This window comes from Somniosus microcephalus, chromosome 11 (assembly GCF_052327205.1).
Source record: "Somniosus microcephalus isolate GS21.2 chromosome 11, FLI_Smic_1.0, whole genome shotgun sequence".
Taxonomy (NCBI): Eukaryota; Metazoa; Chordata; class Chondrichthyes; order Squaliformes; family Somniosidae; genus Somniosus; species Somniosus microcephalus.
In genome coordinates, this window is record NC_140997.1 from 19,420,374 (window position 1) to 20,573,806 (window position 1,153,433).

A 1,153,433-nucleotide genomic window follows, 5' to 3' on the forward strand; every position below is an offset into this window, starting at 1 on the left:
GGAGGTGGGCCGCCAGGTTGAAGGACTTGGAGGGGTCGAGATGTCGGTGTTCAGGTGAGTGATGTGTGCATGAGTGCAAAGGTAAGTGTGTTTGTTGTGTCTAAAGTGATTAAAGAAGTTTAAATGACCTTTTCTTACCTTTTCAGCCTTCCTTCCTTTAGGTCTCGGGAGTCCCTCATCTCACCGGCACAGAAAGCAGAATGGCTGCGAACTGTCAAAAGTGACAGCCTTCAGCTTTCTATGCAGGAGAGATTTCTAACTGAGTCTGTGGAGAAGGACTCAGGTTAGAAGTAAGACTGTCAGTGTTTGACAGCTTCAAACAGCTGTGAAACACTGATATTTCATCTGTCAAAACCTCTTGACAGATGAAATTTCAGTCTGCGTCGTCACCTGTTGCCGGGTGGCCCTTAATTGGCCTGCTGAGCCCGCTGGGTGGGCTCAACAAGGTCAATCAAGTTAAAATCGCGTGGATTGGCCGCATCTTGATGGAGGCGGGACGACAACCCCGAAAGTTGTAGTCCCGCCTCCAACCCGACTCCTGAATGAAAATTCTGCCCTAGGTTTCCAGAAACTGAGGGTATAGTCGCAAGATACGGGGTCGGCCGTTTAAGACTGAGATGAGGAGAAATTTTTTCACTCAGAGGGTTGTGAATCTTTGGAATTCTCTGCCCCAAAGGACTGCGGATGCTGAGTCATTGAGTATATTCAAGGCTGTGAGAGCGATAGACTTTTGGACTCTAGGGGAATCAAGGGATATGGAGATCGGGCAGGAAAGTGGAATTGAGGTCGAAGATCAGCCATGATCTTTTTGAATGGCCGAGCAGACTCGAGGGGCCGTCTGGCCTACTCCTGCTCCTAATTCTTATGTTCTTGTGCTTTTACGTTCTTATTTTAGAATCCTCGAGGTAACAGTTTGGCTGCTTTTCTAGTGCCTACTAATCCTTGCCACTTCTTCCATAGGTCCTGCAACTCATAGAAAATAACAGGAAAACTAATGAAGGACAACATCAGCTGAAACATAAGCGTGTACCTTCTGCTGCCATGGAAACGGGGCCAAATATTGAGCGGCGGATGCATGCAGCTGCAGCTCTGGAGGCTGACGTGGACAGAAGATGGCAGGCCCAGAGGAGTAGCATCTCCAAGAAAAAGAAGCTGCCGCAGATCCGTCAAGTTAAATTAGTTTTCAGGCACCGGCCTTGTGGGTTCAGTGTCTGAAACCGAGATAGCTCGGACTGGATATGGTCCTGCCTCAAAGGCCAATGAGGTTTGAGGAAGGGGTGGAACAATAAGAATCATCACAACAGTGCTAAATCTAGCCACACATGGGTATGTGGAGGAGAGCCTGAAGTTACACGCATTGAACAGTTGTGAAGCCTCACTCTAGCAGTCACCTGCAGAAGCTGAGATGAGATTAAATTTCTTCACTCAAAGGGTTGTGAATCTTTGGCATTCTCTACCCAGAGGGCTGTGGATGATCAGTCATTGAGTATATTCAAGACAGAGGTCAATATACTTTTGGATACTAAGGGAACCAAGGGCTATGGGGACCGGGTGGGAAAGTTGAGTTGAGGTAGGAGATCAGCCATGACCTTATTGAATGGCGGAGCAGGCTCGAAGGGCCGTATAGCCGACTCCTGCTCCTATTTAGAAACATAGAGATAGGAACAGGAGTAGGCCATTCGGCCCTTCGAGCCTGCTCCGCCATTCAATGAGATCATGGCTGATCTTCGTCTGAGATCTTAGCTGATCTTACCAGTTCAGTACCCCGTCCCCGCCTTTTCTCCGTAACCCTTAATCCCCTTAGCCTTCAGAAATATATCCAATTCTCTCTTGAAAATATTTATTGAATTAGCCTTCACAGCCCTCTGTGGCAGGGAATTCCACAGGCTCACCACTCTTTGAGTGAAGAAATTCTTCCTCATCTCTGTTTTAAATGATTTGCCTGCTATTTTTAGACTGTGGCCCCTGGTTCTGTGCTCCCCTGCCATTGGAAACATTCTCTCTGAATTCAGCCTGTCCAGGCCTGCCATAATTTTATATGTTTCGATGAGATCCCCTCTCAATCTTCTAAACTCCAGTGAGTACAAGCCCAAACTATTCAATCTCTCCTCGTAGGTCATTCCCGCCATTCCAGGTATCAGCCTGGTGAATCGCCGCTGCACTCTTTCCATGGCAAGAACATCCTTCCGCAGATGGGGCGACCAAAACTGTACACAATACTCCAGATGCGGTCTCACCAGCACCTTGTACAGCTGTAGTAAGGTATCCCTATTCCTATACTCGAACCCCCTTGATATGAAGGCCAACATACCATTTGCCTTCTTAATCGCCTGTTGCACCTGCATGCTCTCCTTCAGTGACTGGTGCACAAGAACACCCAGGTCCCTCTGCACTTCCCCATCTCCCAATCTATTGCCATTTAGATAATAATCCACCCTCCTGTTTTTACCCCCAAAGTGGATAACCTCGCATTTATCCACATTATAGTGCATCTGCCACGTATCCGCCCATTCCCCCAACCTGTCCAAATCGCACTGTAGCCTCCTGACATCCTCATCAGAGCCCACCCCTCCTCCTAGTTTAGTGTCGTCAGCGAATTTGGAAATATTGCATCCAATTCCCTGATCCAGATCATTTATATATATTGTGAACAGCTGGGGTCCCAGGACAGATCCTTGCGGCACCCCGCTGGTCACTGCCTGCCACTCCGAAAACGAGCCGTTTATTCCAACTCTCTGTTTTCTATCCGCCAGCCAGTTCTCTATCCACGTTAATACTTTGCCCCCAATCCCATGAGCCTTAATTTTGCATGATAATCTTTTGTGTGGAACCTTATCGAAGGCTTTCTGGAAGTCAAGGTACACCACATCCACTGGCTCTCCCCCATCTATTTTACCAGTTACTTCCTCAAAAAATTCCAGCAGATTAGTCAAACACGATTTACCCTTTGTAAATCCATGTTGACTCTGTCCGATCCTTTCCCCATTTGTCAAGTGCTCCGCTATTTTATCCTTAATAATGGACTCTAGCATTTTGCCCACAACCGATGTAAGGCTTACTGGTCTATAATTCCCTGCTTTCTCTCTACCCCCCTTTTTAAATATTGGGGTAACATTAGCTACCCTCCAATCCACGGGTACTGTTCCCGAGTCAATGGAGTTCCGGAAGATGATCCTTAGAGCATCTGCTATCTCCAGGGCCACCTCCTTAAGTACCCTAGGATGTAGTTTATCAGGCCCCGGGGATTTGTCGGCCTTCAGTCCCCTCAACTTACCCAACACCATATCCCTAGAGATACTAATTTCTGTCAGCTCCTCCCTCTCATTAGTCCCTATGTTTGCCGATATTCCTGGGAGGTTATTTGTGTCCTCCTTTGTGAATACAGAACCAAAGTATGAGTTTAATTGGTCTGCCATTTCCTTATTCTCCATTATATATTCTCCCGAATCGGACTGCAAGGGACCGACTTGGGATTTTACCAGTCTTTTCCTCCTGATATACCGATAAAAGCTTTTGCAGTCTGTCTTTATGTTTGCTGCAAGTTTACTTTCGTATTCTATTTTCCCCTTCCTGATTAATCCCTTTGTCCTCTTTTGCTGTATCCTGTACTGCCCCCAATCTTCCGGTCTGGTGCTTTTTTTTGCCAGTTGATATGCCCTTTTTTTTGATTTTATGCTGTCCCTAATTTCCCTCGTTATCCACGGTTGAGCCACCTTTTTAGGTTTATTTTTATGCCAAACCGGTATAAACATGTTCTGGAATTCTTCCATTCTATCTTTGAATGCTTGCCATTGTCTATCCACTGTCAATCCCCCCAGAAACACCACCCAATCAATCTTACCCAATTCCCGTCTCATACCCTCGTAATTCCCTTTATTTAAGTTCTGGACCTTAGTCTCTGATTCAATTTCCTCACTCTCCATCTCGACTGAGAGCTCGATCATATTATGATCGCTCTGACCCAAGGGGCCTCGTACAAGAAGATTGTTGATAAGTCCCTTATCTTATGTTATTATGTTCTTAGAACGAAAGAAAAGTAGGGAAAGAAAGCAGGACAGTTCCATAATACAGCATGTTGAATTCCACGCATTCCTGCTCTTATCTGGTTTGCCCGATGGAAAAGCAGAATAGAGACGAGATGGAGCCCCTGGAGAAAAACATTGGCAAGTGAATTAGCCTGAGTTGGCAACTGGTTCAAAAATGGCATGGGAAGAACCCTGGGAGCAGGTGACCTGTCCAACTTCTTAGTTGGAGAATTGTGGGCAGTATGGAGTAATTGAAATATAGGGTAAAACTAATAGGCCTGGAATTTCCTGGAAAGTTTCGTCGTAACTGCGGCGTAAGAGTGACACTGCGCTGTTTACTTTCGAGAAAATTCGCGCGCAACTGATTTACGCCGGTTATACGCTGAAACACGGCTAGCACGAAATTTATTGATCAGTTGCGCCACTTCTGAGATACCTCTGCCGAAACCCCTGTCGCTCATTTACATAGCTCTGCCCACCCGCCCCATGCAAAAGACCAGCTCACCTGAGTCTCCTGGATTATCGCAAATATTGGCCCAGAAATTTGGGTCCCAACACGTGAGTACGCACTGGATACTCACGCGTAGGCCCAACGAAAGTGCTGGTTTCGTGCATGCACTGCGCATGCTCGGGAAACCGGCACTTCCGTTCCCCTGAAAGAAGGGGTTGACAGGTGGAACGCGTGCGCCGGAGAGGCAGCGCGTGCGCATCGAACTTATGTTTTTTTGCAGGTTTCTCCGGGAGGGTAAGTCTCCAGCAGTTACACTTTTAAGGTAAGTGGTGAATTAATTAAAATTAAAGCATTTTTTCCACAGGTTTATTATTTTTAAATACTTTAAAGAAAGGTAAGTTTATTTTTAGCCCCATTAGAAAATGTAATTAATTTTTTCAAAAATTTACATTATTGTTTAAAATAGTTATTTCATGTAATTTACAGTTATTTTAAAAATGTGATTTTAAAACAAATTTATTTGAAGATTTAGTGATGTTTTGGGGCTTATAGTATTTATAAGTTTGACAGCCCTTCCTGTCAAACTTATGAATGAAGCATTCCCTGCTACCATTGGCTCTCCATGGCCCACGTGATCCCAGGGGACACATCGAACTAACTGCGCCCCTGTGATACGCAAGCACTGCGTGCCGGCAGTTGGAGGAGGCCCAGGATCGGAATCCCACGCGGGCCCACAGCTCAATGGCCGGCGCGCTAGGTAAGTGCAGGTCGGAGGCTTGCACCCGCGGGAAGCCCCCGACCTGAATTTCTGGGCCATTGTGTTGGCATAAATGTATGCCCAGAAATTTAAGGTGCAGGGTGGCTCGACATCACCTAATTACATAGAACCGATGGCACAGAAATAGGCCATTCGGCCCAACTGGTCTGTGCCAGTGTTTATACTCTACACACGAGCCTTCTCCCACCCTGCTCATCTAACCCTGTCACCATATCCTTCTTCGTGCAGTTTTGGTCGCCTTGTCTGAGGAAGGATGTTCTTGCCATGGAAGGAGTTCAGCGAAGATTCACCAGGCTAATACCTGGGATGGCAGGAATGACATATGAGGAGAGATTGGGTTGATTGGGCTTATATTCGCTGGAGTTTAGAAGAATGAGAGGGGATCTCATTGAAACTTATAAAATTCTGACAGGACTGGACAGACTAGATGCAGGAAGGATGTTCCCGATGGTCGGGGAGTCCAGAACCAGGGGTCACAGTCTAAGGATAAGGGGTAAGCCATTTAAGACAGAAATTAGGAGGAATTTCTTCACCCAGAAAGTGGTGAACCTGTGGAATTCTCTACCACAGAAGGCAGTAGAGGCCAATTCATTAAATATATTCAAGAAGGAGTTGGATATATTTCTTAAGGCTAAAGGGATCACGGGATATGGATACTGAATTTGAATGATCAGCCATGATCACATTGAATGGCGGAGCAGGCTCGAAGGGCTGAATGGCCTACTCCTGCTCCTATCTTCTATATTTCGTCTAGCAATTCCTATTAACCGTCTCACACACAGTATGGGGTGTCACTCGATCTTTCCCCATCCTAGCCAACAGGTACTGAGGATTATTATAGCACCCTGGCTGAGCTCAGCCCAGATCAAGGATGGAACCTGTGACCGTATCGGATGATGCTACAGCCTGCCTGGCATGGTAGTTAACATGAATTAAAATACAAGCTTTGGCATGTTGTCCTTGAGTAACGCCACTCCTGTACTCCTGTAGGTCCGATCCAGAAAATTCAGGGATAGCATTTCAGAACAAAAATAGCCTCTGGTACTCAACTTTATTGGCATCACAACTTTTGAAACACTTTCTTTAAAATGTGCAGAATTGATACAATTGATCACTCCTTGACTAAGCCAGAGGACTAAGTAATTGTTCACTACAAACTGGACGATATCTGCAGTCGTGTATATAAAAATAAACAACTTTCCACAATGTAAGCTGTGGCTCAGTGGGTAACACACTTGCCTTTGAGGCAGAACACATTAAAGTTAGGCTGACAATCGAGGGAGTGCTGTCGGAGGTGCAGTTTTTTGGATGAAACGTTAAACTGAGGCCACGTCTGCTCTCTCAGGTGAATGTAAAAGATCCCATGGCACTATTTTGAAGAAGAGCAGGGGAGCCAATATTTATCCCTCAACCAACATAACGAAAACAGACTATCTGGTCATTATCACATTGCTGTTTGTGGGAGCTTGCTGTGTGCAAATTGGCTGCCGCATTTCCTACATTACAACAGTGACTACACTTCAAAAAGAACTTCACTGATGGTCGTGAAAGGTGCCTTTCTTTTTCCAACATTTCAATTCATTCACTATGGGAATGCCCCTAAATAAACTGCTAGACTTCTCTCACAAATGAAACACATTTTTATTGCCTATTGACACACTACTTAAAACATATTGGCCCGTAATTTGTGGTCAGTGGTGAAGCAAAGCAGTTTGCCGCTGGCCCCGAAGTAAGCTTCGCACAAAGATCTCGCGTTCTCTGTGGCAAGAAGTTTGGTTTTTCCAACGTGTAATTGAAATCAACGGAAGTTAATGGGGATTCCCAGCGAAGAGCTGCTGTGACATTAACAAGCTGTCTAAGCAGCCAATCAAAACATAGAATTCTCACAGATAGCGAACCAGGAAGTAGGTGAGCTCCTTTGATTCTAACGTTTTAAAAATGTTAGAGAGGGCAAAACAAAGATTGGGGCTCTCACATGGGGAAAAGGCAAACCTGAAATAAAGATGAACAAACTTTTTTTTTAAATAAAATTTTTCTTTTAAAGTTTCTTAAAAATTTTAATTTTTATTCAAATGGATAAATTTGACTCTCCACAAAATTAAAACGAGATTTTCAGGGCCATAACCTTTGTTTAGCAGTCAATACGCTGTTAAAACCCTAGTTACACCTAATCCAAAAGGGTCTAACTTTTAATGGGGAATTTAACTGCGGTATTACCGCGGAAGAACCGAAGTTTTCGTCAGGTCCCCTGATTTGAGAGATTTGACAGATTGCCGGCTCTGAGGCAGATGCGGGAGTGGGGGGCACAACGCAGCCTGCGGAGGAGCAGTGAATGACAGGCCGCAACTTCAGGATCTCCGCCTTCGGCTGCGCATGCGCTAAAACCTAACGTCGCCGTTCATTTCAACGGCGAAATGACGGCGAACGCTGCCAGTTCGCTGTCATCAGGGCTGCAAATTCTGGGCCAATGTTAACTGCACTGGCTGAAATTTTTGGTGAGTCTAATGAACAATCAGGTTTCAAATGAACAGCCGCCTAAAAACCGATGTGGAAGAGACACAGGTTTTGGTGTTGGCCGCATTTATCAATTTAATAAAAACGCAATTGGACTGTTAAAATCGCACAACTTTTCAGCTTCCCGCCATCATTATTTATGTTTAAAGCAGAGGCTTTCAAACTTTCCTGTGTGAGGGGCCCCCTGCAAATATTGACACTCCCAGGAACGTCCTGTCTCACACAGAGGAAAACAATGCTATCATTGCAGATAAGATTTTTAGTATAATGACGGGAGTATGTGCTAACACGTCTACAAATACAGTTAGAAAAACACAGACTAACAAATTCTCAAGACACTGTGCTGGCGCCAGGCAGCTAGAAATCTGATGATCTCTGGGTCCCTGGGGTCTACAGATCCCAGTATGAAACACTGTCAAACCCCATAGAATTAACATAGGATAAGCTGACACCAAGTAAATCTGAAAGATAGAACTTGTCTATTTTGGCTACATTATAAATAGGCGAAGGGGAAGGTGCGAGAAAACGAAATGGCAGCTGCATGAAGAGAATTCATCCCTGTTAATCATGCTGAATCCTGACCTAATCAATAGCGCTGTTTAAAGTACTATGGGGTAGAATTCCCACAGGGGTTCTCCCGCTGTAGCTTCAACAACAGCAACTTGCATTTATATAGCGCCTTTAACGTAGTAAAACGTCCCAAGGTGCTTCACAGGAGCATTCTAAAACAAAATTTGACACCAAACCACATAAAGAGCTATGAGGACTGGTGACCATAAGCTTGGTCAAAGAAGTAGACTTTAAGGAGTGTCTTAAAAGAGGAGAGAGAGGTAGAGAGGCGGAGAGATTTAGGCAGGGAATTCAGAGCTTAGGACCGAGACAACAGAAGGCACGGCCACCAATGGTGGAGCAATTAAAATCGGGGATACGCAAGAGGCCAGAATTGGAGGAGCGCAGAGATCTCGGAGGGTTGTAGAGCAGTAGGAGGTTATAGTGATAGGGAGGGGTGAGGCCATAGAGGGATTATAAACAAGGATGAGAATTTTAAAATTGAGGTGGAAACCGCGGAGAAATTGCGTAAATGGCCATTTACTTCTTTTCTCCAGGGTTTCAGCCAATTTTCTGCCGAAGTTAGGAAATTCTACCTCCATAAGTCTGAACTGACCAGCCATGTTTCTGTTCTCAGGCTGTGAGCAACACTGGCAAGGGCCCCACTCTTGGCTCTTATTTTCCCTGAGAAGGCGGCGGTGAGCCTTCATCTAATAGCAATCGTTTTTACAAACGAGTGGCCACTTCAGAGGGTGTTAAGAGTCAACCATGTAGTTTGGAACTGGGGTCATGTGTAGACCAGGTCCTGGTACAACTTCCTTGAAGGACATTATTGAACCAGCTGGGATTATTGCACCACAGCAGCAGCTTCCGTGGCCATTTTTCCTGATGCTACCTCACAAATGACCAAATTTATTCAATTCAATTTCAAAGATTGCCATGGTGAAATTTGATACCTGAGAATAATGGCTACCTTATTACCATAACTACTACACTGCTATACCCACTTGTTATATATTAATCTGAGATGTCACGCAGAAAAAATTTAAACTGCGATTAAAGATAAAAGGGATACAAAACAAAGGCGCATGCATGTGTGGTAACTCCCCTGAAATTCTTGTGTTGATGCACGAGTGTCCACACCAGGTTTACTTGGTCACTGTCAGACACTAATCAGCAGAGGGTGCTGTATGACCTGAGTGATTACATTAGCACCGCTGTATAAAAATGCAATGTTATGATTTGTAATACGGCAATCAAAGACATTATAATATATTCATGAGCATACATTATGTAATGCAATTAATCCTCTTATTTTGCCTGTTAATTTATCCTTTCAGGTAAAAGTACAATCATTTCAGGCATCGAAACCCTACTTGTCTCTCGGATTATAATTGTTCCGCAATTTAACAACTGGAAGCATCGCACGAAATTATAAACTAACTTAATACTGCACAGACAACGATGTGACGGGTGAAAGGAATAAGGTCCCACAGTTGCAGAAGTTTTGACAATAAATTTATGTTACATTCTAAAGCTCCTAATAGTGGTGAGGGAGTTTGACAGAGCAGAAATCGCACTTACTAAAGGGAATAAACTTTCAGCCATTATTCTACCGCTAAACCAAGGCTGCACCAATGCCCTAAAGCACGCCTCGTTCTCATTCAACCATTCATTTCTTCAACCCTTTCCCTGAACATGTTGCTTCAGCACCTTCTGTAAGATGCATTAAGATCTCACTTGAATCTGTTCCAATCTTCTCACTCTCCACACTCTCACTAACCTGCACATCTTAATTTAATAATAGTATTGGTTTTATTCAATTATTTTGTGTCCATTTTTTTTTCATCTTACATAGCCCTTATTTGAAGTATTAGGTTTCTTGGTATAATCAGACAAACAAGCTGAGTCTTTTGTTTGCTACCTCAATGAATTATTTATTGGTATGTATTAATACTTATCTTGAATGTGTGAAATGTTTAAGTTGCTATCTACACCCTCCCCAGGTGATAATTCTGGAAGCCCATCGTTACTGATTTTTAACGACCACCCGGTTACTAGTATTTCATACAATCATTAAATAAATAAATAGTTTACCAAGCAATGAAGTACCCAGTGCACCACACCCAGACATTTAAGCTCAGACTTGTGAGAACTGTAACCAAGGCAGCAGGGTCAAATGCAGGCTGAACAAAATAATTTAAAATGCAAGGCTGTGAGATATGTTGGGGATGAATTTTGTTAGTGCTGCTAGGCCGCCACAAGCTGGGTGCAGGGAACAATCCCTGAAGGGTCGCGAAACAGCCATTCTGCCTCTCATTAACATATTCAAAGGTCCTTAAGCCTGTTTAAGGTGGCTGCCCAACGTGCCTGCAAAGCCGCCTTCACCAATATGACAGCACCCGTAACACAAGCGCAGATCGGGCGCAGGGCACTGAACCCTGAAACTGGTCCTTTTTGCCCCCATTTTCCGCTCAGATAACAGATTTACCGGAGGGGCCAATTTCTATCCCATTGTTCTTAAAAGTTATTGTACCATTGCATTGATCAATGGAATCATAAAAATGGTAGCACAGAAGCCGGCCATTTCTTTCACCTATTGCATCTTGCTCTTCGATTGGAGCTATCTAGTCTAGCCCTGTTTCACTGCTTGTTTCCCCATACGCTTTTTATATTCTTCCTTTTCAAATACTTATTCAATCCCCTTTTAAATGACGCTATAGTCTCTACCGCAATATCTACTTGTGGTAAAGCATTCCATATTCTAATAATCACCTATGTGAAAAATGTCCTTCTAATTTCACCCTTCATCCTTCCAGTGATAATCCAGAGCCTATGGTGACTTGTTACTGTTTTGCCAACCAATGTAAACAAACTTTCTCTATTTACCTTCTCAAAGTTTCTAATGATACAAGGAAAGAGGGGTTATAGTCATTAAGGGAGGCTTTTTTCAATGGAACAGAAAAGGCTCAGGGGATCTAAAACCTCTCATTAGATCCCCCTGAGCCTTTCCTGCTCCATTGAAAAAAGCTTCCCTTTATGACTATAACCCCTCTTTCCTTGTATCATTTTAATGAATCTTTGCTATATCCTATCCATGGCTCCGATACCCTTTCTTGGAACTGCATGCAACATTCCAACCGTGGCCTAACCAATATGTAATGTAGATTCATCATCAATTTCTTAAAGGGGAGAGGAATTGGCTAACCCCCGAAAATGGGCATGGGGATCACGGTGCGCAATTAACACACACCCGTTCATTGAGTTGCAGGCAGCATGGTAAATTCGTGCTGCCTGCTGTTTTATACGTTTGCTGTGTGCAGTCAGCACTACCCCCGCTGTACGTTGGCTGCTTGAATCAGCAGGGGGCCTGATATCGCAAGTGGCCAGCGTTACTTAAAGGTAGCCTGCACCTCTTAAAGGGGAGGTGCATTGTGGCTGCAAGAACTGGTGGGAGTCATTTGAAAATTGAATCTGAGCTCTGATACTTTGAGCAATGGCTGAACATACTAGAAAATGTGCACCAAGGTTTTCAGACACTGAACTGGAGGTCTTGGTGGAAGAGCCGGAGAGATGACTTTATCCACAGGAAGGCCCTCCAGGCAGTAGGAAGAAATAGCGGCAGAGGTCAATGCCAGGAGTGTTGCTCCAAGAACATGGACGCAGTGCAGGAAGAAATTTAACAATCTCACACGAGCTGTCAAGGTGAGTGAGTTCATCTTCAAATGGCATTTCCCAACAACTGCACCATGAGCCTCATCCACTGCTCAATTCACTGCACCCCCATCACCCACCTACCAATAATCCCTACCAATCAGTACTCAACCCTAAAATTTATACGTTTTATCTCACCCTCACACACTTAGCACTGTTGCAAGCCTTGCACCTGCAACTCACAGTTTGCACCACACTGGCAGCTATTCAACCATGACAGCCACATCACCCAAACATATTGCAGGACATTCACTGATACACTTCCTTCTTTCCTGCAGGAGAAGGTGGTGCATAGCAGCTGGCAGCAGGAAAGATCTGGAGGAGGACAAGCACGTCAGCATGTTTTAATCCCCATGGAGGGGGCACTGCTGGCCATCATGGGAAGGGGCACTGTTGAGGCTGTGGCCACTGGCGGGGCTGAAGCGATTGACGATGAGCGTATCTGCATACCTAATCCTCTTTCTCTCTTCCCACTTCTCCCTCATCCCTCAATCTCTCCTGACTTAGAAGCTGCAGATAGTGTAAGCATGCACTTCTTACTTTCTCCTCTCCCCTCACTGTCACAACCCAACCCTTGTCCCTTTTTCATTTCAGATACCCAAGAACTGGAGCCTTCCCAGTCAGTGGAGGAAGAGGAAGATGAAGAGACACCATCATTTGATCTTACACTCGCAGCCACCAGCTCAGAGACTGACACTGCGCGTATTTTAGGGGCTAGGATAGAGGAGGCATCTTCATGTGGTGAGACACTGGGCACGAGTGCGCAGGAGCCAGGGCGAGGGGGGGAAAGGATAACGCAGGTGCCAGCTCGCCAGAGGGCAAGGTTGCACACTAGTTCTGTTGCAGAGGACTCAGATGAGGATTTTGATGGGTCAGGCTACAGAAGAAGGCTGATGGGTGTACATAACCAAATGCTTAGTGCACTGGAAAGCCTGCCAGAAAGCCTGTGCTCAATGTCAAGGAGAATGGAGGAGTCCAGCACCAACTTGGCTCAGGGCTTTGCGCAGAGCTTGGAGCCCATCCTTTCCAACATGGAACAGGTGGTCACGTCTATCAGCACACCTGTGCAACCCACCATGATGCAGCGTCTGATGGCTGATGTCACAGCTTCCATTGCAGCTGCCTTGCATGCTCAGATTGCTGCCATTATGGCTCTGAAAACCATTGTTTAAAGGGGCTTCCAGGACGCTACAGCAGTCTATCAATCTGTTCTCCAACAGATTACTGGGATTGCTGAGGCACCGCCCCAGGGGAGTGGCAGTGGCTCCATGGAGCACAAACCTGTTGTCCTCGCTCCCAACCCTGCCACTCAGCCAGCCAGCCCAGACTGCAGCAGCCCAAGCTGAAATGGTGCTGCCTAAAGCCGGGCCTTCCAGGCCCAGAGCTACTCGAGGTCATCCTGCAAGGCCATCTGCAGTCTCCCCCACTGAAAGTCAGCAGCCTTCCGCTAGCCATGCTGCAGCCACTGGGGAAGCACCTCGTAGGAGCACTAGGACAGGCAAAGGCATGCAGAAGACAGGCACTAAGGGAATGCACAAGGGTGATTAGTTCATTTTTGTATGTATTATGTCATGATTGAATTTATAAATTTGGATTGGAATGTGCATTTTCTGGTGGTTTTTAATTTTGTGTTGTCGGAAAAAGGATGATGTGATGGTCAGTGATAGAGGGAAGGTAAGGAGTGTGTGACTGTTGGTGAATGGGGAGGTGTGATTGAGGTTACTGGTATCGCTCATTAATTGTTTCATCACATAGAGCCCGGGCAGAAAGGGTCTGTCTACATTGTAGTCTCCCTTCCTCTTCCTGTTCCTCCACTTCCTCATCCTCATACTCCTGCTCCTCAGCTTCTCGCCTGACAAGTGGTGTCAAGGGGCTGTTCCCTCAGAATGGCCAGGTTGTGCAGCATGCAGCATACTACCACAAATCTTGAGACCCACTCAGCTGAGTACTGCAGGGCTCCACCAGAGCGGTCCAGGCAGCGGAAGCGTTGCTTTAGGACACCAATGGTGAGCTCTATAATCTTCCTTGTGGCAGCATGGCTCTCATTGTAGGCCTGCTGTGCACATGTGCGTGGATTCCAGACCGAAGTCCTGAGCCATGTCATGAGTGGATAACCCTTGACTTGCTGTGGTGGGTCAAATACAGCTGGCACAGGGGACTGCCGCAGAATGAAGGAATCATGACTAGTGCCAGGATAACAGGCTTTCACCTGCATGATAGGAGTGGGCCTTTGGCATAGCGGTAGCATCGCCGCCGCTGGGCCAGAAGGCGTAGGGTTTCGAACCCCGCTCCAGACAGTTCCGGCAAGTGGAGTCGGAGCTCCGGCTCTAAATTCTGGGTTGACATCCAGTGGAATACTTGCATCCGTGGCTGTGGGTGGCCCCCCACCTCGTATGGGTTGTGGGAGCCCGTAAAACCCTCCCGCCATAGGACTAACCACCCTAATGGCTGGTATGAAGATGGTTACGGTCACGGAAGGAGCGTTAATCGCGGCCAGAAATCCTTCCACCACTTCATACAGTTCCCCAAAGGGAACAGTATGAAGACACGTACGACGACGACCTGCATGATGCGCTGCCTGTGGTCACACACCAGCTGCACATTGAGAGAGTTGAATTCCTTAGGGTTATGAAAATGGCTGAGTTCAGATGAGGCACACGCAAGGCAATGTGCTTGCAATCAGTGGCACCCTGCACCATGGGGAAGCCTGCAATCTGTGCAATGAGATGAAAGTGTTCCTCTTAGTATTGAGAGCATCAGTGACTACCCTTATACAGCAGTGCACTGCAAACTGCGAGATTTTGTTTACATCTCCAGCAAGAACTGGAAGGAACCAGACACATAAAAGTTAAGAGCCACAGTCATTTTGACAGCCACAGGCAGTGCGGTCCTTGCCCTGCTGTAAAGTTGCAGTTGTGGCTGCAGCAGTTGGCAGATTTCAGTCATGACCACTTTAGTGAAGCGAAGACGTCTCAAGCATCAGTCCTCATTGAAGTTGCTCTCTAAAGACCCTCTGCGCATACAGCCTTCCTGCTGACAGCCCTTCTCCTCCTCTCTTTTCTAGCAGCTGGTCCTGCTCTGCGTGGCCTCTCTTCATTCACCCAGTCATGCTCAATTCCAAGAGGAAGGCCTACCAGGCCACCCATGTCTGGAAGCAACTTGTTTCAGCACAAGCTTTTAAATGAACAAAAAAGTCATTCAGCACCAGCCAGGTCACTCACTATAGACTACTGAAACTTTAGGCAAGTATAGGAAAGCTCGAAAAATGCATACAATTACACCAGCAACCAGAAGAAATTATCCAGCAACTAACCTGTATGCAGTTCATGATCCTTTTAAGTAGTACAGTACTGGTAGGAGGTTCTCCATGTCATTTAATGTCGTGTTCAGCTATGCAAGGGCATAGGATGGAGTGTGGCCTTTGAAAATGGCAGCACTGACGTCAAATCAGCATTGCACACTAATTGACGTCATAATCTGCCTGCTCTGCACGCTGCTTGCAATCGTTAGGTGCGCGCATGCAAACTCCTTTACCAAGATGGGTTAGGAGGCCACATAGCGTTGAAAAACAGTGCTCTGTGACTAATTTCTTCCCCCTGGCGTCTGACCAACTAAATACATACTTTGGTTCTGTCTTCACAAAGGAGGACACAAATAACCTCCCAGAGATGCCGGGGAACATAGGGTCTGATGAAAGAGAGGAACTGAAAGAAATCAGTATTTGTAGGAAAATGGTGTTAGGAAAATTGATGGGACTGAAGGCCGATAAATCCCCAGGGCCTGATGGTCTACATCCCAGGGTACTTAAGGAAGTGGCCCTAGAGATAGTAGATGCATTACTGGTCATCTTCCAGAACTCGATAGACTCTGGAACGGTACCCATGAATTGGAGGGTAGCTAATGTTACCCCACTATTCAAAAAAGGTGGCAGAGAAAAAGCGGGGAATTATAGACCGGTAAGCCTGACATCGGTAGTGGGGAAAATGCTAGAGTCTATTATAAAAGATGTAATAGCAGAGCACTTGGAAAGCAGTGACAGGATCGGACAAAGTCAACATGGATTTACAAAAGGTAAATCATGCTTGACTAATCTACTGGAATTTTTTGAGGATGTAACTGGTAAAATAGATAAGGGAGAACCAGTGGATGTGGTGTATTTGGACTTTCAGAAGGCTTTCGATAAGGTCCCACACAAGAGATTAGCGTGCAAAATTAAGGCACATGGGATTGGGGGCAAGGTATTGACTTGGATAGAGAACTGGTTGGCGGACAGAAAGCAAAGAGTTGGAATAAACGGGTCGTTTTCCGAGTGGCAGGCAGTGACTAGTGGGGTACCGCAAGGATTGATCCTAGGACCCCAGCTGTTCACAATATATATTAATGATCTGGATGAGGGAATTGGATGTAATATCTCCAAATTTGCAGATGACACAAAGCTGGACGGGAGGGTAAGCTGCGAGGTGGATGTCGGGAAACTCCAGTACGATTTGGACAGGTTGGGTGATTGGGCAGAAGCATGGCAAATGCACTATAATGTGGATAAATGTGAGGTTATCCACTTTGGTGGCAAAAACAGGAAGGCAGGTTATTATTTGAATGGCAATAGATTGGGAGAAGGGGAAGTGCAAAGAGACCTGGGTGTCCTTGTGCACCAGTCGCTGAAGGTAAGCATGCAGGTGCAGCAGGCGGTTAAGAAGGCAAATGGTATGTTGGCCTTCGTAGCAAGAGGGTTCGAGTACAGGAACAAGGATTGTACAGGGCCTTGGTGAGACCGCACCTTGAGTATTGTGTGCAGTTTTGGTCACCTTACCTGAGGAAGGACATTCTTGCCATGGAGGGAGTGCAGCGAAGATTCACCAGGCTGATACCTGGGATGGCAGGAATGACGTATGAGGAGAGATTGTGTCGATTGGGCTTATACTCACTGGAGTTTAGAAGATTGAGAGGGGATCTCATCGAAACCTATAAAATTCTGTCAGGTCTGGACAGACTAGATGCAGGAAGGATGTTTCTGATGGCTGGGGAGTCCAGAACCAGGGGTCATAGTCTAAGGATAAGGGGTAAGCCATTTAGGACTGAAATGAGGAGGAATTTCTTCACCCAGAGAGTGGTGAACCTGTGGAATTCTCTGCCACAGAGGGCGGTGGAGGCTAGTTCATTAAATATATTCAAGAAAGAGTTGGCTATATTTCTTGAGGCTAAAAGGGATCAAGGGATATGGGGAAAAGGCAGGGACAGGGTACTGAATTTGGATGATCAGCCATGATCACATTGAATGGCGGAGCAGGCTCGAAGGGCCGAATGGCCTACTCCTGCTCCTATCTTCTATGTTTCTATGTTTCTATGTAATGACCATGACTGTAATTTCAGTCTCTGTTCTGCCAGTGTTAAAAAGTATTTCAGTGGTGTGTAGTGTACGTTAATGTCTATCATCTCTGTCACTTCTTCCAGGGCAATAATTCTCAATCACTGATCAGTGGGAATAAGAACAGTGAACTTTAAAAATTCTCAAGAAAAATCAATGTTTTAAAAAGTACATTTATGCTTGCTGAGTCCCTAGACAGGGTTGGCTTTAGGAATCAGCTCCAAAGTCCTATCCAAATCCGAATTGGGCCAATTCAGGGTTCCTTGGATTTTCTGAATTTGCCCGGTTCAGAATGAGTTCATTCTTCTAGTACCCATCTTATCCCATTTCAGGTACAGTATATCCCCCTACAACCACTGAGAAATCCTAACTGAGATTTCTGAATAATGGAACCTAAATTTGGACTCCAATTTAACCCCTAATCAAGCTCATAATGGTAGGTCTTGATTTAAAATGTTGAAAGTCATTACTACAGAATTCTAATGTCAAAACATCTATTTGAAAATTGTAAGGAAGGAATGATTTCCAATCAAATGCTGCTTTCAACGCATTGTGTTTTCCATGAGTTCACAATGAGCGATGTAGTTCATTCTCTGAATTACTGAAACTCTACTGAGTGAGTCGAATTTTCTTAAGCAGTATGATGACCTTACCCCATAAAGATTACACTGTGTTAATTGTACATATTATTAAATATTTGCTTCATTGACCTTTACATCTTAGTGCTTTGTTACAGGTTCTTTGAGTGACAATTTTGACAAAGAACATGTACAAAACTATTCAGCGATGTGCACAATAAGCTCATTTCAATTAATAACATATCACCATCCTTTTCACAGATTATTTCCATAACGTAGTCTCCATGTCTTTCCTAGTAATAGCCTAGTTGTGTTAACACGCATTGAAACAGAAAAATGTGTATGTTTAACCTGCTTTCAGGAAGGTTTCTTCCCTGATAGCTGTTGTCTCGAATCCCATTGACGTGGAAATTAGAATATTTTTTCCCGGTCATCTCAATCAAAGAGGGAATAACAACAGAAAATGCTGGAAGCACTCAGCAGGCCAGGCAGCATCCGTGGAGAGAGAAACTCTGTTTCAGATTTCCAGCATCTGCAGTATTTTGCTATTCAATCAAAGAGGGTCCTGACTTAAGGAACATGTTTCACTCAGTCTAACAAGGACGGTGGGATATACTTTTCAATGTATATTATTTCTGTTCTTGGAATGTATGTTAGTACGATAAGGCTGTTTATATTGTCACAGCCCAGCAACAGAGCATGGGATGAGCTTTTAATCCATGATGTCGACCTTACTAGAAAATTTGATTCTTATCTTGAAAGCTATGGAATTTTGACCATTTCTGTTGCTAGCTGTGAAAAAGCTTACAAGGGGAGATTGAAAATAGTAAAAAAAAAAAACTTTTTCTTCCAACATGGTAAACAACAGTTTACTGTTGCAAAGTCAGTTAACTTAAAACGATAAGTAATTTCTTTAAGCATTAGCACCCATACTTAACTCAAGGACAGTGAGATTTATACATGGATACTTTTCATGGAGTTTTTTTTCTTAAGGTAGCACTTAAACCCGGGGAAATGAGATACAATTTTTACAGTTCTAATAGGTGACTGGAATATTACAGACAGCTACTGGCTAATAAACGCCAGAATGTTTTCTTGTAACTATTAGCTGATAATCAAGCCCACTGTTTTGTTTAAATTGAGAAGTAGAAATTTCACATAAGGTCCTGCTTATTAAATCCAATCAAAATTATACCGATCTTGCAAAACCACCAGAGGCTCACTCAGCCCATCACTATTTTTACCATAAGTAACGGTGCTGCTATATCAGCAGCTAGGATTTGGACACAGCTGTATTTTTTGATCCATAGAGCCTCCAGGGGCTAAAACGGATGACTCAGAACCTTTATATTCTAAGCAGGAACCCTCGCTCCATGCATCTCAACCACGTTTGTCACTGTGTATCCCTTCCACTGGAAATGTTGAAGAGACCTCAGTGTGCAGGAAATGCTTACAATGAGAAATTAGCCAACCATTTGGATTTGATGGTGAGGAAAGGTGGACTCTTCCAGTCGAGTTTCCTTCTTTAAGATGTGGTTCCTTTCATATTTCTTTTTGTGGTCGCAGGTTTTGTTCAGTCTGTGGCCACATCCTTTGCTATTTTACTTTGTCCCATTACTGAATATTGCTGCTTTATTGTAACTCCACTTTCTTCATTTTACAGTCTACCACCCACATGTGAAGAAAGGCAAATATTTAATAACAGCACAGTACAGAGAAAGAAGGGAACTCTAATGGGAGAATAATATTGCTTCTGGCTTAGGGAAACAGCTGAAAAAAAATGTATAAGACATCCAAGTAACCACATTAAAAGACTTGTCCCTTTAAGGTTGATCATTGCTCTTTGATGTGCCCTTTTAAACGTTAATTGTTCTTTGATATAGCCCTTCAAGAATAATTTTGAATCCATTTGTTTTGTTGTCCTTACTTCAGTGTACCGAAACCTGACTCAACGTGTCCCAGCCAGTGCTAACTTTTTTTTATTCGTTCATGGGATGTGGGCGTCGCTGGCAAGGCCAGCATTTATTGCCCATCCCTAGTTGCCCTTGAGAAGGTGGTGGTGAGCTGCCTTCTTGAACCGCTGCAGTCCGTGTGGTGAAGGTACTCCCACAGTGCTGTTAGGGAGGGGGTTCCAGGATTTTGACCCAGCGACGATGAAGGATCGGTGAAATACTTCCAAGTCAGGATGGTGTGTGGCTTGGTGGGGAACTTGGGGGTGGTGGTGTTCCCATGCGTATGTTGCCCTTGTCCTTCTAGGTGGAAGAGGTCGCGGGTTTGGGAGGTGGTGCCGAATTACAATACTTAATTTAAGATCTTTGTTTATGTGAGGTTGATTCATTTTAATGTGAACAAACTGAACAGGTTTGCAGTGTTATAGAGCCACAATGCAGGGCTGCTTTAGGAAAAGTAACACTACTTGTGGTGTGGGTATGTGGAAAATCAATTAAACCTGATGGCGGTAAATGGGCCTTGAACGAGCTTGTCTGTTCCAAATTGTATCTCCAGCACTAAATGTAGTAAGAGCTTCTTGCTTCTAGTTGCATTCCCACTCTCATTATAAACACAGTCCAAGCGTGTTATGTCTTGTTATGAGGTCTGTGTTATGAGTGGATTTCTTTCTGTCAAACCAACATTGCCTATTTGTAGCTGACAGTAGAGTGAACCATGAAAACAGATAAACATTAACAACACAGAAATCTTTTTTTAGTTAATATTTAGTAATGCAAGAAAAAAAATCTTTAATTATATAGAAAAAGAAAGACTTGCATTTACATAGCGCCTTTCAGGACCTCAGGATGTCCCAAAGCGCTCTACAGCCAATCTAGTACTTTTGAAGTGTAGTCACTGTCGTAATGTAGGGAAACGTGGCAGCCAAATTGCGTGCAGCAAGTTCCCACAAGCAGCAATGTGATAATGATCAGATAATCTGTTTTAGTGATGTTGATTGAGGGATAAATATTGGCCAGGACACCGGGGATAACTCCCCTTGCTCTTCTTCAAAATAGTGCCACAGGCTCTTTTACACCCACCTGAGAGAGAGCATACAAGGCATAGGTTTAACGTCTCATCTGAAAGACGGCACCTCCGACAGTTCAGTACTAACTCAGTAGGAGCGTCAACCTAGATTTTGTGCTCAAGTCCCTGGAGTGGGACTTGAACTTGAACCTTCTGACTCAGAGGCGAGAGTGCTGCCCACTGAGCCACAGCTGACACATATAGCACCTCATCATATTTCTTGGAGGTATCTGTCCTTGACATACATTTAATTACGGTGAAGTGTAGTGACTATTAGCAGTCATTTTGCATGTAGCAATGAGATGAATGAGTATCAAATCTGCTTTTATTGGTGTTGCTAGAGGGAAGAATGGTGGCCAGGACGCTCCCATACTCTCAAATAGCACCATGGGATCTTTAATGTTCGCCTGAACAGGGTTTTCGTTTAACAGATCATCGGAAAACACCTTGAACTTAATACTAGATTATGTACCCAAGCCCTGGAGTAGGCCTTGAACCCACAACCTTGTGCCTCAGAGGACAGAGTGTTACCAACTGAGCCAAACTGACATCAGACTATTAAAGGGAATATGAAAAGCAAGGGTTCAGTAGCCCTATAAGACGGTGTGGTGCATGTTACAATATTATAAACTTCCAACACCGAATCTCACCCACACAATCTCTAAATCAAATCTCCCTCTCTTCTTGTGCTAAACTCACCATAACATCATTGCCTATGTTGTCCTCCTCAACAGCTCCCTTGGTTCTACCTTTGATGCCCTTGTCCTCATCAGGTTCTTCATGCTCCTCCACCTTGTCATTCCACCCAGTACCCTTCAAAACTGCCATCATCACTCCCTTCCTTAAAAAACTCACCTTTAAAGTTTCCATCATCTACAACTGCTGCCTCATCTCTAACCTCCCTTTCCTCTCTAAGCGCCTTCAGCTGTCTCAGCCCTAAACTCTGCAACTTTCTACTCAAACCTCCTCTGCCTTGTTATCTCTTTTCTTGCCTTCAAAAGCCTCCTCAAAACCTGTCTGTTCAATTATGCTTTTGGTCATCTCCATAACGCTTCTATCACTGCTGGGCATCAATTTCTCCTCTGTAAGTACCTTGGTTCACTCACTAAAGGAGCTGATAGGATGATCGTATCAGTACAGCAAAATACTACAGATGCTAGCAATCTGAAACAAAATCAGAAAATGCAGGAAACACTCAGCAGGTCAGGCAACATCTGTAGAGCGAACAGACAAATTGACATTTTGGGTATGAACTCATCATCACAACCCTGCAGAGGACATTTTGTTCTTCTGAATCCCCCACCACTATCAGTGCTGTTATATGATCAATCACTTGGAGATGCGCTTATCATAAGACAGCTCAGGTAACTTTTTGTATCCCCCCAGGTGAAACGTCTTATCGTAGTAAACTCCAGCCAACAACTGACAAAACTCAATGCAAATGTTTGCAAGTGTCTTGATTCTTGTGTGTTTGGGGCAAGTGTTCTACTGCCTGTACTACTAGGCCTTGCCCACATCTCCATGGATTGATGGCACACTGTGCTAGAACTCTTGAACAGTTAGAATCTCGTCCAGACGACTGAGTCAATGTAGCCCTCTCTCTCAGATGATTGTTATGGTTGCTAAATGAAATGAGTCTGGAAATTTCAACCTGGTTTGGACTGAACATGAATATACAGCACAAATGGCTTTAAAATTGATCTTGCATAAAAATGTATAGAGCAAATGGTATGAAGCAGCCAGATACAAACAAAACTAACCATACAGTAAGTGATTTTAAATCCTCTTGTCAGTCGTGGCTCAGTGGGTAGCACTCTCGCCTGAGTCAGAAGGTTGTGGGTTCATATTCCCACTCCAGAGACTTGAGCACAAAAATCTAGGCTGACACTCCCAGTGCAGTACTGAGGGAGTGCTGCACGGTTGGAGGTGCAGAAGAGCAGGGGAGTTATCCCTGGTGTCCTGGCCAATATTTATCCCTCAATCAACATCACTAAAACAGATTATCTGGTCATTATCACATTGCTGCTTGTGGGAGCTTGCTGTGCGCAAATTGGCTGCCGCGTTTCCTACATTACAACAGTGATTACACGTCAAAAAGTACTTCATTGGCTGTAAAGTGCTTTGGGACGTCCTGAGCTCATGAAAGGTATTATATAAATGCAAGTCTTTCTTTCTTTTCTCTTGTCCCTGCATTCATGCATTTATCCGCTATCATAGCTATTTTTTCAGTGGGTTCTCCAAATACTACCAAAATGAGAGCTCTAAGTGAGTAATACCTAACAGGTTTGGCACTGGCACCAGTTCAGGTGGTACATTACTGCTGGGAGACGCCACACCATGGAATGTTCAGGACAATTCCCATGATTCCACACAGTGACCTCACCAGGCTAAATGCATGAGTGTAGGTATTGCTCAATAGTCAGCCCCATAATTACAATCAGATGCCTATAAACGATTATACCATCACAAGCCATTTAATTGGCCATCTAGAATGACTGAATTTGGGGCTATAATTAACTGGAATATTCTGTAATTGAAGTATGTAGCTGAGCAGCTTATGCAAGAACGGCTATTAATATTTTTCACTGCCACAGTGAACAATGTGTCAAATGTGTAAATTATTCAACTGTATAGTGGTGCATTTTAATATTTCATCTATTCAATTACATACCTTGCTTTGTTTCTTCTGTCTGAGTGTTGTGTGACAGCTGTTGGTTAGTTTAGAAACAGTGAGCTTTTCTTTCCCCGCTGACTCCATGAGGATTACTTCCTTGTGGTAATGCTCACCCCATCAAAACCACAATTCAGGTGTATAACATTTGTGTTGGGGAATAGAAATTGCACTCCAGAGCAGCCCTTCCCATAGCAGCAGTCATTTTTTTTCTAATAGAACTGATAGTCATGACTGTACAGAAATCATATTGAAACTAGCACCAGCTAATGACAAGGACCTGAACATCTGTTTTTGTGTTTAAAGAGGCAATATATTTAATGAGCTGATTTATAATCCCTCAACATTATAAAAGGATAGATTTGCAAGCCCCCTTGTTACCGTGTTAAACCGATCATGAAAAACAGCCTCAGAGCAGCCTTTTTTGTGTGGAACTCTCATTTATGTGAATGGGGAGTCCAGCTCCTGGCACATTCTTCCCATTTGCAATGTCAATCATGGAAAACTGTATACAAAATAGCTGCTCTTAGACCCAATCTAACCAGCAGTGCTGAAGCATAAAGCAGATTAACAAGAACAGCTGAGAGATACCAGTATCAGTTCAGATATCTTGCCTTACAATATTTAGGTCTGTAAAGCAATATAATTCCCCTGAAGGATTTTATTTTTTTGCTGCAGAAACAGGAATCAGAAGAAGTCAATCTTATAACCAGATCCCTAGAGTTGCTAAGAGTTTTCTAGAGGACTAGATGATGGACGACAGCCAAACCCTGCAACAGCATTAAGCTGTTGCCCTGAAGAACGCTCTGCTCAAGGTTTGCTCAAAGCTTCACGCTGGTTACTGGAATGTGTGAACTATGCTTCAAGCTGGTAAATTGGAACAAGTTATTGACAGGATGAATAACTATTCTGTTGACATGCTGGGCGTTAGTGAATTTCATTGGCCAGGAGCTGACTCTATGAGGATTGGAAAGGAAAATAAATCCATACGATACTCAGGAATGCAAGAAGGTGTCAAGGAAGGTGATCACTAAAAAAATGATAAAGAGAGAGAAGATAGCTTATGAGAGTAAGCTAGCAAGAAATATAAAAACAGTAAGAGCTTCTACAGGTATATAAAAAGGAAGAGAGTAGCTAAAGTAAATGTTGGTCCCCTAGAGGATGAGTCTGGGGAATTAATAATGGGAAACAGGGAAATGGCGGAGACTTTGAACAAATATTTTGTATCGGTCTTCACGGTAGAAGACACTAAAAGCATCCCAATAATGGATAATCAAGGGGTTATTGGGGTGGGGGGTGGGACTTAAAACAATCACTATCACGAGAGAGAAAGTACGAGGCAAACTAATGGGACTAAAGGTGGACAAGTCCCCTGGACCTGATGGCCTGCAGCCTAGAGTCTTAAAAGAGGTGGCTGCAGAAATAGTGGATGCATTGGTTGCAATCTACCAAAATTCCCTGGATTCTGGAAAGGTCCCAGCGGACTGGAAAACCGCAAATGTAACGCCCCTATTTAAGAAAAGAGGGAGACAGAAAGCAGGCAACTATCGATCAGTTAGCCTAACATCTGTCATTGGGAAAATGCTGGAGTCCATCATTAAGGAAGTGGTAGCAGGACATTTAGAAAATCATAATATAGTCAAGGAGAGTCAGCATGGTTTTATGAAAGGGAAATCATGTTTGACAAATTTGCTGGAACTCTTTGAGGATGTAACGAGCAGGGTGGATAAAGGGGAACCAGTAGATGTTGTGTGTTTGGATTTCCAGAAGGCATTCGATAAGGTGCCACATAAAAAGTTACTACACAAGATAAGAGCTCACGGGGTTGGGGGTAATATATTGGCCTGGATAGAGGATTGGCTAACTAACAGAAAACAGAGAGTCGGGATAAATGGGTAATTTTCAGGTTGGCAAGCTGTAACTAGTGGGGTGCCGCAGGGATCAGTGCTGGGGCCTCAACTATTTACAATCTATATTAATGACTTGGATGAAGGGACTGAGTGTAATGTAGCCAAATTTGCTGATGATACAAAGATAGGTGGGAAAGTAAATTGTGTGGAGGACGCAAAGAATCTCCAAAGGGATATAGATAGACTAAGTGAGTGGGCAAAAATCTGGAGTTTAATGTGGGAAAATACAAGGTTATCCACTTTGTTAAGAAAAATAAAAAAGCAAATTATTATTTAAATAGGGAGAGATTACAAAATGCTGAGGGACATTAGGATCTGGGGGTCCTCATACATGAATCACAAAAAGTTAGCACGCATGTACAGCAAGTAATTAGGAAGGCAAATTGAATGTTGGCCTTTATTGTAAAGAGAATGGAGTATAAAAGTAGGGAAGTCCTGTTACAACTGTACAGGGTGTTGGTGAGACCACACCTTGAGTACTGCGTACAGCTTTGGTCTCCTTATTTAAGGAAGGATATACTTACATCGGAGGCATTTCAGAGAAGGTTCATGAGGTTGATTCTGGAAATGAAGGGGTTTTCTTTTGAAGAAAGGTTGAGCAGGTTGGGCCTATACTCATTGGAGTTTAGAAGAATGAGAGGGGATCTTATTGAAACATAGAAGATTCTGAAGGGGCTTGACAGGGTAGATGCAGAGAGGATGTTTCCCCTCGTGGGGGAATCTAGAACTAGGGGGCATAATTTCAGAATAAGGGGTCGCCCTTTTAAATCGTAAATGAGGAGGAATTTCTTCTCTGAGGGTCGTGAATCTTTGGAATTCTCTTCCCCAGAGCGCTGTGGAGGCTGGGTCATTGAATATATTTAAGGTGGAGATAGACAGATTTTTGAATGGTAAGGGAGTCAAGGGTTATGGGGAGCGGGCAGGGAAGTGGAGTTGAGGCCAAAATCAGATCAGCCATGATATTATTGAATGGCGGAGCAGGCTCAAGGGGCCAAATGACCTACTCCTGCTGCTATGTCTTATGTTCTTAAGGTATTGCACTTGTCTTTACTGAAGCAGCTCAACATATCCTTATGGATTGGAAGTCCATCAACAGCCGATGGCTACGTTCGAGGTTCCAGATGCATTTCATCAGAATGACTATCATGCAGTGCTATGTACCCACAAACAAATACAGCAGCGAAGTTAAAGATTCTCGAAAATGTACAGGTTACCCAGGAAAGTTCCTAGCATCATCCAGATTTTGTATCAAGAAGCATAATGTGCGATGAGAATAGGCAATGAGCTATCCGACTGGTTCTATTTCACAACTGGTGTCAGACAAGGCCTGAATCTTGTCCCCTATACTCTTTGACATTGTGATTCATTTTTTAATGAAACATTCACCTAGCTTCAAATCAGGCATCGCTTGGACCAGAAGAGAAGTTGAGGACCTAGACTTTGCAGACAACATCCACCTCATTAAAATATAAAAGACATGCAAAGAAAGTCAAACAATCTTGCAGATACAGCAGAAAAGTTGGGTTATACATCAATGGTGCAACAACCCAGGTCATGAAAGTTAACACTGACTGCAACAAATACACCTAGAACGTGAATGACTACAAACTGTGCATTCTTTCACTTACTTAGGCAGTGTGGTCCAAGACAATGGAAACTGCATGTCAGATGTCCAAGTTCACATTGGAAAACTAGTGGAACTTTTCAAATGCTTCACTCAATCTTGAAAACAAACGTGACTGGAGACAGAACAAATTTGAGAACGTATAAGAGCAATGTGCTGGCTATGCTCCTATATGGAACAGAAATGTGGTGATCCAACAAAGCCATTAAGAGAAGCCCAACCGGTTCCAATGAAGATGCCTGCAACAGCTCTTTAACATCAGATTGCTTAACAAAGTGACAAATGAAAGTGTCAGACAGCACAAATGCCATCACTGACTATAACAGTGCGGAGAGGAGATGGACCTTTTATTGGTCACATTCTGAGAAGCCATGATGTGGAGATGCCGGTGTTGGACTGGGGTGGACAAATGTAGGAAGTCACACAACACCAGGTTATAGTCCAACAGCTTTATTTGAAATCACAAGCGCTCCGAAAGCTTGTGATTTCAAATAAAGCTGTTGGACTATAACCTGGTGTTGTGTGACTTCCTACATTCTGAGAATGCCTGACACAAGCAGACATGGAATTGAAAGCCACGAGAGAAAAGAGCTAGAGGTCCACCAACACGGTAACAACGGATGCACCTGCAGTGCACTTGCAACTACGGGAGCTGGAGGCAAAAAACAGGCTAAGAATTCGATTGCCCCCGAAAACGGGCACGGGGGTCACGATGCGCGAGTAACTCGTGCCCGTTCAAAGTAATACAGGCAGCACACAAACTTCCCGCTGCCTGCTAATTTAAATGATAGTGGCGTGCAGCCCAGCGCTAAACGCGCTGCTAACTGGCTGAACACAGTTTGATGACACCAGGTGCAAGAAGTAAGTGCAGAAGGGAGTTTCACCTGGGAAACATACAGGAATGGTACAACAGGCCAGAGAAGGGGCTCCAAGGTTCTCACTGCTGGCCTTAATACAGGAGAAGGAGAGGAGGAGTGAGGTCCTGTTTCCACAGGGGGGCCAGGAGGCCCTCTAGACAGACACTGCGAAGGCAGTGGAAGCAGATAGCCACAGTGGTCAATGCCAATAGTGTTGCCCCGAGGACCTGGATGCAGTGCCGGAAGAAGTTCAAAGACCTCACACAAGTGCTCAAGGTCAGTGAATGCATCTTCAAATGCCATATCCCACAAATGGCATCACTAGCCTCACGCACTGCTCAATTCACCACACCCCCATCACTCACCTACCAGCAACCGCTATCAATCATGACTCATACCTCACACCCACATCTCACAGCTTGCACACACTGCCAACAATTCAAGCATGACAGCCACATCACCTAACCACAGTGCACCACATTCACTGACACACTACCCTCTCTCTTGCAGGACAAGGTGGCGTACAATCGTAGGCAGCGGCAGCTAACCGGAGGGGGACAGGTGCGCCTCCATATCCTGACCCCGCTCGAGGAGACGGTGCTCGGCATAATTGGAGTCACTGTGACTGAGGCCGTGGCCAGCGGCAGCGATGAAACCATTGAACATGATGGTATGCTCATATCTAATCCTCCTTCTCACATCCCACTTCCTCCTCAACTCACAATCTCTTTTGACTTTCTCATCCTTGTTTTCAAATCCCTCCATGGCCTCACCCCTCCCTATCTCTGTAATCTCCTTCAGCCCCACAACCCCCCGAGATATCTGTGCTCTTGTAATTCTGCACTCTTGAGCATCCCTGATAATAATCGCTCAACCTTTGGTGGCCGTGCTTTCTGTTGCCTAGGCCCTAAGCTCTGGAATTCCCTGCCTAAACCTCTCCGCCTCTCTACCTCTCTCTCCTCCTTTAAGACGCTCCGTAAAACCTACCTCTTTGACCAAGTTTTTGGTCACCTGCCCTAATTTCTACTTATGTGGCTCGGTGTCAAATTCTTTTGTCTTTTAATACTCCTGTGAAGCACCTTGGGACATTTTACTACGTTAAAGGCGCTATATAAATACAAGTTGTTGTTGCTGACTTACAAGCTGCAGATGGTGTAAGCATGTACCTCTTGATTCCCGCCCTCACCCCAACCCTACCCTTGTGCCTTTCTCATTTTAGAAATCTAACCTAGCCAGGCAGTGGTGCAAAGGAAGAGGGGAGTGATGATGAAGAAGAAACACCATCACTTGATCTGACAGTTGCAGCCACCAGCTCAGATACTGGCACTGCACGGACTTTAGAGGGTAGCTTAGAGATGGGATCTGCACATGGTGAGTCACCGGGGATGAATGGGCTGCAGTCAGGGCAGGGAGGAAGGGTGGCGCATGTGCCAGCTCCAAGAAGGGCGAGGTCGCACACGACTTCTGCTGTACAGGACTCAGATGAGGACGTCGATGGGGCAGCCGACAGAACAAAGCTGATGGGTATGCACAACGAAATGCTTGGTGCATTGGCAGTCCTGCCAGAAAGCCTGAATGCAATGTCAAGGAACATGGAGGAGTCGAGCTCCAACCTTACACAGGGCTTTGCGCAGAGCTTGGAGCCCACCCTTTCCAGAATGGAAGGGGTGGGCAGATCCATTAGCGCACTTGTGGACCCAACCATCACGCAACGTCTGATGGCTGATGTCTCAGCTTCCATTGCAGCACAAGCAGCAGCCACCCAACATCTGATTGCTGTAACGGGAGCTCAGACTGAAATCATACAGGCTCAGCTTGCTGCCACGCAAGCACAGACTGTTGCCATCATGGCTAAGTTTACCAGTGTTGAAAGGAGCTTGCAAGGTGTCACAGCAGTCCAGCAATCTGCCCTCCAGCAGATTACTAGGATTGCTAAGGCGCCGCCCCAGGGGAGTGGCAGTGGCTGTGTGGAGCACGAACCTGCTGTCCTCTCTGAGGATGACAGCATTTGTCCTCCCACCACTGCTTCTCCGCCAGGGGCCCCTGTTGTTGCCTGTCAGCCAGCCAGTCCAGACAGCTGTCACCCCTGCCGAGGTGGTACAGTCCAAAGCCAGGAGTACTAGGCCCAGAGCTGCTCGAGGCATCCTGCAAGGCCATCTGCAGTCTCCCCCGCTGAAAGGCAGCAGCCTTCTACCAGCCATGTTGCAGCCATTGGGGTAGTACTGCGTAGGAGCACTTGGACAGGCAAAGGCGCACTGATGTCAGGCATTAAGGGAATGCACAAGGGTGATTAGTTGACTTTTGAATGAAATAGTGTAATACTGTAGTGTGATTCATAAAATTGGTTTGGAGTGTTTGTGTTGTGGTGACCTTTATTGTAGCATTGTGGCAAGAGGACACTGTGATTGTCAGTAACAGAGGGAAGGTAAGGGATGGGACTGTTGGTGAATGTGGAATTGGGGTTGCATTCACTGGTACCACTGTCAGATAAGTCAATCACGGACAGCCCGAACAGAAAGGGGCTGTCGGGTTGCCTCCTCCCTTCTGCTTCATCTTCCTCCTCCTCCTCTTCCGCTTCCTCCTCCTCCTCCTCTTCCGCCTCCTCCTCCTCAGCTGGTCGCCGTATGCCATGTTGGCAAGGGCTGTGCCTGCATGATGGCGAGGTTGTGCAGAATGCAGCAGACCACGACGTATCTTGAGACACTCTCTGGTGAGTACTGCAGGGGTCCTCCAGCGCAGTCCAGGCAGCGGCAGCGTTGTTTAAAGACGCCAATGGTCTACTCTATCAGAGTCCATGTGGCAGCATGGCTTTCGTTATATGCATGCTGCACATGTGTGCGTGGGTTGTGCAGCAAGGTCATGAGGCAGGTGGTCAGCGGATAGCCCTTGTTGCCCAGTAGCCACCCTCTGGTTTGTCGTGGTGGCTCAAATGCTGATGGTACAGCGGACTGCCGCAGAATGAAGGCATCGTGGCTGCTGCCAGGATACTGAACATTGACTTGCATGATGCACTGAATATGGTCGCACACCAGCTAGACATTGAGAGAGTGGAATCCCTTCTGGTTGCAGTACACCTATGAAATGAGATGCGGAGCCCGCAAAGCGCTATGTGTGCAGTCAATGGCACCCTGCACCATGGGGAAGCCTGCTATCCTGGTGAAGCCACGTGCTCGTTCTGCCTGCTTCTCTCTGGCAAGAGAGAATGAAATGTATTCAGCTCTCCTTGCATACGGAGCCTCACTCACCTCCTTTATACAGGAATGGATGGCGAACTGGGAGATGTTACAGATGTTGCCTGCTCCAGCCTGGAAGGAGCCCGACGCAAAGAAGTTCAAGGCCACGATCACCTTTACAGCCACTGGCAATGCCCTCCTCGCCCTGGACTGAGGCTGCAGGTCTGCCTGCAGCAGGTGGCAGATCTCAGTAAGCACCTCCTTAGTAAAACGGAGACGTCGCATGCACCGTTCCTCGTTGAGGTAGAGGTAGGAGAATTGCTCCCTGAAGACCCTGGGTGGATATGGCATCCTGCTGCGAGCCCTTCTCCCCCTCCTCCTCCTGCCTCTTCTAGTAGCTTGTCCTGCTCTGTGTCGCCTCTGCTCATTCTCCCTGTCCTGCTGCAGGCCAAGGGGGATACAAACTACTGCACCCACGTCTGGGAGCAACTGGTCTGAGCAGACCCCTTGCAAGTCCTTGAGCACGTGTCACACTAATCCTTGTAGACTTTAGGCAACTTTAAAGAAGTTTAGAAAGCACCAAACACATCTACAAACTCAGTAGCAGCTTATGGAAATCAATCAGCAACTAACCTGTAAGTAGATGATGATCCCTTTAAATAGCGCTGGTGGGGGGTTCTTCTTGCTGCTGAACGCATGTTCAGCTGTGCGAGGTTAGGATACGGCGTTGGTTCAGCATTGAGGTCATAAATGGCAGCGCTGGCATCAAATCAGTGTTCCACGCTGATTGACGTCATGATCCGCATACTCTGCATACTTCTGTTGCACACTCCCAGCGCTGACGCTAACGCCCTCACCAAAATGGCGTCCGGTGCGGCCTGCACCAGAAGTGTGTGTGCGCTGCTCGGACGCCATTTTCGAGCCAAATCGGCACCCCTAAACAATGGGCACTACGCAACTGAATTTTTAGGTCAACCTGTATGATTTCTCAGTAGCTTGGCTCAGAGACCCTCAAACATAGTGATGTGTTTTTGCACAGGTCAAACACACAACCAACCAAAAAAAAAGTAAAAAATAAACAAACTGGAGGTTAATAAATACGCCGTCCTGTCATACTAATCACATTTCTCACAATTTTTTGGTCCATTGTATTATTTTAGCATCAATTCTCAACTTGTATTAGTGTAAATAGCCTTTTGGTCCATCTTATATAAGGAAAAGAATCAGAAACCTCAGTGGTGGGGTGGGTGATTCACCTCATTAACAGCTCGTCTCCTGCCAGCCTTGCATAGAATAAGCATTGGCTGGAAGCTTAAAACCCACGATGGTCTGCAGTGTACCTGCCACTCTCTCCTGTATACAGTCCGGAAATATATAGGCCTGGTGTAACAAGTGGACAATTGTGCCCAGTATTTCACTGCTAGCTCCCAGCAGCGTATTTGGCTCTAATAAAGATAGCAGTGGACAGATCACATCAATTACAATGTTGCAATACACCCAACTTTATTGATGTTTATTGTAAAATCATAGCTACTTGATGTGCCTGCCACTATTTTTACTACAATTAAACATGCTGCCAGGGCTTGAGACGTGAAGTATTTGCTGACATCTATTTTTCTACTTCGAAGTAGGTAAGCGGATGACATTGAGAGGCTTTGGGAAGTGCCTTTCGCTCAAAACAATATAGGCAGCTTAATTTAGCCAGTTTGAAAATACCTTTAACCGAATGAGTCATGTCCACTAATCAATAACTAACATGGTGACAAGTTCTCCACGGTCTTCTCAACAACATTAATTTGTCGATGTCAAGCAGTCTTCGTTATAAAGGGTGCTATTTAAACTCTTCCAAAATAGCAGCATAGATAAAGAAAATACAATAGATTTGCTGCCTTTTGAATATTGCTGTCACAACTGTTAACACCGTAGGCTGTTCTGAAAAGATATAATTGCTCACCCTTCCACTCTCCGATGAGGTCATCATAATGCCCTTTTAAACAACTCTGTACGACAGTGCTGTACTGCATTCAGCTACTCACTTTACAGAGGTGTGTGTGTGTAAGGCACTGAGCAACATTTCCAGATTAGTTCACTTTTTACACATTGCTCAATGTCTTCAAACACAAGGGGTTATTTCTGTTCAAGCAGGCTGCTTTCTCAAGAAGAATATTTTCTCACTTGCACCATAGGTGGCTCCTGGGATTACACGGAAGGCTTCTAGAAATTTGAAATATATTTAAACTAAATCATTGGGAGCGGCTGAGAAAATAGCTGGCAGATGCTGCAAGCGGCGCTAAGAGTTCTATTTAATCTGGAGCTCAAATTACTTTTTTTTGGTTGAATTTATAACAAACTATCGCAAAACCAGCCACAAGATTTTTAGCAGAAAAAATTATCAGAGTTATGGGTCACTGAATAAACAGAGCCTGCAACAAAGAAATGTAAGAACTTGAAGATAATATTCTCAGAATTGACATGGGAAGTCCCATTGTTCAACAAGTCGATGCACTATGCTTTGCCATAAACAGAATGCAGTATTGGGTTTCCCATCACAATTATAAAGAAAGAAAAGAAAGACTTGCATTTATATAGCGCCTTTCATGACCACCGGACGTCTCAAAGCGCTTTACAGCCAATGAAGTACTTTTGAAGTGGAGTCACTGTTGAATGTGGGAAACGCGGCAGCCAATTTGCGCACAGCAAGGTCCCACAAACAGCAATGTGATAATGACCAGATAATCTGTTTTTGTTATGTTAATTGAGGGATAAATATTGGCCAGGACACCGGGGAGAACTCCCCTGCTCTTCTTCAAAATTGTGCCATGGGATCTTTAACATCCACCTGAGAGGGCAGACGGGGCCTCGGTTTAACGTCTCATCTGAAAGACGGCACCTCCGACAGTGCAGCACTCCCTCAGCACTGCACCGGAGTGTCAGCCTAGCTTTTTTATGTGCTCAATGCAAAGCCCCTGGTTTCAGTCCAGATTTCAGGCAGACACAAAGAAAGAAAGAAAGAACTTGCATTTATATAGCCCCTTTCACTACCTCAGGACATCCCAAAGCACTTTATAGCCAATTAAGTACTTTTGAAGTTTGGTCACTATTGTAATGTAGGAAATGAAGCAAACCATTTTCCCACAGAGAAGGAGGAGAAGTTAGTGTCTGAGTCACCTCGGACTCCTCTCAAATATCTCCTGGCAGCTGGTTGTCTTGTGACATGGCCAGAGAACTGGAAACAAGGCTCGTTACTTACCCTTTTGGAGAGACAATGGTGCATGGGGCAGGGACCATCCAGGAAAAGAACAAAAATAACTAACAATAATAACTTACTGATCTTCTCAGGTCATTCATTATCTGCAGGAAGAAGGTAGGGCAGGCAAGTAGGCTGATGATCTGCTTCCAGGTCTCCATTGACTGAATAAACAGAGCCTGCAACAAAGAAATGTAAAAACTTGAAGATAATATTCTCAGAATTGACATGGGAAGTCCTGTTGTTCAACGAGTCAATGCACTATGCTTTGCCATACATAGAATGCAGTATTGGGTTTCCCATCACAATTATCCTCAATGCAAAGCACCAATGCAACCTCAGCAAGAGCTACTAAATGAAACAGAAGAAAAAAATTCTAATCATGTAAATAACTAGGAAAAAGAAGGAAGATTTTGAGGGAATAATAAACAGATAAAGCAATTCATGTTAGGAATATTGCTATAATCCATTGTGAGGGATAGAACAAAAAAAATTTACAATCTAGAACGAGGGGTCGCAGTCTCAGGATACGGGGTAGGACATTTAGGACTGAGATGAGGTGAAATTTCTTCACTCAGAGTGTGGTGAACCTGTGGAATTTTCTACCACAGAAGGCTGTGGAAGCCAAGTCACTGAATATATTTAAGAAGGAGACAGATAGATTTCGAGACACAAAAGGCATGAAGGGGTATGGGGAGAGAGCGGGAATATGGTATTGAGAGAGAGGATCAGCCATAATCACATTGAATGACGGAGCAGGCTCGAAGGGCCGAATGGCCTACTCCCGCTCCTATTTCTCTATGTTCTATGTATGTTTCTAAGAACAAAGCATCTTTGCATATTAAGAAAATGTTGTAAAGTGGTAGATAAATAGTATCAAAAATGTTGTATTTGTACAGCCTGTATCTGTCAGTATTAAAATATCCAATACATTTATCTTGTTGGTCATGTTATATCAGTCACTCAATGTTGCTGTATTACAGTCTTCTCTTAGGCAGTCCCTCGGAACCGAGGATGACTTGCTTCCACATTAAAAATGAGTTCGCAGGTAACTGATGAATCCAATGCGGGACCTACAGTCTCTGTCACAGGTGGGGCAGACGGTGGTTGAAGGGGTGGGTGGGTGGGGTGCTTGGGTTGACGTGCGCAGCCTGCGCTTGGCTTCCGCTTGCTCCCGGCGAAGAGACTCGAGGTATTCGGCGCCTTCCCGGATGCTTCTCCTCCACTTTGTGCAGTCTTGGGTCAGGGATTCCCAGGTGTCGGTGGGGATGTTACACTTTTTCAAGGAGGCTTTGAGGGTGGCCTTGAAGCATTTCCTCTGCCCACCTGGGGCTCTCTTGCCGTGCCGGAGCTCCGAGTAGAGCGCTTGTTTTGAGAGTGTCATGTCGGGCATGCGGACAATGTGACCCATCCATCGGAGCTGATTGAGCGTGGTCAGAGCTTTGATGCTGGGGATGTTGGCCTGAGCAAGAACACTGACGTTGGTGCGCCTATCCTGCCAATGGATTTGCAGGATCTTGCGGAGGCAGCGTTGGTGGTACCTCTCCAGTGCTTTGAGGTGCCTGCTGTACATGGTCCATGTCTCTGAAGCAGGGCAGGTATCACTGCTGCCCTGTAGACCATGAGCTTAGTGCCGGGTTTGAGGTCCTGGTCTTCAAACACTCTCTTCCTCAGGCGACCGAAGGCTGCACTGGCACACTGAAGGTGGTGTTGGACTTCGTCGTCGAGGTCTGTCCTTGTTGACAGTAGGCTCCCGAGGTATGGAAAGTGGTCCATGTTGTCCAAGGCCTTGTCATGGATTTTGATAATCGGGGGCAGGTTGGTAGAGGACCTTTGTCTTACGGATGTTTAGTGTAAGGCCCATGCTCTCGTACGCTTCCGTGAAGGTGTTGACGATGGTTTGGAGTTTGACCTCCGAGTGAGCGCAGACGCAAGCATTGTCTGCATACTGTAATTCGACGACAGAGGATGGGACGTCCTTGGATCTGGACTGGAGGCGACGGAGGTTGAACAGTTTCCCATTTGTTCTGTAAATTAGCTCCCCTCCAATGGGGAGCTTACTGAGGGTGAGATGGAGCATTGCAGCAAGGAAGATCGAAAAGAGCGTTGGTGCGATGACACAGCCTTGCTTGACCCCGGTTCGTACGTGAATTGGGTCTATGGTGGAACCTTTGGTCAGGATCACGGCTTGCATGTTGTCGTGGAGCAGGCGGAGGATAGTGACAAACTTTTGAGGGCAGCCGAATTTGAGGAGGACACTCCATAATCCCCCACATTGTGCCCCTTAGTGGGCGGACTACGCATTGCGACTCTGGGAGGAGCTCTTCGGCCACTGGGAGCAGGCGATTGAGGAGGATTCTTGTGATGACTTTCCCTGTGGCAGATAGCAGGGAAACTCCTCTGTAATTACCACAATTGGACTTGTCACCTTTCTTGAAGATGGTCACAATTACGGCATCTCTGAGATCCCCTGGCATGCTCTCCTCCTTCCAGATAAGAGAAATGAGTTCATGAATTCGCGCCAGTAGTGCTTCTCCACCATGCTTTAGTGACTCGGTGAGGATTCCATCTGCTCCTGAGGCTTTGTTGTTCTTCAGTTGTCGGATGACCTTTTCAACCTCATGCCAGGCTGGGGTTGTGCTGAGATGGTGATGGGTAGCATGCTGTGGGATGGAGTTGAGGACACTCGTGTCGAAGATAGAGTCGTGGTTAAGGAGATCTTCGAAGTGCTCCTTCCAGCGGGCACTGACTGCTTCCCTGTCCTTGATGAGTACCTCTCCGTTCTTGGCCCGCAGTGGGGAAGGGCCTTGGGTGCTTGGGCCGTAGATGGGCTTGACTGCGCTAAAGAATCCACGCACGTCGTGGTTGTCGGCTAGCTGCTGGATCTCCTGCGCTTTCTCCACCCACCATCTGTTCTTTAGGTTGCGAGTTTTTTGTTGGACTTCGGCCTTCAGGCGTCTGTAGAGCTGCTTTCTTGCTCTCGAGTTGTGTTGCTGTTTCCAGATCAGGAATGCCTTGCGCTTGCGGCTTATTAGCTCCTGGATCTCCTGGTCGTTCTCATCGAACCAGTCTTGGTGTTTCCTGGTCGAGTGACCGAGTGTCTCTTCACAGGTGCTGATTATGGAGGCCTTGAGTGCAGACCAGACGCTGTGGGCACTCTGTGTCTCTGCATCACTGGGAGTCGTCAGGTTGTTTGTGAGGTGCAGGCTGAATAGGGCTTTCTCAGCGGGGTCTTTGAGTGCTCCAGCGTTAATTTTCCTGCGGCATTACAGTGTATTACAGTGATGGGTGAATGACTGTCTCATTTAGGCTGCATTGGTACTGTGGTAAATTGCACTCCAGGTCTTGGAACTACCTGCAATATACAACTTTTTAAATTTTATTTCAAGAGTTGAATTTTACTACTGAGTATTTGTAAAACAGAATGTGAATGCCTGTCAGTTTTTAAATTCCAAGCAATTGTTCTATTCTTAGAAACCCGGACAATATTGGTACTCGTGTCACATTTTGAAACCAGCCGGTTCAGTTGAAGAATCACTCATCCTGAACATTAACCTTATAATTATAATTTTTAAAGATTATACTCATCAAGACTCTTCCCCTAACTAGTTATAGAAAGACATTGAATGAAATGCATGACTCAGAGATGATAAAACAAGTTGACATTTTGGGTTATCAAGGATCTTCATTGGATTAAGTCGCAAATAATGCAGACTAACCTGACTTGATGAAAAGTTGGTAATTAGTAATAACTCAGAATGTGTCATGTTATTTCATCATCACACATTCCACAGAATAACCTGTGAAAGATAAGAAAGTGAATAGTATAAAAGGTAATGAGAATAAATGAATCCCTAAAGCACTATTTACAGCATTTGTTGTTCTCACCATTGCACTTACCCAGCTGTTTCTACAGCAGGGTAAGTTGACAATGTGATTTCATCTGGGAAACAGGATTTCTGTGATTCTATTTTAATGCTTTACATGTGGAATTGGATAAATACTTGAAAGAGGGGGGGGGCGGTATTGCAGGGCTATGGTAAAAGAGCGGGGGAGTGGGAATAATTGGGTAGCTCTTTCAAAGAGCCGGCGTAGGTACGATGGGCCGAGTGGCCTCCTTCTGTGATGTATGATTCTGTACGTCTTTTACCTTTAAAATTGAGATCATAAAAGAGACTTCTAAATGAGGTAAAACCTCAGTTCATATCCACAGTTCACAGTTTTTGATTAGAACATCAAAGACAGCCCCAACAGAAGGCTGGAAAGGGGAAACATTGAACAGCTGGCTGAAGCTGGTGTGACTCCTAACTCTAATTACAGAGCAGAATTGGAAGTGATCCGGGAGCAGGTTTGCTGTTTCCCCTCTGTAGTGGGAAATGGGATGGTGCAAGGGACTACTGTGAGGAGAGGGTTAAGTAAAAATACAATTTTGCACTGTAACATTATTCTATAACAATTTGTTGCTTAACTAACCAATTCCTAGCTCTTCATGAAAACACTTGGGAAATATTGCAAATTGTAGTGCGCCCAGTTTAAATAAATTCAACCGGTCTTCACTGCTACCAATTCTATATCTGCCATTCATCTGTTTTGTAATTAAACTCACTGGACGATAACATCAGAATAATAACATGCAATGCCTGGCTTAGCATTTTCAAATATTAGTGCTGGTTGCTATATTTGAAACAGATGTTTATGAAGTATATCAGTTGCCTGTTATATGAGTTACATAGCAAAAACTATCTATTTGACATGTCACTTCAATAAAGATGTCAGGGTCAACTGTACCAATTTTCCTTTTTGTTTTGTCACTTTACTCCACCAAGTTTCTCATCTCCTCTCCTTTCTTGAAGGTGTTGTGTGACGAGCGTTCCATGACCACCAATCAATCTCTGTTATCTTTCATTATTCATACATGAAGCTTTACAGTAAGTATCAGCAGGCTATTCAGTTGGGGGGACGGGGTGGGGGGGCGCGGGGGGGACATCACAGCTGAGCTGGTCCAGTCCTTACTTGACAACATTGTTGCATTTTCCAGCAGGGTTTGCAATCAGGAGTAGGAATCCCAGCTGATTTTTCCCACCCCAGCCAGGCGCTGAGGTCAACTGTAGTGCCACAGTCGCTGGTCTGCCTGAGATCAGGAAATTCAGCACAGCGTGGGGATCAAAGCTAGTAGTTGTATGGCCTAGCTACTCACTAGCTGAGGTACCAAGGGAGCAGTGCACCATGTTTTAAAGGGGCATTGTCAGCTTCAAATAAAATTGGCAAGTCTATTTTTCATTTGTGTGCAAACATGTGGTGCAATTACATTGGGCACAATATCATAAAAACAACAATAACCTTCCTCTTCTCCCTTCTAGAACAAGAAAGATTTGTCACTTTTTCGTGAAGATTAAAGGGGTTACGCCCTAGTGGAAGAAAGTCTTATAATACAGAAATATAGATGGAGTATTCAGCAAAGAGGCAGTCATGATTTTTCCTGTAGATTTCACATTGTGTAACCTCATCTTGTCCCAGTTATATCAGTCAAACATCACGTTGAGGGAAGTCTGACACGGTGGGAGGTTTTTCCGGGGCTTCCGTGGCTCTTCTGCCGAAGTTACAGTGGGACGAGCGGGAAAACTCCTGCGGAAATTCACTCCCAATATGTTTAAAGTAACTTCTTAACATGCATGCCTGTGGAATGTACCTTTTGTGCTGCAGAAATAAATTATTTGTACTACTGTTTTTCAGTGAAAGCTTTTAGTAGCCATAGAAACGCAGTTCACTGGGGTCATGGTCTAAGAAGCAACACGAGTATTATTGTTTGTAAACATATTGGATTCTGCTGAAGGAACACATTCATGAGGTCTTACATGAGGTCACATTACCAATGGGTTTATTGGCACTTAGTGACCTGTGACTAAATATCTGCAAAACCTCTGGCAATCATAATTTCATTATCACCCATGCTATCCATTGGAACCCTATAAATATGCCAAGAGGAAACAACAGTGGATGAATCTTTTTGACTACAGCTGAAATACAGGAAAGATTCACGCTGAACAAAAGTAAAAAGGAAGAAATGGAGACCTTTTGTCAAAAATGTGATAAAGGGAAAGCTTGGGAAGGAGTCAGTTAACAACAGCTCTTCCATCTCAGCCTCATTTTTCAACAAATGGTAGTTCACTGATATATTTTGTATCAAACAGAATAAATGAAGGGTTTGTGACAGCCGAAGCCTTCTAAGGCCCGACATCAGCCCTCGAATCCCCAGCAAATTTCGTTACATCTCGGGCCTGCAGCACTTGGGCAAGTCTTTACCCTCAGAAAATTTTCCTCATGTTGAAAGGGTTCCAACGAATATGCTCAGAGAGGAAGATAAAACAATTTCAGTGCCAAAATTAATTTTCTTACTCAGCAGGGAAGGTAATTTTACAGGTAAGTACTACCACAGCTGGACTATAAACTATAATGTTCCTCTATAATTTCCGGTTTCTTCAAAAAAAATACTTTCTGCATAATCGTTATTTATAGGAAATCTTAAATATATCTATATTTTAAGTGCCTTGTAGAAGATGTGAAGGGATAATGGCAGGCAGGAGATCCTCTTTAGCATGTCCGCACTCTAAAATTACAATTTCTGTTAACTTCTAGGGGCTGATCAAACTAATTTTTGTGGGATTTTCAAACTTCTGCAGAGTATCGGCCAAGAAACTCCAAAAATGACACTACCAGAAATGACAAGAAATGCTCAGTCATTTTGAACCTAAATGGGTCTTTTACTTTTTAATCAAAAGCTGTACAACTTACCTCATGCCTTCTGTTTGGTCCATTCAGTAGCTCCATACAATTTATTTCTTCAATATCAGAATGAAGTATTAAAGAATCACATCCTCAAAATGCATTTCTCCGTAATCAGCTACAGAAATGCACAAATCTGTGAGACAACAGAGGATTGGGAAGATCCAGCCACAGTTTCCTGTGTTGGTCCTGATCAAAGATTGCAGGTCTGATATAGAACCAAGCAGCATTCACTTGCTGTATGAAATATTGTTTCTGTTTTCAAAACTACATAATTAAAAAGTGTTTGTATAGCTCATCTTTACAAATGTATTAGCAGTAGAATCGGAGGATGAATGATTATACCACCAACATATGGATCTTAGAGTAGTTCCTTTAAAATCAACAGCATGAAAACTGATTCTAAGACAGAGACTACAACTCCAACTTACATAATTCTGTCCAGCATTCCTATTAAATTTGCACATTTATTTGCCTCGGGGGAAGCAAATTACAACAGCAAAGTGAAAATTCTTAAAATGGATTCTAGTCTCTTGTTTAATTCCACCTTTAGGTCCCTTGGCAAAAAATGTTTCTTTAATAAAAAACTTACCACAGTAAAAGACAATTGTATTCTCTCCTGTTTAACTTAACAGTTTGCATTCTATATACAGTATTTATTATTTTTCAAGGTACAGGACAGTGCCATCTAGTGCATATACGAGGAAGAGAGCTTAGATTAAACAGAGAATTGAATTTTCAGTGACTAATTTTTATGTTTAAAAATATGGGCAGAGACGGAAACGATTTCTGGACCACGGTAGACAAGTACAGCATTTGTATAGGAGAGTAGTGGTAGATAATGGTGGCCTTCGGAAAGCTAGTGGTGCTGTCAGGGTGACTACATAAGTGACCTGGATACCAAAACCAACTGGAAGCTATTCAAACTTGCTAATGACACAAAAATAAGGGGTGTGGTGGAGACACAGGATGCAGCAAAATACTCGCAGAGGAATTTAGATTGATTATGCAGATGAAATTTAGACTGATAAATGAAAAGTATTACACATAGGTCAAAGAATGTGGGACACAGTGTACAATGAATGTAATTGAATCAGCACAGGGTGACACAGAAGGGGACCTGGGAGTAATAGTAGGCATGCCATTTTCAACATTCAGATAATGTAGTGAAGTAATTTAAAAGGCTGATAAATGCTAGGATGTATAAGCAAAGCAGTAGAATATGTCTCCAGAAGCTTTGCTAAGGTCCTACAATACATTGTTCAGACTTAGACTACTGTATTCAGTTTTGGTCACCATGCCACAACAATGATATACCTGTGTGTCAAAAAGGTGAAAGGAAGTCTTAGTAGGTTTCTAATTTTTGAAACCCAGGTTAAGGTGGATCCTTTCCTGAATTTAAAAAAAAGGTGGATAGAGATGAGGAATAAAGGAAGATTCTTTTGATCAAATTAATTAAGATAAAAACCATGGTCAAGGTGTGATTAGAGACAGTGAGCTTGAGTTGCAAATGAAGATTGCAAGGTGCCAACAGTTGAGCAAATATTCTAATAATTCTACTCTAAATTATATCTTCATATACTGTGTAGCAGGTGTTTACCACCATTATATTTTAAGAAGGTTCACATTAGCTATCTATCGCTGTTAGTTCCTGCAATACTGTATTTTAACCTTAGTGAGTAGATGCTTTTGGCACATGTGAAAGGAATATTATTGTTTAGATCATGATAAATTGACTGTCCAAAAAGTAAATTTGGCATTATGAGCTGGAAGCTATGAGCATCATAGACAGTGTTTTTAGAGCCTCTGGAAGATTCTAAGAAACTAAATTTCTGTTTAAAAGTACATTTGAGAGAAATCACTTTTAAAAAAAACTTTAAAGAACTAATTACTGCCAGAGCAGCCACTTGAACAAGGTGAAGTCAACCCTTTTGTGACCATTGTTGTTTTCTACAGAAGATAAGATAGAAAGGCAACTGACCCTTTGTGAATTTTCTAGATGCTCATGTATTTTTAAATATTGCCTTTTTCACTTTAGTATATTGCCAAGTATTGATGCTTCATTTTTAAATTTATAAATAAATGTATTAATTTTAGCATATCCAAGTCCAGCATGCTGTGTGATATCTGCAAGTTTAAGTCATTCGGAGACATCATTGGAACCCTATATAAATTCCACTGAGAAGTGTTGCTGCAAAATAGGGTAATTTTTAATTCTTAGCTACATAACCTAAGATAACCCCCCTGACCCTGAACATGGGGGCCCCACAAGGATGTGTGCTGAGCCCCCTCCTCTACTCCCTCTTCACCCACGACTGTGTGGCTGTTCATGGTTCCAACACCATCATCAAGTTTGCGGATGATACCACGGTAGTAGGCCAGATCACCGACAACGATGAGTCAGCCTACAGGGAGGAGGTCCAGCATCTCGTGAAGTGGTGCGCCGATAACAACCTGGCCCTTAACATCAAGAAAACCAAAGAAATCATTGTGGACTTCAGGAAGTCTAAAGGCGGAAGTCACACCCCCAACCACATCAATGGGGCTGTGGTGGAAAGGGTGGACAGCTTTAAGTTCCTCGGAGTCCACATCACGGAAGACCTCTCCTGGTCCCTCAATACCTCCTCTCTGGTGAAGAAGGCCCAGCAGCGCCTATATTTCCTAAGGAGGCTGAAGGGATGTAACCTGTCACCCCTGATCCTCTCTAACTTTTACCGCTGCACAATAGAGAGCACCCTGACAAACTGTATCACAGTATGGTATGGCAGCTGTAGCTACTATGACCGGAAAGCCCTGCAGCGGGTTGTCAAAACTGCCCAACGCATTATCGGCACCCGGCTACCGACCATAGAGCACATATACCAGATACGCTGTTTACGGAGGTCACGGTCCATCATCAAAGACCCTACCCACCCCAGCCACAGTCTGTTCGCCCTCCTGCCATCTGGGAGACGCTACAGATGCATTTGCACCCGTACGACCAGATTTAGGAACAGCTTCTTTCCCAGGGCTGTCATCCTACTGAACTCCACAAATAAACTCTAAAGCCTGCACATCTGCCAATGCACTTTATTATGGTTATGTTTATGTTGGTGTATTACAAGCCAAATGTATGTTGAATGTTTAAATGTCTTAATCTAAATGTACACTCTCGGGAGCCGCAAGCCTACATTTCGTTGTACTGCACTTGTGCACTAACAATGACAATAAAAGTTGATTTGATTTTGATTTGATGTACATTGCTGGATCAAGAGGGGCACAGCTTACTCATAGAAGGTCTAGTACACTATTGAAAGGGAAAAACATAGACCAAAACAGGGCTGCATTAGGCTGTGAACAGAAAAGGGTAACGTTTGATTCCAAGTGTAAAGAGGATGAGCTTTGAAGCAAGATTAGAGAAGTTTATCTTTTACAGTCTGAAAAAGCGTTTAAGTCAGAGGAACAGAGTGAAGATATGAAATATGCTATAGTTAAGATAAGCCAATATTATTGTTTTCAAAGTAAGCCAAGGAAGTAAGACCAGAGCATATATATGGAAATTAGTTATTTTAGAGCAGGTGCAAGGAAAAACTTCTTTATTCAAAAAAAGGTAGATGCTTGGAAACATTTATCGAAAAAGGTAATATGAGCAACAACATTAAAGTTATTAAAAGTACAATTATTTGTCATGATGGGAGAATTAGTGTGCCAGACGGATGAGTTTTGATGGCCTGAATTGCCATTTTTGGTCCCTGACACTTTTTCTGTTCTTATGTTCTAAATTACAAATGCCTTGCAATGTAGTGAAGGTTCCTACCATGGTGTCCTGGGAATTCACTAGTGCTCAGACCAAAGGACAGCAGTGGGTGGTTAGTCTGGTATCATTGGGGAAAATATTCACCCTAGATGGGAAATGGCGGTGGCCTCAAAAGGGAGAGAATTGGAGGGATTGGCTGCCTAGAGATAAGGCACATTGATTTTTTGGGGAAGATAGTGATGTGGCAGGGGATGAAGCTGCAGTGTGAGGACAGGGCTATCACGAAAGGGAATGCGTTGGAAGGTGGGACACAATGTGGTCAGATTGGCCCGGCTACTGCAACAAAAGATTTATTGGAAATCCCCCTGTCAAAAATTAATCTGAAGGACTCATTTAAAGTAATTACTGCCTATGCACTTTACTGAAGACCGTACGGGTGCCCCTGAGCTTCCGGTCGCCTGTCACTTTAATTCACCGCTTCACTCCCACTCTGATCTCTGTCCTCAGGCTATTGCATTGTTCCAATGAAGCTCAACGTAAGCTTGAGGAACAGCACCTCATCTTTCGATTGGGCACTTTGCAGCCTGCCGGACTCAACATTGAGTTCAACAATTTCAGATAATTATCCCTGCCCCCATTTTTCATGCAGTATGATTTTTGCCATTCCCATTTGCAACATTTTATCTTTCCTGCCTCTTACAAAAGTACAGGATGTTCTTTCTATTTCTTCCTCCCCTCCTAACCACCCCCCCCCCGTCTCTGCACCTGCTTAATATGTTACATCTCCAGCTTTTTCCAGTTCTGATGAAGGGTCCCAGACCTGAAACGTTAACTCTGTTTCTCTCTCCACGGATGCTGCCTGGCCTGCTGAGTATTTCCAGCATTTTCTGTTGTTGCTTCACTCATTTCATTGCTAAACACAATTTTTGGGTGTTTGTTTGTTTCCTTATTGCAACCAATCAACATTATCTCTCCCCTTAGGAGAGACTGGGCGATCGCTTTGCGGTACACCTCTGTTCAGTCCGCAAACGTGACTCTGAGCTTCCGGTTGCCTGTTATTTTAATTCTCCGCCACACTCCTACTCTGACCTCTCTGTTCTTGGCCCCATACACTGTTCTAATGAAGCTCAACACAAGCGCGATGAGGCACTTTACAGCCTTCTGGACTCAACATTGAGTTCTACAATTTCAGATCATAACCACTATTCCCATTTTCTCAGTTAGAAGGTGCTAGTAATGGTTCTGGTGTTACCTCTAGACACGTCTTTTATCTCTTAACTTGTCCCATTACCATCCCTTTTGTCATTTAAACACTCCTGCCTTCCACCCTTTCACAGATTTTCTCTTTTATATTTCCTCTTCTCCCGTCTTTCCCTGCCTCTTTATTTGCTTAAAACTTGTTGCAACTCTAACTTTTTCCAGCTCTGATGAAAGCTGAGCAACTTGAAATGTTAACTTTGTTTTTTCTCTCTTCAGAGATACTGCCTGACCTACTGAGTATTTTGCAGCATTTTCAGCTCGCCCACCCCATTTAATAGGGCGGGTCTATTTAATATGACCAATCACCGGCGAGGCAGTCTCTTCCCCATCACCAATAAAATGCCAGCGTCTTTCTGCAGGGCGATCAATCAGAATGAAGATCGCATTCCAACCAATCAGGGCGAACAGACACGGCCCCCCAATTCCAGCGAATCAGCGTGTGAGAAGGAAATCCGCTCAGGCAATCAGAAGTGAGAATTGCCCGCCCCCCGACGGATTATTAACCAATCCCGTTGCGAGTTGAGGTAGATGGCGTTGACCAATCGGAGGCGTGCTCGAGCTTCCTCCAGCTCGAGCCGAAGGAGTTTGTCCAGCGAGAGGAAAAGCGGCGGGCAAGGAGAGGAAAATTAAAAGCTCCCGTTACAAACCGCCTTAAAAACAACATGAAAACCTGGAGCAAAGTCATCCGACAAGAGGGGTTTACCTCGTAGAATTTCATTCTCAATCTTATCCAGGGGTTTAAAGTTTTTGAAGATTGATTTTATTTTTAAAGGCACGTTAAGATGTGCATGTCTGACTGAATCTGTAGCTGCGTGTGTGGCGAGAGCCTCCCCTGGCACCGTTCAGAGACTGACTGATCAAACTTCAAACTTTGTCAACTGCAGGCTTTCCAGTTGGGGGGATAGAAATTTAATTTTTTTTTAAAGTTTGAGAGTTACTCCAATGATGAGTTGAAACTTTAACGGCGAGACCTATAGGATTTGGGAATTTGACTCTCTGTTCCCACTCCTTATTTTGCAATAAGCTAACTTTCGTTGCAAAGGTGAACAAGTTGGAGTTAATTATCAACCAGGAATTAAAAGAGAGAGGGTGAAAGTTCGGAGTGATCCAATTATTGCTATCTGGAGTTCCCCGGGCCGCTGTGGATCGGAAAGTATCCGTGGAATTAATATATATATTAAAAAATACTGAGAATTGTGAAGAAAACGCGTCCATTTGCATCAACTTTCCTTTCATTTCCCCTTCCCGGGGGTGAAGGCGGCACATCCAGGAAATCAGGACTTTGGAGAGAGACCCCAACCCTGGTTAATCATTCTTTCTCAGAAGGCGGCAAGAGATTAAACCAAAGCCGAGCCTCCTCCCCCTCCAGACCCGGCAACCAGCCAAAAATTAAAATCAACTCAAGCCAAAGGCGGCGTTTAAAAATATTCTTATTCATTGAGGGGGAGTGGGAAGATTGAATCAGTAAAATACCAAAGCGTGATCGATTGTTAGGAGCGCGACCCGACTGCACTAATCGAGGCGATCAACAGATGGGAGACGCGAGTTGCGGGCTGATCGATGAGCAGGTCACCGCGGGGCGACTGGTGGACGCTGATCGGTACCCCGAGGTGATCGATACACCAGGGGCTGGGCACCCGGGCCCGGAGGCGATGGTCGGTAATTGGAGCAGGAGACCGCACTCTGGGGCTGCGAGCCACCAACTCATTCTCAGCCCGGCGACATCCGTGATCAATCGCCCCGAGGGTCGATGCCAGAAGATCAGCCCGCGGGGACCGAGCGGGACCCTTCGCCCGGGAGGAATGTGCGAGCAGCGGCGGCGGCAGCAGCAGCGCCCCAATCCAGTCCGTCGCCAGGGGATGGGAATTGCCAAAGAACACGGGAGCGGGGACTGTACAATCAATAACCAAAGGGAAATAAAGCAAGGGCCTTGTTGGAGGGGAGTGATCGATAAGCAGGTGATTGGAAACCCAAGTGGTGGTGGGATGGCTGCACCGATCTTGGGGCCGAAGTCGGGAGTATTCAAAAGAACCGTCGGATTTGCTGGTGCGAGAGGAAACTTTAATTTGTTTGGATGTTTTGGGGGATTGTGGACGTTTGTGCTGTTTCATATCCACGTGCTCCAGACCCTAGCTCAAGGTAAGATGAGAATGTAACATTCAATGAATCTAATGCCCTCCTCTCACCGCGGAGTGATTTTTGGGACTCGATTTTTATATATAAAAATTAAAAAAAAAAAAAAAAATCTTACAGGTGACGTCAGGGACAGTTCAGAGCACAGCACCTGTGTATTGTTTAGCACTTTAAATGTGGACATGGCAAACCGCTAACATTATTACAGTTTTCATTTTGGTGTCTTTGCCACGATGTTTGATAGTAAACAAAAAAGTGGCATTTTGAAAGCTGCCACCCAAAGGGTTAAACGTGAAACGTGGAATATTGTGCGCTGTCAGTTTTCACAGGAGGTTTATTCTCCTGGCTGACTTTGTCGCGTTTAGGAACAATTATCCACTCGTGAGTGAGTTAATGAGACTGCGTCCTTTTCAGGTTCTTGCCATGGAAGGAAAATAAAGAATTAAAATGTTAGGTACCAGCCAGTATAAATTAGCACTTCTACCGGTTCCACTTTTCATTGCGGAATTGCAATGCTAAGTAGCAGCATACAGGACTCATTTATCAATCCAGTGCAATCTCACAATTTCCTTGTTCTGGGGATTTCCATATTGCATTGTGGTTGATGTGCTGTTTTTGTTTTTATTTTAAACTCGCAATCTTGCTTTTTTCAGTATATAAGCAATCTCCGATACAACTAACCGGCAAAAAAAGTGTAAATAATGTTGCTGCTTCGTGATCGTATTCCCTGATCTATGGGATGCGTTCCAGAAAGTATTGGAAACCGAACTGTTGTCACTCGGTGAATAAACCGATATTGCACCATTTATGGTGTGTGTTACTGAAGTTCTTTTGCTTCAGGGAGACGCCATCATAATTTATACACATGCCAGCACCTCGTTTATTCAAGTGCCAGTGCTCTAGATTAAATTCGTATCCCTGTAAGAAGTGATTTAGCAGGAAAGGACTTTTGCAATGCACTGGTGTTAGTGGTGTTTAAACTCTTACAAACTGAACCTTATTTAAGATTGGAGTACCTGTACACTAACTTCAATCTTTAACTTTTTTCTCTGATTTTGTGTCATATCTGTATTCAGTTTCATACTCCAGTTTATAGTTAGTCCTGGCAACATCCGTGGAGAGAGAAATAGAGTCAACGTTTCAGGTCAAAACCCTTCGTCAGGACGAAGGGTTTCGACCTGAAACGTTGACTCTATTTCTCTCTCCACGGATGTTGCCTGGCCTGCTGAGTTTTCCCAGCGTTTTCTGTTGTTATTTCGGATTTCCAGCATCCGCAGTATTTTGCTATCGTTATAGTTAGTCCTGTTGTTTTTGTACCTTCACACTCTTCCCATGGAGAATAGTTTGAAGTAGTGGAAGGATTCACAGACTGATTAACAGTCTTTGACAGGCCGCAACGTGAACACACCTTCCATGGCCATAACCAGCTTTTTAAAGCAACAGAACCGATAGTGGGGTCAGTCATGTACGGCGGGAGGTTTTTATGGGCCACCATAACCCAAACGATGAGGAGGCAACCCACACCCACCAGACATGAGTATCCCACTGGATGTGAACCCAGAATTCAGAATCGGAGCTCCAATCTCCACTTGCCGGGACTATTTGGAGCAGTGTTCAAGCCCCACACCTTCTGACTTGGAGGCGGGAATGCTCCCACTAAACCAAAGGCTCGTTCCTTTAGTTCTGATAATATTAAAGGAAAGTCGATGACAGGAAAATGCAGATTCTCAGGAGTACATTATTCAAAGCACTCTGAAATTGAAATTTAAGATTATATTTTATTTTTGATTACAAATCCCAAGTGGGGCACATCTTTGTTTTTAACTAAAAATGTTCACATTAATCTGTACACTTCAGTATCCAGTGTAAAGAACCATAGGACATTACAGCAAAGAAATGGGACATTCGGCCCATCAAGTCAGTATCAGTGTTTTTTTCTCAAACTCTCAATCCCATGATTGGAAAATTGCCAATGTCACTCCATTATTTAAAAAGGGTAAGAGAGATGAACTAGGAAATGATAAGTCTATTAGTCTGATGTTTGTTGTGGGGAAGTTACTAGAATCTATTAATGGGGACAGAGTGACTGAGCACTTGAACAAACATGAACTGATCACAGAGCCTGCATGGATTTGTAAAGGGTACGTCATGTCCAACAAATCTATTTGAATTTTTTGAGACGGTAACTAATGTGGTAGATAAGGGAGTGTCTATGGATCTTGTTTATACAGACTTCCAGAAGGCATTTGATAAGGTTCCACAAAAGAGACTGCTAACAAAATTGAGAGCACATGGAACTGGAGGCAACCTATTGACATGGTTAGGGAATTGGTTAGGAGATAGGAGACAAGAGAGTAGGTATAATGGGTATGTATCCAATTGGCAGGGTGTGACGAGCAGTGTACCCCAGGGATCTGTAGTGGGGCCTCAGCTTTTCACTATATTTATAAATGACTTGGCTGAAGGAATATAGAGTCATACATCCAAGTTGGCTGACTACACCAAGTTAGGTGGTACAGTAAATACTGTAGTTGGGAGCAGAAATTTGCAAAAGGACTAAAAGCTAGTCGACATGTACAAAGAATAATTAAAAAGGCTAATAGAATGTTGGCTTTTATCTCAAGGAGGCTGGAATATAATGGGGTGAAAGTTATGTTACAGTTATATAAAGCTGTGATTAGACCCTATTTAGGGTTCAGTTATGGACACCAAAACCTCGGGAAGGATATACCGGCCTTGAAGGGGGTGCAACGCAGATTCACCAGATTGATACTGGGGCTAAAAGGGTTAAATTATGAGGACAGGTTATGTAGACTAGGGTTGTATAGTATTCCCTTGAGTCTAGAAAAATAAGAGAAGATCTAATTGAGGTGTTTAAGATGATTAAAGGAGTTGATAGGGTAGATGGAGAGAAACTATTTCCTCTGGTGGGGAGTCCAGAACAAGTGGGCATAATCTTATTAGAGCTAGGCCGTTCAAGCATGACAATAGGAAGCACTTCTTCACACAAAGGGTAGTGAAAATCTGGAACACTCTTTCCCCCATAAAGCTGTTGAGGCTAGGTCAATTGAAAATTTAAAAACGGAGATTGATAGCTTTTTGTTAGGCAAGGGTACTGAGGGCTATGGAACCACGGAGGGTAGATGGGGTTAAGGTACAGATAAGCCAAGTTTTTCTAACCACTCTTCAGTTCTTTTTTGTGATTATCTTAAACTTGTGTCTCATTACCATCACAACAATGGAAATAATATCATAACCCTTCATAATCTTGAATATTAAAGTACATTGAAAATATTGATTAATTTAGCTGGCTACACTGTTGTCAGAATTTAAACCAAAAATCAAAAATATGTTGGGCTAAAAATGTTTAAGCTAGTACATGTGTAATTAGAATGAGGAAAAAGCCATTCACCAATGTAAATCATTTTGTTTGGATACATGTTTCATTTATCTTCTGCTTTGGTGAAAAGCCAGTTTTCAAAATGGATGTAGATTATTGTGTTCTGGTGATGTAATCAAATTAATGTCCTGTGGTATGTGCCATCAATCTTACCTAAGAATATAATAAAGCTGTGAAGTTTTGAAGAATTGTTTGACCAGCATAGTGTAAATTACTCATGTGAAATTTGATGGCTTGTTAGCGGTTCCAGTAACGTTTCCTCTAAGGCTATGGTATTTTTAACCAAAGCCAATTTTTTTACTCCCTTGGGTTCCAAATGCATAAGCATGGAAAGGTTAACCAAAAAATTATGTCCAAAGCTTTGGAACTACAGCGAAAGACATATTATAAGTCTACTTCATGGCCACAAATCAAAATTGCCCCTCCTTCCAGTTCCTTTAACAAGTCTTGAAGATACAGCTGCAGTATTCACATCAGCAAGTTAGATTCAGTGCTTGATGTACTTGATTTTACTATTGAAAGAGGGTAAAAGAGCTACCTGATTGGAGAAAGGAGTAGAGCAGACAGGAAAAGCTTAGTATCACAAGGGGAAGCATAGTGAAAAGATTTAGGAAGCTGAAGGCAACCAAAGATGTAGGCTCTGACAGATTCCATTCAAAGATGCTGGTGGACTAAGCTGCCCCTCACTCGTATCTTTCAAAGCTCATTGGAATTGGGTAACATTCCAATGGATTGGAAAATAGAAAAGGTGACATCTCCCTTTTTTTTAAATGGAAAAGTAATGAATACTCAATTTACAGACCAGCAAGGCTTACCCAATTATGGGAAAAATGATCATGGCTTTGATGAGGGATAGGAAAAGGGATAGTCTGGAAGGACAGACTCTGATTAGATTGCACCAGCATGGGTTCAGAAGTGACAGGCTGTGTTTGAACAATTTACTGGATTTCTGAGGAGGTTACCAATCAGGAGGATAGAGATGAGGTAGTGGGTGTTGTCTCACTGGATTTCAGGAAAGAACAAACTTGCATTTATATACTACTTTACATGTTCTTTGGCTGTAAAGTACTTTGGAATAGCCAATTAATTACATTTTCAAATATAGTCACTCTTGTCATGTAAGCAAATGTGGCAGCCAAATTGCATACAGTTTTCTGTTGGTTGAGGAATAAATGTTGGCTAGGACACTAGGAGAACTCTCCTGCTCTTCAAATAGTGCTGTGGGATCTCTTCTGTCCACCTGAACAGGCAAATGGGGCTTCAGTTTGACAGCTCATCCAAAAGATGGCACCTCCTTAGTACTGTACTGAATTGCCAACCTAGATTATGTGCTCATGTCCTGCAGTGGGGCTTGACAGCTTTTGATTCAGAAATGAGAGTGATACCACGGAGCTAAACTAACATTTGACACTGTCTCACATAATAGACTGATTCACAAGGTGTGTGCCTATAGGATAGGTGGCAAAGTATTAGACAGGATTGACGTGATGCTGAAAGGTAAATAACAAAGGGTGGTGTAGTGTGAGGAGGTGTTGGAAACCGGTTGCCAGTGGAGTTGCATAGGGTTGATGTTCGCTCTGCTGTTGTTTATAACTTTTGTAAATGACATAGAGACAGAATATTGTAATCCCAACCAATGCAATAATTCAAAGACATTGGGATAGGTTAGGCCAGTGGGCAGAGAGATGGCAGATGGGAATTCAACATGGATAAGTATAAAGTCATGAGATTAGATAGAATAACTGCTAATGTAGATTACATTGTAAATAGCACCATGTTTGAGGTGGCAGAGTAGGCAATAGCTTTGTGGGTTTTGGTGGATAGGTTGTTGAAATTGTCAATTCAGCATTCATAGGTGGTGAAGAAAGCAATTAAAATGTTGTGAAGTATAGTTAAGGGTGTGACATGTGCTTAAGGAGGTGAAGTTTTATTTGGCCTTGGTGAGTGCATTGGGAATATTGTGTGCAGTTTTGGTAGTCTTATTGCAGGAAAGATGTAGAAATATTGGAGGGAGTCCAGAAGAGTTATGAAGCTGAGTTGTGAACTTAGAAGGCTTAGTTATGGGACAGGATTGGCTACAGAAAAATCAGGACTGGGAATTGCAGGGTATAACATATTTAGAAAAGATAGAGAGGGAAAAGGGGGAGGTGGAGTAGCTGTACTTATTAGGGATAACATAATGGCAGTAGAAATAAGTGACGCAGCTATCAGCAAGACAAAAATAAAATCCAAAATAACAACAGAAAATGCTGGAAAAACTCAGCAGGTCAGGCAACCTCCGTGGAGAGAAATTTGAGTTGACGTTTCGGGTCGAACCCTTCTTCAAAACTGGAAAGAAAAGAAACTAGATCGAAGGCAGGGCTGCGATCGGACAAAAGAATAAAAGAAACAAAAGAAGTAAAAGAGATTAGAAGCTAGACGAGATGGTAATAGGCTGAGATTCGGTGTAAAGTGTACTGGCAGGGCAAGAGATAGCTGCCAGGTGTGTGAGAGAAACAAAAGGAAAGGGGAGGGGGGGGGAAAGGAGTGGAAAAATATGGAAAAATAAAATCCATATGGATAGAGATAAAAGATAATAAAGGATCAATCACACTAATAGGCGCAGTCTACAGGCCACCTAATAGTGGAAGGGAGGTGGAGAAAGAAATATACAGACAAATTAGAGAAATGAGTAAAAAACGTAGAATAATAATCATGGGGGACTTTGACTACCTCCGATATTAATTGGACAGAAGAGGTAGGTAAAAGGGATAAGGGAATGGAGTTGCTACAATGTCTACAGGACTCCTTTCTAACCCAGTAGGTAAAACGCCCAACAAGGGAGGATTCGCTATTGGATCCAGTAATGGGGAATGAGCCAGAGCAGTTAAGGGAAGTAAAGGGGGAACATTTAGGCAATAGTGACCATAATATAATATGCTTTAAGATGATTATAGAGAAGGACATAAGTATGACAAAAAACAGATTAATAGATTGGAGAAAAGGTGATTTTTGAGGGGCTGAGAATAGAACTTGGGAAGATAAAATGGGCAACAATATTGGCAAACAATGGGAAACATTTAAAACGATGTTCAACAGAATGCAGGAAAAATATATTCAGCTGATAGGAAAGAACAAACTAAACAGTAATGAGACTCCATGGATGAATAAAGACATAAGGGAACAATTGAGGGTAAGAAAAGAGGCATACATTAAGTACATAGATAGCAGAGGAGTGCATGATAAGCGAGAATACAAAGGGATTAGGAGAGAAGTCAAAAAAACAATTAGGAAGTCAAAGAGGAACTATGAAGTTAATTATTAAGGAACACAAAACAAAATAGTAAAATATTTTACAGGCACATCAATAAAAAAAGGAAGGTTGGGAGAGGAATAGGGCCATTAAGGAATAGACAGTACATTACCACAGGTAACGATAGGGAGATGGCAGAAATATTAACTCATTATTTTGCTTCGGTATTTACTAGGGAGATAGAACAGGTGACATTGGATGATGAGTAATGAGATAAGTGCATTTAAAATAAAAATGGGGATATTAATAAATAAACTAATCAAATGCAAAGAGGATAAAACCCATGGTCCGGATGGATTGCATCCATGCATTTTAAAAGAATCTAGGGAAGAGATAGCAGAGGCATTACTACACATATTTAATAATCCGTTAGAAAAAGGTGTAGTGCCAGAAGACTGGCGGACAGCTAACGTAATACCTATATTTAAGGGGGATAGAACATATCCAGGGAATTATAGACCAGTCAGCTTAATATCGGTGGTAGGAAAAATAATGGAATCCCTACTAAAGGAGAGAATAGAAGAACATCTAGAAACGAAAAGTATAATAATGAATAGTCAGTATGGATTTCAAAAGTGAAAATCTTGCTTGACCAACCTTATTGAATTTTTTGAAGAGGTAACCGAGAAAGTAGACTGGCAATGCAGTAGATGTAATTTATCTAGATTTTCAAAAGGCCTTTGATAAGGTACCCCATAATAGACTAATGAATAAGGTCAGAGAACAAAGTCAGAGTCAGGGAACAAGTAGCAGAATGGATTGCTAAAAAAACAGAAAATGCTGGAAATACTCAGCAGGTCAAGCAGCATCTGTGGAGAAAGAAACAGTTAACGTTTCAGGTCGATGACCCCTCGTCGGAATGGATTGCTGGCTGGTTTTAAGACAGAAAGCAGGGAGTAGCGGTAAAGGGTAGCTATTCACAGTGGCAGAAGGTAGGTAGTGGTGTTCCACAAGGATCAGAGCTGGGACCACTGTTGTTTACAATTTACATTTAACGATTTAGACTTTGGAATTAAAAACACAATTTCTAAATTTGCAGATGATACCAAATTGTGGGGGATAGTCAATACAAATTACAGGAGGACATTAATAAACTTGCAAAATGGGCAAATAATTGGCAAATGAAGTTCAACACAGATAAATGTGAGGTATTACATTTTGGTAGGAAGAATAAGGAGGTCACTTATCACTTGGAGGGTGCGAGTATAGGTGGGGTAGAGGAACAAAGGAATCTCGGAGTACATGTACCCAAATCACTAAAAGTTATGCCACAGGTTAGCAAGCCATAAAAAAAAAAACAGGCACTAGGGTTTATTTCTAGAGGGATAGAATTGAAAAGTAGGGAAGTTATGCTAAACTGTATTGAACCTTGGTTTGACCACACATAAGAGTACTGCATGCAGTTCCGGTCGCCATATTATAAAAAGGATATAGAGGCACTGGAGAGAGTGCAGAGAAGATTTACAAGGATGATACCAGAAATGTGAGGGTATACATATCAGGAAAGGATGAACAGGCTGGGTCTCTTTTCTCTTGAAAATAGAAGGCTGAGGGGTGACCTAATAGAGGTCTTTAAAATTATGAAAGGTTTTGATAGAGTGGATACAGAGAGAATGTGAGAAGAGCATAACTAGAGACCATCAATATAAGATAGTCACCAAGAAATCCAATAGGGACTTCAGAAGAAACTTCTTTACCCAAAGAGTGGTGAGAATGTGGAACTTGCTACCACAGGGAGTGGTTGAAGTGAATAGTGTAGATGCATTTAAGGGGAGGCTGGACAAGCATATGAGGGAGAAGGGAATAGATGGTTACGCTGACAGATTTAGATAAGGAAAGACTGGAGGAGGCTCAAGTGGAGCATAAACATCGGCATGGACTAGTTGGGCCGAATGGCCTGTTTCTGTGTCGTATATCCTATGTAAACCCTGGGACTTTACTCTCTGGAGAAGAGGAGAATGAGCAGGAATTTGATAAAGGTCTTTAAGATTTTCACAGATATGATGGATTTTGACCCAGGACTAGCATACACTATTTAAACTTATGGGTGTGAAAATAGGAAATTTGGCAACAGTTTGTTTTAGTACAAGAGTGATAAAATTGTGAAAAACATTACCAGTGGTGGTAGAACAGAATTTCAATAACTTAAAAAAAAAAAAAAAAATAAGGACTGGATGAATTTCCATTAGGGAAGGGTATGCACGACTTTTAGTTCCAGAATCACGGTACGAAAATAGTGTGGTTTGGAAGAGGAGGCTGGATGGACTAATGGTTTTCTGTAAAATTACTATTTAAGAGGAAGTTGCCAGTTAAGAAATGAAAGTGAAGTTTAACTACACATCCCAGAGGGTTCAAATGATAAGATATTTTCCCCTTGTACCTTCATAATGATTTTCTCATCCCTGGTCTGTGCTAACTGTGCACCATACGTTGTTGACCTGTACCCAACCAGGCCTCTGCCAATGCTGGTTTGAACTGACCATTCGGAGGGGCACAACAGTGGCCCGGGATTTTTGTTTTTCTTCCTTCTGGCCCTGTGAAGAAGGAATTGGACTTTATGTAATGCTTACTCTTGGTGAAATTGATTAGAACAGGAATGTGGTGCAGAGGAGAATTGACCCTGTGCACCATCACGATGTGACCAAAACTATTTACTTCTCTTCACCCCCCACAGCAAAAACATGTATATGTATTGTATCTGCGTCCGGTAATTTCTTTCTTTTCACCGTCATGCCTTGCCACATTTCACTGAGGTATGAGTGAAAGTTAAAGACACCTACCATGGGGCAAGAAAATCATGGGAAAGGGGGAAACCTCAGACTGGTAAACCAAATAACAACTACCCATTATAAAAAAAAGTATCTGTATTAATCTGAATTTATAATGTGTTGTCTAATATATAGTTATATATTTAATCATATCGTAGCAATTTATTTTACATCCACATAACTGTCTGAGAGGATAAATGGCAAAGAAAATTGCTTGGCTGTGAAACAATTTTTATTTGGACAAGTGGATGTGGCTATTTCCTTGGCCCATTAAAATAGCTTTTTTTCATAGCCCTGAGTTGTCACAGAGAAGGTCAACTGCAGGAATAGATGGTTTGTGTACTTAACACACTGACCTCTGCTCTTTATCTTTGGACTTTGGATTCCTTCAAATCATAGTGCCAGAGGTGAAGATTGCTGAATCTTGACAGATATGAAAACTGACATTGTGAATGGATCCTTCCACTCATTCCATGCGGTTAGTTTGAAGGAAAACTGTTTCTGTGTCATTGTGTTTCGCACATAAAAGAAAATAATTCATGAGCTGTCTCTCTCTTCATATGATGCTGTCAGAGCTTTCTAGGCACTTCAGTACTAAAGAAATTCTCAGTATTAACTTAGAGTTACAAGTACAAGACCAGAACAAGATTATTGCTACAAGACCAGACAGGTCTGGGTTTTTTTTAAAGTTGTGGCTGAAGATTGGAGACCCCCCGCGGAAATTACTGGCATAAGTGCCAGCAGCTTACTCGACTGTAGCGAAGAACGACAAATGCGCTTTCCAGCAGGAGTTACTACATTGGAAACCGCAGGAATCTGGCTGCTTTGTTTTGCCCTTCAACCCCCTGCTCAAGAGTGCCGAGACCAATTCTAACACTGCAACTGGCTCCTGTGTTGAAACGAGCTAACTTAGTCCAATTCAAGGAGTGAACCGGGGACATTCAGTACCTGTGTATCTTAGTACTACGTTGTGCAGAGCATTTACCTACTAAGCCATTGGATGAGCTCCAATCTGATTTTTAATGATCAGTTTCTAAAAGAAATTGTAACATGATCTAATAGGTCCAAAACACTTAGTTGTAAAGATCTAAAGTAAAGTATTAGACCTGAAATACTCGGCAATGGCAGTCATTTCACACACTAATAAGTTCATAACAAAATAAAATCCTTTGCTGTAATTTCAGAATTTTGTTCCCCTTTTTATGACCATGTAATTGACAGTTGTCAGCAATAAAATGTTTTCATACCTTTCAGTTGCTGTCACGCCAGTGATGTATTATAGGTTGTAAGAGCTTTCTGGTCATTAATAAAGGTTTGCATATTATAAAACTAATTTTGCTTGAGGTTTTTTTTAAAGAGTAATTCAAATAATTACATCTGTAAAGGTCAACTGACATGGTGGAAGTTTCTGAATAATTATAAATGCAAATAACAGTAAGTTTTTTTTTGGTATAAGTTCATCCCTGTTTCTGTTCTAGTCTTTCTCCTTATTTAATCTTTTACCTTATTTAATATTTTAAAGACCAAATATGAAATTAATGAGTATTTTATCTATTGCTATCTAGACTTATTGAAAGCCTGCCATGTTTAATCTTTTGGTTTATATTTGTAGTGCTTGAAAGTGAACCCCAGTTTGCTGGACTAAATCAGTAATTTTAACAATGGGGCGATGAAAGGGGTAGAACTGCTATTTGTCTTATTCTCAAATGCCCCTTTAGCTTTCATTTCAAGCTCTACCTTTGCTATCCTTTTTAACCAGAATATGAAGTAGTGCTTCTTGCAATTGGGGGAGAGGAGGGGAACAAAAATATAAAAGTTACTGGGCGCCATGTTCACTTTCTCCCCTCCCATTTTATTTTGTACAGTACTTTTCATGTATCATAGTAATCATATTGGTATGAACAGGGAATGTAAGCGACTGGCAGTTTATACAGAACAAACCAGAGTGGTGCTAATCACATAACTCATTAGCACCACAAGAACAATGAGTTACGTGACCACTGCAGAACCCTGTTCCCTGATTGTAAATGAGATTTAAAAAAATATAATCTGTAAATATTGAGAATAATTGGTGAGTAATTTTTTCATAATTATAACAGATATGTTAATGTTGATGGGATAGTTCACAGATACTGCTATAGTTCATTTGGGGCAGTGACATTTGGATAGTAGTATTGTTCCTACAGTCCAAAGTGGAGAGTTGTAATAAAGAGGAAGGAGAATCGAGCTATAGAAACAGAATAATAAGCGGATAAATTTGAAGAAAAACAGATTAATGCAGTGGATGGTGGTGGTGGGGGAGAGCGGGAAAGGGGTTGCAAATAGAATGAGTTCAGAAATAGCTTTGAAGAAAGTGAGCAGGAACAGGTCTGGTCATGAACTACAACATATGGAATTTGTTTCTGTACTGCAAATAAAACCTGTGAACAATTTGCAAGGTCACATAAATGAGGTTAAAATATAGAATAATGGATGTTTGAGGATGCACTGCAAAGAAGTATGTAGTTTTGAGTAGGTTTGTGTTTGATGAAGAACATGTACAAATCACAACTCACACACTGAAAACTCAACCAATGACTTCAAGCTCTTCAGTACTCTGTGCTGACTATGCAATATTTTATACAATATTCATATTTATCTTTATACAGTAGTTTAATAGGAAAAGTAATTTCTTTCCTTTTGTTTTGTTCATAGATTTAAATGTGCAATATATAATATTTTAGCAAACATTAAAAATATTGTCTCATGCCACTACTAACAATACTTAGTTGTTGCATTTCATCTCTGTACATGATTGTAATATATTGTATATGAATATCATTGAATGCTTACAGTCCAACTGAAATAACCTGCTTGTTTCTGTATCATCCATTCCTCTCAACATTGTCAAAGCCTGGATTATGTATTCTCCTAATCTTTTTTGTAATGATAAGCAATGAATCTTCATAACTTAGAGTCCTTGTTAGTCTGAATCCTTTCTAGTGCATCGGTGTCCTTTTGAAGGTAGCGTGCCAAACAACAACAACTTGAATTTATATAGTTCCTTTAACGTGGTAAAGGTCCCAAGGCGCTTCACTGGAGCGTTATCAAACAAAATTTAATACTGAGCCACATAAGGAGATATTAGGACAGAGAGATAGGTTTTCAGGAGCGTCTTAAAGGAGGAGAGAGAGAGGTAGAGAGACGGAGAGGCTTGGGGAGGGAATTCCAGAGTTTAGGGCCCAGGCAGCTGAAGGCATGGCTGCCAATGGTTTAGACAGTGGCCAGGCAGAGGAATGGAGTCAGTGGTTAGGGAACTGAGTTTGTGGCAGGGACCGAAGACAGTTAATTGGAGGAAATTTTTCCCCATCAATACTGAATGTTGGACAAGCAGCGTGACAAGTCAGAGGCAGTGGAGGGATCGCGCGAGGTGCTGGTGAGATAGAGCTGAGCGTCGTCAGTGTACATGTGGAATGTACAATATTCCAAATATGGTCTTGTCAATGATCTGTACAGGATTAGAATAGTTGTCTTGACTTGTAGTTAAATGTCCTTGAGATGCATCCCAGCCTTGTTGGTATCAGCTTTGCATTGACTGGATGAGTACCATTACGTGGTGTTTTCCAGTTTAGTTGATCAGTGGCAGGCGTCACATATTTTGTTTTGTCTTATTTTACTTTTGAACTAATATTGTTGAAAGTTTCAGTTTGGAACCTCTCTTGTATGTTTGTGGTATCCTTCCTGTGAAGGGAGGTACATATTGATGTGTCTCTGTGGGATTGGCATCTCATGATTTACTAACCTGTTTCAAAACAGGATCCTCATCTTTCCTCAAACTTGCTTTTTACATAGCTAATTATAGTTAAATAGTATGTTTAGCAGTGATGTCTTTTACGAACCATTAACTATTCATTATCTCATGCTGTGCATGTGTTTGTATGTGTTTGCACATGCATGCTTCTCTCTACTTCCCCATGTTGAAAGGATGTGGTGCATATCCACTAGCCAGCTTCTTCATCTCTCTCTTCCCTGTTAAAATCTACTTAATACAGCAGTTTTTTATTTTCAAAATTTTTCTTAAGAAGTGACTTTTTATAATTAAAGGCTGGTTATAAATCTGATTTATGATTTTAGATGCTTGGTTTGTGGGTAAACTGCGAGTCCCCTTTTTTTGTTCTGCAAGGGGAACAACATAACATGGCGGTTTTCCAACTTCACGTCCTATGGGAGATGGCGATAGCGTAGGATGAAGAGACCCGTAAGCAGAAACCAAGTTGGTTGTCTGCTTGGGTGCTGCAGTAGATAACTTGCTTCAGAGTGAATTGCATTTTATGTATTTTTGTATTTCTAAAGGGTACTCTGATTGATGTGTGAAGTTGTGTATTGAATTGGAAGAAATATCTTGGGTCAAGAGAGAAAAAAACGGTTAGACATTAACAGCAGAAAAGCTGTGCTAAATAAATACAGCTACCATCTGTGCCTCTCTTAGCATTCTCCTTTTTAAAATACTCATTGTTTGCCATCCCCCTCAGGTTTATCCCTGAAAAATCTTCACTCCTTTCCTTCATTATACTCTGCACTGAACAACTCCAAATTCTCTCTCTCACAAAGACTCTACTTTCATCCCCATAACAGCGCCTGTCTCTGCTACTACCGCAGCCCATCTACCTCTGAAACTCTCATCTTTCGTCACCTTCAGACTCAACTATTCCAATGCTCTGATTGGCCTGCCATAGTTCACCGAATGTGAAATTTAATTCATTCAAATCTCTGCTGCCCTTATCCTATCCTATACCAAGTCCCGCCCGCTCGCACATCATCGCTTCTCTCGCGGAATTACTTTGGCTCCCAGCCCTCCAGTGCCTCAAATTTAAAATTCTCATCATTGTGTTCAAATCCCTTCATGACCTTATCCCTCCTTACCTCTGTAATTTCCTCCAGTACTATAGCCCCCCTGACATCTCTTCTGTATACTTAACCTCGAGTATATCCTCCTCTCCCTCTGTTCCATCATTGAGTGGCTGTGCCTTCAGTCTGTCTAAGCCCCAAGCTCTGGAATTCCCTATCTAAGCCCCTCTGCCTGTCCACCTTCCTCTCCTCCTTTAAGACCCTTTTTTAAACCTCTTTTAAACTAATGCTTTTAGTTACCTGCTCTTGTATCTGCTTTGACCCAGTGTCCATTTTTTTATTACACCTCTGTGAAGCCTTTTGGGATGTTTTTATATGTTGACGGTGCTATAGAGTTGATGTTGTATGTTCAATATTTTCAGGTACACTGAGGTGTATGACATACAGTTTTAGTTGAAATATAAAAACATAAAATTATATATTTTGGATTGCATATTTCAGAGAATAATTAAACAAAAGGAGTTTCTTCTTTCTTCCTGGTGACACTAGTGTACATGCCTGACTAGAACTTCTACAGGCCAGTCCATCCTTTGTTAGCAAAGTGTGTACAAGTATGTAATGTCTCAGTGAGGTATATAGAGCACTTCAATTTGCAAGTCACAGTTCAGTGATAACCAGTCTATCCTCACTATTACCCTAAGTCTGTCAACAACTCTTACACTCTACAGCAAGTTCCTATTCAGCAATTTAGCCCCTCAGCCAGATTCTCCACAACTGAGACATCAACAATAAATGGAGAGATGTGTTTTACAGAAGAACATAAGAAATAGGAGCAGGAGTAGGCCATTTGGCCCCTTGAGCCTGCTCCGGCATTCAATAAGATCATGGCTGATGTTCTACCTCAACTACATTTTCCTGCACTATTCCCCATATCCCTTGATTCCCTTAATATCCAAAAATCTATCGATCTCTGTCTTGAGTATACTCCATGACTGAGCCTCCACAGCCCTCTGGGGTAGAGAATTCCAAAGATTCACCACCCTCTGAGTGAAGAAATTTCTCCTCATCTCAGTCCTAAATGGCTGACCCTTTATTCTGAGACTGTGACCCCTGGCTCTAGACTCCCCAGCCAGGGGAAACATCCTCCCTGCATCTACCCTGTCAAGCCCTGTAAGAATTTTGTATGTTTCAATGAGATCACCTCTCATTCTTCTAAACTCCAGAGAATATAGGCCTAGTTTACTCAATCTCTCCTCATAGGACAATCCCCCCATCCCAGGAATCAGTCTGGTGAACCGTCGTTGTACTCCCTCTATGGCAAGTATATCCTTCCTTAGGTAAGGGGACCAAAACTGTACACAATGGCCCAGAAATTCCGTTCGCAGGCCTCCCGCGGGTGGAAGGCTGCAATCTGGAAAAATCTGCGCCTGGACCGGAGGGCTCCCGGGAGGCGCAGAGTTCCGTTGCTAGGCCTCTCCAAACTCCCGGTGTGCAGGGCCCACGTATCCCAGAGGCGCAGGCGGTTCGCAGCGTCCCTGGGATCCCGTGGGCCATGGGGAGCCAATCAGAGAAGGGAATCTCCATTCATACATTTGACAGGAAGACCTCTCAAATATATGGATAGAGATCACCCCCAAAAACATAGTAAAACTTTAAATAAATTTTTTTTAAATCACATTTTTAAAATGACTTTAAATTACATAAATTAAGGCCTAGAAATTCAGTTGCGTTCGCCAGCCGTTAGCGCCATAAGAGGGGTAGATTTCGAGCGCTAGGCCCTTAGCGCCCGGGCGCAGGCCGATCTGCGCCTACGCCCAACTTCAGTTGACATTTAGCGCCGGCGCAAAGTGTTTGCGCCCGCTCAGCTGCGCACGCAGCTTATGACGTCATTTCGTCGTGCAACGCTGTTTGTGCGCCCCAAACCGGAAATTCAGTGGCGCCCGCCCAATGTGGGCGTGGCGCTGTTAAGAACTGTGAAGTGGAACGCAGCAGAGGCCCTGCGGGCCTCGGGGAGCGCTAATTAAAGGGCACTTAGACTGAACTATAAAGGCCAGCCATTTTGCTGCAATGACTTTAGTGCTTTGGATTTCTGGACAGAGACCAAGGAACAGACCTTACTGATTTGGGACAACATAGGAGAGGTATTTTTGGCTTCTGGCCAGAGCTTGGAAATTTGACTCATTGTGATTTCACTGTTTGCAAGTTTATTATGGGGGCTGCATGGGGTTCCAACCCTCAGTTCCAGCATTATGTGCGAAGGGCTCGCAGACGCTGTGTGAGAGGGCCAGCCATGCCTAGACGCAGAGGGGCCATCAGGCGTCGGCAACGTAGGCCTTACCCACTCAGGGAATACCGGCAGCAGGTGTCCTATCTCACCATGACTGCCGCGCATTGTGTTAAGAGGCTGCGCTTCAGAAGGGAGGTGGTTGCAGAGATCTGCCAGCTGCTTCACAGAGATCTGCGTCCACAGCTGATGTGCAGGACGTCTCTGTCGGTGGAAGTGAAGGTCACGGTGGCTCTGAACTTTTATGCAAGCGGCTCCTTCCAAGCCGCTGCTGGGGACATAGCGAACTTCTCCCAGTTCGCCGTGCATCGCTGCATCCGGCAGGTCACCGATGCCCTTTTCGCAAGGAGACACCAATTCATCTCCTTCCCCATGACCCCAGAGAGGCAGGAGCAGTGTGCAGTCGGTTTTGCCAGGATCGCCGACTTCCCCATGGTGCAGGGCGCCATTGACTGCACGCATGTGGCTATGCGGGCACCTATCGACAATGCCGAGGATTACCGCAACCGGAAGGGCTACCATTCCCTCAATGTACAGCTGGTGTGTGACCACAGGCAGCGCATCCTAGCTGTCAATGCCCGCTTTCCAGGAAGCAGCCACGATGCATTTATCCTGCGCCAGACTACTGTGGCTGACATGTTCGAGGCACAGCCTCCACCAAGGGGATGGCTTATTGGGGACAAGGGCTACCCTTTGTGTACATGGCTCATGACCCCGCTCCGCGCGCCCAGGACCCCTGCTGAGGAGGCATACAATGAAAGCCATCAAACCACAAGGAACATCATAGAGCAAACGATTGGCGTCCTCAAGCAACGGTTCCGCTGCCTGGATCGTTCCGGCGGATCCCTACAGTATTCGCCGGATAGAGTCTCCCAGTTCGTCGTCGTTTGCTGCATGCTGCACAACCTGGCTATCCGCAGGACTCAGGCACTGCCACCTCACGTTGGACCACCACCTCAGGAGGACGAGCAGGAGGACCATGAGGAGGAGGAGGAGTACCAGCCCAGGAGGGAGCCACAAGGTCCAAGGGCTGTCCGCTGGCGGCTTATTGAACGACACTTCTAGGCCCCCTGTCAGGGAATGGCTTGTGGCAATGAACGCACCTGAATGCAGCCGCTCCGCAAGCCCTCAGCCGGTTAACACAACAACCACTTGAAACATGACACCTGGACAAGCTGAATAAATAAAAAGCTTTATTTAACAAACTCGGGGCCCTTCCCACATGAAACAGAAAAACAGATAAGACCCCCAAAAAACAGTCAAAAACATATCTCACTCCCAGAACCTGGGGAGGAATAACAAAACTTGTCCATCCAACTGGCCTTCATCTTCGGCCTTACCAAAATAAGCCCCCCCGCATACAGAACACAAACACCCCCATATAAAAAAACAGTTGGCAACACACTCTACTTGGTGTGCCGAGAGGGCGAGTCCTTGTGCAGGCTTCTCCGGCCCCTGCCCGACATGTTGCTCCGCCTCAACCTGGGCCCTGTGGGTGTTGCAAGGCTGGGGGAAGGCTCCTGAGGGGCTCAATGCGTGACGGCAGATGCCCTTGGGGGTCGGCCTAGACGAGGTCCGGCCCTGGAGGGGCCGGCTGCTGACTGCTGCAGCTGTGGCTGGGCAGCATCAGTCTCTGCAGCAGCTCGTCGCAGCTTGGCTGGGGGAGTGGCAGTGGCGGCTGCAGCAATGGGGGCAAGCTGGCTGATGCCAGGCGCTCGCTGGTCGCCAGAGACACTGGCACTCGGCCGGGCTGGCACTGCAGCAAGCGCAGCAATCTGGTGAAGGCCAGACCGCTGTGCTGCAGCAGGGCGGCGGGTGCCCTGGCGATGCCTCCGTGACACAGCGAGTGTGGCAGAAGTGAGTGCCCGAACTGCCCTGGTCTGTGCCCGCATCAGACCAGCCAGTGTCTGCACGGCACCACTCAGGAACTCTCACAGAACACACACACACAGAAACCCCACAGTGCAGATAGAGGCCATTTCGGCCCATCGAGCCTGCACCGACACATATCCCACCCGATCCCCATAACCCCTACACCAACACATATCCCACCCTATCCCTGTAACCCCACGTATTTAATCCCCCTAACACTAAGGGTCAATTTATCATAGCCAATCAACCTAACCCGCACATCTTTGGACTGTGGGAGGAAACCGGAGCACCCGGAGAAAACCCACGCAAACACGGGGAGAATGTGCAAACTCCACACAGACAGTCGCCCGAGGCCGGATTCGAACCCGGGTCTCTGGCGTTGTGAGGCAACAGTGCTAACCACTATGCCACCGTGCTCGACTCGTGTCCTGTGCTGCCGCGAGTTGGTCGACACCCCTGGCCTGTGAGTCCCCGAAATCGGCCACACTATGAGCCAGGGACTCAATGGCCTGAGGCAACTGTCCCACAACCCCCATGAACTCGGTGTGGCGCCGCTCCGAGTCCGCGGACATTTCATCAAGGAGGCGCACCTCCTGGGCGAGGACCGTCTCCGGACTGGAGGCCGGTCTCGCCCTCTGGGGAGAAGGCCGCCGAGCTGCCCGACCCTTCCCGCGTGCCTGGACGCCACTGGGCCCAGCAACTGCCCTCCCCTGCAACACTTCCCCCCTCTGGGGAGAAGGCCGCCGTGCTGCCCGACCCTTCCCGCGTGCCTGGACGCCACTGGGCCCAGGAGCTACACCCCCCTGCAACACTTCCCCCTGGCTCTCCTCCAGGCAAGACGTCTCCCCTCCATTGCCATCCCCTGGCGCGGATGAGGGTTCCCCCGATGTGCCGCCTTCCTCTTGGTCCTCGTCGTCCTCCTCTTCCGAGGGACTGGCACTCTCAGCTTCAGGGACCTCCTCCTCACCAGCTGAAAGCAGGAAGGCACAAGAGTAGCTTTAGAGTGAGGACAGGGCGTCAGCGAGGGAGGCATGAGTGGTGGCATTATGCGCATTGGTGGGACAGTGGCAAAGGATGTAGATCTGAAGCGCAAGGGGAACGAGAGAGGTGCAAACGGTCATGTCCTTGCCATTGGGGCCCAGCACAGGGTCGGCATCTCCAATAGCTACGGGGCCAACCACCCGGGCACGCATGAGTCGAGCCACGCGCTCCTCCAGGTCACTGAGCTCCTGGAACTGGACACGGCCTCCCCCGGTGACAGTCTGGCTCTTCAGATTCTGCGCCAGCTTGGCCTGCAAGAGAAAGGATGGCCTCTAAGTACAGTGTGGTGCCCTGTTGTTGTGTGCACTGCCTCCCATGGTCGAATAGCTTGGCCAGTGTGTAAAGTGCAGAAAGTGCTATTGATGATCATGCCAGTGCCATAGCTGCGGGAGGAGGGCTGGCCATTAGGCCTTTGAGGTCCCTTTGCCCATAATGTGAGGTGCACATGCAAGGATGAGGAGGACACTGGAAAGGGTACTCACCCTGACCAACCGAGTGAGGTCGTTGTACTTCTTGCGGCATTGGTCACCAGTCCTGGGGACATCGCTGTTGGCTGAGACCCTCTGGGCGATTTCCCTCCAGGCTCTCCTGTACTGCCTCCTGGGAGCCTTCTTGCCACTGTCCGGGCACAAGATCTCTCTTTTCTTTTCCAAACCCCTAAGCAGCACCCTCAAAGCATGCTCTGAGAAGCGCTGTGCTCGTTCACGGGCCTTCTGCATGGCTTCAGGCGCTATTTGGGTCCACCAGCAGTGTTCAGGCCTAGCTGCAGGGCTCCACTATCCAGGGCGTGGCAGCAGACAAAGTCGACCCTTCCCCCTTTAAGAGCTGGCCGGCGTCAGGGTGTCTGCTGTCAATCAAAACATGACCGCACCTGCGCTGCGCCCGGCCTCGGCGTTATCAGTCTGCACCGCCAGCTTAGCGCCTAAAGATAGGAGTGCAACGCCAGTTTCAGCGCTCGCCCAAACTCCTTGGCCAAAGCTACTGAATATCGGCGAAGTGGCCTCCACTTTCCGGCGGGCGCTAAATTTAGCGCCCGCCCGACTTTACCGCCCCAAAAGTGGCTATACTGAATTTCTAGGCCTAAGTATTTTAAACAAAATTTTATTTTTTGAAAAAATAAATTGAAGTTTTTAATAGGGCTAAAAATAAACTTACCTTTCTTTAAAGTATTTTTAAATGATAAATCAGTGGAAACATTTAAAAAAAAGTTTTTTCAACTCTTATCCTGGTAAAAGCAGGGCCTGGCGCAAGTATTGTAAATGTTTTCTGCGGGCGGAGGGTCTCCAAAAAATGGAACTCTCCACCCGCAGAGGCCCTTCTCCCGGCAGCCGGAGGATCTGTCAGCTTTCTTGACAGATCGGAAATGCCGGTTTCCAGCGCATGTGCAGTGCATGCCTAAAACCGGCATTTCCGTTGGCCCTACGGGTGAGTACACAGCGCGTACCCACCCGTAGGGACCGGAATTTCTGCCTCATTACTCCAGCTGTGGTCTCACCAGGGCCCTATATAATTGCATTAAGACGTCTTTACTCTTATACTCAAATCCTCTTGTAATAAAGGCCAACATACCATTTGCTTTCCTAATTGCTTGCTGTACCTGCATGTTAACTTTCAGTGATTAGTGCACAAGGACACCCAGGTCTTCTCTGAACACCAACATTTCCCAATCTCTCACCGTTTAAAAAATACTATGCTTTTCTATTTTTCCTACCAAAGTGGATAACTTCACATTTCTCCACATTATATTCCTATTGCCATGTTCTTGCCCACTCACTTAGCTTGTCTATATCCCCTTGAAGCCTCTTTGCGTCCTCCTCACAACTTACATTCCCACCCAGCTTTGTATCATCATCAAACTTGGATATATTACATTTGGTCCCCTCATTCCAAATCATTGATATAGATTGTGAATAGCTGAGGCCCAAGCACTGATCCTTGCGGTACCCCACTAGTTACAGCCTGTGAATAGTTGATGCCCAAGCACTGATCCTTGTGGTACCCCACTAGTTACAGCCTGCCAAACCAAAAATAACTTGTTTATTCCTGCTCTGTTTTCTGTCCATTAACCAATCCTCAGTCCATTCTAGTATATTACCCCCAATCCCATGAGCCCTAATTTTGTTTAATAACCTCTTGTGTGGCGCCTTATCGAATGCCTTCTGAAAATCCAAACATACCACATTCACTGGTTCCTTCTTGTCTATTCTGCTAGTTACAACCTCAAAAAACTCTAACAGATTTGTCAAACACGGTTTCCCTTTCATAAATCCGTGTTGACTCTGCCCAATCCTATTATTATTTTCTAAGTGCCCTGTTACCACATCCTTAATAATAGATTCTAACATTTTCCCTACTACTGATGTCAGGCTAACTGGTTTGTAGTTCTCCGTTTTCTCTCTCCCTCCTTTCTTAAATAGTGGGGTTACATTTGCTACCTTCCAATCCATGGGAACCATTCTAGAATCTATGGAATTTTCAAAAATGACAACCAATTTATCCACTATCTCTATAGCCACCTCTTTCAAAACTCTTGAATGTAGGCCATCAGGTCCAGGGGATTTATTGGCTCTCAGTCCCATTAATTTCTCCAGTACTTTTTTTTTACTAATACTAATTTCTTTCAGTTCCTCATTCTCGCTAGACCCTTGGTTCTCCACTATTTCTGGGAAGTTTTTCGTGTCTTCTGTGACAACAGACACAAAGTATTGGCTTAATTTCTCTGCCATTTCCTTATTCCCCATTGTAATTTCTCCTGTCTCAGCCTGTAAGGGACCGACACGTACTTTCACTAATCTTTTCCTTTTTACATACCTATAGAAGCTTTTACAGTTTGTTTTTATGTTTCTCGTAAGTTTACTCTTGTATTCTATTTTCCCTTTATCAATTTCTTGGTCCTCCTTTGCTGAATTCTAAAATCCTCCCAATCCTCAGGCTTACTACTCTTTTTGGCAACATTATAAGACTCTTCCTTTGATCTAATACTATCTTTAACTTCTCTTGTTAGCTGCGGTTGGACCACTTTTCCTGTGGGGTTTTTGTGACTTAAAGGAATATATATTTGTTGTAAATTATGTATTCTTTAAATGCTAGCCATTGCTTCTCTACCGTCCTACCGTTTACTGTAGTTTCCCAATCTACCTTAGCCAACTTGCCTCTCATACCTACGTAGTTTGCTTTGTTTAGATTTAAGACCCTAGTTTCAGATTTAACTAAACCATTTTCAAACTCGATATAAAATTCTATCATATTATAGTCACTCTTCCCTAAAGGCCCCTTTAGTACAAGGTTATTAATTAACCCTTTCTCATTGCACAATACTAGATCTAAAATAGCCTGTTCCCTAGTTGGTTCCTCAACATACTGATCTAGAAAACTATCTTGCATACATTCCATGAATTCGTCCTCCACACTATTACTGCAAATTTGGTTTGCCCAGTCTATATGTAGATTAAAGTCCCCCATGATTACTGTATTACCCTTGTTACATGCACCTCTAATTTCCTGATTTATACTCTGCCCTACATTACAACTACTGTTTGGCGGGAGTAGTTTATAGGTCCCCAATGTTTTCTGCCCCTTGCTGATACTTAGCTCCACCCAAACTGATTCTACTTCTTGATTTTTGGAGTTAAGATCCTTTCTCTCTATTATATCTTTATCCCATCCTTTATTATCAGGGCTACCCCTCCTCCTTTTCCATTTTGCCTATCCTAAAAGTTTAGTATCTTGGAATATTTAGCTCTTAACCTTGGCCACATTGCAACCACGTCTCCATAATGGCTATTGGATCAAACCTATTCATTTCTATCTGCGCTATTAATTCATCTATTTTGTTGTGAATGCTTCGTGCATTCAGATATAGTGCCTTGAGCTTTGACTTATTTCTATTTTTCCCTGATGTCACCTTAGTCACTGATGCCTTTGTTACTCTCTCTGTCCCTTCCTGGCTCAATCTGCTTATTTTTACCCAAAACTCTACTCCGCTCTAGAGCCTTGACATTTCTCTCGCTGCTTTTAAATTTACTCTTTCCTGAATCCTCCCCCCGCCCCCACCCCCTTCATTAGTTTAAAGTCTTGTCTACTGCCCTAGTTATTCGGTTTGCCAGGACACTGGTCCAGCCCGGTTTAAGTGGAGCCCGTCCCAACGGAACAGCTCCCTCTTTCCCCAGTACTGGTGCCAGTACCCCATGAACTGAAGCCTCTTCCTCCCACACCACTCTTTGAGTTGCGCAGTTAAACCTCTAGGGCTAGATTTTCAGTTGCTTGCGCCAGCAGTTAGCGCCTTAAGAGAAGTGATTTTCGGGCGCTATGCGTGTAGCGCCTGGGCGCAGCGCAGTTTGCGCCCCGCCCCAAATTAAGTTGCCCGTTAGCGCCGGCGCAAAGTTTAGCGGCCGCCCGGATACGCGCGCAGAAAATGACGTCACATCCTCGTGCAACGCCCTTTGGCCGCCCCGAATCCAAACTTCAGTCGGACCGCCCCATTGTGCGCCTGGCGTCCAGAGCGTTTGTAAAATGGAACGCAACACACCCTGGGGAGCGCAAATTAAAGGGCACTCGTACAAAAGGCACTCTGCATGTGTTGTGTGGAAGTAAGCTGTGTGTTGTTCTGAACGGTCTATTTATGTTTCCGGGCACCAATCATTCCTCCTCCTCCTCCTCCTCCTCATCCTCATCCTCATCCTCATCCTCATCCTCATCCTCATCCTCATCCTCCACTCCCTCCCTCCCTCCCTCCTCCTCCTTCTTCTTCCCCTTTAAGAGCTCACTGGCACCAGAGTGTCTGCCGTGCGCTACGCCCGAGCTCGGGTGTTGCGCTCTCCACCGCCGGCTTAGCGCCTAAAGATACTAGTGGAACGCCTCTTTTAGCGCTCCACCAACCTCTTAGGGCGAAGCCACTGAATTTCCGGCAACGGGGCGCTACTTTGGGGCGGGCGATAACTTCGGGCGGGCGCTAAGCTTAGCACCCCAAAACTGTCTATACTGAAAATCTAGCCCCTAATCTGTTTGTCTCTATGCCAATTTGCGCATGGCTCCGGTAACAATCCAGATATTATTACCTTTGAGGTTCTGCTTTTTAATTTGGATCCTAGCTCCTCAAACTTCCTCAGCAGAACCTCATTCCTAGTTCTACCTATGTCGTTGGTTCCTACCTGGACCACGACAAATGGATCCCCGCCCCTCCCACTCCAAGTTCTCCTCCAGCTGTGAGGAGATGTCTTTAACCCTGTCACTGGGCAGGCAACACAACCTTCAGAACTCTCGGTCGCGGCTGCAGAGAACAGTATTTATCCCCCTGACTATACTGTCCCCTATCACAACTACATTCCCTTTCACTCCCCACACTTGAATGGCCTCCTGCGCCATGGTCAGCTTGCTCATCTATTCTGCAGGCTTTCCCCTCAGCCACACAGGCAGCGAGAATAAAAGTTCTAAATTGGGGGAAGGCCAATTTTAATATGATAAGGCAGGATCTGGCCAAAGTGGACTGGGATCAGCTACTTGTAGGAAAATCCACATTAGAGCAGTGGGAGTCTTTCAGAAAGGAAATAGAGAGAGTACAACACCAACATGTTCCCGTATAGGTCAAGGGTGGGACCAACAAACCCAGGGAACCCTGGATGTCAAGGGATATACAAGAATGGATTAGGAAAAAAAGGGAGGCTTTTGGCAGATACAAAGGACTAAAAACAGTGGAAGCCCTGGAGGAGTATAGAAAGTGCAGGGGGGTACTTAAAAAAAGAAATTAGGACAGCGAAGAGGGGGCATGAAAAAACACTGGCGGGCAAAATAAAGGAAAATCCCAAGGTGTTTTATAAGTATATTAAGGGCAAGAGGATATCCAGGGACCAAAGTGGCAATCTGTGTGTAGAGCTGGAAGATGTAGGTGAGGTTTTTAATGAATATTTTGCATCTGTGTTCACTATGGAGAAGGACGATGTAGGCATAGAAATCAGGCAGGGGGATGGTGATATACCTGAACAAATTAGTATTGAGAGGGAGGAAGTACTAGCGGTTTTAGCAGGCTTAAAAGTGGATAAATCCCCAGGCCCTGACGAGATGTATCCCAGGCTACTATGTGAGGCATGGGAAGAGATGCAGGGGCTCTGACACAAATTTTCAGAACCTCTCTGGCCACAGGGGAGGTGCCAGAGGACTGGAGGACAGCTAACGTAGTACTGTTATTCAAGAAGGGTAGTAGGGATAAACCAGGGAATTACAGGCCACTGAGCCTAACATCAGTGGTAGGGAAATTATTGGAAAAAATTCTGAGTGACAGAATTAGTCTCTACTTGGAGAGGCAAGGATTAATCAGGGATAGTCAGCATGGCTTTGTCAGGGGGAGATCATGTCTGACCAATTTGATTGAATTTTTCGAGGGGTTGACTAGGTGTGTGGATGAGGGTAGTGCAGTTGATGTAGTCTACATGGACTTCAGAAAGGCTTTTGACAAAGTCCCACATGGGAGACTGGTCAAGAAGGTAAGAGCCCATGGGATCCAGGGCAATTTGGCACATTGGATCCAAAATTGGCTTCGTGGCAGGAGGCAGAGGGTGATGGTCGAAGGTTGTTTTTGTGACTGGAAGCCTGTGTCCAGTGCTGTACTGCAGGGATTGGTGCTGGGTCCCTTGCTGTTTGTAGTGTATATTAATGATTTAGATATGAATGTAGGAGGTATGATCAGTAAGTTCGCAGATGACATGAAAATTGGTGGAGGTAAATAGCGAGGAGGGAAGCCTCAGGCTACAAGACGATATAGATGGGTTGGTCAGATGGGCAGAACAGTGGCAAATGGAATTTAACCCTGAAAAGTGTGAGGTGATGCATTTTGGGAGGACTAACAAGGCAAGGGAATACACAATGAATGGTAGGACCCTAGGAAGGACAGGGGATCCCTGAAGGCAGCAGGGCAGGTAGATAAGGTGGTTAAAAAGGCATATGGGATACTTGCCTCCATTAGCTGAGGCATAGAATATAAGAGCAGGGAGGTTATGATGGAGCTGTACAAAACGCTAGTGTAACATTTGCATACTGAATTATCATTGGCCCACAGGCATCTGTAAGGAATACCTATTATTCACATGTGCTCACATGCTGAGTTGTCATTGGCCTGCAGGCATCTGTAAGGACTGCTATTGTTTAGAAGACCCAGGGGTCCTGACTCCATCTTGTCCACACGGTGCTGGATGATTGAGAAAGCTTACAGACCTGATGCTTCATTAAAAGAGTTTAAACTGTAATACTCCGTTGTCCTGCAATTTATTATTTTTGTACAAAGTGTGCAAAACAAGACATGGTGTCAGAACAGGGATTTGAAATGGACATCGTTGGAGCTCCCTTACCTCGAATGAATTGGGAATCTTTGAACTTACATAGAGAATGGTGCAAGTTCAAGCAACACGTGGAATTGATGTTCTCGGGTCCACTGAAAAGAAAAGGAGAGGAAGAAAAATGCAGCTACCTACTCTGGATCGAAGAAAAAGGGAGAGACATTTTTAACACATGGTCTCTCACCGCGGATGAAGCAAAGGTACTGAAAAGTTATTTTGACCGTTTTGAAGCATATGTGATGCCCAAGACAAATACGATATTCGATAGGTACAAGTTACAGGAGAAAGTACAAGGAGCTAGTGAGTCGTTTGAACAGTTCGTGACTGAGTTAAAACTGCTGGTAAAAGACTGTGTATATGCAGATAAAGATGAGATGGTCAGAGACCGCATCGTGTTTGGAATACATTCAGCTAAAGTGAGAGAGACACTTTTGAATGTTGGGTCCGGGCTAACGCTGGACCAAGCTATAGACATAGCTAGATCGCACGAGATAGCCCAAGCACAGTTGAAAACCATAACCGGCGCCACGAGCAGCTCGAGTGACCAGACAGTGCATGCAGTTAATAGATATACACCAAAGAACACTGCCCAGAGAGCGTGTTTCAGAACAGAAAGAACAGCGAGAGTTCTAAAAATGGGCGACACAGGCATAAAACGCTTCAAAAACTGTGGATATTGTGGAAACAACTGGCATGGAGAAAAGAAGTACTGCCCTGCCAAAGGAAGGCAATGTACTAAATGTGGTAAACGGAACCATTTTGCTAAAGTTTGCAAGACTGTTTTCGGAAAAGCAGTACACACAGTGAGTGACAGCCAAATGCCAGATAGAGAGCCAAATGCAGAGGAACTGTTTATTGATTCTGTGTCACAGAAAAAACAGATTTCAGAGACTGAGCAAGCCTATGCCGATATTGAGATAGGAAAACAGCGCACAGAGCTTAGGTTTAAACTAGACACTGGATCTCAGGTTAATGTAATTCCTCTGAGTGAGTATCACAGCTTGAAAGATGAGTGTGAGCTGCAGCCCGCCTCACGCAGACTGATCGGCTATGGAGGTGAGCAGCTCATTGTAAAAGGCACATGCGTGATGAAATGCAAGTACAAAGAAAGCGACATGATGTTGGATTTTTACATTGTTGACACTCAAGCACCTCCAGTGCTAGGTCTAAAGGCATGTTTAGACATGGACCTCGTCAAGCTAGTGCTATCATTGACAGCATCAGTTGATAAGCAGACAGTCATGGAGGAGTTTGCTGATGTTTTCAAAGGAATCGGACTATTCCCAGGTGAATGCACGATTCACCTTGACCCAGCAGCAACCCCTGTGGTTTTCCCACCAAGAAGGATACCCCTTGCTCTACGTACTCGCCTGAAGGAGGAGCTGCAGAGCATGGAGAATACAGAAATCATCGTTCGGGAAACAACCGACAGTGGGTCAACGCGTTAGTAGTGGTTGAGAAACCACATACGGGCAAGCTCAGAGTCTATCTCAACCCCAGAGATTTGAACAAGGCTATCAAGCGCCCTCACTACCGTCTACCAACGCTAGATGACATCACACCCAAGCTAGTGGGAGCACGTTACTTCAGTGTAATGGACGCACGATCAGGATGCTGGAATATCAAGCTCACGGAAGAGTCATCTAAGCTAACCACGTTCAACACACCATTTGGACGCTATCGATTTCTGCGTTTACCATTTGGTCTTATCTCCGCTCAGGATGAATTCCAGCGGAAGATTGACGAAACCTATGAAGGCCTCGACGGAGTAGTCGCAATTGTAGACGACATCCTCATCTATGGCAGGAATAGAGAGGAACATGACAGGAACCTCCGTGCGATGCTACAAAGATCACGGGAGAAAGGTATCCGGCTCAACCCCGAGAAAAGCATAATCGGATCCACCGAGATCAGTTATTTCGGGCATCGCCTCTCAACTGATGGCATTAAGCCGGATCCAGAGAAAATCTCCGCCATCAAGAAGATGGAGCCGCCGAGGAACCGCGCAGAGCTAGAGATAGTGCTAGGCATGGTTAACTACTTAGCCAAGTTTGCCCCGAGCCTCTCCGAAATCAACGCACCCATGCGTCAGTTGCTCAAACAATCCAATGAGTTCCTATGGGACAAACATGACACAGCATTTCAGAAAATGAAAGACCCAATCACCAGAGAACCAGGACCAGTTCTTGCCTACTTCGACGCCAACAAAGAGCTCAGACTACAAGTGGACGCGTCAAAGTACGGACTAGGCACAGTATTACTGCAAGAAGGAAAGCCCATCGGCTACGCTTCCAGATCTCTCACAGACCGTGAAATCAACTATGCTCAAATCGAGAAAGAGCTATATGCAATTCTGTTCGGATGTAAGCGTTTCCACCAGTATGTCTATGGCCGACAAGTCATTGTGGAATCCAACCACAAGCCCCTTGAGTCAATCATGAGGAAACCACTAGCCGCAGCCCCACCAAGGCTACAGAGAATGATCCTTCAGCTACAGAAGTATGACTTCACAATCATTCACCGTCCAGGCAAAGACATTCTTGTCGCAGACACGCTCTCCAGAAAGTCTCTTAGCTACCAGGACAGCAGCCTCAGTGAAGGCATGGATGTGCAGGTGCACATGGTGAATGACTCAAAACTGAAGGAGATCCGAGCAGGAACAGAGAAAGAGGCACAACTCACACTGCTGAGCAAAGTCATACATGAAGGATGGCCTGAGGAAAGGAGGAAATGCCCTCAGAGCATATCTGAATTCTGGAACCACAGAGACGAACTGTCACAAATCAACGGAATCATCTTCAAAGGGGAGAAAATCATCATTCCTACCAGTCTCAGAGAAGAGATGTTGACAAAAATTCATGCTGGACATATGGGCATGGAAAAATGCAAACAAAGAGCACGTGACATTATGTTTTGGCCCGGAATGTGCAAACACATTGAGGACATTGTCGGAAAATGTTCCATTTGTCTAGAACGCCGTCCATCAAATGTCAAAGAGCCCATGATACCTCACCGTATCCCAGACAGGCCCTGGCAGGTCGTCGGCTGCAAGCAAGTGCATGCAAAACATGTACAGAGACAACAACACCAAAAGAGATACTATGACAGGTCAGCTAGACTACTGCCGCCGCTGCACAATGGAGAATCCATCAGAATCCAGGAGCATGACTACTGGAAGCCAGCAGTCGTCATCCAGCCAGCTGACACTGAGCGATCGTATCACGTCCGCACCCCAGAAAGACAGGTGTACCGCCGCAATCGCAGGCACATCCTGAACACCAAGGAACAACACCGTCATTCCGACGAGAGGTCAAGCCTAGAGTTATCCTTGACTTGTGAACTGCCAAAGGGTGTAGGCGGATCGCTGCCCTAAAAAAACTGTACATTGTTATTGAAACGTTGAGATGTTTTCAGTGCTAGTTAAATGTTGAGTTTATTTACTTATATGTTGATGCTACTGAGAACATTATGTAGAAGGTTCAAAAGTAATGCATAACATTTTTCTTTTTAAAAGAAAGGGGATGTAACATTTGCATACTGAATTATCATTGGCCCGCAGGCATCTGTAAGGAATACCTATTATATTCACGTGATCACATGCTGAGTTGTCATTGGCCTGCAGGCATCTGTAAGGACTGCTATTGTTTAGAAGACCCAGGGGGTCCTGACTCCATCTTGTCCACACGGTGCTGGATGATTGAGAAAGCTTACAGACCTGATGCTTCATTAAAAGAGTTTAAACTGTAATACTCCGTTGTCCTGCAATTTATTATTTTTGTACAAAGTGTGCAAAACAAGACAGCTAGTTAGGCCACAGCTGGAATACTGTGTGCAGTTCTGGTCACCACACTATAGGAAGGATGTGATTGCATTGGAGAGGGTGCAGAGGAGATTCACCAGGATGTCACCTGGGCTGGAGCGCTTCAGCTATGAGGAGAGACTGGTCAGGCTGGGGTTGTTTTCCTTGGAGCAGAGAAGGTTGAGGGTGGACCTGATTGAGGTGTACAAAATTATGAGGGGCATAGATAGGATAGATAGAAAGGAACTTTTCCTCTTAGTAGAGGGGTCAATAACCAGGGGGCATAGTTTCAAGGTGAGGGGATTTGAGGAAAAACTTTTTCACCCAGAGGGTGGTTGGAATCTGGAACTCACTGCCTGAAAGGGTGGTAGAGGCAGGAACCCTCACTACATTCAAGAAGCATTTAGATGAGCACTTGAAACGCCATAGCATACAAGGCTAAGGACCAAGTGCTGGAAAATGGGATTAGAATAGACAGGGCTTGATGGCTGGCGCGGACACGATGGGCCGAAGGGCCTCTTTCTGTGCTGTATAACTCTTATGACATGAACCTCAAACCCGTTGAACAAGGGCAAAGGCTGAGGCTCTTCCAGCACTGTACCTGGGGTCCCCTTACCTGCCTGAGTTGCAGTCATACCCTCCTGTCCCTGACCACTAACCAGACCTGTACCACTACCTAACGTAAGGGGTGTGACTGCCTCATGGATCAACGTGTCCAGGTAACTCTCCTCATCCCTGATGCCCCGCAATGTCTGCACCTCAGACTCCAGCTCAAAATCGCTGAGCTGAAGTTCCTCAAGATGCAGGCACTTGCTGAAAACGTGGTTGTCCGGGATCACAATGCTCTCCACAAACTCCCACATGCTGCAGTTGTGGCACACCACCTGCACTGCCATCCCTATATGACCTTGTTTTATTTAATTAAATTTAATTAAATTTGTAATTAGGTAACTTAGTTTACAGTTTAGTTTCTTGACTACTTACTTGATTTAGATTAAGTTATGGGTTCTGAAATTAAATATTTACCTGTGACACACAGCACCACAAGTAGTGTAGGCAAAAAGCAGCAACTCTTTCCCCCTCTTCTCAGAATTCCCACTCTTTCCAAATTCCCAAATAAAACACTCTGTTTAAGTACACTCCGTTTTAATCTCTGTGCAGACCGTTTTCTAGGATGTAAACCAGTCTCCATGTTCAGACAATACTGCTTGAGTTTTACTGTCGTGTTTTATGAAGGAATGGATCCTTAATTGCATATGTTATTCAAAGGGAACTTTTTGATTATTTTTTCTTTGTTCTTTCATAACTGTTGATGTTTCATTACTTCAGGTCACTCTCCAGGGATATTTTTTCTTGTCCTTTTCTTGGTTCTTTTTGAAAATTGGACATATTTGGAAGGCATGTGCTGCAACATGGCACAGTACAAGTTCACACTTTTTGATCCTTCACATGCTGAATTATTGAATGCTGCTGTGGCACTGTTGAGGTGCCAACTAGAGGCCAAGTGTTTCCCCACAGCAAGCTTTGGGAGGACTGTTCGGCACCTTCTGTTAGCTATTTTCAGATTGACCATTGCAGGCCAGCTGAAATTTGGCCATAGTTGGTACTGAGCACAAGGAGACACATGGATAGAAAAATAGCTTGGAGAGTTTGTCTTTTTAGAAAAGTGGTTGGACTAGTAAGTGCATTGGGTACGTGTCTGGATTTGCTACAGTGGAACAATGTGATCGCTCTCCAAGATGCAAGTTTACACCTGTAGTTTGTGTACACAGTGGGCTCCTAGCCTACTGGAGAAGATGCTGGATTGGAGTAAAAATCGCATAAATGTTTTGGTTTGCTTCAGTACCTTGCCAGTTGCAGAGGGACTGAGGCTTTGGGAGTCAACAGCCTAACTACTGGCTGTGGAAAGGTAAATTGTGTAAGGAAGCAATGGGAGCAAATACAAAGTAACTTACAAAAAGTGCACTTGAAGATTGAGTTTTAAGGGGCCAGAATTTGCGGTGGATAATAACGGTGAACTAACAGCGTTCGCCGTTATTACACCTTTGAAACTGACTGCAAGTTCAGGATGTAGCGCACGCGCATCTAAACGCGGAAATCCCGAAGTTGCAGTCAGTCATTCACTGCCCCGACACTGGCTGCGCTGTGGCCCCCCGCCACCAATCAGCTTACTCAGTGAAATTAGTGAAACTGACAGAAAACTTTTCTGCGGTAATATCACTGTTCAGTATCCCATTAAATGTTAGGCCTTGTCAGATTAGATGTAACTACTAAACAAACGTTATGGCCCTGAAAAACTAATTTTAATTTTGTGGAGTGTCAAATTTCTCCATTATGACAAAAATTACAAATTTTAGTAAACTTTAAAGAACATTAAAAAAATATGTTCATGATATTTCAGGTTCTACCTTCTCCCCATGTGAGAGCCCCAATCTTTGTTTGCTCTCTAACATTTTTAAAAAGTCGGGATAAAAGCAGGTTCTCATTTCCTGCTTCCCTGTCTGTGAGAATTCTGCAATGTGATTGGCTGCTTTGACAGCTTGTTGACGTCACAACAGATCCTGCTAGGAAATCCCCACTATACTGCACTGAAATCATTTGCGCATCAAAAAAGACAAACTTCTCGCCGCAGAGATCGTGAGATCTCTGTGGGCAGCTTTCTTCGGGGCCAGTGGCGAATGCATTTACCATGGAAATTTGGATTACCCTTTGTGCTATTAATGACTTTTGTAGAAAGTGGGAAAGTTTTAATGGATAAAGAAAGAAACAGCCATGTGGTCTGAGTCACTGGCACTGACAGCCTCTCTGCACAGCCTGTTCCAGATGTTATGATGTGGTTTTGTAGTACAAAGTAAGATTTTTGGAAGCAAGGGTTATATTTGACCTTTTAGCTTGTAAGCTATAACTTCCTGTTTGCAAATGCTGGTATGGCTTAAATTAAGACCAGTCATAAGACAATGGGAATCTGACATTGAATTGACTAATTTTCTTTAAAAGAGGATTGTATTGGAGTTGTTTAAAAGCTGAACTTTATACAAGATATGTTTCTTTTAACGATTATGCTTTTAAGATCCTCCAAGAATATCTTCATTAGATTCTTGGAAAAAAAAGACTTCCTTAATTTCTATCTCTATTTTTGAGTGCCATCCATATAACAGTGGCTTAAACTGCATGAATCGATTTCCCTTAATAGCACGTTTTGCCAGCTACCTCAAAGAATGAAATAGTGCCTTGAAAATCTGGAAATAAAGCATACAGAGTACGGGAGATTATGTGGGCTAAATAATTAATGACAACAGGCAATCTATCTAATCTATATATATAAATCGGTACTTCTGTCATTCTGTCTTTCTGTCTATCTGTCTGTCATCGCGTGTGCGTTGCGGGTATGCACTCGAAAGTTACAGGGCGTACCTACGCGCGCGTTACCTCCAAAGAAAGCTTACGCTTCCGAGACGGTTTTAAGCGTATTTACGTTTCGGCCGGGCTAAAATTGCGCCCGCGGTATCCCAAAAACCTTCAACATTCCGCTCATTAGCATCTCATTATCCGCTCATTAGCGACAGAGTGACCTCGAGCTCGACCAATCGTACGCCGGGTTGCTGGCGTGTGCCGCCGGGCCAATCGGTGCGCGTGTGGCCGGGCTTTATCGTTCTGAACCGAGGTGAGTCGCCGCCATCTTGATTCCAAACTTTTCCTTTCTTTTTCCCGCTTTCTGCGTCTTAAAAAAAAACGTTGCTTTTAAAACACACATTGTTTTAAAAAAAAATGATTTAGAAAGTAATTAACTTATCTAATCTCATTAATTTTCTTACCTTTTCCCCGTTTTTCCAGGTAGGCCTAGAAGCCTCGGCGTCTCCTCCGCACCCACGCCCGAGCTAGGCACCTCCCGGCCCCACTCGAAGGCTGGAGGGCCGAGCCTCAGCCCAGCGCCGCTAGGGTGCGCGCGCAGCAGGAGCTGAGACGTCTCTCTCTGCCGGGGCTTGCTGAGCGTCCAGCGTTACCCTGGCAACGGGCACAATCGGCGGTCTTCACCTCGGGGGGGCGGCCGCGACCCTCGGGGGGAGGGGGGGCGGCCGCGACCCTCGGGGGGGGGGGGGCCGCGCGCGCAGCAGGAGCAGCTGAGACGCGGTGTCTCTCTCTCTGGCTTGGTTAGCGTCACGGTTGCCCTGGCAACCGGGCCCGCCGGCCGAGAGAGACGCCGCGTCTCAGCTCCTGCTGCGCGCGCAATCGGCGGTCTTCACCTCCGGGGGGGGGGGGGGGGGGCGCCCGCCGCCCTCCCTCCCCTCCCTCCTCCCCGCCCTCCATCCCCCCTCCCCTCCCCCGCCCTTCCCCCCTGCCCTCCCTCCCCCCCTGCCCTCCCTTCCCCCCCCCCTTCCTCCCCCCCGCCCTCCCTCCCCCTCCTCCCTCCCCCGCCCTCCCTTCCCCGCCCTCCCTTCCCCTTCCTCCCCTCCCCCCCGCCCTCCCTTCCCCTCCCCTGCCCTCCCTTCCCCCCCTCCCTCCCTTCCTTCCCCCTCCCCTCCCCCCGCCCTCCCTTCCCCGCCCTCCCCCTCCCTCCCTTCCCCGCCCCTCCCCTCCCCTCCCTCCCCCCTCCCCTCCCCTCCCTCTCTTCCCCCCAGTCGCTCTCTCTCTTCCCCCCAGTCGCTCTCTCTCTTCCCCCCAGTCGCTCTCTCTCTTCCCCCCCAGTCGCTCTCTCTCTCTCTTCCAACAACAACATGCCCTCGAAAAAGCCTCGGCACCGCCGGGCACTTCAGCTAGTGTTCTATAATCTAATCAAAACTGTAGTTGGATTGGACACACTAAAATTGTGATGCAGTTGAGACGGGATAGTTTCACAGCTTTAAGAGATCAATAGATGGTGGAGTGTGTTGATGTATTAAATCATGGAGCTGTGGCATAATAGAACACTGATTAGACGTGTTTATACTATGATTTTTCCAGTCTTACCTGATGAAGGAGCAGCGCTCCAAAAGCTTGTGATTTCAAATAAAGCTGTTGGACTATAACCTGGTGTTGTGTGACTTCTTACATTTACCTGGTGAAAGGTGGGGATGGAAAGTCTATCGTCAATCTGGCAAATCTGTAGTTGATTTAACATGCCTTGTAGCTGGGAGCGACTGGAATTTTGTTACTTCCTGGTACTTTGACAGTACCTGGGAGTAGGGGCCAAAAAGTAAGAAACAATTCAAAAAATAATCCAGGGTACATATTTTAGTCCCTGAGGAGAAAACTGCACAATCTGTGGCTTGACTTTGTCAAGTGGCTTGTATCGATTGAATCCTGAGTGGGATTTTTTTGTGTGCTATTCTCGGAGAAAACATGTGATCGGTAGGGCAGGAGAGGGCGGGGTGGGAAGGGAAATACTTTGCTGTGATGATCATACTTTATTACAGGGAAGTATTTTTTTCAGTGGCTGCTCTTGTTTAGTTAATATACATTTCCCTTGTGTGAGTTTTTTTTAAATTCATGCACAGGATGTGGGTGTTGCTGGCAAGGTCAGCATGTATTGCCAATCCCTAATTGCCCTTGAGAAAGTGGTGGAGAGCCACCTTCTTGAACCACTGCAGTCCGTGTGGTAAAGGTACTCCCACAGTGCTGTTAGGTAGGGAGTTCCAGCTTTTGACCCAGCGACGATGAAGGAACAGCGATATATTTCCAAGTCAGGATGGTGTGTGACTTTGGAGGGGAACTTGGAGGTGATAGTGTTCCCATGCACCTGCTGCCCTTGTCCTTCGAGGTGGTAGAGTTTGCGGGTTTGGGAGGTGTTGTTGAAGAAGCTTTGGCGAGTTGCTGCAGTGCATCTTGTAGATGGTACACACTGCAGCCACAGTGTGCCGGTGGTGGAGGGAGTGAATGTTTAAGGTGCTGGATGGGGTGTTGATCAAGCAGGCTGCATTGTCCTGGATGGTGTCGTGTTTTTTGAGTTTTGTTGGAACTGCACTCATCCAGGCAAGTGGAGAGTATTCCAGCACACTCCTGATTTGTGTTTTGTAGATGGTGGAAAGGCTTTGGGGAGTCAGGAGGCGAGTCACTTGCCACAGAATACCCAGCCTCTGACCTGCTGTTGCTGCCACAGTATTTATGTGTCCGGTCCAGTTAAGTTTCTGGTCAATGGTGACTCCCAGGATGTTGATGGTGGGGGATTCGACGATGATAATGCTGTTGAATGTCAAGGGGAGGTGGTTAGACTCTTGTTGGAGATGGTCATTGCCTGGCACCTGTGTGGTGCGAATGTTATTTGTCACTTATCAGCACAAGCCTGGATGTTGTCCAGGTCTTGCAGCATGTGGGCACGGACTGCTTCATTATCTGAGGAGTTGCGAATGGAACTGAACACTGCAATCATCAGCGAACATCCCCACTTCTGACCTTATGTTGGAGGGAAGGTCATTGATGAAGCAGCTGAAGATGGTTGGGCCTAGGACACGGCCCCGAGGAACTCCTGCAGCAATATCCTGGGGCTGAGATGATTGGCCTTCAACAAGCACAAACATCTTCTTTTGTGCTAGGTATGAATCCAGCTAGTGGCGAGTTTTTCCCCGATTCCCATTGACTTCAATTTTATTAGGGCTCCTTGATGCCGCACTCGGTCAAATGCTTCCTTGATATCAAGGGCAGTCACTCTCACCTCACTTCTGCAATTCAGCTTTTTTGTCCATGTTTGGGCCAAGGCTGTAATGAGGTCTGGAGCCGAGTGGTCCTGGCGGAGTGGTCATACTGGGTGTTCTGTGAACACTGTTGATTTAAGTGTAATGGCGATAATACTGGATCACTGAATTCTGATAACGGAAAGCTCAGTTTGTAGAACTGGTTAAGATTTCTGTTGCATTGTAATTGGCAGAAAATCGGAAAATTCCAAATCAGAAATGTAGCAGGCGTTGATGTTTAGTGTTTTCTGTTTTAAGATTTAAGGAAAAAAAGGATATGAACACTTTCTACTGTTACTGCACAGTGTAATAACACACAATCATATATTTAGGCTGAAAATAGTTAAAGTAAGGAAAGCAGTTGTAATTTTTCTGCACTCTACCCATTATCTACATTCTGCAACTTTACAGCAACCGAACATTTACTAACTTTTAGTTCGTAAAATTAACAGGTAAAATTATGTCATTGAAACAAAGGATTTTGCAGTTGATTGCAAAGCTTGGTACACGGTGCAATGAAGTAAGATTCATGCTTAAGTTAATTAGTAAATTGGAGCTTTATCTACCAGTTTGACACACAGTAGCCTCATGGTTCTTTTGTGTTTTCCCGTCTTCACTTGCTTCCTTCCTTTCCTGGTTTGTTTTCCACTGTTCCAGCCTTCCTGTGACATCCTTTACTTGATAGGATGTAGAGATCCTGATTGCACACTATTCCATGAATGCTGTCAATTCTACAGTGTAATCAGTTTACTAGGATAGGCTTGTAGCTTGGAGAGACTAGCTCACTATATATTTGTTTCAAATTTTCCCTCCCCGCCCCCTCTTCACTTAGTATGAAATACTCTATATTGTGCAATAACTTACCCGAGAACAGATGAAGCTGAATCCAAGTGTAGAAGATTAAGAGACTGCTAATCCTGACTCTGCATCCTTACTGTTATTTGCTTATTTTCTTCTCTGGCTGCTGGATTCTGTTCCACTTCGCCAGTTTGTCCTGTTTCAATTTGAGACCAGTCCTCCCCCTGCCCCGCCCCCAACCATCCCCTCCACCTTAAAGCCTCAGCTATTTGCACATTCCCTGTAACTTTTAACTGTCTTTAATTTCTATTCTATTCTTCTGTTTATATCACTACAGACATTTTATCATTTCCTGTTTTCCTTTTGATCACTTTGCATGTCATTCTGCTTCCTCTCTCGTGTGTGTTTTCCTCATCCTTCCCTTTTGTCTGTTTCTTTTTAAATGCTGTTCCTCTCATTTTTCCAGTTCTGATGAGGGATTACATCTGAAACAATAACTTGCCTGTTCTCTCTATAGATGCTAACTGAGTTGCTGAGCATTGGCAACATAGTCTGTTTTTGCTTCAGATTTCCAGCATTGGCATGCAGAAACAAATGATTGCATTGCTGGTGGTTCAGGGGCTGTTTAAGACACAACACACTTACAATGTCACAAATAGCAAGGAAAGATATTGGCTCTGATAATGTGGAATCTGTATGGGCAGAGCTGAGAAATACCATGGGGCAGAAAACGTTAGTGGGAGTTGTATACAGACCCCCAAACAGTAATGTTGGGGATGGCATTAAACGGGAAATTAGAGACGCATGCAATAAGGGCACAGCAGTTATCATGGGTGACTTTAATCTACATATAGATTGGGCTAACCAAATTAGTAACAATACTGTGGAGGTGGAATTCCTAGAGTGTATACGGGATGGTTTCCTGGACCAATATGTCGAGGAACCAACCAGAGATCAGGCCATCTTAGACTGGGTATTATGTAATGAGAGAGGATTAATTAGCAATCTTGTTGTGCGAGGCCCCTTGGGGAGGAGCGATCGTAATATTTTAGAATTCTTCATTAAAATGGAGAGTGAATTAGTTGACTCAGAGACTAGGGTCCTGAATTTAATTAAAGGAAACTACGATGGTATGAGGCGCGAGTTGGCTAGGATGGATTGGGGAACGTTACTTAAAAGGTTGACGGTGGATAGGCAATGGCAAACATTTAAAGATTGCATGGATGAACTACAGAATTTGTTCATCCCTGTTTGGCATAAAAATAAAACAAAAAAGGTGACTCAACCGTGGCTAACAAGGGAAATTAGGGATAGCATAAGATCCAAGAAGAGGACATATAATTTGGCCAGAAAAAGCAGCAAACCTGAGGATTGGGAGCTGTTTAGGATTCAGCAAAGGAGGACAAAGGGATTAATTAAGAGGGGGAAAATAGATTATGAGAGTAAGCTTGCAAGGAACATAAAAACTGACTGTAAAAGCTTCTATAGATATGTGAAGAGAAAAAGATTGGTGAAGTCAAGCGTAGGTCCCTTGCAGTCAGAATCAGGGGAATTTATAATGGGGAACAAATGGCAGACCAATTAAATACATGCTTTTGGTTCTGTCTTCACAAAGGAGGACACAAATAACCTCCCAGAGATGTCGGGGAACATAGGGTCTAATGAGAGGGAGGAATTGAAGAAATCTGTATTTGTCGGGAAATGGTGTTAGGGAAATTGATGGGATTGAAGGCCGATAAATCTCCAGGGCCTGATAATCTACATCCTAGGGTACTTAAGGAAGTGGCCCTAGAAATAGTAGATGCATTGCTGGTCATCTTCCAAAATTCTATAGACTCTGGAACAGTTCCCATGGATTGGAGGGTAGCTAATGTAACCCCACTTTACTCCCAGGCCATTGCATTCCATTCCAAGGTTGCAGCCATCATTAAATGAATGGAGCCCTCTGCAATGCAGGTGGCTTCTGCCTGTCATTGATAACAGAATAGCTCTAGAGATGAGACTCAAAATGGAGGGTCTCTTTTTGGTGGGAAATTTAGGGCCAAAATTCCTCGATGTTTCACTGGTCTCCTGCCACATAACAGTAAACCCACAGAATTGTCTGGAAAATGGCAGAAACTCTAAACGGGTTCTGCCATTTCTGGATGTTTCTATTGCGTTCCATGGGGGTGGAACATCCGCCTGCCCTATACAAAGCACATGTTACCAGGGGGCAGAGCTAGAGCCAGAGGCAGGGACTCGCTATGCCACAAGTACCCATCAGACTGGCTCAGTTAGGATCCGGCATACCTGTGGAGCCAGGTACAACTCGTGAGTTAAGCTGTAATGGGCTCTAGTTGGGTGAAAGTGGGCCTCAAGGGTTGGGTCCTGGCCTTTGGGGCAGCCTGTACAAAAAATTTCAATTTAAAAGAAAACAGGTCGGCTGCTTAAACAGCCAATGGTGGCGTGGCTGGGGTCGGGGAGGTAGGCCTGGGTTCGTATATTACTAGAATCTATATGGAGAATCATGAGCTAAATGGTACATTGTGCTTTACGAGCCTAATAGAATTCTTTGAAGAAATAACAGGATAGATGAAGTGCAACAGATATGGTTTATATCGATATTCAAAAAGCATCTAAAATAACAGAGACCTTGTTGAAGTCAATGGCAACGGAAATGTGACCACATGGATAGAGAGATGGTTGGAAAGCAGAAAGAAAGCAAACAAGTGTTCCATAGGGGTCTGTGTTGGGATCACTCGTATAAATGATTTGGACTTAGGAATTGAACAACAACAACAATTTGCATTTATATACTGCCTTTATTGTCAAAAAATATCTGAAGGTGCTTCGCACGGGTGCAAAATAGAAACAATATCAAAATTCGTGGATGATGCCAGTTGGGGTGCAGGGAAAATTCTGTTGAATTCTGTGATAGACTGCAGGAGGTGATAGATAGGCTAGCAGGATGGTCAGATAGGTGGCAGATGCAGCTCAACATAGAAAATAACGTGAAGTAATATATTTTGGAAGTAAAAGGATAAAGAAATATACCTTAAATAGTAAGGTTTTAATAAAGTAGAAGAGCAGAGGGACTTTGGTGTGGTGATACACAGGCCATTAAAGGTGGTAGCGCAAGTAGATACGACCATAAAAAACACATGGGCCCGTAATTTCCGATAGGAGGCTTCCTATCAGAAAAAAATCTACGCACTTACCTGAGTGCTCCTGAGGTCCGGACACTTCCGATGCTGGGCCTCTCCACAGTCGAAATGCACAGGGCCCACGTATCCCAGGGGCTCATGCGGTTCGCAAGCGTCCCTGGGATCACGTGGGCCAGGCGAGCCAATGGGAGAAGGGAATCCCTCTTCATACTTTAGACAGATAGACCTGTCAAAAGTATGAATGGGGATCACTGAAAAAAGACACTAAAACATTAAATACATTTTTTTTTAAACTGTCACTTTTTAAAATGAGTTAAAATTACATTAAAAAAAATTTTAAACGAAGATTTAATTTTTTGAAAAAAATAATTAAAGTTTTTTATGGGGCTAAAAATAAACTTACCTTTTTTAAAAGTATTTTTAAATGATAAATGAGTGGAAAAAAAAATGAGTAGTTTTACTTTTTTAAACTCTTATGCTGGTAAAAGCAGGCCTTACGTGGAGGTTCTGCAGAAAGCGGAACTCTCCACCACCCCCCCCCCCCCCCCCCCCACCCCAGCAGAGGCCCTTCTCCAGGGCAGGCGTCCGATCTAAGAACATAAGAAATAGGAGCAGGAGTAGGCCAATCGGCCCTTCGAGCCTGCTCCGCCATTCAATAAGATCATGGCTGATCTGATCCTAACCGCCAATCTACTATCACAGAACCATCTCCTGAATCTAACAGAATTAGACACATGAAATAGGAACAGGATCAGGCTACACGGCCCCTGGGCCCACTCCGCTACCCACAGGGCCATGTCCGATCCGAACCTAGACTCATGTCCAAATTCCTGCCCGCTCCCCGTAACCCTTAATTCCCTTTACTTCTAGGAAACTGTCTATTTCTGTTTTAAATTTATGTAATGATGTAGCTTCTACAGCTTTTTGGGGCAGCATATTCCATGGACCTACCACCCTCTGAGTGAAGTAGTTCCTCCTCATCTCAGTTTTGAAAGAGCAGCCCCTTATTCTAAGACTATGCCCCCTAGTTCTAGTTTCACCCATCATCGGGAACATCCTCCCCGCATCCACCCGATCCAACCCCTTCACAATCTTATATGTTTCAATAAGATCGCCTCTCATTCTTCTGAACTCCAATGAGTAGAGTCCCAATCTACTCAACCTCTCCTCATATGTCCATCCCCTCATCCCCGGGATTAACCGAGTGAACCTTCTTTGTACTGACTCGAGAGCAAGTATGTCTTTTCTTAAGTATGGACACCAAAACTGTATGCAGTATTCCAGGTGCGGTCTCACCAATACCTTGTACAACTGAAGCAATACCTCCCTATTTTTATATTCTATCCCCCTAGCAATGAAAGCCAACATTCCATTGGCCTTCTTAATCACTTGCTGCACCTGCATACTAACCTTTTGAGTTTCGTGCACCAGGACCCCCAGATCCCTTTGTACTTCAGTACTTTACAGTTTCCAGTTTCTTGCCATTAAGATAATAACTTGCTCTACGATTTTTCCTGCCAAAGTGCATAACCTCACACTTTCCAGTATTGTATTCCATCTGCCAAATCTCTGCCCCAAAAAGCTGTAGAAGCTACATCATTACATTGACAGATCGGAAATGCCGATTTTCAGCGCGTGCGCTTTGCATGCCTGAAACCGGCATTTCCGATGTCCCTAAGGGTGTGTACACAGCTCGTACACACCCATAGGAAAAGAAGAATAAGGAGATAATGTTGAACTTGTGCAAGACTTTAGTTAAGCTGCAGTTGGAGTATTGTGTACAGTTTTGGGCATCTTATTATAGGAACGATATAAAACAATGGAAAAGGTGTGGCATAGATTCACTAGAATTAGCAGACATGAAAGGTTACAGTTATGAACTTGAGCCTTGAGATGCTCATGTTTTTTCCTACAGCAGCTAAGAAGATTAATCAGTCTTTAAGACTTTGAAGGGTTATGAAAAGGTAGAATGTTTCCAGCGGTCAATGAAATGGTAACAACAGGGTGCAATATAATCACAGAATTAAAAGGACGGTTAAACAAAAATTCTTTGCAAGGGTTAGATAATGACATTCTCTGCCACAAGCCATTGTTGAAACAGAGTGCATAAATTCTTTTATAAGAGAATTCGAGGGTTGCTTCAAAAAGAATATAAAGGGGATGCGAAGTGAGCAGGAGAATGGGTTTAGAATAGGTGGCTCATGTGAAGAAAAACACTTGACTTGATGGGCTAGATGGTCTGTTTCAGTGCTGTAATATGTTATACCCACTATGCTTTCTTTCTTTACCCTTTGAAGAAGTAATGGTCGACGCATGAACAGGTGTTGAGGTTTGGGCAACTTTGCTTGTGTCAAAAAACAGCCTTTTTCTACCTCTTGTTGAAATTGGCTTGCAATATAAATGAGGGTTTTTTTTTTATATTGGGGGAAGAGAAGAACCAAGTGTAGAATTATCGGCAGCGTTGGTGATACCTCTCCAGTGCTTTCAGGTGCCTGTTGTACATGGTCCATGTCTCTGAAGCATACAGGAGGGCAGGTATCACTACTGCTCTGTAGACCATGAGCTTGGTGCTGGATTTGAGGTCCTGGTCTTCAAACACTGCCTCCGCAAGATCCTGCAAATCCATTGGCAGGATAGGCGCACCAACGTCAGTGTTCTCGCTCAGGCCAACATCCCCAGCATTGAAGCTTTAACCATGCTCGATCAGCTCTGATGGACGGGCCACATCGTCCGCATGCCCGATACGAGACTCCCAAAACAAGCGCTCTGCTGTAATCCCGCATTGGACTCCTCAGTCACCTGAGAACTCATTTTTAGTGTGGAAGCAAGCCATCCTCAGTTCCGAGGAACTGCCTAAGAAGAGAAGAAGTAGAATTATAGGGGTAGATTTTCATAAAGCTGTCGGGAAGGAGGCGGGACTACAACTTTCGGGTTTTAGTCCCGCCTACATTGACGTTCGGCCAATCCGCGCGATTTTCCCTTGATTGACCTTGTTGAGCCTGCCCAGCGGGCTCAGCAGGACAGTTAAGGGCCACCCGGCAACAGGTGACATCACAGACTGAAATTTCATCTGTCAAGAATTCTTGACAGATGAAATATCAGTGTTTCACAGCTGTTTGAAGCTGTCAAACACTGACAGTCTTACTTCTAACATGAGTCCTTCTACACAGACTCGGTTAGAACTGTCACCGGCAATGAAAGCTGAAGGCTGTCACTTTTGACAGCTCACAGCCATTTTGCTTTCAGTGCCGGCTGAGTGATGGACTCCCGAAGCCTCGAGGAAGAAAGGCTGTTAAGGTAAGTACAGGTAATTTAAACTTCTTTACACACTTTAGACACACCAAACACACTTACCTTTGCACTTATGCACCCATCACTCACCTGAACACTGACATCTCGACCCCTCCAAGTCCTTCAACCCGACGGCCCGACTGCTCTAACCTGGCGTGGTTTGGAGCCATTGGGAATCCCACACGACACCCCTCAAAATAGGGATTAGGCTAAAAACTGCCTGTTAACAGGCAGTTAATTGGCACTAATCCCTTCCCGCCGCAGGTCCCAGTGCGGGGCGGGTACCTGCTTCCTGTGAAACTTAGGTGGAGGCGGGTTTTGGGCGGGATGGTGTCGGGACCCCGATTTCGGAATTTCCCCTCCCCCCGACACGCCTGAAACCCCGCCTGACGGCTCCAGGAAAATCTACCCCATAGTGTTAGGATTAGCATACAACATGACATAATTTGGCAACAGTAGCGTACTACCTCCAAAGTAGTAAATCGTTTCTTTTAGTAAATTGTAACATATATTTTGAGTCCTGTTTTTAATTTGGAGGTGAATTGTTTAAAATGAATTGGTGCCAGATATTGGATGTATATTAAATGCAAGTTCTTTGTTGAGCCTAGAGTTTACCCTGTGACAGCTTTGCTCAGTTGGTAGCACTCTTGCTTCTGAGTCAGAATGTCGGGAGTTTAAGTTTTGCTCCGGGACTAGAGGACATAAACAAAGCTGACATTCCATTGCTGTACGAATATGCTTTTCTTGGAGTGATATGTTAAATTAATGTCCTGTCTGCTTGTTTCTGTGGTTCAAGCGGACATTAAAGAACCCAAGGCAATGGGCCAGAAATTCCAGGCCAGAAGCGTGAGTACGGTCGGCTTACTCACGCTTCTGGCCGTTGGAAATGCTGGCGTTCAGCATGAACAGCGCATGCGGGGAACGCCGGCATTTCCAGACCTCGAGCGCGTGCGACTGCACAGGCAGCGCTTGCGCAGTGAACTTCGTGGATTTCATTCATGAAATCCGTGAGGTTAAGTCCTTAGAAGTTACACTGAAAAAAAGCAAGTGTAAAGTGGTTCATTGGCTGCGGAGGAAGATATATTTTATCATGGAGCTTTTGAAATGCAATATTTTTGTTTGGGAAAGGGAGGGAAGTTATTTTAAGAAATTTTAAGTAAGTTTTAAAGTTAAAATTTTTTTTTTTTTTTAAAGGGTTTTCAGAACGGTAGGTAGAAGGAGCAATTGTGGCTGTGTGAATGGAATGTGAGAATGAGTTATGTATGTATGTCCACATATATTCCTTTACGTATATGTATGTATGTTTTATATTCCTTTACTATGAATGTATGTTTTTAATTATGATTTTCCAATAAGTTACTTTCTCTGAAAGTCATAATTAAATAATACATTCATACACATATAAAACCCTCCCGCCATAGGACTAACCGCCCTAATGGCTGGTTCAAAGATGGTTACGGTCACGGAATGAGCGTTAATCACGGCCATAAATCCTTCCACCACTTCATACAGTTCCCCAAAGGGAACAGTGTGAAGACACGTATGACGACGACATTGCTAAATAAATAAATGGAATTAAAAAAATTCTTTTAGGGCTTTTAAAAGTCTTTAAATTGCTTTAATTCTCTTTAAAACTACTTCAGATTACTCAAAATAATGTAAACATTTAAAAAAGTTTATAAAAGTTACCAAAATCTTAAAAAAACTTCCAAAAACCTATTTAAACTGCTGCTTTGCATGTAAAAAAGCAAAGCAGCTTGACAGAAACATTGGGGGCGTGTCCAGTGAAACTGAGACCTCCAGGGGCGTGTCTCACTTACACTGCACGCTCCTGGGTCCGCGCTGGCTGCACTCCTGGGCGGCGTGACGTCATACGCTGCCCGGGAATGTGCTTTCTATTTCTCCAAGTTCAGGCGTCCCAGAAGCTGATCGGCAGGAGCGCGGGGTAAGTGCAAATACGGGGCTTGCACGCGCTGCAAGCCCCGTTCTGGAATTTCTGGCCCAATATTTGAAGAAGAGCAGAGTTTTCTCTTTAGCCTGTTCAACATTCCTCAACCACCAGCAAAAGGCAAATGATTGATCATCTCACAAGATACATATGGATGAGGAAGGCCGTTCAGCCCATCTTAGTTCGAGTCCAGAAAGACCCCGTGTCCCCAGACTCCCCACCCCTTTTGCAGCATCCAGTTGTTTCTTGAATAATTTCATGATTTCTGCCTCCACTACTCGACCTCATAACTATCCTAATTATACTTTTCTTGGGTGCTCTCCTTTTACATATTACATAGAATTTACAGCACAGAAACATACCATTCGGCCCAACTGGTCTATGCTGGTGTTTATGCAACAAACTAGCCTCCTCCCACCCTACTTCATCTAATCCTATCAGCATAACCTTCTATTCTTTTCTCCCTCATATACTTATCTAGTTTCCCCTTAAATGTATTTATGCTGGACACCTCAACTACTCCTTGTGGTAGTGAGTTCCACATTCTTAGCACTCTCTGGATAAAGAAGTTTCTCCTGGATTCCTTATTGGATATATTAGTGACTATCTTATATTTATGATCCCTGGTTTTGATTTTACTTCTCTTGGGTGCTTCCCTTAACATTTACTCCTCTCAGTTGTTTCCATTTTAAAGTTACTTCTACCTAGGACTGTCCTCTATAGGGCTCCGATTTTAATTATTTCTCTCCTCTTTTAAGTTACCAGGTCTCCAATGCTACATCACACTGCTCCGAAGGTTCTGCAGACTGGAGCTGTCCCACTGTGAAGTGCTGCAATTGTTTTTCATTTTTGGTTACCATTGCCATCAAATATTGGCATCTCGTGATACAGTCTGTTTGCCTCTCTCCTTCCTTTACTCTTTTTTGCAATTTTTGTTTGTTCTTTGGTGTCTTTACATACTGATGTTGATATTTGCTTATTGTGGAATCTTGCAGTGTCCAAATTAAGTTCTGTGATTTACCAGTATAAGGAACACAATAGTCACCCCAATTCAAAATAATTCACTGTATGTGAAATGTTTCTAAAAGACATATTGGGACATAAATGTAAGGCAGTATTTATTTTTAGTAATCCATTGGGAGTATGTGTTGTAATACAATTACAGGAAGTTGCTCACGTTGCATCAGTAATGCAGAAATAGCACGGTTACCAAAACACAAAGCATGTAATTTTAAAATTTGGTTAGAACCTTATTTTGGATATTACAACTTTGTTACTAAGAAAAAAAAATGGAAAATGGCAGCTGAATTTTTGTTTTCAAAAAGCATTTTGAGTGATCCATTTTGTTCATAAACTGTTAAGGTGAAATGTTGAGATGATTGGATAGGTCTTTGCCGTTATTAATATTGACGTATAGATTTCCATTATAAATGTTGTCATGGGCAGTTTCTAGGTTAAATATTGAACTAACAAGTATGACTCAAAATCTTTTGTATACAGGGCAGACATGCCAGACACAAGATTTTCAATAATGTTCTATGTTATATATAACATTTTATGTAATCCAAAATTGATTTTAACTTGCAATTTTCCTTTTTTCCTAAACCCATACAGTTTAAAAAACCTTCTAATACACAATTTTATCTCAATTTCCAATCGCACAAATTTTTTAATATGTTTCTAAATAGAATGGCAATAATATGCTAGAAAATCCTTCCATCCTTACCAAACAACCCAGCCACCAACTTTCTCAGAGCAATGCCATGGGAGATCTACTATACATAAAATAAAGGTCACTCATGAATATAAGATTAATCAAGGTTACTGATTTATAGTTTTCACAGAAAAATGAACAATTGCAAAATTCAATCCCCAAAGCAGAACATCGCTGCTTAAAAAAACAGAATTTAACTTATTCAGTTACCGCAAAACAGTGATCCTGATAATACATTGTGTTATTGCTATAATACCCCAATTGTTGTTATAAATACCCCAATTGTTGTTATAAAACAGTTTATCCACAAACTCACTGAGAAACACCACAGGCAATCGTCTGAAAATAAACATCCAAAGACCAATCTCTGAGGTGCCCTGCTGATATTCGATCCAGCCTGTAAAATTCCTATTTGCACCTCTTTTTCATTATAAGGCAGTTATCTGTCCAACTTAATCTTCTATTCTTTGACTCATTACTATAGCCATTAATAATGGATATGGGCCCCCAAATTCTGAGTCCCTGCGATCTGCCAGTTAAATGGGCATTTTTTGGAGCATAAATGACATAATTTAGAGCGTATGATATCATCCTGGTCTAATCCCATTGTATGGCCACATTTTCTAGGGCGAGCGCATCGTATATCCGCCCTCACTTCGAGTGGAATGTAGGGTTTCACCTAAATGGAGCATAAACACGGCAGATCCAGTCTAAATCTTAAATTATGAACCCCGCCCCGTAGATCTGACTGGTTTATAGTTTACTAAACCATTGGAATTTGGAGCATTGAAATCTTGTTGATAGCTTTCTGAACAGCGTATAATATTATCCCCATTTCCCCTTCCACCAACTCAGTCATGCCTCTGAAAAAGATTTCACTTATTCAGCTGTGTTACTGTTCTTTAAGAACTAATGGTTTATCCACTAAATCTCATTTCAGAAATGAAGTTATGTGAGTCAGTTTCAAGTCATCTGGAAGCTCCTCTGAATTCAGCAAATTTACAAAATGTCAAATTATTGGCTTCAGTAAGTCACCTGTGCTGAGCTAGCTGATCCGTGCTGGAGCAGCAGCATGGGTGCTAAAATTAGTCTCGGCGCCTTACAACAGTGATTACACTTCAAAAATACTTCATTGGCTGTAAAGTGCTTTGGGATGTCCTGAGGTCGTGAAAAGGCACTATATAAGTGCAAGTTCTTTTCTTCCTTTCAAAATTGGTGAACAGGGAGTAAAGCTTCAATGATTTCAATCCTTTAAATAATTTAGTTAGTTGATTTGGAAAAATATAAAATTGTGAATCATTGTAAAGTTGATGTATTTATATTTCCCATGAGAACAAATGTGTGTGCGTCGATCTGTTTTTGTGCATTTTTTGCAGGTCAAGCTGACCTTGCTGTTCCAGCATGAGTAATAATCATTTATGGAGCAGGCGGTAAAGTGCAATTGAGCACATTCTGTTTGTAGATCTACATCTTACTTAAAGTAGGCGCAAAAAGGATTGCATTACCAACTTTTTAATCCTTAACTTTTAAAATATTGCATCCAGTAAGCCAATTGCAGGTTTAAATAACAAAATATGGTTTTATATTTGGTGGTGTTGATGGCCTGAGAAAAGGGATAACGTATGCTTATTTTTAATATACATAGTGTATAAGGAGACTTGCAGTTTTGTGGTTTGGGATTGAATGCTCTACTATTACAGCTGAAGAGTTACTGCTCATTTTTATTTCTCTTTCCTTCCTTCGTCATACTGCCAGAACTTAGTTCTGGAATTTGCCTTTTAGGTGTCCAGGGTGCTGCCTGAAATGGCTCTTTGCATTTGCAAACCAGGGTTCTATTGCTGGCTGTAGACCCAATTGAAATTTGTGTAAAAACGGGTGGATTTTACGCCACATAGGCTCCACCTAGTTGTGCCAGCTTGAGTGACCAGAGGGCACAGATTTAAGGTGATTGGCAAAAGGACCACAGGATTACATGGGATTACTTGGGCTATACAGCACAGAAACCGGTCATTTGGCCCAACCAGTCCACGCCGGCATTTATGCTCCACTTGAGCCTCCTCCCGTCTTTCCTCATCTAACTATCAGCATAACCCTCTGTTCCCTTCTTCCTCATGTGCTTATCTAGCCTCCCCTTAAATGTATCTATACATTTGCTTCAACCGCTACCTGTGGTAGCGAGTTCCACATTCGCTGGGTAAAGAAGTCTCTTCTGAATTCTCTACCAGAGGTGACGTGAGGAAAAACCTTTTTGCACAACGAGTGGTTAGGATTTGGAATGCACTTTGTGATAGGGTGGGGGATAAATACTTGAAGAAAAAATTGCTGGGATATGGGGAAAGAGCAGAGGAGTGGGACTAACTGTATTGCTCTTCAAAAGAGCTGTTGAAGACTTGATAGGCTGAATGGCCTCCTTCTGTTCTGGACTATTCTATGGTTCTAAGATTCTATGACCTAACCAGCGCTCCTCTAAAAGGGACTGCTAGAGACCGCTCAAGAAATGGCAGGAAAAGTTTTTAAAAGTTGCATTTCTCTGGAGCCAGGAGGAACAGGAGTGCTTCCAGGGCGGCTTACATAGAAACATAGAAGATAGGAGCAGGAGTAGGCCCCTCGGCCCCTCAAGCCTGCTCCGCCATTTAATGAGATCATGGCTGATCATCCAAATTCAGTACCCTGTCCCTGCTTTCTCCCCATATCCCTTGATCCCATTAGCCTTAAGAAATATATCTAACAACTCCTTGAATATATTTAATGAATTGGCCTCAACTGCCTTGTGTGGTAGAGAATTCCACAGGTTCACCACTCTCTGGGTGAAGAAATTCCTTCTCATCTCTGTCCTAAATGGCCTACCCCTTATCCTTAGACTGTGACCCGTGGTTCTGGACTCCCCCGCCACAGGGAACATTCTTTCTGCATCTAGTCTGTCTAGTCCTGTTAGAATTTTATAAGTTTCAATGAGATCCCCTCTCATTCATTCTTCTAAACTCCAGCGAATACAAGCCCAATCGACCCAATCTCTCCTCATAAGTCATTCCTGCCATCCCAGGTATCGGTCTGGTGAATCTTCGCTGCACTTCCTCCATGGCAAGAACAGCCTTCCTCAGATAAGGCGACCAAAACTGCACACAATACTCCAGATGTGGTCTCACCAAGGCCCTATACAACTGCAGCAAGACATCCTTGCTCCTGTACTCGAATCCTCTCGCTATGAAAGCCAACATACCATTTGCCTTCTTAACCGCCTGCTGCACCTGCATGCTTACGTTCAACGACTGGTGCACAAGGACACCCAGGTCTCGTTGCACTTCCCCTTTTCCCACTTTATTGCCTTTCAGATAATAATCTGCCTTCCTGTTTTTGCCACCAAAGTGGATAACCTCGCATTTATCCACATTATACTGCATCTGCCATGCATCTGCCCAATCACCCAACCTGTCCAAATCATACTGGAGTTTCTCGGCATCCTCCTCACAGCACACACGCCCACCCAGCTTTGTGTCGTCTGCAAACTTGGAGATATTACATCTAGTTCCCTCGTCTAGATCATTAATATATATTGTGAATAACTGGGGTTCTAGCACCGATCCCTGCGGTACCCCACTAGTCACTGCCTGCCATTCGGAAAAAGACCCGTTTATTCCAACTCTTTGCTTCCTGTCTGCCAACGAGTTCTCTATCCAAGTCAGTACCTTACCCTCAATCCCATGTGCTTTAACTTTGCATGCTAATCTCTTATGCAGGACCTTATCGAAAGCCTTCTGAAAGTCCAAATACACCACATTCACTGGTTCTCCCTTATCTATTCTACCAGTTGCATCCTCAAAAAATTCCAGTAGATTAGTCAAGCATGATTTACCTTTTGTAAATCCATGTTGACTTTGTCCGATCCTGTCACTGTTTTCCAAGTGCTTAGCTATTACATCTTTTATAATGGACTCGAGCATTTTCCCCACTACCGATGTCAGGCTTACCAGTCTATAATTCCCTGTTTTCTCTGAACCACCTTTTTTAAATAGTGGGGTTACATTAGCTACCCTCCAATCCATGGGGACTGTTCTAGAGTCTATAGAATTTTGGAAGATAACCAGCAATGCATCTACTATTTCTAGGGCCACTTCCTTAAGTACCCTAGGATGTAGATTATAGGTTTGGCACCAAACCTGCTGGAATTAGTCAGCCCTGACTGGCGAGCTGCATTGGGATTCCCAATTGGCATCTGTTGCTCGTCTGTTTAATTGAAATGAGGCTTGATACTGAATTTCGGTCGTGCCTCTGGCTGGCAGGGACTACACAAAATGATCACTTCGTCGATTTGCTGTCCGTTTTATGCGCAAGTCCAATTTCTCGGCCACTGTGTTAAAGTAGAAGCGATTTCCATATTTTCTCTCTGGTTCAGTATCCAATGCTTACAGGTGAGGTGTAGCACAAACCGGATGCAGGGAGAAGCTCTGCAAATCCAGCCTCCAATGAACGTGCCTTTAATTCTAACCTCAGAACAGCCATTTTTCCATTTCTCTCACCACCTATCTGTACGGAATTTCTGAGTGAGTGAGATATTTGTAGTAAAATTTGGGAAGTTTTGAGTTGTGACCTCACGCACACGAGGAGCTTACTTCATGAAAAATCTTGGCAGTTAGCAGAGAAGGGCTACCTTTATCACATCTGGATTTTAAAGGACTACATGCTAACCCACTGCACTAAAATGCTTGGAATATGATTAGTGTTTTGAACTAAGGATTCAGACTTTTTTTGTCTAAATGACATGGATAGTTGATCATCTTCCATCCTCATCGTTTGGTTCTCCATCCTTATACTACTTGGTTGTAAGGATTGCATACATATCATTTGCTCAGCTGATAAAAAACATTGAAATATCCTTTTAGAGTTAAGCTTATGTTTTTTTTTTGCTCCTGCAACAATGTTGCCAGTTTTGTGTGTAATTAGATCTGATAACCAAATTAAGTGTGTGTAGTGCACCATATCCAAAATGGATTGCATGAGACAAGCTGATTTAGTTTGTTAATTATTATTTATAATCAGTTAATTGATTTATTGGGACTCTAGAGTAAAACTTTATTGCGAATAATGCAGTGCTTACACATTTAAGAGGAAGATGTCTCTTTAGCTGTAGCTTAGGCAGTTGTTACTTTAATGTCATGGCAGTCTTATGCTTTTGCTTATGTGAGGAGTTTTGTATCATATTTACACCTGCAATACAGACCCAAGGCCATAATGCCAATATAGAGGGACACACCAAAGTGGTTCCAGCAAAACCAACTTCAATGAGTCCAGTCCAAGATTCTGGTCTAGCAGTGAAAAGCAATTCAGTGCATATTATGAGGTTACAATGAACAGTGCCATTTATACCTATCTACTGGTGGGAGTGTGACTCATTGCATCAGTAGACAAAGCACCTCGAAAGTAATAGTGCTCTAGTTCAGAGGGTCACTGGTGTCCACTCTGTGCAGCCAAGATAATCTGGCCGAATGGCTGAAGCAAAATAATTTGACATCCTTCACATACACGAGCAGGTTAAATATTATAAGCACATTAATAATTTCCCAAAGTTCAAACATCCCTAATCTCCTAAATCCTTAATCTTCTACTCATTAAGACCCTTACCGCTGCATAGATGGAACCATTCATGGCTCTGTGAGTTAATCCACTGAGTAGGTGAACAATATAGACCAGCAAAGCCTGAGATTTAATCCTCTGTTTAATCTGATCCTCATCTGGGGCAGCAGTAGAGAGAGGCTACAATTAACCTCGGGTTGTGTGGCCTAGATAGGGGGACATTGTTCAAGGTTCTGCTCCTGATTGCTTTCCAGCAACCATGTGTATATGTGAGTGACATCTGGTGACGACAGAATCAGGCTCAGCTGTGATCTAACCTCCTCCTTCCTCAAATAGATTACCAATACATATTACCATGGATCTCTCCTTGCCCTGCCCCCTTCCCTTCCTCATCGACATCCTTTGGTGACTCTACCTCGAGACATGGGTTAGTTTCCAAATGTACACTGACAACACTGTTACCTCTCCTCCAGCTGTCAGTTAACTTCGCTGTTTCCATGCTGTTAGACTGTTTGTCTGACATCCAGTCTTGGCTGAGCCACACTTTCCTCCAGCTAAACACTGGTAAGTCCGTAGCCATTGTCTTCAGCTCCCACCATAAGCTCTGTACTCTTGCCACCGAAGCCATCCCTCTTCAGAATCACTGTCTCAGCCTGACCCAAACTGTTGACAATCTCAGCATCCTATTCTCCATCACAGAGACCAGCTACTTCCACCTCCATAACATTGCCCACCTCTGCCCCTGCCTCAGTCGATATGCTGCTGAAACCTTCATGCATGCTTTTGTCACTTCCAGACTATTCCAATACTCCATTACAATAGTGACTATACTTCAGAAGTCCTTCATTGGCTGTAAAGCACTTTGGGACGTCCTGAGGTCATGAAAGGTGCTATATAAATGCAAGTCTTTCTTTCTTTCACTCTCCTGACTGGCAGATCCTCCCAAACTCTGCTATACTATCCTGCACTGAGTCCTGCTCACACATTACCCCTGCCCTCACTGACCTATGTTGGTTCCTGGTCCCCCAATGATTCCAAATGAAAATTCTCATCCTGGTGTTTAAATCCCTCCATGGTATCGCCCCTCCCTATCATTATAACCTCCTCTAGCCCACAACTGTGCCACCCCCCCAACTCTCTGTTCATCCGACTCTGGCCTCTTGTGCACTCCCCCTCCGTCTCACCATCATTTGTGACCATTGCATTGGTTGCCTGAGCCCTATTCATGGCATTCCCTCCCTAAACCTCTCCATCTTTAAGATTTTGCTTAAAACTCACCTCTTTGACCAACTTTTTGGTCTCCCTTCCTAATATCTCTTCCTTTGGCTTGGTATCCATTTTTTTAAATTATGCTTCTGTGAAGCATCTTAGGATGCTTTTCTACATTAAAGGTGCTATAAGTTGTTAGAATTACAGAAATTTACAGCACGGAAGGAGGCCATTTCAGCCCTTTGTTGTTGTAACTCTCTGGGTAAGTAGCACAACTGATTGGTACCTGTCTGTCCTCAAAGATAGCAGAATTTCTTTTTACTTTAGTTATGTTTAAATTATTTTCATTTATTGGGTTATTCTGAAGAATCAGATTTGCCGTAGCAGTTCCCTATATTATGACCTCTAATTAATTCTATCAAAATTCACAATCCAAGATTAATTTATTTCTTTGCACTCTGCTTTGTTGAATTTTAAGTGTTTATTTTCCTGTTACTGATTGATCAAGTTCCATTCATCAGGTATGTTTACCCTTTTGGACATTTACATTCCTGGGTTATTCTCTCCTAAGTAAAGTGCCAGATGCCTATAATTGGCTCCAATCTGTTTGGCAGCCTTTTTCCTGTCTTCAGATGTGGGGAGGGAATGCTTGTCACATTCGATCAAGGCATAGCCTCTTAATTGCTTGAACTAACTTGCCAATGCAGTGGAACCATAAACGTGTGGTAGCACTCGTCATCAGAAGTAGTGTTTCAGATGCTGCACTGATAAAAGCTCTGCTTATCGAATACAATAGAAACATAGATAGAAACATAGAAGATAGGAGCAGGAGTAGGCCATTTGGCCCTTCGAGCCTGCTCCGCCATTCAACGAGATCATGGCTGATCATCCAAACCCTAGCACCCGGTCCTGACACTGACAGCCATCCCACCCAAGCCCTATCCCCGTAACCCCACGTATTTAATCCCCCCTAACACTAAGGGCCAATTTTTATCATGGCCAATCAACCTAACCCGCACATCTTTGGACTGTGGAAGGAAACCGGAGCACCCGGAGAAAACCCACGCAGACATGGGGAGAATGTGCAAACTCCACACAGACAGTCGCCCGAGGCCAGATTTGAACCCGGGTCCCTGGCGCTGTGAGGCAACAGTGCTAACCACTATGCCACCGTGCTGCCCAATAAAATGACATAATTGGTTGCATTTGAATTTACTGCACAGTTAATAATTATCAAATTGTTTAAACAACAAAATGTACATACTCTTGGAGTTGTGGTATCAGATTAGTTATGCAAGGGAATAAAGTGGTACTGGACAGTAGGAATGAATGGGCCTTTCCTCTGTTTATGGAATGAAAGATTCTGGATCTGCTGTCAATAATATCCATGACCTGGCACAGCTGGTTAAGTGTCCTTACAAACAAAAGGAAGTTAGAAGTTGGTTTATCTTCTCTACTTCCTGTTCTTTCCCTTTTTGTGGGTTTAAATCTACTTTATATCTAATAACTGTCAAAACATCAGAGCTACTTGACACTGTAATTCTTTTCTTTACAATGTTTTTTTGAATTTTGAAACAAATCATAAGGTTACATCCTTTTTTGAGTCTATGTAGATTGCAGCTTGAAATTATATTCTAGGCATGTCTTTTTACCAATCATTAATCTTTGAAGGCTGTTTTTTTGGCAAGTTAATGTAATTCTAGCTTAAAGGAAAACAAGATTGAGATAATGGCGGGTAACTAAATTGGAATTCAGTTTGATCGGTCATATCTGTCTGAAGACATTCTATTAAAATTATAACAAGGTATCTTTTTGGTTTGCAAAGTTTGATCTGATCATCATCATTTTTCTGTATTCTGCTGAATTGTGTTTCTATTTAACTAATATCTTTTGAATGGCTTCTCAGTTTTCCTGTATACATGTGGATGTAAACCAAGAAAAGCAAAAAATAATGAAACTCCTAAAAAAGTTGTATTCAGCGTATGGTACTGGAAACATCCACAATGGTTGAGGAAAATATGTATGGATTACAGAAAATGTTACATGCACACAACATAAAGCACTAAAAAGTTGTGATTAATTTGAAAAGTGTCAGCCTTGGCTCATTGGTAGCACTCTTGCCTCTGAGTCAGAAGGTCAGAAAGTCACACCAGAGACTTCAGCACATAATCTAGCCTGACACTTCAGAGGTGAATAGTCGGAGATGCTGTCATTCTGATAAGATGTTAAACCAAGGCGCTGTCTGCCCCCTCAGGTGGATGTAAAAGATCCCATGACGCTGTTCAAACAAGAGCAAGGAGTACTCCTGGTGTCCTGGCCAACATTTATCAACCAATACCATGAAAAAAAAGATTATCTGGTCATTTATCTCATTGCTGATTGTGGGACCTTTCTGTGCACAAATTGCCAGCTCTGTTTCCCTGCATTACAACAGTGATTACACTTCAAAAGTACTTTATTGGCTGTGAAGTGCTTTGGGACATCCTGAGGGAATAGATTTGTCTCTCAATGTGCTTCTTGTTAAACAGGTTAGATTCTATAGTACAGCAGCCAGGACTTTCCAAGTAGAAACAATTCTCTGCAATATAAAGGGAACATCAGTGTGCTGGTATATCAGATGGTGCGGTCTCACTTCCCTGAACTGTCCTGCTGTGATTGTAATGTGGTTCTAAATTCATTCTAGGGAAACGCACTTCTAGTTTATGGATTTGGGTTCTGGCAGAACAGTGCTCAAACGGAGGCTCTGTACTCTGCTCTCCCAAATTACATTATGATTCGCTGTTGTCCATTTTAAATCCCTTGGAGGCGAGTTCAGAAAGAAGTTCAGAGTCATGATGAATGCGGAAAATAATTAATTAAAAAAAAAATCATGGTCTGTGTGCTTGCACCGTGATTCAAAATAGTGTCATGATGCAAGTATGCAAACGCCTGAAATTGGCTCTTTACTTTTAGCAGGCTGAAACAGAAGGTGTCCAATTCAATTGCAGAATGGAGACCTAAATTCCACAATGCCATTGAAATTCTGAAAATCGTCTTTCTTATTTGAGAGGCCTGTTGACGTTGAGATAAATGTGCGTCAGTGACTGATAGCCCTGTACTGAACAACCGCAATTAGGAGCAGGAGTAGGCCATTCGGCCCCTCGAGCCTGCTCCGCCATTTAATGAGATCATGGCTGATCTGACCTTGGCCTCAACTCCACTTTCCTGCCTGTTCCCCATAACCCTTGACTCCCCTGTAGATCAAAGATCTGTCTATCTCAGCCTTGAATATATTCAATGACCCAGCCTCCACAGCGCTCTGGGGTAAAGAATTCCAAATATTCACGACCCTCTGAGAGAAGAAATTCCTCCTCATCTCTGTCTTAAATGGGCGACCCCTTATTCTGAGACTATGCCCCCTCATTCTAGATTCCCCCACGAGGGGAAACATCCTCTCAACATCTACCCTGTCCAACCAGTGTTAAATACCGAACATCAAACTACTGTTTCCAAGACTGTCACTGACCTCATCTCCTCTGGAGATCTCTCCCCCCGCCCCCCCCCCCCGCCCCCCCCCTGCGGCCACCAACCTCATAGTTCCCCAACCCTGCACAGCCCGCTTCTACCTCCTTCCCAAGATCCACAAACAGGACTGCCCTGGTAGACCCATCGTTTCAGCCTGTTCTTGCCCCACGGAACTTATCTCTTCCTATCTCGACTCTATCTTTTCTCCCCTTGTCCAGTCTCTTCCCACCTACATCCGCGACTCTTCGGATGCCCTCCGCCACTTTAACAGTTTCCAGTTTCCTGGCCCCAACCGCTTGCTTTTCACCATGGATGTACAATCCCTCTACACCTCCATCCCCCACCAGGATGGCCTGAGGGCGCTCCGCTTCTTCCTTGAACAGAGGCCCGACTAGTCCCCATCCACCACTACCCTCCTCCGCCTGGCTGAACTTGTTCTCACATTGAACAACTTCTCCTTTAACTCCACTCATTTCCTCCAAATCAAAGGTGTTGCTATGGGTACCCGCATGGGTCCTAGCTATGCCTGCCTTTTCGTGGGATATGTGGAACACTCTTTGTTCCAGTCCTACTCAGGTCCCCTCCCTCACCTCTTTTTCTGATACATTGATAACTGTATCGGTGCCGTTTCCTGCTCTCGCCCTGAACTAGACAATTTCATTCACTTTGCCTCCAATTTCCACCCTTCCCTCACCTTCACATGGTCCACCTCTGACTCTTCTCTTCCTCGACTTCTCTGTCTCCATCTCTGGGGATAGGTTATTGACCAATATTCACTACAAGCCCACTGACTCCCACAGCTACCTGGACTGCACTTCCTCCCACCCCGCCTCCTGTAAGGACTCTATTCAATTCTCCCAGTTTCTCCGGCTCCGCCACATCTGCTCCGACGATGCCACCTTCCACACCAGTGCTTCCGACATGTCTTCCTTTTTCGTCAACCGAGGATTCCCCTCTACCGTGGTTGACACGGCCCTCGACCGTGTCCATTCTATCTCCCGCACCTCTGCCCTCACCCCTGCCCCTCCCTCCCGGAACCACGATAGGGTTCCCCTTGTCCTCACCTTTCACCCCACCAGCCTCCACATTCAACGGATCATCTTCCGCCGCCTCCAAAGTGATCCCACCACCAAACTCATCTTCCCCTCCCCTTTCAGCATTCCGTAGGGACCGCTCCCTCCGAGACACCCTAGACCACACCTCTATCACCCCCAGCACCCCTTCCCCTTCGCCTGGCCCCTTCCCGTGCAAGCGCAGGAGATGTAACATCTGCCCTTATACCTCCCCCCTTCCCACTGTCCAGGGCCCCAAACACCCCTTCCAGGTGAAACAGCGATTTACTTGTACTTCTTGCAATCTAGTATACTGTATTCGCTGCTCACGGTGCGGTCTCCTCTACATTGGGGAAGACCAAACGCAGATTGAGTGACCGCTTTGCGGAACACCTCCGTTCAGTCCGTAAGGGTGACCCCGAGCTTCCGGTCGCCTGTCATTTTAATTTACCGCCCCATTCCCACTTGGACCTCACCGTCCTTGGCCTCTTGCATTGTTCCACGGAAGCTCAACGTAAACTCGAGGAACAGCACCTCATCTTCCGATTAGGCACTTTACAGCCTTCCGGACTCAATATCGAGTTCAACAATTTCAGATCATAACCTCGGCCCCTATTACATTTTTACTTATATTTTTTATCCACACCTTTGTTTTGGTTTTTCCCTCCCCACCCCCCCCCCTTTCCTTTTTTTTCTCTCTCCCACATGACAGCTGTCTCCCATTCTGCCAGCGCATTTCACACCTAATCTAGAGCCGTCTTTTGTCTCCACTAGTCCTATCACTATCTCGTCTTGTTTTGTTCTCTCCCAGCCCGGCCTCTTAATCTATTTCATTCCCTGTGCCTCTTTAGTCTTGATAAAGGGTTTTGACCCGAAACGTTGACTCTAATTTCTCTCCATGGATGTTGCCTGGCCTGAGTTTTTCCAGCATTTTCTGTTGTTATTTTGGATTTCCAGCATCTGCAGTATTTTGCTATCTTAAATAGGTAAAACACTGATATTGATAGCGGTGTTTCAGATGAACAGCTGCAGAGGTATTCACGGCAGTGGAAAGCCAAAGTTTGATGAGGGAGGAAGATGGAGCAAGTGGATTTTTTTGCTCATGAGGCAGCAATGGGTGCCTCAATGGGCCCTTCAGGGAATGCCAAGAAAAGTACAGAGGGTACCTGTGGACTTATTCAATGGGCATTCAAGACAGCAGAGTAGGAAGGCTGAGGAGTCGCAATAGGTTGGGGTAGGAATTGGGGGGGGGTGACAACGTTTGTGGAGGGGAGAAATGAAAGGTGGCACGCTGGGTGCACGGAAGGAGAGGAGAAAGGGGCCGAAGAGAAAGAAAAACGGAGGTGGATGTAAGTACTTGGGTCTAGAGCGGCAGTCAAAATAGGTATACAAATGGAATTTGGGTTACATAGGTATGGCAGAGGTTAGGTGAGGCATGTTGTGGTCATAAACAGAAGACAATATGAAACAGTCCAAAGTTGAGGGCCTGTGATGGGATGAAGTCAACTTGTATACAGCATGGAGTTAGCTTGCAGCATTTTTATATTAATAAATAAATGTGTCTAGTGGTTTCTGGCCTGTGCTCAGAATGTAACTTCTGCCTACCAAAGTTGAGGAGAACATATGATGGCGCAGAATATGACTAAGTCTGCATACAGTGATAAAGGTTTTCAGTTCGACTACACTTGGTCTCACTACACTTGCCTAGATATTGGGCAGTTAAAGACACAATAATGGCCCTGAATTTGCAGTCGGTATGACGGCATCGTACCCCCTTTGAAATAAACCGTAAGTTTGGGATTTCCATGCATGCACTAAATCCTGAACTTGCAATCTGTCAAGTTCCGACTGCGCATCGGCTTTGCTGCACGTTTCACCTACCCATTCAAATCAACGTGCTGGCGAAGAGTTCGGCTAATTGCCTACCTACTGCGCATTAATTACCCTGAAAACTTTTACATCAAATCAAATCAACTTTTATTGTCATTGTTAGTGCACAAGTGCAGTACAACGAAATGTAGGCTTGCGGCTCCCGAGAGTGTACATTTGGATTAAGACATTTAAACATTCAACATACATTTGGCTTGTAGTATATTAACATAAACATAACCATAATAAAGTGCATTGGCAGATGTGCAGGCTTTAGAGTTTATTTGTGGAGTTCAGTAGGACGACAGCCCTGGGAAAGAAGCTGTTCCTAAATCTGGTCGTACGGGTGCGAATGCATCTGTAGCATCTCCCAGATGGCAGGAGGGCGAACAGACTGTGGCTGGGGTGGGTAGGGTCTTTGATGATGGACCGTGACCTCCGTAGACAGTGTTTCTGGTATATGTGCTCTATGGTCGGTAGCCGGGTGCTGGTAATGCGTTGGGCAGTTTTGACTACCCGCTGCAGGGCTTTCCGGTCATAGTAGCTACAGCTGCCATACCATACTGTGATACAGTTTGTCAGGATGCTCTCTATAGTGCAGCGGTAAAAGTTAGAGAGGATCAGGGGTGACAGATTACATCCCTTCAGCCTCCTTAGGAAATATAGGCGCTGCTGGGCCTTCTTCACCAGAGAGGAGCTGTTGAGGGACCAGGAGAGGTCTTCCGTGATGTGGACTCCGAGGAACATCTGGTGCAAACAGGCGCAGGAGCCTGTTGCACAGCGTAATGCGGGGGTGGGGGGGGGTGGGATGAGAAAAGTATATTCGTTTATGCTACAGCCCATAACAATGAGGCACTGGTTCGTATCTGAGTAAAAAGAAACTTTTAAAGTTTGTTCGAGTTTGAAAAGTGGACCTTTTTGTGTCAACGTCTTTGCTGCCCAAAAGCATTTTGTAGTTTCGGTTTAATTCCCAACTTCTATTTAGATAAGATTTAATTCACTTTCATGATTTCCTCATGTTATCAGATATTTAAATCTCAATTTTAAATTAATCAAAAATTAGTTAGTCTAATAGAGGAGAAACAAATTCGATAGGACTATAAGACTGTAATTATAGGTTTGTGTATTATAATCTTGGTTTGTGTATTAAATACTATTGCAATGATCGTAATTTTTTAATATAATAGCATTTCTGGCTGCTAAATTATTTAAAATGTGATGTGGGCAAATCCGCAATCTCCTCTGTTTCCTGATTGGCTAGAAGTCAGGAAGTGAAAGGAACACTGCCCCACGTGATCGCAAGTTCGCATACGTACAGCGGTGCACCCCTGGGATCCGTGGACCACTATGCTGTGTACAACTTTGCAGCGTTTGAAAGCAACTTTTCAAAGGGGGGTTCGCACGAGCTAAGTGCAGATTTCGTTCGGATGTTGGCAGTGTACTCCTTAACTATGTCGCCGACCATGAATTTAGGGCCAATATAAACAGAAAATACTGGAAATACTCAGCAGGTCAGGTAGCAGGTAAAGATGCACTCTGGTTCATAGGGTATGCAAAGCCCATTTATGGAAGTAGACAATAATGCTAAACCCAAGGAAAATATGCTTATTGAGGAATGGAAAAGGCCATCGGGCCCATAAATGTTGGTCCACATCTGATGGCTGATTTCATTTCCATGTACCAACTCCCTCTTTCCCCTCAAAACACTTCAGGAATCCTGTGTGACAAATTTCTCTTGAGCTTCTAAAGATGATCAGGCAGGCTCCAATAGATCCCAAACCCAGAAATTATTATTTGGAATGATTTACTCTTAACTTCCATATGCTGCGATCACCCTTTTTCCCCCAGAAGTCCATGTATCATCATCATGAATGATTGTAAAGAATCAGTCTTCGCTATCTCCTCTAGAATCTGTTCCATAGGTTGATCACCCTCTGGGTAAAATAAAACTTCCAGACTCCAACTTCGCTCTCTTTAGTTTACATGGTCATGTATCTTAAGATAAGAACCAAAAAACATAACACACATTATTGCTTCCCTCAATAGTTGTGCCTCTAAACTGACCGATTTAGATGCACAACTATTGAGGGAAGAATGAGGACCATTCATCTACTTATGTAAACATCATGTGTAACAGTTGCAAAACCATACACGAAGATTTTTTTAAAATTAAAGCCATTTATTAAGTAGGATTGTTTTGGATCAGTTTTATTATTAAGCACCAAACAATACAGACTTGCATACAAATTTGTCTTAAGGGGAAATGAATGATGGATTCTAGATTATTATTAAAATTTGTCTTAAACTCTTGGGCCTAGAAATTGGGTTTTGGCGCAGCGACGGCTTTAGCGCCGGAAGTTAGTGCCGGAGCGAAGTCGCGCTGGGCGGGCCAAAAATTCACTAGTTCTGCGCCCAAACAGCTGCCGGCGCTGCTGAAAGCTGTTTGCGCCTGAAAACTGGCGCTACGCGCTGAATTGCGGCGCTATTCCGGCGCTGCGGCGCCCGCTGCGGTGCGGCAGGTTCGGGAAGTGCAGGCCTCCTCCTTCCCTTAAGGAGGAGCTGCCTGCACCCGGCCGCGGCCCACGAAAATCATTGTAAAAATGAGCCCGGCACCTCGGACAAGTGCCGGGCTTGCATCTGTCCCGGGGGGGGGGGGGTGGGCGGGGAGAAGTCCGGGGAGGGAGCTGCGGCCAGGCGGCCGGCGGGAAAGCGGCCGGCCGCCGCGGGGCCTTTAATGCGCCGGCGCAAAGTCCAGTAAGGCACCTCTGCCAGAACGTTGCTTGCGGCTGCCACGGGCGAGGCGGCCGCAAGTCAATTTCGGAGTTCGGGCGGGTTACCATGGCAACCGGGACGCTGCGCACACCGATGACGTCATCGGTGCCGGCGCAGCGCTAACGGCCTAATGCCGATTTAGGGACCCACTCAATTTCCAAACTGGCCATAACTCCGGCACTAGGCCCTCTAGCGCCTCAACAGCGGCGCTAAGCCTACCGAATTTCTAGGCCTTGTATTTGCCATGATTTTTTTTTATATTGTACTTGGGTACATTTTTTTTTAGTGATATAAAATAATTGAAGTGCAAAGTAAATTCACTGAAAAGTGATTATGACAGCTGGAAGTGCATAAGCCAGTTGAGCTTTCGACTGCTCTTTGCACAATGTGTTGGACAATATAACTTCTGATGGCTGAAGAATTACTTGATGTATTGGAGCTTGTTGTCTTGATGGCAAGATAGGTTTGAAAGAAGAAAGTCCTTCAGCCCCATAATTTATATTCTACGTGATTAATGCTGGCACCACTAATTCCTGATGCAAGGGTCTTGTGCAGCAGACTGCAACCTAAAGATAAACCTCTGCCGTCGGCTGGGTAGGTTTGTGCTGGGTCTTTCTGGAGGGTCTTGCATAGTATGAAAGCACCGTTTAATCTTGCCCTTCGAGAATACCATCTCTGCGTGTCTTCCCATCTCAGCATCTGTCAGTTTCTTAAATTAGTCCAAAGTCCTGGCCTCAACACCCATACTGGTACTCTATTCTAGCTGTTGAGCACCCTTTGTGTAAAGAAATACTTCTTGATGTGTGTACTAAACTTGCCCCTCTCAACTCTGAATCAGTGCCCCATTTCCTCCTGCCCAGACACACCTAAAAGTATCATTCAGGGGTTGCTTTCACTATTGTACCTTTTTATGGGGTCTCCTGAGATTTCTCTCTTCAACACTGCAGAACCCTAGTTTATCAAGTTGTTTTTCACTGCTAATCTCTATAAAACCAGGGATCAGTCCAATTTCCTTCCTCACAACACCTCTGGATTGTCCACTTGCATAATGGTTACCAGAACTGCTTTTCATGCTTCAGGAGTGAATTGACCAGAGCGCCCTGTACAGCTTCAGCATGATTTTGGGGGATTTGAACTTGACTGATTTGGCAATATAACCCAGCATTCTGTTTGTTTTCATTATTGCTGCTTCACACTGTTTAGACATGGTGAGCGACAGGTCAACCAACACCCCCTGGTCTTTACAGCTTCCTTTTGGTGAGTTCTATTTCATCCCTTTGGTATAAGCACTGCATTTGTCTGTATTGAACTAGATTTGCCACTGATCAGTCCAGATGCATACCATAGTGAGCTCTCTTTGTAAGATCGTGGCTGTCTTTTTTGAGTCCACAATTTCCCTTAGTTTGGTGAATTTAACTACCTTGCATTGAGACTTTTTTTAAGCTCATTATATATCACTGTTCGCAACCTTGGTGTCATATTTGACCCTGAAATGAGCTTCCGACCACATATCCGTAGCATAACTAAGAACGCCTATTTCCACCTCCATTACATCGCCCATCTCCGCCCTTGCCTCAGCTCATCCGCTGCTGAAACCCTCATCCATGCCTTTGTTACCTCTAGACTTGACTATTCCAATGCACTCCTAGCTGGCCTCCCACATTCTACCCTACGTAAACTTGAGGTCATCCAAAACTCGGCTGCCCATGTCTTAACTCGCACCAAGTCCTGTTCACCCATCACCCCTGTGCTCGCTGATCTACATTGACTCCTGGTTAAACAATGCCTCGATTTCAAAATTCTTATCCTTGTTTTCAAATTCCTCCATGGCCTCACCCCTCCCTAGCTCTGTAATCTCCTTCAGCTCCACAACCCCCCGAGATATCTGCGCTCCTCTAATTCTGCCCTCTTGAGCATCCCTGATTATATTCGCTCAACTGTACCTTCTGTTGCCTAGGCCCTAAGCTCTGGAATTCCCTGCCTAAATCTCTCCGCCTCTCTACCTCTCTTTCCTCCTTTAAGACGCTCCTTAAAACCTACCTCTTTGACCAAGCTTTTGGTCACCTGCCCTAATTTATCCTTATGTGGCTCAGTGTCAAATTTTTTGTCATTTAATACTTCTGTGAAGCGCCTTGGGATGTTTTACTACGTTAAAGGCGCTATATAAATACAAGTTGTTGTTGTTGTTATAGTAAGAATAGGAGGGATTCCACTACAGACCTCTGAGGGATCTCACTCAGTACCTCCCTTTTTGACCTAGCCCCCGTTATATACCCTCTGCTTCCTTCTTTTTTTGCCAGTTTCTAATCCATGTTCATATCTTGCCCTCAATACCCACTGACCTTAGTTTGTATAGGATTTTCTCAAAGGACTTTGAAAGCCTAGGTTCACTGCATTTCAACATTACAATATATCCTACATTACAACAGTGACTGCACACTTTGAGATGTCATGAGTGTGGTAAACCACTTTTATCGTTACACTATAGTTATCACTGTTATATCGTTACTCTATGGTTGTCACTGTTCACACTGTTGTATCACTATACGAGGTCGCCTCTTGTCACGCTGCTATACCTGGGCTGACCACTGCTGACTCCGCCCATGACTCCACCTACCTGCCCAGGTATAAAGGTAGTCGACTGGCTGGCATTCCTCCTTGTTGTATCCGATCACCCACGAGGGTGGGCTCTGTTATTTAGCCAATAAAAACCTATAGTTACTTTCTTAACTCGTCGCTTTTCATTGGATGAATTGATAGGTATATCAATTTTATTGGCTAAATTTTAAAATGTCGACACCTGAGCAGTCAAACGACCAGCCAGACGCCCAACTACAACAGCCACAGCAGCCGGCCTGGCTGCGAGCCCTCAGACCACCGTACCTGGATCTAAACCCACAGGCAGCAAACTCAGCCCTCGACTTCGAACACTGGCTGAGCTGCTTCGAAGCCTACCTGGGAGAATCCGGCGTGCCTCAGAAATCCATGCTAAGAGTTCTGAACGCCCAAGTGAGCCCTAAAGTATTCGCACTCATCCGGGACCTTAAAACATACGAGGACGCCATCAACCGGCTGAAAAGACAGTACCAAACCCCGGTAAATTCCATGTATGCCAGACACCTCCTAAGATCCCGCCCGCAACAGCCAGGAGAGCCCGTGGAGGAATTTTTACCGGTGCTACAAGCACTCGGCAGAGACTGTAACTTTAAAGCGGTAACGGCGGCAGAAAATACTGAAGACAATGTCCGCGATGCCTTCGTGAAAGGCCTGCGGTCCGACTACTCACGGCAAAGACTACTGGAAGCAAGGGACCTCGACCTGGACAAAGCTGCAGCTCTCGCTCTCTCTCTAGAGGTGGCCCATCGGGACCTCGAGGCATACTCAAGGTACTGTAACTCGCGACCCTGGGACTTGGGACCGACCCCGACCGCGATACCCCCCGCAGCAACCCCCCTGGGACCTACCTCAGTGTCGGCGTCCCGGACCCGATCGAGACCGCCACCCCCGGTACCGGCTCCGACATCGGACCCCCGCGATCGGGCCGCCGGCTGCTTCTTCTGCGGCCAGGCGAAACACCCGAGGTCGCGCTGCCCAGCCAGGAACTCTACCTGCTCAAACTGCATGAAGAAAGGCCACTTCGCTAAGGCCTGCAGAGGTGGATCATCAGAGACCAGCAGTGCCTCATGCGAGCTGTGGGGGCGGCCATCTTCCTTCAAGGCAACAGAGGCCAGCATCCCCACATGTGAGTCATGGGGGTGGCCATCTTTGATACAGGCAACTGACACCAGCAGTGCCTCATGTGAGTTATGGGGGCAGCCATCTTCTCCGCCATTTTGTCCAACCTCATGGGAGACGCCATTTTACCCACCACGCCCGACCGCCACCGTGCCTCTAGACCCGACTACCGCCTCAACCGCAGACTACAACAACTCGCTCAGCTATACACTAGCCTCCGTCACACTGGACCAGGCCCGCCCGCATCACCTGTCCAAGTCGATGATGGACATCAAAGTAAACGGCCACGCCACGACCTGCCTGTTCGACAGCGGAAGCACGGAGAGCTTCATCCACCCAGACACGGTGAGCCACTACTCCCTCCCTGTCCTGCCAACGCGCAACCGGATCTCGATGGCATCGAGGTCACACGCCACAGACATCAGCGGCTACTGTGTTGTGATCCTGTCGGTTAAGGGTACGGAGTATAAAAATTTTAAACTCCTCGTCCTGCCCCAGCTATGCGCTGCCGTCCTACTAGGCCTAGACTTCCAATCCCACCTCCAAAGTGTCACGCTAGCATACGGCGGACCCCTCCCCCCACTCACAGTCGACAAGCAGCAGATTTTAAACCGCCCACCGCGTAACACCTGCGGCCTATCCACCCTCAAGGTCCCGCCACCTTCCCTGTTCGCTAACCTCACCCCCGACTGCAAACCCGTCACTACCAAGAGCAAGCGGTACAGCGCCGGGGACAGAGCTTTCATTAGCTCTGAGGTGCAGCGTCTCCTGAAGGAGGGCATCATCGAGGGGAGCACCAGCCCCTGGCGTGCCCAGGTTGTGGTCGTTAAGACCGGCAATAAAAACCACCTGGTCATCGACTACAGCCAGACCATAAACAGGTACACCCAGCTGGACGCATACCCCCTTCCCCGCATATCTGATATGGTCAATCAGATTGCGCAGTACCGGGTATTCTCCACCATCGACCTTAAGTCGGCCTATCACCAACTCCCTATCCGCCCTGAGGACCGCCAGTATACAGCCTTCGAGGCGAACGGCCGCCTCTACCACTTCCTTAGGGTTCCCTTCGGCGTCACCAACGGGGTTTCGGTCTTCCAAAGGGAGATGGACCGGATGGTTGACCAGAACGGGCTGCACGCCACGTTCCCCTATCTAGATAACGTCACCATCTGCGGCCGCGACCGGCAGGACCACGATGTTAATCTGGAGAGATTCCTCCGTACGGCCCAACGGCTGAACCTCACCTACAATAAGGATAAATGTGTGTTTAACACCTCGCGCCTTGCCATCCTCGGCTGTGTAGTAGAGAACGGAGTCATCGGCCCCGACCCCGAAAGAATGCGCCCCCTCATGGAGCTACCCCTCCCCCACTGTCCAAAGGCACTGAAGAGAACCCTGGGGCTCTTCGCCTACTATGCCCAATGGGTGCCCAATTATGCGGACAAAGCCAGACCCCTCATGAAGTCCACATCCTTCCCCCTTACGGAGGAAGCGTGCGCAGCCTTCTCCCTCATTAAGGGAGACATTGCCAAGGCCACTATGCACGCAGTGGATGAGTCCATCCCCTTCCAAGTCGAGAGCGATGCATCCGACTTTGCCCTAGCCGCCACCCTTAACCAGGAGGGGAGACCGGTGGCCTTCTTCTCAAGGACCCTACAGGGCCCTGAGATCCGACACTCGTCGGTCGAGAAGGAGGCCCAGGCGATTGTGGAGGCGGTACGACGCTGGAGGCACTACCTGGCAGGCAAACGATTTACCCTCCTTACTGACCAACGTTCGGTCGCTTTTATGTTTAATAACAAGCTGAGGGGCAAAATCAAGAATGACAAGATCTTGAGGTGGAGAATCGAGCTCTCCACCTACGATTATGATATCTTGTACCAGCCAGGTAAGCTGAACGAACCCCCCGATGCTCTGTCACGAATTACATGCGCCAGCGCGCAAAGTGATAGACTTCAGACCCTCCACAACGACCTCTGCCACCCCGGGGTCACCAGACTTTACCACTTCATTAAGGCCCGCAACCTGCCCTACTCCATCGAGGAGGTCAGGACCATGACCAGGAACTGCCAGACCTGTGCCGAGTGCAAACCGCACTTCTTTAGGCCGGACAGAGCAAGCCTGATCAAGGCCACCCGCCCCTTCGAGCGCCTGAGCATCGACTTTAAGGGGCCCCTCCCGTCCTCTGACCGTAATGTGTACTTCCTCAACATTGTTGACGAGTACTCCCGTTTCCCCTTTGCCTTCCCCTGCCCAGACATGACCAGTACCACGGTCATTAAATGCCTGAACGACCTCTTCGCCTTGTTCGGGTTCCCAAACTATATACATAGTGACCGGGGCTCCTCCTTCATGAGCGAGGAACTCCGTCAGTTCCTACTAGCGAGAGGTATTGCTGCAAGCAGGACCACCAGCTACAACCCCCGAGGGAACGGCCAGGTAGAAAGAGAGAACGCGACGGTATGGAAGGCCGTCCTCTTAGCCTTAAAGTCTAAGGGCCTCCCAACCTCCCGCTGGCAGGAAGTCCTCCCGGCAGCGCTGCATTCCACCCGGTCACTACTTTGCACTGCCATCAACACCACCCCCCATGAACGAATGTTTGCTTTCCCCAGGAAGTCGACTACGGGAACCACGCTACCAACCTGGCTGACCTCCCCGGGGCCTGTCTTGCTGCGAAAGCACGTGAGGGCCCATAAAACGGACCCCCTGGTCGAGAGGGTGGACCTCCTGCACGCCAACCCCCAATACGCCTATGTGGCATACCCAGACGGGCGGGAGGACACAGTCTCCTTACGAGACCTCGCACCCTCGGGCACTCCGGAGACACCACCTTCACCCCCCCCCCCCGCCACCCCCCCAATTCCAGACCAGGTAGATGGCATGCCGGAACCCCACGAGCCTTTGCCGACCACGCAGACACCAGCATTAACACCGGATAATGCAACACCGCCGCTGCGACGATCAGAAAGGCTTACGAGGCCTCCGGACAGACTGACATACCAGAACTGGTAGTACACTTCACCCCGCCGGACTCAAATCTAAACAAGGGGTGAATGTGGTAAACCACTTTTATCGTTCACTACCGTTACACTATAGTTATCACTGTTATATCGTTACTCTATGGTTATCACTGTTCACACTGTTGTATCACTATACGAGGTCGCCTCTTGTCACGCTGCTATATCTGGGCTGACCACTGCTGACTCCGCCCATGACTCCACCTACCTGCCCAGGTATAAAGGTAGTCGACTGGCTGGCATTCCTCCTTGTTGTATCCGATCACCCACGAGGGTGGGCTCTGTTATTTAGCCAATAAAAACCTATAGTTACTTTCTTAACTCGTCGCTTTTCATTGGATGAATTGATAGGTATATCAATGAGGTTGTGAATGGTGCTATATAAATTCAAGTTCTTTCTTCTTTACATCATATCCAACTGTAATTTTGCCTCCTCAACATACCAGAATATCGTAAGGCCATTTTTTTTGGATGAAGACTTTCGTTAAAGCCAAAGGGACTGAAATTCCAGAGCCTCACTCCACAGTTCAATGTGCGGTGGGATGGGACTTCTAGCTGCCATTGAACTCTGGTGTAGACCTTTTCATAGTTGTGTCCACCCTGATGAGCTGCTGGTAGTCGAAGTAGCACCCTGCAGGGAGAGTACCAAGGCCCAGGAAGAGCAGAAGAAAGAATGCCATAGCATTTTATTTGAATGCCCCATAACGAGCAAAGGAGCAGAATTTTACAGGTAATTCTGAGATCGACTAATTCCCAGGACAGCTTAGGCCACACTCCCAAATACTCAATGCATGTAACAGAGGTAGGCCTAAGAAAGGTTCTTGCCTTCCATTCCCAGAATGCAATTTAAGATGGAACTTACATGGAGCGAAAACCTGGGGGTTTTAACCCAAATTATTGCCTGGGTTGCACCCTACCCTACCACATAAATTTTGATCTGAATGTATATAATTAGCGAACATAAATGCTACTGGTGATGATTTTGTGTTTCTAAGACTTAGGATTTTCAAATAAATATAATTTCCATGAGGCTATAGCAATTTGAATAGTTGCTCTGACATCGTGGTTCTTTCTGAAAATGGGAATGTGCCGTAATCCTATTTGTACCCAAAATAACTGTAAAAGTATCTGCATTGTATTACTGTAGTCTCCTGTGAATCATTGATGCAAATAAGCATTTTGAAACCTTGTACTTTATTGAGCTCTTTGAGTCATGGAAAATTTTCAAATAAAGTCTCCCAAAGAGTATAGTAGGATCTGATGGTGCAAGAAAATAGCCCTTGAAAGCTGGAAAAGCCTAGAGGCCAAAAATGTAAAGATTTGGATCAATGTGATTAATAGTTTATAAAGTTTAGAAGGTCTTAATTTTTGTGGTTATCGTTTCTAAGGTCCCTGTTGTGTATCGGGGAGTGCTAGTAACCAAGGGCCCTTGAGTATATCATTTAATTGTAGTGTAATTAGTGATAATTGATTTGATTTAAATTAATTAAAGGGCAAGTCATGGCAGGACAGCTCAGCCCCGTGGCATGCTCCTCCTGCGCTATGTGGGAAATCAAGGACACTTCCTGTGTCCCTGATGACCATGTGTGCAGGAAGTGTATCCAGCTGCAGCTACTGACAGACCGCATTGCGGCGCTGGAGCTGCGAATGGATACATACTGGAGCATTCGCAATGCTGAGGACATCGTGGATAGCACGTTTAGAGAGTTGGTCACACCGCAGGTAAAGGCTGCACAGGCAGGAAGGGAATGGGTGACGACCAGGCAGAGTAGTAGGCGCAGGCAGGTAGTGCAGGGGTCCCCTGTGGCCATCCCCCTTTCAAACAGATATACCACTTTGGATATTGTTGAGGGAGATGGCTTATCAGGGGAAGGCAGCAGCAGCCAACTTCCTGGCACCGTGGGTGGTTCTGCTGCACAGGACGGGAGGAAAAAGAGTGGGAGAGCTATAGTGATAGGGGATTCTATTGTAAGGGGAATAGATAGGCATTTCTGTGGCCGCAAACGAGACTCCAAGATGGTATGTTGCCTCCCTGGTGCAAGGGTCAAGGATGTCGCGGAGCGGCTGCAGGGCATTCTGGAGGGGGAGGGGGAGCAGCCAGTTGTCGTGGTGCATATAGGTACCAACGATATAGGTAAAAACCAGGATGAGGTCCTAAAAGCTGAATATAGGGAGTTAGGAGGTAAATTAAAAAATAGGACCTCAAAAGGTAGTAATCTCAGGATTGCTACCAGTGCCACGTGTTAGTCAGAGTAGAAATAGAAGGATATTTCAGATGAATACATGGCTAGAGGAATGGTGCAAGGGGGAGGGATTCAAATTCCTGGGACATTGGAACCGGTTCTGGGGGAGGTGGGACCAGTACAAACTGGACGGTTTGCACCTGGGCAGGACCGGGACCGATGTCCTAGGGGGAGTGTTTGCTAGTGCTGTTGGGGAAGGTTTAAACTAAAATGGCAGGGGGTTGGGAACCTGTGCAGGGAGACAGACGAAAGGGAAGCAAGGATAGAAGCAAAAGACAGGAAGGAGAAAAGCAAAAGTGGCAGTCAGAGAAATCAAGGGTTTAAATCAAACATGGCCACAGTAAATAATAATTCTAAAAGGTCTAAGAGTGTTAAGAAAACAAGCCTGAAGGCTTTGTGTCTTAATGCGAAGAGCATTCGTAATAAGATGGATGAATTAGCTGTGCAAATAGATGTAAACGGATAAGATATAATTGGGATTACGGAGACATGGCTCCATGGTGACCAAGGCTGGGCATTCAACATCCAGGGGTATTAAATATTCAGGAAAGACAGGCAAAAAGGAAAAGGAGGTGGGGTAGCATTGCTGGTTAAAGAGGAGATTAACACAATAGTAAGGAAAGATATTGGTCTGATGATGTGGAATCTGTATGGGTAGAGCTGAGAAATACCAAGGGGCAGAAAACATTAGTGGGAGTTGTATACAGACCCCCAAACAGTAATGCTGAGGTTGGGGATGGCATTAAATGGGAAATTAGAGACGCATACAATAAGGGCACAGCAGTTATCATGGGTGACTTTAATCTACATATAGATTGGGCAAACCAAATTAGTAACAATACTGTGGAGGTGGGATTCCTGGAGTGTATACGGGATGGTTTCCTGGATCAATATGTTGAGGAACCAACTAGAGATCAGGTTATCTTAGACTGGGTATTATGTAATGAGAAAGAATTAATTAGCAATCCTGTTGTGCGAGGCCCCTTGGGGTGGAGCGATCATAATATGATAGAATTCTTCATTAAGATGGAGAGTGAAGTATTTGACTCAGAGACTAGGACCCTGAATTTAAATAAAGGAAACTACGATGGTATGAGGCGCGAGTTGGCTAGGATGGATTGGGGAATGTTACTTAAAGGGTTGACGGTGGATAGGCAATGGCAAACATTTAAAGATCGCATGGATGAACTACAGAATTTGTTCATCCCAGTTTGGCATAAAAATAAAACAAAGAAGGTGACTCAACCATGGCTAACAAGGGAAATTAGGGATAACATAAGATCCAAGGAGAGGACATATAAATTGGCCAGAAAAAGCAGCAAACCTGAGGATTGGGAGCAGTTTAGGATTCAGCAAAGGAGGACAAAGGGATCAATTAAGAGGGGGGAAATAGAGTACAAGAGTAATCTTGCAGGGAACATAAAAACTGACTGTAGATATGTGAAGAGAAAAAGATTGGTGAAGTCAAGTATAGGTCCCTTGCAGTCAGAATTAGGGGAATTTATAATGGGGAACAAAGAAATGGCAGACCAATTAAATACATATTTTGGTTCTGTCTTCACAAAGGAGGACACAAATAACCTCCCAGAGATGTCTGGGAACATAGGGTCTAATGACAGGGAGGAACTGAATGAAATCAGTATTTGTAGGGAAATGGTGTTCGGGAAATTGATGGGATTGAAGGCCGATAAATCCCCAGGGCCTGATAATCTACATGCTAGGGTACTTAAGGAAGTGGCCCTAGAAATAGTACATGCATTGCTGGTCATCTTCCAAAATTCTATAGACTCTGGCACAGTTCCCATGGATTGGAGGGTAGCTAATGTAACCCCACTATTCAAAAAAGGTGGTACAGAGAAAACGGGGAATTATAGACCGGTAAGCCTGACATCGGTAGTGGGGAAAATGCTAGAGTCCATTATAAAAGATGTAATAGCAGAGCACTTGGAAAGCAGTGACATAATCGGACAAAGTCAACCTGGATTTACAAAAGGTAAATCATGCTTGACTAATCTACTGGAATTTTTTGAGGATGTAACTTGTAGAATAGATAAGGGAGAACCAGTGGATGTGGTGTATTTGGACTTTCAGAAGGCTTTCGATAACGTCCCGCATAAGAGATTAGCGTGTAAAATTAAAGCATATGGGATTGGGGGTAAGGTACTGACTTGGATAGAGAACTGGTTGGCAGACGGGAAGCAAAGAGTTGGAATAAACGGGTCTTTTTCCGAATGGCAGGCAGTGACTAGTGGGGTACCGCAGGGATCGGTGCTAGGACCCCAGCTATTCACAATATATATTAATGATCTAGACGAGGGAACTAGATGTAATATCTCCAAGTTTGCAGATGACACAAAGCTGGGTGGGCGTGTGTGCTGTGAGGAGGATGCCGAGAAACTCCAGTATGATTTGGACAGGTTGGGTGATTGGGCAGATGCATGGCAGATGCAGTATAATGTGGATAAATGTGAAGTTATCCACTTTGGTGGCAAAAACAGGAAGGCAGATTATTATCTGAACGGCAATAGATTGGGAGAAGGGGACGTGCAACGAGACCTGGGTGTCCTTGTGCACCAGTCGCTGAAGGTAAGCATGCAGGTGCAGCAGGCGGATAAGAAGGCAAATGGTATGTTGGCCTTCATAGCGAGAGGATTCGAGTACAGGAGCAAGGATGCCTTACTGCAGTTGTACAGGGCCTTGGTGAGACCACACCTTGAGTATTGTGTGCAGTTTTGGTCGCCTTATCTGAGGAAGGATGTTCTTGCCATGGAGGGAGTGCAGCGAAGATTCACCAGACTGATACCTGGGATGGCAGGAATGACGTATGAGGAGAGATTAGGTCGATTGGGCTTATATTCGCTGGAGTTTAGAAGAATGAGAGGGGATCTCATTGAAACTTATAAAATTCTTACAGGACTAGACAGACTAGATGCAGGAAGGATATTCCCGATGGTCAGGGAGTCCAGAACCAAGGGTCACAGTCTAAGGATAAGGGGTAAGCCATTTAGGACTGAGATGAGGAGGAATTTCTTCACCCAGAGAGTGGCGAACCTGTGGAATTCTCTACCGCAGAAGGCAGTTGAGGCCAATTCATTAAATATATTCAAGAAGGAGTTAGATATATTTCTTAAGGCTAAAGAGATCAAGGGATATGGGGAGAAAGCAGGGACAGGGTACTGAATTTGGATGATCAGCCATGATCTCACTAAATGGCGGAGCAGGCTTGAGGGGCCGAATGGCCTACTCCTGCGCCTAACTTCCATGTTTCTATGTGATGTTGGATATTGCCAGAATTAAGTAACTAGCATTTGGGCATAAGAATTTAAATACAAGAAATCCTGGAAGTTTGTTTTCATGGCGATAGAAAAGGACCAGTGGTCATGCATAATCCTAGAGAAGAAACACTAGGAAATGTGATCTGTATAGATTTTCAATGCAGCAAATTCATCAGCTAGACTCTGCTGTGAAAATAAACTAATGGCTCATTATTGATCAATCTGCATAAGAGATCCTAAGGTTCAAAGTAGTCATGAGCTAGCTGGGTCAGAGCAGTACTGTGCCTTAGGCTGCTGCTTCTCTCATCCACCCCCTGCATAAAAATGTTTTAATTTTAAAATTTGCTCAATTTTTCCTAACTTATGGGCCTGACATATAAGTAGTGTCAGACCAAATTGGCCTGGCCTATTTATTAATTTGTGCTCATCGTAAAAATAAAATCTACCACTATAAGTGCTGGACACACTTCATTCTTAAAAAAATGCAACGAACTGGGTGATGTCATAAGTTGTAGGCGGTGGATTCAGTTATGTTCCTTGACAGTGAATTATTATCTTGGCTACACTTCAGTGATGCCCAGATACTTTCCTGAAAGGGGCAAAATGACTGGCCACAGTTGCGCAGCTCTGGCGCTGACAAAGGATGGGAGTAGGCTGCATGCTTGCTCTCTTAGCTGGGTCCAGTGCGTAGGGTGGAAGACTGGAGAGAAAGGGGAGAAACTGTCTTAAAAAGAGATAATCTTGCCTTTAAATAACTTGAACTCTTTCAGGTACAGTGCAGAAGGAGACTTGTTATATGAAACTGAACTGTGCAAGATTGCAGTACTGTATCGTGAAAAATTTAATGGGTGTTGACTTAGAACCACAGGAGTTAAAACACAGAAGGAGGCCATTCAGCTCAGTGTCCGTGTTCGCTCTTATAGAACAATTCAAAACCCTTCTTCAATCCGAGGAATACCCATTAACCCTAACCCTTTGTTTCCTGCCTGCCATTCAACTTTCTATCTGTACTGCTACATTTCATCTTGTATCATATGCCTGAAATTTGGTAATAAGCCTCCTGTGGAACACCATATCGAATGCCTTCTGAAAACCCATGTATACCACATCTATTGTATGCCCATTATCTATCCTGTTATCTATTTAACAGTTTGTTATTTTTTTGGTCCTTTTAATGAACTAATTATGTAGAACCACTTTGGCAGCATTTCCAAAACAATCTTGAACTGTACCCATTACGACCCCGATAAGTAATAATTGCACATAATTCACCGTGCTTGAAAGTGCACTTGCAATGTTTAATTTAAGTAATGGCAAAGCTGCAGGAGTGTGTGCTATTACAGTATAATTACAATGAAAACAGTGATCATTGAGGATTGGCAATGCAGTGTCAGCTTGTGAGTCTGAAAGACTGGGAACAAGAAACAAAATATCACTCTGAATTTAAGAGTGGCAATGAAGAATGTGTAGGGATTGTTATTAATCTAGCTTAAGTGCCTTTAAATTGTAAACTCATTTACATAAAGCAAAAAAAAATGGTGCAGCGTGGCTATGAGAGACAAAGTCTGTCGGTGTTTGAGTCCCAGTGCAGAATACTACACAAGCGGCTGAGTTTCCCATTTCAACAGTGCTACTATAAAAGGTGCCATCTTACTATTCAGTGAAGGCAAACACCTTGATTATTCTTGCTGACCTCTAGGCCATGTATCTTTATGCTGAACCTAGTTGCGCACCTTGAAGTGTACAAGAGCATCCCAATGGAGATGCTCTAAACATTCCCTACCCCACACAATTTGGATCTCGGTAGGATGGGGGCTTAATTTGCATTACGTGGCATTGGAATAGTAATGTGTGTAGTGCCACTATCCCCAGCTCAGTTTGGCATTCCTTTTGAAGAATGGCTCAGCATTGGCAGAAGTCTGGGTGCAGTTTGCCTATCTATCATCTCTATATCTCAACTATTTTGGTCAAGGGAAATTGGCGGGCACAAAAACCAGAGAGATTTTTTGCCATTGCAAAAATTAAAATTCTCCCAAGCAGTTTGCTAAATCTGAGCTGTGCTTTATTAGCCCATATAGGAATACGAGTAGGCCATTCAGTCCCTCGAGCCTGTTCCGCCATTCAGTGAGATCAAGGCTGATCTGTATCTTAACTCTATCCACCTGCCTTAGCTCCATATCCTTTTATATCCTTGGCTAGCAAAAATCTATCGAGTTCCGATTTAAACTTATTAATTGAGCTAACATCTACTGCTTTTTGTGGGAGAGTTCCACACATCTACCACTCTTTGCATGAAGATTAATTCTTTCATTATGTGTGCCTTATTCAAAAGCTCTTATAGGGAAGACTTTATGGAAAGATTTATTTGATTGATTGTAAAACTGCACACAAGAACTTCTGTCATGGGAAGATAAAAGGGCTGATTTTTGTCTTCAGATGTTCGTCAGTTCTAACTTTTCTTTATTCATTCGTGGGATGTGGGCGTCGCTGGCAAGGTCAGCATTTATTGCCCATCTCTAATTGCCCTTGTGAATTGCCTTCTTGAATCGCTGCAGTCCGTGTGGTGAAGGTACTCCCACAGTGCTCTTCGGGAGGGAGTTCTAGGATTTTTACCCAGTGACGATGAAGGAACGTCAATATATTTCCAAGTCAGGATGGTGTGTAACTTGGAGGGAACTTGCAGGTGCTGGTGTTCCCATGCGCCTGCTGCCCTTGTCCTTCTAGCTGGTAGAGGTCGTGGGTTTGGGAGATGCTTAGCACTGCTTTAATTTAATTTCCTGCATCTGGAATTTCCTCCCTAAACCCCTCCATTCCTCTTGCCACTTATTTAAAAAAAAACTTAAAACCCATCTTTTTGACTAAGCTTTTGCCCACCAATGGTGGTGTGCAAGAATTGGAGGAACGCAGAGACCTTGGAGGGCTGTGGGACTGTAGGAGGTTACGGAGATGGGAGAGACGATGCCATGGATGGGTTCAAAAACAAAGATGAGAATTTTTAAACCGAGCAGTTGCCGAACCAGGAACCAATGTAGGTCCAGATTAAATAGTGTTTGGCAAATGTGTTGTTGTTTGAATTTGAAATTTCCATTGTACTGTGAAGGGTTAGATAACTATTGGGAATGTTTCAAACAGTTAATCATAACTAAAATGAACACCCCGGTACAATATATAGGAAATACATAAGATTGTAGCAGCCATTAACATTTGCAAATTAGTCAGATCCCTTCAGGAATTTATTGCCATCTACAAAATGATATATGGTTTGTAATTATCTTTTAATCTTTGGATCATGTCTGTAGAGGTCATTCTGTAGCCTCATCAATATTGAGTGGTAATTGCTTGAACTTTAGACATGGTGACAGAAGAAATTAATTATCAGGTTACAAAATTGTTACCAACACCTGTCCCCTCACTCTTGACAAGCAGAGGTTCTGTTTGTAATGTTTCTCCTGGCGATTAGGATTCTTGTATGCATTGCAATGCTTCACGAGAATCCATCCTTCTCCTGCAAATCTCACATACAGGCCTTGGGGTGGAATTCAGAATTTGAAAGGAATGTTTGCATTCTTCTTTATTTCTCCATTTCATTGTTATCAATTAACTTTTATTCCTCCAGAAGCTGTGTTTTCAGATTTTTTTATGTAACTCATTGAAGGAATGCAAAAGAATGGATTGTATTTATTGTTACTAAATCCCCCCCACAAGAAATATCAAAACAGCCATGCTCACATGATTTCTTCTGTCCTCAAAATTCAGTGTGATTAAATTTGGTGTTGTTTCAGAAGTAGCCACTTGTGTACAGATTATACATTTACCAGATGGTTGGCATTTGTGTTCAGAACCAAGGGAATGGTAAATGTCACAAGCCCAAGGCTCACTAAAAGCTTCATGCCGGTTACCTAATTATCATATAGTACGCAGGAGTTTTTTTTAAAAAACACTTACTGCTGAAATCTTCACAGAATACACCTTTAACCATACACCAACATGTAATCCAGGAGATGTGAAAAATCTCTCCTCTAGTGACTTCAGACCTTCTGGTACACATAGTGTGCAGATGCAAATTTACTACAACAACGATGTGGGTAGAATTTTTTTTTCAAATACCAGTCGCAAGTATGCTTCCATTTATATGGCACCAAACTATAAATACAACTTTTTCCCCTAGACTTGAAACTGCACATCATTGTGTTAGTTTCAGCCAAGTGCCAGTTAGTAAACTGTTGCTGTACAGCCAGCAGCGCCCAAATGAGCAATAACTGGGGCTCTTGTGGTCAGGTTAGTCTGCAGAGAAATATGTTATTTGATGACAGACTTCTTGCCCAAGCTGTTTGTTGGCCTCATTTTGATCTTGCTTTGTGATGGAACTTGCTCTTGTTCTGTAACAGCTGTTATGCAAAGTTTATGTGATCACTTTTTGTTGTGTACCATGGGAGGAAAAATAATGATGGTGGAGAATTTTGCTGGCTGATCATAACAGAGGAGTTGAGTTTTTTTCCCTTCCCCTTTTTATTTTGTGCTTTGTTTAGATCTTTCTCCAGAGGCAATTTTCTTCTTGATAGATCTTTGGGAGATGTGGAGTGTTTCTTCCAGATTTAACCTAGCAGAGATGGGCTCTAATCGCAATTGTCTTAGACAGTTGTGTCTCGTTGAGTGTGATGTAAAGCATATGTGTCTCATTGAATACAATCTAAAACAAATGAACTTGCTTTTAGAGCAAGTTCTTTTGTTTTAAGAGAGGATACATTTAAAAGCAAAATGTGTTTATTTTAGATTTTAGCACAAATAACCCCAATTGTGTTTGTGTTGAGATTTTGGGACATAGAGAACATGATAAAACATTATATAAATGCCAGTTCTTTCTTTCAACATTCATCTCTTTAAAACCTGAGTTGCTTTTTTAAAAAAAACTTCCATTACTTTCAAGCTACAAATGGATTTTATCTAGTTTAAATTGTGTGTGTTTGTATTCTAGATTTAGCTGATAAACATTGGAGCTTGGAATCTTTGCATGTAAGAGTAAACATTCTGGTGTGAGTGATTGTATAACTAGGAGGTACAGTTTGTTTAAACAGGACAGAAATGCTGCTAATGATGTAATTACAGTTTGTTTTCCACAGATCATAGTGCATGAGACAGAAAGGTAATGAGAAATTAGCAGCATGGTCCCCTTCTGCTGGAAGTGCTAAACAACAGCTGTTAAACTGTCCAAAGTCTTTGTGGCTTGAACCGGTTTCATTTTGGATTGAAATTAGTGATGTTACTTTATGTATTTAATATATCTCTTTTTAATTGTTCTCACTCTCTTTTGTAATGCCCCTTTTATTTTTTTAAACATGTTTGTGGATGGATATATTTTTCAGATTGAAATAAATGAAAAATACTTCAATGTTAACTTAAAACTTTACAGACTTACTGCTTTTGATGTTCAGTGCGTGGTAAAATAACTGATGTTTAATTCACCGACTCTTCTGTCTACTGAATCTTCTGTTTTAATCATCTCTGCAGTGTTACTAAACAAAAATTAAATTCGTTTTAATTTTTCCCTTCTAATTGAAATTTGAGACACAGCTTGTTGTTTTTTTCCTTTTTCCCCTTTAAAGTACAGGGGTCGATTTCAGGTGGAGGGGGCGAGTGCAAAATGCACTTGTTGGCATAAGTTTCAGGCCCGGGGTATTTTAATTCTAGGCCTCATTCAAATGCCATTCTGGGTGGGAAGAGTGCTGAGCATTTGCCGGCAGGGGAAGATCGAGCAGTGAAGGGCCAGTCGCCGGCTTGCAAGTAAGTGGCGGGGCAGGGATTTCATGAGGCTGTTATGGGGGGGAAGGAGGAAGTTTAGGGTAGGGGAGGCCACAACTTTCCTTCTGGGGCCCGAAGGAATTCGTCTGCTCCTCCGGGCCCAACAAAGGAAAGCTTTACACGTCCCACCTCAGGCCCCTGTTAAATTAGCATTTATACATGAGGCTCCAACATGACTCCAACGAGCACCTCATCCACTGCCAAAACCAGCAGCATTAAAATCTGGGAATGGAGTGGGAAATGGAGCTGTTCCATTTTAACTGCTCTCCTGCTCTTTTCCTACCCAACAGTGAAAGTTAAAATTCCCTCCAAAAAGTGTTTGGAGAGGAGTTGTTACTGGAATCTACAAATAATAACTGAAACTGAAGTAGCTTCAGCAGCTTCTCCACTAGTAAATCTTGGTCTTTGTAAAATTGGAATTATGGTGGCAGTGACAATAAACAAAGGTTATTTGGATAAGACATTTGTTATTTTTGTTATTATACATATGGACTTCATTAATACCTAGAAACATAGAAGATAGGAGCAGGAGGAGGCCATTCGGCCCTTCGAGCCTGCTCCGTCATTCAATGAGATCATGGCTGATCATCCAATTTCAGTACCCTGTCCCTGCCTTCTCCCCATATCCCTTGATCCCTTTAGCCTCAAGAAATATATCCAACTCTTTCTTGAATATATTTAATGAACTGGCCTCCACCCCCCTCTGTGGCAGAGAATTCCACAGGTTCACCACTCTCTGGGTGAAGAAATTCCTCCTCATTTCAGTCCTAAATGGCTTCCCCCTTATCCTTAGACTATGACCCCTGGTTCTGGACTTCCCGGCCATCCGAAACATCCTTCCTGCATCTAGTCTGTCCAGACCTGCCAGAATTTTATAGGTTTCGATGAGATCCCCTCTCAATCTTCTAAACTCCAGTGAGTATAAGCCCAATCGACACAATCTCTCCTCATGCGTCATTCCTGCCATCCCAGGTATCAGCCTGGTGAATCTTCACTGCACTCCCTCCATGGCAAGAATGTCCTTCCTCAGGTAAGGTGACCAAAACTGCACACAATACTCAAGGTGCGGTCTCACCAAGGCCCTGTAGAACTGTAGCAAGACATCCTTGTTCCTGTACTCGAACCCTCTTGCTACGAAGGCCAACATACCATTTGCCTTCTTAACCGCCTGCTGCACCTGCATGCTTACCTTCAGCGACTGGTGCACAAGGACACCCAGGTCTCTTTGCACTTCCCCTTCTCTCAATCTATTGCCATTCAAATAATAATCTGCCTTCCTGTTTTTGCCACCAAAGTGGATAACCTCACATTTATCCACATTATAGTGCATTTGCCATGTTTCTGCCCAATCACCCAACCTGTCCAAATCGTACTGGAGTTTCACGACATCCTCCTCACAGCTTACCCTCCCACCCAGCTTTGTGTCGTCTGCAAACTTGGAGATATTACATCCAATTCCCTCGTCCAGATCATTAATATATATTGTGAACAGCTGGGGTCCTAGGACCGATCCTTGCGGTACCCCACTAGTCACTGCCTGCCACTCGGAAAACGACCCGTTTATTCCAACTCTTTGCTTTCTGTCCGCCAACCAGTTCTCTATCCAAGTCAGTACCTTGCCCCCAATCCCATGTGCCTTAATTTTGCACGCTAACCTCTTATGTGGGACCTTCTATACATGTGTATGATTAAGGAATGCTGAAACACAGAGTGAAAGAAACTGAACTGGCTGACAAAGATTTAGGGGGAGAAATTGGGTACCTTTGTGCCTCCCGTTAGCGCCTCCGGGAGGCCGCTACCGGGCACAATGATAGTACTGCCGCCCACGAAATTCACCCGGCGGTTTGTGGCAGAGGTAACCCCTAGCGCCACACTCTCCTACGCTTGAAGATCACGACGTCATTGCCATGCGCATCGCCCTGGTAGCGCCCCGCACCCGAACTTCGTTTCCAGCCCCCGCAGCATCACCGGGCGACAACACCGACAGCTGCAGGAGGCGTTGTTCGGGAGGCCGGGAGCTTCGGAAAAGCAAATTAAAGGTGATGGTGGCGCGGGTAGGATACAAATTTTAGCAATGTTGGAACTCATTTTTTTCGATTCCTCTGCTGGAGTGCTCGTGGCTGATCGGGCCGGATCGCAGCTGTCATCGGGGACCAGCTAACTGGTCCCAAAGCAGAGCCTGCAGCGACGGCCCTTCCCTTTTAAGGGAAGGAAGGAGCCTCAGATCTCGGCAGCGCAGCACCACTATCGCCCTGCCTGCGTCCTTTAGCGCTCCAGGAACGAAGTAGAGCGCTTGATTTAGCGCTCCACTTCCTTCCTGAAGCGCAAACAATTAATTTTGCAAAAGCTGGGAATCATTAGTGCCTGCGCTAAGTTTCCCAGCTTTCAAAAGTTAGCGCCCCAAATGGGGTGATAATGAATTCTCCCCCACAGTGCTTAAATATTTATTCATTTAAATTTTGTTTTATACCTGCGTCAAAAGTTATTACAGAAAGAGACTTTTAATTCCATTTAACTCCACTGTGTAGGAGATGATGTTTGAAACTTTAAAATCTGTTTTGCTGGTATTCAAGATTGTGAACCATAATTCCTATTTTTGATAAGTGAAACTGGTTTATCGTCACCATCTTTTGGACTGTCCTGTGATTTTGATGACATGACTCCAGTCAGAATTGGTATGAAACACACACAACTGTATATTATCCATCAGTAAAATGCACAGTAAGGTATTCTTTCCCCCATGAGTTGAGTGTCATGTGCAAAGACAGTGCTGTTTACATAGTGCATGTTTTTAAAAACCGGTTTCATGCTTTCTAAGATTGTTTTTGAATGTCGTAATCATGCAGTTGAAAGTTTTTTTTACTTACAAATCTGCACTCCTCAATGCTTCTGCTATAATTTCCTCTACTCAATGTTCCCAGCTTAGTTCTTTGCCATATTGTTACCACAAAAACCTGTTATTAATTGGTTGGAAAACTGGAAGTAAAGTGATTATAGATAATTGCACATACTTGTAGAAATAAAACTACTTTGCACCAGTTTGCAACCCCTCCAAGGAATGCCCGAATGATCATTTATTCAGCCTAGATTCTCACCTATGAATAGGTCTCGATGTGATAAATGGCCAAATATGGGTATTATTATTATGATTCTGCCATGATCCATGACTGTGTTCCATTCAAACATTGAAGTAAAATATACCATGGGAATGAAGGAAGAGGGTAAAATAAGATAGATATATTGGGGAAGTAACTTTCCGAATACACGCCAATGGTGATGATCATCGCCAATCACCAGCATGTATCGGAAGATTGTGGGTGGCATTACCAGAGATTTTCTGATCTGTACTGGTTTCTTGCTATGAGCTCATCAGAAAATTTAGGCAAATGTAAAAATTTGCTTCCCGTAAAGACTAACGAGCTTTTTTGCTGGGATTCTAGTTAGGTAATGGTGTAATAACACAGGTTCACTGTACTTGATGCAAATGTTTTCAGAAGGCCTGCTGAAGAATGCAAGATGCAGAAGTTGTGACACACGTATTATTATTTTTAAACTATTAAATAGAATCATGAGCAATGGGGAAATATCAGAAAGTTAAGCTCTACACTGATGAAAGAAGGCAGTTGAGGTGGGACCTCATCAAAGTATAGACAACAACAACAACAATAACTTGTATTTATAAAGCGCCTTTAACGTAGTAAAATGTCCCAAGGTGCTTCACAGGAGTATTTTAAGACAAAAAATTTGACACCAATCCACATAAGGAGAAATTAGGGCAGGTGATCAAAAGCTTGGTCAAAGAGGTAGGTTTTAAGGAGTGTGTTAAAGGAGGAAAGAGAGGTAGAGAGGCAAAGAGGTTTAGGCAGGGAATTCCAGAGCTTAGGGCCGAGGCAACTGAAGGCACGGCCACCAATGGTTGAGTGATTATAATCAGGGATGCTCAAGAGGGCAGAATTAGAGGAGCGCAGATATCTCAGGGTGGTTGTGGGGCTGAAGGAGATTACAGAGATAGGGAGGGGTGAGGCCATGGAGGGATTTGAAAACAAGGATGAGAATTTTGAAATCAAGGCATTGCTTAACCGGGAGCCAATGTAGGTCAGCGAGCACCGGGGTGATGGGTGAACGGGACTTGGTGTGAGTTAGGACATGGGCAGCCGAGTTTTGGATGACCTCAAGTTTATGTAGGGTAGAATGTGGGAGGCCAGCCAGGAGTGTGTTGGAATAGTCAAGTCCAGAGGTAACAAAGGCATGGATGAGGGTTTCAGCAGCGGATGCGCTGAGGCAAGGGTGGAGACGGGCGATGTTACAGAGGTGGAAATAGGCATTCTTAGATATGCTGCGGATATGTGGTCGGAAGCTCATTTCAGGGTCAAGCATGACACCAAGGTTGCGAACAGTGTGGTTCAACATCAGGCAGATGTTAGGGAGAGGGATGGAGGCAGTGGCTGGAGAAAAGTGTTTGTGGCAGGGACCAAGAACGATGGTTTCGGCCTTCCCAATATTTAATTGGCGAAAATTTCTGCACATCCAGAACTGGATGTTGGACAAGCAGCCTGATAATTTAGAGACCGTGGAGGGGTAGAGAGAAGTGGTAATGAGGTAGAGCTGGGTGTCATCAGCGTACATGTGGAAACTGATGCTGTGTTTTTGGATGATATCGCCAAGAGGCAGCATGTAGATGAGAAATAGGAGGGGGCCAAGGATAGATCCTTGGGGGAACACCAGAGGTAACGATGCGGGAGCGGGAACAGAAGCCGTTGCAGGCGATTCTCTGGCTACAATTAAAGATAAGAATGGAACCTGGCGATTGCAGTTCTACCCAGCTGGACGACAGTGGAATAGCATTGGAGAAAGATGGGAGTGGTCAACTGTGTCAAAGGCTGCAGACAAGTCGAGAAGGACGAGGAGATATAGTTTACCTTTGTCACAGTCACAAAGGATGTAATTTGTGACTTTGATGAGAGCCGTTTCAGTACTGTGGCATGGCTGGAAACCTGATCGGAGGGATTCAAACATGGAATTGCTGGAAAGATGGGCACGGATTTGGGAGGCGACAGCAAGTTCAAGGACTTTGGAGAGGAAAGGGAGGTTAGAGATGGGGTGGTAGTTTGCAAGGATGGAGGGGTCAAGGGTTGTTTTTTTGAGGAGAGGGGTGATGACGGCAGATTTGAGGGAGAGGGGGACAGTACCTGAGGAGAGAGAACTGTTAACAATGTCCGCTAACATGGGAGCCAGGAAACGAAGTTGGGTGGTCAGCAATTTGGTGGGAATAGGGTCGAGGGAGCAGGAAGTGGGTCTCGTGGACAAGATGGAGCGTGGACAGATCATGAGGGGAGATGGGAGAGAAACTGGAGAAAGATGAGAGTTCAGGGCTAGGGCAGGGGGGAACCTTAGAGGGAGTTTGGCCTGGTGGGCTAGGGGAAGGAAGGGAAGTGGCAGAGGCAGCTGAACGGATGGTCTCAATCTTAGCGACAAAGAAGTCCATGAGTTCCTCACACTTGTCGGGGGTGAGGGTGGAGGAGACGGGAGAGGGGTTTAAGAAGACGGATAGCAGTGGAGAATAGAAGCCGGGGTTTATCTTTGCATTCCAGAATGATTCTGGAATAGTGAGCAATTTTGGCAGATGAGAGCAGAACCAGTTTTCCAGTTTTGAAGAAGGGTTCGACCCGAAACGTCAACTCAAATTTCTCTCCACGGATGTTGCTTGACCTGCTGAGTTTTTCCAGCATTTTCTGTTGTTATTCCCAATAATGCTTTACAGTATTATGTCCAGCCAAATCTGGCGGTGAATGGCTAAACCAGTTGTCCACCATATCCGTTCAAGTCTGCGTCCCTTGGACTTAAGGGAGTGAAGATAAGGTAAATCCAAATAATTACTTCAAAGCACACGAAAAAGTAGCACCAGCGAACATAAAATAAATTACTGAACAGTACATTTAGAACAAATATCAAAAAACTAAAGCTTTATGATCTAGCCTACAAGGTTCTATTTTGATTTTTTGCCACTAGGACATTGGAGGTATTCAAAATAGAATTAGATGCTATGATGGGAGGGTTAATGGAAGTGAGGAGTAAGCTTTGATGGTCTGAATGTTTATTTTCCTAATTCCTGATTTCTCTTATGCTCTTTTCTATGATATTAAATAAACTTTAAAAACTAAAAGCCAAGCATTCAGTAGAATGCATGATCTCCAGCTGTTTAGGATTTTCTGTGTTGGATTCATCATTGTACAATGCAGTGCCATAAAAATTGGATCAACTTTTGTTTTCATACTGTACAAATCTAGTTGCTATAGTCTACGGCTTCTTGTACTCCTAAAATGTGATGCTATTTCTGACTGCAAGACTGATTAACTCAGTCCTTCAAATTATACTTGGCTGGAGGTTTGTGTTCAATTAATTGCTCCCTTTGGTTTGTATATCATGGCTGACTGTGAGACATCCTTTATTTAAATCCTTTTAATGAAAGCTGTTCAGACAAGCAACCCTGCGAAGTTTACATTGTTACACCATATGAAATAAAAATGATAATACATTAGTTGAAGAATAAAATGTCTCCACGATTGACAGATTTAAAGTGAAATATTATATGAAAGAAACTGAACTGTTTTATTACTTGTTGGATTCTTAGTTTTACTTTTGCTTTGACATCAGATATTTACCCTGATTAGTGTAATTACAAGTGATGTCATAGCAATTTCTAGTTTGTCAAAGCATTGAGCCTTAACGTGGTTCACTAAAAAGGAACTTGCATTCATGTAGTGCCGTTCACGTCCTCAGGATGTCCCAAAGATTTCACAGCTGATTAATTATGTGTAGTTAAATTTAAAAAAAATTGTGTGTTGTTACTGTTGTTTTATAAACAAATGCAGCAGCCAATTTGCATACAGCAAATTCCCTGTTACAATTTTGGACCATTCTTTCTTGTGAGTCTATTTGTTTAACCTGTCCTTACAAATGGGTGCACTTTCTTTTGTTCAACGATTAATCTAATCTGGTTTTGTGACTCCATGTCATTTTTAAGGAAAACAAAAGAACCATGATGAAGTAGACTTCAATAATTAATCAACTAATGACGATCCTTCTTAAGGGGTGGGGGGGGAAGTGAGAAGCAAGTTACAGGAAACTTTCTGGTATCCGGCACGGACGGGACCGACGTGTTGCCGGTTCATCAACAATTCCGGATAACCGAACGCCGTAGTAAAAGATACGGAGCTCAGAGCTCTGTATAAAGCAACAAACCCTAACAGCTTCAAAACAATCAGCACAAGTTGCAAGCGTCTCTGTAGCTTAGCAACAGCTTCAGCTACACCCTTGCACAGCAACAAATGGAGTAAAAAAAATAACTAAAAGTAAAAAAAGTTACCTGAACCGACTCCTGAATTTTGCCGGTGGATAGAGCGTTCCGGTTATTTAGGGGCCGGTTAATCGAAAGTTTCCTGTACTTTCGATAAAGTATCTGGCAATAGAACTTTGAAACCAAGTGGCTGTTCAAGAACCCCTTGCTTGGGCCAGCCCCACTCGAGGTTCTTCAGCAGCCGCCTGAAAGTTGAATTTCAGAATTAAAAAAAAAATCCTTCCTGTGGAGTCATGAGGAGCAGGAGTGCTCCCCGACTCCACAGAAGTCGTGATCACCCCCCCCCCCCGCCCTGCAGTAGCCTGCTCCAACCTCCCTCCTAGGACTTGCCTGAGAAGCCGCTGCCTGTGGAGGCATGACCAGTGCTGGCAGCTTGCCCCTGAATATGTTGGCGAGGCCCAGGACCAATTTCCATCGATCCTCGGACCTCTTGGTTTGGGCGCACGCTGCTCAGGCCCAGACAAATATTTATCCTTGTGTGTGGAGCTCTCAGTAGCTTGGTTTGGAGACTACTAAGCATGGTGCTGGTGTTCCATGTGTGTCAGACATTTAGCTAAGCAAAAAAAACCTATCATTTGAGAGAATTATGATATATATGTGCAGAGAACAGCAATAAAAGCTACCCTTTGTGACGCATCTTTTTATAGCTCTTCAGTCTTTGTGTCGAAAAGAGGAAGAAAATATTCTGCCATCAGTTCATTGACCACTTTCTTGTCAATTTCAAGACATTCCCCCACGCTCTCACCCCCCCCCCCCCACCCCCAATAATGAAATTGACATATATTGACCAGTGGACAGAGTCCATGTGCTTTGCAGCCAGTCCTTTGATCAAAGGAAGTAAACAGTGGGTTGGTCACCTCCATGTCAGTGGAGGAAGGAAAAAGAGGGAAGGAGTGGGGAAAGAGGGAGAAAGAACGGGAACAATAGAACAGGAGAGAGGAAAACAGAAATAAAGAGGCAGATCAAAGAATGGATTGGGAGTAATATACCTGCAGATAGAAGTTGAGGTTACTTTTCTTTCCTCTTTCACTCAGCACACTACTTTAAGACGGCTGATTCTGATGTTTGTAATTTATACAGCTATGACTGAATTGTCCCATCAATGAGTTCCTCTGATTAATTGACAAAAAAACTCCCTGAGGAATCCAGCAATACATCTCCCACACACTCTGTTCACCTACAGCAACAAACTGACTAGCAGCTGCTTGTGAAATTGAATATTACATTATAGTTCATAGGTTGATATTTAGGATGGAATGTTTAAAGTGGTCCAGGAGTGGAGGAACAGATATAAAGTCTCATATTGGGTTTAAACCCTGTCAAGAATAATTGCATAAAAATCCTTACACTGTATCATTTGCTTCTTAAAAGACTTGGATCATGTCCCCAATCTTTGCTCCAGTAAAAGTAAATTTAATCCTGTAAACCTGCCTTGATACTGTTTTAAATCAGAATAATTCTTGTTGCTGTTCTCTGAGTCAAAAGTGCACATAGTAAAATTACATTTGGATTATTATGAGTTATACATGGTTAAAATAATCAGTGTTGACCAATACCATTGATTAGCCTTATTGATAATCACTTAAAATTGACTAGAAACTTCCAATATATGATGAATTATTGTATCTGATGGCTTTTTCTTTGCTTTTTGATTTTTGATGTTGGACAGTGTTTTAGATTATCTGTACCATGTGGGTTACCTTATATTTATTCACATTAAATTACAGGAATGGTAGCATAGTGCTTATGTTACTGGACTAGTAATCCAGAGGCCTGGACTAATGATCCGGAGACGTGAATTAAAATCCCACCACGGCAGCTGGGGAATTTAAATTCAGTTAATTAAATAAATCTGGAATAAAAAGCTAGTATCAGTAATGGTGACCGTGAAACTATCGGATTGTGGTAAAAACCCATCTGGTTCACTAATGTTCTTTAGGGAAAGAAATCTACTATCCTTACCTGGTCTGGCCTATATGTGACTCCAGACCCACACAACTGCCCTCTGAAATGGCCTAGCAAGCCACTCAGTCCGGACCCCATGAAGTCTCATGGCTTCAGGTCAAGCATGGGCAAGGAAACCTCCTGCTGATTACTACCTACCGCTATCCCTCAGCTGATGAATCAGTACGCCTCCATATTGAACACCACTTGGAAGAAGCACCGAGAGTAGCAAGGGCACAGAATGTACTCTGGGTGGGGGACTTCAATGTCCATCACCAAGAGTGGCTCGGTAGCACCACTACTGACCGAGCTGGCTGAGTCCTGAAGGACATAGCTGCCAGTCTGGGCCTGCGACAGGTGGTGAGAGAACCAACACGAGGGAAAAACCTACTTGACCTCGTCCTCACCAATCTACCTGTCACAGATGCATCTGTCCATGACAGTATTGGTAGCAGTGACCACTGCACAGGATTTCCTCAGGCAGTGTCCTAGGTGCAACCATCTTCAGCTGCTTCATCAATGACCTTCCCTCCATCATAAGATCAAAAGTGGGGATGTTTGTTGATGACTGCACAGTGTTCAGTGCCATTCGCAACTCCTCATATAATGAAGCAGTCCATGCCCTCATGCAGCAAGACCTGGACGGCATTCAGGCTTGGGCTGATAAGTGGCAGGTAACATTCGTGCAACACAAGTGCCAGGCAATGACTATCTCCAACAAGCGAGAGTCTAACCACCGCCCTTTGACATTCAACATAGAAACATAGAACATAGAAAAATAGGAGCAGGAGTAGGCCATTCGGCCCTTCGAGCCTGCTCCGCCATTCAATATGATCATGGCTGGTCCTCTCTCTCAATACCATATTCCCGCTCTCTCCCCATACCCCTCGATGCCTTTTGTGTCTAGAAATCTATCTATCTCCTTCTTAAATATATTCAGTGACTTGGCCTCCACAACCTTCTGTGGTAAAGAATTGCACAGGTTCACCACCCTCTGAGTGAAGAAATTTCTCCTCATCTCAGTCCTAAATGTCCTACCCCGTATCCTGAGACTGTGACCTCTTGTTCTAGACCCCCCAGCCAGGGGAAACATCCTCCCTGCATCCAGTCTGTCCAGCCCTGTCAGAATTTTATATGTTTCAATGAGATCCCCGCTCATTCTTCTAAACTCTAGTGAATGCAGGCCTAGTTGACCCAATCTCTCCTCATACGACAGTCCTGCCATCCCAGTAATCAGTCTGGTGAACCTTCGCTGCACTCTCTCTATGGCAAGTATATCCTTTCTTAGGTAAGGAGACCAAAACTGCACACAGTACTCCAGGTGTGGTCTCACCAAGGCCCTGTATAACTGTAGTAAGACATCCTTGCTCCTGCACTCAAAACTTGTGTAAATTCCTTTTGCAGTTTACAAAATGCTACTGGTTGTAGCCTCTCTTCTGGATTCTAAGTAAGATCATAATAAGTGTTCTACTTGTTATATGACAAAGCAAAAGGGTTTATTTTGTCTCTGCACGTCTGTACTAATAATTGTGCTGTTGATTATATTGTGCCAAAAACAGATTTATATTCCAAATAATCCTACAGTATTTTAGCTCATAATTCTGACCGTTGGAAAGACCTGATAGTTTTGGTCAACTACTTTTAAAGAGGATTACAAATAATATAATGTTACAAATAATGTAACCAAAGAAAGAAGTTGTGGTGCTTATAAATATAATTATATAATTATTATATTTTTATATATAATTATATAGTTTAGATAAAAAATAATTGTGTTGGTGAGTGACCACTAGAAAATAGTGGCAGTTTAACATTACACTAATTATTATTTTTCATGGGAACTATTCAGTTTGTTCAATCAAATATTTTTTTTCTCATTAATAAATTGGCATAGGATGAAATTTAAGGGTGCGGTTATACTGCCACTTGTAGCATTGCTGTGAAAAAAGAATGACTTGCATTTATCTAGCACCATTCACGACCACCGGATGTCCCAAAGCGCTTTACAGCTAATTGAGTAGTTTTTGAAGTGTAGTCACTGCAATTTTTGCTGTTTTACTTTTCCTGCTATGCGTTCATGTGCTTTAGTTCTTTGGGTCTGAGCTGCAGCCAAATCAGAGTAGATTTTTGCCCAATAGCAGCATGATGTGAAATATTTGCTTTTTATTTTCCCTCAGAAAAGTGAACTGCATGTCTCACTTCTTTGTCTTGTATGCTGTGAATGCAAACTTAAATCATAAAAGGATGGAAAAAGAAAACAATGGCCAGTGAGCACAATTGAGTGGGCACTCGGTACTTTTGCTATGGAAAATGTTTGTAATCTTTGGCCCAAATCTCTCCCATTGTCTCTGCACATTATTGTGAGAATCCTGAGGCACCTCTGATGTCTTGAGTCCCTACTGCTGTCTGTGTCTGTTTCTGTGCAGGATAAAACTTCTTATCCTGTATTGGGGGACATTGGATTGGACAAATCCCTGAGAGAATTTAAATCCACCGCTTTCAACATTTATTTTTCTACTAATGCAGAAGAAAGAAAGATTTACATTTACATAGTGGCTTATTGCATCTCTCAAGAACAGATCAAAAGCGATTGACTTTGAAATGCAGTTACTGTTGTAACTAAGGCAAATTGGTTCAATCTGGGGAATAAAAAAAAGTTAACTTTGTGCTGGTGGGAGAATGGCAATGGGAGCGTCCTGGCTCTTGGAGGAGATCCAAGACTTGAATTGTTTCCCTATTAGTTGTTTTCTTTGTTTCCTTGCTGCTTTTCCTTTCTAGTATCCTGCAATGTTCTGCTGCTGCTATAGAATTCTTAACAATGGAGGCAGAATATAACTAAGATACATGAGCACTTTCACACCAAGAGTGAAAGTGCTCAATAACTTATAGGCCTAGAAATTCCATAGTCTTATATCAGTCCTGGAATTTACCAGTCTCAAGTAACTGATTTTATATCCTGCAGTGGTACAATTACAGAAGTTTTTGTTTCCAGTTGAACCATTTTAAATGAATAGGAGTGTTTTTTTGTTTTTAATACTGACAGAAAATGAAGCGTAAGTATCTTTTGTCATTTTGCCATTAATTTGGTTTAAGATGTATTATCTGCATGCTGAACATGCTGCCTTAACTGTAGTACTGATATGTTCACTGGTTGGAGCAAGCATTGTTCAATAAATGCTCGATTTTCTATGCTGATTTCCACCACAAATATATAATTAGTCTGGAACGCAGGGTGGTGCATCTGTTTGAACAGGAAGCCTTTGAAGGCTGCTCCCTGAGGATATATACAGCAATGGGTGTTGAAATAATATTGGTTAAACCATTATCATGCAGGATAATAGTCCTTTATCAAGTACCTAACTTTACAGTTTAGTTTATTAAACAAGGATTCTCTAACATGAGTTCCACCCTGAAAAGTAGAGCTAATTTTGAATGAAAATTAGAACGAAATTTATTTTCATGAGTGATCTACATGAGAATAATCTGTATGCAGTATGAGTACATAGCAAAAGTGAAGTTATTTTGCCACTTCTGTGTTACTGCAAAATGCAGGGTCTGGCCCAATCTGATCCTGGAGGGAAGAAGTGTGTGATACTTGGAGGAAGCAGTCTCTTACTACTGGGTTTGACACTGCATCAACACCATGGGTACTTTATAAACGTATATTTAAAATGTAACGTGAAATTGGAGCTCTGCACATGTGTATCAGCATGCGTGCATGTACAAAGCTCTCTGCTGGCTGTGTAAAATTCAATTCTGAGCCAGGTCCTGATTGCCTGGAACTGATTCTACAGCTACTGCTGCCAGGCGGTTGGATACAGATGAGTGTACAATTAGAACACAATTTTATTTTTTTCAAGTTAAAAGCTTATGCCTTCTGTGATTCATTCCTCGTGTGCATGTGTAGATCACTTAGTGTTTCTCATAGGGGTTCTTAACCAACAGATTTTATCAGTTGAACAAAAGCAAAATACTGCAGATGCTGGAAATCTGAAATAAAAACAGAAAATGCTGGAAACACTCAGCAGGTCAGGCAACATCTGTGGAGAGAAACACAGAGTTAACGTCTCGGGTCGATGACCTTTCGTCAGAACTGGAAGAAGTTAGCGATTTTACAGTTAAGCAAGTGCAGAGCTAGGGAAAGCGGGGGGAGGAGGAGCAAAGAACAAAGGGGAAAGGCCTCGGAAGGTATGGTGACATAGTGGTTATGTTACTGGATTAGTAATCTGGAGGCCTGAGCTAATGATCTGGTGAGACGTGAGTTCAAATCCCACCACGGCAGCTGGAGAATTTAAATTCAGTTAATTAAATAAATCTGCAATGAAAAGCTAGTGTCAATAATGGTGACCATGAAACTACTGGATTGTCGTTAAAAACCCATCTGGTTCACTGATTGGAGCGAGGCACCGGAGGTAAATAAAAGCGGCAGCGAGGCTCGAGAGGCCCCCTCGCGGACCTGATTGGAGCGAGGCACCGGAGGTAAACAAAAGCGGCAGCGAGGCTCGAGAGGCCCCCTCGCGGACCTGATTGGAGCGAGGCACCGGAGGTAAACAAAAGCGGCAGCGAGGCTCGAGAGGCCCCCTCGCGGACCTGATTGGAGCGAGGCACCGGAGGTAAACAAAAGCGGCAGCGAGGCTCGAGAGGCCCCCTCGCGGACCTGATTGGAGCGAGGCACCGGAGGTAAACAAAAGCGGCAGCGAGGCATACCAGTCTCCGAGCTCAGAGGGAGGAAGTAAATAGTAATCAAAGTGTGACGTCACCAGGAAGCAGGTAAGTAATTGGTTGGTGAGTATTTCTCTCTTTTTAAACTTTAACTCTGTGGTTTATAGTTTTTAAGGTCTCTGTGGTGTAGCGGGGACTGTTGGTAAACCAGGCCCCTTAAGTATACCATTTAACTGTAGTGTAATTGGTGGGATTGACCATAGAACATATATATCAGAAACGCTGCCTACGGAGGGCACGGACCATCATCAAAGACCCTACCCACCCCAGCCACAGTCTGTTCGCCCTCCTACCATCTGGAAGACGCTACAGATGCATTCGCACCCGTACGACCAGATTTAGGAACAGCTTCTTTCCCAGGGCTGTCATCCTACTGAACTCCACAAATAAACACTAAAGCCTGCACATCTGCCGATGCACTTTATTCACTTTATTATGGTCATATTTATGCTAATATATATGTACAAATGTATGTTGAAATGTTTAAGTGTCCTAATCCAAATTGTACACTCTCGGGAGCCGCAAGCCTACATTTCGTTGTACTGCACTTGTGCACTAACAATGACAATAAAAGTTGATTTGATGATTTGATTTGATTTAATCTAATTTCAATTAATTAAAGGGTAAGTCATGGCAGGAGAGCTCGGCCTCGTGGTATGCTCCTCCTGCGCTATGTGGGAACTCAAGGACACTTCCTGTGTCCCTGACAACCATGTGTGCGGGAAGTGTATCCAGCTGCAGCTACTGGCAGACCGCATTGCGGCGCTGGAGCTGTGATTGGATTCATACTGGACTATTCGCGATGCTGAGGAATTCGTGGATAACATATTTGAGTAGTTGGTCACACCGCAGGCAAAGGTTGGACAGGCAGAAAGGGAAGGGGTGACCAACAGACAGAGTAGTAGGCGCAGGCAGGTAGTGCAGGGGTCCCCTGTGGACATCCCCCTCTCAAACAGATATACCGCTTAGGATACTGAAAGGGGAAGGGTGGCTTATCAGAGGAAGGCAGCAGCAGCCAACTTCCTGGCACCAGGGGTGGCTCTGCTGCACAGGACGGGAGGAAAAAGAGCAGGAGAGCTATAGTAATAGGGGATTCTATTGTAAGGAGAATAGATAGGCATTTCTGCGGCCGCAAACGAGACTCCAGGATGGTGTGTTGCCTCCCTGGTGCAAGGGTCAAGAATGTCTCAGAGCGGCTGCAGAACATTTTAGAAGAGGAGGGTGAACAGCCAGTTGTCATGGTGCATATAGGCACTAACGATATAGGTGTACTGGTCTCGCTAGACGTGCTCCTATCTAGTTATCCAGCAAGTTAAACACTTATTCAAATAATCCCTCGAGAAGCCGGTTTGCTGTTTTGAAGCTTTACTTGAACAAATTTGTGAAACTGTAAACAAAGACAAAGTATGTTTTGTACATAGAACTGAGTACTGTACATTAGATGTTACATAAGATATAAACATATTTATAACAATAGAATAGACTAATTGTATAACTAACTAACATTTGAGCTAGACTTCTGTAAATACCAACTATTACTTCTTATAAACATAGTATTGTCAAATACTACACTGACAAAGTTGCTATCATGTTAACAAACAAGGATACTCACAGATATTGCATCTGGCCTAGCATATGAGATGAGATGGCATAAGATTGAGATTCTCACATGGAACTCTCCATTACTCAGTAAGTAGCTTCTTTCTGGCAAACTACTTCTGGGGTCAAACAGGAAGAAAGGTCAAATGACCTCTGCTGTATACTAACACTGCTATACAATAGCTACCACCAGAGGATGCTATACAATAGCTACCACCAGAGGGTGCTATCTGCATGTAATAAGTGCAGAACACTCCCCGTCTGGGGTCGTTAACGACTCCACATAGTCCTAACTTTACTTGTCACTGGAGTCCTCTGATGACAAAAGAAGAACCACCTCAGAGACAGTCTGTTGATGTCGACGATAGGATGCAGCTTCCGTAGACTGCTGTGAGGGAGTAGGTTGCGTTCTGCTGCTATGCACTTCAATTCTTCTGAGTAACACTCGTGTTGGACACTCTTCTTCACAAGGATTTTGCCTCTCTTGAGCTCCTCTTCAAAGGGATTCTTACGACAGATGTGCCACCCATGGCAGCTACTCTCTTGTGTAGACTGGGAGAAAGTACGAGCTGTGTGGGTTAGGCGTGCTACCGTCTTTATGAGAGTGTTCCATTTGGAGAAACGCTCGAAGCGTTTGGTGCTCATCGGGTCCTTAGAGATTTGAGTAACATTCGCTGTGACTTGTGGGCGTATCTCGGAGTCAGAAACAGGGTTGAGGAGGTCGAATGACTCATTGAGTTCAGAGGAGTGCGGGGACGGATCCTGAAGAAAAGCAGGTCCTGACAGCCAAGTCGTGCTGCTGAGAAGGGATGCTGTTACAGATCTACACCCATGGTCAGCTGGGTTCAGGTCTGTGGGGACGTACCTCCACTGGTCGGGGGATGTGGACTGTCGAATACGTTGGACCCTGTTGTTCACGTACACGTAGAACTGTCTACTTTGGTTATGAATGTATCCTAGCACCACTTTGCTGTCTGTATAATACGTGATGCTGTCAAACTTCAGATCAATCTCCTCTACTATGAACTCTGCGATCTCAACTGCTAATACTGCTGTGCACAGTTCCAATCTGGGTATGGTGAGGTCTGGCTGGGGTGCCAACTTGGCCTTACCAAAGACGAAGCCGACTTTGCTTTGTCCATCTTGAGTGGTGACCTTCAGATAAGCCACACCTGCAATGGCCTTAACGGATGCATCTGCAAAGACACAAAGCTCTTTGAATTGGGCATTTGAGGGAGAGAAGGAAATATAGGAGCGAGGTATTCGGATCTCCTGTAAGTTTTGGAGTGAGTCTCTCCATCTGCCCCACTCTGCTTCCATCTCTTCAGGGAGGGGTGAATCCCACTCTTCAGCGCGTGTAGAGAGTTCCCTGAGGAGCAGCCTGCCTTGTATGGTGACGGGCTAAGAAGCCGAGAGGGTCGTATAGGCTGTTGACTGTAGAAAGCACTCCTCCCCGTGTGAAGGGTTTCTTGTCGTCTAAGACTTGGAACGTGAACATGTCTGTTGCTATGTTCCAAGACACTCCTAGGCTACACTGTAGGGGGGGGTCATCAGTGAAGAGGTCTAGATCCTTTACGTCTTTAGCACGATCTTCAGGGGGGAATGCCTCCATCACTGCTGGTCTGTTAGAGGCTATCTTGTGTAGCCTGAGGTTGGATAGTGCAAGTAGTTCCTGAGCCCGTCCAAGGGTACTGATGGCCTTTGCTTCGGTCGGGAATGACTTCAGTGCATCGTCGATGTAGAACTCTCGTTCGATGAACCCTCTCACATCACTGCCAAAGTCGTCGTCTTCTTCCTTGGCAGCCCTCCTTAGTCCGTATATGGCGACAGCAAGGGACGGGCTATTCCCGAAGACATGGACACGCATTCTGTTGTCCACAATGTCTCTGTTGGGGTCGTTGTTGCGATACCACAGGAAGTGGAGGAAGTCTCTGTGGTCTTCTCTCACCACAAAGCAGTGCAACGTGCTGGATGTCGGCAGTGATGGCGACGAGCTCGTTCCTGAATCTCATGAGTACCCCCAAGAGGCTGTTGTTGAGATCAGGCCCTGTGAGGAGTACGTCGTTGAGAGAGACTCCCTGATACAGTGCACTGGAGTCAAACACCATGCGGATCTGTTCCGGCTTTTTGGGGTGATAAACTCCGAAGGAAGGGAGGTACCAACACTCTTGGCCTTCCTGGAGTGGAGGAGCTATCTCTGCATGATCGTTGACAAGCATTTTCTTGACAAATTCTAGTAAGTGTGCTTTCATCTTTGGCTTCTTTTCTAGTGTGCGACGGAGTGAGTTAAGACGATTATAGGCATACTCCCTGTTGTTCGGCAGCCGTCGTCTGGGGTTCTGGAAGGGTAAGGGTGCAACCCAGCTGTTAGAGCTGTCACGAGAGACCTCATTGTCCATAATCTGGAGGACTCTCATGTCGTCGATCGATGGAGCAAGTTTGTGATCATTGGCGTTGCGACAGAAGACTGACTGACCCGGGTTCTCTCCAGTGAGCATCATCTGTGTGCTGTCTGTGGAGATCAGCGCTGGGGGTTTCTGAGGCTAGGCTGTATGACTGAACCTCTGTCACTCGGATCTGACTACTGCATGGGGTAAGGTAGCTTGGACGACCATTCTTCAAGATGGAAGTCTTGAGCGTGCTCACCTGAGATGGCTTGTGAGCACCCTTGAGGCACACATCTCCAACAACGACCCAGCCGAGGTCTAGCCTTTGGGCGAAAGGGGCGTCATGTGGACTGTTGATCTGTTTCCTTATCTTATGTACCCTCAGGATGTCTCTTCCCAACAACAGAAGTATGCCTGCATCTGGATCAAGAGGTGGGATCTCGTCTGCAATGCGTCTCAGATGACGGTGGTGATGAGCTGCATTCGGAGTGGGAATCTCAGAACGGTTGTCAGGGACTTGATTACATTCGATCAGTGTAGGAAGTGGGAGACTAATCTTCCCGTCGGCTGACTCAACAACATAACCGCAGGCCCTCCTGCCGGCTGTGTCTCAAAGTCCAGCACACGTCTTCAACGTGTAAGGCGACGGACTTCCTTTGACCTTGAAGATGTCGAAGAACTCGGATCTTGTTAGAGAACGATTGCTTTGTTCGTCTAGTATGGCACACATCTTTTCAGATTCCTGGCGACGTCCTACAGGGTACACATTAACGAGGCATATCTTGGAGCATGCTCTTGCGCTCACTCCTTCTCCACACACCTTGGTGCACTTGGATGTAATCTCCGGACTGGCAGCTCCCTCTCTCCCCGCCGTGCTCTGAGGCAGGAGGAGGCAACTCTGACTTCCAAGGAGCTGGGCCTGGGTGGAGTGCTGAAATGTGCCGATCACTTTCACATTCCATGCATTTTGCATCTACCTTGCAGTTCTTGGCGAGATGGTTCGTGGAAGAGCAGCACTTGAAACATATAGAGTTCTCTTTGAGATACTGTTTGCGATCTTCCAGGGACATCTCCCTGAAGCCTCTGCACTTCCTTAATGGATGGGGCTTGTTGTGGATGGGGCATTGTTTGCTCATATCCTCAGATTTCTTCTGAGCCCTTGTGTTCTCAGTTGAAGACACTTGCATTTTGTGGACAGATATTGGTGTCTTTCCATGTCTGTCAAACTTGTCTCTTCTGGCAAGTGCTGTGTGGGAGGAGAAGAGGTTGAAGCTGGGGTCGTTCCTGGCTTTGGCTTCTTTACGGATGAATTCGGCAAACGCAGAGAATGGTGGGAAGGTAACGTTGTGCTTTAGCTTGAACTTTGACCCAAACGATATCCACTTCTCCTGCAGGTTAAATGGAAGCTTCTCGATGGGACTTACCCCTCTGGAAGTGTCTAAGTACGATAGGCCGGGTAGGTAGCCGTCCTGCTTTGCGGCTTCGAGTTCCGACAGCAGATCTCCAAGGTCACGGAGCTTCTGGGGTTCCTTATTTGTCAACTTCGGAAAGTTCTCCAACCTGTCAAAGAGAGCCCTTTCAATGGCTTCATGCGAGCCGTAGCTTTCTTCCAGCCTCGCCCAAGCCATCTTCAACCCCACTGGCAGATGTCCCACATTGACCGCTTTTATCCTGCGTGCCTGTCCGGCGGACTCTGGGCCGAGCCATTTGATAAGGAGGCCGAGCTCTTCTCCTGCCGACAGGTCTAAGCCCGATATGGCATCGTGGAAGGAGGACTTCCAAGCCCGATAATTCTCTGGCCTGTCATCAAACTTGGTTAACCCCGTAGTCACCAGCTGGCTGCGTGCAAGGTATTTGGCAAGGTCATAGGTGCTGGGACCTGTGCCAGGGTTGCCTTGAGTAGGGGCTCTGATGGGGGTCTCAAGGAAACGAAAGGGGGTTTGCTGCTGACTTTCTCTCTTCAGCGTTCTATTCCTCTGCACCGTGTCCTCTGTTTTGCAGGGGAGGATCCCGCGACTTGAGGCACGCTGTCTATGTTGACCTTGGCTGGTGGCTTGGGGCATGTCATGAAGTGATTGCGTCTGTAGAGATGTGCGGGACTTCATCCCTCTCTCGTAAACTGTATGTCGGCATGGTCGCTCACGTAATCTCTGGTGCACTGTCGTCGACTGCCGCGGAACGGAAATTGAAGGTTTGCTAGCTGTCTCGGGATCAGCTTCCACTAAAAGTGCCTCAAACACTTGTGCCTCGGCTAATGCAGCATCTATTTCTTTTCTTTGCTGCAGAGCGTCTAATGTGGCTTGGAGACGGGCCTGTTCAGCTTTTATTTCTATTTCTCTGTCGGCATGCGCAGCTCTGGCTTGCGCTGCTTCTAGCTTAGCCCGTGCTTTGGCGATGGCCATGCTTACCCTAGAACCAGCTGATGACCGTGAACCAGCTTGCAATCTAGAACCAGCCGATGACCGTGAACCAGCCGATGACCATGAACCAGCTTGCGATATGTAGTAACCAGAGCTCATAGACCGATTATCACATTCTACAGTTTCGTCTAACTGTTTAAGGTCTTCTACTCGCTGAGTAGCGTTTTCGGTATTATCTTCTGACATGTTGATGTGAGGTAAGTGTGGTGTACAAGGTGATGACTTAAGCTGGCTCTGTCGTGATGGCCTACTCTGAGTTCCTGCTGCTCCGCTCTTCACAGCTAGCCATATTGCTATCTTTTCACTGTACTGGTCTCGCTAGATGTGCTCCTATCTAGTTATCCAGCAAGTTAAACACTTATTCAAATAATTCCTCGAGAAGCCGGTTTGCTGTTTTGAAGCTTTACTTGAACAAGTTCCTGGGACATTTAAACTGGTTCTGGGGGAGGTGGGACCAGTTCAAACCGGACGGTTTGCACCTGGGCAGGACCAGGACCGATGTCCTAGGGGGAGTGTTTGCTAGTGCTCTGGGGGAGGGTTTAAACTAAAATGGAAGGGGGTTGGGGACCTGAACAAGGGGACAGAGGAAAGGGAAACAAGGATAAAAGCAAAAGATAGGAAGGAGAAAAACAAAAGTGGCAGTCAGAGAATTCAATGGTTTAAATCAAACCTGGCCACAGTAAATAATAATTCTAATAGGTGTAAGAGCGTTAAAAAAAACAAGCCTGAAGACTTCGTTTCTTAATGCAAGGAGCATTCGGAATAAGGTGGATGAATTAGCTGCACAAATAGAGGTAAACGAATATGATTTGATTGGGATTACGGAAACATGGCTCCAGGGTGACCAAGGCTGGGAACTTAACATCCAGGGGTATTCAATATTCAGGAAAGATAGGCAAAAAGGAAAGGGAGGTGGGGTAGCATTGCTGGTTAAAGAAGGGATTAACACAATTGTAAGGAAGGATTTTAGCTCTGATGATGTGGAATCTGTATGGGTAGAACTGAGAAATACCAAGGGGCAGAAAACGTTAGTGGGAGTGGTATATAGACCTCCAAACAGTAATGCGGAGGTTGGGGATGGCATTAAAAGGGAAATTAGAGAAGCGTGCAATAAGGGCACAGCAGTCATCATGGGTGACTTTAATCTACATATAGATTGGGCTAACCAAATTAGTAACAATACTGTGGAGGAGGAATTCCTGGAGTGTTTACGGGATGGTTTCCTGGACCAATATGCCGAGGAACCAACCAGAGATCAGGCCATCTTAGACTGGGTATTATGTAATGAGAAAGAATTAATTAGCGATCTTGTTGTACGAGGCCCCTTGAGTCGGAGCGATCATAATATGATCGAATTCTTCATTAAGATGGAGAATGAAGTCGTTGACTCAGAGACTAGGGTCCTGAATTTAAATAAAGGAAACTATGATGGTCTGAGGCGCGAGTTGGGTAGGATTGATTGGGGAATGTCACTCAAAGGGTTGACGGTGGATAGGCAATGGCAAGCATTCAAAGACTGCATGGATGAACTACAGAAATTGTTCATCCCAGTACGGCATAAAAATAAAACAAAAAAGGTGACTCAACCGTGGCTAACAAGGGAAATTAGGGATAGCATAAGATCCAAGGAGAGGTCATATAAATTGGCCAGAAAAATCAGTAAACCTGAGGATTGGGAGCAGTTTAGGATTCAACAAAGGAGGACAAAGGGATTAATTAAGAAGGGGAAAATAGAATATGAGAGTAAGCTTGCAGGGAACATAAAAACTGACTGTAAAAGCTTCTATAGATATGTGAAGAGAAAAAGATTGGTGAAGTCAAACGTAGGTCCCTTGCAGTCAGAATCAGGGGAATTTATAATGGGTAACAAAGAAATGGCAGACCAATTAAATACATATTTTGGTTCTGTCTTCACAAAGGAGGACACAAATAACCTCCTAGAGATGTCGGGGAACATAGGGTCTGATGAAGGGGAGGAACTGAAAGAAATCAGTATTTGTAAGGAAATGGTGTTAAGGAAATTGATGGGACTGAAGGCCGATAATCCCCAGGGCCTGATAATCTACATCCTAGGGTACTTAAGGAAGCGGCCCTAGAAATAGTCGATGCATTGCTGATCATCTTCCAACATTCGATGGAATCTGGAACAGGACCCATGGATTGGAGGGTAGCTAATGTTACCCCACTATTCAAAAAAGGTGGTAGGGAGAAAACGGGGAATTACAGACCGGTAAGCCTGACATCGGTAGTGGGGAAAATGCTAGAGCCCATTATAAAGGATGTAATAGCTGAGCACTTGGAAAACAGTGACAGGATCGGACAAAGTCAATCATGCTTGACTAATCTACTGGAATTTTTTGAGGATGTAACTGGTAAAATAGATAAGGGAGAACCAGTGGATGTGGTATATTTGGACTTTCAGAAGGCTTTCGATAAGGTCCCGCATAAGAGGTTAGCGTGTAAAGGTAAGGCACATGGGATTGCGGGCAAGGTATTGACTTGGATAGAAAACTGGTTGGCAGACAGAAAGCAAAGAGTTGGAATAAACAAGTCTTTTTCCGAGTGGCAGGCAGTGACTAGTGGGGTATCGCAGGGATCGGTCCTTGGACCCCAGTTATTCACAATATATATTAATGATCTAGACGAGGGAACTAGATGTAATATCTCCAAATTTGCAGACGACACAAAGCTAGGTGGGCGTGTGTGCTGTGAGGAGGATGCCGAGAAACTCCAGGATGATTTGGACAGGTTGGGTGATTGGGCAGAAGCATGGCAGATGCAATATAACGTGGATAAATGTGAGGTTATCCACTTTGGTGGCAAAAACAGGAAGGCAGATTATTATCTGAATGGCAATAGATTGGGCGAAGGGGGAAGTGCAATGAGACCTGGGTGTCCTTGTGCACCAGTCGCTGAAGGTAAGCATGCAGGTGCAGCAGGCAGTTAAGAAGGCAAATGGTATGTTGGCCTTCATAGCGAGGGGGTTTGAGTACAGGAACAAGGATGTCTTGCTGCAGTTGTACAGGGCCTTGGTGAGAACACATCTCGAGTATTGTGTGCAGTTTTGGTCGCCTTATCTGAGGAAGGATGTTCTTGCCATGGAAGGAGTTCAGCGAAGATTCACCAGGCTGATACCTGGGATGGCAGGAATGATGTATGAGGAGAGATTGGATCGATTGGGCTTGTACTCGCTGGAGTTTAGAAGAATGAGAGAGGACCTCATTGAAACTTATAAAATTCTGACAGGACTGGACAGACTAGATGCTGGAAGGATGTTCCCGATGGTCGGGGAGTCCAGAACCAGGGGTCACAGTCTAAGGATAAAGGGTAGGCCATTTAGGACAGAAATGAGGAGGAATTTCTTCACCCAGAGAGTGGTGAACCTGTGGAATTCTCTGCCACACAAGGCAGTTGAGGCCAATTCATTAAATATATTCAAGAAGGAGTTGGATATATTTCTTAAGGCTAAAGGGATCAAGGGGTGTGGGGAGAAAGCAGGGACTGGGTACTGAATTTGGATGATCAGCCATGATCGCATTGAATGGCGGAGCAGGCTCGAGGGGCCGAATGGCCTACTCCTGCTCCTATTTTCTATGTTTCTATGTTTACTAATGTCCTTTAGGGAAGGAAATCTGCTGCCCTTACTCGGTCTGGCCTATACGTGACTCCAGACCCACAGCAATGTGGTTGACTCTTAACTGCCCTCTGAACTGGCCGAGCAAGCCACTCAGTTGTATGAAAACCGCTACAAAAAGTCAGCACTGTGGGAGTACCTTCAGCACAGGGACTGCAGCGGTTCAAGAAGTGGCTCACTGCCACTTTCCCAAGGGAAATTAGGGACAGGCAATAAATGCTGGCCCTGCCAGCGATGCCCACATCCCGTGAACGAATTTAAAAAAAAGGATGGATTAAATGACACAGGGGATGATCGTGCCCACTTACAAAGGCATAAACAATTTGAATGACAAGCAGCTATATACAGTAGAAGAGAACTGAAAGCTGTTACTTTTGTTTTTTTTTAAACATTTGTAGCATCTTATCATGTAGTAGTCTCTAAAGACATTAAATTTGAGGAACTAAAATAAAAATATATAAAACTAAAATTAATTCTAAACATGGGGGCATTGCAGTAGTTCTGCAGCTCCAGAGAGAGGAAAGGAGGCAGACTTGATTTTCCCCATTCTACTTGAGCCATGTCGAGTCAAGAGGTGCTAGATGTAAAAGACTGTTCTTGGTGTTTGCTCCTCAAAAAAAAATGAATCAATTTTTGGCATTTGCCCTGACTTGCAAAACTCCTAATTGAGGTTCAGGGAATTAAGTGGCTGTCACTCCCATGCTTAATTGTTGAATTGTGGAACAGACTAGCAACTAATATAATGGATTCTGGCTCAGTTGTTGAAATATTCACACATAATATCGTCAGGATACAGTATAGAAGGATATAAATTAGGATTAGGGAAAGATGAAAATTGTTAGATTGGAAATTGAAACAGTACCAGGATGAGCAGAATGAACTGCTTTGAGTTGAATGGCCTTTCTCTTTTCTACACAATTCTATTTTTATTAATTGGAATTGTGGAGGCTTGCCTGATAGTTTTGGAAATCTTCCTCATAGCTGGGCTTTTCTGGCCCCAATTTTCAACTTGCTGATTCATGCCTTGGATTCTGACATGCATATTTCAATCCCCTTTCTCAGCTGATTTGTTCCACTTTCCTTTTCCCAAATCAACTATCTTTTCTGGGAGTCTGTTCTACATGTCTGTTATTCTGTGGGGGAAAACGCTTTTTCCAGCCTAACTTTGCTTATAAATTCTGTAGTCCTATGCTCACTGTCCAAGTTAAATAACTTACTTCACTCTTATTTGTACCCTTCTTTATGGTGAAGAAGAGGGGCAGACTAGATCTCTACGCAGGACCTGATAGCTCCTCCACAACTATCTCTTCTGCTGCACTTTCATCTGTGACCAATGCGCTGCCTCACCCACAACTAAATAATGGGCATAAGGTGTCTACAGAAGAGTTGCTGTTTAATATCAGTAAGGGTGATGACATTTGGTATTCTGGTAAATGGTGCTGTTCTAAGGATCACTACTTGGTTTGCGATCTTGTGAAGAGAGCAGGTGTGATGTTATTAATATTTACGCACATTTATCCATTTGGTTTTTTTCCTGTTTGAAGAACATAAGAAATAGAAGCAGGAGTAGGCCATTTGGCCCTTCGAGTCTGCTCCGCCATTCAATAAGATCATGGCTGATCATCTTCCTCAACTCCATTTTCCTGCACTATCCCCATATCCCTTGATTCCCTTAATATTCAAAAATTTATCGATCTCTGTCTTGAATATACTCAACGACTGAGCCTCCACAGCCCTCTGGGGTAGAGAATTCCAAAGATTCACCACCCTCTGAGTGAAGAAATTTCTCCTCATCTCAGTCTTAACTGGCCGACCCCTTATTCTGAGACATAACTGTGACATAACATTGAAATATTCAGGTAATGCATGGTACTGAATATGAGCAGAACTTTCCAAAGTCCAGCATTTCCAATAAGCTGCCTGCTGACAGTGAGGCCTTGTTAGTGCTGCAGGGCCTTGGAAATATCTGCCCTATACGTTTAATTATAGTGCATACCAAGTGATTTTGGCATCCTCAATCTCAGTGAATCAGTGTCTCTATGTCAGTGAACTGCAGCATTCTATTTTCATGTACAGTTACACCTTTTTGCATAAGGCCCTCCATCTGACCACCTTCCAGTCCTGTAGTTGCATGTATTTAGTTTTAAAACACAATAGAAATGTTAATAGGATGGACTGATTTGCCACCTGGCATGGTAATCATTCATTAGAATGCATACTTAACTTGCATTGATTTTTTTTTTACGTTTCGAACTATATCAGCCAAATACATCCTTGCTGTCCATATTAAGAGTACAACAATATTTCATTCAGAAACTGAAGATGTGCAACTTTATCTGCCATACATATCCTTCATATCCTTATTAAGAAAGGATGATATTTCACTTTCACAGATTTTTGTGTGTCGTTTTGCTTGTGTGGTCTCCATAATTTGCAATTCCACTAGTGGTAGCAGAAATGAACCAGCCAATGATGACTCCCCTATAATAGAACTGTGTAGACCTTATTCCAGGTCAACCTGGTGTCTGTGCAGTTGGCAATCTCCTGCCAAATATGTTCTCATGATTATCATGGTTCACCACCATGCAGATCTGGCAGATGGTTCACAGAAAGTTCCATTATCCTTCAAACTGCAGCACACCACTGGAGTGCACTGCCCATAGAACATCCAAGTCCCTGACAAAAAAAAACCTTGCTTTACATAATCAGCCATTCCCTTGAGAACACATCTAGATGAAAGAATACTTTGCCACTTATACTAATTAAATGCCAATTTACCTGCTTAACAAATGTGAAAACTGTAGTGTATGTACCCGTCTACCTTTAAGGGAACTATTGAATGTAACCGTTCACCTTTAAGAGAACTACTTTAGGTGTGGCACTATTTGTTTGGCTTCTGTATACTGTAATACCGATAGTGACCACACCAGTATATAAGTGTTGTGGCAGGATTGCTGGGGCAGATTCGCCCGGACCTTCGAATAGTAAAGACCTGTTTGTTTGTTACTTCTGAAGTCTGTGTATTTATTAACTGCACAACCCACAGACTTTACAGTGGCGACGAGTCCGATCGTACCCTGCGGCAAGATTACCAAAAGCAACGAAGAGCGTCGAAGAGAGACAACCGCCCTCGTCGTGCTACCAAAAGAAAACACGAGGCTGCAACAACAGAAAGCAGGAAGACTAACAACAAAAGCTGTATCAGCAACAGGCACTGACTACCCTTCTGCCACAGTGCGGAGTGAGCCGACCAGCAAGAAACAAGGCGGCCGAAGAGACTGTGAGTAGGGGAAGGTGTAGAAGTATCCGGAGGATAAGGGCAGAGCACTCGACCTCGGTCGAGGGGGTGCTGTGCCGGCCAAAAGTCGGGTCCAACGGCGTCGGGTGACAGCCGGACCGCGATCGGCGGGAAAAATCCGGGCAGCGACCGCAGCCACGAAGCGCTGAGCCTGCGAGTAGGCGCGGGAAGAGAAACCTAGCCGCAGCCGGGGAGGGAAACACTGGTCTGCGAGAGGGCTGGGGAGGCGAACGGGAACCGTGCGGGTGAGAGCCGGGTGCGGAGAGAGAGACTGCGAGGAGCCAGTCCAGCGGCTGAGCTGTTCTCCACCAACGGGGTACCCAGGGCCGGTAACACCGAACGTGCGGGTGAGAGAGCGACAGAGCCGGGTACGGAGAGAGAGACTGCGCGAGAGCCAGTCCAGCGGCTGAACTGTCCTCCGTTAACGGGGTGTACCCAGCGCCGGTAGAACCGTGCGGGCGGGAGGAAAAGACATAGCCGAGTAAGGGGAGCTGTGCGGTAGCCAGCCAGCGGCTGAACCTGTCCGCTGTGGGGGGAAGCGTACCCCTTCCACCGGGAAGAAACGCGGGAAGCCGCCATTAGGCGGAGAAGACGCCAGAAGCGGGAAACCGCCATTGAAGTGGGCGGGGCGAGAAAGGAAGAGCGGGAAACCGCCATTTTCGCGGGAAAACCGCCATCTTGATTGACATACCGCCATTGAAGTGGGCGGGGAGAGAAAGGAAGAGCGGGAAACTGCCATATTCGCGGGAAAACCGCCATCTTAGAAATAAACAAATAAATAAGAATACTTAAAGAAATACTGGTGCTGCTCCCAAGGGAAGAAAGATGCCTAAGCGAGGGAATATTAATGATTTTAATTCTGAGATAGAAGACTGGGCCACGTACGTGGAACGCATCGAGATCTATTGTGAAGCCAACAAAATAGAGGAAGACGACAAGGCGATAACATTGTTAAACTCGATGGGCGCAAAGACATACGGGCTCTTGAAGGATTTACTAGCACCAGCTAAACCGGCGGATCAGTCTTTCGAAGAGATTGTGGTTGTTCTGAAGGACCACTTGAACCCCACACCGTTGATGTTGGCTGAACGATTCAAATTCTATGCAAGAACGCAACGGAAAGACGAAAACAACGCAGAATACTTGGTCGAACTGCGTAGGCTAGCGAAATACTGCCAGTTCGGAGGGAATCTGACAGAGGCACTGCGAGACAAGTTCGTAGGCGGATTGTCCAAGGAAGGGACGCAAAAGCGCCTACTAGAAGAGAACGACCTTACACTTGACAGGGCTGTCCTTATAGCCGCATCACACGAAGCCGCAGTGAAAGGAACGGCGGAAATGCAACTAAAGGCGGCGGCGCTCGGGGTGGACCAAATTACCTCGAGTACAACAAAATGCTATCGTTGTGGGAAGACAACACACGACCAGAATCAATGCTGGTTTAAGAACCAAGAATGTAGGAAATGTGGCAAACTGGGTCACATCGCTAAGGTATGCCGGTCAGGGAAGAAGACCAACAACCAAAGGAAGCCATCACAAGAAAAGTACAACAAGGTATACAAGGGGGCTGAGAAGAGTTCAGACGAACAGAATCCAGACTCCGATCCAAACGGCCAGGAGCTGGGTAGTCTGAGTATCCACCATGTGAGTAAGGAAGCTGACCTACAAACTATCTGGGTCATGCTAAAAATAGCTGGAGTCCAAGTGAAAATGGAGTTGGACACTGGATCAGCTGTATCAGTCATAAATCGAGGGGATTACCACCGGCTATTCTCACACATACCCTTAAGAGATACCAAGTTCGTATTGCAGACATACACGGGGCATAAAGTATACCCCATGGGAAAAATAAGAGTCAAGGTGAGAGATAGGGGTAAAGAACACCCAAGAATGAACTTGTATGTACTACATGAGGGAGGACCACCACTTCTAGGACGGGAGTGGATCAAGAAAATAGACATGGAATGGCACTACCTACAAGCAATGACGAGTGAGGACTCGGTGCAGACAAGCAGCTCAGACTCTGAGCCGGAAGACGATAAGTCCAGCCCACGTATGAAAAACAAGGTTAACATGAACTCACTGACTAAGGTTGGAAAAACGATGATGTGCATAAAGACAGAGAATTCTGAGTCTGTTCAAGTCACAGACATATGCATTACGGAGGAACACCGAGCTCGAACTCAACGTTATTTCAAAGTACGACAACAATTCGAACAATTAAGTTACCGTCTCGTACAAGAGATAAAAACAATGAAAAAGTTCTATGACACCGAATGGGAGAGTCTGGAAAGACAACAGAACCTGCTGGCTCAAGCAGAGAGCGACCATAGAGCCATCGTGACCAATTACCGATCACACCTCCCTTATGATGTTCAGGAGTTAGAATATTTGCATGAGCTAGAGATACAGCATAAAGGCAAACCACGCTACACTGAGGATTTTGTTCTGCAATTGGAGACGGAGCTAGTGCAGGCAAGGTTAAGAGAAGCTGAATCGCAGTGTGCACTTAAAGAGATGCAGAAAAAAATCTTGGACATGGAAAAGAGAAACGCTTCTTTACCTGATGTGAATAATGTGGCCATGTTGCAAGAGGAGCTTATCACTCAGTTAAATGAAAATAAAGGGAAAATGACTGAGATAGACTGCAAGAATAAAGAGGATTTGATGGCAGTGAGACTTCAAGAGGCAGATAGCGTAGCAGCCTTGGCTGAACTCCAACAGGAAATTGCGAAAGAAGCAAATGAAGAGGAATCTTCAGGAAGCCGGGATTTTATTCCAGTTCTTCTCTACGACTCCTTACAAGCAGAGTGTGAGAAGTGGAAAGAACAGTATGAACAGGCCCAGGCTACAATTCTGGAGGGGATTAACTCGGCAACCTCCGAAAAGCTAGTTTCAGTAGAAGCATATGAACAACTAAAGGTTGAACATGAGCAAGAAGTCCAAAGGCTGCAGGAAATTCTTGATGAGCTCAAGGCCAAGACAGACTCATCGGTAGAAGTTCCATCCATAGATGAGAATTTAGCGGTGAAAGACATGGCAGAACATGAAAGACAAGATGTCCAAGAACTCATAAAAATATTGGAGGAAACCCAAGACAAATATGAGGCGGCAATGACCGAGGTTCAACGACTTGAAGAGCAGAGTCAACTGGGAATCCTTTCAGTGGAAGGGAAGGAAACTGTAAGAAACACAGAGACTGTAAGAATGGGCTCTGAACATGAGCTTGGGAGCATCAAGGCGCAACTTCTTCGAGCGCTTGAAACCAAAGTACAAGAGGAAAGGAAGGTGAAAGCATTGGAGGGAAAGGTGGATGAAATGGTGAAGACTCTGATCCACAGAGTCCCCGCGGAAGAGTTAACGGTCAGCCAACTCCTTCACATGCTGAGGGACATTGACTCCACCGAGATTATATCTGTAATTTGTTTATAGGAAGTTGAAGATATGTATGTTTAACGGAGACTCTGAGTAATAAGCTAAAAAGGGAGGATTGTAGTGTATGTACCCATCTACCTTTAAGGGAACTATTGAATGTAACCGTTCACCTTTAAGAGAACTACTTTAGGTGTGGCACTATTTGTTTGGCTTCTGTATACTGTAATACCGATAGTGACCACACCAGTATATAAGTGTTGTGGCAGGATTGCTGGGGCAGATTCGCCCGGACCTTCGAATAGTAAAGACCTGTTTGTTTGTTACTCCTGAAGTCTGTGTATTTATTAACTGCACAACCCACAGACTTTACAAAAACAGTTTTATTTTATGGGAGACATGGAATTGCAAGTTACAGAGACCACACAAGCAAAATGGCATACAACTGCCATTATAAAATTTCTCTTAAATTTTGCAAGATTCAGGAAGATTCAGGCTAGTAATCTGAAATACATTGAAAGGGGAAAATGTAGCCCCTATTCAGAAAGTGCTTGATAAGTTCAATCTGGATCCTAACTTTTCATTATTATTACTCAATAAACTAATGGTAAGTTTAAAATAAATTTTATCAAGGACTCTGTGCATTAAATTTCTAGTGACTAATATTTTGGCACTGATCATAAAGTATTGAAGCCAAAGCGCTTCACATTTTATCAACCACATGAAGCAGGTATTGATTATGCTGCGAAGGTTAAGGGGTTTAATACATGAAACATTTATCAGTGGAACAGTAATATATCACTATTTTCTGATTTTTTTTTTGCTGCTGAAATTGGTGTACTATAATTTTAGACCATTTCACAATTTAAGTGAGTTTGGGAAGTTAGAAGATTGAATATTGATACAAACATATCTAGGTTATTTGATTTTTTTTCTAAACTTTTTCAAATGAATGTTTTAAATATTGGTTATGTTACAGGTAGCTTAGTGACTATACAGTGACTAAAATTGTGTTTTCATCAATGAAAGAAAGAACGTGGATTGTATAGCACTTTTCAGAATCTCAGGATGTCCCAAAATACTTAATGGCCAATGAAGTATTTTTGAAGCAATGGCTTCTCTTCTCACTCCTGCAAAGTTACCTCAAGGATCTATCCTTGGCCTTCTCTTCCTCACCTACATGCTGATCTGTGGCAACATCATCCACAGCCGTTGGATTAGTTTCCACATGTACGTTGTCGACACTCGGCTCTACCTGGAGGGGAGAGATTAGGAGTGAGGTAGAAGAAATAGATTTTGAGAAGTTTAGGCAACAAAGTATTTTTCGAGGAGATTTAGAGAGGTGGACAGATTTAGGGAGAAAGTTCAGGAAAGTAGGACCAAGACAGCTAAAGGCTGTGCCACCAATAGTGGGGCTAATAACCTAGATATGTTTGTATCAATATACAATCTTCTAACTACCCAAACTCACTTAAACGGAGCATTCAGGAGAGAGTTTAAGTTTGGAGGGTTTAACAGAGATAGGGTGGGACATGGCCATGGAACAATTTATAGACATAGACAGGGATTATGAATGTAATGTGTTGCGGGGTTTAGGTAACCGAGGACGGGGGTGATGGATGAGTAGGATTAGTGTGGGACAGAATATGTGTGGCACAGTTTTGGACAAAATTAAGTTTATGGAGGTGAAGGATGGCACTGGGGCAAGAATATTAGAATAGTAGTCTGGAAGTGCCGCAAAGAAAGACTTGCGTTTATATAGCGGCATTCATGACCTCAGGATGTTCAAAAGCGCTTTATAGCCAGCGAAGTACTTTTGATGTGTAGTTACTGTTGTAATATAGGAAGCTTGGCAGCCTATTTGGACTCAGCAAGGTCCCACAAACAGCAATGTGATAATCTGTTTTTGTAGTGCTGTTGGTTGAGGGATAAACGTTTGCCATGAGAGAACTCCCCTGCTGCCATGGGATCTTTTACATCCACCTGAGAGGGCAGATGGAGCCTCGGTTTAATGTCTCATTCAAAATATGACACCTCTGACATGGCACGGACAAAGGCATGGAGATGGGTTTAAACGGAGAAGGGGCTTCAGTGTGGTCTTGAGATTAAATAGGGTGCGAGGGGTCAAACAGGACGTGAAAAAGGTGGTGAATAGTCTGGTTGAAACAAAGTGAGTGGCGGGGAGGAGGATGGAGTAGGTGGCGAGGGAGCCGAGTTTGTTCCAGATGCCGAAGACGATGCTTTTGGCCTTCCTAGTTTTGAACCAGAAAATGCATAGATCTGTTACACATGCAACTTAAACATACCTAGTGCAGGTGCAGTTTCTTTGGATAATGTCTCCTGTTTCTTTCCAAACCCCTTCCTCCTCCACCACCACCCAGAAATCAAAGTTCCCATCAATGAAACATGAGTCAATCTCCCATGGCATTGCATAAAGGGAGTCAAGACAAAGTGTAGTCTTCATGTGAACTGGGATTAAAGGGGAGGGAATAGTTGGATCAGGGCATGCAGACGTAAGTCAGTCATACATTCTGTCATTATAAGAACATAAGAAATAGGAGCAGGAGTAGGCCATACGGCCCCTTAAGCCTGCTCCGCCATTCAATAAGATAATGGCTGATCATCGACCTCAACTCCACTTTCCTGCCTGATCTCCATATCCCTTGATTCCCCTAGAGTCCAAAAATCTATCTATCTCAGCCTTGAATATACTCAAAGACTCAGCATTCACAGCCCTCTGGGGCAGAGAATTCCAAAGATTCACAACCCTCTGAGTGAAGAAATTCCTCCTCATCTCATCTCAGTCTTAAATGGCCTACCCCTTATCCTGAGACTGTGCCCCCTAATTCTAGACACTCCAGCCAGGGGAAACAACCTCTCCGCATCAACCCTGTCAATCCCCTTCAGAATCTTATATGTTTCAATGAGATCACCTCTCATTCTTCTAAACTCCAGAGAGTATAGGCCCATTCTACACATCATAGGACAGCCCTCTCATCCCAGGAATCAATCTAGTGAACCTTCGTTGCACTGCCTCCAAGGCAAGTATATCCTTCCTTAGATAAGGAGACCAAAACTGTGCACAGTACTCCAGGTGTGGTCTCGCCAAGGCCCTGTATAATTGTGGCAAGACTTCCTTACTCTTATACTCCAACCCCCTTGCGATAAAGGCCAACATGCCATTTGTCTTCCTTATTGCTTGCTGTACCTGCATGCTAGCTTTCTGTGTTTCTTGCACAAGGATACCCAAATCTCTCTGAACACCAACATTTGAAAGTTTCTCCCCATTTAGAAAATATTCTGTTTTTCTATTTTTATTTTTTATATACTTTAATTTTATATTATTTACAGGTAAAGAAAGAATTGCATTTATATAGTGCCTTTCATGACCTCAGAACATCCCAAAGCGCTTCAAAGCCAATTAAATATCTTTTAAAGTGCAACAGCAAAGCTCATTGCAATGTGGGAAGAGAGAAAATAATTGATTGGAGCATAGGGGTTCCTCCGCAGAACAAACGGAGAAGTGGGAGACGTAAACTGAGGTGCTACAATGCCAACAATGGGTGGGAAGGTGTAATTACAGTGTGATATACTTACATTGACCCAGAAATTCGAGTCTCCACGGGTGAGTACGCACAGGGTACTCACACGTAAGCCCAATGGAAGTGCCGGTTTCGTGCATGCATGCGCGGGAAACCGGCCCTTCCATTCCCCTGAAAGAAGGGGTTGAGAGGTGGAACGCGTGCGCCAGAGAGGCAGCGCGTGCGCATCGAACTTATGTTTTTTTTCCAGGTTTCTCCGGGAGGGTAAGTCTCCAGCAGTCACACTTTTAAAAAGCAGGTGTAAGACCTGCTTTTAACAAGGTAAGTGGTGAATTAATTAAAATTAAAACATTTTTTCCACAGGTTTATTATTTTTAAATACTTTAAAGAAAGGTAAGTTTATTTTTAGCCCCATTAGAAAATGTAATTAATTTTTTCAAAAATTTAAATTATTCTTTAAAATAGTTATTTCATGTAATTTATAGTTATTTTAAAAATGTGATGGCATTTAAAAAATTTATTTGAAGTTTTAGTGATGTTTTGGGGCTTATAGTATTTATAGGTTTGACAGGTCCTGTCAAACTTATGAATGAAGCATTCCCTGCTACCATTGGCTCTCCATGGCCCACGTGATCCCAGGGGACGCATCAAACTAACAGCGCCCCTGCAGTTGGAGGAGGCCCAGGATCGGAATCCCACGCGGGCCCACAGCTCAACGGCCGGTGTGCTAGGTAAGTGCAGGCTTGCACCCGCGGGAAGCCTCCGACCCGAATTTCTGGGCCAATATAAATGTGGACATGGGAATAAACAGAGTAAAATTTAATGCAGAAATGTGCCATAAACATGACAGGAAGAAGTAAGGCTAGGTGTACTTGCTGGGATTCAATGCTTTACGTTGAGGGTTTTTAAGCTGTTAAATCCTTCAAAGATGAAGTGTTGCTGAAGATGGTGATGGAAATGCTTCCAATAGAAACTGCTGATTTCATCTGAGAAATGGGCATGAAACACCAAGAGTCTCTAGACAACCACTTCAGGTCACTTCCCTAGTATTTGTGCCTGCTTGAGTGCTCTAGTATACATTGTGGAAATTTCAAAACATAATTAATTTGTTTTGTATCTTTCGAGAGACCTGTCAGCCAACCAAATATGTCATCATAGTGTAGACACAGAAGAACACTGCTTTCCCTCTCTGTGTTCGATAAGGTGTCATCTTCAAATATTTGTCTGCAGACCTGTCATTTCAAAATCCCATAGTGCAGAGATGGCTGTGTGTAAAGAAAAATTTGTGTCTTACAGAACATCATCACTCAAACCAGCTCAAAGGCTGCCTATCAGGTAGATCTTTCATAAAGGTTTTCAAAGAAGGATTTTCTTTTTAATGAAAATTAGTGCTGTTATACAGATTTTTTTTTTGTAAATGCCCTACTTTCTGAGCACTCAGTTCTGCTAGAAACAGAAAATTAAATGAGTATTCAAATTGTGTGTGGTGGTGGCGGGGCTTGTGGGGGGAGGAATGTAGAGAAACACATTTCCCGCACAAGTCCACCTCTAGCATTTATTGGATAAAACTAATTAGGTAGAACAGATGCAGATTTTACACATTATCCTAATGGAATTATGTTCTAGAAAACTAGCTTTGTGAAATTTGAAGTGGTTTGTTCAAAGTGGTGGAAGGTCGCACACTCAGCTTCCAAAAAGCTGTAATTAGAGAAGACGTATCAGTAGGCTGTGTCTTCCAGAGTTTTATTTAATGTAAATTGTTCACAATTGTACTTTTAGAAATATTTCTTTTATTTAAAATTAAAATGCGGATAGGTGTATTTAGGGCAGACAGCAGATATCTGCTGGATGCTTTCAGGGAGAAAATCTTGTCAATCGCTTCCAAATACAAATCACTACTTTAGATAACAAAATCAGATGTCCCTCCTCCCCAACACAAAAAAACCTGATACCCATGCAGGGAAAAGATGTAGATTAATGTATTTGCCTGTCTGTTCGTTCTTCAATCTATCGATGAAAAATTCATAATTGAGGTACATTTTAAGACCTGGTTATTCAAAGAAATTTGGTTTCTCCTCTCCTGGACACACTGATGCATGGTTCCATGGGTGGTGACCAGCCCTTTGATACCTTGGCGAGTGAGCCATTACAGCGAGTATTGGTGGGCTATTTTAAAAAGGAGTGCATCAGGCTGAGCCAGATCCTATCCTCATCTGATGTCCACGCGCATCCTTTACACTGAATCACTGGATAATAATAAGGAGCAGGGAATGCTGGCTAATTTTTTTGCCTCCCTCTATAGTCAAGGGACACTGATGTCAGTTGTAAGGCTCCAACTGCTGCTGAGGTCAGCAAAGTTAGCACAGGCTGAAATTGCGTCTGGGCCATCTGGTCTGTCGAGCACCTCATCTTCCGATTAGGCACTTTACAGCCTTCCGGACTCAATATCGAGTTCAACAATTTCAGATTATAACCTCGGCCCCTATTACATTTTTATATATTTTTTATCCACGCCTTTGGTTTGTGCCTTTTCCTTTTTTTCTCTCCCACATGGCAGCTGTCTCTCATTCTGCCAGCGTATTTCACACTTCATCTAGAGCCATCTTTTGTCTCTTCACCTGTCCTATTACCATCTCGTCTCGTCTTGAATACCTCTTAATGTCTCTTCACTTCCCTTTTGTTCTTTCACCCCCTCCCCCATTTCCCAGCCCCCAAACTGGCCTTTTAATCTGTTTCATTTCCTGCCTTTTTTTTCTCAGTTCTGAAGAAGGGTTTCGACCTGAAACGTTGACTCTATTTCTCTCTCCACGGATGTTGCCTGGCCTGCTGAAGTACTTCCCATTATTAGTGATAGGGCACTGGTCTATGTTTACAATCTCCTATAGTGTGAATTATTCTTTCTGTTTCAACTGGGATATTTGGAGAACTCATTGAGTTGAGGGAGAGAAAATAAAAGGGTGAATTAAATGAACGTGTATGTTTGATACCCCTCTTTATTGCCCGTTGTAGCTTGAATAGGATTCTTCTTTTAATCAGAATGGTACAAGAAAGATAACCCAAGAATGGGATTAAAGGTGACTTGAAAATTCTTTTCTGAAATCCTCTTCTTCAATTGGGTAAGATACTGGTAACAAAGTATAGGGTCCTGTAGTCATTTTCAGGGGTTTGCAATGGAGGAAACAATTGTTAAAATAAAAACTATTGGGAGTTTTTGTTACACACTAAAACAAGGGAGGCAGTATTTGACCGGATGCAATTATAATTCTTAAGATTCTGGAGAATGTAAAAGTGAGAAACCTACTCTGAATTATTCATAAATTCATTACCCTTAGACTTTGTTAATTATATAAGCGTATCTTTCAAAAGTTGTGAGGTGTGGGAAAAGTTAATTTTATAACAATCTATTTTTGTAGACATTATATAGGAAGTGTCAGCCTTAGCTGAGTCAGAAGGTTGTGGGTTCAAGTCCCTCTCCAGAGACTTGAATACAGGCCTGGATTTTGCTGTAATAATAACGGCGAGGCAACTGACAGAAGTTGCTGTCAGAGATACCCTGTTCCTTCACAGGTTGCGCTGTTGCAGTCCTCGCTGATAGACTCGGCATTGAAATCACTGTAATGCCATGAACTTGTGGTATTTGCTCACTAGTTTCGCACTAAAGATGGCTGAAAAAGTTAGGACCACTGCATTCAGGAGTAAGTGAGTTTTTAACGGCTTAATAAGTGATATTACTACTGATCAACCTCTCTGGCGCTGAAAAAATAATTTTACAAGTGTGGAGTCTCATTCCCTCAGAAGAAAATTAATGTTGCAGATTTTTAAAAAGTTTTTCTCTCTTATCCCTCTCCCATCTGTATGCCCCAATATTTATTTTGTTTCCTTTACATGATTTAAATGTAATTTATATTTCCTTTTTTTTTTAACTTCCTGGTTTGCAGTCTGCATATCTCAGTAATGATACTTGAATCTGATTGGTTGAAGAGCCTCATTGGTGCTTGCTTTGCTGTCAGACGCCAGGTTAGTGGAAATCGCCGCTGATGAGCCTGCGAAGAGTCTCTGGGTAACTGTATGTGAGATGAATGGTGAAAGCCGTTCCTTCGCTGCTGAGAGCAAAATCTGGGCCATTATGTAGGCTGACACTCCAGTGCATTGGGTGACTATTGTACAACAACAACTTGGATTTATAGAGCGCCTTTAATGTTGTAAAACGTCCCAAGTCGCTGCACAGGAGTATTTTAAGACAACAAATTTGACACCGATCCACATAAGGATAAATTTGGGCAGGTGACCAAAAGCTTGGTCAAAGAGGTAGATTTTAAGGAGCATCTTAAAGGAGGAAAGAGAGGTAGAGAGGCAGAGAGGTTTAGTGAGGGAATTCCAGAGCTTAGGACCTAGGCAACAGAAGGCATGACCACCAAAGGTTGAGCGATTATAATCAGGGATGCTCAAAAGGGCAGAATTAGAGGAGCGCAGATATCTCTGGGGTGGAGGCTTGTGGGGCTGAAGGAGATTACAGAGATAGGGAGGGGCGAGGCCATGGAGGGATTTGAAAACAGGGATGAGAATTTTGAAATCGAGGCGCTGCTTAACCGGGAGCCAATGTAGGTCAGTGAGCACAGGGGTGATGGGCGAACGGGACTTGGTGCGAGTTAGGACATGGGGCAGCCGAGTTTTGGATGACCTCAAGTTTACGTAGGGTGGAATGTGGGAGGCCAGCCAGGAGTGCGTTGGAATAGTCAAGTCTAGAGGTAACAAAGGCATAGATGAGGGTTTCAGCAGCAAATGAGCTGAGGCAGGGGCGGTGACGGGCGATGTTATGGAGGTGGAAGTAAGCGGTCTTTGTTATGCTACCAGAGGTACAGTCAGAGGTGTTGTCTTTTAGGTGAGACATTAAACTGAGGCCCCATCCATCCTCAGGTGGACGTAAAATATCCCATTGCACTATTTGAAGAAGAGCAGGGGAGTTCTCCCAGTGTCCTGGCCAATATTTATCCCTTAACTATCACTAAAAAACAGATTATCTGGTCATGACCTCATTGCTATTTGTAGGACCTTGATGTGTGCAAATTGTCTGCGCTTTAAAAGTACTTTATTTGCTGTAAAGTGCTTTGGGACATCCTGAAGTTGTGACAGCCACTATACAAATGGAAGTTCTTTTCTTTTTTTTTCTTCTTTCCTTTTTCCTCTGAACCTTCCACCTGTCCACCTCTCCTCCTTTAATTCACTTTGATAACAGTGCATTTAATTTGCACATGCATGAATTGCAGAAGAGATCTTGGAAAGCCCTTGAAATTTTTTAAACAGTTACTCTGTTGTGTGAGGAGATCAATATCACTTAATGAAGTTCACATGATTAGCCTCACCATCTATAACTTTTGGTCAAAATAGTTTCTCAATGGACCAAATTTTGCTGTAGCAGGGCATCTAACGGCATTTACCTTAGGTAGACTTTTTTATTTGTTTATGGGATGTGGGCGTCGCTGGCAAGGCCAGCATTTATTGCCCATCCCTAATTGCCCTTGAGAAGGTGGTGGTGAGCCGCCGCCTTAAACCGCTGCAGTCCGTGTGGTGATTGTGTTTCGTAGCGGTTTGTTACAACTGAGTGGCTTGCTAGTGGCCATTTCAGAGGGCAGTTAAGAGTCAACCACATTGCTGTGGGTCTGGAGTCACATATCGGCCAGACCGGGTAAGGGCGGCAGATTTCCTTCCCTAAAGGGACATTAGTGAACCAGATGGGTTTTTACGACAAACCGATAGTTTCATGGTTACCATTACTGATACTAGCTTTTTATTCCAGAATTATTTAATTAACTGAATTTAAATTCCCCAGCTGCCATGGTGAGATTTGAACTCACGTCTCTGGATTACTAGCACAGTGACATTACCACTATGCTACCTTGGACGCTTCAGAACTGCCTGCGTCCCTGGGATCAGTGGGCCTTTGCATAGGTGTACGCCTGCAGGCCCAGGACCCGAAGTCTCCAGGCTGGGAGCCTGAAGGTAAGTGCAAATATTTTTAGCGGGTTGGAGGCGTACTCCGGAGATATGCCTCTGATGCAAATTCCGGGCCAACATTTTTAAAATCTCCAACAACAATTAAAACCTGAAGTAATGGGACTCCACACTTATACTAGTTAATTTTCAGTGCCAGAGAGGTTGATTGACAGTAATTAACACTTACCATGTTGATAAATGTGTACTTAGACTTGAAATGACGACTTAATTTTCCGTGGCAAGCGAGTTTAGTTCGTATCTACCGCGCAAATACAGCAACTTCATGCCATTCAAGCATTTTAATGATGAGCTGGGCAGCGAGATGCTGTTTTTGTGAAGCCAACGGCTGAGTGGTGCAACTAGGACAGCAATTTTTGGATTTCCGCATTTAACTCTGCATCTGCCCCTTGCCTAAAGTTGTTGTGCAATTTGCGCATAAATAATGGTGAGCGCCATTAGCCTCAATGTTATTTTGAGAGCAAACTCTGGCTCGATATATTCTTCTACCGCCATCTCAGAATCAAACCTTAAGGATGAGCTTTATAATCTAATATTTGCTATCTTTTAAAACTATATTTCCATACCACAGGATAGAAAATGCAAGCAGAATAATGTGTAATTTTTATAATTGGATTTGGAATCTATAAAGCTGGACGGAGCAAGCTGTAGACGCACAGAAAGATCTTGAGGTTTCATTATTTCCTTTTAAGTCATTTCCTTTTAGTAACAAAAATTAATTTGGAGATGAAATAATATTTCAGGAATTGTTCAGCAAAATAGGCTGCAATCAAAATCTTGCTTTTGGTACACAAACTCAAAAATCAAGACAAGCTCATTTTAACATTACGTTTTTTGTATAAACTTCCTTAAAGTACCCCATCTTGCACATTAGGAATATGTGAAACGAAGGTACACGAGATTTATTTGTTGTTTTAGTTTTAAATCCAAAAAACGAATGCTGGTTTAAAGTGGTGATCTTGCTGATATGTTCTAGCTGAGTGCAGCTTACTGCCTCCCCCTGCCATGTGTTCTGTTTTGAACATTGTGCTACAGGAAACTCTTTGGTATCCGGCACCGACGGGACCGGGATGGTGCCGGTTGATAAAAAATTCCAGATAACGGAGAGGTATATCTACCGAGGCTATTTTTAACAACTGTGAAATGCTGAAATATGATGCAGCATACTTTGCTTGTTATATATCTATAAGACTTTGCAGCTTTATTTGGTTTTGGTGAGGTGCTTGTGATTTTGATGGTTGGTAAAGGTGTCATGGGTGGCAAACTCTGATCCAACTGGAATGGTTCGAACAGCAGTTACTGTTATTCTATGTGAGTGATACCAATTCATTTTGCTTCATCTTTCAGATAAGCAGCAAGTGCTGTAGATATAAACCAAATGCTTTGTAAAGAGATCTACGTGACTTCAGCACTTGCATATGGAAATAGAAACGATCATGAAGAACCTTAGATGGCCACTGGAGAGTTGTATCTCATTTGTAGAGATGAAACTCTTGTCACCCATTAGGTCAGGAAATTACGCCCCGGCAGTGCAGCAATATCTGGCTGTGAGGATAGAAACCAACATAACTGGGGTCAGGGATTCCTTTCAGTCAACGCCTAGTTACAAATAGCTGGAACAGGCACTGTGCACGCTCCGCTCATTTTGTGCCTGAAAATTCCAATTTGTGTATGTGATTATACTGTTCAAGTCAGCAATACCAATATTACTTTGTTGATCTGTACAGACTTGCTCATACCCCGAAGCAGAACCAAATGCTTTACTTTTGCTGCTGGCAGCACTTTGCCTTCAGAGACAATGCTGCTAAATAAACCTGATATGAAGGGGAGAGACACCAACTGGAAGAAGTAGAGAAAAGGTGTTGCAGCTTGGGCCAGTTGAGCTCAGCTGTTTAGTTCAATTATGATGTCTTATTCTATTTTGATGGAAAGTGACTACTTCATTCCTCAAATGGTTAACTGGACTTCTAAATCTTAAGCGCAACATGGTGCATGTGTACATCAGTTTAAGATTATTGCCTGTTCAAAGTCTTGTTTCAGACGTTATTGTATTGCTTTCTGTTCTTAATTGTTTCCTGATGCACATGGAGCTTTTAAGTCAATTGTGCTTCCTGTTAACTTCTAAGGCATACAATATGTGAGAAACAGGCAATAACTGAATGTAATTAAATCCCAAAATGCACTTTACATGCATCAGCAGCAGGATATTTATAATGAAGTGCTAATACATTGACGTAAAATGTTTAAAATAGTTTATTTCACTGTGATCTACTAGTGAAAATAAATGACTAAAATTGTGATATGATGCGTAACTTCAAACCCAATTTTAGCTCCAGGCGGGTGGGTGATGAGGCGAGTTGGAAACTCGCCCGCCGCTGCAGAAATCAAGCCCAGCTATTTTAACTCCTGGGCCTCATTAACACGCTGTTGGTCCATTTCCGGTCTGGAACGGGTGGAAAGCGGTTGTTGGCCTCCAGAAAAACGGATGGCCCATGGCCGCCTGCTAGCACGCCGATAATTGTAGGAAAGGGGATTCTGAGAGAGTCTCGTTTGTTGCGGCAGTCCAGAGCCAGAGGTGCCTAAACTGACATTGTGCGGACTGAATGAGCACTCCTACTCCAACTGGCTTCACAAAGGAAAGTTTGAAAAAAATCTTACTTGTTTAGGCCTCCATCTTCCTGCTGGGAAAGTCATAGCAATTTCCTTGCTGAAGCCCGAGTTAAAATTGCAGTTGGGACCTGATGACCTCATCGGACTCTGATCTGCATATTTAAAGAAGGGCCATGCCGGCTTTGGATGGGTGGCTTAGCTGCTCGTCCAGAAGCCTATGTAAAAATTATAGTTGGCAGGATCCGGGCGGCTTGAGGGCAGGAAAGTAATCTGGATGGTTTTAACTGCCCACCTGTCCAGTTTCTGCCAGGTGGGTAGGAATAAAATCACCCCCATAGTTTTTATTAGCCTTTCATCTCGGTCATGCTACCTCCACCATGCTAAACATGCTCACTGTATCTCTGTAACAGTTGAGTCCATGCACGGTTTCTCTGCCCATTTCCAGTCATCTGGTTTGTGCAAACCATGTGATTGGTGGATCTCACCTATGATTGGTCTCTGTATTGTTCAAGCTGTTAGAATTTTAGAATGCAGAAGGAGGCCGTTCAGCCCATCGCGCCTGTGCTAGCTCTCTGAAAGAGCTATTCACACAATCCTGCCCTTTCCCCATATCTTTTTTTTCTTTTAAAAATATTTATACACGTTTAAAAGCTATTCTGGATTCTCCTTCCACTACCTGTTTCTGTTAGGGTATTCCATGTCTTAACAATCCTCTGTGTAAAAAACAATCCTAACCTCTCCCTTTGTTCTTTTGATGGTCTTAAATTTTTGCCCTCCAGTTACTAACTCACCAACCAGTGAAAACGTGCATGATTTTGAACAGCTCCATTAGATCTCCCCTTAACCTTTGTTCGAATGAAAAGAGTGCAAGCTTCTCTGGTCACTCCACATAACTAAAACCTCTTATCCCTCTTATAGTTTTAGTAAAGCACTTTCTCAATTCTCTACATGACCTTGAAATCCTTTCTAAAGTAAGGCACCCAGCATTCTAACTGAACTACGGTTAATGAGGACCAATCATATGCAACACTCCGCACGCCAGCTCCATTTTCCCTTTGATGAAGGTGGTCACCTGAAACATTAATCCATCTTTCTGTGCCGATGAGATGTGTAATTCTAGCTTCTACTGCTTTATATTTCCAACATATTTCTTTTTAACTCAGTTTCTCCAGGATTTCCGCAGCTCTTCCCCCGCAGGAAATGGTGTTGGGGAAATTGACGGGATTGAAGGCTGATAAATCCCCAGGGCCTGATAATCTACATCCTAGGGTACTTAAGGAAGTGGCCCTAGAAATAGTAGATGCATTGCTGGTCATCTTCCAAAATTCTGTGGACTCTGGAACAGTTCCCATGGATTGGAGGGTAGCTAATGTAACCCCACTATTTAAAAAGGGTGGTAGAGAGAAAACGGGGAATTACAGACCGGTAAGCCTGACATCGGTAGTGGGGAAAATGCTAGAGTCCATTATAAAAGATGTAATAGCAGAGCACTTGGAAAACAGTGACAGGATCGGACAAAGTCAACATGGATTTACAAAAGGTAAATCATGCTTGACTAATCTACTGGAATTTTTTGAGGATGTAACTTGTAGAATAGATAAGGGAGAACCAGTGGATGTGGTGTATTTGGACTTTCAGAGGCTTTCGATAAGGTCCCGCATAAGAGATTAGCGTGTAAAGCTAAAGCACATGGGATTGGGGATAAGGTACTGTCTTGGATAGAGAACTGGTTGGCAGACAGGAAGCAAAGAGTTGGAATAAACGGGTCCTTTTCCGAGTGGCAGGCAGTGACTAGTGGGGTACCGCAGGGATCGGTGCTAGGACACCAGCTGTTCATAATATCTATAAATGATCTAGACGAGGGAACTAGATGTAATATCTCCAAGTTTACAGATGACACAAAGCTGGGTGGGCGTGTGTGCTGTGAGGAGGATGCAGAGAAACTCCAGTATGATTTGGACAGGTTGGGTGATTGGGCAGATGCATGGCAGATGCAGTATAATGTGGATAAATGTGAGGTTATCCACTTTGGTGGCAAAAACAGGAAGACATTATTATCTGAACGGCAATAGATTGGGAAAAGAGGAAGTGCAACGAGACCTGGGTGTCCTTGTGCACCAGTCACTGAAGGTAAGCATGCAGGTGCAGCAGGCGTTTAAGAAGGCAAATGGTATGTTGGCCTTCATAGCGAGAGGGTTTGAGTACAGGAGCAAGGATGCCTTGCTGCAGTTGTACAGGGCCTTGGTGAGACCACACCTTGAGTATTGTGTGCAGTTTTGGTCGCCTTATCTGAGGACGGATGTTCTTGCCATGGAGAGAGTGCAGTGAAGATTCACCAGACTGATACCTGGGATGGCAGGAATGACGTATGAGGAGTGATTGGGTCAATTAGGCTTATATTCGCGAGAGTTTAGAAGAATGAGAGGGGATCTCATTAAAACTTATAAAATTCTAACAGGACTAGACAGACTAGATGCAGGAAGGATGTTCCCGATGGCGGGGGAGTCCAGAACCAGGGGTCACAGTCTAAGGATAAGGGGTAAGCCATTTAGGACTGAGAATGAGGAGGAATTTCTTCACCCAGAGAGTGGTGAACCTGTGGAATTCTCTGCCACAGAGGGCAGTTGAGGCCAATTCATTAAATATATTCAAGAAAGAGTTGGATATATTTCTTAAGGCTAAAGGTATCAAGGGATATGGGGAGAAAGCAGGGACAGGGTACTGAATTTGGATGGTCAGCCATGATCTCATTGAATGGCGGAGCGGGCTCGAGGGGCTGAATGGCCTACTCCTGCTACAATCCTCTATGTTTCCGCAGTGGACGATGAGGAAATTCACCCTCTATAGTCTATTAATGTAATGTATGCTAACATGTAACCCAAGAACATTTATATAGTAGTATAAGTCCTTTCTTGATGAGTATTAAACTGGGATTTTTTGTTATTGATCTTAAATGTTCATCTCCCTTTTTAAAAAAAAACAAAAAAAAACCTACTTCCCTAACTCTAAGTTAAACAGCCTTTATATAACTAACGGCTACATTTAATTGGCATTTCTAAATCAATAAACTAAAGATTGAATGGAGTAAATCTCATTTTTCAAATGACTGACAAGCAAGTTTCAATTTTTGAATGTTAAATTATTTAAGGGCACTTTATCTACACTTGACAACTTTTATACTATATTAAATAAAATGTAACACAGTATAGTTGAACAAATTATATCCTACCAGTTATATAAACTGCATACAAAATGTAAGCTATATATGAAATGCACTTCGTATTTAATAAATGATATTGTTAAATGAGCTATATGTACTATTTTAATGCCTTGGCATTAACAACTGTGAAAGTTACAAATTGAGTAAATGAGTAAAGGAATATGCATAAGAGGCATACAAAGGGAGTGGTAAATATACAGCAAAGATAGGAGAACTTATAGAAGGAGAGGGAAGAAAAAGAGTAGACAGAAGAGTAGCAGAGATCACAAAGGAAAAAAGTGTCAGACCAAGACTGGAAGGTAGAGAGAGAGAAATAGTCAAGACTAGCAAAGAGACAGTTAAAAGACGAGTGAGGTATAATTACTTTCCTGTCCATGCAAAACCTCTCGAAGATCAACCAGTGATGCTTTATTTTGCAAAAGTCAATTGAACATTTTTTTTAATTGACAGCTTACGGCAGTGGTTTAGTATCTAAGTTTTGCTGTTCATAAACCATTGAAGCTCCACTCTCGCAGCTTATGACCACCTCCACATTGCTTGATGGAATTGTTGCTTTGTAACTCACTGCCAATTTACTATTGACTTGTGAGCTTCCCCTCTCCCTTGGCTGACTAAGACCTGTTGTACAACTATCTGGATATTAATGTATAGATTTGTTTTTAATACAATTACCCAATTTATTATATCAACAAGTAAAAGCAAGCTACAATATTCATGTTAAACTCTAGAGAGGCAACAAGAGTTAAAATCCAATTCTAAAATTACATTTGTGCTTTAAGAAACAAAGTTTGGTGGGGAACTGCTATCTCAAGAGCATACCTGTTGGACTGACTGAGGGGCGTTGACCACATCACTGGAGTTGTCACTGGGTTGGGACTGTCTTACTTCCCATCATGGTGTGGATACAGAGGTTTGCTTGGGGAAAGAGAGAAAATACTTTTCATGGTGTGGATACAGAGGTTTGCTTGGGGAAAGAGAGAAAATACTTTTTTTTTGGGTTGGGGCTGGGGGCAGTTAGAAATATAACATTGTCTACATTGGTATCCAATTTCCAAAAGGTTAGCTAATTGAGCAATCCTGACACTGATAAGTGAGGAGAGCACCCCTACTATTCCGGTATTTTTCCCCATTCCCAGTATTAGCCACCCTTATGGCCTCGGACTGAAAATAATGTGTGCCAAATTGTTGGCAGTTAAGTAATGTAAACTTGCACTCACTAGGCACTTGAAGGACACTGCCAAACATATTTCACACAAGACTTGTGCAGTCAACAGAGAAATTAAACTTTCATTTTGAGTTGGATTTGAACATTAGTCTCAGAAGTGACAGGCAGTGTGTTTAACTTTATCCCACTGCAACACCCAGAAAAATATTTTTTTTAAATATAAAATTATTGGTCATTATTTCAGGGTACTAGTTACTTTTTACTTCTTGCTTCTGGTGTTTATCATTGTCAGACCAGTGCATAAACAGTTCAGTCTTAAGTTTGTGAGACATGCAGTAAATCCAAATAAGAACATATTGCGATGCTGCTTGGCATTGGTCAAAACTCAAGAGTCTCTGGGAGAGAAATTTGGTAGCGCCCCGTTTGGGGCGCAATTATCGGCCTGGAGCAAAGTTTGTCGCCTGGCACTAATTATCGCCTCTGACTGCAAACTTGGCTTCTATCGCCCCTGGAGGTGATTGGAGTGCTAAATCAGGTACTACACACTTCTCAAGGCGCTAACACCGAGGAGCGAGGCGCTACCTCAGAGCGCTAGCGAAGCTCATGTGATGTCAGTCAGCAATGGAACACAGACACAATGGCGCCGGCCAGTTCTTAAAGGGGAGGGTCGATCTTGCTCTCCATCCACACCCTGCTCATTGCAGCCTTGAATCTCGGCCTGGAGAGACCTGTACATCAAATCTGCTGGAAAGAACAATGGAGAGGCCCAGGGAAAGAGCTCAGAGTGCAGCCCCCACAGTCTCTTCTTAAATCGATGCAAGAAAAGTCAAATCAAAACGAACCTGCAAAGTGCTGCTCAGTACCCAAAACTCCTTCACACAGCGTTGAATCTCTCCAGAAGTCTCTCTCTCTCTCAGAATGCGTGGTGCAAAAATGTTGGTGACAAAATAAGGCAGGAAGCGGTCGCCTTTAAATAGCGCTCCCCCAGTCCCTTCCCAACTGCAAAATACTCCCCTCAACCTGTCGTTGCTAGCAGCAGGCGGTAAGGCAGGGGGCGCCACTCAATATCCGGTCCGGGGCGTTGCATGCTCGACTGACGTCACGATCTGCGGACGCAGGAGATCGTGGTAGTAGTGTTTAGCGCCGCCGCAAAATGTCTGGTCAATTTCGCGAGCAGCACAAACATCGCTGCGCTCGGGCGCTAGTTGCTTTGCGCCCCATTAGCGCACTCTTAGGGTGCTAACGGGAGGTGCAAAGCAACTGAACTTCCCCCCCCTACCTTTACAAGTGCAAGCCATACCTTAAATTGAATCACAGGTTAAGAAAAGGTTATCCATTCCAGCAATACAATTTATACTTCTGTGTTAAACTTCTTTCAACAGTCAAAATTTGCATAGGGAATTGATTAAAAAATCTGGTTCCAAAAAATCACGTGATTTGATATTTACTTAGACAAGACCGTAAAATTGTCATTGGCCAGATTTTAAGCACTATAAAGAGTAAGGGGGCTAAATTCGGTTGATGTGCGCCTCCCGTTAGCGCTAACGGGGCGCAAATCAGCTAGCACCTGGGCGCGGTGCCACTAATACCTCCCACGAAATTCAGCAGGAGGTTAGCAGCGGCGCTAACGGTTAGCGCCGCCGGCGATGACATCATCACCGTGCGCAGCGCATTGCTCGCGCCCCGGCTGTAATATTGGGTGGCGCCCCCTGACTTACCGCCGGACACTATGACCGCCGGACACTATGTCCGCCGGGGTCAGGGGGGCCTACCTGCGGCTGGGGCGGCGCTAGTTAAAGGGGAGGTGGCGGGCGGCCATTTTTGTTGCTGGCTGCCTGCCAGCACCTGCCCCGTTGCCGTCCCCGGCCCCCGGGAAGCCCCCCACGGGGTGCCGGCTGCTCTCCATGAGCTCGCACTCCTCTCGAGTGCCGGGCTTGTTTGCCGGCACTTCTGATCCCTGGTGGCCCTCTTTAACGTAGCACTGCGATATTGGCTTGCAACGCCCCAAGAGGGACGCAGGGCGCTTCCAGTCGCGCCCCTCTTCCCTCTCGCTACCTGGGAAAATCGGTCGCGGGGGCGCTACCCATTTTTACCCCTGAATATTGGGTATGGAATTAGCGACGTCTGCTTTTATCTTAAGGCTGGAGACTTCTGCTTTACATCAAAATATTTGGAACACCGCATGTTTTCTTGTAAACCCGCTATTCACTTTGTTCATTTGTTATTTGGCTGAGGATTTATGTGGCTAATACTTTTATTCATTTACATTTAATAATAAAACAAATGGGAAATAGTGTTTCTTAGTCATCTGCATTATTTGACTATAGAAATGATTCTCTTATTTGCAGAATCGCAATAAAGAAGTATTTGAATCAGCAGTTTCAACAGTAGCATTTAAGTCGATAAGACATTTTCAAAACTGAAAAGGTTGAAGAGATGGTCAAGTAATCCAAATATATATAATATGTAGATATTTTTCAATAATGTTTTAAAACTTAAACAATTTGTATATGTTTTATTTTTAGCTCATTTATATAATAATGTATGAGGAAAAGGAAGAAAAGATTAAAGAAATAATCCATGCTGAAGTGCAGTTCATATGGACCCTTCCAAACATAATTTGATTGCATGTATTCTGTACGATTCTTTGTCTAAGAATTCTTTAGAGTTGCTTTATATGTAATAATAATTACTGTTTTCCATTGCTTCAGCCTGGTCACATGCTCTCTGTGCCACTGATACTTTCCACTAGTTGATGGATACAGGCATTTCCTGTGTATCATCTCATTATCAGCAATCCCTGTATTCAGTGATAGGTTTTTCAAATGCACATAAGGTTTTATGAAAGTACAGTAAGAAACCTGAGATTACAGCTTTGTTAGACATCTGTCCACTTGCTTGAAGGACATATACAATATTTATGCAATTATTACTGTGTCCTTTGGAACAGTGTAATACTTTTTTCTTACAAGACTGCTTTTAGTGGCCATGAACCAAACTGCTGCTGACACTCCAGTCACAGATGGATGAAGGCACAGCGTAGAAATAAGCGGCATATGACAGGCAGTTCCAAATTGTGGTTTGTGCTCTGTTAGTGGATCTCGGATTGCAGTGCAGTTTGTCAAAAAGTTTACTCTCATATTGGCCCAGAAATTCGTGTCGGGGGCTTCCCGCGGGTGCAAGCCCCCGACCTACACTTACATAGCGCGCCGACAGTTGAGGCCTGGGCCTGCGTGGATTTCCTGTCTGTGGCCCGTTCCAGCTCCCGGCGCGCTGTGCTTGCGTGACCCAGCGGCGTACTTAGTGCGATGCGTCGGCTGGGATCACGTGAGCACTGGGCAACCAATCGGAGGAGGGAAAAGTCCATTCATGAGTTTGACATAAGACCTGTCAAACTCGTGAAAACTCCAGGCGCCCAAAACAGTACATAACCTTAAAATAAATTTATTTTTAAATCACACTATTTAAATCAACTATAAATAACATTAAATAACCATTTTAAACAATAATTTAAATTTTTGAAAGAAGTAATTTTATAAAAAATCGGAGCTAAAAATACACTTACCTTACTGTAAAGTATTTAAAAATAATAAACCTGTGGAAAAAGTTCTAATTTTAATTAATTGACCACTTACCTTTTAAAATTAAGACCTTACGTCTGCTTTCTTAATGTGTAAAAAGTGGAGGCCTTCACGCATGGGCAAACCTGTCAAAAAAAAAAGGAAGTTCAACGCGCACGCGCTGCCTCATACGTCGCACGCGTTTCACCTCTTAACCCCTGCTTTCAGGGGACCGGAAGTGCCGTTTTCCCGCGCATGCGCTGTGCATGCAAGAAACCAGCACTTTCATCGGGTCCACGCGTGGGTACCCCGTGCGTACTCACGCGTTGGGACCCGAATTACTGGGCCATTCTCTTTTCCCCCTCTTATCAATTTCCTGTTTCTAAAACCCTCCCAATCCTCAGGCTTACTATTCTTTTTGGCAACATTGTAAGCTTCTTTTGATCTAATACTATCCTTAACTTTTCCAATGGAGTTTTTATTCCTGAAGGGAATCTATATTTGTTGAGAATTATACATTATTTCTTTAAATGTTTGCCATTGCTTATCTACCCCATATCTTTTAATTTAATTTCCCAGTCCACCTCAGCCAACTCACCCCTCATACCTCCATAATTGACTTTGTTTAAATTTAAGACCCTAGTTTCGGACTTAACCACGTCACTATCAAACTTAATATGAAATTCTATCATATTATGATCACTCTTCCCCAGTGGATTCTTCACTATAATATTACGCCTCATTACACAATACTAGCTTTAAAATGGCATGTTCCCTATTTGGTACCTCACCATATTGTTCTAGAAAACTGTCTCTAATACATTTCCATGAATTTGTCCTCCAAGCTACATTTGCCAAATTGGTTTGCCCAGTCTGTATGAAGTCCCCCATGATTATTGCATTACCCCTGTTACATGCTCCTCTAATTTCCTGATTTATACTCCGTCCAACACTATGATTACTGTTAGGGGACCTATAAACTATTCCCACCAGTGTTTTCTACCCGTTGTTATTTCTTATTGGCTCAAACCCATTTATCTCTATTTGTGCCATTAATTCATCTATCTTGTTATGAAGGCTTCATGCATTCAGATATAGCGCCTTTAATTTTAACTTTTTACTATTTTTCCCCTGATGTGGCCTTAGTCGCAAATGCCCTATTACTGTTGTTAAACACTGTGGGGGTGAAATTCGATTAAGCTCCAAAATGAGCGCAGGGATCGCGATTTGCTCGCGCCCGTTGAAAGGAATTCAGGCAGCACGTAAAATTCATGCTGCCTGCTACTTTGCATGATTGCAGTGCATAGCCCAGTGCTGAATGTGCTGCTGACAGGGTATGCACTCTGCAGGGGGCCAAAGTTTGTGAGGCTAGCTTTACTTAATGCTAGCCTGTGTCTCTTAAAGGCAGGCTGCACCTCTTAAAGGTGAGCTTCTGGTGATAACAAATTTTAAATCTGCTTCAGCATGAACCCAAATGGCTGAACAGCCCAGGGAAAGGGCACCCAGAGTCTCGGATGCAGCACTCAGTTCCTTTTGTGCAGCGTGTGAACACTGGAAGAGAGGTCCTCTACCTACAGGGGTCACAGGGGTCCCAGAGGCCCTCCAGAAAGAAGGATGTGGGACCAGATTGCTGAGGTGGTCACTGCCAGCAATGTCGCCCCCAGGACGTGGCTCCAGTGCCCAAAGAAGTTTCATGACCTCAAGCGAGTGATCAAGGTCAGTGAATGCATCTTCAAAAGTCGTCTGCTACTATCCGCACCACTAGCCTCACACACTGCTCAATGCATCACCCCCATCGCTCACCTACCAAACACGAGGCACACCTCCCGTTTCTAGCTTCACTTCACCCTCACACACAACAGTTTTGCAAGCCTCACACCTACATCTCACAATTTGAACACACTGTCAGTTATTCAACCGTGACAGCCATATCACGCAAACACATTACACCACACTCACTGACACACTTCCATTTCTCTTGCAGGAAAAAGTGGCGCATAACCGATGCCAGCAGACCTTAACTGGCGGGGGGGACAGGCTCGCCTGCATCGCCTCACCCCCTTGGAGGAGACGGTGCTGGCTATTCTTGGCAGGGGCATGGCTTTTTTTAAAATTCGTTTATGGGATGTGGGCGTCGCTGCCAAGGCCAGCATTTATTGCCCATCCCTAATTGCCCTCGAGAAGGTGGTGGTGAGCCGCCTTCTTGAAGCGCTGCAGTCCGTGTGGTGAAGGCACTCCCACAGTGCTGTTAGGGAGGGATTTCCAGGATTTTGACCCAGCGACGATGAAGGATCGGCGATATACTTCTAAGTCAGGATGGTGTGTGACTTGGAGGGAAACTTGGAGGTGGTGGTGTTCCCATGTACCTGCTGCCCTTGTCCTTCTAGGTGGAAGAGTTCGCGGGTTTGGGAGGTGCTGCCGAAGAGGCCTTGGCTAGTTGCTGCAGTACATCTTGTAGATGGTACACACTGCAGCCACAGTACGCCGCTGGTGGAGGGAGTGACTGTTTAAGGTGGTGGATGGGGTGCCAATCAAGTGGGCTGCTTTGTCCTGGATGGTGTTGAGCTTCTTGAGTGTTGTTGGAACTGCACTGATTCAGGCAATTGGAGTGTATTCCATCACACTCCTGACTTGTGCCTTGTAGATGGTGGAAAGGCTTTGGTGAGTCAGGAGGTGAGACACTCGCTGCAGAATACCTAGCCTCTGACCTGCTCTTGTTGCCACAGTATTTATGTGGCTGGTCCAGTTAAGTTTCTGGTCAATGATGACCCCCAGGATGTTGATGGTGGGGTATTCGGCGATGGTAATGCCATTGAATGTCAAGGGGCGGTGGTTAGACTCTCGCTTGTTGGAGATGGTCATTGCCTGGCACTTGTGTGGTGCGAATGTTACCTGCCACTTAGCAGCCCAAGCCTGAACGTCGTCCAGGTCTTGTTGCATGCGGGCATGGACTGCTTCATTATCTGAGGAGTTGTGAATGGCACTGAACACTGCAGTCATCAGTGAACATCCCCATTTCTGACCTTATGTTGGAGGGAAGGTCATTGTTGAAGCAGCTGAAGTTGGTTGGGCCTAGGACACTGCCCTGAGGAACTCCTGCAGCGATGTCCTCAGGCTGTGATTATTGACCTTCAATCACCACAACCATCTTCCTTTGTGCTAGGTATGACTCCAGCCAGTCGAGAGTTTCCCCCCCACAATTCCCATTGACTTCAGTTTTACTAGGGCTCCTTGATGCCACACTCGGTCAAATGCTTCCTTGATGTCAAGGGCAGTCACTCTCACCTCACCTCTGCAATTCAGCTCCTTTGTCCATGTTTGGACCAAGGCTGTAATGAGGTCGGGAGCTGAGTGGTTTTGGCGGAACCCAAACTGGGCATCAGTGAGCGGGTTATTGGTGAGTACTCACGTGCTGGGCTCCACCATCATTGAGGATGGGGATATTCATGGAGCCTCCTCCTCCCGTTAGTTGTTTAATGGTCCACCACCATTCACGACTGGATGTGGCAGGACTGCAAAGCTTTGATCTGATCCGTTAATTGTGGAATTGCTTAGTCCTGTTTATAGCATGCTGCTTCCGCTTTTTAACATGCATGTAGTCCTGTGTTGCAGCTTCCCCAGGTTGGCACCTCATTTTTAGGTATGCCTGGTGCTGCTCCTGGCATACTCTTCTACACTCCTTATTGAACCAGTGTTGGTCCCTTGGCTTGATGGTAATGGTAGAGTGAGGGATATGCCAGGCCATGAGGTTACAGATTGTGGTGGAATACAATTCTGCTGTTGCTGATGGCCCACAGCGCCTCTTGGATGCCCAGTTTTGAGCTGCTAGATCTGTTCTGAACCGATCCCATTTAGCACGGTGGTAGAGCCACACAACACAATGAAGGGTGTCCTCAGTGGGAAGACGGGACTTCGTCTCCACAATGACTGTGCGGTGGTCACTGCTACCAATACTGTCATGGATAGATGCATCTGCGACTGGTAGATTGATGAGGACGAGGTCAAGTTGGTTTTTCCATCGTGTTGGTTCTCTCACCACCTGTCACAGGCCCAGACTGGCAGCTATGTCCTTAAGGACTCGGCCAGCTTGGTCAGTAGTGGTGCTACCGAGCCACTCTTGGTGATGGACATTGAAGTCCCCCACCCAGAGTACATTCTGTGCCCTTGCTACTCTCCGTGCTTCTTCCAAGTGGTGTTCAACATGGTGGAGGGAGCTCGGTAAGGTGGTAATCAGCAGGAGGTTTCCTTGCCCATGCTTGACCTGAAGCCATGAGACTTCATGGGGTCCAGAGTCGATGTTGAGGACTCCCAGGGCCACTCCTTCCCGACTGTATACCACTGTGCCGCCACCCCTGGCGGGTCTGTCCTCCTGGTGGGACAGGACATACCCAGGGATGGTGATGGAGGAGTTTGGGACATTGGCTGAAAGGTATGATTGTGTGAGTATGACTAGTCTGTGGGACAGCTCTCCCAATTTTGGCACAAGTCCCCAGATGTTGGTGAGGAGGACTTTGCAGGGTCGACTGGGCTGGGTTTGCCGGTGCCGTGTCCGTAGCTGGTGCCGAGGTCGATGGCGGGTGGTCCGTCCGGTTTCATTTATATTATTGTGTTTCGTAGCGGTTTGTTACAACTGAGTGGCTTGCTCGGCCATTTCAGAGGGCAGTTAAGAGTCAACCACATTACTGTCGGTCTGGAGTCACATGTAGGCCAGACCGGGTAAGGAGAGCAGATTTCCTTCCCTAAAGAACCAGGTGGGTTTTTACGACAATCCGATAGTTTCATGGCTACCATTACCGATACCAGCTTTTTATTCCAGATTTAATTAATTAACTGAATTTAAATTCCCCAGCTGTAGTAGTGGGATTTGAACTCACGTCTTTGGATCATTAGTCCAGGCCCCTGGATTACTGGCCCAGTAACATTTCCACTGTGCTACCTTTCCTACAATGTGGTTTGCTGCGGGGCTGAAAGAATATAAGATGCCGGTATCCTCATACGTTATCCTCCTCATTGCATCCCACGTGCCCCTCATCCCACAATCTCCCCTGATTTACAAGGTGCACATGGTGTAAACATGCACCTCTTGCTTTCCCCACTCACTCCCGTCACCACAACCCTACCCTTGTGCCTTCCTCATTTCAGACAACCAAGAAATCCAGCTTGCCCAGCCAATAGTTGAACAAGAAGAGGGAGAAGAGATTGAAGAAGAAAAAACACTGTCACTTGATTTCACACTGTCAACCACCAGCTCCTCGAGAACATCCTGCAAAGCCATCTGCAGTGACCACCACTGAAAGTCAACAGCCTTCCACCAGCCCTGCTGCAGCCACTGGGGTAGCACTGCATAGGAGCACTAGCATAGGCAAAGGCGGACACAAGACAGTCACTAAGGGAATGCACAAGGGCGATTAGTTGATTTTTTGATGTAATATTGGATGCAAACATGGATAAAGCTGGATTGGAAAGTTTGCTTTGAGATGGCTTTTATTTCAACATTGTGGCAAAAAGGATGCTGTGATGGTCAGTAACAAAGGGAAGGTACGATGTGGGACAAATGTTGAAAGGGGAATTGGGGTTGTGTTCACTGCTACCACAGGCGGATGATTCGATCCTGGATATCCTGGCCAGCAAGGGGCTGTCTGAGTTGACTCCTCCTCACAGTGACTACACTCCAAAAGTACTTCATTAGCTGTAAAACGCTTTGAGATGTCCCGTGGTCGTGAAAGGCGCTATATAAATACAATTCTGTCTTTCTGGGGTCGATTTTCATTAAGCTGTCTGGAAGGAGGCGGGACAACAACTTTCGGGGTTTAGTCCCGCCTACATCGACGTCTGGCCAGTCCACGCAATTTTCCCTTGATTGACCTTGTTGAGCCCGCCCAGCGGGCTCAGCAGGACAATTAAGGACCACCCGGCAACAGGTGACTTCACAGACTGAAATTTCATCTGTCAAGAGGTCTTGACAGATGAAATATCAGTGTTTCACAGCTGTTTGAAGCTGTCAAACACTGACAGTCTGACTTCTAACCTGAGTCCTTCTACACAGACTCAGAACTCTCACCGGCAATGAAAGCTGAAGGCTGTCACTTTTGACAGCTTGCAGCCATTTTGCTTTCAGTGCCGGCTGAGTGATGGACTCCCGAAACCTAGAGGAAGAAAGGCTTTTAAGGTAAGTACAGGTAATTTAAACTTCTTTACACACTTTAGACACACCAAACACACTTACCTTTGCACTCATGCACCCATCACTCACCTGAACACCGACATCGCGACCCCTTGAAGTCCTTCAACCCGACGGCCCCCCTGCTCTAACCTGGCGTGGTTTGGAGCCGTCGGGAATCCCACACGACACCCTTCAAAATAGGGATTAGGCTAAAAACTGCCTGCTAACTATCTGTTAACAGGCAGTTAATTGGCACTAATCCCTTCCTGCCTCGGGTCGGCGGGTCCCAGTGCGGGGCGGGTACCCGCCTCCTCTGAAACTTACGTGGAGGCGGGTTTTGGGCGGGATGGTGTCAGGACCCCCGAATTTGGGATTTTTGACCCCCGCCCGCCTAAAAGCCCGCCTCACGACACACTGAAAATCTAGGCCTCTGTCTTTCTGTCTTTCTCTTCTGCTTCTTCCACTTTCTCTTCTGCTTCTTCCTCTTTCTCTTCTGCTTCTTCCTCTTTCTCTTCTGCTTCTTCCTCTTTCTCTTCTGCTTCTTCCACTTTCTCTTCTGCTTCTTCCTCTTTCTCTTCTGCTTCTTCCACTTTCTCTTCTGCTTCCTCTTTCTCTTCTGCTTCTTCCTCTTTCTCTTCTGCTTCTTCCTCTTTCTCTTCTGCTTCTTCCTCTTTCTCTTCTGCTTCTTCCTCTTTCTCTTCTGCTTCTTCCACTTTCTCTTCTTCCACTTTCTCTTCTGCTTCTTCCTCTTTCTCTTCTGCTTCTTCCTCTTTCTCTTCTGCTTCTTCCTCTTTCTCTTCTTCCACTTTCTCTTCTTCTTCCTCTTTCTCTTCTGCTTCCACTTTCTCTTCTGCTTCTTCCTCTTTCTCTTCTGCTTCCACTTTCTCTTCTGCTTCCTCTTCCTCCTCCCCATCCCCCTGTGAGCAGCTTGTCACTTTTGCTGCCTCTGCTTCATCTCCATGTTATGCTGCAGCCCAAGGGGAACTGCAACTAGAGCCCCCAGGACTTGGGAGCAAGTGGTGTTCTCGGAGGCCTCCCTTTAAGAGCCAAAGCCTTGTAAATGTCCAGCAGCACTCCCTGTGCGCTCTGTACACTTTAACAACATTTTAAATACCTTACACCAAGCCACTACTCAAATAAACTGTACAGGAACCAGTACAAAAGCAAAAATCAAAACTTGCCTCAAAGTGGCGCTGGTGGGGGGGTCCGTCGTGCAGCTGAACGCATGATCAGTTGTGCGTGCTTTGGAGAGGGCATACCTTCGAGCGGCGAGGTCCATAATAGCAGGTCATGCTTCAAATCATCATTGCACGCTGATTGACGTCACGATCTGCCTCATTACCATTTTTCTAGCCAACGCAGGCAACAGCTGCGTTGTCGACCTGCCCAAAGTGGCGGCCGCACCGGAAGTGGGCGAAAGCGAGGTGGCCTCCATTTTTTTTAATGAAACAGGCCTTAACAGCCAGTGCTAACGTGCCGAATTTCATGGCCAGAGACCCTGACACAATCTGCTTGATTTTACCCAAATTGCTAATCTGCTCTCCAGCCTTGACTTTTCTCTTTAGACTTATAAATTTACTCTTACCTGAACCTTCCCCTCCCTTATTAGTTTAAAGCCCTAAGGCTGGAAGGTGTGATGAATTTTACTTTTAAGTAGCATAGGTGTTACGGTGGCTGCACCTTGGAGAATTTTTTCTTAAATATGATTTAATGGAATGTGACTGGGGAGAAAACTGCAATTGGTTTGATAGGTTTTGCATAACATGATTGGCGAATAGCAAAAGTAGAAGATAACCTATTACTGTATAAAGTAAAATATCACAGAGGGCAGTGTTGCAAAATGCCCTTCATAACCTTGAAAGTGTGTTTCCTCATCCTGCTGCCCTGGTGTATCTGAAAGTATTAGCGTTCCAGGTTTACTTTCTTGATCACAAGATAATTGTAGCTGAGGAAGGCCATTCGGCCCATCTTAATTAAACCATTCAGAGAGATCCTAACCTCTCGCCGTTTTAGCACCAATTTCTTAAATAATTTCAGGGTTTTTGCTCCCACTGCACTTTCTAGAAATTAATTCCACACAATGATCACTCTTTGTGTGAAGAAGAATTTCTTCATACCAGTCCTAAAGTTATCATTTATCTTGTTAATAATCTTGGATAACCCTATAAGGCCCTTTCTGAGGCAGTTCTATTGATTGTATCCAAAATTGCCAAACTTCATGCATTTTAATACTTATTTGCAGCAAGGTTGTTATTGCATGAACTCATTATTTCCATATTTTGTCAATTTGCAACTTAGAACTGCTGAATGCAGCATTGTCTTCAAAATGTAAAAATAGTATATGTTCAAATCCTCGCTGCTTTTAAAAAGATACAGAAATGCAGCATTATTCATTCTCGATGGGTTTAATGGGACGTGAGTAAATTATCTCGTACGTTGCTTGTGGCTCTTGATATAATGAGACACGGAGAAAAGATACATTTTCAGCATTAGATTTTTATTACCTTCAGCAGATTCAATAGAATTCTTCCCCTACAGATCAAGAAAACATGCAAATTATGTGGAAATTTGTATATTTGGAATTGCTTTCCTTAAAAACCGCTGAGGATGAGGGCAAATATGATTTTACTGCATACTGATTATTGAAGCAACAAGCAGTCATTTCATGCAGAATACAAAATATGCATTAAATCCAATTTCTTTTGAATTTTATTTTATTTTTTAACCATTTGATTGAAATTATTTTTTGCTTTCATTTTAATAAAGTTTTTAAATGATATGCTCAAAAGACAATATAATGGAAAATGATGAAAACCCAGTTTTAGTTTCATGAACATGTATAATAACTGCATCATACCAAAGAATATAGAACATTCTAGTCTTGGAAAAGTTGTCAGATGTGGCAAAGCAACGCGATTGCTCCAAAGAGTTAAAATTGAATTTGAGCTAAACTTTCCGTGCGTGACAGAAAATGCCCTGCAGCTTCTCTCTGCAAAGTGGGGGGGGGGGAATCAGTAGACAGTAATTTTGAAATGAAAAAGGTGGCTTCCAACTGATGTCTATACTTAAACAGAACAGCTGTGTGATACTGAATGGCAATGGATGTATGCACTCACCAAGAATGCTGTACCTGTTGTCCACTTTAATGTAAGAGAGGGTAGGCCTCCTTAGAAAAGGATTGGTCTATTCTTGCACAACCACCAGTTAGACCCATCAGAGTGTGGGGTGAGGATCATTCATTTTGAAATATTACTCTTAAAAATAAAACATAATTCTACACATTTAACTGTCATTTCTAACATTTCTTCGACAATAGACAACTCTGCTAACACCATAGGAAATCCAAGACTGAAAGCACTTCTCTTTTTCATACCCAACTGTACAGTTATCCTGTCTTTAAGTCTCACTATACTAAATTCCACTAAAATAATCTTCCCTTCAGATGAATAGTTACTGTAAAAGGGTTAGTCCCTTTTGCCACCTGGAACACCAATCACTTGGGTGGTAGGAAGTTGAGCTTGAACAGGAATGGATTTGTATCCTTGCCTTACAGGATTTGCGTGCAACTGTTACCTAAGATTCTACAGTTAACAAGTTGTTGAAATACCTATGAACTCTGAAATAAATGGGGCCCAGAGTGCAGCTGTGATTCTTGACCAAGGGCCTGTCCCAGTGGAAGTTTTGTTATTCTTAGCTTGCCATGTCCGTGATTTGTGGGATCTTTGTGCATTTTTCAGAAGCTGCATGGTGCTGTGCACTGGAGGTGACTTGATTGTAGGCACATCTTTGGTTAGACTTGCAGAGCAGTATCTTGATTGTCCATTGTTCCTTCTGGGTGACTGGAATATCTCAGTTCTGGAGTTTCAATGGTGGTGCAAGTCCTTCCTGCAGTGATGGTTGTTGCTTTCTTTCTCAAGTGCACCAATTATATGGCATCAACATAGAGTTCAGAGCTGTACAACAATCGATCATATAGCTGTGAATAGCTTGGCATGCCATTTTGCTTTCCAATTGCAATGTTCTGAAAAACATTGAACCCATGGCTGGTTACTTTCTTTGGGATCAGTACGTTGTGTTTGCTGACAAAGGTGAAGAATCACACAAAAATGACCCTGAATTATTTTTCTGTTAACTAAAGTTTGTTATCAATCACCTTCAACAGGGTAATCCTGGACAAATGCCAATGAGTGACGAGTCTGGCGCTCTCTATCAAAGCCATGGGTGCATCCTTATGGACTGGCGAGTGTACTGTGCTGGATTTGTGTTTGACCTAACAGGTTGTAATCTGCATGGAATACGGAAAAGCTGGAGAGTGCATGACAAAGATAGACGTTTTAATAAACTAGTTTCATGGGAGTAAATGGATTCCATACTGCATTGCCTAGTTAATGGGAGGGCAGCACCAGGATGGTAGTCATACAAATTCACAAAAACTGCTGCACATGCGAGGTGGAGAATGAGAAAGAAAGCAGAAAGAAAGCCTTGCATTTATATTGCGCCTTTCACGACCACCGGACATCTCGAAGCACTTTACAACCAATGAAGTACTTTTTGGAGTGTAGTCACAATTGTAATGTGGAAAATGCAGCAGCCAATTTGTGCACAGCAAGATCCCACAAACAGCAATGTGATGATGATCAGAGAATCTGTTTTTGTTATGTTGATTGAAGGATAAATATTGGCCAGGACACCGGGAATAACTCCCCCACTCTTCTTCGAATTAGTGCCATGGGATCTTTTACATCCACCTGAGAGAGCACCAATTATATGGCATGGCATCGGTTTAACGTCTCATCCGAAAGACGGCACCTCCGACAGTGCAGCACTCCCTCAGCACTGCACTGGAGCGTCAGCCTAGATTTATGTCCCTGTAGCGGGACTTGAACCCACAACCTTCTGATTCAGAGGTGAGTGTGCTACCTACTGAGCCACAGCTGACACTACCTTTGAGAAACTAGAATCTCTGGGCACAGTACTGGGAAGCACAAACTCACCTCTGAGATTAATGAATAGGATTCTGTTTCAGCAAGCATATCTTTTGATATCCAGAGTGCTGTTGTGGTATCCTAGTGAACCTGAGAACTATGAGGCATCTCGCTGTTATCAATAGCCCTTAAGAAGGTTCTTTGAATTGTCAAATAATCAAAGAACAACAGGCTGTATGTTGTTTTCGTGTGGAATATATAGAAAAGGTAGCTGTACATGAGGTCGCAGAGCACCATAAGGCTCAAGGAAACCAATTTGATTTGCTTTCATCTATTGTTCTAAAGGCTTTCGATCTAGTGCCCGTGCCACCCTTAAGAAACTAGAATCTCGGAGCACGTAGCCAAATCTTGGCTTTTATATGCCATGTATACTTCAGTCCCAAGATGTATGTAAAGACCAATGAGAGACTCTTTGATTCTATCTCTTCTCTATCTCATTTAAAGGAGAAGTGAGGCAAGAACCTTCAACTACACATGAAGACTACTGACATGCAAATCACAGCTTCTGGCAATCATACGTTAATTAAAAAAATTACTGCTTTTCATCAGGAGGTGTCCAGATCAAAATCCTGTCCTAGTACCCGGGAATAAAATCAAATTCCTTCTGGCTCTCCATGTAGTTTTAATTATGCCTTGCCCTTTAATGGTGCTAATGCCGTTAAAGCCCAGGCAGCATCCAGACTTCCTCTTCTGTCTGGCCCTGCCTCCAAGAGTCTGCCTGCTGTGCACCTGCTTCATTATAATGAGGTCCCCGAGGAAGTTTGGGCGCTGACAGTGTTCGTCTAGCAGAGCCCAGTTTTGCACTAATTGCTCCTGAACAGTGATGGGAGAGGAGGATCTCCCCATATTTTCAGTTGTAAATGGCTCAGTGGAAATGACTGAAATCAGGACTTCTGGCCAGGAGCGACGTGCTTAGCTGACTTATTCATGTGCATCAACTGCCAGTGAAGCTGATTTGAAAAACATAACTAATGTAGTTGTGCCAAATTTGTGAACATTTCTGTGTTGTTAGTCGGGTTCATTTGAAATTAGCTTCAGCCGGTGTGTAGCTAATATTTATTCTTTGGGGAGATGTTAAACCTCTGTCTGGGCTTGACTGAAACTCCACTCCCAGAGGTGAAAGGATTGCATTTAAACCAATTTACACTTAGTTCCATCATTAGGTTTTTTTTAACCTTATTTTAGCCTTTATTGGGGCGAGTTTGATCTGGCTAGAGCCCAGTAATATTTTGCCATTAACTGTAGGCTATATAAAAATCCCATGCTTCAAACCTGACCAGTTATCAAAAGCAGAGGTGAAGTTAAAGCCTTAATTGCCAGAAACATGAAATAACGATAGAAAATGCTGGAAATTCACAGGCCAATCGACATCTGAAAGACAAAAATAAGTTATCATTTATGGATCAACCTTCATTAGAACTGGCACGAACAGGCTGGACAGATTTTACTCCTGCCACTGCTCTATTACATACAAATACCTTATTAACGATACAAAGAAGACATTACTTATCCAAATAAATTCAGTGGTCTTGTCCTATGTTATTTTCTAGAATCCGCCACAATTAGAATCATCTGTTGTCCAATGTTGTGAATCTAGCACCCACTTGTAAAAACCTTCATATGTCTCGGCTGACTGGAAACCATCTGAATCTTTTCTAGGTTTGTGATCCTGACCCATTCAGAGATCATTCAGATTGACACATAAAACATTTTGTCAGTTTTCCTTCTGCTGAGGATGGGGAGTTTTCTTGACACAACTTGACCTCTGAAGAAATCTAAAATAAAACCAATAAAAATATTGTGCAAATATAATATACACATATGAATGTGCAATGTTCCTGTGAATACATTTTTGTGTATATTTGGTTCTGTTAGTTTTCTTCTGCAAATACCTGGTCAAAGCAGGCTTGATTGTCCTTATCTGCAGAGTTGTGCTGTTTTCTGGATGTCCTTAGTGGAGGCCAGGCACATGGGAAAGAAGCCGTGAGAGTAAATGACCCCCAGGCCGTTGTTGCACTTCTTCCAGTGGCCAGCTCAAAATTGACATTGGCTGCAGATGATGGTTGTCTTAGGCAGAAAAGAAATTAGATTTATCCATATGCTCTCAAACAGGAAAACAACATTTGTAGACCTGCACTTTTTACACTTTCAGCCATAATTCCTTGCGCAGCAAGAAAATTAGGGGAAAGATGGCTGTACTTGGAAAAGTGATAAGTGGGAGGCTGTGGCCATATTTTCGCCTCCTTGCTAGCTTGGAAATCTGCCCCTTTATGAAATGAAGTACTTTTTAAAAACGGTTGGAACATGAGCATCAGATTTTCACAGAATCTGATACTTATTTAGATCCTAAATGTGGCATGGCAACAGCAAGTCATTTGTTTACTCTTTCTATTGAACTGTATATTTTAAGTCTTCCCAGTAAACTAGATTAACTGGAAGAAGAATGTTTGTCATAGTCTTATATTTATGTCCTGCTGAAATTTAGCCCTCTACAAACCAGGTTTGTTTGCATCTCAGTTTGTTGAGGCAGACACAATGGCTGCGATTTTGCTGACCTCGGTGGGTCCGCGGCGGGCGACGTTAGTGGCAGGTCACGGCCCCGCTGCTGGCTCCATCCCGGCCTCAAATGAATTTCCCTTCATGGGACTTGTTAAGCCTGCCCAGCGAATTTCCTGGCCAATTAGAGGAAGCGGGTCTGGTGATGTCATTTGATGATGCCTCATCAGCTGGTTTCCTTAAAGGGACCGTGCCCATATTTAGTTTGACATTTGTGCTGTCCGTGTTCTACAGCATTGAGGAGCTGCAAACACTGACCAGCACTGCACAGAGGTGCAGGACTGCACCCAGATTCTCCCATGACTCCCTCCATATGCTTATGGAGGGAGTCACAACACGCAGAGAGGTTCTCTTACCTTCCAAGGGCGGAAGAGACCTCCCCAGGACACCAATGCAGCCTGGTTGCACATTGCGCAGGAGGGCAAAAGCAGGGATGTCGCCGGGTGTCCCTGGCTGCAGTGGCGCCAACCTTTCAATGATCTCAGTAGATCATGAAACGTTACTGCAAGACCACACTCAAGCTCACCCTGCTGTGCCACTCAACACATCCCCATCACTCTGCGTTCCATAGCCTTCTCCTGCACATCCTTACTCACACCAACTTACTTTGGACCTCCACCCATCCCTCTCTATCTATATTATCACATCCCCATCTCACTAGCTACCCCTTACACTCACCCTCATCCTAGTGCAATCATACCAACATGGATTTACAAAAGGTAAATCATGCTTGACTAATCTACTGGAATTTTTTGAGGATGTAATTAGAATAGATAAGGGAGAACCAGTGGATGTGGTGTATTTGGATTTTCAAAAGGCTTTTGATAAGGTCCCGCATAAGAGACTAGCGTGCAAAGTTAAAGCACATGGGATTGGGGGTAAGGTACTGATATACCTATCAATTCGTCCAATAAAAGCGACGAGTTAGGAACGTAACTAAAGGTTTTTATTGACTAAATAACAGAGCCCACCCTCGTGGGTGATCGGGTCCAACAAGGAGGAATACCAGCCAGTCGACTACCTTTATACCTGGGCAGGTAGGTGGAGCCATGGGCGGAGTCGGAGGTGGTCAGCCCAGGCATAACAGCGCGACAAGAGGCGACCTCGTATCGTGATACAACAGTGATAACGGTGATAACAATACAACAGTGATAACTATAGTGTAACGATAAAAGTGGTTTACCACATTCACCCCTTGTTTAGATTTGAGTCCGGCGGGGTGAAGTGTACTACCAGTTCTGGTATGTCAGTCTGTCCGGAGGCCTCGTAAGCCTCTCCGATCGTCGCAGCGGCGGTGCTGCATTATCCGGTGTTAGTGCTGGTGTCTGCGTGGTCGGCGAAGGCTCGTGGGGTTCCGGCATGCCGTCTACCTGGGCTGGAATTGGGGGGGTGGTGGGGGGGGGTAAAGGTGGTGTCTCCGGAGTGCCCGAGGGTGCGAGGTCTCGTAAGGAGACAGTGTCCTCCCGCCCGTCTGGGTAAGCCACGTAGGCGTACTGGGGGTTGGCGTGCAGGAGGTTCACCCTTTCGACCAGGGGGTCTGTTTTATGGGCCCTCACGTGCTTTCGCAGCAAGACGGGCCCCGGAGAGGTCAGCCAGGTTGGTAGAGTGGTTCCCGTAGTCGACTTCCTGGGGAAAACAAACATTCGTTCATGGGGGGTGGCGTTAACGGCAGTGCAAAGTAGTGACCGGATGGAGTGCAGCGCTGTCGGGAGGACTTCCTGCCAGCGGGAGGTTGGGAGGCCCTTAGACTTTAAGGCTAAGAGGACGGCCTTCCATACCGTCGCGTTCTCTCTTTCCACCTGGCCGTTCCCTTGGGGGTTGTAGCTGGTGGTCCTACTTGCTGCAATACCTCTCGCTAGTAGGAACTGACGGAGTTCCTCGCTCATGAAAGAGGAGCCCCGGTCACTATGTATATAGTTTGGGAACCCGAACAAGGCGAAGAGGTCGTTCAGGCATTTAATGACCGTGGTACTGGTCATGTCTGGGCAGGGGAAGGCAAAGGGGAAACGGGAGTACTCATCAACAATGTTGAGGAAGTACACATTACGGTCAGAGGACGGGAGGGGCCCCTTAAAGTCGATGCTCAGGCGCTCGAAGGGGCGGGTGGCCTTGATCAGGCTTGCTCTGTCCGGCCTAAAGAAGTGCGGTTTGCACTCGGCGCAGGTCTGGCAGTTCCTGGTTATGGTCCTGACCTCCTCGATGGAGTAGGGCAGGTTGCGGGCCTTAATGAAGTGGTAAAGTCTGGTGACCCCGGGGTGGCAGAGGTCGTTGTGGAGGGTCTGAAGTCTATCACTTTGCGCGCTGGCGCATGTAATTCGTGACAGAGCATCGGGGGGTTCGTTCAGCTTACCTGGCCGGTACAAGATATCATAATCGTAGGTGGAGAGCTCGATTCTCCACCTCAAGATCTTGTCATTCTTGATTTTGCCCCTCAGCTTGTTATTAAACATAAAAGCGACCGAACGTTGGTCGGTAAGGAGGGTAAATCGTTTGCCTGCCAGGTAGTGCCTCCAGCGTCGTACCGCCTCCACAATCGCCTGGGCCTCCTTCTCGACCGACGAGTGTCGGATCTCAGGGCCCTGTAGGGTCCTTGAGAAGAAGGCCACCGGTCTCCCCTCCTGGTTAAGGGTGGCGGCTAGGGCGAAGTCGGATGCATCGCTCTCGACTTGGAAGGGGATGGACTCATCCACTGCGTGCATAGTGGCCTTGGCAATGTCTCCCTTAATGAGGGAGAAGGCTGCGCACGCTTCCTCCGTAAGGGGGAAGGATGTGGACTTCATGAGGGGTCTGGCTTTGTCCGCATAATTGGGCACCCATTGGGCATAGTAGGCGAAGAGCCCCAGGGTTCTCTTAAGTGCCTTAGGGCAGTGGGGGAGGGGTAGCTCCATGAGGGGGCGCATTCTTTCGGGGTCGGGGCCGATGAGTCCGTTCTCTACTACACAGCCAAGGATGGCAAGGCGCGAGGTGTTAAACACACATTTCTCCTTATTGTAGGTGAGGTTCAGCCGTTGGGCTGTACGGAGGAATTTCTCCAGATTCACGTCGTGGTCCTGCCGGTCGCGGCCGCAGATGGTGACGTTATCTAGGTAGGGGAATGTGGCCTGCAGTCCGTTCTGGTCAACCATCCGGTCCATCTCCCTTTGGAAGACCGAGACCCCGTTGGTGACACCGAAGGGGACCCTAAGGAAGTGGTATAGGCGCCCATTCGCCTCGAAGGCGGTGTACTGGCGGTCCTCGGGGTGGATAGGGAGTTGGTGGTAGGCCGACTTAAGGTCGATGGTCGAGAATACGCGGTATTGTGCAATCTGATTGACCATGTCAGATATGCGGGGAAGGGGGTATGCGTCCAGCTGGGTGTATCTGTTTATGGTCTGGCTGTAGTTGATGACCAGGCGATTTTTATCGCCGGTCTTAACGACCACGACCTGGGCACGCCAGGGGCTGTTGCTCCCCTCGATGATGCCCTCCTTCAGGAGACGCTGCACCTCAGAGCAAATGAAAGCTCTGTCCCCAGCGCTGTACCGCCTGCTCTTGGTAGCGACGGGTTTGCAGTCGGGGGTGAGGTTAGCGAACAGGGAAGGTGGCGGCACCTTGAGGGTGGATAGGCTGCAGGTGTTACGCGGTGGGCGGTTTAACCTTCGCTGGTTGTCGACTGTGAGTGGGGGGAGGGGTCCACCGTATGCTAGGGTTACACTTTGGAGGTGGGATTGGAAGTCCAGCCCTAGTAGGACGGCAGCGCAGAGCTGGGGGAGGACGAGGAGTTTAAAGTTTTTATACTCTGTACCCTTAACCGACAAGGTCACAGCACAGTAGCCGCTAATGTCCGTGGCGTGGGACCTCGATGCCATCGAGATTCGGTTGCGCGTTGGCAGGACAGGGAGGGAGTAGTGGCTCACCGTGTCTGGGTGGATGAAGCTCTCCGTGCTTCCGCTGTCGAACAGGCAGGTCGTGGCGTGGCCATTTACTTTGATGTCCATCATCGACTTGGACAGGTGGTGTGGGCGGGCTTGATCCAGAGTGACGGAGGCTAGCGTGTAGGTAAGCGAGTCGTTGTCGTCTGCGGGCGAGGCGGTCGTCGGGTCCGGGGGCCCGGTGGCAGTCGGGCGTGGTGGGTAAAATGGCGTCTCCCACGAGGTAGGACAAAATGGCGGAGAAGATGGCTGCCCCCATAACTCACATGAGGCACTATTGGGGTCGGTTGCCTTGATCAAAGATGGCCGCCCCCATGACTCACGTGTGGGGATACTGGCCTCAGTTGCCGTGAAAGAAGATGGCCGCCCCCACAGTTCGCATGAGGCACTGCTGGCCTCTGAAGATCCGCTCCTGCAGGCCTTAGAGAAATGGCCTTTCTTCCTGCAGGTTGTGCAGGTAGAGTTCCTGGCTGGGCAGCGCGACCTCGGGTGCTTCTCCTGGCCGCAAAAGAAGCAGCCGGCGGCCCGATCGCGGGTGCCCGATGTCGGAGCCGGTACCGGGGGTGGCGGGCCCGGTCGGGTCCGGGACGCCGACGCTGAGGTAGGTCCCGGGGGCGGCGCTGCGAAGGGTATTGCGGTAGGGGTCGGGCCCGAGTCCCAGGGTCGCGAGCAGTACCTGGAAAACGCCTCCTGGTCCTGATGGGCCACCTCCAGGGAGAGAGCGAGGGCTTCAGCTTTGTCCAGGTCGAGGTCTTTAGCTTCAAGCAGTCTTTGCCGTGAGTAGTCGGACCGTAGGCCTTTCACAAAGGCATCGCGGATATTATCTTCCGTATTTTCAACAGCCGTCACCGCTTTAAAGTCACAGTTCCTGCCGAGTGCTCTTAGCGCCCGTAAAAATTCAGCTACAGACTCTCCTGGCTGTTGCGGGCGGGATCTTAGGAGGTGCCTGGTGTACATGTAATTTACCGGGCTGCGGTACTGCTGTTTCAGTAGGTTGATAGCGGCCTCGTACGTAGTCGTGTCCTGTATGAGTGCGTATACTCTCGGGCTCGCTTGGGCGTTCAGAAGTCTTAGTTTGGATCTCTGCGGGGCGCCGGATTCTTCCAGGTAGGATTCGAAGCAGTCCAGCCAGTGTTTGAAGTTGAGGGCTGCGTTTGCTGCCTGTGGGTTTAGATCCAGGTACGGTGGTTTGAGGGCTTGCAGCCAAGCCGGCTGGTGTGGCTGTGCTTCTGGGAGGGCTTCTGGCTGGCCAGTAGTAGACATCTTTAAAATTTAGTCAATAAAATTGATATACCTATCAATTCGTCCAATAAAAGCGACGAGTTAGGAACGTAACTAAAGGTTTTTATTGACTAAATAACAGAGCCCACCCTCGTGGGTGATCGGGTCCAACAAGGAGGAATACCAGCCAGTCGACTACCTTTATACCTGGGCAGGTAGGTGGAGCCATGGGCGGAGTCGGAGGTGGTCAGCCCAGGTATAACAGCGCGACAAGAGGCGACCTCGTATCGTGATACAACAGTGATAACGGTGATAACAATACAACAGTGATAACTATAGTGTAACGATAAAAGTGGTTTACCACAGGTACTGACTTGGATAGAGAACTGGTTGGCAGACAGGAAGCGAAGAGTTGGAATAAACGGGTCTTTTTCCGAGTGGACGGCAGTGACTAGTGGGGTACCGCAGGGATCGGTGCTAGGACCCCAGTTATTCACAATATACAGGAAACTCTCGATTTACCGGCACCTAAATAACTGGAAATCTCTGTTAACCGGCAAAATTCAGGAGTAGGTTCAGGTAAGTTTTACTTCATATTAGTGGCCGTTCCTGGATCTGTGGCCGTGTAGCCGGGGTTCCTGCACCTGTTGCTATGCAACAGGGACGCTTGGTCTGTGGCCGGGGTTCCTGCACCTGTTGCTATGCAACAGGGATGCCTGGATCTGTAGCCGTGTACGGGGCTCTCGTACCTTTTACAATACCTCTCTGTAATCCGGACTTTTTGATAAACCGGCACCACGCCGGTCCCGTCGGTGCCGGATAAAAAAATAGTTTCCTGTATATTAATGATCTAGACGAGGGAACTAGATGTAATATCTCCAAGTTTGCAGACGACACAAAGCTGGGTGGGCATGTGTGCTGTGAGGAGGATGCAGAGAAACTCCAGTACGATTTGGACAGGTTGGGCGTTTGGGCAGATGCATGGCAGATGCAGTACAAGTAGACTATCCTTTATCCGAACTTCCGAAAACCTCTAAAAACCGAAGGTATTTTTGTTCAGCGTAAGTCGTGCACACGACATGACCAGAGTGGCGCACGACTTACGCTGAGCAGGGCAGAGGGTCACAGAGTTCCCTCCTGGGTAGGAGATTGCAGGCCGAGCCGGGCAGTGTGAAGGAGGTACCGGGAGAGTGAACCCAACAATACAGCGGCCCGTCCGATATTCTTTTCTCCCCCCGACCCGACCCAAACCGAACCACGGCCCGTCCGATATTCTTTTCTCCGCCCCCCACCCGACCCCCGACCTGATTTGCGGGCCAGCTTAGTAGGAGTCAGCCGATGTCCGGCTTTCCAGAGAAGCAGGACTGCCAAAAGGAAACAGACACTGCGGATAGAGGATCATTTCCACAACAACTCGGACCCCAGCGCATGTGGCAAGGCATCCAGTCCATCACTGACTACAAGAGTAAAAACACCAGCCCCCCGGTTAGCGATGCCTCCCTTCCGGAGGAGCTTAACAACTTCTACGCTCGCTTTGACAGGGACAACAGGGAGCCGGCTACCAAAGCCTTGCCACCCCCGGAAGACCAGGTGCTCACTCTGTCGACCTCCAACGCAAGGGGTGTTCTACGCGGAGTGAACACACGAAAGGCTGATGGACCGGATAGCATCCCTGGGCGGGTACTCAAGGAATGTGCTGATCAGCTGGCTGATGTCTTCACCGCCATCTTCAATCTGTCATTGGCCCAGGCAGTAGTCCCTACATGCTTCAAGACCGCTACCATTATTCCTGTGCCAAAGCAAACGGCTGTGACGTGCCTGAACGACTATCGACCTGTCGCACTCACACCCATCATAATGAAGTGTTTCGAGAGACTGGTCCTGGCTCACATCAAAGCCAGTGTTCCCGCCTCTCTTGACCAACACCAGTTTGCCTATCGTGCAAACAGATCAACGGAGGATGCAATCACAACTGCTCTACACTCTGCACTGAATCACTTAGATGGTAAAGAGACCTACATCAGAATGCTGTTCATAGACTACAGCTCAGCATTCAACACTATCGTCCCCAACAAGCTGGCCACCAAACTCCACACTCTTGGCCTGAACACTTCCCTCTGCAACTGGACCCTGGACTTCCTAACAAACAGACCCCAGTCTGTCAAATTAGGTAACCACACCTTCGCCCCCCCCCCCGACCCTGAACACGGGGGCCCCACAAGGATGTGTGCTGAGCCCCCTCCTCTACTCCCTCTTCACCCACGACTGTGTGGCTGTTCATGGTTCCAACACCATCATCAAGTTTGCGGATGATACCACGGTAGTAGGCCAGATCACCAACAACGATGAGTCAGCCTACAGGGAGGAGGTCCAGCATCTCGTGAAGTGGTGCGCCGATAACAACCTGGCCCTCAACATCAAGAAAACCGAAGAAATCATTGTGGACTTCAGGAAGTCTAAAGGCGGAAGTCACCCCCCCCATCCACATCAATGGGGCCGTGGTGGAAAGGGTGGACAGCTTTAAGTTCCTCGGAGTCCACATCACGGAAGACCTCTCCTGGTCCCTCAATACCTCCTCTCTGGTGAAGAAGGCCCAGCAGCGCCTATATTTCCTAAGGAGGCTGAAGGGATGTAACCTGTCACCCCTGATCCTCTCTAACTTTTACCGCTGCACAATAGAGAGCATCCTGACGAACTGTATCACAGTATGGTATGGCAGCTGTAGCTACTATGACCGGAAAGCCCTGCAGCGGGTAGTCAAAACTGCCCAACGCATTACCGGCACCCGGCTACCGACCATAGAGCACATATACCAGAAACGCTGTTTACGGAGGTCACGGACCATCATCAAAGACCCTACCCACCCCAGCCACAGTCTGTTCGCCCTCCTGCCATCTGGGAGACGCTACAGATGCATTCGCACCCGAACGACCAGATTTAGGAACAGCTTCTTTCCCAGGGCTGTCATCCTACTGAACTCCACAAATAAACTCTAAAGCCTGCACATCTGCCAATGCACTTTATTATGGTTATGTTTATGTTAATGTATTACAAGCCAAATGAATGTTGAATGTTTAAATGTCTTAATCTAAATGTACACTCTCGGGAGCCGCAAGCCTACATTTCGTTGTACTGCACTTGTGCACTAACAATGACAATAAAGTTGATTATGATTATGATTATGAATGAGACACGGAACAGTCGCAAGAGGTAGCTTGAACTTTTACAATTTATATTAAATACAAATTTCCCAGTCTTATAATAATACCTTCTGAAATCCGAAAAATTCCGAAAACCGAAATTCAGCTGGTCCCAAGGCTTTCGGATAAGGGATAGTGTACCTGTATAATGTGGATAAATGCGAGGTTATCCACTTTGGTGGCAAAAACAGGAAGGCAGATTATTACCTGAACAGCAATAGATTGGGAAAAGGGGAAGTGCAATGAGACCTGGGTGTCCTTGTGCACCAGTTGCTGAAGGTAAGCATGCAGGTGCAGCAGGTGGTTAAGAAGGCAGATGGTATGCTGGCCTTCATAGCGAGAGGATTCAAGTACAGGAGCAAGGATGTCTTGCTGCAGTTGTACAGGGCCTTGGTGAGACCACACCTTGAGTATTGTGTGCAGTTTTGGTCGCCTTATCTGAGGAAGGATGTTCTTGCCATGGAGGGAGTGCAGCGAAGATTCACCAGACTGATACCTGGGATGGCAGGAATGACGTATGAAGAGAGATTGGGTCGATTAGGCTTATATTTGCTGGAGTTTAGAAGAATGAGAGGGGATCTCATTGAAACTTATAAAATTCTAACGGGACTAGACAGACTAGATGCAGGAAGGCTGTTCCCGATGGCAGGGGAGTCCAGAACCAGGGGTCGCAGTCAAAGGATAAGGGGTAAGCCATTTAGGACAGAGATGAGAAGGAATTTCTTCACCCAGAGAGTGGTGAACCTGTGGAATTCTCTACCACAGAAGACAGTGGAGGCCAATTCATTAAATATATTCAAGAAGGAGTTCGATATATTTCTTAAGGCTAAGGGGATCAAGGGATATGGGGAGAAAGCAGGGACAGGGTACTGAATTTGGATGATCAGCCATGATCGCATTGAATGGCGGAGCAGGCTCAAGGGGCCGAATGGCCTACTCCTGCTCCTATCTTCTATATTTCTATGTTTCTAACAACACAAAGGGGTAGGCACTTGGGTGTTTTATGCAATGTCCATGTAAAGTTTCTGTTAATGGGGTGCCAAACATTGAAGTCTTTATATTCAACACTTTGCGTTCTTTGACAGATTTGTGTGCAACTTTGGAAGTGGCTTAGTGAGTTGCATTGAATAGTGAGACATAACGGTACCCCCCGCAATGGTGATGATTGTGAAAGGAATTCCTTGGGCATTGTAGGAATGCTTTATGGTGTTGTCGTGGAGTGGCGGCAGCCTGGCGCATCATGTGGCAGCCAGGGTGTACAGCGTTAAGTGAAGTAAATCTGGCCATGGTGAGGCCATCCCTGGTGTCCCGGGCAGCAATATGGTCGGGTGCTGATGCCCTCTGTCCTGTATAGCATCAGTTGATTGCGGCGAAGGTTGGTGTTGTTGGTGCTGCTGGCGTGCCTGGTGCTGCTAGTGTTGGGGCTGATCGTGGTGGGATTTTGAGGACCAAGGTGAGAGAGTATAAAGGGCATCCATGCTGATGTAATAGATGGCAGGTGAAGTGGAGATGAGACGTTAAACCGAGGCCCCATTTGCTCTCTCGGGTGGCGTAAAAGATCCCATGGCACTATTTCGAAGGCGAGCAGGAGAGTTATCCCCAGTGTCCTGGCCAATATTTATCCCTCAACCAACAAACCAAAAACAGATTATCTGGTCATTATCGCCAATGGTGAGAATGGTAATGAGGTCAGACTGGATGGAGACTTGTGTAAAGACTTGCAGCATGGTGAATCTGTTGTGGAAATGCAGTGAGGAAGAGCTTGTGGCTGAATAAGTAAGACTTGCAGCTGAGTAAGACTTGCATTTACAGGAAACTTTCGTTTAACTGGAGGTTAAATGTCCGGAAAGCTCTATCTACCGGCAACATTCAGGAGCCGTTTCCTATAAGTTTTTTAACTTCTCGTTGCTTTTTTTTCCAGTCAGGCTCTGCAAGGTCTAGCTGAAGCTGTTGCTTAGCTACAGAGACGCTTTTAAGCTGCGGCCGACTGTTTTGAAGCTGTTGCTAAGCAACAGGGTTTGTTGATTCACACGGAGCTCAAAAGCTCCGTATGTTTTAACAGCGCTGGTTTCTACAGCAGTTTTGATGGTACGGCACCAGCTCGGTCCCGTCAGTGCCGGATACCAGAAAGTTTCCTGTATATAGCACCTTTCATGACCACCGGACGTCTCAAAGTGCTTTACAGCCAATCAAGTACTTTTGATGTGGAGTCACTGTTGTAATGTGGGAAACGCGGCAGCCAATTTGCACACAGCAAGTCTCTCAAACAGCAACGTGACAATGACCAGATAATCTGTTTTTGTTATGTTGGTTGAGGGATAAATATTGGCCAGGACACTGAGGATAACTCTCCTGCTCTCCTTCGAAATAGTGCCATGGGATCTTTTACGCCACCTGAGAGAGCAAATGGGGCCTTGGTTTAATGTCTCATCCGAAAGATGGCATCTCCGACAGTGCAGCACTCCCTCAATACTGCACTGGAGTGTCAGCCTATCTTGATGTGCTCCAATCCCTAGAGTGGGACTTGAACCCAGAACCTACTGACTCAAGGTGAATGTGCTACCAACTGAGCCACAGCTGATAGGGAAGATATCTCTGTAAGGCGGGAGCTTATACTTGACATTTGAAGCTGTCATCTCATCAGCTGATTCAATGACCACTGACCTCCCGCCTCAGCTTCACAGATGTGGTCTAGCAACAGCGTGAAACCTGTGGGCGAGCTGTCAAATTCAAAAGGTCAGTTTAAAACTATTGTTAAGTGGCAGTAAAGAAGCCACTAATCATTTAAAATGGCTCCCCCGCCGCTGCGTGTCGGGTCTACTCAGTGCTCACAGACCCGACATTTAGTAAATGTGCGTGCCGGCGGGTTCACAGCAGGGTCCCGACCTGTTGGGGGAAAATAACCACTTTCCCACCCGACCCACCGCCAATTGCGCCCGCTGACCCCTTGGAAAATCTCGGCCAATATTTTTGTGATTTCTTAACCCAGTCACTTCTATTGACTCACCTTTTAATAAATGTACAAGTCAAATTTATAAAATGCATAGTTTTAAAATCTTACAGTTTGTGGATCAAGCCCATTACAAATCCCTATTCCATTTCCAGTAAAACTCTGTGGGGATAGGATTGACTGCACAGATTAATTCTGTAATTGGCTCTGCCTCAAACTGTCTAAATAAGATGGAATATTTGCTTTCTACTTTACAATAGTTTTATGTGGGGAAGAGTTAAAAACTTTGTAGGCAGAATTAGCCTTGTAAATTTTGAATAAATGAATGTGAGGTAATGGAGAAATGGTGACTTACAAACTCTTCTGAAAGGTAGGATGATGGTTATTAGTATTGGTTAAATATTATTTAAAATGTACTATTTCTTCAGGAAAATGCTAGTAACATAGAATTTCTACTAAATAAAGGATAAATGAATCCTCTGATGGTGAACTATTTGTTTTTAAAAGTAATCAATGGGTTATCTCAGGATAGCTTGTAACCCGAGATAAGTACAGAGAGTTTACTCATAATAAAATGTGACTGCAACTTCAAGCAAGCATTCCCCCTGATTGGATTTGGACCACTCGCATTCTTAACACTGTGTACTTTGAGGATCATATTTTTGGCCTCGACACTAAAGTTTCATTCTTTGAGGCAACTAATGCCCCCGATATTTACTGGGGCACGGTTTCAGAGCAGGGGGCGGGGATGGGAGGAGTTATGGTCAGGAGCTTTAACTCCATGGCGTGCGTATTTTTTTTTCAGATTCCCCACCCGGAAGCCAGCCTGTTTGACAGGCTTGGCTGAATGTCGGGTGGGGAACGCTCCAGAAAAGGCCACAGCCCAGGATCAGGCAAGTTTCATGGTTGTTGGGGGTAGAGATCGCAGGGATTGGGTGGGACGAGGGTGGAGGGGGTCGGGGGGGTGGAAGTTGGGAGGGTTGGGACTAATTGCAGGGGGGTCGAAGATCACGGGAGATTGGGGAGAGACCGTGGGGGGGAGGTTGAAGTTGTGGGGGTCAGTGATGGGGGTGGGGGTTGTCGGGAGAGCGTGGAGGTGGGGGGTTTACAGGTTTGCTTGTTGGGCCTGGAGGAAACACTCCTGCTCCTCCTGGCCCACAAGCCGTGCTGTAAAGCCACTTACCTGATGGATCTGAAAATTACATGGTCGGGTTAACATTTTAGGCCAATAATCTATCTTCAGAACCGGAAGATGTTGCAGATGAAATTAGGGTTGCAAAGGGGTGGAAGGTTTCCGGTAAATTTCCGGAAATTTTCCACGGGAAGTTTAGCTTGGGAATTTTGGGAATTTTGCCCAAAAAAGCACATGCTAGCATAATATTGTTTTTGTATTTCTTTTTTTTCCACAGGTCCTCTCTTAAAATTACTAACAGAGATGGAATCTTAATTATTAAGGAATTTCTTAATCAATATATGTTTATCTTACTTGGCTTGTTTTAATAATTACAAGTTTTGTGTGTGACTGTGAACAAATGTGTCCTGATTGGTTGGATGAGCGATTAGCTCCCTCTATTTGTAATATTTGCATATCGAATTGTGATTGGCCTGCAGGCATCTGTGAGACTGCTATAGTTTTTTTAAGATCCAGGTTAGGGGTCCTGAGGGAAGTCATTTTGTTTTCTGCTGATGTTGTGATGATGCAGTAAGTAAATCAGACTTTACACCAAATAAACCAGTTACTTGTTGAACTCTGTTATCCTTCAATTTAAAATATACAAAATAATACACTATTGGTGATGTAGCGTCGTGTGTGTACAGGTCATGCTTCCATCACATGGAGCATCAGCAAAAATGTACTCACCCTGTTGCAATCGTGCTGATCGACCGCAGTTCGACACAGAGATGGATGCCCTTTATTTCTCTGCATAGAACAATGCCACGTTTACCGTCGGATGTGTGGAAGCATTTTACCCCAGGCATTAAAGATGGAAAGACTGTGTACATGTGCAAACACTGTAGAAAGCCATATGTAAAGAATGCCACAAAGATGCAGCAGCATTTATCCAACGATCTTGGATCACAAAAGGTCTTTGCAGTAGTTACTGACAATGCTGCGAATATGAAGGCTGCTTGGGCTCAAGTGGAGGAGGCCTACCCTCATATTACGTCTATTGGGTGCGCCGCTCATGGGCTTAACCTGCTCCTCAAGGACATCATGGGTTTGAGAACCATGGAAGCACTGTACAAGAGAGCCAAGCAAGTTGTTAAGTATGTCAGGGGAAAACAGGTAGTTGCAGCAACCTACAACTCCAAGCAAATGACAAAGAACAAGAACACCACACTGAAGCTGCCCAACAACACTAGATGGGGTGGTGTTGTCATAATGTACAACAGCCTTCTGGAGGGTAAGGAGTCGCTGCAAGAAATGGCAATATCCCAGTCTGGGGATATGGAAACCACTATCAAGAAAATACTGCTGGATGATGTGTTTTGGGAGAGAGTGGTTAGCAGCCTTAAACTACTCTCACCAGTAGCATCTGCAATTGCTCAGATTGAAGGAGATGACGCTGTCTTGTCAGATGTTCTCAGGCTTTTTACTGATTTAAAAGAACAAATCAGCATTGCCCTACCCACATCCCTGCTGCTCAAAGCAGAGGAGAAGGCAGTTGTTCAATTCATACAGACACGTCAAGAATTTTGTGTCAAGCCGATTCATGCTGCAGCATACATGCTGGACCCAAAGCATGTTGGGAGACCAATACTTTCTGGAGAACAGATCAACAGCGCTTAGTGTGATTTCTACCCTCACACCATCTCAATCTGGATGTGGGCAAAGTTCTGGGAAGTCTGGCAAAGTTCTCTACCAAGCAAGGTCTTTGGAATGGGGATGGGATATGGGAATCATGCAAGCATATCAGTGCACATACCTGGTGGAAGGGACTTTGTGCATCTGAGGCCCTGTCACCTATTGCATCGGTGATACTCCAAATCCCACCTTCATCAGCGGCCTCTGAACGAAACTGGTCACTTTTTGGGAATACGCATACAAAGGTGCGCAACAGGCTGACTAACAAGAGAGTGGAGAAACTGGTGGCTATCCGGGCGAACCTACAACTTATTGAGCCAGATACAGAAGTGTCCACCACACAGCTAGACACTGACACAGAGGAGGAAATGGACACGTCAGAGCCAGAGTCAGAGAATCAGGAGGAGCAATGAGGAGTAGAAGACTCAGAAGACTCATGAGTGGAAGACTCAAAGGGACAAAATAAGGACAAATTACAGGCTAAATAAGCTGACGCTCTTTTTATTTTATTTTAGATGGGTCTTTTTTGTGGGGGTTCAATAAAGTTCAAAATTATAACCTAAATAAAGTTTTGAAAGCCTGTTTTTATTTGTATGGAACAGTATGTCTATTTTGACGACAAAGATAATATAAGGGTCAGGGACAAAAACCATCAGTGTGCAAAAAAACTCTAAATTCCCGAAAATTCCCATGGAAAGTTTCCTCTTTTAAAAATTCCCAGAATTTTGCAACCCTAGATGAAATGCTTGTAAGAAGGAACAGAGCCAGGGAAAAGGGAGTGGGAAGAAGAAAAATAAGGTCTATGATTAATCCTCCTTTCCTCTCGCCACAGATGTGACTGACCTGCAAAGTGTTTCCAGCATTTTCTGTTTTTATTTGGCATTTTGTAAATTTAATGTTGAGAGTAATCATTTTACCAGGCACAAGGGTAGATTCATCCCTCATTAAGCAGCAAAACTTGGACTACTTTGAGAAAAGTCCCATAGATTTTCTACTCATTTTTGTTCTGGAAGGTCTGATATCTTCCGTTTCATGAGAATAGATTAATAGGCGATCAAATCACTTTTTATATTCACTAACATTCTTTAGATGAATGCAGTTCTTGATAATTGATGTCATTCCTCTTTAACAAAGGTTACTGAAAAAAATTATAATTAAAGGTATCATCAATAATTCCTAATGATGACTCATTGCATTGAAGTTTTTTAAAATACTAATCAAAATTCATTTCTCGTTGGATAATTACAAATGCGGAAGGCCATTTAGCCCATCTTAATTCATCCAGCTGGAACGATCTGACAATACCCGCCACCATTGCAGCATCTGATTGTGTATTCATTGATTCCAGTATTGTTGCCTCCACTGCTCTAATCAAGTCTGTTCCATGTGTTCATCGCTCTTTGTGTGAAGAAGCACTTCCTGATAACTAATTTGAACCTGTGACCCTTGTCCTATGCAAACTAATCTAAAGTAAAATTTTGGATTTACCTTTTCCAATCTCTCGATTAATTTGGATTTATTTTTGTAGGAGGATTCCATAAAAACAGTGATAATTTTAAGTTCAGCTACTTCACTCGTCAGTACAATTTTATCCAATAGCAACAAAACATAATTTTCAAGAGTATACATTACATGTAATTATATCTTTTTTTATGTGGAGTTTACTGGTAAAAGGTTTGATGGCAGTACTTCATACTTTTTTTGTCTGGGTAGAGTACACCGGTCACATATAATCAGGGCTTCTGTTTGTTAGATGTCCTGGCCCCATTCTTTGTCACTAATTACTTTACAAATTGCTCAAGGACAAAATAAAAACAAAGGTAGTCTACCTTGTCTGCCATTCTTATTTTTTTGTCTTTCTATTTTACTTTTTCTTCTCTCTCGCTCTCTTGCCTCTTGAGACTTTATTTCACTCTTTCTGTAAGTCTGTCCTTCCCTCTCTTACTTGTATGCTCTGCATGTCCCGCAGTTTCTATCTCTGTTTTTTCCATTTGGCCTCCCATGGTCTGTCGCATTTAGATAATTAGGGCTGTTCTTTTCCTGTTATAATCTTAGCAAAAATAGAGAGCCCAGCTTGCCCACAATTAAAACAAGGTTTATTTCAGGTGTTACATTTCAAGCACTTCCCTGATACTTTTATTCTTATGCTTCATGCAAAAGTCAGCTTCCATTGACCAACCTTCATTCCATACGATCAGAAACGTGACCTTGTATGTAATGCATCTAGGATATAGCATGTAATGAACCCTTTTATCATTGGTATGTATATTGGAAACAGTATGGGTTCCCTCCATTCATCATGATCTCTCTGAAATTGGTGGAAAATAACATGTTAACAGACCATATAGTTCAGGCTGAAATTCGCAAATTACAGTTTTTAAGAGACAAATAATATGCAAACAAAATCGATTAATCAATAGAATGAGTTCAGTAATAGAATACATAATTTATCAACAACAACGACGAACATTTATATAGCATATTAACGTAGCAAAATGTCCCAAGATGCTTAACAAGAGTGATATCAATAAAAACATTTTTGACACCAAGCCACAGATAAAGAGGTAGGTTTTAAGGAGCATCTTAAAGGAGGAGAAAGAGGTAGCGAGGCGGAGAGGTTTAGGGAGGGAATTCCAGAGCTTAGGGCCAAATGGTGGAATGATTAAAATTAGGGATGTGCAAGAGGCCAGAATTGTAGGAGTGCAGAGATCTCAAAGGCTTGTAGCGCTGGAGGAGGTTATAGAGATTGGGAGGGGCGAGGCCATGGAAGGATTTGAAAACAAGGATGAGGATTTAAAAATTGAGGCATTGTCAGACTGGGAGCCAGTTTAGGTCAGCAAGCACAGGGGATGAGTTACGATACAGGCAGCAGAGTTTTGGATGAGCACAAGTTTATGCAGGGTGGAAGATGGGAGGCCAGCCAACAGAGCATTGAAATAGTCAAGTCTAGAGGTAAATAAGGCATGGATGAGGATATTGGCAGCAGATGAGCTGAGGCAGGGTTGGAGTCGGGCGATGTTAGAGGTGGAGGGTAGCCAGTCTTGGTGATGGAGTAGATATGTGGTCAGAAGCTCATCTCGGGGTCAAACACAACACCAAGGTTGCGAATGGTCTGGCTCAGCTTCAGACAGTTGCTACGGATGGAAATGGTGGCCAGGGAACAGAGTTTGTGGTGGGGACCAAAGACAATGGCTTCAGTCTTCCCAATATTTAGTTGGAAGAAATTTCTGCTCATCCAATATTGGATGTCAGACAAGTAGTATGACAAATCAAACAGTGGAGGGGTCCAGAGAGGTGGGGGTGAGGTAGAGCTGAGCGTCGTCAGTGTACATGTAGAACCTGATGTGTTTTCAAGTGATATCGCTGAGGGGCAGTATGTAGATGAGAAATAGAAGGGGTGAAGTATCACCGGTGCCGCTAACCAGTTTTAAAACAATAAAAGTCCCAAACGTATTGAAGTACTCTGTAGTAACAAACCATATTGAAAAGATTTTGCTCGAGAACGATGTAGTACTTTGTGGAGTCCCTTTAGCTTCCAGTCCTGATAGCAGTACAGTACAGAGAACTGAGGAATGTAAGGATGCCAGACTCAGTTACATCTTTGTCTTTTCTTTGATGTTCAAACTAGCATAAAGGAAGATAGACAGATATCATTCACAATGAATCAAAGCTAACCTACTATAAACCGGTGGCAAACCCATCAATCAAATCAGGCTTCAAAGGTATCGGGCAGCCTCACGGATACCTGACTCGGGCAATTCACCCTTCTTCAGGACAAATAGAATTGCAAATCTGGTAAGCATGACCCATTGTTCAACAGACATCGCAATCAACAGACATCGCAATCAACAGACATCGCAATCAACAGACATCGCAATCAACAGACATCGCAATCAACAGCCCTGCATTGGAAATAAACAGTAAGTACAGGCAGTTGACAGCACGGTGATCAATTATTTCTATCTATCACCAGGGTGGAGTGACATCTATTGCCATTTGTCAGGCAATTTGACTAGTTTGGCCCCAAATGATTGCTTAAACAATCAAACTATTTGGTGTTGACATAGGACTGCCCACAAGTGATCAACATGGACATGGATATGCTATTTTCTTTTGAAGCAAATACTTCTGTGTTCTGTTTACTCCACCTTCACCCTTACAGCGAACCAGACTCAAAAGACAATTTAAAGAGTTCAATAAAATATAAATTTCTAATGCAATGTAGAAACTCTTGTGATCTGAAACAGGACAACAAAGTCTAGGCCCAGTCAGGGAGCAAGGTCCTAAGTCATCTGGGCATGGAGTAACCAGAGAGGGGGAGTGGAGCCTGTAATGATATCAGCAAATAGTGATGGTATTTGCCTGTTTGATTATGATGCCGTACCAGCATAGTTGCCTGTTTGATTATTTATGCCTGACCAGCAGAGGGCATGTGAGAGACAAGCAGTTTAGTTTTAGTTTCGTTTTGTATGGATCTCTAAGATAGTGTCTCCTGTAATGCTGTTAACAGAGTTGAACAAACTTTAGATTAAAATACATTCTCTTTCATGAATGTGTCGTCATTGAACCCACATACAAATCGATACATGGTGTCAGAAGTGATTGAAAGAGATGAAGAGGAAAAATCTGAAGTTAAATCAGCTCTCCACATATTAGCAAGCCAAAAGAGAACATCGTTACTTACCATTGGAGAATAGCTAACGAAGTGAAAAAATGGTAGGATTACACCCACCGGCAAAGCTTCAGTTGACAGGTAATGTGGCTGAAAATTGGAGGAGATTCAAACAACGTTTGGAGTTGTATTTAGCGGCAATCGGAGCTGACGAGAAAAGTGATAAAATGAAAGCGTCAGTGTTCTTACATGTCGTGGGTGATGAAGCGCTGGAGGTGTATAATAACTTCACATTCGCTGCTGATGGAGACAAAATGAAGCTGGATAAAATAATGGAACAGTTTGAGGCCTACTGCATACCTAAACGTAACATGACGTTTGAGAGGCACAGATTTTTCACATGTGTACAGAAAACGGGAGAGACTATTGATCAGTATGTGACTGAACTGAGAAACCGAAGCAAAACATGTGAATTTGGGGGACTGACAGACTCGCTGATAAAAGACAGACTGGTGTGTGGTATTCCAGATAATGGTCTAAGGGAAAGACTGCTAAGAGAGCAAGATCTAGACCTGGGAAAAGCCATAGCACTGTGTAGGGCTACAGAGACTGTGAAGTCGCAGGCAAAGGAGCTGTTCAGTGACAGTAGCTGCAACGTGGATGCAGTGAGAAAGAATGGACACAAACCGTTTAACAAAAAGAGCGCCAATGTGAAAAAAGAGGCGTGGCCAGCGAACAAAAATGAAAGGGGCAATCAAAAGTCATGTAGTCGATGCGGTACACAGCATCCACCAAGAAAGTGTCCAGCATATGGTAAAAAATGCAATAGTTGCAACAAAAACAACCATTATGCCCGTTGCTGTAAGAACCAAGCGCAACAAAGCAAGGTCCATGCAGTAGATGAAAGCGAGATAGAGGAGTTCTATGTAGATGTTGTGTCTGAAAACAAAAAAGAAAAAAGAGACTGGATGTTGACACTAAAAGTGAATGACATACATATTCCATTTAAATTGGATACTGGAGCACAAGTTAATGTGATATCAGAGACTGATTTTAAGAAAATTAGACCCAGACCAAAGATACATGGAATAAAAGTGAAAGTGACAGGATACTCAGGTACTGATATACCAGTGAAAGGAAGATGCATTGTCAAAGTGACACACAAGGACCGAGAGCACACGCTAGCATTAATCGTGGTGCCAAAGGATGTGCAAGCCATACTAGGTTTAATAGCCTGTGAGAGACTGAACCTGGTAAAGAGAGTCCTTGTTGTGGAAAGCGAAGGAGAGACAGTCTATGATGAACTCATGAAAGAGTACAACGACCTATTTCAGGGTCTAGGCTGCCTTCCAGGAGAACACACGATCAGAGTAGATAAAAGTATGCCAACGGTCATACATCCATGCAGAAAAGTTCCGTTTGCTCTTCAAAAGCAACTGAAGGCAGAGTTGGACAGGATGGAAAGCCTGAATGTGATTCAGAAGATAGATGAGCCAACTGAGTGGGTGAGTTCCCTCGTCGTTGTGGACAAAAAGAATGGAAAGCTCAGAATTTGCCTGGACCCAAGAGATCTAAACAGAGCAATAAAGAGAGAGCACTTCAAGCTTCCTACACGTGAGGAAATCATGTCACAGTTTGCAAATGCAAAGTATTTCAGCAAGTTAGATGCATCATCAGGATTTTGGCAGATGAAACTGGACGAGGCAAGTTCAAGACTGTGCACGTTCAACAGTCCATTTGGCAGATACAGATTCCTAAGGTTACCATTTGGCATTGCCTCAGCTCCTGAAGTGTATCACAAAACTATCCATATGATCTATGAGCACCTGGAGGGAGTTGATACATCGATGGATGACATCATAGTATGGGGAACCACGAGAACTGAGCATGACGAGAGACTGAAAAAAGTGCTGGAAGCAACAAGGAAAACAAACCTGAAGCTGAATAGAGAGAAATGCCAGCTCGGGGTGACACAACTGACATTCGTGGGAGATATCCTTAGCAGTGAGGGCATCAGACCAGATCCCAGAAAGGTGTCCGCCATTGAGAATATGCCAAAGCCACAATGCAAAAAGGACGTGCAGAGGTTTAATGGAATGATCAACTACATGGGTAAATTCATATCCAACCTCTCAGAAAAGATGGCGCCACTGAGACGACTAACTGAAAAGAACATAGAATGGGAATGGAATCATGAGCATGAGAAGTCATGGAGTGATCTAAAGAAACTGCTCACAGAGGAACCAGTTCTGAGGTTTTATGACCCAGCGAGACCCATCAAGATATCATCAGATGCATCACAGAGTGGGCTCGGTGCCGTTCTTCTGCAACAATATGACTACTGGCAACCTATTGCATATGCATCGCGCTCAATGACAGACGCGGAGACGCGATATGCTCAAATAGAAAAGGAGCTGCTCAGCATCACATACGCCTGTGAAAGATTTCACCAGTTTGTGGCAGGACAAGCAATCAGTGTAGAGACTGACCATAAGCCCTTGATTGCATTGTTCCAAAAGCCACTAAATAGCTGTCCGCTTAGAATACAAAGAATGATGATCAGGCTGCAACGCTATACACTGAATGTTGCGTACACACCGGGTAAGTTGATGTATACAGCAGACACGTTGTCCAGAGCTGTAGACCCAAGAGAGCCCGCAAACACCAAAATGGATGAAAAAGTGAACGCCTACGTGGACATGATCACAAGTGCACTGCCCATAGCAGATGCAAAAATGGAGCTCATAAAGACTGAGACAAACAAAGATGAAACAATGAGATGACTGAGGAAAAGCATCTTGGATGGATGGCCCAACATGAAGCAAGACTGCTCACCTGACATGGCAGAGTACTGGAACTGCAGGGCGGAACTATCAGTGGTCAAAGACATCATCTACAAAGGAAGTAAAATAGTTATCCCAAAGAGTCTGAGAAGAGAGATGCTAAAAAGGATCCATGGAGGACATCTGGGAATCGAAAAGTGTAAGAAAAGAGCACGAGAGGTGATGTACTGGCCATGAATCAACCAAGATGTGACAAATGAAGTGTCAAACTGCACAATATGCCTGAAATATCAAGCAAGCAATCCGGTAGAACCACTAAAGCCACACCCAGCACCAGACAGACCTTACCAGAAGGTAGGCGCTGACCTATTCGTATGTCAAGGGAAGGACTATCTTGTAGTCACAGACTATTACTCCCTGTATCCAGAGGTGTGTAGACTGTACACCACCACTGCAGATGCTGTGATAACATGTATGAAAGCCATATTCTCCAGACATGGCGTGGCAAGCGAGGTCTTCACAGACAACGGACCCCAGTTTTACAATGCAAGTTTCCGACACTTTGCCAAAGAGTGGGACTTTGTCCACACAACGTCAAGTCCTCACTTTCCACAGTCCAATGGACTGGTGGAAAAATCGGTCCAGACAGTGAAAAGACTGATGTACAAGGCAAAAGACAGTGGAACTGACTTCTACCAGAGCATGCTTGTATACCGCACAACGCCGCTCGAGTGTGGTATGTCACCAGCCCAACTCCTTATGGGACGTCTGCTAAGGTCAAACCTACCCATCCCGGAGAACCTCCTGAAAACAAAAGAGGGGGAGAAAGTGAGGAAGTTCAAAGAACAACAGAAAGAAAAGCAAAAGTACTACTATGACAGAGGAACACAAAACCTACCTGAACTCCACACTGGTGACCAAGTAAGGTTCAAAGACAAAACAAACATATGGACTCAGAAGGGAACTGTCCTGAGTGAAGTTCAACCAAGATCATACACCATTCAGACAGATGAGGGTGCTGTTCTGAGAAGAAATCTTCGGGATCTTCTCATGGGACCAGCCACAGCAGGTCAAAAGACTGATACTGTTGAACAACTTGATCACACAGCAGGTCAAAAGACTGATACTGTTGAACAACCTGATCACACAGCTGAGAAATCATCATCTGAGGCAACAACTCAGATTCAAGGACAATCAATCAGAAAATCCTCAAGACGCGTGAAGCCTCCTGAGAGACTCATTGAGCAAGTTTAAGGACTCTTGTTATAGAAGGAAGTAATGTTATCTTATTCTCTCTTCAAGTTCTAGTGTATTTACATATTTCAGGTGAACACACAAAACAAGGTTAAAAAACCTTGATCATGATAATGATAATGTAAGTTCATTAAGTGTTACAGTTAAAATGCAGAGTAATACAAAGAAAACATGTTTAGATAAAAGTAAAATACTTTTGTTTTAAGAAAGGGAGATGTAATGATATCAGCAAATAGTGATGGTATTTGCCTGTTTGATTATGATGCCTTACCAGCATATTTGCCTGTTTGATTATTTATGCCTGACCAGCAGAGGGCATGTGAGAGACAAGCAGTTTAGTTTTAGTTTCGTTTTGTATGGATCTCTAAGATGGTGTCTCCTGTAATGCTGTTAACAGAGTTGAACAAACTTTAGATTAAAATACATTCTCTTTCATGAATGTGTCGTCATTGAACCCACATACAAATCGATACAGAGCCTAGTGTTAGTCGGCAGTACGAGAGCACTGTATCATCGCGTTACATGACCTCTTTCCACAATCTATATATGTACCATATACAACTAAATGTAGTGCCCTCTAGGCATCTGATCAATAGTTGAAGGAAACAACACCTAGGCAAACCTTCCCATTTCAGTAAGATAGTTGAGGACAAGCCCAACCCAGGAATAATCAGGATAATGTTCTCCCCTTAGCTTCACTGTGATCTTGAACATTGTCGGCAGCATAGTGCTTGATTTCATTTACTTTGACTTAAGACTGTTGATCAGGATGGTACATTTTTTCCCCTCGTTCCTTATACTCCCTCTGCTGGAAAATGATGTGGGGAGGAAGGCAAAAGGTAGATAATCTCTTTTTTATTTTCAGTAAATTTAAAATAGACATTAAAGTAATATTTTCCGCCCCTTAGGTTTTCTGTGGTTACAAGTAATTAACCAGGCAAAGTTGTTCCTGTACATTCAAGTCAATTCTAATACTGCCGCAGTGTTGGAAATCAGGCCATTTTGGTAGACGTGACCTGCAGTATTTTGTTTTTGTTCCCGTTCTGATTAACAAATGGAGCAGGAAACATGAAGCATGTGCTGGGCGTTGATAACATGATTCTTACTTTGAAGTAATGTAGGCAGCCACTGAACAATGGTTAAAAAGCTCTGTGAAGATTAATTTTAAAGCACGAAAAGAGCTCCCCGAACTGAGAATACGCCAACAAAAGCCAACTCCAGTAAATGGAAAGAAACAAACAAAATGTGAACGTAAAGCATTTTTGTAAAAAGGTGGATCCTGTAGATTTGCTGCTCTAAACAAAACAGCCAATGGGACTCACAATTATTGGTTAAAGAAGACCTCCAAGCATATTTTAAAGCTAAAGATTTGATTACAGTACAGACCATTAGTTTATTTTAAATATTACAAAAGCTAAAACTTTGCATTTGCCAACATTTTAAATGTCATGAGGCATGTAAAGAAAAAAGTGCTGGAATACATGAGGTTAACAAAAGATTTTCAACCCAAGATATTTTATATGTACTTCAGAAATGTTTAAATATATATTAAAGGTGACCCTCCCTCCAAGTTTATTAATTAGTAATGGGTTGTATTTTTTATTTGCATTCTCTGGAAAGAGCTGTCGTCAGTTCCTGAAGATTTCACCTGCTCCATTAGCATCAACTCTTGTTAATTTTGTTGTGCTCATTGACCATAACTCCATCTAACCTCTGTACATAGTTAAGTGCAGTGTTAAAGGACATTGTTAAATCATCAGAGCAGGGTGTTCTAAGAAGCAAGTTTGCTTGAAAGTTTTGTAGCTGCCATATTGCCACCAGATATGTTTGTACAGGCTGAGCGTCCCGAATCCAGCAACCTCGGGACCGAGGCTGAGCCGGTTTTCGGGTTTTTCCGGACTTCGGAACGTGTTTCTGATGTCCGGAAACGCCCGAGCCCAGGTTGCGATATTTCTGGACTTCGGACATCAGAAACACGTGCTGTGTCCGGAAATGCCTGGGCCCAGGTTGCGCTAGTTACGGTTTTTGGTAAGCCTCCCTCAGGGTTGTCCGGATTCCGGAACATTTTATGGATTCCGGACCCCTGCCACCAATCATCCTGGAGTCCGGATTCTGGAACAGTCTGGATTCCGGAACTCCGGATTTGGGACGCTCAACCTGTACCACAACAAATGCATTATCTTCTAAAGTGTGAACATTTGAGTTGTGGGGCTGCACTGAGGTCGAGACTTGCTTGGTGACCTGAATGATATAGATGCTGCAGATTTTTAAATTTGTAGCACATGCAGAAACACATCTGAAGAACTTGATAAGTTCTTTTCAGTGGTGACTGTTTTGCTGAAGGTGGGTAGAAGAAAATAGTGCTTAGCTAAGCTGAGGCTATATATAGAATTAATTTTGTTGAAATGGTTGCTAAAGTCCACGGTGGTATTATTATACCAACCACATATAGTACGAAAGGACAGGACTTGCATTTATATAGTGCCTTTCACGACCTCAGGACGTCCCAAAACGTTTTACAGCCAGTGAAGTACTTTTGAAGTATAGTCACTGTTGAGGGATAAATATTGCCCAGGACACTGGGAGAACTCCCCTGCTCTTTTTCAAACAATGCCATGGGATCTTTTATATCCACCTGAGAGGGCAGACGTTAAAATCTGGTTTAACGTCTCATCTGAAAGACGGCATCTCTGCCAGTGCAACACTTGCCCAGTACCAATGTTCCCTTTAAGCTGTTCAGCCCCGCAGCGCTCCAGGGAACCCACGCAGCCGGCTTGCCGGCTTTTCAATGTAAAAACCGCACATGCGCAGTATTTTGAATGGCTCACGCAGAGAACATTGCCCAGTACTGCACTGAAGTGTCAGCCTAGATTATGTACTCACGTCACTGGAGTGAGACTTGAACCCATTACCTTATGACACAGTGACGAGAGCGCTACCAATGAGCCATGGCTGTGATATCTTTATTGACATGTGGTTTTCAATTATCGTACCAACTATTTAATTCAACCGACTTTTCAGGTGCCCTTGATACCACAGTGTCCTGATGGTGAAACGTGCTGAAACTTCACCTAATTGTGTTCAGCTTAGCTCACTTTCACCTCTGAGTCAGTTGCAGGTTGTGATTTCAAGCCCCACTCATGCTGGAAATACTCAGCAGGTCAGGCAGCATCTGTGGAGAGAAAAGCACAGTTAATGTTTCAGGAAGATGACCTTTTGTCAGAACTTGATATAATCTAGGCTGATACTCCAGTGCAGAAGTGAGGGAGTGCTGCATTGTTGGAAGTGCTGTCCTTTATTGGAATTTATTTGAATGAAAGTAGGAAGAGTCATCTGCAGCAGTACTGATGTTAAATGGCCCCGATGGCAGTGACCAGAAAGTTAAAATTCATTCAAAGTTGGCATTTGTTTCATAATTTCTGAAAGCATTCCTTAATTTGATTTTGTATAAAAGAGAGAGAAAATTATAAAACAAGTTGTTCCATAGGCAATTTAACTGGGTGAAGAGTCATTCACAGTGGCTACACGTCCTCTCCCCTCTTTAGGAGCTCAAATTGGGCATTCCCCCTGCACCCCCCCATAATACTTCAGGTTCTGGTTTGGGTTATCCAGATGAGTTCTGGTGCCTAAATTTTTTTTAAAAAGACACGAGCATTGGAGCACAACTCAACTTTGCTTCTACCCCCTCATCACTCCAACCCTGAATTTCACAGCTTGACCTCATTTGCTCCAATATAGGTCGATGAGTTCCCATTCAATTCCATTCTCTTATGCTTCAGATTTTGTCCCTCAGTCTGTTCACTCCTGCTTTCAGCAGTCCGGGGCTGAAAGCAGAGGAAGATGGCAACTCCCATATGCAAGGTGTTTTATATAGGATTACATAGGATATACGGCACAAAAACAGGTCATTTGGCCTAACCAGTCCATGCCGGCGTTTATGCTGCACTCGAGCCTCCTCCCGTCTTTCCGCATCTAAATCTATCAGCGTAACCCTTTCGTTAGTCAGCCTGTTGCGCACCTTTGTATGCGTATTCCCAAAAAGTGACCAGTTTCGTTCAGAGGCCGCTGATGAAGGTGGGATTTGGAGTATCACTGATCCAATGGGTGACAGGGCCTCAGATACACAAAGCCCCTTCCACCAGGTTTGTGCACTGATATGCTTGCATGATTCCCATATCCCGTCCCCATTCCAAAGACCTTGCTTGGTAGAGAACTTTGCCAGACTTCCCAGAACTTTGCCCACGTCCAGATCTTCTTGAATGGAAGCAGAGGAACTCTGGGCTGACTGCTGTGAGCTTTGAGTGAAGTTGTTGCATTTAGATAAATGCTGCTGCATCTTTGTGGCATTCTTTACATATGGCTTTGTACAGTGTTATCACATGTACACAGTCTTTCCATCTTTAATGCCTGGGGTAAAATGCTTCCACACATCTGACGGTAAACGTGGCATTGTTCTATGCAGAGAAATAAAGGGCAATCGTCTCTGTGTCGAACTGCGGTCGATCACAATTGCAACAGGGTGAGTACATTTTTCCTGATGCTCCATGTGATGGAAGCACGACCTGTGCACGCACGACACTACATCACCAATAGAGGGAGCTAATCGCTCATCCACTCATCCAACCAATCAGGACACATTTGTTCACAGTCACACACAAAACTTGTAATTATTAAAACAAGCCAAGTAAGAAGATAAACATATATTGATTAAGAAATTCCTTAATAATTAAGATTCCATCTCTGTTAGTAATTTTAAGAGAGGACCTGTGGGGAAAAAATAAACAATATTATGCTAGCCTGTACTTTTTTGGGCAAAATTCCCAAGCTAAACTTCCCGTGGAAAATTTCTGGAAATTTACCGGAAACTTTCCACCCCTTCACAATCCAATCTATTCCCCCTTCTTAAATATAGGTATTACGTTAGCTATCCGCCAGTCCTCTGGCACTACACCTTTTTTTAACAAATTATGAAATATCTGCTATCTCTTCCCTAGATTCTTTTAAAATGCATGGATGCAATCCAACCAGACCAGGGGTTTATTCTCTTTGAGTTTGATTAGTTTATTTAATATATCTCCTTTTTTTATTTTAAATGCACTTATCTCATTACTCATCTCATCATCCATTGTCATGTCCAGCTGTTCTATCTCCCTGGTAAATACCGAAGCGAAATAATGATTTAATATTTCTGCTATCTCCCTATTGTTACCTGTGGTATTGTCTTGCCTATCCCTTAATGGCCCTATTCCTCTCCCAACCTTTCTTTTTTTATTGATGTGCCTGTAAAATATTTTACTATTTTGTTTTATGTTCCTTGATAATTTAATTTCATAGTTCCTCTTTGCCTTCCTAATTGTTTTTTTGACTTCTCTCCTAATCTCTTCATATTCTCTCATCATGCACTCCTCTGCTGTCTATGTACTTAATGTTATCCTCTTTCCTTGCCCTCAATTGTTCCCTTATGCCATGGAGTCTCATTAGTGTTTAATTTGTTCTTTCCTTTTAGTGGAATATATTTTTCCTGCACTCTGTTGAACACTGTTTTAAATGTTTTCCATTGTCATTCTACATCGTTGTTTGCCAATATTGTCGCCCAATTTTATCTTCCCAAGTTCTATTCTCAGCCCCTCAAAATCAGCTTTTCTCCAATCTATTAACCTGGTTTTTGTCATACTTATGTCCTTCTCTATTATCATCTTAAAGCGTATTATATTATGGTCACTATTGCCTATATGTTCCCCTACTTTTACTTCTCTTATCTGCTCTGGCTCATTCCCCATAACGAGATCAAATAGCGAATCCTCCCTTGTTGGGCTTATTACTTATTGGATTAGAAAGGAGTGCTGTTCAGATCCTGGTGTATGGTGCTGCCAGTTCCTGGGCATGTTTATTAATTATTTGATGGTAAGATGCCTGGGAGAGGTAGGAAATATGGGTCTGACTGGGGCTGCAGCCTCAATCCATCCTGATCTTTAAGGCAGAGTGGCAGCATCTTGGCGTGGGAGCCCCTGAGTATCTGAAACATCAGTTCCCATGTAGCTACTCCCCATTTCCAGTGTCACATGGAATACATTATTGCATACATTAAAAGATTAATATCTGTGGAGCAGTATTTGCAGTAGAAATACATAAACTAAATTATATTTATACTGCATATTAAATATGTAAAATAGTTGTCTTTCCTAATTGGAATGGTTATGCATGCAGCAAACTAATTATAAAAAGTAGTGATTGCAAAATGGAAAATCTCAATATACATTCTTATTCTGTTATAATTTAAACATTATAGAATTATTTAAAATCTATCTTCTAAATGGAATAAAATTACAGCTTATGTACAGAGCCCTAATTACATTTAAAATGCAAAATCTAAATGATTTATATTGTGCAGTAGATTAGATATTTGTTTCGAATATTACAATTTGTAAATGGAATACTTGTATAGTAATTATACTTGTATTATTATACTGCAGCAGTAATTGTAGCTAAGATGGAAAATATAATGGTGCTACATTCAGCCACAATCGGGCTGCCGATTCGCTACGAGCCTGTTTCACGCTATTGGCGTGGACCAATTCCATCCCCTGTGTGTCAGGAGCTTCTGGGTGCTGAGACATGTACAGACATTCCCGGAGCTACAACTCGCTCCAGGATACTGTGCAATGACAACGTGGGCCAGTTCCTGAATGGAATGCCTAATATTGAAAGCTTTTGAAATAGTGTTTTTTTCCCTTTTTTTTCCCCCTTCTGTCTCTCTCTTTCTGCAGCAGCTTTTTCTTTCCAGCATCTTTTTCTTTCCAGCATCTTTGTTGCTTTCGGCATTTGTGAAAATAAGAAGAATTAGAGAAATGTAATGTTTTCTGCTGTTTACTTTTTCTTTCCTGTTGGGCTCATTTAAAGGTCTCCTCAGCATGAGCCTTAACAAAGAAAAACTATTTCTTATGTTTGACCATCAGCACTTGGTCAGCACAAACTGGCTGTGAGTGCATGCCCTCCCACTTCTCCATTCCCGACAGCATTAGCTGAGTGAGTTCCCAGGATTTGCATTGCTTCCTCCTGTAGCCTGGCCTTGGGAATTGTGCATAATCTTTTTCTGCATTAGAAAAAATGCTAGTTATTGTCAGTCACAGACTGTTTAACTTGACAACTATTTGAGAATTTTCATCGCTTCTCTTATGGAATTCCCACAGAGATAGGGAGGCTTCAACGGGCATACATGGACTGTAGGATGCTATATCCATTTAATTGAAGTCGTCCATGTGCAGGTTTCAATACAGTTCATTTAGTGCACAGGGTGATATCCTTAGATTTATGAATGCACTTTTAGAGGAAGTATTGGTCTACTGTCTGAAATATAAAAAAAATACATTAACCAAAATGCTTACATTTGTTGCCTTTGTGTGGCCACTTGAGTTGGTCCTGCATTTGAGGGGGATTGTGAAGGTTAGAGACCTGCCCCTCATAATGTGGGCTATCTCCTTCCATGTGGTTCTAGCTGTTGTATTGGCAGATCCATATCACCCCCTCCCACTATTCCATTCTCCTCCCCATGCCTAATTTCAAAAAGATAGATATTTATATCATAGTCTGAGAAGTTTGCTGCTAGTTCCTGTAGATGCCATGTCTTCACTTTTCCACATGCTGATCGTGCTTTGAGCAGCACTCCTTTAAATGCTGCAGCTTCACCTAGTACATTATTTCTACTGAGCCCCCTCTGCCACATATTTTCCAGCCTCTCAGGCACCAAATGCTGTGTCCGAGCTTGTACCTTTGTCCAGCTCAGCAGTATGATAATGAGCTGGCTTCACAGTTTCTCTTGGTGTCAGTGGCTCAACTATTGGGCAGATAGAAGTCCTACTCCATCGCACTTCTGGCAGTAGGTCGCAGGACGTGGAATTTCAGGGCAACCATTTAAAAAAATAGTCTGAGCAACACTGCAGAAAACTGATCATCATAGCAAAAGAAACCTACAACAACAACTTGTATTTATATAGTGCCTTTTAATGTAATAAAACGTCCCAAGGCGCTTCACAGGAGCGTTATCAAACAAAATTTGACACCGAGCCATATATTATGGCAGAAAAGAGGTAAGTTTTAAGGAGTGTCTGAAAGGAGAAAAGAGAGTTAGAGAGGCGACAAGCTTTAGGGAGGAAATTCCAGAGCTTAGTGCCTTGGCAGCTGAACGCACGACCACCAGTGGTGGAACGATTAAAATTAGGGATGCTCAAATTACCAGAATTGGAGGAGCATAGATATCTTGGAGGGCTGTAGGACTAGAGGAGATTAGAGATAGGGAGGGGGTGAGGCCATGGAGGGATTTGAAAACAAGGATGAGAATTTTAAAATCAAGGCGTTGCTTAACCTGGAGGCAATGTAGGCCAGCGAGCACAGGGGTGATGGGTGAACGGGACTTGGTGCGAGTTAGGACACGGGCAGCAGAGTTTTGGATGACCTCAAGTTTACGGAGGGTAGAATGTGGGAGGCTGGCCAGGAGTACGTTGAAATAGTCAAGTCGAGAGGTAACAGAGGCATGGATGAGGGTTTCAGCAGCCGATCAGCTGAGGCAGGGGCGGAGTTGGAGGTGTAAATAAGCGGTCTTAATGATGGTGCGGATATGTGGTCGAAAGTTCATCTCGGGGTCAAACATGACACCAGGGTTGCGAACAGTCTGGTTCAGCCTCAGACAGTTGCCTTGGAGAGAGATGGAGTCAGTCGGTGGCTAGGGAACGAGTTTGTGGCGGGGACCGAACACAATGGCTTCGGTCTTCCAATATTTAGGTGGAGGAAATTTCTGGATGTCGGACAAGCAGTCTGACAATGTCTTGGTGATGGAGTGGACATGTGGTCGGAAGCTCATCTCTGGGTCAAACACAACACCAAGGTTGTGAATGGCCTGGCTCAGCTTCAGACAGTTGCCAGGGATGGAAACGGTGGCCAGGGAAAGGAATTTGTGGTGGGGACCAAAGACAATGGCTTCAGTCTTCCCAGTATTTAGTTGGAGGAAATCTCTGCTCATCCAATATTGGATGTCGGACAAGTAGTGTGACAAATCAGAGACAGTGGAGGGGTCGAGAGAGGTGGTGGTGAGGTAGAGCTGGGTGGCATCAGCGTACCTGTGGAAACTGACGGCGTGTTTTCGGATGATGCCACCGAGGGGCAGCATGTAGATGAGAAATAGGAGATGGCCAAGGATAGATCCTTGGGGGACACCAGAGGTAACGATGCAGGAGCGGGAAGAGAAGCCATTACAGGTGATTCTCTGGCTACGACTGGATAGATGAGAATGGAACCAGGCGAGTGCAGTACTACCCAGCTGGATGACGGTGGAGAGGTGTTGGAGGAGGATGGTGTGGTCAACCATGTCAAATACTACAGACAGGCCGAGAAGGATGAGGAGGGATAGTTTACCTTTGTCATAGTCACATAGGTTGTCATTTGTGACTTTAATAAGAGCCGTTTTGGTACTGTGGCAGAGGTGCAAACCTGATTGGAAGGATTTAAGCATGGTGTTCTGGGAAAGAATGGCATGGATTTGGGAGAGGGGTGATGACGGCAGATTTGGAGGTGAGGGAGACAGTATCTGAGGAGAGGGAACCATTCAATATCAGCTAACATGGGAGCCAGGAAGGGAAGTTGGGTTGTTCGCTTTGGTGGGAATAGGTTTGTAAGAAAGACGTGCATTTATATAGCGCCTTTCACGACCACTTTACAGCCAATGAAGTACTTTTGAAGTGGAGTCACTGTTGTAATGTGGGAAACGTGGCAGCCAATTTGTGCACAGCAAGGTCCCACAAATAGCCATGTGATAATGACCAGATAATCTGTTTTTGTTATGTTGATTGAGGTATAAATATTGGCCAGGACACTGGGGATAACTCCCCTGCTCTTCTTCAAAATAGTGCCATGGGATCTTTTACGTCCACCTGAGAGCAGACGAGGACCTAGGTTTAACGTCTCATCCGAATTGAGGGAGCAAGAAGTGGGTCTCATTGACAAGATGAGTTCGGAGAGGGCATGAGGGATGTTAGGAGAGAAACGAGAGAAAGATGTGTGCTCAGAACTAGGGCAGGGTGGAACCTTTGAGGAAGTTTGGCCCAGTGGGCTAGGGGGAGGGAGGGAAGCGGCAGAGGCAGCTGATCAGATGGTCTCAATCTTAGTGACAAAGAAGTCCATGAGCTCCTCGCACTTGTTGGTGGAGGAGACAGAGGAGAGGGGTTTAAAAAGACTGTTTGCAGTAGAGAAAAGAAGCCGGAGTTTCTTTGGATTCCAGGGTGATCCTGGATACCGAGCAGTTTTGGCAATCCTAAAAAGCAGTATTAGGTTTGATGCAGTTCGCCACTGATTGAATCTCAAGTTAAATTTCATACATTGTATGGACAAAAGAGATCAGTAGCTCCATGCGTTCTTCAGTAAAGCATCCAATCTATTTAATGAGCACAGTCTGGCCCAAGAATAACTAGCATAATGTTGTTCTATCGCTATATGTTTTAAATAAATTGCATGCCTTTTTTTGTGGGTTTATGAGCCAGTTTGTTATAAATCATTCACTACTTGTATTGAAATCCAAAAGAGCTCAAGCATTCTGCTGAAAATGCACATTAAAAAGAAATTATGTGCAAATTAGTAAAAATCAACTTACACCAAAATTTACAGCTCTCATAATATGTGCTGCAGAACTTATCGAATCCTGTAGATGGGTAGAGTAATTTATTGTGTGGAGCATCAAATTCTGTTTTATTAATTTTCCAGTCTACATTATTGCCTCTTGTTCCCTTTGGGAGATTACAATTGCTCTTAGCATTAAAGCGCTAGTTGGTCTTTTTGTGCGAAGAATATTGAGTTCCTGTTCAAGTAAAGCCAAGTATATCTGGTTTCCTGTCTTTGGCTGTTTCTTCTTGTACTGTAAATGGTTGCATTGAAGCAATTACAACTTTAACGACGAGCCATTACTTTTCCCTTTTTAACAACAGAATGAATCCTATTATTTTTGTGTTTTTATTAAAATATCAGACAGATAACTGCAGGGCAGTGGTTTTACAGGTTTAGGAACACTGCTTTTACTGCAAGTTACCTTGGATACAGTGGTGTGATATATTTGGTACTGATTTTGTTAATTTATCACTGAAAAATATAATTACATTTTGTCTAACAAGAAAAATAATTTAACTGCTCTGCTTTATAATGCGTGTGTTATATTTTATACAGGATATTGGATGAGTCTGTTGTACATTTGCAGAATTGTGCATCACTTTTTTAAAAACGCTTTTGTGTCATCTAAAATTCAAATAACCGTGTACTAATGTAGAACTACTGAATAATGTGGTTAGAGAGCTAGGCCGTGAAATTCAGCACCTTAACGTCGGCTGATTAGGCCTGTTTTGGGAAAAAAAATGGCGGCCGCCTCACTTCCGCCCACTTCTAGCGTGACCTGTGGCGGCTGCCATTTTGGTCAGGTCGGCAGCGCGGACACTGCCTGCGCTCGTTGCAAAAATTGTAATGAGGCAGATCATGACGTCAATGAGTGTGCAACGCTGATTTGATGCACGACCTGACGTTTTCGACATCACTGCTCCATTCGACCCCTCTCCAAAACGCGAACAGCTGAACTGGATCCTTTCAATCTGAGCAGGAGACATAGCTAAGATCTCCCAGTTCGTCCATTGCTGTATCTGGGGGGTCACAGAGGCTCTGTACGCCAGGAGAAGGGACTTCATTGTCTTCTCTCTGAACAGAGAGAAGCAAGAGGAACGCAGATATAGCTTTGCCAGGATATCGGGCTTCCCCATGGTACAGGGTGCCATTGACTGCACACAAATGGCTTTGTGGGCACCGCATATCAATCCTGAGATGTACTGCAACTGCAAAGGTTGCCACTCACTTAATGTGCAGTTGGTGTGCGACTGCGCCCAAAACATCATGATGGTGAATGCCCGGTATCCTGGCAGCAGTCATGATGCCTTCATCCTGCACCAGTCCAGTGTGCCAGCAATCTTCCAGCCACCACTTTGAACCTGAGGGTGGCTGCTTGGCGACGATGGCTATCCGCTCTACACTTGGCTGCTGATTGCCCTCCGCAATCCCACTACTCGTGGTCAGCAATCATATAATGAGAGCCATGCTGCCATGAGGAACCTCATTGAGCAAACAATTGGCAGGGGGGGGGGCTAAAGCTTGAGAGGAGCCCTCCAGTACACGCCGGAGCGGGTGTCCCATTTCATGGTGATCTGCGGCATCTTCCACAACTTGGCCTTCATGAGGGCGCAGTCCTTGCCATCATGGGTTCCACGACCACCTCAGGAGGAGGAGGAAGGGAGAGGCAGGCAGTAGATCCCCGTTCTGGACGGGCTGTCCATGAGCGCCTCATCAGAATCCGGTTCCCCTGAATGAAACCCCAGATCCCCGTTGCTCACCACTTCCCCACCTTACCACCCTTCTGTCACAGAACATCATAATGTCCTCTTGGGCACAAAGCTGAAATGAGAGCCACCACAAAACAAACATAATTTATAAACAACAACGTCAACTAATCACCCTTGTGCTTTCTCTTAGTGTCTGTCTTTCATCTTCCTTTTCCTACTCTAGTGCTCCTACGCAGTGCTACCCCAGTGGCTGCAGCATGGCTGATGAAAGGCTGCCGAGTTTCTGTGGGGGTGACTGCAGATGGCCCTGCAGGACGACTTAAGCAGCCCAGGGCCTCAAAGGCCTGGCTGTAGACTGCACCTCCTCGACATTGGTGGCATCAGTCTGGGCTGGTTGGCTGGCTGACAGTGCAGCAGCAAGGGCACTGGCGGAGTGGCAGGGGTGGGAGTAGGAATGCTGACATGAGAAAGGACAGTGGGCTCTTGGTCCATGGAGCCACTGCCGCTCCTCCAGGCCAGCGCCTCAGCATTCCTAGCCATCTGTTGGAGCACAAATTGCTGGACTGCTGTGAGACCCTGCAAGCCCCTTTTCACACTGGTAAACCCAGCCACGATGGCATCAGTCTAAGCTTGCGTGGCTTCCGCTTGTGCTGCAATGGAAGCTGCGACTTCGCCCATCACACCCAACAACAACAACATGGTTGGGTCCACAAGTGTCCTAATGGAGTTACCCATCATTTCCATCCTGGAAATTATGGGCTTCAAGCTCCGTGCAAAGCACCATGCAATGTTGGAGCCGGACTCCTGCATGCTCCTTGACACTGACGAGAGGCTCTCTCACAGGCTTGTCATTGCACCAAGCATTTTTGTGTGCAATGCCCATCACTCTTCTTCTGAAGGCTGTCCCATCGAAGTCATCATCTGAGTCCTGTGATAACCTTAATGTGGAAGGCTAAAGATATTTCAGTACAAACGAAGGCAAGAGTTTATGAAGCAATGGTTAACCTCATATTATTATACGAATCTGAGTGCAGGAACATGAAAAAAGTTGACAAGAAGCAGAGATGAGTTGGTTGAGAGAAATGCTGGGAGTATCCAGGGTGCAAAGAATCAAGAATTATACAATAAGAACATGGCTTGGACAAAAAACAACGATTATACAGAAAATCCAAGAAAAATGACTGCGATGGTTTGGGCACGTTTGAAGAATGGAAACGACTAGAATACGTTTCATGGCCCTGCACACGGAGGTACTTGGAACTAGAGGCTGAGGAAGACCAAGGATGCGCTGGATAGACAATATCAAGAGTGACTTGTCACAGAAAGGAATACAGATAATTGAGGTAGCCAGGCTAATTTAGAACCGACAACAATGGAGTGAATTAATTCAGCCCTATCATCACTGCTGAGCTGACGGATGGGAATTTAGTCGTATACAGAAATACCGTATTCTTGTAAGAGAAGCTGGTGTATTGGGATCACTTTTTTTGGAAGTAACTTCCAGTTGTATTTACTGTAAATTCCCCAATGCCATGATAAACAATGAAGAAGGTTTGTGAAAGTGCAGAGTGAACTGGAAAAAGTGCTTAAAATATCAGCACTAGGGGCCCACATAATTACTATCTAGATCTGTACACTGTCACGATTGAGGCTTGAAGTAGCACAGTGCAGATTCCTAATGGTTGTGATTTTTTTCTTTGTTACTAGCTCTCCCATCTTCAAAAGAAACCTTTATATTTTGCATTGAATATATTACAACTGAACTGTAATCTGCTGATTTGCATTATTTGCACAGTGACATTTAATTTGAATTGAGTGATTCATACTGAATGTAAATGAACCAGACCGAAGTACAAACTGAAAAGGTAAAATCATTCCAACGCTCGTGACAATTCAGGGTCAGGACAGTGCTATCACAAAAATATGTGAATTGCTACATAAGTTTAACAACGTTCAGTAAATAATGGAATGTAATTGACTGAGAGTGACAGAGATCGAAGCATTTGGCAAACAGTATATGGATAATGCCAACAGAGCTGGATTAGACATGTCACTGTACAGTCCCTTTTAAACTGAGCATGATGAATGAAGGAGAAGACGTAGTAGCACACATTAGTTGTGTTCAATCTTCAAGTGATGTGGTAAGCATGAATTGAAGGTGACCTGCAGCAGAAGTTGATGGGGGAAGTGTTTCTACCAGTAAACATATTAGAAGGCCATGCAGATAATTCACTGAACTGTCAGGACATCTGGAATTTGTCTCTGTGCCAGCTTTTGGAAAAGAGTCTGAATCTCTATCCAGGCTCAATCAAGGGTTTGTGTAACTAGTCATCTTCCTAGTCATAAATAAACTGTCAGTGACATAAAAACAGATCGAATTAGCCGTGGGCAGGAATGTATATTGGTCACCATAGACTTATTAATCTCCTTGACACTTGTTAAGGTTCAGTTATTACTCAGTAGGTTGGCTTCCATAGCAAGCTTGCTAAGTTTTCAATTTTTAAAAAAGGTATCTTTATCCCAAATCTTCATTATTCTAACCTCTTAAGTGTTTAAAGTTCAGAAGGATTAAACAGAAATAGTCCCCCCTGTTTTTAGCAGGCGCGTTGGTGCTAACGCAATTTGCCTGCAATACACATTGGAAGGTTTATATGAATCTATGATGTTTGTTTGTAATGCTGACCGAAGCATCTCTTCCTTACCAAGTATTAAAGTCAGTTAATCGCCCCCATCTCTGACTATACCTGAGCGTTGTTGGAACTCTGCACTATAATTCTGACCCGCACATACTTTTCTCTGGTGCAATGTACACCATAATTACTGTGTAATGCTCTGCATGATTCTCACGCTAACGTAATATGGCAAACTCCTCACTTTCGTTTCCATACTGATGCTGTCCGCAAAGATCAGTCAACTTCACCCAGCTTTTCTTCAGCTGAATTCCCCACGTGACTGTATAACCAAGAAGTATAATAGCTAATGGCACTGTAACGAGGTGAAAACTACTTGCTGGTTAACTATGTCTGCCTGAAATAGCCAGTGCGCTTGACACACTAAGTGGTGGCTTTGTAATTGACAATAATGGTGATGGCAAATGGTTTGCGCTATTTGCCTGATTTAAACGATTACCCGATTTAAACGTGAGCAGTTTAAGTGGTGGGGATTGTATGCTACTAATATTAGGGCAGATTTTCCAGCCGCCTCCTATTCCTCTACCCTGTGCTAGACAGGAGTAACTCACCCAAAGTGCACCGAGATATGGAGAAAAGGTGAGAAATTGAACCAGATTTCCCATCAAAAATGTGGTCAAATTTCTCACCTTTTCTCCATATCTCTCAGATTCTTACTTGGTTAGTATAGATGTTGGGGTAGATTTGAGTCCTCCCGCCTGGCGGTAACAGGGCAGTAAGTCATTCCACACCATTTGCGCCGATGCTGTGGCTGCTGCAAACTTCCTCTGGGCCTACTGCTAGATGGCAGGAGCGCGCCCTCCGCAACCCTGAGTCAGGCAGTAGACCCATTTAAAATTCAAATTGGTTTCTATGACGTACAGAAACTGCTCAATTGTTTTTGCGAGCTGACCTTGTAAATTGCTTCTCTGCTCATACTGTCCCCCTCCCTTTCGAAGCTGATAGCATCTCGCACTCCTTAAATACACACCCTTGACCGCTTTATCTTTTCAATCTACCCCACCACCCCATTTGAACCTCTTTTTACTTTCAAAGGTCCTTGAATGCATTCTCACCTCCCAAATCCATGCCCATTTTCTCTGCAACTCCTAGTTTGATTTCTACAATCAGGTAAACCCCTGCCACAGTACTAAAATAGTGCTAACCATAATCAGAAATAAAAAATTTTGTGACTGTGGTGCATTATCCTTCCTCATCCTCCTCAAAATCTCTGCAGCTGTCAACCACACCATCTTCCTCCAACGCCTCTCCTCCATTGCTTAGTTCCACTATCAGAACATCTCCAGCAATGGCTTATTTTCCCGTCCCCGTACCATTTCCTCCGGAGTCCCCCAAGGGTCTATCCTCAGTCCTCTCCTTCCTCGTCTGCTTCCCTTTGATGACATCATCTGCAGCCATGGGGTCAGTTTCCACATGGACACTGACAACACCAAGCTCTAACTCTGCACCACCTCCTTTGACCCCTATGATGTCAAACAGCGTAACTTAGACGATGGCATAGAAAGTCATATATCCAAATTTGCCGATGACACAAAGATTGGTGGCATTGTAGGCAGTGCAGATGAAAGCATAAAATTACAAAGGGATATTGATAGATTAAGTGAATGGGCAAAACTGTGCGAATGGATTTCAATGTAAGCAAATGTGAGGTCATCCACTTTGGACCTAAAAAGGAAAGAACAGGGTACTTTCTAAATGGTAAAAAGCTAGAAACTGTGGATGCCCAAAGAGACTTGGGGGTTCAGGTATATAGATCATTAAAATGTCATGAACAGGTGCAGAAAATAATCAAAAAGGCTAGTGGAATGCTGGCCTTGATACCTAGAGGACTGGAGTACAAGGGGTAGAAGTTATGCTGCAGCTGTACAAAGCCCTGGTTAGACCACACCTGGAGTACTGTGAGCAGTTCTGGGCACCACACCTTAGGAAGGATATATTGGCCTTGGAGGGAGTGCAGTGTAGGTTTACCAGAATGATACCCGGACTCCAAGGGTTACGTTACGGTGAGAGAGTAAACAAATTAGGGTTGTATTCCCTAGAATTTAGAAGGTAAGGGGTGATCTGATCGAAGTTTTCAGGATATTAAGAGGAACAGATAGGGTAGACAGAGAGAAACTATTTCTGCTGGTTGGGGATTCTAGGACAAGGGGTCATAGTCTAAAAATTAGAGCCAGACATTTCAGGAGTGAAATTATAAAACACTTCTACACACAAAGGGTGGTAGAAGTTTGGAAAACTCTACTGCAAATGGCAATTGATGCTATATCAATTGTTAATTTTAAATTGGAGATTGATAGCTTTTTGTTAACCAAGGGTATTAAGGGATATGGGGCAAACGCAGGTATACGGAGTTAGGTCACAGATCAGCCATGATATCATTGAATGGCCTACTCCTGTTCCTATGCTTACCCAGCATCCATTTCTGGAGGAACCACAATTTATTCCAGCTGAACATTTGAGAGTTTGAGTAATGTTTTCAGAGATGGTGAAGTAAGCGTTTTTTGAAAAGTTTTTGCAAAATAAAAGAATTGTCATTCTCTTGCCCACTGCAGGTATTTGTTCACCTCAATAATTATTGAAATGAAACAAGGGGGGAAAGCGTGACTCGAGACCGTATAGCAGCATAATTCTTTTCTCAAGTTGAGTGGGATTTTAGCAATGATCATGGAATGACACAACAGAGAGAGAGGCCATTTTGCCCATCGTGATGGCAGCTGATTTAAAAAAAATATTTGCAGTGATGTCTTTGGTTCCCTCTCTTTTTATTGTTCGCTTTTGGTGACTGCTCATTGCTTGGTTGTTTTCATACATCTTTAGTAATTTTTGAATGCAAGGTTCTGTGCCCATTTTGCTTGCTTTTGATTTGCACAGTTCCCGACCTGTTCAGTTTTGGTTTATGACTATGAACTATCAGCCAATTATGTGCAAGTATTACACAGAAATTTGCATGTGTTGTGGTTTGATGCCTGAAGTGGACAAACTGTGCGCAACATGCAGAACTCTTCCATATTATTATACACACACTAGTGGATCTCCTGCAGCTTGGCCAAATGTCAGGACAAAGCAAATTTCCCTCAGATGTTTTAGTGATGCTGTAGGTATAGGAATGAAGATCTGCAGCTTCAGGAGCTTATGAAGTGGCAGACGTGTGCAGCTGTAGGCATGACTGTGTGTGTCGCAGAATAGTGATGCCCAAATAAGAAGTGCATGACTTGCATAGCCGGTTTAATATATATCTCTATATATATATATATATATATATATCTTGGATTTGCTTTCTCCTGTTTACAATAGCTCATTTTTGGATGACTTCTACAACCTTTTTATTGTAAGGGTTGCTCACAATTCCAGTTACTTGTTCCAGTGAGATCTTTTTTTCCCCTGTAAAAAGGAGTGACTTCTAACTAAGAAATGAGTGTATTTCCTGCCAAATGGAACATCAAGTTTCAAATCCCACTGGCACAGTATTTTACTGGCAGCAATTTGTTTAAATGCTGCTGCTTAATGTAGTGAAGGCTTATTTGATTTTGGACATTTTTGGAATGCTGTGCAGCTACACTGATACAGATTTGGCACACTTTTTCTGGTGTATGGGGAGGGGTGGAAAGAGGAAGGGAAGGTTCTTATTTACAACAATGCTGCTAAGCTATTATGATTTGTTTAACAATTCAACATTAAAGCTGTATGACAACACAGAATTTAATTTGATTTCAGATGCAGTGATTTATTTATCCTGGCCAAATGGAAGAAAACTTAGTAGCTTAACATGCTTTCTCAGTCAGCTCCTCATCAGCAAGTTTGGATGTTGAAGTGGCATTCACAGCTCAAGATGGTGGCTGTTGAAAATCTATGGGGTAGCAGACAAATGCCTGCCCCTGTCCTGTGCTGCTGACCAACGTTCCCGCTGAGCTGCATGGCCACGTGGCTATGCAGTGGTTTGGAGGTCCCATGCAGGCCGCTCACTGGCTTTACAATGGAAATAACCACGCAAGCGCGAAAAATTGAATGGGCCACACAAAGGGCCCACGCACCCAAAAAAAATGACAGGGAACATTGCTGCTGACCCTGCGGGGGCAGGAGTGGTCCCACAATTTAGCTTTGGCAGGCTGCAGGAGCATCAAACTCAGCAACCCCCTCGCCCCAACACAAAAATGTTCGTAAAGTGTGGAGAAAGACTTCTGGGTGGTGGCTGCTAGGTCCCTCTTGAAAGAACACTTAAGCTGCCCTCGCAGCCCACATACAAAAAAAATTTGAAAATTGCTTGGCCCATTCTTTGGTGGTCAAAGCCATGATCTTGGTGTACCTGCATTGACCATGCAACAGGACCGTAAGAATACCCAGGGTGTGGCAACTCTGATGTTCGGACTCTCTCCTGGCCTTGCCCGCCCTTACGTTGATGGCATTGTAAAGGACAGACGGAGGTGCAATCCCGCATGGTCATACGGAAACTTCGGTGCTACGGCAGGACCGGACATGGGTTCTGGTAGTACCAGCGGACTCCCATTGAAGTTAGGCTGGAGTTCCCCGGAGCAGCTGCAGATGTCTGGGGCCAATGACTACTTCCGCCTCGCAGTGGACAATTTGACGGAGGCCATCTATTCCAGAGCAGCTACATTAGTGAATTGAATGTACATCTTCAGTAACATAGAGATAATCTTCTAACTTTTAACAGATGTAGCTGGGACTTCCCCACTGGCTCATAGAGTTTATCCATTGAATATATGCATCATGTTGATCAGAAATGTACCAAGTTTGATTCCCCTGTTGGTCCAGAGTTAGTTAATGTGGCACCAAGGTCATTGTAATTAGAATCATAGAATGGCTACAGCACAGAAGGAGACCATTCGGCCCGTCGAGTCCGTGTCGGCTCTCTGCAAGAGCACTTCAGCTAGTCCCACTCCCCCGCCCTTTCCCTGTAGCCATGCAATTTTTTTTCCTTCAGGTACTTATCCAATTCCCTTTTGAAAACCACGATTGAATCTGCCTCCACCACCCTTTCAGGCAGTGCATTCCAGATCCTAACCACTCGCTGCGTAAAAAGTTTTTCCTCATGTCGGCTTTGGCTCTTCTGCCAATCACCTCAAATCTGTGTCCTCTGGTTCTCGATCCTTCCGCCAATGGGAACAGTTTCTATCTACTCTGTCTAGACCTCTCATGATTTTGAACACCTCTATCAAATCTCCTGTCAACCTTCTCTACTCTAAGGAGAACAACCCCAGCTTCTCCAGTTTGTTCACGTAACTGAGGTCCCTCATCCCTGCAACCATTCTTGTAAATCTTTTCTGCACCCTCTCGTAAGGCCTTCACATCCTTCCTAAAGTACGGTGCCCAGAATTGGACATGTTACTCCAGTTGTGGCCGAACCAGTGTTTTATAAAGGTTCATCATAACTTCCTTGCTTTTGTACTCTGTGCCTCTATGAAGCCCAGGATCCCATATGCTTTTTTAACTGCTTTCTCAACCTGCCCTGCCACCTTTAATGATTTGTGCTCGCATAACCCCAGGTCTCCTTGTTCATGCATCCCCTTTAGAATTGTACCCTTTAGTTTATATTGCCTCTCCTCATTCTTCGTACCAAAATCTATCACTGCATTTTTCTGCATTAAATTTCATCTGCCACGTGGCCACCAGCCTGTCTATGTCTTCTTGAAGTCTTATCACTATCCTCCTCACTGTTCACTACACTTTCAAGTTTTGTGTCATCTACAAATTTTGAAATTGTACCCTGTACATCCAAGTCATTAATATATATCCCGAAAAGCAGTGGTCCTAGTACCGACCCCTGGGGAGCACCACTGTATACCTTCCTCCAGTCTGAAAAATAACCGTTCACCACTATTCTCTGTTTGCTGTCACTTAGCCAACTTCGCATTCATGCTGCCATTGTCTCTTTTATTCCATGGGCTTCAACTTTGCTGGCAGGCCTACTATGTGGCATTTTATCAAAAGCCTTTTGGAAGTCCATGTACACCACATCAACCGCATTGCCCTCATCAATCCCCTCTGTTACCTCATCAAAAAACTCAATCAAGTTAGTTAAACACGATTTGCCTTTAACAAATCCATGCTGGCTTTCCTTAATCAATCCACACTTGTCTTAAGTGACTGTTAATTTTGCCCCGGATTATCGTTTCTAAAAGCTTCCCCACTACCAAGGTTAAACTGACTGGCCTGTAGTTGCTGGGTTTATCCTTGCACCCTTTTTTGATCAAGGGTGTAACATTTGCAATTCTCCAGTCGTCTGGCACCACCCCAGTATCTAAGGAGGATTGGAAGATTATGGCCAGTACCTCCGCAATTTCCAACCTTACCTCCCTCAGCATCCTAGGATGCATCCCATCCGGTCCTGGTGACTTATCTACTTTAAGTACAGCCAGCCTTTCTAGTACCTCCTCCATATCAATTTTTATCCGATCCAGTATATCAACGACCTCCTCTTTCACTATGACTTTGGCAACATCTTCTTCCTTGGTAAAGACAGATGCAAAGTACTCATTTAGTACCTCAGCCATGCCCGCTGCCTCTATGCGTAGGTCTCCTTTTTGGTCCCTAATTGTCCTCACCCCTCCTCATACTACCCATTTATTATTTATATGCCTATAGAAGACTTTTGGATTCCCTTTTATGTTAGCTGCCAGTCTGTTCTCATACTCTCACTTTGCCCTTATTTCCTTTTTCACTTCCCCTCTGAACTTTATAGAAACATGGAAACATAGAAGATAGGAGCAGGAGTAAGCCATTCGGCCCCTTGAGCCTGTTCCGCCATTTAATGAGATCATGGCTGATCATCCAAATTCAGTACCCTGTCCCTGCTTTCTCCCCATATCCCTTTAGCCTTAAGAAATATATCTAACTCCTTTTTGAATATATTTAATGAATTGGCCTCAACTGCCTTGTGTGATAGAGAATTCCACAGGTTCACCACTCTCTGGGTGAAGAAATTCCTCCTCATCTCTGTCCTAAATGGCTTACCCCTTATCCTTAGACTGTGACCCCTGGTTCTGGACTCCCCCGCCATCGGGAACATCCTTCCTGCATCTAGTCTGTCTAATCCTGTTAGAATTTTATAAGTTTCAATGAGATCCCCACTCATTCTTCTAAACTCTAGCGAATATAAGCCTAATCGACCCAATCTCTCCTCAGACGTCATTCCTGCCATCCCATCTATATTAAGCCTGGTTCTCACTTGTATTCTCAACCTGACATCTGTCATACGCCCCCTTTTTCTGCTTCATCTTACTCTCTATCTCTTTTGTCAATCATTGGAGCTCTGGCTTTGGTTGCCCTACCTTTCCCCAAACCATCTCCTCGGGACTCCTGCACTACCTCCCTTTTCCTCCTTGTCTGTCTGGCGGTCACGCATTCCCTCTCTGCCTGCACACTCTTACGCTGCGGGGTGACCACCTCCCGAAACGTGCTATCCACGTAGCTCTCGGCCTCAAGGATGCACCGCAGTGACGCCAGCTGCTGCTCAAGCTCCAAAACCCGGAGCTTGAGCTCCTCCAGCTAATGACACTTCTTGCACACGTCGTCATCCAGGACACTGGAAGCATCCTAGAGTTCCCACATGGCACAAGATGTCTGAGGTGCCCTGCCATGCCTGTATTTAATAAACTATTAACTAACTTAACAGAAATAAACTCAAGACTTAAAAATAAATAATCAGCAGCGACTCACCAATTTTTTTTTTCTTTTCAGCTCCTCCCCTTGTGCTGACATCACTTACCTTGCTGCCTGATGCTCGCGTTCCCTCTGGGCTCCGGGCTCGCGAGCCTACCTTTATCTATGGCCGCTCATCTCGCTCTCTCCTCCTTCCCCCTCTGCTCCTCCTTCCCCCCCTCTCCAAATTGCCAACTTTAGCACTCTGTTTACAAGCACTCCCAGGTTAGTGAGTGGGGAAGAATTGGTAAGGGCTCTCTCTCTCTCATTTCTCTCTAGTCATTGCAGCTGGAAGTGTGAACGTGAGGATATTGGGTGAGGACAGGATCAGTCCTGGCTGTGATGCATCTGGCAGTCAAATAGTGTACAGGTGACCAATGGCCAATTTGCTGAGGCACTAGATCATATCTGACACTTGGAATTATACACCTAATGCCTTCAGGAGGAGAGGAAGGAAAAGCTGCTGGAAGAAAATTGGCAGGCAGCTTAAAAAAAAAATGCTTCCTATTCAAGATCAAACCAATTTTCATAGAAATGTAGATATACCTCACCAAGGGAAACATTATTAAGAGGCTACTGTTTTATTACCATCTGGTGCAGCTGAACTAGTTCCTCTGTGCTCAAGAGGTTTCCACTCAAAATACATTTGTAGTACGAAAGAGAACTGCACTGCATACTTGACCTAAAAAGTCTCATCAAATTAATCATGGAGAAAAAAAAATCACCTGTCGCACCTGACACCTAAACCATTCAACCATCTGTTAACCTTTTGAATAGGATGCCATTTATTTCCCCTCTCTACAGCACTGCATTTTTAAAAGCACTGATTATTTTAAATATTGTTTTCGGGATGTGGGCGATGCTGGCAAAGCCGCATTTATTGTGCATCCAGAGTTGTCCTGAGAAGTCATGGTGGGCCTTCTATTTGAACCGCTGCAGGTAATGTGATAATGGTGCTCCTACAATGGTATTACATAGAGAATTCCAGGATATTGACCCAAAGATGATGATGGAACAGTGATATGTCTACGTCAAGATGGTGTGCAACTTGGAGGAGAAATTGGAGGTGATGGCTTTCCCATGACATTTGTGCACTTTTTCCTGTCGCAGGCCAGGGAGGTGCTGTTGAAGTAGCTTTAGACAGTTGCTGCAGTGCATCCTGTAGATCGTACATACTACAGTCCATGCACTGGGGGTAGAGGGGTGAATATTGAATTCAATGGCAGGGCACCAATCAAACAGACTGCTCTGTCCTGGATGGTGTCAAGCTTCTTGGGCTTTGTTGTGGCTACACCCATTAGGTGTGTGATGGGTAGTCCATCACACTTCTGACTTGAGCTGTGTAGCTGGTGGAGAGGCTTTGAGGGTGAGCCACTCATCGCAGCGTACCCATCCTCTGTCCTACTCTTCCAACCATGGTGCACAATGCAGATTATGGTCTATGGTGCCTTCAAAATGTTGCTGGTGGGGAACTCGGTGATGGTGGTGCTGTTGGAAGATTGGAGGAGATGGCTGGGCTTACTCCAGTTTGAAATGCTCATTACTTGGCACTTATGTGACTCAACTGTTACCTGTCACTTGTCAGCCCAAGTCTGGATGCTATCCAGGTCTTGCTGTACGATGGCATGGGCTGTTTCATTATCGGAGGAGTTGTAAATAGAGCTGAACTCTGGAATTGTCAGCAAACAGCTCCACTCCTGACCATATGATGGAGGCAAGGTCATGATGAGGCAGCTGAAGATGGTTATGCTGAGGACACTTCCCTGAGGAACTCCAGCAGTGATGTCCTGGGGCTGAGATGACTGGTCTCCAACAACCGCAATCTTTGTCAGGTATGACTCCAGCCACTGGAGGATTTTCCCTTTGATCCCTATTGGCATTCAGCTTTTGAGTTCATGTCTGGATCAAGGCTATGTTGAGGCATGGAGCCGAGTGATGCACTAAAACCCTGTAAAACTAATGGATTCTGGAATTTTTCCCATACTTGCTTTGAGAATATCCATACAATTAGTTCTCGGCTTCGCCTGTACCAGGATAATCCCCCACGTCCCTTTGTCCTACTGTCCAGTTTAGTGTGAAGTGGTCTAGCACGACCTTTTTCTATACTGTTTTTTAATATACCTGTATAAGATTACCTCTCAGTTGCCTCATTTTAAGTGTGAAAAGCCCAAGTTTCACCTGTGTTTCCTCATAATGTAGTCCTCTAATGTGTGGGAGCGGGCTCATGGCTCTTCTCTGAACCGCCTCCAGATCTTAAATGTCTCCTTTGTCTTGGCAATCAGGTGTGGTCTGTACAGTTTAAGCATGACTTCCTATGCCTTTGCTGCACTGTTTTGGCTATATAATTCAGCATTCTATGGTTGATTGCCACTCCACAGTGATTGAACATGTTGAATGCTGAATCCACTAAAACCCATGGATCTCTTTTTGCTTTCACCTTCACTACTTCAATACCATTCATGATGTATTTGTGTCGCCCAATTTTCTTTGTTTTTTTATTCGTTCATGGGATGTGGACATCGCTGGCAAGGCAAGCATTTATTGCCCATCCCTAGTTGTCCTTGAGAAGGTGGTGGTGAGCCGGCTTCTTGAACCACTGCAGTCCGTGTGGTGAAGGTATTCCCACAGTGCTGTTAGGGAGGGAGTTCCAGGATTTTGACCCAGCAACGATGAAGGAACGGTGGTACACTTCTGAGTCAGGATGGTATGTGACTTGGAGGGGAACTTGGAGGTGGTGGTGTTCCCATGCGTCTGCTGCCCTTGTCCTTCTAGGTGGTAGAGGTTGCGAGTTTGGGTGTGGTGCCAAAGAAGCCTTGGCGAGTTGCTGCAGTGCATCTTGTAGATGATACACACTGCATTCATGGTATGCCGGTGGTGGAGGGAGTGACTGTTTAAGGTGGCGGATGGGGTGCCAATCAAGCGGGCTGCTTTGTCCTGAATGGTGTTGAGCTTCTTGAGTGTTGTTGGAGCTGCACTCATCCAGGCAAGTGGAGAGTATTCCATCACACTCCTGACTTGTGCCTTGTAGATGGTGGAAAGGCTTTGGTGAGTCGTCGTTGTACGTGTCTTCACACTGTTCCCTTTGGGGAACTGTATGAAGTGGTGGAAGGATTTCTGGCCGCGATTAACGCTCCTTCCGTGGCCGTAACCATCTTCGTACCAGCCGTTAGGGTGGTTAGTCCTATGGCGGGAGGGTTTTACGGGCTCCCACAACCCATACGAGGAGGGGGGGGTGCCACCCACACCCACGGACGCAAGTATCCCGCTGGATGTCAACCCAGAATTTAGAGCCGGAGCTCCGAGTCCACTTGCTGGGACTGTCTGGAGCGGGGTTCGAAACCCTACGCCTTCATGGCCCAGCGGCGGGGATGCTACCGCTACGCCAAAGGCCCACTCCGTTTGGTGAGTCAGGAGGTGAGACACTGGCCACAGAATACCCAGCCTCTGACCTGCTCTTGTTGCCACAGTATTTATGTGGTTGGTCCAGTTAAGTTTCTGGTCAATGGTGACCCCCAGGATATTGATGGTGGGGGATTCGGCAATGGTAATGCCGTTGAATGTCAAGGGACGGTGGTTAGACGCTCACTTGTTGGAGATAGTCATTGCCTGGCACTTGTGTGGTGCGAATGTTGCCTGCCACTTATCAGCCCAAGCCTGAATGTTGTCCAGGTCTTGCTGCATGCGGGCATGGACTGCTTCATTATCTGAGGAGTTGCGAATGGCACTGAACACTGTGCAGTCATCAGCGAACATCCCCACTTCTGACCTTATGATGGAGGGAAGATCATTAATGAAGCAGCTGAAGATAGTTGTGCCTAGGAGACTGCCCTGAGGAACTCCTGCAGAGATGTCCTAGGACTGTGATTATTGACCTTCAACCACCACAACCATCTTCCTTTGTGCTAGGTATGACTCCAGCCAGTGGAGAGTTTTCCCCCCGAATCCCATTGACTTCAGTTTTACTAGGGCTCCTTGATGCCACGCTCAGTCAAATGCTGCCTTGATGTTAATGGCAGTCACTCTCCCCTCTCCTCTGGAATTCAGTTCTTTTGTCCATGTTTGGACCAAGGCTGTAAGGAAGTCTGGCGGAACCCAAACTGGGCATCAGTGAGCAGGTTATTGGTCAATAAGTGCTGCTTGATAGCACTGTCGATGACCCCTTCCTCACTTTGCTGATGATTGAGAGTAGACTGATGGGGCGGTAATTGGCCGGATTGGATTTATCCTGCTTTTTGTGGACAGGACATACCCGGGCAGTTTTCCACATCGTCAGATAGATGCCAGTGTCGTAGCTGTACTGGAACAGCTTGGCTAGAGGCGCGGCTAGTTCTGGAGCACAAGTCTTCAGCACGACAGCCGGGATGTTGTCGTGGCCCACAGCTTTTGCTGTATCCAGTGCGTCAGCCGCTTCTTGATATCATGTGGAGTGAATTGAATTGGCTGAAGACTGGCTTCTCTGGCGGAGGCCGATATGGATCATCCACTCGGCACTTCTGGCTGAAGATCGTTGCAAACGCTTCAGCTTTGTCTTTTGCACTCACGTGCTGGGCTCCACCATCACTGAAGATGGGGATATTCACGGAGCCTCCTCCTCCCGTTAGTTATTTAATGGTCCACCACCATTCACGACTGGATGTGGCAGAACTGCAGAGGTTTGATCTGATCCGTTGATTGTGGGATCGCTTAGCCCTGTCTATAGCATGCTGCTTCCACTTTTTAGCATGCACGTAGTCCTGTTGCCGCTTCCCCAGGTTGGCAGCGCATTTTTAGGTACGCCTGGTGCTGCTCCTGGCATGCTCTTCTACACTCCTTATTGAACCAGGGTTGGTCCCCTGGTTTGATGGTAATGATAGAGTGAGGGATATGCTGGGCCATGAGGTTACAGATTGTGGTGGAATACAATTCTGCTGCTGCTGATGGCCCATACTGCCTCATGGATGCCCAGTTTTGAGCTGCTAGATCTGTTCTGAATCTATCCCATTTAGCACGGTGGTAGTACCACACAGCACAATGGAGGGTGTCCTCAGTGTGAAGACTTTGTCTCCATAATGACTGTGCGGTGGTCAATGCTGTCATGGACAGATGCATCTGTGACGGGCAAATTGGTGAAGATGAGGTCAAGTAGGTTTTTCCCTCATGTTGGCTCTCTCACCACCTGTCGCAGGCCCAGATTGGCAGCTATGCCCTTCAGGACTCGGCCAGCTCGGTAAGTAGTGGTGCTACCGAGCCACTCTTGGGTGATGGACATTGAAGTCCCCCACCCAGAGTACATTCTGTGCCCTTATACTACTCTCTCTGCTTCTTCCAAGTGGTGTTCACCGTGGAGGAGTACTGATTCCTCAGCTGAGGGAGGGCAGTAAGTGGTAATCAGCAGGAGGTTTCCTTGCCCATGCTTGACCTGAAGCCATGAGACTTCATGGGGTCCGGAGTCAATGTTGAGGACTCCTAGGGCCACTCCTTCCCGACTGTATACCACTGTGCTGCCACCCCTGGTGGGTCTGTCCTGCCAGTGGGACAGGACATACGCAGGGATGGTGATGGAGGAGTTCGGGGACATTGGCTCAAAGGTGTGATTCTGTGAGTATGACTATGTCAGGCTGTGTGTGTAGTATTTTACACTAGTCGATATTAATTTTCATTTATCATTGATCTGACCATTTACATTTATTGTCCAACTCATTTTAGAGGTCCTAAGCTGTCTCCTCAGATTCAGCTGCCACTCATCTGAAAATGTGGGCTGTTTGTATTGAGTTTCTGAATATAAGTTGTTGATTGGAACCAGTAGGAATATTGCTGTTTGTATGGCAGCTATAGTTCTCTCCGAGAGGGGCCTTTGACACGAAAACTTGAGATTATCCCTTCACATATCCAAAGTTAGAGCTCCTGGGCAGTCACTGAGTCCTCTTGTAAATATCATGCCCACATAATAGCTGATAACAGCAAGAATAGTGTTTTTTTTGAAACACAGAGTACTACAAGGATTCTATACTGAATTAAACAGTTAGATGTTTGGGAATTTTCAGATGTTTTCAGCCCGTCTTATTTTTGCCTTAGCTTAAATGGATGGTTATTAATTATTAAAAGTAGATAATATAGCAATAATAAAATATCCAGCTTCATCCATAGTGATGAAGCAGGCCTTTGTTATGAGGTTTCCCTCATTTATGTAATATGAAAACTTCTGCTCCTCCTGGCCCACGAGGAAACATTAAAATAAAGGATTTACCTTCCTGGGCCTCTTCTGGCTCCTATTCTCTTTGCCGCAGGGTTTCTCTGACACGTCTAGCACTGGTCGACACTCGCACAACTGCAAGTTAAAACCACACTGTAAGATACCCTATTCTTGGATACATATATACATAGGATTAGGATTTGGTTAATCAGTTATGATTAAGGATTTTGCTTTCTTATAACTTTTAAATATCTTGTAAACTTGTACTGTAGCTAGAAATAATAAAATGGTTAAGTTGCATATTCCTAAAATTGTTCAGGGTATGGATGACCTTTAGCAAGAAAAAGCTTTGTCAGCAAGGCAAGGTCTTGTGTTTGCAAGGAATTCTGAATAAGGGGTCGATAGTCTCCCAGATAAGAGGGTAGCCTATATCACAAACAAGCAAGACAATGATCAACAGATCTGTTAGGAAACTGAAAAACAATTCCTTTTAAGAGATGGCTGTGCATGACTAGAGCCCTATAAAGATCTTACACTTTCCTTCACAATTTGTTGAGAGAAACAAGAACAAAAGAATCGCCAAAGGTTACGTTCGCTATCCAGAGCGAAAGCGGGTAATATTGTTTATTTCTCTGTATGATTATTTCTTAAGACATCGAGTGTGTCAAGACTCAGTCGCGCTCAATAAAGATTATTTGCAACCAAAAGTTGGTGTCAAGTCCAAGAATTTTACAGTGCCGAGGTTCTTATTTGCCTCATAGAACCTCGATATCTGCATATTTATGAGACCCTTGTCTATCTGTGGCGCGCGCCTCTGATGCCCCCTGAAAACTGGGAGTTAATATCTATCCGAGACCCATGTGGCGCCGGGATGGGAGCTTGCTGCTCGCCTCAACCCCTGTGTGCCACTCTTGTGCCCTGCATTAAATCGGGGCTTATATAGATGAAATATGATTTACTATGCTTTGAACCTTATTTAAATTCCAACAAGTTTTTCCAACAAAATAAAATCCTGTTTTAAATTCCTGTCACTGTTGAAATGTACTGTAATGAGGCACATTAGGAAAACTGCATTTTATGAAATTAGAACTGGGAGAAGGCTTCCTTGTGAAGACCCTTCATGTTGTGCCCCACTGCGGAAGTGTGTTTCCCTTTTCTTAATGTAGTTTCTCTGATTCTGCAGAGATGGGGATAAATATCTTTACATACACCAGTATTTCCCTTCTATTTATTGATGTTCATTTTCCATCCAGGTATTCTGATTCAAGACTAAGGCCTAGAAATTCAGTTGTTTGCGCCAGCCGCTAGCGCCTTAGGAGGAGGAGATGTTGGGCGCTAGGCGGCTAGCGGCCGGGCGCAGCGCGATCTGTGCCTCCCCCCAACTTCAGTAAAGATTTAGCGGCGGCGCAAAGCCTTTGCGCGTGCTCAGATGCGCGCGCAGATCCTGACGTCATTTCATCGTGCAACGCCCTTTGTGCGCCCCAAACCGGAAATTCAGTGGCGCCGCCCTATTGTGCGCCTGGCGCCCCTAGCGACTGGTAGAGGGGAACGGTCCTCAGTCGATGCGGGGCGCGGGGGGCGCAAATTAAAGGGCACTCCTTCTGCAGTAGAAAAGGCAGCCTTTTTGCAACACTCCTTCTTTGTGAGAGACAGATCTTTGCAGAGAGACAAAGGTAGAGAGCTTTCTGGTTTGGCTCAACACTCGCACAGGTACTTGTGGCTTCAGGCCACAGCTTTGCACTTGTCTTTAACTTCAGAGCCATAGCATTGATTGGAAACATATAATGGGGGCTGCAATGGGTGCAAACGTTGGCCTTCTCCATAGTCCTGGGCGTTGTACAGATGAAGCAGAAGTGGTCAGGCCTTGCTTCAGGGCTGCAGTGTGCAGGGCATGGCAGGCAAACAAATCCACCCTCCCCCTTTAAGAGCTCACCGGTGCCAGAGTGTCTGCCGTCAATCAGCAACTCGCCGCACCTGCGCTGCGCCCGCCCTCGGGGGTATCGCCCCGGGCCGCCGACTTAGCGCCTAATGATAGTCGTGCATCGCCTGTTTTAGCGCAGCAGCAACCTCTTGGGGCGATGCGACTGAATATCGGCGAAGGTGGCGCGAACTTGCGCCGGGCGCAAACTTTAGCGGCCGCCCGACTGTAGCGCCCCAAACGTGGCTATACTGAATTTCTAGGCCTAAGAATTTAAACTGGGGAATGCAGCATATGGAGAAAAAATCCCAAATATATGCCATTTCTGTAGACAATTTGTGGAGGTGTGGAGATATTTCCACATGTACATGTACAGAATAGCAGCTGAAGTAGTAAGTACTGTGTTTAGGCCGTGGAAGTGAATTGTGGAAGTGAAATCTAACAAAATGTTAGTAATGCCACAAGTCTGTTCCTCCTGTAGTTAAAAAAGCAAGTCTACCACCTCTGGTAACTTGAAAATATTGAAAAAAGCCACTAAAATTAATTTACTCATTTAATGCACAACTTCTTTTAACTTAACATGAAACAGAAACTGTGTATGATGGAATAGTCTTTTTGCTAGTATAATTTGATAGAAAGTTAAAATAAATTTTGTGTAGCATGCTTTATTAATAACTTTTAAGGTATTAGGGTCAGAAGAAAAGATCAGATTATGTACATGCATCTGCAAAGCTACAGGGGTTTATTCATTGACATTTTATTGGTTTTATCTTTTTCAATCTGCTGCTTGATTGCTTCAGGAGTCACTGAGCAGTTCAGTGGAAGGTTATATTTTTCAGCCTGTGAACATCAAAAGCATTTGTTTGACTGAAGTTTGCAGGATACTGAGTGCAAGCAAACTGCTAAAGTAAGCTCCAGATTGTATTCAAGTGAAATCACATCTATGATTTCAGGTCAGAGTGTGTCAATTCCGCCATCGGGAACTAGGAAAAATTGACTTGTAGTTCATTGGAAATATTTGACATTTGAATCATGGCAAACTTTCTGAATAAACATTTTCTCTACTATTTTTAGGAATGTGTAGGCTGATTGATGTTTATTTTGAAGGTTTTGTTGCAAGTGAAGTACAAATTCAGCCAAGCATTCAAATAAGTTGGAAGATGATGGCAAAATTTTTTTACAATTGACTTCTTGAGCTGAATTTACTATGCTATCTTTTAACTTAATTTATCGATGTAAATATGTTAACAATAACTGATTTATTATGAATTGAATTATTAGATGCTAACTTTACTCGCTCTCTGACATTGTATTCTTGAAAACTGCAACTATGTACTAAATATAACGGAGAAGTGGATATTGGCCTCTTTCAGAGGCTGTACCCAGGCATCTCCAAAGTCACAATGAGGCGATGTGCCTTGTGGAACTGGATCTTGTGGGTTAATGATGCATTTCGGTCTCAGTTATAACTGTCGTATCTCGTTAATTGTTTACATTTTTTGTATATTTTTACCTGTTTAGTATTGCAGAGGGGAAAAAAAGGGATAACCATCAAAGAAATATAGAGGTAAAAATGTGGCATTTACAGACGAAGGCCTAGAAATTCATTAAGGCGCTGCCAGTTTTGCGCCCAGTTAACGCCTAAAGGGTGATTTTTCGCCAAAAATGAGTTTGTGCAGATATTCAGCGCAGCGGTATTGGCGGCGGTAGCCGTTAGCGCTGCGCCGGCACCGATGACGTCATCGGTGTGCGCAGTGCCCCGGTTCCACCCCGAAACCGCGCCGATCCCCATATTTAGTTGCGGCCGCAAACAGCGGCCAGAAAACGGGGCCGTCCTGCTGCCTTAGTGGGGCGCTTTAAAGCGGAGCGGCAGCTGCCTGCCCGCACCTCCTTCCCCGGCCTCCTCCACCCCCCCCCCCCCCCCCCGGCGGCATTGCCGGCTGCTTTCCGCGAGCCCGGCACTTCTCCGTGGTGCCGGGCTCATTTGCCGGCACTATCCAGTATCGATCTCCCCGTTGCAGGCAGCTCCCCCTTAAGAGAAGGAGGAGGCCTGCAGTACCGCAGCCTGCTGCTGCGCAGCGGCGCCAAGAGCGCTGATATTCAGTGTCAGCGCACCAAGCGGAGGCGGGCACACCCTGGTATAGCGCCCGCTTCCGAATTGGGGCGCTAACAATGAATATCTGATGATCGCTATAGGCTTCCCGCCCAGTGCTAACTTTTGGGCGCTAGGCAGCTGGCGGGGCCATAGTGAATTTCTAGGCCGAAGTCTGATAATGGTCAATGATACGTATTTTGGTGGTTGTCAGTCACATTGAATCGAATATTTGTAGCAATTATAACATATATTAGTGGTGAAAGCAACAGCTGTTGACATGATGCACCAACAGTGACTTAAATTAATGCACAAGATTGTGTTATGCACTGTGTTTAAGATCGACTGTTTGTGTTCATTTTTGGCACGTCTTGGTGAGAGTAAGTGATCCAAGTTGCATGTTACACAAAGGGAGTATACAACTGGAGTTATATGAAATCCACAGAGAGGTTATGTAAATAAATTCCCAGATAGAAGTCTCTATATGGACTGGCACTACTCCAGCTTGGTTTTTGTATTGATGTAATTGACCCTTGCAAATGCAGTTCATCAGAGATGAATGTCAATGTATGTATGTCAAGCTAATTGGATGTAATTGAAATATATTTATGATGAGCAACAATATAGACAAACTAACCATTCTAATCTGCAGCTTTCTAGCTTAGAACTACATAAGGGGCTGCAAGGCACATTGACAGCTAGAGAAGGGAGATTTTAAGATATGTTTGCATTGCAATAAATTGTATAAAAAAGCTGTAAGAACTGTCATTTGCAAATTTTCAATGATATCACCTCTACACAGTAAGGACTTGGGGCCAAGACACTTTCAATCTGTGGGGAGTCTTGGGCCAGTCCTGATGTGGTGAAGTAACTGTGATGTGGAAGACCTACAGAGAAATTAATTCCTAGTTCATTTAACCCATAGAATTAATTATTCATTTTGATCAAAACATGACTTCCGTATCTCTCTTAGGATGCATCTCTGGAAGTCTTTTTAATTTAAAAGCATGAGGTTATTAAAACAACCCAAAGCAAGTCATTGCTTTTAGTTGAGATACAAAATTTGCATCCCTGTCTTAAAATTCCCACAAGACAACAAACCTTGGGTCAATGGCACTTATCATAAGGTTTTGGGTAAATGAGAATAGTGAACAACCATTAAAAGATGTCAGGCAAAATGAACATAAATTAAACAAAGTGCTAACAAGAGAATAAATTGCTGTAACTAAACATATAAAAGTATCCAATCACATTATATTTTGGGTTTGTGGAAAATGAATGCAGCACATAATTATAAAGGAATAATGGAACAAACTAAAACCCAGAGGATATAGTATCATCAACTTGAGTAAATGGAAAGTAATTAAGTTATATTTGTAATGTGTTTAATTGCAAAACTAAACATAGAATTGATGGCATGTTCTCATCCCCTCGTTAGTATCAATGTTTTAATGTTGCATGCACCAAAGACATTCTATTCAGAGATGCCAGTGGATAATTATCCAATTGGTTATATTTTTCCTCTTATGCCATTGAGCAGATTCTTATATGGCTATATTTAAGTACAAGACTACTGTTAATGGATGTGGTGCAGCACTAGTGCCTGAGTAATGTTGAATTAGTCCCATTCATGCTGCATGTTGGGTGCAGCAACAATGGTGGGGAGGTGCTCATGCCCAGCTACTCGGGAGTCTTGGCTTTGATTTTAAAGCAATTGTGCATGCATGAACCTTGTGCAGTTGATTGGCCACATTTTTGTTCAGAAGCACCCAGCTTAAGATAGATTCTGCTGCATCTGATGCCAAAAAGCAGCAGGCCATTTTTACAGGATAGTCTTTAGCATTCTTGCAGTCTGAGGCATCTCTGTGGCTTAGGTGGGTAATTAAGGAACTGTACAAATGTAGTCAATGGCATTTGGTAAGAACCCTTCATTAGACCAGGAGAAGATCTATTTATATTCATTACTGTGTCTTTTCCTCCAGCAACTGCAGAATTGTGAATTGTCTTAGTGTGGCATGGGATTCCTTCCCACCCTCATGCCTAGCTGCTTTCCCACTGCTCCCTGCAGCAAACCCAATGGGAAACTAGTGAAGCAGACAGCCCAGTGTGATTATCAGCCTAGACTTTAATTGAAACTCCAGTTTCCCAGTCTGGCAATAGATGTCTTTTTGCATTACAGCTGCTATTCCATCTTGATTCAATTGAGATCTATATTTTTTGGCTATGTTTTGCTCAATCTAAAAATAAAAATGACCTATTCAGGCTTACGAATTTTTTGATTGGCAAAATATATCAAAGCTTCCACATCGCATACTCCTAGGGTCTAATACAAGCTGCTCAATCTTGTTTGTTGGGTTCGTACTGGTTCTGAAATAGAAACAGGAAATGCTAGAAATGCACAGCAGACCTATCACTATCTAAAGAAGATACTTCGTCCTGCATAGGAAGCCCTATGTAACTGCACATTATTATTGTTGTTGTGTTTTGGGTAGATCAAATCTAAAATGTCATCTTTTTTGGGTACTGATGGACTTGCTGTGCATTTTCAGCATTCTCTGTGTTTTTCTTTCCCAGAGTTTAAGCACTTGTAGCTTTTCTTATTTTGGGTACTGATTCTGTGTTCTACTTCTGCTATGCTTCAGTCGCAAGCTACAGAAATGTGATGACCCATTGTCTGAAAATCAATTACCGATACTGTTTTCAGTATCTTTGTTTTCGTATTATTTGTCTATTAATCACTTATTTGCAGATCATTAAATTTTAAAATAACATTTAACAGCATGCCATTTCAAATTATGAAATAAATGTGTAGTGTTTGCTAGAAACCGACTGGTTTAATATGGGCTTTCATTGATATTTCCTAAATTACAACAGTGACTACACTTCACTTAATTGGCTGTGAAGCACTTTGGGACATCCTGAGGTCGTGAAAGGTGCTTTATAAATGCAAGTTTTAAAAAATATTTTCTCTCAGCCAGACCACCTGCCTATACAGTGCCTAGACCCTAGACCAGTTGAAATCCTAAACCTTAATTATTTTATTTGCTGTCAAGAATTTTTTATATTTTTATACCACTAAATCACTGTGTTTAGTGCAATGCGATAGTTAACTTTTGAATTGTATACCAAAGGGAAAAACTGCTTTTAGATGTTCTGAACTAAGTTGAGCAGAAGTACACCACTTTGTTTAAAAGTGAATTGCAAACCTCCTCCCCAACCTCTGAAGAATGGCTTGGTGGTCATGGTCATGGTCATATGTGGTCTGTGCTGAGCCAGATAGACTAGGAAAGTCTTAACTTTCATCCCTGATCTGTGTTGATTTTTGCCAAATGCAGCCAAGGTGGCATGGAGCACTGCAACTGACATCAGCCTCTGCATTAGGGAGGAAAAAATCAATCCGAGCTGCTGATGACCCCTGTCCATTGATCCTGGTGCAAGTCTGCATGTATGGATATTGGGTGAGAATAGGATTGAGTTCAGCTGTAATTACTCTCTTGATCTAATAACCTAGCAATACTCACAACTGAGGCTCACACATAAAGAATTGTTTCTTGGGTAAGATACTGGAGGGTCGGTTTTGCTGTGGAAGTATACAGCATGAGTTGGTGCCTCTATGGAAGAAAGAGTGAGGGAGGGAAAGCATATTTGTACAGAATAATATTGAAAACAATGATCTGGGATAATAATGAAATAAATTTACAGAATTAGGTGTTTCTTCTGCCTTTTTAAAAAGTAAGGGCCTATTCATACAGAGCTTTTCAATAGACTATACTTGGATATGCATTTGGTAAATATTTAAAATATTTTCAAATGTTACAGAACATGATTTAAATAAATATTCTTCAGGCCGCAACTCCCATACTGCTGGAATAAGGCACAAATATGGCTTTGATTTACACCAAGCCTGCTTTACTGTAGTGGCATGTGGAATATGCATAATTGAAGAATGAAGAAGATCCCACAAGTAAAGACTTAATTATTTTTTGACTTGATCCTCCTCCATCAGAAAGGTACTGTAAACTGAAGTGCTGAGCCTCTTATGATCACAAGTAATTAGATACTTGTTCAAAGAGGTCCTGGTTCTTTTAACCAGATCGATTTGGTTTGTAATGTTTCCAGTGCTTAACACTGTTCTGCTTGACTGAGCACATTAAATGCAGCAATAGCCCACGATCGTTGAACGAATTCTAAGGCTAATGTATGCTTGTGATGTTGCTTCCATATTTAGGAAGCTTCCTATCTGTAAGTAAGCAGATTTTTTGTTTGTTTCTAAAATGCTGGAAGATATTTGTTAGTTGGTGATCCTGCTGCCTGATTGGCCCTGTGCTTTAAAAAGGGAATAATCAGTACACCAAGAGAGTTTACAAGGACATAACCTCAATTGATGGGTTCAGATAGTGTAATAAACCACAAAAGTGGAGCTGAAATAGTTTAAACCTGTCACCTAAACCTCTCTGTTAAATTACTGCCTTAAAATTATTCCCATGTTTCTGTGACCATTTTTTGAAATAATATATTGGAGAATTAAGGGCACTGTTCTGATTTTAGCCTTTTTTTCTGCTGGGAAGTTGTTGCCATGGACAGTTAAGCTGCTTCATGGAGTTAGCACCTGATATCCTCGCAGGAAGATTAATGATTGCGCTCTTTTTGGTGCGTACTGTATTTGCTACATGATAATCTGTAGCTATTACCAAGAAATAACAATATCAATTTAAAATCTATATATAAAAAAAATCACCTGTGTACAATCTGAAGTAGCTTGATCATGTTCTTCATCTTCCATTCTTTGGTCTCTGTGAGGACATGCTTTGTTTACCCAGGCCAACCGCAACACCTTCTGGCCCTGGTGGAGAGAGGGGAGAAACTATTTCAGCAATTGTTTTGTGAGCATGTGGTAGATTATAAACAACTCCTGTGCTGAGGCTGCAGGGCAAGCATTTAATCAAAGTGGTGGAGTCATTTATTGCCAAAGACACAACTGACAAAACTGAGGTTATCAGCACTATACTACACTTTAGGAATTTGATTTAACTTTTTTGTTATTAATGGTTTTTATTATACATTTAGATATCAGCACAATTACTCATCAAGATGACAGTATGATCCAGTACACAGGAGCAGAATACAAAGTGTAGGAAGTAGGTTTCCTGCCCTTTCCAAAAACCTAGAACCTGTTAACTGTATTTGTTGTGCTCTTAAAAGGCATAACACTTTAAAGAAGTCAAGATGGTTCATCGTCCTCCAAATCTTAAAAAATTGGAGCTTTTTCAAGGGCTCACTCAGTTAGTATTGTCAGAGATTACTCAGAAATACAGGTCTATTGTAGTGTATGTGCCTTTAAGAGCCCCCTGTGTACTGTAATGCCGGTAATGGCCACTCGGGCTATATAAGCCTGTATAGAAACATAGAAACATAGAGATAGGAACAGGAGTAGGCCATTCGGCCCTTCGAGCCTGCTCCGCCATTCAATGAGATCATGGCTGATCTTCGTCTGAGATCATAGCTGATCTTACCAGTTCAGTACCCCGTCCCCGCCTTTTCTCCGTAACCCTTAATCCCCTTAGCCTTCAGAAATATATCCAATTCTCTCTTGAAAATATTTATTGAATTAGCCTTCACAGCCCTCTGTGGCAGGGAATTCCACAGGCTCACCACTCTGAGTGAAGAAATTCTTCCTCATCTCTGTTTTAAATGATTTGCCCGCTATTTTTAGACTGTGGCCCCTGGTTCTGTGCTCCCCGGCCATTGGAAACATTCTCTCTGAATTCAGCCTGTCCAGGCCTGCCATAATTTTATATGTTTCGATGAGATCCCCTCTCAATCTTCTAAACTCCAGTGAGTACAAGCCCAAACTATTTAATCTCTCTTCGTAGGTCATTCCCGCCATTCCAGGTATCAGCCTGGTGAATCGCCGTTGCACTCTTTCCATGGCAAGAACATCCTTCCGCAGATGGGGCGACCAAAACTGTACACAATACTCCAGATGCGGTCTCACCAGCACCTTGTACAGCTGTAGTAAGGTATCCCTATTCCTATACTCGAACCCCCTTGATATGAAGGCCAACATACCATTTGCCCTCTTAATCGCCTGTTGCACCTGCATGCTCTCCTTCAGTGACTGGTGCACAAGAACACCCAGGTCCCTCTGCACTTCCCCATCTCCCAATCTATTGCCATTTAGATAATAATCTACCCTCCTGTTTTTACCCCCAAAGTGGATAACCTCGCATTTATCCACATTATAGTGCATCTGCCACGTATCCGCCCATTCCCCCAACCTGTCCAAATCGCACTGTAGCCTCCTGACATCCTCATCAGAGCCCACCCCTCCTCCTAGTTTAGTGTCGTCAGCGAATTTGGAAATATTGCATCCAATTCCCTGATCCAGATCATTTATATATATTGTGAACAGCTGGGGTCCCAGGACAGATCCTTGCGGCACCCCGCTGGTCACTGCCTGCCACTCCGAAAACGAGCCGTTTATTCCAACTCTCTGTTTTCTATCCGCCAGCCAGTTCTCTATCCACGTTAATACTTTGCCCCCAATTCCATGAGCCTTAATTTTGCATGATAATCTTTTGTGTGGAACCTTATATTGTGTTGTATCAATTAGTTCCCCTCCAGACTTTGTTCAGTAAACACCTGTGAAACCAACTCCTGTCTTCAGTGTCTCTATTAACACACGGATACAACAGAGATGACGGTCAGTCTTTCGCCCATTTTAAATGTTCAACTTTATAATATCCAAAACCTTCAGCAAGTTTAACTTTGAAGTCTATTGGCAAAGTTTAAATGTCATCAAATCAAATCAAATCAAATCAACTTTTATTGTCATTGTTAGTGCACAAGTGCAGTACAACGAAATGTAGGCTTGCGGCTCCCGAGAGTGTACATTTAAATTAAGACATTTAAACATTCAACATACATTTGGCTTGTAATACATTAACATAAACATAACCATAATAAAGTGCATTGGCAGATGTGCAGGCTTTAGAGTTTATTTGTGGAGTTCAGTAGGATGACAGCCCTGGGAAAGAAGCTGTTCCTAAATCTGGTCGTTCGGGTGCGAATGCATCTGTAGCGTCTCCCAGATGGCAGGAGGGCGAACAGACTGTGGCTGGGGTGGGTAGGGTCTTTGATGATGGTCCGTGACCTCCGTAAACAGCGTTTCTGGTATATGTGCTCTATGGTCGGTAGCCGGGTGCCGGTAATGCGTTGGGCAGTTTTGACTACCCGCTGCAGGGCTTTCCGGTCATAGTAGCTACAGCTGCCATACCATACTGTGATACAGTTCGTCAGGATGCTCTCTATTGTGCAGCGGTAAAAGTTAGAGAGGATCAGGGGTGACAGGTTACATCCCTTCAGCCTCCTTAGGAAATATAGGCGCTGCTGGGCCTTCTTCACCAGAGAGGAGGTATTGAGGGACCAGGAGAGGTCTTCTGTGATGTGGACTCCGAGGAACTTAAAGCTGTCCACCCTTTCCACCACAGCCCCATTGATGTGGATGGGGGTGTGACTTCCGCCTTTAGACTTCCTGAAGTCCACAATGATTTCTTTGGTTTTCTTGATGTTAAGGGCCAGGTTGTTATCGGCGCACCACTTCATGAGATGCTGGACCTCCTCATCTTGCATTACTGATGAATTATCTGATACAGTCCCACATTTACTGTTAGTAATCAGGGCAAATAATTTGTCAGGGTCTGACATTTGCAATAAATCCCATAAAGGTCTGCACTTATCGGGTGTAGCGCAGTTTGTTGTCCGAGTGCCACAATTTTGCACAAAAAATTCCAGAAGCAGTTAAAATTTCCACTTTGAGAAATCTGAACAATAACAAATTGTTTGCCACAACAAATGACTTGCCTTAGCAATAATTGCTGATAGAATAGTCCAATTCCTGGTGTGTAATTACATTATATAGCTTGGTATAATTAAGTGATATACGTTGAGTTATGGAGGTTATAAAACATTAGAAACCTTGTGAGTTCTGAATGAATGCTAATGTCCATAGGTGAGGTGTTAACGTGGGAACTGTTTTAATGCTAAGTAATGTCTCCAAATCTGAATTGTATTGCTATTTATACACACTGTGTTGTATTTAAAATATAGAACTTAGTCATGTAAATGCAATAACACCCAATGAACAATACTTTGTGGCAGTTTTCCTGGGAAGAACACAGACCTCCCCACCAAGGCCATGTCCTGATAACCAGCCAAACATACTGCTTCATTGCTTGTAATTGACTAAATGGTAAGTAATGTGAGCACTGCACTGCTCACAAAAAACCTTTGCATTCTAGATCAAAACTGCATTTTTGACACGCATACCATGCTGAAGTGGTAAACAAATGTATTTTTGTATCAGTTGACGGGTCCTCTGCCAGACTGACTGGTCTGTGTTTTAACTGTTGCATCTGCTTAGCACCGTTTGTAAACACTTCATTTTATTCTTTATTATGAGTAAATAGGAATTTAATCATAAATAATTGCTTTCTTTAATTGATCACTCAATTCTTCTACTTTTAATCCTTTTCTGTCTTGTCCTTACTGCTATTTGGCATCCCTTTTGTCTTTGTAACTGCTTCCTGATCCGTTTCTCCATCTGCCTACTCTGCTTTCAGACTTCTCGTGCTCCTCGCATTGATGCCATAGATCTTCAGTGGCTAAGCTGAATATCCTCATAAGCTTTACTAGAGTACTTCATATGCAGTTGGGGGGGAACAAAAAGTGTTGAGTAACTGTTAGAACATATCTATTTTATGTTTTTTCCTATGTGGTATTAGCTGAATACGTGTTGGGAAGCAGTAGGTATGAAAAACAGACACACACTTGTTTTGCTGGATAAATGTGAATGATGTGGCTTGTATCTCTCAATGTTTTTTCGTAGCCCTTCCATTCTTGATGTGCTTCCATTTTATGTCCAACTACCCTCTCTAACACAGTCCTAGATAAAGCAGTGGCTGGTTTCAAGCACTGCTGCTGTTTGGATTCCAATTTTTCTTTCAATTCCCCTTGGCCTCAGAGGAGCTAAAGAAAATTGCTTGTAGCTCTGTAAAGCAGGAGTTGTTCTATATCCATTACTTGATCTTGACATTAGTGTTAAAAGAAAAAACTATTGCGTTTGTTATCAAAGAGACCTCCTCTAGATGTCCAAGAGTATCTTTGTTTATACAGCGAAGTGACCTTTTTGACTGGTGTGAAACCATGACTTATGGTGACGAAAAGAACCATAACAATATACCATGGCAATCATGGACATTGGGCAACATTTCTGGACGGTGACTGACAGAACTCTACAACTGTGTAAGCAAGAACCTAAAATTTAAATCAATTTTTTTATATATGTCCATACGAAACATTTTATTATACAACAAACCTACTAACATTTCTTGTGCTGCTAGGCTGAATACATTCACTGTATAAAGATTTCAGCACCCTAGTAACTGTAGAAGTATCCTCAAGTTGTACAAATGAATCAGGATAGAGTGTTCATAATGTTGCTATTCAGTAGATTTTTTTTACAATAAAGGAGTTGGAAGGAAAAAATTACGTACATTAATAGTGCTGAATATTATTATGCTGGTGATGTAATGGATAGAATTTGTAGTGAGTTGCTACTCTGGATGTACAGTCAATAGATGCTACTGATTTTTAGGCATTAGAAAAAAAGGCAAAATAAATGTGTCAACGAAATCCATAACCATTGCAAAAGGAGACCACTTAACACAAATTTCATAAAATAAAAATGCATATTTCAGAGAGAGCCTGGAAGCTGCAGCTGGTTGAGTATTGGATTGACAGCTACAGGCCCTGATTTCGATTCCCTATCTAGGTTAAGATTTAAAATTCTGCCATCATTGGGCATACAGTATTTTGTCACTTCTCAGCCAAGCTGCTGGGAAGAGAACAGATTTGTAGCAGAATGTTTCAACACACGAAGGTGTAAAAAGGCCAGAACTAGTCCTGGCCTATTAAAGCACACACGTGATCATCAAGGAGCAGTGTTTGGGGACAGTTCTCGAGATTTTGGTGGCTCAGACTACTGCACATAATTCTGAAGGAGAATAGTAGTGGATGCCAAACTTCGGAACCTCATCTGGGGGCAGGGGAATGAAGGGAAGAGAGGAGAGGAGTAACTTATCCAGGATGATGAAAGGATTAGATTTGACCAATCAAAACTTTTCCATGGACTGTAATTTGTGTTTGAACAGTCACATCACAAGACTGAATAATGCAGTGCATTGTACAGTGGCAAGGTGTTGCTCAACTGCAAGCTTTGGTTTTCCATTATATGTGCTTTTATTTGGAATAAGTAACATCAGCCGATGTTTTTAATGTACCTGTAGATGGAAGAAATGTGAAGTAGACATGTCGGAGCAGTTCGACGTTTTCTGTTAATAGTATTACTATCAAAACTGTTGTGACTGCTTTAGATATTAGATTAAATATATTGGAATCAGCATAAAGAGGAAAGATATATTACAAGGTGAAGGGAAAAGAAACTCTGCTAGTTCAGGGCAGGTACAGATTTCTTCATGAATAAGTGATTTCCTCTGCTACTTATCCTCTTCGACAGGTGAAATTATAGAAATAAAGAATAGCTGCTATTGTATTGAATACAAATGTGCAATTTGTAATAAATTTCAGAACGAGATAAAGACAGTTTTTTTTGAAGAGACAAACACGGATTCTTCAGTTATCTGTCATACCTGAATTATGTTCTGTGCTATTCGCCATCCTTTTGCTGGAATTTCACTGAAAAGTATTCAAATAGTGAAGATTCCCTAACCCCTTTGGCCTTGCTCCTCCCTATCTCTGTAACCTCCTCCAGCCCTACAACCCTCCAAGAACTCTGCATTACTCTAACTCTGGCCTCTTGTACATCCTCGTGTTTAAATCCCATTATGGCCTCACTCCTCCCTTTCTCTGTAACCTCTTCCAACTCTACAACCTCCACCCACCCCCAACCTGTCCATTCCTCTGGCTCTGGCCCTTTGTGCATCCCCCCAACCCCACCTCGTTGCCCCACCATTGACTGTTGTGCCTTTAGCCGTCAAGGCCCTAAGCTCTGGAATTGCCTCCCTAAACCTCTCCACATCTCCACCACTCTCTCCTCTTTTAAGACCAACCTTTTGGTCACCTGTCCTAATGACTCCTTCTTTGGCTCAGTGTCAGTTTTTGGCTAATCATGCTTCTATGAAGTGCCTTGGAATGTTTTACTACATTAAAGGCGCTTATATAAATGCAAATTGCTGTTGTTTATTGTGTTGGTTTTATAGTAAATGTTCCCCAAATCTTGTCTTATGTACAATTATTGAAAAGAACACTACTGTAGGATGTAAATTGCACATAGATGGAGATAATTGGATTGCTACTGTTGCTGCAACTTAATAGTAAGAAAAAATCCATTATAGCCAGAGGATTGCTACTGTTGCTGCAACTTAATAGTAAGAAATTTAAATATTTTTTTTGAAAATCTCTTACATGAGATAATTACAGTATATTTGGGATAGTACGCATTGCTACCAGAGGCAGAAAACCATCACTCCCTGGGGCCTAGTGATAAGATATGGTAGGGCTTGTACTAGCTGTGTGTGATGGGATTGTTGCAGGAGTTATAGACTACTTATAGCACAGCAAAACCGAGAATGGCAGCTGAATTGTCTGCCTAATCTGATCTAAACATGATTCATAATGCATGAAAAAGCTCCTTGGGGAGCCAGCATTAGGTTTTAACGCCATTAAGTGGCCTGGCCTCTATTTAACAAAATATGTAATTTTTTTGGTTCAATTTACAAGTGATATTTTGAATGTAGTTAAATTTAAGATTGAGGCACAAGTTGACACTGAAATCTCATTGTGGTTGAGTAGTTCCCCAAGGTCCTGTTTGTTCTTTCAGTTAATCGTATCCTGTAAGGCAATGATAGTGGTACATTGTGATAAGCCTGAATAATTGCCTACTCTGGGTAAATTTAAATATTTTTTTGAAAATCTCCTTTTCATCAAAAGAAATTGTAATGATAGGTTAGCACTACAATATGTAAAGCTGCTTCAACTTCACTGCTTCTCAAGAAGAAACTTGGTGCTTCAAAAAAAAATCCTCTTTAATTTATGGCAGTGAACAGGATCTCCACAGTTTACTGGTTCATAACATAAGAATTAGGAGCAGGAGTAGGCCATACGGCCCCTCGAGCCTGCTCCGCCATTCAATAAGATCATGGCTGATCTTCAACCTCAACTCCACTTTCCTGCCCAATCTCCATATCCCTTGATTCCCCTAGAGTCCAAAAGTCGATCTATCTCAGCCTTGAATATACTCAACGATTCATCATCCACAATCCTTTGTGGTAGAGAATTCCAAAGATTCACAACCCTCTGAGTGAAGAAATGCCTCCTCATCTCAGTCTTAAATGGCCGATCCCTTATCGTGAAACTATGTTCCCTAGTTCTAGACTCTCCAGCCAGGGGAAACAACCTCTCAGCATCTACCCTGTCAATCCCCCTCAGAATCTTATATGTTTCAATGAGATCACACCTCATTCTTCTAAACTCCAGAGAGTCTACTCAATCTCTTCTCATAGGACAACCCTCTCATCCGAGGAATCAATCTAGTGAACTTTCGGTGCACCCCGCCTCCAAGGCAAGTATATCCTTCCTCAGATAAGGAGACCAAAACTGTGCACAGGACTCCAGGTGTGGTCTCACCAAAACCCTGTACAATTGTAGCACGACTTCCTTACTCTTGCACTCCAACCCCCTTGCAATAAAGGCCAACATGCCATTTGCCTTCATAATTGCTTGCTGTACCTGCATGCTAACACTGTGTTTACTTTTATGAGGACACCTAAATTTCTCTGAACATCAGCATTCATGCTACAGCATCTCTTCATAAAGCGCTCTACTTAGCTGAACCTTGCTGGGTTGTTCATGATTTGAATTGAAAAGGCACATGGAGTTGCCTTGCCAGTGCCTCCCACATCCCATGAAAGAATTAAAAAAACTCTGAACAGAGGAAGCAGGAATGCAGATTGAGGGTGGGGAGAAGAAATAACAGATTTTGTATGGATAGGATACAAGCTGCACAGTTCTGGAAGAATTAGTACTGTACTGATGTGTATCCTTACCTGTGTTTGAAGGCTCTTGATCTCAAAACAAGAAACCCGGTCCAGTAGTTTTAATTTTAATAAGACATTTTAAAAGTAGTATTTAGCATGGCTTACCTCTTAAATAATGGTATTAATGAGTCTGTCTTCATTCCTTCTACACGACTGTTTGGACTTAAGGGTTTATTTCCTACAATTCTAACATTTGTATGGTCCTCATACTGCTGGATGCAAATGTTGGATCTAGCAAGTTAGTAGGCTTATATTCATGATTTACTGTCAAATTATGCTGAATTGGTTAAAAGATTTTGCAATATCATGAGTGGCAGGTAATTATTTTTGTGGAAAGACTGCTTGAAATGTACGCTAGAACTATCCAGTACCAATAGTCTTTCAGGCAAAACTGTATATGGAGCATTAACTTTCAAAGAGTATTGTCAGCATGCTTGAAGATGTTGAATTAACATGCAATAGTCTCTTTATTACATGCTTTGTATTGGATTATAAAGTAATTTTCTTGGCCAGCACATTTGTACGTTCAATGTGCATTCTATGCAAATCTATAAAAGTACCATAATGTAGGATGCAAACCAGTAAACTGTGCAGGAAAAGATTATACTACAGTAGCAGTCACGTGATGATGATTATCCTGGACAAGTATCATCACACTTGATTATACCCTTGCTCCGAGTTCACTGTGCATTCCCATCCCTGGTGTTACCAGCAAAATTAAAGACAGCAGCAGAAAACACCAGGTAAATTTAGAAAGATATTTTCATCAAATTTAACAGACTCTTTGAATCCCTACCTCCTGAGTCTTGTTATGTAACGGTTACAAAGTAGACAGAAAAAATATATATTGCACCAGAGAAGCAGGAACATTCAGTTAAAGTGAGGTTCTCCTTGGGCAACTTGAGGTAAATGTATGAGACATTGATCCAAACACTTGACAACAGCCTTCCTTTATTTTTTCACTTTGCAAAATACAATTACGAGGCAGTTGAGCCTGACATTCGGTTATTTTAGGCACTGTGGACTGGTGTCTAAGAAGCCAGAGCTACGCTGATTTATTTTTCAGTGTAACAAAAACAACTTAAACAAAAAAAAAGGTCAAAGCTAAACATTGCCCTAGAAATTCCATTCCCTACGGGTGTGTACGCGCTGTGTACTCACCCATAGGGCCAACCGAAGTGCTGGTTTTACGCATGCACTGCGCATGCGCTGGAAACCGGAACTTCCGTTCTTCAAAGAAAGGGCTTCACAGGTCAAACGCCTGCGTCGGATAGGCAGCGCGTACGGCTGAAACTTCCGGTTTTTCAACAGTTGCTTCAGTCCAGGTAGGTCTGAAACAGCTGTGCCTGGAAAAGCAGGCGCAAGGCCTGCTTTTACCAGGCTAAGAGGTGAAGAAAGTAAAAGAATTTTTTTTTCCCCACTGCTTTATCATTTTAAAATACTTTAAAGAAAGGTAAGTTTATTTTTAGCCCTGTTAAAAACTTCAATTATTTTTTTCAAAAATGTAAATCTTTGTTTAAAATAGTTAATTTATGTAATTTATAGTCATTTTAAAAATGTGATTAAAAAAAATGTATTTGAAGTTTTACTTATGTTTTGGATCTGATCTCTATTCATAGAGATTCCCTGCTCTGATTGGCTCCCCATGGCCCACGAGATCCCAGGGACGCTGCGAACTACCTGCGCCCCTGGGATACGCACGCCCTGCACACCGGCAGTTTGAGGAGGCTCGTCAATGGAATTCTACGCCGGCTCAGAGCATTACGGTCGGCGCGGTTCGTTTGTGCAGGTCGGGGGCTTACGCCCGCGGGAAGCCTCCGACCGGAATTTCTGGGATCTAATTTCTTTGAAACTTGGAAAAAGAAAATACCAACACCGGGTTGATCCATTCCCTATCATAACAATAGAGAACTTAATCTTTGTCTAGAACTAGAAGGCTACATAGCCTTAAAGTATTGGTTCATGTTCTATTTTTAACTGTTGTCATTCATATGCTTGTGACAAAAGCAGAGCTCTGTGATGCCCCACATAACATTTCTATATTGTATCACTTTTTGTATATTTCTAAGATAAAAGTTTGGAACTCTCTTCTGCAAACGGCAATTGATGCTAGGTCAATGTTAATTCTAAATCTGAGATTGATAAATTTTTGTTAACCAAAGGTATTAAGGGATATGGGGCATATATGGAGTTAGGTCACAGATCAGCTATGATCTCCTTGAATGGTGGAACAGGCTGAAGGGGCTAAATGGCCTACTTCTGTTCCTATGTTCCTCTGTTCCTATATTTTAAAATCAACTGTAGATATCTGTCATCTTAAAATAATTCTTTTGTCCTTGTGTGCGGCAGTGAGGCAATTTACAAATCTGTTTAGCCGTTGGTTTCCAAAAGTCTGCTAATTGCCTATACTTCCAGAACTTGCAAATAATTGTGGGACACACAAGATTGTTCTTGGAGCCAGGCTATCTGATGTCAAAGTCAAATGCCAAAGTAAATGAAACCAGCAATTATCCAGGTTTCATGCTGTACTTTTTGATTCTGTGTAATTATGATTCTTTTAAATAAATTCAACTAACTTGGGAGGATTCTAACCCTACCCGGTTGGCAGAAACTGGATGGGTGGGCAGTTAAAATCGGCCAGGCTACTTACCCGCCAAAAAGCCACTAGGAACTCACCGTTCTGAATTTTAACCCGCTCTACTTATCAAGCTGCAAGGACGCCCACTCAAAGCTGGCGGGGTCCTTCTTTACATATGTATGTCTGGTCCTCAGGATGCCATTGGGACCTGACTCCAATTTTAACTGGTTGTTTGAGTGGGGAAGCTGTTGTAGCTTACCTGCCAGGTGAAGACCGTGAGAAAAGAAGTCGGGAGCAGAAGAGACCCAAACCGATTTTTAAAAAAATGTTTTTTTCCTTGTGGGGCCCGACGAGGCCTCTCCTGCTGTGGACTACCCCCCTTCGAGAACACGAGAGCCTCACGAGACGCAAATAGAGAGAGTTGGGACAGACCCCAACTTGTAACAATGCTCTAATGAGAAAGGAAACACTTTTTCCACCTGGATTTTTCTTGCTAAAATTGTACATTTTCAGAAGTGTCAAAATAAGAGAGCAGAGAGGCCTTGCGCCAAAACTCTGCTCCATAAATTACTAGCACAATTTCTTTCCCATGACCCTGCTGTAACTTTGATCCACCTGGCTGAAGCCTGTTCTGTCACATGCAGATTAAGTCAGAGGGTGTGGCTTAATCGTGCACGAGATTTCATTGATTTATCGCCCATTTACTGCCCTCTACAAATCACCTGCTTTATAGGGGGCGGTAAATGGTCCCTGCTCCACAAGAAATATTTAAAAAGTGAAAATAGAACCTTACCTGGGCCTCTTGTGCTGCCTACCGCCAGCTTTCACTAACGCGTAGGCGATTGTGTGGTTCTTAGTTGACCCACAGTTAAAATGGTGTGCATGTCTGAATTACGTCATCAGACCGCGACTTCACCATTTAACTTGCTTCTTTGGGCAGGCCGGCCTCCTGTGCTTGATCTAAAGTAAGTTAAGATGGTCGGGGGGAGGGGGGGGGTGGTGGTGCAACCCCTGCCATCTTAACCCTCTGAATGCACAGTTGCTGTGGGGTCGGGGGGGGGGGGGCGGGGAGCAGTGGTTAAAACTAGGGCTACAGTCTCTGCTTCAATCGTAACTCCAGTGGTGCATTTCACAGCCTCACAGTCCTCTGTGTAAAAAAAACTTTCTCCTGTTCTCTATCTTATATCTCTTAGATTTACTCTTGTATCGAGACTCCTCAATCACTGGAAAAAGTCTGTTTCTATCCCATCCTTCCATAATTTTAAACAGCTCTGTCAAGATCACCCTTTAATCTCTGCTCTGAGGGAAACAACCCCATTGTTTGGGAACTCTTCAAAAGGGCGGTTCATCCTACATTTAAAACACCCTCGACTGCCACTTGACTGATGACCCAGCATGGGACTGTCTGGAGCAGCTAACCACTTTAGGCAAACTCCTACTCAAAACTCATTTCATGTCTGGGTCCTAGTCATGGAAAACTAGCCACACAATCCAGAACTGTGACAGCATGCTTCCTCTTTGCAAAGAACACAAAGATTTAGACAGACTACAGACAACACACAATTTCATTTCACTCCGGTCTCTGCAAAAGTACGTCTTGATATCTATACATGGAATATAATTTCATAAATTACATTATAATCTCATGTAATTTCACATCTGAAGACTTTGGAACTTTTGAATATAATAACTATAAATAGAGAATTAAAATAAGAAGTAATTACAAAGCAGTAGTTTCACCAAGGAGTACGATGATGTTGATTTATATGGTCATCTTGAGATGCAGGGCGACCCTGTAATCACTCTGCTGTATTTTTGTGTTTTTTATAAGATACATCATTACTGTGGAGCTCACTTTTCCATTTTTGTCTCTTTTTTTCACTAGTTTTGAATGTCATGTTAGACATCTATGGCCTTGTAATTAATATAGACTGAAGTTCTTACTTAAAGATTAACAATTGTGTCATTATCACTCAATGCGCTCGATTTTGCCAGTGTGGGCGAGCTGGGGCGTGTCAGGTGGCATTCGTGTCAGGACCCCGATTCCGAAGTGAAGTGGGAAAAAAGTGCGATTTTCCCCTAATTGGGCAATTGATTTCCAGCGTGTGGGAACCCCTGGCCCAATGAGTCTTTTCATACAGAAAGTTGCCTCTGATGATGTCATCAATGCTGCTGGATTTAAGGCCTGCAAGCAGCCTTGCTTCTTCTGGAGACTGCAAACTTTATGGTGATTGTAGTAAGGAGTTCATTGATCGACTATGTCCACCAGCAGGCAAAAGTGTGCTCCACGCTTCGATGAGCCCTCCCTCCAAGCTCTGGTGGAGGGAGCAAGATCGAATAAGGAGGTGCTCTTCCCTTCCTCAGGGAGAAAAAAGCCACCCCAGCAGACTAAAGCTGTGTGGCTGCAAGTGGCCCAGGAGGTCAACTCCATCTTGATGAGCCGCAGAACCTGGCTGCAAATCAGGAAGAGGTTTCATGACCTTCTCGGCACAGGAATAGTGAGAGTGAATTTCCCATCTCCCTCAATCTGATCCCCATCGCCTCTCCTGACCAGCACTCTGCTTTGCTAACCTCTTCCTCCACATCCCACTTGACACTTGCATCCCTGCACCCTTACCCATTACTTCTCTCTCTATGGTCACATTCACTTAACTATTCGACCATGTAGCCCTCGCACTCCCTAGCACTGTGATGCAACAACAACAACTTACAACACGCAGGGAGGGCCCTTTGTCTCCTTCTAAGCATCTATGCTATGCATTCTCTACACTCAGTCCATCATTCTCACTCAACCTCCACTTGTGTCCCTCATTGCAGGAAAAGAGAACCCACATTAAGAGGGAAAGAGCCATGACAGGAGGAGGGCCACCTTCAGTAGCCCAGTTCACCGCTTGGGAGGAGGCGGCCTTGGAAATCGCCGGGATCGAGGAGGATTCCCAAGTGGGGGGACGGACAGATGGGCGCATCACAGCAAGCTGGTGACAGAATAGTTTGGCATCTCTCTCGTTGACATTGCATGAGTCACTGCTAATGAATCTGATGCTCTAACAGATTGATTTATGATCATCTGCACTATTCAATGTGCATGTAACCTTGACCTCACATCTCTAACTCTTTCCTTTACTCCCCCACAGGACCATCGAAAGCCCCTGTTCCCACTGTCCAGGAGGAAGAGCCTGAGCTTCCAGACTCCTCAGAGAAAGCTGCAACCTCTGAGGGCGCAGCGTCAGCAGAATTCAGCACACCCAGCACCAGCGCAGACACTCACACCTCGGTGGGACCTTCGCGAGATAGAGTAGTGTTGGCACCTGGTGTATCACAGCTCAAAAATTAGCATCAGCAGATGGTGGAGACGGGGACAGCAGTGGAGAGTCCTCGTCGGAGGGCACAGGACTCTCCCAGCTCGGCTCAGCTGCATGTTGACCCTCTGCCTCTGGGTCCATCCAGAAGGAGAGCGGTGCTGGAACTCCAGGAACAGGCGCAGGAGTCTCTGGCAGCTTTTGTCTCCAGTGTGCGAGTGTGGAGCGAATGGAGGAGTCCATTGCGAACATGAGCAGAGCCTTTGTGGAGGCATTGGCGCATGAACGCATCACCATGGAAAGGATGGCTAACTCTCTGGAAAGGATGGCTACCTCCGTGGTAAGGCTGGCTACCGTAGAGGAGAGGATGTCGCCAGGGTCTTGAAAACATGGTCATTGTTCAGAATAGAATGACATCTCTTGAGGAGCGATGGTCAGCTATTGAGCATAGAAACCAGACCTTCATGGAAGTACTCTGGAGTAGGACTTCCAGTGCAGAAATGGGTCCTTATGGCCCCCCTGAAGTGCAGCAAGGTGCTGTCAAGCCACTTGCTAGCTCTGAACTGGGGCTGACCCATGAGAGGGATGTTGGTGGCAGACAACAAGGAAGTGGGGGTTCCTCTCCAAACGCTCACACGACCATGCCACTGCAAAGCCCTCGGTCAGAGTCCTCACCCAACTGAGATGGGCATCACAGCCGCAGGAGCATCAGACTGTTGCCGAGCCCTCACAGATTCGCAACCCCAGAGGACGGCCGCCAAAGGCGTCGAGACAGGAGCAGCAAGAAAGTGAGCAAGGGGCCTCCACATCTGCTGAAGCCACAGGGGAAGCACCACGTAGGAGCGCGCGTAAGAGGAAGATAATGCACAAGTAGTCACAAGGGTTGTCACTTGGGTGCTGTGATGGTATCATAAACAGATTTGATGGCAAACTGTTGAAGTTGTGGCCTGTGTCATTTCGCAAATGGGACTTTCACATTGAGGGCTTAGGGCGACTTGCAATTGTCAGTATGGTGGTCAGAGTGATAGGAAGCCACAGGTTCTTGTCCATTGTCGATGCTCTGGTAAGAAGGTGCGAGGCAAAAGTGTTTGATTGTGCAGGATAAGCAAATCTGGCCAACATGAGTGCGTCCCTTGCATCCCGGGCAGCAATGTGGTCGCACTCTGGCGCCTTCTGGCCTGTGCAGTTTCAGGTGAGTGAGCAGCAGCTTGGCGCTCCTGTTGTTGCTCCTGATGTTGGTGCTGCTGTTGTTCAGGGTTCTGCTGCTGCCGCGGCTGGTCTTCATCCGAATCTGATGTCCAGGAGGAAAGGAAAGGAAATAAATGGTTCCCATGCTTCTGGTATATACCTCAGCTGAGGAAGCGCTCAGTCAAGGTGGGGAGAGGGGTTTCCCAGGAGGTCACACTGGAGATGGGTCTCAAGCTCCAAACTTCCACAACAATGAGTAGGCTGCTAAAGTTCCCCCAGGCCTGAGACAACAAAGTTCCGCCACCTGCAAATGATGATTGGCGAAAACTCCCTTTTAATGGTGGAGCTGCAGCTGTTCCTAAGCAATCCACTTGTGAGGCCGCCAGGATTACCTGGCGTGTTCCAGAGGAGGTGTGTAGGATGGGGGAAATGTCTAAAAATCAGAAAGGCCTCTCAAGATTGAATTATAGAGGCAATTAAGTGGTTATTAAGGGCCTTAAGGGCCTATCCCGCCTCTTGGAGGCGGGATGGAAACGGGGCCTGAAACCCCGATTCTGGGAAAATTGCTCGGAGGCGGGATCGGGCCCACACGCCATTTTTTGCGATTTTAACACCTCTCACGTCTCCAATCACGCCTCCTCGGGCTTGGCAAAATCGTGCCCAATATATTTTCAGCAATTATCAATAGTTGATTTTTGGGATGATGTGTGCCTTTAATAGAATCATACCAAGCTATGCTTGTTGTTCTTAGTTCTGCTTATACTGAAGTCAGACTGCAAGAAGAGGACTAGCATGATTGCTGCAAGCATTGAGGAAATTATGGATATCCAATTTTGAGCTCAGTGGAGACCTAACTCAAACCGACAACCGGTTGCACATTTCTGAATTGCTCCTCACTGAGCTGCAGTTCTCTGTAGGCTTTATGATGTAACACAAGTGACCATCCTGCTGCAGTTAATTTTTTTATGACTTCATGTCAGTGGATTTCTGGCCGTTATGGTCACAACAAAGGGCTGTTGTACCTGCAACAATAACCTCCGTGTGATTCAGGCTTGAGTAGTTTTAAACAACAAGCTTTAATATACATTGACTAATAACAGCATTGTTCTTGTATAACTGTTCTTCAGTATTACATTAAATGGCAAGCAATTAATTAATATTATCTCCCGCACTTCTGCCCTCACCTCTGCCCCTCCCTCCCGGAACCACGATAGAGTTTCCCTTTGTCCTCACCTTTCACCCCACCAGCCTCCACATTCAACGGATCATCCTCCACCATTTCCGCCACCTCCAGCGTGATTCCACCACCAAACACATTTTCCTCTCAACTCCCCTTTCAGCATTCCGAAGGGACCACTCCCTCCATGACACCCTAGTCCACTCCTCCTATCACCCCTTCCCCTTCACCCGGCACCTTCCCGTGCAAGCGCAGGAGATGCAACACATGCCCTTTTACCTCCCCCCTTCCCACTGTCCAGGGCCCCAAACACCCCTTCCAGGTGAAACAGCGATTTACTTGTACTTCTTGCAATTTAATATACTGTATTCGCTGCTCACGATGCGATCTCCTCTACATTGGGGAGACCAAACGCAGATTGGGTGACCGCTTTGCGGAACACCTCCGTTCAGTCCGTAAGGGGGACCCTGAGCTTCCGGTCGCCTGTCACTTTAATTCTCCGCTCCACTCCCACTCAGACCTCACCGTCCTCGGCCTCGTGCATTGTTCCATGGAAACTCAGCGGAAGCTCGAGGAGCAGCACCTCATCTTTCAATTAGGCACTTTACAGCCTTCTGGACTCAACATAGAGTTTAACAATTTCAGATAATAACTTCGGCCCCTATCATATATATATTTTTTATCCACACTTTTTGTCTGTCTTTTTTTCTTCTCTCCCACATGGCAGCTGTCTCTCATTCTGCCAGCGCATTTCACACTTCATCTAGAGCCATCCTTTGTTTCTTAACCTGTCCCATTATCATCTCTTTTTGCCTTAAATATCTCTCAATGTCTCTCAACCTCTCCTGCCTTCTATCCTATCACAGACCTTCCCTTTTGTTCTTTCATCCCCTCCCCCCTTTCCCAGCCCCTACACTTGCTTAAAAATCTGTTCCATTTCCTGCTTTTTTCCAGTCCTGACGAAAGGTCATCGACCTGAAACGTTAACTCTGTTTCTCTCTTCACAGATGCTGCCTGACCTGCTGAGTATCTCCAACATTTTCTGTTTTATTTCAGATTTCCAGCATCTGCAGTATTTTCTTTTTGTAATTAATTAATATTACCTGTTTCCTAGGCCCAGAGTGATCAGTTTCGCTCTCTAGACTACCTTAAGGCGAAAGAACTTGCGACTGTCCTGACAGCACTCTAACTTTTGGAGGGAACAGGTTTTACCCTTGTACTATTTGGCTACCTTGGGCTGCACGTACTCATAATGGCATCCCATGAAGCTGACACCACGCTTGAGGTGTTCACGCAATGTCCCAATCTCTTTGGCCTCCAACTCTGTCATACAAGCTTTTTTTTATTGTGCTCAGAAATGCGTAGGCCAGTGTTTATCTACTTCTGGCCTTATAGGCCTCTGTAGTTCTGACTGCCTTAGCAGTATGCTGTCAGTTACTGTGGTATCTTAGCAACTGCACCGATACCTCGGTGCCTGATTCTCATAGCTCAGTTAGTTTTGTCCACACCGAGACGAAAAGCTTCGCTCTCTGGCTAAAATGCTGAAGCAAAGCACACTGGGATACTTGACCATTTAAACCACTTTAGAATAGTCTAACACTTCATATCAGCGTAGAGGGCTCGACTTTACTTTTGGTAAACCATGACCTGAACTGTTGTGTTTCTCCAGGTTTGTTTTCAGTGTTTTATGCAGTCAATCTTGGTTATTTGTGTTGTATTGCTAGTTAACAATTGTTAATATCAGTTAAATGGGAAATAAGCACAGCTTATTGTTGAGGAATTCAATTTTGGTGATGTATTGGAGGTAGATTGTAGAAATTATTCTGTATACTTCTCCAAGTGAGATTAGACCTTATAACTAAGTGTTTGATCTATCAGATTTATTTCCTGAATTAGTTAGTTTTTGTAAATCAATCATCACACATCACAAGTATTATTCGTACTGACTCTCTTCACCCCAGTTTATAAACAAATTGGTAAAAGCAGGGAAAGGGAGGACACAGTGAGTTTCAGCTTCATGTGGAATATCAAAAGTATCGAACTGGGCATTGACTCAGTCACTATTTCTTCAAAGACACATGATTATTTACATAGTTAAAGAAACCTTTGTGTTTTCAGCATCCTGGGGCATGGCTTGGTGGACTTGTCCATGACTTGCATCTGCAACATAATGCAGGATATTTGTTGCAGAATACTCTGGAGAACAGTCCAAACAATATCTGCAACTACAAGGCGACGGAGGAGGTACTTTGGTGGCTTCTGGAGTGGCAGCTACCAATGCTCAATAGATGCCTTGAGGGTAAGCCGTAACGTGATACTTTCACTATTTGTTACGGTCGCACGCCAAACCAGTAGCACAGCTAATCAGCAGTGGGCTCCAAGGAGTGGTGACTGATGTTGTTGTCTCTCATGAGAGTCTCTTCCTGAATTGTGTTGGAAAATCATACACCCCCGGCTTTGCAAAGGAAAATCCAGACAATAGGGGTTAATATATCCTTTTTTAGAATTTATTTCTTCCAGAGTCTGATCAGAAATCCGGTTTGTCTTTGGCAATCCTCCCAGATGCATTGTGCATGGGTCACACACATTACAATTCATCCACAGAGTTATGACCTCCTGCCAGAGCTTAAACCTACAGGAGAATCCATTGGTGGGGGTCTCTGAAGAGAATGCTGTTAATGAAATACTCAATAAGTAGAGATTATTGAGTAGAATGTTAATGTACAACTTGTCACCCATTGTCGGAGTCTTCAATACCTGTCATGGCCTTGAGACGGCATAATTCAATGTGCACCTAGAACAAGGTCCATGTATCGTGATTAATTTCCCGATCAATGAACCTGGCCTGGTTCCAATTAGGATTGCTAACTCTGGTTGGACGAATTCCTGGAGGTTTATTCACATGACCTCCCACATCAAATCGCCCCACCCCCCACACTCCCACCATTTGTCGCCCGACATGTCCATCCTTGCATGCCTTCCCACACCGATTTGGAAAGCGAACAGACTCTTCATTACCCGATTGGATGAGTCTTGACTGTCAGTCAAATGGCCTTTTTTCACATCTCCAATAATTATGTAACTAGGAAATGAAAGTGTTCAAAGAAAATTTAAAAAACATTTAAAAATGTAATACCCCTATAATTTATCTTCCAGGTTGTTTGCACAATGTCTTCGAGATTAAGCTTTAGTTCCTGGAGACACCAGGACAATCCTGAAGGTTTGGCAACCCCTATCTCCCATCTTCCAGCTTGGCATTAGTGAGGGAACCCATTTTAACTGTTGTTCTTTGAAAACTTGGAAATGTCTCCATTCCTCAGATGGGAGAATACAACTATACCACAGGAAAACTCAGAAGTTATCCATGCAACCTTTCAACTATTACCTCAGGGCTACAGAATTATCAAAGACAAAATACAGTCAGAGCAAGAATAAAAAATACTTCAAATAACTAAGGAATTATGTACTAATAGTAGCTTAAATGGACTTGGAGACCTGATGCACTAACCCTTCAAGTGCATTGTGTATCAGAGTACTAACTCTTGGAATTAAAAAGAAACCTGAGCAGAAAACAAAACTAAGTATTCTTCCAGTTCCAGGCACATCCTCTGCTAAAACTTTAGATTCCAGAAGAGTGAATACAAGTTCTCATACGTTGAAGTTTAGTTTATTATGTGGTGTTTTTTATATATTGGTTCATGACTTGGAAATTCCTCAGGGGTCCTCCCGATTTCCTACCATAACTTTGGTTGGAGACCGGCAGAACGCCCAGAGAAGTACTGTAAATGTCTGTTTCCCACCTGTCCGTGGCAGAATAAGTCCACGGCAATTTTAACTGCTGGGCCTCATTAACATGATGCTGGCTAACATCGGAACATAAGAAATAGGAGCAGGAGTCGGCCATTTGGCCCTTCGAGCCTGCTCCGCCATTCAGTAAGATCATGGCTGATCTTCTACCTCATCTCCACTTTCCTGCACTATCCCCATATCCCTTGATTCCCTTAATATTCAAAAATCTATCGCTCTCTGTCTTGAATATACTCAATGACTGAGCCTCCTCAGCCCTCTGGGGTAGAGAATTCCAAAGATTCACCACCCTCTGAGTGAAGAAATTTCTCTTTGTCTCAGTCCTAAATGGCCGACCCCTTATTCTGAGACTGTGACCCCTGGTTCTACACTCCTCAGCAAGGGGAAACATCCTCCCTGCATCTACCCTGTCAAGCCCTGTAAAACATTTTGTATGTTTCAATGAGATCACCTCTCATTCTTCTAAACTCTAGAGAATATAGGCCTAGTCTACTCAATCTGTCCTCATAGGACAAATCCTCCCATCCCAGGAACCAGTCTGGTGAACCTTCGTTGCACTCCCTCTATGGCAAGTATATCCTTCCTTAGGTAAGGAACCAAAACTACACAATATTCCATGTGTGGTCTCACCAGGGCCCTATATAATTGCAGTAAGACGTCTTTATTCTTATACTCAAATCCTCTTGTAATAAAGGCCAACATATCATTTGCTTTCCTAATTGCTTGCTGTACCTACATGTTAACTTTCAGTGATTCGTGTACAAGGACACCCAGGTCCCTCTGAACACCAACATTTCCCAATCTCTCACCATTTAAAAAATACTCTGATTTTCTATTTTTCCTACCAAAGTGGATAACTTCACATTTCTCCACATTATATTCCATTTGTCATGTTGTTGCCTACTCACTTAGCTTGTCTATATCCCCTTGAAGCCTCCTGCATCCTCCTCACAATTTACATTCCCACCCAGCTTTGTATCATCAACAAACTTGGATATATTACATTTGGTCCCTTCATCCAAATCATTGATGTAGATTGTGACTAACTGATGCCCAAGCACTGATCAAATCAAAATCAAATCAAATCAACTTTTATTGTCATTGTTAGTGCACAAGTGCAGTACAACGAAATGTAGGCTTGCGGCTCCCGAGAGTGTACATTTAGATTAAGACATTTAAACATTCAACATACATTTGGCTTGTAATACATTAACATAAACATAACCATAATAAAGTGCATTGGCAGATGTGCAGGCTTTAGAGTTTATTTGTGGAGTTCAGTAGGATGACAGCCCTGGGAAAGAAGCTGTTCCTAAATCTGGTCGTACGGGTGCGAATGCATCTGTAGCGTCTCCCAGATGGCAGGAGGGCGAACAGACTGTGGCTGGGGTGGGTAGGGTCTTTGATGATGGACCGTGACCTCCGTAAACAGCGTTTCTGGTATATGTGCTCTATGGTCGGTAGCCGGGTGCCGGTAATGCGTTGGGCAGTTTTGACTACCCGCTGCAGGGCTTTCCGGTCATAGTAGCTACAGCTGCCATACCATACTGTGATACAGTTTGTCAGGATGCTCTCTATTGTGCAGCGGTAAAAGTTAGGATCAGGGGTGACAGGTTACATCCCTTCAGCCTCCTTAGGAAATATAGGCGCTGCTGGGCCTTCTTCACCAGAGAGGAGGGTATTGAGGGACCAGGAGAGGTCTTCCGTGATGTGGACTCCGAGGAACTTAAAGCTGTCCACCCTTTCCACCACAGCCCCATTGATGTGGTTGGGGGTGTGACTTCCGCCTTTAGACTTCCTGAAGTCCACAATGATTTCTTTGGTTTTCTTGATGTTAAGGGCCAGGTTGTTATCGGCGCACCACTTCATGAGATGCTGGACCTCCTCCCTGTAGGCTGACTCATCGTTGTCGGTGATCTGGCCTACTACCGTGGTATCATCCGCAAACTTGATGATGGTGTTGGAACCATGAACAGCCACACAGTCGTGGGTGAAGAGGGAGTAGAGGAGGGGGCTCAGCACACATCCTTGTGGGGCCCCTGCGTTCAGGGTCAGGGTCGGGGGGGGGAAGGTGTGGTTACCTAATTTGACAGACTGGGGTCTGTTTGTTAGGAAGTCTAGGGTCCAGTTGCAGAGGGAACGATAGATCCTTGTGGTGCCCCACTAGTTACAGCCTACCAACCTGAAAATGACCCGTTTATTCCTACTCACTGTAGGAACATCCCACTGGAATGGGTGGAAAGCAGCTTACTGGCCTATGAGAATTCAGCAGCTGTGGCCACCTGCAGGCACTCTATTTGTGGGGACTGAAGTTCTTGGTGGGGGGGGGGCGTTGGTACAGAAAGGGAAGGAGTCTAGGGCAGGGGAGACCTAAACACTCCTTATGCGGCTTCCTACTCTCCTGGCCCCACAAAGGAAAGTTTAAAAATAAATACTTAGAATGGCCTCTTCTGCTTTGATCCTCTTCTGAGTTGACTTCACTTGGTGGGAAAGCTGCAGTGGCTCCCTGCTCAGGTTGACGTTATACTCATGCTTGGGGCCTGATGAAGTCATCGGAACCCGATCCACATATCTGAACAAGGACCCCACTAGCTTCAGGCGGGTGCCTTTGCCACCTGCTCAGAAATGCAGATTAAAATGAAAGACAGTAGGATCCAGCGGGCAAGTCATCCGTTCAATCTTAACTGGGCGTGCAGAGTAAAATTGACCCCAGAGTTTGAAAGTGCTGTTTCTACCATGTGAAAGTTCCAGGTAAGCTCAGATTCTTGCGTGCTATTCCAGATTTCCCACATTGCTACCCATGTTCCTCGAATGTAATGGTGGCATGGTAGGTGGAGACCAGGCTGTCTCCAAACAACAGTTTTAAAATACAATCGCAACTAAATTACAGAGATAAGAAAGGTCTTTTGGCCTATCTTAGTTCATCTATCTAGAATGAACGTGAAAGCCCCACTAGAGCATCTAATTGATTCTTGAATAATTCTGGACTTTTCGCCTCCATTATTGAGTGTCCAAGAACAACAACTTGCATTTATATACTATCTTTAACGAAGTAAAACATCCCAATGCGCTTCACAGGAACGTTATCAAACAAAATTTGAGACTGAGCCACATAAAGAGATATTAGGGCTGATCGGTTTTAAGGAGCGGACTTAACGGAGGAAAGAGAGGTAGAGTGGCAGAGAGGTTTAGGGAGAGAATTCCAGAGCTTAGGGCCTTGTCATCTGATGGCACGGCCGCCAATGGTGGAGAGATTAAAATCGGGGATGCTCAAGAGGCCAGAATTGGATGAGCGCAGATATGTTGGAGGGTTGTGGGGCTGGAGGAGATTACAGAGATAGGGAGGGGCAAGGCCATGGAGGGATTTGAAAACAAGAATGAGAAGTTTAAAATCGAGGCCTTGCTTAACCAGGAGCCAATGTAAGTCAGCGAGCACAGGGGTGATGGGTGAACGGGACTATGGGTGCAAGTTAGGACACGGGCAGCAGAGGGTAGAACGTGGGAGGCCGGCCAGGAGTGTGTTGAAATAGTCAAGTCTAGAGGTAACAAAGGCCTCAGACAGTTGCCAATTCGTAACTTGACCACTATGTGTGAAGCTTTTACTAAAATCAGTCCTAAATTTGCCTTTAATTAGGTTTGAACCTGTGACCTCTTGTGCTACTCTTGCAATTTTATTTTTTGGATTTATATTTTCCATACCATTTACTGTCATGTCTAAAATCATTTGTCAGATGCCTTGTGCCAGGTTTGCAAGGACAGAGGGGTCAAGGGTGGGATTTTTGAGGAGAGGGGTGATGACATCAGATTTAGAGGGGAGGGGGACAGTACCTGAGGAGAGGGAACCGTTAACAATATCAACTAATATGGGGGCCAGGAATGGAAGTTGGGTGGTCAGCAGTTTGGTGGGAATAGGGTCGAGGGAGCAGGAAGTGAGTCTCGTGGATAAGTTAAGCTCGAGAGGGCATGAGGGGAGACAGGAGAGAAACTAGAGTAAGATGCAAATTTACGGCTAGGAGGGGCAGGGGGGGTGGGGGAGGGGGGAAATCTTAGGGGAAGTTTGACCTGGTGGGCTAGGGGAAGGTAGGGAAGCGGCAAAGGCGGCTGAACGTATGGTCTCAATCTTAGTGACAAAGAAGTCCATGAGCTCCTCGCACTTGTTGTTGGAGGTGAGGGTGGAGGAGGCAGGGGAGGGGGTTCCAGAAGACGACTTGTAATGGAGAAGAGAAGCCGGGCGTTATCTGTGCATTCCAGGATGATCCTGGAATAGTGATAAGTTTTGACAGAGGAGTGCAGGACCTGATAGTGATTTGTGTGATCCAGGCCGATCTGGCGATAAACAGTTAAACCAGTTGTCCGCCATAAGCATTCAAATCTGTGTCCCTTGGACTTAAGGGAGCGGAGATGAGGACCGCCCCAGGGGCAACGACTAGGGTGAGAGAGAGTAATGATTCTAAATGTGGACAAAGGCATCAAAGGTGGAAGTGAGGGTGTGATTGAGTAGATCGGTAGCTGCAGAAATGTTGTGGCGAATGAAGAGTCAAAGGCTAGATAGTTGGGAATTTGAAAGTGCAATTGTAAGTGAATTCGGGAAGATTTTTTTCTAGGGGCGGACACAGAAGGAAGTGGGGTTAGGAGGATGAAGGGGGATGTGGATGGAGAGCAATACGAGGAAGTGATCAGAGGTGACCTTAGCTGTGATTGACACAATGGAAGTAGAGAGACTACATGAGATGGCAAGCTTGAGGGGGTGGCTGTAAGTATGGGTAGGGGAGTTTATATTCAGGGCGAGATTAAGGGAGGATAGGAAGGCATTGAACTCCGAGGAGAGAGAGCACCATGCAGACGTGCCCAAATATAAATTTTAAATTGAACTTTGGTTTTCTTCAAACAGTTCCCATGAAGTGGCAAAGATTACAGAGAGACAAACCATCTGAGCTGTTCTTGTAAACCTTCGAGATGCCAATTAGAGAGTGAAAGTAGCAGACAGTTTGCTCATAATGAGGCAATGTTTCCTGTGGACAAGGAAGGGTGTAATCTATGACTATGTTTTTTTCCATTTCTCAAAACTATGGACAGTTTTCATTCTGAAACTTGAACGTTTTGTTTGTAATTAATTCTGGCAGGGGTGCAAGTTAAGTTTGGCCAGCCTTTAAGTTTTATGCACCACCAAAGCTTTGAAGCCCCACAGTATCACTTCAGTCCTAATTTAGTGTTGCTTGAAATTTAGCATTTTGAAGAAAAATACAATAGAAACTGTACATAATCTTTCAGTTGCTGTATACTTTTCTTCGGATGGAATGACTTGAATGTGCTCATCTCTGTGTAGACTCTGATACTGATATAGAATGTTGGGCCAGAATTTGCTGGCAAAATAACAATGAGTTTAATACGCATGCCGTTATTAGTGTGTAATTAGTCCAGCATTTTGTGGCGAGGAAGAGATACCCCATGAGTTCCAAACCACCACAAATTGCTGGACGATTTGCGCCGCTCCACCGTTACTCATGAAAACGGGAGCTCACCGTCAATTTCCCCGTGAGTTTCAAGAAATTGCTGCAGTTGCGCTGTTAAAGCAAATTAAACTTGCCTGAGGAAAAAAAATCTTAACAAACTGGGCACACTCCAGCAAGTTCTGGGCCATTAATGTTTCCTTTTATTATTAAATGAGGAGTTGATGAAGACCTGTTTGATTTGTGTTTGGGATGCATACCTGTGATATTGAGTTAAAGTACAGCAGTGCAAATGAGTCTGCAATACGGCAGTCCTAATGGGACGTGGGACTGACCAAGATGGAAAGCAGATGACTGCAACATGGCCTCAGTAGCTCAATGGCTAGATGGGAATGTGGTTAAAAATGATCAGAGTAGATTTGAAACTCCAATGCGCTGCTTGCTGGTTGACTGTTAACAAATTCTGCTTCATTTTACAACTGAAGCAGGGATGATGTGAATCCAGTTCTGCTAAATTAAAATACGATCCTGTCCTAGGTTTAAAAAACTGCTCTAACTGGAACACCAAGATACAGTGGAGTCCTGTGCCAGAGGTTGCATCAGACGGAAACACATTACATCTAATCAGACTTGCATACTATGGAATTGGAGCATTGGGGAAAACTTGTATGCAGTTGAGATTTGCGTACACATGGGCTTCTGCTGTGTTACCATCTATATTAGTGGTATTAAAAACTGCTGTATTATAGTTTTCATACAGGGTAAAAATAAATCTTGCCCTTTCCCATTCCTAAAAAAAGCTTCTGTGCTCTTTGTGTAAAAATGTTTGTGCAGGACTTTGCCACATCCACCATTCTTAATGTGGGCTTTTGGGTTGGATGTGCTGTTTACACTTACTCATCTGCACTCGGGCAGCAGAAAGTGCTGAAATGGAGACTCTTCTTTCTTTTACTTGAATGTTTTCATATGGAAAAAAAGGTTGCTGCCTGGTCCTTCTTGATACGCCCAGCATGGATTTTCAAATCAAATTGCATTGCCAACTTGAAATTATACATGGTTATGTTGCAAGAGTACAGAGCCATCAATCAAGTCCCACACAATCCATATTGTCAGCAAACACCATATAAGCAATCTAAAGTTTGTTTTTCTAGAAGCTAAGTTCACTTGAATAGTACCCAGAGATCTTTAACTACCACCTGAACGGGCAGGCTGGTTTTTGGTTTAATGCCTCATTCAAAGGATGACACCTATGACAATGCATCGCTTTTCAGTATGAGTTACATCAAGACCAGGAGCAAGGCTTGCAACTATGACTTTCTGACTCAGAGATGAGAATGCTACCAACTGAGATGAGCTATCAAGGCTCACACATGAATAATGGCCACTTGAGCAAGGTACATGAGGATGCTCAGTCCTGGCGAATCTGTACCCCATCTGCAGTCCATGGAGACATAAAATAAACAATATATCCCTGCATTATTTTTCTCTGAGCTTTGATGCACTTTAGATAGTTGAGTGTACTATAACATTGGCCAGAATATTTACCCGCCGACGCGCTGAGAGTGGGCGGGGGGGAAGGTGGGGGGGGTGTCCGGTAGCGCGCAGGAAACCCGGAAGTAGCTGCAGTGCGTCTGTCAGTGGCTTTTTAACCCAGCCACTGCATCTGCATCTGACTTCCAGGTTTCCCAACCAATTAGTGCGAGCAGGTGTGATGATGACACACATGGGTCTATTTCAGCTGAACTATTTAAAAGGACCCTGCGAAGATGAAAGTTGAAGATTGTCAAGGTGGGTGAATAGAGGAAGCAACCGCATTAATGGAGTCCCAATATGGCAAGGCTGCACCTCACTTAAATAATGCCTCCCTAGAGCTGATGCTGCATTCTGTAAAGGAGATTCTCTTCCCAAGCTGACTCCAGCACATCACTCCTCATACGTACTTATCTTGCAGGTGAACCCATTCCTACCTGTCCAGGCATCTAAAGTGCATTTTCAGCATTCCGATTGCTTGCTCGATGGCAGTTTTCGTGGTCATGTGGCTTTGATTGTATCTCTCCTGGGCCTCATTGTTTGGGCTCCTAACGGGTATCATCAGCCACATCTTCAGGGGGTAGTTCTTGTCTCCAAGGAGCCAGCCGCTAACTCTGCTTCGAGGTCCGAAGAGCTCTAGGAGGGTGGACTGGTGCAGGATGAAAGCATCATGGCAGCTGCCTGGGAATCTTGCACACACCTGCATGATGATCTTTTTGTGGTTGCATATGAGCTGAACATTGATGGAGTGGAAGCACTTGCCGTTGATGAAGACTCCAGGGTGATCTGGGGGGGTGCCTTGATTGCCACGTGTGCAGTTGATGAGTCCCTGAACCTGTGGGAAGCTAGCCAGAGCCACAAAGCCGAGCGCCTGCTCATTCTGACTGGCCTCATCAGTTGCAAAGTGCACATAATTACCGGCCTTGGCAAACATGCCATCGGTCACCGAAGTGATGCATTTGTGAGCAGCAGATTGTGATATTCGGCAGATATCTCCTGCAGGTCCCTGGAAGGAGCCAGAGGCAAAGAAATTGAGGGCGTTGGTGACTTTGACAGCCATTGGCAAAGCGTGCCCACCAGGTCCACTTGACAGGAGGTCTTCTTCCACGAGGCTGCAAATGTCTGCGACCACTTGACGCGATACCCTGAGCCTCCTGAGGCACTGGTGTTCCGACATGTCCAGGAAGCTGATCCTCTGCCTATATATCCTTTGTACGGGGTATTGCCTCCTGTGAGCTGCACCCCTCTTCATTCCCCTCCTGTGGAGAGGCTGGTTGGTGAGGAGAAGGCTGCTGGTGCTTCCCCTGGTGGTGTTGCTGCTGCTGTTCATCTTGGTCCTCAACTGAGGTCCAAGGTAAAGCTGCATAAGTGTCACCCATGCTGAACTGCTGCTGGAATATGTAGATTAGACTCTCAAAAATCCAAGGTAGCAGAAATGACCTCCAAAGTAGTGGAAATCACCTGCAAAGTGCTGAAAGCACTCTCGGGCAAGTCCTGAGAGCAAAAGCCTTTCACTTTGGCAAGGAAACACGTGTGAGGTCTGAGTACTTATATGATTCTTTGCCTGCCATTTGGTCAGTCCCCTCAATTCGCGCTGTCATCTCGCCTTGCTTTCACTGGTGAGTTCCAGGAAGCCCTGGAAACCTGTGCACTCAGACCTGCAGTTAAAACAGCTCCTAATTGCCTCTTGACATCTTTTAATTGCCAACTCGCCTCTCCCATGGAGGTTTCTCACACGGATCCGAACGCGGTCCAGTTAAATGTAAAGTCGGCGGGTTAGAGCCAGCTTCCCAACGCCCTGTCAATTTCAACGCATTTAACACCCACCCGCTCCCAAACTCGCTCACTCTTTGCTGTTAAAATTTCCCCCATTGTCTCTAAGCATTGTATAATTAATATAGTGGAGTTTGCAATGATAACATAAGGAATAGGAGCAGGAGTAGGCCCTTTGAGTATTCAGTAAGATCATGGCTGATCTTCTACCTCAACTCCACCTTCCCGCACTATCCCCATATTCCTTGATTCCCTTCATATCCAAAAATCTATCGCTCTCTGTCTTGAATATACTTAACGACTGAGCATCCACAGCTCTGTGGGGTAGAGAATTCCAAAGATTCACAACCCTTTGAGTGAAAAAATTTCTCCTCATCTCAGTCCTAAATGGCCAATCCCTTATTTTGAGACTGTGACCCATAGTTCTAGACTCCCCGGCCAGCGGAAACATCCTCCCAGCATCTACGCTGTTACGCCCCGTAAGAATCTTACATGTTTCAATGTGATCCCCTTTCATTCTTCTAAACTCTAGGGAATATAGGCCTAGTTTACTCAATCTCTCTCTCCTCATACGACAATCCCCCATCACAGGAATCAATCTAGTGAACCTTTCTTGCACTCCCTCTAAGGCAAGTATATCCTTCCTTAGGTAAGGCGACCATAACTGTATACAGTACTCCAGGTGTGGACTCATCAAGGCCCTATATAATTGTATAAGTCTTATTTACTCTTATAATCCAATAGCTTTGTAATACAGGCCAACATACCATTTGCTCTTCTAATTGCTTGCTGTCCCTGCATGTTATCTTTCTGTGTTTTGTGTACAAGGACACCCAGGTCCCTTTGAATACCAACATTTCCCAGTCTCTCACCATTTAAAAAAAATATTCTGCTTTTCTACTTTTCCTACTAAAGTAGATAACTTCACATTTCTCCACATTATATTCCATCTGCCATGTTTGTTCTTGCTCACTTACTTAACCTGTCTGTATCTCTTTGCAGCCTCTTTGCGTCCTCCTCACGGCTTACTTTCCCACCTAACTTTGTATCCACAGCAAACTTGGATACATTACACTCGGTCCCCTCAACTAAGTCATTGATATAGATTGTAAATAGCTGAGGCCCAAGCACTGATCCTTGCGGTACCCTACTAGTTACAGCCTGCCAACCTGAAAATAACCCGTTTATTAAGAACGTATATGAAGATGAACAAACTCCTAAACTAAACAAAATATTAAGCTGGTGTGATTTTTTTTTTTTCACTGCTTTGATGTAATTAATCATTGTATCTAACTGTTCTTTAAGGTTTTACTGAGGCTTTACATTTATAATGACTCTTGAGTTAAAATATAATGAAAGCCAAGTATTTATATTCATTCATATTCACTTGTTCTTAATCCCATTTGGAAGTTGCAAAGTTGTAAGCCATAAAGGAGATTATGAAGGTTACTGTGGTGTCTGTCAGTGATTTTAAATATCCCACTTATTGATTTAGTTATCATGAGTCTTGCATGTACGGTAAAATTACCATTTGGATATAAGGCCTGCCATTTTAGCGGAGCAGGCTCAAGGGGCTAAGTGGCCTATTCCTGCTCCTATTTCTTATGTTTCTTATGTTTAATCGGGTGTGGTACTACAAGAAACAGGCATTTAAAAATATATTGGGTTACAGTAGATTCTCTGTTAGGGATTTCACAGTATTGCAACATACTGATGTATACTAGTATGTCAAACATATGATATTCAGAGTGTCCGTCGCCTCCCTCCAATTATAATACACCATGTAGACTAGGATAATTATAATAGAAGAAATGGATAAAGTTGACCATATTATTGCCCTTTTTGGAGTATGACAGTTGCAACTGCAAGAAAAATTTCAGGATGAATGCTTTTGTTGGTTTTGTTCCATAATGTGTATGGGGCTTTCTTGTGTATATATAAGAGTCAGTAACTACTGGAAAATTTAGGTGCTCACTCCAAAATGTAGACTCATTGGTAACCAACGTAGTACCTGTACTGTACATTGATTGAGTTCTCCCTGGCCTGCTTATAATCCATGATTAATTTAACAATGTGCTTGATTTACTCAGAGCTGTGTGCCCACGCAACAACCGGCCTAACCTCACTAATGACTAGTTATTTGTGTGACAGTTCTCTTGAGTAGAGTTCAGCATTCTGTGCTGTTTTGCTGCTGGTTAGTTAAGAACACAACAAAGCATACTTGATATAAAAACAAAAAATGCTGGAAATACTCAGCAGGTTAGGCAGCATCTGTGGCGAGAGAAACAAAGGTCGATGAACTTCCATCAGAACTCATTGGCCTGAAACGTTAACTTTGTTTCTCTCTCCGCAGATGCTGCCTGACCTGCTGAGTATATCCAGCATTTTCTATTTTTTTATTTCAGATTTCCAGCATCTGCAGTATTTTGCTAAAGTTGTCTTGATGTAGCCTTCCAATAAGCATACAGAGCAATAATCTTGCAATAACCTATCATGATTAGTGGATGTACTGGATAAGGATCCTCCTGCCATGATGAGAAAGAAAAAGACTTGCATTTCTATAGCGCCTTTCATGTCAACCGAATGTTCCAAAGTGCTTTACAGCCAATGAAGTACTTTTTGAAGTGTAGTCACTGTTGTAATGTAGGAAATGAGTCCTTTTGCTTCAATAAAATGTTGGTTGGCAGCGATCCACAAAAAGAACGAGAATTATTCTGAAATGATTCCAGTCAGAAGTTTAAATAAAAAAGTTGCTTAGGTATACCTAAGGGATGAGTACTTTAAATTGTAAGTATTTTTCCCTATAGCTATCTTCTCTATTAGTACAATTATTGATCAAATGAAAAAACGTTGTGTTGCATTAGTAATGATTCTCATTTTAGTCTGTCATCTTGTTATATAACCTCTTTGGAAGTCTATTTCAGGTGTTGGTGTGTGAAGGGTTTTCATCAATTTTTCAGACTTTGATGACCCCAACTTGTTTTTTGCAAAGTTTGCTCCATTACACTTGAGTAATAAGACTTCCATCAGACTGCCTCAGCCAGAGCAAGGTTATATATTTCATAAATATAACATGGTATCTACTTTCATTTATCTCTGTGCAACTGCTAATTTAATATTTCTTGTGAAATTTTTGTAGTGACCTTTCCCCCCTCCCTTTCCTTTCTGCTTTATATCTTCTGCTCTATTCACTACTTTGTGCTGTGTATTTGAAATACTATCTGCACTGAGAAGCAACTGGACCCAAGGTCCTTAACTTTGTTCCCTGGGTTTTGAATATAGTTCATTGTGAAATCCCTCTGTCTTCTCTCAATTAAATTTTGAGTATATGGGGTGGTCCTGCTGAACAAATGCTGGGGATCTAATCTCCTAATTAAAGAGGTCATGAGCTGAGTTATGCAGCCCATTTCACTCTTACCACCTGTGTCATTGAACCTCTGGGGAACAACGTGGTAACACAATTACATTAGAAGCAGTGTTCTGACTTCAGTGAGAAAAGCCTTTATATAACTCACCAACACAATTGGTCATCAGGATGAAAACACAATTCAAGAGCTTCTAATACCAAAAACATTATAGAAAGTTAATTCAAATCAAGGTTTTCTGCCAATATCTGATCCACCCTTTCAAGTGGTTTCTTTTAAATCTTGTTGACATTTGAGGTCTCATTTCTTTTAAATCATGGTGAGCTAAATAATTGTCATAAAAAATAAATCACATTTGTGTAATGATGAAATATATAGCAATTTAAGTTATCTTGTCTTAAATGTTAGAACAAATATAGTGGACTCCCTCCTTGGGGAACATAAAGTTCTTTCTCTGACCCTTTTTTCCCATCTTTAACCTCACGAAAAAAAATGCTTTGCTGTATTTGGATCTGGCATATGACCATAAAGGATAAACGTTTTGGGAGCTAAATTCACTAGCTCCTCGATGATATCCTCATACCTAATCCTTCTTCTAACATCCCACTTCCCCCTCATCCCACAATCTCTTCTGATTTACAAACTGCTGATGGTGTAAGCATGCATCTCTTACTTTCCCTCCCCCCATCCCTCACCACAACCCTACCCTTGTGCCTTTCCCCTTTCAGATACCCAAGAACTGCAACCTGGTCAGGCTGTGGTGGGTGAGCAACAAGACACTGATGGTGAAGAAACACTGTCACTCGATTTCACACTCACAGCCACCAGCTCAGATACTGACACTGCATGTCATTTAGAGGATAGCACAGAGGCGGGATCTGCACATGGTGAGGCACGAGTGGCCTGCAGCCAAGGCAGGGGGCAAGGGTTGCACAGGTGCCAGCTCGTCTGAGGGTGAGGGCGCACAGGAGTTCTGCTGCAGAGGACTCAGATGAGCACTTTGATGGGGTGGGCTACAGAAGAAGGCTGATGGGTATGCACAATGAAATGCTTGGTGCATTGGCAGGCCTGCGTGCAATGTCAAGGAGCATGTCCTGCACCAACTTTGCATAGCTTGGAGCCCATCCTTTCCAGCATGGAAGTGGCGGCCAACTCCATTAGCACTTGTGGACCCAACCACGAAGCAGCATCTGATGGCCAATGTCTGAACTTCCATTGCAGCACAAGCAGAAGCCACCCACATCTGGGTGCTGCAGTGAAAGCTCTGACATCTGTCATGCAAAGTTAGCTTGTTGCCATACAAGCTCAGATTGTTCTCATGTACGCTCAACTTGCTGCCATGCAAGCTTAGACTGCTGCCATCATGGCTGAGTTTACCAGTGTTGACAGGGGCTTGCAAGGTGTCACAGCAGTCCAGCAATCTGTCCCCCAATAGGTTACTAGGATTGCTGAGGTGCTGCCCCGGGGTGTGGCAGTGACTCCGTGGAGCACGAACCTGCTGTCCTCTCTCAGGATGATGACATTCTTCCTCCCACCACTGCCACTCCGCCAGTGCCCTTGCTGTTGCCTGTCAGCCACCCAGCCCAAACTGGTGCCACCCATGCCAAGATGGTGCAGTCCGAAGCCGGGCCTTCTAGGCCCTGAGCTGCAAGAGGTCGTCCTCCAAGGCCATCTGTGGTCTTCTCCACTGAAAGTCAGCAGCCTTCCACCAGCCATGCTACAACCACTGGGGTGGCACTGCATAGGAGCACTAGGACAGGAAAAGGCACATGGAAGACAGGCACTAAGGGAATGCACAAGGGTGATTAGTTGATGTTTGTATGCAATATGGCATGCTTTGATTTATAAATTTGGTTTGGAATATTTATTTTGAGTTGGCTTTAATTTTTTGCATTGTGACCAATCATACGCTGTGATGGTCAGTAACAGAGGGAAGGTAAGGTGTGGGACTGTTGGTTAATAGGGAATTGGCAGTCGGATGAGTTGTTCATGGACAGCCAGATAGGGACTCTCTTCCTCCTCTCGTCCTCCTCCTCCTCTTGCTCCTCAGCTGCTCGCTGTATGGCTGGTGGCAAGGGCTGTGCCCATATGATGGCGAGGTTGTGCAGCATGCAGCAGATCACCACGAATCTTGACACGCACTCTGACGAGTACTGCAGTGCTCCTCCAGAGCGGTCCAGGCAGCGGAAGCGTTATTTCAGCATGCCAATGGTTTGCTCTATCATATCTGGCAGGCAAAATAAAGGAAAATCCCAAGGTGTTTTAGAAGTATATTAAGGGCAAGAGGATAACCAGGGAAAGAGTAGGGCCCATTAGGGACCAAAGTGGCAATTTGTGTGTAGAGCCGGAAGATGTGGGTGAGGTTTTAAATGAATATTTTGCATCTGTGTTCATTATGGAGAAGGACGATATAGGCATAGAAATCAGGCAGGGGGATTGTGATATACTTGAACAAATTAGTATTGAGAGGGAGGAGATACTAGCGGTTTTAGCGGGCTTAAAAGTGGATAAATCCCCAGGCCCAGACGAGATGTATCCCAGGCTACTATGTGAGGCATGGGAAGAGATGCAGGGGCTCTGACACAAATTTTCAGAACCTCTCTGGCCACAGGGGAGGTGCCAGAGGACTGGAGGACAGCTAACGTAGCACCATTATTCAAGAAGGGTAGTAGTGATAAACCAGGGAATTACAGGCCAGTGAGCCTAACATCAGTGGTAGGGAAATTATTGGAAAAAATTCTGAGGGACAGAATTAGTCTCCACTTGGAGAGGCAAGGATTAATCAAGGATAGTCAGCATGGTTTTGTCAGGGGAAGATCATGTCTAACCAATTTGATTGAATTTTTCGAGGGGGTGACTAGGTGTGTGGATGAGGGTAGTGCTGTTGATGTAGTCTACATGGACTTCAGTAAGGCTTTTGACAAAGTCCTGCATGGAAGACTGGTCAAGAAGGTAAGAGCCCATGGGATCCAGGGCAATTTGGCACATTGGATCCAAAATTGGCTTAGTGGCAGGAGGCAGAGGGTGATGGTCGAAGGTTGTTTTTGTGACTGGAAGCCTGTGTCCAGTGGTGTTCCGCAGGGATTGGTGCTGGGTCCTTTGTTGTTTGTAGTGTACATTAATGATTTAGATATGAATGTAGGAGGTATGATCAGTAAGTTCGCAGATGACACGAAAATTGGTGGCATGGTAAATAGCGAGGAGGGAAGCCTCAGGCTACAGGACAATATGGACGGGTTGGTCAGATGGGCAGAACAGTGGCAAATGGAATTTAACCCTGAAAAGTGCGAGGTGATGCATTTTGGGAGGACTAACAAGGCAAGGGAATACACAATGAATGGTAGGATCCTAGGAAGGACAGAGGATCAGAGGGACCTTGGTGTGCATGTACATAGATCCCTGAAGGCAGCAGGACAGGTAGATAAGGTGGTTAAAAAGGCATATGGGATACTTGCTGAGGCATAGAATATAAGAGCAGGGAGTTTATGATGGAGCTGTACAAAACGCTAGTTAGGCCACAGCTGGAATACTGTGTGCAGTTCTGGTCGCCACACTATAGGAAGGATGTGATTGCATTGGAGAGGGTGCAGAGGAGATTCACCAGGATGTTACCTGGGCTGGAGCGCTTCAGCTATGAGGAGAGACTGGACAGGCTGGGGTTGTTTTCCTTAGAGCAGAGAAGACTGAGGGGGGACCTGATTGAGGTGTACAAAATTATGAGGGGCATAGATAGGGTAGGTAGAAAGGAACTTTTCCCCTTAGTAGAGGGGTCAATAACCGTCCAGGAGGCATAGTTTCAAGGTGAGGGGATTTGAGGAAAAACAGTTTCACCCAGAGGGTGGTTGGAATCTGGAACTCACTGCCTGAAAGGGTGGTAGAGGCAGGAACCCTCACAACATTCAAGAAGCACTTAGATGAGCACTTGAAACGCCATAGCATACAAGGCTACGGACCAAGTGCTGGAAAATGGGATTAGAATAGACAGGGCTTGATGGCCGGCGCGGACACAATGGGCTGAAGGGCTTCTTTCTGTGCTGTATAATCAATGACTCTATGACTATATTTCATGTGGCAGCATGGCTTTCATTGTATGCATGCTGCCCACGTGTGCGTGAGCCATGTCATCAGTGGATAACCCTTGTTGCCCAGTAGCCGCACTTTGGTTTGGTGTGGTGGCTGAAAAGCAGTTGGCACATTGGACTGCCGCTGTATGACTGCTGCCAGGATACTGGGAATTTGCTGCCTATGGTCACACACCAGTTGGACGTTGAGGGAGTGAAATCCCTTTCGGTTGCGGTACATCCCCGAGTTGACATGCGTGCAGTCAATGGCACCCTGCACCATGGGGAAGCCTGCAATCCTCACAAAACCGTGTGCTCGCTCTGCCTGCTGCTCTCTGGCAAAAGAGAATGAAATGTAGTCTGCTCTTTTGAATAAACAGCCTCAGTAACCTCCCTTACACAACAGTGGACAGCAGACTGCGAGATGTTGCAAATATCTCCAGCTCCAGCCTGGAAGGAGCCCGACGCATAAAAGTTCATGGCCGCCATCACCTTCATAGCCGCTGGCAATGTGATCCTCGCCCTGCTCGGAGGTTGCAGTTGTGGCTGATTTCAGTGACGACGCCCTTACTGAAGCGCAGATGTCTCGCACACTGTTCCCTGCTGAGGTCCAGGTAAGAGAATTGCTCCCTGAACCCCCTGGGCAGATATGGCCTCCTGCTGAGAGCCCTTCCCCCCCCCCCCCCCCCTCCTCCTCCTCTGTCTTCTAGTAGCTTGACCTGCCCTGTGTCATCTCTGCTCATTCTCCCAGTCATGCTATATTCAAAGGGGAATGCACACTACTGCACCCATGTCTGGGAGCAAGTGGTTTGTGCAGAAGCCTTGAAGTCAGGACATAGTCCTTCAGGACTTGCCAATTAACCTGAAAGTAGTTGATAACCCATTTAAATATCGCAGGTGGGGGTTCCTTCTTGCTGCTGAATGCGTGTTCAGCTGTGTGAGCTTAAGAGCAGGCGTCAGCTGGAGCGCTGAGCTCCAAAAAGTCAGTGCTGGTGTCAAATCAGTGTTACACGGACGCGGACGCCATTTTGTACCTCTAAGGGCACTCGTAGCACCCGGGCGCTACGGATCTGAATTTTGCCCCTTTGAGTATAAAGGGTTCCTCACATGATTACCTTTAGAGTGTCTATGATGAATGTCATTAGCTGGATTCCAGTGATGGCCAATCATGAACTCATTCCAGTGTTGAGTTTAATGACACTGTTATTCATCTTTTCAAACATCAATCTGGAAAATACATAATCAGATTCAGATTTAGGGTTTGATGGTAAGCAACAGCAACCAAACCAGTAATATTATGTGGAATGTTGCAGGACATTGACTGCGTGTGTTTGGTTTGTTTTACATTCTTAAACATGCATGTTATTCCTAGAACTCAGTAACCCTAGAGGTTGAACCTCGTGATTTGAATTCAGTTGCTTTCATTAGCTTGCTAGTTTTGGCTGGCGTGTAAGATAAAGTATTCAATTGTAGTGGAGGGTTGTCCTCCTTGACAATGGGTTGGGAGGTAAATGGGATCTCTTTAGAGTTGAGTTAGCTCCAAGATGACATGCCTGGTGATGAGAGCTTGGAATCCAGTTAACCCTATGTGGAAGACTCAGTCATCCGAAATTTGAGCCAGGCAGGTGTACAATAATTGAGGGTGCTGTTGATGCTTTAGCAGTCAGCCGCACTGATTGATGGAACCTGGAAGGTAGGCCTGCCACTGGGGATTCTTTCCACTCTAGTCTAGATGAACCTGCAGGACACTGTTGTAACTCCTAGGTGTTCCTAGCTGGATAAGTACCAGCGAACTGTGCAGTCTTAGTTAGTTAAACAGAATTCCTCAATAGTTTGGTTTGCAGTCATTTGAACATGGCAATAGGTTTCTGCGTATCAGACACCCAGTTGACCAAAAATAATTGTAGTAAGAGATCTCTGGAAAATGTGAGTGGCAGGAGAGGGAGGGAGGGCGGAAGAGAAGCTAACAAGACTAGTCCTACTGCATAGAACAATGCTTCCGGTTGGTGTACTACTGAGCAACCATGGCAGAAATGCCACCTTAAGTGTGGCAGGACAGCAGGATGGGACTTCCGACAAATTTAGAATGATCATCTTTTTATTTCTATTAAATAGTTTGTGAGCTTCAGTGAAATAATGGCTTGAATACTTTTTTGGTGGAAGTTATGTAGATGATCCACTTTAGTAAAATATAAATCTGTATTCCAGTGAGGCCCACTACATGTTTTGGAGTGTATCTTAAACCTTTGAATTTGATTTAAAAAACGCTTTAACTGAATGCTTTGTAAAGAGGATGATGACTTTACTGCTCGTCTGTTGACTCAGTAGATGAATACAGTACGATAGCAAAATACTGCAGATGCTGGAAATCTGAAATAACAACAGAAAATGCTGGAAAAACTCAGCAGGTCAGGCAACATCCGTGGAGAGAAATTTGAGTTGACGTTTCGGGTCGAAACCCTTCTTCAAAACTGGAAAGAAAATAAAATAGATCGAAGGCCTTGCCTTGTTGTGTTTGCCTCTGAATAACAGTGACTGCACTTCAAAATTAATCCATTGGTTGTAAAGCACTGTGGGATGTCCAGAGAGCGTGAAGGATGCTATATAAATGCAAGTTGTTTCTTTTTACCTGATTTGATTCCTGGCCTGTACTGATGTCAAATGGGTAACAGTAGAAGGGCTGCAACTGACTTGGAAAGAGGTAAAATCAACGAGAGAGCCCACTCCTGATCACTGCCAATTGCCATCTGCTGTAAAATACAGTACATGGCTGTGGATTTTGGGTGGGGACAGGATTGGGTTTGTCTGTAATGCCTTTGGTTACATAACCTGCCAGTAGTTACCGTCTAGATTCAAATATTCAAACAGCTACCTAGGATAGCTACTGGAGGGATACACGTGCCGATGGAACAGGACCTCAGTATGAGTATTAATCCATGTTGTTTAGTCTGTGTTTTCATAGAAGGTGAAAATTGTGGAGAGGGGGAGGAGAAAAGAGACACAATTGTTCACACAACTTCATTAAAATAGTTAAGTAGTCAATTTCAGACTTTAATTCAGTGAAGGCCTTTCATCATAATAAATGTACTCCCCCCTCATTGCAAAGTATTGTAACATCTTATTTCAATTCAGGAGCGGAGACGGCAGTTTAAATTAGCGCTTGGTAGGTGGTGCTAAATCCATATGGAGAGGAAAGTAAAACACTGGCATCAGCTTGGAAGTGATGCTGAAAAGTGCTTTTCTGTTTATGTTTAGATATCTTTAACCGTCATAAAATTGATACATTTGCTGTGCCTCATGTTACACTGAAGACTTTTATACATCCTTTTTTGAAGCTGTAGCCATCATTGTGTAAGCTATTTCCCAAAACAAGCAGGTTTAGCAGAGGGAGGGTGTTTCCTTGTTCATTTTTCATGAATCTGGGGGTGGCCATGGCAAGCACAGACAATAATGCTGCTGATTTAGAAATTGGCAAATCTTGCATGAATAAGAAGACTTTATTCTGAAATTTCCAAGAAGCAGTAGAGAAGACTATAGGCCACTGGATCTGATTTGTTTACATAAGCATCTCTGAAAGCAATAATCAAATAAAAGTACAGTATTTTTCTCCGATTCAGTTTTTTTCTTTCCATTATTTTTGATTAAGCAGTTTGAATTGCAATGTAGGCAATATGTGCTCACCTCGAACAGTTCTCTTGGTAGTGTCAGCTTGCCTCTGTGGTACAACTCTGGTCTCTGAGTTATAAGGTTGTTGCTTCAAGCTCACTGCAGTACTTGAGCACAAAATCAAAACTGACTCAGTGCAGTGCAGAGTGAGTGTCTTTCAGGTGAGACGTTAAATTGAGGCCCTGTCCGCATGTTCAGGTGTACGTAAAAGATCCCATTACACTAGATATTTGTCTTTACCGCCTAAGCAGTAATCTGGTGGTGTGGATCAACTGCACTTTATAGAATCCATTCTGTAACATGGGGATGATCTCCTCTGCCAGCTTCCCACCTAGGCAATGAAGGTGAAAATCTACCCCAGTGTCGGACATCTGTTTGACAATGGGGTTTATCACAACCAAGCTTGATCTTGTTCACCACACATAAACAAATCCAGTAAGAGTCACTGGATAGAACATAAGAATTAGGAGCTGGAGTAGGTCATATGGCCCTTCGAGCCTGCTCTGCCATTCAATAAGATCATGGCTGATCTTTGACCTCAACCCCACTTTCCTGCCCGATCTCCTTATCCCTTGAATCCCCTAGAATCCAAAAATGTATCTATCTCAGCCTTAAATATTCTCAGTGATTCAGCATCCACAGCCCTTTGGAGTAGAGAATTCCAAAGATTCACAACCCTCTGAGTGAAGAAATTCCTCCTCTCAGTCTTAAATGGCCGACCCCTTATCCTGTGACTATGCCCCTAGTTCTAGACTCTCCAGCCAGAGGAAACAACCTCTCAGCATCTACCCTGTCAATCCCCCTCAGAATCTTGTATGTTTCAATGAGATCACCTCTCATTCTTCTAAACTCCAGAGAGTATAGGCTCAATCTCTCAGGGCAAAGCTTTCTGATGGCTAGTGCCATTGGCAGGGCCTTGCTTCACCTCCAGAAGTCTATGAATGATGATGATAATTGTAGCACTCCTGTGTTGAGATCATCCAGTATTAGAGTTTAGGAACTGAATCTGGGCCTCTGATGGTTCAGCTACCTACTGGACCATTGGGTAATGTAGAATTGGTGTGGTTAGTTGTAGGTGTTGTCAAATACAATGGAACCATCAGGTCCCTCCTGACTCTTTAACTGTAAGTACGTCGTCAGTATTATAGATACAGGTGCAAGACCAGATGGCATTGGCCAACTCGTGAGAATCAGCTATTGAATTTTTTACATGTCTTTTTCAAAATTTACAATGTGCTTGTAATTCCATGTTGAAATGTTATCTGACTATTTTTGTAGACTTGTAAAAGTAACAGTATGTAAAAATGGTACATCAGGTCTTGACACTAAGATTTGCGTACGTGTTGGAAGAATTTATTGCCTCCAGGTGAGTGATAAATGACTGTTCCACAGACTAAATTCAGTCTCCTGAATGATGGCACAATTGCATTTCTATTTACAAATCTGATGTATTTTCTCAGGCAGAACAAGTGAAAGTTTGAGGCTATTTAAACTGCATTTATAGCACAGTACTGAGGCTCTTTTTAAAAAAAAATCCTCTCTGCATTTGCAGTTTCCCCATTTCTTGTGATAAATTCCTCCTGTTTCTAGTACAGAGAAGATCTAACCAGCAGGAACGAGAAAGTGACATGTAAAAAAATAAGCAATTCAGATGTCTTCCATTCCTCCCTCTACTGCAGTTGAAAATGTTTTCACAATCTTTACTTGACACATGGCTCCTATACTTAACAATTTAAAACTGGACAAATATAACTCATAAAATAAATATTTTTGGGCTTAAAGAAAGATTTGCCTTTACGTAGTGCTTCTCACATCCTCAGGATGTCCCAAAGCACTTCAAAGCCAATGAATTACCGTTGAAATGTAATCATGTTATGTAGGCAAACATGGCAGATAATTTCTGCACAGCCAAGTTCCCAGAAACAACAAATGAGGTGACCAGGAGGCTGAAACATCCCCTTCTGTTGTTCAAATCATACTATGGGATCTTTTACATCTACCTGAATAGGTGGACATTGGACAAGGACTCAGTTTACTGACTCATCCGAAAGACACTCCCTCTACTGAGCTCAAATCCTGGAGTGGGGCTTGAACCTACAACCTTTTGACTCAGTTGTGTGACATAAAGTAGCAAGATAGTTTGAAGCAAATAGGAGAAGGAAAGATAGGTGGGCCATCTGTTTTTGACCACTGCTAACCAAAATGTCATTGCTGCTGCAGTTTATAATGCAGCAAAGTGAAGTCAAAGGTTACAGACTGTGCTGCCAACTTTTGAAAACCCATCCAAAAGCAGTTTTTTTTCATAGTCATTTTCAGTTATGTTGTTTATTATGGAAAAAAAGAAGCTTGATCATGTTCTGGTTTGCTACAGTAAAACAGGTATTACTTGGCAAATTCCTGAAAATTAAGTGAAGACTTAGTCAATTGTTGAATTGTACCTTCATGTCAGCCAGCTAGAGGTTCACCTGAGGAGAATGGGAGGGTAGGCCTTCCCATTTCCTAATAAGCTTGTGGAAGGAAAGCTAAATTGTAATTATTCAAGATTGCTATTCAAACTCTGGTCTTTCAACTTAAATTGCAGAGTTTGGTGGAATTGAACAATAAGCAAGTTTTAGTGGTTGATTTTGAATAGCGTCACTTTGATAGGTAGGTCTTTGGAAAGGAGGATTACTATGGTTATATGGAAGGTAAGGTCATATAGCGTCAAGGAGTCATAATGGCACAGAAGGAGGCCATTTGGCCCATTGAGTCCATGCCAGCTCTCTCTAGAGCAATCCAGTCAGTCCCATTCCCCCGCTCTATCCCCGTAGCCCTGCAAGTTTATTTCCCTCAAGTGCCTATCCAGTCTCCCCTTGAAAACATTGAGTGTCTCCGCTTCCACCACTTCTGTTGGCAGCAAGTTCCAGGTCCTCACCACTTGCTGCGTAAAAAAGTTTTCCCTCACATCCCCCCCGTATCTCTTGCCCAAAACCTTAAATCTGTGTCCCCTAGTCCATGTACCATCAACTAGTGGGAACAGCCTTTCCCCATCTAGCCTATCCAAACCCGTCATAATCTTGTACACCTCTATCAAATCACCCCTCAGCCTCCTTTGCTCTAATGAAAACAAATCCAGCTTCTCCAACCTATCCCTGTAGCTAAGATCCCCCATCCCCGGAACCATTCTGGTAAATCTCCTCTGCACCCTCTCAAGTGTCTTCACATCCTTCCTAAAGTGTGGTGACCAGAACTGGACGCAATATTCCAGTTGTGGCCTAACCAGCGCTTTATAAAGGTTCAGCATAACTTCTCTACTTTTGTACTCAATACCTCTATTTATGAAACCCAAGATCCCATATGCTTTGCTAACCACTCTTTCAATATGTCCTGCCACCCTCAGGGACCGATGCACATTAACTCCCAGGTCCCTCTGCCCCTGCGTACTCTTTAAAACTGTGCCATTAAATGTATATTGCCTCTCCCTGTTCCTTCTGCCGAAATGCATCACCTCACACTTCTCTGTATTAAATTCTATCTACCACTTCTCTGCCCATTCTGCTAGCCTTTCTATGCCCTGTTGCAGTCGATTGGTATCATCCTCACTGTTTGCCACACCCCCAAGTTTGGTGTCATCGGCAAATTTAGAAATTCTACTCTGTATTCCAATATCCAAGTCATTTATATATATATATATATAAAAAAAAAGCAGTGGCCCCAGCACTGACCCCTGGGGAACACCACTGTCTAGCATCCTCCAGTCTGAAAAACAGCCATTTACCACAACTCACTGCTTTCTGTCCTTAAGCCAATTCCTTATCCAAGCTGCCACTGACCCACCTATTCCATGAGCCTCAATTTTGTTAACCAGCCTCCCATGTGATACTTTGTCAAATGCCTTCTGAAAATCCATGTAGACAACATCCACTGCATTCCCTTCATCAATCCTCCCTTCATCAAAAAATTCAATTAGATTAGTCAAACACGATCTGCCATTTACAAATCCGTGTTGGCTCTCCTTAATTAGCTTAAACCTCTCTAAGTGCCCGTTAATTTTTTCTTTGATTATTGTTTCTAAAACTTTACCCACCACTGATATTAAAGTGACCGGCCTATAGTTACTAGGATTGTCCTTGCACCCTTTCTTGAATAATGGTGTCACATTTGCCACTTTCCAATCCTCAGGCACCTCCCCTGCATCTAGGGAAGATTGGAAAATTATGGCAAGTCCTTCTGCTATCTCCTCCCCCAATTCCCTTAGCAACCTGGGATGCAAGCCATCTGGACCGGGTGACTTAGCCACTCTAAGCATACCCAGCCTTTCTAGTACATCCTGTCTATCAATTTTCAACCCTTCCATTGTTTCTACCTTTTCCACTTCTACCGATATTTTGTCAGCATCCACCTCCTTAGTAAACACCGATACAAAGTACTCACTGAGTATTCTAGCTTTGCCCTACACCTTTAAGCATATATCACCTTCTTTGCCCCCAATAGGCCCCACCCCGCCTCTTACTACCCGCTCACTGTTTACATGCCTGTAGAAGATTTTGGGGTTCCCTTTTATTTTAACCGCCATTCTACTCTCATACGCTCTCTTTGCCAATCTTATTTTCATCTTCACTTCCCCTCTCAACTTATTGTATTTGGTCTGGTTCTCCCTTGAAGAATTCACCTGACATTCATCATACACCTTTTTTTTTCGTTTCATCATCTTCTCAATCTCCCTCGTTATCCAAGGAGCCCTTCCTTTGGTTCCCTTACTCTTCCGTCTTGTTGGAATGTACCTAGCCTGTACTTGGAACATCTTCTCCTTAAAGATCACCCATTGTTCTGTTACAGTTTTTCCTGTCAGTCTTTGGTTCCATTTAACCCTGGCTACATCTTTTCGCATCCCATTGTAGTTAGCCCTATTCCAGTTTAGAAGTTCCACTCTAGTTTGTTCCTTGCTCCTCTCCATTGCTGATCTAAATCTTATGATACGATGATCACTCGTACCCAAGTGTTCTCCCACAGACACTTGGTCGACCTGGCCCACCTCATTCCCCAGCACCAGATCCAGCAATGCCTCCTTCCTAGTTGGGCCAAGAACATATTGGTCAAGGAAATTCTCCTGAACACATTTCAGAAATTCCTCCCCCTCCTTTCCCTTTACCCTAGCATTATCCCATTTGATATTTGGGTAGTTAAAGTTCCCCAATACCACCACTCTATAGCTCTTGCATATCTCTGCGGTTACCCTGCAGATTTGCTCCTCTACTTCCCTCTCACTATTTGGAGGCCTGTAGAGTCATAGAGTTATACAGCACGGATAGAGGCCCTTCGGCCCATCGTGTCCGTGCCGGCCATCAAGCCCTGTCTAATCTAATCCCATATTCCAGCATTTGGTCCGTAGCCTTGTATGTTATGGCATTTCAAGTGCTCATCCAAATGCTTCTTGAATGTTGTGAGGGTTCCTGCCTCCACAACCCTTTCAGGCAGTGAGTTCCAGACTCCAACCACCCTCTGGGTGAAAAAGTTCTTTCTCAAATCCCCTCTAAACCTCCCGCCCTTTACCTTGAATCTATGCCCCCTAGTTATTGACCCTTCTACTAAGGGAAAAAGCTCCTCAGTATCCATCCTATCTATGCCCCTCATAATTTTGTACACCTCAATCATGTCCCCCCCTCAGCCTCCTCTGCTCCAAGGAAAACAAACCCAATCTGCCCAGTCTTTCTTCATAGCTGAAGCGCTCCAGCCCTGGTAACATCCTGGTGAATCTCCTCTGCACCCTCTCCAAAGCGATCACATCCTTCCTGTAGTGTGGCGACCAGAACTGCACACAGTATTCCAGCTGTGGCCTAACCAGTGTTTTATACAGCTCCATCATAACCTCCTTGCTCTTATATTCTATGCCTCGGCTAATGAAGGCAAGTATCCCATATGCCTTTTTTACCACCTTATCCACCTGTTCCGCCACCTTCAGGGATCTGTGTACTTGCACACCCAGATCCCTCTGACCCTCCGTCTTGCCTAGGGTCTTACCATTCATTGTGTATTCCCTTGCCTTGTTAGTCCCCCCCAAAGTGCATCACCTCGCACTTTTCCGAGTTAAATTCCATTTGCCACTGTTCCGCCCATCTGACCAACCCATCTATATCGTCCTGCAGACTGAGGCTACCCTCCTCGCTATTTACCACCCTACCAATTTTTGTATCATCCGCGAACTTACTGATCATACCTTTTACATTCATATCCAAGTCATTAATGTAGACCACAAACAGCAAGGGACCCAGCACCGATCCCTGTGGCACCCCACTGGCCACAGGCTTCCAGTCACAAAAACAACCTTCGACCATCACCCTCTGCCTTCTGCCACTAAGCCAGTTTTGTATCCAATGTGCCAAGGCACCCTGGATTCCATGGGCTCTTACCTTCTTGACCAGTCTCCTGTGCGGGACTTTATCGAAGGCCTTACTGAAATCCATGTATACCACATCCACTGCGTTACCCTCATCCACACACCTAGTCACCCCCTCAAAAAATTCAATCAAATTAGTCAGACATGATCTTCCCTTGACAAAGCCATGTTGACTATCCCTGATTAATCCTTGTCTCTCCAAGTGGAGACTAATTTTGTCCCTCAGAATTTTTTCCAATAATTTTCCTACCACTGATGTTAGGCTCACTGGCCTGTAGTTCCCCGGTTTTTCCCTACTTCCCTTCTTGAATAATGGTACTACCTTAGCGGTTCTCCAGTCCTCTGGCACATCCCCTGTGGCCAGAGAGGTCCTGAATATATGTGTTAGAGCCCCCGCAATCTCTTCCTTTGCCTCATACAGCAGCCTGGGATACATTTCATCCGGGCCTGGGGATTTATCCATTTTTAGGCCTGCTAAAACCGCCAATACCTCCTCCCTCTCGATGTTAATATGTTCGAGCATATCACAGTCCCCCCGCCCTATTTCTATGTCTACATCGTCCTCCTCCATAGTGCAAACAGATGCAAAAAATTCATTTAGAACCCCTCCTACATCTTCCGGCTCCACACACAGATTGCCACTTATGTCCCTAATGGGCCCTATTTTTTCCCTAGTTATCCTCTTACCCTTAATATACTTATAAAACATCTTAGGATTTTCCTTTATTTTGCTCGCCAGTGTTATTTCATGGCCCCTCCTTGATCTCCTAATTTCTTTTTTAAGTATCCCCCTGCACTTTTTGTACTCCTCTAGGGCTTCCTCCGTCTTTAGCCTTTTGTATCTGCCAAAAGCCCTCCTTTTTTCCCTAATCCATTCTCGTATATCCCCTGACATCCAAGGTTCCCTGTGGTTTTTGGAACCACCCTTGACCTTTACGGGAACATGTTGCCATTGTATGATCTCAATCTCCCTTCTGAAAGCCTCCCATTGCTCCGATGCGGATTTTCCTACAAGTAGCTGATCCCAGTCCATTTTGGCCAGATCCTGCCTTATCCTATTAAAATCGGCCTTCCCCCAATTTAGAACCTTTATTTCCGGCCCATCCCTGTCCTTTTCCATGACCACCTTAAATCTCACCATATTATGGTCACTGTCACCAAAGTGCTCACCTACTAGCACTTTTTCCACTTGGCCGGCCACATTCCCTAGAATTAGGTCCAGTACTGCCCCCTCTCTTGTAGGACTTTCTACATGCTGGCTCAAAAAGCTCTCCTGGATGCACTTTAAGAATTCTACACCCTCTGAGCCTTTCACACTTTGACTATCCCAGTTAATATTGGGGAAGTTGAAATCCCCCATTATTATTACCCTATTATTTGCACATTTCTCTGAGATTTGCCTACATATCTGTTCCTCTATCTCCCCCTGACTGTTTGGAGGCCTATAGTACACTCCCAGCAAAGTGCTTGCCCCCTTTTTGTTTTTAAGCTCCACCCATATGGCCTCATTAGAGGAACCTGCTAATATATCATCCCTCCTTACTGCAGTAATTGACTCCTTAATTAATATTGCGACACCCCCTCCTCTTTTACCTCCCCCTCTGTCTCGCCAGAAGATTCTGTACCCCGGAATATTGAGCTGCCAGTCTTGCCCCTCCCTCAACCATGTCTCCGTGATAGCAACAATATCATACTCCCATGTGTTTATCAACACCTTCAGTTCATCCACCTTATTTGCAAGACTCCTTGCATTAAAATGGATGCCATCCAGCCTTGCCCTTATATATTTGCCCTGTCTACCAAGCTGACTTTTTTTCTCTATAATTGGCAGCACATCACCCCCTATTTCAGCTCCCCTCTGTATCCCATCCCCCTGCCAAGTTAGTTTAAACCCCCCCCAACAGTGCTAGCAAACCTCCCCGCAAGGATATTTGTCCCACTCTGGTTCAGGTGCAACCCGTCCGACTTGTACAAGTCCCACCTTTCCCAGAAGCAGGCCCAGTGATCCAGGAAAATAAAACCCTCCCTCCTACACCAACTCTTTAGCCACGCATTCATCTGCACTATCCTCCTATTCCTATACTCACTAGCACGTGGCACTGGGAGTAATCCAGAGATTACAACCTTTGAGGTCCTGCCCTTTAATCTGTTACCTAGCTCCCTAAATTCTTGATGCAGGACCTCATCCCCCTTCCTACCTATGTCGTTGGTCCCAATGCGGACCACGACCTCTGCCTGCTTACCCTCCCCCTTAAGAATGCCCTGTAGCCGCTCAGTGACAGCCATGACCCTGGCCCCAGGGAGGCAACAAACCATCCTGGATTCACGTCTACGGCCACAGAAACGCCTATCTGTTCCCCTTACTATAGAATCCCCTACCACTATTGCTCTCCCACTCTTTTTCCTCCCTTCCTGAGCAGCAGAAGCATCCCTGGTGCCAGGAAGCTGGCTGCTGCTGCCTTCCCCTGGTGAGTCATCCCCCTCAACAGTATCCAACTTGGTATACCTGTTTGAAAGGGGGATGTCCGCAGGGGTTCCCTGCACTTCCTGCCTGCCTCTGTTGCTCCGCCTGATGGTCACCCCCTGTGCAGCCCTACCCTGAGGAGTGAACAACTCGCTAAATGTGCTATCCACGACCCTCTTAACATCGCGCATGACAGCGCATGACAGGGAATACCCCCAATAGCATGATCATACCCTTTTTGCTCCTCAACTCTAACCAAATGGATTCTGTCCTTGTCCGCTCAAGGACATCCTCCCTTTCCAACACTACAATGCCTCCCTTAATCAGCACTGCCACCCCACCTCCCTTTTTTCCTTCCCTATCTTTTCTGAACACCTTGTATCCTTGAATACTAAGTGCCCAGTCCTCACTGTTTTTAAGCCACATTTCCGTTATTGCCGCAACATCATATTGCCACACGGCTAATTGTGCTTGTAGCTCACCAACCTTATTCACCACACTTTGCATGTACATGCATTCTAAACCCATTTTTTGTATTTTTCGTAGTCTTTCTTAGTCTCCTCCTATCTAATATGGTACTACTTCTGCCTCTAGCACTACTTTCTTCTCTAGTACTATCCAACACACTCACTCTTTTATACACATTATTCCTCCTCTGGTGCCCATCCCCCTGCCAAGCTAGTTTAAACCCTCCCCAACAGCACTAGCAAACCTCCCCGCGAGAATATTGGTCCTGGTTCTGTCGAGGCGTAACCCATCCGGCTTGTACAGTTCCCACCTTCCCCAGTGCCTCAGGAATCTATAGCCCTCCCTCCTGCACCACCTCTCCAGCCAAGCATTCATCTGTTCTATCCTCCTATTCCTGTACTCATTAGCACGTGGCACCGGGAGTAATCCGGAGATTACTACCTTTGAGGTCCTGCTTTTAAATCTCTTTCCTAGCTCCCTATAGTCTGCTTGCAGGATCTCATCCCTCTTTCTGCCTATGTATATGGATAACGACCTCTGGCTGTTCACCAACCCCCCTCAGTGTCCTGCAGCCGCTCAGTGACATCCCTGACCCTGGCACCAGGGAGGCAACATACCATCCTGGAGTCACGTCTGCGTCCACAGAAACGCCTATCTGTTCCCCTAACCAATGAATCCCCTATCACTATTGCTCTTCCATTCTTCTTCTTCCTCCCCCCCTTTGCAGCTGAGACACTTGTGGTGCCGTGGCCTTGGCTCTGGCTGCTCTCCCCAGAGCAACTATCACCCCCACCAGTTTCCAGAACTGTGAACCGGTTAGCGAGCAAGATGCACTCTGGGGATTCCTGCCCAACTGCCTGGTCCCTCTTCTCTGTCTGGCGGTCACCCATTCCCTCTCTGCCTGCACATTCTGAGGCTGCGGGCTGACCACTTCTAGAAACGTGCTTCCCAAGTTTTTCTCAGCCTCACGGATGCACTGTCGTGACTCAAGCTCCGAAACCCAGAGCTTGAGTTGCTGCAGTTGGCGACACTTCCTGCACACGTGGTTGTCCAGGCCGCAAAAAGCATCCAGGATTTCCCACATGGCACAGGACGTGCAAATCACAGGACTGAGCTGCCCTGCCATGTCTGTATTTACCAGACTATGGAGGTAATTTAGCAGAAATAAACTTAAAACTTAACAAGAAACACTCAGCAGCTACCCACCAATCATATCTGAAAGCAACTGACCTTCAGACCTATTAAAGGTATCATTACGAAACCATTAATGTATATTTCTCATTCAACTGCCACGGTGTGGTGTGCATTTCCCACATTTTTCCCCCAAATGTTTAGCCTCGCTTCTTTTTCCCTGCATTAGTGGCGTTACTTCAGTTACACAGAATTCTTCGCTCAGTGGGGCAGTGCCTGCTCTGTTCTTTTTGTACCAATGGCCCAGAATTCCGGGCTGCGATTTGGAAAAATCTCCACCTGGACCGGAGGGCTCCTGGTAGGCGCAGAGTTCCGTTGCTGTGCCTCTTCAAACTGCCAGTGTGCCGGGCCTGCGTATCCCTGGGGCGCAGGTAGTTCGCAGCGTCCCTGGGATCACGTGGGCCATGGGGAGCCAGTCAGAGCAGGGAATCTCCATTCATAGATTTGACAGGAAGACCTGTCAAATATATGAATAGAGATCAACCCCAAAACATAAGTAAAACTTCAAATAAATAAAAAAAATAACATCACATTTTTAAAATGAGTATAAATTACATAACAACTATTTTAAACAAAAATTTAAATTTTTGAAAAAAATAATTAAAGTTTTTAACAGGGCTAAAAATAAACTTACCTTTCTTTAAAGTATTTTAAAATGATAAATCAGTGGGGAAAAAAGTTGTTTTTTACTTTCTTCACCTCTTAGCCTGGTAAAAGCAGGCCTTGCGCCTGCTTTTACAGGCGCAAGAATTGTAAGTGTTTTCTGCGGGTGGTGGGTCTCCAAAAAACGGAACTCTCCCCCCGCAGAGGCCCTGCTCCAGGGCAGGCGTCCAATCTGTCAAGAGCTTTTTGACAGATCAGAAATGCCGGTTTCCAGTGCATGCCTGAAACCGGCATTTCCGATGTCCCTACGGGTGAGTACACCGCGTGTTCTCACCCGTAGGGATCGGAATTTCTGCCTCAATATGTACACACAGTACATTTCTTAAGGCTAACAATTTTTTTGGCTCCCTTTCACCCTCATTAAATTTAAATTCAATTGACAACAAGTAGAACAGAATGATATGCCAGATTGTATGGGGCAGGCTGTGACCTGTAAAATCTGATGGGGAGAGGAAATCTGATAAATGCAGTGGATCAGTGGTCCTGCCAGGTTATATTGACTCATTCCAACATTCTGGTAGCACGAGGATCGCCCTTGAAGTTGGTCTGGTTTACACGGGCACCAATTTGGAGAGCACAGTTGTTTTGCATGCAGTGGGTTTTGGCTTATTCGAGATCTAGCTGGACATCTGAAATATAGTCCACAGCATAAGTTGGTTAATCTCATTCATAAAACACAAAAGGAAAACCTGTGCATGTCACAATGTAGAATCACACTGGAATATATACAAGGGTATTATTGACCAGTAAAACCACATGTATTCTTTATGAAAACTCATATTGTCAGTTCATTACATTGTAATCTGATTTAGCATTATGGAGTTGCAAGATGCTTCTTTATTCTGCCAACTACAAAATGTTTCTGTTCCATCAACCAGGATTCTTTTAAATATATAGCTCTTACACATGTATAGTGTTGGATCCGTGATTCAGAGGATATGCTGTTATAAAATAATCACACGGATGCTGTACATTAACAATAAACAGGTCTTTACTGGAGGAGGGTAGTCTCAAGACTGGGGGTACAGAGGCATGCACAAAGCTTATATACCGGTGTGGCCACTGCCGGTACTACAGTATACAGGAGCTGTAAAAGCAGTTCTGACTTAAAGGCACATACACTACAATTCCTCCCCTTTTAGATTAGTAATACCCCTAATATTCAAATAACAATTAACATTTCAACATGTACATTAAACAACAAAAGTCCATTTATAGATTCAGTCTTTGGGGCGGCTTCCTGACCCTTTCGGGATAGCGTCTTTCCGGAGGTTCTTGTTCTTGGTGCAGAGGCGATTCTGACTCCTTTTCAACGGGTAGTTCATCGGGTTCCACTGCTACTGGGTCTGAAGTAGATGCTACCGGTATGTCGGGTTCATCCCCAGGTACTCGAGACATGGGGTTGACGCGTTCCTGTGACACTAAGATCTGATCGACGTGGCGTCTCACAATGTTCTCCCCGACATCCACTGTGTACATTAATGGCCCCTGCCTTGTACATATCGTTCCGGGTTGCCATTTCTCTGTTCGATAGTCACGGGCCAAGACTGGTTGCCCTACATTGAAGCTCCTTGTCGGCTTCTCATTGATGTGCTGGAATTGTTTGTCCTCAACATTTCTTCGCACATTTGGTCTGAGCAAGTCCAGACGAGATCTCAACCTTCGGTTAAAGAACATCATGGCCGGGGTCTGGTTGGCAACTGCATGTGTCGCGTTTCGGTAGGCTAATAAGAAATTGTCCATCTTATGCTGTAGTGGAATTTCATCGTCGCACATGGCCTTTATCGCCTTCTTAAAGGTTTGTACGAACCTCTCAGCCAATCCATTTGTGGCTGGATGATACGGGGCGGATGTGTAATGCCTTACCCCATTCCTTCTCATAAATTTTTGGAACTCGTCGGACACAAACTGTGGTCCATTATCAGAGCAAATCTGCTCTGGCAAACCGTTTCTGGCAAATATGGTCCGTAGGACTGCAATCGTTTTCTCTGTAGTGGTTGAAGACATTTTTATCACCTCAGGCCACTTTGAATGAGCATCCACTGCTATTAAGAACATTGAGTCCATTCATGGACCAGCAAAATCAATATGCACCCGTTGCCATGGAGAGGAGGGCCACGCCCATGGGTGTAGAGGGGCATGTGGTGGTGCATTTTGGACCTTCTGGCATCCTAAGCAGCTCTTAGTTAGGTCTTCGATTTGTTGATCGATTCCCGGCCACCACACAAGCCCTAGCAAGGCTTTTCATTTTCACTCCCCCCAGGTGACCTTCATCTAGCTCATTTAGCACTCTCTCCCTTAACTTGGGTGGAATCACCACTCTGGATCCACACATCACTGTCCCCTGGCATACTGACAGCTGTTCTCTTCTGGATGAGAATGCTGGCAACAGTGAGTCGCCATGTGTTGGCCATCCCCTCACCGTCAATTCATATACCCGCGACAGCGTCGGATCATTTCGGGTCTCCTTCTCTATATCCACGTTTGTTACTGGCAATCGTTCAATTATTGACGAATTATATATTTCGATAGGCTCCACTGCTGGTGCTTCCGCCACAGTAGGCAGTGGCAAGCGCGATAGCCCATCAGCGTTCCCATGCTGTTTCGTGCCTTTATATTCTATTTCATATTGATTCGCCCCTAGAAACAGGGACCATCTTTGTAACTGCTGTGCAGTCATCACTGGAATGCCCTTCTTAGGATTAAAGATGGAGACAAGTGGTTGGTGGTCAGTCAGCAAGGTGAACTTCTGCCCATGCAGATAGTGGTTGAATTTTTTTACTCCCCATACTAGGCTGAGGGCCTCCCTGTCAATCTGGGCGTAGTTGCGCTCGGCTGAGGTTAGTGACCGAGACGCAAAGGCTACTGGCCTCTCCAACCCGTCTGGGAATTTGTGCGACAGCACCGCTCCAATACCATAGGGTGATGCATCACATGCCATCGAATTGGTAGTGCTGGGTTGAAATGGGCCAACACCTCTTTTGATGTGATCAATTCCTTACACTTCTGGAAAGCTCGTCTACGTTCTTCATCCCACTTCCATGGTGCCCCCGTTTGCAGTAGGGTGTTCAGTGGGTGTAATACCGTAGACAAATTTGGTAAGAACTTGTGGCAGTAGTTTACCAGCCCGAGGAACGACCTCAGTTGTGACACATTTTCCGGTGCTGGAGCCTTGACGACTGCCTCAATCTTGTCAGGGGACTTATGTAACCCCTCTTCATCGATGACGTGGCCACAATACGAGATCTGTTTCTGGAAAAACTCGCACTTGTGGCGATTAGCTTGTAGCCCATACTCCTTTAATCTGGTGAGCACCTTCTCCAAGTTGGCGAGGTGATCACTGTCATTTTTGCCCGTGACCAAGATGTCGTCCAAATAACACTGGGTCCCTGGAATCCCTTGCAGGACCTGATCCATCGCCCTTTGCCAGATAGCCGGAGCCGAGGCTACTCCAAACACCAGCCGGTTGTATTGGTAGAGACCTTTATGAATGTTGATCGTAAGGTATTGTTTCGAAGCTGCTTCTACCTCCATTTGCAAGTACGCCTGGGCTAGATCAATTTTGGTGAAGCGTTTACCCCCAGATAGCGAGGCGAAAATATCCTCAATTTGTGGAAGCGGATATTGTACCGTGTGAAGGACTGGGTTCACTGTCACCTTAAAATCCCCACAGATGCGGACCTTCTTTGGTTCCCCAGATGTATTACTCAACAACCTCTTCATTACAGGAACGATGGGTGTAGCCCACTCGCTCCAGTCCACTTTGGACAGTACTCCTGAACGTTCCAACCCTTCCAGCTCTGCTTCAACAGCTGGTCTGATCGCATAAGGCACTGGTCTGGCCTTCAGAAACTTTGGGCTTGCATTTTCCTCCATTTTAATCATTGCTGTTATTCCTTTTAGTGTTCCTAGTCCCTCCTGGAACACTTCTTTTGCGTCGGTTAGCATTTTTGACAGTCGTCCAGGTGTGACGTCGTCATCCTTTTTGGCCTCAACCTTCAGTGCCTGTATGGAATGCCAATCTAATTGTATCTTCCGGATCCATTCACGTCCTCCATCTGGCAATACATATATATCCATTTTAGGTATTTCCTGGCCTTTATATGTCACTTTCACCCTTATTTTTCCTTTGGGGTAGACTTTTTGCCCCGTATACGTCTTCAAGACAATCTCTGTAGCTTTCAAGGGTATGTGTGAAAATAGCCGCTTGTAGTCTCTGATTTATGACTGTTAGAGTTGACCCTGTGTCCAATTCCATTTTCACTTGGACTCCGTCTATCTTGAGTGTAACCCAGATAGTCTGGTGATCCTCCATTTTGGTTACCTTATGTAGTTTCAGACAACCCAGCTCCTTGCTTCCGGAGTCTGTGTCACTTTTCTGTTCGTCTGAACCACTGTCCATCACCTGGTGTACCTTTTTGTACTTCTCCTGTGGAGATTTCTTACTGTTGGTTTTCTTCCCAGACCTGCAGACTCTTGCTGTGTGTCCTGCTTTCCCACACTGTCTGCACACTTGGTCCTTGAACCAACAATCTTTCTGGTCATGTGTTGTTCTGCCGCAGCGATAGCACTTCCCTGTTCCATAGGACATTTCATTGGTGCCATATTCTTGCGGTCTCCGTTGTATCTCTGCAGCGCCCCTTGCAGCTGCTTCGTGTGATACTGCCATACTGAAAGCTTTGTCCAGCGTAAGATCCTTTTCTGATAGAAGCTGTTTCTGGGTTCCTTCACTTTGTAGCCCACACACAAACTTGTCCTTTAACGTATCTGCTAGTCCCGCTCCAAACTGGCAGTGTTTCAATAGCTTGCGCAGTTCCGTTAGGTACTCAGCATTGCTTTCGTCTTTGTGTTGGTTACTTTTATGGAACTTAAATCGTTCTGCTATCAGCAGTGGTGTGGGGTTTAAGTGGTCCTGTAGGATTTCTACTATGCTTTCAAAATTATTGTTTACCGGCTTCTCTGGGGTTATTAGATTTCGCAGTAACCCATAAGTTTTTGCACCCATGGAATTTAACAGAACCAGTGCTTTATTAGCATCTGGCACTTCATTCGCCCTGCAGTACACCTCAATACGTTCCACATATGTCGCCCAATCTTCGACTTCATTGTCGAACGTAGAGATACTGCCACTCTTCGGCATCCTTGGGTGTGAGTTAACTGTCAAAAATGGCACCTCCCGCGCTTCCCCTTCTTCTCCGCTGGCACAAAATGGCGTCTCCCGCACTTTCCTTCCTTCCCGCGCTCGCCCTTCTTCTCCGCTGTGGCTTCTAAAAATGGCGTCTCCCGCGCTCTTCCTTTTATTTTTTTCCGACGCCGCTCAGTCTAGAACCCGGCTGTTTCTTTACCCTCTCTCTCCGGTTTGTTTTCTTTTTCTCGACGCCGCTCGGTGTTCACCCTCCGGCTGCGCCCTGCGCTCTTCACCCTTTGTCTTACCCCGTCGACGCTGCTCGGCTTTCTCTCCGCCGTCGGTCGGCTCCAGCCGCCGCTGCTCGGGAAGGGTCTGCGCTGGACCTGTCGTCGGTCTCTTGCTGCTCGTCGTGGCTGGGGAACCAAGCCCGGCTCTCCACAGCCTCCCCTGCGAAGTTCAATCTCTGCCTGACGGCTGGGCGGTTGCTTGTGGTCGACGCCCGTGTTCCTGACCTCGACTATTTTTAAAAATTTTTTTTATGTTGCAGGTAGATTCGAATCGACACTCGTTGCCACTGTTGGATCCGTGATTCAGAGGATATGCTGTTATAAAATAATCACACGGATGCTGTACATTAACAATAAACAGGTCTTTACTGGAGGAGGGTAGTCTCAAGACTGGGGGTACAGAGGCATGCGCAAAGCTTATATACCGGTGTGGTCACTGCCGGTACTACAGTATACAGGAGCTGTAAAAGTAGTTCTGACTTAAAGGCACATACACTACATATCGAAGTAATTTTGTAAGGATTATGCTGTTTGGCTTGAAGGGTTTACCGAACTACTTGCTTGACTGTAGTGATTGCAAATATTAGTGTACAAGAGAAATAATTTATCTGATCACTTGTTTTTGGTTTAGGTGGACCCCTATATTGTCATCTGAGCTCTTATTTTTAACTGCTTTCTCTTACTTGGCCACATCCAATATGCCATCTGAACTCGGTACATGAAGGGGCTGGGAGTCGGTGGGTGGGTGGTGGCAACTGGTTCTTAGCCTTACAACACCTTCTGAATCAGACAGTGCATCTGGATTCCACATTACAGTACTTTTGGAGGTAGAATGTTTTGGGAGTGGTCTTAGAAATGGCACTTCCTGCTTCCCGTACAATATATAATTTCCGGGCACAAGTGAGTGCCTAGGGTTCTAGGATTATCTCCTGTAGTAGTTGTCGTTGCTATATGGGGAAACGCTTCTGCTCTGTGCCTTCCCTGCCATCCCAACAGAAATCGTCAACTCACCAAATGGAGAATAATAGATCAGCTGTGGGCTAGGATGCATTCTTCTTCAGAATTATAATTTTAGAGACCAGGAGCCAAAATAAATGCTCTATGTGAGGATGCTGAGAAATGAATTTCAAAATCTTGCGTATATATACATCAATGTATGAACTTACCATATTTACCGAGGAGCAGTCTTTCTGAAATTTGTTTCGGAGATCATTTAATTCATCCAGTGCCCAGATTTGGTTCCATATTAAGATTTCTGATATTTTGCTGTGTAATGAAAACAAAAATCACACTATTCAACATTTATTTTACAGGACAATTGCAGGCTTAATATATTTTTTCCCCAAAGTTGGAGTCTTGTTTTATTTTCTATTCATGAAAGCCTTGTGCCAGATCCCAGGAGCCAAACCCATGCACTCTTTTTTTAACCCAATTCCAAAGCTTCAAGATTTAATATGGAGTTCCATAAAGTAATTAATGCGAAGCTGCTAAATTACACATCTGTGTGTTATGGGTTCCTCTTTCAGTTTGCATCCTTGTCCCACACCAATAAAAATAATTCAATGAATAAATGGAAACTCAAAATGGTTGCAGATCACATTCCCCACTTGGTTACAACTTAACCGTATTTTGCTAAAGTAAAGCTGACTAAAGATTTTGCCAGTGCTGCTGAAATATTGTTCTGTTCATTTTACTCATTTCTTCATTGCCCAACTATCATTGCACATCTGTCAGGCTTAAGCAGCAACACAAATCACATTTGTTTGCACTATGCAGACCCATGTTTACTCTGGGAGATACTGATTTCTCCAGGTTTCCTTATAAGGAATCCCTAGTTGTTAATCATTTACATTGCATCAAAAATGAATGAGCAATGTTTGTGCTTTTGAACAGTTGGGGGCAGGGTGAAAGCTAAAAGAAATGAATTGTGCAGCGACAGTGTTTCTCATCTTCAGCTGAGCGACTCGTTTTTAAGAAAAAGGGGTGAGACTCTCAGATATTTTCTCTTCGCTTTCCAATTATCTTCGCCTCCTATGCCATACCTCATCTGGGGCCAACAGGATTGGTGGGTGAGCAGCCCTTTGGGCTATGGTGTGCCTTCATCAACAAATGTTTTCTGTTGTGATGAAAGCAGGCTTCCGCTAGATTTGAACTCGATAGAACTAGATTTGAAACAATTTCCAGGCTTACCCTACAGTTATGCTCACTCTGAAACTGCAAATATTGAAGGATTATTATCTAAACTGCACATGGAACTAGTGTCAGTTCCCAGGCCTGCCCTACTTGCATCATTTCACACTGACTCCCAGGCTCTCCCTGAAGTTTTACAAATTTCTTACAAGTTGGCCACCGATGGGTTTATAAGAAGAGCGATAGCAGATTACAATACAAATCAGAGACAGCGGTGTACAAAGGGCACCAGGTATACATTTTTAAAGAAGGATTTTGCCGGATTCAGGCAGCTGTCCTTGTCACATGCTTTGAAGAGTAGGTTCAAATTTAGCAAGATGTTGGTGGGTTAGTCTCCTGGCCAATTTTAACTGCCCGCCCATTTTCCGCTGGACCGCCAGGGTTAAAATTGTCCCTACAGTCTTGGATGAACTGCAATTTCCTCTACCTGAACATTGGGAAGATCAAATCCATTGCCTTCAGCTCCCATCACAAACTGACTACTTGCACCTCCATAACCCCTACCTCAGCCCATCTGCTGCTGAAACACTCATCCATGCCTTTGTCACCTCTGGACTCAAGTATTCCAAAGCTCTCCTGGTTGGCCTCAGTTTATCCAAAACTCTGTCCGTATCCTATCCCACACCAAGTCCCACTCATCCATCACATCGTCCTTGCTGACGTACATTAGCTCCAGGTCCCCCGTCAGCTCAATTTCTCATAGCCATGTTTAAATCCCTTCATGGCCTAGCCCCTCCATACCTTTGTAATCTCCTCCAGCCCAACTGTGCCCCCTCCCTTGCCCGCTCCAAACTTTCCATTCATCTGCCCCTTGCATATCCCTCCCACATAATTTGCTGTTTAAGGTGTTTCCAAAATCCAGTACATATTGGTTATGCTATGGTAAGTCGAACTGACCAGTTCACTGAGACCCAGGTTTGAATTCATCACAGGCTGCTAGAATGAAAGCCTGTTGTGGACTATGAGGGCCCTATGTTAATTGAATTGTGGATTAATTTAACCCAGTTCCTGCAGAGCAAAACCGTCCCCAATCAGTACTAGTGTGGGAAAAGACAAATGTTGCTCTGGTGCGGCAGGGGTTCGTCTTCTGAAGCTGGAGTAGAGTAGACGGAGCTTGCATCTGTGCGTAAAATGGTAAAATGTTCCATTTTGAAGTATTAGGATCCCTCATCTTGAGCATAAGAAATGACCAAAAATATTCTAAAATTAAGATAATTTTATTGCCTTTTTAATAAGTTAGTTTATTGGAATACCATAATGTCGTTTTGGGGAAGGGGCAAGCAACCTTGCAGAATATTAATGCCCAGGGTATTTTCGTGTGAGATTTTTCATTTGTGCAGTATTCACACATTTGCAATATTGACAGGTGCACAGCAAATTAACATTTTGTTCCTAATCCATCTCACTCTACCCTTGCAGATTTTAATGACTGTTGGTAAGGAATTAGACTGCAGTCTAAAAATAATTAAAGCTGTGGCCAGTGTGCTTTTTTTAAACAAAAAGCATATGAATGTGAATAAAATTACTAAATGGGAGACATAAAATCCCTCTTCTTAACCTCCCTCCAAAAAAACATCAAGCAAATCTAAATGTCTTGGCTTCATATTAAGTAACACCTTTAATGATTTACAGTCTAAATAATAATGATAGCCAATATTCTAAATTATTAGCCAAATGAATATAGCCTGTGGCGTTTTTGTTTTGTAGACTACTGTCGTCTATCACCCTGTGAATTACAATTTGGGATTGGATTTTAACGTAATCCTTTTCTGGATAGCCTTTAGTTTACACTATTGCTCCCATTTTGTGAGGCTTTGCTGCATTTCACAGCAAAGAAAAATACATGGAAATATGCTAATGAGAGAAGTTCAGTTTCATGCTGAATATTCGTATTCTTTGAGCAAGTTCTACCCCAGGGCTCACCTTACCCATATGAAAATGATGCAGACTAATCCACTGACCTAGCTTGCTGAAGCTTGGTTTTTGTTGGGAAGAATTGTTGCCAAACTTTTGAGCATTGATGATTTTTGCAGCATTTGATAGTGCTTGTGCTAGTTGGAATAGATAACATGGGCTGCTGTGAAGTCCTTGAAGTACTGGCTGCTGCCAGATGATGCTACCTCATCTTGGGAAGACCCAACAGAAATGGAATCAAGATGGAATGACTTCTAACAGAGCTAAGATGGCAATATTGTGAGTTTGATTCCGGAGATGAAGGGGTTGCATAGAAAGGTTGAGCAGGTTGGGCCTATACTCATTGGAGTTTAGAAGAATGAGAGGGGATCTTATTGAAACAGATAAGATTCTGAAGGGGCTTGACAGGGTAGATGCAGAGAGGATATTTCCCCTCGTAGGGGCATCTAGAACTAGGGGGCATAATTTCAGAATAAGGGGACACCCATTTAAATCAGAAATGAGGAGGAATTTCTTCTCTGAGGGTCGTGAATCTTTGGAATTCTCTTCCCCAGAGAGCTATGGAGGCTGGGTCATTGAATATATTTAAGGTGGAGATAGACAGATGTTTGAACGGTAAGGGACTCGAGGGTTATGGGGAGAGGGCAGGGAAGTGAAGTTGAGGCCAAGATCAGATCAGCCATGTTCTTATTGAATGGCAGAGCAGGCTCGAGGGGCCAAATGACCCACTCCTGCTCCTACGTCTTATGTTCTTATGTGAGCTGAAAATTACTTACATAAAGGTATTTAGTTATCTAATCAAGAATTAAATGTTCAAATGTCCGAGGTATGGAAAAGGTTTACCTCCTCAAATCCTACATTGGTAGAAAATGGGCCATTAGAAGCGATGGCGGAGCTTTCCGAGGCCTCGCACCACTGGTTGTGCCTTATATGCAGTGGGCATCTTATTGGAAAATCGTGGATTTATTGACCACAGTTTCCTGTCCATTAATGTCAATGGATGGAAAATTGCAGGCAAAGCACCCGTGGATTTCTGAGAAGTTGCCTGGTGCATGTGAGGAAAGTTCAGCCCATGGTTTCTGCAGTACTCTGTTTCTGCTACTTACTAGAGCATTTGTAAAGTTTACTACTTCTCTCTGGTGGTTTTGATGTAATATAACAAGAAGTAGTGAGTAGGCTTGTACAATTTGCCTCAGGATCTGACACCTGGATATGCTCAGATTCCATAGTAATTTACCAACTAAAGAACATTTCATTCTGTGATTATTAAAGTCAGCTTGAAATAGCTTGAGACTCGGTCTAAATGAATATTATTGGGACTTGCCAGTGGCAATGATACAACATTTATTGAAATTCATACATTTGATGTCTTTAGTGTTGGCCAACACCTTGGAGGCAGAAATGAGACCTCAGCAGCTGCTGAGGGCCCCATACATTACCAGGGATAACCATTATTCCAGGTACAGAGCTGAACAGATATGATCACTGGGATGTATTCAGATCTGTCAGAACTATTGCTGATTGAGTTGTCTATTGAAGTACAGCATGTCGAAGAAAGCATGCAGGTCAGCAGCAGACCCATGGCAAAATTGGTTTAGGAATTAGAGGCAAGTGGTAAGCTTCAAGCCTTATTGTATGTTCTTTTTTAATAGCATTTACCCAAGTGGTTAATAGATTTCAAACTTGGAATTTGTATCACTGTACAGTACAGTGGAGCCCAGCTAAAATAAACTCTGATAGGATTAAAAATCCTGCTTAATCTAAGACTATCGTGTCAATTTTACAAATTCAGCTGGCGAATGAGGCTCCCTTCCGTAACGTGCATTCATAAAATCGTCCTTTTTGTTCCTTGTTTAATCTACTGCATTCTTCACAATTTAAAATATCTTTGTTAAGACCAAATCCCCATTTAGGTGAAAGACGCTTAGGCTGAAAATTTTCGTTCATTGCTAAGGTAAAATTCCCTGCTCTCTAATCCCAATACCACAATAAATTCTGTTTTATATTGTAATTTGATTTAAGATTTTCATGACTGTAAACAAGTCTTTAACTTTTCTAATTATTGTAGATATTCTTTTAAAAATTGCACGCACATGTATTGAATTTAGGATGGAGATGTTCAATATTTGATATCTCAATGCCAATAATCAAACACAATGACTAAATCCAGTGAATGTGCTGTGCTATCATGCCATACCAGATGGTGTGATGATAGATGCTCGTGTCTAATTTTCTCTTGACTGAAATGCATTGATTTTAAAATGATTTAATTGGCATAGTCCTGTTGGTCACAATAGTAGTATGTTTTTTGGTTTTGAATGCTGTAACCTACAGTCTCCCTGAAACCTTGATTAACTGAAGATAGAGTAAGCTACCTTAAAAGGACCCCTTTTACTTGAACAAAGGTGGTGACACAACTGGATTATGATTACTGATATATATTTTTAAATTATTTATCCTCAAAAAGATCTAGCCCCAGATTACTGGAGTAAACTGATATTTACTTTCGAACATAAAGGACTATAACATTCCTATTAGAATTCAATGATTCCTCTTTCCACTTTTGGGAGCTACTTTTATCCTCTCTTCTTACACAAGTCCTCTGGTGCTATTGCTGTGCATCTGTTCTCTTCTTAGAGGATGGGCAGGTGACTTATTGTGATGCTTTAAACCAGCTACTAGGAGGTACACAGGAGTGGATCTGGTTTACTTACCTTTCCACTGTTTCTCTGCCTACCTTGAAAGAAACACTTTGCCTCTGCTTTGCACCACCACAATTGGTGCTGGCTGATATGAAACACTTGTGAGTAATCTTGAAGAGAGTCTCTAACCTACCACAATGACACAATGTGCCAGTTGACAGTGAAAAGAGAGAACTTAAAATGTGCTGTTTTATCCATATTCCACACTTCTTGTTTTACATCAGTATATTTAATGGCGCCTCCAAAACTAGTGGATAGAGAACTGTGCTGGCATGTCCTGTGAACAGTGCAGCTGTACTTGCAATCGCAGGATTAATTTAATTTGACTTATTGCCATGCAGTGCACCTGTCGATGAACTCAGCTAAGGGACCAACTAATCATAGACTAATCTTATGAGTGAGTTGTCTGTAAGATATGATTTAAGGTGTTTATCGAATAGAATGCTACATTCACTTCAGCAGTGTGATTGATGAAATTTGATTGTAATTTTATTCTGCAGGGTAAGGGTTGTGGGTTGTTTGTGATCTGCTCCATATTTTTAAGCTTTGGTGTGCTACGAATCTTAATGCCAATAAGAGTTTATAAGCAATTAGTTTAACAAAAGTAAAAGGTGTTGGTACTAAATATGAGTGGACCTGAGTAACTGCTAAATGTGAAGCTTGTGTTTGCAGAAGCTTGAGTCCAAGCTGTAGTTTAATGGTTTGTAGTGCAAATTACAAAGTAAATAAGGAATCTGAATCAGCTGTACCATGAAATAACAAATGATTTGACTTTGGTGACTTACAAAGAATCACTGCCTTGCAAAGGCAGTCTCAATTCCAAACTCTACAGAATAGTTTGTTTCCTTGTGCCTTATTCACCTCCATAATCTTAGAACATAAGAACATAAGAAATAAGAGCAGGAGTAGGCCAATCGGCCCCTCGAGCCTGCTCCACCATTCAATAAGATCATGGCTGATCTGATCCTAACCTCAAATCTTCTATCACTCTACATCCCTCCCGAACCCATGTGATCTCCTGGGAGAGGCGAAAAACGAGATAAAAAACCCAATGGCCAATTTGGGAGAAAAAAATCTGGGAAATTCCTCTCCGACCCATCTAGGCGATCGAAACTCGTCCAGGAGATCACTGTCCCTATATTTTCTACAGTACTTACCTTCTGTAAAAGGTGATCTCCACCCCAGCCAGGAATAGGAATAGAACCATCTCCTGAAATCTAACACATAATTAGAACACAAGAAGTAGGAGCAAAACCAGGCTACACGGCCCCTGGGCCCGCTCTATTACCCACAGGGCCATGACCGATCCGAACCTAGACTGATGTCCAATTTCCTGTCCGCTCCCCGTAACCCCTAATTCCCTTTACTTCTAAGAAACTGTCTATTTCTGTTTTAAATTTATTTAATGATGTAGCTTCCACAGCTTTCTGGGGCAGCAAATTCCACAGACCTACTACCCTCTGAGTGAAGAAGTTTCTCCTCATCTCAGTTTTGAAAGAGCAGCCCCTTATTCTAAGATTATGCCCCCTAGTTCTAGTTTCACCCATCATTGGGAACATCCTCACCACATCCACCCGATCAAGCCCCTTCACAATCTTATATGTTTCAATAGGATCACCTCTCATTCTTCTGAACTCCAATGAGTAGAGTCCCAATCTACTCAACCTCTCCTCATATGTCAACCCCCTCATCCCCGGGATTAACCGAGTGAACCTTCTTTGTACTGACTCGAGAGCAAGTATGTCTTTTAAGTATGGACACCAAAACTGTATGCAGTATTCCAGGTGCGGTCTCACCAATACCTTGTACAACTGCAACAATACCTCCCTATTTTTATATTCTATCCCCCTAGCAATAAAAGCCAACATTCCATTGGCCTTCTTGATCACTTGCTGCACCTGCATACTAACTTTTTGAGTTTCGTGCACCAGGACCCCAGATCCCTTTGTACTACAGTACTTTCCAGTTTCTTGCCATTAAGATAATAACTTGCTCTATGATTTTTCCTGCCAAAGTGCATAACCTCACACTTTCCAGTATTGTATTCCATCTGCCAAATCTCTGCCCACTTACTTAGCCTGTCTATGTCCCTTTGCAGGTTTTTTATGTCCTCCTCACTCACTACTTTCCTTCCCATCTTTGTATCATCTGCAAACTTTGATATGTTACACTCGGTCCCCTCCTCCAAATCGTTAATATAGATTGTAAAGAGTTGGGGACCCAGCACCGACCCCTGCGGAACACCACTAGTTACTGATTGCCAGTCTGAGAACGAACCATTTATCCCAACTCTCTGCTTTCTGTTAGATAGCCAATCCTCCACCCATGCCAGAATATTACCCCCAATCCCATGATTTTTTATCTTGAGCAATCTTGACCAAGTGTGAATTCTGCAGCCATTTCACACTGCTGATTTATTCTGTCCTTTCTATTTGACTAAAGATGGCTCGTGGTCAAATTAATACAACACCCCATAGATCTTCTGTTACTTTTACAATGCATATCCTTTTCTAACAAGCAGTAGTAATGATTTTACATACTAGTAAATGCCCAGTGATGTTGCTCATGGTGAGCCTTGTGCTCCCCTGATCTTTGTATTTTATCATTCTGTCTCTCCTTTTCTCGCCTACAAGTATGCCTTTCTCTTTGCAATGTCTCTGTCTGTGTATCGATTTTCTTCACAATGTCCCTGTCTGTGTATCGATTTGTTGGCTTAATATTTACCTCTATCCTATATCGCCTGTCGCTAATCTTTCTCATTTGTTGGGCTAATCTCTTTCTTTGCTTCTGTGTTTGTACACCAGCCTGTGATTTCTTCCGGAAATATGTTTTTTCCCATGATCTGTTTGTTTAGCTCTCCGGCTTCCTCATATATATGAATCTGCTCTGTGTAAGTTTCATGTCCCTCTTTGAAGTGATATCTGTTTGCTATGTTTGTCTCTCAGTGATGTATTATTCCTATCTCTTATCTGATTTATTATCTAAATATGTTGTTTTTTCCATTGTTTGCCCACATCCCCAATCTTTGTGTCTCTCTGTTCATTTGCGCACTCATTCTTGCCAATCTCTCCTTGCCCCTATATTTTTGTCCCCTTATCTTTGACCCTGTCTGTCTCTCCTCCCATCTGTACTCGTGTCTGTGTGTGCTGGATATTGTAGCCAAGTGGTTATGGTCCTAGGGTAGCAACGCAGAGGCCGTGAATTCAAACTGAAACAGAGCAAGTTGTGAAATTGAATTCAATAAATCTGGCCATTTGTGAGCTAGCACCAGAAAATGACCATAAAAGTTGCCAGATTCTTATGAAACCCCGCTGTTTCACTAATATCCTTCAGGGAAGAGAAATTACCTGGTCTAGCCTGCATGTGACTCCAATCTCACACTATGTGCTGACTCATAATGCCCTCAGAGCAACTATGAATAGGCAATAATTATTAGCTTGCCAGTGTCGTCCACATCCCAGGAACAAATAAAAAAACTTCATGCCCATTATTTTTCTACCCTTATCTTTTTTGTTTCTTCTCTGCATGCCCTCGTGCTTACCAGTCTGTCCTTGATGTGCGTCTCTCTGCAGCAATTGCCATATCTGTGTTTGAGTGGGAAGCAATAGGCATGTACAACTAAAGTGGGCTGCAGTAAGAAAAAATGAAATGCCCGATAGAGCTGAAGGAGTGGGGCACAATACCAGATGGCAGCAGCAAAGAATGGAAGAAGCCACTGGGAGCTGTGGGAGAAGTGGTTTATACATAACTGGGAAATGAAGTTGAAACACACTGGCCACGATTTTGCCGGCGCTCAGAGGGTGGGTTTGGAGGCGGGTCAGGAGTTAAATCCAAGATGATTGACGTTGGGTTGCGATTCCTGATCAGACCCGACACCAAGTGGCAGGAGATGCAGTTAAGGTAGTTAACAACTGCTATTTTGAGAGGGCTTTTCAATTTTGCAACATTTTTTGTGTGTTCCACGGCGTTCCAGAAACACGCAAGCTGATTGTGTTGGGTGTTCCAACAAGCTGAATAGTTCACCGCTGCAAGTGCAGCATTAAAGCTAACCTGCCACATCAGTTCAATTTCAAAAGCCAGAACTTTCTGATTGCAGGATTTTGAAGACATTTTTCAGGTGTTTTGAGGTTGTAAGTGTGTGTTGTGAGATCTATATACACTGTGACCTCCTTGAAATAACCTCTCTCCACTTTGACTGAGTGCTTATAACATTTCATCCTCGAGTGACATTTTACCAGCAGAATGGGAACCATTTATACTCTCTCATCATGGTCCTCAGATTTGGAGGATGAGCAGCCACGGCAGCAGCAGAACCAGGCACACCAGCAGCACCGACGACAAGAGCGCCAACCTTCTCCTGAGCCACCTGATGCTGCACAGGGCAGAGGCCGTCAGCGCAGGGCTGCACTGCGCTGCAGGAGATACCCCCAACACAGAGTTTACAGGCAGAGGATGAGCTTCCTCAACATGACTGAGCAGCAGTGCCAAAGGAGGCTGAGACTTTCGTGAGAGGTAGTCGCAGATATCTGCACAATGCTGCACCAAGACCTGCAGCCCAGAGGAGCAGGTGGTCACTCCTTACCAGTGGCTGTCAAAGTCACCACCGCCCTCAACTTCTTTGTGTCAGGGTCCTTCCAGGGATCATCTGCAGACATTAGTGGCATCTCCCAGTCGGCCGCACACAGATGTATAACGCATGTTACCGATGCCCTGTTTGGCAAGTCGGCCAATTACATCCACTTCTCAATGGATGAAGCAATTGTAACTGCGCGGGCGGTTGGGTTTGCCAATATGGCAGGCTTCCCAAGGGCGCAGGGCGTCATCGACTGCACACGTGGCCATCAGGGCACCCCATCACAACCCAGCTGAATTTGTCAACCGCAAGGGCTTCCACTCCCTTAACATACAGCTGGTGTGTAACCACAGGAAGAACATTATGCATGTGTGCACAAAGTTCCCTGGCGGCTGCCATGACTCGTACATCCTGCGGCAGTCCACTGTGCCTCAGCTCTTTAATCCACCAACCCAACTTTCCGGATGGCTACTTGGAGACAAGGGCTATCCCCAGAAGACGTGGCCAATGACACCGATGAGGAGGCCATCAAATGGAGCTGAGGAGTGTTACAATGAGAGCCACATTTCCAGCAGAAGCATCATACAGCAAACCACAGATCTGGTGGAGCCCTACAGTAGGCACCAGCCAGGGTGTCCAGAATCATCATGTTCTGCTGTGCCCTGCACAACATCGCACTGCAGCGTGGCTTACAGCTGCCTGAGGAACAAGTGGCACAGTGCACAACCCCCTCAGAGGAGGAGGAGGAGGAAGAGCCAAATGAGGCTGCAGATGAGGAACACCTGGCGGAGGTGGCTGTCCCACTGTTACCAGCATCCGACCTCATTGCTGGCTGTCAGGCAAGGGATGGACTAATCCATGCCAGATTCGCGTAACTTTACACTGTACATACATGTGGCTGGCACATGCACGAGGGTTGGCAGGACCTCCATTCCACACAATACAGCATCTGAACAATAAACTATGCATTCCTATCACTCTCCCCACCATCACTGCAGATGAAAGGCGCCCTCAGCCCTCACTGCGACACTTCCAATTTTGACCACACATAGGGCAACGCATTGAATCATTGACATCGCATAACTTTAATACACTAGAAATAAACATCACAAACGTAAATTGGTATACTATGAAATCACCCAAGTGACTACCCTTGTGATTTTTTGTGTTTTAGCTTTCTCTTACCCGTGCTTCTACGTGGTGCTTCCCCTGTGGCTTCAGCAAATGTAGAGGCAGCGTGCTCACTTCTCTGCTGTGCCTGCTTAGACGCCTTTGGTGGGCATCCTCTGGATTTAGAAGCCTTGGAGGGCTCCGCAACAGTTTGCTCCTCCTGCGGATGTGCAGGGGCAGAGACAGATATCTCAGTTGGGTGAGGCATCTGGGGCTCTGACTGAGGGCTCTGCAGTGGCATGGGAGTGTGAGCGCTTAGAGAGGAGCCCCCACTTCATTGTTGTCGACCACCACCATCCCTCTCATAGGTCACCCGCACTTCACTGCAAGCAAGTAGCTGGAGAGCACCTTGCTGCACATCAGTGGGGCCATGAGGACCCATTTCTGTGCTGACATTCCTCATAACAAGGACGTCCATGAACCTCTGATTTCGCTCCTCAATAGATGCCCACCTATCCTCCATAGATGACCATCTATTTAGAAGTGTTACCATGTTCTCCTGAGTCTAGCGATTTATGTCCTCCATGGAGGTTGCCATCCTTTCCATGGTGGTACCTACATTCGCCATTGCGTGCACCACGGCATTGCTCATGTTTGACATGGACTCCTCCATTCTCTGGACACTTGCAGTTACTGTGGTTGCAAACCCAGTCAGAGCCTCCTGCACTTGTTCCTGAAGCTCCAGCAATGCTCTCTTTCTGGATGGCCCGAGGCTCACCGTCTACATGCAGCTAAGCAGAGCTAGGAACACCCTGCGGCCTCTGACGAGGACGCTCCACTGCTGTCCCTGTCTCCACCATCTGCTTATGCTCACTTGTGAGCTGTGATACACCAGGTGACTACACTACTCTATCTCACAAACTACCCACCGAGGTGTGTGTCTCTGTGCTGGTGCTGGGTGCACTAATTTCTGCTGATGCTGCTCCCTCAGAGGCTGCAGGATCCTCTGAGGAGTTTCCGGCTCTTCCTCATGGACACTGGTCCTGTGGGGGAGTAAAGGCGTGAGTTAGACATGTGATATTTAGGTAGCAGACACATCCCATTGTGCAGATGATCATAACTCAATTTCTATGAGCATCAGATGCCATATCAGTCACTCATGAAAACAAAATGATAGGGTTGCAAATCAGTTCTGTCACCAGCTTGCGGCAGTGTGCCCGTCTCTCCGTCCCCCACTTCCAGCTCCTCTGCACCTCCGACGATCTCCAGAGCTGCCTCCTCAGCATTCGTTATATGCGCCAGGGATGGTGGGCCTCCTCCTGTCCTCCCTCTCTTCCACTTATTGTGGGCTCTCTTTTCCTGCAGTGAGGGACAGAAGTGGTGTTTCAGCGAGATTGATGGAGTGAGTGTAAAGAATGGATAACATAGCTGTTTAGAGGGAGACAAAGATGGTGTGAGGTGCCAATACCAAGGTCCCTCCCTGTGCGTTGTTAGTTGTTGTCATTGCATAACAGTGAGATGGCTGTAACATGAGAACAGTAACATGGCTGAATACCTGACCACGGTAAAAGATAGCAAATTGAGAAAAACCTTGATTATTTACAGACTTAGTGAGCATAGCCTGGCTATCGAAAAAGGCAGACACAGACAGACCTGGCTGACAAGAGAGGACAGGATATGCTCTCACTGCAGTCAGGGAGTGGTGGAGACAGAGATGCACTTCCTCACAGCTTGTGGAAAATATCAGGGCATAAGGGAGAATTTCTACCCAAAATTCACAAAAATATGCCCTGAATTCAGAAATTTGAATGACGACCAAAAACTCCCATACCTACTAGGGGAACAGAGAAATTGTGTAACTTTAGCGGCACACTATGTTACAGCTTGCCATAAACAGAGGGACAACCATTAAATCTAAGAAAAGAGTATGTACAAATTATATGAATGTATATTTATACACTCAGGGATATATCTGTTTATACACTGTATGGATAGATCTGCGTTTATGTGTTCAACCATAAATGTTTTTCGATGCTTTGGCAACATAAGATGTACCTTGTCATGCCAATAAAGCGATTTGAATTTAATTGAATTGAGATCGAATGTGAGGGGTGCATAGTAGGATGGTGAAGTGATTCTGTACATAGAGAGAGAGGGATGGGTGCAAGGGATGTTGGGGTCAATTGGGATGTGCAGGAGTAGGTTGCCAATGCAGAGTGATGGGGATGAGAAGAGATGGGAAGCAGACTGAAGGTAAGTGTGATGTTATACTTACTTTTGCTGAGCGCATAAGATCATTGAACCTTTTTCTGCACTGTACCCAGGTGCGTGTACACACAGACCTTGCACTTAACTCCTCAGCAATTTGCAACTAGGCTGCCTTTGTGTGCTGAGAAGACATCCTCCGTCTATCGGAAGGGAAGAGGACCTCCTTTCATCCTCTTAATCCCTCCACAAGAGCATGGAGGTGGGAGTCATCAAAGCGGGGAGCAGCATTGGACCGTTGAGCTGCCATGCCTGCAGCAACCAGCATTCGGAAGCAGCAGAAAGCAAGTGAAAATCAAAGGGAACATGGCCCCCTTAAATACCCAGGCTCCTAGTGCGTCATCAAGCACGAGCAGCTGACCCGCATCCACCGATTTGGCCGGCTAGCGCGCATGTCGTCCTTAATGAGGCCACTAGGAAAAATCCTTAATGGAGGGTGGCTGCAACCGGGAGCGGGACCAGAACCGCTGAAGAGTGAACCCGCCACCATCCCGCCTCCGGGCGGAAAATCCAGCCCAATGACGAGCAGAGCTGGATGACTCGTGGTGTACCACACCACCATCTAGTGGTGGGCCCTGTAACTACAGCATAGCAGGCAACTGTTTACATACAGGATTGCTGCTGTAAATATCTACAATTTCAATGTTAAATGTTGAAATAAAAACAGTCCCAAAAATTTGTGAAGTGCACACATATGCAAGATTTTGAATTTTAAATAGATTTGATATATTTACTTACAGGAAACTTTGTGCCATCCGGCACCGACGGGACCGAGCTGTTGCCGTCCCATCAAAACTGCCGGACAAATCAGCGCTAATGTTGAAACATACGGAGATTTTGAGCTCCGTATCTGGCAACAAACCCTGTTGCTTAGCAACAGCTTCTAAACAGTCGGCAGTACCTTGCAAGCGTCTCTGTAGCTCAGCAACAGCTTCAGCGAGACCTTGCAGAGCCTGACTGGTGAAAAAAAAAACCTAACGAAACGGCTCCTGGTTTTTGCCGGTGGCTCGAGCATTCCGGACAGTTAACCTCCGGATAATACAAAGTTTCCTGTAGTATTTGTTTGCAGGCGAAACTTAAAAAAAAACCTTTGTTTCTTTGTTTAGTTGACACTTATTTCTTCCTCCAGTCTTTTCTCTTTCTCCATGTTTGTTGCTCGACCTACTGCCCATTCAGTTTATCTATTTCAATTTATATACGCAACATTTTGTTGAGAACTCGCACTGTTGTCAAACTCCGAATAGGTGCAGGGCAATTAAGGTTCTTGTACAGATGGATTTCTTTGATATATGTCTCCTATTCCTCACCTACAGTGGTTATATTGATCACTAGCTGGAGTGCCCGGCAGTGCCGAGGCTTTTTTGAGGGCATGTTGTTGTTGGAAGAGAGAGAGAGAGCGACTGGGGGGAAGAGAGAGAGAGCGACTGGGGGGAAGAGAGAGAGCGACTGGGGGGAAGAGAGAGAGCGACTGGGGGGAAGAGAGAGAGCGACTGGGGGGGAAGAGAGAGAGCGACTGGGGGGCGAGAGAGAGGGGGAGGGGGGCAGATGGAGAGAGAGGGGGAGGGAGGGGGCAGATGGAGAGAGGGGGAGGGAGGGGGCAGAGAGAGAGAGGGGGAGAGAGAGGGGGCAGAGAGAGAGGGGGAGGGAGGGGGCAGAGAGGGGGAGGGAGGGGGCAGAGAGAGAGAGGGAGGGGGCAGAGAGGGGGGAGGGAGGGGGGGAGGGAGGGGGGCAGAGAGAGAGAGGGGGAGGGAGGGGGCAGAGAGAGAGAGGGGGAGGGAGGGGGCAGAGAGAGAGAGGGGGAGGGAGGGGGGCAGAGAGAGGGGGAGGGAGGGGGCAGAGAGAGAGAGGGGGGAGGGAGGGGACAGAGAGCGAGGGGGAGGGAGGGGGCAGAGAGAGGCGAGGGGGAGGGAGGGGGCAGAGAGAGCGAGGGGGAGGGGGGCAGAGAGAGCGAGGGGCAGGGAGGGGGCAGAGAGAGCGAGGGGCAGGGAGGGGGCAGAGAGAGCGAGGGGGGAGGGAGGGGGCAGAGAGAGCGAGGGGGGAGGGGGGAGGGGGCAGAGAGAGCGAGGGGGGGTGGGAGGGGGCAGAGAGAAGCGAGGGGGGAGGGAGGGGGCAGAGAGAGCGAGGGGGAGGGAGGGGGCAGAGAGAGAGGGGGGGGAGGGAGGGAGGGAGGAGAGAGAGGGGGAGGGAGGGAGAGGGGGCAGGAGAGGTCGAGAGGGAGGAGGGGGCGAGGGGGCGGAGGGGAGGGGGCAGAGAGAGAGGGAGGAGGGGGGAGGGGGGGAGAGGGATGGGGAGGAGGGGGGAGGAGGGGGAGAGGGAAGGGGGGGAGGGGGGGGAGAGGGTAGGGGGGGGAGGAGAGAGAGACAGAGGAAAGGAGAGAGAGAGGGCGAGTGGCCCGTGGCCGCAAATGGAGCCAAGCCCCGGGAACGGGTTTGAGGCTGTGAGAGATGGCCGGGCCTGGTTGCCGGGGTAACCCTTCCAGCCCCCCCCCGAGCCCCGGCCCCGCCCTCCCGAGCCCCGGCGCCCCTCCCTCCTCCCTCCCTCGCGCACACCCCGCCCTCCTGAGCACCGCACCCCCACCCCGAGTCGGCTTGAAGACCACCAATTGCGGCTGGGCCTGCGCTACCACGCTCTGTGTCTTGGGCTTGAGACGCCGCCCGGGACTGGAGGGAGCGAGTGAGTCGGAGCACGCCCAGTTACACCCTGAATGCGCGTGTGCAGCACGCACACAGCATGCTGGTAGTTGTAGTCGTTCCTTGTCACGTTGGACTGAGGCTTCCCTGGTTACTGTTGCTAGGTGACGTGAGGAGAAGGAGCCAAAATGTTTTTTTTTTTAAAAAGATAAAACCCCGAGGGAAATAAGGAGCTATGAACAGAGAGTTTATTTATATTTTTAGGAAAAAACTGAAGTAAAATTTTTAAAAGTCGGTAATTAAAGCGGGGAAAAATCCATTAAACGCCCCCCCCCCCCCCCCGTCTGCCTCCGAATGAAAACCGCAACGTCTTTGTCGGAAAGCGCTCCCTGGGTTTTTTAAAAAATTAAAAAAGTTGATTTCCAATGCAAGTGTGGAGGAAATGGCCGAAATGTTTGTATTTTTTTAAAAAAGATAAAACCCCGATGGGAAAAAGAAATGAATAGTTAAGAATCAAGATGGCTGACACTCACCTCAGTTCAGAATGATTAGGCCCGCCCACACACGCACCGATTGGTCAACCATCAGGTCACTGAAGTGTAGGATTGGTCAATCGTCACGTCACTCAACTCTAGGATGGCCCGCCCGCACACGCAATGAACCCGCCCCCGTGACGCAGCGACTGGTCGACCGTCGGGTCGCTCGACTGTACGATTGGTCAACCTTCATGTCACTCGATGCTAATGAGCGGAATTTTGAACGTTTTTTGTATACGGTCGGCACAATTTTTGTCCAACCAAAAAGTAAATACGCCTATGAGAGTCCCCGAATGATAAGCTTTCTTTTGATATAACGTGTAGGTACGCTCTATAACTTTTGATTGTATAGCCGGACAGATGGAAGACAGACAGAGAGACATACCACTTTATATATATAGAAGATTACTGTGCCACCTGCTATTACTACAGCCTGTAGGATTCGCAAAATCCAGAAAATACAGTCTAGATTGGTAAAACCCCTGAAATGGCCACATTGTGAGAACACAAGATGGAGTTGGCAGTTCTCATGGCTCAGTTCAAAAGGACACACCAGCAGTATCTTACAGCAGCCTGAGTCATCACCGATTAGAAGATTCCAGAACTTACTGCTATTGATATGATAATATGGTTACAGCAGTAACGAACTCGTAAACAAAAGTATTTGCATCTGGAGGTGCGCTAATTGCTAGCAAAACGCAAACCCATCTCTGAAATCGCTGAGCACAGGAAAAAAAAACATTATCTGTACCAAACTCAGAGGGACACAGGACAGATCCCATCAGTTTCATTTACAAGACATTAAAATAAAGTACTTGCTTTTGTCAAAGCAGCCTGCCCATTACCTTGACAAAAGAAAACCCCTGATTTGGCGCCGAGATAAGGGCAAGGAAACAGTATAACTGTTGAGGGAAAATTGACAGCAAGACATTCATTCAGTGAGATTCAGACAGATCCATCACAGATTCACACAGACACGAGGTCAAGGACAGAGCGAGGAGGACCCACAAGATTGTGCAGGAGAGGAGATTCAGCCAGACTCAGACAGATCCACAAGATTCACCAGAAGCAGTGAAGTCCAAGTCCAGATACCATCAGGAGTTCGAAGGCCGAGTGGAGAGGAGACGGTTCGAGGAGTTCGGAGGACTTTCAAGATTGTGCAGGAGAGCGGGTTCAGGAGCCGGTCCCATAAGGAAGATCGGAGATCCTGGACGTCACAGGAGTACCAAGATCAAGGACGGTTTTAAAACTCTGGTGAGCATAAAGGCCCAACTCTACCTAGCTGATCTAGTTGAGGTATATTTTAGCAACGGGAGGGTTTGTAACATTAAGGGTTTTGTAATTCAGGAGTGTGATTTATCCCTCGATGTGTCCGTGCGCTTTTCCCACCCCCGTTTTAGTATACCGCTGATTAAGAATTGTAGTATGATTTAAGATAGTCAAAGTTATTCCTTGTGTGTTAAATTTTAGTTCCCATTGGGAGACGTGCTAATGATTTTTGTCTAAATTGATTCTTGCATTCTCTGTGTTTATTCTCCTTGAAAATAAAGATATTTCTGATTTAAAACTCACCTTGTCTCACCTGATCCATTTGTCTTCCGAGTCACAAGTTGGGCCACACATCAAGGTTGTCTGGCAATAAGCCCAGTGTCTAGAACCGGTGAGGGGGGAGCGCTTCGGAACCGCTCACGAACAGTGTGAAATCAAAAACCGATCTCGCACACCACAAGCTCGTTAAAACGACCCCTTACAAGCCTATCAGTGTCCGTTGTAATTATCCATTCCTACTTCGGTGAGGGCAATGTGAAAGCTTTGTAAATCATTTGGCTGCAATAGTTAAGGGATAAAGAAGACCAGCATGACATTTTATGTGTCCCTATTTTTTTCATTAATTCACGACTTCGGTACATAGCTAGCAGTGATTTGATAACCAAAGATGTCATCAGAAAAGCATTTATGAATTACTGAAATATTAAACCCTATACATTTGAAGTCTCCCTTTTGGGATGCAGATTTTATCATAGCCAACCTGCCAGATTTTTGGAGGACAAAGTGTGCCCAGTTATAATTTATTTGCAAGAGTTAATGCACTTAATACACAAGAGTACTGAGTGAGTAACACAGCACCTCTGTTAACAGCATTGTGTATACAAAGCTATCAACATCAGACTAGTTTTAAGGCTGCTGTTTACATGATCAATAACAATGACATAGCCCGTTTAAACATGTGGAGTTGTAATTTAGGGACTTAACAAAACAGATCACAGTTTGAAAAGAAAATGAGTGATTGACCCCTCTAATGAGTTCCAGTTGGTAATTTTGGGACTGTATATACTTGCAGACAAAGCAAGCCACATAACGACTCCTCATCCCACTTTTCAGCCAAGTTGACAGTGATTTTGTTTTTAAGGCTCACAATGGCAGAAATATTTAGATAATAACTAAAGGCTCTACCTTCAAACAGCAAGAGATTCAAATTTCGTGTACTCAGGGAACCACCAAATTGCACCACACTCTCCCCAGCATGGTATATTTGATTTTGTGTAGTTCAGAGAAAGAACAAAGGAGCAAGGACGGCATTGTGGAAAGTGGAGCAGGACACTTCGAGTAAAACTATGGGGAAGTGCTTTGGACAGAAAGTATTCCCACATACCACCTTTTCTTCTTGTCAGTCATGCTTGCTTTAAAATAAAATTAAAAGATACGAAGGAGAATTATAAATGATCTTTGTAGCACTGGACACCGCAGTGTGGCTAGGTCTCGCTCTCTGACTTCCACTCTCTGTTCTTGCAGTGCTGCAACACTAACAGAGAGTTAGTGATTAATGGTGTGTACAGCAAATACTCTAGCAATGTCCTGCAGAAAGTAATAGGATGAACCACCGGTTAATGTTTTTGGTAGTATTGGTTGAGGGATGTGGGCGAACTGAGGCTTCACATATTTGCTGTATATTGGTGCTACCCCTTACAATTCTAAACTTGTTAGAAATTGAAAATGAGCCACATATTTGACCAGCAATTGTATTCCATCATTGTGACCAGTGATCACCTTGCAGTGTGAACTGGGAAGAAATGTTCAATTTGCTTTAATTGATCATTTACATTTGCAAAGGTTTTAGTGAAGTAACCAATACAAAATTCTGGCCCTTAGTTTCATTTTTGGTGTCTTTTAGAGAGAGATTTTAGCCTAAGATACTATTATTATTTCCATTTGTTCCCACTTCTCTGTGTCAAGGGTCAGGTTCAGCATTAAATGAGCTATTGCATTAGTTAATTTTCAGAAGATACAGCTCGGGGTCATGCCAAGGAATGTAACTAGAGGAGTTGTAATGGTGGTATTACTAGTAAAGGAGTAAGAATATTCGCAGGAGCCTTTCTTCGTGATGACATCCCATGCAAAAGATGCTTAACTTTTTCAGAATATATGAAAGATAAATTCTAGTGGTGTTCTTGTCAGCCTCAATGTAAAGGAGATGTAAACTGGCATGGTGGCATTGTTTATAATATTATACTGAAATGTTTCATTTTGCTGCAATTTGGGAAGCAATCTAACCACTGGATACCTTTTATACTTAGCTTCTCTCCATCCATTGTCCTGGTCTGTTTTATCCCTGTCATTTCCCGTTCTAGTATAGCTGACTTGGTCCTCGGTTGTTATTTTTGATTCCAACTTCAGTCTTCCATTGATGGACATATTTTTTCTGAACACTTACACATTCAGCATCCTTCCAGCCATCCCAATATGTGTGAAATCACCAGTACATCAGCCTTTATTTCCAAAAAGAAATGTGAATATGTTTTTAATTCAGTAAAAGGAATAAAATATCCAAAAAAATATATGTAGCTCTAAGACTGGCCAATGTGATTACTGTATTCCAGTAATGATATGGCCAGTCTGGAGGCTGTGTGCAATTTGTTCTGCAGATAACTAGCTGTGACAATACTACCTTTCATTTATCATGTACTTGTTCTTGGTAGCCAACTGTCCAAGTGATTATATACCCGCTGTGAGGTGCGTGTTGATGACTCCCTCGTGTTACTAATGCTGTCTATAAAAGTAAACATTTTTAAAGAGACGCTGGTTTTATTGCCTTTGAAAATTGCTTAAATTTTATTTTAAATCTGTAGACTTTACCCTAAGAAGTCACTGTACTGAATTGTCTTTGTCATTTTCAGAATTATGCCTTTCTGTTATGTTGGAGCTGTAAAAATGAACTTTAACTGTAAATGCTAAAATGAGAGAGCATAAGAAAGCATGCAATGAGGCAAGGTCATTCAGCCCACCTAGTGTTCCATTCACAGACTGATTATAATCTGTTCTCTCGTTGACTCAACCAACCCATTTACTCTGGTTAGGAGTCTACCAATTTGTGAAGAAAAGTTCAACAATTTTCTTTTTGCTTCCCAAAGGTAAATCGAACAAAGCTCCCCAAATAACTATCTATCCTTACATCCCACTCGTTGAAACTTATAAAATTCTGACAGGACTGGACAGACTAGATGCAGGAAGGATGTTCCCGATGGTCGGGGAGTCCAAAACCAGGGGTCACAGTCTAAGGATAAGGAGTAAGCCATTTAGGACAGAAATGAGGAGGAATTTCTTCACCCAGAGAGTGGTGAACCTGTGGAATTCTCTACCACAGAGGGCAATGGAGGCCAATTCTTTAAATATATTCAAGAAGGAGTTGGATATATTTCTTAAGGCTAAAGGGATCAAGGGATATGGGGAGAAAGCAGGGACAGGGATGATCAGCCATGATCGCATTGAATGGTGGAGCAGGCTCGAGGGGCCAAATGGCCTACTCTTGCTCCTATCTTCTATGTTTCTACATTGTACTGGTCCTTCGCATGATGTTTCAGCCTCCAGATAGATTTGGAGAAATACTTGGCTTGGGCACCCTATGATAGGAAGGATATAAAACCAATGGAAAAGTGCAGCGTGGGTTCACTAGGATGTCCCTCAGGATTCGAGATTACAGTTATGAGGAGAGACTTGAGAAGTGGGGCTCTGCTCACAAGAACCGAGAAAGTTAAGGGCAGATCTGCTAGAGATTTTGAAGAATGTGACTGGTCACAATAAAGTAGTGGTGACAAATTGTTTCCACCAGTCGGCTAGAGGGCACTTATTTCCGATAATCACAAAAATATTAAAGGGGAAGAAAGAAAAGGTTCCTTTATACATAGGTTGAGTGAAAATGTGGAATTCTGTGCCACAAGCAGAGATCATAAATTATTTTAAAAGGATATTGCTTGAAAACAAGAATGTTGGAAGGTATGGGAAGTGGACAGGAGCGTGAGATTAAACTAGGTGCTGATATACAGGGGTGCAGACTTGATGTGCCAAATGGCCTATTTCTGTGCTGTTAACTTTCAATGATCAAGGAGAAATACTTTTCTGAAACACAGATGGTTGGTGTATTTTATGTAATGCTATATAAAAGTTTTGAAACAATTTTTTTTTTTTTTTTTAAAGTGAACTTTTCAAGGTTTTCCACAGCAGTGGAATATTGTTAATTATAGTTCAATGATTTTCATATTGAAAAAAATCTAGGGCCCTGATTTTAACTCTGGGGTAGGTAGGTAGTGAGGTGAGTTGGAAACGCATCCACTGCTCCAGAAATGAGGTCTGGGCTATTTTAACTCCCGGGCCTCATTTAAGTGTTGCCAGCTGACTTTCCACCAGAACAGCTAAGAAGTTGGCAGAAAGCGGTGGAAAATAGCAGGGCTTGGATGCAGCCCGCCAGACATGAGGTAGGTGTCGGGATCGAATTCCAGGGGTATTTAGTGTGGATTTGGTGTTCGGCAAGAGGAGGCCTAAGCTTTCCTGGTGGGGCTTGGAGGAGCACTCCTGCTTCTCCTGGCCCCACAAAGTAAAAAAAGGAACTTGCCTTTTTCGGCCCCGTTTGGGGATGATCCTCTTTCGACCTGGTTCGGTTTGGAGCGAAAGGCGCATCGGCTTCCCCACTCATGCCTGCTTTAAAATTGCATTTGGGTCCCACTGACGTCATCAGGCCTCGACATGCATATGTAAACAAAGGCCCCACCAGCTTTGGGCAAGTGTCCTTACCGTCTACTCAATAAAGCAGACTAAAATTGTGGCTAGTGGAATCCTGGTAGCTTTTCAGAGGGTAAGTAACTCGGGTGATTTAAATTGCCCACTGTCGGGCGGTAGACTTACAATCGCTCCCTTGATATTTCCTCCACCCACAGAAAATGCCCTCTGTTTTGAATGGAATCTCTCAATAATATGACTTGTACACATTTCTGCTGTTAAGCTCATTGCTCTTCATTACATTACAATTATTTGGAGTCGGGGTCAAGAGAAATTAAATCACTGACACTGTGACTAAATTGAGGGTTATAGATTTCACTGTTTTATCTAGTTTATAAAATTTGATTTATTTAATCTGTTAGGTTGTGTACTTCTATTAAATATTTCATAGCCTAGGTTAAACCAATGTCTGTGGCACACTCACTGCTTATGTGATGAATTTTGTAGCTTCTCAGCCAAGCTGTTATTGTGATATGCACTCAATATCGTAGAACATTTCCCATTACCCACAGCCAGTGTTCCTGGTTGTAGAGATTACAGTATAGAAATCTGCAACATACTTGACAGCTCGCTGAAAAGAATATATGACTGAATCTTATTAGGGAGAAAAGAGAGACAGGTGGAAGGAGTGCAAGAAAACCTACTTATGTCTGTCTGTCTATTTATCTATCTATCTGTCTCTCTCTGTCTCTCTCTGTCTGTCTCTGTCTATCTCTCTATGTCTCTCTCTCTGTCTCTCTCTGTCTGTCTCTGTCTATCTCTCTATGTCTCTCTCTCTGTCTCTCTCTATCGTTATCTCTGTATCTCTATCTCTGTATCTCTATCTCATAGAAACATAGAAGATAGGAGCAGGAGTAGGCCATTCGGCCCCTCGAGCCTCCTTGTTCCAGACTCAGTACCCTGTCCCTGCTTTCTCCCCATATCCCTTGATCCCTATAGCCTTAAGAAATATACCTAACTCCTTCTTGAATATATTTAATGGGCCAGAAATTCCAGGCCAGAAGCGTGAGTACGGTCGGCTTACTCACGCTTCTGGCCGTTGGAAATGCCGGCGTTCAGCATGAACAGCGCATGCGGGGAACGCCGGCATTTCCAGACCTCGAGCGCGTGCGACTGCACAGGCAGCGCTTGCGCAGTGAACTTCGTGGATTTCATTCATGAAATCCGTGAGGTTAAGTCCTTAGAAGTTACACTGAAAAAAAGCAAGTGTAAAGTGGTTCATTGGCTGCGGAGGAAGATATATTTTATCGTGGAGCTTTTGAAATGCAATATTTTTGTTTGGGAAAGGGAGGGAAGTTATTTTAAGAAATTTTAAGTAAGTTTTAAAGTTAAAAATTTTTTTTTTTTTTTTTTTTTTAAAGGGTTTTCAGAACGGTAGGTAGAAGGAGCAATTGTGGCTGTGTGAATGGAATGTGAGAATGAGTTATGTATGTATGTCCACATATATTCCTTTACGTATATGTATGTATGTTTTATATTCCTTTACTATGAATGTATGTTTTTAATTATGATTTTCCAATAAGTTACTTTCTCTGAAAGTCATAATTAAATAATACATTCATACACATAAGTAAAGGAATATATACATAACACGCAAAGGAATATATACAGACATACATACTTTCAGAAGCTCCACGATAAGAAATATCTTCCTCCGCAGCCTCTGTAGCAACTGTACCCATGCTTTTTTCATGTGTAAGTTGTAATGACTGGACCTCACTGAAAGCATTAATGAAAGCGGCGAATTATACTGCGCACGCGCTGCATGTGCAGTCGCACGCGTTCTGCCTCTGAACCCCTTCGTTCAGAGGACAGGAAATGCCGGTTTTCCCCACATGCACTGCATGCTGAAAACCGGCATTTCATCCGGCCAGATGTGTAAGTACCCCGACCGTACTAGCGCATTTGGAAGGGAATTATTGGGCCAACATTTTACATGTCAATAAAATAAAATATTTAACACTTGCACGACTTGCCCCCTCGCATCTGCGACTGAGGGTCCAAGGAGGTGCATTGCGCAAGAGGTCATCATCGGACGTATCCTCACACTGTTCCCTTTGGGGAACCGTATGAAGTGGTGGAAGGATTTATGGCCGTGATTAACGCTCATTCCGTGACCGTAACCATCTTTGAACCAGCCATTAGGGTGGTTAGTCCTATGGCGGGAGGGTTTTACGGGCTCCCACAACCCATCTGAGGGGGGGGGGGGCGGCCACCAACACCCACGGACGCAACTATCCCGCTGGATGTCCACCCAGAATTTAAAGTTGGAGCTCCGACTCCACTTGCCGGGACTGTCTGGAGTGGGGTTCAAAACCCTACTCCTTCTGGCCCAGCGGAGGGGATGCTTACTGCTACGCAAAAGGCCCACTCCGCACAAAAGGTGACACCCATACGTTTCCTGCGCCTTTTCCCTCCCCGTGACTGGAGCCCTATGCTGCCATTTCACGTTGCTAATCGGATTGGGCGTTTGTCATAGCAGTAGGATCCCCGCCGCTGGGCCAGATCAGGGTAGGGTTTCGAACCCCGCTCCAGACAGTCCCGGCAAGTGGAGTCGGAGCTCCGGCTCTAAATTCTGGGTTGACATCCAGTGGGATATTTGCGTCCGTGGGTGTGGGTGGCCCCCCTCCTTGTATAGCTTGTGGGAGCCCGTAAAACCCTCCCGCCATAGGACTAACCGCCCTAATGGCTGGTTCAAAGATGGTTACGGTCACGGAATGAGCGTTAATCACGGCCATAAATCCTTCCACCACTTCATACAGTTCCCCAAAGGGAACAGTGTGAAGACACGTATGACGACGACATTGCTAAATAAATAAATGGAATTTAAAAAATTCTTTTAGGGCTTTTAAAAGTCTTTAAATTGCTTTAATTCTCTTTAAAACTACTTCAGATTACTCAAAATAATGTAAACATTTAAAATTTTTTATAAAAGTTACCAAAATCTTGAAAAAACTTCCAAAAACCTATTTAAACTGCTGCTTTGCATGTAAAAAAGCAAAGCAGCTTGACAGAAACATTGGGGGCGTGTCCAGTGAAACTGAGACCTCAAGGGGCGTGTCTCACTTACACTGCACGCTCCTGGGTCCGCGCTGGCTGCACTCCTGGGTGGCGTGACGTCATACGCTGCCCGGGATTCTTGTTTCAGTTTCTGGAAGTGCAGGCGTCCCTGGAGCTGATCGGCAGGAGCGCGGGGTAAGTGCAAATACGGGGCTTGCACGCGCTGCAAGCCCCGTTCTGGAATTTCTGGCCCAATGAATTGGCCTCAACTGCCTTCTGTGGTAGAGAATTCCACAGGTTCACCACTCTCTGGGTGAAGAAATTCCTCCTCATCTCTGTCTTAATTGGCTTACCCCTTAACCTTAGACTGTGACCCCTGGTTCAGGACTCCCCGACCATCGGGAACATCTTTCCTGCATCTAGTCTGTCTAGTCCTGTTAGAATTTTATAAGTTTCAATGAGATCCCCTCTCATTCTTCTAAACTCCAGCGAGTATAAGCCAAATCGACCCAATCTCTCCTCATATGTCATTCCTGCCATCCCAGGTATCAGTCTGGTGAATCTTCGCTGCACTCCCTCCATGGCAAGAACATCCTTCCTCAAATAGGGCGACCAAAACTGCACACAATACTCAAGGTGTGGTCTCACCAAGGCCCTGTACAACTGCAGCAAGACATCCTTGTTCCTGTACTCTAACCCTCTCGCTACGAAGGCCAACATACCATTTGCCTTCTTAACCGCCTGCTGCACCTACATACTTACCTTCAGCGACTGGTGCACAAGGACACCCAGGTCTCATTGCACTTCCCCTTCTCCCAATCTATTGCCGTTCAGTTAATAATCTGCCTTCCTGTTTTTGCCACCAAAGTGGATAACCTCGCATTTATCCACATTATACTGCATCTGCCATGCATCTGCCCAATCACCCAACCTGTCCAAATCATACTGGAGTTTCTCGACATCCTCCTCACAGCACACACGCCCACCCAGCTTTGTGTCGTCTGCAAACTTGGAGATATTACATCTAGTTCCCTCATCTGGATCATTTATATATATATTGTGAATAGCTGGGGTCCTAGCACCGATCCCTGCGGTACCCCACTAGTCATTGCCTGCCACTCGGAAAAAGTCCCGTTTATTCCAACTCTTTGCTTCCTGTCTGCCAACCAGTTCTCTATCCAAGTCAGTACCTTGCCCCCAATCCCTTGTGCTTTAACTTTACACGCTAATCTCTTATGCGGGACCTTATCGAAAGCCTTCTGAAAGTCCAAATACACCACATCCACTGGTTCTCCCTTATCTATTCTACCAGTTACATCCTCAAAAAGTTCCAGTAGATTAGTCAGGCACGATTTACCTTTTGTAAAACCATGTTGACTTTGTCCGATCCTGTCACTGTTTTCCAAGTGCTCTGCTATTGCATCTTTTATAATGGACTCTAGCATTTTCCCCACTACCGATGTCAGGCTTATCGGTCTATAATTCCCCGTTTTCTCTCTACCACCTTCTTTAAATAGTGGGATTACATTAGCTACCCTCCAATCCATGGGAATTGTGCCAGAGTCTATAGAATTTTGGAAGATGACCAGCAATGCATCTACTATTTCTAGGGCCACTTCCTTAAGTACCCTAGGATGTAGATTATCAGGCCCTGGGGATTTATCGGCCTTCAATACCGTCAATTTCCCTAACACCATTTCCCTACAAATACTGATTTCATTCAGTTTCTCCCTCTCATTAGACCCTATGTTCCCTGACATCTCTGGGAGGTTATTTGTGTCCTCCTTTGTGAAGACAGAACCAAAGTATGTATTTAATTGGTCAGCCATTTCTTTGTTCCCCATTATAAATTCCCCTGATTCTGACTGCAAGGGACAGCAAAGTTCCAGAGGCAGGAAATAAATGAATGCCTAAATAATTTATTTTTTGTGGTGTTGGTTGAAGGAGGAATATTGGCCAGGACACCAGGAGACCACCCTGCTCATCTTTGAATAGTGTCATTAGATCTTTTATGACTAACTGAGCAGGCAGACAGGAGACTCAGTTTAACATCTCATTCAAAAGACAGCACCTCTGACAATGCAGAGCTCCCTCAGTACTGCATTGGTGTCCTTGTAGATGTTGTGCTTAGTTTCATAACGGAGCTTGCAGAATTTGAAGGGGGAAGCCACTGTGTAGGAGGCATGAGCCCAGCTATCAGAACATCTGCCAAAAGCATTGTATAGCTATAGCTAAATCTATACAGGAAACACTCAGGACAGGCAGCATCTATGGAGAGAGTAAGATTGGGTTAACGTTCATCAACCTGAAAAGTTAATCCTACCTTCCTCTCTCCACAGATGCTGCTTGAACTGCTCAGTGTTTCCAGTATTTTCTGTTTTAACTTCAGATTTCCACCACCTACAGTATCTTGCTTTTGTTTAAATGTTTAATAAATGGGTAACGTCTGCTCCTTGCGACAGTTTCCCAAATGCTATCAATTGGAAGCAGAATAAAAGATCCCCAGTGAGCAACTGCATAATGAAATACCCTTTACCTACCCTTAAAATTCTTCCCTGCAAGGTGGTAGCAGTACAAGATCCACTCAACCATTCCTCTGGCTATCCTCTGCTAGGATTGCCCCACTATTGGCAGCCGTCCCTTCAGCCGTCTAGACCCTAAACTCTGAATTTCCCTCCCTAAATCTATTCGCCTCCTCTAAAACCCTCCTCAAAACCTGCTTCTTTAAGCCCCCTTTCCTAATATTGGCTTATGTCAATTTTTGTCCAATCACCCTTCTGTGAAGGCGCTATATAAATGCAAGTTGTTATTGTTAATTCTGAATCTGCACCATTGACCGTCATGACTTCCTAATTTTTCTGTGCAAGGGACACAATAACTTAGCACTCTGTGAGCATCTACATAGTAGAAACAACATTCTAGTTCTGAAATGCATGATTGAGGATAAAAACAACAGGACAATTTTTGACCCAAAAGAAAATGGGAAGAAAACGATGATTAAAACCCCCCCCAGCTGATTCTTCTAGATCATCCTGTCAGAATGCCAAAACAAATATGAATGATCTACAGTAAGGGCTAATGAGCTGAAACTAATGCTAACAGTGCAGTTTTCTAGGTAAGAAGCTTGAGTTCACACATTCAAAGAGGTTTGAGCGGTGAATTCTTACACTGAATAAAATTAAGGTATTAATTGAGAACGAGTGAGGGCTTAACCGAACAATATTTTTGAACAGCTTACGTAAAACGGGATACCAATGGGTGATGTCCTTGTGCAAATGGGTGACAAAAGATTCAAATAGCTGCAATATGAATCAAAATAAAACTAAGCTTTAAACCAATATTATGCAGATCATCACACAAAATAGAACTAACTTAGCAGAGCAACTGTTGTACAAACATTTCCTATTTTGCATTATAGGCCTACAGGGAATCCAGTAATAACCAAACTATCTACCAGCGGGGACATAACACCCTGATCCAACAGTCCGGCCTCAGCTCATCTGCTGTTGAAACCCTCCTCTGTGCCTTTGTTACCCCTAGACTAGACTATTTCAATGCTCTCCTGGCTGGCCTCCCACCCTGCATAAACAGAAGCTCACCCAAAACTTTGCTGCTCGTATCCTAACTCGCACCAAGCCCCGTTCAGCAAGTCCCATTCAGCCATCACCCCTGTGCTTGTTGATCTACAATGGCTCCTGGTCCGACAACGCCTTGCTATATACAGGAAACTTTCTGGTATCTGGCACCGACGGGACCGACGTATTGCCGGTTCATCAACAATTCCGGATAACCGAACGCTATAGTAAAAGATACGGAGCTCAGAGCTCCGTATAAAGCAACAAACCCTGTTGCTTAGCTTCAAAACAATCGGCACAAGTTGCAAGCGTCGCTGTAGCTTAGCAACAGCTTCAGCTACACCCTTGCACAGCAACAAATGGAGTAAAAAAAAGTAATAAAAGCTACCTGAACCGACTCCTGAATTTTGCTGGTGGATAGAGCGTTCCGGTTATTTAGGGGCCAGTTAATCGAAAGTTTCCTGTAAATGCAAGTTTGTTCTTTCTATGTTCGCTGGTCCTCCCTAACCTACCTAACTCAAATAGCCTTTCCACCTGGACCAAATCTAATCCTTTAATTATTTTTAAAACCTGAATGAAATCTCCTCAAAGCCTATGCTTTTCTAGAGTGAAACAATCCAGCTCTTTTAAGGGGCTTAAAACTAGGTACCAGATGTCTGAGCTGAGGGGTCTTTTGCTATTAGGCTGATAATTACTTTCTTGAATGGAACAGTTGTAAGATTACGTAGGAAGCAGTGCTGGTCAGTGCTGATTGAACCCTTAGCACCAAATGGTATTACCAAAAATTACCTAAAAACCATAGCTGTTCTTTTTTTTGTATGCTTCTCCTGAAATGCACAGCTTAGTGTGATATTTTCTGCTGATTTTTATCCAAAGGCCAACGTCTTTGACTCCTGAGAAGTCTGAAAAATAAAACAAAAATCGGGCCAGGCTGCTTTAGATAAGAGAATATTTGATGGCTGGTTTGTTTAATTTGTGTGCTCTAAAGTTTGGCGACAAGAGGTCTAATTTTTAAGGAGCAAAAAAAAAGCCTCAGCTGAAGAAAAATCAGCTTCGCAAAATGGCACAGACCTTGCGGCTTTCTATGACATGCGAGTAAGAGACTGTGTATGGCACCGCTGATCTGTAAAATCACCATGATGTTTTCATGCGTGGTTTTCCCAGAACTTATCAAGTTAGATTACACTGCTATATGTGGATTGAAGAAGGATCATTTATCCTGATATGAAGGACTCTTCAATATACTAACAGGGACATTTTACTGTTTGTTACTCCTGTCGATTATAGCATATACAAAGATGATGCATATATTTGAAGTATCAATGCTTCCCCTGGACTACTCTACAACAGGACTTTTTAAAGATTGAGATAGATAGAGCTAGAGACACAGAGCTAGAGACACTTCTCTCAAACAGATATACTGCTTTGGATATTGTTGGGGGTGATGGCTTATCGGAGGAAGACAGCAGCAGCCAACTTCCTGGCACCGTGGGTGGTTCTGCTGCACAGGACGGGAGGAAAAAGAGTGGGAGAGCTATAGTAATAGGGGATTCTATTGTAAGGGGAATAGATAGGTGTTTCTGCGGCCGAAAACGAGACTCCAGGATGGTATGTTGCCTCCCTGGTGCAAGGGTCAAGGATGTCTCGGAGCGGCTGCAGAGCATTTTGGAAGGGGAGGGTGAACAGCCAGTTGTCGTGGTGCATATAGGTACCAATGATATAGGTAAAAAAATCGTGATGAGGTCCTAAAAGCTGAATATAGGGAGTTAGGACCGGGACCGATGTCCTAGGGGGAGTGTTTGCTAGTGCTGTGGGGGAGGGTTTAAAATAAAATGGCAGGGGGTTGGGAACCTGTGCAGGGAGACAGAGGAAAGGGAAACAAGGATAGAAGCAAAAGACAGGAAGGAGAAAAGCAAAAGTGGCAGTCAGAGAAATCAAGGGTTTAAATCAAACAGGGCCACAGTAAATAATAATTCCAAAAGGTCTAAGAGTGTTAAAAAAACAAGCCCGACGGTTTTGTGTCTTAATGCGAGGAGCATTCGTAATAAGATGGATGAATTAGCTGCGCAAATAAATGTAAACGGATATGATATGATTGGGATTACGGAAACATGGCTCCCGGGTGACCAAGGCTGGGAACTCAACATCCAGGGGTATTCAATATTCAGGAAAGACAGGCAAAAAGGAAAAGGAGGTGGGGTAGCATTGCTGGTTAAAGAGGAGATTAACACAATTGTAAGGAAGGATATTAGCTCTGATGATGTGGAATCTGTATGGGTAGAGCTGAGAAATACCAAGGGGCAGAAAAAGTTAGTGGGAGTTGTATACAGACCCCCAAACAGTAATGCGGAGGTTGGGGATGGCATTAAATGGGAAATTAGAGACGCATGCAATAAGGGCACAACAGTTATCATGGGTGACTTTAATCTACATGTAGATTGGGCTAACCAAATTAGTAACAATACTGTGGAGGAGGAATTCCTGGAATGTATACAGGATGGTTTCCGAGGAACCAACTAGAGATCAGGCCATCTTAGATTGGGTATTATGTGATGAGAAAGGAATAATTAGCAGTCTTGTTGTGCAAGGCCCCTTGGGACTGTCCGTTCTATCTCCCGCACTTCTGCCCTCACCCCTGCCCCTCCCTCCCGGAACCACGATAGGGTTCCCCTTGTCCTCACCTTTCACCCCACCAGCCTCCACATTCAACGGATCATCTTCCGCCACCTCCAAAGTGATCCCACCACCAAACGCATCTTCCCCATCCCTCCCCTTTCAGCATTCCGTAGGGACCGCTCACTCTGAGACACCATAGTCCACTCCTCTATCACCCCCAGCACCCCTTCCCCTTCGCCCGGCACCTTCCCGTGCAAGCGCAGGAGATGCAACACATGCCTTTATACCTGTCCCCTTCCCACTGTCCAGGGCCCCAAACACCCCTTCCAGGTGAAACAGCGATTTACTTGTTGTACTTACAATCTAGTATACTGTATTCGCTGCTCACGATGTGGTCTCCTCTACATTGGGGAGACCAAACGCAGATTGGGTGACCGCTTTGTGGAACACCTCCGTTCAGTCCGTAAGGATGACCCCGAGCTTCCGGTCGCCTGTCATTTTAATTCACCGCCCCATTCCCACTCAGACCTCACTGTACTAGGGCTCTTGCATTGTTCCACGGAAGCTCAGCGTAAGCTCGAGGAACAGCACCTCATCTTCCGATTAGGCACTTTACAGCCTTCCGGACTCGATATCGAGTTCAACAATTTCAGATCATAACCTCGGCTCCCATTACATTTTTACTTATATTTTTTATCCACACCTTTGTTTTGGCCCTTTTCCCCCCCCATTTTTTTTTCTCTCCCACATGGCAGCTGTCTCCCATTCTGCCAGCGCATTTCACACCTAATCTAGAGCCGTCTTTTGTCTCCACTAGTCCTATCACCATCTCGTCTCGTTTTGAATACCTCTTCATGTCTCTTCACTTCTCTTTTGTTCTCTCCCAGCCTGGCCTTCAGTCTTGACAAAAGGTTTGACCCGAAACGTTGACTCTATTTTCTCTCCACGGATGTTGCCTGGCCTGCTGAGTTTTTCCAGCATTTTCTGTTGTTATTTCGGATTTCCAGCATCTGCAGTATTTTGCTATAGCACACAGATGAAGTCAGGAAGGGAATAATTGTCCTCCCAAGTTTGATCCGAAATGAAGAAAATTGTCCATCATCAGGCTGGTCAACACCCTGCTTAAACAATGCTGTGTTCAGGTGGCGTAAATCTGGAGATGACCTTGGTTGTTGTAGCAAAGAAGACATCTGGCTCCTTGCAGCTCATCAGCTCTGAGTTCTTGTGATTACATTCCTTTTTGACCCATTGAAGAATCCTTTATGTACCAACAACTCCAACCTTTTAGGACTTTGTATCACTTACACATCAAAATAAGAAATATACATCCAACAACGGAAGTCAGGGTTACAAGTCCAAGTTACAGGATATCCTCCTCCTTGTCATTCACATCCTTCCTCTTCTCCTTTTCCTCGCTTCTATATGAGAATAACTTGTAACATTGTTCCTGATTGCAAAACCTCGGCAATAAAAATTTGAGCATGAAAAATAACAAGAATAAATTGTTAAGTTTTAAAAAGCTAAGCAAGATGAAATTTGGGAATAAGAAACTGATACATGAACAGCTTCTCCAGCATATAACTCCATGGAAGTGCATCGATGCTGGGATTGTCTCCCTGCTGCCTCAGCCTTTGTTTCATGTAACATTTGCTGTTTCAAATGTACACTGTAGAACTTCTCTCTCAATATTTCCGATAAAAGAGAGGAAAATACAAAAAAAGACATTTTGCTAGCTCCAAAGAATCTGCTTTTTGGGTTTATCTGGAGAAGTCCTATTAAAATCAGGAAATAACACGAACTAATGAGTCAGAATGTTGAGTTCCAGCCCGAAACATGGTGCAAGTTTAAACTTTCAAATATTCTGAAATTTTCAAGTGTGAACCTCTCCTTCAAAACATTTAAGTTGTAAGCAATTCTAGTATTTGGCCATCCAATAGCCTTTTATAAACTGCAGACTGTAACTACCAAATTTACTTGATTCTTTTGCATTTACTGCCATGCTTTTCAAACTATATACTTTAATAAAACATGAAAGGTTTATTGGCTTTTTAAAAATTCCCTGCTGGAGTAAATGTAAGTTTCAACCTTTGCTTATTGAGCAGAAATGGACTCTGTCATGTTGAAAATGTCACCAGTCTGAGAGGAAACCAGAAATAGAATAACTTGGCGGTGCAGTCATAAAGCAGCCACTCTGTATCTCAACATTACAGGTTCAAATCATTGCACAAGATGGTGTCAGTCAGCAGTTATAAATTTATATGTTCCATCTATATTTCTGATCACTTTCTTCGATTTGAAATGGTTAGCTTTGTCTCAGTTCTTGTTATGAATTTTAGAGTGTACTCTACTGAAGAACCCAAGATCTTTAGTGAATGTTCGCAGTGCTATTGATATGGTTGTGAAGTGCTACAGTCTCTGGCCGACCCGAGCTACTTATCGTTCAGGGAGAAATGGGGCAATACTTTAATCTTGAATGTTCAGCTGCTCAGCATCATTGAAATTCTACACAGCTGTTTAAACTGTAAATTTCCATAATACAAATTCAGTATTTGTGTATGTGGATATATGGTGAGGACTGTGATATGCCCCACCCTCATGGCCAATTAGCCCACCAACATTCACTGCTTTGGCTCGCACAAAAAGAATGGTAACCTGTATGATGTATGGGAGGGTGAATGGTACCAGGGAATCAGCAGTAGTCAACTCCTTCAAGAAAGGGAGAAAATTGGTTTTAAAAATGAAAGAATTGCAGCATTTTGCATCATATTGTGTTTTTTTTAAATGTGAGAACCTTGAAGTGCAGATTTTTTTCAAGAAAGTAGTTTGATGTTTGAGGGAAAGAAATAACATAGATAGAGATGACCATTAATTTTAGGTGAGTCAGTGATTGTGTTAATTTTAGCAGGATTTATTTTTGTTATTTTAACTTTAACGGGAACAGTAACATAGTGGTAATGTCACTGGGCTAGTAATCCAGAGGCCTGGACTAATGATCCAGAGACGGGAGTTCAAATCCCACCACGGCAGCTGGGGAATTTAAATTCAGTTAATTCAGTTAATTAAGTAATCTGGAATAAAAAGCTAGTATCAGTAATGGTAACCATGAAACTATAGGATTGTCGTAAAAACCCATCTGGTTAACTAATGTCCTTTAGGGAAAGAAATCTGCCTCCTTATCTGGTCTGGCCTATATGTGACTCTTAACTGCCCTCTGAAATGGCCTAGCAAGCCAGTCAGTTGTAACAAACCGCTATGAAACACAGTAATAAGAATGAAACTGGACGGACCACCCGCCATCGACCTCAGCACCGGCTATGGACACGGCAATGGCACACCCAGCCCAGTTGACCCTGCAAAGTCCTCCTCACCAACATCTGAGGTCTTGTGCCAAAATTGGGAGAGCTGTCCCACAGACTTGTCAAGCAACAGCCTGACATAGTCATACTCACACAATCATACCTTTCAGCCAATGTCCCAAACTCCTCCATCACCACCCCTGGGTATGTCCTGGCCCACTGGCAGGACAGACCCACCAGGAGTGGCGGCACAGTGGTATATAGTCAGGAAGGAGTGGCCGTGGGAGTCCTCAACATTGACTCCGGACCCCATGAAGTCTCATGGCTTCAGGTCAAGCATGGGCAAGGAAACCTCCTGCTGATTACCACCTACCGCCCTCCCTCAGCTCCCTCCGCCAAGTTGAACACCACTTGGAAGAAGCACTGAGAGTAGCAAGGGCACAGAATGTACTCTGGGTGGGGAACTTCAATGTCCATCACCAAGAGTGGCTCGGTGGCACCACTACTGACCGAGCTGGCCGAGTCCTAAAGGACATAGCTGCCAGTCTGGGACTGCGACAGGTGGTGAGAGAACCAACATGAGAGAAAAACCTACTTGACCTCGTCCTCACCAATCTACCTGTCGCAGATGCATCTGTCGATTACAGTATTGGTAGCAGTGACCACCGCACAGTCATTGTGGAAATGAAGTCACATCTTCACACTGAGGACACCCTCCATTGTGTTGTGTGGCACTACCACCGTGCTAAATGGGATAGATTCAGAACAGATCTAGCAGCTCAAAACTGGCCATCAGCAGCAGCAGAATTGTATTCCACCACAATCTGTAACCTCATGGCCTGGCATATCCCTCACTCTACCATTACCATCAAGCCAGGGGACCAACCCTGGTTCAATAAGGAGTGTAGAAGAGCATGCCAGGAGCAACATCAGGCATACCTAAAAATGAGGTGCCAACCTGGGGAAGCTGCAACACAGGACTACCTGCGTGCAAAAAAAGTGGAAGCAGCATGCAATAGACAGGGCTAAGCGATCCCACAATCAACGGATCAGATCAAAGCTCTGCAGTCTTGCCACATCCAGTCGTGAATGGTGGTGGATCATTAAACAACTAACGGGAGGAGGAGGCTCCATGAATATCCCCATCCTCAATGATGGTGGAGCCCAGCACATGAGTACAAAAGAAAAGGCTGAAGCATTTGCAACCATCCTCAGCCAGAAGTGCCGAGTGGATGATCCATATCGGCCTACTCCTGAGGTCCCCGCCATCACAGAAGCCAGTCTTCAGCCAATTCGATTCACTCCACGTGATATCAAGAAATGGCTGAGCGCACTGGATACAGCAAAGGCTATGGGCCCCGACAACATCCCGGCTATTATGCTGAAGATTTGTGTTCCAGAACTAGCCGTGCCTCTAGCCAAGCTGTTCCAGTACAGCTACAACACTGGCATCTATCCGACAATGTGGAAAACTGCCCAGGTAGGTCCTGTCCACAAAAAGCAGGACAAATCCAATCCGGCCAATGACTGCCAAATCAGTCTACTCTCAATCATCAGCAAAATGATGGAAGGTGCAATCAAGCGGCACTTACTCACCAATAACCTGCTCACTGATGCCCAGTTTGGGTTCCGCCAAGACCACTCGGCTCCCGACCTCATTACAGCCTTGGTCGAAACATGGACAAAGGAGCTGAATTCCAGAGGTGAGGTGAGTGACTGCCCTTGACATCAAGGCAGCATTTGACCGAGTGTAGCATCAAGGAGCCCTAGTAAAACTGAAGTCAATGGGAATTGGGGGAAAACTCTCCACTGGCTGGAGTCATACCTAGCACAAAGGAAGATGGTTGTGGTGATTGAAGGTCAATCATCACAGCCCCAGGACATCGCTGCAGGAGTTCCTCAGGGCAGTGTCCTAGGCCCAACCATCTTCAGCTGCTTCATCAATGACCTTCTCTCCAACATAAGGTCAGAAATGGGGATGTTCGCTGATATCTGCACAGTGTTCAGCACCATCCACAACTCCTCAGATAATGAAGCAGTCCAAGCCCGCATGCAACAAGACCTGGACGACGTTCAGGCTTGGACTGATGGCAGTAACATTCGCACCACAGAAGTGCCAGGCAATGACTATCTCCAACAAGCGAGAGTCTAGCCACCGCCCCTTGACATTCAACGGTATTACCATCGCTGAATCCCCCACCATCAACATCCTGGGGGTCACCATTGACCAGAAACTTAACTGGACCAGCTAAATAAATACTGTGGCAACAAGAGCAGGTCAGAGGCTAGGTATTCTGCGGTGAGTGTCTCACCTCCTGACTCCCCAAAGCCTTTCCACCATCTACAATGCACAAGTCAGGAGTGTGATGGAATACTCTCCACTTGCCTGGATGAGTGCAGCTGCAACAACACTCAAGAAGCTCGACACCATCCAGGACAAAACAGCCCGCTTGATTAGCACCCCATCCACCACCTTAAACATTCACTCCCTCCACCACCGGCGTACCGTGGCTGCAGTGTGTACCATCTACAAGATGCACTGCAGCAACTCGCCTAGGCTTCTTCGGCAGCACCTCCCAAACCCAAGACCTCTACCACCTAGAAGGACAAGGGCAGCAGGCGCATGGGAACACCACCACCTCCAAGTTCCCCTCCAAGTCACACACCATCCTGACTTAGAAGTATATTGCTGATCCTTCATCATCGCTGGGTCAAAACCCTGGAACTCCCTACCTAACAGCACTGTGGGAGTACCTTCACCACACGGACTGCAGCAGTTCAAGGCGGCGGCTCCCCACCACCTTCTCAAGGGCAATTAGGGATGGGCAATAAATGCTGGTCTTGCCAGCGATGCCCACATCCCATAAACAAATTTTAAAAAGTCACACTGCCTGGCTGACATTCCTCCAAGCTCATTTCCCTAATGATGTGAAAGCACCAATTTTCTAGTTTGTTGTTCTAGAATGTTGTTATTCACATTATCTTTGTTTGGTATATGTCAATATTTCATCATGTAAATCTTGCCGAAAGGAAAAACAAAAAAGGTGAAAGTTAATTGCAGTTATTTTCTTAATTTAAAGGGTGGTCACAATTTAAGAAGTCCCTCCATCCTTGCAGCATGTACCATTTATGTACAATGTATTGAAAATCATTAATTAAAAAAGCTATTACATTTCTTAATCTTACTGAGTGCTGACTGCTGGGCATCCTCCTCCAAACAGAAGGGTAGGATGGCCTGAATCTTGGCCTAATTTGTGGCTTCTGCCAGAGATGCCATCTGATCAACTGGCAGGAAGAAAGATTCAAGTAAATCTAAAAGAATGCTCATTCCTTTCCCTGTAAGGCAGAACACTTCACTTGACTATTGGGCTCTCTTCTAATAATTCAGTTGAGATTGGACTATTCTTGATTGAAGAATAGTAAAAGTGATGGTCAGAGGATAGGCATAATCTTCTTTTAAGCCTGATTATTTTACCTTGTGCGTGGAGTTACTATGTATGTAAACAAGCAGGATTGGAGATCACAAGAAGAGAAACAAATGTCTGACAAAATTGACATTTTAGATCTAAGTCTGAGGTGTATAATCTGTTTTGTAGGGTTCCTGCGTTGTGTGCATATATATGAAAAGTTATCCGTTGTTCTGGTTGGGTGATGAAAGTGAGGAGCTTGAAAACAAAAGACCAGCACTGAAGTTGTGCAAGGCCAGGTGGGATGGGAGCCACTGCTTAATGCGCGAATGAAAAGTTTAATTGACGCGGATCAACTGCTCTGCTCTAGTTGATATCGTCTGTGCTCCCTCTACTTTTTTTCCCCTAAGTTAATCAGTGATATATTGGGGGGTGTAATGAGGCAGGCTTATCACTCAGCAACAAGCACACCCACACACCTGAAGACAACGCCACAACAGCAACTCCTCTTTGTCTGCAGCACTTTAAACTTCCTATTAGTGTTTAATGCACATGTGTTGGAAGAGATGTTTGATTCGCCACTCTCAACAAATGCCAGAGTGTGAAATAATTACCCTATGCAATGCAGTTATGAAACAACCAAAGTCCAGCTCCTCAATATGCTCAAACATATGACCAGTTTAAGTGCAGAACTTAATCCTCAAGTCACATCTACTGTGAAGTTTCCCTTAGCAGTGTTTTATATTCCTGCATTTGTAAAAATATATTCTTTATTGAATGTAAACCCTTTAGGGGGGATATTATAATACTGCATTCACAATGGTGCAAGGGCATGAAAAACAAGACTAACGTTTCTTGTTTTTTTAATATTTAAAAACAAGTTTTCTGGCCTTTGAATGCACTGAATTGACTATGAATGACCTATCTATCATGGTGCAATTGGCTGAAATCTATTTTGCAAAGAGAGTTGACTAAAACCCACAGACATGCTAAATGTGGGAACACAGCAATGAGAAACTACTTTTGTATGTTGTAAATATATACCATAATAATAATTACTGATGCTGCCTTAACCATTGTGAACTGCTTTAAATGTATACTTTATCTGGATAGTTATGGTGAATTTCACATTTTGATGTGAATCTGATCATACTTTACCACTGCTGTTCTGGAAGAACTCTTATTAAGGCTGTTATTTTTATATAAGGTACTTGGAATATAATTTTGTCCTAAAAATTTTTTTTGTTTAAACTAATCAACAATAGTTAACAATTATGGCAGATAACATTGGACTAGATTGTCGTTGCACCTGACATTGTCACTTGAGCTTGCTATATGGGAGGGATAGGGAGTGTGTTCGACTCCAAAGTTTTTGGGACGAGGTGAAAACCTGGTTGAGGAGTCACTTTCCACACCATTCATATGCACCTCCTTGCAAGTTGAGGAAATTAATTGTAACTGCAGACTAGACTGCTTCTCCTTGATTGGGTGAGAAGATTGATGCCTTCCCTCCCTCCCTGTTCAGACATCAAGGGTCCTTATTTTAATATCTAGTTCATAGAATCCTAGAAACGTACAGCACAGAAGTAGGCCATTCGGCCCGTCGTGCCTGTGCTGGCTCTTAGAGCAGTCGTGCTTGGTCCCACATCGCCATAGTTGTTTTTGTAAATGAAAGTCAATGGTTTGGGGAGGTGATAAAACACCAACTGTTGTTGAGGTTGTAGAAGGTGCTACAACTGACCTTGGCACCACTGGGTTAGAGAGGAAAATCATCCCGTATTCATGCTCCTAATTGCTATTGAGTGATCTCTGCTGGAAAAGTGCGTGTGTGGAACCAGGTGAAGACATGGTTGAATTCGGCTGTGATGCCCCATACTGTTGAATTCACTGTTATTACTTCTGTTGAGGCTCAAGTGAATAATGGCTTCTTAACCGAGGTTCTGGTAGACGTCCAGCATTTGTGGCATCATATTCCATCAAGGAGTTAATGCTTCCAGGAAAGGACTCAATATTGCTCCGGTTCAACCATCAGGGGACTTTAAACGAAAATGGTAGTTTGACTGTGACGGACCTAAAAATCAGTCTGGTTTCAAGTTATCTTCTTAGATAAATTCATAGTTAGGCCCAGTATTGTAACCAATTAAAATGGCTTCTGTTACTGCTCGCTGAAAGGGAATTAATCTGAACGTGTGTGTGTTGTTGTACAGGTTGGGGGCTTATAGGAAATCCATGATGGTGTAAAGTTAAGATAGGCTCTTGCTTCTGTATAATCTTACTTAATTAATTTGAATGAATTTTTAGCCTACATTACATGACCAAGTGGGTTAGTATTATGTTTTGGACAGATCTGGAGCACATAGTGGGTGGGCCATATTATTCTGATATGAACCCCAATGGTGGAAGGATTCATTGTTTACTCTGTAGCAGCCCTAACCCAGGTATTTTGCACATAAGGTTACGTTTGCCTATGGATGTTGATTTTTGCTTGAAGATGATCAAACTGTAACTGTTGTCTTATTTGTCTTCATATTGCTCTAAAGGGAATAAATTATCCATATCTGATCAGCAACTTTGCAAATCCAAATGGGTTTGGTCAAGACCCTTCTAAATTTTGAATTTAGTTTGGTACACAGTTAGCTAACTACAAGAAACTCTTTGGTACCCGGCACCGACGGGACCGGGATGGTGCCGGTTGATTAAAAATTCCGGATGACGGAGAGGGTTAGCTACCAAGGCTATTTTTAACAAACAAAAATTTAAAAATCAAGAAATGTGCAGTATACAGTAATTGGCGCCCGAGTAGTGGCAGTTTGGAGAACTACCTCCACTGACTAACTCGACCACCGCGGGAGACTCAGACTCGGCAACATTTCCGGTTATTGAGGTATTGTTTTCGGAGTATGAATTTTGCTGGTTAATAGAGAATTCCGGATATTTAGGTGCCGTTTAAACGAGTTTCCTGTAAATTGTTTCAGACTAATTTTACCAATTGCTGTATATGTTATTGAAGCTAGAAGTGCAGATTGAGCATGTCCCTGAGGCTGTAGCTCTCAAACTAACTGTTGCACTCACATTCTGTAGCATTATCCCAGACGTTCTGATGTTTTCACAGAAGTAAATCTTTTGCCACGCAGACTGTTTTTTTCAAAGCTATGTACAAGTAAGAGAGAGTTATCCTCTCTTACTATAAACTGTACCTGAGCAGTGCAGATCATCAGATATATAATATTGTATGGAACTGCCTAATCACGAAAGGCAATTGGTAAGGTATGGAGAAATCAGTTCCCACTGTCTTCCCCCTAGAATTTCTCATTTACATAATTGAACATAATTCCATTCCGGGGCTAAAGTTGCACTCATAATCTTCCTCCTTTTGGCAGCTTGTAATTGAAATGTTGTTTCTTGTTATTACCTGGCTTCAGGTGGCTTATTGATGTTACAATGGGACAGACAGAAGCAATTACTGTATCCCTTGCATACTGATATGGGTTCCTATGCTTGATTGACGTAAAAGCTACTTTAACATTCACGTTGCTGCCCACAAAGGAACTGTGTGCAAATTGTGTTTCTAGAAAATACTTAATAAATTGTTTCAAAATCCTAGCTACAAGTTTATGCTCATGGATGGGTTCTGGAATAATAGATTTGAAATAGTGAATAGGCAACTATGGCAGTTAGAGTGACCTTTTTCTTGTGGCCATGTATCTCAGTGACTCGAAACTCAGAAGGATAAACATGCAGCTAAAGCCCATTTACCATTCCCTCCAATTAGTGTACTCGAATTTTACGTCATTGATTTCTGTTTCTAGCCTTTTCAGTCTGCAGCCTAAAATTGTCACAAAATGTGTGAAGTGATGAAAAAAGCATCACTTAAATATGATGATAGCAAAATACTGCAGATGTTGGAAATCCGAAATAACAACAGAAAATGCTGGAAAAACTCAGCAAGTCAGGCAACATCCGTGGAGAGAAACGTCAACTCAAATTTCTCTCCACGGATGTTGCCTGACTTGCTGAGTTTTTCCAGCATTTTCTGTTGTTACTTAAATATGATGTTTTTTTCCTCTCTGACAGATGTCAAATGGTTCTCTCATAATGCAATTATTGTGAAGCAGATCACTTTCTTCATTGACCATTTACTTGAGGTTTATTTATCAATTTCCGATTGAAGCATTCACTGCTCACACTGTTTAGTGCCTGAATGACATTTACTGTTTAGTGCCTGAATGACATTTTCTGTTTCTATTGCTATCCTCCCATACAGTAGATTGAATTGCTGAAAAGTTACAGTATTCAAATTAAAAATAATTGGGTATCAGGAAATAAAAGTTAAGCAGAAAGCGGCAGTTAAATGTGCAAGTAAGTGGAATTGATTAAAGAAGAAAAGTAATGCTTGAAAATACGAGCAGGAATTGATGCCAGCTTCTGTATTTGTGGAACAGGTGGCAGTACGAATATTAGTGTTTAATTTGTTAGATGTGGCCAATCTTACGAATGCTGCAAAACTATTGAAAAGCTCTTTTGTGTTGAAAGCTGTGTTTTGCCACATTAATTGCATTTTTAGCTTTCTACCATTTCTTATGATGACGGGTCAATGCCACTGTTCCTTATTTGTAATGAGGATGGAGAGAATGTCAATGTTTCATTGCTTTGGTATGGAAAGTTTATGTTTTAGTTCCTTGTTATTTCTTAGAGCCTGACTTTGATGCGTACTGTGTATTGTTTATAGAACTAAAATATTTTAATTCTGGACCCATAGAATGTTACAGCACAGGAGGAGACCATTTAGCCCGATGTGTCTGTACCAGCTCTTTGCTAGAGCAATCTAAAACTAATCCCACCGTGCCAGGTCTCCCTGTAGACCTGTACTCCTCTGCTTAAATATTTATCCCATTTTTCCTTAAAAGACACAATTGTCTCTGCCTCAAGCACTCCAGTGACAAATCATTCCATGCTACAACAGTACTCTGTGTAAAAGAAATTTCTCCGAACCCCCTCCTCACTCTCTCAGTGACAGTTTTAAATTACCACCAACCAAAGGAAAAGATCTCTCACTATTTACTCTATAGAAGCCATTCATCATTTTAAAAAAAACTTCAATTAAATCTCCTCTTAGCCTTTTCTGCCCTAGTGAAAACAGTTCTAATATCTGAAGTGTCTCCTCATAACTATAGTTTCTTATCTCTGGCATCATCCTGGCAAATTTACATTATATGTGTTCCATGCTTTCAATGTCCTTTCTGTAATGGGGCACTCAGAACTGCACACAGTAACTGTGGCCATATCAGTGTTTTGCATACATTTCTCATTACTTCTTTACTCTTGTACTCTGTGACCCTATTTCAAAAACCCAAAATGCTGTTGACCTTTTTTATGGCTTCATCTATCTGTACTCACGCTTCCAGGGAATGATGCATTTGAAAAATTCGGTGGCACCCTCTTTGGGGCGCTAACTTCGCCGGGGCGCTACTTTTAGTGCCCCTGCGGCATAAATTCAGTGGTAGTGCCCCAAGCAGGAGGTGGGGCACTACTGGAAGCGATCCCCCTTCTTCCTGGAGTGCTACCATTGAATATCACGGCGCTGCGTGCAACAGTGCCACGCGCATCGACACATAGTGCCGTGGTATTGCAGGCGATCACGGCTGGCACCCCACATATAAAAGCAGAAGGGGGCAGGTGCTGACAGGCGGCCAAAAATAAATGGCACCCTAACCCTGTTGGACATATCATCCGGTGGTAGGTCAGGGGGCGCGACCTAAGTTTGCGGCCTGGGCGAGAGCGGGGTGCTGCACATGGTGATGTCATCGCCGGTGCTGCAGCGCCACGGGGAGCTATGGGCTACCGCCGCCACTATCCTCCCGCTGAATTCCGCGGGAGGCGATAGTGGCGCTGCGCCCAGGAGCTATAGGAGCTTTGCGCCTCGTTGGCACCCCCCCTGGGGGCGCTAACGGGAGGCACAAAGCAACCCAATTTTTCCCCCTTAGTCTCTTCATTCATCCACACCCAGTCTTTCCAGTGATTGTATACTCGCAAACTGTATCACCTCATGCTTATACAAATTTAATTATAATTTCCGCCTGTCTACCCATCCCATTAACTTTTCTGTGTCTTCCTGAAGTCATTTATTAAGAGCAGCCCACATGTGCAGTTTGTATAAATCTAATTGGTGGTGAATGCTGGGGTTCTCTACGTACACTCTTCACCATATAGTGATTGACTTTTGAATGGTTTACATATCCTTCTCAGTATTTTTCAAGGGAGGCAATTATTTTGACCTCTGTTCATGTTTTAAAAACGTTTATATTACCCCAAAATAACATTAACTGTTAAAGTTTGAGCACAGTGTACAATTGGAAATATGTAGGACTAGTCATAGGGACATGGCATGTTGGAACTCCAGAATTTTGTGTCATAAAATGAAGGGGGTATGGGCTCACTTTTATGAATTCCTAACATCAGCCATGGGAAGATGGTGAGTTGGAGGCAAGAGCTGGTAGCAGCTCACTGCTATATCAATGAAGAGGGGAAGGGGGGAAAGAGAGCCCTATATAATGGACTCGAAACAATTTATATAACCTACTAGTTTTAATTTTTCTATTATCATGTCGGGAATGGTTCTGGTTGTGTACATTTCTACTTTTATTCTCCTTATGGCGTGCTCCAGCTAAGGCAATGATGCACAGTGAAATATTTTTTCATTTTTGTGAGAAGGAAGGTGCAGTAGCGATATGTGCTGTCTTTCGTCTATAGATAGTTGCTATGCAGTCATCAGATTGCAAGATGGGATGATTTCTGATATCACTTTGGCAGGGAATTTCAAAAGTGATAGCACTTCGATTTGAATTCAATTTTAGTTTTCATTGCCCCATGTGACACCTGAAGAAATGTTGAATGGCTTTGCATTAAACTAAATACATACCATAATCTCAAGTTCTTTTGAAAATGGATAGTTCTGCCGACTTTCACGATATCTATTTTAGTTGTAGTAATGTTTAGTATCCTCTATTACTTTATCATCTTGTATGGGTTTACATTCAACTTAGTATTGCACAGCGAGAGTATTCAGTGGGGATCTCTCTTGAATTTTCACATTCCTTCTGCTGTTCCAGGAACACAGAGTGTACCAGACCAGACACAATCATTGTGATCTATCTGACCTGTTGGAAAGTTGAAAAAATACTCCTTAGTTTTCTCTTCATCCCCTGAAAGTCTGGCTTTTTAAAGTTAAGGGTATTTATTGTGATCCTTCCCTTCTCCATTATAAGCCTTACTTTAAACTTAACCATATTTTGGTCACTATTTCAAAGGTGATCTCAAATTGTAACCTCTTCTCCCATTCCCATTTGCTGTAGCAGTCCAGTATTACATTGCTCCTATTAGTCTCATTATAGAAATCCCAATTTATCTTTGTTAAATCCAGCATCCCATACCAATTACCTATGATACCTCATGCACTTCCCTAGTTTGAGTATAAATTTCCAGGTCTAATCAGCTTCCTGACTGGTTACCCTACAACAGATTCCAGTAGTTCATTTTTTCCCATCTTAAAATTGCTTACCTTGATCCACAATTTTTCACCTTATCATCACTGGTTTTTATGTCACTGTACTTTAGTACCATCAGAAACTGTTGATGGATTTTCCTCAAACTTATTGAGTAGAATATCATAATATAAAGCTAGTACTTTAACTTCAAGGAACTATCATCACTTCTAACCATACCAAAGTAAATAGCTAAAAGGTATTTGAAATGCATGGCAATGTTTTATTTAAATAATTTGGAAGTTGACTAAATTGTAACAAAGGAAAGTAGAGATATATTTCCAACATAATGTCTCTTTTAGGAAACAGCCAAATAAAATCTGATTTCACTGACACTCACCTCACATGATGCAGTACCAATTCAGTTCATTGGGCAAAACTTTCAACTTGGGCTGGAGATTAAAACAGGCGGTGAATAACAAGAATAATGAAAGTAGAAAATAACCAATTAGAAAGGAGAAAAATGTAGAGACAAGTTAAGCAATGAGGAAGAAGATAATTAACTGATAGCCAATGAAGTACTTTTTGAACAGTAGTCGCTGTTGTAATGTAGGAAACACGGCAGCCAATTTGCGCAGAGCAAGCTCCTACAAACAGCAATGTGATAAATGCCCAGATAATCTGTTTTTTAGTGATGTTGATTGAGGGATAAATATTGGCTAGGACACTGGGGATAACTCTTTTGCTCTTCTTTGAAATAGTGCCATGGAATCTTTTACATCCACCTGAGACAGCAGATGAGGCCTCCGTTTAATGTCTCCTCCGAAAGACAGCACCTCCGACTATGCAGCACTCCCTCAGTACTGCACAGAAATGTCAGCCTAGATTTTTGTGCTCAAATCCCCGGAGTGGGACTTGAACCTACCTCCGAGGCGAGAGTGCTACCAACTGAGCCACAGCTGACACAGGACAAATACAAGACTTTTATCATGAAGGTGAATACTAGGGCTATAATATAGTCTCTAGGCCTTGATGTCCTTGTTCATTTTAGGCACTTCTGCTTGCTTCTTGCCCCTGGCCAACCCTTTAATCTTTTTACAAACAACCACTTTAAATGTTTGTGTTTGCATGTTATGATGAAACTGCAGACAAAAACACAGGTGTGCTAATCCTTTATCAGATATTCAGAGTTGCTCATAATTGTCCTGTGTTCCTCAACTCTTAAAATTTTCTGTCATCTGTCCCCTATTTCTGATTGTAAGTTCCTATTTCTCATTTTTCACACATGATAGAAGTGTGTGAAGCGCCTTGAGACATTTTACTACGTTAAAGGTGCTATATAAATGTAAATTATTGCTGAGATGAACAAATAAGAATAGGGGTTTCTAACTATCCCATGAGTTTAATGTTATACCACACACATTGATACCATATCCAGCAGTATTTTCTTTTAATTTTAGGCACGTTAGAAGTTCAAATCATAAAATGTTTTTGCTTGAAGCTTCATTGGTGTAAGATTTAAAACACACGCCTCTTTTGCACTAATTAGCACTTGTGCTGCCACCAGCTGACACACAAATTTATACTGTGATATGCCTATCAATTAGTCCAATAAAAGGCGACGAGTTAAGAACGTAACTGAAGGTTTTTATTGGCTAAATAACAGAGCCCACCCTCGTGGGTGATCCGATCCAACAGGGAGGAATACTAGCCAGTCAGCTACCTTTATACCTGGGCAGGTAATGGGCGGAGTCGGAGGTGGTCAGCCCAGGTATAACAGTGCGACAAGAGGCGACCTCGTGTAGTGATGTGACAGTGAGAACAGTGAGAACAATATACAGTGATAACTATAACAGTGGTTTACCACATTCACCCCTTGTTTAGATTAGAGTCCGGCGGGGTGAAGTGTATTACCAGCTCTGGTATGTCAGTCTGTCCGGAGGCTTCGTTAGCCTCTCCGATCGTCGCAGCGGCGGTGTTACATTATCCGGTGTTAAAGCTGGTGTCTGCGTAGTCGGCAAAGGCTCGTGGGGTTCCGGCATGCCGTCTACCTCGGCTGGACTCGGGGGGTTGGGAGGGGGGGGTGAGGGTGCGAGGTCTCGTAAGGAGACAGTGTCCTCCCGTCCGTCTGGGTAAGCCACATAGGCGTACTGGGGGTTGGCGTGCAGGAGGTTCACCTTCTCGACCAGGGGGTCCGTTTTATGGGCCCTCACGTGCTTTCGCAGCAAGACGGGTCCCGGAGAGGTCAGCCAGGTTGGTAGGGTGGTTCCCGTAGTCGACTTCCTGGGGAAGACAAACATTCGAGCATGGGGGGTGGTGTTAATGGCAGTGCAAAGTAGTGACCGGATGGAGTGCAGCGCAATCGGGAGGACCTCTTGCCAGCGGGAGGTTGGGAGGCCCTTAGACTTTAAGGCTAAGAGGGTGGCCTTCCATACCGTCGCGTTCTCTCTTTCCACCTGGCCGTTCCCTCGGGGGTTGTAGCTGGTGGTCCTGCTTGCTGCAATACCCCTCTCCAATAGGAACTGACGGAGTTCCTCGCTCATGAAGGAGGCGCCCCGGTCACTATGTATATAGTTCGGGAACCCGAACAAGGCGAAGAGTTTGTTCAGGCATTTAATGACCGTGTTACTGGTCATGTCTGGGCAGGGGAAGGCAAAGGGGAAACGGGAGTACTCATCAACGATGTTGAGGAAGTACACATTACGGTCGGATGACGGTAGGGGCCCCTTGAAGTCGATGCTCAGACGCTCGAAGGGGCGGGTGGCCTTGATCAGGCTTGCTCTGTCCGGCTTATAGAAGTGCGGTTTGCACTCAGCACAGATCTGGCAGTTCCTGGTCATGGTCCTGACCTCCTCGATGGAGTATGGCAGGTTGCGGGCCTTAATGAAATGGTAGAGTCTGGTGACTCCGGGGTGGCAGAGGTCATTGTGGAGGGTCTGAAGTCTATCACTTTGCGCGCTGGCGCATGTAATGCGTGAAAGAGCATCAGGGGGGTCGTTCAGTTTACCGGGCCGGTACAAGATCTCATAATCATAGGTGGAAAGCTCGATTCTCCACCTCAAGATTTTGTCGTTCTTGATCTTGCCCCTCAGCTTGTTATTAAACATGAAGGCAACCGAGCGTTGGTCGGTGAGGAGGGTAAATCGTTTGCCTGCCAAGTAGTGCCTCCAGCGCCGTACTGCCTCCACAATTGCCTGGGCTTCCTTCTCGACCGACGAGTGTCGGGTCTCGGGGCCCTGTAGGGTCCTTGAGAAGAAGGCTACCGGCCTACCCTCCTGGTTAAGGGTAGCGGCTAGGGCGAAGTCGGATGCATCGCTCTCCACTTGGAAGGGGATTGACTCATCCACTGCGTGCATTGTGGCCTTGGCTATGTCTCCCTTAATGAGGGAGAAGGCCGCGCACGCCTCTTCCGTGAGGGGGAAGGATGTGGTTTTCAGGAGGGGTCTGGCTTTGTCCGCATAATTGGGTACCCATTGGGCATAGTAGGCGAAAAGCCCCAGGGTTCTCCTAAGTGCTTTTGGACAGTGGGGGAGGGGTAGCTCCATGAGGGGGCGCATTCTTTCGGGGTCGGGGCCGATGACTCCGTTCTCTACTACACAGCCAAGGATGGCAAGGCGCGCTGTGTTAAACACGCATTTCTCCTTATTGTAGGTGAGGTTCAGCCGTTGGGCCGTACGGAGGAATTTCTCCAGATTCACGTCATGGTCCTGCCGGTTGCGGCCGCAGATGGTGACGTTATCGAGATAGGGGAAAGTGGCCTGTAGTCCGTTCTGGTCAACCATCCGGTCCATCTCCCGTTGGAAAACCGAGACCCCGTTGGTGACACCAAAGGGGACCCTAAGGAATTGGTAGAGGCGGCCATTCGCCTCGAAGGCGGTGTACTGGCTGTCCTCCGGGCTGATGGGGAGTTGGTGGTAGGCCGACTTGAGGTCGATGGTCGAGAATACGCGGTATTGTGCAATCTCATTGACCATGTCCGATATGCGGGGGAGGGGGTATGCGTCCAGCTGGGTGTATCTGTTTATGGTCTGGCTGTAGTCGATAACCAGGCGATTTTTGTCGCCGGTCTTGACTACCACCACCTGGGCACGCCAGGGGCTGCTGCTCCCCTCAATAATGCCCTCTTTCAGGAGTCGCTGCACCTCCGAGCTAATGAAGGCTCTGTCCCCAGCGCTGTACCGCCTGCTCTTAGTAGCGACAGGTTTGCAGTCGGGGGTGAGGTTAGCGAACAGGGAAGGTGGCGGTACCTTGAGGGTGGATAGGCTGCAGGTGTTACGCGGTGGGCGGTTTAACTTTCGCTGGTTGTCGACTGTGAGTGGGGGGAGGGGTCCACCGTATGCTAGGGTTACACTTTGGAGGTGGGATTGGAAGTCCAGCCCTAGTATGACGGCAGCGCACAGCTGGGGGAGTACGAGGAGTTTAAAATTTTTATACTCTGTCCCTTTAACCGACAATGTCACGACACAGTAGCCGCTGATGTCTGTGGCGTGCGACCTCGATGCCATCGAGATGCGGCTGCGCGTTGGCAGGACGGGGAGGGAGTAGTGGCTCACCGTGTCTGGGTGGATGAAGCTCTCCGTGCTTCCGCTGTCGAACAGGCAGGTCGTGGCGTGGCCGTTGACTTTGATGTCCATCATTGAGCTGGCCAGGTGGTGCGGGCGGGCTTGATCCAGGGTCACGGAAGCTAGGGTGTAGATGAGCGCGTCGTTGTCATGACAAGATGGCGGCAAAGATGGCGGCCCCCGTAGTTCACATGAGGCTCTGTTTAAATCGTTTGCCCCGCACAAAGATGGCCGCCCCTGCTGTTCCCATGAGGCTCTGCAGGCTTCGGCTGCCCCGCACAAAGATGGCCGCCCCTGGTTTTCCCATGAGGCTCTGCAGGCTTCGGCTGCCCCGCACAAAGATGGCCGCCCCTGGTTTTCCCATGAGGCTCTGCAGGCTTCGGCTGCCCCGCACAAAGATGGCCGCCCCCAGGGTTCGCATGAGGCACTGCTGGCTTCTGAGGATTTGCTTCTGCAGGCCTTGGAGAAGTGGCCTTTCTTGAGGCAGGTTTTGCAGGTCGAGTTTTTGGCTGGGCAGCGCGACCTCGGATGCTTCTCCTGGCCGCAAAAGAAGCAGCCAGCGGCCCGATCGGGGTTGCCTGATGTCGGGGCCGGTACCGGGGCTAGCGGGCCCGGTCGGATCCGTGATGCAGACGCTGAGGTAGGTCCCGGGGGCAGCGCTGTGAAGGGTGGTGGGGTGGGGGTCGGGCCCGAGTCCCAGGGTCGCGAATAGTACCTGGCAAACGCTTCCTGGTCTTGCTGGGTGGCCTCTAGGGTGAGGGCGAGGGCTTCGGCCTTGTCCAGGTCTATGTCCTTAGCTTCAAGCAGTCTTTGCCGTGTGTAGTCGGAACGTAGGCCTCTCACCAAGGCGTCGCGGACATTGTCTTCCATGTTCGCAGTAGCCGTCACCGCTTTAAAGTCACAGTTCCTGCCGAGTTGTCTCAGCGCTCGTGAAAATTCAGCTATCGATTCTCCTGGCTGTTGCTGGCGAGATCTTAAGAGATGCCTAGTGTACATGTAGTTTACCGGGCTCCGGTACTGCTGTTTCAGTAGGTTGATGGCGTCGTCGTACGTAGTCATGTCCTGGATGAGTGTATATACTCTCGGGCTCGCTTGGGCTTTCAGGACTCTTAGTTTGGATCTCTGAGGGACGACGGCTTCCTCCAGGTACGATTCGAAGCAGTCCAGCCAGTGTTTGAAGTCGTTGGCTGAGTTTGGTGCCTGTGGGTTTAGATCCAGGTATGGTGGTTTCAAGGCTTGCAGCCAAGCCGGCTGGTGTGGCCCGTTGTCTGGAGGCTGCTGTTGCTGTGCTGCTGGGTGAGCTCCTTGCTGTTGCTGTTCATTATCAGACATCTTTAAAATTTAGCCAATAAAATTGATATGCCTATCAATTAGTCCAATAAAAGGCGACGAGTTAAGAACGTAACTGAAGGTTTTTATTGGCTAAATAACAGAGCCCACCCTCGTGGGTGATCCGATCCAACAGGGAGGAATACTAGCCAGTCAGCTACCTTTATACCTGGGCAGGTAATGGGCGGAGTCGGAGGTGGTCAGCCCAGGTATAACAGTGCGACAAGAGGCGACCTCGTGTAGTGATGTGACAGTGAGAACAGTGAGAACAATATACAGTGATAACTATAACAGTGGTTTACCACATACTGTACTTTGTACTTAGCTGTTTTATTAATTATCAGCAATTTCTCAGCCCAATCCAGTCAAAAGAAACATTAGTAACAGAATAACATAATTTTAAAAAAGCAATGTGATAGAAAAAAGGGAGGATTTCACCTTAGATTTAAAGATGCATAAAAATAATATAAATCTATTCTATGATTCTATAATATAAGCTAGTTGTTTTCTCCTTGTGTTCATGGGCAAAAGCATTGAAATGCCTTTATTCTCGTAATTGTCTATGGGCGCTCCTTAAAACCTACCTCTTTGACCAAACCTTTGGTCACCTGCCCTAATTTCTCCTTATGTGGTTCGGTGTCAAATTTTTTGTCTTATAATACTCCTGTGAAGCGCCTTGGGATGTTTTACTATGTTAAAGGTGCTATATAAATACAAGTTGTTATATTAAAGTCTAATAACACTTGTCTTTAGCGTTGGTTGTGATATTCTATCTTAAAGTAGTGGTGCATTTCACAGTTGCTTTTATGGAAGAACTTTTTCATAAATCTTCACCAATGATATATTTAATGATTTAAAAGTACGCACTCTACTATAATGTAGGAACTATAATTCCATCTTGCATTGTGTCGATATGATTATTGGCCAAAACAAAATTAATAAAACTGAGTACAGTATGTTGGTATAGCTTCCAAGTTTGTATTAATATTTGCTGCACAATTTCAAGTTAAATGCATTTGTCAGTTATATTTGTTTTCATTACTTTTTCTTACATATTCATAATAGATGTTCAAGTGTTATTCCATATACGTGATTATAAAATATCTAGCTGTTTCAATAATGTTGCTGCTTTGAAATCCATCTTATGAAATATCAGGATTTATTTGCACTAAATAGGGATTCATCTTGGTCGATCGTGTGCAGTTTGAAATGTCCCCCTGAAGAGAGATTTTACACCTGAGACACTTTTTCTTTTGCATATCAGCCTTGCAGGAACAGCAGATGCCATCTCAGTTTCAGTTCTGAAGGTCTAAGAAGCATAGCAGCAAAGGATGCCAGTCTGGTTATACTTTGATGAATATTGCAAAGAGTAGTTAGGCAGTTAGGATAATGATCCCATTGGCTATATGAGATAGTGCAGCTCGCCACAGGGGAATTAAATCTTTTTTACTTCATGAATTAAATTGGACAGCACTTAGAGCAGATTGCTTTTTTAATAGAAAATATTAAGTTATGAAGAGATTTGCGCCATGCCAGAAACCTAATCCCCCCTTGCCCTTGAGTAATTGAAAGACCTTTCAATCCAGCATTTCCATTCATGCTGGAGAATGTAATCCCATCGAGACAGAGAAGTGTTTGTGGAGTTGGTTAATATTGCTACGGTTTTATATGAACTTAAGCTGAATCTTTACAGACAAGTAGGATTAAGATTTGGAGCTAGACTCATTGGCCTCCCATCAGAAATCATGCAAAAATCCACAAGATATGCTATAATTAGTAAAATTACTGGTATGTACAGCAGTATAGGGAGGGGAACTGAACCCTTTTTTTCCCTGATCAGTTTTCCATTTTATATTTGCACAGCCAATCCTTTGGGTAATGACTGGAAAAACTTTTCATCAGTACATAAAGAAAACCTTGAGGAGATGCTGGATTGTAATCCAAACATGGAGCGTTCTCTTCATTATGTTGTTTTTGTTTTAAAAATATATAAAATGGGTGTGTTCGTCACACTACAGACTAAAAAGGCCACAAATGGTTAGCTAATGAAGCAGTAGGCTGGTGTGGTGGCTATATATAGCAACTGAACTCAACCTAATTCCCAGTCTACAAAACTCATTTTGACACTAAACACACATTCTGCAGGTTTGGTCTCCTAAGCCAGATACTAAGGTATGGTACATGGCAGTGTGGTACTAGTGCAGTAAAGGGGTACTTTTCCTGAATTTACAGTTAAGGTACTATTGTGACAATATAGAGAGATTTCTATATTACAGCTGCAGATGAACCATATCAGCATAGTATCCCAGCAGGTGGAACAAGTACCATTCCACCAAAATTTAAAGTAAGTTAACATTTTCTTTTTATTATTTAGTCTTTATTCTTATAATCCATTATAGGTAAGATCAGTGAAATCACTCAGTTCCTTTAAGATTTTATATCCAGAATCATGTGGCCTTGTCTTGCTATAAATGTATTCGAGCCCCCTATATAGTTATCTTGACCTGTCAGCCGTGGCTCAGTGGGTAGCACTCTCGCCTCTGAGTCCAAAGGTTGTGGGTTCAAGCCCCACTCCAGAGACTTGAGCACAAAAATCTAGGCTGACACTCCAGTGCAGTGCTGAGGGAGTGCTGCACTGTCGGAGGTGCCGTCTTTCGGATGAGATGTTAAACCGAGGCCCCGTCTGCTCTCTCAGGTGGACGTAAAAGATCCCATGGCACTATTTCAAAGAAGAGCAGGGGAGTTATCCCTGGTGTCCTGGTTAATATTTATCCCTCAAATCAACATCACTCAAATCACAGATTATCTGGTCATTATCACATTGTGCACAGCAAGCTCCCACAAACAGCAATCAGCTGCCATGTTTCCTACATTACAACAGTGACTATACTTTAAAAAAAAAGTGCTTAATTGGCTGTAAAGTGCTTTGGGATGTCCTGAGGTCGTGAAAGGCGCTATATAAAAGCAAATCAATCTTTCTTTCTATCTATTGTCAGCACCAATGGCATTTGTGATTCTTCTAGGATCATGAGACCAGTAACCTCACCTTTAGACTTTACTACATCACTTTATATCTGTGGGTTCCCCTTCCTGATAGCTACCAAGGGACCACTGCTGGAATTTTGTTGTGTGGACATCTAATGAAGACAGCATCGGGTGTGGCTGAAATGGTGTCCATGGTCATACAGCTTCCTGACAGCCATGATCTCATTGAATGGCGTAACAAGCTCGAGGGGCTAAATGGCCTACTCCTGTTCCTATTTTCCTACGTCACTGATCGTGCTGAGTGCATCGGCAGTCTTCATTTACATAAGTACAAAAATTCAATCAAAAAAATTTACAATTTCATAAATGGGTTGTAAATTCTGCTGCCGTACAGTCAGAGTTGTTTATGACTCTATATGAAAGGCTATCTTTGTGCTAAGTGAACAAGAGCAATTCAGATAACTAATGGGTCTCTTATAAAATCATATTGTAAGTGCTGCCATGAGGACTCATTGGGTAAATGTACCTGATGGTGTGGTGCTGAAACATGGAGATCAGGAAGATCCAGATTTGAACCTCTAATTGAGCTGTGATGATATTGGCTTGTTAAATTTGCCTTTCATGTCTTGGATAGGGAAGGAAAAAGAATTCTCCAGACCTCTGGGGTTGCAGTTGGTCAACGCTAGCAGCGTGAATCAGCAGCACTCCATTCGATTTTCTTTCCAGTGAAGAAAAATGGGCAGTGTAAAACAGGCAAAGACCAATTTCACCCCCTGTTGTTCCTGCTTCTGATCACCATTGATTGACCACTATTGGAACTGTGCGTCTGTGAATATCTGAGGTCAAGATTATATTAATCTATAATAGCCTCAGAAGTAAAAATAACCTACTGACCTTATTTACCTAATTCCAGAGAGCTCACATGCAGGCTGGCAAGAACAAAGGCTTTGAGTGTGCACTGGACTGCTGATGGAGTTTAAACCCTGTAAACCCACACAGCTTATCAGCACATGCCTCTGGTAGATGGTTGATTGTCTAGTCAGGACTATCTTACCAATAGGGTGTGGCTTTCAGAGTTACCAGGAGCTGATTAGGGAGAATTATGAGGCAAGCTGGCTAGTCAGTGAAAAGTATCTTCGAATATATTGGGCAGTAATTCCTCCCCAAACGCGTGAGTACGGAAGAGGTACTCACGCGTCTGGCCGGAGGAAATGCCGGTTTTCAGCATGCACAGCGCATGCGCTGAAAACCGGCATTTCCTCTCCTCTAACCCAAGAGGTGAAGAGGCTAGCGCGTGCGCTGTAGGGGGCAGCGCGTGCGTCTTGGATTTCCTCTGTTTTGGGGGATTTGCGCATGTGTAAAGGCCTCCGGTCTTTACGCTTGTAAAAAGCACACGTAAGTATTTATTTTTACAGACACCAAGTTCTGGGCCAATGGATTTGGACCCACTTGGCTCAAGTATCAGATTACCCAATAGCAGGTAGACTTGGTGCCAATTTTCCATCATCAGGCATGTCATCTTGGAGCCAGCTGGACTCCAAAGAAATATTCTGCCCCAGGAGGATAGTTACTAGCTGATGGTGTAGACAACTGACCAGCTAGAGGTATGGAGCTCCTGCAGAAGCTGCTTGCCCTAGTAGAACCCGATCATGTAAAGCAGCCAACCATGGATATGTGAATGCATGTACTCACTCATATCTGGCCTGCAGGTAATGCCTTGCAACTTCTGATGTTTCTGGTTTGAATTTACTCATCCCCTATTTGGAGATCCATTGTCACCAATGCAGTTTAGACTATGTGCTGAAGTTCCTGATTTATGTGCATCATTGCTGGCACATAAGGAAGAAGCATTTCAGAGCTGGAGGTCTATCTTAGGAGCCCTGGACTGAGATTTTATTATTGCTGTATTGTTTAATTTCTCAGACTGAAAATGAGGTTAGAGTAGAGTCTTGTATCACTCAATAGATATAGCACATAAGTACAGCAGGGTGAACGAGCATGTTGTACAGACCACAGTGAATCTGTGCCTGCTTTCACTCTGTACAATGCTCTGTGGCTGTATGTCTCATGCCTGATAACCTGAACAAATTAAATTCTCTACCCGATGAGCCTTTGGATCTTCAAAAGACAGAATTCCCATTTTCATCTTGTCGAAGCTATATGTCAGTACAACCAAATGTAATCTGTATCACACAGTATCTCGTCTCTTTACCAGACTGAAACTCTGCCCACTCAAAAAAGAGAAAAAAGTATGTTTTCTGTGGTTTTAAAATACTGCTAAGTAATTTTCAGTGAACCTGTGAAAAAAGATATAGCCATCACTGTAGCTCCGGCAGTGGTGTTCTAATTTATGTTTCATATACTTAACCTGGTCGGTTGCTAGTGTTTTGCATTTGTGTATAATGGGAGTCTTTTAAGATGGTAAATTTCCTCTTCAGTTCAACTGCCTCAATCCCACTGAAAAGTTGTTGACCAATACAGTACATTGGATCATATTGCAAAGGATTTTTACAAGCTACTCCCAATCACCCATGTGTGTATGGTGCAGTGGGTCCATCTTTAGACTTGTCTGTCCTTGCAGATCAATTGTTTGTTGATTACTGCAGACCAGCCATAGCGGCAAACCCCTCTGCCCTTTACCTGCTTCTGTAGCTTTAATTTTGATCCCTGTGTAACCTGCAATATGTCAAAAGAGATTGGAGGGAATACTTAGATTTACAATTGTTATCATAAGTTAATATAACATATTGTGTGAGACGGTTCAGTGGTAGTACTCTTGCCTCTGAGTCAGAGGTTGTGGTTTCAAGCCCCACTCCAGAAACTTGCGGGATGATTTTAACTTTGCCGACGGGAACTTGGCGGGCAAGCAGTTAAAATCACCCGGGTGTCTTGCCTGTCGACGCCTCACTCCTTTCCCGCAGTCTTCCATTTTAATCTGCTCTACGTTGGGCCAGGAGGAGTTCCCCCCCGGCCGATCAGAGGCCCTTGCGAAACCCCTCCACGTGGCTTACCTGCGTGCCGGGGACTGTTCTGATGAAGGGTCATCGACCTGAAACGTTAACTCTATTTCTCTCTCCGCGGATGTTGCCTGGCCTGCTGCGTTTTTCCAGCGTTTTCTGTTGTTATGCCGGGGACTGTTCCTTTGTTCCCCGCCGGCAGCCTCCTGCTGCCCGACATTCTGCTCCTGTCCGCTGACCAACTGCCGGTTTTGGACAGGTAGTTGACCAGGGGCATGCAAATGAGGCCCTGGAGTTAAAAACCCAGAACCTCACGCTGCTGAGATCAGGAAGGTTTTCCGCCAGCCTCGGCTCCCACCTGCCCGAGTTAAAATTGGGGCTTTGAGCATATAATCTAGGCTGACTCGCCACTGCAGTACTGAGGGATTGCTGCACTGTCGGAGGTGCCGTCTCTTGGATGAGACGTTAATGTGCGCCTTCTTAAATTGATGTAAAAGATCCCATGCCACTAATCGCAGAAGAGCAGGAAAGTTCTCCTGGTGTCCTAGCCAGTATTTATCCCCCAACCAACACCACCAAAAACAAATTATCTGATCTTTTTGTGGGACCTTGCCGTGTGCAATATTGTCTGCTGTATTTTCCTGCATTACAACAATGACTACACTTCAAAAATACTTCATTGCCTGCAAAATGCTGTGGGACATTTTGAGGTAGTGAAAGGTGCTACATATATAAATGCAAGTTGTTTCTTTTTCTTTCTGTAAGGACTCATATTCCAAACGAGATTATTGCACTCTTTAACCTTTTGGATTGGGCCCTCCATACACATATGGATGGTTTAGCCATGATTATTTGTGTTTCATCAAGGTTACAAAAAAAATTGAAAGCTTCTTAAGCCTAGTCAATTTAAACATGTTGCATAAGGTGATTTTTTCTTTGTCTCTTCATATATTATCCCAGCCATAAAAGGCTTTTTTCTCCCATTTTCATAATTGCATGGTCAGTTTAAAAAAATGTTTTTTATTTGCTCCTTCATTGTGATATACCTGTCAAAGAGCTGTTTTTGTGATTGTCAATTATCTTCAGTTGAGTAGTTTGTTCGCTGTCCAGCAGGTGCCTCATTTGTCTGGATAACATTACAATCTGAGGGGGAAAAATTCGGTTGTGCCCCCTTTGGGGCGATAACTTCACCGCACCCTGAAAAAGTTAGCGCACCCGCGCCATAAATTAAATGGTAGTGCCCCAAGCAGGAGGCGGGGCGCTACTGGAAGCGCTCCCCCTCCTTCCTGGGGCGCTACCATTCAATATCGCGGCGCTATGCGCAACAGCGTCACGGTATTGCAGGCCTCCCTCCCCTGATTAAAGGGGAGGGACCTACCACAGCGCGCACCGGGGCCCTGCTAGACCACCAGAGTGCCGGGAAAACAGCCCGGCACTCGAGGAGTGCCGGATTGACCAATCGTGGCCGGCACCCCGCATGAAGAAGTGGGAGGGGGCAGGTGCTGGCAGGCGGCCCAACAAAAAAAATGGCCGCCCAGCACCTGCCCTTTTAATTAGCGCCGCCGCAGCTGCAAAAACGCCACCCTGACCCTGTCGGACATATCGTCTGGTGGTAGGTCAGGGGGCATGACTGAAGTTTGCGGCCAGGGCACTGTGCACGGTGATGATGTCATCGCCAGAGGCGCAACACCGCTGGTAACCTGCCGCTGAATTTCACGGGAGGTTTTAGCGGTGCCGCACCCGGGCGCTAGGTGCTTTGTGCCCCGATAGCGCCCCCCGGGGTGCTAATGGGAGGTGCAAAGCAACCCAATTTTTCCCCCTGAAAGTCTTTAGACTTAGACTCGAAGAATCACTCCAAGTGACTATCCCAGTTCAATCGTTTCAACCTGACCTAGATGTGAGAAGTGTATTTGTGACACCAGTGCACCCCTGAGTTTTCTGCATCTCTAATTCAGGCACGACTACCTACTGCGTCCCTGTTGCCTTACTGATTGGATTGATGTTAATCTCCTCAGCATTCTGACTTTTGTTGTGGTGACAAGTATTGCATCTTGACCGAACAGTAATGAATAGAGGAGACGGAATGAACCTTTTACTATTTACTGAGTAAGTGGGTGGACATTACAGCACATTGTCTGCATGGCAGAACCCGAAACTGAAAGTGAAAGACAAAGTAAAACCGAGCCCCCCAGCACCCCCTTCAGGTAACACCTGGGAACTGGGACAAACTTCATTGAAGCAAAACTCAAAACACAACAACAAGGACCTTTAGTCAGTGCTGAGGCTTCTGCTGGAGAGCTATTAAAAAATAGCAATAATTCAATCATTAATTCCATAAAATCCAACATACATTTCAACCTTTTCATTTCTTAATGGTTTCATGTAGCCGTGACAGTAGTTCCTGGAAAAACTCAGACTGCTGTCCTCCAGCATTGGTTCAACATAGTCATGCACTACTGAGCATATAGGCCGGTAACCTCTTCCTCAATCCCTGCCCCATGTCTGGATTTATTTGAAGTCAAAAATGATCTCTGGCATCAGTTGTACAGAAGTGTTGGACATTGCTAAAGAAACTGATTGGAATAAGGTGTATCGTGTTCTGCTATCTGTAACTGTTACTTTATCTTATTTATGTAATTTCAAGACAATGTCAGAGCAGGAAGATTTCTTCTCATTTTTGAAATAGTGAATGAATGTGCTATTTTTGTTAGATGTTTAAGCACTCCTACATAACATGAAGACTGAACTTCACTGCTGGTTGTATGTACTGTTAAGGATAGTGCTGCCAGTTAAATAAACTGCTGACTGAGTTTTGAGTGTGTTTCCAGCATTTCCTTTTTATACCATACTTCTTAGTTCATAGTACACCTGGAATAATCTTTAAAGTAGCAGTCTTCATATGTTTTAGTGGAGAAGTATTATTGCAATCCTCCAAGCATTAACCTGTGCTTTGTCAAATATGGGGAGGCCATTTTTTAACTTCAGGCCAAAATGGGCAATCAATTGCAGTCACTGTCAGGAGGCCTGAGCCATTATTAGCTTTTGGCCTCTTCTGAATTTAAGCAGCAAACTCGGGCACCAAATGGGCCCCACTGCAGCTTGCCAGTTTCGAGATCGACCAGCTACTGCACAAAGGTGGCCATGGCATGTCAGACCTGTTCAGAGTTCGGGGGGGGGGGGCGGCGGCGGGGCGAGAACGGGCCAGTAGGGAGCTGCTGTGGTTTCATGGGGCCCAATGGAGCATTTTTGCTCCTCCGAGCCCCACAAAATGTTCCCCCCTCCCCCCAGAAACAATTTTGCCCAGTGTTTTGGAGTGCTCTTCAGTGGTTCCTTTTACGGAACGCTGGTTAGACCGTTCAACACAACCGCGTGCACAGTATACACTCTGCCCATTTCTACATGACAATGGCATATTGAGGTCCTACAACCAGCATACATCCCGATTTTCATATTTAACCAGCCTCCCAACTGTTTTGGGCAGGAGTGCTGGGCGCTTGTTTAAAGGTTAGCTGAACTTGAAAGAGGTGAACTTTGGGCGTCAAAGAGGTGTCCGAGGGACCCATCCAGGCAAGAAACGGGTGAGCAGCAGTTGAAAATCACTTCAATGTAAGTGAGAACCTGAGAGAAATCAATTTAATGTGGGACTTCAGTTATGTGGAGAGACTGGAGAAGCTGGGGTTGTTCTCCTTAGAGAAGGTTAAGGGGAGATTTGATAGAAGTGTTCAAAATCATGAAGGGTTTTGATAGAGTAAATAAGGAGAAACTGTTTCCAGTGGCAGAAGGGTCGGTAACCAGAGGACACAGATTTAAGGTAATTGGCAGAAGAACCAGAGGCGAGATGAGGAGAATTATTTTTCATAGTGAGTTATTATGCTCTGGAATGCACTGCCTGAAAGGGTGGTGGAAGCAGATTCAATAATAACTTTCAAAAGGGAATTGGATAAATACTTGAAGGGGCAAAATTTGGGGGGATATGAGGAAACAGCAGAGGAGTGAGAATAATTGGATAGCTCTTCAGAGAGCCTGCATAGGCACGATGGGACGAATGGCCTCCTTCTGTGCTGTATGATGTTTTGTACTTTTGATGTATGATGGGTGCTGTGTATGTTAGTTGTCTTTAACATAAAGGTTAGCAACCTAGAGTGATGCTGCTGTCTGGCAAGCAGTGTGTCATAATGAAGGAGCTGCTGTGGCTGATTGCACCATTCACACGGATATTTCTAATCCCTCTGCTGCTGGACTCTAATCTGATTGATGGTGTGATTATGATGGCTTAATAAATTTCAGTGTCAGTTTACTTGAACATTTGGTTTAATTTGTATGCTGCTCCTGACACTGTTTATAGCAAAATTGATTTGCCTGTAACTCCAGACTGATTATTATTAATCTGAAGGAGCAAGTTATGAAATCAGGTCATAAATTAGCCGCAACCCTTCTGGTTGGTCAGTGCTGCACATCCCTCTCCAACAACATTTCTTCATCAATTGACAGTATTTTCTGGACTTGGAACATGGGAACGCTGCCAGGCCCATCCCGGCCTATTCCCAGATTTCAGACCTCACCCAGTAATGACCTTACACATTTTAAAAATACTCTTACAAAATGCTCCCTGTAGATAACTATATAATTATAAAAAGAATGAAGTCATGACCAAAGATGGGATTGTTCTGACATAAGTTAACCTTGCCAGGAATTGAAGGAGAGAATTAACTCTCGGAAATATTTTTCCTTATTTTAACATTTATGTTTGAGACAGTATTTGAGTTATAGCCAATGCCTGTTTAATCTCCACACTTGTGAATGTACTAACATTTGGACCAGCAATTCTATCTGACACAATTGCTTTTGATTCACTAAAGTTGATCTGAAATTCAGCAGTATTCAGTTTAATGGTTGCAAGGTTTATGCTCTGGAAGATGTGTAAGAATGCTCCTCTGGGACTTTTACCTCAGTCAAACAGATGCCGTAATCCTCACAAACTGATGTTGGATTGGGAGGCTTTGTAATTCTGAACTGAATCTGCAGCCTGTATGAAAACCATAGTGTAAATTCAGCACTCCCACGCTGCCTGACGGGAGCCATTCTTGAAGGGACCGTGTGCTGGAGAGTCAGGGTGAACCTGTTATAGCCCTATCTCTGAACAGGAATCCTTTTGAGCGCACCTTCCCCATCTGGGACGGGACTGCAGGATATACTGAGTTTACCTTTACATTTTATGCCATATGTGTATTTTTTAATGGTCCTGAACGATCTCTTACTAACAGTACAGTGTGGCACTTAGAACTTTTGGCGTCCTGTGGAGAAATCAGGATTGTAATGGTTACATTGCTTTTTCTTTTGTTTTCCCGGAAGTTGCGAACCCAGCTGAAACATTGAGGGGAATTTTAACTCCCCAAAAATGGGTGGGTTTGGGTTGGGAGGGAAGTAAAAAAAAAAAAAAATTTACATTGCAAACCCAAGCCCAAGCTGCCTCGAACCCGCCCACTTGCGGTTTTAACAGAGGCGTGGGTGGGTGGGAGGAGGCAGCCCGCACCCAGGAGGCAGGTTGCTCATTTAAATATTTTAATGAGGCTCACATTTTTTTCTCTTTTTTACATTTAACCCTGGCCGACTGGGTTTCCCGGACCTCAGGATACCCAGTAGCTAAGTGGAGGCGAGGACTGCATGTGGAAGAGGTTAAGTGTCTTTCCAGCACTGCTTGTGGGCCAGGAGGAGCAGGATTGGTTCTTCCCAGCCCCCCCCAAGCTAACCTGCTTCCCTGCCCGCGGGTGGGTGTGCCCCCCTCCTCCACGATCACCGACCCACTCCCCACGACCCCCTCCCCACGATCACTGAACCCCCCACCATGATGACCGACCACTCTCACCGACCCCCCCACCACTCTCACCGACCCCCTCCCCACCACGACCACCGACTCCCTCCTCACCACTCTCACCGACCCCCTCCCCACCACGACCACCGACCCCTCCCTCCCCACCACGACCACCGACCCCTCCCCACCACTCTCACCGACCCCCTCCCCATCACGACCACTGACCCCCTCCCCACTCTCACTGACCCCCTCCCCACTCTCACCGACCCCCCCATGATCTCCGACCCCTCCCCACAACCAGCGACCTCCCCCCACAATCACCGACCCCCTCCTCACTCTCACCGACCCCCACAAATATCGACCCCTCCCCACAACCAGCGACCCCTCCCCACGACCACCGACACCCTCCCCACAAACACCGACACCCTCCCCACGATCACCGACACCCTCCCCACGATCACCGACACCCTCCCCACGATCACCGACACCCTCCCCACGATCACCGACCTCCCCCCACGATCACCGACCCCTCCCCACGATCACCGACGCCCTCCCCACGATCACCGACGCCCTCCCCACGATCACCGACGCCCTCCCCACGATCACCGACGCCCTCCCCACGATCACCGACGCCCTCCCCACGATCACCGACGCCCTCCCCACGATCACCGACGCCCTCCCCACGATCACCGACCTCCCCCCACGATCATCGAGACCCTCCCCACGACCACCGAGACCCTCCGCACGATCACCGACACCCTCCCCCCACGATCACCGACACCCTTCCCCCACGATCACCGAATCCCCTCCCCACGATTACCGAGCTCCTCTCCGCACGATCACCTAAGCCCCCTCCCCACTATCACCGACCCCCCCATCTCTGCCCCTGATCTGTCTCCAATTCCCCGCGATCACCCCTCGACCCTCCAAATATTCTGACTTCTGGGTTTCCCGATCAGAACTCCTCTACCCCGACCCCCGCGCTTGTAACCCAGTAAAGATGGGGCTGTTATTTTCAGCAGTTTGTTTGTCACTTGCTACCGCAAGGCTTTTTGTGCTTATTAACCGTTTCTTTCTGGTGTGTTTTTTTGGGAGGGTGTCAGATGCTCCTACATGTTTTCTGTGCCTTGTGCCACCTGTGGTTGATAAAGCAGTTGACCAGCTCTTGGGCTCCCACTGATACTGCTCTGAACCAGTCAGGAGGGAGTGAATGCAGTGGCCAGGAGACAATTCTTTGAGTGTTTCCCTCCCTCCCCAGTGTGCCAGGCCTTCACAGCACCACACATCAGATTGGGTATTGAGAAGGACTCTCCAACTGAATCGTTGGATTTTACATATCATATGGGGTATAAGATTGTGACACATCTGATACTGAATTAATTTTAAAACAGACATGCGGAAAGGCATCTATGCTGCCACATCCTGCATCTGTATACAATGGTCTGTTGCCATAATTTAAAAAACAGTTATTAGATTTTCAGTAAGCTTGGTTAATTACTTTCTTTTCATAGCCCCGGGATCCTGTCAAAAACAATTGCTGGGTGTCACCACAGATCTGCGAACATCGATTTGTCACCCCGGTAATTTAAAAATAATTTATTACATGTGCACCAAATTTGATAAGTGATTTATTTTCTTCAAGCTATTCTCTAATTGCTAGAAACCATGCTGTATTTATAAGTAGCGATCTGTAAACTGCAAACTCAAGCAGCTTTATAAAATACACAGATCATCGAAGTGCAAGATTAAGGCAGTAGTCAAAGGAGAACAGGGCGTTCTCCCAGTGTTCTGACTTACTAGAACAGATTCATTGGTCGTTTACTTCATTTACTGTTTGTGGAATGCTGCTGTACACAAATCGGCTGTTGTAACTGCTTACATAACAACAACAACTTGCACTTATATGGTGCATTGAATATTGAAAAATATCGAAGGCGCTTCACAGAGGTGTAAGGAAAGATAGACCCCAAGCCAAAGGAAGAGAAATTACAAGGGCTAAAAGAGATGGGTTTTAAGGATGTTCTTAAAGGACATTGCTGCAGGAGCTCCTCAGGGCAGTGTCCTAGGCCCAACCATCTTCAGCTGCTTCATCAATGACCTTCCCTCCATCATAAGGTCAGAAGTGGGGATGTTCATTGATGACTGCACAGTGTTCAGTTCCATTCACAACTCCTCAGCTAATGAAGCAGTCTATGCCTGCATGCAACAAGACCTGGATGACATTCAGGCTTGGGCTGATAAGTGGCAGGTAACATTCGCACCACACAAGTGACAGGTGATGGCTATCTCCAACAAGAGAGCGTCGAACCACCTCCCCTTGACATTCAATGGCATTACCATCGCCAAATCTCCCACCATCAACATCCTGGGGGGTCACCATTGACCAGAAACTTAACTGGACCAGCCACATAAATACTGAGGGTACAAGAGCAGGTTAGAGGCTGGGTATTCTGTAGCGAGTGCCTTACCTCCTGACTCCCCAAAGCCTTTCCACCATCTACAAGATGCACTGCAGCAACTCGCTAAGGCTTCTTCGACAGCACCTCCCAAACCCATGACCTCTACCACCTAGAAGGACAAGGGCAGCAGGCGCATGGGAACACCACCACCTCCAAGTCGCACACCGTCCTGACTTAGAAATATATCGCCGTTCCTTCATCGTCGCTGGGTCAAAATCCTGGAACTCCCTCCCTAACAGTACTATGGGAGTACCTTCACCACACGGACTGCAGCGGTTCAAGAATGTAGCTCACCATCACCTTCTCGGGGGCAATTAGGGATGGAGAAGGAATGCTGGCCTTGCCAGTGACACCTACATCCCATGAATGAATTTTTTTAAAAAGGAGGAAAGTGAGGTGGAGAGGCAGAGGGGTTTAGATACTGAATTCTAGAGCCTGTGGCATAGGTGGCTGAAGGCATGGCAGAATGGTGACAAAAACATTGATGAGGATTTCGGTAGCAGATGTGCTGTGGTAGGGACAGAGGCAAGTGATGTCACGGAGCAAAAGTAGGCAGTCTTTATGATGGAGAGGATACGGATTAAATAGGACCCCGAGGTTGTAAACAGTCTGGTTTAGCCTAAGGCAGTGGCTGGGGTGGGGAATGGAGTTGTTGACAAGGGTATCGAGTTTGTGTTAGAGATACTGGCTTTGGTCTTCTGAGGACCAAAGGAACCTCCAAGGAGATATTGATAAGATGGTGGAATGGGCAAAACGTGGCAAATAGAATTCAATGTTATTAAATGTGGCATGGTACATGTTGTTTTAAAACGAAAAATTAATTGTACTTTGAGCAGGGAACAGCTGGGTGATATGGAAGAGCAGAGGGATTAGGGCTTCAGGTTTACAAGACCTTAAAAGCGGCACTTCAGGTGGATAAGGCCGTTAAAAAAGCTAACGTAATACTTGGTTTTATGGCAAGGGGTATAGGGAATATAGAAGTTGGGAATGTATATCAAACTTTAGTTGGATTACTGTGCAGTTTTGGGCTGTACACTATTGAAAGGATGTGGCATTTCTGCTATTTGTAATGCTAAAAAGCTTAAGCACAGTAGTAATGGATTCATCCATCGAAGAAAATAATGTAGATTGCACCAGTTCTCCTATTCAAAAACTGCTACCTCTCCTCCTCCTGATAATGCTACTGGTTCTGGTCATCTTGCAGCAGATTCTTTAACCTTTGCACACCATCCCTGTGACAGTGACATTTACTCCACTGAATCTCTTTCCATTTTAGGTCATTAGTCATACTGAGGAGGTTTGCTCCACCTATGTATTGTAAACTAGCTGGGGGAGCCCGGCTTTGCCAGGGCTGTTTTGGGCCGGGCGGTTTAAATCGAGTCCCAGGCTTTGGGGCCTCTCTGTATCCCTCTGTGAATCTGCTGCCGGGCAACATTTAAAATCGAGTCCCAGGCTTTTGGGCCCCGTCTCTGTGTCCCTCTCTCAATCTGCTGCCGGGCAACATTTCTACCTTTTAATACCTTGAAAGATGAAAGTGAAAGTACTTATAAAACGTTTTTGGTAAATCTTATGTTATTTTTAAAAGAGATACTAACTTTTTCGAAGCTGGATTAGCAGAGTAGTTTGAGCTGGAAGTAGTGAAGCAATGGCTGCCCGATGCCTGAGTTGAAAAGCATTAGTCCCGCCCACAGACTCAGCGATTGGCTAACCATCAGGCGACTGAACTGTAGGATTGGTCAATCGTGCCGGCACAGGATTGGTCGACCTTGACGTCAGTCAGTCAATGCTACTTAGCAGATAATGAGTTTAATTTTGAAGGTTTTTTGCATAACGCGCGAACAATTTTTGTCCGGCCGAAATGTAAGTACGCTTAGGATGGTTCTGGAATCGTCGGCTTTCTTTCGACGTAACGCACGTGTAGGTACGCTCTATAACTTTCGAGTTAATTCAAGACAGACAGACAGACGGAATGACAGACAGACAGATGTATCCTTTTATATATATAGATATGATCATTATTTACAGTATAGTGCTCCTCATTATCTTGAAAGTAAGGTACTTTGTGTTGCTCATGCGTGTCTCCTATGGCTCTCACACAATTTCTCCTGTGTTTTTATGTATTTCTCCCTCTTTTGTTTTCTCATTTCTCACACAGAGACCATCTAATAGCCATGGAAGTGTAGGAACAAAGGATGGAACATGGACTAGTGCTGTGTAGTGGGGAGTGCGGGGAGGAGGAGTAGGACCTGGAATGTAGTTGTGGAGAGGGGCCTAAAGAACCTGGGGCTGGGATGGAATGGGGCTGTGAAATGATGGGGGCTATTTTTAAACTTGTGTACAGCGGTTCTATCATTGAGTCTTCTGAGCACAACACAGGGCACCCGGTAGGACAGGGAGCAGAGCATGCATCTAATTGGTCCTCGTAACCACGAGATGAATAACACATTAACAATCATGCGGTTACTGCAGATAAATGTGGTGTCTGGAAACAGACATACTTGGATGAACACAATTATTTTTATTGTATTTATTAAGATTGTTATTGAATGCTGTTGTTGAACTTTTACCATAATCCACTAATGTCTATAAGAATTCTGTAGGGACTGTCAAACTGAACTGAATGCAAAGTGTTCATATTAATATGATAGTATTAATTCTGTCACAGTAAACGTTTACAATATGCCCTATCTCTCTTTCAGACGATGTTCCACCATATTTTAAGACTGAGCCAGGGCCGCCACAGGTTCACTTGGAGGGGAATCGTCTGGTCTTAACATGCCTGGCAGAGGGAAGTTGGCCACTTGAGTTTAAATGGTTGCGAAATGATACAGCTATCACGACATTCTCTAGTGAATACAGGTAATTAAAAGGAGCACTATGTCATAATTAAAATCGTCAAAACTTTAGTTATGTGGATTTTCATACAGGGTCTGGTCATTTTGTTTAGGCTTTTAGGCCAGTTTTACCATTGGTGTTCCGCATTGATGCCACACAGTTTCAGATGTGCGTTGACACAAAATCAGTTGTATAATTCAGGAGTCTGGTTGATCATCTGATTGTAGACTGCATTCCTATCTGTTAGGGCATTGATTTGCAGGGTTATCTGGGACAAGGTGGGAAGAATCCCAGCACCAGTGACTGCTCAGGTCAACCCATCCAGCCCCCAATAATAAGCTCGTCTGATTGAGCAATCACCAATTACTGTTCCTGGCTCAGGTATCGTATTATGGAGTCTGCCACAGAGGGTTGACTTGGTTTAATCTTCCATCAGTGGTATGTTCTCTTGAAGCCAACTTAGCTTCAAAAGAGACTCTAATTACCAGCCACCACTAGAGCTGATTGGTCATTAGACAACTGATGAGCAGGGGTTGCATTCCACAATCTCATAATCTGTTGTGTAAAATAGTTTCTCCTGCCCCGTTTCTTAAATCTCTCCCATTTAAACCCTGATTGTAACTTGGCGCCGGAATCGGGCAGGTGTGGGCCGAGGTGGGTGGCAGACGGACTTAACCATGGCAATGTGAGGTTCTGCCGATTTTAAGTCCCGGGACTCAAATGTGTGCCCCCAGTCAGTTGCCCACCCAAAACCGACAGGAAGGGCAACTGGTTGGCGGGCGGGAGCGGAATGGCAGGAGGCTGCCACTGTGAATTGAAGGAACGGCCCTCGTGTTCCCAGGGTTGAAAATTACCCCTTTAATCTCATATCTATGTTCCCTAGTTCTAGATCCCTCAACCACTGGAATAGTCTGTGTCTATCTAATCTCTATAATCCCTTCATAATTTTAAACACTTTGATCACATCACCCTGCAATCTCCTATTCTAACGAAAACAGCCCCAATTTTCTAAGACTTTGTATTTTCTCATACCAGGCAACTTCCTAGTGAATCTGTACCTTGTCCTCTCTCTTAGCTCAGCATCTTTCCTATAGCGTGGAGTACAAAACTGCACTTAGTATTCTTGCTCTATCACCAGCATTTTCTGTTTTTACTTGTTATATTGAGCTAGTCAGATGGCCTCTGGAGTCCATTATCTTGGATATGTGAATACCATAGTTTTATTTGGTCTACTGTGTCTCCTTTACTGAGGTGTGTGAATTCCATTGTATTTCCATTCTGGAATAATAGCCAGTGCAAATGCTCTATAGAAGTAGTTACAAGTTCAAACTTGTTTATCCTACTGCAGGTTTATGTTGGTGTGAATGTGATTTTGGAGTGATTGGAAACATGCCCCATCCACTCATATTCAAGAAAACCAATGTGATGAAAAGATTCTGTCAGCTTATTAAAGTTCATATGGGTGACTTTGTGGCTCAGTTTTAATAGATCCAAAGTTGTCTGATGTGTAAACCAGACACAGCAGATGTTGTATTACAAAGGGTGGAAACAAAATGAAATGATTCCACTTTGCTGGTGGAAAGGTGGTATTAGTTATGGCACGATCAATGGAACAAAACAAGGCAAGTTCCTGGTTTCTCTCCAGGTTAATTCTGTGCACTAAGCTGAACATTTCTTTTTGTTCAAGGTATGTTATTCCATCCCTCCAGCGCTCAGACTCTGGGTTTTACCAGTGTGTGGTGCGGAACCGAGGTGGAGCACTTTTACAGAGGAAGACACAAGTACAAGTAGCATGTAAGTGGATGTCATTTTTTCACCACGGTGCACAGTTTCTACGTTGTAGACCTAAGGTGTTCCTTTTGGTTTTATGTTATGAGCAATGTCATTAAAAATACTTTTCATGGCTGTGCCATGAAATGTACCATCTACTGGAACAATAACTCATGGCACTGTCATTACAAGTAACTCTTGGGTATTAGAAAAACTTCCATACAGCTGATATCAGTTCATTTGCTTTATTTGTCAGTGTATACCAATAAACAAGAAATTAAAAAAGAAAACAGCAAATATTGGACTTGTTTAATGCACTGCTCGTCTGCCAGAAATGACTGGTTCATTGCTATACTGTCTGACAACTTGTAACTCAATTAATGGATCAAATCTTAACTAGAAATGGTTATTTCAGTCGGGCTAGTTCTTCCCTGTGTTGACTACAGTAGTTAATCAGGACAATCCACTGATCCAGTTTACCCTTGTTCGACCTACAAATTCTTCTCTCTCCAATGTCCCTGCTTTCCTCCCCTTGATGAATTACCACTACTACATAGCTTCATCAGCATTGATGATGGTTTGAATAGGGTGGAGGAATTTATAACCATGATCACTGATTATTCTCCCTGTTACAGCACAGGATGGCTTCTTTCCATGTGCTGTGATGTCAGCTTTTCTGCCCTGGGCCAGTGTTGTCCAATAGAAATCGCTGACTTGGAAAGCACTTTTCTAGAAGTGATCAGCCCGCAGCCTCAGAATGTGCAGGCAGAGAGGGAATTTGTGACCACCAGACAGAGGAGGAGGACCAGGCAGGTAGGGCAGGAATCCCCAGAGTGCATCTCGCTCGCTAACCGGTTCACAGTTCAGGAAACTGGTGGGGGTGATGGCTCCTCTGGGGAAAGTAGCCAGAGCCAAGGCTCAGCTGCATTTGGGGGGGGGGGGGGGGGGGGGGCGGTTGGAGGAAGAAGAGTGGAAGAGCAATAGTGACAGGAGATTCATTGGTTAGGGGAACAGATGGGCGTTTCTGTGGACGCAGACGTGACTCCAGGATGGTATGTTTCCTCCCTGGTGCCAGGGTCAAGGATGTCACTGAGCGGCTGCAGAACACTCTGAGGGGGGAGGGTGACCAGCCAGAGGTCGTTGTCTATATCGGTACCAATGACATAGGCAGAAAGAGGGATGTGGCCCTGCAGGCAGACTATAGGGAGCTAGGAAAGAGATTAAAAAGCAGGACCTCGAAGGTAGTAATCTCCGAATTACTCCCGGTGCCACGTGCTAGTGAGTACAGGAATAGGAGGATAGAGCAGATGAATGCGTGGCTGGAGAGGTGGTGCAAGAGGGAGGGCTTTAGATTCCTGAGGCATTGGGACCATTTCTGGGGAAGGTGGGACCTGTACAAGCCGGACGGGTTAAACCTCAACAGAGCGGGGACCAGTATTCTTGCGGGGAGGTTTGCTAATGCTGTTGGGGAGGGTTTAAACTAGCTTGACAGGGGGATGGGCACCAGCATATAGGAGTAGAAAAGAGAAATAAGGTGCATGAAAGAGTGAAAAATGGGTTTAGAATGCATGTACGTAAACGCACAAAGTGTGGTGAATAAAGTTGGTGAGCTACATTCTCCATCGCCCCCGGTCTCTGGCCGGACCCGCCCCCGCTCTCCGTCCAGACCCACCCCCGCTCTCCGTCCGGACCCGCCCCCGCTCTCCGGCCGGCCTCGCCTCCGCTCTCCATCGGGTCTCGCCCCCGCTCTCCGTCCGGCCTCGCCCCCGCTCTCCGTCCGGCCTCGCCCCCGCTCTCCGTCCGGCCTCGCCCCCGCTCTCAGTCCGGCCTCGCCCCCGCTCTCCGTCCGGCCTCGCCCCCGCTCTCCGTCCGGCCCCGCCCCCGCTCTCCGTCCGGCCCCGCCCCCGCTCTCCGTCCGGCCCCGCCCCCGCTCTCCGGCCCCGCCCCCGCTCTCCGTCCGGCCCCGCCCCCGCTCTCCGTCCGGCCCCGCTCTCCGTCCCCGCTCTCCGTCCGGCCCCGCCCCCGCTCTCCGTCCGGCCCCGCCCCCGCTCTCCGTCCGGCCCCGCCCCCGCTCTCCGTCCGGCCCCGCCCCCGCTCTCCGGCCCCGCCCCTGCTCCCGCTCTCCGTCCGGCCCCGCCCCTGCTCCCGCTCTCCGGCCGGCCCCGCCCCTGCCCTCCGTCTAGCCAGAAGTAAAGGACAGACAACAATCAAAAAACACGTGCACACTCTGCTTTTTGTCTTGCCATTTTAACTACAAATTCACAGAAAAGTTGAAGTTCCCATGCCTACACCGTGCGAGTATGAGTACCTGTACTGACATCACAGGCCCAATGACAGTGTCTATTTACTAATCAAAAATGCAATTAACCTCATCTGTATTCCTAATTAACCAAATGTAGCTAGTGGCTAACGTATTGGATAGCACTGCTGAAGGTGAAATATTCTGTTTCTGTGGTGAACCAACAGGTTCTGAGGTTAAGGACTGATGTAACTTTATATAAATCTAGTTGTCATGATCTACTGTCAAGAAGCTATCAGTCCCTTTAATGCAAGGTGTGAAATAAATGTCATAGTGGCCAGATCTTGTTCTTTGAATTGTTTTTTTCTGGTACTTTCTCACCTTCAGCTGAGAAGCATGCTGAATGTATTTTAGTTGACTTCTTACTTTTTTTTGGAAAATATTTACCCCCCCTTAAGTTTTTGGCCTGTGACCTCGCCGAGCCAAACACGGGTGACTAAGAGCAGCTGAGCACCCTGTTCCTCAGCCTCCACCATTCCACTCCGTACTGCTCTCCAGAAAGTACAGACAAGTGGAGATGAAGTAACTTTTCCTGTGATTTTACCTCTTTTCCCCCCCCCCACCAGATGGTAAAGATGATATCAGATTTGGTGCAGAGTGAGATCAAATCTTTATCACATTGTTATATACTGCCACTGGGCTTTATTGGACTTCATAATCTCTGATTTAGACTGCTTTAAGTGTTGGTCTGTTAGAGGTAAATCTGGTGAAAACTGATTTAGCTGCTTGAGCTGGACTCCCTGGCCTAAGCCAGCAGCCAGACTATCAGCTTTTTATCAGACAGGATGCTCTCCCATGTGATGTAGTGTGAAGTGAGCCAGCTCATCACATATCTTTCAGGCAGGTTGGAACAGCAGCTTATGATCAGATTAGAACCTATGAAAATGTGAGATGAAATTTCAAATGGTTTTACTTTTCACAAATAATTGCCATTTCATTCCAAAACATTGAAAACAATTTTATATGAGTTGTAATCAATTCTATTCAGTAAAGTGCTTCACTGTTTTCTGTATTTAGCTGTGAGGCTGATCTCTTTCTGATCCTGTAGATCAGCCTTACAGTCTAGTGATTTATCCTGTTAACTGATCTGATTGCTTTAAATTAATTTCAAATTTCAGTAGTGACCTGTTTACTTACAGCCGTTGCACGCTTAAAGTGCATAATCAAGTCTGACTTCAGAAAGTAAGCACGGTCGGGCCTGGTTATTGCCTGAATAGACGTGATCACTATAGACTGCTAGTATGCTAACTTCTTCAGTGCTGGCTCTTGCAAAGAACGTAATCCATCTCTATAATGTCTACACTTTCATTAGCTTGCCCATAGTATTTCCTTTTATTTGGAGAAACACTGGAGTTATCATTGTTTAATTCTATGAATAAGAATCACATTAGGAAATTTTACTTTTGAAAAAAGTATTCTTTAAAATTTCAAATGTATTTCTGAACAATTGCAAGCTCACCCCACTGCAATGGAAATGAACAGTGCCATAATATATATTAATATAAAGTTCCTTTGGCCAGTGATTATGAAGGCTTTTGATGATCAATTCATGGGAACTGATGAGCACAGCTTTAATATACTATGGTTGGTAGTACTCTGCCATACAGAAAAAAGGAAGTCCCGGGTTTAATGCCATATCAGAGACAGAGGTGCACAACTGACCTGAGTTAGAGATGGGTGAGATCAGCCAGGGTTCCCAAACCTAATTGCTACCCAGGGCCTTCTACTGGAAAGTGCACTGCATGGATGTCAGTTAAGGACAGAATCAGACTCGGTGTGATTCCCCCTATGGAGAAATGCCAGTCTACATCGGCTCTAAGCTTGCACACAAAGAATGGGCTAGATACTAGATGAAGAATGCCATTCATATGCCAAAATCTGAATTAATGCATTCAGAAGGGCAGAAAATTGGAGAAGGAAAAGAATGTATTCTGTGCACAAAACCATTGAATAAGAGAACTGAAACATGAACAGCAGAGCCAGGTCGGGCTGTGGTACACTGTATTTGTACTTTGCACAACCAGCTTTCAGCTTTATAATTTGCTGGTAGTTGTATCCTGTATTTGTTATATGATATAATTGCTCCTGTGTCTCCAAGATAATCTCCATGTTATTTCTTGTTTTCCATGGAGCATTGACAATTTTCTATGTTTACGAAGTTCGATCTGAGTCTTGCAATCCTAACTTCCTACTCAAAGAAGCTATCAATGTGCAGACAAGTGAAAATAACTTGAAAATGTGTATGCTTTTGGCTGACTGAATTACTGTGAGATACTTACAATCACAATATGAAACTGTCATTGCACTTAGGTTTCATACATAAAATTACAGCATTTCTTAGCCCCAGTTAACAACTACCCTGTGCTAAAGTATGTAACTGGTTTAAGTTTAATAGAAAAATCCAAGTGCAGGTTCTATTTACAGTACTTGTATTTATGAAGCTCTGTGTTTAATAAAGGCTATAGGCATGTTAGCAGATGGCTACTTAATCCAGATGTAGGTCATATTTAATCAAATTAGCAACCTGTCAGCTCTGCAAAAAGTTGGCAGAAGCTCAAAGCAGCGCTAAGGAGAATTTCACTATCGAGAATAAGGATGAACAAAAACAAACCAAACTCTCTCTTTAAGGGAGAGAGGTTGGGCCATAGCCTCATTGTACAAATACTTTAAACTTAACTTTTAAAATTAGTGCAAGATTTACTGTGTTCTTACACAAATAGTACAATTTTACAAAAGAAATCAAGCTCGTGTTAAAAAAATTAATTCTGGGTTAAACATTTTACCGTCCATTTAAAAGTAAATGCCAACAAAAGTAGACAGAACAAATCTTATGAGTAAACTTGTAAATACAGAACAATTACAGCCTTCAGTTTGGCAGAAGTTCTCATTTTTCTTCACATACTGACAAAAAACCCATATTATCTGCTTTGGAAGTCCTCCGGTGTCTGCCACGATATCATCCAATAATACTGTCATTGAGGAAATGGATTGCTCACCTGACAGCAGGTGAAGAAAAATGTTACTGGCTGTAAAAGTACAGGTCAAAATGATCTGCCAAACTGTCAGATGTGTTGATATTTCTGTTCTAATGCATTTGTCAGAACTCTTACTGATTTTTGTGATGTTTAGATGGTTCTTAGCTGTGATGTACACTCCTTTAGGGTATTATGTTTTCAAAAGTAAATCTCCATCTATAGACAAAGCACACACATTTTTGACAGTGAAACCCATGCGAGTCTGAAATCTAAATTAATTCCGAAGTTAAAATTCACTAAAGCTGACGCAAATTTAGTTTCGATCTTGAGTCTGTCTCCACACTTCAAGCAATGGGAATGTCAGGAGGTTGACAGTTTTGCCACTGAAGTGCTTATACCCTACATCAGCATCGCTCAATTCTCCAGATCTTCCAGTCTAAAAATTAGCTACAACAGCCCATCACCACCGCCATTATATACATTCTTGCTCACATTCTGTGTCGAATCATTTCATCCAAAATTGAAATAAAGTTAGACCGCAAATATTTTTTAACAAACTGTAAGTAAATGTGGAAGGTATGAGGTAAAAAATATAATTTTCAGATTTGAGATAACTTAACGATGGACTTTCCAAATCTGATGATTACTGAAATGTCAGTTCTCTAATCTGCAGTCAGCTTCTATGTATACATATCAAGTGTAATGTGGAGTTCTGTAATGGTGGTGCAGTACATTGGCGTTTCAGTGTGTGATGCCACAAGATATAGGATGCAGGTTACCTAGTCGCGATTTCCTAGTCTCTGTTGCCCTTTGAAGGAGAGGTGTCAAGAGATGGTTGCTGCAAGCTGCCTTTTAACAGCTAGCCCCCTTAGCCTGGGGATGAAATACGGTGACCTAAGGAAGGAGAGAAAAATAAATAGAATGGGTGAGCAGAATTACATGGTAGTTCTGTGCTTTGACTCTTGAAATGCTATTTATTATTGGTAGCGTACAAGTTTATCCCACAAATTGCTGCTGGTGTCGAGGGTAAGTATTCTTCATACCAGGGAATAGAGCATCTTTTACTTCTTTGTCCTGTTTAATTTGCTCTCCAATATTTTAGTCACAGAAATAGTATTGTGTTATGGCCCGTTGGTAGTTCTTCTCATTTAATCAGTTGAAAATTCTCACTTTTTTTCTGCAGACATGGGGAACTTTGAAGGAGGTGACCAGCGCATCACAGTATCACAGGGTCAGGCTGCAGTACTAAAATCTCCAGACGTCAGCAGCTACCCACAACCGCAAATGACATGGTTTCGTGATGGCCAAAAGATTATCCCCAGCAACAGAATGTGAGTGAGCCTGTTCATGACCATTAATGTGCTATTGGTGAATTTTTTTAAATTAAAATTGATAATAAAATAACACAAATTTCCTTAATACTGATATAATAGCATAGATTTTAAGAATTCACACTCCCAGCACAGAGCTTTGTGTGCTGGGGACGCGTAATTGGGTGCAGAGATCAACGAACCCTTCAGAATCTTCCATCCATTACTTCACCAGAAGTGCACTTTTGTAAAATTACCGATAATGTATTTCTTGACTATACTCCAGTCAGGATTTGCCACTACTATGTACACTTCAACTGATTTTCATTCATGTGAAATGTGGTTTTAGCAGGGGGAGAATAAAGGAGGGTACATTGCAGTTGTTATTTAAGGTCACTATTCATATCTGTCTCAATTCAATGATGCTAAAGCAGTAAAAGTAACAAGACATGTTACATCTTTATTCTTAAAGTCTGTAATAGTTTTTTTTTTTTTAAACAGTTTGTGTACATTATATCAGACTCTAGTATATTGCAAAAAAAAATTAAGATCGAGGCCAGGACTCTCTTCAGAGTTCCTCTGCTGCCATAACTTCACCCGGAGTGCAGCAGAAACCACGCCAGTGTCAGCCTAGATTTTTATGCTCAAGTCACTGGAGTGGGACTTGAACCCACAACCTTCTGACTCAGAGGCGAGAGTACTACCCCTGAACCACAGCTAACACATATAACCAGAGAGAGAAAGAATAAAAGAAAGAAGGAAGAAAAGGAAAGGATCAAAACAGGAAATAAAAATTCCTCTCTGATACCCCTAGTTGGTAAATGCATATTCCGTAGTGTGGTCTTGACCCATTTTAACCTGGAAGGTCCCAAATGAGTGAGGTGTTGGGGTCTTCCCAGTATCCAAGTCTTGGGAAAACTTGAGGTTCATAGAGAGTTGAGCAGAAAAGAAGTATATGGAACAAGATGGGAAAATATGAAAAGAGAAGGCTGAGGGGTGACCTAATAGAGGTCTTTAAATTATGAAAGGTTATGATAGAGTAGATACAGAGAGTGTGTTTCCACTTGTGGGGAAGAGCAAAACTAGAGGCCATCAGTATAAGATAGTCACCAAGAAACCAAATAGGGAATTCAGAAGATACTTCTTTACCTACAGAGTGATGAGAATGTGGAACTCACTACCACAGGGAGTAGTTGATGCATATAGTATAGATGCATTTATGGACCGCTTTGGCTGGGCTGTCGGTCATCTATAGACCAGAACATCACCACAAGACATTTAAGCCAGGCCTCCATATTGAGATCCTGCAGGTCAAAAAGCCAGCAAAGGATATCAACAATGAAGCTTCACATGATTTTCCTGCATTTGGAACTGTTTAGATACAGAATTAACCAACTCTAGATTTTGCTAGAAGGAGTATTAGACTGTGACTGAATCTATGACTTGCCATCAACACCCCAGTGTAATTTCTCCAAGGCTACAAAAAGAGTCTATTTGCTAGACATCTGTCATTGTTACAGATGTGTGCAGATGCACCATGTTGCTCATCACTTACACAATGTTGATACTTCTCATAGCAGTGGAGAAGTTGCAGGCTTGTCAGATGAAACTTTAGTTGTAATTCACATATCAATCTAATCAATCGGAGGGTTCCTGCGGGCGGATGCCTCCGATTGGAAAAAGATCTACGAACCTACCTACTGGTTCCGTAGATCCCGAGGTTTCCGCTCCTGGGCCTCTCCTCTTGGAAATGCGCAGAGGCCTACGTATGCGCCCCTGGGATCACGTGGGCCAGGCGAACCAATCGAAGGGAATCCCCCTTTATACTTTTGACAGGTCTGTACGGACAGAACTGTCAAATGTATGAATGGGGATTACATTTAAAAACACACTAAAACATTAAATACATTTTTTTAAAACATTACATAATTAAAATTAATTAAAATTCCATTTAATTAAATATTTTAAACAAAAATTTAATTTTTTGAAATAAAAATTAGATGTTTTTACGGGGCTAAAAATAAACTTACCTTTTTGAAGAGTATATTTCATTTATAAATGAGTTATAAAATTCCATTTCTCTATTTTTTAAACTCTTAAGCTGGTAAAATCAGGCCTTACGCTTGCTTTTACCAGGCGTAAGAATTCTATGGCCTTTCAGCGGGCGGAAGTTGTGCAAAAAGCGCAACTGTCCACCCGCAGAGGCACTTTTATTGGGCATGTGGATGATCTGTCAAGAGATTCTTGACAGATCGCAAGTGCCGGTTTTCAGCGTATGTGCTTTGCACGCCTGAAACCGGCACTTGCGCGGCCCCTACAGGTGCGTACCCGTGGGGGTTGGAAAATCCGGCCCTATGTCTTTTCACCAAATTAGTGTTTGTGTCCAATGTGATTTTTTTGCTCTTCAGAAAGAAATGCTGTTATGACACTTAGTCATGAGTTGTTACATTTAGCAGATGTTTCCACATCTATTCTAAAACTAGTGGAGTGAATCACAGCTATTTCTTGCAGTTATTCGCAGTCTGTTATTTGTAGGCTAATCAAACTCTCTTTCAATATAACCCTATGCCTTCTGCTACAACTTAGAACCAAAACTGCTTAAAGAAACAAATCACTAAACTGCAAACACAAATTTCAAATGTAAATTGTCAGATGAAGTAAGTGATCTAAAGTAGGGGAATGTAGGAATAGATATTTGGGGAGAGATTTTATTGCCAAGCAAAAAAACGCAGTCCTTGGCATTAATGGTACTTTTAGTGCTAATGGAACAACTTCCAGAGTTGAGAGTCTTTGCCCTTATCCCCACCCTTCTGACATGGTGCCCAAGTAAGGGGTCTCCAAGAGACCGAGGAATTTTGGCCTCTCTATGGTGTGATATTTCAGGATCCTTACTGCCCTGTTAGCACACTCTTGATATATTTTGGCAGGGGTACAGAGAAAGATTGAGAATTAGGCCAGGATCCAGCATATTTGACTTCTGACCTTCCTCACTCGTTTTTGGGATGCCTTTATTGGGACGAAATCTCCATCCACCCCAAAGTTGGTCTCCAGCATCAGAGGGAATGTGGCTGGAAAAAGAAGACTCCCAGGCTGGGAGTTTATTGCCCCAACCTGGGATTCTAGCAGCGAGCCAAAATATCTAGTGAATGCAGGTGCTCTGGTGCGACCACTGCTAGAAGTGAGGACTGTGTGGTGGTGGGTGGTGGGGGTGGTGTCCTGGCCTGGATCCCATAAAATTTAAAAACCCTTTGTCTAATTTTGGGGATACTTGCAGCATCTTTTGGGGTGGAGGGGAAGGATGGTAATTTCCTCCCTCTCTTCTCTCCCCCCACCCCCCCCAAACCTGTAGTAGGCACTGGAATGCCGAGTCTTCCTTGATTGGTGCATCTCTAGTGACACAGGCACACACTACTGGTATTATAATGAGGTGACCTACCCCAACCCCACATACTCCATCGGGGTCAACGACAGATGTCACCAGTGGACTCATCCTGGCACTAATGCCAGGATGTCAAGCCTGTGGATATTTGGCTGCATTTAATACCTTTTTTTAATATCTGACAGAATTTCCAACAAATAAAGTGTATGCAAACCTTACAGATATGTTATGATGCACCATACACCTATCTGGCCGAGAAGGCATTCAGCAGCCTCCTTTCCGGTCATTCTGCTGGCAGTATAATCATCTGATGGGAGGTATGCATGGGTAGTACAAAACAACTTTTCCTAGCTGTTTTTTCTCACTTTGGGGAGCTGCCTGATGACCTCTACAGACGGCCCTTACTGAAAACAAGAGCTTCCTCTGCATGGAATCAAGGGCATGAACCAAATTTTTTACCACTTCATGAGACAGCACGCTAATGCAGTAGGTTTCGTATCCGTTCATGAGAAGAAGAAATGGATTATTATTTTCCAGATAAGCCTTTGCCAGTCATTGATAAGATCAGTGCTTTGCCTCCAAAATACTTATTAATTGCTGTGACATTACCAAATCAAAGATGTGTAGATTTAGAGTAAAAAGTGTAAAATTATTTTTAGGATTAGAGTTAAAGGGCTCGATTTTCCAAGCATGTAAGGTGAATGATAAGTTTAAAAAAGTGATCACTTACCTTTTTTTACTTCTGTAGCCTTTAGCCGTGCTGGATCGGGAGAGTGGACATCATCCCTGTCAATTTCAGGTAATGGCTGATGGACCCTCCGATCCATCAGACGTCTGAAATTTACGTTTTTTCAGTCCTCACCGCAAAAACGAATCAAACTCAAGAGAATGTCAGTGTTTGACAGCTTCACAGAGCTGTCAAACGCTGTCATTTCTTCTTTCAAGAAGTCTTGACAGATAGCACGTCTGACGCTGACGTGATCTGTCAGTGACTTCTTCCCTAATTGGTTTGCTGAGCTCGCCAGGCGGGCTTAACAAGCTCAATCGGGAAAATCCCTCTGAATGGTCAGGCGAGGATGGAGGCGGGACATTGACACGACAAGCAGCAGTCCCGCCTCCAAGTCACCTCCATTGACAAAACCCAGCCCAGAGTATCAGTAACTGAATTTCTGATCATTACTTCGAGGAACAATTTTCTAAGGATTAAAATGTACACCATAATATAACTGTAATGTGGTGTAAAATTTAACCCTCAGAAAATAGCTATTTTAAGTACAGGTCAGTACATCAGTTATTGGAATATAAATACTGTAACTATTCTTAGTACCAAATTGATTAAATTATATCACTTCATGGCTTATGGATAAAAGCTCAGCTAAAACTGATCATAAATTATTTGCCTTAATGCAACCAATAAATATGGCAGTGAATAAAAATGTTCAAATACTCATGACCAAATACAGCAGTTAACTAAAAAGTGGATATTGATTATGTAGATTTTAGCCGCCCATGCACTCTCAATTGTTGTCTGACTTAATTTTATTCAATATGTGCCAGATCTGCACCAGTAAACCAAAACTGATTGTGGGTTCAAAACCCTCTCTAGGATTTGAGCACATAATCTACGCTGATACTGGAGTACTGTATTGTCGGAGGTGCCATCCTTTGAGTGAGATTCTAAATCTTGGTCTGTTCACGTGACGTAAAAAATCTCATGGCACTATTCAAAGGTGAGAAGGGAATTCTCCTGGTGTCCAGGCCAACATTATTCCCTTAACCACCACCAACAAAAATATATTAACAAGCCATTTATCTCAATTACTGTTTGTAGGACAGCAATTTGGCTGTTACATTTACCTACATAGCAGCAGTGATAACACTTCAAAAGCAATTGAATTGCTGTGAAGCACTTTGAAACACCCTGAGGACAGGAAATGCACAATAGAAATATGTTGATTACATAGGATATACGGCACAGAAACAGGCCATTCGGCCCAACCAGTCTATGCCGACGTTTATGCTCCACTCGAGCCTCCTCCCGTCTTTCCTCAGCTAAATCTATCAGCGTAACCCTCTATTCTCTTCTCCCTCATATGCTTGTCTAGCTTCCCCTTAAATGCATGTGTACTATTTGCTTCAACCACTCCCTGTGGTAGCGAGTTCCACATTCTCACCACTCTGAGTAAAGAAGTTTTTTCTGAATTCCCTATTGGATTTCTTGGTGACTATCTTATATTGATGTCCTCTAGTTATGCTCTTCCCCTAAAGTGGAAGCATTCCCTCTGTATCCATTCTATCAAAACCTTTCATAATTTTAAAGACCTCTATTAGGTCACCCCTCAGCCTTCTTTTTTCAAGAGAAAAGAGACCCAGCCTGTTCATCCTTTCCTGATATGTATACCCTCGCATTTCTGGTATCATCCTTGTAAATCTTCTCTGCACCCTCTCCAGTGCTTCTATACCCTTTTTATAGAATGGCGACCAGAACTGCACGCAGTACTCTTATGTGTGGTCTAACCAAGGTTCAATACAGGTTTAGCATAACTTCCCGACTTTTCAATTCTATCCCTCTAGAAATAAACCCTAGTGCTTGGTTTGCTTTTTTTATGGCTTTGCTAACCTGTGTCGCAACTTTTAGTGATTTGTGTATTTGTGCTCCGAGATCCCTTTGTTCCTCTACCTCACCTAGACTCGCACCCTCCAAGTAATAAGTGACCTCCCTATTCTCACTACTAGAATGTAATACCTCACATTTATCTGTGTTGAACTTAATTTGCCAATTATATGCCCATTCTGCAAGTTTATTAGTGTCCTCCTGTAATTTGTTGCAGTCCTCCTCAGTATTGACTCTCCTGCCCCCCCTCCCAAAATTTGGTGTCATCCGCAAATTTAGAAATTGTGTTTTTGAATCCTACATCTAAATTGTTAATGTAAATTGTGAACAACAGTGGTCCCAACACTGATACTTGTGGAACACCACTACCCACCTTCTGCCACTGTGAATAACTATCCTTTGCCCCTGCTCTCTGCTTTTTGTCTTGAAGTCAGCTAGCAATCCATTCTGCTACTTGTCCCCTGACTCCGCATTATCTAGCCTTGTTCATCATTCTATTATGGGGTAGCTTATCAAAGGTCTTTTGAAAATCTAGATAAATTACATCTACTGCATTACCATTGTCTACTCTCTCTGTTACCTCTTCAAAAAATTCAATGAGGTTGATCAAGCAAGACTTTCCCTTTTGAAATCCATGCTGACTATTCATTATTATATTTTTGGTTTCTAGATGTTCTATTTTCTCCTTTAGTAGGGATTCCATTATTTTTCCTACCACCGATGTTAAGTTGACTGGTTTATAATACCCTGGACATGTTCTATCCCCCTTCTTGAATATAGGTATTACCTTAGCTATCCGCCAGTCTTCTGGCACTACACCTTTTTCTAATGAATTATTAAATATGTTTAGTATTCCCTAGATTCTTTTAAAATGCATGGATACAATCCATCCATGGGGTTTTATCTTCTTTGGGTTTGATTAGTTTATTTAATATATCCCCTCTTTTTATTTTAAATGCACTTATCTCATTACTAATCTCATCATCCAATGCCATGTCCACCTGTTCTATCTCCCTGGTAAATACTGAAGCAAAATAATTATTTAATATTTCTACCATCTCTCTATTGTTACCTGTGGTATTACCCTGTCTATCCCTTAATGGCCCTATTCCCATCCCTACCTTCCTTTTTTTATTGACGTGCCTGTAAAATATTTTACTATTTTGTTTTATGTTCCTTGATAATTTAATTTCATAGTTCCTCTTTGCCTTCCTAAATGTTTTTTTGACTTCTCTCCTAATCTCTTCGTATTCTCCCTTATCATGCTGTCCATGTACGTAATGTATGCCTCTTTCCTTACCCTCAATTGTTCCCTTATGGCTTTATTCATTCATGGATTCTCATTAGTGTTTCGTTTATTCTTTCCTTTTAGCGGAATATATTGTTCCTGCACTCTGTTGAACACCATTTTAAACGTTTCCCATTGCTGTTCTACATCGTTGTTTGCCAATATTGTTGCCAATTTTATTTTCCCCAAGTTCTATTCTCAGCCCCCTCAAAATCAGCTTTTCTCCAGTCTATTAACCTGTTTTTTGTCATACTTTCTACAAGAATGACGTCCATGGGAGACATTACGTAGGAGGGGTTCAAAGTGAAGCAGTCCTAAGGTCCTTTCTTTAAAAAAAATTGTTGAATGAATATTTTGCTCTTCATAATGAAGAATATCTGTGTTAAAGAGTGCAATAGTGCTTTTCTTTTTGCCATCCAGCATCAGCAACCTGATTCCAAGGTCAGGCAAAGCATAGTCCTATGTGGGGTTGAAAAAAACTCTCTTCACTCTTCCAGCAATGTTCTTAACACCAAGATTTGACATTTACTACATTAGCAGTACTAGCGGCCTCTCTGAGTGGCATCCGCATTTAAGAAATTAAAATTCTGCTGCATCGCTCCTTGGTGAATGTGGCGGGCTGGGAGTGCACAGTTTTATAAATGTGCTCCCAGTGCATGCCAAGGACCGGCACAGTGGAATTTTTACCCCTCAGTACCAAATTCGAGGCTACTTTCTGACTTGGGTCTACGCCTTTACAAATAACAGACAGAAGAGACTTTAATCTCATCATTGTCTGGGCTGGATTTGAACTCAGCGGCAAAAGGTTAGTGTCTGATCTACTATGCCATACACAGTCACTCCCAGTCCACCCTTTCCAATAGCTTTTGACTTTTTAATAACCAACTGCAAAGCAGACTATGTTTAATATTTCGCAAAATAATGCATCAATTGCTCTGTTTCCACTTTTTGAAGATGTATTTAGTTCTTAAATGTGTGAAGTGACGCGAGAACGTTTCGATAAAAGAACAATTAGGAGTTTGCAATGTGCCTTCGCAGTCTGATGAGCAGGAGTACAGTATTCTAGCAATAGTGAACATAAGGAAGACAGATTATTATCTGAACGACAATAGATTGGGAAAAGGGGAAGTGCAACGAGACCTGGGTGTCCTTGTGCACCAGTCGCTGAAGATAAGCATGCAGGTGCAGCAGGCGGTTAAGAAGGCAAATGGTATGCTGGCCTTCATAGCGAGAGGAATCGAGTACAGGAGCAAGGATGTCTTGCTGCAGTTGTACAGGGCCTTGGTGAGACCACACCTTGAGTATTGTGTGCAGTTTTGGTCGCCTTATCTGAGGAAGGATGTTCTTGCCATGGAGAGAGTGCAGCGAAGATTCACCAGACTGAACCTGGGATGGCAGGAATGACGTATGAAGAGAGATTGGGTCGATTAGGCTTATATTCGCTAGAGTTTAGAAGAATGAGAGGGGGTCTCACTGAAACTTATAAAATTTTAACAGGATTAGACAGACTAGCTACAGGAAGGATGTTCCTGATGGCGGGGAGTCCAGAACCAGGGGTCACAGTCTAAGGATAAGGGGTAAGCCATTTAGGACTGAGATGAGGAGGAATTTCTTCACCCAGGGAGTGGTGAACCTGTGGAATTCTCTACCACAAAAGACAGTTGAGGCCAATTCATTAAATATATTCAAGAAGGAGTTAGATATATTTCTTAAGGCTAAGGGGATCAAGTGATATGGCGAGAAAGCAGGGACAGGGTACTGAATTTGGATGATCAGCCATGATCTCATTAAATGGCGGAACAGGCTCGAGGGGCCGAATGGCCTACTCCTGCTCCTATCTTCTATGTTTCTATAAACTTTGTACAGAGGTGTTTCTGGCCATGGTGCGCAGGTATGAGTATTCTTGACAATTTTTTCTGGTATCAACTTAAGAAAACCACTGAGAGGTACAGAAGAGTTGTGAGGGGGTGGGAGGGTGGTGCTGGTGGGTGGGGGGTTGCGGGGGGGGCGGCAGTTGGAGAGTGATAACTGAACCCTCCTTCTCTTTGCAATTTGCCTGGGCCTCCCACCGTGACTGATGGCTTGACTGGGAGCTAGGGAATTCCCAGCTGTGAGGTTTATTCTTGTATGTTACAGAAATATAATAACCTAAGCATCTTGGGACGTTTTCCTGCAATTTGTTGTATTTTTTTTTAAATGCTCGTTTAAAAAAAAGTATTTTCTTCCTGTCTGTTCTACAAAGATTGTGTCCCCACAATTGGCCATGTCCACTGGCGAGAGCTTGTACCTAGATTTATTGTCTCTAGAGATTAAATTGAAAGCAAGCATTGAGCTGTACCAGGGGATATTTATTCATTTTCTACAGTAAAATCTGTAGCAGAGTGACACTGCTGGTCAGCTGCAGAAAGGAGACTTTAGTTGCAGTTCCACTACTGACCAGAGTCAGTGCTATAGCAGTATAGAAAATCCAGATAAAAGATGACAATACAGTCCACCTACAGTGGGCCTGCTTTGTTCTGATGATGAGATAACTGGACAAGCCACGTCCTCATAAGCCAAGCATTTCAAGTTTGTTCAGACAAGATTATCAGTTTCTCCAGACAAACACTACTTTGTGCATGACTTGGTTCGGGCCAGACAAAGCTGCTTTGACTTAGTGATGCCATCTGGAACTTCACTGGCTCTTTCTTTCCACAAGCATCTTCCAAAGGAGTAAATCAGATCACAACTGTCTGACTGAGAATGTTGTTTTGGGGAAGGCCTGTGAGTGGAGGCACATTTGCACTTGGTTCAGTTAAGCTGAGGTCTCACTGGAGCACAAACACCTGGGAGTTAGTTGCATTACAGCCTCATTGTGTGCAGACAGAGAAACACCGGAGAGAATGAATAAGGGAGGTTGATACCTAGCAGTTGCTTTGTACATAGCTTAAGGGAGATTTGGCTTTGAATTTGTTGTTTTCACACTTCTCAAGCAGACTTCAATGTCTAGTTCCATGGCTGACCTGATTTGTCTGATTACAGTGGACATCAGGGAAAATGGGAAAACATATGGGTCTGGGTGGATCAGTGCACTGTAAGCAATTTACACTGTAATTGCATTGACAACTGAGACAAGAAATAGAAGGAAGGAAAACCGAAACTGTATCTATCTTTTGACTTGTTTGTAGTGCTTTATTCTGGACTCCGTTCAAGTTGTTCTGCATGGATCAGTGTGCTACCAGTAGCTTATATTGTAACTGGAGAAAACTGGGGAAAGAAATAGAAGCGTATGATAACCTCTGGCATGACATGTTTGTATTGTGTGTAGTGTTTTGATGTGTGAGAATATAAGTTTCTCTTGCTAAGTTAAGCAAGTTTGCCCCATTTTAATATTTTAGTTCACCTGAATGGTCATTACAATACTCTGACTGGAGTTCCCTGATGGCTGTGATAATTGCACTGCCTGTTGTGGTACTGAGCCATACCACAAGACTTGTGCCAAGTGCACCTGGGCTAGGGAGGAGAAAATCAGCCAGGATTGTCTCTCCTGATTGCTATACAATGTTTGAATGTTGGACGAGGGCACGATAAGGCTGGCTATATTATCCCTCATGGTTGAATAACCTGCCAGCGAGTGCTGTTGAGGTTTTAGAATGAAGTGGTGCCAGAGGGCTACTTGGAGCCTGTAGAACCATAGTACAGTAACAGGTTTTCATGGAACTATGTACCTCTCAATGGTTTCATAGCACTTTTTGTAAGCTTGCCCCTGTGATCTTGAAGCTGTATCTTTCTAGTAGAATGCCCTTGCAGAGTTGCATAGGATCAGAAGTGATCTGCATACTGAATTATCTGTAGTGTTGCACTGTAATATTACAACTCCAGTGAATTTTTACAGGTTGGAGTAGCTAAAATGTAAAAAAAAATCAAAATGAGAGAATCTGCAATGGATTGTTCATCGTTTTCATGTAATGTCCTTCAGAAGTCGCAGAATCTTTGGTTTGGCAAATCACACCTGTCTTTGTCGTTTTTGTCCTCTGTCAATATTGGTATTGATTTAAATTGAGACATAATGAGAATAATGCAACCTTACATTATGGAGTTTGCTTCTTCTCAACAAATCTCGAACTGAAGAAGTGCAGCAAGTTCCTGTTGTTATCCACTTAATTTTCTTCAAAGTCAGGTTTCCAGTGAAATTTGATGACACTAACGTTCGCAAGTACAAAAAAGAATTCATTTGGCAATTTGAATAGTACATTTATTATTATTAACGTAATGGGAATTCATATGTACTAATCGGTAACACATGTTGGTGTCTGCGAGAAATACTCACCATGTCTGAATTGTTAGCTTCACAACAGAAAATTGAACACGTTTTTAAGAATGAAGGAAATACTACAACCATCTTTTTGTCTATTTGTGTCTTTTCTCTCTTACTTTTCACCATAATTTTTGAACAAAGCCTAAAAGCCCATAATCCTTTGAACTAGTTTAAAGTAGTTGTAGTGGCTCAGTTGGTGGCACCCTTGCCTCTGAGTCAGAAGGTTGTGGGTTCATGTCCCACTCCAAAAACTTAAGCACATAAATCTAGGCTGGCACTCAAGTGCTGTACTGAGGGAGTACTGCACTGTCGGAGGTGCCATCTTTTGGATGAGATGTTAAACCGAAGCCCTGTCTGCTCTCTCAGGTGGACATAAAAGATCCTATGCCACTATTTTGAAGAAGAGCAGGAGAGTTATCCCCGGTGTCCTATGCAATCAACATCACTAAAATAGTTTGGGCTTGAAATTCATTATAGCCAAGGAATGGGCGGTGTCAGCAGAAAAGTTGGAAAATTAGTGCCAGGCGCTAATGCTTTAGACTGCACGCAAAATTCGTGCTCACTGTTCAAAAAAATGATTGGAGTCCTAATTCAAGTCTTAAAACCCAAGCTCGTTGATGTTATACTCAAAGGGTGGACCAATATCAGGTGCAGCCTAATCGCAAGTCATGATTGCCTCAGGCTTTTTTCAATACTTAAAGGGGAGGTTCATTGATGCTGCAGCACCTCATTCTCAGCATTGCTGGCTATGCAGCTGTCTCAGCAAGCAGAAGCAGGACGAGAAGAAGGAGGAGCCGGAGGACTGAACCAGGTGTGCTCATGTCAGATCCATGCCCCAGGGAGCGAGACCACAGATTCTGCGACCAAGCATTGGAGGCATTGGTTTTCGCTGTGGAGAGACGGAGGGTGGTGCTCTACCCAGCAAGTGGCAGGAGGCCCTCGCCACAAGACTTCCGCACCATGTGGAGGGAGTTTGCGCAGCACCTCTCGGGCAGCACTGTGGTCCCTCGGACACCCACACAGTGCAAGAAGAAATTTAACGACCTCAGTCAGGTGGTATGGGTGAGTGAATGCTTCAACAAATGCTACATACCACCATCTGAACCATAATCTTCAGACACTGCCCAAAGCACCACACCCCCAGCACTCACCCACCAACAATCTCTACATACCAACACTCTCACCCACATCTCACACATTGCACACAATGACAGTTATTCAACTATGGCAGGCACTTCACCCAAACACATTGCTCCACATGCACTCACACATTTACCTTTCTCTTGCAGGCCAAGGTGGCTCACAACAGGAGGGAGCAGGAGCGCACAGGTGGGAGACAAGCTGACACTTGCAGATTATTGGGTGCCAGGTGGTGGGTGCCGTGGCCACCGGCGACGTTGACCCCCTTGGGGACAACAACGGTATGTTCATTGTTGCTCCTTCTTCTCACATCCCACTTCCCCCTCACCGCACAAGCATTTCGCACTTTCCAGCTAACCATGCATTGGTTGTCATTTTCCAAAATTCTAGAACGGTTCACACGGATTGGAAGGTAGCAAATGTAACCCCACTAATTAAGAAAGGAGGGACAGAAAAAACGGTGAACTACAGACCAGTTAGCCTGACATCAGTAGTAGGGAAAATGCTAGAATCTATTATTAAGGACGTGGTAACAGGGCACTTAGAAAATAATAATAGGATTGGGCAGAGTCAACATGGATTTATGAAAGGGAAACCGTGTTTGACAGTTTTGAGGTTGTAACTAGCAGAATAGATAAGGGGGAATCAGTGGATGTGGTGTATTTGGATTTTCAGAAGGCATTCGATAAGGTGCCACACAAGAGGTTATTAAACAAAATTAGGGCTCATGGGATTGGGGGTAATATACTAGCATGGATTGAGGATTGGTTAACTGACAGAAAACAGAGAGCAGGAATAAACAGGTCATTTTCGGGTTGGCAGGCTGTAACTAGTGGGTTACCACAAGGATCAGTGCTTGGGCCTCAGCTATTCACAATCTACATCAATGATTTGGATGAGGGGACCAAATGTAATATATCCAAGTTTGCTGATGATACAGAGCTGGGTGGGAATGTAAGTTGTGAGGAGGATGCAAGGAGGCTTCAAGGGGATATAGACAAGCTAAGTGAGTGGGAAAGAGCATGGCAAATGGAATATAATGTGGAGAAATGTGAAGTTATCCACTTTGGTAGGAAAAACAGAAAAGCAGAGTATTTTTTAAATGGTGAGAGATTGGGAAATGTTGGTGTTCAGAGGGACCTGGGTGTCCTTGTACACGAATCACTGAAAGTTAACATGCAGGTACAGCAAGCAATTAGGAAAGTAAATGGTATGTTGGCCTTTATTACAAGAGGATTTGAGTATAAGAGTAAAGACGTCTTACTGCAATTATATAGGGCCCTGGTGAGACCACACCTGGAGTATTGCGTACAGTTTTGGTCTCCTTACCTAAGGACGGATATACTTGCCACAGAGGGAGTGCAACGAAGGTTCACCAGACTGGTTCCTGGGATGGGGGGATTGTCCTATGAGGACAGGTTGAGTAAACTAGGCCTATATTCTGTAGAGTTTAGAAGAATGAGAGGTGATCTCATTGAAACATACAATATTCTTACAGGGTAGACGCAGGGAGGATGTTTCCCCTGGCTGGCGAGTCTAGAACCAGGGGTCACAGTCTCAGAATAAGGGGTCTGTCGTTTAGGACTGAGATGAGGAGAAATTTCTTCACTCAGAGGGTGGTGAATCTTTGGAATTCTCTACCCCAGTGGGCTGTGGAGGCTCAGTCATTGAGTATATTCAAGACAGAGAGCGATAGATTTTTGAATATTAAGGGAATGAAGGGATATGGGGATAGTTCAGGAAAGTGGAGATGAGGTAGAAGATCAGCCATGACCTTATTGAATGGCGGAGCAGGCTCGAAGGGCCAAATGGCCTACTCCTGCTCCTATTTCTTATGTTCTTATGTTTCTGCCCCCCTTTCCCCACCTTAACCCGACTCTTGTACCTTTTTGCTTTCAGATAATCAGCACGCGCCTGAGCAGCCTGTCCCTGAGGGCACAGTAGAGAGCGAGGCGGGAGAAGAGGAGGAGGAAGAACACACCGCGTCACTGCATGTCTCACCCGCAGACATCAGCTCAGATACTGGTACTATGCATTCCTTAGGGGCTAGTATAGTAGCGGGATCTGCACCAGGTGAGGCACCGGGCACAAGTGGGCTGCAGCAAGCCCAGGGGGAAAGGGTAGCTTGGGGGCCAGCTCACTGGAGGGCGAGTTCCTGCACGAGTTCTGCTGCACAGGACTCAGATGAAGACCTCGATGGGGAGGCCTTTAGAAGAAGGGTGATGGGAATGCACATGGAGATGATAGGTGCAATGGCAAGGGTGCCCGAGAGCCTCTCGGCAATGGTAAGGGGAGTGGAGGAGTCCGCCTCCAACATTGCACAAGGCTCTGCGCACACCATGGAGCCCATCATTTCCAGTCTGCAAAGGATGGTAGACTCCCAGAGAGACTGTGGCAGCCCAGACCTGATGCCGCGTGTGATGGGTGATCTGGCAGCTTCCATTGCAGCACAGGCGGAAGCAACGCAACGTCGTAGTGCTGTAATGCAGTCTTTGCTTGGTGGCATCTAATCTCAGACTGCTCTCATGCAGTCTCAGCTTGATGTCACGCAAGCTCTGACTGCTGCCATCGTGGCTGGGTCTACTGCCGTTGACTGGGGCTTTCACGGTGTCGCAGGGATGCGGAGGTGCTGCCCCGGGGAGTGGCTGTGGGTCAGTGGAGCAAGAACCTGCTGTCCTCTCTCAGGATGACCGCATTCCTGCTCCCACCACTGCCACTCCGCCGCTGCCCTTGTTGCTGCCTGTCATCCAGCCAGCCCAGACTGCTGCTACCCATGCTGAGGTGGTGCAGTCTACAGCCGGGCCTTCCAGGTCCAGAGTTGGTCGATGGCGTCCTGCAAGGCCATCTGAAGTCTCCCGCATGGACACTCAGCAGCCTTCCACCAGCCCTGCTGCAGCCACTAGTGGGCCAACACTTCGTAGGACCAGAGTAGGAAAAGACACAGTAACGAGAGGCACTAAGGGATTACACAAGGGTGAATAGTTAATATTTTTGGTGTAAATATGTGCACTGATTTTTGATAAATTTATTAATTCAATTTGGATTCTTTTGTGGTGTGTCTCATTTTAGCTTTGCACTGTGAAACGGCTTGCGAGAGGGATGGAATGATGGGGATGTGGTGAGCAACGAGGACCTGGGGTTTAATTCATTCGAATCGCATTCTGATGAGGCGGTCACGGACCGCCCTTCCAGAAGGCCAATTGAGTGGCTGCCTCCTCCCTCCCTGCTGTTCCTCGTTCTCCTCCTCCTCCTCTCCCTCTTCCTCCTCCTGAGGGGATCACGTAATCCCTGGTGGCAGGGGCTAGGCCCTCATGATAGCCAAGTTGTGGAGCATGCAGCAGACCACCACGAAATGGGACACCCGCTCAGCTGAGTACTGGAGGGCTCCTGCCGAGCATTCAAGGCAGCGGAACTGTTGCTTCAGCAGGCCAATGGTCTGCTCGATGATGTTTCTGGTGGCAGCATGGCTCTCATTAAATGAGTGCTGGGCAGGAGTGTTGGGGTTGTGGCGGGGAGTCATGAGCCAGCTGGAGAGCGGATAGCCCTTGTCTCCGAGCAGCCAGCCGCGAGCTTGACGTGGTGGCTGGAAGAGTGCTGACACACCAGTCTGGTGCAGGATGAAGGCATCGTGGCTGCTGCCAGGACAGTGGACATTGACGGTGAGGATTTGCTGTGCGTGGTCACACACCAACTGCACATTAAGTGAGTGGTAGCCTTTGGGCTTACGGAAAATCTCAGGATTGTTATGCGGTGTTCGCAAAGCCACTTGGGTGCAGTCAATGGTGCCCTGCACCATGGGGAACCCCGCTATCCTGGCAAAGCCCCATGCACGCTCGTCCTGCTTCTCTCTGGTGATGGGGAAGGAAATGTAGTCCCTTCTCCTACTGTGAGCCTCTGTGAGCTCCCGGATGCAGCAATGGACAGCAAACTGCAAGATATTAGCTATGTCTCCTATTGCAGACTGGAAGGATCTGCTGGCGAAGACATTGAGGGTGACGGTGACCTTGACTGCCACTGGGAGAGCTGTGTTCACCCTGGTCTGAGGCTGGAGGTCTGGTTACAGGAGGTGGCAGAGTTCTGTGACCACCTCCTTAGTGAAACAAAGCCTTCTAATACACTGGTCCTTGCTTAATTGGAGGTAGGAGAAGTGCTCTCGGAATACCTTCAGAGCGTAAGGCCTGCTGTTGAGAGGCCTGATGGCCCTCCTCTTCCCTCTGGGCACATGTTCCAGTCTTTCTTGCTGCCTCTGCTCGCTCCACCATAGATCCTGGAGCGTGAGGTCAACTACCAGTACAGCCCCCATTAATGTTACCAAGTGTAGCATTTTGATTCTTTGAAGAATAAATGTAGCTACTTTTTAGTTGCCACAAGAATCCTGATACAAAAGAATCTTGAAATTACTGAATGAAACTGTTGCAGTATGTGAAACTGACAAGAAACCACTGAAACTGCACTACCTGACAGCCGCGAGTGATTACTGATGATTCCTTTAAATAACGTCCCTGGAGCCGGCTTCCTGGTGCTTAACGCCAGCTCCCCCTGTCAGTGTTTACTCCAGGCGCTAAGGTAAGTGGCGTGAATCAATTTAGCAGATCGAGCGGTCAGTGAGCGTTGCACACTCACTGGTATCATGATCCACCTGGCGTTGACATTCCCACAATACCTCTTACTGGCGGGGGGGTGGAATTTGGTGTGTGGCGCTGGATTCGCCTCTGTCTAGATACTGGTCTAGCACCCCATTAGCACCATCTGCTGGCACTAACTGGAGGCGCTAAGGCAACAAATGTTTCCCCCATTATCTGGCCATTATCACATTGCTGTTTGTGGGAGATTGCTGTGTGGAAATTGGCTGTCGCGTTTCCTACATTTCAAAAAGTATTTCATTGGCTGTAAATCATTTTGGGACTTCCAGTGGTTGTGAAAGGTGCTTAATATAAATTGAGGAATATGTGTACTGTGAAGCAATTGATTCAGTCTTGCATCTCTCAGTTACTTTGTTAACTTAATTTTGGGGCTGTTTGATTATGACACAGTTCTTTGAAAGAAATACCTGACCTGGATCAGTCCAGCTGGGGTTTTGCCATGTAACTGAGTTTTATACATATATGGCCTGAAATCAGTGCATTGGCATTTATGAGAGAGTTTACTTGGCATTGGAAATCCAATAGTGCTCGTTACTTTTTCAGGAAAGGAATTCATCAAAGATTGTTTGGTCATTTCCTTATCTACATTTATATTTCATGCTCCTTCCAATGAATTTCTCTATCTTAATGTATTTGAAATTATTGGTTATCTTTCAACAGTTATTCATCTGAAAAGAACTTAACCCTCAGGTTATTGAAAGGCAATATAGTTTTCACAGTAATTGGACCTCCTTTCTTTCATATAAACACTTCAAATTTTGTCTTTTTGAAAAATGTCTAAAGACAGCTGTTGCAAATTGCAATACAACCAAAACATAGAAGATAGGAGCAGGAGCAGGCCATTCGGCCCCTCGAGCCTGCTCCGCCATTCAATGCGATCATGGCTGATCATCCAAATTCAGTACCCTGTCCCTGCCTTCTCTCCATATCCCTTGATCCCTTTAGCCTTAAGAAATATATCCAACTCCTTCTTGAATATATTTAATGTATTCGCCTCTACTGCCTTCTGTGGTAGAGAATTCCACAGGTTCACCACTCTATGGGTGAAGAAATTCCTCCTCATTTCTGTCCTAAATGGCCTACCCCTTATCCTTGGACTGTGACCCCTGGTTCTGGACTCCCTGACCATCGGGAACATCCTTCCTGTATCTAGTCTGTCTAGTCTTGTCAGAATTTTATAAGTTTCAATGAGATCCCCTCTCATTCTTCTAAACTCCAGCGAGTACAAGCCCAATCGTCCCAATCTCTCCTCATACGTCATTCCTGCCATCCCAGGTATCAGCCTGGTGAATCTTCGCTGAACTCCTTCCATGGCAAGAACATCCTTCCTCAGATAAGGCGACCAAAACTGCACACAATACTCAAGATGTGGTCTCACTGCAGCAAGACATCCTTGTTCCTGTACTCAAACCCTCTCGCTACAAAGGCCAACATACCATTTGCCTTCTTAACCGCCTGCTGCACCTGCATGCTTACCTTCAGCAACTGGTGCACAAGGACACCCAGGTCTCGTTGCACTTCCCCTTCTCCCAATCTATTGCCATTCAGATAATAAACTGCCTTCCTGTTTTTGCCACCAAAGTGGATAACCTCACATTTATCCACGTTATATTGCATCTGCCATGCTTCTGCCCAATCACCCAACCTGTCCAAATCATCCTGTAGTTTCTCAGCATCCTCCTCACAGCACACACGCCCACCCAGCTTTGTGTTGTCTGCAGATTTGGAGATATTACATCTAGTTCCCTTGTCTAGATCATTAATATATATTGTGAATAGCTGGGGTCCAAGGACCGATCCCTGCGGTACTGCACTAGTCACTGCCTGCCAACTCTGTGCTTTCTGTCTGCCAACCAGTTCTCTATCCAAGTCAATACCTTGCCCCCAATCCCATGTGCCTTAACTTTACACGCTAATCTCTTATGCGGAACCTTATCAAAAGCCTTCTGAAAGCCCAAATACACCACATCCACTGGTTCTCCCTTATCTATTTTACTAGTTACATCCTCAAAAAATTACAGTAGATTAGTCAAGCACGATTTACCTTTTATAAATCCATGTTGACTTTGTCCGATCCTGTCACTGTTTTCCAAGTGCTCTGCTATTACATCTTTTATAATGGACTCTAGCATTTTCCCCACTACCGATGTCAGGCTTACCAGTCTGTAATTCCCCATTTTCTCTCTACCACCTTTTTTGAATAGTGGGGTAACATTAGCTACCCTCCAATCCATGGGTACTGTTCCAGATTCCATCGAATGTTGGAAGATGATCAGCAATGCATCTGCTATTTCTAGGGCCACTTCCTTAAGTACCCTAGGATGTAGATCATCAGGCCCTGGGGATTTATCGGCCTTCAATCCCATCAATTTCCCTAACACCATTTCCCTACAAATACTGATTTCTTTCAGTTCCTCCCTTTCATCAGACCCTATGTTCCCCGACATTTCTGGGCGGTTATTTGTGTCCTCCTTTGTGAAGACAGAACCAATATATGTATTTAATTGGTCCACCATTTCTTTGTTCCCCATTATAAATTCCCCTGATTCTGACTGCAAGGGACCTACGCTTGACTTCACCAATCTTTTTCTCTTCACATATCTATAAAAGCTTTTACAGTCAGTTTTTATGTACCCTGCAAACTTACTCTCATATTCTATTTACCCTTTCTTAATTAATCCCTTTGTCCTCCTTTGTTGAATCCTAAACTGCTCCCAATCCTCAGGTTTACTGCTTTTTCTGGCCAATTTATATGTCCTCTCCTTGGATCTTATGCTGTCCCTAATTTCCCTTGTTAGCCACGGTTGAGTCACCTTTTTATTTTTATTTTTATGCCAAACTGGGATGAACAAATTCTGTAGTTCATCCATGCGGTCTTTGAATGTTTGCCATTGCCCATCCACCATCAACCCTTTGAGTGACATTTCCCAATCAATCCTACCCAACTCGCGCCTCAGACCATCGTAGTTTCCTTTATTTAAATTCAGGACCCTAACCTCTGAGTCAACTACTTCATTCTCCATCTTAATGAAGAATTCTATCATATTATGATCGCTTCGACCCAAAAAATACCTTTCTTCCTATTATTAATGGGATAAAGTTTTTTATATATATATTAAAATATTGTCACATTTTAATTTTGGTGAAGGATGTTTTTATAATCCTCGAAAGATGAAGGAGAGAGGTAGGTTAAAACAACTTGCATTTATATAGCATCTTTCCCGTCTTCAGTGCATTCCAAAGTTAATCACAGCCAATGTAACGTAAGCAAACGAATAAGTGACCAAATAATCTGTTTTAGTGGTGTTACTTGAGGGATAAATGTTGGCCAGGACATCAAGAGAGCTCCCCGGATCTTTGAATAGTGCCAAGGGATCCAGTTGAAAAGGACTCAGTTTAACGTCTCATCTGAAAGACAGCACTTGAGTTTTATGGTTCTCATTGACATTGCAACATTCCCTCCATATTGCCTAGATTATGTGTTCAAGCCTCTGGAGTGGAGCTTGAACTCAGGTCTGCTACCACTGAGACAAGACTGACACTTAAATACAGTTTGTGTTCCCACTGGGCTGACGCAGACATCAGAACATTTGTATTTGGGTCATTGGGAGATTGGGTTGAACGGAGTTTGGGCAGAACCATAAAACTCAAGTTTAGTGCATTGGAATGTCCTCAGTTTTAGTTCATGATGGGATGATTCTTAGGGGCTTGGCTGTGGGATGGTGGGTTTGTGGCTCCTCCCATCTCAAAGGGAGCTGGGAAGTCGAAATCCGGCCCCAGAGTTTACTCTTTGGCTGCAATTGGCGATCCTGGTGCAAATTGTGCCCAAAATTGTGCTAATTTTGAAAAGTTTTTTCCTGATCAAGCTCATTTGTATATCACTTAATGTAAAATCTGCCATGAACCAGTGCAATCGGGCAGCATTTTAGAACATAATTTTCTGTAAGAATTGTTTCGTGTTAAAAATTGCTCCTTGATATATTTAAGATTGGCAACTTGGTGCAGTTTGATTAAGAAAGCTGAAAATTGATTTTTTATTCCTTTATGGGATGTCGGTGTCGCTGGCATTGCTAGCATTTATTGCCCATCCCTAGTTGCCCTTGAGAAGGTGGTGGTGAGCCGCCTTCTTGAACTGCTGCAGTTCATTTAGTGATGGTACTCGCACAGTGCTGTTAGGGAGGGAGTTCCAGGATTTTGATCCAGCGACGATGAAGGATCGGCGATATACTTCTAAGTCAGGATGGTGTGTGACTTGGAGGGGATCTTGTTCCCATGCGCCTGCTGCCCTTGTCCTTCTAGGTGGAAGAGGTCGTGGGTTTGGGAGGTGCTGCTGAAGAAGCCTTGGCGAGTTGCTGCAGTGCATCTTGTAGATGGTACACACTGCAGCCACGGTATGCCGGTGGTGGAGGGAGTGAATGTTAAAGATATGATTCTGTGAGTATGACTATGTCAGGCTGTTGCTTGACTAGTCTGTGGGACAGCTCACCCAATTTTGGCACAAGTCCCCAGATGTTGGTGAGGAAGACTTTGTAGGGTTGACTGGGCTGGGTGTGCCGTTCCGTGTCCGTAGCCGGTGCCGAGGTCGATGCCGGGTGGTCCTTCCGGTTTCATTCTTATTATTTTGTTTTGTAGCGGTTAGTTACAACTGAGTGGCTTGCTAGGCCATTTCAGAGGGCAGTTAAGAGTCAACCACATTGTTGTGGATCTGGAATCACATATAGGCCAGACCGGGTAAGAACGGCAGATTTCCTTCCCTAAAGGACATTAGTGAACCAGATGGGTTTTTACAACAATCCAATAGTTTCATAGCCACCATTACTGATACTAGCTTTTTATTCCAGATTTATTTAATTAACTGAATTTAAACTCCCCAGCTGCCGTGGTGGGATTTGAACTCACGTCTCTGAATCATTAGTCCAGGCCTCTGAATTACTAGCCCAGTGACATTACCACTACACTACCGTTCCCGCTAATTTATCACAGAACATAAGCATTTTTAATCAGAGTCTCTAGTCCACCACCTGTAAATAACCCATAGAGTAGTACAGCACAGAAGGAGGCCATTCGGCCCATCGATGCTCTGACAGCTCTTTGGACGACTCTTTCGAAGAGCAATCCAGTTAGTCCCACTCCCCCCCCCCCCCCCCCTCTTCCCCATATCCCTGCAATTTCTTCTCCTTCAAGTATTTATCCAATTCCCTTTTGAAGGCTACTATCGAATCTGTATCCACCACCCTATCAGGTAACACATTCCAAATCCTAACCACTCGTTGCTTAAAAAAGTTTTTCCTCATGTCACCTCTGGTTCTTTTTCTAATCACATTAAATCTGCGCAAGATCCACCCATCTCTGGACAAATTTCAATTGGGTCCTACAGCCGGCGATAGAACGCTGGTTTGCAAATGCAACCACCAAACTCCCATTTCAGGCAGCATCCTGGACACCTAAAAGGCAAATTCCGGAACTAAGTTCTGGCAGTATGAAGAAAGAAGGGAAGAGAAATAAAAATGAGTAACCCGATTTTAAATAACTGAAAATGACTTTAAAAAAACTATACAGAGCCATTTGCTAGTTACATTTGGGTGCAGTAGTCAGTTTCTTAGTAAATCAAAAAAAAATTATTCAAAATCTTTTAAAACGTGCCTATTAGTGTCCTTGTGCCAAAAAATGTCTTAATTTTAAGAACCTCCTTGAAGGCCCGCAAACAGGTGCAATTGGTGGAAACTTGCAATGGTGATTAATTTGATCAGGGGTGAGACCAGTTTTGTGGGCAGGGCCAGCTTCTAGCGTGATGTCTTTTGAACTAGCACGATGTCTTTTGAACTAGCACAAAGGATCGTGGAAATTCTGCAAACTTTTGCGCTAGTTTAGCCGATTGCAGGCGAATTGCGCTGTAAAAAAACAACGCAACCTAGCGAAAACTCCAGGCCAGGCATAAAAGTCAAGACAAGACTTGGAAGGATCTTTGGAGAGAAGGGAAAGAGGACAAAAGGTGGGCGGGGATGGTGAGAAACGAAGAGCAAAGTGTTGTTGCAGTTGCTGACTTATACCATTGTTGCAGCTCATTATTAAATATACACATTCTGTTCTATATACATAACCATGTTTGGAGTTTTATTTGGAAGTTGAAGATCCAGTTACTTATAGCTGACATGGGTCTTCGCAAGCAAAGATCATTTAGCCTGTATGTTTTTATTGCACATGCCACGGAATAAGATTTTTTTCATTTTCCATTTTGGAGAGGAATCTAAAACTTAGAGAACCCTAAAAATCAAAATGTAAGTCTCCATATTTGTTTAAGCTACCAAATGGCTGCAGAATTTGATACAGTACTTTTCTTTTTATGTTTATGAGAGGATGAGAGGGTGAAGGAGTAGATCAGGCTCCCTTTCAGTGCATGGCCTTAGATATTTCTCATGACATTTGATATCTTTCTTTTAATAACCTACTTCAGTAACATCTTTCAAGAGAAATGTCTGAGTGTTGCTTACATTTTTAATTCCACATCATAATTCATTTTTGTAATTACACTATACAGCCTTTCATTGATCATTCTATTATTGTTTGATCTGAAAGTAATTTCTGGAACTGTAACCAGATATTTTTTTCTGTTAAAGCTTCAAATCTTTATCTAATTACATGGTGGATGTGATCACCATGAATTAATGCAGGAATAGTGAGTAAGGAGCGAACAATCTAGGTCGTGATTTAAACTCTGGCGGGTTGGTAGCGGGGTGAGTGCGAAACTCACCCGTTGCCCAAGAAAACAGGCCTGGGGTATTTTAACTCATGGCCTCATTATAGTCTCACCAATAGGTTTCCCAGCCGATTCACTGAACAGACGGGAAACCCGCCCACTTCTGGAGCGCAATTTCTGATGAGTCAGCCAGAGTCTAATTAAAGCTGGAATGTGCCTCTTCAAGCGAGATTGCATTTCCTTCTGGCTGATTTCGCTGTGGTGGAGGAAGAAATGTTTTTAGCATGAGCCACAGGTAAGCTTCCAGGATCTCTGAGGCCTCCCTGGATGTCCTGCTGGAAGAAGACAGGGCAAGGAGGAATGTTACCTTTCTAGCTAGTCCCAGCAGGATCCTGAAAAACCAAGACCACCAGGCATGGAGAGATTGCTGAGGTGGTCAGCATGAGGCGCATCACCCCTAGGATCTGGACCCAGTGCAGGAAATGCTTTAATGACCCTTCAAGAGCAGCAAGGGCATGTACTGCCCATCATTTCTCCATGTCTCTTATCAACACATGACAACAGTCCTTTCCGCTTCCCCCACCACTCTCAATAACCCCCTCCCCTCCATCACATCCTTCATTACCTACCACAAGACCACATCATACCATTTCTCATTCTTATTACAATCACAGCAATCACTAGTACCATTTTCCTCACGCTCGCTAGCCTTTCACATCTGTGCTTTCCTTTCTAGAAGACCCAACACTCATTCTCGCAGTAATAAGAGCTGGGAAGGACCACCCAACTCCATGGTGCTGTCAGATCAGGAGCAGCAAACGCTAGAGATCAGTGGCACCTCCCGTGCTGAAAATTTCAAGGCTGGGGTCTTCTGTGAACTATTACATGCACCCCTTTATGAACCTCTGAAAAACGCACAATTATGCAGCTTGACTACATCAAGCTGCATTGTGATGCCTGTTATTTGCTCTGTCCAGCTCTCTGTGCTATCCTAACTCTTGTTCATTTTCTCTTTCCTCATTCTCCTTAATTTCACGTGCCATTATCTTTGCCAAAAGTCTTTTTTTTCTTACTTTGCAAATGCTTTTTGAAAATTCATAATAACCAAATGCACCTCATTTCCTTTATTCTCTCTTAAAGGGGAGGTCATGTCTAACAAATCTAATTGAATTGTTTGAGGAAGTAACTAAAGTCTATGGATGTAGTTTATTTGGACTTCCAAAAGGCATTTGATAAGGATCACACAAGAGACTGTTAGCTAAAATTAAAGCTCATGCAATTGAAGGCAAATTATTGACCTGGCCTCAACTATTCACGACATTTATCAATGACTTAGATACAGATCAGCCATGATCTCATTAAATGGTTGAACAGGCTCGAGAGGCTGAATGGCCTCCTCCTGTTCCTGTGTTCCTCTCTGTAATGTTTTCAAATAATTCTGAGGTTGGTCAAGCATGACCTGCCTTTCAGAAATCTATGCTGACTGGTCCTGATTAACCTACATTTCTCCTATGCTTGGTAATTTCATCCTATATTATAGACTCTTATTAGTTTACCAACAACTGAAGTAAAACTAATTGACCTATCATTTTCTGACATCCTTGTCTCTTATTTTTGAAGATGGAAATTACATTTACCACCCTCGAGTTTCTGGCACAATTTTGCTTTCCACAAAATTTGAGAAAATTATGGTCAGTTTCTTCATTATTTCTTCCCCAGCTTCTCTCTAGATCCCCGGATTTACAACAACAATAACAGCAACTTGTATTTTATAGAATCATAGCATGGTTACAGCATGGAAGAAGGCCATTCAGCCCGTCGAGCCCGTGCTGGCTCTCTGCAAGAGCACCTCAGCTAGTCCCACTCCCACGTCCTTTTCCCATAGCCCTGCAAATGTTTTTCTTTCAGATACTTAGCCAACTCTCTTTTGAAAGCCGTGATTGAGTTTGCCTCCACCATCCTTTCAGGCAGTGCATTCCAGATCCTAACCACTCGCTGAGTAAAAAAGTTTTTTCTTATGTCGCCTTTGGTTCTTTTGCCAATCACCTTAAATCTGTGCCCTCTGGCTTTTGATCCTTCTGCCAATGGGAACAGTTTCTCTCTATCTACTCTGTCCAGACCCCTCATGATTTTGAATACATCTATCAAATCTTTCAATCTTCTCTGCTGTAAGGAGAACAACCCCAGCTTCTCCAGTCTATCCACGTAACTGAATTCCCTCATCCCTGGAATTATTCTCGTAAATCTTTTCTGCACCTTCTCTAAGGCCTTCACATCCTTCCTAAAGTGTGGTGCCCAGAATTGGACACAATACTCCAGTTGAGGCTGAACCAGTGTTTTATACAGGTTCAACATAATTTCCACGCTTTTGTACTCTATACCTCTATTTATGAAGCCCAGGATCCTGTAAGCTTTTTTAGCTGCTTTCCCAACCTGTCCTGCCACCTTCAACGATTTGTGCACATATACCACTAGGTCTCTCTGTTCATGCACCCCCTTTAGGATTGTACCCTTTAGTTTATATTGCCTCTCCTCATTCTTTCTACCAAAATGTATCACTTCACACTTTTCTGCATTAAATTTCATCTGCTACGTGTCAGCCCATTCCACCAGTCTGTCTATGTCCTCTTGAAGTCTATCATTATCCTTTAACGTAGTAAAACGTAGCGTCTTTAACGTAGTAAAAAGTCCCAAGGTGCTTCACAGGAGTATTGTTAGACAAAAAATTTGACACCGAGCCACATAAGGAGAAATTAGGGCAGGTGACCAAAAGCTTGGTCAAAGAGGTAGGTTTTAAGGAGCGTCTTAAAGGAGGAAAGAGAGGCGAAGAGATTTAGGCAGGGAATTCCAGAGCTTAGGACCTAGGCAACAGAAGGCACGGCTACCAATGGTTGAGCGAATATAATCAGTGATGCTCAAGACGGCAGAATTAGAGGAGCGCAGATATCACAGGGGGGGTGGTGGGGGTTGTGGGGCTGGAGGAGATTTCAGAGATAGGGAGGGGCGAGGCCATGGAGGGATTCGAAAACAAGGATGAGAATTTAGAAATGGAGGCGTTGCTTAACCGGGAGCCAATGTAGATCAGTGAGCACAGGGGTGATGGGTGAACGGGACTTGGTGCAAGTTAGGACACGTGCAGCCAAGTTTTGGATGACCTCAAGTTTATGTAGGGTAGAATGTGGGAGGGCAGCCAGGAGTGCATTGGAATAGTCAAGTCTAGAGGTAACAAAGGCTTGGATGAGGGTTTCAGCAGCAGATGAGCTGAGGCAAGGGTGGAGACGGGCGATGTTACGGAGGTGGAAATAGGCGGTCTTAGTTATGCTGCGGATATGTGGTCGGAAGCTAACTTCAGGGTCAAATATGACACCAAGGTTGCGAACAGGGTGGTTCAGCCTTCCACTGATGTTAGGGAGAGGGATGGAGTCAGTGGCTAGGGACCGGAGTTTCGGCGGGGACCGAAAACAATGGCTTCGATCTTCCCAATATTTAATTGGAGAAAATTTAAATAATCAGCTCATGTTTAAGTTCTTCAAAGAGGAGCTGGTTCGGGTAGAGAGTAGACACATTCCTAGAGGAGGAAAGGAAGGGCATTCAAAGCTAGAGCTCCCTGTATGACTAAAGATATAGAGATTAAAATGAAACAGAAAAGGAGGCTTATGACACATTTATAATGCGGTAGAGAACGAAGCTGAATACAGAAAGTACAGAGGAAATCTAAAAAAGAATTAAGAGGGGCGAGAGTATGAGAATAGATTAGCAGCTAACATAAAAGGGAACCCAAAAGTCTTTTATAAACATATAAATAGTAAAACGGTAGTCAAAGGAAGGGTGGGCCAATTAGGGACCGAAAAGGAGATCATCTTAGAGGCAGAGGGCATGGCTGAGGTACTAAAAGAGTACTTTGGATCTGTCTTCACTAGAGCAGAGAATGCTGCCAATGTAGTAGCAATATTGGACAGGATAAAAATAGATAAAGACGAGGTAATTAAAAGGTTTGCAGTCCTCAAAGTAGAAAAATCACCCGGTCCAGGTGTGATGCATCCAATGTTACTGAGGGAAGTAAGGGTGGACTTTGCGGAGGCTCTGGTCACAATCTTCCAATCCTCCTTGGATATGGGAGTGGTGCCAGAGGACCCAGCCCAAGCACCCCACCCACCTGCCTCTTCAACCACCGTCTGCCCCACCTGTGACAGAGACTGTAGGTCCCGCATTGGACTCATCAGTCACCTGAGAACTTATTTTTAATGTGGAAGCAAGTCATCCTCGGTTCCGAGGGACTGCCTAAGAAGAAGAAGGTGCCAGAGGACTGGAGGATTGCAAATGTTAGAACCCTGTTCAAAAAAGGAGGGATAAACCCGGCAATTACAGGTCAGTCAGCATAACGTTGGTTATGGGGAAACCTTTAGAGACAAAATTAATTGGCATTTGGAAAAGTATGGGCTAATAAATGAAAGTCAGCACGGAATTGTTAAAGGCAAATCGTGTTTGATGAACTTGATTGAATTCTTTGATGAAGTACAGAGAGGGTTAATGAGTTTACTGCGGTTGATGTGCATATGGACTTTCAAAAGGCGTTTGATAAAGTACCACATAATAGACTTGTTAGCAAAATTAAATCCCATGAGACTAAAGGGACAGTGGCAGCGTGGATACGAAATTGGCTATGGGACAGAAAAAAGAGAGTAGTGGTGAATGGATGTTTTTCAGACTGGAGGAAAATATACAGTGGTGTTCCCCAGGGGTCAGTTGGTATTAGCACCATTGCTCTTTTTGATGTACATTAACGACCTGGACTTGGGTATACAGGATATAATTTCAAAGTGTGCAGATGATATGAAACTCGGAAATGTAGCAAACAATGAGGAGGATAGTAACAGACTTCAGGAAGATATAGACAGACTGGTGAAATGGACAGATACGTGGCAGATGAAATTCAACACAGAAGTGTGAAGTGATACATTTTGGTAGGAAGAATGAGGAGAAGCAATGGAGGAAAAATTGGGTTGCTTTGCGCCTCCGGTGATGACTCCATCGCCGTGTGCAGCGTCCCACTCGCGCCCTGGCCACAAACTTGGCTCGCGCCCCCTGACCTACCGCGGACGCTATGTCTGACAGGGCCAGGGTATCGTTTTTGTAGCCGGGGCGGCGGTATTTAAAGGGCAGGTGCCGGGTGGTCTTTTTTTTGGGGCCGCCTGCCATCACCTGCCCTCTCTTGCCTTCCCCTGCGGGGTGCCTTACGCAATCGGTCGAGGAGTGCCGGGCTCTTTTGCTGGCTCCCCGGTGGTCCAGCAGGGCCCTGGTGTGTGCTGCGCTAGGCCCCTCCCCCTCCCCCTCCCTTTTAATCGGGAGGGAGGCCTGCAGTAGTGCCGCGATATTCAATGGGAGCGCCCCAAGAGGGAGGGGGAGCGCTTCCAGTAGCGCCCTGCCTCCTGCTTGGGGCGCTATCATTCAATTTTGAGCGCGGGGGTGCTAACTTTTTCGGGGCGCTAAAAGTCACACCCTGGCAAAGTTAGTGCCCCAATTTTCCCCCCAATATGAATTAAATGGTATAATATTAAAGGGAGTGCAGGAATAGAGAGACCTAGGGGTTTATGCACACAAATCTTTGTGCGTGACAGGATGAGTTGAGAAGGCTGTTAAAAAGCATATGGGATCCTTGGCTTTATTAATAGAGGCATAGAGTACAAAAGCACGGAAGTTATGCTAAACCTGTATAAATCACTGGTTAGGCCCCAATTGGAGTATTGTGTTCAATTCTGGGCACCACACTTTAGGAAGGATGTCAAGGCCTTAGAGAGGGTGGTGGAAGCAGATTTGATAGTAACTTTCAAAGGGAATTAGATAAATATTTGAAGGGAAAAAATTAACAGGGCTATGACGAAAGAGCAGGAGAGTGGGATTAATTGGATAGCTCTACCAAAGAGCCGGCACAGGCACGATAGGCCAAATCGCCTCCTTCTGTGCTGTATTTATGATTTCGAAGTACAGGAAACTTTTTTTTATCCGGGACCGGCGTGTTGCCGGTTTATCAAAATTTCCGGATGACGGAGAGGGTTATCTACCGAGGCTATTTTTAACAAAGAAAAAGAAAAAAAATCAAGAAATGTGCAGTATACAGTAATTGGGTACTCACCTACAGAATGTTGTTAAATGGATGCTGGAAGATGCTTGATTAAGTACAGTACTGCCAGTTGAGGGTAATCCATAACTAATTACTTAACAGTAAATTACTTAACAGTAAAACAAAACTTATAAACGACTGTACAGTACAGTATAAAGTACTGTGGTTGACTGTACACTTATTCCAAGTCAACTGGTTCATCAGGAATATCCATGTCAGCTGGGTCATCAGGATCATGCACTTCAACAGATTCTTCAGGCACTTCCACTGATTCAACTCTTTTGGAAGCTTTCCTAAACATGTCCCGGATGTCTGCTTGCTTAGTGGACTCTTGTCTTTTTTGTAGAAAGGTGGAATGCAGAATATGGAGATGCATAACTTCTTGGGCAGAATAGCAAGGATGCCTTTCTGCAAATTTGAGGAATGAAGCAAATCCTTCTGCAGCTTTAGCCCAAGAAATCTTCTTCTCTTCAGAAATCTCATCCTCTTCACTTTCCATCTCACTTTCCTTTTCTTTCTTTGGATTCAAAACATTCTCAATTATTTCATCATCACTTAGCATATGCACAACAGCAACTTCTCTATCTGCATCAACCCACTGCTCAATATCACTTTCACTGAGGTGACGTAGAGGGTTTGCTGGGCCTACATTTTTCACCATGCCAGCCATTTCCATTATTGTACTCCTCTTGGGATGAACATTGAACCCATGAAATTCCTCCTCTGAAGAAGAACCTTCAGCAAACATTACAGAAGACCACAATTTGCGCCAGGCTTGTCTCAAAGTGTGACCTTTCACCAAGTTCCAGGAACATGCAGCATTAAAGATGGCATCTTTAAGATTGTATTCCTTCTGAAATGCGTGAATATTGTCATCTTGGCTTATCAGTTTACGTAGGAAGTCTTTCTTGTAATGACACTTGAGATTTTGGATAACGCCCTGGTCCATGGGTTGTATGAGAGAAGTTACATTTGGTGGCAAATAAATGGTGAAAATATTTCCTGAAACCAACTCGGATTCATGCAGATGGGCTCTGCAATTATCAAGCAATAAAATGCATTTGCTATCTTCGGGTTTCCCTATTCTACAGAAATGTTCCCTCACAGATGGAACAAAAATATGATGGAACCAATTTGAAAAGATTTTCTTATCCATCCAAGCATTTCTTTGAACTTTGTACTCAACAGGTAAGTGCCTCACATTTTTAAATGCACGGGGATTTTTATACTTCCCAATGACAAGAAGTTTAACCCGGTGTGATCCAGTAGCGTTCGCACATGTTAGCAGTTACACGACCTTTATCTTTCTTGTAACCTGAAGTATTAGCCTCACTAGCCCCAGCAAGCGTTGATTCTCGCAAAAACCTCCAAAATAAGCCAGTTTCATCGGCATTGTATAGGTGTGCTGGCAACAAATCATGTTGCTGCACAATCCAATTGAAATAATTGCAGTATTCTTCTGCGGCGTCGTGATCAGCTGATTTCTTCTCCCCGGAAATATCAAGTCGTCGTATCCCGTGCCGTAACTTGAAGCACGTTAGCCATCCCTCGGAGAAAGCACACTTGTCAGTGAGCTCCATCTTTACGTAGAAATCCTTCGCTTTCTCGATTAGCCATGGGTCCGGAAAGTGGAACACCCTCTGAACGCTTAAGAGAAAACCACTCGTAAAGCACGGTACAGGAAACTTTGGTTTATCCAGAGGTTGTATGTCCGGAAACCTCGATCTACCGGCAGAAATCAGGAGCCGTTTTGTTAGGTTTTTTTTTCTTCTCGTGGCTTTGTTTTCAACAGTCGGGCTTTGGAAAGTCTCTCTGAAGCTGTTGCTAAGCTACAGAGACGCTTCCAAGGTATGGGCCGACTGTTTACAAGCTGTTGCTAAGCAACAGTGTTTGTTGTCAGATACGGAGATGAAAACCTCCGTATGCTTCAACATTAACTTTGTATGTCCGGCAGTTTTGATAGATCGGCAACAGCTCGGTCCCGTCGGTGCCGGATATAACAAAGTTTCCTGTATCCAGCTCTTCAAGCTTAGGCTTACGAAGCGTACGCCGTTTCTCTACACCCTTAGATGTCTCCGAGCTTGAATAAAACTTGAGCAGCTTATCCTTCTGCGATTTGATGCCGTAGATTGTTGATGAACCGATTTTGAATTCATTCATAATGTTGATACGCTTCTCCCCTTTCTAGTCGTTGGCATATGTCGATTTTCTGTTTTAAAGTTAACACCACTCTCTCTTCCTTTTGCTTGGACCAACTTTTGGGATTTCCATAATGCAATGCAATGACTACCAGCAGCGTGGGAGACACACAGTACCACTGTAAAATGGCGGATCAGAAGAGACTACCGGCAGCGCGGGAGAGTCAGACTCCTGTTACAGGGGTATTGAGGTGTTCCGACTTCCGACAGCGCCAAGAAGCCGAGTAGTGGCAGTTTGGAGAACTACCCCCCCTGACTAACTCGGCCGCCGCAGGAGACTCGGACTCGGCAACACTGCCGGTTATTGAGGTGTTGTTTTCGGAGTGAGAAATTTGCCGGTTAATAGAGAATTCCGGATATTTAGGTGCTGTTTAAACGAGAGTTTCCTGTAGCTAATTTAGTACCATTTCCCTTAGAGTAGTAATCTCCACTAACTGCTCTACACCTACCTCTGGTAGTTTTAAAATCTCAGTATTCAATTCCTCAGTGAAAACTAGGACAAATTATGCAATTATTATCTCTGCCATTCCCTCATTCTCCACTTTAAGTGGCCTCCTTTATCACTTAACAGCCCTACCCCTTACCTTACTACTCATGTACCTCAGAAACCTTCACTTTTGTTTACAAATTTCCTCTTCTGCCCTCTCATAAATTTTCTAATCTCCCTTTTTGTAGCTCTCCCTTGTATTCTTTATATTTGTCTTGGCTTTCCTTTTTACCCTTTCTGGAATATACTAGATTTGTATCCTTTGCATCTGCTATATAAGTATTTCTCATTGCTGAGCTAGGATTCTAATTGCCAATTTTCTTCCCATTTAATCTGGACAAGGTCCCTGAGAACTCAATATATTTGCTGTTTGTCAGTCAAGTAGCCTTGTCCTTAACTATTTCCTTTTCTATTCTTGCATTGAACCAAATTATTAAATGGTCACCGCTTTTCAAATGTTTCCTACTTTTCAGTCACCTACTTGCTCTGCTTCATCACCATGCACCAGGTCAAGTAGTGTCCTTGTTGGAGTAACAACATATTGACTTAAAAAAAAGTCCTGAATACAGGAAAAAAAACTTTTCTCACCACAAACATTTTCTCCATTCCACTATATTGATGGATAATTAAAATATCCTACAATTATAACTCCATCATTAGCACAGTCCTTTGTTTTGTCTACAAATTTCATCCTCAATTTCCTTTCCACTGTTTGGTAGTCTATAATATACTTGCACTAATGTGCTATTCCTCAGCTCAATCCAAAGGGATTCTGTTTGTGTAGCAATCAGTTAACAGAATCCCTAGCTGTTTCACCTCCACTTCTCTAGCCCAAGGATGTTGAGACCAATGTTAGTTCCCTCCACACAGCTAGAAAACCTAACCTGGCACTTACCACGAATTGATTCTGGGACCTTTGTAGTCTGTATGGCTCTGTACTGATTTAAAGATATTCTTTGCAGTTGTTTCTTCTGGATCCTGTAACATTGCAGAAACACTGGGCTATAAATTCGTCTTGGCAGAGCAGGCGATCGCGAATTGGCAGCCTGTTTTGTACTCCGCCCGATTTTCTTTTCCATTGAATTCGATGAGAAAGAAAATGGGCGGAGTGCAAAATAGGCTGCCAATTCGCTATCACCTGTTTTGCGCTACCGTCCAAGACAGATTCATACCCCACTGTTATTTATAAGTGAAAGTGTGAGGAGTGAGGAATAAAAAGCAGTTCCTTATGTTTTCCCTCCCTTCCATTTCTTTTGAAACCCTTATATTAGGCAATATTCCCTGATGGAGCGGATGGACAGACAATTACTCTGCACTGCTTTGCTAATTGACCATCAGGAGCAGCCCAGGGGACTCCAATAATTGCGCTTGGTACACCAATCCATTTTGCCACTTTTTGCCTCAACAAGCCTTTGTTTTCATTCATTTATTTTTTTCTTTATCAGAAGAGCTAATACATATTTAAGAAACAGATCAGTGTTAATAGCTTTAGGAGCAGGTCTAGGTTCACCATGCATAAATTAGTTCACACATTTTAATGAGTTGAAAATGAAGAGGAATAAATTGTATTGAAGACCTATCTCACCTTATAGGCTCCTTTTGGAACAAACATCACCTTAGTGGCATCTTTGATATAAATACCCTCTGAAAAAAAAATACTAAATTACTCATGGATTTGTGCTAAATTCAATATTTAGATATTAAATATCTGAGTGCATCATATATAGATTCCTATTCAAAATTGGGTTTCTTGCAAAAGCAAAAATTTTTCATTTTGTTTTTCATCTCACTTGCTGACGAGAAATAATTCCATTGTATCTTGATGTCTCCACAAAATCTGAATTTTGTTCAGGCTTCCGCCAGCTGTCCCTTCCTTCCCTTTTAATATGTTTGTACTGTGTGGGCAAGCAGATGGTTGGTCCCCAGATCTTGGCTTATGCCACTCTTTGGTAAGCTGCTAGGAGCTGAACAATTACAGTCTAAAGTAACTGACCCTCTGTATTTCCCTTCTTATTGAAAGGTGTTGGGGCTCTGCTCAGTACTATATTAACTGCTTTGTCAATGGAAAGTAAAGAAAAAACTTGCATTTGTATAGTGCTTTCATGTCCTCAAGACATTCTAAAGCACTTTACAACCTTTGAAGTGTAATCACTATTCTTATGTAGGCAAATATGGCAGCCAATTTATGCACAGCAAAGTCCCCGAAATACCATATGAATGAATGTTTTTGGTAGTGTTAGCAGAGTGAGACATATTGGCTAGGACACCAGGAGAACTCTCTGCTCTTCATATTGTGCGGTAGAATCTTTTACATCTACATGAAGAGACAGGCAGGGCCTTGTTTTAACATCTCATTCGAAAGATAGCACCTCTGACAATGCAGCACTCCCTCAGTACTGCACTAAAGAGATTGGTGTTAACTCTGGGCTCATTCAGGGTGGGCTGGATGCCAGGCGGGAGGGAATCTCCCACGGAGATTTGAATGCGAGGCCCAGGCCATTTTAACTCCAATTAGCATGTGGCTCAGCTAACTCCCACCCAAACCCGCAAGAGTGACGTCAGGGATGGTGGACGGGAGAGAAAATTGGCACAGGAGTCTGAGGATGCCAGGGACCCAAGAGGGCGGTCCCCGGCATGGTTAGTGCTGGGGGTAGGGGGTTTGATAGGAGATGCTGGTGCTGGAATTGAAAGGCAGCACCAGGGCTAGGGAGGCTCAAGGACTTCCTGTGGGGCCCAGGGGAACATTCCTGCTCCTTCTGGCCCACAAGTATTTGAACAAAAAAGTTAAATAATAAGACTTACCGTGGCCTCTTCTGGCCACTTAGTTGACTGCCAGCAGATCTACCTGTTGGGTTTGGCTCCATGGGGGCCTCTCAAACTTTTGAGTTAAAATAGCGTAATTGGGCCGTGACTTTTGAATGTAACGTAGATCCCCACCTGCCTGGGGCAGGAGGCACTCGTGTATGTTTTGAGCTGGTGCGGCGCTGGAATGCAATACGTGCCACCGCGCGCCCCCCTGCCCCCACCATTTTAATGGCCCGCCCGCAACCTCTAGCTAAGAAGCAAAAATGCTACCAGCTGAGCCAAGCTCTCACTTGGAGGTGGCACAAATCTGTGCGCTATAACTGCAACACAGCATGTTGGAGCTCAGGCATGTTGCCTAACACACTCCCAGAAACACAAAATCTACATGCATGATACCTGCAGAGTAGAGTTTCTATGGTGTGGCTGCATTTTCTTCTTTCACTGCATTAAGAACATTGGGGAGTAGCATTATAGTGAGGCCAACTTCTAAATGGCCTTAATTCATCACCAGTAGTACATTGCATAAAAATGGAGAAAGTTAGGTGCAGACTGACAGGACTGCCAATACCCCCTTATTGATTATCTTGCCTCTTTCTCTAAAGTCTGACAGTAGTTCTATGATGGGAAGAGGGGAAAACTGAAAACCTGGCAGCTGGTAGTTTTATCACAGCTGAAAGGCAATATCGCCAAAGGTGTGTGCTAATTTGGTTGGAAGCATTTATCCCGTTTATCATAGTGCCTTTCCCTCTCCCATTGCCTCTTCTATGCATTTCGGAAATGTATCGACCATATAAATATTTCTCTGATCAGTTGTTTGAATTAGCCGATTATTAGCTGCAAAATGATTTGCTGTGGATCTCAAATGATTAAAAGGACATGTTAAATAGGTAGCCTTGAGCGTTACAAAATACAGTTCATATTGACCGTCCAGAAGTTTTTTCACTTGTATTGTGTATATTCTGCATCCTTCATTGTTAAAATTATTTTAATGCTGTTCGAGTTAGTGATGAAAATAAATCTCCTGAGAATGGTGTTTTGTAAGAAAAGAACAGTAAAGTGAAGGAATTCTAAATGGTGCATTTTCCTAAAGAATTGGCAAAGTCTACTGCACATTCATTCTCCTTTAAAAATACATGGATTAAATAAATGGTGCTGTAGTTGGGAGATTAGAAATGACTCATTGGTACTGTTGGAATTTGTCAAAATTACCCATTGTGATCTTGCAGTCAGGCACAGCTCATGCCCCCATTTCCACTGCAGTCCTTGCTAAAATTATTTTTTGTTGCAGCATGGTTTAACAAAATGAAAAGAGAATTGTCTGGAATTTTTGGATTGCAAAATAGAATTTTAGATAGAAAGAACGTGTATTTATATGGTGTCTTATTATGTTTCTTGGAAACATCCCAGAGTGCTTCATGTAGAATGACTTGCATTTTGAAGTACAATCACTGTTGTTATGTGGCTAAACACCGTCGCCATTTTGACAGCAGCAATGCTCTACAAACAGCAACAACTTGTATTTATATAGTGCCTTTAACGTAGCAAAACATACCAAGGCGCTTCACAGGAGCGTTCTAAAACAGAATTTGACCGAGCCACGCGAGGAGCTATTAGGGCAGATGACCAAAAGCTTGGTCAAAGAGGTAGGTTTTAAGGAGCGTCTTCAAGGAGGAAAGAGAGGTAGGGAGGCGGAGAGGTTTAGGGAGGGAATTTTAGTGCTTAGGGTCTTGCCAGCTGAAGGCACGGCCACCAATGGTAGAGTGATTAAAATCGGGGATGCTCAAAAGGGCAGAATTGGAGGATAGCAGTTATCTCGGAGGTTTGTAAGGCTGGAGGAGATTACAGCGATAGTGAGGGGCGAGGCCATGGAGGGATTTGAAAACAAGGATGAGAATTTTGAAATCAAGGTGTTGCTTAACCGGGAGCCAATGTAGATCAGCGAGCACAGGGGTGATGGGTGAATGGGACTTGGTACAAGTTAGGACACAGGCAGCCAAGTTTTGGATGACCTCAAGTTTACGTAGGGTAGAATGTGGGAGCCAGCCAGGAGTGCATTGGAATAGTCAAGTCTAGAGGTAACAAAGGCATGGATGAGGGTTTCAGCAGCGAATGAGCTGAGGCAAGGACGAAGACGGGCGATGTTACGGAGGTGGAAATAGGCGGTCTTAGTTATGCTGCGGATATGTGGTTTGAAGCTCATTTTGGTGCTTAAACCCAAATCTACTGACTCAGAATTGTGATTGTGAGCTAAGATGATACTTTATGTAGGCAAATTACTTATATTGCATTATCTAACAAGGTGGAATATTATGATTCTTCACAAATTGCTGTTCTTGTAGAAATTTAATGGTGTAGTGTTCACATAGAAGTCCCTACAGTACAGAGAAATGCTGCTATCTACAAATACTTGGGATTACAAATACTGAAATAAAATGTATTTTTTTAATTCATTCACGGGATGTGGGCGTCGCAGCAAGACCAGCATTTATTGCCCATCCCTAATTGCCCTTGAGAAGGTGGCGGTGAGCTGCCTTCTTGAACTGCTGCAGTCTGTGTGGTGAAGGTACTCCCACAGCATTGTTAGGGAGGGAGTTCCAGGAATTTGACCCAATGACAATGAAGGAACGGCCAATATATTTCCAAGTCCGGATGGTGTGCGACTTGGAGGGGAGCTTGGAGGTGGTGGTGTTCCCTTGCACCTGTTGCCCTTGTCCTTCTAAATGGTGGAACTCGCAGGTTTTGGAGATGCTGTCAAAGAAAAAGTATATATCCTAATCTGCAGATAATCAGTGTCCTATCACCACTCATTTTAAAAGATGCACACATTAGATGAAAAATAGATGAACCAATTTTATTATGTGGCTCCAGCTACAGACAATAACCACTTACCTGTACCCCACAGTGGTGGCAAGCAAATGTTCTAAAACGACAGTATGTATAATCACAAATATCACATTCTGTTGCAATTTGGCCTTTATTTTTACATGTGCATTTGCAGCATTTAAAATTATGTCAGAAATGCCATAATTTGACACTGTTTAAAGCTGTACTCAAAATCTGACTTCCACAGTTCAGCTGAACCATTTGGTTTACATAGCCCATTGATTGTATACTAATCTTAACTTTTTTGTCCTCTTGTATGTATAATCTGAAATGTGTTTATTATGCACTAGAATCATACCATTAAAATAACAGTGGAAAAATATGAATTAAAACAAATTAGCATATAAGCAGAATTAGCATGTATTAGCTTTTTTATGGCCTTATCCATATGAATTGTTGCTTTTAATATCTTCTGAACCTATTCCCCAAATCCCTGTACTCGTCTACATCACCCAGATTTCTCTCATTCAAGGATATTACATTGTGGTAAAACAACTTTAAAAATAGTAACACTTCACATTTACTGGCCTTGAATTCCATCTACCACCTTTTTTTGCCCATTCCACCATCTTATCAATATCCACTTGCAGCTTCCCATGGTCCAAAGAATTATTTGCTATGCCTTATATTTTAGTATTATCTGCAAATTTGGACACAACTCCCTCTTGCCCTATATACAAATTATGCATCAGTGAATCTGAAAATAAGTGAGGAGCGCATCGCCTAAACTATTCAAAACATAACTTGGTAGGTTAAAACACCCCCATGGAGTAATACTGAGCCATAGAAAGCAAGGAACTACCAGGTTTAACCCTTTTTCTGTTGAATTAGCTCGTCCTGTCTGGACAGGAGGCAGGGATGTCACAATTGGCCTCAGCCTGTTAGGCAGTGGAAAATAAACCAGGATTTTCATTCCTGACTGCTATTCAGTGACTCTTGCTGGAAAGTGGAGATTGAGTGAAAAAAGGATTGGAATTTGCTATGATGGCCCCATGAGTTGACACTCTCGTGAAGAATAATTACTTGGACAAGGTAGTGGACGTGTACTGCGGACTGTCAAACTGCAGCCTATTGTGAGTCCATTTTCAAAGAAAAGAAGAAAATTGAAGTGAGGAGATGAAGAACATATGGAGTTGTTCAGCTTCTTTTTGATAGTGTATTCCTGATTCATGCAAAAAGAAATCTACTGAATAAATGTAACACTTTATAAATCACATTGTCGCCACCAGCCTTGCAAATTACCTTATTGGCAGGGTGATTTGACCCCTTAGCTGGTAATGAAACTATCAAATTAACCACCACTCGCTCAGCTGCTCCATTTATGCTGCCTTTGCTGACATCATTGCCATTTAAAATCTTATTGTCATCATGTCTGATATTGAGAAAGTATTTTGTATGTGAGAAAGCAAAAATAGAACCATTAAAATATGATTCAAGCAGTTTCTTGTCATACATGTCAAAAGAAATAATGAGATATCAACCATGTACATGTCAAACAGAGTGTGTCATTTTGAGTTTACTTTTGGGCACTAAGTTGTATTAAAAATGCATCTTAGTTAGCATAATCCTGCCCTTTTGACTTGTGAAACTAGAAACAACAGGTTTCTTAAAAATTAGGTATTAATTATTTTGTTCTCTACACGCCCCCCCCCCCCACAATGGTGATGTCACACTATTCAACATGCAATACTGAGAAGATGAGTAGACAGGTTTCTCCTTGGTATCTACATGTGGCTGGCTGCGAGGGAGAACCTGACAGAGGTCCAAAGTGGAAAAATATGTGACTTTTAACTTTGATATGCTGCTAGTTTTCAACATCAACAACAACTTGCATTTATATAACACCTTTAAGAACATAAGAAATAGGAGCAGGAGTAGGCCATTTGGCCCCTCGAGCCTGCTCCGCCATTCAATAAGATCATGGCTGATCTGATCTTGGCCTCAACTCCACTTCCCTGCCCGCTCCCAATAATCCTTGACTCCGCCTTTCAATAAGATCATGGCTGATCTTCTAACTCATCTCCACTTTCCCTGCACTATCCTCATATCCCTTGATTCCCTTAATAATCAAAAATCTGTCTATCTCCATCTTGAATATATTCAATGACCCAGCCTCCACAGCTCTCTGGGGTAGAGAATTCCACAGATTCACGACCCTTTGAGAGAAGAAATTCCTCCTCATCTCCATTTTAAATGGGTGACCCCTTAATCTGAAACTATGCCCCCTAGTTCTAGATTCCCCCATGAGGGGAAACATCCTCTCTGCATCTACCTTGTCAAGCCCCTCAGCATTTTATATGTTTTAATAAGATCACCTCTCATTCTTCTAAACTCCAATGAGTGTAGGCCCAACCTGCTCAACCTTATTATTTAAACATAATGAACAACATCCCAAGATGCTTCACAGAAGTGTAAAATAAAACTGATCCAAGAATTACCAGGCATATATTAATATTGAGATATTATAAATTGAATGGCTCAAAGCATGTTTTAGTATGAAAGGAAGAACTGCTGGATATTGCGAAAAGAAATACAAAAATATACAACACAATACGGGCTAATAATTTCTAAAAATGTTTAAAGATAATTTTTTGGGGGTGGACTGAAGGCTAGATGCTATTACCAAAATTAATACACAAACAGCTAACATGTTTGTATGAGATTTGACTCTCTGCTATTTAACCAGTTATGAACCACTTTAGCTTAAATTAGTTAATACCTGTATTAAAGTAGCAGGCAGAGGAATGTCATGCAAACACGTTAAGCATTTATCCACTAATATCGGCACCAGTAGTTTCTAGTTTCTTTTATATTCATTCATGAGATGTGGGCGTTGCTGGCAAAGCCAGCATTTATTGCCCATCCCTAATTGCCCTTGAGAAGGTGGTGGTGAGCTGCCTTCTTGAACCGCTGCAGTCCGTATGGTGAAGGTACTCGCACAGTAGGGTGTTCTAGGATTTGGACCCAGCAATGATGAAGGAACAACGATATATTTACAAGTCAGGATGGTGTGTGACTTGGAGGGGAACTTGGAGGTGGTGGTGTTTCCTTGCGCCTGGTGCCCTTGTCCTTCAAGGTGGTAGGGGTTGCAGGTTTGGGACGTGCTGTCGAAGCCTTTGCGAATGTCTGCAGTGAATCTTATAGATGGTACACACTGCAGCCACGTTGCGCCGGTGGTGGAGGGAGAACATAAGAACATAAAAAATAGGAGCAGGAGTAGGCCATACGGCCCTTTGAGTCTGCTCCGCCATTCAATAAGATCATGGCTGATCTTTGACCTCAACTCCACTTTCCTGCCCGATCCCCATATCCCTTGATTCCCCTAGAGTCCAAAAATATATCTAATCTCAGCCTTGAATATACTCAATGACTCAGCATCCACAGCCCTTTGGGGCAGAGAATTCCAAAGATTCACAACCTTCTGAGTGAATAAATTCCTCCTCATATCAGTCTTAAATGGCCTACCCCTTATCCTGAGACTATGCCCCCTAGTTCTAGACTCTCCAGCCAGGGGAAACAATCTCTCAGCATCTACCCTGTCAATCCCTCTCAGAATCTTATATGTTTCAATGAGATTACCTCTTATTCTTCTAAACTCCAGAGAGTATAGGCCCAATCTACTCAATCTCTCATCATAGGACAACCCTCTCATCTCAGGGATCAATCTAGTGAACCTTCGTTGCAACGCCTCCAAGACAAGTATGTCCTTCCTCAGATAAGGAGACCAAAACTGTGCACAGTACTCCAGGTGTGGTCTCACCAATGCCCTGTACAATTGTTGTAAGGCTTCCTTACTCTTGTACTCTAATACCCTTGCAATAAAGGGCAACATGCTATTTGCCTTCCTAATTGCTTGCTGTATCTGCATGCTAGATTTCTGTGTTTCCTGTACGAGGAAGTGAATGTTTAAGGTGGTTAATGGAGTGCTGATCATTATGATGGATGGAAGGTCATTGATGAAGCAGCTGAAGATGGTTGGGCCTAGGACACTGCCCTGAGGAACTCGTGCAGCGATGTCCTGGGGCTGAGATGATTGGCCTACAACAACTACAACCATCTTCCTTTGTGCTAGATATGACTTCAGCCAGTGGAGAGTTTTCCCCCTGATTCCCATTGACTTCAATTTTACTAGGGCTTCTTGATGCCACACTCGGTCAAATGTTACCTTGATGTCAAGGGCAGTCACTCTCACCTCACCTCTGGAATTCAGCTCCTTTGTCCATGTTTGGACCAAGGCTGTAAAGAGGTCTGGAGCAGAGTGGTCCTGACAGAACCCAAACTGGGCATCAGTGAGCAGGTTATTGGTGAGTAAGTGCTGCTTGATAGCACTGTCGGCGACACCTTCCATCACTTTGATGGTTGAGAGTAGGCTGATGGGGTGGTAATTGGCCGTATTGGATTTGTCCTGCTTTTTGTGGACAGGACATACCTTGGCAATTTTCCACTTTGTCGAGTAGATGCCAGTGTTATAGCTGTACTGGAACAGCTTGACTAGAGGCGTACCTAGTTCTGAGCATAAGTGTTCAGCACTACAGCTAGGATGTTGTCAGAGCCCATAGCCTTTGCTGTATCCAGTGCGCTCAGCCGTTTCTTGATATCACATTGAGTGAATTGAATTGGCTGAAGACTGGTATCTGTGATGGTGGGGATCTCAGGAGGAGGCCGAGATGGATCATCCATTCGACACTTGGCTGAAGATGGTTGCAAATGCTTCAGCCTTGTCTTGTACACTCAAATGCTGGGCTCCGCCATCATTGAGGATGGGGATATTCATGGAGCCTTCTCCTCCCATTAGTTGTTTAATTGTCCACCACCATTCACGACTGAAGATGCATCAGTTGTTCCTTTCAATCTAAAATCATATACCATTTAAAGTAATTATATGATGTAAACAGTTTAGCTTTGACTTAAGGGACATGTTTTTTGGTTGCTTCTGCCTGTTTGGGTGTATGTAATAGGTCCCATGGCACTATTTGAAGATGAGTAGGGGAGTGCTCCATGTGTTCTGGTCAACATTTATCCCTCAATCAACAGTATCAAAAGCAGATTATCCGGTCATTTTGACTCATTGCTGACGGTGGGGTCTTGCTGTTGCCAATTGACTGCTGTGTTTGCCTACAACACAACAGCAACTGCACTTCAACAGTAATTCATTGGCTATGAAACACTTTGGGCTGTCCTAAGAATGTGAACGATGCTATATAATTGCAAGTTTTTTTTAAGTTCCAGAGTAACGCAGTTTCTGCTCAAATGACACTTGTGGTCTTCTTCATTGGACTTTTTCTTCAGTTGAGGGTTATTTTATTTATGTGAAAAGAGTTTCTTTTTTTAATACTTGCTGGGTTGTAGTAAAAATAATTGATTTGGAAAGCAACAAGGATCAAAATAGATTATATATTATTTCAGCACCTGCTCCTTGAAGGCAAGTGAGTTCCATAATGTTAATATTAATGGCCCAGAAATTCGGGTCCCAACGCGTGAGTACGCGCTAGGTACTCACGCGTAGGCCCAACGAAAGTGCCGGTTTCGTGCATGCACTGCGCATGCGCGGGAAACTGGCACTTCCGTTCCCCTGAAAGAAGGGGTTGAGAGGTGGAACGCGTGCGCCGGAGAGGCAGCGCGTGCGCATCGAACTTACGTTTTTTTTGCAGGTTTCTCTGGGAGGGTAAGTCTCCAGCAGTTACACTTTTAAAAAGCAGGCGCAAGGCCTGCTTTTAACAAGGTAAGTGGTGAATTAATTAAAAGTAAAACAGTTTTTCCACAGGTTTATTATTTTTAATTACTTTAAAGAAAGGTAAGTTTATTTTTAGCCCCGTTAGAAAATGTAATTAATTTTTTCAAAAATTTAAATTATTGTTTAAAATAGTTATTTCATGTAATTTATAGTTATTTTAAAAATGTGATTTAAAAAAAATGTATTTGAAGTTTTAGTGATGTTTTGGGGCTTATACTATTTATAGGTTTGACAGCTCTTCCTGTCAAACTTATGAATGAAGCATTCCCTGCTACCATTGGCTCTCCATGGCCCACATGATCCCAGGGGACGCTTCGAACTAACTGCGCCCCTGGGATACGCAAGCACTGCGCGCCGGCAGTTGGAGGAGGCCCAGGATCGGAATCCCACGCGGGCCCACAGCTCAACGGCCGGCGCGCTAGGTAAGTGCAGGTCGGAGGCTTGCACCCGCGGGAAGCCCCCGACCCGAATTTCTGGGCCAATATGTGAGTTGTATTTTGGTATTTACATTCTTGTACCCACCTGGGAACGGTAGTGCTACTTTCATTCAATTGTTGAATATACTAGGGGACAGTACTCCTGATAATGTAATTTGGCAGCTGTATTGATAGGGCAATCAATATTAATGTACAAATAAACAAATTGTAATAGATCTTCAATTTCAATTTGTTGTATTTTAATCCAAATTCAGCTGTGGAGTGTCAGCTGTGGCTCAGTGGGTAGCACTCACCTCTGAGTCAGAAGGTTGTGGGTTCAAGCCCCACTCCAGAGACTTGGGCACAAAAATCTAGGCTGACACTCCTGTGCAGAATTGAGGGAGTGCTGCACTGTCGGAGGTGCCGTATTTTGGATGAGATGTTAAACCGAGGCACCGTCTGCTCTCTCGGGTGGGCATAAAAGATCCCATGGTACTATTTCGAAGAAGAGCAAGGGGGTTCTTCCCGGTGTCCTGGTCAATATTCATCCCTCGATCAACATCACAAAAAACAGATTATTTGGTTATTATCACATTACTGTTTTGTGGGACCTTGGTGTGCGCAAATTGGCTGCCGCGTTTCCTACATTACAACAGTGACTACACTTCAAAAGTACTTCATTGGCTGTAAAGCACTTTGGGCCTTCCTGAGGTAGTGAAAGGCACTATATAAATGCAAGTCTTTTTTTGAGGGACAGTACTCCTGATAACGTGATTTGGCAGTAGAATTGATCGGACAATCAATATTAATGTACAAATAATCAAATTGTAATAGATCTTCAATTTCAATTTGTTGTATTTTAATCCAAATTAAAAATCTGATAAAGGCCCAAATAAGGACGGCAAAGCAAATTTATTAGCAAGGAAGCAAATTGTTTATAGGTTTAAAATACTAAACGTAAAATCCAGTCTTTTATTTTCTGCACTCCAATTCAACTGTTGATTTCATTGGGGAAAAAAGACTTTTAAGTAAAATTTCTACTTTGCAGAATACCTACAATAGTATAAATGTCCACCTGTTAATTTGTGTTTGTGTATTTTGATTTGTTTTTCTTCTCATCCAAATAATTAATTGATGGCTGTTTGCACTGAGGCACTCAGTTCTCAAGTTGCGATTAGTGATCATTACAGGTGAAAATTTACCAACAACTGATGCATTTATTCCTAACGTAGCAGCATGTGTTTGGATGGTTCACACAAAATCTTATACTCCAGTTAGATTGCAGTGCTGTTTCTGGACGCATCACTGATGTAAATGAGGTGCAGCTGTGTGTCTGGAAGCAGGGAATATCTCGAGATGGTTTCATTCACTGCTGGGAGGGAAGTGCTGTTAGAAAACGTTAATAGCCGCTGCCTGTACTGTTTGCTGTGGGGCTGTTATTTTATTCTGGCTGTGGGAGAACTCAGCCTATCCAGACAGGCCAGCATTGGGATTTACACATTTTCACAGACTCTATGGACCCTCCCCAACATTGGGGAAGATGTTGCACTGATGCTGCTGGTTTCCAAATCCACTCTGCTGTATAAACAGGGTTGATTGGGAACAGCTGTCCCAAATTGTGAAAGCACTTCCACTTATAACAGTTCTGCAATATAAATGGGGTATTATATGTGGGTCCTGTACAAGGACTGGAAAGTCAGCAGTATTTCTGTTAATTGTGCAGTAATCAGTTGTTAATTACCTTGTCAATCCGATTGATAGATCATTATGGATGTGTCTAATTTTGACTGACATTGGCACAGCATGCATCTCAAACCTGACATGCTGAACATCAGCCTAATAAAACAAGGGAGCTGGTCCCTGCATTTTACTTACAGATTGATGTAGTCGTTAACCCCTGTTGAAATGCATTGATTTTTACCTTGTAACGTAACCTATGATCGGAGAATATATCATTCACTGGTTGTTTACATGGGCAGGACCAATCAATTTGGATTAAGTTTCAAAGCCAATGCTGACCACCTATTGATTTTTGTTTGTCTTCTGCTTTTTCTTTTCTAATGTTCTAATCAGTCAGAATGTTCAAAGCCTTATACAGAATCATTTCATGATCAATCATAGATGCACAGAATTAGTTAAAAGTACTGACATTTAAATTGTGTTTGGCAAAATTAATAACCTATTTGTTAAATAATTGTATTCACTTGTCAGGAGTATTTACTTAAAACTTTGATTTTACATTGTATTACATTAGTTATATAAGCATTACAGTGTCTTTTGCTAGAAAATGGTGGCATGTTGTTGCATTTACAAACTATAAAATCTAAACTTAATATCATCCTTTAAAGTTTCACTTTCTGCACTCAGCTGCAATCTGATCAAATATATCCTTTAACAGGAATTGTCAGGTAATTAATAAAGAGGAATAAATGTAATAGGTGTGGATGGGTTGCCTTCACTTGAAGGAAAAGCTGTTTTTTATTTTTATGCATAACTTATGTTTTATGTGTTTGTGGTTTAATATATTTATAGGAGGACTTCGAGAAATGATCCTTTTCATTCAATAATTTTTCAGAAGGAAGAGGTGAATGCTCTGGTTTAGGCTCCGATATTAACTGTGTATTCATCTGTATGTAATTGATTTGAAATAAGCATTATAGCACAGCAAAGTACAATGCACGATGGAGATATTGCTAAAGGTCTTTTTTAAAAGATGTCATCAGTAACTTGCATTAAATTTCACAAGTTAAAATTCTTATGGATTGCATCAACCTCTGCTTAATTTATATATGTCTAGCTCTGCAAGAATTATAGTGACAGATTAAGTGATAAGTGAAATTACAAACTTTTGCCTAATTCTGCAGCTAAACTTCCAAGATGACTTTTGGAAAGATGACTTGATTAGATCTGTTAAGAATCAAAATGATCACAGTAGCATTTTTATAGCGAAAAAATAATAGCAACAAAAGAACAGCCACCGAAGTTTACAAGCAAGTTCCACAGATAATTTTCTCTCCCTTTTGAAGTTAGTTTTGATCTTGTAGAAAAGATAAGAACAGCATCCTTATTTCACCAACAAAGAAACAATGCATCGTATCTCTGCAGTGCCTTCACAGATCTTCAGGACCTTTTTGCAGTCACCTTAAAAGAATAATTTTCTGCTCATACAGTAGTTGGAATTGTCTGACAAAAATCAAGATGTTTAAAATATGGACAACCCTGCTTGCTCTGTGACTGCAAAATATACGCGTACAGTGCAAGATTGGCTTTTGGCTCTTGGAATGCAAAACACATAGAATTACAAGTAGTGAAGGAGTCTGCAGTAGTCCCCGCCTTTCAAGTAGATTTTCAACAGGACTTTGGAACTGGTGAATCCAGCACATGTTGAGCAGAGCCAGCTTCCAGCAGAGATTACCTTGTGCTATTTAGATGACCATGTGCTTTTTCATGCAGTCAGCTCATTTAAATAAAAAATAAAGAGTTTCTTGGGAGGGTTACTCCTCACATTGGGAGCTAGCCTAATTTTTGTGTGGGTGGTTGTGGGGAAACGAATGGAAAATCTCATGAGAATACAGCACTTCAAGGGATGCAGTTCAAATTCAAAGAGATGCTGTCACTTAAAGGTAAGTGGCCAAATGTGAGGGCAAAAATCCCATGAGGTTTTTACAAGGGCTCAAAATGGATTTAGAATAGTTGGCAGCCTTTGCAAAGGCTGTATGAAACAGTAGGAGAATTGTCCAGCAAAAATAAAGTGAAGATAAACTCAATGTGGAGACATGAAATGGAGGTTTTGAGCATATGACAGAGTGGTACCACACTTGACCCCTTATTTGATGGTTGGAACAGTGAGTAGCTAAGCCATAAAGACAGGAGGATCCCAATTGTGATCCTCAGTTTATGCCTAATCGTCTGATCTCAGCGAGTTGGTGATGAGAAAACTATAATTGTCTTCATCTTTGGATTAGGGACAGGGAAGTTGACCACGGTCTTAGTAATCCTCACCAGTAGTGTGTGTTGGGTGGAGAAAAAGTATTATAGTGCTTACTGTATACATTCCAAGATGTTGCACCTGGATGAACTCTGTAACCCTTTCAGTAATATAGTCATTCTTCGCTTAATGAAGAAAATACAGTATTATGTATGAAAGCTGTTGTGGTACACAATCTGTGTTGACCACTTCTGATGAGAAGAGATCTGCATAGTTAGAAAATGTAATTGTTTTTTTCAATAAAATTTTCTTTTAAATTAATTTAAATAAGTACACTGAGATGTACAAAACTGGGTGACTCAGCTATTTGAGATGGCATCCTTAGACCTTCTTGCCTTTGTTGAGCTTAAACCAATTTTAGTTAGCTTGTTGAGATTTTCTGTAGAATCCATTTTTAAAAATTACCACCACCCCTTCAAACTCCAAATACAGGTATATGAAAACTGGCAATTTATTATAAAATGCTCTGTAGCTGTAGCTTGAAAACACTACTGTTCTTCATTTTCAGCTGATAACGTACATGGAGAAAAACAGTCAGCCTTGTCCACATGTAAATTTATCTTCTTGCCATCATAGCAAATCCATTTGCTTTGCAAGTAGGTTTCAGGAAAGCTTAAGGCAGGTCAGACAGATTTACCAAGTGTGCATTCAGGCTATTGTTCTATACAACTGACTAAAGTATACAATTATTTACTATATGCTGAATGTGAGAACCTTAAAAGAGAAAAGCAAAGCTTCCAGACAGAACATGATCCACCAAAAACAATTGAACTGCATAAATTAGGGGCTGCCTGGTTGTACACTCACTATTCCCTTCAGATCTTGGTAGTGTTATCAGGAGAGGGAAAGCACAGAATGGAGAGGGAAGGCACAGATGGAGGCTAGATGTTTTCCCACAAGGGAATAAACAAGGATAGTGCAAAACTAGAGGCCAGATGGGAAATGACGTTATTTCATCTTGGGTCATATTCATTTTCAGAGGGGTGATTCTGGTGTTCAACATTTTGCTTCATGTTCTCTTGGGGAATAGGCTGTTCAGAGAAGTGGACAAACAGGACATCCTGCCAACTGTTTTATGCCCTTTGCCCCTTCCATTTATTTATTTGGAAACTGAGCTTATTTGATATTTTATTCCATCTTTTGTTAACAGAACAATTGTTAGGGTAACAACTTCTACTACTGATTTACTGTATCGCCTTGCTCAATCTGGCTTAATTTATTCACTTTATTCACAATTTGCTTTACTAATCATTCCTTAGGCTTGGAAGTTTCATGTTCTATGAGATTCAGATTTTTTTTCAGGGAACCTGTCTCTGTCCCTTTCTCCAGCATGAAAGTGATAACCACATGATAGAGGTTCTCTTAACTTTTATGACTTCATACAAGAATGGTTTCATGTGCTGAATAAATTCTCAAATGAGCTTCTAACATCAAGCCTCATAAACCAGTCTAGATCATTAAATTATTGAAAGTTCAGTGACAATGGTTCAGGAAGCATTGGCACTTTTTCTTATAAAGTCTGTGATATACAACAATTAAGCCAAAACATTAGGACCTAGAAATTCGGGAGCACCCATTTTTGATATATTTTCACTGTGCCAGAATAGTGACGTCCGAGGCCCCCCTGATATTGGGCCGAGGAAACTCTTACCTTCTTGACCAGTCTCCCATGCGGGACTTTGTCAAAAGCCTTACTGAAGTCCATGTAGACGACATCAACTGCACCACCCTCATCCACACACCTAATCACCCTCTCGAAAAATTCAGTCAAATTGGTTAGACATGATCTCCCCCTGACAAAGCCATGCTGACTATCCTTGATTAATCCTTGCCTCTCCAAGTGGAGACTAATTCTGTCCCTCAGAATTTTTTCCAATAATTTCCCTACCACTGATGTTAGGCTCACTGGCCTGTAATTCCCTGGTTTATCCCTACTACCCTTCTTGAATAATGATACTACGTTAGCTGTCCTCCAGTCCTCTGGAACCTCCCCTGTGGTCAGAGAGGTTCTGAAAATTTGTGTCAGAGGCCCTGCAATCTCCCTTGCCTCACACAGCAACCTGGGATACATCTCAACTGTGCCTGGGGATTTATCCAATTTTAAGCCCGCTAAAACCGCTAGTACCTCCTCCCTCTCAATGCTAATTTGTTCAAGTATATCACAATCCCCCTGCCTGATTTCTGTGCCTACATCGTCCTTCTCCATAGTGAACACAGATACAAAATATTCATTTAAAACCTCACCTACATCTTCCGGCTCTACACACAGATTGCCACTTTGGTCCCTAATGGGCCCTATTCTTTCCCTGGTTATCCTCTTGTCCTTAATAAACTTATAAAACACCTTGGGATTTTCCTTTATTTTGCCTGCCAGTGTTTTTTCATGCCCCTCTTCACTCTCCTAATTTCTTTTTTAAGTACCCCCCTGCACTTTCTATACTCCTCTAGGGCTTCCACTGTTTTTAGTCCTTTGTATCTGCCAAAAGCCTCCCTTTTTTTCCTAATCCATTCTTGTATATCCCTTGACATCCAGGGTACCCTGGACTTGTTGGTCCCACCCGTGACCTTTAAGGGAACATGTTGGCGCTGTACTCTCTATTTCCTTTCTGAATGACCCCCACTGCTCTGATGTGGATTTTCCTACAAGTAGCTGTTCCCAGTCCACTTTGGCCAGATCCTGCTTTATCATATTAAAATCGGCCTTCCCCCAATTTAGAACCTTTATTTCCGGTCCATCTTTGTCCTTTTCCATGACTACCTTAAATCTCACCGAATTATGGTCACTGTCACCAAAGTGTTCTCCTACTGACACTTCTACCACTTGCCCGGCTACATTCCCTAGAATTAGTTCCAGTACCATCCCCTCTCTTGTAGGACTTTCTACATGCTGGCTTGAAGGGATAATTACAGTCTTAGCCCTTTTGGGCTATCCCAGATCAGGCGTATTCCCCAGACGTTCACCCTCAACTTAAGTTAGAGATAGCTGAATTCCATAAGATGCTTAAATACGTCTAAAGGCTCAGGCTATCTCTCCCTAAAGGAAAGGAATGACTAAAGATGTTACCGTCCTCCAGATAGTACTTTTAATAAGTTGAACTAGACTGTAACCTTCCGGATATTATGAGGGTCCGGAATACCTCCCAGAATTCTGCAACTTCTTACAAAAGAGTGTACAGAAGTTGTGGGTTTGCGAGTTTATACAGATTTACTCTTTGAGACAATTCTAAAAATATATAGTTTTATTTAAGAGCCGACATTCAGTTAACATCTGTTGAATCAGTCGCAACATTAACAATTCAAAATACAATTAGCTTACATTTCTTATTTCTTAGAGATCCTTATTCTCAAACCTTTACTTCGTTACATTTCTTATTTCTTACTTATTTCTAAATCCAGAGCATCCACCAAAATCAATCACTTTGACTACCCGAGACTCATAGTTAAAAACTTACAGAGATGCCTCTGAAGAGTTGAGAAATGCTTTGCCCGTTCAGCGAGTTCTGACTTTCTGTTAAAAAGGTCTTATTTTTATACCCTTTTAGGCAGTGGTTTCTTCTTTGATGTTCTCTGCTGATGTTAGCTAATTGTCTTTATTGATACCTCTTTCGAATGCTTTCTATCTTGCTGTCAGTTCAACTATTGCATGCATAATTATTTCTCTACCTTTAGGTGTTCCAAAAACCATCATAAAAACAATGACAGCAATGGTTTCTGTTTGATGTCATTCCTACAAAATGCTTTCATTCAATTCTTAATATTGGCTTTACTGGTTTTTAGCAGACATTTTGACTCCCCTTACTGCTCCAAGTTCAATACAAACACAATGTAATTGCTTGGTGTCTCTATTGAAGTTATATCTTCAACGTGTCCTTGTTGGTATTATATTTACAATATGTAAATCAAAACCACTTTAACTGTGTGTTTACTTGTTTTCTAGCTATCTCAATTTGTTGCATATTTAATCTTATGGTTCCTGTTTTCCAAGTTTAACATAAAACTATTTGACCAGCAGATGTTTCTTTACTTAATGTTATGTTTTCAAAGGCACATGCCTCTTTTAATGTTTGTGTTTCTGTTCCAACGTGTTAGCTCTTCACACTTTAAACTGGGTCTTCTCATTGTGTTTGTTGCAAACCTTGTAGACCTTTCGGAAGCACCAATGGTTTGCTTCAATCTTTCACTGTTTTAGTATATTTAACTAATTCCCATTTCAAAGCTTGTTTACAACTTTGTTATCAATTGATCTTATCTCGGAAGCCTGTATTTCTGTTCACAGCCTTGTCTGCTGAGACTTGTGTCTTTTAAACCCAGTATGTCTTTTATTAATAATATCAAAATTCTGTTCATTGTATCGTGTATTTCTCTGAATCATGGCTATTCCTTCACAGGCTCAAAAAGTTCTCTTGGATGCACTTTAAGAATTTCGCACCCTCTAAGCCTTTCACACTCTGACTGTCCCAGTTAATATTGGGGAAGTTGAAATCCCCTACTATTATTACCCTATTATTTCTACACTTCTCTGAGATTTGCCTACATATTTGTTCCTCTATCTCCCCCTGACTGTTTGGGGGCCTATAGTACATTCCCAGCAAAGTGCTTGCCCCCCTTTTAAGTTCTACCCATATGGCCTCATTAGAGGAACCTGCTAAGATATCATCCCTCCTTACTGCAGTAATTGACTCTTTTGATTAATATTGCGACACCCCCTCCTCTTTTACACCCCCCTCTGTCTCGCCTGAAGATTCTATACCCCGGAATATTGAGCTGCCAGTCCTGCCCCTCCCTTAACCATGTCTCTTTGATAGCAACAATATCATACTTCCATGTGTTCATCAACACCTTCAATTCATCTGCCTTACTTGCAAGACTCCTTGCATTAAAATAAATGCCATTTGGCATTGCCATACTCCCTTGTGCCATTACATATTTGCTCCGCCTTCCAGACTGACTTGTTTTTTCCTCTATATTTGGCTGTGCATCACCCCCTACTATAGCTCCACTCCGTATCCCACCCCCCTGCCAAGTTAGTTTAAACCCCCCCAACAGCACTAGCAAACCTCCCCGCAAGGATGTTGGTCCCGTTCCGGTTCAGGGGCAACCCGTCCGACTTGTACAGGTCCCACCTTTCCCAGATAAGCTGCTTTGTTTCACGGTAAGGTGAACATACAGAACGGCAGTTATGATCAGACTCACTTAATTCAACCAGCACAACTTACCTTTGTGTAATAATACAAAATAAAGAACATCCCACACTGCTCAATATCGGTGGGTCATCTTACTTGATTTATATAAAATTCTTTCCTGCTCTCCAACCTCCGCTGCTTGACTACCTGATACAGGAAACTTTGTGCTATCCGGCACCGACGGGACTGAGCTGTTGCCGTCCCATCAAAACTGCCGGACAAACCAGCGCTAATGTTGAAACATACGGAGATTTTGAGCTCCGTATCTGGCAACAAACCCTGTTGCAGCTTCTAAACAGTCGGCCGTACCTTGCAAGCGTCTCTGTAGCTTAGCAACAGCTTCAGCGAGACCTTGCAGAGCCTGACTGATGAAAAAAAAGCAACGAAAAGGAAAAAAAACTAACGAAACGGCTCCTGATTTTTGCCGGTGGCTCGCGCATTCCGGACAGTTAACCTCCGGATAAACCAAAGTTTCCTGTAGCATTTTGTTTCATAAAGCCTCTGCTGGACTGCCTGTGTTTGTGTTTTATCTCTCGCTGTTCACAGCCAGAAAGAGAAGGCTCACCAGACCTCCTGTTTGAGCGCCTGGGACCAGAAATTCCCCAACACAATGGGTGTGAGGTGTTTCTGGATTACAGAGATGAACGAGCAAATGGTTTTTTTTTAGTTTATGAAGAAACAATATCAAAGCTAACACATTAGCATCTTCCCTACCTATTCTCTCAGACCCTTTCTTATTTTAACGTGCATGAATACTTTATGCTTTAAAACACAACATTTAAATTAACTCTAATACAAAAGCAAAATACAGCGGATGCTGGAAATCTGATTAACTCATTAACTAAATTAACTCATTCTCCAAATCCTTTTGGTGGAAAAATGGTGAAAAGATCCCACAACATGATTTATTTTGAGTGGAAAATAGATTTTCTATCAGAAATCATGTTGACGTTTCGTGACGTGGCTTGTTGTAAGTCTGTAGCTCTTCTGTGTCTGGACCATGGCTACAGTACATCTGGGAAAAGATAAGGCGCAGAGGCAGTTTGTACCTTTTGCAGCAATGACTTCCTATGTGCCACCAGTGAGTTTGAATAGGGCTAGGGCAAGTGGGTGGAGGATGAGTGCAAGAAGGCTGGATATAGGCTGCAAGGAAGGGTGACATGTTTGGAAGGGATATGTCTAAAGAAGGGGCTAGCTAGAGACATGGGTCAGGAGATGGAGAAATAATGGAAAGAGCATGAGAGAAATACTTTGCAAGGAAGGAGAGTTGCTATGTTTAAAAATTGTTATGCTGATTTTTTTTCTTAGACAAATATGCTTCTAATTTCTTGTGTGAATATGAAGAATCTCAGAACCTGGTATCCAATTGCAATTATGTGCATGAAAGTACATAAAGTAGAAGTGCTGAAAACAATCTATGACAAACTTAGAGGTGTGACATAAAGCAACAACAACTTGCATTTATAAAACAAACCCCTTTACTGCTGTTGTAAAAAGTAATTAAATAAAACATGTGACAAGATAAGTATTACTTGTATATTGCTCTGACTGAGTTAGTGTTCCAAATACCCTTTCCTCGAAAATCAAAATTAACATTTTTATTAATTTTTCTTGCTGTGCAATGAGAATCAGTAGCGGGCAGCAAGGTTGATTACAGTGATGAACATATTACTTAGAATTCCCCTTGTAATTCTCTGTTTTATGTAAAACCTTGGATAACCTTGTGCAATGTAGTTGTGGAAAAGCTTTGAAAAAACACTACTTCTGCGCTCAGGGGGTTAGATTATTACAAAGTGAATTATTTTAATCGGCTTCTGGAACTGTTCCATCATTAATTGTATTATATCCTACAGAGTTCTCAGATAACCCTTCTCTATCTGGCCTCAGCAGGCTAGGAAGCAGAGCAGTGAGACTCTGAGTGAATTTAGAATGTCCCTGTGCCATGATCGCAATGACAGAGTGACCTGGTATCCAAGCAACAGAAAACTCCTAGTCAATACGAACAATGCTAAATGAGATGAGAGAAAGTCGAATGCGTAGCTATGAAAGTACCTGTTTGTTTGCTAGAAAGATATTGCTGAAGAATTGAGAGGGCTCTCGGTTGATTTTGAGGCAGGTTGTAGTGGGAAGGCTTGAAATTGATTAATAGTTATGAGCGTTCGGCTGTTAATTAAAGTGAAGAGCCACTGAAGAGACGTAGCCCAATTATCCACTACATTTAGGTCTTTCAAAGTAAGTAGGATTTTAGCTCCTCAATAACAATCAAAGCACTTCTGTGCTAACATTTGCATTTTAGAAACCAGCAATTATTTTGTATTTATTCAATGAAGACCGAGAAGGATATTCACTTGACAACTCGAAGAAAACTTAGATTAAATTTTTAAGTAAAATTCACTGATCTGGAAAAAAGTGATGTGAAATATGTGGAGTGGCAGCTCGTTTGATTGGCACCCCATCCACCACCTTAAACATTCACCTCCTCCACCACCAGCGTACCGTGGCTGTAGTGTGTACCATCTACAAGATGTACTGCAGCAACTCACCAAGGCTTCTTTGGCAGCCCCTCCCAAACCCGTGACCTCTTCCACCTAGAAGGACAAGGGCAGCAGGTGCTTGGGAACACCACCACCTCCAAGTTCCCCTCCAAGTCACACACCATCCTGACTTAGAAATATATCGCCGATCCTTCCTCGTCGCTGGGTCAAAACCCTGGAACTCCCTCCCTAACAGCACTGTGGGAGTACCTTCACCACACGGATTGCAGCGGTTCAAGAAGGCAGCTCACCACCACCTTCTCAAGGGCAACTAGGGATGGGCAATAATGCTGGCCTTGCCAGCGACGCCCAGATCCCGTAAGCGAATAAAAAAAAAATGATTCACTTTAATGCAGGGAATTCCCCTTCCTGAAACCTGGCTGAAAATAGAAATTGGAGGATAACTGAGAGTCCTGAGATTTTCCTTTGGCATATATGGTACAGCAATACCTTCTGCATGGAAATTAAGCCTATATAATATGTTACAATAAAAAGACATTTGGAGGAATTTTAACCCACAAAAATGGGTGGGTTTGAGCCGGATGGGATGTAAAAATGTTAAAAATTTGAAATCCAACTCCAACCCACTCATTTCCAGTTTTAACGGAGGCAGGACGGGGTGGGGGGAGGCAACCAATCCACTCGCAGAAGGTTGGCTGGTCATTTAAATATTATAATGAGTCTGCGTGCCTCAGAATTAATGTTCATTTAAATTTAACTCTGAACGGCCGGGTTTCCCGGACCTCTGGAAACCCAGTGGGAAGCTAGGACTGCTGGATCCAGGAGGTAAGTGTCTTTCCACTTGTCTGCTGGATCCAGTTTACCTGCTTCACTCACTCCCAGCAATCAGACAACCTTCCAATCACCCCCTCCCAACCCTTCCGATCTCTCCTCTGGACTCTGATCTCGATCCCAGCCTCCAATCTTCCCCCGACCCTGGGCTTCGATCCCCCCTCTGCTCTGGACTCCAATCTTCCCCAGTTCCCAGCCTCTGATCTCCCCACTACTCTGGAACCCGATCTTCATCCGACTGCAGCCTCCGATCTCCCCTCTGCTTCGGATCCGGATCTTCCCCAGTCCCCGGCCTCCGATCTCCGCTCTGCTCCGGACCCCGATCTTCATCCAACCCCGGCCTCCGATCCCCTCTCTGTTTTGGAACCCGATCTTCATCCGACCCTAACCTCTAATCTCCTCCACTGTGGCCTCCAATCTTCTCATCCCGCCCCCCCCCCCCCCCCCCACCGTCCTTTCCGATCCCTCCCTACTCTTCGATCTGGCTGGTTGTGGCTGGGAAACCGAGACAAAAATGGTAATCAAGTCCTGCCATTAAATTTGGCAGGACCTGAGGGAAACCTGTTCTTTTGGGTTTCCCGACCACACAATAACCACTTCCCCACCTCCCCCGCCGCCATTATTTCAGCATTTTCATTAAAACTGCAGTAGTCTGAACAGTGGATCTGTATCTGTGACACGTTTGTTTCTATTACTAGTATATCAAATACTTGAGCTAGTGCTGCTCATCTATTTCATTTGTCTATTGTTACTTTTTCCCTGAATTTTCACATCATTGAATATTTTACTCGTAGAAAACAAAAAATGTGTGTTTGTAAACTTAACCTTGTTTTGGTGTCTTATTGCTGGTGTTTGGTATATCAGTGGAATATAATGCAGCAGGAACAATGGCATAAGACTCTTCACAGAACCTATCTCTTAGAATTAATTGGATTATTTCTTAAAAAGAAGCAGCTACTATGTAGAAGATTTTCTTTTTATCATAGAATTATTTTAATTATATATTATTTTTGACATAGTACACAGATGTTTTCCACTACCAAAATCCATATCATTTACTAATTTAAAACTCCCAAATAATGAAAAGGATTGTTAGGACTTAAGTTCAGTTCTTCTTACTTTATCTCTTGTATTAAGAAAAGGGGAGAATAAAGTGGAAATAGAAGTGATGCGGTCAGGTCCGGACGGCAGCCAAAATGCGCATTAGAATGGACACATGGAAAACTCAAGTTACATAGGCCTGGTTACATAGCAAGATTAGGATACATATATCCTGGTAGTAAACAGGGGAATAGAGAGGAGACAATAGGAGGGAGTCAAATTGAAGTCAGAGATCCCGTAGTGGAATAAAGTTGACATAGGTAGAATGGATTCAGCATGGAGCAGCGACAAACTGTAGTCCAAATTCAGAGACAGATGTGGCGGGCGAATGAAGTCCAGAAGCTATTTGAAGGGTAGAACATTGGATGACGTACTGCTGAAGGTATTTCTGTTGGGATGAAGATCCAGGAGGTGTGCAGAATCGGTTGCAGTGCAGAAAAAGCAGTAGCGAAGTTGGAGGTCACCATAAGATCCAGAAGCGATGGAGAAATGTACTTTGGCCCAGGAGCGTGAATCTCTAGCCAGGAACCAAACTGCAGCTGAAGCTGAAAAACCAGTAGGCTAGACACAGCAGCGGTGGGGGAAGAGCTGTAAGCTGAGCAAAGTTACTTTAAAATTTAAGCAACTGAGCAACAGATCAGAGACACAGCAGCTGAGTCTTATGGTGTAGTCCAGTGCAGAAGCATAGTCTTGATGTGCAGAGAAGTCCAGAAATTTGGAAGCCAAATTTGAGAAAAGATCCCGTGCTCACTGAGGAAAGCAAAGAGCAGGCATAGCCGGCGGATGGGCAGTGGCGATTTAAACTAGCAGTTAATTTGTAGTTAGGGCTAAAATGCACCCATTATTAGAGCCAGGGGAACTTAAACAGTGGAAGAGTAGAGTTTGGGGGAGGAAAGTCAAAGGATGGCAGCGGATGGCGAAGGATAGAGATGTACAGTAAGGAGCTTCCTGGGGAGCTGCTTGTCCAGGAGCCATCTTGAATTACACTCGCTTCATTCTGTGATGGAACCATTAATGATTCTACTGCTTTATGCTACAAATATTCCAGTTATGGTGCCAGGCAGGAAAGGCACTGTGTTTCAGATGCCCTGGATGATAGCCCAGGCAGAAAAATCATCTGCATTCTTCAACGGCTGCAAAATAAGATTCTGTAGATTCTGTTGCTGTTTCTGGAGTATTATTTACAGTGTACCACCATCAACTCTTCATGGCCAGAGCAGCCCTGCAGAAATTGGGTGTGGCTTGTTTTAGACCTGAGGAACCTGCAACCTCTCCACTTCCCTTAAAGCTCAGTCGTTCCTTGATCTGCTATGCCCTATGCCCAAGACTTGGTGCTGATGATAAATCTTTCTTTTCTTCCAATGCCATTTTGGACAGCTTAGTCTCCTTTTCTTGGTTTTCTCCTTATCCATTTTGGCAGAAGCAGGTCAATATGTCCTGATGGGATACTGAGGAGAAACTTCCAGTTCATAATTCATTATGTTAATGACGTAATGATTTCACGCATCCAAATGAGACAGTTTTGGTAATATGGGTCAATTTATAAATTACCTGTTTGTATTGAGCATAAATTCTACCCTTGCCCTTGCTTTTATGTACTGAGGTCATGCATGTTGTTGCAGCATGGCACACTGTCACAGAATATTGCTGCCCTAATTCTCGGGGCAAGCCCAGTCTAGTTCTTTGAATTGTTTACTTTTTATTGTTGACATTGCTAACGCCTGTTGAATTGCTGTTCCAATGATTGTTGGATTTTTATTTTTCTCAACTTTGTATGCCTTTGGAAAAATATTTTTAGATTTAAAAAGGAAATCATGTCAACATTTACTACTACAATGAAAGTTGTCAACAATGTGTTCTAATCAAAAGGTAAAAAATATCAATTGGGACAAACCTTCCCCCTCTGCAATTGGAGAAAGCAACTGAATGAAGTACCGAGAGGGATATTTTTAAAAATTATTCATTTATGGATTGTGGGTGTTGCTGGCAAGGCCAGCATTTATTGCCCATCCCTAATTGCCCTTGAGAAGGTGGTGGTGAGCCGCCATCTTGAACCGCTGAAGTCTGTGCGTTGAAGGTACTCCCATAGTGCTGTTAGGGAGAAAGTTTCAGGATTTTATCCCAGCGACGATGAAGGATCTGCGATATAATTCTAAGTCAGGATGGTGTGTGACTTGGAGGGGAACTTGGAGGTGGTGGTGTTCCCATGTGCCTGCTGCCCTTGTCCTTCTAGGTGGAAGAGGTTGCGGGTTTGGGAGGTGCTGCCAAAGAAGCCTTGGCGAGTTGCTTCGGTGCATCTTGTAGATGGTACACACTGTAGCCACGGTACACCGGTGGTGGAGGGAGCGAATGTTTAAGGTGGTGGATGGGGTGCCAATCAAACGGGCTTCTTTGTCCTGGATGGTGTCGAGCTTCTTGAGTGTTAGACGGGCTTCACTTGGCCAGTGCTGGGACTAGAGTCCTGGCGGATCATATAACTAGGGCTGTAGAGAGGGCTTTAAACTAACTAGTGGGGGGGGAGGTTCCTAGAGAGCAAATAATAAAAATGACAACAGAGAAGGTCATAGACTTAGGTAGCAGTGGGGAAATTAAAAACCAGAGTGTGTCAGGAAGGGGCAGAAGGTATGGAGTAAAAGGTAAAGTAATAAAAAGGGCAAAAGCAGGAACTAAGTGTCACAAAACATATTTGAAAGTTCTCTATCTGAATGCACGTAGCATTCGTAACAAAATAGACGAGTTAATGGCACAAATAACTACATGTGGGTATGATCTTGTGGCCATTACAGAAACATGGCTGCAGGGTGACAATGCCTGGGAATTGAACATACCAGGTTATTTAACGATCAGGAAGGACAGGCAGGAAGGAAGGGGAGGTGGGGTGGCTATGTTAATAAAGGAAGGAATCACTGTAATACAGAGAAATGATATTGGGTCAAAAGATCAGGATAATGAAACAGTTTGGGTGGAGGTAAGGAATAATAAGGAGAAAAAAACACTAGTGGGCGTAGTCTATAGGCCTCCGAACAGTTGCAACTCTGTTGGACGGAGTATCAATCAGGAAATAGTTGAGGCTTGTAATAAGGGAACATCTATAATTATGGGGGATTTTAACTATCATATTAATTGGACAAATCAAATTGGGCAGGGCTGCCTTGAGGATGAGTTCATTGAGTGTATTAGGGATGGGTTTCTTGAGCAGTATGTAACTGAACCGACCAGGGGGCAAGCAACCTTAGATCTGGTCCTGTGTAACGAGACAGGATTAATTAAAAATGTCCTAGTAAAGGATCCCCTTGGAATGAGTGACCATAACATGGTTGAATTCCATATTCAATTAGAGGGTGAGAAGGTTGGATCTCAAACAAGCGTGCTAAGCTTGAATAAAGGAGACTATGAAGGTATGAGAGCGGAATTGAGTGGAGTGGATTGGGAAAATAGATTAAAGTGTAAGACGATACATGATCAGTGGTGTACATTTAAGGAGTTATTTTACAACTTCCAAAAAAAATATATTCCACTGAGAAGAAAAGGGTGTAAAAGAAAAGACAGCCATCCGTGGCTAAGTAAAGAAATTAAGGATAGTATTCGACTAAAAACAAGGGCATATAAGGTAGCCAAATCTAGTGGGAGGATAGAGGATTGGGAAAACTTTAAAAGACAGCAAAAAGTAACAAAAAGATTGATTAAGAAAGGGAAGATAGATTATGAAAGTAAATTAGCAAAAAATATAAAAACAGATAGTAAGAGTTTTTATAGTTATATAAAAAGAAAAAGGGTGGCTAAAGTAAATGTTGGTCCCTTAGAGGATGAGACCGGGAAATTAATGGTGGGAAATATGGAGATGGCAAAAACACTGAATGAATATTTTATATCAGTCTTTACAGTAGAAGACACTAAGAATATCCCAACACTGGACAAACAGGGGGCTATGGGGGGGAGGAGCTAAACACGATCAAAATCACCAAGGAAGTGGTACTCGGTAAAATAATGGGACTCAAGGCAGATAAATCACCTGGACCTGATGGCTTACATCCTAGGGTCTTGAGGGAAGTGGCGGTAGGGATTGTGGATGCATTGGTAATAATTTTCCAAAACTCCCTGGAATCAGCAAAGGTCCCGGCAGACTGGAAAACTGCTAATGTAACGCCCTTATTTAAAAAGGGCAGTAGACAGAAGGCTGGAAACTATAGACCGGTTAGCCTAACATCTGTGGTAGGTAAAATATTGGAGTCCATTATTAAGGAGACAGTAACAGGACATTTGGATAATCATAATGTAATAGGACAAAGTCAGCATAGTTTTATGAAGGGGAAGTCATGTTTGACAAATTTGCTGGAGTTCTTTGAGGAAGTAACATATAGGGTGGATAAAGGGGAACCAGTGGACGTAGTGTATTTAGACTTCCAAAAGGCATTTGACAAGGTGCCACACAAAAGATTATTGCTTAAGATAAAAAATCACGGGATTGGGGGTAATATTCTGGCATGGATAGAGGATTGGCTATCTAACAGAAAGCAGAGAGTTGGGATAAATGGTTCATTCTCGGACTGGCAATCAGTAACTAGTGGTGTTCCGCAGGGGTCAGTGCTGGGTCCCCAACTCTTTACAATCTATATTAACGATTTGGAGGAGGGGACCGAGTGTAACATATCAAAGTTTGCAGATGATACTAAGATGGGAGGGAAAGTAGTGAGTGAGGAGGACATAAAAAACCTGCAAGGGGACATAGACAGGCTAAGTAAGTGGGCAGAGATTTGGCAGATGGAATACAATACTGGAAAGTGTGAGGTTATGCACTTTGGCAGGAAAAATCGTAGAGCAAGTTATTATGTTAATGGCAAGAAACTGGAATGTACTGAAGTACAAAGGGATCTGGGGGTCCTGGTGCACGAAACTCAGAAGGTTAGTATGCAGGTGCAGCAAGTGATTAAGAAGGCCAATGGAATGTTGGCTTTCATTGCTAGGGGGATAGAATATAAAAATAGGGAGGTATTGCTTCAGTTGTACAAGGTATTGGTGAGACCGCACCTGGAATACTGCATACAGTTTTGGTGTCCATACTTAAGAAAAGACATACTTGCTCTCGAGTCAGTACAAAGAAGGTTCACTCGGTTAATCCCGGGGATGAGGGGATGGACATATGAGGAGAGGTTGAGTACATTGGGACTCTACTCATTGGAGTTCAGAAGAATGAGAGGCGATCTTATTGAAATATATAAGATTGTGAAGGGGTTGGATCGGGTGGATGCGGGGAAGATGTTCCCGATGATGGGTGAAACTAGAACTAGGGGGCATAGTCTTAGAATAAGGGGCTGCTCTTTCAAAACTGAGATGAGAAGGAACTACTTCACTCAGAGGGTGGTAGGTCCATGGAATATGCTGCCCCAAAAAGCTGTAGAAGCTACATCATTACATAAATTTAAAACAGAAATAGACAGTTTCCTAGAAGTAAAGGGAATAAAGGGTTATGGGGAACGGGCAGGAATTTGGACATGAGTCTAGGTTCGGATCGGTCATGGCACTGTGGGTAGCGGAGCGGGCCCAGGGGCCGTGTAGCCTGATCCTGCTCCTATTTCGTGTGTCTAATTCTGTTAGATTCAGGAGATGGTTCAGTGATAGTAGATTGGCGGTTAGGATCAGATCAGCCATGATCTTATTGAATGGCGGAGCAGGCTCGAGGGGCCGATTGGCCTACTCCTGCTCCTATTTCTTATGTTCTTATGTTATTGGAGCTGCACTCATTCAGGCAAGTGAAGTGTATTCCATCACACTCCTTACTTGTGCCTTGTAGATGGTGGAAAGGCTTTGCGGAGTTAGGAGGTGAGACACTCGCCACAGAATACCCAGCCTCTGACCTGCTCTTGTTGCCACAGTATTTATGTGGCTGGTCCAGTTAAGCTTCTGGTCAATGATAACCCCCAGGATGTTGATAGTGGGGGATTCGGCGATGGTAATGCCATTGAATGTCAAGGGGAGGTGGTTAGACTCTCGCTTGTTGGAGATAGTCATTGCCTGGCACTTGTGTGGCGCAAATATTACCTGCCACTTATTAGTCCAAGCCTGAACGTTGTCCAGGTCTTGTTGCATGCGGGCTTGGACTGCTTCATTATCTGAGGAGTTGTGAATGGCGCTGAACACTGTGCAGTCATCAGCGAACATCCCCACTTCTGACCTTATGTTGGAGGGAAGGTCATTGATGAAGCAGCTGAAGATGGTTGGGCCTAGGACACTGCCCTGAGGAACTCCTGCAGCAATGTCCTGGGGCTGTGATGATTGACCTTCAACCACCACAACCATCTTCCTTTGTGCTAGGTATGACTCCAGCCAGTGGAGCGTTTCCCCCCCCCCGATTCCCATTGACTTCAGTTTTACTAGGGCTCCTTGATGCCGCACTCGGTCAAATGCTGCCTTGATTTCAAGGGCAGTCACTCTCACCTTACCTCTGGAATTCAGCTCCTTTGTCCATGTTTGGACCAAGGCTGCAATGAGGTCGGGAGCCGAGTGGTCTTGGCGGATATATTCGATAATTTCTTGACTTTGTATAGAGATTCCCGCTATTGCTAATTTGTTCATTAACTGAAAACAATGCATAAAAATTGTATTTATCTAGCAATATAGTTTGTGTTGGATATTTTCCTGGCGAATGTATTACTGCGTTGGAGAAAATGCTTATTGTATAGCAGATCTCTAAGAGAGGAGGGTAAGAATTACCATTGAGTCTTTCAGCCATTTATGACCTGTTGCCATTGTGGAGATTTTTGATTGCTCTTCCCATTTTGAAGGAGCTGTCAACATTTGCGCCTGACTGATGTGACAGTAAAATGATGATGCACTGTATATGGGCATGAACATTCTGTGTATGAAAGTGACAGTTGGTAGGAATTGATAATAAATAAAATGACATCTGATTTAAAAATATCAAATGATACTTTAGAAAAAAGTCATTATCAGCATGATTTGGCACTAAATGTTCTGTGAATTTATACTGCAGTTGAGTAGATGGTTAGTAAAGCTAGTAACTCATGATTTTACTTTAATCACTGTTGTAAATTGAATTACACCTTCTATTGTATTGCACAAATGATAACATTGAATCCATTGCCACAGTGTTAAATACATAGGGGGCAATATTTGACTGTGGATCAGCCGCCCATTATACATCTCTCCTGATTTATATTTCCAGTGACTCCCAATATGTCCCGTTTTACACTATCACCCAAAGTCTATATCATCCCCATAATTGTTGTATGTTTCCTAAAAATGGATGGATGCAAAACAGGATCTGGAATAGATTTTTTTTTTAAGTTAGTCTAAGGTGGGAATAATGGCCCGGATTTTGCGGTGGAGAATGACGACGAACTGTCAGCCTTCACTGTCATTACCCCTCTGAAACTGACCCCAGCTTCAGGATTTAGCGCATGCGCATCTAAACGCGGAAATCCTGAAGTTGTCGTCAGTCATTCGCTGTCCCAACACGGGCTGCGCTGTGGACCTCCCCAGAGCCGGCAATCAGTGTAATCAGTGAAACTGATGAAAACTTTTCCGCGCTAATATCACTGTTAATTACCCCATTAAAAGTTGGAATAGGTGTAACTGGGGTTTTAACAGCGTATTGACTGCTAAACAAATGTTCTGGCCCAGAAAAACTTTTATAATATACATTTTTTTATATTGATGTCAAATTTCTCCATTTATGATAAAAATTACAATTTTTGTAAAACTTAAAAAAAACATTTTTTTGTGAGATCTCTGTGGGCAGCTTTCTTCAAGACCAGCAGCGAGCACCTTTTCTTTGCTGCTGACCACAAATTATGGGCCAATGTATTTCAATATTTTGTTTATATGTTGAGAAGTTCACTTCTGGGCCTAGCTGATTAAATCTGTCAAGTTTAGGTGGAAATTATGACAGCTTATCTGCCTAACTATTAGCGTTTCGCTATTGCAAGCCTTGTATTTAGCAAATGTTTTATTTTTTATCTTCCCTTGATAATATATCAGTTTACTGATTTTTTCCTTTTAGCACTCAAACCTTTATTACATCTGGGTGCAAAGTATAATCCAAATGCATTTTTTTTGCTTTTCCACCACTCACTCTGTTTTTTCTCTCCTTTTTCCATGTGGTGGGTAAGACCTGTCAAACTTTAGAAGTGCAAAAAAGTGCTCGAATAGGTAGAAAATTAAAATTGAAATAAGAAATAGGAAGAAAATTGTGTTTTAGATGTTGGGTGATTTGGGGTAAATATTTCCGTAATAGTGTAATTCCTGATGTTTGAGTACATTACAATACAGGAAACTTTCGTTTAACCGGAGGTTAAATGTCCGGAAAGCTCTATCTACCAGCAAAATTCAGGAGCCGTTTCCTATACGTTTTTTTACTTCTCGTTGCTTTTTTTTTCCAGTCAGGCTCTGCAAGGTCTAGCTGAAGCTGTTGCTTAGCTACAGAGACGCTTTTAAGCTGCGGCCGACTGTTTTGAAGCTGTTGCTAAGCAACAGGGTTTGTTGCTTCACATGGAGCTCAAAAGCTCCGTATGTTTTAACATTAGCGCTGGTTTCTACGGCAGTTTAAATGGTACGGCACCACCTCGGTCCCGTCAGTGCCGGAAAGTTTCCTGTAATTTTGTTTATCTTCACAGTGCATGATCTGAAAACTAACAAAACTAAAACAGTAACTTTAGAGAGTCAGGTGTTCCCTGAGCAGGGACCCCTATCAGTCTAATCTGACAAATAGTTCATTTATTGAAAATGGCATAAAGTGGCAACATTATTTTGCTAAGCGCGTTAATTATACAATCTATTTCTTCACTAAAGTCTATTTTGTTTATATTATTTGTGTAATTTTGATAAACTAATGTACCTTTCAAATCCCATATTTCATTTTTAAGAAGTGGTAATAAATATAAAATATATTCTAAATCATAGTTATTGGGACCTGTATTAAAATTGTGCACTCATAAATATTTTGGACCTCAATGTTCTTAATGTAAATTTATGAAATTTATAGCACAGACTTTTTCACAAGTATCTGCGAAGTTTCAATCAATAGCCAGCTCATCTGAATAATGTTTTTCAAATAAACTAAGCAAGAATAATTTTCCTCTCACTTATTGCGAATGAATGTTGTGTCTATAATTTTTTAGATCAGTGGTTACGCACTTCAAACAAGCTTAGAACTCAAAAATTCTATTAGCATAAGATGAGTTTAAAATTCTCAATGCAGTCTCTTAGTGCCATCTGTCAATTATTCATTGATACTATTTGCTGCTCTGCGAGGTGTTTATTTGATGGAGCTATAGACAAATATCAGACCTGAAAATTCATGTATGGAATTAATGCCGAAATATATTGGGTGTTTGTAATTTAACCACAAAAAACTGTATGAGTGATATATTCAATGGATTCTAATGTTGTAAATTAAGGAAAAAATGGAAACTCTGGCTAATAAAGTCTGATCATGGAGAAAGCTAAACTTTGTGTTGTTAGATTTCTTTTGTTAAAGGCGACAGATGGTTGTAATTTTCTGTTCCCAGTTTTGAAGCTGGTCAGCAATACTATCAATACTGGAGCAATCCCCGGTGTGAGATTTTTAGTCGCAAGCCATATACCCGAGGTGGCAATTCATGATTTGATTGGGATTACGGAAACATGGCTCCAGGGTGGCCCAGGCTGGGAACTGTATGGGAAGAATTGAGAAATACCAAGGGGCAGAAAACGTTAGTGGGAGTGGTATATAAACCGCCAAACAGTAATGCGGAGGTTGGGGATGGCATTAAAAGGGAAATTAGAGAAGCGTGCAATAAGGGCACAGCAGTCATCATGGGTGACTTTAATCTACATATAGATTGGGCTAACCAAATTAGTAACAATACTGTGGAGGAAGAATTCCTGGAGTGTTTACGGGATGGTTTCCTGGACCAATATGTCGAGGAACCAACCAGAGATCAGGCCATCTTAGACTGGGTATTATGTAATGAGAGAGGATTAATTAGCAATCTTGTTGTACAAGGCCCCTTGGGTCGGAGCGATCATAATATGATTGAATTCTTCATTAAGATGGAGAATAAAGTAGTTGACTCAGAGACTAGGGTCCTGAATTTAAATAAAGGAAACTACAGTACGATGGTCTGAGGCGCGAGTTGGGTAGGATTGATTGGGGAATGTCACTCAAAGGGTTGATGGTGGATAGGCAATGGCAAACATTCAAAGACCGCATGGATGAACTACAGAATTTGTTCATCCCAGTTTGGCATAAAAATAAAAATAAAAAGGTGACTCAACCGTGGCTAACAAGGGAAATTAGGGATAGCATAAGATCCAAGAAGAGGACATATAAATTGGCCAGAAAAAGCAGTAAACCTGAGGATTGGGAGCAGTTTAGGATTCAACAAAGGAGGACAAAGGGATTAATTAAGAAGGGGAAAATAGAATATGAGAGTAAGCTTGCAGGGAACATAAAAACTGACTGTAAAAGCTTTTATAGATACGTGAAGAGAAAAAGATTGGTGAAGTCAAGCGTAGGTCCCTTGCAGTCAGAATCAGGGGAATTTATAATGGGGAACAAAGAAATGGCTGACCAATTAAATACATATTTTAGTTCTGTCTTCACAAAGGAGGACACAAATAACCTCCCAGAGATGTCGGGGAACATAGGGTCTGATGAGAGGGAGGAACTGAAAGAAATCAGTATTTGTAGGGAAATGGTGTTAGGGAAATTGATGGGATTGAAGGCCGATAAATCCCCAGGGCCTGATAATCTACATCCTAGGGTACTTAAGGAAGTGGCTCTAGAAATAGTAGATGCATTGCTGATCATCTTCCAACGTTCGATGGAATCTGGAACAGTACCCATGGATTGGAGGGTAGCTAATGTTACCCCACTATTCAAAAAAGGTGGTAGAGAGAAAACAGGGAATTACTGACCGGTAAGCCTGACATCGGTAGTAGGGAAAATGCTAGAGTCCATTATAAAAGATGGAATAGCAGAGCACTTGGAAAACAGTGACAGGATCGGACAAAGTCAACATGGATTTACAAAAGGTAAATCGTGCTTGACTAATCTACTGGAATTTTTTGAGATTGTAACTGGTAGAATAGATCAGGGAGAACCAGTGGATGTGGTGTATTTGGACTTTCAGAAGGCTTTTGATAAGGTCCCGCATAAGAGATTAGTGTGTAAAGTTAAGGCACATGGGATTGGGGGCAAGGTATTGACTTGGATAGAGAATTGGTTGGCAGACAGACAGAAAGCAAAGAGTTGGAATAAACAGGTCTTTTCTGAGTAGCAGGCAGTGACTAGTGGGGTACCGCAGGGATCGGTCCTTGCACCCCAGCTATTCACAATATATATTAATGATCTAGACAAGGGAACTAGATGTAATATCTCCAAATTTGCAGACGACACAAAGCTGGGTGGGCGTGTGTGGTGTGAGGAGGATGCCGAGAAACTCCAGGATGATTTGGACAGGTTGGGTGATTGGGCAAAAGCATGGCAGATGCAATATAATGTGGATAAATGTGAGGTTATCCACTTTGGTGGCAAAAACAGGAAGCCAGATTATTATCTGAATGGCAATAGATTGGGAGAAGGGGAAGTGCAAGGAGACCTGGGTGTCCTTGTGCACCAGTCGCTGAAGGTAAGCATGCAGGTGCAGCAGGCGGTTCAGAAGGCAAATGGTATGTTGGCCTTCGTAGCGAGAGGATTTGAGTACAGGAACAAGGATGTCTTGCTGCAGTTGTACAGGGCCTTGGTGAGACCACATCTTGAGTATTGTGTGCAGCTTTGTTCGCCTTATCTGAGGAAGGATGTTCTTGCCATGGAAGGAGTTCAGCGAAGATTCACCAGGCTGATACCTGGGATGGCAGGAATGACGTATGAGGAGAGATTGGGTCGATTGGGCTTGTACTCGCTGGAGTTTAGAAGAATGAGAGGGGATCTCATTGAAACTTATAAAATTCTGACAGGACTGGACAGACTAGATGCAGGAAAGATGTTCCCGATGGTCGGGGAGTCCAGAACCAGGGGTCACAGTCTAAGGATAAGGGGTAGGCCATTTAGGACAGAAATGAGGAGGAATTTCTTCACCCAGAGAGTGGTGAACCTGTGGAATTCTCTACCACAGAAGGCAGTAGAGGTCAATTCATTAAATATATTCAAGAAGGAGTTGGATATATTTCTTAAGGCTAAAGGGATCAAGGGGTATGGGGAGAAAGCAGGGACCGGGTACTGAATTTGGATGATCAGCCATGATCGCATTGAATGGCGGAGCAGGCTCGAGGGGCCGAATGGCCTAATACTGCTCCTATCTACTATGTTTCATGACAAAAATATAAGCAGATTAAAAGAGTCAAGCTTACGTGGGCCATAGGGAAAAACCTGGGGCTAGAAATTCGTCTCGGGTGGTGGCGCAAAAGCGGCAGTATCGGATCAGCCGCCCGTTACACACAGCGCCTGATATTCCTTTCCGCTGACTGCAATGGAACTAAATATCAGGCGCTGTGTAAACGGGCGGCCGATCCAATACTTCCCATTTTGCGCCACAGCCTGAGACAGATTGCTAGGCCCAAGTGTCTTTAATATCTTTCCCTCTTAACGATCCTAGGCTGGCCGTTCTTAGCGCAAGCTTCAACTCCTTTACCAAGATAGTATCTTGTGCTTAACGCATTTCAGCTCAAAGACCCCATCTTGGCCACCTCGGAGGCTCTTTAGCGCCTGAAGAAGCCATCGAAAATCGCCTCCAAGAAATTTCTGGGAGAGAAATTATACTGGGAGAGGTTCAAGCTGGCACTTATTAAACTCTAAAAAGTAGGCCAGTGACACATACGATTGGCTGCTGCATTTTTGTAGTGATTTTAAACCAGCGATATAATCAATTCTAATCGCCTTGACTTCTCTACAGGCTTACAAATCTAGGATGTATTCGCAGTTGAGTCAACAACAAAGTGCCTCAACAAAGAGGAACTACTGCCAACCTCATTGTGAACTTCTTTAGTGAAAATTAACAGGGACTGTGATTTAACTAAGTAACATTTGTACACAGACCACTTCAATTCCCTTCCTGTCGTATCTAAAAGCATGGCTTTTATCTGCTCCTCTCTCTGTGCTGTTGATGTGATTGTGTAAAAGGTTTGCTTTGATTTTTTTCATAGACTTATTTTTTAAATAAGGCTGTAAGAAAAATATTAAAGCGGTGTTGTATTCAGAGTTTAATGGCTTTGATCCCACTATCAAAGGGTACCAGTTTTTCAGCAGAGCTGGTAAGTCTGGTCTGGATTTCAATGGACTGGATTGAATAGGTAGTTGCCAATCTGAATTAGACTGCTACTAAAATTTGGATGGTTCAATCCATGTTGTAATTTATGATTTTAATTATGGATAACGAGGGGCGCCCAGTTGACAGGTTTAACAATCTTGGTTGTGTGGTCATGCACAACATAAAGGACAGGTAAAGTGTAGTGTCCAGCTAATGGATGGAATGCAACATCATCAGAGGTTGGACTGCACTCCCCTCATTGGCAGGCCGAATAGCCGAAACTTCAAATTGGGAGATTTATTTTAAGTGATTGTAGATATTATTGGGAAGAATTACACAAGCTATCATGTGTAATATCATTACCACATTCTTTTGAATATATTTATGAAGCTGCTACACAGTTCTTCAGTGATTGTAAATAATCTGGGTTTTTTTAATTGAGGGCAGTTTTGGGGTAATCTCCCTGTCAGTTGATTTACCTCTTTGTGTAACTGTTTCATTTTATTCCAAATCACCATAGTTTACAAACCACTGGGGCCGTTTCAGAAAACTGCGCTTCTGTGCACACCTTTTCTATTTTGTTTTGTGAAAAGGAAATAAAATTTGCCTCTTGCATTCTGTTTTCAAATTTCAACGATGTACTGGTGATACTGAACACACGAACTGAATGAAAGAACTTCAGTTTTCTCAACCAGAGGTTTGCTTCATTTTAGGGAATGAAAGCTAGAAACAACTGTCGTCCCAGAATCATATCATATCATACCTGGGACTGGCACTTCAGTCAAGTCAGGAATCTGGAGCTTGTACCAGACATATGCTTATACATAGGCAGTTAGATTTCCCACCATTGTACAGGAAACTCTTTTTTATCCGGGACCGGCATGCTGCCGGTTGATCAAAAAATCCGGATTACAGAGCGGTATACTTACTAAGGTACGAGAGCCCCGTACATGGCCACAGATCCAGGCGTTCCTGTTGCATGGCAACAGGTGCAGGAACCCCGGTTACACGGCCACAGATCCAGGCGTCCCTGTTGCATGGCAACAGGTGCAGGAACCCCGGTTACACGGCCACAGATCCAGGCGTCCCTGTTGCATGGCAACAGGTGCAGGAACCCCGGTTACACGGCCACAGATCCAGGAACCCCGGTTACACGGCCACTAATATGAAGTAAAACTTACCTGAACCTACTCCTGAATTTTGCCGGAGAGATTTCCGGTTATTTAGGCGCCGGTAAAGAGAGTTTCCTGTAGTTTTTTTTAGCTGCTCAATAGATTTTAGGTTTGGTTGCATCATTTTCTCCAGAAGTTGCACTAAATTTTCAAATTAACTTACTATGACTTGAATTTATTTTCAAATTTAGTGATCTGATTCTATTTCCACGCTCACTACATTATTGGGGGAATACTGAGGGATACTTTCTGGAATTGTTCTTGGCGTTAGGATAGTTGATGAATAATGGAAAATACTTATGAAGCCAACTAAGCTCAAGACTGCGAAAATACAAGAGAGTGGTTTCATGTCCAAGCACCATACACAGGTTTCAGAAGGAGCTGATGGGGACTTGCTTCAGTGTGCAATTTGACTAAACTGGCATGTTATAGTGAGAACTGGACATACAGCAAGAGAGATTCATCAGATATAATGCTGAGCAAGGCAATCTGAATGGGGAATTTGGCCAAGGAAACCTGCTCATGAGCCATTACAAGCTCTCAACTTGTGCTGTCCACTCATGAGATTCTGAATTACCAAGAAATTCCTTAGGAGGAAATGCAAAGAAGATGGGAAAGCAAAGGAGACAGCAGATTGCGTGGACAGGTGGTAACCCAAGACCTGCAGGTGCCATATTTGAATTCTGAACTTGGTAGTGCTTGTACTCGACTGGAAATTATAGCAACAGTTTGTGACTAGCCTTTTCCCCACTAAATGTTCGCCGTGGCTCCGTGGGTAGCACTCTCGCCTCCGAGTCAGAAGGTTGTAGGTTCAAGTTCCACTCCAGAGACTTGAGCACAAAAATCTAGGCTGACACTCCAGTGCTGTACTGAGGGAGTGCTGCACTGCCAGAAGTGCAGTCTTTTGGATGAGACGTTAAACCGAGGCCCTGTCTGCTCTCTAAACTGGATGTAAAAGGTCCCATGACACTATTTCGAAGAAGAGCAGGCGAACAAGTTCTGGCCAATATTTATCCCTCAATCAACATCACTAAAACAGATTATCTGGTCGTTATCACATGGCTGTTTGTGAGAGCTTGCTGTGCGCAAATTGGCTGCCACATTTCCCACATTACAACAGTGACTACACTTCAAAAAGCACTTCATTGGCTGTAAAGCACTTTGGGACGTCCTGAGGTCATGAATGGCACTATATAAATGCAAGTCTTTCTTTAGGTTAGATGAAAAGAAAAATGTCACACACATATATAACTGTAACAATCTCACGGATATCTGAAATTCAGAGAAATTTTGTCATGATTTTGTTTTCTTTAAATTTAAATGGCCAAAAGAAGGTATAGTTCTGCCCATTACCGCAAGCTGCATAACACCATATTATAGCACTTTGAAGTTGTGCTGCTGGACTAGGGGCTTTAATAGAAATTAGACAATAATTGATTTTTATAATCCTGTTATTTTGTGACAGTTGATGTATACGCTTAGGAAATAAATGCGCGCAAATTAAATAAAGTGAGATGGCAGCTTCAGATAAGGTTAGTGTCACTTTTTTCCCCATACAATACCTTTGTTGACATTACCAATTTAGCTAAAGGTTGCTTTTTAGGAAATAAAGATATGTTTTCAACGCAGACTCTTGCAGTATAATTTATTTAAAAGACTGTATGTGGGTGGGGGCAGATGTATGTGCACTTGTCAAGCTGAGGAATGATGGTGCTAAGTAACAGCACTCTACTAGAACACCTGAAGGAAAAATTCGGTTGGTTAGCGCCTCCCTTTAGCGCCTCCGGAGGCGCTAATGGGGGCACTAGGAACTTGTCACCCGAGCGTGGTGATGTTTGCGTCGCTCGCGAAATTGGCAAGTCATTTTGCGGCGGCGCTAAACACTACCACCACGATCTCCTGCACCCGCAGATCATGACGTCAGTCAAGCGCGCAACACCCCGGTAGCACCCCAGACCGGATATTAGAAACACAGAAGATAGGAGCAGGAGTAGGCCATTCGGCCCCTCGAGCCTGCTGCGCCATTTAATGAGATCATGGCTGATCATCCAAATTCAGTACCCTGTCCCTGCTTTCTCCCCATATCCCTTGACCCCTTTAGCCTTAAGAAATATATCTAACTCCTTCTTGAATATATTTAATGAATTGGCCTCAACTGCCTTTTGTGGTAGAGAATTCCACAGGTTCACCACTCTCTGGGTGAAGAAATTCCTCCTCATCTCTGTCCTAAATGGCTTACCCCTTATCTTTAGACTGTGACCCCTGGTTCTGGACTCCCCGGCCATCGGGAACATCCTTCCTGCATCTAGTCTGTCTAGTCCTGTTAGAATGTTATAAGTTTCAATGAGATCCCCTCTCATTCTTCTAAACTCCAGCGAATATAAGCCCAATTGACCCAATCTCTCCTCATACGTCATTCCTGCCATCCCAGGTATCAGTCTGGTGAATATTCGCAGCAAGAACATCCTTCCTCAGATAAGGCGACCAAAACGGCACACAATACTCAAGGTGTGATCTCACCAAGGCCCTGTACAACTGCAGCAAGACATCCTTGCTCCTGTACTCGAATCCTCTCGCTATGAAGGCCAACATACCATTTGCCTTCTTAACCGCCTGCTGCACCTGCATGCTTACCTTCAGCGACTGGTGCACAAGGACACCCAGGTCTCGTTGCACATCCCCTTCTCCCAATCTATTGCCGTTCAGATAATAATCTGCCTTCCTGTTTTTGCCACCAAAGTGGATAACCGCGCATTTATCCACATTATACTGCATCTGCCATGCATCTGCCCAATCACCCAACCTGTCCAAATCATACTGGAGTTTCTCTGCATCCTCCTCACAGCACACATGCCCACCCAGCTTTGTGTCGTCTGCAAACTTGGAGATATTACATCTAGTTCCCTCGTCTAGATCATTAATATATATTGTGAATAGCTGGGCTCCTAGCACCGATCCCTGCGGTACCCCACTAGTCACTGCCTGCCACTCGGAAAAAGACCCGTTTATTCCAACTCTTTGCTTCCTGTCTGCCAACCAGTTCTCTATCCAAGTCAGTACCTTACCCCCCCAATCCCATGTGCTTTAATTTTACACGCTAACCTCTTATGTAGGACCTTATCGAAAGCCTTCTGAAAGTCCAAATACACCACATCTACTGGTTCTCACTTATTTATTCTACCAGTTACATCCTCAAAAAATCCCAGTAGATTAGTCAAGCACGATTTTCCTTTCGTGAATCCATGTTGACTTTGTCCGATCCTGTCACTGTTTTCCAAGTGCTCTGCTATTACATCTTTTATAATGGACTCTAGCATTTTCCCCACTACTGATGTCAGGCTTACCGGTCTATAATTCCCTGTTTTCTCTCTACCACCTTTTTTGAATTGTGGGGTTACATTAGCTACCCTCCAATCCATGGGAACTGTTCCAGAGTCTATCAAATTTTGGAAGATGACCAGCAATGCATCTACTATTTCTAGGGCCACTTCCTTAAGTACCCTAGGATGTAGATTATCAGGCCCTGGGGATTTATCGGCCTTCAATCCCGTCAATTTCCCTAACACCCTTTCCGTATAAATACTGATTTCATTCAGTTCCTCCCACTCATTAGACCCCATTGAGTCGCGCCCCCTGCCTTAGCGCCTGCCACTAGGAACGACAGGTAGAGGGGAACGTTTTCAAGTCGGGAAGAGGCTGGGCGAGCGTTATTTAAAGGCGGACGCTTCCTGCTTTTTCTTGTCGGCAAACGTTTTGGTTTTAACGTTGTCCTAAGGGGTTTTGGACCTCAGCACCACTTTTGAGGTTCCTAAGTGCCGAGCTCTTTCCCTGGGCCTATCCATTAGTGCTTCCAATATAATTGCTTTTGAGGTCTATCCAGGCCGAGATTCAAGGCTGCAATGAGCAGGGTGTGGCTGGCCAGCAAGATGGCCCCTCCCCTTTAAGAACTGGATGGCGCCAGTCCGTCTGGCTTCCATGGTAACTGGCATCGCCTGAGCTTCGGTAACATCCTGAGGTAGCGCCTCACTCCCTGACGTTTGCGCCTTAAGAGAGGCGTGTAGCGCCTGATTTAGCGCTCAAATCACCTCCAGGGGCGATAGAGGTGAATTTTGCAGTCGGAAACGATAATTTTGAGGTTAAACTTTGCGCGATACTGAATTTTCCCCCCCTGATACTTAGTTTTCTAGGTTGGCATGTATAAATTACTATCAAAAGCTGGCCAATGGCTTCACAGAAGCTGACACTGCCCACAAAAAGCTGACAACTCCCCAAATGCCCTGAATCTAAGTCAATGATGTGTGAAAAGAAGTTATTATACATGGGTGGGGTGCACCAGAGTTTCCAGCAGACATGGGCAGATGGGTACCTGAGAGGTGCCATCCCACAGACCCCGCAAACTATAGTGGGGTTAGCTCCGTCGGGGACAATCTTGGTGTAACTGGATCACGAGCCAGGAATTTTTAGGATCAGCAACTCTCTCTCTCTCTCTCTCTCATATGATTTGGTATTGTTGGTGGAAGATTCGGTGATAGAATGCTACCAGAAAAACATGCCAAATAAAACCTATTCCTTCTCCACCTTGACATTTTTAGACTGACCGATCTATCTGCTAATCCACTAAATTATATTGCGGGGAAAAATCCCTCGAGAGTCCAAAATGCATTTAAATGTACAGCTATTTTCAGCAATAATTGAAATTTATTTTTCAGTGTATTGTTACATTTGCCTAGAACAGAAGACCCAACACTTACTTCCCCTTCCCCCAAGCTCATATTACAGTATTTGCACTCGTAGTTCTGTTCCATTATCTTTTTGACTTTTTCTTCACAATCATGGTGGGAATAAAAGTCTACTTGCAGTAATTCTATTCAGCAATTTTAGATCTGCCCCATTTTATTTTATAGTTATCAATATTATGACAAACCTATATAGTTCAGAAGTGGTTGAATAAAATAAAAACCATTTTATACAATTGCCAGAATTCTGCCCAATCAGTTCATATTGAATTTATGTATTACAGGTGGTATTTTAATTAAAAATGAAATATATTTGCAAGTGTGTGTTGGTATAAAGTTAGGAGTCAGTCATTTTTCCAGGTATACTATTACTGTATTTTATATTTGAGCTTTAAATTGAATGGACACAATAATTCCAGTAATGAAATGGAGACTGTATAATGGGCAACCATAAAACATAATTTTATATTTCCAGAGGTGAAGCTGATAATCTAACTTTCATTTCATGTCTAGCAATGATGCATCACATGTACCATATGTTTAAAATAATTTTTGAATTTGTATTTAATCTTATAAAAATGATTGTAGTGGGGACTATTATGAATGTAGCAGGCAATTTAAGGTAGTCTAATATATCTGATGAACTGCCTCTTACCTCACTCTACAGAAAGCTGTCTGCCATTTGTCTTTGCCTTAAAATCACAGACATACTCGGGTAGAACTTCAGGCGTGCCCATTTTTGGCCGCACGGGGTGGAGGTGGCATAGCCCTGGCATCTGAAAGGTGAGGTCCAAGGTGCCCCCGATATTGGGCCTCAGGCCTCATCTCCATTAAGCTGACGTGAAGGGTGTGGGAGGGTGGGGGGGCGGGTGCAGATCGGAAGCCGGGGGTGGGGGGGATGACAGAGGCCATGGAAGGAGATCGAAGGCTGGCGGTGGAGTGGCGGGACATCAAACACTGGGTGGGGGAATCAGAGGCCACCGGTGGCGGGGGGGGGAAATCAGAAATCGGGCCGGGGGGAGCCGTGGCCTGCGTTCTTTAAATGTGAAGGGGTGGGGGGAGGTAAGGAGCACTCCTGCTCCTCTCTGTCTCCACATTCAGGTGAGTATATTTCAAAAACTTACATTGTTGGTGACGGACGGTCCCAACGTATGGTTTTCCTGAGCACAGCTGGCGCCGGCTGCCTTGGCAAACCAATCTTGCAGAGAAGCATCTGGGAAGGCACCGAGCATCTCGAGTCTCTTCGCCGGGAGCAAGCGGAAGCCAAGTGCAGGCAGCGCAAGGAGCGCACGTCAACCCAAGCACCCCACCCAACTGCCCCTTCAACCACCATCTGCCCCACCTGTGACAGACTGTAGGTCCCGCATTGGACTAATCAGTCACCTGCGAACTCATTTTTAATGTGGAAGCAAGTCATCCTCAGTTCCCGAGGGACTGCCTAAGAAGGAAGAAGGAGAAGAAGGAGCTTCAAACAGGCATTTGGCCCCTTATTTGCATATGCAAAGGGTCTAACGCCTGTTTCAAGCGTGGGCACTGCACCACCATATTTTTCCTTTCCCAATATGGTGGGCGGTGTACTTCCGGCTGAATATGCGCACACACTCCCTGCCCACCATATTGGGGGCTTAGTAGGCCTGTTAGCACCCGAAAAATGGCCAGTGCGTGGCTGAATTTATAGGCTGCCAGATTCAAATGGAAGTCGTTCTATTGGTACAGTTGTTGTAGAGCAGTATGACTTTTTTATCCATTTAAATCACAAAAGTAACTTCATAATTCATCATCAAATGTACAAAATTAATACTTTTACTTTGCGCTTCTTTTCCCTAAAGTAAGTAGTGAATACTAACAAATACTAGAAAATGGCATTCTTGCAATAGTAGTGCTGCATTATTGGGCCTACTGAATGTTCTGAAGTAGTAAGTGCAGATTTTATTATACTGGTACATCTCTTGTGGTGCTGTTCAGAGAAATTGGAAAAAAACTAATCAAGTACATAAATAAATCTGTTTCCCTCAACCATCTCGGTTATATCCCTGTATTAGGCTCCTCATAAATCAATTCACAGGGTTGTGCAGGTCCAGGCCTTTGCACATTAGCCTACTCATAAATTAAGTTGCAGGTTTTTGGGAGCCAAGGACCTATATTTCTCAAGAAACGATCTGACAGAACCATTCATGAGCCACTACCTTAGAATAAAATCCACTTCAATATCAGAAACCTTCCTCTGATTCTGAACATTCATGATGACTCAATTTTTTTTTGATAATGTTTCATAGAATGTAATTGCTGTCTTTTGTGCAATCCGGTTAAATAACCAAAATAGAAATTGGAATAATTATGGGCTCCGAGCCACTGCAATTTGAAAAGTTCTTCATTATGTGTGATATAATACACAATGGCCTAGAAATTCGGCCACGCAGTGCCTGTTTTTCAGCTGCTATTTTATAATTATGATGAAGATGCAGGTTTCTTAATAACCTTTAATTGCTGCACTATAAACTTTAGTCAGAAATGAGCATTTTGGCCTGGTGCTGTCAACCTAAAGATTTAGTAAAAGAAACATTGGCCCCGATATTTCCGGGTAGGTGGGGAGGGAGTGCGGGGGAAATCCGGCAAGGCCGGGGACGCGAATGTGCTGCCGAATTTAATGAGAGGGCCATATTATAATTTTTTCTTCCGTTTCCAGCCTGGCAATCGGTCAAATTGACAGGTTGAGGGTCTGCCGGGCAGGAAAACTGTTGGGAACGGTCCCCGACAATCGTGATCGCGAGGCGGGCTGCAGGTCGGGGGTCGGGGAGAGTTGGCCGTGATCGCGTGGCAGGCTGCAAATTGAGGCTGGAGGTGGAGGGAGGTTGCCAATCGTGGCAGGTGCTGGAGAGAGGCCACAGACGGCAGAAGGGAAGCCAAGGCACTTAACCTTCTGGAGCTAGCAGCACCCACTTCCCTTTCACTGATGGGTTTCCTGAACCTTGTGAAACCTGTGCGGCAACTGTTGAATTTAAATCAGGCTCCCAATTGCACTGTTGGAGCTTGATTTAAATATGTTAATGAAGTGTCCCACCTCTCCAAGATGGGGCACTCGCACACCACACCAACCCGCTGCCGTAAAAACGACATTGGCGTACATGGCGAGTTGGGGGACGCCGTCCCCATTTTTTAGGGTTAAACCCCACCCCCATGACCTCTTCCCTCCCATTGGGGGGGGGTTATTATTAAGGCCATTGTCTTTGCTTTTTGGATTCAGACTAGCTTGTAAAATGAATGTTTGATCAATAGATTTCAGAATGATGGAGATGTTTAAAATAGTAGCTTCACCTCAAATTTGATTACCTATCTAGTAGAACGTAACTTCATTATGGTTGCTTTAGACACACAGTCAAGTGTACATGTAGTCCAGAAGCTTCAGTGTTTATTGTTGCTGTAAGGCTATCTGTGCTTTGTGTCCAGTAGAATGGTTTGTAGTTGTTTGTGTCTGTGTCTGCCATGTAAATGCATATGTTTTTTCTAAGCCACTTCAGTCACAACCACAACTGCACAAATAACATTATGAAGCTCAATTTCTGTCTGAATGTTAAATTAAAGATCATAAGGCTGCTATGTACCATGCCTGCTGATTTTTATATTGATGTGCAAGACTCCTGGCCTAATGTCGCTTACAATCTGACCCTGAGCTGACAAAATCAGATTTCTTTGTAAAGATCAAACTAGTCACCAACTGGCACACATCCTTTTTAACTCCTTGAGGAAAGTGGACCCACTTATCCACTGAATCTTTAAAAAGGCATTTATTAAACGGAAACTCCCGTTTAAGAAGTTTTCTGTTCACTCGTCGACACATTGCTGGAGTTCAGCTGGCTGATCAACTTTTGTAGAGAAACCACTGGGTGGGCAGTGCTCCTGGTAAAACGGTGGATTCTGTTGATGTTGGACATCAGTCACCACCAATGCTACATGCACGCTGTGTAAAAGTTCCTGCCATGACCGAGTGATCGTTCATGTTTCCTCGGGTTGGAACACTGTTCTCCACTGTCAAGTGCATTCCATTTGGTTTGTGAGTCTAGATTGTAGACAGTGTGTTCTATTTTATCTTATTATTGTGGCTTAGTATGGTTTTGTTAGCTGTTACTGAGGTTCTTCCTATATTTTGTTCTATTTTTATCATTAGATGACAATTTTTTGTAATTGTTTTATCGGTGCTGCAACTCGGTCGACGCCCTTTCTTAATGTTAGTGCTAGCTGGTTATAATTTATTATTGCTGCAGTCACACTTTTGTATAGATTAGCACAAGCCTACTGCAGTATTACTGCTGCACTGGTTGAAATTTCAGCACCGACTTTCATAAGGAATCCTAGAGTTTGAATATACCATGTCCTCCTCGTCAACAAAAAAGGTTCCAGCATTGTTCCAAGTACAGTTGGGCCTTCAAAATTATTGATGGCCAAACAGCGTCCTGAAATATGCCTCCTTAAAACACATCTCCACCTAATGGAACTTGAACCTAGGGGTTTGTCTACCAACCAAGATAAAAGAGCTGATGAGAAGAGAAAGTGACAGGAGAAATCCATGCCCTGACAGATTTGGAGCTGTTGGCACCAGTAAGTACCAAGCATCAATAAGGTAGCACCCAACCAGCTGATGCCCAACTAAAAGGAAATTGAAGACTAAGCTAAACACCTGGCCTTGTCATGATGCAGGAGCTGCTTGATGTTGGCTGCCATTAACATCATGAACTCTAGTGATTGCTTGGGCTACCAAGGAACTGCCTGCTGACATCGTTTGGAAATTCTCCTTGATGTTAGCCACCACCACAGCATATCCTCTGGTTAACTTGTCACTGGTACAGATTGGAACAGACTAGTTGAATCTCTTCTGGATATCCTTGGATTCCCAACCCACATCATCAAGTGACCATGATACTGGGAAGTTAAAAGAAGGACAAAGTCCACCGCCAACATTATTTGGCGTTGAGCTGAAATAATTGTGGGAGATCTTGTTACCATCATACCATATGTAACAGATTTCCTCTGATACTATGTGAGGCCAGTGTGATGAGGCAGATTAAAAGTAGGCAGAATTTAGATGAGTAGAGTAAATGTGATTAGAATTGATATATTTTATTTAAGACAAAAGCTAGCCATGAAATTCCTTGTTTACTTGCTTCAGATTGTTGATGATTCCAACAGTAAATCCATCAGCAATATATAATAACTTTTAAATTAAAAAAAAGACTACATTAAATGCTTGGAGTTCTGGGAATTCACAGCAAAGATAATGAAAATAGGTTCATAGAATTCCCACAAAGGACATATATGAAACTGATGATAACCCATGAAGGGCACCTCAGTGAAGTAACAATTTTTGCACTGCCCTGCTGTTCCATCAAATGCTAGTGTGCAGGTGCTCTGTTATAATTTCCCACAGGTGAGTTTTGAATCTCACTTGGCCATCTAGACATGTATCAAATGTTGCCATCTCTGAAGGTGAGATGGAACATTGGAGAGCTTGTCAACCCATGCCAGTCTTGCATTCTTTCTTGTTGTCTATTCAAGTCTAATATTCGCTGAAGACTTGAGTGGGGCCATTTTCTCACCTCGTTAATGGTGGAGTGGAGTGTAGAGCTGCCCGAAAGGGGGAAACTGAAGCAACAGGAGAGACATGGGGGGAATTTTAACCCACAAAAAACAGGTGGGTTTGCGTCAGGTGGGAAGTAAAATTTTTTTTTTTAAATTTCAAACCCACCCACTTCCGGTTTTAACGGAGGTAGGACTGGGAGGGTCGGGGGGGGGGGGGCGACGGGCGACCAATCTGCTTCCATGAGACGGGTTCCTCATTTAAATATTTTAATGGGGCCACATGCCTCAGATTTTTTCTCTGTTCCAGCTTTAACGCTGGCCGACTGGGTTTCTGGGGGCTAAAGGGAGACGAGGACTGCTGGATGGAATAGGTGAGTGCCTTTCCAGCACTGCTTGTGACAGGAGTGCTTCCACCTGGCCCACCAAGCAAAGCTATTAACCTTCCCAGCAATCGGATCTCCTCCATGGCCCATGATCTCCTCCCATTCCCCCAGCCCCACCCGTGTCCTCCATGGGCCCCCCCGTGAACTTCACCCCTCCTCCCCCGATCTCTCTAGCCACTTCCGTGATCGTCTCTCCTCCTCCCCCAATCTCTCCGGCCCTCCGTGACCTTCTCCCCTCCGCCCTCTCCACTCCCCGGCTGCGGCCTGGAGCTGCAGGCCTACCTGCCTAACAGCCAGCCAGCCCCTCAATCTGGCTGGCTGCAGCCAGGAAACGGATTTCAATGGTAATCAGTTCCTGCCATTAAATTCATCAGAACCTGAGGGAAACCCTTTCTTCCGGGTTTCCCGACTGCAAATCTAACCCCCCGCCCCCCAACTCCAACCACCCCTACTGCCTCCCTGTAAATATCGGAGCCATGATGCTGATTTTGTTGGACCAACACCCGCTTCTGAACAATGTACTTTGTGGGACCTGCAAAAAGTTGTAAAATAAGAGCACGCATTTATATTTCTTGAATTGTAGCTGTCTCGTTCTAATATTGCTGGTGTTTAGCAGGATTCATGTATGGTGGATATGTGGATAATGTTTTGTCATTATTGATATCAACAGTTGTGCATTTGGTAATGTGACTATGATTTAGCCTGGGCCACAACACAAAGGAAGGAGTCCTTAATTTTTCCACATTTTTTAAAGCATTTCCTAAAGATACAAGCCCTAAAATTTCCAACCATTTACGTCATTGCGCTGGGGTTTTCCGCTGGTCTCCCATCAAAGTTGCAGCGGGATTCCGGGAAAACCCCCACAGAGTTTCAGGGGCAAGGGCTGGAATATTTCTTACTACTCAGCAAAATAGTTATTGCTGCATATTCAACTGAAAATTACCTGTGTTTTTTTGGTTGCTTCGATGTAATACATTTACTTTGCCCTGGAGCTATGCTAAGAAGTGCTTGCACACAGTTCTTTGTTTAACGAAGCAGCCTGTTTACCTACCTAGACGGGAATTAGACTTTGCTCTGCTGACTCCATGATGTACAAGTATTTTATAGGAAGCCTACGTTCATAGATAATGAGGCATGATTTCCCCCCACCCCCCCAATGGATACTAGTGAATTTACCATTGATTTTTCTGCTGTAAATCTGATTGTACTCTTAGTGGTGGAATAAAACTTAAAATAATCGTTGCTCGGCGAAACCAGCCCTTCTGGCTGCAGTGGCTGTTCCCTTTGGTTGCTGGGAGAACCCGAGAAAGCAGTAGAAGGCAATTCTACCTGTGCCATATATCTGACATTTAAATAAAAATGAAAAGGCAATTTTAATTACAATGTGAGTTGAAAAATAAGAAACATTTTGCCGCATGCAGGGCTGGAGTCTTGTCTTTTGAGAGACTCCAGGCCAGAACTACAGTTGCAATGATCCTGAGTTAGTAGGGGTCAGGCCAGGCCAGAACTACAGTTGCAATGATCCTGAGTTAGTAGGGGTCAGGCCAGGCCAGAACTACAGTTGCAATGATCCTGAGTTAGTAGGGGTCAGGCCAGTTATACAGTTTGTGTCACTCAAAAAATAAATTTAAAAAAGTTTGGCTCCAGTAGCCTGTTAACACTTGGGTAAGAAAATCAGCAACCTATTACTAGTGGGGAAATTTGATCAAAATGTGGAAATTGAGATTCCGTATCTTTTTAGCGTTTTAATCTGTGAACAGTTGCTGTACGGTGGTTTCAACATTGCTGTCTTGGGAAGAGTAATATCAGCTTAGTAGCCGAGAAAAATAGTGGTCTCTGGTTACTGTCAGGATCTAATTTGTTGCAGGGCTCTCTCGCCTCATTTGTTTACTGGTTTACCATCATTTTTTGTTGTCTATCTGTACCCGGACAAACATGCCCCATGGGTTCCTTGAATTTAGGTTGAAAGTTTCCCCTATTTTTAATTTGTGATCTGTATTTCACTCCTGATTTTTCCTGTGAAGACTTGCATTGATTTTCTTATATAGATTTGTAAAATCCACTGTAAAAAAAATTAAATGGAATATCTGATTCAAATAAAACTTCTGATTGCCAAAGCTTTTCTTAACAGCTCTCAATCTGTCTTTACTACACTTTAAATTTGCAAAATGTCTAATCATAATCTCAAGAGATTGGCTGTAGTCTAAATATTTTGAAATCAGGCTGACAGAAGATTAAATATAGCTGCTTTTATTATAAGATATATATGTTATAATATAGTTGACAGTGAGTTATAAAACTGAAATTCAATCAAAGGCTTTGGACGTGGATTGATGTGCTGGAGAGAACTCAAAGAAAATTGTCCAGGGTGATTTTAGGGCTCTTAGTTTTAAGGAAAGACCCTTAGAGATGAACTTGCTTTAGTTGTAGAAAAGAAGATTAAGGTATAAGATCAAAGCATTTAAAAAGCTGAGAGATGTAGATCATGTCACAAAGATAAGTACAGATGAGGGAACCCATTCAGCCCATCTAGCTCATCTTTCCATTGAATTCTAAGGTCCCTCCATCACAGCATCTAACTGCTTCATGAATGATTCTGCAATGCTTTCAGAAATGCCTGAACATATTACGAGGCTGTCCCTTACATCCAGTGCCATCCAACTAATTTTTACAAATGATATTCTATTGTTGATGGGCTCCCCTGGGGATCATCGTTCCTCGAACTACTGCTCTCGCCACATCTTGAGATCCACGCTCAACGCCATGTGGCGCCACATGAACACACTCGACCTCTCTCTTCAGCAGCACCGATGCAATCTATCTCAAAGCTGTCCGGGTCCACAGTTCCATTTCATCTTTCGACTCATCCGACGCTTCAACAAAAACTTTTTTTCTTCCTTTCTGATGTGAAGGATCGCAAGCTTCATCAACTCTTGAACACCAGCGCCCCTCCGGAACCTTCTTCCCCTTCACTTTCCTCTGACCCTCCCCCACCCCCCCCCCCAATCTCAACCCCTGCTGCATTTTCACTCTCCCCTCTGACCGTCTCCTCTCTGACCCCGAACGATCAGTCCTCAGCAAAGGCCTGAGCTTCATCCCCTTACGCCCCCACCTCAATCAATTTCGAGCTCGGCACGATGCTGAGCTCTTTTTCCGCCGCCTTCGCCTCCGTGCCCACTTCTTTGGCCAGGAGTCTTCCCCCCGCACGGCTGACCCTTTCTCCCGCTTTCAGAATTCTCGTTCTACCTGGACCCCTCCCTCTGGCCTCTTACCCTCTCCAGATCTTTTCATTGCAAACTGCCACTGCGACATCGGCCGTCTCCATTTCTCTGCTCTCCTCACTCACTCCAACCTACCTCCCTCTGAACTTGCAGCACTCCAATCTCTCAGATCCAACCCCGACATTGTCATTAAACCTGCTAACAAGAGTGGTGCTGCTGTTGTTTGGTGAACCGATCTCTACCTAGTGGAAGCTGAACGCCAACTCTCCGACACCTCCTCCTACCTCCACCTGGACCATGACCCCACTACCGAACATCAAACCACTGTTTCCAAGACTGTTACTGACCTCATCTCCTCTGGAGATCTTCCCCCCACGGCCACCAACCTCATAGTTCCCCAACCCTGCACAGCCCGCTTCTACCTCCTTCCCAAGATCCACAAACAGGACTGCCCTGGTAGACCCATCGTTTCAGCCTGTTCTTGCCCCACGGAACTTATCTCTTCCTATCTCAACTCTATTTTTTCTCCCCTTGTCCAGTTTCTTCCCACCTACATCCGCAACTCTTCTGACGCCCTCCGCCACTTTAACAGTTTCCAGTTTCCCGGCCCCAACCGCCTCCTTTTCACTATGGACGTACAATCCCTCTACACCTCCATCCCCCACCAGGATGGCTTGAGGGCGCTCTGCTTCTTCCTTGAACAGAGGCCCAACCAGTCCCCATCCACCGCCACCCTCCTCCGCCTGGCTGAACTTGTTCTTACATTGAACAACTTCTTTTCGTGGGATATGTGGAACACTCTTTGTTCCAATCCTACTCGGGTCCCCTCCCTCACCTCTTTTTCCAGTACATTGATGACTGTATCGGTGCCGTTTCCTGCTCTCGCCCTGAACTAGAAAATTTCATTCACTTTGCTTCCAATTTCCACCCTTCCCTCACCTTCACATGGTCCATCTCCGATTCTTCCCTTCCTCGACTTCTCCCGTCTCCATCTCTGGGGATAGGTTATTGACTAACATTCACTACAAGCCCACTGACTCCCACAGCTACCTGGACTACACTTCCTCCCACCCCGCCTCCTGTAAGGACTCTATTCCATTATCCCAGTTTCTCCGTCTCCGCCGCATCTGCTCCGACGATGCCATCTTCCATACCAGTGCTTCTGACATGTCTTCCTTTTTCCTCAACTGAGGATTCTCCTCTACTGTGGTTGACACGGCCCTCGACCGTGTCTGTTCTATCTCCCGTACTTCTGCCCTCACCTCTGCCCCTCCCTCCTGGAACCACAATAGAGTTCCCCTTGTCCTCACCTTTCACCCCACCAGCCTCCACATTCAACGGATCATCCTCCGCCATTTCCGCCACCTCCAGCGTGATCCCACCACCAAACGCATCTTCCCCTCACCTCCCCTTTCAGCATTCCGTAGGGACCGCTCCCTCCGCGACACCCTAGTCCACTCCTCTACCACCCCCAGCACCCCTTCCCCTTCGCCCGGCACCTTCCCGTGCAAGCGCAGGAGATGCAACACCTGCCTTTATACCTCCCCCTTTCCCACTGTTCAGGGCCCCAAACACCCCTTCCAGGTGAAACAGCGATTTACTTGTAATTCTTGCAATTTAGTATACTGTATTCGCTGCTCACGATGTGGTCTCCTCTACATTGGGGAGACCAAACGCAGATTAGGTGACCGCTTTGCGGAACACCTCTGTTCAATCCGTAAGGGGGACCCCGAGCTCCCGGTCGCCTGTCACTTTAATTCACCGCCCCATTCCCACTCAAACCTCACCGTCCTCAGCCTCTTGCATTGTTCCACGGAAGCTCAGCGTAAGCTCGAGGAACAGCACCTCATCATTCGATTAGGCACTCTACAGCCTTCTGGACTCAACATAGAATTCAACAATTTCAGATCATAACCGTGGCCCCTATCACATATATATATTTTCTTTTTTTTATCCACACTTTTTGTTTGGCCCCCCTTGTTTTTTCTTCCCTCCCTTCAGCTGTCCTTCATTCTGCCAGTGCAATTCACACTCCATCTAGAGCCATCCTTTATTCCTTAACCTGTCCCATTACCACCTCCTCTCACCTTGAATATCTCTTAATGTCTCTCAATGTCTCTTACTCTCTCCTGCTTTCTATCCTATCACTGACCTTCCCTTTTGTTCTTTCATCCCCTCCCCCTTTTCCCAGACCCCCAAACTTGCTTTCCATTTGTTGCTTTTTTCCAGTTCTGACGAAAGGTCATCGACCTGAAGCGTTAACTCTGTTTCTCTCTCCACCGATGCTGCCTGGCCTGCTGAGTTTTTCCAGCGTTTTCTGTTGTTATTTCGGATTTCCAGCATCCGCAGTATTTTGCTATCGTATTAGTCCCCTGGGGAATCTAGTGTGTTATAATTATTTTGAACAATCAGCAACAGTGGAATATGGTAGTGGGTGGCTCAAGTGGGGTATAATTACTTTTCACAGCTCGAGGGACCCTTGAAGGTATAGATTGGAATATGTGTTTCAACTGTTGAACATAGGAACAGGAGTAGGCCATTTAGCCCCTCGAGCCTGTTCCTCCATTCAATGAGATCATGGCTGATCTGCGACCTAACTCCATTTACCTGCCATTGGCCCATATCCCTTAATACCTTTGGTTAACAAAATCTATCAATCTCAGATTTTAAAATTAACAATTGATCTAGCATCAATTGCCATTTGCTGAAGAGAGTTCCAAACTTCTCCCACCCTTTGTGTAGAAGTGTTTCCTAATTTCACTCCTGAAAGATTTGGCTCTTAACTTTTAGACTATGTCCCCGAGTCCTAGACTCCCTAACCAGTGGAAATAGTTTCTCTCTATCTACCCTATCTGTTCCCCTTAATATCTTGCAAACTTCGATCAGATTACCCCTTAACCTTCTAAATTCTAGGGAATACAACCCCTGATTCAGATTGGTACCTGAGGATCCTGGTGGATACCAACTTCAGCCTGGACAAGGTCCTTTGGATTCCACTAAGAGGTGGTGGAGGGCACGTTCATCTTTTTTGTCCTTCTTTAATGTGAGCAAAGGTCCAATTTGAATCACATTTGTGAAATATGAGAAATGCATCAAACTGTTCTCCTTTATGATTCAAAACTCCGAGGCACGTGACACAAGGATCTCCTTTGGCTCATCTACAAGACCAAGGATAAAGTTGTACGGTGAATTTGTGGCATAAAGGGGAAATGATCAGAGAGAGAGGAATGCTACCTATGGTCGCAGAGAGAGAGGAATGCAACCTCTACTGACCTGCCACTGTGTGCCCTGGAGGGGTAGTTGGCCTCATAGCAGGCACCCCTCTTTGCCAAAATTCCTGACATGAGAGGTTAAGCAATTTGTGATAAGTAACCTGGTATGCACCACTGGATTTGGAAATCTAGAACATCAAGGTGGCTGCCACTATGCAAGCTTCACTGAATAGCCCTTTGACATCTGCCTTCAGCATGGTGGAGTCATATAACTAGTGAAGAAATTCTTGAGAGTTGGGCCAACAACTGCGAGAGGTGGTACCTGGAGTTGGATATGAGAATACGCTCCAATATATCCACAGCGTGGTGCCTACCATTATTTGTTGCATAGAGACATGCAGCTGCTACTAAAACTACAACTGGTGGCACCACCATTCGAGGGGTATGATGTGTATCCATGGTCAAGAGGATGGTGGCAATGCACTCACACATTTGCAATAGCAGAACCTCTGATTCACCATGAATAATGCCAGAGGACATCTGCTGGCCATGTTTTTAAATAGGATCTCCCCCTTCTGGCTCCAATCCTGACTTCCTCTGCTCATTTTAATTATTTTCTCCCCCTGACTATTCTGCTGGAACATCTCTGATTTTTAAATCATCAGCAGAAGCCTGGGCTGAAGTCAGGAGGGAGAGTTACCATTTACACATTACAACCCTAGAAGAGTGGAGTGCATTACAATCAACTGTTTCCTGCTCCACCCCCACCCCTCGATGTCAGGCCAGACTCCCACAACTGATTCAAAATCAGAGAGGAAAGCTCTAAAATTAGTAACGGGAGCTGAGATTGCATTGACGGGAGCTGCTATATAATAATCACTCAAGGAATGGGGTGCATATAACTTACCCACCGCACATACAGAAGTTGCAGGAGATGTGGATGCACTCTTGTTAATATTCTTCTGTTTTTCTAAGGCGATGAATGAAGTTCCTTTCATTAGGTAGTCTGTTCACCTAGGTTATGAATCATTAATTTCAGGGGACATGACTTGTATTTATTACTCCTGTTCATATGCTGCAACAGATTTTGTTATAGTAAGTGTCCTCTTGACTCGGCTGGTAGCACTCATGCCTTTGAGTGAGAAGATTATGGGTTGTTTCCCACATCCTGATTCCAACGTAATCCAACTGCCACTTCAGTGCAATTTGACGGAGTGCTGTATTGCCGGAGGTGCTAACTTTTGGATGAGACCTTAAACCTGTTGCCTGTTCACGTACAAGTTAAAGGTCCCGTGGCATTTTTCCCAAGTAGAGTAGGATGTTCACTTGGTGTTATGACCATCAATCTCCTTCAGCCTAAAAACAGATTAACATAGAAACATAGAAGATAGGAGCAGGAGTAGGCCATTCGGCCCCTCGAGCCTGCTCCGCCATTCAATGAGATCACGGCTGATCATCCAAATTCAGTACCCTGTCCCTGCCTTCTCTCCATATCCCTTGATCCCTTTAGCCTTAAGAAATATATCTAACTCCTTCTTGAATATATTTAATGAATTGGCCTCTACTGCCTTCTGTGGTAGAGAATTCCACAGGTTCACCACTCTCTGGGTGAAGAAATTCCTCCTAATTTCTGTCCTAAATGGCTTACCCCTTGTCCTTAAACTGTGACCCCTGGTCCTGGACTCCCCGGCCATCGGGAACATCCTTCCTGCATCTAGTCTGTCTAGTCCTGTTAGAATTTTATAAGTTTCAATGAGATCCCCTCTCATTCTTCTAAACTCCAGCGAGTATAAGCCCAATCGACCCAATCTCTCCTCATACGTCATTCCTACCATCCCAGGTATCAGCTTGGTGAATCTTCGCTGCACTCCCTCCATGGCAAGAACATCCTTCCTCAGATAAGGCGACCAAAACTGCACACAATACTCGAGATGTGGTCTCACCAAGGCCCTGTACAACTGCAGCAAGACATCCTTGTTCCTGTACTCGAACCCTCTTGCTACGAAGGCCAACATACCATTTGCCTTCTTAACCGCCTGCTGCACCTGCATGCTTACCTTCAGCGACTGGTGCACAAGGACACCCAGGTCTCATTGCACTTCCCCTTCTCCCAATCTATTGCCATTCAGATAATCTGCCTTCTTGTTTTTGCCACCAAAGTGGATAACCTCGCATTTATCCACGTTATATTGCATCTGCCATGCTTCTGCCCAATCACCCAACCTGTCCAAATCATACTGGAGTTTCTCAGCATCCTCCTCACAGCACACACGCCCATCCAGCTTTGTGTCGTCTGCAAATTTGGAGACATTACCTCTAGTTCCCTCGTCTAGATCATTAATATATATTGTGAATAGCTGGGGTCCTAGGACCGATCCCTGCGGTACCCCACTAGTCACTGCCTGCCACTCAGAAAAAGACCCGTTTATTCCAACACTTTGCTTTCTGTCTGCCAACCAGTTCTCTATCCAAGTCAATACCTTGCCCCCAATCCCATGTGCCTTAACTTTACACGCTAATCTCTTATGCGGGACCTTATCGAAAACCTTCTGAAAGTCCAAATACACCACATCCACTGGTTCTCCCTTATCTATTTTACCAGTTACATCCTCAAAAAATTCCAGTCGATTAGTCAAGCACGATTTACCTTTTGTAAATCCATGTTTACTTTGTCCGATCCTGTCACTGTTTTCCAAGTGCTCTGCTATTACATCTTTTATAATGGACTCTAGCATTTTCCCCACTACCGATGTCAGGCTTACCGGTCTATAATTCCCCATTTTCTCTCTACCACCTTTTTTGAATAGTGGGGTAACATTAGCTACCCTCCAATCCATGGGTACTGTTCCAGAGTCTATCGAATTTTGGAAGATGACCAGCAATGCATCTACTATTTCTAGGGCCACTTCCTTAAGTACCCTAGGATGTAGATTATCAGGCCCTGGGGATTTATCGGCCTTCAATCCCGTTAATTTCCCTAACACCATTTCCCTACAAATACTGATTTCATTCAGTTCCTCCCTCTCATTGGACCCTATGTTCCCCGACATCTCTGGGAGGTTATTTGTGTCCTCCTTTGTGAAGACAGAACCAAAGTATGTATTTAATTGGTCTGCCATTTCTTTGTTCCCCATTATAAATTCCCCTGATTCTGACTGCAAGGGACCTATGCTTGACTTCACCAATCTTTTTCTTTTCACATACAGTCAGTTTTTATGTTCCCTGCAAGCTTACTCTCATACTCTATTTTCCCCCTCTTAATTAATCCCTTTGTCCTCCTTTGTTGAATCCTAAACTGCTCCCAGTCCTCAGGTTTACTGCTTTTTCTGGCCAATTTATATGTCCTTGGATCTTATGCTATCCCTAATTTCTCTTGTTAGCCATGGTTGAGTCACCTTTTTTGTTTTATTTTTATGCCAAACTGGGATGAACAAATTCTGTAGTTCATCCATGCGATCTTTGAATGTTTGAATGCCTATCCACCGTCAACCCTTTGAGTGACATTCCCCAATCAATCCTACCTAACTCGCGCCTCATACCATCGTAGTTTCCTTTATTTAAATTCAGGACCCTAGTCTCTGAGTCAGCTACTTCACTCTCCATCTTAATGAAGAATTCTATCATATTATGATCGCTCCGACCCAAGGGGCCTCGCACAACAAGATTGCTAATTAATCCTTTCTCGTTACATAGTACCCAGTCTAAGATGGCCTGATCTCTAGTTGGTTCCTCGACATATTGGTCCAGGAAACCATCCCGTATACACTCCAGGAATTCCTCCTCCACAGTATTGTTACTAATTTGGCTAGTCCAATCTATATGTAGATTAAAGTCACCCATGATAACTGCTGTGCCCTTATTGCACGCTTGACTAATTTCCTTTTTAATGCCATCCCCAACCTCCGCATTACTGTTTGGAGGTCTATATACCACTCCCACTAACGTTTTCTTCCCCTTGGTATTTCTCAGTCATTCATCTCTCAGCTTCTTATTTAATACTCTGCTACATTTGCCTATCAATGAAAGTAAAGTACTTTGGGATGATTTGATGTGCTATATATATATTTGCTTTCTGGGTGATTATTGAGGGATTTTTCAACACTCAGGAATTTCCAGCACTGTATTTTACCAGCTACTTGACCTGCATTTGGAGGTTCCTGATGATTGGACTTCATTTAAGATTGGGCTGATAGCACTCATGTTTTTGTGTTTTTTAACAGAACAATAACTCTCGACAATCATCTGGTGGTGCTTTCGGCGGCTGCAGCAGATGCGGGAAAGTACTATGTACAAGCAGTCAATGAAAAGAATGGGGAAAACAAGACTAGTCCATTAATTTACCTGAGCATCGCAAGTAAGTGTGAAAACTAAGTGAATTGTACTGGTATTCAGGAAGAATAGGGGTTGCCTGGGGGTGAGAGGAGTGCATAACCTTCTTAACGTGGGATTTACAACATTCTGGATTTATATTTTTTACACATAAGTAGTGTAATTGGATCTCCTTGTTAAGTTAATACAAACTATACAAATCAGCTGAAATACATTACATCTAATAAATTCAAGGCAGCACTCTCTAACCTTTCAACTAATACAAAGTAGAACTTTAATAAACTCCAATTATGTTTAGGTTCAAAGTTCAGAAATTGCATTCAAAACTCCAGTGTTGCATTTAATTTCAGTCATGGTATTACATCACAATCCCATGGACTCTGTTTCTCCAGCCGTAATTTCCTATTGACTGCTGTTTGGATCCCTTTGTCAGTAGCAGTAGGCTGGCAGTTTGAAGCTTTACTATCTTGTGTGTGGTTTGAGCTTTGGAACTCAAAAAGACAAGTCTACTGTTAAACTAATGTAAAGAAATCTTTTCACGTTCATTTAATTTGACACTTGGAATATGCAAAAAAGAATTTTATAGAGAACTGTTAAAAACAATTTTTTTTTTAAAAATGTAAGGACCCTCTTTTTCAAGTTACTGATGTTTCTTTGGCCTCGCGAACCGCACACCAACTGTAGTTGGAAGGATGTGTGGATGACCTGCTCCCGCATCTCTGCCAATGGTGCTCTGAACCAACTGCTTGGGAGTATAGGAAAGTGGCCAAGGGAAGCCTCTCCTGATAATTTGTGTCTGAAGTCATGATTGGAAATCAACCTTATTAGCATATATTGCCCTGATTTTAAAGTCTAAAACTGAGAATATGATACTGTGTTGGGCATTCCTGGTAACCACCTGAGAATACAGTCCAACCAACAGACAGGATCATCTGCTGAATTCTTTATTGAAATGGGCAAGGACATGGTAGGTATCTGCACTGGATGACACCCAGATGGATATTATTTAAAATGTGGAATGTCTCCTTCCTCAAAATTGATATCCCTAAATATTCTGAATCCGTGATTACTAGCATTACCATTTGCTCCAGTTCCTCTGTCCATGTAGAGGCAAACCCCTAAATCAGTTGAGACATTAAGTGAGCAACCTTCTGTCACCAATTAAAAAGACAGACTATATATTTGTTACATCCCAGCTCTTTATTCTCAAACTCTTATTTCGAAGGTACCACACAAAGACGAGTGTACTTTATTTACACGGTGGACTCCAAAATTAGAGGAAAATTTCAACCAATCCTGGACCTCAGAAATCTAAGCATATTCATAAACAGGAACAATTCAAGATGGTCCCTCATACCAATGATTATTTGTTCAGAGAACTTCTCTGTCCAGGTTGTGAGCATAGATCTCAAAAATTTCCATTTCATCATATTCCTCAGCGAATTTTACACACAATTTTTGTACTTCCAAATGTTGAGCAAATACTACTTGTGCAAATTTTTCCCTTTGGTGTTGTACATATACTTACTCTTTGGGGGCGATTTTCCCAGCCCCGAGGAGGCGGGTTTGGAGGCGGGACAGTTGTCAAAATCGCAAAAAGTGAGGGCGGTATCGGAACCCGCATCCAACCCACCTCCGTGCAATTTTGCCGAAGGTGGGTTTGATGGGTGCGATTCGGTCCCGCCTCCATCAGTCGGGAGAGGTAGTTAAGACCCTTAAAAGACAAGGCTGAAGCATTTGTAACTATCTTCAGCCAGAAGTGCCGAGTGGATGATCCATCTCGGCCTCCTCCTGAGGTCTCCAGCATCACAGATGCCAGTCTTCAGCCCATTCAATTCACTCCACGTGATGTCAAGAAACGGCTGAAGATACTGGATACTGCAAAGGCTATGGGCCCTGACAACATTCCGGCAATAGTACTGAAGACTTGTGCTCCAGAACTAGCTGCGCCCCTAGCCAAGCTGTTCCAGTACAGCTACAACACTGGCATCTACCCGGCAATGTGGAAAATTGCCCAAGTATGTCTTGTCTACAAAATGCAGGACAAATCCGACCCGGCCAATTACCGTCCCATCAGTCTACTCTCAATCATCAGCAAAGTGATGGAAGGTGTCGTCGACAGTGCTATCAAGCGGCACTTACTCAGCAATAACCTGCTAACTGACGCCCAGTTTGGGTTCCACCAGGGCCACTCAGCTCCTGACCTCATTACAGCCTTGGTCCAAACATGGACAAAAGAGCTGAACTCAAGAGGTGAGGTGAGAGTGACTGCCCTTGACATCAAGGCAGCATTTGATCGAGTGTGGCATCAAGGAGCCCTAGCAAAACTGAAGTCAATGGGAATCAAGGGGAAAACTCTCCATTGGTTGGAATCATACCTAGCACAAAGGAAGTTGTGGTGTGGAGATGCCGGTGTTGGACTGGGGTGGACAAACGTAAGAAGTCACACAACACCAGGTTATAGTCCAACAGTTTTATTTGAAATCACAAGCTTTCGGAGCGCTGCTCCTTCGTCAGGTGAAGTGGAGAGATGCATAAAGACACAGCTTATATAGTCAGAGAATAATGCCAGATGATTACAGGTAATCTTTCTAACTGCCATTTATCACGCCTCGGCAGAGAGATAATCACAGCAATCAAAGGTGTGAATGGTGTCCAAACAGGTTAGTCAGGAAAACATTACATCAAAGAACAATGAGGTGGGGTCACAAGGGGTCAAATGTTGCAGATGTTGGGGTCTGTATGAAAAACAAAAAACAGACAAAAAAAATTTTTTTTGCTGGAAATCACAGCAGGTCCGGCCGCATCTGTGTAGAGAGAACAAGCCAATGATGACTCGAGTCTGGATGACCCTACGTCAGGTGGGGTTACATGTAGCGTGACATGAACCCAAGATCCCGGTTGAGGCCGTCCTCATGAGTGCAGAACTTGGCTATCAGTTTCTGCTCTACGATTTTGCGTTGTCGTGTGTCTCGAAGGCTGCCTTGGAGAATGCTTACCCGAAGATCGGAGGCTGAATGTCCTTGATTGCTGAAGTGTTCCCCGACTGGGAGGGAACACTCCTGCCTGGCGATTGTTGCGTGGTGTCCGTTCATCCGTTGTCGCAGTGTCTGCATGGTCTCGCCGATGTACCATGCTCCGGGGCATCCTTTCCTGCAACGTATGAGGTAGACAACGTTGGCCGAGTCACATGAGTATGTACCATGTACCTGGTGGGTGGTGTCCTCACGTGTGATGATGGTATCTGTGTTGATGATCTGGCATGTCTTGCAGAGGTTGCCGTGGCAGGGTTGTGTGGTGTCCCGGTCGCTGTTCTCCTGAAAGCTGGGTAATTTGCTGCGAACGATGGTCTGTTTGAGGTTAGGCGGCTGTTTGAAGGCGAGTAGTGGAGGCGTGGGGATGGCCTTAGCGAGGTGTTCGTCGTCATCGATGACATGTTGAAGTCTGCGAAGAACATGGCGTAGTTTCTCCGCTCCGGAGAAGTACTGGACGACGAAGGGCACTCTGTTGGTTATGTCCCGTGTTTGTCTTCTGAGGAGGTCTATGCGATTTTTTGCTGTGGCCCGTCGGAACTGTCGATCGACGAGTCTAGCGTCATATCCCGTTCTTATGAGGGCGTCTGTAGGTGTCCATCGCGTTCCTCCTCGTCTGAGCAGACCCCTTATGACCCCACCTCATTGTTCTTTGATGTAATGTTTTCCTGACTAACCTGTTTGGACACCATTCACACCTTTGCTGTGATTATCGCTCTGCCAAGGCGTGATAAATGGCAGTTAGAAAGATTACCTGTAATCATCTAGCGTTATTCTCTGACTATATAAGCTGTGTCTTTATGCATCTCTCCACTTCACCTGACGAAGGAGCAGCGCTCCGAAAGCTTGTGATTTCAAATAAAACTGTTGGATTATAACCTGGTGTTGTGTGACTTCTTAAATAGTAGTTAAGGGCCTCTATAATCCTATTTTGACGGGCCTTTGTTATTTTGCCACATTTTGTACGTGTTGCACGACCCTCCTAAACCACGCCAGCTAATCCTGGCGGGTTGACAAGTGGGTGGCCTGCTCACAGCTGCAGCTCCACCATTAAAACGGAGCTTTCATCAGGGATCAGTTGCAGATGGCAGAACCTTTGTTCCAAAGGTCTTTCAGCACTTTTAGCAGGCCTACCGAAGTCGGAGGAGCTGCAGCTTCTATCTCTCGACTGCAGGACCTCCTTGGAAGACCCACTCCCCGCTTGAACTGAGCGCTTCCCCAACGGCGGTAACTGCCAGCAGCATGGGAACCATTTATTTCCTTTCACCATGGACCTCAGATTCAGATGAGGAGCAGCCACGGCAGCAGCAGAGCCAGATAGCTCAGCAGTAACAGCAGCAGGAGCGCCAACCTCCTGCTCACCCACCTGATGCTGCACAGGGCAGAAGGCGCCAGCGCATCGAAGCACGTCGCCACAGGAGATACCCCCCTCTCAGGGTTTACAGACAGAGGATGAGCTACCTCAACATGACTGAGCAGCAGTGCCAGTGGAGGCTGAGACTTTCGCGACAGGTTGTCGGAGACATCTGCACACTGCTGCACCAGCACCTGGAGCCCAGAGGAGTGGGTGGACACCCCTTACCAGTGGCTGTCAAAGTCACCACCGCACTCAACTTTTTTGCCTCAGGCTCCTTCCAGGGATCATCAGCGGCATCTCCCAGTCGGCCGCCCACAGTTGCATCACGCAGGTTACCAATGCCCTTTTCGCAAAGGCACACAATTACATCCACTTCGCAAGGGATCAAGCAAGTGTAACTGCGCATTCAGTTGGCTTTGCAAATATGGCAGGCTTGCCAATGGTGCAGACTGCACACATGTGGCCCTTAGGGCACTCCATCAAAACCCAGCTATCTTTGTCAACCGCAAGGGCTTCCACTCCCTCAATGTACAGCTGGCGTGTAACCACAAGAAGGAGATTTTGCATGTTTGTGCCAAGTTCTGTGGTAGTTGCCATGACTCTTTCATCCTGCGGAACTCTAGTGTTCCTCCGCTCTTCAATCTGCCAAACCAACTTAACGGATGGCTCCTTGGTGACAAGGGCTACCCCCTGAAGAAGTGGCTAATGATGCCGATCAGGAGGCCAGCTAATGAAGCTGAGGAGCACTACAGCGCCAGCCACATTTTGACCAGGTCCATCAGCGAATAAACCATTGGCTTGCTGAAGATGCGATTCCGATGCCTTGACCAATCAGGTGGAGCCCTGCAGTATTCAGCAGCCAGGGTCTCCAGAATGGTCGTGGTCTGCTGTGCACTGCACAACATGGCACAGCGTCGTGGCTTGCAGCTTCCTGATGAGCAAGTGGCTCAGTTCATAGCCTCCTCAGATGAGGAGGAGGACCGAGCGGCGACGTATTGACCAGCAGCAGCGGCAGCGTGCGAGCACGTGGCTGCCCGTGATGCAAGGGATGTGCTCATCCTGGCCAGATTTGCATAGGATGCCCATTGTGGCACATGTGCTTGGTTCCTTCTTAACACATGATAGACAATGGACATGACTCTCTGGCCTCCTTTCACTCTGACCACCAACCTGACCATGCAATTGTTGCAGAGTCCGCAATGTGGAGCTGCCTAAGCCGAAATAACAGATGCCATCACGCCAACAGTTTGTCATCACCTAATTTTAATACATTCACAAAGGAATTGCATTTCATCAATAAACAGAAACAATCACCCAATCTGCACACAGATCTGGAGGTTATATCCCTTGCCAGCTGGATCCGCACAGCCTTGGTTTCTTTGGGAGGCCTCTTTCTCCCAGATGAGGGGAAGAGCATCTCCCTGCTAGCTCTCGCCCCCTCAGCCAGCATACCCAGCGCCTCATCCGAGAACCTCGGGGAGGCCCTTGCTTTGGAGCTGGCCACTCTTCAAGGAGATAAAAGTTTGGAGGTGGTGCACCATCGACCAAAAACCAGTGGAAGAGCGAAGGCAGCAAGCAGCCCTTAAATGAAGCTGGATAAGTGACGTCAGCAGAGGTGAATTTCAGTCCCAAAAGACTAATTGGCCCAGGGGAACCCACACCTCTGAAATTAACTGGCCAATTAGGGGAAAATTGCAAATTTTTCCCACCTCACAGTGGAGGCGGGTTTGGAACCCACCCAAACCGCAACCCGCCTCCAATGGGAAAATCGCGGTCATGGTTACAGATTACCTCTTGGTAATTTGCACCTCAAGGACTTGCTTCTATATCTCTGTATTGAGGCGATCAAAATAAGCCTCTCAAACATTCACACAGAATATAGTGGACAGAGTTATAATCATCCTAGTATCGCATCATTATTTGTTCTTGGTTGTTCTGCTGAAGGCCAGTTTCTAAACATCTAGAAATACAGGTCAGGCAGCAAGGTCCTGTTATAAACATTTTTAAGAGTTTTGGAACTGATGTCCTCTGTCATGAAGGAAAACTTAAATTATAAATCTTTCATGACCGTCACTTGAGTTTTCACTTACTTTGTACTCATGAGAAAAGAATGTATTCCACTATACACCATAGCCCCAGCTCACCTATAAAATCTTACTCTGAGCTCATTATTATTCGCTGATTGGAAATGGCCTCAGAACTGTGGTGTTAGATTTTTTTCACAGTTCCTAATTTAGTTGATTTTAAAAATGTGTATGACATGCCGTAACAAGAATTGAGAGACAGGCTTGCTGAAATTTCTACGAGATTATAGTTAGCGTTGCAATGATTTCCTGTCGCTAGTGAGAGAAAAGAATTTGGTGTACAATAGAAATCTGAATTCAGCAACGGTAGTCTGCAAAAATTATGGTATCTTCCGGCGCTTGGAGATCTATCCAACTTGTTTTCAATAGAGGCAAAAACATCCTGGCCCCTAAATTCCTCAGGGATTCCACCCGTCAGCTGCCGTGACTCCAGCAGGATACCAACGGAATCCCTGGGAAAACATTTGTGACCCAGTTGTGCTGGGTCTCCACCGTTTCTGTGGATTTTCTAGTGCATTGTAAGAGGCTGACCGTCAGTCAACATCTTACAAGGTAAAGGACAGCAAAGGGGCAGAGCCAGGAGCAGGTACTCCCTATGCTGGGAGTTCCTCCTTCTTCGGTTCTCTCAGGACTTGGTGTATTCCACAAGGGTGAATTTGAGCCCCACTAGTGAACTCCAGATCAGGGAAGGGGCCTGAACCCTTGAAGAAAAGAAAATTTGCTCAGGGGGAATGTGATCGGACGGGTTGGTGGTGGGGGGGGTCGTTGCCTGGGCAACTTCCTTTGAAGATAACATGCCCATAAATACTTGTTTTACCAATAAGTTACTTAGTGCCCTCAAAAACAAATTTAGTGCTTGATCAGTCCTGTAAATAATAGCTTTACATTGACTGAGCACCTTAAGTGATTGGTTGGTTAAAGCGGAAAGAAAGTTCAGAGGGAGCACTTTTTCAAAGTACGCCGCCTTTTCATAGAAGAACATATTAATCTCGAGAACTTTAATTGACTTCTTTTAGAAAATTCTTACTGGCATGAAGACCCCAGAGTCAGGGCTCCATTGCAACTAGACTGCTCTGGCGATGTCACCAATGGAAACCATACTAGTGTAGCTTTATAAGAAACAGCAATAGGCCTTGAACTGGCCGGAATTTTGTCCAACCCTAGACATCATGCTACAAGCTGGGTGGGAATTCTGATAAGTCGGATGGCAGAATCATTGTTCAATATTCCAGCAACCCATCAGACCCCAGAATCAACAACCAATCATATCCTAGAACCATATAAACATGAACTCAATCTCAGAAGCTGCTAATGGATAAGATCCAATTGAAGGGGTGAGGGGTGGGTGGTGGTGGAAAAGCTTGTTGAGATGGAGGTACGGGAGTGAGACAGCCTTCTGAGTGGGTTGTTGACAAGTGGAGGGAGTGAAACCCTTTTGTGGGCTGAGAGGTATCTATGGCCTTTTTTGGGAGCAGGACAGATGGCTACTTATCTCAGCTTAGTGTGTCTAACTTATAAAACAGCATACCATCCAAATCATCTTGTGCAAACACCAGGATAGTATATTTGTACAGAGTGATGGAGAATCACATTAGTGGACAAGATCAACAGCTAAGTGTTCTCTTAGTTGGCTAGACAGAAATTAGTGCAGGGCTGCTCCCCCAAAGAGAGGGAGGGAGGGAGGGAACACTGAATGTATACTTGCAAACCTCATACCTGAGACCAAGTTCCCTGCTGTAGTGTATGTAACCTGTACCACCTTAAGAGACTACCTTAAGGTGATGGACTACTTTCTGATGGTTCCTGTATATTGTAGTACCGGTGGTGACCACACCGGTATATAAACCCTGTGGAGCAAATTGTATTTCAGTTCAGCCCTGACCCTCAGTTACTAAAGACCTGTTTAAGTATTCTGTTGTCTGTGTCCAGTTATTCAGCATAACTACATTTGGGAAAACACAGACTTAACACCTGCCTGCTTGGTTGAGGAGTGATTCTTGGTTTGAAAGTTCCTGAAGGGGGAAAAGATAAACATGAGTGAGGAGGGAGAATGCAAATATGTAGCAATCTTCATTCTATGATTGTTTTCAGTTCTATATGGAAAAGTACACCGTTATTAATTTCAAATTTCTAAATATTCTTTTGAATTATTTTTGTTCCCTTCCTTTTGCTTCCCATCTTTAGATGTCCCATCACTACTCCCCAAAGCTGGTTTAAGCTGGTGGATAGGTTATACGAGCATATGAAAATGATGGACTGGAAAAGACCAGTTGGTCCATTGAGCCTGTCCCATACAGTCATGTTGTAATTGAGCATCATGACCCCCAATGGTTCCCACCAACCAGCAGCCATGTAATCTCCTGCGAGAGGCAAAATAAATTCCAAAAACCCTGGGCCAATTCAGGGAAAAAATAATTCATGGAAATTTCTCTCTGACCCCAAAGGCAATGAAAATGAATTCCAGGAGATCACGGCGACCCATGAGTCACTTCACTCAACATCCCAGATACCATTGTATATAGTGATATCAGCCTCTGCCAGGAACCTGTTCAGCTCCCTTTTGAAAGCTTGCAGTGAATCCACACTTACTGTGTGAGCCAGCAACTTGTTCCAAAGGTGGATGAACCTCTGAAAAAAGAAAACCCTCCTGACATCAAACCTATAGTTCTAAGCTTACATAATTTATATCCATGTTCCCTGCCACTCAGTAACCAGCAGATGAATAGCCAGGGCTGACCCCTCATTTGACTACTTTTCCTTTTTCTTCTCTGTGGGGTAACCTCTGGCCTCCACTTGACAAATTGCTTTGGCATGGCTGACGTCAGATACACAAAATGTGGGCAATCCTGGGCATGAAACTATGTCTTACCAGGTTGTGGATTTGAGTTCCAGCACACACTCTGCCACCTGAATGAATACTTAAATACAAACTGGTTTCTTTTGAGAAATTAGCCAATTTGCTCAACTCAATTGTCCTCACTAAAACCACCAACAACAGCCCTATCAAGTCTCACTCATTAGGAGTGGCATTGTTTGAATAGGTTTGCAGTCTGCATCATTGTTCGTGATCATAAATCTTACTTCTAACATATTTTTGCTGTGTTAGGCGTGTGGACTGCTCTGCAAAAATCACAACCTTAATCCATTAGGTTTTTGAAATACTAAAATCGAAAGCTTGCTGAAATAAATTTCAAGTAGTTCTTGTTGCCTTTGTTTGTTTCGTACATTACCCTATTGATCACGTTGACATGCACTATATCAACCTGTTTGTAAACTAAAGGATATGTCTCACACTCTAGATTAATTTCTCTGTTATCTTTGGGAGAACTGAATACGCGCTGTTGGAAGTCTGAACACCTCAATAACAGGAGTCTGACTCTTTGTTTGTTAAAATTAGCCTCGGTAGATAACCCTCTCCGTCAGCCGGAATTTTTAATCAACCGGCACCATCCCGGTCCCATCGGTGCCAGATACCAGAGAGTTTCCTGTAGTTACCGTTAAAGGTCAGTTTCAAAGAAAATGAGCAAGTGCTGATACAAAACAATGGTTTAAAAGTATTTCTGACCTTTCTGGGGAGAGGGGGGGAATGTTCAGGTCCTAATTTTGGTTGATGGGTTGCTTCACTATTTCAACAAATTATAGTGGATATACGTAGCTCTAAATGTTGTTACGACATTCAGCCTGTAAATTGGCTCACACACACTGATCACTATCAGTTAATTTTAAATTTCTGGGCCTAGAAATTCGGTGGGCTGCGCCACTAGTTAGCGCCTAAAGAGGGCACTCAGTGGCTTTAGTGCCACTGGCCGCGCCTCCCGCGATATTTAGCTGGGGCGCTAATAGTGGCGTTAGCCTGTTGCGCTGCGCCGCCACCGATGATGTCATCGGTGTGCGCAGCGCCCCGCTACCGCCCCGATCGCGATATTTGGCAGCGACCACCTCTGTAGCGCTGTTCGCAAATGACGCCCGGTTCACGGGGCCTACCTGTGGCGGCAGTGGAGCAAATTAAGGTGGAGGTGCGGGGCGGCCGTTTTTTTCGGCGGCCGCCTGCCAGCACCTCCGTCCCCGGCCTCCTGATCGCCCCCCGCGGCATTGCCGGCTGTTTTCCGAGAGCCCGGCACTTCTCCTCTGTGCCGGGCTCTTTTGCCGGCACTCGCGATCTCCGATCACACTGGTGCAGGCCCCTCCTCCTTAAGAATGGGAGGAAGGCCTGCAGTACCGCAGCGCGCCGTCGCTGCGGCACGTTGCGTTGCGATATTCAGTTTCAGCGCCCTAAGAGGGACGTGGAGCGCCTCGAGCCTCGCCCCGTGTCCCTCTTGGGGCGCTCAAGCTGAATTTCCGGCGGTCGCTAATGCTCCAAACGCTGCGCTAAATCCGGCGCCCAGGCGAGCTTGGCGCCTCGTTTGCGGCTCCACCCAATTTCTCCCCCCTTATTTCTTCCCATCTAACAATTTACCAATTTGGTTTTCTTGGATCTCAGCTTATTCTTTGAGTTCAATGGAGCCCAACATTATTGTCAATGCCATAAAGTATGAACTTCCAAAATGCCTGGTTTTAATATCCAGAAACAAGCTGTGATTATGTACATGCAATGTGGTTGTTTTTGGCTGGTTTCAGTGGGAGAGGGTTGTGTTAATATCTAAATCATTGGAAGGAGATACTGTGGCTTTGACTGCTACTGATTACAGATGCACACTTGCAAAAAAGATTGCTGCAAGCGAAAGAAAGGAAGCTCTTTACTGTTGCAGTATTCAATAACACAAGCAGATGTTAAGATGAAATGGTTCTGGCTAGGAACATATTGTAATATGAATATTTTATAGTATTTTCAATAACTCAGATGCATAAAGAAATGGGGATCAAAGGGGAACCCTCTGGAGATCTGCCACTAATTACCACAGATCAGAAGCGGGTAAACTGATAGCCACTTTGCTGTGGAGGTTCTTCATGTTTCCAATAAAATCAGTTGAATTAATATGGTTGCAAGTAAGGCCTTCAGTGGCCCTGAATTTCCTGCGGGCGGATGCCTCTGATCAGAAAAAATTCTACGAACTTACTTGCTGGTTCCGTAGATACTGAGGCTTCCGCTCCTGGGCCTCTCCACAGTCGAAATGCACAGAGGCCCATGTATCCCAGGGGCCCATGCAGTTCGCAAGCGCCCCTGGAATCACATGGGCCAGCTCAACCAATGGAAGAAGGGAATCCCCATTCATACTTTTGACAGTTCCGTACGCCCGGAACTGCCAAAAGTATGAATGGGGACGACTGCAAAAATGCACCAACACACTGAAATAAATAAAGAAAAACCATTACATATATAAAATTAATTAAAATGGCATTTCATTAAATATGTTAAACAAAAATTTAATTTTTTGAATTTTTTTTTAATATGTTTTAATGGGGTTTAATATAACCTTACCTTATTGGACAGGGTATTTAATTTATAAGTGAGTGATAAAATCTTATTTTTCTACTTTTTAAAATTCTTATGCTGGTAAAAGCAGGCCTTACGCCTGCTTTTACCAGGCATAAGAATTCTATGGTCTTTCAGCAGGCGGAAGTTGAGCAAATAGTGCAACTCTCCACCCGCAGAGGCACTTTTATTGGGCATGCGGTTGATCTGTCAAGAAAATTCTTGACATCGCAAGTTCTGGATTTCAGTGCATGTGCTTCGCACGCCTAAACCCGGAACTTGCACGGCCCCTACGTACACACCTTGTACGCACACGTAGGGGTTGGAAATTCAGGGCCATTGAGTTATAATGTGGCTTTTGAGGTAGCATGTTTCACAGTGTGGCCACTGCTGTCTTGAGTATGTAAGAAAGAAAGACGTGCATTTATATAGTGCCTTGCATAACCTCGGGAGGTCCGAAAGCGTTTTACAGCCAATGAAGTACTTTTTGAAGAGTAGCCACTGTATTAGAAACTTATTGAGTAAAATAATGGTCAGCTTAACTAAATATACCAGGGATTAATAGCTCACGGCAGTTCCTTTCTCCCCCCCTGCAGCATACTGGTGAGATTCCTCAAGTGACTTTAGCTGTTTTTGCATTTCAATGAATACTTTTTATCATACTAGTTTTAAAAAGAGTTGTTTTGTGCAGTGCATGTCAACAGATTTCAACTTCCTGCTTTGCTAAAACAGCAAGATTTCCTTCCATCTGGGGAAAGAAATTTAGAAACAATGCATATGTCAGAGTACGGTAATCCAGTCCACTCAATCATGACACCAGTTAGTTGGTTGGTTTGAGCGGTTGGTTTCCTCGTCTCCATTCTCTACCTACCATGTATATTTTCTGTGGCAAAAAATGTCATAGGGGAACATTTCTTAAGGTATCAATCCTTTTAAACATTGTTCCAGCAAGTGACTACCCTTACAAAGATTGAGGTCTGTAATCCTCTGATTTATTTGTCCTTATAAGGGAATTTCTTTATTGATTGCCTTCTCCATTCAAAAGAAATTGAAACCAGCCTGTGTAGGAAAGATAATTCGCTGAAGGAAAAACAAGACACTCTTATGCCACATTTATATGACCTAGAACGGCTTCTACTTGAAGCAATTCTATTGTTTTGGATCCTACAATCTGCGACATTCAGATTGTGGGATGGATTCCAGAGCACTGTTGGCTGCACATAAGCATTGGTGCATTCATATTATGCAGTTGAATCCTGTTACAGTGATTGATAGGCCAAATGACCACTGTAACTGACTGATCAGTATATCAAAAAATAGCAACCCCTGATATGTGCTGCTGATCCCATGATCCACAATGTGTACTGCACCTATCAGTGCTCACTGCCACTTTAAACAACTAATTTAAATAGCTGTGCAGCCTCCTCTCCCTAATGTGTTGCTCAGAATGTTGTTGCTTTTAGTTTGTTCCATTAATTGGTTTCAACCCAAAACTGGCATTCTGAGTAGTGCGTTGCTCAGTTGTTTAAAGTGCTGGTGAGTGTTGAACAGCAGTTCGGATAAATTCAGCAATCCTACACTCTCTGTAACCGTAAGTCTCTGGCCCACACTCCTTTCACGTTCGGTTTAACACTGGGAACACATGGTTGCTGAATCTACCCTATAGAGACATCCTCAGGATCCTTCACAGTTAAGCAATTAAAAACAGTTAGCGACCAATTCATATGCTAGATCATACAGATAATGATTATAACAAAGGCAACTGTCATTCAATAATGCAGAACTGCCACTCAAATAATCACTATAACCAAACTACACTGATCACTATAAATGTGCACAATAACATACTAACAGATGGGTTTTGGGAAACAGATTTTTATTTTTATAGGCAACTGATCACTGCAAATGATCATCAGTATAAGAAGATTCCACTGTAGAAAGTGTATAATCTAGGATCATCATAACAGATAATGGGGTCACCCTTTTAGATAGAGAAAAGTGTTGCTGTTTTCTGATTTCCGGCAATACCTTCACAAAAAATGTAGGCATTGTGCTATGAAAAAAATTCATGTTGTGACAGCCTAAATACCTGGTATTACCACTGATGAGCAGTATGCTTCGTGTAAGATTCTTCATACTATTACAAAATGGTATGTTTTCCAACACCGGTAGTCTGTCACCTTTCCAGCAACATAAGAAAAACATTTATGCATTACGATAGCAATTAATCTTCCTTATTGTGCCACACAGTAACACAACACTGAAAAATGAAATGCATTGTTTAATAACAAGAATTTTCTGAATATAGTGTGGAATGCTAATCTTGACATAATAAGTGACAATATGAAGAATTGGTCTTCCGTACTTCTGAAAGTTTAGAAGAATAAACAACACGGTTTCAAATCACTGGTCAGCTCCACTAGATTGGATGCATGTAATGAGCTCTCCCCAAAGTCCTCGGAGCCTTAATGTCTTCATTGTTTATTAATGAGTAAAAATGTATGTGACACGAATGATTTGTGCTGAAAAATGACTTGTATAATTCATCCCACAAAAACAAATTAATTACAAAGTGGAAGTCTGTTTTTGTGTTTATTTTTTGATTCAAATCGAATATAACTATTAAATAATATACCTTTATGGGTTTTTTCCCATTGTATTCCAAGACACTTATAAATTCAGTTTGTCAATATGCAAAAAATAGGCTAAGTATGTTATGGCAAAGAGCCTTTTATAAGGAGGTGTGTACAGGCAAGGTTGAAACATTTCACCTAAATCTCCTGTTGGTGATTATGTCTGTTTAGTTCATGAGTTTACTGCTCTTGGTAGAATCATACCTGCCACTTTAATTCTAGATGAAATGCTATGCTATGCTGCTAAAATAAATTGCGTATTATTTATGATTTTCATGTTTATGATGAAATAACAGTACTGTTAGCATTGAAATTATCTGTCATACCTGGATTTAGAACTTTCTTACTGGTGCTCAGGTCTCTCTTTCCCTGTGATCTGAACAAATATTTCCATGCATGAACTGATCCCTCTTGTTAGTTACGGACCAGACTGGGGACAGTTCAGAAGTGTTCAGTGGCTGATTAAAGTGATTAAACTGCTGTGTAACTTGCATTATTAACCTTTGTTCAGCTGTCAGTGTTTGCCAAAGTGTGGAACTGATATGCTACGTTGAATGGTAGAATGTGGCTACTTCCTACAGAATAACAATTGTGAAGGATAAAAACCGCAGAACAATCCTATTTATTAATCCTCTGAAATAATTTACAATTTTCATGTGAACAAAAAAAAGAAAACTACACTAATTTGTGATCTTAGCTGATTGGGGGATTTTATCACAGCGGAGGCGGGGAGTGGGAGTAGTAATTTGTGCGTCAGGAGGTCACCGCCGGGGAATCTCGGGAACTGTTCCCGACACAAGTTCAGTGGACCAGAGTGATCCGTAGGGAAATCCTGGTCGGGGAAGCCCAGGGCAGGACAGGTTTCCTTGTGGGGCCCAGAAGATAAAATGGCAGATCGGGCCATGATAACACCATCAGAGCCTGGTCTGCATATTTAAAGAGGACCCTGTCAGCTTCGGGTGGGTATCCTTGTCACCTGCAATTTAAAATTCCAGTCGACCAGACCGAGGCGGCAAAGGAGTAGTTAAATCCCCCACTCCATTTTAATTGCCCCTGCCCAGTTTAATACAGGTAGACTACCCTTTATCCGGACTTCCGAAAACCGAAACCCTCTAAAAACCGAAGGTTTTTTCGTTCAGCGTAAGTCGTGCGTACGAACGAAAAAACCTTCGGTTTTTAGAGGGTTCCGGTTTCGGAAGTTCGGATAAAGGGTAAGTCGTGCGCACGACCCCCCCGCGGACCCCGCCGGCCCCGACAACCGCCGACCCCGCCAACCGCCGACCACCCCGCCGGCCCCGCCAACCGCCGACCCCCCCGCGGACCCCGCCGGCCCCGACAACCGCCGACCCCGCCAACCGCCGACCCCCCCGCGGACCCCGCCGACCCCGACCCCCGCCGACCTTACGCTGAGCGTCAGCGTAAGTCGTGCGCACGACCCCCCGCCGACCGACCCCCGCGGACCCCCGCCGACCCACCTTCCGAAATCCGAAATTCTCCTTTATCCGAAACTCGGCTGGTCCCGAGGTTTTCGGATAAAGGATAGTCTACCTGTAGCCACCTCCACTATGCACAGCACTGTCACTAGCTGTGAAGTTCACAATTTCTTGAAGGCTAGCTAACTTAGTCGTTTCTGGTGCGGCACCCATGATCTCAGTTGTAGAAGTTTAAGTATTCATGGCAGAAACTGCGTCTGTCCTTGGGCCCTTGCTGCAGATTGATCTAGAGCAGGCAGGCACACGCTCCAGGATGGACTACAGTGCTGCACAATCATGGTACAGGAAACTTTGGTTTATCCAGAGGTTGTATGTCCGGAAACCTCGATCTAATGGCAGAAATCAGCAGCCGTTTTATTAGTTTTTTTTCTTCCCCTAGCATTTTTTTAAACAGTCAGGCTGTGAAAAGCGTCTCTGTAGCTTAGCAACAGCTTCAGAGATGCTTCCAAGGTATGGGCCGAGTGTTTACAAGCTGTTGCTAAGCAACAGTGTTTGTTGTCAGATACGGAGATGAAAACCTCCGTATCCTTCAACATTAGCGCTGGTCTATCCGGAAGTTTTGATCCAACGGCACCAGCTCAGTCCCGTCGGTGCCGGATATCGCGAAGTTTCCTGTACTGCAGATGGGAATGATGGATCCTTTCAGTTGACCTATCTGCTGCACGTTGTCAGAGACCATCTCCAGTGTTTGTACATGCATATGATACTCTGCAAGCATCCTTCTTTTAAAAGCAAGTCCCAAGAGATCTGGATACCAAGGCTCAAAGGGGCACACCGCTGACCCTCCAGTCAGCAAGTCTTTCTCTTCATCTTTCACCCCAAATCCCAGTGCCCACTCGTGCGCTATGTGCCATACTGTTCACACTATTCTAACTCACTGTCAAATATCCCTTGGGTGAATGATTCAGAGGTGATGCTTGGCAGGTGGTGGATGATTGACGGCACATGCAACAAAATGTTGGAATTTTTTGAAAGATGAGGGGTAATTTGTTTTAATGTGAGAGGAAGTTCCTGGAACATTTTAGTTAAGATTTGAAATGGTGAAAATACAGCATTGCATTTTTATTTGAGAAAGTTGTTCCCAGGATTTGCCAATCAGAAAGGAGACCGCACTGAACAGTGAGTACAATATGCTAGATCGGAGAAATTACATGCCGTCTCACACCAAAGGAGTATTTGGGATCATTAACAATGGCTTTGGAGGAGATGAGTGGGTAGGTGTTGCAACTCCTGCATTTGGATGGCAATGTGGCAGGGGAAGGACAGCTCAAAGATGGGATAGCGGAAAAGTGAATCAGGGTGTCATGGACAGAACAGCCTGTCCAGAAAGTAGAGAGGAGAGGAAAAATTGTATTTGGTGACGGGATCATGTGGTTGGCAGAAATGGCGGAATATGATTTGATTCGTGGAGTGGAAGATGAGGATTTTATTAAAGTTGTAAGGGGGGGCGCATGGGCAGTGGGTGGGTGGGGGGGCACGGTGTCAGGGCAGAAGTTTGGGAAATAGGATAGAACTGATCAATGGTCCTGTTGACCACTGCATGGGGAATCCTTAGCTGAGGAAAAAGGATATTTTAGAAGTTCTGGTGCAGAACGTAGAATCATCAGAACAGATATGATAGATGTAGAAACTGGGAGAAAGGGATGGTCTTTACAGGAAGTAGGGCGAGAAGAAGCCGACCCAGATAGTTCTGGGAGTCAGTGGGCTTGTAATAGATTTCTGTGGAAAGCCCCTTTGCCAGAGATAGAGAGGGAAAAGTCTAGGAAGGGAAGCCAGGAGTCAGAGATGGATCACTTAAAGGTGAGGGATGGGTGGAAATTGAAAGCACAGTTAATGAAAATACAGTCTTTCTATCTGCATTTTTAAAAAGTAACTTTTGCGACATGGAACAGAAGACAACTTCATATGATCTGACAAAGTGTATTTACTTGTTTTTTTCTCCTTAATTGACTTCTTAATCCCATTTGTCCGTCCCCCCCTCCCCTCAATGTGTCAGAACCACAGATTTCTCCACACCTGTCACTAAGGGGGACCAATAGGAGTGGTGCTTGTAGCAGATACAGATGGGTGGTGTCACTTTTTTCCTTAGATGGAGCATTTTTCTTGTCTACGGTACTTCACCTAAGAATGCCCAAAACTGACAAAATTAATTACAACTGAAGTTGGCAATGCTAGTGCCACATTTACATTGGCAGTCTTGCACTGGAACAAAGCCAAAATCTTTACACATTCAGGAAACCATGCCCAATATAAATCTTCTTGAATTGCATACTGAAAACACATACTTTTGTGCCAGAGCCACACAATTCTAAACCAGACATTGATTGTTAGCCATCAGGTCTCTCCAAGAAGGAAGTGGTTAGCATCTGCAGCTTGCAACTTTAAGCAATCATATAAAGGAACAAATAAATAATGCCTTGGAATAGCAGCAGACAGCAGCGAGGGATAGTCCTTTGAGAGAAAGTGTAGTCAGTACCACTGATGACTGAAACGAGTTACAAACATTCTTTGGAGCTAGCAAAATGCACATGACTTATGGTGGGGTTAATTTTGTTTCTGGGTGTTAGTGTAAAAAAAGGCGATATCGAATCAGCCGCCCGTTATCTCTCCTGACTTAACCCATAGGATCCTAGTCCAATAATTAAACTGAAAGCATTACTAAGATCCAGAAAGAACTTGCAGTATAGACGGGGGCCATACATTCCAGTTTAGTCTTTAAAAAAGACAAATTCTGGAACTGAATAGGACTCAGAAGCCTGGATTTTCCAATCAGGCATGAGCCTGACCAGAATTGGGGTGAAGCGATTTCTGCCCACCTGATGTTTTAAAGTCTGACCCTGCTTTAATTAACAGGGTCAACCTCATTAGAATATTTTAGGTGAGCTCCAGGCATCCAAAATGTCTCAGATTGGGAGCTTGTCCATTAGGAGTGAGAAATAGCATTCTGCTGCAGGATTTAACTAGCTTAAAGCAGTATACACCACAATAACTTTTGCTGCATGAAAGTTCAGTGAAGGAAAAATATCTGGCAGGCCAGCAGGAGGTCAAAGAACCCTGGGATTTGCAGATGTAACAGCATATCTCAGCCCTCCCACCAGCCCCCTGATTCTGCATATGTGGCAGAAAGGGCATTGGGCCAGGCTGCCCATGCATGCAGCACAAGATGCGGCCCCTGTAGACCCTTAAGAAAAAAACTTGTTCTGATAGGAATCTCACTGTGTTTGGAGACAGTTTGAGAGTAATTCAAACATGCATGCTGACTGCAATGTTTGGTTGAGCCTCATTCTGCACAATGCACAAGGCTTCCACAAAAAGGGATGTAACTGTGTCAAATGTAAATGGAAAAACTACTTTATTACCTTCAATCACATTGAACTGTCACTTTTTGGTGAAATACAATCGGTTATTTTACATTCTTTTGTTACTGAGGCAGAAAAGAAGCATTCGATATACTTTTCAGATTTATGGATGCAATTTTATCTTGCATTTGAAAGCTCTAGTTTACTAATGATCCTTTTCTGATCTATCAAGTTAGGAAAAATTAGTGTTTGTATTTCATTATGTTACACATCTGCAAATGCAAGTGGAACTGAACATGTCCACCTGTCAATGTTTTTAGGTTCATGTTTAGGTATTTTAAACTTGATTGATTCATTTAGAATAATAATGTGCTTAATATTTACACTGTAATTTAGCATGAACAGTTTACAAGATGATTGCATTTAAAGCCTAGAGTCAAAAATTGTTGATGCAAACTTCTTTAGATTAAAAAAATAGTTTGTCATATATAGTGGTGTACATAACCAGCTTCATCATTCGACCGTTGGATATAATTAGGATTTGGATACTAGGGAGGCAAAATAAATCAAACCAGCTAGTGACAACTTGGGAGTTAAATATCTTTCAAAGGAAGAGGAAAACTATATCTAAGAAGTATGAACACTTTTATGATGTATAGCATGCAATTCAAATGCACTTATCATAATAGAAATGGGAAGTCCGGCACACATTCCTGTCTTGCAGCACCTTGGGACGTTTTACTACGTTAAAGGCGCTATATAAATACAAGTTTTTGTTGTTGTTGTTGCCCAAAAACACTTCGTCATACTCAAATCTCTGTCACACAAAATATATAAAGAAATAAAGGCAATCATTTGGGATGTACAAAGTAAAAAAGACAGATCAGGCAGGGTTCTAACCTACAGCTTGAATAACGATTAAACTCTAAATTAGTGTTTACTTAACAGCGATTAAACTTTATGCCCTTAAAGGGACACGCCTTTGTCTTGGTAAGGCAGCAATACATTGTGCATTACATGGTGTAATGCTGCTGTCTTTATAAAACAAGATACCATCCGCCCTACTGTGAATAATACCAGGCAAGATCTACAAGTAATATTATAAAAACTGTATTTCTGACGTGCGTATGCTGTCCGTCACATTTCTGCATTACACTTCCAAGTGCCTCAGTGAGATTTTTGTGTCACACTTGGAAGTGGAGAATAAAAACCATAAACAACAGCATTCATTTGTCATGGAGCTAGAATATCTAAATTCTGAGTAACTGCACAAATCGCACATTTTAAAAAGCACAGAAAAAAAGCCTGAGTTATGACTGTGAGCTTCAAGAGCAATAAAACTCTACCTCACCCAATGTTTCTTTAACAACAATTTGACTTGTGGCGTTAAAGAGACACAGCTTCACCTTAGCAGCAGAATAATACATTCTGCATTATATAACAGAACATAATAATAATTATAAAGCATCTTGCTCTCTTGTCTGGTCTCCCATCTTCCAGCCTACATAAACTTGTACTCATCCAAAACTCTACTGCCCGTATCTTAACTTGCTCCAAGTCTCCTTCACCCATCATCCCTGTGCTTGCTGACCTTCACTACCCCAGGTCTGACAACGCCTCAATTTTAAAACCCATCCTTGTTTTCAAATCCCTCCATGGACTCATCCCTCCCTATCTCTGTAGTCTCCTCCAGTCCTACAAGCCTTCGAGATCTCTGTGCTCTTCCAGTTCTGGCCTCTTGTGCATCCCTGATTTTAATCGCTCCACCACTGGCGGTGTGCTTCCAGCTGCCTTGGGCCAAAGCTCTGGAATTCCCTCCCTAAACCTCTCCAGCTCTCTACCTCTCTTCTCCTTTAAGATGAGAAAATCTATCTCTTTGACCAAGCTTTTGGTCATCTGTCCAGATATCTCCTTATGTGGCATGGTGTCAAAAATGTTTTTATTGCTACAGCTCTTGTTAAGCGCCTTGGGACGTTTTACAATGTTAATTGCACTATATAAATGTAAGTTCTTGTTGACTTACCATGGGCAAAGCCACAGGAGATCCACTACTGTATGTTGTAAAGAACAACACAGATTAGATTGTGTTTTAACGACATAACGGGACCAATCTTAGCTCGGTTCTCTGGGCAGAAGTGAGCAGTAGCAGCTCTAAAATCAGAACTTTTTAAAAATTCTTTCACGGGATGTGGGCGTCGCTGGCAAGGCCAGCATTTATTGGCCATCCCTAACTGCCCTTGAGAAGTTGGCGGTGAGCCTCCTTCTGGAACCGCTGCAGTCCGTGTGGTAAAGGTACTCCCACAGTGCTGTTAGGTAGGGAGTTCCAGGATTTTGACCCTGCGATGATGAAAGAATGGCGATATGTTTCCAAGTCAGGATGGCATGTGACTTGGAGGGGAACTTGTAGTTGGTGGTGGTGGTGCCATGCGCCTGCTGCCCTTTGGGAGGTGCTGTTGAAGAAGCCTTGGCGACTGTCTTCATCTTGTAGATAGTACGCACTGCAGCCACGGTACGTCGGTGGTGGAGGGAGTCAATGTTTAAGGTGGTGGATGGGGTGCCGATCAAGCGGGCTGCTTTGTCCTGGATGGTGTTGCGCTTCTTGAGTGTTGTTGGAGCTGCACTCATCCAGGCAAGTGGAGAGTATTCCATCACATTCCTGACTTGTGCCTTGTAGGTGGTGGAAAGGCTTTGAGGAGTCAGGAGATGAATCACTTGCTGCAGAATACCCAGCCTCTGACCTGCTCTTGTAGCCACAGTATTTATGTGGCTGATTCAGTTAAGTTTCTGGTCAATGGTGACCCCTCCCATGATGTTGATGGTGAGGGATTTGATGATGGTAATGCCATTGAATGTCAAGGAGAGGTGGTTAGACTCTCTCTTGTTGGAGATAGTCATTGCCTGGCACTTGTGTGGTGCAAATGTTACTTGCCACTTATCAGTCCAAGCCTGAATGTTGTCCAGGTCTTGCTGCATGTGGCACGGACTGCTTCATTTTTTGAGGAATTGTGAATGGAACTGAACACTGCAATCATCAGTGAACATCCCCACTTCTGACCTGATGATGGGGGGAAGGTCATCGATGAAGCAGTTGGAGATGGTTGGGCCTAGGACACTGCCCTGAGGAACTCCTGCAGTGATGTCCTGGGGCTGAGATGATTGACCTCCAACAAATACAACCATCTTCCTTTGTGGTAGATATGACTCCAGCCAGTGAAGACTTTCCCCCCTGATTCCCATTGACTTCAATTTTACTAGGGCTCCTTGATGCCATAGTCGGTCAAAAGCTGCCTTGATGTCAAGAGCAGTCACTCTCATCTTACCTCTGAAATCCAGCTCTGTTGTCCATGTTTGGACCAAGGCTGTAATGAGGTCTGGAGCTGAGTGATCCTGGCGGAGCCCAAACTGGTCATCGGTTAGCAGATTATTCGTGAGTAAGTGGCGCTTGATAGCACTGTCGACGACACCTTCCATCACTTGCTGATGATTGAAAGTAGGCTGATGGGGCAGTAATTGGTCAGATTTGATTTGTCCTGCCTTTTGTGGACAGGACATACCTGGGCAATTTTCCACTTTGTCGGGTAGATGCCAGTGTTGTAGCTGTACTGGAACAGCTGGGCTAGAAGTGCAGCTAATTTTGGAGCAGAAGTCTTCCGCACTACAGCTGGGATGTTGTCCGGGTCCACAGCCTTTGTCCTACCCAGTGTGCTCAGCTGTTTCTTGATATCACATGGAGTGAATCGAATTGGCTGAAGACTGGCATCTGTGGTGGTGGGGATCTTAAGAGCAGACTAAGATGGATCATCCATTCAACACTTCTGGCTGAAGATTGTTGCGAATGCTTCATCCTTGTCTGTTGCACTCACATGCTGGGCACTGCCATCATTGAGGATGGGGATGCCCATGCAGGCCCCTCTTCCTGTTAGTTGTTTAATTGTCCACCACCATTCACGACTGGATGTGGCAGGAGTGCAAAGCTTTGATCTGATCCGTTGTTTGTGGGATCGCTTAGCTCTGTCTATAGCATGCTACTTGCATGCTCCACCCATTTGTATTGGGTGGTGAGTGGCATAGCCTGCGGTCCCAAAAAGGACAGCTGGCAACTCACAAAACGGCCCAGGAAATATCAAATTTTATTTTGATGGGGCCAGGAGGAGCAGAAGTGCTCTTCCTGTGTCGAGAACAAGAAAATCCTGACCAGTCCCAAGTCCATCCGGGCTCACAACCCCTCCCCCCCCCCCCCCCACTGGATCAGCTCCTCCCTCCCAGGGTCCAACTGTTGGTTGGCGCAGCATGGAAGCCAGTCGATTTTCCACCCTCCCAGAACAGCAGAGTTGGCCTGGAGTTTCCGCTTGCAGCTGCAGCTCAACGGCAGAATGAAAGTGAGGCCTGTGTCTCTAAATGGCTCGGGCCTCCCACTGGCAAGAATGGACAGGAGGTGGGCACACTCTGCCCACTGTCTGCATGTTCTCCACCAAGAGCTAAAATCGACCCTAACATATCTTAGTGTTGAAATGATGTTGCTGAAGCACCCAGGTTTCTTTCTTGCAGTTCACACCACCATCTCAATGCCTCGTTGTGGTCCTGCCTCGGAACATGCTCTAACCCATGTGCTATATGTGTTTCATGTTTGCCTACATAACAGTGAATGCACTTCAAAAGTAATTCATTGGTTGTGAAATGCCTTGGGATGTCCTGAGGACGTGAAATGCGCTATGTAAATGCAAGGTCCTTCTTAGTACAAGAGATGAGTGTTTGACTTAATTCAAGCTTTGGGAAGTCTAAAATTTAATTCAGTGAGGACCATTAGAATTAAAATGGCAGCAAGTATCCCTGGCACCCTACATTCAATGCATAGAATAGTGCAGCATAGAAGGAGACCACTCAGCCCATCAAGTCTGCACCTGCTCTTTGCAAGAGCAATCCAGGTAGTCCCGTTCCCCTCCTTCTCTGTCCCTCACTAGGTGGATCGGCATTCAATGTAGCAGCAAGAGACCCAGGTACTTGCATCAGCATATGTTTAAACCTTTCCCCTCCTTGACATGAGATATTTGCACAAGACCCATAATCAACTAAGATAGCGTTTGCCTTTAAGACCCAGTGGAAAATTATACTTGCTGTTAAAATCTGACCCGCAATGCATTTAAATAGGTTTGTGCCATTATTTACATGAGCTTTCCTTCTGTAGAAGTAAATCAATGAAAGCAGAATGAAGCTGAAAAAATGCACAGCAGACATTGCATCTCTTTTCAAATGATTTGAAGTAATTACTGAAATATATTGACTTTGAGTCATTTCACCTAATTCAGGAGAGTGAAATAAACATGAGTGTTAGCTGCATGAGTCACTCCAGCCAAGGTAACAGATAATTTTGCTGTAAATAATCTGTTTCAGTGCAACTGTTTTCTGATGCAACTGAAATCACATTAAACATTTTTAAAACCCTATACTTTGTATACTTATGAGGAAAATAATATTTTTTATAGAATAGGAAAAAGAAATATCTTGTAAAGTACATATAACAGAAATGAGTTGTGAGGAAAAAAATGATGCTGGTCTAACAACTTTATTATCAGTGTAACTGAAAAATATGGCAAATGGCTGCCATTCTTAAGTTTAATGATTGTGAAATAATCAATGAAGTAGGGCTAGATGCAATGCGAACCAGCTGTCAGTTCTGTTATGCAGGAATGGTTCACTTAAAGATAGTCCTGGGCTAGGAAGGGGAAAAAAAGACTTGCATTTATATAACACCTTTCACGACCACTGGACGTCCCAAAGCGCTTTACAGCCAATGAAGTACTTTTTGAAGTGTAGTCACTGTTGTAATGTAGGAAATGTGGCAGCCAATTTGTGCACAGCAAGCTCCCACAAACAGCAGGGATAAATATTGGCCAGGACACTGGGGATAATTCCCCTGCTCTTCTTCAAAATAGTGCCATGGGATCTTTTGCTTCCACCTGAGAGAGGTTTAACGTCTCATCCGAAAGATGGCACCTCTGACGGTGCAGCATTCCCTGAGTACTGCACTGGAGTGTCAGCCTAGATTTTTGTGCTGGAGTGTGACTTGAACCCACAACCTTCTGACTCAGAGGCAAGGATGTTACCAACTGAGCCACTGGCTGACACAAGAAGGAAGGGTTAACAGTGATCTGAGGATTAAGCAAATAAACCATACAGATTATTATTACAACTTGTACTGGATCGTATTAGTCAAAATATAGTGTAATGTTGAACATCAGGCAAAATGAATTGTAATTATGAACTTCAGGGTAAAATATGAACCATAGGGCATTTGTTTTTACTTTATCAGTCTTGATGCGAAGAATAGATCGCTGCCATTGATTACAAAGCTGTAATCTAAACAAAGGTTCAATGACATGTAGGCTGCAAAAGTGAAACAATGGTCCGATGAACTCCAAGATTAAATTATAGCTTTGAACTTACTCTAATAATCTATATTTTCTAAGTACAGATGATTTAAAAAATGTGTGGTGATTTAGTTTAAATATAGGTCCTTTTTTGTTGCTGCAGTAACCATGAGTGCTAATGCCAATCGCTAGTGTGCTTCGGTGCTGATGTGTAATGTCATTCCTGCTGCAGGATGCCAAGCCATCCAAATTTTTATAATTGCAAAGTCCAACAGTAGGTTAAGACTGCCACAGATAATAACCAATGTGCTACTTATGCATAGTGTCTTAAAACAGTATATATGCAAGAACCTACCAGATCCAGACACAAAACATTTAGCAAAGGTGGAAAGCCTGTGTATCCAACTGCATTGTACGCAGAGCTACATTCAGCAGTAGGTTTGAAACTCCGCAGTGACTGTAGGAAATGCAGCAGCTAATTTGCGCATTCCAAGGTCTCACAAATGGCAAATGACCAATTAAACTGTTTCTGGTGGCGTTGACATGGCATTGACTGAAGACAAAAAAAAATTGTGTCCTTGTCTTCCTGTAACTGAGTCCCTCGCTCTTGCACTCTACAACCTAGATTTTTCGATCAATGTTATTCCAAACTTGGTGGCAACCCATTAATTTTAAGCAGGTTAATGTCAGTGTTAAAGTAACTCCAATTGTAAAATCTGTGCTTTTTTGTTTGAAATTTCTCCAACAACTTTTCCCTCTGGAGGAATGCTCCTATTCAGGTGCGTGGGACCTGAGTTCATTGGAATTTCTCACAGCTATTACTGTGCCAGCTGAATCAAGGTGCTCCACCAGATAGCAGACTACAACTCCGAGATTGCACCGCGGTGTGCCTCTGTGGGAACACTCTGTGATTTCACTCTTAGATTGCAGCTGAACACCACCACATTGAAGCGGTGCATAAAGCGTTGACTGCCCTTTACCTTTGTCTGGCAGTAGGAAAGGCCTGCCAGCATTAAATTCAGAGAAGCAATTATTAGCACCAGTGGATACTTGAAGCTAGCGGTAAATTTTTTGTGTATTAAAAACAGGAAGAGAGTAAAACATGCGCTTTTGAACTCTATCTGAGATGACGTTGACAGGAAAAATATTGTAACTAACTATATACAAGCAATATTACTAATGTATATAATAGAGTTAAAGCAGCTGCCCATTAATAATAATTCACAATAAATACTGACGCAATAATAATACGGCTGGAACTACATCACCAGGCCTTGCCTATTTTCTCTTCTTAACCAAGTCCCAAGCTCAACCAGCAAACTTGTGCAAAAGTGACAAGATGAAACACACCCCAGTCCCTAACTCCAAGAGAGAGATGAGATCATTTCTGGATGTATTAAAGGTTTGGAGTCCCGACTCAACTTCCAGGTCTCCACGGCAGATGTAGGGGGAAAAGGAGAGAGTGTAAAACACACAAAAAAAGAGACATAAACATGCAGAGAGAAAAGATGAGACAGTCTGAAGAGGCCTGCAGAGCACCAGACATAATGAAAGTATGAGAAAGAAAGACATAGATAGAGAGACAAACTGTGAAGTATACAGAAACAGAAGAGAGGTGTCAGAATCAAAGGGAAACTTGCACAAGGAGAGAGAAATTTTTTTTAGAAACAGATATACAGAGGCAACAACGAGTGAGAGACATAGAGAGAAAGAAGGACACAAAAAGAGCAAAAGATGACCAAGTGTTTAAAAGGTGATATTCTACATGCTGATACCCATCATGGCTCATTTGTTAAATGAAAATACTAAAATCTCAGCACTTGTATTATGTGGAGCAGGTTTTCCACTTTAGGGTTGATCATATTTTGCAGAGACTGTAACTACTGAAAATTTCAGCAGTGTGGTTCAATACTGTTCTGATGAAAATATATTACATTTCCATGACCCTGTGAGACCTGGTATCACACCTTCTTGCAAACTGTAAAAGGTTACACAAGACATCAGGCGGTGTGATTCTAATAACGTTTTAACTGGAGTGGTGGATAACATCAGGCACAATTTTACTGGTACTAAATTTTCGTGTGCCGATATCTCTTGATTGGCGCCTAGGGTTGACTAAGATGGCAATGTGTGAATTTTCCAGTGGAGCTGGTCAACAATGGGTCTCGTCACTGACCTCGCCAAAGCAGCTGCCAACTGTGTGTGATGACATGAAATGGCAGATCGCTGTAAGGAAGTGAAATATTAGATTGCTTCTGCTGCATGTTAATGAGAAAGGCATGCTCTGTAAATGTTGCACTGTGATAAATTGCTGTTACTGTATATCCTTTTAGCAGTGTTTAATTTGAATAATAACTGACTGGTACAGTGCCAGGGAATAGCAAGCATTCTACCTGCTGGCAAAAAAAGTTCCATTGAGAGTCATATCAGATATTCCAGAATTCGGTATGTTGGCTTTATTTTGCTGTCCTGATCATTGAGCTTGTTTTAATTAAGTCTACTTTACTAGAATAGGAAACGTGCCAGTGACCGTTAGAGCTAATAACAATAAAAAAAAGGGCCATCTACAAACAAATGCATGTCGAGGCTTGTATTTTAGTTGTTATTTTCTTCCCAGTTTGGTTACAATGATGTGCAAGAAACCTGCTCAGGCCCCTTCCTTTGCTGGTTTTTAAGTGGCGGTGCATGAAAATAGCCTGAAATTGACACTAGCTTCACATTCTCTCTTTCTGCAGAGAAATGCCAAACCTTTGCTGTCTGCCTTCCAAGACAATGTTAAGAGCGCTAGTTCTGTGAGGGATTACAGATCTAAATCCATGTCCTTTAATACTGGTGCAGTGTACTTGCTGCCAAGATACCTACAAGCCTTGCTTTTAAGTATTGTATAAAATACTGATTTTTTTTTCCCCCTTTTCATTTTTGTTTAAACCATATTAAAATGTATTAGGAAACTTGGCAGTTATACCCATCATGAAGTAAATTGCAGGCATAACAATGCAATATGTGGTATTGAAGAAACATTACTTTTCATCTTAATCTCACCTTTTATGAATAGGCTATTAACACATCCTGAGACATTTCTTATGAGAACATATTATTATGCAGGAGTCGCTGGAAATCAACAGACTGCGAGACTTTCGTAGCAGCATTGAAAAACGTGTGTTAGCTTTATTAACTCTCCGCATGGACTGAGGGACTCGGCCTCGTCGCAGGGCTATGACGTCATCACACAATCGACGACTCTTAAAGGGACCCTGCCCCGATAACCCAACCAAGTTCCGTACATAACGTGGAGCGATAACAACATTGGCTAAACATAGTGAATTGTGTTACTGTCCCTATGTGGTCCCCGCCACATACGTCCCCCCAGAATTCACTAGAACTGGCAATGTCAGTCGTTGAGGGGCCCGGATCACACGGCCGAAACGGCTCCTTAAGCCTGGGGCGGGGACCGGGGTGGTTGCCAGAGGGTCCCCGGGCGCTCGGTGGTGGTCTGCGGGTGCAGAAGCCGGAGGTTGGCCCCGCCACGGGGGCTGAGTCAACCCAACGGGTCGGTCCAGATCCAGGTGGGCCGGCTTAAGACGGTCCACGGAAATGTAGTCCAGCTTACCGCCGACATCCACCACGAAGGCCTTGTCCCCAGCTTCCAGGACGCGGAATGGTCCGTCGTAGGGTGGGTGAAGAGGTTTTCCAGTGGGCGTCGTGGTGGACGAAAACGTACTCCGCCGCACGAAGGTCGGGCGGAATGTGGGACTGAGGGAGACCGTGCTGCGACGTGGGCACCGGCGCGAAAACCTTGGCGTTGTCCAGGAGGGCGGATCGCTGACGGGCTGCGGGCCAAGGGTCCATGGCGTTGGGGACGAACTCCCCGGGAACCCGCAGCGGCTGCCCGTAGACGAGCTCGGCGGACGAGGACTTGAGGCCCTCCTTGGGGGTGGTCCTGAGTCCCAGCATGACCCACGGGAGTCTGTCGATCCAACTGTCGTCCCGGAGGCTGGCCTGGAGCGCGGCCTTCATGGAGCAATGAAACCGTTCGCACAGCCCGTTAGCCTGAGGGTGATGTGCGGTGGTGCGGTGGAGTCTCAACCCGAGGCCTTGGGTGACAGCGTTCCAGAGCTCCGACATGAACTGGGGCCCCCGGTCGGAGGAGACGTCAGATCTGGCGACCCAAGTGTTGATGAACGCCCGAGCCACATCGGCGGAAGTTGTTGACGACAGCGGGACGGCTTCCGGCCATCGGGTGGTTCTGTCGACCATCGTGAGGAGGTAGGTGAACCCACGGGAGGGCGGCAGGGGCCCCACCAGGTCCACGTTAACATGGTCGAGCCGCCTCTCGGGCACCGCGAAAGTATGGTGATGCACTTTCGAGCGCTGGCATACCACGCAGGTATTGGCCCAGTCGCGAATGCCCTTCTTGAGCCCATGCCAGATGAACTTAGCCACCACCAGCTTCTGTGACTGCTTCCTGCCCGGGTGGGAAAGGCTATGGACGGCGTCGAAAACCTGCCATCTCCACCCGCTGGGCACGACGGGGCGTGGCTGCCCAGTGGAGACGTCGCACAGGAGCGTGGTGCCGGCATCGTCAAACGCGACGTCCGCTAACTGAAGGCCCGTGACAGCCGTCCTGTAGGCCTGGACGTCCGGGTCGGAGGCCTGGTCGGCCGCCATGCGGGTGTAGTCGATGCCGAGGTGTACGGCGCTGGCGACGGCCCGGGAGAGACAGTCGGCGATGGGGTTGTTCCCGAAGGAAAGCTGGCGCTGCTGACGGGCCGACCACGGCTCAGAAACTTTGGCCATGGCGAAGGTCAACGGCTTGTGGTCCACGAACGCCGTGAACGGGCAGGCCTCTAGCAGGAAACGGAAGTGTCAGACGGCGAGGTAGAGGCCAAGAAGCTCGCGATTGAAGGTACTGTACTTCCTGATGTAAGAAAAAGGAGGCTTACCATCAAGTAACTTTAAAGTAAGCTTTAAGTAACTTATAAACACACTATATACAAGAGAGGTCTTTACCATGCCTCTGGTAGAAGCCTCTTACAATACTGAACAGACCAGTATTTATACCAGTCCAACAGGAAGTGACACATGACAGGAAGTGAGGTATGTACACAGTTCATAGTTCATAGTTCACAGTTCACAGGAAGCGATGACATAACTTCCCGGAAGTTATTATTTTTATCACATTCTTCCCTCCTGCAGGTTTAGGAGGCTGTGGTCTACCTTTTGGTCCGCAGCCGCCGAACAAGGAAGAGTCGCACCCGTTTGGATTCCCGTCGTAGAGGGTCGCTGGTCCGCTTACATGCGGTTGGCCATTGGCCAGAGTCCGTGTGGCCTGGATTGCCCTGTGAAGGGTCGGGGAGATCATGGCTTCGAGTACGAGCCCCAATAGGTTCAAAGTCGGACTGCCTCTGTTCAGAGGGAGGTGCAGAGCTGGTCTGTGGCAGACCAGTACTTTCATGTGTGGTACTGGGAGGGTCGCAACCTTGAGCACGGGGTTCTACCGGCACCAAGCTAGTTGGTGTCTGATCAGGATCCTGGAGAGGGGTACCCGATAGGTCCCAAGAGTTTCCTGGTGAAATGCCATCACCCGATGTCCCACTAGGTCCTGGTGGGCAGGGAGCCAGATCCCGTAATGATACGGTAGATTCTCGGCCGTCGGAATATCATATGTTTGCATAGGTGGGGTTGGCATCGGTTAGTTCGACCTCGTCTACAAGAGGGTCATTTTTAGACGTCCGAACGTATCTTCGGAGTAATACAGGTCCAGGAGTAGTTAGCCATGACGGGAGTGATGTCCCATGAGATGAGCGACGCTGGAATCCAAAGAACCGCTCATGAGGTGTAGTATTTGTGGCTGTAGAAAGCAGGGACCGTATAGAGTGCAATGCATCCGGAAGCACTGTTTCCCATTGCTGGTCTGGTAGGCCCCGAGATCTTAAAGCGAGACGTACGGAATTCCAGATGATACCGTTATACCTCTCTACCTGCCCATTTCCGATGGGATGGTATGGTGTTGTTTTGCTTGTAGCAATTCCCCGTTCTGAGAGGTAGTCCTTGAGTTCCCTCGACATAAAGGATGGACCCCGATCTGAGTGAATATAAGCCGGCATGCCACAGAGAGAAAATACCTGCTCAAGGCAGGAGATTACTGTGGACGCCAGCATATTGGAGCAGGGGAAGGCAAACGGAAAATGTGAATATTCGTCGATCATGGCGAGCAAATATGTGTTCCGAGTTGAAGAGGGCACTGGGCCCTTAAAATCGATGCTAAGTCGTTGCATCGGTTGGGTTGCATGTATGAGTATACCATCTGAGGGGCGGAAGAACTGAGGTTTTAATTCCGCACAAAGCCGGCATTCTGAGCATATTTTCTTTACATCTCCAGTGGAAAAAGGGAGATTCCGTGATCGTACGAAATGTAGCATGCGCGTAACGCCAGGATGACACAAACCATTGTGGACATCCATGAGAGTGGAGGATGACATAGTGGAGCAGAATGCCCGTGTGAGGGTGTCCGGGGCCACATTCTCCTTGCCAGGCCGATAGAGAATGGTATAACCAAAAGAGGCCAGTTCCATCCTCCAAAGTTGTATTTTATTATTCTTAATTTTGGTTCGTTTTCGATTATCGAGCATGAAGGCGACTGATCGTTGGTCCGTGATCAATGTAAAGTGCTGGCGAGCTAGAAAATGGTTCCACTTCCGTACTGCCTCTATGATGGCTGTGGCTTCTTTCTCAACCGGAGGATAATGTAGCTCGGCACCTTGTAAGGTCCTGGACATAAATGCTACAGGACGACCTTCCTGATTCAGAGTAGCCGAGATCGCCACCTCCGAGGCATCACATTCAACCACGAAAGGGAGATTCTCATCAATGGAGTGAAGAGCCGCTTTCTCCAACTGTTTTTTGAGAAGGTTAAAGGCTGCAACAGCCGCTGTTCCCAGTGGAAATGATCTAGCATGCAGCAAGGGTTGGATTTTGTCCGAAAAATGAGGAATCCATTTAGCGTAGTATGCAAACAGACCGAGAGCCCGACGTAAAGAAGCCGGATTCTTAGGTGACGGGAGCTCTTGGAGCGGGCGAAGTCTTTCTGGGTCTGGCTGAATGATACCATTGCCTACGCAGTAGCCAAGGATGTTGATGGTCGGTTGCGACTCAACAGATTTGGATTCATTCAGGGTCAAATTACGGCGATGGAGGGCATCCCGAAATTTTTGGAGGTTGGAGTCGTGTTCCTGTTGATCGTGACCTGCAATGGTAATGTTATCAAGATAGGGAAAAGTGTCCCTTAGGTTTTCCTGCTTAACCAGGCCATCCATTGCCCGTTGAAAGACAGCCACTCCATTAGTAACCCCGAATGGGAGGCGACGAAATTGGTACAGCCGTCCATTAGCCTCAAAGGCTGTGTACTGCTTATCTGAGACCTTCAAGGGTAACTGATGATAGGCACTTTTTAAATCGTAAGTTGAGAACACTTTGTATTCGGCCAGTTTATTAACCATATCATCAATGCGTGGCAATGGGTAGGCGTCCAAGTCGGTATATTGATTGATGGTTTGCGAATAATCGATGCATAGTCGCTGTTTGTGAGGTTTTAGAGGGTTCTTGACAATGACGACTTGAGCCCGCCAGGGCGACGAACATGGTTCAATGATATCCTCTGCTAGAAGTCGAGAGATTTCAGCCGCAATAAAAGATTGGTCTTCCTGATTAAAGCGCCGCGATTTCGTTATTATCGGTTGGCATTGAGGCGGAATACTGGCAAATAATGAGGGTTCATCAAGTGAAGCTGCTGATAATGCACAAAATGGTAATTTAGACGGTATATTAGAAATAGTAAGTCCGGGTTTGGATCCACCAAACTCAATGGTGAGTTTCTTATGCTGTTTTTGGAAGTCCAGCCCTAAGAGGAGATCACTACATAAGTCTTTGAGCACCGAAAGTCGGGTGGAGGGATACATACGACCATGAAGTGTCATATCAACAACACAAAAGCCGGAGATTCTGGTATTAAGTGATGACTGGGCCATCGCAATTGCCTGGTCCGATGGGAAGACATGTAGTTTCAATTTCGCAACAATCTGTTCCTTAATGAAACTATCAGTACTTCCTGAGTCAATTAAGGCATCTAAGGTATGCCCTTTAATTGAAATTTTTGTGGCAGCATGAGACAGGTTCTGTGGGCAAGCAGCTGTAATTGGTGTCGTTGCACAGAGAGTGGCTAAAACTCTCGGTGTGCTTCTTCGGGAGAGAGCTCGAGAGGAAGCTTGATAGGTCCTAGCTGGAGCATCTTGATAGGCCCTAATTGGGGCAGTTCGGTAGGCCTTAGCTGGATTGGCCCTCGTAGAGGCCCTTGATAGGCAAACTTTAGCAAAGTGTCCTTTTTTCCCGCAATAACTGCAGATTGCATTGCGAGCAGTGCAGGTTTTCCTAGGGTGAAAAGCATCTCCACAAAAGAAGCATTCCTTCCTAGATTGCCAAGAGGCTGCTAAAGTGGGGTCGTCCTCCTCTTCTTCATCAGAATTATCAGAATTAGATTCCCCCATGATAGGGTTCACCTGAGACCGCTTGAATTGTCTGGTTGCAGCTACAGCAGCAGATCGAGATCTGGGCAGCTGATAGAGGTCTGCATTTCTCTTTGCCAAATCCAGTGAACAAGCTAGGTCAAAAGCTTTTTGTAGCTCAAGTGTTTTACTTTCTAGTAGACGCTGGCGTATAAATGGAGAGGCAATCCCGCAGATGAAAGCATCACGAATCATTTCTTGGCGGTACAGCTCAGCTGAGGCTGCCTGAAAGTTACAATCTACGCTGAGCCTGCGAAGTTCTTGCAGGAATTCGTCAATTGATTCCCCTGGCCCTTGTCGGGCTGTGGCCAGTAGATGTCTAGCATAGACCTCATTTGGGGTCTTGGCATACAGTTTCTTAAGTGCCCGAATCACCTCATCGTAATTATCCCATTCATCAACATATTCGAACACTTTTGGGGTCACATAATTGATAAGTATCTTCAATCTAGCAGGAGCATCCGCTTCACATTCATCCAGAAAATTCTCAAAAGTACGGTACCAATGCTTCCATACCCTGCCAGCTGCTGGTGCATTCGGGTCCAAGTCCAGACGAATAGGTCTAAGGATTTTCTCCATGATGGGTGGTTCCCTGGATCCTTAATTCCGAGTTTGTCCGAAGGTCTAGTATTCGTGAGTGTAAATACTAAGTTACTTAAATTGATGTAAGAAAAAGGAGGCTTACCATCAAGTAACTTTAAAGTAAGCTTTAAGTAACTTATAAACACACTATATACAAGAGAGGTCTTTACCATGCCTCTGGTAGAAGCCTCTTACAATACTGAACAGACCAGTATTTATACCAGTCCAACAGGAAGTGACACATGACAGGAAGTGAGGTATGTACACAGTTCATAGTTCATAGTTCACAGTTCACAGGAAGCGATGTCATAACTTCCCGGAAGTTATTATTTTTATCACACTTCCGCTCGTTGGGGCGGAGCTGCCGGCTGAAGAAGGCGAGCGGCTGCCAGGCGCCGTTGACCCACTGTTCGTGGACGGCGCCGACGGCATAGTCCGAAGCGTCAGTGGTGAGAGCGATCAGCGCATTGGGCAACGGATGCGCCAGCATGGTCACGTCAGCCAGGGCCCTTTTCGTGTCCGTGAAAGAATTGACCATCTCCTCGGACCAGTCGACGGCGAGCTTGGCGGGCTTGCCTTTGAGGGCCTTGTAAAGGGGCCGCATAAGCTGGGCTGCCCAGGGAACAAAGCGATGATAAAAGTTCACCATGCCCAAAAACTCCTGCAGGGCCTTCGCGGTGAGGGTTCGTGGAAAATCCTTCACGGCCTCCACTTTCGACGGCAGTGGCACCACCCCGTCCTTCATGATGCGGTGCCCGAGAAAGTCGATCGAGGACAGCCCGAACTGGCACTTGGCCGGATTGACGATTAGGCCGTGCTGGCTGAGGCGTTCGAAGAGAGTCTGGAGGTGGGACACATGCTCCGTCCTGGAGGCGCTGGCGATGAGAATGTCGTCCAGGTAGATGAACAGGAATGGCAGGTCCCTTAACACGGTGTCCAGTAGGCGTTGAAAAGCCTGAGCGGCGTTTTTGAGACTGAATGGCATGCGGAGGAATTTGAACAGCCCGAACGGGGTGATCACCGCGGTTTTCGGGACGTCCTGCGGCCGGACGGGGACCTGGTGGTAACCCCGAACGAGGTCCACTTTAGAGAAAACAACTTTCCCGGCCAGGCGGGCAGAAAAGTCCTGGATGTGTGGAATCGGGTAGCGGTCGTAGCGTCGTTGAGGCGCCGGTAATCGCCGCACGGGCGCCAACCGCCGCCTGGTTTCGGTGCGATGTGGAGGGGTGAGGCCCACGGACTGTTCGACCGGCGAATGATGCCGAGGCGCTCCATCGTGTCGAACTCGGCTTTAGCGATGGCAAGTTTCCCCGGGTCGAGGCGCCAAGCACGGGCGTAGACAGGCGGACCGGTGGCCGGGATGTGGTGTTCTACCCCATGCTTGGTGGCGGCGGACGAGAAAGTGGGCTTCGTGGGGTCTGGGAACCCGGCGAGGAGGCGGGAAAACTTGTCGGAGGCCGAGAGTGCGCTGGACAAATTCGTCGTACCGGAACCACTGAGCGAACACGGGAGCGAACTGAAAGTCTCAGCGTGGACGAGACGTCGGTTCTTGATGTCCACCAAAAGGCCATTGGCGCAGAGGAAGTCAGCGCCGAGAAGGGGGTGGACACTTTCGCTGTAACAAAGTCCCAAGCGAAATGCTGCCCGCCAAAACACAGCGTCCAGAGTCAGTGTCCGTAATGAATAACAGACTACCTGAACGGCCGACAGCCATGGTAGTTAATGAGTGGGCCTTCGCGTTTCCCGACGCGGTAAAGTTGCACGGGGGCCGGCACTTCTTAGCTTTGGGGCCGAATTGCGCGTGGTAGAAGCACATGTTTGGGGGCTGCCGCCGTTGGGCTGTGGTGGTGAGGGCAGGGCCCCGCATGGCCACGCAGTACTGTTTTCCGGCGGAGAAAAATTTGTCGGCCTCCTTAGCCAGGTCGCGGAAATCACCAATATGAGAGTTGGCTAAAGCCGACCGTACCTGCCCTGGCAGCTGTTGTAGGAACAGTTCTCTGAAGAGGAAGCACGGCTTGTGCTTGCCCAGGACGGTTAACATGTGGCCCATCAGTTCTGAGGGCTGGGAGTCGCCAAGCCCGGGTAGAGAGAGAAGCTGGCGTGCGCACTCGCGTTCAGTTAGTCCAAAAGTCTCTAGGAGGTGCGATCTCAGCGTCGCAAATTTGTGGTGCTCCAGGGGGTCCTCGAGCAGGCTCACGACTCTGGCCGTGGTGGAGCTGCCGAGAGCAGAGACGACGTAATAATACTTCGTGTCGTCCGCGGTGATGTCCCGGAGTGCAAACTGAGCCTCGGCCTGGGCGAACCAAGCGGCAGCCTGTCGTTCCCAAAACTCCGGTAATTTGAGAGAAACGTTGCCATCTCGGATAAAGTCTTTGGAAACGTCCAAAAGAGAAACGGGGTCACCAATGTAGGAGTCGCTGGAAATCAACAGACTGCGAGACTTTCGTAGCAGCAAAGAAAAACACGTGTTAGCTTTATTAACTCTCCGCATGGACTGAGGGACTCGGCCTCGTCGCAGGGCTATGACGTCATCACACAATCGACGACTCTTAAAGGGACCCTGCCCCGATAACCCAACGAAGTTCCGTACATAACGTGGAGCGATAAAAACATTGGCAAAACATAGTGAATTGTGTTAATGTCCCTATGTGGTCTCCGCCACAATTAGGTGATTAACTGACTACAAGTTAAAATCCTAAATTAATGTTAGATAACTAGTGTACCTTACAAATTAAAATAAAACTTGTCTTGAAATTTAATGCTAAAGAAACAAAAGCAAATTAATTTTACACATTAAGCTTCCTTTATTCTACTGCTTTTACAAACAGTAGCCTCCACTTAATAATAAGTCTAGATGGGGGAGAGGAGCAGAGGGATCTAGCGGTTCAGATTCACAAATCATTAAAAATAGCAACGCAGGTAACAAGGCCATAACAAATGCAAACAATGCACTTGGGGTCACTTCTAGCAAATGGAATTGAAAAGCAGAGAGGTTATGTTAAACTTGCAAAGAACCGTGGTTAGACCACACTTGGAGTACTGTGTACAGTTCTGGTCTCCATGTTACAAAACGGATATAGAAGCACTGGAGAAGGTGCACAAACGATTTACAAGGATTATACCAGAACTGAGAGGTTCCAAGTACAGGAAACTTTCGTTTAACCAGAGGTTAAATGTCCGGAAAGCTCCATCTACCGGCAAAATTCAGGAGCCGTTTCCTATAAGTTTTTTTACTTCTCGTTGCTTTTTTTTCCCTGTCCTGTCAGGCTCTGCAAGGGCTAGCTGAAGCTGTTGCTTAGCTACAGAGACGCTTTTAAGCTGCGGCCGACTGTTTTGAAGCTGTAAGCAACAGGGTTTGTTGATTCACACGGAGCTCAAAAACTCCGTGGCCTAGAAATTGGGTTGGGGCGCCAAAGTGGCGCAAAAGTCGCCTGAGCGCAGGATTTAGCGCAGCGATCGGAGTGATACCAATCGCCAGAAATTCAGTTTCAGTGCCCCTCGAGGGAGACGGGGCGAGGCTCGAGGCGCTCCGCGTCCCTCTTAGGGCGCTGAAACTGATTATCGCAGCGCAACGTGCCGCAGCGCCACACGCTGCGGCACGGCACGCTGCGGTACTGCAGGCCTTCCTCCCACTGTTAAGGGGGAGGTGCCTGCAACAGCGCGATCCCCGCTCGCGAGTGCTGGCAAATGAGCCCGGCACCAAGGAGAAGTGCCGGGCTCTCGGGAAACAGCCGGCAATGCCGCGGGGGGGTGGTTAGGAGGCCGGGGACGGAGGTGCTGGCAGGCGGCCGCCGAAAAAGCGGCCGCCTCGCACCTCCACCTTAACTTGCGCCGCTGCCGGCACAGTAAGGCCCCGTGAACCGGGCGCGGGTAGCGAGCGGCGCTTACTGCGGCGTTCGCTACCATATATCGCGAACGGGGCACGAATGGGGCGCTGCGCACACCGATGACGTCATCGGTGGCGGCGCAGCGCAAATGCCTAACGCCACCATTAGCGCCCGTACTGAATATCGCCGGAGACGCAGCCAGTGGCGCTACAGCCACTGACTGCCTCTTTAGGCGCTAACAGGTGGCGCTACTCACCCAGTTTCTCCCCCCGTATGTTTTAACATTAGCGCTGGTTTCTACGGCAGTTTTGATGGTACGGCACCACCTCGGTCCCGTCAGTGCCGGATACCAGAAAGTTTCCTGTATGAGGAAAGTCTGAACTTGCTGGTGCTCTCTTCTCTAGAAAAGAGAAGGCTGAGAAGTGACCGAATAGAGGTCTTTAAAATGATGAAGGGGTTTGATAGGGAGTCCAAAACTAGTGGTCATCAATATAAGATAGTTACAAATAAACCAATAAGGAATTCAGGAGATACTTCTTTACCCAGAGACTGGTTAGAATGTGAAACTTGCTGCCACATGGAGTAGTTGAGGCAAATAGCATAAAGGCATTTAAGGAGAAGCTAGCTAGGTATATAAGGGAGAAAGGAATAGATGGATGTGCTGATAGGGTGAGGTGAAGTAGGGTGGGAAGAGGCTAGTATGAAACATTAACACCGGCATAGACCAGTTGGGCTGAATGGCCTGTTTCTGTGCTGTATATTCTACGTAACCTCCTTGGCATTTACTGTTTCGGCCCTAAAATTCCCTTTGTTCAGAAAAAGCAAGGGACGTCTGTTTTTTACCCCAATATTCCTGAACTACTAATGAAAATGGGGGAAGGCAAGTTTTTGTATCATTCAATCTCTAGCAAAAAGATTTTGGCCCCAAAATTGCGCAGCCGTTTCAGCAGATTCCCGCCATAAGCCTGGCAGAAATCTGCCGGGACGGCCACAAGTCATAGAATCATAGAAAATTGCGGCATAGAAGGAGGCCATTCGGCCCATCGTGTCTGTGCCGGCCGAAGAAGAGCTATCCAGCCTAATCCCACTTTCCAGCTCTTGGTCCGTAGCCCTGTAGGTTACGGCACTTCAAGTGCATATCCAAGTACTTTTTAAATGTGATGAGGGTTTCTGCCCCTGCCGGGTACCCTTTCAGGCAGTGAGAGGAAGTAGCTCCTTCCTATCCATTCTATCTAGGCCCCTCATAATTTTATACACCGCAATTAAGTCTCCCCTCAGCCTCCTCTGCTCCAAAGAAAACAACACCAGCCTATCCAATCTTTCCTCATAGCTAAAATTCTCCAGTCCTGGCAACATCCTGGTAAATCTCCTCTGTACCCTCTCTAGTGCAATCACATCCTTCCTGTAATGTGGTGACCAGAACTCTATGCAGTACTCCAGCTGTGGCCTAACTAGTGTTTTATGCAGTTCAAGCATAACCCCCCCTGCTCTTATATTCTATCCCTTGACTAATAAAGGAAAATATCCCATATGCCTTCTTAATCACCTCATCTACCTGTCCTGGAATGTGGCTGAAACCTGGGTATGCCAGGTCCCAGTCTTGCGCTGCAGTTTCTGGGGTTGCCTTGTGGGAGCGGATCCTTCACCTGCCATCAGCATAAGAGGGCAGGGGTCTCTAATGGGGAGGACTATCCAAAGTCATGAATTCCCACTCCTAGGCCCTCAGATGAAAATATACCCCATTTAAAAAAAAAAATCACAAAAATATTCCTGCACTTCTGCTTATGCCTGTGGTGATTTTAAGAAATCTTTCAGTTCGTTAAACTAAATAATGCCACATCTGAACTGGAGTCATATATTTTTCTGGCTTGATTATACAGCAACAGAATGATGTACAGCTACCTCATTTATAACCGTAACTGTGCCTTAGCAAGTACGACTTTTCTGCTAAGGTGTGTTAATCCATTTTTGGAGTGGCAGGAATAATTTGAGGACTACTACACACACAAGTATAGTTTGCATTTTCTCAGATTCAACACTTTTGTACAAATGTCTATTTTTTTTAAATAAATGTTTAAATGAAAATTTTTAGCTGACTATAAATGTGTTTCATTGCAATTTATCATATCAGTAAAATGAGCATGTGAATTCTATGCTATATTGTTTAAAATTTGGAAGACAGTTTTATAGTGAATCATTATAAAATCTTGCTTTTTGTGTGTTTTTTTGTTAAATTTTTCACGTGGGCTTAAGTAGTGACTGTTGGCAGGCAATTGGACCTTGGGGAACATTGCAGCCAAACCCCATCCTGCCTTCACCAGAGGTCACTGAGCAGTGATCAGGAGCAGAAACACTAGCTGATTTCTCTCCCTTCCCCTCTCTTTCTTAACCCAGGGGATGTGAAGGTAATTGCAACACTCATACTGCTACCACAGCTGAGATCGTAACCCAGGGGATTAAACATGCAGGTTTCCTGGTCTCTATAGCTCTGGCGCCTCACACAGGCAGAGAACCATCTGACCGAATTCTGGGAAAACTCATTGACGGTAACATGAGTAGGAGGGCCCAAGTCTCAGAGTTGAGCCAGGCCAAGATGTGATAAATGGAGTGGCAACTTCAAGATTGTTTACTTGTATACATGCTGAGCTATAACATGTTATTACAGTCACAAGAAAGCTGTATTATGTGAGGTTATAGTGAGATAGCAATCCATATAGTGTTCTCCTTTGTTTCGCTGACTGTACAGTAATGTCAATCTTGAAGTTAGTGATATAATGGAACCAATTAAATGGGAGGAAATCTATTGCGAATTCTAGTTATAGATGAGTAAGTCAAATAAAGGGATCCAGTTTATTGAGATCTGATTGCATATCTGTATCATGCAATCTAGTCTCCATGCAACCACCACAAGGGAGCTCCTACAGCTTTCAAGATGAGACATGCTTGCTGTCTTAGCTGATGTAGTTATGCTTCAGTAAAAAGGAAAGTGTGAGGGTAATATTTATAAAGTACTTCCCCCGTATATGTAATGTGAAAATGTGTTTTGTTTAATAAAAGCTCACAACTCCTACCTCATTGGAGATATTTGTGGTTTTTGATGTTATAGTTCATCTCTGCGGTTACCTGTCATTTTGGGTCTCCTTTCTGCAGAAAGCTACATTGTTGATGTCAGTTACAGTAGCTTCATTATGGTGATGTCAACAATTGGCTCCACAGGAAATCCCTTGGTTCAGCATCCGTTTGGACCTTGGATACTGATAAGGAAATGTTGAAGCTGGGAAAATTCAGTGCCAGACAATGCTGTCATTTTTTAGGTGGCAGGGGGCGACTTGGATTTTAATTCAGATTCTTAAAATGTTTTCTTCCATAGGTGCTGTTAGTTTTGTGAAATTCACTCCATCTACAGTAATCCCATTGAAATGAATGAAGTTAGGAATCAGAAAGTCCAAAAACACATGATCATGAGTATGCCTAAACCTTTTTTGTGTGGAAGAGGGAGGTTACAGATATAAATTTTACTTTGTTAATTTTTATTAGGAGTGGTCCAGTGAAGACTATGCAATGGATTTCTGATTATTATTGTCACTTTTTCACCCAAAAAAGCTACTGCAAGCATGAAGTGACAGTAGTGATTTAAATTTCAACCTGCTGTAGTTTTCAAATGACAGCTTGTCTCAGTTGGTAGCACTATTGCCTCTGTATCAGAAAGGTTCAAGCCCCACTATAGACTTGAGCACACAATCTAAACTGACATTTCAGTGCAGTACTGAGGAAATGCTGTAAGGTTGAAGGTGCTGCCTTGCAGCTGAGATGTTAAACCAAAGCCCTGCCTGCCTGCTCAAGTGGATGTAAGAGATCTCATAGCACTAGTCAAAGAAGAGCGGGGAGTTCCCCTGGTATCCTGACGAATATTCCTCAATCAACACCACCAAAAACAGATTATGTGGTCATTCATTCATTTGCTGTTTGCGGGATCCTGCTGTATGCAAATTAGCTGTTGCATTTGCCTACATAAGAATAGTAACTGCACTTCAAAAGTAATCCAGTGACTGTAAAACTCTTTGGGTTTTTTAGAACAAGATAAAGTTCTTCTTTCTTTCGAGATATTGCATTTTTCTGAAAATCACTACGCTATTAAGTATGCAGCGACTGCTGTAGCAATTTTCTGGATAGTTTAGTTTTTGCATTAATTTAGGAATTACATAGAATTTACATCATGGAAGAAGGCCCTTCGGCCCATCCAGTCCATGCTGGTGTTTATCCCCCACATGAGCAGTATTCTAATCCCATGTACCCGCCTTATTCCCAGATCCCTTTATCCCCTTTCCTGCCTAACCTGTTCCTAAACGTTGCCCCAACTTCTGGGTTTTGGGTGTATATGTGCATGAATTGTTTACGTAACAAGTAAGGAGGATTTGACATAAAAATAATCAGATAAAATCTAGTAGTACAGTGGTACTTTAAATAGGATTCTTTCTCCAAGTAGAATTTAAATGAATAAGCTGCTGTTTCCTCAATGTATTAAGAGTATAATATAGCTGATGATGACCCCATCTCTACCGTCCAAAAAGACTTAAATACCTTCTGCACAATTAAAGAATGACCAACTTGAAGATATATTTGCCGGGAATTTACTCAGGTTTTTCCCGACTGGCTACCATAACTTCAGAAGTTCGGTGGAAACCCGGAAAGACGCACAACTGGGGTTTCTGATGATCTTCCGCCAAAGTTACAGTGGCCAATCGGGAGAACCCCAAAGAAAATTCCTGGGGATAAAAGTGGATGAATTTTAACTAGCGGTGTACAAGTTTACCTTGATTTTTCCGTTGTGTTTGCTTTCTATGTTGTGAACATCTTAGTGTTGATTGTTTAGTTGAGGGAATACAATGATGGATGGCTCCATAGCCAACTGGTGAAGTGCAACAGGCCCAATATTTGTATATGTGTCTGCCCTGCATTAGTGCCAGGGGTCCCTTGTTGTTGTGTTTACTGTTTGCTTCGTGCTTGTGCTTACTGCCACGTGATGGCACAGTTATACCACTGACAAGGGTGCCAACTGCTACTCCATACTTGTCAGTGGTGGACAGCATTTCCTTACGATGCCCACTAATCTGTGTGAGTTAAGAACAATAGGCAACTGTGAGGTTTTGGAATCCCTCCATCTTGGTTGCCTATACACTAGCTTTAAGCACGTTGAAGGTTGCCATGACTGCATCTTGTCATTTGGACCCCAAAACCTCCAAAGCAACTTTGGGAATTTTCAAAAGAATGTTTCTACTGTGTCTATGTATCAGAGTTTTCCACTGCAGATGCTTCGGATGATGCCACATGATCACTAGCTGACCACAGTGCAGACAACCATTGTTCCAGATATTCCTCATGCAAGATGGCAGTGCATATTTGGGTGTTGGACTCTCCCACATTACTAATAACACACTGCTTCCACTGTCTGGTGCATGGGGACAAGTGACTTCTTGGTATGGTGCTGGTGCTGGTGCTGTAACAACTGTAGTGTATGTACCTTTAAGGGGAGAACTACTTTTTACAGCTCCTGTATACTGTAGTACCGGCAGTGACCACACCTGTGTATAAACCCTGAGTAGGGATCTGTACAGTTTAGTTTTATAGTAACCCTCATCCAGTAAACACCTGTTGATTGTTCCCTGCAGTCTCTTGTCTAGTTATTGAAGGACACACAACATCAAGATACACGGATCTAACAACAACCACTAATTGAAAGTAGGCCGCATTAAGGTCTATATCCATTGCAACTCAATAGGGGCAAGCAGCATGCTGGTTATTTGCCCTTTGCCTGCAGACCCTGATCCACCACCACCATAGCTACCCCTCTCTTAACAGTACATGGCACAACACCCTGTGCTTTCATGCAATATCATTGATAAATTTCTTCCATTAGGTGTTTGTCAGTGCTGGGGCTGCTTCAAGTGGGCGTTGGAATGGTTCGTGCTTCAGTGTGTCTTTAGATGTAACTGGTAGTCCATTGAGTTGTTATTGCTTTGTGAAAAGAGCAAATGACACATTGTGAGGATATGAGCATATTCATCCATTTGTCATTACATTACACTATTGGACATTTGTCCACAATCAGTATGTGGGACATGATGATGTAACATACTGTGCAAATCAAATTTGATGATTAATATGGTACATACTAGTAGTTCAGTGCTGCCCTCAAGTCTCCATGGTCCCAATGCCTTCCAAACTTTCCATCCTGAAAATGAACCTCCTCATATGGTTGTGGTGGTTGAAGGTCAATCATTACAGCCCCAGGACTTCGCTGCAGGAGTTCCTCAGGGCAGTGTCCTAGGCCCAACCATCTTCAGCTGCTTCATCAATGACCTTCCCTCCAACATAAGGTCACAAATGGGGATGTTCGCTGATGACTGCACAGTGTTCAGCGCCATTCACAACTCCTCAGATAATGAAGCAGTCCATGCCCACATGCAACAAGACCTGGATGACGTTCAGGCTTGGGCTGATAAGTGGCAGGTAACATTCGCACCACACAAATGCCAGGCAATGACTGTCTGCAACAAGCAAAAGCCTAACCACCTCCCCATGACATTCGACAACATTACCATCACCGAATCCCCCACCATCAACATCCTGGGGGTCACCATTGACCAGAAACTTAACTGGACCAGCTACATAAATACTGTGGCAACAAGAGCAGGTCAGAGGCTGGGTATTCTGCGGCGAGTGTCTCACCTCCTGACTCCTCAAAGCCTTTCCACCATCTACAAGGCACAAGTAAGGAGTGTGATGGAATACTCTCCACTTGCCTGGATGAGTGCAGCTTCAACAACACTCAAGAAGCTCGACACCATCCATGACAAAGCAGCCCGCTTGATTGGCACCCCATCCACCACCTTAAACATTCACTCCCTCCACCACCGGCGTACCGTGGCTGCAGTGTGTACCATCTACAAGATGCACTGCAGCATCTCACCAATGCTTCTTCGGCAGCACCTCCCAAACCCGCGACCTCTTCCACCTAGAAGGACAAAGGCAGCAGGTGCATGGGAACACCACCTCCTCCAAGTTCCCCTCCAAGTCACACACCATCCTGACTTAGAAGTATATTGCCGATCCTTCAACTCGCTGTGTCAAAAATCCTGGAACTCCCTACCTAACAGCATTGTGGAAGTACCTTCACCACACAGACTGCAACAGTTCAAGAAGGCGGCTCACCACCACCTTCTCGAGGGCAATTAGGGATAGGCAATAAATCAAATCAAAATCAAATCAACTTTTATTGTCATTGTTAGTGCACAAGTGCAGTACAACGAAATGTAGGCTTGCGGCTCCCGAGAGTGTACATTTGGATTAAGACATTTAAACATTCAACATACATTTGGCTTGTAGTATATTAACATAAACATAACCATAATAAAGTGCATTGGCAGATGTGCAGGCTTTAGAGTTTATTTGTGGAGTTCAGTAGGATGACAGCCCTGGGAAAGAAGCTGTTCCTAAATCTGGCCGTACGGGTGCGAATGCATCTGTAGCGTCTCCCAGATGGCAGGAGGGCGAACAGACTGTGGCTGGGGTGGGTAGGGTCTTTGATGATGGACCGTGACCTCCGTAGACAGCGTTTCTGGTATATGTGCTCTATGGTCGGTAGCCGTCGGTGGGTCCTTGCCAGCGACGCCCACATCCCATAAACAAATTTAAAAAAAATATGGGGCGAGTAGCTTAATGTAATTGGGCCCATCACCTGTTCCACATTGTGCCAGTTTTAACTTTAAACATACAAGCACTAGAGAGTGAGACATGGTGATCTGGCCTGGAAAATCACTGCCTATGGTATACTTAACAAGGTTGGTTGACAATATTTTCAGGATGTCCTGCCAAAAATGTTTTTGCATTGCTCCATTACAGAGGTTATCAGCACTTGTAAAGACTTGTCACTAAATTAATTCTTTTTACAGTTGCTATTTTCAGCAAAAATTGTTCCGACCACAACTTTTCCAGTGTTTTTATGGGTCATGACTCATTAGCCAGTTGAGAGGTGCTAAGGGACAAGTGCATTGTGACTGGCTGCTATTTTTTTGTTACCAGTAACTAAATCACATTATTAGATATTGTATGTTTCAAAGCCATACATTACCACACTTTTGTTAGTCGGTCATTTGCGTTAGAGAAAAATAGGCATTTCTCCCATTTTCTGTAAAAAGAGAAATGTTGGGCTTTTAATGCCAAGGTCTGCTGATGAGCACTATTGGTCAGTGAGCTTGCACCTGGATTTAGACTGCCCAAATCTTTTCATGCAGTTGGTAGCTTGAGGAGAATTTCATGTCATCAACCTGGACTGGAGGTGAAAGGCAGTGTCCTAACTCAATGCATCACCTTGATCCTTGTCAATTTCAGTCTCCGTTGTCTATTTATATTTCTTTTGTTAAACTATTTGCTTATCTATAAACCGCTTTGAAACAAAACAAATTAAAAATTATTTCAAGTGCAAACACCAATTTTATATAATTAACCTAAATTCCATAGGGATGTTAACCAAGTTGCAGTGATATTTTCCCTATTAGTATAAGGATTCCACTGTCCTAGTTGCATGGATGGGGCTTGGAGTTTTCACTTCTAATTAAAATTGTTTGCATGTGTAAATTATGTCTAATTAATATTCTTTACATCGCCCACGAACCCTGCAAGCTTCATAAAAATAGGACTTTGTTTCAGTTATCAGATAAAGTATAGCTTCAATTAACATTATTCATAAATTTAACTCAATATTTTTGAGTTGTTAATTGAAATTAGAAGGTGCTAATGAAGATGCAGCAACTTCATTGCATAGAAATGAGAAAAATAAGTTATCAAAAGTGAGCAAAGCTAGCGCACATTAGAAACTCGCAGCCGCATCACCCACAATTCTCTGCTCATTCCCGCCCAGTAGTGTTAAGCATGGCAAAATTAGCCCAACTGAGTGTGTTAGTTCTGATTTGTAAATCGTTTACAGAGGTCAGAGCATTCTAAGTCAGGGGGGCAAGTAGCAGAATGGATAGCTAGCTGGCTGCAAGACAGAAAGCAGAAAGTAGTGGCAGAAGGTGGGAAATGCAGTCCCACAAGGATCGGTGCTGGGACCACTGTTGTTCACAATTTATAGTAACGATTTAGACTTTGGAATCAAAAACACCACCAACATCCTGGGGGTCACCATTGACCGGAAACTTAACTGGACCAGCCACATAAATACTGTGGCTACAAGAGCAGGCCAGAGGCTGGGTATTCTGCGGCGAGTGTCTCATCTCCTGACTCCCCAAAGCCTTTCCACCATTTACAAGGCGCAAGTCAGGAGTGTGATGGAATACTCTCCACTTGCCTGGGTGAGCGCAGCTCTAACAACACTCCAGAAGCTCAACACCGTCCAGGACAAAGCAGCCCGCTTGATTGGTACCCCTTCCACCACCTTAAACATTCACTCCCTCCACCACCGGTGCACCGTGGCTACAGTGTGTACCATCTACAAGATGCACTGCAGCAACTCGCCAAGGCTTCTACAACAGAACCTCCCAAACCCGCGACCTCTACCACCTAGAAGGTTAAGGGCAGCAGGCGCATGGGAACACCATCACCTCCAAGTTCCTCTCCAAGTCACACACCAACCTGACTTGGAAATATATCGCCGTTCCTTCATCGTCGCTGGGTCAAAATCCTGGAATTCCCTCCCTAACAGCACTTGGAAGTACCTTCACCACAGGGACTGCAGCGGTTCAAGAAGGTGGCTCACCACCACCTTCTCAAGGGCAATTAGGGATGGGCAATAAATGTTAGCCTTGCCAGCGATGCCCACATCCCATGAACTAATAAAAAAAAACCACAATTTCTAAATTTGCAGATGACACCAAATTGGGGGGATAGTCAATATTGAGGAGGACTGCAACAAATTACAAGAAGACGTTATTAAACTTGCAGAATGGACATATAATTGGCAAATTACTTTCAACATAGATAAGTGTGAGGTATTATATTTTGGTAAGAAAAATAAGGAGGTCACATACTTGGAAAATAAGAATCTAAATGAGGTAGAGGAGCAAAGAGGGTACAAATACAAAAAGCACTATAAGTACTAACGCAGGTTAATAAGGCCAAAAAAAAGCAAACCAAGCACTAGAGGGATAGAATTAAAAAGTAGAGAAATTATGCTAAACTTGTATCGAAACTTGGTTAGACCACACTTGGAGTACTGTGCACAGTTCTGGTTATCATATTATAAAAAGGATATAGAGGCACTGGAGAGGGTGTAACAATATTTACAAGGATGATACCAGAACTGCAAGGTTATGCCTATCAGGAAAGGATGAACAGGCTGGATCTCTTTTCTCTTGAAAAGAGAAGGCTATGGAGTGACCTAATAGAGGCCTTTAAAATTATGATAGATTTTGATACAGTAGACACAGAGAGAGTATTTCTACTTGTGGGGAAGAGCTAAACTAGAGGCCATCAATATAAGATAGTCACCAAGAAATCAAATAGGGAATTCAGAAGAAACTTCTTTACCCAGAGAGTAGTGAGAATGTGGAACTCGCTACCACAGGGAGCGGTTGAAGCGAACAGTATAGATGCATTTAAGGAGAAGCTAGATAAGCATATGAGGGAGAAGGGAATAGAAGGTTATGCTGATAGAGTTAGATGAGGAAGGATGGGAGGAGGCTTGTGTGGAGTATAAATGGCAGCATGGACTGGTTGGGCCAAATGGCCTGTTTCTGTGCTGTCCAAAAAATTTTTTTTTTTATTTCGTTCGGTTTCAGCCATTTTTTTCACTATGTAAAAAATATGGCTCCAATTGCTACTGAAAAACACCTTGAACAGCAACAGATTTCATTGATTGACATCCAACGCTGTCACTTTTTCACAATTCCTAATTCTTTACACCACAGCTAGAGTTTATCAGTATAGTTCTCTCATAAGGTAGCATATTAAGCTGAGTCTCCTCTACAGGCTGTCATATAGATGTGACAGCTAAATTTTCAAAAGTCTAATAAAAAATTTAAGTAATCTTAAGTTTTCTTACTGGTAAATTATTTTGCAAATCACCTTTATTGGATTGCTCAATAAAGTGCTTTATATTTTATATTTACATTCTTGAAACCTCAGGATTAACGTTCCAAACCAAGAAAGATACTGAATTAACCTGTCGACATGAATGTTGCTTACCAGTGAGCCCGTCAAAACATCACCAAGCAGCTTTATGTTCTTGTTTTAGAGGTCTCCAATGAGGGAATAAAATGAATATTTCTCCTTTAGAGATCTTTAGAGGCCTCCCCTCCCCCAGTGTATGTTATAGTTACATTGAAAGTAACTATAACATACTCTCCAGTGCCTCTATATCCTATGATAATGTGAAGTACTGAAAATGGATTCCTGATGGCCTTGTAGTTGAGGGATAAAGCGCCTTAATGAAGCACAAACTTTTAACAAGTAAATCTTTCAGCAGTGTTTAGCTAAACATGTTAAATGCATATAGTTCAAAAGTATACGCTGATTAGCTACTCGGTGCTTCTGGTCAGTGAATGGTGTTGAAGCACTGACACCCGCTAGGATCAAACATTGCCAGTGATGAGAACTCCAAAGCAACTCAGTTTTATTCTTTACATTTTTTAAATACTGCCTATGGATCATATTACGTATCGTGAACTTGTTATCTTTGGAAAATTGTTGAAGCTTATTGCAGGTATTGTAGGAATTTCTGCTTGTTTCTTGTAATAAAATTGCAGCCTTGTAGATATGTATTGGTATACCTTGTTGTAAAATCTGATTGTTAAATTGTTTACTAATCACTCTCGCTTCCCAGTTTACATTGGGATCCTTCTCCCCTTCAACCCCAGTTTACGGAGCCAACATTCCCTAAATCCCTGTTTACCACTGCTCCCGGCTCCTGTCTGATGCTACTGCTACTCCAGGGATCAAACTGTGCTGCATACTGTTGATGCCAATTTCGAATATTCTGATTTACAAGATCCCGAAATACCACTGAAGCACACACACAGATCGATTACAGCCAAGAGTGGCAGTTTGGGGCAAGTTGGAGGGTGGAGAAGGATGATTTTTGTGGAACATGGTGTGCTTTTCATGGATTCCACAATAAAGATGAAGCCAGGATTTCTCAGTGGCTCTGCTTATTGCTCTAATTTTATTTTATGATTGTCAATCATTGCGATAAAGACCCAATACTTGAAAGTAAGGTGTTTCTTTGAAATTCCTTCCTTGCTATTAGAGAGGAATTCCAGACAAATGTGCACACGCTAGAATCCCAGAGTGTAATATCAGGACCTCTATGACTTGGTTCATATGTGTCCTTCCCTAAAATTTGGAGTTATAAACTGATTCATACAGGTATGATTTTTTTAAATCTTAGTTTGACCTAGTGGTAGCACTTGCCTTCAAGTCAGAAGGATGTAGGTTAAGCCTCACTCCAGAACTTCAGGATATCAGGCTGACACCTCATCGCAGTACTGAGAGACTGCTACACTTTTGGAAGTGCCATCTTTCGGATGAGACATTAAAACGAGGTCTTGTCCACCTGTTAAGGTTGATGCAAAAGATCCCATGGCACTATTCAAAAAAGAGCTGAGAGTTCTCCCAGTTTTGTGACCAATATCGCACCCTCAACCAATGTCATTAAAAATAGATCAACTGGTCATACATTTAATTTGCTGTTTGTGGGATCTTGCTGTGTAAAGTTGGCTGCTGCATTTGCCTACACAACATGATTATACTTCAAAAATAATTCATTGGATGTGAATAACTTTGGAAAGTCCTGAGGGTGTGATAAGACACTATATAAATGCAAGTTCTTTCTTACACATGTAATTTTACGGTTCCTTCTTGCTGTCCTTACTGTCAATAACAAACACCAGGAGTTTCGCATTACTGTCCTGTGATTATATCATGAAGTATAATGCTATAAAATGGTGCATATTTTGAAAAACTACAAAGGATGTCAATTATTTAAAGCTGCACTGATCGTAAAGAGACAAGGAAGTAATACTTATTGGGGCCTTTCAAATAAAAACTATCAATGGTTACTTGGGAGTTGGGCATGGTTTCTGAAATATAGTCCAACATATGGGGGAGGATAGCAATCTGTAGTAGAGATTAGTAATATGAGTAATAGTCTCACAGACATTTTCTTCCTCTACTATTTAGTCTTCCTAGAAAGAAACTCCTACAAAAAGCTTTCAAATTGTTTTTAAATGAGCTCTGCATGTTTAAAATGGCAGTATTGTATTATGTTTGTTCACTAACAAATGCAGTGGCCAGGATTTTAGCTCAGTGGCACGTTCCATGCGGGGTGGTCCGGGGGATGGGGCAGATGTTGGTCGGCATGCAACCTCATTAAAATATTTAAATGACCAACCCGCCTCCTGCGAGCGGATTGGTCGTCCGCCCCTCGTCCTGCCTCCATTAAAACCGGAAGTGGGCGGGTTGGGTTCCTGTTTCAGAATTTTTGACTTTTAACCTCTGACCTGACCCCAACCCACCCATTTTTGGGAGTTAAGATTCAGCCCAAGGTTTTTGCATGTGTGTGAATGTGGTTGATTAATTCTGCCATTTTTACTTCTAGCTGCTGTGGATCAGTGACATTTTTACCAGATTGTGATGATGCCAGTTTCTGATCTTGTGTTGAAATAATTATTTTAAGTAATTCAAACAGCAAATTCTATGATTAGTCCCCAACTAAATCAGAAGAGTGCTACCCAAGGTTGCACTAGCAGACGTGGGAAAAGGGACACCAGTACCACTATCATCACTAGGTTTACTTAGCATATTGCTACCAATATACAATGGGAATAATTACACTTAAGCCACTATGCTTTAATATTGTGTCAATATGCTTCTTGTGCAATATTCCTAACACAACATCTGAAATTGTTCTCACCCCATTACTTTAACCTATTATTATGTCACTCAAAATGATCTCTAACTATTACCCAATTTTGGAAGGACAAACCTATTGCTCTCTCTACCAATAAACCCAAGTTTGGAAGGCCAACATCTATCATTGTTCTGATAGATACAGTTCATGTGGATGTACAATGAACATTTTACATGCCATAATGGTTTGTTTAAATGCTAGTGACAACATTGGTGGAAGTGTGGTGGTGTGATAATTTAACTTGCCATTGGAAGGCAGTGGGAACTTTACATTAACAGCCACATTTGGCTGCAGTCTGTCATTTAAAAACCCAGCTGCAGCATTTCAGAAAATTTACAGATGCGCTAAATGATTTTTGGATTATGAGAAGTAGTAATTCTAAGTATATTTAAATTTGTTATCCTCTGATCTGTTGCAGCAGATAAAGAGATAAGATTAACATACTATGAGAAAGATTATCATATTTAAAACCTTTAAAATGGCCAAATAATTGATCAATTATGTGCCATTAGAGTTTCTTTTGCCTTGTTATGTTCAGTGGCCATTATAACAGTCATTAAAAATATATTTTAGAATATTGTAATATTTGGTGTGTAAATTCCACAATTCTGCCTTTATTTGCCCTTTAATTAAAGGTGAATGACTTGTAGATCAGTATTACTGATTTAAGATTTGTACCCAAATCAACAGCTGTAGAATTGGGGAGCAACTCTCACATATATGGGTTCAGGCCCCACTCCAGGATATGCACAAAAAATCTAGGTCAAAACATCAATGTTGTACTGAAGGACTGCTGCATTATCAGGGGTGTCACCTTTTGGATGAGGCGTTAAACTTGAGGCCTTAGCTGCTTGGTCTGATGGATGTAAAAGATCCCATGACACTATTGGAATAAGAGCAGGGGAGTAATGACTTGACCAACATTCCTTCCTCAACCGACACTGCCAACTGTTCACTTATCACATTTTCTGTTTGTGGAACCCGACTGTGCACAAATTGGCTGTCACATTGCCTGCGTAACAACACTTCAGAAGTAATGCAATAGCTGTGAAGAGCTTTGGCAGTCCTGAAGAGGTGAAGTGTGCTGTATAAATGGAGGTCTTTTACTTTCCTTGTACACCACTTTATAGTAATTCCAAAATGGATGTAGTTTGAAGATAGAGGTCAAACACAAGCAGGTGATATAGCTAGAAATATCAGTTTAATTTTAAATAAGATCACTTTGGACAAAAAGAGGTACAAATAGAATTCATTATCAGTATGCAGTGAGATTTGGTGACAGCAACCTTGGAGTGACAGCTTGACGATTAGAGTATATACCAGAGCCACAGCTTTCATTTTAACATTCCTCCAGGTTATTTGGATTGAAGGAAACAGCGATGGGAAACAAAAAGTGTAAACATGTTTTCCCCTTTCTTGTAGAATACTATGGCTAAATAAAAGCTGATGAATATGCAAAACAAAAGTAGAAAGGCAAAGATTAAAAACACTGGAAATGTAGAAGCAAGAAGGCACTCAAAATACAAAAGATTTTAAAAAAGGAGAGCAAAATTAAGGAAAGAGACCAAAATAAATTATAACGGCAAATGTAAAAGGAAAGGTAAGATGGAATGAATTAATGATGGGAAAAATTCATTTAAAAACAGTTATTACAAGATTGCTCTGCACAGCAGAGTGTATTAAGTAAAATAAGGCAAGAAATCAGGGTCGCAGTAAGACTGGGAAAAGGCCTAGATGAGCAGAATGTTGTTGAATGGCACCAGAATTTAGTCCATTTTGTCTTTTCAAGTTACAGTACTTGCAGTGTGGATTGAATTAGGAACACAATGGGAAACTGAGGTGAAATACCCTGTGTTCAATAACACTACTCAGTTAAAAAAAAAATTAATGTTGCATATCAAATTGGCAACTTAAAAAGATGCACAAATTTACCTTTTTCGCTTGGAGCAAATTCCCAGGATAAGCTTGTGGTGACAGTAAACTTGCTATTGGAACTAGAATTTAAAAATTGACACCATCACAATCAGCCAAATGGCACAGACTAAAGAGGCTACAATCAATCAACAGCACCTGATAGTAAGTAAAATTGGCAGAATTTTACTACAGTAAAGTCTCCATATATCATAGTTCAAAAAGACCAAGTGGGAAAAATTATTAATCAATTCTTTGAAATATCAAAACCCATGATACATCAAATTTTCAAAATATCAAGAAACTTTCATACTTTGAAATATTGAGATTGCTAGGAACAAGTGCCAAACACTCTCTGCATGCATTCATATTACTGACTAATAACTGCAGCCTGTATATTTTGTAATAAAATTTACTATATTATGTGTAACAAACGAAATTAGTTTATTTAAACAGGTTTAAAAGGGTGTGACAGTATTATATCAACATACAGTAAAATTATGGAGTAACTGATGAAAACCATATTAAACATTTAAAAAATACACAATGCACTATTCATTAACAAATCAAATGGGTTTAAACAGTTATTAAGTATTTACATTACTACAGTAGATAAAGTAAGCAAAAAAAACCCAATTATCTTCAATTGCCTTTTGCTAATGATCCCTTCGATTGTTCTTTGCCGTCTGTACTGCACTGAGATTTATTTCACCATTGCCAATGGGTGACTAGTTTGTGCATACTGTCATCATCATCCTCTTCCTTCTCTCTTTCAGCTTTTGCTGCAGTGACAGCAAAAAACATTTTTGCACCTGTAAGCTCAGCCCGTGACTTCAACATTATTTATGTTCAAAAGTCAATTGTCGGCATTTAGTGCTGTCATCCTCAACTGCTGACTCAACTGCAGGAAGTGGCTTTTTGGTAGTTGCTTCCCATGAAACTGCAATGGTAGTAACACTTTCTGATTCCATATGTTGCAGGCAACTAATCTGCATGGCTTATTGCCAATCGCCTCTGCACGCTCCATCTGCGCTTTGGTCAACAGGTGGCATGAGTGGACACCATGACATTTCATATCATAAAGGCCGTGATCGGAGACACATGGCGGAAAATTTTATCCCCATCTGGTGGAAACCAGATAGGGCGGCAGTTAAAATGGAGCGAGGTATTTGCCCGCTCCATTCCCGTGTGATTTTAAATTGGAGGCGGCAAGGACAGCCAGCCCAAGTTGGCGGGGTCCTCTTTAAATATTCATTATGGCCCAATCACCGATTTTAACCTGAGCAGGGGAGCATGTTTGTCCTTCTAGAAACAGGAGGCAGGGTCAGAAGAGGCATGGCAAAGTTGTTTTTTTTAGTTAACTTGTGGGCCAGAAGGAGCAGGAGTGCTCCTCCAGACCACACAAGGAAACCTTGAGCCTTCCCTGCCCTGATCGCTCCCCCCCCCCCCCCCCCCCCCAATTCCCCCACTGGGATTCCCCTCAAAGCCATCGTGCCGAAGACCATACCTGGGGGTCCCTGGCGGTGGCCTCCGCTTCCCAGCCGTTTTGGTCAGAGAGTGTCATGATAATTAGGCCCGGCTGATAAAACCGCCCGAACGTCTCTGCTGCCACTCCCAGCCTGGCCCGCTGCGCACTTGGCCATGAGATGGAAAACAATTTAATTTTAAAAAAGAATGCTAGTCATTAACCCAGAGCCTCGAATTTACCAGTTTGGCTTTGCCCTGTGAATGACTTCAGCTTTTTAAAACCAATTTGCCTATGTAAATCAGTGGTCTTAAAGGTACAGGCCAAGTTAGCAGCTAAACATGACGCATTAGCTCCAAACCCTGGACTACCTATGAGCAACATCACAGGACATCTATTATATTAACATTTTCAGTATATCAAAGTTTAATACATGGAGCCTCCACTGTATTTTAATATAAGCTCATCTCAAAAAGAATAAGGGATTTTTAAAGTTTTTTGCAGGGTCTTATTATAATAATTTTTATAAGTACTTCTAACAGACTAAATATCAGGTCATGCAGCTTACTGCAGTTAGAACAAATCAGCGTTCATTTTGTACTGTTTTGAGAGCTGAAATGAGAGCGCGGTTTATATTTTTTAGCTACCATGCAAAAACTTTTAACATGTAAAGGTTTGACATTAAAGTAATTGATATGGTGCACAGTGACGGGCAGCTTGTAACTCAATTGGGGGAAAGAGCGTTCTGAATCAGTGACCACAGCAAAGTTCCTGACAAAAAATTGCTGTGAAGCCCAGTGTGAACACACTCATCGTCAACGCACTAAAGCAAACAGTGCCTAATTGTTCATAACATTTCTCTTTAGCTGGTGTTGTAATTCTTCAACATGATTTTGTAGTTAATAATGAAAAGGTCAATGATTTTCCTCGTCTCCCTGAGATGTATTTTGCACATCAAATCAGCAGATTCAAGATGAATAGAGTACTATTTGATAACCACTGCATGATGAAAGAAATAGCAGACATTCTAACAATTCAAACCTTTTGAGTACTAACTTTTGTGCCTTTGAAATATGGATATGTTGTATGATGCTGCTCCTATGTATACATGGTAACATCGAAAACTGATAAAAACTGGTGAACAGCTCCAAAAAGCTGATGCAGCTCCAAAAAAGCTGACAATTCAAAAAGAAAACCCTGAATATAAGCTTATCACCAAGGTGACTGAATAAGTTAAATTCCTTTTTTATTTCATGGGACTTCAGGATTTTTAACAATGTTTTAGGAATCATGTTCTCAAATTTCATTTATTTTTCTGTGAAACCAAAACCCAATGGCCTTATAACATAAAGAACAAGTAGTTACAGTGACAGTGCAATGGGACGTGAGCTTACTGTAACCTAAGCTTCAGGCATTCCCAGGCTTCCATCACTTGTATTGTGGGAGAAAATGGCTCAAGTACACAAAAGTGCATATTTTGCAGTATCAGATTTAGAAATGTCTGAAGGGGGATGTGAACACTGAAGGTGTGAAATATATTTTCCTGAGTTGGGGGCGGGGGGCGGAGGATATGCCCTCTATCCCCACCCGCCTGAAATTTAGAATTTTATTTAATGCGCTTTTGATATATTTTCCACCATTTTTCAGTCTACTGTAATTCCGCCTTTTAAGCCCAAAATGGTGAGTAGTGCACACCATCCCCAGGTAAGTCTGCCAACACAACAATATCCTCAGTGAAAAGAAGCATTGTCATTCTTTAAGAAATGCCCAGAACAGACACACTGGGGGTAATTTAAACCCCAAAAACGGGTGGGTTTGGGTTGGATGGGGAGCTAAAAATTTTTAAATTTCAAATCCAAGCCCAACCTGCCTCAAACCCACCCACTTTGGGTTTCAACAGAGGAGGGCCAAGGGACGGGCTGTCGGCAAATCTACTCTCGGGAGACGCATCGGTTATTGAAAGCTTTTAAGGAGGCTGCGCGCCTCCATTTTAACAAGCTTTATATTTTTAACTTGTTTTGGCCTGGTTTCCCTGGTCTCGGGCAACCCGGTAGGTAAAAGGAGGCGAGAGGGACTAGATCCATAAGGTAAGTGCCTTTACAGCACTGCTTGTGGGCCTGGAGGAGCAAGAGTGTTTCCTCCCGGCCCAAAAAGCTACTCTTTAACTCCCCCTCCCGCGCCACCCCCTAACCCCCCCCCCCGCGATCAGTCCAACCCACCACCTCCACGATACTCGACCTCTGATGTCCCTCTCACGATCACCGACCACCCCCCCCATCACCATCTCCCCCAAACCCCACCTACAATTTCCGACCCCCACGATCACAGATCCCCCACGCGACTATGCTGTATCCCCCACGACCACCATCTCGCCCCCCCAATCACCCTCTATCACCCCCCCACAATTTCTCTCCCCACCGTTTCGCTCTCCCCTCCACCCACTACCATGGAATTGTGGGAAAGATGGGCACGGATTTGGGTGGTGACAAGACGTTCAAGGACTTTGGAGAGGAAAGGGAGTTTGGAGAAGGGGTGACAGTTTGCAAGGACAGCGAGCTCAAGGGTGGATTATTTGAGGAGAGGGTTGATGATGACAGATTTGAAGTGGAGGGGACAGTACCTGAGGAGAGGGAACCGTAAGAATATCAGCTAACATGGGGGTCAGGAAGGGAAGTTGGGTGGTCAATAGTTTAGTGGGAATAGGGTTGAGGGAGCAAGAGGAGCTTGGAGAGGATATGAGGGAAACTAGAGAAAAATGCGAGTTCAGGGCTAGGGTGGGGGGAACTTTGAGGGAAGTTTGGCCCAGTGAACTAGGGGAAGGGAGGGAAGCGGCAGAGGCAGCTGAACGGATGCTCCAGGTCCAGCTCCATACGACACTCGACCAAAAGTCTTACAACCTTCCACAATCTCACATAAAACCACAACATTCATAGATAAGACGAAAATCCAGTCAGTTCCTTTCTACAGTAATTACTCTGAGCCCTTCTAATATGCATCACAACTAGCCAAAGAATTACCCTAATAGCCGCTGGTATTAGCAAGATTCCTCAGTCATTATCAGGCTCACTAAGATCCCCTTGTGGGCAGAAATCACAACCGCACTCAGGAAAAGGGTATCTGCACCTCAAACAGAACCCTGTTCCCCAGGCTCAAAGGGACAGTTCCAAAGCAAGTCAGTAGTTCTCCAAGACCACTGTTTTCCACTTCAGTGGGATTGCACTTGCACTTCCTCTCTTACCTATCTGACTTCTAACGAGAGCATCTCCAGCAATGGCTTCTCTTACCATTCTCACATCAGTACCTCTGGAGTCCCCCAAGGATTTGTTCTTGGCCCCCACCTCCTCTTCATCTACATGCTGTCTCTTGGCAACATCACCAACAGACATGAAGTCAGCTTCCACATGTATGCTGATGGCGCTCAGCTCTACCTCTCCACCACCTCTCTCAACCCCTCAATTGCTTCTGTGTTGTCAGACTGGTTGTGCAATATACAATCTTAGATGAGTCACAATTTCCTCCAGTTAAGCATTGGAAAGACTAAAACCATCATCTTTGGCCCCTGCGATATAGTCCGTACCCTCACCACTGATTCCATTCCCTTTCCCCAGGCTGAACCAGATTGTACACAATCTCAGCATCCCATTCAACCCTGAGCTGAGCTTCTGACCCCATATACTCTCCATCACAAGGACCATCTACTTCCATCTCCCTAGCATCGCCCACCTACACCCCTCCCTCAGCCCATCTGCCACTGAAACCCTTAATCATGCCTTTGTCATCTCCATACGCGTCTATTGAAACACCCTCCTGGCCGGCCTCCCATTCTCCAACCTCCGAAAACTTCAGCGCATCCAAAACTCTGCTGCCTGCATCCTAACCCCCATAAAATACCATTCACCCATACCCTGGTTAAACTTTCTTACCATTGCTTTGCCTGATACCATTAACTCTCCTTCCTTTAAAAAAAACACGTGTTCCCATGCTGACTGCAGTGTTGTGGAAAATCAAGGGGCAAAAGGGAAGGAGGAACTTAAAACAATCACTATCACTAGAGAAAAAGTATTAGGCAAACTAATGGAACTAAAGGCTGACAAGTGCCCTGGACCTGATGGCCTGCATCCTAGGGTCTTAAAAGAAGTGGCTGCAGAGATAGTGGATGCATTGGTTGTAATCTTCCAAAATTTCCTAGACTCTGGAAAGGTCCCAGCAGATTGGAAAACCGCAAATGTAACGCCCATATTCAAGAAAGGAGGGAGACAGAAAGCAGGAAACTATAGGCCAGTTAGCCTAACATCTGTCATTGGGAAAATGCTGGAATCCATTATTAAAGAAGTAGTAGCAGGACATTTAGAAAATCATAATACAATCAAGCAGAGTCAACATGGTTTTATGAAAGGGAAATCGTATTTGACAAATTTATTAGAGTTCTTTGAGGATGTAACGAGCAGGGCGGATAAAGGGGATCCAGTAGATGTCGTGTATTTGGATTTCCAGAAGGCATTCGATAAGGTGCCACATAAAAGGTTACTGCACAAGATAAGAGCTCACGGTGTTGGGGGTAATATATTAGCATGGATAAAGGATTGGCTAACTGACAGAAAACAGAGAGTCGGGATAAATGGGTCATTTTCAGGTTGGTAAACTGTAACTAGTGGCGTGCCACAGGTATCAGTGCTGGGGCCTCAACTATTTACAATCTATATTAATGACTTGGATGAAGGGACCGAGTGTACTGTTGCCAAATTTGCGGATGATACAAAGATAGGTGGGAAAGCAAGTTGTGAGGAGGACACAAAGAGTCTGCAAAGGGATATAGACAGGTTAAGTGAGTGGGCAAAAATTTGGCAGATGGAATATAATGTGGGAAAATGTGAGGTTATCCACTTCAGTAGGAAGAATAGAAAAGCAAAATATTATTTAAATGGAGAGCGACTACAGAATGCTGCGGTACAGAGGGATCTGGGTGTCCTCATACATGAAACACAAAGGCCTAGAAATTCATTTTGGGGCGCCCAGCTCGCCTGGGCGCCGGAATTACCGCTGCGCGCGGATCCACTTGCGCAAGCGGGATATTCAGTGTCAGCGCACCAAGTGGAAGGCGGCCGCTAAACAGGGGTTTCGGCGCCCCGCTTGGGCGCTGAAACTGATTATCGGCGCGCTAGTGGCCGCAGCGCCACCCGCAGCGGAGCGGCAGGCTGCGGTACTGCAGGCCTTCCTCCCTCTCTTAAGGGGGAGGTGCCTGCAGCAGCCGGAGCCCCGATCGCGAGTGCCGGCAAAAGTGCCCGGCAGAACGGAGAAGTGCCGGGCTCCCGGAAACCAGCCGGCAATGCCGCGGGGGGGGGGTGGAGGAGGCCGGGGAAGGAGGTGCGGGCAGGCGGCCGCCGAAAAAGCGGCCGGCCGCACCTCCACTTTAATTACCGCCACAGGTAGGCCCTGTGTACCGGTCGCTGTTTGCGGCCGGCGCTAAAGAGGCGGGCGCGACTTAATATGGCGTTCCTCGCGGAAACGGGGCGCTGCGCACACCGATGACGTCATCGGTGGCGGCGCAGCGCTACAGCCTAACGCCGCCATTAGCGCACCGCTGAATTTCGCCTGAAGTTTGCAGACTGGCGCAAAAGCCCTCTTTGGGCGCAAACTGGTGGCGCAGGCCACTGAATTTCTAGGCCAAAAAGTTAGCATGCAGGTACAGCAAGTAATTAGGAAGGCAAATAGAATGTTGGCCTTTATTGCAAGGGGGATGGAGTATAAAAGTGGGGAAGTCTTGCTATAACTGTACAGGGCGATGGTGAGACCACATCTAGTGTACTGCGTACAGTTTTGGTCTTATTTAAGGAGGGATATACTTGCATTGGAGGCAGTTCAGAGATGGTTCACCAGGTTGATTCCTGGGATGAAGGGGTTGTCTTATGAGGAAAGGTTGAGCAGGTTGGGCCTATATTCATTGAAGTTTAGAAGAATGAGAGGTGATCTTATTGAAACATACAAGATTCTGAAGGGGCTCAACAAGGTAGATGCTGAGAGGATGTTTAGAGAGAATCTAGAACTAGGGGGCATAGTTTCAGAATAAGGGGTCGCCCATTTAAGACGGAGATGAGGAGGAATTTCTTCTCTCAGAGGGTCGTGAATCTTTAGAATTCTTTACCCCAGAGCGCTGTGGAAGCTGAGTCATTGAATATATTCAAAGCTGAGATAGACAGATTTTTGAACTACAGGGGAGTCAAAGGTTATGGGGAACAGGCAGGAAAGTGGAATTGAGGCCAAGAGCAGATCAGCAATGATCTTATTGAATGGCGGAGCAGGCTCGAGGTTCTTCTGTTTCTTATGTTCTTATGTCCCAGAAGTAAGAGATTCTCAGCAAGTCTAAGAAAGAGAATTAAGTACCAGGACACAGTTGGCTATAAAAGAAACCTGGAAATTTAACATGTAGAGTTCAACTCTAGCCAGTTAGGAGTTGCAACTATAGGGCCAGTTTTGGCTTGTTGTGGTAATCGGGTGGGCGGCGAGCATTGAGATCATGCCACCCACCCAATCGCAACAGCGAGAGGCCTGAACCACCTTGATGGTCAGATGTCATTAGCATGGACCCCTGCTCCTCCTGGCCCCATAAAAGATAAAACAAAAAACATTTGAGCTGTTTCTGGAACAGACTGCAGCAGTCCCTTCAAGGACCGTTGGTTAGGCTGCTCCACGCCAGGGACTAATGGACGGGGGTGGTATATGAAAATTGTATCAGGGCCCTTCAATGGGCATATGACCCCGATTTAAATATTGAAAGAAGGTCCCACCTATTTCAGGAGCACTGAATGCCATTTCAAGGCCTGATCTGGGGCAGCCAGTGGACAGGACTATTTTTCCCAAATTTTTGCTTGCCTATTGCCCCCTTTTCTAATATACACAAAGAAAGAAAGACTTGCACTTATATAACACCTTTCACGACCACTGACATCTTAAAGCGCTTTACAGCCAAAGTACTTTTGGAGTATAGTCACTGTTGTAATGTGGGAAACACAGTAAGCCCCCACAAACAGCAATGTGATAATGACCAGATGATCAGTTTTTGTTATGTTGATTGAGGGACAAATATTGGTCAGGACACCGGGGATAACTCCCCTGCTGTTCTTCGAAATAGTGCCATGAGATCTTTTACGTCCACCTGAGAGAGCAGACGAGGCCTCGGCTTAACATCTCATCTGACGTCAGCACTCCCTCAGCACTGCACTGGAGTGTCAGCCTAGATTTACGTGCTCAAGTCCCTGGAGTGGGACTTGAACCCACAACCTTCTGACTCAGAGGCGAGTGTGTTACTCACTGAGCCACACCTGACATGGCAGTCGGCATATGGAAAGCAGTCCCAATGTACCTTATACATGTGATTCCATTATATAACATAACAAGATCGTTGGCAGCAAAATAGATGGACAAAAATGTGCATTTTAAATGTGTCCTTTTCCAGCATTGTAGTGCATTTTAACTTACAGTCGAATTGGGAAGGCAATGGGTTATTCTATAGCAACCTACTGGTGGAAGTTGCATCTATTATCTGCCTTGGTGTTAGTAAGTTGATCAGTTCAGCAGTGGAGAAAGCCAGTTTACTTTATTTTCAAGCAAAAAGGCAAGTGCATATATTTTTCTGGATTTTTTTTTGGAAGACTTGCTCAATGGCCAATGTGATAGGATCTCTGGCTTTGCTGAAACCTAGACATTCTAGAGGCCAAAGTCCAAAAGGAAAACAAAACACAGAATCGATTTCATGTAATTGGCAAGTATTGATTTTGGCAAGGATCTGCATGAATTGGAGCAATCTGCTGTGATTATGTTTACCTGCTGGGTGCTTGCAGCTGCCTAGACTTGGGGAGCCATGAATGCAGCCTTGCATTACCAGAGGATGCATTATGGGGCAATATCAGTGAAGTGTGGGAACTTTGAATCCTGCTGATTTTTAGATGTCAACGCGGTTGCGCGTAGACTATGCCTGAAATACTGATGGTTGCACATCTGTTCTGAAAGATGGAGGAGAGTTAAAACTGTGAGACTATCCAGTACGAACAATGTTTTACACAGCAAAGTCGCATTTTTTCCTTTGCTCGTAAACATTATTGCGAGTTCACTCACTGCAAGGTTTGTTATTAAGGAACTTTTGTGAGATCAATGGGGATCCCATCTAGGACAGCTAGATGGATGATGGAAAGTAACTATGTAGAGTGAGAGATGGAGCTACGTACAGATAAAGAGTATCCGCTGACAAACTGTTTGAATAGCTTGTTATTTGCAATTCATTGATTGGTTGGCCAAGACATTATTTGTCAGCATTGATATTAATGCTGTTTTCCATTCAATCGTATGTGAGTTGATCGTTGGATGTGTTTGGTGCAGACCCATTTTTAGCCTAATCTCTGCCATCCCAACTGGGGGAATAAATCCATTGCTAGTGTGCTTGGGACTTGCTAACATCACATTTGTCATTCACCTTCAGCACTGGGATCCAGGGTCCAACAAGGTAGCCACTGATTCCACCTCGCATGAAGAGGAGGTGCAATATGGGGCAACCTAGGCGCGGAATCTTTTAACCCAACCCAACACTGTGCCTGAAACGTTGATCATCCTGCAAATGCCAGAAGGTTGGCATCTACTCCGATGCCTGGATAGTTTTCCTGTTCCTAGTATTGTGAATGGGGCATATCATACAAGAGCAGGGTAGTTATTATCTGCTTGTGTTCTGCCTCAAGACTCTCCCTCACTCTAGCTATGAAAAGCACCATGACTGTAAGACTAGATGAGAATTAGCCTTAATAAAATGAGAAAAAACTGTAAATATTTGGAAATCTGAAATAAAAACATAAAATGCCAGAAATACACAGCAGGTCCACCAACAGCTGAAAAGACAAAAGATGGATTATGTTTCCAGTAATGAGTGGGGGGGGGGTGTTCTGCTCAGAATGGTTTTTTGTACATGCTGATAAGCTTGCAGATATGGTTGCAGCACTTCTGTTTTTATTTGAGAGTTTTTTGTAGCATGATGTTAACATGTATTTTTGCACTGGTGAAGTAACATCAGTTCGGACTCCACCGCTAATTAACCACACTGGCAGCTTGCAGAACTTCATAGATGTAAGAAACTGGATTAGTACTAATATGTAATGTGGCATGGCTCAGGACACTTCATTTTCCCTTAATACTATATGTAATTTTGACCTATCCAAGTAATCATTTTGCTTATGTGGAAGCTGCTGCTTTCAACTTGCACTTGTTTCTGTCACTTATGGAGGTGGGAGGATCCTATAACTTTCTACTAGTTGTGTTAACTTTATAATTCTCAGATTTAGTTTGCTGTTGCTTGGTATAAGATGAGTTACAGTACTGTGTAATGGTCTTTTTTATTAGTAAGATTAGAATTTTAATAACACATCAAATTCTTTCTGTACTTCATGTACTTCATTTTAATATCTCATAAAATGGTACCTAATTACTTCTACTCTTTTAGAACAATAGCAAATTGATTTTTGAGATTACGTATTTTAAAGTAGTTGCAGACTCAAAATAGGGCATGACGTGACCTAATCAGTATACTAGGGTGCTAAATTTGTGCTCAAATTCTGCTGTTCCTATAATGGGCTCCATTTTAACTGGCAGTAGTGTCATTCCACCCAACCTCAATTTTCATTGTCGATTTTCTAAAGTCCCTTTTAAAGTACATTTTTGTGTTCATCAAGGTGATTGATGGCGAAGCTGGAATTGTCAGTTTGGAGCAGTTTAGTGCTATGGGTCCACACCTACTAGAAACTGGCTTGAGTCTGCCCAAGCTCATTTTACTGATAAAATTTACAGGCAGCAGAAAAAGGATACTTTTACCCCATCAGTTTAGGCTGGATTCGAAGCCCAAAGGTAAAGGATGCATTAACTCATTGCACTTCTCAGCCCATTTTATTAAAAGATATTCCTTAACTAATTTTTAGTTTGACAGTGCAGAAATGAGGTCTGGAAATTAATGTCCATAAATACAGAACAGCACAAACTATTCCTCCAAAGTCTAACAAATTAGTGGCTATACAGACAGCATTACAGATTAGATTTTTTTTAGGAATTAAATATAAACATAATTTTTACTATTACACCACAGCTCCGTGGAGTACAATCAAGTGGAATTGGGGTGTAGTTTGTACAGAAAGTATGCTGATGCCAAGTGAAAATTACCCAATTTTCTAGGAAAGGCTGCTAGAACTTCCCTTTGATCGAGCACAACAAACTATGCAGATTGTGCTAGCAGAGCCAAGCAATGCTGTTGGTCAGGAAGATGAAAAGGAAGTATTTCCTTTCAAACAACATGCCACTTCTTAATCGCAACAATTTTATTAATAACACTAGCCTGCCCAGTCCTTCCCAGCTGGGGATTCTGCATCTGAAAGGTTTGACTAGAAGTCATCACTTACTGAGGATTTGTATATAAAGGAGCAAAATTACTTCGAACATGTATTTTAAGAAGATCACTTATTAGGCTATAATCTTTCTTTTCAAAGACTGTATCCAAATATCACAAGAATAATTATACCTCCATAACATCACCCGTATCCTCCACAGCCTCAGCTCATCTGCTGCTTATCCCTTATCCATGCCTTTGTTACCTCTAGATTCGACTATTCCAAAACTTTCCCGGCTGGCTTTCCACCTTCCACCGTTCATAAATGTAAGCTCATCCAAAACTCTGCTACCTGTATCCTAATTTGCACATCACCTCTGTGCTCACTGACGTACATTGGCTCCCGGTCCATCAACGTCTTGATTTTAAAAATCTAGTCCTTGTATTCAAATAACTCCATGTACTTATCCCTCCCTATCTCTGTAAGCCCCATCCAGCCCTACAACCCTCCAAGAGCGCTGTGTTTCTCCAACATCTGGTCTCTTGTCCATCCCCCATGCCCTTCACTGCACCATTGGGCAGATGCGCCATCAGCCATATACCCTCTAAGCTCTGGAATTCCATCCCAAACCTCTCCACCTCTCTCCTTTAAGACCCTCCTTAAAAGCCTACCTTTTTGACCAAGCTTTTAGTCACCCACCCGAATATCTCCTTCTTCGGCTCAGTGCAGTTTTTGTCTGATTACGTTCCTGTGAAGCATCTTGGGACGTTTTCCCACTATATAAAAGCACGATATAAAATGCAAGTTGTTGTTGTGGCAGGGCCCTTGGAACTGAAAGCAAGATCTCTTCCTCCAGATTCTTGGAATTCCCAGCGCAGGTATTTGAGGGGGGAGGGGAGGTTTGCCTCATGGGTATTAGTAATCTAAACAAATACAGCGAACATTCATATTGTGGATAAGGGTTGTACCTACTATTGAAGAAAAAGTTTACTTTCTAGTTAAAATAAATCAGTAGCCCATCTGGTCGGGAACACTGATTTTGCTATTGCTTTTTAAAAGCTAAATATCTTGAAATTTCTCATTCTCTTTTTTTTGTCCCTTAATTATTTGTGATGCAGTCTGTTTCCGACCTTTCCCCTGTGCACCATAAGAAGCTGTCTACTGCACACGTTGTATTTGGTTTGTATTCAGCACACCTAGTCAGCACTGGTATAGAATAAAACCTATTAATTTTAAATATTTATAAACATATCCTGTTACACTGATAACAATACTACAAAATATCATTAATTCATTGGCCCCGATTTTCTGCCAGCCGTCGGGCGGCTTTCCAGGCGGCCGGGGGCCGAAAATCAGCAAAAATGCGGGTCGCGACCCCCCCCCCCCCGGCCTGATTCCCCGCCCCGTCCGACTTTTGGACCGCCGTTTCTCCGCGACCCGCTTCAGTCCCAGTTGCCGCTGGCGGGACTGGCCGTCGGAACACAAATCACCAATTATTACCTTGTTTAAGTAGATTTTAAGGGGCCGTAGCGATTTTGGGGCTTTCATAATCATAATCATAATCATAATCAACTTTATTGTCATTGTTAGTGCACAAGTGCAGTACAACGAAATGTAGGCTTGCGGCTCCCGAGAGTGTACATTTAGATTAAGACATTTAAACATTCAACATTCATTTGGCTTGTAATACATTAACATAAACATAACCATAATAAAGTGCATTGGCAGATGTGCAGGCTTTAGAGTTTATTTGTGGAGTTCAGTAGGATGACAGCCCTGGGAAAGAAGCTGTTCCTAAATCTGGTCGTACGGGTGCGAATGCATCTGTAGCGTCTCCCAGATGGCAGGAGGGCGAACAGACTGTGGCTGGGGTGGGTCGGGTCTTTGATGATGGTCCGTGACCTCCGTAAACAGCGTTTCTGGTATATGTGCTCTATGGTCGGTAGCCGGGTGCCGGTAATGCGTTGGGCAGTTTTGACTACCCGCTGCAGGGCTTTCCGGTCATAGTAGCTACAGCTGCCATACCATACTGTGATACGTGAAACACGCCTGCGGGGAACCCCGCTGATGAGACCTGGCGTGAAAACAGTTGGCTTGCTTGCTTGCAGCAGCAGGTCAATGAGGACTGAAGAGATTTAAACAGGCAGCATTTGCAGGCTGCAGGACCTTGTTGATGAAGGCTTGGGGGAACTTTTTGAAGGCTTAGGCACAGCTGTAGAAAGTTGGAGCCTCACACACTTCTCCAGTGTGAGCTCCTGGGAAGCCCCTCTCACCACCCTAACTCAGCGCCTCCTCAACGGAGGCATCTGCCAGAAGCATGGGAGGCCTTTGGTACCTTCCCTTCCTGGCAGTGGAGGATCTCCAACAGCAGAGGAGGCTGGAGCAACTCCAGCAACAGCAGGAGCGGCAGGCTGCGGCTCACCTACCTGAGGCAGCACAGGCCAGAAGGGGTCAGCGCATGGAAGGCCGTCGGCGCAGGAGATACCCCCCAAACAGGGTGTACAGACACAGGGTCAGCTACCTCAACATGACTGAGCAGCAGTGCCAGAGGCGGCTCCGACTTTCGCGAGAGGTTGTGACTGACATCTGCGCAATGCTGCGGCAAGACCTGGAGCCCAGAGCAACAGGTCCACACTACTTGCCAGTGGCCATCAAAGTCACCACCGCACTCAACTTTAATGCCTCAGGCTCCTTCCAAGGATCAGCAGCAGACATCAGTGGCATCTTCCAGGCTGCCGCACACACATGCATCACACAGGTAACCGATGCCCTCTTTGCCATCGCGCACAATCACATCCATTTCACCAGGGATCGCGCAAGTGTGAGGGCACGAGCGCGTGGATTCGCTCAGCTGGCAGACTTTCCAAGGGTGCAGGGCGTCATTGACTGCACACATGTGGCCCTTAGGGCACCCCACCGCAATCCAGGAGTTTTTGTCAACCGCAAGGGCTTCCACTCCCTTAACGTTCAGCTGGTGTGTGACCACAAGAAGATGATTTTGCATGTTTGTACCAGGTTCCCTGGCAGCTGCCATGACTCATTCATACTGCGCCAGTCTACTGTGCCTCCGCTATTCAGTCCGCCAAACGAACTTCAAGGATGGCTACTTGGAGACAAGGGATATGCCCTGCGCTCTTGGCTAATGACGCCGTTGAGGAGACCAGCCAGCGAAGCTGAGGAGCGCTACAACTCCAGCCAGATTACCACCAGATGCATTATCGAGCAAACCATCGGATTGTTGAAGATGCGCTTCAGATGCCTCGATAGATCAGGTGGAGCCCTACAGTACACATCAGCCAGGGTCTCCAAAATCGTTGTGGTATGCTGTGTGCTTCACAACATGGCACAGCGTCGTGGCTTGCCGATTCCGCAGGACCAAGAGGCTCCTCACAGAGCCGTCTCGGATGAGGATGATGCTGAGGAGGAGGAGGAGGAGGAGGAGAGAAACGAGCATCCTGCAGAGGCCCGCCAACCAGCGGCACCAGTGCGCGAGAACATTGCTGGGCGGAATGCAAGGAACGCACTCATCCTGGGCAGATTTGCGTAGCCTGGAACATCAAACACTGCAGCCTCACTGCTTCTGAATTGACCATGGACAGTGGCCCATGCCTGCACTTTCCAACAACTTTGACCAGCTTGCAGTCATCTGCAAGTTATCCTAAGGCCTCTATGTGACATCCCCATTCGCCAAATGACAGATGCCATAACTGCAGCAGCTGGCACCAGATTTTTTATGTACAGGAAAATGATGGCATTAAAACTATTTACAAGACTGGATGGTGGAATAGTTATGTGAATGTGAGCATAGAGAGAGACGGAATGGGTAAGGGTGCATGGATGTGACTGTGAAGTGGGATGTGGGAGAAGAGATTGCTGAAGCTGAGTGCTGTTGGGGAAAGGCAATGGGGATCAGGTTGAGGGTGATGGAAACTTCATACTTGCTTTCCCTGTGTGGTGAAGGTCATGGAAGCGCTTCCTGCACTGCAGCCAGGTGCGACGGGTGACACCCAGAGAGTTTACCTCTGCTGCCACCTCCATCCAGGCAGCCGTGGACTCTTTGGGAGGCCTCTTCCTCCCTGAGTGAGGGTAAAGGACCTCCTTGTGGGCCATTACCCCATCCACCAAGGTCTGCAATGACATCTCGTTGAATTTGGCCGCAGCTCGGCCTCTGCTGCTGGCAGCAGCTGGTGCAGGCTCCTCTGCCATTGTGCAAGAGTGGTTGAGAAGCCTGCAGAGGTGGAGAAGCTTGCTGGACACTTTGAAAGCACCACGAATGATGACATCATACTGTGGGGCTTTCTGACACGAATTGGACAATTAGCAAGGCTGCCCACATGCTGGGAATTAATTGGCCACTTGAGGGAAAATTGCGTGGAGCTGGCTGACATTTTTTCGTGTGTCAGAAACCCCACATTCGGGGAAACCCGACCATTTCCCACACAATCCAAAAATCGGGCCCATTGTTTTCCTGGAAATCTGGTTCGGCCCAGCCCCCCTCAGGTCAAATAGTTATTGCAGGTAGGAAGATTCATTTCTCCCCCGATGAAAGGGCCTTGTTCGGTTCTTTCTTTCCTTTTTTTCCGCCCTGTTGATCTCTTTGAATTGTCACCATCATGATTTATGGCTTTCACTTGAGGGGGAAACAAAAGGGCCAATTCAACTTGTGTTAGTTTTACATATCCAATATCAATCTTGTGATTATAGTGACACTGTGACTGCTAGAACATCTGAAATTGGGTCCCAGAGGAAAAAGTTCTTTACTGAACATCCCTATTTGATAAATGTCATAGGGGCAGCTATAAATTTCAAGAAGAGTACCAGCTAATTTGGTGGTGATGGTCATCAGGTAGCTTTGTTGCTGTGAGGCAGACAGAAGCATTCCATCTATAGAGATAAAAAGAAAAGCCACAAAATGCTCAGAATATAAAATAAAAACAGGAAATATTGAAGTGAACAGCAGATTGGTCAAGATTCAAAAGAGAACAGTTAGTTTAACATTCCGGGTGTGATGCTTCATTTGGTCGGCTCAGGCAGCCGCAGGTCTCGGGGCCCGAGCTTAGATAGTGGAAGGGGTTTAGGGGAGCCTGAGGCAACAATGGGAATTTGGCAGCTCACCTCGGGCAAAGACAGCAGTAGGAATTGTTGCTGTGATTGTCTGAAGTTCCCACTCCATTCCTTGCTTCTACTTTGGGCCTGGCTTGGCTGCTTGTATTTTTTGGCTGGGTAGCAAGGTGGATTTGGGAACTGGCCTTAGCAGTGATGGGGCAGTGAGGAGTCAGCAGTGCTCGAACCTCGGGTGGAGGGTCTATAGAGCTGGGGTCAGGTCTTGGGGTGTGGGAAGTGGATGACATATTCTGCTGCAGTAAAGGGAGGTTGAATAGTGGAGTCAAGCAAAAGATGAATTTAGGGTTGGACCTGAAGAGAAGCCAGAAGGTCCACAGGGAATGTGGAGCCACGGCTATGTAGCAAGAGAGTAAAATGAAAAAGAAAGAACTTGCATTTATATAACGCCTTTCATGACCTAGGGACATCCTTATCTCATTAATCATAAGCACTTTTGAAGTGTCATCACTGTTGTAATGTAGGAAAGAATGTAGAAAGAACAAGACCTGGACGACGTTCAGGCTTGGGCTGATAAGTGGCAGGTAACATTCGCGCCACAGAAGTGCCAGGCAATGACTATCTCCAACAAGTGTAACTCTAACCACCTCCCCTTGCCATTCAATGACATTACCATCGCTGAATCCCCCACCATCAACATCCTGGGGGTCGCCATTGACCAGAAACTTAACTGGACCAGCCACATAAATAGTGTGGCAACAAGAGCAGGTCAGAGGCTAGGTATTCTGCGGTGAGTGTCTCACCTCCTGACTCCCCAAAGCCTTTCCACCATCTACAAGGCACAAGTAAGGAGTGTGATGGCATACTCTCCACTTGCCTGGATGAGTGCAGCTGAAACAACACTCAAGAAGCTCGACACCATCCAGGACAAAGCAGCCCGTTTGATTGGCACCCCATCCACCACCTTAACCATTCACTCCCTCCACCACCGGTGTACTGTGGCTGCAGTGTGTACCATCTACAAGATGCGCTGCAGCAACTGGCCAAGGCTTCTTCAGCAGCACCTCCCAAACCCGTGACCTCTTCCATCTAGAAGGACAAGGGCAGCAGGCGCATGGGAACACCACCACCTCCAAGTTCCCCTCCAAGTCACACACCATCCTGACTTAGAAGTATATCGCCGATCCTTCATTGTCGCTGGGTCAAAATCCTGGAACTCCCTACCTAACGGCACTGTGGGAGTACCTTCACCACACGGACTGCAGCGGTTCAAGAAGGCGGTTCACCACCACCTTCTCAAGGGCAACTAGGGATGGGCAATAAATGCTGGCCTTGCCAGCGACGCCCAGATCCCATAAGCGAATTTTAAAAATGCAGCAGACAATTTGCGCACAGCTGGCAACAGGATGGGTCAAGAAATTGGGACTTTTGGCATGTGCACTTTCTGAATGGATTCTTATGCTTCTCATTGGTTCCAATCCCTTTCTAATTTAAACATTACCACCTGACACACACACATGCACAGGACCTTTTCAATCATCATATCATTTCACTGGTATTAACTCTTTTCCCCCTCATTCCCAAACATTGTCTGGACTTGTAAAGCTAACAGTATATCAGACCCATTTTAAATAATGATTTATTAGCAATCAAATTAAGTAGAATTTCAAATATATACAGCGTCAGTGTCTACATTGGGACTTTTAATAAGTCAAAATTGTTGTATAAATAAAATTCACCAATCTGTAGAAAATACAAGTTAATATTTTATAAGGAAATAATGATGGACAACATTGTATGATTTGTATCTATTGAAACATCTTGACATTTTGATATGATTGTAGTTTTACTGTATAAGTAATATTTTTATTCTGCTGTTTGGTTCATGCAGTTTACTCCTGCTCTTTTTCCTCTTTGCTTTCATGCTGTCTGGCAGTAGACAAGGCAAACCAGACATACTCTGGTAAGATTTTTTGTATGTATTAGTCATAACAACCCTTAATGTTTTAGCTTATACATTTCTTTATCATTCAACTTATATTTTCCACTTCTGATTATCTGATATAATTTACGTAGATACTAAACTATAATTTACGTAGATACTAAACTAAATAACAAATGAAGAAGTTAAATCCACTTTGGAAGATTCCAAGAATGTCTGAAAGTAACCCTCACATTACTAAAATTCAAGTATATGTCAAGTCCATGTCCAAGTCTCACAGGAGATACTTGTTCAATGTGGAATGGATCTATTGATGATATGAAGCACACTCATTGCCTTGCCTCAGCTCCCAGATTGTTTCTCAAATGTCTTTCAGTTGTAGCACTTCTCATGCTCCCTCCCATCCCCAAATGTGAAACAGCATTCTTTCTCAAAACTACATGTGAAGCCATGATTAATGAGATAAGACATAGTGCCCAGCAAAAAATACTTGAGGCTGTTTGAACTCAATCTTTTTGCGCAATGATCATAAACACACTCTGTCATCCTGAGATGTAAAAATCAGTTCGGAGACATTTATCCACTGCCTTCTCCAAATTCAATATTAAATGTACCGTTTTCCTTTCAGAATTGAATTTTAAGAAAAAGATAAAATTCTTCACATTTCCTGTTCCTCTCAATGCTATGGCAACTTTTATGTCACACTTGAGGGAGTAAAAAGTCAAAAGTTTCAAAGGCAGTCATTTGGAATGTACAGATGAATCTTCAAGCAGAAGGAAGCCAGAGCCGCAATATCTTCAGCCCCTTAGCTGACCTGTGTATGAACTCACCCAATGTTTACTTAACATCAGTTGGACTTTGTAGCTTTAAATGGACATAAACCTACACTTTAGCAGCAGAATGTATATTTTACATGGTACTATTTTGGTGTCCTTATAAAACAGAGCATTCTCTGATTTACCATGAATATCAACATGGCAAATTTGTTAGCACTAAATGAAAACGGTACTTCACTATGCCCAGATGTCACCCTCCAGACAGAACCCTTTGTTACTGATAGAAGACAATCTTAAAATGTTATGTCCTTCTGCACTGCAAACTGAAACTGGCTAGCATGTTGCAATCTTCAAAATTGCTTGACCAACGACAATTAGGCCGGGATTCTCCTCCCAGCAGCAGTGTTCTGGTGGGGCAGGATCTACACCCGTTCCTCCGACACACAGTAACTGTGACTTGGTTTCCTGAGTTGGGGGTTCATCAGGAATTCACAGCAGGCTCTCAACACTATTCCCGCTGCTGAGAGGGAGCTGCCATTGTCCAGCCGCAAAATCCTGGCATTGCTGGAGTGGGTCAGAAGGAGGCAGCTGGGCAGTTATAGAGGCAGAAGCACCTTGAAGACCTGCAAACCAGCTAGCTCGTAGGCTTTGGCAGAGGCAGAGGTCTAGAAAGCAAGGTCAGTGGAGGCCAGAATAGAGGGAGAGGAGGGCACAAGGAGGTATCTCCTTCCATAGGCCAGCCAGTGGCTCAGTGGGTAGCACTCTCACCTCTGAGTCAGAAGGTTGTGGGTTCAAGTCCCACTCCAGAGACTTGAGCACAAAAATCTAGGCTAACACTCAGGGCAGTACTGAAGGAGTGTTGCACTGTCATACGTGCTGTCTTTCAGATGAGATGTTAAACCGAGGCCCCGTCTACCCTCTCAGAAGGATGTAAAAGATCCCATGGCACTATTTTGAACAAGAGCAGGGGAGTTATCCCCGGTGTCCTGGCCAATATTTTCCCTCAATCAACATCACTAAAAACAGATTATCTGGTCATTGTCACATTGCTTTTTGTGGGAGCTTACTGTGTGCAAATTGGCTGCTGCGTTTCCTACATTACAACAGTGACTACTTTTCAAAAGTACTTCATTGGCTGTAAAGCACTTTGAGACGTGAAAGTCTTTTTTTTCATGGGAGAACTTCAGGGCCATTACTGCCACTTCCTGAGACCTACCGCCACTTTCCCTTTGACAGCCCTAGCTGTGACAGTAACCGATGCAGAGTACGGTGGAGGTGAAAATTACCCCCATGGTCTCAGTCTTCATTCATTGAAATATTTCTACATCAAGATTTTTAAAATTGCAAATGAGTCCATTATGACAAGTAATTATACAATAGCTGCATTGTCCTGATAATGTTCCTGAGTCTGTTCACGTCATATAGTGTGTTGGGAGTGAACCTTGCCTAACAGTTTACAATCTTGGAGACTGGTGAGTTACATTAGTATTTAAGTATTTAAATTCTCTGGTGTAGGTGTCCACTAGGACGTTCTGAAGTTTGCGACATCCGAGGGTCAGACTTTCAGTGCTGCAGTTCTCTCATTCAGAAAGATCCTGTATGAAGAGCCCTATCAGAAGAAAGGAAAGACTTGCATTTATATAGCACCTTTTGCAACCTCAGGACATTCCAAAGCGCTTTACAGCCAATGAAGCACTTTTGGAGTGTAGTGACTGTTGGAATGTAAGAAACCCGGCAGCTAATTTGCATACAGCAAGATCTCACAAACAGCAATGAAATAATGACCAGATCTATTGTTTTAGTGATGTTGGTTGAGGGATAAATATTGGCCAGGCCACCGGCCTAACTCCTGTGCTCCTCTTCGAAATAGCGCCATGTGATCTTTTAAGTCCACCTGAGATAGCAAACGGGGCCTTGGTTTAACATCTCATGCGAAAGACGGCACCCTCCGGCAATGCAGGACTCCCTCAGTAGTGTCGGCCTGGATTATGTACTCAAGTCTCCGGAGTGGGGCTTGAACCCACAACCTTCTGACTCAGAGGCGAGAGTGCTGCCAACTCAGCCACAGCTGACATGGCTATGAGCCTCTAATGTAATACCTAGAGTGTTGGCTTGTAATATTAGCTGTTTAATGTCTCAATGTGGATTGATGAATATGATCAGTTGTTCCATTTTGTGGTGTTACTGAAGTGGCTTCCACTGAGGATTCTCAGACAGATTTCTTGGGAGTGGTAGATGCCATTGCACATAACATTTTAATAAATGACTATAATATTATAAAACATCCTAGAACCATAGAATAAATATATTGCATCTGCAAATTTAGCTGGTATCAGTCAATGGAGCAGCTAACCTCCTTTAATCTTTTGGCAAGAGTCGATATCTGTAATAAATACTTAATCACTTTTTAAGCAGTAACTCAGGGTAAGAATGTGAGATGAGCACTGAGCAAGCACTCAGCTGGCACAGAATGCCATTAATCATGTGGTCCTGGAGAAGACAATAGCCCTGGACTGTTTGGCATTTGGCTAAAAAGCAGCAGGGGAGTAGATGAGAAAGGGAAACCAGGTTAGAGCCAAAATGATGCAGAGAGAGTACTAGGCATACTGAAGTGTGTTACGGAGAGGGTGACATACAAACAGGCGGTATTTGGGACCCCTTTTTGTGCTGCCTAAAATGAGTGGATTACTCGAATTCTTTGCTTCCCCTCCTCCAGTCCCGTTCCTCCTAAGCCTGGTTACCAATGCACCAGACAAGCCCCACTCTTCTTTGTGTGCTTCCAGTGCTACTGTCCCTAAATGTTGCCTCTGTCTACTGGATGACTCTAACTTTCATACCAGAGCTTCTGAAATGCCCTCCTTTTTCCTCAGCTGGCGATTCTCCTCTGCTGCAGTCAACAGAGCATTTGACCAGGTATATCTTATTTGGCCATGCTTCTTCCCTGACCCGCTCGCTCTCCTCTCACAACTGTAACTGAGCTCCCTGGTCCTCGCCTTTCACTCCATTCGCCACCTCCAACATGATCCCACCACTAAACATGTCATCCTTCCACTCTCTGCTTTCTGGAGGGACCGTTCCATCGACAAAACCCTAGTTTACTTTTCCACCACCCTTCCAGCTGTCCTTCCCTTGGCACTTTCCTGTAGAACTACATTAATCTCCTCCCACAAAGTTTACCAGGGCCCCGAATACTACTTCCGTGTGAGACAGCAATTCTTCCTCTAACCTAGTATTCTGCATTCGCTGCTCATAGTGCCTTTCTCTCTACGGTGGAGAAACCAATCGCAGATTAAGTTTGCCAAACACCTCTGTCTGTTCACAAATGCGATCCGAGCTACCTGTAGCTCACCACTTTAACTCCCCCTCCCATTCCCACTCTGACCTTTCTGTTGTTGGCCTCGTACACTGTTCCACGGAAGCTGAACAATAGCTTCCTGAATGATATCACCTCTTTAATTGATCCCAGCAAATTCCCAAGACTAGTCAGCATCTAATTAACCTGACACATCAATTACAAGTCGTGGCCTTAAAAGCCAAATTTTAGCAACAAAGCAGTGCTGCTGGCCTTATTAAAAAATGTATTTAGCTATGTACAATGATACATCCAGTAATATTATAGAATTTTTTTTCTGAAACATAAAAATTTATTTTGGTACTCATGGGGTTAATGAGAAAGGAAAGCGAAACATTTGAGGAAAACTGATCCAAACAGGATGAATTGAATACATTGATTTTAATATGGAGAAGCACCCTCTTATTTTTTTAAAGATCCATTTGGACTGTTTATAAAATTCTACCCAAATTCATGGCGATATTCTTTTCCGACACTGGAACGTGAAAACCCAAGTAATTAATGTTCATTGTTTCTAAATGCTCTTTTCCTCATTTTTCATGTCTGAATATAATTTTTTTAAATTTAAAATCACATTCCCATACTTATTAGTTCTAGCATCATGTTCAATGTAAGTCAGCAAAATATCATTTGCTTTTGTGTACCACATTACCATTAGCAGTGCTATAATTATTCCATTGCAAGTCAACATAATTTTGGAGGCTATTATAATCTTGACTATACCCACGAACAGCAACTCAAGGACAGTAGTGGCCATAATCTCTGAGTGAAATTATGTTCTCACAATTATCATTCTCTCAAGGTAAAAGCTGGAGTTGCATTTAAAATCCCTGACTATTATTTTATAGGTAGACATATTTTTAAACAACTGCTGTAATAGAAATTTGGTCACATTACTAAAGGTTATGTGACTTGTAAGCAAATTAATTTATCTTGGTAGTTACTTTATGCTTTAATTTCAGTGAAGACAAAGTACTGTAAAATAATTTTGATGAATTATCTGAATAGTCATTTAATTTGCTGCTCATAATTGTAGGGTGACATCCCTGCCTATAATTTTGATAGCTTCTAAAATTAAACTCAGCTATCATTTTGAAAGTAGCATTTCCACCAGATCTGAATGGACCACAACAAGCACCAGAGTCTCGTTCTCCTCTGCTAAAACTGCCTACTACTCCAAGATTATCCTGGAGAGCAAAGAGCTTCTTTTCTCTACAAGCAACATTTTCCATAAACCCCTCTCTGCTGCCTTCTCTACTCTCACCTCCAACAAGTGCAAAGAGCTCAAGGATTTCTTTGTCACTAAGATTGAGACCATTCGTTCAGCTGCCTCTGCTGCTTCCCCTATTCTACTTGCCCACTAAGCCAAACCTTCTTCACGATTCCCCCTGCCCAAGTCCTGAACCTGCATCTCTTTCTCTCCCACCACTGCTCATACCCTCTCTAAGCGCATCTCATCCGTGAGACCCACCTCATTCTCCCTTGACCCCATTCCCACTAAAGTGCTGACCACCCCATCTCAAAAAGCCTACCCATGAATCCTCTGTCCTTGTAAACTACAGCCCCATCCCCAATCTCCTCTTCCTCTCCAGAGTCCTTGAATATATTGTCACCTCCCAAATCCATACCCAGCTTTCCCGCAATTCCCTGTTTGAATCTCCAATCAGGTTTCCGTTCCTGCCGCAACACTGAAACAGCCTAACCAGTCACAAATGATATCTTCTGTGACTGTGACCGTGACCATGGTGCGTTATCCCGCCTCATTCTCCACAACCTCTCTTCAAACTTTGACACAGTCAACCACACTATCCTCCTCCAACACCTCTCCTCTGTTTGCCAACTCACTGGGACTGGTCTCGGTTGGTTCCACTCTTGCCCAGCCTGTCATAGCCAGAATATTTCCAACAATGACTTCTCATCGCCCCCGCCCCCCCCCCCAGCATCATTACCTCCAAAGTCCACAATATCTATTTTTGGTCGTCTCCACTTCCTTGTCTATATGCTGCACTTGGCAGACATGGGTTCAAGTTCCACATGAACACTGACAGCACCCAGCACTACCTCTCCAGCACCCCTTTCGATCCCTCCACTGCCTCTGTGCTGTAACATTGCTTGTTTGATATCCAATTTCAGATGAGCCGCAATTTCCTTCAAATAATCATTGGTAAGATCGAAGCCATTGGCCTAGAAATTCAGTGGGCCTTGCGCCCACTTAGCGCCTAAAGAGGTCTTTTGCGCCGGCGGGGTGGTAGCGCGGAAATTGAGTGCAGCGGTATTGGCGGCGGTAGCCATTAGCGCTGCGCCGGGACCGATGACGTCATCGGTGTGCGCGGTGGCCCGTAACGCCCCGAAACCGCGCCGATCCCCATATTTATTTGCGGCCGCCTCCTCCGAAACGGGCGCAAACAGCGACCAGAAAACGGGGCCGTCCTGCTGCCATAGTGGGGCGCTTTAAAGCGGAAGGTGCGGCCGGCCGCTTTTTCGGCGGCCGCCTGCCCGCACCTCCTTCCCCGGCCTCCTCCACCCCCCCCCCCCCCGCGGCATTGCCGGCTGGTTTCCGTGGAGCCCGGCACTTCTCCGTTATGCCGGGCTCTTTTGCCGGCACTCGCGATCGGGGCTCCGGCCGTTGCAGGCACCTCCCCCTTAAGAGAAGGAGGAGGCCTGCAGTACCGCAGCCTGCCGCACTGCATCGGGTGGCGCTGCGGCAATTAGCGCGCCGATATTCAGTTGCAGCGCCCCAAACGGAGGCGGGCACACCCTGGTATAGTGCCCGCTTCCGAATTGGGGCGCAGAAGACGAATATACGGCGTGCGCTAATGCCTCCCCGCCCAGCGCTAACTTTTGGGCGCGAGCGAGCTGCCCGCGCCCAAGTGAATTTCTAGGCCATTGTCTTTGTCACCCGCCACACACTCCGAACTCTTTACACCGATTCCATTTCCCCCTCCCCCAGCGATTGTCTCGTGGTGAAGTAAATTATTCGCAACCTTGGCATCCTATTCAACCCCGTATTCTCTCCATCACAAAGGCCACCTATTTCCAGCTCCCATTATGTGCCTCTGCCCCACCTCAGTCTATTTGTTGCTAAAACAATATTTGCAACCTCTAGACGCAACTGTTCAATGCTCTCCTGGCAGGCCTCCCGTCCTCCATCATCCATAAACTTCTGCTCATCCAAAACCCTGCTCTTTGTATCCTATCCTGCACCAACCTCCAGCACCCTTGTCCTCGCTGACCTACATTGGCTGCCGTTCCCCCCATGCCCCAAAGTTAAAATTCTTATCCTTGTGTTTAAATCTCTTCATGACCTCGCCCCACCCCATCTCCGTAACTTCCTCCAGCCGTACAACCATCCCCCCAAAATCTCCATTCCTCTTACTCTCACCTGTTATTAAATCTGCCCCTTCCTTTGTCCTACTATTGGCAGCCATGCCCAAAACATTAAAACAGATTATCTGGTCACACCTCATTGCTGTTTGTGGGAGCTAACTGTGTACTAATTGGCTGCCAAATTTCCTACATTACAACAGTGACTACACTTCAAAAATACTTCACTGGCAGTAAAAAGCTTTGGGACGTCCTGAGGTCATGGAAGGCACTATATAAATGCAAGTTATTTATTTCTTTCTTATCCCCATGTTCCCTACACAGGATGATATGATTGATGACATAGAGTTATAGCATTCTTGGAAAGACTTAAGTACCTAACACACATTTTTGATTAATTTTACTTTCAAAAGGAATTGGATTATTTCCATAAGCCTTGCAAATATATCATTTAGTCAGCTTTCTTTTAAAGTATTTATTGGCTCGCATCATAAGTATACAATAAAAATTAAAGCTTAGTTTTGAGAAGGTCTTCTGCGAATTTGAGTCAATACTTCATTCTCTTGTCATTATAACTCTGACAAATTTAATCCATTATCAAGTTTCAGCTATAGCATATTAACAGTGCATGGTGAAGAGCAGAGAGTGATTTATGCTTAATTTTATAAAACATTAATGCTATAGTAGGAGTTTAAAAAAATGCTATTTTTGCTTTCTACATTTGTTTATTTTATTTACTTCACTGCCATTATTAAAAGTTTAAGTTGCATTGTTGCTAAAATAAAACTGTGCTAACATTCTTATAGACTCTTTTAGGGGTGGAGAGTTACTGAGAATATAATTTACTCTTGAAAACATTGCCAATTTGAGTGGTTTCATAGAGACACACACACAAAGATGTTTAATGTGACTGACGAATGGCTCTTTAGTGTTGCTGTGATGTGGTTCAAAAAGGCAACACAGGTCATAAAGTATAAGCATACATGAATAAAATTCTCAGATCATTACTTCTCTGCAGACTACATGATGGTAAGTTTAAAAATAAAAATAGTTAACTAGCAAACAGGACATGGAAAGTGATATAACAGGGTTGATTTCTCTTGATTTTTTTCACTAATGAGCATTTACAAGAGCATCTCATGCTGTCTCATCATAGGCTATCAAGCTAACACAGGTATATTTTTCTTTCATTTTAAGTTCTCCTTTTTCTTTCATTTTTTCATTTAAAGGAGAACCATATTCTACCAAATTGTTACATCATCTTAAATTTTATGATGGGAACTACAGTATCTGCCTGCAACTCACCATTATACAATTCATAAAAAGCACCGAAATAGAACTATTTAATGTCTGCGTTGTGGAACTCCCCATAGCCAACAATCAGTGAAATCAGTTAAACTGACGAAAACTTAAGCTTTTCCGCTCTAATATCGCTGTTAAACACCCCGTAAAACGTTGAGCCTTGTTGGAATAGGTGTAACTGGGGTTTAACGGCATATTGACTGCGGAACAACCGTTCTGGCCCTGAAAAACTAATTTTATATTTGTGGAATGTCAAATGTCTCCATTATGATAAAAAAAAATGACTAGATTTTTAAAATAATAAATATATTTTTAAAGTTTGTTTGATATTTCTGCTTCTGTTTAACCCCATGTGTATGTCCCAATCTTTATTTCACTGTAACATTTTAAAAAGTAAATTGATAATCAGTGCTTTTTATTTCCTGGTTTGCTGTCTATGAGAATTCTTCAATGTGATTGGCTGCTCAGACAACTTGATGACATCATGCTGCTCTATGCTGAGATCCTCTTTTGACAGTGCTACCATCAATTTACCATCGAGAAAGCTAAAGTTTTCGCCACAGAGATTGCGAGATCTTTGTGAGCAGCATTCTTCAATGTCAGCGGCGATCACCATCACTTCGCCGTTGACTGCAAATTCCAGGCCATTTTATTGTATTTGTTATCTCTCTTATTTAACTTCTTTATACTAAAGTAAAATATAGCACCTTTCAAAACCTCATGATGTTCCAAAGAGCTTGACAACCAATTAAGTGCTTTTGAAGTGTAGTCACTTGTAACGTAGGAAACACGCCAGCCAATTTGTGCACAACAAGGTCCCACAAACAACAATATGATAATGACCAGAGCAATTTTTTAAATATATAGTGATGTTGGTTGAGGGATAAATATTGGCCAGGACACAGGGCAAAACTTTCCTGCTTTTCTTCAAAATAGTGCCATGGGATCTTTTACATCTACCTGAGAGGGCAGACGGGGTCTCATCAGAAAGACGACACCTCCTACAGTGCAGCACTCCCTCAGTACTGCATTGGCGTGTTAGTGTAGATTTTGTGCTCAAGCCTCTTGAACCCACAACCTTCTAACTCAGAGGTGAGAGTGCTACCAACTGAGCCACAGCTAGAGTCATAGAGTTATACAGCACAGAAAGAGGCCCTTCAGCCCATCGTGTCTGCGCCGGCCATTAAGTCCTACCTATTCTAATCCCATTTTCCTGCACTTGGTCCGTAGCCTTGTATGCTATGGCGTTTCAAATGCTCATCTAAATGCTTCTTGAATGTTGTGAGGGTTCCTGCCTCTACCACCCTTTCAGGCAGTGAGTTCCAGATTCCAACCACCCCCTGGGTGAGAAAGTTTTTCCTCAAATCCCCTCTAAACCTCCTGCCCCTTACCTTGAAACTATGACCCCTGGTTATTGACCCCTCTACTAAGGGGAAAAGTTCCTTTCTATCTACCCTATCTATGCCCCTCATAATTTTGTACACCTCAATCAGGTCCCCCCTCAGCCTTCTCTGCTCTAAGGAAAACAACCCCAGCCTGTCCAGTCTCTCTTCATAGCTGAAACGCTCCAGCCCAGGTAACATCCTGGTGAATCTCCTCTGCACCCTCTCCAATGCAATCACATCCTTCCTATAGTGTGGCGACCAGAACTGCACACAGTATTCCAGCTGTGGCCTAACTAGCGTTTTGTACAGCTCCATCATAACCTCCCTGCTCTTGCCTTCATTAGACGAGGCATAGAATATAAGTATCCCATATGCCTTCTTAACCGCCTTATCTACCTGTCCTGCTGCCTTCAGGGATCTATGTACATGCACACCAAGGTCCTTCTGATCCTCTGTCTTTCCTAGGGTCCTACCATTCATTGTTTATTCCCTTGCCTTGTTAGTCCTCTCAAAATGCATCACCTCACACCTTTCAGGGTTAAATTCCATTTGCCACTGTTCTGCCCATCTGACCAACCTGTCTATATCATCCTGTAGCCTGAGGCTTCCCTCCTCGCTATTTACCACTCCACCAATTTTCGTGTCATCTGCGAACTTACTGATCACACCTCCTACATTCATATCTAAATCATTAATGTGCACTACAAACAGCAAGGGACCTAGCACCGATCCCTGCGGTACACCACTGGACACAGGCTTCCAGTCACAAAAACAACCTTCAACCATCACCCTCTGCCTCCTGCCACTAAGCCAATTTTGGATCCAATGTGCCAAATTGCCCTGGATCCCATGAGCTGACCTTTTAATTTTTATCCCATAAAATTTTAAAGCAGCGGTTACACAGCTAGATTGTATATGTGATGAGGTATAGGTAGTTTGGAGAAACAAATCTCAAGAGCTGGGATGGCTAAAAGATAAGGATAATGTAAGCATAAGAGAAATTGAAAGCTCAGAAGCTTAAACATAATGGCCTAGAAATTCAGTGCCCTTAGCACCGATTTTGCGGCGCTAGAGGGCCTAGCGCTGCAATTGGCGCCGGTTCCTAAATTGCCTGGGGCCCTTCCGCGGCGGTAGACCGGTAGCGCTGCGCCGGCACCGATGACGTCATCGGTGTGCGCAGCGTCCCGGTTGCCGTGGTAACCCGGCCCCAAGCCGAAATTCAGTTGCGGCCGCCTCGCCAGTGGCAGCCGCAACTAAGACTCCGGCAAACGAGTGCTGCCGGAGTCTGCGCCGGCGCTTTAAGGAGGTGCGGCGGCCAGCCGCTTTCCCGCCGGCCGCCTGCCCGCAGCTCCCTCCCCGGACTTCTCCCCCCCCCCCCCCCCCGGAACAGATGCAAGCCCGGCACTTGTCCGAGGTGCCGGGCTCATTTTTGAGGAGGTTTGCGCGGGCCGCGGCCGGGTGCAGGCAGCTCCTCCTTAACGGAAGGAGGAGGCCTGCACTTCCCCAGCCTGCCGCACCGCATCGGGTGCCGCAGCGCCGGAATTGCGGCGCGAAACGGCAGTTAGCGCCCTTTTCCAGGCGCTAAGACCCTTCAGTAGCGCCGGCAGCCGTTTGGGCGCGGCGCCACTGAATTTTTGGCGCGCGCAGGGGACTTAGCGCCGGCACTAATTTCCGGCGCTAAAGCCCTGGCTAAGCCAAAACCCAATTTCTAGGCCAATATATGGTATGATGGAACTAGCGTGATGAGACCATCTTGTAAGCACAGGAAGTGCATGCTCTATATAAAACAATATAGATAAATGAACACACACACACGCATCTCTAACCAACTCAGAATAATCTGGCTTTGATTTATTCATGTACGAGGATATATTTTTAATACCATTCGATAAATCAGCATCCAAATCAGTAACTTGTTTTCTGAGGAAGGCAATTCACTGAAGGTTTTAACTGCACTAGACTTAATTTTGCAAACATTAATTGAATTGTTGGAGTCTTTAAAAAAAAAGTTCATATTTTGGGGAAGTTCCTTGGAGTTTGCCACAAGCAGTGATTTCTGTGGTGTTTAGAACCTGGAGTGACTAGCTAGAAAAACTGTAGCCCAACAGCAGAATTTAATATGCACAGTTACAACACTGAATCATTTGCCAGCAAACTCATCACAAGGAGCTTCACAGGAACATGAATTACTACAGTACTTTTTTCATCTTCATTTTCACTGTTAAAGACAGCTTGACGTTGTATTTTGTGATGTGGTATCTCAGAGAAAGGGTAGCTGCCTATAATCCATTAGAACAACCATTACACTTTCACTCTGTGGCTAGATTGCTCTGTTGCTGTTGGCTGCGACCTTCTCTCCTCATCAGATATTCCCCCAGAATGCTATCCTGTTGTCAAGTGATGCCAAGGTCTAGAAATAAGTGCAGTTTTCATTATTTTGCTTTTGACTTTGACACAAGTGCAGGCAATTATAACAATTCTGACTCTTCAAAAAATATGATGTTGAAAATATGGAAACCAAGCTCATTTAATGTGATCCTCAGACAATTTACTTTTTTGCTTAATTGTTGTATCATCGTCATTAAGTGGTCAGGAAACATATGTGGGCAACTCTCTGAGTTCATATAATTATCACCCCTTCTGAGGCATGGACAAGCTTATTTGGAAATGATAAGAAATGATTGGAAGTAAATTTAAAGGAGTACACTGGGATGAAGTCTTAATAATAGATTTATTCCGGCGTATTCTTGAGTACTTGTGGAGAAAAGTGACTCTTCCTCATCCCACCCTTATATTTTTTTTAATTCCAAAGTGAGAATTAACAAATATTTGGCACGATGTAGTAACTGGTCTTTTGATGCCATGTTCTTCCTGTTTCCAAGGACGGGTACTGAAATATAGCATTTTTTTTGGTCACTGGCTTACTTTTGGTCACTAGGAACCAACCTCCAGATGGCTCAATGGGCAAACGCACCATGTGATTTGGCTTTGAGCCATATGGAGCAGGAAGGTCTCTGATGAGTTAACTGGTATCCACTGGATTGGAGGTGCTTCGATTGATCTCAACCTGACAAAGCTGGAGAAGGAGCGAACCAGTCAGGGTTTCTGCTGTTGTTCACCATCCATTGACCTCTGTGTGTTGAGCAATACAGTATTGGATGCCTGCTCAGGATTGGTCAGGTTCAGCTGTGAATAGCCAGGTGATGACAAATTCTCACATGGATACTTGTTTAATATGGGGAATCTTACAGTTAACCTCTTTAGTTAGATCCATGCATCATTTAAGGAGCTTAATTGGACAGTTTTATTGACAGATTCAAGAAAGCATTTCCAGCCACTGAAATTCATGTAGAGACTTTTAACCCCCATGCACAGCTTTTTCATTGGGCATGCTGTAACATTTTTCAAATATTGTTAAATATCTTCAACAGGAAACCTCCTTTTCCACTCCAAAAATGCTACCTTGTGGAGGAGGATGAGATTTCCTTGATACCAAAATAATATTAGAGTAGGTGGAGATGTTTTTCCTGTTCTTTCTGAAGGATAAAGCCATTAAGAGCCTGATCTAAGAGTTTTCCCTGCTTTGACTGAGTAATAAAGTTGAATTCTCCAACACTGTGGAATGTGGTGTCAGCTGTGGCTCAGTCTTGCCTCTGAGTCAGAAGGTTGTGGTTTCACGTCCCACTCGACAGACATGAGCACAAAATCTAGGCTGCAGTGCAGTATTATTTCAAAGAAGAGCTGGGAGTTTTTCCCAGTGTTTTGGCCAGTATTTATCCCTCAAACAACATTACTAAATTATCATTATCATTATCGCATTGCTGTTTTTGGAACCTTGCTGTGTGCAATTTGGCTGTCACATTTCCTACATTACAACAGTTACAACAGTGACAACACTTCAAAAAGTACTTCATTGGTTGTAAAGCATTTTGTGACGTCCTGAGGTCATGAAAGGTGCTATATAAATGCAAGTTCTTTCTTTCTAGTTCTAATCTTCAGTGTTGTAGAAACCTTGCACAATGCAGCCTGTAAATAGCTCTGAGCAACTTTTTAATAACGATTTAAGGGGTGGCACAAGAGCTGAAGTTCCGCTACAATCATCATACTTCAGAATTCAGTGAGACTAAAAGCCCAGGATATAGGATAAAGTACCTTAAAGGTGTTACAAATTGATTCATGTCGAGCCAAACCATAATGCATTAATCTGTTAAAATCCATAAAATATTTCCACATTGAACCTTTGAAAATGATTCACAAATTTGATTAGCAGGCTCAAGAGACCAATGTCATTTAGCTCACAAAAGCACACTTCAGAATTTTCTGACCTTACACTGTGCCATGAATAAAGGCTTCTGTGGCTGAATTTATTGCGCAGAAACATGCTAAACTAAAAGTGTTATCACCATTATATGGGTATATATGCTTAATTGGTATAAAGTGGAAAGGGAAGCCCCTTCAGTTACTGGCACAGTATCCATGCATGACAAGGGGATTAAACCCTTTTCGTTGGTTGTAATTGAGAAATGTAAAGCGCTTCATTTTCTTTTTAAAGTTCAATGCTACCTTAGAGTTTGCAAATTGGTCAGTATGTTTGTACTGAATGCTGCCAAGTAATTGCACCAAGACTCGTAAATAGTGAAGGTAGAATCATAGAAATTTACAGCACAGAAGGAGGCCATTCGGCCTGTTGTCCCTGTGCTGGCTCAGCTGTGCTGTGAAAGAGCAGTCGTGTTTAGTCCCACATCCCCGCTTTTTGGCCGTAACCCTGTAAGTTCCTCATCCTCAAGTACCTGTCCAACTGCCTTTTAAAATTATTTATGGAATCAGCTTCCATCACCTTCTCAGGTAAAGCGTTCCAGATCCCAAAAACACTCTGAGTGAAAAAAATTCTCCTCATCTTCCCTCTAGATCGTTTGCCAATGATTTTAAATCTATGACTCTGGTTATTGACCACTCGCCAGAGGGAATAATTTTCTTTATGCCATCAAAGCCTCTTCTCACCTTGAAAACCTCTATTAGGTAGGATGTTTTGGGTTTTGTTTTCCTTTTTCAGATTTACATTTATACCATTGTCTGTGCTTGTAGAAGCACCAAACCCCAATTTTTTGTTTTGTTTTGTGATTCATTCCCTAGCCATCTATTATTTGGCATAAATGAAGTTTTTTTTCCCACTGAAAAACCTTCCACTTATAAAATAAGTAGGTAAGTCCTGTGTAAGAGTGAACCTACCACAAAAGTAAGTAAGAATTCTGTAATGAAGAGCGATTTTAAATCTTGGCCTAGAAATTTCATGCTGTTTTCGCCATAATTCCAGCATATAATTGGGGTAATTAACCTTTTTGGCTCCAAATGGGGCGGAAGCAGCTTATGCCGATTCTCCATCCCAAAATTGATCCCTCCTGAAGTCTCTTGCATTCTTTGGCCCCTGATGCGATCTGCCTGCCGAGTCCTGAGTGATCTGAATGATCCTGAGCAAGCCATTAGGAAGGCAAATGGTATGCTGGCCTTCATTACAAGAGGATTTGAGTACAGGAGTAAAGAAGTCTTACTCCAATTATATAGGGCCTTGGTGAGACCACACCTGGAGTACTGTGTACAATTTTGGTCTCCTTACCTAAGGAAGGATATACTTGCCATAGAGGGAGTGCTACGAAGGTTCACGAGATTGATTCCTGGGATGGCGGGACTGTCGTATGAGAAGAGATTGAGTAAACTAGGCCTGTATTCTCTTGAATTCAGAAGAATGAGAAGGGATCTCATTGAAGCAGACAAAATTATTACAGGGCTTGATAGGGTGGATGCTGGGAGAGTGTTTCCCTTGGCTGGGGATCTAAAACCAGGGGTCACAGCCTCAGGATAAAGGGTAGGCCATTCAGGACTGAGATGAGAAGAAATTTCTTCACACAGAGGGTGGTGAATCTTTGGAATTCTCTACCCCAGAGGGCTGTGGCGGCTCAGTCATTGGGTATATTCAAAACAGAAGTCGATAGATTTCTGATTAGTAAGGGCATCAAGGGATATGGCGATAGGGCTGGTGAATGGAGTTGAGGTAGAAGATCAGCCATGATCTCATTGAATGGCGGAGCAGACTTGAAGGGCCGAATGGCCTACTCCTGCTCCTATTTCTTATGTTCTTATCTCATTTACATGCATTATAATGGGGGCCAGTAGCACTGCAGCTGTGAGTTTTCCGCTTTTACACTCACAAAGCACTCGGGGTAAGTTAGGCTGAGGTGCAGCTCTTTCCAGGATTGGTGGACAAGCGGAGCTAAGGATTTAAGCCTAAACATTGTGAAGAGTTTCACTCACGATTTCTGCAGCTGGGAATGACTTTTTGCAGCGAGGTCTTTTGGCATTCTGCCTACACAGACCTGGACCCGCTTCTGATGTTATGAGATGTCTGAAAGATTTTCAGTCCCACTCCCCTCACTCACAATGTGCATTTCTTAGGAGTATTCCCTATGGGCATTTTCAGGGAAGAGCAGGAGCAGCCTAAGTTGGAGCTAAAGAGTCACGCAGCATTTAAGGAGAATGCATCCCGCTACATATTATCACCCCGCTCCCATAGAATATACAGGCAACACCTGAGGAGATGTGTCAAAAGAGATTGCACTTCACCAAAGAGGCAAAAGGGCAGCTCTGCCACCAACTGCATGAGGACCTGCAACCACAGACATCTTTCCGCACTGCTCTCTTTGAGGTTATGAAGGTGATGACTGCACTCAACTTTTATGGCACAGGCTAATTTCAGGCAACCAGAAGGATCTCTTTCGTATCAGTCAGGATGTAGTACAGGCAGCATTCATTAAGTGACTGTAACATTTTACAAAAGACCTGGGGAATTCATCACCTTGGGCATCACAGTGAGATAGAGTAATCCAGTTTTACAGGGTTGCTAGTTTTACACGGAGGAGAGAATGACAAAAGCCTTCTATCAGAGGAATCCTCAGTGACTGCTGCAAGGGGCATCATTGCACATCTCATCACTTCTCTTCTGTTTAACACAGCCTACCTTTGACACCAGTGCCCTACCTCCTTCAAATATAGGAACAATCCTTCAATCTAGTGTCCATCCTAGAACACGACAATCCATTAGTCCCCTTTGTCCCTGTGTGACCATGCCAATAATCATCATCCGATTGAATAATTCAGCACCAAGTAAGTGCACCCTTTCCTGCATGGCCCTAACATCCATGAATAACAAAATAGGATATAAGTGCACATTCTGTTTTCTTACAGCAAAGTTCAAAGTGAACACAAACCAGCTTACTTTTTCCTAACACTGTGCTTCCCCTAGGTGGCTAAACACGCCTTCCTTTTACCTATTCTAGTGCTTCTCTGTGAAACTGAAAGCCACAATGCAAGTGGTGGTTGGCTGCTCATGTTCTACAAGCGGGTCGTGGGACTGAGATGACGTTTCCCTCATGGTAGCTTGCGTCTGGCAGGATGTCACTGCTGGCAGCATCACTGGAGATTGTTCCCGGGTGCCTGGTGCCTCCTGCTACACTCCACTAGTATGGTGTTTTGAGAGAGAAGGTCGGAGAACTGGCATATGCTGCTGTCCTGAGAGATGGCAGTATCAAGCAGATCAATTCCAGATGTTGACATTCCACTGGGCCTTGGATTTGTGCCTTCATTGATTCAGGAAACTCTGGTGTAAATACCTCTCTCGATCATCAGCAGGCACAATTCTTTTTCCATTGGTGTAAAAGCAGTGCAACTCACCATGTGGAATTTCTAGCCCCTTATCCTTTTTCTTAGAACATCTGTATTGGTTAATATCTCAATACAACCAGCAATCTGATTTACATCAAAAATGTGTGTATATCGAAAGACTGACACATTTTTATCGTATCTCTCACAAACATCTAAAAGCTTAACCCACAATCAATTACGTTGAAGTACACTGATTGTTATGTAACCAAAAGAAGCAGCCATTTTGCACACAGCAAGATCCTAAAACCAACAATGAGATAAATTATCACTGAATCTGCATTTGGTTTCAGTTGAGGGTGAATATTGGCGAGGAAGCTGATCTTCTTGAAATAGTACTATTTAAAGTTTACCTAAACCTCTGTGACAAGCATTTATGGCTTCGGTTTAACATCCTAACCAAAAGATGGCACCTTTGATGAGCAGCATTTCCTCAGTGCTATCCTAGTTTATGGGCGCGAAATTCGGTTACGCCCCGTTTGGGGGCGGTAACCGAGTTAAGGCTGGACATTTAGGGCCCAGCGCGGCAGTACCGTCCCGCATAAGAAGTGGAGCGCAATCTCGGGCGCTCCACTTCCTGGTGGGGCGGTAACCGAGGTGATGTCGGGGCGCGATCGGCGCTCCGCGGAGGGTTGCTGCGTTTCGACGCCCATCCCCTTCAGTTAAAAAGGAGGGCCGTTGCGCACTCTGCAGGGCTTCCGATGGCCCACAGTGGTCCTCCAGGGTGGTGTGGTGCCGCAGCCCAGCACCGATAAACGGTGCCGGGCTGCGCGATAGCAGCCAGGACCACGCCACGGCCTACCACGGAGGGTCAACCTGGAGGTCGACCAAAAAAAGAAAAATGGCGGCACGGGTCGCAGCCGCACCTCCTCTTTAAATACCGCCCCGCAAGCGGAGGTTAGCCCGGTTTGCGATCTGCGAGGCTGGCACTGACATTGCCCGTGGCAGCCTCGCGGGGCGCAGCCGAATTTCCACCGCGGGGCTGTAAGGGGTTGCGGCGCCCCAGTGAAGTTCTCGGGAGGCGCTTTTTTCACGCGCCCCCACCCCCCTGGGCGATAAGCCCTTTGCGCCCCATTAGTGCCCCCCCCTCAAGGAGCTAACGACAGGTGCAAAGGAGCCGAATTTCTAGCCCATATATGTTTAACTCCTGGAATGAGACTAAAAAGGTCTGTTGTTAAAAGCACAACACAAAATCCATCCTTTGCCAAACAAAACTCATGTAAAAATCTATAACTTATTTGCAATGTAGAACTTAAAGGGACTGTGCATAGTACATTAGAAATGTAATCTCTTTTCACTTAACTGATACCGTTTCTACAGAATAAGTAATTGTATTAGTGCTTTAAAATTATGAAAACCTTTCCGGAAAACATTTTGACATGTTATTTGATTTAGGTATGGATCTATTAATGGAGTAATCTTCTGCTGAACTACGAAAAAATAGCTGCATAGCCAATGAGGAAGCGATGTTACCTGCAGTTGAAATCTGCTTTAAGTAGCGACCCCAGTCACAATGTCAATACAAGTGGCATAGCTACTTTGGAGAAAAAGAATATTGGCTTGCTAAGTAAGGCAGAAATGGAGGAGTTTCTCAGTAGTGCAGAAAACAGTGTATGCATTAAAAAAAGGGGCAGGATATGTCAATATTCATCATTGTTTAACAAGAACTAACTGGACAGTCACGAAATCCTGAGGAAATAATTCCAGTTTAACTGAGTATCATAATGAATCAATTCTTCATTTCTCTGAAGATGCTCTGATGGCCAAGAATACAGCCTACAGTGAGGTGAAAGTATCAGACCATAAACTGAGCAAGCAACTGTTTGTGTTCCTGAATTACATACACTGCATTTCCAAAGAAACTCCAAGCAAAAAACCAAAGCCAACTAGAAGTCGGTGCTGAAGATAAAGAATTAGATAACAAAAGATAACCGATACTCCTCTGTGAATTACGAGAAAGTAATCCAATCTCGGGGCTGAGATGATATCATAAACCATGAAGGCAAATCTCAAGTGGTTTATGTTTGTCAGTGAAACCCCAAGATTGGATTTCTGTCTGAAATTCACTGAGAAGTGTCCATTATTGTTCATAAAATATATAAGGTTGTAAATTTTCTTGCTCTGATGCTGTGAAGATGAAAAATGCAGTGTGACGTAGCACAAAGGGTATTATTGATTTTATGGCGTAAGACAAAATGGATGTTATTGATTTTATGATGTAGAACCTCAGTAGCAGATTTTTGATGTAAAACCTGTAGGATTACTAGATTATTTTTTACAGTACATTGCAGGAAAATCTCTATCCTGTATAGTAGACTGATGCGGACAAGACTGAACAACAAACAATTTGGATATATGTTTGATGGCAATCATTTTGGAAAGTTTTGCATAACAAAAAGTAATGAACTATACAGTAAAATACATGGACCACATCTAGAAATAAAGACTCATTAGGGTAGATTTTCCATCCATTTGATTTCAATGGACCTAAAACTGTAGATGGAGGTTCAAGTGCCATGCTGTAGGCAATGACTTGAAAAATCCACTCTATTATAAAAAGAAGCACCCATGGAGCATTCTTTTTCTTCTACAGACTATGGTGCAGCCACGCTATAACAACTGTAAATACTAAATAAGAACATTTAATTCTCTATATTTCGATGATGGTGAATAGAATGTATGAACACTGACATTCTACCAGTTTCACAAAAACATATATTTTTAATTCAGGAGTTGCCACATCACTATTCTTATTTCAGTAGAAATACATTGTCCACATGTATATTTCATCTGTTGCAATTGCATTGAGGTTGTCTGAAATACAAGTACTGGGAGGGAATTCTAGCTAAAAGTAGCATATGTTTGGAGCACTATTGTGCCTCTATTTGATGCGTCATGGCAACAATTTATAAAATGGTGTTTAAAATACTGATCCAGTTACCATTCGTTTCTGGGCATTCTATAATCTTTAATACTTGGTTTTGTAATGGTTTTAACTTAAGCAGGATAGGAAAGTTTAAAGGCATATGTTTGGTTCAAAATACCTCCCCTTTTTAGGGAAGCAGGTGGTGGTGCAACTTCAGTCTGAGAGCTGCAATGGCTCTGAGAAACTAAGCTACAGGTTTCCTGGAGTTAGGCAGCTCATTTGACGTTATGTGCCCTGCTGTTTGCATTGGGAGCCCGTCCCAAATGCACAGGAACGTTCCCTGTAATCAACTTGGCCTGCATGGACCAGTAGAGTGGAAGATCAACTCTGTGGTCTTCTTAAACTTCTTTTTAAATTTTAAATTTTATCGTAAGTGTATTATTTTCTTCTATAGAAATGGGGAAATAGACTTTTCCGCCCCAGTTTTGCGATCCTGGCAAAAATGAGGCTATGCTAGCCCATGGCACAGGAGCATCTGCACCAACAACTTGGGATGGCTTCCATCATACTTTGTGATAAGAATCTCTGTCCCTACTTTGAATAGGATGCTGGCACATGTGACCAAACACTCTGGGCAAGTTTCACATGTGGCTGGAAAACATAAAATCTCAGCAAAGGCGGCAGCTCTCAAGGAGCTATAGTTTGCCCGTACAGGGTAAGTTGTGGTGATGGCAGAAGAGTGGACTAATTGTTCACAGTGGAGACATGTGAGCCACACTGCTCCCTTTGATCCTGTAGAGTTGTAAGTGCTACTACCCGCCCCCGCACCTCCTCTTCAAATTCCCCTTGCTACCGTTTTGGGACTACAATATTGCTGCCCTATAACTGAGCCACATTCTCTGCAAGCGCCCTTTCCCCAGCTTTGCAGAGTCACACCATAAATGCCAACAGCAATTGAGAATAATGGGAAAAAGCGACTGGGCAGGAAAGAAACTCAAAAACGGTAGACTAACCAACAAAATACAGAGAGAGGAGTTTACAAGTGGGGAAAAAAAGCCATCTGCAGTAGAAAGCACCCATAAAACTGTAGAAAACCTATATTAGCAGGGCAGTTCCCAGGACTCTTCATGTAGTCATTTGTTATGGGCATGGCTTGTGCTTTGAGTGGAGCCTTGCCCCAAGATTTGAAATTCGACCTGTAAACAGGTAATTTACATATTTCTGAAAGGCCTCAGTCTTTGCCTCCAAATCGCCCATGAGAAATCTGAGTTGCAAATCTGTCGCATGCCTGATTTTCCGACCTGCACGGCCAGCAAGGTCTCTCAGAATTTACCCTTCCTTCCCTTTTAACTCCTATTTGTGCAGGCTTGGTTTTGTGGACAGAATTATAAGAACATAAGAAATAGGAGCAGGAGTAGGCCAATCGGCCCCTCGAGCCTGCTCCGCCATTCAATAAGATCATGGCTGATCTGATCCTAACCGCCAATCCACTATCACAGAACCATCTCCTGAATCTAACAGAATTAGACACACAAAATAGGAGCAGGATCAGGCTACACGGCCCCTGGGCCCGCTCCGCTACCCACAGGGCCATGACCGATCCGAACCTAGACTCATGTCCAAATTCCTGCCCGCTCCCCGTAACCCTTAATTCCCTTTACTTCTAGGAAACTGTCTATTTCTGTTTTAAATTTATGTAATGATGTAGCTTCTACAGCTTTTTGGGGCAGCATATTCCATGGACCTACCACCCTCTGAGTGAAGTAGTTCCTCCTCATCTCAGTTTTGAAAGAGCAGCCCCTTATTCTAAGACTATGCCCCCTAGTTCTAGTTTCACCCATCATCGGGAACATCTTCCCCGCATCCACCCGATACAACCCCTTCACAATCTTATATGTTTCAATAAGATCACCTCTCATTCTTCTGAACTCCAATGAGTAGAGTCCCAATCTACTCAACCTCTCCTCATATGTCCATCCCCTCATCCCCGGTATTAACCGAGTGAACCTTCTTTGTACTGACTCGAGAGCAAGTATGTCCTTTCTTAAGTATGGACACCAAAACTGTACGCAGTATTCCAGGTGCGGTCTCACCAATACCTTGTACAACTGAAGCAATACCTCCCTATTTTTATATTCTATCCCCCTAGCAATGAAAGCCAACATTCCATTGGCCTTCTTAATCACTTGCCGCACCTGCATACTAACCTTTTGAGTTTCGTGCACCAGGACCCCCAGATCCCTTTGTACTTCAGTACTTTCCAGTTTCTTGCCATTAAGATAATAACTTGCTCTACGATTTTTCCTGCCAAAGTGCATAACCTCACACTTTCTAGTATTGTATTCCATCTGCCAAATCTCTGCCCACTTACTTAGCCTGTCTATGTCCCCTTGCAGGTTTTTTATGTCCTCCTCACTCACTACTTTCCCTCCCATCTTAGTATCATCTGCAAACTTTGATATGTTACACTCGGTCCCCTCCTCCAAATCGTTAATATAGATTGTAAAGAGTTGGGGACCCAGCACTGACCCCTGCGGAACACCACTAGTTACTGATTGCCAGTCTGAGAATGAACCATTTATCCCAACTCTCTGCCTTCTGTTAGATAGCCAATCCTCTATCCATGCCAGAATATTACCCCCAATCCCGTGATTTTTTATCTTAAGCAATAATCTTTTGTGTGGCACCTTGTCAAATGCCTTTTGGAAGTCTAAATACACTACGTCCACTGGTTCCCCTTTATCCACCCTATATGTTACTTCCTCAAAGAACTCCAGCAAATTTGTCAAACATGACTTCCCCTTCATAAAACCATGCTGACTTTGTCCTATTAAATTATGATTATCCAAATGTCCTGTTACTGTCTCCTTAATAATGGACTCCAAAATTTTACCTACCACAGATGTTAGGCTAACCGGACTATAGTTTCCAGCCTTCTGTCTACTGCCCTTTTTAAATAAGGGTGTTACATTAGCAGTTTTCCAGTCTGCTGGGACCTTTACCGAGTCCAGGGAGTTTTGGAAAATTATTACCAATGCATCCACAATCCCTACCGCCACTTCCCTCAAGACCCTAGGATGTAAGCCATCAGGTCCAGGTGATTTATCCGCCTTGAGTCCCATTATTTTACCGAGTACCACTTCCTTAGTGATTTTGATCGTGTTTAGCTCCTCCCCCCCTTTAGCCCCCTGTTTGTCCAGTGTTGGGATATTCTTAGTGTTTTCTACTGTAAAGACTGATACAAAATATTCATTCAGTGTTTTTGCCATTTCCATATTTCCCACCATTAATTTCCCGGTCTCATCCTCTAAGGGACCAACATTTACTTTAGCCACCCTTTTTCTTTTTATATAACTTTCAAAACTCTTACTATCTGTTTTTATATTTTTTGCTAATTTACTTTCATAATCTATCTTCCCTTTCTTAATCAATCTTTTTGTTATTTTTTGCTGTCTTTTAAAGTTTTCCCAATCCTCTATCCTCCCACTAGATTTGGCTACCTTATATGCCCTTGTTTTTAGTCGAATACTATCCTTAATTTCTTTACTTAGCCACGGATGGCTGTCTTTTCTTTTACACCCTTTTCTTCTCAGTGGAATATATTTTTTTTGGAAGTTGTAAAATAACTCCTTAAATGTACACCACTGATCATGTATCGTCTTACCCTTTAATCTATTTTCCCAATCCACCCTACTCAATTCCGCTCTCATACCTTCATAGTCTCCTTTATTCAAGCTTAGCACGCTTGTTTGAGATCCAACCTTCTCACCCTCTAATTGAATATGGAATTCAAACATGTTATGGTCACTCATTCCAAGGGGATCCTTTACTAGGACATTTTTAATTAATCCTGTCTCGTTACACAGGACCAGATCTAAGGTTGCTTGCCCCCTGGTCGGTTCAGTTACATACTGCTCAAGAAACCCATCCCTAATACACTCAATGAACTCATCCTCAAGGCAGCCCTGCCCAATTTGATTTGTCCAATTAATATGATAGTTAAAATCCCCCATAATTATAGATGTTCCCTTATTACAAGCCTCAACTATTTCCTGATTGATACTCCGTCCAACAGAGTTGCCACTGTTCGGAGGCCTACAGACTACGCCCACTAGTGTTTTTTTCCCCTTATTATTCCTTACCTCCACCCAAACTGTTTCATTATCCTGATCTTTTGACCCAATATCATTTCTCTGTATTACAGTGATTCCTTCCTTTATTAACATAGCCACCCCACCTCCCCTTCCTTCCTGCATGTCCTTCCAAATGTTGGGAACTACTATTTGTCACTTAAATATTTACAAACGGCAGTGACTTCCAGGCTTTGATCAGTTTCTATCTTTTTGGAGCACTTTTAAAAGTAAATTGTGTTTTTTTATGCCTATTAAGTGTTTTATTTTTCTTACATAGGCATATTTTAGGGCTTTAAGGAAGTTTTTGTGCTTTAAACTGTGGCTAATTCCACATTACCTATAGTTCAGAGCTGCTGTTGGCTTCAATATTCTATTTTTTTGGACAAATTTACTTCGGCTGAGTTCTCACGTCTTCCAGTTCTGAACTCAAAACCTTGCAGTATGATGAAAACAAAGCCTCAAATTGTTGCTTCACAAAAAAAACCAATTGTTTTGATGTATGGGACACCTGCTCGCAACAGACACTTCATGCAGCAGGGCCTATAAAATCAATTTAAATTACTTTTCACCATCCCCTCCTCCATAAAAAAAAACCTTTGTAGATGCCTGTAATTGGTGCAAGGCACAGTTTTGAGCTAGTGCTATAACTGATATGAAACGACATACAGGGGTGTATTTTCCAGCCAGTGCCAATCCCATACAAACACTTAGCAGACTTGTATTCTGTGCACTACACTTCTTTTTATAACAGGTGTTATTAACCTATTTATTTTACTAGTAACAGTATGCCGAGACCTAACTTACTACAGTATAGGGGTAATTACGTCATACCGCACCTGCAGGGAGCGCAGGCTGGAGAATTTGGACACTATTTCTCACCTTCAAGCATGACTTCCTGATGGGATTGCGGAATTACCCTTTATGTTTATGAAATTCCCAGAATCCAGTGTCAAACGTGTGTAACTGAAGTTGAATGCCTCCAAACTGTATCCCAAAGATGATTGTGCCGATTTAAACAGTGAAGCAGGGCAATTATTGGGTTTTTAATATTCTTCATCTACCATAGATAATTCAAAGGCCATAGGGGATGTTTTTCTTAACATTGCCCCAATTCAGAGCAAATTACTTGCTTTGGTCATGTAGCATTCCCCTTTCATAATTTGTGTCTCATTATTTTTCATATCCTGTCATATCAATCACATTTATTCTGGTTCTGAGAGTATGAGAGAGAATGACTTCCAGTTTGGGTCTATTTTCAATTTGTGGACATGAGATTTAGTAAGTTTAAGTTATGGTTCTGCTAGTTTCTGGTGGAAATAATTACATAAGATTCCAATTATACCAGAAACTTGCTTTAAATTTCGCATCATTGAGAAAATGTTCCAAGCTAAAAAGTAGGACCTCGAAGGTAGTAATCTCTGGATTACTACCAGTGCCACGTGCTAGTAAGAGTACAGAGAACAGGATAGTTAGGCTAAATACGTGGCTTGAGCAGTGGTGTAAGAGGGAGGGTTTTAAATTTTTGAGGCATTGGAACCAGTTTTGTGGTAGGTGTGACCTATACAAAAGGGACGGTCTACACCTGTGCAGAGATGGAACTGATGTTCTCGGGGTAATTTTTGATAAAGCAGTTCGGGAGCATTTAAACTAGTATGGCAGGGGGCTAGAAACCTATGTAGTGAAATAGAGGAAAGTGAAAGGCAGACAGAAATAAATGATAAAAGGGTGAGGAACAAAAAACAAAGGGCCAAACTAATTCATAAAAAATGTGAGCATAAAAAAAGCCTGAGGGTTTTATACCTTAATGCGAGAAGCATCAGGAACAAGGTAGATGAATTAGCTGTGGAAATAGAGGTTAATAATTATGACCTAATTGGGATTACGGAAACATGGTTGCAGGGTGAGCAGGGCTGGGAGCTTAACATACAGGGGTATTCAGTATTTAGGAAGGATCGACAAAAAAGAAAGGGAGGAGGGGTAGCATTGCTAGTAAAAGAGGGGATAAATGCAATTGAAAGGAAGGATATTAACTCAGTTAATACAGAATCTATATGGGTGGAGCTAAGAAATAGCGAGGGGCGAAAAACATTAATAGGAGTGGTATATAGGCCTCCAAATAGTAAAATAGAGGTTAGGGAGGGCATCACGAGGGAAATTAGAGAAGCGTGCAATAAGAGCACAGCTGTCATCATAGGTGACTTTAACTTACATATAGATTGGACTAGCCTAATCAGTAAAAATAATGAGGAGGAGGAATTCCTTGAGTGTTTGAGGGATGGTTATCTGGATCAATATGTCGAGGAACCAACTCGGGAACAGGCTATATTGGACTGGGTACTGTGCAATGAGAAGGGACTAATCAGTAATCTTGTTGTACGGGGACCCTTGGGTCAGAGCGATCATAACATGATCGATTTCTCACTCGAAATGGAGAGCGAAGAAATTGACTCAGAGACTAAGGTCCTGAATTTAAACAAGGGGAATTATGATGCCATGAGACGGGAACTGAGTAGGTCTGATTGGACAACGTTCCTGGGAGGACTGGAGGTAGATAAACAATGGCAAACATTTAAAGATAGAATGACAAAATTGCAAAAATTGTTTATACCAATCTGGCATAAAAGGAAATCTAAAAAGGTGACTCAACCGTGGATAACAGGGGAAATTAGAGACAGCATAAAATCCAAAGATAGGGCGTATAAAATAGCCAAAAAAAGCGCCAGAGCGGAAGATTGGGAACAGTTTAAGATAGAGCAAAGGAGGGCAAAGGGCATAATCAAGAGGGGCAAAATAGCTTACGAAAACAAGCTGGCGGAAAATATAAAAACTAACTCCAAAAGCTTTTATAAGTATATCAAAAGGAAAAGACTGGTGAAAACCAAAGTTGGTCCATTGCAGTCAGATACGGGGGAATATATAATGGGAAATAAGGAAATGGCAGATCAACTAAATGCATACTTTGGGTCAGTCTTTACGAAGGAAGACACAAAAAACCTCCCTGGGATATCGGGAAAAATAGGGACATTGGCAAAGGAGGAACTGACGCAAATCAATATCTCTAAGGATATGGTGTTAAGGAAGCTAAAGGGATTGAAGGTGGACAAATCCCCAGGGCCTGATAACATGCATCCTAGGGTACTGAAGGAGGTGGCCCTAGAGATAGCGGATGCACTAAGGATGATTTTTCAGAATTCATTAGACTCGGGAACAGTGCCGATGGATTGGAGGGTAGCTAACGTTACCCCACTATTCAAAAAGGGGGGTAGGGAAAAAGCAGGTAATTACAGACCTGTAAGCCTTACATCAGTTGTGGGCAAAATGCTGGAGTCCATCATTAAGGATGAAATAGCGGAGCACTTAGCAAATGGGGACAGGATAGGACAGAGTCAACATGGATTTACAAAGGGTAAATCGTGCTTGACTAATCTATTGGAATTTTTTGAGGGAGTAACTGGTAGAATAGATGGGGGAGAGCCAGTAGATGTGGTGTACCTGGACTTCCAAAAGGCCTTCGATAAGGTCCCACATAAAAGATTAGCATGGAAAATTGAGGCTCATGGGATAAAGGGGAAAGTTTTGGCGTGGATAGGGAACTGGCTGTCAGATAGAAAACAGAGAGTTGGAATAAACGGCTCATTTTCTGAATGGCAGGCAGTAACAAGTGGGGTACCACAGGGATCTGTCCTGGGCCCCCAGCTGTTCACAATTTACATTAATGACCTGGATCAGGGAGTCGGATGCAGCATTTCCAAATTTGCAGACGACACTAAACTAGGAGGGGGGGTGGGCTCAGAGGAAGAGACCAGGAAGCTCCAGAGCGATTTGGACAGACTGGGCGATTGGGCGGATAAATGGCAGATGCACTATAATGTGGACAAGTGCGAAGTTATCCACCTTGGGTGCAGGAACGGGAGGGCAAATTATTATTTAAATGGCAATAGATTGGGAGAGGGGGAAGTACAGAGAGACCTGGGTGTTCTTGTACACCAGTCACTGAAGGCGAGCATGCAGGTGCAACAGGCGGTCAAGAAGGCAAACGGTATGCTGGCCTTCATAGCAAAAGGGTTAGAATACAGGAACAGGGATACCTTGCTGCAGCTGTACAGGGCACTGGTGAGACCACACCTCGAGTACTGTGTACAGTTTTGGTCGCCTCATCTGAGGAAGGATGTTCTTGCCATGGAGGGGGTGCAGCGGCGATTCACCAGGCTGATACCAGGAATGGCGGGAATGACCTATGAGGAGAGACTATGTAGTTTAGGGATGTACACACTGGAGTTTAGAAGATTGAGAGGGGACCTCATAGAAGTGTATAAAATTCTGACAGGTCTAGACAGACTGGATGCAGAAGGAATGTTTCCCTTGGCGGGTGAGAACAGAACTAGAGGACATAATTTAAGGATAAGGGCTAAACCATTTAGGACAGAGATGAGGGGGAATTTCTTCACTCAGAGAGTGGTGAACCTGTGGAACTCATTGCCACAGAGGGCAGTGTACGCCAGCTCATTAAATATATTTAAGAGGGAATTAGATATATTTCTACGGGCAAAAGGGGTTAAGGGTTACGGAGAGAAGGCGGGGACGGGATACTGAATTAAAGGATCAGCCATGATCTCATCGAATGGCGGAGCAGGCACGAAGGGCCGAATGGCCTACTCCTGCTCCTATCTTCTATGTATCTATGTATCTATGTATTATAGACATTGTCGGTTATTCTTTCTGATGTCTCTGTCTGGCCACAAATTTCAATTTGTGTCAAAGATTGAAGGAAAGGTTTTTAAAATGACCCGGAAGCTTAGTAGGAGTAAAATGCAAGGCAGTTGAGCCAGGGATTTTTTTTTTATTCGTTTATGGGATCAGGGCGTCGCTGGCAATGCCAGCATTTATTGCCCATTCCTAGTTGCCCCTGAGAAGGTGGTGGTGAGCCACCTTCTTAAACCGCTGCAGTCTGTGTGGTGATGGTACTCCCACAGTGCTGTTCGGTAGGGAGTTCCAGGATTTTGGCCCAGCGACGATGAAGGATCGGTGATATACTTCTAAGTCAGGATGGTGTGTGACTTGGAGGGGAACTTGGAGGTGGTGGACTTCCCATGCGCCTGCTGCCCTTGTCCTTCTAGGTGGAAGAGGTCGCGGGTTTGGGAGGTGCTGCCGAAGAAGCCTTGGCGAGTTGCTGCAGTGCATCTTGTAGATGGTACACACTGCAGCCATGGTGCGCTGGTGGTGGAGCGAGTGAATGTTTAAGGTGGTGGATGGGGTGCCAATCAAGCGGGCTGCTTTGTCCTGGATGGTGTCGAGCTTCTTGAGTGTTAGAGCTGCACTCTTCCAGGCAAGGGGAGAGTATTCCATCACACTCCTTACTTGTGCCTTGTAGATGGTGGAAAGGCTTTGGGGAGTCAGGAGGTGAGACACTCGCCACAGAATACCTAACCTCTGACCTACTCTTGTTGCCACAGTATTTATGTGGCTGGTCCAGTTAAGTTTCTGGTTAATGGTGACCCCCCAGGATGTTGATGGTGGGGGATTCGGCGATGGTAATGGCATTGAATGTCAAGGGGAGGTGGTTAGACTCTCGCTTGTTGGAGATAGTCATTGCCTGGCACTTGTGTGGCGCGAATGTTACCTGCCACTTATCAGCCCAAGCCTGAACGTCGTCCAGGTTTTGTTGCATGCGGGCATGGACTGCTTCATTAACTGTGGAGTTGCGAATGGCGCTGAACACTGTGCAGTCATCAGCGAACATCCCCACTTCTGACCTTATGTTGGAGGGAAGGTCATTGATGAAGCAGCTGAAGATGGTTGGGCCTAGGACACTGCCCTGAGGAACTCCTGCAGCAATGTCCTGGGGCATTGATGATTGACCTTCAACCACCACAACCATCTTCCTTTGTGCTAGGTATGACTCCAGCCAGTGGAGAGTTTTCCCCCGATTCCCATTGACTTCAGTTTTACTCGGGCTCCTTGATGCCAGACTCGGTCAAATGCTGCCTTGATTTCAAGGACAGCCACTCTCACCTCACCTCTGGAATTCAGCTCCTTTGTCCATGTTTGGACCAAGGCTGTAATGGTAGCCGAGTGGTCTTGGCGGAACCCAAACTGGGCATCAGTGAGCAGGTTATTGGTGAGTAAGTGCCGCTTGATAGCTCTGTCGATGACACCTTCCATCACTTTGCTGATGATTGAGAGTAGACTGATGGTTAGTTTGACATGCTATTGTCTACCTGGTGGAGGAGGGGGAGAATCTACAACTTTTGCAATAAGATTTGATAAGATCATTTTTCCTTGAACTCTTGTTGTAACTTGCATTCTTCTCATTACAGATGCTGGGGACCTAGCTGACCCTGTGGCACCAACAATTGTTATTTCTCCGAAAAACACCAGTATAGTGGCTGGCACAAGCGAGGTCACTCTGGAATGTGTTGCCAATGCAAGGTTAGTAAAAACAAATAACAAGGTCTATGTTGGTGAGTGCTAGTCTGTAAAGAAAAACTGACAAAGTTGTAAACTATTTCATGTTATCAGTTGCTTGCACACGCCTGCTTTGCTGCTTTTCAGTATTTTTTCTTCAGCGTTCAGCAATTTATGCTCTGTAGCATTTCTTCACGTAATTTTGAGGTAAACTTTATATTGAGTTTTTTGTGTATAAATGAGAAAATATGGACAATGTACTAATTACACACCTGTTGTAACCTCTTCTGCGTTCTATAAGTGTCAGTGTTTTAAGCTGAGTGGATAGAGAGGCAGTCAGTTAGTCTTCATTTGATGTTGATTCAATTTTTTTTTTTAAGTTGCATTTTGAAGCCAACTTGTTATCTCAACTGTGCTCCATTGACTTTTAGGGTCAAAGCTAATCACTTAAAATTGTGAGGTTGAGATTCTAATTTTAACGTCCGCCTGGCAGAGAAAGAGACACATATATAGGGAGAGAGGCAAACAGTTTCTTCCTGCATTCTAATTTCATTTCTTTAAAAAAAGCTTGAATTCTGAAAGCAAACTAAACAACTTTAAGAGTGATGGAGTGGTAGGATAGTGGGAAGGTGAAGGGATAGCGGAGGGGTATGAGGGGATGGAGAAGCAGGAGTAATGGGGGGGCGGTGATAGGAAGGGATCAGCTGCAAGACACATTTTTCCAACTGCAATCTGCAACTGTTGGTAGCTCCTTTCTCCTCCACACTATGCCATATCACCCACCACCTTCCACCAAAAAGAAAAAAAAGCCAGAGAAACAAACAGAAGAGGACAGAGAAAGAAGCTATGAATTGTTGAGGGAAAAGAGGCAGAAGACACAGAGAGAGCAACACAGACCGTAGAGAAAGATAAGAGAGTCACCATTGACATGAATCAGTCATTCATGAAAGAAAGACTTATGAAATAATACTGAGCGGCCTGCGGGTGGCGCTGTCCAGGGAGAGTATAAATACCCGGGCACGGGCCTAGCTTGCGCAGGACATTCTTAACAGGAACTAGTGAAGGACACAACTAGACCTCCATGTTGTAAAACGGTTGATTAAAGCTTTGTTTAACGCTTAGACCAAGTGCCTAGTAGTTTTCTTACGTCAACCATATTCTCTAACTTACCATGTGCACCATCATGAGTAATCAACTAGTAATATATTTAAAAAATCTTTCAGTTCAGTCAGCTGCTTCCATTATAAATGATTATGTTCACATTTATAATGGAACCTGCCTGCGTAAGCCTGTCATACTGTAATTGCACCCCCCTGCCAATGGAAGTACTGTAATGCCGCCATAGACAGGAGGGTGTACTTACAGCGTGACAATATAAATATAGACAGAGGAATTTATCTTGGAAATATATAAAAATTGAAGCCAACTTATTATCTCAGCTGTGTTCCATTGACTGTTAGGGGCAAAGTTAATCACTTAGAACTGTGAAATAGAGATTTTAATTTTAATGCCCATCTGAATTACATCTGGATTCCCTGGTCCAATTTCCCCCAGCCATCTAATGCTGCAAATTGGGCAGAATCTGGAAGCAGCAAAAAAAAAGGGGCGGTCAGATCTATTGCCTCTCCACCCTGACCTGGGTTTTCCTCCCACTGAATGGTCACTGGTGGGTGGCCCCTACCCACCACTTCATGTAAATTACAGCGCTGAGGCAGGGCTCAGCAAGCCACCCCATTGCCCTGCTATCAGCCACCCACAGGGACCACCAGGAGAAGGGCGGCGGTTATCCCCAGGGTAGTGGCAGAAGGTCCCCCAAAGCCCCTTTGGGGAGGAGAAGTTCTATTAGTGAACACTGATCCCTCTCATTAGGCTGCATTCCCTTACCTTGGTTCAGTCCGAGGCCTAACAATTTAAATGACCCTCTGATCAACAGGGCCCTGTGTCCCCCCCCCGCTTTACAGTCTTCTTCAAGTAGCAGTACCACGGCAGCACTACTGGAATTTCCCTTAATGGCAGCAGTGGGGATACATAATGACCCTCGGTCCAGGAGAATGGGTTGGGGCGGGGTGTTGGGTTGAAGTCTGACTGAAAATTATGCAATTGAGGACAATCCCTAGGATTGCGCATGACTTTCTGAACGTAGTAACGGTTGAGAAACTTGGGGCTGAAATTCCTCGGCTGTAACTATGGCAGGAGACTGGCAGAACGTCCCAGAAGACGTTTCGGGGAGTTTCCTATTCACCTTGTCAGAGGTGGAACCTCAATCCCCCCCTTTACGAGGCAAATGGCGTGGCCGGAGGTAGGCCCTCACTACGCCAGGTGTTCCCACTATGTTGGCTCAGTCAGGACCGGGTGCATCAGTTGGGAGTATAGTGCACCCAGTGAGTTTAGGCAATCTGGCGTCCACAAGAACAGATGTGGTCCCCATTGGTGGGGTCCAGTCCAGGGAAGCGGCAAGCACCCACAAAGAGTCGGATTTTTTATAATAGACCGGTTACCTGAATTAAGGATCTGCAGAGGCTATGGCTGAAGTTAGCGGATGCGCAGGCAATCCCCCTCTCCAAGGGTAGGTGCGTGCCAGAGATTTACCAATGGTGGCACTTGCAACCCTGTCCCTGCTAATGAGGTGCCCTCACACTGACCGCACATACTTCGGCGAGGACAACATTGGAGGGCACAGGCGGCTGAAATCCCAATATTATGGCCAGAATTGCGACTTCTAGATTTTCAGCCCCCCTTTTGTTAGATTCTGTTAGCCATTTGTTAAAATGTAGCCCTATAACATCCTGGAATATCTCTGTTTATTTACTTGCACGTATGATTTGTGGTGTAGTTTAATTTTGTTCTGTTTTTGCTGCTGTAAATTTATTACTGTACCTTGTATTTATTTGTTTGTACTACTGTATTTCTTTGTTATCTTTGATACTTGACCTTGTTCAAGACTTTGTTTATTGGTAATTGCATGTCTAGACAGTGGACATACAATTGATTTAAAAAATGCCAAACTAATAATCCAGTGCACCAATGCTGACAGATAAGGAAGGTAATGGAAGCCTTTTACACATTAGTTGAAAAATTGCCAATAAGCAGAATCTTTCATCTACCTTAAATTATCGAAGACAACTTCCTTTACAAACAGAATAACACTGACAGCTGTAAAATTGACGAAAGACATAATTCAATTCTAACAGCAAAAACAATTAAAATGGACACAATGGAACTGAATTTCCTTTGCCAATCGAGGGCCTCCCACCATAACTCGGAGCTCGGTGGAATGGCTTGGAATTAGGCCAGGCCGTGGATTTGCTGGGTCCTGTTCCTATTGTCTTAACAGGACACAGCAAATCCACGGCCTGGCCTGGCCTAACTAATCAGCAACTACTTTTTATCCAATTGTTATAATAACCGACAATTTAAAGATGCTCTTGAAAATGCATCCAAGCTCATTGCTGTTGTTCATTTCCTTCCAAATTGCACTTTCATGCTTTTGAAAACATATTCTCCCACTCCACCGATTGCAAAGAAAAAAGCAGCACTTTCTTATTTAGAGAGAGAAGACCTCAAGCATTCAATCCAAGTATAAGCCTTAAAACTATGACATAATTTCCAATTTATGTACCAAGTGTCTGCATAAATATTCTTTGCTTGCTGGCACTGTTGACAATCTGTGTCATGCCACATCGTTCTCAGTTGGCTATTGCCAGATAATGTTAAGTTTGCCCCAAATTAACTATTGTGCTGTTGCTAAGATTTTAGAACTGGGTAAAATTTAGTTGCGAAGTACAACACTGGCTGGCTGACTTGATAGTTCCTCAGTGTTAAATCTGGATATCTTTAGGTAGTGTGTCCTTCAAATAATCGACAGAGGCTGCAGATAACAATCAACAGGTGTTGACTGGATGAGGGTTGCTCTAAAACTAAACAGTACAGATCCCTACTTGGTTATATACAGGTGTGGTCACTGCCGGTACAACAGTATACAGGAGCTGTAAAAGTAGTTCTCCCCTTAAAGGTACATACACTACAATTCCTCCCCTTTTTAGATTAACAGTACCATAACATTCATTTAACAATTAACACTTTTAACATGCAACATTAACTGAAAATAGTCCATTTATAAATTCAGTCTTTGGGGCGGCTTCCTGATCCTTTCTGGATAGCGCCTTTCCTGAGTGTCTTGCTCTTGGTGCGGAGGCGATTCTGGCCCCCTGTCGTCGGTTGGTTCATCAGCTTCCGATACTACTGTTTCTGGGGTAGATGCTACCTGTATGTCAGGTTCATTACCAGGTACGCGAGACATGGGGTTGACTCGTTCCTGTGATGCTAGGATCTGGTCGACATGGCGTCTCACAATGTTCTCCCCAACATCCACTGTGTACATTAGTGGCCCCTGCCGTGTGCATATCGTTCCTGGTTGCCATTTCTCTGTTCAGTAGTTGCGGGCCAAGACTGGTTGCCCTACATTGAAGCTCCTTGTCGGCTTCTCATTGATGTGCTGGAATTGCTTATTCTCAACATTTCTTCGTACATTTGGTCTGAGCAAATCCAGACGAGATCTCAATCTTCGGTTAAGGAACATCATGGCCGGGGTCTGGTTGGTAACTGCATGTGTCGCATTTCTGTAGGCTAACAGGAAATTGTCCACCTTATGCTGCAGTGGAATGTCGTCATCGCACATGGCCCTTACTGCCTTTTTAAAGGTTTGTACGAACCTCTCAGCCAATCCATTTGTGGCTGGATGATACGGGCGGATGTGTAATGCCTTACCCCATTCCTTTTCATAAATTTCCGAAACTCTTCGGACACAAACTGTGGTCCGTTATCAGAGCAAATCTGCTCTGGCAAGCCGTTCCTGGCAAATATGGTCCGTAGGACTGCAATCGTTTTCTCCGTGGTGGTGGAGGACATTTTGATCACCTCAGGCCATTTCGAGTGCGCATCTGTGATGAAATATTCCATTCATCACTCATCAGTATTTCTCTGCCTGTGACTGTGGTTGGTTTCAGTTTCATTTCCATTGTATTGTACTGTGTGTAGGGCTCCGCCCATACCTGGCTCCTATGTAAGCTGGCCCAGCCTGCAGCACATCCAGTACGGCAGACCTCTGGATGGAAGATACATTCTCCTCTGTGTGTTACCTTCTAAGTCAATAAAAGCCTTGTTTTGTTTCGCTAACATCGAGTCTCGGATTTATTGAGGCACATCAATTTTATTGACTTAATTTTCAACACAATGGATCAACTCTTGAAACCCGAACGTTTGGATTTGGACCAGCATGCTTCGGACACATCGGCACGCTTCGGACACTGGTTTATGTGTATGGAATTCTTCCTGGACAATTGCGCAGCCGCCAAAGACGCTACGGACGCTGCGAGTATGAAACTCGGAATTCTGCGGAATTGGGTAAGCCACCGGGTTTACCCCCTCATCCAAGACGCCGACACGTACCCGGCCGCCTGCGACATCTTAAAGGCGCATTACCAGCAGCCTACGAATGAGGTGTATGCTAGGCATCTGCTCGCTACTCGCGCACAGCGACCTGGGGAATCGGTGGAGGAGTTCCTAGGCACCCTGAAAACGCTTGGCAAAGACTGCAAGTGCCAAGATGCAAAAGCCGCAGTGTACACTGACGAGCTTGTTCGCGATGCCTTTATCACAGGCCTCAGCTCCACTTACATCCGGCAGAGACTGCTGGAAAAAACGGGATTGGACCTGAAACAGGCTGCGGACACAGCACGATCCCTGGATGTAGCCCAGAGAAACTCGGACGCCTACTCTTCAGCCCGCGCCGTCCACGCCGCCACGTGTGCACCAAGGGCGCCGCCATCTTGGAAGGCATCTTCCCCGCCCGGCAGCCCGACACCGTCGGGGCCCCGCTCTCCCCCCAGAAGCCCTACGACAGCCGCGACGCGTCGGGGACCCAACTGCTACTTCTGCGGGCAGCCGAAGCACACCAGAAACTTGTGCCCGGCGAAAGGCACCACCTGCTTTAAGTGCGGTAAGAAGGGGCACTTCGGGAAGGTGTGCAGAGGGAACCCCGCCGGAAAACCCGCCACCGCCGCGTGTGCGCCGTGGGAGCGGCCATCTTGGACGCCATCTTGCCCGACCTCGTGGGGTCCGCCATCTTGTGAGCAGACAGCGTGGACGCCATCTTGTCTCGATCAGGGCCCTACAGTGGCATCGGTCACAGTGGACCAGACCAGGCCGCACCCGCTATCCAAATCAATGGTGGACATCGAGGTAAACGGGTGCAGGGTTAAATGTTTAATTGACAGTGGAAGCACGGAGAGTTTTATCCACCCTGAACTGGTACAACAACTCTCCCTAAAGGCGGTCCCTACTCGGGGTACCATCTCCATGGCTGATAAAACCCAGACATCGACCATTATGGGTTACTGCACGGTACAATTGTCCATTAACGGAACTGTATACGATAATTTTAAAGTATTAATCATGAAGAATCTATGTGCGAGCGTGATCTTGGGCCTGGATTTCCAGTGCTACCACCAAAGCATCACGCTCAATTACGGTGGGTCCCAGCCGCCCCTCACAGTGTGCGGTCTGGCTACCCTGAAGGTAAAGCCGCCTTCGCTATTCGCGAACCTTACCCCTAACTGCCGGCCAATAGCGACCAAAAGCAGGAGGTACAGCTGGGAGGACAGGCGGTTTATCGCGACCGAGGTAGACAGGCTCCTGAAAGAGCGCATTATTGAACGCAGCAATAGCCCGTGGCGCGCCCAAGTGGTGGTGGTAAGGGGTAGCGAGAAGAAACGGATGGCGATCGACAGGTACACCCAACTAGACGCCTACCCGCTACCCCGCATATCAGAAATGGTGAACCAAATCGGCCAATACCGGGTGTTCTCCACCATCGACCTCAAGTCAGCGTACCACCAGCTCCCTATCAGACCAGAGGACTGCCCGTACACCGCCTTCGAGGCGAACGGACGCCTCTACCAATTCCTCAGAGTCCCCTTTGGGGTGACGAATGGGGTCTCGGTCTTCCAGAGGGAGATGGACCGCATGGTTGATGACCACCACTTGCAGGCAACCTTCCCCTACCTTGACAACGTCACCATCTGCGGTCACAACCAGCAGGATCACGACTCGAACCTCGAGAGGTTCCTGAAAACCGCACAAAAACTCAACCTCACCTACAACGAGGACAAGTGCGTTTACAACACCACGCGCCTCTGCATACTAGGCAGCGTGGTGGAGAATGGGGAAATCGGACCAGACCCCGACCGATTGCGCCCCCTACGGGAGCTGCCCCTGCCCAACACTCCCAAAGCCCTGAAAAGGTGCCTGGGGTTATTTTCTTATTATTCCCAATGGGTCCCCAACTACTCCGACAAAGCCCGCCCCCTCTTGAAAGCATCCTCTTTTCCGCTCTCTGCTGAGGCCCATGCCGCCTTCAAAAGCATTAAGCAGGATATTGAGCGGGCCACGCTACAGGCAGTGGACGAGAACACTCCCTTTCAAGTGGAAAGTGATGCGTCTGACTTTGCCTTGGCGGCCACCCTCAACCAGGCGGGGCGGCCCGTAGCTTTCTTCTCGAGGACCCTCCAAGGGCCCGAAATCAGACACTCCTCCGTAGAAAAGGAGGCCCAAGCCATCGTGGAGGCAGTGTGCCACTGGCGCCACTACCTAGCCGGCAAACGCTTCACCCTACTTACCGACCAGCGGTCGGTAGCGTTTATGTTCAATAATAAACAGAGGGGGAAGATTAAAAATGATAAGATTCTTAGGTGGCGGATTGAGCTCTCCACCTTCGATTATGACATCATTTACCGGCCAGGGGCCCTTAACGAATCCCCCGACGCCCTCTCACGAGGGATGTGTGCCAGCGCCACCGGGGATCGGCTACAGACCCTCCACAATGACCTCTGCCACCCAGGGGTCATGCGGCTGTTCCACTTCATAAAGTCCCGCAACTTACCCTACTCGATTGAGGAAGTTCGGTCCCTGACCAGGAACTGTCGCACTTGCGCTGAGTGCAAGCCTTGGTTCTACCGCCCAGATAGAGCCCACTTAATCAAAGCTACACGGCCCTTTGAGCGGCTCAGCTTAGATTTCAAGGGCCCCCTCCCGTCCGTCGACCGCAATGTTTACTTCCTGAACATTGTGGACGAATACTCTCGTTTCCCATTCACCTTCCCCTGCCCAGACATGACCAGCGCCACGGTCATTAAATGCCTCAACAGCCTGTTCTGCCTGTTCGGTATGCCGAGCTACATCCATACGGATAGGGGGGCGTCCTTCATGAGTGAAGAGCTACGCCAGTACATGCTGTCCAGGGGGATTGCCACGAGCCGTACCACCAGCTACAACCCCCGGGGTAACGGTCAAGTGGAGCGAGAGAACGGGACAGTATGGAAAGCAGTCACTCTAGCTCTAAGGACCAAAGGCCTCCCTATCTCCCGCTGGCAGGAAGTCCTCCCAGATGTGCTCCATTCGATACGGTCGCTATTGTGTACTGCCACTAATGCCACGCCTCATGAGCGAATGTTTGTCTTTCCCCGGAAATCCACCTCAGGCGTATCCATGCCGTCATGGCTCTCCACCCCAGGTCCGGTATTCGTGCGAAGGCATGTGAGGGGCCACAAGACGGACCCTCTCGTGGAGTCAGTGCACCTACTCCACGCCAACCCCCAATACGCGTATGTCCGGCACGCCGACGGAAGGGAGGACACCGTGTCCATAAAAGACGTCGCCCCAGCCGGTAACGACAACAAACACGACAACAGCAGCAACAACGACCACAGCAACTCTTACCCACCCACTACTCTTTCATCACCCCCGGAAGAACATCGACCAACGGTACCCCCACCAACTACCCCTTCAACAACCCTGGCGGCACCCCCGGCAGAGACCCAGGAGGCCACCGGGGACACCCAGCCGACACCCGCGGCACCACAACAGTCACGTCGGTCGCAGAGGACTATCAAACCCCCGAACAGACTAAATCTATAGAAGGGGTGAATGTGATGAAATATTCCATTCATCACTCATCAGTATTTCTCTGCCTGTGACTGTGGTTGGTTTCAGTTTCATTTCCATTGTATTGTACTGTGTGTAGGGCTCCGCCCATACCTGGCTCCTATGTAAGCTGGCTCAGCCTGCAGCACATCCAGTACGGCAGACCTCTGGATGGAAGATACATTCTCCTCTGTGTGTTACCTTCTAAGTCAATAAAAGCCTTGTTTTGTTTCGCTAACATCGAGTCTCGGATTTATTGAGGCACATCAGCATCCATGGCTATTAAAAGCATTGAGTCCATGAATGGACCAGCAAAATCAATATGCACCTGTTGCCATGGAGAGGAGGGCCACTCCCATGGGTGTAGAGGGGCATGTGGTGGTGCATTCTGGACCTTCTGGCATCCTGAGCAGCTCTTTGTCAGGTCATCAATTTGATGATCGATCCCCGGCCACCACACATAAGCCCAAGCAAGGCTTTTCATTTTCACCCCTCCCAGATGGCCATCGTGAAGCTCATTGAGCACTCTCTCCCTTAACTAGGATGGAATTACCACTCGGGATCCACACATCAAGGTCCCCTGGCATACTGACAGCTGTTCTCTTCTGGATGAGAATGCTGGCAACAGTGAGTCGCCATGTGTTGGCCATCCCTTCACCGTCAAATCATATACCCGAGACAGTGTCGGGTCATTTCGGGTCTCCTTCTCTATATCCGCGTTAGTTACTGGCAAGCGTTCAATTATAGACGAATAAAATATTTCGACAGGGTCCACTGCTGGTGCTTCCTCCGCAGTAGGCAGTGGCAGGCGTGATAGCCCATCAGCATTTCCATGCTGTTTCGTGCCCTTATACTCTATTTCATATTGGTTCGCCCCTAGATAAAAGGGACCATCTTTGTAGCCGTTGCGCAGTCATCACCGGAACGCCCTTCTTTGGATTAAAGATGGAGACCAGTGGTTGCTGGTCAGTCAGCAAGGTGAACTTCTGCCCGTGCAGATAGTGGTTGAACTTTTTCACTCCCCACACTAGGCTGAGCGCCTCCCTGTCAATCTGGGCGTAGTTACGCTCGGCTGAGGTTAGTGACCGAGACGCAAAGGCTACTGGCCTCTCCAAGCCGTCCGGGAATTTGTGCGACAGCACCGCTCCAATACCATAGGGTGATGCATCACACGCCAACCAAATTGGTAGTGCTGGGTTGAAATGAGCCAACACCTCTTTTGATGTGATCAATTCTTTGCACTTCTGGAAAGCTCGTTTACATTCGTCATTCCACTTCCATGGTACCCCCGTTTGCAGTAGGGTGTTCAGTGGGTGTAGTACTGTAGACAAATTCGGCAAGAACTTATGGTAGTAGTTCACCAGCCCAAGGAACGACCTCAGTTGTGACACATTTTCCGGTGCTGGAGCCTTGACTACTGCCTCGATCTTTTCAGGGGACTTATGTAACCCCTCTTCATCAATAACGTGGCCACAATACGAGATCTGCTTCTGGAAAAACTTGCGTTTGTGGCGATTAGCTCGGAGCCCATATTCCTTCAATCTAGTGAGCACCTGCTTCAGGTTGGCGAGGTGATCACTGTCATTTTCGCCCGTGACCAGGATGTCGTCCAAATAACACTGGGTCCCTGGAATCCCTTGCAGGACTTGATCCTTTGCCAAATAGCCGGAGCTGATGCTACCCCGAACTCCAGCCGGTTGTATTGGTAGAGACCTTTATGAGTGTTGATCGTGAGGTACTGTTTCGAGGCTTCTTCTACCTCCATTTGCAGGTACGCCTGGGCCAGATCAATCTTAGTGAAGCGTTTTCCTCCAGATAGCGAGGCGAAAATATCTTCAATCCGCGGAAGCGAATATTGTACCGTGTGAAGGACTGGGTTCACTGTCACCTTAAAGACCCCACAGATGCGAATCTTCTTTGGTTCCCCAGGCATATTACTCAACGACCTCTTCATTACAGGAACGATGGGTGTAGCCCACTCGCTCCAGTCCACTTTGGACAGTACTCCTGAACGTTCCAAACCTTCCAGCTCTGCTTCGACGGCTGGGCGGATCGCATAAGGCACCGGTCTGGCCTTAAAAAACTTTGGGCTTGCATTTTCCTCTATTTTGATCGTCGCTGTTATGCCTTTTAGTGTTCCGAGTCCCTCCTGGAACACTTCTTGTGCGTCAGTTAGCATTTTTGACAGTCGTCCAGGTGTGACGTCATCATCCTTTTTGGCATCTACCGTCAGTGCTTGTATGGCATGCCAATCTAACTGTATCTTCCAGATCCATTCACATCCTAGTAGTGGTGGTCCTCCATCTGGCAATACATATAGGTCCATTTTTGGTGTTTCCTTGCTGTTGTATATCACGTTCACCCTTATTTTTCCTTTGGGGTAGACTTTTTGCCCCGTGTATGTCTTCAAGACAATCTCTGTATCTCTCAAGGGTATATGTGAGAATAGCCGCTTGTAGTCCCTTCAGTTTATGACTGTTAGGGCTGATCCTGTGTCCAATTCCATTTTCACTTGGACTCCGTCTATCTTGAGCGTGACCCAGATAGTTTGGTGATCCTCCATTTTGATTACATTATGTAGTTTCAGACAACCCAGCTCCTTGCTTCCGGAGTCTGTATCACTTTTCTGTTCGTCTGAACTACTGTCCGTCACCTTATGTACCTTTTTGTACTTCTCCTGTGGAGATTTCTTGCTGCTGGTTTTCTTTCCCGACCTGCAGACTCTTGCTATGTGTCCTACTTCTCCACACTGTCTGCACACTTGGTCTTTAAACCAACAATCCTTATGGTTGTGTGTTATTCTGCCGCAGCGATAACACTTCCCTGTTCCATATGACATTTCATTTGTGCCATATTCTTGCGGTCTCCGTTGTATCTCTGCAGCGCCCCGTGCGGCTGCTTCGTGTGATACTGCCATGCTGAAAGCCTTGTCCAGCGTAAGATCCTTTTCTGATAGAAGCCGTTTTTGGGTTCCTTCACTTTGAAGCCCACACACAAACTTGTCCCTTAAAGTATCTGCTAGTCCTGTTCCAAACTGGCAGTGTTTCGATAGCTTGCGCAGTTCCGTTAAATACTCAGCATTACTTTCATCTTTCTGCTGGTTCCTTTTGTGAAACTTAAATCTTTCTGTTATCAGCAACGGTGTGGGGTTTAAGTGGTCCTGTAGGATTGCCACTATGCTTTCAAAATCCTTTTCCACTGGCTTCTCTGGGGTTACTAGGTTTCACAGTAAGCCGTACGTTTTTGCACCCATGGAATTCAACAATACCAGTGCTTTCCTGGCGTCTGGCACTTCATTCGCCTTGCAGTACACTTCTATGCGTTCTATATATGTCGCCCAATCTTCGACTTCATTGTCGAACGCTGTGATACTGCCACTCTTCGGCATCCCTGGGTGTGGTTAAACTGGCTAAAAATGGCGTCTCCCGCTCTTTCCTTTCTTCCCGCGCTCTCCCTTCTTCTCCACTGGCTCAAAATGGCGTCTCCCGCGCTCTCCCTTCTTCTCCACTGCGGCTCAAAAAATGGCGTCTTCCCGCGCTCTCCCTTCTTTTCTTCCCCCGCGGACGCTGCTCAGCCCTTGAACACCGGCCGCGCTCTGCGCGTTTTCCCCTCTCTCGTTGACGCCGCTCGGTCGTCAACCCCGGCTGCGCCCTGTGCGCTTTACCCTCTCTCTTACACGTCGACGCTGCTCGGCCTTTTTCTGTGCCGTTGGTCGGCTCCCGCCGCCGCTGTCCGGGAAGGGTCTGCGCCGTACCTGATGCCAGCCCGCTGCGCTGGATCGTCGCGGCTGGAGAACCAAGCCCAGCTCTCTACAGCCTCCTCTGCGATGCTCAAGTTCTCCCTGGATGGTCGACGCCCGCACTGGTGGAATCGGCCTTCTTCTTCAGAGTTGCAGGTAGGTTCGAAACGACTCGTCACCAATGTTAAATCTGGATATCTTTAGGTCGTGTGTCCTTCAAATAATCGACAGAGGCTGCAGATAACAATCAACAGGTGTTTACTGGATGAGGGTTGCTCTAAAACTAAACAGTACAGATCCCTACTCAGGGTTATATACAGGTGTGGTCACTGCCGGTACTACAGTATACAGGAGCTGTAAAAAGTAGTTCTCCCCTTAAAGGTATATACACTACACTCAGTCAGTAGAGGAAGTTACAGACAACATGCAAATTATTACATATAACATAGGAAATGGAGTCAGCCTTTCTGCCATTGAGCTTCCTCCACCACTTTTGTCAACCATAGTAGCTCTATCCTTTTAATCCCAATTCCCTGCCTTTTCTCCATAATCCTTAATACTATTTTCTCTCCAAGTAATTGTCTATCTCCCTTTTAAACACCTCAGTTGGGTTTGTGACCTTCTGAGGCAGTGTGTTCCAGTATGTGAAGATTTTTTTCCTGGATTCATTTTTAACCAGTTTAGTTCCAATTGTAAGATTATATCCCCTTATTTTAGATTCCTCCGCTAAAGGGAAGAACCATTCATAAGAACATAAGAACACAAGAAGTAGGAGCAGGAGTAGGAGTAGGTCATACGGCCCCTCAGGCCTGCTCCGCCATTCAATAGGATCATGGCTGATCCGAATCTAGACTCACGCCCACTTCCCTGCCCTCTCCCCATAACCCCTAATTCCCTTGTCTGCTAGGAAACTGTCTATCTCTGTTTTAAATTTATTTAATGTTGCAGCTTCCACAGCTCTCTGGGGTAGCAAATTCCATAGATTTACTACCCTCTGAGTGAAGAAGTTTCTCCTCATCTCAGTTTTGAAAGGGCAGCCCCTTATTCTAAGATTATGCCCCCTAGTTCTAGTCTCACCCATCAGTGGAAACATCTTCACCGCATCCACCCGATCCAACCCCTTCACAATCTTATATGTTTCGATAAGATCACCTCTCATTCTTCTGAACTCCAATGAGTAGAGGCCCAACCTACTCAACCTTTCCTCATACGTCAACCCCCTCATCTCTGGAATCAACCGAGTGAACCTTCTCTGAACTGCCTCGAGAGCAAGTATATCTTTTCTTAAATATGGAAACCAAAACTGCACGCAGTATTCCAGGTGTGGCCTCACCAATACCCTGTATAACTGCAGCAAGACCTCCCTGTTTTTATACTCCATCCCCCTTGCAATAAAAGCCAAGATTCCATTGGCCTTCCTGATCACCTGCTGCACCTGCATACTAACTTTTTGTGTTTCATGCACCAGGACCCCCAGATCCCTTTGTAATGTAGCACTTTGCAGTTTCTCTCCATTTAGATAATAACTTGCTCTTTGATTTTTTCTGCCAAAGTGCATAACCTCACACTTTCCAATATTATATTCCATCTGCCAAATCTCTGCCCACTCACTTAGCCTGTCTATGTCCTTTTGCAGGTTTTTTATGTCCTCCTCACTCACTGTTTTCCCTCCCATCTTTGTATCGTCGGCAAACTTGGATACGTTGCACTCGGTCCCTTCCTCCAAATCGTTAATATAGATTGTAAAGAGTTGGGGTCCCAGCACTGACCCCTGCGGAACACCACTAGTTACTGATTGCCATCCTGAGAATGAACCATTTATCCCAACTCTTTGTTTTCTGTTAGATAGCCAATCTTCCACCCATGCCAGTATATGACCCCCAATCCTGTGATTTTTTATCTTGATCAGTAATCTTTTGTGTGGAACCTTGTCAAATGCCTTTTGGAAGTCCAGATACACTACATCCACTGGTTCCCCTTTATCCACCCTGTATGTTACGTCCTCAAAGAATTTGAGCAAATTTATTAAACATGACTTCCCCTTCATAAAACCATGCTGACTCTGTCCTATTAAATTATGTTTATCCAAATGCTCTGTTACTGTTTCCTTAATAATGGTCTCCAACATTTTGCCAACCACAGATGTTAGGCTAACTGGTCTATAGTTTCCAGCTTTTTGTCTACTTCCCTTCTTAAATAAGGGTGTTACATTAGCAGTTTTCCAATCTGCCGGGACCTTTCCTGAGTCCAGGGAGTTTTGGAAAATAATCACCAATGCATCCACAATCCCTACCGCCACTTCTCTGAAGACCCTAGGATGTAGGCCATCAGGTCCGGGGGATTTATCCGCCTTAAGTCCCATTATTTTACCGAGTACCATCTCCTTAGTGATTTTAATCGTGTTTAGCTCCTCTCCCCCCATTGCCCCCTGTTTGTCCAGTGTTGGGATATTTTTAGTGTCCTCTACTGTAAAGACTGATACAAAATATTTGTTCAGCGTCTTTGCCATCTCCATGTTCCCCACCACTAGTTTCCCGGTCTCATCCTCTAAGGGACCAACGTTCACTTTAGCCACCCTTTTTCTTTTTATATAGCTGTAGAAACTCTTGCTATCTGTTTTTATATTTTTTGCTAGTTTACTTTCATAATCTATCTTCCCTTTCTTAATTAATCTTTTAGTTATTGTTTGCTGACTTTTAAATGCTTCCCAATCTTCTATCCTCCCACTAGATTTGGCTACTTTATATGCCCTTGTTTTCAGTCGGATACTATCCTTTATTACTTTACTAAGCCACGGATGACTGTCTTTTCTTTTACTCCCCTTTTTCCTCAGTGGAATATATTTATCTTGAAAGATGTGAAATATCTCCTTGAATGTAGACCACTGCTCTTGTACCGTCTTACACTTTAATCTGTTTTCCCAGTCCACTTTAGTCAATTCTACTCTCATACCTTCATAGTCTCCTTTATTTAAGCTCAGTACGCTGGTTTGAGATCCAACTCTCTCACCCTCGAACTGAATTTGGAATTCAACCATATTATGGTCACTCATTCCAAGGGGATCCTTTACTAGGACATTTTTTATTAATCCTGTCTCATTACATAGGACCAGATCTAAGATTGCCTGCCCCCTGGTTGGTTCAGTTACATACTGCTCAAGGAACCCGTCCCTAATACACTCTATGAACTCTTCCTCAAGGTTGCCATGCCCAATTTGATTAGTCCAGTCAATATGAAAGTTAAAATCCCCCATGATTATAGCTGTTCCCTTATTACAAGCCCCAACTATTTCCTGATTTATACTCTGACCAACAGAGTTGCAACTGTTAGGAGGCCTATAGACTATGCCCACTAGTGACTTTTTCCCCTTATTATTCCTTATCTCCACCCAAACTGTTTCGCTATCCTGATCCTTTGACCCAATATCATTTCTGATTATTACAGTGATTCCATCCTTGACTAACATAGCAACCCCACCTCCCTTTCCTTCCTGTCTGTCCTTCCTAATTGTCAAATACCCTTGTATGTTTAGTTCCCAGTCATGATCATCTTGCAGCCATGTTTCCGTAATGGCCACCAGATCATACCCATGTGTAGTTATTTGTACCATCAACTCGTCTATTTTGTTACGAATGCTGCGTGCATTCAGATAAAGAACTTTCAAATATGTTTTCTGACAATGTATTCCTGCTTTTACCCCTTTTACTACTTTACCTTTATCATTATACATTCTGTCCCTTCCTGACACGCTCTGGTTTTTAATTCCCCCACTGCTACCTTGCTCTATTGCCTTCTCCGCTGTCATTTTTATTTTTCGCTCTTTTAAAACCTCCCCCCCACTAATTAGTTTAAAGCCCTCTCTACAGCCTTAGTTATATGATTCGCCAGGATTCTAGTCCCAGCACTGGCCAAGTGAAGTCCGTCCCAACGGAACAGCTCTCTCCTGTCCCAGTACTGATGCCAGTGTCCCAAGAAGCAAAGCCCATTTCTCCCACACCAGTCTTTGAGCCATGCATTTAACTCTCTAATTTTATTTACCCTAGCCAAATTTGCACGTGGCTCAGGTAGTAATCCAGAGATTATTACCCTTGTGGTTCTGCTTTTTAATTTGGCCCCTAGCTGCTCAAACTCCCTCAGCAGAACCTCTTTCCTTGTCCTATCTATGTCGTTGGTACCAACATGGACCACGACAACTGGATCCTCCCCTTCCCACTCCAAGTTTCTCTCCAGCCCAGAGGAGATGTCCTTAACCCTGGCAGCGGGCAGGTAACACAGCCTTCGGGACTCTCGCTCTCGGCTGCAAAGAACCCTATCTATCCCCCTAACAATACTATCCCCTACCACGACAACATTTCTTTTAACTCCCCCCACTTGAATGGCCCCCTGCTCCACGGTGCTGTGGCCAGGTTGCTCATCCTCCCCGCAGTCCCCGTTCTCATCCTCACAGGGAGTAAGAGCCTCAAACCTGTTGGACAAGGGCTGCTGCTCCTCCAACACTACCTCCTGGATCCCCGTACCTGCCTCACTTCTAGTCACACAATCCTGTCACTGGCCACGGACTACATCTGAATTAATTACTCTAATTGGTGTGACTACCTCCTGAAACACAGAGCCCAGGTAACTCTCCCCCTCCCTGATGTGTCTCAGTGTTTGAAGCTCGGATTCCAGCTCATCAACACGGAGCCGGAATTCCTCGAGCAGCCAGCACTTACTGCAAATGTGATCATTGTGAGCATCAATGGTGTCCACCAGCTCCCACATATTGCAGCAGCAACACATCACCTGCTCTCCCATTCTATGTAATTAATTAAATTTATTAATATTATTTTTAAATACCCTCTGCCCTGATTTTAGATGATGAATATCACACCTTAGAAACTATAAACCACAGAGTTTAAGTTTAAAAAGAGAGAAATACTCACCAACCAATCACTTACCTGCTTTCTGGTGACGTCACACTTCGATTATTTTTTACCTCTCTCCTTCCCTTTGAGTTCCGAGTTCGGAGATTAGTACGCCTTACCTGGTCTCTGGAGCCTTTTATAGCCCCGCTCTGCCGCTCGAGTTTCCTGCCGACGCTCTGAGGCCTTACCTGGTCTCTGGAGCCTTTTATAGCCCCGCTCTGCCGCTTGAGTTTCCCGCCGACGCTCTTCACTTTCAACCCTGTCAATTCCCTTCATTATTTCAAACACCTCAGTCAGATCATCTCCAGGGAATGCAACCGAAGCCCCCTGTCTCTCATCACAGTTCTTCTCTGCCTCCCAGATGAATTGTCTTTGCACTTTCTTCAAGGCCCATGTATATCCTTCCTAATGTGGAGTACCTAAAACTGAACACAATATTCCAAATGAAGTTTGATCAGCCCTCTATAATTTAGTATTACTTCATTGGTAAAATTGAAAACAACATGACTAATATCACAGAAATCACAGAAACCCCACAGTGCAGATAGAGGCCATTTCGGCCCATCGAGCCTGCACCGACACATATCCCACCCGATTCCCGTAACCCCTACACCAACACATATCCCACCCTATCCCTGTAACCCCACGTATTTAATCCCCCTAACACTAAGGGTCAATTTTTTATCATAGCCAATCAACCTAACCCGCACATCTTTGGACTGTGGGAGGAAACCGGTGCACCCGGAGGAAACCCACGCAAACACGGGGAGAATGTGCAAACTCCACACAGACAGTCACCCGAGGCCGGATTCGAACCCGGGTCTCTGGCGCTGTGAGGCAACACTGCTAACCACTATGCCACCGTGCTGATGAAGGGTCCCAGACCTGAAATGTTAACTCTGTTTCTCTCTCCACGGATGGTGGAGAGATAGTAAGAGTTTCTATAGATATTTTAAAAAGAAAAGAGTTAACAAAGTGAGTGTTGGTCCTATAAAAAGTGAATCTGGGGAATAATGGAAAATAAGGAGATGGCAGTTGAATTGAACAGGTATTTTGCATTGCTCTTCACTATAGAGGATACAAGTAACATCCCAGAAATAGCTGTAAATCAGGAAATGGAAGGGAGGGAGGAACTCAAGAAAATTATAATCACCAGGGAAGTGGTACTGAGCAAATTGTTAGAGCTGCGGGCTGACAAGTCCCTGGGTCCTGATGGACTTCATCCTAGGGTCTTAAAAGAAGTGGCTAGTGAGATAGTTGATGCATTGGTTTTAATTTTCCAAAATTCCCTAGATTCGGGGAAGGTTCCATTAGATTGGAAAATAGTGAATGTAACTTCTTTATTCAAAAAGGGAGAGAGACAGAAAGCAGGAAACTACAGGCCAGTTAGCTTAACATCTGTCATAGGGAAGATGGTAGAAGCTATTATTAAAGACGTTATAGCAGGGCATTTAGAAAAGTTCAAAGTAATCAGGCAGAGTCAACATGGTTTTGTGCAATGGAAATCATGTTTAACTAATTTATTTATTGGAGTTCTTTGAGGGAGTAACATGTGCTGTGGATAAAGGGGAACCGGTGGATGTACTGTACTTAGATTTCCAGAAGGCATTTGATAAGGTGCCACATCAAAGGTTATTGCGGAAAATAATAGCTCATGGTGTAGGGGGTAACATATTGGCATGGATAGAAGATTGGCTAGCTAACAGGAAACAAAGAGCGGGCATAAATGTGTCATTTTCTGATTAGCAAGATGTAACGAGTGGTGTGCCACAGGGATCAGTGCTGGGGCCTCAACTTTTTACAATTTATATAAATGACTTGGATGAAGGGACCGAAGGTATGGTTGCTAAATTTGACACAAAGATAGGTAGGAAAGTAAATTGTGAAGAGGACATAAGGAGGCTACAAAGGGATATAGATAAGTTAGGTGAGTGGGCAAAGATCTGGCAAATGGAGTATAATGTGGGAAAATGTGAATTTGTCCATTTTGGCAGGAAGAATAAAAAAACATATTATTTAAATGGTGAGAGATTGCAGAGCTCTGAGATGCAGAGGGATCTGGGTGTCCTAGTGCATGAATCGCAAAAGGTCACTATGCAGGTACAGCAAGTAATTAGGAAAGCTAATAGAATGTTATTGTTTATTGCGAGAGGAATTGAATACAAAAGTAGGGAGGTTATGCTTCAGTTATACAGGGCATTGGTGAGACCACATCTGGAGTACTGTGTACAGTATTGTTCTCATTTAAGGAAGGATGTAAATGCGTTGGAAGCAGTTCAGAGAAGGTTTACTAGACTAATACCCGGAATGGGCGGGTTGTCTTATGAGGAAAGGTTGGACAGGCTAGGCTTATATCCGTTGGATTTTAGAAGAATAAGAGGTGACTTGATTGAAACATATAAGATCCTGAGGAGTCTGGACAGGGTGAATGTGGAGAGGATGTTTCCTCTTGTGGGAGAATCTAGAACTAGGGGTCACTGTTTTAAAATAAGGGGTCGCCCATTTAAGACAGAGATGAGGAGACATTTTTTCTCACAGAGGGTCGTGAGTCTTTGGAACTCTCTTCCTCAGAGGGCAGTGGAAGCAGAGCCTTTCAATATTTTTAAGGCAGAGGTAGATAGATTCTTGGTAAGCAAGGGGGTGAAAAGTTATCGGGGGTAGGCGGGAATGTGGAGTAATCAGATCAGCCATGATCTTATTGAATGGCGGAGCAGGCTCAAAGGGCCGAGTGGCCTACTCCTGCTCCTAATTCGTATGTTCGTATGCTGCCTGGCCTGCTGAGTGTTTCCAGCATTTTCTGTTGTTATTTCAGATTTCCAGCATCCGCAGTATTTTGCTAATGACTAGTACAATCATTTATTGGAGCTAAAACACAGAACAACTGGCTGGACAGAGTGTATCACCATTGACTCCAGTTAATTGAAAGGCCTCAGCTTATCTTGCAATGCTTCTCTCTAAATGTGACATTCTTCTTGGCACAGAATAGGGCGGATTCGCCGATTGGGCGCCCCCAGTGAGAGGTGGCACAAGCTAGGAGCGCTGGCTGGGAAATCAGGGCCACTGCCTCTGATTATCTGTCCATTGAAATTAATGAACAGAAAATTGAGGGCTGTGGCCCACGGTTTCCTAAGCAGCGCCCTCCAAGTGCTGCTTGTAGTCAAGAGAGTCTGCGGAATTAGCCCCAGTATTTATTCACTCCAACCTGTATCTAAGATTCTCTACAATTACTTTAATGATCAAGGTTTTAAATATTATTACTTTGTAGGAACGGAGGTTCCTAGCTGAATAAGGTATTCGACTCGATGAATCAAATCAACAGGTTTTAATGAACAACGAAGTTAACAGGGAAACTACAGGAGAAACGGTACACAGGTCTATTCAGCTTGCTGGGCACTCGACGACTACTGGAAGATTCTGGAAGCTGACGTCATGACGTCATCGCGTTCTTCGCGCCACTGGTGGTCACGTGATCGGCGTCATGACGTCATCACGTGGAGTGCAGGAAAACACAATACAGTACAGTTAACAGGCAGCTTAAAGGTGCAGCCCACGGCTGCACTACACTGTAGTTAAAGGGATTATTACTAATTGTTCTGAGACCCTTGGTGGCTCCGCCACAGGCGCCCCCCCAGAATCCACTTTAACGGACATTGTCAACCGAGTAGGAGGCTTAATGATCCTGGCCGAACGGCGACGAAACTCAGGCAGCGGAAACGGGGCGCTAGTAGAAGAACCAGTGCCGGATTGCGGCAGAAGCGGCGTCTCGGGCGAGGCAGAAACGGTAGTCAGAGGTGCAGGCGCGTCAGAGGCCGAATCGGGCTGTTCGACGGTGGGCTGGTGCACGGCTGGTCTGGCGGCTAATGGCGGTCGGCCGCGGCGAGGCGGTTGGGCAGCCACGACAGGCTCACTCCGATCCAGGTGGGCTGGTTTGAGCCGGTCGATAGAGACGGTATCAGACTTTCCACCAACTTCGACTGTGAAAAACTTTTCCCCTGATGAGATGACAGGAAAAGGTCCGGTATACGGCGGCTTGAGTGGGTCTCTGTGACCATCTTGTCGAATAAAGACATAGTCCGAACTCATGAGCTGTGTCGGGACGTGAGGCCTCTGCAGGTCATGCTGCGAGGTTGGGATGGGCAGGAAATTCCTAGCTGCCTCCTGATGAAGTAGGAGCTGTTGAGCTGCAGACCATGGTTCGGTGTGTGGAGGGAGAAAGTCACCTGGCACTCTGAGTGTCTGGCCATAAACCAGCTCAGCCGATGAAGACTGGAGATCCTCCTTTGGTGCTGTCCGGAGGCCTAGCATCACCCATGGGAGCCTGTCCACCCAGTTGGGTCCCCTCAAGCTGGCACGGAGGGACGCTTTGAGAGACCGATGGAACCTTTCGCACAGGCCATTCGCCTGTGGATGGTACGTGGTGGTATGGTGCAGCTTGGTACCCAGGCCTTGTGCCACTGCGTTCCACAGCTCTGATGTGAATTGCGGACCGCGGTCCGAGGAGATGTCCGATGGCACCCCGAACCGAGCCACCCACGACGAAAGAAATGCCCTGGCGATGTCTGCTGCGGTGGTAGCGGCCAAGGGAATCGCCTCTGGCCACCTGGTGGTCCGGTCTACCACCGTCAGGAGGTGTGTGAACCCACGTGACCCAGGAAGGGGACCTACTAAATCCACGTGAACGTGGTCGAAACGGCGCTCAGGCACCGGTGGAAGTTGGCCACCGGAGCCTTGACGTGACGGTGGACTTTGGATTTTTGACAATCGACGCAATTGTTTGTCCAGTCCCGGACGTCCACATGCATGCCTTTCCAAACGAATTCGCGGGACAGTAGCCGTTGAGAAGCCCGCATCCCCGGGTGAGATAACCCGTGGATTGCCTGGAATACTTTCTTGCGCCATTCAACCAGCACAATGGGCCGGGGCACTCCCATGGATGTGTCGCACAAGAGCGTGGTTCCTGCCAACTGGAAGGCGTGGTCCTGAACGCTTGTACCTCTGGGTCTGCCAGTTGATCCTCTGCCAGTCCGACGAAATCGATGCCCAGGTGGACTGCCTGGACTGGAACCCGGGAAAGGCAATCTGCCACGAGATTATCCTTGCCTGACACGTGCCGCAAATCCATTGTGAATTCGGATATAAACGTGAGGTGGCGCTGCTGCCGAGCTGACCAAGGTTCTGCCGTTTTGGCCATGGCGAAGGTGAGCGGCTTGTGGTCCACGAATGCAGTGAACGGATGGCCTTCTAGGAGGAAACGGAAATGCCGGATGGCCAAAAACAGGGCTAGCAACTCTCTGTCAAAAGTGCTATACTTTCACTCGTTCTTGCGCAGTTGGCGGCTGAAAAAGGCTAACGGCTGCCAACCCCCGTTGACCCACTGCTCTTGAACTGCTCCGATGGCGTAGTCAGAGGCATCCGTAGTGAGGGCAACAGTCGCGCCCGGGAGTGGGTGTGCTAGCATAGTTGCATCCGCCAACGCTGCCTTGGTATCACGGAACGCCTGGTCCATTTGCGGTGTCCAAGTGAGAACATCCTTGCCCGACTTTCCTTTTAGTGCTTCGTACAGAGGTTGCATTAACCGGGCCGCCTTGGGGACGAAACGATGATAAAAATTTACCATCCCCAAGAACTCTTGTAGGGGTTTGACCGTGTGAGGCCGCGGGAATGCGGTAACTGCCTCTACCTTGGTGGCTAGCGGGACGGCGCCTTCTGGGGTAATCCTGTGTCCCAGGAAATCAATGCTGGATACTCCAAACGTGCGTTTAGCCGGATTGACAATAAGGCCGTGTTGGCTGAGTCGGGCGAAAAGTGTACGTAAATGGGCCATGTGAGCTGTCGTATCCTTGCTGGCTATTAGGATGTCATCCAAATATACAAAAATGAAGGGCAGGTCCCGTAAGACAGAGTCCATCAACCGCTGGAATGCTTGCGCTGCGTTTTTCAGACCGAATGGCATGCGGAGGAACTCAAAAAGGCCGAACGGAGTGATGACTGCCGTTTTGGGGACGTCTGGAGGGTGCACCGGAACTTGGTGATATCCACAAATGAGATCCACTTTAGAAAATATAGCATTGCCAGCCAGATGTGCCGAAAAATCTTGGATGTGGGGAATAGGATACCTGTCCGGTGTGGCGTCGTTTAAGCGTCTGTAATCCCCGCAAGGTCAACATCCGCCTGGTTTGGGTACTATATGCAGTGGGGAGGACCAAGGGCTGTCCGAACGCCGGATGATCCCGAGGCGCTCCATGGTCTGGAACTCAGCCTTTGCGGCTGCCAGCTTGCCGGCTTCTAATTGCCGCGCCCGAGCGTAAACGGGTGCTCTGGTTGTGGAGATATGGTGCTCCACCCCGTGCCGGGTGCTTGCAGCCGAAAAAGTAGGCCTGGTGAGCTCCGGGAATTCGCCGAGCAGGCGCGTAAACCCGTCTTGTGACGGAACCGCACAGGCCACCGACCAGGACACGGCGGCGCTGCGGTGGCAGGGCACTGCGTGGAAAGTGGACGCATTAATGAGTCGGCAGTGTTGGACGTCGACCAGCAGACCGTTGGCACAGAAAAAATCAGCACCCAGGATGGCCTGTGAGACCTTAGCTGTAATAAAGTCGCAGACAAAACGCTGACCGGCGAAGGTTAAGTTTACCGTACGTTTCCCGAACGTACGCATGGCAGCGCCATTTATTGCCACGAGGGAAGGCCCCTGGCCGCCGGATAGTAGGTCCAGCTTTGAAGCTGGGAGGATGCTGCACTGTGAACCAGTGTCGCACAGGAATCGTCGGCCCGTAACGGAATCCGTAACGTAAATGAGTTTGCCCGCTGAGCCTGCCGCCATAGCTAACTTGCTGTACTTTTTAGACCTTGTCGTCCGTCCGGGAGGACGCGGGCTTGTTGGAGTTTTTTTTTTCTTGAGGGAAACTGCAAGGAGGCCGGCAGCATCGAGCTTTGGCGCCAAAACGGGCGTGGTACGCGCACCATCCTGCTGGGGGAGGGCTGGGCTTCGCTCGCGTGGGGGAAAGGCGCCTCGTGGCTGCACAACATTGCTGAGTAACAGTAAATATCTTGTCTGCCTCTGCAGCGAGTTCAGCACCGTCTGTGATGGCAGTGTTGGCCAAGGCCGCCTGAACCGGTTCGGGTAGCTGGCAGAGGAAAAGCTCACGGAATAAAAAGCATTGGGGTTCCGCGCCCAACAGCGTGAGCATTTGACTCATCAGCTCTAACGGTTTTGAGTCCCCGAGGCCGGGCATGGAAATAAGCTTGCGTGCCCGCTCCGACTTATTAAGATCAAATACCCATAGCAAACGGGCTTTAAGCGCTTCGTACTTGCCCTCCTCCAGTGGGCTTCCAAGGATGCTGACGACCCGCGAGGCCGTGGCACTGTCGAGAGCGGCAACCACATAATAATAACAGGTCGCATCCGCTGTGGCCTCCCGGAGAGCGAACTGTGCTTCTGCCTGGAAAAACCATGCTGCTGGCTGGTGTTCCCAGAACTGCGGCAGTTTAAGGGCGACGGCGTTCGTGTTCATCCTCGACGAAAGTTGTCCGACGAGATCGGGGTCACCAATGTAGGAACGGAGGTTCCTAGCTGAATAAGGTATTCGACTCGATGAATCAAATCAACAGGTTTTAATGAACAACGAAGTTAACAGGGAAACTACAGGAGAAACGGTACACAGGTCTATTCAGCTTGCTGGGTACTCGACGACTACTGGAAGATTCTGGAAGCTGACGTCATGACGTCATCGCGTTCTTCGTGCCACTGGTGGTCACGTGATCGGCGTCATGACGTCATCACATGGAGTGCAGGAAAACACAATACAGTACAGTTAACAGGCAGTTTAAAGGTGCAGTCCACGGCTGCACTACACTGTAGTTAAAGGGATTATTACTTGGTGGCTCTGCCACAACTTTAAAATTCAGCACCCTCTGCATCCATCCACTAAAGATTAATATATATAACAAGCCTCCAGTTCAGACAGGGACACAATCCATGCAAAACTGCATTTCAACAGTTAAAATAATAAAATACTTTAAAGAATATTTTATTTTTACATTTCTGCTTTGAAGTTATTTGGAACCATTATAATCACTTTTGTCCCAGAGGCCTGTTTTAAAAGCCAGAAAGCTGAAAGAATCAGCCTGTCTCACTTATGATGTCTCCCACAGACTATTACAAAACATTGTACAGTAGATTTGTATTTTATTAATGATTGCTGCTGACCCTAACAAAATTGAAACAAAACTATGTTGTAAGAACACAGGGATTGATACGTTAACAAAAGTATTGAAGGGGAAATATTGAATACTGAACCCTTCACCTTAACCCCTCATCAAGAAACTCTCTGGGTTTACAATCCAATTTATGACGTCTAAATTTGGCACACTGTCTGTCTTACATCAGCCTGTTTGGATTATATTAACATTTACACAGCCAACCTCCGATTAGGATCCACAGAGTGAATGAAATAACCTTTTCTTGCTAGAACTAAGAATTGTGTATTAACCTGAGAATCACAGCAGCATTTAAACTTAAGATTGAGTATTCAAATGATTAGTAGATGGGACTAATTAACAAAATAACAGAGGATACAAAGGCAATTCAGTTATGTCACTGTAATTCAGAAGAAAGAAAGACTTGCACTTATATAGCACTTTTCACGACCAACCGACGTCCCAAAGCACTTTACAGTCAATGAAGTACTTTTTGAAGTGTGGTCACTGTTGTAATGTAGGAAACGTGCAGCCAATTTGCATACAGCAAGCTCCCACAAACAGCAATGTGATAATGACCAAATAATCTTTTTTTTAGTGATGTTGATTGAGGGATAAATATTGGCTTGGACACCGGGGATAACTCCCCTGCTCTTCTTCAAAATTGTGCCATAGGATCTTTTATGTCCACCTGAGGGCAGACGGGAACTCGGTTTAACGTCTCATCCGAAAGACAGCACCTCCAACAGTGCAGCACTCCCTCAGTACTGTATTGGAATGTCAGCCTAGATTTTTGTGCTCAAGTCTCTGGAGTGGGACTTGAACCCCCGGCCTTCTGACTCAGAGGCAAGGGTGTTACCAACTGAGCCACAGTTAATTCAGCACTAATTGCTTGCTGATTGTAAATTTACAGTTGTGATCAGTGTCTGAGATTGGTACATATTGGTGAAATTAGTTTAGAATTGGACTCCTTAGATAGCTAAAAGTTAACAGCTTTAGAAAGCCAGTCTATTGAATAGTTTAAAGGCTTGTAATTAGTAATGTTTCCAGAATAGACAAGCTCTTTATGAACTGGTTGGCTTGCTGCCTTCTGGGAAGATGGTATTAGCCTTCAGAGGCGTTAGAGTGATGGACCTCCTTCTGTAGAGGTGCTTTCTGTTCCTCCTGGATCCTCTGCTCCTAGGTAAATTCACCTTCTGTGCTGGTAGCTGTATCTGGACCCGCTAGCTTAAATCTTACCTCCCTTGATCTCATGGAAATCTTGTACATCTAAGTGACACACTTGTATCTCGCTTGTATAACCATCCTGTAAACATTCTCCTACTCTTATCAAAGTTGCACTTTTTGATAGTACAGAGACACCCTTCTAGACAAAAACTCCTATGCCTTCTACTGTACCATAAAGAGTACTATAAGAACTAGAACGAAACTAAGGATTGATAACTGAAAACTTGAGTGTTAAAAACACCATTTTATATATCTTTGATTTCCAAAGAAGCCTCTTCAATTTTACTGACCAGCCTCAGTGGCACATGTTAAAAGAATTCAGCCCCTCTGTTGGTACCCTTGATGACCTCAGAATCAATGAAGCACTGGTACCTAGCCATGCCAGATCACCTGTTTACTCCCTAGCTTCTCTGGTCTTTGCACACAAAGGGGTCGCAGAACGATGCAGATAAGGCAGGATATCTTTATGTCCCCTTTAACAAACGCCTGTGGTCTTGACGGCTTGTTTTCCATCCCTGGTAAGAAATGTTTCATTTGTTTAAACCTTCATGATTTAATTAGCATTAGCCTTTTCCTTTCTTAGAATTCAGTCTGACTACTGAGGATACATTTAAGGCAATTCTTCGGGCATTACTCCTACAGTGTTACTAGTGGAAGTTTAACTGTGCATCACGGTCTAACATTTTGCATCTTTTCCTTGTCATTTATAGTTTCACAGATATACTGTATGTGGTAATCCAAATGTTATTGTTGGTGGCAGTAAATAACCGTTATCATTGAACTGTGCAATCCATATTCTGTGTTTTATATCACAGAGTGAAGGGGCTATTTTTGTTTTAACATCCTGATTTTGAAAGCTGACTAATGAAGCAGAAATAAATCACAATGATTCTGAATATTTAAAAAATAACATTTAATCAAATAAATTATTACATTTGAGTCTTATAAGTACAAATGACATTTTCACTGTAGGTACTGTTTGAGCCCTTGAAAGTATTACAATCCATGCACAATATGAAACACATACGAAGAATGTGGATATAATTATTGTAGGCACCTTTTATCTTTTAAAAGAGTTCTCGAATTCTCAGATATCTGCCAGTATTTCAACCGACGTTGTCTCGGATGTCCTTTCATCATTTCTGTGAAAGGTCTCTGGGATATCTGGAATGATAATGCTCGTTTGGAGCCAAGTATTAATGGATCATTACACAAGAGATCTCCGTGGACTGAATACTGCATTACACTGAAGAACTCTAATGATTAAATGATGCATTGAACTAGGGAGCTGCAGGCAGTTCATTGGCACAGTGCATTTCTTGACTAACTGCAGTTCCAATGAGTGGTAACAAACTGTTTGCCCCTGTGATTTCTCACAATGTGATTTCTCATATCTAGCAAGCTATCTTGGGGTTGTCAAGTAGAGGTTAGGTTTATTCCCCGAAGGAAGGGAAGTATAATTGAAGAATGATGAGTGGCATTCTTTAGCACTTTGTCGTAGCTAACTAAAAAGCAACTTTAACAAGGTCCTGCAATGATGTTGCCAAATGGTGTGTCGCAGGACGACCTAAAGTGGGGACAGAAAATGGAAGTCACATTGCATAATCGATCTCTGCTCAATAGTGTGCTGCATATGGCTGTACTTTGTCAATAGTGCTTTTACAAGAAGGTTCTGTTAGATCCGTGATTCTGAGAGTATGATGTTTTTCAATAACCACACGGATGCTGTAACTTAACAATCAACAGGTATTTACTGGAGTAGGGTAGTCTCAAGACTGGGGGTACAGAAGCATGCTCAAGGCTTATATACAGGTGTGGTCACTGCCGGTACTACAGTATACAGGAGCTGTAAAAGTAGTTCTCTCTTAAAGGTACATACACTACAATTCCTCCCCTTTTAGATTAGCAGTACCCATAATATTCAAATAACAATTAACACTTTAACATGTACATTAAACAACAATAGTCCATTTATAGATTCAGTCTTTGGGGCGGCTTCCTGATCCTTTCGGGATAGCGCCTTTCCTGAGGTTCTTGTTCTTGGTGCGGAGGCGATTCTGGCCCCTTTTCGTCGGTTAGTTCATCGGTTTCCACTGCTACTGGTTCTGAGGTAGATGCTACCGGTATGTCGGGTTCATCCCCAGGTACTCGAGACATGGGGTTGACTCGTTCCTGTGACGCTAAGATCTGCTCGACGTGGCATCTCACAATGTTCTCCCCGACATCCACTGTGTACATTAATGGCCCCTGCCTTGTGCATATCGTTCCGGGTTGCCATTTCTCTGTTCGGTAGTCACGGGCCAAGACTGGTTGTCCTACATTGAAGCTCCTTGTCGGCTTCTCATTGATGTGCTGGAATTGTTTATCCTCAACATTTCTTCGCACATTTGGTCTGAGCAAATCCAGACGAGATCTCAACCTTCGGTTAAAGAACATCATGGCCGGGGTCTGCTTGGTGACTGCATGTGTCGCATTTCTGTAGGCTAATAGGAAATTGTCCACCTTATGCTGTAGTGGAATTTCATCGTTGCACATGGTCTTTATCGCCTTTTTAAAGGTTTGTACGAACCTCTCAGCCAATCCATTTGTGGCTGGATGATACGGGGCGGATGTGTAATGCCTGACCCCATTCCTTCTCATAAATTTCCGAAACTCTTTGGACATAAACTGTGGTCCATTATCAGAGCAAATCTGCTCTGGCAAGCCGTTCCTGGCAAATATGGTCCGTAGGACTGCAATCATTTTCTCTGTAGTGGTTGAGGACATTTTTATCACCTCAGGCCATTTCGAGTGAGCATCCACTGCTATTAAGAACATTGAGGCCATGAATGGACCAGCAAAATCAATGTGCACCCGTTGCCATGGAGATGAGGGCCACTCCCATGGGTGTAGAGGGGCATGTGGTGGTGCATTTTGGACCTTCTGGCATCCTGAGCAGCTCTTGGTTAGGTCCTCGATTTGTTGATCGATCCCCGGCCACCACACATAAGCCCTAGCAAGGCTTTTCATTTTCACCCCTCCCAGATGACCTTCATGAAGCTCATTTAGCACTCTCTCCCTTAACTTGGGTGGAATCACCACTCGGGATCCACACATCACTGTCCCCTGGCATACTGACAGCTGTTCTCTTCTGGATGAGAATGCTGGCAACAGTGAGTTGCCATGTGTTGACCATAAGAACATAAGAACATAAGAAATAGGAGCAGGAGTAGGCCAATCAGCCCCTCGAGCCTGCTCCGCCATTCAATAAGATCATGGCTGATCTGATCCTAACCGCCAATCCACTATCACAGAACCACCTCCTGAATCTAACAGAATTAGACACACGAAATAGGAGCAGGATCAGGCTACACGGCCCCTGGGCCCGCTCCGCTACCCACAGGGCCATGACCGATCCGAACCTAGACTCGTGTCCAAATTCCTGCCCGCTCCCCGTAACCCTTAATTCCCTTTACTTCTAGGAAACTGTCTATTTCTGTTTTAAATTTATGTAATGATGTAGCTTCTACAGCTTTTTGGGGCAGCATATTCCATGGACCTACCACCCTCTGAGTGAAGTAGCTCCTCCTCATCTCAGTTTTGAAAGAGCAGCCCCTTATTCTAAGACTATGCCCCCTAGTTCTAGTTTCACCCATCATCGGGAACATCTTCCCCGCATCCACCCGATCCGACCCCTTCACAATCTTATATGTTTCAATAAGATCGCCTCTCATTCTTCTGAACTCCAATGAGTAGAGTCCCAATCTACTCAACCTCTCCTCATATGTCCATCCCCTCATCCCCGGGATTAACCAAGTGAACCTTCTTTGTACTGACTCGAGAGCAAGTATGCCCTTTCTTAAGTATGGACACCAAAACTGTACGCAGTATTCCAGGTGCGGCCTCACCAATACCTTGTACAACTGAAGCAATACCTCCCTATTTTTATATTCTATCCCCCTAGCAATGAAAGCCAACATTCCATTGGCCTTCTTAATCACTTGCTGCACCTGCATACTAACCTTTTGAGTTTTGTGCACCAGGACCCCCAGATCCCTTTGTACTTCAGTACTTTCCAGTTTCTTGCCATTAAGATAATAACTTGCTCTACCATTTTTCCTGCCAAAGTGCATAACCTCACACTTTCTAGTATTGTATTCCATCTGCCAAATCTCTGCCCACTTACTTAGCCTGTCGATGTCCCCTTGCAGGTTTTTTATGTCCTCCTCACTCACTACTTTCCCTCCCATCTTAGTATCATCTGCAAACTTTGATATGTTACACTCGGTCCCCTCCTCCAAATCATTAATATAGATTGTAAAGAGTTGGGGACCCAGCACCGACCCCTGCGGAACACCACTAGTTACTGAATGCCAGTCTTAGAATGAACCATTTATCCCAACTCTCTGCCTTCTGTTAGATAGCCAATCCTCTATCCATGCCAGAATATTACCCCCAATCCCGTGATTTTTTATCTTACGCAATAATCTTTTGTGTGGCACCTTGTCAAATGCCTTTTGGAAGTCTAAATACACTACGTCCACTGGTTCCCCTTTATCCACCCTATACGTTACTTCCTCAAAGAACTCCAGTAAATTTGTCAAACATGACTTCCCCTTCATAAAACCATGCTGACTTTGTCCTATTAAATTATGATTATCCAAATGTCCTGTTACTGTCTCCTTAATAATGGACTCCAAAATTTTACCTACCACAGATGTTAGGCTAACCGGTCTATAGTTTCCAGCCTTCTGTCTATTGCCCTTTTTAAATAAAGGTGTTACATTAGCAGTTTTCCAGTCTGCCGGGACCTTTGCCGAGTCCAGGGAGTTTTGGAAAATTATTACCAATGCATCCACAATCCCTACCGCCACTTCCCTGAAGACCCTAGGATGTAAGCCATCAGGTCCAGGTGATTTATCCGCCTTGAGTCCCATTATTTTACCGAGTACCACTTCCTTAGTGATTTTGATCGTGTTTAGCTCCCCCCCCCCCTTTAGCCCCCTGTTTGTCCAGTGTTGGGATATTCTTAGTGTCTTCTACTGTAAAGACTGATGTAAAATATTCATTCAGTGTTTTTGCCATCTCCATATTTCCCACCATTAATTTCCCGGTCTCATCCTCTAAGGGACCAACATTTACTTTAGCCACCCTTTTTCTTTTTATATAACTATAAAAACTCTTACTATCTGTTTTTATATTTTTTGCTAATTTACTTTCATAATCTATCTTCCCTTTCTTAATCAATCTTTTTGTTATTTTTTGCTGTCTTTTAAAGTTTTCCCAATCCTGTATCCTCCCACTAGATTTGGCTACCTTATATGCCCTTGTTTTTAGTCGAATACTATCCTTAATTTCTTTACTTAGCCACGGATGGCTGTCTTTTCTTTTACACCCTTTTCTTCTCAGTGGAATATATATTTTTTGGAAGTTGTAAAATAACTCCTTGAATGTACACCACTGATCATGTATCGTCTTACCCTTTAATCTATTTTCCCAATCCACTCTACACAATTCCACTCTCATACCTTCATAGTCTCCTTTATTCAAGCTTAGCACGCTTGTTTGAGATCCAACCTTCTCACCCTCTAATTGAATATGGAATTCAACCATGTTATTCCAAGGGGATCCTTTACTAGGACATTTTTAATGAATCCCGTCTCGTTACACAGGACCAGATCTAAGGTTGCTTGCCCCCTGGTCGGTTCAGTTACATACTGCTCAAGAAACCCATCCCTAATACACTCAATGAACTCATCCTCAAGGCTGCTCTGCCCAATTTGATTTGTCCAATTAATATGATAGTTGAAATCCCCCATAATTATAGATGTTCCCTTATTACAAGCCTCAACTATTTCCTGATTGATACTCCGTCCAACAGAGTTGCCACTGTTCGGAGGCCTATAGACTACGCCCACTAGTGGTTTTTTCCCCTTATTATTCCTTACCTCCACCCAAACTGTTTCATTATCCTGATCTTTTGACCCAATATCATTTCTCTGTATTACAGTGATTCCTTCCTTTATTAACATAGCCACCCCACCTCCCCTTCCTTCCTGCCTGTCCTTCCTGATCGTTAAATAACCTGGTATGTTTAATTCCCAGGCATTGTCACCCTGCAGCCATGTTTCTGTAATGGGCACAAGATCATACCCATATGTAGTTATTTGTGCCATTAACTCATCTATTTTGTTACAAATGCTACGTGCATTCAGATAGAGAACTTTCAAAGATGTTTTGTGACACTTAGTTCCTGCTTTTGCCCTTTTTATTACTTTACCTTTTACTCCATACCTTCTGCCCCTTCCTGACACGCTCTGGTTTTTAATTTCCCCGCTGCTACCTAAGTCTATTACCTTCTCTGTTGTCATTTTTATTATTTGCTCTCTAGGAACCTCCCCCCCACTAGTTAGTTTAAAGCCCTCTCTACAGCCCTAGTTATATGATCCGCCAGGACTCCAGTCCCAGCACTGGCCAAGTGAAGCCCGTCCCAACGGAACAGCTCCCTCCTGCCCCAGTACTGGTGCCAGTGTCCCAGGAAGCAAAACCCATTTCTCCCACACCAGTCTTTGAGCCACGCATTTAACTCTCTAATTTTATTTGTCCTAGCCAAATTCACTCGTGGCTCAGGTAATAATCCAGAGATTATTACCCTTGTGGTTCTGCTTTTTAATTTGGCCCTAGCTGCTCAAACTCCCTCAGCAGAACCTCCTTCCTTGTCCTATCTATGTCGTTGGTACCAACATGGACCACGACAACTGGATCCTCCCCCTCCCACTCTAAGCTTCTCTCCAGTCCAGAGGAGATGTCCTTAACCCTGGCACCGGGCAGGCAACACAGCCTTCGGGACTCTCGCTCTCGGCTGCAAAGAACTCTATCTATCCCCCTAACGATACTATCCCCTACCACTACAACATTTCTTTTAACTCCCCCCACTTGAATGGCCACCTGCTCCACGGTGCTGTGGCCAGGTTGCTCATCCTCCCTGCAGTCCCTGCTCCTGTCCCCACAGGGAGTAAGAGCCTCGAACCTGTTGGACAAGTGCAAGGGCTGCGGCTCCTCCAACACTACCTCCTGGATCCCCGTACCTGCCTCACTTCTAGTCACACCATCCTGACCCTGGCCACGGACTACATCTGAATTAATTAATCTAATTGGTGTAACTACCTCGTGATACACAGAGTGCAGGTAACTCTCCCCCTCCCTGATGTGTCTCAGTGTTTGAAGCTCGGTCTCCAGCTCTTCAACACGGAGCCGGAGTTCCTCGAGCAGCCAACACTTACTGCAAATGTGATCACCGTGAGCATCAATGGTGTTCACCAGCTCCCACATATTGCAGCAGCAACACATCGCCTGATCTCCCATTCTATGTAATTAATTAAATTTATTAATATTATTCTTAAATATCCTCTGCCCCGATTCTAGATGGTTTATATCACACCTTAGAAACTATAAACCAAAGAGATTTAAGCTTAAAAGGGAGAAATACTCACCAACCAATCACTTACCCGCTTTGTGGTGACGTCACACTTGGATTACTTTTTACCTCTCTCCTTCCCTCCGAGTTCAGAGACTGGTTCACCTTACCTGGTCTCTGGGGACTTTTATACCCCGCTCTGCCGCTCAGGTTTCCCCCCGACGCTGTGAGACCTTACCTGGTCTCTGGGGACTTCTATACCCCGCTCTGCCGCTCAGGTTTCCCGCCGACACTGTGAGACCTTACCTGGTCTCTGGGGACTTTTATACCCCGCTCTGCCGCTCAGGTTTCCCGCCGACGCTGTGAGGCCTTACCTGGTCTCTGGGGACTTTTATACCCCGCTCTGCCGCTCAGGTTTCCCGCCGACGCTGTGAGACCTTACCTGGTCTCTGGGGACTTTTATACCCCGCTCTGCCGCTCAGGTTTCCCCCCGACGCACTGAGACCTTACCTGGTCTCTGGGGACTTTTATACCCCGCTCAGGTTTCCCGCCGACGCTGTGAGACCTTACCTGGTCTCTGGGGACTTTTATACCCAGCTCTGCCGCTCAGGTTTCCCGCCGACGCTGTGAGGCCTTACCTGGTCTCTGGGGACTTTTATACCCCGCTCTGCCGCTCAGGTTTCCCGCCGACGCTGTGAGACCTTACCTGGTCTCTGGGGACTTTTATACCCCGCTCTGCCGCTCAGGTTTCCCGCTGACGCTGTGAGACCTTACCTGGTCTCTGGGGACTTTTATACCCCGCTCTGCCGCTCAGGTTTCCCGCCGACGCTGTGAGACCTTACCTGGTCTCTGGGGACTTTTATACCCCGCTCTGCCGCTCAGGTTTCCCGCCGACGCTGTGAGGCCTTACCTGGTCTCTGGGGACTTTTATACCCCGCTCTGCCGCTCAGGATTCCCGCCGACGCTGTGAGACCTTACCTGGTCTCTGGGGACTTTTATACCCCGCTCTGCCGCTCAGGTTTCCCGCCGACGCACTGAGACCTTACCTGGTCTCTGGGGACTTTTATACCCCGCTCTGCCGCTCAGGTTTCCCGCCGACGCTGTGAGGCCTTACCTGGTCTCTGGGGACTTTTATACCCCGCTCTGCTGCTCAGGTTTCCCGCCGACGCTGTGAGACCTTACCTGGTCTCTGGGGACTTTTATACCCCGCTCTGCCGCTCAGGTTTCCCGCCGACGCTGTGAGGCCTTACCTGGTCTCTGCGGACTTTTATACCCCGCTCTGCCGCTCAGGTTTCCCGCCGACGCACTGAGACCTTACCTGGTCTCTGGGGACTTTTATACCCCGCTCTGCCGCTCGGGTTTCCCGCCGACGCTGTGAGGCCTTACCTGGTCTCTGGGGACTTTTATACCCCGCTCTGCCGCTCAGGTTTCCCGCCGACGCTGTGAGGCCTTACCTGGTCTCTGGGGACTTTTATACGCCGCTCTGCCGCTCGGGTTTCCCGCCGACGCTGTGAGGCCTTACCTGATCTCTGGGGACTTTTATACCCCGCTCTGCCGCTCAGGTTTCCCGCCGACGCTGTGAGGCCTTACCTGGTCTCTGGGGACTTTTATACCCCGCTCTGCCGCTCAGGTTTCCCGCCGACGCTGTGAGGCCTTACCTGGTCTCTGGGGACTTTTATACCCCGCTCTGCCGCTCAGGTTTCCCGCCGACGCTGTGAGGCCTTACCTGGTCTCTGGGGACTTTTATACCCCGCTCTGCTGCTCAGGATTCCCGCCGACGCTGTGAGGCCTTACCTGGTCTCTGGGGACTTTTATACCCCGCTCTGCCGCTCGGGTTTCCCGCCGACGCTGTGAGGCCTTACCTGGTCTCTGGGGACTTTTATACCCCGCTCTGCTGCTCAGGTTTCCCGCCGACGCTGTGAGGCCTTACCTGGTCTCTGGGGACTTTTATACCCCGCTCTGCCGCTCAGGTTTCCCGCCGACGCTGTGAGACCTTACCTGGTCTCTGGGGACTTTTATACCCCGCTCTGCCGCTCAGGTTTCCCGCCGACGCTGTGAGGCCATCCCCTCACCGTCAAATCATGTACCCGAGACAGTGTCGGATCATTGCCGGTCTCCTTCTCTATATCCGCGTTCGTTACTGGCAATCGTTCAATTATTGACGAATAAAATATCTCGATAGGGTCCACTGCTGGTGCTTCCTCCACAGTAGGCAGTGGCAGGCGTGATAGCCCATCAGTGTTTCCATGCTGTTTCGTGCCTTTATATTCTATTTCATATTGATTCGCCCCTAGAAACAGGGACCATCTTTGTAACCGTTGTGCAGTCATCACTGGAACGCCCTTCTTAGGATTAAAGATGGAGACAAGTGGTTGGTGGTCAGTCAGCAAGGTGAACTTCTGCCCATGCAGATAGTGGTTGAATTTTTTTACTCCCCATACTAGGCTGAGGGCCTCGCTGTCAATCTGGGCGTAGTTGCGCTCGGCTGAGGTTAGTGACCGAGACGCAAAGGCTACTGGCCTCTCCAACCCGTCTGGGAATTTGTGCGACAGCACCGCTCCAATACCATAGGGTGATGCATCACATGCCAAACGAATTGGTAGTGCTGGGTTGAAATGGGCCAACATCTCTTTTGATGTGATCAATTCTTTACACTTCTGGAAAGCTCGTCTACGTTCGTCATTCCACTTCCATGGTACCCCTGTTTGCAGTAGGGTGTTCAGTGGGTGTAATACCGTGGACAAATTTGGTAAGAACTTATGGTAGTAGTTTACCAGCCCGAGGAACGACCTCAGTTGTGACACATTTTCCGGTGCTGGAGCCTTGACTACTGCCTCAATCTTTTCAGGGGAATTATGTAACCCCTCTTCATCGATGACGTGGCCACAATACGAGATCTGCTTCTGGAAAAACTCGCGCTTGTGGCGATTAGCTCGTAGCCCATATTCCTTTAATCTGGTGAGCACCTTCTCCAAGTTGGCGAGGTGATCACTGTCATTTTCGCCCGTGACCAGGATGTCGTCCAAATAACACTGGGTCCCTGGAATCCCTTGCAGGACTTGATCCATCGCCCTTTGCCAAATAGCCGGAGCCGATGCTACCCCGAACACCAGCCGGTTGTATTGATAGAGACCTTTATGAGTGTTGATCGTGAGGTATTGTTTCGAGGCTTCTTCTACCTCCATTTGCAAGTGCGCCTGGGCTAGATCAATTTTGGTGAAGCGTTTACCTCCAGATAGCGAGGCGAAAATATCCTCAATTCGTGGAAGCGGGTATTGTACCGTGTGAAGGACTGGGTTCACTGTCACCTTAAAATCCCCACAGATGCGGACCTTCTTTGGTTCCCCAGGCGTATTACTCAACGACCTCTTCATTACAGGAATGATGGGTGTAGCCCACTCGCTCCAGTCTACTTTGGACAGTACTCCTGAACGTTCCAACCCTTCCAGCTCTGCTTCGACAGCTGGTCTGATCGCATAAGGCACTGGTCTGGCCTTAAGAAACTTTGGGCTTGCATTTTCCTCTATTTTAATCGTTGCTGTTATGCCTTTTAGTGTTCCGAGTCCCTCCTGGAACACTTCTTGTGCGTCAGTTAGCATTTTTGACAGTCGTCCAGGTGTGACGTCGTCATCCTTTTTGGCCTCAACCTTCAGTGCCTGTATGGAATGCCAATCTAATTTTATCTTCCGGATCCATTCACGCCCTAGCAGTGGTGGTCCTCCATCTGGCAATACATATAAGTCCATTTTAGGTATTTCCTGGCCTTTATATATCACTTTCACCTTTATTTTTCCTTTGGGGTAAACTTTTTGCCCCGTGTACGTCTTCAAGACAATCTCTGTAGCTTTCAAGGGTATATGTGAAAATAGCCACTTGTGGTCCCTTTGGTTTATGACTGTTAGGGCTGATCCTGTGTCCAATTCCATTTTCACTTGAACTCCGTCTATCTTGAGTGTAACCCAGATAGTCTGGTGACCCTCCATTTTGGTTACCTTATGTAGTTTCAGACAACCCAGCTCCTTGCTTCCGGAGTCTGTGTCACTTTTCTGTTCGTCTGAACTACTGTCCATCACCTTGTGTACCTTTTTGTACTTCTCCTGTGGAGATTTCTTGCTGTTGGTTTTCTTCCCAGACCTGCAGACTCTTGCTATGTGTCCTGCTTTTCCACACTGTCTGCACACTTGGTCCTTGAACCGACAACCCTTCTGGTCGTGTGTTGTTCTGCCGCAGCGATAACACTTCCCTGTTCCATAGGACATTTCATTGGTGCCATATTCTTGCGGTCTCCGTTGTATCTCTGCAGCGCCCCTTGCGGCTGCTTCGTGTGATACTGCCATACTGAAAGCCTTGTCCAGCGTAAGATCCTTTTCTGATAGAAGCCGTTTCTGGGTTCCTTCACTTTGAAGCCCACACACAAACTTGTCCCTTAACGTATCTGCTAGTCCCACTCCAAACTGGCAGTGTTTCGATAGCTTGCGCAGTTCCGTTAAGTACTCAGCATTGCTTTCATCTTTGTGTTGGTTCCTTTTATGGAACTTAAATCATTCTGCTATCAGCAGCGGTGTGGGGTTTAAGTGGTCCTGTAGGATTTCTACTATGCTTTCGAAATTCTTATTCACAGGCTTCTCTGGGGTTATTAGGTTTCGCAGTAACCCATAAGTTTTTGCACCCATGGAATTTAACAAAACCAGTGCTTTCCTAGCATCTGGCACTTCATTCACCCTGCAGTACACCTCAATACGTTCCACATATGTGCCCAATCTTCGACTTCATTGTCGAACGTAGAGATACTGCCACTCTTCGGCATCCCTGGGTGTGATTTAACTGTCAAAAATGGCGTCTCCCGCGCTTTCCTTTCTTCCCGCGCTCGCCCTTCTTCTCCGCTGCGGCTTCTAAAAATGGCATCTCCTGCGCTCTTCCTTCTCCGCGGCTCAATGGCATCTCTCGCGCTCTCCCTTCTTCTCCCCGCGGACACTGTTCAGCCCTTGAGCCCTGGATGCGCTCTGCGCGTTTATTTTTCTGTGCGCCTTTCCCGTTTCCGCCGCTTGGTCCTGAACCCGGCTGCTGCTTTACCCTTTCTCTCTCCATTTTGTTTTTCCTCAACGCCGCTCGGTTTTCAACCCCCGGCTGCGCCCTGTGCGCTTCACCCTCTATCTTACCCCATCGATGCTGCTCGGCTTTTTCTCTGCCGTCGGTCGGCTCCAGCCGCCGCTGTCCGGGAAGGGTCTGCGCTGTACCTGGTACCTGTCGTCAGTCTGTTGCTGATCGTCGTGGCTGGGGAACCAAGCCCGGCTCTCCACAGCCTCCCCTGCGATGTTCACTCTCTGCCGGACGACTGGGCAGTTGCTCGTGGTCGACGCCCGTGTTTCTGGCCTCGACTTTCTTCCACCGCCCTCCCGGAGTGAATCCTCGAAGGGAAATGCAGAGTTGCAGGTAGATTCGAATCGACACTCGTCGCCACTGTTAGATCCGTGATTCTGAGAGTATGATGTTTTCCAATAACTACACAGATGCTGTAACTTAACAATCAACAGGTATTTACTGGAGTAGGGTAGTCTCAAGACTGGGGGTATAGAGGCATGCTCAAGGCTTATATACAGGTGTGGTCACTGCCGGTACTACAGTATACAGGAGCTGTAAAAGTAGTTCTCTCTTAAAGGTACATACACTACAGGTTCCTTTGGGCAAATGAGAAATCTCTTATTTGGAAAAGAATACAAAGAAATCTCTTATTTGGAAAAGCTTACAAAATTAAGACAAAACTCTTATTTCAATTTTAGTATTAATTGAACTTTGTCCAGTGCTTTCCACTTTAGATCAAAATGACCAGCAAGTTGCTACATTGATTTAACTGCCCAGATTTTGCAGGAGCGGGGCATCCTGCGGCATGCCTCGTTAGTTAGACTTTTTCCCTCACGCATCAGCTCAAAGTTTTTACCCTGCAAGCTGCTGGAAGTACGAGCTGTTAACGGGGCACCTGGGACCTTGGTGAAGGACAGGACCAACAATCGATCTCCTTAACCGATTAAATTTAAGAATTGAGAAAGAAACAGGAATGCTGGAGAAGGAAATAGGGCGAATTAGAGTCAAATCAGATACAGGAAGGGAATTAAAGAGAGGGAAAGAAAGACTGGATTAAGAGGGAGAGATAAAAGAGACAGAAAAGAAAAGTAAGAAAACATTTTTTTTAAATCTCAAACAATTTACTATATGTAGGAATGAGACTCCACAGTTTAAATTGTTCCCATTCTGGGCCAGAGAGTTTGAGTGGCAATGCAGGAACATAAATCTCGTCATTAAAAAGGTACTTACACGGTTAAGTTCCAGCCCTAACTTTCTGCGTCGAGTTTAATTTGCAATTAATGTGCAAATACAGCAATTTCATGAAACTCACGGGGAGGTTGAGGGCGAGCTGCCGTTTTCGCGAGGCTAACGGCGGAGTGAGGCATATCGCCCAGTAACTTGTGGCGATTTGCAATTCACGAGGTGTATCTTCCTCGCCACAAGTTGCTGGAAAATTTACACATTGATAGAGGCATTAACTCTCCATTATTTTTGGCATCAAAATCTGTGCCAATATATTTACAACTCAATTCCTTGATTAATAAAACTGATGGGTAGCTGAATGTAAATGTAAAAACTAATGCCCTTACCATTTCATTTCCGACAGGCCTGTGGACAGACTGAGTATTACCTGGAAGCGAAATGGTGTGAAACTGATGAGTGGAATCGGTGTGTTTGGAAGGCGATTGACGATCTTAAATCCAACCTCCGCTGTTATCGGAATGTATGAGTGTGAGGCCACGTTACAGAGCAGCAGTGTTCTTCCTGTTCACGCACGTGCCTACCTGTCCATTATAGGTAATGACACTGTGTTTAACCTTCTGAGGAATGAATTTCCTCTCCAGTTCTTGAGATGCAGACATTTATTTACAACATTAAAACTTTTCAAGCACTTTTTGGTTATGTTATGATATTGATTAATGTAAAGTAAAACCAGTAAATTTTTCAAAAGAGCAGGATCCTCTACAGAGAAATAAGATTTTAATTGTCTTGGTGCAACAGTTCAGTTAAAATCTTTGAAAGATTTTTATTAACAAGTAAAAAATAAATGAAAAGATTAATTTCTTACAATGCTTCGCCTGAATTTTGGGATGGGTTGAAGCTGAAGTAATAGATTTTCATCTGCATTTACACTTTGTTTACAAAACTTAGTGGCTATAAAAAACCATTGCTATTCTGGCTTCCTCCCTTACATTAGGGATTCCTCTATGCCCTGTTGGGACCACCTTCTCGCCCTAAACGTGGCCCTCGCTGTAAGTGGGGCTGGGACTCCCTACGTCAGGAGTTCCCATACACCAGGCCTTCAGTGGGATCTGGTGTATGATTATACCAGACACCCCTGACAACCAGCTTGCACACACAAAAAAAAAGACCAATTTAATTTTTTTTTGCAGTACCATTTATAAAAGTGGCCACAGTGGCACCACTTTGTCGGTCCGTGGGGTGGGATTGGAGTAGGGGGTGGAGGGTGACCTGGTAAACCTTCCTGGACAAGAATCTTCAGGTGGACTTTACGGCCTCTTCAGCAGGCGGTGGCCCGAGTGGCGCGGATGCCCACCTTTGGAATTAGATAATCTCACCATGACCCTGGACAGTCCACCAGGGTTGGTGGTGAAGGTTCGCAGCGAGTGCATTTCAGCACTTACGCCGAGATATCATGGATTTTCTGTGCCAGTGCTAGTACATGAATGTTCTACTTGAAGGGTATCCCTGCCCGAAGTCATTGGAGCTCATATGAATTTGCTGGACTAAATGGAAAGCTCATGGGTTATGAGGAGGAACCTTCTTCCTGAGAATGATTATAAATACATTGTAAGTTTTGTTTAAAACCTACTTGTACTTGTGTATGTGGTTAGTGTTTCACCCTACATTTGTGTTTTGCTTTAATATCACTACTCTTCTCCCATAGAACCACCATATTTTACTGCAGAGCCTGACAGGAGGATTCAGGGTGAAGTAGAAAAAACTGTTGATATTCCATGTAGAGCTATGGGTGAGTGTTAAGAGCAGTCTTAAATCCCCCTCCCCTTTTTATAATTGTAATATTATACAGGTACACTATCCCTTATCCGAAAGCCTTGGGACCAGCTGAGTTTCGGTTTTCGGAATTTTTCAGATTTCAGAAGGTATTATTATAAGACGGGGAAATTTGTATTTAATATAAATTTTAAAAGTTCAGGCTACCTCTTGCGACTGTTGCGTGTCTCACTCCTCTTCCTGCTTCTCTGGAAAGCCGGATATCGGCTGACTCCTATTAAGCTGGCCCGCAAATCAGGTCGGGTGGGGGGGGAGAAAAGAATATCGGACGGGCCGCGGTTCAGGTCGGGGTCGGGGGGTTGGGGGCGGGGGGGGTCCGGGGGTCCAGGGGGGGTTCGGGGGGGGGGGGTTCCAGGGGGGTGTCCGAGGTCGCGGGGGGGGTTCAGGGGGGAGAAAAGAATATCGGACGGGCCGCGGGTCGGGTCGGGTGAAAAGAATATCGGACGAGTCGGGGGTCAGGTCGGGTCGGGTCGGGGGGTGGAGAAAAGAATATTGGACGGGCCGCGGGTCGGGTCGGGTCGGGGGGAGAAAAGAATATCGGACGGGCTGCTGCAGCTATCGGACCGGCCGCTGTATTGTTGGGTTCACTCTCCCGGTACCTCCTTCACACTGCCCGGCTCGGCCTGCAATCTCCTACCCAGGAGGGAACTCTGTGACCCTCTGCCCTGCTCAGCGTAAGTCGTGCGCCACTCTGGTCATGTCGTGCGCACGACTTACGCTGAACGAAAAAACTTTCGGTTTTTAGAGGTTTTCGGTTTTCGGAAGTTCGGATAAAGGATAGTCTACCTGTATCTGCAAATGGCTTAAAGAGGAATAGTACTGTTGGGAATGTATTTTCATTCGAAAGTATTCCTGCACGCTCTTCCAAATAAATATGGCTTTTTTAAATCGTCTTTCATTTCAGCTACCCGTTAAGGAAACATTTCTCATTTTTGCAGCGTCCTTGCCCATTATTGTGCATTTTATTCATATTGGAGCACTGGAATTGACATCTAGAACAAGGAAGGATGTTGTTCCTTGCTCAAAAAGATGGCAGCCAGCCAGTGACAGAACTGCCACGTGCTTAAGCAAAGTGGTGATCTTCCGGTTGGGAGACCTGGCATGAAGCTGGCTGCCTTGTGAATATTAAAAATGGGAATTTCAGCTAATTGGAGATAAAAAATAAACTTTTGAAAACATTTTATTGAGGTGTAGTGGAATACTTTAAATCAAAATCACTTTGTTACTGTACGATATTGTTACCCATTGACGGTTTGAACTTAATAACTTAATTGTCTTCGTTACTTTGTTAACGTAGATGAGAGGTTGTCACAAAAATGGGATAGGTCTCTCTGGGCTGTGTTCCTTATCTTAAAAACACTCAAAGTAGCTTTATAACTGGTTCTGTTCTTTGGCTCTGCATAAAGTATATTAGAATGATGAAGGCAATCAAATCAATACTCTTGGTTATTGATGGATCTATCCTTTTGGGAAATGATCATCAAACACACTTACATGCCAGAAACAATTAATATCAATCACTAGGCTATTAAGTAACAGCACATTAGTCAAGATAGCTTGAGCATAGACAGCACTTTTCAGATACCGCAGATGACCATGTGTATGTGTAATGGAATTTGCTTTTCATTGTTCGAATAAAGTGCCTCTGTCTCACAGATTGGCTTCTAAAATGGAAGATTGTGTAACAGTTAGTTACTGTTTTGTGCAATACAGCAGTAAGTGTTTGGAACCCTTGAATGTGCATATTTAACCATTTAGATGTTAACTTTACAGTAACTCCAGTTCGTTGATTGAAGTTCAAATTAGCTAGTTTAATATAGCTAAATGTAGGTTACTTTTCCTTATTGCAGAAAACCCGCCTAATCCACTTATTCTTGGAATTAAGCCATACTCTTGGTAACCATCTTGCATTCCTCTATGTAACTCAAAGCTCCAAATTTATCAGCAAACTCTGAATCTAGAAAAAATAATAACCAATAAAAATTACAAAAGATGTTAAAGCACAATCGAATCAGTGGATCAGAATAAGCTGTGGATGTGAAAAATTATTTTAATTAAAAAGAACTCTTGTTGGACTGATCCTTCAGAGCCCTGGAAATCATGCCTAAGATTTTTCGTAGTGCAAATGTCATTACTTGTCCTGGTCCCAACGATTGCTGCATGTAATAGTATTGTTCTCCTAGGCTTAGTCATTGTCAAAATTCTCACCACAAGGCACTTGTGTTGGTGGGTAGAATCTTTCGACATCACTGTTGACCTGCTTAATCTCGCACAAGATATCTGACTGTTATGAACTTGCAGAAATAACAATATTTCTATTGTGTTGTATGTAGTTTTATGTTGACCTTTTTTTGTAACTTATATTTTCTTTGCAGCTATTGCTACATCATTCAAAATTAAAAAGTTAAAAAAGAGCATATGCATAGTGTGGTTTTAACTCTTTATTATACGCAGGTATACCTCTACCTAGTCTGGAGTGGTACAAAGATTCAGTTCCAGTAATAATGTTGAACAATAGCAGGTATAAGGAGATGGTAAGCGGGATCCTGCAGATCCAGGGGCTGGTCCCTGAAGACTCAGGAATATTCCAGTGTTTTGCTACAAATGAAGCAGGAGATATTCAAACGCCTTCATATCTCACTGTTACCAGTAAGTATCAAACTGCTCTCACTGCTCTTGGGTGGGAATCCAAGCCTGTCTTTAACTGTTAGGGTCAAAGGAAAGTTAGAATAGTGGAATAAGTTTACAGTTAACTCCAGATAAACACATTCCTGAGCTATGCACATTACTTGTGTGTTCCAAATTGCATCCCTCCTTATTTAGTTGTATGGAATTCCTGATTCAGACATAGCACTGAACTCTTTCAGGACCACAGTAATAGTACCGTAACCCTATGTCCAAAAATAATATACAGTTTGAATTGCTTCAGAGTGTGCTATAAACAGAGAGCTGTTCCATATGTGTGAGGCTTAGTTAAAGTTATGACATTCCACATTATTTTAACAAAATTACATTTGTAATAATGTATGTTCATTTATTTATCAGAAGCTGAATTAAGTCCTTCAAATCTCAAGAAATAAATGTGTCCATGTGTAGCATTTCCCTCAGTACATGCACTTCAGAATTCCTCAAATCCACTGACAGAATCATTATCCCTTACTTGGGGGCAAACACAGCTGGAGCTGCTTCGACATTTTTATAGTTTTGGTTTACATTCCAGCAATGTTTAAACAATCAAAAACCAAGTTTTCCAAAACTATAGTTTGGGAAAGTATATGTGATTATATTTTTGAAGCACTAACAAACCTCTATTTAAAATTTAGCAATAACAAATATGATCTTTATCTGGTTGTACTTAATTTATAGCCAAATGTATTGCAATTTCTGCAAATGAATAAGACAATTTGCTCCAAGATTCCTTCCACTTTGTGTGTGTCTGTTGCTTCAAGTTATTGCAGCTGCAGGATTATAAAAGCAAAGATCCCAAATGAAAAATCTGAAGGAGCGCATTAATATTGCATCATTTGGTATGAACAGCTTAAATTTATCTAGCACTCCTTAAGTAAAAGCACTTTACAAGGTAGAGTGGTAGACATGAAGCTGAAATAGGGAACATAGACTGGGAGACTGAAGGCACAGGTGAAGAAATGGGTGGTAAAAAGCTTTGTAAGGTAGGAAGGAAGGAATTGAATAAGATGAAGTGGTTTTGGGTGAGCATTTCGAAGAACAAGGCTTAGTGACTGAAAGCTCGGCCTGTGACAGCAGAGCAGAGGGAATAAAGGACAAGCAATACATCCAGAGTCAGAGGAGCTGGGACATGTGGCTAGTGAAGATCCCTCTGAATGGGTGGAGTGAGACTATGGAAGGATATAAAATTGAGGATTTTAAAATCAATTTGTTGGAGCACAGATAGTCAACTTGGCAGGGATTTTGTACAAGAAAGGACACGAGCTACAGTGTTCTAGATTAATTGAAGTTTGAAAGGTTGAGGCTTTTGAGAAATGAATCCTTGAGGTTAAGAAGACATGGATTAAGGTATCAGTAATGGTCAGGAAGATGTAGAGATGTAAGTGCACAATTTTCCGAAGGTGGAATGAATTTGGGCAACGGACTGCTTGTGAGGTTAAAAAAAAACTCACATCAGAGTCAATCAGGATTAAGAGTTTTCACACCACCAGATTTAGCTTGCGTGGGCAGTGAGGAGTTTGATGCAGTCAGCTCCAGAGGCAAATAGGTGCTGGAATAGCCAAAAAGCTGGCTTCAGCTTTGTTGATATTAACTGAAGAAAATTTTGGCTCATACTGGATTTTTTGCTGATAGATAAATAATATAGCAACAATTTTGGAATCAATGGCGGTGGCAGGGAACTAGAGTTGGGTGCCACCGTACATGTTGAAGCTGAACTCGCATTTTCTGATGATGCTACTAAGGGGTGGCATGTAAATGACAAATAGGAGGTCACCATGGATGGAGCTATGGGCCACATAAATGTGACCACGTGACACAAGTTGAGAAACTTCTTGAGCAGATATCGTAATTGCATTAGGATTTAGGACAGAGAGACGAGAGAAGAGAGGCAGTAGAGCAGAATGGAGTGGTCAAAAATGTCGAAGGCAGTATTAAGGAGGAAAAGAGAGGGATAGCAAGCCATGGTCACATTCATGCAAGATGTCAGTGACTATGACCAAGGCGATCTTGGGGTTGCGAGCAAGTTGTAAATTGGATTTAGAGGGACTCAAACAGGGAATGGTGAGAAAAATTAGCATGAAATTCAGTGGTGATGTCACGTTCAAAGACCATGTAAAGAAAAGGCTGGCTAGAGACAATGATAATTTGAGGGGTCAAAAGTAAGCTTTTTTAATAATGGGATAATGGTTTTGAAAGGGATGGCGATGATGCCAAAGAATAGGTTGCTGATGTTGGCAAGCATGGGACCGAGAAGAGGAACGTGAGTAGTAAGGAACTGGATTAGAAGGGTGTTGATGGCGCAACTAGTAGGCTTAATGAAGCAGATCAGTTTGATTAAAACTGAGTAAGGTAATGGAGAAAAGCTGTAGGTAGTAGGAAGTGAGCTCCGTTGATTAGAGGAATGAAAGGGAAGGGTTGAGGAGGTAGCGGAGAAGACAGAACTAGCCAAATAAATTTATAAAATAGAATCCACAACACTAGTAAAGTATATAAGTAATTGTTGTTTTTGAGTTGTCCGTATTTTCGAATTCTGATTGTATTGTTTCTCTACCCAAAAGATAGATCAGGCATAACCCAAAATGTGAAATGATGCCTGTATGAATGAATAGCTTTGTTGTTACTAAGTTACTAGTTACTAAGAAAAGGACAAATATTATGAGAGTGCAGACTGATGGAAGTTATTGCTGTTAATGGGTGAATGCTCACTTGTGCAGCAGACTGTTGCTTGCCACAGTCAGTGAGATATTCTTGATATTATCCACAACTCCTTAACCGTATCAACCAAGTAAGCTTGTTGTCTAAGTCGTATTAACTGAGAAAGGGTAGTTTCTTTTAAGGATATGCTTTGCTTTTTTTGAATGCATAATTATAGCTGCCAACAAGACTAAGGGCTTAGCCAGAAATGATCAGTAATCTTCTATACATGAGACCTTCTAACAGATGAATTTTGTGATAAGACAATCTAAGGTGCCTAATTATGTTCTTTGTGGTACAGTAATACACAAATTGCTGACACACACAGTCAATTTGGAAGGGAAGGAAGCTTGTCTATGATTGTGATAATTCAAAGGGATGTGAGAAAAAGGATTTCATATTAAAATGGCTTAGATTTATTTATCCTGCCCAAAGTAGAAATTCTAAAAGTCATTATTCTCTTTTTGTTGATGTATTTTTCAGACATTGCACCATCCTTCGTCAGAGCTCCATCAGATACTGCAGTAACAGATGGAGCGGCTGCAGTTTTGCATTGTGAAGTTTCAGGAGCACCAAAGCCCGGCATTACGTGGAAGACAGGCAAATATTATAAAACATTACTTTGGGGAAAATTGAAACAATTTGCTTTCACTTTTCACTTTATCACAAATGAAATAATATCAATATTAGAATTGCTTTTCCGTGCACTGCCAACAGCAATCAAGAAAATTCTTCTATCCAGCCCTAGTGGTCAAACTGTCTGTTTCAAAAATTAAATTGGTCTCTGTTTATGAATATTGCAGTCCTATAATGAAGGTTCTTTCTTCAAAAAGTATGTTTAAAGTCTTGGGGGAGAAATTCATTATAGCACCGTTTGGGGCGCTAACTTTTAAAAGTTGAGAAAATTAGCACCCAGCACAATTGTTTCTAAACTTAAAAAAAAATTAAGCTTTGCGCTCCAGGAAGGAAGTGAAGCGCTAAATCAAGCTCCACTTCCTTCTTGGAGCGCAGTCGGCAGCAGGCGGGGCGGAGACTTCAGCAGCGCTGCACACTGGACCGTGCAGTGCTGCCGCGTTCAAAGGCTCCTTCCCTCCCTTAAAGGGAAGGGCCATCGCTGCAGGCTCTGCAATATAAAAAGTACCTACCTGAACAACCAAGGCAGCCGTGATCCCATGTGATCAGCCCGGCACTCAAGCAGAGTGCTGGGCTGATCGATTGCGGGCAAGAACCCGCAAAAAAAACTGGAACAAGAAAGGTATGTTTTTTTTTACCTTGGCCACCTCACCTGTAATCATTGCCCGTGAAGCGGCCGGCCACCCAATGCACGCCTCCCGGGGGCGCTAATGGGAGGTACAAAGGCACCCAATTTCTCCCCCTTAGAGCCAATCCCTAGCCCCACCAGAACTAGTGATAATTGACAAGAAACTCGGAGCTGCAGAATTACTTCATGCTTTGAGCAGAAATGACTATAAGTACAAATTTTGCATTCTTTTAACACCAGTCTTTCCCAGTTATAATGAGGAAAATATAAATTACCCTCCAGCCAGACAACTATTTCTTCTCTCAAAGAAGTTCATACTTTTTTTTAAATGTAAAGACTATTGGCAACAACAACAACTTGTATTTATATAGCGCTTTTAACGTAGTAAAATGCCCCAAGGCACTTCACAGCAGTATTATAAGACAAAAAATTTGACACCGAGCCAACTAAGGGGAAATTAGGGCAGGTGACCAAAAGCTTGGTCAAAGAGGTGGGTTTTAAGGAGCGTCTTAAAGGAGGAAAGAGAGGTAGCGAGGCGGAGAGGTTTAGGGTGGGAATTCCAGAGCTTAGGCCCTAGGCAAAGGAAGGCACGGCCACCAGTGGTTGAGCGATTATAATCAGGGATGCTCAGGAGGGCAGAATTAGAGGAGCGCAGATATCTCGGTGGGGGTTGTGGGGCTGAAGGAGATTACAGAGATAGGGAGCGGCGAGACCATGGAGGGATTTGAAAATAAGGATGAGAATTTTGAAATCGAGGCGTTGCTTAACCGGGTGCCAGCGTAGGTCAGCGAGCACAGGGGTGATGAGCGAACGGGACTTGGTGCGAGTTAGGACACGGGCAGCCGAGTTTTGGATCACCTCAAGTTTACGTAGGGTAGAATGTGGGAGGCCAGTCAGGAGTGTGTTGAATAGTCAAGTCTAGAGGTAACAAAGGCATGGATGAGGGTTTCAGCAGCGGATGAGCTAAGGCAAGGACGGAGACAGGCAATGTTACGCAGGTGGAAATAGGCGGTTTTTGTTATGCTGCGGACATGTGGTTTGAAGCTCATTTCAGGGTCAAGTATGACACCAAGGTTGCAAACAGTGGGGTTCAGCCTCAGACAGATGTTTGGGGGAGGGATGGAGTCAGTGGCTAGGGAAAGGAGTTTGTGGCGGGGACCAAAAACAATGGCTTCGGTCTTCCCAATATTTAATTGGAGAAAATTTCTGCTCATCCAGAACTGGATGTCAGACAAGCAGTGTGACAATTTAGAGACAGTGGAGGGGTCGAGAGAAGAGGTAGTGAGGTAGAGCTGGGTGTTGTCAGCGTACATGTGGAAACTTACGCTGTGTTTTCGGATGATGTCGCCAAGGGGCAACATGTAGATGAGGAATGGGAGGGGGCCAAGGATAGATCCTTGGGGGACACCAGAGGTAACGATGCGGGAGCAGGACGAGAAGCTGTTGCAGGTAACCTGCTCACTGGTGCCCAGTTTGGGTTCCGCCAAGGCCACTCGGCTTCCAACCTCATTACAGCTTTGGTCTAAACATGGACAAAGGAGCTGAATTCCAGAGGTGATGTGAGAGTGACTGCTCTTGACATCAAGGCAGCATTTGACCGAGTGTGGCATCAAGGAGCCCTAGTAAAACTGAAGTCAATGGGAATCGGGGGGGGAAACACTCCACTGGCTGGAGTCATACCTAGCACAAAGGAAGATGGTTGTGGTGGTTGAAGGTCAATCATCACAGCCCCAGGACATCGATGCAGGAGTTCCTCAGGGCAGTGTCCTAGGCCCAACCATCTTCAGCTGCTTCATCAATGACCTTCCCTCCATCATAAGGTCAGAAATGGGGATGTTCGTTGATGACTGCACAATGTTCGGCGCCATTCACAACTCCTCAGATAATGAAGCAGTCCATGGCCGCAATACCTGGACGACGTTCAGGCTTGGGCTGATAAGTGGCAGGTAACATTCGCGCCACACAAGTGCCAGGCAATGACTATCTCCAACAAGCGAGAGTCTAACCACCGCCCCTTGACATTCAATGGCATTACCATCACCGAATCCCCCACCATCAACATCCTGGGGGTCACCATTGACCAGAAACTTAACTGGACCAGCCACATAAATACTGGGGCAATAAAAGCAGGTCAGAGGCTAGGTATTCTGCGGCGAGTGTCTCACCTCCTGACTCCCCAAAGCCTTTCCACCATCTACAAGGTACAAGTAAGGAGTGTGATGGAATACTATCCTCTTACCTGGATGAGTGCAGCTCCAACAACACTCAAGAAGCTCGACACCATTCAGGACAAAGCAGCCTGCTTGATTGACACCCCATCCACCACCTTAAACATTCACTCCGTCCACCATCAACGTACCGTGGCTGCAGTGTGTACCATCTACAAGATGCACTGCAGCAACTCTCCAAGGCTTCTTCGGCAGCACCCCCCAAACCCGTGACCCCTTCCACCTAGAAAGACAAGGGCAGCAGGTGCATGGGACCACCACCACCTCCAAGTTCCCCTCCAAGTCACACACCATCCTGACTTAGAAGTATATCACTGATCCTTCATTGTCGCTGGGTCAAAATCCTGGAACTCCCTATCTAACAGCACTGTGGGAGTACCTTCACCACACGGACTGCAGTGGTTTAAGAAGGCGGTTCACCACCACCTTTTAGGGAAGGGCAATAAATACTGGCCTTGCCAGCGACGTCCACATCCCATAAATGAATTTTTAAAAAGGTGATTCTCTGGCTACGATTAGATAGATAATAATGGAACCAGGCGAGTGCTGTCCCATCCAGCTGGACGATGGTGGAGAGGCGTTGAAGAAGGATGGAGTGGTCAACCATGTCAAAGGCTGCAGACAAGTCAAGAAGGACGAGGAGGGATAGTTTAACTTTGTCACAGTCACAAAGGATGTCATTTGTGACTTTGATGAGAGCTGTTTCGGTACTGTGGCAAGGGCAGAAATCTGATTGGAGGAATTCAAACATGGAATTGCGGGAAAGATGGGCATGGATTTGGGAGGCGACATCATGTTCAAGGACTTTGGAGAGGAAAGGGAGGTTGGAGATGGGGCGATAGTTTGCAAAGACGGAGGGGGGTCAAGGGTTGGTTTTTTGAGGAGAGGGGTGATGACAGCAGATTTGAGGGAGAGGAGGACAGTATCTGAGGAGAGAGAACCGTTAACAATATCAGCTAACATGGGAGCCAGAAAAGGAAGTTGGGTGATCAGCAGTTTGGTGGGAATAGGGTTGAGGGAGCAGGAGCTAAGAAAGGAGGTGTGTGGAAGTTTGACTTGCAAACAGTTCTTCTGATCTGATCATTATTTTTATAGAGCAAAATGTGAAGCTTTCGTCAGGGCATTTATCATATTACCATTTTATCCCCGATTTCCTCACATCACGAGCTCCCTTTACTGCATGTATGTAATACTGCAAACCAAGCACATTTGAGAGGACAGGGTAGGTAACCTTCCTCCAGGACACTGCCAACGTCATTCTTGAGCTGGAAGCACACACGACTAACCTGGTGGATACCCCACTCCATTCAACATCTTTCTCGCTTAGCAGCATTGCTGAAAAGCTCATTTAAGGGAGATTTGAATCTGCAATGCATCAATCAAAGGGGCTCTACGTCACTGCACCAACCACTTCGCATAAGAAACATCAATTATTAATACTTCAAATTTTACAAAAATGAATGCAGGTTGGAGAACTGCAGAGTATCGGGGGTAGAATTTCCGATTTGGGCGTAATTGGCAGTCCGGGCGGGAATTGCACTCAAAATTGCGCTAGTTTTCAGAAGTGATTATTTTGCTCAAGTTTCCACTTAAACTCATTTGCATATCACCAAACACAAAATCGCCCATGAACCAGTGCAATTGGGCAGCATTTTAAAACTGAATTTAAAAAAAAATTGCATTAAAAATATTCCTAGATATATGGTGCAGTTTTATTACAACAGCTGAAATGGGTTTATCACAAAAAATGAGTCTAGTCCACCATCGCTGGGCCGTTAGCTCAGATGGTTAGAGAGTGGTGCTAATAACGCCACGGTCGCGGGTTCAATTCTGTGCCCTGACCAACTGCATTGTTATTTTCAAAAGGCCTTCGATAAGGTACCCCATAATAGACTGATGAACAAGGTCAGAGAATGCGGAGTCATAGGGCTGGATTTTCATTGAGGAGGCGGGTAGGAGGCGGTACGACAACTTTCGGGGTTGTCGTCCCGCCTCCATCGAGTTCTAGCCAACACACACGATTTTGACTTGATTGACCTTGTTGAGCCCGCCCAGCGGGCTCAGCAGGCCAATTAAGGGCCACCCGGCAACAGGTGACGTCACAGATTGATATTTCATCTGTCAAGACCTTTTGACAGATGAAATATCAGCGTTTCACAGCTGTTTGAAGCTATCAAACACTGACAATCTGTACTCTAAGTTAATTCCTTCCTCTCAGGATGATTTAGAGATCTCCCCCGGAACAGAAAGCTGCATGCTGCAATTTTTGACAGCTCGCGGCCATTCTGCTTTCTGTGCTGGTGAGATGAGGGACTCCCGAGACCTGAAGGAAGGAAGGCTGTAAAGGTAAGTAAAACTTCTTTAAACACTTTAAACACACCAAACACACTTACCTCTTCACTCATGCACCCATCACTCACCTGAACACCGGACACCTCGAACCCTCCAAGCCCTTCATCCCGACGGCCCACCTCGCTAACTTGCCGTGGTTTGGAGCCGTCGGGAATCCCACATTTCACCAATGAAAATAGGGATTAGGCTAAAAACTGCCTGTTAACAGGCAGTTAATTGGCACTAATCGCCTTCCCACCTCGGGGAAGCAGGTCCCAGTGCGGGTCGGGTACCCGCCTCCTTTGAAACTGGCATGGAGGCAGGTTGGGGGCAGGATGGGTTTGTGCCCCCCCCGATTTCGGGATTTTAACCCCCCACACGCCTCCAATCCCGCCTCCACGGCCCAATGAAAATCCTGCCCATAGTGTCATAACGGCACAGAAGGAGGCCATTCAGCCCGTTGCGTCCATGCCGGCTCTCTGTAGAGCAATCCAGTCAGTCCCATTTCCCCGCTCTATCCCAGCAAGTTTATTTCCCTCAAGCGCCTATCCAGTCTCCACTTGAAAATATTGAGTGTCAGGGGACAAGTAGCAGAATGGATTGCTGGCTGGCTTCAGGACAGAATGCAGAGAGTAGGAGTAAAGGGTAGCTATTCATAGTGGCAGAAGGTGGGTAGTGGTGTTCCACAAGGATAAGTGCTGGGACCACTGCTATTCACAATTTACATTAACGATTTAGACTTAGGAATCAAAAACACAATTTCTAAATTTGCGGATGTCTCCAAATTGGGGGGAATAGTCAATACTGAGGAGGACTGCAACAAGTTACAGGAGGACATTAATAAACTTGCAGAATGGCCTTGCGCCTAAATTAAAAGCAGCTTCATTTTAAGAGCCACCTCAAAGGCACACAAACGGGCGCAATTAGCGGAAACGCGCAATGGTGATTAATTTGATCTGGGGGTGTGGTCAGTTTTGTCGATTTTGGGCGAATTGCACTGAAAAAAACAGACCCAGATCTTTATAACTCATGAAAAGAATGTGCTTTATCGCCCCAAGTCCTGTTTACCCATCACCCCCGTGCTCGCTGGCCTACATTGGCTCCCGGTTAAGCAACGCCTCAATTTTAAAATTCTCATTCTTGTTTTAAAATCTCTCCATGGTCTCAACCCTCCCTATCTCTGTAACCTTCTCCAGCCCTACAGCCCTCCGAGATATCTGCGCTCCTCCAATTCTGGCCTCTTGAGCATCCCTGATTTTAATCGCTCCACCATTGGCGGCTATGGCTTCAGCTGCCAAGGTCCTAAGCACTAGATTTCCATCCCTAAACCTCTCTGCCTCTTTAAAACCTACCTCATCTGCACTAATATCTCATTATATGGCTCGGTGTCAAACTTTGTTTGATAACACTTCTGTGAAGCGCCTTGGGTCGTTTTACTACGTTAAAGGCTCTATGTAAATACAAGTTGTCTTTTGCTGTCTTTTCTCTCACCCTTCCTTTCGTTCTATAGTAACTTGTACGTTGTCTACATTGCTGTACCTGTATACTGCTGGGAGCTGTCCATCCATGTATGTCCGTGTTTACTGACTGGTTTCTTTTTGTTACAGGCAATAAGATTTTAGCGAGTGGTTCAGTACAAATTCCACGGTTTGCGCTTCTGGAATCAGGTGGGCTGCTGATAAAACCGGTCCGTGTTCAAGATGCAGCAACATATACCTGCTTTGCAGTGAATTCCAAGGGAGCAGTGAATGCATCAGTCAATCTCACTGTGTGGAGTAAGTACCTAGAAATAAGTATGAAAATTAATTTGGGATTAACAAATCTATTTTCTTAAAAAGAACCTCAGCAGTTTTCTTCATTGCCTTCCTGAAGGTCTTAACACCTTGTTGGGGCACAATTCCATCGTTGCTGGCAGTTCTCCAGTATTCTGCCAAGTGGCTGTTATTCATGAGTGAACCCTGATAGTGAATGTTAGCAGGCTGTTCACCCACATGGACACCACAGCCAAGCTCAATCCTGTCCTCACCCAATGCCCACACATGCTCACTTTCCAGCAGAGATCGCAATCTGGAGTGGGAACCCCAACCAATGTTCCCCTCTGTAAGACAGGGTAACTGGCGCCAATTGTAGCGCCTCTCTGGCTGAGATCAACTAAATCAGAGTACGGACTAGAAATTGCACCTGGGATCTTACTGGTCTATATGACGTAACTACTCACTGGATAAACATTCTACACCATTAGGGAGTATTCAACAACTATTTACTGGTAGCAAGCTGATTTGATGTCATTTTCTGACTGAAGGATGGTCCATTTATGAACATGATGCAATGAGGGAATATATTATTTAGGTACTACCCAAACGTGAGTCTCAAGGCTATGCCTGTCACACCTAAGGTCAATTCTGTCACCTCTCTAGGCACCAGATTGTAGCTTTGTGTTAAAAAGAGGCAATTCATCTCAGTAAATGAGCACAGATTAAATTGCCCTGCTGAGTGCACCTCTCGGTGCCCAATCAGAACACAGATCACATCCGTCCGTCCACCACGCCCTCACATTTGAGAGAATCTGAGTGGCTGGTAAACAATCAAGGTAAAATGGACAAGTAAAATTTATTTCTTTTTTAAAATTACATTTGAAATATATTAGAAATATCTCAAAGGATTAGTCGAAGCAAAAATGCTGAAAAACGACGACGAAGGAAAATGTGACATAGGTACAAGACTAATTTGCAGCAGGGACCTGTGAAATGTTGCAAGTCTGTGGAAGTGAATGTGGTTGCTAATAGATTTTTAACATGCTATGTGTCAGTAAATTGTCAAAGCAAGTGATTTAAATGCAGCTAACTTTAGAGCCTTCATTCAATTTCCGTTGATCGCTCGTTGTACATGTCACTAGCTTCCGTCCCTAGTGTAAACCTGAGTTAATTCCCATTTTAGCACCTTTATGGATAATTGCTTGCCCCATTTAGTGCCATTGACGATTAAATCTGCAACCCACATCATCATTCGTGACATTCGAAGAAATTGATCTGTCCACTTAACACCTGTAGGCCATTCTTTGCGCAAAGCTCATTTTAAAAAGGACGTGGTTTCAGAAAGGTTTTGACAAAAGTCAGCTGAATGTTAAAAGCAAACCAGGCATAACCTCAAAACCAAAGGAAGTTGATGCTTTGCAGGAGACCTTCTTGTTGCATTGCACAAAAGCTTTTAGAAACTCCTTGTCAGGAGGGGTTAGCTTTTAACAGAAAAGAATGGGTAGGGATTGGGGAAGGGGAAAAAGAGACCAATAGTGGAGGCAGGTATTTTATGTGCTCTTTGTGAGTCGTTTTAAAAATTCCACCACGAAGAAAGCTCAGATTTTGCTGGTTCTATTTTTTATTAGATTGTTTTTTGTCCCTAACGTATTTTCCATGCAATAAAAATGCTGTGATTCGAACACATTTTTCTTTCATCAATCAAAGCTTGAAATGTGGTTGCATTGTTTTGGAGATAAAAAGAAAAAAAACTGAGTGCTAGAAAACCTGAAATTAAAAAAATGCCAGAAATGTACAGACTCTCAGCATTGGAAAAGGGAAAAGATGGGTTAACATTTGGCTGGAGACCCTTTTGTTTTAGTATTGTGTTAGAACTGCTATTGATGTTGAGCATGGTTTCTTTCTACATCTCCCAGTTATCAGGATGACAAGTGTCAATGCCTATATTTCTGTAAACTGGAGCTGGAGCTGAGATACTTCCCACTTGGCCCCAGGTAATTCCGTGAGCCAGGGCCCAAATGGTTAGGGTTGTCCTGCCTGAACAAGCAGCAGGAAGCTTACCAGTGCGGCGTGTTTGTAGGTTGTACAGTGTTAGCTGATTAAATCGCAGTAGCATCCCTACACATACTGACCGAGGAGTCTTCAAACCTTGGCTCTTGCCAGTCTAGTCTGCACCTAAGCTGTTTAGACTTGGGTAAGTGAGGCGTTTTTCTTTCAAGGAAAGAGTTTACACTCCACATCTAGGATACAGAAACTATTTGTGTGGATTTCTCAGTAGCTTAGTTCAGAGACACTCAGCTGATCAAAAAGAATTGATGGAAAGTACCGTAGTTGAATGAACTCTCCCATTGTTGTCTTAATGTTTTTATTCCAAAAGTTCTGTATTTTTTGTAATATCATTTTCTACTTATATGCTTTTGCCTGATGAATATATTCTGAATGCCATCTAAACCTCTTTTATCAAGTGAAGGCTTGTAACTCATTCTCCACTGTCAGTTATTCCGGGTCAGGTGAAAATACAGAATTCTGACCGTCTGAATTCTGTACATGCTCTTAACATATAACAGGACATTAGTTAATCGCTCCTTAGGCTGTGATCAGGAATAGAGTTTTCAGTTACTGGTTGAGCTAATCCAATTTGATTTAAAAGCTGAGAGAGATTAGAAAAACAAGGAAGTGGCTTAAACAGCATCAGAATGCTTCTCCTGGCCCCACAAAAATATTTCCAGCCTGCTGCCAGTCCGAGTTTCTCTAGTCTTTCCTCATAACTGAAGCATCTCGTCTATGAAATCCTCAAGAGGTGAATCTATTCTCCGTGAGATCCTTCCTGAAGTAGGGTGCCATAAACTGAACACAGTGGGCCAGAAATTCCAGGCCAGAAGCGTGAGTACGGTCGGCTTACTCACGCTTCTGGCCGTTGGAAATGCTGGCGTTCAGCATGAACAGCGCATGCGGGGAACGCCGGCATTTCCAGACCTCGAGCGTGTGCGACTGCACAGGCAGCGCTTGCGCAGTGAACTTCGTGGATTTCATTCATGAAATCCGTGAGGTTAAGTCCTTAGAAGTTACACTGAAAAAAAGCAAGTGTAAAGTGGTTCATTGGCTGCGGAGGAAGATATATTTTATCGTGGAGCTTTTGAAATGCAATATTTTTGTTTGGGAAAGGGAGGGAAGTTATTTTAAGAAATTTTAAGTAAGTTTTAAAGTTAAAATTTTTTTTTTTTTTTAAAGGGTTTTCAGAACGGTAGGTAGAAGGAGCAATTGTGGCTGTGTGAATGGAATGTGAGAATGAGTTATGTATGTATGTCCACATATATTCCTTTACGTATATGTATGTATGTTTTATATTCCTTTACTATGAATGTATGTTTTTAATTATGATTTTCCAATAAGTTACTTTCTCTGAAAGTCATAATTAAATAATACATTCATACACATAAGTAAAGGAATATATACATAACACGCAAAGGAATATATACAGACATACATACTTTCAGAAGCTCCACGATAAGAAATATCTTCCTCCACAGCCTCTGTAGCAACTGTACCCATGCTTTTTTCATGTGTAAGTTGTAATGACTGGACCTCACTGAAAGCATTAATGAAAGCGGCGAATTATACTGCGCACGCGCTGCATGTGCAGTCGCACGCGTTCTGCCTCTGAACCCCTTCGTTCAGAGGACAGGAAATGCCGGTTTTCCCCACATGCACTGTGCATGCTGAAAACCGGCATTTCATCCGGCCAGATGCGTAAGTACCCCGACCGTACTAGCGCATTTGGAAGGGAATTATTGGGCCAACATTTTACATGTCAATAAAATAAAAAATTTAACACTTGCACGACTTGCCCCCTCGCATCTGCCCCCTACTCCTTCTGGCCCAGCGGAGGGGATGCTTACTGCTACGCAAAAGGCCCACTCCGCACAAAAGGTGACACCCATACGTTTCCTGCGCCTTTTCCCTCCCCGTGACTGGAGCCCTATGCTGCCATTTCACGTTGCTAATCGGATTGGGCGTTTGTCATAGCGGTAGGATCCCTGCCGCTGGGCCAGATCAGGGTAGGGTTTCGAACCCCGCTCCAGACAGTCCCGGCAAGTGGAGTCGGAGCTCCGGCTCTAAATTCTGGGTTGACATCCAGTGGGATATTTGCGTCCGTGGGTGTGGGTGGCCCCCCCTCCTTGTATAGCTTGTGGGAGCCCGTAAAACCCTCCCGCCACAGGACTAACCGCCCTAATGGCTGGTTCAAAGATGGTTACGGTCACGGAATGAGCGTTAATCACGGCCATAAATCCTTCCACCACTTCATACAGTTCCCCAAAGGGAACAGTGTGAAGACACGTATGACGACGACATTGCTAAATAAATAAATGGAATTAAAAAAATTCTTTTAGGGCTTTTAAAAGTCTTTAAATTGCTTTAATTCTCTTTAAAACTACTTCAGATTACTCAAAATAATGTAAACATTTTAAAAATTTTATAAAAGTTACCAAAATCTTGAAAAAACTTCCAAAAACCTATTTAAACTGCTGCTTTGCATGTAAAAAAGCAAAGCAGCTTGACAGAAACATTGGGGGCGTGTCCAGTGAAACTGAGACCTCAAGGGGCGTGTCTCACTTACACTGCACGCTCCTGGGTCCGCGCTGGCTGCACTCCTGGGCGGCGTGACGTCATACGCTGCCCGGGATTCTTGTTTCAGTTTCTGGAAGTGCAGGCGTCCCTGGAGCTGATCGGCAGGAGCGCGGGGTAAGTGCAAATACGGGGCTTGCACGCGCTGCAAGCCCCGTTCTGGAATTTCTGGCCCATTATCCTAACTGTGGCTTAACCAGTGATTTATATAGGTTTAGCATTACCTCTTCGCTTTTGTACTCTGTCCCCCTTTTTATAAAATTGAGGATCCCATATGCTTTTTTTTTATAACTCTACAGCTACAATATTTCCCCCCAAAAGTGTACTTTTTCTGTTGTCTTCTTTATATTTTCATCCTGCAACTGGTTTTATCAACTGATAACAGTCATGTATCAGACAAGTTTAAACAGCATGGTTCTGAATTTCTGTGGGGGGTTCTACTGGTCATAGAATCATAGAAGATAGGAGCAGGTGTAGGCCATTCGGCCCTTCGAGCCTGCTCCGCCATTCAATGAGATGCATCTAGTCTGTCTAGTCCTGTTAGAATTTGATAAGTTTCAATGAGATCCCCTCTCATTCTTCTAAACTCCAGCGAGTATAAGCCCAATCGACCCAATCTCTCCTCATACGTCATTCCTGCCATCCCAGGTATCAGTCTGGTGAATCTTCGCTGCACCCTCCATGGCAAGAACGTCCTTCCTCAGATAAGGTGACCAAAACTGCACACAATACTCAAGGTGTGGTCACACCAAGGCCCTGTACAACTGCAGCAAGACATCCTTGTTCCTGTACTCGAACCCTCTCGCTATGAAGGCCAACATACCATTTGCCTTCTTAACCGCCTGCTACACCTGCATGCTTACCTTCAGCGACTGGTGCACAAGGACGCCCAGGTCTCGTTGCACTTCCCCTTCTCCCAATCTATTGCCATTCAGATAATAATCTGCCTTCCTGTTTTGGACACCAAAGTGGATAACCTCGCATTTATCCACATTATATTGCATCTGCCATGCTTCTGCCCAATCACCCAACCTGTCCAAATCATACTGGAGTTTCTCGGCATCCTCCTCACAGCACACACGCCCACCCAGCTTTGTGTCGTCTGCAAACTTGGAACTCCAGTAGGAGGCAGGCGGAACCCCCAGAAAAACAGCGTAATTGGTTGAAAACAGCCGTTTATGCTTTTTCTGTAGGGGTTCCACCAGTCTCCCACCATTATACAATCATACAGAAGGAGGCCATTCGGCTCATCGTGCCTGTGACCGGCTCTTTGATAGAGCTATCCAATTAGTCCCACTTCCCTGTTCTTTCCCCATAGCCCTGTAAATTTTTCTTTTTCAAGTATATCTCCAATTCCCTTTTGAAAGTTACTATTGAATCTACTTCCACCACCCTTTCAGGCAGCGAATCCAGATCATAACAACTCGCTGCATAAAAAAAAGTTCTCCGCATCTCTCCTCTGGTTCTTTTGCTATTTATCTTAAATCTGTGCCCTCTGATTACCAACCTTCCTGCCTGTGGAAACAGTTTCTCCTTATTTACTCTAAAAACTCTTCATAATTTTGAACTGCTTTATTAAATCTCCTTTTAACCTTCTCTGTTCTGTGGAGAGCAATCCCAGCTTCGCTAGTCTCTCCACATAACTGAAGTGCCTCATCCCTGGTATCATTCTGGTAAATCTCCTCTGCACCCTCTCCATGGCCTTGACATTCTTCCCAAAGTGTAGTGCCCAGAATTAGCCACAATACTCTGGCTGAGGCCTAACCAGTGATTTATAAAGGTTTAGCAGAACGTCCTTGCTTTTGTCCTCTATTTATAAAGCTAAGGATCCCATATTGTGTTTTTAAAAGTTTTTTCAACTTGTCCAGTTACGACAGCAGACTGGAAGAACCCCTGCGGAATGTCAGGGCCCATAAAGTTAGTGCGTGTAATGATAAACATTGTTGTACAGAGTACTCAACTATCCAAAACTCTCCTAAATCATTTTAGTAACTAATTTTAGTTCAATTACATTCTGTTAAAACAATTATGCTTAGCAGTTGTACATTAATAATTGAAATTTGTATTTATAAATCCTTGTTAATTATTTATTTACACAAATCAACTTTTAAACTAATGAAGTAGAAATGTTCAGCAGTTGTTTCCCATTAAAGATGCATTTTTAATTAGAAAAGAATTATAATTATTTTAAATTAGATTTACTTTATTTTAAAAGCCATTGGTACATATACAAGATTCACATGAAATATTCAGAAAATCTGCATTATTCTCACATACATCATTTTAGCTCACAAAAGAAGTGCTGTAGCTTCTCACTAATTAACACTCTCGGGCACGGTGACAAGTGATAAAATGTGCATTTGTTGTATTCTCTCGTTGGGTCAGATGCGATTGCGTTCATATTTAAATTCTGTAGCTTTCAAAATTACATTAAAAAGAGGTGGATTATCATGTTGGTGTTGCAGTACACCTGCCACGGAGTTATAAGCTCTGAGGTGAACCCCAGCTTTCTCAGATGGTGAGTGCCTGATCTTAACCATGGCACCAGCATTTTCTTGAGTTACTGGCATGTATGCTAATAAAACATAATTTTCTGCAACGACAGCACTGTTTTTGCTTTGGGTGGCTGACAATATCTTTCAGCAATCAGGACGGGAATCCTGGGAAGTGTGTCAATATTTCCTCTCACAGAAAAGTTTGAAAACCACTGCTATATGGAATAACCCTGGCCTAGCAGCCAGCTCAAGATGTCTGATTGCAGGTTATCTATCTTTTAAACTAGCAGATTGTGCAGGGAGGCATGAAAATGGATGGGATTATATCATTAAGGAATATATTTCATTTATTAGGGAAGCTATGATAATTTTATCACACACATAAATTATGTAAAAAGTAGCATTTGTGTTTTCATTTACGGTGGCATCAGATTTTCCACTGTGACTTTACAAACAGCACTCATTACCTATTTCTGTTAAATGTTGTATATATTTTCTAAAATTATCTATAAGTGTCAAAAAGATACATAATTTATTTGGTACAGGAAGGATGAGTACAGTTCCTGCTATCAAATATTTATTCACTTGATTTTGCAACAGTATTCAAGCAGAGGGGGTGCTCTTAAAGAGACCGTCTCATCATTCTTACTGACTGAAAGATTTGATGTTAAGAAAAAACAAAATCATAGTTACTTTCCTTCTCTTTTACTTCTGTTTGTTTTTTCCCCCCTGATTTTTAAATCCTCCTGGCGTCTTTATGTTCTAAATGTAAGAAGCACTTTCCCCCAAGGTATGAGCTAATTAGCCCTGATGGAGCTGTTGTGTCACAGAAGGATCCCACTGGGAGAAAATGTCAGCGAGTGGCAGGTGGACCAGCTTAATTCTTTCAACAGCCTCCCAGCAGTTCAGCTGTTTAAAATTCAGCACCAAATAAACAGCAGTCCATGATCATCACACAGCACTGAGTAAGTAAATTATTTACAGAGCTGTAAAACTTTGGAGTGGGCATGTGTCATTATCAGTAGCATCCCTTCGCATCAGTTGTGATCATAATGAAGAGCTGAGATTTCTTTGTGTCTTAGCAACAATAACTTGTATTTATATAGCGCCTTTAACATAGTAAGACATCCCCCAAGGCGCTTCACAGGAGCGTTATCAAACAAAATTTGACATCGCGCCACATAAGGAGATATTAGGGCAGATGATCAAAAGCTTGGTCAAAGAGTTAGGTTTTAAGGAGCATCTTAAAGGAGAAAAGAGAGGCAGAAAGGTTTAGGGAGGGAATTCCAGGGCTTAGGGTCTTGGCAGCTGAAGGCACGGCTGCCAATGGTGGAAAGGTTAAATGCAGGGATGCTTGAGGCCAGAATTGGAGGAGTGCAGAGATCGCGGAGGGTTGTAGGGCTGGAGGAGATTACAGAGGTAGGATGCGGCAAGACCATGGAGGGATTTGAAAACAAGGATGAGAATTTTAAAATCAAGGCGTTGCTTAACCAGGAGCCAGTGAAGGTCAGCTAGCACAGGGGTGATGGGTGAGCAGGACTTTGTGCAAGTTAGGACACGGGCAGAGTTTTGGATGACCTCAAGTTTATGGGGCTGGAAGATGGGAGGCTGGCCGAGAGTCCATTGGAATCGTCAAGTCTAGAGGTAACAAAGGCATGGATGAGGGTTTCAACAGCCGATGAGCTGAGGCAGGGCAGATTCGGGCGATGTTACGAAGGTGGAAATAGGCAGCGTTAGTGATGGCGTGGATATGTGGTCGGAAGCTCATCTCGGGGTCAAATATGGCACCAAGGTTGCGAACAGTCTGTGATGTAAGAAAAAGGAGACTTACCATCAAGTAACTTTAAAGTAAGCTTTAAGTAACTTATAAACACACTATATACACAAGAGAGGTCTTTACCATGCCTCTGGTAGAAGCCTCTTACAATACTGAACAGACCAGTATTTATACCAGCCCAACAGGAAGTGACATATGACAGGAAGTGAGGTATGTACACAGTTCATAGTTCATAGTTCACGGGAAGTGATGACATAACTTCCCGGAAGTTATCATTTTTATCACATTCTTCCCTCCTGCAGGATTAGGAGGCTGTGGTCTACCTTTTGGTCCGCAGCCGCCGAACAAGGAAGAGTCGCACCCGTTTGGATTCCCGTCGTAGAGGGTCGCTGGTCCGCTTACATGCGGTTGGCCATTGGTCAGAGTCTGTGTGGCCTGGATTGCCCTGTGAAGGGTCGGGGAGATCATGGCTTCGAGTACGAGCCCCAATAGGTTCAAAGTCGGACTGCCTCTGTTCAGAGGGAGGTGCAGAGCTGGTCTGTGGCGGATCAGTACTTTCATGCGCGGTACTGGGAGGGTCGCAACCTTGAGCATGAGGTTCTACCGGCACCAAGCTAGTTGGTGTCCGATCAGGATCCTGGAGAGGGGTACCCGATAGGTCCCAAGAGTTTCCTGGTGAAATGCCATCACCCGATGTCCCACTAGGTCCTGGTGGGCAGGGAGCCAGATCCCGTAATGATACGGTAGATTCTCGGCCGTCGGAATATCGTATGTTTGCATAGGTGGGGTTGGCATCGGTTAGTTCGACCTCGTCTACAAGAGGGTCATTTTTAGACGTCCGAACGTATCTTCGGAGTAATACAGGTCCAGGAGTAGTTAGCCATGACGGGAGTGATGTCCCATGAGATGAGCGACGCTGGAATCCAAAGAACCGCTCATGAGGTGTAGTATTTGTGGCTGTAGAAAGCAGGGACCGTATAGAGTGCAATGCATCCGGAAGCACTGTTTCCCATTGCTGGTCTGGTAGGCCCCGAGATCTTAAAGCGAGACGTACGGAATTCCAGATGATACCGTTATACCTCTCTACCTGCCCATTTCCGATGGGATGGTATGGTGTTGTTTTGCTTGTAGCAATTCCCCGTTCTGAGAGGTAGTCCTTGAGTTCCCTCGACATAAAGGATGGACCCCGATCTGAGTGAATATAAGCCGGCATGCCACAGAGAGAAAATACCTGCTCAAGGCAGCAGATTACTGTGGACGCCAGCATATTGGAGCAGGGGAAGGCAAACGGAAAATGTGAATATTCGTCGATCATGGTGAGCAAATATGTGTTCCGAGTTGAAGAGGGCACTGGGCCCTTAAAATCGATGCTAAGTCGTTGCATCGGTTGGGTTGCATGTATGAGTATACCATCTGAGGGGCGGAAGAACTGAGGTTTTAATTCCGCACAAAGCCGGCATTCTGAGCATATTTTCTTTACATCTCCAGTGGAAAAAGGGAGATTCCGTGATCGTACGAAATGTAGCATGCGCGTAACGCCAGGATGACACAAACCATTGTGGACATCCATGAGAGTGGAGGATGACATAGTGGAGCAGAATGCCCGTGTGAGGGTGTCCGGGGCCACATTCTCCTTGCCAGGCCGATAGAGAATGGTATAACCAAAAGAGGCCAGTTCCATCCTCCAAAGTTGTATTTTATTATTCTTAATTTTGGTTCGTTTTCGATTATCGAGCATGAAGGCGACTGATCGTTGGTCCGTGATCAATGTAAAGTGCTGGCGAGCTAGAAAATGGTTCCACTTCCGTACTGCCTCTATGATGGCTGTGGCTTCTTTCTCAACCGGAGGATAATGTAGCTCGGCACCTTGTAAGGTCCTGGACATAAATGCTACAGGACGACCTTCCTGATTCAGAGTAGCCGAGATCGCCATCTCCGAGGCATCACATTCAACCACGAAAGGGAGATTCTCATCAATGGAGTGAAGAGCCGCTTTCTCCAACTGTTTTTTGAGAAGGTTAAAGGCTGCAACAGCCGCTGTTCCCAGTGGAAATGATCTAGCATGCAGCAAGGGTTGGATTTTGTCCGAAAAATGAGGAATCCATTTAGCGTAGTATGCAAACAGACCGAGAGCCCGACGTAAAGAAGCCGGATTCTTAGGTGACGGGAGCTCTTGGAGCGGGCGAAGTCTTTCTGGGTCTGGCTTAATGATACCATTGCCTACGCAGTAGCCAAGGATGTTGATGGTCGGTTGCGACTCAACAGATTTGGATTCATTCAGGGTCAAATTACGGCGATGGAGGGCATCCCGAAATTTTTGGAGGTTGGAGTCGTGTTCCTGTTGATCGTGACCTGCAATGGTAATGTTACCAAGATAGGGAAAAGTGTCCCTTAGGTTTTCCTGCTTAACCAGGCCATCCATTGCCCGTTGAAAGACAGCCACTCCATTAGTAACCCCGAATGGGAGGCGACGAAATTGGTACAGCCATCCATTAGCCTCAAAGGCTGTGTACTGCTTATCTGAGACCTTCAAGGGTAACTGATGATAGGCACTTTTTAAATCGTAAGTTGAGAACACTTTGTATTCGGCCAGTTTATTAACCATATCATCAATGCGTGGCAATGGGTAGGCGTCCAAGTCGGTATATTGATTGATGGTTTGCGAATAATCGATGCATAGTCGCTGTTTGTGAGGTTTTAGAGGGTTCTTGACAATGACGACTTGAGCCCGCCAGGGCGACGAACATGGTTCAATGATATCCTCTGCTAGAAGTCGAGAGATTTCAGCCGCAATAAAAGATTGGTCTTCCTGATTAAAGCGCCGCGATTTCGTTATTATCGGTTGGCATTGAGGCGGAATACTGGCAAATAATGAGGGTTCATCAAGTGAAGCTGCTGATAATGCACAAAATGGTAATTTAGACGGTATATTAGAAATAGTAAGTCCGGGTTTGGATCCACCAAACTCAATGGTGAGTTTCTTATGCTGTTTTTGGAAGTCCAGCCCTAAGAGGAGATCACTACATAAGTCCTTGAGCACCGAAAGTCGGGTGGAGGGATACATACGACCATGAAGTGTCATATCAACAACACAAAAGCCGGAGATTCTGGTATTAAGTGATGACTGGGCCATCGCAACTGCCTGGTCCGATGGGAAGACATGTAGTTTCAATTTCGCAACAATCTGTTCCTTAATGAAACTATCAGTACTTCCTGAGTCAATTAAGGCATCTAAGGTATGCCCTTTAATTGAAATTTTTGTGGCTGCATGAGACAGGTTCTGTGGGCAAGCAGCTGTAATTGGTGTCGTTGCACAGAGAGTGGCTAAAACTCTCGGTGTGCTTCTTCGGGAGAGAGCTTGAGAGGAAGCTTGATAGGTCCTAGCTGGAGCATCTTGATAGGCCCTAATTGGGGCAGTTCGGTAGGCCTTAGCTGGATTGGCCCTCGTAGAGGCCCTTGATAGGCAAACTTTAGCAAAGTGTCCTTTTTTCCCGCAATAACTGCAGATTGCATTGCGAGCAGGGCAGGTTTTCCTAGGGTGAAAAGCATCTCCACAAAAGAAGCATTCCTTCCTAGATTGCCAAGAGGCTGCTAAAGTGGGGTCGTCCTCCTCTTCTTCATCAGAATTATCAGAATTAGATTCCCCCATGATAGGGTTCACCTGAGACCGCTTGAATTGTCTGGTTGCAGCTACAGCAGCAGATCGAGATCTGGGCAGCTGATAGAGGTCTGCATTTCTCTTTGCCAAATCCAGTGAACAAGCTAGGTCAAAAGCTTTTTGTAGCTCAAGTGTTTTACTTTCTAGTAGACGCTGGCGTATAAATGGAGAGGCAATCCCGCAGATGAAAGCATCACGAATCATTTCTTGGTGGTACAGCTCAGCTGAGGCTGCCTGAAAGTTACAATCTACGCTGAGCCTGCGAAGTTCTTGCAGGAATTCGTCAATTGATTCCCCTGGCCCTTGTCGGGCTGTGGCCAGTAGATGTCTAGCATAGACCTCATTTGGGGTCTTCGCATACAGTTTCTTAAGTGCCCGAATCACCTCTTCGTAATTATCCCAGTCATCAACATATTCGAACACTTTTGGGGTCACATAATTGACAAGTATCTTCAATTTAGCAGGAGCATCCGCTTTACATTCATCCAGAAAATTCTCAAAAGTACGATACCAATGCTTCCATACCCTGCCAGCTGCTGGTGTATTCGGGTCCAAGTCCAGACGAATAGGTCTAAGGATTTTCTCCATGATGGGTGGTTCCCTGGATCCTTAACTTCCGAGTTTGTCTGAAGGTCTAGTATTTGTCAGTGTAAATATTAAGTTACTTAAATTGATGTAAGAAAAAGGAGACTTACCATCAAGTAACTTTAAAGTAAGCTTTAAGTAACTTATAAACACACTATATACACAAGAGAGGTCTTTACCATGCCTCTGGTAGAAGCCTCTTACAATACTGAACAGACCAGTATTTATACCAGTCCAACAGGAAGTGACATATGACAGGAAGTGAGGTATGTACACAGTTCATAGTTCATAGTTCACAGGAAGTGATGACATAACTTCCCGGAAGTTATCATTTTTATCACAGTCTGGTTCAGCCTTACATAGTTGCCAGGGAGAGGGAAGAATTATAACAAGAAAGACAGATTTACATAGCCCCGTAACACACCTCGCCGAAATGCTCCAAAGTGCCTCATATACAGTGAATTATTTAAAAGTAGATTGAGTGTTTTTATGTCGACAAATGTGGCAGCCAGTTTACACACAACCAGATCCCACAAACAGCAATTGGATGAATGACTAGTAGATCTATTTACGATTGGTTGAGAGAGGAATGTTGGACGGGACACCGGAAAAATTCCCTGCTCTTCTTTGAATAGTGCCCTGGGATTATTAACATTCACCTAAACCACAGGAACAGGCAGATTGGCATCTGTTTAACGTCTTGGCTAAAGAACAGTACCTTTGACAATGCAGCATTCCCTCAGCACTGCACAGGAGTGTCAGTTTAATTGCATGCTTTGAAGTATTGGAGAACACACTGACTCTGAGGTGAGAGTGCTACCAACTAGACAACTGACATGCAAAAGTTATTGACACAGAATTTGCGGTGGGTAATGACGGTGAACTGTCAAATTTCTCCGTTATGATAAAAATTACAATTTTTTTTATTAAAGTTTTTTTTTAAGTTTGTTCATGATATTTCATCTTCTACCTTATCCCCATGAGAAAGTCCCAATCTTTATTTCGCTCTCTGTAAAATTTTATAAAGTCCAGATAAAAGCTGCTTCTCATTTCCTGGTTTCCTGTCTGTGAGAATTCTTCAATATGATCGGCTGCTTAGACAGCTTGTTGACGTCACTGCAGCATCACCATAGTAATCTCCTACTCACAGCGCTGCAATCAATTGAACTTTGAAAAAGGTAAACTTCTCGCCACAGAAGTCACACTGGGGTTCATTTCTAGAGGGATAGAATTGAAAAGCATGGGTGTCATGATAAACTTGTATAGAACCTTGCTTAGACCACATGGAGTACTATGCACAGTTCTGGTCTCCATATAACAAAAAAGATATAGAGGCTTTGGAAAAGGTGCAAAAAAGATTTACAAGGATGATAGCAGAACTGAGAGGTTATAACTATCAGGAAGACTGAACAAGCTGGGGCTTGTTTCTCTAGAAAAGAGAAGGCTAAGGGGTGACCTGATAGAGATCTTTAAATATTGAAAGGCTTTGGTAGGGTAGATGTGGAGAAAATGTTTCCACTTGTGGGGTAGACCAAAATTAGAGGTCATAAATATAAGACAGCCACTAATAAATCCAATAGGGATTTCAAGAGAAACTTCTTTACCCAAAAAGTGGTAAGAATGTGGACCTCACTACCACAGGGAGTGGTTGAGGCAAATAGCATAGATGCATTTAAGCGGAATCTAAATAAACACATGAGGGAGAAAGTAATAGAAGGATATACTGATAGGGTTAGATGAAGGCGGGCGGGAGGGGTCTCGTGTAGGGCATAAACGCCGGCATAGACCTGTTGGGCCAAATGCCCTGTTTCTGTGCTGTAGACCTGATGTAACGAGATGTAATATTTTTTTTTGTTTCGGGTACCATAACTCTAACAGGAACTTCTGCTAGTTCACTTCTGTAATGTTGAACTGCCCCACTGTGAAAATATATATGCATTAAAAAAAAGCTGTACAAGCACTTTGGTAGCACATGAAACCTGATTTAATATTGGCCGTTTGCAACCCTGTACCGTGCAGATTTGCCCTCGAGCACAAATTTAATTTATTTGGCTTACTATGGCATTTATCAGTTCTATGTACCTGTTTCCTTCTGGTTGCTGTAATTTCAGTAATGAGAAGAAAACGCCATCAAAACTCAGGGTAATCATTGGGTACCATTCATTGTATCACAGAAGCAGTACTGGAAAAAATAAATAGGCTCCATCAGGCACTGAAAATTACAGCAACCTTAAATGTTATTTTTGTAAATCAGGAAAACTTTATTGTAAAAATACATAATTTGCATATTTTCATACTGACTCCTTACCCAATTTTTATTTTTGGTGCACTAGTGTTCTTAAAAATATGATTTTTTTAATTTATTGCTAATCCATATTTACCATCAGAAGGCATTGGTGTTTCTTCTTGAACCACTGCATTCTGATATTCTTTGTAGCAGGTTGATGCAACTGAGCGGCTTGCTAGAGGGCAGTTAAGAGTCAACCACGCTGGTGTAGGACTGGAGTCACATATAAGCCAGGCCGGGTAAGGACGGCAGTTTCCTTCCCTAAAGGAGATTAATAAACCAGTTGGGTTTTTACGACAATCCAACAGCTTCATGGTCACTTTTACTGATACCAGCTTTTTTAAAGCGGGGCTGGAATGTTAGAGGACTCCAGATATAATTGCATGGAGATGCCGAGAGAAGTCATTGCTGAGTAGGAGTAGGGAAGGAGTGAAACCATGCAAGGCAGTGCCGTGGAAGAGAATGGAATGGTCAACTGTGTTGAATACCTTGGAGAAGTCAAGGAGGACAGAATAGGATAAAGTGCCACGTTTGTAATCACAAAGGATATTGTTGATGACTTTGACTATGGTGGTCTCAATGTGGTGGGTAGGGCAGAAGCCACCCTGAACAGATTCAAAGATGGAGCGGTGGGAGAGATGAGTACAAAGTGTTCTGATCCTTATGAAGGAAAGGGAGGTTAGAGATAGGGTGGTAGTTGAAGAGGACTGAGGCATCGAGCGTGGCTTTTAGAAGGAGGGAGATGACCGTTTTGAAGGATGAGGGAGCAGTACATGAAAAAAAGGCACTTTCTTTTGTTCATGAAGCATTGGGTTGAAGAATAGTTGTTAGGTCAATGAGGCAAAAGGGTGCCAGAGGTGAATCTCATGAAGGCAATAGGCCTTACGAGGGAGAATACATAGGAGATTAGCTGTAGAGTGATAATGAGTTTGGGGCTGCTGCAGTAAAATGGAAGAAGGGTCATTGGTTTTGCATCAATGTATTGCGAAGACTATGGAGTCAACCTGTTGCACCAACTATGCTTAGCCCAATTGCAAAATATTGCTCAATGTGGCTATGCATCTGTCATTGTTAAGTCCCGAGAGCCCAGAAACTGCTGTTGGCATTAAGCCAAATGCCAGTAGCAAATGTGTAATAGTGGCCAGTATCATTGGGAGTGTGGTATAGCCATTATACCCATTACAAAATTGCTGTTGGATGAATATTTAGGTTGAGGGCAACAATCCTGAAGACATGAAAAATATAAATGAGCCTTGTTGAAACCAACAGATTATGCATTTGAGTGTGAAGTTTTAAAAGCGTAGTGTATTCGGACAAGTTTAAAAAAAAGACTGACAATAGATAGTTAAGATGCTAATGAGATATCATGTTCCTTCCCCACATAACTTAAATAATAATCAATTAATTAGACTGTCTTGGCAATTGCAAGCACCCCAGATTCACTGTGTTGGCTGCAAACAAGAGAGTGCTGAGATCAAGTTGCAGGCAGGCGTTTTGAAACAAGACGGCTGAAAAAGCATTAGGCTTGTTAAAGAGAAATCCATGAGGGCTTTCGGTGACGCAAAGAGCTTAAAAATGGTGGAAATAATTAGAATCCAACTTATTTAAATTAAATAAGCCAACCTACTGATGTGGGGATACCATGGCATGTTCTTCATTTTGCATTATTATGCAAAGGTAAATTGTACAGATTGAATTAAGTGAGTTTGATTATAACTATGTTCGCCTTAATGTGAAATAAAGCAGCTAAACAATTGTTATCTGGCTTCGTCTCAACAAGTGTTTGTTCAGTCCGCCTTCAGAGTGAAGAAATACACACGAAAGATACAAATATGTAGATCACATGCAGGTGTTAGCTGTTTGTCCCTGGGTTACACTATTCTACAAGTGGATATGGGGTAATGTGAGTCAATCCCCATAACGATAAGATGCTCAGACCACTTACAGAAGTGACTGATGGCACTGAACTGGGACGGTTTCTATGGCAAACCCAAACTTATAACATGGCAACTTAGCTTTGCCATCATTTTTTGTGCTGCTGTTATGAATATTTGTATTTGATCATTTTTTTTTGTTCTTGAGGTATTTACCTTCTACTGAAAGGCAATCTTCCCTCTGTTTTCTACCATTTTTACTTGATGTCCCCTTCTAATATCAGAGCTTTGTCAATGCTACATTTTGCTGACCACAAGAAAACTGTAAATAGTCGCCAGCAGCATTTGATATTTCCATTTTACTACAGGGAGTCCTAGTTTACTAGAATTGAAGGATATAGCTAAAATTACCTTTGCCCTAAGTTCAAGGAATAGTATATATGTATATTGTAATAAGTTACAACCTGCGTTATATTAAATATACCTACTACTCATCATTGTGTCATACACTATAACCATTATAAGTAGAAGTGCTGTAACACTAGCATAGTACCGTGGAAATAATGCTTTGTTGGTGTTTCGGGGTTGATGTACTTTGATTACTCCTTGTTGCTGGTAGCTGGAATTGGACTTCTATATTTGTGAAAGTGTCTCCTGAAACAGTATGTTCAATACTTCTTCTAATTTTGTTAGATGCACAACATGCAGCAACCAGAGAATAGTATATGAAAAATGTAAATATGGTTGCCTTTCAACTTACCATTTGTTTTAAACAACTAATATAGAATTTTGCTCTCCGCGATAAACAAGAGACAAAAAAAAACCAAATATATCCAGGGATCATTATTCAACATTAAGGTATTTGAATAAAAAACAAAGGCACATCAAACAAATCGAGGGGCTGTGTAATGAGAATTTTACACATATGCAAAAAACACTGATTGCTTCCTTTCCCATGAAGCAGGCACACAGGCAAGCAAGTATTCTCTTTCATACCATCTGTTGAAAGATGGCACATGGTCATGGCATCAGGTCAAATAGAGAGCAAACAGGTGGCACGAGAGGGAAAAGCCCGGAGTCACTGCCATGATTAAAAGAGAGTAACAAGTGAAAGATGAATGAAAGTCACCCAGAGAGAAAAAATAATTAACAAAGCAAACCTTGGGGAACTGGCATTGGATGGTGGACAAAAACCCCATAATATATTCGGTTTAGTTTGATGACCTCCAACCACATCAAATCTTTGAGTCCACTCTATCTAGAGTTTTATTATTTTAAAATATAGATTTAAGACATTTTTTCACTCTTGCTTTATTAGGTTACTTTTTACTTGTATTGTTTTACAATTGTAGCTTTTTATGTTTAATATAAAATGAAACTTAGGTGAGGCTGTATGTTGTATCCCAACCTTGCTGGCATGGGGAGGCCAGTTATCTCCTTATAGGGAGGGAAAGCGATTCAGGGATGGTTGTAATCTCTGGATTACTCCCGGTGCCACGTGCTAGTGAGTATAGGAATAGGAGGATAGAACAGATGAATGCGTGGCTAATGAGTTGGTGCAGGAGGGAGGGCTTTAGTTTCCTGGATCACTGGGCCTGCTTCTGGGGAAGGTGGGACTTGTATAAGTCGGACGGGTTGCACCTGAACCAGAGCGGGACAAATATCCTTGCGGGGAGGTTTGCTAGCACTGTTCGGGGGGGTTTAAACTAAAATGGCAGGGGGTTGGGAACCTGAGCAGGGAGACAGAGGAAAGGAAAACAGGGATAAAATCAAAAGATAGGAAGGAGAAAAACAAAAGTGGCAGTCAGAGAAATCAACGGTTTAAATCAAAAGTGGCCACAGTAAATAATAACTCTAATAGGTCTAAGAGCGTTAAAAAAAAAAAGCCTGAAGGCTTTGTGTCTTAATGCGAGGAGCATTTGTAATAAGGTGGATGAATTGGCTGCGCAAATAGAGGTAAACGAATATGATTTGGTTGGGATTACGGAAACATGGCTCAAGGATGGCCAAGACTGGGAACTCAACATCTAGGGGTATTCGATATTCAGGAAAGATAGGCAAAAAGGAAAGGGAGGTGGGGTAGCATTGCTGCTTAAAGAAGGGATTAATACAATTGCAATGAAGGATATTAGCTCTGATGATGTGGAATCTGTATGGGTAGAATTGAGAAATACTAAGGGGAAAAAAACATTAGTGGGAGTGGTATATAGACCTCCAAACAGTAAGGCGGAGGTTGGGGATGGCATTAAAAGGGAAATTAAAGAAGCGTGCAATAAGGGCACAGCAGTCATCATGGGTGACTTTAATCTACATATAGATTGGGCCAACCAAATTAGTAACAATACTGTGGAGGAGGAATTCCTGGAGTGGTTACGGGATGGTTTCCTGGACCAATATGTCGAGGAACCAACCAGAGATCAGGCCATCTTAGACTGGGTATTATGTAACGAGAAAGGATTAATTAGCAATCTTGTTGTACGAGGCCCCTTGGGTCGGAGCGATCATAATATGATCGAATTCTTCATTAAGATGGAGAATGAAGTAGTTGACTCGGAAACAAGGGTCCTCAATTTAAATAAAGGAAACTACGATGGTCTGAGGAGCGAGTTGGGTAGGATTGATTGGAGAATGGCACTCAAAGGGTTGACGGTGGATAGGCAATGGCAAACATTCAAAGACCGAATGGATGAGCTACAGAATTTGTTCATCCCAGTTTGGCATAAAAATAAAAATAAAAAGGTGACTCAACCGTGGCTAGCAAGGGAAATTAGGGATAGCATAAGATCCAAGGAGAGGACATATAAATTGGCTAGAAAAAGCAATAATCCTGAGGATTGGGAGCAGTTTAGGAGTCAACAAAGGAGGACAAAGGGATTAATTAAGAAAGGGAAAATAGAATATGAGAGTAAGCTATCAGGGAACATAAAAACTGACGGTAAAAGCTTTTATAGATATGTGAAGAGAAAAAGATTGGTGAAGTCAAGCGTAGGTCCCTTACAGTCAGAATCAGGGGAATTTATAATGGGAAACAAGGAAATGGCTGACTAACTAAATATATACTTTGGTTCTGTCTTCTCAAAGGAGGACACATATAACCTCCCAGAGATGCCGGGGAACATAGGGTCTAATGAGAGGGAGGAACTGAAAGAAATCAGTATTTGTAGGGAAATGGTGTTAGGAAAATTGATGGGACTGAAGGCCGATAAATCCCCAGGGCCTGATGGTCTACATCCCAGGGTACTTAAGGAAGTGGCCCTAGAGATAGTAGATGCATTGCTGGTCATCTTCCAGAACTCGATAGACTCTGGAACAGTACCCATGGATTGGAGGGTAGCTAATGTTACCCCACTATTCAAAAAGGTGGTAGAGAAAAAGCAGGGAATTATAGACCGGTAAGCCTGACATCGGTAGTGGGGAAAATGCTACAGTCAATTATAAAAGATGTAATAGCAGAGCACTTGGAAAGCAGTGACAGGATCGGACAAAGTCAACATGGATTTACAAAAGGTAAATCATGCTTGACTAATCTACTGGAATTTTTTGAGGATGTAACTGGTAAAATAGATAAGGGAGAACCAGTGGATGTGGTGTATTTGGACTTTCAGAAGGCTTTCGATAAGATCCCACATAAGAGATTAGCATGCAAAATTAAGGCACATGGGATTGGGGGCAAGGTATTGACTTGGATAGAGAACTGGTTGGCGGACAGAAAGCAAAGAGTTGGAATAAACGGGTCGTTTTCCGAGTGGCAGGCAGTGACTAGTGAGGTACCGCAAGGATCGGTCCTAGGACCCCAGCTGTTCACAATATATATTAATGATCTGGACGAGGGAATTGGATGTAATATCTCCAAATTTGCAGACGACACATAGCTGGGTGGGAGGGTAAGCTGTGAGGAGGATGTCGTGAAACTCCAGTACGATTTGGACAGGTTGGGTGATTGGGCAGAAACATGGCAAATGCACTATAATGTGGATAAATGTGAGGTTATCCACTTTGGTGGCAAAAACAGGAAGGCAGATTATTATTTGAATGGCAATAGATTGGGAGAAGGAGAAGTGCAAAGAGACCTGGGTGTTATTGTGCACCAGTCGCTGAAGGTAAGCGTGCAGGTGCAGCAGGCGGTTAAGAAGGCAAATGGTATGTTGGCCTTCGTAGCAAGAGGGTTCGAGTACAAGAACAAGAACAAGAATGTCTTGCTGCAGTTGTACAGGGCCTTGGTGAGACCGCACCTTGAGTATTGTGTGCAGTTTTGGTCACCTTACCTGAGGAAGGACGTTCTTGCCATGGAGGGAGTGCAGCGAAGATTCACCAGGCTGATACCTGGGATGGCAGGAATGACGTACGAGGAGAGATTGTGTCGATTGGGCTTATACTCACTGGAGTTTAGAAGATTGAGAGGGGATCTCATCGAAACCTATAACATTCTGTCAGGTCTGGACAGACTAGATGCAGGAAGGATGTTTCTGATGGCCGGGGAGTCCAGAACCAGGGGTCATAGTCTAAGGATAAGGGGTAAACCATTTAGGACTGAAATGAGGAGGAATTTCTTCACCCACAGAGTGGTGAACCTGTGGAATTCTCTGCCACAGAGGGCGGTGGAGGCCAGTTCATTAAATATATTCAAGAAAGAGTTGGATATATTTCTTGAGGCTAAAGGGATCAAGGGATATGGGGAGAAGGCAGGGACAGGGTACTGAATTTGGATGATCAGCCATGATCTCATTGAATGGCGGAGCAGGCTCGAAGGGCCGAATGGCCTACTGCTGCTCCTATCTTCTATGTTTCTCACACATCACCCACCAGCCTCTGGAAAGTGATTCCGGGATGGCCCACCCTCACACATCACCTACCAGCCTCTGGAAAGCGATTCCGGGATGGCCCACTCTCACACAGCACCCACCAGCCTCTGGAAAGCGATTCAGGGATGGCCGACCCTCACACATCACCCACCAGCCTCTGGAAAGCGATTCAGGGATGGCCCACCCTCACACATCACCCACCAGCCTCTGGAAAACGATTCAGGGATGGCCCACTCTCACACATCACCCACCAGTCTCGGAAAGCGATTCAGGGATGGCCCACCCTCACACATAAGAACATAAGAACATAAGAAATAGGAGCAGGAGTAGGCTAATCGGCCCCTCGAGCCTGCTCCGCCATTCAATAAGATCATGGCTGATCTGATCCTAACCGCCAATCTACTATCACAGAACCATCTCCTGAATCTAACAGAATTAGACACACAAAATAGGAGGAGGATCAGGCTACACGGCCCCTGGGCCCGCTCTGCTACCCACAGGGCCATGACCGATCCGAACCGAGACTCATGTTCAAATTCCTGCCCGCTCCCCGTAACCCTTTATTCCCTTTACTTCTAGGAAACTGTCTATTTCTGTTTTAAATTTATGTAATGATGTAGCTTTTGGGGCAGCATATTCCATGGACCTACCACCCTCTGAGTGAAGTAGTTCCTCCTCATCTCAGTTTTGAAAGAGCAGCCCCTTATTCTAAGACTATGCCCCCTAGTTCTAGTTTCACCCATCATCGGGAACATCCGCCCCGCATCCACCCGATCCAACCCCTTCACAATCTTATATGTTTCAATAAGATCGCCTCTCATTCTTCTGAACTCCAATGAGTAGAGTCCCAATCTACTCAACCTCTCCTCATATGTCCATCCCCTCATCCCCGGGATTAACCGAGTGAACCTTCTTTGTACTGACTCGAGAGCAAGTATGTCTTCTGAAATATGGACACCAAAACTGTATGCAGTATTCCAGGTGCGGTCTCACCAATACCTTGTACAACTGAAGCAATACCTCCCTATTTTTATATTCTATCCCCCTAGCAATGAAAGCCAACATTCCATTGGCCTTCTTAATCACTTGCTGCGCCTGCATACTAACCTTCTGAGTTTCGTGCACCAGGACCCCCAGATCCCTTTGTACTTCAGTACTTTCCAGTTTCTTGCCATTAACATAATAACTTGCGCTACGATTTTTCCTGCCAAAGTGCATAACCTCACACTTTCCAGTATTGTATTCCATCTGCCAAATCTCTGCCCACTTACTTAGCCTGTCTATGTCCCCTTGCAGGTTTTTTATGTCCTCCTCACTCACTACTTTCCCTCCCATCTTAGTATCATCTGCAAACTTTGATATGTTACACTCGGTCCCCTCCTCCAAATCGTTAATATAGATTGTAAAGAGTTGGGGACCCAGCACTGACCCCTGCGGAACACCACTAGTTACTGATTGCCAGTCTGAGAATGAACCATTTATCCCAACTCTCTGCTTTCTGTTAGATAGCCAATCCTCTATCCATGCCAGAATATTACCCCCAATCCCGTGATTTTTTATCTTAAGCAATAATCTTTTGTGTGGCACCTTGTCAAATGCCTTTTGGAAGTCTAAATACACTACGTCCACTGGTTCCCCTTTATCCACCCTATATGTTACTTCCTCAAAGAACTCCAGCAAATTTGTCAAACATGACTTCCCCTTCATAAAACTATGCTGACTTTGTCCTATTACATTATGATTATCCAAATGTCCTGTTACTGTCTCCTTAATAATGGACTCCAATATTTTACCTACCACAGATGTTAGGCTAACCGGTCTATAGTTTCCAGCCTTCTGTCTACTGCCCTTTTTAAATAAGGGCGTTACATTAGCAGTTTTCCAGTCTGCCGGGACCTTTGCTGATTCCAGGGAGTTTTGGAAAATTATTACCAATGCATCCACAATCCCTACCGCCACTTCCCTCAAGACCCTAGGATGTAAGCCATCAGGTCCAGGTGATTTATCTGCCTTGAGTCCCATTATTTTACCGAGTACCACTTCCTTAGTGATTTTGATCGTGTTTAGCTCCTCCCCCCCTATAGCCCCCTGTTTGTCCAGTGTTGGGATATTCTTAGTGTCTTCTACTGTAAAGACTGATGTAAAATATTCATTCAGTGTTTTTGCCATCTCCATATTTCCCACCATTAATTTCCCGGTCTCATCCTCTAAGGGACCAACATTTACTTTAGCCACCCTTTTTCTTTTTATATAACTATAAAAACTCTTACTATCTGTTTTTATATTTTTTGCTAATTTACTTTCATAATCTATCTTCCCTTTCTTAATCAATCTTTTTGTTATTTTTTGCTGTCTTTTAAAGTTTTCCCAATCCTCTATCCTCCCACTAGATTTGGCTACCTTATATGCCCTTGTTTTTAGTCGAATACTATCCTTAATTTCTTTACTTAGCCACGGATGGCTGTCTTTTCTTTTACACCCTTTTCTTCTCAGTGGAATATATTTTTTTTGGAAGTTGTAAAATAACTCCTTAAATGTACACCACTGATCATGCATCGTCTTACCCTTTAATCTATTTTCCCAATCCACTCTACTCAATTCCGCTCTCATACCTTCATAGTCTCCTTTATTCAAGCTTAGCACGCTTGTTTGAGATCCAACCTTCTCGCCCTCTAATTGAATATGGAATTCAACCATGTTATGGTCACTCATTCCAAGGGGATCCTTTACTAGGACATTTTTAATTAATCCTGTCTCGTTACACAGGACCAGATCTAAGGTTGCTTGCCCCCTGGTTGGTTCAGTTACATACTGCTCAAGAAACCCATCCCTAATACACTCAATGAACTCATCCTCAAGGCAGCCCTGCCCAATTTGATCACCCACCAGCCTCTGGAAAGCGATTCCGGGATGGCGCATTCTCACACATCACCCACCAGCCTCTGGAAAGCGATTCAGGGATGGCCCACCCTCACACATCACCCACCAGCCTCTGGAAAGCGATTCCGTGATGGCCCACCCTCACACATCACCCACCAGCCTCTGGAAAGCGATTCCGGGATGGCCCACCCTCACACATCACCCACCAGCCTCTGGAAAGCGATTCCGTGATGGCCCACCCTCACACATCACCCACCAGCCTCTGGAAAGCGATTCCGGGATGGCCCACCCTCACACATCACCCACCAGCCTCTGGTTTCTAGCGCCGTTGCTAGATTAAAACAAAATCCTGGTTCGGTCAGTGTCTGAAAGAGAATGAAGCTAATGTTTCAGGAGGGAGCATTCTTTAGGAATCTTTTTACTCGGTAAATGTTGCGTGGAGACTTAAGAAAAGGGAAGTAGAGAAAAATACCTTAAAATAAATAAAATAGAATAGAACTCTACTGGAATGGCTTATGTCCTGAAACAATCTAAAAAAGAATGCTGGAAGGTTTCATGAGCCCTGTTGCACTCTACACCCATGTTATAATCAATTAAAAGAAAGAAAGACTCACATTTATATAGCGCCTTTCACAGCCTCAGGGCGTCCTGAAGTGCTTTACAGCCAATGAAGTACTTTTGAAGTGTAGTCACTGTTGTAATGTAGGAAATGCGCGCGGCAGCCAATTTCCCACAAACAGCAATGTGATAATGATCAGATAATCTCTAGTGATGTTGATTGAAGGATAAATATACCCAGGACACCGGGGATAACTCCACTGCTCTTCATCGAAAGAGTGCCATGGGATCTTTTACGTCCACCTGAGAGAGACCTATTAAGCATCAACACTTTCTGGAAGTAACAAATTCAACCCTTTTCTATTGGTTCAGTGTTGACCTGGCTGCATGATAAATTTAGTTTTCATTAGGGACCACCAGGCTAATTTACATTTCCAAACAACTGATTGGTATCAACTGTGGAGCAGGAGGAACGTTTGTCAAATGAGCCAGACTGCCATTTTAAATGAGATGGTATCCATTCCATTGAGCTTCTGGTGGGTATGGAGGTGAGCAGAGTGCCAGTTTGAGCGAGATGATGGTACCCATTTTGTGGAGCTTTTATGGTGGGTATGGAGGTGGGAAGAATACCATTGTTAGTAACCCAGCTGCTTTTTTCAAAAGGTAACTTATAGGAACAGAAGTGGAAAACAGAACATAGGAATATCAATGGAAATAACCACTTTTCAGGGAAAAATATAACTAGGTTTTGTTCTGGTCCCACTATATCATGTACAATATGAGCATGTCATTGATAAAACAATTGTGTAGTAAATTGAGTAAATGGTTGCCACGTGTGAAAGTGGTTTCATGGTTTGCATTCAAACAAGTAAATATATGCCACTAAAAAGTTACAATAGCTCTCACATAAATAAATAAGGCCTGTGTTTTGATAGCCGCACGCTCTCTAATAGAATATATTTACTATTTAAGTTCCTTAAAGTAGGCGGATGCTTCATTTTTCTGGACTTTAAAGCTACTTTGCAGACTGTTGTATAAAGTAAGTTAAACAGTAGCACTGAATGTCTAATGTCCTCCAAAGCACACGGTATATCCTGCCATATTTTGGGAAAATCGGGGCTTTTCCCTTGGCCTTCTTTGTTGTTTTACCGAGCTCTTAGAAATGGGGGGGGCGGCGGAAATTGGGTCACGCCCCATTTGGGGCACTAACTTTGCCGGGATGCTACTTTTAGCGCCCCGAAAAAATTAGCGCCCCCGCACCTGAAATTCACTGGTAGCACCCTGCCTCCCTCTTGGGGCGCTGCGAGTGAATATCACGGCGCGTGGCGCTGCGGCATGTCGCGCCGCGGTACTGAAGGCCTTCCTCCCCTTATTAAAGGGGGAGGGGCCTTGCGCAGCGCAACCCGGGGCCCAGCTGGGCCACCAGCAGCTGGGGCGCAAGCGGGCCGCTGTGCACAGCGCGGCGCCACCAACGCCTCTTAGGGAGCTAACGGGAGGCGCAAATCAACCAAATTTTTCCCCCAGGGTCTACACCAAAAGAATGACGAGCAGTAAGAAGTTACATAAATGTACAAGCGTTATTGATGGAGAAATGAATCAGCATCGTTCTAATGTCAATGTCTGTTGGTAACATAGAAGTGGGGAGAGAAGATCCTGATTTTGCGGGTTTCACAGGAAGCTAGACAGAAGTGCGGAATATGATCCCCAAAACAATGGTAAAAATCCTCTAATCCAATGTCATCAAAAGGAAATTTGACTTATTCAGACATCATGAACCAATGGGCCTAATTATAAATGAGAATTGTGAAATGAAATTCCCCAAATCCCAGTAAAAATCATGAAATTCAATACAATAAAAATGAAATTTGACTTAATGTGGCCCTGAAGATGAATGGATCCTTTAGATCAACATGTGAATACAGCACTGGTGTTCTGTAACTTAGATTTTGAAAAGCATCTGAAATTTGCATATCATGTGCAATTACAGTACCCAGTACTCAGTCAAAGGCAATTGTTTTTTCCTTAGCATGGCATTGGAGTTCGTGCAATGCAAAGAATGCTGAATTAATACCTGGTATTCAGAATCTAAAAGCAGTCTTGAAAACTTTCCTTACAGTAAAACTTGAAATCAGGAGTTGTCCTCTCTGCCATAACGAGGTGATATAAATAGCTGAGCTTAATAAAATGTTAGTGCAGCATGGATAGCTTAAGAATGCTAACTTTCTTATGTTCCTCCTAGCCCGCACCTTCATCTCAATACCACCCGAGGACCGCAGCGTAATCAAAGGAACAACAGCCGTACTACTATGTGGAGCAACTCATGACCCCAGAGTCACAATCCAGTGAGTTAGTCTGGTACAAAATCTGCAATTAAGATAACCATTCCAAATAGTTAGCTTTATATAGCCAGTGAAATGCTGCACAACAACAAGATCATACATACTCCTGTTGTTTGTTTGATGGCTATTCATTGTTAGTATATCCCTTGACGTGCTTTACATGCACAATTTTGTAGCTAACAGAAAAGGGCACATCTAGTCTAGCTACTTTATGGCTCACGTACTTTTTTTCAGCATGAATTACATGCTTCTCCTAATGTCCCCTTCTTTGGCTCGGTACCAGTTTTTTGATTATGCCTCTGTGAAGCACATTGGAATATTTTTCTACATTAAAGGTGCTATATAAATGCAAATTGTTGTTGCTCAATTCTGAATTCTGCAATTGGTCTACTGCCAATGAATACCAGTAGGTTTGTCTGGAACTGGTAACAGACCAAATGCTGAACCCAGATGCCTTCGATTTATGCTTGTGCAGTTTTATTACTACTTTCAGTACCATCTGAAGCAGTGGCAAACTTGCCATCAATTTCAATCTATTCAACACCTATGCAAAATAGGAGGAAGCATCCCTGGCCTCTAAACCTTCTCATTGACACTTCTCACACAAGCAGTAGATTCAGGATCTCGTATTTGATTCCCAGATTACTTGTATGCCTTGTCGTCCTGTGTATTGTTAAAGCATGCTGATGTTACAAACCACAGTATTGGCCCTCTGCATATGTACTTTTTTTGGCATATTTTATTTTGCAATAATCTACATCTATTGAAGCATGGCTTTGTATCCATAAAGCTGAATCCTCTCTTAGACTATAATTGTGGATGAGATGAAGGCCCCGATCTTTACTGGGGCAGGATTTCCAAGGGGGGGGAGGGGGAACGTGGGTGCAGGGTAGAAGTTCTGGCCCGGACAACGGCGTGGAGTTTTAACTCCACGGCGTGCGTGTTTTTTTTTAATAGGTTCCCCGCCCGGAAGCCAACCTGAGTGACAGGCTTGGCTCCCTTTCAGGCGGGGAACGCTGCAGAAGAGGCCGCAACCCAAGAGCAGGTAGGTTTTGTGCTGCTCGGGATAGAGATCGCGAGGGTGGGTACAACATGGTTTGGAGGGTCCGGGGTTGGAGAACAATCGGCGCAGAGATGAGGGGGGGTCTGGGAGAGATTGGAGTGGGGTCGGAGGGAGACATGAGTGGGTCAGGGAGAGATTGAAGGGGGAGTCGGAGTGAGTTTGGAGGGAGAGATTGGGGTGTTGGGGAGAGTTGGTTACCCGCCTCCGTTAGAACGTTAAAAAGTGGGCGGGTTGGGTTCAGATTTGAGATTTTTTACGTTGTTACTGCCCACCCGTGTTTGTGGGTTGAAATTCCCACCCAAAGTGTTACTTGGTTGCATTATTGGTGTTACTGTTGCAGAGCCTTGAAAGTGTCCATGTTATTTCTCTAGGTTTGTCTGGAAGAAGGATGGAAATATTATTAATGCAAAAACTGTACCCAGAATTACCACAGGGCAAAATGGCTCACTTCACATTAGTCAAACTTGGTCAGGTGATATTGGCGACTATACCTGTGAGGTGCTGTCCTTGGGAGGGAATGACTTTAGAGTTGCCCGCCTGGAAGTCATGTGAGTATACAACAAGATTTCATTTCCCGATGAAGCTGGACAACAGTTTTCCCAATGGTTTTACATTGAACTTCTGCCATAATCCTTAGTACAGTTTACCAGTACAGTCATAGTGAATAACAACCAAATTTAGCAGCAAAAATTATTTTGGCACTGATAGTATTTTCAAAACATATTCTTGCTATGCAACTGTTTATTAACGTACAGGTGCTTAAAACATTCAAATTCAATCTTTTGTGGGCTACTTTAACAGAGGTGTTAACTCATTTAAAATAAATGATTAAGCTCCCTTGTTAAAATAGCAGACGGAGGAATATTAAACAAACATGTTAAGTGTTTGCACAATTCTGTCTCATTGTAATTTCTAGGTGGGGTGGGGGGTATTTTTTACGCATGATTGCAGTGTGAATAAATCTACAGCATTTATAGAGCATTAGAATTATGATGGGCAGGCCAGTCTGGCACATTTACCTGTATTGTGTTTCACTGGGTTGAAGTTTCAATTGATATTTCGAAGTAATTGTCAGTATTTCCATATATCTATCTATAGTTCTAGTTTACTTCTAGTGTGCACTAACACTGACGAGATCAAACATGGTCTTCATGTGAAGAAGAGTTAGAGGCTGGGGGATAATTAGACCAGGGCACACAGACATAATTCAGTCCCCATTTTAAATTCATATGTTCTGTCTTTATTTTTATATTTCCACGATAAATTTCTATGTCCACATTTATAATGGAAAACACCTATGTTAATTTGTCGTAATTATGTTCTCTCGGCAGTGCTGGCACCATAGCACTTTAGTTTTACATCTCTCAGCTGCTCAGCCTGTACTGCAGAGAAATGCCTTGGGAGCAATTTTTCAACTGCCGGCTACCTGTTTCTCATCTGGGAAAACGGGCAGTCAGCAATTGAAAATCAGTGGGTGGGGAGTGAGGAGGCGTCTCACCTCAGCTGTCCCATTAATACCCAAGGTCCGCCTGATGCAGTTTTGAGGTGGACACGTAAATGGGCGAGTGCGCTTCACCAATTTGTCCCACACATTGAACGGCCCAACCAGCAGTCCTTAAAGAGACCACTGGTGGCTGCTCAAAAAACAGCCCAGGAAGCTTTACATTTTATTTTGCTGGACCCTGAAGCAGCCGGAGTACTCGAGCTCATCCTCGGCTCTCAAAACAATACTCCGGCCTGCTGCCAGCTCATTCGAGGTTCCCCTGGTGGGCTCAGGCCTCATGCCAGCATCAACAGGTGGGTCGCTCCGCCGACTGCACGTCTGCTCCAGATGGAAATTGAAAATTGCCACCCTATTTTCTACTTCTCTGCTTCCCAAATTGCCACAGGCTTTGCTATTTAACTATAAATAATAATACAATATCAAAGTGTTATATAAAAATGCGAACAGAACGTATGACTGAATTACCTCTGTGCACCCTAGTCCAATCATCCCCTGACCTCTAATCCCACTTCACCTGAAGACCAGGCTTGGTCTTGTCATGTGCAATGTCATGGTAGGTTGACTAGTCTGTGATTAATCATTTTCTCTTTTTTGTTAGTGAACTTCCTCACCCACCCAGGAACTTGCAGGCAAGATTGAACTCTTCAAGCAGCCGAGCAGTGAATTTATCATGGACACGGCCCTTTGATGGAAACAGCCCCATCCTGCACTACATTGTGGAGTTGTCTGAAAACAGTGAGTGCTACTTACAGTGCTGTGTTTAGCAATGTTTTCAACTGTACTAACAATGTTTTATAAAATGTCACAGGCAAGCTGGTCTTTTGATGAGTATCTTGCATGAAAAAGGATGTCAATTAGCAATGACTATGTGGAATTTCTTACTGACAGAAGCCACAGTTAATGTTAGCTAAGTAATTCTGATGAATTTGAATTCCGTTGTAGTAGGGTTTGTGCAGCTGAGAGGGGACATTAAAAATTGAATTTACCCTACTAGGCAGTGACCTCTCTGATAACTAGATGACCACGGTATTTTATAGTGAAAGCATTTTCCCATACATTTCTTTTCTCCTTTAATACTTATTGACAAATGGCAAATAATTCTCTCAGACTTTTTGATCCTATTTTCTTTTGATTTTTTTTGCTCCTTGCTCCTTGCTGTGGACTTCAGTTATATGACGCTAATCGTATACGGTTTGAAATTAGTTCGAAAATATACATTTGGTTTTAATTTTTAAAGAGTTTGTTCCCATCCAATAAAATTTGCCCAATTAAAATCACATGAAAATCAAAACTTACTTGTCATAAATCGCAACTTCTACAAGAAGTAACTCAGGAAATACTACTGGACGGCCAGCTGAGGGCGCTGTCCGAGGAATATAAATACTCGGGCGTGGGCCCAACTTGGCCAGAGACAATCTGGAAACAGGAAGCTAGTGACTACTAACTATACCTCCATGTTTTGTTACAAGTCGATTAAAGCCTTGCTTTATGTTCAACCAAGTGCGTAGTGAGTCTTTATTACGTCATTACTCATGTCATGTCTTTTTTTACAGTGAAGAACAGACAGTATGGCTATTATGGGTTTCATACATTGCAATATTGTTAAGCCTTGCAGTGCTCTCTCAGATGCAGCATGCTCTTTTTCACAGCTCCCAGCTGACTTTTCAAAGCAGAAATTCCTGATGTTAAAATTTAACAAACTATCTTGCTGCAATATTTCAATTTTAAAATAATACAAAGTGATTTAAAGTACTAACCAATATCTTGGCTGTTTCACTGTTTAGTAAAGTGTTGCTCATTGTCAAAGTGGAAGTTTTGCCATCAAACCCACTTTTAAAATCAAATAATTAAAAAGAATTAGCGTTTACTGTTAGCAGCATGACTTTTATCTGTTTATCTCTAATCAATAGTCTGTGTTTATAAAGTGCTGATGACATCTTGGGTGGGGAAGGGGTGCTAGCTTGAAGAATTTGCTGAGGCTGACGGCTTGCAAGAGATGAACTAGTATCTGTACAGATGATCATTAACCTAAGGTGCTTCAGCAAGCTTGCAATGTCAGCTGTGTTCATTAATTCACACTGTGTCAGGCTTTGTAACTCAAAAAAAAATTAATCATAATTATTTTCAACTCCCTCTTTAAGGCTGTGAGAGTTGAAAAATAGGTAATGCAACCTTTGCTGCAGCCTCCTGTTCACAGTATTTGTGCTGTTGTGAAAGCAGCATTACACATTGTTTGCATCAGAGCCATAGTTTGATCCAGAGCAGACCGCAGATGTAGATTACACTGATTTCTTTTTTAAATAGAGAAAAACCAAAGTGACATTTTTCCATAAAACTTTCCTGTTCTGCCCTTTTCACGTTCTAGCTGATTTTCCGCCCTCCACTCCTGAAACTATTAATTATTTGATAGACTATTTCACAGGTGTCCGATGCCCTTTGATCCTGTGGCCATTATTCATCTCTGAGCCCAGACAATTACTGCTGGCAGACAATTCAACTTAAGAACATAAGAAAGAAATAGGAGCAGGAGTAGGCCATACGGCCCCTCGAGGCTGCTCCACCATTCAATAAGATCATGGCTGATCTTCAACCTCAACTCCACCTTCCTGCCTGATCTCCATATCCCTTGATTCCCTATGGGCGCGATCTTGTCAGCCCTGGGGAGGCGGGACTGTCGGGAAAATGGCAGAATCTGGGGGCAGGTGCCCGACCTGCCCCCAACCCACCTTCGTTCCATCTTGCCAGGAGGCGGGTAGCCGACCCGCGCCGGGTCCCGTCTCCTTGGAGGTGGGAAGATGATTTGTGCCACTTAGCTGCCTGTTAACAGGTAGTTAACAGGCAGATAAGAGGATTATCTCCATTTTACCCACACAAGTGCCGGCTTCCCGAAGGCTGCGAACCCCGCCAGGGTCACCGAGGCGAGTAGTGGGTCTGCGGGGGTCGGAGGGGTGCAAAAGTGCGCTGTGAAGGTAAGTGATGGGTGCAAGTGTGGAGAGGTAAGTATGTGAGGTGAGTGGAAAGTGTTAGTAAAAGTTTACTTAGCTTTGTTTCTTCCTGCAGGCTTCAAGAGTTGGGTATGCGGAGAGTCTCACACCTCCACGGCAGAGATGACAGATGACTGTTGCATTCTCCAATGCAGCAACTATCTAATTTCTGCTAAAGAAAGAGGTTTGATGAGTCTTAAATTCAAGAACTCATCAAACTACATAGAATGTCAGTGTTTGACAGCTTCACAGAGCTGTCAAACGATGACAATTCATCTGTCAAAAATTTTTGACAGATGAAATGTCATACGCTGATGTTCTCTGTAACCGGCTTTCCTTTAATTGGCCTGCTTAGCCCGCTGGGTGGGCTTAACAAGGTCAATGAAGGGAAAATAGCGTTGGCCAGAAGTTGATGGAGGCGGGATTAAAACCTGACAAGTGGGAGTCCCGCCTCCAAAAGCTCCCCATTGGCAAAATCCAGCCCTTAGAGTTCAAAAATCTATCAATCTCAATGACTGAGCCTCCACAGCCCCCGGGTAGAGAATTCCAAAGATTTACAACCATCTGAGTGAACAAATTTCTCCTCATCTCAGGCCTAAATGGCCAAACCCTTATCCTGAAACTATGCTCCCTAGTTCTAGACTCTCTCAGCATCTACCCTGTCAAGCCCTCTCAGAATCTTATATGTTTCAATGAGATCACCTCTCATTCTTCTAAACTCCAGAGAAACTTCAGAGGACTTCACGGTTCCTACCCCTAATTGCGATACAGAAACTCTTGCTGGAAATGTGCATGGATGTTGGGTGCAAACAACATCAGGTTCGACTGCAAAGTCCGCTGAAGTAGGAACCGTGGCTAATTTTCCTGTCCCTAACCAGGGAGCTGAGACCTATTGCCACTGCCACCCCACTGAGATCAAACTTGGCACCTTCATGGTCTGTATGGCTCAGCTATTCACTTGATAAGCTTGCTGAATCATCAGGGCAGCTCTGGAAATATTTTTTATTGTTACAATGGGTAGTACTTCCATTGTCATGGTAATAACCGGACCACTTTGATTTTCATTAAGCACATTTAACCAGAACAAACTCCTTAGGCTTTTAAAGCATATTGTCATGAAGGCCCTAGGGTAACTTAACAGAAACGCAATGCAAGTCAGTACATATTACATATTTAAAAGGATAACTGATGTGCCGAAGTTATAGTAGAGTAGCATTGATGCATCAGGGCACTCAGTAAAATACACTGTGTAATATTCTTCTAGTGCAGAGACTGTAAATTAATATGAAGTGTGTGCTTAAAATCACTTGCCATTTTAGTAGGGTATATAGTAATATTTACATTAATTTTTTTTGTGTAACGGCGCCATTATACTTACAAAGTCAACTTTACTGATGCATCTCTGGTGGCTCTAGTTCGGTTATACTTCCATTCACCCTTTGATTATTGGAATCGTGAAACATATCCACTGTGTGTGCAGGTGTCATGGTGCCCCATGCATCGTATGCACAACCACGCATGGTGATTGTATTCCAAGGTTCAAAGGAAGCTGGGGCATCCAGTTTATGTGGCCAGTAATATTTATCCACAGGCACATTGAGCTGACCTGAGAGATGTTGGACTGACAATAGTAAATCACAGCATCAGTGTCCAGTGAAGTCTAGGGTGTAGTGTTAGTCCCACATATTAGACTGGAGCCAACTGAATACTAATTTACCATAAGACCTCCAGTCAACAGACTGGATTCTGCTGACTATCTTTACTTAAAAAGCTGTAAGAGCATGGAATCCTTTGGCACAGGGAGTAATTGAGGCAGGAACCATTGCATCTTTTATGGGAAAAGTGGAAGTAACAGGGCAGTGGGATTAGTTTTGGATTGCTCTAGCAAAGCGACAGCATAGACACATTGTTCTTTTTTTAATGTATTCATTCACAGGATGTGGGCATCGCTGGCAAGGATGACATTTATTGCTCATCCCTAATTTCCCTTGAGAAGGTGGTGGTGAGCCACCTTCTTGAAGCACTGGTGAAGGTGCTCGCACAGTGCTGTTAGGTAGGGAGTTCCAGGATTTTGACCCAGCGACAATGAAGGAACGGCAATATATTTCCAAGCCAAGATGGTGTGTGACTTGGAGGGGAACTTGGAGGTGGTGGTGTTCCCATGCGCCTTCTGCCCTTGTCCTTCTAGGTGGCAGATGTCGCGGGTTTGGGAGGTGCTGTGGAAGAAGCCTTGGTGAATTGCTGCAGTGCACCTTGTAGATGGTGCACACTGCAGCCAGTGGTGGAGGGAGTGAATGTTTAAGGTGGTGAATGGGATGCCGAGTGGTCCTAGCAGAACCCAAATTGAGCATCGGTGAGCAGGTTATTGGTGAGTAAGTGCCACTTGATAGCACTGTCAACGCGTTGTTGATGATTGAGAGTAGGCTGATAGGGCAGTAATTGCCGGATTGGATTCGTCCTGCTTTTTGTGGACAGGACATACCTGGTCAATTTTCTACTTTGTCGAGTAGATGCTAGTGTTCTAGCTGTACTGGAACAGCTTGGCTGGATGCGCAGCTAGTTCTGGAGCACAAATCTTCAGCACTACAGCCAGGATGTTGTTTGGGCTCATTGCCTTTGCTGTATCCAATGCTCTCAGCCATTTCTTGAAATCACGTGGAGTGAATCGAATTGGTTTAAGTCAAGAATGGCATCTGTGATGCTGGGCACCTCAGGAGGAGGTTGAGATGGATCTCCTGGCAGAAGATGGTTGCGAAGGCTTCAGCCTTATCTTTTGCACTCGTGCTGGGCTCTGCTATCGTTGAGGATGGGAATGTTTATGGAGACACCTCCTCCCGTTAGTTGTTTAATTGTGCACTATTCACCACTGGATGTGGCAGGACTGCAGTACTTTGATCTGATCCTTAGGTTGTGGAATTGCTTAACTCTGTCTATACCATGCTGCTATGTAGTAGGGCTGAATGGCCTCCTTCTGTGCTATAAATATCTATGATTCGGTAGACTCAGTGATGAGTCGTGCTGCTCTGGGAGGTTTATACTCCGTTTTTATTCTGGATTTAAAATGCACGACAGGAATACAACACGTAAAAAGGTACAAAGAACAGGAGTATAAGTGAAGCTGACCACTTTTACTTAGTATTATATTGACTCAAAGGCCAGACAGTATAATGGAGGTGATATAGAAACTAAGTAAAGGGACAGGTCTGAACTCATTGGGCACCTTCCCTTCACAGCACAGGTCTTCATACTGTTCACTGCTACATACAGTCACCTCATTTTACTGTTCTGGTCTGATTTTTTTCAAGGTATCAGATTCTGTCTAAGCTGCCCTATTTATATTATAATGGGGCATCTGAAACGGCTGTGGATAGCTAAATAAACCTCAGGTAAATCATAGGAAAATGCTTAACAACATTTGCATTTTATCATGCCTTTAACATAGAAACATGTCCCAAGGTACTTCCCAGAGGCGTAATCAAACAAAATGGACAAAAATAACAAAGGATTTAAGCATTCGCGACTTTATATGAGAGATTGGATACATGAAATAGCCATGAGCTCACAAATTGTAATTTTTCTGACCTCTGGAGGCATCTAACCAGCTGTTGATGTGCAGGTTCATGGCCTGTTAAAGTGGGACGTAGTGGGACAATGTGGCATCACAGCTCTTGAGAGAGCTTTTCCCCAGCAATGTCCACAGCCCATGGTGTGCTACTGTTCTACCTTGTTGCAGCATGAAATGCTGTGCCACAATAGTTGAGGCAGAGACCATTGCATCTTTTAAAGGAAAAGTGGATAAATATTTGAAACAGAACTATGGGGAGTGAGCTGAGTTGTGGGACTCATTTTGGATTGCTCTGCTTAAAGAGCTTACACAGATGGCCTCATTTTGTACTGTAAGCTTCTGTGGTTCTTGAATCCAACTGTTCTTCCCCTGGCTAGTTGAAAAAACTCAATCTTTTTAAAATGTTTGCCAGCATGAAGTGAAGTTCCATGTGCCTTTATCCCAAGTGTTGACTCAGGACTGCAGCACGAATATCTGGAGGACAATGGGGAGCTCTCACTCAGAGTGTGGAGGCACTGCGATAGGGCAGGTGAACAGCACGCAAGACATGCATTGTTAAAGAAAAGAGCTAAGCGCCTTCTGAAGCGCATTTCCTTTTATTGATGTCCAGTGCTGTTGGATGCGTTCAAATTCAGCCTTTTGTTTGGTTTCTGCCAGCAGAGACATAAGTTTTCAGGGAGAGGGCAGTTCTGGGAGTAAGGAGCGCATTAAAGAGGTAGAGGGTAACTTTCAATTTCAACAGGGCCGAAAACTTTCCAGTCCTGGAATAGCTGCCCATTATGACACCCCGCCCATTATATGCCCTGCCCTTTATACACACCACGGAAAGGAAAATCGGACAGGGTGTTTAGTGGGTGGCTGTCCCGATACTGCCAAGTCTTCAGCCCTGTCGAAGTTGAAAGTTACCTTTATGGAGTTCCTCGGTGAACTGAAGAGGAGGATGTTTCACTTAATTGGGAAACAGCTAGAAGGTAGGGATTTCGTGTCGAGGTTAGCGGAGAAAAGTGTGGGAAATCGGGGTTGAGGTTAGGACAGAGAGTGCCACTGTGTAATGGGGAAAGGTTAGGACGAAGAGTGCCTCTGTGTAATGGGGAAAGTTTAGGGTGGAGAATGCTCTGTGTAATGGGGGTGGAGGTTAGGGTGGAGAGTGCTCTCTGTAATGGGGAATGGTTAGGGTGGAGAGTGCTCTGTGTAATGGGGAAAGGTTAGGGTGGAGAGTGCTCTGTGTAATGGGGAAAGGTTAGGGTGGAGAGTGCTCTGTGTAATGGGGAAAGGTTAGGGTGGAGAGTGCTCTGTGTAATGGGGAATGGTTAGGGTGGAGAGTGCTCTGTGTAATGGGGAAAGGTTAGGGTGGAGAGTGCTCTGTGTAATGGGGCAAGGTTAGGGTGGAGAATGCTCTGTGTAATGGGGTGGAGGTTAGGGTGGAGAGTGCTCTTTGTAATGGGGAATGCTTAGGGTGGAGAGTGCTCTGTGTAATGGGGAAAGGTTAGGGTGGAGAATGCTCTGTGTAATGGGGAAAAGTTAGGGTGGAGAGTGCTCTTTGTAATGGGGAATGCTTAGGGTGGAGAGTGCTCTGTGTAATGGGGAAAGGTTAGGGTGGAGAGTGCTCTGTGTAATGGGGAAAGGTTAGGGTGGAGAGTGCTCTCTGTAATGGGGAATGGTTAGGGTGGAGAGTGCTCTGTGTAATGGGGAAAGGTTAGGGTGGAGAGTGCTCTCTGTAATACGGAAAGGTTAGGCTGGAGAGTGCTCTGTGTAATGGGGAAAGGTTAGGGTGGAGGGTGCTCTCTGTAATGGGGAATGGTTAGGGTGGAGAGTGCTCTGTGTAATGGGGAAAGGTTAGGGTGGAGAGTGCTCTGTGTAATGGGGAAAGGTTAGGGTGGAGAGTGCTCTCTAATAGGGAAAGGTTAGGGTGGAGAGTGCTCTGTGTAATGGGGAAAGGTTAGGGTGGAGAGCGCTCTGTGTAATGGGGAAAGGTTAGGGTGGAGAGCGCTCTGTGTAATGGGGAAAGGTTAGGGTGGAGAGTGCTCTGTGTAATGGGGAAAGGGTAGGGTGGAGAGTGCTCTGCAATGGGGAAAGGTTAGGGTGGAGAGTGCTCTGTGTAATGGGGAAAGGTTAGGGTGGAGAATGCTCTGTGTAATGGGGAAAGGTTAGGGTGGAGAGTGCTCTGTGTAATGGGGAAAGGTTAGGGTGGAGAATGCTCTGTGTAATGGGGAAAGGTTAGGGTGGAGAGTGCTCTGTAATGGGGAAAGGTTAGGGTGGAGAGTGCTCTGTGTAATGGGGAAAGGTTAGGGTGGAGAGCGCTCTGTGTAATGGGGAAAGGTTAGGGTGGAGAATGCTCTGTGTAATGGGGAAAGGTTAGGGTGGAGAGTGCTCTGTGTAATGGGGAAAGATTAGGGTGGAGAGTGCTCTGTGTAATGGGGAAAGGTTAGGGTGGAGAGCGCTCTGTGTAATGGGGATAGGTTAGGGTGGAGAGTGCTCTGTGTAATGGGGAAAGGTTAGGGTGGAGAGTGCTCTGTGTAATGGGGAAAGGTTAGGGTGGAGAGCGCTCTGTGTAATGGGGAATGGTTAGGGTGGAGAGTGCTCTGTGTAATGGGGAAAGGTTAGGGTGGAGAGAGCTCTGTGTAATGGGGAAAGGTTAGGGTGGAGAGAGCTCTGTGTAATGGGGAAAGGTTAGGGTGGAGGGAGCTCTGTGTAATGGGGAATGGTTAGGGTGGAGAGTGCTCTGTGTAATGGGGAAAGGTTAGGGTGGAGAGAGCTCTGTGTAATGGGGAATGGTTAGGGTGGAGAGCGTTCTGTCTAATGGGGAAAGGTTAGGGTGGAGAGTGCTCTGTGTAATGGGGAACGGTTAGGGTGGAGAGTGCTCTGTGTAATGGGGAAAGGTTAGGGTGGAGAGTGCTCTGTAATGGGGAAAGGTTAGGGTGGAAAGTGCTCTGTGTAATGGGGAAAGGTTAGGGTGGAGAGTGCTCTGTGTAATGGGGAATGGTTAGGGTGGAGAGCGTTCTGTGTAATGGGGAAAGGTTAGGGTGGAGAGTGCTCTGTGTAATGGGGAACGGTTAGGGTGGAGAGTGCTCTGTGTAATGGGGAAAGGTTAGGGTGGAGAGTGCTCTGTGTAATGGGGAAAGGTTAGTGTGGAGAGTGCTCTGTGTAATGGGGAAAGGTTAGGGTGGAGAGTGCTCTGCGTAATGGGGAAAGGTTAGGGTGGAGAGTGCTCGGTGTAATGGGGAAAGGTTAGGGTGGAGAGTGCTCTGTGTAATGGGGAAAGGTTAGGGTGGAGAATGCTCTGTGTAATGGGGAAAGGTTAGGGTGGAGAGTGCTCTGTGTAATGGGGAAAGGTTAGGGTGGAGAGTGCTCTGTGTAATGGGGAAAGGTTAGGGTGGAGAGCGCTCTGTGTAATGGGGAAAGGTTAGGGTGGAGAGTGCTCTGTGTAATGGGGAAAGGTTAGGGTGGAGAACGCTCTGTGTAATGGGGAAAGGTTAGGGTGGAGAGTGCTCTGTGTAATGGGGAAAGGTTAGGGTGGAGAGCACTCTGTGTAATGGGGAAAGGTTAGGGTGGAGAATGCTCTGTGTAATGGGGAAAGGTTAGGGTGGAGAGTGCTCTGTGTAATGGGGAAAGGTTAGGGTGGAGAGTGCTCTGTGTAATGGGGAAAGGTTAGGGTGGAGAGCGCTCTGTGTAATGGGGAAAGGTTAGGGTGGAGAGTGCTCTGTGTAATGGGGAAAGGTTAGGGTGGAGAACGCTCTGTGTAATGGGGAAAGGTTAGGGTGGAGAGTGCTCTGTGTAATGGGGAAAGGTTAGGGTGGAGAGCACTCTGTGTAATGGGGAAAGGTTAGGGTGGAGAGTGCTCTGTGTAATGGGGAAAGGTTAGGGTGGAGAGTGCTCTGTGTAATGGGGAAAGGTTAGGGTGGAGAGTGCTCTGTGTAATGGGGAAAGGTTAGGGTGGAGAGCGCTCTGTGTAATGGGGAAAGGTTAGGGTGGAGAGTGCTCTGTGTAATGGGGAAAGGTTAGGGTGGAGAACGCTCTGTGTAATGGGGAAAGGTTAGGGTGGAGAGTGCTCTGTGTAATGGGGAAAGGTTAGGGTGGAGAGCGCTCTGTGTAATGGGGAAAGGTTAGGGTGGAGAGTGCTCTGTGTAATGGGGAAAGGTTAGGGTGGAGAACGCTCTGTGTAATGGGGAAAGGTTAGGGTGGAGAGCGCTCTGTAATGGGGAAAGGTTAGGGTGGAGAGTGCTCTGTAATGGGGAAAGGTTAGGGTGGAGAGTGCTCTGTGTAATGGGGAAAGGTTAGGGTGGAGAGCGCTCTGTGTAATGGGGAAAGGTTAGGGTGGAGAGTGCTCTGTGTAATGGGGAAAGGTTAGGGTGGAGAGTGCTCTGTAATGGGGAAAGGTTAGGGTGGAGAGCGCTCTGTGTAATGGGGAAAGGTTTGGGTGCAGAGTGCTCTGTGTAATGGGGAAAGGTTAGGGTGGAGAGAGCTCTGTGTAATGGGGAAAGGTTAGGGTGGAGAGCGCTCTGTGTAATGGGGGTTGAGGTTAGGGTGGAGAGTGCTCTGTGTAATGGGGAAAGGTTAGGGTGGGGATTGCTCTGTGTAATGGCGAATGGTTAGGGTGGAGAGTGCTCTGTAATGGGGAAAGGTTAGGGTGGAAAGTGCTCTGTGTAATGGGGAAAGGTTAGGGTGGAAAGTGCTCTGTGTAATGGGGAAAGGTTAGGGTGGAAAGTGCTCTGTGTAATGGGGAAAGGTTAGGGTGGAAAGTGCTCTGTGTAATGGGGAAAGGTTAGGACAGACAGTGCCTCTTGTTGTCTATGTAACTACTCAGCCAGCAGCAACTTCAGTTTTAACCAAAAACCGTGAATTAAAAAAAAATGTCAAAGTTAATGATAATTGAGTTTAATTTTTTTTACCATGACTGTTGTGTATGAGACTCTCTTCCTGCCAACAGTACTGCATGTAGTCAGTGCCATCAGTGAGAGAGAATTTGCATAATAAAAGATTTTAAAGTTGAACAAGCCTATAACAGGAATATTACATTTCCTTCCATTTTGCAGTATATGTCTGCAGAACAGTTTTAATAAAATATCATCTTCTCTCCCCAGCCCCCCTCGTGAAATATTTACCATTGTAGGACTGTCTAGTTCCTATCAAGAGACTGAGGTCGACTCAGGCGATCAACAAACGATGTTTAATATAAAACAAACTGAGGTTAACAAACCAATGCACGAGAACTACGAAAACAGGTCTAGTCAGTTCGGAGGCTCCACGAGGACTGCTTGGGCGGTCCCGTGGCTGACGTCATCACTTTTTCACGCCGATTGGGGGATCACGTGATGAACAGCGTGACGTCATCGCGTTTGCCCGCGCTCTTAAAGGGGCCGCGCTCTGTACATGTAAACAGTATATACAAAGATACAGACTCAGGCTGTAGTTAACACACTGTTAAAGGGAATTATTTACATTTGATCGGAGTCCCTTAGTGGCTCCGCCACATGCGCCCCCCCAGAATTGTCTTTAACAGAAAAAGTGAAACGGCGAGGAGGCCTGACAAGCCTGTCAGAGCGACTTCTGTACAGTTGGAGTGGAAGCTGCCGGGCGGTGGCGCTTGATCTGGCACGGCGACTGTGGGCGGTCGGCCACGTTTTGGCGGCTGTGCGGTCTCGACCGGGCGGTCAAGGTCCAAGTGTGCCGGCTTCAACCGGTCAACCGAAATGTGGTCCAGTTTACCTCCGATATCCACTAAGAAAGTTTTGTCTCCCGGCTCTAGCACGCGGAAAGGACCAGTGTAAGGAGCTTTGAGCGGATCCCGATGAGCATCGTGGCGGATGAACACATATTCGGCGTTCTTCAGCTCTGCTGGGACGTGGGAGTTCTGAAAGCCGTGATGCGACGTTGGTACTGGTGCAAAACACCTGGCTGCCTCCTGGTGGCTGATGAGTTGGTTGGATGCGGACCATGGCTCTGTTGGAGTCGGAAGGAAATCACCTGGTACGCGTAGCGGTTGGCCATAGATGAGCTCTGCCGAGGAAGAGCGAAGATCTTCCTTGGGTGCCGTGCGAAGACCCAACAGGACCCATGGTAGCCTGTCCACCCACCCAGCGCCTTGGAGGCTGGCCCTCAGTGCGGCTTTGAGTGACCTGTGAAACCGTTCGCACAGGCCGTTCGCCTGTGGATGGTAGGCTGTGGTGCGATGGAGCTTGATGCCGAGTCCCTGGGCCACAGCGTTCCAGAGCTCAGAGGAAAATTGCGGTCCACGATCAGAAGAGATGTCCGCCGGTACCCCGAAACGGGCAACCCACGAGGAGATGAATGCCCTGGCTACGTCTGCCGAAGTGGTGGATGACAAGGGAACTGCCTCTGGCCATCTAGTGGTGCGGTCTACCATCGTAAGGATGTGTGTAAACCCATGAGAAGGTGGAAGTGGCCCCACTATGTCCACATTCACGTGATCGAACCGTCGCTCCGGAACAGCGAAGGTGGCCAATGGAGCTTTGACGTGACGCTGCACCTTGGCCTTTTGGCAGACCACGCAGGTGTTGGCCCAGTCGCGGACATCCATATGCATGCCCCGCCAAATGAACTTGGACGACATCAGCCTTTGCGAGGCCTTCATGCCCGGATGTGACAGCCCGTGTATGGCGTCAAACACTTTCCGGCGCCAGGCGACCGGCACGATAGGGCGAGGATCTCCTATGGAGACGTCACAAAGTAGCGTGGTGCCTGCGGCGTGGAATTTGACGTCGGCCGCTTGGCGGCTAGAGGGGCTGGTTCGGTAAGCTTGCACCTCTGGATCCGAGGCTTGATCCGCAGCCATGAGGGCATAGTCGATGCCGAGCTGGACTGCCTGAACGGTCGCGCGGGAGAGGCAATCCGCCACCAGGTTGTCTTTACCGGCCACATGCTGAATATCAGTTGTGAACTCAGAGATAAACATCAACTGACGTTGTTGTCGGGCTGACCATGGTTCGGAAGTCTTGCCCATAGCGAACGTTAGTGGCTTATGGTCTACAAAAGCAGTGAAAGGACGTCCCTCCAGCAAGAACTGGAAATGGCGGATGGCCAGAAAAAGAGCCAGCAACTCCCGGTCAAGTGCTATACTTCCGCTTGTTTCGCCGTAGTTGACGGCTGAAGAACGCCAGTGGTAGCCACGTTCCATTTACCCACTGTTCCTGCACTGCGCCGATGGCGTAGTCTGATGCGTCGGTGGTTAGGGCGATGGTGGCACCTGGCAGCGGGTGCGCCAGCATGGTCGCGTTGGCGAGGGCGCTTTTTGTGTCAACGAACGCCCGGTCCATGTCGACCGTCCAGCTTACCGGATCCTTGCCAGACTTGCCCTTGAGGGCCTCGTACAGGGGCTGCATGAGAAGAGCTGCCTTAGGCACGAAGCGGTGGTTACCATCCCGGGGAACTCCTGCAGGGCCCTGATGGTCTGCGGGCGTGGAAAAGATGTTACTGCCTCCACCTTCGTTTGCAAAGGAATTGCGCCGTCCGATGTGATGCGATGGCCCAAGAAATCAATCTGTTGCAGGCCAAACTGGCACTTGGCCGGGTTGATGGTCAGGCTATGTTGGCTGAGGCGTCTGAAGAGGGTGCGTAAATGGCAGATGTGCTCCTCTTTGTTGGAACTGGTGATGAGGATGTCATCGAGGTAGACGAATACAAACTTGAGGTCCCGAAGTACGGAGTCCATCAGGCGCTGGAAAGCCTGTGCAGCGTTCTTCAGTCCAAACGGCATCCGCAGAAATTCGAAAAGGCCGAATGGGGTGATGACTGCAGTTTTCGGGACGTCTTGCGGGTGCACGGGGACCTGGTGGTAGCCACGGACAAGGTCGATTTTGGAAAAAATGGTATTTCCTGCCAAATGGGCAGAGAAATCTTGGATATGAGGGATCGGGTACCGATCAGGAGTAGTGGCGTCGTTTAGGCGTCGGTAGTCGCCGCATGGCTGCCATCCACCGCCAGGTTTCGGGACAATGTGTAGATGCGAAGACCAGGGACTATTCGACTGGCGAATAATCCCTAACCGTTCCATCGTGGCGAACTCCGCTTTCGCAGCCGCGAGCTTGCCAGGTTCGAGGCGCCGGGCCCGTGCGTAGACCGGGGAGCCAGTAGTGGTGATGTGATGTTCGACACCATGTTTCTTGGCCGTGCAGGAGAAGGTGGGTCTGGCCAGGTCTGGGAAATCTCCTAGCAGGCGAGCGAACTCATCCGGAGGCGGGAGCGCACAGGAGACGGTGTGCGACATGGCGTTACTTCGGTGGCAAGGGATGGAGTGGAACGTGGCCGCATTGATTAAACAGCGGTGCCTTACATCAACCAGGAGGCTGTTGGCGCACAAGAAATCCATACCGAGGATGGCTTGCGAGACCTTGGCCGTGATGAATTCCCAGCAAAACCGCTGGCCGCCGAAACACACCTGGACCTGCCGTCTGCCGAAGGTCCGAATAGCCCCGCCATTAGTCGCCTCGAGGGAGAGGCCGTTCCTCCCAGCCTGTATATCAAGATTTGACGCGGGTAGGATGCTACACTGAGCCCCGGTGTCGCAGAGGAAACGTCGACCAGAGAGGGAGTCGGTGATAAAAAGCTTTCCAGCATTTCCGATTGCCATCGCAGCTGCGGGGCGCCCGTTAGAGCCGGTCCTCTTTTGCCAGAGTTGATGTTGGGTTTTTTTGGGCGAGAAGCTGCAGGGAGGGCGGCAACATCTTGCTTTCGCGCCAAAACGGGCGTGGTAGAAGCACAACCCCGCAGGTTGAGGAGCTGGGGCGGCGTCTGTGGAGGATGGGTGACTCGTGGCAGCGCAGTACTGCTGCGTCACCGCGAAGATCTTGTCCGCTTCAGCAGCAAGCGCTGCGCAGTCTGTGACTTCGGACCGGGCCACGGCAGCTTGTACTGGCTCCGGTAACTGACTGAGGAAGAGCTCCCTGAAGAGGAAGCATTCCGGTTTGGAGCCAAGGAGCGTGAGCATTTGGCTCATGAGCTCAGACGGCTTGGAGTCCCCGAGGCCGGGCATAGCGAGCAGTCGGCGGGCACGCTCCGTCTTTGTGAGCCCAAAGACCTGTAACAACCGCACCTTGATAGCTTCATACTTGCGGTCGTCCGGGGGGTTCTCAAGCAGGCTGACGATCCGCAAGGCGGTGGAGCTGTCGAGTGTGGCGACCACGTAAAAGTAACGGGTCTGATCCGCAACGATGTTCCGTAGTGCAAACTGGGCTTCGATCTGGACAAACCACGAGGTCGCTTGTTGCTCCCAGAATAGCGGTACAGGTAGACTATCCTTTATCCGCACTTCCGAAAACCGAAAACCTCTAAAAACCGAAAGTTTTTTCGTGGAGCGTAAGTCGTGCGCACAACATGACCCGAGTGGCGCCAAACATGACAGGAGTGGTCCGGGAGCTCTGCCTTTCCCTGTGAGCAGGGCAGAGGTCACAGAGTTCCCTCCTGGGTAGGAGATTGCAGGCCGAGCCGGTCAGTGTGAAGGAGGTACCGGGAGAGTGAACCCAACAATACAGCGGCCCGTCCGATAGCTGCAGCAGCCCGTCTGATAGTCTTTTCTTCCCCCTCCCCCCCGACCTGATTTGCGGGCCAGCTTAGTGTAGGAGTCAGCTGATATCCGGCTTTCCCACAACTGGCGGCGGCAGTCGAGCCCCAGACCCCCGTTAAGTCAAGGAATTCAGATACGGAGCAGAGGGAGCCGGAAACCTCGATCTAACGGCAGAAATCAGCAGCCGTTTTGTTTGGTTTTTTTTCTTCCCCTAGCATTTTTCTTCTTCCCCTAGCATTTTTTTAAACAGTCAGGTTGTGGAAAGAGTCTCTGTAGCTTAGCAACAGCTTCAGAGACGCTTCCAAGGCAGGGCCCGAGTGTTTACAAGCTGTTGCTAAGCAACAGTGTTTGTTGTCAGATACGGAGATGAAAACCTTCTGAAATCCGAAAAATTCCGAAAACCGAAACACAGCTGGTCCCAAGGTTTTCGGATAAAGGATAGTCTACCTGTAGCTTCAGTGCAATGGCGTTTGTTTTCATGCTTCGTTCTTTCTGCGAAAACCGTTTGCAAAAGTCGGGGTCACCAATATAGGAATGTCTAGTTCCTATCAAGAGACTGAGGTCGACTCAGGCAATCAACAAACGATGTTTAATATAAAACAAACTGAGTTTAACAAACCAATGCACGAGAACTACGAAAACAGGTCTAGTCAGTTCGGAGGCTCCACGAGGACTGCTTGGGCGGTCCCGTGGCTGGCGTCATGACGTCATCACGTTTTTCCCGCCGATGGGGATCACGTGATGAACGGCGTGACGTCATCGCGTTTACCCGCGCTCTTAAAGGGACCGCGCTCTGTACATACAAACAGTATATACAAAGATACAGACTCAGGCTGTAGTTAACACACTGTTAAAGGGAATTATATACATTTGATCGGAGTCCCTTAGTGGTTCCGCCACACCATGTTGTTTAGGGAATTTATAGCCTCTGCACTTTTTATCCCTTCACAATATGGTTTGTATCTGTTTCTTTTAACCTCGTCCCCTGTATCAAATGGTTTACACACTGTTTAAGTTTCTTACATTAAAATACACATTGATTTTTGCTTTTTCCCCCATGGGCTTTTTCATATTTTTCCTGATAAATGTGAAAAAGAAAACTGAATCAAACAAAATTTCAGTTTATTAATGGGTTTTTATATCAGTTGTCATACTATAATGGTATTTTCTTCAACTGCTCGGCTATCTCATTTCGAAGTTTACAAAGGCTTGTATTTAATTCCCACAGGTAGCAAGTTGTACCAGGCTGCCTTAATTTACCAGGAAATGAATTTTTGGTTACCCTTTACTTTAGGGTCTTTGTTGTCCTGTTAAAATGGCAGTCATATTTTACCTGGTGTCTGTAAACAGATATGCAATTGTGTCTGTGAGTAAAAAAACACGAGAATAATTTGCATTCCAGCAAATCCCGCACCAGCTGCAGTGCAGCCTATGGTAGCTAAAGAACAAAGCTTTGATAACAGTCTGTTCCTTCGTGTTCCAGGATCCGAGTCTGCTCAACAACGCCAAGATAGGGTAATGGTGCCTCTTTAAGGGGATCTAAGCAAGTGTAAAAAACTTGTAACCCAGATTTAAAATAGCACTTTTACCATTAGCACTACTATTAATAAATGCACCTTTGTGACTTGATGGGGGTGATTTTCATCTTGCTACTGTTCCAAGTCAAGCTTGGGATGGGCATCTTTGCTCAGTTCCTTCCCACAACAGCCTAGACTGAACACCCCGTTGTGGTCCACTTACAACCTTCAGGAAGCTGGAATGCCTCATCTGACTTGGTGTGCTGACCTCCGGCCTTATATCAGATCCTTATGGGCCGAGGAAACGGAAACTCAGTGAAGGGAATCCCCACCACTCTGCCTCCGTCCCTTCAACATGGCTGACCTTGTAATGGGCAGGGGAAAACTTCACTCCTAACAAGGCCAAGCAGGAAATCCCAAAGGAGGTCAGAACCTGGAATATCTAGGTATTGCCTTATTCCAGAGCCACTCCACCAGGGTTACGATAGTCCAGCAGAATTGCCAAGGAAATGTAGCTCCATTGATTGGAAATATATATGTACTGTTGTAGGAATGTCCAGTTCCTATCCAAAAGACTGAGGTCCACTCAGGCGATCAAATAAACAAGGTTTAATGAAAAGTAACAGAGTTTAACGGATAACTACAGGAGAACATCGAATATAGGTCTAGTCAGTTCGGAGGCTCCACGAGGACTGCTAGGGCGGTCCCGTGGCTGACGTCATGACATCACGTTTTTCCCCGCCGGTGGGGGATCACGTGATGAATGGCGTGACATCATCGCGTTTGCCCGCGCTATTAAAGTGATCGCGCTCTGTACATGCAAACAGTGAAAACAAAGATACAGACTCAGGCTGCAGCCAACATATTATTAAAGGGAATTATATGCAAGTGATTGGAGTCCCTTAGTGGCTCCGCCACATGCGCCCCCCCCCAGAATTGTCTTTAATAGCAAAAGTAAAACGGCGAGGAGGCCTGACAAGCCTGTCAGATCGACTTCTGTAGCCTTGAAGTGGAAGCTGATGGACGGCGGGCGGTTGCGTTGGATCTGGCACGGCGACTGTGGGCGGTCGGCCACGTTTTGGCGGTTGTGCGATCTTGACTGGGCGGTCAAGGTCCAAGTGAGTAGGCTTCAACCGGTCAACCGAAATGTGGTCCGGTTTACCTCCTACGTCGACCGAAAAAGATTTGTCTCCCGGCTCTATCACATGGAAAGGACCAGTGTAAGGGGGTTTGAGCGGGTCCCGATGAGCGTCGTGACGGATAAACACATAGTCGGTGTTCTTCAGCTCAGCTGGGACGTGGGAGCTCTGCAAACCGTGATGCGACGTAGGCATTGGAGCGAAACTCCTGGCTGCCTCCTGGTGGCTGATGAGCTGCTGGGACGCGGACCATGGCTCTGTTGGAGACGGCAGGAAATCCCCTGGTATGCGTAGCCGCTGGCCATACACGAGCTCCGCCGAGGACGATTGAAGATCTTCTTTAGGTGCCGTACGAAGACCCAAAAGGACCCATGGAAGCCTGTCCACCTAGCCCGCACCTTGAAGGCTGGCTCGCAGTGCGGCTTTGAGCGACCTGTGGAATCGTTCGCACAGGCCGTTCGCCTGTGAATGGTAGGCAATGGTGCGATGTAGCTTGACGCCAAGCCCCTGAGCCACAGTGTTCCAGAGCTCCGAAGAAAACTGTGGCCCACGATCGGACGAGATGTCTGCCGGTACCCCGAAGCGGGCGACCCAAGAGGAGATGAATGCCCTGGCGACGTCTGCGGAAGTGGTGGAAGACAGAGGAACCGCCTCCGGCCATCAAGTGGTGCGGTCCACCATTGTAAGAAGATGAGTAAACCCGTGCGAAGGCGGAAGTGGCCCCACCAGGTCCACATGCACATGATCAAACCGACATTCCGGAACAGCGAAAGTGGCCAATGGAGCCTTGACATGACGCTGCACCTTGGCCTTTTGGCAGACCACGCAGGTGTTGGCCCAGTCGCTAACATCCATGTGCATGCCCCGCCACACGAATTTGGACGACATCAACCGTTGCGAGGCCTTCATGGCAGGCTGCGACAACCCGTGTATGGCGTCAAAAACTTTTCGGCGCCAGGCGACCGGGACGATAGAGCGAGGATCTCCTATGGAGACGTCGCAGAGTAGCGTAGTGCCCGCGGCATGGAATTTGACGTCAGCCGCTTGGAGGCTAGAAGGGTTGGTTCTGTAAGATTGGACCTCCGGATCCGAGGCTTGATCCGCAGCCATGAGGGCATAGTCGATGCCAAGCTGGACTGCATGAATGGTCGCGCGGGAGACGCAATCCGCCACCAGGTTGTCCTTCCCGGACACATGCTGAATGTCAGTGGTGAATTCTGAGATAAACGTCAGCTGACGTTGTTGCCGAGCTGACCACGGTTCGGCGGTCTTGGCTATAGCGAACGTTAGTGGCTTATGGTCCACAAAAGCCGTGATCGGACGTCCTTCTAGCAAGAACTGGAAATGGCGGATGGCCAGAAAAAGGGCCAGCAACTCCCGGTCAAACGTGCTGTACTTTCGTTCGTTTCGCCGCAGTTGACGGCTTAAAAACGCCAGCGGTTGTCACGTCCCATGCACCCACTGTTCCTGCACTGCGCCGATGGTGCAGTCTGACGCGTCGGTGGTAAGGGCGATGTTGGCACCTGGCAGCGGGTGTGCCAGCATGGTTGCGTTGGCTAAAGCGCCTTTTGTGTCGACGAACGCCCGGTCCATTTCGACCGTCCAGCTGATCGGATCCTTGCCGGATTTGCCCTTGAGGGCCTTGTACAGGGGCTGCATGAGCAGAGCTGCATTAGGGACGAACCGGTGATAAAAATTTACCATCCCGAGGAACTCCTGCAGGGCCTTGACGGACTGCGGGCGCGGGAACGAAGTAACTGCCTCCACCTTCGTTTGCAGGGGAATTGCGCCGTCTGATGTGATGCGATGGCCTAAAAAATCAATCTGCTGCAGGCCGAACTGGCACTTGGCCAGGTTGATGATCAAGCCGTGTTGACTGAGGCGTCTAAAGAGGGTGCGCAAATGGCAGATGTGCTCCTCTTTATTAGGGCTGGCGATGAGGCTGTCGTTGAGGTAGAGGAATAGAAACTTGAGGTCCCGAAGCACGGAGTCCATCAAGCGCTGGAAAGCCTGTGCAGCGTTCTTCAATCCAAACGGCATCCGCAGAAATTCAAACAGGCCGAATGGGGTGATGACTGCAGTTTTCAGGACGCCTTGCGGGTGTACGGGGACCTGGTGGTAGCCACGGACAAGGTCGACTTTTGAAAAAATGGTATTTCCCGCCAAATGTGCAGAGAAATCCTGAATATGAGGGATCGGGTACCGATCAGGAGTAGTGGCGTCATTCAGGCGTCGGTAGTCGCCGCAAGGCCGCCATCCGCCGCCAGGTTTCGGAACAATGTGGAGAGGCGAAGACCAGGGACTATTTGACCGGCGAATAATCCCTAGCTGCTCCATCGTGTCGAACTCCGCTTTCGCAGCTGCGAGCTTGCCAGGTTCGAGGCGCCGGGCCCGTGCGTAGACCGGGGAGCCAGTAGTGGTGATGTGATGTTCGACACCATGTTTCGTGGCTGTGGAAGAGAAAGTGGGTCTGGTCAGGTCTGGGAAATCTCCGAGGAGGCGAGTGAAGTCATCCGGAGGTGGGGTCGCGCAGGAGACAGTGCGCGCCACGATGTTACCGCGGTAGCACGGGATGGAGTGTAAAGTGGCCGAATTGATCAACCAGCGGTGCCGTACATCCACCAGGAGGCCGTTGGCGCACTAAAAATCCGCCCCGAGGATGGCTTGAGAGACTTTGGCCGTGATGAAATCCCAGTAAAACCGCTGGCTGCCGAAGCACACCTGGACCCGCCGGCTTCCGAAGGTCCGAATGGCCCCGCCATTAGCCGCCTGGAGGGAGGGGCCGTGCCCCCCAACTTGTAGATCAAGATTGGACGCGGGTAGGATGCTACACTGCGCCCCGGTGTCACAAAGGAAACGTTGACCAGATAGGGAATCGTTGATGAAGAGGAGTTTTCCCGAATAACCGATTGCCATCGCAGCCGCGGGGCGCTCGTTATAACCGGTCCTCTTTCGACAGGGTGGCTGCTGGGTTTTTTTTGAGCGAAAAGCTGCAGGGAGGGCGGCAGCATCTTGCTTTCGCGCCAAAACGGGCATGGTAGAAGCACAACCCTGCAGGTTGAGGGGCTGGAGCGGCGTCCGTGGGGGATGGGCGCCTCATGGCAGCGCAGTACTGCTGTGTCACCGCGAAAATCTTGTCCGCGTCGGCATCCAGCTCTGCGCAGTCGGTGACTTCCGACCTGGCTAGGGCAGCTTGAACTTGCTCCGGTAGCTGGCTGAGGAATAGCTCCCTGAAGAAGAAGCATTCCGGTTCGGAGCCCAGGAGCGTGAGCATTTGGCTCATGAGCTCGGACGGCTTGGAGTCCCCGAGGCCGGGCATATTGAGCAGCCGGCGGGCGCGCTCCGACTTCGTGAACCCGAAGACCTGTAACAACCACGCCTTTATTGTATCATACTTGCGGTCTTCTGGTGGATTACCAAGCCGGCTGACGATCCGCGAGGCTGTGGCGCTGTCGAGGGCGGAGACCACGTGATAGTAACGGGTCTGAACGATGTTCCTGATGGCGAACTGGGCTTCAGCCTGGATGAACCACGCGGCTGGCTGTTGCTCCCAGAACTGTGGTAGCTTTAAAGCAACGGCATTCGATTCCATGTTCGGTAACTTCTGCGAAAACCGTTCGCAAAAGTCGGGGTCACCAATGTAGGAATGTCTAGTTTCTATCCAAAAGACTGAGGTCCACTCAGGTGATCAAATAAACGAGGTTTAATGAAAAGTAACAGAGCTTAACGGCTAACTACAGGAGAACATCGAATATAGGTCTAGTCAGTTCGGAGGCACCAATGCTAGGGCGATCCCGTGGCTGACGTCATCACGTTTTTCCTGCCGGTGGGGGATCACGTGATGAATGGCGTGACGTCATCGCGTTTGCCCGCGCTATTAAAGTGATCGCGCTCTGTACATGCAAACAGTGAAAACAAAGATACAGACTCAGGCTGCAGCCAACATATTATTAAAGGGAATTATATACAATTGATTGGAGTCCCTTAGTGGCTCCGCCACACTGTACCACAACTAATTCAATGCCCTTTCTCACCAGAATTCCATCTCCAGAATAGGTTGCATCTGTCCTCATACTATGTGCTACCTTGCAAACAGCCTTAATTAGCACGTGAGTGTAAACAAGCAACCACAGTTGCCTCTTGGAAAATAGTAGTCCCAACAGGTTTTGAGTCAAGATGGCGGCCGTGACGGTCCGGTGTTGAGATCGCTCTCCCTGCTTCGGACGGCCAGCTCTCGCTGCTCACTCCCGCAACTGGAGCGAGGTGCTCGGCGAGTCGGGCAGAGGCAGCGCAGCGTGGTGAGCAGCAGCCAAGCCGACCCGCTGGAGCACATCGGCCGGCAGCTCCTCGGCGGGAAGGAATTCCGACTGGGAGGAGGGGAGCCAAGCATGGCGGCCAGAGGCCGACCCGGGAGAGAGAGAAGTAGGCCCCGGGCCGTGGAGCGTGGAGCCGGCGACAGTGAAGAGGAGGCCGCATTGGAGCATTCACATCCCAACGATGTGTTCGGCGAGTCGGGCAGAGGAGCGCAGCGCAACGAGCAGCAGCAGCAGACTCACGACCCGCTGCAGCACGTCGGCCGGCAGCTCCATTTCGGGTAACTCGCAGTCCGGATGGGAGGAGGGGAGCCGGGCATGGCGGCCAGAGCGGGAGAAGCAGGCCACCACACGTGGAGCCGGCAACAGTGAGGAGGAGGCCGCGGTGAAGAGGAGGACGGAGCGGCTGAGGGACATCGTGCTCCCACTGCCACGGGAAGCCATTGTATTGACTCTGAACGCGGCGCTGTATGTATAGCTGACGCGTCCCTACGGGGAACAAGCATTCCATTGTACTTGTTACATATGGCAAATAAATCTAAATCTGAAATCTGAGGAGCACTACCTCAAAATATAAGTGGGTAGAAAATTTAACTGGCTAATTGTTAATGGTGCAATTGCAGTGTTAGTCATTCCACCACTAGTAATAGTGATCATATCTGTCTATAATTGTCTCTATAGCCATCAATTCCTTTTTTAACCAGATAACCATTGAGCTCTTTTCTACTGAGGTCAATTAACATAGCAGTAGCCATGCTTAGTGGGTGCCTATTCTACATGTCCAGTGATCTTGGAAAAAAAATTCTCTTAATCTCTAGTCTTGCTTGAAGCTTGCTAAATATTCATGTTCCCTGCTAAAGAAAGAACTTGCATTTATAATTAGAACCAAAGTATAAACACTGCCTAAATCCATGTTACCAATCCCATTCTGCATTTTAAAGACTTGCCTTAAATTTATTACCAGCGATTGCCTTAAATTTATCACCAGTAAGAACCAGCCTAATTTCATCAGCCTGTCCTTGTAACTCAGCATTTTGAGACCCAGAGTCATCCTTCTTGTTTTCCTCTGTACTGTGTCTCATCCATCAGTTCTTTTTATTAATAAGGTGTCCAAAACTGAGGACAATATTCAAATTGTTGTCTTAGTAATGAATTGTAACAGGCTAAAATAGCTTGCTTTGTCTTGCTATGAAGTTCATGATCGCAGTAACACTTTATTCACAGTACTGTTGTGAATCAAAACTAAATACATCTATTCAGCTTTCAGCAGCATGGGTAGATTTTCAAAACGGAACGAAATAGACTTTAAACTGGGAGTCAGGACTCCGATTAAATCTTTTCTAGTTTACTTCATCTTCCTTTTCTCAGTCAATTTAAAAAATATTTTCTTAAATGCAAAGTCCTGATGACCTCACTGGGGGAACTGAACAAGTCACTGTCTATGACTAAGGGAGCTGAGTTATTATCAGTAACGAGGGCATTAATCTAGTATTCATTCACTAATCATATCTTTTTCACACTGCTTTAATTCAGCTAACATTGAATTTTAAGGGGGAAATTCCACCTACTTATGGACTTAGTAACCTCTCCAAGACAACCCTCCCCCCCAATAATGCCATTAGCACCCGCTATTTAAACAAGAATGTCCACCAAAAAACCATGTTGATCATATTTTTTCAGTTTTTTTAAACCGTTGTAGTGATCAAGCTTTTTTAAAAAACCCTTTAAAACATTTTTTTCTGGTCAAAATTGATCAGATTATCTTTCAGAAAATGATTTTCTATTAAATTACAATTGTGTTGCTGCAACTGCAGCAGTTCTTTAAACTTACCAGTTTCATGCTTATCTGCTCCACACATTAGTGGATTTTATTTACCTTTTACCACTTCTCACATGCTGCTTTTATTTACTATTTATATTAACTTCAAATTGCATTTTACAGTTTTCTTGATTGCACCAATTGTGATACTGTTTACAGGCTTTTCTCGCCCATCCCCACTAAGAGTGCGTTTACCTCTTATAGTAACACAAATGCAGCCACAGACGGTGATCTTAATTACATTATTTGTCATCTCCCTTATTTTAATAAAAAATTATATTTGATATTATGACGACTTGATTTTAGGTGTACTTAATTTTTTACAATTTAGACAGCTGGAGCAAATTAAAATTTATTGTTATCACTTTCAAGGACAAGTCGGGATGGTCTGTATTAACTGTTTTCTACGAAAAGCATAAATTAAACAAGACACTGTAATTTAATGAGACAACAATCTAAAGCATGCTGCTTATTTATTATGTGGATCTATCTGCAATTTTAGTTTCCCTGTTTTGCTTCATCTATGTTAATCCATCTCCCTGATATCTTCCCTAAATTTGTTGGAACCAAGCATCGTCTTTCACCTCAATAATACAATAACTTCAGATTTTTGTGATGTTTTTCTTTGTTAAACGTGCTATTTAAGCTGTTCTGATTCCCAACAGTTTTTTTAAATTGAGGTAACAAAGTACAGGGGCAGAGCCCATGGTGCAGGACAAGGCTGAAAAGGAGAAGACATAGTACAGGAAACTTTCTGGTATCCGGCACGGACGGGACCGACGTGGTGCCGGTTCATCAAAAATTCCGGCTAACCGAACGCCATAGTAAAAGATACGGAGCTGAGAGCTCCGTATAAAGCCACAAACCCAACAGCTTCAGAACAATGGCCACAAGTTGCAAGCGTCTCTGTCGCTTAGCAACAGCTGCAGCTACACCCTTGCACAGCAACAAATGGAGTAAAAAAAGTAATAAAAGTTACCTGAACCTACTCCTGAATTTTGCCGGTTAACCGAGATTTCTGGTTATTTAGGGGCCGGTTAATCGAAAGTTTCCTGTATATTGGTTAGTAGTGATTAGGGTAAGGCCAATCTAATGTTTTAAAATACTAGATTGTAGGAGGAGGAAAAGAGTGGGGAGATAACGAGTTCTGAGTTTTGAGGTCTTGGGAAAGAATGAGTTGGAGCAGAAAACTGTGGGACGAATTTTAATTTTAACATAGTGGGAACATAGGGAGAAGGAACAACATGTAAATGGATTCAGTTGCTTTCATTTTTGTTTTCTAATCTTCTACTTTCTATGCTTAGCTTTAGGATTCACTCAATGTACGTAACATTAGGTACTTCCACAGTGCTGTTAGGTAGGGAGTTCCAGGATCTTGACCCAGAGAGTGATCAAATGAAAGTAGCAGAGCCAGAGGTAGTCTAGTGGCACAACACATTGGCGTACCAACACACTGTTCCATGGCATGGTAGGGTGAAGGTACAAACCCACACTTTCCCACAAATTTTCCTGATCTCAGTTGAGCTGCTGGAGAAGTGAAGAGCAGAAAGGAGCTGCTTTTTCTCGGGGAGGAAAAAGTGAAATTAACTCGTGATGGTCCACAGCCTTGGAGCAGAACCCTAGGGAGGGTGGCTTTATTATGCAAAACAAACAATAAATATATATTTGTGTAGCGTTCAGCTTAAATCTTTTGCAGACTTGCGTTAAAGTTTCTTGACATGAGTTTGTATTTTTGCTAACTTATGTTGAGCAGAACCCTAAAATTGATAAATGTGCTATCTAATCCTTGCAACTTTCTTCTTTGCTATTTTGTGTGGCTCTGTAGACTCGCCGTGGAAAGTGCAGTTACCTAACATTAATCCTGGAGTGATGCATGTTACAGTGAGTGGGTTGACATCAGCTCGCTCATACCAGTTCCGAGTGTGTGCAGTGAACCAGCTGGGGAAAGGACAGTACAGCACAGAAACCAACAGGTATGTTATTTTCCCATAGGGCATGCAAAGTTTGTACAGTGTCACTTTCAGTTTAATCCAAAGGATCAGTATTTACGGTGAGTGACAATATAGTGAACCATTTCCTCTCCTCCATGGTGGCCACTTTGCTTCTTCAACCCACTCTACCTACTGGCTCAACTGGGAATTGATAAAAGTAAATGTAAATTCAATCTTTTACAATTTTTGTATGTTTTTATTTGAACATTTAAAAAAATACTACAGGTTCTATTTGAAACTTAGCTCAGGTACAGCTCTCCAACCTTTTCTCGTTTCCACTGTTGTAAATAATTATGGAGAGCTACTCCTACAAAGTATTGTACGTGGACAAAAGCAACAGCAGCTTGCATTTATATAGTCCCTTTAATGTAAAGAAATATCCCACAGCACTTGACAAATAGAAAGAAAGAAAGTTACAGCACCTTTCCTGACCTCAGGACATCCCAAAGCACTTTACAGTCAATTAAGTACTTTTGAAATGTAATCACTGTTGAAATGTAGGCTGGATATAAGGAAAATATATGCCAAACCTGGAAGGGAGAGATGAAGAGTGAGGTAGAAGATTCAAGATTCAAGATTCTTTATTTGCCATATGTAACTAGTACAATGGAATTCTTACTCCCCAATCACTCCCACAATAAAGCTGTGGGAGCTCACAGAGACACGTCAGCTATTTTTACAGCGCCGTGTTCAGAAAGTCAATTCTTTGGCATCCAGTGGCAGTGGGAGCACGATGTCCCTCAGCCGCTCCGTCCTCCTCACCGTTGCCGGCTCGGCTCCACGTGCGGTGGCCTGCTTTTCCCGCTCACCCTCTGGCCACCATTCCCGGCTCCCCTCCTCCCAATCGGACTGCGAGTCGTCGAGTCTGCTGCTGCGTCCCGATGCGCTGCGCTCCTCCGCCCGACTCGCCCAACACATCCTCCGGTCGCCGCGGCCTCCACCTCACCGTCGCCGGCTCCACGGTCCGACGGCCCAGGCCTGCTTCTCCCGCTTCCGGTCCAGCCTCTGGCCGCCTTCCTCAGCTCCCCTCCTCCCGGTCGGAATCCCTTCCCGCTGAGGAGCGGCCGGCCGACGTGCCCTAGCGAAGAAGTGGGTTTTGAGAGGTTTTGGCAAAGAAATGTTTTTTGAGGCGATTTAGAGAGGTGGACAGATTTAGGGAGGAAGTTCAGGAGAGTAGGACCAAGACAACTGAAGGCTGTGCCACTAATAGTGGGGTGAAGGAGGAGAAGGCTGCACAGAAGGAGACAAAGAAATGGAGCATTCAGGAGAGAGTTTAAGGCTGGCGAGTTTAGCAGAGATAGGGTGGGACATGGCCATGGAACAATTTAGACAGGGATTATGAATTTAATGTGTTCAGGAGTGGGAACGAGTGTAGGTCACCGAGGGCGGGGGTGATGGATGAGTGGGCTAAGTGCGGGACAGAATATATGTGGCACAGTTTTAGACAAAATTAAGTTTGTGGAGGATGACAGTGGGTATTAGAACAGTAGTCTGGAAGTGACAAAAAGAAACAAAGACTCGCATTTATATAACGCCTTTCATGATCTCAATACATTCCAAAGCACTTTACAGCCAATGAAGTACTTTTTGAAGTGTAGTTACTGTTGTAATGTAGGAAACGCGGCAGCCAATTTGCACACAACAAGGTCTCACAAACAGCAATGTGATAATGACTAGATAATCTTTTTTAGTGATGTTGGTTGAGGGATAACTGTTGGCCAGGATACCAGGAGAACCCCCCTGCTCTTCTTCAAATGGTGCAGTGGGATCTTTTATGTCCAACTGAGAGGGAAGATGGGCCTCGGTTCAGCATCTCATCCAAAAGACAGCACCTCCAACAAAGGCATGGAGGAGGGGGTGAAGTAATGTGGAGAAAGGCAAGTGGTCTTGAGGTTAAATAGGATGTGAGGGGTTAAAGCTCAGCTCAGGGTCAAACGGGACGTGAACAAGTTTGCAAATAGTCTGGTTCAAACAAAGAGAGGAGGATGGAGTAGCTGGCGAGGGAGCAGTGTTTGTTTCAGATGCTGAAGACAATGGCCCAGAAATTTGTGTCGGGGGCTTCCCGCGGGTGCAAGCCCCCGACCTACACTTAACTAGCGCGCCGGCAGTTGAGGCCTGGGCCTGCGTGGATTTCCTGTCTGTGGCCCGGTCCAGCTCCCAGCGCACTGTGCTTGCGTGATCTAGCGGCGTAGTTAGTGCGATGCGTCGGCTGGGATCACGTGAGCCGTGGCCAACCAATCGGAGGAGGGAAAATCCCATTCATGAGTTTGACAGAAAGAACTGTCAAACTCATGAAAACTCCGGGCGCCCAAAACAGTACTTAACCTTAAAATAAATTTGGGGAAAAATCACACTATTTAAATCAACTATAAATAACATTAAATAACTATTTTAAACAATAAATAACTATTTTAAACAATTTAAATTTTTGAAAAAAATAATTTTATAAAAAATCGGGGCTAAAAATACACTTACTGTAAAGCATTTAAAAATAATAAACCTGTGGAAAAAATGTTCTAATTTTAATTAATTGACCACTTACCTTTTAAAATGAAGTCCTTACGCCTGGTTTTTAAATGTGCAAAAAGTAGAGGCCTTCACGCACGGGCAAACCTGTTTATAAAAAAAAAAGGATGTTCAACACGCACGCGCAGACTCCTGCGCACACGCATTCAACTTCTGAACCCCTTGGTTCAGAGGATCGGAAATGCCGGTTTCCCGCGCATGCGTAGTGCATGCAAGAAACCGGCACTTCCATCAGGTCCACGCGTGAGCACTCCGTCCGTACTCATGCGTTGGGACCCGAATTTCTGGGCCAATGCCTTTGGCCATCCTAGTTTTGAACTGGAGAAAGTTGTGATTCATTTATGGCTTGATGTTAGAAAGCAAGCTGGCAGTCAAGGGGTTGATAGATGTAGTAGCAAGGTAGAACTGAGTATCCTTGGCATTATTGCCAGAGAACCAGGGGGAGATGAGGAGAATTTCTTTTACGTAGTGTATTATGATCTGGAATGCACTACCTGAAAGGGTGGTGGAAACAAATTCAACAGTAAATTTCAAAAGGGATTTGGATAAATATTGAAAAAGAATAATTTTTCAGGGCTGTGGGGAAAGAGAGCGGGTTGTGTGACTGATTGGATCGCTCTTTCAAAGAGTCAGCACAGGCACGATGAGCCGAATGGCCTCCTTCTGTACTGTAAGATTCTAGAATTCTTTCGGTATGTGTGAAAATTGACCCAATGCCTCCAGATGATGTCATCGATAAAAAAGAGGAGGGGGCCAAGAAATAATCCTTGACTCTAGAGGTGATGAGGCAGGGAGAGCAGCGAAACCTTTGTTGGAGATGCACTGGCTGCCTTTGGAAAAGTAGAAATGGAGCCATGCAAAGGCAGTCCCATAAGGTTGGAGGACAGAGGAGATGATGGCATGGTCAATCGTATCAAGAATTGTGGGATGGTCCAGCAGGTTAAGGAGAGATAACATGCCTTGGTCAGTCATAGCACTGGCTACGGCTGTTTTGGTGCAGTGAAAAACATGGAAGGTGGAGTATGGGATTTGAATAGGGAGTTTCGGAAGAGATGGGTACAGAGCTGGGAGGTAATGGCATGTTTATTGACCTTAGAGAAGAAAGAGAGGTTGGAGTATTTTAGAATACCAGTCACAATACAGCACCTTTCACAATCTCAGGACGTCCCAAAGCGCTTTACGGCCAATTAAGTACTTTTGAAAGAAAAACGTGACCGAAAATGTTGACAAAGCAATTTACAGTTGTAAATGTTGATAGAATTTTAATATAAATAAATGTGAGGTGGTGCATTTTGGTAGAAGGAATAAGGAGGACATATACCCCTTGGGGAATATGAGTCTAAATGGGGTAGGGGAGCAACAGGATCTATGGGTGCAGATTCACAAATCTTTAAAAGCAGCAACACATGGAACAAGACCAAAACAAATGCAAACAAAGCACTGGGGGTCATTTCTAGAGTAATAAAATTGAAATGCAGAGAGGTTATGTTAAACTTACATAGAACCTTGGTTCGACCACACAGTGCACAGTTCCGGTCTCCATATTAAACCTTGGTTAGACCACACAGTGCACAGTTCTAGTCTCCATATTAAACCTTGGTTCGACCACACAGTGCACAGTTCCGGTCTCCATATTAAACCTTGGTTCGACCACACAGTGCACAGTTCCGGTCTCCATATTAAACCTTGGTTAGACCACACAGTGCACAGTTCTAGTCTCCATATTAAACCTTGGCTCGACCACACAGTGCACAGTTCCGGTCTCCATATTAAACCTTGGTTAGACCACACAGTGCACAGTTCCAGTCTCCATATTAAACCTTGGTTAGACCACACAGTGCACAGTTCTAGTCTCCATATTAAACCTTGGTTCGACCACACAGTGCACAGTTCCAGTCTCCATATTAAACCTTGGTTCGACCACACAGTGCACAGTTCCGGTCTCCATATTAAACCTTGGTTCGACCACACAGTGCACAGTTCCGGTCTCCATATTAAACCTTGGTTCGACCACACAGTGCACAGTTCCGGTCTCCATATTAAACCTTGGTTCGACCACACAGTGCACAGTTCCGGTCTCCATATTAAACCTTGGTTCGACCACACAGTGCACAGTTCCAGTCTCCATATTAAACCTTGGTTCGACCACACAGTGCACAGTTCCGGTCTCCATATTAAACCTTGGTTCGACCACACAGTGCACAGTTCCGGTCTCCATATTATATAAAGGATATAGAGGCACTGGTAAAGGTGCAAAAAGGATTTACAAGGATTATACAAGAACTGAGCGGTTATACCTGTCAGGAAAGATTGAACAGACTAGGCCTCTTTTCTCTAGAAAAGAAAAGGCTGAGAGGTGAACTGATAGAGGTCTTTAAGATAATGTATGCCTGCTGTATGCCTCAGAGACATGGACCATGTACAGCAGGCACCTCAAAGCACTGGAGAGGTACCACCAACGCTGCCTCCGCAAGATCCTGCAAATCCATTTGCAGGATAAGCGCACCAACGTCAGTGTTCTTGCTCAGGCCAACATCCCCAGCATCGAAGCTTTGACCACGCTCAATCAGCTCTGAGCGTGGCCCGTCCATCGATCAGCTCCGATGGACGGGTCACATTGTCCGCATGCCCGATACGAGACTCCCAAAACAAGCGCTCTATTCGGAGCTCCGGCACGGCAAGAGAGCTCCAGGTGGGCAAAGGAAACGCTTCAAGGACACCCTCAAAGCCTCCTTGAAAAAGTGTAACATCCCCACCGACACCTGGGAATCCCTGGCCCAAGACCGCACAAAGTGGAGGAGAAGCATCCGGGAAGGCGCCGAACACCTCGAGTCTCTTCGCCGGGAACAAGCGGAAGCCAAGCGCAGGGAGCGCACGTCAACCCAAGCACCCCACCCAACCGCCCCTTCAACCACCATCTGCCCCACCTGTGACAGAGACTGTTGGTCCCGCATTGGACTCATCAGTCACCTGCGAACTCATTTTTAATGTGGAAGCAAGTCATCCTCAGTTCCGAGGGACTGCCTAAGAAGAAGAAAAATGTAAGGGTTTGATAGGGTAGATTTGCTGATGAAGTAGGGTCGGAGGAGTTTCCTGTGGAGCATAAACACTGGCATAGACCAGTTGGGGCTGAATGCCATTTTCTGTGCTGTAAATTCTATATATAATTCTATATAAATTGTGATATTGTCAATGTGGGAATGCAAAATTCAGTAGCCATTTCCTATTCATCTACTTTGTTTGGTCTTAGCTACTTGAAACAGAGAAAATAGGTTACATGTTTTTTCAATTAGAGCTAGATGAATTTTAATTAGGCTTCTGACAAAATGTTTTTTTCTTTTCTAACAATATGCCAGATGAAATACGGCCTGCTTATGAGTTACAAGCAAATTTATTCTGGACTACTTAATGTTAACAAGTTTAGTTATCAACCGATTCCTATTTACTAGGGGGTAAGGCTGTAGGAAATCCACCTTTTAGATTTTGCTGTTTGACTTTTTTTAATTGTGGAGCATCAAAGCTCCCCCTTCCCTCCCGCCGCCCCATTGTGAGCAATGAGGAAATCAAAGAATAACTTTGATGGGGAGTATAATTGCCTCGAGGATTTAGAATGTCAACATTTCAGTCAACAGAGACTCAAAATCGTATACATAGTTAACTACGCCGTGAAGAAAATTAAAAATAATTTTTAAATTACAGTGATTTCATTGGCGAGGTGAGGCGGGGGTGGTGATAGCTGCTCCCCAGTATGTGGAAATGTAATAGAAAAGGAAAAAAACTGTTGACAATATTGTCCCCTAATTGGGCATTGAAAATCGAACTCTGTCACTTCTTAGTAAACATTAATACAGCTGTTTCTTACAAATGGCTGCAGTGCTAGTCTAGTTTAGGATTTTAATGAAAGTGTGAGAAAATAGTCGGAGAAAGCTCTTGCAGGTGTTTTGTGTTTAGAAGCTGGATATAATGGACTTCTCGGGGCTTTGTGATTCACCATTTGAGAAAAATGTTTAATAATTTTATCTGAATCATACCTGAGCAGCGAGTATCCTTGGGCGACTCCCAAGTATCAGAAATTGCAGGAGACTCTCCTTGTATATATGTACGGTGTTCTTTTGTTATTAGTGAAGTCATTGTGTATTGTGTATTGTTAATACTTAACAAGTAGCACCACACCCTCTGGGTCCGCGACTGGCTCCTGCAGCTCACCAGCAATACACAAATGAGGCAGGCGGACTAATTATCCAAGTTCCTACCCCCGGCCCCTTTAGGCATGTGCAGCATGCACTGGACCCGGATTGTGCCCAGATTCAAGAGCAATCCAATTTGCAGGCCACTGTCTTCAGGGATAATGATTAATTGTGCAGCACAATGGAAATCCCCAGTAACAATTTTTATTCATATAAAATACATCTTGCTGTCATTTTTCTATTCTTATCTTGATAAAAACATGCATACAAGATAAATAATGGCTTTGTTCAGCAGCAGGAATGTTCATTCTTTCTCTCTCCCCTTCCCCCACCTCACCCCCCCCCCCAATATGCGAAGGGAGCTGGAAGAACTTAAGCAAGTAAAAGATACAAATAAATGCATACTTCCTCTCACACTTCTGTTGTTACGTGTTTGGACTTCAATTATTTTACTTCAGTAAAGGTGCCAATGACATTTCCCTCATTCTCCTCTGGTACATTTCCCTCATATTGCTTTCTCTCCATATCTTTGTATTGAACTCCCTTCCTCCCACAAAACATTTTGTCCCATGTTGTGAAGCATTCCAGTTCAAACAGCCTTCAGAAACTGAGACAGAGACAAACCGAAACTGGAACTGCAACCCCAAGGTGTCGAGAAACCTAATTATCCGAGGTCCTGCCACCGGCCTCTTTAAACATAGATTGGCCAGGAGAGTATTAAAGGGGTAGCAAAATACCGCGGATGCTGGAAATCCGAAATAACAACAGAAAACGCTGGAAAAACTCAGCAGACCAGGCAGCATCTGTGGAGAGAGAAACAGAGTTAACGTTTCAGGTCGATGACCCTTCGTCAGAACATTGCTGTTACTGAAAAATGTTTGGCAAATGGTGTTTGTGTGCTCACAATGCAACACATCCCTGAGTCTGCCTTGCCAAAAAATAATTTTCAACAACTGCCCTGAACATTGTTCAAGCAGGTAATATGACGGCTGCACTGATAGAGAAATTTTCAGCAGCTAATCTGAAAGCTCTAAAACTGAGTTTTTGGAGCAAAATGACTTTGCTAGAAAACTTCCTGAAAGGCAACATTGAAAGGCAAAATCAGAGGCACAGAAGGCCGTTATATTTTCTCATTCTCCATGGTGCATCTGCTTTTGGAATTTAGCATTTTTAAAGAATATTGATTGAAGAAATGATTTTACTTTTTGACTACTTTATGATGTTTACATACATGAACTAATATCCATCAGTAGAACAACGTATCCATACAGCTTTCTGTATCTCTAATGTTTTGATGCATTGTGCAATGTGCTTGGTTTCAGGCTGCTGTTACCTGAAGAACCTCCTAGTGCCCCTCCTCAGAACATTATGGCCAGTGGTCGAACAAACCAATCCATAATGGTACAGTGGCAGCCTCCCCCAGAGCAGGAGATCAATGGGGTCCTCAAAGGATACATCCTCAGGTACAAAGTAAAACAGTAATAAACTCTCCCAAATCAGGAAACATCCAGCTAAAAAGTGGTGGAATCCACATAGGAAAATTGCCAACAAAGGGTTTTAAAGAAAAGATATAGAAAGTTATTAGGAATCTTTACGAGATCATATAACTTGTGGGTTTTTTTTTGCAGTACATTAAATATTTACTTTGCCTTCATACACAGCACAACAGAAACAGTGGATGGGGAAAGACCTGAAGTCATTTCCTTTGGAAATTCAAGTTTTAATAAAATATCACAGTACGAGTTAAGAATAATATTATAAACTGTCATTGATGCTTTTACTGTTTTTTTGTGGAAATTGAACACTTTGCCCAGGTTTTTTTTTAAATGCTGTGTTGGTTTTCTTAGTGAATTTGCTGCTAGAGACAATTCCTGGAGGGACTGTTGGTGTGATGGATTAACACAGTATCCTTGCACCTCTGGGACCCGAGTTTAAATCTAGCCTGGACTGACTGGATGAAAGTGTCCTTTCTCTGCTGCCTATACATGTCCCATGTGAAATTAATTTTAGTCAGTCTGAATCCAGTTGCTAATGGGCATAGGGCACACAGTGCAAAATTGCCCATAATTTGACCCTAATTGACATGAAATTGTCAGCCTCACTTAAAGGCCATGGGGAAGGCAGGTGTGGGAAATGGAAACAATCATACTGATGGCACAGCGTATTGTTGTGGTGGCAAAAAGGGAGTTTATCTTTTTATCTTAATGTTCTACACTGACACTGGCATGCTTGAAGCTGACACTGAGTGCCCAAGGTGCAAAGGTGACCAATTCCCCAGTCTCAACATCGCCTGCCTTAATAAGCAGCAAAAAAAAGGATGAAGAATGTGGTGTAATTCCCACTGCAGTCACTGGCCCGGCAATGATACCAGATGGAATATTTTAACAGCTGTGCTGGGTAGATGCAGACTGTAGCGGAGATGGTGTATAGCAATTTAGCTCACTGCTGTTCTTTTCATCTACCACAATTATCATGATTTACAATGATCACACCAGAGAGAGAAGTGGTAATGAAAACAACAAAATCATCCCAGGATATTAATAACACCAATATTAAATAACAACTAATAAATTAGTTTAGGGGACAAGTATGACATGATAAAACAAAACAACTGTAAATAGTTGTTAGATGTGTTTCTAATATATACTTATTTTGGCAGTATGATAATTAGTAATCTTAAACTAGCAGTAGAAAGTGGTTTGTTAATAAACCATCTGAACTTCTGATGAAAGGTCATCAACCTGAAAAGTTAACTCTATTTCTCTCTCTCCACAGATGCTGCCTGACCTGCTGAGTATTTCCAGCATTTTCTGCTTTTATTTCAGATTTCCAGTATCCGCAGTATTTTGCTTTTGAACTTGGATCTGAGGTTTTTCAATTCTGTTTTCTGCTCATCCCTTTTTGTTTTCAAAAACCTTCAAAGCATTTTAATGACAATTTTGTGGAATGTCACTAATCCCAATTTGAAGGTTTTGCAGGTTTGAGAAACAATAAACACCATGAACTAAATCTACAAGTCACACTTTGATCCTAATTGGAGGCAGCGGCGGCGCTGGGACATAAAGAAGAGATCAGAGGAACAGCGCGGACTTAATCGGAGGCAGTGGCGGCGGCGGGACATAAAGCAGAGAGCGGAGGAACAGCGTGGACCTAATCGGCGGGAGCAGCGGCGGCAGGACATAAAGGAGGGAGCGGAGGAACAGCGCGGACCTAATCGGAGGGAGCGGTGGAACAGCGCGGACCTAATTGGAGGCGGCGGCGGCAGCGGTGGGACATAAAGAAGAGAGCGGAGAAACAGCGCGGACCTAATCGGAGGCGGCGGCGGCGGGACATAAAGGAGAGAACGGAGGAACAGCGTGGACCTAATCGGAGGGAGCGGCGGCGGCAGGACATAAAGGAGTGAGCGGAGGAACAGCGCGGACCTAATCGGAGGGAGCGGCGGCGGCAGGACATAAAGGAGTGAGCGGAGGAACAACGCGGACCTAATCGGAGGGAGCAGCGGCGGCAGGACATAAAGGAGTGAGCGGAGGAACAGTGAGGACCTAATCGGATGCGGCGGCGGCGGCAGAACCTTCCACGATTTCCAAAAAAAACAAGGTGTGACGTCACAGGATAGCAGGTAGGTGATTGGTTGGTGAGTATTGAGGGTTTTTTTTTCTCTCTAAACTAAGACAGTGGTTTAAACTAGGAGCGGGAAATTATAACATACTGTATTAAATTTATAGCTTAACTAGTTAAACTAATTAATATAACTATAAATAGTCGTTGAATAAAGACTTTGGGGGAAAAATCAGGTGAGTAGCGCCACCTGTTAGCGCCTAAAGAGGCAGTCAGTGGCTGTAGCACCACTGGCTGCGCCTCCCGCGATATTCAGCAGGGGCGCTAATGGTGGCGTTAGCCTTTAGCACTGCGCCGCCACTGATGACGTCATCGATGTGCGCAGCGCCCCATTCGCGCCCCGATCGCACCGTTCGCTACCCACGCCCGGTTCACGGGGCCTTGCTGCGCCGGCAGAGGTGCAAGTTAAGGTGGAGGTGCGGGGCGGCCGCTTTTTCGGCGGCCACCTGCCAGCACCTCCGTCCCCGGCCTCCTGGTCCGGTCCCCCCCCACCACCCCCCGCGGCATTGCCGGCTGTTTCCCGAGAGCCCGGCACTTCTCCTTGGTGCCGGGCTCTTTTGCCGTCACTCGCGATCGGGGCTCGCGCTGTTGCAGGCCCCTCCCCCTTAACAGTGGGAGGAATCACAGAATCACAGAAACCCCACAGTGCAGATAGAGGCCATTTTGGCCCATCGAGCCTGCACCGACACATATCCCACCCGATCCCCGTAACCCCACGTATTTAATCCCCCTAACACTAAGGGTCAATTTATCATAGCCAATCATCCTAACCTGCACATCTTTGGACTGTGGGAGGAAACCGGAGCACCCGGAGAAAACCCACGCAAACACGGGGTGACTGTCTGTGTGGAGTTTGCACAGTCACCCGAGGCCGGATTCGAACCCGGGTCCCTGGCGCTGTGAGGCAACAGTGCTAACCACTATGCCACCGTGCTGCCCTGCAGTACCGCAGCATGCCATGCTGCAGCGTGTGGCGCTGCGAAATTCACTTTCAGCGCCCTAAGAGGGACGTGGAGCGCCTCGAGCCGCGCCCCGTCTCCCTCTAGGGGCACTTCAACTGAATTTGCGGCGATTGCTAATGCAGCGATCGCGGCGCAAATTCCAGCGTCCAGGCGAACTTTGCGCCGCTTGGGCGCCTCAGGCCAATTTCTAGGCCTTTAACTTATAAATAAATAAAATAAGGCTAGACTAAGGTATGGCAGGGCAGGTTGTGTGTCTGAACTGCAGTATGTGGGAGTTTGTGGACAGTGAGACTGTCCCGAGCAAACACGTCTACAGGAGATATCTCCATCTCGAATCTCTCCGGCTCAGAGTCATTGAGCTGGAGTGCGAGTTGGAGACACTCCGACACATAAGGGAGGGGGAGGAATTTCTGGACAGTTTTATCCACAATACAGTTCAGACTCCAGAGGAAAGCACAGGTTCAGGAAAGGGAGGGTGTGGCTGTTAGGGAGACAGGTAGCAGGGATTTAGGAGAGGTTGAGAAGGAGGTCCTGCAGACACTGGTCCTGTCCAACAGGTACGATGTACTTGTTACCTGTGAGGACAAGGAGAAAGACTGCAGGGAGGACAGCCACAGTGCAGACCAAGGCACCGTGGCTCAGAAGGCTGCCCAAGGTGGGGTAAGAGCAAAATAGAAATGTGATAGTGATAGGGGACTCTATAATTAGGGGGATAGATAGTGTCCTCTGCAGCCAAGAATGTGAATCCTGAAGGGTGTGTTGCCTACCCAGTGCCAGGGTAAGGGATATCTCACAGCAGCTGGAGAGGAACTTGGAAAGGGAAGGGGTAAATCCAGTTGTCGTGGTCCATGTTGGAACAAATGAGATAGGTAGGAACAGGGAGGAGGTCCTGCTGAAAGAGTATCAGGAGTTGGGATCTAAATTAAAAAGCAGGACCTCGAGGGTAATAATCTCTGGATTATTGCCCGAGCCATGTGAAAATTGGCATAGAAGCAGACAGATCAGGAGAATTAACACGTGGCTAAAGGGCTGGTGTGGGAAAGAGGGGTTCCTTTTCATGGGACACTGGCACCAGTTCTGGGACAGGAAGGAGCTGTACCGATGGGACAAGCTCCACCTGAATCGGGATGGGACCTATGTCCTAGCGGAAAGGGTAAATAGGGAGGTGGCAAAGGTTTTAAACTAGTAAGATGGGGGGAGGGATCTACAAGAAATGTAACTAGCCTAAATATAAACAGGAGAAGAGAGCATAGGAAAGAATAAAGTAAGGGAGGACATTGATGGCAAGGGAATAAATACAGTTATAGAACAGGAGTCTAAAAAGATGGTTAAACATGGTGAGAAGAAATCCTATTAAAAATGAGTTAAACTGTCTGTACAGCAATGCACACAGTGTCCGTAATAAAACAGGGGAGCTGGAGGCAATCATTCGTTGCGAGGAACCAGACATAGTAGGGATTACTGAGACATGGCTGCAGAAAAATCAGGACTGGGAATGAAACATTGCAGGGTATAACATATTTAGGAAAGGTAGGGAGGGAAAAAGTGTGGTGTAGTTGTACTTATTAATAACATAATGGCAGTAGAAAAAAGTGACGCAGATATCAGCAAGACAAAAATAGAATCCATATCGATAGAGATAAAAGATAATAAAGATCAATCACACTAATAGGCGTAGCCTACAGACCACCTAATAGTGGAAGGGAGGTGGAGAAAGAAATATGCAGATAAATTAGGGAAATGAGTAAAAAACATAGAATAATAGTCATGGGCGATTTCAATTACCCCAATTCACAATATATATTAATGATCTAGACGAGGGAACTAGATGTAATATCTCCAAGTTTGCAGACAATACGAAGCTGGGTGGGCGTGTGTGCTGTGAGAAGAATGCCGAGAAACTCCAGTATGATACTGGCCACAGTAAATAATAATTCTAATAGGTGTAAGAGCGTTAAAAAAACAAGCCTGAAGGCTTTGTGTCTTAATGCGAGGAGCATTCATAATAAGGTGGATGAATTAGCTGCGCAAATAGAGGTAAACGAATATGATTTGATTGGGATTACGGAAACATGGCTCCAGGGTGGCCAAGGCTGGGAACTCAACATCCAGGGGTATTCAATATTCAGGAAAGATAAGCAAAAAGGAAAGGGAGGTGGGGTAGCATTGCTGCTTAAAGAAGGGATTAACACAATTGTAAGGAAGGATATTAGCTCAGATAATGTGGAATCTGTATGGGTAGAACTGAGAAATACCAAGGGGCAGAAAACGTTAGTGGGAGTGGTATATAGACCTCCAAACAGTAATACGGAGGTTGGGGATGGCATTAATAGGGAAATTAGAGAAGCGTGCAATAAGGGCACAGCAGTCATCATGGGTGACTTTAATCTACATATAGATTAGACTAACCAAATTAGTAACAATACTGTGGAGGAGAAAATCCTGGAGTGTTTAAGGGATGGTTTCCTGGACCAATATGTCGAGGAACCAACCAGAGATCAGGCCATCTTAGACTGGGTATTATGTAACGAGAAAGGATTAATTAGCAATCTTGTACGAGGCCCCTTGGGTCGGAGCGATCATAATATGATCGAATTCTTCATTAAGATGGAGAATGAAGTAGTCGACTCAGAGACTAGGGTCCTAAATTTAAATAAAGGAAACTACAATGGTCTGAGGCGCGAGTTGGGTAGGATTGATTGGGGAATGTCACTCAAAGGGTTGACGGTGGATAGGCAATGGCAAACATTCAAAGACCGCATGGATGAACTACAGAATTTGTTCATCCCAGTTTGGCAAAAAAATAAAACAAAAAAGGTTACTCAATCGTGGCTAACAAGGGAAATTAGGGATAGCATAAGATCCAAGGAGAGGACATAAATTGGCCAGAAAAAGCAGTAAACCTGAGGATTGGGAGCAGTTTAGGATTCAACAAAGGAGGACAAAGGGATTAATTAAGAAAGGGAAAGTAGAATATGAGAGTAAGCTTTCAGGGAATATAAAAACTGAGTGTAAAAGCTTTTATAGATATGTGAAGAGAAAAAGATTGGTAAAGTCAAGCGTAGGTCCCTTGCAGTCAGAATCAGGGGAATTTATAATGGGGAACAAAGAAATGGTGGACCAATTAAATACATATTTTGGTTCTGTCTTCACAAAGGAGGACACAAATAACCTCCCAGAGATGTCGGGGAACATAGGGTCTGATGAAAGAGAGGAACTGAAAGAAATCAGTATTTGTGGGGAAATGGTGTTAGGGAAATTGATGGGATTGAAGGCCGATAAATCCCCAGGGCCGGATAATCTACATCCTAGGGTACTTAAGGAAGTGGCCCTAGAAATAGTTGATGCTTTGCTGATCATCTTCCAGCATTCGATGGAATCTGGAACAGTATCCATGGATTGGAGGGCAGCTAATGTTACCCCACTATTCAAAAAAGGTGGTAGAGAGAAAACGGGGAATTACAGACCGGTAAGCCTGACATCGGTAGTGGGGAAAATGCTAGAGTCCATTATAAAAGATGTAATAGCAGAGCACTTGGAAAACAGTGACAGGATCGGACAAAGTCAACATGGATTTACAAAAGATAAATCGTGCTTGACTAATCTACTGGAATTTTTTGAGGATGTAACCGGTAAAATGGATAAGGGAGAACCAGTGGATGTGTTGTATTTGGACTTTCAGAAGGCTTTTGATAAGGTCCCGCATAAGAGATTAGCGTGTAAATTTAAGGCACATGGGATTGGGGGCAAGGTATTGACTTGGATAGAGAACTGGTTGGCAGACAGAAAGCAAAGAGTTGGAATAAACGGGTCTTTTTCCGAGTGGCAAGCAGTGACCAGTGGGGTACCGCAGGGATCAGTCCTTGGGCCCCAGCTATTCACAATATATATTAATGAGCTAGACAAGGGAACTAGATGTAATATCTCCAAATTTGCAGACACAAAGCTGGGTGGCCGTGTGTGCTGTGAGGAGGATGCCGAGAAATTCCAGGATGATTTGGACAGGTTGGGTGATTGGGCAAAAGCATGGCAGATGCAATATAACGTGGATAAATGTGAGGTTATGCACTTTGGTGGCAAAAGCAGGAAGGAAGATTATTATCTGAACGGCATTAGATTAGGAGAAGGGGAAGTGCAACGAGACCTGGGTGTCCTTGTGCACCAGTCGCTGAAGGTAAGCATGCAGGTGCAGCAGGCGGTTAAGAAGGCAAATGGTATGTTGGCCTTCGTAGCGAGAGGATTCGAGTACAGGAACAAGGATGTCTTGCTGCAGTTGTACAGGGCCTTGGTGAGACCGCACCTTGAGTATTGTGTGCAGTTTTCGTCGCCTTATCTGAGGAAGGATGTTCTTGCCATGGAGGGAGCGCAGCGAAGATTCACCAGACTGATACCTGGGATGGCAGGAATGACGTATGAGGAGAGATTGGGTCGATTGGGCTTATACTCGCTGGAGTTTTGAAGAATGAGAGGGGATCTCATTGAAACTTATAAAATTCTAACAGGACTAGACAGACTAGATGCAGGAAGGATGTTCCCGATGGCGGGGGAGTCCAGAACCAGGGGTCACAGTCTAAAGATAAGGGATAAGCCATTTAGGACAGAGATGAGGAGGAATTTCTTCACCCAGAGAGTGGTGAACCTGTGGAATTCTCTACCACAGAAGGCAGTTGAGGCCAATTCATTAAATATACTCAAGAAGGAGTTAGATATATTTCTTAAAGCTAAAGGGATCAAGGGATATGGGGAAAAAGCAGGGACAGGGTACTGAATTTGGATGATCAGCCATGATTTCATTAAATGGCGGAGCAGGCTCGAGGGGCCGAATGGCCTACTCCTGCTCCTATCTTCTATGTTTCTAATATTAATTGAACAGAAGAGGTAGGTAAAGGGGATAAGGGAATAGAGTTCCTACAATGTCTACAGGAGTCCTTTCTAACCCAATAAGTAAAAAGCCCAACAAGGGAGGATTCGCTATTGGATCTAGTAATGGGGACAAGAGCAGATAAGAGAAGTAAAAGTAGGGGAACATTTAGGCAATAATGACCATAACATAATATGCTTTAAGATGATAATTGAGAAGGACATAAGTATTGACAAAAACCAGGTTAATAGCTTGGAGAAAAGCTGATTTTTATGGGGCTGAGAATAGAACTTGGGGAAAAAAATGGGCAACAATATTGGCAAACAATGATGTAGAACAGTAATGGGAAAGATTTAAAACTGTGTTCAACAGACTGCAGGAGAAATATATTCCGCTAAAAGGAAAGAACAAACTAAACAATAATGAGACTCCATGGATGAATAAAGCCATAAGGGAACAATTGAGGGTAAGGAAAGAGTTATACATTAAGTACATAGACAGCAGGGGAGTGCATGATAAGGGAGAATACGAAAAGATTAGGAGAGAAGTCAAAAAAACAGTTAGGGAGGCAAAGAGGAACTATGAAATTAAATTATCAAGGAACAGAAAACAAAATAGTAAAATATTTTATGGGCATATCAATAAAAAAGGAAGGTTAGGATGGGAATAGGGCCATTATGGGTAATACCACAGGTAACGATAGAGAGATGGCTGAAATATTAAATAATTACTTTGCTTCAGTATTTACCAAGGAGATAGAACAGGTGGACATGACATTGGATGATGAGATTAGTAATGAGATAAGTACATTTAAAATAAAAAAGGGGATATATTAAATTAACTAATCAAACTCAAAGAGGATAAAACCCTTGGTCCAGATGGATTGCATCCATGCATTTTAAAAGAATCTAGGGAAGAGATAGCAGACGCATTACTACGTATGTTTAATAATTCGTTAGAAAAAGGTGAAGTGCCAGAGGACTGGCAGATAGCTAACGTAATACCGATATTTAAGAAGGGGATAGAACATGTCCAGGGAATTATGGACCAGTCAACTTCACATCGGTGGTAGGAAAAATAATGGAATCCCTACTCAAGGAGAAAATAGAAGAACATCTAGAAAGCAAAAATATAATAATGAATAGTCAGCATGAATTTCAAAAGGGAATGTCTTGCTTGACCAACCTCATTGAATTTTTTGAAGAGGTAACAGAGAGAGTAGACAATGGTAATGCAGTAGATGTAATTTATCTGGATTTTTTAAAGACCTTCGATAAGGCACCCCATAATAGTCTGATGAACAAGGTCAGAGAATGCGGAGTCAGGGACAAGTAGCAGAATGGATAGCTGGCTAGCTTCAGGACAGAAAGCAGAGAGTAGGAGTAAAGGGTAGCTATTCACAGTGGCAGAAGGTGTTCCACAAGGATCAGTTCTGGGACCACTGCTGTTCACAATTTATATTAATGATTTAGACTTTGGAATCAAAAACAGAATTTCTAAAATTGTGGATGACACCTAATTGGGGGGGATAGTCAATACTAAGGAGGACTGCAACAAATTACAGGAGGACACTAATAAACTTGCAGAATGGGCATATAATTGGCAAATGAAGTTCAACACAGATAAATGTGAGGTATTACATTCTGGTAGGAAGAATAGGGAGGTCACTTATCACTTGGAGGGTGCGAGTCTGGGTGGGGTAGAGGAACAAAGGGATCTCAGAGTACAAATACACAAATCACTAAAGGTTGCAACACAGCTTAGCAAGGCCATAAAAAAAGCAAACCAAGCACTAGGGTTTATTTCTAGAGGTTTAGAATTGAAAAGTAGGGAATTTATGCTAAACCTGTATCGAACCTTGGTTTGACCACAGTTAGAGTACTGCATACAGCTCTGGTCGCCATATTATCAAAAGGATATAGAGGCACTGGAGAGGGTGCAGAGAAGATTTACAAGGATGATACCAAAAATGCAAGGGTATACCTATCAGGAAAGGATGAACAGGCTGGATCTCTTTTCTCTTGAAAAAAGAAGGCTGAGGGGTGACCTAATTAGAGGTCTTTAAAATTATGAAAAATATTGCTAGAGTGGATACAGAGAGAGTGTTTCCACTTGTGGAGAAGAGCATAACTAGAGGCCATCAATATAAGATAGTCACCAAGAAATCAAATAGGGAATTCAGGAGAAACTTCTTTACCCAGAGAGTGGTGAGAATGTGGAACTCGCTACCACAGGGAGTGGTTGAAGCGAATAGTATAGATGCATTTAAGGGGAGGCTGGACAAGCATATGAGGGAGAAGGGAATAGAGGGTTATGCTGATAGATTTAGATGAGGAAAGACGGGAGGAGGCTCTTGAGGAGCATAAATGCCGGCATGGACTGGTTGGGCTGAATGGCCTGTTTCAGTGCCGTATATCCTATGTAATACAAGATTTTGTGACTTGTTCAGTGGCACAGGTGATCAGTTTATGCCCAGTCCCAATGTAAAAATTCTGGGTGCAACTTTTGTATCCATGCCATGTATATGTCATTTATGTGGTATTTTAAGATGATCTTAATCCACCTCTCTTTTGTTTTTTCTATCACTATTATCATTTATGTTTTATTAATTATTGCTTCAGGGACCATATAGACAAAATAGCCCCAGACTGTGGACAATGAACATCTCAATATTTTGTGATATTTTGATATTTTTAGTAATATCCTCCAAAATAGAAAGGAATATTAACAAACTTTCAAAGTGTTAAAGCAGAGGTGTGTATTAGAAAACATAAAAACTTAAAAGACATTGGTCCTCATTTTTGTCACAAGTTCTATACAGTGTGTTGCAACCATTTATATTTCTTTAAAGTTATATATCTGTATCATATCACGTGAACATTATTCATTGCTTTGTTTGTATATATGATGAAGTGGATCCAATCCCACTGCAATTCCCATGATAACACTTTGAGTTTCAGTCTTTTTTTCTTTTGTAGGTATCGACTTGCAGGCCTTCCAGGTGGATTCCAGTTTAAGAACATCACTAGCCCTGAAGTGACCTATTGCCTACTTCAAGACCTCATCATTTGGACCCAATATGAAATCCAAGTTGCGGCGTACAACAGCGCTGGTCTTGGTGCACACAGCAGGGCAGCAACTGAGTACACGCTGCAGGGAGGTGAGAAAATCACTTTCAAAGATTTGCTTTTTTAAAATTAAGCCTTTCCTTATTCCCTGACATTCTTCCCCTCAGGGGCTGCCATTGTCCTGTTTACAGCTGTTTCAACTAGGCAGTAACAAAATGAGCCCCAGGCATCTGATCTCTTTGACATGGATGTCAGTCCTTGCTCAATCAAAAGGAAAAAAAATTCTTTAGTGGGAACTTTTCCTTCACTTGTGGTGAAATGCAACAGTATTATAAATAACTCAAACTGCCCCATCTTTGTTTTATGTTTCATTTGTCCCACAGAACAGATTCACTGAGGATTGATGAAACTCATCAGCAGCATGGCTGGTGAATTTAAATTTCCAGGAGCCCTGGGAGTAAGACCTATCACTGCAGAGATTGCATAACTAACATCTTTCTTTTTAAAACCTGATCTCCTGCGGCATTTGTCCCAGTAATCTGATATCTGGAGCTGCTAAAATGAAACTGTGTTTAATCTGACCTGTCCCTTTAGAAACATAGAAGATAGGAGCAGGAATAGGCCATTCGGCCCCTCGAGCCTGTTCCGCCATTTAATGAGATCATGGCTGATCATCCAAATTCAGTACCCTGTCCCTGCTTTCTCCCAATATCTCTTGATCTCTTTAGCCTTAAGAAATATATCTAACTCCTTCTTGAATATATTTAACTAGCTGGAGTGCCTGGCGGTGCCGAGGGTTTTTTGAGGGCGTGTTGTTGTTGGAAGAGAGAGAGAGAGAGACTGGGGGGAGAAGAGAGAGACTCGGGGGAAGAGAGAGAGACTGCTGGATTTATTTCGGGATTAGCCAGGAGAGAGAGGGGGGGAAGGAGCGCCTCCGGCCTGGCCCGATCGACCCCTGCGGAGGAAGGAAGGAAGAAGGCGAGCTCTCCCTCCCTGTCCCACTCCCTCACTCTTTCCCTCCCTCACCCTCTCTCTCTCCCTGCCCCTGTCTCTCCCTGCTTTACTCTCCCTCCCTCCCCTCTCCTCTCCCTCCCTGCCCCTCTCCTCTCCCTCCCTGCCCCTCTCCTCACCCTCCCTGCCCCTCTCCTCTCCCTCCCTCCCCCTCTCCTCCCCCTCCCTCCCCCTCTCCTCTCCCTCCCTCCCCCTCTCCCTCCCTTCCCCTCTCCTCTCCCTCCCCCCCTCTCCTCTCCCTCCCTCCCCTCTCCCTCCCTTCCCCTCTCCTCTCCCTCCCCCTCTCCCTCCCTCTCTCCTCTCCCTCCCTCCCCCTCTCCTCTCCCTCCCCCCCCCTCTCCTCTCCCTCCCCCTCTCCTCTCCCTCCCCCTCTCCTCTCCCTCCCCTTCTCCTCTCCCTCCCTTCTCCTCTCCCTCCCCCTCTCCTCTCCCTCCCTCCCTGCTCTCCCTCCCCCCTCCTCTCCTCTCCCTCCCCCTCCTCTCCTCTCCCTCCCCCCTCCTCTCCCTCCCCCCGCCTCTCCTCTCCCTACCCCCTCTCCTCTCTCTCCCCCTCTCCTCTCCCTCCCCCTCTCCTCTCCTCTCCCTCCCCCTCTCCTCTCCTCTCCCTCCCCCTCTCCTCTCCCTCCCCCTGTCTCTCCCTGATTTCATCTCTGTCCCTCCCTCCCCCTCTCTCTGTGCCTTTCCTCAGAGCCCGGACACGGTGAGCCGAAGCTCCCGTGTGCGGATCAGCGCCTCAGAGCCGGCCGGTGCACGGCCTACCGCGTGAGGCCCGGCCGGACTCACCTTAGCTGAGGTCGCGCTCCGGGCCGCCACCGATGTTGACACGCGCGCTGACTCCCGCCCCGCCAGCCTTTACTAAGATGGCCACGCTCGGCTCAGTCCCGCGCCGCCAGCCTTTACCAAGGTGGCGACGACCGCGGGGCAGGCCCAGCGGGACGGGCGGTGCCTAGCTCGGGCGTGGCTGGCGAGGAGAGGCCGAGGCTTCGAGGCTTGCAGGTGGGGTAACCCTCCAAGGTTGCGGCGCCCGGCGGAGGCAGCGAGTCAAGAGGAAAAAAAAGGGTGAAAGGTAGGAAAATTAAGCAGCTTAGAAAAAATATTTACAAATTAATTTACTTTTTTTTAAAACAATTTCCCCTCCACACACACAGAAAGTGGTAAAAATAAACACACAGAAAGTGGGAAAAATAAATCAATAGTTAGAAATCAAGATGGCGGCCACTCACCTCAGCTCAGAAGGATTAAGCCCGCCCACACACACAATGAACCCCCCCCCCGTGATGCACCGATTGGTCAACCATCACGTCACTCAACGCTAATGAGCGGAATTGTGCCGTTTTTTGAACTTTTTTGTATACTGTCAGAACAATTTTTGTCTGACCAAAAAGTAAATTCACCTATTAGACTCCCCTAATAAGCTTTCTTTTGATATAACATGCGTGTAGGTACGCTCTATAACTTTTGATTGTATAGTCGGACAGACAGACAGACAGACAGAGAGACAAATCTCTCTCTTTTCTTACTAGCTGAAGTGCCCGGCGGTGCCGAGGCTTTTTCGAGGGCATGTTGTTGTTGGAAGAGAGAGAGAGAGCGACTGGGGGGAAGAGAGAGAGCGACTGGGGGGAAGAGTGAGAGCGACTGGGGGGAAGAGAGCGAGCGACTGGGGGGAAGAGAGCGAGCGACTGGGGGGAAGAGAGCGAGCGACTGGGGGGAAGAGAGAGAGCGACTGGGGGGAAGAGAGAGAGCGACTGGGGGGAAGAGAGGGCGGGGAGGGCAGGAGGGGGGAGGGCAGGGAGGGGGAGGAGGGAGGGCGGGGGGGAGGGGGGAGGGGGGAGAGAAGGGGGGGCGAGGAGGGAGGGGGGAGAGAAGGGGGAGCGGGGGAGAGAAGGGGGGTGAGAAGGGGGGAGCGGGGGAGAGAAGGGGGGAGGGGGGGCGAGAGAAGGGGGGAGAGGAGGGGGGGAGAGGAGGGGGAGGGGGAGAGAGAGAGACAGAGGGAAGGAGAGAGAGAGGGCGAGTGGCCCGCGGCCGCAAATGGAGCCAAGCCCCGAGAACAGGCGTGAGCCGGCTTGAGGCTGAGAGACGGCCACACCCGGTTGCCGGGGTAACCCTTCCCCCCCTCCCGAGCCCCCGTCCTCCCGAGCACCGGCCGCGCCGCCCCGCCCCCGCACTCCCAAGAGCCCCGCTCTCCGAGCCCCAGCCGCCCCCGCCCCGCACTCCCGAGAGCCCCGCCTGCCCCGCACTCCCGAGAGCCCCGCTCTCTGAGCCCCGGCCGCCCCGCCCCGCACTCCCGAGAACCCCGCCCCCCCCGGCCGAGCCGGCTTGAAGTCTGCCGATTGCGGCTGTGAGAGACGGCCGGCGGGCCCGGTTGCCGGGGTAACCCTTCCCGCTCACCAAGCCCCGCCCGAGATCCGCACTCCCGAGAGCCCTGCCCCCCCCCGCCCGAGCCGAGCGGGGAACAGAGAGAGACGCCGCGTCTCAGCTGCTCCTGCTGCGCGCGCACCCTGACCCTCGTGACCCTCGTGGCTGACGCCGTTGCCCCGGGTAACGTGACACCGGGGGGGGGTGGTGAGGAGCTTAGCAGAAGCCGTGGGACAGTTACCTAGCTCGGGCCTGGCTGGGCAAGAAAGGCCCAGGCTTTGAGGCCTAACAAAAACGGGGAAAGGTAGGAAAAAGAATCTTCAGGTTAGAGAAAATATTTAGAAATGAATGAAGTTTTTTTTTAAAACAATTTAATAAAAGCACTTTTATTTTGCTGGAAATGTATATTTGAAAAGAAAGACCCAGAAAGCAGGAAAAAGAATGGAAGCAAGATGGCGGTTACTCACCTCGGTTCAGAACGATAAGGCCCGCCCACACACGAACCGATTGGTCGACCGTCAGGTCACCAAAGCGTAGGATTGGTCAATCGTCCCGTCACTCGACCGTAGGAGGGCCCGGCCACACGCACCAGCAACCCGGCGTACGATTGGTCGACCTCGAGGTCACTCTGTCGCTAATGAGCGGATAATGCGATGCTAATGAGCGGAATGTTGAAGGTTTTTCGGATACCGCGGGCGCAATTTTTGTCAGGCCGAAACGTAAATACGCTTACCATCGTTTTGGAACGCTGAGCTTTCTTTCGACGTAACGCACGCGTAGGTACGCTCTGTAACTTTCGAGCGCATAGCCGGACAGACGCACACCCGAGGACAGACAGACAGACAGATCGATCCGTTTATATATATAGATATACTAGCTGGAGTGCCCGGCGGTGCCGAGGGTTTTTTGAGGGCATGTTGTTGTTAGACGAGAGAGAGAGAGACTGGGGGGAGAAGAGAGAGACTGGGGGGAAGAGAGAGAGACTGGTGGATTTAGTTCGGGATTAGCCTGGAGAGAGAGGGGGGGAAGGAGCGCCTCAGGCCTGGCCCGATCGACCCCTGCGAAGGAAGGAAGGAAGGAAGAAGGCGAGCTCTCCCTCCCTGTCCCACCCCCTCATTCTTTCCCTCCCTCACCCTCTCTCTCTCCCTGCCCCTGTCTCTCCCTGCTTTACTCTCTCTCCCTCCCTCCCCTCTCCTCTTCCTCCCTGCCCCTCTCCTCACCCCTCTCCCTCCCTCCCTCTCCCTCCCCCTGTCTCTCCCTCCTTTCCGGTACCAGAACGGAGTCAGTCGGACATCGGGAGGCCGGGTGCCCATCGCTCCGAAGCGAGCCCGGGGTTCCTCATCGTTAACGTGGCGGGCCTTTGGACCCGGTTGGCCGGGCGGCAGACAAACGCGGTGGGGGGGGGGAGAGAGAGACGCCGCCGCTCACCTGCTCGCTTCCCTCTTTGCCGCCGGTTGCCGGGGTAACCCTCCTCCCTCCCCCCCCCCCCGCCTCCTGAGCGGCTACAGGCTGTGAGAGAGGCCCGGTTGCCGGGGAAATCCTTCCCCACCTCAACTCGCTCCCAAAATCCCCTCCACACACACACAAAGTGGGAAAAACAAATGAAGAGTTAGGAATCAAGATGGCCGCCACTCACCTCAGCTCAGAAGGATTAGGCCCGCCCACACCCGCAATGAAACGCCCCCCGTGATGCACCGATTGGTCAACCATCAGGTTAATCCCCTGTACGATTGGTCAACCATCACGTCACTCAACGCTAATGAGCGGAATGTTGCCGTTTTTTGAACCTTTTTTGTATACTGTTGGAACAATTTTTGTCTGACCAAAAAGTAAATATGCCTATTAGAGTCCCCTAATGATAAGCTTTCTTTTGATATAACATATGTGTAGGTACGCTCTATAACTTTTGATTGTATAGCCGGAAAGACAGACGGACCATTTATTTATATATATATAGATAGATAGATATAAATAGATAAATAGATAGATAGATAAGTTGGCCTCAACTGCCTTCTGTAGTAGAGAATTTCACAGGTTCACCACTCTCTGGGTGAAGAAATTCCTCCTCATCTCTGTCCTAAATGGCTTACCCCTTATCCTTAGACTGTGACCCCTGGTTCTGGATTCCCCTGCCATCGGGAACATCCTTCCTGCATCTAGTCTGTCTAGTCCTGTTAGAATTTTATAAGTTTCAATGAGATCCCCTGTCATTCTTCTAAACTCTAGCGAATATAAGCCCAATCGACCCAATCTCTCTTCATACGTCATTCCTGCCATCCCAGGTATCAGTCTGGTGAATCTTCGCTGCACTCTCTCCATGGCAAGAACATCCTTCCTCAGATAAGGCGACCAAAACTACACACAATACTCATGGTGTGGTCTCACCAAGGCCCTGTACAACTGCAGCAAGATATCCTTGCTCCTGCACTCGAATCCTATTTAAAGCCTCTGCTCAGGTACTTCCTGTGGTCAAAATAGGCGTATCCTGAGGCTAATTGCGATGGGACGTTTCTGTCAATGGGCAACTGCTTGCAAATTCTCGAATCCTAGGAAAAAGGCCAAATTATAAAGTTCAGAAAAACCAGCATGAAAAGATTGCCTTTCTTCTTTTAAATACTTTTGACACATTGAAGTATGACATCTGAAATGTGGCAGGCACAAGACTTTATGGGCCAATTTTGCTGACCTTTGTGCCCAGGGAGGGGAGCGCCCGTTTCCCAGATACAAAGGTCAGAGAAAAAGGCCGGTCCTGGCCTCCCACTTCTTTCTCCTGTCTTTGTAGCCATGAGGCGACTATGAACCTAGTGTTGGGCTTGAGAGGGTCCAGCAGCAGGCCAAAGAGGACCCCAGAAGGTAACTATTTAATTTTTGTAAACTTACCAGCCGATCTTGGGGTCTTGGGGCAGTCTTGCTGCTGCTCTCCAGAAGCAACCAGAAGACCCTGAGGCCTGCAGCCAGGAACACACCTCCCCTTTTGCCAGTGCTAGGCCAGGAATTTTCAGTGGGCCTGGGCAGATGCACCACACTTTGGGTGCACTGCTCCTTTCCAGCAACGGGGCAGAGTGAGAGGCCTGAAAATCACACTCCAATGTGCTTCATTTATGTTTACATTTCAATTGAGGGAGGGGAACCAGTTAGAAGAATTTACCAGTGGTAAGAAAACCAGGACTTTTGTTAAAATGGGTAAATCCAAAAGTTCTCATGGGCTCCAGGATCCTAACACTATTATGGTAATGCAAATTAACATTTGTATCTGAGGCGACGACCAAATCCATGAGCAACTGCTTTAAGACCAAAAGATTGTTTTACCTGTGGCAACAACATGAATAATAATTTGAAAAAAACTAGCTTTGAGTAACTTATTTTAAAACCCAACTCTCCCCCCATCAGCTCCAAACACTAATTCCATCATTTTTTTCCAGTCAGCTTGATTTTTTTTCATGCGGTTTGTCATTAAAGGGAGGAATGATAACAGACTGGATGCAGGGAGGATATTTCCCCTGGCTGGGGGGTCTAGAACGAGGGATCACAGTCTCAGGATACAGGGTAGGATATTTAGGACTGAGATGAGAAATTTCTTCACTCAGAGGGTGGTGAACCTGTGGAATTTTCTACCACAGAAGGCTGTGGAGGCCAAGTCACTGAATATATTTAAGGAGGAGATAAATTTCTAGACACAAAAGGCATCAAGGGGTATGGGGAGAGAGCAGGAATATGGTATTGAGATAGAGGATCAGCCATGATCATATTGAATGGCGGAGCAGGCTCGAAGGGCCGAATGGCCTTCTCCTGCTCCTATTTTTCTATGTTCTATGTTTCTATGATCTTTTCAGTCTCACTGCAGCCATTTCCTTCATACGATTGTTCTATCTGGCAACTCTGTCGCTACTCCATTGTATACTAATATGAAATCATAGTTTCTGAATGTGCAGTAGCCATCAAAAAAAACCTTGTGATAATGAAGGGTTGGATTTCTTGTGCCAGATTTACATCAGTGCCCTCGAAGTGGTAAGTTAGGGTTATGAAATTTCAAGTCTGAACTTCAGTTGCCTGATTGTCCTGAACAGCTCTTAAAACTAGTGGATCAAGTAGCTTCTGCAATAATTTGCAGAATAGTTTTATTGGGCCAGACAGCAGTCATGCTCAGGAAAGTTTATTTTTATTTTCTCCCCTTGGTTAGGTGTCCTTCTGGCCAGTACCATTTCCCCAGCTGAGGGAGTGGATGGGCAACATGTAGGCAGATCACACTAATGGCATCTTTGATACATTCTGCTTGAATGTATACAAGAACATGTGGTGACTCACCTCTGATTTTCCGTCTTTCCATGTGATGATGTTTAGTCACCTCTTTAACACAGACATGACTGGGAACTAGTTGTGGGTGTGACCCTGAGCCCCATCATCCCATGTGCCAGCATTACCACAAATCATTTATAAAAAAATTCTTGTTCTTAGATAACATTTTGGCCCAGAAATTCCAGAACGGGGCTTGCAGCACGTGCAAGCCCCGTATTTGCACTTACCCCGCGCTCGTGCCGATCAGCTTCTGGGACGCCTGAACTTGCAGAAATAGAAAGCACATTCCCGGGCAGCGTATGACGTCACGCCGCCCAGGAGTGCAGCCAGCGCGAAGCCAGGAACGTGCAGTGTAAGTGAGACACGCCCCTTGAGGTCTCAGTTTCACTGGACACGCCCCCAATGTTTCTGTCAAGCTGCTAAGGATTTTTACATGCAAAGCAGCAGTTTAAATAGGTTTCTGGAACTTTTTTGAAGGTTTTGGTAACTTTTATAAACTTTTTAAAATGTTTACATTATTTTGAGTAATCTGAAGTAGTTTTAAAGAGAATTAAAGCAATTTAAAGACTTTTAAAAGCCCTAAAAGAATTTTTTTAATTCTATTTATTTATTTAGCAATGTCATCGTCATACGTGTCTTCACACTGTTCCCTTTGGGGAACTGTATGAAGTGGTGGAAGGATTTATGGCCATGATTAACGCTCATTCCGTGACCGTAACCATCTTTGAACCAGCCATTAGGGCGGTTAGTCCTATGGCGGGAGGGTTTTACGGGCTCCCACAAGCTATACAAGGAGGGGGGGCCACCCACACCCACGGACGCAAATATCCCACTGGATGTCAACCCAGAATTTAGAGCCGGAGCTCCGACTCCACTTGCCGGGACTGTCTGGAGCGGGGTTCGAAACCCTACCCTGATCTGGCCCAGCGGCGGGGATCCTACCGCTATGACAAAGGCCCAATCCAATTAGCAATGTGAAATGGCAGCATAGGGCTCCAGTCACGGGGAGGGAAAAGGCGCAGGAAACGTATGGGTGTCACCTTTTGTGCGGAGTGGGCCTTTTGCGTAGCAGTAAGCATCCCCGCCACTGGGCCAGAAGGAGTAGGGTTTTGAACCCCACTCCAGACAGTCCCGGCAAGTGGAGTCGGAGCTCCAACTTTAAATTCTGGGTGGACATCCAGCGGAATACTTGCGTCCGTGGGTGTTGGTGGCCCCCCCCCCCCTCAGATGGGTTGTGGGAGCCCGTAAAACCCTCCCGCCATAGGACTAACCACCCTAATGGCTGGTTCAAAGATGGTTACGGTCACGGAATGAGCGTTAATCACGGCCATAAATCCTTCCACCACTTCATACAGTTCCCCAAAGGGAACAGTGTGAGGATACGTACGATGATGACCTCTTGCGCAATGCACCTCCTTGGGCCCTCAGTCGCAGATGCGAGGGGGCAAGTCGTGCAATTGTTAAATTTTTTATTTTATTGACATGTAAAATGTTGGCCCAGTAATTCCCTTCCAAATGCGCTAGTACGGTCGGGGTACTTACGCATCTGGCTGGATGAAATGCCGGTTTTCAGCATTCACAGTGCATGTGGGGAAAACCGGCATTTCCTGTCCTCTGAACGAAGGGGTTCAGAGGCAGAACGCGTGCGACTGCACAGGCAGCGCGTGCGCAGTATAATTCGCCGCTTTCATTAATGCTTTCAGTGAGGTCCAGTCATTACAACTTACACATGAAAAAAGCATGGGTACAGTTGCTCCACAGGCTGCGGAGGAAGATATTTCTTATCGTGGAGCTTCTAAAAGTATGTATGTCTGTATATATTCCTTTGCGTGTTATGTATATATTCCTTTATTTATGTGTATGAATGTATTATTTAATTATGACTTTCCGAGAAAGTAACTTATTGGAAAATCATAATTAAAAACATACATTCATACACATTAGTAAAGGAATATAAAACATACATACATATACGTAAAGGAATATATGTGGACATACATACATAACTCATTCGCACATTCCATTCACACAGCCACAATTGCTCCTTCTACCTACCATTCTGAAAACCCTTTAAAAAAAAATTAAAAAAATTTAAACTTTAAAACTTACTTAAAATTTCTTAAAATAACTTCCCTCCCTTTCCCAAACAAAAATATTGCATTTCAAAAGCTCCACGATAAAATATACCTTCCTCCGCAGCCAATGAACAACTTTACACTTGCTTTTTTCACGTGTAACTTCTAAGGACTTACCCTCACGGATTTCATGAATGAAATCCACGAAGTTCACTGCGCAAGCGCTGCCTGTGCAGTCGCACGCGCTCGAGGTCTGGAAATGCCGGCGTTCCCCGCATGCGCTGTTCATGCTGAACGCCGGCATTTCCAACGGCCAGAAGCGTGAGTAAGCCGACCGTACTCACGCTTCTGGCTTGGAATTTCTGGCCCTTTAAGTTTTACTCTGCATACTAACATGTTAGAAGAAAACAAGTTTCAGTATAGTTTGGACTGTTGGACTTTGATTGTTCAACGGCATTTCCATATCTGAGTGTCTTTTTGGCTGATGTGCAGAGTGAGACTTTCAGACAGATTTCCCCACAAAGGAAGGGCCAATCAACCTGCACCACTACCACTAGCTTCCATGCTATATGATTCCTTCAATAAAATGTGTCATTCGGTATAAAAAGCATGTTAGCGGATCTCCTGTGTCATTGGTATTATTCTGCTACAGTTGAGTGAGGCCTAATTAAGGCCAGAAAGTCTAATTGCTTTTAAGTAAACAGCAGCTCTGATGGTTCAGACCCCATTGTTGCTTGATCACAGAACCTTGCAGAATGGAAAATGCTAGTTTTAGACTGCAAGGATTGTGGAGCATTTAAAGACTGGTTTGCATCTGTGGTTCATATTAAGAAAGAATTTGCAAAGCTTATTAACTGTCATCAGGCATATTTGTGTTGGTTATACCCATTGGTGAAAACGAATGTGACTGGCTGTTCTGGTTGTGTGCAGTGCCAACAGCACCCCCACAGAACGTGGCAGTGGAAGCCGTGAACTCCACTGCTATCAAGTTTACATGGGATCCTCCGCCTCAGCAGTTCATAAATGGTATCAACCAAGGCTACAAGGTAATAAAACAAAATTAAAAATTAAAAAATTGAATAAAGTACGATGTGGTTTTAAAAATAAAAATATACCGCTGAAATCTTTCTTTTGGGTAAATGTATTGTCAAATGTAGTACTGAAACAAGCAAATCAGGATGCACCTTTGATCCCTGGTCATCCAGAGTGGCATTAGGGGCCTTTGCACCCCTGGGATAAGGAGGGGGGAAATCAACTGGTTACTCAGTGCCCCCTGCTGGAAAGTGCAACTGTGGATGTAGGATGAAGGAAAGACTGGGCTTGATTGTAATGCCTAACATTGAATACTCTGTTGATATGCACATGAAGTGGCCACAAAGGTAAAGTGCTGGAGAGCCACTGGCAGCTGTAGAATCATATCTCATCTTGACGAAAGCAGGGGAGAAAATTGGAGGGGGAAAAAGAATAAGAAATATTCTGTTTTGAAATTGTTAATTTATTTTTTAAGTATTTTTACAGAACTTCCCTATTCATAATACTTCTAACCTTTTCTCATCAGCTCCTTACTTGGAATGTGGACTCACCAAATGCCGTTACAATGGTGACCATCACCCCTGATTTCCACGGAACACGCCACGAAGGACTCCTTACAGGCCTCAGCAAATTTGCAAAATACTACACATCCGTATTGTGTTTTACAACACCTGGCGATGGTCCCAAGAGTCCACCCAAGCTTGTTCAGACTCACGAAGATAGTAAGTACTGAAGAACAGTTGACTGAAACTAGTCATATTAAGCAGGTATTGAGCCACATTCACACTGATGCATGAAAAGGATCTGCAGCTATGTTGGAGCCGGTTTGAAGCCACATTGAGATGTCTAGTGAAGCGTGCTGATTTACAGTTGCTTTTGTTCATTAACTTAGTCTGGTTTCCCTTCTCCTCAGAGAGAGAGCAGGAATAATTTGTATAACTCTCTGCTCCTTCTAAGAGACCAATGCAATCCCGACCCGGAAAAGTTAAGCTATGTGTAAATGAAGTGTTACAGTATTATGTACACATATCCAAGTTAATTCTGGACCGGCTAATTTGAAGAAAGTACTTCACATTTGAAAGTGAAAAGGCGTGTTAATACTTCTGTTATGCAGGAAGACTTGGGCTGAAACACTCCGATGGTTTGGTGTGGTGTATACACAGCGGATCTATCTGGTGGAGTCAGAATTTGAGGATGAGAGAGGGCCTGCTGATTTTATGGCCCATTTAAGTTCTGCTCTGAATTCTGCCGGAAGTGAGGGCGGGTATAAGATGCACCCACCGTAGCTAAGATACAACTATGCAAATGATGGGTTTAGGCATCATCACTCTTAAATACTATAATTTCTGCCCTAAGATATGCTGTTCTAACCTATTCCACTATAAACAGGGGTAATATAGAATAGCAAATGAGAAACATTGATGCTGGAATCTTAAAAGTGAATTGCTATGTTTCATTGTACTTTTAGATAGAAAGTCATAAATTTACTTTGGATTGGTGTTTAGTCAAAATTTGTTTGCTCTTCATTTCTGAGGCTCCCAGCTTCATTTAAAAGTCTCTCTCAAGACTGTTTCTTGTTTGCAAACTTTCTCAAAGTGAATGGGAAGCCTGCAAAATATTTTCCCCATGGGGATTCCCCTCTTTATGATTTATTTCTTGGAAGAGGAGGAGAAACAGGCAATGTGAAAAGCCAAGCTGATAAGGCAGCACTACAGAATATCTAGACCCTTGTATAGATAACCAACCACAAGGGTGTATAGTTCCAGAAGATCATTCCTCAATATATCCACGGAGTTATCTATCAGGAGGCCTCTGTGATCTATTGGACGAGTGCAGAAGTTCTTGGTACTGCCAGTCGCTTCAGGATACTCTGCATTTTAGAGGAGCTCTGGCTAATAGTGCTCCAAAGGATGGCATCTGATTTTGCTGCCATCTGCGGAGAGCCTTTGCAGTGCCTTCATATAGTTCTGATGCTCTACAAGCATTTGGCAGGATTCCTGTGATCATCATCCAAATGCTGAACAGCCAGGGTCTGACATCTCCTAAACCTCTGCTCAAGTACATTATGCTTCATCTCTGATCCCTCATCCTCTGGCTTTCTTGTGAGTTTCAAATCACACTGTCACTTCCTCATCTAGACTGTCTATATCACCTAAGTCAACCTATATGTGCTGGCGATTGCAAATGATAGGGTTCATGATGGAGTGAGCCAATTTCTGCAGGCAGTACCAGATGTTGAAGATTCTGCCATTGGTTCCTTCTCTCTCTGCAGCATCTTTCTTACTTCTGGCTTCCATCAAATAAAAAGAATAAGAAATGTAACATTTCCTGCTGCCCACTTTTCCCCTCCTGTTAGGCACATGTAAGGGTTGTCAACGAATGAGCCTCAAAACAGAGAAAGCGCTGCTGATCTTTGGCCAACTTAATCAGCACAAGCCATCTGTGGGTGCAGGCCATCCCACCACTCCACCCCTACATCATTAGCTGAGTGAATTCCCAGGATTTGCATTACCTCCTCCTCTTGTAGCCTGTCTTGATGAGTTGCGCACAAAACGTTGACAAAGCATGACAAAAGAATGCTTGCTACTGTCAGTCACAGATTATCAAATTCGACAACTATTTGAGAATTCTCATTACTTATCTTACGAAACTCCCACGGAAATAGTGAAGCTTCATTGGGAATGCATGTATTCCAGGATGCTACATCCATTTAAGAAAGAAAAAAGTTGCATTTATATAACACCTTTCACATCCCCAGGACATCCCAAAGCATTTCACAGCCAATAAAGTTGCTTTGAAGTATAATCATTCTAATTCTTGCAAAAGTAACAATTCTTGCTGTGCGAGCCTAGATAGTGAGTTTAACCATAAGGGAGGGGTCACACCCCAGCCTGATCCAGTTCTTATCTGACATCTACATGCGTGCACTTTCCAGCAGGGATTCAATGGATAGCAATCAGAAATGTGAACTCCCTCACTGCCACTGCAGCACCCCCCACCCCCCACCCTGCCTCTCATCCTCTGCACAGGAGTACTGAGTCCAGTTGTAGCACCCAAATGCTGCCCTGGCTGAAATGAGCTAACTCATTTGTTACAATTCTGATTTCTTAAATATCATTTTCTCATTCAAACAACCTGCAACAGTTTCTATAAGTAAGTTATGTCCCTTCACTTTTTCTGTTATCGTGATCTGCTCTTTTGCTTCCTGTCCTGCACAGATAGCGTAGCCCAGCCCTAGCAATTAACTCTAATTATGGTAATTTGCATACTGGGATTTATGTAGGATTCCCCAATGTCTTCAGTCTGTAATTTGGCAGAAAATATAACACACTAAGCCAGTTTTGTAGAACAACTAATCAAATTTCTTTATAGCAAATATACAAAGCAAAAAATTCTAGACATAGAGCCTAAAATCCACAACGCTGGCAGCGCACTCTGGCACAAGTCCATCAAGAGTGCAGACTAAGGCCTTCACTGTTGGTTTTCAAGGGCATCTGCCCTCCTCAAACATTGCCCGTCATCAGAGGAGGGCAGGTCTGGAAGGGGGGGTCTTGGAATTTCCTTGATCTCGGTCTGGATTATGACAAACAGCCAGATCGTTAGGCTCAATAAGATGTACCAACCCTCTGCCCTGCAGATCTGCAGCGCACCTTGGGGTCCAGGAACCTTCTTTGTTTATTCCACCCCCTTCTCAAAGGAGCTGGTGGGGCCAGCAGAAAAAGTTTTTGAACTGGTGGCTTCAGTCCAGGACAAAGCAGCCCGCTTGATTGGCACCCCATCCAACACCTCAAACATTCACTCCCTCCACCACCGGCATATCATGGCTGCAGTGTGTACCATCTACAAGATGCACTGCAGCAACTCGCCAAGGCTTCTTCGACAGCACCTCCCAAACCCGCGACCTCTTCCACCTCCACCTAGAAGGACAAGGGCAGCAGACGCATGGGAACACCACCACCTCCAAGTTCCCCTCCAAGTCACACACCATCCTGACTTAGAAGTATATCGCCAATCCTTCATCGTCGCTGGGTCAAAATCCTGGAACTCCCTCCCTTCAAGAAGACGGCTCACCACCACCTTCTCAAGGTCAAATAGGGATGGGCAATAAATGCTGGCCTTGCCAGCGATGTCCGCATGCCATAAACAAATTTAAAAAAAACATTTATTTGTGCAGCTGGCCAAGGCTGCCTTTTCTACCCTCCCTCTGCTGGCAGGCACCCATGATGTGCGAATTACCCTGGATACTTTGCTAGGGTCAGGAGCGAAGGACCCTGGTGGATGCTCCCCGGCACTTAGAATTACATAGAATATACAGGACAGAAACAGGCCATTCGGCCCAACCAGTCCATGCCGCCGTTTATGCTCCACTCGAGCCTCCTCCCATCCTTCCTCATCTAACTCTATTCCCTTCTCCCTCATATGCTGATCTAGCTTCCTCTTAAATGCATTATACTATTCGCCTCAACTACTCCCTGTGGTAGCGAGTTCCACATTCTCACCACTCTCTGGGTAAAGAAGTTTCTTCTGTATTCCCTATTGGATTTCTTGGTGACTACCTTATATTGATGGCAAACACTCTATCTCCTCTTTCAACACAGATAAATGTGAGTGATTACATTTTGGTAGGAAGAATAGGGAGGTCACTTATCACTTGGAGGGTGTGAGTCTAGGTGGGGTAGAGAAACAAAGGGATCTCGGAATACAAATACACAAATCACTAAAAGTTGCGTTACAGGTTAGCAAGACCATAAAAAAAGCAAACCAAGCACTAGTGTTTATTTCTAGAAGGATAGAATTGAAAAGTAGGGAAGTTATGCTAAACCTGTATCGAACCTTGGTTAGACCACACTTGGAGTACTGCATGCAGTTCTGGTCACCATATTATAAAAAGGATATAGAGGCACTGGAGAGGGTGCAGAGAAGATTTAAAAGGATGATACCAGAAATGAGAGGGTATACATATCAGGAAAGGATGAACAGGCTGGGTCTCTTTTCTCTTGAAAAAAGAAGGCTGAGTGGTGACCTAATAGAGGTCTTTAAAATTCTGAAAGGTTTTGATAGAGTAGATACAGAGAGAGTGTTTCCACTTGTGGGGAAGAACATAACTAGAGACCATCAATATAAGATGGTCACCAAGAAATCCAATAGGGAATTCAGAAGAAACCTCTTTACCCAAAGAGTGGTGAGAATGTGGAACTCGCTACCACAGGGAGTGGTTGAAGCGAATAGTATAGATACATTTAAGGGGAGGCTGGACAAGTATATGAGGGAGAAGGGAATAGAGGGTTACGCTGATAGATTTAGATGAGGAAAAACGGGAGGAGGCTCGTGTGGAACATAAACGCCGGCATGGACTGGTTGGGCTGAATGGCCTGTTTCTGTGCAGTATATCCTATGTAAAACCTTTCATAATTTTAAAGACCTCTATCAGGTCATCCCCTCAGCCTTCTCTTTTGAAAAGAAAAGAGACCCAGCCTGTACATCCTTTCCTAATAGGTACAACCTTGCAGTTCTGGTATCATCCTTGTAAATCTTTTTTGCACCTGATTGGTTGGTAAAGGTCACATTGGGTGTTTTTTTTGCTCTTAAAGTTAGGGGCCGGGGTTAAATAGCTGTCTAGGAATTAAGCAGAAACTTGGAGATTAGTAACAGTTAATACTATATTAAATTAGTAACATATTATATTAATAACTTGAATCAGATACATCTTAGCCTTAAGTTTCTGTAAGTCAGTTAATAGTCTATTAAATAGAGGCATGGCAGGGCAGCTCAGTCCCGCGGAATGCACATCCTGTGCCATGTGGGAAATCCAGGACGCTTCCCGTGTCCTGGACAACCACGTGTGCAAGAGGTGTCGTCAGCTGGAGGAGCTCAAGCTCCGGGTTTCGGAGCTTGAGCAGCAGCTGGCGTCACTGCGGTGCATCCGTGAGGCTGAGAGCTTCGTGGATAGCACGTTTCAGGAGGTGGTCACCCCACAGATAAGGAGTGCGCTGGCAGACAGGGAATGGTGACCGCCAGACAGAAAAGGAGGACCAGGCAGGTAGTGCAGGAGTCCCCTGAGTACATCTCGCTCTCCAACCGGTATTCGGTTCTGAGTACTGGTGAGGGCAATGGTTCCTCTGGGGAGTACAGCCAGAGCCAAGTCCGCGGCAGCAGCTGTATAGGGGGGGGGGAGGAAGAAGAGTGGGAGAGCAATAGTGGTAGGGGATTCAATAGTTAGAGGAGCAGACAGGCGTTTCTCCAGCAGCAGACGTGACTCTAGGATGGCATGTTGCCTCCCTGGTGCCAAGGTTAAGGATGTAGCCGAGGGACTGCAGAATATTCTGAGGGGGGAAGGTGAACAGCCAGAAGTCGTGGTCCATATTGGTACCAACGACATAGATAGAAAGAGGGATGAGGTCCTGCAGGCAGATTTTAGGGAGCTAGAAAAGAGATTAAAAAACAGGACCTCAAAGGTAGTAATCTCCGGATTACTCCCGGTGCCACGCGCAAGTCAATATAGAAATAGGAGGATAGAGCAGATGAATGTGTGGCTGGAGAGATGGTGCAGGAGAGAGGGCTTCAAATTCCTGGGACATTGGGACCAGTTCTGGGGGAGGTGACCTGTACAGGCCAGACGGGTTGCACCTCAACAGGGCTGGAACCAATATCCTCGTGGGGAGATTTGCTAGTGCTGTTGGGGAGGGTTTAAACTAATTTGGCAGGGGATGGGCACCATGATGTAACATTAGAAAGGGGAAATAAAGTGCTCAAAGGATTGGGAGAGGCAGAGAGCACTAAAGTAAGAAATAGTACGGTATTAGGTGGGGTCCAACTAAGAGAGAATACAGGATGGTCTAAGATAGGTTTACAGTGTATATGTGAACGCACGAAGCGTAGTAAACAAAGTAAGTGAGCTGCAGGCACAAATAGCCACATGGGAATATGATGTTGTGGCAATAACTGAGACCTGGTTCAATAAAGGGCAGGATTGGGTATTAAATATTCCTGGTTATAAGGTGTTCAGGAAAGATAGGGAAGGAAAGATAGGAGGTTGTGTGGCAGTATTGGTTAAGGAGAATGTTACAGTGCTGGAGAGGGAGGATGTCCTGGAGGGGTCAAGGACAGAATCTATATGGCTAGAGTTAAGACATAATAGAGGTGCCATTACACTACTAGGTGTATTCTATAGACCACCAAATAGTGGGAAAGATATGGAGGAGCAAATTTGCAGAGAAATTACAGAAATGTGCAAGAGCTATAGAGTAGTATTATTGGGGGACTATCCTAATATAGACTGGGATTGTAATAGTGTAAAGGGCAGAGAAGGGGAAGAATTTCTGAAGTGTATTCAGGAGAACTTTCTTGATCAGTATGTTTCCGGCCCAACGAGGAAGGAGTCATTGCTGGATCTGGTTCTGGAAAATGAGGTAGGTCAAGTGGAGCAAGTGTCAGTAGGTGAACATTTAGGGAACAGTGATCATAGTATCATAAGGTTTAGATTAGCTATTGAAAAGGACAGGGAGCATTCTAGAGTAAGAATGTTTAACTGGGGGAAGGCCAATTTCAGTCGGATGAGAATGGATCTGGTCCGGGTAAACTGGAATCAAAGATTGGCAGGCAAAACTGTAGTGGAACAATGGGCTGCCTTTAAAGAGGAAATAGTTTGAATACAGTCGAGGTATATTCCCACAAGGGGGAAAGGTGGGGGAACTAAAGTCAGAGCTCCCTGGATACAAAACAGATAGCCAATATGATGAAGCAGAAAAAGAGCGCGTATGACAGATGTCAGGTTGCAAATACATCTGAGAATCAGGCTATATACAGAAAGGCCAGAGGAGAAGTGAAAAAGAAAATAAGAGGGGCAAAGAGAGGTAGAATGGCAGCCAACATAAAAGGTAATCCAAAAGTCTTCCATAGGCATATAAATAGTAAGAGGAGGGGTGGGGCCGATTAGGGACCAAAAAGGAGACATATGCATGGAGGCAGAGAGTATGGTTGAGGTACTAAATGAATACTTTGCATCTGTCTTCACCAAGGAAGAGGATGCTGCCATAGACATAGTGAAGGAGGAGGTAGTGGAGGCACTTGATAGTATAAAAATTGATTAAGAAGAGATATTAGAAAGGCTGGCTGTACTTAAAGTAGATAAGTCACCAGGAGCAGATGGGATGCATCCTAGGATATTGAGGGCGGAAATTGCAAAGGTACTGGCCATAATATTCCAATCCTCCATAGATACGGGGGTGGTGTCAGAGGACTGGAAAATTGCAAATGTTACGCCATTGTTCAAAAAAGGGTGTAAAGATAAACCCAGCAACTACAGGCCAGTCAGTTTAACCTCGGTAATGGGGAAACTTTTAGAAACAGTAATCGGGGACAAAATTAACAGTCACTTGGACAAGTGTGGATTAATTAAGGAAAGCCAGCACGGATTTGATAAAGGCAAATTGTGTTTAACCAACTTGATCAAGTTTTTTGATGAGGTAACAGAGAGGGTTGATGAGGATAATGCGGTTGACGTAGTGTACAGTACATAGATTTCCAAAAGGCGTTCGACAAAGTGCCACATAATGGGCTCGCCAGCAAAGTTGAGGCCATTGGAATAAAAGGGACAGTGGCTGCATGGATACGGAATTGGCTAAGTGGCAGGAAACTGAGAGTAGTGGTGAACAGTTGTTTATCGGACTGGAGGAAGGTATACAGTGGTGTTCCCCAGAGGTCGGTTCTAAGACCACTGCTTTTCCTGATATATATTAATGACTTGGACATGGGTGTACAGAGCACAATATCAAAATTTGCAGATGACACAAAACTTGGAAGTATAGTGAACAGTGAGGAGGAGAGTGATAGACTTAAGGAAGACATAAACAGGCTGGTGAAATGGGCAGACACATGGCAGATGAAATTTAACGCAGAAAAGTGTGAAGTGACACATTTTGGTAGAAAGAATGGGGAGAGGACATATAAACTAAATGGTACAATCCTAAAGGGGGTGCATGAACAGAGAGACCTGGGGTATATGTACACACATCGTTGAAGGTGGCAGGGCAGGTTGAGAAAGCAGTTAAAAAGGCTTACGGGATCCTGGGCTTCATAAATAGAGGCATAGAGTACAAAAGTGTGGAAATTATGATGAGCCTGTATAAAACACTGGTTCGGCCCCAGCTGGAGTACTTTAGGAAGGATGTGAAGGCCTTAGAGAAGGTGCAGAAAAGATTTATGAGAATGATTCCAGGAATGAGAGACTTCAGTTACATTGATAGACTGGAGAAGCTGGGGTTGTTTTCCTTGAAGCAGAGAAGATTGAGAGGAGATTTGATAGAGGTGTTCAGAATCATGAGGGGTCTGGACAGAGTAGGTAGAGAGAAACTGTTCCCATTGGCAGAAGGGTCGAGAACCAGAGGACACAGATTTAAGGTGTGATGTAATAAAGACTCACTACGCACTTGGTTGAACATAAAGCAAGGCTTTAATCGACTTGTAACAAAACATGGAGGTCTAGTTAGTAGTCACTAGCTTCCTGTTTTCAGATTGTCTCTGGCCAAGTTGGGCCCACGCCCGAGTATTTATACTCCTCAGACGGCGCCCTCAGCTGGCCGTCCAGTAGTACTTCCTGAGTTACTTCTTGTAGAAGTTGCAATTTATGACAAGGTGTTTGGCAAAAGAACCAAAGGCGATGTAAGAAAACCCTTTTTTATGCAGCGAGTGGTTAAGATCTGGAATGCACTGTCTGAAAGGGTGATGGAGGCAGACTCAATCTTATCTTTCAAAAGGGAGTTGGATAAGTATCTGAAAGAAAAAAAATTGCAGGGCTACGGGGAAAGGACAGGGGAGTGGGACTAGCTGAGAATCGGCACGGGCTCGATGGGCCGAATGGCCTTGTTCCGTGCTGTAACCATTCTATGATTCTATGCACCCTCGCCAGTGCCTCTATATCCGTTCTATAATATGCCAACCAGAATTGCACACAGTACTCCAAGTGTGGTCTAACCAAGGTTCCTTACAAGTTTAGCATAACTTCTCTACTTTTCAATTCTATCCCTCTAGAAATAAATCCTAGTGCTTGGTTTGCCTTTTTTATGGCCATATTAACCTGTGTCGATACTTTGTGATTTCTGTATTTGTACTACCCTTTCTTTGCTCCTATACCCCATTTAGATTCTTACTTTCCAAGTAATATGTGGCCTCCTTATTTTTCTTACCAACATGAAAAACCTCACATTTATGTTGAAATTCATATCCAAATTATATGCCCATTCTGCAAGTTTATTAATGTCTTGTAATTTGTTGCAGTCCTCCTCAGTATTGACTATGCCCCATAGTTTGGTGTCATCTGCAAATTTAGAAATTGTGTTTTTGATTCCAAAGTCTAACTCATTAATATAAATTGTGAACAACAGTGGTCCCAGCACTGATCCTTGTGGGACCCCACTTTCCACCTTCTGCCACTCTGAATAGCTAGTCTTTACCCCTACTCTCTGCTTTCTGTCTTGCAGCCAGCTAGCTATCCATTCTACTACTTGTCCTCTGACTCCACATGCTCTGACCTTATTCAGTGGTCGATTATGCGGTACCTTATCGAAGGCCTTTTGGAAATCTAGATAAATTACATCTACTGCATTAACCTTGTCTACTCTCTGTTACTTCTTCAAAGAATTCAATGAGGTTGGTCAAGCAAGAGTTTCCCTTTTGAAATCCATGCTGACTATTCATTATTATATTTTTGGTTTCTAGATTTTTTTTCTATTTTCTGCTTTAGTAGCGATTCTATTATTTTTCCTACCATCATTGTTAAGCTGACTGGTCTATAGTGCCCTGGACATGTTCTCTCTCCCTTCTTAAATATAGGTATAACACTGGCGGAGCGGTCACACGGGTTTTTAAGGCTATGCTATATATAACAGACAGTAGTTTAAAGTAAAGAAACAAATACAGACAGTCTCTTCATAGCTCTCACCAACCCTACTACAGCATCTATTTTAAAATTGAACAGTTTTTCAGAATAATGCAATATCTTGCTGTATTCCTCTGGTAGGGGGTTTCCCATTAAATATATATTCTTGGTGTTCTTTATACTGAAAATCCTTCAGAAATCCAGTAACACTTGCATTATCACAGATATATACTCTTAATAATTCCTTTTGAAGATCAAGGTAACAACACCATTCTGTCATATGACAATAATGCAGGTTCTCAGTATTTCCCTAAAGCTGCCTTTATATTCCATTTAGTGGGGTACCAAGATTGCTGGTTGCCAACATGCATGTTTCACACAGATGGCAGCTACTCCAGGTGGTTTTCTAAAGCTGGCCACTGGGAGCTGGATTTTTTGGTGGATCTTCATGGCAGTCACCCGTACCGAATCTGCCAAGTTTACTGTGGGGTTGCCAACCAGCAACCCTCGAGTCCTGCTAAGTACAGTATGACAACAGCTTATGCCTAGACGACAATATCACATAAAGGACTCCATGGAATGCTAATGGGGAAATGAGTACAAGTTATCTGGAAACTTAGTTGGCTTAACATGTTGCCAAAGAATTGCAGCACCTTCTGGCATATCCACTACTCAGCTCACCATAATCCAAAATGGACACTCGTATTCACATCTAGAGCCATAGGTTAAATAGCCATAAGGCAGACAACTCATCTCAACAGTCATTTCAAATTTAAGAAAACATATAGGGGGCGATTTTCACTCAGAAGTCGGGAAGGAGGCGGGACTATAACTTTCAGGGTTGTAGCCCCGCCTCCATCGAGATGCGGCCAGTCCACGTGATTTTCCCTTGATTGACCTTGTTAAGCCCGCCCAGTGGGCTCAGCAGGCCAATTAAGGGCCACCCGGCAACAGGTGACGTCACAGACTGAAATTTCATCTGTCAAGACGTTTTGACAGATGAAATATCAGTGTTTCACAGCTGTTTGAAGCTGTTAAACACTGACAGTCTTACTTCTAACCTGAGTCCTTCTACACAGACTCAGTTAGAAATCTCTCCGGCACAGTAAGCTGCAGGCTGTCACTTTTGACAGTTCGCAGCCATTCTGCTTTTTGTGCCAGTTAGATGATGGACTCCCGAAACCTAGAGGAAGGAAGGCTAAAAAGGTAAGTACAGGTAATTTAAATTTCTTTACACACTTTAGACACACCAAACACACTTACCTTTGCACTCATGCACCCATCACTCACCTGAACACCGACATCTCAACACCGACATCTCGACCCCTCCAAGTCCTTCAACCCGATGGCCCAACTCCTAACTTGGCGTGGTTTGGAGCCGTCGGGAATTCCACACTTCAAGCTTTAAAATAGGGATTAGGCTAAAAACTGCCTGTTAACAGGCAGTTAATTGTCACTAATCCCTTCCCGCCTCGGGTAGGCGGATCCCAGTGCGGGGCGGGTACCCGCCTCCTTTGAAACTTACATGGAGGCGGGTTTGGGGTGGGATGGTGTCGGGACCCCCGAATTCAGGGCTTTAACCCCCTGTATGCCTCCAATCCTGACTCCACGGGTCAGTTAAAATCGAGGCCATAGAATCTGTTTTAGATCTGGATTGCCACAGCTTTTAAGCATATATACAAACCTAGTATGACAAAATTTCTGTATTTGTCACATCAGATTGGGAATCAAACCTGGCACATTCTGGTCAGCATGGTGCTGTTAGCTTAGTCTGGAAGGTAAGGAGACTATCGAGGAAGGTCTATTATTTCTCCTAATTAGAGTTCTGACGCTGCTTCTTGTCACCGCCACCTAGGGCTGTACACACCGCAGCCCCTAGTTGGCATTATGACAGGAGTCCCATATTTGAACTCTGCTATTCAATTAATTGGGTAAAATTAAAAGACAATTATTAGTTCAGACAGATAAGACAAGCATTCGAGCATGTAAAACTTGATAAGCTTAAAGCTGCAGCTTTGTGAGTTTTGCAAATGAGTGTAATAATTTTTGCTTGCAGCTGTTAGTGCACACTTTGTATCTGCAATAGAATTCTGAAGAGGAAATCCATGCAATCAGAGAGATCTGTTCCTTTGCCTTTGCTTTCATTTGCACCTTGTGAATTTCAGTCATGTATTTTTCTTTTCTCCATTACATTACTTCAGGCTATTTTCCCCACTTAGGACACAACAGGGATTTGTACACCTTGTTCCTGAACTCTCTATCTGTATGATCATACCTGTTACTAACTCCTACATGTTTTACTGATTATTTTTTCAAAAGGTGATTTATCTTTTTTGATTTTTGTTTTATAATAATGCAGCTCAAAGCTTAGTTTTCTTGTCCATTTTCTTGATTTACGTCCATTTGCCATTGACGCTGCCCTCTATTCCTGAAACACCATGCGTTTTAACTGACGGTCGAAGTGGATGTGTTCAGAAAGATTTATCTTGCTTGTGAGGGAAATATAAGGGCAAAAATAAATTGAAAACTGCAGCGAGATCCCAGACAAATTACTTTCACCAAGCACCCATATAGGATCATTTGGTTTAAATCAAACTGGTTATTAAAGGAAAGTTTAAAAAAAAAGATTAATATACAGCAGAAAGCTTTATGTGATAGGCACTCCTGGATCATTAACCCACAGACATTCTGTGGTGGACTGAGCTCTGGTAACCCTACACTACAGGCTGCCTGTTACCTAGTTCCAGCAACACAAACCTTAGTTCAATGTTTATATATAGAAATCATTCTTGACAACGTACTATTCTGTGGTTTAATCTAGCACTTATAAGATGCAGGGAAAATAAAGTCAATGGTGGAATCTATTGTGCCACACATGCTGTGGTTTCAGCAGTAGTTTTATTTCTCCCCAGGGTCAGTGCTGAAAGTGCTTACTGGTTGCATTACGAGTATAAACAGGATAAGTGATTGCATAAGCAGTGGTTTATTTGAAACCACCTTGTGATATGGGAATACATAACCCCTTGAATTTGTGGATTATATGATCTGATGTACTGCAGTGCACTTTTTGCAGAACCCGCTGCTCCTCGTGATTTATCCACTACATACACAGCAAGTCAGCCACTATCTCTAACTCTCTCATTTTAAACTTCTATAGGACCGGGAGCTGTGGGGCACTTGAGTTTTACTGAAATCCTTGATACCTCTTTGAAAGTCGGCTGGCAAGAACCACAGGAAAAAAATGGGATCATCACAGGTAGAAAAAAATGTTCAAATTCATCTTTTGTTAAAAGGAAGGAACGTGCAGGTCATTAAAAGCACATTTCCTTTTTCCTATGTCTATCTTTCATATTAACTGATAGTAAACATTCTAATTAGTTACAGCTCTATTAACTATAGAATAAGTAAACAGTCAGCAACTACAGTGTTAAAGCACATTTTGCACTTAAAACTGGTTTCAGACCAGAAACGTGGCATTGGAGTACCTGACAGCAAGGTGTGGACTGACCCATATTTTTCTGTGCACATTTCCCCTTCAACGCTGACATACACAGCCTCCCACAGCCCCCCACCAGATAGTGGCACATCCTACCCCTGTGCTCCCAGACATCAGGTTCCTCCTTCGTGCTGCCAAGCCTTCTGCCTCCTCAATGCTACCAGATCCTGGACTCTCTTCCATGTGCTCCTGGATCAGAGCTTCCCATTCCCTCAGATTCCCAGACCCAATGATCTCCCTCTAAATACTCTTGAGACCGAGAAGTTATCCTTCAATACAACCATATTATAGAACACCATTTCCCAAAGCAACCAAACCTGCCATAATTCTACTGATCCACAACCACTTTCCCACTCCTGCTAAATTACACATCCCTACTTACAACCCATTGTATGTTGCCTTCCATCTTCATTTGTATTCTTGGCTTTAAAAAAAGGCGAGATAAAAGTCATGTACATAGATAAAGGAACTTATAATACGCAAGGGTCTCTATGGCGGAAACAAATTAATCTTTTTTTTAAAGTCAAACAAAAATCTGTCAAGAATATAATTTTCTTGTATAAAAAGGAGTACTTTGAATAAAAAGTTCTCCCTTTATTCTTTCCTTGCTTTTTAACAATCAGGAACTTCATACATTTGGCACAACTATTGTGCTGGCATGCTTGAAGGTTTAATAAGGCTGGATATTGAAGTGTTTTGTAGCATGCTGTGGCTAGGTATCTATCAGACTCAATCACTAACATCATTGCAAGACTCATTGGCCTGTCAGAAATATACTGTGAGTAAACAAATCCTCCCAGTAACTGGATGAGGTCGTCTGATGCAGCTGCTGTGCAATCTTCAATAGATTTTCCAGTTGATGGAATTATGTCCAAATCTCTAAACCGATGTATGTACAAGCACCATTTATTTGCATATTGTGCATGTACGTGCTTAGTATGTTCATCAGTCACTAATTGATCATTTGCAATATGGCTCATCTAGTGCTCTTGATTCAATTGTTAAGCAATTCGCTGTTTTTTCTTTGTTTTTTTCTTCGACTCAATTTAAAGGTCACAGGATGTTTCTTTTACTGGCCTTGATCTGTTTCTTGGACTCATTCAGAATTGCTTGAAAATAAATATGTAAGCTTGTGACCCTGATTAATGTATTAGTAATTGCATTCACTTTATAATCCAATAGGCTGTAGATTCAAGTACCAGTCTGTCTTCCTGATATTTGAAGTTGCTAAGCTCAATTGCAGAGAGTTTAGTCAGTTCTCGGCAATGATAACTGATAATGCAGTTTTCCTTGAGTGGATGAAGAAAACTGACAGGTTCATTATTTTCACTTTCTATACTTAAAGGCTTGAACTTCCCTTGAACAAGCCCACAGTTACCCTCTGTTCCCCTCTCAGCATTCTCTGACAGGCCCCTTATAGCACGCTTTTCTGCCTCTTCAAGAACAATAACCCCAACTGCCCCATTCTCCACTCTCATTAACTTTTCCACCCAGTGTACTAGTTGGGGCACTAACCTCCTTTCCATCCCACTCACTCCACCCACCACCCCATGGACTCAGCCGGTGGATCAACTATCAGTAACTTTCTCTGCTTTGCCTCCAGAATGTCTACTCACTTACAAACAAGGTCTTTGCCATCCGTGACCTTATTGTGGATGATTGTATTGACATCCTGGCTTTGAGCGAAACCTTGGGACACCAGTGGTGACACCTTGCCCTTACCAAAGCCTCCCCACCTCGTTATACTTTCCACCACCTGCCCTGCCCAATCCACCACAATGGTAGTGTGGCCTTTATCACCAAGTCACACAGTGGCCTCTTCCCCAACTCCTCCTGCACCTTCTCCTACATTACAACAGTGACTGCACTTCAAAAGTATATTGTTGGCGGTGAAGCACTTTATGATTTCCCCTCTCTGGCTAATGTCTCAGGCTGAACCAGACTGGTTAACCTCAGTATCCTGATAGAACCCTCCCTTCACCCCATCATTAGCAGCTGTGCCATCAGCCGTTTAGACTCATTTGTCTAGAACCTCCTCCTCAAACCTCCTCCTCCTCCACTTCCCTCTCCTTTAAGACACCTGTTTTTCCTCATGCCTTTGTGAAGTGCCTTGGTGTTTTTCTACATTATAGTCACTATATAAGTAAGTTATTATTGTTACGTAGTGACACCATTTGATGGGATCCACCCTTGATTCCAGTGCACTGTGCCAAAAAGTGGTAGGATTTGCATTCAAGGTTCTCAGTATGAACAATTTTCACTTTACTAAGGAGGAATAAGAGGAGGGAGAGTGATCCCAAGCTGTTCTGAGCTGCTGACTAGTTGCTTGCCCAATCGATTGGCAATGTCCTGAGTGTGGGAGGGTGGACTTTAAAGAGAAAGAAATAGAATGCATAAAGGGGGATACATTTATTTAAAAAGCTGGATTCTGCTGACATTAAATTGTAAGTATTTTTGAGTTGGGAATTCGTGCAGTTTGCTCCTTTAAAGGTCAACTCATCAAAATACCTCAATGAGGTCCATCCTTGGTGCCACAAAAAACTACCCATTTCATCCTAAGTCACTCAGCCTGTCCGTATCAATTTTAGTATAGTGGATTGAAAGCAAAAACTAATTTATGAAAATCAAGCTCTAATAATACAGCAGGTCAGCAATTAACCCTCAAGTCACAAGCATTTTAGTAATTTAGCAAAATGTTGGTAATGTAATTGAGAACTTATTAGATGCTGTAGTATGTTACAGAGTAATAGCCAGTGCAACATCTGCATGGGGGTGCAGAGGAAAAAAAGAGCTGTACATCCATTTAATTGGTGATTTAATAACCATTCGTAACTGTTGGTCTTTTCATGAGAGTATGCCAGGAAGAGGAGTAAATGCTTCACATAAAAATATGTACAAATCAGTAGTCACTACCTTTTTATCGTATGCCCTTAGAGTTGAGGGGTAAGCAGAAGAGTGGTCTTAGTACTCTTGTGAAAAAATAATCAAAATGGTTAGCTCTTTAGCCTCCTTTTATTGGGTGGACTTATTATACCTTCCAGACATGGAGAGGAGGCCAACTTGTAAATATTGCAGTGTTCCTACCCAAACGTAAAAGGACTGCGCAAATCTGAGAATGTCGTGTGGCGATCAGACAGCTAGTTCACAGGAAAGTAATAGTAAGGCAGTGAGAAAAGAAAATTGATTTGCCAAGTTCAGACTGCTATCATTGCTACAAAAAGAACAAATCAAGACAGTATACATATATAGAAAGCACAATGTCACTGGCAACTGATGCACAAGAGATTAAAAGCAAATACCAATTTAGGCCGAACAGGATCAGCAGGTTAACAATTAATCGTCCAGTTACAAAGCTCTTTAATTTAATAAAAGGTTAAACTAAAGGCTGAAGAAATTGGTTGATTACTTAAATATAAGTGAGAGTTACTAGTTAGTGTAATGTAAAAAGCATGGAAGCCAGTCCAGCACCTTAGGGGGTGGGTGGAATTAGAAAATAGTGAAATGATCGTCTTAAGGGATGCTTTACAAGTTAGGGCAAGACATCAGGACAGCCCCTGTGGAAATTCAAGGCTCTGGACATCTGATTGGCAGGAATTCATGAACAAACAGCAAAGGTCAGCAAGCATAAGCATAGAAATTGGTTTCTGCTTGAAAAACTTTCAGCATTTTCACACAACAAATAGCACTAGTAAAATGTATTTTTTTTTTTACACAGTCGTCTCCAGTGATATTGCTTATAGTGAAAAAGAAAAAGCAGATTGTCCTGCTCTCTTGTCATAACTTCCTCTATAACTTTTCTTTCATTTCTTGCTTTCTTTCTCTTATTTTTCTCATTCTCTCTCCCTCTTTTTCTTTCACCTTTTTTATTCTTTCTCTTGCTCTCTCCTAATTTTCTTTGGCCCAGAAATTGGGCTACTTACCGCCACCCATTTGCGCTGCTATCCTGGTGAAAAATGGCGGTCGCCACGGTAGCGCCCTTTTCTGGAGCAGGACTCGGCAGCTGCCATTTTGGTGAGGGCCTTAGAGTTGCTGATGGTAGCGCTGGCCCTGGAAATGTAAATGAAGAGAGGGTGACGTCAACGCCGACTTAATGTCACCTCTGCGAACTTCAACCTTAGTGCTGAGTTCAGTGCTGGGTCCTAAGCTCGCTCTGAAAAGCGAGCATTCAGCAGACTGACAGAGGCCACAATTTAGCCGGTGGTCAGCAGACCCAATTGGTGGCGGGTCAGCTGTGAAATTTAAAATGATTGACAGTGGATCGGGAACCCGCTGTTAAAACGCGCACACCTGCATTTCCCGATGTCGGGTCTTCCAGCGCTGAACAGACCGGACAGGCAACGTCGGGGGACACAATTCAAATCATTAGTGGCTCGTTTACATCCACTTAACAATGCTTTTTTCCCAGCTTTTTAACTTTCACAGGTCTCCCACCGGTTTCCTACTGTGCCTAGACCTCATCAGCTGAGGCGGGAGTTCAGTGGCCATTGAATCAGCTGATGAGTTGACAGCTTCAAATGTCAACTCAAAGCTCCCAGCTGATTGAGACATCTTCCCTTAAGCACTAGCATCTCTAAACTGCATTTCCACTACAGATTCAGGATGCTGCAAGTCTTTACACAAATCTCCATGCAGTCTGACCTCATTACCTCTCCCACCATTGACTCATCGCTTCTGTCATCTCTACTTCACCTGCTATCTATTCCATCAGCATGGGTGCACTTTATACTCTCTCACCTTGGTCCTCAGAATCCCACCATGATCAGCCCCAACACCAGCATCACCAGGCACACCAGCAGCACCAACAACCACACCAACCTTCTCCGCAATCACCTGATGTTGCACTGGACAGAGGGCATCAGCACCCGCCCACATTGCTGCCTGGAATGCCAGGGATGCCGTCACCATGGCCACATTTACTTCACTTGATGCTGCACACCCTGGCTGCCACATGATGTGCCAGGTTGGCACCACCCCACACCAACAACATAAAGCATCCCTACAATGCCCAAGTCATTCCTTTCCCACTCAGCAACATTGCGGGCGGTACCATTATGTTTCACCATTCACTGCAACTCACTAAGCTGCTTCCAAAGGTGCACACAAATCTGTCCAAGAAGGCAAAGTGTTGAAAATAAAGATTTCAATGTTTGACAGCACATTAACAGAAACTTTACGTGAACATTGGCTACTCCTGTGTGTTGTTAGTTGGTATGATTGGACTAGGATGAGGGCGAGTGTGAGGGGTGGCTGGTGAGATGGGGAAGTGATAATGTAGATAGAGAGGGACGGGTGGAGGTGCACGGTAAGTTGGTGCAAGTAAGGATGTGCAGGAGTAGGGTAGGGAAGACAGAGTGCAGAGTGATGGGGATGTGATGAGTGGCATAGCAGGATGAGGTTGAGTGTGGCTTCGCAGTAACGTTTCGTGATCTGAGATCATTGAAAGGTTTGCGCCACTGCAGCCTGGTCCTCCTGACCACATCCCTGCTTGTGCCCTTCTGTGCAATGTGCAACCAGGCTGCGTTAGTCTACTGGGGAGGTCTCTTCTGCCCATTGGAAGGGAAGAGAACCTCCTTGCGTGCTATGACTCCCTCCATAAGCATATGCAGGGAGTGATGGGAGAGCATGGGTGCAGCCGTGCACCTCTGTGCAGTGCTTGTCAGTGTTTGCAGCACCTCAATGCTGTAGAACACTGGCAGCACAAATGTCAAAGTAAATTTGCGCATGGTCCTTTAAGGAAACCGGCTGATGACGCGTCATCAAATGATGTCATCAGACCCGCTTCCTTCAATTGGCCGGGAAACTCGCTGGGCGGGCTTAACAATCCCAGTCAGGGGAAAGTCATGTCGGAGGCCGGGATGGAGACACCAGCGGGGACAGGATCCATCACCGACGTCGCTTGCCACGGACCCGCCGAGGTAGGGAAAGTCGCAGCCAGAGACTCTGTCAGCACTTCTTAAAGAGATACACACATCTTTCAGGTAAGTTTGCATTTAAGCTTTTAGATTGGATTTCTTGGGGGGAAAAATTCAGTTGCTTTACGCCTCCCGTTAGCGCCTAAGAGGGCGCTAATGGGGCACAAAGCAACTAGCGCCCGGGCGCGGCGCTGCCAACACCTCCCACGGAATTCAGCGGGAGGTTAGCGGCGGCGGTAACCAGTAGCGCTGCGCTGCGAGCGATGACGTCATCGTCGTGCGTAGCGCCCCGGCCGCGATCTTCGGGAGCGCCCCCTGACTTACCGCCGGACGCTATGTCCGACGGGGTCAGGGGGGCCTACCTGCGGCCAAGGAAGTATTATTTAAAGGCGAGGTGCGGGGTGGCCATTTTTGTTGCTGACCGCCTGCCAGCACCTACCTCCATTCCCGTCCCCGGCCTCCTTAACCACCCCCCCCCGCAGAATGCTGGCTGCGCTCCATGAGCCCGGCACTTCTCTTGAGTGCCGGGCTCTCTTGCCGGCACTCTCGATCCCCAGGGGCCCAGCCGGGCCTCGGGTCACGCTGCACAAGGCCCCTCCCCTTTAAGAAGGGGAGGAAGGCCTGCGCTGCGGCATGTAGCGCTGCAATATTCCCTCACAGTGTCCCGAGGGTAGCGGGGCGCTTCTAGTAGTGCCCCGCTACCCTCTTGGGGTGCTACCACTCAATTTCCGTCGTGGGGGCGCTAATTTTTCCGGGGCGCTAAATTTTTAGCCCCTTATATTTTATTGAAGTAGTGGCTTGGTGCAATACATGTTAAAAGTTTTTAAGTGTGCAGGGAGTGCTGCTGGATGCTTGCAAGGCCTCAGATGGTAAAGGAAGGCCTCTGGGATGACAGAAAATGCTGCAAATACTCAGTATGTCAGGCAGCATCCGTGGAGAGAGAAACAGAGTTCACATCTCAGGTCAAGATGCTGCTCAACCTACTGAGTATTTCCAGCACTTTATGCTTTTATTTCAGATTTACAGCATCCACTCAGGGAGAGGAGGGCACAGAAGAGGAAGACGCAGAAGAGAAAGACTTCTTCGACTTCTTGTTCTTGTTTCTTCCCCCCATCCCCCTATCTCCTCCCCTTGGTCAACCATTGGCTGGGCAGGCTGCATTTCCTGCGTGTTTGAAATGAGGAAGGTACAAGGTTGGAGTTGTAGTGAGGGGAGGGTGGGAAAGCAAGGAGTGCATGCGAGAAGGAGGATAACGCATGAGGATACCAGCATTTTGTATCCTTTCAGCCCTGCCACTGGCCAAGGGCTCAGCAATGCCCCTGCCAAGAATGGCCAGCACCGTCTCCTCCAAGGGGGTGAGGTAAAGCTAGGAATGGGAGTTGTACCTTATGTTTGGTAGATATTGTTGGTAGGTGAGTAATTGGGAGTGGGGGGGGAGTCGTGCATTGAGAAGTGTGTGAGGCTAGTGGTGCAGTTAGTAGGCTTTTGAAGATGCATTCACTGACCTTGACCACTGGTTTGAGGTCGTGAAGCTTCTTTGGGCACTGGAACCAGGTGGTGGGGGTCACACTGCTGTCAGTAATGGCCTCGGTGATGTGGTCCCGCATCGTTCTTTCTGGAGCGCCTCCTGGTCCCTATGGGTAGAGGACCTCTCTTGCAGTGTTGACCTCCCTGCACAAAGCTGGAGTGTTGCGTGCGAGACCCTGAGTGCCCCTTCCTGAGCAATTTGTGTTAGTGCTAAAGCACTTTTCCCATTTATTTAGGTGTGGAAGGGAATTCAGCTTTAAGAGCTAAAGACTCCCATTTGGGAATTCTTTTTAATGTTCTTTTTTTTTCCAGACGGCAATTGAGCTGCAAGGGCTAAAAACTGCCTATTTTTACATGATTTTTATTTTTATCATTTCAGAAGGCAGTTCCCCTTTAAGAGACCGAATTGCTTTCTGAAAATGACAGGCTCACTCTCAGAGCAGGCTGCAGTGACACTACAGCCACGCTACATTGGGTCCTCCTGCCGGGACAAACGCCACCAGGATGGCGTTGCACTGTGAATTTAGCGCTGGGCTAATGTTAATTAGTCCCCAGCACCAGTTTACCGGTCCTGCCAGCGCCACCATTTTCGGCGGCCGTTAACACCAGCCCGCGGTGGCACTGACAGGTTTTTACCGGTATCAAATTTCTAGGCCTTTGTTTTTCTCTTTCTTTCATTGTTTTTTCTCTATATCTCGCACTTACTCTTTCTTCCTCTCTTGCACTTTCTATTTTGCTCTCCCTAATGTTTTGTCTTTCTCTTTGGTCTCTTCTCTTCCTCTCTCGCTTTGTTTTGCTCTGACTCTATTTCTGTTTTTCTCTTTTTTTTGTCTCTTTTTTTTTCTCTTTTTCCCTTTCTCTTCCTCACTTTCCACCAACAAAGACTTAGCTGCTGACTCAAGATACCTAACCATTGATCTTGTCCCTCCTTAGGTACTTTTTATTTTTTATTAGCAGATAGAATTTCTTAACTATTAGCTGGATATCAGTGGCTTTGTGCTGCAGCTTCAACCCTTGGACCATTGGTGAAACAGTTGCTGGGTATTTACCTGGCTAATTGGATGACTCAGACATTTAACGAAATATCAAAACTGATGCTTGGTGTGTGATTTAACAAGGATGGTTGCTTCCTGCGTGATGCTAACCAATTGTTATTGCTGTGCCTTTGCTCAGGTGGAAAGTGGTAGGCTCTACTGTGTAGCACAATAAACAAAGACTACAATGAGCTAAACCTTTCAGCGTAAGATGAACTGGCCAAGGCTACAGTCAGATAAAAATTACAAATAGCTGTGATACTGGGGAAAAAGAACTGATGCGCACGTTAAGAAAAACTGTGGGAGAGCTGCTTCTGCTGTTCACTCGCTCTGTAGTTAAGAATTCCGTGAACATAAATTTTGTGAACAACATGACATAACAGCAGAGCACCTGCATAGCACAGATGGAGCTAGATTGTTTTTGAAGCTTCTGGTTACACATGATGGCCGGAATTGTGATGTTGGTGTGCGTACGGGATTGGAGGTGGTTGGGGAGTAAAATGTGCAATAAATGGGAGCGGGTCGGGAGCGCGCCGTCATCCCGCCTCCTCGCGCCTTTAACTCAGGCGTGTTTGCCAGCGTGGCACAGACCCAAACAGCAGAGACGGGTGACCTAATTTACCTCATTAATACCTTGTTGTCAGACCCTTAATAGTGCTTTGAACCAGAACTTTTGAATTTCACTGCATGACCACGCAGCTTGGGAACCACGTCTGTCAAGCTGAGGCAGAAGTTCATTACTGCAGAGCATGAAAAGCACATTAAATACTGCCACATGACACCTGCTTACTTGCCTAAGGGAAAGGCTCTTGCTGAGTGCATTTTGAGCACAGATTTAGGTGTCTACAGTTTGCAAGTCTTTTCTGCAAATTCAGAAGCCACTCTCACCTCATTGCTACTACCTATCACACCATTGACAGATTGGTCCTCTGGTCTCTACCTGACTTGCCATCTATTACATCAGCATGGGTGCCGTTTATACTGTCTCACCCTGGTCCTCCGAATCGGACCAGGATGAGCCCCAACACCACCAGCAGCAACATCCCCAACAACTTTCTCAACGACCTGATGCTCCACAGGGCAGAGGGCATCAGCGCAGGGCTGCACCGCGCCAGAGGCGATACCCCCAACACAGGGTATACAGACAGAGGATGAGCTTCCTCAACATGACTGAGCAGCAGTGCCAAAGGCGGCTCAGGCTATCGCGCCAGGTCGTCACAGACATTTGCAGCGCACTGGAACCAGACCTGCAGCCCAGAGGACCTGGTGGACACGCCTCACCAGTGGCTGTCAAGGTCACCAGCGCCCTCAACTTCTTCGCCTCAGGCTCCTTCCAGTGATCTACAGCAGACATTTGCATCTGATTGGAGACACCAGTGGCAGCGAAGCATAAAACAGTGGGGGGAAACAGCGGCGACCTGATTGGAGACACCAGCGGCGGCCAAACTGTCGACGATTTCCAAAAAAAATGAAGAGTGACGTCATAGGACAGCAGGTAGGTGATTGGTTGGTGAGTATTAAGGTTTTTTTCTCTCTCTAAACTAGGAGTGGGAAACTATAACATACTGTATTAAATTTATAGCTTAACTAGTTAAACTATTTAATATAACTATAAATAATTGTTGAATAAAGACTTTAACTAATTAAATAAATAAAATAAGGTCAGTCTAAGATATGGCAGGGTAGGTTGTGTGTCTGGACTGCAGTATGTGGGAGTTTGCGGATGGTGAGACTGTCCCGAGCGAACACACCTGCAGGAGATCTCTCCATCTCGAATCTCTCTGGCTCAGAGTCATTGAGCTGGTTGGAGACACTCCGACACATAAGGGAGGGGGAGGAATTTCTGGACAGTTTTATCCAGAATGCAGTCACATCCCAGAGGAAAGCACAGGTTCATGAATGGGAGGGTGTGACTGTTAGGGAGACAGGTAGCGGGGATTTAGGAAAGATTGAGAAGGTGGGCCTGCAGACACTGGTCCTGTCCAACAGGTACGAAGTACTTTCTACCTGTGAGGACAAGGAGAAAGACTGCAGGGATGACAGCCACAATGTAGACCAAGGCACCGTGGCTCAGAAGGCTGTCCAGGGGGGAAGAGCAGAATAAAAATGTGGTAGTAATAGGGGACTCTATAATTAGGGGGATAGATAGTGTCCTCTGCAGCCAAGAACGACAATCCCGAAGGGTGTGTTGCCTACCCAGTGCCAGGGTAAGGGATATCTCACAGCGGCTGGAGAGGAACTTGGAAAGGGAGTGGGTAAATCCTTGTTGGAACAAATGACATGGTATGAACAGGGAAGGGAGGAGGTCCTGCTGAAAGAGTTTCAGGAGTTAGGCTCTAAATTAAAAAGCAGGACCTCAAGGATAATAATCTCTGGATTATTGCCCGAGCCACGTGCAAATTGGCATAGAAGCAGACAGATCAGGAGAATGAATATGTGGCTAAAGGGCTGGTGTGGGAAATAGGGGTTCCTTTTCATGGGACACTGGCACCAGTTCTGGGACAGGAAGGAGTTGTACCGATGGGATGGGCTCCACCTGAACTGGGATGGGACCTGTGTCCTAGCGGAAAGGATAAATAGGGAGGTGTCAAAGGCTTTAAACAGTAAGAAGGGGGAGGGATCTACAAGAAACGTAAGCAGTCTAATATAAATAAAACAGGAAAAGTGAGCATAGGAAAAAATAAAGTAAAAGAGGACATTGACTGCAAGGGAGCAAATAGAGTTATAGAACAGGAGTCTAAAAAGATGGTTAACCATAAACTGAGAGGAAATCCTATTAAAAATGAGTTAATTTGTCTGTACAGCAATGCACACTGTCCGTAATAAAACGGGAGCTGGAGGCAATCATACGTTGGGAGGAACCAGATATAGTAGGGATTACTGAGACATGGCTACAGAAAAAAATCAGGACTGGGAATTAAATATTGCAGGGTATCTTTAAAAAAGATAGAGAGGGACAAAGGGGAGGTGGAGTAGCTGTACTTATCAAGGATAACATAATGGCAGTAGAAAAAAGGGACGTAGATATCAGCAAGACAAAAATTGAACCCATATGCATAGAGATAAAAGATAATAAAGGATCAATCACACTAACAGGCATAGCCTACAGATCACCTAATAGTGGATGGGAGGTGGAGGAAAAAATATACAGACAAATTAGAGAAATTAGTAAAAAACATAGAATAATAATCATGGGGGACTTCAACTACCCTGATATTAATTGGACAGAAGAGGTAGGTAAAGGGGATAAGGGAATAGAGTTCCTACAATGTCTACAGGACTCCTTTCTAACCCAATAAGTAAAAAGCCCAACAAGGGAGGATTTGCTATTGGATCTAGTAATGGGAAATGAGCCAGAGCAGATAAGGGAAGTAAAAGTAGGGGAACATTTAGGCAATAGTGACCATAATATAATATGCTTTAAGATGATAATAGAGAAGGACAAAACTATGACAAAAAAACAGATTGATAGATTGGAGAAAAGTTGATTTTGAGGGGCTGAGAATAGAACTTGAGAAGATAAAATGGGCAACAATATTGGCAAACAACGATGCAGAACGACAATGGGAAACATTTAAAATGGTGTTCAACAGAGCGCAGGAAAAATATATTCTGCTAAAAGGAAAGAACAAACTGAACACTAATGAGACTCCATGGATGAATAAAGACATAAGGGAACAATTGAGGGTAAGAAAAGAGGCATACACGAAGTACATAGACAGCAGAGGAGTGCATGATAAGAGAGAATACAAAGGGCTTAAGAGAGAAGTCAAAAAAACAATTAGGGAGGCAAAGAGGAACTATGAAATTAAATTATCAAGGAACATAAAAAAAATAGTAAAATAGTTTACAACCACATCAATAAAAAAGGAAGGTTGTGATAGGAATAGGACCATTAAGAGATAGACAGGATAATACCACAGGTAACGATAGGGAGATAGCAGAAACATTAAATCATTATTTCGCTTTGGTATTTATCAGGGAGATAGAACAGGTGGACATGACATTGGATGATGAAATAAGTGCATTTAAAATAAAGGGGATGTCATGAATCTTATCATGACTCATAAAGTAACACTGGGCGGCCAGCTGGTGGGGCCATCCAAAGAGTATAAATACTCGGGCGTGGGCCCAGCTTGCTCAGGATGTTTCTGTAACCAGGAACTAGTGATGTAACTAGAATCTCATGGTTTTGAAACAGTTGATTAAAGCCTTGTTTTATACTCAAACCAAGCGCTCAGTAGTTTTTTTACATCAATTTAATCAACTGAACCTGCTCCACGCTCTGAGTGGTCTTGGGAACAGATGGCTACGACTCAAATTGTAGAAGGGAACTCGGACAAAGTAATCAATCCATCATGGAGTAACTACTCAGACCCGCCCATCTCGACCTGGACCCGAATTCACTTACAGCTGCTAAGGTATGGAAACACTGGTATCGTACCTTTAGCAACTTCCTTGAGGAGTGTGGTGAGAATGTTCCTAACAAGTTACGAATGCTTGCTAATTATGTATCCCCTCATGTGTTTGACTATATCGAAGACTGTGTAGACTATGACGCCACTATCCAAATACTACAGCAACTATATGTTAAGTCCCCAAACGAAATTTTTGCTCGGCATCTACTGGCCACAACTCGACAACAACCCGGGGAATCACTTGACGAATTCCTTCAGAAACTTCGCAGGCTCAGCAAGGATTGTAATCTTAAAGCTGTCACAGCTGAGCAGTACTAGGAGGAGTTAATTCGTGATTCCTTTATTAATGGGATTGTGTCTCCCTTCATACGTCAGCGTCTGTTGGAGAATAAAACCCTCAATTTACAGGCTGCCTATGACCAGGCATGCTCTCTGGACTTAGCAAAGAGGAATACAGATACCTATCTTTCACCACGTGCACGGGCTGCTGCTATCACTTTTAGTGACTCCTTCGACAGGCCTCGGGCGGAAGCCCTCACTGATGATGACTCCCACCTGGCTGATGACAACCTTGCCCTGGAAGCCTTCACTGATGACGACCCTGCCCTAGCAGCATCTTGGCAATCTGGAAGGAAGTGTTTCTTCTGTGGAGGTGCATTCCACTATAGGAAATGTTGTCCTGCTCGTAATGCAGTCTACAATCATTGCAGTAAGAAAGGTCACTTTTCTAAGGTATGCCAGTCAAGAGCCTCTGTTAGTAAGAAAGGCCACTTTTCTAAGGTATACCGGTCAAGAGCCTCTGTTAGTTTTGCAGCTACTATCTATAAAACTGCTCCTCCCCCAAGAGCCACTACTAAGTTTACAGCTGCAATCTATAAAACTGCTCCTCCCCCAAGAACCACTACTAAGGTTACAGCTGTCAAGGGTAAAACTGCCCCCTCCTCCCATCACAGCTGTTTTTCCCCAAAGTCTGTCCCATGCAGCCACGAAGGTTTTGGTAAAGGGATACATTTTGAGTGCACTAATCGACTCATGCAGCTCTGACAGCTTCATTAGTGAGCGGGCTGTCAGTAAGTTAAAATTGCGTATTTACCCCTCGGACAGGGAAATTGCAATGGCTCTGACAACACTGACCACCAACTCTTCCGGCTTTTGTCTTGTCGACCTTATTCTCAATGGCTGCACTTATTTCTCCACCCGGCTCGGGGTGCTCAAAAACCTATGCAGTGATGTGCTCCTGGGACAGGATTTCCAGAAACAACACAAAAGACTCACTTTCGAGTTTGGAGGGTCAAAGCCGGAGCTTACTATTTCCAAAGTACCATTTTGTGCGCTTTTGGCGGCTTCGCTTGACGAGCCCTCCTTGTTTTCCAATCTTTCCCCCCGATGTAAGCCCATAGTCACTAAATCATGACGTTTCAGCCAAGATGATCGATCCTTTATCGAGGCAGAAATCTCTCGCCTTCTAGCTGACGGTATCATTGAGCCATGTTCATCTTCCTGGCGGGCTCAAGTCATTGTTGTTAAAAATCCTCTGAAGCAACACAAGAAACGTCTTTGCATCGATTACTCGCAAAAACTATTAACCAGTATACCAACCTGGATGCCTACCCACTACCACGCATCGATGACATGGTCAATAACCTTGCCAACTGCAAGGTATTTTCAACTTTTGATTTAAAGAGCGCATACCATCAAGTACCGTTAAAGGACTCTGACAAAAAGTATACGGCCTTTGAGGCCAATGGTCGGCTTTATCAGTTTTGTCGCCTTCCATTTGGGGGCAATGGATAGCCTAGTCAAACAGGAGAACTTAACGGACACTTTTCCATATCTGGATAATATCACCATTGCTGGTCATGACCAGAAGGAGCACGATGCCAACCTCCAGAAATTTTTTGACGTTCTCCATCGTCGCAACTTAACCTTAAATGAGCCTAAATCTGTGAAATCAGTACCATCAGTCAACATCCTTGGCTACTGGGTGGGCAACGGTGTCGTCAAACCGGATCCGGAGCAACTTTGTCCGCTTCAGGAGCTCCCTCCCCCTATGAATCTCGGCTCTCTCCGTCAAGCACACGGCATGTTCACCTATTATGCAAAGTGGATACCCCACTTCTCTGACAAGATCCAGCCCCTGCTTCATGCGAAGTCATTTCCGTTGGAGGCAACGACTATGTCATCTTTCAACCTCCTCAAGCGACAACTGGAAAAAGCCACGCTTCGTTCCATCGATGAAAATCTTCCTTTCGTGGTCGAGTGCGATGCATCGGAGGTGGCGATCTCAGCTACCTTGAATCAAGGTGGTCGACCCTTGGCATTTCTGTCCAGAGCTTTGCAGGGTAGCGAGCTCCATTATCCTCCTGTCGAGAAGGAGGCTACGGCTATCATCGAAGCAGTACGTAAATGGAGTCATTTTCTCGCTCGTCGTCATTTCACACTTATAACCGATCAGCGCTCCGTGGCCTTTATGCTGGATAACCGGAAACGTACTAAGATCAAGAATAACAAAATACAGCTCTGGAGGATGGAATTGGCCGCCTTTGGCTACACCATACATTATCGACCCGGCAAAGAGAATGTAGTCCCAGATACCCTCACGCGTGCATTCTGCTCTTCTATGTCAACTTCGAATCTTGCGGATCTTCATACTGACTTATGCCATCCTGGCGTTACCCATATGTTGCACTTTGTGCGATCTAAAAATCCCGCATTTTCTACAGAAGATGTGAAAAGAACATGCTCCACCTGTAGAATTTGTGCGGAATTAAAACCACAATTCTTCCGTCCGTCGGATGGCTCGCTCATACACGCTATGCAGCCTATGCAGCGACTCAGCATTGACTTTAAAGGGCCATTGCCTTCCTCAATGCGAAACACCTACTTGCTTACTATGGTGGACGAATATTCACGCTTTCCCTTTGCTTTCCCCTGTCCCAATATGCTTACTTCCACAGTGATCAAATGTCTCGATCAAGTCTTTTCCCTTTGCGGTACGGCAATTTCATCCACTCTGATCGGGGTCCCTCCTTTATGTCAAGCGAACTCAAAAGTTATCTTCCCCAACGGGGAATCGCCACAAGTAAACGACACCGTATCAGCCCATCAGTAACGGACAGGTTGAGAGATACAGCGGTATCATTTGGAACACTGTTCGTCTTCCACTGAGGTCATGCAACCTACCAGACCAGCAGTGGGAAACTATGCTCCCTGACGTGTTGCATTCCATCAGGTCTCTTCTTTCTACGTCCACCAATGTCACTCCTCACGAGCGATTCTTCAGGTTCCAGCGTCGCTCCACTCATGGGACGTCCCTACTGTCATGGTTGGCAGTTCCAGCCCCGTGCTGCTCCGAAGATTCGTCCGATCTTCCAAAAACGAGCCCCACGTCGACTAGGTGGATAATCCCACTTACACGCACATGCGGTATGCTGATGGCCGGGAGTCCACCGTTTCACTCCGAGATCTGGCTCCCTGTCCAACCAGTCCCACGGACCCAACTTGTAGAGGAACCCATGGTAATGATGCCGATGTTCTGCGCTCCTTTGAGGATGATGCCCTACCTGGGACATCAAGGGATCTGCCGGCTACTCCACTGGATCAATTCGGGGTGCCGAGCGCTTCCCATGGGATGGCCACCCGAAGCCAGGACGCCGGTCAATCCCTGGCTACCAACCAAGATGACGCCAGCTCTGCGCCTGTGGGGACCCACACCCAGAGTCACGATCTCCCCAGTCTTCCGCAGGTCGATCAAGGCGACATGGGTCCCGTCAATCTACCAGTATGGACCAAGCGACCCAGGGACCAAGACACGGTCCGAGGAGACGTGCCTTCCAGCCACAAGCGAAGATCTAAAAGACTGTGCCTATTTGTGGTCCGCCTAATCCACTAGAAGGAAGTCGTCAGACTTCCAAAACTTTCAGGCGGGAAGGATGTCATGAATCTTATCATGACTCATGAAGTAACACTGGACGGCCAGCTGGTGGCGCCATCCAAGGAGTATAAATACTCGGGCGTGGGCCCAGCTTGCTCAAGTTTTTCTGTAACCAGGAACTAGTGATGTAACTAGAAATCTCATGGTTTTGAAACAGTTGATTAAAGCCTCAAACCAAGCGCTCAGTAGTCTTTTTACATCAGGGGATATATTAAATAAACTAATCAAACTCAAAGAGGATAAAACCCTGGTCTGGATGGATTGCATCCACGCATTTTAAAAGAATCTAGGGAAGAGATAGCAGAGGTATAACTACGCATATTTAATAATTCATTAGAAAAAGGTGTAGTGCCAGAGGACTGGCAGACAGCTAATGTAATAATACCTATGTTTAAGAAGGGGGATAGAACATGTCCAGGGAATTATAGACCAGTCAGCTTAATATCGGTGGTAGGAAAAATAATGGAATCCCTACTAAAGGAGAGAATAGAAGAACATCTAGAAACGAAAAGTATAGTAATGACTAGTCAGCATGGATTTCAAAAGGGAAAGTCTTGCTTGACCAACCTTATTGAATTTGTTGAAGAGGTAACAGAGAGAGTAGACAATGGTAATGCAGTAGATGTAAGTTATCTAGATTTTCAAAAGGCCTTCGATAAGGTATCCCATAATGGATTAATGAATAACGTCACAGAATGCGGAGTCGGGACAAGTAGTAGGGTAGATAAAGGGGAACCAGTGGATGTACTATATTTATTTCCAAAAGGCATTCGATAAAGTGCCACATAAAAGGTTATTACACAAGATTAGGGCTCATGGGGTTGGGGCTAATATAGTAGCATGGATAGAGGATTGGTTAATGGACAGAAAACAGAGTAGGATTGGCAGGCTGTAACTAGTGGGCTGCCACAAGGATCAGTGTTGGGGCCTCAGCTATTTACAATCTATATTAATGACCTAGATGAAGGGACCGAGTGTAATCTATCCAAGTTTGCTGATGATACAAAGCTAGGTGGGACAGTAAGCTGTGAGGAGAACACAAAGAGTGCAAAGGGATATAGATAGACTAAGTGAGTGGGCAGTAAGGTGGCAGATGGAGTATAATGTAGGGAAATGTGAGGTTATTCACTTTGGAAGGACGAATAGAAAAACAGAATCTTTTTTCAATGGTGAGAAACTTTCAAATGTTGGTGTTCAGCGAGATTTGGGTGTCCTCGTGCAAGAAACACTGAAAGCTAGCATGCAGGTACAGCAAACAATAAGGAAGGCAAATGGCATGTTGGCCTTTATTGCAAGGGGGTTGGAGTATAAGAGTAAGGAAGTCTTGCTACAATTGTACAGGGCCTTGGTGAGACCACACCTGGAGTACTGTGCACAGTTTTGGTCTCCTTATCTAAGGAAGGATATACTTGCCTTGGAGGTGGTGCAATGAAGGTTCATTCGTTGATGTATAAAGGATATGGAAGCACTGGAGAGGGTGCAAAGAAGATTTACAACGATGATACCAGAAATGCGAGGGTATACATATCAGGAAAGGATGAACAAGTTGGGTCTCTTTTCTCTTGAAAAAAGGCGGCTGAGGGGTGTCCTAATAGAGGTCTTTAAAATTATGAAAGGTTTTGATAGAGTGGATACAGAGAGAATGTTTCCACTTGTGGGGAAGAGCATAACTAGAGGCCATCAATATAAGATAGTCACCAAGAAATCCAATAGGGAATTCAGAAGAAACTTCATTACCCAAAGAGTGGTGTGAATGTGGAACTCGCTACCACAGGGATTGGTTGAAGCGAATAGTATGGATGCGTTTAAGGGGAGGCTGGTCAAGCATATGAGGCAGAAGGGAATAGAGGGTTACGCTGATAGATTTAGATGAGGAAAGATGGGAGGAGGCTCGTGGAGCATAAATGCTGGCATGGACTGGTTGGGCCGAATGGCCTGTTTCTGTGCTGTATATCCTATGTAATCCAATGCATCTTGCAGTCGGCCACCCACAGATGCATCACACAGGTCACCGGTGCCCTGTTTGACAAGTCAGCCAATTATATCAACTTTGCCACTGATGAAGCCAGTGTTACTGAGTGGGCGCTGGGCTTTGCTGCTCTGACTGGCTTCCTACGGGTGCAGGGCATCATCAGCTGCACACATGTGGCCATGAAGGCACCCCATCATCACCCAGTCTTCCATCCCTCAATGTGCAGCTCGTCTGCAACCATAAAAAGATAATTATGCATGTGTGCGCCAAATTCCCTGGCAGCTGTCATGACTCTTTTGCCCCGCGCCAGTCCGCCTTCTCTCAGCTCTTTGCTCCGTCAAACCCACTTACCAACTGGCTGCTTGGAGACAAGAACGAACCACTGAAGACGTGGCTCATGACACCCTTGAGGAAGCCACGAACTGAGGCCGAGGAGAGATATAATGAAAGCCACATGTCCACCAGATGTGTCATAAAGCAAACAATAGGCATGCTTAAAATGCGTTTTGGGTGCCTTGTCAGATCTGGAGGAGCCCTACAGTATGCTCCAGCCAGGGTATCCAGAATCGTGGTCGTCTGCTGCGCGCTGCACAACATAGTGCAGCAACGGGGATTAGCGCTGCATGAGGAGCAAGGCGCAGAGTGCACAACCTCTTCAGAGGAGGAGGAGGAGGATGAGCATCAGCTGGAAGAACATAAGAACATAAGAAATAGGAGCAGGAGTAGGCCAATCGGCCCCTCGAGCCTGCTCTGCCATTCAATAAGATCATGGCTGATCTGATCCTAACCGCCAATCTACTATCACAGAACCATCTCCTGAATCTAACAGAATTAGACACACGAACTAGGAGCAGGATCAGGCTACACGGCCCCTGGGCCCGCTCCGCTACCCACAGGGCCATGACCGATCCGAACCTAGACTCATGTCCAAATTCCTGCCCGCTCCCTGTAACCCTTAATTCCCTTTACTTCTAGGAAACTGTCTATTTCTGTTTTAAATTTATGTAATGATGTAGCTTCTACAGCTTTTTGGGGCAGCATATTCCATGGACCTACCACCCTCTGAGTGAAGTAGTTCCTCCTCATCTCAGTTTTGAAAGAGCAGCCCCTTATTCTAAGACTATGCCCCCTAGTTCTAGTTTCACCCATCATCGGGAACATCCTCCCTGCATCCACCCGATCCAACCCCTTCACAATCTTATATGTTTCAATAAGATCGCCTCTCATTCTTCTGAACTCCAATGAGTAGAGTCCCAATCTACTCAACCTCTCCTCATACGTCCATCCCCTCATCCCCGGGATTAACCGAGTGAACCTTCTTTGTACTGACTCGAGAGAAGGTTCACTCGGTTAATCCCGGGGATGAGGGGATGGACGTATGAGGAGAGGAGAGAAGATGAGGAGGAGCAAGAGGTACCTGAGGTCCAGATGCAAGCAGCACCTGAGCACATTGCTGCCGGGAGGCAGGGATGGCCTCATCATGGCCAGACTTACTTAACTTCCTGCATTACACCCATATGGCTGCCACATGCTATGCCAGGTTCCCCCCCAACATCACCATAAAGCATCCCTACAATGACCAAGCCATTACTTTCACACTGACCCCCATTGCTGCAGGTAACGTTCTGTCTGACCATTCACTCCAACTCACTAAGCCACTTCCAAAGTAGCAGACAAAAATGGGCATGACCGGAAAGTGGTGAAAATAAATAGCTTTATACGTGACATAAGAGTAATGGAACCTTAACAGAAACAGTTCTTTAAACACCCATGTGCTTACCCTTGTGCTACTATTTCTGTGTCATTTTTCGTTTACGCGTGCTTCTACGATGTGCAACCCCTGTGGCTTCAGCAGAGGTAGAGGCAGCCTGCTCACTTCCCTGCTGCGACTGCGTATTCACTTTTGGCAGACGTCCTCTGGGTTTTGGAACCTCTGATGGCCCCGCCAAAGTCTGCTCCTCCTGCGACTGTGCAGGGGCAGACTCGGCCATCGCTCTCCGAGGAGGCATCTGGGGCTCTGAGTGAGGGGGGAGGCAACAGGAGAAAAGTGGGAGCGCTTCACGAGGAGTCCCCACTTCCATGTCCCCTCTCACCATCATCCCTCTCATCGGCCACCTGCACTTCCCTGCTAGCATGGAGCTGCAGAGCACCTTGCTGCACAGCAGTGGTGCCGTGAGGACCCACGTCTACACTGACATCCCTCGTAGAAAGGAGGTCTGTGAGCATCTGCCATCTATTCTCCATAGATAGCATGTGCTCATGTGAGTGGCGCATTAGCTGCTCCATGCAAGTGGCCATTCTTTCCATGGACGAGCCTATAGTCGCCATCACCTGCGACACGGTGGTGCACATGTTGGAGATGGACTCCTCCATTCTCTGCACATTTGCAGACATCATGGTCGCAAAACCTGTCAGAGCCTCCTGCACTTCTTCCTGCACCTGCAGGATCGCCCTCTTTCTCAATGGCCCCCGAGGCTGAGCGACTGCATGCAGCTGAGCAGAGCTGGGAGCATCCTGCACCGTCCAGCGAGGAGTATCCACTGCTGTCCCTGTCTCCACCATCTCCTCTTGCTCACTTGTGACTTGTGAGATACCAGGACCCACCGAGGTGTGCGTGTCTGCACTGGTGCTGGGTGCGCTTAGGTCTGAGGAGTCGTCTTCCTCTTCCGCCTGGACAGTGGCAGGTGCTCTTGATGGACCTGTGGGAGAGTAAAGAGATGATTTAGAAATGTAATATCAAGAATGGGTAACAATATCATTATGCACATGATGAGCATTCACTGGCTGCTGACATTAGTCCCCATATGAGTGACTGCTGTATACCATGTGGCTGTATGAGATGTAATTCTGTCACCAGGTTGCTGAGAGGTCCCCCTCTCTCCGTCTCCCACCACCAGCTGCTCCGCAACTCCTGAGACCTCCAGTGCGACGTCCTCTGCTGCTGTCAAGGTGGCGAATGATGGAGGGTCACCTCTGGTTCTCTCCCTCGCCCTCTTATTGTGGGCTCTCTTCTCCTGCAAGGAGGGAAAGAAGAGATGTTTGAATGAGAGTGATGGCATAAGTGTAAGGAATGTGTAGGTTATATCTTGGGAGTGTGATGACAATGCCAAAGTGCCACTGCAAAGTGGCCTCCTTGTGTGTTGTTAGTTGGTATGATTGCATTAGGATGAGGATGAGTGTGAGGGGTGGGAAGTCGGATGTGGATGTGAGTATGTAGATAGAGAGAGAGCAATGGATGGACGTGCAAGGTATGTTGGTGTGAATAATGATGTGCAGGAGTAGGCTTGGGAAGGCAAAGTGATGGGGATGTGATGACAGGCACAGCAGGATGATGTTAAGTGTGGCTTTGCCTTCACCTTTCCTAATCTCATGAGATCATTGAAGCGCCTCTGGCACTGCACTCAGGTCCTCCTCACCACATCCCTGCTGTTGACCTCCTCTGCAATTTGAAGCCAGGCTCTTTTAGTCTCCTGGGGAGGCCTCTTGCGCCCATCAGCGGGGAAGAGGACCTCCCTGTGTGCTCTGACTCCCTCCACAAGAATATGTAGGGAGTCATCTGAGAACCTGGGTGCAGCCCTCTGCTTCTGTGAAGCGATCTGTGCAAGGCTCAGCAATAGCCAGATGGTGATATGTACTGCCTACACACTTCTAGATGAACCTTCAAATGCACTGTGGCCAAGGCTGCTTTAAATATCCCGGCTGGAAATGAGTCATTGATGACATCATCAGACCCGCACCATTTAATAGGGCCGGGTAATGCGCAGGCCTGCCTTAATAGGTGCCATTAAGGAAAAGTTGCTCTGAGGAGCGAGATGAAAAGAAGAACGGGGTTCCGAGCTGCCACACTGACCGCCTGCACCCGACCTGCCCTCGTAATGAAAATTCTAGCCACAGTTTCAGGCACAGGGCAACTATTTTCCTCCAACCTCCTTCTCCACTGAATTTGCGTCATTAAGCTTCAATGGAAAGCATAAATCTACTTGGGTGTTATTCTGGTGAAAGGGTGAAAACAGGTGCTAAATGGGTGCTGTGCTAATAAGACACAACTATTTGAAAGTCTGGTTTTAGCCCAAAATTTTGGTCCTAATTGCTGATTACCATAATTTGAACTTGCCTGGAGGTGCTAAAGCAGAGACCTGCAGCTTTGGCATTCAAGCGCTAATTAGACACAATTTTCATGGAGATAATATGTGGGCTCCACGCACCCGCTTCCACTGAAGGTGTGGAGTGTGCTGGCTGACGCACAGCTGCACGTTTCAGGATGGCTCAGGGACCGAGTGAGAGGGTGCACAGGTTCTCTGATGCGGCGGAGGAGGGATGTCCTGTACTCATAGGGAGGAAGGAGTCCACCTCGCCCCCCTGTCCCTCCTGCAGCAGCTGGTGTTGCTCTGTCTGGCCTCATGTCCTCCTCCCATTCCTCCTGCAGACCAAGGGGGACGCCTGGCAAGATGCTGATGACCAAGCACTCCCTTTCTCCTGGTGACTCCTACAAGGTGTCCAATAAGGTGGAGTAGCACAGCACTTACTCTTTTTATGTGATGTCCTCAGAGAATTTCCAGAATAAATGTTGATAGAATGTTGGTGAAGTCTTGACAAAGTGTTCCAGAAAGTCTCCTGATGTGTTTCAAAAGTTCTCTTCAAACCTCCAGCAGCAAATTAACAGTAAAAGGTGATTTACCTTTAAGCAGCGCTCAAAACCCTCTGCAACGACTTGTTTACTATCAATCAGCTGGTCGCTGTTAGGAGAGGGCATCAGTTCAAGTATTAGCCGCCAAAATGCCTCCTTAATGAACGCTAGCTGGGAATTTAAGTGGCAGTCAGCTCTTTAACGATCCTCCGGATGGCCAGTCCTATCGTAAGCTTCAACTCCTTTACCAAGATGGCGTCTTACGCTAAACGTGGGCTAAACTGGCCTTTCAGCCGAAAAAATCTCATCTTGGCTCTTTAGCACCTAAAGTATCCAGGAAAACTCGCCATCCTTCTATTTACAAATGGAGTGGAGGAGCAAATTGGTGGAAATTACACGTTATTATCACAATCTCACAGATTGTAATCACCATAGGTTAGATTTTATGAAACAGTGCTACTGACATAGGTATTCGTGTAGCAGGAGCACTAAACTGTTTCTATTAGAAGAGATTGAGGGGTGATTTAATAGAGGTGTGTAAAATTATGAAGGGGTGGGAGAGAGTACAGTATATAGAAACTGACCATTTCCAGCAGTTGAGGGGCCTGGAACAAGGGGACATAGAAGATTATACAAGAGATTTAGGACAGAGAACATGAGAAGCATTTTTACACAGGCTGAGGCTGAGGAATGCACTACAGGAGTTAATAATTGAAGCAGAGGCCATATCAGCATTTAAGAATAGGCTAGATAAGTGATTGAAGGAAAGGGAAATAAAGAGATATGGGAACTGGGCAGGCATTTGGGATTAGGATTATTGCTCATGTGGAGAATAAGCACCAACATGGACTGGTTGGGCTGAATGGCCTGCTTCCGTGTTGTAATTTCTAAGTACGTAATGGGTGCACAAATCTCCACAATCAATATTCTAATTAGTTCTCTGGTGTGCATTATCACTTTTACCGCCAGGCACTAATGAATTGGCCACCCGTTTTACACTCGCCTGATTTTCTTCAATGGAAAGGAAAATTGGACAGGGTGTAAACCGGGCGGCCAATTTTCTTCTGCCCTGTGGCAAAAGTGAAAATTCACCCCTCCGCGCTGCAACTACTAATTTGCAAGCTCCACTCGTAACAGCGCTGTAGTAGCACCTTCGCCACATGGACTGCAGCAGTTCAATAAGAAGTCTCACCATCAAGGACAACTAGGGATGTGCAATAAATGCCAAGCTTGCCAGTGACGCCCACGTCCCCAGAATAAATAATTAAAAAAAAATCTCTGCTGTATTGTACAGTGCAAGGATTGTTCTGAAGGCAGCTGAAGATCAATTTAATTCCTGCCAATCTAATCCAGAAATCGGAACTGAAAGTTTTGCTGCCCGATGTTTCAGATTTCGATTGTTTTACTGTACCAAAATTTATCTCTAATGTACATTATGAGAATTAGTATACTAGAGACGGATTCAGGCTTTTGGCCAGCTTCAGCCATTTAAACCTGGTGGATATCAGTTACAAATGAATTCTGTTGTATCCTAATGCAGCGTCAATAATTTAATTGAAGGCTTTAGATTTAAGTTTTGTTAATTGGGGCATAATAATTATGGTATAATTATTCACCGTAAGTGAACTTGCTATGAAACTTTTTAGTTTCATACTAATGACAGGAAATTAAGTTCTGTTTCGATTGGCGAGATCCAACTGGCAAAAAGTTAATGTATGTCACGAAGAATGGGTTAGTTTGCTCAATTTTCATTTTAACTTTTTTTCCCTTCTCCCCTAAGAAAATTGTTTTCTAAGTATATCCTACCCTTTCACCTGTAAATGCCAATTGACACGCAATTTAAACCTATTCTTTAGGCTGGGTTGCCTATATTTGGTTTTCAGAATTTGAAACATATAAAGATTGACTGCATACTAATACTCCTTCTGTTTTCAGCTGGGCAACATACCTAAACATTCTGTTATCACATTTCAAAACCATTACCTCCACATGTTGTGTCTGCTTCTCCTGCCAGCTCTAAGCTATTTAACACAGGCTGTTAAAAGATCAAAGCTAGTAGGAGCAGCATGGGCCATCAGACCTATTTCATTACAGCACGCAAGCTGCATTGTATTCTGTCTGCAGCAGTCAACAACAAAAAATGCCTCTGTCTTAATTTTCTCAGATGTTTATCAGTTGCTATAAACAGCAGATGTTTGGGCCAAGGGCCAAATACAACATTTGTGTTCTAAGTTGTTTACCAGACTCAACAACTTGAGTTTAGCTTTATGCTTGCTGGGTGGTAAATCAGGAGAGAAACTATCATTGTATCTAAAGATTTTTTTTTGATCTGAAATGCTTCATCAGAATTTTCTAAAGAAATATTAAAATTCATTTTTAAACAATATATGTGGCAGATTTTCCTGTTCCTGTGCCTGGGTGTATCGGGTGCCTAGACACAGCACGTAGAGAAAAATTGGAGGGGGAGGAGCACAGCCAGTAAAGGAGCCCACCCGATTTTTCATTTAAATAAATTGACAGAAAATTGGGCGGGTTCTCTTACAGGTGTGTGATTTCCCCCCCACCCCCCGTCCGCCTGATTTTCCTCTGTGCAAAGTGCCCAGAGGCTATGCAATACACCCAGGAGCAAAAACAGGATCATCTGCCCTATATCTTTCAGCAATATTTCCCTCAACCAAATAATTTAACACTTGCTACATTTATTCTGATATATGCTCATCTGTCTTTGCAAGTCAGTTTGCAAAGCTTCGTTTAGTCTGCCACAGTCTGTGATAGTCTCATTTCTCTCTGTTCTGCTTACATGCTCCATCCTCAAAAAATGTTGGAAGCAGGAGCAGAATTTATCTGTGAAATCTTGAGAGTATTTCTGGATGTTCTGTAGCAGTCAAACCTTTACTTTTTAACGCTTAACTGGAAACATTGCCATTAGTTATCTTCCTGTAGAAGGAGGCCAATGAAAGGGCATGTTAACCCTTTAATGGTAAAGACTGCCCAGCAGTACATAGGAACGTAGGAACAGGAGTAGGCCATTGACCCCCCCCCCCCCCTCGAGCCTGTTCCGCCATTCAATGAGATCATGGCTGATCTGCGACCTAACTCCATACATCTGCCTTTGCCCCATATCCCTTAATACCTTTAGTTAACAAAAAGCTATCAATCTCCAATTTAAAATTAACAATTGGCTTAGCATCAATTGCCGTTTGCGGAAGAGGGTTCCAAACTTCTACCACCCTTTGTGTGTAGAAGTGTTTCCTAATTTCACCCCTGAAAGGTTTGGCTCTAACTTTTAGACTATGCCCCCTAGTCCTAGAATCCCCAACCAGTGGAAATAGTTTCTCTCTATCTACCCTATCTGTTCCCCTTAATATCTTGAAAACTTCGATCAGATCACCCCTTAACCTTCTAAATTCTAGGGAGTACAACCCTAATTTGTGTAATCTCTCCTCGTAACTTAACCCTTGAAGTCCAGGTATCATTCTGGTAAACCTACGCTGCACTCCCTCCAAGGCCAATATATCCTTCCTAAGGTATGGAGCCCAGAACTGCTCACAGTACTCCAGGTGTGGTCTAACCAGGGTTTTGTACAGCTGCAGCATAACTTCTACCCCTTGTATTCTAGTCCTCTAGATATAAAGGCCAGCATTCCATTAGCCTTTTTAATTATTTTCTGTATCTGTTCATGACATTTTAATGATTTATGTACCTGAACCCCCAAGTCTCTTTGCACCTCCACTGTTTTTAGCTTTTCGCCATTTAGAAAGTACCCTGTTCTATCCTTTTTGGGTCCAAAGTGGATGACCTCCCACTTGCCTACATTGAAATCCATTTGCCACAGTTTTGCCCATTCACTTATTTTGTCGATATCCCTTTGTAACTTTATGCTTTCATCTACACTGCCTACAATGCCGCCTATCTTTGGGTTGTTGGCAAATTTGGATATATGACTTTCTATGCCATCATCTATGTTATTAATAAACACTGTGAATAGTTGAGGCCCCATCACAGATCACTGCGGGACACCACTAGTCATATCCTGTCAATTTGATTACCTACCCATTATCCCTACTGCGTGCCCCCTGCCGCTCAGCCAATTTCCTAACCAGGTCAATAATTTGCTTTCAATTCCGTGGGCTTCTACCTTAGTTAACAGTCTCTTATGTGGGACTTTATCAAATGCCTTCTGGAAGTCCATATAAATAACACCCATAGACATTCCCCTGTCCCCTACTTTAGTCACCTCCTCAAAAAATTCAATTAGGTTTGTCAGGCATGACCTACCTTTCACAAATCCATGCTGGCTCTCTCTGATCAACTGAAAATTTCCGAGGTGTTCAGTCACTCTATCTTTAATTATAGACTCTAGCAATTTCCCAACAACAGATGTTAGGCTAACTGGTCTATAATTCCCCGGTTTCCCCCTCTCGTTATTCTTAAATAGCGGAGTGACATGTGCTATTTTCCCATCTAAAGGAACGGTTCCTGAATTGAGAGAACTTTGGAAGATTATAGTTAGGGCATCTGCAATGTGCTCACCTACTTCCTTTAAAACCCTGGGGTGGAAACCATCTGGTCCTGGGGAATTGTCTCTCTTTAGTGCCATTATTTTCTTCATTACTGTTATTTAACTTACAGTTATGTCTGCAAAGCAGCAACTAAAGGAGACGGCTTTAAACTAATGAAGGGGTGAGGGAGGATTCAGGAAAGAGTAAATTTTAAAGCAGCAAGAGAAATGCCAAGGCTCTAGAGCAGAGCAGAGTTTTGGGTAAAAATAAGCAGAGTGGGTCAGGAAGGGACAGAGAGAGTAACAAAGGTATTAGGGCATCAGTGACTAAGGTGACATCAGGGAAAAATAGAAAAAAGCGAAAGGCACTCTATCTGGGTGCGCGAAGCATTCACAACAAAATAGATGAATTAACAGCGCAGATAGACATTAATAGGTTTAATCTCATAGCCATTACGGAGATGTGGTTCCAAAGTGACCAAGGTTGGGAACTAAATATTCCAGGATACTTAACTTTTAGAAGAGATAGGCAAAATGGAAAAGGATGAGGGGTAGCCCTGATAATAAAGGATGGGATAAAGACAGTAGAGAGAGAGGATCTTAGCTCCGAAAATCAAGAAGTAGAATAGTTTGGGTAGAGCTATGAAACAGCAAGGGGCAGAAAACATCGGTGGGAGTTGTTTATAGGCCCCCAAACAGCAGTTGTAATGTAGGACAGAGTATAAATCAGGAAATTAGAGGTGAGTGTAACAAGGGTAATACAGTAATCATGGGGGACTGTAATCTACATATAGACTGGGTGACATAAGAAAACTACTAGGCACTTGGTCTAAGCGTTAAACAAAGCTTTAATCAACTGTTTTACAACATGTAGATCTAGTTGTGTCCTTCACTAGTTCCTGTAAAAGAATGTCCTGAACAAGCTGGGCCCATGCCCGAGTATTTATACTCTCCCTGGACAGCGCCACCAGCAGGCCGCCCAGTATTATTTCATAAGTCATTTCCACATGAATGGCTGATTCATGTCACTGGGCAAACCAAATTTGCAGTAATAGTGTGGAGGACAAATTCATGGAATGTATACAAGATAGTTTTCCAGATCAGTATGTTGTGGAACCAACTAGGGAATAGGCTATTTAAATCTAGTATTGTGCAATGAGAAAGGGTTAATTAATAGCCTTGTAGTAAAGGGGCCCTTAGGGAAGAGTGACCATAATATGATAGAATTTTCTATTAAATTTGAAAGTGATTTCGCTAAATCCGAAACTAAGGTCTTAAATCTAAACAAAGCAAACTATGTAGGTATGAGGGGCGAGTTGGCTAAGGTAGATTGGGAAACTACATTAAAAGGTATGATGGTAGACAAGTAATGGCTAGCGTTTAAAGAATTAATACATAATTTGCAACAAATATACATTCCTTTAAGGCACAAAAACCCCACAGGAAAAGTGGTCCAACCGTGGCTAACAAGAGAAGTTAAAGATAGTATTAGATCAAAGAAAGAGGCTTATAATGTTGCCAAAAAGAGCAGTAAGCCTGAGGATTGGGAGGATTTTAGAATTTAGCAAAGGAGAACCAATAAATTGATAAAGAAAGGAAAATAGAATATGAGAGTAAACTAGCAAGAGACATAAAAACAGACTGTAAAAGCTTCTATAGATTTGAAAAAGGAAAAGATTAATGGAAGTAAATGTGGGTCCCTTAAAAGCTGAGACAGGAGAAATTATAATATAGAATATGGAAATGGCAGAGAAATTCAACCAATACTTTGTGTCTGTCGTCACGGAAGAAGACGCAAAAAACCTCCCGGAAATAGTGGAGAAACAAGGGCCTAGCGAGAATGAGGAACTGAAAGAAATTAGTATTAGTAAAAAAAAGTAGTACTGGAGAAATTAATGGGACTGAAAGCCGATAAATCTCCTGAACCTGATGGCCTACATCCTAGGGTTTTGAAAGAGGTTGCTATAGAGCTAGTGGATGCATTGGTTGTCATCTTCCAAAATTCCATAGATTCTACAGGAAACTTTGTGCTATCCAGCACCGACGGGACCAAGCTGTTGCCGTTCCCTCAAAACTGCCGGACACACCAGCGTTAATGTTGAAGCATACGGAGCTTTTCATCTCCGTATCTGACAACAAACACTGTTGCTTAGCAACAGCTTCTAAACAGTCGGCCCGTACCTTGGAAGCGTCTCTGTAGCTTAGCAACAGCTTCAGAGAGACTTTGCAGAGCCTGACTGTTGAAAAAAAAGCCACGAGAAGTAAAAAAACCTAACAAAACGGCTCCTGATTTTTGCCGGTGGCTCGAGCTTGCCGGACATTTAGCCTCCGGATAACACAAAGTTTCCTGTAGAATGTTTCCCGCGGATTGGAAGGTAGCAAATGTAACCCCACTATTTAAGAAAGGAGGGAGAGAGAAAACGGGGAACTACAGACCAGTTAGCCTGACATCAGTAGTAGGGAAAATGCTAGAATCTATTATTAAGGACGTGGTAACAGGGCACTTGGAAAATAATAATAGGATTGGCAGAGTCAACACGGATTTATGAAAGGGAAATCATGTTTGACGAATCTGTTAGACTTTTATGAGGTTGTAACTAGCAGAATAGATAAGGGGGAACCAGTGGATGTGGTGTATTTGGATTTTCAGAAGGCATTCGATAAGGTGCCACACAAGAGGTTACTAAACAAAATTAGGGCTCATGGGATTGGGGGTAATATACTAGCATGGATTGAGGATTGGTTAACGGACAGAAAACAGAGAAGGAATAAACGGGTCATTATCGGGTTAGCAGGCTATAACTAGTGGGGTACTGCAAGGATCTGGACCACTCAAAGACCCTGCTAAGAAAGCACTATTCAGCCTGCGCCTCTCAACCAATCTGACGACTCCCAGTGATTCAGAGACACAGAGTGTCCACAGCGCCTGGTCTGCACTCAAGGCCTCCATAATCAGCACCTGTGAAGAGACGCTTGGTCACTCGACCAGGAAACTCCAAGACTGGTTCGACGAGAACGACCAGGAGATCCAGGAGCTAATAAGCCGCAAGCGCAAGGCATTCCTGATCTGGATACAGCAACACAACTCAAGAGCAAGAAAGCAGCTCTATAGACACCTGAAGGCCGAGGTCCAACAAAAAACTTGCGACCTAAGGAACAGATGGTGAGTGGGGAAAGCGCAGGAGATCCAGCAGTTAGCCGACAACCACGATGTGTGTGGATTCTTTAGCGCAGTCAAGACCACCTATGGCCCAAGCACCCAAGATCCTACTCCACTGCGGGCCAAGAACAGAGAGGCAGCCAGTGTCTGCTGGAAGGAGCACTTCGAAGATCTCCTTAACTGCGACTCTGTCTTCGATGCGAGTGTCCTCAACTCCATCCCGCAGCATGCTACCCGCCACCACCTCAGCACAACCTCAGCCCGGCATGAGGTTGAAAAGACCATCCGACAACTAAAGAACAACAAGGCCTCAGGAGCAGATGGAATCCTCGCCGAGGTACTAAAGCATGACGGAGAAGCACTATTGGCGCGAATACATGAACTAATTTCTCTTATTTGGAAGGAGGAGAGCATGCCAGGGGACCTCAGAGACACTGTAATCGTGACCATTTTCAAGAAAGGTGACAAGTCCGATTGCGGCAATTACAAAGGAGTTTCCCTGCTGTCTGCCACAGGGAAAGTCATCACAAGAATCCTCCTCAATCGCCTTCTCCCAGTGGCTGAAGAGCTCTTCCCAGAGTCACAATGCGGATTTCGCCCACTAAGGGGCACAATGGACATGATCTTCACCGCTTGTCAAATACAAGAGAAATGCAGGAAACAGCACCAACCGCTGTACATGGCCTTCTTTGACCTCACAAAGGCATTCAACACAGTCAACCGTGAGGGATTATGGAGTGTCCTCCTCAAATTCAGCTGCCCTCAGAAGTTGTCACCATCCTCCGCCTGCTTCACGACGACATGCGAGCCGTGATCCTGACCAACGAATCCACCACAGACCCAATTCACGTACGGACCGGGGTCAAGCAAGGCTGTGTCATCACCCCAACGCTCTTCTCGATCTTCCTTGCTGCAATGCTCCATCTCACCCTCAGTAAGCTCCCCGCTGGAGTGGAGCTAATCTACAGAACAAGCGGGAAACTATTCAACCTCCATCGCCTCCAGTCCAGATCCAAGGTCGTCCCCTCCTCTGGTATGCAGATGGCGCTTGCGTCTGCGCACAACTCTGAGGTCGAACTCCAAACCATCGTCAACACATTCACCGAAGCGTAAGAGAGCATGGGCCTTACACTAAACATCCGTAAGACAAAGGTCCTCTACCAACCTGCCCCCACCACACAGTACTCATAGAATCATAGAAGGTTACAGCACGGAAGGAGGCCATTTTGGCCCATCGTGTCCGCGCCTGCCAACAAAGAGCTATCCAGCCAAATCCCACTTCCCAGCTCTTGGTCCATAGCCCTGCAGGTTAGAGCATCCCAAGTGCACATCCAAGTACTTTCTAAATGTGGTTAGAGTTCCTGCCTCTACCACCCTTTCAGGCAGTGAGTTCCAGACCTCTCAACCCTCTGGGTGAAGAAATTTCCCCTCAGATCCCCTCTAAACCTTCCACCAATTACTTTAAATTTGTGCCCCCTGGTTTTTGACCGCTCTGCTAAGGGAAATAAGTCCTTTCTATCCACTTTATCTATGCCCCTCATAGTTTTATACACCTCAATAAGGTCTCCCCTCAGCCTCCTCTGTTCCAAGGAAAACAGACCCAGCATATCCAGTCTTTCCTCATAGCTAAGATTCTCTACTCCCAGCAACATCCTTGTAAATCTCCTCTGTACCCCCTCTAGTGCAATCACATCTTTCCTGCAATGTGGTGACCAGAACTGCACGCAGTACTCTAGCTGAGGCCTAACTAGTGTTTTATACAGTTGAAGCATAACCGCCCTGCTCTTGTATTCTATGCCACGGCTAATAAAGGCAAGCATTCCGTATGCCTTCTTAACCACCTTATCTACCTGGCCTGCTACCTTCGGGGATCTGTGGACATGCACTCCAAGGTCCCTTTGTTCCTCTACAATACTTAGTGTCCGACCATTTAATGTGTATTCCCTTTCCTTGTTAGCCCTCCCCAAATGCGTTACCTCACACTTCTCTGGATTGAATTCCATTTGCCACTGTTCTGCCCACCTGACCAATTTATTGATATCTTCCTGCAGTCTACAGCTTCCTTCTTCAGTATCAACCACACAGCCGATTTTAGTATCATCTGCAAACTTCTTAATCATACCCCCTATATTCAAGTCTAGATCATTGATATATACCACAAAAAGCAAGGGACCTAGTACTGAGCCCTGCGGAACCCCACTAAAAACAGCCTTCCAGTCACACAAACGCCCATCAACCATTACCCTCTGCTTCCTGTCTCCGAGCCAGTTTTGAATCCAACTTGACACTTTGCCCTGGATCCCATGGGCTTTTAACTTCGTGACCAGTCTGCCATGTGGAACCTTATCAAAAGCCTTGCTAAAGTCCATATACACTACATCAAACTCACTACCCTCATCTACCCTCCTTGTTACCTCCTCAAAAATTCAATCAAATTTGTCAGACACGACCTTCCCTTAACAAATCCGTGCTGACTATCCTTGATTAATCCGTGTCTTTCTAAATGAAGATTTATCCTGTCCTTCAGAATTCTTTCCAATAATTTTCCCACCACTGAGGTTAAGCTGACTGGCCTGTAATTACTCAGTCTATCCTTTTCTCCCTTTTTAAACAAGGGTATCACATTAGTAGTCCTCCAGTCCTTCAGCACCACACCTGAAGCCAGAGAGGATTGAAAAATGATGATCAGGGCCTCTGCTATTTCCTCTTTTGCTTCGCTTAACAGCCTGGGATACATTTCATCCGGGCCTGGGGACTTATCCACTTTTAAAGCTGCTAAATCCCTTAATACTTCCTCTCACTATGTTTATTTCATCTAATATTTCACACTCCTCCCTGATAGCAATGTCTGCTTCGCCCCTCTCCTTTGTGAAAACAGATGCAAAGTATTCATTAAGAACTCTACCGACATCGCCCGCCTCCACACACAGATTACCCTCATGATCTGTAATAGGCCCTACCCTTTCTTTAGTTATCCTTTTACTCTTAATATATTTATAAAACATCTTTGGGTTTTCCTTGATTTTACTTGCCAAGTATTTTTCATGTTCTCTCTTTGCTTTCCTAATATCCTTTTTAATTGCACCCCTGCACTTTCTGTACTCCTCTAAAGATTCTGGAGTATTTAGCCCTTGGTGTCTGTCATACGCCTCCCTTTTTTTCTTTATCCTACCCTGTATGTCTGTAGACATCCAGGGGGCTCTAGATTTGTTAGTCCCACCTTTTTTCTTAAGGGCACATATTTGGTCTGAACCCTCCATATCTCCTCCTTGAATGCCTCCCACTGCTCTGACACTGATTTACTTTCAAGTAGCTGTTTCCAGTCCACTATGGCTAAATCCCCCCAATTATCAAAATCCACAACGAGGCCTTGGACAACGTGGACCACTTTCCATACCTCGGGAGCCTGCTGTCAACAATGACGATGTCCAACACCGCCTTCAGTGTGCCAGTGCAGCCTTCGGTCGCCTGAGGAAGAGAGTGTTTGAAGACCAGGATCTCAAACCCGGCACCAAGCTCATGGTCTACAGAGCAGTAGTGATTCCCGCCCTCCTGTATGCTTCAGAGACATGGACCATTTACAGCAGGCACCTCAAAGCACTGGCGAGGTACCACCAACGCTGCTTCTGCAAGATCCTGCAAATCCATTGGCAGAATAGGCGCACCAACGTCAGTGTTCTCCCTCAGGCCAACATCCCCAGCATCGAAGCTTTGATGACGCTTGATCAGCTCCGATGGATGGGCCACATCGTCCGCATGCCCGATACGAGACTCCCAAAACAAGCGCTCTACTTGGAACTCCGACACGGCAGGAGAGCCCCAGGTGGGCAGAGGAAACACTTCAAGGACACCCTCAAAGCCTCCTTGAAAAAGTGCAACATCCCCTCTGACACCTGGGAATCCCTGGCCCAAGACCGCACAAAGTGGAGGAGAAGCATCCAGGAAGGCGCCGAACACCTCGAGTCTCTTCACCGGGAGTAAGCGGAAGCCAAGCGCAAACAACAAAAGGAGCGCACGTCAACCCAAGCACCCCACCCACCCGCCCCTTCAACCACCATCTGCCCCACCTGTGACAGAGACTGTCGGTCCCGCATTGGACTCATCAGTCACCTGAGAACTCATTTTAAATGTGGAAGCAAGTCATCCTCTGTTCCGAGGGACTGCCTAAGAAGAAGAAGAACTGCAAGGATCAGTGCTTGGGCCTGAGCTATTCTCAATCTACATCAATGATTTGGATGAGGGGACCAAATGTAATATATCCAAGTTTGCTGATGATACACAGCTGGGTGGGAATGTAAGTTGTGAGGAGGATGCAAAGAGGCTTCATCATCATGGGGATATAGATAGACAAGCTAAGTGAGTGGGCAAGAACATGGCAAATGGGATATAATGTGGAGAAATATGAAGTTATTCACTTTGGTCGGAAAAAAAGAGAAGCAGAGTATTTTTTAAATGGTGAGAGATTGGGAAATGTTGGTGTTCAGAGGGACCTGGGTGTCCTTGTACACGAATCACTGAAAGTTAACATGAAGGTGCAGCAAACAATTAAGAAAGCAAATGGTATGTTGGCCTTTATTACAAGAGGATTTGAGTATAAGAGTAAAGACGTCTTACTGCAATTATATAGGGCCCTGGTGAGACCACACCTGAAGTATTGTGTACAGTTTTGGTCGCCTAAGGACAGATATACTTGCCATAGAGGGAGTGCAACAAAGGTTCACCAGACTGATCCCTGGGATGGGGGGATTGTCCTATGAGGAGAGATTGAGTAGACTGGGCCTATATTCTCTGGCGTTTAGAAGAATGAGAGGTGATCTCGTTAAAATATACAAAATTCTTATAGGGCTTGACAGGGTAGATGCAGGGAGGATGTTTCCCATGGCTGGAGAGTCTAGAACCAGGGGTCACAGTCTCAGAATAAGGGGTCGGCCACTTAGGACTGAGTTGAGGAGAAATTTCTTCACTCAGAGGGTGGTGAATCTTTGGAATTCTCTACCCCAGAGGGCTGTGGAGGCTCAGTCGTTGAGTATATTCAAGACAGAGATTAATAGATTTTTGGATATTAAGGGAATCAAAAGGATATGGGGATAGTTCAGGAAAGTGGAGTTGAGGTAGAAGATCAGCCATGATCTTATTGAATGGCGGAGCAGGCTCATTGGGCTGACTGGCCTACTCCTGCTCCTATTTCTTACGTTCTTGTGAGTTAAAACTGCACCTTCAGACAAACTGTGTCGATCAACAAAAAGGAGTTTTAAGCTCAATAGAACACAAGGATATTTGGACTGTATTTTCTGAATTTGTTTTCTATGAACTGTCTTCAAACCTGCATCGTGAACTTGTTCATTTCATTATTGTCGGATCCATTTCTCTGTAGAAAGAATTTGATACATGATTTTTAAATATATCAGGTCACAGACTGACAAAAACAGAGTAGTGTTTGCTGAAGGAGCATGTATTCTAAATCGGTACCAAAGTACTTGTAAAATACAGACAGAGATCAATCCCGGTTGAATGCCTATCTGTCATTCTGTGCTGTGTAGGTTACCAGGTTTCTTGGGAGGTGTATAACCGAAATGAAAGTCGTTTGAGCCGCATATTATCAAGCACAACGCATGAATACAAGGTAACAGGACTGGCTTCTCTTACTACCTACACCATCGAGGTGGCAGCTATGACAGCAGCTGGAAGTGGAGTTGTGACATTATCTACCATCTCATCTGGAGTACCACCAGGTGAGACATCCTTTTGTAATAGGGGTGTGGTTGGCACAGTGATCTTAACTTACTCATGACTTGACCCTTTCAATTGGGTAAGATCTTTTAATGAATAAGAACATAACTTGAGCTCTGCTGTTGGGTGTTCTAAATAGAGGATGAATTTACAGTGCAGAATTTACAGGAGTTCTAGATCAGTTGCTTTCACTAATGCAATAATCTGCTTGCCTTCTCGTCGGTGCTCAAGGTGAAAAGAAAAGAAAGGGGATGATACTGTGTATTAAACTTGTCTGTTTTCCAGAACTCCCAGGTGCTCCATCCAACCTTGTGATCTCAAATATCAGTCCTCGATCAGCCATGCTGCAGTTCCGGCCAGGGTTTGATGGGAAAACGTCCATCTCAAAATGGATAGTGGAAGGACAGGTCTGTGGCACATTTTTAGATGTGGTACTATGCAAAACACACAAATGTACAGCAGATTTTCAGCTATAGTACAAAACCTAGCACATTTCTATCGAGCAATTCAATGGAGTGAGTAGAAATCTGTGTATGAGCTAGCCATTGATTAAACCTTTTTGCATTTTGCTTACAGCAAATTATAAGCTCTCCTACCTACAAGCTGAATTTTCTAACTGACCTGGTAGATCTACCTGCTAACAATGAAGAACTGTATTGCTTTGAACTATATCTATCCACTATATTTTGGAAGAAATCTTTCTGGTATAGAACAAATAGTCAAGTTTACATAAGATACTGCAAAGTAAATAGTTTTCACTGAATCCATGAAAAGAAAACCTCAAAATCTGGTTTAAAAAAAGATGATAGAAACTGCATAAAGGCAGGAAAGTTTTACATTCCATTGACTCCTGCTTTCATGGTTTACTTGGGTGCAGTACACATTTATAACCAATCTGAGGAAGTATCAGACCACACTCTCATAAGGTAATCCTAGTTTTCTTTATTTAAAAAAAACTGAAGTTTAGATCAACATCAAGCTGTGATACATGTTTATGATTAAAGTACTTTGACACTATGTGGCACTAAGTTCAGAGTGAACTGAAACCAGAACCCATCATCTGCTATTAAAACGAAGTTCTCAGCTACACTGTTGTTTGGAATGGCTCCTGGGATTTGCAATTTTCCCCAGGTCAGGGGCTAATTGGTTTAATGCCAATTTTTCAATTGATGAATCCGCTATCACTCAAGAAGTGTTCTTTCCTATCAGAGAAATAAGAATTACATAATCTGATATCTGCTAATAAGCAATTTATGCTGCAATCATTTTCTTCAGTGAGAACAGCAACAACATGTAACAACTTAACATTTATATAGTACTCCTCACATAAAATAACATTTTGCAAGAGAGAAAGAACTTGCATTTAAATAGCACATTATCATGTCCTCAGAATGTCACAAAGCACTTCGCAACCAATGAATTACATTTGAAGTGTTGTCAATGTTGTTACGTAGGCAGATGCGGCAGCTAATTGCACACAGTAAAGTGCTCAGCAAACAGCGAATGAGATGAATGACAGGTTCATTGGGTTTTTTTTCTCCCATGCTTTTAGTTGGTAGGAGGGGACATGTGGACAAGGAGCAGGAAGTAAAGGAACTCAGGAGAGACTGAAGGCACAGCCAGAGAAAGTCTTTAGGAGGCTTTTGAAGATGGGGAAAGTGAGGTAATGAGGTGACATAGTTTGGAAGAGAGTTCCAGAGGTCACAGAACAATGGCTGCAAAATCTACCTCTGATGAAGGAGCAGAGGGGGGTGGGGACTAGCAGTAATCCAGACTCAGAGGAATGGAGGTTGTGGGCTGGGACATATGATTAGAGAAGATTACCCAACAATGTGGGGTGATTTGGCTTTAAGAATGAGGAGAAGGATTTTGAAACTAAAACAGAAAATGCAGCAGGTCAGGCAGCATCTGTTGGGAGAACACAAGTCAATCAACATTTTGGATATTGAACCCTTCCTCAGTTTTTCTTGCCTGCTTTCCTACTATTGCCTCTTTTCCTCCTTATGTCCAGATTTCCTTCCGGCTCTGCCACATGGAGAGGCCACGGTGCAAGGGGATCTTTTTACTCTCTGTAGCTCAGACATAGAAAGGCAGACTCGAGATACTGAGAGCTCCTTCAGAGAGAAACTGGAGGAAATGTCTCCTGCTTCACTGCCACATGTGCCAACCGTGTTGTAGTGGGAGAAACCAGCTTTCTACAAACAGAGCGCTGGACTACACTTGAGTACAAATAGAAGATTCCTGATACTGATACTTGGAGATTAGGGAAGATCACAAGCGTGCTGGCAATGCAAATTTACAGCTACTCCCCAGACATTAACTGACGATACTGCTGTCACCAGCAGTAAGGTCTAACCTTGGTGTCAGAGTACCTCATTACTAGAGGGGGAAAATACCTGACTCATCCAAAATAAATGTGCCTTTTCACAGCAAGTGCTGAGAATTCCAATGTTTAATTCTTTGAAGATTAACAATGTGTAGGAGGAATGGAAATTCTTATTACTCTGATTATTTGTATATAATTAGTAAAAAAAAGTATTTATTTGAATTTGGAATTCTACCTAGAATTTAAAACCAATGCTGTAAATTAACTTCCCTATCTGGATTATGACTTTCTATAGTTTAATTGTAATAGTTAAATAAGCTAATAACTGTTTTAAATGTCTAAAGCATAATATATATCAAATGTTTTGTTTTACCTATTGCCTGTTAGCATATATTATTGATAGAACCTTCCATTTTCACAATAGTCTAAGTCAAACAACTTTTCCCTCCTAATTAAATAGATTATATCTACTAGCATCAGTTATAGTTGATGTTTTTTATTCTCAGATTGGAGTAATGGGAGAGGATGAAGAATGGGTTTTACTATATGAAGCAGAGAATGAACCAGATGCCCAGGTGTTAGAGATCCCAAACTTAACTCCTTATACCTACTACAGGTGAGATGAAGGATGCTGATGTGTAGAGTCCATATACTTGTTTTAACCTTAATGTAAATTGTAGTCATGCTGTTTTAATTTACTCTTGCATAAAGCTTCTGTGGAAAATGAAATCAAAGAATTTGGGGGAATGGCTTATCAGGGTGTTAGCACTTTGCCATTGCACCTCTGCCATTTGGTTTTTAATCCATCCCAGGCTTGATGGGATGAAGATATCTGTGGGCAATAAGTGCCCCATGTGACATGAGTGCAGCTAGTCTCAAACCCATTGCTAGCAGCTGTGGGCCCATAGCATAAAACTGCCCGTATCTTGTCACAAAGTTGGCCGTTTCACTCGGGCCATAGAATGGCAGGTGTGAAAGGTGAAAACATTCACACAAGTACAATGAAGGCTGCTCATCAGAAGTTGGGTTAAGACACATTGTTGAGGCAATGAAGAGGGAGCTTTACTCTACGTCCGGCTATGTTGCACCTGACGTGATGCTGACAGTGGATGATGAAAATTAAAGAAGGATTTTGTTCACCTTGAATTCACCAGTGCAACAAAAATGAAAACTATAATTGTGTAGAAACAGACTGCAAAAGCTTTCTTTGATAACCTCAAGGTAACCTCTGGATTGCCTCAGTAATGAAGACCCAGTTATACCCAGTAACTTCATGGAGGTATTTCCTAGATCTCCACAGCTGTCATCTGCTGCAGTACTGGAGTTGCTTTTCAACTAAGTGTTCCTGTCCCAGCTCCTAGCTAGCATCTGATGCGCCATCAATTACTCAAAAGACCGAAGTTGAGCGAGTAACAATCAGGCTTTTATTAACTAAAGAATGAAGGTCTTGTCTCGAGTGGTCGACCCGTCCAGAATACTAAGGGACTGGGAGGTAGTCACTTATATACCTGGAATAGTGGGAGGAGTCAGCCGAGGCATGTCCAGACCTGTACCTAGTGGAATACACATACAGACACAGACAGGTATGACAGTGGTTTACCACAGCATCTACCAGGCAAATAGTTTTAAGCATATTGTACAACACATCAGTGCCATCATGGGTAGATGGAGGATATTGAAGGGCCCTGTGCTGTCATAACAATATGAAAAATAAAGTAATCATTTATCATTTGTGGTATGACTATCAAGGCTAAACTGACACATTTCCACTTAAGAGACTTATTTTGTCGCTCGTGAGTAATCTGGTCATCTTGTTTCTGGAGATGTAAACTGTGTTATGTGGGTGGTCTTGGCACATCATCTGTTTTTGCAGCACGTGGAAATGATGTGTCAGTGCAGTAGAAATTAAAAAGAAACTCACTGACTTTCATTTGTGTACATAATGCAGTAATTTGTAGCAAATAGAAATTGTTTAATTATATGCTGTTAAAAATGTCGTACTTGTGATTTAAAATAGTGTTGCACCTTTGAAACCCAAATAAGCTTTAATTGTAAGGTGAAAAAAATCACACTGTCTTCATCATTCCACCTACCAAGGCTGTTGCATGGTGCTGGAAGTCTTGAGGCCATATTTTGTTGCTTGGATATTTTTCAACTGGTGTTGAAAAATAATTTTACATTCTATAATCCTTTAAACAACAATCCCAATCATTGCACCATTTGGTAGTGTTTTTAACTCCTGAAAATGGCTTTGTCCCTTGTGGGTAATGGATCTGTCATACTTATTCAGTTACCACAATAATCGACTAATGTCTCATATGAAATACATAACTAATGTCTGGGGCATTTTTCAGACGTTGCCATGCTATAATTAATATCTTTTTAGTACAACTGTTCGCCATGATTGATTAGTAGTGTTTGAGAGTAATCTAGTTTGACAGATGGAACACCTGATTGACAGAGCCTTTTTCATGAGAGCAGTTCACTTATGATTTGCAAACTAGAAATAAGGAAAATTTTAGATATAATTCTATTAAATCTACACAAAGGACTTCCATTTAATGAAAATCACAGAATGAATTTTATAAAACCAGTGCTTTGCTCACAGCTTGTCATTATTCTAAACCCTGGGAGTGCAATACATCTGCATATATAGAAACTCCTTAGGTTGGTATTTCTGAGGTGTGGTGTGATGTGCTGCTCCTTGGCAGTATGAATCATTTTACAGCCAAGTGATATAACTTTCTCCAGTTAAAAAAAAATTCAAAGCATAATTCAGCTCACTGATTTATCTCATAACAATCTGGGCTTCATTTTAGAAAATCTTTCAAAAATTATTAACAATGTCAAAAGAATAAATGGATCATTGCTTCTGAATGATGTCTTATGTACATTTTTTAAACTCATGTGAAAGGAAAGATTCAAAAGCATCAACACCATTTATTTTCTTTTATGTGTAAGTGGAAATGGTAACAAAGGGTCAAAATTCACAGTAGATCCAAAAGCTAAGAAAATATTAGTCCTACTTCTTTTCCAAAACTTTGGTTATCTGATTTTCTTCGTGGCCATTTAAAAAAGTTATTTGTGCTATTTCCCCCTGCCCTTTTTTGGATCCCTGGCTGCCATGCGCCATTTTGTGGCTATAAGATTAGGCAGGTCATTTGCTGCCAATTTCTAACAGCCGTTGGAAATTGTGGGGGGGGGGGGGGGGGGAGTGCCCCTGATAGCTTGCTAGGTAAATGCACAAGTTTGTGTGGTACTGAACCATACAGAGCATCAACGCTCCCCTGCTGTGTGCTGACTTCACTAATAACTGTCAGGACAGTGATGGGAGTCTATTACTGGTCTTGATGTCCCTGGGATAAGGCGGGGGAACTAAACCAGGGTTCCCACTACTGATTGCTGTCCAGTGACCCTTGCTGCAAAGTGTGTGTACCTGGACATCAGGTGAGGTCAGGATCAAACAGCTTGCTTTCCCTGGTCACAGTGTTTGCTGCCACTTTCTTTACTTCACCTATGAAGATTGACCATGGACAAGGTTTGGGAGAGGCTGCTGGTGTCTGTGAAATGGTAATGCACCATGAGGCATTGTCTGCAGGAGGAAAAGGAAGAAATCTGAAAGAAAACAAATGACTTACCCTTCAGTTTTATTTATTTATTCTTGCTGCTGTGTTAGCATTTGGCATCTACTCTGCACCTCCCTGTAACAGTCTAGCTGAGAATTTAGAATTCACCGTGTGTGTTTGTATGTGTGTGTGTGTTGTTTATGTACCTCTAGATCACTGAAGCACAGCACAAATACATACACAAACAAACTCGTCATGTTGTTGCCTTGGGTAAAAGAAATGTTGCTTATGTGAATTTTTGCTCTGATTTCAAACATGTTGAATGGGCTATCAACTTTAATAAGTAAATGTAATATGCCTGACTACCTGGCTAATGAGAAAATTGCATTTCTACTGCTGCTAGTATTGTAAAGATCTATATTTGATATTGCTCTGAACAATGAACTCAATTCTTGTGTGAAATGTACATCATTATTTTGTCATTAGGTTTCGAATAAAGCAGATGAACATCGTGGGCTCCAGCCCTGCAAGTTGGCCATCCCGTGTAATTCAAACTCTGCAGGCTCCACCAGATGTAGCACCTGCTAGCGTCACAGTGCGAACAGCAAGTGAGACCAGCCTATGGGTTCGCTGGGTGGTAAGTGAAGATACTGTGTAAACACAATGGGAAGAAATTAATAAAATGCAGAATTACAAAATGGAGCAAGAAAGATGCTTTCCATATCAGTCAAAATGACAAAAGTCACATAATCTGAACAAGCCACAACAGTCTGGAGGGTTCTTAGTAGAGGAGTTCTGCTGAAGTGGGCGGAAGTACTACGTGGGATGCCCCAGAAAACAGTTAGAACCACTGCAATGTCTAATTTACACCAATTACTTGGATTCCGAAACTGAGTGCAAATTGATCAAATTTGGAGATGACACCAAACTAGGAGAAGTTTAAACAGAGGAAGCAGCTCAGAAGTTACAAAATGAGTTGAACTGATTATGTAAGTGAGAAGAATAATGGCAAATAGAATTTAATGCAGACAAGTGTAAAGTACTACAAGTAAGAAGGACAAATGGGTGACACACATACTCAAGAATGGTGTTGGAATAGCTAAGGATGAAATTGAAAGAGACCTGAGTCTTGGGGGAATTTTCCCAGCCCTGGGGAGGCGGGTATGGAGGCGGGACTGCTGGGAAAATGGCAGAAACTGGGAGCGGGTACTGACCCCACTCCCAGCCCGCCTCCGTGCCATCTTCCCGGGAGGTGGGTCCTCGAGTCATGCAGGGACCCATCTCCTCGAGGCCGGAAGGGGATTAGAGCCAATTAACTACCTGTTAACGGGCAGTTTTGAGGCTTTTCCCCATTTTACGCCTGTAGTTGTGGGCTTCCCGACGGCTGTGAACCTCGCCAGGGTCAGCGAGGCGAGCAGTGGGTCTGCGGTAGGGGTCGAAATGTCAGCTGTAGAGGTGAGTGATGGGTGCAAGTGTGGACAGCTAAGTATGAGAGGTGAGTGTAAAGTGTTGGAAAAAGTTTCCTTATCTTTGCTTCTTTGTGCAGGCTTCAACCTTTGAGGATCGGAGGTGCCTCATCTCAACGGCAGAGATGACAGAATGGCTGCTGCATTCTCAGATGCAGCAGCCATCTGCTTTCTGCTGAGGAGAGAGGTCTTGGTGAGCCTGTGTGCAAGGGCTCACCTTAGAACAGAGATTGTCAGTGTTTGGCAGCTTCTCAAAGCTGTCAAATGCTGACAATTCATCTGTCAAAAAATTTTCGACAGATGAATCGTCATACGCTGACGTCATCTGTCACCAGCTTTCCCTTAATTGGTCGGTAAGCCCGCAGGCAAGGCTAATCAAGGGAAAATAGCGTGGGTTGGTCAGACGTCGCCGATGGCGGACTGAAACGCGGAAACCAGAAGTCCCGCTTCCAGCACATCTCCATTGAGAAAATCCAGCCCTTAGACTCTATGCTAAACATATTTGACCAATGCCAAGCAGGGCAACTAGACATAGGTTCAAACTAGTACAAGCAGATTTAGGGCTGAAATCAGGAAGTTCTTCACACAAATAGTGATCAATCCATGGAATGGATTTCCATGTAGAGTGTAAAGGTGAAAAACTGGATTCATTTAAGAATTGGTTGGTGTGATGATGGAACTTTAGGATCTTTCTGGAAAGATGAACTAAAGTAAGACGTATGGTCTTCTTTATCCATAAATTATCTTGCATGAGCTTGTGAGTATAGGATAGTTTGTTAAGTTTCACAACATTTTCTATCGACAGTCAATCAGTCATTGATGGGCAATGTACAATGGTAATAACACTTAATAACCAGGGAGTGTCAAGATCCTGGGTTCTTTGTAAAGGTACTGAGGAAAGCAGCTGCTGGTTGAAAGGCCACAATGTTCCTAACTATCAATTATCTAGTAGTTCTGAACACTGTGACAGACCTGTACGATATTTGCTGAGTGGATTGTGCAACAGGAGGTTACCATTGTTAATATTCCAAAAATGAAGTTTACCAAGAAATGGACCTTTTTGTCACAAGTGACAAATGACAGCTGAGTTATTTGCTGCAGCAGCTTATTTTTACTCTTGGCTAGGGAAATTATTGATCCTTTCCCTCTGATTCCCAGAATTATGGTAAAGCCAAGGAAAAAAATGAAGCAATGCTGATTATAGTTGCTCCAGACTCCTCATTGAAACACTTCAGTTTTGGCATGAAGCTCCAATCAGCTTTCAGCTGATTGCCTGGCTGGTGATTAGCCAAGGGCGTCCACTCAAGTATTTCAACAGCACTAAGGCCTCGAGCAAACTTAGTCCTCACAAGACGGTCACAACACATGGCAAAGGTTTATCATCTGGTGTTAGGATAAAGGAAGAATATCCCACCCTCTGTAGAATTCCTAAATTTCTTCAGAAACTGTTAGTAAAAGCCCTAAAGCCATTTGTATCTTGCTCCCTAGAAAGCGTGTTGAGATTTGTTTTAAATCTTGATTACTGTACAGTCAATAGACAAAGACCTGTATCTTTCACTATACCGCACCAGAATTTCCTTACCTTTATAGTTTGCAGCAAGCTTTTCATCTGTAACTTGCAGTTACTCAGAATATGTTCAGTACAGGTTCTCTATACCAATTTTACAGAAGCCTCTGTTCAAAACACAAGGTCAGGAAGTTCCTCAGTGTGTTTTCTGGGTTGAATGGATTTGCTCTCTCAAGCTGTACTAATCACATTTCTAAACCATTTCCCAAGGTTCAATATGGAAACATTTTATTATTTTAACAGATTAATGCATTGTGGTCTGCCTTTGACACAAATCAATTTTTGACACTTCTAAATCTATAGTATTCTGTTTCTTGGGTCTTTTAACAAATTTTGAAACAGTAGGAGATTGCATTTGTTTCATCCTGATGTTTTTTTGAAAGCTAAGAGAAGTTGCACGGGGCAATATAATAGAACTAGCTAAAAAAAAAATGTTAAAACTTACCAACCTGTAGTTGTTGCCGGGGAAAAGTTTCTCTCCTAATGAAGGCATTTTAGTTATAACATTTTTTTTAGGGCAGTTTTTCTTGTTCCTTCTCCAAAGTGTAGTGATCTCCCGGACACAGTGAGTAGAGGAAAATCAGGCTGGGAGAAAAAAAAACACTTGGAAAGGGGCCTGCTCAATTTGCCATAATTTTCCAGCGTTTGCTACATCCTTGCAATCCAGGAACAGGACAATCTGCCCCATTATCTCTTCAATCTCAAGTTTCATTGAGTATTCTCTTCACGGGGATTAGCAACAAAATATCTTTTTTTAAATGAAACAATTTACTAGTTAATTGCAGAAAAAACATGTAATGTACCAGCCTTGGCTCAGAAGCACAATTGTATGTTAATCGGCATGTATCTTTTGATTCTTAATCTGTTTAAAACCTATTTGTTCACAGCCTGTTCCAGAGTCCGAGTATAATGGTAACCCTGAATCGGTTGGATATAGAATTAAATACTGGAGACTGGATGGTCAGGGCACGCCGGTAACTTGGATTGTTAATGATCGTCTGGAGCGGGAGATCACCATCGAGGACCTGGAGGAATGGACTGACTATGTGTTCCAGATCCAGGCTTTTAATGCCATTGGTTCAGGACCTTGGAGCAACCAAGTCCGAGGGCGTACAAGAGAATCAGGTACTGTTGCGAAAAACAGAATTAGGAAGTTATGATGGGGAGGGGAAACAAGAGTGGAACTGTCATCTTCAGGCAAAGCCTATTGGCATTATTACCTCTTTTGTAAAATTTATACCTTTTGGCAAACTTTTGTGCATATTTAGATGAGGAATGTCAGTGCTGGGAAGTGGAATACTTTCCCACTTTTGTGAGCATCAATCGCACTCAGTCAGGTATAGCACAGGCAGATGCAACGTTAAATTTTCTCTTTCTGGCCCAACAGTGGCCCTTAACTGCAGCCTTAGAGCAGCACCTTCTACTGCACCAGTATGATTTTTTTTATCCATTTCCCACGGCAGCCATCCTTATGGCTTGTTTGAGTAATTTTGCTCATCTCTGCCTTCTGAGTAGTTTTTTTGCTGTGGGCTGTCTTTGAGACACTGGGTTGAATCTGCTCAAAGTCTTTTCATTTTGGATGCTTACAGCTGTCGGAGAGACTTACATATGGACTCAGGTCCAGGAGATGAAAGTGATATGCTATGTTGGCTCATCATTGTCTTTTTTTACAATTAGCCTACAAAATTTCCAATCCACATTAAACATAATTTTGTGTTTTTCTGTGCCTTTCCTTTGATATTTTTGTTTAGTGCATTGGTGCTTATAAGGCCCAGCTTATAGGAATTATTCAGGCTGACAATCTGGTGTAAGTGGAGATAAAGTTGTTCACCTACGGTGTTTCAGCAGCTTTGTCATTTCAACTGTGTATGCTAATTCAGATTCCTTGTACTGCTGGGCTCAGTGAGCTGTGTAACTCCTCCAAGCCAGCTCCCCCAATGGTGTCATCACTACTCAGACTTCAAACCAAATATTCAAAAGCATCAGAAATGCACAGAAAACATGAAAGGTGTTTTAAAAAAAATGTTATCACAGTTGTTTTAGAACTGTTCTTTTTCTAATTCGATTGTCCAACGTACTTTCTAAAACCCTGAAAAAGGAGAATCATAGCTTTATTTAATTTCTCTTAACATCGCGGTATAGCAGGTAGAGTCCCACCGAACCACAGACTCGAGTTCTGTAAGAATATTAATAGTGATTTTATGAATATACAGTTCATTGTTGCATATTGTGTATCATCCTAAACATGCATTTTAAAATGTAAAATAAATTCAAATCAATAGGTAGCTGTGCAGCACTGGATTTAGCTAGTAGAAGGTCTGAGTCACAGTCTTGCCTGGCTTTTGTATTTGCATGCCCTTTTTGAGTGAGTTTTACATATTTTGAGCTGGGCCAAAATTGGATGGAGCAATGCATAGCAACAATATGCTGAACCTCAAGGGAAAATCACAATTTTCAGAACAAGCCCTGAGGCAGACTTACTGTCAGCCAGACTTAATGGTAGCTGCAGAACAACCAGCTCAGTCTATGCTGATCAAAGAATGGAGCATGGCAGCAGAATCCTTATAATGCAAGGACAGTTACAAATTGAACATCTTCTGTTTGTCAATAAAATTGTTGGTGTTAAGTAGAGCGTGACTTGAGCAAAAATAAAACAATAAACTTGAGTTTAAAGTCCAATTTAGACACACTTAAATGCACAAACTGTAGTAGGTAAAACATTCTGTAATATTGGAAATGTCAATAACAAAGTTAGAGGGGGAGAACTTTGGTTTATGCTCACCATTTCCCCCAGAGCGGGTTTCTAAGGATACTAAAAGTGAGCTCAGCACCCTCGGAGGAGGGAGGGGCAATAAATAAACCAGGTTCTCACTGCTGATTGCTACCCATGGCACCTGCTAGAAAGTACATGTGTGTGGACATTGAGCAAGGATAGGATCAGGCTTGGATAAGATGTCTTGCATGAACAAACAGCCCACTTACAAGCATTAGCCAACTCCGCACAAGAAGAATGGCTACTAAGTACTGAAGGGCTGCCAACATCTGTGAAACCATACACTAACAAGAGTCGGCACCTTCAGGAGGGGAAGAAGGAATTGGAAAAAAACAATTTTTTAAAAAGTTATTATTACCTGTTTCTGACTACGTACCAACCAAAATTAGAATTAGCAGTAAAATATTGATTGAGACGTCTATATAAGTTCACTTTTTTAAATATCAAATGCCATTTTCTACTTTTACATTTTGATAATGATTGTAAGGGCAGTGGACAGAATACATGACAGAATAATCATACATAGACTCTGGATGCAGTGAGCTTGATGTGCTAAATGGCCTTTTCTTGTTCCAGAGTTGGTTCTTATTCCAGAGTGCTTTCAGTCTCAGAATAGGTGTCAGTCTTGGCTCAGTTGGTAACATTTTGCCTGAGTCAAAAGGATGAGGGTTCATGCCCCACTCCATAGACTTGAGCACATAATCTAGACTGACACTTCAGCGTAGTACTGAGGAAGTGCTGCATTGTCAAATGTGCGTTTTTTGAATGACACGTTAAACTGAGACCCTGTCTGCCCTCTCAGATGGCCATAAAAGATCCCATTCGAAGAAGAGCAGGGGTGTCCTGGCTATCATTTAGCTCTTAACCAACACCACTAAAACAGCTATCTGGTCAGTTTTCTCATTGCTGTGTGTGGGACCTTGCTGTGTGGAAATTGGCTGCTGTGTTTCCCTACATTGCAACAGTGACTACACTTCAAAAGTATTTTGTTGGTTGTGAAATGCTTCGGAACGTACTGAGGTCATGAAAGGCACTACGTAATATAAATGGAAGTTCTTTCTTTAATATTATCGTTGCTTACTTTGATGGTTTGTGACTCCAAATGCCAGAGTTTCTGTGGATGCTCCTTAATTTGGTGAAGCTTGCATATAAACCTCATGCAGTGGTTTCACCTGTACCAAAGTTTGTGGGAAAAAAGTGCCGCCATGATTAAATAAAATTAAAAAAGAATTAGGATGACTGATGAAAGGGAGGCACAAAAGAAGGAAGAACTAAGAACACAGTGCAGAAGAGTATATTTTGCTGAAGTTAACTGACTGCACAGCATTATGTAGCCTGTTAGCTTGCTCTTGACATTTTTTTGAAGCAGGGTGCTGTACCTGCTGTAGTAGTTTTGAGGTCTGGGCAGTACAGCACAAAATAGGACATAAGATGGAGGTCAGTGGAAGAATTAAAGTACCTTGTTAGCACAACTAGGATTAGCTGTTCGTTTTCTAGAGGTTGGGAGCCCTGGTTGATTTTCTCCTATCCCAGAGCACTGAAGCCAATTTGTAGCACCCGCCTGAGATAATTAACTCAGCAATGAGTTATCATGAAGGTACCATTATTTAATTGAGATGGTGGCCAGTTGAATTGTTGCCAAGTGTTTGACAATGCCTTTTTACCTGGTCTCTGATGTACGATAATGCAATGGATTATCTCCTTACTTTAACTCTGCAACTCTCCTGGACAGCTCAGCAGAGATCAGTAATTCTTCATGTGGGGAATTACAGTGTGATTCTGTGCTATCTTGTAGTTAATCAGTAACAACCTTGGGCTATAATCCTAAACTAATTGTAGCACGTTCATGAAATGGTGTTACCACAGGTTAGCTAATAATCTGAGTAGACTCCAAGTTGTACATTGTAGTGTCAGTGTCTAAATTGCCTCAACTGACCAGATAAGAGCATCTGAGGTAAAAATGGTACTATTGAAAATGTACTAATAAGAAGCAAAGCCAAAGCTAGCACTAAGCAACATTTGATACTTTTTATAAACACAATCTCAGAAAAGCCAATTTTAAAATACTTTCATTTTTAATTATTTTTTTAAAACTCCACGACAACACCCACTGACATTATAAGCACTATAAAACGATGAAAACACATTACCTCAATTAAAAAATAATGTATATATAAGCCATTTTTCCATTTGTCACACCAATTTGTACTAGAAAAAACATGATAGTAATATCCAATTACCCAAGTATAAAAGGAAATAAATTGCTTCCGCATTTAAACGCTTCCACTTCAGCATTTAATCAGTGTGGAAACTAAAATATTACCTCAAACAGTAACTTATCACTTATTTAGATGGTTACTACTTTACACAGAGTTTCATTGTTGATTCAACAGGGTAGATTTCGCGCACCCCCCACCCCGGGTGGCCTTTGGACAGCGGGAGGCCCAGTCCATTTTCAAGGCCAAGCCCCATTAGCATCAGGCCAGCGGGCTGCAGGCTGAAATCGAGCGCCCCAGTGCACCCCGCCAACTCCAGCCCAGCCAGCCTCCAGATTGGAATAAGGTGCGGGGACTCAGATATCGGAGGGAGGAGTGCCAAAGTGTCCCAGGCCCAGGCTGATTTTGTGGAGCCCAGGGGAACCACAACAATAGAGTGAAACTTACCTGCCGGCTCCTCTTCAGTCCAGCCACCAGCTGATACTGGGCAGAGTGTGCACAGCGCCCAGTTCAGTCCTAAAATAGCGCCTGGGTCCTGTTGACTTCATAGGATCCTTATTTAAATCAGCTGGGCGTCATCTTCAGGCGGGCGCCTATTCAGAGGGCTCCAGCAAGAGGGAGACCGCCACAGTGGGAACGGGACGGTACATTCTTCCACGCCATTTTCAGGTGCTGCAGTCCCATTTCCACCAGGTGGGAGGCCTCAAAATCCAGCCCTATGTTTCATGTGATGGTAGAATGTATATTTTCAACAGTTCCATGCATTTTATCCAGCTGTGACAATTGCAGACTGCAGTTTAGAATATTTTTCAGCATATTGTCAAGTGATTGGTTCCTATGACTTTAACTGTTACAATTATATTTCTTTCCTTGCTCTTTACTTTCAGTTCCATCAGCCACTCCAGGAAATGTTACAGCGGAGGCTGTGAGTTCCACACAGATCCTGGTCATGTGGGGACCAGTCCCAGAATGTGATCAAAATGGACTTATCCTGGGATACAAGGTACTGGGTACCATTACCTTAAAGATGTACATATGAAAAAGACGGACCAGCTGGTCCATCGAGTCTCCCATTCATCCGTGTTGCTACTAGGAAACACAAACGCCAATGCACCCCACCCACCAGCAGCCATATAATCTCCTGGAAAAGGCAAAAAGAAAACCAAGAAGGAAACATCCTATTTGACCACAAAGGGACCTGCAGTATCCTGATGAAGAAAAGACAGCAAGCATAGATTATAATTCTCTAATTCAGGGCACTCTCCCAGCATTATTATAAAAGCATCATCAAACATGGGCAGAGAGTAACTTCTAAATCAACATTTAAAGAAATGTGGATGCTGAGTCAATTTAAATTTTCAAGACTGAGTTCGGTAGATTTTTGTTAGGTAAGGGTGTCACAGGATATGGCTCAAGGGCAGGTAAATGGAGTTGAGGTACAGATCAGCCATGGTCTAATAGAATGGCTGAACAGGCTCGAGGAGCTGAAATGCCTGCTCCTGTTCCTATGTTCCTAAAATGCCGCTAGTGTGCAGATTGTGGAATGACAGTGGATTAATGCAGTGTTGTTATGTTGCCGTCCGTACTGTGTACCTATGGAGCTCAGCTCATTAGGTTTTAACTCTGCTGCTGCGTAAATAAAACCTAATCCATCCCCGAAGTGACATGGAGTCATGTAGTTAGTATGCATGTTACGATGAATCCAGCATTTTTTTTACATTAAATCTCCCTCAGCCCTTAATCTAAGACTCAACCCAACTTCACACATAAACAGCCATATGCTCCACTGCTGAACTCTGGTTACCTTGTTTGCTCTTTGTGTGTCAGTGGATGAGGTGCTTTTCATCTGTGAGCTCATGAAATGTCCATTATGTAAATGAACCAGGTAAAAACATCTGGTTGATATGCAAATGCTACATACTGTACTTTGTGGCTGTGTAAATGCAGCTGGACACTAGATTGAATCCAATAACATACTACTGTACTTGCTAAGCACTTATTAGTCTCCAAGCCAATCAGGCTAGCTTAAGATGAGACATTTGTACTATTAACTTTTTTGATGTAACTTTCCCTATTTTCTTAACTCTGTCCCTCAAGTTAGCCCTTTGCTGTTATCTGTCAGGAGGCTTCAACACCAGGCAGGGGAAATCACTGTCAATACTGCTCCTTGATCCACCTGCTAACATGTGCACTTCAAAAAGACCCGAATTACTAATTAGTCGATTAAACCTACTTGACCACATCCTCACCAATCTACCTGTCGCAGATGCATCTGTCCATGACAGCATTGGTAGCAGTAACCACCGCACAGTCATTGTGGAGACGAAGTCCCATCTTCACACTGAGGGCACCCACCATTGAGTAGTGTGGCACTACCACCATGCTAAATGGGATAGATTCAGAACAAATCTAGTCTCAAAACTGGGCATCCATGAGGCGCTGTGGGCCATCAGCAGCAGCAGAATTATATTCCACCACAATCTGTAACCTCATGGCCTGGCATATCCCTCACTCTACCGTTACTATCAAGGCAGGGGACCAACCCTGGTTCAATAAGGAGTGTAGAAGAGCATGCCAAGAGCAGCACCAGGCATACCTAAAAATGCGGTGCCAACCTGGGGAAGCTGCAACACAGGACTACATGCATGCTAAAAAGCGTAAGCAGCATGCTATAGACAGGGCTAAGCGATCCCACAATCAACGGATCAGATCAAAGCTCTGCAGTCCTGCCACATCCAGTCATGAATGGTGGTGAACCATTAAACAACTAACTGGAAGAGGTGGCTCCATGAATATCCCCATCCTCAATGATGGTGGAGCCCAGCACATGAGTGCAAAAGACAAGCGTTTGCAACCATCTTCAGCCAGAAGTGCCGAGTAGATGATCTATATCAGCCTCCTCCTGAGGTCCCCACCACCACAGAAGCCAGCCTTCAGCCAATTTGATTAACTCCACGTGATATTAAGAAACGGCTGAGCGCACTGGATACAGCAAAGGCTGTGGGCCCCAACAACATCCCGGCTGTCATGCTGAAGACTTGTGCTCCAGAACTAGCCGCGCCTCTAGCTAAGCTGTTCCAGTACAGCAATAACACTGGCATCTATCTGACAATGTGGAAAACTGCCCAGGTATGTCCTGTCCACAAAAAGCAGGACAAATTCAATCCAGACAATTACTGCCCCATCAGTCTACTCTCAATCATCAGCAAAGTGATTGAAGGTGTCGTCGACAGTGCTATAAAGCAGCACTTACTCACCAATAACCTGCTCACTGATGCCCAGTTTGGGTTCCGCCAGGACCACTTCACTCCAGACCTCATTACAGCCTTGGTCCAAACATGGACAAAAGAGCTGAATTCCAGAGGTGAGGTGAGAGTGACTGCCCTTGACATCAAGGCAGCATTTGACCGAGTGTGGCATGAAGGAGCCCAAGTAAAACTGAAGTCACTGGGAATCGGGGAAAAACTCTCCACTTGCTGGAGTCATACCTTGCACAAAGGAAGATGGTTGTGGTGGTTGGAAGTCAATCATCACAGCCCCAAGGCATCGCTGCAGGAGTTCCTCAGGGCAGTGTCCTAGGCCCAACTATCTTCAGCTGCTTCATGAATGACCTTCCCTCCATCATAAGGTCAGATGTTCGCTGATGACTGCACAGTGTTCAGTGCCATTCACAACTCCTCAGATAATGAAGCAGTCCATGCCCACTTGCAGCAAGACCTGGACCACATTCAGGCTTGGGCTGATAAGTGACAGGTAACATTCGCGCCACACAAGTGCCAGGCAATGACTAGCTCCAAAAAGCGAGCATCTAAGCACTGCCCCTTGACATTGAACGACATTACCAGTGCCGAATCCCCCACCATCAACATCCTGGGGGGGTCACCATTGACCAGAAACTTAACTGGACCAGCCACATAAATACTGTGACAACAAGAACAGGTCAGGGGCTGGGTATTCTGCAGCAAGTGTCTCACCTCCTGACTCCCCATAGCCTTTCCACCATCTACAAGGCACAAGTCAGGAGTGTGATGGAATACTCTCCACTTGCCTGGATGAGTGCAGCTCCAACAACACTCAAGAAGCTCGACACCAGCCAAGACAAAGCAGCCCACTTGATTGGCACCCCATCTGCCACCTTAAACATTCACTCCCTCCACCACCAGCATACCATGTGTACCATCTATAAGATACACTGCAGCAACTTGCCACGGCTTCTTCCGCAGCACTCCCAAATCCGCGACCTCTTCCACGTGGAAGGACAAGGGCAGCAGACGCATTGGAACACCACCACCTCCAAGTTCCCCTCCAAGTCACACACCATCCTGACTTGGATATAAATGGCCATTTCTTTATCATCGCTGGCTAAAAATCCTGGAACTCCCTCCCTAACAGCACTGTGGAAGTATCTTCACCACACAGACTGCAGCGGTTCAAGAAGGCGGCTCACCACCACCTTCTCAAGGGCAACTAGGGATGGGCAATAAATGCTGGCCTTGCCAGCGACACCCACATTCCATGAACAAATTAAAAAAAAATAAACAATAACTTATAAATTCTGATGTGGAAAAAAATGGAGGGTTCTGGTCAAATTTGTGCAGTTTAATTTGTTTCAAGCCTTTAGCTACACAAAGATTTGAGCCACAAATATTTTAACCTCTGCATTATCTTGTGCTTTGCAGGGAATTAAAATGTGGATTAGTAATCCAGCTATTTTTTTCTGAAGACAGCATCATATCGCTTAAGAAATGAAAAAAACCTTCATTACCATATGACTCAAAGGCCTAGAAATTCGGTGGGCTGCGCCACCAGTTAGCGCCTAAAGAGGGCACTCAGTGGCTTTAGCGCCACTGGCCACGCCTCCCGCAATATTTAGCGGGGCGCTAATGGCGGCATTAGCCTGTTGCGCTGCTCCGCCACCGATGACGTCATCGGTGTGCACAGTGCCCCGCTACCGCCCCGATCACGATATTTGTTAGCGCCCGCCTCTGTAACGCTGGTCGCAAATCGCGCCCGGTTCACGGGGCCGACCTGTGGCGGCAGTGGCGCAAATAAAGGTGGAGGTGCGGGGCGGCCATTTTTTTCGGTGGCCGCCTGCTAGCACCTCCGTCCCCGGCCTCCTGATTCCCTCCCCCCCCCCCCCCCCCCCCCGGGCAGTGCCGGCTGTGTCCCGAGAGCCCAGCACTTCTCCTCGGTGCCGGGCTCTTTTGCCGGCACTCGCAATCGCTCATCGTGCTGGTGCAGGCCCCTCCCCCTTAAGGGCAGGGAGGCCCACGCTGCGGCACTTTGCGCTGCGATATTCAGTTTCAGCGCCCTAAGAGGGACGCGGGGCGCCTCGAGCAGCGCCCCGAGTCCCTCTTGGGGCGTTCAAGATGAATTTCCGGCGGGCGCAACTGCTCCGATCGTAGCGGTAATTCCGACGCCCAGACGAGCTAGGCACCCCGTTTGCGGCTCCACCGAATTTCTCCCCCAAAGAGTTAAAAACAATCTAGGTGGCTAAATAGAGGATATGCTGCAGAGAATGATTAAATTATTTTGTTTCTGTAACTGAGTTATGGGCTGTCTCGTGAGTGGTAATTAAAATCATATTTCACTGCCTTTCATAGCCTATTCTATTTATAATCGTCATGTATGGTTTTATAAACACATAATTTTTAGTAGTGGTTTAATTTAATTAATTAATTTATTTTTATTTGTTCTCGGGATGCGGATGATTCTGCCATGGCTGTATTTATTGCGTTTCCCTAGTTACCCTGAGTTGGGGGTGGTTGACCTACCGCTCATGGAGGAACGGCAATATATGTCCAAGTGAAGCTTGTGTGTGACTTGGAGGGGACTTGGAGGGGACTTGGAGGTGCTGGCATGTCATTGCTGCTGTTGTCCTTCATAGTGGTAGGGGTCATGGGGGTGGGTGGCGGGGGGTAGGTGGGAGGTGCTATCGAAGTAACCTTGGTGAGTTTCTGCATTGCAATCTGTAGATCATACATACTGCAGCCACAGAACGCCGGTAATGAAGGTGGTGGGCATCGAGTCCATGGCAGGAGTGTGATCAAACGAGTTTCTCTCTCCTGGATGTTGTCCAGCCTCTTGAGTGTTGCTGCGGCTGCATCCATCCAGACAAGTGGTGATTGTTTTATCACAGTCCTGACTTGAGCTTTGTAAGACAATGGAGGGGCTTGGAGGGGCCAGAAAGTGAGCCACTCATCACTGAGTTCCTAGCTGCTGCCCTGTTCATGTAGCTACAGTGTTAACATGGCTAGTCCAGTTAAACCTTTGTTCAGTGACCCCCCAAGTAGTTGATAGTGGGGGACACCCAAATGTTGGTGACTGTAGGGTAAAGTTTCCACTACTTGCCCCATCAGTGAAAGTCCTCTCTTAATGAAAAGTATCCATTCACTGAATCAGAAGAATAGATGACTTTGAAATGCGCAATTTCTGAGATTTCCTTAATGGGTTCATTCAGACAAAAACAGGCATTCTCCCATTGTTTTGTTAAAAAAGGAAGTTTGTAGTGTATGTACCTTTAAGAGCCCCTGTGTACTGTAATACCGGTAGTGACCACTCGGGTATATAAGCCTGTATAGCGTCTTGTATCTTTTAGTTCACCTCCAGACTTTGTTCAGTAAACACCTGTTAAACCAACTCCTGCATTTCGTGTCTCCATTAACACACGGATACAACAGTGGCGACGAATTGGAAATGGACTTACCTGCAATTCGGCAGCACCTCAAGGAGATTGATTCCTCAGACGAAGGTCGAAGAAAAAAAACTAAAAAAAAAACTGTGGTTTCACCAGCTAGCCGGGCTGGTGGCAGGTACTGCACTAATCCTTCCTGGGTGGCGGGCTGGGGCTCGATCGGGTGGCTCTGCAGCGGGGCCGAGCAGCGAGTCGGAAGGCGGAGGCAAACAGAGGCGGAGGGTGGAGCACTCGGGAGACGGCCGGCGCTGCAAAGCAGGTCGGTGTTCGGACCAAGCAGAGGGAGGGAAAAGTCCCAGAGAGTCCGGCGGGAACGAGTCTCCAACTATTAAAAATATCTGTGTAAATAAAAACCGCGGAGAACAGCGTTGTCAGCGGCGGGAAAGCGCGGGAGGCGCCATTATTTCTCGGCAGGGAAGAAAGGAAAGCGCGGGAGGCGCCATTTTTGATTTTCAGGATGCCTAAGACTGGCAATATTACTGCTTTCGATAGTAATATAGAGGATTGGACCACATATGTGGAAAGAGTGGAGGTATATTGCACAGCGACTGAAGTAGAGGATGAGAAAAAGGCATCGGTACTTCTAAATCTGATGGGCGCAAGGACATACGGGCTGTTACGAAACTTAATCACTCCAGCCAAACCGATGGACAAGAATTTTAAGGAGATTGTTGATACCCTACAGGAGCACTTAAACCCAACACCGCTGCTGATAGCGGAACGATTCAAATTCTTCAGGAGGAATCAGCACAAGAATGAAAGTAACGCTGATTACCTCACCGAATTAAGAAATCTGTCAAAGCACTGCCAATTCGGGGCAGGACTGGCAGATTCTCTACGAGACAAATTCGTCTGCGGTCTCCTAAGTGAAGGAACACAGAAAAGGCTACTTTCTGAGAAAGATTTGACACTGGACAAGGCTTTCAGTATGGCTGTATCATACGAAGCAGTAGCAAGAGGAGCTGCAGAGATACAGCAAAAGCCACAGGACTTCGGCACCCATGAAATGACACGGGGTTTTGAGAGATGTTATCGCTGCGGCAGATCCACCCATGACCAGAGGGACTGCTGGTTCAAGGACAAAGCATGCAGGCAATGCGGAAAGATGGGACACATTGCACGTGTATGCCGATCTGGAAACAAAAAATCTACTGACAGAAAAAAAATCAATAAGGAAAAGTACAGAAAGGTACAAATGATGACGGACAGTAGCTCCGAAGACCAGAAGAGCGATAGCGACTCCGGAAACAAGAGACTAAGCTGTCTCAAATTACATAATGTAATTGCCAAAGAAGATTACCAGACCATTTGGGTTACCCTCACGATAGCGGGGTCCCCAGTTAAAATGGAGCTAGATACAGGATCAGCTCTGACCGTCATAAGTCGACGGGATTACGAGCGGCTATTTCCGCATATACCTTTGAAAGACACATCCATTATCTTGAAGACATATACGGGGCAGAAAGTATACCCCAGAGGGAAAATAAGGGTGCCTGTTGTATACAACGGCAAGGAAATACAGAAGTTGTATTTATACGTTCTGCAAGATGGTGGTCCACCGCTGTTGGGACGTGAATGGATCAGGAAGATACGTTTAGACTGGCACTCCATTCAGGCACTGACGGTGACCAGTAAGAAAAAAAATGATGATGACGGCATACCTGAACGATTAAAAGACATCTTGGCCAACGCCAAAGAAGTGTTTCAACAGGAACTAGGAACCTTGAAAGGCGTCACCGCCTCAATAAAAGTGGAAGATGCGGCAATTCCCAAGTTTTTTAAGGCAAGGCCGGTGCTATACGCAATTCGTCCAGCAGTCGAGGCAGAGCTGGAGAATTTGGAAAAGGCAGGCGTGTTATCCAAGGTAGATTGGAGTGAGTGGGCAACACCCATCGTCCCGGTCATGAAGAAAACGTTGAATAATGATAAATCTGAAGAACAGAGAAAATTTGCATCTGTGGGGACTTCAAGGTGACTGTAAACCCGGTCCTTCACACGGTACAGTATCCTCTTCCGAGGATAGAAGATATTTTCGCCTCACTATCCGGAGGGAAACGTTTCACCAAAATTGACTTGGCACAGGCATATCTACAGATGGAGGTTGAGGAGGCCTCTAAAAAGTATCTCATGATAAACACACACAAAGGCCTGTACCAGTACAATCGACTGGTTTTCGGAGTAGCATCAGCTCCAGCTATCTGGCAAAGAGCTATGGAGCAAGTCCTGCAAGGGATTCCGCGGAGGGACTCAATGCTACCTAGACGACATCCTTGTAACAGGAGAAAACGACAACGAGCACCTTGCCAATCTGGAGCAGGTGCTCACTAGGCTGAGAGAACGGGGCCTACGAGCAAATCGCCCCAAGTGCGAATTTTTCCAGAAACAAATATATTGTGGCCATATAATTAACGAAGAAGGGTTGCATAAGTCACCTGAAAAAATTGAAGCGGTCATAAAAGCCCCAGCACCTGAAAATGTCTCACAATTAATGTCGTTCCTGGGATTGATAAATTACTATCATAAATTTTTACCGAACTTGTCAACTGTTCTGCACCCTCTTAATGCACTGCTACAAACGGGAGTAATTTGGAAATGGAGCGAAGACTGTAAACGTGCCTTCCATAAATGCAAAGGCTTGATCACGTCCAAGGAAGTGTTGGCTCATTACAACCCATCACTGCCAATCAGACTGGCGTGCGATGCATCCCCTTACGGCGTAGGAGCGGTATTATCGCATAGATTCCCTGATGGCTCGGAGCAGCCGATAGCTTTTGCGTCACGCTCATTGAACTCAGCTGAGCGTAACTATGCCCAGATCGACAGGGAAGCACTCAGCCTGGTGTGGGGAGTGAAGAAATTCAACCATTACCTACACGGACAAAAATTTACCTTGTTGACTGACCATCAACCCCTCGTCTCCATATTCAACCCTAAAAAGGGCGTTCCCATTATGACAGCGCAAAGGCTATAGAGGTGGTCCCTTTTCCTAGGGGCACACCAATATGACATAGAATACAAAGGATCAAAACAGCATGGGAATGCTGACGGTTTATCGCGCCTACCGTTGCCAACGGTAGAAGAGGCACCTACAGTGGACCCAGTAGAGATGTTCCACTCAACCATAGTGGAATGTCTACCAGTAACAAATTCTACCATTGAAAAGGAAACGAGAAATGACCCGACTCTCTCACGAGTCTACGATTTAACGGTGAAGGGATGGCCAGTACATGGCGAACCACTGTTGCCAGCATTCTCGCAAAGAAGAGAACAGCTGTCAGTGTGCCGAGGAACCTTGATGTGTGGATCCAGAGTGGTGATTCCACCCAAACTCCAGGATAAAGTGCTAAAGGAGCTTCACGAGGGGCATCTGGGTGGAGTGAAAATGAAGAACCTAGCCAGAGCGTTTGTGTGGTGGCCAGGTATCGATGGAGACGTCGAAGAAATGACCAAGAGCTGTCTAGGATGCCAGAAGGTCCAAAACGTCCCACCACAAGCCCCTCTACATCCATGGGAGTGGCCCTCATCTCCATGGCAAAGGGTACATATCGACTTTGCTGGTCCATTTATGGACTCAATATTCTTAATCGCGGTCGTTGCACACTCCAAGTGGCCGGAGGTAATAAAGATGTCCTCCACCACCACGGAAAAAAACATCACAGTATTAAGGACCATATTTGCCAGAAATGGGCTACCTGAACAGATCTGTTCTGATAATGGACCGCAATTTGTGTCCAAAGAATTCAGGAAGTTCTTAAAAAAACAATGGGGTTACGCACTACACGTCCGCCCCATACCATCCCGCCACCAATGGATTAGCTGAAAGGTTTGTCCAGACCTTCAAGAAGGCCATAAAGGCCATGGGTAATGAAGACATAAATCTACAACATAAGGTAGATAACTTCTTGTTTGCGTACAGGAATGCAACACGTGGTTACAAACCAAACTCCCGCCATCATGATTTTCAATAGAAGACTAAGATGCCGGCTGGATTTGATCAAGCCAAACATCAGAAGGGACATAGAGAACCGGCAATTTCAAGGCATGAATGAAAGGCCAACTAGAACCTTCCAGATAGGTCAACAAGTTTTGGCCCGGGACTACCGTACCGAGAAATGGCAGCCTGGAACTATTTGCACACGACTAGGACCGCTGATGTATACCGTGGACATTGGTGAAAGCATAATAAGGCGGCATGCTGACCAGATCATAGAGTCATCCGAAAAGGGACAACCTACACCACAACTCTATACGCCTAATGATGAAGCAGAGATACCCATAGTATCCACCTCCGATCCGGTGATACTGGAACCAGATGAACCCGACACTGGCATTCAAGCCGAATCAACCTTGCCAAAAGAACCTACTACACCACCGAAAACTACTACACCACCGAGGCGTTATCCGGACCGAGTCAGGAAGCCTCCAGAGAGACTGACTTATAATTGATTAACTGCAGCAAATGTGTAGATTATTGTTCTTGTAAACATGTTAATTAATGATTACTTAAAATGTTATGTACTAATTATCTAAAAGGGGAGGAATTGTAGTGTATGTATCTTAAGAGCCCCTGTGTACTGTAATACCGGTAGTGACCACTCGGGTATATAAGCCTTTATAGTGTCTTGTATCTTTTAGTTCACCTCCAGACTTTGTTCAGTAAACACCTGTTAAACCAACTCCTGCATTCCGTGTCTCCATTAACACACGGATACAACAAAGTTGACCTTCAGTGTGCTTCAACATCAATCCCAGAATAGCAGCCCCAGTGTAAATTTATGCATTGCCCATACCAGCCCTCATAAGAATATCAGAATTTTTAAGAACAGGAAAAGGCCATTACAAGTCAGGCTTGGATGAAGAAAGCCCCTTAGCCCATTTGACCTCATTCTTCCAAAATACCAATCCTATAATGAACAAATTAACTTGTACTTATCACATCCTCAGACATCCCAAAGTGCATTACAGCCAGTGAATTCGTTTTGATGTGTAGCCACTGTTGTGTAGGCAAATGCAGCAGCCAATTTTTGCAAAGCAAGATCTCCCAAACAGCAATGAGTTGATGACCAGTTATTCTATTTTTTGGTATTAGTGGTGGGATGATTAATGTTGCGCAGGACACCCGGAGGATTCACCTGCTCTTCTTTGAATAGTGCGATGGGATCTTTTACATTTGCTTGAACTGATAGATGGGACCTTAGTTTAACATCTCATCTGAAAGAAGGCATCTCTGACAGTTCAGTGCAGTACTGAGAAGAGCTGCATTATCAGCGTACATTATGTGCTTAAATTCTTGGAGTGAAGCTTGAACCCTCAACCTTCTGATTTAGAGGCAACATTACAGCATATAGCTGAGTCCAGCTGTACTAAATTCTCTCTATACCCCTATTCCCCCCATGAACTTATTTCTAATACTCAGTACTATGCAGTTGCCTCTATTGAACTTAATTTGCCACTGATCAGCCCATGTGCAAACCCTGTCAAGCTGTCTCGATCAGATGTTGGCTGCTTAATCATAATTTTAGGTTGCATAGATCATCATCCTTGTGTTTTCCAGTTTAGTATCAGTATGTAGTGAATTGTGGGCAAATTTGTGTAACAAGCTATAAATTGATTTTATGCAGAGTGCATACAAAAAGATTTTCATCTCAAAAGTTTGAGTAGGATTAAAACACAGATTCCAGAAAAGAAAAACAATTTCCTTTTTAATTGATGTTTTATTTCAAGAATCTTATGATTGAAGAGAAGTTGTTTGGTTTTGTAAATTTCTCTGATTCTACTTAACATTGTTTAGCATTAAAACCTTAATTTTTTCAGTGTTATTTCAGAAAAGATGTGCATATTTTGTGAGATGAAATAGACCTTTCACTCAAAGTTAAATATGCATGGAGTAATAAAAATGTAGTTTCACTGCTGTAGATGATTAAACTATATATATGTACTGTCCTAGATCCTGTACCAAGAGAGAGATTCTGAATCAGGTACTCACACGCATCTAGTGAAAGGAAACTTTACACAGTCTGTTGTCCTGAATGGTCTGAGGAAATACGGTCAATATGAGATACAAGTTTTGGCATTTACCAGGATTGGGGATGGAGTGCCAAGTTCACCAGTGCTAATGGAGAGGACAAAAGATGATGGTAAGTTCTGAGATAAAGTATTTATTTACCTAGTGCTTTTTATTATAGATGCCTTGGTTAGATGAGGGAGAACCATGTTATTCTGTTGATGCCCTTTATCACCTTGACCAGTTAAATGTTCAGTGGCGTGTTCCTCGGGTGGTAAGTTATCTCACTGGAAAGTTGTTTGAAAATTACTATTTGAGGCTCCTTAGATGACTCGGTTGATCCCGTGAGTACTGATCCATACAGACCAGGAACACCCCAAATTTGTGGTCAGAATGCTACACCTAGGCTCAGTACTTTTGGGTTGGGAAGAGAAAATAAGCCAAGATTCTTGTTTTTGATTACTGTTCAGGGACCATTACTGGAAATACACATAGGTGAGTGTTGGACGAGGACAGACTTGAGCTTGGCTGTAATGCTCCTGTGGCTGAATGGTCAGCCAGCACTTGCTATGAAGGCTACCACTTTACAAATGACCACTTGGGAAGATACAGAGGGTGCTGAGCACTCATGGAACTGGCTAACACCTTTTGGGAAGCCAGGAGAGGAAAAGAAAATCCTGCTATTTGCCATATAATGTTATTCTCTTTCAATAGCAGGCATCATTCCCTAACCAATCCTCAGCCTCGGGTATGTGTCTCACACTGACCGCAGCTGAGAAGGAGCTGTGGGCACTATCACATCAGTAGCAAAGTCTATTGGTGCACTGCCACAAATTGTTCATCTTTCAGGAAGTGTTTTTATTGATATGTTCATTCATGGAATGCCTCACCATTGGGAAATGTCAGCACAAAAATATGTTTATGCTGGTGTAATAATTCTAACTTACACGTACTCTGTAAGGCTTGCGCATATCACAAAATGTGTCCTACCCACAGCATGAATGTAGCACACTCATGTTTCAAAAATGAATTTTTGGTTCTTTTGCTTAAATTATAAATTTAGGAATCCCAAAATTTCCAAGCCTGTGTTTGCTGGAGCCTTGGTATTTATTAGTACATGGGAGATGTTTATTGTCAAGTATATTTAGGGAATCTTGCATTTGTGGCTGCTATACTACATGTTTGAGATTTTTAGTTTGAGAGACAGCTTTACTGCATCTTAAAGTGAGTTAGAGGAATTAAATTGCTAAATAAAGATTCTTACTTTGGAGAACTGATGTTACGCACTCAGGCACTAACTAGAATGTGGTGTCGACATCTAGGTTTTTTCCATGTTTTTTTGCCAGAACCCAATTTTCTCCTCTTCCCCTCTTCTCTCTTGAAAGTCTTGACTGTTGGCTAGGGTACGGTTCAATAGGCATGGGACACCCTCTGGTATCTCACCCAAGTGCCCATTAATTGTTTGGGCTTCAACAATGAATGCCAGTAGGCTCTTTGATCATGGGGCATCAAGCTGTCCCTAATCCTATGTGCATCTGACAACCACATGCAGATTCAGCAGGGTCACTGGATGACAATCAGAAGCAAGAACTCTGGCCAATTTTCCCTCCTTAACATATGGAACTGAAGCCAATTGCAGTCATACGAACATAAGAAATGGGAGCAGGAGTAGGCCATTCGGCCCCTCGAGCCTGCTCCGCCATTTAATGAGATCATGGCTGATCATCCAAATTCAGTACCCTGTCCATGCTTTCTCCCCATATCCCTTGATCCCTTTAGCCTTAAGAAATATATCTAACTCCTTCTTGAATATATTTAATGAATTGGCCTCAACTGTCTTCTGTGGTAGAGAATTCCACAGGTTCACCACTCTCTGGGTGAAGAAATTCCTCCTCATCTCAGTCCTAAATGGCTTATCCCTTATCCTTAGACTGTGACCCCTGGTTCTGGACTCCCCGGCCATCGGGAACAGCCTTCCTGCATCTAGTCTGTCTAGTCCTGTTAGAATTTTATAAGTTTCAATGAGATCCCCTCTCATTCTTCTAAACGTCAGCGAATATAAGCCTAATCGACCCAATCTCTCTCCATACGTCATTCCTGCCACCCGAGGTACCAGTCTAGTGAATCTTTGCTGCACTCCCTCCATGGCAAGAACATCCTTCCTCAGATTTTCCCACATATATTCCATCTGCCAGATTTTTGCTCACTCACTTAACCTATCTATATCCCTTTGCAGACTCTTTGTGTCCTCCTCACAACTTGCTTTCCCACCTATCTTTGTATCGTCAGCAAATTTGGCTACATTACACTCGGTCCCTTCATCCAAATCATTAATATAGATTGTAAATAGTTGAGACCCCAGCACTGATCCCTGTGGCACCCAACTAGTTACAGTTTGCCAATCTGAAAATGACCCATTTATCCCAATTCTGTTTTCTGTTCGTTAGCCAATCCTCTATTCATGCTAATATATTACCCCAACCCCTTGTGCAGTAACCTTTTATGTGGCACCTTATCGAATGCCTTCTGGAAATCCAAATACACTACATCTACTAGTTCCCCTTTATCCACCCTGCTCGTTACATCCTCAAAGAACTCTAGCAAATTTGTCAAACATGATTTCCCTTTTATAAAACCATGCTGACTCTGCTTGATTGTATTATGATTTTCTAAATGCCGTGCTGCTACTTCAATAATGGACTCCAGCATTTTCCCAATGACAGATGTTAGGCTAACTGGCCTATAGTTTCCTGCTTTCTGTCTCCCTCCTTTCTTGAATAGGGGCATTACATTTGTGGTTTTCCAATCCGCTGGTACCTCTCCAGAATCCAGGGAATTTTGGTAGATTACAACCAATGCTTCCACTATCTCTACAGCCACTTTTAAGACCCTAGGATGCAGGCTGGATGAGTGCAGCTCCAACAACACTCAAGAAGCTCAACACCATCCAGAACAAAGCAGCCCGCGTGGTTGGCACCCCATCCACCACCTTAAACATTCACTCCCTCCACGTGTACCGTGGCTGCAGTGTATACCATCTACAAGATGCACTGCAGCAACTTGCCAAGGCTTCTTCGGCAGCACCTCCCAAACCCTCGACCTCTTCCACCTAAAAGGACAAGGGCAGCAGGCGCATGGGAACACCACCACCTCCAAGTTCTCCTCCAAGTCACACACCATCCTGACTTAGAAGTATATCGCCAATCCTTCATCGTCGCTGGGTCAAAATCCTGGAACTCCCTCCCTAACAGTACTGTGGGAGTACCTTCACCACATGGACTGCAGCGGTTCAAGAAGGCGGCTTACCACCACCTTCTCAAGGGTAATTAGGGATGGGCAATAAATGCTGGCCTTGCCAGCAACGCCCACATCTCATAAAACAAATTTTTTTAATGTTTTAAAAGGCCATCAGGTCCAGGGGACTTGTCCACCTTTAGTCCCATTAGTTTGCCTAGTACTTTTTCTCTAGTGATAGTAATAGTTTTTAAGTTCCTCCCTCCCCATAGCCTCTTGATTATTATTATTGGGATGCTTTTAGTGTCTTCTACTGTGAAGACAGATACAAAATATTTGTTCAAAGTCTCTGCCATTTTTCCCTGTTTCCCATTATTAATTCCCCAGTCTCATCCTCTAAAGAACCAATGTTTACTTTAGCTACTCTCTTTTTATATACCTGTAGAACTCTTACTGTCTGTTTTTATATTTCTTGCTAGTTTACTCTCATAATCTATCATCTGCCTCTATTATTTTTTTAGTCGTCCTTTGCTGGTTTCTAAAATTTTTCCAAACCTCTGGCCTACCACTAATCTTCACAACATTGTATGCATTTGTTTTCAATTTGATACCATCCTTAACTTCCTTAGTTAGCCACGGATGGTTCATCCTTCTCTTAGAGTCGTTCTTTCTCACTGGAATATATCTTTGCTGAGAGTTATGAAATATCTCCTTAAATGTCTGCCAGTGCTTATCTACCGTCTTGCCCTTTAATCTATTTTCCCAGTCCACTTTAGCCAACTCTGTCTTCATACCTTTATAATTGTCTTTATTTAAGTTCAGGACACTAGTTTGAGACCCAAGTTTCTCACCCTCAAACTGAATTTGAAATTCTAACATGCTATGACCACTCTTCCCTAGAGGATCATTAATTAATCCTATCTCATTACACAATACCAGATCTAAAATAGCCTTCTCCCTGGTTGGTTCCACAATGTATTGTTCTAAGAAAATATCCCAAATACACTCTATGAACTCGTCCTCAAGGCTACCTTTGCCAATTTGATTTGTCCAATCTATATGAAGATTAAAATCGCCCATGATTATTGCAGTACCTTTCTTAGAAGCCTCCATTATTTCTTGATTTATACTCTGTCCTACAGTGTAGCCACTGTTAGGGGGCCTATAGACTACTCCCACCAGTGACTTCTTTCCATTATTAGTTCTTATCTCCACCCAAACTGATTTTACATCTTGATCTTCTGAGCCAATATCATTTCTCACTACTGCCCTGATCTCATCCTTTATTAACAGATCTACCCCACCTCCTTTTCCTTTCTGCCTATCCTTCCAAAATGTCAAATACCCTTGAATATTCAGTTCCCAGCCTTGGTCACCTTGCAACCACGTCTCTGTAATGGCTGTCAAAGCGTACCCATTTATTTCTATTTGTGCCGTCAACTCATCTATCTTGTTACGAATGCTGCATGCATTCAGATAAAGAGCTTTCAATTTTGTCTTTATACCATTTTTCCCTACCCTGACTCTACTTTCTGGTGCACTCTTACATTTATACGCTTTGTCCCTTCCTGTCACACTCTGGTTATCATTACCCCTATGCTACCCTGCACTATTGCCTTCTCCATTCTCTTTGACTTTTTAAATTTCCCCTCACCGGAGCCCTCCCCCCCCACTATTTAGTTTAGACCCCTGTCTATAGCCCTAGTTATTCGATTCGCCAGGACACTGGTCCCAGCATGGTTCAAGTGAAGCCCGTTCCAACGGAACAGCTCCCTCTTTCCCCAGTGCTGGTGCCAGTGCCCCATGAATGGAAACCCATTTCTCCCACACCAATCTTTGAGCCACTCATTCATCTCTCTGATCTTATTTACCCTATGCCAATTTGCTTGTGGCTCACGTAGTAATCCAGAAATTATTACCTTTGTGGTTCTGCTTTTTAATTTAGGCCCTAGCTGCTCATACTCCCTCAGCAGAACCTCTTTCTTTGTCCTACCTATGTCGTTGGTACCCACGTGGACCATGACAACTGGATCTTCCCACTCCAAGTTCCTCTCTTAACGCAGTACTCTAGATGGGGTCTGACCAAGACTCTGTACAACTGAAGCATCACTTCCTCACTTTTGTATTCCAGCCCCCGTGAGATAAAGGCCAACATTCCATTATGCTTTTTGATAATTTATTTGTAGCTATCCACTAGTTTTAGTGATTTGTGTACATGGACACGTAAATCCCTTTGCTTCTCCACAGCTCCTAGCCTCTCATCATCGAGAAAATGTTCCGATTTGTCTTTCTCAGATCCAAAGAATAATACCATTTAGCTTATATTACCACTGTTTCCCAGTCTCTTATTCACGTTAAATGACATCTGCTACTCTTCAGTCCAAGTCTCTGGTCTATACAGATCCTTCAGTATTTGATGAGTCTTTCCTGCTTATTTGCAGTCCCTCCCAGTTTGGTAACATCGGCAAACTTGTAGTTTTATTTCTGTTCGCAAGCCAATTTATTTAAATAACAACGGCTCCAGCATTAACACCTGTTTTCTATCAAAAGTTTCAAATACATTGCATACTTTGGTTTACAATTACATTGTGTCGTTAATTTAATAGTTTGGGAATATATGTTGGCACAATGTCATGTATGTAACAAGTGACTTGGCAAGGAAATGTTTGTTGAAATATAAGAATGGTTGTTCTTAACTGTGTGAATAGCAAAGAGGAATCTTAAAGTTAATGTGTGGAACTGGGAGACTATCCAAGAGCCTTGTTGAGTAAGACTGAGAGTGAGAGTATTTCACCAATTTAAAATAATTGTTAACATATAAACCATGGTCTGATTGGCACAAGCAGGCAGTAGATTAATGCTAGTTTAATTTTTTTAACTATGTATAATCATATATTGGAAGGAAGCTGTGAATATACAAATCAAACGTGGATCCTTATTGATTGTTGAACACCCATGAGATTTGAAGCTACTATTTGGTGCATTAAAACTTGGTATTAATTTAGCATTGTTGCAGTAATTAAATCATGTTGGATTATACAGGAAGAAGTTGCTGATATGTTCCAATTTTTTTTTTGGTTTAGCTTCTGCTGACCTGAGTCTTGAATGCTCAGAGAAGAAAATACTTTTTTTTTCGCAGTGTCTTCAAAGGGTCATTATACACAAAGTTGTTTGATAAAAATCAGTGATAGCATAAAATTCAGATGCAGATGAAGCTTTGAAATTGGTGTTTAAAAACTGACACTTTAAAGTCTGCCCAGTGGCTTGGAATCAACCAGCTGTTTGTGGTAGTCAGGTTCACATCTGGCAAGCGTTCCACCAGGATTTTTTGATCTCAACTAGAGCATTCTGGGGAGGCATAAGACGTACATAAGAGCATAAGAAATAACAGCAGGAGTAGGCCATACGGCCCCTCGAGCCTGCTCCGCCATTCAATAAGATCATGGCTGATCATTGACCTCAACTCCATGGCCACCTTATCCAAACAGTTACAACTTTGGTCCATTTAGGCCACAGCCAGCCGTGTTACAGGTGTTTGTGTCTGAACTTGCACAGGAGAAGTAAATAATTGAGATAGAAACATATGACAAGTGTTAAAAATTAAAAGGTCATATGGATATTTTCAATTCTCAAGCGCATGTTGGAAGCAACATTACCTCACCAAAATAAACTAAATGTATGTGTGGGGCGGGGGGGGAGGGGATCTTGCATCAAAGTAATTCCATTTTTTCCCCCTTTACAAATCTCCTGGCAGTGCCAAAGGTTTAACTGCCATAATCAGGCTTTTTCATGAATATGACTGAGGGAGAAATTGAACCTTGCCAAAGAGATTTATTCAGAAAGCCGTGCTGCCATTTTTTTTGACAGCCTTTCTACAAATCTGCCAGCTCCCAGAAAATGAAAAGAAACATTTACTGATGGCCCCTGAAAGCTGCCGACTAGTTCAAACCAAGCCATAGGAGTACAGCTGTAATGTATGCCATCCTGTTGCCATTGACAACACTGCTGATAACCCCTGGCTGCATTTTTGTTGCTGCCACTTGTCTGTTGAAAGATCCTGTTTTGCAGTCAAATCTATCTTTATAGCTGTCAAGAATAGTCCCAGTTACATTCCCTAAATCAATCTTGGATGAGAGGCCAGGTTAGCGGTGGTGTAATAAACAAAATTGGAATCATTCACTGAACTGAAAAGGTCTCTGCTTATAACAATACTACTGACCAGATCTCGCCTATTTGTATCAAAGATTTATTTAAGGATTGTAAGAAATGCTCATCTTAAACAGATTCTGCAATGAAATAATATGTTTGGCAGAAGACTTTCATTGTTAAACTCCATTTGCTCGGCACTCATGGATTTAGCCTGCCAGTGCCTGGTGAATGGAGGATCTTTAAGTTGTGGGGTAATGGCAACTGTGGAGCAAAGTGTAACTAGAGAGATACTAATAGATAACAACAAAACTTCAGACACCAATTTCAAAGCTTAATGTAAGGCAAGAAGAGTCTGAGGCTACTGTAATAAAAACACAGAACCAGTGCAGACAGAAAATATAAAAGAGGACATAAAATGAACTGCTACAATTCTCCCCCTCTAATTCATGGTGTTTTCTTCTCTATTTTGCTGCTAGCAAAATGATGGCAGCCCATCTCGAAATCCTGCCTAATCTCTGTTGGGAGTAGGAAAACAATTCAAGTAGACTGCTACAATTTCAATCCCATTGAATCGTCTGTGGTATTGTCAAGTGGGTCAGTCATGAGTTAGCTTTGACAGGGACAAGAGAGGTTGCTTGGAAGCTGCCATGTGTTGTTGTCATAAGTTAGCTTGCAGATTGCACTGCTACTTTGTTTTTAGAAAGGTTTTACCTTGGTTTGGACATTAGACTGAAAAGTTAAACCCACTTAAATGTGGCTGGTTTGACCAGTGACTAATTGTGACTTATAAAGTGTCTGTGATGCTTGTGGTGCCAGCCTCCTTCAATATATAAAAAATATTCCACAGAGTGGAGTGGCCATATATAGAGTCACAGAGTGATACAGCACAGAAGGAGGCTATTTGGTAGAGCTATGTAATTAATCCCACTCCCCTACTTTTCCCCATAGCCCTGCAAATTGAGTGGCCCTGTGTGTTTCCAATTATGCTGTGATTTGGCTTTGGGGCAGTTTTGTACACTAGATTCAAACTTTGTACTGTTTATCCAGGATGGTGATGATTACAAGCCAACCCGCAGCATTATTTCAAGCTATATTGACCACGTTGGGTCAGTTTGGTTGGCTATTGTAAACTTGAGCAAGTCTGGAACTGGGCAAGTCCCATTCCTACTTCCCGTTAAGTTCTCCCTGATTTTTCTTTTGCTTCAGAAGTAGCTGTTGCATGGTATCTAGTTACAGCGCTAATTGCAGACAAATTTGCTCCTGGTATTGCTGGTATTTGCCATTGGGTTTCCATCAGTATTATTCTCTCCCTTTAGGACAAAATTGATGTTAAAAGTGTGATAGTAATTTTGAAATCAATCTCTCACCCTAGAATTCCTATGAGAGTAAACTTTGCCCTTTTTTGACAAAATTAAAAGATTTTGTATTTATTATAGGAATAATGCTACCTAGGCAGCAGATGAGCAGGTTGGAGGAACATCATGGACTTCTGAATCCCCTTTGTTGCTTTCTATCCTTTCAGAAAGGATGTTATTATGAGTTTATCCTCCTTCAGTTAGATCTAGGAATCAGCTTGGCTGAGGATGATTGTCTGAACTCCCTTCCATTCATAAAGTTTAGCATAGACTTCTAATAGATGTTCCATGTTGGGGTAAGAAGTGTCTTTCCAAAAAGTCCACTGATTTTGGAGACTTTGGCCTAGAAATTGGGTTGGGGCGCCAAAGTGGCGCAAAAGTCGCCTGAGCGCAGGATTTAGCGCAGCGATCGGAGTGATACCGATCGCCAGAAATTCAGTTTCAGTGCCCCTCGAGGGAGACGGGGCGAGGCTCGAGGCGCTCCACGTCCCTCTTAGGGCGCTGAAACTGATTATCGCAGCGCAACGTGCCGCAGCGCCACATGCTGCGGCACGGCACGCTGCGGTACTGCAGGCCTTCCTCCCACTGTTAAGGGGGAGGTGCCAGCAACAGCGCGATCCCTGATCGCGAGTGCCGGCAAATGAGCCCGGCACCAAGGAGAAGTGCCGGGCTCTTGGGAAACAGCCGGCAATGCCGCGGGGGGGGGGGGGTTAGGAGACCGGGGATGGAGGTGCTGGCAGGCGGCTGCCGAAAAAGTGGCCGCCCCGCACCTCCACCTTAACTTGCGCCGCTGCCGGCACAGTAAGGCCCCGTGAACCGGGCGCAGGTAGCGAGCGGCGCAACTGCGGCGTTCACTACCAAATATCGCGAACGGGGCACAAATGGGGCGCTGCGCACACCGATGATGTCATCGGTGGCGGCGCAGCGCAAATGCCGAACGCCACCATTAGCGTCCCTACTGAATATTGCCGGAGACGCAGCCAGTGGCGCTACAGCCACTGACTGCCTCTTTAGGCGCTAACAGGTGGCGCTACTCACCCAATTTCTCCCCCTTTATGTTGAACCTGCTTTAATGCTGCTTATCTGCTGTAACTTCCTGGCCAGGATAGAAGTCAAACCATTAATGGGCTCTTTCACCAAAAGAATAAGAACATAAGTAGGAGCAGGAGTAGGCCAATTCAGCCCACTGAGCCTGCTCCACCATTCAATAAGATCATGGCTGAACTTCTACATCAACTCCACTTTCCTGCTCTTTCTCCATATCCCTTGATTCCCTTAGTGTGCAAAATCTATCAATCTCAGTCTTGAAAAATACTCATCGACTGAGCATCCACAGCCCTCTGGGGTAGAGAATTCCAAAGATTCACAACCCTTTGAGTGAAGAAATTTCTCCTCATCTCAGTCCTAAATGGTCGACCACTTATCCTGAGACTATGACCCCTAGTTCTAGACACACTAGCCAGGGGAAACAGCCTCTCAGCATCTACCCTGTCAAGCCCTCTAAGAATCCCGCTGATAGGTTTGTACATGAAGGGTTGGTTTGCAAACTTTGCCTCCATTGAGTTGAGCATAGATTTACAGAATGGCCAAATCTTTCACTATCTCCAGCAACAACCTGACTACCACCAACTTGGATCAGAACCAGGGTGCACCTTTGCCACCTGAATAATCTTGAAATGGTCATTGCAAAATTGACTGAAAATGTCCATTTTACTCACAAATTTTATAAATTTTTAATCAAAAGCCCTACTAATTCATAAGACCAATACTGATGTGCCCCGTGCTAGGCGAATGTATGTCTGCAGTAGCTTCCTCTAACCAACTTCAAATGCCAGTGAATCATTTAATTCACTTTGAAGTTGTGAAGCAGTTACACGTGAATCCCCATCCCTCTGAAGGATATAGATCTGAAGTTAAATATCGATATGAAAGGCCGTTCAACCTATCCAAGCGTAATCATTCAATAAAAACACCCGGTGTCCCCATCATAACATAAAACTATTTTTTAAATAATTCCAAAGTTTCTGCCTCCATTATCCTACCTGGAAGCCCATTTCACATATTGATCATTCTTCGTGTGAAAAACTTCCTGGCATCACCTGAGATGATCTCCGGACAAAAGCATCTATCCATCAAATTACTTATTTATTTGATATTTTCCTACACCAACATCAGTTGTTACCACTGCTTTTGCTGACAGATGGATATCATAAACTGAGCAAAAATTGGACTCTCTCCTCATCCTACAAGTATTTAAATTTCTAACAAGCGATCTTTCTGCTCTGCAGCCAACATTGTCTTTCCTAGTTGCCAGGGCAAATACTAACAAGCATCTACACATTGTACCTGATAAAGCCAGCTCATGAGATTAAACAGACTTCAGAGCAATTCTCATTGCTCGCACCAAGATGATACATCCCTTCCCTGTGGTGCAAGTTTGCCTCCTTCATCTACTTTTACTTCCCTCCACTATTCAAATGTGGTTAAAATGCCTGAGAGTTTTTTGCCAGTCTAAACAGGTATAAAATTGTGAGCTTCACCTGAAATTAGCATGAACTAGACTGTGTTGACAGCCTTCAATCAGCATATGCCTCTTAACTGATTCCAGCATTCCCACTCCCCGTGACTCCTGCCAAGAGCGGCTGGTATGCTTTCCAGTGTCTAATCTTCTTAAAGTCTACACAGAAACTCGCTACAGGAAACTTCGCGATATCCGGCACCGACGGGACCGAGCTGCTGCCGATCTATCAAAACTTCCGGATAGACCAGCGCTAATGTTGAAGGATACGGAGGTTTTCATCTCCGTGTCTGACAACAAACACTGTTGCTTAGCAACAGCTTGTAAACACTCGGCCCGTACCTTGGAAGCGCCTCTGAAGCTGTTGCTAAGCTACAGAGACGCTTTCCAGAGCCTGATTGTTAAAAAAATGCTAGGAGAAGAAAAAAAACCTAACCAAAACGGCTCCTGATTTCTGTCGTTAGATCGCGGTTTCTGGACATACAACCTCCGGATAAACCAAAGTTTCCTGTATAACAATATCAAGTGAAAGAAAGACCTGCATTCAAATGGCAACTTGTCATGCCTCTCTGAAATGTCCCAAAGTGCTTCACATACTATTCATTGCTTTGAATAGTATGTGAAGCACTTTGGGACATTTCAGAGAGGGGCACGGTGGCATAGTGGTTAGCACTGTTGCCTCACAGCGCCAGGGACCCGGGTTCGAATCCGGCCTCGGGCGACTGTCAGTGTGGAGTTTGCACATTCTCCCCGTGTTTGCGTGGGTTTCCTCCAGGTGCTCCGGTTTCCTCCCACAGTCCAAAGATGTGCAGGTTAGGTTGATTTGGCTATGATAAAATTGACCCTTAGTGTTAGGGGATTAAATACGTGGGGTTACAGGGATAGGGTGGAATATGTGTTGGTGTAGGGGTTACGGGGATCGGGTGGGATATGTGTCGGTGCAGGCTCGATGGGCCGAAATGGCCTCTCTCTGCACTGTAGATTCTGTGAATCTGTGAATCTGTGAAATGCAGTGACCTTCGTTGTGTGGGTAAAATGAAATGTACCTAAGTCAACCTTTAATATTTACCTCTTAATGTCTCTTCACTTCTCTTTTGTTCTTTCATCCCCATTTCCCAGCCCCCAAACTGGCCTTTTAATCTGTTTCATTTCCTGTGTTTTCTCTCAGTCCTGACGAAGGGTTTCGACCTAAAACGTTGACTCTATTTCGCTCGCCACGGATGTTGCCTGGCCTGCTGAGTTTTTCCAGCATTTTCTGTTGTTATTTAATATTTACCTTCCAACCAAGTATTTTTTTAAAAATAGCCATTATAGAAATTGATTGTTACATATTTCGGTTCTGTGCTAGATGTTCTCTCAAGAACAGTGTCACGAGCCATGCCCGGAAGCAGATCCTCCAAATCTGCCAAGTAACTTGACTGCCTGATATCTTTAAGCAATAGCATGACACAGATGTCATAACAGTAAGACCTCTCGTTGTGTTTACTGGATACAATGATCTCACACATGTACGCACATGTATTTCTCCTACTTTTCGGAAGACGAACTGATGAGCACTCTAGCAAGACAAGGACAACTGCTAACCATCAAATTGATTTATTTTACATGTAACATATGAATGAAAAGAATACCATTTTCACAGCAAGATTTATATATGTCCTATTGCTCCTCCCAACATCAAAAACAATAAATTATACAAATCTTGTCCTTGATATGGGCCAACTTCACTTTTCAAGACAGTATCACAGAGCTGATTAACACTAACTCAAAAAGCGATACCCTTCCGCCTATCTCTCTGTTCCAGACCTAAAACTTGCTGTACGTTGTCCGTTTTTCCAGTGAGGGAGAAAGCCAGAAGCGTAGCCTCTGCCCCTCCCCCAGCTCTCTGTGTCATGCATTAGCTCACTGAGCTGCAAATCAAAACTACCACCTTAAATGACAAACCTCCTCACCTTGGTGTAAGAGCCATGACCCGTTTAGCTAGGCCTCGTGCTGTGCTCAATGAATGAAGCTAATCCAACATATAGGTGTGAACCACTCTGGAATGTGCTAATAACCCTAACCCATTCTCTCAGATTACTGTAATATGGTATGCAAGGAACCTAATTCTGAGATGGCTAGTATTTCAGCTAGTTTGCCCTAAACAACATCCCAGATAGCTTGTGTGTTTCTGGGAGTTAATCCCTTATGAACCAAATTTAGCTTCATAGCAACATCATAATTGGCCGTATTTTGCGACCCCTACGCGCAAGTTTCAGGTTTAGGCATGCGAAGCTCATGCGCTAAAACCCAGAGCTTGCGATCTGTCAAGAATCTGCCCACGGGAAGCCTCTGATCGCAAATTTTGGGCCAATATAAATTAGCCCTAAAATCCCTTCCAGGCCAATAGGCAAAAATATCAAAACATGACAATGATAAACACACTTAATCAATTTTTCCCATAAAGAGTTCAGAAAATGAGTTACTCAGAAACATAGAAGATAGGAGCAGGAGTAGGCCATTCGGCCCCTCGAGCCTGCTCCGCCATTCAATGAGATCATGGCTGATCGTCCAAATTCAGTACCCTGTTCCTGCCTTCTCTCCATATCCCTTGATCCCTTTAGTCTTAAGAAATATATCCAACTCCTTCTTGAATATATTTAATGAATTGGCCTCCACTGCCTTCTGTGGTAGAGAATTCCACAGGTTCACCACTCTCTGGGTGAAGAAATTCCTCCTCATCTCTGTCCGAAATGGTTTACCTTTTATCCTTAGACTGTGACCCCTGGTTCTGAACTCCCCGACCATCGGGAACATCCATCCAGCATCTAGTCTGTCCAGTCCTGTTAGAATTTTATAAGTTTCGATGAGATCCCCTCTCAATCTTCTAAACTCCAGCGAGTATAAGCCCAATCGACCCAATCTCTCCTCATACATCATTCCTGCCATCCCGGGTATCAGCCTGGTGAAGCTTCGCTGCACTCCTTCCATGGCAAGTACATCCTTCCTCAGATAAGGCGACCAAAACTGCACACAATACTCCAGATGTGGTCTCACCAAGGCCCTGTACAACTGCAGCAAGACATCCTTGTTCCTGTACTCAAACCCTCTCGCTACGAAGGCCAACATACCATTTGCCTTCTTAACCGCCTGCTGCACCTGCATGCTTACTTTCAGCGACTGGTGCACTTCCCCTTCTCCCAATCTATTGCCATTCAGATAATAATCTGCCGCCTTGTTTTTGACACCAAAGTGGATAACCTCGCATTTATCCACGTTATATTTCATCTGCCATGCTTCTGCCCAATCACCCAACCTGTCCAGATCATACTGGAGTTTATCGGTATCCTCCTCACAACACACACGCCCACCCAGCTTTGTGTCATCTGTAAACTTGGAGATATTACATCTAGTTCCCTCATCCAGATCATTAATATATATTGTGAATAGCTGGGGTCCAAGGACCGATTCCTGCAGTACCCCACTAGTCACTGCCTGCCACTCGGAAAAAGAGCCGTTTATTCCAACTCTTTGCTTTCTGTCTGCTAACCAGTTCTCTATCCAAGTCAATACCTTGCCCCCAGTCCCATGTGCCTTAATTTTACACGCTAATCTCTTATGCGGGACCTTATCGAAAGCCTTTTGAAAATCCAAATACACCACATCCACTGGTTCTCCCTTATCTATTTTACCAGTTACATCCTCAAAAAATTCCAGTAGATTAGTCAAGCACGATTTACCTTTTGTAAATCCATGTTGACTTTGTCCGACCCTGTCACTGTTTTCCAAGTGCTCTGCTATTACATCCTTTATAATGGACTCTAGCATTTTCCCCACTACCGATGCCAGGCTTACCAGTCTGTAATTCCCTGTTTTCTCTCTACCACCCTTTTTGAACAGTGGGGTAACATTAGCTACCCGCCAATCCATGGGTATTGTTCCAGATATCGAATTTTGGAAGATGACCCGCATTGCATCTACTATTTCTAGGGCCACTTCCTTAAGTACCCTAGGATGTAGATTATCAGGCCCTGGGGATTTGTCGGCCTTCAATCCCATCAATTTCCCTAACACCATTTCCCTACAAATACTGATTTCTATCAGTTCCTCCCTGTCATTAGACCCTATGTTCCCCGACATCTTTGGGAGGTTATTTGTGTCCTCCTTTGTGAAGACAGAACCAAAGTATGTATTTAATTGGTCAGCCATTTCTTTGTTCCCCATTATAAATTCCCCTGATTCTGACTGCAAGGGACCTACACTTGACTTCACCAATCTTTTTCTCTTCACATATCTCTAAAAGCTTTTACCGTCAGTTTTTATGTTCCTTGCAAACTTACTCTCATATTCTATTTTCCCCCTATTAATTAATCCCTTTGTCCTCTGTTGAATCCTAAACTGCTCCCAATCCTCAGGTTTACTGCTTTTTCTGGCCAATTTATATGTCCTCTCCTTGGATCTTATGCTAGCCCTAATTTCCCTTGTTAGCCACGGTTGAGTCACCTTTTTTGTTTTATTTTTATGCCAAATTGGGATGAACAAATTCTGTAGTTCATCCATGCGATCATACCATCGTACTCCCCTTTATTTAAATTCAGGACCCTAGTCTCTGAGTCAACTATTTCACACTCCATCTTAATGAAGAATTCTATCATATTATGATCGCTCCGACCCAAGGGGCCTCGCACAACAAGATTGCTGATTAATCCTTTCTCATTACATAATACCCAGTCTAAGATGGCCTGATCTCCAGTTGGTTCCTCGACATATTGGTCCAGGAAACCATCCCGTATACACTCCAGGAATTCCTCCTCCACAGTATTGTTACTAATTTGGTTAGCCCAATCTACATGTAGATTAAAGTCACCCATGATAACTGCTGTGCCCTTATTGCACGCTTCTCTAATTTCCCATTTAATGCCATCCCCGACCTCCGCATTACTGTTTGGAGGTCTATATACCACTCCCACTAACGTTTTCTGCCCCTTGGTATTTTTCAGTTCTACCCATACAGATTCTACATCATCAGAGCTAATATCCTTCCTTTCAATTGTGTTAATCCCCTCTTTAACCAGCAATGCTACCCCACCTCCTTTTCCTTTTTGCCTATCTTTCCTGGATATTGAATACCCTGGGATATTGAGTTCTCAACCTTGGCCACCCTGGAGCCATGTTTCCGTAATCCCAATCATATCATATTCGTTTACCTCTATTTGCGCAGCTAATTCATCCACCTTATTACGAATGCTCCTTGCATTAAGACACAAAGCCTTCAGGCTTGTTTTTTTAACTCTCTTAGAATTATTATTTACTGTGGCCATGTATGATTTTAAACCCTTGATTTCTCTGCCTGCCACTTTTGTTTTTCTCCTTCCTGTCTTTTGCTTTTATCCTTGTTTCCCTTTCCTCTGTCTCTCCGCTCAGGTTCCCAACTTTTATTGTAGTTTTTTTTTAAAGGTAATATGTATTCTTAAAAATTCCAAAATAGCCAACCAGACGAAAGATGTTTAATATGTTAAATGCAGGTTGTTTTCCCCAGAGTCAAAACAATAAACAATTTGATCACTTGTAATTGAAAAATACCTCCCACCCATTGTGTTGGAAATCCATTCACTCTCTGTATGTCTGTCTATGAAAACAGATAGAAGATAGAAGCTGGGATAGGACCCGGGGCAGGCAGGCAGCAAAAGGGGGACCGTTTGAGACAAAACATTGCAAGAGAAGTCAAATTTGTTAAAGGGAAAGCTGTGAGGAGCTTTGCTGTGGAGGAAGGTTAAAAGGCCTCCAGTTTAATTCAAGTAAGATAATCCAATAATGTGGGGTAGTGTGTTTTTTTTATTTTGTATCATTACACAAAAGATAAATTATACCAATTGGTACGGTAGCATAGTGGTTATGTTACTGGACTAGTAATCCAGAGGCCTGGACTAATAATCCGGAGATGTGAGTTCAAGTTGGAGTATTTAAATTCAGTTAATTAAATAAATCTGGAATAAAAAGCTAGTATCAGACCATGAAACTACCGGATTATTGTAAAAACCCAACTAGTTCACTAATGTCCTTTAGGGAAGGATACCTGCCATCCTTACCCGGTCTGGCCTATATGTGACTCCAGACCCACAACATTGTGGTTGACTCTTAACTCTCTGAAATGGCCCAGCAAGCCACTGTGTCGTATCAAAAAAACCTGCTATGATGCAGTGCAGCGGCTCAAGAAGGGCAATTCGGGATAAATGCTCTATATGTGCTCCTTATTGTGAAATAAAGCAGCTTAATGGTTCATGTCAAGCCTCATCTCATCTAGCGTTAACTCAGACAGCCTTTGAAAGATTGAAGGAGGGCATGTGCGAAAGGCACGATAACCACATTGTATGTCAAGAGGATGCATTATTACATTCCCTGGGTTACTCCTATGAGTAGGTATCTACTTGTAGGAGCAACTGACACTATTGAACCTGACTTTGTAACGGGAATCTAACTGTTTACAGCACACTACAAAAATGTAGGGGTCGATTTTCGTGGAGCTGTCAGGCGGGGTTTCAGGCGTGTGGGGGGGGGTGGGGAAATCCCGAATTCGGGTGTCCCGACACCATCCCGCCCAAAACCCCGCTCCACGCAACTTTCAGAGGCGGCGGGTACCCGCCCCGCACTGGGACCTGCCGAAACCAGGCGGGAAGGGATTAGTGCCAATTAACTGCCTGTTAACAGGTAGTTAACAGGCAGTTTTTAGCCTAATCCCTATTTTGAGGGGTTTCGTGTGGGATTCCCGACGGCTCCAAACCACGCCAGGTTAGAGCAGGCGGGCCATCGGGTTGAAGGAGTTGGAGGGGTCGCGATGTCAGTGTTCAGGTGAGTGATGGGTGCATGAGTGCAAAGGTAAGTGTGTTTGGTGTGTCTAAAGTGTGTAAAGAACTTTTACTTACCTGTACTTACCTTAACAGCCTTTCTTCCTGTAGCCGTCGGGAGCCCATCACTCAGCCGGAACTTAAAGCTGAACGGCTGCGATCTGTGAAAAGTGACAGCCTTCAGCTTTGAGTGTCGGTGAGAGTTCTAACAGAGTCTGTGCAGTAGGACTCATGTTAGAACTCGGACTGTCAGTGTTTCACAGCTTTAAACAGCTGTGAAACACTGATATTTCCTCTGTCAAGAACTCATGACAGATGAAATTGCAGTCTGTGACGTCACCTGTTGCCGGGTGGCCCTTAATTGGCCTGCTGAGCCCGCTGGGCGGACTCAACAAGGTCAATCAAGGGAAAATCGCGCAATTGGCCGGACGTCGAAGTAGGCGGGTCTAAAACCCGAAAGTTGTAGTCCCGCCTTCTTCCCGACAGCTTCGGGAAAATCGACCCCGTAGTCTTTAATTCCGTGCTGTATATCCTATGTAATCCTATGCAATTCATTTTTGTTCCCCTTCCCCTCTTTGGATTCTTCCTCTGCCACACACCATCCCTGGCCAAGAGAACAGACTAGAGACTTATTCCAGGCTTCCACCAAAGTCAGACCACAGTCCTGTGCTGGGAGGTGGGCAGGCATGGTTCAGAGTAACTCACCCTATGAATTCTTATTCCTCCCTATGACCTCTGCTCTGTACCTCCCTGGATGGACTAGCCGAGATCAGGGGCTTATTGTGTGGGTAAGTCCCGGATCTGGGCCTGCTTCCTACTACTCCTTGGGGCAACATGTTGGTATACCTACCATCTGCACCCCTTGCAACAGCACATTCCTTAGTGTATTCCAAATGAAAACGTGAAAAATGTAGAGTGACTGCACAATTCAAAATCATCATTGAAATGTAAGCCTGCAAAATTTGTCAATAATTCAAATCATATATACTGTAAGGAAAATGCACTGTGTCTCTCTACTGCACGTTTTGTACTCCCATAAGTAATGGCGTTGAATGTTGTGAGGATTGTGACCTACTCTCATTGCTGGTTTGGATAGTCACATCCTATGTTCAGTAGAGATGAGTCCAAAACACAGATTTGCCTTTGTAAATGGCACCAATGGTCAATAAAATAAATTAAAAGCTGTGCTTTAAAATAAGGTAAGGTTCAACCAATGAATATATTATGACTTACTCTTTAACGTTTTCAGTTCCAGGTCCCCCCATTAGGTTGGTATTCCCCGAGGTCCAGTTAACATCACTGAGAGTAGTCTGGCAGACTCCCGAAAACCCCAATGGCATCATTCTAGGTAAGGTGGAGAATGTATAAACTAGATGAAAGCCTCTATAGTAAATGCTATTGAATAGCCTAATGGATACTGACATTTTTATATTTGTGTTTCTCCCCAACTTTTTATTTCTCCTATTTATTTCCTCTTTGAAGCCTTTGTCCTCATGCGTGTTCTTTCAACTAAAAGGAAACGTGGGACAGACAGGCGAGAGACTTTACCATGACAACTATTGACATTCTGCACTCAGCCAAAAGAAGGTGCACTTACCACACGTTCAGATAGATATTTCCAGAATTTGTCTTCGTCCAGTGATCAGATTCAGCATTTTGCAAGGTCTCCATTTTGAGGCCTGCGCGAGAACTGGCCAAAGATAAATATGTAACAAAGTTTTACACAGACTCCCACTGAAAATAAACGCTACGGCGGAGCAACAAGATACGCTGCATAAATAATTGCTAGATAAATAAATAGAAACAAGACAAACATGCTGTCTTTTGGTGACACTAAGTGGTGATAAAATGTATTACACTGTTAAGTGTTTTCATTGCACTTAGATACTTTAAGGTACAGTTTACAAAAGTAATAATGCACCACAGTGTTAAGTACCATGCCTAATGAATAGAGCAGACCTTGTGTTTCTTGAGTGCAGGTGTAATTAGAGGCTCAAAGAATATGAAAATACACTATAGAACATTGGTGAAGGAACCTCAAATCAGTTCAGGTTCCAAAGTTCATGATGACATCTTTAACAGTTTTATGTTAGAGCCGGGTTTATAGTACATGAACTCCAGAATCATACTGTTGTAAGACCAGCAGTTGCATCTGATTTTCTGTGGTAGTATGGTTCTGTAATCTATACTAAAACTAAGATTGTATTCCAAACAGACTTTACACCAGATTTGCATGCAAACCAGGTTCAACTGGAATAAAACGTATAAGTAGGTAGAAATGTATACTGTCTTTAATCTAGAAGTCTTGGGTAATCTTTTTGTTCATCTTTTCCATTTTCCCTCCTTACTACTACTTGCTTTCACACATTCTTCAAACACGACGGCAGAACAGAAGAAGGTTTTTTTTTACTATGATAGTTCAAACTGTCAGTGTTCCCTCTGCTTGCAGTGAACTGCTAAAGGTTTAAAAGTCTTTTTCATTTGTCTCAACTTTAATCTTGTGTGGGTGGGTTAAAAATGACACTTTAATAAAGAACAGATTGTAGACGTTAAGTGCCATGAAATTGCCTGGACATTTGCTGTTATTCGAACAGCAAAAGATTTTCTGATGCCGCAACAATACAAAGGGGATTTTGTACATTGCTGATAGTTAAAAAAACAGTCTGTTCAGTTGTTTAAATCTGTCATAAAGACGTATCACCCTCATTCAACACAAGCCCCCAGGAGAGAACAAAAACTAACAACCACGGTGTAAAAATCACACTTCTAAACACAAGCTACAAAAGTAAGTCATTGGGGAGTAGGAGCCGTCCCACTTGGACTGGTATTGTTGATGACTGCCAGAAACATTCACCTGAAATCTGTGTACAGCATGTTTTACAACTGCAGAATGGCTCTGAGATATCATATTGTGTGTGTAGTAAGCCACTCGTAGGCTTTTGCAGTACTTTTTTTTCTTGATTTAATTCTACACGAAGAATACATGAGTTGACTGCAATTGGAAAAAAAATGAGTACCAAAATTATTAAAGAAATGCATCGGACAAAGGTGAGCATCACAACAGGCACGGTGTAAAGCATTCCATGGTCAGGTAAAGCATAGATTTGATACATTGGAGAGCTTCCCCAACACTGCTTCAAGAATGTACTTCAGATCCAGCCTCAAAGCAGCACATCCAAGCTGTACCAGGCACTCTATGCTCTTGTACACATTGCCCTTGTAGAATGTTTCTGAATGAGTTTGCTGGATTGATGACAGATTTGAGATGAAATATAGGCCTAGAAATTCAGTTGCGTGCGCCAGCCGTTAGCGCCTTAGGAGGAGTAGATCTCGAGCGCTAGGCACTTAGCGGCCGGGCGCAGGGCGATCTGCGCCTACGCCCAACTTCAGTAGACATTTAGCGCTGGCGCAAAGTGTTTGCGCGCGCTCAGCTGCGCGCGCAGATTATGACGTCATTTCCTCGTGCAACGCCCTTTGTGTGCCCCAATCCGGAACTTCAGTCGCGCCCGCCCAATGTGGGCGTGGCGCTCCTAAGAACTGTGAACTGGAACGCAGCAGAGGCCATGCGGGCCTCGGGGAGCGCTAATTAAAGGGCACTTACCCTGAACTATAAAGGCCAGCCATTTTGCAGCAATCACTCTTGTGCAACGGATTTCTGGACAGAGACCAAGGAAGAGAGCTTACTGCTTTGGCCCTACATAGGAGAGGTATTTTTGGCTTCAGGCCAGAGCTTGGCAATTCGCCTTCATTGTGAGGTCATTGTTTGCCAGTATATTATGGGGGCTGCATGGGGTGCCAACCCTCAGTTTCAGCATTATGTGCGAAGGGCTCGCAGACACTGTGTGAGAGGGGCAGCCCTGGCTAGACGCAGAGGGGGCAACAGGCGTCCGCTACCTAGGCCTTACCCACTCAGGAAATACCGACAGCAGGTGTCCTATCTCACCATGCCTGCCGCGCAGTGTGTTAGGAGGCTGCGCTTCAGAAGGGAGGTGGTTGCAGAGATCTGCCATCTGCTTCACAGAGATCTGCGTCCACAGCTGAGGTGCAGGACGTCTCTGTCGGTGGAAGTGAAGGTCACGGTGGCTCTGAACTTCTATGCAAGCGGCTCCTTCCAAGCCGCTGTTGGGGACATTGCTAACATATCCCAGTTCGCTGTGCATTGCTGCATCCGCCAGGTGACCAATGCCCTTTTCAGAAGGAGACACCAATTCATCTCCTTCCCCATGACCCTGGAGAAGCAGCAGCAGCGTGCAGTGGGATTTGCGAGAACAGCGGGCTTCCCCATGGTGCAGGGCGCCATTGACTGCACGCATGTGGCTTTGCGGGCACCTAGCCACAATGCCGAGGATTACCGCAACCGGAAGGGCTACCATTCCCTCAATGTACAGCTGGTGTGTGACCACAGGCAGCGCATCCTAGCTGTCAATGCCCGCTTTCCAGGCAGCAGCCACGATGCATTTATCCTGCGACAGACTACTGTGGCTGACATGTTCCAGGCACAGCCTCCCCCAAGAGGATGGCTTATCGGGGACAAAGGCTATCCTTTGTGTACCTGGCTCATGACCCCGCTCCGCGTGCCCAGGACCCCTGCTGAGGAGGCATACAACGAAAGCCATCAAGCCACTAGGAACATCATAGAACAAACGATTGGTGTCCTCAAGCAACGGTTCCGCTGCCTGGATCGTTCCGGAGGATCTCTGCAGTATTCGCCGGAGAGAGTCTCCCAGGTCGTGGTCGTCTGCTGCATGCTGCACAACCTGGCTATCCGCAGGACTCAGGCACTGCCACCTCACGCTGGAGCACCACCTCAGGAGGAGGAGCAGGAGGAGCATGAGGAGGAGGAGGAGGAGGAGGAGGAGTACCAGCCCAGGAGGGAGGCACAAGGTCCAAGGGCCGCCCGTCGGCGGCTTATTGAACGTCACTTCTAGGCCCCCTGTCAGGGAATGGCTTGTGGCAATGAAAGGACCTGAATGCAGCCGCTCCGCAAGCCCTCAGCCGGTTAAGGCAACAACCACTTCAAACATCAAACATGGACAAGCTGAATAAATAAAATGCTTTATTGAACAAACTCAGGGCCCTTCCCACATGAAACCCAAAAACAGACAACACAACCAAAAAACTGTCAGACACATGACTCACTCCCACAACCTGGGGAGGAATAACAAAACATTTCCACAAAAATGGCCTTCATCCTCGGCCTTACAAAAACAACCATCCCCATAAACAAAACAACCATCCCCATAAACAAAACAACCATCCCCATAAACAAAACAACCATCCCCATATAAAAACACATTTGCCCACACCCTCTACTTTGTGGCCCGCGAGGGCGATTCCTTGACCAGCCTTTTGCGGCCCCTGGCCGCCCTGCTGCTCCTCCTCAAAGTGTGCCCAGTGGCTGCTGCAAGGCTGGGGGAAGGCTCCTGAGGGGCACATGGCGTGACGGGAGATGCCCTTGGAGGTCTGCCTAGACGAGCTCTGGCCCTCGAGGGGCCGGCTGGTGACTGCTGCAGCTGTGGCTGGGCAGCAGCAGGCTCTCCAGCAGCTTGTCGCAGCTCCACTGGGGGAGTGGCAGTGGCGGCTGCAGGAATGGGGGCAAGCTGGCTGATGGCAGGTGCTCGCTGCTCGCCTGAGACACTGGCACTCGCCCGGGCCATCACTGCAGCATGCGCAGCAATCTGCTGAAGGACAGACCGCTGTGCTGATGCAGCGCGGCGGGTGCCCTGGCGATGCCTGGCTGACACAGCGAGTGTGGCAGCAGTGAGTGCCCGTACTGCCCTGGTCTGTGCCCGCATCAGACCAGCCAGTGACTGCACGGCACCACTGACCACCTGTCGACTCGCGGACTGCTCTGCCCCGAAATCGGACCGACTCGCGGACTGCTCTGCCCCGAATTCTGCCCGACTCGCGGCCTGTGCGGCTTCGAATTGTTCGAAACTCCTGGCCTGTGAGGCGCCGAAATCGGCCACACTATGAGCCAGGGACTCGATGGCCTCAGGCAACCGTGCCACAACCCCCATGAACTCGGTGTGCCGGCGATCCGAGTCCACGGACATTTGATCGAGGAGGCGCACCTCCTTGGCGAGGGCCGTCTCCGGACTGGAGGCCGGACTCTCCCTCTGGGGAGAAGGCCGCCGAGCTGGCCGACCCTTCCCGCGTTGCTGGATGCCACTGGGCCCAGCAACTACACTCCCCTGCGACCCTTCCCCCCTCTGGGAAGAAGGCCGCCGAGCTGGCCGACCCTTCCCGCGTTGCTGCACGCCACTGGGCACAGGAGCTACACTCCACTGCGACACTTCCCCCTGGCTGTTCTCCAGGGAAGACGTGTCCCCTCCATTGGCATCCCCTGGCGCGGCTGAGGGTTCCCCTGATGGGCCGCCTTGCTCTTCCTCTTCCTCCTCCTCCTCCTCCTCTTCTGAGGGGCTGTCACTGGCAAGTTCAGGGACCTCCTCCTCACCATCTGAAAGCAGGAAGGCACAAGAGTAGCTTTAGAGTGAGGAGAAGGCGTCAGCGAGTGAGGCATGAGTGGTGGCATTCAGCGCATTGGTCGGACAGTGGCAAAGGATGTTGATCTGAAGCGCAAGTGGGACGAGAGAGGTCGAAAAGGTGATGTCCTTACCATTGGTGCCCAGAACAGGGTCGGCATCTCCAGATGCAACGGGGCCAATCACCCGGGCACCCATGAGGCTACCCACGCGCTCTTCAAGGTCACTGAGCTGCTGGATCTGGGGACCGCCTCCCCCGGTCACAGTCCGGCTCTTCTGATTGTGTGCCAGCTTGGCCTGCAAGAGAGAGGACGGCCTCTAAGTACAGTGTGGTGCCCAGATCTTGTGTGCACTGCCTCCCATGGTCGAATAGCTTGGCCAGTGTGGTGCCGTGATCTTGTGTGCACTGCCTCCCATGGTCAAATAGCTTGGCCAGTGTGGTGCCGTGATCTTGTGTGCACTGCCTCCCATGGTCAAATAGCTTGGCCAGTGTGGTGCCCTGATCTTGTGTGCACTGCCTCCCATGGTCGAATAGCTTGGCCAGTGTGTAAAGTGCAGAATGTGCAATTGATGTTCATGTCAGTCCCATAGCTGCTGGACGAGGGCTGGCCATTAGGGCTTTTAGGTCCCTTTGCCCATAATGTGAGGTGCACATGCAAGGATGAGGAGGACACTGGAAAGGGCACTCACCCTGACAATCCTTGTGAGGTCATTGAACTTTTTCCGGCATTGGACACCAGTCCTGGGGACCTCGCTGTTGGATGTGACCCTGTGGGCGACCTCCCTCCAGGCTTTCCTGTAGACGCTGGTGGCAGGCTTCTTGCCACTATCCGGGAACAAGAGTTTGCGTCTCCTCTCCAAAGCCCTAACCAGCACCCTCAAATCATGTCCAGTGAAGCGCTGCGCTCGTTCACGGGCCTTCTGCATCTTTCCCGGCGCTATTTCTGTTCAGCAGCAGTGTTTAGGCCTAGCTGGAGGGCTGCAGTGTCCAGGGCGTGGCAGCAGACGAACTCGACCCTTCCCCCTTTAAGAGCTGGCCGGCGCCAGGGTGTCTGCTGTCAATCAAGAAATGACCGCACCTGCGCTGCGCCCGGCCTCGGCGGTTTAGCTCAGCACCGCCGGCTTTGCGCCTAAAGATAGTTGTGTAACGCCAGTTTTAGCGCTCGAGCAAACTCTTCGTGCGAAGCTACTGAATATCGGCGAAGTCGCCTCGACTTTGCGCCGGGCGCAAACTTTAGCGGCCGCCCGACTTTTCCGCCCCAAAAGTGGCTTTACTGAATTTCTAGGCCATAATGTTTTGTTCGGTGAAATAATGTCCATTGGAAATTGGGTTGAGATTTGTTTGATGTCGAACCCATTGTCCATCAGATTGAGAGGACCCTCCCCTCTGGATTATGTTCAAACTCTGGTCCCGAAGACAAAAGGACAGTTTTTCAATAATTATAATGACATGACAAATCAAGCAGAATGGGATTCTCCTTTCCTTGTGAAAGGTAATTGATCTCTTCTACGTAACCAGAAGGTACATTCTGGTAATAAGGCACTAAGGTCTCCTGCCAATTTGTGGTGTGCTGCACAATTGGACTGAATCATGTATCTCACTCTCAATCAGGACAAATTCCTGAACATATGTTCCTCTTTTCTTTACTACTGATGCAGACAAACTGGCAGAGTCTCCTGAAAGTAGTATGTCAGACAAAATATAAAAAATTACATTTCCTCCTTTGTTCAAGTTCCTTCTTTTCTATCCTCTCTCATACTTGTGCCTCTTTTATCACCCCTATGTTGCCTTTTTATTACTGGTCCAAATTGCTCTGACACATTTAAAGCAATACCATTACTCTTGCTGGCCCTGACCATTGAGAATGCATGCAATGTTCAACAGTAAATCTACCTTGGCGAAAGAATCTCTCTTTCCTTCCATCATATTTGTATGGTACCAGACAATTTAAATGATGTATTTTGATTAAACCCCCTGCAACAACTAGTACGGGACACCACATTTGCCCCATGGCTCAAATGGTAAATGCACTACACAGCATGGCACTGAGCCAGAATTCAGAAGAGTCGCCAGAATTCAGAAGAGTCACCAGTTTTGATCCCAGTCTCTATTGCGTCAGCTGATCTCAGCCAAAAGCACAAAAAGGACATTACAATTGACATTAATACTAAGCTAGAGGGGAGAATATTCAACTAAGGAATCTGCTCCTGACTGCTATCTGGTGAAAGTGTGACATCAGATTACGACAGGACTGCGAATATCTCTGATGCCACCCATAGTCTAATAACCTGCTCGCTATTTGGGCTCACACATGACAAGTCGCAACTTGGACTAGGTACTGGAGGTTGGCTGGTGCCCCAGCATGAGTCACTGCCTTCAGGAGAACAGAAAATTGGAGTGACGAAAATGAACCTCAAATTATCATACTATAATGCGCTCGCAGTTTTATTGAAATGTAAATCTACTTCGGGACATCCTGAGGATGTGGTAAAATGCTGTATAAATACATTGCATCATACTATTACAAAAATGTGACGTCAAAGGCGTAGAAATTTGCAGCACAAAACGGGCGCAATTGCTCGAGCCGCCCGTTACACACCCTGCCTGATACTCAGTTCCATTGCAACACCAGATGAGGCGAATAACACAGATGCGATTCTGTCGGGTTTGCGCTGCCGCCCAAAGCGAATTTCTACCCCAAAGAGTTTTTTTAAGTGATTATACAACATTATGACAAGTCTATGCTCTGATTTATCTTTGTAATCCCTTTTCATAGTCTTCCTGCGAAATATGTAATACTAATTTAAACTACAATATAGATTTTTTTTTGTTGCAGGTTACCAGATAGCTTACCGTCTTGCAACTGCTGAACCAAACAAATTCATCACCACAGAAGTCAGTTCTAATTTCCGACAGTACTCTGCAACAAAGCTGACACCCGAATCTCCATATGTCTTCCGTGTATCTGCGAAGACACGTCGGGGCTGGGGGGAACCGGTGGAGGCAGTTGTGATCACCACAGAAACTAGAGGTAAAGTGTCCGGCTGTGTGTATTGATAGATCCTTCAATACTGAATTTCTAACATATCTGGAAGCATATGGGGATATCAAGAACAAGGAGACATAGGGCAGGATTTTCATTGGGCCGTGGAGACGGGATTGGAGGCGCGTGGGGGGTTAAAATCCCGAAATCAGGGGGCACGAACCCATCCCGCCCCCAACCCGCCTCCATGCCAGTTTCAAAGGAGGCGGGTACCCAACCCACACTGGGACCCGCCTCCCCGAGGCGGGAAGTGGATTAGTGCCTGTTAACAGGCAGTTTTTAGCCTAATCCCTATTTTCATTGTTGAAATGTGGGCTCCAAACCACGCCAATTTAGCGAGGTGGGCCGTCGGGATGAAGGGCTTAGAGGGGTTGAGATGTCCGGTGTTCAGGTGAGTGATGGGTGCATGAGTGCAGAGGTAAGTGTGTTTGGTGTGTGTAAAGTGTTTAAAGAAGTTTTACTTACATTTACATACCTTTAAAGCCTTCCTTCCCTCAGGTCTCGGGGAGTCCCTCATCTCACCGGCACAGAAAGCAGAATGGCTGCGATCTGTCAAAAGTTCCAGCATTCAGCTTTCTGTTCTGGGGAGATCTCTAAATCATCCTGACAGGAAGGAATTAACTTGGAGTACAGATTGTCAGTGTTTGACAGCTTCAAACAGATGTGAAACGCTGATATTTCATCTGTCAAAAGGCCTTGACAGATGAAATATCAATCTGTGACGTCACCTGTTGCCGGGTGGCCCTTAATTGGCCTGTGGGCTCAACAAGGTCAATCAAGTCAAAATCACGTGGGTTGGCTCGAACTCGATGGAGGCGGGGCTACAACCCCGAAAGTTGTAGTCCTGCCTCCTACCCGACGACTCAATAAAAATCCAGCCCTATATATAATCTTAAAATGAGGAAACAGGAGATGGTAAAATTGCAGAAGTGATAGTAGCTTTTTATGGACAGGATATACCTGGGCAATTTTCCACATTGTCAGGTAGATGCCAGTGTTGTAGCTGTACTTGAAAAGCTTGGCTAGAGGCAAGGCTAGTTCTGGAGCACAGGTTTTCAGCACTGCAGCCAGGATGTTGTTCGGGTCCACAGGCATTCATCCAGCAATGTCGTGATGCACTGCAGCAACTCACCAAGGCTTCTTTGGTAGCGCCTCCCAAACCCACAATCCCCACCACCTAGCGACACACACATCTCAGGAATGATTTTTTTAAATGCCCTCTTGTTAATCAGTGCAATCACATATAAAATGGGGTGAGAGGATGAAAAAATTGTATTTATTTAAAATAGAAAATAAGACAAAACTTAGCCAAGTGCATAAGATTGAGTAAAAAGCAGAAAGAAATTTCACTAAAAGCCAGTAGGAGTGTAAATGGATTAGTCAACCAATATTACAAAAATTCTGAGTTCCCTAAAGGTCTTGTGATATTGACTGATCTATCCCAGATCTGGCCTTTTCAGCACAGATAGCCCACTAACTCATTTAATGTTCAGAATTATAGCAAGAGAATGGTACAATTCCAGAAAAGCCATCTGACATCATTTAAAATCTTGGCAGTGAAATAACCTCATGAAGTACTACACAGAAGTATTGCATTCAGCCTTTCCCTAAATAAATTGTGTGCAATTAGTTTTAAAGATATAATATGTTATAATAACATTATATGATGTTTTCTATCTTTAATGGCAATATCATCTCAGTCTTCATGAAAAGACTCATTTAAAACAAGGTAAAATGCAAATTTTGTGCAGGAAAGATTTCTCATAATTTATATTCATCTAGTCTCTGTATGTCATCTGAAGTACATTTTCTAGGTTGTCTTACATTTCATACATGGGTTCTCACTGTACTATGAAGCATGTCCTCATAGACTTTTTGCACCATATGTAAAAAGATGTTCAAATTGTGCTATTCTTTAAATTTAAATTTGAGTATAACATGAATATTTTGTCTGTTATTTTGAAGCTTTTTTATGTTGTACAGATAAAACACGCTATTGTTATTAGTGAACATTTGAAAGATGTATTCTGCAGTACATATATCTTTTAAAATCTTTTAAAGCCCAAAATGACCCAAATATATTTTTGTTCGTTACAATTAATTTTTTTTTAATTAATTAAATTATTTTGGTATATTTAAACTATATGGCCTAGAAATTCGGTGGGCTGCGCCACCAGTTAGTGCCCAAAGAGGGCACTTAGTGGGTTTAGCGCCACTGGCCACGCCTCCCGCGAAATTTAGCAGGGCGCTAATGGCGGCGTTAGCCTGTAGCGCTGCGCCGCCACCGATGACGTCATCGGTGTGCGCAGCGCCCCGCTACCACCCCGATCGCAAAATTTGGTAGCGCCCCCGCTGTAACGCCGGTCGCAATTTGCGACCGGTTCAGGGGGGCCTACCTGCGGCGGTAGAGGCACGGAGGTGTGGGGCGGCCATTTTTTTTGCTGGCCGCCTGCCAGCACCTCTTCGCGCAGCCGTCCCCGGCCTCCTGAGCCCTCCCCCCCCCCCCCCCCCAACCGGCGTTGTGCCGGCTGTCTCCCAAGAGCCCGGCACTTCTCCTCGGTGCCGGGCTCTTTTGCCGGCACTCGCGATCTCTGATCGCGCTGCAGCAGGCCCCTCCCCTTTAAGAAGGGGAGGAAGGCCTGCAGTACCGCAACGCGCCGTGCTGCAATTTTCAGTTGCAGCGCCCCAAGAGGGCTGCGGGGCGCCTCGAGCAGCGCCCCACTTCCGTTTGGGGCGCTGAAACTGAATTTCCGGCTGGCGCTCGCAGCTCCTTCTGGGGCAGTACTTCCGGCGCCCAGGCGAGACTTGGGGCGCCACCGAATTTCTAGGCCTATAAGTGTATAGATCAAGAGAAAGATGTGGGGATAATAGTTGACAGCTCACTAAAATCGTACAAGCAATCTGAGGTGGCTATAGGAAATACAAATAAGGTGTGATGTGAAGACCACTGAGTATAAAATGAAGAGGTTATACAAGAGTAGGAGTTAAGGGACGTTTTGTCAGAGTGGTTGAAAGTGGGTAGCAGCGTCACAGGGTTCTGTATTGGGACAGCTCTGTCTTTAACTGTCCTTATCATTACAAATAAAAAAATTTAATATGTTATCACAGAATCACAGAAACCCCACAGTGCAGATAGAGGCCATTTCGGCCCATCGAGCCTGCACCGACACATATCCCACCCGATCCCTATAACCCCTACACCAACACACATCCCACCCTATCCCCGTAACCCCACGTATTTAATCCCCCTAATACTAAGGGTCAATTTATCATAGCCAATCAACCTAACCCACACATCTTTGGACTGTGGGAGGAAACCGGAGCACCCGGAGGAAACCCACGCAAACACGGGGAGAATGTGCAAACTCCACACAGACAGTCACCCGAGGCCGGATTCGAACCCGGGTCCCTGGCGCTGTGAGGCAACATTGCTAACCACTATGCCACCGCCGACAAATAACAAATTATTAAGTCTAGAACAACTACAAAATGCTGGAAAATTTACCACATAAAGTATCAAATTAACATTTTCTGGAGAGGGTGCATACCCCCAGATTGTGTCCTGCCCCCGCAGAAGAAAAATTGAAGAACCTTTGACAAAACACACTGTGTGGGCCTGTCTGGGTCGCTTTAAACTGACAACTTCAACTCTAGCACATAAATTAGAATGACACTTCAGTAAAGATCTGCAATGATCCCAACCTACAGATGCATTAACCAAGGTCCCATCTGCTTCTTCAGACGGATGTTAAAGATTGAACAAGAGCAGGCATTTCTCCTGGTATCCTGTCAACATTCCTTCCTTAACCAATGCAACTGAAAACATATTAACTGCTCAGTGACCTCAGTGCTGTTTGTGGGATCTTGCTGTGTGCTAAATGGCTGAAACATCTGCCTAGGTTCCAACAGTTGCTGAACATCAAAGTACTTCATTGAATAGTGAAGTGCTTTGAAATGTTTTTGAGACATCGCATTACATAGCAAAGTATATCATTTGCCCCCCACCCTCACTAAATTTATTTCTTTAAAAAGCTTTTGCCAATAATCATGTAACCATACCTCCAATAGGAGGCAACGTCTTCAGGAGAGGAGAATTATTTTTTTAAAGACTGCCATTGAACTTTGGGTTCTCTGTTTTGGAGCACAGGTTTAACAGCTGGTACTACCTAGCAGAACTTCCTAATTACTATTAACAAGTAGCATTCTTTCCAAAGCCAGCAAGCCTCATGATGAAAGGTTTTATAAAAGAGTTGAAAGGCAAAGGGGGAAAAATTGGGTTGCTTTGCGCCGCCAGTTAGCACCCCGAGCGGGGGCGCAAAGTTCCTAGCGCCTGGGCGCAGTGCCGCTAACGCCTCCCGCGAAATTCAGCAGGAGGTTAGCGGTGACCGATAGCGCCCTGTGGCGCTGCACCTCCAGCGATGGCATCATCACCGCGCGTAGCGACCCGTTCGCACCCCGGCCGCCAACTTCAGTTGCACCCCCTGACCTACCGCCGGATGATATGTCCGACAGGGTTAGGTTGGCAGTTTTGCGGCCGTGGCGGTGCAAATTAAAGGGCAGGTGCCGGGCAGCCATTTATTTTTGGGCCGCCTGCCAGCACCTGCCCCCTTTCGCTTCCTCATGCGGGGTGCCGGCCGCGATCGGTCAGCCCGGCAGTCCTCTTGAGTGCCAGGCTGTTTTCCCGGCACCCCGCTCCCCGATGGTCCAGCAGGGCCCCGGTGCGCACTGCACTAGGCCCCTCCGCTTTAATCAGGGGATGGAGGCCTGTAATACCACGGTGCAACGTGCCGACACGCGTGGCGCTGTTGCATGTAGCTCCGTGATATTGACTGGTAGCGCCCCAGGAAGGAGGGGGCGCGCTTCCAGTAGCGCCCTGCCTCCTGCTTGGGGCATTACCACTCAATTATGGCGTAGGGGCGCTAACCTTTTTGGGCGGCGAAGGGGGTGTGGCCAAAATTTTCCTCCAAAATCGTTTTAATTGAGAAGCTAGTTGAGGGTCAAAGCCCATGGTGCAGCACACTATTAAGCTTAAAAAGAGCAGGAGAGAAGATGGGGGTAAATTAAGAAATAGTCGGGTGCGTATTGCCAAGCTTGTAGGAGGACATGGAGTACCTTTAGTTGCATCAATTCGTGTTGCAGTTTGCGTGTTTACTGCTGCTGAAGGTTAGCAATTTCCTGGTGGCAAATGATGCCAACAGAAAGGCACCAGTGACAAAACAGAATGCAATAAAATGCTGCACTGTGATTTTTTTTTTTTACTGAATCCTGGATAAGCAGATTGAGAGATGAATGTGTGCTGAACCATCAAAAACTGGTCACTGCACTATGATTAAGGTTTCTTTACACATATCCAATCAATAACCTGTGTATTGCTCATGCACAACATTGCAAACAAAATCAATCACTTGAAACATAACTTCTAAAAGTATTCCTTACTTGGTATTTATCTATAAAAATCAATGAAGGCGCATGACACAGGGAGGCCATGTCCTGAGCAACACATCTAGTCACTGATAGGCTTTGAACAGTCAATGGCACACTTCAGTTAGCAGAAACTAGCTGTGAATTTCATTATAATTCCCTTTTGATCTTCAATTAGTATTATTACATCTAGTGAAACCAATGGGCCAAATTATTAAAATTTTAAATGAGCTGAAAGGCCATTTACCGTTATATTCCAATTACTCCACATTTGACTTTGTAAGAGGATCGCTCTGAGACTTTCAGTGCCTGAGTTCAAATATTTCAGTCCGTCTTTTTATAGTTTAATTATTCTTGGAAAATTATAATTTCAATCATTCAATTCATTTGAAGTGAAGGCTGTTGATATAGCTACAGGTGAGGTTGAAAGAGATCTAGGCCTGTTAGTAGACTCTCTCTTTAACATATCCCATCCTGTGGAGCAGCGATTGGCAAAACAAATAGAATGTTGATATACCTATCAATTCGTCCAATAAAAGGCGACGAGTTAGGAATGTAACTAAAGGTTTTTATTGACTAAATAACAGAGCCCACCCTCGTGGGTGATCGGGTCCAACAAGGAGGAATACCAGCCAGTCGACTACCTTTATACCTGGGCAGGTAGGTGGAGCCATGGGCGGAGTCGGAGGTGGTCAGCCCAGGTATAACAGCGCGAAAAGAGGCGACCTCGTATAGTGATACAACAGTGAGAACAATACAACAGTGATAACTATAGTGTAACGATAGTGAACGATAAAAGTGGTTTACCACATTCACCCCTTGTTTAGATTTGAGTCCGGCGGGGTGAAGTGTACTACCAGTTCTGGTATGTCAGTCTGTCCGGAGGCCTCGTAAGCCTCTCCGATCGTCGCAGCGGCAGTGCTGCATTATCCGGTGTTAATGCTGGTGTCTGCGTGGTCGGCGAAGGCTCGTGGGGTTCCGGCATGCCGTCTACCTGGGCTGGAATTGGGGGGGTGGTGGGGGGGGGGTAAAGGTGGTGTCTCCGGAGTGCCCGAGGGTGCGAGGTCTCGTAAGGAGACAGTATCCTCCCGCCCGTCTGGGTAAGCCACGTAGGCGTACTGGGGGTTGGCGTGCAGGAGGTTCACCCTCTCGACCAGGGGGTCCGTTTTATGGGCCCTCACGTGCTTTCGCAGCAAGACGGGCCCCGGAGAGGTCAGCCAGGTTGGTAGAGTGGTTCCCGTAGTCGACTTCCTGGGGAAAACAAACATTCGTTCATGGGGGGTGGCGTTAACGGCAGTGCAAAGTAGTGACCGGATGGAGTGCAGCGCTGTCGGGAGGACTTCCTGCCAGAGGGAGGTTGGGAGGCCCTTAGACTTTAAGGCTAAGAGGATGGCCTTCCATACTGTCGCGTTCTCTCTTTCCACCTGGCCGTTCCCTCGGGGGTTGTAGCTGGTGGTCCTACTTGCTGCAATACCTCTCGCTAGTAGGAACTGACGGAGTTCCTCGCTCATGAAGGAGGAGCCCCGGTCACTATGTATATAGTTCGGGAACCCGAACAAGGCGAAGAGGTCGTTCAGGCACTTGATGACCGTGGTACTGGTCATGTCTGGGCAGGGGAAGGCAAAAGCAAACGGGAGTACTCATCAACGATGTTGAGGAAGTACACATTGCGGTCAGATGACGGTAGAGGCCCCTTAAAGTCGATGCTCAGGCGCTCGAAGGGGCGGGTGGCCTTGATCAGGCTTGCTCTGTCCGGCCTATAGAAGTGCGGTTTGCACTCGGCGCAGGTCTGGCAGTTCCTGGTCATGGTCCTGACCTCCTCGATGGAGTAGGTCAGGTTGCGGGCCTTAATGAAATGGTAAAGTCTGGTGACCCCGGGGTGGCAGAGGTCGTTGTGGAGGGTCTGAAGTCTATCAATATGCGCGCTGGCGCATGTAATTCGTGAAAGAGCATCAGGGGGTTCGTTCAGCTTACCTGGCCGGTACAAGATATCATAATCGTAGGTGGATAGCTCGATTCTCCACCTCAAGATCTTGTCATTCTTGATTTTGCCCCTCAGCTTGTTATTAAACATGAAAGCAACCGAACGTTGGTCGGTGAGGAGGGTAAATCGTTTGCCTGCCAGGTAATGCCTCCAGCGCCGTACCGCCTCCACAATCGCCTGGGCTTCCTTCTCGACCGACGAGTGTCGGATCTCAGGGCCCTGTAGGGTCCTTGAGAAGAAGGCCACCGGCCTCCCCTCCTGGTTAAGGGTAGCGGCTAGGGCGAAGTCGGATGCATCGCTCTCCACTTGGAAGGAGATGGACTCATCCACTGCGTGCATTGTGGCCTTGGCTATGTCTCCCTTGATGAGGGAGAAGGCCGCGTACGCTTCCTCCGTGAGGGGGAAGGATGTGGACTTCATGAGGGGTCTGGCTTTGTCCGCATAATTGGGCACCCATTGGGCATAGTAGGCGAAGAGCCCCAGGGTTCTCTTAAGTGCCTTAGGGCAGTGGGGGAGGGGTAGCTCCATGAGGGGGCGCATTCTTTCGGGGTCGGGGCCGATGAGTCCGTTCTCTACTACACAGCCAAGGATGGCAAGGCGCGAGGTGTTAAACACACATTTCTCCTTATTGTAGGTGAGGTTCAGCCGTTGGGCCGTACGGAGGAATTTCTCCAGATTCACGTCATGGTCCTGCCGGTCGCGGCCGCAGATGGTGACGTTATCTAGATAGGGGAATGTGGCCTGCAGTCCGTTCTGGTCAACCATCCGGTCCATCTCCCTTTGGAAGACCGAGACCCTGTTGGTGACACCGAAGGGGACCCTAAGGAAGTGGTATAGGCGCCCAGTCGCCTCGAAGGCGGTGTACTGGCGGTCCTCGGGGTGGATAGGGAGTTGGTGGTAGGCCGACTTAAGGTCGATGGTCGAGAATACGCGGTATTGTGCAATCTGATTGACCATGTCAGATATGCGGGGAAGGGGGTATGCGTCCAGCTGGGTGTATCTGTTTATGGTCTGGCTGTAGTCGATGACCAGGCGATTTTTATCGCCGGTCTTAACGACCACGACCTGGGCACGCCAGGGGCTGTTGCTCCCCTCGATAATGCCCTCTTTCAGGAGGCGCCGCACCTCAGAGCTAATGAAGGCTCTGTCCCCAGCGCTGTACCGCCTGCTCTTGGTAGCGACGGGTTTGCAGTCGGGGGTGAGGTTAGCGAACAGGGAAGGTGGCGGCACCTTGAGGGTGGATAGGCTACAGGTGTTACGCGGTGGGCGGTTTAACATTCGCTGGTTGTCGACTGTGAGTGGGGGGAGGGGTCCACCGTATGCTAGGGTTACACTTTGGAGGTGGGATTGGAAGTCCAGCCCTAGTAGGACGGCAGCGCAGAGCTGGGGGAGGACGAGGAGTTTAAAATTTTTATACTCCGTACCCTTAACCGACAAGGTCACAACACAGTAGCCGCTAATGTCCGTGGCGTGGGACCTCGATGCCATCGAGATTCGGTTGTGCGTTGGCAGGACAGGGAGGGAGTAGTGGCTCACCGTGTCTGGGTGGATGAAGCTCTCCGTGCTTCCGCTGTTGAACAGGCAGGTCGTGGCGTGGCCGTTTACTTTGATGTCCATCATTGACTTGGACAGGTGGTGTGGGCGGGCTTGATCCAGAGTGACGGAGGCTAGTGTGTAGGTGAGCGAGCCGTTGTCGTCTGCGGGCGAGGCGGTCGTCGGGTCCGGGGGCCCGGTGGCAGTCGGGCGTGGTGGGTAAAATGGCGTCTCCCACGAGGTAGGACAAAATGGCGGAGAAGATGGCTGCCCCCATAACTCACATGAGGCACTATTGGGGTCGGTTGCCTTGATCAAAGATGGCCGCCCCCATGACTCACGTGTGGGGATGCTGGCCTCCGTTGCCTTGAAAGAAGATGGCCGCCCCCACAGTTCGCATGAGGCACTGCTGGCCTCTGAAGATCCGCTCCTGCAGGCCTTAGAGAAGTGGCCTTTCTTCCTGCAGGTTGAGCAGGTAGAGTTCCTGGCTGGGCAGCGCGACGTCGGGTGCTTCTCCTGGCCGCAAAAGAAGCAGCCGGCGGCCCGATCGCGGGTGCCCGATGTCGGAGCCGGTACCGGGGGTGGCAGTCCCGGTCGGGTCCGGGACGCCGACGCTGAGGTAGGTCCCGGGGGCGGCGCTGCGAAGGGTATTGTGGTAGGGGTCAGGCCCGAGTCCCAGGGTCGCGAGCAGTACCTGGAAAACGCCTCCTGGTCCTGATGGGCCACCTCTAGGGAGAGAGCGAGGGCTTCAGCTTTGTCCAGGTCGAGGTCTTTAGCTTCAAGCAGTCTTTGCCGTGAGTAGTCGGACCGTAGGCCTTTCACAAAGGCATCGCGGATATTATCTTCCGTATTTTCAACAGCCGTCACCGCTTTAAAGTCACAGTTCCTGCCGAGTGCTCTTAGCGCCCGTAAAAATTCAGCTACAGACTCTCCTGGCTGTTGCGGGCGGGATCTTAGGAGGTGCCTGGTGTACATGTAATTTACCGGGCTCCGGTACTGCTGTTTCAGTAGGTTGATAGCGGCCTCGTATGTAGTCGTGTCCTGGATGAGTGCGTATACTCTCGGGCTCGCTTGGGCGTTCAGAACTCTTAGTTTGGATCTCTGAGGGACGCCGGATTCTTCCAGGTAGGATTCGAAGCAGTCCAGCCAGTGTTTGAAGTTGAGGGCTGAGTTTGCTGCCTGTGGGTTTAGATCCAGGTACGGTGGTTTGAGGGCTTGCAGCCAAGCCGGCTGGTGTGGCTGGCGTAGCCCGGTGTCTGAAAGCTGCTGTGGCTGTGCTTCTGGGAGGGCTTCTGGCTGGCCAGTAGTAGACATCTTTAAAATTTAGTCAATAAAATTGATATACCTATCAATTCGTCCAATAAAAGGCGACGAGTTAGGAACGTAACTAAAGGTTTTTATTGACTAAATAACAGAGCCCACCCTCGTGGGTGATCGGGTCCAACAAGGAGGAATACCAGCCAGTCGACTACCTTTATACCTGGGCAGGTAGGTGGAGCCATGGGCGGAGTCGGAGGTGGTCAGCCCAGGTATAACAGCGCGACAAGAAGCGACCTCGTATTGTGATACAACAGTGAGAACAGTGATAACAATACAACAGTGATAACTATAGTGTAACGATAGTGAACGATAAAAGTGGTTTACCACAAATGTTAAACAATATGGCCAAATCTGTAGAGTACAAGTGTACTGGCCGCGCTAGACATGCTCCTATCTAGTTATCCAGCAAGTTAAACACTTATTCAAAATAATTCTTCGTGAAGCTGTTTCGCTGTTTGAAGCCTTTACTTGAACAATTTTTGTGAAATTGTAAACAAAGACAAAGTATGTTTTGTACATAAACTGAGTACTATACGTCCGATATTACATAAGATATAAACATATTTACAACAGTAGAATAGACTAATTGTATAACTAACTAACATTTGGACTCACTTCTGTAACTATCAAATATTAACCTTTTATAAACATAGTGTTATCAAAATACTACTCTGACAACGTTGCTATTATGCTAACAAACAAAGATACTCACAGATATTGCGCTTGGCCTAACATATGAAATCAGATTACATTGGATTGTGAATCCCTTATGGAATCCTCCATTACTGCCAGGTTCTTCCTGGGATTCTACTTCCTGGGTTACATAGGAAGAAAGGTACGAAGGGCAAATGACCTCTCACAGGAAGAAAGGAACAAAGGTCAAATGACCTCCCACAGGAAGAAAGGAACAAAGGTCAAATGACCTCTGTTTCATACAAACACACTGCTAACACATAACCACCACCAGAGGATGCTATCTGCACATAAAATAGTCCATCGGTCCAGAACAACAAGTCTCATTGACACTATGCCATGTTCTAGTCAGACCACTTCTTGAACACTCTGCCCAGTTATCCAGACAGAAGAAAAACATTCAGATTCTAGAGGTGGTTCCGAGAAGAATCATGAGCCTGATTCTTCATAACTGAGAAGAGACTGAAGAAAGAAGGAGTGAATAAGGGGACCTGATTTTGGTGTACAAGATAGTAAATGATATAGAAAAGGAAAATCTGGAATGCTTCGAGTTAAATAATGACACCAGGACAAGGGAGCACATGCTCAAACTAGGGCAAGGCAAATTTAGGACTGATGGTGGGAAGGTGGTCTTCACACACAATATGATCAATACATGGATGGTCTTTCAGGTAGGGCAATGGAGGCAAAAATCTTGGAATCATTTAAGAAACATTTGGGTGCTATGACAGAAATACCAGTAGGTTCTTCTGGATGGATGAGCTAGGATGGGCTGAATAACCTTCCTCATCCCTTTTGTAGGTCATTTGAGGTCATACATAGAAACATAGAAGATAGGAGCAGGAGTAGGCCATTCGGCCCCTTGAGCCTGTTCCGCCATTTAATGAGATCATGGCTGATCATCCAAATTCAGTACCATGTCCCTGCTTTCTCCCCATATCCCTTGATCCCTTTAGCCTTAAGAAATATATCTAACTCCTTCTTGAATATATTTAATGAATTGGCCTCAACTGCCTTGTGTGGTAGAGAATTCCACAGGTTCCTCCTCATCTCAGTCCTAAATGGCTGACCCCTTATCCTTAGACTGTGACCCCTGGTTCTGGACTCCCCGCCATCGGGAACATCCTTCCTGCATCTAGTCTGTCTAGTTCTGTTAGAATTTTATAAGTTTCAATGAGATCCCCTCTCATTCTTCTAAACTCTAGCGAATATAAGCCTAATCGACCCAATCTCTCCTCATACGTCATTCCTGCAATCCCAGGAATCAGTCTGGTGAATCTTCGCTGCACTCTCTCCATGACAAGAACATCCTTCCTCAGATAAGGCAACCAAAACTGCACACAATACTCAAGGTGTGGTCTCACCAAGGCCCTGTACAACTGCAGCAAAACATCCTTGCTCCTGTACTCGAATCCTCTCGCTATGAAGGCCAACGTACCATTTGCCATCTTAACCGCCTGCTGCACCTGCATGCTTACCTTCAGCGACTGGTGCACAAGGACAACCTCGCATTTATCCACATTATATTGCATCTGCCATGCTTCTGCCCAATCACCCAACCTGTCCAGATCATACTGGAGTTTATCGGTATCCTCCTCACAACACGCACGCCCACCCAGCTTTGTGTCATCTGCAAACTTGGAGATATTACATCTAGTTCCCTCATCCAGATCATTAATATATATTGTGAATAGCTGGGGTCCAAGGACCGATCCTTGCAGTACCCCACTAAGTCACTGCCTGCCACTCGGAAAAAGAGCCGTTTATTCCAACTCTTTGCTTTCTGCCTGCTAACCAGTTCTCTATCCAAGTCAATACCTTGCCCCCAATCCCATGTGCCTTAGTTTTACACGCTAATCTCTTATGCGGGACCTTATCGAAAGCCTTTTGAAAATCCAAATACACCACATCCACTGGTTCTCCCTTATCTATTTTACCAGTTACATCCTCAAAAAATTCCAGTAGATTAGTTAAGTACGATTTACCTTTTGTAAATCCATGTTGACTTTGTCTGATCCGGTCACTTTTTTCCAAGTGCTCTGCTATTACATCCTTTATAATGGACTCTAGCATTTTCCCCACTACCGATGTCAGGCTTACCGGTCTGTAATTCCCCGTTTTCTCTCTACCACCCTTTTTGAACAGTGGGGTAACATTAGCTACCCGCCAATCCATGGGTACTGTTCCAGAGTCTATCGAATTTTGGAAGATGACCTGCAATGCATCTACTATTTCTAGGGCCACTTCCTTAAGTACCCTAGGATGTAGATTATCAGGCCCTGGGGATTTGTCGGCCCTCAATCCCATCAATTTCCCTAACACCATTTCCCTACAAATACTGATTTCTATCAGTTCCTCCCTGTCATTAGACCCTATGTTCCCCGACATCTTTGGGAGGTTATTTGTGTCCTCCTTTGTGAAGACAGAACCAAAGTATGTATTTAATTGGTCTGCCATTTTTTTGGTCCCCATTATAAATTCCCCTGATTCTGACTGCAAGGGACCTACGCTTGACTTCACCAATCTTTTTCTCTTCACATATCTCTAAAAGCTTTTACCGTCAGTTTTTATGTTCCCTGCAAGCTTACTCTCATATTCTATTTTCCCCCTCTTAATTAATCCCTTTGTCCTCCTTTGCTGAATGCTAAACTGCTCCCAATCCTCAGGTTTGCTTATTTTTCTGGCCAAATTATATGTCCTCTCCTTGGAACTTATGCTATCCCTAATTTCCCTTGTTAGCCACGGTTGAGTTCACCATTTTTGTTTTATTTTTATGCCAAACAGGGATGTACAAATTCTGTAGTTCAACCATGCAATCTTTAAATGTTTGCCATTGCCTATCCACCATCAACCCTTTAAGTAACGTTCCCCAATCCATCCTAGCCAACTCGTGCCTCATACCATCGTAGTTTCCTTTATTTAAATTCAGGACCCTAGTCTCTGAGTCAACTAGTTCACTCTCCATCTTAATGAAGAATTCTATCATATTCTGATTGCTCCTCCCCAAGGCGTCTTGCACAACAAGATTGCTAATTAATCCTTTCTCATTACATAATACCCAGTCTAAGATGGCCTGATCTCTAGTTGGTTCCTCGATATATTGGTCCAGGAAACCATCCCGTATACACTCTAGGAATTCCTCCTCCACAGTATTGTTACTAATTTGGTTAGCCCAATCTATATGTCGATTAAAGTCACCCATGATAATTGCTGTGCCCTTATTGCACGCATCTCTAATTTCCCATTTAATGCCATCCCCAACCTCAGCATTACTGTTTGGGGGTCTGTATACAACTCCCACTAACGTTTTCTGCCCCTTGGTATTTCTCAGCTCTGCCCATACAGATTCCACATCATCAGAGCTAATATTCTTCCTTACTATTGTGTTAATCTCCTCTTTAACCAGCAATGCTACCCCGCCTCCTTTTCCTTTTTTCCTGTCCTTCCTGAATATTGAATACCCCTGGATGTTGAATTCCTAGCCTTGGTCACCCTGGAGCCATGTCTCCGTAATCCCAATTATATCATATCCGCTTACATCTATTTGCGCAGATAATTCATCCACCTTATTACGAATGTTCCTCGCATTAAGACACAAAGCCTTCAGGCTTGATTTTTTAACACTCTTAGGGGGAAAAATTCAGTATCGCCCCGTTTGGGGCGCCATTATCGGCCGTGCGCAAAGTTTAGCGCCTGGCGCTAATTATCGCCTCCGACGGCAAACTTGGCTTTTATCGCCCCTGGAGGTGATTGGAGTGCTAAATCAGGCGCTTCATACCTGTCTTAAGGCGCAAAGGCCAAGGAGTGAGGCGCTACCTCACAGCGCTGGCGAAGCTCATGTGATGTCAGTCAGCAATGGAACACAGACACACTGGCGCCGGCCAGTTCTTAAAGGGGAGTTTTGACGAAAGGTCATCGACCTGAAACGTTAACTCTGTTTCTCTCTTCACAGATGCTGCTTGACCTGCTGAGTTTCTCCAGCATTTTCTGTTTTTATCTTAAAGGGGAGGGTTGATTTTGCTCTCCATCCACATCCTGCTCATTGCAGCCTTGAATCTTGGCCAGGAGAGACCTGTACATAAAATCTGCTGGAAAGAACAATGGAGAGACCCAGGGAAAGAGCTCAGAGTGCAGCCCCCACAGTCTCTTCTAAATAAATACAAGGAAGGGCAAATCAAAATGAACCTGCAAAGTGCTGCTCAGTATGCAAAACTCCTTCACACTGAATCTCTCCAGAAGTCTCTCTCTCTCTCTCTCTCTCTCTCTCTCTCTCAGAATGTGTGGTGCAAAAATGTCACCAACAAAAAAAGGCAGGAAGCGGTCGCCTTTAAATAGCGCTCCTCCAGTCCCTTCCTGACTGCAAAATGCTCCCCTCAACCTGTCGTTGCTAGTGGCAGGCGGCGCCACTCAATATCTGGTGTGGGGTGTTACCGGGGCATTGCGCACTCGACTGACGTCATGATCTGCCGGCGCAGGAGATCGTGGCGGTAGTGTTTAGCGCCGCCGCAAAATGTCTAGTTAATTTTGCGAGCAGTGCAAACATCGCCGCGCCCGGGCGCTAGTTGCTTTGTGCCCCATTAGCGCCCTCTTAAGGCGCTAACGGGAGGCGCAATCAACTGAATTTTCCCCCCTTCGTCCTTTTAGAATTATTATTTACTGTAGCCCTGTTTGATTTACACCCTTGATTTCTCTGCCTTCCACTTTTGCTTTTCTCCTTCCTGTCTTTTGTTTCTATCCTTGCTTCCCTTTCCTCTGTCTTCCTGCACAGGTTCCCAACCCCTGCCATTTTAGTTTAAACCCTCCCCAACAGCACTAGCAAACACTCCCCCTAGGACCATAGGTCTTTCCATGAGCTCTCCAGAATTGTAGTTGGAACACTATAAATTCAGCCCCATCAGTACCCAGGTATAGCAACAGAAAGTGCTGGAAATACTCAGCAGGTCAGGCAACATCTGTGGAGAGAGAAACAGAGTTAACGTTTCCGGTCGATGACCTTTCGTTAGAACTGGAAAAAGTTAGAGATGTAACAGATTTTAAGCAGGTGCAGAGGCAGGGAAAGGGGATGGGGAGGAAAGAACAAAAGGGAAGGCCTGTGATAGGGTGGAAGGCAGGAAAGATTAAATGACAAAAGGGATGATGGTGCAAAGCATAAGGAGATGGTAATGGGACAAGTAAAGAATCAAAAGATGGGTCGAGAAGAGGTGTAAATGGGAATGGCAGAAACATCAACAGCTGCCATGTCAAAAAACAGGGGCAGAGGTTATGGTCTGAAAGCATCTTGTTTTTTTTTTTGCAGACCGCCCGCAGCCACCCACTAACCTGACAGTACCTCAGTCTAAGATTCGTGGTCGCAGCTTGCTGTTACGGTGGAAACCCGGCAGCGATGGTTCATCACCAATACGATACTTCACAGTGCAAACAAAGGAACTACCTAACATGGAATGGCAGACTCACACCTCTTCAATCAGCCACGACGCTATATCATATGTGATAGAACGGTAATATGTGCAGTCTGTCTATTGTGTATAAAATTCTATAGCTTATATATAGAGAATATTTATCAAGTACCTTGCATTAAGAAAAAGCTGCACTAATTGCCTGCCAATCAACTGATTGTGTAAGATTGAAAGAAAACCAGGATTCCTGGAAACCTGAAATAAGAACAGAAAATGTTGAAAATACACAGGAACCCAATCAGAAGCTGGAAAAGAAATATCGATAAAGTTAATGTTTCATCAGTTCTGATCCAGGCTTACAAAATAACATGATCCTGCATTTCCTGCCATCATAAAGTCTTGCAACATCCTCCCATGGATACCGTTTGACACTGTTTGCTCACCAGGGAAAACATTCATATTGAGCGAGAAGAGTAATTTGATAGCTTTTTGTACTTTCTTATGTTCTTCCTTTAAATTGTATCTGTGGTTTCAATGATAAGGGCAGTTTTATCTGATAAACTTAACAATACAAAACACAACAATACACCAACCTAGAGCCAAGACAAGCAATCAATGTCATATACAATATCAGCCAGTTGGTTACTTTATATAATTGGTAAATACAACAGTTATAGTCTGCTTAAGTATTCCACTGATGAAGTCTGTACACAAGCTTGGTTTAAGAGTATAACAGGAAACTCCAGCGCGAGCACATCTGTCTCTTTTCTGTTGCTGTTACCTGGAGCTGTTCCCAAAGGAGAAACCTAAGGCTGCTCTCAACAAATCTGCATCTCCAACATAGTGGAGAATCACAGATATTCCACTTCTTATTTTTTTAATTTAGTCACACCCAAGCTTTGTATTGAATCATAGAATGATACAGCACAGAGGAGGCCATTTGGCCCATCGTGCCTGTGCCAGCCCTTTGAAAGAGCTATCCAATTAGTCCCACTCTCCTGCTCCTTCCCCATAGTCCTGCAAATTTACCCCCTTCAAGTATTTATCCAGTTCCCTTTTGAAAGTTATTGAATCTGCTTCCACCACTCTTTCAGGCAGTGCATTCCAGATCATAACAAATTGCTGCGTAAATTTTTTTTTCTCATGTCGCTTGTGGTTCTTTTGCCAATTACCTTAAATCTGTGTCCTGTAGTTACCAATCCTTTTGCCATTTCTACTCTATCAAAACCCTTCATGATTTTGAACACCTCTCTCAAATCTCCTCTTAACCTTCTCTGCTCTAAGGAGAACAACCCCAGCTTCCACATAACTAATCTCTCCACATAGCTGAAATCTTTCATCCCTGGTACCATTCTAGTAAATCTCATCTGCACCCTCTCTAAGGCCTTGACATCCTTCCTAAAGAGTGGTGCCCAAAATTAGCCACAGTACTCCAGCTGGGGCCTAACAAGTGTTTTATAATGGTTTAGCATAACTTCCTTGCTTTTGAACTCTATGCCCCTATTTATAAAGCCAAGGATCCTGTATGCCTTTTTAACAGCCTTCTCAATTTATCCTGCCACCTTCAAAGACTTGTGTACATACACCCCCAGGTCTCTCTGTTCTTGCATCCTCTATAAAATTGTACCATTTAATTTATATTGCCTCTCCTCATTCTTCCTACCAAAATGAATCACTTCACACTTCTCTTTGTTAAATTTCATCTGTCATCCCACTTCACCAGTCTGTCCATGTCCTCCTGGAATCTGTTACTGTCCTCCTCATTGTTTATATATTTCCGAGTTTCATGTCATCTGCAAACTTTTAAATTATGCCCTGTATATCCAAGTCCAAGTCATTAATATATATCAAATAGAGCAGCAGTCCCAACACCGACCCCTGGAGGATACCACTGTACCCTTGCCTCCAGTCTGAAAAATAACTGCTCACCACTGCTATCTGCTTTCTGTTCCTTAACCAATTACGTATTCACGCAGCCACTGCCCCTTAATCCCATGAGCTTCAATATTGCTAGCAAGTCTATTATATGGTACTTTAGCAAACGCCTTTTGAAAGTTCATATACACAACATCAACCGCACTACCTTCATCAACCCTCTCCACTACTTCATCAAAGAACTCAATCAAGTTAGTCAAACATGATCTGCCTTTAACAAATCTTAGCTGGCTTTCATTTATTAACCCATATTTTTCCAAGTGCCAATTAATTTTGTCCTGGATTATTGACTCTAAAAGATTCCCCACCACTGACATTAGGCAGACTGGCCTGTAGTTGTCGGCTTTATCCCTCTTTTTTTGAACAGGAGTGTAATATTTGCAATCCTCCAGTCCTCTGGCACCACTCCATTATCTAAGGAGGATTGGAAGATTGTCACCAGAGCCTCTGCAGTTTCCACCCTTACTTCCCTCAGTGTCCTAGGATGCACACTATCCGGACCAGATGACTTTTCTATTTTGTGCACTGCCAACCTTTTAAATACCTCCTCTTTGTCTATTTTTATCCTAACCAATTTCTTTACTAGTGAAGACAGATGCAAAGTACTCATTTAGCACCTCAGCCATGCCCTCTGCCTCCACAAGAAGATCTCCTTTTTGGTCCCTAATCGGCCCCACCTTTCCTTTGACTACCCTTTTACTATTTATATGTTTATAAAAGTCTTTTGGGTTCCCTTTTATGTTACTTGCTAATCTATTCTCATGCACTCTCTTTGCCCCTCTTATTTCCATTTTCAGTATGAATTCTAATAATAGCAACTACCTACAGTAGAGTTAGCAGCAGCAACTTAGCCTAGGTATTAAGAAGGCATGAACAGACCTCTTGAGATTTGCCCTCTTTTCCCTCCTTGATACCAACTCTTTTATATTGCATATAAAGTAATTACATTATATATAATGGGATGGATCTCTTCTCAAGTGTCTGTTATCAACAGAGAATTTGCTAACATTCTCAAATGTTTCTTCTGATGAGAGTTGAACTTTCTTACTTGGTCCTCATCAATCAAAAAACTGTTACATTCTCATGCTATGGCTTTCTGGAAAGGCAGTATTTATTAGCACATACACTTGACAAATTTACTTCCTAGTAAAAAAGTTAGAGATTTCTATTGAAAAAATATTATTCTATATTGGTCCATTATTGTTCATTCTGTGCTTTTTAATAATGACTTGTGCTTCTATTTTGCTACTTTTCAGTTCTTATGAGGTTTTGAACCCTTTTTATAAATGAGCACAGGAACAGGAGTAGGCCATTCAGCCCCTCTAGCCTGTTCTGCCATTCAATTAGATCATGACTGATCCTCAACTCCATTTACCTGCCTTTGATCCATATCCCTTGATACCCTTACCTAACAAAAATCTATTGATCTCAGTCTTGAAAGTTTCCATTTACCCAGCATCCTCAACCTTTTAAGGGGGAGAATTTTAGATTTCCACTACCCTTTATGTAAAAATTTCACTCCAGACTAACCTAGCTCTAATTTTAAACTTGTGTTTTGAAGTATATATGTATATATTTTTGTATATATGTGGGATGTCAAATTTGTTTATGGAAGGAGACATGCATTTTTGTGTGTGGAGTTTCGCATTTCTGCATAATCTTACATGATTCAGTCATGGATTGCTGGACACCAGTTCCAATATGTTGGACATCCCTATACTGCATCCACTCAATCCTAGTTCATTTATCAAGACAAGATCTTACTAGTACACTGGTGTCAGGGTCAGAAGATTATTTGTAAACCTGCATTTAGCCATGGTAGACAACATAGAGGCAGATGCTCTCAGTCATTCTATGGTATTAGGTTTTATGAGTTTTGAACCTTTAATTCATCACTAAAATGGTGCAGAATTTTCAGTACACTTTGTACATTATGAAACCAATGCTGCAAGGAAAATTAAAGTACTGCAGTGTTTACCGTTACCTGTCTTTTGACAGTTTGAAGCCTTACACCTCCTACCAGCTACGAATGATGGCTACTAATGATATTGGAGACAGTGCTTTTAGCACAGAAACAGAACCAGTGACAACACTGCAGGATGGTAAGGATAAGTTATATATTATATTTCACTCTGTCCTATTTGTCTATTATATTCTTTGATTTAATTGAATTTTTAACTTATCACCCCTCTACCGTGCGCATATAAACCTTCTCACCATTTTAGCTCTCCTTATGTTTTGCTGCATCTTATTTCTATTTGTGATTTGCTTAGATAGAAAAAATGTATTCAAGATAATAGACTGTCGATATTTAGCTATAATGATCTAAATCGGGATAATCTTGGCTGGACAATAAATAGGTTGTTTTAAGACAACAGTTGTGTAGAATAATAAGCTGAGTTCACCAGAGAGAGGAGAAAAATAAGAATTCACCACTAAGCAAAGATGTCCTTCAACAACCAGTGACAAGAGCTAGAATACATGATTGATTGAGAGAAATAGGTTTACTTAAAACAGTTTCAAATTGTGGCATGTTTCATGTATACATAATCTTCACAACAGCCTGTAATTTAATCTCGTGTCAGAAGAAATAACTCTTATTTGCAAGTGCTGCACTTAGCTCCTAACCTATATTGTGTTGTTTAACAAAACTTCAGTGAAAAGTTGAAGTACATTATGTTCAACTAATTGCGTCACAAAGATGATGGAAGCTGTTTTGTGTTGCCAATATTGACAATATATGCAATGAAGCCCCAAATAATCTTGCAGTGTTTCTCTGGTTGAATCTTCTTGGAAATTGAGTTGGAAAATGATACCTGTATACAGTACAATATATACCTTCATCTATTCTTGCAATCCAACAATGTAGAATACAGAACTAAATAACAACAACAACTTACATTTATATAGCACCTTTAACGTAGTAAAACATCCCAAGGCTTTTTACTGGAGCATAATCAGACAAAAATTGACACTCAAAACTAAAGAATCATGATGTTATCATCGGAGGAATTGGTTTGAAAGAGTTACTGAGCTCAGCCATGAAGATGGTTTCCTCAGTGCAACAAAATCACATAGGATTGCATAGGATATACGGCACAGAAACCAGTCCATGCCGGCGTTTATGCTGCACTTGAGCCTTCTCCCGTCTTTCCTCATCTAAATCTATCAGCATAACCCTCTATTCCCCCCTTCCTCATATGCTTATCTAGCCTCCCCTTAAATGCATCGATACTATTCGCTTCAACTAGTGGTAGCGAGTTCCACATTCTCACCACCCTCCTGGGTAAAGAAGTTTCTTCTGAATTCCCTGTTCGATTTCTTGGTGACTATCTTATATTGATGGCCTCTAGTTATTCTCTTCCCCACAAGTGGAAACATTCTCTCTGTATCCACTCTATCAAAACCATTCATAATTTTAAAGACCTCTATTAGGTCACTCCTCAGCCTTTTTTCAAGCGAAAAGAGACCCAGCCTGTTCATCCTTTACTGATACCCTCATATTTCTGGTATCATCCTTGTAAATCTTCTCTGCACCCTCTCCAGTGCCTCTATATCCTTTCTATAATATGGCAACCAGAAATGTATGCAGTACTCCAAGTGTGGTCTAATCAAGGTTCAATATAAGTTTAGCATAACTTCACTACCTTTCAGTGCTATCCCTCTAGAAATAAACCCTAGTACTTGGTTTGCTTTTTTTCATGAACCTGTGTCGCTACTCTTAGCAATTTGTGTACTTGCACTCCGAGATCCCTTTGTTCCTCTACCCTACCAAGAGTCACCCCATCTAAGTAATAAGTGACCTCCCTATTCTTCCTACCAAAATGTGTTACCTCACATTTGTCTGTGTTGAAATTCATTTGCCAATTATATGCCTATTCTACAAGTTTATTACTGTCCTCCTGTAATTTGTTGCAGTCCTCCTCAGTATTGACTATCCTCCCCCCAATTGGGACACATCCGCAAATTTAGAAATTGTGTTTTTGATTCCAAAGTCTAAATCGTTAATATAAATTGTGAACAACAATGGTCCCAGCACTGATCCTTGTGGAACACCACTACCTACCTTCTTTACCCCTATTCTCTATTTTCTGTCTTGAAGCTAGCTAGCTTTCCAATCTGCTACTTGTCCCCTGACTCCGCATTCTCTGATCTTATTCATTAGTCTATTATGTGGTACCTTATCGAAGGCCTTTTGAAAATCTAGATAAATTACATCTACTGCATTACCCTTGCCTGCTCTCTCTGTTACCGCTTCAAAAAATTCAATGAGGTTGGTCAAGCAAGACTTTCCCTTTTGAAATCCATGCTGACTATTCATTATTATATTTTTGGCTTCTGGATGTTCTATTTTCTCCTTTAGTTGGGATTCCATTATTTTTCCTACCACCGATGTTAAGCTGACTGATTCATAGTTCCCTGGACATGTTCCAACTCTCTTAAATGTAGGTATTACGTTAGCCATCCGCCAGTCTTCTGGCACGGAAGGGATTTTTATTAGTCCTAGCCCCTTTAGGGCTACCCCGGATCAGGCGTATTTCTCAGATGTTCACTTTCAACTAAAGTTTGAGGTAGCCGAATCCTAAAGACGCTTAATTGGGTCTAAAGATCCGGGCTATCTCTCCCTAAAGGAAAGGAACAACCCGAGGATGTTACCATCCTCCAGATAGCGCTTTTAATAAGTTTAGCTAGACTGTAACGTCCCGGATATTATGATGGTCCGGAAAACTCCCCCAGAAATGTAACTCTTCACCAAAGAGTGTACAGAGATTGAGTTCGCGAGTTTTTGATACAGAAGACTTATGTGAGACAATTCTAAAAATATATAGAGATTTATTAAAAGAACCAACATGCAATTTACAGTTGGTGAATCAGTCAATCGCAACATTAACAGTTTTAAAAAGAGAAAACATACGATCTTTTTAACAGAGAATCTTACTTTTAAGTCTTAACTTCGCTACAGTATTACAGTTCTTAAAGGTTTCTTATACAGGATATCCATCAATAGCAAATACTTTTGATCCCCGAGGTACAAAGAGTGGTAGATTACAGAGCCGCCTCTGAAACCGAGAATCGCTTTGCCCAATTAAAGCGAGTCTGATATCCCATTTGAGAGTTCAATATTTATACCCTTTTCCAGTGGTATTTCCTTTAAGGTTTTCTGCTGATGCAAGCTAATTATCCCTATTCATCTTTCTGCCGACCTCTGCAATTCTTACTGCTACATCAGCCAGAATCTTGTCTCATCTCCAGGTGTTCTAGGATCACCATATGAAAACGGTGTGAAGGGCAGGTGTTCCTTATTTTATCTCATCTTTATTTACAAGGGCAGATGTTCCTTATCTTATGTGCCATCTTTACGAAGTTTAAATTAGAACACCTTATCCAGGGTGAACCATTGTTTTGTTCCCAAAAGGTCAGCTTGTCGGAGCCATGCACCTTCTGTTTCAATAAGGTTATTTATTCAGGGTCAAAAACTGTCTTATCTCAATAGCGAGAATGCTTTCATAGCTATTTCAGAGTTCGGTTTCTAAATTTCCAAACCCAGTTTGTCATCTTTTAATAAGGCCCAGAATTCTTTCATAAGATAGTGTATTTTTCTGAATAGGTTATATGGCTTATTCCTTCACAGCACTACACCTTTTTTAATGAATTATTAAATATGTGTAGTAATGCCTCTGCTATCTCTTCTCTAGATTCTTTTAAAATGCGCGACTGTAATCCATCTGGACCAGGGTTTTTTTTTCCTATTTTGAGTTTGATTAGTTTATTTTATACATCTCTTTTTATTTTAAATGCATTTATTTCATTACTAATCTCATGATCCAATGTCATATCTATCTGTTCTATCTCCCTGGTAAATACTGAAGCAAAGTAATTATTTAATATTTTTGCCATCCCTCTATCGTTGCCTGTGGTATTATCCTGTCCATCCCTTAGTGGTCCTATTCCCATCCCGACCTTCCTTTTTTATTTATGTGCCTATAAAGTATTTTCCTATTTTGTTTTATGTTCCTTGATAAATTAATTTCATAGTTCCTCTTTGCCTTCATAATTGTTTTTTTTGACTTCACACCGAATCTCTTTGTATTCTCCCTTATCATGCTCTCCCCTGCTGTCCATGTACTTAATGTATGCCTCTTTCCTTAGCTTCAATTTTTCCCTTATGGCTTTACTCATTCATGGTATCCCATTAGTGCTTATTTTGTTCTTTTTTAGCGGAATAAATTTTTCCTGGACTCTGTTGAACACCATTTTAAATGTTTCCCATTGCTGTTCTACATCATTGTTTGCCAATATTGTTGTCCATTTTATTTTCCCAAGTTCTGTTCTCAGTCACTCAAAATCAGCTTTTCTCCAATGTATTGCCCTAGTCTTTGTCATACTTATGTCATTCTCAATTATTATCTTAAAGCGTATTATATTATGGTCACTATTGCCTAGATGTTCCCATACTTTTACTTCTCTTATCTGCTCTGGTTCATTCCCCATTACTAGATCCAATAGCGAATCCTCCCTTGTTAGGCTTTTTACATATTGGGTTAGAAAGGAGTCATGTACACATTGTAGGAACTCCTTTCCCTTATCCCCTTTACCTACCTCTTCTGTCCAATTAATATCAGGGTAGTTGAAATCCCCCATGATTATTATTCTAGGTTTTTTACTCATTTCTCTAATTTGTTTGCATATTTCTTCACCTCCCTTCCACTATTCGGTGGTCTGTAGACTACCCCTATTAGTGTGATTGATCCTTTATTGTCTTTTATCTCTATCTACATGGATTCTGTTTCTGTCTTGCTGATATCTGCATCACTTTTTTCTACTGCCATTATACTATCCCTAATTGCAGCTACTCCACCTCCCTTTTTCCCTCTCATCTTTTCTAAATATGTTACAACCTGCAATGTTTAGTTCCCAGTTCTGATTTTTCTGTAGCCATGTCTCAGTAATCCCTACTATGTCTGGTTACTCACAACGCATGATTGCCTCTAGCTTTCCTGTTTTACGGACACAGGAGAAATCAAAATCGTGAAACCATTTATAAAAGAACACATTTACGATTTCACCACGCATTATATACAGATATTGTCCCTCTCCTAACATGACCTCAGTTAAAATACACAGTTGAATTTACATGATTGTACAAATGCTCCTGCATTGTACTCCCTCAAACTGCCTCCAGTCAAATATCATGAGTGCTTTAACCATTTAAAATTTCAGCAAACAGCTCAAGTGTACAAGGCAAAAATATGGTAAAGGGATGCAATCCTAAGCCAGGAGAAATCAAAATGGTTGGACTATCACAGGCTACCCAGGCGGTAATCCCAAGAGACAGGTTGGCTGCTATGGACCTAAAAGATGCTTGCTTCCATATTGCAAAATGTGTGTGTTACCAGAAAGTTCTCAGCTATGGATAAATTTCGGGAGGGAGAAGGACCAGAAGAGCTGTGCATCATTTTTATCTTCTTCTTCTTCTTAGGCAGTCCCTCGGAACCGAGGATGACTTGCTTCCACATTAAAAATGAGTTCTCAGGTGACTGATGAGTCCAATGCGGGACCTACAGTCTCTGTCACAGGTGGGGCAGACGGTGGTTGAAGGGGGCAGGTGGGTGGGGTGCTTGGGTTGACGTGCGCTCCTTGCGCTGTCTGCGCTTGGCTTCCGCTTAATCCCGGTGAAGAGACTCGAGGTATTCGGCGCCTTCCCGGATGCTTCTCCTCCACTTTGTGCGGTCTTGGGCCAGGGATTTGGCCCAAGACCGCACAAAGTGGAGGATCATTTTTCTCAGTATGCCACACACACACAGATATGATGTGTTCTGATGTCATTTACATCATCGTGTTGTGTGTTTTCAAACAAACGATAAAGGCTTTTTTTCAGGGAGACTGATTCCCTTTAAAGTTTAGCATAGTTTGTATCTTGGGTGAAACAATCTTTTTAAAGGCAGTCTTGCTGCAGTTGTACAGGGCCTTGGTGAGACCACATCTTGAGTATTGTGTGCAGTTTTGGTCGCCTTATCTGAGGAAGGATGTTCTTGCCATGGAAGGAGTTCAGCGAAGATTCACCAGGCTGATACCTGGGATGGCAGGAATGACGTATGAGGAGAGATTGGGTCGATTGGGCTTATACTCGCTGGAGTTTAGAAGAATGAGAGGGGATCTCATTGAAACTTATAAAATTCTGACAGGACTGGACAGATGCAGGAAGGATGTTCCCAATGGTCGGGGAGTCCAGAACCAGGGGTCACAGTCTAAGGATAAGGGGTAAGCCATTTAGGACAGAAATGAGGAGGAATTTCTTCACCCAGAGAGTGGTGAATTCTCTACCACAGAAGGCAGTAGAGGCCAATACATTAAATATATTCAAGAAGGAGTTGGATATATTTCTTAAGGCTAAAGGGATCAAGTGGTATGGGGAGAAAGCAGGGACCGGGTACTGAATTTGGATGATCAGCCATGATTGCATTGAATGGCGGAGCAGGCTTGAGGGGCCGAATGGCCTACTCCTGCTCCTATCTTCTATGTTTCTATGTAACTAGAGAGCTTTGTGGCTCACTGTATTGAATTGTAAATTTACTGTTCAGTAAAACAAAAGCATACTCTTAGAAAGTACTTTAATATTGGAAGGATGCAGCCAACAGCAAACATGCAACTCCCCCACCATTGGCTGTACTTTAAACAATCAGACCATTGTTGTTCTGATGGCTGCAGAGACTCACGTTTTCCATGGGTCTTGCAATTTACCATCTGATCTTCATTTAAAAGCAGAGTCAGATTTCCTTGTTTGTAGTGGTGGGCATTGTGGTTGTCCAACCAGCTTCCAACATGTTTTCATTGTGAGTGGCAATGGCAAGTAAAATAAAGGGGAGATGATGGAAGTTGAAGGTCTCCGTTTGACTGCTGCTCCATCAGGACTGTGTAGAAAATATAAAATTGCCTAAAATGTGAGACATCCTGGCAGACCACACCACAGTTTAAACCAGCTTAGATGAAAATAAAAAATCTCCATTCTTTTTAGAGTTAGTAAATTGAGAATATGGTACATAGTAGATAAAGTTAATCGAGAATAATATTTCAGTCCGGAGACCTAATGGGTCAACAAGAAATATAAAATTGTGATGTGTCGTTCAGTTGCTTCACCTACAGTTCTGTTTTTCAGTTCCCAGTGAGCCACCAGTTATTCTGTCTGTGATTCCACGCACCACTACCTCAGTCCTTGTTCAATGGCAGGTAAGGCATGGCCTCTGGACTGTAATTAATCCTTCGTGTATTGAAAACATTTGTTGAGTTAGTGAAATACAAAGAGGTTTTTCTTACATTTATCACAATGTGTTATTTAAATTTTATTGTAGAAAGGACATAATTACCAACATTACAGAACATAAGACAACCAGTCATAGTTATCATGGCATGATAATTGTGATATCTCAGCATGTTATTTTTACAATGGGATATTTTGGAACTGCTTTAAAAGCTTTGAAAGTGATGTTAGCACTGGCTAATCATCAAGCATTTGTTAATAAATGTACCTCTAATGAGGCAATGGGCTATAAACCTACTTCTAATGTTATATACTTAACAGAGCAGGCTTCTGTAGATGTATGGTGAAATATTGGCTATGTAAAAACTATACACTTAAGTGAAGTGGCTTAACCTTTTCAGTAGTGTTTATATCCATGCAAGACGAATGAACTTATCCATATAGGTAACATGTAACACCTTCAGTCCTCCACTGGTGGCACTGTGGCAAGAGTCGCCCAGGTCTGTTCCGACCAGTTTGACCTGTTACAATAAACACAGCTAAAAGACATAGGCCTAGAAATTCGATGCTTTAACACCGGCCGTTAAGGCCGGTTTTGTAGAAAAAATGGCGGCCACCTCGCTTTTGCCCACTTCCGGTGCGGAACACGGCGGCCGCCACTTTGGGCAAGTCGGCAGCGCTGCCGTTGCCTGTGCTCGTTGCAGATATGGAAATGAGGCAGATCGTGACGTCAGTGAGTATGCAACGCTGATTTGACGCATGACCTGCCATTTTGGACGTTGCCACTCCTTTTAACACCCTCTCTAAATCACGACCAGCTGAACATATGTTCAGCAGCAGGAAGGATCCCCCAATGGTGTTATTTAAAGGGATCATCAAAAACTTGCAGCTGACTTACTTTTTCATTTCTACTGGCTCTGTGTAAGTTTGTGCAACTGTTTGGAGCTTTCTGCTCTTATTTAAAGTTGGTGATGTGACGGGGAGTGTTGCTGCAAGTGAAGGGTTCTGCTCACACCACCTGCTCTCAGTCATGGGTGTTCTATTTGCAGTCCCCCTCGCGCTCAAGTATAAGAGGGAGATGGAGCGGAGGCAGCGAAGAAGAGGGCAAGGTGCTCACAGAGGGAGGAGGCGGAGGGACAGGAGGATTCTCAGCTGGAAGGCTCTCAGCTGGAGGCCTTAGTCTCCCCACTTCCCCTTCTTACCATCCCTCTGCCCAGTTATTGCATCCTTTATAATAGATTTCAGCATTTTCCCAACTACTGATGTGAGGCTAACAGGTCTGTAGTTCCCTGTTTTCTCTCCCCCATCCTTTCTTAAATAGCGGGGTTATATTTGCTATCCTCCAATCTGCAGGAACCATTCCAGAATCTATAGAATTTTGAAAGATGACAACCAATGCGTCCACTATCTCAATGGCCACCTCTTTCAAAACCCTAGGATGTAGGTCATCCGATCCTTGGGATTTATTGACTTTTAGTCCCATTAATTTTGCTAGTACTGTTTTTTTACTAATAATAATCTCTTTAAGTTCCTCATTCTCACCACACCCTTGGTTTTCTCGTATTTCTGGGAGGTTTTTTGTGAGGTGATTGTGAGGTATGAGTAGTGATTGCTAGAGATTGTTGGTAGCGGAGTGATGGGAGTGTGGTGCATTGAGCAGTGTGCGAGGCTAGTGGTGCAGATGGTGGGATATGGCATTTGAAGATGCATTCACTCATCTTGACCACTCGTGTGAGGTCATTAAACTTCTTGCGGCATTGGATCCAGATCCTGGGGACAACACTGGGTGCACTGACAGCTTCAACTATCTCCTCCCACAGCCTTCTGCTGTTCTGCCTTGAAGGCTTCCTGCCCACCTGCGGGTAGAGGGCCTAACGGTGTCTTTGAACCCCCAGGACCAAGGCCTCCAGTGCCGCATTAGAAAATCTCCTTGCCCTTTCACTTGGCTGTTAGGCCGTGGCTTTCTCCACACTGCAACAAACCACCTCCCCTTTAAGTAGTGCAGAGAGCTTAGGCCAAACTTTATTGGCCAGTAGACTGCACCTGATATTGGCTCCCGTTCAGCACTAAGCCAATCAGCAGCGCGTTTAGTGCTGAGATCAGCGCTGCAATCATCATTATAATAAGCAGGCAGCATGATTTTAGCATTCTTCCTGCACCACTTTGAACAAGCGAGGGTACATCGCGCTGCCCGCGCCTGTTTTTGGGCCTTATCCAATTTCTGGGCCATAGCATTTCATTCAATGAACCATGAGCAAGTCCACGAGCAATTCAGCAGTATACATCACACTCTAGATGGCACACTTTATTACAGACACAAAACAATCTTAAAAACAGAAAACAAAGACAGTTATTGAAATCTGCAAGCAGTTACAACTGCCTTTTGCTTGACTTAATATAGTTTATAAATTGGCACTATTACTTAGATTTCCATATTAGAGCTGTGAAGAGAAACCTCAGCAACTTGATTGATTCATTTTGTGGTAACTGATTGTTCTAGATAGTTGGGTTTTAAAAAAATCAGCAGATTAGATTGGGTGGTTTTGTAGTGTTTGCTCATTGCCAGTTGGAAGCGTTCCCATGTGTTCAGTGAATGGAAATGGTGTTTGATTTTGCATTAAATGGGATGTTCTGTTGGTACGTTATTTTACTCATACATATGCAAAAGGTAATAAGCCATGAGCTTTCTTTGAGCATGCATCTTCTTCCATGTTTTGTTCAAGTGGTCAGGCCTAGCTAGGAAGGGGGAGGGGAGTGGGGTCAAGATCGGGAAATATCGGGGGGGGGGCGCACCTGAGGTTGGAGATCTTCATGAAGCTTTGTCGATGCATCGGGTTATATGGGGAGAAAGCTGTTCAAGGCATTGGAAGATCAGCTGGATTTTTGTTCTAAATTGTTGAATTTTTTGTTTATTATATTATAAATTTTCTTTGGGGGTATATAGTGGGATGGCTGAGGAACTGTCATGGCTATTGTTCTTGTTGTAAAGTGACTGGGGAAAACATTTTTGGGGGCGAAAAATTTGAGCATTTTTTTTGGTGAGATTACAAAAGTGGAAAATAGCCAATTGGAGACTACAAATAGAAAATAACCAATTTGAAAGCAGAAAAGCACTTAATCGATAGAAGAAAATTACCACATGTTCACGGTGGACATTACCGTCACAATGATCCCACACAAAGTTTTTATAAATTAGATAAATGGATGGATAGGTGACTGGGTTTCAAGGCAATAAACAAAATAGTGAAGTTTGATGAGTCTTTCTTTCTTTAAATTCCTCTCTTAATTTCCTGAATATTGCTCTGGTATAATATCACAGTCACCAATTGCCCTCTAGTGCCTCGTTCCCAAGTGGCCATTCTTTACATGTGGATTTAGACTCTGAATGTTGGAAGGCCTCTTAACCATAGAATAAATCACAGCCAAGCCAATCTCACTGGGCGTGTACACACATACATCTTAACCATCGAATAAATCACAGCCAAGCCAAACTCACTGGGCGTGTACACACATACATCTTAACCATAGAATAAATCACAGCCAAGCCAATCTCACTGGGCGTGTACACACATACATCTTAACCATAGAATAAATCACAGCCAAGCCAATCTCACTGGGCGTGTACACACATACATCTTAACCATAGAATAAATCACAGCCAAGCCAATCTCACTGGGCGTGTACACACATACATCTTAACCATAGAATAAATCACAGCCAAGCCAATCTCACTGGGCATGTACACACATACATCTTAACCATAGAATAAATCACAGCCAAGCCAATCTCACTGGGCGTGTACACACATACATCTTAACCATAGAATAAATCACAGCCAAGTCAATCTCACTGGGCGTGTACACACATACATCTTAACCATAGAATAAACCACAGCCAAGCCAATCTCACTGGGCGTGTACACACATACATCTTAACCATAGAATAAACCACAGCCAAGCCCATCTCACTGGGCGTGTACACACATACATCTTAACCATAGAATAAATCACAGCCAAGCCAATCTCACTGGGCGTGTACACACATACATCTTAACCATAGAATAAATCACAGCCAAGCCAATCTCACTGGGCGTGTACACACATACATCTCAACCATAGAATAAATCACAGCCAAGCCAAACTCACTGGGCGTGTACACACATACATCTTCCAAGGAGTCACTGAGTGGAGATCGGGACCACTAACCCTGGGTAACTTTTCTGCTCACTAATTCATGGGTATTTAGGGCCACTGTAGCAACACTACCACTGCCCCACATGAGATCAGCTATCTCAGTATGGGCTGGGGTTAACTGGTTCCACTGGCTAATACTTCTTCAGATATTGTATTTACACAGTAAGCAATCAGGAGAGTTGATTAGTTTTCAATACTTTATTTGTGGGGGAGGGAAGAGAACAAGTTTATTATTAGGCAGAAGTAAAACATATTAATGGTCCGGATTTTGCAGTCAGCGGCTTAAGTAGTGGCACTTGCCGTTGACCTCGAAGAAAGCTGCCCACATAGATCCAGCAATCACTTTGGCGTGTATTTCGCCACTCCCGACGTTAATTTCATTCTAGTCAAGTCTAGGAGATCTCCAACGTCCAGCAACAGTGATGTCGTCAAGCTGGCTAAGCAGCCAATCACATTGAAGAATTCTCACAGACAGCAAACATGGAAGTAAAATGCACTGATTATCCTTCACTTTTTAAATTATTTTACAGAGAGCAAAATAAAGATTGGGACATACACATGGGATTAAGATAGAAGTTGAAATATCATAAACAAACTTAAAAATATATATATATTAAAAACCATGGAAATTTTATCATAATGGAAGAAATTGACATTCCACAAATATAAAATTAGTTTTTCAGGGCCAGAACGGTTATTCAACAGTAGATATGGCTCAATACGCCGTTAAAAACCCAGTTACACCTGATTGAACAGGGCTTAACTTTTTTGGGGGGAGTTTTTAACAACGAATTTAGAGCGTAAAAGCCTAAGTTCTCGTCAGTTCAGTGATGTCAATTGATTGTCGTCTGCTGGGAGTTGAACAGCGCGTCCTGTGGAGGAGCAGGGAATGACTGACAGCAACTTCTGAATTTCCTGTGGACGCCAGAAGTTGCTGTCAGTTTCACATTTGTAATGACTGCGTACGCTGACAGGTTTTCCATCATTACAACCGCAAATCCCAGGCCTTTATGGACCAGGTTAAATCACCCAGGTAGCACAGAGATACAGTCAGAATCATTTCTACGTTTTGTTTCTCCCTAGCCACCAAAGGAAGAAGCTTTAAACGGCATACTGTTGGGATTCCGGATTTACTACAGGGAGCTTGTGTATGAGAATGTGCCAGGATTCAACACACATTCCATTGAGGACCCTTCTGCTCTGCAGACAGAGCTAACACGTAAGTAACAGCAGGTGACAGATCTGTGGACAGCCATGATTTGACTCAGAAATATTTTTCTAAAGCTTTTTGTTGTTTTAATGCATGTGTCTGCAGGGCTTTAAAGACTGACTGTTTGGTTTTCACTGTCTTCTGACAGAGCAATAAAAATGCAAATATTGTTTTTATTTAAACATATAGCTTGATTATCATATCAGTTGTGGAATCCACCACTATTCCTTCAGTCGTATCTACTTTTCTGATATGGATCTAACACTTGTGTTGAGTTATATGAGAGATTGTCTATGACTTTGCTTTGAATGAGATATATTTGTCGTAAATGGATGCTTCACTGATATTCTGCACTCGGAATTTGAAGAATAATTTGACCATGCATTTATAGCCACACTGATGCTGTTCACACAGCATTTTCTTAAATTGTCTTCCTCATTTATATATTGTTTTCCTCATGTTGTCTTCTCTGATACCATTATTATGGTTCAGGCTGTGATTTACTCAACATCCAATGTAATGTCAATTTTTCTGTCTGTCACATCTCAAACAGGCTGAAAATAACCAGATGTACTTATCAACAATGTGTTCCCTTTATAGGGGTCGTGTGGCCCAAAAGAAAATTACGGGGAACATTGCTTATCAGTGGAGAAAAATATTCACCCCAATTGTGAATTAACTTTTATTCTTTTGATATTTTGGCCTACATTCCAACTTCCCAACATTATTTGCTTTTACCTTCATACAACCAATTTCAGAAGGGAGATAGGCGAACTGCCTACGGACTCCTTTATGGATTAAGTATGAAATTATTCTGGGCCCGTTTTTGGAACAAAAGACATTTATGCCCGAATCGAGAGGGCTGAGGATCGATGGAAATTGGTCCTTGGGCCTCATTAACACACTCGGTGCGAGCTGCCGGCATTGGCCGCGCCTCCACAGGCAGCTTGCCCAAGCAAAGTCATCAATGTCGGGCCACCTGGCTCGCCGGGAACAGGGGTGATTGCAACTCCTGTGGAGTCAGGGAATTAAAGCCGCTCCTCCTGACTCCACGGAATGGGGTTTATTAAACATAATTTCTTTTTTTAACTTCCCTGGCGTTGGCAGCGTAGTTTGGATTGGGGGGAGGGGGTGGGGGGCCTGAAGAATCATGAGCGAGACAGGCCCAATGCCTGCTTCAAGAATTGCCAACTCATTTCTCACTTGAGTCCATCAACAGGTGTTACGCCCCTTAAATATGTAAATTAGGGCCTAACACCTGTTTTAGGCGTTCACCTGGAACACCTACAAAAAAAACGGCTCCACGAATTTAGCTGTGGGACCAATGCCTGCGCAGATTTGGGCACAGGCAGTCCCACTGCTAAATTGGTATGCTTTTGCGCCTGAAAAACGGGTGCAACGTATACCAATTTCTAACACATGACTTTCCTCCATAAGATGCATTCCTTGGTGTGAATGACCTGATTTGCAGATAACTGGTCGTGTCATAAACCAGGTTCTACAAATCTGCTGGATGTAGCACCTCGGGGGAGAAGGAAAATACACTACCTTCTGACTCGCCTGTGCCGAAGACATGCTGATCAGATCAGTTCTGGTCATAGTTGTGTAAAAGTCTCGTGCATGGATAAACTAATCCTTCCAAACAAGCAAGACTTTAAGAAGTAGAAAATATGAAAAGAAGAGATAAAAGAAATTCTAGTAGTAAACCCGAGACAGATGTATTATTGCACCATATAAATGATCCATGAAAGAAAGAATATCTTTGTTTATACTCTCAGTTCTGAATTATACATCTTTAGCCAAACAAATGTGTTCTGCTATCCCAGAAATGGAAAGTCAGTACCCTTTAGCATTTTTAAGATTTCAATTTGTAAGCCATAACGGAATATTAAATGTGCATTTGATATGTCAGTCAAAAGTGGTTCAAGTGTCTCATTCTGCTGATAACAGATGTTAATTTAAACTGCTTGCCTTTTCTTTTTCCCACACTCCAATGTGTTGCACTAGTTAGATTGCTGCGTATCTATTGCAGCATGCTCACAAACACAGACCTTCTGAATTAACATTTCCACTGCACTGGTCTTGGTTCCAAGCATGAAGTGATAGGAATAATACCAGCTGGTATCTGTCAAGTTAGACAGTCACAGCAGGATGGTGAGATAGTGCAAACGCATGCAGTACCATAAAGTGGTAGGACGTGGATTTGCATCCATAATGTTCCACTTACTCAATTCCTAATCTCAGCCACCGTGGGGAAGTACAGAGGGACAGTCCATCCAACACGGAGAAGTAAAGATCAGAGGTGGAGTCACCTCAGTAGCCCCGATTTTAACTCGGTAGTCGTACAGTCGGGGGCTGACTGAGGCGGCAAACTGTGGGAGCGTGAGGCCTGGCAGTGTTTAACTATGGGGCCTATCTCCATTGGTCCTGCCCGAAACCAGAGGGAAGTGGCAGCACTCCCACCCCTGGTGGATGGGATTGGAATGTCAGACAGTAGGAAATCATCACTGGGGACTGAAGGAATAGTCCACGGCACTCAGATAAGTCACGTGGAGTTTGTTTGGGAGGGCCTTGAAGGGGGCCGTGGTAGGCAAATATGCTCCTGCTGGCCCCACAAGAAAGTGTTTTTTAAAAAAGTAAAACCACTTGCATTTTTGGGCCTCTTCTGGCCTCGACTCCTCTTCCCACTAGGTTGGCCTGGAGGGAAAGCTACAACGGCTTCTCCGCACAGGCCTCTGCTTAAAATAGCAGTCAGGCCTCGATGATGTCACTTAAGCTCTCAATCTGCATATTTAAAGAAGGATCCCACCAGGAACTGGTGGGTGTCCTTCCGGCTTGCTCCGTAGAGCAGATTAAAATCAGAGCCTTCGGGAAGAGAATGGGACCTCGTCAGGTAAATCCCATGGGCATTTTTAACTGCCTGCCCGCCCTGTTTGATCACATTCTGGGAATCAGTTTCAGAGCATCATCAGGACTGGAACCAGAACAAGCCCTTTGACCAGGGATGTTACGTGGTCTGAAGAGGCCCAACTGAGGTAGATGGGGACAAAATAACTTGAAAAAGAATAAAGGATGCTTACCTTTACAGAAGAATTAGGCGAAAACACTTAGCTATATATTCGCTGTAAAACCCGCTGGCCTGATCAGAGGAACTAACTCTCATACTGCTTTCTGATTTCCTATATTAATGCATAAGAAGCAAAGCAAGCGCCTGTATCTTTGTTGCAGCAAAAGTATTTCCGTCAAGGCTACACATGTCTGTCTCTATGCTCCAGTGCTTACACAGTTTGTATAGTATTCCAGCAGTATAATTGGTTGCATTTATTGAACACTTATTCTACTTAAAAGCCTTCACATATGATCATTTGTGCTATTGATTAAGGCAGTTTTGTTGACAGATTTGACCTGAATAGACTCACCTTGTGTTCAATCATTTCCAGGTTACATGTGTTGGTGTCATTCTCATATAAAAAGAGGCTTTCAGATAACCTAATAAAATTTTCCAGAATCATGAAATTGATCCAAACGCATTTTTCACACTAATGAAGAATTCAGAAACTAGAGAATACAATTTAAAAATTAGCAGTAAACAGGAAATTCAAGCAATATTACTTCACACACAGGGAAGCCATTGAGGGAAATATTGTAAGTGAGTTCAGGAAAACGATCAAAAGTGTTTCTGGAGAAAGACTGGATTGATGCATACAACGAGAAACTTGGTTGGAAATGTATCAAAAAGCAGTGCCCTTTTTGGGCTAAATGGACTTTTCCTTTCTTATATTCTAACGAGGAATTTTCTTTCCTTATATTCCAACCAGGAATTTCACACTCAGTCGTGAAAGAAAGTTTCCTCTGTCTCATAGCCTTTTGTTTTGCCTTAGTTAACATTTTCCATTTGTTTTCACTGCGGGTAAGATTCCAGTTCAATTGAAGCTTGGTCAAAAATTGTTTGGCATTAACTTCTGGTAGTGGGACGCCATACTGGAAGAGCAACTGCTTGAACAGTACATCTGTGGCGGAGCCACTAAAGGACTCAGACCGTTTGTATATAATTCCCTTTAACAACATGTTAGCTACAGCCTGAGTCTATCTTTATTTATACTGTTTACTTGTATAGAGCGTGATTGCTTTAACAGCGCGGGTAAACGCGATGACGTCATGCCGTACATCACGTGATCCCCCACTGGCGGGAAGAACGTCATGACGTCAACCACGGGACCAGCCAGCAGTCCTCGTGGAGCCTCTGAACTGAATAGACCTACACTCGATGTTCTCCTGCAGTTACTTGTTTAAACCTGTTAGTTTCCATTAAACTTCGTTTTGTTTAAGCGCCTGAGTGGACCTCAGTCTTTGGATAGGAACTAGACATTCCTACACATCTCCATTTTTCTCTGGTTTTAACGTCAGTGCACCAATTGACATGGGAAATGCCAGCCCACCGTTGGGAGATCTGATTGCCCTCAATTCAGTTTAGCTATTGATGGCCGCCTTCATCTGCTTGTCATAAATGGTCACAATGCCAGGTTTACCAGCTTTTCCTTGAAAACATGTTTTAACTCCAAAGATAATTGTAAGAAAGTACTAAGGAACTTGGGTATACCCAGCTCAGGTGAAAATTAAGCCATTTGGATTTTTTTATTCAATCTCAGGATATATTTATTGTCCTTCAAAAATGGCGGTGGGTCACCTTCTTTGTAGCAGTTAGATACAACTGAGTTGTCTGCTAGACCACATCAAAGGGAAGTTAAGAGTCAACCACATTGGTGTGGGACTGGAGTCACATATAGACCAGACCACGTAAGGACGGCAGGTTTCTTTCACTGAAGGACATTAGTAAGCCAGTTGGGCTTTTACAACAATCTGACACCTTCATGGTCATGATACCAGCTTTTTATTTCCAGAGTCGCATCCTTTGGATTATTAGTCCAAGCCCTTGGATTACTAGTCCAGTAGCCTAACCCCTCCACTACCATACTGAAGTTTCACTTTTTATGCTAATTAAATAATTGTTCCTGGGTGGCATGATAGTACAGTGCTTTGGTGTGCCAATATGCTATTATACAACATGTAAGAAGTCACACAACACCAGGTTATAGTCCAACAGCTTTATTTGAAATCACAAGCTTTCGGAGCGCTGCTCCTTCTTCAGGTGAAGTGGAGAAATGCATAAAGACACAGCTTATATAGTCAGAGAATCATGTCAGATGTTTACAGGTAACCTTTCCAACTGCCATTTATCACACCTCGGCAGAGAGATAATCACAGCAGTCAAAGGTGTGAATGGTGTCCAAACAGGTCAGTCAGGGAAACATTACATCAAAGAACAATGATGTGGGGTCACAAGGGGTCAAATATTGCAGATGCTGGGGTCTGTATGAAAAACAAAAAAAACAGACAAAAAACATTTTTTTTGGCTGGAAATCACAGCAGGTCCGGCCAGATTCATCAGCCGCACTCACAAGACAGTCCAGAATGTCACCCGAGCACAACGCAACGCCATCCACGCTCTCAAGACCAACCGCAACATCGTCATCAAACCAGCAGACAAAGGAGGTGCCATCGTCATACAGAACAGAACGGACTATTGCAAAGAGGTATACCGACAACTGGACAACCAGGAACACTACAGACAGTTACCCGCAGATCCGACCAAAGAACACACCCGCCAACTCAACAGACTGATCAAAACCTTCGATCCAGACCTTCAAAGCATCCTACATGCTCTCATCCCATGTACTCCCCGCATGGGAGACTTCTACTGCCTCCCAAAGATACACAAAGCCAACACACCTGGACGTCCTATTGCATCAGGCAACGGAACCCTGTGTGAGAACCTCTCTGGATATGTCGAGGGCATCCTGAAACCCATCGTACAGGGAACCCCCAGCTTCTGTCGCGACACTACAGACTTCTTACAGAAACTCAGCACCCACGGACCAGTTGAACCAGGAACACTCCTCGCCACGATGGACGTCTCGGCACTCTACACCAGTATCCCCCACGATGACGGCATCGCTGCGACAGCCTCAGTACTCAACACCAACAACAGCCAATCTCCAGACGCCATCCTACAACTCATCCGCTTCATCCTTGACCACAATGTCTTCACCTTCGACAACCAGTTCTTTACCCAAACACACGGAACAGCCATGGGGACCAAATTCGCACCCCAATACGCAAACACCTTCATGCACAAGTTCGAGCAAGACTTCTTCGCTGCACAGGATCTCCAACCAACGCTATACACCAGATACATCGACGACATTTTCTTCCTATGGACCCACGGCGAAGAATCACTGAAAAGACTACACGATAACATCAACAAGTTCCATCCCACCATCAAACTCACCATGGACTACTCCTCAGAATCGGTCTCATTCCTGGACACACGAATCTCCATCAAAGACGGACACCTCAGCACTTCACTCTACCGCAAGCCCACGGACAACCTCACGATGCTTCACTTCTCCAGCTTCCACCCTAACCACGTTAAAGAAGCCATCCCCTATGGACAAGCCCTGCGAATACACAGGATCTGCTCAGACGAGGAGGAACGCGATGGACACCTACAGACACTGAAAGACGCCCTTGTAAGAACGGGATATGACGCTCGACTCGTCGATCGACAGTTCCGACGGGCCACAGTGAAAAATCGCATAGACCTCCTCAGAAGACAAACACGGGACACAACCAACAGAGTACCCTTTGTCGTCCAGTACTTCCCCGGAGCGGAGAAACTACGCCATGTTCTTCGCAGCCTTCAACATGTCATCGATGACGACGAACACCTCGCTAAGGCCATCCCCACGCCTCCACTACTCGCTTTCAAACAGCCGCCTAACCTCAAACAGACCATCGTTCGCAGCAAATTACCCAGCTTTCAGGAGAACAGCGACCACGACACCACACAACCCTGCCACAGCAACCTCTGCAAGACATGCCAGATCATCAACACAGATACCATCATCACACGTGAGGACACCACCCACCAGGTACATGGTACATACTCATGTGACTCGGCCAACGTTGTCTACCTCATACGTTGCAGGAAAGGATGCCCCGGAGCATGGTACATCGGCGAGACCATGCAGACACTGCGACAACGGATGAACAGACACCGCGCAACAATCACCAGGCAGGAGTGTTCCCTCCCAGTCGGGGAACACTTCAGCAGTCAAGGACATTCAGCCTCCGATCTTCGGGCAAGCATTCTCCAAGGCGGCCTTCGAGACACACGACAACGCAAAATCGTCGAGCAGAAACTGATAGCCAAGTTCCGCACCCATGAGGACGGCCTCAACAGAGATCTTGGGTTCATGTCACGCTACATGTAACCCCACCTGACGCAGGGTCATCCAGACTCGAGTCGACATTGGCTTGTTCTCTCTACACAGATGCGGCCGGACCTGCTGTGATTTCCAGCCAAAAAAAATGTTTTTTGTCTTTTTTTTGTTTTTCGTACAGACCCCAGCATCTGCAATATTTGACCCCTTGTGACCCCACCTCATTGTTCTTTGATGTAATGTTTCCCTGACTGACCTGTTTGGACACCATTCACACCTTTGACTGCTGTGATTATCTCTCTGCCGAGGTGTGATAAATGGCAGTTGGAAAGGTTACCTGTAAACATCTGACATGATTCTCTGACTATATAAGCTGTGTCTTTATGCATTTCTCCACTTCACCTGAAGAAGGAGCAGCGCTCCGAAAGCTTGTGATTTCAAATAAAGCTGTTGGACTATAACCTGGTGTTGTGTGACTTCTTACATTTGTCCACCCCAGTCCAACTCCGGCATCTCCACACCATTATACAACATGGGAGGAAACAGATGATCTTATCCAGGCCATCAAGAATAGGTACAGAGTGACACTAAGCACTTTCCTACATGGAGGGAAGGAAAACTGGAGACTGGTCGTGTATCTTTTCCAGCAACCAATTACAGAGTAGTATAGAAACCTGGGAGCAGGTCAAGTGCCTATTTTACTCAGCTAGAGGGGGATACAGGGCAACCTAAGAGGGAGGGAGAGAAAAACTAACAACAATTAAATTCAATTAAAAATTAGGGGTCATTTTGTGGCATGCTGTGAGGAAAATTGCAGGAGACTACAGGAGAGCATAGACACATTAGGGGAGCAGGTAGATATGTGGCTAAAGCAGTTCAATGACTATAACTATGAAGTGCTGCATTGAGATAAAGAACAAAGAAAAACAACCTAAATATTAAAATTCTTGGTGGAGATGAGGAATGGGGATATCTAGGGGTACAAATACGCAGATCTTTAAATCAGGATTGGAAGTGGAAAAATCCATTAAAAAGGCAAATAGAATTCTGATTTTTTTTAATATATATGCGTATGTGTATATATATATATACAGGCATTGACTACAAAAACAAGGAGGTGATGATAAACCTGTACAAGATGTTGGTTAGGATACAGTTGGTACACTGTGTACAGTTTTGGCACTCCCTTATAGGAAGCATCTTAGAGCCACCATGGAAACAATGTGACTGATTCACTAGGATAGCATCAGGGATGAGAGGATATAGTTACGATGAGGGACCTGGAAAGCTAGAAGTGTTTCACTGGAACAGAGAAGGTTAAGGGAGACCTAATAAAAATGTTCAAAATGATGAAAGGATTTGAGAGGTTAAACAGTAAAAGGCATTTGTTAATACCTCTGCTGGTCGGTGAATCAGTATAAGATATAAATTTAAGATTAGTACTAGATAAATTTAACCACCCATTATCACCCTATCAGGCTCCTTCCAGTCATCAGTAATTGATAGAAGGAGTCATCAGTAATGCCATCAAAAAGAAGCCTAAAGGGAAGATTTTGAAGAAATGTGCTTCATGCAAAGAGTTATTGAAATCTGCAATACTTTACCACAAATGGCTATCGAAGTTGATTCAATCACAATATTTAAGAGGAAGTTAAACACTTGAAGAAAAATATTATAGGTTATGGGGAAAGAGCAGGAATACATGATTAGAATAGATAGCTCCAGTATTGCGCTAAGAATAGAACAGGCACGATGGGCTGAAGTGGCCTACTTCTGTGTTTAAATTTCTATAATTCTATGAAATGTAATCAGGTTATAGAGATGTTGTAGTATTGAAGAGTAAGAAAATCAAACATTAGTAAAAAGAGAAGTATTAACTAATGCCACTAAGTGTCATGCATTGGGTCTGGTGCTAACTCATTTTAATTTGAAAATTTAACCAATTTTGATGTGCGTCACACTGAAAAATAAACACCGCTTCACATGTTTAAATGAGTTTGCAATGTGTCTCACATCTTCTCATCATAAATGATATTTTCCCAATGTCGACAGCTCTGTTCTAAATTGGAATTTGAGTATATCATTCATTTCAAAAATATGCTTTAAAGGGAACCTCTTTTTTACGTATTGTTAATTGAACCGTAGCCTCCTCTGCTAGTTTGCATTTGCAAATACTAATCTTCTAAACCCTAACTCACATATTTTGCTTTGCTTACCTCACATAGCTGAGAGTAGCTTCAAGACAGTGAGCAGCTCCACAGTAACCGAGTTCGAACTAACACGTAAGTGTAGACACACCCTCCTCTTGTTTTAATGTTCTTATTCACTTACATAATCAGATTTCTTTTATGTAGCTCAGGTTTTACAAGTATTTAGAGTCACTTGGATTGAGTCACTTGTTTGGCTATGCTGTATCCTCTTTTGAAGTCGGTACTCTGTTACACTGTTGAAAAGCAATGTGCTACTTTCACGTATTTTCTGAAATGTGCAAAGGGTATTAGATACAGGTGGGGTCTAATCACTTACCGTCACTTCAACAAATATTTTTGCAGTAAATGTTTCTGTAATACTAATCCCTTCTGTTTCTTCTCTCTCTCTTGCTGTTTCTATCTCTCTGTCTACTGATCCCTTTATTTCTCTCCTTTTCCTATCACCTATCACGAGCAGCTATGTTAATTTCCCCTCATCGCTTTTTAAAGAGACAGAATTTAGATGTATTTCTTTGGGAAAGGAAATAAACTTTGCTGCCCAATGTGCTATTATATTGAATCATTTCTTCTTTCCTCCTTTGTTCCTTCCTCAGATTTTGCAAGCCATCAAATTTTTAAAATAATTTCTGTGGAACAAGAGCCAGCTACCTGATACCGATACAGCCATCTGGCTCTGTTCAAAGAAATAAGAAAACTTGTTAAAGCATGATTTAATAGATTTGAAAGTTATTTTAATTTATTGAAATGTGATGATTTTTCTGTATAGGTCATTTGACTGGGTAGGTAAACATTAAAATCAAAAGAAGAAAAATCTGTGTTCAATTTAATTCAGTGGAGGGAATATTATGCTTTCAACACATTGATAAGATTACGTCTCCCACTATAAGCCATTATCCAACCATGCCCACTGTTTACATTGTTCCTTTGTGATTTTCACTGCTCAGGTACAGTGTCATGTGGCATGTCAACATGTCTTGGCAATGGCAATGCTCCCTCCAATCCTCTTCTGTCTCAGCATGTTGAAGGAGCGGATTTTTATAGCATGTGGTGCAAGATAGTGTTTTAATAGTTAATTGTTACATATTTAAACCTTCTCAATCTCTTCTCCCTCTCTCAATTTGTAAAAAATGTAAGACTTGCTTTTTCCACCCTGACTTCAGATTCCTCCTGCACTTATCCACCCAGGAGGCTGGGGTAGGATGGCAGGGTACTTCCAGGTTGTGCTCAGCGCTACTCTATAGCTCGCCATTGGATGTGTGAGAGGAGCCTGGGCCAACTTGCTCATTAGCTTGCCCTCCTTCTGTGTGGGGGAACACCTACCCTTCAGTTTTATACTTTTACTGATGGCGTGGCCAAGATTGGTGACATACTATGCCTTAAAGAGCACATGAACCTGAATTCCTACTACCTTGCACATGCATGCGGACATTACAGAGCCTAACATGCAAATGAAAATTTGTACAAATATTTATAAAATATTCTATAAGCCTTCAAATAAATCTTTTTTTAATGAATGTACAGTAGGAACAGACTGCTGCGAACACATACCATTTTAGTGTGACAGTGTGTCACTAAAGGTCTTAATTGGAAAGTCCAACATTGATGTCCCTCAATTTAGCGAGCATTGCAATTTTTTTTGAAGTATCCAGTTTAAAGGGGAGCAATACTCAGGGGATATGGCAGATTTGAAGGCCTGGCTAGTACTGAGGTTTAGTTATGCTTGAGTGACAGAATCCAGAAACGGTATGGATGCTAAACTTCACTCTGCTCAGTGACAACCGTAGAGAGACAGACCCCTGGATATAATCATCTGAGCAGATCTTTTCTGGCCAAGTGATCCAACATGACCAGAGATCACTAGAAAAATGGTGACTCTTCCTCTTTTTCTGAGTGAATACTTCTCACTTTCCTATTTCTTCCCCTCTCCGAAGCATTGTTCCCCTTTGATGAAAAACATTCATGACAATTGTGTATGAGGGCAAATGTTATAATTCTGCTTATTTGAAATATATAGGGAAGTTTTCATATCTTTTACTCTACAGAACTGAAGAAATATACAAGATATGAAATCTTAATGAAAGCATTTAATGTAGTGGGTGAGAGTTCTGCCAGCAGCCCTAAAGAGGTCTATGTGGGAGAAGCAGGTAAGCAAATGGAGGCAAAGAAACAACCATTTTGCTTTTCTTTTGGTCCAAATACATGCTTTGCTTGGCCATCACTGAATATCTGTGTTTTTTCCCAACCAGTTCCTACAAGTGGTCCTCAGGATGTAAAGGTACAGCCTCTCTCAGCAACCCAATTGGAAGCTGCATGGAACCCTCCTCCAGCAGAGGCACAGAACGGCAAAATACAGGGTTACAAGGTAAACCTAGATTTAATGACCTTGGTGAGATCCCTCTTAGTGCTGCAAGTGGCTACCACAGTGTTATAAACCCCATGTTATGCTTGCTGAGAACATCCCAATAATGCCCCTTTACATTCCAGAACTGCTTTAGCAGATGTGACTCTATAATATCCTGGCACTTGTGGTTCTGTAGAAATTGGCCGATTCGCCTATAAGGTGAATTCCACAGTATCAGGGAAAAATCAGTATTCACAACTTTCATTTCGAACCATCAGACCTTTCCCAATGGCTGTGAAGTTCTATCCAGACCAGAAAGCTGAACACTTTATCGCTGGCCTGCATGGGTGGTCTAGGCACTAAGTCCATCAAGAGTAATAATCTCTGGATTATTACCTGAGCCACGAATTGTAGTGTATGTACCTTTAAGAGCCCCTGTGTACTGTAATACCGGTAGTGACCACTCGGGTATATAAGCCTGTATAGTGTCTTGTATCTTTTAGTTCACCTCCAGACTTTGTTCAGTAAACACCTGTTAAACCAACTCCTGCATTCCGTGTCTCCATTAATACACGGATACAACAGTGGCGACGAATTGGAAACGGACTTACCTGCAATTTGGCAGCACCTCAAGGAGATCGATTCCTCAGACGAAGGTCGAAGAAAAAAAAAAGAAAAAAACTGTGGTTTCACCAGCTAGCCGGGCTGGTGGCAGGTACTGCACTAATCCTTCCTGGGCGGCGGGCTGGGGCTCGATCGGGTGGCTCTGCAGCGGGGCCGAGCAGCAAGTCGGAAGGCGGAGGCAAACAGAGACGGAGGGTGGAGCACTCGGGAGACGGCCGGCGCTGCAAAGCAGGTCGGCATTCGGACCAAGCAGAGGGAGTGAAAAATCCCAGCGAGTCCGGCGGGAACGAGTCTCCAACTATTAAAAATATCTGTGTAAATAAAAACCGCGGAGGACAGCGTTGTCAGCAGCGGCAGCGGCGGGAAAGCGCGGGAGGCGCCATTTTTTCTCGGCAGGGAAGAAAGGAAAGCGCGGGAGGCGCCATTTTTGATTTTCAGGATGCCTAAGACTGGCAATATTACTGCTTTCGATAGTAATATAGAGGACTGGACCACATATGTGGAAAGAGTGGAGGTATATTGCACAGCGAATGAAGTAGAGGATGATAAAAAGGCATCGGTGTGGTAAACCACTGTTATTGTTGTTCACCGTTGTGGTTGTTGTTGTTGCACACTGTTGTATCTATGCATACCTCAGCTGGCTCCGCCCCTGGCTCCACCCACATGCCCAGGTATAAAGGTGACTGCTCTGCAGCCCCCTGCCTTCTTGGAAACCAGTCAACCACGAGAGGCATGCTCTGTTCTTTGTTAATAAAAGCCTTTCAGTTACTCTCCTAACTCTCCGTCTTTTATGAGTAATTGATAGCGCATCAATTTTATTAACAAAAACAAAATGTCGGCACCAAACGCTGAGCAGCAGGCGCTGCAGCAAAGGACGGCACCAAACGCTGAGCAGCAGGCGCTGCTGCATGCCCTCAGACCAACATGCCTGGACCTAGACCCTCAAGAGGCGGGTTCGTCTACCAAGTTCGCACAATGGCTGCGTTGCTTCGAAGCTTACCTGGAAGCCTCAGCCGTGACACTAGATGGAAACAAACTAAAAATCCTGGCCTCCAAGGTGGGCCACCAAGTCTACACGCTCATCCAGGACGCGACTACCTACGCGGCGGCTATCGATCTGCTAAAAGGACAATACACGCGCCCGGTAAATACGGTTTATGCCAGACACCTCCTGAGATCCCGCAAACAGCAGTCCGGGGAATCGGTGGAGGCGTTCCTACGGGCACTACAGATACTCGGCCGAGCCTGCGATTGTAAAGAGGTATCGGCCGCGACACACACGGAGGGACTTATCCGAGATGCTTTCGTTGCGGGCCTCAAGTCCGACTACTCCCGGCAGAGACTGCTGGAGAAGGGCGAAATCGACCTGAAGAAGGCAGTGTCCCTCGCGCTCTCGCTAGACGCGTCCCACCGGAATATGGACGCATTCTCCCCTAACCGCTCCGCACCGTGGACGCCGCAACCTTGGGTCATGGGACCGCCACCCCCGGCACCAACTGCTGTAGCGATGTCCAAGGGCCCGAAATGTTACTTTTGTGGCCAGGCAAAACACCCCAGAGCACGCTGCCCGGCGAAAAACGCTACCTGCTCTGGCTGCGGGAAGAAAGGACACTACGTCAGCGCCTGCAAAGGTAAAACCGCTAACGCCAGCAGCGCCGCGTGGGAACCGTGGGGGCAGCCATCTTGTCCGCCATCTTGGACACCTCCAGCCGCGTGGGGATCGGGATCATGGGCGCAGCCATTTTGTCCACCATCTTGGACGCCTCCAACTCCAATCACGGGTGACCCGGACTCAACCACCGCCTCGTCTGACGACCACAGCGACTCACTCGACCATACGCTGGCCTCCGTGACGCTGGACCAATCTCTCCCTCACCAACTGTCCAGGTCCATGATGGACATTACGGTAAACGGCCGCGCCACTACCTGCCTTTTCGACAGCGGGAGCACGGAGAGCTTTATCCACCCCGACACGGTGCGCAGTTACTCTCTCCCGGTCCTGCCAACGCGCCATCGGATCTCTATGGCTTCCAAATCCCATTCAGCAGACGTCGGTGGCTACTGTGTAGTGACCCTTTCAGTAAGGGGCACAGAATACAAAAATTTTAAACTTCTTGTCCTGCCCCATCTCTGCGCTGCCGTTCTACTGGGGTTGGATTTTCAGTGCCACCTTAAAAGTGTCACATTAGCGTACGGCGGACCCCTCCCCCCACTCACAGTCTGCAGCCAGCAGCTTTTAAATCACCCGCCGCGCACCATTTGCAGCCTCTCCACGCTTAAAGTCTCCCCCCCCCCCTTGTTCGCTAACCTCACCCGTGACTGTAAGCCCATCGCTACCAAAAGCAGGCGGTACAGTGCCGGGGATAGGAGCTTCATTAAATCCGAAGTAGCAAGACTCCTGAAGGAAGGGATTATTGAGGGTAGCACTAGCCCATGGCGAGCACAAGTGGTGGTAGTGAAGACTGGCGAAAAACAGCGCCTAGTTATTGACTACAACGAGACGATCAATCGCTACACCCAGTTAGATGCATACCCACTCCCCCGCATATCTGACATGGTCAATCAGATAGCACAGTACCGGGTGTTCTCAACGATTGATCTGAAGTCGGCATACCACCAGCTCCCCATCAGGGCTGAGGACCGCCAGTACACAGCTTTTGAAGCTGACGGTCGTCTCTACCACTTCCTCCGAGTCCCCTTCGGCGTCACCAACGGGGTTTCGGTCTTCCAAAGGGAGATGGACCGAATGGTTGACCAGAACGCGCTGCAGGCCACCTTCCCCTATCTAGACAACGTCACCATCTGCGGCCACGACCAGCAGGACCATGACGTTAACCTAGAGAAATTCCTCCGTACGGCCCAGCGGCTGAATCTGACATACAACAAGGACAAATGTATGTTTCGCACCACGCGCCTCGCCATTCTTGGCTGCGTAGTGGAGAACGGAGTCATCGGCCCCGACCCCAACAGAATGCGCCCCCTTATGGATCTCCCCCTCCCCCACTGCCAAAAAGCACTGAAGAGATGCCTAGGGTTTTTCTCTTACTATGCTCAGTGGGTGCCCAACTATGCGGACAAAGCCAGACCTCATCAAGTCCACCTCCTTCCCCCTGACAGCAGAGGCATGTGCAGCCTTCACTCTCATAAAAAGAGATATTGCGAAGGCCACAATGCACGCAGTGGATGAGTCCATCCCTTTCCAAGTGGAGAGCGACGCATCCGACTTCGCCCTAGCTGCAACCCTTAACCAGGCGGGGAGACCCGTGGCCTTTTTCTCAAGGACCCTCCAGGGCCCCGAGATTCGACACTCCTCTGTCGAAAAGGAGGCCCAGGCCATTGTGGAAGCGGTGCGACATTGGAGGCATTACCTGGCCGGAAAACGATTTACCCTGCTCACTGACCAGCGTTCAGTAGCTTTTATGTTTAACAATAAGCAGAGGGGCAAAATCAAGAACGACAAGATCTTGAGGTGGAGAATTGAACTCTCCACCTACAATTACGATATCTTGTACCGGCCCGGGAAACTCAATGAGCCCCCAGATGCCCTATCACGTGGTACATGCGCCAACGCGCAGGTTGATAGACTGCAGACCCTCCACAATGACCTCTGCCACCCGGGGGTCACCAGGTTCTTCCATTTCATCAAATCCCGTAACCTGCCCTACTCCATCGAGGAGGTCAGGACCATGACCAGGAACTGCCAAATCTGTGCCGAGTGCAAACCGCATTTTTATAGGCCAGACAGAGCAAGCCTGATCAAGGCCACTCGCCCCTTCGAGCGCCTGAGCGTCGATTTTAAAGGGCCCCTCCCCTCCTCTGACCGCAACGTGTACTTCCTCAACATAATTGATGAGTACTCCCGTTTCCTGTTTGCCATCCCTTGCCCAGACATGACCAGTACCACGGTCATTAAAGGTCTGAATAACCGTTTCGCCTTGTTCGGCTTCCCTAGCTATATCCATAGCGACCGGGGCTCATCCTTTATGAGCGACGAACTCCGTCAGTACCTGCTCACGAGAGGTATTGCTACAAGCAGAACCACCAGCTACAACCCCCGGGGGAATGGCCAGGTGGAAAGAGAGAACGCGACGGTTTGGAAGGCCGTCCTCTTAAACTTAAAATCTAAGGGCCTTCCGACCTCTCGCTGGCAGGAGGTCCTCCCTGCGGCGCTCCACTCCATTCGGTCACTGCTTTGTACGGCCACCAATGCCACCCCCCATGAAAAAATGTTCACTTACCCCAGGAAGTCCACATCGGGGACCTCGCTACCGACATGGCTGACGTCTCCAGGACCCGTCCTACTGCGGAAGCATGTGAGGTCCCATAAAACTGACACCCTGGTCGAGAGGGCGAGCCTCCTCCACACCAACCCCCAGTATGCTTACGTGGCGTACCCGGACGGGCGGGAGGACACAGTCTCCATACGAGACCTCGCACCTTCGGGTGCCCCTGAAACACTACCATTGCCATCCACCACTACCCACAACCCAACCCCGGTAGTCGGCATGCCGCAGCCCCAGGACCCGTCATTGACCACCCAACCACTCAATGAGATGCCAGATTCAACGTTGGATGCTGCACCATCACCGCCGCCACCACGACGATCAGGACGGCATACAAGGCCACCTGATAGACTTACTTACACGAACCTTTAGTACACTTCACCCCGCCGGACTCAATTTTAAACAAGGGGTGAATGTGGTAAACCACTGTTATTGTTGTTCACCGTTGTTGTTGTTGTTGCACACTGTTGTATCTATGCATGCCTCAGCTGGCTCCGCCCCTGGCTCCACCCACATGCCCAGGTATAAAGGTGACTGCTCTGCAGCCCCCTGCCTTCTTGGAAACCAGTCAACCACAAGAGGCATGCTCTGTTCTTTGTTAATAAAAGCCTTTCAGTTACTCTCCTAACTCTCCGTCTTTTATGAGTAATTGATAGCGCATCAATCGGTACTTCTAAATCTGATGGGCGCAAGGACATACAGGCTGTTACGAAACTTAATCACTCCAGCCAAACCGATGGACAAGAATTTTAAGGAGATTGTTGATACCCTACAGGAGCACTTAAACCCAACACCGCTGCTGATAGCGGAACGATTCAAATTCTTCAGGAGGAATCAGCACAAGAATTAAAGTAACGCTGATTACCTCACCGAATTAAGAAAGCTGTCAAAGCACTGCCAATTCGGGGCAGGACTGGCAGATTCTCTACGAGACAAATTCGTCTGCGGTCTCCTAAGTGAAGGAACACAGAAAAGGCTACTTTCTGAGAAAGATTTGACACTGGACAAGGCTTTCAGTGTGGCTGTATCATACGAAGCAGCAGCAAGAGGAGCTGCAGAGATACAGCAAAAGCCACAGGACTTCGGCACCCATGAAATGACACGGGGTTTCGAGAGATGTTATCGCTGCGGCAGATTCACCCATGACCAGAGGGACTGCTGGTTCAAGGACAAAGCATGCAGGCAATGCGGAAAGATGGGACACATTGCACGTATATGCCGATCTGGAAACAAAAAATCCACTGACAGAAAAAAAATCAATAAGGAAAAGTACAGAAAGGTACAAATGATGACGGACAGTAGCTCCGAAGACCAGAAGAGCGATAGCGACTCCGGAAACAAGAGACTAAGCTGTCTCAAATTACATAATGTAATTGCCAAAGAAGATTACCAGACCATTTGGGTTACCCTCACGATAGCGGGGTCCCCAGTTAAAATGGAGCTAGATACAGGATCAGCTCTGACCGTCATAAGTCGACGGGATTACGAGTGGCTATTTCCGCATATACCTTTGAAAGACACATCCATTATCTTGAAGACATATACGGGGCAGAAAGTATACCCCAGAGGGAAAATAAGGGTGCCTGTTGTATACAACGGCAAGGAAATACAGAAGTTGTATTTATATGTTCTGCAAGATGGTGGTCCACCGCTGTTGGGACGTGAATGGATCAGGAAGATACGTTTAGACTGGCACTCCATTCAGGCACTGACGGTGACCAGTAAGAAAAAAAATGATGATGACGTCATACCTGAACGATTAAAAGACATCTTGGCCAACGCCAAAGAAGTGTTTCAACAGGAACTAGGAACCTTGAAAGGCGTCACCGCCTCAATAAAAGTGGAAGATGCGGCAATTCCCAAGTTTTTTAAGGCAAGGCCGGTGCCATACGCAATTCGTCCAGCAGTCGAGGCAGAGCTGGAGAATTTGGAAAAGGCAGGCGTGTTATCCAAGGTAGATTGGAGCGAGTGGGCAACACCCATCGTCCCAGTCATGAAGAAAACGCTGAATAATGATAAATCTGAAGAACAGAGAAAAATTCGCATCTGTGGGGACTTCAAGGTGACTGTAAACCCGGTCCTTCACATGGTACAGTATCCTCTTCCGAGGATAGAAGATATTTTCGCCTCACTATCCGGAGGGAAACGTTTCACCAAAATTTACTTGGCACAGGCATATCTACAGATGGAGGTTGAGGAGGCCTCTATAAAGTATCTCACGATGAACACACACAAAGGCCTGTACCAGTACAATCGACTGGTTTTCGGAGTAGCATCAGCTCCAGCTATCTGGCAAAGAGCTATGGAGCAAGTCCTCCAAGGGATTCCGGGGACTCAATGCTACCTAGACGACATCCTTGTAACAGGAGAAAACGACAACAAGCACCTTGCCAATTTGGAGCAGGTGCTCACTAGACTGAGAGAACGGGGCCTACGAGCAAATCGCCCCAAGTGCGAATTTTTCCAGAAACAAATATATTGTGGCCATATAATTAACGAAGAAGGGTTGCATAAGTCACCTGAAAAAATTGAAGCGGTCATAAAAGCCCCAGCACCTGAAAATGTCTCACAATTAAGGTAGTTCCTGGGATTGATAAATTACTATCATAAATTTTTACCGAACTTGTCAACTGTTCTGCACCCTCTTAATGCACTGCTACAAACGGGAGTAATTTGGAAATGGAACGAAGACTGTAAACGTGCCTTCCATAAATGCAAAGGCTTGATCACGTCCAAGGAAATGTTGGCTCATTACAACCCATCACTGCCAATCAGACTGGCGTGCGATGCATCCCCTTACGGCGTAGGAGCGGTATTATCGCATAGATTCCCTGATGGCTCGGAGCGGCCGATAGCTTTTGCGTCACGCTCATTGAACTCAGCTGAGCGTAACTACGCCCAGATCGACAGGGAAGCACTCAGCCTGGTGTGGGGAGTGAAGAAATTCAACCATTACCTACACGGACAAAAATTTACCTTGTTGACTTACCATCAACCCCTCGTCTCCATATTCAACCCTAAAAAGGGCGTTCCCATTATGACAGCGCAAAGGCTACAGAGGTGGTCCCTTTTCCTAGGGGCACACCAATATGACATAGAATACAAAGGATCAAAACAGCATGGGAATGCTGACGGTTTATCGCGCCTACCGTTGCCAACGGTAGAAGAGGCACCTACATTGGACCCAGTGGAGATGTTCCACTCAACCATAGCGGAATGTCTACCAGTAACAAATTCTACCATTGAAAAGGAAACGAGAAATGACCCGACTCTCTCACGAGTCTACGATTTAACGGTGAAGGGATGGCCAGCACATGGCGAACCACTGTTGCCAGCATTCTCGCAAAGAAGAGAACAGCTGTCAGTGTGCCGAGGAACCTTGATGTGTGGATCCAGAGTGGTGATTCCACCCAAACTCCAGGATAAAGTGCTAAAGGAGCTTCACGAGGGGCATCTGGGTGGAGTGAAAATGAAGAACCTAGCCAGAGCGTTTGTGTGGTGGCCAGGTATCGATGGAGACATCGAAGAAATGACCAAGAGCTGTCTAGGATGCCAGAAGGTCCAAAACGCTCCACCACAAGCCCCTCTACATCCATGGGAGTGGCCTTCATCTCCATGGCAAAGGGTACATATCGACTTTGCTGGTCCATTTATGGACTCAATGTTCTTAATCGCGGTTGATGCACACTCCAAGTGGCCGGAGGTAATAAAGATGTCCTCCACCACCACGGAAAAAACCATCACAGTATTAAGGACCATATTTGCCAGGAATGGGCTGCCTGAACAGATCTGTTCTGATAATGGACCGCAATTTGTGTCCGAAGAATTCAGGAAGTTCTTAAAAAAACAATGGGGTTAAGCACTACACATCCGCCCCATACCATCCCGCCACCAATGGATTAGCTGAAAGGTTTGTCCAGACCTTCAAGAAGGCCATAAAGGCCATGGGTAATGAAGACATAAATCTACAACATAAGGTAGATAACTTCTTGTTTGCGTACAGGAATGCAACACGTGGTTACAAACCAAACTCCCGCCATGATGTTTTTCAATAGAAGACTAAGATGCCAGCTGGATTTGATCAAGCCAAACATCAGAAGGGACGTAGAGAACCGGCAATTTCAAGGCATGAATGAAAGGCCAACTAGAACCTTCCAGATAGGTCAACAAGTTTTGGCCCGGGACTACCGTACCGAGAAATGGCAGCCTGGAACTATTTGCACACGACTAGGACCGCTGATGTATACCGTGGACATTGGTGAAAGCATAATAAGGCGGCATGCTGACCAGATCATAGAGTCATCCGAAAAGGGACAACCTACACCACAACTCTATACGCCTAATGATGAAGCAGAGATACCCATAGTATCCACCTCCGATCCGGTGATACTGGAACCAGATAAACCCGACACTGGCATTCAAGCCGAATCAACCTTGCCAAAAGAACCTACTACACCACCGAAAACTACTACACCACCGAGGCGTTATCCGGACCGAGTCAGGAAGCCTCCAGAGAGACTGACTTATAATTGATTAACTGCAGCAAATGTGTAGATTATTGTTCTTGTAAACATGTTAATTAATGATTACTTAAAATGTTATGTACTAATTATCTAAAAGGGGAGGAATTGTAGTGTATGTATCTTAAGAGCCCCTGTGTACTGTAATACCGGTAGTGACCACTCGGGTATATAAGCCTTTATAGTGACTTGTATCTTTTAGTTCACCTCCAGACTTTGTTCAGTAAACACCTGTTGAACCAACTCCTGCATTCCGTGTCTCCATTAATACACAGATACAACACGAGCGAATTTGGCTAGGATAAATAAAATTAGAGAGTTAAATGCGTGGCTCAAAGACTGGTGTGGGAAAAATGGGTTTTGCTTCCTGGGACACTGGCACCAGTAGTGGGACAGGAGAGAGCTGTTCCGTTGGGATGGACTTCACCTGGCCAGTGCTGGGACTAAAATCCTGGCGAATCATATAACTAGGGCTGTAGAGAGGGCTTTAAACTAATTAGTGGGGGGGAGGTTTCTCGAGAGCAAATAATAAAAATGACAACGGAGAAGGTCATAGACCAAGGTAGCAGTGGGGGAATTAAAAACCAGAGAGTGTCAGGAAGGGACAGAATGTATGGAGTAAAAGGTAAAGAAGTAAAAGGGGAAAAAGCAGGAACTAAGTGTCACAAAACATATTTGAAAGTTCTTTATCTGAATGCACGTAGCATTCGTAACAAAATGGACGAGTTGACGGCACAAATAACTACATATGGGTATGATCTTGTGGCCATCACCGAAACATGGCTGCAGGGTGACCATGACTGGGAATTAAACATACGAGGGTATTTAACAATCAGGAAGGACAGGCAGGAAGGTAGGGGAGGTGGGGTGGCTATGTTAATAAAGGAAGGAATCACTGCAATACAAAGAAATGATATTGGGTCAAAGGATCAGGATAATGGAACAGTTTGGGTGGAGATAAGGAATAATAAGGGGAAAAAAACACTAGTGGGCGTAGTCTATAGGCCTCCTAACAGTTGCAACTCTGTTGGACAGAGTATTAATCAGGAAATAGTTGGGGCTTGTAATAAGGGAACAGCTATAATTATGGGGGATTTTAACTTTCATATTAACTGGACAAATCAAATTGGGCAGGGCAGTCTTGAGGAAGAGTTCATTGAGTGTATTAGGGATGGGTTTCTTGAGCAGTATGTAACTGAACCAACCAGGGGGCAAGCAATCTTAGATCTGGTCCTATGTAATGAGACAGGATTAATAAAAAATGTCCTAGTAAAGGATCCCCTTGGAACAAGTGACCATAACATGGTTGAATTCCATATTCAATTAGAGGGTGAGAAGGTTGGATCTCAAACAAACATACTGAGCTTGAATAAAGGAGACTGAAGGTATTAGAGTGGACTGGGAAAATAGATTAACGGGTAAGACGGTACATGATCAGTGGTGTACATTCAAGGAGTTATTTTACAACTTTCAAAAAAAAAATATTCCACTGAGGAAAAAAGGGTGTGAAAGAAAAGACAGCCATCCGTGGCTAAGTAAAGTAATAAAGGATAGTATCCGACTAAAAACAAGGGCATATAAGGTAGCCAAATCTAGTGGGAGGATAGAGGATTGGGAAGTCTTTAAAAGACAGCAAAAAATAACTAAAAGATTGATTAAGAAAGAGAAAATAGATTATGAAAGTAAATTAGCTAAAAATATGAAAACAGATAGCAAGAGTTTCTATAGTTATATAAAAAGAAAAAGGATGGCTAAAGTAAATGTTGGTCCCTTAGAGGATGAGACCGGGAAATTAATGGTGGGAAACATGGAGATGGCAAAAACGCTGAACAAATATTTTGTATCAGTCTTTACAGTAGAAGACACTAAGAATATCCCAACACTGGGCAAACAGGGGGCTCTAGGGGGGGAGGAGCTAAATACGATTAAAATCACTAAGGAAGTGGTACTCGGTAAAATAATGGGACTTAAGGCAGATAAATCCCCTGGACCTGATGGCTTACATCCTAGGGTCTTGAGGAAGTGGCGGTAGGGATTGTGGATGCATTGGTAATAATTTTCCAAAACTCCCTGGACTCAGCAAAGGTCCCGGCAGATTGGAAAACTGCTGATGTAACACCCTTATTTAAAAAGGGTAATAGACAGAAGGCTGGAAACTATAGACCAGTTAGCCTAACATCTGTGGTTGGTAAAATTTTAGAGTCAATTATTAAGGAGACAGTAACGGGACATTTGGATAAACATAATTTAATAGGACAAAGTCAGCATGGTTTTACGAAGGGGAAGTCATGTTTGACAAATTTGCTTGAGTTCTTTGAGGACGTAACATACAGGGTGGATAAAGGGGAACCAGTGGACGTAGTGTATTTAGACTTCCAAAAGGCATTTGACAAGGTGCCACACAAAAGATTAATGCTCAAGATAAAAAAATCACGGGATTGGGGGTAATATTCTGGCATGGGTGGAGGATTGGCTATCTAATAGAAAGCAGAGAGTTGGGATAAATGGTTCATAGATACATAGATACATAGAAGATAGGAGCAGGAGTAGGCCATTCGGCCCTTCGTGCCTGCTCCGCCATTCGATGAGATCATGGCTGATCCTTTAATTCAGTATCCCGTCCCCGCCTTCTCTCCGTAACCCTTAACCCCTTTTGCCCGTAGAAATATATCTAATTCCCTCTTAAATATATTTAATGAGCTGGCGTACACTGCCCTCTGTGGCAATGAGTTCCACAGGTTCACCACTCTCTGAGTGAAGAAATTCCCCCTCATCTCTGTCCTAAATGGTTTAGCCCTTATCCTTAAATTATGTCCTCTAGTTCTGTTCTCACCCGCCAAGGGAAACATTCCTTCTGCATCCAGTCTGTCTAGACCTGTCAGAATTTTATACACTTCTATGAGGTCCCCTCTCAATCTTCTAAACTCCAGTGTGTACATCCCTAAACTACATAGTCTCTCCTCATAGGTCATTCCCGCCATTCCTGGTATCAGCCTGGTGAATCGCCGCTGCACCCCCTCCATGGCAAGAACATCCTTCCTCAGATGAGGCGACCAAAACTGTACACAGTACTCGAGGTGTGGTCTCACCAGTGCCCTGTACAGCTGCAGCAAGGTATCCCTGTTCCTGTATTCTAACCCTTTTGCTATGAAGGCCAGCATACCGTTTGCCTTCTTGACCGCCTGTTGCACCTGCATGCTCGCCTTCAGTGACTGGTGTACAAGAACACCCAGGTCTCTCTGTACTTCCCCCTCTCCCAATCTATTGCCATTTAAATAATAATTTGCCCTCCCGTTCCTGCACCCAAGGTGGATAACTTCGCACTTGTCCACATTATAGTGCATCTGCCATTTATCCGCCCAATCGCCCAGTCTGTCCAAATCGCTCTGGAGCTTCCTGGTCTCTTCCTCTGAGCCCACCCCCCCTCCTAGTTTAGTGTCGTCTGCAAATTTGGAAATGCTGCATCCGACTCCCTGATCCAGGTCATTAATGTAAATTGTGAACAGCTGGGGGCCCAGGACAGATCCCTGTGGTACCCCACTTGTTACTGCCTGCCATTCAGAAAATGAGCCGTTTATTCCAACTCTCTGTTTTCTATCTGACAGCCAGTTCCCTATCCACGCCAAAACTTTCCCCTTTATCCCATGAGCCTCAATTTTCCATGCTAATCTTTTATGTGGGACCTTATCGAAGGCCTTTTGGAAGTCCAGGTACACCACATCTACTGGCTCTCCCCCATCTATTCTACCAGTTACTCCCTCAAAAAATTCCAATAGATTAGTCAAGCACGATTTACCCTTTGTAAATCCATGTTGACTCTGTCCTATCCTGTCCCCATTTGCTAAGTGCTCCGCTATTTCATCCTTAATGATGGACTCCAGCATTTTGCCCACAACTGATGTAAGGCTTACAGGTCTGTAATTACCTGCTTTTTCCCTACCCCCCTTTTTGAATAGTGGGGTAACGTTAGCTACCCTCCAATCCATCGGCACTGTTCCCGAGTCTAATGAATTCTGAAAAATCATCCTTAGTGCATCCGCTATCTCTAGGGCCACCTCCTTCAGTACCCTAGGATGCATGTTATCAGGCCCTGGGGATTTGTCCACCTTCAATCCCTTTAGCTTCCTTAACACCATATCCTTAGAGATATTGATTCTCAGACTGGCAATCAGTAACTAGTGGTGTTCCGCAGGGGTCAGTGCTGGGACCCCAACTCTTTACAATCTATATTAACGATTTGGAGGAGGGGACCAAGTGTAACATATCAAAGTTTGCAGATGATACAAAGATGGGAGGGAAAGTAGTGAGTGAGGAGGACATAAAAAACCTGCAAAGGGACATAGATAGGCGCTAAGTAAGTGGGCAGAGATTTGGCAGATGGAATATAATACTGGAAAGTGTGAGGTTATGCACTTTAGCAGGAAAAATCATAGAGCAAGTTATTATCTTAATGGCAAGAAACTGGAAAGTACTGCAGTACAAAGGGATCTGGGGGTCCTGGTGCACGAAACACAAAAAGTTAGTATGCAGGTGCAGCAGGTGATCAAGAAGGCCAATGGAATGTTGGCTTTTATTGCTAGGGGGATGGAATATAAAAACAGGGAGGTATTGCTGCAGTTGTACAAGGTATTGGTGAGACCACACCTGGAATACTGCATGCAGTTTTGGTGTTCATACTTAAGAAAAGACATACTTGCTCTCGAGGCAGTACAAAGAAGGTTCACTCGGTTAATCCCGGGGATGAGGGGGTTGACATATGAGGAGAGGTTGAGTAGATTGGGACTCTACTCATTGGAGTTCAGAAGAATGAGAGGTGATCTTATTGAAACATATAAGATTGTGAAGGGGCTTGATCGGGTGGATGCGGTGAGGATGTTCCCAATGATGGGTGAAACTAGAACTAGGGGGCATAATCTTAGAATAAGGGGCTGCTCTTTCAAAACTGAGATGAGGAGAAACTTCTTCACTCAGAGGGTGGTAGGTCTGTGGAATTTGCTGCCCCAGAGAGCTGTGGAAGCTACATCATTAAATAAATTTAAAACAGAAATAGACAGTTTCCTAGAAGTAAGGGGAATTAGGGGTTACGGGGAGCGGGCAGGAAATCGGACATGAGGCTAGGTTCGGATCGGTCATGGCCTTGTGGGTGGCGGAGTGGGCCCAGGGGCCGTGTAGCCTGGTCCTGCTCCTACTTCTTGTGCTCTAATTCTGTGTTAGATTTCAGGAGATGGTTCTATTCACAGGGATTAGTGGAGACCTCGGGAACAGGCTGCCAGCTAGGAGTCCTTCAAGAGTAAATTGGGCCTGTTCCTGGCTGGGGTGGAGATCACCTCTTACAGAAGGTAAGTACTGTAGGAAATACAGGGACAGAGTGATCTCCTGGATGAGTTTCGATCGCCTAGATGGGTCGGAGAGGAATTTCCCAGATTTTATCTCCCAAATTGGCACATTGGGTTTTTTATCTGGTTTTTCGCCTCTCCCGGGAGATCACATGGGTTCGGGTGGGATGGAGAGTGAAAGTAGATTTGAGGTTAGGATCAGATCAGCCATGATCTTACTGAATGGCGGAGCAGACTCGAGGGGCCGATTGGCCTACTCCTGCTCCTATTTCTTATGTTCTTATGTTAAAATGGTGTCCAGCGCTAGTGGACAATGCCATTTATATTTGCTAGAGACAACACTGGTCCTTCCAGAGACAATAGCACTACTTCCTTCACTTTCCAATTCTGCTGCTAGTCAGGCCTGCAATCAGTGCCATTGCTATAACGTAATCAGTGCCATTGCTATAACGTAAAGGGGGCATCAGGTTATTTGTTTTCCACAGGTCTCCATGTAAACATTCTGCCTGCCATGTTTTGACAAATAGCCATTGTAGATTTAACATTCTTTCATGTTTCCAATTTAAAGAGTGCTTTATTATTTTAAAAATATTAGCAAAGGTTTTAGCAGTGGTACAGTCAAGGCACTTTTATATTATAAAAATGCAGGCAGCGATGTGTCTTTCACTCAGCATCAGGTGCAGTGGGAAATATAAACGCACTGAGTTACCTTTTTTCTGTGGCGTCAGAGACCCTCTTTTTCATGTCTTGTGAATTGCCACCGGATTTGCCGACTCTATTTTTGGACAGTGACACCGAGCGGAAATGTAAATGGGAGAGAGTGGCACCACAAGGCCAGATTAGCACCACTCTCATGAAATTGGAACTGCCGAAAAAAAACCTTCAAAGATACAAGTACATCTTGCTTTTTAACAATGGGTGTGATTATTGTTGTTATCTGCTTTACTTCATGGTAAAACACTTAGTGGCATTATAAAGCTTGATTGTATTTGTCTCTCCAAGTTCCTGATAACCTATTTCAAGCAGTTTGGTAAGATGAGCAGTTACTGCAGTTTAAGACAGCTGGATACTGATGATATGAGAAGAGGTGGACCTTGAAATAATGTCCAAAATAAAACTGTGTGTAGACATGAACATTGTTTAAGAAGAGTTCTTATGTAATGAGTCAGAATTTGAAGTTACTAAAGTGAATGCTGCTAAATATTTTAACAGTTGGCATATTTCATGTTTATGAAATGTCATTGAAATGGATGGCAAGAACCAGGGCCCAAGGCTACTATGTTACAACATTCATCAGGCATGTCCAATCCTTTATCTGCAGAGGCACATACCATGGATTCTTGAGGGCCATATACAAAGTTTAAATCTGTGTTTCCCATTAATTTGCACAGATTTCAAGTTACTGATGATAACAGATCTTGGTGTTCTGGTTAGGATTTACCAATCAATGAGGGGTCATTGGTAAGAACATCCCTCTCCAAACCTGCAGGCCCACAAAATTCAAACAGAGTAAGCCAGCGTGTAAGAAATATAAGTGCAAATAGGAATGAATTACCTGGACTTTAAGGGATGCGGTTTCAGAGCCACACATTGGACCCTATCATAATTGTCAAATTATCCCATACTCAACAGATCAAGTCACCTTAGTGTTAACTGAGCAAGGGAGAGATGACGTCATTAGAGGGACTGACCAGGAAACCTTCACAATCCCGATAAGAAAAACTGTTGTTTCCCAGTGTTTAATTTGGTTAAGGCAGTTAATACCTGAGCCACACAGACCAGGTCCTGGGTTCGATCCAGGATCTGCACTGAATTAGCAGATCCTAGGTGGGGTGGGTTTAGTGACACTACAGTCGTCCTCAGCACCCTGGGTTAGAGGAGGTTAAAATCACCCACGGTTCCTTCTCCATATCGCTATGTTGGAAATGTGGACATGCGCAGATGTTGGGTGAGGACAGGTCTGGGATCGGCCGATGAGCCTTCATGATTGAACAGCCTGCTGTCATTCATTGTCTAGACTCACAGGTGAAGAATGGGCACTTGGGCAAGGTGCTGAGGACAACTGGCAGCTGTGAAGCTGTACTGCAGAAGAGAATCAAGCAGGAAAGAAAACTGACTCTAGAAGGAGGGAAAAAAATGAAAGAATGTTTTGGGAGTTACCTGTGACCCTTCTGTTATATGTGATTTAGGAAGTATATTTCGGTCATTGCAAGTCTTGAGTTTATATTTTATAATTCAATTAGATATAACATTGAATCTCTCTCTCTTCATCCCATCATGCCTCCAGATCTTGCCATTGTTAATTTGATGTAAAAAGTGTGAATATTTAATCGACAGATCTATTACTGGGAGCAACAGAAGCAGAATGAAACACAGAAGGTGAAGATCCTCTTCCTCCCAGAGAACACCATCCGACTAAAAAACCTGACCAGCTATGCCATGTACATGGTCAGTGTGTCAGCATTCAACGCTGCTGGCGACGGACCCAGGAGTGACCCTGTTGAGGGAAGGACACACCAGGCCGGTAAGAGAGGGGTTTACTGTTCATACATTATTCAGAGCCTTTGTCAAAACTATATACAGTAATCAGTGTTATGTAAATTATAATTATTACTGAAGTCTCTATGGTGTCCTGGCAGTCATGTTTCAATTATATTATGGAAATACGGCAAATGGAAGAGGTCCTTATGCCCCTGGTATTTATATTACACCGTGGATTCCACAGCACTTCAATAAAAGTCAAATAACTGTCCTTACAGTTGCACAGTTATTTGAAAGTCACAATTTCCAACTTCATTTTTTGGCTGCTGAACCTTTGCCAATTCTTGGGGAAAGTCTGTAGAATGTGACTGGTAAACCACATCACTCTGCCTGTCAGGTTGGGCTGGGTTATTCAGCCTGTCTGTAACCAGAAAAAATAGTGACTGCTGGCACCAGAACTAGTGCTTACTTGTTACCCCCAGCGCTACTGGCTGCAGAGGTGCCAGCAAAAGCTACCTCTTTAGATGCACCTTGCCACATCAGGAGATAGCGGGAGCATCTCATTTACCTAACAATGCTGCCATCAAGATTCATTCTGCTGTTAACAGCAGCTCTGTAAGGTAACTGCACCATCAAATATAGTAGCAGTCGCTTGACCAGTTCATCATTTGTCAACTGCATTATTCAGCAGAAACATTTCACTGTACCACAGAGCCTGTTGTCTTTGGAAGGAAGGAAGTATCACGGTGCATCTCCCCCATGCAGCCACTTTCAGCAATAACCATGCCTTTCTTCAGCATCACACTGAAGCATCCTTGTTAAAGTAGCAGTGAGTCTGCTTCCTCCTGGTGTGTACTCCCAGCACAGAAAAAATGTACGTGGGTGGAAATTAGTGCACACAGTACATTCACATGGAGATCATAATAATAAAATATATAAGGGGTTCTGAAGATTTTTTTTTTTAAAGGGATTCAGATAAAGCCTCAGATCTGTACATAGATTATTTATATTCTTCTGTTAGTGATGCTAGTACTGGTGTAGTGCCAGAGTGACCTGGCTCACAAACCACCCATATCTAATTCCATCTTTGTTTCTCTTATTAGAGGATAGAAGCAGCAGCATACCATCTTTGAAAGTGTGGACTTCATCCAATCTCCCAGTGTTATTTTACAACCAAATCGCTCAAAAGTTTTTGTCAGGGTGGTTACATGATAGAGTTGCTGCTAAACTTGACTCCCAGTTATTGCTTCGCACTCACTCCAGACTTTGTCCCGGGGTTATTATATCAGAGTCACTGAATTGGTCTCAGGATCATTATATTGCAGAGCTGCACCAGACTTTTACTCGTATATTACTGCTCCAGACTTTTCCTCTTTTAGCACAACAATCATAAATTTGTTCCTAAGCAATGCACTATAAATTAATTGCCAAGTTTGGAACCCAATTGTTTTCTATAGGAGATGTGTACCTGACAATTAGAAAGATGAACCGTTGCTGGCTTAATTCCTACACTTAGGGTTGACACATATTTTTGCTGTTGTCTGCAAAGAACAAGGCAGGCTCTGTCTTTCTGTTTTTCTCATGATCCTTCTAAAATAATTGCTGAGTCAAATCTTTGTAAACCAGTTAGTTTTTGCAACACTCGCAGCTTTCCCACATGGAGGTTGCATACAAAGCTAAGAGTTCCTGACTCTCCAATACATAACTACATTAACCAACATATTCACTGTTGAAAAAACAGAAAATGCTGGAAATACTCAGCAGGTCTGGCAGTCTCTGTGGCGAGAGAAACAGAGTTAATGTTTCATGTCGATGACCTTTCGTAAGAACTCATAATGTTGTAGCTATTCATTTCCTATTCTACGAAGGCTGTCTCACGCCATACACCATTCCACAGCCAAGACCTGAAGTTAACTATTGGTCTCCCTTCCCTCACTGTGACCTGAACTCACGGGCATGTTTTGGCATATAGTGGGACAGTTCGTTAACGGACCAATCAGCTTCATATTGTCACCTTGCAGTCTTCTTATACCATTTATCTTCCAAAGCCGAGAGGATGAACTAGGCAGCTGTTCACTTGTCTCCAAAAAGGATTTTCTTCTGATTTTTCCATTCTCTCTTAGTTTAGGGAAGTGCTTAACATTACTTCAGCTTAGTACCTCCCTTTCAAGGTACAGTTAGATCAGAAAACTCACTGGGGTCGATTTTCCTGGAGCCGTCAGGCGGGGTTTCAGGCGTGTGGGGGGGGGGAAATCCCGATTTCGGGGGTCCCGACACTATCCCGCCCAAAACCCGCCTCCACGTAAGTTTCAGGGGAGGCGGGAACCCGCCCCGCACTGGGACCCGCCGACGCGAGGCGTGAAGGGATTAGTGCCAATTAACTGCCTGTTAACAGGTAGTTAACAGGCAGTTTTTAGCCTAATCCCTATTTTGAGGGGTGTCGTGTGGGATTCCCGACGGCTCCAAACCACGCCAGGTTAGAGCAGGCGGTCCGTCGAGTTGAAGGACTTGGAGGGGTCGCGATGTCGGTGTTCAGGTGAGTGATGGGTGCATGAGTGCAAAGGTAAGTGTGTTTGGTGTGTCTAAAGTGTTTAAAGAAGTTTAAATTACCTGTACTTACCTTAACAGCCTTTCTTCCTCTAGGTTTCGGGAGTCCATCACTCAGCCAGCACTGAAAGCAAAATGGCTGCGAGCTGTTAAAAGTGACAGCCTTCAGCTTTCATTGCCGGTGACAGTTCTCACTGAGTCTGTGTAGAAGGACTCAGGTTAGAAGTCAGACTGTCAGTGTTTGACAGGTCTGTGTAGAAGGACTCAGGTTAGAAGTCAGACTGTCAGTGTTTGACAGCTTCAAACAGCTGTGAAACACTGATATTTCATCTGCCAAGACCTCTTGACAGATGAAATTTCAGTCTGTGACGTCGCCTGTTGCTGGGTGGTCCTTAATTGGCCTGCTGAGCCCGCTGGGCGGGCTTAACAAGGTCAATCAAGGGAAAATCACGTGGATTGGCCAAACGTCGATGTAGGCGGGACTAAAACCCGAAAGTTGTAGTCACGCCTCCTTCCCGACAGCTTTATGAAAATCGACCCTACTGTGTGCGAAATTGTACACACAAACGTCCATCCTCATCCTACTCCTCTATGGCATAACTTGTTGAAATCTCATCGAGTGTGCCCAGCTAGTTTCATTGCAAAACTATTTGGTCAGCTCCCTTGATGACTTCTTGGAAAAATATGGAGGAGTAAAGTTGCAGAGAAATTACAGAGAGGTGCAAGAACTATAGAGTAGTGATAATGGGGGACTTCAACTATCCAAATATAGACTGGGATAGTAATAGTGTAAAGGGCGGAGAGGATGAAGAATTTCTGAAGTGTGTTCAGGAGATCTTTCTTGATCAGTATGTTTCCTGCCCAACTAGGAAGGAGGCATTGCTGGATCTGATTCTGGGGAATGAAGTAGGTCAAGTGGAGCAAGTGTCAGTAGGTGAACATTTAGGGAACAGTGATCATAGTATCATAAGGTTTAGATTAGCTATGGAAAAGGACAGGGAGCAATCTAGAGTAAAAATACTTAATTGGAGGAAAGCCAATTTCAGTGGGATGAGAACGGATCTGGTCTGGGTAAATTGGATCAAAGATTGGCAGGCAAAACTGCAGTGGAACAATGGGCTGCTTTTAAAGAAGAAATAGTTCGGGTACAGTTGAGGTACATTCCCACGAGGGGGAAAGGTAGGGCAACTAAATTCAGAGCTCCCTGGATGACGAAAGAGATAGAGAGTAAGATGAAGCAGAAAAAGGGGGCGTATGACAGATGTCAGGCCGAGAATACATCTGAGAATCATGCTAAATATAGAAAGTTCAGAGGAGAAGTGAAAAAGTGTAATGTATCCAAGTTTGCTAATGATACATTACTAATACAATCACTGTCCAAAGGTGATGATACAAAGCTAGGTGGGACAGTAAGCTGTGAGGAGAACACAAAGGGCTGGATTTTACCTTAGATCCGGAGGTCGAGGCGGGACTGCTGGTTTTTGGGCTTTAGTCCCGTCCCCAGCAACGTCTGATGAACAGACGCTATTTTCCCTTGATTGGCCTTGTTAAGCCCGCCCTGCAGGCTTGCCGGCCAATGAAGGGAAAGCCGGTGTCAGATGATGTCAGTGCATGCTGCTTCATCTGCCGGTTTTCTTAAAGGGACAGGCCCCATAATTTTTTGAAGATGAATTGTCAGTGTTTGACAGGATTGAGGTGCTGTCAAACACTGACAATCACTGTCCAAAGGTGAGCCCTTGCATCCAGGCTCACCAATGACTGTCTCCTTCGGAGAAAACAAATGGCAGCTGCATGTGAGATTGTCAATTCTCCCGATCAGATGAGGCTTCACAGAAACATCAAATCTTGTCACCTGCAGATACATATAAACAGAATAAAAATATTTCTCACTACCACTACATTCTCTCACCTGTCATACTTACCCGTGCACCATTGCACCCATCACACTACCTCTGCAGCTGTCATTTGCACACTTACACTGCAGTAGACCCACAGCTCGCCTCGCTGACCCTGGCGGGGTTTCTCACCGTCGGGAAGCCCGCATCAGCAGGCTGAAATGGGGAAAAGCCTCTTAACTGCCTGTTAACTACCTGTTAACAGGCAGTTAATTGGCTCTAATCCCCTTCTCGCCGCTAGGAGACAGGTCCCTGCGCGAGTCAGGGACCCGCCTCCCGGGAAGATGGTTCGGAGCGGAGTTGGGACCTGCTCCCAATTTTTCCCAGCTGTCCCGCCTCCTCAGGGCTGGGAAAATTCCCCCCATAGAGTCTGCAAAGAGATATAGATGACTAAGTGAGTGGGCAGTAACGTGGCAGATGGAGTATAATGTAGGGAAATGTGTTGTTATTCACTTTGGTAGGAAGAATAAAAAAACAGAATATTTTTTAAATGGTGAGAAACTTTCAAATGTTGGTGTTCAAAGAGATTTGGGTATCCTCGTGCAAGAAACACAGAAAACTAGCATGCAGGTACAGCAAGCAATAAGGAAGGCAAATGGCATATTGGCCTTTATTGTAAGGGGGTTGGAGTATAAGAGTAAGGAAGTCTTGCTACAATTGTACAGGGTCTTGGTGAGACCACAGTTTTAGTCTCCTTATCTAAGGAAGGATATACAGGAAACTTTGTGCTATCCGGCACCCACGGGACCGAGCTGCTGCCATTGCCTCAAAACTGCCGTACTCTCCAGAGTTAATGTTGAGAGATACGGAGATTCTTATCTCCGTATTTGACAACAAACACTGTTGTTTAGCAACAGCTTCTAAACACTCGGGTGTGGCCTGCAAGCTCTGTAGCTGAAGCTGTTGCTATAGCTACAGACCTTGCACAGCTTGACTGTTCAAACAAAGCAAAAAAAACAAACAAAAAGAATAAAAAACGGCTGCTGATTTTTGCCTGTGGCTCCAGATTGCCGGATAGCTCACCTCCGGATAGCACAAAGTTTCCTGTACTTGCCTTGGAGGCGGTGCAACAAAGGTTCACTAGATTGATTCCTGGGATGAGAGGGCTGTCCTGTGATGAGAGATTGTGTAGAATGGGCCTATACTCTCTGGAGTTTAGAAGAATGAGAGGTGATCTCATTGAAACATACAAGATTCTGAAGGGGATTGACAGGGTAAATGCTGAGAGGTTGTTTCCCCTGGTTGGAGTGTCTAGAATTAGGGGGCATAGTCTCAGGATAAGAGGTAGGCCACTTAAGACTGACATTAGGAGGAATTTTTTCACTCAGAGGATTGTGAATCTTTGGAATTCTCTGCCCCAGAGGGCTGAGAATGCTGAGTCTTTGAGTATATTCAAGGCTGAGATAGATAGATTTTTGGACTCTAGGGGAATCAAGGGATATGGAGGTCGGGCAGGAAAGTGGAGTTGAGGTCAGTAATCAGCCATGATTTTATTGAATGGCGGAGCAGGTTCGAGGGGCCGTATGGCCTACTCCTGCTGTTATTTCTTATGATCTTATGAAAAAGAAAATAAGAGGGGCAAAGAGAGGGTATGAGAATAGAATGGCAGCCAACATAAAAGGTAATCCAAAAGTCTTCTACAGGCATATAAATAATTAGCCAGTAGTAAGAGGAGGGGTGGGGCCGATTAGGGACCAAAAAGGAGACCTACGCATGGAGGCAGAGGGTATGGATGAGGTACTAAATGGGTACTTTGCATCTGTCTTCACCAAGGAAGAAGATGCTGCCATAGACGTAGTGAAGGAGGAGTTAGAGAAGATACTGGATGGCATAAAAATTAATAAAGATGAGGTACTAGAAAGGCTGGCTGTACTTAAAGTAGATAAGTCAGCAGGATCGGATGGGATGCATCCTAGGACGCTGAGGGAAGTGAAGGAAGAAATCTTGAAGGTACTGGCCATAATCTTCCAATCCTCCTTAGAAACGGGGGTGGTGCCAGAGGACTGGAGAATTGCAAATGTTACACCCTTGTTCAAAAAAGGGTGTAAAGATAAACCCAGCAACTATAGGCCAGTCATTTTAACTTCAGTAGCGGGGAAACTTTTAGAAACAATAATCAGGAACAAAATTAACAGTCACGTGGGCAAGTGTGGATTAACTAAGGAAAGCCAGCATGGATTTGTTAAAAGCAAATCATGTTTAACCAGCTTGATTGTGTCTTTTGATGAGGTAACAAAGAAGGTTGACGTGGTGTATATGGACTTCCAAAAGGCGTTCGACAAAGTGCCACGTAATAGACTTGCCAGCAAAGTTGAAGCCCATGGAATGAAAGGGACAGTGGCAGCATGGATACGAAATTGGCTAAGTGACAGGAAACAGAGAGTAGTGGTGAACGGCTGTTTACGGACTGGAGGAAGGTATACAGTGGTGTTCCCCAGGGGTCAGTACTAGGACCACTGATTTTCTTGATATATATTAATGACTTGGACTTGGGTGTACAGGGCACAATTTCAAAATTTGCAGATGACACAAAACTTGGAACTTTAGTGAACACTGAGGAGGATAGTGATAGACTTCAAGAAGACAGACAGGCTGGTGGAATGGCTGGACACGTGGCAGTTGAAATTTAACGCAGAAAAATGCGGTGATACATTTTGGTAGAAAGAATGAGGAAAGGAAATATAAACTAAAGGGTACAATCCTAAAGTGGGTGCATGAACAGAGAGACCTAGGGGGATATGTGCACAAATCGTTGAAGGTAGCAGGGCAGGTTGAGAAAGCAGTTAAAAAAGCTTATGGGATCCTGGGCTTAATGAATAGAGGTAAAGGGCTGGATTTTGATACTGGAGGCGTGTAGGAGGCGGGACTACAACTTTCAGGGTTGTAGTCCCGCCTCCATCGAGTTGTGGCCAACCCACGTGATTTTCACTTGATTGACCTTGTTGAGCCCGCCCAGCGGGCTCAGCAGGCCAATTAAGGGCCACCCAGCAACAGGTGACGTCACAGATTGACATTCCATCTGTCAAGAGCTTTTGACAGATGAAATATCAGAGTTTGACAGCTCTTTGAAGCTGTCAAAGACTGACAATCTGTACTCCAAGTTAATTCCTTCCTCTCAGGCTGATTTAGAGATCGCTCCAGAACAGAAGGCTGAATGCTGCAACTTTTGACAGCTCGCGGCCATTCTGCTTTCTGTGCCGGTGAGATAAGGGACTCCCGAGACCTGAAGGAAGGAAGGCTGTAAAGGTAAGTAAAGGTAATTAAAACTTCTTTAAACACTTTACACACACCAAACACACTTACCTCTGCACTCATGCACCCATCACTCACCTGAACACCGGACATCTCGAACCCTCCAAGCCCTTCAGCCCGACGGTCCGCCTCGCTAACTTGGCGTGGTTTGGAGCCGTCGGGAATCCCACACTTCAGGAATAAAAATAGGGATTAGGCTAAAAACTGCCTGTTAACTACCTGTTAACAGGCAGTTAATTGGCACTAATCCCCTTCCCGCCTCGGGGAGGCAGCTCCCAGCATAGGTCGGGTATCCGCCTCCTTTAAAACTGGCATGGAGGCGGGTTGGGCACGGGATGGGTTCGTGCCCCCCGATTTCGAGATTTTAACCCCCCACACGCCTCCAATCCCGCCTCCACAGCCCAATGAAAATCCTGCCCATAGAGTACAAAAGCATGGAAATTATGATGAACCTGTATAAAACACTGGTTCAGCCTCAGCTGGAGTATTGTGTCCAATTCTGGGTGCCGCACTTTAGGAAGGATGTGAAGGCCTTAGAGAGGGTGCAGAAAAGATTTACGAGAATGATTCCAGGGATGAGGGACTTCAGTTACATGGATAGACTAGAGAAGCTGGGGTTGTCCTCCTTAGAGCGGAGAAGATTGAGAGGAGATTTGATAGAGATGCTCAAAATCATGAGGGGTCTAGACAGAGTAGAGAGAGAGAAACTGTTCCCATTGGCAGAGGGGTCGAGAAGCAGAGGACACAGATTTAAGGTGATTGGCAACAGAACCAAAGACAACATGAGGAAAAACTTATTTACGCAGCGAGTGGTTAGGATCTGGAATGCATTGCCTGAAAGGGTGGTGGGGACAGTCTTAATCACAGCTTTCAAAAGGGAGTTGGATAAGTATCTGAAAGAAAAAAATTTGCAGGGCTACGGGGAAAGGGTGTGGGAGTGAGACTAGTTGAGGTGCTCTTGCAGAGAGCCGGCACGGGCTTAACGGGCCAAATGGCCGCCTTCCGTGCTGTAACCATTCCATGATTCTTTGGTAAATATCCAAGCTGTTGTGATACTGAGCCACACAGCCTAGGAAGGTCTCGGATTCAATCACCAGTCTCTGCTCAGTTAGCTGATCTTAGCCGTGCAATCGTCAGAGCGCCACAGTTAGTCTTGGTGCCCCTGCATTAAAAGGAAACTCAAGTCAGGGTCCCTGATCATTATCCAACATCCCCTGCTGGATGGTGTGTGTCTATCTGTGTGTGTTGGGCTCAGCTATGATGCGCCTCACAATACTTTGCTGACACTGTTGAAGGCCATGTGTGAAGTGTAACCATTTGGGCGAGATACTGGAGGGCTGCCAACACTTGTGGATATTGGAAGTGTGACCCAGGTTCACATCCAGGACCGCAGCGCTGAAACAGAGACCTGCGACTTCCATGCACCACTCTGCCCATTTCATTTTCTGACTTGCTGCTACCTTTGTTGGAGGCTCGTTTCTAATGGGTGACCTGCACATCGAGCATGTCTGTGGGGTTTGCAACTGTGTACGCACGAATTTGGAAGCATCAGAACCCTCCCGTTTATGCAGTGTATTCTCATAGAAACATAGAAGATAGGAGCAGGAGTAGGCCATTCGGCCCCTCGAGCCTGCTCCGCCATTCAATGAGATCAGGGCTGATCATCCAAATTCAGTACCCTGTTCCTGCCTTCTCTCCATATCCCTTGATCCCTTTAGCCTTAAGAAATATATCCAACTCCTTCTGGAATATATTTAATGAATTGGCCTCTACTGCCTTCTTTGGTAGAGAATTCCACAGGTTCACCACTCTGGGTGAAGAAATTCCTCCTCATCTCTGTCCTAAATGTCCTACCCCTTATCTATAGACTGTGACCCCTGGTTCTGGACTCCCCGACCATCGGGAACATCCTTCCAGCATCTAGTCTGTCTAGTCCTGTTAGAATTTTATAAGTTTCGATGAGATCCCCTCTCATTCTTCTCAACTCCAGCGAGTACAAGCCCAATCGACCCAATCTCTCCTCATACGTCATTCCTGCCATCCCAGGTATCAGCCTGGTGAATCTTCGCTGCACTCCTTCCATGGCAAGAACATCCTTCCTCAGATAAGGCAACCAAAACTGCACACAATACTCAAGATGTGGTCTCACCAAGGCCCTGTACAACTGCAGCAAGACATCCTTGTTCCTGTACTCAAACCCTCTCGCTACGAAGGCCAACATACCATTTGCCTTCTTAATTGCCTGCTGCACCAGCATGCTTACTTTCAGCGATTGGTGCACAAGGACGCCCAGGTCTCGTTGCACTTCCCCTTCTCCCAATCTATTGCCATTCAGATAATAATCTGCCTTCCTGTTTTTGACACCAAAGTGGATAACCTCGCATTTATCCACGTTATATTGCATCTGCCATGCTTCTGCCCAATCACCCAACCTGTCCAAATCATACTGGAGTTTCTCGGCATCCTCCTCACAGCACACACGCCCACCCAGCTTTGTGTCGTCTGCAAACTTGGAGATATTACATCTAGTTCCCTCGTCCAGATCATTAATATATATTGTGAATAGCTCAATCAATAGTAGTGACAAGAGTATAAAGGCAAGCTAATTATATTTCTAAAAACATAGTTGAGTGAGAAATTATAATTGTCTGTCAGTTTGCAATAACAAAGTTCAAGAGTCAGTGGGTCTGACCTGTTATCTTTCTCTGATAACCTGAGTGCCCTCTGCTAATAGACTGCACTGCTGCAAGAATAATGTGCAATGTGATGTTGCTATTTCCTGCACCTATTGCATAGATGGAGCTATAATCAAACAATGTGCTAATATGTTCATACCATAATCTATAAATATAAAGATGTCAAACACACACGTGCAGACACATGGATGTGGTGCCCTGTGTTTGCCAAGAAGGTACAGGAGGCACTGAATCCAGTGGCAGTTCACAAGATCCACAAAAATGTGGCCGCCCTTTGTCATTAGAATCATGCAGGTAGGAACATAGGAATTGCTGGACGACAAAAGACCTCGGTCCATCTAGTTCGCCTTCTACCATCCTGGTGGTCGCATGATGCAACGATAATGGAGTTGTTGACTAATCACAGCAATTAATATTGCTATAGGTCTGGCCTTTTATATTGACGAATGCTTCATTGACACCCTCTCAATGTAAAAGTGTCTGGGATGAGGGGATTGCCCTATGAACATAAGAACATAAGAAATAGGAGCAGGAGTAGGCCAATTGGCCCCTCGAGCCTGCTCCGCCATTCAATAAGATCATGGCTGATCTGATCCTAACTGCCAATCCACTATCACAGAACCATCTCCTGAATCTAACAGCATTAGACACATGAAAACAGGAGCAGGATCAGGCTACACGGCCCCTGGGCCCGCTCCGCTACCCACAGGGCCATGACCTATCCGAACCTAGACTCATGTCCAAATTCCTGCCCGCTCCCCGTAACCCTTAATTCCCTTTTCTACTAGGAAACTGTCTATTTCTGTTTTAAATTTATGTAATGATGTAGCTTCGACAGCTTTTTGGGGCAGCATATTCCATGGACCTACCACCCTCTGAGTGAAGTAGTTCCTCCTCATCTCAGTTTTGAAAGAGCAACCCCTTATTCTAAGACTATGCCCCCTAGTTCTAGTTTCACCCATCATCTGGAACATCCTTCCTGCATCCACCCGATCCAACCCCTTCATAATCTTATATGTTTCAATAAGATCGCCTCTCATTCTTCTGAACTCCAATGAGTAGAGTCCCAGAGGAAAGATTGAGTAGACTAGGCCTAGTTTAGAAGAATGAGAGGTGATCTAATTAAAACATATGAAATTCTTAAGGGGCTTGACAGGGATAATGCTGGGAAAATGTTTCCTCTGGCCAGGGAATCTGGAACACAGGGTCACAGTCACAGAATAAGGGGTCAGCCATTTAGGAGTGAGATGAGGAGAAATATTTTCACTCAAAGTGTTGTGAATCTTTGGAATTCTCTACCCCAGAGAGCTGTGGATGCTCAGTCGTTGAGTATATTCAAGACAGAGGTCGATAAATTTTTGGGAACCAAGGGAATTAAGGGATATGGAGATAGTGCGGGAAGGTGGAGTTGAGGTAGAAGATCAGCCATGATCTTATTGAATAGCGGCGCAGGCTCGAAGGGCCAAATGGCCTACTCCTGCTCCTATTTCTTATGTTCTTATGACTTACACCTGGATGAGAGGAGAAAAAAACACTGAAAAGAAAAATTTACAAAAATTTACTCTTGTAAATTTAAGATAGAGGAGCCAGGTTCAGACTTATTTTTCCTCATTGTGAATGGAATCATTGTTATTTACGTTCACAAATGTTTCCATTTCTTTGACTTATTGTTGCATCCCTTTTCTGTAGTTTTCTCATCAAAATACATGAGCCCATATTGAGTTCAGATTTCAAGGCTGCATTTATCCTATTTTTGAGTTAGTTAATTGTCACTATTGAATCGGTTCCATGAATTCAATTTTAGCCAAGCAATGTACTTAAGATGATATAAAAATAGGCCATTGATAGCTGGATTACCGTGATGAAGTCTGAATGTTTTTAGGTCACAGTCAAAATGAAATTATCATGGAAATTGGGAAGAAATAAGTCTATTATTCTGTTACAGACTTCATTGTGGGACTAACAATTGAGAATGAAAATACTGTTTAGAATTGACATGCTGTTACGAGGATCTGATGTGTGTTTGGGTTTTTTTTGCTACTTTTTTTGCTGAAAATTGTTCAACAAAATTAGATCTATTTGTTAAGGACATAAGCACAAAATGAATTAAGCCATTTGGTCTATTAAGCCTACTCCTTTCAACAGATAATGTACAATTTGCATGATAAGGAACTCTCCCCGGTTTATTTAATCCCTGAGGGAGATAGCCACAGTTTAAACCTCCAGCAAGAAAGTTCCATCTGACTCCCAAGAGCAAGTGAGTGAAAACTCCAGGATGTTGATCTCACAACATAATCATTCAACCCGCAGTCCCAACAGACCTGGACCAATTGTGTTGTGTAGAGATTATGATCTTCTAGTTTGCTCGGTTATTATTTTTATTTTACTTCTTCACTGAAAAGCAACTCACTCAGGTGAAGAAATGAAAAACAGAAATAAAACAACATGCTGCACCATTTCCTGTTTTTGTAAAGAAAATAAATTCACAGGCACATGAAAGTGAAACGTCAGGTCTGAACAGTTCATCATCCTCACTGCAATGGATACAGAAAAGGACATATTTCACATCAATGCAAAAATGTTACATATCTTACGGTTGTTTTATCTTAAATTCACAATTGCTCCTTTAGCTGCCCACCATTTCACCTGTTTATGATCATGTGTTATTCTTGATACTGGCTGGTGATATAACAAACTTTTGCATTGAAATATGTCATGTTGTATTGCTCAGTTCAGCCACTAGCTGGTGATACAAAGAAATGCAGTCAGATACTGTATTTTAATGCAGCATTTGCTGTTGGCTGGGAGGGTTTTCTTTTGCTGAAAATTAACAGGAAGAAAGGGGAATCATTACAAGATGTTGATCTTGGTTTGTTATTCATTTTAATGCCTGTTTCAGTTTAGTTTTTATTACACAACAATAACAGTGTTTCATCTCACTACTTGGGAAATTAGATTCTTCGTATTTGTTTGATTTTCATGTAAAATAAAGATTTGCCGTCATCGATAAGGGAATGGGGAATCACCCAGGGACACTGCCCCTTTATGAAGTTTTTCAGAAGACAAACTTCCCTTGATCCATTTGTGCCATCACCACCCACCACCCCCACCCCCCCCCACCCCAACATTCAATGTTGGTAAAATTTTTGTGGAAAATGATACAATTTTAAGAAAGTCATGTACTCACTGAGAGCAACACGATAAGCCATGAATCTGCTCTAGTCATGGTTCCTTAACTGCTCCATTAGAACCAGCAGAGTGGCTAAACCAAAGTCTTTAAGCAGATGGTACTGACTCTGTCTTTGGCACAATCATCAGGATTACTCAATGCAGTCCCCTCTGGGCCAATTTCAATCAGCAAGAACTGATGGTAACAGGAGGAACCCGTTTCAGCCAACTAACCTTCTCATCCATGCACCTCTCACAAATGCAGTCTTTTATCAGAGATTTCCTGAATTATTCTTTAAATACTGTATCTTTCCCATAACCAGTCCGTCATAACATACTGCAATAGGAATCCGAGTTTATACAGTCTGTAGCAGAATCTGCAGCAGATTTTCATTTACAGGCAAAGTATGAAAAATCCTTAGCACGGAGCAAAGTGCCTGTTCCTTCAGGAAGAAAAAAATCTGTTCCAACTGCTGTGCATATGCAGGGGGAGAAATTGATCCAAAATTATAATGTGTCTACACTTGCTTCAAGATTACCAGCTTCCCTCCTTTTAACTGTATAAAGAGTACTTTTCCTGTAATGCTCAGATTCTTAATGATATGGAGACACTGAATTCAAACTAAAATTGAGCTGTGACTGGATAAAATTGAAAGTACTGTATTTAAATATTTTTGTATGTGTCTTTTTGTTTTTTGCTGGTACAACAGCTCCAAGTGCTCCCAGTTATATCACATTTACAGAAGTTACCACCACTACCTTGAAAGTGTTCTGGGGAGAGCCAGCCATGCCCAATGGAGTTCTCGAGGGATACAGATTGGTCTACGAGCCATTGGAATCAGTACAAGGTACAATACGTACACTGAAAGTTGGGTACAGCGCTAAATAGAACAGCCTGTTTCTCTACTGTGTAGTAATCTATCTGATAAGTTTTTCCAAAAGAAATTGAGGGTGATTTTGACTCTGTGCGATAGTGTAAAACGGATGATAGTGAATCGGCAGCCCGTTTCACATCTCTCCCCATTTTTATTTCCATTGACCTGTTTTACACTAGCACATAAAGTCTAAATTACCCCCAGTGAGTTTCTAATCCACCTTAAGGGGGCAGCCCAGCTCTTTAGCAGCAGACTCAAATTGCACTGTTGACAAATGCTTACATTTTTCTTTGGTTCTGGTCCACTGTATAGAGCGTTGATTTTGGTACAGTTTCTTTATTTTTTTTCTATTTGTTTGTTTAGGTGTGAGTAAAGTGGTGACGGTCGATCTTAGAGGCAACAATCAGCGCTGGCTAAAGGTTCGGGATTTGTTTAAGGGGGTCCCTTACTGCTTTCATGTCCAAGCCAAAACCTACACCTTTGGCCCTGAGATAAAGGCTAATGTTACACCCGGACCAGAAGAAGGTAAGGGTCCGAGTTGTGTTTGTCTGCATGGGGAAGTTGCTGTCTCGCTGGATTAACTCACAGACCCTGATATTTACGGCGAGGGGGGTGTGGCGGAATCCCACGGATGTAGAGGTTCTACCGATATTAACGGCAGGACCTCATTATAATTTTCTTCTTCCATTTCCTGCCTATTAGCCGGTCAGATTGAGAAAATATTGATTCAGTTTAATTACATGCTAATCTTTAAAAAAAAAAAAAAAAATTATACAAGTTACCTGGATTGTTCTTTTCAGTTTCAGTTTAATAACAAAGTATATACAACCAAGCTTTGTGCGAGGTTTTCACTGAACTATAAAGGTTTTTTTATAAATTCATTTGAACTCAACTTGCCCCCAATTAATTTCTTTTTTATGTTTTTGCTTTCTAAAACTTTTATTTCCTTTCCCCCACTGTCTTTTTGTTACCTTCAACTAAAAGTAATCCCTGCCTTGAAATTAAAGTGAATAAAATGAAAGTAAGATTACTAGAGGTGGTGCATTGGTCGATTATTACCTGGGCCCCAGGTACTGCACGACCTAAGCCAACAATATGGATAATAATGCAAAGCACACGGCATATAGGAATCAAAGCTGTCATCGGTCGCTTAAATTACTTGAGACACCCCACCACCCTGACATTGTCAGGGAGGGCGGTATGCAAAGGCCAGGCACTTTGCCGAAGCAGAGTTAGCTTCCCCCCAGCCAACACTTAGCAACCAGTAATGGAGTGACATTGACAAAAGCCTGAGAGGCGGTTGCCTCCTTGCCAAGGCATGTCCGTGCAAGGGAAGAATTAGTTAGTGGGATTGAGGAAGACAGAGAGAAATTATGCTTTTTTTTTTAAGATCTGTATTTCCAACAGTGTTGAAAAATGCACTTTCATTTTGTGGAATGTGAAATTGGACACTTGGCAATACACAGTAAAACATTTATAGTCCACGTAATAAAGTTCACTAATACATGGTAGATCAGTAACATCACACAATAATTCACTAGTCCAGTCCCATGTGATCCTACTTCCAACAGTACATTTAACAGAGGAGCCTTGAACATGGATTCACAGGGGAATCTGATGAACAATATGTGTGCTGTGACTACTACTTTCCCTTAGAGATAGCTGCTACCATGGTAAATAGGAACGTTGCCATGACAATTTCTGATTCAATCAATAACCAGTCATTCCTTTGTGCGCTTCGACTTCTCCCACCTGTGCAGAGCAGTTCAGAGGGTACGACAGTGTGGGATTTAGGTATGCATAGAAATAGAAACCCCTTTAAGTAATGTTAGTCTCATTGAAATGGTCACCATTCTTGGATTTTTAAAAATTAACCCAATATGTTAAATACAAGTGATCAAGTAAAGAGCCCTCCAATTAACAGCAGTCTTCATGCAATTGGAAATTGTCATTCATAACTTACATCCCGGATTCAATAATATAGTTGTCACTGCTAGTTTGTAGTCACTTATTTCAGTAACTTAAAAACATCACCAAATTTTAACCAAACTTCATATGTCTTTTGCTTGATTAGGGCCTGGATTTTCCTCCGTGGCCAGTTCATCACTGAAATAGTTCACTTCCATCCACCAAGGTTACACTACCAAGAACCAGCCCAATGTTCCTCAGTGAATCTTCACTTAATATTCATGGAGGGCTATTAGTGCCCTCATAGGCAACCTACCTCTTAGAGGGCAGGGGTGGAAATCCAATGCTGGTGAAGCATTAAGCTGGCTGCAACACTTTAAGCGGACAGGCCAGCCATTAAATGCTAGCAATTGCATTGCTGTACTGGGAGGGAAGGAAGGATGTCAGAAGCTGCTGCATTAGGGCACAGAGCGCCCCCAAATGTTCGGACTGCTCTGTTCTCCAAAATAAGGCAAAGGAGGAAGGCATTCTCTACCCTGAGGGAAGCAGGAGGTTAGGATTGAAGAGGCACACAAATAGAGGCACAATAGGAAGAAACAGTTATAAGGCACACAGAAATGTTGGGTGCGATTTTAACCCTGCCCAGCCGGCGGTTGGGGTGTGGGTGGTTAAAATGGGGGCCAGGCGCTACCCGCTTAGTTCCTGCCGTGTTCCCTGCCTTTTCAGGTTTTCGGGAACGTCATGGCCGCTCCTCGTAGGAAAGCAGGGGCCTCATTAATAAGGAAATATTGGGGTCCGATGACATCATTCATACCCCAATGCCATTTCAACTGGGGATCGCGGCTATGACGTCCAGTAACGAAGCAGCCTGCAAAAGATGGTGGAAGACTGAACCCAGGGCCAACAAGGCCCATGTAAATGATTTTTTTTTCTTGCAGGCTTCCTTGAGGGCCAGGAAGAGCAGGAGTGTTCCGCCCAGCCCCAGGACTTCTCTTTACCTTCCCCAACCGCGATTCTCATCAGATTCTAAACCCCCACCCCCACCCTCACCGCACCCCCCCACCTTTCCCAAGGCCTTGCGCCAGAACCATTCCCTCCAGTCCCTGGTGAAATCCCACTCCCGCCCACCAGCCTCCACATCATCTCTATTGGCTTCGGGAAAGAGTCACCATGGGGACATTTAAATGAAGCCCCGGTGTTAAAGTTGTCCGGGCCTCACGCTGGCATCATGGGTACCTCCCTCCCGCCCCCGTATGCCGCACTTCAGCCCCAGGTTCAAATCGAGACTGTTGTCCCTTTGGTCAATGGTGGGATATGTGTGAAATTAATTGGGCCAAACTAGGGAAAGGTCTGCGAAAAACATTACCTGAATGTTGCCAATCTGAGAGCCTTGGTAATTATAGAGGAGAGCAACATGTCCGCAAGTGATTAAGTAGATATTGTAACCAAAGGGGAGCCATGATGGTGCAATGGGGAAGAAGCTTTTCTGGATGAAGCTCTTGCCTTTAGGTTGCCCATGCAGATGTCTGGCAGCTGGCAACGGATTCACTGGGCGATGCTTCCTGCAGCAGGACCTTTGCTGCCTGCTCATTTTGCTGACTTTCTTCTCCTTCCACTTCCTGCTCCAAAGCATCAACGTGGAGTCCTTTGCAAAGTGTAAAATTGTGCGGCGTGCAGCAAACGACATGCGTGAGATAAAAACAGAAAATGCTGGAATACTTAACAGGTCAGGCAGCATCTGTGGAGAGAGAAACAGAGTTAATGTTTCAGGTCAATGACCTTTCGTCAGAACTGGAAAAAGTTGGAAATGTAATAGATTTTAAGCAAGTGGGAGAGGAGGAAAGAACAAAAGGGAAGGTCTGCGATAAGATGGAAGGCAGGAGTGATTCAGTGTTTTTATTTCAGATTTCCAACATCCACAGTATTTTGCTTTTATGATAATGCGTGAGCCCTGGCTGGACTGTACTGCAATGCTCTCTCAGGTCACCCCATTCCCGTCGGGAACAGGGTGTTATAATGAAAAGATTGTGGCAGCTGCCTGAAAACCAGGTACAGTCAAAGATAAGGCTGCACTGTGCATCATCCGACCCTCCTGCCAAAAGGAGGTGATGTTACAATAGTGTCATCTTTGATTAGTGTGAGGCAGGGGGCTGCAGAGCATTGTGTGCGTGTGTGTTGGGAGCACATTTACTTTCTGTTACTCCATAATCTTGTAATATAATAGTATTTGAATACTGGAATTTCTAAAAACTTAGTTAGCATTGGAATGTGTTTATTCCTATTTCACAAGAGCATTGCTTTTGTTCTTTCAGTAGTGAAAGTTCTTGACTTTTTGCACAGGTTCTCCTGGTCCCCCTCTAAACCCCTCAATTAGTGAAACAGCATCTACTCTCACCGTTCATTGGACACAGGGTGTGCTTGGAGCTGGACCAATCAAAGGCTACGTAATCGAGGCACGACCCTCAGGTGAGCACAGCTGATCTTCAAGTGGAATTCCCTGAATACTGACCTTGCCACACTTGCTTCCCTCTGAGCCTCAAGAAATTAGTAAAATGCTGAATGCTTTTTTTTAAATAATTTAAGTAAAATATATTAAAGGGAAACATCCCTGTTAGAGAATTCCTTTGAAGATGTTGCTTTCTTTTTTAAATTCTCCTGTTGGAAAGAATCATAATGTACAGCACTGTGTTCTACCCATACGATACCAGTTTCAGGTCAGGTAGAGGTCGAATCCATTTTCTCAGCCCTTTTAGTCCTTCCTAACAGTTAAGACATTTAAGAAAATAAAACTTTTGAAAATCATTCTCTGACTGGGTAGCTCTCCTTTAATACATTTTTCTTCAATTATAAAAAAAAAACATTTATGTGGCGCCTTTAGAAAAACATCCCAAAGCAATTCACAGAGGCATAATAAAAAAAAGTGGATTCCGAGCCAAAGGAGATATTAGAGAGGGGACCAAAAGCTTGGTTAAAGAGGTGGGTCTTAAAGGAGGAGAGGGAGGTGTTGTGGCAGAGGGTTTTAGGGAGGGAATTCTGAGCATGGAGCCCAGACAGCTAATGGAACAGTTGCCAATGGTGGGGTGAAAAGACGAGTGATATGAACGAGGCCAGAGTCAGAAGAACGGAGAGTCCAGGGGGTTGTAGAGTTGGAGGAGGCTGCAAAGATAAGGAGGGATTTAAACACAAGGATGAGAATTTTAAATTTGAGGCATTTGGGGTCTGGGAGCCAATATAGGTCAGTGAGGACAGGGGTAATGGGCGGGCAGGACTTGGTGCAGGATAGAATATGGACAGCAAATTTTTGGATGAGCTAAAGTTAACAAAGAGCGGCAGATGGGAAGCCAGTCAGGTGAACATTGGAATTGTCCTGTCTGGAGGTGACTGAGGCATAGATGAGGGTTTCAGCAATAAATGGGCTGAGGTGGAGCGAAGCTGAGCAATGTTGCGGAAGCGGAAGTAGGCAGTGCTTATGAGAGGATATGGGGTTGGAAGCTCAGCTCGGGATTGAATAGGATGCAAAAAGTCTGATTCAGCCTGAGACTGTGGCCAGGGAATGGGATGGAGTCGGTGGCAAAGGTACAGAGTTTATGGTAGGGGCTGAAGACAACAGCTTCAATCTTCCCAATGGTTCTGAGGCCGAATGTAGGAAATTTCAATCCAGGACTGTATGTCAGACAAGCAGTCTTGTCAGGACAGAGGCGGTGGAGAAGTTGAGTTGGGTGTCATCAGCATAAATGCGCAAGCTGATCCCATGACTGCGGATGTTGTCACTAAGGGGCAGCGTGTAAATGAAGAAAAGGAAGGGGGCCAAGGATAGATCCTTGGGGGACTCCAGAGTTAATGGTGCAGGGTGGAAGGAGAAGCCATTGCTGGAGATGTTGTGGCTACGATCAATGAAACCAAGCAAAGGCAGTCCCCTCTTCCTTCCTAAATCATTAATGATAAAATTGTGTCAAAATGAAGCTAAAGAAAGGAGCAAAAATATGTTAAATATCATTACTAATGGTATCAACCTTGAGGAGTTATGGTATCTGCTTTTTAATGTTCGATTCCTTTAACTTGATTGGTTTGTCTTTTTAGATGAAGGATTGTGGGATACATTTGTGAAGGATATCCCTGGTGATGCAACATCGCACATGGTTAGCCGGGATCAACTTAAGCAAGGTGTGAGCTATGAATTTCGGATCATCGCAGTCAATCAATTTGGATATGGGGAACCAAGCACGCCATCCACCGTGAGATCAGGTAATGAACTTGTTGTTCTACCGGCTGCTTAGCCCAGCTAATTGCTCACAGTGGGAGAAGGGATTGATGGAGAGTGAATTCTCCTGGATGCTCTTGTTCACTTCCTATTGACAAGTTACAGAACATTGGCAAGCTGCCTCTTAAACATCTTAGTAAAGGAATATTAATGAGGATCAATGTTGGAAGAAAAAATAGAACCGTGCTCATCTTTGATTTGATTTATAGCTTTTTCCATCCTTTATTTTATCTTTTAAATGATTCCACTAATATCAACTTTGTGTATGTGTACCTCAGGGGGTGTGTGCGTCTGTCTCTATGTATTTGAGCACATTTGTTCTGGATGTTATAAATATGCTTTGGTTTCTACTGCCAGCTATTTTCTGCTGTGCTGTGATAGAACAGAAGATTAATGAAACCTATTGCAATTTGATATTAATTCAAGGTCACCATCACCAGCTGCAGAATGTGACCCATTCAGTAATGGTGTATAGTTATTTTATCAAATAAAGGAATGTCTTAATTTTTTTGGACTTTGTATAATTTAAATGCCTCCAACGGTTTTTACTAGCCAGCTGTTGAAGGCACAACAAAGTGTAGATGGAATAAATGTGGAGGGGGAGGAGTATCTGGACAATATGCTCTAGATCTCAGTCACACCTCGTTAAGAGATGCAGGATCAGAATGGGGCTGGTGTGACTGATAGTGTACAAAGTAAGGGAAACCCAGGTGAGATAGAGAACGCGCGGATCAGTAGAAACTGATCCTATCCAACAGGTACAATGTGCTTGCTACCTGTAAGGATAAGGATGAAGACTGTCGGAAAGACATCCAGAATGCTGACCATGGCAACTTGGAGCAGGAGGCTGTCCAAAGGAAGGAGGAGGTAAAGTGTAATGTAGTTGTAGGGGATTCAATAATTAGGGGACAGATAGCATCCTTTGTAAGCAGGATCAAGAGTCCCACATGGCATATTGCCTACCTGGTGCCAGGGTAAGAGACATCTTGAACATCTTGAAAGGATATTGAAGAGGGAGGGTGAGGATCCAGTTGTTGTGGTCTATGATGGGACCAACAACATAGGAAAGAGTAGGCAAGAGGTCATGTTCAGAGAGGAGCTAGGAGCTAAATTAAAAAACAGGGCCTCAAGGTTTATAGGCCTAGAAATTCAGTTGGTAGCGCCAGCCGCTAGCGCCTTAAGAGGGCGATAAGTGGGGCACGAAGCGGCTAGCGCCCGGGCGCAGCGCGATCTGCGCCTCTCGCGAACTTGAGTGAAGATTTAGCGGCGGCGCAAAACCGCAACGCCCGCTCAGCTGCGCGCGCAGATCCTGACCTCATTTCATGGTGCAACGCCCTTGGTGCGCCCCAAACCGGAACTTCAGTGGCGCCCTCCTTTCCGCCTGGCGCTCGCAGCGACTGGTTGAGTGGAACGGTTCCCAGTCGCTGTGGGGCTGGGGGGGCACTATTTAAAGGGGACTCTTCCTGCATTCTTTGTGGTAGCCATTTTGGACCACTCCTTCTGCGTGAGAGAGAGAGAGATTTGCAGAGAGACAAAGGGAGAGAGCTTTCTGCTTTGACTCAGCGCTCGCACAGATACTTCTGGCTTCAGCCCAGAGCTTTGCAGTTGGATTGATTTTTCAGTGCCATAGCCTTGAGTGGCCACATATAATGGGGGCTGCAATGGGTGGAAACGTTGGGTTTCTCCATTGCATTGAGAGGGCTCAGAGACGCCGAGAGAGAGTGCCAGTCATGGCCAGACGGAGGAGGGCCAACAGGCATCGGCACAGGAGGCCTTACCCTCCCAGGGTATACCGCCAGCACTTCTCCTACCTCAACATGTCTGAGGAGCAGTGCATTCGGAGGCTTCGATTCAGAAGGGAGGTGGTCACTGAGATCTGCCACCTGCTTCAGAGAGATCTGCAGCCTCAGCTGAGGAGCAGGACGTCTCTGTCGGCAGTGAAGGTGACAGTGGCTCTCAACTTCTATGCCACCGGCTCCTTCCAATCCGCTACTGGGGACATTGCCAATGTCTCCCAGTTCGCGGTGCATTGCTGCATCCGCCAGGTCACGAATGCCCTCTTCAAAAGGAGACGTCAGTACATTTCCTTCCCCATGACCCTGGACAAGCAGCAAGAGCGTGCAATGGGATTTGCAAGAATAGCGGGCTTCCCCATGGTCCAGGGCGCCATTGACTGCACGCATGTGGCTTTGCGGGCGCCTCTAGAGAATGCCAAGGATTACCGCAACCGGAAGGGGTTCCATTCGTTGAACGTGCAGTTGGTGTGTGACCACAGGCAGCTGATACTAGCTGTCAATGCCCGCTTTCCAGGCAGCAGCCACGACGCCTTCATCCTGCGCCAGACTTCTGTGGCAGACATTTTCGAAGCCCCGGCTCACCCAGGAAGCTGGCTTCTTGGGGACGAGGACTATCCTTTGTGCACCTGGCTGATGACCCTGCTCCGTGCGCCCACCACCCCTGCTGAAGAGCGATACAATGACAGCCATCAAGCGACCAGGAACATCATTGAGCACACAATCGGCGTGCTAAAGCAACGGTTCCGCTGTCTGGACCATTCCGGGGCAGCCCTACAGTACTCGCCTGAGCGAGTCTCCCATTTCGTTGTAGTGTGCTGCATGCTGCACAACCTGGCTATCCTCAGGACTCAGCCATTGCCAGCAGACATTGGAGGACCACCAAAGGAGGAGGAGGAGGAGGAGCACCAAGACGGGAGGGAGGCACAAAGTGCAAGGGCCATCCGTCAGCGGCTTATTGCAAGTCGGTTCTAGGCCCCCTCTCAGGGAATGGCTTGTGCCATTGAAAGAACATGAATGGACCCGCTCCGCAAACCCTGAGCCGGTCAAGGCAACAAATAGTTCAAAGTGCAAACATGCAACAACATTTTTATAATGGAGAAGATCCTCACACCAGCATGCCTGGACTTAGATCATCGGGAGGCGGACTCATCCACCAAGTTTACTCACTGGCTTAAGTGTTTCGAAAAATTCCTGACCGCCTCCGAAGCAATCAAATCGGACGAGGACAAACTGGATGTCCTGACCTCCAAAGTGAACCACCGAGTGTACTCGGTCATCCAAGATGCGACCTCGTACGTGGACGCTATCAAGCTCCTCAAGGACCAGTACACGCGCCCAGTGAACGAAGTGTACGCCAGGCACCTCCTGGGGAGTCGTAAACAACAACCTGGGGAATCGACCGTGGAATACCTTCAGGCACTGTCTGTGCTTGGCCGGGCCTGTGGTTGTAAGGATGTAAAGGCCGCCGTGTACACAGAGGAACTTATCCGGGACGCTTTTGTAGCGGGCCACAGATCCAATTACACCCGACAGCGACTGTTGGAGCAGAGTAACCTCGACCTCAACAAGGCCTCTGAACTCGCACTATCGTTGGATGCAGCCTACCAGGGCATGGATGCCTACTCCTCTGCACCGTGGACGCCGCGGGGAATGACAGCCTGGGACACGGTAGGACCGCCTCATAGCGCCGTGCCACCCCAGCCACACCCCAACAACGGCCCAACTACCGCAGCAGTGTCCCAAGGCCAGACAGCAGTGCCCCAAGGCCAGAAATGCTACTTCTGTGGCCAGGCAAAACACCCCAGAGCGCGCTGCCCGGCGAAAAACGCGATCTGCTCGGGCTGCGGGAAGAAGGGACACTACGCTAGCGTCTGCAGGGCCAAAGCCACCCCGAACCCCAGCAGCGCCACGTGTGGGCCATGCGGGCCGCCATCTTGGACCTCCCCGGCCATGTGCGAATCACCGGTACAGCAGCCATTTTGGACGCCTCCAGCCACATGGGGATCATGGACGCCGCCATCTTGGACGACAGCCGGGACGCAGCAGGCCCCCGACACCGCCTCATCTGATACCCGCAGCGACACACCGACCCCTACACTGGCATCCGTTACACTGGACCAAGCGAGACCGCACCAACTGGCCAGTTCCACAATGGACATTAAGGTAAATGGTCACGATACAATCTGCCTTTTTGACTCTGGGAGCACGGAGAGCTTCATCCACCCCGACACGGTGCGGCGTTGCTCTCTCCCAGTCCTGCCTGCGCAACAGCGGATTTCTATGGCCTCCGAGTCCCAGTCGGCGGACATCGGCGGCTACTGCGTGGTGACACTCGTAGTAGACGGGACCGTGTACGATCATTTTAAACTTCTGGTCCTGCCTGACCTCTGCGCTGCCGTCCTGCTGGGGTTAGATTTTCAGTGCCACCTTAAAAGTGTTACGATGGCGTACGGTGGACCCCTACCCCCACTCACAGTCCGCAGCCAGCAGCTTCCAAATTGCCCGCCGCGCGCCACGTGCAACCTCTCCACACTCAGAGTCACCCCCCCACCACTGTTTGCTAACCTCACCCCCGACTGTAAGCCCATCACCACAAAGAGCAGGCGATACAGTGCCGGGGACAGGGTTTTCATTAAAACCGAAGTGGAGCGGCTCCTGAAAGAAGGGATTATTGAGGGCAGCACCAGCCCCTGGCGAGCCCAGGTTGTGGTCGTTAAGACCGGCGAGAAGCAGCGCCTGGTCATCGACTACAGCCAGACAATAAATCGCTACACCCTGCTGGACGCCTACCCACTCCCCCGTATAGCTGATATGGTCAACCAGATCGCGCAGTACCGCGTCTTCTCGACCATTGACCTGAAATCAGCGTACCACCAGCTCCCCATCCGCCCTGAGGACCGCCAGTACACTGCCTTTGAGGCAAACGGCCGCCTCTATCACTTCCTTAGGGTTCCCTTTGGCGTCACCAACGGGGTCTCCGTCTTCCAAAGGGAGATGGACCGGATGGTAGATCAAAATGCGTTGCAGGCCACTTTCCCATATCTGGACAATGTGACCATCTGCGGCCGTGACTTGCAGGACCATGACGCAAACCTCGAAAAATTCCTCCGCACCGCCCAACTCCTAAACCTGACATATAACAAGGAGAAGTGCATATTCCGCACAAACCGCCTCGCCATCCTTGGCTGTGTTGTGGAACACGGAGTCATCGGCCCCGACCCCGACCGGATGCGTCCCCTTATGGAACTTCCACTGCCCCACTGCCTCAAGGCCCTGAAGAGGTGCCTAGGGTTTTTCTCCTATTACGCCCAGTGGGTCCCCTACTATGCGGACAAGGCCCGTCCGCTGATCAAGTCCACCTCTTTTCCCTTGACGGCAGAGGCCCGCTTAGCCTTCCACCGTATCAAGGAGGACATTGCCAAAGCCACCATGCACGCAGTGGACGAATCCATCCCCTTCCAGGTGGAAAGCGACGCGTCCGACTTTGCCCTGGCCGCTACCCTCAATCAGGCGGGGAGACCCGTGGCCTTCTTTTCACGAACCCTCCAAGGCCCGGAGACCAGACACTCCGCTGTTGAGAAGGAGGCCCAGGCGATTGTGGAGGCTGTGCGTCATTGGAGGCACTACCTGGCCGGAAAACGATTTACCCTGCTCACTGACCAGCGTTCAGTTGCTTTTATGTTTAACAACAAGCAGAGGGGCAAAATCAAAAATGACAAGATCTTGAGGTGGAGAATCGAACTTTCCACCTACAACTACGAGATCTTGTACCGGCCCGGGAAGCTAAATGAACCCCCGGATGCGCTATCGCGTGGCACCTGCGCCAGCGCGCAGATCGATAGACTGCGGGCCCTCCACAATGACCTCTGCCACCCGGGGGTCACTAGGTTCTTCCACCTCATCAAGGCCCGCAAACTGCCTTACTCTATTGAGGAGGTCAGGACCATGACCAGGAACTGCCAAGTCTGCGCTGAGTGCAAACCGCACTTTTATAGACCAGACAGGGCCCACCTGATAAAAGCCACTCGCCCCTTCGAGCGCCTGAGCGTTGATTTTAAAGGGCCTCTCCCCTCCTCCGACCGCAATGTGTACTTCCTCAATATTATTGATGAGTACTCCCGTTTCCCGTTCGCCTTCCCCTGCCCGGACATGACCAGTGCCACGGTCATTAAATGTCTGAACAACCTCTTCACCCTGTTCGGCTTCCCCAGCTATATCCATAGCGACCGGGGCTCATCGTTTATGAGCGACGAACTCCGTCAGTACCTGCTAACTAGGGGTATTGCCACAAGCAGGACCACCAGTTACAACCCCCGGGGGAACGGACAGGTGGAAAGAGAAAATGCGACAGTTTGGAAGGCCGTCCTGCTAGCCTTAAAGTCTAGGGGCCTTCCAACCTCCCGCTGGCAGGATGTGCTCCCCGATGCGCTCCACTCTATTCGGTCACTGCTCTGCACTGCCACTAACGCCACCCCTCATGAGAAAATGTTTGTCTTCCCAAGGAAGTCCACATCGGGGACATCGCTACCGCCATGGCTGACGTCCCCAGGGCCGGTCCTACTGAGAAGACACGTGAGGACCCATAAAACGGACCCCCTGGTCGAGAGGGTCGACCTCCTCCACGCCAACCCCCAGTATGCTTACATCGCATACCCGGACGGGCGGGAGGACACAGTCTCCATAAGAGACCTTGCACCCTCGGGGGCCGCAGTAACCCACTACCCACTACCACCCCCCCCCCCCCCACGATCCGATATCCAGCCCCAGCAGACGGCAGGCCTGGGCCCCGCGACCCGCTCGACATCTACGAGGACGACACGCCTGTGCCACAGCCTACGCTGGACTCGACGCCGGAAGCTTCACTACCCCTGCCGTCGCCACGCCGATCACAGCGGCAGACAAGACCTCCGGAGAGACTCCAATACACTAACTTTTAATACACTTCATCCCGCCGGACTCAATTTTAAACAAGGGGTGAATAAAATTGATGCGCTATCAATTACTCATAAAAGACTGAGAGTTAGAAGAGTAACTAAAGGCTTTTATTAACAACAGAATGGAGGTCTGCCTCGCGTGGTCGACCGGTCCAGGATACAAAGGGCTGGGGAGCAGTCACCTTTATACTAGGACCTGTGGGAGGAGTCAGCCGAGGCATGTCCAGGCATGTACACAGTGGAATACAAACAGGACAAACAGGAATACAAACAGTGGTTTACCACACATGCACAATCTGAATAAAGACAATTATTTATTTAACAAACTCTGTGCCCTTCCCGCATGACAAACAAATACAGAGAAACCCCCCAAAAAACAGTCAGACACATAACTGGCTCTCACAACCTGGAGACAATGAACAAAAGAGTTAAACAAAAATGACCATGATCCTCGGCCTTCACAAAAAAGAAACACAACATTTTGCCACACCTCCTACTTTTTGGCCTGCGAGGGTGATCTGCCTCGCTTGCGAGATTGGCCTCTTCCTGCCCTGCAGCTCCTCCGCAATGGGACCCCAGTGGCTGCAGCAAGGCTGGGGGAAGGCTGCTGAGGGTCAGATAGTGAGTCGGCAGATGCCCTTGGGGGACGGCCTGGACCAGCTCTGGGCCAGGAGGGCCCGGCTGCTGACTGCTCCAACTCTGCTTGGGCGGCAGCAGTCTGTCCTACGGGTGGTGGCAGCTGCAGTGGAGGAGTGACAGTGTTGGCAGCAGGAACGCTGGCACTCACACGGGGCAGCACTGAAGCATGCGTAGCAATCTGCTGAAGCACAGACTGTTGGCCTGCTGCGGCGCAGCGAGGGCCCCGGCGAATCCTGGCTGATCCAGCGAGGATGGCAGCAGTAGGTGCTCGCGTAGCCCTGATCTGTGTCTGCATCAGACCAGCCAGTGACTTAATGGCACGACTAAGTAGTTGGCTGGAAGCTGCGTGTGCTGCACCGAAGTCCTGCAGACTCCTTGCTAGTGCTGCCCCGAAGTCCTGCAGACTCCTGGCCTGTGCTGCCCCGAATTCCTGTACACTCCTTGCCAGTGACTCTATGGAGTCAGGCATCCTTGCCACTGCAGCCATGAGCTCAGTGTGCCTGCGCTCCGCCTGGGCGCCCATTTCACCAAGGAGCCGCACCTCCTCTGCGCTCACTGTAGCAGGACTGGAGGCCACACTCACCCTCCGGGGAGAAGGCTGCCAAGCTTCCCTACTCCCCCCCCCGCCCCCCCCCCCCCCCGCGTTGCTGCAGCCCGCTGGGCCCCGGAGCTTCACCCTCCTCAGACCCTTGCCCCCTGCTCCCCTCCAGGGAAGACGTGTCCCCATCATGGCCATGGGCTGCCTCGGCTGAGGATGGCACTGATGTTCCGGCTTCCTCTTCCTCCTCCTCGCCTTCCGATTCACTCACAGTGCCAGCTTGAGGGCCCGCCTCCTCACCTGGCGAATCAGCATCTGAAAGCAGGGAGGTACAAGAGTTGCTTTAGTGTGAGGACAGGGCGGCAGCGAGGGAGGCATGAGTGCTGCAATGCACTGCATTGGTTCGATAGTGGCAAAGGATGCTGGTGTCAGGCACAAGTGGAAAGACAGAGGTCAAAAAGGTGATGACCTTACCATTGCTGTCCAGAACGGGGTTGGCATCTCCAGTGGCGACGGGGCCAATCAGCCGGCCTGCCATAATCCGTTCCACTCGCTGCTGCAGATCGCTGAGGTCTTTAAGTTCAGGACGGCTTCCCCCGGTCCGTTGCTGCTGCCTCCTATTGTGGGCCAGCTTGCCCTGCAAGAGAAAGGACGGGCTCTGAGTACAGTGTGAAGCCCTGATCTTGCCTGCACTGCCTCCCATGGTGGAATAGCCCTGACAGTGTGAAGCCCTGATCTTGCCTGCACTGCTTCCCATGGTAGAATAGCCCTGACTGTGTAGCCCTGATCTTGCCTGCACTGCCTCCCATGGTCGAATAGCCCTGACAGTGTGTAAAGTGGTGAATGTGCATGTGATTTTCATGAGAGTCCCATAGGTGTTGGATGAGGGCTGGGCATTGGGGCTTTCAAGACCCTTTGGCCATAAAGTGAGGTGCACATGCAGGGATGAAGAGGATACTGGAAAGGGTACTCACCCTGACAACCCGAGTGAGGTCGTTGAACTTCTTCCTGCATTGCGTTGGGGTCCTAGGGACCATGCTGCTGGAGGTCACTCTGTGTGCCACCTCCCTCCAAGCTTTTCTATATTCGCTGGGCAGCGGCCTCCTGCCACTGTCAGGAAAGAGGATAGGTCGCCTGCGCTCCACTGCACCAACCAGAACCTTCAGGGCCCCCTCACTGAAGCGCTGCGCTCGCTCCCTGGCCTTCTCCATGGTCGTAGGCGTAACGATGTCGCAGCAGGTCTGCCCAGGCCTAGAATCAAGGCTCCAATGTGCAGGGCATGGCTGCAAGCCAAATCGACCCTCCCCCTTTAAGAGGTGACCGGCGCCAGCGTGTCTGCCTGCAGTCGCTAACTCGCCGTACCTGCGCTTCGCCTGCCCTCGGTGGTAGCGCCTCGGCTCGCCGGCTTAGCGCCTTAGGATAGTCGTGCACCGCCTGCTTTAGCGCAGCAGCAACCTCTTGAGGTGATGCAACTCAATTTCGGTGAAGGTGGCGCTAAGTTGCGCCGGGCGCTAAATTTAGTGCACGCTCGACTGTAGCACCCCAAACGTGGCGATACTGAATTTCTAGGCCATAATCTCTGGTTTATTACCCGAGCCACGTGTAAATTGGCATGCAGATTAGGGAGGTGAGCATGTGGCTGAAAGAATGGTGTGGGAAAGAAGGGTTCAGTTTTATGGGACCGGAAGGAACTGTACCGTTAGGGCAAGCTCCACCTGAACCGGGCTGAGACCAGGGTCCTTGCGGAAAGAATCAATAGGGCGGCTACAAGGACTTTAAACTAGTAAATGCGGGGGAGGGCTTAGGTGGAAAGGTAGTATAAATAACAATTCTAAGACAAACAAAAGAGAAAAGAGTACAGTAATCATCAGAAATTATGCTTTAGGCACCACAGGTAAAGGGAAAACTAAAAGATGTAAAGTAATTAAATCAGGAGAGAGAAATAAGGAATGTGTGAGAAAAACATTGGGACAGATTAGGGTGTGTGGCCCAAATAAGCATTCTTTATACAAACACACGGCGTATAAGGAACAAATTGAATGAATTGCAAGCGCAAATTCAACTTCATGAGGGTACGTCATGGTAGCTATTACTGAGACATGGCTGCAAGACTGTCGGGACTGGGAACTAAATATACCAGATTATAAGGTCTGCAGGAAGGATAGGGAAACTGGTAGAAGGGGCGGAGTAGTCATGGTGATTAAGGATGAAATTACATCCATGATAAGAGGATATAACGAAAGGTAAGCAGGCATTGAAGACTATGCGTATAATTAAGGAATAGAAAAGGATTTAAGATTGTAGTGGGAGTTATATATAGGGCCCCTGGTAGCAGCTGTGAAGTGGCAGAATACATAACTGCAGAGATTAGACATAAGAACATAAGAAATAGGAGCAGGAGTAGGCCATTCGGCCCTTCGAACCTCCGCCATTCAATGAGATCATGGCTGATCTTCTGCCTCAACTCCATTCACCGGCCCTATCACCATATCCCTTGATGCCCTTACTTGTCAGAGATCTATCGACTTCTGTTTTGAATATACCCAATGACAGCCTCCACAGCCCTCTGGGGTAGAGAATTCCAAAGATTCACCACCCTCTGTGTGAAGAAATTTCTTCTCATCTCAGTCCTGAATGGCCTACCCTTTATCCTGAGGCTGTGTCCCCTGGTTCTAGACTCCCCAGTCAAGGGAAACATTCTCCCAGCATCCACCCTATCAAGCCCTGTAATAATTTTGTATGCTTCAATGAGATCCCCTCTCATTCTTCTGAATTCAAGAGAATAACAGGCCTAGTTTACTCAATCTCTTCTCATACGACAGTCCCGTCATCCCAGGAATCAATCTCGTGAACCTTCGTTGCACTCCCTCTATGGCAAGTATATCCTTCCTTAAGTAAGGAGACCAAAATTGTACACAGTACTCCAGGTGTGGTCTCACCAAGGCTCTATATAATTGGAGTAAGACTTCTTTACTCCTGTACTCAAATCCTCTTGTAATGAAGGCCAGCATACCATTTGCCTTCCTAATGGCTTGCTGCACCTGCACATTCACTTTCAGTGACTCATGTACAAGGACACCCAGGTCCCTTTGAGCATCTGCATTCCCCAATCTTTCACCATTTAGGAAATACTCTGCCTTTCTGTTTTTTCTTCCAAAGTGAATAACCTCACATTTATCCACATTATATTCCATCTGCCATGTTCTCGCCCACTCACTGAGCCTGTCGAGATCCCCTTGAAGCCTTTTCACATCATCTTCACAACTGACACTGCCACCTAGCTTTGTATCATCAGCAAATTTGGAAATGTTACATTTAGTCCCCTCATCCAAATCATTGATATAGATTGTGAATAGCTGGGGCCCAAGCACCGATCCTTGCAGTACCCCACTAGTCACAGCCTGCCATCCTGAAAAAGACCCGTTTATCCCTACTCTTTGTTTTCTGTCTGTTAACCAATTCTCAATCCATGCTAGTATATTACCCCCCAATTCCATGTGCCCTAATTTTGTTCACCAGCCTCTTGTGTGGGACCTTATCGAAGGCCTTCTGAATATCCAAATACACCACATCTACCAGTTCCCCTTTGTCTACTCCACTGGTTACATCCTCAAAGAACTCCAGAAGGTTTGTCAGACACGATTTCCCTTTCAAAAATCCATGTTGACTTTGTCTAATCCCGTTGATATTTTCTAAGTGTCCTGTTATCACATCCTTTGTAATAGACTCTAGCATTTTCCCTACTACTGATGTTAGGCTAACTGTAGTTACTAGTTACTTTGCATCAGTAATTACAGTAGAGGAAGAGGATAGAGTGCCGGACATCCCAAGGAAACTAAAGAAAGAAAGACTTGCATTTATATAGCACCTTTCACGACCATCGGACGTCTCAAAGCACTCTACAGCCAATGAAGAAGTGGAGTCACTGTTGTAATGTGGGAAACGCGGCAGCCAATTTGCACACAGCAAGGTCCCACAAACAGCAATGTGATAATGACCACAACATCTGTTTTTGTTATGTTGGTTGAGGGATAAATATTGGCCAGGACACCAGGGATAACTCCCCTGCTCTTTTTCAAAATAGTGCCATGGGATCTTTTACGTCCACCTGAGAGAGCAGACAGGGCCTCGGTTTAACGTCTCATCTGAAAGACGGCACCTCCGACAGTACAGCACTCCCTCAGCACTGTACTGGAGTGTCAGCCTAGCTTCTGACTGAGAGGCAAGTGTGCTATCCACTGAGCCACAGCTGACACACAGCATATTGAATCAGGGACAGGGACTCACCAAAATTAACGTAAGCAAAATAACAGTAATGAAGAAAATAGAGTAACATATCTCCAGGACCAGATGGTTTCCATCCAGGGTTTTAAAGGAAGCAGGTGAGAACCTTGCAGATTCCCTAACTATAATCTTCCAAAGTTCTCTCGATTCAGGACCGTTCCTTTAGATTGGAAAATTGCACATGTCACTCCGCTATTTAAGAAAGGTGAGAGAGGGAAACCAGGGAATTATAGACTAGTTCGCCTAGCATCTGTTGTTGGGAAATTACTAGAGTCTCTAATTAAGGATAGAGTGATTGAACACCTTGAAACTTTTCAGTTGATCATGGATTTGTAAAGGGTAGGTCATGCCTGACGAACCTGATTACATTTTTTGAAGAGGCGACTAAAATAGTGGACAGGGGAATGTTATCTATATGGACTGCCAGAAGGCATTCGATAAAGTCCATCATAAGAGACTGTTAGCTAAAGTTGAAGCTCATGGAATTGAAGGCAAATTATTGACCTGGTTAAGAAATAGGCTGAGCGGCAGGAGACAGAGAGTAGGGATAATGGGCATGTACTCTAATTGGCAGGATGTGACTAGGGGCGTCCCACAGGCATCTGTGTTGGGGTCTCAACTATTCACCATATTTATTAACGACTTAGATGACGGGATAGAGAGCCACATATCCAAGTTTGCCGATGACACAAAGATAGGTGGCATTGTAAGCAGTGTAGATGGAAGCATAAAATTACAAAGATATTAATAGATTAAGTGAATGGGCAAAACTGTGGCAAATGGATTTCGATATAGGCAAGTGTGAGGTTATCCACTTTGGACCTAAAAAGGCTAGATCAGAGTGCTTTCTAAATGGCGAAACGCTAGAAACAGTGGAGGTCCGAAGAGTCTTAGGGGTCCATGTACATCGATCATTGAAATTCATGGACAGGTACAGAAAATAATCCAAAAGGCTAATGAGTGCTGGCCTTTACATCTAGAGGACCAGAAAGCAAGGGGGTAGAGGTTATGCTTCAGTTATACAAAGCCCTTGTTAGACCACGCCTGGAGTACTGTGTTCAGTTCTGGGCACCGCACCTTAGGAAGGTTATATTGGCCTTGGAGGGAGTGACCCGTAGATTTACCAGAATGATACCTGGACACAAACTAGGGCTGTATTCCCTGAAATTTAGAAGGTTAAGGGGTGATCTTATCGAAGTTATCAAGATACTAAGGGGAACTGATAGGGTAGATATGGAGAAACTATTTTCACTGGTTGGGGAGTCTAATTAATACTGGGGAACATAGCCTAAAAGTTAGAGCCAGGCCTTTCAGGAGTGAAGTTAAGAAACACTTCTAAACGCAAAGAGTGGTAGAAGTTTGGAACTCTCTTCTGCAAACAGCAGTTGATGCTAGGTTAATTGTTAATTTTAAATCTGATTGATAGATTTTTGTTAACTAAAGGTATTAAGGGATATGGGGCAAAGGCAGGTATATGGAGCTAGGTCACAAAGCAGCCATGATCTCATTGAATGGCAGAACAGGCATGAGGGGCTAAATGGCCTACTCCTGTTCCTATGTTCAAGGTAGTGTAGCATGCAAGCTGCAACATGTGGAGCATGTGAGCCATGTTGTGAATTTGCAATTCTTTGACCTGTCTATATTGCACACAGTCCCTCTGACTGCTTGCTGTGAAAAAATGCAGGGAGGTGAATGGCTGGCTGCAGAAATCAAGGAGTGGTGGAGATATTTCATGTTAGATAACAGTTACTTATATCTCGATGTTTGCTGTGGATTTTCTTACAGCTCAGCTGGGAAATCCTCCATTTTATGAAGAGTGGTGGTTCCTGGTGGTGATGGCACTCTGCAGCCTTATTCTCATTCTGCTCATGGTGTTTGGGCTGATCCTACACGGACAGAGCAAGAAGTACAAGAACAACACTGGTAAGATATTCAGTACCATATAGTATTGTAATCATTTTAATCTGTGCTATTGTTTTTAAATTGAAAAATTCAAAAGTGCAAACATCTCACATATAATCATTTGTTATTCAATTATCAGTGCACAATTAATGCACATCTTGACATTTGGATAGTCTCACTGTCTGTACACAATACCAAAGTCTAGTAGACATTGGTCACCCTCAGCCCCTCTATCCTCTCTAACTAACATCCATTTCTAACCTCCCCTTCCTCTTTAAAAGTCCTCAAAAGCATCATCATAACCCAACTCACCTGGTGTTTGAATCCTTTGGCCTAGAAATTCCGGGGCGCCAAGCTCGCCTGGGCGCCGGAATTACCTCTGCGAACGGAGCCGCTTGCGCCCGCCGGAAATTCAGTTTGAGCGCCCCAAGAGGGACGCGGGGTGCTGCTCGAGGCGCCCCGCGTCCCTCTTGGGGCGCTGAAACTGAATATCGCAGCGCAACATGCCGCAGCGCCACACGCTGCGACACGGCGTGCTGCGGTACTGCAGGCCTTCCTCCCCTTCTTAAGGGGGAGGGGCCTGCACCAGCGCAATGACCGATCGCGAGTACCGGCAAAAGAGCCCGGCACCGAGGAGAAGTGCCGGGCTCTCAGGACACAGCCGGCACTGCCCGGGGGGGGGGGGGGGGAAATCAGGAGGCCGGGGACGGCGACGCGAGGAGGTGCTGGCAGACGGCCACCGAAAAAAATGGCCGCCCCGCACCTCCACCTTAATTTGCGCCACTACCGCCACAGGTAGGCCCCGTGAACCGGTCGCAAATCGCGACCGGTGTTACAGCGGGGGGGGCGACCAAATATCGCGATCGGGGCGGTAGCGGGGCGCTGCGCACACCGATGACGTCATCGGTGGCGGCGCAGCGCTACAGGCTAATGCCGCCATTAGCGTCCCGCTAAATATCGCGAGAGGCGTGGCCAGTGGCGCTAAAGCCACTGAGTGCCCTCTTTAGGCGCTAACTGGTGGCGCAGCCCACCGAATTTCTAGGCCTTTGAGTTTAGTTTCCATCCTACCCACTGCATCAAGACCATGTGATACAAACAACAGCATTCGACTTCTCCATGGATGTCAACAGTTAGTCACTCTATCCTTCTCCACCGCCTCTCCTCTCTGGTCTTTGTGACATTGCTCTACCATTGTTCCACTCCTACCTGTGCTAATAGAATTAGTATATCTCCTCCTCTGTTTGCATAGTTACCCCTGGCATGCCCTACAGCTCTGTCCTTGGCACCCTGATATTCCTCAGTTACGCACTGCCCCTTAGTGGCATTATCTGGAAGCACCTTCCATATTTATGACAACAACACCCAACTTTACCCCTCTGGCACTGCTCTTGACTCCCTTTGTCACTGTGCTGTCCAGTTGTAGTGGAGCCTGAACTTTCAGGCTCCGGCAGAAAATATTCACTGAGGCTGAACCCAATGAGCATAACCAAAACATCCTGCTCAGCCCTGATCGGAGCTTGAAATCCTGCATCCAATCCAGCACCAAAATCGCCTGCTTCCACTTTTACAGCGGCATCTACCTATGTCCCTACCTTACCCACTGGATTTCTCCAGTGCTTCCTTACCTACATACCAGGCTGTACCTTATATAAGCTGCAATTAATCCAGGAACCTACTGTTGCTATCCTATCCCTACCAAGTCCTATATTTGCACTATTCCTCACTCTCCTCATTGGCTTCCAGTCCCCAAGAATATCATATTCAAAATACCTGTTCCCCATATTTGTCCAATCTTCTCCAACTCTACACCCAGCTTCCACACTCTGCTGTTCTGTCTCTGGTCTATCGTGTGTCCTCCTCTCCCCTGCTCCAGTATCTTTGACCCACTACACACCTGCAGTCTGACAGCACCTTGCTATCTCTCTTCCCTCCTTCAAAAGCCTCCAATTTGACTGTGCTTTCAGCCACCTCACTTAATTTCTCTCCCACTTCCTGCTTGCATCCCCTGACCCTCTGCAAGGCACTATAAGACTGCAAGTTGTTGTTGGATTGTAACTTTGCCTTCACTTATGGTGTCTGATGATGCACAGAATTAATTTACCATATCTCCCATTTTCTGATATTTGTACTCCATGTACATCAATCTATCTATATACAACATTGAGAGATTCTGCTACAGTTAGTTGAAAGTGTCAAAAGTATTTTAAAATAAAGAAAAGAAAGGCAGTCATTTTGTGGGGCTTTTTCTGAGCATGGACTGCAAGTTTACAAGAAACTGCCATTCTCAAGCAAACAGCAAATAAAACTCTGACTGACCTCAGGTTGTGATTACTTACAACAATTGGACTTTGTGGCTTTGAATGTGGCCAGCTTAAAAACAGCTCCTTTTAGTGACAGAATAATATATTGTGCAACCTGTATAATGGCCCTGTCATTATAAACGGTGTATCATCTGATTCACTATCAACATTGCCCACAAGTAGTTTAAAAAAAATCTTTAGATCAATGTGCCTTTCTATTTGCTTTTATTTTAAGGGATAAAAAGACTTTAAGCTTCAACTCCTTACCTTTACTTGAACCTTATGTTTTATTTCCAGTAGCATCTGTTGTTGCACAAAACCACACAAGTTTAAATCTGCACTACAACAGGAACCAAAGGCTAGATTTTCTGCCCATTAACTATCAATGGGCCATAAATCTAGCCCTCAAGTGTGTATGACAGCAGCAAGCACCTCCGTGCTTTATTTACTGTAGCTATTTTGTGATTTAGGTAAAAATAGTACAAATGTGGAAGAAACTCTCACCTTAGATAACGGAGGGTTTACTGCACTGGAACTGAACAGCAGACACCTGACTGTTAAGAGCAATTTCTGTAAGAAGAACGGCACCAGGTAAGGACTGACACCAGGGGGTAGATTTTCATTGACCCGTGAGGCGGGGTTTCAGGCGTGTTGGGGGGGGGGGGGGAAATCCCGAATTCGGGGGTCCCGACACCATCCCGCCCAAAACTGGCCTCCGCGTAAGTTTCACAGGAGGCGGATACCCGCCCCGCACTGGGACCCGCCGACCCAAGGCGGGAAGGGATTAGTGCCAATTAACTGCCTGTTAACAGGTAGTTAACAGGCAGTTTTTAGCCTAATCTCTATTTTGAGGGGTGTCGTGTGGGATTCCCGACGGCTCCAAACCACGCCAGGTTAGAGCAGGCGGGCCATCGGGTTGAAGGACTTGGAGGGGTCGCGATGTCGGTGTTCAGGTGAGTGATGGGTGCATAAGTGCAAAGGTAAGTGTGTTTGGTGTGTCTAAAGTGTGTAAAGAAGTTTAAATTACCTGCACTTACCTTAACAGCCTTTCTTCCTCCAGGTTTCGGGAATCCATCACTCAGCCGGCACTGAAAGCAAAATGGCTGCGAGCTGTCAAAAGTGACAGCCTTCAGCTTTCATTGCCGGTGACAGTTCTAACCGAGTCTGTGTAGAAGGACTCAGGTTAGAAGTCAGACTGTCAGTGTTTGACAGCTTCAAACAGCTGTGAAACACTGATTTTTCATCTGTCAAAAACTCTTGACAGATGAAATTGCAGTCTGTGACGTCACCTGTTGCCGGGTGGCCCTTAATTGGCCTGCTGAGCCCGCTGGGCGGGCTCAACAAGGTCAATCAAGGGAAAATCGCGCGGATTGGCCGGACGTCAATGTAGGCGGGACTAAAACCCGAAAGTTGAAGTCCCGCCTCCTTCCCGACAGCTTGAGGAAAATCTACCCCCAGATCACAGCTGGGCTCCGTGTGTGCTTAGTGCTGCATTTATACTGCAGTTTCCACAATGATTATACTCGTGCTGAGCTTCTCTTCCAATAAGTAACATTTCAGTATTTAGAAAATGCAGTTAAGACTCTCTGCAGTGTCTAAACATTTAACTTGGCTTCAGGTAGATTTAAAAACTGCCCAAGGCGTTGAAACAAAAGCAAAATACTGCGGATGCTGGAAATACTCATCAGGTCAGGCAGCAGTTTTGACGGTAGGTCTTCGACCTGAAACGTTAACTCTTTCTCTCTCCACAGATGCTGCCTGACCTGCTGAATGTTCCCAGCATTTTCTGTTTTTATTTTGAAGCACTTTTTAAACCTAGTTTGACAACGCACTGGAATTTTTCTCCATGCACGATCAGATCCAAAGCATATGAGATGAACTCCTCCAGGGGATGTTCCCCTGCTTCTCTCCAGAGTCTGGTCAAGACCTGACTCAGATTTATACTGCAACTTTAGCGTCGCTTCTCAAATTGCAGTACAAACACATCCTTCAGCCCTAAATTGTAGCCTTTCACAGGGAGTTTGACCTTCCTGGGTTTAAATAGTCTGCTAATTAGGTTTGTCACGTTACTCTCAGGCAGGTAGTATTTTTTTAATTTACTGCAAGCATCATTTATGTATCATTTATGTATCATTTATTATTTACAGTGGTACCAACCTTAAACAATCCTTGTCCATAGTGACCACTTAACATCAATCACAGCAAAAAAGTTGGTCTTTAGACCTGAAATTGTATTTTAAAGGAATCTGCTTATTATGATTACATAAAATAACCGTTGACTAGGAGGTGTTAATATTCCTAATTTTTTTCTCTCTCACTGTGTTGCCAGGTTCCCACCCAGGCCCAGCCCAGGAGGGTTACGCTATTCTGATGAGGATTTATGTAATAACTACAATGGAATTGTGCTGACAGAAAGCACCACTCTGACAGAGAAACCCACTGAAATATCAGAGTCAGAGGTAAGCGCCCATTCCTCTGTTTAATCTTATATCCCCTGGGACCTACATACCACTGCCCGGCCAGTGAAGGGGCAGTCACTCTGCTGGGCTGTTACTCTTGCCCTCGGATGCATGGTGCTATGTACTTCTGCTTTGTGTGCCAAACTGCTGCAACTTATAGGTTTTGTAGGGAGAAAGGGGGTAATTACTAGTCCAACTCTCCTACAGGTACCTCCGAGGCTGCTGAAATACCGATCAAGGAATTTACCCGACTCCACCTTGTCACTGGAGTTTAATAAAATAGAATCATACAGCACAGAAGGAGGCCATTTGGCCCATTGTGCTTATGCCGGTTCTTTAAAAGAGCTATCCAAGTAGTCCCACTTCCCTACTCTTCCCCCATAGCCCTATCCCATACTCTCTGTTCCCCTTGTCACCATCCCATACTCCATTTCCCACACCTTCTGTCCCCTATCCCATACCTTCTCTACACTATCCTATACCCTGTCCCATCACAAAATTATACAGTACAGAAGGAGGCCATTCGGCCCATCATGCCTGTGTCAGTTCTTTGAAAGAGCTTTAATTTAATTTACTTTTAATTTAATAATACTTGGGCACAAACGGCTTCGAGAATCAAAACAGCGACAGCATTTTGGGGAGGAACTGTTATCACTAAAAGTTTTAATAAATTCCCCAATTGCTCAGCCGGTTAAGACAGTCGGTAACTGAGCCATACAGAACGGGAAAGTCCCAGGTTCAATCCCCAGTTTGTGCTGAGTTAACTGAGCTCAGCCTTGGCAGCTGTCAGGATCCTGCAGTCAGCTCGTGCACTCCTGGGCTCGGGTGTGGAAAATCATCCAGGCCCTGCTGGAAGTGCATGGACATCAAATGAGGGCCGGATTGGGCCTAGCGGTCAAATTCCCTGCTGACGCGCACTCTATATAGGTTCACACATGAAGAATCACTGCTTTGAAGAGGTTGTGGAAGCGAACCATATCCTAGCAACAAGTAAGTGGTGTTAGAAGACAAGGGGGGTGGGGTGGCAGAAAAATTACTGGGGAAAATTGCTGCAAAAATAAATCAATATAATGGCTCCATGACACGGTGGGCTGGATTTTGCCGGCTATCAGAGTGTGGGTTTGGAGGCGGGTCCACTGTCAAAATAGCAAAGATTGACAGTAGGTAGGAAACCGTCAACCAGCTCTCCCCCCACCATCCCACCTCCGCAGGGAAAATCCAGCCCCGTATCTTGGTTTTCCAGTGCGCTGTGCCATGGAATGTTAAAGTGCAGCTTCATACCTAGTGACTTCGTAACTAGGGTGTAGCGTCAGGAAAACTTTGAGCAAAGGCCAGGTACTTCTTGATTAGGGCTAAGAGAAAATTGGAGGGCCGTGTGACAAAATGAAGCATTTTTGTCTAGTTTATTTGTAGTAGCGATCTCTTAACTCAGTCATAATACTGAAGCAGTTTAAAAATCATGTCCCCAGCCAATGGCCCACCACCACCTTCTCAAGGGCAACTAGGGATGGGCAATAAATGCTGGCCTTGTCGGCAACGTCCACATCCCAAGAATAATTTTTTTTAAAGTGTTGCAAGTGTTTTTTTTCACTTTGGTCTCTGCGCATATATATTGAAGCCAAGCCACATTCAAACAAAGACATAGTGTGATTTGCTCAGTTATGTGTATCACAACCCTTACTTTTGTTGGGGGAGTATTTATTGAGCGGGTATTTTTAAATCATTGGGATAGATTTTGGTCATCATTGCCAAGACACAGAGCATTGCCTGATGCAGCATAGATAACAGAAGGAAAGTCTGACAGGTTCTGTTGCGGGCAGCGATTCTCCCTGTCTGATTTTCCTCTCAGTGCTGTACCCAAGCGATACTTAATGCCAAACGCCGAAGACGAAAATCTACCCGATTGAGTCAGTTTGAAACTTGCGGTGAGATAGATCAGCCCAGTTAGCTCTCACAGTGTATAAAGGCTAACTATAAACTAATAGTTTAGCACTGAAATTGCAAGCATTTATTACTTTCCTTTCTAGAAACTAGTTCAGTAGAATATCTACTGTACAGATATATGTGTTAAATTACTGCTGCTTATTCAGTTGTTCATCTGTTTAAGAAATTTACGCACTAGTTAAAGTTAAAACCTGATCTGGTGTTTGGTGCTCGGCTGCTTTTCGAAGATGTGAGAGAGATCCTGTGACGTTACAGGGTAGATTCCGTTACCAGAGAAAATGTTAAGGAAAGGTTTTCTCTTTGTTATCCTGGGCACATTACCAAAATGTACCAAGTTATCACAGCCACTGAAGATACTTGAGGCAGTGACTAGCTATAAAAACATCTATGAGAGTAATCTAAAATATAGAAGCCAAAATATTTAGGAGAAGGGCAAAAAAGACCCCAAAACATAATCGTCCATCCTTGTATTTTTGTTCTGCTGTAACTCCAAGAGGTTGGGTGAGTAATGACATTGGCAGCGGCCATTACATCAGATCACCAGCCCACTCATCATCACAGGGTATTTGATGTACTTGAGGGGTAAAAATAAAGTTACTTACAAAACTAGGGACAAAACAAAAACTATAAAATGTTACTCCTTTTACAGGCCACTGACAGTGATTATGAAGGTGAATTGCCAAAAAGCACACACTCATTTGTGAACCACTATATGAGCGATCCCACCTACTACAACTCGTGGAAGAGACAGCCAAAGGGGCTTCCGAGAGCTTCAGCCTACACTTACGAGGAATGCACAGATGGCGAGCAGGAGCCGTACTATCCAACTGTGATCACGACACAGAGCACAGGGGGTGCCTACACGCCCACAGGGCAGCCTGCCTCAGGATCAAGGACTCCTGTGACCGGGTTTTCTTCCTTTGTGTAATAATCCGTTGTGAACAACGTAAGACAATTCCTGAAATATTCCTTCACTCGATGGACCAACGTGCCAGATGAAGTGACTCACAATCACAGTGTGGAAGAAAGCAGTCTAATGGAAATTGTCATCTCCAAAGCTGCCTAAAAAGTGCCTTTTACATGTTGGTAACTTGATTATACCAATACAGCAGTGGTGTTTATAAAATCTGCATTCCATTCGTTTGAATGAGAAATATAGTAGATTCTATGGACATTTTTTCTCGTCCTTAATTCCAACGTTTAAAAAAAATGGTGGTGCCCCCTGCCCCATATCCCTTATCTTGGAAGCATTAAAATTTATCACAAAACAAATTATTTTTTAAACTTGGTGTGGAACCAGCCCAGACAATTGGAATTAAGGCTTCTTCTGTCTGACAGTCAGTTCCTGCCAAAAGAAAACACAGCATAAAGCTGGCCTTACAGTCACACACACAGAATCACACAGAAACCCCACAGTGCAGATAGAGGCCATTTCGGCCCATCGAGCCTGCACCGACACATATCCCACCCGATCCCCGTAACCCCTACTAGTCCACAGAAAGACAGAGATTAAACAGAGTTACTTCGTGCTCCGGTAAACTACAGGGGCTGCTGATGTCACCACTGCACAAAAGGGCATGTTTCAGGCAGCTTTTATCATCGCCTTGTAATTTCATCGTAACTTCAGTACTGGGTACCTTAACTGTGAAATAAGTCAAACCTACAGTACCACCAACAACAAAATAACTGAAAGAAATGGAAACATTTAAATTTTCTAACTCTTAGAAAAAGTTTCTGAATATGCTCCTAATTCTTTAGAAAATGTAAGCAGTAGCGAGGGGAGAGGGTTAACTTGCTGGTCGAGAATATATGAAAAGTATCACAAAACAGAAAGAATACAAGAAACGAAAAGGATCGATGGCCATCCCACTTATAACTCTGGGCAGTTTGAGAGGTCACAAACTATTAAAGTGGGTTTCCTTTAGTATGAGTGAACACGATTAAGTCTCAGAATTGCACTTAGTTCAGCTCGGTTTTTATTCTCAGGATGCTAGTAGTGCAATGAATTTTATGGGCTGTCCGTCTCTCCGTCCGTCCATCTGTCTGCCTGTCAGCACTAACCACTTTTCACCTTGAAATTTTTAATTTATTACAGGATTTTTTTTTTACCAACCTTCATAAATGAGCTTTCTCGAGAACTGTCTGTGAGCCCTACCTGTAAGCACCAGTGTGTCACTTCAATAACTTCAGAACTAAAAAGCTCCTCTTTTTACACGGCCCACTTATAGTATAGTCTATACTATATAGAGGTACAGTATCTGACTCCCAATCACTTGCCCTCGATCTGTCTCCCTGTCTTCAGCTGGTATTGGATCTCTCGGTATGGCAGGTCTATTGGCATGTTCCAACACTTGCCAAGCAGGTTGCAGATGAAGCTTGACTGTGATGGTAGAGAGTGGTACTGAGCGGGAGAACAATGGCTAGAGCTATCCCATACCCTGAAAGCATTCGTCCACTTGAGGCAGTTCTGGAGCAGTTATGAAAAAGGCAGTGGCCCAGACTACTCCTGCTTAAGGAGCATAGAGCAGTAGCAGGAACAGCTATAAAGAGCGGGGGGGGGGGAAACAAAAATATGAAAAATGGATCGTCGCCTGTGATTTCCTCTTGGAGTCAGCTGACCCTCAAAGCTTTAGTCCTCGAACACAAGTTTATCATATTTTCAACAAATCGAACAAAGACCGAGCTCCTTTCAAATTTGGATGTGCTAGCATTTCGTAATATAAGTTGTATTTTATTACACAGAGTGCACTCTTGCCAAATGTGTTGTATTCTTTTAATTTCTTTTATTTCTTAAATTATAATTTTAAAAGAATTTAAACTGTATATGCCTCGACAAACACTAAACTCTCACCTCAGCAACTAAATAATGTGCTAATCTGACTTCCACCAGCCCTCGGATTTAATTTCTTGTCGCCAGACTCTGGCTTTCTATCCAAAGTGAATATGCTGAGGCGAGACTGTCCCATGTTCCTGACCACAAACTTACAACACTAACAATATCCATCATCATACACGCTAAAAAAGTGAAGCACCTATAGAATGTATTATTAACTAAGTAAGCCGTGACCATGAATTGTGTAGTTATTTTTTTAGAAAAACATTTAAGGGGAAAAAATTATTTGTGGAAACGTGATTATTTTTTCTGACTGTGAGAAAGGGCACTTTTAATGAAGGTAATACTTAATGACATTTGAAATGAGTGTTAGTTCTGTTCCACAATCATGTCATTAAACTCACACTCAACACATTTGAACTTGAATCTGGAGTTAACCACTAGAATGTGTTTGCGATATTTTATATTATTTAAATGTATCTAGCTAATTTTACTGTATTTTGAGCTTTATTAGGAGCACTTTTCAGTCGATCAGTCTGCCTTTATAACCAATGAAGTACAATGTCCAACCCAGTGCATTATAATACTAGAAGCAAGATAAACAGTGTCACTAAAGTGCATTTACAGCACAGTTTGCACTAAAACCTTCAGTATATCTATAATTACTCATACAGAATATAAATAGCAAAACGTATTTATTGTAACATATAAAGCATTTTGCTTTCTTATATATTTATCACTATTTTTATATTTTACCATGTTCAATGATTTTGTATACACTTTATGATATACATTTTCTACTTACAATAGTGTTTCTTTACTATTCAAATTAATTTGGACAATTTAAATAAAAACACAAAATAATTATATCTTTAAAATCTTATTTCCCAAACTCCATATATTTCCCAGTGGGTTTGTAAGTATTGCTCGCTCTTTTAGATGAAGGATAGGGTGGGCACAATTTCCTTCGGGTGATAACACTCTATAAAGATTTTGTTCACCAGTAGGAAGAAACTCACTGTAAAGGGTTTGTGACCTTTCAGCTTATTACGGTGAGGGACTATTTCTCAGTGTCACCTGGTGTAATTTGAAAGATTTCCAGTGTCCACAACACTGCAGTGCAAAACAGGTTACAGAATTCCCTCAAGATTGTGGGATCTTTCCAATCTCTTTAAGCTGCCTGAAAAAGACTCCAAAATCCCTTTAGCTGTTGTGCAAATATTACTAATGTTGGTCTGAATGCAAGATATTATTTCTGTAAGAATCAACAGTGATAAGTGAACAGATTCTACCTTGTGGTAGTGCTCTTTGGCACCATGTAAACAAGGCAGATTTTTCTTCTTGAGAAATACAAGAGTTATTTTCAGTTGACTGGTGGAGGACTGTAGGTATTTGTGTTTTTGAATACAAATCCATTACTTTTGGTGGGAGCTGTATTTAGCGGTTGGTCCAGAGGAAAAAATCGATTCAGATTAAACTGCTGTGGAAAAACGCATGAGACCTGGAGGACACTGTTGGTTTATTTTTATATAGATTACCCTCCACTGGTATCATGTAGCATTTGGATGATGCCGATCCCAGTGTCATCCGAGGAACAAAGGAAACACTACCCCAGCACACTTTGAATGCACTCTCAAGCCATATGAATATTGCTTTAATCAGAATGTCTGCATTTGCATTTTTATTTTTTCAATAAGTTTATTTGGTACTTTGTAAAGGACATGACTGGTACATGTTTTGCTAGCAATATGTATATGAATGTGTATTTTTAAGATACTTTTTTGTACAGCTGAATTTGTACCCCCTTATGAAATCCTATTGAAGTATGAAATAAGTTGAGACAGATGAAAGATTGAGATCTGACCTCAGCAAAGTGGAGTATACTACAGACATAATGCCGCATTTCTTAGCACATTATTATACCCAGCATACCATTTTAGCAGTATACAGTACTTGGCTTCGGTAGTTTACTTTATACAGTGGAACCCAATGAGATCAATTCTAAGCAAAAACAACCCTAAGTGTAACTCCATGTTAAGTTAAATCTCTAGATTTGTTTGCAATAACCATGCAGTTAAGGAAAGAATTACTGTAGAGGGCTCACCTTGTCTCTTTGTAAATATTATGTTGTAGAGGATGTTCAAAGTACGCCAGAGACCTACTTTGGTTAAAGGGTCTCGCGCCAGTCATTATTTTAATGAAATCACTGTGTAAGTAGGGTGAATCTCTGTGATTCTAAGCTTTAGTAAAGCTGCTCATTTGTTTGTTCATTCTGTTTTCCTAAAGTGTGCTAATTAGAAGTGTTAACAACGTGATTCACAGCTCTGAACACTCTGTCGCACAGTGATGTGATCAACCTGTTGCCGTGGTATGGGAAGCAGGACAGATAAGGCCTTCAACTTAAAACTGTGGTCCGAAATGTTTATCTTAGCATGGAATTGACCTTGTGTAACATTTACCTTGCATACAGAAACCGTTTTGAGTTGTTGATGTATTTTTAAAAACCTGGGATTGGATCTGATCAAAGTTGATCTAATGTTGGCTCTGCTGTTCCACTGTCACAAAGATCATGCTACAGATGACCGAAAGTAAATTGGCTGATAGTCTCAAACCCTCCAGGATTGTCCTGGCATCTCCAGGAATTGAAGATTAATCTCCTGCTGCAAACAACCAGGGAGCAAAATCATCAGCACCTTAAAAGAATTGTGCCCTTTCTTTCCAATTTCTTTGAACACTGTCATTTATTAGTTATAAAAATATTTTGGGGGGGGTGGTAAAGGCCATTTGCTGGGGCACGGGGCTGGGGGGAGAGGTGGGGGGGGGCGGTTGGAAATTGGAAGTCATGATGACACCTCCAGATATACATCCAACCAGAGTTGGCATCCCTGACAGTATACTAATGTGCACGCCAGTTCCTCGTGGTTTAAACAGCAATTGCATCTGCTTTCTGAAAAAAAATTTTTTTTTTAAACATTAGTTGATGTAGTTTACCGCATTTTTATAGGGTTTGCTGTTGGGGAGTGTGCAGAGAATCAAGCCAGTACCAGTGTCCGAGGTAAAAGGAGCCCATGTGTTGTGAGGGATCAGTCACTGTGTACTCAGAATTTGGACAAAAGGTACCAGGAAAAATTAACAATTTCAGATTCAAGCTAACATATATGAAAATCCCCAAAACACCATCACTAAACGTGCAATAGCACTGACGGTCACTAATGTACAGTTGGTTCCTTTTTGAAATAACATTTTATTTTTTCTTTGTCCCCAATTTTCCTATTTGTTTACCATTTGATCAGTTGTTGTATTTTGCCATTTTTAGCTGGAAAGGTAAATCACCCTAGGCTGTGGCTCTCTCCATGATCTATGGATAACAGGGTGAGATAAGTTGAAAATTATTTATATTCCTAATGTTAAAGAAGCATTTACAATGTCATTTTACATACTAGGCTAGATTTTCATGGGGAAGGCGGGTTGGGGGCAGGGGGCTCCGATGCGGATGGAAAACACAGGAGATTGGGTTTCCTGCAGGCCTTGCCGACTTTAACGCATCATCAGGGGGGTGCGGAGGTGAGGACGATCGTGGTCGGCCACCAGAGGATCGTGGCCGGCCATCTTCGGAGGTGGGGAGGGGGGAGAGGAGGATCAGATCGTGGCAGGCCTCAGGATGATCGTGGGGCGGACTCTGGGAAGGTGATCGGAGACCTCGTGAGGGGGTCTCAGACCGTGGGGGGTGGGCTAGGCAGGGACTCTGGATCCAGGAGGTAAGTGTAAAGGCACTTACCTGCTGGATGCAGCAGTCCTCGCATTGCTGTAACTGCCAGGTTTTATGAAGTGTGCAAAACCCGACCAGATAGAGTTAAAAACAGCCTCATTGTAATATTTAAATTGACATCCCGCCTCCTGGCAGTGGGTTGGCTGCCTGCCTGCCCCCATCCCGCCTCTGTTAAAACCGGAAGTGGGCGGGTCCAGGTCAGGAATCCCATTTTTAACAATTTAACTACCCCATGCCCCCAACCCACCTGCTTTTTCAGGTAAAAATTCCCCCCATTGAATCTAACTAGATGAGCACAATTTTAAAAACAAAGTGCTGGACCCGCTGTGTATTTCTACCATTTTCAACTTTTATTTTGGTTCCATTTCATGTGTTGGTATCAATATGGTTTTAGGAAATTCTTAAACCTGGAGAGTCAAGTCCAAGTGTAGTCTTTAGGTGAAGTGGGGTTAGACAGCGGGGAATAATTGGATCAGAGAGTGTAGATGTTATTCAGTTTCAATTTTTAAGTCATTCATTCTGTCCCGAGTTTTACATTTTCATTATAAATTCCTACATCCACATTTATAATAGAAACTGCCTATGTTAATTTATCAGACTCAAAATTACACTTCTTGCCAGTGACTCCACTGGCAGGAGGTTGTAATTACAGGGTTACAAGATTACTAGTCAGTTTCCATTATAAACCTAGACATGGAAATTTATAATGGAAGAAGTTGACAGGAGGTAAGATTTGTAATATATTTAAAAAATGTGTAAACCACTCTTAATTTATCATCTCATTGCTCCCACTACTAGTGACAGACTTGTAACCACCTGTGCTTCTCTCTTGTGTTACATCACTCAAAATGCTCTCTCAGGACAACCCAAGTTTGGCAGGACAAAATGTATAATTGCACGCTGGACATTTTTCACAGTTGAAGTGGGCATAGCATGAAAAGGTTACACCCCCACCATTACACTTTACTGAAATCCCAGTGATAACACTGGTGAGGACTTGAAACTGGTGTAGTTCTTATATGAGCAGAAATTTCCTGCAGTTACAAACAGCTGGATCAAATTTCCCAACACCATCAATCCAGGACAGCTGAATAATGCAATGAGGCAGGGAGCCCTCCACCTACAAGCTGTTCATTGTGCAGAATTTCTAGGATGCGTCATTATTCCATTTTTGAATGCTCTTAGACCAAAAGGTTCCTTAATGGGGTGGAGGAGGGAGAAATGAATCAGCTTTGGGGAGGGTCATAAATGGATGTCTTACCAGCCAGATTGTTAGGTAGGATTACATGGGGACAACTCAACTTTCAAAGATTTTCCCCAAATGAGCCAGCCTGCTTTCAGCCAGCTGAAACCCAGCTTCAAAATCCACAGCCATGTGGATCAGGCCTTTCAGTTAATCATTTGTATTCCTGGTATTGTTAATTAGTAACACACTACGTTTATCTTCATGCGTCACATTTGTAACAGTTAGATCTGCTTCTGCGGCACTGCTGTTTTATATAACGTAACTTATTTATTACCTGCACACTTGCTCCCAATTAAAAGAAACAGTTTTGAATTTAACTTGTGTTTCTTTTTTGTCCTTCAATAAACATAACTTGATTTCAATTTTTTTCTACCTGTCTCCTCCCAAACATAACCTCCATTCTCAGTGGGAGAGGTGGGAAATTACCGCTCTGTAAGTTATTTTCTACCAAAGTAAATGGGTGATGATAAGTCTCAGTTTCACAAATTTATAAGCTCTTCATCATTAAAGAAGCTTCTTTTTCCTGATTTATTTTAATTCATCTTTCAACCCCTCAAACATGTATAAACTCAAACATTTCATTAGCTGCACTTGCCCTGAGAACTGTCCACCTAGAGGTTTGAAGCGATGGAGAAGGATCTATTTCCCTTAGCGGAGAGGTCAATAACCAGGGGTCATAGATTTAAAGTAATTAGTAGAAGGATTAGAGGGGAGTTGAGGAGAAATATTTTCAGCCAGAGGGTGGTGGAGGTTTGGAATTCACTGCCTGAAAGGGTGGTAGAGGCAGAAACTCTCAACACATTTGGATATGCACTTGAAGTGCCGTAACCTGCAAGGCTATGGACCAAGAGCTGGAAAGTGGGATTATGCTGGATAGCTCTTTTTAGACCGGCGCAGACATGATGGGCAGAAATGCCTCCTGTGCTGTAAATTTCTATGATTGCTATGATTTTTGTTCTGCACGTGTTCAGTCACACTACCTACCTACCAGCTAATATTACAAAGACATGGGCCTCGATTTTAACTGACCCGTGGAATCGGGATTGGAGGTGTGCGGGGGGGTTAAAGTCCCGAATTCGGGGGTCCCGACACCATCCCGCCCCCAACCCGCCTCCATGTAAGTTTCAAAGGAGGCGGGTACCTGCCCCGCACTGGGACCCGCCTACCCGAGGCGGGAAGGGATCAGTGACAATTAACTGCCTGTTAACAGGTAGTTAACAGGCACTTTTTAGCCTAATCCCTATTTTAAAGCTTGAAGTGTGGGATTCCTGACGGCTCCAAACCACGCCAAGTTAGAGGAGTCGGGTTGAAGGACTTAGAGGGGTCAAGATGTCGGTGTTCAGGTGAGTGATGGGTGCATGAGTGCAAAGGTAAGTGTGTTTGGTGTGTCTAAAGTGTGTAAAGAAATTTAAATTACCTGTACTTATTTTAGCCTTCCTTCCTCTAGGTTTCGGGAATCCATCATCTAACCGGCACAGAAAGCAAAATGATTGCGAACTGTCAAAAGTGACAGTCTGCAGCTTTCTGTGCCGGAGAGATTTCTAACTGAGTCTGTGTAGAAGGACTCAGGTTAGAAGTAAGACTGTCAGTGTTTAACAGCTTCAAACAGCTGTGAAAAACTGATATTTCATCTGTCAAAACATCTTGACAGATGAAATTTCAGTCTGTGATGTCACCTGTTGCCGGGTGGCCCTTAATTGGCCTGCTGAGCCCGCCCGACGGGCTCAACAAGGTCAATCAAGTTAAAATCGCGTGGATTGGCCGCATCTCGATGGAGGCGGGACTACAACCCCGAAAGTTGTCGTCCCGCCTCCTTCCTGACTTCTGAGTGAAAATCACCCCCATCGTCTCTTATAAATTTTTTAACACAAAGGTCCCTCTGAATGTGTCAGTAAATTCTCATTACGTTGGCTCAGTGATGCCCAGGATGGAAAGTCTAGCGAATAGAATCATATTCCCTATGTAGGCACAACAATATGGCGGGTACATTGTGGTTCTCTAACCCTGGCATGAATTTCTACTGCAATTCATACCAGTGGAAATAGATGGTCTTGTTGGCTGCTAGGATGTGGGGTTTGAATCTCAGCTTGGGTTTAAACAGGTGTCCAAGGTTCCACTCCATGGGGTTCAACCTGATGAGGCTGGTCAGGAAGAGGATGGCATGAGAAGCTGGAGTTTTAGAGTGAAATTGCACTTGTATGTTGCCTTTTTAATATAATAAAACGTCCGAAGTGCTTCACCGAGGAGAAAGCAAACACCTAGCTGTGAAAGGAGAAGGTTTTGACCAAGCTTATGGTCAAAGAGGAAGGTTTTGAAGAAGAGTTTTAAGGAAGTGAAACACATTGCTAGGCACAGAGGTTCAGGGCAACCGTTCTAGGGTGTGGGGCTAAGATGGCTGAGGCTTTGTGACTAAAAGTGGAACAGAGAGAAGGAGATGCAAAGGAGACTAGAGTGAGAAACATAGGACATGAGCTGGCTTATGGGGCTGGAGGAGGCTGCAGAAGTAGAGAAGGGTGAGACCATGGAAGGAGTTGTAAATAAGGACAAAGATTTCAAAGTTGACATGTTGAACCACTGGAGGTGGGCAAGGACAGGGGGGATTAAGGGAGCGGCACTTATTACAGGATAAGATGCGGGCAAGATGCAATTTATGCAGGTTAGAACTCAGGACACCCAGGAGAGCATTGGAGTGTAATGGCTTGAGATGACAAAGGCATGGACAAGGTTTTCAGCAGCAGTAGGGATGAGGTAAGGGTGGAGGCAGTCAATGTTGCAGAAGTGGAAATAGATGGTCTTGTTGGCCGCTAGGATGTGGGGTTTGAATCTCAGCTTGGGTTTAAACAGGTGTCCAAGGTTCCACTCCATGGGGTTCAACCTGATGAGGCTGGTCAGGAAGAGGATGGAATGAGAAGCTGGAGTTTTAGAGTGAAAGGAACATCAGTTAGGTTGTTTTTTTTATCTTGTTTAAAGTTAGAATTTTCAGCAGTTCATATATGTTTGGAATAGCAGAGGTGTGGTAATATAAATTGTACACCAGATGGCATCAGGGTACAGTACAAGCTGCTAACTACAGAAACATTCATTAAGGATGTTTACTGTTAGCTCTAATATGATGTATATTATTGTTAGTGATTTAATTGTGTGGCATTCTATTAATCAGTGAAGTGTATGGTATTCACGACCACTTTTATGGTTGTGAATATAGTAGGAGCTACTTAAACTGGCACAGATAAATGGATTGTCCACTTTAGTAGGAACAACAAGCTACAAACCAATTTTCTTTAATCTGTTTGCAATGGACTTGCCCACAAGTGTAATTGGTACTTTAAACTGCCTTTATATTGGTCTTTTAATTTGGATTCTGGGAGGCCGGCAATTGGTAGCTGGCTCGTGGGCATTTATGCTGTTCAATCCCTTTTCAGTAGCCTGCTAGCAGACCCATAGACACAGATCAGCAAGTCAGCTGATAGACTATGGAAACCAAGTTTAGATTCTCACCACTCTGTGTAAAGAAATTCCTCAGGCTTATGCCCCCCTTGTTCTGGACTCGCCCACAAGAGGAAGCAGTTTCTCCACATCGACCCAATCGAACCCCTTCATAATTTTAAAGACCTCTATTAGGTCTCCTTTTAGTCTGCTCTTTTCCAGAGAAAAGAGTCCCAGCCTGCTCAATCTTTCCTGATACTTGCATCCTCTCAATTCTGGTAACATCCTTGTAAATCTTTTCAGCACTTTTTCCAGTGCTTCAATATACTTTTTGTAATATGGACACCAGAACTGCGCACAGTACTCCAAAGGTAGTCTAAAATAACACTACGGGCAGGATTTTCATTGGGCCGTGGAGGCAGGATTGGGGGCGTGTGGGGGGTTAAAATCCCGAAATTGGGGGGCACGAACCCATCTCTCACCCAACCCGCCTCCATGTCATTTTCAAAGGAGACGGGTACCCGACCCGCACTGGGACCCGCCTCCCCGAGGTAGGAAGGGGATTAGTGCCAATTAACTGCCTGTTAACAGGTAGTTAACAGGCAGTTTTTAGCCCAATCCCTATTTTTTAATGTTGAAGTGTGGGATTCCCGACGGCTCCAAACCACGCCAAGTTAGAGGAGGTGGACCGTCGGGATGAAGGGCTTGGAGGGGTCGAGATGTCCGGTGTTCAGGTGAGTGATGGGTGCATGAGTGCAAAGGTAAGTGTGTTTGGTGTGTGTAAAGTGTTTAAAGAAGTTTTACTTACCTTTACAGCCTTCCTTCCTTCAGGTCTCAGGAGTCCCTCATCTCACCGGCACAGAAAGCAGAATGGCTGCGAGCTGTCAAAAATTGCAGCATTCAACTTTCTGTTCCGGGGAGATCTCTAAATCAGCCTGAGAGGAAGGAGTTAACCTGGAGTACAGATTGTCAGTGTTTGACAGCTTCAAACAGCTGTGAAACACTGATATTTCATCTGTCAAAAGGTCTTGACAGATGAAATATCAATCTGTGATGCCACCTGTTGCCAGGTGGCCCTTAATTGGCCTGCTGTGCCCGCTGGGCGGGCTCAACAAGGTCAATCAAGTCAAAATCGTGTGGGTTGGCTAGAACTCGATGGAGGTGGGACTACAACCCCGAAAGTTGTAGTCCCGCCTCCTACCCGACTCCTCAATGAAAATGCAGCCCTACCTCTCTGCTTTTGTGTTCTATTCCTCTAGAAAAACCCCAGTACTTTGCACTCTTTACGGCCTTATCAACTTGGATTGCTACTTTTAGTCATTTATGTATCTGTTCCCAGATCACTATGCTCTTCTACCCCATTTAGGTGGGGGTTTGAAGAACCTCCTCGGGTATAGCAGCAGGAATCCAGCCTGGGACGGACCTGGGCTTTACAGGGAGTGAAGATCGGCTGAGTCGCAGCTACAGGTTTGCAGCTTTGCCTGAAATCAACAGGAAGCAGCTTGCACCTTCTCAGACGCACCTCGACATTCTGATAGTTAGATCTGATCATACTGAGATCAAAGTGTGTCACTCTCTACTCACACCGAGACACCTCACACTGAGGGTGCACAGGGGAATGGATCGAGAGGTGTGTGTAGTCTGGGAGGAGAGGTCAATACTGGGGTCCACCACAGAGCACCATCAAACAGCAATTAGACACTAATCTAAATTAATACAGAGAAATGTCGAGACACACAACAGAATCTTAGGGCTGGATTTTGCCAGGCCCGAGGAGTCAGGTTTGGAGGCGGGTCAGGTGGGAAAGTTGCAAAAAATGGTGGCGGGCTCTGATCCCACCTCCAGCCTGCCTCTGAGCAACTTTCCCAAAAGCGGCCTTTCAGACCCCATTTCGGTCCCACCTCAAGGCCCTTAACAAGCACTTATGTGCCTCTATAATGCCATTTTGAGAGGTCTTTCTGAGTTTAACACATTTCCCACGTGCTGCACGTCTCCCCTGGAACACGCCAATTAATCCTGGCGGGCTCACAAGTGGATGGCTTACTAACAGCTGCAGCTCCACTATTAAAAAGGAGTTTTCTACAATGATCATTTGCAGGTGGCAGAACTTTGTTTTCTCAGGTCTGGGAGAACTTTTAGCAGGCCTACACATGTTGGAAGTTTTGAAGCTGAGATCCATCTCCAGTTTGACCTCCTGGGAAACCCCTCTCCCCACCTTGACTGAGCGCTTCCTCAACTGAGGTATATACCTGCAGCATGGGAACCATTTATTTCCTTTCCTCCTGGACCTCAGCTTTGGACGAAGACCAGCCGCGGCAGCAGCAGAACCCGGAACAACAGCAGCACCAACAGCAGGAGTGCCAACCTGCTGCTCACCCACTTGAAGCTGCACAGGCCAGAAGGCACCAGCGCAGGGAAGGACGTCGACGCAGGAAATACCCCCAAAACAGGGGTACCTCAACATGACTGAGCAGCAGTGCCAAAGGAGGCTCAGGCATTCGCGAGTGGTAGTGGGTGACATCTGCGCAATGCTGCAGCAAGACCTGGCCCCCAGAGGAGCAGGTGGACACCCCTTATCAGTGGCCGTCAAAGTCACCACCGCACTCAACTTTTTTGCTTCAGGCTCATTCCAGGGATCAACAGCGTCTCCCAGGCAGCTGCACACACTTGCATCACGCAGCTAACCGATGCCCTCTTTGCCAACGCCCACAATTACATCAACTTCTCCAAGGACCAAGCAAGTGTAACTGTGCGTGCAGTTGGCTTTGCTAATCTGGCAGGCTTTCCAAGGGTGCAGGGCGTCGTAGACTGCACACATATGGCCCTTAAGGCACCCCATCATAATCCAAGTATTTTTGTCAACCGCAAGGGCTTCCACTCCCTCAACGTGCAGCTGGTGTGTAACCACAATAAGGAAATTTTGCATGTTTGCGCCAAGTCCCCTGGCAGTTGCCATGACTCCTTCATTCTGCGACAGTATGCCTCTGCTCTTCAGTCCGCCAGACCAACTTTTTGGATGGCTACTTGGAGACAAGGGCTATCCCCTGAGGACGTGGCTAATGACGCCGTTGAGGAGGCCATCCAACAAAGCTGAGGAGCGCTACAACTCCAGCCACATTTCCACCAGATCCATTATCGAGCAAGCCATCGGCTTACTGAAGATGCGATTCAGATGCCTTGATAGATCAGGTGGAGCCCTGCAGTACTCAGCAGCCAGGGTCTCCAGAATCATCGTGGTCTGCTGTGCACTTCACAACATGGCACAGCTTCGTGGCTTGCAGCTGCCTGAGGTACAAGTGGCTCATCGCATAGCCTCCTCGGAAGAGGAGGAGGAGGAGAGCGACAACGAACAGCTTGCGGAGGCGGATCAACCAGCAGCAGTAGCACGCGAGAACATTGCTGCCTGGGATGCAAGGAATGCACTGATCTTGGCCAGATTTGTTTAGGCTGCCAAATCGAACACATTTGCCTCGCACCTTCTTACCACACCATCGACAATGGACAAGAACCTGTGGCTTCCTATCACTCTGACCACCATACTGACAATTCCAAGTCGCTGAGCCCTCAATGTGGAAGTCCCATTTGCGAAATGTCACAGCCCACAACTTCAACAGTTTGCCATCAAGTCATTTTATCACATAAATTCACGGATGGCTTTTCAGAATTAAACACAACAGAACACCCAAGTGACTACCCTTGTGACTACTTGTGCTTTATCTTCCTCTTACGCGTGCTCCTACATGGTGCTTCCCCTGTGGCTCAGCAGATGTGGAGGCCCTTGCTCACTTTCATGCTGCTCCTGCCACGACACCTTTGGCAGGCATCCTCTGGGGTTGCGAGCCTATGAGGGCTCGCCAACAGTCTGCTGCTCCTGCAGCTGTGCAGGGGCTGAGATGCCGATCTCAGTTGGGTGAGGACTCTGGTGGGGCTCCGACCGAGGGCTCTGCAGTGGCATGGTCGTGTGAGCGCTTGGAGAGGAGCTGCCACTTCCTTGTTTGCCACCAACATCCCTCTCATGGGTCAGGTCCACCTCAGCACTTGCAAGTGGCTTGACAGCATCTTGCTGCACTTCAGAGGGGCCACGAGGACCCATTTCTGTACTGGAAGTCCTACTCCAGAGGACTTCCATGAAGGTCTGGTTTCTCTGCTCAATAGCTGACCATCGCTCCTCCAGAGATGTCAGTCTATTCTGAACAATGACCATGTTTTCAAGACCCTGGCGACTTAGCTCCTCCATGGCCATAGCCATCCTCTCCTCTACCGTAGCCATCCTCTCCTCTACGGTAGCCAGCCTTACCACGGAGGTAGCCATCCTTTCCACGGAGCTTGCCATCCTTTCCGTGGTGATGCGTTCATGCGCCAATGCCTCCACAAAGGCTCTGCTCATGTTAGCGATGGACTCCTCCATCCGCTCCACACTCGCAGCGACCCTGGAGACAAAACCTGCCAGAGACTCCTGCACCTGTTCCTGTAGTTCCAGCACCGCTCTCCTGGATGGACCCAGAGGCACAGGGTCGACATGCAGCTGAGCCGAGCTGGGAGAGTCCTGCGCCCTCCAACGAGGACTCTCCACTGCTGTCCCTGTCTCCACCATCTGCTGATGCTCACTTGTGAGCTGTGATACACCAGGTGACAACACTACTCTATCTCCCGAAGGACCCACCGAGGTGTGAGTGTCTGCGCTGGTGCTGGGTGCACTGAATTCTGCTGACGCTGCACCCTCAGAGGTTGCAGAAGTCTGGTGGCTCAGGCTGTCCCTCCTGGACAGTGGGGAGGGGGCTGTCGATGGTCCTGTGGGGGAGTAAAGGGGTTAGATGTGTGAGATAAACGTTGCATACACATTGAATTGTGCAGATGCTCATAAGTCAATCTGTTAGAGCATTAGAATCAAGATTAGTCACTCATGCAATGTCAATGAGAGAGATGAAAAACTATTCGGTCACCAGCTTGCTCTGATGCGCCCGTCTGTCCGTCCCCCACTTGTGCATCCTCCTCGATTCCCACGATCTCCAGGGCCGCCGCCTCTACACTGGTGAGCTGGGCTACTGAGGATGGCCCTTCTCCTGTCTTCGCCCTTTCCCTCTTATTGTAGGCTCTCTTTTCCTGCAATGAGGGAGATAAGTGGAGTTTGAGTGAGAATGAAGGAGTGAGTGTAGAGAATCCATAGCATAGATGCTTAGAAGGACACAAAGATGGAGTGAGGTCCCAAGACCAAGGGCCCTCCCTATGTGTTGTAAGTTGTTGGCATAGCATAACAGTGATGGGGAGTGTGAGGCCTGCATAGTCGAATAGTTAAGTGAATGTGAACATACAGAGAGAGGGAATGGTTAAGAGTGCAGGGATGTAAGGGTCAAGTGGGATGTGGAGGAGGAGGTTGACAATGAAGAGTGCTGGGGATGAGAGGCGATGGGGAGCAGATTGAGGATCATGGTGCTGTAATACTCACTTTTCCTGTGCAGAGAAGGTCATGAAACCTCTTTCTGCACTGCAGCCAGGTTCTGCTGCACATTGAGATGGCACTCACCTCCTGTGCCACTGCAGCCACACAGCTTTAGTCTGCTGGGGAGGTTTCTTCCTCCCAGAAGAAGGAAACAGCACTTCCTTATGTGTTCTTGCTCCCTCCACCAGAGCTTGGAGGGAGTCCTCATCAAAGCGGGGTGCGCACTTGGGCCTTGAGCTTGCCATGGTTGCACCAAAATCCTTCAAAAGTCTCAGTAACAAAGTCATTAGGCAGAAAAAGAACCAAAGCTGCTTGCAGGCCTTAAATGCAGCTGCATAGATGACGTCATCGGAGGCGAGTTTCAGGACCAAAAGACTCATTGGGCCAGGGGTTCCCACACGCTGGAAATCAAGTGCCCAATTCGGGCAAAATCGCTCAATTGTCCCACCTCACATCGGAAGCGGGGGCAGGACCCGCCGACCACCTGACCCGACCCCAACCCTCCCCCAATGACAAAATCCAGCCCATAGAACCTTACAGCACGGAAGGAGGCAGTTCGGCCCATTGTGCCTGTGCCGGCTCTTTGAAAGAGCTATCCAATTATTTCCCAATCCTTCCCTTCTTTGAGCCAGGTCTCTGTTATTGCCACTATATCATAGTCCCATGTGGCAACTTGTGCCTGCAGCTCACCAACCTTACCACGCTTTGTGCATTTCCATACATGCACTCCAAACCCATCTTAGACTGTTTCGCAATTGCCTCCTGTCTGATTCCTCCTATTTCTGAACTATTCTTCACTCTAGTGCTATTTGCTTCACCCAGTCCTCTCTGCGTCTTGCTTCTCCTCTCTAATGTTTCATCCTGAAGCCCATCCCCATATATCATACATTACTGGTTCTTTTTCAAAGGTCCATTTTTTTAGAAACATTTCACAATATATATAGGAATAGTATCTTTTTATTACTATTTATATGGGCTCCATTCGCTGTTTGTAAATATGATTTGACACTCTACCCAGCTCACCCTATGTCCCACATGGCCTTCTCCAGCTCCTGCACCTCAAATAAATACTTCCATCTCCGAGCCATCATACCAACTTAAAAATAAATAACTCATTAGGTAACGTTTCTTAACCTGCTGCTAACAATTATTAAATGAATAAATCTCCAAATTGATTCTTCCAATCTTTCACATTTAATTCATTTTCCCATGCGTAATTCTTTTCAGACTCTTTATTGATGCTATGGTCTCAAAATATTAAATTAAAATAACGAATTCATTGATGAACAATTAAATAAATAATATAATTACCTTCCAATTAATTCCTCTCCTTGCTCCATTGTTTTTCTCACCATCTTAAATCTGTAAATATAAAATTAAATCAAGTTCCATCCATACCAACCAACATGAAAATAATTTATTCAGTAACAATACTTCCTGACCCACTTTCCAAAAATGTAATAAACTATTCAGTCGCTTCAAGCTACAAATTAATTAATTAACTCTTCACAGATTATTTTATATGTTTGCTGAGAGTCTCCAAACTCTGACTTGTTAATGTAGCAAAATGTCCAAAGGCCCTTCACAGAGGTGTAAGGAAATATGGACACGGAGCCAAAGGAGGAAAGATTCGGAGGGGTGACCAAACGTTTGGTCAAAGAGGTAGATGGTCACAAAGGAGGAGAAAGAAGTGGAGACACAGAGGTGCCTGGGTGGAAATTCCAGGGAGTGGGATCTAGGTGGCTGGAGGCATGACTGCCAATGGGGGAGCTGGGGGACCAGAGTCAGAGAAACTAGAGAATGTGAAAATGTGCAGCGTGTCTATTGACACCAATGTGTCAGGCAATGAGTTGGAGGTGGGACGGGACTTACCACAAACTGTCTATTTCACAGCAAACACAGTCTATTTACTCAGCAGAGCCTATTTAAAAAGAGTCTCTACCAACTGCAGCAGCAAGCAGAACTCAGCAACTTCTCCCAATAAAAGCAGAGTGATTTCTCCAGCAATATGCAGAGAGCGGAGGATGGTTACACAATACAAATGATGTGCGTAAAATCAATCCCAGTCACTGATAGCAGTGTGAATGACGAGGGAATCATCTCCATTCTGGCCAGGAATAGTGGTGTCACTAGAGGCAGCCAAGAATGTGGGATGGGGGAGGGGATGGAGGAGATTACAGAGATAGGGAGGGGTGAGGCCAGGAAGGGATATAAACACAGAAAATGCTGGAAAAACTCAGCAGGCCAGGCAACATCCGTGGAGAGAGAAATAGAGTCAACGTTTCAGGTCGAAACCCTTCGACAGAACTGAGAGAAAAGGCAGGAAGTGAAACAAAAGGCAGTTTGGGGGCTGGGAAATGGGGGAGGGGATAAAAGAAGAGACATTAAGAGATATTCCCTAGTCCACTCCTCTATCACCCCCAGCACCCCTTCCCTTCGCCCGGCACCTTCCCATGCAAGCACAGGAGATGCAACACCTGCCCTTATACCTCCCCCCTTCCCACTGTCCAGGGCCCCAAACACCCCTTCCAGGTGAAACAGCAATTTGCTTGTACTTCTTGCAACCTAGTATACTGTATTCGCTGCTCACCATGTGGTCTCCTCTACATTGGGGAGACTAAATGCAGATTGGGTGACCGCTTTGCGGAACACCTCCGTTCAGTCCGTAAGGGTGACCCCGAGCTTCTGGTCACCTGTCATTTTAATTCACTTCCATTCCCACTCAGAACTCACCGTCTGCGGCCTCTTGCATTGTTCCACGGAAGCTCACCGTAAACTTGAGGAACAGCACCTCATCTTCCGATTAGGCACTTTACAGCCTTCCGGACTCGATATTGAGTTCAACAACTTCAGATCATAACCTCGGCCCCTATTATATTTTTATATTTTTTATCCACACTTTTGGTTTGTGACTTTTCCTTTCTCTCTCTCTCTCCCACATGGCAGCTGTCTCTCACTCTGCCAGCGCATTTCACACTTCATCTACAGCCATCCTTTGTCTCTTTACCTGTCCTATTACCATCTCGTCTCACCTTGAATATCTCTTAATGTCTCTTCTTTCATCCCCTCCCCCATTTCCCAGCCCCCAAACTGCCTTTTGTTTCACTTCCTGCCTTTTCTCTCAGTTCTGTAGAAGGGTTTTGATCCGAAATGTTGACTCTATTTCTCTCTCCACGGATGCTGCCTGGCCTGCTGAGTTTTTCCAGCATATTCTGTTGCTATTTCAGATTTCCAGCATCCGCAGTATTTTGCTATCGTAGGGACAGTGCGAGAAATGCAGAGAAACATTCTGTCTGGACTGCTGCTCCTTTGGTATACAAACCTTCAGGAGTAATTAGACACCTGTATGTGTTAGACTCCTCGCACTGCATGCTTTCTGTTGGCTTCCTGTACCTTCTTAAAATGGAGCTGTTCCAGTTAGGTCCCTTTAACTTTGGGTTAACTCCAAAACCAAAATGCACTCAACACATTCCTCGCTCCTACCTGTAGGAGACTAAACTACCTGGCCTTGAATTTCCTCTGTATTTGTGCCCAGTGAATTTCCTCTGTATTTGTGCCCAGAGACGCACGTAACCTGGGCACAAACCAACTACGTGACTTAAAAGATTATGGAACTTTTGGTGTAAGTGAGTTACGCATGTTACTACTATATGACCAAGTCTCCTCTAACTTTTAGAGCTGTCTATCGATCCCTCTACCCGAACGCATCTCCTCCCATAAAACACCCAGGTTACAGAGCCTTGTATGCAAGTTTCCTGCAATCGCACTTTGCTCAGAGGCTCTCTTCAAATTACGACTGTTTTCTGGCGCAACAGAAATCAAAGTCACTTTTCTGATATTTTGTTGCGAGGTGTCCTTCCACCGGTCCAGGTTGGACACGGCCCGTGGGGAGTGGGCACTCTGGCCGCCTGCCTCTCTTCCGCGCCCGGGTGGCCCTGGAGAAGGAGCATACGGTGTCTGCCGGTACACTTGAGACCTTCCACGACTGGTGGGCACGACAGGGACTGGAGGGCGTAGTCTTCACAATATGATTATTTAAATTTATTATGCTTCTTTCCATTTGTATGATTTGGGTTTTATGCCTCTCTAAAAAGGGGGACCTTTTGTTAGATTTTTTTTAGTGTGATGACACGGGCAGATTAAAAGAGGCAACTTGTCCACGCGCAGGGTTTTAAAACTTTACATTTCAAATCCCAGCCACCCTGGCCCTGTCACTCATTGCCTTTCATGGCATAAGAACATAAGATATAGGAGCAGGAGTCGGCCATTTGGCCTGTCGAGCCTGCTCCACCATTCAATAAGATCATGGCTGATCTTCTACCTCAACTCCGCTTTCCTGCACTATCCCCATATCCCTCGGCTCCCTTAGTAGCCAAAAATCTACCGCACTCAGCCTTGAATATATTCAACGACTGAGCATCCACAGCTCTCTGAGGTAGAGAATTCCAAAGATTCACAACCCTCTGGGCAACTAAATTTCTCCTCATCTAGGTCCTAAATGGCCGACTGCTTATCCTGAGAGTTTGACGCCTAGTTCTGGACTCTCCAGCCTCTCAGCAGCGCAGCCCCTCCTCCCTGCCTTGTGACCAACGCTCCCTTTAAATAGGAAAAGAAAATACAGCAGATGCTCGAAATCTGAAGTAAAAACAGAAAATGCTGGAGACACTCAGCAGGTTAGGCAGCATCTGTGAAGAGAGAAACAGAGTTAACAGGCATTCAGGTGCGGGTTGGTGTCGTGTAATCCGCATTTTGTGTTATCCACACGAATCTAATTCGATGTGGGAGATTGATGCTATTTTAACTAAATTGCCCAATTGAGTTTCAGCATGTGGGAACCCGTGGCAAATGAGTTTCTCCAGTCTGAAAGTCACCTCCGATGACGTCATCATTGCTGCTGCATTTAAGGTCTGCTAGAAGCCTTGCTTCTTCTGCAGACTGCCAACCTTTTGGCATTTGCTGATACACTGAGCTGGAAGCAGAATGGCCAGAGAAAGACTGAGGTCTGCACCCCGTTTCGACGGCATTGCCCTGCAGGCTTTAGCGGAGGGAGCAAGAGCTCACAAGGAGGTGCTCTTCCCTTCATCAGGGAGGAAGAAGCCTCCCCAGCAGACAAAGGGCTGCGTGGCTGCAAGTGGCAGAGGAGGTCAACTCCTTATCAGCTACCCGCAGAACCTGGATACAGTGCAGGAAGAGATTTCATTACCTTCAGCGCACTGGAAAAGTGAGTATGAATTTCCCATCACTCTCCATCTGATCCCCATTGCCTTTCCTCTCCAGCACTCAGCTTTAGCAATCTCTTCTTCCACATCCCACTTGACACTGACATCCATGCACCCTCACCCATTCCCTCTCTCTGGTCACATCCACCTAACTATTCGACGATGCAGCCCTCACACTCCCTATCACTCTGATGCTATGAAAACAACTGACAACACACAGGGAGGGCCCTTGGTCTTGTCACCTCACTCCATCTTTGTCTCCTTCTAAGCATCTATGCTATGGATTCTCTACACTCATTCCTTCATTCTCACTCAACCTCCACTTGTCTCCCTCATTGCAGGAAAGGAGAGCTCACAATAAAAGAGAACGAGCGAGGACAGGAGGAGGGCCACCATCAGTAGCCCACCTCACCCCCTGGGAGGAGGCGGTCCTGGAGATCGTAGGCGCATGTGGGGGATGGACAGAGGGGTGCATCACAGCAAGCTGGTGACAGAATAGTTTTCCATCTCTCTCATTGACATTGCACGAGTCGCTGATAATGTTTCGGAAGCTCTAACAGATGGACTAATGATCATCTGCAATATGCAATGTGCAATGTGCATGTAACCTTGGCATCACATCTCTGACTCCTTTACTCCCCCACAGGACCATCGCAAGCACCCGTCTCCACTAGCCAGGAGGAACAGGCTGAGCCTTCAGACTCCTCAGAGGAAGCTGCAACCTCTGAGGGCGCAACGTTAGCAGAATTCAGCCAACCCAGCACCAGCGCAGACACTCACACCTCGGTGGGACCTTCGGGACATAGAGTAGTGTTGTCACCTGGTGTATCACAGCTCACAAGTGAGCATCAGCAGATTGTGGAGACAGGGACAGCAATGGAGAGTCCTAGTCGGAGGGCGCAGGACTCTGCTAGCTCAGCTCAGCTGCATGTCGACCCTCTGCTTCTGGGTCCATCCACAGTATCAGTGGTGATGGCACTCCAGGAAAAGATGCAGGAGTCTCTGGCAGGTTTTGTCTCCAGGGTTGCTGCGAGTGTGGAGCGAATGGAGGAGTCCATAGTGAACATGAACAGAGCCTTTGTGGAGTCATTGGCGCATGAACGCATCACCACGGAAAGGATGGCAACCTCCGTGGAAAGGATGGCTACAGTAGAGGAGAGATGGCTATGGCCACGGAGGAGCTAAGTCGCCAGAGTGTTGAAAACATGGTGAGTGTTCAAAATAGACTGACATCTCTGGAGGAGCGATGGTCAGCTATTGAACAGAGATACCAGACCTTCATGGTAGTCCCTCTGGGTAGGACTGCCAGTGCAGATATGGGTCCCCATGGCCCCCTTAATGAGCAGCAAGGTGCTCTCAAGTCACTTGCAAGCGCTGAGGAGGACTTGACCCATGAAAGGGAAGTTGGTGGCAGACATCAAGGAAGTGGGGGCTCCTCTCCAAGCGCTCACACTTCCATGCCACTGCAGAACCCTCAGTCAGAGCCCCACCAGAGTCCACACCCAACTGAGATCGGCGTCTCAACCCCTGCACAGCCGCAGGAGCAGCAGACTGTTGACGAGCCCTCACAGGTTCACCAGCCCAGAGGACGCCCGCCAAAGGTGTCGAGACAGGAGCAGCAAGAAAGTGAGCAAGGGGCCTCCACATCTGCTGAAGCCACAGGGGAAGCACCACGTAGGAGCACGCGTAAGAGAAAGATACTGCACAAATAGTCACAAGGGTAGTCACTTGGGTGAAATTTGATGTTTTATGTGTAAAAGCCATCATATGAATCATGTACATAAAAAATCTGATGGCTACTGCTGTAGTTGTGGTGTGTGTCATTTCGCGAATGGGACTTCCACATTGAGGGCTTAGGATTACTTGCAGTTGTCAGTATGGTGGTCAAATTGCTAGGAATCAGCTGGTTCATGGCCATTGTCGATGCTCAGGTAAGAAGATGCAAGGCAAAAGTGCTTGAGTGGCTAGGCTAAGCAAATCTGGCCAAGATTAGTGCATTCCTTGCATCCCAGGCAGTTATGTTCTCGCGTATTGCTGCCGCTGGTTGATGGGCCTCTGCAGGATGTTCATTTTTGCTCTCCTCCTCCTCCTCCTCCTCCTTCTCATCATCTGAGGAGGATATGTGAGGAGCCACTTGGTCCTCAGGAATCTGCAAGCCATGATGCTGTGCCATGTTGTGAAGTGCACATCAAACCACGACGATTCTGGAGACCCTGGCTGCTGAGTACTGCAGGGCTCCACCTGATCTATCCAGGCATCTGAAGCGCATCTTCAGCAAACTGATGGTTTGCTCGATTATGGCTCTGGTGGACATGTGGCTGGAGTTGTAGCTCTCCTCAGCTTCGTTTGATGGTCTCCTCAACGGCATCATTAGCCACGTCTTCAGGGGATAGCCCTCGTCTCCAAGTAGCCATCCGTTAAGTTGGTCTGGCGGACTGAATAGCAGAGGCACACTAGACTGGCGCAGTATGAAGGAGTCATGGCAACTGCCAGGGTACTTTGCACAAACATGCAAAATTCCCTTCTTGTGGTCACACACCTGCTGAACGTTAAGGGAGTGGAAGCCCTTGCGATTGACAAAAATACCTGGATTGTGATGGGGTGCCTTAAGGGCCACATGTGTGCAGTCAACAACGCCCTGCACCCTTGGAAAGTCTGCCAGATGAGCTAATCCAACCACATGCGCCGTGACACTTGCTCGATCCTTGGTGAAATGGATGTGATTGTGCACGAGGGCATCGGTTACCTGCGTGATGCAAGTGTGTGCGGCCGCCTGGGAGATGCCGCTGATGTCTGCTGCTGATCCCTGGAATGAGCCTGAGGCAAAAAAAGTTGAGTGCGGTGGTGACTTTGACGGCCACTGGTAAGGGTTGTCCACCTGGTCCTCTGGTCTGCAGGTCTTGTTGCAGCATTGCGCAGATGTCACCCACTACCTCTCGCGAAAGTCGGAGCCGCCTTTGGCACTGCTGCTCAGACATGTTGAGATAGCTGACCCTGTGTCTGTAGACCCTGTTTGGGGGGTGTCTCCTGCGCCGACAGGCTTCCATGCGCTGGCCCCTTCTGGCCTGTGCATCTTCAGGAGGGTGAGCAGCAGCTTGGTGCGGCTGTTGTTGCTGCTGCTGTTGGTGCTGCTGTTGTTGTTGCTGCTGCTGTTGTTCGGTCTCATCTAATATCCAGAAGGGAAGGAAATAAATGGCTCCCATGCTTCTGGTAGATGCCTCAGTTGAGGAAGCGCTGAGTGAAGGTGGCGAGAGGGGTTTCACCCAGGAGGTCACACTGGAGATGGGTGTCAGGCTCCAAACTTCCGCAGCTGTGGTTATGCCTTCTAAAAATTCCCTCAGACCTGAGACCACAAAGTTCTGCCACCTGCAAATGATGGCTGATCAAATCTCCTCTTTAATGGTTGAGCTGCAGCTGATAGTCAGCAATCCAATTGTGCTCCCGCCAGGCTTCACACTCGTGTTTCAGAACAGGCGTGTTTGACGTGGGAAAAGGGTTAAAATCGCAATGGCCATTCAAAATGGCATTATAGAGGCAATTTAGTGCTTGTTAAGGGCCTTAACGGCCTATCCCGCCTCTTGGAGACGGGACCATCAGACACGAATTTTTGAAAATTGCGTGGAGGCGGGATAGAGGCGGGGTCAGGCCCGCCCGCCAGTTTTTGCAATTTTAACCACCCGCACGCCTCCAATCCCGCCTCCACGGCCCAATGAAAATTCTGCCCAACCTTTCAGGTCGATGACCTGAAACGTTAACTCTGTTTCTCTCTTCACAGATACTCCCTTTAAATAGACCCAGTCGCAGCTCAGGCTTCCCGCAGCCCACCCTTGACTCCTCTCGGAATGGTTTTTGAGAGTCTGGGGGCGATCCGGAGCGTTCTGTCCGACCAGACCTGGATCCTTCTCCTCACTTTCCCGGTCCTGCTGGGTTGGTAAGTGGCTGAATGATTTATTTCCCGGGTGTCCTCGTTCTAACCAAGTGAGAAAATACCCACAAAGTTTGGCTGGACTCACTGTTTGCACAAGGAAAGTTTACAGCATTTGACACTAGTTTGTTTTGAACCGTGTGTGTGTGGTGGGGGCCTCCTCGGTCTCTGCTTGCCCCCGCCAATGCAATCCCCGCAGACCGGACCTGGGTCCTGAGCCGCGGACGGTGCTGGAGAATCGGAGCCAATTCCAGGGTTCCAGGGCAGCACGGTGGCATAGTGGTTAGCACTGTTGCCTCACAGCGCCAGGGACCCAGGTTCGAATCCGGCCTCGGGTGACTGTCTGTGTGGAGTTTGCACATTCTCCCCGTGTTTGCGTGGGTTTCCTCCGGGTGCTCCGGTTTCCTCCCACAGTCCAAAGATGTGCGGGTTAGGTTGATTGGCTATGATAAATTGACCCTTAGTGTTAGGGGGATTAAATACGTGGGGTTATGGGGATAGGGTGGGATATGTGTTGGTGTAGGGGTTACGGGGATCGGGTGGGATATGTGTCGGTGCAGGCTCGATGGGCCGAAATGGCCTCTATCTGCACTGTGGGGTTTCTGTGATTCTGTGATTCTGTTTTCCTCCTTCCTCTTCCTCACTGCCCGCGGCTTCACAGCAGATCAGTCTTTTGGGGCTGGGGCTCTCTCAGTTAATGCAGATTATCCCAGGGTGGAGCTGGGATGGAAGCTGATTCCAATGGATTTGATTTTTTTTGAGGGGGTGGGGGAATTGATCCTAATGGGATTTTAATCCAGGTGGGAATTTAAAACATTTTACTTGTTTTTCAAGTTTCTACCCGAGGGCCAGGTGAACCTCAGGACAGGGTGAGATTAAACCCTTCTGTTTTCTGGCTAGTAACACAAAGTTTGAAATCCCAAGTCTGCTCTATATAAAAGGGATATATTTCACACTTCTGTACAAACAGGGGCAATCACGATAAGAAGCTATTCTACTCTCCAGTTTTTTAAAATTCATGTGGGTTGATCAATAGGGGGCAGTAGCATAGGGGTTAGTAATCCAGAGATCCGAGACTTGAGTTCAGATCCCACCATGGCAGCTGCGGAATTTAAATTCAATTAAATAAATCTGAATAAAAATTCTGGTTCATTAATGCCTCTTTAGGGGAGTTCCATTCACAACTCCTTAGATAATGAAGCAGTCCCTGCCCACATGCAGCAAGACCTGGATAACATCCAGGCTTGGACTGATAAGTGGCAAGTAACATTCACCAGGCAATGACAATCTCCAACAAGAGAGATTTATTTATTTATCGCCCCTTGACATTCAATGGCATTACCATCGCTGAATCCCCCACCATCAACATCCAGGGGTCACCATTGACCAGAAACTTAACTGGACTAGTCACATAAATACTGTGGCGACAAGAGCAGGTCAGAGGGTGGGTATTCTGCGGCGAGTGTATCACCTCCTGACTCCCCAAAGCCTTTCCACCATCTACAAGGCACAAGTAAGGAGTGTGATGGAATACTCTCCACTTGCCTGGATGAGTACAGCTCCAGCAACGCTCAGAAGCTCAACACCATCCAGGACATAGCAGCCCACTTGATTGGCACCCCATCCACCACCTTAAACATTCATTCCCTCCACCACTGGCGTACCATGGCTGCAGTGTGTACCATCTACATGATGCCCTGCAGCAACTCACTTCTTCGACAGCACCTCCCAAACCCGTGACCTATACCACCTAGAAGGACAGTAGGTGCATGGGAACACCACCACCTCCAAGTAGAACTACGAATGAGGTTCTGCTGAGAGAGTTTGAGGAGCTAGGGTTGAAATTAAAATGCAGAACCTCACAGGTAATAATCTCTAGATTGTTACCTGAGCCATGTGCAAATTACATAGGGACAAACAGATTAGAAGATTAAATGCGTGGCTCAAAGAGTGGTGTGGGAGGCATGGGTTTCAATTCATGGGGCACTGGCACCAGTTCTGGGGAAAGAGAGAGCTATTCGTGGGGACGGGCTCCAGTGGCTGGGGCCAGTGTCCAGGTGAATAGAATAACTAGGGCGGTAGATGTGGCTTAAAACTAATGAAGGGGGGATTGGGAGGATTCAGGAAAGGGTAAATTCAAAAGCAGTAAGAGAAATGTCAAGGCTGTAGAGCAGAGTAGTGATCTGCGTAAAGATAAGCAGAGTAGGTCAGGAAGGGGCAGAAAGATTAATAAAGGTAATAGGGCATGAGTGACTAAAGTGACATCAGGGAAAAATAGAAAAAAAGTTAAAGCTAAAGGTACTATATTTGAATGCACGAAGCATTCGCAACAAAATAGATGAAATAATTGCGCAAATAGAAATAAATGTGTTTGATTTAATAGCCATAACAGAGACATGGTTGCAGAGTGACCGAGGTTGGGAACTAAATATTCCAGGATATTTGACTTTTAGAAGAGACAGGCAGAATGGAAAAGGAGGAGGGGTAGCCCTGATAATAAAGGAGGGAATAAAGACAGCAGAGAGAAAGGATCTTGGCTCAGAAAAACAAAATGTAGAATCAGTTTGGGTGGAGCTAAGAAACAACAAGGGGCAGAAAACACTAGTGGGAGTAGTCTATCGGCCCCCAAACAGTGGCTGTAGTGTCGGGCAGAGTATAAATCCGGAAATTAGAGATGCATGTAACAAGGGTAATACAGTAATCATGGGGGTCTTTAACTTTCATATTGACTGGGCAAACCAAATTTGCAGAAATAGTGCAGAGGAAGAGTTAATGGAATGCATTCAAGATAGTTTTCCAGATCAGTATGTCAAGGAACCTAGGAGGGAATTGGCTATTTTAGATCTAGTACTATGCAATGAGAAAGGGTTAATTAATAACCTTGTAGTAAAGGATCCTCTTGGTAGCAGTGTTCATAATATGATAAAATTTTATGTTGAGTTTGAATGATTTAGTTAAGCCTGAAATTAGAGTCCTAAACCTGAACAAAGCAAACTACGTAGGTATGAGAGGCGAGTTGGCTAAGGTAGGTTGGGAAACTAGATTAAAAGATATGACCGTAGAAAAGCAATGGCAAACATTTAAAGTATTAATTCGCAATGAATATACATTCCCTTAAGGAATAAAAACGCCACGGGAAAAATGGCCCAACCGTGGCTAACAAGAGAAATTAAAGATAATATTAGATTAAAGGAAGAGGCTTATATTGTTGCCAAAAAGAGCACTGGGAGGATTTTAGAATTCAGCAAAGGAGGACCATGAAATTGATAAAGAAAGGGAAAATAGAATATGAGAGTAAACTAGCGAGAGATACAAAAACAGACTGTAAAAGCTTCTATAGCTAGTATGTAAAAAGGAAAAGATTAGTGAAAGTAAATGTGGGTTCCTTACAGGCTGAGACAGGAGAAATTATATTGGGGAATAAGGAAATGGCAGAGAAATTAAACAAATACTTTGGGGGCGATTTTCCCAATGGAGGTGGGTTTCGGTTTGGGTGGGTTCTAAACTCGCCTCCACTGTGAGGTGGGTAAAAATTGCGATTTTCCCCCCAATTGGCCAGTTGATTTAAGAGGTGTGGGTTCCCCTGGGCCAATTAGTGTTTTGGGACTGAAACTGGCCTCTGCTGACATCACTTATCCAGCCTCATTTAAGGGCTGTTTGCTGCCAAGGCTCATTCCACTGGATTTTTGTCGATGCTGCACCACCTCCAACATTTTTTCAGATTCTACAATGGCCAATTCCAAGGCAAGGACCTCCCCGAGGTTCTCAGATGAGGCGCTGGGAATGTTGGTTGAGGGGGTGAGAGCCAGCAGGGAGGTGCTCTTCCACTCATCTGGGAGGAAGAGGCCTCCCAAAGAAACCAAGGCTGTCTGGGTGCAGCTGGCAAGAGAGATCACCTCCAGATCGGTGTGCAGCAGAACCTGGATGCAGTGCCGTAAAAGGTTCAGTGACCTAGTAGGTCAGGCAAAGTGAGTGTACCTTCAGCTTGACCCTCCTTCTGCTCCCCTTCTCCTCTCATCACCAGCACTCTGCATTGTCAACCTCCTCCTACACATCCCACTTTACCCTTACAACCCTTGTACCCTTCACCATCCCTCTCACTCTATGAACCCAATCACTTGACTATTCGACTATGCTGCCCTCACACTCACTTTCAATTTTATGTAATGACAACGACTAACAACGCACAGGGAGGGCCCTTGGACATGAAACCTCACTCCATCTTTGTCTCCTTCTAAGCATCTATGCTCTGGGCTCTCTACACTCACTCCATCATTCTCACTCCAACTCCACTTGTCTCCCTCACTGCAGGAAAAGAGAGCCCACAATAGAAGGGAAAGGGCGAAGACAGGAGGAGGGCCACCTTCTCTAGCCCATCTCACCCAGGCTGAAGAGGCAGCCCTGGACATCACCGGCGCAGAGGTAGAGATGGAGGTAGGGGACGGACAGATGGGCGTGGCAGAGAAAGCTGGTGACAGAATAGTTTTATCTCTCTCTCATTTACACTGGTCGAGTGACTGAAATGGCTGCTGGTTTACATTATTAGAATGCCACTTGAGCATCTGCACTATTGCATCTGCATGCCACACTTCCGTCAAATGTCTAACCCATGCCTTTACTCCCCCACAGGACCATCCATAGAGCCCCCCCCCTACTGTCCAGGAGGAAGAGGCTGAGCAGCAAGACTCCTCAGGGGAACCTGCAACCTCTGAGGACACAGCGTCAGCAGAATTAAGTGCACCCAGCACCAGTGCAGATGCGCACACCTCGGTGGGACCTTCGTGACATAGATTAGTGTTGTCACCGTGTGTATCACATCTCACAGGTCAGTATCAGCAGGTGGTGGAGACAGGGACAGCAGTGGAGAGTCCTCGGCGGAGGGCGCAGGACTTTCCTAGCTCTGTTTTGCTGCATGTGGGCCCTATGCCTCTGGGTCCATCCAGAAACAGAGCGGTGCTGGAACTCCAGGAGCAGGTGCAGGAGTCTCTGACAGGTCTTGTCTCCAGGGTCACTGTGAGTGTGGAGAGGATGGAGGTGTCCAGCTCTAACCTGAGCAGTGCTGTTGGGGAGGCAATGGCGCATATACGCAGCACCACGGAAAGGATGGCAACCTCCGTGGAAAGGCTGGCTACGGCCATGGAGGCAATAAGTCACCGGAGTGACCAAAACATGGTGATTGTTCAGAATATACTGACATCGCTGGAGGAGTGATGGGCAGCTATTGAACAGAGAAACCAAAGCTTCATGGAAGTCCTTTTGAGTAGGACTGCCAGTGCAGATACGGGTCCCCATGGCCCCCCTGAGGTGCATGGCCCCCCTGAGGTGCAGCAAGGTGCTCTCAAGCCACTTGCAAGCGCTGAGGTGGACCTGATCCATGAGAGGGGAGTTGGTGGCAGACAACAAGGAAGTGGGGGCTCCTCTCCAAGTGCTCACACTTCCATGCCACTGCGTAGCCCTCGGTCAGAGCCCCACCAGAGTCCGCACCCAACTGAGATGGGCGTCTCAGCCTCTACACTGCTGCAGGAGGAGCAGACGTTTGGTGAGCCCTCACAGGCTCGTAAACCCAGAGGATGCCTGCCAAAGATGTCGAAGCAGGAGCAGAATCAAAGTGAGCAAGGGGCCTCCACTTCTGCTGAAGCCACAGGGGGAGCACCACGTAGGAGCACGCGTAAGAAAAAATAAAGCACCATTAGTCACAGGGGTAGCCACTTGGGTGAATGTTTGTGTATTGATGAAATGCCATCCCTGTTGGAAAGTATAAAAATGATTTGATGGCAAACTGATGGCGTGATGGCATCTGTTATTTCGTCTTAGGCAGCTTCACATTGCGGGCTCCGTGACACTTGCATGGTCAGGTTGGTGGCCAGAGTGAAAGGAGGCCAGAGAGTCATGTCCATTGGCTATCATGTCTTAAGATGGAGCCAAGGACATGAGCTAACATGGGCAACCTATGCAAATCTGGCCAGGATAACTGCATGCCTTGCATCACAGGCAGCCATGTGCTCACGTGCGGCCACTGCTGCTGGTCGATAGACCGGCGCTCGGTCCTCCTCCTGCTCCTCCTCATCTGAGGAGGCTATGAACTTGCTCATCAGGAAGCTGCAAGCCACGACGCTGTGCCATGTTGTGCAGAGCACAGCAGACCACGACCATTCTGGAGACCCTGGCTGCTGAATACTGCAGGGATCCACCTGATCTGTAAAGGCATCGGAATCGCATCTTCAACAAGCCAATGGTTTGCTCGATGATGGACCTGGTCCAAGTGTGGCTGGTGTTGTAGTGCTCTTCAGCCTCATTAGCTGGCCTCCTGATCAGCGTCATTAGCCACTTCTTCAGTGGGTAGCCCTTGTCACCAAGGAACCATCCTTTAAGTTGGTTTGGTGGATTGGGGAGCGGAGGAACACTAGAGTTCTGCAGGATGAAAGAGTCATGGCAACTACCACAGAACTTGGCGCAAGCATGCAAAATCTCCTCCTTGTGGTTACACGCCAGCTGTACGTTGAGGGAGTGTAAGCCCTTGTGGTTGACAAAGATAGCTGGTTTTGATGGGGTGCCCTAAGGTCCACATGTGCAGTCTATGACGCCCTGCACCATTGGCAAGCCTGCCATATTTGCAAAGCCAACTGAACGCGCGATCACACTTGCTTGTTCCCTTGAGAAGTGGATGCAATTTTGGGCCTTTGCAAAAAGGGCATCGGTAACCTGTGTGATGCAACTGTGGGCAGCCGACTGGGAGATGCCGCTGATGTCTGCTGATGATCCCTGGAAAGAGCCTGAGGCAAAAAAGTTGAGTGCGGTAGTGACTTTGACAGCCACTGGTAAGGGGTGTCCACCCACTCCTCTGGGCTCCAGGTGTTGGTGCAGCAGTGTGCAGATGTCTCCGACAACCTCTCGCGAAAATCTCAGCCTCCTTTGGCACTGCTGCTAACTTATGCTGAGGTAGCTCATCCTCTGTCTGTAAACCCTGAGAGGGGGGTATCTCCTGCGGCAATCAGGTGGGTGAGCAGGAGGTTAGTGCTGCTGAAATTGCTGCTGAGCTGCCTGATTCTGCTGCTGCCGTGGCTGCTCCTGATCTGAATCTGAACTCCATGGTGAAAGGAAATAAATAGTTGCCATGCTGCTGGCAGACACCTCCGTGCGGGTAGCGCTCAGTCCAAGCGGGAAGAGGGTCTTCCAAGGTGGTCCCACAGTTGAGAGATAGAAGATGCAGCACCTCCGACTTCAGTAGGCCTGCTAAAAGTGCTGAAAGACCTTTTGAACCAAAGTTCTGCCACCTGCAACTGATCCCTGATGAAAATTCCATTTTAATGGTGGAGCTGCAGCTATGAGGAGGCCACCCGCCAGGTTTAGCTGGCGTGGTTTAGGAGGGTCGTGGAACACGCTGAAAATGTGGAAAAATAACGAGGACCTGTCAAAATAGGATTATAGAGGCCCTTTACTATTTAAGGGTCTTAACTACCTCTCTGGACTGCTGGAGGTGGCACCGAATCGCACCCATCAAAACTGCCTCCAGCAAAATTGCGCGGAGGCAGGTTGGAGGCAAGTTCTGAACCCGCACTCAGTTTTTGCCATTTTGCCAACTGTCCCACCTCCAAACCCGCCTCCTTGGGGCTGGGAAAATCGCCCCATGGTGTCTGTTTTCACGGAAGAAGACGAAAAAACCTCCTGGCGATGGTGGAGAACCAAGGGTCCCACGAGAATGAGAAACTGAAAGAAATTAGTATTAGTAAAAAAATAGTACTCCCGAAATTAATGGGACTAAAAGCCAATAAATCCCCTGGATCTGATGGCCTACATCCTAGGGTTTTGAAAGAGTTGGCTATAGATGCATTGGTTGTCATTTTCGAACATTCCATAGATTCTAGAATGGTTCCTGCGGATTGGAAGGTAGCAAATGTAACCCCACTATTTAAGAAAGGAGGGGGAGAGAGAAAACAGCGAACTATATTTCCCACATTACAGCAGTGACTACACTTCAAAAGTACTTCATTAGCTGTAAAGTGCTTTGAGATGTCCGGTGGTCGTGAAAGGCGCTATATAAATGCAAGTCTTTCTTTGTTTAGAGACCAGTTAGCCTGACATCAGTAGTAGGGAAAATGCTAGAATCTATTATTAAGGACGTGGTAACAGTGTACTTAGAAAATAATAATAGGATTGGGCAGAGTCAACACGGGTTTATGAAAGGGAAATCGTGTTTGACAAATCTGTTAAGAGTTTTTGAGGTTGTAACTAGCAGAATAGATAAGGGGAAACCAGTGGATGTGGTGTATTTGGATTTTCAGAAGGCATTCGATAAGGTGCCACACAAGAGGTTATTAAACAAAATTAGGGCTCATGGGATTGGGGGTAATATATTAGCATGGACTGAGGATTGGTTAATAGACATAAAACAGAGAGTAGGAATAAACGGGTAATTTTCGGGTTGGCAGGCTGTAACTAGTGGGGTACCGCAAGGATCAGTGCTTGGGCCTCAGCTATTCACAATCTACATCAATGATTTGGAGGAGGGGAACAAATGTAATATATCCAAGTTTGCTGATGATACAAAGCTAGGTGGGAATGTAAGTTGTGAGGAGGATGCAAGGAGGCTTCAAGGGGATATAGACAGGCTAAGTGAGTGGGCAAGAACATGGCAAAATGGAATATATTGTGGAGAAATGTGAAGTTATCCACTTTGGTAGGAAAAATAGAAAAGCAGAGTATTTTTTAAATGGTGAGAGATTGGGAAATGTTGGTGTTCAGAGGGACCTGGCTGTCCTTGTACACGAATCACTGAAAGTTAACATGCAGGTACAGCAAGAAATTAGGAAAGCAAATGGTATGTTGGCCTTTATTACAAGAGGATTTGAGTGTAAGAGTAAAGATGTCTTAGTGCAATTATATAGGGCCCTGGTGAGACAACACCTGGAGTGTTGTGTACAGTTTTAGTCTCCTTACCTAAGGGAGGATATACTTGCCATAGAGGGAATGCAACGAAGGTTCACCAGATTGATTCCTGGGATGGTGGGATTGTCCTATGTGGAGAGATTGAGTAGACTAGGCCTATACACTCTAGCATTTAGAAAAATGAGAGGTGATCTCATTGAAACATACAAAATTCTTACAGGGTAGATGCAGGGAAGATGTTTTCCCTGGCTGGGGAGTCTAGAACCAGGAGTCACAGTCTCAGAATAAGGGCCATGATGTGGAGATGCCGGTGTTGGACTGGGGTGGACAAATGTGGGAAGTCGCACAACACCAGGTTATAGTCCAACAGCCTTATTTGAAATCACAAGCTTTCGGAGCGCTGCTCCTTCATCAGGTGAAGTGCAGAGATGCATATAGGCACAGCATACATAATCAGAGAACACTGCCAGATGATTACAGGTAATCTTTCTAACTGCCCTTTATCACACCTCGGCAGAGAGATAATCACAGCAATCAAAGGTGTGGATGGTGTCCAAACAGGTCAGTCAGTTTTCCTGACTGACCTGTTTGGACACCATCCACACCTTTGATTGCTGTGATTATCTCTCTGCTGAGGTGTGACAAAGGGCAGTTAGAAAGATTACCTGTAGTCATCTGGCAGTGTTCTCTGACTATATATGCTGTGCCTATATGCATCTCTTCACTTTACCTGACGAAGGAGCAGCGCTCCGAAAGCTTGTGATTTCAAATAAAGCTGTTGGACTATAACCTGGTGTTGTGCGACTTCTCAGAATAAGGGGTTGGCCATTTAGGACTGCGATGAGGAGAAATTTCTTCACTCACAGGGTGGTGACTCTTTGGAATTCTCTACCCCAGAGGGCTGTGGAGGCTCAGTCATTGAGTTTATTCAAGACAGAAATCGATAGATTTTTGAATATTAAGGGAATCAAGGGATATGTGGATAGTTCAGGAAAGTGGAGATGAGGTAGAAGTTCAGCCATGATCTTATTGAATGGCGGAGCAGGCTCGAAGGGCCAAATGGCATACTCCTGCTCCTATTTCTTATATTCTAATAATGGCAGAGCCCAGCATGTGAGTGCAAAAGACAAGGTTGAAGTGTTTGCAACCATCTTCAGCCAGAAGTGCCAAGTGGATGATCCATCTTGGCCTCCTCCTGAGGTCCCCACAATCACAGAAGCCAGTCTTCAGGCATTTCAATTCACTCCACGTGATATCAAGAAACGGCAGAATACACTGAATACAGCAAAGACTATGGGCCCCAACAATATCCCGGCTGTCATGCTTAAGACTTTTGCTCCAGAACAATGTGGAAAATTGTCTGGGTATGTCCTGTCCAGAAAAAACACAGGACAAATCCAATCCAGCCAATTACCGCCCCATCAGCCTACTCTCAATCATCAGCAAAGTGATGGAAGGTGTCGTCGACAGTGCTATCAAGCGGCACTTACTCACCAATAACCTGCTCACTGACGCTCAGTTTGGGTTCCGCCAGGACCACTTCGCTCCAGACCTCATTACAGCCTTGGTCCAAACATGGACAGAAAGGCTGAATTCCAGAGGTGAGGTGAGAGTGAATGCCCTTGACAGCAAAGCAACATTTGACTGAGTGTGGCATCAAGGAGCCCTAGTAAAACTGAAGTCAAAGGGAATTGGGGGTGGGGTGGACACTCTTTACTGGCTGGAGTCATACCTACCACAAAGGAAGATGCTTGTTGGAGGCCAATCATTTCAGCCCCAGGACATTGCTGCAGGAGTTCCTCAGGGCAGTGACCTAGGCCCAACCATCTTCAGCTGCTTCATCAATGACCTTCCCTTCATCATAAAGTCAGTAATGGGGATGTTCGCTAATGATTACATAGTGTTCTGTTCCATTCGCAACTCCTTACATAATGAAGCAGTCCGTGCCCACATGCAGCAAGACCTGGACAACATTCAGGCTTGGGCTGAGAAATGGTAAGTAACATTCGCGCCACACAAGTGCCAGGAAATGATCATCTCCCACAGAGAGTCTAACCACCTCCCCTTGGCATTCAATGACATTACCATTGTCAATTCCACCACTGTCAACATTCTAAGGGTCACCATTGACCAGATACTCAACTGGACCAGCCACATAAATACTGTGGCTACAAGAGCAGGTTGGAGGCTGGGCATTCTGTGGCGAGCAACTCCCCTCTGACTCCCCAAAGCCTTTCCAGCATCTATAAGGCAAAATTCAGGAGTGTGATGGAATACTCTCAATTTGCCTGGATGAATGTAGCTCCAACAACACTTAAGAAGCTCGACACCATCCAGGACAAAGTAAGCCGTTTGATGAGCACCCCATCCACGACCTTAAACATTCACTTCCTCCACCACTGACGCACCGTGGCTGCACTGTGTGTACCATCTACAAAATGCCCTGCAGCAACTCGCCAAGGCACTCCCAAACTCATGACCTCTACCACCTATAAGGACAAGGGCAGCAGGTGCATGGGAACACCACCACCTCCAAGTCACACACCATCCTGACATGGAAATATATCGCCGTTCCTTCATTGTCGCTGGGTCAAAATCCTGGAACTCCCTCCTTAACAGCACTGTGGGAATGCCTTCACCACACAGACTGCAGCGGTTCAAGAAGGCAGCTCACCACCACCTTCTCGAGGGCAATTAGGGATGGGCAATAACTGCTGACCTTGTCAGCAACGCCCACATCCCATGAATGAATAAAGAAAATTATAACCACAAACTAAGACTTGTGTTTATTTAGCACCTCATGCAGTCTCTCAGAAGCGACTTGTAGCAGTGAGAATGGGTCTGGGATAATCTTCGTATTAATCTTGTGTGCACCAAGTATGGATAATGATAAGCAACCATTTTAAATAAACACATAAATCACATGGCTGCCAGCTCTCCTACGCCATTATTTTTCAGTCTTAAGTGGCAGTGGTGCAAACATTAATCAGTGCTGATTTTAAGGGGTGGGCGGGGCTATGATAATTAGCTGTTCAACTTTTGCGGCGAGGGTCTCTGGAGCAGCGCAAAAAGTCCCATCAAATTATGGCATGGCGGAAGTAATGGCCTAAGTCACTCGTGCCGTAGCTTCTTCAAATTTCTTCACCATAATAAAGGCATATGCAGTAGATACGTCATTACTAAATAGTAGGGGGGAGGGTTCAAGCGAGGGGAAATTTAGAAAGTTAAAGAGAAAGGACAGGCAATAGTGCAGGGTAGTGATATTGGCAATGAAAACCAGAGTGTGACAGGAAGGGACAGAGCGTAGAAACATAAGAGTGCACCAGCAAATAAGGTCAAAGTAGGGAAAAATGATAAAAAGACAAAATTAAAGGCGCTTTATCTGAATGCACGCAGCATTCGTAACAAGATAGATAAATTGATGACACAAATAGAAATAAATGGGTATGATCTGATAGCCACCACAGAGACGTGATTGCAATGTGACCAAGGCTGGGAACTGAATATTCAGGGGTATTTGACATTTCGGAAGGATAGACAGAAAGGAAAAGGAGGTGGGGTAGCTCTGTTAATAAAGGACAAGATCAGTGCAATAGTGAGAAATGATCTTGGCTTGGAAGTTCCAGATGCAGAATCAATTTGGGTGGAGGTAAGAAATAGTAAGGGAAAGAAGGAACTGGTGGGAGTAGTCTATAGGCCCCCTAACAGTAGCTACACTATAGGATAGAGTATAAATCAAGAAATAATGGGGGCTTGTAAGAAAGGTACTGCAATAATCGTGGGCGATCTTAATCTTCCTATAGATTGGACAAATCAAATTGGCAAAGGTAGTCTTGAGGATGAGTTCATAGAGTGTATTTGGGACAGTTTCTTGGAACAATACATTGTGGAACTGATCAGAGAACAGGCTATTTTAGATCTGGTAATGTGTAACGTAACAGGATTAATTAATGATCTCATAGTAAAGGATCTTCTAGGGAAGAGTGATCATAACATGATAGAATTCCACATTCAGTTTGAAGGTGAGAAACTTGGGTCTGAAACTAGAGTATTAAACTTAACTGAAGGCAATTAAAAAGGTATGAGGAGGGAGCTGGCTAAAGTGGACTGGGAAAATAGATTAGAAGGTAAGATGGTAGAAAAGCAGTGGCAGACATTTAAAGAGATATTTCATGTCTCTCAACAAAGATATCGTTCAGTGATAAAGAAAGACTCAAAGAGAAGGATGAACCAACCATGGCTAACCAAGGAAGTTAAGGATGGTATCAAATTGAAAGAAAAGGCATACAATTTTCAAAGATCAGTGGTAGACTAGAAGATTGGGAAAATTTTAGAAAGCAGCAAAGGATGACTAAAAAAATAATAGAGGGAGAAAATAGCTTATGAGAGTAAACTAGCAAGAAATATAAAAACTGACAGTAAGAGTTTCTACCAAGTATATAAAAAAGAGAGTAGCTAAAATAAATGTTGGTCCCTTAGCGGACGAGACTGGGGAAATAATAATAGGAAACAAGGAAATGGCAGAGGCATTGAACAAATATTTTGTATCTGTCTTCACAGTAGAGGATACTAAAAACATCCCAGTAATAGCATAAAATCAAGGGGCAAAAGGGAGGGGGGAACTTAAACTATCACTAGAGAAAAAGTGCCAGGCAAACTTGTGGGTCTAAAGGCTGACAAGTCCCCTGGACCTGATGACCTGCATCCTAGGGACTTAAAAGAAGTGGCTACAGAGATAGTGGATGCATTGGTTGTAATCTTCCAAAATTCCCTTGACTCTGGAAAAGTCCCTGTGGATTGGAAAACCGCAAATGTAATGCCCTTATTCAAAAAAGGAGAAAGACAGAAACCCAGAAACTATAGGCCAGTTAGCCTAACATCTGTCATTGGCAAAATGCTCAAATCCATTATTAAGGAAGTAGTAGCAGGGCATTTAGAAAATCATAATACAATCAAACAGAGGCAGCATGCTTTTATGAAAGGGAAATCGTGTTTGACAAATCTATTAGAGTTCTTTGAGGAGGTAATGAGCAGGGTGGATAAAGGGGAACCAGTAGATGTAGTGTATTTGGATTTCCAAAAGGCATTCGACAAGGTGCCACATAAAAAGTTACTGCATAAGATAAGGGCCTAGAAATTGGGTTTTGGCGCAGCGACGGCTTTAGCGCCGGAAGTTAGTGCCGGAGCTAAGTCGCGCTGGGCGGGCCAAAAATTCACTAGTTCTGCGCCCAAACGGCTGCCGGCGCTGCTGAAAGCTGTTTGCGCCTGAAAACTGGCGCTACACGCTGAATTGCGGCGCTATTCCAGCGCTGCGGCGCCCGCTGCGGTGCGGCAGGTTCGGGAAGTGCAGGCCTCCTCCTTCCCTTAAGGAGGAGCTGCCTGCACCCGGCCGCGGCCCGCGAAAATCATTGTAAAAATGAGCCCGGCACCTCGGACAAGTGCCGGGCTTGCATCTGTCCCGGGGGGGGGGGGGGGGGGAGAAGTCCGGGGAGGGAGCTGCGGCCAGGCGGCCGGCGGGAAAGCGGCCGGCCGCCGCGGGTCCTTTAATGCGCCGGCGCAAAGTCCAGTAAGGCACCTCTGCCAGAACGTTGCTTGCGGCTGCCACGGGCGAGGCGGCCGCAAGTCAATTTCGGAGTTCGGGCGGGTTACCATGGCAACCGGGACGCTGCGCACACCGATGACGTCATCGGTGCCGGCGCAGCGCTAACGGCCTAACGCCGATTTAGGGACCCACTCAATTTCCAAACTGGCCATAACTCCGGCGCTAGGCCCTCTAGCGCCTCAAAAGCGGCGCTAAGCCTACCGAATTTCTAGGCCAAGATCTCATGGTGTTGGGGGTAATATATTACATTGGATAGAGGATTGGCTAACTAATAGAAAACAGAGAGTTGGGATAAATGGGTCATTTTCAAGATGGCAATCTGTAACTAGTGGGGTGCCACAGGGATTAGTGCTGGGGCCTCAACCATTTTCAATCTATATTAATGACTTGGATGAAGGAAGCGAAGAGTATTGTAGCCAAATTTGTGGACGATACAAAGATAGGCGGGAAAGCAAGTTGTGAGGAAGACATAGGGTCTGCAAAGAGATATAGATAGGTTAAGTGAGTGGGCAAGAATTTGGCAGATGGAGTATAATGTGGGAAAATATGAAGTTATTCACTTTAGTAGGAAGAATAGAAAAGAAAAATATTATTTAAATGCAGCGGTACAGAGGGATTTAGGTGTCCTCGTACATGAAACACAAAAAGTTAACATGCAGGTGCAGCAAGTAATTAGGAAGGCAACTGGAATGTTAGCCTTTATTTCAAGGGGGATGGAGTATAAAAGTAGGGAAGTCTTGCTACTGTTGGTGCTGCTGTTGTTCATGGTTCTGCTGGTGCTGCGGCTGGTCTTCGTCCTCATCTGATGTCCAGAAGGGAAGGAAATAAATGCCTCCCATGCTTCTGGTATACGCCTCAGTTGAGGAAGCGCTCAGTGAAGGTGGCGAGAGGGGTTTCCCAAGAGGTCACACTGGAGATGGGTGTCAGGCCCCAAACTTCCACAGCTGTGGTTATGCCTTCTAAAAGTTCCCCCAGACCTGAAACCACAAAGTCCTGCCACCTGCAAATGATGGCTGATCAAATCTCCTATTTAATGGTTGAGCTGCAGCTGATAGTCAGCAATCCAATTGTGCTACCGCCAGGTTTCATCGTCGTGTTTCAGAACAGGCGTGCTTCACGTGGGAAAAGGGTTAAAATCACCAAGGCCTTTCAAAATGGGATAATAGAAGCAATTTAGTGCTTGTTAATGGCCTTAACGGCCTATCCCGCCTCTTGGAGACGGGACGGAGGCGGGACCAGTAGACACGATTTAATGAAAATTGCTTGGAGGCGGGGTTTGGCCCGCCCGCCAGTTTTTGCAATTTTAACACCCCACATGCCTCCAATCCCGCCTCAACGGCCCGATGAAATTCGAGCCCTTCGTGTCTACAACAAAATAGGCCAAAAGGTTTTAGAATTACTTTTGGTGGATAAAGGGGAGGAGTCAAGCCTTGAGAGTTCTGAAATACAGGATGCAATGGAACACGTGAAATGTGACCAAATGGTTTACTGCCACTTCTGTAAACCTTTGAGTGAATGAACAATTTTGGGCTTTGATAAAGGCAGCTAACAGTTAACCACACAGGATGTGTAAGTTTAACAGCTCAAGCAACTTAGGTCAAACATTAAAGGAACATCTCACAATCTCTGAATGATTGATTTACTGAAAAAGGCAAGGAAAACTGTATAAAAAAAAGTGACTAAATTATCGGTACTGCAGTCGAAAGGCAAAGAGCTGCTGCAGTCGAAAGGAAGTGGCATACAATCAACGTTGGACTGATCATCTGCGGGTGGTTGTATGTATAATTTCTTGTAACATTATTGGTGTACTGCTCGAATAGTGGTTGGGGTTTTGAATATGTCTTCGGAACAATAAAAGGTTAAAGTCCAAACCCGTGTGTCTGGTGTCATTTCTCATAAGTCTCAAGTCTGAACTCTATAACCTGTTGGATGGGGCGAGAGGTAATTCCACACATCCTACAGGGCACCATCCTCCCCCCGCCTGCCCCTCCACAATGGAATAATCCACCAATGCTCACCGTCTAGGCCCACAATATAATACTGGTCACTTGGATGTGATACTAGTAACTGAATGATATTCAAGGAGCTATATTGTGTGCAGTTTTGGTCACCTTATCTGAGGAAGGATGTTCTTGCCATGGAAGGAGTTCAGTGAAGATTCACCAGGCTGATACCTGGGATGGCAGGAATGACGTATGAGGAGAGATTGGGTCGATTGGGCTTGTACTCGCTGGAGTTTAGAAGAATGAGAGGGGATATCATTGAAACTTATAAAATTCTGACAGGACTGGACAGACTAGATGCAGGAAGAATGTTCCCGATGGTCGGGGAGTCCAGAACCAGGGGTCACAGTCTAAGGATAAGGGGTAGGCCATTTAGGACAGAAATGAGGAGGAATTTCTTCACCCAGAGAGTGGTGAACCTGTGGAATTCTCTACCACAGAAGGCAGTAGAGGCCAATTCATTAAATATATTCAAGAAGGATTTGGATATATTTCTCAAGGCTAAAGGAATCAAGGGGTATGGGGAGAAAGCAGGGACCGGGTACTGAACCTATATGATCAGCCATGATCACATTGAATGGCGGAGCAGGCTCAAGAGGCCGAATGGCCTACTCCTGCTCCTATCGTCTATGTTTCTATATCTCACCAAGTAGGCTGTACCTTCAAAGAGAAGGGGGCGGGCGGGGGAGGAACAATCACCCCTTGGAGAACTGAGTGGATTAGTGTCATGGTAGGAAGCGACTACACACCCAGGCATTTGGTCATAAACAACACGGAATAACCGTGTGGATCTGCAGCTTGTTCATCTTTTTAACGTAGAGGGGGTTCTGTATCTGTCTCTTTGACTAGCACCTGTGCATTTTTTTAAAATCCAGAAGATCAAAGGAGGGACTAGCTGTTGCTGTACTTAGGCTAGACGGCACACTAATTAAGATCTAACTAATATCACTCACTAAAGAATTGAGCTTGTTATTGGTTGAATGGATGATTAACTGACCTAGTTCTGATGGCCAGTATTTTGTATTTGGGGCGGTGAGAGAAAGCCAGTACCTGGATACACCTCCCATAGTTGGATTGGGTTTCAGACTGGCACAATATATTTTGCAAGTAATGCTGCCCTTGCAGAGGCCAGGAACCATCAGCTTTAGTCATGCTCGCTGTCTGTGGTTCCACAGCACAAAGGGTTTTGAGTTTATTGTAATGCTGCTGCCACTGAATTTACAATATCCATGGGCTATTACTTGGTTCGACACCAGACTTGAATGTTGCTGGGTTTCTGCTGATGCAGTGACTAAAGCAATGCACAATCCTGTCCTGAAGTCTCTAAATCCTGAACCTTGTTTTAAGATGTTCAAAGATTCTTTACAATTTTTTTTAAAGTGAAAATGTCTGTCAGATGAGAGATTGCTGTTTGAATGAGGGATTATTTTCAGGGATTTATGTATGGGAACACAGTACGTGGATATATTTGATGTAGCTCATACTAACCAATATAGGTTTTGTTGTTTATAAAGATTGTAACCATTTAAATTCAATTTGCAGGTACAGCGTTTCACCCTATGGGTTTTTTAAACGGCTTGGAGTTCCAGGGCCAAGGCCCCTGCCATTCATTGGAACGTTTCTGGAGTACAGAAAGGTATGATTTTTTTTCTTTCTCTTTCTTGACCATGTCATTAACTCCTGTTAGTGCTTTGTCTGTTATTGAACCATTCTGCCATTGCACTGTTTCTTCCTTTTAACCGAGAACTGAGCAAGACTTCTCCGAAGCTCCTGCTAACAGTGTTCTATATTTGGGTGAGAGGAGACTCGCGGCAGAGCAGGGGTGGTGCTGACTGTCTCTCTCCATGCTGCAGTGTAAGTGCTTCAGTTAGTGAACCAGCCAAAAGCTGGAGAAACTCTCCAGAAGGACAATCTTGCCGAGTGTCCATAGGGCCTAGTATTTGAACTCCTGCCCCTGTGATTGGCAGTGCCAGGGCTTTATCACTGAAGTGACTGCAGTGCTACAAAAGAATTCATTTAACAGCTTGGCTAAGGAATGCATTTTAGTGGTTAGAAAGGCAAATATTGTTATTGCTATTAATTTGTGTATAGGGTGGAACAAAATGTTTTCTGGTTGTCCTATAACTGTTCAGCTAGTTTTTAAATTAAAAAAATTGGTTGTCTTTTCAAAGGTAGCATGAATACATTTGAACTTTCTTTGTCCCCACCCCCAGTAGAGCCCTTTCCTAACCCAAGTGGATCCGCAGGTGACGTACTTGCAGGCTTCTGGCGATTTCTTGAATTGGTTGCTAGGGGGTGCATGAGAGAGGCCGAGGGTGAGTTAGGGTAACACCCACTCCTTTTGGTGTTTCTCTTCCTCTCCAGTCAGCACCTCCCCTAGTGACCGGACCAAGATTAACAATACTGTGGTGATCGGGACAGGAAGCACGACTCTAAATGTTGCCCCTTCTTGGGATGGTGTGTTGCTGCAATGCTTTAGTCTAGCCATGTCGTTTCTGAAACTGTGAATGGAGAGTATGGCTAGGCCTATAATTCTGCATTAGTGGGGGTAGAGATTACGCCAGTAATATCAGCAGAATCTGCTAAACCGGCGCTAAGATCGGGAACTTTTAAATGTGAATTGTGCCCAAAACCACTTGCTTTCGTGTTTACTGCTGGTTCAAGATCCCATTGGTCTGGATCAGGCCCTGCCCACAAAACTGGCACTGCCCCCCAGGTCAAAATTGCGAGATTCCGCCGATTGCACTGGTTTGGGAAGGCTCTTGAAATTGTGCTCCATTTTCTTAGGTGCACAGGCACTAGTCGGCAATGGCATGTTTTAAAGGATTTCATATCGAAAAATATTTAATTTACTAAGAAACTGACGAGTGTACACCAGTGAAACTATTAAATGGTTCAGTATCATTTTAAGTTATTTTCAGTAATTTGAAGTTAGGAGGAGTTAGGAGGTAAATTAAAAAATAGGACCTCAAAGGTAGTAATCTCAGGATTGCTACCAGTGCCATATGCTAGTTAGTGTAGAAATAGAAGGATATTTCAGATGAATACGTGGCTAGAGGAATGGTGCAAGGGGGAGGGATTCAAATTCCTGGGATATTGGAACCGGTTCTGGGGGAGGTGGGACCAGTACAAACTGGACGGTTTGCACCTGGGCAAGACTGGTACCGATGTCCTAGGGGCAGTGTTTGCTAGTGCTGTTGGGGAGGGTTTAAACTAAAATGGCAGGGGGTTGTGAACCTGTGCAGGGAGACAGAGGAAAGGGAAGCAAGGATAGAAGCAAAAGAGAGGAAGGGGAAAAGCAAAAGTGGCAGTCAGAGAAATCAAGGGTGTAAATCAAACATGGCCACAGTAAATAATAATTCTAAAAGGACTAAAAGTGTTAAAAAAACAAGCATTCGTAATAAGGTGGATGAATTAGCTGCAAATAGACGTTAACGGATATGATATAATTGGAATTACGGAGACATGGCTCCAGGGTGACCAAGGCTGGGATTTCAACATCTAGGGGTATTCAATATTCAGGAAGGACAGGCAAAAACGAAAAGGAGGTGGGGTAGCATTGCTGGTTAAAAAGGAGATTAACACAATAGTAAGGAAGGATATTAGCTCTGATGATGTGGAATCTGTATGGGTAGAGCTGAGAAAAAACAGAAAACGTTAGTGGGAGTTGTATACAGACCCCCAAACAGTAATGCTGAGGTTGGGGATGGCATTAAACGGGAAATTAGAGACGCGTGCAATAAGGCCACAGCAGTTATCATGGGTGACTTTAATCTACATATAGATTGGGCTAACCAAATTAGTAACAATACTGTGGAGGAGGAATTCCTAGAGTGTATATGGGATGGTTTCCTGGACCAATATGTCGAGGAACCAACTAAAGATCAGGCCATCTTAGACTGGGTATTATGTAATGAGAAAGGATTAATTAGCAATCTTGTTGTGCGAGGCCCCTTGGGTCAGAGCGATCATAATATGATAGAATTCTTCGTTAAGATGGAGAGTGAAGTAGTTGACTCCGAGACTAGGGTCCTGAATTTAAATAAAGGAAACTACAATGGTATGAGGCGTGAGTTGGCTAGGATGGATTGAGGAATGTTACTTAAAGTGTTGATGGTGGATAGGCAATGGCAAACATTTAAAGATCGCATGGATGAACTAAAGAATTTGTTCATCCCTGTTTGGCATAAAAATAAAACAAAAAAGGTGACTCAACCGTGGCTAACAAAGGGAAATTAGGGATAGCATAAGATCCAAGGAGAGGACATATAAATTGACCAGAAAAAGCAGCAAACCTGAGGATTGGGAGCAGTTTAGGATTCAGCAAAGGAGGACAAAGGGACTAATTAAGAGGGGGAAAATAAAGCATGAGAGTAAGCTTTCAGGGAACATAAAAACTAACTGTAAAAGCTTCTATAGATATGTGAAGAGAAAAAGATTGATGAAGTCAAGTGTAGGTCCCTTGCAGTCAGAATCAGGGGAATTTATAATGGGGAACAAAGAAATGGCAGACCAATTAAATACACACTTTCATTCTGTCTTCACAAAGGAGGACACAAATAACCTCCCAGAGATGTCGGGAACATAGGATCTAATGAGAGGGAGGAACTGAATGAAATCAGTATTTGTAGGGAAATGGTGTTAGGGAAATTGACGGGATTGAAGGCCGATAAATCTCCAGGGCCTGATATCCTAGGGTACTTTAGGAAGTGGCCCTAGAAATAGTAGATGCATTGCTGGTCATCTTCCAAAATTCTATAGACTCTGGAACAGTTCCCATGGATTGGAGGGTATCTAATGTAACCCCACTATTTAAAAAAGGTGGTAGAGAGAAAACGGGGAATTATAGAATCGTAAGCCTGACATCGGATGTGGGGAAAATGCTAGAATCCATTATAAAAGATGTAATAGCAGAGCACTTGGAAAACTGACAGGATCGGACAAAGTCAACATGGATTTACAAAAGGTAAATCATGCTTGGCTAATCTAGTGGAATTCTTTGAGGATGTAACTGGTAGAATAGATAAGGGAGAACCAGTGGATGTGGTGTATTTGGACTTTCCGAAGGCTTTCGATAAGGTCCCGCATAAGAGATTAGTGTGCAAAGTTAAAGCACATGGGATTGGGGGTAAGGTACTGACTTGAATAGAGAACTGGTTGGCAGACAGGAAGCAAAGAGTTGGAATAAACGGGTCTTTTTCCGAGTGGCGGGCAGTGACTAGTGGGGTACCGCAGGGATCGGTCCTAGGACGCCAGTTATTCACAATATATATTAATGATCTAGACAAGGGAACTAGATGTAATATCTCCAAGTTTGCAGATGACACAAAGCTGGGTGGGCGTGTGTGCTGTGAGGGGGATGCAGAGAAACTCCAGGATGATTTGGACAGGTTGGGTGATTGGGCAGATGCATGGCAGATGCAGTACAATGTGGATAAATGTGAGGTTATCCACTTTGGTGTCAAAAACAGGAAGGCAGATTATTATCTGAACGGCAATAGATTGGGAAAAGGGGAAGTGCAACGAGACTGGGTGTCCTTGTGCACCAGTCGCTGGAGGTAAGCATGCAGGTGCAGCAGGCGGTTAAGAAGGCAAATGGTATGTTGGCCTTCATAGCGAGAGGATTCGAGTACAGGAGCAAGGATGTCTTGCTGCAGTTGTACAGGGCCTTGGTGAGACCACACCTTGAGTATTGTATGCAGTTTTGGTCACCTTATCTGAGGAAGGATGTTCTTGCCATGGAGTGAGTGCAGCAAAGATTCACCAGACTGATACCTGGGATGGCAGGAATGACGTATGAAGAGAGATTGGGTCGATTAGGCTTATATTCGCTAGAGTTTAGAAGAATGAGAGGGGATCTCATTGAAACTTATAAAATTCTAACAGGACTAGACAGACTAGATGCAGGAAGGATGTTCCCGATGGTGGGGGGAGTCCAGAACCAGGGGTCACAGTCTAAGGATAAGGGGTAAGCCATTTAAGACTGAGATGAAGAGGAATTTCTTCACCCAGAGAGTGGTGAACCTATGGAATTCTCTACCACAGAAGGCAGTTGTGGCCAATTCATTAAATATATTCAAGAAGGAGTTAGATATATTTCTTAAGGCTAAAGGGATCAAGGGATATGGGGAGAAAGCAGGGACTTTGGATGATCAGCCATGATCTCATTAAATGGCCGAACAGGCTCGAGGGGCCAAATGGCCTACTCCTGCTCCTATCTTCTATGTATGTTTGAAATCGGGTTACTCACAGACTGGACAGCCTCATTAAAAAAAAAAATGCATATTTTTTGCCGATAAACCCATTTCGGTTGCATTAATAAAACTGCACCAGGTTACCACTCCTAAACTTTTTTAATGGAAAGAAAAATAAACGATTGTTTTATTGTGCCGGTTCATGGAAGATTTTATGTTTATGATTATGCAAATTAATTTTAGCGGAAACTTGAACTGTAAACTAACCAGCGCATTCCCGATTGCGCCCAAAGCTGAATCTCTACCCTGTGATGTTTATTATTAAAAGTAAAACGGGAAGTGTGTAGTAGCGATTCTTGATGTAAGCGGAATGTCTGCTGAACACTCAGCTGGGGAAGTCTGTGGTTAATGCCAGCTTGAAATATTTAGTCATCCCTTGCTTGGCGCCTCTGGGCAGCAGCTGAGCCAACATTTCCTGCCAGGGCTGTCAGATTGGGAGGTTTGGATTGAACGAAGTGTGTATTGGGAAACACTGATTTCAAAACTTTAAGGGGGCAAATTGTGGTTGTGGTAGATGTGATTGGCGTTCTGTGGATTTTGTGGCATTACGAAGGTGCAGTTGGACAGATATCTCAACTGATTTAACCCTTGTGATCACTGAGCATTGAAAGACTTTTATACTTGTGGGGTTTTTTTGTTCTTTCGGGCGAGTTCCCCATCTCGGCCGCCCTGCAGGCTGGATGCCTTGTCTGTAGGAGGGAATGGACAGAGAAATGGTCCTATGGCGCCTCTAACAGCCAGCTGAGATCCAGTTACCCAGTGCCCTGTTAGCCACAGCTGGTGACTCACCCAGTAAGACCAGAGTGAAGGGCAGGAGCTGAAGGGTGTCTGCCCCATCTCATCCCATCTGCTGCTGAAACCCTCATCCATGCCTTTTGGGACCTCCAGACTTGACTATTCCAATGATCTCCTGTCCGGCCTCTCACCTTCCACTGTCCATAAATTGAAGCTCATCCAAAACTCTGCTACCTGTGTCCTAATTCATACCAAGTCCTGTTCAACCATCACCCCTGTGCTAACCAACTTACATTGGTTCCAAGTCCTTGAACGTCTCACTTTTAAAATTTGCATCCTAGTGTTCAAATCCCTCCATGGCCTCACCTTTCCCAATCTTTGTAACCTCTTACAACCCTCCGAGAACTCGGTGTTCCTCCAACTTTGGCCTCCTGTTCATCCTCTACTTCTTTCACCTCGCCTTTGGCAGCTGTGCCTTTAAAGGTCTACCTCCTCAGCTCTGGAATTCCCTCCCTAAACCTGTCTGCCTCTGCACCTTTTAAGACATGCTTCAACACCTACCTCTCTGATCAAGCTTTTGGTCACCTGTCCTAATGTGCCCTTTTTGGCTTGGTGTCAATTTTCTTGTCTGATTATGCTGATGAACGATGTTAAAGGAGGAGCCTTAAAGAATGATCTTGTATTTATATAGTGCCTTTCACAACCTCAGGATGTCCCAAAGTGCTTTACAGCCAATAAAGTACATTTGAAGTGTAGTCACTGTTGTTACGTAGGAATTACGGTAGCCTTTTGCGCACAGTAAGCAACAGTGTGACAATGACCAGATAATCTGTTTAAGTGATGTTGGTTGAAGGATAAATATTGACCAGGACATCAGGGAGTGCTCCCCAGCTCTTCTTCGAAATAGTACGATGGGATCTTTTATGTCCACCTGAGAGGGCAGAGGGGGCCTCGATTTAACGTCTCATCCAAAAGGCACTATATTTACCCAGTCAAGCAGCACCTCTATCTGATCACCTGAAATGATAGATCAGATGGAGCCCTGCATCTCCATGTCCTTATATCTCCTACTGGCTGGGCGAGCAAGGTTCTGAGGGCTGGGCAAGGATGCATACCTGTGGTCTTGTCCACATTTGAGGTGGGGTGGGGGTCGGTGGGGATGGTAACTCGGGTAGTGTAGTGGGAGTGCAGTTGTGGGTTTAAGGTGCCCTCTGTTCTCTGCTGGTTGAGTTGTTTCTATTTGCCTCTGCAGCCAACAGTGGGAGAACTGTACATCTAACGCCAGCTGCCCTCCTCCAGCATGTAAAACTCGCTACCACAATGAGTGGCTGAGGTGAATAGCATAGATGCATTTAAGGGATAGTTCTTACATGAGGCAAAAAGGAACAGAAAGATATGCTAATAGGGTGGGAGGAGATTGTGTGGAGCATAAACACCAGCATCGACCAGTAGGGCTGAATGGCCTGTTTCTATCTAAGTGCTGTGATTTGGTTCTTTTGAGTTCACATGAATGCACACTTGGAAGGTGCGGTCTGTCTTGAAATATGTTTGTGTGGTGGGATACGGAGGGGAAACCAACCAGTTTTAGTATTTATGTTCCTTACCTTCACAACAATACAAGCTAATGTATTTTCCCTCCTAGTGTCCCCATACACAGCTTAAGTCATTACTGTTCCACCTTTGTATTATGTGAATACTTCTGCTGATGATTTTGTTTTCTTCCTGGCCAGGGTATGTTTAACTTTGATACAGAATGCTACAAGAAGTATGGAAAGATCTGGGGGTGAGTGCATTTAATCAGCCAGTAATGTATATGAAGGTGTGGGTCTTATTCCTTTTCAAAAATACATTTCACTCCAGCAATGCAAAATGTAGTCCAAAAGTGCTGTACATGTCATAAGTTCAGCTTAAAGGCACAGATCATTCCAAGTAGTGTTGGCATTGATGCATTCAATTATTGCACTTCGAAGGATGCTACATTTATACTGAGGTACACTGTTGTCATTGGTACCTTAATTTTTATCATTGCACTCAAACCAATGCTACATTTACATTGAGTTGTGTTTGTTCAACCTTAATACATTTGGTTCTTTTGCAAACATTCAAACCGAGGAAATGTCCTCAATGGTGCATTCACACTATGAGCCTGAAATTCACTGTGTTTTGGCCATGACACAGGTGAGACAGTTCTCCATTGAAGGGACTGAATTATTGGGGTGACGCCAGTTCTGCTGGGACTCTGCCCATTTTTATCATTGCAAGGAATTTTAGTGGTGGGCAGGAGGGAGGGCTGAATCACCTGTCCATGCCCCCTAATTGTCCTTGAGAAGATGGTGGTGAGCCGCCTTCTTGAATCGCTGCAGTCCTTGTGGTGAAGGTACTCACACAGTGCTGTTAGGGAGGGAGTTCCAGGATTTTGACCCAGCGACGCTGAAGGGACGGCGATATATTTCCAAGTCAGGATGGTGTGTAACTTAGAGGGGAACCTGCAAGTGATGGTGTTCCCATGCGCCTGCTGCCCTTTTCCTTCTAGGTGGAAGAATCGCGGGTTTGGGAGGTGCTGCTGAATAAGCTTTGGCAAGTTGCTGCAGTGCATCTTGTAGATGGTACACACTGCAGCCATGGTACGCCGGTGGTGGAGGGAGTGAATGTTTAAGGTGGTGAATGGGGTGCCAATCAACAGGCTGCTTTTGTCCTGGATGGTGTCGAGCTTCTTGAGTGTTGTTGGAGCTGCACTCATCCAGGCAAGTGGAGAGTATTCCATCACACTCCTGACTAGTTCCTTGTAGATGGTAGAAAGGCTTTGGGGAGTCAGGAGGTGGCACACTCGCCGCAGAATACCCAGCCTCTGACCTCCTCCACAGTACTGATGTGGGTGGTCCAGATAAGTTTCTGGTCAATGGTGACACCTGGATGTTGCTGGTGGGGGATTCGGTGACGGTAATGCCATTGAATGTCAAGTGTCGGTGGTTAGACTCTCGCTTGTTGGAGATAGTCATTGCCTGGCACTTGTGTGGCGCAAATGTTACTTGCCACTTATCAGATCAAGCCTGAATGACATCCAGGTCTTGCTGCATTCGGTTATGGACTGCTTCATTATCTGAGGAGTTGCGAATGGAACTGAACACTGTGCAATCATCAGCGAACATCCCCACTTCTGACCTTATGTTGGAGGGAAGGTCATTGATGAAGCAGCTGAAGATGGTTGGGCCCAGGACACTGCCCTGAGGAACTCCTGCAGCGATGTTCTGGGGCTGAAATGATTGACTGCCAACAACTACAACCATCTTCCTTTTGGCTAGGTATGACTCCAGCCAGTGGAGAGTTTTCCCCCTGATTCACATTGACTTCAGTTTTACTAGGGCTCCTTGATGCCACACTTGGTCAAATGCTACCTTGATGTCAAGGGCAGTCACTCTCACCTCACCTCTGGAATTCAGCTCTTTGTACATGTTTGGACCAAGGCTGTAATGAGGTCTGGAGCCGAGTGGTCCTGGCGGAACCCAAACTGAGCATTGGTGAGCAGGTTATTGGTGAGTAAGTGCCACTTGATAGCACTGTCAACGACACCTTCCATCACTTTGCTGATGATTGAGAGTAGACTGATGGGGCGCCAATTGTCCGAATTGGATTTGTCCTGCTTTTTGTGGACAGGACATACCTGGGCAGTTTTCCACATTGTCGGGTAGATGCCAATGTTGTAGCTGTACTGGAACAGCTTGGCTAGAAGTGCGGCTAGTTTTGGAGCACTAGTCTTCAGCATGACAGCATTTTGTCATGGCCCATAGCCTTTGCTGTATCCAGTGCACTCAGCCATTTCTTGATATCACGTGGAGTGAATAGAATCGGCTGAAAGCTGGCTTCTGTGATGGTGGGGACCTCAGGAGGAGGCCGAAATGGATCATCCACTCGGCACTTCTGGCTAAAGATGGTTGCAAACGCTTCAGCCTTGTCTTTTGCACTCGACTGCTGGGCTCCACCATCACTGAGGATGGGGATATTCATGGAAACTTCTGCTCCCGTTAGTTGTTTAATTGTCCACCACCATTCACGACTGGATGTGGCAGGACTGCAGAACTTTGATCTAAACCATTGATTGTGGGATCGCTTGGCTCTGTCTATAGCATCCTGAATCCACTGTTTAGCATGCATGTAGTCCTGTATTGCAGCTACCCCAGGTTGGCACCTCATTTTTAGATACGCCTGGTTCTGCTCCTGGCATGCTCTTCTGCACTCCTCATTGAACCAGGGTTGGTAATAGTAGAGTGAGGGATATGCTGGGCCACGAGGTTACGGATTGTGGTGGAATACAATTCTGCTGCTGCGGATGGCCCACAGCGCCTCATGGATGCCCAGTTTTGAGCTATCCCATCTAGCCACACAACACGAAGGAGGGTGTCCTCAGTGTGAAGACGAGATTTTGTCTCCAAGGACTGTGCGGTGGTCACTACCACCAATGTTGTTATGGACAGATGCATTTGCGACCAGTAGATCGGTGAGGACGAGGTCAAATAGGTGTCTCGCTCGTGTTGGTTCTCTCTCCACCTGCCACAGTCCTAGTCTGGCAGCTATGTCCTTCAGGACATGGCCAGCTCAGTCAGTAGTGGTGCTACCAAGCCATTCTTGGTGATGGACATTGAAGTCCCCCACCCAGAGTACATTTTGTCCCTTGGCTACCCTCCGTGCTTCTTCCAAGTGGTGTTCACCACTATAAATCCAACCTGCACTATTTTGGCTTTGTACTAACCCTAAACTTGTGGATTGTAAATGAGGTGTGAGGGTCTGAACTGAAGCAGAGCGAGCGAGCTCACCTTCATTTTGGGATCAATTGGTCCTGAGCTCCTGATTCAAGCTGCACTTGTGATGTAGCTGTAATGCCAATGTGAAGCAAAGCTGCTTCCCACTGATCTGGTTGTCGCGTTACTGCAGCCTGGATTATATACTGCAATTTGAGACATTGGCCATTATATAAAGTAAGGAAATGTCTACAAATACTAGTGTGATATTATTGCCGTGGTGAGGACCTGGTTGTTGCAGGATGGCTAGATTAGTGGGGTTTGCCCAGGCCACTCCTAGTCAGACACTAGGGGGGAGAAATTGAGTATAGCCCCGTTTGGGGTGCCAGCCTCGCCAGGGCGCTAAAAGTAGCGCCCCGGAAACATTCGGGCCCCCGCACCGGAAATTGAGAGGTTGCGCCCCAAAGAGAAGCGCGGCACTACTGGAGGCGCCCCGCATCCCTCTTGGGGCGCTGCGAGTGAATATCGTGGCGCAATGTGCCGCAGCACCACACGCTGCGGTATTGCAGGCCTTCCTCCCCTTCTTAAAGGGGAGGGGCCTTGTGCAGCGCAATCTGGGGTCCCGCTGGGCCCCCGAGGATCGGGAGTGCAGGCAAAAGAGCCCGGCACCGAGGAGAAGTGCCGGGCTCTTGGAGCGCAGCCGGCACTCCACGGGGAGGGGGGGGGGTTCAAGAGGCCGGGGACGGGAGCGCAGGCAGGTGCTGGCAGGTGGCCAACGACAAAAATGGCCGCCCCACACCTCGCCTTTAATTTGCGCCTCCCCAGCCGCAGGTACGCCACCCTGACCCTGTCGGACATAGCGTCTGGCGGTAAATCGGGGGCGCTGCCGAATATCGCGGCCGGGGAGGCGCCACCACTAACGTCCTGCGGAATTTAGCGGGAGGCGTGGGCAGTGCCGCGCCCGGGCGCGAGTTGGTTTGTGACCCACTTAGCGCCCTCTTAAGGCGCTAATGGGTGGCGCAGCCAACTGAATTTCTCCCCCTGGACCTTTTCTAAGGCCCCAATTCACTTTCTAACACTTGTGTGTCTTCCTTTAGGATTTATGATGGGCGGCTGCCCATTCTCTTCAACATGGATACCGACCTGATTAAAACCATCCTCATAAGAGTTTTACACTTTGTTCACCAACAGACGGGTAAGTATTAGCGTGCACTGAAGGCTATTTGCAATTTACTACTATTTTTGCTACTACAATATGCCCTTGTTTTCTTTCCCATTATCTCACTATTTGCACTAGCTTTGGTTGTTCAGCTAGAATGTTGGTTGGTCCCTAAACTGCATGGGAGTTGCGAGAAGAGTATGTTTGATTGGGGAGACCCAACAAACCGATGGGTCCTACCTCTACCTCTCTCTGGTTCAACCAAATTCCCAGTGGTTCCCAGGAAGTGATAGATCCCATGACGTGAAACAACTTGATGTGTACAGGAACACTCGAGTTGATTTTATTTTTACTGTGGAGGTTGGAGGGTTGTGTGCAACTCATGGTGTGTGCATACTAATTCATGATTTGTATTCGTACACTGTATATGATGCATATAATGGCAATCATCTATTGAAAAGGAATACTTCAGTTTGTTTGTGTATATCTAACGTCCCATCTGCTCTTTGAAAAGAAAGATAACCCAATAGACAACAAGTCCTAACAAGAGTTGAGCAGCCGTGTGTGTTGTACAACTGCAAGTTATTTGCCTCCTCGTTATTGTCCGATTCCTCCTAATTCTCTTCTTTCTGTCTCTTCTCTTCCTCCTTGTACTCCTGTTTCATTGATGTGGACAATTTGAGGAATGCAGTTTAGTGTTGAATATTTCTGCCATGTGAAATATTCCAGGATTACTGTGAGGTATCCCATTTATAGCATGGAATTTTTTTTTTTAATAAAAGAGAAAAATGGGATTTGAATAATTTTGTGGAGTGTGGGATTATTTGATGTGAAGTTGTGCCCTAGAATCCTTGGTGCCAAAGGGAATAATTCAGACTGTAGGGAGCAGCAGTAGAATGATCACAACTAGAGTCACAAGGGGAAAAATTCATTTGGATTGCGCCTCCCGTTAGCACCTTAAGAGGGCGCTAATGGGGCGCAAAGCAACTAGCGCCCGTGCGCGGCGATGTTTGCGCCACTCACGAAATTAACTAGACATTTTGTGGTGGTGTTAAACACTACCACCACGATCTCCTGCGCCGGACGATCGTAATGTCAGTCGAGAGTGCAACACCCCAGTAGCGCCCCGGATTGGATATTGAGTGGCGCCCCCTGTCTTACCGCCTGACGTTAACAACGACAGGTTAAGGGGAGCGTTTTGCAGTCTGGAAGGGACTGGGGGAGCACTATTTAAAGGCGACCACTTCCTGCCTTTATTGTCGGCGAAATTTTTGCACCACGCATTCTGAGTGAGAGAGAGAGACTGCAGGAGATATTCAAAGCTGTGTTGAGGAGTTTTGGGTACTGAGCAGCACTTTGCAGATTCTTTCTGGTTTGATCTTCCTTGCATCGATTTAGAAGAGGCTATGGGGGCTGCAGTCTGAGCTCTTTCCCATTGGCCTCTCCATTGTTCTTTCCAGCAGATTTGATGTACAGGTCTCTCCAGGCCTAGATTCAAGGCTGCAATGAGCAGGGTGTGGATGGAGAGCAAGATCGACCCTCCCCTTTAAGAACTGGCCAGCGCCAGTGTATCTGTGTTCCATTGCTAACTGGCATCACATGAGCTTCGCCAACGCTCTGAGGTAGAGCCTCGCTCCTCTGCCTTTGCATCTTAAGACAGGTGTGTAGCGCCTGATTTAGCGCTCCAATCACCTCCAGGGGCGATAAAAGCCAAGTTTGCAGTCGGAGGCGATAATTAGTGCCAGGCCGATAATCTCAGCCCAAACGCGGCGATACTAAATTTCTCCCCCATAGATTCATACGGGTCGATTTTCAGTGAGCCGTGAGGTGGGCTTTTGGGCGTGCGGGGGGCAAAAATTCCGAATTCGGGGGTCCCTACACCATCCCGCCCAAAACCCGCCTCCACATAAGTTTCAAAGGAGGCAGGTACCCGCCCCACACTGGGACCCGCCGACCCGAGGCGGGAAGGGATTAGTGGCAATTAACTGCCTGTTAACAGGTAGTTAACAGGCAATTTTTAGCCTAATCCCTATTTTGAGGGGTGTCGTGTGGGATTCCCGACAGCTCCAAACCACGCCAGGTTAGAGCAGGCGGGCCGTCGAGTTGAAGGACTTGGAGGGGTCGAGATGTCAGTGTTCAGGTGAGTGATGGGTGCATGAGTGCAAAGGTAAGTGTGTTTGGTGTGTCGAAAGTGTGTAAAGAAGGTTAAATTACCTATACTTACCGCTACAGCCTTTCTTCCTCTAGGCTTCGGGAATCCATCATTCAGTCGGCACTGAAAGCAGAATGGCCGCGATCTGTCAAAAGTGACAGCCTTCAGCTTTCAGTGCCGGCGTGATTTCTAACTGAGTCTGTGTAGAAGGACTCAGGTTAGAAGTCAGACTGTCAGTGTTTGACAGCTTCAAACAGCTGTGAAACACTGATATTTCATCTGTCAACACGTCTTGACAGATGAAATTTCAGTCTGTGACATCACCTGTTGCCAGTTGGCCTTTAATTGGCCTGCTGAGCCTGCTGGGCGGGCTCAACAAGGTCAATCAAGGGAAAATCACGTGGATTGGCCGCATCTCGATGGAGGCGGGACTAAAACCCGAAAGTTGTAGTCCCGCCTCCTTCCCGACTGCTGAATGAAAATCCAGCCCATAGAGTTATACAGCACAGAAAGAGGCCCTTCGGCCCATTGTTTCCGTGCCGGCCATCAAGCCCTGTCTATTCTAATCCCATTTTCCAGCATTTGGTCCGTAGCCTTGTATGCTATGGCATTTCAAGTGCTCATCTAAATGCTTCTTGAATGTTGTGAGGGTTCCTGCCTCTACCACCCTTTCAGGCAGTGAGTTCCAGATTTCAACCACCCTCTGGGTGAAAAAGTTTTTCCTCAAATCCCCTCTAAACCTCCTGCCCCTTACCTTGAAACTATGCCCCCCTGGTTATTGACCCCTCTACTAAGGGGAAAAGTTCCTTTCTATCTATCCTATCTATGCCCCTCATAATTTTGTGCCCCTCGTAATTTTGTACACCTCAATTGGGTCCCCCCTCAGCCTTCTCTGCTCTAAGGAAAACAACCCCAACCTGTCCAGTCTCTCTTCATAGCTGAAGCGCTCCAGCCCAGGTATCATCCTGGTGAATCTCCTCTGCGCCCTCTCCAATGCAATCACATCCTTCCTATAGTGTGGCTACCAGAACTGCACACAGTATTCCAGCTGTGGCCTAACTAGCGTTTTGTACAGCTCCATCATAACCTCCCTGCTCTTGCCTTCATTAGCCGAGGCATAGAATATAAGTATCCCATATGCCTTTTTAACCACCTTATCTACCTGTCCTGCTGCCTTCAGGGATCTATGTACATGCGCACCAAGGTCCCTCTGATCCTCTGTCCTTCCTACGGTCCTACCATTCATTGTGTATTCCCTCGCCTTGTTAGTCCTCCCAAAATGCATCACCTCACACTTTTCAGGGTTAAATTCCATTTGCCACTGTTCTGTCCATCTAACCAACCCGCCTATATAGTCCTGTAGCCTGAGGCTTCCCTCCTCGCTATTTACCACTCCACCAATTTTCGTGTCATTTGCGAACTTACTGATCATACCTCCTACATTCATATCTAAATCATTAATGTACACTACAAACAACAAAGGACCCAGCACCGATCCCTGTGGTACACCACTGAACACAGGCTTCCAGTCACAAAAACAATGTTCGACCATCGCCCTCTGCCTCCTACCACTAAGCCAATTTTGGATCCAATGTGCCAAATTGCCCTGGATCCCATGGGCTCTTACCTTCTTGACCAGTCTCCCATGTGGGGCTTTGGCAAAAGCCTTACTGAAGTCCATGTAGACTACATCAACTGCACTACCCTCATCCACACACCTAGTCACCCCCCTGACAAAGCCATGCTGACTATCCTTGATTAATCCTTGCCTCTCCAAGTGGAGACTAATTCTGTCCCTCAGAATTTTTTCCAATAATTTCCCTACCACTGGTGTTCGGCTCACTGGCCTGTAATTCCCTGGTTTATCCCTCCTACCCTTCTTGAATAATGGTACTACGTTAGCTGTCCTCCAGTCCTCTGGCAACTCCCCTCTGGCCAGAGAGGTTCTGAAAATTTGTGTCGGAGCCCCTGTAATCTCCTCCCTTGCCTCACACAGCAGCCTGGGATACATCTCATCTAGGCCTGGGGATTTATCTACTTTTAAGCCCGCTAAAACCACTAGTACCTCCTCCCTCTCAATACTAATTTGTTCAAGTATATCACAATCCCCCTGCCTGATTTCTATGCCTAAATCGTCCTTCTCCATAGTGAACACAGATGCAAAATAATCATTTAAAACCTCACCTACATCTTCCAGTTCTACACACAGATGGCCACTTTGGTTCCTAATGGGCCCTACTCTTTCCCTGGTTATCCTCTTGCCCTTAATATACTTATAAAATACTTTGGGATTTTCCTTTATTTTGCCCACCAGTGTTTTTTCATGCTCCCTCTTCGCTCTCCTAATTTCTTTTTTAAGTACCCCCCTGCACTTTTTATACTCCTCTAGGGCTTCCACTGTTTTTAGTCCTTTGTATCTGCCAAAAGCCTCCCTTTTTTTCCTAATCCACCCTTGACATCCAGGGTTCCCTGGACTTGTTGGTCCCACCCTTGATCTTTATGGGAACATGTTGGCGCTGTACTCTCTCTATTTCCTTTCTGAAAGACTCCCATTGCTATGATGTGGATTTTCCTACAAGTAGCTGATCCCAGTCCACTTTGGCCAGATCCTGCCTTATCATATTAAAATCGGCCTTCCCCCAATTTAGAACCTTTATTTCCGGTCCATCTTTGTCCTTTTCCATGACTACCTTAAATCTCACCGAACTTTGGTCACTGTCACCAAAATGCTCTCCTACTGACACTTCCACAATACTCTGGGTATTTGTTAAACAGACTATTTAGAGGAACAAGAAATGTTTACTTTGGTACAGATGACAAGAGCAGAGTAAAGTGTTTATTATATATACACACTATGCATTATCTGTGACCATAGTCAACAATGCTCCACACTTCGTACAGCCACTCTCCCGAGAAGTGGTGATGTGGGCAGAGGAGAGGGAGAGATTAAGCTCTAAAATCTAAACTCTGCAATTAACAGTTATTCATTAGGGAACTGTTGATGTGTACAGTAGATCGATGGACTAAACACACCAACCTAGAACCCCACAGTGGGAGGATGACACAGCTCAATATGCAAACCTGACCTCCCTACACGACCAGTGACGCACTCTGGCAACCTCTTGTACAATGGCATATAGGGGTAGAAATGGATTAGGAAAATGGGGACATTGGATCAGGAGTAGGCCATTCAGCTCCTCGAGCCTGCTCCACCATTCAATCACATCATGGCTCATCTGCACCTCCACTCCATTTATCTGCCTTGGCTCCATAATCCCTTGATACCTTTACTTACCTATCGCTCTCAGTCTTTTAATTGTCCCAGCATCCACAGCCTTTTGGGGGAGAGAATTGCAGATTTCTACTAGGCTTGTTTTTGGATCTGAAATGGGCGAGGTGCTCAGAGGCTCATCTTGAGTTGGGCCTCGGGCTTCATCGGAATAATTCTGGCGAGCTGCCGGTGCCGGTTTGCTGAATACCAAAATGAGCTGCTTACAACTCCAGCAGTGACTCTTGGGTAGTTAGTGGGGGGGTGGGGGGGGAAGGGGGTGAACGGGAGGGCGGTGGGCTGGCAGTGTTGCTGTGGAGGCGGAAGATGCACTCCTGTTCCTCCTGGCTCTACAATAACGTAAGTTGCAACAAGAAAAGTACCTGTTTGTTGGTGGCCTCCTAACAGCCCACTTGGGGACCTCTGGCTAGGCCGCATAAGGAGCCAAAAAACTGAGGCCCAGTGCGTGCGAGTCAGCACTGGCCAGTTCCTGGAATTGGTCCTGAATTGGGAATTAGGCCCCTCCTAAGGTATGGAGCACCTGTTTTAGGCGACCTCCAGGAATTCCTGAATATCGACCAACCCAATATGGTGTTGGCTGCATTTCAGGGGCTCTTGGTGCGGCACACAGCATTCGAGAACTTGTTGTTTTTTTTGCCTTTGTCCTGTGCCCCAAAAAAAGCACAGTGGTGTCAAATTGCTGCCCATAACTGCCACCACCCCCCGCCCCCCCCCCCCCCCCCCGGCCCCAGTGCAGCCTGAGCACACTTTGTGCAGTTTTAAGAGATCAGTTTTTCAAGTAATGTCATTGAACCCGATATCTAATTAAATAAAAAAACTAGAAGTTAAGTCTTCATAGTTTTTCTGTAGGACTTTGGTCTGAATGGGCCACTGTCGGAGGCCGTCTCAATTGTCCAAGATGAACAGTGGAAGAGAATCCGCAGTGTGCTTTCGCCCAGCTTCACCAGCGGGAGACTGAAAGAGGTAAAGATATATTTTGTCTGTGATTGTACTTGTGCGCATACCTAACCTTACACATCACAAATGAGTTGGATGCAAAATCATCCAATAATAAGTGACTTCTTATGAGGGTGAGGGAGTAGATGCTGATACACTGTATTTTAACTTCTTGTATTGTAGTTGCTCCCAAAGTTTAACAGTGAATTAGACATTGAAATACAACCTGTTAACATCTACAAGGTTCCAAGGTGATCAGGCTCTGATTGTCTTGCCTTCACTTGAGCGTGTCCAGTTCCGCTCCGAGAACGTTCTAACAATCTAGGCTTTATGTTTTCCTTATATTAAAAAGACACCCTCTTTCCCAACTATTCTTGTTCCCCTGAAAGGCCTCCCATCAATCGTGGTCTTTGTCTTGCCTAACGGCCATCTGTTCTACCTCATTAGAGATAACACAGTACCTGACTCTCCGGGCCTCCCTAACACAATCCTATAAAACATAAGATAACGGCCCAGAAATTAGGATCGGGGGCTTGCCGCGCGTGCAAGCCCCGATGTGCACTCACCCGGCGCGCTGACATCTGAAGCCTGGGCCTGCTTGGAGTTCCTGTCACTGGCCCGGTTCAGATGTCAGCGCGATGTGCTTACCTGATCCAGCGGCATAGTTAGTGCGATGTGCCGGCTGGGATCAGGTGAGCACTGTGCAGCCAATCAGGGGAGGGGAAACTTCATTCATGAGTTTGATAGTAAGAACTGTCAAACTCATGAAAAGTACGGGCGGCCAAAAGACTAGTTTAACTTTAAATAAAATCTTAAAAAACATCCCAATAATTAAATAAACTATAAATAACTTTAAAAAACTATTTTAAACAATTAATCAAATTTCTGAAAAAAATAATTTTTTAAGAAATCGGGTCTAAAAATAAACTTACCTTACTGTAAAGTCCTTAAAAGCAATAAAGCTGTGGAAAAAATGTTATAATTTTAAATAATAGACCACTTACCTTATAGAATCAAGTCCTTACGCCTCCTTTTTATATGTCTAAAAAGTTCAGGCCCTTACACACGGGCAAACCTGTCAAAAAGAAGGAAGTTCAACGCGTGCGCGCAGAGCCCTGGACCTCTGAACCCCTTGGAGGAAATGCTGGTTTCCCACGCATGCGCTGTGCATGCTGAAATCCGGCACTTCCAACGGGCCCACGCGTGAGTACCCCGTCCGTACTCACGCGTTGGGACCGGAATTACTGGCCCAACATGAATGAATGATTGCCTCCTTACTTAGAATGCTCCAAGGACAGGCTTTACTAGACAAGGTTTCAATTTTTAGCTGCCCAATTGTTACAGATGCAATGTTTATATTAGAAAGTCCTATTATAAAATGGAAGCCTGCAAAAGTACTTCTCTTGCATGTACTGTGAACTGGTGGAGAGGTTCAGATGGGGTAGCTAAACATTGGTAATCTTATCAGTCTCCGCAGATCCTACGGTCTGATTACTCTAACAGAGACTTGCATTGTTATAAAGCAGAAAAATTTAAAAAGGATCAGCTGCCAATCCTTGATGGGAGAGGTACCTGAAAGATTGACCAAAAAGACAGTCAAAAAAACTTCCAGAAGTAGAACTGAGGTGGCTAAAGGCTGTTTCCCTTTGGGTGGGTGAAGCAAGGGAGGAATAGACAGAAGGCCAGAGTTGGCCTATTGGAAGGGATATAAGGCAGGATGAGGCCATGGCGGGATTTGAAGATGTGAATAAGAGTTTTGCGTTGGGAGATGCAGCCAGTGTAGATCAACAAGACCGGGTGATGGGCAAGTGGGGTTTGGCACAAGACAGGATAGGCATGGTTGAGTTTTGAAGGATTTTATGGATTGTCTCACAGATGAAATGCAGGAGTTCTTCACACTTGGTGTTGATGAGGGGGCTGGGAAAGGGGTGCGAGAAGACAGTTTCTGTTTGGGGGATGAAGGAGCCATGGGTTGCCTTTGCCTGCTAAGATAATTCTGAAGTGCTGGGAAGATTTAGCTGAGGAGAGTGAGGTACAGTAGAGCGTAAAACCACTCGCTACTCCAGAACCATCCTGGATAACAAAGGTAATCCCTGGATTCTTTCTCCACTGCCACCCTTCTACTTAAACCCCTTTCCCCTGCCTCTCCATCCTCCCCTCCAAGTCTGAGGAGGTCATGGCCTACTTTGTCACTTAAGCTTGAGATCGTCCATTTAACTGCCTCTGCTTCACCCCACCCCACTCCACACACTAGCCCTGAATCTAGTCTGTTTCTAGTTTCCCCCCTCATCTCCCCTTGAGTCCTCTCCAAGCTCATCTCATCCACGAGGCCCACCTCCTGCTCCCTTGACCCAATTAGCACTAATTTCTGACCCCTCCAATTCGCACTTCCTTTCCTGGCTCCCATGCTAGTTGATATTGCAGTTCGCTCCTTCTCAGGTAATGCTTTTATCAACCCCCTCTTTCAAAACTGCTGTCATCATTCACCTGCTCCAGGAGCAAAAAAAAAACCCTAGACCCCTCTATCCTTGCAACATCCCAAGTCCTCCATTGTGTAGTCTCTTCCCAAATCGGTACTCCTTTCCCACAACTTGATGATAGAGTCTCTTGGGTTTCTGCCCCGCTACAGCAGTGAAACAGCCCTATTCAAAGTCATGAATAACATCCTCTGTGACTGTAACCATGATGCATTTTCCCTCCTCCATCTCTCTCCAGCCTTTGACACAGTGAACCGCACCATCCTCCTCCAACGCGTCTGCTCTGTTGTCCAGCTGATTCACACTATCCTTATGCGGTTCCACTCTTACCAATTCAATCTTAACCAGAGCATCTCCAGCAATGGCTTCTCTTTCCACCAAATGCACCATTACCTCTAGGGTCCTCCAAAGATCTAACCATGGCCCCTTCCTCTTCCTCAACTAAATGCTGTCCCTTGGTGACATCATCCGCAGACATGGGGTTAGCTTCCACGTGAACGCTGACAACACCCAGCTCTTCCACAACCTCTCAAGCCCTTCACTTCCTGTGTTGCCCGACTGATTGATTTAGCTGACATCCAGTCTTGGAGGAGCTGCAATTTCCTCCTGTTAAATATTGGGAAGACTGAAGCAATCATCTTCAGCACCTGCCACCCTCCGTAAGCCCCTACATAAGCTCATCCAGAATTCCGCTGCCCAGATCCTGCACCAAGTCCGACTCCTTCACCACCTGCCCGCCCCGCCCCCTTCCCCGCCGCCCCACCCCGGCACCCATTTCTCCAATTTAAATTTTTGCCTATGTATTTAAATCTCTTCATGGCCTCATTCCTCCCCATCTCTGAAACCTCCTTCAACCCCCCCCTGAACTCTCTGTTCCTCTGACTCTGGCCTTTTGCTCACATTCCCCACCCCTCGCATCACCATTGGTGTCCATGTTTTCCGCTGCCTAGGCTCCACGTTGGAATTCACTGCCTAAAGCTCCTCTGCTTCTCCACATCCTCCTCCTTTTTAAGACCCTCCTTAAATCCCATATGTTCGACTGAGCCTTTGGCCACCTCTCCTAATATTTCCAGTATGATTTGGACAGTTTGGTTGATTTGGCAGATGCAGTATAATGTGGATAAATGCAAGGTTATCCACTTCAGTGGCAAAAACAGGAAGACAGATTATCTGAATGGCAATAGATTGGGAAAAGGGGAAATGCAACGAGACCTGGGTGTCCTTGTGCACCAGTCGCTGAAGGTAAGCATGCAGGTGCAGCAGGCGGTTAAGAAGGCAAATGGTATGTTGGCCTTCATAGCGAGAGGATTAGAGTACAGGAGCAAGGATGTCTTGCTGCAGTTGTACAGGGCCTTGGTGAGACCACATCTTGAGTATTGTGTGCAGTTTTGGTCGCCTTATTTGAGGAAGGATGTTCTTGCCATGGAGAGAGTGCAGCGAAGATTCACCAGACTGATACCTGGGATGGCAGGAATGACGTATGAAGAGAGATTGGGTCAATTAGGCTTGTATTCGCTAGGGTTTAGAAGAATGAGAGGGGATCTCATTGAAACTTATAAAGTTCTAACAGGACTAGACAGACTAGATGCAGGAAGCATGTTCCCGATGGCGGGGGAGTCCTGAACCAGGGCTCACAGTCTAAGGATAAGGGGTAAGCCATTTAAGACTGAGATGAAGAGGAATTTCTTCACCCAGAGAGTGGTGAACCTATGGAATTCTCTACCACAAAGGCAGTTGTGGCCAATTCATTAAATATATTCAAGAAGGAGTTAGATATATTTCTTAAGGCTAAAGGGATCAAGGGATATGGGGAGAAAGCAGGGACAGGGTCCTGAATTTGGATGATCAGCCATGATCTCATTAAATGGCGGAACAGGCTCGAGGGGCCAAATGGCCTACTCCTGCTCCTATCTTCTATGTTTCTATGTTTCTTCCTTTTGGCTTGGCGTCCATTTATTTTTGATAATAGTTTGGGCCTGTGCCTGCATTTAAAGATGTAAAATAAGTGGAAGTTATTTGCTATTTTTGTCTCTCTGGAGATGTACCGAAAAGAAGGTAAAAAATATTTCACAAACCAAATGTGTCCAATCACCCACATTCCTTCAGCCAAAGCGCTCTCACAAATGATTCGTATTCTGCAACCAGCAGCGTGTTGACTTCCATTCTGCAACACATGGATATGCAGGTGTAAAATATCTAATGTGACTGATTTGACATCATTGATGCCAGATTAAGTTGATGCAGGGTATGGCTTGCATTTTTCTTTCCTGTTTTTATTTTACTCTTGGTCAGGAGAGCAGGTATCGTTAGTGTTATATCCCAGTAGTAAGGTCCAATTAATTGATATAAGTGAGACTTCAGGAACTCAAAACTTTACTTTTAATTTACACAGAATAAGGAGCGAACAGAGCTCTTACAAGCTACAGACATGCACTTCTAATTCTACTGCACGATGCATCCAAGATGGATGATCCTATGAGTCATTCTACCCATAATGCAACATTACCTAAATACTTGTGTAGCAGGACATTACCTTAAAACACTGGTAAATGAACCCTTTGTATTTGTCTCCCTCTGGTGGATAACTTAAGCATTACATCTGAGATTACTATATCCCCCCCTCTTAAGTTACAACAATTCTTAACAACATTCTTAAAAAGTCCATAAGGAAACTCCTTTAACGATAGTCCATCCTGAACAATCTAGCAGGTTGTGATCAATCGCTCTGGCGGCTTGTGAGGCCTTGTTGAACGTCTTACAGTCAAGTCCCTGCTTGGTTGTGGTAGAGCCACCTGCTGCTCCTGAGCAGGACTCAGAGTATCTGACTCTGCTATGATGGTTTCCTCTTGATTAAGGGGTCCAGGTATAACTGTCTCTGTTCGTGGTGCTGGTACCACCAGTGCATTTGAATAACGGGACCAACTTGTCCTCCAACCTTTCCTCTGGAACCTCCAGTTCGATTTCCCTTTGTCTGGTCAGTATCTGATCCACATGTCTGCGTACTACCTGACCAGTTCCCAACATGACCCTATATGAAACTGGACCAGTCATTGAATCTATGATGCCAGGAATCCATTTTGGACCATAACTGAAATTTCTGGTAAGGACCGCATCTCCTTCTCCAAAACTGCGGCTCTTTGTCCTTCTGTCATGGTTCTCCTTTTGTTTGATTTGTCGGTTTTCCACCTTCCTTTTTAGATCTGGGTGAACCAGGTCAAGAGTGGAGTGTCATCGACGTCCTAACAATAACTCAGCAAGAGAGAGTCCTGTGGTAGATTGAGGTGTTATTCTGTAGCTGAACAGAACTCGTGACACCTTTGCTGCCAAACTCCCATCCGCACTTTTTTTCATCATCTCCTTAAATGTTTGTATGGCTCTCTCCGCAAGTCCATTTGAAGACGGATGATATGGAGCTGAAGTCACGTGTACTATGCCATTGTTTCTCATGAACTCTTTTGTTTCTGTACTCACAAAACACATGGCATTGTCACTTACTACGATCTCCGGTATCCCTTGATTACTAAAACTCCTACGCAGGCAGTCTATAGTAACTGTAGATGAAGCAGAATTTACAGGATACACATCCATCCATTTGGAATGTGCATCAATGATTATGAGGAACATCTTTCCCATGAATGGACCCGCATAATCTACATGTAATCTTCTCCATGGTTTATCCGGCCACTCCCAAGGGTGGAGTGGAGCTGCTGCCGGTGCCTTCCTGTGTTCTTGACAAGTGCTGCATGTCTTGACAAGATTTTCTATCTCCTCATCTAGCTTTGGCCACCACAAGTAACTCCTTGCCAAGGCTTTCATGCGCGAAACTCCAGGATGACACTGATGTAGTTGCACTAGGATAGACTTTCATGCTGGCTGTGGAATAATCACTCGAGCGCCCCACAACACGCAACCATCCTGCACACTCAGCTCTGTCTTCCTGACACTGTAAGGTGTGAAATCAGTCCCTTCCGGATGTTGTGGCCAACCCCTCATTACATATTCTCAGACTCTAGACAGTACTGGATCTTTACCTGTCCATGTCCTTACTTGTTCTGCGGTCACAATTGCCGTGTCTGTGTCCTCCAACATCAAAACTCTGTCCTCTGGAGCTGCATGGATAGGTGTACCTGGTAGTGGAAGACGGCTCAAGGCATCTGCGTTCTCATGGTACTTGCCCGCTTTGTAAACGATGACATACTCATATGCCCTCAACGTCACTGCCCATCTCTGGATTCGGGGTGACACCATCTGTGGTACTGCTTTCATCTCATTAAAAAGAGATAGAAGAGGTTTATGATCTGTGCATATGGTGAATTTCCTGCCATATATGTACTTATGAAACCTCTGTAACCCAAATATTACTGCTAATCCCTCTTTATCCAACTGAGAATAGTTTTTTTCCGCTGGGGTCAGAGTTCGAGACATAAACCCTATCGGTCTTTCTGTTCCATCTCCCATACAGTGTGAAAGAACTGCTCCCACCCCGTAAGGTGAAGTGTCACAAGAGAGAATGATGTCTTTCTCTGCATTGTAGTGAACCAGCACATCCGAGGACAGCATCAGTTTCTTGGACTATTCAAATGAAACCCTCTGTTCCTCCTCCCACTGCCAATGTGTCTCCTTGCGCAGTAGTTTGTGAAGAGGTGCTAACACTGTTGACAAGTTTGGCAAAAACCTGTTATAATAGTTTAGCAGTCCCAGGTAAGCTTTTAACTCAGTCACATTTGTAGGATCTGGGGCCTCCTGCAGTGCTTTTACCTTCTCCTTGATTGGATGGAGCTCTGTGGCGTCCACTCTGTGTCCCAGGAACACGGTCTCATTCCCCATGAAAGTACACTTACTTCTCTTGAGCCGTAACCCAGCCTTATCCAATCTTAGTAGTACCTCTCTCAGAGTGCTCAGATGCTCCTGGTCGGTTCTTCCTGTCACCAGAATATCATCCAGATAAATTGAAACATGTGGAATCCCTTGCAGTACACCCTCGATAGTTCTCTGGAAGATAGCTGGACTAGATGAGACACCAAATGGCAAGCGGTTATAGGTAAACAAACCCTTGTGTGTATTTATGGTTACATACTTCTTGGATTCCTCATCTAGTGTAATCTGCAAGTAAGCATGACTCATATCCAGCTTCGTGAATTTCTTCCCTCCAGCCAGGTTTGCAAAGAGATCCTCTGTTTTAGGAATAGGATACTGTTCTAGTTTAGACACCCTATTTACAGTCAATTTATAATCTCTACAGATTCTTACCGAATTGCCCGGTTTTAAAACAGGTACAATGGGAGCTGCCCATTCTGAACATTTCACGGGTTCCAGAATGTTCTCCCGCAACAGACGATCAAGCTTAGCCTCTACCTTCGGTTTCATGGCATAAGGCACAGGTCGTTGTTAAAAAAATCTTGGCAGTGCCTCCTTGTCGACATAAATCTTAGCTGGGGGCCCATTAAATGTTCCAAGTTCTTCCTTGAACACGTTCTCATGTTCAATCAAGACTTCTTGCAAAGACAACTGTTTGCCTCCTTCCAATTGATTTATTGCTCCCCAATCTAATTTAAGTTCTTTTATCCAGCCCCGACCTAACAAATTTGGTCCAGAACCCGATACTACAACTACAGGTAGCTGTTCCACGGTGTCCCGGTGTTTCACAGTTACAATAGCTGTACCCAAGGTTGTCACTCATTCACCGGTATAGGTTTTAAGCTTCATAGAGCAAGACTTTAACTCTGGAACTTTTGCATGGTTCCACAATTTTGAATACTCTTCCCTGTTCATTATGGTAACACCACATCCAGTATCCACCTCAAGGTTGACCTTAGTGTCATTTACTATCAGTTGCAAAGTGATAGGATCCACTTTTGGAATGTCCTCTACCATACTATGCATTATGAACACATCGTCTTCTTTCTCAGCTTCTCCACTGATGTGATGTGCTCCCTGTTTTTTCACTTCTCTTACTAGGTTTTGCTTTTCTCCCCCTTTAGGTTTGTATACCTCCAGGGTAGCTTTAGCTCTACATGCACGTTTTATATGTCCTTTTTTCCCACACTTGTGGCACTTTTCCTCCAGAAACCTGCATTCCCTTGCCAGGTGATCTCCATTGCATCTATAACATGCTTTTATATGCTCACGTTGTGATGTCGGACCCATATTTAACTTGTGCACAATAAACTGACTTCCAACGTGCTTTGTAGTAGACCAGTCGCAACCTTGTATTTCTTTTACATCACGGTTAGCTGTCTTATGGCTTGAGCAAGTTCCAACGCTTTTTCATACGTAAGCCCAGTCTTGGACAATAATCTCCTCTGCATTCGAGCATCCATTATCCCGCAAACCAGCCTATCTCTCAGCATGTCCTTCAAACTGTTCCCGTAATTGCAATCATGTGCCAGTTTTCTCAACACCACTACATAATCCAACACAGTTTCTCCCGGTATCCTGTTCCGTGAATTAAATTTGAAACGCTGTACAATCTCACTCGGTCTGGGATTGAAATGTTCCTTTAGCAAGTCCACTAATTCAGTAAATGATTTATCTCCAGGCTTTGCAGGACTGCATAAGTTTCTCAATAAACTATATGTCAGACTTCCCACCGAAGTTAGCAAAATAGCTCTCCTTTTTCCAACATCGACAATATCATTTGTTACAAAGAAATGCTCTAGTAACTCACAGTACTCTTCCCAAGTTTGATTTTGAACATCAAAAGCAGAAATCTCTCCAACTCGAGTAGTCATGATTCAGATGCAGTGATCTTGTATTTTCCCATCTTCAAGTTGAAACAGTTAATTCTCGTCGCCAAATGTTATATCCGAGTAGTAAGGTCCAATTAATTGATATACGTGAGACTTCAGGAACTCAAAACTTTACTTTTAATTTACACAGAATAAGGAGCGAACAGAGCTCTTACAAGCTACAGACATGCACTTCTAATTCTACTGCACGATGCATCCAAGATGGATGATCCTATGAGTCATTCTACCCATAATGCAACATTACCTAAATACTTGTGTAGCAGGACATTACCTTAAAACACTGGTAAATGAACCCTTTGCATTTGTCTCCCTCTGGTGGATAACTTAAGCATTACATCCGAGATTAATATAATTAGTCAACAATTTATATAATGCCTTTAACGTAGAAAATGTCCCAAGGCGCTTCAAAGGAGCGTTGTCAAACAAAATTTGACTCTGAGCCACATAAGGTGAAATTAGGGCAGTGAGACTGAGAGTGTGCGCAGCTGAAGGCATGTCCACCAGTTGTGGGTCAAAAGAAATCAGTGATGCACAAGAGGGCGGAATTAGAGGGTTGTATGACCAGGGGAGGTTGGAGATGGGGAGGGGGGCGAGGCCCTTGAGGGATTTGAACACTAGGATGAGAATTTTAAATGTGAGGCGTTGCCGGACTGGGAGCCAGTGTAGGTCAGCGAGCACAGGGGCGATGGATGAATGGGACCTGGTGCGAGTTAGGACACGGGCAGAGTTTAGGATGAAATCAAATTTATGGAAAGTTGAAGGTGGGAGACTGGCCAAGAGATCATTGGAATAGCCAAGTCTGCAGGTAACAGGCCACCCTATAACCATTTAACCTTGTCAGTTCTGCTTTGTGTGGGGATAATCAGAAGCATGTTGCAGAGGGAATAAGATCGGAGGTCTTGTTTTCCAACCTGTGCAGCAGCTGAGATAATCAGCTTTGGTAGGATTCCCACTTAATGGCCTAATCGCCTGCTATCTATTATCATAGAAAAGGGCCGACCTCACCCTGGAATCAAAAGCAGGCAGACCAGCCCTAGGAGAGAAGATCCCCTCCTGACCAAGAATTCATTGAGGTGGCCACTATGGATACATACTTTAGTACAAGCAAGAGTTTTAAGATGGAATTCACTAAATTTCAGTGTGATTCCAAATCATTTGGGGCTAGGGTTGCCAACCCTCCAGGATTGCCCTGGAGTCTTCAGGAATTCGAGACTAATTTCCAGGACACTGCGGCGAGCAACCCAATAGAAAAAATCATAGGGGTGTTCAGTAAAAAAAAAGGTGTAATTTTTTTTTAAATTCTTTGAACATTTTGTTTTGCTAGTTTATATAAAAATATTTGGGCATGGGGTAATTTGCTGTTCAACTGACGGTGAAGAATATCCAATCTGGGAATGAAGAGTCTATTCACTTTCCGATTGGCCTAGGAAGGTGATGCCCCACGAGGATGGACATGTCAAGCGACCAATGGCCAGAGTGTGGGGGCGGGGCAGTTGGAGACAGGAGGTCATGTGATGAAACCCCCAGGAATACGTGCAACCATATTTGGGTCCAGGCCAGCTTTGTGTACATCCCTTACTTTGGTTGCCCTTTTTTCCCCTCCCCAGATGTGTCCAATAATCAATCACTATTCAGAAAATCTTGTGAAATTTGCAGAACAGAAAGCAAAGCTGAATGAACCTGTCGACATGAAGGAGTAAGTAATTTGTTTAGAACATAAGAACATAAGAAATAGGAGCAGGAGTAGGCCAATCGGCCCCTCGAGCCTGCTCCGCCATTCAATAAGATCATGGCTGATCTGATCCTAACCGCCAATCTACTATCACAGAACCATCTCCTGAATCTAACAGAATTAGACACACGAAATAGGAGCAGGATCAGGCTACATGGCCCCTGGGCCCGCTCCGCTACCCACAGGGCCATGACCGATCCGAACCTAGACTCATGTCCAAATTCCTGCCCGCTCCCCATAACCCTTAATTCCCTTTACTTCTAAGAAACTGTCTATTTCTGTTTTAAATTTATGTAATGATGTAGCTTCTACAGCTTTTTGGGGCAGCATATTCCATGGACCTACCACCCTCTGAGTGAAGTAGTTCCTCCTCATCTCAGTTTTGAAAGAGCAGCCCCTTATTCTAAGACTATGCCCCCTAGTTCTAGTTTCACCCATCATCGGGAACATCCTCCCCGCATCCACCCGATCCAACCCCTTCACAATCTTATATGTTTCAATAAGATCGCCTCTCATTCTTCTGAACTCCAATGAGTAGAGTCCCAATCTACTCAACCTCTCCTCATATGTCCATCCCCTCATCCCCGGGATTAACCGAGTGAACCTTCTTTGTACTGACTCGAGAGCAAGTATGATTTTCTTACCAAAACTGTATGCAGTATTCCAGGTGCGGTCTCACCAATACCTTGTACAACTGAAGCAATACCTCCCTATTTTTATACTCTATCCCCCTAGCAATGAAAGCCAACATTCCATTGGCCTTCTTAATCACTTGCTGCACCTGCATACTAACCTTTTGAGTTTCGTGCACCAGGACCCCCAGATCCCTTTGTACTTCAGTACTTTCCAGTTTCTTGCCATTAAGATAATAACTTGTTCTACGATTTTTCCTGCCAAAGTGCATAACCTCACACTTTCCAGTATTGTATTCCATCTGCCAAATCTCTGCCCACTTACTTAGCCTGTCTATGTCCCCTTGCAGGTTTTTTATGTCCTCCTCACTCACTACTTTCCCTCCCATCTTAGTATCATCTGCAAACTTTGATATGTTACACTCGGTCCCCTCCTCCAAATCGTTAATATAGATTGTAAAGAGTTGGGGACCCAGCACTGACCCCTGTGGAACACCACTAGTTACTGATTGCCAGTCCGAGAATGAACCATTTATCCCAACTCTCTGCCTTCTGTTAGATAGCCAATCCTCTATCCATGCCAGAATATTACCCCCAATCCCGTGATTTTTTACGTTAAGCAATAATCTTTTGTGTGGCACCTTGTCAAATGCCTTTTGGAAGTCTAAATACACTACGTCCACTGGTTCCCCTTTATCCACCCTATATGTTACTTCCTCAAAGAACTCCAGCAAATTTGTCAAACATGACTTCCCCTTCATAAAACCATGCTGACTTTGTACTATTAAATTATGATTACCCAAATGTCCTGTTACTGTCTCCTTAATAATGGACTCCAATATTTTACCTACCACAGATGTTAGGCTAACCGGTCTATAGTTTCCAGCCTTCTGTCTACTGCCCTTTTTAAATAAGGGCGTTACATTAGCAGTTTTCCAGTCTGCCGGGACCTTTGCTGAGTCCAGGGAGTTTTGGAAAATTATTACCAATGCATCCACAATCCCTACCGCCACTTCCCTCAAGACCCTAGGATGTAAGCCATCAGGTCCAGGTGATTTATCCGCCTTGAGTCCCATTATTTTACCGAGTACCACTTCCTTAGTGATTTTGATCGTGTTTAGCTCCTCCCCCCCCATAGCCCCCTGTTTGTCCAGTGTTGGGATATTCTTAGTGTTTTCTACTGTAAAGACTGATACAAAATATTCATTCAGTGTTTTTGCCATCTCCATATTTCCCACCATTAATTTCCCGGTCTCATCCTCTTAGGGACCAACATTTACTTTAGCCACCCTTTTTCTTTTTATATAACTATAAAAACTCTTACTATCTGTTTTTATATTTTTTGCTCATTTACTTTCATAATCTATCTTCCCTTTCTTGATCAATCTTTTTGTTATTTTTTGCTGTCTTTTAAAGTTTTCCCAATCCTCTATCCTCCCACTAGATTTGGCTACCTTATATGCCCTTGTTTTTAGTCGAATACTATCCTTAATTTCTTTACTTAGCCACGGATGGCTGTCTTTTCTTTTACACCCTTTTCTTCTCAGTGGAATATATATTTTTTGGAAGTTGTAAAATAACTCCTTAAATGTACACCACTGATCATGTATCGTCTTTTTGATAAAGCAGTTCGGGAGCATTTAAACTAGTATGGCAGGGGGCTAGAAACCTATGTAGTGAAATAGAGGAAAGTGAAAGGCAGACAGAAATAAATGGTAAAAGGGTGAGGAACAAAAAACGAAGGGCCAAACTAATTCATAAAAATTGTGAGCATAAAAAAAGCCTGAGGGTTTTATACCTTAATGCGAGAAGCATCAGGAACAAGGTAGATGAATTAGCTGTGGAAATAGAGGTTAATAATTATGATCTAATTGGGATTACGGAAACATGGTTGCAGGGTGAGCAGGGCTGGGAGCTTAACATACAGGGGTATTCAGTATTTAGGAAGGATCGACAAAAAAGAAAGGGAGGAGGGGTAGCATTGCTAGTAAAAGAGGGGATAAATGCAATTGAAAGGAAGGATATTAACTCAGTTAATACAGAATCTATATGGGTGGAGCTAAGAAATAGCGAGGGGCGAAAAACATTAATAGGAGTGGTATATAGGCCTCCAAATAGTAAAATAGAGGTTAGGGAGGGCATCACGAGGGAAATTAGAGAAGCGTGCAATAAGAGCACAGCTGTCATCATAGGTGACTTTAACTTACATATAGATTGGACTAGCCTAATCAGTAAAAATAATGAGGAGGAGGAATTCCTTGAGTGTTTGAGGGATGGTTATCTGGATCAATATGTCGAGGAACCAACTCGGGAACAGGCTATATTGGACTGGGTACTGTGCAATGAGAAGGGACTAATCAGTAATCTTGTTGTACGGGGACCCTTGGGTCAGAGCGATCATAACATGATCGATTTCTCACTCGAAATGGAGAGCGAAGAAATTGACTCAGAGACTAAGGTCCTGAATTTAAACAAGGGGAATTATGATGCCATGAGACGGGAACTGAGTAGGTCTGATTGGACAACGTTCCTGGGAGGACTGGAGGTAGATAAACAATGGCAAACATTTAAAGATAGAATGACAAAATTGCAAAAATTGTTTATACCAATCTGGCATAAAAGGAAATCTAAAAAGGTGACTCAACCGTGGATAACAGGGGAAATTAGAGACAGCATAAAATCCAAAGATAGGGCGTATAAAATAGCCAAAAAAAGCGCCAGAGCGGAAGATTGGGAACAGTTTAAGATAGAGCAAAGGAGGGCAAAGGGCATAATCAAGAGGGGCAAAATAGCTTACGAAAACAAGCTGGCGGAAAATATAAAAACTAACTCCAAAAGCTTTTATAAGTATATCAAAAGGAAAAGACTGGTGAAAACCAAAGTTGGTCCATTGCAGTCAGATACGGGGGAATATATAATGGGAAATAAGGAAATGGCAGATCAACTAAATGCATACTTTGGGTCAGTCTTTACGAAGGAAGACACAAAAAACCTCCCTGGGATATCGGGAAAAATAGGGACATTGGCAAAGGAGGAACTGACGCAAATCAATATCTCTAAGGATATGGTGTTAAGGAAGCTAAAGGGATTGAAGGTGGACAAATCCCCAGGGCCTGATAACATGCATCCTAGGGTACTGAAGGAGGTGGCCCTAGAGATAGCGGATGCACTAAGGATGATTTTTCAGAATTCATTAGACTCGGGAACAGTGCCGATGGATTGGAGGGTAGCTAACGTTACCCCACTATTCAAAAAGGGGGGTAGGGAAAAAGCAGGTAATTACAGACCTGTAAGCCTTACATCAGTTGTGGGCAAAATGCTGGAGTCCATCATTAAGGATGAAATAGCGGAGCACTTAGCAAATGGGGACAGGATAGGACAGAGTCAACATGGATTTACAAAGGGTAAATCGTGCTTGACTAATCTATTGGAATTTTTTGAGGGAGTAACTGGTAGAATAGATGGGGGAGAGCCAGTAGATGTGGTGTACCTGGACTTCCAAAAGGCCTTCGATAAGGTCCCACATAAAAGATTAGCATGGAAAATTGAGGCTCATGGGATAAAGGGGAAAGTTTTGGCGTGGATAGGGAACTGGCTGTCAGATAGAAAACAGAGAGTTGGAATAAACGGCTCATTTTCTGAATGGCAGGCAGTAACAAGTGGGGTACCACAGGGATCTGTCCTGGGCCCCCAGCTGTTCACAATTTACATTAATGACCTGGATCAGGGAGTCGGATGCAGCATTTCCAAATTTGCAGACGACACTAAACTAGGAGGGGGGGTGGGCTCAGAGGAAGAGACCAGGAAGCTCCAGAGCGATTTGGACAGACTGGGCGATTGGGCGGATAAATGGCAGATGCACTATAATGTGGACAAGTGCGAAGTTATCCACCTTGGGTGCAGGAACGGGAGGGCAAATTATTATTTAAATGGCAATAGATTGGGAGAGGGGGAAGTACAGAGAGACCTGGGTGTTCTTGTACACCAGTCACTGAAGGCGAGCATGCAGGTGCAACAGGCGGTCAAGAAGGCAAACGGTATGCTGGCCTTCATAGCAAAAGGGTTAGAATACAGGAACAGGGATACCTTGCTGCAGCTGTACAGGGCACTGGTGAGACCACACCTCGAGTACTGTGTACAGTTTTGGTCGCCTCATCTGAGGAAGGATGTTCTTGCCATGGAGGGGGTGCAGCGGCGATTCACCAGGCTGATACCAGGAATGGCGGGAATGACCTATGAGGAGAGACTATGTAGTTTAGGGATGTACACACTGGAGTTTAGAAGATTGAGAGGGGACCTCATAGAAGTGTATAAAATTCTGACAGGTCTAGACAGACTGGATGCAGAAGGAATGTTTCCCTTGGCGGGTGAGAACAGAACTAGAGGACATAATTTAAGGATAAGGGCTAAACCATTTAGGACAGAGATGAGGGGGAATTTCTTCACTCAGAGAGTGGTGAACCTGTGGAACTCATTGCCACAGAGGGCAGTGTATGCCAGCTCATTAAATATATTTAAGAGGGAATTAGATATATTTCTACGGGCAAAAGGGGTTAAGGGTTACGGAGAGAAGGCGGGGACGGGATACTGAATTAAAGGATCAGCCATGATCTCATTAAATGGCGGAGCAGGCACGAAGGGCCGAATGGCCTACTCCTGCTCCTATCTTCTATGTATCTATGTATCTATGTCTTACCCTTTAATCTATTTTCCCAGTCCACTCTACTCAATTCCGCTCTCATACTTTCATAGACTCCTTTATTCAAGCTTAGCACGCTTGTTTGAGATCCAACCTTCTCACCCTCTAATTGAATATGGAATTCAACCATGTTATGGTCACTCATTCCAAGGGGATCCTTTACTAGGATATTTTTAATTAATCCTGTCTCGTTACACAGGACCAGATCTAAGGTTGCTTGCCCCCTGGTCGGTTCAGTTACATACTGCTCAAGAAACCCATCCCTAATACACTCAATGAACTCATCCTCAAGGCAGCCCTGCCCAATTTGATTTGTCCAATTAATATGATAGCTAAAATCCCCCATAATTATAGATGCTCCCTTATTACAAGCCTCAACTATTTCCTGATTGATACTCCGTCCAACAGAGTTGCAACTGTTCGGAGGCCTATAGACTACGCCCACTAGTGTTTTTTTCCCCTTATTATTCCTTACCTCCACCCAAACTGTTTCATTATCCTGATCTTTTGACCCAATATCATTTCTCTGTATTACAGTGATTCCTTCCTTTATTAACATAGCCACCCCACCTCCCCTTCCTTCCTGCCTGTCCTTCCTGATCATTAAATAACCTGGTATGTTTAATTCCCAGGCATTGTCACCCTGCAGCCATGTTTCTGTAATGGCCACAGGATCATACCCATATGTAGTTATTTGTGCCATTAACTCGTCTATTTTGTTACGAATGCTACGTGCATTCAGATAGAGAACTTTCAAATATGTTTTATGACACTTAGTTCCTGCTTTTGCCCTTTTTATTACTTTACCTTTTACTCCATACCTTCTGCCCCTTCCTGACACGCTCTGGTCTTTAATTTCCCCACTGCTACCTAAGTCTATGACCTTCTCTGTTGTCATTTTTATTATTTGCTCTCTGGGAACCTCCCCCCCACTAGTTAGTTTAAAGCCCTCTCTACAGCCCTAGATATATGATCCGCCAGGACTCTAGTCCCAGCACTGGCCAAGTGAAGCCCGTCCCAACGGAACAGCTCCCATCTGCCCCAGTACTGGTGCCAGTGTCCCAGGAAGCAAAACCCATTTCTCCCACACCAGTCTTTGAGCCATGCATTTAACTCTCTAATTTTATTTGTCCTAGCCAAATTTGCTCGTGGCTCAGGTAATAATCCAGAGATTATTACCCTTGAGGTTCTGTTTTTTAATTTGACCCCTAGCTGCTCATACTCCTTTAACAGAACCGGCTTCCTAGTCCTATCTACGTCGTTTGTACCAACATGGACCACGACAACTGGATCTGATTACGGATCCGCATTCCTCCAACACAAACCTTTCCTATCCCATTAAATCATTTTCACTTTGCTCCAAGGACCTTCTAATTCACACTGTTCTCGGGAGGAGCGTGACCATCGCTGACTCTTCATGTACTTGTAGATCGTCCTGTGTCAGCCAGTTATACCTGCTTCTGGGCTGGTTCAGACGGGACATACTAACTTCTCATTGCAGCTCATAAACATACAGCTTCCATACTAGACAACCACATATACCCTTGTATTTTATTCTTGAGGAATTTAAATGCTTTTATTTGTTTCCCACCACCACCCCCCCCGCGCCTTGGGTAACTGCGATGGCCAAGAAGGTGGATGAAATACTCCCTAGATTTCACTAATGTCACTTTGAGCTGTTCTGAGGGATCTGTGGCAATGACCTTGATGTGCCTCAATAAATCCGAGACTCGATGTTAACGAAACAAAACAAGGCTTTTATTGACTTAGAAGGTAACACACAGGAGAGAGGTATCTTCCATCCAGAGCTCTGCCGTACTGGATGTGCTGCAGGCTGGGCCAGCTTACATAGGGGCCAGGTGTGGGCGGAGCCCTACACATAGTACAATACAATGGGCCAGGTATGGGGCGGAGCCCTACACATAGTACAATACAATGGTGAGGAAACGGAACAGAGGTAAGGGAAATGAAACTAAAACCAACCACAGTCACAGGCAGTGATGAATGGAATATTTCATCACAGACCTATTGTGACGGTTCCTCTGATTTCCCACCCCACTCCCTGCAATAAGGTTCTACTCCATGTTCGAACACATTGGGGGGAATTTTAACCCCAAAAAACAGGTGGGTTTGGGTCAGGTGGGAGGTTAAAGTCTTAGGGGGAAAAATTTGGTTGGATTGCGCCTCCCGTTAGCACCTTAAGAGGGCGCTAATGGGGCGCAAAGCAACTAGCGCCCGTGCGCGGTGATGTTTGCGCCGCTCACGAAATTAACTAGACATTTTGCGGTGCCGCTAAACACTACCGCCACAATCTCCTGCGCTGGCCGATCATGATGTCAGTCGAGAGTGCAACGCCCCGGTAGCGCCCCGGACTGGATATTGAGTGGCGCCTCCTGTCTTACCGACTCCAACAACCCCAATGACCCGTTTATCAACAACATGAAGAAATTTTAAAAATTCAGCCTCTTCAGCCCTGTACTTCTCTTTGCTTGTAAGTGAATCAAAATATTTGTTTTCTTTTAGTTGAGCTAGGGTAATGATTTTTTTCTTTTTGCGTCCCTTTGATTAAGGAGATGCCCTGTTCACTCAGGCCCCAGTTGCCCTGTTTCCCTCGCTGCGCTATTATCTGCTCACACTTCCAGCAACTTGTGAGCAAAACTTTTTTTTTAGCTAAAAGATGCAGGGGCAAGACTAACTAACGGCAGATGCCCTGCTACAGCAAAATCTGGTCCAATGAGTTTTGCCTATTTGGCCCTCTGTAATTCCACAATTTGACTGCCAGGTGGCTTTTCTTCACCGTTTGCTCAATGCTTACTGAGAATTTTTCAGTCCCATTTTTATCCGCCATCCCCCGAACATGACGAGAATAGGGTGTGAAGGGGCGGTTTGAAGCAGAGATCATAACCCCTTTTAAGTAGAAAATGGATAAATATTTGAAGCCGAGGAAGATACAGGACCATGGGAAGAGATCAGTGTAGTGGGATTCATCTTGGATTGCTCTAGCAAAGAGCCGGCACAGACATGGGCCGAATGGTCTCCTCCTATACTGTAAACTTCTATGGCTTGGTAAGAGGGGGAATAAAATGGAAACATTCAGGAGCAAGGTCTATAGAAGTTCAGAATCAGTCTCGGTGGGTAGCACGCTTGCCTCTGAGTCAGAAGGTTGTGGGTTCAAGTCCCACTCCAGAGGTTTGAGCACTTAATCCAGACACTTCATGCAGTACTGAGGGAGCGCTGCACTGAGTTGCCGTTTTTCAGATGAAACCTTAAACTGAGGCCCCGTCTGCCCTCTTGGGTGGATGTAAAAGATCCCATGGTACTATTTCGAAGAACAGGGGAGCTCTTCCAATTTCTTGTCCAATATTTATCCCTCAACCAGCATCACTAAAACAGTTTCTGTTCATTATCACATTGCTGTTTTGTGGGCGCTTGCCATGCGCAAATTAGCTTTTTCAAAATTCATTCATAGGATGTGGGCGTTGCTGGCCAGGCCAGCATTTATTGCCCATCCCTACTTGCCCTTGAGAAGGTGGTGGTGAGCCAGCTTCTTGAATCGCTGCAGTCCGAGTGGTGAAGGTACTCCCACAGTGCTGTTAGGGCGGGATTTCCAGGATTTTGACCCAGCGACGATGAAGGAGTGGCGATATAATACTGAGTCAGGATGGTGTGTGACTTGGAGGGGAACTTGGAGATGGTGGGGGTTCCCATGTGTCTCGTGCCCTTGTCCTTCTAGGTGGAAGAGGTCGCGGGTTGGGGAGGTGCTGCTGAAGAAGCCTTGGCGAGTTGTTGCAGTGCATCTTGTAGATGGTACACACTGCAGCCACAGTACGCCAGTGGTGGAGGGAGTGACTGTTTAAGATGGTGGATGGAGTGCCAATCAAGCGGGCTGCTTTGTCCTGGATGGTGTCGAGCTTCTTGAGTATTGTTGGAGCTGCACTCATCCAGACAAGTGGAGAGTATTCCATCACACTCCTGGCTTGTGCCTTGTAAATGGTAGAAAGGCTTTGGGGAGTCAGAAGGTGAGATACTCGCCGCAGAATACCCAGCCTGTTCTTGTTGCCACAGTATTTATGTTGCGTTTCCTACATCACAACAGTGGTTACATGTCAAAAATACTTCATTGGCTGTGAAGTGCTTTGGAACATCCTGAGGTTGTGAAAGGCGCAATAGCAATGTCACCCTCTCCTTTCTAAACCTGTGTGTGCAGGACTACGACTATTGGTCATCTGTTTGATTTTTGATTTTTCTTTTTTTATTTCCATTGATTTTTCCTGCTTTTCTCCCAATCATGGAAAAACTTGATTTCAGCTTCTTCCCTCAAGATGTGACTGCCTTTTTCATGAGTGCTTTGATGAGTTTGAAGGCAAAGAGACAAAAAGGAGTGCACACCGTGAATGTTAAACTAACCATTGAAACGGTTCAGGTTGCTGCACCTGTTCTGTCGCTCTCTCGTAATACTGACTATCCTTCACCGCCTTATTTTCATAACTAGAAAGGAAATGGCTATAACAATATTGGTATAATTAGAAGGGACGGGTACCTGGGGAATATTGTCATTTTGCAGGTGTTGAAGTTTGCCAGCCAGGCGTGCAGTTTAAGTGTTCAATCTGGTTGGAACCAGCCCTACGGTCACATGCCTGGGATTGCTGCTGGGGTTCACCCATCTCCCGCTGTAATGTGGAAACGGCGGGGTGACGGCTGCTCTCGCTGTCTATCCCAGGCTTCCGCCAGTCTTTGGCCGAGGTTACAGTGGGGGATCAGGAAAAGTTTGTGGAAATTCTACCCCATGGTGTTTTAGGCTGTGTATTTTCTTCAGAAATAGGAACCCAGTAGTAAAAGAGGTACTGGATGACCAGTGAATAGAAGACCTGATTAAAGATGGATGGGGTGGGGTGGAGCAGAATATACCAGTATTCTTGGTGTGAATGAAAGCAGTCCTGATCTTTTCTCTTGGTCTGTATCGATGTTGATTAGAAATCTTATTATTGTGTTGTATGTAAGTGGAGGCCTCTAACTGTTCCATAGCCTTTCCAAAGTTATTTTACGATTGACAGCTGTAGTGTGTAATCTGTTTGACATCAGATGAGTTGTAGCTAATTAAATGTTGGGAGAAGTGACTGTGCAGGAGAGGAGCAGCATTACTGGAGGTGGTTTGTCATGCTGAGCATCTTGTATTTAAAGTAAAGTTGGTTAACTTGATCCAAGAGCATGAGTCTGAATTTATTCCAGCCTGCCCAATATGGAATAACTGTGACCTTGACTTGTTTAACCGACTATGACGAGGGTACAGGAGAGCTTCATTAGGAAGATAAATCAGGGATGTGAGGTTTTAGATATGAGCAGAGACAAAAGTGGGTCTTTTTCACTGGAATACAGACAGTTCAGAGGAGATCAGGTTCAAAGTTTTGTTGAGGTAAACGGGGGGTAAACTTTTCCACTGGTTGGTGAGTTGGTAACTCGAAGGCATAAATCGAAAACCATGTGAGCAATTAGGCGAAATTATTTTCATGCAGAGGATTGATAGGACACAAAACGCCTGACTAGAAGCAGAATCCATAACTTTTTATAGGGAAGTGGTTTAATATTTGAAAATAGCATTTTAAAAGGCTATTGGGGATGGGACTAAATGGATAGGTCTGAGAGCCAATGCAGCTGAGCTGAGTGATCTTCTGTGTCGTGGAATGCCAGGGTCCCTACACCACCAGCACCAGCAGAGTGGAGTAGTGGGGACTCCCACTGGCCACCCACGGCCATCAGTGATGACCCTGTCCCATTGTAGGGGATGGAGTAATTTATATAGTCACCATGAGTGGCTCTGCCTGACTACAGGCTCTGCTGCACCAGTCGGGGGAGCAGGCAAACCTTGAAGGCCAAAGATTTAAGGTTCTTAGATTTTGTCTTTTCCCCACAGGGATAGAATGGGAAGCCCTGTGGGATTGATTACCTTTCTCTTGGGCCCTTTACTATGTCCATAATAGGCTGACGTGAATTCCATTGGGCCTGGGGAAAACGTAATGGGCAGAATGTCTGGCGTAGATCAGGAACTCTGACACTCCCCAGAGCAGTCTTTGAGCATGTATGAATGGGTGGAAGACTTGACTGCTCTTGACTAGCGATCAGGGTGGATTCTGAGTCTGGCCCCTCTGGAGGCAATATGTTCTAGTTCCTCCTTTCCACCCCTCTGGAATTTCAGGATCTATGACTTTAATCCTAAGAATCCAGTTTCTGTGCCATCGGAGCCGAGTCCTCACATGGCTCTTGTTTAACTCTCAGGATCGGGTGGATTTTCTGCAGCTGATGGTTGATTCTCAAACGACCGACATCAGCCCCGAGAAGCAGAATGGAGTCAGCAATTCCACATACAAAGGTACCATCAGTTGAAAGCCTCTCCTTCCCTTCATCATTGTTTCTTTCTGTCCCTGAAGTTAATGCTCCTTGTCTATCTCTCTGGTCTCCCCATACCCTACCTGGCTGACAGTTTGGACACGTGACCTGCTCTAAAACCAACAGTGAGGGGGTTCAGTGAGAACAGTCTGGGGAGGCCTAACTCCTGCTGGGATTTGTTTCCTCTCTCACTCTACTGGGAATTGCCCAGTTTCTGGCCAGTGATTCCCCACAGTCATGGGTCTTGAGATTGGGAACTGGGTAGTGCAGGGAAATCGCAGACACACATTAATCACCCTTATGTGGCTGTGCACTGGAGTTCCAGTGAGTACTACAGGCCACTAGATCAACGAGCACTACAGGCATGGTTATTGGAAACGTTGAATTATCTGTGTCATTGCATTTTTAAGTAGCTATAATTATAATAGAAGTTTTCTGAAATATTTGCATTGAAAACCCAACATTTTAAGCTTCTGTGTTGTAAGGTGAGGTTTGCTGTACGAATTCTGATTCTTCCGATTCTCTGCAGCTCTGACTGACACGGAGATTCTGTCACAGGCCCTTACCTTTATCTTTGCCGGGTTCGACACCACCAGCAATACGTTGTCATATGTGACGTACAATCTGGCTACACACCCAGACGTACAGAAGAAACTGCAGCAGGAAATAGATGAGGCCTTTCCCAACAAAGTGAGTCTTTGAGAAAGAACTTGCATTTAAATGGTGCCTTTCATGACCTCAGGACATCCCAACCCCCTTTACAGCCAATGAAGTACTTTTGAAGTGCAGTCAATGTTGTGATGTAAGAAACGTGGCAGCCAATTTGCGCACAGCAAGGTCCTACAAACAGCAATATTATAATGGCCAGATAAATATTGGCCAGGGAGAACTCCCTTGCTCTTCAAAATTGTGCCATAGGATGTTTTACATCCACCCGAGAGGAGCCTCTGTTTAATGTCTCAACTGAAAGACGGCATCTCTGACAGTGCAGCACTCCCTCGCTACTGCACTGGAGTGTCAGGCTGGATAATTGTGTCAAGTCTCGGGCATGGGACTTGAAACCACAGCCTTCTGACTGAGGTGAAAGTGCTACCAGCTGAGCCATGGCTGATGGCGAGAGAGCTGGGGTTTACCGATAGGGATCATTTCCTGAGTGCACGCTGGCGATGGGAACCTCACCTGCTGGGTGGAAGCAGCTATTGGGGAAATAATGGGCGCGCTGCTTGTGATTTTCCATCCTTTTGACTTCAGCACTACTGGCGTGTGTTCAGAGAATTGCCCCCAGGGGCCATAGTGGCCAAGACAATGAATGGGGTTCATTTCCTGTGGCATTCGATCACCAGCAGCTGCTCTATTTTCCTGTGACCTTCAAATGTCCACAATGTGCTGAGTTTAGTGTGCTTTGACGTCAAGTCCTTTACAGGTCTTCGATGAACAATTGTTCACCAAAATGTTTGTGTGTGAGGAGGGAGGGAACAGCCAGGAGAGCTGTATGTTATTTCGATCCTGTTGATGATGATTAGCTCACGTGATGTGAATGACCTCATTTACATTGCATTCCATGCTGGACAGTGGTGGCCATCATCCCTGGATCCTCTTCATTTCATCCTGCTTTTTTGTACCAGCAGGTAACCCCCCCACCCCTCTTTATTGAGTTGTTATTTTGTTCTTTTCTACTCCCATCATCCTTAAATAGATCTTCTTCACCCTTAACAGATAGCAAATAGACAATCTGCTCTCTGGCTTTCTGCATTGCTCTACAATTGGCTAGTATATTCATTACAAATATAAAGCACTTAATGGTGTTTGATCTGTTTTGTGCTCACGACATATATTACGTAGTATTTACAGCACAGGAACAGGCCATTGGTCCCAACAGGTCCATGCTCCACATGAGCCTCCTCCCACCCTTCTTCATCTAACCCCATCAACATATCCTTCTATTCCTTTCTCCCTCATGTGCTTACCTAGCTTATTCTTAAATGCATCTATCCTATTGGCCTGAACCACTCCATGTGGTAGCAAATTCCACATTCTAACCACTTTCTGGATAAGGAATTTCTCCTGTTTTCCCTATTGGATTTATTAGTGACTATCTATATTTAGGGCTCCTAGTTCATGTCTTCCCCATAGTGGAAAGATCTTCTCTACCAATACACAAAAACAGAAAATATTTCTTCTGGCCTGTAATAAAACATAATGTTCTAGTTTGCACCCGCCACCCCAGCTTTTACTAGAATCATAGAATGGTTACAGCACAGAAGGAGGCCATTCGGCCTGTCCAGCCCATGCCGGCTCTCTGCAAGAGCACTTCAGCTAGTCCCACTCCCCCGCCCTTTCCCCCTAGCCCTGCACATTTTTTTTCCTTCAGGTACTTATCCAATTCCCTTTTGAAAGTCACGATTGAATCTGCCTCCACCGCCATTTCAGGCAGTGCATTCCAGATCATAACCACTTGCTGCGTAAATTTTTTTTCCCTCATGACGCCTTTTTTTGCCAATCACCTTGAATCTGTGTCCTCTAGTCCTCGACCCTTCCGCCAATGGGAACAGTTTCTCTCTCTCTACTCTGTCTAGACCCCGCATGATTTTGAACACCTATCAAATCTCCTCTCAACCTTCTCTGCTCTAAGGAGAAAAAGCCCAGTTCTCCAGTCTATCAACGTAACTGAAGTCCCTCATCCCTGGGATCATTTCCCCCTCACCCCTGGAATCATTCTCGTAAATCTTTTCTGCACCCTCTCAAGTCTTCACGAATCCCCCACCATCAACATCATGTGGGTCACCATTGACCAGAAACTTAACTGGACCAGGGACATAAATACTGTGGCAACAAGAGCAGGTCAGAGGCTAGGTTTTCTGCGGTGAGTGTCTCACCTCCTGACTCCCCAAAGCATTTCCACCATCTACAAGGTACAAGTAAGGAGTGTGATGGAATACTCTCCACTTGTCTGGATCAGTGCAGCTCCAACAACACTCAAGAAGCTTGACACCATCCAGGATAAAGCAGCCCACTTGATTGGCACCCCATCCAACACCTTAAACATTCACTCCCTCCACCACCGGCGCACTGTGGCTGCAGTGTGTACCATCTACCAGATGCACTGCAGCAACTCGCCAAGGCTTCTTCAGCAGCACCTCCCAAACCTGCGACCTCTTCCACCTAGAAGGACAAGGGCAGCAGGCGCATGGGAACATCATCACCTCCCAAGTTCCCCTCTAAGTCACAAACCATCCTGACTTAGAAGTTTATCGCCGTTCCTTCATCGTTGCTGGGTCAAAATCCTAGAACTCCCGACCTAACAGCACTGTGGGCATACCTTCACCACACGGACTGCAGCAGTTCAAGAAGACGGCTCACCACCACCTTCTCGAGAGCAATTAGGGATGGGCAATAAATTCTGGCCTTGCCAGCAACGCCCACATCCCATAAACAAATTTTTAAAAAGTCATTAATATATATCAAGAAAAGCAGTGATCCTGGTACTGACGCCTGGGGAACACCACTGTTTACCTTCCTCCAGTCTGGAAAAACAACCATTCACCACTACTCTGTTTCCTGTCACTTAGCCAATTTCGTATCCATGCTGCCACTGTCCCTGTTAATTCCATGGGCTTCAACTTTGCTAGCAAGCCTATTATGTGGCACTTTATCAAACGCCTTTTGGAAGTCCATGTACACCACGTCAACCGCATTGCCTTCATCAAACCTCTCTGTTGCCTCATCAAAAACCTCGATCAAGTTAGTTAAACATGATTTGCCTTTAACAAATCCATGCTGGCTTTGCTTAATTACTCCACACTTGTCTTCGTGACTGTTAAATTTTGTCCCGGATTATCGTTTCTAAAAGCTTCCCCACTACTGAGGTGAAACTGACTGGCCTGTAGTTGCTGGGTTTCTCCTTACACCCTTTTTTGAACAAAGGTGTAACATTTGCAACTCTCCAGTCCTCTGGCACTACCCCCGCATCTAAGGAAGATTGGAAGATTATGGCAATTATCTCCGCGATTTCCTACTGAATCTCCCTCAGCGTCCTAGGATGCATCCCATCCGGTCCTGGTGACTTATCAACTTTAAGTTCAGACAGCCTTTCTAGTATCTCCTCTTTATCAATTTTTATCTCATCCAGTATCTCCTCTACCTCCTCTTTCACTATGACTTTGGCAGCATCTTCTTCCTTGGTGAAGACAGATGCAAAGTACTCATTTAGTACCTCAGCCATGCCCTCTGCCTCTATGTGTCAGTTCAGTTGCTAAAAGTGTGTTTCTGTGTGAAGGCTCCTCCCACATATGAAGCAGTGATGCAGTTGGAGTACTTGGAAATGGTGATATCTGAAACCCTGCGACTGTACCCTCCTGCACCCCATATAGACAGAGTGTGCAAGAAAGATGTCCAGCTCAATGGGCTGACCATTCCAAAGGGGACCATTGTCATGGTGCCTGCCTATGTCCTGCACCATGATCCAGCATACTGGCCGGAGCCTGAGGAGTCCAGACCTGAAAGGTACGTAGCAATGGGGTTTGTGATTTTCTCCCCCAACCTTTCATGGCCTCTGTTGCTATGAGTTGGGATTTATTGTAAATATTTCTGTATTTGCATGGAAACTTCCTATCTATGGGGAATTTTAACTAGCCCAGGTCTCTGACCTGCATCAAATCCATAGTTTACTGCAGTGCCGTGCCATCACCACACTCTGCACAAGTCTTGACTTCTTACTGGGCACCTGCCACTTCTGCTGCCTTATCCAGGCGGCCATTGTTTAAGTATAAGCCTGGGCGTTGGTGGGCTATTCAACTGCTGGGGCCTTCAGCAGAGGCGCTTGCACTGCCTCGCCTTGACTTCTAGTACATATAATATACAGCACAGAAACAGAGTGTGGAAGTTGTAGTTGTGTCTCGGATTCCGGACGGATTTGCCTTTTGATGGTCAAGCAGCTTCTGATGCAGTTGGGTGTTTGTTTGTTTGGTCATTCCATGGTGAAACTAGCTGAAAATGGCAGGCAGATTACCGGCTTGTGTCCTGGACTGTGGCACGGGGTATGAGTGCATGAGTGAAGGTCCCATTATTATGGTTAAAATACCGGCTTGGTTAGGCAGGCGTCGCGTGTGCCTCACCTGTCAAAGGGTCACCAGCCCCCACTGGGCAGAGCAATGTCCTCCTTGAATATCAACATACACACCTACTTTCCAGCAAGTCTAGTGATCTTGGGCTACTGAGGTTAAATACAGCACTGCTATCACCACCCTGACTGAGGTCAACTACCTCAGCAATGAGCAGACATCACATTTTGGACTTTACTGTTTAGCGCATTAACCAACTGAACCATCAAGAGTCTTTTTTTTTTTTTTTAATTGACCATGTGCCGTCTGTTTTCTTATCACCTGTACATGTGCAAAAGCATGTTGGGGATGCTGGAAGCTGTGTATTTCTCCCTGATTTGGAAGGGCCGCCTGACACCTGAGCTGACCTACCATCTAGAAAGAGCCAGTTGAGACTGCTTCAGGTAGTTACAGAAGTCACCATCCTGTAATTACAGTAATATTCATACAAACAATGGCTAAAACTGACCAACCTCTCAATGTCTTGAAACCCAGCAACATGTTCTACCTAAACCTCCAAAAGGAATCTGACAAAGTTCCACATAAAAGAGTGTTGGTTCATTGAAAGGCATTAGCAATTCAAAGTAAACCCCTGGAACTGGCTGAAGGGTAGAAAACAATTAGTACTTGTTGGAGGAAGTTCTGCACAGTGTGCCCCAGGGCTCTATATTGGGACCACTACTGCTTCTATTTTACATAAATGATCTTGACTCAGAAATTCAATGCAGTGTCAAACTTGCAGGTGATGTCAAATTAGCAGGGGCGGTGGAACTGGAGGATGCGGCTCAAATTACAGAATGATTTGGATAAATTATGCAAGTGGGCCGATAAAATGGCAGATTCAATTTGATGCAGACAAATGTGAAGTGCTGTACATAGGAAGAAAAAATGAGCGACACATGAACTTCGGGAAAAGCTAATGATGAAGCCGAACAAGAGCGAGCTGTCTTCGTAGACTCAACGTGTCCAGCCATGGCAGAGCACCAATCAGCAAAAGCAATAGTGTTGAACTATGCAGCCCCAAAAAAAATTAGAATACAAGTCTGAGGAAGTTGTGACCTAGAGTACCGCGCTTTGATCAGGCCCTCCCTTGAATACTGCCCAATTCTGGTTGCTGAGATGCAAGGGAGACCAAGTACTGGAGGAAATGCAGAGAAGAGTCACAACAAGGCTGATTCTCGTGTCTGAGTTATGATGAGAAACTGGAGAAACTTGGTCACTTCAGCCTTGATGAGGCGATCTTCTAGAGGTACATAAGATAGTTAAGGGAATTGAAAACGTAAACCCCGAGTGTTACTTTAATTCGTGAGAGGCGAACAAAGATTCAAATGAGTAAGAGGTAAATTTAGGATTAATGTTGAATTTTTTTTTACACAAACTGATCAATGTTTAGGATAGAAATCTTGGAACAGTAGAAACAAAAACCCTGGACCATTTTAAGAAACAATTGGAATCTGCAATGGGAGGTACTTTAGGATCTTACTGAGTAGATGGATTGTGATGGGGCAAATGGCCTTTCTCATCCCTAATGATCAGCATGAATGGGGCAGTAATGGGTTCGGTAGACTTAACGCCCCGTTTACGACAACAATCGGGCTGCTGCCACCTGCAGAGGGGCTCACCGCTGGGTGGCTGAAGCACCTGCCTGTTCAGGTGGTCGGCCTCTTTTAATATGCAAGTTGCGGTCTTATGACATGCAAAGCTCCCAGTTTGGCTTTTTATGATAGATCTGCACACAATTGGATGTCAACTGAGGACAGGATCAACCTTGGCTGTACTGCTGCTCTCCACAGTTGATGAGCCTGCCAACACTCCATGGTCTGGGCTCACACATCTAAGATTGGCCCCCAGTGGCTGTGGAACGACACCGCAAGAAGCATTAGTGAAGGAGTGGCTGGGACAAAAAACATGATTACAGTTTCTAAGTGTTGTATTCTCCATCCGTCTCTCTGATAAATGCATACTATCTCTAACTGAATTTGACAATGATCCATTTCACTTGTTTTGCCTCTGCCAATATAATTAGGTTCAGTAAAGAGGAAAGGGAGTCTCGGAACCCTTGTGTCTACCTGCCATTCGGGATGGGCCCTCAGAACTGCATTGGGATGCGATTTGCACAACTCGTGATGAAGATCGCGCTAGCTTCACTCTTGCAACACATGACTCTTGTGCCGTGCAAGGAGACACCGGTGAGAATTCTGGAATATAGGAATTATTTGAAGGTGTGATTAAATGTTGTGAAGTGGCATTGAGATTTTTGTTTTTGAAGCGAATACAGTGGGGAGGGTATTATGGAATGATAGCTGATGGATAGATAATGAGATGTAACGGAACCATCCATCTCTCTAGTCAAACCCTCCTGTTGGCTGAATATCACTGTTGCTCTTTCTGTTCCAGATCCCATTAGAACTGGATGTGAAAGGACCCATGCATCCTAAAAAACCCATAATCCTGAAATTTGTGCCGCGAGTGAATGCTGATTCAAAGGAATAAAGCACATGGACCATGCAGAGCTGTGATAATATACAGGAGCATCTACATCTCAAAATAAAGATAATTAGGATCTTGCACCACTCAGTAAATGAAAATACATGGAGAATCAATAAAAATATATAGGATCCTGCATTAAGACTTGGGAAACAATAAGGATACAGTGATAAGCATCCATGATCTATCTCCAGTTGCTAAGACTGTCTGAATGTTAAGAGAGCCACCTCGTGTTCTACAGGCATACTATTAATAGTGATTGTTCAAAAGGAAAAAAATCTGCCAACTTACTATTACTGTCTGAAAGGAAGACTTGCATTCATATAGTGCCTTTCACGTCCACCGGACATCTCAAAACGCGTTACAGCCAATGAAGTACTATTTGAAGTGGAGTCTTGTAATGTGGGAAACACGGCAGCCAATCTGCGCACAGCAAGCTCCCACAACCAGCAATTCGCTAATGACCATATAATCTGTGATAATCAATAGAACGTTGCAAAATAATGTATGGTTTTTAAACCTTGGATATTGAAAATGAATCATCTGTGATTACAAAACTGTTTTGACTATACTATAGATATTCCATCATTCCAAAGTACTAAATGTTTTCTATAGAAAATGTATCTGTAAATGATTTCTTCTTACACTAATTTTATATATGGCTTTTTAAGCAACATTGCCAGTCTTAACAAAATTGAAATAAATTTAAAATCATTGAGTACAATATGCTGTTTCGGCTACCTGTGTCTCAACGAACTGATCAATTTGGCAGCGGGAGCCCGGGAGAGCGGGAGTAACAGTTGGCGAGCGCGGGAGTGACAGTTGGCGAGCGCGGGAGTGACAGTTGGCGAGCGCGGGAGTGACAGTTGGCGAGCGCGGGAGTGACAGTTGGCGAGAGCGGGAGTGACAGTTGGCGAGCGCGGGAGTGACAGTTGGCGAGCGCGGGAGTGACAGTTGGCGAGAGCGGGAGTGACAGTTGGCGAGAGCGGGAGTGACAGTTGGCGAGCGCGGGAGTGACAGTTGGCGAGCGCGGGAGTGACAGTTGGCGAGCGCGGGAGTGACAGTTGGCGAGAGCGGGAGTGACAGTTGGCGAGAGCGGGAGTGACAGTTGGCGAGCGCGGGAGTGACAGTTGGCGAGCGCGGGAGTGACAGTTGGCGAGAGTGGGAGTGACAGTTGGCGAGCGCGGGAGTGACAGTTGGCGAGCGCGGGAGTGACAGTTGGCGAGAGTGGGAGTGACAGTTGGCGAGCGCGGGAGTGACAGTTGGCGAGAGTGCGAGTGACAGTTGGCGAGAGCGGGAGTGGCAGTTGGCGAGAGCGGGAGTGACAGTTGGCGAGAGCGGGAGTGACAGTTGGCGAGCGCGGGAGTGACAGTTGGCGAGCGCGGGAGTGACAGTTGGCGAGCGCGGGAGTGACAGTTGGCGAGCGCGGGAGTGACAGTTGGCGAGCGCGGGAGTGACAGTTGGCGAGCGCGGGAGTGACAGTTGGCGAGCGCGGGAGTGACAGTTGGCGAGCGCGGGAGTGACAGTTGGCGAGAGCGGGAGTGACAGTTGGCGAGCGTGGGAGTGACAGTTGGCGAGCGCGGGAGTGACAGTTGGCGAGAGCGGGAGTGACAGTTGGCGAGCGCGGGAGTGACAGTTGGCGAGCGCGGGAGTGACAGTTGGCGAGAGTGCGAGTGACAGTTGGCGAGAGCGGGAGTGACAGTTGGCGAGAGCGGGAGTGACAGTTGGCGAGAGCGGGAGTGACAGTTGGCGAGCGCGGGAGTGACAGTTGGCGCGGGCGGGAGTGACAGTTGGCGCGGGCGGGAGTGACAGTTGGAGGGAGCGGGAGTGACAGTTGGAGGGAGCGGGAGTGACAGTTGGAGGGAGCGGGAGTGACAGTTGGAGGGAGCGGGAGTGACAGCTGGCGAGCGCGGGAGTGACAGTTGGAGGGAGCGGGAGTGACAGTTGGCGAGCGCGGGAGTGACAGTTGGAGGGAGCGGGAGTGACAGTTGGCGAGCGCGGGAGTGACAGTTGGCGAGCGCGGGAGTGACAGTTGGAGGGAGCGGGAGTGACAGTTGGCGAGAGCGGGAGTGACAGTTGGAGGGAGCGGGAGTGACAGTTGGCGAGCGCGGGAGTGACAGTTGGAGGGAGCGGGAGTGACAGTTGGCGAGCGCGGGAGTGACAGTTGGCGGGAGCGGGAGTGACAGTTGGAGGGAGCGGGAGTGACAGTTGGCGGGAGCGGGAGTGACAGTTGGAGGGAGCGGGAGTGACAGTTGGAGGGTGCGGGAGTGACAGTTGGCGAGCGCGGGAGCGGGAGTCGGAGAGACCGTCAACTGTCAACAAGCTCCATTCTTTAGTGCGAGGTTTGACTGGGGGAGACCGCGGGCTCATTCATATCTGAGTGCGCACTCTAACTCCTTCCACTGATGTTCTGTAATGTGCCAGAAAGTCTTTGTTAAGCACAAGAACAGTTGAATCCAAACAGCAACGAGTTAGTGAAAAGCAAAGTCACTGCAGATGCTGGGAATCGGAAGCACAAAAAAAACAGAAAACGCTGGAGAAACACAACGAGTCAGTCATAATCTGTGGAGACAACAGACAAGTTCATTTTTTGGGCCCTGAATCCTCCTTCAAAACTGAAAAATAAGAGGTGGACAGGCGTATTAATACAGGGAGGAGGGGAAAGCACGTATTGAAAAACCAGACAAGCCCAGAGTGGTGAGTGGAATGATATAACCTCAGCCAAGTAATGGACAGAAACATTAAGTCATTAAAGGGTCAAAGGGCGTGTCTTGACCTCACGCCTCAGCACTTATCTGACGGCCGGGTCCCCTGGTGGGGGGCTCTTGCTCCCTCCTCCCCTCCTTTTTTCTGATTTGTTCAATATGCTTTTTATCCTTTTGTTTCCAGTGTTGAAGAATGGACACGAGCCCGGATTGCCGACTGTCCGTTCTCTGGCTGACCTGCTGCGTGTTTGGGACTTTTTCCCGTTTGCTTCAAGTTGCCAGCATTCGCAGTATTTTGCTTTTTTTAATTTGTGATCTTTTTCTGTTTGGATTCCAGCAAGTCTGCCAGATGCAATAACAGTTTCTCTGTTTCAAGCCTGTTTTCCCAGTGAGACGCAGGCCCATTTCATAATGATACTCCGAGAAAACCCTGCAATGTCCTTTCATATGTTGGCTGACCCCATTCCCCATGTCCATCGATTCAATGATGTTCATTGTGTTTGGATGGAGGAGGAAGAGGAGGTAAACATCTGGTTGAGCTTTGAGTGTTTCTAACGCTTTACACATTACAGTGCCTTTACGTTGCTGTTCTTCCTAAATCCTGTGTCAGGAGAATCATCTCCATCTGGTGCTCTCCCCTTATTACATTGGTGATCTTCATAGACCAGCTGGGCTGTGCTGAGACCTGATTGCTTGGAGCTGTGCTATATAACTTCCCAGAAAAGTCGGGCTACTCAGTTAAACTGTTGAAGCCAAAAATCTCACCGTTTCGGAATTAAATTTGCATCTTAAGAGAAAAATCCTACAAAATGTTACTTTTACTCTGCATTCTTGTCCCTCACAGATCCATTTCCATCTGTTCTGCAGTATACAGATTTTTCTTTATTATTCCTTCTACCCACACACGTTCATCATTTTTATCATCCAGTGAAATTGTTCAGAAGAGGATGCTAGCCAAAGCTCTTAGCTTTCAAATGTTGTCCTTTTGAAACTACTGTGAAGAAACTGGGCCTTGTTGCACTCTTCCCCACTTGTCATTGCCACACCTGCCCTTTCACCGCCTCCCACTCCATTGTCCAAGGCCCCAAACACTCCTTCCATGTAAGACAGCAAATTACGTGTACTTCCTCTGATTAATTATACTGTATTAACTGCTCGCAGTGTGGTCTCCTCTACATTGGGGAGACCGAACATAAGAATTATGAGCAGGAGTAGGCCATATGGCCCATTGCGCCTGCTCTGCCGTTCAAAAAGATCTTTGTCCTCAACTCCACTTTCCCGCCCGATCCCCATATCCCTTGATTCCCCTAGAGTCCAAAAATCAATCTATCTGAGGCTTGAATATACTCAACAACTGAGCATCCACAGCCCTTTGGGGCAGAGAATTCCAAAGATTCACAACCATCTGAGTGAAGAAATTCCTCCTCATCTCAGTCTTAAAAGGCCGGCTGCTTATCCTGAGACTGTGACCCCTCGTTCTAGACTCTCCAGCCAGGGGAAACAATGGCTGGAATTTTCTGAGGTAAGAGCGGGTGGATTCGAGGCGTGGGGGGAAGTGAAAGTTGTAAAAATGTAAAACCCAACCCGCCCATTTTCACCTTTCACTCAGGCGGGACGGGTGGGCGGGCTGCCAATCCGCTGGCAAGAGGCAGGTTGACAATTTAAATATTATAATGAGGCCTGAAGCTTCTACTTTAACCTGCTATACAGGTTTTACAGCAGGCGGCTTGCAGTGCAACTTGAACCCACAACATTCTGATAAAGGTGAGAGTGTTACCCACTGAGCCACAGCTGACAAACATTCTAAGTTTCGATCACACAACAAGAACAACATCTTGTATTTATATAGCGCCTTTAACATAGTAAAACCTCCCAAGGCGCTTCACAGGAGTATTATAAGACAAAAATTTGACACCGAACCACATAAGGAGAAATTAGGGCAGATTGGTCAATGAGGTAGGTTTTAAGGGGCGTCTTAAAGGAGGAAAGAAAGGTAGAGATTAGAAACATAGAAGATAGGAGCAGGAGTAGGCCATTCAGCCCCTCGAACCTGCTCCACCATTCAATACGATCATGGCTGATCACCCAAATTCAGTACCCTGTCCCTGCTTTCTCCCCATATCCCTTGATCCCCTTAGCCTTAAGAAATATATCTAACTCCTTCTTGAATACATTTAATGAATTGGCCTCAGCTGTCTTCTGTGGTAGAGAATTCCACAGGTTCACCACTCTCTGGGTGAAGAAATTCCTCCTCATCTCAGTCATAAATGGCTTACCCCTTATCTTTAGACTGTGACCCCTGGTTCTGGACTCCCCCGCCATCGGGAACATCCTTCCTGCATCTAGTCTGCCTAGTCCTGTTAGAATTTTATAAGTTTCAATGAGATCCCCTCTCAATCTTCTAAACTCCAGTGTGTATAAGCCCAATCGACACAATCTCTCCTCATACGTCATTCCTGCCATCCCAGGTATCAGCCTGGTGAATCTTCGCTGCACTCCTTCCATGGCAAGAACGTCCTTCCTCAGGTAAGGCGACCAAAACTGCACACAATACTCAAGGTGTGGTCTCACCAAGGCCCTGTACAACTGCAACAAGACATTCTTGTTCTTGTACTCGAACCCTCTTGCTACGAAGGCCAACATACCATTTGCCTTCTTAACCGCCTGCTGCACCCGCATGCTTACCTTTAGCGACTGGTGCACAAGAACACCCAGGTCTCTTTGCACTTCCCCTTCTCCCAATCTATTGCCATTCAAATAATAATCTGCCTTCCTGTTTTTGCCACCAAAGTGGATAACCTCAAATTTATCCACATTATACTGCATTTGCCATGTTTCTGCCCAATCACCCAATCTGTCCAAATCGTACTGGAGTTTCACGACATCCTCCTCACAGCATACCCTCCCACCCAGCTTTGTGTCGTCTGCAAATTTGGAGATATTACATCCAATTCCCTCGTCCAGATCATTAATATATATTGTGAATAGCTGGGGTCCTAGGACTGATCCTTGCGGTACCCCACTAGTCACTGCCTGCCACTGAGAAAACGACCCGTTTATTCCAACTCTTTGCTTTCTGTCCGCCAACCAGTTCTCTATCCAAGTCAATACCTTGCCCCCAATCCCATGTGCCTTAATTTTGCACGCTAATCTCTTATGCGGGACCTTATCGAAAGCCTTCTGAAAGTCCAAATACACCACATCCACTGGTTCTCCCTTACCTATTTTACCAGTTACATCCTCAAAAAATTCCAGTAGATTAGTCAAGCATGATTTACCTTTTGTAAATCCATGTTGACTTTGTCCGATCCAGTCACTGCTTTCCAAGTGCTCTGCTATTACATCTTTTATAATGGACTCTAGCATTTTCCCCACTACCGATGTCAAGCTTACCGGTCTATAATTCCCTGTCTTTTCTCTACCACCTTTTTTGAATAGTGGGGTAACATTAGCTACCCGCCAATCCATGGGTACCGTTTCAGAGTCTATCGAGTTCTGGAAGATGACCAGCAATGCATCTACTATTTCTAGGGCCACTTCCTTAAGTACCCTGGGATGTAGATTATCAGGCCCTGGGGATTTATCGGCCTTCAGTCCCATCAATTTTCCTAACACCATTTCCCTACAAATACTGATTTCTTTCAGTTCCACCCTTTCATCAGACCCTATGTTCCCTGGCATCTCTGGGAGGTTATTTGTGTCCTCCTTTGTGAAGACAGAACCAAAATATCTATTTAGTTGGTCAGCCATTTCTTTGTTCCCCATTATAAATTCCCCCGATTCTGACTGCAAGGGACCTACGCTTGACTTCACCAATCTTTTTCTCTTCACATATCTATAAAAGCTTTTACAGTCAGTTTTTATGTTCCCTGAAAGCTTACTCTCATATTCTATTTTCCCTTTCTTAATCCCTTTGTCCTCCTTTGTTGAATCCTAAACTGCTCCCAATCCTCAGGATTATTGCTTTTTCTGGCCAATTTATATGCCCTCACCTTGGACCTTATGCTATGCCTAATTTCCCTTGTTAGCCACGGTTGGGTCACCTTTTTTGTTTTATTTTTATGCCAAACTGGGATGAACAAATTCTGTAGTTCATCCATTCGGTCTTTGAATGTTTGCCATTGCCTATCCACCGTCAACCCTTTGAGTGCCATTCCCCAATCAATCCTACCCAACTCGCTCCTCAGACCATCGTAGTTTCCTTTATTTAAATTGAGGACCCTAGTCTCCGAGTCAACTACTTCATTCTCCATCTTAATGAAGAATTCTATCATATTATGATCGCTCCGACCCAAGGGGCCTCGTACAACAAGATTGCTAATTAATCCTTTCTCGTTACATAATACCCAGTCTAAGATGGCCTGATCTCTGGTTGGTTCCTCGACATATTGGTCCAGGAAACCATCCCGTAAACACTCCAGGAATTCCTCCTCCACAGTATTGTTACTAATTTGGTTGGCCCAATCTATATGTAGATTAAAGTCTCCCATGATGACTGCTGTGCCCTTATTGCACGCTTCTTTAATTTCCCTTTTAATGCCACCGCCAACCTCCGCCTTACTGTTTGGAGGTCTATAAACCACTCCCACTAATGTTTTTTTCCCCTTAGTATTCCTTCCTGAATATTGAATACCCCTGGATGTTAAATTCCCAGCCTTGGTCACCCTGGAATCATGTCTCCGTAATCCCAATTATATCATATCCGTTTACATCTATTTGCGCAGCTAATTCATCCATCTTATTACGAATGCTCCTCGCATTAAGACACAAAGCCTTCAGGCTTGTTTTTTTTAACAGTCTTAGACCTTTTAGAATTATTGTTTACTGCGGCCATGTTTGATTTAAACCCTTGATTTCTCTGACTTCCACTTTTGCTTTTCTCCTTCCTATCTTTTGCTTCCCTTTCCTCTGTCTCCCTGTACAAGTTCCCAACCCCCTGCCATTTTAGTTTAAACCCTCCCCAACAGCACTAGCAATCACTCCCCCTAGGACATCGGTCCCAGTCCTGCCCAGGTGCAAACTGTTCAGTTTGTACTGGTCCCACCTCCCCCAGAACCGGTTCCAATGTCCCAGGAATTTGAATCCCTCCCCCTTGCACCATTCTTCTAGCCATGTATTCATCTGAAATATCCTTCTATTTCTACTCTGACTAGCACGTGGCACTGGTAGCAATCCTGAGATTACTACCTTTGAGGTCCTATTTTTTAATTTACCTCCTAACTCCCTATATTCAGCTTTTAGGACCTCATCCCGGTTTTTACCTTTATCGTTGGTACCTATATGCACCACGACAACTGGCTGTTCACCCTCCCCCTCCAGAATGCCCTGCAGCCGCTCCGAGACATCCTTGACCCTTGCACCAAGGAGGCAACATACCATCCTGGAGTCTCATTTGCAGCCGCAGAAACGCCTATCTATTCCCCTTACAATAGAATCCCCTATCACTAAAGCTCTCTCGCTCTTTTTCCTCCCATCCCGTGCAGCAGAACCACCCATGGTGCCAGGAAGTTGGTTGCTGCTGCCTTCCCCTGATAAGCCATCCTGCCCAACAATATCCAAAGTGGTATATCTGTTTGAGAGGGGGATGGCCACAGGGGACCCCTGCACTACCTGCCTGCGTCTACTACTCTGCCTGGCGGTCACCCATTGCCTTCCTGCCTGTGCAGCCTTTACCTGCGGTGTGACCAACTGATTAAACATGATATCCATGATGTCCTCAGCATCGCGAATGCTCCAGTATGTATCCATTCGCAGCTCCAGCGCCGCAATGCGGTTTGCCAGTAGCTGCAGCTGGATACACTTCCCGCACACATGGTCGTCAGGGACACAGGAAGTGTCCCTGATTTCCCACATAGTGCAGGAGGAGCATGCCACGGGGCCGAGCTTTGCTGCCATGACTTACCCTTTAATTAATTTAAATTAAATCAATACCACCAATTATACTACAATTAAATGATATACTCAAGGGCTCTTGTTTCCTTGCACTTCTGGCTACACAACAGAGATCTTAGAAACTATAACCACAAAATTAAGACCTTCTAAACTTTATAAACTATGGGCTAGATTTTCAGTATAGACAGTTTTGGGGCGCTAACCTTAGCGCCCGCCCGAAGTTAGCGCCCGCCCCAAAGTAGCGCCCCGTTGCCGGAAATTCAGTGGCTTCGCCCTAAGAGGTTGGTGGAGCGCTAAAAGAGGCGTTCCACTACTATCTTTAGGCGCTAAGCCGGCGGTGCAGAGCGCAACACCCGAGCTCGGGCGCAGCGCACGGCAGACACTCTGGTGCCAGTGAGCTCTTAAAGGGGAAGGGTGCATGTGTTTTTTTCAAAGGCAGAGTCTGGGGGGGAAAAGATGACGAGGAGGAGGAGGAGGAGGAGGAGGAGGAGGAGTCCGGAAACATAAATACACCGTTCACAACCACACACTGGATCCTTCCACACAACACATGCAGAGTGCCGTATATAGTGCAGGAGGAGTGCCCTTTAATTTGCACTCCCCAGGGTGTGTTGCGTTCCATTTTACAAACGCTCTGGACGCCAGCCGCACAATGGGGCGGTCCGACTGAAGTTTGGATTCGGGGCGGCCAAAGGGCGTTGCACGAGGATGTGACGTCATTTTCTGCGCGCGCATCCGGGCGGCCGCTAAACTTTGCGCCGGCGCTAACGGGCAACTTAATTTGAGGCGGGGCGCAAACTGCGCTGCGCCCAGGCGCTACACGCATAGCGCCCGAAAATCACTTCTCTTAAGGCGCTAACTGCTGGCGCAAGCAACTGAAAATCTAGCCCTAAGAACCTTAACTGTCAAACTAAAGAGTAGTATAAATACTCACCCAATCAGCGGCTTCCTCCTGTCCGCGTCACGTTTTGAATCGTAATGTGGCTCTGGAACGCCGCCGCCGGTCTGCGAGATTGGTAAGCCTCTGAAAAAAACCCGCGAAAGTGAGTTTAAATACTCAGAGTCTCTGCTCTCACCGTTCCTGGCAATGGCCTGTGAAAAAAAGCCCGCAAAAGTGAGTTTAAATACTCACTGAGTCTCCGCTCTCACCGCTCCCGACAATGGCCTATGAAAAAAAGCCCGCGAAAGTGTGTTTAAATACTCACTGACCCTCCGCTGTCACCGCTCCCGACACTGGCCTGTGAAAAATAGCCCACGAAAGTGAGTTTAAATACTCACTGAGTCTCCGCTCTCACCGCTCCCGACAATGGCCTGTTATAATGAACAATGCTGCAGAGAGCAGAATTAGAGGAGCGCAGATATCTCGTGTGGGGGCGGGGGGGGGGGGTGGGGGTGGGCGGTTGTGGGGTGAAGGTGATTACAGAGATAGGGAGGGGTGAGGCCATGGAGGGATTTGAAGACAATGATGAGAATTTTGAAATCGAGGCATTGCTTACCCGGAAGCCAATGTAGGTCAGTGAGCACAGGGGTGATGGGTGAATGGGACTTGGTGCGAGTTAGGACACGGGCAGCCAAGTTTTGGATCACCTCAAGTTTACGTAGGGTAGAATGTGGGAGGCCAGCCAGGAGTGCATTGGAATAGTCAAGTCTAGAGGTAGCAAAGGCATGGATGAGCATTTCAGCAGTGGATGAGCTGAGGCAAGGGTGGAGACCGGCGATGTTACGGAGGTGGAAGTAGACGGTCTTAGTTATGCTGCGGATATGTGGTCGGAAGCTCATTTCAGGGTCAAATATGACACCAAGGTTGCGAACAGTGTGGTTCAGCCTCAGACAGATGTTAGGGAGAGGGATGGAGTCAGTGGCTAGGGAACGGAGTTTGTGGCGGGGACAGGAAACAATGGCTTCGGTCTTCCCAATATTTAATTGGAGAAAATTTCTGCTCCTCCAGAACTGTATGTCGGACAAGTAGTCTGACAATTTAGAGACCGTGGAGGGGTCGAGAGAAGTGGTAGTGAGGTAGAGCTGGGTGTCGTCAGCATAAATTAATTCTAATTTTTAATTCTCTATCTTCTAAATGTGGAGCTCCTACCAAAGTAGATGCTGGCTTACTCCACAAGCCAATTTGCAGCAGTGAATTAACACAGCCTGAATGGCTGCTGCTGGCTCCCCCATTTTGTCTTACCTGCCTGCTCTTAAAGTAGTTTCACTGGTAGCTGCTGTCATTTCTGACTCTCCTCATTGTTATAAAATGGAGGTGAAAAGAAAATTGGCAAAGAAAAAGCTTAAACGCCTGCACACCCTTACTGCCTTATCACTCAGTGCTTTATATTCATTCAGCCAACCGTGAACCAGTTGATCACACTGGCCCAGTGTGGGCTAGACAGCCTTGCTGTGCTGCTCTCTGGGGTGACCTCGGGAAGCCTGCAAAGCTTAAATCTGGGTGTATATTTTTGTCAATAACATTCACAAGGTACGAAACACTGATGGTTGCACGTGTGCCCAGTGTCCAAAAGAATGAGTTCTGAGAAAAGGCTAGAAAAAGCGGGACTCTGCACCCTCCCTATCTCTTTAATCTCCTCCAGCCCTACAAACCCCCGACATATCTGCGCTCCTCTAATTCTGGCTTCTTGAGCATCCCTGATTTTAGTTGCTCAACCATTGGTGGCTGTGCCTTCAGCTGCCTAGGCCCTAAGCTCTGGAATTCCCTGCCTAAACCTCTCCGCCTTGCTACCTCTCTTTCCTCCTTTAAGACGCTCCTTAAAACCTACCTCTTTGATCAATCTGCCCTAATTTCCGCTTATGTGGTTCAGTGTCAAATTTTGTTTTATGGCACTCCTGTGAAGCACCCTGAGACGTTTTCTATGTTAAAGCCGCTATATAAATACAAGTTGTTGTTGGGATGAATAAGAGAGGTCTGTTACGTTCTTGGGTTTTTACACTAGATGTGCTACTTGGGCTCAGCATCAATGACCACTCCCATATGTGGGCCTTGGGCCCCTATGAACCGCAGTGTGTCTTTACCTCCTCAATACCTAGGTAAATGCAGCTAGTCCCAGGGATTGAACAGAGAGCCTGTGCCACTGTATTCTAGCACACTGGAAAATATTACCACGTGATGCCCTCATCTTTGGTAGGTGGATGATTATGCACTCTAACAGACTGAAGCTTAGGCTATATACAGGTAACTGATCAGTACTCAGTACAAACAGCAACTTACAGTAAAAAGAACAAAAGATTTGTCTTTACATAGCGCCTTTCATGAACTCAGGATGTCCCAAAGTGCTTTACAGCCAATGAAGTACTTTTTGAAGAGCAGTCACTGCTGTAATGTTGGACCAATAGTTGCAAACTTTTTACTGTCCTCCTTAACATGCCAAAACAACAAAGATGTTTCTCATCTGATGCCTCTTAACATAATCTTTGAAAAATAGCCACTCACTTCTTACATGGTGAAATGCTACCATGGAGTTAGATTTAGCTCAGCCTCTCTTCTGGCTTCAGATTGAGTGCTGAGCAGAACCAACATAGTCAACTATAAATCTACTATAAAACTATAAATCGAGCTCCTTGAGAGTTATCTGTCAAATGTCCCACAAAGAATCATCAGCCATGCTCCCTCACAATTCTTACATTTCTTCACTCCAGACCTAGTTAATAATCAAACTACCACCCCAGGATGCTTAGAATTGAAGGACAGAGTTTGGTTCCTTAATAAGTGCAAGACACTTTGTGTAGCGTGCTAGAGGGGTAAAAAGCATACAATCAAACTATGCATACCAAGGGACTTCCAGAATGACCCATGTCCCTACCTTGCCCTGAGGTGTGAGTATTACCCGGACCGTAAAGTAAATTCCAATACAGCTTGCAGAAAGCAGCTATCAATAACGGTCATTAAGCCCATTTGTGTATTTTGGCCAGCAATAAGGAATCCAGCAAAGACAATAATCTAACAAAGACAAAATGGCTTGATGTATGTCAAATCTTGGAAGGAGGTGAATAAGAGGGGACTTTACACGGGTGTACAAGTTTCTAAGCAGAATAGAAAAGTTAAATACAAAATACGGCTGTAGCACAAGGAGATTTCGATACAAATGGGTAAAAGGCATGTTCAGGACTGGTGTCAGGAAGGTTTTCTTCATACATAGGGGTAGATCTTTGACTTAGTGCGATAATGTAAAACGGATCATAGCGTGTCAGCAGCCCATTTTTCATCTCCTGATTTTATCTCTCTTGACTTCAATAAATTTCCATTGACTTCAATAAATGGCTGCTGACTCGCTATTGCCTATTTTACACAATCGCACAAAGTCAAGATCTACCCCATAGAGTGACCAATAAATGGAGTGGTCTCCGGGTAAGGTAGTAGAGGCAAAAACTCTGGAGTCAATTAAGAGGCAGCTAGATACTTTAAAAAAATATTCATTCAAGGGATGTGGGTGTCGCTGGCAAGGCCAGTATATATTGCCCATCCCCAATTGCCTTTGAGAAGGTGGTGGTGAGATGCCTTCTGGAACCACAGCAGTCTGTGTGGTGAAGGTAATCCCATAGTGCTGTTAAGCAGGGAGTTCCAGGATTTTGACCCAGTAATGATGAATGAATGGCTGCTATATTTCCAAGTCAGGATGTTGTGTGACTTGGAGGAGAACTTGGAGGTGGTGGTGTTGCCATGCACCTGCTGCCCTTGTTCTTCAAGGTGGTATAGGTCGTGGGTTTGGGAGGTGCTGTCGAAGGAGCTTGGGCGAGTTGCTGCAGTGCATCTTGTAGATGGTAGACACTGGAGCCATGGTGTGCCAGTGGTGGAGGCAGTGAATGTTTAAGGTGGTGGATGGGGTTCTGATCAAGCGGTCTGCTTTGTCTTGGATGGTGTCAAGCTTCGAGTGTTGTTGGAGCTGCACTCATCCATGCAAGTGCAGAGTATTCCATCACAGTCCTGACTTGGGCCTTGTAGGTGGTGGAAAGGCTTTGGGAGTCAGGAGGTGAGTCACTCGCCGCAGAATACCCAGCCTCTGACCTGCTCTTGTAGCCACAGTATTCTAGGGATGGGCAATAAATGCTGGCCTTGTCAGTAACGCCCACATCCTGTGAATGAATAAAAAAAATGTATGTGGTTATATTAGGTTTCTGGTCAATGATGGTGGGCAATTTGATGAGAGTAATGCCATTGAATGTCCTTTGGTGGTGGTTAGACTCTCTTTTGTTGGAGATGGTCATTGCCTGGCACGTGTGGCGCGAATGTTACTTGCCACTTATCAGCCCAACCCTGGATGTTGTCCAGGCCTTGCTGCACGTGGGCATGGAGTGCTTCATTATCTGAGGAATTGCGAATGGAACTGAACACTATGCAAACATCAGCAAACATCCCCACTTCTGACCTTATGATGGAATGAATGTCATTGATGAAGCAGCTGAAGCTGAGAAACTCCTTTAGCGATATCCTGGGGCTGAGATGATTGGCCACCAACAATCACAACCATCTTCTTTTGTGCTAGGTATGAGCCCCTGATCCCCATTGACGTCAATTTTACTAGTTTTCCTTGCTGCTACACTTGGTCAAATACTGCCTTGGTATCGAGGGCAGTTACTCTCACCTCACCTCTGGTATTCAGCTCTTTTGTCCATGTTTGGACCAAGGCTGTAATGAGGTCTGAAGCTGAGTGGTCCTGGTGGAACCAAAATTGAGCAGGTTGTTGATGAGTAAGTGTCGCTTGATAGCACTTTCCATCACTTTGCTGATGATTAAGAGTAGGCTATAGGTATAGGTATGTAAAAAGGTAAAGATTAGCGAAAGTAAATGTGGGTCCCTTACAGGCTGAGACAGGAGAAATTATAATGGGGAATAAGGAAATGGCTGAGAAATTAAATAAATACTTTGGCTGGATTTTGTCAATGGGGAGCTTTTGAAGGTGGGACTCCCACTTTTTGGGTTGTAGTCCCGCCTCCATCGACTTGTGGCCAACCCATGCTATTTTCCCTTGATTGACCTTGTTAAGTCCGCCCAGCGGGCTCAGCAGGCCAATTAAGGGACACCTGGTTACTGGTGACGTCAGCGATTGACATTTCATCTGTCAAGAGCTTTTGACAGATGAAAAATCAGCGTTTGACAGCTCTGTTAAGCTGTCAAACACTGACAATCTGTCTTCTAACTTGAGTCCTTCTACTCAGACTCAGAGAGCTCTCCAGACTAGAAAGCAGAGACTGCAGCTTTTGACAGTTCAGCGGCCATTCTGCTTTCTGTGCCGGTGAGCTGAGGGACTCCCGAGAACTGAAGGAAGGAAGCATGCAGGAGAAAGTAAAGGTAAGTGAAACTTATTAAAACACTTTACACTTACCTTACACACTTACCTCTGCACACATGCACCCATCACTCACCTGCACAACGGACATCTTGACCCCTCCAACCCCTGCAGACCGACGGTCCGCCTCGCTAACTTGGTGAGGTTCGGAGCCGTCGGACAGCCCACACTTTAGGGCTAAAAATAGGGATTAGGCAAAAAACTGCCTGTTAACTACTTGGTAACAGGCAGTTAATTGCCACTAATCCCCTTCCCACAGGTCGGGTACCCGCTTCCTGGGACATTGGCACGGAGGCGGGTTGGGGGCGGGATGGGTTCCTGCCACCCGATTCTGCAATTTTCCCACCACTCCCGCCTCCAAACCCGCCTCCTCAGGGCTTGGAAAATCGAGCCCTTTGTGTCTGTCTTCACAGAAGAAGACACAAAAAACTTCCTGGAAATAGTGGAGAACCAAGGGTCTAGCGAGAATGAGGAACTGAAAGAAATTAGTGTTGGTAAAAAAATAGTACTGGAGAAATTAATGGGACTGAAAGCCGATAAATCCCCATGACCTGATGGCCTACATCCTATCATTTTGAAAGAGTTGGCTATAGAGATAGTGGATGCATTGGTTGTCATTTTCCAAAATTCCATAGATTCTAGAACGCTTCCCGTGGTTTGGAAGGTAGCAAATGTAACCCCACTATTTAAGAAAATTGGGAAAGAGAAAACGGGGAACTACAGGCCAGTTAGCCTGACATCAGTAGTAATAGAATCTATTATTAAGGAGGATTGGGCCAAGTCAATATGGATTTATGAAAGGGAAACCGTGTTTGACTAATCTGTTAGAGTTTTTTGAGGTTGTAACTAGCAGAATAGATAAGGAGGAACCAGTGGATTCAGGGTATTTGGATTTTTAGAAGGCATTCGATAAGATGCCACATAAGAGTTTATTAAATAAAATTAGGGCTCATGGGATTGGGGGTAATATACTAGCATGGATTGAGGATTGGTTAACGGACAGAAAACAGAGAGTAGGAATAAACGGGTCATTTTCGGGTTGGTAGGCTGTAACTAGTGCGGTACCGCAAGGATCAGTGCTTGGGCCTCAGCTATTCACAATCTATATCAATGATATGGATGAGGGGACCAAATGTAATATATCCAAGTTTGCTGATGATACAAAGCTGGGTAGGAATGTAAGTTGTGAGGAGGACGCAAAGAGGCTTCAAGGGGATATAGACAAGCTAAGTGAGTGGGCAAGAACATAGCAAATGGAATATAATGTGGAGAAGTGTGAAGTTATCCACTTTGGTAGGAAAAATAGAAAAGCAGAGAATTTTTTTAATGGTTAGAGATTGGGAAATGTTGGTGTTCAGAGGGACCTGGGTGCCCTTGTACACGAATCACTGAAAGTTATCATGCAAGCAATTAGGAAATGGTATGATATATTGGTCTTTATTACAAGAGGATTTGAGTATAAGAGTAAAGACGTCTTACTGCAATTATATAGGGCCCTGGTGAGACAACACCTGAGGTATTGTGTACAGTTTTGGTCTCCTTACCTAAGGTAGGATATACTTGCCATAGAGGGAGTGCAACAAAGGTTCACCAGACTGATTCCTGGAATGGTGGGGATTGTCCTATGAGGAGAGATTGAGTAGACTGGGCCCATATTCTCTGGAGTTTAGAAGAATGAGAGGTGATCTCATTGAAACATACAAAATTCTTACTGGGCTTGACAGGGTAGATGCAGGGAAGATGTTTTCCCTGGCTAGGGAGTCTAGAACCAGGGGTCACAGTCTCAGAATAAGGGGTCGGCCAGTTAGGACTGAGATGAGGAGAAATTTCTTCACTCAGAGGGTGGTGAATCTTTGGAATTCTCTACCCCAGAGGGCTGTGGAGGCTCAGTCATTGAGTATATTCAAGACAGAGAGCGATAGATTTTTGGGTATTAAGGGAATCAAGGGATATGGAGATAGTGCAGGAAAGTGGAGTTGAGGTAGAAGATCAGCCATGATCTTATTGAATGGCGGAGCAGGCTCGAGGGGCCAAATGACCTACTCCTGCTCCTATTTCTTATGTGCTTAGGCTGATGGGGAGGTAATTGCATGGATGGGATTTGTCCTGCTTTTTGTGGCAATGACGTACTTCAGTAATTTTCCACTTTGTTGGGTAGATGCCAGTGTTGTAGCTATACTGGAACAGACCAGTATCAAAACCACTGTGCTACTAAAACAGAGGTTCTCAACCGGGGAGTCCGTGGCCCCCTAGGCGTTCACGAGGGGGTTTCAGGTGGTCCGCCATAAATAACCTCCAGGATATTTAAAAAAATACTCTGTCACGTGAAGGTGGGATTGAGCTGAGCAAATTGGCAGCTCCACCCCTGACATGGACCTCTGTTTCCCCCTCCCGAGTGTCTGTGTGATGACAACGGCAGCTGCCGCTGAGCCTAGGCCTCCGCTCACTGAGAAGGGAGAGAGACAACAGTCGCTGGTTGCTGAGCGCAGATCCCCCGGCTCGAGCTCTCCATCCTCCGCTCTCCTCTCGCCAGGTCCCGCTATATGTACGGGCGGACTGGCCTGCTGGCCGAACAGTAGCAGTACAACCAGCAGAGCACTGCCGGAACCACCTATGTGTCCAACCGATTCGACATCTAGACTCACAACCAAAAACGTCCAACTGCACCCTTAACTTATTCGGCGCAATATCAGAAACTCCTGGTTAGCCGATAGATTTTAGCTAGCGTGCTGACTCACACTGTAGTATAGTTACAAGGGTGCTAGCTGCCCTTTGGTGCCTAACCTCATTCATTTGCCAGCTTTGAGCCTATACCTTGAGTGCTAGCAATCTTGATATACCAAAGAGGGCGTCACAGGCAGACAACAACAACAACTTGTATTTATATAGCGTCTTTAATGTAGTAAAACGTCCCAAGGCGCTGCACAGGAGTACTGTAAGACAAAAAAATTGACACCGATCCACATAAGGTTAAATTAGGGCAGGTGACCAAAAGCTTGGTCAAAGAGGTAGGTTTTAAGGAGTGTCTTAAAGGAGGAAAGAGATATAGCGAGGCGGAGCAGTTTAGGGAGGGAATTCCAGAGCTTAAGGCCTAGGCAATAGAAGGCACGGCCATCAAAGGTTGAGCGATTTATATTCAGGGATGCTCAAGAGGGCAGAATTAGAAGAGCGCAGTTATCTCGGGGTCGGGGGGGGGAGGCGTTGTGGGGCTGAAGGAGATTACAGAGATAGGAAGGGGCGAGGCCATGGAGGGACTTGAAAACAAGGATGAGAATTTTGAAATCGAGGCGCTGCTTAACCGGGAGCCAATGTAGGTCAGCGAGCACAGGGGTGATGGGCGAACGGGACTTGGTGCGAGTTACGACACGGGCAACCGAGTTTTGGATGACCTCAAGTTTACGTAGGGTGGAATGTGGGAGGCCAGACCTGTTAAGATTTTCAATTTGTTCCATATGTTTCCCTGATTTTATAATTGTGTTTAAAAATGACAAAGAATAATGTTTCCAGATAGTAACAGTGAAATAAAATGTATGTTTTGAAAACAAAATAAAATTCATTCCCAATGATTTGAAGATAGTTCCCCACAAGTATCCAATGAATCTGCTTTCCCCACCCGCTGCACTGCACTGTTTCTTCCATTAACTATTGCTGTTTGTGGGAGCTTGCTGTGCGTAAATTGGCTGCAGCGTTTCCTACATTACAACAGTGACTACACTTCAAAAATTGACACCGAGCACATAAGAAATTAGGGCAGATGACCAAAAGCTTGGTCGAAGAGGTAGGTTTGAAGGAGCATCTTAAAAGAGGAAAGAGAGGTAGCGAGGCGGAGGGGTTTAGGGAGGGAGTTCCAGAGCTTAGGGCCTAGGCAGCTGAAGGCACGACCACCAATGGTGGAGCGATTATAATCAGAGATGCTCAAGAGGGCAGAATTTGAGGAGCGCAGATGTCTCGGGAGGTTATGGGGCTGAAGGAGATTACAGAGATAGGGAGGGGCGAGGGCATGGAGTGATTTGAAAACAAGGCTGCCTTGATTTCAACATTTTCATCCTTGTTTTCCCAATGGAGGTGGGTTGGAGGCGGGTTTCAATTTGAGTGGGTTCCAAACTCGCCTCCACTGAGAGGTGGGTAAAAATTGCGATTTTCCCTTAATTGACTAATTGATTTCAGAGGTGTGGGTTCCCCTGGGCCAATTAGTGTTTTGGGACTGAAACTGGCCTCTGCTGACATCACTTATCCAGCCTCATTTAAGGGCTGTTTGCTGCCAAGGCTTATTCCACTGGATTTTTGTCAATGCTGCACCACCTCCAACATTTTTTCAGAAACTACAATGGCCAATTCAAAGGCAAGGGCCTCCCCGAGGTTCTCAGATGAGGCGCTGGGAATGTTGGTTGAGGGGGTGAGAGCCAGCAGGGAGGTGCTCTTCCACTCATCTGGGAGGAAGAGGCCTCCCAAAGAAACCAAGGCTGTCTGGGTGCAGCTGGCAAGAGAGATTACCTCCAGATCGGTGTGCAGCAGAACCTGGATGCAGTGCCATAAAAGGTTCAGTGACCTTGTAAGATCAGGCAAAGTGAATATACCTTCAGCTTGACCCTCCTTCTGCGACCCTTCTCCTCTCATCACCAGCACTCTGCATTGTCAACCTCCTCCTACACATCCCACTTTAACCTTACAACCCTTGCACCCTTCACCATCCCTCTCACTCTATGAACCCAATCACTTGACTATTTGACTGTGCTGCCCTCATACTCCTTTTCAATGTTATGCAGTGACAACGACTAACAACACACAGGGAGTGTAGCTTCCAAAAGCTCTTATAATAATTTGTCTGTGACTACACAAACCACTCTGGGTCCAGGTATATTGTGTATAAGTAAAACAGGTTTATTAAGCATTAAGCACCCAGTACAGAGAAGTAATACTTAACAAGGAGTTAGTCACAGTTTTGTTCGTTTGAGCCATCCATTAAGTTGGTTTGGCGGATTGAAGAGCGGAGGAACACGAGTTCTGCAGGATGAAAGAGACATGGCAACTACCACAGAACTTGGCGCAAAGATGCAAAATCTCCTTGTGGTTACACACCAGCTGTACGTTGAGGGAGTGGAAGCCCTTGCTGTTGACAAAGATAGCTGGTTTTGATGGGGTGCCCTAAGGGCCACATGTGTGCAGTCTATGATGCTCTGCACCATTGGCAAGCCTGCCATATTTGCAAAGCCAAGTGAACGCGTGGTTGCACTTGCTTGATCCCTTGAGAAGTGGATGCAATTGTGCGCCTTGGCAAAAAGGGCATCGGTAACCTGCGTGATGCAACTGTGGGCGGCCGACTGAGAGATGCCGCTGATGTCTGCTGATGATCCCTGGAAGGAGCCCGAAGCAAAGAAGTTGAGTGCGGTGGTGACTTTGACAGCCACTGGTAAGGAGTGTCCACCCGCTCCTCTGGGCTCCAGGTGTTGGTGCAGCAGTGCGCAGATGTCTCGGACAACCTCTCGCGAAAGTCTCAGCCTCCTTTTGGCACTGCTGCTCACTCATGTTGAGGTAGCTCATCCTCTGTCTAAACCCTGAGAGGGGGGTATCTCCTGCGGCGAGGTGCTTCGATGCGCTGGCGCCTTCTGCCCTGTGCAGCATCAAGTGGGTGAGCAGGAGGTTGGCGCTCCTGCTGCGGTTGTTGCTGAGCTGCCTGGTTCTGCTGCTGCCGTGGCTGCTCCTCATCCGAATCTGAGGTCCATGGTGAAAGGAAAGAAATGGTTCCCATGCTGCTGGCAGACACCTCTGTTGGGGAAGCGCTCATTCCGAGTGGGTCTTCCAAGGAGGTCCCACAGTCGAGAGATAGAAGATGCAGCACCTCCGACTTCGGTAGGCCTGCTAAAAGTGCTGAAAGACCTTTTGAACCACCTGCAACTGATCCCTGATGAAAGCTATGTTCTAATGGTGGAGCTGCAGCTGTGAGGAGGCCACCCACTTGTCAACCCGCCAGATTTAGCTGCTTTAGGAGGGTCGTGGAACATGATGAAAATGTGGAAAAATAACGACGACCTGTCAAAATAGGATTCTAGAGGCCCTTAACTACTATTTAAGGGTCTTAACTACCTCTCTGGACTGCTGGAGGCGGGACCGAATCGCACCCATCAAAACCGCCTTCGGCAATATTGCTTGGAGGCGGGTTCCCACCCCACACACAGTTTTTGCCGTTTTGCCAACTGTCCTGCCTCCAAACCCGCCTCCTCGAGGTTGGGAAAATCGGCCCCATTGTCTTTCATGGTGTTCTGTAATACAGTAAGCAGCCCCCCCCCCTGCCTTGTGACTGACGCTCTTTTTAAATAGACCCAGTCCCAGCTCAGGCTTCCCGCAGCCGAGCCTTGACTCCTCTCGGAATGGCTTTTGAGAGTCTGGGGGTGATCCGGAGCGCTCTGTCCGACCAGACCTGGATCCTTCTCCTCACTTTCCTGGTCCTGCTGGGTTGGTAAGTGTCTGATTGATTTATTTCCCGGGTGTCCTCGTTCTAGCCAAGTGAGAAAATACCCACAAAGTTTGTCTGGACTCACTGTTTGCACAAGGAAAGTTTACAGCATTTGAGACTAGTGTTTGTTTTGAACCGCGCGTGTGTGTGTGGGGGTAGGGGGGCTCCTCTCCTCTCCTCAGTCTCTGTTTGCCGCCCCCACCCCACCACATTGCAATCCCCGCAGACCGGTGCTGGGACCTGGGTCCTGAGCCGCGGACGGTGCTGGAGAATCGGAACCGATTCCGGGGCTTTCCTCCTTCCTCCTCACTGTCCGCGGCTTCACAGCAGATCAGTCTTTTGGGGTTGGGGCTCTGTCAGTTAATGTAGATTATCCCAGGGTGGAGCTGGGATGGAAGCTGATCCCAATGGGATTTTTTTTTGAGGGGGTGGGGGGAATTTTTCCTAATGGGATTTTAATCCGGGTGGGATTTTGAAGCATTTTACTTGTTTTTCAAGTTTCTACCCGAGGGTCAGGTGAGCCTCAGGACAGGGTGAGATTAAACCCTTCTGTTTTCTAGCTATTAACACAAAGCTGGGCTATCTTGAAGTCTCAAGTCTGCTCTATATAAAAGGGATATATTTCACACTTCTGTACAAACCGGGGCGATCACAATAAGAAGTTATTCTACTCGCCTAGAAATTCAGTGCCCTTAGCGCCGATTTTGCGGCGCTAGAGGGCCTAGCGCTGCAATTGGCGCCGGTTCCTAAATTGCCTGGGGCCCTTCCGCGGCGGTAGACCGGTAGCGCTGCGCCGGCACCGATGACGTCATCGGTGTGCGCAGCGTACCGGTTGCCGTGGTAACCCGGCCCCAAGCCGAAATTCAGTTGCGCCCGCCTCGCCCGTGGCAGGCGCAACTAAGACTCTGGCAACAGAGTCTTCCCCCAGTGTGCGCCGGCGCATAAAGGTGGAGCGGCGGCCGGCCGCGTTCCCGGCGGCCGCCTGCCCGCACCTCCCTTCCCGGACTCCTGCATTCCCCCCCCCGCGGCCCTGATCAGTGTCTCATGCGAGCCCGGCACTTCCCCGAGGTGCCGGGCTCAGATGTCGGGTCAATCCGCCGGACAGTTGTCGGCTGCAGGCAGCTCCTCCTTAACAGGAGGAGGAGGCCTGCAGCTCCCCCGCCTGCCGCACCGCATCGGGTGCCGCAGCGGGGGATTAGCGCCGGGAAACCCAAGTTCACGCCCGTTTTGAGGCGCTAAAGGAGGGTTTTAGCGCCCGCCGCCGCCTGGGCCCGGCGCACCCGAATTTTCGTCGGGCGCTGCCGCATTACCGCTGGCGCAAACTTTCTGGCGCTACAGCCCTGGCAAGACCAGAACCCAATTTCTAGGCCCAGGTGTGTTGATCAATAGGGGGCGATAGCATAGTGGTTATGTTACTGGGCTAGTTGAGAGTTTGAGGAGCTAGGGTCGAAATTGAAACGCAGAACTTCACAGGTCCGTAAGGGTGACCCCGAGCTTCTGGTTGCCTGTCATTTCAATTCACTGCCCCATTCCCACTCAGACCTCACCGTCTGTGGCCTCTTGCATTGTTCCACAGAAGCTCAGCGTAAACTCGGAACAGCACCTCATCTTCCGATTAGGCACTTTACAGCCTTCCAGACTCAATATCGAGTTCAACAATTTCCAATCATAACCTCGGCCCCTATTATTTTTTATCCACACTTTTGGTTTGTGCCTTTTCCTTTTTTTCTCTCTCCCACATGGCAGCTGTCTCTCACTCTGCCGGTGCATTTCACACTTCATCTAGAGCCATTGTTTGATTCTTTACCTGTCCTATTACCATCTCGTCTCACCTTGAATATCTCTTAATGTCTCTTCTTTGATCCCTCCCCCATTTCCCAGCCCCCAAACTGCCTTTTAATCTGTTTAATTTCCTGCCTTTTTTTCTCAGTTCTGTAGAAGGGTTTCGACCCAAAACGTTGACTCTGTTTCTCTCTCCACGGATGTTGCCTGGCCTGCTGAGTTTTTCCAGCGTTTTCTGTTATTTCACAGGTAATAATCTCTAGATTGTTACCTGAGCCGCGTGCAAATTGGCATTGGGACAAACCGATTAGAAGGTTAAATGCGTGGCTCAAAGAGTAGTGTGGGAGGCAGGGGTTTCAATTCATGGAGCACTGGCACCAGTACGGGGGAAAGAGAGAGCTGTTTGTCAGGACGGGCTCCGCTTAAACCAGTGTTCTGGCGAATAGAATAACTAGGGTGGTAGATAGGACTTTAAACTAATGAAGGGAGGATTGGGAGGATTCAGGAAAGGGTAAATTCAAAAACAGTAACAAATGTCAAGGCTGTAGAGTAGTGTAGAGATCTGGGTAAAGATAAGCAGAGTGTGACAGGAAGAGACAGAGCGTACAAACATAAGAGTGGGAAACAAGGCAAACATTTTGTATCTGTCTTCACAGTAGGGGACGCTAATAACATCCCAGTGATAGTATAAAATCAAGGGGCCAAAAAGGAGGGAGGAACTTAAACTATTACTAGAGGAAAAACTGCTAGGCAAACTTATGGGTCTAAAGGCTGACAAGTCCCCTGGACCTGATGGCCTGCATCCTAGGGACTTAAAAGAAGTGGATGCATTGGTTGTAATCTTCCAAAATTCCCTTGACTCTGGGAAAAGTCCCTGTGAATTGGAAAACCGCAAATGTAATGCCCTTATTCAAAAAAGGAGGGAGACAGAAAGCCGGAAACTATAGGCCAGTTAGTCTAACCTCTGTCATTGGCAAAATGCTCAAATCCATTATTAAGGAAGTAGTAGCAGGGCATTTAGAAAATCATAATACAATCAAACAGAGGCAGCATGGTTTTATGAAAGGGAAATTGTGTTTGACAAATCTATTCGAGTTCTTTGAGGAGGTAATGAGCAGGGTGGATAAAGGAGAACCAGTAGATGTCGTGTATTTGGATTTCCAAAAGGCATTCGACATAAAAGGTTACTGCATAAAATAAGAGCTCATGGTGTTGGGGGTAACCTATTAGATTGGATAGCGGATTGGCTAACTGACAGAAAACAGAGTTGGGGTAAATGGGTCATTTTCGGGATGGCAATCTGTAAATAGTGGGGTGCCCCATGAATTAGTGTTGGGGTCTCAACTATTTTCGATCTATATTAATGACTTGGATGAAGGAAGTGAGTGTATTGTAGCCAAATTTGCAGATGATACAAAGATAGGTGGGAACGCAAGTTGTGAGGAGGACATAGGGTCTGCAAAGGGATATAGATAGGTTAAGTGAGTGGGCAATAATTTGGCAGATGGAGTATATTGTGGGAAAATGTGAAGTTATCCACTTTGGTAGGAAGAATAGAAAAGAAAAATATTATTTTAAATAGAGAAAGACTACAGAATGTGGCGGTACAGAGGGATTTGGGTGTCCTTGTACATGAAACACAAAGTTAACAAGCGGGTGCAGCAAGTAATTAGGAAGGCAAATGGAATGTTGTCCTTTATTTCAAGGGTGATGGAGTATAAAAGTAGGGAAGTCTTGCTACAACTGTACAGAGCGCTGCTGAGACCACACCTAGAGTACTGTGTACAGTTTTGGTCCACTTATTTAAGGAGGGATATACTTGCATTGGAGGCAGTTCAGAGAAGGTTCACTAGATTGATTCCTGGGATGGAAGGGTTGTCTTATGAGGAAAGATTGAGCAGGTTGGGCCTATACTCATTGGAGTTTAGAAGAATGAGAGGTGATCTTATTGAAACATATAAGATTCTGAGGGGGTTGGACAGGATAGATGCTGAGGATGTTTCCCCTTGTGGGGGAATCTAGAACGAGGGGACATAGTCTCAGAATAAGGGATCGCCCATTTAAGACGGAGATGAGGAGGAATTTCTTCTGAGGATCATGAATCTTTGGAATTCTTTACCCCAGAGAGCTGTGGAGGCTGGGGCATTGAATATATTCAAGACTGAGCTAGACAGATTTTTGAGCAACAAAGGAGTCAAAGGTTATGGGGAGCGGGCAGGAAAGTGGAGTTGAGGCCAAAATTGGATCAGCCATGATCTTATTAAATGGCAGAGCAGGCTCGAGGGGCCGAATGGCCTGCTCCTGCTCCTATTTCTTTTGTTCAATAGCATGAGTTTTCAGCAAATTCAGGCCTAATATATAAACACCTGGGCTTTCCTGATTGCACAGTGAATTCATTCAGCGAGTTGCTGAGCGCTACAGATCCTTGGTCTTTGTTGAGCTACAGCTAGGGTTGAACCCAGTGCCTCTGGGCCAGGGGAAACTGGGAAGGGTTTCTGCTCCTAATTGCTCTCTGGCACCCTTTGCTCTGGACAAGATCAGACTAGGTCCTGATGGGGGCGGGTGGAGTGGGGCAGTGCACAATGGAATAATCTGCCAATGCTCACCGTCTAGGGTGGATGTGGCACTGGTAATTGAATGATATTCATGGAGCTATATCTCTCCAAGTAATCTGTGCCTTCAAGGAGGAGGAGAGGAGCAAAGTCAAAATGGGGAGGGCGGAGAAACACTCACCCCTTGGAGAGCTGAGTAGCTCAGTGGGTTAGTGTCATGGTAGGAAGCGACTACACAGTTAAATACTTAGGGGGAGAAATTCAGTTGTTAGCGCCAGCCGTTATCGCCTTAAGAGGGCGATAAGTGGGGTGCGAAGCGGCTAGCGCCCGGGCGCAGCGAGACCTGCACCTCTCGCGAAATTGAGCAGACATTTAGTGGCGGCGCAAAACCGCAACGCCCGCTCAGCTGCGCGCGCAGGTCCTTACATCATTTCATGATGCAACGCCCTTGGTGCGCCCCGAATCGGAACTTCAGTGGCGCCCCCCCTTTCCGCCTGGCGCTCCCAGCGACTGGTTGAGTGGAATGGTTCCCAGTCGCTGTGGGGTTGGGGGGGCGCTATTTAAAGGGGGCTCTTCCTGGCTTCTTAGTGGTAGCCATTTTTGGACCACTCCTTCTCCTGTGAGAGAGAGAGAGAGATTTGCAGAGAGACAAAGGGAGAGAGCTTTCTGCATTGAGTCAGCGCTCGCACAGGTACTTCTGGCTTCAGCCCAGAACTTTGCAGTTGGATTGATTTTTCAGTGCCATAGCCTTGAGTGGCCCCATATTATGGGGGCTGCAATGGGTGGAAACGTTGGGTTTCTCCATTGCATTGAGAGGGCTCAGACGCCGAGAGAGTGCCAATCATAGCCAGACGGAGGAGGGCCAACAGACGTCGGCACAGGAGGCCTTACCCTCCCAGGGTATACCGCCAGCAGTTCTCCTACCTCAACATGTCTGAGGAGCAGTGTATTTGGAGGCTTCGATTCAGAAGGGAGGTGGTCACTGAGCTCTGCCACCTGCTTCAGACAGATCTGCAGCCTCAGCTGAGGAGCAGGACGTCTGTCGGTGGCAGTGAAGGTGACAATGGCTCTCAACTTCTATGCCACCGGCTCCTTCCAATCCGCTACTGGGGGCATTGCCAATGTCTCCCAGTTCGTGGTGCATTGCTGCATCCGCCAAGTCACGAATGCCCTCTTCAAAAGGAGACGTCAGTACATTTCCTTCCCCATGACCCTGGACAAGCAGCAAGAGCGCGCAATGGGGTTTGCAAGAATAGTGGGCTTCCCCATGGTCCAGGGCGCCATTGACTGCACGCATGTGGCTTTGCGGACACCTCAAAAGAATGCCGAGGATTACCACAACCGGAAGGGGTTCCATTCGTTGAACGTGCAGTTGGTGTGTGACCACAGACAGCTGATACTAGCTGTCAATGCCTGCTTTCCAGGCAGCAGCCACGACTCCTTCATCCTGCGCCAGACTTCTGTGGCAGACCTTTTTGAAGCCCCGGCTCACCAGGAGGCTGGCTTCTCGGGGACAAGGGCTATCCTTTGTGCACCTGGCTGATGACCCCGCTCCGTGCGCCCAGCACCCCTGCTGAAGAACGATACAATGACAGCCATCAAGCAACCAGGAACATCATTGAGCACACAATCGGTGTGCTCAAGCAACGACTCTGCTGTCTGGACCATTCCGGGGGAGCCCTTCAGTACTCGCCTGAGCGAGTCTCCCATTTCGTTGTAGTGTGCTGCATAACCTGGCTATCCTCAGGACTCAGCCACTGCCAGCAGACATTGGAGCACCACCAGAGGAGGAGGAGCACCAAGACGGGAGGGAGGCACAAAGTGCAAGGGCCGTCCGTCAGCAGCTTATTGCAAGTCGGTTCTAGGCTCCCTCTGAGGGAATGGCTTGTGCCATTGAAAGAACATGAATGGACCCGCTCCGCAAACCCTGAGCTGGTCAAGGCAACAAATAGTTCAAAGAGCAAACATGCACAATCTGAATAAAGACAATTATTTATTTAACAAACTCTGTGCCCTTCCTGCATGACAAAGAAATAGAGAAAGCCCCCAAAAAAAGTCAGACACATAACTGGCTCTCACAACCTGGAGACAATGAACAAAAGAGTTAACCAAAAATGACCATGATCCTTGGCCTTCACTAAAAAAATTCACAGCATTTTGCCACACCTCCTACTTTTTGGCCTGCGAGGATGATCTGCTTTGCTTGCGAGATTGGCCCCTTCCCACCCTGCAGCTCCTCTGCAATGGGACCCCAGTGGCTGCAGCAAGGCTGGGGGAAGGCTGCTGAGTGTCAAGAAAGTGAGTCAGCAGATGCCCTTGGGGGATGGTCTGGGCCTGGAGGGCCCGGCTGCTGACTGCTCCAACTCTTCATGGGCGGCAGCAGTCTGTCCTACGGGTGGTGGCAGCTGCAGTGGAGGAGTGACAGTGTTGGCAGCAGGAATGCTACCATCCTGACAGAGCACAGGCACTCCCTGGTCGGACAACACACTGCCACTCCCACGGGGCAGCACTGCAGCATGCGGAGCAATCTGCTGAAGCACAGACTGCTGGCCTTCTGTGGCGAGGGCCCCGGCTATTCGTGCCCGATCCAGCGAGGGTGGCAGCAGTCAGTGCTCGTGTGGCCCTAATCTGTGTGTGCATCAGATCAGCCACTGACTGCATGGCTGTACTAAGCACTTGCGTGGAAGCTGCACCAAAATCCTGCAGACTCCTTGCTTGTGCTGTACCACCTGGACACTCCTTGCCAGTGACTCAATGGATTCGGGCATCCTTGCCACTGCAGCCATGAGCTCAGTGTGCCTGTGCTCCGCCTGGGCGCCCATTTCAGCGAGGAGCCGCACCTCTTCGCTCACTAGCAGGACTGGAGGCCAGACTCTCCCTCCGGGCAGAAGGCCGCCAAGCTTCCCTTACCCCCCCCCCTCCCCCCGGGTTGCTGCAGCCTGCTGGGCCTCGGAGCTTCACCCTCCTCAGACCCTTTTTCCCCCCCCCCCCCCCCCCCCCTTTGCTCCCCTCCAGGGAAGACGTGTCCCCATTATGGCCATGGGCTGCCTCGGCTGAGGGTGGCACTGATGGCCTGGCTTCCTCTTCCTCCTCCGCCTTCAGAATCACTCAGTGGCAGCTTGAGGGCCTGCCTCCTCACCTGGCGAATCAGCATCTGAAAGCAGGGAGGTACAAGAGTTGCTTTAGCGTGATGACAGGGCGGCAGCGAGGGAGGCATGAGTGCTGCAATGCACTGTATTGGTTCGATCGTGGCAAAGGATGCTGGTGTGAGGCACAAGTTGAAGGAGAGAGAGGTCAAAAAGGTGATGACCTTACCATTGCTGTCCAGAACGGTGTCGGCATCACCAGTGGCGATGGGGCCAATCATCCGGCCTGCCATAATCCGCTCCACACGCTGCTCCAGATCGCTGAGGTCTTTAAGGTCAGGACGGTCTCCCCCGGTCCGTTGCTGCTGCCTCTTATTGTGCGCCAGCTTGCCTTGCAAGAGAAAGGATGGGCTTGGAGTACAGTGTGAAGCCCTGATCTTGGCTGCACTGCTTCCCATGATTGAATAGCCCTTAGTGTGTAAAGTGGTGAATGTGCATGTGAGTTTCATGAAAGGCTATAGGTGTTGGATGAGGGCTGGGCATTGGGGCTTTCGGGACCCTTTGGCCATAAAGTGAGGTGCACATGCAGGGATGAAGAGGATACTGGAAAGGGTACTCACCCTGACAACCCGAGTGAGGTCGTTGAACTTCTTCCTGCATTGCACAGGGGTCCTAGGTACCATGCTGCTGGAAGTCACTGTGCCACCTCCCTCCAAGCTTTTTGATATTCGTTGGGCAGCGGCCTCCTGCCACCGTCCGGAAACAGGATAGATCGCCTGCGCTCCACGGCGCCAACCAGAACCTTCAGGGCCCCCTCACTGAACTGCTGCGCTCGCTCCCTGGCCCTCTCCATGGTCCTAGGCGTTAGAATGAGGCAGCAGGTCTGTCCAGGCCGAGAATCAGGGCTCCAATGTGCAGGGCGTGGCTGCAAGCCAAATCGACCCTATCCCTTTAAGAGGTGACCGGCGCCAGCGTGTCTGCCTGCAGTCTCTAACTGCCCGCCCTCGGTGGTAGCGCCTCGCCTCTCCGGCTTAGCGCCTTTAGGACAGTCGTGCAGCGCCTGCATTAGCGCACCAAGCACCTCTTGGCGTGAAGCAAGTCAATTTTGCTGAGGGTGGCGATAATTTGCGCCGGGCGCTAAATTTAGCGACTGCTCGACTATAACGCCCCAAATGTGGCGATACTGAATTTCTAGGTGTGGTGTATGTGCCTTTAAGAACCCCTGTGTACTGTAATGCCGGTAGTGGCCACTCGGGCTATATAAGCCTGTATAGTGTCTTGTATCTTTTAGTTCACCTCCAGACTTTGTTCAATAAACACCTGTTAAACCAACTCCTGCATTCCGTGTCTCCATTAACACACGGATACAACAGTGGCGACGAATTGGAAACGGACTTACCTGCAATTCGGCAGCACCTCAAGGAGATCGATTCCTCAGACGAAGGTCCAAGAAAAAAACTCTGGTTTCACCAGCTAGCCGGGCTGGTGGCAGGTACTACAATAATCCTTCCTGGGCGGCGGGCTGGGGCTCGATCGGCTGGCTTTGCAGCGGGGCCGAGCAGCGAAGGCGGAGGCAAACAGACGGAGGGTGGAGCACTCTGGAGACGGCCAGCGCTGCAAAGCAGGTCGGCGTTCGGACCAAGCAGAGGGAGGGAAAAGTCCCAGAGAGTCTGGCGGGAACGAGTCTCCAACTATTAAAAATATCTGTATCCGCGGAGAACAGCGTTGTCCGCAGCGGCGGGAAAGCGCGGGAGGCGCCATTTTTTCTCTGCAGGGAAGAAAGGAAAGCGCGGGAGGCGCCATTTTTTCAGGATGCCTAAGACTGGCAATATTACTGCTTTCGATAGTGATGTAGAGGATTGGACCACATATGTGGAAAGAGTGGAGGTATATTGCACAGCGAATGAAATAGAGGATGATAAAAAGGCATCGGTACTTCTAAATCTAATGGGCGCAAGGACATACGGGCTGTTACGAAACTTAATCACTCCAGCCAAACCGATGGACAAGAATTTTAAGGAGATTGTTGATACCCTACAGGAGCACTTAAACCCAACACCGCTGCTGATAGCGGAACGATTCAAATTCTTCAGGAGGAATCAGCACAAGAATGAAAGTAACGCTGATTACCTCACCGAATTAAGAAAGCTGTCCACTGCCAATTCGGGGCAGGACTGGCAGATTCTCTACGAGACAAATTTTTCTGCGGTCTCCTAAGTGAAGGAACACAGAAAAGGCTACTTTCTGAGAAAGATTTAACACTGGACAAGGCTTTCAGTGTGGCTGTATCATACGAAGCAGCAGCAAGAGGAGCTGCAGAGATACAGCAAAAGCCACAGGACTTCGGCACCCATGAAATGACACGGGGTTTCGAGAGAAGTTATCGCTGCGGCAGATCCACCCGTGACCAGAGGGACTGCTGGTTCAAGGACAAAGCATGCAGGCAATGCGGAAAGATGGGACACATTGCACGTGTATGCCGATCTGGAAACAAAAAATCCACTGACAGAAAAAAAAATCAATAAGGAAAAGTACAGAAAGGTACAAATGATGACGGACAGTAGCTCTGAAGACCAGAAGAGCGATAGCGACTCCGGAAACAAGAGACTAAGCTGTCTCAAATTACATAATGTAATTGCCAAAGAAGATTACCAGACCATTTGGGTTAGCCTCACGATAGCGGGGTCCCCAGTTAAAATGGAGCTAGATACAGGATCAGCTCTGACCGTCATAAGTCGACGGGATTACGAGCGGCTATTTCCGCATATACCTTTGAAAGACACATCCATTATCTTGAAAACATATACGGGGCAGAAAGTATACCCCAGAGGGAAAATAAGGGTGCCTGTTGTATACAACGGCAAGGAAATACAGAAGTTGTATTTATACGTTCTGCAAGATGGTGGTTCACCGCTGTTGGGACGTGAATGGATCAGGAAGATACGTTTAGACTGGCACTCCATTCAGGCACTGACGGTGACCAGTAAGAAAATAAATGATGATGACCTACCTGAACGATTAAAAGACATCTTGGCCAACGCCAAAGAAGTGTTTCAACAGGAACTAGGAACCTTGAAAGGCGTCACCGCCTCAATAAAAGTGGAAGATGCGGCAATTTCCAAGTTTTTTTAAGGCAAGGCCGGTGCCATACGCAATTCGTCCAGCAGTCGAGGCAGAGCTGGAGAATTTGGAAAAGGCAGGCGTGTTATCCAAGATAGATTGGAGCGAGTGGGCAACACCCATCGTCCCGGTCATGAAGAAAATGTTGAATAATGATAAAGCTGAAGAACAGAGGAAAATTCGCATCTGTGGGGACTTCAAGGTGACTGTAAACCCGGTCCTTCACACGGTACAGTATCCTCTTCCGAGGATGGAAGATATTTTCGCCTCACTATCAGGAGGGAAACGTTTCACCAAAATTGACTTGGCACAGGCATATCTACAGATGGAGGTTGAGGAGGCCTCTAAAAAGTATCTCACGATAAACACACACAAAGGCCTGTACCAGTACAATCGACTGGTTTTTCGGACTAGCATCAGCTCCAGCTATCTGGCAAAGAGCTATGGAGCAAGTCCTCCAAGGGATTCCGGGGACTCAATGCTACCTAGACGACATCCTTGTAACAGGAGAAAACGACAACGAGCACCTTGCCAATTTGGAGCAGGTGTTCACTAGGTTGAGAGAACGGGGCCTACAAGCAAATCGCCCCAAGTGCGAATTTTTCCAGAAACAAATATCATATTGTGGCCACATAATTAACGAAGAAGGGTTGCATAAGTCACCTGAAAAAATTGAAGCGGTCATAAAAGCCCCTGCACCTGAAAATGTCTCACAATTAAGGTCGTTCCTGGGATTGATAAATTACTATCAAATTTTTACCGAACTTGTCAACTGTTCTGCACCCTCTTAACGAACTGCTACAAACGGGAGTAAATTGGAAATGGAGCGAAGACTGTAAACGTGCCTTCCATAAATGCAAAGGCTTGATCACGTCCAAGGAAGTTTTGGCTCATTATAACCCATCACTGCCAATCAGACTGGCGTGCGATGCATCCCCTTACGGCGTAGGAGCGGTATTATCGCATAGATTCCCTGATGGCTCTGAGCGGCCGATTAGCTTTTGCGTCACGCTCATTGAACTCAGCTGAGCGTAACTATGCCCAGATCGACAGGGAAGCACTCAGCCTGGTATGGGGAGTGAAGAAATTCAACCATTACCTACACGGGCAAAAATTTACCTTGTTCACTGACCATCAACCCCTTGTCTCCATATTCAACCCTAAAAAGGGCGTTCCCATTATGACAGCACAAAGGCTACAGAGGTGGTCCCTTTTCCTAGGGGCACACCAATATGACATAGAATACAAAGGATCAAAACCGCATGGAAATGCTGACGGTTTATCGCGTCTACCGTTGCCAACGGTTGAAGAGGCACCTACAGTTGACCCAGTGGAGATGTTCCACTCAACCATAGTGGAATGTCTACCAGTAACAAATTCTACCATTGAAAAGGAAACGAGAAATGACCCGACTCTCTCTCTCTCTCTCTCTCTCTCTCTCTCTCTCTCGAGTCTACGATTTAACAGTGAAGGGATGGCCAGCACATGGTGAACCACTGTGGCCAGCACATGGCGAACCACTGTAGCCAGCATTCTCGGAAAGAAAACAGCTGTCAGTGTGCCGAGGAACCTTGATGTGTGGATCCAGAGTGGTGATTCCACCCAAACTCCAGGATAAAGTGCTAAAGGAGCTTCACGAGGGGCATCTGGGTGGAGTGAAAATGAAGAACCTAGCCAGAGCATTTGTGTGGTGGCCAGGTATCGATGGAGACATCGAAGAAATGACCAAGAGCTGTCTAGGATGCCATAAGGTCCAAAACACCCCACCACAAGCCCCTCTACATCCATGGGAGTGGCCCTCATCTCCATGGCAAAGGGTACACATCGACTTTGCTGGTCCATTTATGGACTCAATGTTCTTAATCGCGGTTGATGCACACTCCAAGTGGCCGGAGGTAATAAAGATGTCCTCCACCACCACGGAAAAAACCATCACACTATTAAGGACCATATTTGCCAGGAATGGGCTGCCTGAACAGATCTGTTCTGATAATGGACCGCAATTTGTGTCCGAAGAATTCAGGAAGTTCTTAAAAAAACAATGGGGTTAAGCACTACATGTTTGCCCCATACCATCCCGCCACCAATGGATTGGCTGAAAGATTTGTCCAGACCTTCATAAAGGCCATGGGTAATGAAGACATAAATCTACAGCATAAGGTAGATAACTTCTTGTTTGCATACAGGAATGCAACACATGTGGTTACAAACCAAACTCCCGCCATGATGTTTTTCAATAGAAGACTAAGATGCCGGCTGGATTTGATCAAGCCAAACATCAGAAGGGACGTAGAGAACCGGCAATTTCAAGGCATGAATGAAAGGCCAACTAGAACCTTCCAGATAGGTCAACAAGTTTTGGCCCGGGACTACCGTACCGAGAAATGGCAGCCTGGAACTATTTGCACACGACTAGGACCGCTGATGTATACCGTGGACATTGGAGAAAGCATAATAAGGCGCCATGCTGACCAAATCAGAGTCATCCGAAAAGGGACAACCTACACCACAACTCTATACGCCTAATGATGAAGCAGAGATACCCATAGTATCTACCTCCGATCCGGTGATACTGGAACCAGATGAACCCGACACTGGCATTCAAGCCGAATTGACCTTGCCAAAAGAACCTACTACACCACCGAGGCGTTATCTGGGACCGAGTCAGGAAGCCTCCAGAGAGACTGACTTATAATTGATTAACTGCAGCAAATGTGTAGATTATTGTTCTTGTAAACATGTTAATTAATGATTACTTAAAATGTTATGTACTGGTTGTCTAAAAGCGGAGGAATTGTGGTGTATGTGCCTTTTAAGAGCCCCTGTGTACTGTAATGCCGGTAGTGGCCACTCGGGCTATATAAGCCTGTATAGTATCTTGTATCTTAGTTCACCTCCAGACTTTGTTCAGTAAACACCTGTTAAACCAACTCCTGCATTCCGTGTCTCCATTAACACACGGATACAACACTAGGCCTTAGTCTTGTAAACAGCACGGAATATCCATGTGGATCTCCAGGATTCGGTATCTGTCTCTTTTTGACTAGCACCTGTTCTCTTTTTAAAAATTCCTGCAGATCAAAGGAGGGGTTAGCTATACTGTACTGACTTAGATTGTAATTCGTGTGATGTCTAACCTAATATCACTCACTAAAGAATCGAGCTTGTTATTGGTTGAATGGATGATTAACTGACCTAGTTCTGGTGGCCAGTGTTTTGTATTTGGGGCGGTGAGAGAAAGCCAGTACCTGGATACACCTCCCATAGTTGGATTGGGTTTCAGACTGGCACAATATATTTTGCAAGTAATGCTGCCCTTGCAGAGGCCAGGAACCATCAGCTTTAGTCATGCTCGCTGTCTGTGGTTCCACAGCACAAAGGGTTTTGAGTTTATTGTAATGCTGCCGCCACTGAATTTACAATATCCATGGGCTATTACTTGGTTCGACACCAGACTTGAATGTTGCTGGGTTTCTGCTGATGCAGTGACTAAAGCAATGCACAATCCTGTCCTGAAGTCTCTAAATCCTGAACCTTGTTTTAAGATGTTCAAAGATTCTTTACAATTTTTAAGTGAAGATATCAGTTAGATGAGAGATTGCTGTTTGAGGGATTTTTTTTTGAGGGATTTTTGTATGGGAACACAGTACGTGGATATATTTGATGTAGCTCATACTAACCAATATAGGTTTTGTTGTTTATAAAGATTGTAACCATTTAAATTCAATTTGCAGGTACAGCGTTTCACCATATGGGTTTTTTAAACGGCTTGGAGTTCCAGGGCCCAGGCCCCTGCCATTTATTGGAACGTTTCTGGAGTACAGAAAGGTATGATTCCCAAACCAGTACAATCGACGGAATCTCGCAATTTTGACATGGCGATCGGGGCAGGAAGCACGACGCTAAATTTTGCCCCTTCTTGGAATGGTGTGTTGCTGCAATGCTTTAGACTAGCTATGTTGTTTATGAAACTGAATGGAGATTTTGGCAAGGCCTATAATTCTGCACTAGTGGGGGTAGAGATTACGCCAGTAATATCAGCGGAATCTGCTAAACCGGCACTAAGATCGGGAACTTTTAAACAGGAGTTGTGCCCAAATACCACTTGCGTTCGTATTTACCGCTGGTTCAAGATCCCATTGGTCCGGATCAGGCCCCGCCCACAATACTGCCCACGCCCCCTGATCAAAATTGCGAGATTCCGTCTCACCAGGGCCCTGTATAATTGCAGTAAGATGTCTTTACTCTTGTACTCAAATCCTCTTGTAATAAAGACCAATATAACATTTGCTTTCCTAATTGCTTGCTGTACCTGCATATTAACTTTGTGATTCGTGTACAAGGACACCCAGGTCTCTCTGAACACCAACATTTCCCAATCTCTCTCCATTTCAAAAAAAAAAAAATACTCTGCTTTTCTATTTTTCCTACCAAAAGTGGATAACTTCACATTTCTCCACATTATATTCCATTTGCCATGTTCTTGCCCACTCACTTTGCCTGTCTATATCCACTTGAAGCCTTCTTGCATCCTCCTCACAACTTGCATTCCCACCCAGCTCTGTATCATCAGCAAACTTGGATATATTACATTTGGTCCCCTCATCCAAATCATTGATGTAGATTGTGAATAGCTGAGGCCCAAGCACTGATCCTTGCGGTACCCCGATAGTTACAGCCTGCCAACCCGAAAATGACCCGTTTATTCCGACTCTCTGTTTTCTGTCTGTTAACCAACCCTCAATCCATGCTAGTATATTACCCCCAATCCCATGAGCCCTAATTTTTTTTAATAACCTCTTGTGTGGCACCTTATCGAATGCCTTCTGAAAATCCAAATACACCACATCCACTGGTTCCCCCTGATCTATTCTGCTAGTTACAACCTCAAAAAACTAACAGATTCGTCAAACACAGTTTCCCTTTCATAAATCCGTGTTGACTCTGCCCAATCCTATTATTATTTTCTAAGTGCCCTGTTACCATGTCCTTAATAACAGATTCTTGCATTTTCCCTACTACTGATGTCAGGCTAACTGGCCTGTAGTTCCCCGTTTTCTCCTTCCCAACTTTCTTAAATAGTGGCGTTACATTTGCTACCTTCCAATTCACGGGAAGCGTTCTAGAATCTGGAATTTTGGAAAATGACAACCAATGCATGCACTATCTCTATAGCCACCTCTTTCAAAATGTTGCTGATGGTTTTGTTTTCTTCCTGGCCAGGGTGTGTTTACCTTTGATACAGAATGCTACAAGAAGTATGGAAAGATCTGGGGGTAAGTGCATTTAATCAGCTAGTAATGTATTGTAATGTTTTATTCCTTTTCAGAAATACATTTCACTCCAAAAGTGCTGTACATGTCATAAGCACAGCTTAAAGGCACAAATCATTCCAAGTAGTGTTGGCATTGATGCATTCAATTATTGCACTTCGAACAATGCTACATTTTCATTGAGGTACACTGTTGTCATGGGTACCTTCATTTTTATCATTGCACTCAAACCAATGCTACATTTACATTGAGTTATGCTGTTTTTGTGAGTGTTTGTTCAACCTTAATGCTTCTTTTGCAAACATTCAAACTGAGGAAATGTCTCCAATGGTGCATTATACTATGGCCTAGAAATTCAGTTGCTTGCGCCAGCCGGTAGCGCCTTAGGAGGAGGAGATGTTGGGCACTAGGCGGCTAGCGGCCGGGCGCAGCGCGATCTGCGCCTCTCCCCAACTTCTAGAGATTTAGCGTCGGCGCAAAGTGTTTGCGCGCGCTCAGCTGTGCGCGCAGATCCTGACGTCATTTCATCGTGCAACGCCCTTTGTGCGCCCCAAACCGGAACTTCAGTGGCGCCGCCCTTCTTTGCGCCTGGCGCCCCCAGCGACTGGTAGAGGGGAACGGTTCCCAGTCGCTGCGGGGGGCGCTATTTAAAGGGGACTCCTCCTGCATTATAAGTGACAGCCATTTTGTGCCAATCCTTCTGTGTGAGAGACAAAGGCAGAGAGCTTTCTGCTTTGACTCAGCGCTCGCACAGGTACTTCTGGCTTCAGGCCAGAGCTTTGCACTTGGATTTCACTTTCAGTGCCATAGCCTTGAGTCGCCACATATACTGTAATGGGGGCTACAATGGGTGGAAACGTTGGCTTTCTGCATTGCATTCAAAGGGATCAGAGACGCCATGAGAGAGTGCCAGTCATGGCCAGACGGAGAAGGGCCAACAGGTGTCGGCACAGGAGGCCTCACCCACCCAGGGTATACCGCCAGCAGTTCTCATATCTGAACATGTCTGAGGAGCAGTGTGTTCGGAGGCTGCGATTCAGAAGGGAGGTGGTCACTGAGATCTGCCACCTGCTTCGCAGAGATCTGCAGCCACAGCTGAGGAGCAGGACGTCTCTGTCGGTGGCAGTGAAGGTGACGGTGGCTCTCAACTTCTATGCCACCGGCTCCTTCCAATCCGCTACTGGGGACATTGCCAACATCTCCCAGTTCGCGGTACATTGCTGCATCCGACAGGTGAACAATGCCCTTTTCAGAAGGTGACGTCAGTACATCTCCTTCCCCATGACCCTGGACAAGCAGCAAGAGCGTACAATGGGATTTGTAAGAATAGCGGGCTTCCCCATGGTCCAGGGCGTAGAACTGATGAACCAGCATTGGTCAGGCCTTGCTTCAGGGCTGCAGTGCGCAGGGCATGGCAGCCAGACAAGTCCACCCTCCCTCTTTAAGAGCTGATCGGCGCCAGTGTCTGCCGTCAATCAGCAACTCGCTGCACCTGCGCTGCGCCCGCCCTCGGGGGGGGGGGGGGGGGTGTTATCGCCCCGGACCGCCGGCTTAGCGCCTAATGATAGTCGTGCATCGCCTGTTTTAGCGCAGCAGCAACCTCTTGGGGCGATGCGACTGAATATCGGCGAAGGTGGCGCGAACTTTAGCGGCCGCCCAACTGTAGCGCCCCGAACGTGGCTATACTGAATTTCTAGGCCGATGAGCCTGAAATTCACTTGGTTTGGACCAAGTCACAGGTGTGGCGGTTCTCCATCGAAGGGACTGAAATATTGGGGTGGCGCCCGATTCTGCTGGAATTCGGCCCATTTTCACCGTTGTAAGGAATTCTGGTGGTGGGTGGGTGGGGTGGCTGAATCATCTGCCCATGTTCCCTACAGCAAGGGAGCGTGTCTGGGGGAGTTTCCTCGGCTACATCAGGAATTCCACCCATTGAGAACTGGCCAGAGTTTGGAGGAGGCCTCCGATAATTGATCTTGGAGGTGATTTTAGTTAGGCTGGGAACTTTTTTTAAAAATTCCTCTTTGTCTTTGGCTCAGGATGGACCTCGGGGGAGGGGGGGGGCATCATTTTAACGGGGGTGGGGCGAACAATCCACTCTCGGGCGGTGGGTCAGAGGGTAAAAGCTTTTAAGGAGGCTGCGTGCCTCCCTTTTTTACATGCTTTTTAGTTTTAAGCCATTTTGGCCAAGTTTTCTGGGGCTCAACTGTTCCAATGCTCTCCTGACCAACTCCACCCACCCCGCCCCAATCTTTCCCACCTCCACCCTATCCCTTTTTTCCTCCTTATCTGCTCTCCGCTCATTGGCTGTGGCCTCGTGCCGCAGGCTTTGCCGCCCGACAGGCAGGCAGCCTGTCAATCAAGTCAGCTGTCGGGTGGGATAACTGGTGGAAAAAAATTTGAAACTCTTTCTGCAGTTAATTTTTTAAAATTCGTTCCTGGGATGTGGGCGTTGCTGTCAATGCCAGCATTTATTGCCCATCCCTAATTGCCCTGGAGAAGGTGGTGGTGAGCCACCTTCTTGAACCGCTGCAGTCCTTGTCGTGAAGGTACTCCCACAGTGCTTAGGGAGGGAGTTCCAGGATTTTGACCCAGCGATGATGAAGGATCGGCGATATACTTCCAAGTCAGGATGGTGTGTAACTTTGAGGGGATAATGCAGGTGATGGTGTTCCCTTGCACCTCTGCCCTTGTCCTTCTAGTTGGAAGAGGTCGTGGGTTTGGGAGGTGCTGCCGAAGAAGTCTTGGCAAGTTGCTGCAGTGGATCATGTAGATGGTACACACTGTAGCCACGGTACGCCGGTGGTGGAGGGAGTGAATGTTTAAAGTGGTGGATGGGGTGCCAATCAAGCGGATTGCTTTGTCTTGGATGGTGTCGAGCTTGGTGGCATAGTGGTTAGCACTGTTGCCTCACAGCACCAGGGACCCGGGTTCAAATCCGGCCTCGGGCGACTGTCTGTGTGGAGTTTGCACATTCTCCCTGTGTCGGCGTGGGTTTCCTCCGGGTGCTCTGGTTTCCTCCCACAGTCCAAAGATGTGCGGGTTAGGTTGATTTGGCTATGATAAATTGACCCTTAGTGTTAGGGGATTAAATACGTGGGGTTACGGGGATAGGGTGGGATATGTGTTGGTGCAGGCTCGATGGGCCGAAATGGCCTCTATCTGCACTGTGGGGATTCTGTGATTCTTGACTGTTGGAGCTGTGCTCATCCTGGCAAGTGGAGTAGGTTCCATCACACTCCTGACTTGTGCCTTGTAGATGTTGGGAAGGTTTTGGGAAGTCAGGAGGTGAGACACTCTCCTCAGAATAACCAGTTTCTGCAGGATGTCCAGGAAACCACTGCTTCCAGTTTTCCAATCAATAACTCCTCCTCCCCATAAATATTGGGGGTGAGGTTTCCCTGGCCTATTCACGAGTGTATCAGGTGGGTGCTGTTGAAACACCCTTGTAGGCACAGGTGGCCAGTCCCAACTATGCTAATGATTCTGTCCCTGCAATTTTGGACAGGATCTGCGGCTCTGGCGATTAGCGGACTTACAGTCTGGTCCATCACACCAGCAGAGCAGGCCAATTGGATTTTTAACCCCTATAAATCCAACCAGCGCAATTTTGGCTTTGCACTAACCCTAAACTTGTGGATTGTAAATTGGGTGTGAGATTCTGAACTGAAGCAGAGCGAGCTCGCTCACCTTCATTCTGGGATCAATTGGTCCTGAGCTCCTGATTCGAGCTGCACTTGTGCTGTAGCTGTAAAGCCAATGTGAAGCAAAGCTGCTTCCCACTGATCTGGTTGTTGCGTTACTGCAGCCTGGATTATATACTGCAATTTGAGACATTGGCCATTACATAAAGTAAGGAAATGTCTACAAATACTAGTGTGATATCATTGCAGTGGTGAAGACCTGGTCGTCAAGAGGACCCCAAAGTTGTTGAAATGATCACAACTCTGGATTAGTGGGGTTTGCCCAGGCCTCTCCTAGTCAGACACTAGACTCTTTCTAAGGCCCCGATTCACTCTCTTAACACTTGTGTGTCTTCCTTTAGGACTTTTGATGGGCGGCTGCCCATTCTCTCCATCATGGATACTGACCTGATTAAAACCATCTTCATAAAAGAGTTTTACACTTTGTTCACCAACAGGCGGGTAAGTATCGACGTGCACTGAAGGCTATTTGCAATTTACTACTTTTTCTCACTACTACAATATGCCCTTGTTTTCTTTCCCTTTATCTCACTATTTAGATTAGCTTTGATGGTTCAGCTGGAATGTAGGTTGGTCCCTGTGTTTTCTCCATCTGATGTTCCGATCTCATGATGGGTAAAGGTCAGGCTTATCAAACAAAAACTGCTTGAGGGTGGAGAAGAGTATGTTTTGGTATAAAGAGTAGTGATCTTTCTCTGTGCAGGGTTGATGTGTGTGAAGACCCCACGAACAGATGACATAATCCATTGCCAATTTTGTGGGGGAGGGGACCCAACATTCAAGCCAATGGGCTGTTGCTGCGAGTTAGTGTCCTACCACTACCTCTGGTTTGTACCAAATTCCCAGTGGTTGCTTGTCCACGGTTGCCCTTTGGAGGTTTGGGCTGAACCATATTGTTGAAGTAGAGTAGAAGGTGTATCTAGCTCAAGCTTAATCTGACTTGTTGCCTGGAACTTACACCCCTCACCTTGTAGAGCAGTGTGTAATTGTCTTGAATTCTGACTCGATTTCCACATGCTGGTTTGTGTTACACAGCAGAGGGATTGATTAAAAAAGGAATTATATCCTGCCCACTCTGAAGAGCCCTAATCACTGATGTCGTTATGGAGACCTGGCACTAGACTTTTCTTCTTTGAGGAGTGGGGAGTGGGAGCGAGAGAGTGAAATGCCCATTTTATATTTTACAACCCACTGAGAGTTGGGATTTGAAGCGTGTAATTTCATTAAGGGTGAAATGGAAAATAGCTTTAGCAGGAGGTGATGGATCCCATGACGTGAAACAACTTGATGCATACAAGAACACTCGAGTTGATTTTATTTTTGCTGTGGAGTTTGGAGGGTTGTGTGCAACTCATGATGTGTGCATACTAATTCATGATTTTTATTCACACTGTACATGTTGCATATAATGGAAATCATCTATTGAAATGGAGCGCTTCAGCTTGTTTGTGTATATCTAATATCCCATCTGCTCTTTGCAAACAAAAATGACCCAATAGACAACAAGTCCTAACAGAGTTGAGCAGCTGTGTCTGTTATACAACTGCAGGTTATTTGCCGCCTCATTATTATCCCACTCCTCCTCCTAATTCTTCTCCTCCTTTCTGTCTCTTTCTCTTCCTCCTTGTACTCCTGTTTCATTGATGTGGACAATTTGAGGAATGCAGTTTAGTGTTGAATATTTCTGCCATGTGAAATATTCCAGGATTACTGTGAGGTATCCCATTTAGAGCATGGAATTTTTTTTATAAAAGAGAAAAATGGGATTTGAATAATTTTGTGGAGTGTGGGATTATTTGATGTGAAGTTGTGCCCTAGAACCCTTGGTGCCAAAGGGAATAATTCAGACTGTGGGGAGCAGCTGCAGAATGATCACAACTCTGGATATTTGTTAAGCAGACTGTTTAGAGGAACAAGAAATGTTCACTTTGGTACAGATGACAAGAGCAGAGTAAAGCAATTCTTAAATATACACACTTTATGCATTATCTGTGACCATAGTCAACAATGTTCCACACTCCGTACAGCCACTGTCCAGAGAAATGGTGATGTGAGTGGTGGGGGGGGAGAGGGAGAGATTAAGCTCTAAAATCTAAACTCTGCAATGAACAGGTATTCATCATTAAGGAACTGTTGATGTGCACAGTAGATCGATGGAAGAAACATACCAACCTAGAATCCCATGGTGGGATGATGACACAGCTCAATATGCAAACCTGACCTCCCTATGCGGCCAGTGACTCACTCTGGCAACCTCTTGTACAATGGCACATAGGGGTAGAAATGGATTAGGAAAACGAGAACATTGGATCAGAGTAGGCCATTCAGCTCCTTGAGTCTGCTCCACCATTCAGTCACATCATGGCTCATCCGCACCTCCACTCCATTTATCCGCCTTGGCTCCATTGTAAAGGAATGAACCATACCTATTCAGAAAAATACACGATCCTATGAACGGAATTCTGACATTATTAAAACATGACAAACTGAGTTTAAAAATCTAAAAGCCTCAATGACACAGGCTGTAAACCGAATACAGGCTTTGAGATGAGATGAGTTGTTAACACAAAGCTGTAAACACCATACAAGCTTTTGAAATGGGAATTGGTTGTTGACACTGAAACAATGGCCCTATTGAAGCAAACCATTGGAGCTTCCAGAAAGTCTGAGCTTTGGAAGGAACACAATAAGATTTACCCAGTTGAATTGTTTTAAACAACACTTCCTAAACAGGCACATGAAAGAGCACAATGGTATAATGTTAAGGTGTTCTAAACCAACATGTTGGGAAACAGAAACACAGAACATTAACAAACCATATGCCTTCATAAATATGACATCAAATGAAAGACAGGAGACATAAGTCTGTAGTACAACCTATTGAGATGGCTAGGAAAACAATTAAGTACTCGGTTGAAGTGTTTTTAATTTACATGTTGTAAAAAGATACAAACAGAAGACTTTGTAGCTATGACATCAATAGATGCACCAAGCAATCACATGGTTTTTGTATTGAACTTGGAACACATAGGAGTCGCGAAGTCTGCTTACAACCAGCTAAGGTGATTTAAGAATTGAATAGAAGTCCTTTGTAAAAATGGCATCAAATAGATACATCTGTTATAACTGTTTTTTGATAAGTTTTGAACACCTACACAGCAGACAGAATTCTGCAAGCTAACAGCTGAATTGACAGTAAGAATAGAAAGAAGTCAACAGAAAGATGACTAGAGATAATTAGCTTACATCAGCAGAAAACGTCAAAGGATATACCACTGAAAAAAGGGTATAAAACAATAGAATTTTCAAATAGAAAGACAGAAGTTGCTGGAAGGGGCAAGCGATTCTCCGCTTCAGAGAACCACTCTGTAAGCCTACAACTGAATCTCGGGTAATCAAGGTATTTCGATTTTGGTGGATATCCTGGATTAAGAATAAGAAGTAGAAATGTAAAAATGTAATGAAGTTAAGATTTGAGAATAAGGATCTCTGAGAAGAATTGTAAGCTATTTGTTTTTGAACTGTTATTGTTGCGACTGAATCACCAGCTGTTAACTACATGTCGGTTCTTTAATAAATCTATATATTTTTTTAGAATTGTCTCAGACTACTTATGAATCAAACTTGCGAACTCAAACTCTGTATATTCTTTGGTGAGGGGTTGCAGAATTCTGGGGGCATATTCTGGCCCCTCATAATATCCGGAAGGTTACAGTCTAGTTAAACTTATTAAAAGTGCTATCTGGAGGACGGTAACATCTTCAAGTCGTTCCTTTCCTTTAGGGAGAGATAGTTTGGACCTTTAGACCCAATTAAGCGTCTTATAGGATTCGGCTATCTCTAACTTTAGTTGATGGTGAACGTCTGGGGAATATGCCTGATCCGGGGTAGCCCGAAGCTAGGACTAGTAATTATCCCTTCACCATTATCCCTTGATACCTTTACTTAACTATCGCTCTCAGTCTTTTAATTGTCCCAGCATCCATAGCCTTTTGGGGGAGAGAATTACAGATTTCTGCTAGCCCTGTTTTTGGATCTGAAATAGGCGAGGTGTTCAGAGGCTCGTCCCGAGTTGGGCCTCGGGCTTCATCGGAATAATTCCGGCGAGCTGCCGATGCCAGTTTGCTGAATACTAAAATGGACTGCCTACGACTCCAGCAGTGACTCTTGGGTAGTTAGTGGAGGGAGGGGGAAGAAGGGGGGTGAGCGGGGGGGCGGTGGGCTGGCAGTGTTGTTGTGGAGGCGGAAGGTGCACTCCTGTTCCTCCTGGCTCTACAATAACATAAGTTGCAACAAGAAAAGTACCTGTTTGTTGGCGGCCTCCCAACAGTCCACTTAGGGATCTCTGGCTAGGCTGCGTAAGGAGCCAAAAAACTGAGGCCCAGAGCATGTGAGTCAGCACTGGCCAATTTCCGTAATTGGTTCTGAAACAGGGATTAGGCCCCTCCTAACGTGTGCAGCGCCTGTTTTAGGCAGTCGCGATGGATGCTGCAATATTGCCTGATCCAAAATGGTGTTGGACGCATTTTAGTAACCCTTGGGGCGAGAGAAACCGCACTGAGAACTTGCCGCTTTTTGCCCTTGTCCTGTGGGGTCCAATTGCTTTTGTCCCATCCGACCCACCCGCCGCCGCCACCCCCCCCCTCCCCCAAGCAGCCTGAACACATTCTATACGGTTTTAGAAGAGATCAGTTTATGAAGTAATGTCATTGAACCCAGTATGTAATTAAATAAGAAAACTAGATGTTCAGTCTTCATACTTTTTCTTTAGGACTTTGGCCTGAATGGGCCATTTGAGGACTCTGTCATGCTTGTCCCAGATGAACAGTGGAAGAGAATCAGAACTGTGCTTTCGCCAGCCTTCACCAGCGGGAGACTGAAAGAGGTAAGGACCCCCATCGCCACCAGCTGCACCCCCCCCCCCCCCCCCAACTCTGAATCCTCTGTCTGTGCTTGTACTTGTGATGTGTAAGGTTAGGTATGTACACGTGACTTAGATGCAAAATCATCCAATACTAGTTGACTTCTTATGAGGGTGAGGGAGTAGATGCTGATACACTGTATTTCAACTTCTTGTATTGTAGTTGCTCCCAAAGTTTAACAGTGAATTAGACATTGAAATACAACCTGTTAACATCTACAAGGTTCCAAGGTGATCAGACTCTGATTGTCTTGCCTTCACTTGAGCGTGTCCAGTTCCGCTCCGAGGACGTTCTAACAATGTAGGCTTTATGTCTTCCTTTTATATAAGACACCCTCTTTCCTAACTATTCTTGTTCCCCTGAAAGGCCTCCCATCAATCGTAGTCTTTGTCTTCGCCTAACGGACATCTGTTCTACCTCATTAGAGATAACAGTACCTCACTCTCCAGGCCTTCCTAAACATATCCTATAAAACATAAGATAACATGAAGGAATGAATGCTTCCTTACTTGGAATGCTCCAAGGACAGGCTTTACTAGACGGCTACTGCATGCGGATGCCTCCGATCTGGAAAAAATCTACACCCTTACCAGAGGGCTCCGGAGGTCTGGACATTCCTGCTCCTGAGCCTCTCCTGGTGCGTGCTGCGCCCCAGGAATCCCAGGGGCGCAGGCTGTTCGCAAGCGCCCCGTGGATCATGTGGGCCGGGGGAACCAATGGAAGAAGGGAACCACCCTTCATACTATTGACCGGTCTCTCAGCTTAGACCTGTCAAATGTATGAATGGGGATCACTCAAAAAACACACTATAAAACATTAGTTTAAATCATGTCTTTAAAATTAAATATTTTAAACAAAAATTTAAGTTTTTGAAAATAATTAAGTTTTTTACAGAGCTAAAAATAAACCTTTTTTTAAAAGGTTTTAAATTATAAATGGGTGAATTTTTTTTACTTTTTTGCTGGTTAAAGCAGGCCTTATACATGCTTTTACCAGGCGTAAGATTTTTAAAGGTTTTCAGCGGGTGGAGGTTCTGCAGAAAGCAGAACTCGCCACCCGCGGAAGCCCATCTCCAGGGCAGACAGAGGATTTGTCAAGAGGATTCTTGATGGATTGGAAGTGCCGGTTTTCAGCGCGTGCGCTTCGCATGCCTGAAATCTGCACTTGCGAGGCTCCTACGGGTGTATACACAGCTCGTAGGGATCGGAAAATACGAGCCAAGGTTTCAATCTTTAGCTGCCCAATTGTTAAGAATGCAATGTTTATGTAGAAAGCCCTATTATAAAATGGAAGCCTGCAAAAGTACTTCTCTTGCATGTAGTTGAAGTGGTGGAGAGGTTCAGATGGGGCAGCTAAATATTGGTAATCTTATCAGTCTCAGCAGATCCTACCGTCTGTTTACTCTAACAGAGACTTGCATTGTTATGGAGCATTTTATGATGTTTTATAGAGGAAAAATTAACAAGGATCAGCTGTAAATCCATGATTGGAGAGGTACCTGAAAGATTGACCAAAAAACTGGTCCTTAAAATATTTCAAGGCAGAAACATCCAGAGGGTACGACTGAGGTGGCTAAAGGCTCTTGCCCTTTGGGTGGGTTAAGCGAGGGAGGAATAGTCAGAAGGCCAGAGTTGGTCTATTGGAAGGGATGTAAGGCAGACGAGGCCATGGCGGGATTTGAAGATGTGGATAAGACTTTTGCGTTGGGAGACGCAGCTAGTGTAGATCGGCAAGTGGGGTTTGGCATAAGACAGCTTAGGCATGGTTGAGTTTTGAAGGAGTTTACAGCTGGTCTCACAGATGAACTGCAGGGGTTCTTCACACTTGGTGTTGATGAGGGGGCTGGGAAAGGGGTGTGAGAAGACAGTTTCTGTTTGGGGGATGAAGGAGCCTTGGGTTGTCTTTGCCTGCCAAGATAATTCTGAAGTGCTGGGAAGATTTAGCGGAGGAGAGTGAGGTACAGTAGAGAGTAAAACCACTCGCTACTCCAGAATCATCCTGGAGAACAAAGATAACCCCTGGATTCTTTCTCCACTCCCAGCCTTCTCCTTAAACCCCTTTTCCCTGCCTCTACATCCTCCCCTCCAAGTCCGAGGAGGTCATGGCCTACTTTGTCACTAAGATTGAGATCGTCCATTTAACTGTCTCTGCTTCACCCCACCCCCATCCACACATTAGTCCTGAACCTAGTCTGTTTCTAGTTTCCCTCCCATCTCCCCTTGAGTCCTCTCCAAGTTCATCTCATCCATGAGACCCACCTCCTGCTCCCTTGACCCAATTCCCACTAATTGCTGACCACCCAACTTCCTTTTCTGGCTCCCATGCTAGTTGACATTGTAATTCGCTCCTTCTCAGATAATGCTTTTATCCTCACCCCGCCCCTCCCAATCTTGTTTAAAAACTGCTGTCATCATGCACCTGCGCCAAACAAAATCAACAATAACAACAACCCTGGACCCCCCTCTCCTTGCAAACTTTCACTTTATGATCAACATCCCGAGTCCTCCATTGTGTAGTCTCTTCCCAAATCCGTGCTCCTCTTTCCATAGCTCGATGTTTGAGTCTCCTTGATTAGGTTTCTGCCCCGCCACAGCACTGAAACGGCCTTAAACAAGATCACAAATGGCATCCTCGGTGATTGTGACCGTGGTGCATTTTCCCTCCTTGGCCTCTCTCCAGCCTGTCTTTTTCATGTATATAAGGAAGACCTACAACAACAACAATTTGTATTTATATAGCACCTTTAATGTAGTAAAATGTCTCCAGGCGCTGCACCGGAGTATTTCGAGACAAAAAATTTGACACTGAGCTACATAAGGATAAATTAGGGCAAGTGACCAAAAGCTTGGTAAAAGAGGTAGGTTTTAAGCAGCGTTTTAAAGGAGGAGAGGGAGGTGGAGAGGCAGAGGGGTTTAGGCAGGGAATTCCAGAGCTTAGGGCCTAGGCAACAGAAGGCATTGCTACCAAATGTTGAGCGATTAATCAGGAATGCTCAAGAGGGCAGAATTAGAGGAGCGCAGATATCTCTGGGGGGTTGTGGGGCTGAAGGAGATTAGAGAGATAGGAAGGGCCGAGACCATGGAGGGATTTGAAAACAAGGATGAGAATTTTGAAATCGAGGCGCTGCTTAACCGGGAGCCAGTGTAGGTCAGCGAGCACGGGAGATGGGCGAACAAGACTTGGTGCGAGTTAGGACATGGGCAGCCGAGTTTTGGATGACCTCAAGTTTACGTAGGGTGGAATGTGGGAGGCCAGCCAGGAGTGCGTTGGAGTAGTCAAGTCTAGAGGTAACAAAGGCATGGATGAGGGTTTCAGCAGCGGATGGGGTGAGGCAAGGGTGCAGACAGGCAATGTTACAGAGGTGGTCTTTGTTATTCTGCGGATATGTGGTTGGAAACTCATTTCAGGGTCAAGTATGACACCAAGGTTGCGAACAGTGTGGTTCAGCCTCAGACAGATGTTAGGGAGAGGGATGGAGTCAGTGGCTAGGGAACGGAGTTTGTAGAGGGGACCGAAAAGAATGGCTTCTAGATTATTAGAATGTTCACGGAGTGGAACTGTACACGCTCAAGTGAAAGTAAGACAATCAGAGACTGATCACCTTGGAAGATGTTAACAGGTTGTATTTCAAGGTCTTATTAATTGTGTTAAACTTTGTACTTTAACTTCTAAAGGCCTAATTGCCTGCTATCCATATTATCATAGGCCTGGTCTGTCTGCTTCTGATTCCAGAGTGAGGTCAGCCATTTTCTAAGAGAGAAGATCCACTCACTCCTGACCAAGAATTTGTTGAGGTGGCCAGTATGGATACATCAGTGCAAGCAAGAGTTTTTTTTAAAAGAAGGAATTCACTAAATTTCAGTGTGATTCCAAATCATTTGGGTCTAGAGTTGCCAATCCTCCAGGATTGCCCTGAAGTCTCCAGGAATTCGAGACTAATCTCCAGGACACTGCGGCGAGCAACCCAAACGAAAAAAATCATGGTGTTCATTTAAAAAAAAAAAAGTGAATTTACTTTGAACACTTTGTTTTGCTAGTTTATAAAAATGTTTGGACATCGGTTAATATGCTGTTCAACTGACGGTGAAGAATATCCAATCTGGGAATGAAGAGTCTATTCACTTTCTGATTGGCCTCGAAGGTGATGCCCCACGAGGATGGACATGTCAAGCGACCAATGGCCAGAGTGTGGGGGCGGGGCAGTTGGAGACAGGAGGTCATGTGATGAAAACCCCCGGAATATGTACAACCATGTTTGGGTCCAGGCCAGCTTTGTGTACATCCCTTACTTTGGTTGCCCTTTTTTTCCCTCCCCAGATGTGTCCAATAATCAATCACTATTCAGAAAATCTTGTGAAATTTGCAGAAAAGAAAGCAAAGCTGAATGAACCTGTCGACATGAAGGAGTGAGTAATTTGTTTGTCTGATTACGGATCCGCGTTCCTCCACCACAAACCTTTCCTATCCCATCAAATCATTTTCACTTTGCTCCAAGGACCTTCTAATTCACACTGTTCTCGGGAGGAGCGTGACTCTCGCTGACTCTTCATGTACTTATAGATCGTCCTGTGTCAGCCAGTTATACCTGCTTCTGGGCTGGTTGAGACGGGACATACTAACTTCTCATTGCAGCTGATAAACATACAGCTTCCATACTGGACAACCACATATCATAGAATGGTTACAGCACAGAAGGAGGCCATTCAGCCCATTATGCCGGCTCTCTGCAAGAGCACTTCAGCAAGTCCCACTCCCCTGCCCTTTCCCTGTAGCCATGCAAATTTTTTTCCTTCAGGTACTTATCCAATTCTTTTTTGAAAGCCATGCTTGAGTCTGCCTCCACCACCCTTTCAGGTAGTGCATTCCAGATCCTAACCACTCGCTGCGTAAAAATGTTTTTGCTCAAGTCGCCTTTGGTTCTTTTGCCAATCACCTTAAATCTGTGTCCTCTGGTTCTCGACCCTTCCGCCAATGGGAACAGTTTCTCTCTATCTACTCTGTTTAGACCCCTCATGATTTTGAACACCTATCAAATCCCCTCTCAACCTTCTCTGCTCTAAGGAGATCCACATCAGCTACTCTAGTCTATCCACGTAACTGAAGGCCCTCATCTGTGGAATCATTCTTGTAAATCTTTTCTGCACCCTCTAAGGCCTTCACATCCTTCCTAAAGTGCGGTGCCCAGAATTGGACACAATACTCCAGTTGAGGCTGAACCAGTGTTTTATAAAGGTTCATCATCACTTCCCTGCCTCTATGAAGCCCAGGATCCCGTATGCTTTTTTAACCGCCTTCTCAACCTGCCCTGCCACCTTCAACAATTTGTGCACATATACCCCCGGGTCTCTCTGTTCATGCACCCCCTTTAGGGTTGTACCCTTTAGTTTATATTGCCTCTACTTGTTCTTTCTACCAAAATGTATCGCTTTTCTCATTTTTCTGTGCTGTATGTTTGAGCTGCAATGAGAAGTTAGTATGTCCCATTTCAACCAGCCCAGAAGCAGGTATAACTGGCTGACACAGGACAATCTATAAGTACAAGAGTCCGCCCATTTCACCAGCCTGTCTGTCTTCTTGAAGTCTATCACTATCCTCCTGAGTGTTCACTAAAGTTCCAAGTTGTGTCATCGGCAAATTTTGAAATTGTGCCCTGTGCACCCAAGTCCAAGTCATTAATATATAATCAAGAAAAGCAGTGGTCCTAGTACCGACCCCTGGGGAATACCTTCCTCCAGTCTGAAAAACAACAGTTCACCACTACTCTGTTTCCTGTCACTGTCCATGTTGCCACTGTCCCTTTTATTCCATGGGCTTCAACTTTGCTGGCAAGCCTATTATGTGGCACACTATCAAATGTCTTTTGGAGGTCCATGTACACCACGTCAACCGCAATACCCTCATCAACCCTCATCAAAACAACTCAATCAAGTTAGTTAAACACGATTCGCCTTTAACAAATCCGTGCTGGCTTTTCTTAATTAATCCACACTTATCCAAGTGACTGTTAACTTTGTCCCTGATTATCATTTCTAAAAGCTTCCCCACTATCGAGGTTAAACTGACTGGCCTGTAGTTGCTGGGTTTATCCTTGTACCCTTTTTTGAACAAGGGTGTAACATTTGCAATTCTCCAGTCCTCTGGCACCACCCCATAATCTAACGAGGATTGGAAAATTATGGCCAGTACCTCCACGATTTCCTCCTTAACTTCCCTCCGCATCCTAGGATGCATCCCATCTGGTCCTGATGACTTATCAGCTTTAATTACAGCCAGCCTTTCTAGTACCTTCATTATGAATTTTAATCTCAAATACCCTTGTATTTTATTCTTCTGAGGAATTTAAATCATTCTATTTTTGGTTTTTCTACTCCCTTGGGTAACAGTGATGGCCAAGAATATGGATGAATTGCTCGCTAGATTTCACCAATGTCACTTCGAGCTGTTCTGAGGGATCTGTGGGAATGACGTGTTGTGACGGTTCCACTGATTTTCTTTCCCCACCATCCCGCAACCCCCCCCCCCCACCTCCACCTCTATTGGGCCCTACTCCATATTCCAACACATTGTGCCTGCATCTATTTTTAAAATACCATTTGAATTGAGTGGAGACAACCTTTTTGTGTTTCCATTTTCCTCTGTTTAAAAGCTAAGGACAGGGAGTTTGAATATCTCCCCTCCAAGACTCCTCGGTAGATTCTCACCCTTTGGACCTTGTTCCAGTCCAAGCAGAAACCCGGTCACAGTGGCTGAATGTTTCACTCTGTATATTGATTTTAATCCGAACAACATCAACATATTATAAGACAGAAATAGTCACTGGAGAAGGAGCAGAAAAAGATTTACAAGGATGATACCAGAACTGAGAGGTTGTGCTTATCAGGAGAAAGCTGGGGCTCAATTTCTCTAGAAAAAAGAAGGCTGAGGAGGAGTGACCTATTAGGGGTCTTTAAAATTATGAAGGCGTTTGACAGGGTAAACGTGGATAAGATCTTTCCACTTGCGGGGGAAACTAACACTAGGGGGCTATAAATATGATAGTAACCAATAAATTCAATAGGAAATTTGAGAGAATAGTCATTACCCAAAGAGTGGTAAGAATGTGGAACTTGCTACCACAAGGAGTAGTTGAGGCGAATAGCATAGATGCATTTGAGGGGAAGTTGGATAAACACATGAGGGAGAAAGGAATAGAAGGATATGCTGATGAGATGAAGAGGGGTGGGAGGAGGCTCATGTGGAGCATAAACACCGGCATAGACCAGTTGGGCCGAATGGCCTGTTTCTGTGATGTAAATTCTATGCAATGCTTTAACTGTGCCTCAGCTATCAGTTGGCAAAAGATTTTCTTTCTCAGCTGTTAATCATTTCTCTTCTGCCAGTATCTTCGGAATGTACAGCATGGATGTGGTCACCAGCACTGCATTCAGCGTGGATGTCGACTCCATCAACAACCCCAATGACCTGTTTATCAGCAAGGTCCTCAAACTTGTAAAATTCAGCTTCTTCCACCCTGCATTTATCTTTGTTTGTAAGTGATTCAAAATATTTGTTTTCTTTTAGTTGAGCTAGGGTAATTTTTTTCTTTTTGCGTCCCTTTGATTAAGGAGATGCCCTGTTCACTCGGGCCCCAGTTGCCCTGTTTCCCTCGCTATGCCGTTATCTGCTCACACTTCCAGCAACTTGTGAGGAAATTTTTTTTGAGCTAAATGATGCAGGAGCAAGGCTAACTAACGGCTGATGCCCTTGGATGTCCTGCTACAGCAAGATCTGGTCCAATGAGTTTTGTCTGTGAACCATCACTCTAATTCCACAATTTGATTGCCAGGTGGCTTTTCTTCATCGTTTGCTCAATGCTTACTGATAATTTTTCAGTCCCATTTTTACCCACTGTGCCCCAAACATGACGAGAACAGGGTGTGAAGGGGTGGTTTGAAGCAGAGATCATAACCCCTTTTTAAGCAGAAAATGGATAAATATTTGAAGCCGAGGAAGATACAGGACCATGTGAAGAGATCAGGGTAGTGGGATTAGTCTTGGATTGCTCTAGCAAGGAGCTGGCACAAACATGGGCCGAATGGCCTCCTCCTATGCTGTAAACTTTAAGGCTTGGTAAGAGGGGGAATAAAATGGAAACATTGTCAGGAGCAAGGTCTATAGAAGTTCAGAATCAGTCTCGATGGGTAGCACGCTTGCCTCTGAGTCAGAAGGTTGTGGGTTCAAGTCCCACTCCAGAGGTTTGAGCACTTAATCCAGACTGACACTTCATGCAGTACTGAGGGAGCGTTTAACTGTCGGAGGTGCCGTCTTTCAGATGAAACATTAAACTGAGGCCGCGTCTGTTCTCTCGGGGGTGCAGGGGGAGGGTGGTGGTGGTGGTGGGGGATGAAAAGATCCCATGGCATATTTAGAAGAAGGACAGTGGAGTTCTCCTAGTTTCTTGTCCAATATTTATCCCTCAACCAGCATCACTAAAACAGTTTCTGTTCATTATCACATTGCTGTTTATGGGACCTTGCTGTGCGCAAATTGTCTGCCGGGTTTCCTACATCACAACAGTGATTTCGTTTCAAAAATACTTCATTGGTTGTAAAGCGCTTTGGGACTTCCTGAGGTTGTGAAAGGCGCTATTGAAATGCATCTCTGTCTCTCTCTCTTTCTCTCTCTCCTTTCCTTCCTTCCCTGTGTCTACAGGGCTATGGCTATTGGTCATCTGTTTGATTTTTGATTTTATCTTTTTTTCCAGTGATTTTTCCTGCCTTTCTTCCAATCATGGTAAAACTTGGTTTCAGCATGATGCCTAGAGATGTGAATGACTTTTTCATGAGTGTTTTGACGGGTTTGAAGGCAAAGAGACAAAAAGGAGTGCACACCGTGAGTGTTAAACTAACCATTGAAACGGTTCAGGTTCCTGCACCTGTTCTTCCGCTCTCCCGCAACACTGACTATCCTTCACCGCCTTATTCTCATAACTAGAAAGGAAATGGCTATAACAATATTGGTATAATTAGAAGGGACGGGTACCTGGGGAATATTGTGTCATTTTGCAGTTGTTGAAGTTTGCTAGCCAGGTGTGCGGTTTAAGTGTTCAATCTGGTTGGATCCAGCCCTACAGTCGCATGCCTGGGATTGCTGCTGGGGTTCACCATCTCCCGCTGTAATGTGGAAACGGCGGGGATGACGACTACATTCGCTCTCTATCCCAGGCTTCCGCCAGTCTTTGGCCAAGGTGACAGTGGGCGATCAGGAGAAGTCTGCGGAAATTCTACCCCGTGGTGTTTTAGGCTGTGTATTTTCTTCAGAAATAGGGACCAAGTAGTAAGAGGTACTAGATGATCGGTGAATAGAAGACCTGATTAAAGATGGGTAGGGTGAGGAGGGAGGATGAGGAGGAGCAGAAGAGGAGACTATACCAGTATTCTTGGTGTGAATGAAAGTAGTCCTGATCTTTTCTCTTGGTCTGTATTGATGTTGATTAGAAATCTTATTATTGTATTGTATGTAAGTGAAGGCCTCTAACTGTTCCCTAGCCTTTCCAAAGTTGTTTTACGATTGACAGCTGTAGTGTGTAATCTGTTTGACACCAGGTGTGGTGGTGGTGCACTACCCGTTTGTACTTTGTGCTCCATTAAATGTCCAGAGCAAAACCGGAATTGATTTAGTTGATGGACAGCACTGACTGTTTGAGGCAAAGATATTCTTGCAGCTAAATTGGATTAGAGGGTGTCGTCCAATACTGAGGCCACCTTTACAGCAGAGTTGTAGCTAATTAAATGTTGGGAGAAGTGCCTGTCAGTGACTGTGCAGGAGAGGAGCAGCATTACTGGAGGTGGTTTGTCATGTTGAGCATCTTGTATTCAAAGTAAAGTTGGTTAAATTGATCCAAGAGCAAGAATCTCCATTTATTGCAGCCTGCCCAAAATGGAATAACTGTGTCCTTGACTTGTTTAACCGACTATGGCGAGGGTACAGGAGAGCTTCATTAGGAAGATAAATCGGGGATGAGGGGTTTTAGCTATGAGGAGAGACACAAGAAAATGTCTCTTTCACTGGAATACAGACAGTTCAGAGGAGATCAGATTCAAAATGTTGTTGAGGTAAACGGGGGGAAAACCTTTCCACTAGTTGGTGAGTTGGTAACTCGAGGGCATAAATCGGAAACCATGTGAGCAATTAGGCAAAATTATTTTCATGCAGAGGATTGATAGGATGCAGAAAGCCCGACCAGAAGCAGAATCTATAACCGCTTCTAATAGGGAAGTGGTTAAATATTTAAAAATAGAATTTTAAAAGGCTGTTGCGGATGGGACTAAATTGTTAGGTCTGAGAACCAATGCAGCTGTGCTGAGCTGAGTGATCTTCTGTGTCGTGGAATTCCAGGGTCCCTACTCCAGCACCAGCAGAGTGGAGTAGTGGGGACTCCCGCTGGCCACCCACGGCCATCAGTGATGACCCTGTCCCATTGTAGGGGATGGAGTAATTTATATAGTCACCATGAGTGGCTCTGCCTGACTACAGGCTCTGCTGCACCAGTCGGGGGAGCAGGCAAACCTTGAAGGCCAAAGATTTAAGGTTCTTGGATTTTTGTCTTCTCCCCACAGGGTTAGAATGGCGAGCCTTGTGGGATTGATTACCTTTCTCTCAGCGAGTCTCGGGGCCTTTACTAGGTCCATAATCGGCTGACTTGAATTCCATTGGGCCTAGGGAAAATGTAATGGGCAGAATAACCGGCGTAGATCAGGAACTCCCTCTGACATTTCCCAGAGCAGTCTTTGAGCATGTCTGAATGGGTGGAAGACTCGACCACTCTTTCCCCAACTAGAGAGCGGGGTGAATTCTGAGTCTGGCCCCTCTCTACTTCCTCCTTTCCACCCCTCGGGAATTTCAGGATCTATGGCCCCGATTTTTCGGCTTGTGTAGGGAATGGTCGGATTTCCCCGAATGTGGGGTTTCTGACACACAGTGTCAGCCAGCTCCACGCAATTTTCCCTCAAGTGGCCAATTAATTCCCAGCATGTGGGAAGCCTTGCTAATTGTCCAATTCGTGTCAGAAATCCCTACAGTATGATGTCATCATTCGTGGTGCTTTCAAGGTCCATAGCAAGCACGGCATCCTCTGAAGGCTTCCAAACGAACCTTACAGGATGGCAGAGGAGCCTGCAGCAGCTGTGGGCAGTGCCAGACCCCGAGCTGCCTCCAGATTCGACGAGGCTTCACTGCAGGCATTATTGGATGGGGTTAGGGCCCACAGGGAGGTCCTCTTCCCTAGGTCAGGGAGGAAGACGCCTCCCACTGAGACCAATGCTGCATGGATGCAGGTGTCAGCAGATGCCAACTCGCTGGGAGTCACCAGAAGAACCTTGGCATTACATCTCTAACTCCTTCTTTTACTCCCCCACAGTAGCATCCAGAGCCCCCGTCCTCACTGGAGGAGGAAGAGGCTGTGCAGCCAGACTCCTCAGAGGAAGCTCCAACCTCTGAGGGCGCAGCGTCAGCAGAAGTAAGCGCACCCAGCACCAGCGCAGGCACTCGCACCTCGGGGGGACCTTCGGGACATAGAGTAGTGTTGTCACATGGTGTTTCACAGCTCACAAGTGAGCCTCAGCAGATTCTGGAGACAGGGACAGCAGTGGAGAGTCCTCGTCGGAGGGCGCAGGACTCTGCCAGCTCAGCTCAGCTCTGGGTCCATCCGCAAGAGAAGAGATGATGGATCTCCATGCACAGATGCAGGAGTCTCTGGCAGGTTTTGACTCCAGGGTCGCTGCGAGTGTGGAGCGAATGGAGGAGTCCATAACGACCATGAGCAGAGCCTTTGTGGAGTCATTGGCGCATGAACGCATCACCGTGGAAAGGTTGGCAACCTCCATGGAGGAGATAACTCGCCAGGGTACGGAAAACATGGTGAGTGCTCATAAGAGAATGACATTTCTTGAGGAGCGTTGGCCATCAGTTGAACAGAGAAACCAGATCTTCATGGAAGTATTTCTGAGTAGGACTGCCAGTGCAGAAACGGGTCCCCATGGCCCCCTAAAGCGCAGCAAGGTGCTCTCAAGCCACTTCCAAGCGCTGGCCCCTTCTGGCCTGTGCAGCTTCAGGTGAGTGAGCAGCAGCCTGGTGCTGCTGGTGCTCATCATGCTGTTCCTGGTTCTGCTGCTGCCGCCTCTGCTGCTGGAGATTCTCTAATGGCAAGAAGGGAAGGAAAAAAAGACGTCCCATGCTTCTCGTAGATGCCTCCGCTGAGGAAGCGCTCAGTGAGGGTGGCGAGAGGGGCTTCCCAGGAGATCACATTGGAGAAGTGTGTGAGGCTCCAACCTTCCACAGCTGTGCCTAAGCCTTGAAGAAGTAGCCCCAAGCCTTCAGCAACAAGGTCCTTCAACATACAAGTGCTGTCCCTTTTAAATCGCAGCATCTCCACTGACCTGCGGCTGACAGCTAGCAAGCCGGCAAGCTTCACGCCAGGTCTCCGCAGCGGGATTCCCCGCAGGCGGGTTTCATGTGGGGAAAGCCCCAAAGTCGCAACGGCCCCGGAAAATCTACCTCAACGAGGTAATTATTGGTAATTAGTGTGCCGACGACCAGTCCCGCCAGCGGCGGCCGGGATTGAAGCGGGGTGCGGGGAAACAGCGGCCCGAAAGTCGGACGGGGCGGGGAATCAGGCAGGGGGGGGTCCCGACCTGCTTTTTCGGCCCCTGGCCGCATGAAAAGCCGCCCGACGGCAGCCAGAAAATCGGGCCCTATGACTTTAATCCTAAAAATTTGGTTTTGAGCAATCGTAGCCGAGTCCTCACCTGGCTCTGGTTTAACTCTTAGGATCGGGTGGATTTTCTGCAGCTGATGGTTGATTCTCAAACGACCAACATCCGCCCCGAGAAGCAGAATGGAGTCGGCAATTCAACATACAAAGGTACCATCAGTGGAAAACCTCTCCTTCCCTTCATCCTTGTTTCTGTCCCTGAAGTTAATGCTCCCTGTCTATCTCTCTGGTCTCCCCATACCCTACCTGGCTGACAGTTTGGACATGTGACCTGCTGTAAAACTAATAGTGAGGGGGTTCTGTGAGAACAGTCTGGGGAGGCCTAACTCCTGCTGGGATTTGTTTCCTCTCGCCCTACTGGGAATTGCCCAGTTTCTGGACCGTGATTCCCCACAGTCATGGGTCTGAGATTGGGAACTGGGTAGTGCAGAGAAATCGCAGACACACATTAATCACCCTTGTGTGGCTGTGCACTGGAGTTCCAGTGAGCACTACCTGCACATTAACCCTTTCAACGCTGACTGTCCCTTGATGCTTTTAGAAATGTTCATATTTTCTATTCTGCAAAAGCATAAAAGTGGTGATTTACACAAGCATTAGAAAGTAGATTTGAACTGCCATTTCACTTGTAGTGTCCTCTTACTAAACTCTAGCTAGTAATCTATTCCACCTATTGTGCTGGGTATATATTCAATGATTTTAGTACGTGCCTAATTTAATACTCCAGGCACGGTTATTGGAAATGTTTAATTATCTGTGGCATTGCATTTTTAAGTAGCTGTAATAATAATGGGGCAGTAATTCCTCCCCAAACGCGTGAGTACGGAAGGGGTACTCGCGCGTCTGGCCGGAGGAAATGCCGGTTTTCAGCATGCACAGCGGCATTTCCTCTCCTCTAACCCAAGAGGTGAAGAGGCTAGCGCGTGCGCTGTAGGGGGCAGCGCGTGCGTCTTGGATTTCCTGTGTTTTGGGGGATTTGCGCATGTCTGAAGGCCTCCGGTCTTTACGCTTGTAAAAAGCAAACGTATTTATTTTTACAGGTAAGTGGTGTTTTAGTGCAATTTAGAAAAATTTTTTCCACAGGTTTATTATTTTAAAGAATCTACAATAAGGTAAGTTTAGTTTTAGACCCTTTTTATTAAAAATTTATTTTTTTCAAAAAAAAAAATATTGTTTAAATTATTTTTTTAAACTTATTTATACTTAATTTAATGATTGGGATGTTTTTTAAATTTTTATTTAAAGTTTAAATAGTGTTTTGGGCCCCCGTAATTTTCATGAGTTTGACAGTTCTTACTCTCAAACTCATGAATGAACCTTCCCCTCCCCCTGATTGGTTGTACAGTGCTCACCTGATCCCAGCCGGCACATCGCACTAACTACGCCACTGGATCAGGTAAGCACTGCGCGCTGACATCTGAACCGGGCCTGTGACAGGAAATGCAAGCAGGCCCGGGCTTCAGATGTCAGCGCGCAGGGTGAGTGCAGATCGGGGGCTTGCACGCGCGGCAAGCCCCCGACACCAAGTTCTGGGCCAATAAATGTTTTCTGAAATATTTGCATTAAAAACCCAACATTTTAAGCTTCTATGTTGTAAGGTGAGGTTTGCAGTACAAATTCTGATTCTTCCAATTCTCTGCAGCTCTGACTGACACGGAGATTCTGGCACAGGCCATTACCTTTATCTTTGCCGGGTTCGAGACCACCAGCAATACTTTGGCATATGTGGCGTACAATCTGGCTATGCACCCGGACGCACAAAAGAAACTGCAGCAGGAAATAGATGAGGCATTTCCCAACAAAGTGAGTCCTTGAGAAAGATAAATAGTGACCAGGGAGAACTACCTTGAACTTCAAAATTGTGCCATGGAATGTTTTACATCCAACCGAGAGGGGCCTCTGTTTAATGTCTCACATGAAAGATGGCACCTCCGACAGTACAGCACTCCCTTGCTACTGCCCTGGAGTTTCAGCCTGGATAATTGTGCTCAAGTCTCGGGTGTGGGATTTGAAACCACAGCCTTCTGACTGAGGTGAAAGTGCTACCAGCTGAGCCATGGCTGATGGCGAGAGAGCTGGGGTTTACCGATAGGGATCATTTCCTGAGTCCATGCTGGCGATGCAATCTCCTGCCCTATAACAAAATATAACTTTCTGGAATGTCCCTTTCCGTTGCTAAAAGTGTGTTTCTGTGTGAAGGCTCCTCCCACATATGAAGTGGTGATGCAGTTGGAGTACTTGGAAATGGTGATATCTGAAACCCTGCGACTGTACCCTCCTGCACCCCGTATAGACAGAGTGTGCAAGAAAGATGTCCAGCTCAACGGGCTGACCATTCCAAAGGGGACCATTGTCATGGTGCCTGCCTATGTCCTGCACCGTGATCCAGCATACTGGCCGGAGCCTGAGGAGTTCAGACCTGAAAGGTACGTAGCAATGGGATTTGTGTTTACCGCCCCACCACCCCAACCCCCTGTATGGAATAGAACTCTTGGAATAGTAGAGACAAAAACCCTGGACCATTTTAAGAAACAATTGGAATCTGCAATGGGAGGTACTTTAGGATCTTACTGAGTAGATGGATTGGGATGGGGCAAATGGCCTTACTCATCCCTAACTATTTTGTAAAAACAAATCTCATGACCAAAGCACCGATTTTAATTTCTACTTCCTTCTAGATCCTCTTTTCCAAGTGTTCCATACAACCTTGATTTCACATTCAACCGAATGACAGAAATTGATGTTGTGAACTAGATAGAGACGGAGATATATTTTAGAAACATAGAAACTAGGAGCAGGAGTAGGCCATTCGGCCCTTCGAGTCTGCTCCGCCATTCAACGAGATCATGGCTGATCATTCAAACCCTAGCACCCGGTCCCTACACCGACAGCCATCCCACCCAAGCCCTATCCCCGTAACCCCACATATTTAATCCCCCCTAACAGTAAGGGCCAATTTTTATCATGGCCAATCAACCTAACCCGCACATCTTTGGACTGTGGGAGGAAACCGGAGCACCCAGAGGAAACCCACGCAAACACGGGGAGAATGTGCAAACTCCACACAGACAGTCACCCGAGGCCGGATTTGAACCCGGGTCCCTGGCGCTGTGAGGCAACGGTGCTAACCACTATGCCACCGTGCTGCCCGTTGATTGGCAATTACTGCGAATAATCATTTGTCCTGGAAATCAGTGTGATTTTCAAAGTTGAAGAGCTCAATTTGGACTTCTATCAACCCCCTCTGCTCTGTTGTGCAGAGTTACAGGAAGCGGCATTGATGGGTATCGCATGAGCATGGATTAACCCGTAGAAGTGATCGCTAAAAATAGCAATCGATCATTCAGTCCCCAAACCTAAATACCATCATTGGCTCCAGTATGGCACCCAGTTTACTTTGTTTCAGTGTTTGCTGAATAGGAGTCTAATCTGTAACATGACATGGCTGTGTTCCCAAATCTCCTCCATTACCTTAAAGACATGTTGTCACCTTTCTAAATTACACTTCATGCTGAAGCGAGGCTGGCTCCCCTGATGACTCAGTGAATGAGAACAGTGAGGAGGTTTTTTTTTTTTAAATTGCAATCGGCGTGAACGGGGCAGTAATGGGTTTGGTAGACTTAACGTCCCGTTTACAACAACAATCGGGCTGCGGCCACTTTCAGAGGTGCTCATCGCTGGGCGGCTGAAGCACCTGCCTGTTCAGGTGGTCGGCCTCTTTCAATATGCAAGTTGCCGTCTTATGACATGCAAAGCACCCAGTTTGGCTTTTTATGATAGATCTGCACACAATTGGATGTCAACTGAGGACAGGATCAACCTTGGCTGTGCTGCTGCTCTCCACAGTTGATGAGCCTGCCAACACTCCATGGTCTGGGCTCACTCATCAAGATTGGCCCCCAGTGGCTGTGGAACGACACCGCAAGAAGCATTAGTGAAGGAGTGGCTGGGACAAAAAACAGGATTACAGTTTCTAAGTGTTGTATTCTCCATTCATCTCTCTCATAAATAAATGCATACTATTTCTAACCGAATTTGACAATGATCTATTTCACTTGTTTTGCCTCTGCCAATATAATTAGGTTCAGTAAAGAGGAAAGGGAGTCTCGGAACCCTTGTGTCTACCTGCCATTCGGGATGGGCCCTCGGAACTGCATTGGGATGCGATTTGCACAACTCGTGATGAAGATGGCGCTAGCTTCACTCTTGCAACACATGACTCTTGTGTTGTGCAAGGAGACACCGGTGAGAATTCTGGAATATAGGAATTATTTGAAGGTGTGCTTAAATGTTGTGAAGTGGCATTGAGATTTTTGATTTTTGAAGCGAATACAGTGGGGAGGGAATTATGGAATGATAGCTGATGGATAGATAATGAGATGTAACAGAACCATCCATCTCTCTAGTTGAACCTTCCTGTTGGCTGAATATCACCGTTGCTCTTTCTATTCCAGATCCCATTAGAACTGGATGTGAAAGGACCCATGCAACCTAAAAAACCCATAATCCTGAAATTTGTGCCGCGAGTGAATGCTGATTCAAAGGAATAAAGCACATGGACCATGCGGAACTGTGAAAATATACAGGAGCGTGTACATCTCAAAACAAAGATAATTAGGATCTTGCACCGCTCAGTAAATGAAAATATATGGAAACTCAATCAAAATATATAGGATCCTGCATTAGGACTTGGGAAACAATAAGGATACAGTGATAAGCATCCATGATCTATCTCCACTAGCTAAGACTGTCTGAATGTTAAGAGAGTCACCTCATGTTCTAGAGGCATACTATTAATAGTGATTGTTCAATAGGAAAAAATCTGCCAACTGACTATTAGAGCTCGATTTTGCCAGGCCCGAGGAGGCGGGAATGGAGGCATGTGGGGTGTTAAAATTGCAAAAAAAATGGCGGGCGGGCCCGACCCCGCCTCCAAGCAATTTTCCCAAATGCGTGGTTTCTGATCCCATCTCCATCCCGCCTCCAAGAGGTGGGATAGGCCCTTAAGACCTTTAACAACCACTGAATTGCCTCTATAATCCCATTTTGAGAGGCCTTTCTGATTTTAACACTTCCCATGTGATGCACGCCTCCTCTGAAACACGACGGTGAAACCTGGCGGTAGCACAATTGGGTTGCTAACTATCAGCTGCAGCTCCACCATTAAATAGGAGATTTGATCAGTCATCATTTGCAGGTGGCAGAACTTTGTCTCAGGTCTGGGGGAACTTTCAGCAGGCATAACCATAGCTGTGGAAGTTTGGAGCTTGACACCTATCTCCAGTGTGACCTCCTGGGAAACCCCTCTCTCCATCTTGACTGAGTGCTTCCTCAACTGAGGCATACACCAGAAGCATGGGAGCCATTTATTTCCTTTCCTCCCGGACATCAGATTCGGACGAAGACCAGCCGCGGCATTAGCAGAACCATGAACAACAGCAGCACCAGCAACAACAGGAGCGCCAAGCTGCTGCTCGCCCACCTGAAGCTGAACAGGCCTGAAGGCGCCAGCGCATGGAAGCCTGTCAGCGTAGAAGATACCCCCAAACAGGGTCTACAGACAGAGGATCAGTTACCTCAGCATAACTGAGCAGCAGTGCCAAAGGCGGCTCCAACTTTCACGAGAGGTAGTGGGTGACACCTGCGCAATGGTGCAGCAAGACCTGGAGCCCAGAGGAGCAGGTGGACACCCCTTACCAGTGGCCGTCAAAGTCACCACCGCACTCAACTTTTTCGCCTCAGGCTCATTCCAGGGATCAGCAGCAGACATCAGCGGCATCTCCCAGGCAGACGCACACACTTGCATCACGCAGGTAACTGATGCCTTCTTTGCCATCGTGCACAATCACATCCATTTCTCCAAGGATCAAGCAAGTGTAACTACGCGTGCGGTTGAATTTCCTAATCTGGCAGGCTTTCCAAGAGTACAGGGCGTCGTTGACTGCACACATGTGGCCCTTAAGGCACCCCATCGCAATCCAGGTATTTTTGTCAACCGCAAGGGCTTCCACTCCCTCAACGTGTAGCTGGTGTGTGACCACAAGAAGGAAATTTTGCATGTTTGTGCCAAGTACCCTGGCAGTTGCCATGACTCCTTCATACTACGCCAGTCTAGTGTGTCTCCGCTCTTCAGTACGCCAGACCAACTTTTTGGATGGCTACTTGGAGACCAGGGCTATCCCCTGAAGACATGGCTAATGACGCCGTTGAGGAGCCCATCCAACGAAGCTGAGGAGAGCTACAACTACAGCCACATTTCCACCAGATCCATAATCGAGCAAACCATCAGCTTGCTGAAGATGCGCTTCAGATACCTAGATAGATCCGGTGGAGCCCTGCAGTACTCAGCAGCCAGGGTCTCCAGAATCGTTGTGGTTTGCTGTGCACTTCACAACATGGCACAGCGTCGTGGCTTGCAGATTCCTGAGGACCAAGTGGCTCCTCAGATGAGGAGGAGGAGGAGAGCAAAAACGAACATCTTGCAGAGGCCCATCAACCAGCGGCAGCAGTACGCGAGAACATTGCTGCCCGGGATGCAAGGAACGCACTCATCTTGGCCAGATTTGCTTAGCCTAGCCAATGAAGCACTTTTGCCTCGCAGCTTCTTGCCAGAGCATCGACAATGGCCAAGAACCAGCGGATTCCTAGCACTCTGACCACTATACTGACAATTGCAAGTAATACTGAGCCCTCAATGTGGAAGTCCCATTAGCGAAATGACACACGCCACAACTGCAACAGTTGCCATCAGAATTTTTATTTACAATAACCAACTGATGGCTTTTCAACATTAAACATCACATTTCACCCAAGTGACTACCCTTGTGACTATTTGTGCAGTATCTTTCTCTTATGCATGCTCCTATGTGGTGGTTCCCCCTTGGCATCAGCAGATGTGGAGGCCCCTTGCTCACTTTCTTGCTGCTTGTGTCTCGACACCTTTGGCGGGCGTCCTCTGGGGTTACGAGCCTGTGAGGGCTCAGCAACAGTCTGCTGCTCCTGCGGCTGTGCAGGGGTTGAGATGCCGATCTCAGTTGGGTGGGGACTCTGGTGGGGCTCTGACTGAGGACTTGGCAGTGGCATGGAGGTGTGAGCGCTTGGAGAGGAGCCCCCACTTCCTTGTTCTCTGCCACCAACATCCCTCTCATGAGTCAGGTCCACTTCAGTGCTTGCAAGTGACTTGAGAGCACCTTGCTGCACATCAGGGGGGCCATGGGGACCCATATCTGCACTGGCAGTCCTACTCGGAAGGACTTCCATGAAGCTCTGGTTTCTCTGTTCAATAGCTGACCATCGCTCCTCCAGAGATGTCAGTCTATTCTGAACACTCAACATGTTTTCTACACACTGGCGACTTAGCTCCTCCATGGCGTACTCTCCTCTACTGGTGCTGCCTTCATGCGCCAACGCCTCCACAAAGGCTCCGCTCATGTTAGCGATGGACTCCTCCATTCGCTCCACACTCGCAGCTACCCTAGAGACAAAACTTGCCAGAGACTCCAGCACCGCTATTCTTCTGGATGGACCCAGAGGCAGAGGGTCGACATGCAGCTGAGCCGAGCTGGGAGAGTCCTGTGCCCTAGGACTCTCCACTGCTGTCCCTGTCTCCACAATCTGCTGATGCTCACTTGTGAGCTGTGATACACCAGGTGACAACACTAATCTATCTCGCGATGGTCCCACCGAGGTGTGAGTATCGGTGCTGGGTTGGCTGAATTCTGCTGACGCTGCGCCCTCCGGTTGCAGCTTCCTCCTGAGGAGTCTGGAGGCTCAGGCTGTTCCCCCGGGATAGTGGAGACGGGTGCTTGCGATGGTCCTGTGGGGAAGTAAAGCAAAGAGTCAGAGATGTGAGGCCAAGGTTACATGAGCATTGCATATTGCAGATGATCATAAGCCCATCTGCTAGAGCTTCAGAATCATTATCAGCGACTCATGCAATGTCAATGAGAGAGATGAAAAACTATTCTGTCACCAGCTTTCTCTGATGCACCCGTCTTTCCGTCCCTCACTTGCGCATCGTCCTCGACTCCCACGATCTCCAGGACCGCCTCCTCCCAAGGGGTGAGGTGGGCTACTGAGAGTGGCCCTCCTCCTGTCCTCGCTCTTTCCCTCTTGTGAGCTCTCGTTTCCTGCAATGAGGGAGACAAGTGGAGGTTGAGTGAGAATGAAGGAGTGAGTGTAGAGAATCCATAGCATAGATGCTTAGAAGGAGACAAAGATGGAGTGAGGTGGCAAGACCAAGGGCCCTCCTGTTTTTTGTAAGTTGTTTTCATAGCATCACATCGATAGGGAGTGTGAGGGCTGCATAGTCGAATAGTTAGGTGAATGTGACCATAGAGAGAGAGGGAATGGGTAAGGATGCAGGGATGTCAGTGACAAGTGGGATGTGGAGGAAGAGGTTGCTAAAGCTGAGTGCTGGTGAGGAGAGGCAATGGGGATCAGATTGAGGATGAAAGTCATACTCACTTTTCCAGTGCGCAGAAGGTCATGAAACCTCTTCTTGCACTGAAGCCAGGTTCTGTGGATCAGCGACAACGAGTTGACCTCCTGGGCCACCTGGATCCACACAGCCTTCGTCTGCTGGGGAGGCTTCTTCCTCCCTGAAGAAGGGAAGAGCACCTCCTTATTAACTCTTGCTCCCTCCACCAAAGCTTGCAGGGCGACATCATCAAATCTGAGAGCAGACTTAGGTCTTCCGCTGCTCATTTTGCCTCCAGGTCCCTCTCGTTGCAAAGGCCAAAAGGTTGGCAGTCTGCAGAAAATGCAAGGCTTCTTGCAGACCTTAAATGCAGCAGCAATGATGACGTCATCGGAGGCGAGTTTCAAACTGAAAAAACAAATTGGGCCATGGGTTCCCACACGCTGGAACTCAATTGCCCAATTAGGTGAAAATCACACAATTCTCCCACATCGATTTGGAATCTGGTGGCTAACACGAAAAGCGGATGACACGACCCCAGCCTGCCCCAATGACAAAATCGAGCCCTTAATGTCTGATCAATAGAATATTGCAAAAAGTGTAATTTTTTAAAACTTGGATATTGAAATGAATCATCTGTTATTCCAAAATATTAAATGCTTTCTATAGAAAATGTATCTGTAAATGATTTCTTAAACTAAGTATATATATTTTAATGGCTTTATAAGCAACATTGCCTGTATAAATAAAATCAAATAAATATAAAATCATTGAGTACAACATCCTGTTTCGTCTACTTGTGTCTCAACCAACTGATTTATAAATTTGGGCAGTGCAAGTTTGGGTTGGCTGTTAAACTTGTGGCCAACTGGCAATTTCTTTCTCGCTCTCTCACCCAAACGAAATTGGGTGGAGTGTAAACTGGGCCGCTAATTCACTATTGCCAGTTTTGTGCTACCAACCAAGATTAATAAAGAAAAAGAAAGACTTGCATTTCTATAGCGCCTTTCACAATCACCAAATGTCCCAAAGAGCTTTACAGCCAATGAGGTAATTTTGAAGTGTAGTCACTGTTGTAATGTAGGAAATGTGGCAGTCAATTTACGCACAGCAAGCTCCCACAAACAGCAATGTGTTAATGATTAGATCATCTGTTTTAGTGATGTTGAATGACTGATAAATATTGTCCAGGACACCGGTTTTCTGTCATTACTCAGACACTAGACTCAGCCATGTTGTGACTCTTCACTGCTTTACCTCCAGTACTTCGTCTCCCTTGCGTCTCAGCAACCAGAATTGGACAGTACTCAAGGTAGGGTCTGATCAAAGCATGGTACTCCATCCCAAGAAGGGTCCACATACCCGAACTATCTTTTCTCTCTTCAGATGCTGATGGTTCTGCTGTGTATTTCCAGCATTCTCTGCTTGTGCTTTTCCCTTGCGCATCCCTGATTTTAATCGCTCCACCATTAGTGGCCGTGGCTTCAGCTGCCTAGGCCCTAAGCTCTGGAATTGCCTCCCTAAACTTTTCCGCCTCTCTATCTCTCCTTTTAAGATGCTCCTTAAAACCTACCTCTTTGTCCAAGCTTTTGGTCAGCTGACCTAATTTCCGCTTATGTGGTTCGATGTCAAATTTTGTTTTATGGCACTCCTGTGAAGTACCTTGGGTCGTTTTACTACGTTAAAGCCGCTATATAAATACAAGTTGTTGTTGAGATGAATAAGAGAGGTCTGTTACGTTCTTGGGTTTTTACACTAGATGTGCTACTTGGGCTCCGCATCAATGACCACTCCCATATGTGGACCTTGGGCCCCTATGAACCGCAGTGTGTCTTTACCTCCTCAATACCTAGGTAAATGCAGCGAGTCCCAGGGATTGAACAGAGAGCCTGTGCCACTGTATTCTAGCACACTGGAAAATATCATGCAGTACCACGTGATGCCCTCATCTTTGGTAGGTGGATGATTATGCACTGTAACAGACTGAAGCTTAGGCTATATACAGGTAACTGAGCAGTACTCAGTACAAACAGCAACTTACAGTAAAAAGAACGAAAGATTTGTCTTTACATAGCGCCTTTCAAGACCTCAGGATGTCCCAAAGCACTTTACAGCCAATGAAGTACTTTTTGAAGTGCAGTCACTGCTGTAATGTTGGACCAATAGTTGCAAACTTTATACTATCCTCCTCAAAATGCCAAAAACAACAAAGATGTTTCTCATCTGATGCCTCTTAACATAATCTTCGAAATACGGCCACTCACTTCCTACATGGTGAAATGCTACTATGGAGTTAGATTTAGCTCAGCTTCTCTTCTGGCTTCAGATTGAGTGCTGAGCAGAACCCGCATAGTCAACTATGAATCCACTATAAATCGAGTTTCTTGAGAGTTATCTGTCAAATGCCCCACAAAGAATCATCAGCCCTGCTCCCCCACAAACCCAACATTTCTTCACTCCAGACCAAGTTAGCAATCAAACTACCACCCCAGGATGCTTAGAATTGAAGGGCAGAGTTTGATTCCTTAATAAGTGCAAGACACTTTACGTAGCGTGCTAGAGGGGTCCCCATCCAGGTATAAAGCATACAATCAAACTATGCATACCAAGGGACTTCCAGAATGACCCATATCCCTACCTTGCCCTGAGGTGTGAGTATTACCCGGACTGTAAAGTAAATTCCCATGCAGCTTGCAGAAAGCAGCTATTAATAACGGTCATTAAGCCCATTTGTGTATTTTGGCCAGCAATAAGGAACCCAACAAAGACAATAATCTAACACAGACAAAAATGGCTTCATGTATGTCAAATCATGAAAGGAGGTAAATAAGAGGGGACTTTACACGAGTGTACAAATTTCTAAGCAGAATAGAAAAGTTAATTACAAAACACAGCTGTAGCATAAGGAGATTTAGATACAAATGTGTAAAAGGCATGTTCAGGACTGGTGTCAGGAAGGTTTTCTTCACACATAGGGGTAGATCTTTGACTTAGTGCGATAATGTAAAACGGATCCTAGCGAGTCGGCAGCCCATTTTACATCTCTTCCGATTTTATTTCTATTGACTTCAATAAATTTCCATTGACTTCAATAAACAGCTGCTGACTCGCTATCGCCTGTTTTACACTATCCCACAAAGTCAAGGTCTACCCCATAGTGACCAATACATGGAGTGGTCTATGGGTAAGGTAGTAGAGGCAAAGGGCTAGATTTTGTCAATGGGGAGCTTTTGGAGGCGGGACTCCCACTTTTTGGGTTGTAGTCCCGCCTCCATCGACTTGTGGCCAACCCATGCTATTTTCCCTTGATTGACCTATTCCCAGCGGACTCAGCAGGCCAATTAAGGGACACCTGGTTACTAGTGACGTCAGCGATTGACATTTCATCTGTCAAAAGCTCTGTGAAGCTGTCAAACACTGACAATCTGTCTTCTAACTTGAGTCCTTCTACTCAGACTCCGTTAGAGAGCTCTCCAGACCAGAAAGCAGAGGCTGCAGCTTTTGACAGTTCACTGGCCATTCTGCTTTCTGTGCCGGTGAGCGGAGGGACTCTCGAGAACTGAAGGAAGGAAGCCTACAGGAGAAAGTAAAGGTAAGTAAAACTTACACTTACCTCACACACTTACCTCTGCACACATGCACCCATCACTCACCTGCACAACGGACATCTCAACCCCTCCAACCCCTGCAGACCGACGGTCCGCCTCGCTAACTTGGCGTGGTTCGGAGCCGTCGGACAGCCCACACTTCAGGGCTAAAAATAGGGATTAGGCAAAAAACTACCTGTTAACTACCTGTTAACAGGCAGTTAATTGGCACTAATCCCCTTCCCGCCTCTGGGAGGCAGCTCCCAGCACAGGTCGGATACCCGCCTCCTGGGACATTGGCATGGAGGCGGGTTGGGGGTGGGATGGGTTCCTGGGATGTGGGTGTTGCTGGCAAGGCCAGTATTTATTGCCCATCCCCAATTGCCTTTGAGAAGGTGGTGGTGAGCTGCTGCCTTGAACCACAGCAGTCTGTGTGGTGAGGGTACTCCCATAGTGCTGTTAGGCAGGGAGTTCCAGGATTTTGACCTAGCGATGATGAATGAACGGCATTACATTTTCAAGTCCGGGTGGTGTGTGACTTGGAGGAGAACTTGGAGGTGGTGATATTGCCATGCACCTGCTGCCCTTGTCCTTTTAGGTGGTAGAGGTCGTGGGTTTGGGAGGTGCTGTTGAAGAAGCTTGGGCGAGTTTCTGCAGTGCATCTTGTAGATGGTACACACTGCAGCCAAGGTGCGCCGGTGGTGGAGGGAGTGAACGTTTAAGGTGGTGGATGGGGTTATGATCAAGCGGACTGCTTTGTCCTGGGATGGTGTTGAAGTGCTTGAGTGTTGTTGGAGCTGCACTCATCCAGGCAAGAGGAGAGTATTCCATCACACTCCAGACTTTGGGTGCTGGAAAGGCTTTGGGAGTCAGGAGGTGAGTCACTTGCCACAGAATACCCAGCCTCTGACCTGTTCTTGTAGCCACAGTATTGTGGGTGGTCCAGTTAAGTTCCTGGTCAATGGTAACCCCCAGGATGTTGCTGGTGGGTAATTCGGTGATGGTAATGCCATTGAATGTCATGGGGAGGTGGTTAGACTCTCGCTTGTTGCAGATAATCATTGCCTGGCACTTCTGCGGCGCGAATGTTACTTGCCACTTATCAGCCCAACCCTGGATGTTGTCCAGGTCTTTCTGCATGCGGGCATGGAGTGCTTCATTATCTGAGGAGTTGCAAATGGAACTAAACACTATGCAATCATCAGCAAACATCGCCACTTCTGACCTTATGATGGAATGAACGTCATTGATGAAGCAGCTGAAGACACTACCCTGAGAAACTCCTGCAGCGATATCCTGGGTCTGAGATGATTGGCCTCCAACAATCACAACCATCTTCTTTTGTGCTATGTATGACCCCCTGATGTACGCTGACGACACCCAGCTTTACCTCACTATCTCTTCTCTCGACCCCTCCATGGTCTCTAAATTGACACACTGCTTGTCCAACATACAGTTCTGGAGGAGCAGAAATTTTCTCCAATTAAATATTGCGAAGACCGAAGCCATTGTTTTGGGTCCCCGCCACAAACTCCGTTCCCTCGCCACTGATTCCACCCCTCTCCCGAACATCTGTCTGAGGCTGAACCACACTGTTCGCAACCTTGTTGTCATATTTGACCCTGAAATGAGCTTCCGACCACACATCCGCAGCATAACTAAGACCGCCTATTTCCACCTCCATAACATCACCTGTCCCCACCCTTGCCTCAGTTCATCCACTGCTGAAACGCTCATCCATGCCTTTGCTACCTCTAGACTTGACTATTCCAATGCACTCCTGGCTGGCCTCCCACATTCTACCCTTTGTAAACTTGAGGTGATCCAAAACTTGGCTGCCCGTGTCCTAACTTGCACCAAGTCCCGTTCACCCATCACCCCTGTGCTCGCTGACCTACACTGGCTCCCGATTAAGCAGCGCCTCGATTTCAAAATTCTCATTCTTGTTTTCAAATCCCTCCATGGCCTCGCCCCTCCCTATCTCTGTAATCTCCTTCAGCCCCACAACCCCCCGAGATATCTGCGCTCCTCTAATTCTGCCCTCTTGAGCAACCCTGTTTTTAATCGCTCAACCTTTGGTGGCCGTGCCTTCTGTTGCCTAGGCCCTAAGCTCTGGAATTCCCTGCCTAAACCTCTCCGCCTTACTACCTCTCTTTCCTCCTTTAAGACGCTCCTTACAACCTACCTCTTTGACCAACCTGCCCTAATTTATCCTTATGTGGTTTGGCGTCAAATTTTTTGTCTTATAATACTCCTGTGAAGCACCTTGGGACGTTTTGCTATGTTAAAGATGCTATATAAATACAAGTTGTTGTTGATCCCCATTGACTTCAGTTTTACTAGGGTTCCTTCCTGCCACACTTGGTCAAATACTGCCTTGATGTCGAGGGCAGTCACTCTCACCTCACCTCTGGAATTCAGCTCTTTTGTCCATGTTTGGGCCAAGGGTGTAATGAGGTCTGGAGCCGAGTGGTCCTGGTGGAACTAGAATTGAGCAGGTTGTTGATGAGTAAGTGCCACTTGATAGCACTGTTCACAACACCTTCCATCACTTTACTGATCATTAAGGCTAGGCTATAGGTTTGGTATGTAAAAAGGAAAAGATTAGCAAAAGTAAATGTGGGTCCCTTACAGGCTGAGACAGGAGAAATTATAATGGGGAATAAGGAAATGCCAGAGAAATTAAAGAAATACTTTGGGGCGATTTTCTCACTGGAGGCGAGATGGAGGCGGGTTTCGGTTTGGGTGGGTTTGAAACCCGCCTCCACTGATAGTTTTCAAAAAATTGCGGTTTTCCCATGATTGGCCACTTGATTTCAGAGGTGTGGGATGCCCTCGGTCAATTAGTGTTTTGTGACTGAAACTCACCTCTGTTGACAGCACTTTACCACCTGCAACATATTTTGAGAAACCACTATGTCCAATTCCAAGGCAAGGGCCTCCCCGAGGCTCTCGGATGAGGCGCTGCAAAGGTTGTTTGAGGGGGTGACAGCTAACATGGAGGTGCTCTTCCACTCATCTGGGAGGAAGAGGCCTGCCAAAGAAACCTCTGTGGGTACAGCTGGCAAGGGATATAAGCTCCAGGTCTGTGTGCAGATTGGGAGAATGTTTATGCGTATTGATGAAATGCCATCCCTGTTGGAAAGCATTAAAAGGATTTGAAGCCAAAATGTTGGCGTTATGGCATCTGTTCTTTCACCTTAGGCAGCTCCACGTTGCGGCATCTGCCACACTTGCGTTGTCAGGTTGGTGGCCTGAGTGAAAGGAGACCAGAGAGTCAGGTCCATTGTCAATGATGTCCTAGGCTGGAGCCAAGGACATGTGCCACATGGGCAACCTATGCAAATTTAGCCAGGATAAGTTCATCCCTTGCATCACGGGCAGCCATGTGCTCGCGTGCTGCCGCTGCCGCTGGTCGATACGCCGGTGCTCTGACCTCCTACTGCTCCTCTTCCTCCTCCTCCTGCTCCTCTTCCTCCTCCTGCTCCTCCTCCTCCTCAGCCTCCTCATTCTCATCTGAGGTCCATGGAGATAGAAAACAAATGGTTCTCATGCTGCTTGCAGGTGCCTCCTTTGGGGAAGCGGTCATTGCAAGCGGGGAGAATGCCTGCTGAAAATCCAAATAGACCACATCCACAGTTGATTGATTCAAGCTGCAGCACCTCTGACTTTGGAAGGCCTTCTAAAAGTGCTCAGAGACCTTTTAAAGCCAAGGTCTGGCACCTGCAAGTAATCCTTGCTAAAATAAAGGATGTCTCGGTAGACCTGCAGCTGTGAGGAGGCCATGCACGAGTCAACCCGCCAGGTTTACCTGGCGTGGTTCAGGAGGTGCGTGGGGCACGCAGAAGTTGTCGAAAAATCACGAGGGCCTCTCAAAATAGGCTTAGAGAGACCATTAACCAACATTTAATGATGACAAGTATCGCTATAGCCAGCTGGAGGCGGGACCGTTCCCCGAACTCCAAAACTGGCACCGGCAAAATCCCTTGGCGGCGGGTTCCGAACCCGACCTTTTTGAATCTGATTTTCCCGCCTTTCCTGTCGGCAAACCTGCCTCCTCCGACAGCAGAAAATCACCCCCCAAGTGTCTGTCTTCACGGAAGAAGCAGCAAAAAAACTTCCCGGAAATAGTGGAGAACCAAGGGTCTAGTGAGAATAAGGAACTGAAAGAAATTGGTATTAGTAAAAAAGTAGAACTGGAGAAATTAATGGGACTGAAAACCAATAAATCCCCTGGACCTGATGGCCTACATCCTAGCATTTTGAAAGAGTTGGCTATAGAGTTAGTGGATACATTGGTTGTCATTATCCAAAATTCCATAAATTCTAAAACGGTTCCTGCGGATTGGAAGGTAGTAAATGTAACCCCACTATTTAAGAAAGGAGGGAGAGAGAAAATGGGGAACTACAGACCAGTTAGCCTGACATCAGTAGTAGGGAAAATGCTAGAATCTATTATTAAGGACGTGGTAACAGGGCACTTAGAAAATAATAATAGGATTGGACAGAGTCAACACGGATTTATGAAAGGGAAATCGTGTTTGACAAATCTATTAGTGTTTTTGAGGTTGTAACCAGCAGAATAGATAAGGGGGAACGAGTGGACGTGGTGTATTTGGATTTTCAGAAGGCATTCGATAAGGTGCCACATAAGAGGTTATTAAACAAACTTAGGGCACATGGGATTGGGGGTAATAAACTAGCATGGATTGAGGATTAGTTAATGGACAGAAAACAGAGAGTAGGAATAAACTGGTCATTTTCTGGTTGGCAGACTGTAACTAGTGGGGTACCGCAAGGATCAGTGCTTGGGCCTCAGTTATTCACAATCTATATCAATGATATGGATGAGGGGACCAAATGTAATACATACAAGTTTGCTGATGATACAAAGCTGGGTGGGAATGTAAGTAGCGAGGAGGATGCAAAGAGGCTTCAAGGGGATATAGACAAGCTAAGTGAGTGGGCAAGAACATAGCAAATGGAATATAATGTGGAGAAATGTGAAGTTATCCACTTTGGTAGGAAAAATAGAAAAGCAGAGAATTTTTTTAATGGTTAGAGATTGGGAAATGTTGATGTTCAGAAGGACCTGGGTGCCCTTGTACACAAATCACTGAAAGTTATCATGCAGTTACAGCAAGCAATTAGGAAATGGTATGTTGGCCTTTATTACAAGAGGATTTGAGTATAAGATTAAAGACATCTTACTGCAATTATATAGGGCCCTGGTGAGACCACACCTGGAGTATTGTGTACAGTTTTGGTCTCCTTACCTAAGGAAGGATATACTTGCCATAGTGAGAGTGCAGTGAAGGTTCACCAGATTGATTTCTGGGATGGTGGGGATTGTCCTATGAGGAGAGATTGTGTAGACTAGACCTATATTCTCTGAAGTTTAGAAGAATGAGAGGTGATCTCATTGAAACATACAAAATTCTTACAGGCTTGACAGGGTAGTTGCAGGGAGGATGTTTCCCCTGGCTGAGGCGTCTAGAACCAGTCTCAGAATAAGGGGTCGGCCAGTTAAGGCTGAGACGAGGAGAAATTTCTTCACTCAGAGGGTGGTGAATCTTTGGAATTCTCTACCCCAGAGGGCTGTGGAGGCTCAGTCGTTGAGTATATTCAAGACAGAGATTGATAGATTTTTGGATATTAAGGGAATCAAGGGATATGAGGATAGTGCAGGAAAGTGGAGTTGAGGTAGAAGATCAGTCATGATCTCATTGAATGGTGGGGCAGGCTCAAGGGGCCAAATGGCCTACTCCTGCTCCTATTTCTTATGTTCTTATGTTCTTAAGCTGATGGGGTGGTAATTGCCCGGATGGGATTAGGCTGAATAGCATGGACACAATGAGCCAAATGGCCTCCATCAGTGCCGTAAATTTCTGGGATTCTATGATGGAAGTACTGACGTAATAAAACTCACTGCGCACTTGGTTTGAGCATAAAGCAAGGCTTTAATTAACTTGTTTCAAAACATGGAGGTCTAGTTGTACTTCACTAGTTCCTTGTCTTACAAAATTTCCCTGGGCCCATGCCCGAGTATTTATACTCCTTGGACGGTGCCACCAGCTGGCCATCCAGCATTATTTCATGAGTAGTTTCTTGATGATGGTGAGATTTATAACATTCTTCCTGCCTAAAGAATTTGGAAATCCGACGACTTCCTCTTAACGGATTAGGCGGACCACGAATAGCCGCAGTCTTATAGATTTTTGTTTATGGCTAGAAGGCACTGTTATAAATCTCATCATTCATCAAGAAACTACTCGTGAAATAACGCTGGATGGCCAGCTGGTGGCGCCATCCAAGGAGTATAAATACTCGGGCGTGGGCCCAGCTTTCCAGGGACATTTTGTAAGACAAGGAACTAGTGAAGTACAACTAGACCTCCATGTTCTGAAACAAGTTGATTAAAGCCTTGCTTTATGCTCAAACCAAGTGCGTAGTGAGTTTTATTACGTCAGGCACGTCTCCCCGGACCGTGTCTTGGTCCCTGGGCCGCTTGATCCGTACCGGTGGATCGACAGGGCCCGTGTTGCTCTGATCAACCCGAGGGAGGCTGGGGAGATCATGGCTGCGGGTGCGGGTCCCCACAGGCGCAGAACTGGCTTCATCCTGTTTGATAGCCGGGGATTGACCAGCGTCCTGGCCTCGGGTGGCCATCCCACGGGGAGCGCTCGGCTCCCTGAGTGGATCTGGTGGGGCAGCTGGCAGAGCTCTCGATTTCCCAGGTAGGGCATCATCTTCAGGGGAGCGCAGAGTGTCGGCATCATCCCTGTGGGTCCCTCTATCAGTTGGGTCCATGGAACTGGCTGGACAGGGAGCCAGGTCCTGGAGCTAAACGGTGGACTCCCGGCCATCAGGGTACCGCACGTGCACGTACGTGGGATTGATGTCCGTGAGTTCTACCTTGTTGACGAGAGGATCGGTTTTTAGACGATCGGACGAATCTTTGGAGCAGCACGGGGCCGGGAGCTGCCAACCATGACGGTAGAGACGTCCCATGGGTGGAGCGACGCTGGAAGCTGAAGAATCGCTCGTGAGGTGTGACATTGGTAGACGTAGAAAGGAGAGACCTGATGGAATACAACACGTCAGGGAGCATAGTTTCCCACTGCTGGTCTGGTAGGTTGCGTGACCTCAGCGCAAGACGAACAGCGTTCCAAATGATAGCGTTGTATCTCTCAACCTGTCTGTTACTGATGGGATGGTACGGTGTCGTTTTACTTGTGGCGATTCCCCGTTGGGAGAGATAACTTTTGAGTTCGCTTGACATGAAGGAGGGACCCCAATCAGAATGGATAAAATTGGCCGTACCGCAAAGGGAAAAGACTTGATCAAGGCATTTGATCACTGTGGAAGTAAGCATATTGGGACAGGGGAAACCAAAGGGAAAGCGTGAATATTTGTCCACCATAGTCAGTAAGTAGGTGTTTCGCGTTGAGGAAGGCAATGGCCCTTTAAAGTCAATGCTGAGTCGCTGCATAGGCTGCATAGCGTGTATGAGCGAGCCATCCAATGGACGGAAGAATTGCGGTTTTAATTCCTGATGCGCTATCAATTACTCATAAAAGACTGAGAGTTAGAAGAGTAACTAAAGGCTTTTATTAACAACAGAATGGAGGTCTGCCTCGAGTGGTCGACCGGTCCAGGATACAAGGGCTGGGGAGCAGTCACCTTTATACTAGGACCTGTGGGAGGAGTCAGCCGAGGCATGTCCAGGCATGTACACAGTGGAATACAAACAGGAATACAAACTGGTTTACCACATTCACCCCTTGTTTAAAATTGAGTCCGGCGGGGTGAAGTGTATTAAAAGTTAGTGTATTGGAGTCTCTCCGGAGGTCTTGTCTGCCGCTGTGATCGGCGTGGCGACGGCAGGGGTAGTGAAGCTTCCGGCGTCGAGTCCAGCGTAGGCTGTGGCACAGGCGTGTCGTCCTCGTAGATGTCGAGCGGGTCGCGGGGCCCAGGCCTGCCGTCTGCTGGGGCTGGATATCGGATCGTGGGGGGGGGTGGTAGTGGGTAGTGGGTTACTGCGGCCCCCGAGGGTGCAAGGTCTCTTATGGAGACTGTGTCCTCCCGCCCATCCGGGTATGCGATGTAAGCATACTGGGGGTTGGCATGGAGGAGGTCGACCCTCTCGACCAGGGGGTCCGTTTTATGGGTCCTCACGTGTCTTCTCAGTAGGACCGGCCCTGGGGACGTCAGCCATGGCGGTAGCGATGTCCCCGATGTGGACTTCCTTGGGAAGACAAACATTTTCTCATGAGGGGTGGCGTTAGTGGCAGTGCAGAGCAGTGACCGAATAGAGTGGAGCGCATCGGGGAGCACATCCTGCCAGCGGGAGGTTGGAAGGCCCCTAGACTTTAAGGCTAGCAGGACGGCCTTCCAAACTGTCGCATTTTCTCTTTCCACCTGTCCGTTCCCCCGGGGGTTGTAACTGGTGGTCCTGCTTGTGGCAATACCCCTAGTTAGCAGGTACTGACGGAGTTCGTCGCTCATAAACGATGAGCCCCGGTCGCTATGGATATAGCTGGGGAAGCCGAACAGGGTGAAGAGGTTGTTCAGACATTTAATGACCGTGGCACTGGTCATGTCCGGGCAGGGGAAGGCGAACGGGAAACGGGAGTACTCATCAATAATGTTGAGGAAGTACACATTGCGGTCGGAGGAGGGGAGAGGCCCTTTAAAATCAACGCTCAGGCGCTCAAAGGGGCGAGTGGCTTTTATCAGGTGGGCCCTGTCTGGTCTATAAAAGTGCGGTTTGCACTCAGCGCAGACTTGGCAGTTCCTGGTCATGGTCCTGACCTCCTCAATAGAGTAAGGCAGGTTGCGGGCCTTGATGAGGTGGAAGAACCTGGTGACCCCCGGGTGGCAGAGGTCATTGTGGAGGGCCCGTAGTCTATCGATCTGCGCGCTGGCACAGGTGCCACGCGATAGCGCATCCGGGGGTTCATTTAGCTTCCCGGGCCGGTACAAGATCTCGTAGTTGTAGGTGGAAAGTTCGATTCTCCACCTCAAGATCTTGTCATTTTTGATTTTGCCCCTCTGCTTGTTGTTAAACATAAAAGCAACTGAACGCTGGTCAGTGAGCAGGGTAAATCGTTTTCCGGCCAGGTAGTGCCTCCAATGACGCACAGCCTCCACAATCGCCTGGGCCTCCTTCTCAACAGCGGAGTGTCTGGTCTCCGGGCCTTGGAGGGTTCGTGAAAAGAAGGCCACGGGTCTCCCCGCCTGATTGAGGGTAGCGGCCAGGGTAAAGTCGGACGCGTCGCTTTCCACCTGGAAGGGGATGGATTCGTCCACTGCGTGCATGGTGGCTTTGGCAATGTCCTCCTTGATACGGTGGAAGGCTAAGCGGGCCTCTGCCGTCAAGGGAAAAGAGGTGGACTTGATCAGCGGACGGGCCTTGTCCGCATAGTAGGGGACCCACTGGGCGTAATAGGAGAAAAACCCTAGGCACCTCTTCAGGGCCTTGAGGCAGTGGGGCAGTGGAAGTTCCATAAGGGGACGCATCCGGTCGGGGTCGGGGCCGACGACTCCGTGTTCCACAACACAGCCAAGGATGGCGAGGCGGTTTGTGCGGAATATGCACCTCTCCTTGTTATATGTCAGGTTTAGGAGTTGGGCGGTGCGGAGGAATTTTTCGAGGTTTGCGTCATGGTCCTGCAAGTCACGGCCGCAGATGGTCACATTGTCCAGATATGGGAAAGTGGCCTGCAACGCATTTTGATCTACCATCCGGTCCATCTCCCTTTGGAAGACGGAGACCCCGTTGGTGACGCCAAAGGGAACCCTAAGGAAGTGATAGAGGCGGCCGTTTGCCTCAAAGGCAGTGTACTGGCGGTCCTCAGGGCGGATGGGGAGCTGGTGGTACGCTGATTTCAGGTCAATGGTCGAGAAGACGCGGTACTGCGCGATCTGGTTGACCATATCAGCTATACGGGGGAGTGGGTAGGCGTCCAGCAGGGTGTAGCGATTTATTGTCTGGCTGTAGTCGATGACCAGGCGCTGCTTCTCGCCGGTCTTAACGACCACAACCTGGGCTCGCCAGGGGCTGGTGCTGCCCTCAATAATCCCTTCTTTCAGGAGCCGCTCCACTTCGGTTTTAATGAAAACCCTGTCCCCGGCACTGTATCGCCTGCTCTTTGTGGCGATGGGCTTACAGTCGGGGGTGAGGTTAGCAAATAGTGGTGGGGGGGTGACTCTGAGTGTGGAGAGGTTGCACCTGGTGCGCGGCGGGCAATTTGGAAGCTGCTGGCTGCGGACTGTGAGTGGGGGTAGGGGTCCACCGTACGCCATCGTAACACTTTTAAGGTGGCACTGAAAATCTAACCCCAGCAGGACGGCAGCGCAGAGGTCAGGCAGGACCAGAAGTTTAAAATGATCGTACACGGTCCCGTCTACTACGAGTGTCACCACGCAGTAGCCGCCGATTTCGCCGACTGGGACTCGGAGGCCATAGAAATCCGCTGTTGCGCAGGCAGGACTGGGAGAGAGCAACGCCGCACCGTGTCGGGGTGGATGAAGCTCTCCGTGCTCCCAGAGTCAAAAAGGCAGATTGTATCGTGACCATTTACCTTAATGTCCATTGTGGAACTGGCCAGTTGGTGCGGTCTCGCTTGGTCCAGTGTAACGGATGCCAGCGTAGGGGTCGGTGTGTCGCTGCGGGTATCAGATGAGGCGGTGTCGGGGGCCTGCTGCGTCCCGGCTGTCATCCAAGATGGCGGCGTCCATGATCCCCATGTGGCTGGAGGCGTCCAAAATGGCTGCTGTACCGGTGATTCGCACATGGCCGGGGAGGTCCAAGATGGCGGCCCGCATGGCCCACACGCGGCGCTGCTGGGGTTCGGGGTGGCTTTGGCCCTGCAGACGCTAGCGTAGTGTCCCTTCTTCCCGCAGCCCGAGCAGATCGCGTTTTTCGCCGGGCAGCGCGCTCTGGGGTGTTTTGCCTGGCCACAGAAGTAGCATTTCTGGCCTTGGGGCACTGCTGTCTGGCCTTGGGACACTGCTGCGGTAGTTGGGCCGTTGTTGGGGTGTGGCTGGGGTGGCACGGCGCTATGAGGCGGTCCTACCGTGTCCCAGGCTGTCATTCCCCGCGGCGTCCACGGTGCAGAGGAGTAGGCATCCATGCCCTGGTAGGCTGCATCCAACGATAGTGCGAGTTCAGAGGCCTTGTTGAGGTCGAGGTTACTCTGCTCCAACAGTCGCTGTCGGGTGTAATTGGATCTGTGGCCCGCTACAAAAGCGTCCCGGATAAGTTCCTCTGTGTACACGGCGGCCTTTACATCCTTACAACCACAGGCCCGGCCAAGCACAGACAGTGCCTGAAGGTATTCCACGGTCGATTCCCCAGGTTGTTGTTTACGACTCCCCAGAAGGTGCCTGGCGTACACTTCGTTCACTGGGCGCATGTACTGGTCCTTGAGGAGCTTGATAGCGTCCGCGTACGAGGTCGCGTCTTGGATGACCGAGTACACTCGGTGGTTCACTTTGGAGGTCAGGACATCCAGTTTGTCCTCGTCCGATTTGATTGCTTCGGAGGCGGTCAGGAATTTTTCGAAACACTTAAGCCAGTGAGTAAACTTGGTGGATGAGTCCGCCTCCCGATGATCTAAGTCCAGGCATGCTGGTGTGAGGATCTTCTCCATTATAAAAATGTTGTTAATAAAATTGATGCGCTATCAATTACTCATAAAAGACTGAGAGTTAGAAGAGTAACTAAAGGCTTTTATTAACAACAGAATGGAGGTCTGCCTCGAGTGGTCGACCGGTCCAGGATACAAGGACTGGGGAGCAGTCACCTTTATACTAGGACCTGTGGGAGGAGTCAGCCGAGGCATGTCCAGGCATGTACACAGTGGAATACAAACAGGACAAACAGGAATACAAACAGTGGTTTACCACAATTCCGCACAAATTTTACAGGAGGAGCACGTTCTTTTCACATCTACCGTAGAAAATGGGAGATTTTTAGATCGCACAAAGTGCAACATATAGGTAACGCCAGGATGGCATAAGTCAGTATGAAGATCCGCAAGAGTCGAAGTTGACATAGAAGAGCAGAATGCCCGCGTGAGGGTATACGGGTCCACATTCTCTTTGCCGGGTCGATAATGTATGGTGTATCCAAAGACGGCCAATTCCATCCTCCAGTGTTGTATTTTGTTATTCTTGATCTTAGTGCATTTCCAGTTATCCAGCATAAAGGCCACGGAGCGCTGATCGATTATAAGTGTGAAATGGCGACGAGCGAGAAAATGACTCCATTTACGTACAGCTTCGATGATGGCCGTAGCCTCCTTCTCGACAGGAGGATAATGGAGCTCGCTACCCTGCAAAGTTTGTGACAGAAATGCAACGGGTCGACCACCTTGATTTAAGGTAGCAGAGATCGCCACATCCGATGCATCACACTCGACCACGAAAGGAAGATTTTCATCAATGGAACGAAGTGTGGCTTTTTCCAGTTGTCACTTGAGGAGGTTGAAAGCTGAAATAGCCGTTGCCTCCAATGGAAATGACTTTGCGTGAAGCAGGGGCTGGATCTTGTCAGAGAAGTGGGGTATCCATTTCGCATAATAGGCGAACATGCCGAGTGCCCGATGAAGAGAGCCGAGATTCGTAGGGGGAGGGAGTTCTTGAAGCGGATGAAGTTGCTCCGGATCCAGTTTGATGACACCGTTGCCCACCCAGTAGCCAAGGATGTTGACTGATGGTACTGATTTCACAGATTTGGACTCATTTAAGGTTAAGTTGCGACGACGGAGAACGTCAAAAAATTTCTGGAGGTTGGCATCATGCTCCTTCTGGTCACGACCAACAATGGTGATATTATCCAGATATGGAAAAGTGTCCGTTAAGTTCTCCTGTTTGACTAGGCTATCCATTGCCCATTGAAAGACGGCCACCCCATTGGTGACCCCAAATGGAAGGCGACAAAACTGGTAAAGCCGACCATTGGCCTCAAAGGCCGTATACTTTTTGTCAGAGTCCTTTAACGGTACTTGATGATATGCGCTCTTTAAATCAAAGGTTGAAAATACCTTGTAGTTAGTAAGGTTATTGACCATGTCATTGATGCGTGGTAGTGGGTAGGCATTCAGGTCGGTATACTGGTTAATAGTTTGCGAGTAATTGATGCAAAGACGTTTCTTGTGTTGCTTCAGAGGATTTTTGACAATGACAACTTGAGCCCGCCAGGAAGATGAACATGGCTCCATGGTACCGTCAGCTAGAAGGCGAGAGATTTCTGCCTCGATAAAGGATCGATCATCTTAACATAGAAACATAGAAGATAGGAGCAGGAGTAGGCCATTCGGCCCCTCGACCTGCTCCGCCATTCAATGCAATCATGGCTGATCATCCAATTTCAGTACCTGGTCCCTGCTTTCTCCCCATACCCCTTGATCCCTTTAGCCTTAAGAAATATATCCAACTCCTTCTTGGAATATATTTAATGAATTGACCTCTACTGCCTTCTGTGGCAGAGAATTCCACAGGTTCACCACTCTTTGGGTGAAGAAATTCCTCCTCATTTCAGTCCTAAATGGCCTACTGTGGTGATTATTCTTTATGTTTAGTAAGAAGTATTGTGATTGGTTGTTTGTTTCCTGCCTTGGGATATATGCTGTAATCTCATTGGTAGTTGATGTCATGTGATTTGTGGTGGCCATCTTAAATTCAGTTCTTTCCAGCCTTTAGTTGGGACTGGGTGTTGAAAGATGTGCTACAGGATTTTTAAGTTAATAAAGCCTAGATTAGAAAGGCAAATCTATTCTTTATTTCAATTTATTAACTTTATGTCAGAATGGAGCGATATCTTCAACCAGAACGATTCAATGCTGACCCTAATTCTGCAGGAGTGGATGATAAATGGAAACACTGGTATTGTACATTTAAAAACTTTTTGGGCGTGTTGGATCAAGAGTCTCTAAATAAGCTGAATATGCTGATCAACTACATTGCTCCGGATGTGTATAAGTATATTTTGGACTGTAAAACTTACGAAGTGGCTATTTCTACATTGGAAAAGATTTTTGTTAAACCAAAGAATGAGGTATTTGCACGTCACCTTCTATCTGCCCGTAGGCAGCAGGTGGGAGAATCTTTGGATACTTATTTACAAGCACTTCGGTGCCTTAGTGTTAACTGTAATTATAAGGCCGTGACGGCTGAAGAATATAAGGAAGAATCGGTACGGGATGCTTTTATTAATGGATTACTGTCTAGATCAATTCGTCAGCGGTTGTTAGAAAATAAGACTTTGGATCTTAAGAGTGCTTTTGAGCAAGCTTCTACATTGGATGTGGCTCAGAGAAGTTCGGATTCTTATGCTCTTTTTAATCGGCCTGTGACTGTGGTTTCGGCAGTTCCGGATGAAAAGGAATTATGTGGACTTAATAGGAGTGGTTTACTAGATTCTGAAACAGTTTCTACTTCAGCGGCTGTTGCCTCTAGGATTCAGAAGTGTTATTTTTGTGGGAACGTCCGGCACCCTCATCTGAAGTGTCCTGCTCGGGAGGCTGTGTGTAGTAAATGCGGCAAGAGAGGTCATTACGCACGTGTGTGTAAATCATCAGGTTCAATTACCTCCTCTCTGACTATTCAGCCTTTAGATAGGGCGTTTATTGCATCAATTTCTGCTGCATTTGCTCATGGCCTAAACAAAGCTATAGTTACGGCCCAAGTTAATGGGTTGGAAGTGAAGGCCCTTATAGATACGGGCAGTACCGAGAGTTTTATAAGTCTTCAGTTTGCAAAGGAGAAGCATTTGAAAATTTCGCCTGTGTCCTATCAGGTGTGTATGGCTCAGACGACTCTCACTTCACAAGTAGCTGGTTGTTGCCTTGTGAAATTGATTCTTTTAGGTAATACGTATACTGATATACGCCTATCTGTTTTGCCTAATCTCTGTGCGGATATTTTGATTGGTCATGATGTGCTTCAGTTACACGAGTCTCTCAGTCTTTCATTTGGAGGGACTAAGCCACCTTTATCTATTTGTGGATTAACCTCTTTATCCATTTCTCCATTATCACTTTTTTCCAATTTGATGCCGGATTGTAAGCCAATTGCTACCAAGTCAAGAAGGTATAGCAGTCAGGATAGAGAATTTATTAATTCTGAAGTTCAACGTCTCTTATTGGAAGGAATCATTGAACCTAGTTGTTAGCCTTGGCGGGCACAGGTAGTTGTCACGACTAACGAGAGACATAAGAAACGAATGGTGATAGACTATTCCCAAACTATTAATAGGTATACTCAATTAGATGCGTACCCTTTGCCTAAGATTGATGAGCTTATCAATAAAGTATCTCAGTATAAGGTTTTTAGCACTATTGACCTAAAGAGTGCTTATCATCAGATTCCTATTGTTAAGAAGGATCAACCATATACGGCCTTTGAGGCTGGTGGAAAGCTGTATCAGTTTTGCCGAATACCATTTGGTGTTACTAGTGGTGTTGCTTGTTTTCAACGGGCAATGGATGCTTTTATAAGTGATAACTCTCTCTCTGACACCTTTTCATACTTAGATGACATCACGGTGTGTGGCAAATCAAGGGTGGAGCATGATTCTAATTTAGAAAGATTCCATCAAGCTGCGGATATTAACAATAGTCATGATTCAGATAATGTGGATGCTGTTACAGATACTACGAATATTTCCAATCCGACTGCAGATAATTATACTTCTATTAGTCAGCCCTCGATGGATGTTCATGACCGTCCCAGTTTACCTCCTGATGGGATTTCTAATCCGGAAACCGTTGAAAATCGGGATATGGATAGCCGTCCGGCAGAAGATACTTCTGTGTCTCCTGGTGTGGGAGGGCAAGGAATTTCACCAAGGTTAAGAAGGTCGACACGAACAAGATATCCGGTCGACCGATTGAAAGTGGACTTTTAAATTGATAGTAATGTTTTAAAATTGTTGAAATATTATATTATATTGTTTTAGTTGAGAGATACTTAATACTTATGTGCAACGTTACTATTTGTTGTTGCTCACTTAGTATTGTGTCATGTTGAATAGTTTTATTTTGTCTGTGCATAGTTTTAGTTGTAAATAATTAATTATAAATTGTAAAGGTTATTTAGATTGGAGTATATTTTAAAAGGAGGGGTGAATGTGGTGATTATTCTTTATGTTTAGTAAGAAGTATTGTGATTGGTTGTTTGTTTCCTGCCTTGGGATATATGCTGTAATCTCATTGGTAGTTGATGTCATGTGATTTGTGGTGGCCATCTTAAATTCAGTTCTTTCCAGCCTTTAGTTGGGACTGGGTGTTGAAAGATGTGCTACAGGATTTTTAAGTTAATAAAGCCTAGATTAGAAAGGCAAATCTATTCTTTATTTCACCTACCCCTTATCCTTAGACTATGACCCTGGTTCTGGACTCCCTGACCATCGGGAACATCCTTCCTGCATCTAGTCTGTCCAGTCCTGTCAGAATTTTATAAGTTTCAATAAGATCCCCTCTCATTCTTCTAAACTCCAGCGAGTAACATAGAAACATAGAATATAGGAGCAGGAGTAGGCCATTCGGCCCCTCGAGCCTGCTTCGCCATTCAATGCTATCATGGCTGATCATCCAAATTCAGTACCCGGTCCCTGCTTTCTCCCCATACCCCTTGATCCCTTTAGCCTTAAGAAATATATCCAACTCCTTCTTGAATATATTTAATGAATTGGCCTCCACCGCCTTCTGTGGTAGAGAGTTCCACAGGTTCACCACTCTCTGGGTGAAGAAATTCCTCCTCATTTCTGTCCTAAATGGCCTACCCTTTATCCTTAGACTGTGTTCCCTGGTTCTGGACTCCCCGACCATCGGGAACATCCTTCCTGTCAGAATGTTATAAGTTTCAATGTGATCACCTTTCATTCTTCTAAACTCCAGCGAGTACAAGTCCAATCGACCCAATCTCTCATACGTCATTCCTGCCATCCCAGGTATCAGCCTGGTGAATCTTCGCTGAACTACTTCCATGGCAAGAACATCCTTCCTCAGATAAGGCGACCAAAACTGCACATAATACTCAAGATGTGGTCTCACCAAGGCCCTGTACAACTGCAGCAAGACATCCTTGTACCTGTACTCAAACCCTCTCGCTACGAAGGCCAACATACCATTTGCCTTCTTAACCGCCTGCTGCACCTGCATGCTTACCTTCAGCGACTGGTGCACAAGGACACCCAGGTCTCATTGCATTTCCCCTTCTCCCAATCTATTGCCATTTAGATAATAATCTGCCTTCCTGTTTTTGCCACCAAAGTGGATAAGCTCACATTTATCCACGTTATATTGCATCTGCCATGTTTCTGCCCAATCACCCAACATGTCCAAATCATCCTGGAGTTTCTCGGCATCGTCCTCACAGCACACGCGCCCACCCAGCTTTGTGTCGTCTGCAAATTTGGATATATTACATCTAGTTCCCTTGTCAAGATCATTAATATATATTGTGAATAGCTGGGGTCCAAGGACCGATCCCTGCGGTACCCCACTAGTCACTGCCTGCTACTCAGAAAAAGACCCATTTATTCCAACTCTGCTTTCTGTCTGCCAACCAGTTCTCTATCCAAGTCAATACCTTGCCCCCAATCCCATTTGCCTTAACTTTACACGCTAATCTCTTATGCGGGACCTTATCGAAGGCCTTCTGAAAGTCCAGATACACCACATCCACTGGTTCTCCCTTAACTATTTTACCAGTTACATCCTCAAAAAATTCCAGTAGATTAGTCAAGCACGATTTTCCTTTTGTGAATCCATGTTGACTTTGTCCGATCCTGTCACTGTTTTCCAAGTGCTCTGCTATTACATCTTTTATAATGGACTCTAGCATTTTCCCCACTACCGATGTCAGGCTTACCGGTCTGCAATTCCCCGTTTTCTCTCTACCACCTTTTTTGAATAGTGCGGTAAATTAGCTACCCTCCAATCCATGGGTACGGTTCCAGATTCCATCGAATGTTGGAAGATGATCAACAATGCATCTACTATTCCTAGGGCCACTTCCTTAAGTACCCTAGGATGTAGATTATCAGGCCCTGGGGATTTATCGGCCTTCAGTCCCATCAATTTCCCTAACACCATTTCCCTACAAATACTGATTTCTTTCAGTTCCACCCTTTCATCAGACCCTATGTTCCCCGGCATCTCTGGGAGGTTATTTGTGTCCTCCTTTGTGAAGACAGAACCAAAGTATGTATTTAATTGGTCTGCCATTTCTTTGTTCCCCATTATAAATTCCCCTGATTCTGACTGCAAGGGACCTATGCTTGACTTCACCAATCTTTTTCTCTTCACATATCTATAAAAGCTTTTACAGTCAGTTTTTATGTTCCCTGAAAGCTTACTCTCGTATTCTATTTTCCCCTTCTTAATTAATCCCTTTGTCCTCCTTTGTTGAATCCTAAACTGCTCCCAATCCTCAGGATTATTGCTTTTTCTGGCCAATTTATATGTCCTCTCCTTGTGCTATGCTATCCCTAATTTCCCTTGTTAGCCATGGTTGGGTCACCTTTTTTGTTTTATTTTTATGCCGAACTGGGATGAACAAATTCTGTAGTTCATCCATGCGGTCTTTGAATGTTTGCCATTGCCTATCCACCGTCAACCCTTTGAGTGACATTTCCCAATCAATCCTACCCAACTCGCGCCTCAGACCATTTAAATTTAGGACCCTAGTCTCTGAGTCAACTACTTCATTCTCCATCTTAATGAAGAATTCGATCATATTATGATCGCTCCGACCCAAGGGGCCTCGCACAACAAGATTGCTAATTAATCCTTTCTCGTTACATAATACCCAGTCTAAGATGGCCTGATCTCTGGTTGGTTCCTCGACATATTGGTCCAGGAAACCATCCCGCATACACTCCAGGAATTCCTCCTCCACAGCATTGTTACTAATTTGGTTAGCCCAATCTACATGTAGATTAAAGTCACCCATGATGACTGCTATGCCCTTATTGCACGCTTCTTTAATTTCCCTTTTAATGCCATCCCCAACCTCTGCCTTACTGTTTGGAGGTCTATATACCACTCCTACTAACGTTTTCTGCCCCTTGGTATTTCTCAATTCTACCCATACAGTTTCCACATCATCAGAGCTAATATGCTTCCTTACAATTGTGTTAATCCCTTCTTTAACCAGTAATGCTACCCCACCTCCCTTTCCTTTTTGCCTATCTTTCCTGAATATCGAATACCCCTGGATGCTGAGTTCCCAGCCTTGGCCATTCTTAAGCCACATTTCCGTAATCCCAACCAAATCATATTCGTTTACCTCTATTTGCGCAGCCAATTCATCCACCTTATTACGAATGCTCCTTGCATTAAGACACAAAGCCTTCAGGCTTGTTTTCTTAACGCTCTTAGACCTATTAGAATTATTATTTACTGTGGCCACGTTTGATTTAATCCGTTGATTTCTCTGACTGCCACTTTTGTTTTTCTCCTTCCTATCTTTTGCTTTTATCCTTGTTTCCCTTTCCTCTGTCTCCCTGCTCAGGTTCCCAGCCCCCTGCTATTTTACTTTAAACCCTCCCCCAGAGCACTAGCAAACACAATCGTCCCAATCTCTCCTCATACGTCATTCCTGCCATCCCAGGTATCAGCCTGGTGAATCTTCGCTGAACTCCTTCCATGGCAAGAACATCCTTCTTCAGATAAGGCGACCAAAACTGCACACAATATTAAAGATGTGGTCTCACCAAGGCCCTGTACAACTGCAGCAAGACATCCTTGTTCCTGTACTCAAACCCTCTCGCTCCGAAGGCCAACATACCACTTGCCTTCTTAACCGCCTGCTGCACCTGCATGCTTACCTTCAACGACTGGTGCACAAGGACACCCAGGTCTCGTTGCACTTCCCCTTCTCCCAATCTATTGCCATTCAGATAATAATCTGCCTCCCTGTTTTTGCCACCAAAGTGGATAAGCTCACATTTATCCACGTTATATTGCATCTGCCATGCTTTTGCCCAATCACCCAAACTATCCAAATCATCCTGGAGTTTCTCGGCATCCTCCTCACAGCACACACGCCCACCCAGCTTTGTGTCATCTGCAAATTTGGAGATATTACATCTAGTTCCCTTATCGAGATCATTAATATATATTGTGAATAGCTGGGGTCCAAGGACCGATCCCTGCGGTACCCCACTAGTCACTGCCTGCCACTCAGAAAAAGATCCATTTATTCCAACTCTTTGCTTTCTGTCTGCCAACCAGTTCTCTATCCAAGTCAATACATTGCCCCCAATCCCATGTGCCTTAATTTTGCATGCTAATCTCTTATGCGGGACGTTATCAAAAGCCTTCTGAAAATCCAAATACACCACATCCACTGGTTCTCCCTTATCTATTTTACCAGTTACATCCTCAAAAAATTCCAGTAGATTAGTCAAGCACGATTTACCTTTTGTAAATCCACGTTGACTTTGTCCGATCCTGTCACTGTTTTCCAAGTGCTCTGTTATTACATCTTTTATAATGGACTCTAGCATTTTCCCCACTACCGATTTCAGGCTTGCCGGTCTGTATTTCCCCATTATCTCTCTACCACCTTTTTTGAATAGTGGGGCAACATTAGCTACCCTCCAATCCATGGGTACTGTTCCAGATTCCATCGAATGTTGGAAGATGATCAACAATGCATCTACTATTTCTAGGGCCACTTCCTTAAGTACCCTAGGATGTAGATTAACAGGCCCTGGGGATTTATCGGCCTTCAGTCCCATCAATTTCCCTAACACCATTTCCCTACAAAGACTGATTCCTTTCAGTTCCTCCCTTTCATCAGACCCTATGTTCCCCGACATCTCTGGGAGGTTATTTGTGTCCTCATTTGTGAAGACAGAACCAAAATATGTATTTAATTGGTCTGCCATTTCTTTGTACCCCATTATAAATTCCCCTGATTCTGACTGCAAGGGACCTACGCTTGACTTCACCAATCTTTTTCTCTTCACATATCTATAAAAGCTTTTACAGTCAGTTTTTATGTTCCCTGCAAGCTTACTCTCATATTCTATTTTCCCCTTCTTAATTAATCCCTTTGTCCTCCTTTGTTGAATCCTAAACTGCTCCCAATCCTCAGATTTACTGCTTTTTCTGGACAATTTATATGTCCTCTCCTTGGATCTTATGCTATCCCTAATTTCCCTTGTTAGCCACGGTTGAGTCACCTTTTTTGTTTTATTTTTATGCCAAACTGGGATGAACAAATTCTGTAGTTCATCCATGCGGTCTTTGAATGTTTGCCATTGCCTATCTACCATCAATCCATTGAGTGACATTCCCCAATCAATCCTACCCAACTCGCGTCTCAGACCATCGTAGTTTCCTTTATTAAATTCAGGACCCTAGTCTCTGAGTCAACTACTTCATTCTCCATCTTAATGAAGAATTCGATCATATTATGATCGCTCCGACCCAAGGGGCCTCGTACAACAAGATTGCTAATTAATCCTTTCTCGTTACATAATACCCAGTCTAAGATGGCCTGATCTCTGGTTGGTTCCTCGACATATTGGTCCAGGAAACCATCCAGTAAACACTCCAGGAATTCCTCCTCCACAATATTGTTACTAATATGGTTAGCCCAATCTATATGTAGATTAAAGTCACCCATGATGACCGCTGTGCCCTTATTGCACGCTTCTCTAATTTCCCTTTTAATACCATCCCCAACCTCCGCATTACTGTTTGGAGGACTATATACCACTCCCACTAATGTTTTCTGCCCCTTGGTATTTCTCAGTTCTACCCATACAGATTCCACATCATCAGAGCTAATATCCTTCCTTACAATTGTGTTAATCCCTTCTTTAACCAGCGATGCTACCCCACCTCCCTTTCCTTTTTGCCTATCTTTCCTGAATATTGAATACCCCTGGATGCTGAGTTCCCAGCCTTGGCCACCCTGGAGCCATGTTTCCGTAATCCCAACCAAATCATATTTGTTTACCTCTATTTGCGCAGCTAATTCATCCTCCTTATAACGAATGCTCCTCACATTAAGACACAAGGCCTTCAGGCTTTGTTTTTTAACACCCTTAGACCTATTAGAATTATTATTTACTGTGGCCATGTTTGATTTACACCGTTGATTTCTCTGACTGCCACTTTTGTTTTTCTCCTTCCTATCTTTTGCTTTTATCCTTGTTTCCCTTTCCTCTGTCACCTTGCTCAGGTTCCCAACCCCCTGCCATTTTAGTTTAAACCCTCCCCCAGAGCACTAGCAAGCACTCCCCCTAGGACATCGGTCCCGGCCCTACCCAGGTGAATACCGTCCAGTTTGAACTGGTCCCACCTCCCCCAGAACCGGTTCCAATGTCCGAGGAATTTGAATCCCTCCCCTTCGCACCATTCCTCTAGCCACGTATTCATCTGAAATATCCTTCTATTTCTTCTCTGACTAGCACATGGCACTGGTAGCAATCCTGAGATTACTACCTTTGAGGTCCTATTTTTTAATTTACCTCCTAATTCCCTATATTCAGCTTTTAGGACCGCTTGCCATTTTTTACCTATATCGTTGGTACCTATGTGCACCACGACAAGTGGCTGATCACCCTCCCCTTCCAAAATGTTCTGCAGCCGCTCTGAGACATCCTTGACCCTTGCACCAGGGAGGCAACACAGCACCCTGGAGCCTTGTTTGCGGCCGCAGAATCACCTATCTATTCCCCTTACAATAGAATCCCCTATTACTATAGCTCAACCCCTCTTTTTCCTCCCGTCCTGTGCAGCAGAGCCACCCCTGGTGCCAGGAAGTTGGCTGCTGCTGCCTTCCTCTGATAAGCCATCCCCCCCAACAGTACTCAAAGTGGTGTATCTGTTTGAGAGGGGGATGTCCACAGGAGACCCCTGCACTACCTGCCTGCGCCTAATACTCTGTCTGTTGGTCACCACTTCCCTTTCTGCCTGTCCAACCTTTGCCTGTGGTGTGACCAACTGCTTAAACGTGTTATCCACGACTCCCTCAGCATCGCGAATGGTCCCGTATGTATCCAATCGCAGCTCCAGCGCCGCAATGCGGTCTGCCAGTAGCTGCAACTGGACACACTTCCTGCACACATAGTTGTCAGGGACACAGGAAGTGTCCCTGAGTTCACACATAGCGCAGGAGGAGCATGCCACGGGGCCGGGCTCTCCTGTCATGACTTACCCTTTAATTAATTGAAATTTAATTAAATCAAATCAATCCCACCAATTACACTACAGTTAAATGGTATACTTAAGGGCCCTGGTTTACCAACAGTCCCCGCTACACCACAGAGACTTTAGAAACTATAAACCACAGAGTTAAGGTTTCAAAAGAGAGAAATACTCACCAACCAATCACTTACCTGCTTTCTGGTGACGTCACACTTCAATTACTTTTTACTTCTCTCCCTCCCTCTGAGTTCAGAGATTGGAAATTAGTATCTTGGCTGAAACGTCGTGATTTAGTGACTATGGGCTTACATTGTGGGGAAAGGTTGGCAAACAAGGATGGCTCGTCAAGCGAAGCTGCCAAAAGCACACAAAACGGTACTTTGGAAACAGTAAGCTCCGGCTTTGACCCTCCAAACTCGAAAGTGAGTCTTTTGTGTTGTTTCTGGAAATCCTGTCCCAGGAGCACATCATTGCATAGGTTCTTGAGCACCCCGAGCCGGATGGAGAAATAAATGCGGCCATTGAGAATAAGGTCGCCGAGACAAAAGCCGAAAGAATTGGTGGTCAGTGTCGTCAGAGCCATTGCAATTTCCCTGCCCGAGGGGTAAATATGCAGTTTTAACTTACTAACAGCCCGCTCACTAATGAAGCTATCAGAGCTGCATGAGTCGATTAGTGCACTCAAAATGTGTCCATTTACCGAAACCTTTGTGGCTGCATGGGACAGACTCTGGGGAAAAACAGCTGTGATGGAAGGAGGGGCAGTTTTACCCTTGACAGCTGTAGCCTTAGTAGTGGTTCTTGGGGGAGGAGCAGTTTTATAGATTGCAGCTGTAACCTTAGTAGTGGCTCTTGGGGGAGGAGCAGTTCTATAGATAGTAGCTGCAAAACTAACAGGAGCTCTCGACCGGTATCCCTTAGAAAAGTGGCCTTTCTTACTAACAGAGGCTCTTGACTGGCATACCTTAGAAAAGTGACCTTTCTTACTGCAATGATTGCAGACTGCGTTACGAGCAGGACAAAATTTCCTATAATGGAACGCACCTCCACAGAAGAAACACTTCCTTCCAGGTTGCCAAGATGCCGCTAGGGCAGGGTCGTCATCAGTGTAGGTTTCTAAAGTAAAATTGTCATCAGCCAGGTTGGAATCGTCATCCGTGAGGGCTTCCGCCCGAGGCCTATCGAAGGAGTCACTAAAAGTGATAGCAGTAGCCCGTGCACGTGGTGAAAGATAGGTATCTGCATTCCTCTTTGCTAAGTCCAGAGAACATGCCTGGTCATAGGCAGCCTGTAACTTGAGGGTTTTATTCTCCTGTTAACTCCTCGCCGTCAATGAGGAGGATCTACCCCTACCTTGGGGGATCAGGGTTCGCTGCTTTAGGAGACTAAACACGCCGGTCAGTCTATCACTTTCTCAGTAATACACAAAGTCAGAAACTGTAAAATAAGTAAAGTTTTATTAAGGTAATCCGGTACCTGGACTCACTCTGAGAAACCCTTTGTGTCTGCACACAAGTATGCCTTCCCAAGAGTGAGCCCCGAGATCCACGGAGCTACAACATTTATACATTTTCATACACTGCAAGTCATGGGAAAACAGGAAACTAGGCGATCACGCGTTCCGTGAGTCACTTGTTTTTTTTTACAGAGTTTTGCTTAAGTTTCACATTTTTTAGACATAAGTGGGTGAGCTTTCAACAGATAGTGACCATGAGACTGCTACACCAGTTATCTTATGTCACCTTGAGTGTGGTTAGGGAGTAGAACATTCTGCTCCTTCTGTTCCTTCTTATCTACTTCTACTGCATTCCAATAGTCCTGCATCAGTTTTTTTTACATTTAAACTTTTAACCCATGTCAACTAGTCCATCAAGCCTTGCAAGGCATTTGGAAGGCAGTATATGATTAATCTAACTTATCACTCCAACAGACGCTGACGTATGAAGGGAGATGCAATCCCATTAATAAAGGAATCACGAAATAACTCCCCCTGGTACTGCTCAGCTGTAACAGCTTTAAGATTACAATCCTTGCTGAGCCTGCAAAGTTTCTGAAGGAATTCGTCAAGTGATTCCTCGGGTTGTTGTCGAGTTGTGGCCAGTAGATGCTGAGCAAAAATTTCATTTGGGGACTTGACATATAGCTGCTGTAGTATTTGGATAGCGGCGTCATAGTCTACACAGTCTTTGATATAATCAAACACATGAGGGGATACATAATTAGCAAGCATTCGTAACTTGTTAGGAACATTCTCACCACACTCCTCAAGGAAGTTGCTAAAGGTACGATACCAGTGTTTCCATACCTTAGCAGCTGTAAGTGAATTCGGGTCCAGGTTGAGACGGGCGGGTCTGAGTAGTTTCTCCATGATGGATCGATTACTTGTCTGAGTTCCCTTCTACGGTTCGAGTCATAGCTGGCTGTTCCTGAAATCACCCAAAGCGTGGGGTCGATATCAAGTTGATTAAATTGACGTAATAAAACTCACTACGCACTTGGTTTGAGCATAAAGCCAGGCTTTAATCAACTTGTTTCAGAACATGGAGGTCTAGTTGTACTTCACTAGTTCCTTGTCTTACAAAATGTCCCTGGAAAGCTGGGCCCACGCCCGAGTATTTATACTCCTTGGATGGCGCCACCAGCTGGCCGTCCAGCGTCATTTCACGAGTAGTTTCTTGATGAATGATGAGATTTATAACAAGTACCATTCGATGGGGCATGGTATGTGTCCATACTGTGGTCAAGGGGATGGTGACAATTCACTCTGATAGTTTATGGCATGTTGTGCTGCGCATCTTGGCTCATGAGGAGTTCCTGGTATCTGCTGTCCACTCAGGCCTCAAAGCCACACTATTCCGTTATTTAATGATCAAGTAGCAACTATTCTTCTCATTGTGGGGAGCAGAGATAAGCAGGGTCTCTTTTGGGTTAGGTTGGCTCCAAGATGCCCCACGTGCCCATGGAAATATGGAACCAAGTGAACCCTTTGTGGCAGATTTGGCAATCCACAATTATCCATGATGCTGTTGCAATTGACCAACAGGCCTGGCTCATTAATGGACCTGGAGGGCTGGACCTGTCACTGAGGTCTGGGATTCTTCCCACTCAGCTCCTGATACCTCTGCAAGCCAATGCCCTAATGGTTTGGGTCCACCTAGTTGGACAAGCAATACGCTGTTGATAAATTATGTAGCTTTAGCTGGTTAAACTCCAGCAGTAGCCCTTTTACAAACATTGGGATTCCTACGCCTTTAGCTATTGGCAATCGGTGCATTATCTCTCTGGATTTGGGTAATTGAGGTTTGTCTGTATAAATGAGAGCCTGGACTCCATATCAGGCAAAAATATCTCCACCTGTGTGAGTTTCTTTGTAGCCTGGCTTGAAGAATCTTAAGCATGCTTATGGGGTTCCAGACACAGGTTGATTAAACAAAATCTACAAACAAATTGGTGGATGTTCTGTTGATTCTTGGCTGCAGAGTACTACGGTCAATAACCCATTTAGCTGCCTTTCCCCACAGTAAATGCTTTCCTTGTCAGCATTACATCTGCCTCATATCCCAATTGACAGAGGTGAAATTATTAAGGCAAAAACAAAGAGGGAATGGTGTAATTGTTTTAACATGTTAAGATTTTCACTTTGTTCCATATGTTTCCCTGATTTTATAATTGTGTTTAAAAATGACATGGAATAATGTTTCCAGATAGTAACAATGAAATAAAATGTATGTTTTGAAAACAAAATAAAATTTGTTCCCAATGATTTGATGATCGTTCCCCACAAGTATCCAATATATCTGCTTTCTCCACCCGCTGCACTGCACTGTTTCTTCCTTTAACTATTGCTGTTTGTGGGAGCTTGCTGTGCGTAAATTGGCTGCCGCGTTTCCTACATTACAACAGTGACTACACTTCAAAAAGTACTTCATTGGCTGTAAAGTGCCTTGGGACGCCCTGAGGCTGTGAAAGGTGGCTTTATCAATGCAAGTTCTTTCTTTTCTTTCTTCCTTTAACCTGAAGATGGAACCGACAGGGCTGAGTACTTGGGTGAGAGGGGACTCTGTGGAGCAGGGCTGATGCTGTCTGTCTCTCTTTGTGCTGCAGTGTAAGTGCTTCAGTTGGTGAACCAGCCAAGGGCTGGAGTAACTCACCCAGGAGGGCGGGCACATGCGAGCCCAATGTTCTAACCCACACCCCCATGACTGTCACTGCCAATGCTTTATCACTGGAGTGATCAGAGTAAAATAAGAACATAAGAAATAGGAGCAGGAGTAAATGCAGGCAGCTGACAGATGGATGCCATCATCCCACTATCTGAACTAAACAAGTGCCTGAGATTAGAGAGCCACCATCTGCAGGAGTACCGGGTGTCTGCAGTTGATAAGGTAGAAATGTAGCTCGGGTTGAATTACTAGATGCAATAACAGCTCAGAATATTACAGTGTGTCCCATTGGAAATTACATTGCTATTAAATGTTTGAGACATAATCGAGATCTTTGCTTAGTGTTTAATGCAGCTGCTTAAGCACAACATCTGGGTTTACATTTCCAGTGAGGGAGCGCTGCACTGTCGGAGGTGCCCTCTCAGCTGGATGTAATGGATCCCATGGCAATATTTCAAAGAAGAGCAGGGGCGTTCTCCCCGGTGTCCTGGCCAACATTTATCCCTCATTTAACATCACGTAAAAAAACAGATTATCTAGCCATAACACATTGATGTTTGTGGGATCTTGCTGTGCGTAAATTTGCTGCCGCATTACCCTACATTACTACAGTGACTGCACTTCAAAAGTACTCCTTTGACTGAAAAGCACTTTGGGACATCCGGAGGTCATGAAAAGGCGTTTTATAAATGTAAGCTTTATCTTTTCTTTATTGTTAAGTCACACAATCACAAGAAACTGATGATGCAATGAATAAACTTTACTCACGTGGAAACGTGCTCATTTCCTGTTGAAATAAGTTGCTTTAACCTCGACATAGCCCAGGGTGAGGTGGGAACAACACCTTGAGCACAAATCCTAGGTTCGAGTGTATCAGGCGATTACACCTCGCCCACTGGTTGAAGGGGCTGCTCCACCATTTCTGGCTCCACTTCATTCTCCACGCTCCTGATCTTTGGTCACCGGGTGGGGAGGTGGGGCACGGTGGGCAGGTCGGAGGATCTCCTCGTGGGTCTGGTCCTGGGCCTGGCCAGGGCGGCCATTCACAGGTCCAGGTTGGATGTGGGGTGGGCACTCTGGCTGCCTGCCTCTCTTCCGCAGATTTTTCGCGCCTGGGTGGCCCCGGAGAAGGAGCACACAGTGTCTGCCAGTATGCTTCAGACCTTCCTCAACTGGTGGGCACCGCAGGAACTGGAGGGCGTAGTCTTCACGGGGAATAATATTATTTGAATTTTTTATGTCTCCTTCCATTTGTATGATTTGGGTTTAATGCCCCTCTAACAGAACAACAACTTGTATTTATATAGCGCCTTTAACGTAGTAAAACATCCCAAGGTGATTCACAGAAGTGCTACAAGACAAAATATTTGACACTGAGCCACATAAGAAATTAGGGCAAGTAACCAAAAGCTGGGCAAAAGAAGTAGGTTTTAAGGAGCATCTTAAAAGAGGAAAGAGAGGTAGAGAGGCGGAGAGGTTTAGGGAGGGATTTCCAGAGCTTAGGGCCTAGGCAGCTGAAGGCACGGCCACCGATAGTTGCGCGACTATAATCAGGGATGCTCAAGAGGGCAGAATTAGAGTAGCGCAGATATCTCGGGGGGGTTGTGGGGCTGAAGGAGATTACAGAAATAGGGAGGGGCGAGGCCATGGAGTGATTTGAAAACAAGGATGAGAATTTTGAAATCAAGGCGTTGCTTAACCAGGAGCCAATATAGGCCAGCGAGTACAGGGGTGATGGGTGAACGGGACTTGGTGCGAGTTACGACACGGGCAGCCAAGTTTTGGATGATCTCAAGTTTATGCAGGGCAGAATGTGGGAGGCCAGCCAGGAGTGCGTTGGAATGGTCAAGTCTAGAGGTTACAAAGGCATGGATGAGGGTTTCAGCAGTGGATGTGCTGAGGCGGGGCGGAGACGGGTGATGTCACGGAGGTGGAAATAGGCGGTCTTAGTTACGCTGCGGATATGTGGTCGGAAGCTCATTTCAGGGTCAAATATGACACCAAGGTTGCAAACAGTGTGGTTCAGCCTCAGACAGATGTTAGGGAGAGGGATGGAGTCGGTGGCTAGGGAACGGAGTTTGTGGCGGGGACCGAAGACAATGACTTCGGTCTTCCTAATATTTAATTGGAGAAAATTTCTGCTCATCCAGTGCTGGATGTTGGCCAAGCAGTGTGTCAATTTAGAGACTGTGGAGGGGTCGAGAGAAGTGGTGGTGAGGTAGAGCTGGGTGTCATCAGCGTACATGTGGAAACTGACGCTGTATTTTCGGATGATGTCGCCAAGGGCCAGCATATAGATGAGATAAAAAGGGGGCACTTTTGTTAGATTTTTTTTTGGTGTGATGACACTGGGCCAGATTAAAAGAGGCACCATGTCCACACGCAGGGTTTCAACACCTTGCATCATTGCAAATCCCAGATACCCTGGGGCTCATTGGGGGCGATTTTCCCAATGGAGGCGGGTTTCGGTTTGGGTGGGTTCCAAACTCGCCTCCACTGTGAGGTGGGTAAAAATTGCAATTTTCCCCTAATTGACTAATTGATTTCAGAGATGTGGGTTTCCCTGGGCCAATTCGTGTTTTGGGACTGAAACTCGCCTCTGCTGACGTCACTTATCCAGCCTCATTTAAGGGCTATTTGCTGCCTTGGCTCATTCCACTGGATTTTTGTCGATGCTGCACCACCTCCAACATTTTTTCAGAAACTACAATGGCCAATTCCAAGGCAAGGGCCTCCCCGAGGTTCTCAGATGAGGCGCTGGGAATGTTGGTTGAGGGGGTGAGAGCCAGCAGGGAGGTGCTCTTCCCCTCAACTGTGAGGAAGAGGCCTCCCAAAGAAACCAAGGCTGTCTGGGTGCAGCTGGCAAGAGAGATCACCTCCAGATCGGTGTGCAGCAGAACCTGGATGCAGTGCCATAAAAGGTTCAATGACCTTGTAGGTCAGGCAAAGTGAGTGTACCTTCAGCTTGACCCTCCTTCTGCTCCCCTTCTCCTCTCATCACCAGCACTCTGCATTGTCAACCTCCTCCTACACATCCCACTTTACCCTTACAACCCTTGTACCCTTCACCATCCCTCTCACTCTATGAACCCCATCACTTGACTATTCGACTATGCTGCCCTCACACTCACTTTCAATTTTATGTAATGACAACGACTAACAACGCACAGGGAGGGCCCTTGGACATGGATCCTCACTCCATCTTTGTCTCCTTCTAAGCATCTATGCTCTGGGCTCTCTACACTCACTCCATCATTCTCACTCCAACTCCACTTGTCTCCCTCACTGCAGGAAAAGAGAGCCCACAATAGACTGGAAAGGGCAAAGACAGGAGGAGGTCCACCTTCCCTAGCCCATCTCACCCAGGCTGAAGAGGCGGCCCTGGACATCACCGGCGCAGAGGTAGAGATGGAGGTAGGGGACGGACAGACGGGCGAGGCAGAGAAAGCTGGTGACAGAATAGTTTTATCTCTCTCTCATTTACACTGGTCGAGCGACTGAAATGGCTGCTGGTGTACATTATTAGAATGCCACTTGAGCATCTGCACTATTGCATCTGCATGCCACACTTCCGTCAAATGGTTAACCCATGCTTTACTCCTCCACAGGACCATCCACAGAGCCCCTCACACACCCACGCCCCTCCCCCCACTGTCCAGGAGGAAGAGGCTGAGCAGCAAGATTCCTCAGGGGAACCTGCAACCTCTGAGGATGCAGCGTCAGCAGAATTAAGTGCACCCAGCACCAGTGCAGATATGCACACCTCGGTGGGACCTTCGGGACATATATTAGTGTTGTCGCCATGTGTATCACATCTCACAGGTCAGCATCAGCAGGTGGTGGAGACAGGGACAGCAGTGGAGAGTCCTCGGTGGAGGGCGCAGGACTCTCCTAGCTCTGCTCCGCTGCATGTGGACCCTGTGCCTCTGGGTCCATCCAGAAATAGAGCGGTGCTGGAACTTCAGGAGCAGGTGCAGGAGTCTCTGACAGGTCTTGTCTCCAGGGTCACTGAGTGCGGAGAGGATGGAGGAGTCCAACTCTAACCTGAGCCGTGCCATTGGGGAGGCAATGGCGCATATACGCAGCACCACGGAAAGGGTGACAACTGTATTGATTTCTTTGTGGGTTCAATGACGAGACATTTATGAAAGAGAATGTCTTTTAATCTAAAGTTTGTTCAACTCTGGTTAACAGCCTTACAGGAGACACCATGCTAGAAATCCATCTAAAACGAAACTAAAACTAAACTGCTTTTCTCTGTCACATGCACTCTGCTGGTCAGGCATAAGTAATCAATCAGGCAACTATGCTGGTAAGGCATCATAATCAAACAGGCAAATACCATCACTATTTGCTGATATCATTACATCTCCCTTTCTTAAAACAAAAGTATTTTACTTTTAACTAACAACATGTTTTCTTTGTATTAATCTGCATTTTAACTGTAACACATAATGAACTTACATTATCATTATCATGATCAAGATTTTTTAACCTTGTTTTGTGTGTTCACATGAAATATGTAAATACACTAAAACTTGAAGAAAGAATAAGATAACATTACTTCCTTCTATAACAATAGTCCTTAAATTTGCTCAATGAGTCTCTCAGGAGGCTTCACGCATCTTGAGGATTTTCTGATTGATTGTCCTTGAATCTGAGTTGTTGCCTCAGATGATGTTTTCTCAGCTGTGTGATCAGGTTGTTCAACAGTATCAGTCTTTTGACCTGCTGTGTGATCAGGTTGTTCAACAGTATCAGTCTTTTGACTTGCTGTGGCTGGTCCCATGAGAAGATCTCGACGATTCCTTCGCAGAACAGCACCCTCATCTGTCTGAATGGTGTATGATCTTGGTTGAACTTCACTCAGGACAGTTCCCTTCTGAGTCCATGTGTTTGTTTTGTCTTTGAACCTTACTTGGTCACCAGTGTGGAGTTCAGGTAGGTTTTGTGTTCCTCTGTCATAGTAGTACTTTTGCTTTTCTTTCTGTTGTTCTTTGAACTTCCTCACTTTCTCCCCCTCTTTTGTTTTCAGGAGGTTCTCTGGGATGGGTAGGTTTGACCTTAGCCGATGTCCCATCAGGAGTTGGGCTGGTGACATACCACACTCGAGCGGCGTTGTGCGGTATACAAGCATGCTCTGGTAGAAGTCAGTTCCACTGTCTTTTGCCTTGTACATCAGTCTTTTCACTGTCTGGACCGATTTTTCCACTAGTCCATTGGACTGTGGATAGTGAGGACCTGACGTTGTGTGGACAAAGTCCCACTCTTTGGCAAAGTGTCGGAAACTTGCATTGTAAAACTGGGGTCCATTGTCTGTGAAGACCTCGCTTGCCACGCCATGTCTGGAGAATATGGCTTTCATACATGTTATCACAGCATCTGCAGTGGTGGTGTGCAGTCTACAAACCTCTGGATATAGGGAGTAATAGTCTGTGACTACAAGATAGTCCTTCCCTTGACATACGAATAGGTCAACGCCTACCTTCTGGTAAGGTCTGTCTGGCGCTGGGTGTGGCTTTAGTAGTTCTATCGGATTGCTTGCTCGATATTTCAGGCATATTGTGCAGTTTGACACCTCATTTGTCACATCTTGGTTGATTCGTGGCCAGTACATCACCTCTCGTGCTCTTTTCTTACACTTTTCGATTCCCAGATGTCCTCCATGGATCCTTTTTAGCATCTCTCTTCTCAGACTCTTTGGGATAACTATTTTACTTCCTTTGTAGATGATGTCTTCGACCACCGATAGTTCTGCCCTGCAGTTCCAGTACTCTGCCATGTCAGGTGAGCAGTCTTGCTTCATGTTGGGCCATCCATCCAAGATGCTTTTCCTCAGTCGTCTCATTGTTTCATCTTTGTTTGTCTCAGTCTTTATGAGCTCCATTTTTGCATCTGCTATGGGCAGTGCACTTGTGATCATGTCCACGTAGGCGTACACTTTTTCATCCATTTTGGTGTTTGCGGGCTCACTTGGGTCAACAGCTCTGGACAACGTGTCTGCTGTATACATCAGCTTACCCGGTGTGTACGCAACATTCAGTGTATAGCGTTGCAGCCTGATCATCATTCTTTGTATTCTAAGCGGACAGCTATTTAGTGGCTTTTGGAACAATGCAATCAAGGTGCTTATGGTCAGTCTCTACACTGATGGCTTGTCCTGACACAAACTGGTGAAATCTTTCACAGGCGTATGTGATGCTGAGCAGCTCCTTTTCTATTTGAGCATATCGCGTCTCCGCGTCTGTCATTGAGCGCGATGCATATGCAATAGGTTGCCAGTAGTCATATTTTTGCAGAAGAACGGCACCAAGCATCTGATGATATCTTGATGGGTCTCGCTGGGTCATAAAACCTCAGAACTGGTTCCTCTGTGAGCAGTTTCTTTAGATCGCTCCATGACTTCTCATGCTCATGATTCCATTCCCATTCTATGTTCTTTTCAGTTAGTCTTCTCAGTGGCGCCATCTCTTCTGAGAGGTTGGATATGAATTTACCCATGTAGTTGATCATTCCATTAAACCTCTGCACGTCCTTTTTGCATTGTGGCTTTGGCATATTCTCAATGGCGGACACCTTTCTGGGATCTGGTCTGATGCCCTCGCTGCTAAGGTTATCTCCCACAAATGTCAGTTCTGTCACCCCGAGCTGGCATTTCTCTCTATTCAGCTTCAGGTTTGTTTTCCTTGTTGCTTCCAGCACTTTTTTCAGTCTCTCGTCATGCTCAGTTCTCGTGGTTCCCCATACTATGATGTCATCCATTGATGTATCAACTCCCTCCAGGTGCTCATAGATCATATGGATAGTTTTGTGATACACTTCAGGAGCTGAGGCAATGCCAAATGGTAACCTTAGGAATCTGTATCTGCCAAATGGACTGTTGAACGTGCACAGTCTTGAACTTGCCTCGTCCAATTTCATCTGCCAAAATCCTGATGATGCATCTAACTTGCTGAAATACTTTGCATTTGCAAACTGTGACATGATTTCCTCACGTGTAGGAAGCTTGAAGTGCTCTCTCTTTATTGCTCTGTTTAGATCTCTTGGATCCAGGCAAATTCTGAGCTTTCCATTCTTTTTGTCCACAACGACGAGGGAACTCACCCACTCAGTTGGCTCATCTATCTTCTGAATCACGTTCAGGCTTTCCATCCTGTCCAACTCTGCCTTCAGTTGCTTTTGAAGAGCAAACGGAACTTTTCTGCATGGATGTATAACCGTTGGCATACTTTTATCTACTCTGATCGTGTGTTCTCCTGGAATGCAGCCTAGACCCTTAAATAGGTCGTTGTACTCTTTCATGAGTTCATCATAGACTGTCTCTCCTTCGCTTTCCACACCGAGGACTCTCTTTACCAGGTTCAGTCTCTCACAGGCTTTTAAACCTAGTATGGCTTGCACATCCTTTGGCACCACGATTAATGCTAGCGTGTGCTCTCTGTCCTTGTGTGTCACTTTGACAATGCATCTTCCTTTCACTGGTATATCAGTACCTGAGTATCCTGTCACTTTCACTTTTATTCCATGTATCTTTGGTCTGGGTCTAATTTTCTTAAAATCAGTCTCTGATATCACATTAGCTTGTGCTCCAGTATCCAATTTAAATGGAATATGTATGTCATTCACTTTTAGTGTCAACATCCAGTCTCTTTTTTCTTTTTTGTTTTCAGACACAACATCTACATAGAACTCCTCTATCTCGCTTTCATCTACTGCATGGACCTTGCTTTGTTGCGCTTGGTTCTTACAGCAACGGGCATAATGGTTGTTTTTGTTGCAACTATTGCATGTTTTACCATATGCTGGACACTTCTTTGGTGTATGCTGTGTACCGCATCGACTACATGACTTTCGTTTGCCCCTTTCATTTTTGTTCCCTGGCCACGCCTCTTTTTTCATATTGGCGCTCTTTTTGTTAAACGGTTTGTGTCCGTTCTTTCTCACTGCATCCACGTTGCAGCTACTATCACTGAACAGCTCTTTTCACAGAATCACAGAATCACAGAAACCCCACAATGCAGATAGAGGCCAGTTCGGCCATCGATCGACACATATCCCACCCGATCCCCGTAACCCCTACACCAACACATATCCCACCCTATCCCCGTAACCCCACGTATTTAATCCCCCCTAACACTAAGGGTCAATTTATCATAGCCAATCAACCTAACTCGCACATCTTTGGACAGTGGGAGGAAACTGGAGCACCCGGAGGAAACCCACGCAAGCACGGGGAGAATGTGCAAACTCCACACAGACAGTCGCCCGAGGCCGGATTCGAACCCGGGTCCCTGGCGCTGTGAGGCAACAGTGCTAACCACTATGCCACCGTGCTGCCCACGACTTCACAGTCTCTGTAGCCCTACACAGTGCTATGGCTTTTCCCAGGTCTAGATCTTGCTCTCTTAGCAGTCTTTCCCTTAGACCATTATCTGGAATACCACACACCAGTCTGTCTTTTATCAGCGAGTCTGTCAGTCCCCCAAATTCACATGTTTTGCTTCGGTTTCTCAGTTCAGTCACATACTGATCAATAGTCTCTCCCGTTTTCTGTACACATGTGAAAAATCTGTGCCTCTCAAACGTCACGCTACGTTTAGGTATGCAGTAGGCCTCAAACTGTTCCATTATTTTATCTAGCTTCATTTTGTCTCCATCAGCAGCGAATGTGAAGTTATTATACACCTTCAGCGCTTCATCACCCACGACATGTAAGAACACTGACGATTTCTTTTTATCACTTTCCTTGTCAGCTCCGATTGCTGATAAATACAACCCCACACGTTGTTTGAACCTCCTCCAATTTTCAGCCACATTACCTGTCAACTGAAGCTTCGCCGGTGGGTGTAAACCTTCCATTTTTTCACTTCGTTAGCTATTCTCCAATGGTAAGTAACGATGTTCTCTTTTGGCTTGCTAATATGTGGAGAGCTGATTTAACTTCAGATTTTTCCTCTTCATCTCGTTCAATCACTTCTGACACCATGTATTGATTTCTTTGTGGGTTCAATGACGAGACATTTATGAAAGAGAATGTCTTTTAATCTAAAGTTTGTTCAACTCTGGTTAACAGCCTTACAGGAGACACCATGCTAGAAATCCATCTAAAACGAAACTAAAACTAAACTGCTTGTCTCTGTCACATGCCCTCTGCTGGTCAGGCATAAGTAATCAATCAGGCAACTATGCTGGTAAGGCATTATAATCAAACAGGCAAATACCATCACTATTTGCTGATATCATTACAACAACCTCCATGGAGGCAATAAGTCGCCAGAGTGAGGAAAACATGGTGATTGTTCAGAATATACTGACATTTCTGGAGGAGTGATGGGCAGCTATTGAACAGAGAAACCAGAGCTTCATGGGAGTCCTTTTGAGTAGGACTTCCAGTGCAGATATGAGTCCCCATGGACCCCTGATGTGCAGCAAAGTGCTCTCAAGCCACGTGCAAGCGCTGAGGTGGACCTGACCCATGAGAGGGAAGTTGGTGGCAGACAACAAGGAAGTGGGGGCTCCTCTCCAAGTGCTCACACTTCCATGCCACTGCGTAGCCCTCGGTCAGAGCCCCACCAGAGTCCGCACCCAATTGAGATGGGCGTCTCAGACCCTGCACTGTCGCAGGAGGAGCAGACGTTTGGTGAGCCCTCACAGGCTCGTAAACCCAGAGGACACCCGCCAAAGATGTCGAAGCAGGAGCAGCATCAAAGTGAGCAGGGGGCCTCCACTTCTGCTAAAGCCACAGGGGGAGCACCACGTAGGAGCACGCGTAAGAGAAAAATAAAGCACCATTAGTCACAGGGGTAGCCACTTGGGTGAATGTTTGTGTATTGATGAAATGCCAAACCTGTTGGAAAGTAAAAAAAATGATTGATGGCAAACTGTTGGCTTGATGGCATCTGTTATTTCGCCTTAGGCAGCTCCACATTGCGGGCTCTGCGACACTTGCGTGGTCAGGTTGGTGGCCAGAGTGAAAGGAGGCCAGAGAGTCATGTCCATTATCTATCATGTCTTAAGATAGAGTCAAGGACATGAGCCAACATGGGCAACTTATGCAAACCTGGCCGGGAAAAGTGCATGCCTTGCATCACGGGCAGCCATGTGTTCGCGTGCTGCCGCTGCTGCTGGTCGATAGGCCGGCGCTCGGTCCTCCTCCTGCTCCTCCTCCTCCTCCTCCCCCTGCTCCTCCTCCTCCTCCTGCTCCGGCTCATCCTCATCCTCATCTGAGGAGGCTATAAACAAAGTCACTTGCTCATCAGGAAGCTGCAAGCCATGACGCTGTGCCACGTTGTGCAGTGCACAGCAGACCACAACCATTCTGGAGACCCTGGCTTCTGAATACTGCAGGGCTCCACCTGATGTGACAAGGCATCGGAATTGCATCTTCAACAAGCCAATGGTTTGCTCGATGATGGACCTGGTCGAAGTGTGGCTGGCGTCGTAGTGCTCTTCAGCCTCGTTAGCTGGCCTCCTTATCAGCGTCATTAGCCACTTCTTCAGTGGGTAGCCCTTGTCACCAAGGAGCCATCCGTTAAGTTGGTTTGGCGGATTGAGGAGCGGAGGAACACTAGAGTTCCACAGGATGAAAGAGTCATGGCAACTACCACAGAACTTGGCGCAAACATGCAAAATCTCCTTGTGGTTACACACCAGCTGTACGTTGAGGGAATGGAAGCCCTTGCTGTTGACAAAGATAGCTGGGTTTTGATGGAGTGCCCTAAGTTCCACATATGTGCAGTCTATGACGCTCTACACCATTGGCAAGCCTGCCATATTTGCAAAGCCAACTGAACGCACAGTTACACTTGCTTGATCCCTTGAGAAGTGGATGTAATTGTGTGCCTTTGCGAAAAGGGCATTGGTAACCTGCGTGATGCAACTGTGGGCGGCCGACTGGGAGATGCCGCTGATGTCTGCTGATGATCCCTGGAAGGAGCCTGAGGCAAAAAGGTTGAGTGCGGTGGTGACTTTGACAGCCACTGGTAAGGAGTGTCCACCCGCTCCTCTGGGCTCCAGGTGTTGGTGCAGCAGTGCGCAGATGTCTCGGACAACCTCTCGCGAAAGTCTCAGCCTCCTTTGGCACTGTTGCTCACTCATGTTGCGGTAGCTCATCTGTCTGTAAACCCTGAGAGGGGGGTATCTCCTGCGGCGAGGTGCTTCGATGCGCTGGCGCCTTCTGCCCCGTATAGCATCAGGTGGGTGAGCAGGAGGTTGGTGCTCCTGCTGCGGTTGCTGTTGAGCTGCCTGGTTCTGTTGCTGCCGTGGCTGATCCTCATCCAAATCTGAGCTCCATCGTGAAAGGAAATAAATGGTTCCCATGCTGCTGGCAGATACCTCCGTTGGGGAAGAGCTCATTCCAAGCAGGGAGAGGATCTTCCAAGGAGGTCCCACAATCGCAAGATAGAAGATGCAGCACCTCCGACTTCAGTAGGCCTGCTAAAAGTGCTGAAAGACCTTTTGAACCACCTGCAACTGATCCCTGATGAAAGCTACGTTTTAATGGTGGAGCAGCAGCTGTGAGGAGGCCACCCACTTGTCAACCCGCCAGGATTAGCTGGCGTGGCTTAGGAGGGTCGTGGAACATGCTGAAAATGTGGAAGAATAATGAGGGCCTGTCAAAATAGGATTATAGAGGCCCTTAACTACTATTTAAGGGTCTTAACTACCTCTCTGGACTGCTGGAGGCGGGACCGAATCACACCCATCAAAACCGCCTCCGGCAATATCGCTATCCCGCCTCCAAACCTGCCTCCTCGAGGCTGGGAAAATCGGCCCCATTGTCTTTCATGGTGTTCTGTAATACAGTAAGCAGCCCCTCCTCCCTGCCTTGTGACGAACGCTCCCTTTAAATAGACGCAATCCCAGCTCAGGCTTCCCGCAGCCGAGCCTTGACTCCTCTCGGAATGGCTTTCGAGAGTCTGGGGATGATCCGGAGCGCTCTGTCCGACCAGACCTGGATCCTTCTCCTCACTTTCCTGGTCCTGCTGGGTTGGTAAGTGTCTGATTGATTTATTTACCAGGTGTCCTCGTTCTAGCCAAGTGAGAAAATACCCACAAAGTTTGGTTGGACTCACTGTTTACACAAGGACAGTTTACAGCATTTGACACTAGTTTGTTTGTTTTGAACCCTCTTTGTGTGTATGTGGGGTGGGGGGGCTCCTCCGTCTCTGCTTTAATCCAGGTGGGAATTTGAAGCATTTTACTTGTTTTTCAAGTTTCTACCCGAGGACCAGGTGAGCCTCAGGACAGGGTGAGATGAAACCCTAAATAACAACAGAAAATGCGGGAAAAACTCAGCAAGTCAGGCAACATCCGTGGAGAGAAATTTGAGTTGACGTTTCGGGTTTGACCCTTCTTCAAAACTGGAGAGAAAAGGAACTAGATCGAAGGCAGGGCTGCGATCGGACAAAAGAATAAAAGAACCAAAAGAAGTAAAAGATGAAACCCTTCTGTTTTCTGGCTATTAACACAAAGCTGGGCTATCTTGAAATCTCAAGTCTGCTCTACATAAAAGGGAAAAATTCACATTTCTGTACAAACAAGAGCGATCATGATAAGAAGCTACTCCAGATTTTTAAAATTCCTGTGTGTTGATCAATAGGGGTGATAGCATAGTGGTTATGTTACTGGATTAGTTGAGAGAATTTGAGAAGCTAGGGTTGAAATTGAAAGGCAGAACCTCACAGGTAATAATTTCTGGATTGTTACCTGATACCTGGCATAGAGACAAACAGATTAGAAGGTTAAATGCGTGGCTCAAAGAATGGATGCGGCTTGGGAGCGGGTCTGGTGTTTCTGGGTTCCAGTCCCGCCCCCAACTATATCCGACCACGGACGTGATTTTACGTTGATTGATCTTGTTAAGCCCGCCCTGCGGGCTTGCTGGCCAATTAATAGGAAGCCGGTCATATGACATCATTTGATGACGCGTCATCTGCCGGTTTTCTTAAAGGGATCACGCACAATTTTTTTTGACAGCTGATTTTTCAGTGTTTGACAGCATTGAGGTGCTGCAAACACTAACAATCACTGTACAAAGGTGAGCTCTTGCACCAAGGCTCTCCAGTGATTCACTCCATAGGCTGGAATAGATGGCAGCTGCAGTTGAGGTTACAGAAGCGATCTGTCACTGGTGAGAGCTTCTCCGAATGAGGTGGCACTAGACATTGATTTCAAAACGTGTTATCTAAAGAAATATGTAAATGCATTAAAAATGAATTTCCCAACATTTTCTTACCTCTGAAACTCACCAGTGCACCATTGGATCCTTCACACCACTTCTGCAGCTGTCATCAATGCAGAAACATTACAGCAGACTCACAACACGCCACACTTACCTGGCGTGGTGTCCGGACATCGGGAAACCCAAGGCAGAAGAGGCAAAATTTAAAAATAGCCTGTCAAATACTCTCAACTACCTGTTAGCAGGCATTTAATTGGCTTTAATCCTCTTCCTGCCGCTAGGTATCGGGTCCATGCACAAATCGGGGATCCGACACTTGGGAAAATTGTTTGGAGGCGGGTTGATGGCGAGATCGGACCCCGCTGTCAATCAAAACGATTTTACCTTTTGACCCGCCTCAAAACCCGCCCTCTCAGTGCCGATAAAATCATGGCCTTTGTGTCAGTCTTCACGGAAGAAGATGAAAAAATCTCCCAAAGATAGTGGAGAACCAAGGATCTCATGAGAATGCGGAACTGAAAGAAATTAGTATTAGTAAAAAAAGTACTCGAGAAATTAATGAGACTGAAAGCCAATAAATCCCCTGGACCTGATGGCCTACATCCTAGCATTTTGAAAGAGTTGGCGATAGAGATAGTGGATGCATTGGTTGTCATATTCCAAAATTCCATAGATTCTAGAACGGTTCCTGGATTGGAAAGTAACAAATGTAACCCCACTATTTAAGAAAGGAGGGAGAGAGAAAACAGGGAATGACAGACCAGTTAGCCTGACATCAGTAGTAGGGAAAATGCTAGAATATATTATTAAGGACATGGTAACAGGGCACTTAGAAAATAATAATAGGATTGAGCAGAGTCAACATGCATTTATGAAAAGGAAATCATGTTTGACAAATCTGTTAGAGTTTTTGAGGTTGTAACTAACAGAATAGATAAGGGGGATCCAGTGGATGTGGTGTATTTGGATTTCCAGAAGGCATTTGATAAGGTGCCACAAGAGGTTATTAAACAAAATTAGGGCTCATGGGATTGGGGGTAGTATACTAGCATGGATTGAGGATTGGTTAATGGACAGAAAAAAGAGAGTAGGAATAAATGGGTCATTTTCGGGTTGGCAGGTTGTAACTAGTGGAGTGCCGCAAGGATCAGTGCTTGGGCCTCAGCTATTCACAATCTATATCAATGATTTGGATGAGGGGATCAAATGTAATATATCCAAGTTTGCTGATGATACAAAGCTAGGTGGGAATGTAAGTTGTGAGGAGGATGCAAGGAGGCTTCAAGGGGATATAGACAAGCTAAGTGAGTGGGCAAGAACATAGCAAATGGAATATAATGTGGAGAAATGTGAAGTTATCCACTTTGGTAGGAAAAATAGAAAAGCAGAGAATTTTTTAAATGGTGAGAGATTGGGAAATGTTGGTGTTCAGAGGAACCTGGGTGTCCTTGTACATAAATCACTGAAAGTTAACATTCAGATGCAGCAAGCCAGGACCACTCAGCTCCAACTGTTCTGACGAAAGGTCTTCGACCTGAAACGTTAATTCTGTTTCTCTCTCTACGGATGCTGCTTGGCCTGCTGAGTTTTTCCAGCGTTTTCTGTTGTTATTTCGGATTTCCAGCATCCGCAGTATTTTGCTATCGTCTTTAGATAATGAAGCAGTCTGTGCCCATATGCAGCAAGACCAGGACAGCATTCAGGCTTGTGCTGAGAAATGGTAAGTAACATTCGCATCACACAAGTGCCAGGCAATGATCATCTCCAACAAGAGAGTCTAACCACCTCCCCTTGACATTCATTGATATTACCATTGTCAATTCCACCACGATCAACATCCTGGGGGTCACCATTGACCAGAGACTCAACAACACCAGCCACATAAATACTTGGTTACAAGAGCAGGTCAGAGGCTGGGCATTCTGTGGTGAGTAACTCACCTCCTGACTCCCCAAAGCCTTTCCACCATTTATAAGGCACAAGTCAGGAATATGATGGAATACTGTCCATTTGCCTGGATGAGTGCAGCTCCAACAACACTCAAGCAGCTCGACACCATCCAGGACAAAGCAGGCCGTTTGATCAGCACCCCATCCACCACCTTAAACATTCACTCCCTCCACCACTGGCGCACCGTGGCTGCACTGTGTGTACCATCTACAAGATGCACTGCAGCAACTCGCCAAGGCACTCCCAAACTCATGACCTCTGCCATCTATAAGGACAAGGGCAGCAGGTGCATGGGAACACCACCACCTCCAAGTCACACACCATCCTGACTTGGAAACATTTTGCCGTTCCTTCATTGTCACTGGGTCAAAATCCTAGAACTCCCTCCTTAACAGCACTGTGGGAATACCTTCACCACACAGACTGCAGTGGTACAAGAAGGCGGCTCACCACCACCTTCTCGAGGGCAATTAGGGATGGGCAATAACTGCTGACCTTGTCAGCAACGTCCACATCCCATGAATGAATAGAGAAAATTATAACCACAAACTAAGACTTGTGTTTATTTAACACCTTATGCAGTCTCTCAGAAGCGACTTGTAGCAGTGAGAATGGGTCTGGGATAATCTTCGTATTGATCTTGTGTGCACCAAGTATGGATAATAATAAGCAACCATCTTAAATAAACACATAAATCACATGGCTGCCAGCTCTCCCAAGCTATTATTATTCAGTCTTAAGTGGCAGCGGTGCGAATATTGGCTTAAATGCAGCAAATTTGCAATCAGTGTAAATTTTAAGGGGTGGGCGGAGCTATGATAATTAGCTGTTCAACTTTTGCGGCGAGGGTCTCTGGAGCAGCGCAAAAAGTCCCATCAAATTATGGCATGGTGGAAGTAATGGCCTAAGTCACTCGTGCTGTAGCTTGCTCAAATTTCTTCAGTGTAATAAAGGCATACACAGTAGATACGCCATTATTAAATAGACAGGGGGAGGGTTCAAGCGAGGGGAAATTTAGAAAGTTAGAGAAAGGACAGGGCAATAGTGCAGGGTAGTGATATTGGCAATGAAAACCAGAGTGTGATAGGAAGAGACAGAGCGTACAAACATAAGAGTGGGAAACAAGGAAATGGCAGAGGCATTGAACAAATATTTTGTATCTGTCTTCACCGTAGAGGACACTAAAAACTTCCCAGTAATAGTATAAAATCAAGGGGCAAAAGGGAGGGAGGAACTTAAACTATCACTAGAGAAAAAGTGCTAGGCAAACTTATGGGTCTAAAGGCTGACAAGTCCCCTGGACCTGATTACCTGCATCCTAGGAACTTAAAAAAAGTGGCTACAGAGATAATGGATGCATTGGTTGTAATCTTCCAAAATTCCCTTGACTCTGGGGAAAAGTCCCTGCGGATTGGAAAACTGCAAATGTAATGCCCTTATTCAAAAAAGGAGGGAGACAGAAAGCAGGAAACTATAGGCCAGTTAGCCTAACATCTGCCATTGGCAAAATGCTCGAATCCATTATTAAGGAAGTAATCGCGGGGCATTTAGAAAATCATAATACAATCAAACAGAGGCAGCATGGTTTTATGAAAGGACACAGCAGCATAATGAGACTTTTGATAGCTTTGTGAGCGATCTGAAACTGAAAGCACAGACATGTAATTTCTCTGAGCTGAAATCATCCATGATTCGTGACCAGATTGTGTTTGGTATTCATGATAAAAAGGTCAGGGAACGTCTGTTGAGAGAAACCGAACTAACATTGGAAAATGCTGTGAAAATATGCCAAGCCAGTGAGCTAGCTCAAAAGCATGCGAAGACTTTTAGTGAAATGAATAATAATGCGATGGTAGTAAGTGATAGTGCTGCTGTCGGTGCTGTGTCCTACAAAGGAAAGAAACATGGGCAGAACAGAAATGAAAAGCAATCGGAGGAAGGAATTTTTAATTGTAAATGCTGTGGTTACAAACACCAGTCAAAACAATGCCCAGCATTTGGAAAAATGTGCACAAAATGTCATGGAAGGAATCACTTTGCCAAACAATGCTTTTCAAAAGTAAAAACAAAGAAAGGGCAACAAGTCCAAGTCAATGTGATTGAGGACACTGATTTAAGTGAGACATTTTCTGTAGGAATGGTGTCATGTGACAGTATCAAAAAGGATACAGAAAATGTGCAGCCCTCAGGAATGGACAATGCTGAACATAAAGTTAATGCAGTAAAAGAGGACAAATGGATGATCCCACTGCAGGTAAATGGAGCGTTAGTTCCATTGAAACTAGACACTGGGGCAAAAGCAAACTTAATCAGTATGAGTGACATTAAAAACATGAAAGAAAAGCCCAAAATACAGAAAGTCAGTACTAAAGAACTATAATGGACAGAAAATAGATAGCTTAGGTGTATGCAGACTTAAAGTGACAGTCAAAGACAAAGTGCATCATCTCATGTTTTCTGTTGTGGCTGAAGGACTTGATTCACTACTAGGTGACAAAGCTTGTGAGGACTTAGAACTGGTCAAGAGTCTACCGTATTAAACTGTGCCATAAGCAGACCAGATGACTCAGTGGATTCTGTAGTGAGTAATTTCCAGGATGTGTTCAAAGGATTTGGAGTTCTACCATTCACTTACAAGATCCAGCTAAAAGAGGATGCTCAGCCAGTGGTACATGCTCCACGGAGAGTTCCAGCACCCCTGCGTGACCGGCTCAAGAATGAACTGGACAGAATGACCACACTAGGAGTCATCAGGAAAGTCGAAGAGCCAACAGACTGGGTTAACTCCATGGTATGTGTAAAGAAAAAGAACAATGATCTAAGAATATGCATGGATCCAAAGGACTTAAATGCAAACATAAAACGTGAACACTACCAGATTCCCAAGCGAGAAGAAATCACCAGTGAAATGTCAGGTGCCAGATACTTCACAAAGCTCGATGCCTCACAAGGATTTTGGCAACTAAAACTGGATGAAGAGAGCACCAAATACTGTACCTTCAACACACCATTTGGCAGATATTGTTTCCTCAGAATGCCTTTCGGGATAATATCTGCATCTGAAATCTTTCATAGAGCGATGGAACACATAATTGAAGGTCTGGAAGGAGTTCGGCTCTATGTTGATGACATCATCATCTGGGTCTCCACAATGAGAGACTGACTAAAGTGCTACAGAGCATACGCCGGAATGGACTGAAGCTCAACAAAGCCAAGTGTCAGTTTGGCGTCCAGGAAGTCACTTTCCTAGGAGATAATCTATCTGGTAAAGGAATAGAGCCAGATATGGAAAAAGTAAACTCCATACTCAACATGCCCCGACCCACTGACAAAAAAGGAGTGCTACACATCATGGGGATGATAAACTTCATTGGAAAGTTCATTCCTAACTTGTCATCCAAGACAGCCTGTCTGCGAGAACTGCTACATAAAACAAATGAGTTTGCATGGACAGAAAGACATGAACAAGAGTGGATGAACCTTAAAACAGTGCTGACAACCACACCTGTACTCACCTTCTTTGACCCAACAAAGAGAATCAAAGTGTCAACGGATGCATCAAAAGATGGCCTAGGCGCAGTCTTGCTACAAGCAGAAGGTGAAGATTGGAAGCCTGTTGCCTATGCCTCCAGGTCTATGACTGATTCTGAGTGTCGATATGCCCAGATTGAAAAGGAATGTCTAGGCTTGGTAGTTGGACTAGAAAAATTCCATAGCTACATATATGGACTTCCCACCTTCACAGTTGAGACAGACCACTGCCCATTGGTTGCCATCATAAAAAAGAACCTGAATGAGATGTCTCCAAGGATTCAAAGACTCATTATGAAGCTGCAAAGATATGACTTTGAACTGATCTACACACCAGGCAAACACATAGTGTTAGCAGATGCACTATCCCGAGCACCCACAATGAGTCATGTGAGCTCTACTGAGGAAGACGTGGATGTTCATGTGAGTATGGTCACTGCTGCGCTGCCCATGTCAGACACAAAATCAAAGCAAATAGCAGAAGAAGCAGTAAAAGATAGAGTTACAAACAGTAATAGAGAACATTCATCATGGTTGGCCAAAAGGTTCCTGTCCAAAATACTTTCACATAAGGTCAGAGTTGAGTGTCGCAAGTGGACTGTTACTAAAACAGAACAGAATAGTCATTCCACAGGCTCTACGTCAAGACATGCTCAAAAGGATTCATGAGGGACACCTCGAAATTGAAAAATGCAAAAGGAGAGCAAGAGACACTGTTTATTGGCCTGGCATAAATAAGGACATTGAAAACATGATAGGCATATGTGAGACATGTCAGAAACACCAAAACAAACAAGCAAAGGAACCAATGATAGTAGCTGACTTACCAACAGCACCATGGCAAAAGGTTGGTATGGACCTCTTTCATTTGAATGGTAAAGAGATCTAATAGTGATTAACTACTATTCTAACTATCCTGAGATGGCGCTGCTCTCAAGCACCACAGCAAGCAGTGTCATAATGCATGTGAAATCCATTTTCGCCAGACATGGAATTCCCAGGATTGCCGTTAGCGACAATGGTCCGTGCTTCAACTGTAAGGAGTGGCAACAGTTTGCAGCACAGTATGACTTTCAGCACATCACATCCAGTCCTTTGTATGCTCAGTCGAATGGTAAGGCAGAGAAAGGTGTTCAAGTTCTCACGCAGCTACTGAAGAAAGCAACAGAAAGCAAGTCTGATCCTTATCTCGCCCTGCTGAGCTACCGAGCCTCACCTTTAGACTCTGGTTCTTCACCTGCTGAACTCCTAATGGGTCGCAAGTTGCGTACCACGCTACCTTGCTGTGCAAAAGAAAAGCAGAGTAAGGAACTGAGACAGAGACTTCAACTGTTAAAGCTGAAACAGAAATCATACTATGACAAGTCATCCAAAACTCTGAAACCATTGACAAGGGATGATGTTGTCAGGATTGAGGATCCAGATGCATGGAACAGGAAAGCTACAGTTCTTGAGGAAGTAGGACCAAGGTCATACACTGTTAGAACTGAGGAAGGACAGATTCTCAGGAGGAACCGCCGTTCCCTCCTGAAAAAACAAGAAACTATCCAAGAGCAAATCGATGACCATGCCGCAACTGAATCTTGTCAATCACCACCAGAACACTCTCTAACACAAACACACATACAGGCTCTCATGAAAACACATCAGACTTACCTGTGCTGAGAACGTCCACACGTGAAGTAAAAAAGCCTGATAGACTTAATCTTTGAGTATAAAGTAAAGCTTTGCAAATGTGTTGACTGTTGTGAAAATGTTTGTTTATAGAGCACTAACAAAAGTGTTACTGATATCATCTTTATCGTGTTTCTTGAAAGTTGATTGATATTTATTGATTTTGTTTAACCTCAAAGAAAGGGGGATGTAATGATCAGTAACATGTCATTCTAGAATGGTACACTAGGTGGCGCTGTAGAGCTGTATGTATATAAGAGTAGGCTACCCACAAGGCAGTAGTCAAGATGGATGCTGTAGAAGTCCACATGTACTGAATAAAGTGAATAGCTAGAAGCTAGCTGTTCATAATGAAAATGACTAGTTATTAATGAACATAACACCTTTGTTTTAAGATCTTCACTTTAAAAAGTTGTAAATAATATTTGAAGATACCTGTTAGATGAGAGATTGCTGTTGGAATTTTTTTTAATTCATTTTTATGGGATGTGGACGTCGCTGGGAAGGCCAGCATTTATTGCCAATCCCTAATTGCTCTTGAGAAGGTGGTGGTGAGTCGCCTTCTTGAACTGCTGCAGTCCATGTGGTGAAGGTATTCCCACAGTGCTGTTCGCGAGGGAGTTCCAGGATTTTGACCCAGCAACCATGAAGGATCAGCGATATACTTCTAAGTCAGGATGATGTGTGACTTGGAGCAGAATTTGGAGGTGGTGGTGTTCCCATGTGTCTGCTGCCCTTGTCCTTCTAGGTGGAAGAGGTCGCGGGTTTGGGAGGTGCTGCCGAAGAAGCCTTGGCGAGTTGCTGCAGTGCATCTTGTAGATGGTACACACTGCAGCCACGGTACGCCAGTGGTGGAAGGAGTGAATGTTTAAGGTGGTAGAGCGGGCTGTTTTGTCCTGGATGGTGTCGAACTTCTTGAGTGTTGTTGGAGCTGCACTCATCCAGGCAAGTGGAGAGTATTCCATCACACTCCTTACTTGTGCCTTGCAGATGGTAGAAAGGCTTTGGGGAGTCAGGAGGTGAGACACTCTCCGCAGAATACCTAGCCTCTGACCTGCTCTTGTTGCCACAGTATTTATGTGGCTGGTCCAGTTAAGTTTCTGGTCAACGGTGACCCCCAGGATGTTGATGGTGGGGGATTTGATGATGGTAATGCCATTAAATGTCAAGGGGCAGTGTTTAGACTCACGCTTGTTGGAGATAGTCATTGCCTGGCACTTCTGTGGCGCGAATGTTACCTGCCACTTATCAGCCTTGATGAAGCAGCTGAAGATGGTTGGGCCTAGGACACTGCCCTGAGGAACTCCTGCAGCGATGTCCTGGGACTGTGATGATCGACCTTCAATCACCGCAACCATCTTCCTTTGTACTAGGTATGACTCCAGCCAGTGGAGAGTTTTTCCCCCCCGATTCCCATTGACTTCAGTTTTACTAGGGCTCCTTCATGTCACACTCAGTCAAAAGCTGCCTTGATGTCTAGGGCAGTCACTCTTACCTCACCTCTGGAATTCAGCTCCTTTGTCCATGTTTGGACCAAGGCTGTAATGAGGTCGGGAGCCAAGTGGTCTTGGCGGAACCCAAACTGGCCATCAGTGAGTAGGTTATTGGTGAGTAAGTGCCGTTTGATAGCACTGTTAATGACGCCTTCCATCACTTTGCTGATGATTGAGAGTAGACTGATGGGATGGTAATTGACACGGTTGGATTTGTCCTGATTTTTGTAGACCGGACACACCTGAGCAGTTTTCCATATTGTCGGATAGATGCCAGTGTTGTAGCTGAGGGATTATTTTCAGGGATTTATGTATGGGAACACAGTACATGGATATATTTGATGTAGCTCATACTAACCAATATAGGTTTTATTGTTTATATAGATTGTAACCATTTAAATTCAATTTGCAGGTACAGCGTTTCACCATATGGGTTTTTTAAACAACTTGGAGTTCCAGGGCCAAGGCCCCTGCCATTCATTGGAACATTTCTGGAGTACAGAAAAGTATGTTTTTTTTTCTTTCTCCTCTTTCT

General features: G+C 45.0%; 3 protein-coding genes and 1 pseudogene across 10 annotated transcripts in view; all 4 read left to right on the forward strand.

Annotated features, from left to right (window-relative positions):
* Positions 1–46,803: 46,803 nt before the first annotated feature.
* sdk1a (sidekick cell adhesion molecule 1a) lies at positions 46,804–944,562 on the forward strand. 2 transcript variants are annotated; one of them, XM_086000285.1, is made up of 46 exons: positions 46,804–48,389; positions 382,493–382,652; positions 384,316–384,422; positions 390,856–391,003; positions 485,048–485,181; positions 558,440–558,466; positions 589,614–589,725; positions 630,816–631,006; positions 632,118–632,201; positions 634,700–634,894; positions 638,111–638,227; positions 645,055–645,222; positions 672,983–673,085; positions 674,517–674,693; positions 676,248–676,384; positions 702,332–702,479; positions 710,533–710,673; positions 721,630–721,811; positions 732,386–732,501; positions 733,014–733,209; positions 746,521–746,619; positions 783,485–783,676; positions 783,960–784,081; positions 786,507–786,616; positions 790,053–790,203; positions 793,487–793,724; positions 798,476–798,591; positions 810,230–810,419; positions 829,616–829,714; positions 837,689–837,883; positions 854,143–854,344; positions 858,176–858,279; positions 865,335–865,405; positions 870,713–870,848; positions 880,348–880,404; positions 882,375–882,476; positions 882,579–882,694; positions 899,774–899,960; positions 914,186–914,323; positions 914,714–914,875; positions 918,599–918,724; positions 920,339–920,503; positions 934,496–934,633; positions 937,383–937,503; positions 939,242–939,371; positions 941,965–944,562. In XM_086000285.1, exons 1-46 carry the CDS (start codon positions 47,783–47,785, stop codon positions 942,241–942,243), a joined length of 6,996 nt encoding a protein of 2,331 aa, XP_085856411.1. In that variant the 5' UTR covers positions 46,804–47,782; the 3' UTR covers positions 942,244–944,562. The 2 variants fall into 2 exon arrangements, with proteins under 2 accessions (XP_085856411.1, XP_085856412.1); XM_086000286.1 differs by lacking the exon at positions 558,440–558,466.
* Positions 944,563–967,090: 22,528 nt separating this feature from the next.
* Positions 967,091–1,033,861, forward strand: LOC147110356 (cytochrome P450 3A30-like; annotated as a pseudogene). The gene is made up of 14 exons (XR_015079906.1): positions 967,091–967,179; positions 985,207–985,300; positions 992,384–992,436; positions 996,487–996,584; positions 1,002,839–1,002,952; positions 1,013,759–1,013,858; positions 1,014,211–1,014,238; positions 1,021,599–1,021,706; positions 1,023,478–1,023,604; positions 1,025,488–1,025,581; positions 1,026,128–1,026,288; positions 1,029,875–1,030,101; positions 1,032,724–1,032,886; positions 1,033,095–1,033,861. The product of XR_015079906.1 is annotated as a cytochrome P450 3A30-like (transcript).
* Positions 1,033,862–1,054,161: 20,300 nt separating this feature from the next.
* LOC147110357 (cytochrome P450 3A9-like) lies at positions 1,054,162–1,120,032 on the forward strand. Of its 3 annotated transcripts, none has more exons than XM_086000288.1 (13): positions 1,054,162–1,054,531; positions 1,068,803–1,068,896; positions 1,070,292–1,070,344; positions 1,074,387–1,074,486; positions 1,078,817–1,078,930; positions 1,083,285–1,083,373; positions 1,086,347–1,086,495; positions 1,087,711–1,087,838; positions 1,091,775–1,091,868; positions 1,093,361–1,093,521; positions 1,093,918–1,094,144; positions 1,095,801–1,095,963; positions 1,096,173–1,100,917. In XM_086000288.1, exons 1-13 carry the CDS (start codon positions 1,054,443–1,054,445, stop codon positions 1,096,266–1,096,268), a joined length of 1,557 nt encoding a protein of 518 aa, XP_085856414.1. In that variant the 5' UTR covers positions 1,054,162–1,054,442; the 3' UTR covers positions 1,096,269–1,100,917. The 3 variants fall into 3 exon arrangements, with proteins under 3 accessions (XP_085856414.1, XP_085856413.1, XP_085856415.1); XM_086000287.1 differs by lacking the exon at positions 1,096,173–1,100,917 and adding an exon at positions 1,119,414–1,120,032 and having other exon boundaries at positions 1,054,164–1,054,531; XM_086000289.1 differs by lacking the exon at positions 1,096,173–1,100,917 and adding an exon at positions 1,119,267–1,119,505 and having other exon boundaries at positions 1,054,167–1,054,531.
* A 22,819-nt stretch (positions 1,120,033–1,142,851) lies between these two features.
* The window catches only part of LOC147110358 (cytochrome P450 3A9-like), a 59,817-nt gene continuing 49,235 nt past the window's right edge, over positions 1,142,852–1,153,433 (forward strand). The window contains exons 1-2 of one of the 4 annotated variants that reach the window (XM_086000291.1): positions 1,142,852–1,143,059; positions 1,153,311–1,153,404. In XM_086000291.1, the coding sequence (XP_085856417.1) occupies positions 1,142,971–1,143,059; positions 1,153,311–1,153,404 (183 nt within the window). In that variant the 5' untranslated portion in view covers positions 1,142,852–1,142,970. The remainder of the gene's footprint in view (positions 1,143,060–1,153,310; positions 1,153,405–1,153,433) is intronic. The other 3 variants (XM_086000292.1, XM_086000294.1, XM_086000293.1) reach the window with 3 other exon arrangements.

Bases quoted from the DNA above. Each gene is read 5' to 3' on its own strand.
- sdk1a (XM_086000285.1), top strand. From the start codon at position 47,783: ATGGGAGACGCGAGTTGCGGGCTGATCGATGAGCAGGTCACCGCGGGG. The intron at 865,406-870,712 runs GTAAGGCATGGC...GTTTCTCCCTAG, and splicing joins CAGTCCTTGTTCAATGGCAG to CCACCAAAGGAAGAAGCTTT. The intron at 880,405-882,374 runs GTAAGTGTAGAC...TTTACTCTACAG, and splicing joins AACCGAGTTCGAACTAACAC to AACTGAAGAAATATACAAGA.
- LOC147110357 (XM_086000287.1), top strand. From the start codon at position 1,054,443: ATGGCTTTTGAGAGTCTGGGGGTGATCCGGAGCGCTCTGTCCGACCAG. The intron at 1,070,345-1,074,386 runs GTAAGTGCATTT...GTCTTCCTTTAG, and splicing joins AAGTATGGAAAGATCTGGGG to GACTTTTGATGGGCGGCTGC. The intron at 1,091,869-1,093,360 runs GTACCATCAGTG...AATTCTCTGCAG, and splicing joins CGGCAATTCAACATACAAAG to CTCTGACTGACACGGAGATT.